Source organism: Chelonia mydas, chromosome 25 (assembly GCF_015237465.2).
Source record: "Chelonia mydas isolate rCheMyd1 chromosome 25, rCheMyd1.pri.v2, whole genome shotgun sequence".
In the NCBI taxonomy this organism is placed as follows: domain Eukaryota; kingdom Metazoa; phylum Chordata; order Testudines; family Cheloniidae; genus Chelonia; species Chelonia mydas.
In genome coordinates, this window is record NC_057858.1 from 8,154,893 (window position 1) to 9,302,935 (window position 1,148,043).

At 49.3% G+C, this 1,148,043-nt stretch overlaps 15 protein-coding genes, 4 long non-coding RNA genes, 2 other non-coding genes and 2 pseudogenes across 76 annotated transcripts; 9 read left to right on the forward strand and 14 right to left on the reverse strand.

Annotated features, from left to right (window-relative positions):
• Positions 1 to 432: 432 nt before the first annotated feature.
• Positions 433 to 88,451, reverse strand: SEMA6B (semaphorin 6B). Its single transcript, XM_037885628.2, has 17 exons — positions 87,832 to 88,451; positions 35,643 to 35,776; positions 34,743 to 34,872; positions 26,597 to 26,657; positions 26,028 to 26,090; positions 22,663 to 22,764; positions 20,945 to 21,035; positions 19,793 to 19,912; positions 19,416 to 19,504; positions 17,948 to 18,165; positions 14,482 to 14,613; positions 13,577 to 13,726; positions 9,924 to 10,118; positions 8,291 to 8,431; positions 6,983 to 7,060; positions 5,574 to 5,632; positions 433 to 5,252 (listed from the first exon to the last, which is right to left on the reverse strand). The coding sequence occupies exons 2-17, from the start codon at positions 35,743 to 35,745 to the stop codon at positions 4,243 to 4,245; spliced, it is 2,742 nt and encodes a 913-aa protein (XP_037741556.1). The 5' UTR covers positions 35,746 to 35,776; positions 87,832 to 88,451; the 3' UTR covers positions 433 to 4,242.
• A 131,463-nt stretch (positions 88,452 to 219,914) lies between these two features.
• Positions 219,915 to 249,436, reverse strand: LOC122463819. Its single transcript, XR_006287442.1, has 3 exons — positions 249,361 to 249,436; positions 247,120 to 247,208; positions 219,915 to 220,483 (listed from the first exon to the last, which is right to left on the reverse strand). It is a non-coding gene; the product is annotated as an uncharacterized LOC122463819 (long non-coding RNA).
• Positions 249,437 to 252,900: 3,464 nt separating this feature from the next.
• On the forward strand, positions 252,901 to 276,041 carry TNFAIP8L1 (TNF alpha induced protein 8 like 1). Of its 6 annotated transcripts, none has more exons than XM_037885653.2 (2): positions 252,901 to 253,150; positions 269,780 to 276,041. In XM_037885653.2, exon 2 carries the CDS (start codon positions 269,785 to 269,787, stop codon positions 270,343 to 270,345), a length of 561 nt encoding a protein of 186 aa, XP_037741581.1. In that variant the 5' UTR covers positions 252,901 to 253,150; positions 269,780 to 269,784; the 3' UTR covers positions 270,346 to 276,041. The 6 variants fall into 6 exon arrangements, with proteins under 6 accessions (XP_037741581.1, XP_037741582.1, XP_043391782.1 ...); XM_037885654.2 differs by lacking the exon at positions 252,901 to 253,150 and adding an exon at positions 257,827 to 258,182; XM_043535847.1 differs by lacking the exon at positions 252,901 to 253,150 and adding an exon at positions 257,881 to 258,007.
• MYDGF (myeloid derived growth factor) lies at positions 274,531 to 283,092 on the reverse strand. Its single transcript, XM_007072099.4, has 6 exons — positions 282,906 to 283,092; positions 280,752 to 280,802; positions 278,873 to 278,934; positions 277,553 to 277,634; positions 276,592 to 276,664; positions 274,531 to 275,412 (listed from the first exon to the last, which is right to left on the reverse strand). Exons 1-6 carry the CDS (start codon positions 283,053 to 283,055, stop codon positions 275,333 to 275,335), a joined length of 498 nt encoding a protein of 165 aa, XP_007072161.1. The 5' UTR covers positions 283,056 to 283,092; the 3' UTR covers positions 274,531 to 275,332.
• Positions 283,093 to 286,745: 3,653 nt separating this feature from the next.
• LOC102948310 (procathepsin L) lies at positions 286,746 to 301,780 on the reverse strand. Of its 2 annotated transcripts, none has more exons than XM_007072098.4 (8): positions 301,624 to 301,780; positions 292,820 to 292,952; positions 292,029 to 292,151; positions 291,306 to 291,455; positions 290,141 to 290,365; positions 289,882 to 290,050; positions 288,659 to 288,773; positions 286,746 to 287,172 (listed from the first exon to the last, which is right to left on the reverse strand). In XM_007072098.4, exons 2-8 carry the CDS (start codon positions 292,940 to 292,942, stop codon positions 287,073 to 287,075), a joined length of 1,005 nt encoding a protein of 334 aa, XP_007072160.2. In that variant the 5' UTR covers positions 292,943 to 292,952; positions 301,624 to 301,780; the 3' UTR covers positions 286,746 to 287,072. The 2 variants fall into 2 exon arrangements, with proteins under 2 accessions (XP_007072160.2, XP_043391750.1); XM_043535815.1 differs by lacking the exon at positions 301,624 to 301,780 and adding an exon at positions 293,208 to 293,742.
• Positions 294,340 to 321,055, forward strand: LOC119564455. The gene is made up of 4 exons (XR_006287437.1): positions 294,340 to 294,519; positions 297,649 to 297,791; positions 300,979 to 301,145; positions 319,627 to 321,055. It is a non-coding gene; the product is annotated as an uncharacterized LOC119564455 (long non-coding RNA).
• On the reverse strand, positions 302,539 to 327,176 carry DPP9 (dipeptidyl peptidase 9). 4 transcript variants are annotated; one of them, XM_037885538.2, is made up of 21 exons: positions 326,850 to 327,176; positions 324,838 to 324,927; positions 320,820 to 321,073; positions 317,310 to 317,422; positions 315,999 to 316,172; positions 315,605 to 315,773; positions 315,305 to 315,418; positions 314,916 to 315,044; positions 314,347 to 314,408; positions 313,977 to 314,077; positions 311,851 to 312,028; positions 310,834 to 310,999; positions 310,608 to 310,687; positions 308,804 to 308,956; positions 308,189 to 308,324; positions 307,031 to 307,176; positions 306,454 to 306,600; positions 306,119 to 306,271; positions 305,257 to 305,399; positions 304,450 to 304,561; positions 302,539 to 303,860 (listed from the first exon to the last, which is right to left on the reverse strand). In XM_037885538.2, the coding sequence occupies exons 2-21, from the start codon at positions 324,891 to 324,893 to the stop codon at positions 303,768 to 303,770; spliced, it is 2,679 nt and encodes an 892-aa protein (XP_037741466.1). In that variant the 5' UTR covers positions 324,894 to 324,927; positions 326,850 to 327,176; the 3' UTR covers positions 302,539 to 303,767. The 4 variants fall into 4 exon arrangements, with proteins under 4 accessions (XP_037741466.1, XP_037741467.1, XP_037741468.1 ...); XM_037885539.2 differs by having other exon boundaries at positions 310,608 to 310,684; positions 326,850 to 327,062; XM_037885540.2 differs by having other exon boundaries at positions 302,539 to 303,189; positions 326,850 to 327,037.
• Positions 327,177 to 327,434: 258 nt separating this feature from the next.
• Positions 327,435 to 327,506, forward strand: TRNAG-UCC. The gene has a single exon. It is a non-coding gene; the product is annotated as a tRNA-Gly (tRNA).
• A 172-nt stretch (positions 327,507 to 327,678) lies between these two features.
• TRNAV-CAC lies at positions 327,679 to 327,751 on the reverse strand. The gene has a single exon. It is a non-coding gene; the product is annotated as a tRNA-Val (tRNA).
• A 30,167-nt stretch (positions 327,752 to 357,918) lies between these two features.
• On the forward strand, positions 357,919 to 376,744 carry LOC122463818. Its single transcript, XR_006287441.1, has 3 exons — positions 357,919 to 358,035; positions 358,950 to 359,066; positions 376,499 to 376,744. It is a non-coding gene; the product is annotated as an uncharacterized LOC122463818 (long non-coding RNA).
• Positions 376,745 to 393,267: 16,523 nt separating this feature from the next.
• Positions 393,268 to 404,839, forward strand: FEM1A (fem-1 homolog A). The gene is made up of 3 exons (XM_037885852.2): positions 393,268 to 397,181; positions 403,270 to 403,332; positions 403,415 to 404,839. The coding sequence occupies exon 1, from the start codon at positions 393,452 to 393,454 to the stop codon at positions 395,489 to 395,491; it is 2,040 nt and encodes a 679-aa protein (XP_037741780.1). The 5' UTR covers positions 393,268 to 393,451; the 3' UTR covers positions 395,492 to 397,181; positions 403,270 to 403,332; positions 403,415 to 404,839.
• Positions 404,840 to 408,745: 3,906 nt separating this feature from the next.
• On the reverse strand, positions 408,746 to 413,667 carry TICAM1 (toll like receptor adaptor molecule 1). The gene has a single exon (XM_043535631.1). It carries the CDS (start codon positions 411,160 to 411,162, stop codon positions 409,042 to 409,044), a length of 2,121 nt encoding a protein of 706 aa, XP_043391566.1. The 5' UTR covers positions 411,163 to 413,667; the 3' UTR covers positions 408,746 to 409,041.
• Positions 413,668 to 416,070: 2,403 nt separating this feature from the next.
• On the reverse strand, positions 416,071 to 431,822 carry LOC102937615 (perilipin-3). Of its 5 annotated transcripts, none has more exons than XM_037885853.2 (8): positions 431,718 to 431,822; positions 424,150 to 424,229; positions 422,802 to 422,997; positions 420,434 to 420,516; positions 419,308 to 419,983; positions 418,139 to 418,338; positions 417,757 to 417,885; positions 416,071 to 417,667 (listed from the first exon to the last, which is right to left on the reverse strand). In XM_037885853.2, exons 2-8 carry the CDS (start codon positions 424,210 to 424,212, stop codon positions 417,089 to 417,091), a joined length of 1,926 nt encoding a protein of 641 aa, XP_037741781.1. In that variant the 5' UTR covers positions 424,213 to 424,229; positions 431,718 to 431,822; the 3' UTR covers positions 416,071 to 417,088. The 5 variants fall into 5 exon arrangements, with proteins under 5 accessions (XP_037741781.1, XP_037741783.1, XP_043391568.1 ...); XM_037885855.2 differs by having other exon boundaries at positions 416,071 to 417,664; positions 431,718 to 431,813; XM_043535633.1 differs by having other exon boundaries at positions 416,071 to 417,664; positions 418,139 to 418,476; positions 431,718 to 431,813.
• A 1,887-nt stretch (positions 431,823 to 433,709) lies between these two features.
• UHRF1 (ubiquitin like with PHD and ring finger domains 1) lies at positions 433,710 to 474,697 on the forward strand. 6 transcript variants are annotated; one of them, XM_043535630.1, is made up of 18 exons: positions 433,710 to 433,718; positions 449,389 to 449,432; positions 449,965 to 450,133; positions 457,244 to 457,507; positions 457,901 to 458,076; positions 458,692 to 458,907; positions 462,622 to 462,728; positions 462,918 to 463,104; positions 465,467 to 465,590; positions 465,682 to 465,789; positions 466,867 to 466,971; positions 468,372 to 468,478; positions 469,563 to 469,725; positions 469,835 to 469,972; positions 471,541 to 471,655; positions 471,760 to 471,917; positions 472,431 to 472,529; positions 473,299 to 474,697. In XM_043535630.1, the coding sequence occupies exons 3-18, from the start codon at positions 449,975 to 449,977 to the stop codon at positions 473,443 to 473,445; spliced, it is 2,373 nt and encodes a 790-aa protein (XP_043391565.1). In that variant the 5' UTR covers positions 433,710 to 433,718; positions 449,389 to 449,432; positions 449,965 to 449,974; the 3' UTR covers positions 473,446 to 474,697. The 6 variants fall into 6 exon arrangements, with proteins under 6 accessions (XP_043391565.1, XP_037741775.1, XP_037741776.1 ...); XM_037885847.2 differs by lacking the exons at positions 433,710 to 433,718; positions 449,389 to 449,432 and adding an exon at positions 441,277 to 441,408; XM_037885848.2 differs by lacking the exons at positions 433,710 to 433,718; positions 449,389 to 449,432 and adding an exon at positions 444,632 to 444,767.
• ARRDC5 (arrestin domain containing 5) lies at positions 437,301 to 444,699 on the reverse strand. The gene is made up of 3 exons (XM_027834220.3): positions 444,447 to 444,699; positions 441,251 to 441,459; positions 437,301 to 437,850 (listed from the first exon to the last, which is right to left on the reverse strand). The coding sequence occupies exons 1-3, from the start codon at positions 444,697 to 444,699 to the stop codon at positions 437,368 to 437,370; spliced, it is 945 nt and encodes a 314-aa protein (XP_027690021.2). The 3' UTR covers positions 437,301 to 437,367.
• A 3,517-nt stretch (positions 474,698 to 478,214) lies between the features above and the next one.
• Positions 478,215 to 693,760, forward strand: KDM4B (lysine demethylase 4B). 8 transcript variants are annotated; one of them, XM_043535976.1, is made up of 34 exons: positions 478,394 to 478,581; positions 492,317 to 492,537; positions 493,234 to 493,385; positions 508,945 to 509,107; positions 513,938 to 514,113; positions 516,936 to 517,050; positions 521,029 to 521,222; positions 552,504 to 552,553; positions 557,284 to 557,387; positions 562,438 to 562,575; positions 594,819 to 595,015; positions 600,129 to 600,167; positions 604,924 to 605,096; positions 613,309 to 613,835; positions 620,629 to 620,749; positions 623,018 to 623,196; positions 626,326 to 626,548; positions 633,323 to 633,399; positions 633,601 to 633,656; positions 634,359 to 634,467; positions 641,620 to 641,805; positions 641,896 to 642,060; positions 643,154 to 643,273; positions 646,248 to 646,340; positions 650,754 to 654,033; positions 662,146 to 662,150; positions 662,967 to 662,976; positions 663,495 to 663,588; positions 666,747 to 666,825; positions 670,374 to 670,595; positions 674,591 to 674,719; positions 678,754 to 678,826; positions 691,776 to 691,867; positions 691,943 to 693,760. In XM_043535976.1, exons 4-25 carry the CDS (start codon positions 508,967 to 508,969, stop codon positions 650,937 to 650,939), a joined length of 3,369 nt encoding a protein of 1,122 aa, XP_043391911.1. In that variant the 5' UTR covers positions 478,394 to 478,581; positions 492,317 to 492,537; positions 493,234 to 493,385; positions 508,945 to 508,966; the 3' UTR covers positions 650,940 to 654,033; positions 662,146 to 662,150; positions 662,967 to 662,976; positions 663,495 to 663,588; positions 666,747 to 666,825; positions 670,374 to 670,595; positions 674,591 to 674,719; positions 678,754 to 678,826; positions 691,776 to 691,867; positions 691,943 to 693,760. The 8 variants fall into 8 exon arrangements, with proteins under 8 accessions (XP_007072157.1, XP_043391910.1, XP_043391911.1 ...); XM_007072095.4 differs by lacking the exons at positions 478,394 to 478,581; positions 492,317 to 492,537; positions 493,234 to 493,385 and adding an exon at positions 478,215 to 478,376; XM_043535975.1 differs by lacking the exons at positions 492,317 to 492,537; positions 493,234 to 493,385 and having other exon boundaries at positions 478,295 to 478,581.
• On the forward strand, positions 562,594 to 567,261 carry LOC122463827. The gene is made up of 2 exons (XR_006287454.1): positions 562,594 to 563,346; positions 564,344 to 567,261. It is a non-coding gene; the product is annotated as an uncharacterized LOC122463827 (long non-coding RNA).
• Positions 639,207 to 639,509, reverse strand: LOC102947413 (annotated as a pseudogene).
• Positions 693,761 to 697,871: 4,111 nt separating the features above from the next.
• Positions 697,872 to 941,794, reverse strand: PTPRS (protein tyrosine phosphatase receptor type S). Of its 31 annotated transcripts, none has more exons than XM_043535954.1 (38): positions 941,567 to 941,778; positions 829,788 to 829,955; positions 802,488 to 802,633; positions 801,131 to 801,272; positions 785,067 to 785,255; positions 779,747 to 779,755; positions 775,543 to 775,560; positions 772,751 to 772,861; positions 770,209 to 770,220; positions 756,727 to 756,996; positions 754,022 to 754,603; positions 751,978 to 752,111; positions 751,629 to 751,773; positions 745,502 to 745,807; positions 743,599 to 743,792; positions 743,109 to 743,135; positions 740,120 to 740,237; positions 734,370 to 734,960; positions 733,603 to 733,700; positions 732,511 to 732,764; positions 730,873 to 730,966; positions 730,376 to 730,591; positions 728,253 to 728,410; positions 727,182 to 727,193; positions 724,389 to 724,501; positions 721,537 to 721,584; positions 717,257 to 717,354; positions 714,320 to 714,443; positions 710,461 to 710,636; positions 709,726 to 709,845; positions 709,440 to 709,594; positions 705,257 to 705,542; positions 704,030 to 704,208; positions 702,820 to 702,946; positions 702,572 to 702,697; positions 700,835 to 700,989; positions 699,872 to 700,007; positions 697,872 to 698,868 (listed from the first exon to the last, which is right to left on the reverse strand). In XM_043535954.1, exons 2-38 carry the CDS (start codon positions 829,873 to 829,875, stop codon positions 698,800 to 698,802), a joined length of 5,826 nt encoding a protein of 1,941 aa, XP_043391889.1. In that variant the 5' UTR covers positions 829,876 to 829,955; positions 941,567 to 941,778; the 3' UTR covers positions 697,872 to 698,799. The 31 variants fall into 31 exon arrangements, with proteins under 31 accessions (XP_043391889.1, XP_043391887.1, XP_043391888.1 ...); XM_043535952.1 differs by having other exon boundaries at positions 727,182 to 727,205; XM_043535953.1 differs by lacking the exon at positions 941,567 to 941,778 and adding an exon at positions 890,349 to 890,533 and having other exon boundaries at positions 727,182 to 727,205.
• Positions 941,795 to 953,289: 11,495 nt separating this feature from the next.
• LOC114022458 lies at positions 953,290 to 953,499 on the forward strand (annotated as a pseudogene).
• A 158,659-nt stretch (positions 953,500 to 1,112,158) lies between these two features.
• LOC102937152 (E3 ubiquitin-protein ligase RNF167) lies at positions 1,112,159 to 1,113,187 on the reverse strand. The gene has a single exon (XM_043536154.1). It carries the CDS (start codon positions 1,113,185 to 1,113,187, stop codon positions 1,112,159 to 1,112,161), a length of 1,029 nt encoding a protein of 342 aa, XP_043392089.1.
• A 9,751-nt stretch (positions 1,113,188 to 1,122,938) lies between these two features.
• Positions 1,122,939 to 1,124,021, reverse strand: LOC102936924 (E3 ubiquitin-protein ligase RNF167). Its single transcript, XM_007072214.4, has one exon. The coding sequence runs from the start codon at positions 1,124,019 to 1,124,021 to the stop codon at positions 1,122,939 to 1,122,941; it is 1,083 nt and encodes a 360-aa protein (XP_007072276.4).
• A 1,915-nt stretch (positions 1,124,022 to 1,125,936) lies between these two features.
• LOC102936691 (E3 ubiquitin-protein ligase ZNRF4) lies at positions 1,125,937 to 1,126,839 on the reverse strand. The gene has a single exon (XM_007072213.3). It carries the CDS (start codon positions 1,126,837 to 1,126,839, stop codon positions 1,125,937 to 1,125,939), a length of 903 nt encoding a protein of 300 aa, XP_007072275.3.
• Positions 1,126,840 to 1,148,043: the final 21,204 nt, after the last annotated feature.

Below are 1,148,043 nucleotides of genomic sequence, written 5' to 3' on the forward strand. Positions count from 1 at the left end.
GGCTGCGCCTGGAGTAGCTGAGCCCTGAAGGAGACATGCTGCCCCCAGTGAAGGGGGTAGGGGAAAGCTGGCACTTGCTCTGCCCTGTGGGCGGGATCGTCCGTATGGATGGGGCATCACATCGGGGGTGGGGGGTGCGGGGGGGGGAATCTTCCCCTGGCCCTGCATTCAGTGCTTTAGTCGCTGCTCTCAGGTGCTCCGCTGCAAACTCCCTTTAAGTCCCGGCAGATCTCAGCCCCACTGGCCATGGCAAAGTCAAGCTGGCACAGATGGCAAGGACGGGGTACCAGGGGCATTTCCCACTGGATTAATCCCAGAACTGGATAAGCCACAACCTGGTTCTTTGTGGATTCCCCTCCTCCCACCCTTGGGGAACCCCCGGGGCCAACGAAAGCGAGAAAAGAAAGTGGGCTTGGGTGGGGGGCAGAGGGGTCCAGTCTTGTGAACAGAACTTTATTGGCAGGGGGAACTCCAGAGTTATACAGAGAAGAGTTTACTGCTGTAGCATGCATGGGCTGCGCGGGTTCAAAGGAGAAAGGTCACAGGGGGGTACAGGTCACAAGAGAACTTGCATCGTACTGACCACTCGCTTGGCAGTGGGGTGTCTCCTTGAGGGCTGCATGCCTCGCACACCTTATTTACAGTGGTGGGTAGCGGGCGGCCCGGCTTCCCCTGGGGGCAGTAAGAGACGCCCGCCCCTCTCCGCGGAGCCCATCACAGCTGTCTTGCCACCCTCCACGTCGCCACGGTCCCCTCCCCTCTTCCCCCAGGCCTGGTTCTGCTCCCTCGTCAAACTCCCCGGGGCGGGGATCCAGCCCCCCAGCCTCCCTTGGGAAAGCAGGGGCCCGGCTGGCGGGGCCCAGGATCTGCAGCGGGCCGGGGCAGAAGCCCTACTGAGCAGTCTCCATCTTCCCAGAGCTTTGGCTGCCTTTTTAAGCTGGCTTGGGCAGCGTGTGGGCAGGATCCGTCCAGATGCAGGCTAACCGGGCTGGCAGCCCGGGCGTGGTACACGCCGCACCCACTGGGCTGCAGCCCGGGCGTGGTACACGCCACACCCACGGGGCTGCAGCTGGTGTGTGGTACAGGCCGCATGCACGGGGCTGCAGCCGGTGCATGGTACACGCCACACCCACGGGGCTGCAGCTGGTGCGTGGTACAGGCCGCATGCACGGGGCTGCAGCCGGTGCGTGCTACCCCTTTGGCTTGATTGTCACAAGAGCCCAGCTCCCATTCAGGCACCTAAAGGAAGTGGCTGAATTCGCACAAAGTGCCCAGCCCCCAGCAGCTCCCATTCGCCTGGCGCTCCAGCCCCAAGACGGTGCCAGGCGAGAGCTGTGCTTTGCCATCCCTGGTGGAGAAGGCCAAGTGTGTGTGGGTACGGGGGCAGGCTGCAGGCCAGCTCTAGGGAGGGGGGCAGCTGCTCCCACATTACATCCCCCAGCCCCGCGAGCACCTTTTGCTGCCTCTCCCCACTTCCCATCCAGCACCAAGGCGGTCACCACCTCCTTCAGGTGTCTTTCCTTGCCCTGGCCCCACACTGCCAGTCCTTCCCCTTCACTGGGGTGGGCAGAGGGTCCAGCCCCCAGGCAAAGCCTCTGCATTGGGGACCAGCAAGGCCACCCCCAGCAGCAGGATCTGACCCTGGACCCAATGCTCCAGCTAACAGGCCCGGAGAGGACAAGAACCCGGCTCCCGCCCCTAGCCCAGACCCTGCGGCCCCAAGGGGGCTGGGGACCTCGTTTCAGTGGCTTTTGTGCTTGTGGCTGGACGTGCCGAAATGCAGCAGGGGAAGCCATCCCTGTCAGCTCTGTGGTCTGAGTGGGGTGCAGGGTACTTGGGGAGCAAGTGAATCCCCCCCTACTCTCCCCATGGACTTTGCACCCCCAGAGAGGCTGGGAGAAGCAGCTGAGCATTGGGGCGACGGTCTGAACCAGCCCCATGCCCTGCAATCTTCACCGGTCCCCACCGCCTGGGGAGCTGCTCCACCGGCTTAGTGGCCACCAGGAGCGAGTGTAGACGAAAGCTGGCCCCACACCCCCAGCTCTGAGCCTCCCGCCAAAACCTTGGGGAAGATGAGAGCTGGAGGCGCCCCGGCAAGCTGCAGCTCAGGCCCCGAGAGGCTGGCCGCGTGCCCGCAGGGGGGGGCAGCACCAGGCACGCATACAGACACGCCGACGCATGCCCGTGTTATGGCCCGCTCCCCGGGCCCGCAAGCGCCGCACCGCCTCCAGGATCGGTGCCAGCAGCTAGGCTCCAATCTGTGCTTTGGTGGTGGTGGTGGGGGGCGGGCCGGAGCCAGACTTCCCGGAGAGCCCCTTCCCTGCCCGGCCGCAGGTGGGCAGAGGTAGGCCCTGGGAGGGGACCAGCAGGGGCAACACCCCACCCGCTGCCCTGCCCCAGCCGGAGACACTCCTGACCCCTGGCCCGAGAGACACCTCCGCGCTGGAGGGATTGTGCAATTTGTGACAGAGGAAAGGAAAGAAAAAGAAAGGCCACCTCCTCCCTCCCCCCCAATAAAATAAAAATACAAACAGGCCAAGATCCCATCCTGGAAGCCCTGGCGGAATCCGTGCCAAGCCAGAGCAAGCCACACCCCCGGGGCCCCTTCCCGCCTGGCGGTCGGTAGAAAACCAGCCCCTGAACGGGTTTAAAACAACGACAAAAAATTGTGCTTCCTATTGTTCCAGAGACATACGCCCCCCCAGCCCCTCCCCAGCCCAGGGGACTCCACTATCCCTAAGGCTACGTTTGTGCCAATCCTCTGCCCCCCGCGCGAAGGGCTCCTGCCGGAATCGGGCGGCGTGTGACCGACTGCATCAAGGCACGGGGGCAATGGAGCCGCGGGGGAGGCAGCTGGGAACCGTTTCGTCAGCCAGTTCAGGGGGGCCTCATGCGGGCTGCTTGGCCTTGCCCGGCAGCGTATGCCCTGCCTGCCCCAGCCGAGTGAGCTGTGCCCCCCGCCCCGCCAGGGACCAGTGCCCGCCCTGCACTTGGGAGTGCACGAAACGGGCCGTGGGGAGAACAGCCCAGCGGAGGGCCGGGCGGGGGTGGGGGGGGGGGGCAGTATCAGGAAATGCCGTGGGGAAGGAGGATGGGTGGTTCTGGGGGCGCAGCGGTAACCCTGCTGCAGTGTCAGCCCAACGCCACCCGCTGGCATGAGCCCGGTAGGGCTTCCCGGGGTGACGGGTAAAGTGCTGGTCTCTCTGCAGAGCGGTAGCTGGACGGGCCATCAGGGAGCCAGGACAGATCGGCCCCAGCCAGGCGGAAAGGGAACACCCCCCCCACCCCACCCCCGGCCCCCTCTCTCTGCCGGTCCCCCAGAGGAGCGGCCACTGGCACCACGCCAGATCCCAGTCCTAGCTGGGCTGGCGGGGAAGCCAACAAGCCTGATTCACTGGAGGTCGCAGACCTTCCGGACCACGCAACAGAAGCCCTGTCCTGGGACAGACAGAGCGGGGTCTTGCCCCCTGCCAGTGCAGGGCAGAGGGGGCGCCGCACCCAGTGCCATCCCTGCCAGCATGGGGAGGAAGGGGCGCTGCCCACTGCAAGCGTAGGAACGGGCCCAGCCCTTGCCAGGTGAGGCCAGAAGGGAAACCCAGGCCCTGTGCCCTCCCAGCAAGAGGCAGAGGGGGACTTTGGGCACTGGCAGGGACCTGGCAGTGTCAGACGGGGGGGACCAGCGGGGAACTCTGGCTTTGGCCCCTCCCAAAAGGAGAGCGGAGAGCTCTGAGATCCTGGGGAGGCCGCTCTGCGCCAGGGGTGTCAAGGAGCAAGTCACCCACTCATTAAAAGATCTCACACCCCCACCATTTACAGTACAAAAACGAGGAAGTGACGAGCCGGGTGCGGTGGGGGGAACCCCAGGTTCACCGGGGCCTTTTCCAGCCAGCTGCCTTCCATCCCCTCACGCTGCTTTGTTATATCTAGGGTGATGATGAAATCCTGCTTGGAGGGGCCCCAATCCTGCCTAGGTCCCACCGAAAAGAAGGAGCGAGTGGGCAGGTAAGGGGAGAAGAGTCCAGTGAGGAAGCACCAGCTGCCAGAGCAAACGCGGAGACCCCGCCCCGGCCCCGCAACCGGCTCCTCTCCGGCGCCCCCTACAGTCATTTGCTGGAGACACCTGGGTCTCGGGCGTGTCTCCCTGGATGGGAGCGAGGCTCCCTACGCTCCGCCCCCTCCACTGAAACCCCGCCCCCGAGAGGAGGCTATAAAACCAAACCACACCCTCTCCCCGGCCGGCTCCTATTTGATGGAGGGAGTCCGCTCGATGCTGTACTTGAGGAGGTGGCTGAGGTCCGTGAGGGTGTGCTGGCTGCCCAGCGTGGGGGCCCGCGGGGGCCCGGCGTGCCGGCTGTACACCCCTGGGTTCTCTGCGCTGTTGAACGTGTGGTTCCTCTTGAGGTGGGCGGCCGCCTTGCTGGCCGCGTTGTTGCTGTTGAAATTCAGCTTGTCGGGGTTCCAGTGGCTGCCGTCGGCGTAGTCCCCGGCCTGCCCGCTCGGCGCCGACACCACCCGGCGCCGGTCCGGGCTGTCGTGCGGCGTGACGGGGAACTCGCCGCACGAGCTCCTGCCCAAGCCGGGCCGGTGGGAGGGGGGCGGCTGCTGCTGGGCCCTCGGCCCCTCGCCGTGCTCCCGGCCCCCGCTCACCGGCAGGTAGTGCATGTCTGTGGAGGAGTCGCTCGCCTCGTCCTCCAGCTCTTGGTCCATGAGCCTGGAGTGGCAGATGGGGATGACGCGCCCGGCCCGGAGGTGGTGGGGCACCTGGGCGCGGCTGGAGTGCAGGAGGATGACGGAGGAGCCCGTGCAGGGCGGCTCGCGGATGGAGGCGTTGATGAGATTGTGGCTCTGCTCCCAGCTGCAGTTCTTGAGGTTGCCGGGGCAGCGCTTCTGCTGCAGGGGGGTCTGCTCGGGGGTGGGCAGCACCCCCGAGTCCAGGTCGTGCTGGCTGACCTTGATGAGCCCCTTGGGCCAGCCGTTCTGCATCAGCGGGGCCAGGAGGTTCTCGGGCTGGCCCCCGCGGGCGCGGCGCTCGCCCAGCCGGCTGACGCTCACCACCGACTCGCTGTGCGACAGGATGGTCTCCTTGTCCTTGCGGCGCGCCAGCTCCTTGCGGTCCCGGTGCCCGATGAACCAGCACACGCTGAAGCCGGAGATCACCGCCCCGATGACGAAGGCAGCCACGGAGGAGATCACCAGCAGATTCACGGAGACCAGCCCGTCTGGCTCCTCCACGAAGCTCTCGGTCACCAGCCCTAGGGGGAGGGAGGAGCGGGTGAGCGCATGGGGCGCGGGGCACAGGCCAGAGCCAGGCTGCCTGGCATGTTGGCACCGTGCGCTTGCCCTGTGCTTCCAGCAATCAGAGAGTCCAAAGGGCCACACCCGGACCACAGTGCCAGCTGGGATCTGGCAGCGTGAGCTTCCCCACAGCAGTGCCCTGCCCAGGCCAGCTGCTTGTCCTACCCCGTGAGTTCCCCCCGGCAGTCCCGCACCGAAGCCAGCTGGGAGACCAGCCATGCAGGCTTCCCCACGGCAGCTCCACCCAACCCCGGCCCCCTGCGCCAGCGAGCCCTTACCCTCACACTCCCCGAGGTGCGAGATGCTGCCTCCGGCGATGTCCTGTTCGAACACAGCCCTGCGGGACGGCCACAAGGAAGGAAGGGATCAGTCAGAGGGAGGAAATGGGCCACGGCTGCCGTGCTCCCTGGGACCTGAGCATGACTGCTGCCCGGGGGCGGGATGCCATGCTGAGGGGCCAGCTGCCAGCTGCCAGCTCATTGCTGGCTGTGTGCTTCCTGCCCCAGGAACCAAACGGGGCCTGGCTGGGGCCGCACTCGGGTGGGAGACAGCAAACCTGGAGCGCTAAGGGGCGGGCACGCTCCCATCTCAGCCAATGCAGGGCACAGTGCTGGGGGCGGGGGCTGGGAATAGGAGGGAGGCTGGCTGAATAGGGGGCACTTCACCCCTGCAGTCAGTGCAGACCCCAGGGTCGTGCTAGGGGGTGCTGTGCCGCAGGGGCCCCTGCAGTCGGTGGTGCTGGGGGCCCCGGGCTGGGCTGCTGGGGGCCCCATGGCAGCTGACATTTGGAACCGAGGCTGGTCATTACAGACCCTGGGGCATTCCTGCGCCAAGGCCAGGTGCCAGCCCTGGCCCGATTCCTGCAGGGGAGGGAATTCCATCCTCCACCCCCCTAACCTGCCCCAGTGACGCCACATGGAAATGACACGCCCCTTGGGGTGGGGGTGCTCAGCACGGGCTGGGCCGGGGAACGCAGCAGCAGACGGTCAGATGGGAGCAAAGGGCTCCCAGGGGAAGGGCGATGCTCGGTGGATGGTCCCCCATCAGTGTTCTGGGTCTCAATGGGCCCCACTGGCAAATCCCTCCCCTCTCCATAATCTGGGGCTTGGTCCAGCCCTATGTCCGTGGAGCACCCCGGGAGGGAGAGCTACTCCCCAGTACACCCCGAGGAGCTGCTGGCCTCTGAGCATCTCTCCTTTGTCCCCAGACGCCTAGCACGGGGCAGGGACATGGGGTCTCCGGCAGGGCGAGGGCTGAGATGCTGCATGAGGAAGAAGATCCCGGGATTCTTTCGGCAGCAGAAGTCTGGGCAAAACCTCTCACCTGGGCACCGAATTCCCGCCCCGCCTGGTGGGGACCACGTGCCGTTACCATCTGACGGGGCTTGGGTATGAGATGACTTTGCTGGTTCTCAGCCCAGCTGTTAGGAGGGTCGCAACATAAACCCCACCTGCGTAATCAGTGATGGCCCAGGCTGGCTGGCTCAGCAGAGAGGCCAAAGGTGCAGGGAGGTGGCCCCACCAGATCAGGGCGGAGGCAGAGTAGCAGGGCAGCGAGGCGGAGGTTCATCCCACAGCCTGGGTTGCCCCAGGTCTCCGGTTAACCCAGCACCACCTGCAGCAGCCAACTTCCATCCAGACGGCTCCCCACCCGCAGCCCTGGAGGGGTCCTCGCTGGCCAGTATTACCTGGTGTTGGTTTCCAGGAAGATGCAGGAGCCCTCGGGGGTCCAGCCGCAGTAAGGGTCCCGGCTCCCGAGGCAGTTCCTGAAACCCGGCAGGCAAGGGGGCTGGTTAGAGAAGTCCACGTCCCGGCACGGTGGATCGCGGGCGCCTAGTCCATAGTCAGGGTGGGACAGTTTACTGGGCCAAATCTATCCCTGGTGTAGGCCCCTTGGAGCCGGCAAGGTCACATGGCAAAGAAATTGGCTCATGGGGTCTTTGAGGATCTGGATGCGACTTGTGAGAATGCTGCATCTGGGGCGGCAACGAAGCCGTGTTGACTATTAAATAACGAAGGAACACAGGCTGGCATGTATGCAGGCAGCGTGGGCTGGTGGGTGGGGAGCTGGGCAGGGCCTCAGGACGCCTGGGTTCTCGTCCCAGCTCTGCTACTGGGGGAGCCCAGGGCAAGTCACTTCCTCTGTTTCCCTTCCCATCTTTTGTGTTGTCTGTGAGCAGGGACCGTCTCTCGCTCTATGCACAGCGCCTGGCACAATGGGGCCACATACAAATAATGACCTCCAAAAAGCTCCATTACGAAAACCTGGGGGTTACACAGTCCAGCACGGCCAAGGCAGGAAGCGGCCGCATTAATGCCCGTGTTACCTCAATCCAGCGCCCTAGTGCGTCCGCATTAGGGTCCCAGTTTTCATGGTCACATGCTAATTTTAACACAGAGTCCCCTGCTTCATTCAGCTCTCGGTTGACTCTCAGCTCCAGGGGACGGAGGGCACGTGTGCTCAGGTGGGCAGCTGGCCTGTGGCCGAGCTGGAGCTGACGGCAGGGAAGGGGCCCAGAATGCCCCTGGAGACCCCCTCGAGCCCAGGAGCTGATGGACAAAGCGGTGGTTGTCCTGGAAAAATCACATGCTGCCCTCGGCTCAGTCCCTTCCCAGAAGCCAGAGCTTTAATTTGCCAGGAGCTTCCCGAAGGGGCCAGGTATTAAGCCAAGACGTTCTGAATAATTGTGTCTCGGGCTCTGATAATGAGGCTGGGGAATGTCGCGGGCGAGGACGTGGGCACCGGCCCTCGGGCCCCACCACGTGTGATGGATGGCATTACTTGTGGGGCAGCTTGGCTCCTACAAGGGGAACTCGCCCCTCACCCCCCAGAACCACAGTCATGGGACAGCGGGGACGAGAGACAGGGGTTTCAATGCAAAACCAGGGAGAGGGTTGTGTGTTGCGGGGGAGGGGTGCTCTACGGACCCCAAACCCCGCCCACAACCCCAAACCCCGCCCACTCACAACCCCCGAGCTGAGGACGAGAAACTCACTTCATGCAGCCCGAGTGCTGCTGGCATCGGGCAGTGGGCACCCTCACCACGCACGGGGGGAAGGCCAGCAGCAAGGACCCCGTGGCTTTGTCCAGCTCCATGCCCAAGAGCTTCCTTTCGTCCTCGTTGTCTCGGCCACACCTGCAGACAGACCCGGGGGAAATCTCAGTCCGCCCCACGTCCCAGAGGAGAGCCTGCCTGCCCTGACCCTGGGCTGCCACTGTGCGGGGTGGCCAGCGTGCAACTGGGACTGGTCCCCAGGAGGGCATGGGGCGGAGGGACCTTTGGCATCCCTCCCAACGGACAGAGAACATAACCAAAGCCCCACGCTCCTCCCCACACCTCTGAGAAGGTGCCAAGTCAGGCAAGGAACCCGAGGTCCTTTTGTGCTGCAGGAGATGGGGAGGTCCCTCGATGGACCATGGGGCGGGATTCACTCTGCGTCACTGTCAGGGAGGCCTGACACCCGGGGACTGATCGCACCCTGCACTGGGTGGACGTGGAGGGGCAGGGGCAGGCCTGTGTGGACATGGAACGTGAACTCAGAGTGCGTGTGGGAGCCACTGTGAATCTGACCCCCCCTCACGGAAGCCAACTTCTGCACCAGGGCCTGAGAATTACATGGGAGACCGGGACAGAGACCTGCCCAGGCAGGTCTAGTACCCGCGTTGCACCATCGTCTCACTCGTTCACCATGGGAGGGTGGGGGGGTCATGCGGGGTCTCTGCCGCAAGCTAAGAACTAGTTGATCGTCATGGTCAGGGCGAGATGTTTGGAGAGAGACGTAACACGGAGGAGATTAGCTTTGAAGTGAAGCTTGTCCCCAGTGGCGAGGTGGCGGACTGAATCAGCCGCCCTGAGTTTACCGTCTAAGCTGCAGGCCTGAGGATTTACAAAGACCCAAGTACCCCAAGAAAACAGGGGACCCCCTGGGCCAAGAGACAAGAGTCTGTAACTGCAGGAGAAGAGAGGGCCCAAGATTTTATCCATTATGGAGGAGACACACTAGCTCCGGGTGGATCCCAGCTTTCTGGACTGGACAAGTGCTGCACGGACTCACCATTTGGGTGAGAAATACCTTGTTAGACAGGAAAGCAGCTTGTTAATAAGTATAGGCTCTAGATTGGGTTGTACCTGTAACCTTACGTTTCCAAATCCTTGTACTTGCTGCTATTTGAGTCTCTGTCTCAAGCTCTGTGAAATACACTTCGCTTTGGGTTTGCTACAGACACGTCCACATGCCTCATGCTAAGGAGAGGGCAGAACCACGATGAACCCAGTACCCTGGGGTGCGCTGCGGGTGTCCAGACGCAAGGGACTGGGCACTCCCATGCCACACGAGTAGAAGCTGGGGAGTGTAACACTGGATAGTTGGGGAGAGTTTCCCCAGGTGGGCACAAACAACGCTCCCTGCTGCTGTGAGAAAGCCGTAGGGGCTCACCTTAGTATCACAGAGACTCGGCTCCATCCGTCCAGGTGCTTACACCATGCCCGCCCCCATGGCATTTCCCGTTCTCTGACTGGCATCTCTGTGCCCCCAAAGCTCACTGCATGTTCCCCAAACCCCCTCCATCCTGTTTAACTTCATTCCCAGTCCCTGGGTGCCACTGTTCCGAGAGCGCTAGCCGCCTACCTGCCGGGGTGGTAGGTCTCGAACTCCTCCAGGAGCAGGCTCTGGCTCCCGGCGCTGACGGCTGAGCGGCTGGCACTGATGTTGGGCTTGATCAGGAACTTGAGGATGGTGCCAGTGTTGGAGCCCAGGAAGACCACGGTGCAATTGCCCCAGGGCCCCGCCGCAGTGTCCACCACAATTTTACGGAGCTGATACCTGCAGAGTCGGGGGTGGAAGTGGGGTCGCTCGTTATTGTTCATGATGGCTGAGGTTCAGGAGAAGCCCCAGAGAAGAGGCGATGCCATCAGATGTGGGGGAGTGAGGCAGGAGGAAGGGGAGATGGGATAGTGTCCCGGGGTTAACACACCTAGCGTGGATCAGACTCTCTGTAGCTAGAAAAGAACTGCAGAGTTACCACTTACGGCCCTCCTGCTAGTGTGTATGGGAAATCTACGTCCCCACCCAAACCCAACCCACATCCCAACCAGAACCCACCCAGATCCCCATGAGAACCCAACCCAGATCCCAAACTGAACTTGATCCAGATCCCAAACAGAACCCAATCCACATCCCAACCAGAACCCACCCAGATCCCCATCAGAACCCACCCAGATCCCAAACTGAACTTGATCCAGATCCCAAACAGAACCCAACCCACATCCCAACCAGAACCCACCCAGATCCCCATCAGAACCCACCCAGATCCCAAACTGAACTTGATCCAGATCCCAAACAGAACCCAACCCAGATCCCCATCAGAACCCACCCAGATCCCCATCAGAACCCACCCAGATCCCAAACTGAACTTGATCCAGATCCCCATCAGAACCCACCCAGATCCCCAACTGAACCTGAAGAAACAACAGACCAAGAAGGTATACACACATGTACACACCCACACACACCTACACACACACCCCACCCCCAGGCATCCATACAGACTCCAGAAGCCCATGTACCACACATCCAGAGCAGAAATGCACAGATTCTACTTGCATTCTGGACACAATCCCTCTCCACACAGGGACATCCCTGCTTCCACATGTTTACACACTTCCACGTCACGTGTGGGCACAGACACCCCTGCACCACTTCAGTGGTTTCCTTGCTATGCAACACACATCCGCACAGCTCCAGACAGACAGACCCATGAACCCACAGACAGACAGACCCCCGAGAAAGGCCCCCAGAGGCCGAGCCAAGGCCAGGCAGAGGAGAGGAAGAGATTTTGGTGGGTATCACAACCTTTACAGAAAGCTGCAGCTAAACAAGAGCTCCTTGTCCCTTCCCACCCCCACACCACCCCCAAAGGGTCAATTAGAATAAGTTTTCTGTTGTCTCATTACAGCTGTAATTATCAGCACCAATGAACTCCGGCTGTTTTGCATTTTCGTAGTGCTGGTACCATGGGGTGAGGATTGGGAAGCACTGCGCTCCCCACCCCCTCCTGCTCCCTCCCGCCAGCGCGCCATCAGGGCCCGGCTGGCAACCGCATGCCCCCTGGCACGTGCCCTGGTCCCCGTCCCCGTCCTCCCCGCTTCCCGCATATGCACCCCCCACGTGCGGTGCAAGCTCCCCACCACACCCCGCCGCACTTCCCCTCTCAACGCCTCGAATCCCAGCGAGTGATGCATCTGCCCATCAACGGGAGCCCCCAGAGCCTCTGGTTGGGAGCTTCTGGCTTGAGAGCCAGGGAGTGATGCTTGATTAATTCCACATAAAACAGCAATTAAGGCAGATTTAATTAGAATGAGGCAATCTCGGCAGCAAAGTTTAGAAGATTTATCAAGCCTCTTGGTGCCCTCAGTCCTCGCCCAGGCACATGCGCGCACACACCCACACCCACAAGTGCACATGTAACACCCACCCCCTCACAAATGCACATTTACACACCGGTACACACATTTGCAAGAGCATGCATAGACACACAAGTGCATGTGTACACCCATGTGCATACAAGTATACATGTCCACACACTCACAACTGCACACATGCACACAAGTGCGCATGTACACACACACACACAAGTGCGCAGGTCCACACACAACTGTAGACATCTACTCACAAGTGCATATGCACACACACAAGTGTAGACACACTCACAAGTTCACATGTATGCACACATGTCCACACTCAAAAGTGCACACATACACATGCATACACCCCCTCAGAAGGGCCCATGTGCACATACACACTCAATTGCATGCATTCACACACATGCACACACTTACACACTCGCAAGTGCACATGTTCACACACACCTGTGCACACACCCTTTGTATCGTTTATCTCCTTCTAAGGAAAATCATAGAATCATAGAAGATCAGGGTTGGAAGGGACCTCAGGAGGTCATCTAGTCCAACCCCCTGCTCAAAGCAGGACCAGTCCCCAACTAAATCATCCCAGCCAGGGCTTTGTCAAGCCGGGCCTTAAAAACCTCTAAGGATGGAGATTCCACCACCTCCCTAGGGAACCCATTCCAGTGCTTCACCACCCTCCTAGTGACAGACTGTTTCCTAATATCCAACCTAGCCCTCCCCCACTGCAACTTGAGACCATTGCTCCTCGTTCTGTCATCTACCACCACTGAGAACAGCTGAGCTCCATCCTCTTTGGAACCCCCCTTCAGGTAGCTGAAGGCTGCTATCAAATCCCCACCTCACTCTTCTCTTCTACAGACTAAATAATCCCAGTTCCCTCAGCCTCTCCTCATAAGTCATGTGCCCCAGCCCCCTAATCATTTTCATTGCCCTCTGCTGGACTCTCCAATTTGTCCACATCTCTTCTGTAGTGGGGGGCCCAAAACTGGATGCAATACTCCAGATGTGGCCTCACCAGTGCCCAATAGAGGGGAATGATCACATCACTCGAGCTGCTGGCAATGCTTCTACTAATGCAGCCCAGTATGCCACTGGCCTTCTTGGCAACAAGGGCACACTGCTAACTCATATTCGGCTTCTCGTCCACTGTAATCCCCAGGTCCTTTTCTGCAGAACTGCTGCTTAGCCAGTCGGTCCCCAGCCCATAGCAGTTCATGGGATTCTTCAGTCCTAAGTGCAGGACTCTGCACTTGTCCTTGTAGAACCTCATCAGATTTCTTTTGGCCCAATCCTCCAATTTGTCTAGGTCACTCTGGACCCTATCCCTACCCTCCAGCGTATCTACCTCTCCCTGCAGCTTAGTGGCATCCGCGAACTTGCTGAGGGTGCAATCCATCCCATCCTCCAGATCATTAATGAAGATGTTGAACACAACCAGCCCCAGGACCAACCTAAATCTGCTCCAGGCAGCTGAGACAGGGGAACGAAGGGGGAATCCAGTCCTGCCTAACACTCACTCCACCCTCCCTAAACACCAGTCCCGGCCACACCTGTTGGCTCTTTGCTCCTGGCTGGGAGCACCCAGGCCAGGCCTCCAGGGTGCCAGTGGCTCGAGGCGTGTGTTGCTCCTTGGCTTTCCCCCTGTTCCTGCGGGGTGGGGTGTGTGTGTCTCGTAGTTACATTTAGGAAGAGCTGACACATTGACCCGCTGGCTGCGCCCGGCCTGATCTCTCCTTCTGCCCTAGCCTGGCAGCCGGGCACCACCCTGAGCTCCGTGGCAGGCGGTCCAGCTGTGGCCTGGGCCCCCTGGGCGCCGGGGAGGGGGAAGCACGGCTGAGCGGGCGGGTTTCTCACCGAGACATGCTGCGGATGATCCACGGGGCGTGGCCCAGGGAAGGCACCGACTCGTCCATCAGGGGATGCGTCTTCACGAAGTTGAGGATCTCGTCCGGGAAGGAGCTGGAGGAGTTATAGCGCATGCCGGGGGCTGCGCAGCCCCCGGGCCTGGGGGCAGAGGGGGAGGCAAGGGCTGAGCAGCACATATCCCCCACTTCCTCTCGCTCGCAAACCTCGGCCCCTCCCACCCCTGTGGGTCCCTCCCGGAGGGTGCAGCTGCTAGAACTGGCCCGGGGGAGCAGGAAGCCGGGGCAGGGGGGCGACCCCGCCTACCTGAGCAGGGGTGTGACCAACGGATCATGAATGGATCGTTCCCACTGTCGACCCCCTAACCTCCATGCAGGGGCTGGTCCCGAACCCTCGATCTGACTGCATGGGCCACAGATGACTCTTGAGTCAGAACTGGAGGTGGGGGGGTGAGGGGGACACTCTAAGACTCAGGGCCCATGGTGGGGGATGGGGTGGGAACGCAGGACTTGGGCGGGGAGGGGTGACATCTCAGGACCCAGGGTCAGGGAGAGGATGGACACCCCAGGACATGGGGACCAGGGTGGGGGAAGGACACTCCAGGACAGAAGATGGGGAAGGGGAGGGACAACCCAGGACACAAGGACCAAGGTGGGCGAGTGGAAGGACCCCCAGGACGCAGGGGAGGGGAGGGACCCCCAGGACACAGGGTGGGAGAGGATTGATAATTGGCCATGCTCTCTGCGTGGGCATCGCTCCACATTCCCGCTCTCTGCTGGGCCAGCGCTCCTGGTCTGCCCACACAAAGCCCGGGCGCTCTGCCCTGGCAGCCAGCCCGCTGCGGGGTCCTGGCGATACACACGGGCCGTTGCCCAGGGTGCGTGCCATCCACTCACCGCGGCTTCGGCACCATCTCTTCTGGCACGGGAGTCCAGATGGACTCGGGGGATTTCTGCTCCCGGAAGCGCCCCTCAAAGACAGATGCCACCTGTGCCATGTCGAAGGCGCAGACCGCTGAGCCGGGGATGCTGCAGAGACACAAGAGCCATGAGAGCCATGTCGCCGGCCCAGCCTCCCAGCACCCACTCCCACACTCCTCCCGCACAGCACGGTGCGAAGGTCACAGAGGACGTTATGGGCCTGGGCTGAGCAGCTCACTAAGGACTTGGGTGAATTTTTTTGGGTGTCCCAATCGTTCTTGTCTGAGTCTGGGGCTGAATTCCGCTTTGACTCTGTGCTGATCCTTTGTCGGGTTCTGTTTGGGATCTAGTAGTGCTTGGGATCTGGTTTGGTGTCTAGGCCCAGCTCTGTTTGGGATCCATTTGGGGTTGGGTTCTGTTTGGGATCTAGTTTGGTGTCTGGGCTTGATTCCGTTCAGATTTGGTTTGGTTTCTGAGTCTGGTTTTGCATGAGATCTGCTTACGGATCTGAGCCAGGTTCTGTTTGGGATCTAGTTTTGGTTGAGCTCTGGATGGGATTTGTCTTGGTGTAGATTTGTTTGGAATCCTGTCTGGAGCCTGGGCTGGGTTCTGTTTGGGATCCAGTCTGGGCCGGGTTCCGTCTGGGATCCAGTCTGGAGCCTGGACTGGGTTCCGTCTGGGATCCAGTCTGGGCCGGGTTCCGTCTGGGATCCAGTCTGGAGCCTGGGCTGGGTTCTGTTTGGGATCCAGTCTGGGCTGGGTTCTGTTTGGAATCCAGTCTGGGCCGGGTTCCGTCTGGGATCCAGTCTGGAGCCTGGACTGGGTTCCATCTGGGATCCAGTCTGGGCCGGGTTCCGTCTGGGATCCAGTCTGGAGCCTGGGCCAGGTTCTGTTTGGGATCCAGTCTGGGCTGGGTTCTGTTTGGGATCCAGTCTGGGCCAGGTTCCGTTTGGGATCCAGTCTGGAGCCTGGGCTGGGTTCTGTTTGGGATCCAGTCTGGGCCAGGTTCCATCTGGGATCCAGTCTGGAGCCTGGGCTGGGTTCTGTTTGGGATCCAGTCTGGGCTGGGTTCTGTTTGGGATCCAGTCTGGGCCAGGTTCCGTCTGGGATCCAGTCTGGAGCCTGGACTGGGTTCCGTCTGGGATCCAGTCTGGGCCGGGTTCCGTCTGGGATCCAGTCTGGAGCCTGGGCTGGGTTCTGTTTGGGATCCAGTCTGGGCTGGGTTCTGTTTGGGATCCAGTCTGGGCCAGGTTCCGTTTGGGATCCAGTCTGGAGCCTGGGCTGGGTTCTGTTTGGGATCCAGTCTGGGCCAGGTTCCATCTGGGATCCAGTCTGGAGCCTGGGCTGGGTTCTGTTTGGGATCCAGTCTGGGCTGGGTTCTGTTTGGGATCCAGTCTGGGCCAGGTTCCGTCTGGGATCCAGTCTGGAGCCTGGGCTGGGTTCTGTTTGGGATCCAGTCTGGGCCAGGTTCCGTCTGGGATCCAGTCTGGAGCCTGGACTGGGTTCTGTTTGGGATCCAGTCTGGGCCAGGTTCCGTCTGGGATCCAGTCTGGAGCCTGGGCTGGGTTCTGTTTGGGATCCAGTCTGGGCCAGGTTCCATCTGGGATCCAGTCTGGAGCCTGGGCTGGGTTCTGTTTGGGATCCAGTCTGGGCCAGGTTCCATCTGGGATCCAGTCTGGAGCCTGGGCTGGGTTCTGTCTGGGATCCAGATCCAGCCCGGGTCAGGTTCTCCGCACAGCAATCTGAAAGCAGCTACTTGGCTCCCAGTCACACAAAGCTGTGTCAGACCCACACCGCAGCGTCCTCACACCTTGGGGGACCCCTGGCCTGTCCCCGTCCGTGCCTGGCACCTTAACCAATGTGGTGGCAGGAGATGGGGAGGTCTCTGCAGCTGGCCTGGCTCTGCTGCCATCCCGGAGGGGGCCGAGCTGCCTGCCCCTCTTGGTGGCTACTGCCAAGGCTCGGGGCGGGGGGCGGGGAAGGGATAGACTGCGTGGCTCAGACAGGGGAGGGAGGCCTTCAGAGCAGCCAAAAGGCAGAGAAAAAAACCCATTCTCTACCCACTGCCCACCCTGGGCGGCTCTCGCCATGGCAGACTTGTTACCAAAGCTACCGCCAGACCCGAAGAGCCGGGACCCCCCACTGCACAATCAGCCCTCGCCCCCTAGCCCTGGGCTCAACGGGCAGCGCATACCAATCGCCCGCAGCAGTCAGGGATGTTCCTGGGCCTGTGACAGGAGATGCCCTGGCCTCCCCGGAGAAGGGGCACGTCTGGATTTTTCTCCCCCGCCGCCCCCCGCGGGTTTGCACATAATCCCAGCCATGGAATGGACCCCCGCGGGGGTTCCCATGGTGCCACGCGGCAGGAGGACCCCAGTGGGCTTGGCTAGGGAGCGGATAGGATTTCTATCCAGAGGAGGTAGCACCCACCGGCAGCCCCTCTATCAGCTGCCCCCCGTTCCCCCCCACCAGTGCCTCCCGCCCGCTGGCGGGCCCTGCCGATCAGTGCCGCCCCCTCCCTCCCGCCTGCCGCAATCCGCGGTTTCATGGCAGGCAGGAGGCTCGGAGGGGGAGCGAGGATGCAGTGTGCTGGGGGAAGAGGGTGGAATTGGGCAGGAAGAGGCAAGGTGGGGGTGGAGCAGGGTCAGGAAGAGGCGGGGGGGGCCTCGGGGGAAGGGGTGGAGTGGGGGCAGGACTTGGGACAGAGCCGGGAGTCGAGCTCCCCTGGTGTGAAATATGCACGATGACCCCCTAAATCACGCGAAGCCCGTTGCACGGCTGGTGGATGGGAGGGACAGTCTGAGCCCAAGTGACAGGAGCAGCTCACGATGGGCCTGATCCAGGGCCAGGGCAAGGCAATGGGAGTCTTTGAGCTCCGGATCAGGCCCAAAGCCGGGCGTGCATGCGTTTTCCCTGAGGCGCAGCGGCCTCTCAGCGAGGCTGCGTGAAAAATCTGCAGGGCTGGGGGGACGACTGTGGCAGCCCTGATCCAAAGCCGAATGGAACGAATGCAAAGACTCCCACTGACTTCAGCTACCTGGATCTGGCCCTCAGGGCTCATGCAGGGTGTGTGCACAAGTGCACGTGTGCAGGCCCCCAGGCCCACGTGCTAGGGTGTGCACGTGTGTGCGTGTACAGAGACTGCAAGTGGAATTTCAGAAGGGGGGACGGACTGATCCGTGCCCGATTTGGTCAGCACGTCGGGGTTCTCTGCAGACGTCCCGTGGGAGCCATCGGCCCAACGCTGAGATCCACTAGCCTGTGGGAGCTTTGCCTAGACAGTCTGCAGGATCAGGTCCCCAAGCTGGCCGGGGCACACGCCTGCTCCTTTGGGAAAGGGGCGCGAACATCAGCTGGGGGCAAAATGAGCAGCGGGGAGAGACCCCCCAGCTGGACACGGTGCCGGGGGCCCCTCCCTGCCCCGTGGCTGCAGAGGACTGACCTGTTGGAGGGCGTGGAGAAGACCGCCAGCACCACGGGCCGCCCGTCCAGGTACAGGATGTCCGTCACCGACTGGATGACGTTGAAGTAGAAGTGCGAGTCCCCCGGCACGGAGCAGTTCAGCCGGGCCTTGAGGAAGGACGTCCACTGCTTCTCCAGCACGCGCTGCGACCCGCCCATGTCGTTCTTACACACCCGGGCCACCCGGGACACCACCACCTGCCGCGGGGACGAGGGTGTCACGGGGAGGAGGCACCCGCCCCTGCCGCCCTCCCAGCCCAGAGCTGCTGTGCCCCCCGCCCCCTCCGGCTAGTCAGCGGCCCTTTCACTGCAGGATCATGGAGGGGGGAAGAGAGGGATTGAGCTTTGGGGGGGTGTAGCGTGGCACACACTGTGGTTATCTCCCATGCAGCGGCCTCCGTGCCCCACCCCAGTTACAGCCTGGCCTGAAGACGCTTCTGTGGATGGATCTTCTGTCCGGCCCATCCCCAGGTCCCAGGCCAGTCAGTGTGAACGTGCCACCTTCCCAGGCTGCCGCCTCTCCTCCACCTCTGCCCAGAAACTGCCTCCGCAGACCCGCGCTGGGTCCCAGGGCGGAGCAGGACACAGGACTGGGACTTAGGAGACTTGGAATCCATTCCCTGCTGCACCACTGACCAGCTGGGTGACCGCGGACAAGTCACTTCCCCTCTCTGTGCCTCTCCCTCCCCTGCCACCCTTTGTCTGGCTCGCCCGCTTACACAGTATGTGCTTTGGGGCAGGAACTGTCTCCCCCCTGTATCTGTGCAGCGCCTTGCACAGCAGGGCCCTGATCTCAGCTGGGGCAGGAACTGTTTCCCCCTGTGTCTCTGCAGCGCCTTGCGTGGTGGGGCCCTGATCTCAGCTGGGGAAGGGTCTGTCTCCTCCTGTGTCTGTGCAGCGCCTTGCACAGCAGGGCTCCGATCTCAGCTGGGGCAGAAACTGTCTCCCCCTGCGTTTGTGCAGCGCCTTGCATGATGGGGCCCTGATCTCAGCTGGGGCAGGAACTGTCTCCCCCTGTGTCTGTGCAGCGCCTTGCACAGCAGGGCCCTGATCTCAGCTGGGGCAGGGTCTGTCTCCCCCTGTGTCTGTGCAGCGCCTTGCATGGGTGGGGCCCTGATCTCAGCTGGGGCAGGGTCTGTCTCCCCCTGTGTCTGTGCAGCGCCTTGCACAATAGAACCCTGAGCCCAGCTGCAGCCTTCGTGCGCTGCTTTGAAACTAAGGCAATTCTCCCAGTACTTTGCCCTGTAAATCAGTATCGACGGGTCAGGAGCATCCACTGCCCACAGAGCCATCGGTCCTCCATGTGCTCCCCAAGGCCTGTGATCTCCGTTCTCCACCCTAGCTTGTCCCCAAGACTTCACCTAGGGAAGTGAAGGAGCAGAGCAGACGCCGGCTGGGCGGCCCTGCCCCTGGAGAGCGCTGGCTGCAGCCCGGGAAGGGTGCCTCACCTTCTCCAGGTAGTTGAACTCCATGGCGATCTCCCGGAAGAAGAAATAGACGTGGCTCTTCCACTCCACCGCGTGGACAAAGTAGGGCTCTGGTGGGAGAAGGGCGAACACAACGGGGTCAGGGCCTAGCTACAGGAAGCGGGGGAACCTGATGAGAGTCAGCAGGGCGTGTTCCCTACGGGGGCACCCTCGCCCTGAGACAGGGCCTGGCGGGAGCGGCGTAGGGGGAGCTGCCCCAGGAGCCTCCAAGCTGAGAAACTTTCTAAGGCAGCAGGTAACAGAACCCCCACATCAGATCCAGCTTGGTCCCCAGCAGAGAATGTTCTCCCTCTCCCCGCACCCCACTGGGAATGGCCTCTGTGGGGATGGGAAACCACCTTTGAACCACTTGGAGTCATGCTTGACGGTGCGCAGAGTGGGGCTGTCCCCCAGGCTCCGGTAGATCACTGTGTCGATTGCCAGGAAATCCGTCACCGTGGCCGTGAACAGCATCCCGCCTGCCAAGGAGAGAGAGGAAATGAATAGACAGATAGATATTGGGGTGATAGATATTGGGGTGTGTGTATGGGGATAGATAGATAGATAGATAGATAGATATTGGAGTGATAGATAGATATTGGGGTGTGCATGTAGATAGATATTGGGGTGATAGATATTGGGGTGTGTATGGGGATAGATAGATATTGGGGTGATAGATATTGGGGTGTGTATGGGGATAGATAGATAGATGGGGTGGATGGGGATAGATAGATATTGGAGTGATAGATAGATATTGGGGTGTGTATGGGGATAGATAGATATTGGGGTGATATATATTGGGGTGTGTATGGGGATAGATAGATAGATGGGGTGGATGGGAATAGATAGATAGATATTGGGGTGTGTATGTAGATAGATAGATATTGGGGTGATAGATATTGGGGTGTGTATGGAGATAGATAGATGGGGTGGATGGGGATAGATAGATAGATATTGGAGTGATAGATAGATATTGGGGTGTGTATGTAGATAGACAGATAGAGGGGGTATATGGGGATAGATAGATAGATAGATAGATAGAGAACGAGAGAGAAAAGGTGGGTGACGTGATATCTTTTATTGGACCAACTTCTGTTGGTGCAAGAGACGCTTCCGAGCTGCAGCAAGCTAAGACGAGCTCTGTGTAGCGCAAAAGCTCGTCTCTTTCGCGAACAGACGTTGGTCCAAGAAAAGATATGACCTCACCCACCTTGTCTCTCTCATATCCTGGGACCAACACGGCTACAACACCACTGCAAGACAGACAGACAGACAGATAAATGGGTATTTATTGGAGTAGACGGACAAAGTGACAAAAGGAAGACAGCTAAAGCAAAAGAAAAAATGAACAAAAGAAAGAAGGAAGGAAAAAAATCAAAAAGCCAGTGAGCCCCCGGATTTGGCCCCCCAAGCCAGGCGGGCTCCCAGCAGGGAGCTCGTCACTCTGAGTCCAAGCAGAGACGCCCTCCCCCACCCTCCCGAGAGCAGGGAGCAGGCCGGGTAGTACTGACCCGTGAAGAGGGCGACATTGGCATGTTTGGGGTCGTAGGGGCACCGGGCCATGCCGCTGATGCTGTCTCCAATGGGCTCCAGGGTGTCCATCTAAGGAGAGGGAGAGAGGTGGTAAGTTCGCACCGGGGCCTGACAGCTCCCAGTCTCCCCGCACTCGCCCACGAACAGCAAACTCAGGGATGGACTAAAGCAAGGCCCCCAAATCCACAACCAGGCACCTCATTAAATGACCGGCCTGTCAGGGTGCCGAGTGCTGAGACTCCTACTGGCTGCCGGGGAGCGCCACCATGCTGGGCGCTGGGCACACACACAATCCCGGCCTCAAAGACCTTACAGTCTAAATGGGCAAGGGAGGGGAAACTGAGGCACAGCAAGGCAAAATGACTTGTCCAAGGTCACACCCCGGAGACGGCAGTAAAACCCATCTCTCCTGAGTCCCGGGCTGGGCCAGGCTGCCTCTCACACAACCTGCACCCCCATCCCCTCTTGGATTCAGGAGGTTCCCCAGGCTCCTGCCCCATCACCCCGGTGCTGTCAGATCCACGCCTGAGCTGGGGCCACTCTTTAATTTAGGTGCCACCCGTTTAGGATTCCCACCACGGACACCTCCTTGGCTTCTCCCTGGACCATGCTGCTCCCTGGCCCCTCTTGTCCCGCTCCGCTGTGCCAGGGGATGACAGCAGTGCGGGTCAATGTCATCTGTTCCCCTCAATATTGGATACACTGCGGCTCTTCGCTTTGCTCCCTGCTTCACCGCTCCCTCCCAGGCTCTTGGTAGCTTGGCCTCCTTCGCACTGGGCTGGGACCTTTGCAGAGCTGGCACTGATCAGCTCTGCGCTCTGTCTGTCCCCTGGGGTCCGCTTGGCAACGGCTCGGAGGCAACCGGGGTTAGCACAGGGAGCAGGGAGAGCCCCAGTGGGGGATGCAGAGATCCGGGCCTGAGGGGGGAATGTCCCCAGTGAGCCGTGCCTCTGGCTGCCCCTGCTGCCTTGTGCTGCCCCACTGACACCCTCCCGCCAGCTCTGCTCCATCCCAGAACCATGCCCCACGCAACACGAGCAGTTCCCCTGGGGCCGGGCCCTTGGGGCTGCCCCTTGCTCCCCAGCGCGAGGGGGGTGTCCTGTGTGCTCACGCCCTGCACTTTGCCCGGCCCCACTGCCAGCTGCCTTGCTCCCGGCGGTGTGAGGAGCGTAAGGAAAGCAGGCCTCGGGGGAACAGGGCGCCGCGTGCCCAGAGGGGAGAGTCCCCAGGCAGGGCAGGGGGGTCAGGGGAAGACACCCGCCCAGTCAGCGATCAAATGACACAGAGACCCACAAACGCTACACAGGGGTCCACGCTACACATGTGAGACCCCACACAGGGGAACATACTATACATACATGTTACATGTCCATACGATTAACTACATGCTACACACAGGCACGCACTACATACACATCACACATGCGGGGCACATGCCACCCACCGGAACACATATACGTACGGTACACAGAGGCTCCACTCCATGCTAAACACGTGGGAACGTGCCACATACACACGCTCGCTCCACACGTGGGACACACCCCACGTACCTGGGCGAGCGCCAGACACGGGCAGATGCTGCGCACAGAGAGGTCCCCCCCCGCCCCCTACCCACACACACACGCGCCCCAGCCCGTTGGCAGATCCCGAAGGCCACGTTCTCCGTCCCCGGCGGGGTGGGGCGGGGGGGACTCACGCTGTAGTTGGCGCAGACGGGGTTGAAGGCGTTGGTCCCGCAGACGAAGAGCGTGCTCTCGTTCCGCACCAGCAGCACCTTGACGAAGTTCCGGCACTCGGCCTGGAGAGGAGAGCGGGGGTCAGAGCCAGCGGCAGGGGCTGCTCGAGCAGCCCCGCTCACCGCGCTGGGATTACGTTGGCCAGGAGGGAGTTGGGAAGCGTTGCTCTGGGCCAGCCTGGGACGACGGGTCCATCCCTGCTCTTAGAACTCATGGGTGTGGGGCAGGGGCTTGGTATTGGGGAGCGGCATTTGGCCTGATGCACCCAGATGGCCAAACTGTGGGCTGGTTCGGCCACCCTGGGCCCAGCACCGTGCCACGGGGCGAGGACCGCACCATGCGGCCATCTCAGTACATCAGGGAAAGCACAACCTTCAAAGGACATGGTCAGGGAGCCTCGCCCCACTTATGGCTCAGGTGAAGAAGTACATCTCTTTAAGTCACTGTGCACCCCCCTGTATCCATCCATCCTATCTACCCAGCCACCCATCTGATCTATCCATCCACCCATCTATCCACCCAATGCCTCCCCCTACATCTACCCCCATGCATTCCTACCTAGCTAGCTATCCATGCTCCTCTGTCTATCCATCTCTTTATCTATCCCTCTCTTCACTTGCATCCCCATCTATCCATCTCCATGCACACCCTCTGTAAAATCCACCCATCTCTAAGCAAACCCCTCTATCTATCTAGTCATCTAGCTAGAAATGTTTCCCCGTTGCTTTTGTTTTTAAATCTAGGTTAGAACAGTTTTCTGTTTCTATTTAAAACGTCCTGGAGGGTTTGCACTGGGAACACTGCAGCGTGACTGGGCTAGTACCTGGGAACCCAGACATCCCACTAGTTAAAGGCTTCGTTTAGTTTCATTGTCCAGTCGGAGGGAAATGCCAAAAGGGGACAATACGCATGGACAGAGGCAACAAAGAGGTGTTAAAAATTCATCCAGCCTTAATCATCTTCGATGCCGTTGGCTGCCCAGGTGAGGGAATGATTTTGAATGCAGGATTTGTAACCTGACAGTGCCCCTTTTAACCTTGCACAGAGGCGTCAGTGGCTGGATACAGATGGGCTCCTCCAGCCGGCTCCAGGTGCCGCTCCAGACGGCAGGGTGCACACAAACAGAAGGGCTGCACGTTTAGGGGCTGATGGCCACCTGCACACCCCACGGTTGGCCCTTGTGAACCAAAGCTCCAGGAACGAGGCCTTCAAAAGTGTGCAGAGGAGGAAAAAAAAAAAAAAAGAATCCAACCAAGCACCTTAAAGCTCCGTTTTTCCAGGCCTGCTAGGAAACCATGGAAACACACATTCATGCGCTTTGATTGGGAAACAAAGAGAGGCCGAAACCCTGCAAAGCTGCCTGGGCAGAAAGACAAGACGTGAGCAAGGGCAGGGGTGGATGGAAACGGCTGGAAATGCTTCTGCAAAGCTCGGAGGTGCGGGAGAGGTGGGGGGGCCGGGTGTGTACCCGTGCGAGGCTCAGGAACCTGCCAGGGGCTCGAGGTTACTGTGGATGAGGGTTCCCAAATGTGCAAGGAATAAAAACTGAGCCCGGTTTGGGGCTGGGGTGGGGGATGGAGAGGGCAACAGTCCTTTAAACCCTCACTAGTGCCCCAAGTCAGGCTCAAAAAATTAGAAACCCTCAGATCACAGAAATGGTTTATTAACCAAAAAAAAGCAGCAACCGCTAAAAAAATAAAGAAGTAAAATTTCCCCAGCAGCCTGGGAGCCCCAATCCCAGCTGCCTTGTAACCAGGGCTGGGCAGCTGAAAATGAAACTGACTAGGAAGAGCCCTGAAACTGACGAGCCTGTTTTCCTTCTTCCCAGGAGCCCACTTGGTTGTTCAAACCCTCTCTGTGTTTGGAGCTGGGACGTTATTTGTCACATGGATAAGACAAGGAGGGCGCTTATCAAAGATAGAAAGGGAAGGTTAGGTGCCCTTCCCGCACTGAAAGTCTAGGGGAGTTGGGTGCTTAGATCCCATTTATGCCTTTTGCAAATGCCTCCCCCAGGACGGGCAAAACGTCCACACCTGGGTGCCTACGGTTAGATGCTTGAGGCTGGATTTTCAGACGGGACAGGGACCCTGAGATTACCATGTAAATAACAGCGCTGGATTCTCACAGGCTCCCGTAGGATTGCGTTGGGGAGGGACGCATGAGTGAAAGGCAATATAGAGACTGGGAAGGGGGGGTTGAAAGAGGACACACTGTAGGGAGAGGAGTGGGAAAGAAGAATGGGAAGTGGGGGTTGCGGGGGGCGGGAGATAGCGCGCACTGATCAGCCACAACTTCCACTGCATGGATGCTGCAGGTATTCCGTACCACGGAAACTGAGGCCACTTGTACTGGGGTGTCTAGGTACGGATTTGCGGCTGCAGGCTCAGGGAACTGGGAACTCAAGTGCCACGGGAATTCCGTGGGAACTGGGTGCCAAATTCCATTCGGTACTCTTGAAAATCCCACTCTCAGACCCCCACGTCTGAAACCGTTGACCTCCCATGTTTTAGGAAGACTGTGGGTCAGATTCTCCCATCCCTTACACTGATGTCGATCTGGAGTAATTCTTTGTGTGTGAAGAGATCCACTCCTGATTCAGACTGGTGTAAGGAAGCTCAGAGTCTGGCCCTCAGATGTTTAATGAGACAGCGCCCCATTCAGCTAAGGCTGATTTATTCTACTTCCTGGCTGTAATTGTGAGCCAGAGCTCCTGCTGTCCCGGGTTCTGATCCAGCGGGGCACCCGGTCTGCACTCCCTGGGGAGCCCGGTGCTCTGCCTTTTTCAGCCTGAAGAGGCATTAATGGAATCTGGAAATTGGATTTCTTACCGATTATGAGATGTGTCTGTTCTGATCAACAGACCAGAAATAATTAATTACAAAGCCAATTATACTAGCATCTAATAAATCACATTTGACACAAATGTTTGCAGGGCATTAAAAGGCAGAGAATATGACACACACACAGCTCACGGTGGGGCCCACGCTGACCACCCCACAGCGAGCGGGAAGGCAATGGGAGGCGCTGGCCAGAGAGCTAAGGCACCAAACAAGGCCAGTGTGCTCAGTGGATAGTTGTGGGAGCAGGTGTATTGGCACTAGTGAGCTGGGGTGTGGATCCTGGTGCACGCCCAAGCTTGGAGCGTGAATCCTGGCACCAGCGTGCATAGCATGGTGCCACTATTATGAATAATGGCAAGCAACTTGGGAGTCCTAGCCTGAGAGGAGTGGGGGGGCAGAGAGCTGGGGCAATGTGCAGGGGAAACACCACTTCCCCCCAGCCCCCGCCCCTGCAGGCCAGGCAGCCGGGCAGGCTGCACCCTTACCTCGTGCTTCCCCTTCATCCGGCAGATGCTGATGTCGTGTGGGTTCGACCCCCAAGTCAATTTCTGGGTATAAAACCAACAAGGAACTCAAGTCAAACTCAGGTGAGTGAAAGGCCCAGATGTCCTGCAGCTGTAGCTGCAGCTGCTCCCCCTGCACCGAGTTAGCCCCATCCCACCGCAGCCGTCAGTGAGATGAGTTGGCTGGGTCTCAGCTCCCTGAATTTGGTGCATTGCTGGGAGCTGCATGAGCATCTCTATGCACAGAGGGAAGAGACCGGCCCAGGCATGCTGCCCCCTGCGTGCCAGTGGTGGCCTGAGGGGCTGGGCTGACATTTGTACCTCGGACACCTGCCCAGGGCTTCTAATTGCTAGGAGCCCCCAGGACTGTGTGACCTGCTCCTGGAGCTGCCTGGAGAGATCCTGCACTCAGGCTCCCACTTGAAGGCAGCGGCTTTGTTCTGAATCCATGAATAAGTGAGGCTGGTCCCTGGCGGAGGCACGGGGAGCCGGCCCTGGGGGTTAGCAGCGCCTGGGGGAGACCTGCAGCGCCGCCAAGGCCCGGCACTTACCCGCTGGTAGTGCATCTCGCTGGCTGTGGCAGGCTCCAGGCTCACCCGGTACAGGTTATCTCTGGGGGGAGAGAGGGGGGGCAGGCGCCTGAGAGAGTGCTAGGCCATGGGGGTGAATGTTATATACAGCTCTACACAAGCTACACAAAACACTCCCCAACCCACGCTGCCGGCTCCCCATCACACATCCCCAAAAACATCTTCAACGCCTCCCCATGGACCTACCCACTCACAACACACATCCCTGAATCACTCCCCCAAGAAACACCCCCGTATGCACCCCAATTCATTCCCAACCCCTCCCTACGAACCTACCCACTCGCAACACACATCCCTGAATCACCCCCCCATGAAACCTCCCCCGTATGCACCCCAATTCATTCCCAACCCCTCCCTACGAACCTACCCACTCGCAACACACATCCCTGAATCACCCCCCCATGAAACCTCCCCCGTATGCACCCCAATTCATTCCCAACCCCTCCCTACGAACCTACCCACTCGCAACACACATCCCTGAATCACCCCCCATGAAACCTCCCCCGTATGCACCCCAATTCATTCCCAACCCCTCCCTACAAACCTACCCACTCGCAACACACATCCCTGAATCACCCCCCCATGAAACCTCCCCTGTATGCACCCCAATTCATTCCCAACCCCTCCCTACGAACCTACCCACTCGCAACACACATCCCTGAATCACCCCCCCCATGAAACCTCCCCCATATGCACCTCAATTCATTCCCAACCCCTCCCTACGAACCTACCCACTCACAACACACATCCCTGAATCACCCCCCATGAAACCTCCCCCGTATGCACCCCAATTCATTCCCAACCCCTCCCTACAAACCTACCCACTCACAACACGCATCCCTGAATCACCCCCCCATGAAACCTCCCCCGTATGCACCCCAATTCATTCCCAACCCCTCCCTACAAACCTAACCACTCACAACACACATCCCTGAATCACCCCCCCATGAAACCTCCCCCGTATGCACCCCAATTCATTCCCAACCCCTCCCTACGAACCTACCCACTTGCAACACACATCCCTGAATCACCCCCCCATGAAACCTCCCCCGTATGCACCCCAAATCATTCCCAACCCCTCCCTACGAACCTACCCACTCGCAACACACATCCCTGAATCACCCCCCCCATGAAACCTCCCCCGTATGCACCCCAATTCATTCCCAACCCCGCCTTACGAACCTACCCACTCACAACACGCATCCCTGAATCACCCCCCCATGAAACCTCCCCCGTATGCACCCCAATTCATTCCCAACCCCTCCCTACAAACCTAACCACTCACAACACACATCCCTGAATCACCCCCCCATGAAACCTCCCCCGTATGCACCCCAATTCATTCCCAACCCCTCCCTACGAACCTACCCACTCACAACACACATCCCTGAATCACCCCCCCATGAAACCTCCCCCGTATGCACCCCAATTCATTCCCAACCCCTCCCTACAAACCTACACACTCATAACACAGAAGCAGCAAACAGGTCACCAGCAGTCACCCACTCAGAACACACCTCTCAAACACAAATACCTCCCCAACACATGACAATCTCTAGGATTGTCCTAACACACAGACTCACACACACACATTCCTAAACAACTCCAACTCCCCAAACAAAAATGCTCTCCACACACCACCCCTTCCTCCCCCACCCCCTGACACACACCCACACCCATGCATGAGTGTAAGAGCCAGGCCTGGTGGGTGGGGCAGGCTGGTTCCCTGGCGAGTTGAGGGCATTTTCCCCGTCTGACATGGGAAGCTTTTCCCAAGCACTCCACTGGCCACTCCGTCCTGGAGCGACTGTCGGGCACGTGGTCTCTGTGACGGGAAAGGGGCAGCGGAATCTGGGGGAGCGCAGGGCCAGTCCCGCCAGCCCCAGCAGGTACTGTGTCCCAGACTCATGCCAGGGCAGCAGGAAGAGATGCCCACAGCTGCCAGAGCGGGCCAGCCATGTGACCCACGCAGGCTCCAGGCGGTCAGCAGCAGAGCGGGGCACTAGCCCAGGGCTGAGGCAGGCTGGCAGGGCGCCATGCGCCGCGCCTGATCAATGCCACGTCCCCACAGCCGGCGCTGTCCGTGCAGAGGGCAAGGAGAGGCAGGGGGGACCCAAGGCTAGGTGAGAGGAAGGTTCACAGAGCAGGGCGGAGGGACACGGCTGCTGCTTCTTCTGTGCTGGCAGAGTGCCGGCCTCTGGAGGCTCCCCTGCCCCCCAGCCGCCAGCGTGTTCTGACCGACACGCACCTGCCATTGAGGAGGGAGACACTACGCCCATCCGTCACCGTGACAATCCCCCCCCCCAGCCCTCTCCCCCGCAGCTTGCTCTGCACTGGGTTCCTCTCCGGGGACAAGAGGGGGGATCCCCATGGGGACCGGGGGTCTTCACAAGGGAAGGGAGGAGGGGTCCCAGTGGGGTGGGGAGATGGGGAGCCCTGGGTCCCAAGCCTCCCTCGTGGAGCTAAGGATCGCAGCTGATGGCTATTTTAAAGAGATGCCTTCCTGGGACCTATCCCCCCAGCTCCCTCCCCCTTTCCACCACCGGCTACTATATACTTCCCAAATGCCCCCATCCCGCCACTGGTCCCTGCCCCCTTTCCTGCCCTTTGGCCCCTCTCCCAGTCCTGCATGCCGGCCCCTTCCAGCACCCAGCCGGTCCCTATGCCCCTTCCACTCCTCCCGATCCCCCGCACAGCTGGTTCACAGTGCCCCCCCTCTTCCCCCACCTGCCTGGCTCCTGCATCAATTACAAGTGATGGTGCATTAATGAACCTCTGGGAAACCTCCCCCTAATTGCTGCCTCCCGGGGCTCTGGCAAAGGAGCAGAGCCGTGTCCTCATTAGAGGCAGAGGCCCTGTGCGCCGCGGGGAGGAGATGCCCCGAGGTCACTCTGCTCAGCCCCATCAGGGATGTGGAGCCGGCGGCCGAAAATTCCTTCTCCGAGGAAGCTGCATCACCCCCTGCTCGTCCTGCCTCCCGCCCCCCAGTGCCAGACAAGGGGCCTATGGAGAGAACAGGGGCAAGTCACGCACACCCGCTTGGGGCCTCCTTGGAGATGGGGTCTGGGTGACAAATCAGGGCCCAGCCACTTAATGCTGCCGAGCCGGCTGCTGCAAGGGTGCATGCGACGGGGGGAAGGGGCGGGCACGGAAGATGGGGGTACGGGGGCTGGGAGGACACGCTGCTCTGTGCTGGCTGAGAGCCCTGGGGTGCTACTAACTCCAGCCCCCCCGAGAGACAGGACGCCCCTGCTGTTACCACAGCCCTGGATGGAGGCTCCTGTCCCCCTGACGCCGCCAGCCATTGTGCCCCTAACTCCCTGCACGGCACATCTGCACTCTGACGTTATTGGCAGGATCTGTAACCGTACAGATCACTGTTGCAACCACTGTCATATATTTGCCACAAATATTGTACAAAGGTTGCCCACACTACGCAATCGCTCCCTGCTCTGTGCAACGTGGGACTGGCCCCGCCCCATTAAGGCAGCTTAGCGCACACTGTGGGCCACCTACATCTGTCGAGAGGCTACCGTCACTGGCTGGCTACCTGTGACCTGCCACTGAGAGATGGTGGGGTGGGTGGGGGCTATTATAGCACCTGTGGAATCACTGGGGATGGGCAGACGCCCGCCCACATCTAAAAGTCCTGCCCCCACGGCCTAAGCAGGGGAGCCACCAGACCCAGTAATCAAATCATTCCAGGGGACATGAAATGAAAAGGGTCGGGAGTGAAAGTGACAGGGACAGACGCAGGGATGCAGAGGGGGACACCGGTCAGCGCCCTCTGCTCCTCGAAGGTGGCCAGGGAGCCAGGGGACACGGCCCAGAGGAACTCCACCCGGAGATGTGACTTGAGGGAAGATCCCTCCCCTCCCCCCAGTCCAACTTTCTCCTCCTGGTAGCGTGGACGGCCACCTTGACCAGCGCCCGGAGGAGGCTGACGAGGAGGTCTCGTGACTTTGTGGGGCCACGGACAGGGTATGCATAAATTAGGAGGTGCAGGGAAAAGTGCAGCTAGAACCGGAAGAGAAGGAGGCTGTGGAGGAGCCGGAAGAAGGCCTGCAACTGGCGCCCTTGATGTAAATGCCCGCCAGGGTCTCCCTCTTGCAGCAGAAGGGGCAGGTGTCGGGGGAGGTGGGGAACCGTGCCAGGTACGCACCCGTGCTCACAGCTCTGCGAAGGAGCCACCAACTAATATCCCCAGCGGGCCGCGGGACCAGGGTGGAGCACGGGCTGGCCCACCGGGGCTCCCCACCCTACATGGGGGGAAGTAGGTCCTGCCACTTGGTGTCAGGGTGGGACACAAGGGTGAGGACGTGAAGGGTGTGGAGTGATGGGATAAAGTGAATGACTCTTGGGCCGTGCATCCACAGTGTCCCAAGCGTGTGGCAACTCCGTTGCTCCAGCCCCGCCTGACCCAGCTCTGGGGGAAATCACGCTGCTCTCGCTGGCAATTTGTTTCTCAATCTGGCTTTTTATGCTGATTTATGGGGCTGGTTTCCACCATAATCGGTGCAGTTAAGTGGCAGCCTTGGATGTGAAAAGTTCGCCTCTAAGTGCAGCTGCCGGCGTGTAAGGGCTGAGGCAAAATTATGATTCATGGAGCCGATCGGGGAGTGGATAATTTATGCTCCGAGCGGCCAGCTCTGTTTTTATTCATCTCAATTAAACTGGGATGGCAAAAACCGATACTTTTGGGCTAATGAATGAACAAGTTAAATACGCATTTATATTCATTTGTGTTCCAATGCTCCTGGGCTGGTGAGGACAACAAAGTCCCTGGAAAGCATTCCCTTCTCGGCACCGGCCGGCAGGGGGGCCCAAACGTTGCCCAGCCAAGGGATATGCTGGGCAGGGCCCAGGGCTGTCTACTTTAGTGGAACATGACGTAGCCCTCTTGTTTTAACACAGATGCAGCCTACAGAAACTACAGTTCCCAGCATGCATTGCTCAATCTGAGCAGAAAAGCCTCTCAGATCTATACGGAGCACTGCATGCTGGGACCTGCAGATTCTGGGGCTCACACCTCCTGCTTAGGTCTAGACGGAGCATTGCATGCTGGGACCTGTAGACTCTGGGGCTCACACTGCCCACTCAGGTCTAGGCGGAGCATTGCATGCTGGGACCTGTCATTGCTGGGGCACACACCGCCCGCTCAGGTCTAGGCGGAGCATTGCATGCTGGGACCTGTAGACTCTAGGGCACACACCACCCGCTCAGGTCTAGGCGGAGCATTGCATGCTGGGACCTGTCATTGCTCGGGCACACACCACCCGCTCAGGTCTAGGCGGAGCATTGCATGCTGGGACCTGTCACTGCTGGGGCACACACCGCCCGCTCAGGTCTAGGCGGAGCATTGCATGCTGGGACCACGGGCTGCGTTCTAGATCTCCGTAGGTTGTGTTTGCTGCAATGACTGAGTGCCCCGGCAACTAGATCTCTGTTTATCCAGCTTGGGTGCAGTCTGGGCAGCAGCAGGGCAAGATTCCCCTCAACTAACTGCCTGGCCACCATGCCACAACTCTGCCCTGGAGACATCAGCCTCCAGGGCCCAGTCAGTCCCACACCCCCCTGCCGGCCAAGCTGACGGCTGCAGCCGCAGTTGTATGAGGCAGCCTCCTGATCAGGGCTCAGACTGGGCTGGGCTTGAAATTGCACTGGCCGCCGTGGCTCCGCAGGGCTGAAGGGTGAGCCTGGCTAGCAAAGGCCAGTCTTGAAACCAAGGCGGTGGGTCAATGGCCGTCCGTGGATATGGTCTCTCTTTACACCGGGGATCTCAAACTCGAATCACCAAGAGGGCCACATGAGGACTAGTACATTGGCCTGAGGGCCGCATCACTGACACCCGCCCACCCCCAGCTCCACCCCCACTTCACCCCTTCCATGAGGCCCCGCCCCTGCCCCGCCCCTTCCCACCCCTGCCCCGCCCCGCCCCTTCCCACCCCTGCCCCGCCCCGCCCCCATTTCAACCCTTCCCCAAATCCCCGCCCCTGCCCCACCTCTTCTCTGACTCCTCCCCTGAGCTCCCCGCTCCTCCCCCTCCCTCCTGGAAAGCACAAAGCGCCGCCAAACAGCTGTTTGGTGGTGGGAAGCGCCTGCAGATAGGCAGAGGAGCAGGGACGCAGCATGCTGGGGGGGGGGAGGGGAGCCTGGTGGGCCACAGGAAATAACTCTGGGGGTGCGGGCCGCCTCTTTTCCAAGCTGAAAAATCCCAGTTTTATTAATCCCTCCTCATACAGAAGCTGTTCCATCCCCCTAATCATTGCCGTTGCACTTCTCTGGACCTTTTCCAACTCCAAAATATCTTTTTGGGGTTGGGGTGACCAGATCTGCACACAGTATTCAAGGTGTGCACGTACCATGGATTTATACAGAGGCAATATGATATTTTCTGTCCTATTATCTCTCCCTTTCTTAATGATTCCCAACATTCTGTTTGCTTTGTTGACTGCCGCTGCACATTGAGTGGATATTTTCAGAGAACCATCCACAATGACTCCAACATCTCTTTCTTGAGTGGTAACAGCTAATTTAGACCCCATCATTTTGTATGTATAGTTGAGATTATGTTTTCCAACTTGCATTACTTTGCATTTAGCACCATTGAATTTCATCTGCCATTGTGTTGCCCCGTCACCCAGTTTTGTGAGATCCCTTTGTAACTCTTCACAGTCTGCTTTGGTCTTAACTACCCTGAGTAATTTTGTATCATCTGCAAATTTTGCCACCTCCCTGTTTACCCCTTTTTCCAGATCATTGATGAATATGTTGAACAGCACAGGGCCCAGGACAGACCCCTGGGGGACACCACCATTTACCTCTCTCCATTCTGAAACTGACCATTTATTCCTACCCTTTGTTTCCTGCCTTTAAACCAGTTACTGATCCATGAGAGGACTTTCCCTCTTACCCCATGACAGCTTACTGTGCTTAAGAGCCGTTGGTGAGGGACCTCGTCAAAGGCTTTCTGAAGATCAAAGTACACTATATCCACTGGATCACTCTTGTCCACATGCTTGTTGACCCCCTCAAAGAATTCTAGTAGATTGGTGAGGCACGATTTCCCTTTACAAAAACCATGTTGACTCTTCCCCAACCAATCGTGTTCATCTAGCCAACACACAAAGCCCAGAATTGCAGATCTGCCGCTGTGTTTACAAACGATAGTTGTGTGTTTCATTGACCAGCTACTGAGATGGAAAGCCCAGGTCAAAGTCATGATCGAGCCATAACAGATAAAGTTGCATACTCAGAACTGGCTTTCAGCCTTTACAAGGGAGGGGTCACAGAACAGTGAGACACATATTGGGGTCCCCCAGTGAGGGAAGGGGTCACAGAGCTGTGAGACTCATATGGGGGCCCCCATGCGAGGGGAGGAGAGTCACATGGTGGGGTGTGCGAGATGCAGGTTTTGGGGTCCTCTCTGTGAAGGGAGAAGACAGAGGACAGCACCAACAATCGGGGCACCCCTTTTTGGAGGTCCAGACAGCAGAGGTCCATTAATGACTCACGGGGGGGAGCATTAGCGTCAATGGAGCACTGTACCCCCATCTCCATTACCACATGGGGGGCTGGACCCCATCTCCGGGGGACCTCAGCCCATCCTCCACTCTCACCAGCATCCTCTCTCCCCCTCTCTTCCCGTAGGCTGCGGGTTGCTATGGCGATCTGGCAGGGTGCAGTCTCCCCAGGTTCTGCCTGTTTGGGACTCACCCCCCGACCTGTCCCATGCCCTCCCCCCTGCCCTCACCTACTGGGCCTCTGGGTCTCCCCCTACCCCTCCACCACATCAGCCTGCAGGAAAGGAGGAGGAGAAAGGACAGCTGGGAGCACAGAGATCTCCTCTTGCCCCCACTTCTCCCCCCAGCCCCCTAATTCCGTCTGCACCCAAATCTTCTACTGCTCCCCTGACCCTCCCAATCCCCTTTCACACACACCCCCGATCCCTCTCCTCCTTCCTGTGCTGCTCCCCCATTTCTTGCCCTGGCTCCCCGGAACTCTTCTCTTCGCTGGGTCTTGTATCTTGGGGAGGGGGTGGCCAGAGATCTCTGGGGCGTGGGCCCCCGTCCGAGGGGGGCGCCCAGCCCGGAGTGGAGCGCGTTACCTGTCGCCGACGTACAGAGTCCTGTTGACCTTCAACATGCGCTGGATGTGGAGTCGCTCCGCCCCGCCGCCATCCAGGCTGGAGAAACGGCTCAGCCCGCTGCCCACAAACACCGAGTAGTGCTTCACATCTGCCAGGGGACAGCAGCGCCCGCTAGCTCCCCCCTTCGGCAGCACCCCCGCGCTGCCCTCCCCGCCCCGGACCCACTGCGCCAATCCTGCCCAGATCGGGGGTGAGCTGAGTTTTGCAGCCCCAGCTGAGCCAGGGGTTCTCTCCCATCAAATCGGTTTGACTGACTGCTCAGGAGCGAGGCTCTGCCCCCCAGCTCCGCCGATGCCCCTCAATCCCGACCTGAAGGCACCCCCATCTTTGGCTTGGAATAGCCTCCCACCCGCCCCTCGCTCTGCCAACGACCTGCAAAGCAACCCCCATTGGCATGCCAATGTATCTGCCATGCCACATGCCCAGCTGGATGCCCCTCTCCCACTCAGCTGGCGCAGTTCCTCCCTGCTCAGCAGGACTGGCCCCCTTGCATGCCAGTGCCCCACCGGTCCAGAACCAACACAGCCGCCCCACGCCAGGGCCACCTGCTCAATCGGACGCATCCTGCCTGAGCGCCAAGGCAGCTTCCCCCTGCGTCCCAGAGCAGCTGACACCTGCACCCCGATGCAGCCCCCTGTCCTGTCAGCGTCCTGCCGGGCAGCCCCCTGTGCTCCCCTGCATCTGCCCCAATATTCAACGTGAAACCGGAGGGGCGGTGGGGGGGAGGAACCCGCACTGTAAAGTTGCACAGGGTTGGCTGAGGGCCCCTCTGGGCCAGCTTGGCACCAGACTGTGCCCCCCCCCCGCACCCCAACTCTTCCTTGCCCGGCCCCCTCGCTTCCACAGTCCCTCACTTACAGTCTCCGGGGGCCAGGCTAATGGGCCCGGGCTCTTCCGGGAACGCGGCCTTGGCCGCCCCCTCCAGCAGCAGCAGGATGAGCAGAGCACGGGGCGGCGTCATGGTCTCCAGGAGGGACGGGCGCCCTTCACACCTGCGGTGGCACAAGGAGAGAGACGGGGGCGTGAGAGGCAGGGGGCGCAGGGGTGGTCAGCAGCCAGCAGGGGGCAGGCAGAGAAAACCAACCCCCCCACCCGCCCTGTACACCCCCTCCCCACCCCCAAAAGGCGAGAAGGGGACCGGGAGGGAATGTCTGGCCGTTCCTGTTTCAAAGGCGCTAATGAAAGCAGCTGTTTGGCCCCATCACGGCCCGCCACGGGGGGTGGGGCGGGGGCACGGCTCGGGTTTCCCCCTGCCCAGGGGGCCAGTGAGGCGGGGGCTAGGGGGAGTCAGACAGACGCTCCCCACCCCCACTCGGCTCCATTACTGTTCGAGGGCCCCTTCTGCACTGAGCTCTCGGCTCCTGCCTGGGTCCCCAGGATAGGGGAAGGCAGCATGGGGCTGGGGACCCTGGGGTTCTAGCCCCAGCTCCGGCAGGGGAGTGATCTCGGGGTTAGAGCAAGGGGGCTTGGGTTCTAGTCCCAGTTCTGCCACTGACTCATGGTGTGACCCCAGGCAAGTCCCACCCCCTCCATGCCTCAGTTTCCCCCTCTGTGCCAAAATGGTGGTGACTGGGAACTGCCCCCGTTATCCCGGACTCCTGTGCTCCCAAAACACCGGCCCCACTGCCGGGCACCCCTCTTGGCAGCAGCTGAGCAGTGTCCCATCCCTGGGGGAGCCTGAGGCTGGCTGCCAACCCTCCTCACTGAGGGTGGGGCATGGGGAGGCCCGGCTGGGAAACTCACTGCTCTTCCCAGGGGCCCTTGATCCCAGACCAGAGCACAGGCTCCCTGGCACACCGCGAGGGCTGGGTGAGGGGGCTTGGGGCAGAGGCTACTGGGCAGGGGGCCAAGAGTTGCTGTCTTTTTCCTATGGAGGAGGCCCTGGGTGGGAGGGGATTGTTTCTTTAAAGGGTGAAGGAAAGTGGGTCATTCCCAGACGAAAGAATCCCATATATGCTGGGAAACGCTGTTCTTTCCATGTCGCGCTCAGCCCCCTCCATCCATCCCCCATCCCTCGCTCTCCTTCCCCTCTCCTCCACTTCCCCCTTCCCTCTCTCCCCCGCTCCTCTGTCATCCAACCCCCTGCTCTGCCCCCAGCCCTCTCCTCCGATCTCCCCATCCCTCTCTCTCAGGATTGATGGGCTCAGAGGAGGACCACAGGAAACAGGAGAATTTGATTTTGCAGAGACAGCATGGACCGGACGGCCCTGGGGGCCTCCTCCCTGGCATCCTTCATCATGCAGCACAGGCTGCTAGCCCCTCCAGGTTTGGCTAGCAGAAGCCTCCTCCCCTGAGCACCAGGCACCCCCATGTGCACAAGTGTGACCCTCACCCCCTGGGACTGGATCAGAACTGAGCACAAGGAGTCCGGAGCCACTGGTCAGCCAGCACCAGGGAACGCAAACCCCGTGCAGGTGGCTGGAAAAGCCACCCCTGCCTCCCCCTCCCTGTGCTCCCCAGTGTCGCGGGAGGGTCTCTCTGGGTTTGGGGGTTCAGGGGGAAGCTCTGGCTGGGTTGCCAAGGCCCTAGTGTTCTCCCACCCAGGCACTAAGCAGGGGTCATTTTAGATTTTGCTCAAACACTTCAGTGGCATAAATCAACATGTAGGTGAGTGACAGAGACGGGCAGCGCACGGGGACAGCCACGCAACCCCCTTCCCCCCCCAACACAACGCACTGCCGAGACCCCAACACAACACCCCCTGTGACACAATCCACTGCCCAGACCCCAACACAACGCTCCCTGTGACACAACCCACTGCCCAGACCCCAGCAAAACACCCCAACACAAGCCACTGCAAAGAGCCCAGCACAACGCCCCGTGACAACCCACTGCAGACCCCAGCACACGAACACTACACTACAGACACAACCCACTGCAGAGACACAACCCCTTGCTCTGACAGCAGCACAAACCACACGAGACACCCCAAACGCACAAAACGCACCCCGCTATGTCGACACACAAGCCCTCCCCCCACTCCTTTCTCAGTCACTGTGGCCCACACCGCCATCCTGCCGGTCACTCAGGCCCATAACCGGCGTGCCATCTTGGATCCAGACCTCCTTCTAGGGCCTCCCACCCAGGCTGGGGAAGATTCTTTCCGGGGACCATCTCTGAGATCCGGCCTCTCTCATCCATCCCCGCAGCCGAACCGCTCATCCAGCCTCTCATCATCTCGCATCTCGATCGCTGCGCCATCCTGCCCTCTGCCCTTGACACACGCGATCTTGCCTCGCTCCGCTCCTTTCACAATGCGGCTGCGATGATCGTGGCTCTGACCAGGTCACCCCTCTCTTTGCATCCGCTTCGCATCAGACACAAGCTGCTTGTCTTCCCCCTTCACGGCTCTTCACCACCTGGCCCCACTGACCCATCGGCCCTTATTCACTGTCGAGATGTCAACTCCTGCCTCTGATCGGCCCACACGTTACATCTCCAGACAAGCCCCTTTGTCACTGGGCAGGCGTTCCCCGTAAACATCCACAAAATCCTTTCAGTCCCACCACCAAACCTTCCTTTGCCCTGAGGCCTGCACGAAACTAGACAGCAGTTCGGCGGCTGGGACATCCGGCCATCTTGCTGACCCGTATCGTATCATTGGTTTCCTCGTTTGCCCATCTGTCTGTCTGTACCTGTTGTCTCTTGTCTTAGACTGGGGCAGGAGCTGTCTTTTTGTTCCACGTTTGTACAGGGCTGAGCGCAGTGGGATAATAAATAATAACTTGCATCATTCCAACGGAATATAGTGAAACACCCTCTTCACCCCCAACCTAAAGCGACACCCCCCGCAACCACCAAGATACACACCGACACTGCCCACACACAGCCACAACGCCAACCCAAGAGACACGCAGTGCACAAACACAACCCCTGCACACTCCACTCCCGTACACACACACCGCAGACCACAGGCCAGATAGGTATGTAAGGGCACACACATACACACACACACACACACACCAGGCAGATGCACTACTCCACAGGGACACCTTCGTCTGGGGCCGCATCCTGGCTGAGCGTAACTCCCCAGAGCTGCGTGGTGCGGGGGCCACGTTACAGATGATGGCCCTGCCAGGGCACAGCCTCACGCGGGCCATCAGGCGCTCGGTTCTTGCTCCAGGGAGACAGAGGAAAGACGCGCAGTGCAGGCAGGCAGAAAGACAGAGGCAGCTGCGGAGGAAGAGGCTCTTGGGCATCGACTGGGCTGCGGATGGCACCTGGGCCGCGAGATCCTCTCCCCAACAGACAAAAGGCTCCTATGCTGCCCTGGTGCTCTGACTACGACGGGGAGAGCAGCCATGTGAGAAACTGGCGAGGTGTGACAAAGGACAGGCCGTGCTCTCCAGCGGTGACCCTTCCACCACCGGCTTCGCAGCCTCCTGGGGCCCTGAGGGAGGGGTGATCGTGGGCCGTGGCAGTTCGGGTTGCTGCTTCCCCAGGCGATGGGGAAGAAGGACTGGGATGCAGCTGATGGGAGGCTGGAGAGATGAACTGGGTGAGGGAGGGAGAGGGAATGGAAGGGTCTAAGGGTCCCAACAGCACAGCATCCAGGCGGTGAAGCAGGGCGTGGGTTTGCCCCGTGGCAAGCAGCTGGGGTGGGGTGATGGGAAAGTGAAATCTATACACCCCCTCCGCCCCTACACCTGCCCCCACTAATCCCCCTTCCCCAGTCCCTCCATGTACACACACGGCCCACCGCAGGGAAACATACGTCCGTCCCACTGGCTACCCATACAGACACACACACCACTCTCTGGGCACACAGACACTCCCCCCCAACTCCCTACACATGATCCACTCTTTCTATACACACACACCCCACTCTCTACACAGAAACACACACATGTGCCAGTCACATATATTGCCTCCTCTACACACACTACTCTCTGCACCCTTTACACATACATCACCCTCTCAACACACACACACACACACACACACACACACACACACAAAAGAACATGCCCTCAAGTTTTGTACATTCTCAGCTTTCCCCACCAGCCTCCTGCAGGGCCCATAAAACCCCGTCCCTTGCAATCGTGGCGTGATGTAACGTCGAGAGATCCAAGCCGAAACCCTGCATCCCAACATGCTCGAAGCACAGCCGAGGACCCACACGTTTCGAACCCCTCTGGCCCCTAGGAAACACCACCCCTGCCTGAACACCTGCTTCTGACACTGATTGCCCGACCCACTAGAATTGCTCACCGCTTTCACCGCAGCACCCAGTTCCATTGCTCACTCTTACGGCATCATTTAGTAACTAATGCAGCTCAGAAATTAAGAGCTAATGTGGAGGATTAATAAACATACTTATGGAGAGTTAAAAAAAGGAGAAAAAAATACAGGGAGGGATGAAGAGAGAGAGAGAGACAGCAGATAAAGAAGCAAGAATGAAGCCCCCACCTCCCATCACTCTGGCAGGGGCCCATCCCTGGAACTGCCCCTGCCTCAGAGGCTGGGTGGATTACAGGGCAAGCCACGCTGGCTTCCACTCCCCTCTCCCCAGTTCATTCCAGCATTCACTGGCATTCCAGATTAACTGCCAGCTGGTTCTGAGCTGCAGCTTAATGCCCACTGCAGGCGAAACTCATGCTACCCAATTTAGACAGACAAGAGCCATTAGCCTTTATGGGGGGACCTCTGATGGCTTTCCACAGAGAGGGCTTGGGTCATGTGGCCCCTGAACTAAGCATCTGATGGGATGAGCTCCCAACATAGCCCCAGGGGGCTTGAGTTCCTAACGAGCCCAGCCCCAAATCTGTCACAATTGAGTGTCACAACAGAGCACTATGGAGAATCCGGCCCTACGAAAAGGAGGCAGGAAGGGTGGAGAATCCGGCCCTACGAAAAGGAGGCAGGAAGGGATACAGAGAAGCCAAGCCGTGTGTATCGAAGAAGCATCAGCTTGGATTTCCTGAACAAAATCTTTTATTAAACCTAGACGAGAAGTCCCGAGGTGGCAAAGATCAAAGCAGCTTCCAAAAGCCGCTGCTCTCTTTTCTCACTTAAGGTGAGTAAATACAGGTGCAGGTTACACTGCTGGTTGCAACATTGTGCCTATCATCTTTTACCTTTTCCAGGGCCTTTTTAGCCAATGGGAAGACAGCAACGCACACAGGTACTCCACAACTGTGCGTGCTAAAGAGGAAAGGTTAAAAACATGGGGCGTGTTTAGTCTTGAGAACAGAAGACTGAGGAGGGACCTGATAACAGTCTTCAAATACGTTAAGGGCTGTTCTAGAGAGGACAGTGATCAATTGTTCTGCATGTAGGCAGGAAAAGAAGCAATGGGCTTAATCTGCAGCAAGGGAGACGTTAGGAAAAACTTTCCAAATCTCAGGGGAGTGAAGCTCTGGACCAGGCTCCCAAGGGAGCTTGTGGAATCCCCGGCACTGGTGGTTTTTAAGAGCAGGTTGGACAAACCCCGTCCGTTCTAAGAGTCTATGAATTAACTCTTCCCTTGCTGGTGCAATGGAAAACCTCAAAAGTTCCTGATACATTTGGACGAACGTTGGCCGAGCTTCTCCACTGGGAATCTCCTGAAGATTCCCCACAGCCCTACCTGGTTTTGTTTATCGAAGGTATGTATCCGGCCCCATTACAGTAGTGTCCGAGCGCCTTGCAATCTTTAATGCTTTTATCCTTACAACACCCCTAGCCCTTTGTTACAGATGGGGAACAGAAGCACAGAGAGGCTAAGTGACTTGCCCAAAGTCACAGGGGAAGTTTGTGACAGAGCAGGGATTTGAAGCTGCGTCTCTAAATCCTCGGCTAGTGTGCCAACCACTGGATCATCCTTCCTGCCTCATCCAGTAATCCTGCTGCCTTTCGGATCAGCGGGAGCAAGGAAGCCAGGGAGTGATATTTTCTCATTGTAACCCAAAGCTGCTTTGTGCTTGTTTCTTGTCTGAAATGCAATCAGATCGGGATGTACAGAGTGTTGGAAAATCAATTGAAATACACTGGAGCCTACAACAGACGGCTTAACTCCCCCTCCCCCTGCCTTCATTCCCCTCTGCAAGAGCCGAACCTCCTCGGGGTGAAAGGCTCCCTCGGTGTCCCATAGGAGCCATTCAGCCAACTGGCTGCAGCTCTCTGGAAGCAAGAGCAAATTCACCAGGCAAGTCTGGGGGTGCCCCGAACTCAGGGTACGGGGGAAGCAGAAGGAACTGAACCCAGGGCCCTTGGCTGCTGTCCAGTTGCTGTAATTAACAAGTAAGCAACAATTTAATTGATTAGTCAATTTCATGTAACCAGCGAGCTGAGACTCCCGTTAAATCAAAACACCTTCTCCCCCCTGTGTCCTAGGCAGAAGAAGCCATCAAGGGTGAAATTGCACAACAGCCCCTGAAATACCATGCTGTGACCACCACCCTCAGCCCTTCCCTGGGGGGAGAAAGAGGATGCAGGAGTGCGGGGGGGAGGAGACGCACCTAGAAAGTTCTTGCAGCTCAAACTGCAATGGGGCATTGGGCAAAGGGATTTTAGGGGTGGACAGATGCTCCCCCTGCTCCCCCATCCTGTCTTTGGGGTTCCTCTAACACAGCAGGAGGCATTTGCTAAGAGACAGGCTGCCTCCACACTGGGCGCTTCCCGCAGCGAGTCTGCCCGGGCGGGGCCCCTGGGGAAGCCAGGGGGGCCCTGCACCCCAACTCCGCCGTCAGACGTGGCTCTCAGCCAGCTGGTAAAACAGAAGGTTTATTGTTCGACAGGAACACAGTGTAGAACAGAACTTGTTAGCACAGAAATCAATGACTTTCAGCCAAGTCCATCTTGGGGAGTCCTGGGCCACGGCTGAGGTCTGATGACTCTCGCGGGAGGAAAGGGAAATGCTGTATTCCAGCCCCTGGGAGTCTCCAGCCAGGAGACCCAAGTGCATCCCGTGACCTCTGCCATATCCCAGCCCTTGCAACCTCCAGCACCCCAAGAGCTAATTCTGGCACCTTTGGTACTGCCCAGCGCCAGCATCCTTCCTCACGTCGAGATCTGGACGCAGGCCGCCATGCACTGCACCCTGTCACCCGTGCATCTCCTCTGCTGTTAACAGCCGCCCTTCCCTTCCCTCCCACCTCCCTGCCTTCCCTCCCCCTTCATTGTCTTCCCGACTGTCCAACGCCCTGTCCCGAGCCCTCCTCCCCTGCCATGCGGGGACGTTAAGGACACGGGCGCCCGTGACAGGCAGCGAGAAGGAACTGGCGTAATTAGAAATTAAAGCTGCCTCTTCTCACAAAGGGGTCTCCAATACAGGGCTCCGGGCAATCAGCCAACTGAACGCGGAGTCGATATTTCACCCCCCTCGCGAGACGGGCGGGCTTCCCAGCTGGGATGTGCAAAGCAAAGCCAGCCCTGGCCGCTCACCTCCCGAAAACAGCCTGTCGGCTCCTAACAAGCAGCACGCGGGGCTACCAACCCTGCCGCCCCCAGGCGCTAGGAATGACCCAAGAGGGGAGGGACAGAAGGGCTGACTATGAATATTACTTAGGAGATCATTGTGATTAATAGAACATTTCGATCCCCTGCCCCCGTCGATTAGTCAGGTATCATTTGGGACAGTCACCGTATGGAATGATATCACAGAGGCACACACAACCACGCTAGCCAGGGCAGGACTGCTGCCTACAGTCTGGCTTATAGGAACTGCCAGACTGGGTCAGCCCCAGAGACCTTCTATTCCTGTATCCTGTGTCCAATATGAACAGGAGCACCTGTTTCAGGGAAGGTCTGAGAACCCTGCAGCAGGCAGTTATGGGATAATCTAGGGGAAATTCTCCTTCTCTCATTAGTTAGAGGTTGGCATATGTCCTGGAGCAGAAAGGTTTATATCCTTTCAAATACACTTATTTATTCATTTACTCTCATAACTCTGGATGTTCTCATCACCTATATAAATGTTCAGTCCCACACTGGAATTCTGCTAAGGTCCTTGCTGGAATGGGATCTTGTGGCCATGAGTTCCACAGGCCAACTGTGTGCCGTGTTCAAAAAGACATTTTCGTCGATCACTCTAGGCCCAGCTTTTCGAGTGCTGCTCGTCTGATGTCAGATACTTCAAAGGAGGTTTTCAGAAAGCGCTGAGCATCTGCACCTCTGAAAATCAGGCCCCTTTATGGGCTCTGAAGCTGGGCACCCAAAATCACTAGTCGCTTTTGAAAATCTTGAGCCCTTCTTTTTACTCTCCTGTGCAATGGGGTTCCCAGCCCTTCCCTTGGGGACATGAGCCTATAGCCTCCTTCAGTTCAGCATCAGGATGTTTTTCGTGTAATACTCACGGGAAGGGAAGGTGGTCCAGTGGTTAGGGCAGCTCTCCGGACTAGGGAGACCTGGGTTCAAGTCCCTGCTCTGCCCCAGACTGTCTCTGTGACCTTGGGCAAGTCACTCATGGTATGTCTACTCTGTGGGGTTTTAAATGCCACCCCTGCCCATCCTCCACACTTGAAGCCCTTACGGCTGCATTGATTCAGAGCTGGCATGCTCCTCTGGGAATGGGTATGTTGAACTGTGACCTGTCCCCCCTACTCACCTACCCTGCATGGTGGAAGTAGCAAAAGCACTGAGGCCTGGCCTCAAGTCAATAGGCCCCCACTGTGCCTCAGTTTCCCTTGTGTAACATGGGGATAACAACACTGTCCTATGTCACACGATGAATATGTTATGAGGTGCTCAGATACTAGTCATCCCTAAGCACTCTAGAGCATCAGATTCACTTCCCCCAGCCATGCTCAGGCTGCTAGGCTTTCGTTTCGGATTGCAGATCCTCTTTAATGTTTTACAAAGGGGGAATTACGAGCCGTCAGATGGAGGGTGACACAGTGCGGTATATTTTTACAGACCATTTTGATGTTCCCAGGGCTGTAAAAGAAACTGAATTAATTCTCCAAAGCGTCCAGGGTTGACTTTAAACATAAAAACATGTGAACGAATCCCCGGTGGAATTCACAACGCAGCTCCCAGCGCCATAAAAACCATGGTGCTTCATTTGCATGCCAATTATTTCCCCCTTTGTTATCACGACCGCATCTCAAAGTTTAAGTAACAACTTAAAAAGAGATGGCCTGGCACGAGGTCTGACCTGCCTTGTTTTCATCTTCTGTCTCTTTGCAAAGTCTGTGCAATTCAGGATGTGAATTTCTCCCCCCTCCCCACCACCACAAAGACACAGTTTCAGCTGCTCTTTTTTTTAAAAAAATTTCCATTAAAAAAAACTAAACTAACTGACAGGTGCCTGGACATCATAACAATTCTGCAATAACAACGCAGAGCCCCTCTGCTCTGTGCAGCCGGACAGTGGTAAACTAGGACTCAGAACACAGATCGTCTAAGCAACGGGATGCAGAGTGCAGCTGTCCTTGAGCTATTCTATACCAACAAACCAGGACGCAGGGCCCAGAATTTAGGAGCAACCCTACCCGAACAAACCAGCAAAGTGGAAGAAGAAACAAACTGAGAATTGGGGAATACAAAGAGATTTCAGACTCATGTTTCCAAGGGGTTATTATTCTGAAGAGGATAAAAAAAAAGGAGTGAAAACGTGGAGCTTTCTAATAGCGCGAGATGCTCCGATGGCATTTGTAGAAATACAAAAGCTGCCCCAGAAATAACTCCGTGCCAAACCGTTGAGCCCTTGCCAGCTCATGATTGTTTCCACGTGACGCTCAAATAGCCAACATCTGGAGCTGGGAAAATTTCAGCCTTTTCCCACTGCTTCTGGGGGCTATGGAGCCTTTTGTCTCTGGGTCACCTGTTCAAACGCACCTTGGGCATGAATGCCAGTGGCGTCTGGCGGCTGCTTGGCGTGTGTAGCTGTTCTCAGTCTGGTATCTAGCAGGCCCCATCAGCTTTTAACAGAATCACAGGACTGGAAGGGACCTCGAGAGGTCGTCTAGTCCAGTCCCCTGCGCTCATGGCAGGATTAAGTATTATCTAGACCATCCCTGACGGGTGTTTGTCTAACCTGCTCTTAAAAATCCCCAATGAGGGAGATTCCACAACTCCCTAGGCAATTTATTCCAGTGCTTACCCACCCTGACTGTTAGGAAGTTTTTCCTAATGTCCAACCTCAACCTCCCTGGCTGCAATTTAAGCCCATTGCTTCTTGTCCTCTCCTCAGAGGTTAAGAAGAACAATTTTTCTCCCTCCTCCTTGTAACAACCTTTTATGTACTTGAAAACTGTTCTCATGTCCCCTCTCGGTCTTCTCTTCTCCAGACGAAACAAGCCCAGTTTTTCAAAGCTTCCCTCACAGCTCATGTTTTCTAGACCTTTCATCATTTTTGTTGCTCTCCTCTGGACTTTCTCCAATTTGTCCACCTCTTTCCTGAAATGTGGTGCCCAGAACTGGACACAACACTCCAGTTGAGGCCTAATCAGCGCGGAGCAGAGAATTACTTCTCGCGTCTTGCGGACAACACTGCTGCTAATACATCGCAGAATGAGGTTCACTTTTTTTGCAACAGTGTTACACTGTTGACTCATCTTTAGCTTGTGGTCCGCTATGGTCTCTGTTTCTGTACGGTACCCAGAAGCCTCTGCCACTGAGCGGCTGATGGGGCCTGTTAGCCGGGAGGCCAAGATCCGAATGAGCTGGAGAGGCTGAATTCCCCTCTCGTGCCCGGAACGGGGAGTTTCAGGGTTTAGAACTCAGGACCGCCTGGCGCCCGGCCCTCTGCTCAGATCACTGCTCCACCTGTGATTCTGGCTCTGCCCAGCCTGGGGGTCGTGAGCACAGAGGCTCCCTGATGGAGGATGCTTTGGGAGGCGGGGCAGCACCAGCCGCAGTCGCAAGAACAGAGCAAGTGGGAGCTACGCCCTGCTGAGGCACCAGGGGCAGGAGCTCGGGGACAGTCTCCACAGGGGAAAGCACCTGCCGGTGGGTCAGAGCGAGGTGGAGCAGAGCTGCTGCCTGCTTGAAAGCCGATCTGACGCATTAAAGCAGCTATTGAAGCAGCGCTGGTGTCAGACACACGCTCACACACTTACTTGCACACACACTCACACACATGCACTCACACGCATGCATGTAGGCGCACACACACACACAAACATGCACATTCACTTTTCACATGCATGCACATAAACTCTCACTCACACACATTTGCACCCCCACATTCTCTCACACACTCACCCATGGATACCTGCACTGACATGCATGTTCATGCACAAGCACTTTCTCGCAGACACACATTTGCACACATGCACACACTGTCACAGATGTGTACCACCCACGCGCACCTACAACTATGCACATTTCACACTCGTGCACACACCTACGTGCACCCCCCCCACTCCCACGCCTACATTCACACGCACAAACTCACACATTCTCATGCACACTCGCACACCCGCTCACAGGTGCACACAGCATGTGCACTCCTGCTCACATTCGCACATGGACCCCCTCCCCTCACACACATACAGTGTCTCACACGCTCCTGGGAAACTGCAAAACTGCCCAGCCCCCTTTGAGCAGCCAAAGGGGGCAGGGAGGTCCATGAAAGCTCTGGGTTTGGGCACTAAAGGCTGGCGGCATCTCTTCCCCGTGTCTTTACCAGACTCCTTTCCCTGCATCACCCCTTTGAAATCGGATTGGCAAACAGGCCACACAGTTCATTAGCGGCTGCGGTTTGGGAGGGAGGGAAGCGGATGGATTTCGAAGCACCCGGAGAAGAAAGGAGCTGAGGAGATGAAGGGAGCGTTGGCCCCAGGGCCCTGATCCTGTGTTCTCCCCGTGCAGTGGGGGAGGGGGCTTGGATCAGGCACAGCCAGTCCCTCCCCTGGCCGAGCACCTGCACTGGGGAGATGGGGTCACACACACCCAGGGGTGCATCAGCACCCAGTGAGGGGTCTCGCCAGGGCAAACAGCCTTCTAGGGAACACAACCCCCACCCCACGCCAACACACACAACGCAACACCCACCCCCTACCCACCTCAGCTCAACATGTTCACCCCACAACACTCAACCCGACTACACACAACCTCCCCACCCCCAGCCCAACATACACACAACTCCCTCTCCACAACCCAATACACACAGCCCCGTAGAGTCCCACCCTGGCCCAATATACACAACCCCCACTCCAGCCCAATATATATTCAACCTTCCCAACCCAATATACACAACCCTCCCACCTGCCATGCAAACACGCCCCACTCGATAAACCCACAAAAACATAACACAACGCCCATGCCTCACACACCACAAACACACTCTCTCCGAAACAACTCAAAGCACCCCCACAAGACTTAATGCCTCCCATAACACAACACGCATGCCTTGTTTAGCCTCATGTAACACACACCCACACACACACACACACACTCAATTCAAATGGACACTCAATTCATGCCTCACATAACACCCCACACCTTCCACACAGCCCCCGCTGCCCCCTTACATAACACAACCCACTACCAATGAGTCACTCCTTCTCCAGTTCCCTCTTCCCTCTCACGTCTGATCCACCCCCTTTAGTACCTGACAGGTAGTGCTGTCCTTTACACACTCACACACACACACACACACACACACACACACACCCCCTCTAGTCTGGAAGGTGAGCAGGCTGTACTGAGTGTGTGTGTGTGTGTGTGAAATTGACATTGCAATGGAAGGTTCCTGCAATGGAGGGAGGCCCTGGAGAGGCGTGCATAGAGAGGGGCCAGGTTCCTGTCCAAACCTGCCCTCCCCAGGGGGTACACACATGGATCTCTCTCAGCTGGGGCAACTGCTCTTGGCTCACCACGGCTTGGCCGTCCCTGGAGGCCCAGAGCCTGATCTGCCCAGGCAGGGCGCTTCTATAGGCGCAGGGGGCAGGATGGCTCTGGGTCATGGTGAGACAGCTTTTTGCCTCTAGGTCACTGGTGCCAGCCCAGCCCCAGGGGAACTCCGCTCCCCTCTGATGGCTGTCGGGTGATCTGTGGAAATGGAACTGAGCAGCTCTCAGGTGCCCCCAGCAGACACGCCACACAAAGCGCCCGGGCAGAGGGATTACAAGACACCCTTCTGCCAGCTTTCTCCGGGCGCGTGAGCAACGCAGGTCGTGTGTGCGAGACGCCCACCCTGCTTAGAGCCTCCTCTCGTCTCCTCCGCCACGGGATCCGGACCGGCACCCCCACGGCATCTCCCCTCGCCCCAGACGAGCCCCTAGCCAAGATCAGGGCCCCACTGCCAGCTGCCGTGCACACGCATAGGAGAGAGAAGAGCTCAGAGTCTGAGCAGACAAAGGAAGGATGGCTGGGCCCATGTTACAGACGGGAACTGACATACAAGGAGGTTAAGTGACTTGCCCAGGGTGACCCAGCAAATGGGTGGCTGAGCTAGGAATCAAACCCAGGTCGGCTGAGCTAGGAATCAAACCCAGGTCTCCTTAACCCCAAATCCCTCCTTTCTGCCTAGGGAGGCGCTCGGAGACCGGAGCGGGGGAAGGCGTGACTGTGTGTGCGAGTGCATATGTGTAACTGCACGTGTGTGTGTGTGTGTGAGTGTGTGTGTGAGAGAGAGAGAGAGACTGAATGACATGAGGCACATCCTCACTAGGGACTGGAATCTTATTGAGCAATGACTCCGCCCGCCCCCTACCACTGCATTAGGGCCAGCCGACTCACAGGGCAGAGCGCCCCCTACTGAGCCATCCACCCCACTGCCTGCAGCACGGCACCCTCCCTAGCGCTGAGATCAGCACGGATTCCCAGCGGGAGAGGTTTTGCTCAGAGGCCTCCAGACCCGAGGCCAGACGCCATCGCCACCCTGCTTAGCACATGAGATCCAACCAGAAGAGAGGTTTCAGAGCAGCAGCCATGTTAGTCTGTATTTGCAAAAGGAAAAGGAGGACTACTCCTTTTCTTGTAACCAGAAGACAGCCAGGCTTGGCACGTGTCCCGCTGAGTGAGGCTGGGCAGCGTGGAGCCAGGGAGGGTAAACACGGGGTAGGTGTGTGAATAAACAGAACCAGCGCGGAGCTGGGGGCTTGCAATTGCCAGGCGCCAGGGAACGTAGCCATGAGCATGAAGGGCTGGGGGACAGAGCCGCCTCGGAATAGACACCTTGGCTTGAAAGTCACCCAAGCACCGGTCTCTTCGCTCTCCACCCCCTCCGCTTTTGGAAAGCCCGACAGGAACGCCACACTCGGCTGCCTGCGGAATCAGAGACTGGCAGCTTGGTTAATTTCTAAATCAGAGGGATGGGGATCTGAGAGGTGGAGGAAGTGGGGGGGGGGGTGTTGCATGTGTGGGGCGGTGGGGGTTCTGTTGACAGGGAAATCAGCCTTTAATTAATGAGCTCGTTAGAAGGGTGTGAGATGGCAGACAGATACCTCGCTGCTATTCAGTGATCTGTCAGGGAGTCCCATCAGCCATGAGGCAGCCAGTTCCTCCTCCAGGCTGATTAGATCTGCGGAGTGGAGAAGAAACTCTCTAACTGTCCTTATCAGGGGCAGGAGGAGATGGATGAAAGAGACTTGCCTGGGTCTGCAGCATCGATCTGCCCAAGCTTAGCTGACCAGCTGCTGAGAACAGGCCATGCGGGGAGCGGCTCCGCCTACACTCAGGGATTCTGATCTCACACTAGTTGAAAACGGGAATAACCTAGAAGTCATTAACTGACGGCTTGTCTACACAGATTATTATCGTGTGGCAAGGCAGGCTATGAATCTACAGAGCACTAGCTTGCCATGGACCAACACCCCGTGTGGACCCTGCTCCAGCGCACTGAAAGTCCCAGAGTGCACTTTGGTTAATGCTACCCGGCAAGTGCTGTGAGTTACTCCGGATTTACACCAGTATAACTGAGATCAGCCAACCCACACGGCCTTGCGGTTTGTCTTTGCGTGTGTGGGCCTGTGATTTGTGGTGCTCGGGGTCATTTACACACACATATGCTCTGTGAGTGTGCAAGGGGGGTGCATTAGTGCACACTCCAACATTGGGGGGGCACATGTGTGTGTTCTGCGGGTACAGCTTGAAAGCACCATGTGCACACTCAGGGAACGTGTGGGTGTGCTCAATGCACGCTTGTGAGCTCAGCGAGCATATCTGGCAGGTTTGCGATGCACACTCATCGACTGTGTCAGTTTAATATTCTGTGCACGCTTGTGCACGTGTTTTGTGCACCCATATGTGGTGTGCGCACTCTCTGTGTGGCTATGCCTAGTGGACACCTGGCTGTGTTGTGGGTACTTCCCAGGCAAACTTGTGCATTTGGTGGGCGTCTTGTGTGCGCAGGCATGCAACTGCCATAGACGGTCTGTGTACGGGGGCACTTCATCGACATCTTCCACATACAAAAGTATTTCAGTGGTATATGGCAGGGGCACTGCGTGCACTCCGGTGTACTTTGGTGGGTGTACTCCGGGCGCGGGTGTGTATTTTGGGGGTGGACGGTGAGCGTATTCCACGTGCACACGCATATTTGGGAGGGCAACGGCAGGTCTACTCTCCCCGCACGCATCCGTTTCTGTGGCTGTCGTGTAAGTCATGTCCTGCTCCATCACCTGGCCAAGTTGATCCCATCCCCAGTGATTTCCATGAGCACCGGAACCCGGTTTGTCAGCACCTCGTCTGTGTAATGACCCAGCAAAGGAGAGGAACAGACAGGGCCGGGTTAGCCCATCATTGAGCCCTGGGCCAACACACACTTTGGGCCCTGGCCTTCTAATACGGAGGAGGAGAGATGGAAGGAAAAAAACCGAAAGAAGGGGGAAAATACCTGTCAGTGACGTTCCCTCCCCGACACGTCCCAGCAGTAAATTCCCATCCCAAGCAGCAGGCCCTGCTCTGTCGGGGATGGCAAAGCGAGCCTCAGCCGGAGCTGATCTGCCCACGACCCAAGAGAACGGCACTCGCTGGGTGAGTGGCCTTGTAAGCCAGGTCGCAAGGCCGCTCAAATCTGGCTCGGCCGCCCCTCCGCCACAACCCCCCCCCGGGGTGGGCAGGGGCCGAGCAGCCCCCCGTTGGCCCGTCCGTTCCCTGCCCTCCCTCCCGTTTTCCCTGGCGTTCTCTGACTGTCTGGCGCACGATTTGCAGGGCACCCGCAGGGACCAGGGCAAGAGGGAGCCGCCCCCTCCACCAGTTCAGAGTGGGGCCCAGCAGTCTGGGAAAGACGCCAAACCCTTCAGAGCGGATAGAGATACGGCAACAGCAGGTGAGCTGAGCTTTCACACACACACACACACACACACACACACAGAGCCTCTCTCTCACACTCAGACCCATTTATAGGCAACGCATTCACACAGACAACCTGGCCGTTCTCAAACCGGTCACGCATCATCTACATCTTTCCACCCGCACAATCACTGGTGGCGTTACCCGTCTTACCGTCACACCAAGAGGCCCTGCTCAAACTCGGGCGCGGCACAGACACCCAGCAAGGATCACCAATGAGCGGAAGGATTCTCAGCCCCATTGTAGTGGGGAACAGAGGCTAAGTGATGTGACCAAGGTCACCCAGGGAACTGGGAACTGAGCCCAGGACTCCTGCCTCCTAACCCAAGGCCATAACCACAAGGCGACCCTTCGCTGTTAGATGGCCAAGCCCCACCTCCGTGACCATGTCGCTGGCTTGTCACCCCCTCCGGGGTCCCTGTCTGTCTCTCTCTCCTGACTGCTTAGCTGCCGGGTGGCTTCTCTGGCTGCCCCCTGCTCAGCGGGTCCCTCGTGGCTCCCAGACGGACCCTGGGAGTGGCTACGGCTGGGAAAGGATTGGAGCTCCGGGCTGGTTCCCCGCAGCTCTGCCATGTCCAAGCCGGAGAGCCACCTGCTCCCCCAGGACCCCAGCCCGGAGACTAGTTCTTAGCCTGGGCCATTTTTAAACAAAGCCAGTATCAACTTAATTGCAATAATTAAAGGCTCAGTGTCTCCCCCAGGGTGGCCATTCCCGGCCTTTGCCACCTGTGCTGAATTATTGGCCCCTCTCAATGGGCCCCCCAGGAGAAACTGCAGCCGTCTTTTCATTTACCTGCAGCCTTTTACTAGCTGCCTGAGACTCCTCGTTACCCAAACGAGAGCTTCTGCTCGGAATTAGTGCGCACTTAAATCTTCTCGTCTCCCCCCCTCCACGCTCCTTCCTTCCCAGCACCACTTCTCCCCCCATCCTTCCTTCCGTCTCTGGCCCCATTCTTCCGCTAGTCTTCATTTCCTGTCTGGCTTAAGGCAGCCTGGCAAGGTGCCGGGGGGGTGTGGGGGGGTGGGGGGTTGCACACGGAAAGGGCCGTGCCGTGCGTGTGCAGGAACGTGTGCACCACAGACTCACACCATGCCTGCAAAACATAGGAGTGCGTGTGCAGGCCACACCCGCGAAGGGACGCAGAAGGCACCAGCTACGCGGACGCGCGGGCACGGGGGGCACCTCACAGAGCACTGCCCAAATGCACAAGAGCGCAGAGTGCCCGGGTGCAACACACGGCGCCGGCCAAACGCGGGGGGACGGGGGGACGGGACGGGCGACAGGCCAGAAGAGCTCACCAACGTGTACGGAGTGCGGGTCGTGCACTGAACACACTGGCCAAGCGGGAGGGTGCACACTTGGTAGCTGGCGCTGAACCAGCTGCCCCCCTTCATCCCGGGAGGCTCCCTGGGGGTACGTAGGGTCGGGAGGCGCCTCGCTCCCCTGCGCCCTTAGCGCGAGGATGTCTTGTTTGTGCCCCCTGCGCCCCCCTGACTCCACCAGCCTCTGGCGACACCCGCACGGCCTCCCAGCCCCGCCTCTCTCTGTCCAGTCACACCCCAAGCCCCGAGCCCTCCGAGCGTCCCGTCCCGCCCCACTGGACGCTCACCGAGCCCTCACACCCACCGCTCCCAAAGGACAGGACACGCCAGCGGACCCGGGATCACCACTCCGCTTCACACCCGGCCCGCAGATCTATTTCGCGTGAAAACAAGAGTCCGTTTCTTCTCAACGACCAGAGATTCCAAGGAGGGAAAGTCACAAAAGCGGGAACAAATGGTTACATAGAAAACAAAACCACAGCAGGCTTCTTAGAGCCTACATTTAACTCACAAGCCCTTCCCCGGTCTCCTACAGGATAGCTCCCCAAGGTCTTCTCCCAGCGTTTTCAGCCGGGATGGCTGAGATCCCCCCGGCATAAGATCAAGCCCCTGGGCAGCCCGTCTTCACAGACGGAAGGATACGGGGGCGATCATATGCCCCTCGATATACCAGATCTCTACCGGAAACCCAGGGATCCCCCTCATCACAGTTTACCTCTTCCTGTTCATTTCCTTCCTTCGCCTCTTCTCTTAAAGCACTAGGCAACGCTGCCTTTGGGAACACAGAAGCCTCCACACTGGCTCAGCCCATGGGTTCAGCATCCCACCTTCAGCACTTTCCCCCACTGATGCTTCCTAGGGAGATAGGCTCTTCCCTCCTCCCCATATAGCCCGCTGGGAATGCGCGGGGGGGCAGACTGGAGAGCAGATTCCTTCCTGACCACTCCCCCACAGCGGCCTGCCTGAGCTCTGAAGCATGCGGTTTGATTCCCCTTCTCATTGCCTTGGCTCACACAGCCACAAAATGTTATTAACAGTCATAAAAATTACCCAGCCGGGTTTTAAAGCCCAACCGCCCGTCACCTCCCTCCTTCCTAACGCAGCTTCCAATGGCTGGCCAACCCCCATCCCGCCGCCTCCTCCTCCTCCATGTTCAAGCCTGATCTTTATCCACTCACATGCTTCCCACCCTCTTGCACCGCAGCGATCCGGTGACCTTGCAAATAAGCCTTTTGTGTGCATCTGTGTCAGTAGCTTCCTCCAGTCTGGGTAAATCATGTCCCCCTCCAACAACCCTGCATGTGCACAATACTCCATGGGCTCTGCTTAATTAGATCGCTCCTACTCCCGCCGTCGGAGCCGCCAGCCCAGCAAACCCCTGGGATTTTCTCCCAGCCCTTTATTAAACAGGGAACAGCGATGTCGAGCAGATTCAGTACCAGCCCTAACACGATTTCTTTTGATCCGGTTGTGAGGTCTGTGCAGTTTTATTTTTCCTTCTCTCTTCCAGCAAGCACAACCCCAAACCATTGCTTGTCTCCACCAGCAAAATGCTGCAAATCAAAGGGCGACCCCACCATATTCACAGAGCAGCCTGCAGGGGCTAGCCCTTAGGAACAACCCTACCATAACAAACGAACATAAGCCTGTATCATCAATCAGGGTGCAGAGCAAAGCTCTCCTGAGCAACCCTACCCACAACAGGCCAGCATGGGGTGCCCTGCCCTGCTGAGCAAACCCGTAACAATAACTCAGGTTGCAAGGCAAAGATCTTACCAGTGGTACGGGCAGCTTTACCCTCCCGGGGAACCCTACAATGTCAGACTGGACCAGACCTGGCTGCAAAGGCCTCCATGCAAACTGCCCAGAACTCAACACACTTAGCTCAGAAGAACCCAGGGCTCAGCTGGGATGGGAACCTGCAACCCACCGGGGAGCACGAGCCCTGCTAATGCGACACCGCCTTAAACCGCCGTCTCATCTAGCGCCCCCTAGCTGTGCTCTGGGGAGGGACCCGTGGGGAGTTCAGCGAGGACATGTGGTCTCATGTCCGTCCCTGGGAGCCACCGCAAATTTCAACCAGAACAAGAGCCCAGAGCCTGGCGGGAGGGGCTGTAATGCCGTCTGGGCCTGGAAAAGCCCCCACAGCCCCCCAGGGGGTGTCCTGTGAAGCTCCTGCAATGGCTGGGCTGGGAATAAGGGCCCCACTTTAATGCAGGAGAATAGGACGGAGAGGGGTAACATGAGCCTCGAGCGAGACGTTAATGCCTCGGATTGTCTAGGCAAAGAAAGGAGAGAATGTGAAAAGGGGCCAGAGGGGAGGGGAGGGAAGAAGAGAAAGAGAGAGAGAAAAATGGAGAAGAGCTGAGAAAAAACAGCCTGTGAATGGCCGAACCCATTTGGAGAGGGACCTATTCCCGGCTCGGCTGGGTCCCAAAGGCAGCTGGGGAGAGATGGGGAGGGCTGGGGTTTGTTCATGGCAGCTGCGTGTCAGGGATGGCAAGCCAATGCAAGGAGCTCTCCCCGCTCCTCGGGGGTGCGTTCTGCAGGTCGCCCCAAGCGCTAGGGAGGCAGGCAGGGAATGGATGTGCTCCGACCTCCTCTAGCCCCCTCCATCCGAGGATCTCAAAGCACCTGGCAGGCAGCCACTAGTGAAGGGCCTGAATCCCACAAGGATAACGGGAATGAGGGGTGCACAGCTCCCCACGGGACTGGCCCGAGAAGTGTCACGATACCCCACTCAAGGCAGGCAAGTATCATTAAACCCATGGTGCAGGTAGGTAAACTGAGTCACGGCATGGGGAAATGACTTATCCGAGGTCAGCCAGTGAGTCAGCGACAGAGCAGGGAGCAATGCTCTCGCCGCTAGACCACGCTGTCTCTGCAGCCACCACACGCCTCTCTAGGAAGGAACGACTGAGGGCTCTGCCAGGGTTGGTGTTCCCTGGAGGGGCAACGTCTATGGGGGGAAAGCCTGCACTGGAGAGAGCACCAGGTGTCAGATACAGCCCCACTGACTCCCATGGCGATCCCGTGGGGAGGATCTAGCCCGGAGTCTCAACTCCAGTCACATCACCTGTCCCTCCAGGGCAGGCCCAGCCTCTGTCCATCTAGGTCTTCTACCACACCTTCTACCACTTCTATGAGCGCCCACCCCTGGGTGCAGTGCAAAGACAGTATGTGCTGTAGGGCAGTATGGTCTAGTGGACAGGGCATCAGGTGGAGACCTGGGTTCTATCCTCAGCTCTGCCACCGACCGGGGGGGACCATGGGCAAAAGACTTCCTTGCTGCGTGCCTCAGTTTCCCCCTCCTGCCCTCTGGCTGTTTAGGTAGAGCCAGTGCTGGACCGAGCCAGTGAATCGACACCACGAAGGAGCCGTTACCAAGGCGATTTGCAAAGCTGGCTAGAAATAATGGAACTTCCCGGGCTAATTCCCTAGGTGGCTTTGAAAATCGGGGTGTGTGTGTGTGTGTGTGTGTCTATAGCTCTGTGTGTATATAACTATGTGTCGTGTGTGCGCACGCATATACAGCTGTGTGTGTGTGTCTTTAGCCGTGTGTGCACATGGATGTCTCGATAACTGCATGCAAGGCTGTGCATGTGTGTCTGTAGCTTTGTGTGTTTGCAAGTGTGCGTGTCTCTCTCTAGCTCTGCGTGTGTGTCTCTCTCTCTCTAGCTGCGTGTGTGTCTCTCTCTCTCTCTCTTTCTCAAGCTGTGTGTGTGTGTGTCTCTCTGTGCATGTGTGTACAGCAGCAGTGTGCTTGGGGTACTTTTGAGGGAGATGGGCCACATAAGCAGGTGCTCCAGAAACTGGCCCTGTTAAGCCTGATAGCTGCTCCCTTTGGCTCCTGCCATTTTCTGGCTGCTCCGCAAGAGATCTGGGGCGTGACGTTCCCAAGGAGTCGGCCCCCAAAGCTGGGGGCGACGTTGGCGGGGCCGCACCTGGCACCTTTCAGGTGTCTCCGGTCAGGCGCCCAACAACCAAAGCCCCCCAGAGCACTAGCCATTTGGGTCAAACGTTTCACACCCCCCCCCGTAAGATCTCCACCACTGGGGGGACATCGGCACCCACATTTCAGCAGCTCCAATTCCACCCTGCCAAGGTCGCTGTGACACATACACCAGCAGAGGGGCAATCTCGGGGGGGGCACAGAGACCCCTCTCCCCCATCAGCCCTGCTCAGCGCCATGATCTGCCCCCAGCCCTGCAGCTGGGAAGCCAGCTTTGCTGAGGTTAGCTAGCCCAGCGCCAAGTATCAATTAGCTGACACGGTGTTTACCAGTGACACTAATTAACTGCAGGGTGTTTAATGGGGGCTGCTTGGCTCACCCGCTCCTTATTGAGTTCCCATTGAATTCCGATCGGGAGCCGTGCCTGTTCTCCCCGTTAGCTGGCCACGGGCAGAGAGAGCTGGCGGCCTCGTTACCGCAAGCTTCCCCCCCTATCTCCCCCCCCGTGCACACCCTTCTACGGGCCCTAGCAGGGAGGCATGGGGAGAGGAGGAAGTGGGGAGGGATGGGGGCGGGCGAGAGCGGGTGAGTGACTGAGCCCTGGGAGAAAGGTCATGGGGCTGGCCCCAGAGCAGAGGGACCCATCACGCCGCCCCATAGGCCACATCTGCCCAGCACACCCGGTTTAAATGGGTAACTGACAGGAGCCCCCAGCGCCGCCTGCATGCCTTTCTTGGCAAACCCCCTCACAAGGTGGGATCCCAGCTTGGGGCTGGGGCCCCGGGAACTCCCTCCGGCCCTGGCCTCTCTTGTTTGGCTTTTGATCCCAACAGGATCCAGAGACATGATACTACCAGCCCTACAGCAATTTCAGGGCAAACATCTCCTCTCCCTGGCAATGCACTTTTCACCCCCCAGGACCCCAAAATGCCTTTCAAACAGTGTACGTGAAGGAATCACTTCACCTCCATCAGTGGAATGCAGCCACCTCTGGGGTGGAGTACGGCAACTGCTTAACAGTGGCACAGCAGCCGTGTGCAGGGCTAATTCTCCCAACTACATACCCGGGGCCTGGGCCAGGCTCGTTCTACCAGGCCAGCACGGCTCTGTCCTCACCGCTACTGTTACCCACACTAGCTGGATTCAAGCTAGGTCAGGTGGGCTAGTCTGTGTATAGCTTTTGCTGCACAGAGGTGGCCCAACTCAACACGCAACCTTGGCCAAGTCACTACCCTACTTCGTGCCTCAGTTTCCCCATCTGTGAAATGGGGATGGCAACCGTTCCTTGCCACAGGGTAGAGCCGGAAGCCTTGGTCCATCCCTGTCCGTAAAGTGCTTTGAGACCAGATCCTCACACAGAAACTGCTACCAGAGAAGGAAGTATTCTTCCTTATTTATACAATGCCTAGCACAATGGATCTGGGTCTAGGATTAGGGCCCCAGGCACTACTGGAAACTTTCTGGGCCAGATCCTCCGGTGGTGTAAATCAGTGCAAGCACTGTGCTAATTTGCATCATCTGAGGATCTGGCCCTGCTTCCAAACCTCCTGTAACACCCATTGCTAGGAAGAAGAAATAAAAACCAGAGTAAATTGAACTTCCAAAATTGGGTCTATTTATTGCCATTTATCAGAGGACTCCCTCCCCCCAACCCATCCCAGACTCATGTATTTTTAACTGTCGCCTTTCACACAGGGAGCTGCCCATGTCCCTCCTTCACCCTTAAGCCATTAGGCAGCCAGAGTCCCTCTCCCTTGGTTGGGCGATGTTGCATCTCTGTCAAAACCTATTGAAAATCGATACCTAAAAAATCACCCCCTTCCAGTTCAGCGCCATGTCATCAGCGCGGCTGGCTCTGTGCATGCGGCAGAGGGTGCTGCAGCAGCCGGGCCCGGCAGACAGGAGACAGACTAGGGCTCCAGAAGCTGGGCCTGCTCCTGACTCTGGCACTAACTTGGCGCTTGCCCTTGGTCAAGTCATTTTTCCTCTCCGTGTGTCTCAATTTCTCCGTTTGTCGTATAGGGGATAATGATCTCTCCCGCCTTTGTAAAGCGCTTGGAGATCTCCGGGGGAAAGGAGCTAGGGGTTATTGATGGGGGACTATCAGCTGAGCAGCCCCTGCTTTTAGGAGGTACCCAGGCCAGCATGTGATGCAAGGGGGCCACGCCCCCTCCCGGGCGCCGTGTCCAGGGGGCAGGTGCTTCCATTAAGAGGCTGATTCACACATGGAAATTTCTTTGTCATCTGAGTCAAATGCGCCGGCTCCTTTTAGCAGCTAGCCCCTCCTTTACCCCTGTCAACCGGCCAGTTGGGCCCAGCGTAGACTCTACCCACCCCGACACGAGGGGGTCTCCCCTCGCTGTAGTTATCCACCTCCCCAAGAGGCAGGAGCCAGGTGGATGGAAGAATTCTTCTGTCGACCCAGTGCTGCCTATCCGGGGACTTGAATTGGCTTAACTATGTCGCTCAGGGGGGTGGATTTTGCACAGCCCTGAGCGATGTCGCTGGGCCGATCTGATCTTCTCATGTAGACCAGCCCCGAGTCATCATTTCTCCAGAGCGGGCTGAAACGTCATGTGCCAGCTAAGGCTACTGTCACCTCTGGGCAAGGCGCAGGGGCAGTGCCCAGCCCAGATCATGGCTAGCTGGACACTGGGCAAAGGGCAGGGGCAGTGCGCAGCCCAGATCATGGCTAGCTGGACACTGGGCAAAGGGCAGTGCCCAGCCCAGATCATGGCTAGCTGGACACTGGGCAAAGGGCAGGGGCAGTGCGCAGCCCAGATCATGGCTAGCTGGACACTGGGCAAAGGGCAGGGGCAGTGCGCAGCCCAGATCATGGCTAGCTGGACACTGGGCAAAGGGCAGGGGCAGTGCCCAGCCCAGATCATGGCTAGCTGGACACTGGGCAAAGGGCAGGGGCAGTGCGCAGCCCAGATCATGGCTAGCTGGACACTGGGCAAAGGGCAGTGCCCAGCCCAGATCATGGCTAGCTGGACACTGGGCAAAGGGCAGGGGCAGTGCGCAGCCCAGATCATGGCTAGCTGGACACTGGGCAAAGGGCAGTGCCCAGCCCAGATCATGGCTAGCTGGACACTGGGCAAAGGGCAGGGGCAGTGCCCAGCCCAGATCATGGCTAGCTGGACACTGGGCAAAGGGCAGGGCACTGCCCAGCCCAGAACCTGGCGATCACACTGCTTCCTCTCTGCTCTTTGAACAAGAACCCTCCTCTCCCCGCCAGACGCAGGGGCACTCAAACTCCCGGCTGGGCCAGGCGATCAGCCCAACCCTGGCAGCTTCCAAAGGCCCTGTCGCTTGCTGCTGATCCTGTCTAGACCAGGGAATGTGTTTGGATTTAATATCAGGGCTAAGTGAGCGCCAGCCAGGAGATTTGATTCACGACTCCTTAAATCAACAAGGCAGCGTACCGCTCTCCCCACCTGAGCTCCGCGGGCTGCTCACGAGCGCCTGGTGGGCTGGCTTTATTGGGAAAGTTATTACTCTTCCCTGCAACGCCAGCCTTGGGAGGGGAGTGAGAGCTGGAGTCAGGACTCCTGGGTTCTATTCTTTGGAGGTAGGAGGGGAGTGTGGTCTAGTGGGTTAGCGACAGGAGGTGGCACGGTCCTGGATTTCACTGAATGGTCAGAGCAAGGGGGATGGGTATCAGAACTCCTGGCTCCCATTCCCAGGCCAGGGGCAAGGGGTAGCATTGTCTATTGGTTAGAGCAGGAGGGGGCGAAGGAATCAGGTGAGATGCCCTCCTGCCTCCTAGTATGGCCTCCCCCCCATACTGATTCCCCTCCTAAGCGCTCATAGGAGGCAGCTCTTTCCCACAAAAGGCCAAGCTGTTTGCATGCCCAGAGAGGCAGGCGTGGGCTGCGGGGGGGGGGGGGGGGGGGGGGGGGGGGAAGACCCCTGGGGGAGGCCCCAGCTGATCAGCTGTCACTCGGTTCCAGCTGGAAAGGGAGCCAGGAGATGCGCCCGGGCCCCTCGCACCACGGCAGGTGGCAAGGTAGCGCTGATGTCACCGCGTAACCGGACCCGGCGCTAATGGCAGCTGTCAGCATTGCACAGAAACGGGTTTGATTTTTATTCCCGCGGTGACGTCGGAGGAATTTGCTTTCCATTGAGGAATAGGGTTACCACGGACCCTGTCCCACAGAGGCCCCTGGCCTGGGAGGGTCTAACAATGGGGGATTGAGAAAGCCGCCTCGCTCTAATGGGGCATCCAGACAGGGACGGTCCCTGGGGGCAGGTGACAGCAGGGAGCAGGAAGAAAATGACATCCACCCTACACACACTTGGTGTGAGCTCCCTGATTAAAAAAATATAATGTTACGGGAGTGACCCCAGATCCCTGGGCTAGTGGACAGACCAGAGAGCTCTGAATCAGGACTCCTGGTGTCTATTCTCAGTTCTGGGTGGAGAGTAGGGCCTAGTGGTTACAGCAGGGGGGCTTGGGAGTCAGGACTCCTGGGTTCTATTCCTAGCTCTGGATAGGGAGTGGGGTCTAGTGGTTAGAGTCAGGACTCCTGAATTCTGTTCTGATCTTTAGATGCTCCCTCTTCTAAAGCCCCCCCTCTTTATCACCCTTGCATCAGTAAAATCTTCCCTTCAGCACCCACGCCAGGCCGAAGCGCCCTCGCAGAGAACGGCCTGCCCGCCACCCATTTCAAACAGCTGCTATCCCCCCGGCACTGCCAGCCGCGTGTAAAAACCCTGCGCGCCCACGACGGCTGCTGCCCGGTTCTCCGTCTCCACGTGGCGGCAGCTTGCACGGCAGCCGGGGGAACGCAGGCAGCAGCGAGGAAGCCCTCGACATTATTATAGACGCGTGCGCTGCCAACCTCCTCTCGCTCCTTTTAGAAGCTAAAATGCCCCCAGGGGACTGGCTCGGGAGAAACGGGACCACAGCCCAGGAGGGTAAACGATCCGGAGGGAGATGGGAGCAGCTCCATTGCTGAGCCGGAGATTTAGACGGCGATATGACCTGCAGGCCAAGTTGCAGCCGAGAGTGGCTTTTAAAAGCTTGGCTTTGCCTCTAACGGCTCATCACCCGTAACCTTTTTTAGCCATAGGCGCGTTGCGACCAGCAGTAACTTACCGCTGCTACTCGGCGGCGAACCGGCCGATGTGTCTATTTCCCTCCTGATCTACAGCCGCGATTAGAAGCCGGGCATGACGATGACTAAGCCTTGGCTAATTTTCTATCCGTTCTAGGGAGATGACATTTTTATCCACTCCGCCTCAAAATAGAAAAACCATGAAAAAAAGAAAAGGGAGAGAGAACACACGCAGGCGCACACACCCGAGCCTGAAGAGCATCTCGTTCCTTAAAACCCAACGTGCTCTGTAATCATGTGAAATCTTCCAGCCGCACCAAGAACAGACTTCAAAGCCATCCACCAAAGATCCACTGGTTAGTTAGGAGCCATCCGACGGCAGACACACTATTCAACACCATATCCGGGGGCTCTGACATATTATGTAAATAGCTAAAGGACTTCTCTTTTCATACGGATTGTATTTGAGGATTAGGGTAACTTGCTGTGACGAAGTGGGACTGTTCTTAATGTTTCCTCCGAATATTGTGGGGGTGCCTCAGTTTCCCCTATGCAGTTCTTAAGTATCTAGGGGGTGGGAGAAGGGTGTATGATCATTGCAGAGCCCTAGAGGGCAGGTGTGTGCAGGGGTCTGGACACAGAGAATGGCCGACACCCTGTTTCCTGGCAACTGATGGCCTGGGCCCTTCCCCCCTGCAAGGTGAGAGCTAAAGGGTTGGAGAACAAAGGAGTCAGGTGACCTCCTGGCCGGGGAAAGGAACAAAGCCCAGAGGAGGAGGGGCTGGAGGGTGTCTTTCAGTTTGGGGCTGGCTGGGACATGGAGTGAAGGGCAGACGTGGTTGTCTGGCTCACTGCCCCCCAAAATGGACCCAGCTGAGGGGTCCTGTTCTCTGCACCTGCAAGCTCTGTTTTAGACCATGTTCCTGTCATCTAATAAACCTTCTGTTTTACTGGCTGGCTGAGAGTCAAGTCTGACTGCGAAGTTGGGGTGCAGGACCCTCTGGCTTCCCCAGGAGCCCCGCCTGAGCGGACTCGCTGGGGGAAGCACACGGAGGGGCAGAGGATGCTGAATGCTCCGAGGTCAGACCCAGGAAGGTGGAAGCCGTGTGAGCTGTGTGTCCTGCAGACAGGCTGCTCACCGGAAGGCGACCGCCCCAGAGTCCTGACTGGCTTCATGGGGAGCAGTTCCAGAGCATCGCCATTGGACTCCGTGACACTTGCTTATTGGCATCTGATGAAGTGAGCTGTAGCTCACGAAAGCTTAGGCTCAAATAAATTTGTTAGTCTCTAAGGGGCCACAAGTCCTCCTGTTCTTTTTATTGGCATGAGTTACCTGGTAAAGAAATCAGCACAAATCACGACAGAGAGGCAGCAATTATGTATGCAAATGAGTCCCTTATAAGCACCAAAAGTAAATGTTCGCATAATGAATAGCTGAAAGTACACACTTACAGGAGCTGAAAGAGACACTGTACAGAAAAAGCGCGCATGAGAGAGTGGGTATGCACACAGCCAGCTAGGTGTCTGACAATAATGTCACTTCTGCAGCGTTGCTGTGCTCTGTTAAACAGCTGCTGCATTTCACCCCAGCAGTGGCTGCATTTCCACAGCGGTGAAAGGATTTCTACACACTACCATCCGTAAATCACGCAGAGATCTTCCAGAGTGACAGGCCCTACGCAGGGCAAGCCTCCGATACTATTTATCGCACATGTAAAGATGCAGGAACGTCGCCACAACTGTGCCAGGCAAAGCTCAGGGTGTGCGTAGCCCGCTAAGTCGTTTCTGGGTTGCGAAAGTGGCCGGGTGGTCGAATGAGGGGGAGAGACAGGACGCCTGGGTTCTAGTCCTGGCTGTGCCACTGTTTCATTCTGTGACCTTGGGCAAGTCCCGTTAGCCTCCTGGTCTCCCAATTTGCATAACAGAGCTAATGACGGACTGAAGCTTAATTAAATAATGGCCATGCGGTGCTTTGAGATCCTTGGATGAAGGGGACTACACATGAGCAATGGGTGGTCTGTTACTATAACCACCCCGCAATATATCAGGGTTTGTTTAGGGATGGTGCCGGGGCCAGTGGGGAGGGATTTGGGTCCAACAGCCCCCAATTTCCCTCAAGGGGGTAAATCTCCCCAGGGAAGAACCTGGGGGATTCTCTATGAAGGGAGCCTCATGGAGACTCTATCATGGGAGCTTTCCAGTGGGGAGAGGACAACCAGCCCCACCCCCCCCACACTTAGACAAGGGAGCCGGCCATGGGGCCTCCTCCACCACAGCGATCCTGCCAGCCCCCTACAAGGTGCTAACAATCCTGAGGGGAGCCTGGGGCCCAGCTGCTGCTGTCACGGGAACTAGGTGCCCGGTTCAAGGCCCCGGCAGCAAAGGGAGGGAGGGTCGGGCTCAGAGGTTTCCGTTTCGCCCGGACTCGACCCTGCCGTCAAGGGACGGGTCAGATGGCAGGGCCAGGAAGCAGCTGCTCTCATGCTGGGAGGGTGGGAATGTCACCCCAACCAGCTGGCAGGGTGAGCCATACGACCTCCCCTCCAATCAAGCCTTACTGCTTTCTCCCCCCCAAAACGGAGGGCTACGAACCCCAGGATGGCCGGGGTCCTAACAGACGCAGAGTACCCCGATGCCAGGCAGGCTGGGGATGCCCCTTCCCTAAACTGAAGGGGTCACGGTGGGCTCTGGGATCAGGCCTGGAGTGACGCTGCTCAGTGGCTCAGAGGAGCATCCCCCCAAAAGCAGGGAGACAGGGGGGGGGGGAGCCTAGATTAGCTGCTCCGTGACTCAGAGAGCAGCTTCGCCCCACTCGGGCAGGGGGCTGGGAAGCATGACTCCCCGGAGCCGCCCTGCCGGGCTCCCGCCTCCCACCCGTGGTGGCCCATGGCCCGGGCAGCTCATTAACACCATGGGCTGTGTCCAAAAGGGGGCCGGCTCGGGCGGAGGGCCTGCAAACACAGCATGTAGCCAGTTCTCCTCTGACACTTCCCGGCTGGATCGAATGACCCGGCTCCCAGGCCAGACAGCCCCAGGAGCCAGGGACCCACGCATCCGATTACAGGATCCACTTACCGCTGCTGTTTATAGGACACCCCTCTGCAGTCCCTCCCCCCCCTACACTTGTCAGGCCTGGTATAAAACATTAATCACACCCCGCGGCCTGCCTTCCTCCACCAAGAATGAAGCTGGGATGGGGGGAAGGGGGGAACCCAGGTGTCCTGTCCAGCTCAGGTGATTCCCTTCTAGGCACCCTTTGCCATGGTGTCTATTGGATATAGCCTTCTTCCTCACTTTCTGCGCTTGGCAGTTGTGAAGTGTCCCTGTGCCCTCCTCTGCCAGGCGCTGCCCCAGAGGTGGCTGCATTACAGTGGTAGGTGGACACCCCCACCCTCTCCAAACTCAGGCAAAGCCAGGGTCCCAGTCCCACCTCCCCAACTGGCGCCTCTCACCCATCGCCCTTGGGGACACTTGGGATTCAGGTCAGGGGTTGCTAGCATCACTCGATAGGGGCCCAGTGGGTTTGAAATGGCTCCCGGATGCTCTCTGGAATAGGGGGGCAAGGTGCCCACCCCTTTCCAACAGAGCCCCCCCGGCACCATTTCACCCCCACTACTGTAATACTAGAGTACTAGACTGTAACAGCCCCGCACGCTGCAGTACCTTTGCAACCAGGGTACAGGGGACATGAACAGAGAAGGGCCTCCTGATACGCCAATCTGCTACCCAGAGACCCCTGTGGCCCAGGGTTATTCCCCCAGGGCTGGATTAGCCCCCTTAGGTCCTCAGAGCAGCAGAAAGGAGCCAGGGCCTGCCCCAGGCCAGGGCCCCTGGTTACTAAGCCGGAGGCCGGCAAGCAGTAGGTTCGCTCTCCATGCCAGGGGCTGCCCAGTCCTTGCGGCACGGCGCGGAGGGAGGCCTTGGCGGCCTGCCAGAGCTGCATGCCAATTTGCATATTAAATACACATCAATCTGCATATTAAGGATCAATTTGCATGGAGGAAGCATCATGAACTTGCACCGAAGATAAACACAAAGCGGCCGTACGAGAAGCCCGTTTCCAGGTGGGTCTTTACGGGGCCATTACTGGGGGTGGGGTTTGGCTCCCCGGCGCCGCGGCCCTGCCCGTATGGTGGCCCTCCCACAGAACAAAGCACTGTGGGAAGTGGAGTCCCCTGCCCACACCGTCACCTGCCCACCAGCCCATGCTGCAGGGGATCCTGGCCCACAGCTGGTCCTGAGGAGGAGGGGGACGTCAAGGGGGGCTCCCCACTGCACCAGGTCCTTGCTATCGGCCCAGCAGAAGGATGCACATCCCAGGTGCTGCCCCTCGCCCAGAGGACTGGCCGCTCATCACACCGATGACGCCCCAAGTGACTCCTCTGCACGCTGCTGGGCAGGGACAGGAGGGGGCTGGGCTGCAAACCTCCCACCCAGTGCACGCTGCTCCCCCCAGGACACCTCTCCTCCCTTCCCCACGGCAAGAACCCTCCCCTCCGCTCTCTCTGCCCCAAGCCCAGGACATACCGCTCCCCCATCGCCCCTGGGCCCCCCGCCCGCCCATCGCCCACCAGCCCCGGTGCTGCCACGCTCGGCGGTCTATAATTCATGAGCCCGAGGCCGCGGTTCTAGCCCAGGCAGCAACAGGTCCTCAATCGGCTCCGTGGCAGGGCCCGTAAATAATTCAGGAGGCCGCTCGATCTCCCCGCCTAGCAGCTCGCTGGATGCAGCCAGCTCCGTGGCTAATTAATTTTAATTACCGTCTTTCACTGTTGGGAAATTGGGCAGGTTTGCGGCGGGGGGGGGGGGAGGGGGGGGAGGACTGCGAATCCAACCACGGTGAGTTGCAATTAGGGGGAACAAAAAAAATCCTTGCAGCGCTCAGGGAATGATTTCAAGGAAATTAAAGTGTCATTTAAACCGAGCGTACAATTAACAGGGCTGAGCGGGGGAAGGGGGCCCGAGCGGCTGGCTCGGGGAGGTGAGGGGTGGGCACGTGGGGGGAGCGGATGGCTTATAAACGTAGCCTGGCTTCCTTTCACATGAATGACAGAGACACCTGTAATGATGGGCTCAGCGGTCTACTTCTCCCAGGGATTATATGCTAGACGTACTGGTTAGAGCAGGGGACTGGGAGCCAGGACTCCTGGGTTCTATTTCTAGCTCTCTCACTACAGGCATGAACAGGTTGCTTCACTTCTCCCTGCCTTAGATTTCCCCCTCTGTAAAAGCACCGGCCCAGATTCCCTGCCACCATGCACCCTGCAGAGTCATCGCCCCCAGACATGGGGAACAGGACACTCCCGGGATGCTGTGGGAGCATTGCACACCCGCGTTGCATTGGCACCTACATCTACCCAGCTAGAACTCCCAGTGTCATTCACAGCTCAGCTGCCCACTCCCTGGTGACATCACTCCACCGCTCAGTGCCTCAGTTTCCCTTTCCCTGAAATGAGGAGGATGGTTCTGACTCACTTCCTGGGGAGTGTCTGTAACACAGCCCGCAGTCCTGGCACCTGGCCCTTCCCCTCCCCACTCCTTCCTGGAGGGTTGGTTCTGAGGATCCACCGAGGTTCGGTCTGGGTCTTATTCCCCCTGTCCCATAGGGTGGGTGAAGAGATGGAAGGGGCTGGCGAAGGCCAGAGCTGGCACAGGGAGCAGAGTGCCGGGCTCTGAAGAGAGGAGCTAGCCACTGAACAATGAATTAACAAGGTCCCCAAGGAGGGGAGGAGAACAAGGCGGCTGCTGCAGAGAAGGCGAGTGCACTGGGGGAAAGGGCCTGGGTAATGGGGTAGGGCTCCCCTCCCCAGTGGGGAGCTGCTCCAGGAGTCCTGCCATCCAGCATCTCCCCCGCTTCAAATCCCCAGGCCATACTCCCGCTGGGGAGCGGAACCCAGGAGTCCGGACTCCCTAGCCGCTCCGCTTTAACCACTAGGCTACGCTCCTTGGCTGAGGCTGGGAAGAGGACCCAGGAGTCCTGATTCCCAACCTCTCTGCTCTGACCACTAGACTATACTCCTCCGCTAGGGACGGAACTAGAACCCAGGAGTCCCGATTCCCAGCCCCCCTGCTCTGACCACCAGGACAGGCTCCTCCTTCTCTGAGGCCGGGGAGAGAACCCAGGGCTGGGCTGCATCCCCAGTATTTCTCTCCTTTAAGTACTCTTCTGGCTCCGTTGTGGAAGCATTTCCGTGTCTCGCCGCCTCGGGCCAGTCTGGCCTATGTGTTAACAAATATCCCTGCGTGGAAAGAAATTCCATTCAAATTCCTGCAGCATTAGCCCTCCCTTTGCTTAATTTCCACCCCGGTTCCTTCTGGATCCTGCATTTTCCATTAGACAAGTGGGAGCGAGCGGCTGGGAAAGCCACAGATGGGGGAAAGGTGGGTCCGTATGAGAACTCGCCTCCAATTTATTTTCCTGTCATCCCCTGAGAAACCCTACAACAGAGCGACACGAGGGACCCCACGGCGGAGCACGGGACTAAGGTAACAAGCAACGCGGTGCTCCCAAACAATTCCACTCTGGAACCCCGCTCCCAGGGAACCCTACAATAACAAACCAGCCGACCCAGCCCCAGCACTCGGGAACAACAAACCAGCCTGACAGCCCCAGTGCTGATAGCTGACCCTATGATAACAAAACCGTGCCCACGGCCCCAAGCACTCTGTGGCAACCCTACAATAACAAACCAGCCTACACAAATACAGAGCTAACAGGAAACTCTACAAGAGCGAACAAGCAACCAGAAACTTTAAGAAACCAATCCAAGGATGAGAAAGGTGGGGGGGAAAGCAGGCCGGGAGAGAGAACCAGAGACAATATGCTGGTCTTCATCCTTTTCACTATTTGAAGCCCTAATAACATTTACTTATTTAACAACAGACTAACACGGCTGCTACTCTGAAGCCTACCGTTTATTTTGCTGATGTTTTTATTTCTTCTTTAGTCTCCCCTGCACCAGGTCCTGCCTGGCTGCTGGGCTCTGGGTAGGAAAATGTCCCCTTTAATTCGACACTTCCAAAAAACTTATTCGTAGTTAAGTCAGATGAAGGATCCACCGGAGCTCTTGAAAACAGCCCGGGGCTGGGTGAAAGGACGGAGACCCAAATGGGAGGGGAGCAAGGAGGGGAGCGAGGACAAAGGTGCTGTCGGCTTTGCTGGAGGAGCTCTAGAGGACCTCCCGTCACCTGCGCCAGGCCCCGAGCGCCAAGTCGCCTGATCCATCACCTCGACCGAGCAGCTGGAAGAATATTAAACAGCAGCAAAGCCCCCGGTGCAGCCCCTGCCTGGCGGGACGAGCGAGGCGGCTGGATCAGGGCACGCGGGGTTAAGGAGGGACACAAACGGCTTTATGCTGGCACCGGCAGGGCACCGTCCATCTATGGCCCCATCGCTGCGCCTCTGGGTGCCTCACAGTCGTCGCTGGATTCCCCTTTAGGAGCTGGACAGGGCTATTCTACCCATTATACAGGTGGGGAAGCGAGACCCAGAGAGACAAGGGCAGGCCTGCACTGCCAGCCGGAGGCGGAAATACTAGCTCAAGGGGACATACCTGTGAAAGCTCGCTTCCAGTCAGCGTGTCGAAAATAACAGGGTAGCACAGCATGTGTGCGTACGCACGCGCGCGTGCAAACCTGTCCCTAGCATGAAGCAGGCAGCATTCGGCACCCAGCAGCATCCCCAGCCCCAGGGCCATCGCTCTAAACCGACTGGAAACCAGCCCTGCCCGAAACAACACAGATAACCAAGCAACTCACCAACCAAGCCAAGCGACTGGAATTGCCCTGCCAGGGCTTCCCCCATCCCATCCCCCTCCCCAGCTTTGTCCCAAACCGGCATCAAGAGACTGGAACGTACCTGGCACCAGGGCACAATCAGCCGAGTGCTTGGCTACCAAATGCTGCTGCAGTTTGGATCCAGGCTGCCCCAGCTCAGCCCCATCTTTAGTGGGTTAGGGCGACCAGGAAGCAAGTGGGACCAGGAAAAGCGACACCTTAATGCCAGGTTGGCAGGTGACCACAGACTTCATCAGCCCAGCTCCTCTCTGAGCTACCGGGACGACAAAGACCCCAGGGCAAGAGCAGCAGGCTTGCCCCAAACACTGTCCCCTGTGGGCGGCCTGGCAGTTCCTGCCCCACACCCGAGATGGTTGCATTCCAGCAGCGTCATCCGTGCATGCATCGCTTGCAAAACACTGATATTATCTGATGAAAAGGTACGTGCCAATGTAAGACAGGCTTGTTAACTAGGTCGGGAGATGGTGGTTGTTATTCCGATGAGCTGGGGTGTATTAACAACGAGGAGTTCTCCGCGACGCCAGGCACCGCTAGTCCTTCCCACGCTGCAGCCCCGCCAGGCCAAGCCAGCCTCCCCCAGGAGCCAACGCTCTGAGGTCTCCGTTCCGGGGCACACCACAGATCTAGATCTATATTTCGCAGCCGCCACTTCAAAGGCTTTGAACTTGGCGTCTGCCCCGTGAGCTGTCAGATCCCGTTCCATTACTGACTGGGGGAGCTCACGACAGGGGCTGCAGGGAAATCAAAGCCCCAGACGGGGACATCAGCCAGTGAGGCACGCGACGCCCGGCTTTGTAATAACTGTGAACGACACTGAGACGAAGGAATCTCGAGAGCCAAGGTGGGAATGGGGAACCTGCAAATGATCTCCTGAGGCAATGGACCCCAGAGTTTTGCTCCTTACCCATGGCAAGTCCCGTGCCGCGCCCGCTAGACAGGAGAGCAGCTGGTGTTAATAAATATTATCTTAAGGATCCTGAAGTGCTTACAGAATTCTGTCCACAGTAATGTAATGCGCTGGCTACTGTACCACCCTCCAGTAGGATCTAGCACACTGCCCTCTGCTGGGTGCAATCTGAACTGTTCCACTGTGTGTCATACACCTTATATGGAGAATCTTCTTGAGCTCAAGTGGTCTAATCCCGGCTGTGTGACAGATGGTGAAGATCTCAAAGCAGCTGTGGATGTTCGAGGACACCCAGAAATCACGTCACCCATCACTGCAATGCAGCCACCTCTAGGGTGGAAGACAGCATATAACAGCGAGAGGAAGGGACAGAAGAACTGGGGACAATCCCCCTAACCGTGCCAGGGCCTCCTCATGTTTGCACAGAGTACAAGCTTGGACAAGGAGATTTTCAAAGGAACAAATAAAATTGGAGCGAGGAACTGGAATGCGCTCTGTAAAATCTCCTGCTTGGCTTTTGAAGTCTTCTATGAAAATCACCTATGCAGGGAACTGCCTCGAATGCAATGCATTGACCCAGGGGATAATATTGACCCTGCTGGGGCTTGAACCTGCCGCCCCAGGCGACTAGGTACTTCCATCCGGATGCGAGAAGGTGGATGTGCTCAGATGGCCCTGACAGCTCTGGGACAGGCCAGGTTGCTGGCTGCTAACGCCACATGGGAACAAAGGGATATTGTTCTAGGAATCCAACTGCATGAAGCTGCCTCCCGCCTACGGCTTTGCTCCTGTGCTGGAAACTGAATTGTTTCCTTGCAGGCCTAGAAATAGTTCGTTGTTCTCTGCCAGGAGCTGGGAATCCAGTCTGGAAGGAGCCTTGAGCTGTCACCGACGGCAGTCATTCCCCAACTGCTCGTACAGACCCCAACTGTGGCTTTCATTAATGACTTCCCATTAGGAACACCATGCAACGGAGATGGCCACCATCACACAGAGATCAGGGACCAAACCTGGGACATTCCACACCAAAAGCCGCCAGCCTTGACCCCTAAGATAAAGGCGCAACTCAACCAGCGGGGAGTAAACAGGGGGCTGATGTAGTGGCTGGGGCAGTGTGCAAAGCTTTGCCCTCGGAGAGGCGCACCAGTGCCAGGCAAGGGGCACGTTGCACAGCAAATTCGCTGCAGCCCCTGTCTGTACGGCTTTGCACCAGTATTCGTGCCACTGAGTCACATGCTGGAGTTTTCCCAGAAGCACTTGCCTACCCCTCCAATCAGAGAACAAAACTAATACCGTGGGACTCATCCAACCAATCCCATCACTCAGTCCCTTGTTTGACCAATCCCAATATCTCCAATCTGAATATCGAGCCACGGTGTGGAAGAGAGATCTCAGTCCAATACATGCATAACTGTAAGACTCAGGAAATCACACTCTCTGAAAGGCTAAATTAAGATGGAAATGGTAGAATTATCAACAACAAGGCAAAAAAGGCAGAGGAGTTCGATAAATACTGCTCTTCTGTATTTGGAGAAAAAACACGATACAGTCTCATCATGCGGGGAGGATAACACTCTTTCCATTCCACTAGAATCTCTAGGGGATGTTAAACGGAAGCTACTAAACTCAGATATTTTTAAATCAGCAGGTCCAAACAACTTGCATCCAAGAGTTATAAAAGAGCTGGCCGATGAGGTCACTGGACCATTACTGTTGATTTTCAATAAGTCTTGGAGCACTTGGGAAGTTCCAGAAGACTGGAAGAAAGCTAATGTTGGGACAGTTTTTAAAAAGGGTAAAAGGGATGACCTGGGGTAATTATAAACCTTTCAGCCTGGCATTGATACCAGGCAAGATAATGGAGTGGCTAATACAGGACTTGATTAACAACAAATTAAAGAAGGATAATGTGACTAATGCAAATCAACATGGGTTTATGGAAAACAGATCCTATCAAACTAATTTGTTATCTTTTTTGGATGACATTACTAGTTTGGTTAATAAAGGTAATAGTCTTGCGGTAACATATTTAGACTTCTCTCAGGCCTTTGATTTGGTGCCTCATAACATGTTGATAGAGTGATAGAAAATTAACAGGGCACACATTAAATGGATTAAAAACTGGCTAAATGATAGGAGGTCAGACTAGACGATCACTGTGCAATCTATGAAATCCTTTCCCAGAAATGATCCACTGGAATTTGCTCAGCCCTCTAGCTGCTAATCCCTTCACATCCGTACAGCGTCCTGCGAACAGAAACCACAGCCCTGCTCAGGCATTGCTGTAGAAGGGGAAGCAGATGCACCCAGCAGAGAGGAGACTTGCCCAAGGCCACACACTGAGTCAGTGGCAGAGTTTGATAACCGAACCCAGGAGTCCTGGCTTCCACCCTCTGATTCTAACCACTCCTCTCTGCTGGGTGCATCATAATTTTTGTGGGGGGCAATTCCTGGTTTAATTAGCCCTTTGAACTCTCTTTATCATGCTCGCCTTGCTGGCTTTGAAGCAGCCGTAGGTTGGGGATGGGCATCAAGGCCCTGGGCAGAGAGGGCTGGGCATGAATTTGGGAGGGGGTGGAGGGGAGTTAGGGAGGGTTAAAGGTCGGGGGGGTGTCCCCAGGGCAGCCAAGGGCCCCTGGTAAATTAACCCTTTAGTGCCCCGGGAACCAAGTGCTATTGTGTTCCAAGAGACAGGCCCGCTGGGATGTTCTCCCTCTGCCCCAGCTGCTTTTTCTGCTTTTACCTGGGGTCCAGTCGTAAGTGGGGTCCAGTGGGGGGGGGCACTGGTGGGACATCTGTGAGCTCCCCACTCCTCTGAGTACATGGGGTCAGGGACAGCAGACCCCAAAGGAACCCAGCTGGGGGCAGGCTGGGGGGTTGCAAATCAGTTATAGATTCACACCCACACCCCCGCACACACACACACAAACCCGATCCTCCCTTTGCACACTGATTCCCCCCCTCCCCCCTTTTCAGCTGCATGGACCATTGCCCGAGAACACTTCAGAGGCAAAGAGAGATCACAGATGCTAAGCTACCAGGTAAAAAAAAAAAATTTCAACGCCTTGCCTCTCTCGCCACTTGCCCCACAATTTGCTCTTCCTTATCTCCGCAGCGGGGGTCTCCCCCACGCCGCCCCACCTTGGCCTGGCTTTGCGGAGGGCGGTGTCGCGAAGCGGATGCGCAGGGCTGGCCAAGTGTGTTGATCCAGGCCCCAGAAACAAGGGCAAAAGAATATTATTAATTCACGCTTGCGGGGGGGAGGAACGGTTCAAAGCCAGCGCGCCTTTGAGGAGGATTTCAAAGGGACTGGGAAAGCGCAGAGATGAGATCAGTGTGTGCGCACGCACGTGCTTCATCATCTGTGTGTACGCACGTCCCCAGAGGTCTTTGTGGGTCTGCAGTGTGACCGTGCGCAATCCGCGGGGGGGGGGGGTGCGCGTGTGTACAGGATATGCGTGGATGCATATACCCGGGAGTCTTTGTGGGGGTGTGGTCTGCTGGGAGGTTGTGCACGCAAATATATGTGTGTTGCATACGCACCATTGCGTGTAGAGTGTGTATTTGTGTGGCTTGCAAGGATATGTACCTGTGTCCTGCATGTGTCTGTGGATCGGTGTCCGGGTGCGCACTTCGCCATGGGGCTTTGAGCCCGGGTAGCTTGTATGTCTGTGATTTGCAGGGGTGGGGAGCGTCCGGGTGTGCTATAGCGAGGAGCTGCGTGGATTGCACACGGCTGCGGGTGGGAGAGGTGGGTCACTCAGAATCAAGGCTTTATTCAATGACTTTCACCTCCGGCTCTGCCTGCGAACCGATCCCCGCGGGCCCGCATTTATTTGTCAGTCAAAATTAATCACACACTCATTCCGGGGCTGTGACTTTGCCAATCTGACCCGACGCGCAGGTCGCACGGCCTTGCCTTTCTGCCCCCGACGGGATGAGCGAAGCGCCTTGAATTGGGACGCAGGTGCAAACCTCTCGTGACCCGCTAACGATGACCTGCCTGCTAATAAAAGGCGCTCGCTCCACAATGGCTAGAAAGCGAACACAGGGCTTTGGGGGCGGGGGCCGGGGAGAGGGAGCTTGTTACTAAAGTCAGATGGCTGCTCAGGGCCAATTTTGGCTGTATTCCCTCGGCTGCTGCGTGAGACACGTGTGTGGCGGTGTGCGCAGCATGGGTGTGTGGTGTACGCGAGCATGGCTCTGGGTGTGTTGGGGGTCTGTATTGTTTGCGGGAGTCAGGTAAGTGGTGCGTGCCGTGGCGTCACTGTGTGTGGTATCCATGTGTTTGTGGTGTTGTACCGGGTGTGCCTGCAGGAGAACGGCTGTGTCTGTGTGTGTGTGGGGGGGGGGGGATGCGTGCGTGTGCAGTTTGAGGGCGTCTCTCTCTCTGGGGGCGGATGGGTGGACAAACGGGGCAGAAAAACGAGTCCATTACAGCAAACGCGAAGTGAGGGGTGGGAGAGAACCAGGGGAGCCGAGCATTCTGGGATAGCTCCTCATCTCCATGCACAGGGATTACACGTGCAGCTCCCAGCACCTGGAGATGAGAACATCCCCCCGGGCAAGGCAGGCCTTTGAGGATCTGACACACTCGGGAATGGCAATGCTGGGGATTGTCTAGGGACAGCCGGTAGTGGTGCTGGGGGACTGAGAAGTGGATGGACAGATGGAGGGGGCTGGTTTGACTGGGTGGGGAGCAGACAGTGATGCAGGGGTGAGAGGGCAGATGGGGAGCTGGTTTGACATGGGGGAGTGGACAGTGTTGGGGGCTTTGACGTTCAAGCACATGCAGGTGGATGGATGGGGTTGATTTAGGGGGTGTGCTCTGGGATGGGGGTGGGATTTGGGGAGCTGGGGAGCCTGAGGACGATGCTGACAGGGGAGGACACCCAGGGTAACCGTTGCCTGGAGGGCTGGGTCGTTCGGTGCCGACGGGGCACACGGGGGCTGCTCCCCTGGCAGGCTGGGACCGGCAGGGCCCTGGGCGGTTACGTGTCTATTCGCAGCACTGACCTCATCCTTCCAAGTCCGAGCATTCCTCTTAAAGATGACACGATGGATATTACGCAGCCCTGCAGCAGGCGCTCCCATGCGGCAGGATGGGGGCCAGCCGGCCTGCCCGGTTTGGAGCGCACCCCTTCTGAACCACACCGATTAACCTGCTGCTTCTTTGGCCCTAGCCCTGCCAGGTATAAATCTCCCTTGCCTCTGGGTGGAGCTGGGCTGATTTGCAGCACCTGGGGATCTGGCCCCAGATCAAAAAACAATCAAAAGAGCTGGGTCCCTGGGGCAAAGGTGTTTGCAACGAACAGACTCCCTGGGCTGAGCGCAGAGGGGACTTGAGGCAGGGTGCCCATGGAAGGGGGTCTCAGGGAGTCAGTTACACCTGCCAAGACTCCGCTCTGAATTTGGCCTGTGGAGCAAAGCGTGTGGTACCCAGGTCTGACGACACCACTTGGACCGAATTCACGGGTCGGGGTGGCTCTTTCCAGGATTGGCTGCAGAGCTATCTGGGGGCCTGGCGTTAGCAGCCGTAGGCTCGGCCTTGTGCTTTGAGCTCCCGTACCAGAGAGGCGCAGGCTCCATTGGAGCGCCGGAGAACGTCCTGGAGGAAGGAATCCTGCGCTGGCAGGGAGATGGAAAGGGAGAGCGAGCAGGGCTCCGCCATCACTGACCCGAGCTCCCAGCCTCCCACTCCAATCTACCAGGAAGAGAGACAAACCCATTCACAACCAACCGGCTTCTCCATCAATGAGCCTCAACCGGGGCCCGCAGGGAGAGAGGCGAGTTTGCCGGCTCACTCTTGGCCTGATTGCAATGGGGCCTGTGAGTGCCAAGGTGGCTTTGGTGCGTCACGGACACACCTCCCCCAGGAGCCTCCAGCCAGCGAGCGCACCGGGTACCCGACAGTAACCACTCCTGAGAACTACCGGCCGGGAACGGATTGAAACCGGCCTCTGCCAGGCCAGCGGCTCAAGGCCAGGGGTGTAGGTAGGTGGGCGTGTGCAGGCTTTACGGTGCATCATGGGAAATGTAGTCTTTTTTAGGTCACGCCTACTCCCCGAACTGGAGAGGATCCCATTCCCCATTGTGCTTCACGACGCCATCCTCCGCCCTAAGGCAACCAGCACGGGACATCAAACACCTCTCAGGGCTGGTCTAGAGAATACCTAGTCCTGCCTTGAGTGCAGGGGACTGGACTAGACGACCTCTCGAGGTCCCTTCCAGTCCTATGATCAATGCTGGGCGGACGCCCTCCTGGCCACAAGAACAAAGGGTGCCAGGCCTGTGAGCAGCTACCAAAGGCATGGGCAGCGCCGGGGCATGGGAGCTGGGCACGGAGACCTAGTGGCTATTCCTGAGGGTGGAGGGGCAGTGTTTTCGTGGCTTGGCGGCCACGGGCTGGCCTGCCACATCCTTGTTCCCGGGCCAGCTTTGCGAGAAGAAGGATTTCTAATCACCCCAGGCTCACAGCCTCCCAAATCGCCTTCTTAACACTTTCTAATTTACTGGCACTTTATCTCAATGTCCCTTGGCAGAGAGATGATGAATGGGGCGGATAATAAAATAAGAGTTATGTTCCCACCGCTTGACACTGGAGCGGGATTTGCTGCTTCCTCCGACGCAGCCAGGCCGCTGGGGCGACACCGCCAATCCCCCTCCCCTGAAGGGCATGTCCTGCCTCCCTGGCCTCTGACAGTGTCCACCTCATCCTTACCCTGCCCTGGGAGACCATCCTGGCGAGCTAGGCAATGCTGAAGAGGAGCCAGCAGGGGGCGCTTCTGAGTGCAGGGTGCTCCCTGCCCAAAGGCAAAGGTCTCTCTCGCATTTGGATCCCTCCCTCCAACCCCAGCGTGGGATTCCCCTGCTGCCCATAAGCCGAGGACACGTCACTCTGTCCTCGGCGGCACTCGGAGGGAGAGCACCAGGGGCTGCGAGGGATGGGAAATGCTCATGGCAAGCGGAGACCGGACACAGAGATTTTAATGGAACTTTCCAAAACAATTTCCCTTCCCTACCCCCCACCCCGTCCTCATTTTCAGCATTGTCTTCTGGTCAGGGTGGGAGAGCGGGTGTCAAGAGACCCAGGTTCTATCCCCAGCTCTGCTCCTGAGTGACCTTGGGCCATGCGGCTTCGCTGCTCTGTGCCTCAGTTTCCCCATCTGTCACAGGGGGTTAATGAGACCCGCCCGCCTTTGTAACATGCTCTGATGACACCTGATCGTGTCCCACTCAGTCCCTGTTTCCAGACTAAAGAGGCCGAGCTCATTCAAATGCAGCCAGCTGAGCCAGGTCAAGTTTGGCCACTGCTTATCGTACTAAGGCGAGCACTAGGTGCCCAATTCCCTTTGGAAGATCAGTGGGATTTGGGCACTTAACTCCTTTACGCCCTTGTAAAATCCCAATTTAAGTCCCCTAGAGATGGGGGCCCTGCTATCCAACCCCCAGATGCAAATGTTGCTGAATAGAGGCAGAGAGGGAGCAATGTTTCGAGGACCTATCTGAATTCTTTGGAAACCACCTCTAGTTTCCTGCCAGGCTAGCGCGTCTGGGCAGTGCTGGGTAAATCCCCTTCCTCAGTTCCCAGGTGTCTGGGAAGGAGGCCTGGATACAGCCCCGTCCTCAGTCCCATCACCCAAAATGAGTTTCCCCACCCCGGCCCCAAAGGCAAAAATTATTTTCCAGCGGAGTTATAAACCCAGTGAAAGGACAAAGGAACAAGGGAAATAGACACCAAAGCCCGACAAGATCCAAGCTCCTCAGGAGCTGGGCCACAGAACAGCAGCCCACAGATTGCCATGCACCTGGCCTGCCACGGCGAGCAATCCCCCCTGCCAGCTAGGAGCCCCGCTTCGCCCCCGTGATCGCACAGCTGTGCCTGGCGTCACCCATCCTGGGCACCTGCCTGGGACGCAACTCAAGGAAACGTCCATGCTGCGGCCTGGCTGAGGTCACCAGTGGGGCCATCGGGCCAGAGATTATCCACGTCGGTGCATGGATTAGCCACGGCGCATCAAAATGCCGGCCCGGCTGCCTCTGTCTATGCCCAGGGCTCAAGGCTGCAGAGCGAGCGTGACCCACCCACGAAGGGTCCCATGTCCTCCTGACCCGGGTCACCTGGGCACACGTCTGTCCTCTGAGAGCAAGGCCCGAGCCGTGCGGGGCTCGAGGAGCTGCTCGGGCTGCAGGCAGCCAGCGGGACAGAGCTGAAGCTGCACTCGGGCTGTTCTGCCAAAGAAGCGGCTAAACTAGCCTGGAGATCCTAGCTCTGGCGCTGGGGAGAGAAACGCCAGACCCGGGTCTGTGGAGCCTGTGTGGGAGAAGGAGGCAATTGGGAAACACTTCGCACTCACAGGCCCAAGAAAACACCCTGAAAGCTGAGAGCGGCTGAGACGTGCCGGGGAGATGGAGCGGCTGGAGGAGGGATAGTACGGTGGGCATCTCTACTACTGGGGCTGCATTGCACCTCTACCTTGGCTGCAACCTGCGTCTACTGCTTAAGAGACGCCTGATCCGTCATGGCGACCAAGTTCCTGCCCCCCCATAAGGAGCCTGCCCAGCCTCCTTGGGCTTCTGGGACATGCAGGCTGGGTGCCGTGCTCCACCGGGAACCCTTGCCAGCTCCCACTGCTGCCACCAGCTCTCCAAGAAATGGGGGGGGTGTGTCCTTGTTAGCATCCACCTCCCTTCAGCGGGCAAAGGCTCTGCCAGGCTCCCGGGGGCAGGCAGAGACATGCAGAAGGAGACAAGGGGGGTTTGTTTTGCTTTTTTAATTTTACAAAGTTATAATTAAATAGGCAGTGAAATCCTGTTAGCTCAATCCAGCCCCGCTGGGAGTTCACTCTACTTCAGACACGCTTCTTTCTCCCCCTCCCTTTACTAAGAGAATCAAAATTGTATTAACAATTTGCTGTGCTGCTGGCACACACGGCATCTGTAAAGTTAGGGCTTGATCCAAAGCCCACTGAAGTCATTACCAGAACCAGCATGGGCTAGTGGAATGAGCACAGAGCTAACCCTCTAGAGACCTGGATTCTATCCCTGGCTCTGCCATGGAGCTGCTGGGTGACCATGGCCAAGTCATTTCCCCGCTCTGTGCCTCAGTTTCCCCCACTCACACTGTGTGCACTTTGGGGCAGGGACTGGCTCTTGCTGTGGGTGTACAGAGCCTAGCACGCTGGGGCCCGGATCTCAGCTGGGCCATCTTGACACTACATACTATAATTACGTCAACGGAAAGGCTCACAGACAGGGCTGGGATCGGTCCCTGCGGCAGAACGCACACCCGCAGTGGGGCAGGGTGAGGAGGGAGGTGGCCTCTCCAGGCAGGAAATGAACGAGTTAAATATCCTCGCTCAGCCATGCAGTGCGTCTGTAGTCTTTTTGATTCCTGCGTTTCTTTACTAGTGTTTATGTTGATGAATGCACGCCGTATGCTATGGAAGAGGCAGGAGACGCAGTGTGACTAAACTGAGACTCCCGGGAGAAGAGTTACTTTTGCCTTGCCAGGCTCCAGAGAGTTGCAATTATGAGCAGCACGTGCAGACCTCAGGGCCCCTCTGTGCTAGGTGCTGCATGTGCCTAGAGCGAGAGCCAGCCCCTGCCCTGAAGAGCTTACAATCTGAACAGATAACACAGAGGGTAGGAGAAAGGAAGTCAGGGGTAAGATTCCCATTGCCTTCCAGGAGTACAGAATTCCCTTCAGGGACTTGCCTGACGTCATGCGGGGGGGGCCTGCGACTGAACTGGGAACCGGATCCTGATCTCCTGAGTACAGCCCAGATGAACAGCTGCTCCATCAGGTTGCACAGTGTCGTGTCCGTGCAGATAAGTGGGTGCGTAAAGTGCCCGTGCAAACAGCAGAGGTGGGTTTCAAAACTTGCCTTTTAAACTAGACTCAAAAAAAAGACTCAAAGATACACTGCAGGGGGGGGAATCCTGCCCTGGCGTGGAGGAGGCACTAACTGACCTAGTTCTGTCCCTATCTCCTGCCTAGATATAGGCATCCATATCCAGCGATTGCTAAATCAAATTTTATGTACACCGGTATCATTAATTACACAAACCGCAAGGCCATCTGATAACATTAAGCCAAGGAACATCAGAGAATTTAGCACTAAGGCAGCAATTCTTTATTCGCTCTTCGGCAGTCTAGGCAAAGCTGGCGCCCCCCCTGCAACTATAGCTCCCACAAGTCTCCGAGGGGCAGCACCTCGGCTGGCGTAAATGGACATAGCTCCATGAATCTCAACGGGGCCCCATTGTTCAGGAGTTTCCTTTCAGGCCCCGATTCAGGGCAGCACTTAAGCAGGAGCATAACTTTAGGGATGCGGCAGATTCCCCGGCGCTTGCAGCCTTTCGATCCAGCCCTGCTTGGCTTTCCAAAAGACAAGCTCTCGCTCAGCCCGAAGTTCTGGGCTTTGACTGATGCAGGAATCGCCAGGGGATGTTCTCTGGCCGGTGTGAACGCCGGCGGCTTGGGCTAGATCCACACAATGGTCCCTTTTGGCCGGAAAAAAATCTATGCTCTCCCATTGATTTCAATCCCCTGGGAATTCCAGGAGTGCATAAGCACTGCCCTGAACAGGGGCCTTAGATCGTGCAGGGATTGTCTCTTCTGTGTCTGTACAGCACCTTGCACAATCGGGGAATTTGGTCATGCCCATCAGATAAACATTCACAACTAGTAATAAAATTACCCCTCAGCGCCTTAAACTGGATTGCAGTGGGAGCAGCCTTCCCCACGACCCCGACCAGGAAAGAATTTGTCGGCCATCGCTAGGGGTAACTCACGGATCCTGCCCCAAGAGAAAAGCACCACGCATCCCCTTCCCTGCATTACAGCAGGGCACACAAGCATGGAGTCATTCAGCCTTGCTTCTGAATTGCCTGCCTGCGGGAGGTGTGAGGCTTCGGGCTGGTTTACTTGCTCAGGGTTTGAATTCATTAATTTCCCATTGTTTATCTGAACGGCAGGGCGGAACGAAAACGTATTTACAAGCGGCTCCCTGGCTGACATGGGATCCAGGCTCCAGGCAGCGTGGGTGTAGGAGAAAAGACCAGTCCTCTTTCCAGCTTCTAGGATGCAGCTCCTGTGGGCTCCGGGCAAGGCAACCGGGCCTATGGCAGCTTCCACCCGGATCCCAAGCCAGAGGAGCTGCAGCACCAGGGTAATAAACTGCTTCTTGGAGTTTAACAGCCAGGCCTTGAAAATACCTGGAGCAAATGAGAGCTTCCCCCTGTGAGGCCTGGCTCATGGGAGCAGCCCTTCCTCCCCCAAATTGACCCAGTTGCTTCAGTGAGGCCCTGGCTTGCAGGATCAGGCCCTGTAACCAAGCAGACAGCTTGTGCAACACTCCCCTGGGCACTCGGGAGGCGCACGATGAGCAGTCGATCCGGTTGTCCTTTCAAAAACAAGTTCCCCTGGGTTCTCCACCCACTCCCCTAAACAAAGTGGGGTGAAACTAGGACCTCTCCAGGCCAGCGAGTGCTGGGGACAGCATCAGCAGGTCTCCCCACTTTGTGCTCCCCAGCCCGGGTGGCCAGATTTACAGCGACCTCCTAAGCAGGTGCCCTGGGGATAAAGGGGCTCCACGCACCCCCTTTGCCTCCCAAGGAGAGGTGATCGTCGCTGGAGTAGCTGAATGCCTCCCCCCTCCAGCTCATCCATGCAGGGCCAGCCACGAGTGAGCGGGCAATCGATAGAGGAGACAGACACATGCCAGATTAGACCGAGGGGCAGGTATGGGGATGCAAGAGTGACAGAGTCAGAGGGGGAGAACAGAGACAGACCAGAGGGGCACGTGCCGGGAGGGTAGATGTGTGCAGCAAAATTCAACAGCCTCCAAGCGGAACGCTGGGAAGTTTCTCGGGTTTCTCTGAGAAACCAGCCCCGCCCCCCCCTTTGGAAGGAAAGCCTCAGCATCAGATCCCCAAGCTCCCTTTCCAAGTAGATCGCGTTTGGCCGAGAAGCCTGCCAACTCTTGCAACGAAAGAGCCCCTCCCCACCCCTCCGGCCCCCATTCTGCGCACCACTCACACAAAGGCCAGAGCCACAGAAGGAACAAAGTGGCCAAACAACAGGAAGGTGAGCAGAGATCTTCGATATTTCATTAATAAAATACTCCCCATGCTAGCTGCAGGGGACAGCCCCTCCAAGCAAGAACTTGCTCCTTTTCAGTGACCTCAACTCCCACGGCCCCCAGGGCGATCCTGGATTGTCCGAGCCACCTCTAGAGGGCGACAGAGTCTCACTGGAGGTTTGCTTATGGCAGCCGGTTGCAGTCAGTAATAAAGGGCCCTGTGCTGGCCAGCGACAAGGTCACAGGCTCTCTCCTCGAGCCCTCCCTTCCCCGAGGACCGACAGCCTCAGGGTGAAGGCGGAAGCAGGAGGCACGTGTTGATCACTAGTGGCCCCCGGGCGCTGCCGATGGGGGGCAGGGGAGTTCAATCCTCCTGGCCAATAGTAGGAAACGGAGTTCGAGAGCGACCCAGGTCAGCAGCCTGCTCAGCCCGGCTAGTCCCCGGTTAGCCTGGCTCAGAAGCCGCGTCCATAAGCCAGCGGGGTTGGGTCTAGGTTGGAATGGCGCACTCGAGGCTGGGTCCCCGCAAAGCGGCCAGCTTCTTTATGGCCAGAGCGGGTGAAAAATGGGTCTGAAAGCGCCATAAAACACACACACACACGGTGACCTTTCCAAACGGCCAGCAAAGCTGCAGGGATAAAACGCCAGTCTGCAAACATTGCCGTTAAGGATCGGCCCAAACCGCAGCAGGCTATAAACCCTGCAACGACCCGCTCCCCAAAAGCCACTGACCCCGAACCCGGACGAGATCCTGGTCACAGAATGGCACAAAGCCCAGTGGCGCTACCCAAGGCGGGGTCTGCAGTGCCTGTGGTCGCAGCATACAAGCTTGAAACCACCTGCTCAGCTGGGAGCTGGTACCCTCGGCGCGCCGAGCCAGGGCAAAGTTTCCCAGCTGCCTTCAGTAAAGCGCTGCCTTTGCAGGGACGGGGCAGGGAAGGGGAGTCCATCCCTCCCCCCCCCCATCTTTTCCCAGCCCCAAACCTCGATAAACACCGCCAGTTCTCCCCCTCTCCATAGCAACCCAATGAATACCGCCCCCTACCTCACGATGCCCCCCGAAATATTCCCCTCTATTTCCTCCTTTCCATAATCTCCCGTCCCCAGCCCCCACCTTCTCTCTTATGAGGCAGCCTTCCCCGAGGTGCTGCTACCCCACGGCACAGGCCTCCCGCCCTCCAGCACATGACTCGCCACCGCCCAGATGCCACCTGCACGCTGCAAAAGAATCCGGAGCGGCAGCTAAGACAACTTGGGAGCCCCCTGGCTCTGACCCCTTGATCGATCGACCACTGGCAGAGCCCTGGGTTTGGCTATTCCAGGGGGATGGCATCCCACCCATCAGAATGGAGCGAAATTCGGGGGCAGGCTGTGGGCCAGCGTCCCTCTACAAAGGAGGACAACTGCATCCATGTTACATCCACGCAGCCCTGCATCACTCAGCAAAGGGGCAGCCTGCCTCCCCCACACGCCCCCACACAGTACACACTCCATAGGAAGGCCCGATCCGGCGGGCAGCTGCTGAGCACCCTCGCTGACGTCAACGGGGACAGAGAGCGCTCTGCACCTGCCAGGACTGGGCCCCTCATTCACAAACACAGCCCTGCCCGATTTCAAATTAAAAGCACAAAAAAAAAAAGCAAGCACACCAATGTTCTCAAGACCCACCCCCCACCCCCAATTGCACCAGCTGCAGGTGAAGGGCCCATGTTTATCCTTTAAAGGGATAGCGCCAGCATCATGGCAGCGGCTGGGTGCTAAGCAGTTGAAAATCTGCCCCCTAGCGTCATGTAGTCCATGCCCTACATTTAGGTTCAAAATACTAGATGATGGGGCTGAGGGGTGCATGAAAGAGATTTAGATGGCACCAATTTTATTAGCATTAAACACTATTTATTCCGATGATCGTACCGATGAAGACTGAGTCTTGGAGCCCTGCGTTCCCCTTACAGCACGGGCAACTCCCAACGCCACAGGACAGGAACCAGAGGTGAAATGGACAATGGGTCAAGATTATTCATTATTATTCACGGGGCAGGCTACAGTGTGAGCTCTCAACAGCCAGCAGAGCACCCGTTTCACTCCATCTCCAGCAGCCGAAGGGTCTGGCCCAGAAAGTGAAACTAAGTGAAGACCTTGGAAAGGGGGACAGGCCAGCACCAAAGCCAGGCCTGTATTTGCTTGTATGATGTCCTCTCCCAATCTCTTGGCAGAACTCTTACCAGTGATGCAGATCAGAAAAGTTTTATTCTGATGGAATTTTCACCCGGACAGCGTCCTTGCCCAGCACTGTTATTCATCATCCGTTAATAACACTTTGCTGGACGAAAAGGGCCTCGGGAGGAGCAATCTCAAGGGGCTTTGGTATCATTAGCAGCTAGGTAAAGTGAGGCAGTTTGAGCTAGTGGACAGCTCATGGGGTGATGGCTCAGGAGACTTGGGCTCTCAGCTCTGTGACCTTGGGCAGTCGTCCTGTGCCTCAGTTTCCCCTCCTGCCCTTGTCCATTTAGACTGTACACTCACAGGTTCAGGGACTGTGTCTGTACAGAACCTAGCACAAGAAGGGCCTGATCTCAGCAGAGACCCCTAGACGCTCCCATTATACCAAGAGCCCCATTCTACAGACAAGCAGACTGAGGTACAGAGAAGGGACGTGACAGGGCCATAGTCATGCAGAGAGAACAATGACAGAGCTGGGAACAGAACCTAGGTCCCCCCACTTCCCCATTCGAGGCTCTGCACTGACCCACTGGGCCATGCTGCCTCCCGGCAAGCTCTGGGCTGTACGGCACTCTGGAGATCCTAAGTGCTAACGAACCTGCACAGAGATGAGCAATCACCTCCTTGCTCCAGGCCAGACTCCGCTTCCCGCTGCTACGATGGGCTCAGGGCACTGGCATGGAGCACCGGACGGCCTGCCCCACTTTTCCATCCCCAAGCCAACCGCTCCTGCCCCCTGGGAGACTGAAAGGGAGACGGGAGAGTCTTGTCTGCGAGGCAGAGCCAACGTGCTCCATGCGAGCCCCAGACGGGGGGGGGTGGGGGGGTGGATGCACTGATAGGCCCTGCCGCTCCGATGCCCGGGGTGGCTCCAGATCCCATAGCTGTGTCTCTATAGATCCCCCATGACGTGGGAGGCTGGGTGCGCGTTTAGGGAAGGGGGAGGCAGGCAGTCTCTGCACAGGGAGCTGGGATATTGCCCCAGGTGCTTAGCAGGCAAAGCCCTGTCCTCAGCCACATGCCAGGCAGCACTCAGGTCCCTGCCCCTGTCCCCCACCCCTGGCAGTGACTGTCCCCAAAGCAGAAAGCAGGAGGGGCTCAACATTAGCACAGACATCAGGCCAACTGGAAACCAGCCAGGAGGATCTCAGGGGGCCCGATCCTGCGCTGAGCACCTTCGTCTCTCAGAGCCCTTATCCAGCACTCTGCAGGATGGGCCCCCCAGCTAGGAGCAGGAACACAGGTGGGCTATCTTTAGCGTGACCAGCGTCAGGGGAACAGGGGTTTCACAGGACCGGGCGAGGGTGGTTGATGCCCAGCACGGAACCATGAAGTGCCTAGTGGAGTGATTTCTAGCAGGGCTCTCTCTCGAGCCGGGCTCCCCCCTGCTGAACCCCCACCCCTGGAAATCGCAGGGCCCAGCCCCCGCATTTAAAAGTATTAAACTCCCCTGGTGCCCTGCTGTTTTCTCCTTTCATGCCAATAATCTTATTCCTCAAGCAGAAATGTCATAAACCAGGACCCACAGCCCGGCAGACACCTTCCCTGCAGCTGCAGGGTCCAGAGGCCACCCAGCACCCGAAGGCAGAGGGAACCCACATGGGGGGGAAGGCTCCGTTCCCCAGCCTCCGCCCCTCATCCGAGGGCAGGGCCAACCTTTCCGGCGGTGGCAAACCTCAGATCCGGACAGAGCGGGCGCTCCCCTCGCACGGCTCTCCGGGGAGGGGTCAGTGTCACCCTTTCTGCCCCACCCCGTCTCTATGCCAGGGCCCCCGGCAGCCCTCCCCAGCCCACCCGTGTGCTGGATTCTGGGCGGTTCAGCGCCCTGTGCCCGGTCCCCAGGCGGGGTCTGCGCCCTGCTCCACCCCAGACAGGTTCTGCCTGACAGTGGGGGCTGCACCCCAAGTGAAGGGCAGGTCCCGTCCTGCCCCCTCGCCCCCCAGGCGGTTACCAAGGGGCTTGTGGCAGGACAAAACAAACCCAGGCAGCCACTCGGCTACCTCGTTCACCTTGCCCCCCATCCAGCCCCCTGTAGAACAGCTCCAGCTGGGGGGGGGGGTCCTCGCCGCTCCTGCCCCTCCCCCTTTGTAACAGACCCCCCCCCGGCGGTACCCACCAGCTGCTGGGAAATGCCAGCCCCCCGGGAGGGGGGGGTAGAGCCAGTGACCCTTCAAGGTTCCCTTCGGCATTGGAGCCCGTAACAAAAGCTCGCTGCAGGCTCTTCTGTGTGTCCCCCCCCCCGCCCCCCAGCTCGGATGGGGAAGGCAGGGGCTGCTCACCGACTACACAAAGGCACGTTGCTGCCCTGGCAGGGGATAACCTCCCCCCCCCCCACGACTGAAATCGACACCACCCCCCCCGGCACCACCACCACGCGCCCCCTGCCCTGGGCTGCTCCCCCAGCCCCCCACAAGCGGACGATCGCCGGCCGAGAGCCGCAAAGTTTGCAGGGCTCCCAGGGGAAAAGCCCCCCCGCGGCCGAGGCAGCGGCCGAGGCAGCGCCCCCCCCTCCCCGGCAGCGCCCGGCGCCCTCACCTACCGTGCCGGCGGCTCCCCGGGAGCCAGGCTGGGGCTGTCTGCAGCGTGCAACTCCGAGCGGCTCTTTCCTTTAAGGGGCGGCGCTCCTCCTTCTCCCCCTCACACCTGTCCCTGCCTCGCACCCGCCTGGCATCCTGGCCACGCACCCAGCTCGGGAGCCAGGGCGCAGAGAGACACACACCAGGCAGGCGGGGAGGGACGGGGGGGTCCCCCCTGACAGATCCCCCCCCTCCCCCGGTGCAATGCAGCTCCCCACCAGCTGTGTGCATGCAAACCCCGGCACCTTCTTCTCCAGCACCCCCCCCCCGGCAGGGGAACAGCGCTGGGGGGCTGGGAACAGCTGCAGCCAGGGGCTCCTGCGGGGGGGGGGGGCTAGCTCGCTGGACGGAGGAGGGCTCCTGCTACCTCCCCCCCCACCCCACCCCTCCCCTCCCTGCTGCCTTTGTCAGCCTGCTGGGGGGGGGAGGGCTAGCGGGGGGCGGAGAGCGGGTCTCGTCCCCCCTCTCTCCCGGCGCTGGCTCTGTCTGCGGGCTCCGTCTCCTGCGTTATCAGGAGCGCGCACATTGCAGGCTGCATCTCCCCTCCGCCGCAGCTCCAGCCTGCACCCAGCCCGCCGGGCTCCCGGCAAGAGCAGGGCTGGATTCCGGCGCTTCCGGCAGGAGCCGGATCGCGAGGGGGACCCGCTTGGCGGGGGGGGGGCGGCAGAGAGGCTCCGAGCGGGCGGGGGCAGGATTTGAAGGCCGGTTGCCGGGGGGAGGCTCGTTCCTGGCCAGCCCAGGGGTGGGTTGGTTTGAGGCCACAGAGGCGAGGTCTCCACTTGCCAGCCCAGCCCACCTTGGCCAAGCCACTGCCCCGCTCCGTGCCTCAGTTTCCCCCATCTGCAGCATCAGGAGCGGTCTTTCTTTGCCCATCCCCACCCCCTGGACTGTAAGCTCTTCGGGGCAGGGGCCGTCTCCGACTCTGTATGCACAATGGGGACACAATCGCAGCCCTCGGTACTTCTCCTAGGTCTTTGTAGTAGCCGGACGGGGCACTGTGTCTACATTGGAACTAGTTATGAGAGGGTAGTATTTGATTTATGATTGGTACTGGAGTGGCGCCAAGAGGTCCTGACCAAGGTGACGCTAGGCGCTGTACAAACACACAGCACGAGCCATTTCTTGCCCCAAATCTCAGAGAAGACAGACAGACCTGCTGTCCCCCTAAGTAGGGGCCAGGCCATGATCTTTAGGTAGGGCTCTGGGGATGCCACGTGCCCAGGGCCCCAGACTGCCTTCCTACAGCCCTGCTCACCCGGCACAGCTGGGAGCTGATCCCAGGCTGGCAATCCGGATATTATTATTGTTTGTATTACCGCAGCGCCGAGCAGCACCAGTCATGCCCCAGGCCCCCAGAGGTTCTCAAACTTTTGTACTGGTGACCCCTTTCACATAGCAAGCCACTGCGTGTGACCCCACCCCTATAAATTAAAAACACGTTTTTTATATATTTAACACTATTATGAATGCTGGAGGCAAAGCAGGGTTTGGGGTGGAGGCTGACAACTCGCCACCCACCCATGTAATAACCTCGCGACCCCCTCAGGGGTCCCGACCCCCAGTTTGAGAACCCCTGTGCTAGGCCCTGCACAAACACAGAACAGACGATCCCTTACGGCCCGTCTTTATTATTGAACGCACACGGCTATTACATACAGCAAACCACATGCAAAGGATGTGAAGGTTGCAAAATCAAGCACTCAAATGTTAGGAAGTGCCAGGATCAAGGTAGCTTTTGCATCCTTAACTCAGCTGTCTCGGGCACATGCATTGTGATCCAGTCTTTACTTACACCTACTGTCTATTTTCCCCCAGCCCCCTGCCTCGTTCAGTGCTCAGGATGGACGGTGCTCACTGAATGGGTCTCTCTTCAATATTCCTTTTTATCCTCATGCTTCAGTGCATGGCCCCAGGCATTATTCACTGCCCAGCAGCCAAGCCCTGAACTGAATACAGAATTATTAAATTTCCCCGTGGACTTTCCCATGCTGCTCTCATTGGGGGATCTTAGTCCGTTACAGACATGAATGAATTTATTGGTGTGACACCCTGGGGTGGTGAGGTCACAGTATTATCCGCATTTCACTCATGGGAAACTGAGCCATTAGAGCCAAAAATGCCAAGGAAGGTTGGAGGCCCAGTTTGACAAGTGTAGGATCTTTTGCAAAACATTGTGTAGCTCTTCATTATTCAGAGCACGGTGCCCGTTGACCTCAGTGGCAGCTGTGAGTACTCAGCACTTCTGCAAGGCAGACCCAAGGTGTCTCAGGTTGGGTACCCAGAAAATGGCTGCTGTGAAAAGTTTGCTTTAAGTGACTTGCCCAGCACCATCCAGGAACTCTGTGGCAGAGGCAGGGATGGAACCCGGTTGTCCAGGACGGCATTCCACTGCCTTCTTAGCCAGGAATCCTTTTCCCTTCCCGCAGTCCCCCACCTCATTCATTGCACACCTCCCAACTTCTGCAAAAACGAGGCAGGGCTCCAAGAGGCAGCTTCGGTGGACAGCCCCGAGTCATCCCCAGAGCAGGTCCAGCCCATGCACTGGCTGAGGCAGGGGGCCTGTGGGAAAAATCGCTGGCGATCATGTAATTAAAGACTGTATCATAACGGCCTGGTAAATGCACAAGAGGGCTGAATTAAGGTTGCATGGACAACCCGAATTCTGGTATTTCCTAACTCTGGAGTGCTCGATTCTGTGCAGAAGAGAAAGATGAGACACACTTTGCTAGTGGGCTTTCCCGCTATTTGCTGACAGCAGAGGAATGTTGACACTCAGGATTCCTGGGTTCATTCCATGTTCTATAGAGGAGTGTGCTTTGGTGCTTACAGACCCTTCTGTCCCATTTCCTCCAAATCCCCTTCTGCTCCTATCCACCCCTTCCCCCACTCCTGTCCCCTCCTGCTGCTATTCCTCCCCTGACACCTGCCTGCCCCCCCTTTCTGTTCCCACCCATGTTCCCTCCTCGGTTCAGGCCCTTCTCCTATCATGATTATCCCTAGCCCCTTCTTGAGCCTATTCCCACTTTGGGTCTTCTGTCCCCCTCCGCTCCTGTTCCCTGCTTCTGCCCCGTCCCTCTGCCCTGCATCTCTCCCCCAGCCCCCGGTTCCTCACCCCTCTGCCTTTGAGTCAGGCAGATTCCTCCTCTCCTCCCCTGCACCACTGCCTGGGTTCCATGTGCCAGGGTGGGGCTGGGCCACTGAGCGCACAGGAGAGACAGCGTCCCATGGTCCGTGCCTGAATGCGATGCCAGGGCAGCTCTGGAAGTCATTGCAGGGAGAGTCCGGCTCAGCTCCTGCCCACCCTGAGGATGGAGCACAGTCAGCCACCCTGCAGGGATGGCGCACGCCTGGAGGAGCTGGGTGGGGACGGAGCACGCTCATTGTAGACGGACTCCTCGGAGCATTTAGCTGCCTGACTCTAACTCTCTGAGCATGTGCAAACAGAGACTCTTCTAACTGGGCCAGATCTGGGTGGATTTTCATGGGGATAGCAAAAGGTGAGCTCCCTGCCAAATTTCCCATCCCCGCTCCAAAGCATAGAGGTGCTTGAGCATCTCATGAAATAATTGGAAGAATTTTTTTTTAATAATGGGAAAACAAGGTATTTCCCCCCTAACCTCCTTCTTAGCAATAGCTGGCCTGTTTTAGCTGAAGCGTTCCAAAAATCAATTAATCCATCAGCCTAAGGCAGACACTGGCCATGGAAAATTTCATCCTGACCAGTTAAAGTTTAGCAAAGCTGTAAATACTAAAAACAGGATCTTATCATGGCAAATGATGGGCGACCTTAACCATAGGTGGCATTACCTGCACTGCCTATAATATTACCTCTTGGTCCTGGATCTATTCCATCTATTTATTCACCTGCTTGCAGACCCTGGCTATGGAGCTCACACTAGCTGAAAGCATACGACCAAATGTAAATGTCGCTGCTGATTTGCAAACTCAGAAACAGTTTGCACAGACGTCAGCCAGTGACTAGTAGGTGAGTCACGGCCAATTCCAGGGAGATCTCTGGGCTTCCCCACAGTCTGTAGGAGGCATGGAATAACCAGAGTGGAACAATATCTACTCAATGGGCCCAGTTCATGCAGCCAATGGGATCTGACCCCATATATTTGAGGACAACTATACCCCACGAAGTCTTGTCCAAAAGCTCATCGAATAGCTGATGATAATGCTTCCCAGGCCCAAGGGTGTTGGGTAGATTAATTAGTTCATATCTGTACAGGGCTTTGAACATATAAAGCATTCGAAGAATGCTAGGTATTGTTTGTATCTAGTAGTCTAATCTGTCTCCAACTGGTGGCCAACGGATTGAACTCCTTACCCCTGTAGAAGATAAGGGGGGAAGCTTTATTCACGTGGCCGTCCAATCTTTAGATGTGGGATTTCTCTGCAAGGACTGTCCGTCAGGGCCAAACCGCTAGATGAATTCCAGCCCTCTCTCCTGTGAAAAATGCATCGCGTTTTACCGGGGGTGCTGCTCAGGGTCAGGACAGGCGAACAGCAGAGGAATCTTAGAGGTAGAATGGTTGGGTCTGGCTCAGACCCCCAGGGCTTCCCACCCTGACTCTCGTGGAAAGAGGCCTGAAATTCTCAGTGGCCATCGGTGGGCCGGACCTGGGTTTCAAAGCTGGCTTTGAAAACGGCACTTCTGGCAGCACAGCGCCCCCTGGCCCTGCTTGGGGGCACCAGGTCAGCACCGACTTGGAGAGGGTATTTCTGGAAGGCCTCCCATGCCAACATGGCTTAGCACGAGGGGTCATATATCACCCGCATTCGGGCCAGGGGATCTAGCCCTGTCAGACTCCACCAGTGTCCAACACCTAAAAACCACTGGGCAGAAAATTAGTTTTTATATTAGCTGTTTCAAGAATGACCTTTCATTTCCCGCCCCACCCCCAAGCCACCTTGAGCCACTTGTATCAGCGCAGCCGCCCCTACCACGCAGGGAGATGTTGAAAGGGTCCTGTCAGTTTATAGCACATCTCATTTTCTTCTCCTGCCGGCCAGGGCACTGTGCTGGGACTTGGGAGACCTAGGTTCTATTCCCAGTTCCGCCACCTACCTGCTGGATGACCTTGGGCAAGTCACTGCCCTGCTCTGCCTCAGTTTCTCTTCATCCCCTTTGTCTGGCCTGTCCATTTAGACTGCAAGCGCTTTGGGGCAGGGCCTGCCTCTCTCTATGTGTATGTGCACAATGGGGCCCTGATCTTAGTGGGTGGTACTGCTGTGGTCTTGAGGTGCCTTTAAGGGCTGAGCTTCCCAGACACAGAGACTGGGCGGAGCACTGTAAAGCTCATACAACGCACAGCCCATTGGAATGGAAGATGGAATAAATCAGGTCTCTAGCAAGGAGCTCAAGTGCAAAGTGATCACTGCAATATAAATAGATACTGTTGCACATTCTGCTGCTTTTAAATCCCTCTCTGCTGCCTGAAAATAAGACGTATTCCCACCCTGCCTCCTGGCTAACACTGATTCTCCTCTGCCCCCCTCTCCTGTACCTGTAAGAGCCGAGACACCAGCACGGGCACGGCGCCTGGCTGCTCACTTCTCTGTCTATGCCCTGAGCGCGACCAGGCGTCGGCAGGCAGGGAGGAGGCAAGGCAGGGGAAAGCTGCACCCCAGCAGGGGGTGCTCACACACACTCTCTTTGGTCTCTCTTTGCCCCAGGTGATGACCTCCTTGCTTCTTCCATGTCCTAGCAATAACAAGGGGCTTTCCTTGCCTGGCGATGCTGGGAGACCTCTCAAAACTGAGCAGCAGGAAACCGGGCAATGTCTGTCTGAGGGTGAAATCCACTGCTGTGCACAGGGCCCAGCTCCAGGGGCAGATTTCACTCTCAGTCAGTAATAAGCTAATGCCCCAGCGTGGTGCTAGGGGGCGCTGGGCTGCTGGAAGCACCATAGCTGGGACCAGCCCCCAAAAGTCCTAGGGGATTCTCATTCGGCCTGCCAGCTGGGTTGAATTCCCACTCAGGTGATGCCATCCTGCCTCCCCCAGATCCCTGTCTCAATGACAGCTGGCTAGGAGCGTTCTGCACTTCCTGGTCCTTAAGCATCACCGTGTGACTGGCGGACAGCTGTTGCACGGCGGCCCAGAGGTGGCTGCATTGCAGTGGTATGCCAGACGTGTGGTAGCAGGGCTGTTGTGAGGCCGGGCTAACAAATGCTGGCAAAGCCCGTCACGCTCCTTGGCTGGAAGGGGTGATGGAAACGCAGAGCATTCACATTAAACAGGGAGCTCTGAAGGAAACTGTGGGCTACACTGAAGCCATTTTTAGGGTCCGTTTCTTACCAACCTTCCAGGCAAACAGCTTGGCCGGGTCCCTCTCAGGCAGCCAGACAAGGCACAAAGCCAGCTCCGGTTAGGAAGGGCCTCGCAGTCTTTACGAAAAGCTGTATTTCCGCCCTGCGGCTTCCAGGCATGCTGGGCTCAAAATAGGGCCCTGCGGGAAGTGCTCACTCATCCCCTTCCTTCTGCCATTTCCTCTCCATCCTCGGTGGCTGGGTGAAACCAGCTGGAATGGCTCCATCCCTGCTGGGTTCACTCAGCTCTTTGGTCGTGGCTTGTATAGGCCCCAGCAGGGCAAGCGCTGTCTCACACCAGGGGCCAGCCCCACTCCCCACCCCAAATCCTCACATCGGGGACCCCGTGGGCATTTGGGAAGGTGACACCATCCAGACCTTGCTGGTAGCAGGACGGGGCTGTGGAAGGGATTCAGGCAGGAGTTTCCCACTGCCTCCCCCTCTGGCTGCTTTCTTTTGCAGTCCTGCGTTTGGTTCCTATTCTCCCCAAGCCTGGCCCCCGCCTGCATCTCCCCTCAGACGTAAGGGAGCAGAGTGAGGCCTCCAGCCGAGGAGGAAGAAAGCTATCAGCTCCCTGCCACACTCTGCCCGAGCAGGGAACCTGGATGAGTCTCCACCTTAATTCAGATTAAGGTGCTGGGGCATGATGGTTGGAACACATACAGCTCCCCCTACAGGCCACAGGCCGGCTACTGCCACCTGGGGCAAGTCTCAACAGCTCACTAGAGACCAGCCTCACTGCCTCTCTCAGCCCTGAAGAAATTAACTCTTTGGAAACCGTGGGCGTATCTGTCAGCACAAGGGAAGGCCCAGCCAGTGGTTGAAGGGCTAGGCCTGGTCAGGGCTTGAATGGGAGATGGCCAAGGAAAACCCGGCTGCAGCAGGGAACTGTGTTGGTCCATGTGCTGAGCTCTTCTCTTTGAGTCATCGCTGAATTGATACCACAGTGGGGTGCTAGAGGGCGCTACAGAGCCCATTGCCCTTTTTCACATGGGGAGGGTTGTTAATAGCAGCGTCCTGGCCCAATTCCAATCCGGTTAATTACATTCCGCTGACCTAAAGTCCCCATTATTTCAACTGAATGAACTGTTCTTTGCTCCCTGTCCTAAAACTGCAGCACTTTGCAGCTAGGCGGCTGTTAGACAGCTGCCACGTTGCACCCCAGAGGTGGCTGCATTAATGGTAGGTGAGTGATCCCTTTGCAGAACTGCTTGGTGGCTCTTAAACAGCTGCCACGTTGCACCCCAGAGGTGGCTGCATTTCAATACTGAGGCCAGGTCTACACTACACACTTGCTTTGGTATAACTGCATCGCTCAAGGGTGTGAAAGCCATCCTCCTGGGCGATGCAGGTATACTGACTGTAACCCCCTGCGTATGTCGGCGGGAGGTAGGCACCACCTCTCACGACGTAACGAAGCTGACGGGAGAGCTCTCTCCCATTGGCTCAGAGCGTCTTCACCAGAAGTGCAGCAGAGGCGTAGCTGCATGCAGCCGATGCAAGTTTGCAGCGTAGACCTGCCCTGAGTGAGCGACCCTTAAGCTGCATTGCCATGGGGCTTTCAGACAATAGCTTCACCCTTCCCCAGAGGTGGCTGCATTTCCTGGCTGAATGACTCCTCTGAGACGCAGCAGTGTGGCCGTTTAACAGCGTCTGCGTTCTGCCCCAGAAGTGGCTGCATTCCAGCCGTGGGTGAGATAGATGCTTACAAGCTGCCTCCTGTCTGGAGAGCCTTGGCCGAAAGGCGTTATATAAATGCAAAGTGGAATTGTGATGGTTATATAAATCCGCCCAAGTCTGAGTTTGGCTGGCAGTCTGGAAACTGCAGCATCGAGAGGGCTATTATTGTACACAGCCTGCACAGAGAGATTTATTCATGGCCTGTGGATTTTATTTGACCTTTTGGAAATATATATTGTGGGAGAGGAACTAATTGGCTTGCTCAAAATTCTCTCTGGGTGGCAGGGTAAACGGGTCTGAACTCCCAGCCTCTTCCAATGACTCGCCAAATCCCTCCGAACCTGAGCCACTCCTCCTCTGCAGGCCTGACCTGGTCCCTACGGTGCTTGAGCGCTCAGTGTTAGCTCTGCTTGGAGGCCTGATGCATGAATTCCACTGCTGGGACCTCACAGCTCCTACCCTGCCACCGAGTGCAGCCTGAAAGTGAAACTTTCCAGTCAAGATCCATTGCTTCTAATCCAGGGGACGTTTGGCCGTGTCTGTCGGACGAGAGCTTGGCACAGGTTGGTTGGTCGGTCGCTGGCTGGCTTGAGCAAGGCAAGGGCGGGATGCTTAGAGGAGGGAGTGTGGGCTAATGGGTGGAACGCTGGAGTGCAAGGGAGGAAGCTGCAGGTTGGAATCGAGGGGCACCAGCAGAGCTGGGGTGGGGGGAGCCCCCAACTGAAATGGCAGGGGAGCTGTGAGTTGGGATGGATGGGCATTTGCAGTTGTGCGAGCCCTGGACTGAAATAGCAGATAGGGCTATGGGTCGTGATGGAGTGGCACTAGCGGGGAGACCCTGGATTGATATGCCAGGGGACCTGTGGGTCAGGATGGAGGAACACCAATAAAAGCTGTATGTGTGGGGAGCCCAGGACGGGGACAGTGGGGCTGCAGGCTGGGATTGAGGAGCACTGACAGAACGCTAGGGGCAGAGGTAGCCCCAGACTCAAATAGCGGGGGATTCAAAGACTGATGTTGATGGGCCGGGCTTGGGGGAGTTTGCACAGAAGGACGCTGGTCAGTATCTCCTGTTGCATGGGCGAAGGGCTTTGTCCAGGCAGCAACTCCGTCGGCGCTGTCCTGAGGATTGATGGCCCTGTTTACAATTAAAGCTGGCGCGGGAGTGGGGCGCGCTCCTCTCTGCCTTTATGAGGCAGTCGTTATTTATGAGGAAAACATAAACAGAGGTGTAAATGGAAATTATATTTCAAAGCTGTAATAAGCTGCATCCATCAGACACCCTGGAATCCATCCCACCCCCCGCCTCAGCCCTGCTGCTATCTCAGTGGCCTGGCTTAAGTTTCCTTCAGCTGGCCTGGAAATTGATGGAGGGATGATTTCAATCGGAGGCCCATGAAGCAGCAGTAGGGCCGGCATGGTGTCGGGTGGGGGCCGGGGATCCCCTCTCGGTGAACTGGGAGTGCCCAGATCATTGCTCTTCTTATTATGGGGGTGCCCGGGCCATGGAGAAGGCCTCAAAGCCCATGGGAGCATTGGCCTTCTGGGGTGAACTTCCCCACACTAAAGGGGCAGCTGTTGGTTTAGAAAGATGGAGGCAAGATAGCCTCGTATCTTTGCTATGGGCTTGATTGGCTGCTCAGAACAGGGAAGGGGCGCGCGAAGGCAGGAAGTGACTTATTAGGAATTGGAGCCCGTCAGAGCCTGGTAGTGGCCAGTACCACCGGTGCTAGGCTGTACCCCCCCATTGGGTACGCAGCCTGCAGGGTTAAGACACACTTTAACCCCTTTGCTCATGTCAATTTCCTCCAGCTGGTAACTGGCCAGCGATTTTCAAATGGCTCTAGTGAATCCACACTTTTCTAGCAGAGAGGTGGCAAAGGGCAACTGGGAGTCACAGGGTTCACCCAAGGGGGTGTGTGGCAGAACCGGGAATTGTACCCGAGCACCCGAGGCCAATGCCGGCGCTTGACCCTCAAGGCAGACAGGAGGACCGCGGGTTGGGAGGAGGGTGTGACCAGTGCGTTTTACACTCACAAAGCCCTTCGGGAAAGGAGCGCTAGGATTCTTGATGGGTTGGGTGAACGGGGCAGCCTAGGGCCATCTGTTTGATGGTGTTATGGACACGTGGATTGTTACTCCCTTTGAACTGAGCAGCTAGACAAAAATCCAGGGTCCTGTGAGTGGTTCCAGCTGGGAGAAATCGAGGATGGAGTCAGGTGCCTTTGATGCAATCCTGTTTATCTACAAAGCCTGTGCAAAGTCCTGTTTCCCTGAACACGGGGGGACCAAACAACGGGAGATGGTTTTCTGTGCTCACAGCCCGAAAAGCCTCTTCCAGCCAGCACATCAGGTGAGTCTGCACCTTCCGTCTCTGGTTCTCTCCGCTTCTCTCCAGGGTCTGTCCGTGCCTCCAGAGCTTCTGCTGAGTCCCTTCCTGGGTGTGTGGCCCCTACACACACTCCTTTACCCAGCCCAGCCCTCTACCCACGTAGTTCTAATTCTTGGGCTGACTCACACAGGCCTTTGTTTTCGGTGGGGGTTGCTATAAAGGAGCTTAATTGTTTTTACAGCTGTCTTAAATGAAGGGCAGTGATTACACGCCACAGCTCCAAGGAGGTGGAACCAAATCTGTAACAGGAGATATTCACTAAGCAAAGATCTTGGCAGAGCCTCAGGCAGGGTGGGCTAGAGGATGGTGCACTGGGTTGGCATTCAGCAGACTTAGAAGCTAGTCCTAGTTCTGACCTGGGGGGGGATTTTAGGGCGGTCGCCTCCCCTCCCACCCTGGGCTTGTGTTGTCTATTTAACCTGTATTCGCTTTGAGGCAGGGACTGTCTCTCGCTGTGCAGCGCCTGGCACAACAGGGCCTCTCCTTGGTACCATAATATTAACACCAACAGCCTGCAGTGCTCAGATCCTGTGCTTGGTCTTCATCTTTCCTCTTTTATTTATTTATTTTTTTTAAAGCTTGCATCTGAGAAAATAAACTACACACAATTGCCAGCTAGGATTATAGGCAGCAGATGAGCCCATTGACTCATAAATTACCTTGTAAATTACCTCATTTCTATGCTTTCCCATTACAGGGGAGACAGACAGGGAGCAGAAAGAGAGAGAGAGAGAGAGAGAGAGAGAGGAGATGGTGACAGAGCAAAACTGACCAGCCCCAGGGACCTGGACCCTGCAAACCCAGGGAGGTGGAGCTGATGACAGGAGCAGGTGTGGGGAGGGAACCTTTGGTCTCAGTGTTAGAAGAAAGGTGAGTTAACCCCTTTGCCAGTGATAGTTTGTCACAGTCCCAATGAATTTCTTTCTCGCCCGAGGCACGGATGAAAGGCAGGTACAGAGCGATCTGGGGAGGGATCATGGAAAGCAAGAGGAAATCAATAGATCAAAGCAAGGCAGGAAAGGTGGGTTAAGGACAAATAAGGGCTGGCGAGTGAGCGATAACACAGCAGCCGTGCGTGTCACCCCTCTGCCCCTCAGCCGCGGGTGGGACGGCAGGATGGGCATCCCCCAGTGCAGGGTGAAGATGTGCTGTGCGTTTCAAAGGTCGGGCCTTATCTGCAGTCTAATATCCGGTGACCTGCTGCCAATAAAGAGCCATTGAAGAGCATTCACTAGGATTGAAAAGAAAAGTGTTCCCAAGCCCTAATCGGGAAAGGATCAGGCTGTGACTCACAGGGAGGGATTGGTCCCGTGAATAAAACAGGGTGGGGAGTTATCCCTGGGAGAGCAGCACCAGGCTGGACTGTTCAGACACTTGCTGGTATTTCCTGGGGCCTGTCCCCAGACAGTGCCCCATCCCCACGTTCCTTCCACCCTGGCCTTCCCGGGGCTCTAGCAATGAACCCCTGAACGAGCCTGCGAGAGGTCCCTGACCCCCACTCTCTTCGTCTATTACTTGATCTGCAGAAGCTCCACTCTCCTGGGCCATTCGGGGCCAATGAAATGAAATCCAAGCTTTGCAAACAGCAGACGTACGCCAAAGCCAAATCCACCTCTGCCCAGCTCAGCCGATCTCTGGGCCTGGCTGAAAAGCGGGACTGAGCTATATAGGACCCCATTACAGAAGGGTTCAACATCCAGCAAATCCCACTGAGAACAGTGGAGAATCCCCCGCCCGCAACAGCCCCACAGAGAACAACAAAGATCCCTCCCCACCCCGCGTTGCAAATGAGACCAACCCCCCAGCACCGAGATGGGTGGCAGCTGCTGGGTGCTGACAAGCTGGCCCCATGCTCCCACCCGGACCCCAGCAGCTACTCTGCCTGGCTCAGCCTCGGGACCCGCAGGCCCCCGTGGGAGGGGATGCAAAGACACGGAGCCTGCAAGAAGCAACTGTGCGGGGATGCGGCATGAGATGCCCCGCCCCCATCCCTGCCAGGGACCCACCAAGGGGAACTCGGTCAGAGCCTGCCCGTCCTCGCTTGGGTGGATTCCAGGGGGGGTCCTGCTGCTCCCAGCTGGCCTCTAGGTTTTGGAGCAGAGCAAGAGGCCAACAGGTTTGCAGGGCGACCGGTCTGCCAGCAGAAACCAGTGGAGGCCAGGGACGGGCTCTGTTGGCATCTCTCTGTGGGTAACAGGTATTGCTCAGCCTCTGGGCTGGGATCTCCATAGGGACCGACTCGCACTGGATTTCCATGGGGACCTGGGAACCTAACGCCCATCTGCCCCTTAGGCAAGCCCAGCCTAGCGTCCCAGCTCTGCAGGGCGGCCCTGTGTTGTCGGCTGTGCCTCCAACTTGCACAGGCCACTTGAAACTTGGGGGAAGGGGAGGTTCCCCCCATCACCCTTTGTGATGCCCCTTGCCCTCAAGTGCACACCTATGCCCAGCAGAGGGTGGGGCAGCCCTTCTCGGCCTCACCGGGGCTGCTCCCAGAAGTGACCATGGTGCATGGATGCTAGAAGCAGGGAGAACAGCTGTCACGGTGCCCTTGCAGCCCCAGAGGGTCAAATTAGAGAATCCTGCCCCCCCAGTTCAGGAGGGGAGCTGAATCCTGAGCCCCTTGGGTCTGCAAAGCTGGTTTGGAAGTGCTGTGAGAGGGGACTCGGGGATGCCGGGAGCACCATGGCATTGCTGCAGGACGGCAGTCTGGCTCAGTCGGTCCCTGGCAGAACGAGTGGGTCAGGTTCTCCCCAGCTCCCAGCGTGGTGGGGTGGCTCAGGCCAGCACGCGGGCCCTGCACAGCTGCTCCCGGCTGGGACAGGAGGCAGCAGCGAGATACAGTTTTGAGGAAGGGAATCGATAGCATTGATTGGCAATCTGCATGCAGTAATTGGAGAGGGAGGGAGCAGGGCCTGGGGAAATCGCCCGGGGGCCCTGGATGGCTCTTGGGTCACCAAGCCAGAGCAGCTTTCGATGCTCATAAGCTCTCAATCACATTGGCAGGCCCTGTCCTGCATGCGCATTCAACTGTACCCGTGTCCCTACACACACGCTACACGCATCAAGTCACATGTACATTCACGGGTGGCCTGCTCTGCACACTTACATTCCCACCCGTGCCACCTGGAGGAAGACCCTTCCTGTGTGCATATCCATACATCATGTACAATAAAGTGTTACATGGGGATGTAGGTGTGCAAAAGCGTGTAACAAGCATAGATTCACCCCTGCATGCATGAACTCACACACATACTACCTGCAATGCCCATATGTACGTCCCCACAGACGTGAAACACGCATAGTCCCAATCACATCACCTATGTTGAGTGTATTCTAACACAGGCCCCATTGCACAGGCCATGGCCATACACCCACATGTATGGAGAAGCACGTAAAACCCATGTTCTTTTTCACCTACTGCTCACTATCCCCTGGGAACACACACCTCCCTGCTCACCCCAGCTATTCCTGCACCAGCCAGGACCCGGACCATGGCTTGGCCAGCGTGTTCCAAAGCTCCAGTTCTAATTTGGGGGTAGGGAGCAAAGCTGTAGAGACGCCCCCTAACCCCTTGGGCCTGTCTCAGATGAGGCAGCAGCATGACCCAGTGGGTAGGGGATTGGACAAGGACACGAGGCACCTGGAGTGAAATTCTAGCCCCATTTAAATCACAGGGAGTTTTGCCACTGTCGTCAATGGGGCCAGGATCTCAGCCTTGGGTTCTGTTCCCGGCTCTGCCGCTGACTGCCTAGATGTCCCTGGGCAAGTCACTTCCTCACTTTGTGCCTCAGTTTCCCCTCCTGTGTCTGTCTTTTCCATTTAGGCTGTGGAGGTCTTTGGGGGTAGGGCCCGTCACTCACTCTGTGTCTGTGCAGCGCCTGGCACTGTGGCACCCAAGCCTCTTGGTTCTACCGTGGCATACATAACAACAATCCAGTGGTGGCTCCTGGGGGACGGGGAAAGGACCCTATAGGTCTTTCCCAGCTCAGATTTCCAGCCTCCTGTGATTCTCATGCTGGAGGATCCAGAGCCAGGAGCCCTCAGGGTGCTGGCTGCATGGAGCCAAGCCTCAAGGAACGATTGCCGTGTGGATTGGTATTTTTTTTTCCACCTTCTCTATCAGTCTGAGTAGAGAACGAGATTCCTCCTGGCCCCCTGCCGACGAGGCCCCCCTTCAGAACACAAGGCCCTGGGAAGCGTCACAGCCCGATTACCTTCCCCGCAAGACGGGGTTGCCGGGGGGCCTGGTGGTGTTGATCTGGGGCTCAGGTGCTCTGTCCCTGGGCAACAGAGGTTGATGGCCCAGCAGCCAGGAGGTTCAGCAGCAAACTCATCTCTGTCATGGACTCCACACACAGCGCGGCCAATCCTGACCCACAGCCCCCTCTGCCCTTCCATTTCTGGGGTCCCCACAGCTCCGCCGCTGCCCCTCGGTCCTGACCTGCGGCTCTCTTCTTAGACTAGCTCTGCCCTGCCCACTCACCCAGCGCACCTCAAACCTGCACAGACCTGGCAGCCGCCAGCCCACCCACCCGAGCAGAGAGGGACACCCCCCGTCTCCTGCCAAACCCCACCTCGGGCAGCCGGTGCTGCCTGGCTCCATGGAGCCTCCTCGCCAAGGTACAGATCTGATGGGACAGTCGCCCTAGGCTGGGTGGATCACAGGCAGCCTTCACCCCGGGCCACGTTCCCGTCCTGCTCTGTTCAGGCAGGAAGGCGCAGGCCCAGCCGGTGGGGGGGCAGGAGAAGGGGCTGGGCCGGGCTGGGAATTAGGGCCCGATCCAATTGGGAAGATTTGGATCCGCAAAGTGCTTTGGCCTTTGCTTGCGGCCCCTCCAGGTCCATGGCAGAGCCATCAGTTTACCCCCTGCTGAGCCTACACCTTCACCATCCTCCTGGGCATGGGGCAGCCACCCCCTGCCTCTGCCCCAGCTGTGCACTTAACACCCTGCTGGAGAAGCCTCCCGCTCCCCCGGCCCCACTAATTGCTTCCTTCCTAAGTAGCTGCTGATGGCTCCCTCCCTGGGAGCAGATGTCTGCCAGTGGATCCTGCGCACCCAATTAAGCATCGGCTGGTCGCTCCTCTAGGGAGGCATTTTTACCTCTTTTCTGCAGCAGTTGCTCCTGCCCCGCTCCCTACAGCGCCTCCTGCTGGGAGAGGCCAGGACTGGAGTAGCCAGGAGCTGCCCCCCACATCCAGCGCTCCTGCCCCGCTCCCTACAGTGCCCCCTGCTGCAACAGGCTAGGACCTGAGTAGCCAAGAGCTCCCCCCAGAGCCAGTGTTCCCTGCAGCACACCCTGCTGGGAGAGGCCAGGACTGGAGTAGCCAGGAGCTGCCCCCCACATCCAGCGCTCCTGCCCCGCTCCCTACAGTGCCCCCTGCTGCAACAGGCTAGGACCTGAGTAGCCAAGAGCTCCCCCCAGAGCCAGTGTTCCCTGCAGCACACCCTGCTGGGAGAGGCCAGGACTGGAGTAGCCAGGAGCTGCCCCCCACATCCAGCGCTCCTGCCCCGCTCCCTACAGTGCCCCCTGCTGCAACAGGCTAGGACCTGAGTAGCCAAGAGCTCCCCCCAGAGCCAGTGTTCCCTGCAGCACACCCTGCTGGGAGAGGCCAGGACTGGAGTAGCCGGGGGACCTCCTCCCGCAGCAAGCACTCCTGCCCCGCCCCTGACAAGCGCCCCCTGCTGGGAGAGGCCAGTACTGGAGTAGCCGGGGGACCTCCTCCCGCAGCAAGCACTCCTGCCCTGCCCCTGACAAGCGCCCCCTGCTGGCATTGGCTAGGGCTCCCGCAGTCAGGGGCTCCCGCTCAGCCAGCCCACCCCCACCACCATTCCCGCAGCGCCCCCTGCTGGGCGAGGCTGGAGCCTTTCAATACCTCCGCCCACTCCACTGGTACGGGAGGTGGCTTTGCCCTGGGAAATGGAGATGGCGCTTGTTGGCCAGGTGAGCAGGGGAGATGCATTTCCCTGGGAGCTGGCACCTTCCCGCAAAGGGCTCCGAGGTGCTCGAGGGCGTGGGAGGGAAGGGGAAATAAATAAACCCCTGAGTGAAAACTGGGAAAAAAATCAAGATAATTCCAAACAAGTTGTTCCATTATCCGGCCCCCTCCCGAGGGAGCTGGGAGGCAGAGGCTGCAGCTAATTAGGATCTGATCTCAGCCAGGATCTCCTCACGCTGGCTGACCCTCTCTTTGCATTTGGAACTCGGAGCAGCATCTGGACAGCGAGCTCGGGAGCAGCGATTCCGCGAGCCCAGGGAGCAGGGCCTTGGCCCAGCTCTGTTAACACTCTGGCTGGAAAACACAGCAGCATCCCTTCCGTCTTCCAGCCCGGCAGGAGGAAGAACAGAGCATGCACCCAGCCGTGACCCAGGCATGGTGGCCAGGGCACCCCCGTTAGATTAATTCATTGTACCATAGTTGTGCCTACAGGGCTCTGGCTGAGATTGGGGCTTCATTGTGCTCGGTGCTGTACGTACACAGAGCAAGACACTCCCTGCCTCAAACCTAAATAGCCAAGGAAGGCTAAGGGTGCGGAGAGGAAGGATTATTAGCTCTGTTTTCATAGAATATCAGGGTTGGAAGGGACCTCAGGAGGTTGTCTAGTCCAACCCCCTGCTCAAAGCAGGACCAATCCCCAACATTGTAGGTGTGGAAACTGAGGCATGGCGCAACCACGTGGCTTTCCCAATGGCACACAGGGAGTCTGTGGATTGAGATCTCTTGGGTCCCTCACTCACAAGGCCAGCCTTTCTCTGGACTCCTTGTCCGGGTGGATAAAGCCATCCTGTCTCCCAGCATTGGACACTGGTGTTCCTGTGTAACAAGCTGCTGTATTAACTGGCAGCATGGTCCCTCCAATATGGGCCAGCCTGCGATAGCCGAGCCTGGACTCAGTGACCCAGCAGGTCCCCTCCAGTCCTATAGGTAGTGTCAGTGGGACACTGCCAGGGCACCATATCGTGCCCTGGGGGGATGCTGCCATATGCCATTGCATCCCTCTGCATTGTCACCACGTTGCATTGTGACACAACGCAGCATCACTGCGTGTCATCACGCCATCACCATGTCACGCCATCTCTGATTTCACCTTGTCACTTGTCCCGAAACTGACACCCCACCCTCTCACCCTGGGGGGGCACCAGGGGGGCCCAATACTGTCACTTGGTGGCACGTTGCCAGGCAACATGGAGACGCCATGCGGTCCTTGCGGGTGTTTCTTGTCTTGCGGGCTCCCCCTGGAGAAAGGAGGATCGCCCCAGAGAACGGGGCGGGGGATAAGTACATGTACAGAGCAGATACAGCCTTGCGGCATGGACTATCCTTGTGTTCCGGGTTTGTACAGTGCCTAGCACAATGGGGTCCTGGCCTCATTAGCTCTTGGCTGGCTACTTGGGGCAGAGGAGGCTTCCTCTGTTGGCCAGGAGGCCTCTTCTGTTTAGGGATGCTGACAGAGAAAACATCCTTCAGCCAAAGCCAGGCCCCCTTTCGGAGTGATGCCTCGTGAACCGTGCTTGGGTTTCATCTTCCCCAGCTCCCTCTTGCTGGATCTGCAGAAGCAGCCAGACTACCTCTCTTCCCTAATTACATGGGCTACTCCCCACTCACACACCTCCTCTGATCAAAGGCTCTAAGGGACTGGCCTGAGCCGCTTCTCCCTCCCCCCGACGTGGGGCACTGTACATCAGACTGCTAACCCCCTACGGGCCCAATCCTGCAGGGTTCCAGGTGTCCCCAGCACGGTGCTGAGCTCCCTTAACTCCTACTGGTCTCCTTCCGTCCAGGCAGAGGCAGAAGGGAAACCCAGGTTTAGCCTGGCACAGTCAGGTCTGCAGTTCTTGGCTTCACCTGTTGGGGGCAGCGCATGTCCCGAGGGGGCCCCAGCTCCCTGAGTTAGATGCACACCTAGGATTTCCCCGCACTACCTGGCCTGTATTTCACGGGGCCCAATGCTCTGAACTTGGCCCATGGAGAGCTGCTGGTAGCCAATCTCCACCCTGACCTCCTTGCTCAGGGAAAACCAATGTCCGAAATGGAGACGGTTTGGACTGATGCAAAACAAGAGTCCTGGTGGCCAGCAGCGGGGAGGCAAGGCGCCGTGGTGAGGGGCCCGCTGTAGGTGCCTGGTAGAGGTGTCCCTGAAGAAGCTCTCTGCTTGCTCCTCTCCCCCTGTAGGAGCTGAGGACAACTGAGGTCTCTCCACCAGACACATGCAGCGTCCTCCCCGCCCTTGCGGTTCGGTCCCCGGGGCCCCGTCTCTCAGAGGTGGGTAATGTTCTCAGACTTGTATCCCTTTGCCTTTCCCACCGGCAGTGCACACTCCCTTCCCCCCGCTCTTCTCCCCATTGGCTCCTGTGAACACTACAGGACTCCTTTACAGTACCGTTGCTTGTGTCAATCCCCTGAGCCTGCTTGTGTCAATCCCCCGAGCCTCCCACAGGGACCCTGCCCAGGACTCCCCTCTCCTGTAATGCAGCCAGCAAATGGGGCTGGTGGGCCATGCCTGTTTTTATTGATTGGCAGGGCAATAAACTCTCCCACTCCAGGGCTTACACCACCCCCTAGCTAGCATGGGCCAGGAGGTTGCTCTCTGGGGACGGTTTGCCCCTCAGCTGCCTTGAGGAGCTTACAATCTACATCTACCTAGGGTAGAAAAGAGAAGGGAACTGACTTGCCCCAGGTCACCCAGCAGGTCAGTGACAGAGCCGGGGATAGAATCCACAGTTGCAGCACCCCAGTGCACGAGACTGGATGGACCATGGCACCAATTTAGGGAAATCTAGATTAGATGTTAGCACAAATTTTTAAACTCTCAGGGTAGTTATGCTCTGGAACAGGGAGGTTTTGGGATCCCCGTCACTGGAGGTTTTTAAGGACAGGCTGGACAAACCCCTGTCAGGGATGGTCTACGTTTACTTGGTCCCATCCTAGTGCACCCCAATCCTGGCTCACAGCCCCTGCTATCCCAGCCCTGGGCTCCCCACACATCCCTGCCAGCGCACCCCAATCCTAAACCATAACCTCCCTGGTATCCCAGCCCTGGGCTCCCGACACAGCTCTGCTAATGCATCCCAGCCTGACCTGCAGCAGCCCCCACTGGATCTGTCCTGCCCCAGCTCCTCCCAGCTCACCACCTCGGCTCCCTGCTGCTGTTCATTCTGCACGGAGCGATGCTCCGAGGACGCAGGCAGGTCCCTGCTTGTAGTGTCTGTACAGCGCCCGTCCTGCTAGTGAACTAAGTCAGGCCTTTGGGGGTGCCAGCCTCGCATACTAAGGACGGCTCCATCTACAGCTCCCAGCACTGGAAAACCACCAGATCTCCGGATGGGGGATATGCAACCTACAGAGCTGAATCCCGAGGTGCTAGGCACCTGCTCAGCACCTACAACTCCCACTGAGCTCCAACCGGCATGGAAGCTGGGGGAGGGTGGCCCACCCACTTGCATAGGAATTGCAGCACCAGTGGGGATCTGGTCCTGGATTAGGCCCAAGAACTGGCTTGATCCCCTAGGAAAAGGTCCCTGCGGTCCTGCGACCTGCCAGCCATCCTGGGCTGAAAAGAGAGAGGCTCTCCATGAAAGAGAAGGCACAAAGGCAGGCCCGCTGCTCCAGCGGGTCACTCAGGGCATCTTTCCCCATCCTTCCAGCCAGCCCCAGGGCGGTGAGCCCCTAGCCAGGGCACAGACCTGCAGGGAGCAGCAGACGTGAGAGCTGCGCTAAGCAGAAATAATTCTAGCAGATAGGGGAAGTGGCCTCCCCCTCTGCCTCCATGCGGACTGCCCCGACACACCTCGCTGGGTCACTGCCCTGCCCTACTATGGTGTACTCCTATGTGGTGGCTCCCGTTAGCATCCCTCTGCTCGAGACCCCACTCCCAGGCTTCGATTAGTAGAGTCTCCTAGACTTTTAAGGCCAGACGCAGCATCGCGATCACTAGTCTGACCTGCACGTCGCAGGCCAGACCCTCCCCCCCCCCCCCCCCCCCCGCAACACACCCCTAACCTCTGGCTGAGTTATTGCCGTCCTCAAAACAGGATTTAAAGACCTCCAGTTACAGAGAATCCAGAGTCATTACGTGCATTCTCCAATGAGGCCTGAGAGTCAGGGCCGGCCCGGCCCTAAAGGAGCTCCCCAGCTAAGCAGCATTGGGCCTGGTCGAGCCTGGGAGGGAAAAGTGGGGCCCTCTGAGCCAGTACCGAACCCCCATGTGGTCCTAGGGGGGCGCGGTGCCGCCGCCTTTCCCACGAGGGACTCAGGGTCAGTAAAGATCCCATCACACTTCCTGCCAGACAGGAGGGCCGAGATCCTGAGTTTCAGCTTGGGGGGCGGGGGGGCGAGGGGTCTGTGGGTGTCCAGGCTGTTCCAGGTGGGGGGTGATACGGGACAGGATCCCATGCATCACACCTCATGTCCTGGGCACATTCTAATTGGGTTAACTCCACTCTGCCTCCCTAGGGCGTCATTGGGACAAAGCTGTCCCTGCAGGTAGTCTGGGGATGAACAGACCAAGGAGTACGTGTCAGGATGGACAGAGAAAGTCCTCTGGATCTACTGCTCTCCCGTGGTGTATCAGCAGATTTCTTCTACTCCCTGGCTGCTGGATGGTAGCCCACCCTCCTCTCCTGCCTGCCCGGCATTTTCCTGTGCGTCCTTCCAAAGAAACTCAATGTAGCTTAACTGCTGAGGTCAGGATTTCTCTCCACCTCCTCCCGGCTTGCGAGGCTAATGGCCCGTGCGGCGCTATGGGGGGACAGCACTGAGGCACCGGCTGGGAGGCGTGCGCGCCGGCTTGGCTTTCAGTCATGCTGCGAGGCAAAGCCGGTGCTGAGAGGAGCCAGAACCTCTCAAACTGAGTAGCCTCCGAGTCCCAGGCACCAGGGCCGGACAGGCAGCGCCTGCCTGCCATCCGCAGCTCCCTAATCTCCAGCTTCTTAAAGAGCCTCCTGCCAAAAGTCCTCCCCTCTGGGGGTGCCATCCTCTCTGGTTTGGTCACCAGAGGCTTGCCAGCCTTATCCTCCCGTCGGCAGAGGAAGGCAGTGGGCAGTTTAATGGGCTCCCTCCTTGCAGCTGCAGACCCGGCATTAGATGCATCAAGGTGACACACCAGGCTCTCTGCTCAGGCCAGACAAACCTTCCCTCGCCACATCCCCCCTTCTTCCTGCCTGGCGTGGGGGGAGCAGGTGCTTGCACCCCATAGGGCTGGGTGCAGGCATATGGATTACAGAGGAGCCTGGCGCGAAAGGCCCTGGATTCAAGCAGCCCTCAATTGTGGGGAGCTGGAAATCCACATCCAAATGCTGGGGCATGAGCCTGCTTGGTCGCTCCCCTCTGTGAGATTTGGGATCGTACATGTGAAACACCCACATGTCATCTGCATGCAGTTTGTTGTGCGTGCCCAGACGGCCAGGGCAGCACCTTGCTCTGGCTCACAAAGCGCACGTCAGAGACTCGTGTCTGCAGGTGCGTTGTTATTAGCACTAGGATTTATTCTCCAGTAGCCCCTGTAGGCTCCAAGATGCTACACAGACACATGGCGAGAGACGGCCCCAGCCCCCCCAGGAGCTTGCAGTCTAAGCAGACAAAGGGGTGGGACGGAAGCAAAGGGGGAAGGGACTTGCCCAAAGTCACCCAGGAGACCAATGGCAGATTTGGGACAGTCTCAGTCCCGCAAAGGGATCTCGGCACCTAACTCCCCTGGAAGGCCACAGCAGCCAGGTGGCCCAAACAGACCTGCAGGAAGGACCCAGTACAGAGGAGTTTAGGAAAAAACAAACATTAATCACCTACAGACAAAAGAACAACAAAGGATATTGTTCCATAAGGTACAATGGGGGGGAGGGATAGCTCAGTGGTTTGAGCATTGGCCTGCTAAACCCAGGGTTGTGAGTTCAATCCTTGAGGAGGCCATTTAGGGATCTGGGGCAAGAATTGGGGATTGGTCCTGCTTCAAGCAGGGGGTTGGACTAGATGACCTCCTGAGGTCCCTTCCAACCCTTACCTTCTATGATTAGTCCATTCACTCATCCATTGTGCCCCATCTGCCTCACACCAGATCCCAGCAACCTGCCTCATCAACCTCACAACTCCAATACCCCAGCAAGCCAGAAGCCAGGGGTTTTATAGAGAGCTTCCCTACCCAGAACCCTTTGCAGAGAAGGAAAGTCCCGCCCTTGTCTTGCTGGATGATTGACAGTTTGTCTAGCCAATCAGCTCTTTTCCCATCACTCCTGGTTCCATAAGGGCTTTGCCCCATTGACACAGATCTGGGACAGATGCTAGGGTTCACTTGGGTGCCCAAGTCCCATTGATTTCATTGGGAGTTAGGAGCCCACGTACCTTTGAGGATCTCCGCCTCCCGAAGCCCAACCCAATGCCCTGACTTAGGAACCACACAGTGTTGAGCCAGACGCATGAAAGCAGAGGCCTGGTCCCTCAGCCCGTGGAGCGAGGGGCAGCTGGAGTGGGCTCTGTATTTGGACAAGGGTTGGGTGACCCTGTGAGGGTTTTCTGACCCTCGCCAATTCTCGTTTGTGTTCACAAAGCCAGTGTGAATTCATCAGCCTTTCCTCAAGACCGCAATACAAATAATACACGCCCATGATAACACAGGGCTGCGAGACAGCAGTGGGGCTGGCAGAAGGGGACCCAGGGAAGGAGCGTCGTCTAGTGGTTAGAGCCGGGCGTGAGCCATTTCGGGTCCTGTGACTTGCTCGTCTCCCTGCTCTGTTGCCTCAGTCCCCGCTCCCGGGGAAAAGAAGGATAACGACACTTCCCTATTGCCAGGTCGCCGCATTCATGGCTGCTTGTGAAGTGCTTCGAGATCCTTGGATGGCAGGGGCTAGAGGAGGGTGAAGGAACCCACCCGCGGTGCCAGGCTGGGGGCTGGGACACCGGCCCATTAGCTGGGATTTCTTAATTTTAATTCTTAATTCTTTAATTTATGCTCAAATAAATTGGTTAGTCTCTAAGGTGCCACTAGTCCTCCTTTTCTTTTTGCGAATACAGACTAACACGGCTGCTACTCCGAAACCTGGGATTTCTTGTGGCTCAGCCCCGCTATGTCTCTGTACTGATTAATTTTCACGCTGAGCATCCCTCGCCTCCCCAGAGGCTGCCAGAGCCGCTCTCCTTTCTAGTTCCCCATCTCCAAATCCCGGCTGTCAGGGAAGGCTCCCTAACGAAATGGCAGAGCATGGCTCAGCCGAGGAGAGAAGCAGCTACCTTTAATCTCCATGGTGAAGCGCAGCAGGGTGACAGGGTCTGTAAAGCAGTGGGGGGGGGGGCCCGGGGGGGAGCCGCTAATATCAGTGGTTGCTGCCACAGCTGGGAAGAGGGAAGAGAAGCTGGGAAAAAACGAGGTCCCCTGGCACCGTCGTGGGAAACGCAGCTTGGCCCTGGCACGCAGCCCCTTTGCCCGTCGCCGGTGGCACTCCGCTGCCCGCATCCAAGGCAGATCAGCCAAAGGGGGCCGGGCTGGCATCTGAGAGTGTGAATTTGTGAGTGTGTGAGTCAGGCCTGCCTTTCATCTCAGCCTCCCCGGGCTCGGTGCCTTTCATCCTGGGACGGCCGCGCCAGAGCCTCCCACCTGGGGCTCGGCCCTGGGCAGGGAACCAGCCCGCTCACTTCAAACGCCGAGGCAGGCTGGGTGGCACAAAGGGTCCCTGCTGGAACACATGGCACCCTGGGGCTGCTCTGGAGGGGGGGCGGGGCAGTGCATGGCATGTGTATGCAGAGGGTATGTGTATGTCGGGGAGTGCATATGTGTGTGTGCGCACGTGCACCTGGGAGTGTCTGGGAGTGCATGTGTGTGCAGGGCGGAGTGTGTGTGTGCGTGTGCACTTGGGAGTTCCCATGTGTGCGCGTGTGCAGAGTGGAATGTGCGCGGGCATGCATGCTTGGGCGTGCATGCGTGCACACGGGAGTGCCTGTGTGCGTCCCTTTGGGGTTGTGCACTTGTGCATTGTTTTCAGTATGTGCCAGTGTGTGTCTGGGGGGCACAGCGTGGGTGTGTCGCGGGTGGCTGTGTACACCAGGGGGATGTCAGTGTGTGATATGGAAGTGGGCGTACCTGTGTGCAGGCGTGAGGCTGAAGGTGCCAGCGGGTTAGCACACCTGGGTGGGTGGGTGTGTTCCCATGAAGCCATGGATTCAAAGCCCAGAAAGGATCATTAATTCATCAGGTCGGACCCCATGTGGACAGTGGTGTTTGAACGGGGGCCTGCATGTGTTTGATTGGGTGGGGGAACCTGGCTCAGAGAGGAGGAAGGTGTCTCTCCAGCGGACAGATAAAGGTACCATCAGCTCTGGCCCCACAACTCGAACTAGGGGAGGGAACAGAGCCCAGCCAGGGTAAGGTGAGGCTGGGACAAAGTGTCTACAGGGGGAGGTGTCGGGCAGGGGACAGAGAGCCTGGGGCAGGCTGGGGATATCTAGGGGGAGCTCGCAAGGTGCCCCCTCCAGCTTCTTCCCCTTTCCAGCTCCGCTCTTCCACCGCATGGCTGCCAAAATCGTTGTGCATTACAGCTGAGCGGCTGGAGGGGAACCGGGCTTCACACTGGATCGAGATGCTGTGCCGGGGGCAGCAGGGGGTGTCAGCTGGGGGAAGGCTGGGCGCAGTCCTTGGTGCCCAGCCTCCCCCCTAGTGCATCGGTCTGGTGACTCACAGTCTAATGCCAAGCCCAGGGGTGGATGGAGATGAAATGGGGCCGGGATCTGTCCAAGTGCAGGGAGCAGCGCCCGCGAGAGGCTCCCACGCTCCGCTACCCCCCTCCCCATCTCCCAGCTTCGCTCCTAATTAGTTCCTGTGGCTGAAGCCAGGCTGTGACGGGAGACATCTCCATGGCGCAAGGCCCGGGGCGGGGGGGCACGCCGCGGGCTCAGCTGCCATGCAGCGCAGAGGGGAGATATCCAGGCGGGGTCGGGCAGGGAGCAGGGCTCTGGCTGGTTCGTGCATGAGGAGGGGAGGACAGCATTGCCAACCCCAAATGTTCAGAAATCAGGAATCAGGCTCACCTAAAATCATGAGATTTTCTAAAAATACTAGCCGTGGTATTCTTTTTATTGGCCTCCTGCTTTTGGGGGCCTTTCCGGTTCACATTTTGATGCTTTCTGCACAGCCACGAGGGTTAGAAACTTGCTTTCAGCCTTCGTTCTCAAAGAAAAAGTATCACAGATTCACCTGATTCCTGGAGCTGGGGCTTTAAGGAAAACAGTAATTATCATGAGAGTTGGCAACACTGTGATGATCAAATTAGCAGAGTAAATGTGTTTGAACCCCTATTCGGTGTGGAGGGGAGGCACAGGGAAGGAGCCCGTCTCACTCCTTCTTGGGGTTCCTGATGTTATATAGGGCTCAGCTCTGCTGCCATTAAAAGATGGGGAGTGTGGGCTAGTGGCCAGAGCATGGGAGTGGCAATCAAGACTCCTGGGTTCCATCCCCAGCACTAGTAGGGAGTGTGGTCTAGTAACCAGAGCATGGAGCTAGGAGTCAGGACTTTTGGGTTCAATCCCCAACTCTGCCACTGAGTCTCTGCAGATCCTTGGTCGTTGCCTTGCTCTGTGCCTCAGTTTCCCCATCTATAAAATGGAGATAATAATAAGAGAGACCTACCAATCCAAGGTCTGAGTCTTCAGAAGGCCCCTTACCCTTAATACCAAGGCTCAGAAAGGCTGGACAAATCCAGCATTCAAATCTCTTCCCCTTTCTGAGTCTGAAATGTGGGGAACAGCTTTGGAAGGAGCTGGGCCATCTCCAGAGCATCAGGTGACATCATCTCCCTCTCCGCCCCCCTTCTCCTCCTGAGCTGGCCCCGGGCTCTGCCGCCCTCACTCCTGCTCCTCTTCTAGCTGGAAACGACTGGTGCAGCTGGAAGGCTGGGTTGGCTGCTTCCTTTCCAGAGCACCTGGCCCAGCCAGGTACCTCCACCTCCATGCTCCCTTTGGAGCCTTGACATGGCTGATTGCAAAGGCTCATGGGAGGCACCTGTGTCTGGGAGACGGGGAGGGGAAAGGGTGAGAGGGAGATTTTTAAATGCCGGGGGGAATTTCTTCCCTGGCCTGATCCTTGGTCACCCCGGCCCTGCACTTGCCTGGGGGACGGGGATGCAGGGAGGCGGCTTGAAGGCAGCTCCCCATATCCTGGGGTGGCACAAGGAGCTACCCAGCTCCTGCTGCACAAGCTGCCTCTCTTGTGCCCACGGTCCCCACAGACCCTGGGGATGTAGCAAATAGCCACAGTACAGTGCAATCGGGACACCCCCCTCATGCTCACAACACTGGGGCTGGGAGCAGGGGCAGAGGAGACCCTTGCGTTAGTTAGGGAGGTTCAGGGATTCTCAGGGGAGAGTCCCCCCCACTGCCAGAGCTCAGCATAGCTGGATTACCTCTTTCAGAGTAGCAGCCGTGTTAGTCTGTATTCGCAAAAAGAAAAGGAGGACTTGTGGCACCTTACAGACAAACCAATTTATTACATCGCGGCTGCTCGCTACCCTACACCAGGGGGTCATTCCCTGCCCCACTCCACCTCTCTTCTCCCCCACCGTCAGGCGCTGGTCCTCCCAGGAGCTGCAGTACAGATTCTCTCTCTCACGCACCAAACGCACAGGCCCCAACCAGTTGAAGTGCAGGAGAATCGCCACCCCGGCATCACAGTACAGGGGCTGAGACACATGCTCCTTCAATTCCCGTTCCGTGCAGCGGAGGGCACGCTAGCTGTTTGTTGCAATGGGTTAATAACATTAAAGGAGACACCTGCCCGCTCGAGATGCCGTGGGGAGCCCCTTTCCATAGCTGCGCTTTGGAGGGCTGGGAGAAATGGTGGTAATTAAGTTAATTTGCACATGCAAATCAGGCTCAGTTTGAATCTGTTAATTTTTTAATTGGCTGTTTAATGTACATTTCTGCTGTGTTTTCCTAGACATCAGGCCTATGGTTCCCGGGCATTAATGAATGGAAAAGGCATTCACAGGCGTATGCAAAGGACCTGGCATTTGCATAGAAACACTCATTTCATTTGCACTGAATGATTAACAGACTAATAGGCCACTAATAAACAGCGCCATTCCTCTACAGCTGTTACCCCGCACTGCCGTCAGGCGAAGGAATCTGCCCAGGCAAACTGCAACCACAAAGCCAGGCCCTCCTGCAATTCCCGGGCAGTCGGATTCAAAGCTGCCCTCTCTACAATTATGGGGTCTGGATTAGAGCTGGTAGGGGGCTGCTTTCCTGAGCCAGGCAACAAGATATGCAAGGATGGGACAATATATGGACTGCCAGTAGGTTGCTAGGTAGATAGACAGAAAGATAGATACCCGGGTACGTATGGGGATACATAGGTAGATAACAGATAGCTCTCGAGCTTGTGAGAACAGAGGTTCTCCTGTGATTTTGCCCCAAGATGTTTCACGGTGCAAGATTTTCAGGATTAGTATTCCTTGGTGGAAATCAGGTTATGGCCAAGTGCTGAGCAAATCCACGGGAACCCTCCCTGGAAAACCATTATTTATATTGGTCGCTCCCACGATGGGCTAGGGAGGCCCAACTGTCTTGCAGGAGCTTGCCCATAGGAACCGTTCAGCCCGGTTGAGTCTCTGCCATTCCGTGTCATATACTGTGCCCAGCACTGTGGTTTCTGAACCAAACCCAGGCCTGGCATAGCCCCAGGGTCCCGGCTCAGCAGTACTGAAGGAGACAGGGCGGGCCCGACGGCCCCGATCTGCAGGGAGGAAAGGCGCTGAGCTTTGTGGCAGTCTTTGCAAATGAGCCTCGTTTGTGAAACGAGATGCAAAAAGATGAAGACTCCAAGGTAAAAGGAGACTCGGGTTTTGATGTCGGGCCTGGCTCCGTGGAGCCGCCTCCCTGAGCCAGGCTGCGATGGTATTTTTAACTTTCACAGATCTCCGCGGCAGGAACGGTCCCCTGCTAATTGTGCTCATCATTAGGCCTTGGTAAATACTGTAAATAGGTTCTGAGGCGGTTGGGTTTGGGGCTCCCCGAGGCGGAAAGTAGGTCAGGGCTTGGGAGCCAAACCTGCTGGGGAATCTAGACGTGCAGCCCCCCACGCAGCCCCGGGGTTCCCATGGGCATACAGGACCCGATTCAGGCAAAGCGCTTGCCACATGCTGAAGTCTGACTGACTTCAATGGAGTTTAAGCAGGTGCTTGGTGCTTCGCTGAAGCAGGCGCCTCCCGCTGCCTTTATTCTGGCCAATGGGCAAGGATCACAGACCCAGATCCTCAAAGATGCCTAACTCCCATGGGTCCTGGGAAGGATCTGGGCTCCAGTGACTTAAGCAGCCCCAGGAATCTTCTCCATTGCTTTGCCTGCCTGCTGCTATTTTCCAGTGCTTAGAGCATGGGGGCTGGAAGTCAGGGACATGTCCCAGCTACTGGAGGCTCTTTCAGTCACAACACTTGCAGGGACTACTTGATGCTGGGCTTTATTGACTGCATCTGCACTGCACGGGCACCCACAGGCGAAACTCCCAGGGCCAAATGGTGTAAACCAGCTACACAGAGAGGGGAGCCATATCCATTTACACCAGTGGAGGATCTGGCCCCTGAAATCCTGCTCCACCATGCACTAGTCTCTGTGTAAAGCCTGGGAAGGCTTCATAGGGGACCAGCCTCTTCTTCACACAATGTGTGCTTATCCTGCGGAACTCATTGCCACCGGATATCATTGAGGAATTTGGCAAGGTCCAAAGGGGGATGGATAACAAGAGTAGCCAGAGTGCTGGAAGGGCACGTAAACTTTGTACTTCAGGGTTTAAGATGAACTCGACCCGTCAGAGTTTTGGATAAGCCATGTGTGTGGGGGTTGGGGGTGTAGATTATTCCACATCTGCAGGGTTCCTTACGCTGCCTCTGAAGCAACTGGTGCTCGCCACTGCCGGGAGGGATGTGCTCAGTTCTGTGCTCTTGGTTGGTCTGAAATCCTAGCCAGGCACCTGGAGAGGGTCAGGCCTGGCAGGACTCCTGGGTTCCATCCTCAGCTCAGCCGCCAGCTTGCCACCTGAAGTGAGTCATTTAGCTTGGCAGTTCCCCGCTATGCGAAATTGGGTGAGTTAACACTTAGCTGCCTCCTGGGGCGGCTGGGCTAATCTGTGTGGAAAGTGCTTGGGGATCCTTTGATGGAGAGCAATTATCATTATCTCTGCGTGAGAGGGCACAGCAGGGAGGTGAAGGACTCGCCAAGGCCCAGGGGTGGGACTCCAGCCTGGAATAGCTGCGACATCAGCCTCCTGTGATGGACAAAGTGCGGGGAGGCTTGAAGGGGCAAGGTCCAGTTTGCAGCAGGGGGATGGGGTGTTGCCACTCAGCAGAATTAAAAGGACACGATGCACCCGGAACTGGCCCCCCTTCCCTCCCTGGGCTCCAGACAGATCTGCTCTCCAAAGGGACCCCCCTGGCCCCACGATGACGCGGCAGGTAAACAAACCGGCCCGGCCAGCCAGGGGCTTACCCTGATAGGCTGTGTGCCAAAGGTTGCCGATTCCTGGTCTACACTGACAGGACAGACGCGGGGAGGATTATCATTCCCAGTTTACTGATGGAAAACTGAGGCATAGGAGGTGACATGCCTCCCCTGAGGCCTCCCAGGGAGCCTGGGGCAGAACCAGGATTTGAAGCCAGGTCTCCGGAGTCCCAGGCTACTGCCTTGACCCCAAGAGCCTCCACAGTGCTCTGGGTGAAGATGGTGGGAGACGACAGATAGGTATGATGGGATCTCGCTGGGTAGCCCAAAAGCCACTGAATGGCCCGGAGTGATGATGAGAGGCGTGTGCAAAGGGGATAAGAGCTGAGCAGGCTTGGGATGCTTTGGGAGCCTTGGATTTCTGGGTCTGAAAGAAACTGTCCGATGGGATTGCCGGAGGGGGGCTAGGCCCCCATTCAGATGTGTCTGCTCTCTCCAGCAGCAGAAAGCAGCCCCTTTGTGGCGTGCGTCACCGCAGCCAGGCAGTGCATTAAGGCAGTGCTGCAAACCTACAATTTGAGGGTTTTTTAATATTTACAAATCACTACCTGTCTGCGGGCTGATTTCTGCAGGGACGCGCGTGAGGAATGTGACAAGCCGCGGGGAACAGCTGCTTCTGGCCGCATCCTGCATGCGGCTCAGCGAGGCAGCTCTAGGAGCACCAGGCGGGCGCATGCATGCTGCCAACGTGACCTGGCGGACCCACCCCTCCACTCATGACCCACAGCCTGCCCAGCCTCGGCCCTTCTGCTGAGAGCTAGCCCCACCTGCAGCGTGCAGTTTGGCACATGGATGCCTGTTTGCTAGAACTGAGCTGAGACATGTCAACCCATCTCACATATGCCCCGACCAAGCAGCGGTCAGAGAGGATCGGCTATCGGTCCCTGCCAGTCTGGGCCAGATTTGAACAGTGACCTAGCGGTGAAAGGGCCTGTATCCCATTCCCTGTCCCTTCTGAAAGCTTTTGGGGTTGGATTCCACCCCGCACCATGGGGCAGCCATTTTCACCAGGTAGAACAAGTGTGTAAAATGCTACTGATCTGATTTTGCACACTCCCTTTGCACTAGTGTAAATGACTGCACCAGGATCAGGCGGCTTCTCGTGCCTGTGCAAAGGGAACTCGAGCCCACGTGGGAGCCCCTTTGTGCCCTAGTCTCATCGGAGAGCCAGGCACTGTGCAACAGCAGTCATTAATACCATATGTTACCAGAGCACGGGGAAGGAGAGGTGGCCATTTTGCTGTAATTCCCTCCCTTACCATGTCAAGTACCTTCATGTTTCTAATGACCCCACATGGCAGCGGACCTAGATGGCTCTCAAAGGGTTTGTTAATTAGCAAAGCCTCAAAACCCAGTGGTTATGCCCAAGGTAGGCTGGGAAGCGATTTATCCATGGTCACACAGCTGATCAGTGGCAGAGGGGGGACTAGAACCTAGTCAAGTCCCCTCCCCACTGACCTACACTGCCTCTCAGCCAGGTTCCCCCAAGCTTCTTTAAGGTGAGGGGGCTTGCCCTTAACATAAGAACAGTCATACTGGATCAGACCAAGGGTCCATCTAGCCCAGTGTCCTGTCTTCTGACAGTGGCCAATGCCAGGTACCCCAGAAGGAATGAACAGAACAGGGAATCATCAAGTGATCCATCCGCTATCGCCCATTCCCAGCTTCTGGCAAACAGAGGCAAGGGACACCATCCCTGCCCATCCTGGTTAATAGCCATTGATGGACCTATCCTCCGTGAATGTATCTAGTTCTTTTTTGAACCCTGTTATAGTCTTGGCCTTCACAACATCCTCTGGCAAGGAGTTCCACAGGTTGACTGTGTGCTGTGTGAAGAAATACTTCCTTTTGTTTGTTTTAAACCCGCTGCCTACTAATTTCATTGGGTGACCCCTACTTCTTGTGTTCTGAGGAGTAAACAACACCTCCTTATTTACTTTCTCCACACCAGTCATGGTTTTATAGATCTCCATCATATCCCCCCTTAGTCATCTCTTTTCCAAGCTGAAAAGTCCCAGCCTTATTAATCTCGCCTCATACAGCAGCTGTTCCACCCCCCTAATCATTTCTGTTGCCCTTTTCCAATTCCAATATATAGTTTTTGAGACAGGGCGACCACATCTGCACGCAGTATTCAAGGTGTGGGCGTACCATGGATTTATACAGAGGCAAGACAATATTTTCTGTCTTATTATCTGTCCCTTTCTTAATGATCCCCAACATGCCCTCTCACCCACCCCGTTCACACCCCAGCCCTCCCAGCTGCACGCCAGGCCCTCTCACTGAAGCCAGGCAGCGCGAGAAGAAGGAAGATAGGCTTGCTGGCAATTAGGGTAATGTAGCGTTTCCTCATGGCGAGCTGCTTCGAAGAGATAGGACAAACTGCATCAATACAGATCTATAGGCTTGGAAGGTGGGAAGCAGTTAGGGGGAGCCAAACAAACATCTCCCCATTTATTATTAGTATTTGGGGCATATGCCGTGTTTATAGATTCCCTTTGAAGTGCCGGCTGCTGCTGGCCCCTGGGCTCCAGCTCCGTGGAGATAAGTCGTTTCTCTGCAGCCATTTTCTCGGGAAGGGAGATATATATACACATATATTTGTCTCCCTATATAAGATGCAGCCGTATCCCCTTCAAGCTCGGTAGCGGGCCGTGGGGGAAGGCGGCCTTTCATTCCATCTCCGTGCAAATTAATTTGCAGTGCTTTGGCCAAGGCTTCGAGCCCCCCGCTCCCCGACTCGTCCCCAATTTATTCCTGCCCCTATGCTTAATAGGAAGAGACAGATTCCAGGCAGGTGTTTCGCTGGGGTAAATTGCACATTTGCAGCTGAGAGGATTAGAGGGAGCGAGAGGCAGCTGCAGATACACTGGCTCTTCCCCGCACACCCATGTCTCTTTAAATCATCTGCTGAGAGAGGGGGAAGGAATGGAAGGAAAGGCAGGCGGGATCCCGTGCCAGAGTTAACCGGGAGCCGCTCTGCCAGGTGCCAGTGGAGGAAACGGGCAGAGGATCAGGCCCAAGCAGTAGGCTGCCTGCATTAGTTGCTGCGCGAGGTGCACAGGAGGAGAGGGGGGTGCGGCGCAGCTGGTCAAAGCCCCAGCGAATATCCAGGAGGGACAGAGACAGACGAGCCAACACCTGACCCTAGCTCCTCGGCTAGCCAGCTCCCCCCCCCGGCACCAGGTTGGCGGCATATGGCAGCCTAGAAAGCCATGGCGCTGGTGTTGGAAGCTGCGGGGGGCCGGGGGGGAGTCCCATTAGATCATAGGGTTCCCCCCAGCTCTGCTGGGGCAGGGGGTACAGCGAACAGGCTGGGCTCTAGGAGCTGGAACTAGGGGGGCTGCCGCACGCCCTGGCTTGAAGCGGTTCCCAGCCCATGCAGGGTGTGCAGTTTGGTTCAGCGGCTCCCAGCACCCCCCCCCCCCCCCGCACACTTTGTCCCAGCCCCCCCCCGGGCTGGGCTGTAGGCGGCGTCGCTCGGTGGAACTGATCAGCAATCGATCGATACATGTTGCACAGCCAAGCCCCAGATCCAGCCCGCAGGTGGATGCTGGGCTTTTAGGGCCTCGTGCAAAGGTGGTTGGAGACAGCGGACAGGCTCCCCCTGGGCTTCGGTGGCTCCCGTCCCTAGGGAGGGCTGTTTCTCCTCATCGAAGTGCACCATTCGCACTCCCCGCTGAGGTGGCTCTTGTCACCCAGTTCTACCTGTTGGGGAGGGGGCGCGCTGTCCAAGAGTGGCTGCGTCCTGGGGGAAGGGCAGAAACTTCACAGACAGGCCTGCAGCTCCCTGCTTTGGGAAGCAGCAGCAGGAGACCCGTTCTGCCCCTCACCTGCCTCAGGTGCTCATGTCTCAGTGACCCAAGGCTGTTAGGTCTTCAGGGCGTATGATCTGCAACAGCCCCCAAGGGTATGTCCACACGGCAGCTGGAGGGGGCCTGCCAGTGAGAGACTCATGCTAGTGTGGCTGGGGCACTAAAAATAGTGGGGGATGGGGGGGGGGTTGCACTTGGGAAGTTTTCCCTGTCGCCCCTCAGCTTTTTCATCCCTCCCTCAGGGAAGCTGAGAAAAAAAAAAAAAACACAAAAACAAAACAGGTGCTTTTGTTTTGCTTGTAACCTTTAAGACCCCCAAAGACGCTATTTTGGGTGCTTAATTTTGGGAATTGCTCTTTTAAGATCTAGCAAAAGCCTAAGTTCCAGATGTATTTTCTTTCTTTTTGTTTTTAATAAAATTTACCTTTTTTGCCACCAGCTAACTGAAAAACAGACCTTTTAAGACACAAAACCAATCAGATTCTTTAAAAAGGTAAATTTTATTAAAAACAAAAAGAAAGAAAATACATCTGGAACTTAGGCTTTTGCTAGATTTTAAAAGAGCAATTCCCAAAATTAAGCGCCCAAAATAGCATCCTTGGGGGTCCAGCTTAAAGGTTACAAGCAAAACAAGAGCACCTGGGGTTAGCACAGAGGAGTCCACAAGCCTTACAAAAAATAAAAGAAATAACCCTGATCGCGTCTTTCTAAACATTCCCTGTCCCAGTAAATCCTTCTAGGTATGGACAATGAATTTTATTACCTGGCCCAAACTTTACACAGCATTCCAGCTGCCCCTCTCTCTTCAGCGCCCAGAGAGAACAAAGAAGAGACAAAGGGAAAGCTTTTTTCCCATTTTAAAAAAGTTCTAGCCTTCCCATTGGCTCTTTTGGTCAGGTGCCCATTCCCTTTTCTTTACCTGGGGGACTTTTTAACCCTTTACAGGTAAAGCAAGCAGACACCAAGTGGGACTTTATAGCTAGCTGGCTGGCTCGGTGTCCATAAAAGGGAGCTCCCCTCCTTCCTTTATCACATGGGCTGTGGGGCTCGCTCCCAGCCGCACTGTAGACAGACCCTAAGTGACTTAGGAGCCTAAAGGAGATGCTTTTGGAAGACACTGCTGTCATATAGGCACCTAACTCCTATTGGAAAACAATAGGAGTTAGGCATCTACGTGCTATTTGAAAAGGAGTACTTGTGGCACCTTAGAGACTAACCAATTTATTTGAGCATAAGCTTTCATGAGCTACAGCTCACTTCATCGGATGCATACTGTGGAAAGTACAGAAGACGTTTTTATACACACAAACCATGAAAAAATGGGTGATTATCACTACAAAAGGTTTTCTCTCCCCCCACCCCACTCTCCTGCTGGTAATAGCTTATGTAAAGTGATCACTCTCCTTACAATGTGTATGATAATCAAGGTGGGCCATTTCCAGCACAAATCCAGGTTTTCTCCCCCCCCCCACCCCCAACACACACACAAACCCACTCTCCTGTTGGTAATTTGTGACTTTGAAAATCTCCCCCTAAGCCGCATTGAAAGTCAATGGGAATTAGGCTCCTAAGTCACTTAGACCCTTTTGAAAGTGATCCCCTGCCTGTGCCTGGCAGCTTGTGGTCTGTTCCCTCTGCTGCTCAGCTGCCAGCTGTTAGAGGAACTTTGGCCATGGTAGCGGAACCAGCTCCGCTTTCCACTGACACTGCCAGGGCATGTTCCTGCTCCGGCCTAGTTCCTCCCCGCTCTCCTAGCCCTTGTCTGCCACCCCATCGTCACCCGGTCACCGGCAAAACTCATCCCCCGTCAGCGGCAAAGGGGGAGCGCTCGGCAAGAAGTAAACGAGCAGGGAGAGGTGCCGGCGCTGTTCTAATGAAAACTAATTGCGAATAATTCACTCTCATTGTTTACTCAGGAATGAGTTAAGCACATTTCAGGGTAGACTGAGCATTTGAACATTTCTAATGTATTTTTCTTTCTGCTTTAATGATCTCGTTTCCGTCGCTCAGGCCCTGACTCCCTGCTCCGCGCGAGGAAGCAGGGGAGAGGAATGTAAACTTAATAGAGTTCATCCATAAAGACGAAAATCTATGTGATTGCTTTGGAGATTGCGAAGGAGGAAACGAGCCCCTTAAAAGCTGCTATCGCTCTTTAGAGTCCTTCTCAGAGGCACCTATATATCTAGTGGGCCCCACCAGGAGCCAAACATGGGGCTTGCAAGTCCGTACGCTTTCCATCAGGCTGATGGGCCGCCGAGAAGGGGACCCTAGGCCACGCTGCTCTGCTGTCAGCACCACTAGGGCACCCGCTGCTTGGTTTGTGCTGCTGGTCGGGAGCCAGCGGGGCAGGGAGTCCAGCCAGAACTCACGTTCCTGCTGTAAGAAGCCAGGCAATGGCTTATCGACACCCTCCAGAACAGCTGCTGAACGGGGCTGGAGAGGGTGCTAAAAAGGGCTCTGACAGCACTGGCTCCTCAGAGATGACATCACATCAGAATGCTGATCTATTGGCTCCTCAGAGATGACATCACATCAGAATGCTGACAGCAATGGCTCCATAGAGATGACATCACATCAGAACGCTGATATATTGGCTCAATAGAGATGACATCACATCGGAATGCTGATCTATTGGCTCGATAGAGATGACATCACATTGGAATGTTGATCTATTGGCTCCATAGAGATGACATCACAGCAGAATGCTGATCTATTGGCTCGATAGAGATGACATCACATCGGAATGTTGATCTATTGGCTCCATAGAGATGACATCACAGCAGAATGCTGATCTATTGGCTCCACAGAGCTGACATCACATCAGAACGCTGATATATTGGCTCAATAGAGATGACATCACATCGGAATGCTGATCTATTGGCTCGATAGAGATGACATCACATCGGAATGCTGATCTATTGGCTCCATAGAGATGACATCACAGCAGAATGCTGATCTATTGGCTCCATAGAGATGACACCACAGCAGAACACTGACAGCACAGGCGCCATAGAGATGACATCACAGCCGAATGCTGATGCACAGGTCTCCGCAGTGAGCAGCGTGTTTGGTTTGATCCTGCTCTCTCCCATGAGGACCGTGCTCACTCCTTCCAGGCACATACCTGTGACATGGCAGAGCGCTGACCTGCTGCTGGCACCCTGCCCCCCAAATCCAGAGGGTGGGGCACATTGAGCCTCACCACAGAATCACTCCCACCCAACCCTGGGCCACTAAACCAAGCCCAGCTGGGCTGATGACCTCATGCTCAGGGCCCTGTACGGCCATCCCTGACACCTCAGCCTGTTTCCTACTCCCCATCCTTTGAGAATCCTGCAAAGCTGGTGAGCTCAGGCCGTGGGCCGGGGAGGGACTCCACGCATCATTTGCCCCACACAAAAACTGGGTCCTTGTGCTCGGCTTTAGCAGAGGGGCTGCTTCTTCTGTGCATCCTCCAGTGGAGGTGGAGAGGGGTGAGGCGCAGGCTTCAGCCTGGCCCATAGCGAAGGGAACAGGCTGCACCATGCAATGGGACAGTGATGCCAGGGAAGCATTGTGCCCCTTGAGATGCCATCCCTCCTGGAGCTCCCTGCTTCCCCAGGGGCCAGGCATCTCTGCGCCACCCCGTGCTCAGGGCTGGGGCAGCCCGGCCCAGTCAAGCTATGCACACGCATTGCAGAAGCCGGGGTGATTTAGTTTCTTTGCGGCAGGCAATTCCCAGCTGCTGGGATTTCTCCTGCTCCCTGCAATGAGAGGGAGCAGCCAGGAGAGCGAGATGTACAGAGCGAGCCCGAGTGCCGTGGGGAGCCAGCGCCAGGCAAGGCTTGTGCCTGCCCAGGCTGCTGAGGCTGGTAGAATCCAGGCCATTGACTGCTGCTTCTGGCGCTGCTCTTTCATATCAGACAATGGAGTGTTTTCTGCCCAGGGTCCATTCATCGTGTGCTGGTGCGGCCAAGCTCCAGCCAGAGGGACACAACAACTGCTCCTGTGCACATCATCCATCTGCCTATCTATCCATCTAGCCCCATACACCCCATCATCTATCTATCTATCTATCTATCTATCTATCTATCTATCTATCTATCTATCTATCTATCTATCTATCTATCTATCTATCTATCTATCCGCATACACCCCCTCTATCTATCTATCTATCTATCTATCTATCTATCTATCTATCTATCCCCATACACCCCCTCTATCTATCTATCTATCTATCTATCTATCTATCCCCATACACCCCCTCTATCTATCTATCTATCTATCTATCTACATACGTCCCCTCTATCTATCTATCTATCTATCTATCTATCTATCTATCTATCTATCTATCTATCTATCTATCCCTTACACCCCATCTATCTATCTATCTATCTATCTATCTATCTATCTATCTATCTATCTATCCCCATACACCCCATCTATCTATCTATCTATCTATCTATCTATCTATCTATCTATCTATCTATCTATCTATCTTATTCAGTCCTTTCTTCTGTCCAGCCCTCCCCTCCCCGCCTTCCCTCTCTCTCTTCTTCCAGTTTAAAACAGACTCTCCATGGAGTTGAAACCTCTCTGCTCTCCCAGCTGGGAAGCAGCTACCCTGGGACGCGCCCTCTGTCCCTCTCCCACTGCCGAGGTGGGGCTCTCCCCCGCTGCTCAGCCCTGCTTCTTTTCTCTTTGAATTTCTCTCTCACTCTCTTTCTCTCTCTCTTTCAGGCTGCCCCATGGTAGGGCCAGATGCTGCTGCTCTGGCCATCGATTGCCATGTGATACTCAATTCAATCACGGCTCCGGCAGGAGCAGAGCCTGCTGCTGTTAATTTCTGACACCAGCATCAAACCTGCTTTGCAAAAATGGCTGATGAAGTCTCCCACGGCACGGTCCTGAGACGTGGAAAGAAACCGGGATGCTGGGCACACCTGGGAGGGAGGGGGAGATCCTGTGAGACGTTGTCTTGCCTTTCGGGGCCTGCCGGGTTTCGGGAGCGGGAGAGACTTTGGGGGGCGAGGGGAAGAGCTCTGGGGAACCGGGACGTGGGGATTGAATCCCATCCAGATGGGATGAGGTCTCTAGAGTGGAGGGGAAGGTGCCGACCCGTTGAGAGGCACAAGTTTGGCAGGGTGTTTGCCTCCCCAGGCTGCTGTCGGGGCTGGACGGGACCAGGGCCTTGAGCAGAGCTGAGACCTTTCCCTGCAGGAGGCTGAAAACTCACCACACAGAAACGGGCCACCCATTTGGTGGCAGGGACTCAGTGTTCTTAGAAAGCAACGGGCTGGCCTGAGCCCCACGCGCTCTCCCCGGACATAGGGACGCCAACCGTGTACTTCGAAAGTCAGGGCTTGTGCTTTCTCCCGCCCCACCCCTCCTCCCGATGCCATCACCATCGTGATGATTGATAACAATACTAAGCAGGGCTCACCTACGTTCGCCCGGGGGATTTCTGGCTCCTTTTTGCAGCACTCAGCAACTCCCGATCTTGTACAGAGAAATAATAAGGGACGTCCCTTGTCATAAGGGACTGTTGGCAATGCTACCCCAGAGCCCCCCTCTCTGTGTCCTATCGCCTGCTCCCTTCCCAGCCCTGGGACTCCTACTTTCCTGGTGGAGATGGGGGAACCTCCACAGTGTGGGGGAGGCTGTGTGTGGATCTAGACTCCCCACAGCCTGGACTACAGAGCTGAAGGAATGGCGGAGTTTCCAGATCTCGGGGGGGGGGGGGGGGGGATGAGAGTTTCTAGATTTGGGGGGAGGGGATGAGTGTCTAGATTTTGGAGGGGAGGGGATGAGAGTTTCTAGATTTTGGAGGGGAGGGGGATGAGAGTTTCTAGAATTGGGGGGATGGGGTGAGAGTTTCTAGAATTTTGGAGGGGAGGGGGATGAAAGTTTCTAGATTTTGGTTTCTAGATTTTGGGGAAGAGAAATGAGAATTTCTAGATTTTGGAGGGGAGAGGGATGAGAGTTTCTAGAATGGGGGGAGGGGGATGAGAGTTTCTAGAATTTTGGGGGGAAGGGGATGAGTGTCTAGATTTTGGAGGGGAGGAGATGAGAGTTTCTAGAATTTGGAGGGGAGGGGGATGAGTGTCTAGAATTTGAAGGGGAGGGGATGAGTGTCTAGATTTTGGAGGGGAGGGGGATGAGAATTTCTAGAATTTGTGGGGGAAGGGATGAGAATTTCTAGATTTTGGAAGGTGGGGGGAGAGGAATGTCCAGATCTGAGGGAGCGAGGGCTTGATTCAGTCCTTTATGAAATTCTGGGCCATTTGCAAACCAGGGGTTCTAACCCCTCCTAATATCCTGGGCATTTGGCCCCCGGTGCCCGATTCTCCACCACCCTGCACCTTGTGTAATGGTATTTTTTCGGGGGCAAGGGGAGTGTAAAGCACCAATGGATCCAGCTGGCAATGTCTGACCCCTCGCGCTGCCCGGGGGGTAAACGCCTGCCCTGAGCACCGGGCCACGTGGTGACGGGTTCAAGGGGGGAGCCCCAGCTTCCTGGATGTGAGTGAGTCCCTCGTGTGGCACGTGGAGGGGCTCTCCTCGCGGTGGACAGCCAGTGCCCCCGCTGGGCGACCACTGGTTTAGATCAGTGGCCAAAGCGGCATTCTGCTACTCTGTCCTGGGACATATGGCCCACTAAAGCCCAGAGTGGCCTTGAAAGCGTTAACTCGGGCCGGCTGCCCTGGAGAAAGTTCCATTACTCAGAGGTGCAGAATGCAGGCAGCGGCCTGGAAGGGGGACTAATCTCACCCCACCCACCCCCACTTTGATCCCCTCCCCATCCCTGTCAGCTCCCAGGCCCCTTCCCCAACCTGACTGAGTCATTCTGTTCTGAATGAAGGCAGGTGACTGGCAGCGTGGGAGGGAGCGTTGAGCCTGGGGGGCTGGCTCAGAGCTGCAGGGTGCCACAGCCCCCCTCGGCGGGCACGTGTTAGGGCAAGGGCTTGATCCGGCTTTGAGCTAAGCTCAGGCATCTCTGTATAGGAGGGAGATGTGGGCCGGAAGGCAACAGTCGCGTTCAGAGATCCGGTGGGGATCAACCCCCCCCCAGCAGAACAGGTCACCTGGATGTGGGCTAGATCCTAGCAGAGCAGAATCCTATCAGCTGGCGCAGAACCGCAGGTTCAATGCTTGGCGGTGTCGTACCTAGGCCCGTCCTCGGCACAACACAGCTGGAGCACTGAATGGCACAGCGGACGTGTCTCCTTAGGATGCTCCTGGACCAGACTGTAGCATAGCAGGTGGGTTTCACCCAGCCGTACCTGGAACGTTCAGAGGGAGAGCCTATTGTCGCCGGAGTGAAGGGTAGAATGATGGTTAAGCTCCTGTCTTGGCAATCAGGACTCCAGGGTCCTATTCCCAGCTCTTCCCCTGACTCAATCTGTGACCTCAGGCCAGTCACTTTGCTGCCCACAGTGCCTCAGTTTCCCCATTGTGGGGATAACACTCTTTCCCTGCCTTCATATGATGGTTTGAGCTCTGCGGGTGAAAATCCCCACCAGATATACAGAGGGTGACCACTTTATTGGTTGTTATAAAGCCAGTCTCTCCTGGCCCCACTTGGCCCCATTGTCCAGACAGCGCCAGAGCTGTCCCCAAGGCCAGCTTCTGATTGAGAGTTGCAGCACACCCGGCGCTGATGGAAAGCTGCCATCATTGCTAGTCTCTGATCGATCGTCTAGCATGGACCTTGTTCTCTGCTAGTTTGACAGCTCCCCTTTCCCTGGGCAACCCAGCAGCCTGGCACCTCAGCTCCGGGAGCCAGGGGAGGGGATGGGTCATTGGCACCCTCCTTCTTTCTCTCCCCCTGCCGCAGGTAGAGATCTGAGAAGCTGGGGAACAGGGCCCAGATTCACAGCCGGAGACGTGGGCTGCATTTAACACAACCCAGGGTTATAATCTTACAGGTGCTGGGATTTGCACTCCTGCTCCCCCAGGGGGAAAGCTGAAGACAGCGGCTCGCATTTAATCACCAAAGCAAAGCTGATTTCATGTCCTTTCGCCTGCGTTTGGTGATGGAGGGTTAAGCGGGGAGGCAGGGTGCAGCTGCCAGGGATTGATAATACATGAGCCCCTTAGTCTGCGAGGACCTGGCTTCAGTCCTGAGTGAAACGAGGTAAGTGTCTCTGTCTAGCTACCAGAGGCTGACAGATCCAGCATCATTGCTTGGCATAGCTGGCAGACTGAGGAGAGGACCATGGCAGGGATGTCAGGGGGCACTGAAGGAGCTGGCGGTGCCAGATGGAAGAGGTTTGTGAAGACTTTCAGGCAGGATTGGAAGAGTGGGATGGGGAGGGCAGGATCTGCAGGATAGGGCTGAGGTGCATTGGCAGAGTAGGGGACGCTGCGGTCCGGACTGAGGTGTATTGGTTGTGTTGGGTATTAAGCAACAGAGGGGTAGCCGGGTTAGTCTGTATCCACAGTTGCATCTGAAGAAGTGGGTTTTTTACCCACAAAAGCTTATGCCCAAATAAATCTGTTAGTCTTTAAGGTGCCACCGGACTCCTCATTGTTTTTTGGGGTATTAAGGGGTCCCTGGATAAATGCAAGGGGCTGCAGGTCGGGACTGAGGTGCGCTGGCAGAGGGACAGGGTGAATAATGCAATAGGCCTTTCTCTACCTGTTCACTCGAGTCACAACAGTGAATTCTCTCTGGCTGCATTTGTGCCTCGGTCGTGGTCGTGTTCCTGGAACCCCCCCAGCACCCGAGTTCCCAGGAAGGACTATTCACCGTGAACAAGCGTTCTCACCGGACATTGGCTTCCAAGAGTTACGCTCATCCAATCAGGGGAGATAAGCAATACCATGTGACATATGCATCCAATCAGAAACTAGCCAACACAGCTGGAATTCTGAGTGCCAGACAGGTCGGGAAGGATTATCCCCATTGTATAGCCTTGGCGGCTCAGAGGCATCAGCGAGGACAAATGCAAAACAGCTCCAGGCCAGATTTCCAAGGGCCCAGCGCTCACAGTCAGGAGGGATTTTCCAAAAGGATCCGGTTCCTGAAAAGGGGCCAGGCTCTCCGACGAGCTCGGAACCATTTGGGCCACCAGGGCACTTCTTGTAGTGCACAAATGGGAACCGAGCCCGTTGGAAAAGCCCAGTTCAAGTGATTTCCCCGAGGCCATGCACAGAGTCTGTGCCCAGATCTCCTGGGTCCCCCCACTCCCATTAGAAAAACTAGAGTCTCTTCTAACAGTCCCTGCACGGCTCTACCTGCACCATCCAGAGGCAGAATCAGGTGTTTCAGGGTTCCAGTGACAAAGGGCTTGAGAGTTAGGTGCCGAAATGCCACTGAGGATCCGGGGTATTGCCCACAGCCCCAGGGCACTACCAGATCATTGGCTTTCAGGGGGTGCCTGTGATCTCCATAGTGGTGGCCTCAGGGAGTCTGTGACTCTCCGGGGAGACAATGTACATCATGGCGTTGAGCCGGCTCACTCCCAGCCATTTGTAACGTCACTGGCCAGCCCGGCAGCTTGGTTCCATGGGGAAAAACAGCGCTGGAGAGCGATGGCGAATGACGTGAGTCTGAATTTCTCAATGCTGAAAGCTTTTAGTTATCCCCAGATTGTCTCCCTATGTCCCTAGGGTGGGGGGATCCCCGTCCAGCTGTTCTCGTCATGTTCCGTGCATAGGAGGGATCCCCGTCCAGCTGTTCTCGCCATGTTCCGTGCATAGGAGGGATCCCCATCCAGCTGTTCTTGCCAGGTTCCGTGGGTAGGGGGGATCCCGCCCATTCCAGCTCTTCTTGCCTACATTCATCTCTTTGTGTCTCCAGAGGGCTGTCCCAGCCTCAGCCTTGTCTCCCCATCTCCACAGAACTATTGCAGTCCAGCACTTCCACCTACCCCCACCTCTGCCCAGCTCCAAAGGCTGATCTCAGCCCAGTTCTTCCAGCCTCCCCTTTTCTCCAGGGGGTCTCCCCTGGCCAGTACACCTGATTTTCCTCTCCCTGACATAGGTGTAACTCCACTGCCATCACTCAAGCTACTCCTGGTTTACACTGGTGTGAGTGAGGGGAGAATCAGGCCTTGTCTCCAAAGGAACAGCCCAGCTCCCACCTTCTCCCCATCCCCCGAGGGTCCATCCCAGCTTCCACCTTCGAATCTCCTTCCTTAGAAGTTTTTAAGGTCAGGCTTGACAAAGCCCTGGCTGGGATGATTTAATTGGGGATCGGTCCTGCTTTGAGCAGGGGGTTGGACTAGATGACCTCCTGTGGTCCCTTCCAATCCTGATATTCTATGATTCTATGATTCTCCCCATCCCCCGAGGGTCCATCCCAGCTCCCACCTTCTCCCCATCCCCCGAGGGTCCATCCCAGCTCCCACCTTCTCCCCATCCCCAGAGGGTCCATCCCAGCTCCCACCTTCTCCCCATCCCCCGAGGGTCCATCCCAGCTCCCACCTTCTCCCCATCCCCAGAGGGTCCATCCCAGCTCCCACCTTCTCCTCAACCCCCGAGGGTCCATCCCAGCTCCCACCTTCTCCCCAGCCCTTGAGGGTTCATCCCAGCACACCCCTTTTCTCCCTCTCCCCAGCTCAGCTTGCCTGGCTCGGGCCCATCTGTCTAATACCAGCCGAGGCTATATTTACTCTCACAGACCATTTCCTGCCCTCTGCCCTTCCGTGCAAAGTTTGAGACTTTAGATAGCTTTTTTTCCCTAGAGACTTTCTTTTCTCCTCCTGTTCCTCTGGCTTCTCTGTGCGACGAAAGGACGCCAGGGGCTCTGTAATGCCGTGCTGTGAAGGAGGTGGATGTTTAGCTACGTGCCCGCTGGCATGCTTGCTACAATTACTTTTCCTTGGAAGTCCTTATGTCCCTTTTCTCTCATACGCATGGCTGTGGCCTTTCCCCTTTTCTGCAGGAGGACGGCAAGTCCCTCGGATTTATTTATACTGCAAAGGAACATGAATCCCTGCCTGGAGGGCTTTAGATCCTCTTTAAGGTTGGGCACTGCAAGTCAAATAGACCAGGTGGCCGAGCCAGAGCCATGGGTCACCCTCTTCTGTTTGAAAGCCCAGAAGGAGCCTGGCCTGCAGCCCCTACCTTCCTGCTCCCTGGTTTTCTGCAGTTAAATTCTCACAGATCGATCATTTCCAACCGGAAATCTTGGTGATTGCAGTGGGACCCAGGGAACTGGAATCCTGGCCAGGAACGCTGAGTGATTCCTCTCCAAAGGCGCTGGCACTGTGAAGCCAGAGGCTGCGAGGCCCCGCTCCTGAGCTTTGGCATGGGGAGAAAGGGAGACGGCTGGAGAGGGAGAGGATTAGGGGGATTTGGCGGGAGTGGAGAATAAGCAAACATCGGCCGGCATTTCTGTCTGCGCTTGGGATCCCCAGCGGGAGCTGCCCATTTCAAACATCTTCCATTAGCAGAGTAATAAATCCCCACAATGCCTGGCATAAAACACCCACGTTCAGGGGAGTAGAGACCGGAACCCTGCTCCTGCAGCTAAAGAGAGAAGAGTCACTTCTCGCTAGTACTTGTAGCCGGGCAGTTATCCTGTCTGTTGGATTGGGGTTCCCGTTGGACTCCATCAGCATTCCCCTTTCATTAGCAAACAGGGTTGCTACCGTGTGATGCAAGTGATTCCTCCCCACCGCCACGTGCCACCTGCACCTCAGATCTCCCACCCTCTGAGGGCCTCTTCGGTGGTGGGGTGGGGGAGGTGGGGAGGAGAAACTATAGGAAGCAACACGGTCGAGTGAATTGGGCCCCATGCTCGGTGTGAGGCGATCTCCCCTCTGTTCCTGCCATGGACTAGCATGGGAAAATCATGTCGCCGCCCCGTGCCTCTGTTTCCCCAGAGAGATAAGGCGACTGCCCTTCCTCTGCGCAGTGCTTTGAGAGCTGCGTGAGCCCGGCTGCCTGTTATTACGGGGCCTCGACCAGATTCTCCCCCTGGGGCAACCAAGTTTACACCAGAGAGCAAATTTGGCCCACTGAATTTAGCACACTGATCTCCGGTACGCAGGCAGCATGGTCTCTGCTCCTGTTTTTCACCCGCGGTCACGGCGCGGTTTCCCTGGAAAGAGCCGCCGATTCCCAGGCTCTGAGCAACATGTGCTCACGAGTCAGGGCGGAGGCCCTGTGAGCCTGCCCGCGACGGGGACAGCGATTGTGGTTTTCTCGTCAAGCGTGGCTAACGCCCGAGGTTTATTGGAAAGGGGAGCCAGGGAGAGTGCATTTCCCCCCCAATGTATCTCGGGCAACACCAGCCAGAGGGAAAAGATTGTCCAGGGCTTTCGAGCTGGCACAGAGCGCGCTGGTCTCCATCCAGTGGGCACGATGGGGACCCACATCTCTGCCGATGGATTAGGGAATGGGCCACAGGGGCTTTGTTCGGCGGAAGGGAAACCAGCAGAGTCGCTAATGAGAGGAGGAAAAGCACTGAGATGGGGGGTGGGGAGAGAAATGAATGTGAGTTGGGGGGCTGGGCAGGAAGGGGGGGGGGGCTATGCTAGGTGGGGAGATGGGGATGCTGGGAATTTGGGCGCCGTGTCCATGGGGAAATAAAGAGTCCTACCAAAGGCCAGGCAGGGCTAAGCCACCCCCCACCTTCCCCCCACTGCTGAATGGGCAGGACTGTGGCCTAGATCTTCAAAGGTATTTAGGCACCTAACTCCCCTGGGGAAGCCCCTTCCCAGGTCAGGTGCTGGGGATCTAGCCCAGGGTCCCCGTCCCAGAACTGGGCTTTCCAGAGGCTCACGGTGCCCAGCGGTTTGGGAGCCATCATGGGCCGAGCTGCTTCCATGGGTCAGCTGTAGTTATGTATGGGGCCCAGATTCCTGCGTGGTTTCCCCCAGCACAGCCCAGTTACTAAGCTGGGCAAAGGGTTCGGCCCCCCCTGTAGTGTCACATGGGACAGCAGCCTAGAGCGCAGTCCCCTCACCAGCTCCACCAGCTGAGCCAACTCAGGTGGGGTGGGGGCCCCTTTCTCACATTGGGGGATGTTTTCCGCTCTTTTTCCATGCAAATGGGGTGCCAGGCAGGGAGCCCTAGAGACTGAGGAGTCCTGCCGACCCGCAGAACAGCCAGCGCCTGCTCCCCACACATCCAGATGGACCCACCTCCAGGTGGGAGAAGGGTAGTTTAGCCTCCGTTGCCCATTCAGATCTTGGCACCTCTGCTGTGGTGAGGGCATCTGCCCATCAGGGACTGGGGCAGAGACAGCCCAGGACAGCCACAGTCAGCCGCTCTGCCGCTCATCCCCAAGCCCTGGGGCATCGGCTCACCCTGTGGTGGGCTTTCTTGAGGGCCTTGCTATATCATGAGTTGGGAAAGTTTTCTTGGCTTTAGCGGCTGAGACAGCTGCAGCTGGAGCTTCTTGCAAGTCATTCACGGGGTAATAAGCCCAACCTCACGCCTGTCACTGACCATACTGGACCCCATGGCTTTGGGGTGTGTACGTGAGCACAGCTGCTCTCTGCTAGATGGACGCAGATCTGTTCCCCCTGTGTGTCATAGGACCTATACTGCTAGCAGCTGAGGGAGATTCTCCGCTAGTTCAAATGGCAGATGGTCTGTGCTTCTGGAGCAAGAGGATCTGGATTCTAGTCTTACCGTGAAGTTGCAAGTGGCCCTGGTGCACAGCCTAGTGATACCAGTGAAGTTCCTCCTTACAGTAACATCATTCAATTTGCTCTCCATATACTAAGCACACAGTGCCGTTGCTGCTAGTGTGTTCCTGTTCCAAGGCAGCATGAACCTCTAAACTAGGAGTTGGGAGCCCTGGGTTCTTTTCCTGGTTCTGCTGGTGCACTTGGGCAAGTCACGTCCCTGCTCCGTGCCTCAGTTTCCCCTCCTACCCTTTGTCTATTTCATTTACAAGCTCTTTGGGCCAGGGCCTGGCTCTGTGTGTCTGTGCAGTGCCTGGCACAATGGGGGTGCTATGGTAATGATAATAACAATAACAAATGCTGATATTGCAGGGTTTGAGCATCCTCATCGCCAACAGAAGGTGCTCAGCGCCATGCAGGATTAGTCCCCGGGAGATACTAACAAGCCAGCAAGGGACAAAGAACATGCTTGTTTTTATTATTTTCACCCATCCTAGCGGCCCACGTTTCCCCCTCCCATCAGGGCTGGAGGCAGCCCGGGCGCCTGCGACCCCCTGAACGCTGCTGATGACGGGTATTCTTCAGCGAGGGATAATTAGAGCTGCCTGCTGGTACGACTGCACCAGGGAGCCGGGTCCCCTTCTTTTGGGGATGAGAAAACGAAAATACGAGCGTGTTAATGACATGCTTGGCTGGGGGATTTCCCACCCCTCTTTCTTTCTCTCTCCAGGCAATGAGAGGCATTGCTCCCGGCTGGCTCTCTTCAGCTGTTCCAAATCCGAACAGCTGGGATGATTTGCACCTGAAAGGGAGAGGGAGCAGGATGCCCAGTTACTTGTACAGGGAGAAATATCTCAGCCCACGCTGGCCCCAAGCCTAGGCCCTGCCAACCCTTCTCGGCCTCCTTAGTCCATGGCCCCGAGCACGTCCCTTGTGGCGGCCGGGGGGCCCCCCCACCAGCTGAGGGAGCAGGACCAAGAGTGGCGCTGTTCGGCTGTGGAGTCTGGCGGCTTCGCGGCCAGCGTAATTAACCCGTGGCTACGGTGTGGCTGTGGCAGGTTCTGGAATGCACCAGGCCCCTGCTCCCACAGGTCCTGGCTGGATCAAAGGGTACCTGGCCCAGATTCATCCCCATATGGGCCCCTTTCCACCCACATCCCCCTAGCCAGGTGCCTCCCAGCCAAGCCTCCAACTTCCTTGAGATACCAGGTGGGATACGGCGTTCAGGGTGATGTGCAGCCTAGTGGACGGAGCATGGGGTTAGGCATCCAGAATGGCTGAGGTCTGTTTTGGGCTCTGGAAAGGGAAGTGGTTAGAGCAAGGCAGAGTAGGAGTCAGGACGCCTGGGTTCTATTCTTGGCTCAGGGAGGAAAGTGGGGCCTAGTGGGATAGAGAGGGGCAGATGTGGGGAGATGGGAGACAGGATTCCTGGGTTCGATTCCTTTATCTGCAAGGGAGTGTGTCTAGTAGTTGCAGCAGGGGAAGCGGGTGCCAGGGCTCCTCGTGCCCATCCCCAGCTCTGCGCTGACTTGCTGTGTGAGCCTGGGGCAAGTCCCTTCCTGCCTCGGTTTCTCCATCTGGAAGTGTGGTGAATGCTGCTGTCGCACCTCCTGGCGCAGGAGAGGGGGCGTTTCGATAGCCTGTACATCTAAGTGCAATCATGATTCTGGGGAGTGTCCTGGGCATGGGGACCTGGGCCGGCTTTCCCCAGCCAGGTGATATGTTGCCCCTCAGCAGCCATGATCCTGGGGGTCAGGGCCTTGCTCGACCAGCATTCCCGGCGCTCCACCTATTCGGGCTGCTCCCACCTGCTTGGACACCCCGGCACACCTGGAAAGACATACTTGGGCAGAGGCTGCTCCAAACCTAACCAGTGAGACGCCCCCCAGTCCAGGGATCCTCCTAAGCAACAAGCCCCCCAATCTGATGCCCCAGCATCCAGCCCCCCAGTCCAACCCAACCCCCACCTCCTTAGCCACAGGCACCCTGCTGCGCCATTCCTAGTGATCAAACCCTTCCCTCCGTGGGGCAAGCAACTCCAACAGGGCCATGCTTCTCCGGCTACCAACCTCTGCCTTCGCCCCCTTCCTTCCCCGCTAGTCCGGGAGCCTCCCCAGTGACCAGCCCCGTCCTCAGAGCTCTGAAGACTTGGCTGCGCCTCCCCCCTGCTCTGACTTTCCGGAAGGACAAGAGCAGGTGACCCCTGAGGATTTCTCAGCCCCCCCCAAAATCACAACCAACCCCCTGGGGTGGTGAATAATTCATTTCTCATCAGAACAAGAGCTGTTTAAACACCTCGCAGCATCAGTCACGCACCGGAGCCTCCTCCGCCCCATGAATCTTTTAGATCATTTTTAGTGCGTGTGTGACGGGGACGGGGGATGAGGTGCCATAAACAGTCATGACCCAAGGCCTCTCGGTTGCTCCTGACTGCGCCATGCCGTGTGCGGGTGCCTGATGGGGGATACCGGGGGAGGTGGGTTTGGAGCCAGCACCCACGGGAACTGAGCTGGCACAGACAGAACAGGGATCCTACACGGTGAATTCAATCTTGCTTGATTTCTCTGTGTCTCTATTGCAGCATCGTGTTGGCCGCTACTAGGGGTTGAACCTGGGACCTACAGAGCGTGAACCTCCCTGGGTGTTACAGTGACATCTCAAGGCCCCAAATGAAATAAGGGCCCCCTCTGCGCTAGGCGCTGTACATACAGCCAGAGAGAGGCCCTCCCTGAAGGGGAAGAGTCAGACAAAGGGTCACGGGCGGGCCGGGGAGAACAGAGGGAAAGTGACTTGCCCAAGGTCATACAGGCCGGTCAGTGGGTGCTGGGTGGATGCAGTGCCCTGGCACAAGCGGCTGAGCGTGGCGGCCCGCCGCTGCCCCAGATTAACGAGCGGCACCGAGCTACCCCTTGCTAGCGTCAGCCAGCCCTGACTGCCAGGCGTGGCCCCCGAAGGGTCGGGCCGCCCCGCCTCGCGACAGCTACCCCTTTAAAACCACGCTAGCTGGCTGCGATCAAACAGAGGCTCCCCCTCCCGGCTCGACCAGGCCCAGCTCGCGCCCTTCAAAAGGGGTAAAACCTGTCCACACGAGTTGCTAACCTGTCCTGAAACAGCGCTGAATTCAAACATGCCTGCTAACACAGCTGGTTTTTTAAGACCCACCTTTTTCCCCTAGCTTCGCCGAACGCTTGTGTTTATACAGCACCGTGACGGGGCCCTGATAGCGGGCAGGGTTTGGGTGCTGCAGTCACACAACTTATTAGTGATCATTAGAGCTGGCAGAAAACTGGGACAATCTGTCGCACAAAATGTGTCCCTTTTTTCCACTGAAAATTGGGAATATTTCCAACCTTCTGGTTGGGGGAATGTGGGGGGCTGGGCCTTGAAGGGCTGAACGCCTGAGGGGGAGCCGGTCTGTACCCAGCATTCATGCTCCCGTCACTTCATTTACACCACTGGGTCTGATTCTGCATTGCCCCTGCCCCTTGTGCAGCCACTAACATCCGTGCAAAGTGAGTGCAAAACATCACCAGCCGGATTAGCCTTTTCGCACTGGGGTGACCGGTTGCCCAAGGGGCGAGGGCAACAAGAGAAATGACACCAGGGGGCACGTCATGGATGCCGGGCAAAGATCACGGATGTCAGGAGCTGAACGAGTCCAGAGTTTGGCCGCCTCGCTGAATCTCTTAGGCCTTCCAGATCAGGCCGGGCGTTGGGCTGCCATGGGGGAGACTAACCATCGGCGCGCCCCTCTGGCCAGAGCACAGCCTTGCAGGGATTCGTCCCACGCTAGCGCCCCCTTTTGGGGGCCAGTTCCCTAGCAGGGTCGCCAAAGTCCAGCCGTAACTGATCGGTCCCCTAGCTGGCTTCGCCGGAGTCGCTTCGTCCACCAGCCCTCCGGCCTGACAGCAAAGTCCTTCCAAACCGAACGGGACTTACCAGAATCACACTCATCGTTTGCATGGTAGCAGGTCTCGGGGCTTTTCCCCAGGCCCTGCCATCCAACTCCAAACTCCAGACAACAATACGCGCTGGTGGGGTGAGTGTGTGTGTACAGAGGGTGTGTGCATGTGTGTGCATATGCAGGGGTGCGTGCGCATATGCGGGGTAAGTGCGGGGGAATGTGTGCACACAGGGTATGTGCATATGTGGGTGAGTGTGCGCACGCCGAATGTGTGCATATGCAGGGTGAGTGTGTCTGTGTGTGTGTGCACAGGGTGTATGTGCATATGCAGGGGTTTGTGCACGTGGGTTCACACTTGTGCGTGTGCACACCCAGGGAGATTTAGACAAGACTCTGCCCCACCCCACAGAGACAGCCCTTTTGCTCGGCTCAGGAGCCAAAACCGCCCCCCAGAAGCCAGCACAATTCGCTCCTCTCCAGCACCCGGAGCAGACCAGCATTTGGCTCCATTTCCCACTCCCCCCCCGGCCCCTTTCCCAGCCGGCTGAGCTCCGAGCTCGGGTCAGGCTCCTTCTATTGAGGCTCAGAGGCGAGCAGCTTGGCTCCCACTTGAAACGACGTGATACCCGCTTCCCACACCAGCCTCGGCCACCTCGGCCTGCCGTGGGCCGGGGGGGGGGACACAAAAGTGAGCAGCATGAAAAGCCCCTTTCTAAACCCGGGGAAAGGCGCCAAGGCCTCACGCTCTCTCCTGCAATCAAACGCTTGGTGGCATTTGCCACCCCACCCCGGTTTGCAGGCGAATGCAGCCTGAATTTCAACGACAGCGACGCACCCCTGCTGCTGTCCTGCCCCCCCCCCCCCCACACACACACGGGATTGTCTGGGGAAAAACCCCCTTTAGAGACTTTATTCGAATATTTTTTGCTGTGGGGGCTGAGAGGGGGTGGTCGTGACACAACTATGTAGAAATTTGAAAGCCGGGGCACTTCGAATCCCTTTTTAAGCTAAGCGATAAATGTCACAGCCTTTCCCTCGTTAAAGATCCTGCTGCGTCTCCATTATAAATCTCCTGGTTTCAGAGATAGCTCAGCGGTTTAAAATACAGAGAGAGGGAGGAGGCGTGTGTGTGTTTGCTGGAACTTGGCAGGAAGACCCTATTTTAAAAACTACTAATCAATCGATTTCGGGGGCAGTGGATCATTACCGGTTGTGGCCTCCTTCTGCTTTCTGCAGACCAGAAGCCCGGCCCCGGCCTTCAAGCACGCCCGCCGGTGGCTTCGTGGCAGGCTCACCGCCCGCGTCCTGGCTTCCTGCACGATTTTTTTGCTGCCCTGTCCCACAAAACCGCCCCGCAGTTCGGCGCAGTGGGTCTGTTCTGTTCAGAAGAGGGGCCCGGGGGCCGGGAGAGGGGACTGCAGGGCAGCGGTAGAGGCGTGGGCTGGGAGACTGGGAATGGCAGAGAGGGGTTGCAGGTCAGACCTGAGCTGCATTGGTGGGGGGGCAGAGCGGGGGTGGGGGGGCAGAGCGGTTACCACAGGCTGTGGGGCAGGCAGCCTGGGATTGGACGAGCAGGGTGGGGGAGGCTGTGGGTTGGGATTGAGGGGCAGCAGCCGAACTGTGGGGGGGAAGATGAAACAGCGAGCTGAGCACCGGCTGAGGTGCAGAGGAGAGAGCGGCTCGCACAGCCCTTGCCTGCAATGATGATGCTTGGCTCTAAGTCAAAGGCATTAAAGATAAATCAATCGGAGCTGATTTTAAACGACACGAATGAAACCAGAATTCGCGCTCACTCCCCTGGGATGCTTCCCGCCTCCTCCCCTCCCTCCGGCAACAGCCCCCACTATTCCTGTGGGTGTCAGACACCACCAGATCGCTGGCTTAAACGACTGCCCCAGGGCCTCGGTGACAGAGAACGGCGCCACCCCGGCTCCGGAACGACTTCAAAACAATGCTGCCTCTTGAGTTTCCCGGGGAACTGGGGGAGCTTGGCCTCTTCTCCCACGCTCCCCTGGGCTCCCCAGATTTTTCAAAATCTCCCCCAGGCCAGTGCATCAGAGAGCTCTAGGGCCGGTACCCAGGAGGCCGTGGAGTGGGGGAGGCTGGCGCAAGGGAAGACAATGGGCAAAACTGCGTCGAAAAGAGTCTGGCTTGTTTGGGCCCCCAGCGCTGTTTGTGCTAACGAGGGCACAGGTTAATTACCCTGGGCTGCGCAAGGTAACACACACAGAGGATTCGAATGAAAGTCCGAGGAAGCTGCCGGGGTTGGTGCTTCGCCAGCATGTGTAAACGTACCTGACCCGCCTGAATGGAGCTAGCTCGAGGAACAGCAGCCATGAAGCCGAAGCAGCGGGGGCTAGCCGCTCAGGTACTCACCCACACCCCGGGCAGGCTCGCCTACTCGGTCTACACCTGCTGCAATCACACCTCTGACTGCAGTGCAGACCTACCCCAGCATGGAACCCCGTGACTCCAGTAGCTGGGGCTTTAAGAAATGCCCTCAAGAAACAGTACAAAGCGGATCAAGACCGAAAGAAATGCACAAAGTAAACAAAGAGCATAAATGGTTAAAAACACATGAGAGTTTCAAAATACTCTAAGGTGCTGAATTCAGGAGCAATTCCTTCGCCCCGTGACTATATCGTTTTTAACCTTGGTGTCCCTTTAGCTCTGGCTGTCAGGCCCAAGTAAAGCCTATTTTGTCTTTAACCCTCCTCTTTCTTTTATTCGTTTCAGGAAACGTTATCCCCTTTATTGACTTGTTATTTGTAACAAACACAGGGAGTAGTGAAGTGACGCAGTAAAGGGAGAGTAGGCTTCTGTGTAGTCTGATGGTGTGTCACGGGGAATACGATACACAAGTCACATTTTATGCCTAGCAATAAAGCATGTAACTCGTTATGAGAATGAGAAGTAGTCAATCACAGAATTTTAGGTATCATAAAATCAAAGTGAGGAGGCAGGAGAGGGCGCAAATGGGCTTGATCCAGCCCTGGTGTACCATCAGTGTCTGATCCCGGAGTAACTTGAAGCACAAGAGTAACGTTAAGGATTTGTGTGTTTGCAGGATTGGGGCGGGATTTTCGAAGGGACCTAAAGGAGTTAGGCTCCCAGCACCCAACTCCCATTGACCATCCCGGTTAGTTCCCACTGGCCCCAGTATCCTGGAGCCCTCTGTGCCTGGAAATAAGCAACTATCTTTACAGATGTCATTACAGCTTGTGATTCCTTCTCTTTTTCTGCTGAGTTCCTCTTGGCTTCCCCTTTTCGTACACCCCAGGAGACGGCAGCTAAGACACAGGCAGAGGCTCGGGTGGGATCTCCCCAGCTTTCAGTTAACCACAAGGCGGGGTGAAGATTAAATCCACTCTGAGATAGTTTAACGCCGTCTGTTTGGGAAAAAAACTGTTCTCAGGCCGTAGGCTCTGCGTGCGCGCTCACCCCCATGGCTCCGGTTGGAATTGCACTGGTGGCTGGAGAGACTCGTCCATCTCAGCTGCCGTAGGCCAGGGGCCCGGTGTGCCGGCTCTGCGGTGAGAACATAGCAAACCTAGCCCTCTGACCCACGCAGCGTCACGATAGCGAATGGGAGGAGAGCACTGGGGAAAGCTGTTTCTCCAGGAGTCATACAGTAGTACCTACTGGCCCCATTGTGCTAGGTGCTGGACATACACAGAGCAAGAGGCAGTCCCTGTCCCAAGCCGCTTACAGTCTAAATCAGCCGTCCCCAAACTTTTGAGGGTCGTGCCCCACCCGCCTCCCGGAGCTGGGGCCACAGACAGGTGTAAGGGGGCTGAGGCTGGGGCAGCAGCTGGGAGTGGGTCTGGGGCCAAGAGCGGGGCCGGGGACGGAGCCACGGACAGGGGCTGAGGCTGGGGGTGGGGCCAGTAGTGGAGCCGCATCAAAGCTGGGGGTGGGGCCAGGAGCCAGGGACGCAGCTGTGGGCAGGACTGGAACGGAGCTGGGGGCACGGAGGGGCTGGGTGGCACTCCCTCCCTGCCCCCAGTGGGGGCTGGACAGGCCCCAGCACGCCCGCCGTAAGGTGCCTCCGTGCCCCCCTAGGGGGGCGCACCCTACAGTTTGGGGATCTCTGGCCTAAATACAGGCAAGGTGACTTGGCCGGCATCATGCAGTAGGTCAGTGGCAGAGCCAGGAGTAGACCACGGGTCTCCCGAGTCCTAGTGCAATTATCTATCCGCTGAGCCATGCAACCCTCCTCCAGCGACACCATTTTGAAACAACCAGCAATTCTGACTGCCCTGACAGCTAGGTTTCTCATCCGGTGCATTTTCTACGGGGCCATCAATTGGGTGCCGTCAACACGTGTGCACCCTCGCACCTCTTCACAATTGTGGCCTGGAGCACACGGGGCAAAATGCTTGTTGTGTTAACAGCGGCCAGCAGGAGTCAGTGCAGCGAATCTGAGGGCAGATCGTAGGGAACCCCGGAGGGCCTGCCTCTCTTCCCACCTAGGCCAGCTTTCCACTGGTGTAACTCCAATGACTTCCATACAGATACCCCTGCTGTACGGGGGTGTAAATCAGAAGGGAAGCAGGCCTCCGATTGCTCCGGGCCCGGCACCCGCCAGTCATCTTACCCCAAGATGTGACATCTCCAAGCTGGCGCAAGGATGGTGCAAAATTGCTCGTTTCCTTTGGCTGTCAAGCCTCAGCGGTCAGTGGATTTATACCCGGAGCGATGCAGCACTTGACTCACTGCCTTCAGGACACATACACAGATCTGTGCAGAAAGTCCCACCTGCCTCCTGCCCTCCCACCCACCTGTGCATTGGAAATTCTGGCTTATTTATCCAGAGCCTCTCCAGCAGCTTGCTCTTTGCAAAGCCAGTCGTGCCGCAGCCAGCGAAATGAGCGGATCCTCATGGCTTGTCTGCCACTGTCTCATTGGCCCTCTCCGTCCCCCAAAACTGCTTGGCTCATCTCCTGGCTTTGCTGATGAACCGCGTGACTTTCCCCTGAACAGATGCCCACAAAACTAGAGCAATCTCATGCTCTCCAGTGCAAGCGGGGAGTCTCTCTAACCCCTCTCCTCATCGTTATTAAAGGTGACCCCTGCCCTGGATTGCTTTTGTTTCCTGCTGGATAAAGACAGCCTGGGGCGGTCAGTGGTTTCTCTCCTGCTTGTTTGGAACAGAAGAAACAAAGCCAAATCTCATCTACGCAGGAACACTCTGCAGCTGACTGGAGAGGAAAGATGGTTTCCTGGCAGTGGGTTGAGTGCCCCTGCCTGCAGCAGACGCCCTGGGCGGCCCTAATCTCATTTCATGTCTTTGGAGTTTGCTTCTAAAGTGGGGATTGTGACGAAGTGGGACTGTTCTTAATGTTCTCTCGGAATACTGTGTGGGTGCCTCAGTTTCCCCTATGCATTTCTTAAGTATCTAGGTGGTGGGGTAAGCTGTGTGACTGTTGCAGAGCCTTAGAGGGCAGTGTGAGGCTGTCTAGGCAGAGCATGGTCGACACCCTGTCTCCTGGCAACTGATGGCCTGGGCCTCTCCTCTGCAAAGGTGAGAGCTAAAGGTGTTGGAGAACAAAGGAATCAGGTGACCTCCTGGCCCGGGGAAAGGGACAAAGCCCAGAGGAGGAGGGGGTGGAGGGTGAGTCAGTTGGGGGCTGGCTGGGGACGAGGAGTGAAGTGCAGACATGGTTGTCTGCCCCCCAAAATGGACCCAGCTGAGGGGTCCTGTTCTCTGTACCTACAAACTCTGTTTCAGACTGTGTTCCTGTCATCTAATAAACCTTCTGTTTTACTGGCTGGCTAAGAGTCACATCTGACTGCAGAGTTGGGGGGCAGGACCCTCTGGCTTCCCCAGATCCTCGCCTGGGCGGACTCGCTGGGGGAAGCGCACGGAGGGGCAGAGGATGCTGAATGCTCCGAGGTCAGACCCAGGAAGGTGGAAGCTGTGTGAGCTTCTTGCCCTGAAGACAGGCTGCTCACAGAGAGAAGACTTCACCAGCGTCCTGACTGGCTTCGTAGGGAGCAGTTCCAGAGCATCGCCCGGGGACTCCATGACACGGATAATAATTCTGTTTAGACTGTAAACTCTTTGGGCTGTTGCTCCCTATGAGCATGTACAGCGCCTGGCACAGCGGGGCCCCGCTCTGTCGTTATATGAGTCGACGCAGGTAAATGTCAGCATTGCAAGGCCAGAGGAAGCCGAAGCAATGGTCAGAGGACGGGTCGAGCTCTGTTTTGTTTTTGCAGCTCCACCGGCTAATCACCAGAGAAGAACGCTTTGCTGCAGATCCAAAAGCCTCCACCTCCCCCACACGCATTTCAGGTGAGCGTGCTCACCGTAGACTTCCCCGAGACCTCCTACAAATTCTCTGGCAAAAGCAGACGCGCTATGTTTAAGGGAAGAAATAAGCGGGGGGGGGGGGGGAACATCTTGAAGAGCAAAAAATAAAATGGCACAAGCCGAGCTTTCAGATCCCTGCCAGCCCGCCTCCCTGAAGGCTGCCATGGGAGACACACAGACATCAGCGCGAAGGATTTGCGGAGGCTGCGAGGAATGAGAGGAAATCTACACGACAACACAACATGGCTTTGCAGCTTGTCGCGCCCAGGAAGGAGGCTGCAGAAACCTGCAGGCTGCTTCCTGCCCATAGAGGCCACCTAGGCAAGTTGGGGTTACGGAAAAGCCCTTGGTTGTGGGATTGGAAAGCAGCTGGGAAGAGAGGATGGATTCGGGAGGAGACCTAGAATGCTAATATCCCTTCCGAGGTCCTTAGAATCTCGAACCTTGGGGATCTTGGAAGGTTCTAAGCTAGGCCTCGCACCCCGTGCGTCTGTGACGGATACAGCTGACCTATGGCTGGCTGTGTGCAGATGTGCTAGTGGGGGGAAGGGAGAAATGGGGTGCAGGGAGCCCCTCCCCCACTAGGGAGTCCATGGAGGGGGTGTCTAGCCACAGCAGCAATTCTTATCATCCAGAGGGGTGTCAGCTGGATGGACACATGGTCCTGTCCAGGCTGTTCCTTTTAAAGGATGCAGCTAGTGGCAGGGCCCTATTTCAGCCCCTCTCATTTCCGGACCCACAGATCATGCTGGCGGGGGCCCAGGGAGGTGAAGGGACTGGCCGGGAGGGCGTCATCAGGGCTGGGGTTAGGACCCAGGAGTCGCCAACGGCCAGCCGTGTGCTCAGAGCCCTGGAACGCGTCACTGGCGGTGACGGATGTCAGCTGGAAGTGGGGAGCGACAGGCTCCCGTTCCCCGAGGCCTGCGGGCAGGGAAGCCCCGCTAAGGAAGCTGGCCGGACAGGGACCTTGCCACCTTCAGCCTCAATTGCCCTCCTGGAGCGGGGAGAGAGAGAGAAATAAGGCAGCTAGGGTGGTTTCAAGGCAGCTGGGGCTTTTCCTTGACCTGTTTCTGGACGTGCCGTAGGAGGCCTTGGAGCCCAGGGTACGTAGAGCACACCCAGAACTTCCGGGGAACCGAACAGTCAGAGACGCTACCCACCATGGAGCTGGGTCTCCTCTCTCAGCCTTGCTGCTGGGGGAGATCCAGCGGCAGGAGCCTCGCAGGGCTCAGGAAAGGGTTGGACATTTCTGTGGCGATCGGGAGCCTCCAGGGTTAGAAGAGTAAAGACTAAAGACCAAACAAGAACTGGAGAAAAGGTTTTAACCTTCCTGTGCCAGCCTGTACAATGGGGGTCGGGGCAAACTTACCCAGTGGACAGGTGACCCTGTAGCTGCCTCCGGCAGGAGTCCCTGCATCTTCCCCTGAAATCACCGGTGCTGGCGACTGCTGGAGACAGGATACTGGGCCACACAGACCTTGGGCCTGGTCCAGGCTGGCCGTCCCAGTTCCTATCCTTTGTAAAGAGGAGATGCCAAGCATTCCTGGGATAGGGAGACAGACCCACGTTTTCCAAAGATTTCCAGACACAGATGGTACTTTCCCGCTGGCTGTTTGCCTATCCTCTGGTACAAGTGGGACACACTTAGGCAAGGCTGCGTGTGACCTTAAAGCAGATTGTGCCGGCGACTTACCATGCCGGCTACCCATCGGCACCTTCGGGGAGCTGAGCCTCATTCGCATTCAGCCAGCTCCCACCGCGCTTTGCTGCCTGGCTGTGAGTGTTTCCTTCCCCCGTGAAGATTGCAGCGGGATTGATTCCTTTCAACCTCTTTTAACACAGCAGCAGCAGCTCAGCTGAAGTCGATGGACAAGGCTGGGAATTGAATGGACCAAAGGGAATTTGCTTCCTATGGCTAATCTGCATAACCCACCATCGCTGCGGGTGAATCATGTTTCCTGCCCCAAACATCCTCTGTCAACCCTCTCCACGCTGGAAGCTCGTTGCGTGGGACCCCTCCAGTCTAGCCCTTCCAGGAGATCCCAACTGTGAAGGCACATTTTCCCACCAGCTGTCCAAGGATCTCTGCATCTGGATCCCATCTCCGTAGCAACCCAGCATCTCATGTGCAAGGTGCATGCACTCATGGCATATCAGGGTTGGAAGGGACCTCAGGAGGCCATCTAGTCCAACCCCCTGCTCAAAGCAGGACCAATCCCCAATTTTTGCCCCAGATCCCTAAATGGCCCCCTCAGGGATTGAACTCACAACCCAGGGTTTAGCAGGCCAATGCTCAAACCACTGAGCTATCCCTCCCCCACTCATGTCGGGGAGCATTATCCCTGTTCTTTGCTGAGGGAGAAAGTGAATTAAATGTCTCGCTGGAGGTCACACAGAGCATCTGAGCTGGGATTCGAACCCAGGTCTCCTGCAGCCAGTGCCCGCTCCTGATGGCTGGTTTATCGACCAAGAGAACATTCTTCTAACGTATCACCAGCTGCAGGAGCGAAGCCAGGGTTCCCCAAGGCAGAGCTGCAACCAGTTCAAGAAGAACCCCTGATACCTGACCCTGCGGGAAACCAGACCAGGAGAAGGTGTGTGGTCATTCGTCAGGTCACTGGTGACTTAAATCAAGGCACTGAGTCGCCAGAGGGAGTTACAGAAGAGCTTGATTGATCACAACGGCACTGCCTGGCCACGGGCACAGCACCGGCCATACGCCCAAAGTCCTGCCCTGCATGCCTGGGGGCAGATTCCCAGGCCATGGCTTTGATCGCTTCCCAAGCCCGTGCATCTCTGCACGCTGGTCTTTTCAGGCACAGAGTTTGCTCGAAGGAGGCAGCGTGGGATGCCCTTAATCAAGCAATCAGACGCTAATGGAATCCTTGCGTGGCCCAGCTGTCGCGCTCTCCCTGAGAGTGGGGGGCGCACCTTGGGTGTTGGGGCGGGGGGGCGGGGGGAGCTGCATGCTGAAGCAATCAGACTGGCTGGAAAAGGCTGCTCCAGTTGCCACTTCCTGTAAGTGTGGGTGGACGTGTCGGCCAGGAGGCCACTGGGAGTCTGGACTCCTGGGTTCTACTCCTGGCTCCCGGGCAAGTCACTCCCCATGGTCGAATCACACCCCTGCCTGGAGAATCCAGACCAGCAAGGCTCTCTCCAACCCTCCTTAGCTCTGTCTACACTAGGAACGCCCCGTCTCACCTAGCCCTATGCAAGGCAGGCCTCACTGCCTTGCCTCTTCAAGGTGGGAATTCCAGTTGGTTCCTGCTGGTCCCAGTTGGCAACAAACCAGGTCTGCTGGCTGCCAGTAGAAAACAATGGAGACCAGAGAGGAATCTCCCTGTGGGTAGCAAAGGCAAGAAGGTTGCATAGAGAGGCTCTGCCCCTCGGCTGGGATTTCCATAGGGACCCATCAGATTTCAAGAGTTGAGTGCCTAACTCCCTTAGGCCCCTTTGCAAATCCCAGCCTATAAAGGGCTGTGGCAGCCCCAAGTGAACCCTAGTGTAGACAAGGCCATTGGGTGTACGGGAGAAGGGTAGAGACGACGGCATTTCTGCCCTGGTGGGCTCTCTCTGCCCTGCCACAGGAAAGCGTCGAAACCCCAGGGCATGATGGGATCTTGGCGTCCCAAGGCGCCCGGTGCAAAATATCCTCCGCTGAGCACCCTCGTCTCTCGTTGAGTTCAAGCAGCGTTGGGAGGCTCTGGACAGAGCTGAATAAATATTTACTGGCTATGAAGATACATATTAAAACAGCGTCTCCATTCAGAGTGGGGCTGGTGTCTCTCTCTCATGAGGGGGTTGCCAGTTTAATGACAGGGCATTGTACTTCCCAGCAGGGAGCCCCCGAGCTGGGGATGCAGAGAGTGGCAGAGGCTGGTGAATTTCTTCACACGGAGCCTGTCAAGGTGATACCTCCCCTGGGTGATTGTTAATTAGAAAAGAAGAACAATGCCCCGTGTTTGACCATGAGAGGGAGTGATTGAAATGACTCTGGAGCCGGGGAGATGGATGGGAATGAGGGGAGAAAAGACGCCAGCCCCTGAGGACAGATCTGATACTCTCAGAAACATTTCAGAGGATCAAGGGAGCTGCGGAGACAGGTTTGACAACCCAGACTCTTTTGCTTCGCTCCAAGGAGCTCAGAGGCTTGGAGCCAGACTCAAAGCCTACTGGAGCCTTTCTGCTGGCCGCTGGGTGTTGGACCAGGCCCCCGAAACACGGGTTGATCTTCAAAGGTGCAGCTGCCACTCTCGGCCCTGTCAAAGAAGGCTGGTGACTGCCTCGTCTTCCCTGGGCTTCCCAGGAGGTTGGCGGTGGACTGAGCAAATGTCTTTATCCCCCAAGGACATGGATCCAGGTTTGCTTGTCGCAACCGCTGCTCCATGGGCAGTGTGATCCTTCCAGACCATCACTGGAGCCACTCTAGCTACCTCCCACAGCATCGATCGGTTACTGAGGCTCCCATCCAGCAACGCACGTCCGCCTGGGCTTAGTTTTAGCCATGGGAGACTGGTCAAGTGCTTAAACTTAAGCGTGTGCTTGCTGGACCACAGCCTTGGTGCCATTCCCAGGAGGACGGGCTAAGATGGACCCAGATTCCCAGGTCTGCTCTCATTTGGGAGCGTTTGGCTCCTGATCTGAACTCCATAGCCTGGACCAATCATTGATCGATATATATTTCCTTAGAGAAATATGGCCCAATCACAGGAGAGTCTTATAACCAAAGTTATCTGTGGTATTTATATACCGCTTCCATCACAGAAGCATCAGAACAGCGACTAGGTCACCTTTTCTCTCCCACTGGCCCACAACTTGTAACCATCCCTGGATGGACTGCGCATAGGTCCCTCTCGGGTCACCCACTACCCCTGCTCCATCATGCGGCCACGTATAAGACCAGGAAGCACCCGAATGCACGAACATCACAGTCCCACATCTGGACCTCTGTGGCAGTCCAGGGATTGTGACTCAGTCAGCCCCGCACAGCATGGCAGTGGCAGAGAGAATCCAGGTCTCCTGATTCCCAGGCTGTTCCAATCCACTAGGCCACGCTGCCTCTTTCTCTCTAGTTTGTCCCCCCTTCCTAACATTTCCTTCTTCTCTCTCCTTCTCTCTGCCACTTTCCTTCTCTCCTACCACCTTCTTGTTCCTCCTTTCTGTTTTCTCCCTCCTTCCTCTGCATTGTCTCTCGCTCTTTTCCCCTGTTATCAGTCTACCTTTCTTCTGTCCTCCACTCCAGCCCATTCTCCCCTCCTTTAACTAGCTTTTCAGTCTTTTAATTAATAATAAATGCCAGGAGGCAACCGGAAGATTCACAAGTCAGAAGGGAATCGGACGGATGAACAGACCGAACGGAACCGAACGCGATCAAATAAATAAACCCTAAAATGCAGCTCTACAAAAATTCACTCCCACGTAAACGATCAATTTCATATATCGCTGAGCTCACATAAACCCGGAAGAGCCAGGGAAGGTAACTGTAGTTACATGCGCAGGTCTGAATGCGGCTGTGAATAGACACCATATTTCCATTCCGAAGGCTGGCGCTTTGAACAAAGGTGCCGTTCGGAAGCACACAGCTTCAGAGTGGAGGCCGCGGGTAGGGGGCTTGGAACACGATGTTCTACAAACAGGGTCTGTCGAGGCCTCGCTGCTGTTTGAGAAGCCAGTGCGGCTCCGAAGCTCGGGGCTCCTGCAAAGGGGAGGAGGCAGAAGGTACAGGAAACCCCAGGGTAGCCCACAGGTCAGGCCCGAGGGGTAAAATCCTGTCTCCACTGAAGTCAAGGGCAAAACTCCCATTAGCACTTTGTTCATTTGTGTGACAGCAGCATGTCAGGGAAATGACTGACAGCAAAGCCGATCCCCGTTGTGCGAGGGTCTCTGCCCCAAAGAGCTTATCATCTAAACAGGCCAGAGGGAGGCCGCTAGGATGTGTTGTTATCCCCATAGTACAGGTGAGGGGATGGAGCGCGGGGTGGCAACATGATGTGACTAAGGTTATACCAGGAATCTGTGGCAGGGCTGCAGTTGAACCCAGCTCTCCTGCAGCCTGTGCCTGACTCACAGGAGCGGACTTCCTCTTCCATTGTTGCTTGTGTCAGAGGAACACAGAGCAGCTGGGCGCCCAGCCCCCCTTTGTCTATCTCCCCCTCAGACACTGAGATCTGGCGCATCTCTTTGAAACCGGTCTACAGAGATTCTCCTGCAATATCCGTCCCCTCTCGTCTCCAAGTCTGCTCAAGAGACAAGCAGCGTCTCAGACATTTCACTCCCGAGCAGTCTGCGTGAGCTTTGGAAGATAAAATCTTCCCTCGCTTTAATTTAGTTTTTACTTTCCCCTTCACTCTTGCTCCACTCCGTCGGCCTCTAATTAGCACGAGGCCATTTAAGACTTACCGGCTTGATCACCAACAGGACAGCTGGCATCTTGAAAGGGTGTTTTCGAAGCCTGGCGGTCCATGGCTCTCTGACCCTTCCATGATGACCCCGCTATGGTGCAGTCTGCATAACATCATCATCAGATGGGGAGGTTTCTTGGCTGGAGGAGGGGAGACTGCAGGAGACACATGAGCACAGTGACCCTATTGCAGAGGAGGGCAAGCCTGTAAGGCAGCTAACCATTTGGGGGATGCCTGGCCATGGCCCTTCACGATTATTCAAGGCTCTGGGGCACTTTTCTCAAAAGCAGGGATGTTAGCCCTGGTGTCCCAGCGAGATTGCAAGGCCCCAGTTCAGCAAAGTACTAAAGCCTGAATAAGAATAATTAATAATGAATAATCCTCTCCCCAGCTGATACAGTTCCTGGGAATATCAGCTGCTCTTAAGAGAGAGAAATCATGAGCCATGGGACCTGTACACCAAGTCAAAAGCTGTCGCCACCTCTGTCGCTATAATTTTAGTCTCCTTAGATTTCAGGCCAACAGTAAATGTAACTGAGTAGTCTGTGGACACTATTAGTGGGAGCAGCAATTCCTCATCAATCCAGACTGAATAATTAACGAGAAAGGCCTCTCTCAGCTAAGGGGCATTGCAAGCTGCAGACAGGGGTTTGCTCTCTACATTCATCAAGGAAACAAGCTGCAGATGGACTGGAGAGATTGGATCTTTTCCTGTGAATCAAAACCTCACCATCTCTATGCATGATCCCCGGCACTGCACATGCAAGTTAGGGGTCCAATCATGTACGCTGACCAGTGAGGATTCACCCTGACACCCCCTTTCTTTTCAACATGGGTTGTGTCTACATGGCTCAGAACGACTCCTGTCTGGAAGACTCTTGGGAATCCCTGGTTTATATCATTAGGGAAGGACACATTTGTTCCTTGATCATCACTACAGGAACTGTATGATAGTAACCCTCAGAGGCCCCAATGACTGTCAGGGCCCCATTGTGCAAGGTGCTGTACATACACATATTGGGAGACAGTCCCTGTCACAAAGAGCCTACAGACTGCATAGATCAGACAGACAAAGGCAGGAAGGGTAAGCAGAAGCAGAGAGAGTTACTTCCCCTTTCCCGCTGCCAGTTCAAGAACAAATCTGGCTGTCAGCATCTATGAGCTGCCTCACTCTTCTACTGCACTTCTCACCCCTAGATCTCAAAGCGCGTCACAAATGGGGCCGGCTCATCAACCCCATTTTGGGGCAAAGGAATAAAGTTGACGTAAAGACACCTTTAACCTCCCCCACCTACCGTCCAGCCTCTGCACCCAGGAGCTGGACCCATGCTGCTCGCTGAGGATTGGAGACAGGGAAGCACATGTGCAAAGCGCAAGCATCGCACGTGTGCAGACAGCAGTAAATCCTGGGTGCAAAGGAGCAGAACGAGCCGTTTGCCATGGCTGCAATTAGCCGTTCAACCCTAACTCGCCATTTCCATGCATGAGCCCTGGCACTGCCCATGCAAATTAGGGATGCAATCAGATTTAAGCATATATATATATATATTAAACCAGACCCCTAATATCCCAAAGACCGGAACTGGCCGTGTCAACGGCAGCAATGGCCTCCCCCCAGCGCTGCAAGCCGCTTTAATTGATCCCATGCTGCTGTCAAATGCTTGGACTTGCAGTCCCCCTTTACTTTCTTAAGTCACATCCACGCTCCAGCCCGGATGTCCTGCTGCGATCTAGCAAGTGTGCAGGGAAATGTAACATCCCGGCCAGGCTCAGAGCAGAGGCCGGCCTTCACTACCAGCAGCCTCTCAGGCAAACGTTAACAAATAAAGCGTTTGGTCTACCTGCAATATAATTACACACAAGATGAAGTGGGAAATATACCTTACATTTAATTAATAACTAGGTGCAGTTAAAAGTACCCTGCATGCTCCTTCTCTGACGGCAAGAACACCGTGTGCTGTACTTTCACCTTAATTACTAGCTGTCTCCCGTAGGGCAGAACAATAAGGGACAAGACATTTTCCTTCCCGGCGAACCCGGCTCGCCTCTGTAAGTCAGCCTGCAAACAGTGCTCATCCATCCACTAGTACCCCAGACCACCAGCCTCCTTGCCCTCCCATGTACCTTTCCCCCTGATCACCAGCCTCCCTGTTCTTCCAGGCACCACTAACCCTACCCACCATCGGTGTTCACCAGCACTTTCCACGAGTGCATGTTCACCACTACTTCCTTGATTGCGGAACACCTTTGTTCCATGGTGACTTCTTCTTGCTGGTCCACCTATTCACCAGTACTTCCCCATGCGTGTAACACTGGTGTGATCCCTTTTTACTGCTGCATTTATTCACCAGTACTTCTCTATGTGTGTAACACCATTGTGATCCCTTTTCACTGGTGCACCTGTTCACCAGTACTTCCCTGCTTCTTTGAGTGTGTAACACCAGTGTGATCCTTTTGCATTTGTGCATCTATTCACCAGTACTTCCCTGCTTCTATGAGCGTGTAACACCAGTGTGACCCTTTTGCACTTGTGCAGCTATTCACCAGTACTTCCCTGCTTCCTTACGTAACACCAGTGTGACCCTTTTGCACATGTGCATCTATTCACCAGTACTTCCCTGCTTCCTAAAGTGTGTAACACCAGTGTGACCCTTTTGCACTTGTGCATCTATTCACCAGTACTTCCCTGCTTCCTAAAGTGCATAACACCAGTGTGACCCTTTTGCACTTGTGCATCTATTCACCAGTACTTCCCTGCTTCCTTAAGTGTGTAACACCAGTGTGATCCCTTTGCAGTAGGGCAGCTATTCACCAGTACTTCTCTGAGTGTGTAATACCAGTGTGATCCCTTTGCACTAGTGCAGCTATTCACCAGTACTTCTCTGAGTGTGTAACACCGGTGTGATCCCTTTGCACTAGGGCAGCTATTCACCAGTACTTCTCTGAGTGTGTGACACCGGTGTGATCCCTTTGCACTAGTGCAGCTAAGCACGAGTATTTCTTAGCTGACCACCCCGAATGACTACACACCCTGAGAGCTGAAAGCATTAGGAGAAAAGTTATGGACTGAAACTAGAATCAGAATGCAAATGGCCTGACTTGGTTCAGTTGCCGTAACTGCTCCATGTTTAATTATTCTCACCTAACACAAACAAACAGCTCCAAATGAAAAAAAAAAGAAAGCATGCTCTCTTCTTTTTTGGTCAGCAGCAGCAAGAATAGACAAAGTGTCTTGTATCTATGGCTGGATAATTAGATCTAGGCTGAAATGATGAAAAGATATTTGGAAGCTTTGAGGCAGAACTCTTTGAAGCTGTAAATCCTGTGAAGACAGCATCACTGCAAGGGCCTACTGAGAGATATTTACTTAGGGCCAGCCTTCTGTCACACACAGTGAGCGAAGCCTATAAATAAACAGGTTACCCAGCACCAAAGATTAAAGTTTCACCGCAGAGAAGTCAAGCCCTATGCTCATGGGGCGGGGGCGTGTGCATCACTTTGGTGATTTTGTTTTCTGGTTGGCTTCAGGGATTGTGTGTGCAGGGGGATGGGGGAAGGAAGGAGAGAGAATGCGTGTGTGTTTCGAGTGTGAGCTGCGTGGGTGGGGCAGGCTTTGTGTTAGTGTGGTTTGTATGTGTATGTGCAGTGATGTGTTTCTTTGTGTATTGTGTGTGCGCTATGTGCTTCTGTCAGGGTGGGAGAGCATGGGAAGGGCATGCTTGTGTGCGGTGTGTGTGCATTTCTTTGCGTGCAGGTGTGTGCTCTGTGGATGTATGCAGGTGTGGGAATAGGGCCACTGGATAGCAAGTGCAAAAAATCGGGATGGGGGGGGGGGTAATAGGCACCTATATAAGACAAAGCCCCGAATATCGGGACTGTCCCTATAACATCAGGACATCTGGTCACCCTAGGTGGGAAATGCATGTTGATTTGTGTTGTGTGTGCGTTGGTTGTATGCTGTGTGTGTGTGGTACCTGTGCATTGACTGGTGTAAGTATGATTATGTCTGTGAGTTCAGCTGTGTTCTGTGTGTGTGATAGGTATATGTGGATAGACTTGTCTGTGGTTCTGCGTGTGAGTTCAGCGCTCTGTGTGTGTGTGTGTGTGTGTGTGACTGGTGCATTGACTTGTATGTGATGATGTGTGTGAGTTCAGCTGTATGGGGGGGGGGGTGTGGTACCGGTGCATTGACTTGTGTGTGAGTTCAGCTGTATGCTCTGTGTGTGTGTGTGTGTGTGTGTGTGTGTGTGTGTGTGACTGGTGCATTGACTTGTATGTGATGATGTGTGTGAGTTCAGCTGTATGGGGGTGTGTGTGTGTGGTACCGGTGCATTGACTTGTGTGTGAGTTCAGCTGTATGCTGTGTGTGTGTGTGTGTGTGTGTGAGTGTGTGTGGTACTCGTGCATTGACTGGTGTAAGTGCGGTTAGGTGGGTGAGCTCAGCAGTGTGTGTGGGACATGTGCGTTGATTTGTGGGCACTGTGATCAGGCGTGTGAGGGTAGGTGTGAGCTCTGCACGTGTTGGTGTCTGAGCGTGCACGGTGCGGGAGTCGGTCTGTATAAAGGGTCGTGGTGCGGGCATGCCCTCTAATACCAACAATGACGATCATTACTCATTATCCATCAGGCCCGCGCCATATTGACCTGCTGGGTTATACACAAAGGAGTCCACAGACGGCTTCAGCCCCAAACCCCAAGTCAGCATCAACACCTCTCCCATGCTCTGTCTTCCCCTCGCTTTTCGGTCTCTGCCCCTCTTTCTCCCCCTCTCCGCCCCCCGTTCTCCCTCCGCCGCTCACCCCCTTTCCCGCCTCTCCCCGGATTGCTGCAATCTCCGTACTGAGCAGCAGACTCACCAGCTAACTGGAAATGGCCCGGAAGACCGACCAGAGGGGTTCAGGCTGCACCGTAACAAGCTGAGTGAGCCGAGGGAGGGGGGACGGGGAGAAGATCCAGCCTGTGGCTGCAGCAAAGGCAGCAGCTGGGGGCTTCTCACCCCCGACTCCAGCCCACCTAAAGCACCAAGAGGCCACGGGGCTCTTCATGGGGGCAGGGGCCTGGTTTCCCTCCCTGGGGTGAGCTCCCATGTTCTCTCTGCACCTCAGGATGGAGACACCCCTGCCCCCTTCACCCCCACATACCCTGCCCCCTGATGCCCCCATACCCTGCCCCCTGATGCCCCCAGACCCTGCCCCCTCACTGCCATACCCTGCCCCCTTCACCCCCATACTCTGCCCTCTCACCCTCTACCCTGCCCTCTACCCACCCTCTACCCACATACCCTGCTCCCTTCACCCCCTACCCTTCCCCCTCACTGCCATACCCTGCCCCCTCACGCCCCCATACCCTGCCCCTTCACCCCTACCCTGCCCCCTCATGCCCACATACCCTGCCCCCTTCATCCCCCTACCCTACCCCCTCACAGCCATACCCTGCCCCCTTCACACCCCCCTACCCTGTCCCCTGACCACCATACTCTGCCCCCTCACTGCCATACCCTGCCCCCTCATGCCCACATACCCTGTCCCCTGACCGCCATACCCTGCCCCCTCACTGCCATACCCTGCCCCTTCACCACCCTACCCTGCCCCCTTCACCCCCGATCCTTCTAGCAGCCAGGGGCCTCTGCCCTGCACCCTCAGCCTGTGGGCCTTCCCTTGCCAAGGGGCGCTCCTTTGGGGGTGCGCCGGGAATGCACCGGCTCTGGTGTTTGCGATCATCCTGCCTACTAGCGGCAGGAGCCAAGAGACGATAAAAGCCCTGCTACTGCCGAGGGAGAACGGAGACACCTCTTTAACTCCCTGCGGGTGCATGCTGGGCGTTTAGCCAGGGGCACGCCGAGGCCTGGTTCCGTTCCCCTGGGGAGAGGGTGATATTCGGGCTAAACCCTTCCCTCCCTGGGACGATCTGGCCCGAGGCCCACGGGGGCTGCGCCCACCTCTGGGACATGGCCACAGGCTCTTATGAAATCCTGAGCCCAGAGCTCCCCAGCCGCCTGCCTCCTTTCCACCCCGCCCAGGTGCCGTCCACTCAAGCTGGGCAAAACAACAGTCACGCAATCAGGCGAAGGTTTCTAACCGTCAGAGGAGTGAAGTTCTGGAGCAGCCTCCCAAGGGGAGCAGTAGGGACAAAAAAAGCAAACTGGCTTCGAGACTGAGGCTGACACGTTGAGGGAGGGGATGGGATGGTGGGACTGCCGACGGTGGCATGTAGCTGATTTGCGACTGCTAGCAGCCAGTATCTCCAGTGGCCGGTGATGGGACACTAGCTGGGGAGGGCTCTGAGTTGCTGCAGAGAATTGTCTCCCAGGTATCTGGCTGGTGGGTTTTGCCCTTATGCTCAGGGGTTAACTCGTCACCATATTTGGGGTCAAGTAGGAATTTTCCCCCAGGTCGGATGTGGGTTTTTCGCCCTTTTCTGCAGCATGGGGCACAGGTCACTTGTAGGTTTCCTAGTATCAGTGGTGGAGTCTCTGTACCTTGAAGTCTTTAAATCATGATTTGAGGACATCCATCACTCAGCCAGAGGATAGGGGCCAGTTACAGGAGTGGGTGGGTGAGGTTCTATACCCTGCAATGGGCAAGACATCAGACTAGATGAGTCTGTGAGTCCGTAATCAGGGGACGTTAATAAGGAAAAGGGAGCTCCATTGAAATGGAGAAAGGGGCCTGCAGTCGGAGCCTAAACAGAGCTTGAGGAGGGGTCTGCTTGGAGAGGAGCCAGATGCTTTGATTCTGCCGAGATAAAATGCCCAGGGAAGCGCTGGCAGCCAGAGAGAGGAGACCAGCAGCAGCAAAGCCCCTGCCCTGGTGTGTGCTTCCCCCAGAGATGGGGGCAATTCTGTGGAGACCTGTCCTAGGGCAATTCCTTGGGCATGACCATGAGACAGATTCCCCCAGTACCTTCTCGAGCCGAAGGGACCCTGCCGTGGAGATTCCACTCCCCAGCTGCCATGGCTGGAAACGACCCTCCTTCATAAGCACTTTTTGTCTACGGATCTCAAAGCGCTTTACCAAGCACATCGGTAGCATTAGCCCCAGTCTACAGATGGGGAAACTGAGGCACAGCCAGGGGACATAACTTGCCCAGGGCACCTTGCAGCATGGCCGGGAACAGAACCCACAACTCTGGTGTCCCAGGCTGCTGTGTGAACCACTAGGACACGCTGCCTCCTCTGTTCAGCTACTCTGACTGATGGGCACTTTAGAGAGGAGCACACAATAATCAAGGCCCCTTTAAGATCCAGCCACTCTGTGGGAAAGCAAGCGGGCGGGGAGTGGGGGAACAAGAAAAGCAGCCTTTGTTGGGCCACTGGAGCCAGAGAAACAGCCTGGCCCTCCTGGCCCCAATCTAGCAATGCCCCCTACACCGACCCCAACAATCAGCGGAGCGGCTGGGGACGTTTGATGTTTGCAGTGTCAGCGACCGCAGCATTGAATTCCCCAGGCCACCTGAAGGGCCCTGAGCCGGAGCCGCTCAGAATGCGGGCACCCCGCAGGATTGTGGGAAGAGACGTTCTTTTATTCTGGGCCACTGGCAGGGGCATAGGGGAAGCGGAGGGTGGGGGGGGAGGCGTTCAACCAACCAACTGGGTTTCTTTACGTTAACCCTTCTGGTGCCGAGACCACACTTGTGCTGTGCGTGGCACTAGGCTCCGTTGGGGCTCTCAGTGCCCCTGCAACCAGCTGAAGCTGGTGAATTTTGAGCCCGTAAGTAACATCACTGCCGTCCTTCCGTGCCTCGGTTTCCCCACTTGTAAACGGGGAGGGAGGGGTAACAATCCTTCCTAACTGTGTGTAGGCTGGGGGTACCTCCAATTTCCAGCTCTGGCTGAGCGAGCATGCTAAGAATAGCAGTGCTCTGAGGTGGGCAGCGTCTCAGCCAATCCCCCAAGAACACACCTGGGGTTTGGGACGGGACTGTACTGGCTGGCTAGTCCAGGCATCTGCAACTACATTCCTATTTATAGCATGCTAGTTCGCTTGGGTGTATCGCCCGGAACTGGAATTTACCCCTCCACTCTGGGGTAGATGTACCCCCATGAGCTCTTGCAGGGAGGGACCCAGCCCAACGGAGTGCCCGGTCTCGGCTGGGGTCTGTGCTGCTGTATAGATCACAGCAACAGTTCCCTTCAAGCCGTGTTCTCCAGGGCAGAGGCTCATGCAGGTGAATGCACCCCTTACTTCTAATTAAGCCCTAGCGTAGCTGCCAGCCACCAACCCGACTTGTACTAACGCATCTGCTAAGAGTTAGCAGAACCCTGCTTTTATCACCCTCTCTGCCTCAGTTTCCCATCTGTAAAACGGCAACAGTAATGCTTCCTCTGTCTGGCCGGCCTATTTAGAATGTGAGCAACTGGGGGGAGAAGGTGCCTCTGGCTCTGCACTTGGGAGGCTGCGTGGCCTAGTGGATCGAGCAGCAGCCTGGGACTCAAGAGACTTAAGCTGTGTTCCTGACTCTGCCACTTGCATGACCTGGGGTCAGTCATTTCAGCCTTGATCCACACACGGGCTTAGGCCTAAACTGGGGTTTAAGTGCCAAAGTCCTTTTGTGCATATGGGTCTGTCTGTGCCTCAGTTTCCCTTATCTGAAAAATGGAGATAACCTGTGCTGACCGCTTTCCTAAAGCACTTTGCAGTCTACTGATGAAGCGCTGCGGATTATTATTGTACAGCGCCTGGCACAGCAGGACCCCGATTGCAAGTGACAAGAACACAGTGGGAGTCCTGCACTGGGCCAGGACAGACTGGTGACCCCTCCCTGTCTGTGTCACTGAGCCCATTTCTAACACACCTGACTGTTGTTTTGCTGTTGACTCCCATTTCTACTCCTCTTTTTTATTCTCACCTCGGTCACGATTTTCCCTTTTATAATCGAAATATTTGGGCGCGGTTTTAACTTCAAATAAATAATAAACACAGCCAGTCCTCCCCTGGCCCCCAGATTCAGCAGTCAGCCACTCTTCTTACCATGCGCCCCTTTGCCATCCTACTCAATAACGCCCCATAACTACCCCTAATGAGCCAGCCACGCCAGGCTCGAATGGGGGTTCTCTTCATGCAGAAGAAAACTCTCCATTCCCACTGCGGTTAACAGCTCGGATTTATTTGGCAGTTGAATTTGGAGTGATTTTCAGTGAGCCAGCCAGGGTGTTTCACTCCCCCTCCCCCGTTGTCTAAGCGATCCCGTGTTTGACAAAGCTTTTCTGATCAGCTGTGGGTGTATGTTTCATTTCAGCCCATAACCACATTGAATCTCAGGGCTTTCAAAATCAACGCAGAGACACAGCTGAGGCAACGATTGCTCTTTTCCACCAGACTTTCCTCCCCCCATCCAATTTCTAAGATACCACTCCAAGATAGGAACTTTCTCCAGATTCCCCCCGCCCTCTGCTTACCTAGATTGGTCTCTAGCCAGTTTCATCAGCGTCTCTGCTGGGAGAGTTCGCACTGATGCCCCGTCTGGTTGGATTGACAGCCAATCAGTTCATAATTGCCTCCTGCTTCATTTTGAAAGGAGGCAGCTGGAGAACTGGCCTTAGGGAATCAGCCCCTGTTTGCAGAGCCGGTAACTAACCAGGTAATATGCTCTGGTTGGTCTGGTTCAGGCAAAGGTTAATCCTGCACCTAGCGCTCAGCCTCCTTCTGGGGTCGCTGGTAACAGAGACGGTTCTTACAGATAGCCCGTCCAGCTGTGAACATCTGGAACTTGAGTCCTCCAGGGACTGAAAGAAAATCAATTCGTATTGGCAGTTCTTGGATTAACTAAAAGGCCCTCTTTAAAAGGAGGTGATAAATGACTGGCGAGGAATGTGAAAAGCTGGTCTGGGGAACATCTCTGTAGGGCTGTAAAGTTATTGAACACAGCAGGGAAGCTTCTTTAACTTGCTCCCCGCGATGTGTGCCTGTGTGCACACACGATGACAGAGACTCACTGCGCCCACAGACACCTGGTACGCAAACACAGTGCGCACACTTGCATGGATACACACACACACACACGCTCACTCTTCCGTTCAAGATACCCTGCCCTTAAGCGCCCGGTTTTGCACGTCTAGCGGCTGCTGTTAAAAATGCAGCATTTGTCAACCTTTCCCACAGGGGGGACTCTGAGACCTGCCAGTTTCCCCCAGTGCCATCGGTAAAACGGGAACTGTGGGGTAGCTGTTGGGAAATGCCACCTCTTTCCTGGCAACCGACTGCTGCTTAATGGACCAATATCGATTCCAGGGGCTAAATTCTGCTCTCAGTTACAACGGTATCAAGACGGAGTGACTCCATGGAGGCCAATGGGATCTGCGTGGCCCCTGAGATTCGGGCCAGTCTTATTTACATGCCTAAAGATGGGCTTGGCCTCACTTCAGGCTCCAAGGTGTTGACCTAAGTGACTTGCCCAAGGTCACATAAGCAAGTCAGTTTCAGAGCCGGGAACAGACCCCAGTTTTCCTGACTCCTGTCCACTGGGAGATGAAGGGGAGACACATTCCCTGCCCTGGGGAGGCTACCGGCTAAACAACCTGGGCAATGCCAGAGTGGAGGCTGTAACTCCCAGCCCTAGCTCCCAACCATTGCAGAGCTGTGGGGCGCAGCTGGGATGTGGCTTTTTGCACCAGCCCCATCTCTCCGGACGATACAGTTGAGGCCAGTAAAACCTCAGCTAGCAAGAGGCAGGGTGGATCTCGGACGGCATTTCCTTTTCCTTCCCTCTCCCCACCCTCCTCCTCGGCTAGGATCGTTTGTGCTATTCTCCTTTTTGGCCCAAAATAACCTAACACCGTCCACAGCTCCAGCGCCTGGGCTGGGAAGGGCTGGCCAGAGCTGGGACTGTAAACAGAGGAAGAGCCTTGGCTCAGGTTTTCTGCCTCCCGCCCGGTTCTTGCTGGAAATCCATCCCTTTCTCGCCTCTCAAGAAGGAAGGTCAGGGCCGTATTCCGGAGCGGGTGCTGGCAAGGCGGGCGGCTCCCCTGGGTGTTTGGGGAGGGGTGGGGCGTTGGGGTTCTGTTGTCTCTTTTCGATGCAAGAATGAAGGTGGAACGAAGGGGGACCGGGCTGGATCGGGGTGAGCAGGGGGAAGTGCAGAGGGAGGGGGGGCAGGAATCTTCTCCAAGATTGACAATGGGATTGGACAAGCAGCAGCTCAAGATGGGAGTAATTAACGTCTTTCTGATTAAAGATGCTCAATAAGGCTGGGAAACCAGGTTTTGTCATCAACTTCCGCGCAATTAGTCGCTAAGTAACACATGGATATTTACACTGGAAGACCAGTCCGGGCCTCCTGTGCTCCCCGGTGGCGGTAGCCCAGCTCCTTGGAGTGACCTCACTGGCTACATGGGGGCAGGTGTCAGGGTCCTGCCCAGCTGGTGCCTCAAGCCACCCCCATCGGGGATGGCGTTATGCCAGCGGATTGCATCAGGTTTGTTTCCCTCTTGAGCTTCCTCTCGCTGGGCTTAGCCTGCCGATGCTGCTCCTGGCAGGGAAGGGAAAGGTGGCCTTGTGGGAGGGAAATGCTGCCCTACAGATCCTGCCCATCAGTGGGGGCACTGCCCCAGCCAGAGAGTGTGGGGGTGCTGTTTAGCCAGGAGGCAACAGGGCACTGTCCGGCCATGGGATATGGGGGCACTGCACACCCATGCTTAGCCAAGGATACGGGGTGGTGCCTAGAAATGAGGGTGGGGGGTGCTGCCTAGCTATGGGCTATGGGGGTGCTGCTCAGCCATGGCCTATGGTTTGTACGTTCTGCGATTTGCTGCCCTTTGGTAGGTTAAGAGTTTGCTGGCATTCGACAGGACGGGGCCCGTTACTGGATGCGATGGGGTGGGGGATGCTATCGGGAACAGGATCGGGTCCGTTAACAGGAGCCAGCGCCGACCCCAATCCCAGCAGAACATGCCCGGACAGCGGCTGCTCTGGGGGCTGCAGTTCGCTCCGCACGCGGCCGGGCTGCCCCAGATCCCGAGCTCTTGGGCAAAGGCAGGGCGGGCCGACCCTGGCTTTTCTGGCTCACCTAAGTGGTTGGGGGGGGGGCATCATGAGGGGCTGGCACAGGGCTGGGAGCCCCGTGAAGGACCAAGGCTGGATGGGAGGGTGCTTGAGATCAAATTCCCCCTCCCAACTCTGGAGAGCCCCCCCACTTGTGTCAGGCAAGGTGCTGATGTGCCCCTCTGGCTCCCCAAACCTCCCTCCACTGGATCAAAGGCTGATCTGGGCCATTCCCCGGGGGACCTGGCTGGCTCTGTAACAGCCTGAGACCTGCCTAGCGAGGCGCAAGGCCCACAGCCGCAGGCGGACTCCCGGGCCAAGTTCAGCCCCGGTGTGATGCAGGCTTAACCCCGCGGGAGTCCATGGCGCCGTCGTGTTTCACCAGGGCCCTGGTGGCGTGGGTGAAAAGCTGCCGTCCACGGCACCACAGAGAGGAGACTGCTCTCTCGGCGAGGCTGTTCACTAGGCATGCTTGCGCACACTCATTTGCACACACCCCCCACTCATGCATGCACGCCCTCACTTGCAGGTGCACACACGCATCCGTACACTCACACCTGCACTCGCACGCACACATGCTCACACACTAACCCAGCTCACCCTCCCCGGGGCTGCACCGCCCAGTCTCACTGAATCAGGCTCCTCAAGCTTGGGAGGAAGATGAGGGGGAAACCTTCCGCACAGAATGCACTGGTGGGGAGGGGGGCAGGAAAACTTCTAAGGAGCCCGCATGCCCTTGAAGCTGGGCACCCAGGGAATAGCACAATGGAGAGAACTCCCCTCCTCCCTCTCTCCATCCTCACTGGCTCCTTCATCTTTTCCCGGAGGGCAGGAGCCAGGCAAGTACCTGCCTGTGGGAGCTGCAGGGGGAAGGGAGCGATGTTGTGGGGCGGGGGGAGAGCCAGGTTTCTAATGGAACAGTCTCTGTCTTCAGCAGAGCTAAAGGGTCCCCAGTGGGACATGAAAGGCCCGCCACGCTCACTGCGCAGCTGCGCTAGGCCAGGGGCCCTCCAGAGACCATGCTGAGTCCCGTTTAGCCGCAGTTTGCAGGGGAGAGGGACAGCAGAACAAAAGGAAGGTCGGAGTAGCGGCCCGCCGGGGACCACATCTGCACCAGTGCCGTGTCTCTGATTTGTCATTGGCAGGAGCGCTGGTGCGAGAGAGCTCAGGCTGCCAGGAGTTGCAGCTGGGATTGTCCAGGGCACTCACAGGGCATCCTAGGTTAGTTAGGGTGTGCTGTAGTCTGTGCTGTCAGGGCCAGGGCACTGCTGCGGGGAAGCTCACGGCTGCAGTCTGCGCTGTCATGGCCAAGGGGAAGCTCACTGCTGCAGTTTGCGCTGTTATGGCCAAGGCACTGCTGTGGGGAAGCTCACTGCTTCTGTTGTTGTGGATGGAATTAGCGCTGTTTAAAATAGAAGTTGCCCCTGTCGGGGTTTTCAGCTGTAACAGCCATTCCTGGAGGGAAGCGTTTTAACTTCCCTCTCACCCCACCCTAATGAATTGTTTTAATTAAGGAAATGCCACTTCCACTCCAGACAGCCATTTGCCTGCAGAAACGCTGCTAATTACCGAGAAGGAAACGCACTGCAGCTTGTGAGATCTGTGAAACTCGTTCCCAGGCAGCAAGGCGGGGTGGGGTGGGGGAAATGTGGATTTTTATCTTTAAAAAATATATGAGAAAGGAAAGAAAAACACATCGCTCTGCGCGGCTCAAAGGTCCCAGTGCTGGCTCCGCGCCCAGCAGGGGGCAGAACGCTGAGCGCGTGGGACAGGCCCGAGGCAGCCGATTTCTAGGTTCGGTGCTTCCGGGGCGCCATTCAGCGGCTCGGATGGGAGCAGAGAGCAACGAACACCCCGTGCGTCCGCACAGAACGACCTCGGCCCTGGCACTCATTTTTAATAGCTCCTAACCTGACCTCCAAGCCCCATTGCGCCAGCTGCTGCACAGACAGCCCTTGCCCCAAAGAGCTCCCGGTCCAAACGACTAGCCCGTGGTCACCTCCCAGAACGCAGCCCTCCTGATCCCCACCCCGTGCAGCCCCTGCTGGACCTTGGTACCTAGCTCTGTGCTGAAGCACGGGGCGCCTGGTCTCTCTGCCACTATGCCAGCAGCCCACGAGTCCTCAAATCCCGATCCCACACCAGCCCTCTCCCTCTAGCCTCTGGGCAAGGCCATAGCTGAGCCAAGGCACGAGCCAGCCGCTGGCTGCTAAGGCAGTCGACTTTGGTTCCAAACTGCAGGGAAAGGAGCCCAGGGCCTGGAGGACCCAGCGGGTGGCTTCGCACTGGGCACAGGGTGAGTAGGTGAGGCACCGACCCCCCGCCCCTTCCCAAAGGGTGCCTCTTCCTGGAACCCGTTTCTTCCTCCCCTGGAAGGGACGTCATGCCCGGCCTGCTCTACTGCAGGGGCACATGACGTTACCTTTGCAGGGGCACATGGACCATGAGAGCGGGAGGGGTGGGGGGGATGGCAGGGAGAGGTCAGAGTTTGAGGGCTGCACTAGTGATTCTCTCTCTAGTGCCTGAATTCCCCCTGGTGCAGGCAGGGACAGAGCAGAAGGGGCTTGCGCCTCCTCTCTCCTGGGAGCTGAGGGGGTGGCTCTGCCCCAGCACAGGTAGATCGGAGGCCCCATGGGGCAGGGACGGTCTGTTCTAGGTCTGTACAACAGGGCCCTGCTCCATGACACGTCTTCCTCGGTGCTACTGCAGTGCAAGTAATACATAATAATACACTAACACAAGCTTCCTTGCAGCAGCTGACCCCAAGTACACACCCTCCTACCCCTCTGGAATGCCCCACAGCGACCTTTGAGCCATAGGGAAGGCTGCGTGGCTGGTTTGCAACAGCTAATGTGGCCGTTAGGCCCAAACCAACTCCCACTGATGCTAACTGCTAGCTTGCCCTTGACACCAAGGAGAGCTGGTTCTGCCCTTCTTAGCCACTCACAGAACGGATCCTCCTGGATCCAACCATCAGGCTCCTCCATTCCCCATCAGAGTGACCACAAGTCATGGCCAACCCCCTCCCTCCTGTCTGTTGCCCGGCTGCCCGGCACGGCGGGAGTTAACCAGGAGCCCTTCATTACCATGTCACCCAGATGGAGCATCAGGCTGATAATGGTGATTTAAACACAAAGTTTGCAAATGTCCTGAGCTGTAATGAATACCTAATTCCACAGCTTTGTCATCAGCCGGAAGGAGCTCCGCATTACTTTATGTTTTCTGTTAACGGGTTTCATGAATTTTAATGGCCAATTGCTGCTTTTTTTTTTTTTTTTTTCCCATCAACAGAATTAAATTCTCCACCCTGGTGGTCGCTGGCTGCCTTTTCAGCTTGCTCCCCGCCTCCAGCTGAATGAAATTCACCCCCAGGCAAAGATCCAGCAGCCAGGGCCAGCTTCCCCCACCTTGAATCCCACTTAAGCTGACTCAGGTGTCTAAGCCTGGGATGAGTTTCCTCCACAGACCAGAAGAGCTTCCCCCACTGCCCCTCGGACCTAGAGCAGCTGGGTGTTCTAATGTACAGCCCGCGTGGCCCAGTGGGTGGGAGACAGGGGTTCTAATCCTGGCTGCGCTGTGTGATTTCGGACAAGTCACTTCCCTTCTCTTTGGGCCTCTGAGTATATGTCTACACCGCAATTAAAAACCCACAGCTGGGTGTAGACATCTGGGCGCAGGCTGCAGCCCGGGCTCCAGGCCCTTGAGAAAGGTCCTAGAATCGGGCAACCTGAGCCCGAACGGTTATGCCGCAATTAAACAGCACCACAAACTGAGACAACTGGCATGGGCCAGCCACGGGTGTCTAACTGCAGTGTAGATGCCCCCTCCGATCCCTCTCTACGCAGTGGGGCTGGCACGTACTTTGAGAGGCCCAGAGTGAAAGCAGCTATGGAAGTGTTATTATCAGTCAGTCTAGTTGGTAATCCCGCTCCCATAGAAATCAAGGGGAACGTAGCTATTGCGGTGATGGGACACCAGGTGGGGAGAGCTCTGAGTTACTACAGAGAATTCTTGCCCTTGGTAGGTTGTTCCAATGGTTAATTACTCTCACGTAAAAATTTGCACCTAATTTCTATTCTGCATTTGTCTAGCTTCAACTTCCAGCCACTGGACCTTGTTGTCCGCTAGATTAAAGAGGCTTTTCTCTTCAAATTTTTCTTTCCCGTGTAGGTACTTATAGACTGTGATCAAGTCACTCCTTAATCTTTTCAGCGTAAAGCTAAATGGATTTAGCTCCTCCAGTCTCTCACTATAAGGCAGGCTTTCTAATCCTTTAATCATTCTCATGGCTCTTCTCTGAACCTTCTCCAAATTTGCAACATCCTTGCTGAAGTGTGGACACCAGAACTGGACACAATGTTCAAGCACTTGCTCCCCCCCCGCGCAAGGTAAAATAACCTCTCAACTCCTACTTGAGATTCCCCTGTTTATGCACCCAAGGATCACATTAGTTCTTTTAGCCACAGCATCACCCTGGGAGCGCATTATGCACCAAGACCCCCCAGATCTTTTTCAGAGTCCCTGCTTCCCAGCATAGAGTCCCCTGTCCTGTAAGTATTGCCCACATTCTTTGTTCCTAGATGTATGACCTTACATTTAGCCATATTGAAACACATATCATTTGCTTGCACCCAGTTTAGCAAGCGATCCAAATCGCTCTGAATCAGTGACCTGTCCTCTTTCACCACTCCCTCAATCTTTGTGTCATCTGCAGACTTGATCAGTGATGCTTTTATGTTTTCTTCCAGGTCATTCTTCCAGGGCCAAGAAGCGATCCCTGCGGAACCCCATTAGAAATACACCTATTCCATGAGCATTCCCTGTTTATAATTACATTGTGAGATCTATCAGTTAGCCAGTTTGTAATCCATTTAAAGTGTGCCATTTTGATTTTGTATCCTTCTAGTTCCTTAATCAGAATGTCATACGGTACCAAGCCATATGCCTCACACGCGTCTAAGTGTTCCACACTATGCCCTTTGTCAAGCAAACTTGTATTCTCACTAAAAAATGATATCAAGGTAGCATGACAAGCTCTGTTTTCCATAAGCCCATGTTGATTACATTACCCTCCTTTAATTCTTTATTAATCAAGTCAGGTATCAGCTGCTCCATTATCTTTCCTGGGATCAATGTCGTTTGCCCTTTTAAAATATTAGCACATTAGCTTTCCTCTGGAACTTCCCCCAGGGATCCACATGTGATTTCTGACTGTCAGGAGAGTTAAACAGGTTACCGGGAGGTGGAGACCCTCCACTCCATCATGGGAGGTTTTTAAGAAGAGGTTGGACAAACACCTGTCAGGGATGGTCTAGGTTTCCTCGGTCCTGCCTCAGTGCCTAGGGCTGGACTAGGCAACCTCTCGAGGGCCCTTCCAGCCCTTTATTTCTACGATTCTGTGATTAAAACTCAGCAGGTAAGAGTCTGGAGAGTTCTTTATCTGGTTCCTTCAATACTCTTGGGTGCAAGTCATCCGGACTTGCTGATTTTAAAATGTCGGAAGTTAGTAGCTGCTGGTGAACATTTCTGAGTCATTGTAAAGAAGGGAAGCGACGCGTCCAAAGTCACACAGCAGAGCTGGGAATAAAAATCAGATCTCCCAGTCCGGAGCTCTTCCCATTGGTCCACACTACCTGTCTACTAGAATCGTGGCAGACTGGGTAGCTGTGCACCTTCCCAGCACATCCCAGCCCTGGGGAGAGAGGGCAGCTCGCTCTCCAGGTTCCCGAGCTTTCCTCGTGAGTTAAAAGAACCCAGACCCGATGCTTCCCCAGTGGGAGGCGTTTGATCCCAGCCCAGCCCTCTCCCAATTCACAGCGTATTCTCCTCAACCCCACCCAACCCAGCCAGCTGGATTCCTGCTGTTTTCCTTCCACTCCTGAGTCCCTGATCTCCCTTCTGACACAGGCTGTGTAACCGACGCTTGCCCTGTCTCTGGGCACTGCATGCAGGCCCACTCCCTCTAAAGGGGCTAGATTCTGCCTTACTCCACCTGCTGGCTCAGGCAAACTGCCACGGCAGAACCAAACCAACCCAACCCGCCACACGGTGCCTCCTGCCGCCCGCGAACCGTCCCCAGCTGCCAAACCTTGCCTCAATTTTCAGGGAGGCTTTTCATTACTACAGAGGAACCAAGTCCTAGGGGATCCCCCTTTAAGTTAATAATAATGCAGGCTGGCTGGGAGAGATAAAATACAATTCCAGACGCATCTTGTCGACTGGAGCTTGTTCCGATGTTATTTAATCCATTTGAAGCCTGCTCTTCTGCAACCGCTTCCATGTTAACGATAATAAATCATCATACACTGCAGCCAAATCACATTGTTTTCTTCAGACTATTAAAGGCCCCTTTTGAAGGCTTCCTCTTATTAAGGAAGATCGATGGGGCAGGAGGGAGAGGAGCTATCTCCAACAGGGGTGGGCAGCGGCCGGCGCTGAGCGCTCGGCCCGGTAATAGTGGCATGTCGCCGGCAATTGTCTTGGCAAGCCAGGGATGGATTGGCCGGGGGGAGGGAGGGTGTTTCCTAGTGCTTCAAACTGCCTCCAAGTCAATGGATAAAGGCAGCGTGATTGCCGGCTTTCTGCTGAGAGGCTGGGCACGAAGGGATCTGGCTGCCAGGGCCGCTTGGCTGTGGACTGCAGAGGCCCCAGCTAGGCGAGGTTGGCAGTGGACCAGCTGTGAGTTCCCCATTAACCTGCCCTCCTGCCTTACAGCACCTCCTGCTGGGAGAGGCTGGGGATTGACGCGGTCTTAACCTCGCCCCGTTGTTTTCATATGAACCCAAGAGTTATGGGGAGGGGCACAATACTAGGCCAAGGGAGGCTAAGCCTCCCCAAACCCTGACTGAGGTCCTGCCCTCGCTCTCCACTGAAGCTAGCAGGGGCTCAGATTGGGCCGGCGGCTTGGAGCTTGGGTCTCGGTGCGACTTGGGGGGGGGAGGGCCAATGCTCGGGCCGGCCTGTGTGGCTAGGGCAGGCCGGCCGGCAGCCCGGGGCTCTGGGCAGGTTAAGCAGGCAGGCCGGTGCTCGGGGCAGTTTGGCTGCTGCTCCTCTGGCCATGGTGGGGCAGGAGGGCCCTCTGGTGGGAGAGGGGGGGTGAAAGGAGCGGGGTAGGGGCAGGACCTCGGACAGAAAGGCTGGAGCCGGGGGGCTAGCCTCCCTGAAGGGGGGGAGGTTCACGTGTCGCCCATGTGGATACCCTGTCTATCAGCCTTCCATGCGCAATTCCACTTCCCTAGCAGTCAGGACAGGTCCTAGCAGTCTCCAGGAGCCAGCTGCAAGCGACACACAGCCCAGCCGATGGCATCTTTCATTTCCCCCTCTGGCTTCTAGCGGCGTTTGTTGGCAGGGCCGCGGGGGCTGGGCTCCCAGCTGCCGCGTGGGGGCACAAGGAGAGGCCTGGCTTGCAGGGAAACGTTCCAAACCTTCACTGCCAGGCAGGTCGGTGACACTTTGCAAGGAGTAGTCAGCCCGTCTCCATCTTACAGCCTGTCGTGGTTCTGAGAACATTGGCCCCGACCTGCGCGCACATGTGAACACACCCACACGTACTAATTCACCCCCCCGACACACACAATCACACACCCAAACATGCACACACGTACTCACACATGCACGCACGCTGCCACAACACACAGTCCCGCACATATGGTCCCGCACACTCCTTCCTCGAGTATGCACACGCGCTCCCATGACCTCTCACTCCCAATCACATCCCCAGCCATGCACACCCTTGCATGCACCCAGGCTCTTATGCGCACACTCAAGGAAAGAGCCATGGAGCTGCTACATCCTCACTGCTCCTCCAGCTTTTCCAGGCCTAGGCCCCCACACCTCAGTCTGGCTCTGCAATCTCCTCCTTCCCCAACAGCTCAGCCGATGCCCCTCCATCCTGCGCTGCAAAACTTCCAAAGGTGCCACAAGTACTCCTTTTCTTTTTGCGAATAGAGACTAACACGGCTGTTACTCTGAAACCTGCAAAACTTCCAGTTACTCCAATCCTGCCCCCTCTCCCCCCAGCCTTGCCACTGTCCCTGCCTCACGGCCCTTCTGCTCCCCCCGACTTTCCCCCCTTCTAGTCCAATTTGGAGCCTCGCCTCAGCAGACCGTAAATCACGACCCGCTGGCGGGTGGTTTGCATTGTGGGACACAGGCTCACTGGGACTCTCCTGTCACTTGCCACCGTATTTGTTTGCGGGTCTGCAGAGGAGACCGGCCAGCAGGCTGCTAACTGCTAACTCAGTCCCTAAGCGAGATAAACAGCATGGGAAGAGGAAGCTGTTTTGGAAGCATGGAGGAGACAAGGGAGTGTTTCCCAGCGCAGAGATAAGGGGATATCACTCGGATGGTGGCACCACCAGTGGACTAGAAAGAGCCCCTCGGGCTGCCCCGGTGAAGCAGAACCGCAGTCGCTGCTGGGAGGATGGGAGGTGATCATATTTGCACGGGTCAGCACCATTGATCCCAAAGCACTTTATTTTCTGGGGAAGTTAAACTGGAGGTCAGACGAGACAAACACAGCGGTCCCTTCTGGCCTTGGAATCCACGAATCTACCCTCTGCGTGCACGTGCGACGCCAGACAAACGCAGCCTCCTCTGGGGCGAAGCACAACGTCCAACAAGGGAGGCAATTTTGCCCAGGTGTCCTGTTCTGCTGGGCTGCCCATGCAGAGCCGAGGGGGCGGCATTGAAAAGACCCACGCGCAGCAAACCGCACAGAGCTCGGTTGATCTGTCCTGGACAGACGAAAGGCTGATGAGACCCGGGGGGTGGGGAGGGGATTTGAATCTGTGTTTGCGGGGCGGCTACCTAGCTCCGTGCTGATGCTCAGACTGCCGAACCCTCCAGGGAAGGAAGAGATAGAAGGAATGAAAAGAAGGCATCTCCTTATCTGAGCCGCCCGCTGGAGTCCTGCCTTCCACACCAGTGGCTGGAGGAAGCGGAGGCTGGAAACACGAAGAGCCGGATCTCCTGAGCCACAGAGCTCATCAGATAAAGGCCTGTAAAATCCCTTACTAACAAGACTGGAGCACAAGGCGGTTTATTTCTGCCTGAGATAAGGGGCTGGGGCAGGCGAAGGGGTGGCAGGGCCGATGGAGGGCGTGGAGGAGGTTTCATACAGCAGTTAATTAATTTGCCTCCTGCATTTGCATGATGAGTTTTGATAATTGCCAGTGGTAATTACCCTTTAAGTCATATTGTTTGCTTGTAAGACACGGGCCCTGTGATGGCAAATGTGCTGGGGGACAGGGAGGGGAAGGGACCTGGGGTTGGATTCCGTCGAAGGGCAGCGAAGAGCCCGGCTCACGCCCCCACCGGTCGCCCGAAGCGCCTGGCTGGGGGGAAGGCAGGAGGGAAAGAGAGACAATATACACCCCCCCACCCCCCAGCCAGTACACACACCCACACAACCCCTCACTCCACAGACGCATTCCCAGAGCACCCCCCACTCTGAACCCCCACTAGTCCCAGCCCTGGTACACCCCACACCTCTCCCCCCACCAGCCACCCACAATGATAACAATAACACCCAGCTGCCCCCGCGGCCCAGTGCCTGAGCCTCGCTCTCTCCATCCGGACCCACACAGCCTACGCGTCTCCCATGCCGTGATTGCCGCCTGCTCGGGACCACTGATGTCCTGTCCCCGGTGCGCCCAGGCTGTAAGTCTGCTGAAGTCCATGGAGTTACCCCTGGGATGGCTTTTGGCCCCTTGAGGGTTTGTTCGCTTCAGTGCTGGCCGGTCTGTACGTCAGCCTGGCCCCATACGGAAAGAGGGGACATCGTGGTAGCCAAGACTACCGGTCTTAGCTATAGGCAGTCACCGGTGGCCGTATCCCACCACATGATGGCAAGCCGGGAGCATCCAGCTTTGCTGGCAGAGCCGAATCTCCGTCGCGGAGAGGCCGAAGTGCTCCCACCCAGCATGGGAAGCTGGGAGGCGACCCAGGCCGCCTAACCCACTGCCCAGTGCGTGTGACCCCTTCCGCCCCGCACCCCACCCCGATGCCGTGAGTCAGCCGCGGCTTTAGCAGAGCGGTCGAGGCTGGTGCTTCACTGCGGAGGTTCCCTGGTTCAGTCGTCGTGCCTGCGAGCCAGGCACACAAACTGGCCTCTCCGCACGCTCAGGGAAGATCTCTGCTCCATCCACCCGCCGCGTGGCTTATTGCTAATGCAGCACGCTCCAGCTCCAAACCAGGCGCCCCGCGTCGCGGCCTCGCCCGGCTGAGCCGCTCGGCGCTCCAAGCCCAGCCGGCGGGGAGAGCTAAATCAGAAACCAGCGCAGAGGGAGAGGGGAACGGCGCTGCGGAGGCGAGATGTGATTCCAGATGAGATCCGGTTCGCCGCTTTTAGATACACGGGGCCAGAAGCGGAGCAGCCAACGAGGAAGCAGGAGTTCCCCCACCCCCTGCGCGGGGTGGGCTGGTGCTGGGCAGCAGGATGGAGACCAGGGGATGGCTTTTATCCCTATTAATACAGGGGCCTTCACCTCTCAGGAGGGCCAGACTGACACTGATTAGTGGTGTGTGGCGTGGCCCCCAGCCTCTCCCCTGCCTCCCATCACGTCCCCCCAGGTATGAGCTTTGATGTCAGCCTCAGCTTCTTCCGCCACGCTCCACGAACTCTGTCCTAGCTTCCTGCCCCGTCCCATTTCCAGCCGTTCTGCCCTCAGCATCAGCACCCGGAGCCTCGCCAATCAATCACTGTCACCCGAACATGTCGGGGTCCTTGAAGGGCACCCGGTGTGGGGGAAGGATGTTCTGCTGCAACAGAGACAATAGCTTCTAAACACACAGCAGCTGGCTCTTGCCCTGACTCCGCTACACAAATCCACAACAGATGCTGGCTGGCCAGTGTCTCCCGCTGGGAGGGGCCCCCCGGGCTGTAAGGGTGGGGCTGTTTTTCAGCACCTTAGAAAACACAACACACGCACCGCAGCTCATTCCAGACACACACATCACAGCTAATCCCAGACGCACACAGCAACAAACAGATCGCAACTAATCCCAGATACACACACAGAGCAACACACGCATTGCAGCTCATCGCAGCCGCACACAGCCGCACCCACATCACAGGCTAATCCCACACGCGCGCACACACACATACACACCACAGCTAATTCTGGACACACACATCACAGCTAATCCCAGAAGCACACAGGAACAAACACATCGCAACTAATCCCAGATACACACACAGAGCAACACACGCATTGCAGCTCATCGCAGCCGCACACAGCCGCACCCACATCACAGGCTAATCCCACACGCGCGCGCACACACATACACACCAGAGCTAATTCTGGACACACACATCACAGCTAATCCCAGAAGCACACAGGAACAAACACATCGCAACTAATCCCAGATACACACACAGAGCAACACACGCATTGCAGCTCATCGCAGATGCACATAGCTGCACTCACATATCACACACACACACACACACCCTAATTCCAGATGACTCATGAGTCAGTAAAACCATCACAGTTAGCTCTAGTCCACCCAAGACACAGGAGAACATCCAAAAACTCACCTCTCAGGGCGGAGTCTGAGCTCCACCTAGTTGCAATGCGTGCAAATAGATTTGGAAAATGAGGAAAACGAGCCATGCCCGTCGGTGGTGAAAACTCAGAGAGGCTCCGGGCGAAAACCCTGGATCTGACCCCCAGGTGCTTAATACCCGAACTCGCCTTCAGATCTAACCCCCATCTTTGCAGGAGGCGGGGCCCACCCCCTGGAATGGAACCCCTTCGGAGGGTCAGTTCTGCAAACAGCCCCCTATTTTAGGACTAAACCAAAACACCAAAGTTTGGTGATGTGGAAATGTGAATCTGGGTCCCAGCTTCGTGGCTGGAGCCCACCTCGCTCCCTCGAGTGTTGCCCTAGCCCCGGCATTTGAGTCAAGGTCTTTTCCCGGCACCCAGAGTCCCAGCCATTAGGGAAGCAGGACTTGTGCCATGAGATGTGTCACAGAGCTTGAATGACATTGTCGGAGATTTCAGTGTCAGCAATCGGTGTTTCTGGAGGCTTGGGGGGCCCGCAGAGCCTTTCACCTGGAGATCAACAGCTCAAAGCTAGTGCTTGAAAGTCACCAGCACCTGCTGACTGGAGGGTGAAACACTGGATTCCTGCTAGTTCACAGTGGGTCTTCACTGGAAGCCTTGTGAGCAGTCCCAGACAGGAGACCAAGGACTGAATGGGTCTTGGGCCCTGGACATCTCATGAGATGATCCACGCAAGGCAGGGCAAGAAGCAATGGGGTTAATCTGCAGCAAGGGAGAGGTTAGGAAAAACTTTCTAACTCTCAGGGGAGTGAAGCTTAGGACCAGGCTTCCCGGGGAGGTTTTGGGATCCCCGTCACTGGAGGTTTTTGAGAACAGGTTGGACAAATACCTGCCAGGGATGGTCTAGGTTTACTTGGTCCTGCCTCAGTGCAAGGGGCTGGACTAATTGACCCCCTCAAGGTCCCATCCAGCCTTCTGGTTTTATGGTTCGATGATTCTGTGATCCACCCAGCTCAGAGGAGGGGCAGGCAAAGCGGAGGAAGCTTCTTCCACTGGTGCTGCCCGGAGCTGTCTCCCTAGTAGAGAGACACTCCCCAGAACCGCAAGGGAGGTGCAGAGCCAGGGCCGCCCCCTCCCCCGGCTCCGAAATCCAACCTCTTTCTCGTGTCTCAGCAGCTGGCTCCGTCCATTCTCAGCGCGCTCCCCGTGACATTTTTCAGGGCAGATGATACAGATTTGGCAGCTGCTTGCAGGTCTGAAAGGTCAGCGTATTACCTCACTCTTCGCCTTTGGTGGGTATAAATCCATATCAGGCCGTCAGAGAGAGTCGCTCAGTTGGAAAATACCTGCTTGGAATTGGTGACGCTCCATCCGGGACGGTGAATATTCTGAATCTTAATTCCAGGCAGGGGAGCAGATGCAAAGGGGCAGGGGGGAAGGATATGGGGGTTGGAGAGTAAGGGGGTTTCTCCTAAGAAGCAGCTGAATGGCTTCTAAAGGTTTCTTCACCGCTGTAAACACATCCCACGCTGCTTGGGTGATGATTTCACCCTGCGTTGGATCATCTTCTAACCCATCTATATGTCCGTCATCACCATAGGATCCCTGTACTGAGCCAAGGGGAGTTAGGCACCAAAATACCTTTGAGGATCGTGGCTGCCCAGCCCCTCACCAAAGTGGGGCCCGTTCATTGCCACAACCTGCTGATGGTGCCCAGATGCTTCTAGCCTCAGCGGGCTCCTGCGGTTCCGATTAGTCCCGGTGCAACAGACCCCCGGGCCTTTAACCTTTTCATAGCTGGATAAATATATATCCCTAGGGGAGCGAGAAAGGCTGGAGCTCTTGTGAAACGACCTGTTCCCTCACCGTGTGTATATGGGTGGGGAGATAGTTTTGAAGACTCACGGGCTTAAGGTTCTAAGAGGGCATTCCAACTTTGGGGGGCTTCTCTGAACTGAGCCCCTGAACCCTCTGGCTGATCCCCTCCCAGCAAAAGGCCTGTTCTCCAGTCACACACTCATTTGCCACCAGCCCTGTTGTCTGGTGATTTTGCAGCTGACATGCTGGTAAGGGAGTGGAAGAGCAGGGTGGTTTGTGTGTGTGTGCGTACAGGTACATAGATACATGCATGTTTGCAGGTAAGTGATGTGTGTTTATGTGTGTACGTCCATCTGTGTGTACAGGGGTATGTGTGTATTCATATGCGTGCACCTCTGCATGTGTGTTTACGCAGTTATGCATGCACATGGGTGTGTATGCATCTGGCGGGCACAGTCCTGAAGCCAGGGAGCAGCAGTGCCGTAGGTGGGCACCACCCCCAGCATGCGACCAGTTGGGCTAAGGAATCAGGGCTGCACTGGCTCGTCATGGCTCAGGCTGCTGTTAAACCCATAAAATTCAAAGGATCCTGGATTCTTGTTTCTCCTTCTTCTTCTTCCTCACAGAAGCTGGACTAAAAATAGCAGCGAGCGTTTGTGAAGTGTGCTCTTTGCCCCCGGCCCGCGGGGAGTGGGTCTGCTCAGGGAACCGCTCTGGAGAGAAAAGACCGAGGGGAAAGTCACTTCATTAAGTGAACACTTCAAACTGCCGGAGCCTCACCTGCTCCTGCTCCCCAGTCTCCGTCCGTGCTGCAGCCGCACGTGGCCACGCAGCCCCTCTGACAGCAGCCAGCTCGGAGGCTGACCCGGGGCTCACGGGCATCCAGGGCTTCATTCACACGGGGTCTGAGCCTCAGAGCATAACCCAGGCTAGAACTGAACTCAGATCTTTCTTTACGCCCCCTCCTCAGCAAAGGTGGCCGTGTACAGAGCTAGGCTCCAGGACTCTGAGGTTCTATTCCCAGCTTGCCACTGACTGGCTTGGGGTGAGGCTCGCTCCCTTGCCGTGCCTCAGTTTCCCCATCCATAACCTGGGGATAACCATACTGCTCTGCCCCACCAGGGGTGTTTGAAGGTAAATGACTGTGCATAGAGATTTTGGGTGGGAAAAAGGTGGTAGAGAGGGGCAAAATATGGGTGCCCAGGTACAGCAGTGGACGGGTGCATTATAGAACCGGGCTGGGGCTGTGATTAGGAGAACACCTGGCCTGCTACCTCCACTCCCTCCACCCTGGCTGCAGCTGGATCAGGCAGCCAAGCGTGGCCCTGATTTCTTGCCGCTTGGACACTGCCCACACTTCGACGACCGCTCGCCTAGCAACACGCCTAGCAACCTCACAGCTGGCTCGGGATCAGGCAGGGGGCGGGGGGGATGAGAAATCTGCATCGCGTCCCCTGACAAGAGCCCGGCTTGCCGTGTTCCTCGTGCGTCAAAGCAGGCTGGGCCCAGCTCCTGAGAAGGAGAAAGGGCCCAGGCCAGAGGGGGCAGGAAACTAACCAAAGCTGCAGCCTACTGGAAAGGGATCACTATATGGGGCTAGGAATGCGGGTCGAATCCTGGGATGTCTTTGGGGGTAGCAGGGACCAGGCCCCTGGCAGGATTGGGCCCTTGCAGATTCAGAAGGGGGGGAAAAGCTCCCATCTTCTCTTTGCAGTTGATCAAGGTGGTTTGATCGTTTCCCCAGGGAAGAAAAGGAAACACACATGAGCCCCCCATCCTGAGAGTTCCAGTTCATGTCTTTGTTGGGGGGGGGGCACTCAGCACCTCTCAGGATCGGGGCCCCTGGTGGGTCATGCTTGTGCAGACAGGAGACGAGGGGGAAGCAGTTGCCCGCGTGTCCCTGCAACTGATCAAGGGCATTCAATAATTTTTCCGCCGCGGCTTGTGCTCCTTGGGGAGCGTCCCTGGGCACGACCCCACCGCCGGCAATGGCTGGATCAGGCCAGCCGAAATGAGCACGTGTGGGCACGTGGGCCCAGGGTACTTTCCCCGTCTCTGTCCCCAGAGCGTCTTTCAAACAGAGTTGGCCGGGAACCGATGTTCCTGGCCAGTGGAAACTTACGAGAGAGCCAAAAAGTTTCCCCTCCCAAACTTGATGAACATGGGACAGCTCAAAAATGTTCACCAAGTGAAAATTTAAAAAGCCATTTTTTTTTTTTTGCTTACGGTCCAATGAAATGTTTTATTTTGATCCTTTCAAAATGTTTCGTTTTGCTTGCAGCCATTTTTCATTTTAAATTTTTGCTGTTGAGCTGAAGTTTCAGGTTGTTCCAAAGGGGGAAACTGGAATGTTGCAGTTTGAAAATGGATCTATGAAAGGCTTCGCCAGTTTTGAAACTCCCCCCCTCACCCCCCGAAAATTTTCTAGGTTGAAAAATGTATCGAAACCGGCCCTTTCCCACAGACATTTTCAGTTTCGACGTGCTGGCACTTTCCAATGAAAAACGTTCTGACAAAACATTCCCACCTAGCTTACTGTTCAGACAAGACTGGGCTAAAAGGTTAATGAATTACATTCATTAATGACACTGATGAGTGACTACAGCAATAATGGTTTGTGTGGGTGGGTGTTTGTCAGGGCAGTGTGTGTAGCTATGTGTGTGTGTGTGAGGGCAGTGTGCGTTTGTCAGTGGCAGTGCATGAGTGTGTGTGGGTGGTTGGGTGGGTGGGTGTTTGTCAGGGGCAGTGGGGGGTGCAGTGGTTGGGTGGGGGGGTGTTTGTCAGGAGCAATGTGTGTGTGTGTGTGTGTGTGTATGTGTGTGTGTATGTGTGTGTGTGTGTGTGTGTGTGAGGGGTGGTGGGTGGGTGGGTGTCTGTCGGGGCGGTGGGTGGGTTTATGTGTGAGTGTGGGGGCAGTGGGTGGTTGGGGTGTCCGTCAGGGGCAGTGTGTGTGTGTGTGTATGTGTGTTGGGGCAGTGGGTGGGGGGTGTCTGTCAGGGGCAGTGTGTGTGTGTGTGTGAGTGTGAGGGGCAGTGGGTGGGGGTGTGTTTGTCAGGGGCAGTGTGTGTGTGAGTGTAAGGGGCAGTGGGTGGGGGGGTGTCTGTCAGGGGCAGTGTGTGTGTGTGTGAGGGGCAGCGGGTGGGGGTGTGTTTGTCGGGGCAGTGTGTGTGTGAGTGTGAGGGGCAGTGGGTGGGGGGTGTCTGTCAGGGGCAGAGTGTGTGTATGTGTGTGAATGTGAGGGGCAGTGGGTGGGGGGGTGTCTGTCAGGGGCAGTGTGTGTGTATGTGTGTGAGTGTGAGGGGCAGTGGATGGGGGGATGTCTGTCAGGGGCAGTGTGTGTGTATGTGTGTGAGTGTGAGGGGCAGTGGATGGGGGGGTGTCTGTCAGGGGCAGTGTGTGTGTATGTGTGTGAGTGTGAGGGGCAGTGGGTGGGGGGTGTCCGTCAGGGGCAGTGTGTGTGTATGTGTGTGAGTGTGAGGGGCAGTGGGTGGGGGGTGTCTGTCAGGGGCACTGTGTGTGTGTGTGTGTGAGTGTGAGGGGCAGTGGGTGGGGGGTGTCTGTCAGGGGCAGTGTGTGTGTGTGTGTGTGTGTGTGTGTGTGAGGGGCAGTGGGTGGGGGGGTGTCTGTCAGGGGCAGTGTGTGTGTGGGGGGGGGGCAGTGGGTGGTTGGGGTGTCTGTCAGGGGCAGTGTGTGTGTGTGTGTGTGAGGGGCAGTGTGTGTGTGCGCGCGTGCGGGGCAGTGTGTGTGTGTGCGCGTGCGGGGCAGTGTGTGCCCGTGTGGTCTCTGTGAAGGCAGGAGCACCCTGCTGCGATTGTGGCTGCGTCCCCTGGCCCCCTGCTGGCCGTGCAGATGGGGCCTGTCTCTGCCCCCCTTCCCCGCCCCCCGGCCCCGCCGCCACCCACACTTAGCGCCCAGCCCTGGGAGCATCTGGAGCCGGCAGCAACACCAGATTCTTGGCAAGTGAGACGGGAAGGGGGAAGCGATGGAGCAAAAACAATAACAGAAGAATCCCGGGGAGCCGGGCCAAGGCTCTGCGCTCGCTGCCTCCCGCGGGGGGAGCCGGGCTGGGGGGGCTCGACTGAGGCTTTGACAGGGGGCTGCACCCCTTCCAAACGCTCTGCCCAGCACCCCCTGGGCCCGTCAGGAGCCTTCCAGAGGGGCTGGAGCTCCTGGGGCTGGTCTCCAAAGCGGGAGGGGTGCCACACCGGGGGGCAGCTGCTGGGCAGAGGGGCCTGCGACGTTGAGACGAAGCCCCCGCCTGCGCGCCCGCACCTGGGCATCCCGTAGAACGGCTGTCCGGGCCCACGGGGGAGCCAGGGTTGGACCTGGAGCAAGGAGAAGAGAGGCTGTCGGGGGGGGGGAACCAGGGGGTCATTCCCCTCCGTCCCTGCACCTGGGATGGCCGGGGAGGGGAGTCAGAGAGACGGGGTGGGACACGGGCGTCCCCAAAGAGCATCCGCTTGGGGGATGGAAATGACAGCAGGACGGCTGCGCATTGGCCACGGCACGCAGAGACACGCACGCACGCACACTCACACACACTCAGGCACACACTCGTGCACACTCACGGACATGCACGCCCATCCTCAGGCACAGGCCCTCACCCTCACCGAGTCACCCCCAGATACGCAGCCACGCACTCACACTCGCTCATGATGCTGGTGGGGAGGGGCTGGGGGCGATGGTGAAACACTGGCCGAAGGCAGAAAACACCCTGGGGAACTAGCTGCTTTCCCCCCACCGTCCCCCGCCTCTCACCCCCCCCCCCCCCAGTTCTGGCCCTGGGGAGGGAGATGTGAGGCCGAGGGGTCACCTTGGGAACTTCCTCGCTGGGACCAAAAGGGGGCGGGGGGCAGAGAACCCAGTGGTCCTGTCTGGGGGTGGGGGGTGGCAGGCTGACAGGTGACAGGGGCTCAGAGGTGGGAAGGAACTGGGTGGGGAGACAAAGGAAACCAGCCAGTGCCCTTGTAATCATCAGCAGCAGCAGCACGAATTATTTGACTGTTGTTACGGATGGTGGCTGGTGAATGGCTCGTGGCTCATGAAGGGGCCAGAGCCCAAGGCTTTTACCCGGCTTGTGCCCTGCCCCGACACAAGCAAAACCCCCGTTGCCATCCGTGCGGGGAGCTCAGCCTCCCGGAGACCCAGGCCAGGCGTAGCTCAGACCTCACGGCCCTTGATGACTTGCCCGTGGGCAGTGCCATGCGAAGGGGTGGCGGGTGGAGATCGGTGCTCAGAGGCGGGGGCATGCAAGGGATGTGGGGGAACCCAACAGCCGATGTGAAAATAAGAAGCAGCTGGAGGGTGGGATTTTCAAAGGCGCCTCGCTAGTGAGTCAGGAGCTGAGACACTGGGAGACTCGTGTGACTCGATTCCCCGCCTCTCCCCAGGCACCTCTGGGGCTGCTCCCGCAGCAGATCAGGGCTGAGGGAGACTCCCCCAGGTTTCAGTGGGTCAGGCCCTGGATTGGGTCATTGCAGGGCCCCCTCACTCATTTACTTGCTGATTTAAGCCTTTCAGGCCCAGCTCCCTCCCACAGCTCCTTCTGTAGATCCCCTCTTGATGCACGGCTGGAAAAACACACACGTGCGCACGCACACACACACATGCACATAGGAGCACACGCACAAGCACACGCTCGTGTGAAAACACATATGTCCACGTGCGCACACACGATGCCCAGCCTTACATCTCGCACCCACTCCCCAGTCCCGCAGAGAGCTCCTCTCCCAAACCGCAGTCATCTCCACCCTGTTGGCAGGTGGATGGGGCCGCCCTGGAGCAGATTTCAAAAGGGCCACGTCCCTGCGAACGTTAGAAAGAGGGATAGGAGGGCGCGTGCGAGGGAGAAATAACCAAGTGGGATGGGACGCGGGAGGAGGCAGGTTGATGCTTGGCCTTTGCAGCCTCCTCCCCGTTTTGGAAGCCCCTGGCCCCAGCGGAGGGGACCCGTCCATGCATTTTCTCATTGGCTGGCAATGCTGAAAGTGCGCTCCAGGCAGCGGGGGGCCGATCTCCATGTTCAGACACCACCAGGCATGGTACGGCCCCCGGTACCTCGTCAGCAGAGGGCCCGGCATGCTCTGCTCCAGCTGCAGGGCAGGTGCCTGGCTCTAAGTGCAGCCGGTCTGGAGAAAGAAGCTTCCTTCCCGGGCAGGACATTCCCTGGTCATCCGCTCTGGGGATTCGTGCACTTTCCTCAGGTCACTGCTGGAGACAGGATCCTGGGCGGCATGGAGCATGGCTCTGGGCCAGTCTGGCGGCGTTCCCACATAGCAGGCCCTGTGCTCTCTAGCATCACTTGACGTCCATTGTAACCAGCTCTTCCCACACCACTTGCACACGCAGACACGACATTCGCATGCAAGCCGGCCAGTCCGTCGCCCCCTTGCCACGGTCTGCCAAGCCAGGTAGGCCACTGCCCCAAATGATCGTCAGCACGGCAGGTGCAGGGGGCTCGAACAGGGTCTTAATAACCGGCCTGTGTGGGAGCCAGAACATGGGAGTCTCCATCAGAAACCCTGCCCCTGGGAAAGGGAAAATGGCAGGTGGAGACTGTCCATGATAGGTGGGCTGCGGACAAACCCCATCCACATTTCACATCCATATTGTGACCTGCCGCGTGCTCGCCCGTACAACACTTGCACCCCAAACAGCGCGCATGCACATGCATGTAATGCACACTTACGATACACATTTATGCCATGCACACGCACACATGCAACGCACACTCACACTGTGCCGTGCAACCTACGCCACCATACAACAAATACGCCCCATGCAACACACACCCATACTGTGCCATGCAACCTACACATCCATACAACAAATACACCCCGTGCAACCCACACTCAAGCTACACATGTGCACATCCATGCTGCACACAGGCATCCATCCATCCAACACTCATGCTGAGTTAAGGCTCATTTGATTGGCAAGGAGCAGTTTCAGCAGCTTCACGTGCCCGTATGCCAGGGAAGTCAGCGTCCATGGAGCCCCATCTACTCGCAGGGGGCTGGGGCTGGCAGATGCGGTGACACAGACAAAGGCTGCATCCATTCCCTGCAGCGGGAGGAAGGCAGGCGCCCTCGGCCCAGCTGCCCCCACTCCCCTCCATCCCTCGCCTTCTCCTCTAAATGCTTCTTAAATGAGGAGGAAAGGGATCGATCAGGCTGTCCCATTCACAGCTGCTAAGCAGTAATTCCAGGTGGCAGGCTGCCCCAGCCCTGCCTCCCAAGCTGCTCCCTACGTAGCCCTGGCCCCTGCCCGGGAGCCCACCAGACCAGCCGCAGGACCTCGTGCTGCTCCGGCACCGGGGAGGAGGAGGTTGGTGCCTGCAGGATCAAGGGGTCCAGGAGCTTTGCAGGAGTTTGGGGTGACTAAGGAGGGGGGCTAATCCAAGGTGTAGGCCAAAGACAGCTGTAAAGATTTCAGGGAGGGGAGGCCTGCACCCATAGGGAGCTTAGCCCAGCTTGGACAGTGCAGAGCCCTCGCCCCAAATGTATAGGGGTTGTTGGGGGGGTTGGGATCCAAGTCCAGCCATGTCACCCACTGGCAAGAGACAGAGGAGACCACAGTAGAGGAATCTGTGCCATCCCTGCTCCACCAGGTTCTGGCCCAAGGCCCTGTGACTGGCAGGTAGGATAGCAGTGTTGCCAGGTGTCCGATTTTCGACTGGAACGCTTGCTTGAGAAGGGACCCTCAGCTCCAGTCAGCACTGCTGACCGAGCCGTTAAAGGTCCGGCCGGCGGTGCAGTGGGGCTAAGGCAGGCTCCTTGCCTGTTGTGGATCCGCATGGATCCCAGAAGCAGCAGCATGTCCCCCCCTCCGGCTCCTACGCGTAGAGGCAGCCAGGGGGCTCTGCACGCTGCCCCCGCCCCAAGCATCAGCTCTGCAGCACCCATTGGCCAGAAACCACAGCCAATGGGAGCTGCGGGGCGGTGCCTGAAGACGTAGCAGTGTGCAGAGCTGCCTGGCTGTGCTTCTGCATAGGAGCCAGAGAGGAGACATGCCGCTGCTTCCGGGAGCTGCTTGAGGTAAATTCCGCCCGAAGCCTGCACCCTTGATCCTCTTCCCCCCGTGCCCCAGCCCCCACCCCAGCCCTGATTCCCCTCCCGCCCTCCGAACCCCTCGGTCCCTCTCGACAAGAACATTTCCATACCTTGCTCTGTGCAGCAGAGGAGCAAGTGTCGGCATGCTGCAAAGGAGGTGTTTGGAGAATTGAGAAGTGTGTCCGTGAGGAGCCAGAGTCTGTGGGGGAGACCCTGTAACTCAGTGACGGCAGATTCATGGCAGGGGATTACCCTGCAACTTACAGATGTGCCAGCATAAGCACTTGACCAAAGGATCTGATTCCCCCCACCCAGCCCCCGGGAGAAATGCAAGTAGTCTGGGATTTAGTGCTGACGTATTTAGACTAATGTCAAGAATGGTACCTGGAGTTTTTGATTTGTATGTATGTGGGCGCAAGAGATCATGTGAGTGGGGGTGTGTCTAAGCTTCTGGGTATATGTGTGTGACTGAGGGTGTGTGAAAGTGGATGTGAGAATGTGTGTCGTGACTGTGTGTGGCTGTGCTTCTGCAGGTGTATTCGGGGTTGTGTGTGATGTGCACATGTGGTCCTAGGTGCACAGCCGTTTGCGTTTGCACGTGTCATTGTGCAGGAGTGTGTTTTAGGCAGCAAGGTGCAGGCATGTGACCGTGATTTGGTGTGTGTCGGAGAGAGCCTGCCACTGATTGTGGGTGTGTTGCACCTGTGCTTGTGAATGTGGGCGTGAGTTGGTGCGGGGCTGCCAGTGCCAGACTTGAGTGTGATTTGGTGTGTGTGCGTGATGGCGACTGACTATGGGTGTGATTTTTGTGGCTGTGTTCAGGGCTGATTGTGTGTGTGTAACACTTAGACCCAAACCAGCACATCCACCTACAAGACGAGCCCTGTTTCCAGCCACACTGAACACAGAGGCAACTGTTTAGAACAGGCTACAAACAGTGACAGCATCAGCATCACTACACAGGCAAAGTGCCAGCAGATTGAAGTGCTGTCTTATCGAACAGCTCCTGGCTGCGATTTCTCTCCCCGAGCCTGGCCCTGGTAAACAGGGCATGTGACGCTCTGGTGTTTGGTCTGGCAAATTGTTCCGTCCATGCTGCGCCAGCCGTTTCCAGCTGCTCCTGAACCTGTCTCTTAAATCACAGCTCACCGGGCAGCCCTGGCTCCGCCGGAGTTCAATTTTTCTGCGGTGATTACAATTTAAAAAGCAGCTCCCCTGACCCTTAAATCAAAATGAAATTGACGGGGGAGGGGGGAAGGGATTTTCTCCTCCAGACGCCATTTCTCTTTTTTTAATGTTTGTTTAATTGTGCTAAAGGCGGCCGCGGATCCCACTGCAAGGGACTGTCAGTCTGGGGGAGGGAGATAAATAAATGCTTCTCAGAGTCCCTCGGGGATCCCAGGGTGTGGTGCATGACTGGAGAGATGCTGGGCCGGCTGCATGCAATCCTGCAGCGGCCTGTCTTTTTATAGAGGCAGGATTTTCTCTAGCGCTACAGTGAAGAATATTTCTCCCTATAGACTGCATAGGGGACTAGATGGTTACATGGAAGATGCTAGGCCTGATTCTCAGTTAAGGCCAGGTTACAATCCCTGAGGTTAGCCCCAGTGTAGCAGTGGCAAAAAAGTTCCAGCGCAGCCTTGTTCCTGCTGGATCAGAAGCATGGTGGGTGGGCTGGTCAGAGCACATACAGAGACATGGGAAGCAGAGTCGAAGTTGTAGCAGCCTTGGGGCTGCCCTGACTTCCACCCTGCATGGGCCCAGAATACAGGGAGTGCAAAGATGGCTTAAATGCACCTTCACCCCTAACCCCTCCATCCTGCCTTCAGGAGTAGGAAGGAAATTGCTGAGAATCAGGACCTGCGTATTTACGCAGCTATATGGGGGAGCAGCTGTCATATGGGTTTAGATAGTGGACGCTTTATGTTGTTAGGGCAGGTGGCCCTGTTACACACTGTCTTGCCAGCTCTGTTTCTTAGCAGACACGCGCCGTTCAGTCGTGGAGCAATGGTGTCTGGGTTAGTTTGGGGGGAACTATTGCAAACAGCATTCGCTCTCTCCTTTAACCTGTCCAGCCAAGAGTCAGATCTAAGGTCAGGGGTACTTCCGGGCAGCCAGGCATTGGGAGTTCTGAAAGGGGGGGATTTGCCTGTGCGACGTTTGTGGCCACCTCTGTTCCCAGGCTGGTGTGTAAATAAAACACAAGAATAGACCCAGACTGGGCATCGCCAATTTCTCCTCCCACAGGAAGCCAACCTGCTGGGCCTCGACCTCGGCTCCCTCTCAGCAGAGGAACCGCCTTATGGCCTCGGGGACAATTATTTATATAGGGCTAGAGCGCCCCCAACGCATGCTAGCGAGTACTGGCCTCCTTTTGAAGTCGGCGGGACTCCTCCGGGAGAAAGGTGGGAGCCAGGGTAGCAGGATCAGGCCCACACCAAGTCAGTGGAGGGCTACCCATTTCCGTGCAGACACGCACAGACGGCTCTTTGCTGGCAGAAATGATGCCCACAGGCATGAATTCTGCAAAGCCCTTTGAGCCTTGGCCTAGAAATGAACCAACAGCGCTGGGCTTGTAGAGGACCCCGAGTGAGCTCCTAACCCTACAGCTGTCTATCGTGCTGACCAGGGTCTGGCCTGTCCACAGGACCCGGCACTGAGCCCCGCGGCCTGGAGAACCCTGCTCCCTGATCGGGCTCTGCAAAGCCTGCTCCCATCGATGTATTCCCCTGCTCGGAGTTCCTGTCTGAGAACGCCGCCTTGCATTAGGCTCCGGTCTGTCACTGCCGAGATTACTGCTGCTTGGCTATCCGGCCTCGGGTCCCAGCAAGGGAGCCAGGAGCTGGGGCTGCGCCAAACTAACCGAGGCTAATCCGATAATCGGAAAGTCGGGTTATGGCGCTGGGCTCACCCGGAGTACATTAACTCTGCCGGTGCCAGGGAGGGTGTGGGGAACCGTCACAGCACATGGCACGCCAGAGCCATATGGCGCAGTGTCACATAACCCGGACTGGTGGTTCAAAACACACCGTGAACCTATCACTCGTGCTCTGGCTGAAACGCTTTGCCCCCTGTGGGGCCTGGTCAGAGCTAGGCAAGTGAGAGCGCCGTGAGCTGATTTCAGTTCAAATCCACTAAGGTTTTTAAACAGTCGGCTCATTGAATGCTTTATTGAGTGAGGGGGTGCACCCCTGCTCCCTACTGGAATGTATTGGAACAGCATGGCTGTGTGTCATAGGCCTTATACTGCAAGCAGCTGGGAGAGATTCTCCTTTAGTTCAAGCAGAAAGGGTCTATGTTTTGGAGCAGGAGACTCTGAGTACTAGCCCCGCTGCTGCTGTGAAGGTCTAGGTGACCAGGCGACGTGGTGTAAGGACAACTATGCTGTGTCTATCGGTTTGTCATCCCCCTTCACCTGGGGCAGGGCTGTCTGGCTCCGGATTCATTCCCAGCTGTAGTGTGGGTGCCAGGCCCAGCTAACAGTCAGTTTCCAATGCAGCGGCACCAAAATCTTGCTACTGTTCCCAGGAGACTGCTCCTGACACGGCATTTCTCGCTGCTGCAGTAATCTCACCCGGCACTTAGGGTGACCAGATGTCCCCATTTTACAGGGACAGTCCCAGTATTCGGGGCTTTGTCTTATACAGGCGCCTATTCCCCCCCCCCCAACCCCCATCCTGACTTTTCACACTTGCCATCTGGTCGCCCTGCCTGCACTCCCAACCTCCCCCCGTCCCTTGAATGAGCCCCAAGGGGCAGAGGCGGCACAGACATTCCCCCATACTCACTGCTCGGTCTGGGGATGTCGGGGGGCTTCCCTGTCCAAACTGGCTGGCAGCCCCCGGCCCTTCCCCAGTGGAGGCTGCGGCCATGGGCAAGCAGGTGGATGAAATTGACACACAAAGGCACTGCCCAGAGCAGCGAGTAACAATCACAAGGTCTGATTCCCAGGCCTCTTTACGTCAGTCTGCATGGGGGGAAATCAAACAACCCCCTGAAAATACCCAGACAGACCCTACTGGGTGTGCGCAGGCCCTGCTTCCAACTCGTGGCGCAGGGGGGCAGATTGGGCATGTGGCCAGAGCGCATAGGGGGCCACGGGAAGCAGCGCATAATTTACAGCAGCCTTGAGGCTGCTCTAACTTACAGCCAAGGTGGTACATGGCCCTGAACAACTGGTGCACAAAGGGGTCTTAAAGCCACCACCACCCCTCTTTCCATGCCCCAAGTGCAGGGGTGGAGTGACTGCGAATCAGACCATTGCGTATCTCACTCCCAACAAGGCAGGAGCTACCCTGGCCCCCTCCCTATTTGTGATCAGACGGGATGGTGTCAGGTGAGTGCAGCCGGGGTCACACAGCTCTAAGGGCTCACAGCTCGTGGTTTCCTTCTCCTCTCCCAGGGGTAGCAGATTCCTGTGCCCATGCTCCCTGCACTGTGCAACGGTGTAGTCAACACAATGAGACTTTCCGATAGTTACAGACAGCACATGGTCTTCGGCAGCATAAAAGGGCAGAAAAGTTCAGGGCCGTTACCCAGCGGTAATTAATGACACTGTAAGAGCGGCGAAAGGGAAGAGACCCACACAGCTAAATGACCTCACCGAGTAAGTCCAGGGCTAATATTATTACTTACTTCACTGAACTAAGTAATACTATAGAATTACACATTTGGGCCTTATATTTCTGGGCTCAGTAGGAATCCATGCACAATTAGACACCTCAGATCTCTACCATCCGTCAACTTCCTGCAGGAGCACGTGTTCCACTACACTGTAAAGAGCAGCACATGGCAATCAACAGGGGCAGAAGGGGAAGGAACGCCAGCCCAGAACTGAGAACATTTTAAAGCCCTGCAGGTGGCTGGGGGCTGGCAGAATCTAGACTCTTTGAGAACCAGATGTTTGCTGGAATGTAAAACCTTGTAGAAGCCCATGTGTCCTGGGAGTTAGAAGCCATTTGTTCTAGAACATAGAACCCTCTGGGTTCTAGAAGTCAGCGCCTTTAGGGGCTGTGTGTTCCGGAATTTAGAACCCACTTTGTTCTAGAATTTAGAACCCGGTGCGTTCTAGACATCAGAACCAGGTGTGCGCCGTAATTCAGACCCCTTTGAGAGCCCCGCGTGCTCTTGAATTGAGAACCTTTTAGAACCCCATGGGCTCCTGGATCAAGAACCTTTTAGAATCCTGTATGCTTAGAATCTGGAACTTTTTAGAACCCCCCCGCCCCGGCTTTGGGGTGTAGAAGCTTTTCAAAGTTGGTGTGTTCTGGAATATGGAAGAAGCCTGTTCGAGGCAGGGATTGTTGGAGGCATTGAATGGTTCCTTGAGCTTCTAGCTGCATCTGATTTAGTGGCTGTTAGGCAAAGGGCTGCTGCAGAATATTGACTCTCATCCCCCAGGAAGTGCTCTCGGGATTGGCAGAGACAGCGTGTGCTCTCTGCGATGCGCATCTCTCCTCCTGTTTGTGTTAATCTAACACCAGCCGGTTGTGCCTCAAAAGCCGCAGCCCAGTAAGTGGTTTGTAAAGAGCGAGACTTTTAAACTCGGCGAGCAGGATGCAAAATACAGTAAACAGAGTGAGCGCACAAAGCACAGACAGCTAGGCTGTCGCTTCCCCTTTCGTGGGGATGAGCAGCACCCAAGGGGCAGCAATGCAACCAGAAACACAGGAGGCTGTTAGCATTCCTGGACTGACAGCCTCAGCCAGGGACAGGGACAGACGGGGCAGCAGCTCTGGCTCCTGTCTGGGGGCAGATCCAGGAGAAGAAGAGCATTGAGAGGCCTGGGAGGGGGCTGCCAAGATCAGAGCCCCCGTGAACTGGGTACAGCACAGACAAATAGCAAGAGGCAAGCCCTGTTCCAAAGAGTTTACAATCTACACAGCCAAGACAGCCAAAGGAGGTGAGGGAAACTGAGGCACGGGGGGCCGGGGGAAGTGAGTTGCCTAATGTCACCAGCAGAGCCAGAAATAGAGCCCAGCTCTCCTGAGTCCCGGCACAGTGCCACTAGCTCGCACAGGGCCCCCCCGCCCCGCCCTGTCCCCTCCCCAGAGCCTTTCAGGGGCCCAACATGAGCCATTTTAACGGGCAGGGGTTTTCTGGGAAAGACACTTGCTCTCTCCCTTCAGAGCTGCCTTCGGGCAGGCGAACCCCGAGCAGGGCCACCAACCCTCCCGGGAAACTCCCTAAATCGCTGCACGTGCCAGCTGCAGCCCAGGGCACCCGGCAGTGCGTCGCGGGGATGCCCAGGCAAGTGCTGGATTGCTAGTGCCGGGCAGCCCGGCACAGATTTCCCACGCCCAGCTCTGCCAACGCCGCCCAGTCCTGACCTGACCCGCTAGCCCCACTGCTGTTCCAGGCCTGGGGGCCCCCCAGAGCTCTGCCAAGGAGCCTACCGCAGCTCCTGCTATCCCTGCCCTGCCCCCCTCTCCTCCCCACTACGCTCCCAAAATCCTGACCTGCCGTTCTGTCTGACGCAGCCCTGGATAACCCTCCTTCCCCCCCCCTCGCCCCCCAGCTGTGCTAAAGCACCCAACCCCGCAGCATCCCCTGCCCTCCCAGCCCCATGACACGCCGGCCTGTCACGTCTCTCTGCCGAGCCTCTCCCGAGCACCAGGGCTGATGCTGTCCGTCCCCCCGTCCCCCACCTGCCCGCTCCCTGGCGCCGAGCCGCAGAGCTGCCAGGAGAACGGGAAACTTTGCGTTGTGAAGATCAAGATGAAAGCGACCCAAGGAGGCGTGTGGGTGAGAGCTGGCAGCCCAGTCACCCTGGAGATGGGAAGCAAATATTTGGGCTAATCGCGCTCCGGCTGGGGTGGGCCAGGCGCTTGCCATTGTGTGATGACAATCGCGATCTCCGGCTGATCGCCTTCATCCCGGGCTTCATTCGAGAGGCCCATTATCATGGCAACGGCCGGCATTAGCGGGTTCATTAAGGGAACCCGCCATCCGTGGAGGCTGACTTGCTGAGGGGCCACTCTCTGTAACGGAGCTCACAGCCCGGGGCTCCTCGCCGCTGGCAGGGGCGGGACATGCAGGAGAGATGCCGTGTCTCCCGGTGCCGGTGTCTGCTCTGCAAGCCGCACGGGCTGCCTCTGTTGGAGCGGGGGGGGGGGGGGGGTTAGCATCACCGTAGCACCTGGAGGCCCCAACCGAGATCGGGGCCCCGTTACGCTAGGTGCTGTACGTGCACCTAGTGAGAGGCAGCCCCTGCCCCCAAGGAGCTCAATAGACAACGGGTGGGAGGGGAAGTGGAGATGGGAAGGGACATGCCCAGGGTCAAACTGCAGCTCAGTGGTAGAACCCAGGCCCCAGTGCACTAGACCCACTCACCGCCATGACCCGCTGCGCTCTCAGCCCTCCACCCCCCCACCTCCATACTCTCTCCTTCCTCCACCCTCCAAATCCCCCCTTCCCTCCCTGCTCTGCCCACAAGCTCTGTCTCTCTCCCACTCACATGCTGTCTCTCCCCATACCCCAGTGCTCCCCCTCAGCCCATGCTCTCAGCCCCAGCTCCTCCCCTTCAAATGGTCCCTCCGGAGAATTCATGACAGTTTATAAGGCATGTTCATAAACTACAGGAGAGAGAGAGAGAGAGAGAGAGAATGCAGCAGGAGACCACATGGGGCGGGAGGAGAGATTTGGGAGGGGAAGGGACTGGCAGGGGGATCTGCATTTTCCTCCCCCATTTTCCTCTTTTTGTCTAGCCATCTCTTTCTTGCTCTTGTCCGTTCCAGCTCTCCCTCTGCAGCTCCTTTTCTCTGCTTGTCCTAGCTGGGTAGAAAGATGGAAAACAAGAGAGGGAAAAGTGGTGGTGGTGGGGAATTAAACAAGAGGATTTAGTTGTAATTTAATAGCGCTCTGACCAGTCTGTCCCCCACAGGTGACTTTGCCCAGGTCTCTTCTACTATTACACAGAGAAGACTTTGCCCAAGTCTCTTGCAGCATTTTGCATAGGTCTTTTGCACTATTGCACGTGGGTGTGACTGCACAGGTCTCTTGTACTATTGCCCCTAGGTGTGATTTTGCAGGGGGCTCTTGCACTATTCCACCTGGATGGGACTTTGCATTGGCCTCTTGCACTATTGCACCTAGGTGTGACTTTGCACAGGGCTCTTGCACTAGTACACCTGGATGGGGCTTTGCATAGGTCTCTCGCACTATTGCATATGGATGTGACTTTGCGCAGGATGGGATTGATTCACCATTGCCCTGCTCTGTGTGGTGTCTTCTCGACAAGCTGCAGGCTGGAGCTGGTCAGTGGAGTCCCCCTTTCCAGCTGGACCAGCAGGGAGTGTGAGTGGTAGAAGTTTAAGATTTCAAGGTAGACATGAGCCCCCCCGCCTCCCCCCCCCCCGACTTTCCCGCAGACATACAGGGAGTCTGGGCGGGAAGAGCCAATCGCTGGAGTCCCAGGCCTCGGGGGATACGCCTACCCTGCAAAGAGTCTCAGAGCCCCGGCCATTTGACTTGGGCTCACGAGACTCCAGCTATGGGGCTAAAACCAGTAGTGTAGACGTTCCCACGTGGGCGGGAGCCTGGCCTCTGAAACCCAGGGACGGGGGAGCGTCTCGGAGCCCGGGTTCCCGCCAGAGCCGGAACGTCTACGCTGCTATTTTTAGCCCCGCAGCCCCAGCCTAATCTGGGCTCTAAGCCTTGACTCGGTGGGGTTTTTCTTTGCCGTGTAGACGTACCCGGTGTGACTGCCTCACAAACGGGCTGCTGGACGGCGCCTGGTGCCCAGAGCTCTCCCATCTCCCGCAGGCCGGCTGCCAGCAGTACATTTCCCAGCACTCATCTTCTCTGCTAACTGCCTGCAGGACGTCGTTTGCATCCAGTGTAGCCAGGTTGGCCTGGGGCTTGGTCACACCATCGCTACAAAAAATAGTCTAAATCCAAATTACATTCCCCGCTCCCCCGAGGACTGGGAAGCCACCGGCCTCCTGGGTTCTCTCCCTCACTCGGCTGTTGGCCTCCGGTAAAGTCATTTCACCTCTCAGTGCCTGGTTGTGACGTGCGTCGAGAGCCCCCGGCAGCTAGAAGAGGATAGTCCCAGGGGAGAGCAGGGTCTCAGGTGACGGGTGCTGCACACACATGGAGTGCGAGGCAGGCAGTCCCTGCCCTGAAGCCTTTACCGTCTTACGAGGCAATGGAAGGATTACGACTGTGTTTTACCAGTAGGGAAAATGAGGCCCAGAGAGATCGATTGTGGGAGCTGAGCTGTCGAAAACCTGGAAACAAAGACCCCAAACGTTACCCCAAGCCGAATTTTGCCCTTGAAATGGAGAAGTGCCAGAGACTCCTCTCCGGGGGAGAGCTGGCAAGAATGTATGCGGCCTGATTCCAGGGAAATCAATTCCCGTGCACGCCTTGCAGCTCCAGGGCTGGAGGATCTCCATGCGTCCGAGAGAAGGGGAGACACGGGGGTCTAAGCATGCCCATGTGGGGATGGGGTAGAGGGACTGGGAAGGGCATAGACAGGGACCTCTCCAGCTGGAGCTGTGTTGGGAGCAGAGCGGGCCTCCACCGTTGCTATTGATTTTCCGGGGAAGGGGCCTGGATGCTGTGGGGATGTGCAGCAGGATAAAACCCTACAATACAGAGATGATTTTGACCCTACAGGGAGTGGATGCCATGCCCGTGTGATGTGTTACAGGTGTTAAAAACATGCAGCTATCACCCCCCTCCCACAAATTCCTTCGGTCTGTTTCGCCCACCTCCCATCCTCTAACCTACGATGTTTTCCAGCCTTTCCCCCTGCTGGGCTGCGAGGGGAAGCGGAGAAAGAGCAGCCCCCGCGGTGACTGCCAGCGATTTTACAGCGCACACCTCGTAAACTTAAGTGGTTTTTAGACAGCTGTTCATAAACATTACAAATTATTCTGTCTCATACAAGTGCAGATCGCACTTATTCCGTCTGGGGAGAGACCTGGCAATACTGTGAGTGTTTTTATCCAGGGGAAAGCTATTTCTCTCCACACCCTTTCAGCACAGGGCTGCAATGGAGGGGCGGGAAGGGGAGGGAATCTCCAGGCATCTGAGAGAAGGGGACTCGCAGGGGCCTAAGCGTGCCAGCATGGGGATGGGCCAGTGAGACTGGTAAGGGGATAGGCACAGAGCCCTTGTCAGCAATAGCTATGCTGGGGGGAGCATAGATGAGCAGATCTGCCTCCTCTCTGAATTGCACCAGAGGAAGGGCCTGGGACAAACTTGGCCATTTTGTTTCCCAGGGGGGAGGTCTTCCTCCATCTGCTTACGTGAATCCATCAGTTTCAGGTCACCCACAGACATGAAATGCAGCAGGAAGATGCTGATGCAGGCAATAGACGGGAGATCTTGGTTTGATTCCCAGCCCTGCCCTGGACTCCTTGCATACCGGGGGGCAAGCGCCGGGCTTTGCCCCGGAACTCAGCACCCACAAATGGTGCCGGATTTTTCAAACCTGCTCTGCTCCCCTTGAGACACTTGAAACAAGAGCCAGATTTTCCAGCAGTTCCCGGTGTGACCCTCGCGGATCGATTCCCGCTAGAGCAATGCACCCAAAGTGCTGAGCCACTTGGGAAAACCTGGCCACTTCTTCGGGGACCTCACTGGGGGCTGAGCTCTTCTGGAGAGCCAGCCCCCCCCCAGCAGGAGCTGTGGAGCTATTTTTAAAATCCTGGCCTTACCCTCTTGGTGTGTCAGTTCCCATCTGTAAAGCAGGGATAATGATCCTTCCCTGGCTGCTGCGCGGGGAGGAGTGCGTTCACTGATGGCTGTGGGGAGAGCAGATGCTAGGGTGATCAGTACCGAGAACAGAGGTTCTCAAACAGGGGGTCGTGAGGTTATTACATGGGGGTTGCGAGTACATGCCCCCCAGCTAGCTAGGTCTGCTGTGAAGTCTTCACCAGCTGTGAAAAGTGATATTAACACACATACAAATACCACTTTTCACAGCAGAGTTAGCACCCCATTGCCACCCTTTCTTCTACACTCCTGCTGGCAGCGGCGGCACAGAAGTGAGGGGGGCAATGGGACGCTAACTCTGCTGTGAAAAGGGATACTACCAAACTTACAAAGATTACTTTTCACAGCCTCCCGGCACCAGCAAGTCTGCTGTGAAGTGTGCGCTAGTAAGTCTGCTGGGAAAAGTGATATTAACAAACTTATAAATATCACTTTAAAATAGTGTTAAATATAAATGGGTTTTTCATTTATAAGGTGCGGGGAGGGTCGCACTCAGAGGCTTGCTGGGTGAGAGGGGTCGCCAGTACAAAAAGTTTGAGAATCACTGACCTAGAAGGCTGGTTTGGGTTCCACTTTGAGTTTCCGATTCAGATTAACCCAAAAAGTCAAGGCTAAATTCAGCCCAAAACACCAGACTTTGGGCCAAGACACAGACTCAGAGAAGGCCGCAGGACCTCACCATGGGCTGAGTTACTGAAGTTACAGAAGATCCACCATTTCCTCTAGCTCTGTCAGCTGACTGGGACAAGGGCAGTGTAGCCTAGTGGTCAGAGTGGGCACCAGGAACCAAGACTGGGACAGAGTCAGTAGCGAGAAGCCAAGGGTCAAACGGAGGGCAGCAACCAGAGCAAGCAGGGTAGCAGGCAAGGAGGGGTTCATGGCAGGAGCAGGCACAGTGGTGGGCATCACCACTGAGCAGCCCGCAAGCTGCTGTTGGCTTAAGAGATGACCTGCTGGCCCCTGCAGCCAATCTGGTGGCCTGGACAGTCAGGCAGCCTGCTGCAGGCCAGTTGTGCTAATGAGGCTACCTGGAGACCAGCTGGGCTGCAGGCCCTATTCCTGACGGGTTCAAACCAGCAAGTGACCTGTGCCCCACGCTGCAGAGGAAGGCGGAAACCCCCAGGGTCTCTGCCAATCTGACTTTGGGGAAAATTCCTTCCTGGCCCCAAATATGGTGAGTTAGCCCCTGAGCATGTGGGTGAGACCCACCAGGGAGACACCTGGTAAAGAATTCTCTGCAATAACTCAGAGCCCTCCCCAGCTAGTGTCCCATCTCCAGCTGTGGAAGATATTTGCTAATTGCAGTTGCAGGTGGGCCATATGCCATTGCAGACAACCTCATCATACCATCCCCCAAGCCTCAGGGTGTTGATGGCCACTTTAAAACATGCCATGCTACTGAGGCTTGCATGGTTGTCATCCAAGCAGCATAAATCAGCGGCTGGTTCAAAGCGTGGCCCCAGCCTCGGTGTGCCCAAGGGAACCCCACATTCATTCCCTTCAGCAACCCCAGCTTGTGGTGTGGCTTTGCAATGAGACCCAAAACTGCACGAAGCAATCTTGATAGCTGGTGGACCCATTCCTGGCTCCCAGTATGACCTGGGCCAAGTCCCTTAGGCTAAACCTTCCAAAAGGACGTGTCTTTTTGTGTGGCTCTGGATTTCAGCAGGGGAATATTCAGCACATTCTGAAGCTCAGGCCCCTTCATGATGTCTCAAGATGAGCACCCAAAAATTGGGCAACCCAAAGCCACTAGTCTCTTTTGACAATCTTGGTCTGTTAATACTTCTGCAATCATAGACCAAAAGAGGGGGTGGGTGGGTTACAGATTGTTGTAATTAGCCATAAATCCAGGGTGTCTGTTCAGGCCATGATTTTAAGTGTCTAGCAGAGTAATGAATTTAAGCTCCCAGGTTCGTCTTTTGAAAGTGTTGTGCAGGTTTCCTTTGCGGATGAGGAGTGAGAGGTCATCTGTAGAGCGATCGCCTTGTGAAAATGTTCGCCCACAGGGTGTGCTTGTCTTTTAGCATTTTCCTGTGTCAGTTCATTCAAGAGCATCGTGATTATCCGGTTTCACCCACATCGTTGTTACTGGGCCACGTAGTGCGCGGGATGAGGTACACCAGTGCATACTGCAGAGGTGTGAACGGGCCACTCTACCTGGAATGGCCTCTTACAATATGTGCTAATTAGTTATGCTAAACGATCTGTTCCACCTTGCGCTGGGAGTTCCTTTTCCAGACCTGAAGAAGAGCTCTGTGTGGCTGGAAAGCTTGTCTCTCTCTCACCAACAGAGGTTGGTCCAATAAAAGATATATTACCTCATCCCTCTAATATCCTGGGATAGACACAGCTACAACACTGCATATAAATCTGTTACTATCAGAGGAGTAGAATCATCATAGAATCTCAGGGTTGGAAGGGACCTCAGGAGGTCATCTAGTCCAACCCCCCGCTCAAAGCTCAACCAATCCCCAATTTTTGCCCTGGATCCCTAAATGGCCCCCTCAAGGATTAAACTCACAAGCCTGGGTTTAGCAGGCCAATGCTCAAACCACTGAGCTATCCCTCCTTCCCAGTCAGCTTCATTCAAGGTATCTCCCAGTAACAATGGCTCACCTAACCCTGTGTGTATGTGATTGTGTCAGTGTGTGACAGCAGGTGGAAATGCAGATGTGTTTGTGCATTATTGTGCCAGTGTGTGTTTGTGAGTTGTCTGTGCATGTGTATGTTTGCGTGTATATAAATGTATGTGGCAGTGTGTGACTGTGTCTATGTGTGTGCTTGATTTTGAGTGTGTGTGTGTGTCTGAATAAAGGTATGTGTCATTGTGTGTGAGTGTATGTGATTGTGGAGCGACAAGGAAGGTGAGGCAGTATCTTGTATCTCACACACCTTGTCTCGCTGATATCCTGGGACTGTCACAGCTACAAATACACAGCATGCGACACGTATGTGATTGTGTCAGCATGTGTCTGTGTGAAGGTGTGTGTCAGAGTAGACATGTTGTGGTGTGTGACTATCACCGTGTGTGTGAATATATGTGCTTATAAAGGGATGTGTACGTGTATAATGGTGTTTGCGTGTTAATGTCTGTGTGTGACTGTATAAAGTGTGTGTGATTGTCAGTGAGTGTGTTTGTATCAATGTGTGTGTGCGATAGTGCAGGTATATCCATGTGTGTGTGCCAGAGTGCCAGCGTGTGTGAACTCTCTCTGGCTCCAGGACAACTAATTAAATAATGTAAAAAGAACACAAACAAATTCTTAAGCCGTGCAAAAGTCTGTTTAATGATTAAACGAGCGGAGCAAAGCGTCCGTCCCTGCACCGCAGAGTCTAATCCTCAAAAGTGCCAAGTGAGCTGAAGTCACGATAACTAACTTACTGTCTAGCCTCCTGTTAAAGGAACACAATATAATTGGAGTGACACACAGGAAAATCAATCTGAATGAATGAGGTCACCTGCTTTATAAATAATTCATCAAAACATGCGTGTAAATACATATTTCCTCCACGTGCCTGTCGGTGGGAGACAAAGTGAAAGACGGAGAGAGAGAGAGAAAGGACTAGGAGTGATGGGGTGTGCTAAGGCCCTGCCTGACTGGGATGGTACTGGGTGGGATTCCAGTTTCTGGCTAGGGTTGAGTCCAGGTCTGGGGTGGAGCACTCCGATTTTCTGTCTGGATGGAGCGGTCTCCTGGAGCGTGGCAACATATGGGTCAAGCACAACAGCAGCCCCGCTCTCCACCAGCAGGAGGCGCTGGAGGGCCCAGGGGGGATTTGATTAGACAGCGCTTTGCGGGTAATTTGGAGGAGCTGAGTAACAGCCCTGGGGACTGATTGGCCCTAGACCAGAGATGGGGCAAGCTACAGCACCATGATCCCATCTAAGGGGGGAACTCAGGCTTCACGGCCCAGCAGACCTGAGCGTGCTAGCCAGGCACTTAATTAGTACCATTCATACTCGGGGGCCAGGGGGCTGGACGTGCTCTCTGGGCTCAGATCCATGTCACACACGAGATCAGAATGGTCCCTAGTGAGCCCTGGGGATGTGCACTGGGGAGCTGCTAGAGGGGTACGGCTCCATCTCCCACTCCCCTGGCTGGGCTCTGGTGAGGTCTTGGGGAATAGGTCACATTCACAGCCCAGGCTTCACGGTTGCAATTACCTTTGGAAAATAACTCCTCTGGTTTTATATCTGGGGCCTTCCTGCAGGCAGGTGCGCCGAGGAGCCCTGACCTGCCTCTGCCCAGCTGCTGGAGGAGATAATAAAGTCTCTTAACAATGCCCGCTTGGAGGGGACCCAGGCCTGACCCTCCCAGATGCCTCCTGCACAGAGCCACGCTGAATGTTTGCTGAGGCAACGCTCCTGCCAGCCAAGCAGAAACCCTCCCCTCCAACAGCACCTTGTCGTGCAGCATCCTGCCCTCCGCTTCCGTCCTCTCTCCCTACCCCGGCTGTGCCTAGTTCTTTGTGCCATGATCGCGAGGCCGTGGGGTGGCGCCCGGGGGTGGGGGTATGTGGGTATGGAAAACGCTGATGGTCGAGAGAAAGAGCCTCTCCCTGCAAGCTGCCCTGACGCGGGCAAAGGGAGATGGCTGGGCAATCACATGCACCAACATCTGATTTGCCAGCAACATCTGGCTGGGACAGAAACAACGTGGGGATGGAAGACAGAGAACAGGGAAAGAAAGAAAGAAAGAAAGAAAGAAAGAAAGAAAGAAAGAAAGAGGAGTTCTTGGCACATTCAATGCTGCCCATGTTGCATACGCTGTTAATAATCTCATAACAATCTGTATTGCAACAAAACCAGAACAAAAAGACAATGTCTGCCCCAAAGAGCTTCCAGTCAAACCCCTGCGCATGGGGAAGGATCTCAATGTTTGAGCAACGCTAAAATCCCAAGCCAGTCCCTGCCTCCCAGCCTCGAGTGAAACCCCCTCATGGTTCCCCCGGTGCTTCCAGAAGCAGCCAACACCTTCCCCCTCTCCCAGTCAGACCCTGCGGGGGGCTCTGGACGATGAAAGGGACCCACACAATAGGTTTGCTCCAGTCTTGGGGCCTCCATGCTCCATAGATCCCAGAGGAATCTCCCCTGAGGCCTGAGAAGAGATCCAGGCTTCCCATGGCAGCGCGGGCCGTGTGGCTTGACCCAAACGAAAGCCTCTCAGGACAGTGAGGCACTGAGGAAGAGAAACCCGCCAGGCCTTTGCTGCAAAGAGGAAAGGGGCCCTTAGGGGGCAGCCAGCTCCCGTGATGGCCCCCAGAACCCTGGCCTTGGGGGTGTTCCCAGCCCCTCCCCTTGTCTTGGCTGGGATCTCCTCGCAGCCCGTAGCCCGAGAGAGGGGCTGAGCCACACGCTGGGCTGGCGATCCTCAGCCAAAGTTGCCGCTGGCTCGGATTCAGGGGTCTGGGCTAGGCTGGCAATGTGAGTCTGGGTCTGACCTTGCCACAGTTTGGATCCCGTGTTCTGCTCCGGGTGTATCCCGAATGTAAAGTAAGCAGGACTGGTCAGTACTTGGATGGCAGTCCTCCAGCAGGAGGGGTTGCTTTAGGGAGTGGAACGAGTGACGCAGTAGGGGGCGCTCTCCCCTCTGAGTCAGAGCTGCCGCAATGCCCCAGTGCGGTGCTAGGGGGCCCTGTGCTGCTGGGAATGGGACATGGGGCTCCAATAGGGGGCGCTCTCCCTTCTGAGTCTGTGCTGACCCCAATGCCCCAGTGTGATGATAGGGGGCACCCTGCTTCTGGGAATGGGTTCAATAGGGGGCGCTCTCCCCTCTGAGTCCATGCTGACCCCAATGCCCCAGTGTAGTGCTAACGGGGCATTGCCTTTTTGGATGCAACATAAATCCTAGGCTTTGCCCCCTTGCAATCGGTCACTATGCCCCCTTGCAATCGGTCACTAAAGATCCCTGTCACTTTTCATAAAGAATCAGGCATCTACGGCAGGCGAAGCCCAGTGCAGGATAATTCCATTCTGCTTTATAAATCCCGCTGCTACTGGAGAAGTCACACGTCACTCTGCCTGCTGCAAACGACTGAGCGGGGCCCACCCCAGAGGTGGCTGCATTTCATCAAGAGGCGTACCATCCCCCTAAGCAGGGAGCGCTGGAAAGTGCTTTGAGGTTCTCCAGACTCTGTATCTAATTGAAGAGATCTGTAGTATTTCTTATTAAGTGCGAGGCCCCCAGGCTGGTAATAAAGGGATTATAAACGGGTGTGAATCGAAGCCAGAAGCACACAAACCTCATTTAAAGCGAAGGAGCTGACCCAGGAAAGTCTCCGGTGGCTGCAGTCCAGACTTACTTTATTACACGCACAGGCTTCCCCAGACAAATAGGCCCCGGGTATCTATTAACATGGTAGCGCCCGGGAGGGGGAAGCGAGCACAATATGCAGGAAGCGCGCAGCCTTGTCACACCGTGCTGCCGCAGGGTAACGGCCCAGCGTGAGCAAGATGCAACCCCCGCAAAAAAGAGAGAATTGCAGGACAGAGGCCCAAAGGAGGGATTTGTTGTTATGATCACGCTGCAATTTAGCCAGCTGGTGCGATTTTATGGAAAGATATTTGGTCTTTTTTCTTAAAGCACCAGCTCCTGGAGTCTGGTGATTCCATTATAATCTCACCTTTTGTTTAACCCCCTTGTGATTAAGAAAACTTGGAAAATGTGACCTATAGGCTCAGAAACCAGAGGCAAATTAAAATATGTTTATAGTTGTGTTGTTTTTTTAAATCCCATGATTTTAAAGCAAATCTCATGATCGGGGTGGGGGAGGGGCTGGCTCCTGGTGTTTTTAGCACCTGGGGTCGGTTACTGTGTCGGGATAGAAACTGACTCAAGGAGCCTGGTGATTTCAGTCTATTAAGTACATTGCTTCACAGACTTAGAGGTGGATTCATCAAACGGGCACCAGACACAGATACTGCCCCAGGGACGGGCACCAGACATGGATACTGCCCCAGGGATGGGCACCGGACACGGATACTGACCCAGGGACGGGCACCGGACAGATACTGCCCCAGGATGGATGTGAACTTGGCAGCCTGGCTCCATCTCTACCCGTCTCTGCAATAGAGACAATTAGGTCCAACACGTGTCCCCACAGGCTATGCCAGATGCCCCCACCATTCCCTCCCCAACTACGGATGCTGCCACCAGTTGTTAACCACACATGTTAACCAGTGTCAGGTTATCCCTTCAATGGGCAGTTTTGTTCTCCTGCACGCCTGAGGCCTGAGAATCAAATGCAACAGCAGCCGGGGGCTGGGAGGGGGGCAGGACCCAGGCCTGCAGGCTGGCCAGCCAGCAGCTGGGCAACAGGATAGGGCTTAGAGGGGGAAGAAAGGGCTCCAGTGTTGGGGCTGGGGAGGGCCGGCAAATGTTTTAATTCCCCAGCTGGGCAAGCTTGTGGCTGATGGGCCACACAACTGCAGGGGGCTTGCCCACAGGCAGCCGGTGCCGGGGCCTCTCTGCAGCCGCTGGGCCGCTCACCTCCTGCCCGATCAGGCTGGACATTTCGAGCCAGAGAGCTGGCGAGCTGATGTCTCAGAGCCACTGGGTGGCTGCTGCTTCCTCCCTGATTTGCAGCAGCACCCCCGGGAAGAAGGGGAATCAGGGCAAGTGCTGGCTCCCCAGTATCACGTACAATCAGATCACACGCGTGTGCCTGCCCCACGCTCTGCTAGCGACTGGGAACCAGCTGCACATCCGTTTGTCTCTGCCGATGGCCTGGCCATCACCCTGGCCCCGTACAGGTGGCACAACCAACTGCTGCCCCGTGGCAGAGGCTGGCGCTACGTTCCTGCTCAGAGCCATGGGCTGCTTTCCATTTCTAAGCCTTGTCCCTGCTGTCGGATGGATTTCAGTCCTGCTGGGTACTGGGGAGCAGTGATCTTGTGTCCTGGATCAAATGCCTGGATACTATAGTGATGAGCCTGTGAGAAATGCCATAGACAGATAGATGGATGGATGGGTGTGTATGGGAATAAAACATAGATAGATAGATAGATAGATAGATAGATAGATAGATAGATAGATAGGTCACCGCCCCGACCCGCTGCCTTGAACGTGGCCATTGTGACGCACAAGCGCTAACAGGCCTGGCAATGAACGCAGAGCCCCAATAATCACGGTGGGGAATATCAAGGCCCCGAGGCAGCTGCCGCCAGCCAGAGAAATTTGGTTACCATGAGCACGAGGCAAACATCTATAGAAACATTCGGCTCTGGCTGCTGAGTTCAAACAGACGCTTAGCGGGGGCTTGCACCCAGAAACCCAAATCCTGATGCTCCTTACTGGAGCGGCACAGATGTGACCGAGGCCTCGCGGTTGCTGCTGGGAAAGGCCGCAGGAGCCGACCCCAGGGGAAAACACAGAGAAGATCAGGCATTTGAGTTTCTCTGCAAGGGAAACTAGGCCAGGGCAGCCCCTATCCCCTTGCCGGGGGACCCAGTCACTCCAGTAACGGGGGTCAGCTAGATAGAAGCTGTGTGTGAAGACAGAGAGAGAGAGCCGCGTGCTAGGGTCTGGGGATGATGGCCAGAAAGAGATGAATTATCTTTGTGCATTGCCGTCACTTCCCATCCAACTGCAATGGCTGGTGGCCCAGAGGCCCCTATCCTGGAAATTCCTTGTGCTCAGGAGACGCCAACGACTGTGATGATGGCCAGCCCTCACGCTGGAGACACAGGTCAGAGGAGCCCTGCAAGGTCCCACTGGAGCCTCTTTCTCTTCGCCTTCCTCCACCCTCAGCCAATTTCAGTTTGGAAGGGGGGCTAGGAGAAGTGGGCATCAAGAGGTGGGGTATTCCAAGCCAGCTCCCTGCCAGCTCTGGGTACTGCAGTTGTAACCCTGGCGCTGGGAGGGAGGTAATTTATTCAAAAAGATGCCAGGAAAAGGGCTGGCCAGTGAGAATCCTGGGAAAGCTGAATGCCGGACCAGCAGCGGTGGGAGAGATGGGGGCGCGGGCGTGCCCTGCGGCAGCGCAGAACCATGAGAAAGGGGGGATGGGAGAGAGGAACAGGGGCGTGGGTGGCAGCCATACCCTCTCAGCTCCTGAGCTAGACGCAGGGACTGGTTTTTTTACATGTGCTGGACCAAGATCTTACCAGCAAGAAGCGCATTCCTGGCAGCAGGGTGGCAGGCAAGGTTGCTCTTTTAATTCGGGTCTGATGGAACATCATAACACATCAGGTCTCCCGCCGCCCTGGGGGGCTAGCACAACTCGTATTTCTCAGCCAAAGCAGGCCAGATTGGTAACTTGACCTTTGTGGCTGCTCAGAGCTCCCCGGCAGGAACAGGGCTAGAACGCTGATCCTCCTGCTCCCAGGACTCCACCTGAGCTCACAGAGAATCTCCTTTCCCCTGTTGCAGAATAGGGCCCGGGACATACAGGTGAGCAGTTCTGATCCTGTCCAGCAGGGAGCAGTGAGGCGCCTGTCCACTAGCCCGCCCACCCAGAACAGCACTCACAAGGCCTGAGACTCAGGCCCCCGGCCAAACAACGCTCCCCTCCCAGCACTGGGAACAGAGCGCCGGTAAATCCTGACTCCCAGCCCTGTGCTCTAACCACTAGACTAGACCGTGATCCATGCAAAGATTCCTGCTTTCTCCTGAGTATTGAAAGTCTCCCCCGGGGAAGGAGCACACGCGGTATCTGACGAGGGATTTAAACCGAGCCATGTCATGCCGGCTATTGTACATGAGAGGCAAGGGAACATATGGATATACACTCACATGCGTACACATCCCCAGGTCACCCCCCGCCCCCCGCTCCAAGAGAGCACCAGCACCAGCAGCAGTGAGAAGCAAGGAAGGCGAGGGATAATGGATTCCACTTGGGGCAGCATTCAGGCACCTCCGCTGGATTTACATTCAGCGACACGAACCGAGCCCCTCCGAGCTGAGGATTCCAGTCGCCCCGGGGCATTTAATGATCCTGACACCGCCATCTCCCGCCAGCTCTGCCTGCCAATCCTGGCTGTGTTTTTCCTTCTTAACCCTGCCTCCTCCCCCCTCCACGCTTCCTCCTAATTCCTTTTACACTTTATTAAGTTGTCTGCAAAAGAGAAAACGAGGGAGCCTGAGGGAGGGAGAGGGCCCAGTAGCACCTAAATGTTTCCAAAAGAACATCTTGAAGCCATTTCACCATCTGTTGTGTTTCATGGGTAATTAAGCAGGCAGCGTCTAGGCAAGGCATCTTCCTCCCCCAGCTAAGATCACAGCCCCACCCTTAACCCCAGATCGCTGGATGACGCCAGTCCCAGGAGATACTTTGCTGAGCACTGTCTTAGAGAGGGGACAGTAGCATGAGTCCTTGGGCCATGCTTCTCTCTGGCTAGTTTTGCCTGCAAACCTTCCCCTGTCAAGTGGCTGATCGTAAGCTGGTAACCAGCAGCGGTGGGGATTGAACTGCAGGCATCAGGGCCTGGCGGGTTGAATGCTTGGCTTTTTGCAAGCTGAGCTTGGCTGGGCTGGGCTGAGCTGCCCTCCCCGCGTGCCCCGTGGGATAACGCAGCTCCTCACCTTTCCTTATCCCTTTGCCGGCCTGCGCAGACACAGATTAACTACACAGCTTCCCACCGGCCTCTCCGCCGTGGCGTGTGTCCATCACACCGCCGCTCCCGCTGGGCCGATCAATAGATGGCTGACAAGTGACTGCTTCATTAGGGCACCGGGTGGCAGGGGAACCTGGCTGCAGGAGCATCTCCTTGGCTCTGGGAGGATGGAGGGGAACGTCCTGCCCTCCGGAGGGGGTGTGTGAGGAAATGAGCCCCTTCCCATCCACCTGCTGCCAGCAAGGCGGACCAAAGCAGGCGGCAAGCACCGGCTCTCTGCCTAAGAGGGAGGGAGGAGTAGCTGGACCTCACATCTCCAGGGGATTGTTCTTAGCGCCAGGTCGGTGGCCATGGAAAGCAAAGCCCTTTTGTTATCCCTGTAGCAGCTTTCCCCTGTACTTCCCTCCCCCAGGGGCATCACCTCTAGGGGGCAGCGGGGAGTCCCCAAGCTCCATTCAGCTTCTCAGCCAGGCCTACCACCCGGGGAGGGGGTTTTGAGGAGCCAGCCCCTTGGAACTGGGCTGAAACCTGCCCGACTTGCGGCGCGTCCCCTGCCAAAGGGCAGATGCCGGTGATGTCTGATTCCAATTGGGCAACTGGAGGGGAAGAGCCCTGTCCCCTTGCTGCGCCCATGATGGCTGTGGCATCCTACTTTCTATTTAAGCAAGAGATACCGCACACTACAAACTGGAGGTGAGTGTTAAGTGCATTCTCACTTGTTCATCCTGAAGTTGGACACTGGTTCTGAACAAGACCAGCAAATGCTCACTCTGTTTCTGCAAGAAACTCAGCTGACTGGCTAGACGCCTACGGTGCAACAGTGAAAGACTCAACAATTGAAAACATGAAGAACTCTCTCACCACACAAAAAATGTGCATACATGGCTGACGAATGCACCGATGCAAAAGGGCGTCAAGTATTAAGTCATTGTGTTCGTTACCTTGATGTCAGGGGTAGGCCAGTAGATGCATTTCTAGATGTTCAAGTTATAGAAGACACATGGGCTGCATCTGTGACAACCCGCATCTTAGAAGAGTTAAATGCTTGTCAGTTGGACCCCCAAACAGATGGCTGCTTCTGCATTTGATGGAGCTGCAAACTTAGAAGACATGGTGGTGTACAAGCTTTGCTCAGAGAAAAGTGTAACTCTAGTCTCTCCTATACACGCTGCAGAGGCCATCTACTCCAATTAGCACTAGTACGAGCTGCAGACTCTTCAAAAGACATTAAAAAAGCTATAAATTTAATGTCTTCATTATATTCTTTTTTCAGCAAGAGTCCAAAAAGACTGAATATCTTGGAAAATATACAAGATACACTGGGACTGAAGTTCAAATTAGTCCAACCTGGGGAAACCCTCTGGCTTTCTCATGAGCGATCCTTGGCTGTTGTCTTAAAATTACTCCAGCCATTATTAGTGGCTTTGGAAAGTATCTACCAAGATGGGATGGATCTAAGTAGTGAGGCTGGTGGATTACTTTTGCTACTACGTTCAGAGAAGACTATCGCCATTCTCTCCCTTGTAAGTCTACTGGTGAAACCATTTGGGTCATTAAACAATGCCGTCCGGGCATCTGCTACAACTAAGTAGTAGAACTTTGTCCAGCAAGAGAAGCTACACTTGGATCAATCCGAGAGCTATCCACTGAAAAAGTACTGGAAGAAGCAAAGACTTCAGTCCAGAAGTTGGCTAATGAAGGCATTTATATTGAATCCTTAAGTGAAGAGGACAAGAAGTGTTTGTTAAGACACCTGAAAAAGTACACAGACTTGATTCTTAAAAATCGACAACCGCGACTTCTAGATTCTACTCACCCTCTACGTAGCTTTTACAGATCCCTGTCCTATAAAACACCGACAGTTGAGTGGAGTGAGGCACGACCAGCCATGGGGCTGCCATGTGCTCAGGACAGAATAGAGGATTTGAACACACAGTGGAATATCATACGACGAATGAATGAAGTTTTGACTTCAACTTTTTTATCATCATTGGTGGCTCGACCCGATCTTTGTGCTGGGCTGAAAGAAGTAGAAATTCCTCTCTCGTTACTCCCAGTCACAACTGCGACAGTCAAGCGTTCTTTTGCCTCATTGAATAGAATTTTGTGTTCTGAAAGACGTCGCCTTCTGCCTGATCGTGTGAATGAACTCATGAGCCTAGCAACTGAAGGAATGCAAGTACCGGTCACACGAGAAGCCACCAAAGATGAACGCATTGCATTCAAGAAGTTCATTAACGGAGTTGTGCAAAATTATAACAAGAAACCAAGAAGGATGAAGACGTCTTGCTTCACAGAAGGCTTGAGTAGCCAACTTTAATTTTTGTGATGATTTTAAAACATGAATTAAATCTAATTAAATGGTCATGAAACATTTTTCAGTTTTTGCTATGGTGCCATAGAGCCATCTTCACCCTCACGGTCTAACCCCTCATCGGCCCTGACACCCCTCACCCTGTAAATTTGAACACCCCCCCCCATTTCAATTCCTGGGGAAAACACTGGCCCCCATCCCGGCACTAGCCAGCCCTTCTCCCAGGAGACGCTCCTCCTCCCGCACTGCCTTTCCCTTGCTGCTGAATCTCACCCTAGTGACTCGCCCAGCACCGTGGCTTGCGAGCAGCTTCCCCCTGAGGGGTTCGAAATCTGCCTTGCCCGCAATCAGGCATGGCCCGACCCGACTGGGCCTGCCCCAGAATATCCCCCGTCTCCCCTCCAGCTCACCCACCACACCGGCTCTGCTCTGCACTCACACTGGGGAAACTGACCATTGATGTCGGTGGAATGAGCCCGAGGGGCGAGTCAGGAAGAAGAGGAAAATCAACCCCACTCCGCTTATCCCCCATGGATTTTAATGGCTGCTTCAGTCAAAGCCCAGGGGCCTGCCTCTCCTTTTGCATTTACACTGGTTTAAATTCAGATTAACTCCACCAATAGCAGCATGAAATCAGGATGAGACCGCCTGCTCTTGTCTCGGATGATGAATTATTCATATTCCTCCAGCGCCAGCCCCGGCCAGCTCCCCAGCGCACGAGGCACTGGACACACGCAGAGCCTGCGACCTAACCAGAGAACAGGGACCCGGGGCGGGAAGGTACCGGATAGCTGAAGTGACTCACCCAAGGTCATCCAGCAGGGCAGTGGCAGAGCCTAAACCAGGACACCCAGGGTCGTGCTCATCCCACTGGGCCACACTGCCCGCCAGCTTCCTGTCTGTAAATCCTCTCTCTCGCCTAAGGAGCGGAGACGATACAGCCCACCCCCAACGGTGCTGGGCACCACCACCAGTGACGAGCGTGTCATGCAACCCCATTAACGGTGGGGCCCATGCATGTACGAACCCCCCCACCCCCTTACGCAACAGGGCCTTCCTCCAGACGGCGCCACATTGCCCCAGGGAGGGGAGCTGGGGTGTGCACCCTGACGAGGACTCGTGCGGTTGGCAGGTAGATTTCCTTCTGGAGATGAGACGGCTGCCAATTCCGGGCTCGTCATGCTTTTCCTTTGTTGCTGTTGTTGTTAACTTTAACTGTAACATTGTTTTATCCTCTTGATCTTGACAGGAAGTAGGAAGCCCAGGGATGTCTCCAGGGAATCAACACTGCATGCGCTAAGCTTTAATTAGGCATGTGAAATTTCCTCCGACAACAGTGATGTTAAGCGAACCCAACACTGGAAATGATTAGGACAAAAATTAAATTGCTGGCTCCCTGCAAAAAAAAAACTGGAGCAAAAATGCCTAGAGCAGTCGGGCAATTGAAACTTACCAAGATCCCAGACAGGGTCTTGGGTGACACACACGACTTGCTGGGTGAGATTTCCTGGCCGGTGCTATGCAGCAGCTCAGACAAGATGATCATAACGGGCCCTTTCGGCTTTAAAATCCAAGGGCCAGATCCTCAGCCGGTGTCAATCGGCATCGCTTCAGCGAAGCCAGTGGGGTTACGCTGATTTACAGCAGCTCAGAATCTGGCCTTATTACTCCGTCATGGAAGAAGGGGAGATTAGAGCCTCCAATCCTCCACCCAGCCAAGAGGTGAGCCTGGATCCTCATCTCCAGCCTGCCCCAGAGAGTGGATCTGCACCCCAGGGACCTCACAGAGGCCAGAAATAGCTCTTGGAGGGTCAAACCCAAAACAGGTGAGATTTGAAAACGATGGAGAGCCGATGAGGCAGGGAGATACACAGAGGCGGTACCAGGCAGCAACAGCTGCAGAGGAGAAGGTCCTGTGCAAACGGAGAGAGAAGAATCTAGGGCTGGATGAGCAGAGGGAGTCCATCCGTCCATCCCATGGTATCTGAGGGCCTGAGTCTGCTTCTAACTTACACTGGACTTATACCACTCTAGTCGGATTGCTTTCAGTGGGGCTACTCCAGATTTACACCAATATAAGCGAGCGAAGAATCAGGCCCTGAGTGCCTGGACTGGAGCAAGCCCAGGGAAGGCTTAGAAATGGATCCGGATGTGAATGGGGAGCCAATGGCGTTGTCTGAGGTTGGGGTGATTTTGCTGCCCTTCATTGTAGGTGTGAGCAGATGGGCAGCGGCATTCAGAACACGCGGCTCTGGGGAGGCGGGAAGGGAAAATCTTCTTCTGTGTGTGGCCGCCGTCCTGTATGTATCTGGGTTGTCATTTGCACACACACACATCCCGTGTGCCCAAATGCACACACATGCACCTGCACAGACACACGCAACAGACACATACGGACATGCACACACACCACATGTGCACACACACCACACACACACATGCACAGGGCTCCATTCCAGGCTCAAGGGGAGACCTCCATTGACTTTGATGGAATTTCTCCTTGTTTGCCCCAGTGGGAGTGAGAACAGAATCAGGGCCAGTGTCAGTGCTAGAAACATGCAGAAACATGGTAACACACACATGGAGACACATACGAGGCAGATGGACAGTCCCGCTCTGGTCCCCTTGCGTTGCTCAGACAGCTCAATGGGAGTGGAAACCTCCTGTATCACCCCAGCTGGGAATCTCCCTGCACATGAGAGTGCCCCCTGCTGGCCGAGAACTGGCAGAGCTCATGGCCACAGCCACAGCAAAAGGGGCAGGAAGCCATAGGAAGCTGATCTCTTGGGGCCCATAACCAGTTGGCTTAGGTTAGAGCAGCCCCGGGGCTGGTCTATCTCATGCTGCGGCCAGAGACAGGGCAGCGGTGTGCAGCGAATGAGGGACCTGTAACCAACTCTTTTATGCCCCCTTCCTTGCGCGCTGGGCCCAGCTGATCTCAGCTGCCCTAGAGAACTGGCCCTTTTCCACCTCAGGCTAGGTCCCCTGGCAGCTTTTCCCCGGTGATGCTGCCATGCTGGGATTCCTTCCCCAGACCCCCCCGTCTGTTCATTTTTCCGAACAGCCCCCATCGCACTGCAGCCCCAGGGAGCACTGTGGTCATGCTCTAGCAACTAGTCTGGCACGGGGACTTCAAACAGCGTCGCTGAGACCTGCAGCACGCGCCGGCCTCTCCCCCCTGCTCCTCCTCACGGCACCGAGATACGGGGACCATGACCTATATTACCCAGATCTGGCTGTACTGACAGAAATGTACTGCTGTGGGATTATGTGCAATATTCATAACCCGTGGCCGGGGAAGAGGCTTCAGTCAGCAGGAAAAAGTGCTGTCACCAGGCAGGTCAGCAGGGCAGCAGAGTCCCACACGCCGCTGGTTTTAAGGGGCAAGGAGATGTCTCCAGGCCAGCGAACGGAAGGGCAGCTTGCCCAGCCAGGCTTGCGCCCCTGGCAGGTTTGGTATGGCGGGAATCTCTTGGAGTTTTATACGGACAGTGCCGCTAATGAATACGGAGGCTTTCCATCTCTCAGAGCCCTTTGCCAGCGCAGTTAACCACAGCAACCCTCATCCTGTATTGTCACCCCCAGGGGGAAACTGAGGCACAAAGGGGCAGTGATCTGCCCAAGCAAGTCAGCGGTAGAGCCAAGGAGAGAAGCCAGCTCTCTAATCATGTTGCTGTATACTTTAAGCCCTAGAAAACACTCCCTTCCAGAGCTGGGATTAGAACCCAGGGTCCTGGCTCCCAGAGCTTTGCTGTAACCATTAAATGACTCTCCCCTCCCGGAGCTGCAACTAGAACCCAAGAGTCCTGGTCCCCAGCCTTGCACGAGGCCACACTCGTTACCATATGCTCCAGGCACTGGTTTCACAGCCTGCAGTCCCAATGAACTGGGGACACGAAAGCAGGCTGGCTCTTCCCTGAATGGGTCCCACTGCCGTATCTCACTCCCACAGCAGGCTAACTGCTGTGGCAAGGGAAAGCAATGGCCTTGGTGCCTAGTGGGTAGAGCACCTGCACAACACCCAGGGCGTCTGCATTCAAACCACCTGCTCCCCAGCCAGCAGAACAACCAGGAGCAGCTCAGGACTCGCTCCTGTGAATGGTGGAAAACCTGGAGGTGGAACCCACTTGGTTTGGGATTTTTTAAATCTAGATTGGATAAAGCCCTTAGAAAGGGACTGAAGGGATCGATCCTGCCCTGGCAGGCAGCTGGGCAGAGAAGTCTAATCTCTCTGAGCCTGTAACATCAGCCCAGGGCCTCGGGACAATCCCTGTGCACCCAGCTGGACAACTAAATACAACTCCTCCCAGTAGATAGGACTTCTGAATAGCAAACAAGGGGCCTGGGTCTGATCTCTGGGCTGGGGGAGCCTTTCATTTCCAAAGCAGAGATCAGGTTCAATCTCCCTGGAAAGTAACTAGGGAATCTGCGGTCTGAAGAATGAAATCACCCCCGGGAAGGTAGGAAAGTGGAATTTTAGTGGTGAATTTAATAATAATAATAATTTAAAAGAACCCTGGTGCGAATGACGGAGGAACAGCATCGTCCTTAAAAGAGCCATCCGGGGAGCAGGAGCGGCTCATTTATACCGAGGTGTCGCCGGAAAAAGCTGACCTTTCTGATTTGAGCCAGAGGGAGGGGGAGCTGTTATGAAAACCATTTCTTGTCCCCTGCTGTGAGCTAAAGCAGCACTGTGTTGTGATGATGGACTCCCTCTGCTAGGAGAAAGGAGCCCCCCACCCCCACCCACCCACCCACACACACACAGTGGCCCAAGGAGACCAAGAGCCAGAGCTGGAGCCGGATCGGATGCCAAGGAGGGTGTGACCCCAATCCCAGGGATTCCTGGGCTTTGGATCCAAACTTTGGTCCGGCTGCGTGCCAGCGGGTCTCCTGTCCTCCTCCTGCTGCTGGGGGAGAGACGCTCCCCGAATGGATTGAGAGTCCGGGGCTGAGCACACATGCCCACTGCAAGGATGAGATCCAGTCTGTTGCCAGTCTCCAGCAGGCATTTATAGGGCACTGCTTGCTGGCACTGCAGGGCACCACCGGGATAGTAGCTGCCTGCCAGTAAGAGGGCACCGCTGCCAGGAAGCTGACAGCCAGCGTGCTGTTCCAGGGAAACCCAGCCTGAGATGACTGGAGTTTACTGGGGCGTGGGGCGTGAGCAGTGCCCACTCAGCAGGGTGACTTCAGCAATGCTGGGGCAGTGCGCTCCCCAGGCCACAAAGAGCCACGCAGCTCGGCATGAACAGTCTGGGAGCCCCGGAAAGAATTTCAGCTGGGGGACGGATCTGGTCCGAAGCACCAGAGTGGAGGACAGCTTGAGCCGGCCCATTGCAGAGCCTGTACTGGTCTCAGCGTGAAACGGGGGGCAAGAGGCCTGGCCGAGCAAGAGGGCAGGGAGCCCCTGGCATCGAGCAGGGGTTCTGGGAGTCAGTGCTTGCCCAGCGGAAGCAGAGGGTCTCCAGGACTCAGCCCTCCGCAATAGCAGGGGGTGGGGAATGGCACAGAGAGGGCCTGCATGACTCATTCCCCTCCACCGAGCATTGGGGGCCACACATGACTCACTTAGCTCCACCGGGCACTAGGAAAGAGGGGTGATTCCCCAGGAGGTGCCATGCCTCACTTCCACCCGCTCCATTCCCACAGGGGCAGCGCATCCATGCTTTCCGGGGAGGGAGCCATTCCTCTGCTGGGATGCCCTGGGAAAGGAGCAGCGGGTTCATTTAAGCCTGGCTTCTTGCCACAGAGCTGGAGCCTGCTTGTCCCTCCCCACCCTGCACCCTGGAGTCCCATCCAAGTAATGAGCCGGTCCAAGAAATATGCAGAGAACACAACACCCCTACTCAGTCCGGGCACACATCTGTGCCCTATGCTGCTAGCTGACAGCAATCACACCCACAGGCAAACACCCACGCGTTTACACCTGCACTTTCACATGGCCTCACACACACACACACGCGCACACACATGCAGAGGCATACATACTCCCACTCCCACACACCATATGTCTGCATGCACACACACACACACACACACACACCACATACACGCATACACACGCAAACACACACGCATACTGCGGACAACCTCTTCTCCAACACCCTTGGCCTGCACAGGGCTCCCCCGATAGTGTGTGGCTTGCTATTGTCCGCAGTGCTGGATCAGCATCTTTCATCCCAGGCCAATGCACCCAGCCTGGTCGATATTTAACTGGCCAGTCAGAGGTGGAACGCTCCCCTTGTATTTACACCTCTGTCTCCTCCTAATAGCTGGGCCGCGGGGCCCTGTGGGAGAACCACTGTGTTTTGCACACAAATGTGTGATCATCTTAAACAAACATTACCATCTGATTAAATTTGCAATTACATATCTCATTGCCGGGGCTTTCTCTTGTCATCCCCGGCCACAGATAGCGACGTGAGTGTGATAACAAGCCCCATTAGCATAAAGTACCATCTCTGAACCCGGCTAAGGATACGGAGAATCACAGAGCCAGCTTTCTCCGCTAATTAACAATCTACTTGATTAAGAATTGCTAGTCAAGACATTACCAGCTAGGGAGCAGGGATGCCTTCGCTCAGAGCCAGGCCTACAGGCAACGGCCACATGCCAATGTGCAGTGAGTTTAGCCCCGGTCAGGGTTTCCCATCATCATCAGCTGCTCTCATGTAAGGAGCCTCAGCCAGCACCCCCACCCTCTCCTGTAAGGTCTGAGGCTCTTTTCTGCAGCCACATTAGGACAGCAGCAGCCATGAGCTAAGAATCAGAAAGTCACATCCTCACGTTCTATCTAAATTGCATCAAAATAATGAAATATCCGGCTGTTAAGAAGGCTCCTGCCCTAATAGCACCTGCCATCACCAGCGAAAGAAACAGAGCTTAAGATCTTTAAAGAAAACTTTGGCTGACTGCATTCTGTCTGGCAAGAAACCACGTATCAACAGCGGTGATTGTGAAATCTATATTTTTATTGTTGTGCCTTTATGGTCCCCCCTTCCCCGTTGTTTATCTGTAGGGTCTCGCTCTGATTCTTTAATTGGTTCTGTCTGTTGCATTACTAATTTTGCAAGATTTAAATCAACTAAGGTGGTGGCATACGATTGGTTAAAGAATTTTTTGTAATGGGCTAGGATTGGTTTGGTAGGACTCTAGTTTAAAATGATTGGTTAAGGTAGAGCTAAGGCGGTTGCAAGTTGAACAATATAAACTGGGGTCCAAATGGAAGTTCTTTGGAACCTAACTCCAGGACACAGCCCAGGATCAGAGCTGCCAGACCTCAACGCCCTGCCAGCCATATTGTGCAGAAGCTGGAGCCCCAGATGACCTGATCCTGACTGGCCACCAGGAAAAATTTGTCTGCCTTATTGGGAGCGATGAGCATTGTATGCTTAGTGTTTGTATTCTGGTTTGGTAACTGTTAATAAATAGAGGCTAAGGATGTTACTGTGTAAGGCTCTTTCACCGGTAAAAGGCCCCGCAAACCCACAGAAGATTTTGCCCTGAGCCCTAGGAACGGGGTAAGAGTAGGTGCCTTTCACCCGGAGCCCTAGGAACTGAGTGCCTGAATTAACCGGATTACACCTTGATCCTGTTGAAGGGTAAAGGTGGGGTGCCCTAGACTGTGCGGGTAACACCACCCCCACCCACCTGGGGCTGGACGATGTGATGACACAAGAATCAATGGCACATCCCGCCATGTGGGAGAGATCACAATGTGTCAGATGTTCCCCCTGATCCTGAGGAGAGCTGGAAGGGTGCAGCGGGGAGCGGGGGGCATGGGTGATGTTGCAACAAAAGACAGGCCTGGAAATTGCAAGCTTTTAGCTGAAATTTTCCAGGCTCTGGCTGTTCAGAGACAAAAGAGCCAGCCCAAGGTTTGGGGCTAGCAAAGCCAACAGAGGAGACCCAGTCAGACTCAAACACAGGGCATCCTCGGAGCATCTCCAGGTCTAGCCTGATCATTCCAGCCAGGGAGGGAGGCATGCCGGAGTGCCAAGAGGCGGGAAGATGCATCCAAGGCTCTGGGGGCTTCGAAGAAGGTTCAGAGACTCACCCCCGTCCTTATGGAGAATGTCGCTTTCCATGCCGCCTGCAGCGGCCCCAGTCCTTGGGCCTAGCCCTTTGCCAGTCTCTGGTGGGCTCTAATGCGGGCAGGGATCTTCCTGGGCTGGCACAACAGGTGTGAGCCCCGGTGATGCTTACAGATGACTGATAGGGAAGCAGCTCCAGGGGCTGCTGCTGCTGTCATCCTCTAGGCCGGATCCACTCCAAGATGCAGACCCACTGACTTCAGTGCAGCTGCATCGGCTTAACTGAGAGAAGAAACCACCCGGGAGCGCTGCCGGGAAACAACCCGGGGCGCAGGATCCAGTTCTGTTTCCCAGGCCCAGTGGTGATGTCACAGCCCATCAGCCACTCCTTCTGCCGGCAGCGATGACATCACAGCCCATCAGCCACTCCTTCTGCCGGCAGCGATGACATCACAGCCCATCAGCCACTCCCTCTGCGTCCAGTGCTGATGTCACAGCCAGGGCATCGGCGAGTTTCGCTGCTCAGAGCACAGGGTGTCCCTCTCCCTGCTCGCAGTGATGATGTCACAGCGCATAAGCCACTCTCACTGGTCAGCCTGATGATGTCATCAGCACCCTAGACTCTCTTCCCACGCATGCCAGTGAGGTCACTGCCTCCATCCCAAGAGATGTTGCCGCAGGCAACCAGCCATGCTTCCTGCTCACAGTGATGATGTCACAGAGCGCCAGTGTCTCTGATGACCTCACTCATCGCTGATGACGCTAGAGGCCCACGATGATGATGTCACCGCACTCGGCCCCATTTCATCCTGTTGCCAAATCCAGCGTTTCTCTCGCGAGGCTCCGTAACCATTGTCATTAATTGGTTAATTTTCTCTGGCCCCCTCTCTGTGCTGTCCCCTGCCCCACCCCCAGCCCCGGATGAGGGAGAGTAACCCAGCCCTGAAACGGACGCTGAAGCATGCCGTGGTCCCTGCAGATTAGAACCAAGGCCATCAATTTGCTGCACATGACAGGCCTGGTTTATCAAAGCTCGGAGAAGAATTAGAGCTCACTTCTTAATTACATCTTGTCTTTGTTTTGCAGCAGTGCCCTCGCCTCAAGGTCACAACCTCTGCGGTGCAGAGATCTCTCTGATCCGGCTCCAGCTGGGGTGCTGTTCGTGGGGGGGGTGGCCACTGCCCCATAAACAGCACGTGTCTCCTTCCAGGTGCAGCCACCCTGTGCCCTCGGCATTGGCACCCCAACAGCGAGGGCATGCCGAACTGTAGGAGACCGACTGGCGGCATCCCCGCCCTAGATATGCATATGGAAATCCCGTCCCCTGCGGAAACCCCACTAAACCCCATTAGACTGTTCGGCTCATCTCTGCTGGCTCCTTCCCCCAGCCCCCGAAATGAGGAACGCCAGGAGCCAGGAGATGAAGCAACCAGCTCCTCAGGTATTTAGGAGCCTAACTCCAGTTGCAACCAATGGGAGTTTGGTGCCTGTCTGGGCCAAATGGACTGGCAGGCCGCTAGCTTTTCGCCCAGGACCTAGTGACTGAACGGCATCCGCAGAACCCAGGGGGACGTTTTCCGCTGGAATTTCTGATAGGGAAGGTGGGGCATGGTCCCCTGGGGGTGGAATTTGCCACTCTCAGCCCAGAGAAGCCAAGTGCAGTGTGGGGAGAGAGAGAAGGACACGAGCTAATTGTCTTCTGCGTTATGGCAGTGAGACAGCAGCTGGGGCTCACTCTCTGAGCTGTCTCTGCGGATCTGACAGCCCCAGGGCGGATGGGAAGGGTCACGGCTCAGAGGAGGTCGGCTTCACCTCTCGCCTTGTGCTAGGTGCTGGTTCCAAGGAGGAGAAGCGGGGCCCAGTGCACCTCCCAGCGGCTTGGTACTGGTGGCATGGCGGATGGAACGTCAGGCCGGCACTGCTCGGCGGGGCTGGAACCGAGCTAACTGCAGAAAATGTCCGTGTGGGGTCCGGGGAGACACACCCACACACACTCACACACGCTCACAAACACACACCACAGACCCAAACGCACTCACACCCACACACGTACACACTCACTCACTCACACACACCACAGACCCAAATGCACTCACACCCACACACACTCACTCACTCACAAACACACCCCACAGATCCAAACGCACTCCCCCCGTACACACGCACACGCTCACGAACACACACCACAGACCCAAACGCACTCACACACACCACACGCACACACTCACACATGCTCACAAACACCTGTCCCATGGCCTCTGAGCTGGGCTATTTACTCTGTGGGGAGCAGGTGCCAGCTATTTCCCTGAGCGCCACCATCCCCCTGGGCCAGCGACGCTCATCAGGAGATGGGGGGGATGCCACCTGTCTTGGGAGTCCGTGATTTGTGCTAGGAAAGTGCAGGGCTCTGGGCGTGGCAGACACCCTCCTCCCCAGCAGCTCCTGAGAGTTCAGCATGTCGACACTGGGATGCAGCCCTGCCATGCTGAAGAGTAAACCCTCCCACTGCACAGCCAGCAAGGAGCGTGTCCCTGCAGCAGTGCCCCCGTGGACAGAAAGAGCTGTGGGCATCTAGTGTTGTGAGCTTCCTCAGAGCAGTGCCCCCCGTGAGCATGGGCTGTCTAGTGTTGGGGACGTCTTCACGTGGCACCGGTTCGTTCCAGCTAGGATCCCAGCAGCGTGACCTTCCTCACCTCAGCAGGCAGCCAGGGCTGTGAGCTTCAGCACGGCAGTGCCCTGTGTTAGGCCCAGCTAGGATTCCACCTCAGTGCCCCTTGCAGGTATGACGTGGCTTCTTGGTGTTGCAAACTTCCTCGTGGCAGTGCCACGCCCCACCCCGTTTGTTCCACTCTCCCCTGCATAGGCTGTCGGAGAACGCCAGCCCCATGGCCTGGCTGCTGGCGGGGATCCCACGGCAAGGCTGGATTGTGGAAAGAGGTTTGTGGTGGGGGGAAGGGGGGTATTAGCCCAGAGCTCAGCGAGCTGACAGTGGCAGGTATCCATCATGTGACTGGGCTAAGAAAACAGCTCCCCGTTTCCAGGGACACCAGCGCAAACACTGAATGAGATACAGATGGCGGAGGCGGAGATGGAGAGACAGAAAGACTGACACATGCAGGAGGAGCATTTGCCCTTTACTTCTAGGAACTCCTGGGCCAGATCCACCCCGGGTGTAGCCGCGGGGGCCTGCATCCTACCAGCACCGATCTATTGATGGCAGCAGGGTCACTCCGGACTGACACCAGTCTGAGCGAGAGGGGAATGACCCAGTGCCTTGCCCCTGTATCCCTCCCCCACCTCCCACTGAGCCCATCTGGAGTTCCTTGTTCAACAGAGGCCAGGTGGGGCAGGATGCACCAGGCCACGCAAGGTGCCAGTCACCAGGGCTGCTGCCCCCCCAGCACCCACTCATGGGCAAACAACCCCACACTTGCCCCACTGTGTCCCCTGCACGGATCGTGGGACCCTGAGGAGGTGAGAAGCAGGGCGGGGTCTTGCCTGATCTTTCATGGGGCTTTAACGTGGATGCGTATGGAGAGGGCTCCTCTCCTCACACCCTGCCGGGAGGGTGGCCTTGTTCCACGGGCAGAGCAGAGTGTCTCAACTGCACGCTCGCCCCGCTGCCCAAGGGCCTCTTGCTCAGCAGGCGAGGGACGGGGACGGAGCAAGCAGCCAGCAGCTGCTACAAGACGGAGGAAAAACCCCAGCCGCACCCCGAGCAGGGCCCGGCATCCCTCAGCGAGTGAAACTGCCCACAGCTGCGGCTCCTGTGCAAAGAGAGAAAAATCAGAATAAAAGGAGAGAGAAATCAATCATTCCTCACCTGGGGAGAAGGGATTTTCCAGCCCGCTGGCCATACAGATAGGAGGTAATTTAGTGGTGCGGAGGCTGACCCCCTGCTCTCTTCCCAGGGGCCAAAGAACTAGACCAGCAGCACCAGTAGGGACCCAAGCGAGACAGAAAGGAGGGACTGGGAGCCAGGACTCCTGGGTTCTATTCCCGTCTCCTCGCCGACGGCCTGGCCTCTGTGCCCCGGTTTCCCCACCTGTACGAAGGGGGCGCTGTTTCCCCTCAGCCCACCAGCGAGTGATGAATCAGCTGCGCCGTTTGCAAAGCGCTGGCGTGCGGGCCCGTGATGCAGCGTCCCGAATGCTCCCTTCCGGGGCTGCCCAGCCCCCGGGCTGAGTCCAGCAGCTGCGGTGAAGACCACGGCTCTCTACACCACAATGTGCTGTCTCCTCCCTCCAGAGAGAGGCGCTGCAGCGCGGGGCTCGTGGGCCCGGGAGGCCAAACACACCAGACTGGAGGGCCGGCGAGGTTGCCCGTCGGTAGTAGAGGCCGAAGGGTCTGCTACTGCTGTGCCCCCCCCGGGAGAGGCGTGGATTTTGGAGCCAAGGGCGAGGGGGGTCTAGTCCCGGTTTGCCACCTGCCCGCTGCCTCCAGACATGGCTTTGTTACAGATTAGTACCCGTGGGCACTGGAACAGCGAAAGAGCACAGCAGTGCACTCCCTGCAGAGGTCAGGGCTCTGTAGTGAGAGCTAATAACTCCCTCTCTCCTCTCCGCCCTTCCCCAGCGGCTCTCGGCTCCCGCACACACCCAGAGAGACACACACAATTATCTCATTGCAGCAGGAGGTCACCGCCGGGATCAGACCCCAGGCTGCGGGTTTCCTATTCAAGAGCTCAACTCGCGGAGCTCCCACAGCCGCGGGGTGCCCGCAGGCTGGGGCCGGACTGCTAGTGTTTAACCTAGATTCCCTTTTGTCCTTCCCCTGTTCAGCCGGAGAGTGCCCCGGGCCCCCCCTTTCACAGCTGAGGACCTGTGCTGGGCACGCAGGCAAGAGCATTGCAGGGGGGAGTCCTCTGCCTTGCTCTGCCACCGGCGGGGTCTGAACAAACCCACCGGGGCTGGAAGAAGCAAAGAGCAGAAGCCAAGGCAGCAAAACGAGGGATGGGCAGAGAATCAGCGCAGGACGGAGCAGCCAGCGTGGCATCCTGCTTCCCATCAGCCGCCGGATTTTGGAACTGAGACGACGGATGCTCCAGTGCTTAATGTCGTCTAGTGGTTAGAACAGGGCGGGTGGTCTGGACTCCTGGGTTCTATTCCCAGCTCTGGGTGGAGAGTGGGGTTTAGTGGTTAGAGCAGGTGGATTGGGCATCAGGACTCCTGGGTTCTGTTCCCAGCTCTGGGTGGAGAGTGGGGTCTAGTGGTTAGAGGAGGTGGGCTAGGAGCCAGGACTCCTGGGTTCTGTTCCCAGCTCTGGGTGGAGAGTGGGGTCTAGTGGTTAGAGCAGGTGGGCTAGGAGCCAGGACTTGAGTTCTAGACCCACCTCAGGGAGGGGAGTGTCCTCTAGTGGTTAGAGCTGAGTATTGTGAGTCAGGACTCCTGGGCCCTAGGCCTGACTGTGTCTGACCTGCTCTTATCAACAAGTCTGCACGCTGCGGAGGTGTAGTGAGGCTGCTGGTCTGTCCGCACACCCAGCGAGATGTCGCTCTGCCCAAGTTACCTGCGGCAGCCACCCCAGGCGGGGCTGGCAAAGGGCCCACAGGGCGGGGAGGGATGCAGCATGGCAGCAGAGGGAACACTGCAGCAGCGCTCAGGTTATTCACGCTGTCCAAAGCAAAGTGGACCGGGTTGGGAGAGGCGCAGCGCCCCAGCCATGGCTCTGGGATTTAAAGCCTGGTTCTTTCGTTAAGAATGGGCCCAGGGAAGCAGCTCACATTGCAAGGTTGTCCTCAGCCAGAGTTTCCTTCCTCGTTCTGCCTCTAATCGGAGCTGTGTCCACCCTGAGCGACCTGCCTCACTGTACGAGATGATGCACAGCCGCCCAGCCCACCCCCAGGGAAGGAAGCACTCGGGATGGGGGCAGGGCAGCGGTTCATGCACGCTGCCCCTAGGTTTCTGCTGGATTATGCCTGCCCGGCTGGCTGGCCCAGAGGCTGGCTCAGAGGAGAATGGCTTTTCCCACCAGGTGCGTGGAGGCAGCGTGGCACCTTTGAATAGCCCGTGGGACTAGAAATCCAGACTCCTGGGCTCTATTCCAGGCTCTGCAGCGGAACTGAATAGCTCACGGGACCAAGAGTCAGGACTCCTGGGTCCAGCCCTTCGCTCTGCTGCTGCGCTTGGGCCTGTTGTGTGCACTCTGTGCTTCATTTCCCTAGCTGCAAACGGCTTCCTCCACGAATCACAGGGGTGGGGCTTTGGCGGTCAAGAGTCTTCATTAATATTTGTAATTAAAGTGCTTTAAGATGCTTGGATGGAAAGGGGTACAGAATAACGACACTTGGCATGGCTAGAAGGCATTTTTCACCTATAGGTCTCAAAGCACTTTACATGGGAAATCAAGTAACATTATCCCCAATAATACAGATTAACTAACACGGCTACCCCTCTGATATTATTATCCCCAATGTTACAGATGGGGAAACTGAGGCACAGGGAGGGGAAGTGATTTGGCCAAGCTCACCCAGCAGGCCAGTGGTAGAACCGGAACAGAAGCCAGGTCTGCTGATCCCTAGCCACTGGGCCGTGCTGCCTTTTCTAGCACATTTATCATGAATCATCCATTACTCATTTCCTGTTTGGACTCACCTGCTAACAGCTGACAGAGTTCTTATCTCTTGCTAAACCCCATCCGTGAATCATTCTTGGCCCATTGCTTGCTGCTGGGTGGTTCACTGCCAGGAAAACAGCTGTTCAAAATCCAAGCTCTGTGGGTCACATGAGATTATTTCTGCTCCCTGATTGGACGAGTGAGCTCTTTGAATCAGGTGTCTGTTGCAAATACTCCTGGGTACAAGTTCAAAATTCCCTCTCCTTAAAACTCACGGTGGCCAGGCCTGTTCCTGGTGGTTACTGATTGCCAGGGGTGGTGGCAGGCAGTGAGTGCTGTGAAAGGCGAATGCCGATTTTGATTGGAGCGACTATTTGGGGAAGAGGTACTCCAGTGTTTGGTCAGCTCTAATTTCCAGGGGCTCAAAATGGGGATAAAGATGAAGATTAGATGCCTCAAATAGAAAATTGGAGCCAGGACTGTCTCTCACCATATGTCTGTACAGTGCCTGGCACAATGCAGGCCTGATCTCCGTCGGAACACTAGTAGCTACCCTAATGCAAAGGATAAATAATAACAATAGTGGGTGATGGTGGAAGAAAGACGCAGGAGGAGAGATGGGGAACCAGATGAAGGGGCAAGGACCCAGGGAGCACTGGGAAACAAAAGTTAGCAGGTTGCAGAGTGAGCAGGAAGCCGGTGGGGAGGGCTTAGGGCTTAGACCAAAGAGAATGTGGTCCCAGGGGGACTGAGAAGATAAACAAGGCCAGGAAGTGAAATTGACGAGAGACCAAGCGAGTAATCCAGCTCCTAGTGAATAATATATCTAAAATTACAGAAATAGTAAGTAATAGCAAGGAAATGCATTGGAGTATCTTTTCTTTTAGCTTGTGAATTTTCCCTATGCTAAGAGGAAGGTTAATTCCTGTTTTTTGTAACTTTAAAGTTTTGCCTAGAGGGGAATCCTCTGTGTTTTAAATCTTATTACCCTGTAAAATTACCTTCCCTCCTGATTTTACAGAGGTGCTTCTTTTACTTTTTTCTTTATAATAAAGTTCTGTTTTTAAGACTCTGATTGGTTTTTAGTGTCCTAAAAACCCAAGGGTCTGCTCTGTGCTCACCTTGTTTATTCTCAAGCCTCCCCAGGAAAGGGGGTGAAGGGGCTTGGGGGGATATTTTAGGGAAACAGGAACTCCAAGTGGTCCTTTTCCTAAATCTTTGTCTAACTCACTTGGTGGTGGTAGCGATACCGTTCCAAGGACAAGGAAAAATTTGTGCCTTGGGGAAGTTTTTAACCTAAGCTGGTAGAAATAAGCTTAGGGGGACTTTCATGTGGGTCCCCACATCTGTACCCTAGAATTCAGAGTGGGGAGGGAACCCTGACATGGGGGGAGTGTAAGTCGGGAAAGAGCAAATAAACAGCACGCTCTGGTGTGTCCCATGTCCCCTGCTTTATGGTGACACTCACGGGCTGCCACGGACACCGCCGTCCTCCCGGCTCCTCTCTTTTGCTTTGATAAATGAACTCCGAGGCTGGGGTTATATATCAGCCTGATCTACGGGGTCTCAGGTATGCAAGTCCGCGAAGAACATGATTTATCAAGGCCGGTGCTGGAGCCACTCTCACCATCTCTCTTTTGGGGGGGTTTCTTGCTTGTACTGATTGCTCTGGCTTTTTCCAAGGGTTATGGAAACCAAATTCCATAGAAATGGATCTAACCGAGACGGCTCCAGCTCCATGGGCAACTCCACATGCAGAGACACAGATCTTGATGGTATGTCTCCAGGATGTGTGATTGCAGCATGTGTAGACATACCTGCACTAGCTTTGATCTAGCTAGCTTGAGTAACAACAGCAGGGAAGGAACAACAGCATGGGTGTTGTTGGCACAGGCTAGACCCTTGAATATGTACCCAGGATCCTGGGCAAGTGGGGATAGGGTGTCCCCCTCCTGCAACTTCATGGCTATTGTTACTCAAGCTAGCATGGATCTAGCTAGTTGCTAGCAGTAGTGGGTTTATGACACATGGATAAGCAGTTCTGATTCCATCCATAAAGGACACAGAATCATAGATGCTAGGGGTCAAAGAAAACTTGTGCAGTGGGCCAAATACTGTGGCTGAGTGAACCCGTGAAGACACAAAATGAATTGACCTGAACCTTCACCCAAAATATGAACCAGACCCAGATGGAACATTTTCCATCCAGGAATGATGCCCTGCACTTCTTGGGTGTGTCGGGTGCCTCATGTATCACATGCTGGATGATAATATGAGAGGACCCCAGCTTTCTAAATGTAAACTGGCTCTTTGTTAAGATAACTATTTACAAAGATGATGCGACTGCAGCTGGCATTCCAGTCCTGTGCACACAGACTGACTTTCTGGTGCCTCCTCCACACTCTTCCCTCCTGCAACCTGTGCTCCTTCCTCCAAGTTCCACACAGCTCACTACATCTCGGACTAGAAAGAGAATGACCACGTTGCTCATGGAAAGGCTGCGCTTGGTTGTGTTTCCAACCCAACTAGTTGTGACAAAGCTCTGAATTCTTGAGTGGGTCTTCAAAGTGAGCCAAACTTCGACCAGGCTGAGGCTTTGCCATCACTCACAAATATCAAAGATGGGGATCCTGACGCTCAGATCCACAATTTGATCCAAGCTTTTCTGGATCTGGCCCGAAAACTTTCATAGAGTTTGGTGTGTTTGGATCTGGCATCTTCACTGGGGCCCATTACAGAGGAAGGCCCAAGCCTCAAAGTTCTGATCCAGAATCAGATCAGAACCTAAACTTCCCTAAAGGCGGGGCAGCATTCTGAACTGGGGCTCTGGTATGGCCTCGCTCTCACAAATCCCTTACATTTACACAGCACTTTCCCTCCAAATCATGGCAAAAAGCTCACTCCATCCACTGTGATGGAACATGACACAGGCTCTGAGCTGGCAACACTCTGCTGTTCTTAGAAGGGGAAGTAAAGAATAACTTCTCTGATTGAAACTGCAGGGGGAGTTTTAGGTAGCTGGAGAGTAATTATCCCTGTTGGAATTGGGCCAGGATACTATCACGTCTACTCCTCCAAAAAGTGCCAGGGGACATTGAATGATTGCAAGCAGGCAGGGCTTCCGCTGTACGCCTCATCCCAAAGATGGCACCGGTGGAGCCGCGTTGCTACCCCTGGGCACCATGCTGATTAAGTATTGACCTTGGGACTTGGGAGGGACAGAGTGCCACCTACTCAGCTACAAACACTGCATCTGAGTTTTCTTTTGAGGTCTCCCCTCCAAGCCCTGATCAGACTCAGCCATGTTTCCTTTCTTAGGAAACCAACACGATGAGCCAAGATGCTGTGATTTACTCAGCTGGGCTCTCGGCTTCCTCCTGGGTGCATGCCCCGCTGAGCTGCCTTGGCTTTCATTCCGGTGTTGGATGTGTCTTCTTGCCATTAGAAAAGGAGTACTTGTGGCACCTTAGAGACTAACCAATTTATTTGAGCATAAGCTTTTGTGAGCTACAGCTCACTTCATCGGATGCATACTGTGGAAAATACAGAAGATGTTTTTATACACACAAACCATGAAAAAATGGCTGTTTATCACTACAAAAGGTTTTCTCTCCCCCCACCCTACTCTTCTGCTGGTAAAACCTTTTGTAGTGATAAACACCCATTTTTTCATGGTTTGTGTGTATAAAAACATCTTCTGTATTTTCCACATTATGCATCCGATGAAGTGAGCTGTAGCTCATGAAAGCTTATGCTCAAATAAATTGGTTAGTCTCTAAGGTGCCACAAGTACTCCTTTTCTTTTTGCGAATACAGACTAACACGGCTGTTACTCTGAAACCTGTCTTCTTGCCATTAGAAAGTTTCTCCAGATACCTCATCTAAACTTGCCCTTTGACTCTTAGACTCGTATTCCCCCAGCCTCCCTGCTTCCCCAGCCAGCAAGGGATCAGCGACCTGGAGAATTTACAACAGACTGGGAGAAAACAAAGTTTTCATTTGTCAGGAGAGGCCACAGCTGAAATACATCGTCCTCCCCAGTCATCTCGGCCGGGTGGAAGTTGAGGGCTCTGGATTTGAAAACGAGCCGGAAGTCCAGCCCTGCGAATGAGCGGAGAATCCCTCTGGGAAGGCAGGCAGTCAAACTGATTCATACCCATGCAAAGGGTCTGCTCCGTAAGCACTAAGAAGGGGACCATCAACTGCCTGCATGTTTCCTTGGGGGGGCTTCTGTCTCTTGCATTCTTCCTAGGTTGCTTGTGTGTCCATCCAAAATCCTTTGTCCACCACCACCGAAGGGGCCGAGAGGTTCCTCGCACATCTGTGTCTCCAGCGCACGAGTGAGCGTGACAGGTGGCTTTTGCAGAAAGGTTCCTTTGTAATAGTCTTCTCTCTCTGGGTGGGAGCACGTGTGTGGGGGGAGGGGGGGAGCTGCTTGGGCACAGGGACTGAAATCTCGCAAGAGAGGGTGCCCCCAACAGGCACAGCGGACGTCCATTGGGAGAGCACAGGCCTGTCACCCTAGGGGAGTCTGACTCTCCAGGGCAGGAATCCATTGATGGGGAAAACCCAGGACTAGGGGAACATGGAGACCTGGCACCCTGCTCCACACAGAGCTGGGTGGCTCTGCCAGGACAGGGTTGAGATGGATGGGGAGAAGCCTGGGACTGAGTGCAGCTGGAAGCCAGTCCAGGAAAGGGTGACCCTCCCGGGGCAGGGGCCCGTTGCTGGATCAGCTTGGGATGCAAAGCCCAGGGACACCCATTCCTCTGGACCTCGTCCTGCAAAGAATCTTTGCCGCTGTGAGCAGGATGCGAGTGCGGGGGGTGCTGTACCCTGGAGGGGGAGGAAGGGCGTGTAGACAAACCCAGGGAAGGCAGGCCACATTTCCCGACGATTCAGAGGACAAATCTCCTTTCCTGCTGCCTCTTTGTAGGTGGTTCGTGCGGGTGCGCCGAGGCAGCTGCTCCTGCTCTCCAGCTTCAGCTGGCAGGAACTCATCAGTCCCCAGCCTCTCAGCGCCGCCACGCCTGGCCCCGGGTCCTACTCCACCTGCGGAACAGGGCGCGCCTGGCTTTGCCTCTAGTGCTGCCCGAGGGGCCGGGGCGGAGCAGAGAGACCCACGCAGCCGGGGCGAGAGATACCGGAGTGACATCCACCCCCTGGGAATGCAGGCCAGGTCAGAGCTGTCAGGGCAGCAGCTGCCAGGCGGATAACAACCCCCACCCCACCCCCCGGCTCGTGTTACAGCCGTTTCCCCTACCGCACGCGGCAAATGGGCGTCTCCACGGGTGCAGAGATGAGCCCCTGCAGCAGGCGCAAGAGAGAATAGCATGAACCCCTGAGTTCATCGCCCCTCCAAGCGCTCCCCTGTCAGCCCACGCAGGCTCTGCTGTCCTGCGGGTTAGCGATAGGCTCACACCAACGCTCGAGCCCCCCGGGCGTCCGCCTGCAGCGGCCAGCCCCGGTCCACTGAACGCACACAGGATTCCCGGCTCCTCTGCTCCCAGAGAGTGCGTCTGCTGACCCGGGACCGCTTCGCTTGCAGCTCGGCTTAGCACGCACCCCCTAGATTTGTGTCGAGCGAAAACAAGCGGAAATTTATTTCACAAGGAGAAATTCCAGTGAGCGCACGTAGGAAGAAGTATTGCAAGGTGTTGGTTACGTGTAAAGGGAAAGCGTATCACCCCTTCTAGAGCCTAGACTTCACTAACCAGCCATTTTCCTGTCTAGTGAAGCCTGTCTCACCCCAAGTCTTTCGCCCAGCATTTAACAGCCAGGCTGGCTGTGACCCCTCTGTTCACAAGACATACATGCTGGCAGTCTGTCTCCCAGGCGAAGGAGACCAGGCACCCCGTGTGCCTGGAGATGTATTCCAACAACCCACTGTTGTCACTTGCAAACGGAACGCCCCTCCTGCCCCCCGCTGGTTGTTTTTTCCTACAGGCTTCTTGTTGATGTTGCAAACGTTGATTAGCTGGCAGCTCTGAAGGCAAATAGACTCACCTTGCTGGACAATACACAATGGGGAGCCAAGGAAATAAGCGTCTCCTACCCCCTAGTTATCACCTTCTGGTGCCCTGTTGTAACGTACAGATCTTAAGAACATAGCAACCAGTATAGATCCGTAACTCCTTAAATGTCGTAACACCTGTATCGCGCAGCGATTAGGACGACCCGTGCCTTCCTGGCTGTTGGAGAGACCTCGCCTGCCACCCTTTGGCACACCCTTACAGGGGATCCCTGTAAACCCCTATGCACCCCTTATGCCCTCTGCCAATTGGCATTAAGGGCTCTGTGGGTCACCCCCCACCTACCCACCCCCTCCATATCCCTGAAGAACATGCACATACCCTCTTAGCTCACATACATGTGACCTGATACACACCCAGAACCTTCTTCAGACACATGCACGTTGGCCGCGTCTAATCTAGGCTTAGGGCCTTGTCTTCACTACGACACCAGTGCCCGCTAAACTCACGGCCGCTAACATGTGGTGACTACCATGAGGTAAAATCCGAGTGAAGAAAAAGGCCATTTGCAGCTTGCCGGCCGAGGTAAAGACTGCCAGGGAGCGTAGGGTTTACCGTGGCCTGCTAACTTGGATGCAAGTGACAAACAGCCCCGTCTTCAGGAGGGTTTTCGCTCATGGTAGTGACCCCAAGGGGAGACCCCCACATCCCCCGCCTTTGTCCTAGTGAGGACGCACCCCCAAAGGTGGGATGTGCGATCGGGTTTCCTACCTGTGTCCAACTGACTCCTAAAACTCCAGCCAAGCCAAAGCCATTGTGCTTGAGAACAGTCCAAGCTGCCGTGAGCCACAGAGCCGGTGTGTGGACACAGGCCGCTCCCCCTAACTTCGGGGATGTGGGTGAAGGAGAGGTCATTTGGAGATAACACTGGAGGGAAGATCCCCCGCTCTTTCCTCTGGGATTTCTGTTCCCTGTTTTGCACCCTTCGATCTGCCCTGATTCCTATGAGTTTGGGCAGCTGTGATGGCTGCCATGAGAAGAGGAGCCTCCAGAGTGTACGATTTACTTGCCCTTGGCTGGCGTAAATGCCCATCCGTGCTCAGGTGACGCTGCCCCAAATGGTCCCCCGTGGCCTCCTGTAACAGCGCAGTGCGGCCTCTCTGCAGCAAGCACGGGAACCCGAGCGTGGGGATATGAGGCTCTCTGCCACTAGCGACCATTGGCAGACTTTAGAAGAGAGTTTTGGGAAATGGTCCTGAATCATTTGGCATTTGTTCTGAGGAGGGCGGCCGAATCCCAGCAGCAGCCACCTCTAAAGTGGGGCAGCGGTCGGAGCCCCCTCTGGAGAATATATTTCCAGGCACCGCTCCTCCCCAGTGGGCAGTTCAGAGAGCTCCCTGATGCAGCATGGGGATGGGGCCGTGACGGCACCCACAGGGGAGGTGAGATTCACACACAGAGGGTCCCCTCTGGGCATCAGAGAGGGATGAGCTGGGCTTAAAATCCAACGACGGGGCCTCTCGCTTACCCCCCTGCCCTTTGGTGGCTGCTCAGGGGTCACGAGGGCAGACACCTGGGGGTGATGTATGGAAAGACCCCAGCTCGACGCTCAGGGTCCGTCTACATAGCAATCACTGGAGGGTACTTGCCGTTTGAGCCGACGTACCTGCCATCACGGTAATCTAGCTCGCTCGGGTTCCGGAGCAGTGAGGCCGTGCAAAGCCGCCGGGAACCCTTCGCTACTCCCGGACTCGCACTAGCGAGATTAAAACTAGCTCAGGTAAACCATCTTAAGCCTGTGACTGCAGCAGAGACCCGCCTGCAGATGCCAGGCGGAGTTTGCCTCTTGGGGCTGATTTTGCCTTTGCCCTGCCCCTCGTGCCACCATTTGCACGAGCGTGAATTGGGAGTAAACTGCTACCGGATCAGAACAGCGGCGTTTCGTGCTCCCTTTGCACTGGGGTAAAGGGCTGCAGGAGAGGCAACACGATGGGCCACCAGGCCCTTTCTGACTTGTAAACGGTCCCACAAAAGTCACTACTCACGAGGGACCTTCCCGCGGCCACCTTTCCAGAGCGGCTTTCCTGGGATCTGTGTAGTAGAGGCGTGGACGTTGGACAGCTGCCCCTGCCCTATCCCCTGGCAATCACCCCCTTCCCCTGCCAAGCAGGCAGGAGACCCGCTCGCGGCATCTCAGAGGGTTTCGAGGAGCGGCACTTCCCGACGACAGCCTCGACAGAGCTTTAATTGCCTAATGATTCCCAACATTTGAAACCGCTGCACTGTGAACAAACAAACAAAGACAGAAGGCGCGGGAGCCAGATGTGTCGGAGGATTGGGCGGGGAGCCAGATGTGTTGGGAGGGGAGGGGGCGAGAGCCACGGGGAAGAAGAAGGAAGAGAGAAAGCAATGTAAAGCCACTGAGAGCTTTGCCGTAGTAAACAAATCCAGCCGGAAATTGAGTCTGCATGGCAGGGTGTCTCAATGCACAACATAATGGGTCCCAGTGCAGCAGGGCTCTGGGGACTTTACTCTGCAGGGGCCGCTCTCAGCAGAAGGGGAGCACGAGAGCTTTCTGTTGCTAACAGATGGAAATCTGAGCCACATGCCCCGTGGTACGGCTTTATGGTGATCATGGGTATGGATGGCTGGGAGGCCCATGGGCCAATCCCAGAGGTGGAGGACATAGGGAGTATATTCCAGACCCTATTTAAGTCTGGTGTCTGGAGAATTGATCCCAGAGTGGATGCGCAACGTGTTGGCAGAGAGGGAGCCGCGTCCTGCGCTAGGGGCTGGGCTCCTGGAGGATAACAGCCGACTACTGCTAGCAGCTAAGGGAGTTGCTTCTTTTGCTTAAGGGGTAGAGATGTAGGGCTGCCACGCTGCAGGTTGAGGAGTCTCAATCCCTGCTAATGAGCCACGTGGTGGGGAGTCCGTTAGAGATGCCTTCCAACTGGTGGATTCCTCCCAGGTCTTTCCTCCCACCGCTTCATCCTCCTCCTGCCACTCTCAGCTTTGTGCTGTCTGTCGTCCAACTGCCAACCCTCGGAGCTGTTTCTCTCCTCCTTTCAACTCCATCCTTCCTAGACTGGCCTCCTCACCCATCCTCTCTCCGTCTCGCTGGGCGGTCACCCTGGGCTGTGTCCGGTCTCTGTTATATTCTAAGATGATCAGGGTTCTCTGGGGCTTCCTAGGGGAGTTATTGCACTCTGGGGCTTCCTAGGGGAGTTAGGCATCCAGATCCTTCTTAGCATTCAATGGGAGTTGGGCACCTAATTGCACCTCACTGATACTTTAATGGATATTTCCTATTGAAAGCTATGTAGCTCAATCTGAAAGGGGCATTCCCTAGGGAATTGCATAGGCTCTACCCCAGTCCATGGTTTCTACCCAAAGGGAGCACAGGGGGCGGGTCAGGCTAACCTCAGGGCTGATAATCCCTGGATCCCCACCTCAACGCGCTCTTCGGGACAGGAACACTGAGTTCTGTGTTTTACAGACGAGTGTCTGCGGGTGGCTGGAGTGGAGGCTTCTTCCTAACACAGCCGCCTTCCCCAGGGGACCGCAGCCCCGTAGCTGCAGCCTCAGCCGAGTGCAAGAGAAGGAACTAGTTTTGTTTCCCCGCTGACAAACTTTGCTGGTCCACGTCCGTCCCCGGAGGGTTTTCATAGCCGCGACTGACTGAGATCCCCAAGTTTCCTTCTGGGGGCTGCGCCGGGAGGCCCCGGCTGTACGCGGCACACAGAGCCCTGCCGCAGACTGGTGTGTCGAGAGGCAACAGGGAAAGAGCAAGTGAGCCAAAACTGCCTCATAAATCTCCACCAGTGGCTGCAGGGATTAAGGGGCCTGGGCGGGGGAGGGGTTAGGGTTAGGGCTCTCAGTCATTCTCAGAGGGAGAAGGCTTCCCCCCTCCTGTCCCCCAGCTAGAGCTGGGCCAGCCGCTCGTTGACCGATGTGCCCCTGGTGGATCTTGGTGGCCACCTACTCCGCCCACCACCACCCCAGATGACATGCACAGAGCAACCCCCGCTCCCCAGACCCACTCAAAGATGCCAGCTCACGTTCAGTGCACCGTGGACGAGGGGTCTTGGATCCCAGGGGCGCGGCCAGGCCAGGTTATGATCTTGGAGGGGTGGGGGGGGGGTTGCATTGGGTGTGGCACTCTCCAAACCGCCCAGTCCCGGTCACAGCCTTTGCAATGCCAGGCTGGGCTAGCAGATGTTCCCGCCGGGCCTCCCTCCTTCCCCTTCGCCTCTGCCTGACACCTGCTCCAAGCGGCGCCCGTGGAAAAGTTGCTCTGTGAGCGACGCCTGCTAGAAACGGCCTTGTTCTCGCTCGGCCCCTGGCGGCTCGTGGCTGCGCGGGGCCCCTCGCTGACACGAAGGCCAGCGGGGTCAGACACGGGTGAACCTGGCGCAAGGGAGCTCAGCATCGGCTCCGTTTGCTGGGTGTCCCACGCCTGGTAGGCACAGTTGTCACCTAGGCCGCATGGATTGGACACTCCATCTCTGCCGGTGGTGGTGCGCACCCCACACCCAGCTGCGTCTCCCTCCTGTAACCCCAGCTCCGTGTCCTGTGTGGCTTCATAGGAGCCAGTTGACTGGGGTAATGGAATGAAGATGCAGGCGCGCTAGGCCTGCTGCCTGTTAGATACCGTCAGTCCATAGCTGGCTAGAGAGCGGGGAAGGATGGACTGGGACTGCGGAGGATTGAGTGGAGTTCCCTGCTTTTCCCACAGACAGCCACAGGCCATGTTATCTCCCAGGGCCTCAGTCTGTCATCTGTAAAATGGGATTAATGATCGTTCCTTTCTCCCACGCTTGGCCTCAGGGCAGGAACTCGTGTATGTACCACGCCTAAGATGGCAGGGGTGGGAGGGAGGTCCAGTCTGGCTGAGGCTCTCTCGTAGTAATCGAATGGCTTTTGGGTCCAGCTATCCCGTATCTGGCCCCTACTGGCTACAGTTAGTTCGCATCTGACACTGGCTGGAATGAGTTATACCACAGCTGACACCTGGGAAGCGATTCCATACTTGCTGGAGAGTTATGCCAGAGCCTCGTTTCTGACGCCTAGTGAGTACAGGGTCTTCTGGGTCTGATCCCCGCTCTCTCAACGCCTCCCGGCTCCAGCCGGTGGGATGGAGTAATTCCAGGGCTGACTGCTACTGGACGCCGTTATCTGGATGCCTGTTGTTTTCCAGAGCTGACGGCTTCCTGAAGTGGTCACAAGAATGAATTTTCCTGCCAGCTCTCCGGCCGGGGAAAGGCGGGGGCCTTCCAAGGCCTGGCGAAAACGAACGGGGAAAGCAGTCGCTGGGGGAATTCTGTGACCTCCCCCTGCCGATGTTCATAACTCCAGCAAGAAAGCCCCATTGTGAGGCCGCCTCGCAGCTGCGCGATGGGCTGGGGGAGAAGCTTTGTTTGTTTTGCTTGGTGAGGGAAAACGCTGGGAAGGCCCAGAAAAATGTGAAACAAAATCCTGACAAAACCCAAGCGAAAGTACAAGCAACTCCCCCAAGGGCATGTGTATTAATACCTCCCAGCCACACGCTCCATATGGTTACAACAGGGAGATTGTGAGATGAGTGAGGCGGTTTTCTCTGAGGGAGGGAGGCTCTGGCTGAGTCGGGCTCTGAGAGAACCGTGCTGGAGGGATTCATTAGCCAACTGGATGGAAAACATTTGGCCTCAGCTGGCAGTTGTCCTACACGTGAAGTCAATGCAGGACTGTGGGGGTGGGGGTGGGGGGGCTCCTTAGCCCAGGGGCGGATGCACAACCTGTGGGCAAAGAGGGTGCAGCGTCCTTCTCTAGTGGCTGGGCTCCTGGAGGATAACAGCCCTACTACTGCTAGCAGCGAAGGGAGTTGCTTCTTTAGCTTAAGCGGTAGAGCCGTAGGGCTGCTGGGGAGGTGAAGGCGCCTGTCCACCAGCTTGATGGCTCACTGTGGGTGGATGTGTGACAAGTGCAGCCACATGCCCGAGTCACCTTGAAGGAGCCCAAAGAGCTTTACTAAGTCACGCTCCAGAAGCCCTTGACCCCTCACTGAAATGCAGCCACCTCTGCAGTGGGCTGGCAGCTGGCACAGACTCACCTTCCCGCCAATGAGGGGACGAGATACTCCTGTCCTTATGGAACGTGTCATGGGAATCGTCAGCGCCCACAGTCCCGGAGAGCTGACAAGAGCCTGGGTTCTATTTCTCTGCCTCCACGGGGTGAAGGGCTGAATCAAGATGCCCAGGCTTTGACGGTCTGGTTCCACCGGGGAGGGAGGCTAGCTGTGGTGCGCCCGAGGCCTACAGCTCCAAGCCATCCTGTCCTGGTGGTGGCCAGTGTAACCTGAATCCCTGCTATTGGCCATAGGCCTCCCTGTATCAGCAAAGAGAAGGGGCTTTCTCCAAGGCAACCGGGTGGATTGCATCATGCCCCATGGGGAAACCCAGGCAGAGGGGCTAAGGGACATGCCTGAGGCCTGGAGACAAGCTGATGGCAGAGACAAGATGAGAGCTCAGAAGTGCCTGGCACCAAGCCTGGTGTTCAGACCACTGGCCTGCACTGCTCTCCTAACAAGCAGCCAGCAGAGAAACAAGAGCATGTGGGCTTAAAAGGGTGTCAGATGAGTTTCTTTAGCAGAGACAATATTATCTATCTATCTATCTGTCTATTTATCTATCTATCTATCCCCATCCACCCCATCTATCTATCTATCTATCTATCTATCTATTGCTAATGCTCATGAAGAAACCCACCCCACCCCACCCCGCCGTGCCAGTCTCCTGACTCAGCATTTCAGGCGTCAGTGACCAAAGTGGAAAAGGCGCCAGGCCAGCTTGACCTGGATGCAAACTGGGTTAACCCCAAGGGCTGCCACTGACAGCCAAGGGCAGCAGGGAAGCGGGTTCTGCCCTCCATCCCGCACCTCACCGGTGGCAGGAGGTGTTGTGGCAGAGGATTCTGTTCAGGTTTGCAAAGTGCTTAGGCCAGCTGCCGGTGAAGGCGTTTCGGGAACCTGGGAGCACCAACCCGGGAGTGTTACTGAGAATAAACCCAAGAGCCTTGTGCTCTGAGTCCATCCCGTTCCCACTGCCCTCTCCTGGCCTCTCCCTCACTCTAAACTATCTGGCTGCCCAGGGTGTCTCATTCTTTCTTTGCCCTTAGCAAGAAGCGCTGCAAGCCTTGAGCTGTGCATTAATGGGCATCGCCTGGGCTCCCGCACTAGCAGAGCCGAGTTAATCAGGGACTGAGCCCAGGTCTTCAGAGGCAGGGAAGGAATTTTTTATAGATTAAAAATAACAGTGTTCAAACAAACTGTGAGAAATGGCAAGACAGGCTCTGAACCCTGACCTACTTCCAAGGGGGACCGGAGTGCTGGGAAATTGCATGAGGCACCAAATATTAGCTAGTCCAAAGGGGCTGCTTTTGAAAGACAAAGAAAGAAAGAAAGAAAGAAAGAAAGAAAGAAAGAAAGAAAGAAAGAAAGAAAGAAAGAAAGAAAGAAAGAAAGAAAGAAAGGGAAAGTCTGTTTGGCCCAGATGCCATTTGTCTTTTCTTTTCTCTCCTTTCATGCAACACAGGCTTTCATTTAATATTGACTGGCAGTGTCTGCGAAGCAGGCTTCCTCCTCAAAAACAAGGAGCACTTGCTTCCGAGGGGATTCAATTTCCTTTACACAAAGAGGGGGCCGTGGGACGCTCTCCCCCCTCCCCACCCCCAAATCTGGGGGGAGGGGAAGAGGGCCCTTCTGCTGATGTATGGGCCAACTGCTGATCTGGGTTACACCCTCCTTGGCATCAAACCGGTGTAATGACGGCAGGATCTGGCCCCTCAAGACTGGGTGTGCATGAAGATGTGGATGTGCTGTTGATGGAGGACAAAAGGTACCGGGGAGAGGGAAGAGAGAGGGCCCCCGCTCAGAGCCCACAGGTCTGGCTACTACCTGGATTTGATGTCTGGATCCTGCTGCACTCACAGGAGCTTAATGGGACTCCTGTGCTCAGCTTCTGGCTTCACAGTCTGGCAGTGAAAATGCTGGCTGCACTGGGTGTGGGACTGCGTGGTTATCCTGCCCCTAGCATGCTGGCTGCACCGGCTGGCAGTGGGAATGCTCCCCTAGCATGCTGGCTGCACTGGGTGTGAGTGGGAACACTGCCCCACAGGCTGGCTGCACTGGGTGTGAGTGGGAACACTGCCCCACAGGCTGGCTGCACTGGGTGTGAGTGGGAACACTGCCCCACAGGCTGGCTGCACTGGGTGTGAGTGGGAACACTGCCCCACATGCTGGCTGCACTGGCTGGCAGTGGGAACACTGCCCCACATGCTGGCTGCACTGGCTGGCAGTGGGAACACTGCCCCACAGGCTGGCTGCACTGCCTGGCAGTGGGAACACAGCCCCACATGCTGGCTGCACTGGCTGGCAGTGGGAACACTGCCCCACAGGCTGGCTGCACTGGGTGTGAGTGGGAACACTGCCCCACAGGCTGGCTGCACTGGGTGTGAGTGGGAACACTGCCCCACAGGCTGGCTGCACTGGGTGTGAGTGGGAATACTGCCCCACAGGCTGGCTGCACTGGGTGTGAGTGGGAACACTGCCCCTCATGCTGGCTGCACTGGGTGTGAGTGGGAACACTGCCCCACATGCTGGCTGCACTGGGTGTGAGTGGGAACACTGCCCCACATGCTGGCTGCACTGGGTGTGAGTGGGAACACTGCCCCACAGGCTGGCTGCACTGGGTGTGAGTGGGAACACTGCCCCTCATGCTGGCTGCACTGGGTGTGAGTGGGAACACTGCCCCACATGCTGGCTGCACTGGGTGTGAGTGGGAACACTGCCCCACAGGCTGGCTGCCCTGGCTGGCAGTGGGAACGCGGCTCACGTAAGCACTGAGAGGCTGGGAGTCATTGCCGCGCTGTCCCTATATCACAAGAAACCCTGTAACCTCCACAGCGACACGCAGAGAACAACAGGGAGGTGAAGTCGGGCTAACAATGCAGCTGAGCCTCAGCAGAGCCCGGACAAAAGCCGCCTTTGTTGGAGGGAAGAAGCTGCATTTCGCTGGCACTTCCTGGGCCCCGCGATCAGCTCCTATGCCATCTATCACCGTCTCGCGGGGCTCCCTGTTTGTGCCGGTCTGTCTCCAGCGCATGCTTCGTTTCTGGTCGCCGCGAGTGGCCAAAAGCAACAGATGAGCCGGCGATGGTGATTTATGCTGCGCAGGTTGGCGCCGCAACTGTCCAGGAGCCGGGGGGCAGCTGTTGCTCCTGTTACCGGGCGACGTGTTTGGTGGAAGCAAATTCTTCGGTCGGAGCGGCCCCATCAGGCTCTGCGCTGGCCTCCGGGGGCTGGTCGGGGTTTCTGATCTGGGATCAGAGCAGGGGGAGGGGGTCTTAAGGTGAGAGGGGGACGAGCGGGGAAGGGAGCTCGTAAATTGCAGGGGCTTGGCGGCCAGAACCATGGCTGGATAAGGAGCCTCCTGGGACTGGGAAGGGCTGCAGGGAGCCCGCTCTCCTGGCTGGGCAGGACAAGGGATGGGACGCCCCCCAGGGGTTCCAGCCCCCACACCCCAGGCCCTCCCTGCTCTTTTCTCACTCCTAACTCCCCTCTGCTGGCGCTGCCTGGCTGCACAACCTTCCCCTGAGGCGCTGGGCACCGAGGCCTCATCTACTCCGGTATGTTTCTTCTGCACCCTCACTAGTGGTCTGGTGCAGCATCCCCTAGTGGTCACACTACGTAGACTAGCTTCTGGTCTTTTTAGCAGCCCTGGGTTAAAACACGACACCGACACCCTCAGCACGAAGAGCGCCGCATCCGCCAGAGGAAAGCATCTGTCTCTGGGGAGCACAGCAGCACACAGCAACGACACCCAATCAGTCAGGCCCGGAGCTGGGCCTGACTCGCTGGGCCCTGCCCCTGGGGCAGTGACTCGTGGTCGGGCAAAGTGAGCGTCAAACGCTACCCGATGGGAACGGCAGCGTACTGCACCGGCGCAAATGACCACGCGGGGCGCGGGGCGGCCACGGGCCATGCTGAGCGTGTCCACTTGCAGGAGCAAATGGGAGGGCGAGGGCAGAACATAATTAACCATGGCAACAAACTCTCCCGGCAGGAGGTGGATTCTCCAGCTCTGGATGTCCTCCGATCAGGACTGGAAGCCCATGCCTTAGCCAAACCCAGACTACTGGGCTCCATAAAGGTGTAACTGAATGGCCTGTGATCTACAAGAGGTCAGACGAGATGATCAAATGGGACTGGTCTCTGACCTTAAACTCTGTGAACCGAAACCCTAATTAGCGCCCAGGCCAAGTACTGGAGCTCATATCCTGACTTCCAAGAACACCGGGGGATCTTTAGTGACTGCAAGGGCCCTGGTTCTCCGTCCCGCATCCCAGGAAGCAGCAGCATCTCCCCTCCCGAGGCTGGCACGCTGGCGCAGTGCTGAATCAGAGGGAACGCAGCAGTTTCCTCTCCGAGTGCTAGCCCAGCATAACCTTGGGGATGGCTCCTGCAGTACAGCTGTAGGGCTGCCCAAGCAGGTGTACCACCTCCCCCCGGCTTGGGTTGGTTGCTTTTATCCCCCTAACCAAGCCGTCGCTCGGATTTGTGCCTCTTTCCCTGCCTCCCCCTGAATTATAGACACGTTTGCAGATGTAAAGTGATCTCGAAGAGACAGGCAGGCGAGCGGAGGGCACGCAGGCGGGGGAAATGCCTGTATTAAACTGACAGCAAAGAGACAGCAACACCGGAGCAAAAGGAGACGCTGGGGTCTTTTTTTCAACATCGCAAATACATAGAATGATCATCTCTCCAGAACTTGCCTCTTTGTTCCTGCAGCTCTTGGCCTAACCACAGGGGAAGGATGCCCTCTGCTGGAGATAAAGCACGAATGCAAATCAAAAATGCACACGGCAAAGACAAAGCGGTGGGCTAATGCCCACTGAATCCGTGCCCGGGTTAGGCAGTTGCCTCTGCAGCACAGAAAGGAAAGCTGCGGTGACAACTCACCCGAGGAGCTTGCATGCTTCCCAGCGACAGCGTGACGCTGAGGTTCCATTCACGGGTCCTCTTAATCCTGGCTTTAATCCTCTCTAAATCCCAACTATAATCCCTTTAATGCCACCCTTCAGAATTAGGATCCTGCAGGACAGCCCTTTCCTACAGGCTGGCGACAGGGGAGGCTTCTGTGTTCTGAGCTGTGGGGCTGCTTGGGCGATCGCTGTGTGCGAGCGAAACGGAGTCAAGCACGTAAAAAGTTGTTACAAGGAGAAGGGAGAAAAATTGTTCTTAACGTCTGAGGAAAGGACAAGAAGCAATGGGCTTAAATTGCAGCAAGGGAGGTTGAGGTTGGACATTAGGAAAAACTTCCTAACAGTCAGGGTGGTTAAGCACTGGAATAAATTGCCCAGGGAGGTTGTGGAATCTCCCTCATTGGGGATTTTTAAGAGCAGGTTGGACAAACACCCATCAGGGATGGTCTAGATAATACTTAGTCCTGCCATGAGTGCAGGGGACTGGACTAGACGACCTCTCGAGGTCTCTTCCGGTCCTACGACTCTATGATGGTGCAATGAGCTTGCTGGGGCTCAGTGGCTTGGTCTCCACGTCACAAAACCACCATCACTGCTGGCCGTGCAAGGCCCCCTTGCCAGCATGCCCAGCAGAGAGGCCAAGGACAGAAAGGGCTGCAGAGACTGGCCCCTTGGGGTCAAGTGGGACACACACTGGCTCCAGGAGGTGAGGGGGAAGATTACCTCGCACCTGTCCATGTTCTGGCTCTGGCCCCACATTCACACTCACAAACAAACAGCTTGCGGGGAAATGGCAGGGGGCGAGTCGGGCCTCAGGGCTCTCACAGCCTCGTGGCTGGGTCTCCAGTGAGCATGGACCGAATGGGTGGGAGGAGCGAGGTAGAGGCTTTCCGCGGTCCGTCAGCCTAGCTTCAGGGAAGCTGCAACGTGGCCCCACAGTGGAGCGGTGCCGTGATGAGAGAAGGGCCAGACAGCAAAGCCCAGCTGTGGATCAAGGGGATGGGGAGCCCAGGACCCTGCGTCGCACCTTGGCCACGCCTGTGTCCCGATGCCAGAAACTCTGCACCTGGCTGAACAGGAGCCCCCAGGGGGGCTTTAACGCCTCCCCTTTCCCATCCTCGGGCCAGTCCCAGAGAACAAAACAGTGGGCATGAGACAGCAGAGGATCCATCCGCCACCCAGCTGCATTCAGGGGCGAGGCCGGCCCGGCACCGTCCCCCAGGCCAGCCGGAATGGACGGAGCAGATCTGCGCTGGCACTTGCTTTCCCGGCACTGTGAGGAACAGCAGAGCCAGTGCCCAGCGCGGTGTCCTGGCCGGGGGTCGTAAGGCAACATCCACATCCTTCCCTTGAAAGGACGTAGCCATGGCGGGTGGCCTGTGCAGATGTCAGTGCGGTAAGTGGACAGATATCAGGCAAGACTGTTCCTCGGCCTGTACACCCCAGCCAGCCCTCCCTTATCAAGTCCCAGGCAGGCTCTTCCCTGCTGGCATCCTTGTCTGGAGACCCCCAGGTTTCCTGCTGCCCTTGTCTAAGGCAGGAAGCGCACTAGACGCACCGGTGGTCTGCTCCGGTCTAGCAATGCCTGGGTTTGTACAGCACCTAGCACAGAGGGGCTCTGATCTCGCCGGTGGCCTCATGACTCATTCTTTTGATTGACAGGGATGTTACCTCCGCTACTCAGGGCACCCCTGCATTGGTTGAAAATAACAATCCAATCAAATCAAAACAAAAATGATTAGGGGTCTGGAGCACATGACTTATGAGGAGAGGCTGAGGGAACTGGGATTGTTTAGTCTGCGGAAGAGAAGAATGAGGGGGGATTTGATAGCTGCTTTCAACTACCTGAGAGGTGGTTCCAGAGAGGATGGTTCTAGACTATTCTCAGTGGTAGCGGATGACAGGACAAGGAGTAAAGGTCTCAAGTTGCAGTGGGGGAGGTTTAGGTTGGATATTAGGAAAAACTTTTTCACTAAGAGGGTGGTGAAACACTGGAATGCGTTACCTAGGGAGGTGGTAGAATCTCCTTCCTTGGAAGTTTTTAAGGTCAGGCTTGACAAAGCCTTGGCTGGGATGATTTGATTGGGGATTGGTCCTGCTTTGAGCAGGGGGTTGGACTAGATGACCTCCTGAGGTCCCTTCCAACCCTGATATTCTATGATTCTATGACTCTATGAAATCAATCCCCGGCCCCAGCAAAACTCCAACCCAGCAAAAGGCAGGAGTCTCTCCGCCAACCCTCTGGCTCTCACAAACAATGCCCCACCCCCATCTGCTGCCACCCTCTTGAGGTGCCAGGGCAAAAAGAGGAGCCTTGGAAGGGGGATAGGTGCTTTGCAAGTGGCGTGTTATTGCACCAGCGCTGAGGTCAAGCGTAACAGCTCTCAGCGTCGTTCCAAGCTGTTTCCAGAGTAGGGATATATAATTCCCTAGAGGCTGTGTAGCCAGCCGTGCATTGCAATAAATAGCAACACAGACAAGGCGCTTCAGAGGAGAGCGCCAGTGCGTGGAAGTCAGGTGAGCTGGGTTCAATTCCCGTCTCTGCTACTACCTCTCTAGGTGACCTTGGGCAAATCACTTTCCTGCTGCATGACTCAGTTTCCCCAGCTGTATAATGATACCTACCCTCTGCTGAAATCTCTGAAAGAAAAGCACATTATGGTGCTAAGGGTTAATGTATTCAAGGATAATTTTTCTGGATTCATAGGTCCAGAGCCTTAGCTGGCTTAGATCAATGTAGCCCCCCTGAAATTCACCGAGTGATGCTGATGTCTGCCTGCTGAGGATCTGACCCATTGATTGGACCACACTGATCATCTATTCTCGGCGCCTGTGTAACACAGGCCAGAGAATTTCACCCACTAAGAAGCTCTGTGGCTTTCCTGGAGGCTGGATCCTCCATGCACATTCCCAGACTTTGGATGCAAACCCCAGGTAGTGCAGCCAGAGCCTAAAGCAACCCTGTGCGGTGCCTGGCAATGCCTTCGGTGTTACGTTCCGGACAGGAAGCCCTGCTGCTCACAGGCATCAGCTGCAAAGTTGTTCCTCTTCCACATTACCTGGAACGCAGAAACCTTTGAAGTAAGGCCCAGCAGAGAAAAACCAGCTACTGAACCGCCCATGGCGGGAGCTGAGAAGACACCAGACAACAATCCATTACCCTGGAATAGCCCCCCGATGGGTATTGACGGAAACACGGTGCCAGGAGCGTTCTTCCAGGCCCCTCTGCTGGCAGGTCTGGCTCACCTCCCGCTTTGCAAAGGCGTTTCCTCCCAGCCACAAGTGATGGAGAAACACTTCTTCCAGGGTGGCTGAGGCCCTACCGCAGGGCCATGTGATGACGTCACAAAAAACCCCGCATCAGGGCCACGAGACGATTGTTGGGGGTATTACCTGAGCGCTTCAAGGCCCCAAGCAAGATGAGGAATCCGGTGTGCTGGGCATCATACACACACAATGAGAGATTGCTCCTGCCTGGAAGGATTTACAGCCTAAAGCGACAGGATAGAGGGTGGGAGGGGAAACTGAGGCACAGAGCAGGGCAGGGACTTGCCCAAGGTCACACTGCAGGTCAGTGGCAGAGCTAGGAGTGAAATTGGGTGATCCCAAAAAAACTCCGGATGGGTGAGTGATACACAGTGAGGCAGGATGCAAACCCTGCTGCTGGTCTAGCCAGGAGCAGAGCCTCCGCTTGCTCTTCTTTGCACGGGAGGAACAAAAAGCGAGTGTAAAAGAGGCAGAGAGGGACCCAAGGGGTGTCCCAGCACATTGCACAAACCCTACAAACACCACTCCCCTTAGTCTAATCTGCTCACCCACCTACTTATCCCTGGGGCTGATAAAACACCCATCACTTTAATATCCATCCATCCCCCGCCCCCCCCAGAGGCTGAGGCTCAGTGAATGCAGCTGTGGGAGGGGTTGGGGTTGATCTGGGCCGGGGGCGGGACTGGACTCTCTCTTTGGGATTATTCCCTCTCCAAACCCCAGGAGATTCTGGCAGGGATTCGAGCTGACTTTCCGGCTGCTCAGTGCGTTTGCCGGGGCCGCACGCTCTCCTTCCCGGCTCAGCAAAGGGGGGCCGTTATAGCCAGGCAACCAGCAGCAGGGGCGTCAAGACAGTAGCACAGAGCCGCCACACCTCCAGCTTTGATGCCCTGTGATCCTAACGTACCCGAATGGCTGCAGAAGCACACACTAGTCCCAGCTGCAACAGGGAAGATCTCTTAGGAGCTCCACCTGCTTCTCCCTTCTGCCAGGTGAGGGCATCTCCCAGGCCTGCAGGTTTATAGTCTCAGCAGCGAGTGGGGGGAAGCGGGGTTGGGAGAAGATGGACCAGATCCACAATCAGCTGGAGCCCCTGTCTCTCTACCTCCCCTAGTAGCCCTGCTTGTCTCTTCGAGGAGGGCTCTCTTTCCAGACTAGCATGCCCGAGGTGCTCGCACCTCCATCCTTCTCCTCGATTTACCTGTCTCTTCTTTCCTGCCTGCACAAAGCTGGGACATCAAGCTACACGGGCTCAGAGGCTTGGGCTGGGCGGTGGGAAGAGGGGAGGGAATCATTCCCCTGCACAAAGAACCTGCTTTAAAAATCTCCCAGGCAGGTGAGTCATGGAGGTTAGAACCGGGCTTGGGTTCACCTCCTCGTAAGGCCTTGATGAGCTGCTCGTGGGCCTCTCGGGCTCACTGCAGACAGACGGGAGGAAAGAGGCTGTTTAAGCTGAACAGGAGCAGGGGCTGTGTGGCAAAGCGTCCTCCCCGCAGTTCAGCTCAGCGGCTGGTGAGCAATCAGCATTCAGCAAAGCACCAGGAACCGCTTATGTTTAGGGGTGGGTACGGGGGGGGCTCAGTCATTCGAGAATCAGCAAAATCACACCGGCCAATTGCAGGGCGATTGGATTGGGTTAACCTGCTTCCGAGCGGCTGTATTCCCGGCAGCAACCCTGGATAACCACGGCACAGCACTGGCACGGCCCAGAGAGACGCCCACTCCCAGGGAAACCCGGCTCACTGCGCCGGCAAAGGCAGAGCCTGTGACTCGGTGACAGCATAGCCCAGGCCGGTCTTTAGGGATGAAGGTTACCAGCCTGAGAAGCAAAAGCCGCCTATTGATGTAGGGGACAGGCCAGCCAGCACAATCCCAGGCAGGGCTCGCAGCAATCGCTCTCTCTCATGGCAGCGGATAACTCAACATGTCAGAGACTTGCCAACCTCATGAAACCTCCTGCAAAGATTTCTTCTCTTTTTTTGGCCTTGCCAACCAAAGCTGTGGCCACGGCCTCTTCCCTGTGCCAGCCGCGGATGGCAACTGAGCAGCATAGTGCCTATTGTCTCCCCCGAGACTGGCTCATCTCCACCTCTGCTGACAACGGCCCTGGGGCAGGCTTGAGATGGACGGTGCATGAGCTGGTGCTCCAGGACCTGCGCAGGCCGTGACGGGGCCAGGAGGGCCGTGGCGACCGTGGGCTGGAATGCGAGAGCGCCGCACCGGGGGATGTTGAAGGCGACTCCAGGTGGGGCGGTAGGGCGCAGGTAAGAAAAGGGAAAATGTGGGTGAAACAGCAGGAATGTGTCTCCTGCTGCTGAGACTGGTTAGGCCCCTGGGATAGTCTCCCCGGGTGAGCGATGGGGCCCCACAGATGGAAAACCACAGCGTGGCAAAGCACTGGAGAGGGCGCTGCAGGGGACTTGGAGAGGATCAACTAGAGGAGCCCTAACAGGGTTTTTCAGTCTCTGGTTCTGCTCCACTGTAATGAAACCAGGGGACAGCAGCTGCCTCCCTCCCCCTCAGGAGAGGAACACGTGGGGGCCAAGGAGCGACAGCCACAAATGGAACTCACCTGCCAGAACGAGAGGTATCCACTTCTTATCCAGTCCAACGTCCGCTGGAAGAGATACAGGCTCCTTCTTGATCTGCCAGGCCTTAGGCCTTGCATGTATGGTAGGATAAGCATTTCCTTGTACTTGAGAGGGGACAGCGCCTCAGCTGGCATTAATCAGCTCAGCTCCAGCAGTACTGCCTAGCGGCTAGAGCACTAGGCGGGGACTCAGGATACCTGGGTTCTGTTTCTGGCCCTCCCACTGGCCTGCTGGGTGATCTTGGGCAAGTCACTTCCCCGCCTTCTGACTCAGTTTCCCCAACTGTAAAATGGAGATAATAATGCTGGCCTAATTTGCAAAGTGCTTTGAGATCTACCAATGTAAAGAGCGAGGTGGCATTATTATTAAGCTCAGTGGACTTAGAGAGATTAACATCTGCTGAGTGTCTGATGTCAGGGTGTTTGTGTTTATCATGTGAGCAGCATGAGGTTTATGATGTCCTCAGTGATTCATTTATTTGCTCGAGTTTTGTAAGTGATGTGAAGGGTAAGTACATTGGCAGTCGCCTAGCAACCGGGTTGGGTTTTTTAATGAAATGTTTTGGTGTCTTGTCTTTGGAACAGAGAGATGGATAGATCTGCAGGACAGGAACTCTGAGTGGCAAATAAAAAGACAAGGAACTTAGAATTGGCTGTAAGCAGACAGGCGGGGGGTGGGTGTCTCTGTAGAGCACAGCACAAGAAGACAGTGATCTGCTGTTATGGCCTCTTTCCTCTGAAGTTAGGTGAATTCATAAAACCATCCTTTAAGATATTCCATCTAAAATCTCTCCTGTCTCTGACCCCATGTGGAGTTCTGCGATCTAATCTTGCTTAGGGCGCCAGAGTCTCCGAGGCCAGTGCTGAGGTTTCAAGCCAGCTTTGTAATGCAAGATCATCTCTCTTTTATCGCTTGCCACTGAGCAGGAGACATGAACTGGGGCTGGTCTGTATATCGCGCCCTTTGCAGCGACGACATTTACAACTTTGTTATACATACCTTTGAGACCAGGTTATCTGCACCCTGGAGAGATGCTGCCAGGTTATCTGCACCCTTGGAGACTTGTCCTCTGTGTGCCTCTGACATTCCTACAAAGGCAGAGGAGGTGTGCAAAGCTGACTAGGGGTCCCAGCATGCCGTTCCTCACAGTGCTGGCTGACTGAATGGATCTCTGTGTGCAATGTGTGTGAGCCGGCCGGAAAGGGGCCCGGATCAGGGAGGGAGCCCAGGTTGTCTGACAGCCTGCAGACCCCTAGTGCCATCCTGGGAAAAGCAGGCCAAAAGGCACACCGGTCCACGGCCATCGTCCCCTCTCCAGAGCTCAAAATACCGCTATATGCATGCACACACATACATATAAATACACACACACACACCCCTCAACGCACACGTACATTCACACATCTAAACACACACACACTCATATGTATAAATACACACACACACACACACACCTTCAACGCACACGTACATTCACACATTTAAACACACACACACTATGTATAAATACACACACACACACCCCAACGCACACGTACATTCACACATCTAAACACACACACACTCATATGTATAAATACACACACACACACCCCTCAACGCACACGTACATTCACACATCTAAACACACACACACTCATATGTATAAATACACACACACCCCTCAATGCACACGTACATTCACACATGTAAACACACACACACTCATATGTATAAATACACACACACCCCTCAATGCACACGTACATTCACACATGTAAACACACACACACTCATATGTATAAATACACACACACACACCCCTCAACGCACACGTACATTCACATATGTAAACACACTTACATCCCTTTACACACACATACATATAAATACACACACCCCTCTACGCACACGTACACACATGTAAACACATACGCTTACACCCCTATATGAAAACAAACTCATACATGTAAACACACACCTCCCAAAGCATGCACACACACACACACAAACACACACACACTCCAGTGCACACATAGGGTATGTCTACTCTGCATCTGGGAGCAAGCACCGTAAAAATAGCCGTGTAGCTCACGGTAGCACTGGCAACAGCTCCAGCTAGCTGGCCAGGGTCCCACGCGAGCTCGAGTCTGACCCACAGGGTCCAGGTAGGTTTGTTCTCAGGCGACCAGCCCAAGCGAGCCCAGTGCTACTTGCTGGCTCGAGCCAAGCTAGCATATGTCCATTTACTTGAGCTAGGAAGTTTGCTCCCAGCTGCAGTGTAGACATTCCCATACACTCATGCATGTAAACACACACACAGGCCCCTATTCACACACACACTCATATAAAAACACACACATATGCATAAACATACACCCCCTAAAGCACACACACATCTACGTGTATACACATTTCACACCTTTACAGTCACACATATAAAGGCAATCATACCCCCCACTCACCAATCATACGCCCCTACTCACATAGACATAAATATCTGTGTGCGCATAATATGTATACACTGTCCACTGCACACAAACAGATTTATACATACACAGACCCCCTACAAACACACACTGACGCACAATTTTAGAAATATCTAAATACCCTTTCCACATACACGCACCCACACACTGAAAAGCACACACAAACAAATCTATCCATCTGCACACGTGTAAATACCTCCATACACACACACCCCTCCTGTACACACCCCTAAACATAATCACATGACTACACACACCCCGTGGACACATATCAACACATACTCACACCTACATCGGTTCCTACACATCTACACCCATATAAATATATACCCTTTTACAGACACCCCTGCATGTGAACATGCATCAGTACAGTCACACACATATGTAAATATACACACATATACATACAAGCACACACCTACACATAGACAAATATATGCGCATATAAGATATCCTCAAACACATGCATTCATTGTGCACTAAAGTCAATGGAAAGTCTCTTGCTCCATGGGGTAACTTGCCCAGTACTGGATGTACACGGCCTGTCCAGGGAATACTGTTGTTACTCTAGGCACCAGGAGTGGACAGAACATTGTCGACAGCTGTGATTCTAAATAATCCAGCTGCATCCTGCTCTCTGGCCAAACTACCACAAAGTAACAAAGCTCTTTTCTCTGGCTTCAGCCCTAGCTTCCAGGGAACAGCTGCTTTGATGATGTTAATCTGAGCCGTTAAAATAAAAGATGAAAGTTGAATAAACATTTGAACTTACCAGCAGAGAAAGAAGCGATTCAACTTCGGCCATGGAATGGTTAATGCAGGGAAGGTTTGTTCAGGGGACCTGGCTGATGCAGAAAAAAGCTTGGTCAAAATCTAGACAGGGCAAACCTGTTACTACAGAGAATTCTCTCCCAGGTGTCTGGCTGCTGGGTCTTGCCCACCACATCCTCAGGGTCTAACCGATCCCCATATTTGGGGTTGGGAAGGAATTTTCTCCTGGATCAGATTGGCAGAGACCCTGGGGTTTTTTGTCTTCCCTCTGCAGCATGGGGCACGGGTCACTTGCAGGTTTAAACTAGTGTAAGTGGTGGATTGTCTGTAACTTGAAGTCTTGACATCATGATTTGAGGATGTCAGTAACTCAGCCAGAGGCTAGGGGACTATCACAGGAGTGGGGGGTTGAGGCTCGGTGGCCTGAAATGGGCAGGAGGTCAGACTAGTCGATCACGATGGTCCCTTCTGACCTTAAAGTCTCTGAGTCCATGTCTGAGGTGACACTCTGGGGTGATACAAGGGCATGATTGCATTAGGGCTATGGGGTGTCTCGAGAAAGGCTGCTCCCAGACACAAGGCAGGTATGTTGCAAGGAGATGATGTGCTGGGTGAGGGATCAGGGAATTTTAGATCCCTGTTTTCAGAGGTGCTGGTGTAACTCCCGCCAGAATGTGGATGTTTGTCTCCCTGTAATGGCCAGTCCACAGAAGACTGCTGCTTCACCCAGCTGAGGGACTGACTACATTGCAATTGCGGGGTGACGGCCGCTCGAGCTGACATACCTGAGCTAGCTTTCAAATCTAACTAGATCAGGTTCCAGAGCAGTGAAGCCGCATCAGTGCTGGCTTCAGCATGGGCTAACCACCAGAGCAAGACCCCAGGGCTCTGGGTGGGCTTGTCCAACCTTTGCCATGCAGCTGCATTTTCACAGCTCCAGGACCTACACTAGCTTGGATACGTCTGCTTGAAATGCAAGCATGCCCCATGACAGGGGTGCTTTGAGCCATTGAAGCAAACTGTAAACCCTGTATAGAATGGAAACTACTTCAAGCCAGGGGGTTCCATCACCTGTGCCCCATGATTGCAGTGTAGACATCCCCTAAGTCTGGGTCATTTAGCTCAAGCCGTAGCAACTCATGCTTTTAGCCCCCTGGCAGTATAAAGTGGCCTTAAAGGGGGCAGAAATGGCCCCCTGTGCACAGGGCCTCCTTGGCCAGCTTAGAACTGGCATAAGGGCCCTACCCTGCTTCCAGCCCCTGGCACTGGTGGATGGATTGGAGGGATCAGGGTATGGCCAGGTATACTGCCTGATGGCTATTGTCTGCATCCCAGGGCCCATAGGTGGCTGTTTGAAATAAAGTGCAAGCTAGAGCACCCAGTGGTTAGAGCGGGGCGGGGGATGGGCATCAGGACTCCTGGGTCCTATTCCCAGCTCTGTGACGTTGCACTCCATATGCTTTATAAAAATATCTTTATGAGTGTAAATATGATGTAACTGGAATATGCTTTATGCAAAAGGTCTCTTGTAAGGTATCATTACAAAGCTTATAATCTACTGAGTGTGGTCATCCTATTTGTATGAATGTGTCAGTCTTGTATCTGAAACTAGGGTTATGTAGCATAACTCTGAGGTCCTATTGTAATTATGCAAAGTGTGGGCCATTCATGGCAGTCTAGAATCTTGATGGCTCCCATTAACCAGGAAAACTGACTGTAGATGGCTCTGTTTACTTGTAGCCTTCCTGTATATGTGTGTGCCAACCAGTGGGTAATGAAGTCTCACAGGACATGGGAACATGTCACACAATCCTGGAATCCATCTTAAACCTGGTGCTTTTCCATTTAAAAGGAGGGGTGGGAACCCAGAGAGAGACAAAGGATTCCCGCCTTGTGCCAAAGATATAAAAGGGGATGGAACAGAACAAAGGTGGACGCCAGTCATGAGAAATCCTCTAGTTATCACCTGAGCTGAAACTAACAAGGACTGAAGGGGAAAGGATTGGGCCCAGACTAGGAAGGAGTCTAGTCTGTGAAAGAAGCTTATTGGAACATCTCTGAGGGTCAGATTTTATTTGTATTCAGTTTCTTAATGTATTAGGCTTAGATTTGCGTGTTTTGTTTAATTTTGCTTGGTCATGTACTTTGTTCTGTCTGTTATTACTTGGAACCACTTAAATCCTACTTTTTATACTTAATAAAATCACTTTTGTTTATTAATTGACCCAGAGTAAGTGATTAATACCTGGGGGAGCAAACAGCTGTGCATATCTCTGTATCAGCGTTATAGAGGGTGGACAACTTATGAGTTTACCCTGTAAATTTTATATAGAGTAAAATGGATTTATTTGGGGTTTGGATCCCCTTGGGAGCTGGGTGTCTGGGTGCTGGAGACAGGAGTACTTGCTGAGCTGTTTTCAGTTAAGTCTGCAGCTTTGGGGTGGTGGTTTGGACCCTGGGTCTGTATTGCAGCCGGCTGGCTCAACAAGCCAGGGTTCTGAAGTCCGAAACTAGCAGAGAAAACAGGCTCAGAGGTAATCTCAGCACATTAGGTGACAGTCCCAAGGGGTCTGCCTGACCGAACCCGTCCCAATGTAATCTAGTGGTTGGAGAGGGCGAGTAACAATTAAGACTCCTGGGTGTGGCTCCTGCCACTGACTCACAGCAAGGCAGGTGACTTTCTGTCTCTCGGTTTCCCCATCTGTGAAACGGGGATAATGACCCTTCTCTCTCCAGCTAAGAGCTGTTGCTGGGGCCCCATTGAGCCACGGTGAGACTGAGGGCTGAGCAGGCTCACGGCTGGTAATTACTCTTATTATTGCAGCCTACGCCGCTTCCAGGGGAGGGTGGGTCCCGGGATGGGCCAGGGAGCTGCCAAGAGCCTCCGGAGTTGCTGGCGGAAACAAAACAGGGCAATAAAGCCAGAGGAAAGAGCGAGGGAAAGCCTGGGAGACAAAAGAGGCCAAGGCTTTGGCGGAGGGGGGGGGAGGGGGTCAGATAGCTCAGTGGTTTGAGCATTGGCCTGCTAAACCCAGGGTTGTGAGCTCAATCCTTGAGAGGGCCATTTAGGGATCTGGGGCAAAAATTGGGGGATTGGTCCCGCTTCGAGCAGGGGGTTGGACTAGATGACCTCCTGAGGTCCCTTCCAACCCTGATATTCTATGATTCTGTGACCCTGGCTGCATCTGCAGACCGGGGTGCAGGATTGGAACCATTTGCCTAGTGGGGGGGCTGCGAGTCATCGCACCAACCTGCAAACCCAGTGATGGGGAGCCGCTTCAAGCTGCTCCCCCAGCTCCAGCACTTAACTCGGCGGGGGCAGGGGCCCTGCCGGGTGCCAGCGCCCGGCCAGAGGCTCCCCTGGCTGGGCAGGGAACCAAGGAGCCTGTTCGGGGCGGGGGGCAGCTTCTCCCCCCACCCCATATCAAACCCCAGCTGCCGCCCGCCCCTTTCCCCGGGCCCCATTGGCTACTTTGTAGCCAGCCCAGCGCTGCTATTGGCTGGCGGCTCCGTCAACCCCCCCCTCCCCCGACTTCGCCTTGAATTTGAAACTTCGGGCTGCGCTGGGCTCGGGTTTCACGGCGGGGGGGCCGGGGAGCGGGACCCGGGAGCGCTGCCTGGGGCTCGCCGAGCTGCCGCTGGCCCCGTGGCCCGGCTCCGCCCGGGGGCAGAGAGAGCGCGGGGGCGGACCGGACCCTGCCGGCCGGGCAGCGGGACGCGCGCCGAGCTCCGCCGTCGGGCCGCGGGGGAAGGACGCGCATCCCCGCCGGGCTGGTGCCCGCCGGAGGCGGGTAAGTGCGGGGCGGCCCGGGAGGGACCGGACCGGACCGGGGGGCGGCCCGGGAGGGGTCGGGCTGGAGAATTGAGCCCTGGTTAAAGAGCCCCCCCCCCCGCGCCCCTCCGGGAATCGACCGGCGCAGCCCTGGGCCACGCGGCGGGAGTCTGGGACATTTCCCCGGCCAGGGCCTGCCCGCCCCCCCCGAGCTGGTCATCACCCTCCCCTCTGCTCACCTCCCCCCGGGCCTGCCCTCTCCCTCCCCCCCCCCACCACAGCTGGCCATCACCCTCCCGTCTGCCCACCTCCCCCCGGGCCTGCCCTCTCCCTCCCCCCCCCACCACAGCTGGCCATCACCCTCCCGTCTGCCCACCTCCCCCCGGGCCTGCCCTCTCTCTCTCTCTTCCCCCCCCCCCCCCATCACCCTCCCGTCTGCCCACCTCCCCCCGGGCCTGCCCTCTCTCTCTCTCTTCCCCCCCCCCATCACCCTCCCGTCTGCCCACCTCCCCCCGGGCCTGCCCTCTCCCTCCCCCCCCCACCACAGCTGGCCATCACCCTCCCGTCCGCTCACCTCCCCCCGGGCCTGCCCTCTCCCTCCCCCCCCCCACCACAGCTGGCCATCACCCTCCCGTCTGCCCACCTCCCCCCGGGCCTGCCCTCTCTCTCTCTCTTCCCCCCCCCCCCCATCACCCTCCCGTCTGCCCACCTCCCCCCGGGCCTGCCCTCTCTCTCTCTTCCCCGCCCCCCCCATCACCCTCCCGTCTGCTCACCTCCCCCCGGGCCTGCCCTCTCCCTCCCCCCCTACCACAGCTGGCCATCACCCTCCCGTCTGCCCACCTCCCCCCGGGCCTGCCCTCTCTCTCTCTCTTCCCCCCCCCCCATCACCCTCCCGTCTGCCCACCTCCCCCCGGGCCTGCCCTCTCCCTCCCCCCCCCCCCCCACAGCTGGCCATCACCCTCCCGTCCGCTCACCTCCCCCCGGGCCTGCCCTCTCCCTCCCCCCCCACCACAGCTGGCCATCACCCTCCCGTCTGCCCACCTCCCCCCGGGCCTGCCCTCTCTCTCTCTCCCCCCCCCCCCATCACCCTCCCGTCTGCCCCACCCCCGTCCCTGGGCCTGTTCCCCTGCCCCCCCAGCTGGGCATCAGCCTCTCGTCTGTCCCCGCCCCCTGGCAAGGCTTGCCCTGCAGGGTATCACCCCCCTTTCTCTCCCAGGGCCTGCCCCATCCCCCCCAAGGCCAGGCCTCGTCCCCCCTCCATCCCCCTCCCCCATCCCTCGACAGGCATCCCCCCCTCCATCGGGCATCACACACACATCCGGTCCAGGGCCTGCCCCACTGGGCATCATCCTCCCGCCTGTCCCCCGCCACCAGGGCTTGCCTCCTAGCTCCACTTTCTTTCTCTCTCCCTCCCCCCATGGCACAGGACCCTAATGGGCATCTCTTCATTCCTGCAGCACCAGCCCGTCCTGATATCTCTCCCTTGTCGCTCGGTGGCAGTGGGTATCTCCTCTCTCTGCCAGTGGGTCCTAGTTGGCCCGTATCTCACCTTCGTGCCAGTGCTCTCTGTTCTCTCCCTGGATCCAGAGGCACCTCTCTGCTATCCTGAATGCTGGCCAATCTCTGGGATGGGCAATGGGGATTTCGCCCCCTGTCCCCATGCCAGCAGGTTCTAGGAAGGCCCATCTCCCACCTCCTCAGAATCAGAGAGGGGGAAAGCCCCATTGCACAGTGCTCCCCGGTGTAGTGTCTGAATACCGGCAGTAATGGTTAATGCCCACTCCGAATGCTGCAGACTGTATGGGTCAGGGAGGATGATGTGGGATGCTGCCTTGTTCCCGATGTATGACCCCATCTACTAATATTTCCCTGGCCTGGGGTAACTAAAGGGGTAGGAGGGATGTTGATGCCACTTCAGGGCCCAGTGTTCCTGCAGCCCTTTCAACATGGCACCCACCAACTCCATTCTCCTGCCCAGATTTTTCAAGGGCTCAGCACCCATGACCGGGGGCAGGATTTGCCCAAGGCCTCAGCACTCAGCAGCTCTCCTTGGGGTCAGGTTTCCACCCAACACGCTGCACGCTTCTGAGCACCTGGCTGCTTACCTGGGCATCTAAGTGGGAGTGGAGCTCTATTGAAGATCTGGTTCCAGGGGAGTAAACTGGGCTGGTGCCAAGCAAGAGCACTGAAGTGCGACCCCAGTCCAAGGGGCAACCAGCCTGTTGCTGGGATTTGAGGAGGCAGTGATTGCTCAGAATCCGTTTAATTTATTGCCCCATGCCCTGAATGGCTTGATAGGATAGAAGAACAGAGAACAAAGCTTGTTCCTTGTGGTCTGTTGCCACTCAAGAAAGAGATCTTGGCGTCGTTGTGGATAGTTCTCTGAAAACATCCACTCAATGTGCAGTGGCAGTCAAAAAGCGAACAGAGTGTTGGGGATCATTAGGAAAGGGACAGATAATAAGACAGAAAATATCATATTGCCTCTATATAAATCCATGGTACAGCCACATCTTGAATACTGCGGGCAGATGTGGTCGACCCATCTCAAAAAAGATCTATTGGAATTGGAAAAGGTTCAGAAAAGGGCAACAAAAATGATTAGGAGTCTGGAACAGCTGCCGTATGAGACAAGGTTAATCAGACTGGGACTTTTCCACTTGGAAAAGAGACAACTAAGGGGGGATAAGATGGAGGTCTATAAAATCATGACTGGTGTGGAGAAAGTTAATAAGGAAGTGTTATTTACCTCTCATAACGCAAGGACTAGGGGCCACCAAATGAAATGAATTGACAGCAGGTTCAAAACAAACAAAAGGAAGTATTTCTTCACACAACACACAGTCAACCTGTGGAACTCCTTGCCAGAGGATGTTGTGAAGGCCAATACTATAACAGGGTTCAAAAAAGAACTAGGTAAGTTCATGGAGGATAGGTCCATCAATGGCTATTAGCCAGGATGGGCAGGGATGGTGTCCCTAGCCTCTGTTTGCCAGAAGCTGGGAATGGGCGTTTGTGGATGGATCACTTGATGATTCCCTGTTCTGTTCATTCCTTCTGGGGCACCTGGCACTGGCCACTGTCGGTAGACAGGATACTGGGCTAGATGGACCTTTGATCTGACCCAGTATGGCCATTCTTATGTTCTTATCTAAAATCAGTGGTGTTTTCTGCTGGAACAGGTGACAGTGTGGCATGATTTGTCTTCTAAAGCCCCATCCACCAGTTTAAAAAAGCAGCTCAGTAGGAAGGGAAAGGAGCCATTTAACTCTTCTCTAAAACGATATTGCAGATTTAGAAGGGACTCCGAGAAGGGCAACACGAATTATCAACGGCCTGAAAGTCTCTCCTATGAAGAGTGATTGAAAAGATTGGAACTGTTTGGTTGAGAGAGCATTGGACTGGGCCTGAGGAGACCTGGGCTCTATTCCCAGCCCTGCCACTGGCCTGCGGGGTGACCTTAGGCATACTACTTCCCCCTCTCTGTGCCTCCGTTTCCCCATCTGTAAAATGGGGATAATGATGCTGACCTCCTTTGTAAAGCACGTGGAGATCTACTGCTGTATAAAGCTCTATAAAAGCTGAGGATTATTATTACGACCACCTTAGAGACTAGGCAAATAAAAGGGGATGTTATAAGATTCTAGAATATAATGAATGGTCTAGAAATGATAGATTAGGAACGTCTGTTCCTCCCGGTCTTTGTAACACAAGACTTAGGGGATGTTCACTGAAATTAAAAGGTGGTAAAGTCAAAACAGATGGACGGAACTACTTTTTCACACCAGGCATAATTAGACTGTGGAACTCATTGCCACAAGAAGTCACGGAGACCAAGAACTTTGCAAGATTCAGAAAGAGATAACAAGTATATGTCATAGTTATTGCCAATACTTTTGGAAGGGATATTAAATTTCAGGGTTTAAGCCAATCGCTAACTATTAGAGATCAGGGTGAGATCTATGGTGAGAGGCAGATTACCCGACAGCTGCTGTGGTGGGTTCTTGCACCTCTCGCACTGTGAGAGACAGGATGCTGGGTGAGATGGATTTTAGATCTTACCCTGTCTGTCAATTTCTGTGTTCCTGATCTCATGAGTAACATCATATATGTCTCTAGCACCTTCCATTCAAGGACTTTATCGCTCTTTCCAAAGAACTAACCCTCTTAGTCCCTCTGAGCAGCATCACCCCATTTTACAGATAGGGAAACTGAGGGGCAGTGACTTGCCTGAGGTCACCCAGCAGGTCAGTGGCAGAGCTGGGAATAGACCCGAGGGCTCCAGAGTCTAATAACCACTGGACCATCAGTTTGCTTAAAAGCAAACTTATAAATGCAGGAAGCCTAGAACACAGCTTGTAGATGTTGTCGTTCATTATTTGCAACACAGTCACACGTAGATCAGGGACCCCCAGCCTTTGGCATAGTCCAGCAGTAAGTTACGCAGTCCTGGCTTGTGTTCAGTTTTATGTCAAAAAACGAGATGGGGAATGAGACCAACAGAAGAGTGTGGACAAGGGGGTAACAGTGAAACCGGCAAGAGTTGCACCATGACTGCTCGCCACCTGCCCAGCCAGCCACCCCATTAGACCCAACTTGGGGTGCACCTACCACAAGCTTTCCCCCCCCCGCCTCATGAGAATCTTTCTTTGCTTCGAAAGTGGCTTAATATTTGCAATGATCCTTTCAGAGGCGCAGACCCCGTCAGCTGGGAGCATTCAGTGTGCCAGTCAGCTGAGACTTCTCCACATGGGGCGTGGGGGCTTGAAAGCTTTCTTCCTGATGAGCCTCCTTAATCACCATCCTCCTGAGCAAGGAAGGGAGGAAGTTGCTCCGGAACAGAGAACTGCTGAGCTGAGCTCGACAAGGAAGGGAGGTAACTGAAAGCAAGAGAGAGGCCTCAAAATAACTCTCCCTTCCTTATCCTTGCTCCATTCTGGGACAGAGCATGATCCATCCGGTCCTGCTTCCTGCCTCTCCCAGGGAATTATGCCCAAAGCTGGAAGGATGCTGCTGTGATGGGAGCAAGCACACTGAGGGCCAGTGGAAAGGTACCTTAAGGTGGATGGAAGCACCCCTTCCCTCCAAGAATCTCCCCTCCCTGTATTCAGGGAGCTTTCCCAGCCAACGTAGAACTGGCCTATGCTGGTCCTGCTCCCTGGCCCTGATGTAGGAGCAGGTTGGGGGCACAGCCAAGTGCCCTGTATCACAGGGTAGTCTCTATTTCTCAGGGCCTGCTGAGGGCTGTGGGAAGGGGAGTGTAAGTCACAGCAGGCCCAGGCCTCCTCTACTGGGACCAGGCAGGATCCTGTACAGGGCATGCAATGGTGACATAAAGCATCCCTATCTCCAGTGCAGGAACGGATAACTGAGGCTCAGGCTACAACAGGGCACATTCTGTCCCTGTCCTCGGATGCCCCAGGAACCTCTCAGACTCCCTCTGTTGAGTGGCAACATCATGTGATCCGTTCCCAGTCCCAGGCATCGTTGCCATAATATTCCAGAGCACGGGAAGGGGCGGTCTCTGCATACACCAGGCTCAGCTAGCTTGGATCACCATTACTGCCACCTCCAGGACTTCCTCCTTGTGTCCTTCTTATATCCCTCAGCCTTTTCTGGGGGAGCTGATTGGAGCCCCAGTGATCAGAGTGCTGGCTCACCAGGCTGGTCCCAGCACTCTGTCACCTGGGAGCTACACGAATAGCTCAGATCTGTCGAAAGTTCTTATCCCATGTCCTCACAAGTATCTGAGTGACTCCGATAGGTGGATTGTCTCCTTACAGGGATACATTTGAGCTGTGAGTCTAGAGCCAGATCCAGGGTTCTGGTTCAGGCTCATCTCTGGTTTTTGCACTGAGTTGGCTATTTCCCAGTCGGAGCAGAGTTATTAGTGACTGTGGCCTACTACAAAGAAGAAACCCTAAGATCTATTTCAGATGGCTTCTGGTTTCCGCCCTGCTGTGTCTGTTGGCTTCCTGCCACTCCTAATCAGTTCCACGCTTGGGAGCAGCGAGGGGCCGACGGGGGGCTGGAGGGCTGAGAAATGCTGTTTGGGGGATTCTGTGAAATGAGTTGGCAAGTTCTCAGTCCGGCTCTGAACATCCCGGTGTCCAGCTTACAGCAGTCACAGCTGATGGGCCTCAGCAAGAGAAACAAAAGAACATCCTAGCCATCTGAAATCCCGCAGTATGCCCCAAGCCATGCTGGTGGCAGGGGGACCTTCCATTGCCACTGCTGGGTGGCTAATTAAAGGCGCTCAGGGCTCTCTGTGCCGCAGAGGGTCAGGAACTCCAAGGGCCTTTTACAATAACTCATTAGCACTTCCCTTTATGCTGCATAGCCACCTGTCCCCTAATAAATTCCCCGCTGCCTGGCTGGGGCCTGCACATGGGACGTTGGGGGCCAGAGCAACGGTAGGGGTGAGCAGCAGGAGGCCTGGCCAAGGCCGCCCTGAGTCAGGCCGGTTTCCCAGTGTCATAGCCCTATGCTTTTGGGGCCTGGACTGAGGCCTCGCGAACTCATTTCACAGCATCCAGTGAACAGTGTTTCTCCACCCGTGGGCCTTGCAGCAGTGAGGGGCCCAGCTTGCACCAAGAGGCAAAACCGCCCATGTTCCCGGAATAGAGTCCCACGTCTTCTCCCCCGGTCCCAGCCCAACCAGGACCCTTTCCCTGTAAGCAATTTGGGGAAGGGGCCGTCTCTGTGTTCCGTGTTTGAACAACGCCGAGCATCACTGGGGGCCCTGGCCTTCGACTCCAGTGCCTCTGTGCCACCACCACGCAGCCGGTAATAACAGTGACGCTGGGCCGGCATGGTGCTATAAATGGGATAGGCCCCCGCTGTGTACACATGGCTGGGCCTGCGTGGCTCACCGAATTCCTGCTTCCTTCGTCAGGGAGAGGGTCTTTACGCAGTAGCTTCCGTCTCCTTCTCCTCCTTGGACCCGCCCGCTGTGCACACAGTCTGCCTCCCGGGGCGGAGGTTGCTTGGCTACTGATCAACTCTTACATTTGGCCACTTCAGGAGAACTCCTGCAAAGGGCCTGACTTGTTTCTCCAGCAGCTGGTAGATGTTAGCGATGGGGCTGCTGGGGAAGGTGTAGCTATCAAGGCCGTTTGCGCCCATGGCAACAGGTAACAACAGAGGCTGCAGGAGATGAGGTACCTCTTTAATTATTTATTCCCCCACCCCCAAACGCCACTAAAAGTCAGGCCTGGGAGGGTGAGATCCTAACGCCTGTCAGAACAGTGCTGCCAAGGGTATCTGGAGTTGGCTGATGTAGGGGGTGTTACCTAATGGTTAGAGCTGGTGACTCCATGGGCTTGCTGTGTGTGGTTACGTCACTTCACTCTTCTCTTTCCCATTCTTCAATGGTCGTATTAACGCTTCCCTGGGGGTGGCTGTGAAGCTTATTTAAATTAGTGTCCGTTAGCGGCTCTGAGAACTGCTGGGTGGTACGGCAGGGCAGAGCCACAGGAAGAGAAGCGAAAGAGAAGGACAGTTGTTGAAATTCCTTCACCCCTTTACAGAGCTTGGCTGGCTTCCCGCAAACTCGGGCAGAAGTTTAAATGTGTGTATAAGGGATAGCCCTTGTGCAGCTCTGCACCCCTTTGGGATGCCCTCTGCACAGGGGATTTTCCGCTTACTTCAAGGTCCCTTTGTGCTGCCAGGGTGGCATAAAGGCGCCTCCGTGTGACTAAGAACCAGACCCAAGCAGGGTGCCTTGCCCCAGTGTAGACAAGATAATGGCACAGTGAAGCACTGCGCACCGGATTGCTTTGCTCCTGTCCGGCTCTGGCGTGAAAGGCCGCTCTCCAGCAGACCCAGGTTAGGCCCTCGGGCAGCGAGGCGTTCCTGCCACGCTTGCTTTCCACCGCGCTGGCAGGGGAATGGTGGAAGAGCTGAGTTCCGGGGCAGTCAGGGAGCATCTCGACCCACTCCGCAACCAGCTGGACAGATGCCGCTCCCGCTGTTTAACGTGCCCTCTGAGCGGAGAACTTTTGCACCAGAGGAAACTTTTGACGGCAAGTTATAAAACCAGGCAAAACCGGGGGGGGTTCTATGGGTATGCGAACGTGGCCCTAACAAGCGCCAGGAGGAGGAGGTGCCTGCCTGCTCTCCTCTCCTCTTTCCACATGCTGTACGCTCTCTCTCCATGCTGACCCATAAATTATTAAAGCGCCTTTGCGCTGCTCTATGAAATATTCATCCCGCCATCAAGGGAGCGGTGGGTGGGTGTTCGGCGGGAGAAGGGGAACGGCTGACAGTTGCTCCAGTAATTGAGACCAGCATCGTCAGGAGTGGAAGAAGTGCAGGTGGGCAGTGTCTGGAAGAAATGCCGGGGGGAGAGAGTAGCGAGGGGCAGAGTGCGAAATAATAAATCATCACCTCCGCTCCCTTCCCAGCTTGTGGAATGGGAGGGGGCTGGGCTCAGGCTCTGAAGCCCACTCCCCACCCACTCCCCGCGGAGCCGTGATGATAGCAGAGGCCCCTGGGAGGACAGTGTGGCCGGAGTTGGATGTGGCGCTGCAAATTGGCTTCCTGCACACACCTGTATGTTTCAGTTTTGCCTAATCCCTTTCAAATGTCACCAGCCTCTGCTGGGTGCGGACAGGATGCCAGTGTTTTCAGAGTCACGAAGCGCCTGTTTTCTGATTCGTCATAGGTGGATGCTTTTAAACGATCGGGCCTGATTCGGCCCTCGCTTCCGCTGGCAACTGCGGGAGTTGTTCCTGATGTACGCCACTCTTGGGGATAGGGGGCCGGGGGCGGGGATCAGGCTTTTTCTCAGTTACATGTACCCACGGAAGAAGGCTTGTGTCAGCATCTGAGGGGCAGGCGGGGCTGAGGGAACCGTGAAGCTGTCGCCGGATGTGCCATGTTTATGGGTGAACTGAAATGCTCATCGGCCATTGCAGTCCTGCGGTGCGCGTCATCCCCGATGAAAGGGTTAAAACTCAGACCTGGTCTAAGTAGCTGCAACACTGCTGAGGTCAAGGGAGATTCTTAGTCCAGGGCTGCGTTTGTCTCTACGCCAGGTCCTCTCTGTTTGATCAGCCAGGGAAATCTGATTCTGATGCTGTCTAGCTTGGTCAGGTCACTGCTGTCACTTGATATCTGGGGGTGGCATTTGGTGATGCTCTCTCCGCTGCATGCCCTTCAATTAAGCTCTTCCTAAAAGTCAGTTTGTTTTTTTTCCCTCCCTGCGAGTTGCCCTTGCTGCAGAGCTGCAAAACTCACTCTGCGCCGGGTGCCAACTTCGCATTTGCAAATGAACCCGTTTGTAACTGCCTTGTGTTCAGAACCCCTTCATGATAGCTGGGAAGGGACTATCCGCGGCTTGGGGCCGAGAGGAACAGGTACAGAAAGGATCCCTGTGGATGAACGGTGTTAACTGGATTTATCTTTGCCCACAGCGGGGTGTATCTGCTGGCTTCCCCCTACTTTTCATGTCTAGTTCAAGCTTCTTGTTCTTCCCTTTAAAGCTTTGCATGAAGCCGCTTCTGCTTATCTCTCTGCTGTGGTCTCTTGCTGCTCCCTGTTGCTCTGATGATGAATCCGTCTTACCATCCCTTCCCCCACCCTGGTCTTTGTGCCTCCTTCCATGCCCACGCGTGAGGCATGAATTGCTCCAGGTGCCTGGCCCTTCCTTGTTCCAATCCCTCCTATCACCAGGTCCCTCAGCGCTCACTTCTGGCAGCGAACCCCACTGAATCAAAGCCAAAGACATGCTTCGGTGCAGAGCCAGGCTGCCGGATCAACATCAGTGAACAGCTAACATGGTTCATGCCATCCAGCGAGGCAAGGAAAGCAGCTCACTACTCTGCTGTAGGTAGCAGTGGCTGAATCCTCGACGTGGGAGAGAAACTGAATCCTGAATTTGAGCATGGCAGATTAAAACATACACCCATCTTGCCTTGGAAGGTCTGTCTGTATATTAAGGTACTTGCCTGGTCCTCAGCACTGTAGTATTTGAGCACCTCACAATCTTTATTTATCCTCACAACACCCCTGCGAGGTAGGGAATTGCTATTTCCCATTGTGCATATGGAGAAACTGAGGCACGGCATGACTAATGGGATGCAATTGCAACGTGGGTAGGTCTGTTGCACTAGCTGGCTAAAGATAGCAGTGTAGCTGCCCAAGTACAGTCCCACCCAGGACCCTAAGTATTGTTCCAGGGGGCTGGCTCCCTGCTCTGCACATTGCAACCTGGCTATGACCCTTCTGCACCAGGCCTGTGACCCATCTACAACCTTCCTGCAACCCCTTGGTGAGTCGTGAGCCACTGCTTGGGAAGCAACTCTTGGCCGCAGACTTTCTGCGTGACCTTGGGCGAGCAGAGAATTGAGCTTTGGTTTCCTGCATCGTAGGAGTGCAACCAAACCACTGAGCCATCCTTCCTCACGGTCACAATGGGGTGTCAAGGCTCCCAACTGCAGGAGAGAGATCTGAGATAACTTCAGGTCTCTGGAAGAGAAGGGAAAGCGGAGAAGTCTGTGGTCTTGGACGCTGCATCCTCAGCCCCATGACCATTGTCCCATCCTTCCTCTGGACAGAAGCAGAGCCTTGCTCCATTTCCCACAGTCGTGTCACAGACCGAACGGCACTTTCAGAGGCTGGTGTGGTTTTTTTAGAGGTGTTTTCAAACTCCAGCAGAGCTGGAAGCATGAGTGACAGGAAGGAAATCTGCTGGTTTATTTCCGTCTCTAACTTGTGCTGGGGCAAAACTGCCTCTTTCTCTGTCGGCTGATAAAGCAGCGCCGAGGTGAACAATGGAATGAGTAGGAGGCTCTGCGTGACGGGCTCATCTGAGCAGGAAAAGTCTCATTCGAGGGAAATCTCCAGTCACTCGTTAAACGGTAGCATCTGCCCAATGGGAAGTGAGCCATGTTGCTGGGGGGGGTGGGGGAGCAAGTTGAGAGGACAGTAACAGATTAGCAGGAGAGAGAGGTTCGGCACGAGGGAAGGAGTATGAATTCATTCCCCAAGTCCGGGGTGATGCTGCCGAGTCCCGTTTAGAGCCCCCTGGCTTCCTACACACACCTGGAGCGATCCTTAGAACTGGATGAACCACGGCTCTCTGGAGAGGAGATTAGACGGGCACTGGAGAGACCTGAGCTCCTGGCTCTGTAGCTGGCCGGCAGGGTGACCTGAGGCTGATTGCTCCCTGAGACGCAAGGGAAATGAGCAGCGGAAGTGAGACGAGGTTTGGAAAACGTGACCTGTAAGGAAAGGTTGAAACGCTGGGCCTGTTCGCTCTAGGGAAGAGAAGGCCGAGGCCGGGGGATGTGATAAATATGTAAAAGGTTGCTATAGAGAGGACGGTGACCAATAGTTCTCTGCGTCCACCGAGGGTAGGACGAGAGGATGTCACCTTAGTTCGAAGCAGGAGAGACTGAGGTTGGATATTAAGGTAAACTTTCTAACTCAGAGGGTCATTAAGCTCTGGAACAGATGACCTAGAGGGGTCGTGGAATCCCCATCGCTGGAGGTATTTAAGAAGAGGTTGGACTAACCCCCGTCAGGGATGGTCTAGGGTTACTTGGTCCTGGCTCAGCGTGGGGGGGCTGGACTAAATGACTTCTCAAGGGCCCTTCCAGCCCTCCATTGCAACGATTCCATTTCTCCCCGTCTCAGTGATACTTGCCTTCTACAGCGCTTTGAGATCTGTGGCTGAACAGTGCTATGTAAGAGCCAGGCATTGTTAAATTAATAGTGCGAGGGAGTGTTGTGTGGTGCTTGTTGCCATGGTTGCTTACAGGGATGTCTGGGTGTTGCGGGCTCTTTAGAGACGGTTCCCTTTGCTGGGCATTTCCTTGTTTTTAAAGGATTGTGTGGGTGGAGGTTGTACTTAGCCAACCTCAGCTGACAAAGGTTTTGGTGTGGGAATTTCTATTTATATGGGTGCCTTTCATGATCCCGAGGCACTTTGCAAACTGCCGGCACACAGCAGCACTGAAATGCAGCCACCTCTGGAGTGAAGCCACCAGCTGGATGGATAAGGCATCAGCAGGTTGGAAAGAGCAGACATTTTGGGCAAGGACAGGGAGGCAAACCCTTACTTCCCCGAAAAGCCCCTGGGAAGTGTAATGTCTGTGCAGAGCAGAGAGGATCACCACTGGTAAGGTCGCATGCTCAGAAACGTGCCCGATTCATTTTCTCTTCTGGGGCTCACGTTCAATTCTGCGGGCTGGGCTCTGCAGGAAGTCAAGCTAGATTCTCAAAATGGTCCCTTTAAGAGCCCAGCTTCGCTCTGCTCTGAAAGGACAACTGGGTAAGTCAGCCCCACATCTTTTATGCCAAGGCCTTGAGCTGTGACCAGGGATTTTGCAAGCCTCAGCTTTCTGGGGGTGCTCGGTTTGAGACACCGTAAAGGGGCCTGATTTTCCCAAAGTTCTGAGCACTTTCAGGTCCAGAGAGAGTCAGTGGGAACTGGGGATGCCCAGGGTGCCTCAAATGATTCCTCTGCGAAACCAAGGGAAATTAGGGCCGTACGGTTTCTGGGTCTCAGTTCTGCCATCTGTGAAATGGGGATCAGGCCAGTGTAAGAAGGCTTCCACCACAGAGAAACAGATGTCTAGCCAACCTTCTCCCCACTGCCATCTCTCCTAAGGCAGCCGCTCAGAGTTGTCACGTCACTACGCTTGCTCACCCAACTTGGGTCGTCTGTCTTTGGAAAGATCCCTGGACGAAAAGACACTGGCAGACAGCAGAGCTGCCCTACCGGGGCCACGGCCACAGCAAAGCTAACTGCAGCCTCCCACGAGCAGGGGAAGTTAACTTTCTGAAATGCAGGTGCTAAATCATAGCCCCTGTACTGCCGCCCACACCCCTGATTGAGCAGCTCTGTTTCTCGCTTGCTTTCTCTCTCCTCTCTCGCAAGTGCCCTCTCTCTCGGCACCAACTTCTCTCTCGTATGCCTGTCCTGTTAGGAGGATGCCTGCAGCTCCAGCTCCAGCCTCACGCTGTTAAAATCAATGTTTTCACATAAAAGGAAATACTTGCAAACCTTTGTGTTTTCCAAAGGGTTGTAAATAACGCGGCGTGGAACATGGTGTAATAGTACAGGTTTTGACTGCTCTATTACTGCTCGCTTAATTTATACCCTCCTTAAGCCTGGGCCAGCCTTTCCATGAATGCCCCCAATTTGCAGGGGTTTAGAACTTGCAATGGAAAATTCCCAGCTGGCTGGGGCTCGCTGCGCTGGCTTCCACCGGCACCTTTGTCATCCGGCCTGGGGCAGTTCTCCTTAGCTGTATGAGGAACTGATTCAGAGTCACCAGTTCTATTAGCTGGACTATTGTTCCCATGTAAATCCTAGGATGACAATGATCTTGTGTGATGGTCTACTCTAAGGCACCTTCCACTGGATGATCTCAAAGCACTTTATAAACCTGAGCTCACTATCTTTCCCGCCCCATGTCAAGTAGGTAAGTGTAGCAGGGTGCTGCTGCAAAAGCACTTAATTAGCCCCTGCTCAGCCAGCTCCAATCAAGAGAAATAGATTGGGGCTGGTGTAACAGGCATGATGCCTGGCCTGGGGACTGGCTCCACCTGTGGGCCTGACAAGCCAGCAGTTATAAGGGCTGGGAGCCAGTATGAAGGGGGGCTGCCAGGAGAATGGGCAGTCTCCTGGCTGTGGGCTGACTGCTTGGGAAGGAGGGAACTAACCCTGTAAGCCTTGTACATAGCTCAACACTGGCGGTGGGAGAACTGTGTGTGTAAATAAAGCCACGGGTGCTGCATAACAGGAAGCCTCTCTGGGCTTTATTGGGGCAGTCAGCAGGCCCCAGGAAGAGGGGTGGGCAGAGGACCCTGTTACAGTAAGTATTATTAGTCCCAATTTACAGATGAAGAAACTGAGGCACATTGAAGTGAAGTGACTGCCAAGGAATGTACGGCAGAGCTAGGAATGGAATCAAGGTCCCCTAACTCCAAATTCAGTGCTTTAACCACTAGACTATGCTCCCTCCTTTAATCACAGTCTGTTGTTTTGCTACAAACAGCAGTGTGCCCTAGTGGAGAGGACTAGGATGCAGGAGACCTGATTTCAATTCCTGCCATGCACCTTGTGCCACTCTGTGCCTCAGTTTCCCCATCTGTAAAGTTGGGATAATGATACTGCCCTCCTTTGTAAAGTGTTTCGTGGTCCACAGCTAAGAGTTAGGATTTATAATCCATAGCACCTGTGTCCTCATTCCCTGCCCCTTTTTGAATGACTCCATTTCCGCTGACCAGTAAAGCCCTCGCAACCCCAGTTTTCGTGTTACTCAAAACCTTTGAGATGTGCATTTTCAGCAAGGGCTAGTGATTCTGGGGGCCACCTGGAGACACCTTAAAGAGGCATAACTTTCAGAGAGCAAGTGCTGAAAGCTTAAAGTACAAATATTAAAGTGCACGATTCCGGAGGGTAAACGTTTGAAACTGGATTATTTAGGAAAGGGAGACACTGAAAATGCTTCCAAGCAATCGATTTATGAATGGCTTCACCCTAGTGGCCTGGATTACCTCCCCATACTGTATGATCGTAGCGCCTGGTGAGCGCTTGTCATTGACCAGGACCCATTTGTGCTCAGAGCTGTACAAACATAGACCGCCTCTTATGTGTTTTTCCTCATATACACGCAATGGCTGCGGCCAAAGTCCCAGAATAACTTCCCTCTAAGCAGAGCTTTCCCGAAGCCAGCGCTGTAATTTTTGCCCATCAGGTCAATGCATTGAAACACATATTTTCATTTATTGTGTTACAACAGCAGCTAGACCTTCCAACCAAGATCAAGGCCCCGTTGTGCTAGGTCAGGGCTGGGCAAACTTTTTGGCCTGAGGGCCACATCAAGGTGCTAAAACTGTATGGAGGGCCGGGTAGGGAACTCTGTGCCTCCCCAAACAGCCTGGCCCCCACCCCCTGACTGCCCCCATCAGAACCCCTGACCCATCCAATCCCCCCTGCTCCTTGTTCCCTGACTCCCCCCAGCCCCCAGGATCCCACCTCCGACCCCACCCCATCCAACCCCCACCTGCTCCCTGGCTGCCCCGACCTCTATCCCCACCCCCACCCCCTGACAGGCCCCCCGGGACTCCCACGCCTATCCAACCCCTCCCCCTGTTCCCCGTGCCCTGCTGGCGGCACGGCAAGCTGAGGCTGCGGGGGAGGGGGGACAGCAGGGGTGAGGCCGGGAGCTCAAGGGCTGGGCAGGTCGGTCCCATGGGCCGGATGTGGCCCGCAGGCCGTAGTTTGCCCACCTCTGTGATAGGTGCTGTAAACAGACATGACAGACAAAGGGCGGGCAAAAGGAAGGATTGTTACCCATATTTTGCCAATGGGGAAACTGAGGCACAGAGCAAGTCAGTGACTGTCCCATGGTCACACAGGGAGCCTGTGGCAGAGCTGGGACTTAAACTCCGATCGCTTGAGCCAATGAAAGCGCCAAACCAAATTTGTTCAGATTCAGCATAAACAGGTCCCACCATATGGAAACAGCTGCATCACCGACCTGCTTCTCTTTCCCATCTGTCCTAACGAGAGCTTGTTGTTATGATGGTCTGTAGTGTGTTGCTGTTCCAGGCAGGATGAATCCCAGCACCTGTGTTGCTTCATTCACTTGTTTCAGTCTCTAACACAATCACTGGCTAAGTGGCTCGGTTTGTGAGTCCTAGGCAGGTCTTGTAACCTGTCTCTCGGTCTTTCTCTTGCCTGAATTGCTGCATTCATCTGTGTGCAGCCATCAGCTAAGCTGATAACCTTGCTTATGAGCTCCTCACTTCTTTCTTCTCTGGTGGGCTTGCAAGAATCAAATTCCCTCACGCAGCGCCGGTGCGGCGCGCAGGAGACTCGGTCCCTGAGTAATGGTGAGCACAGGTTATCATCCGGCCAGGAAACTGAATCGGTTCCAGAATCCAAACTCTGGCATAGCAGGGAGCCGGAGAAATCAAGTGCTTTGATGTACTTTGAAAAACACAAAAGGAAACCAGCAGGAGTGCTGCTCTCTGGCAGCTTGCAGGGACTGAACAAAATTATATCAGCAAACGTGGCTTATAATGTTACCCACTCTCGGGGTGTGAGCTCTGCTGTGCTAAAGAGCTGCTCACCAGCCACACGTTGGCCAACAAGAGTCACATGGGTCTCCCCCTCAAGGAAATGAGCCACATTTTAAGGAGGGCACGTTAAAACAACTGGTAATAAATCCCATTCTGCATAGGTAGCAATACAGATCTCAGGTGGGAAGAGAGCAATATAGGTCTAATGGGCCTTTCCAATGTACGCAGAGCATTGACCTTCCTTTGATGTTTAGGGGATTTTATCCCACTGTAATACCTAACCACTAGATTACACCTGTTCCCAGAAAGGGGGAAAGAACCCAGGAGTCTTGGCTCCTAGTCTCCTACTCTGTAAACCGTGCACACTCCTAAAGCTGGGTACGGACCTCAGGCGTCCTGATGCTCTGACCTTCCCTGTTCTGACCACTAGACCATCCTCCCATCCCAAAGCTGGGAATAGACTGCAGGAGGCCAGACTCCCAGCTCCCTCTGCTCTATTAGACCAAGATGCTTTTGTGTGCGCGCGGACCTGTGCTGGGAAGGGAGGGCTCATTACTCCAGGGCAAGGCCTGAATCACACGGTTCTGTTCTCTTTTCCCCCTTCCAGAGAAGATGGACACCTTCAGCACCAAGAACTTGGTTCTGCAGGCTCAGAAAAAGCTCCTGAGCAAGATGGCCTCCAAGACTATGGCGAACATCTTCATCGATGACACCAGCAGCGAGGTTCTGGATGAGCTGTACCGGGTCACCAAGGAGTTCACCCACAACCGCAAGGAGGCCCAGAAGATCATCAAGAACCTGATCAAGATCGTCATGAAGCTGGGGGTGCTGTACCGCAATCGGCAGTTCAGCGCCGACGAGCTGCGGCTGATGGAGCACTTCCGCAAGAAAGTGCACACGCTGGCCATGACCGCCGTCAGCTTCTACCAGATAGACTTCACCTTCGACCGCCGGGTCATGTCCGGCGTGCTGAACGAGTGCCGCGACCTGCTCCACCAGGCCGTCAACACCCACCTGACGGCCAAGTCCCACTCCAGGATCAATCACGTCTTCAACCACTTTGCGGACTACGAGTTCCTGTCGGCGCTGTACGGACCTTCCGAACCCTACCGCACCCACCTGCAGAGGATCTGTGAAGGGGTCAACAAAATGCTGGATGAGGACAACATATGAACCAGCAAAGACAAGGCCTGAGAGCAACTGTTTGGCTCTTTGCCTGGCTCTCTTCCACCTGGACTCTCCAGGCTGCATTCTGGTGTCCGTGAATTCAACGGCAAGACGTCTGTTGTTTTCAGTGGGGTCAGGCCTTCTCACGCACTCTTTCTCCACAGTGCTAAACGTCTTGCTCTTTCCTTTTTTTTTCTCATGAAGACCAAGGACTCTTCACTGTCTGTCTAAATGAGGTTACAATCTGCTACTTGTCTTGGTAGCCGGAATCTCTTCACCTCACTTTAGCTCCCTAATGAAATTAAAATGAGACAAAGCAGCTTCCGTCTCTACCCCACTGGGGCACAACCACACCAAAGGCGGGGTTGTTTGTCTGAGTGAGACTGGAGCAAATGCTCTTCTTTGCACTGGCTTGATATCCGCTTTGGAACCCAGCCCAGTGTCTCTAACCCATCAGAGGCCAAGCCCCACAGTACAGGAGCTCTCTGGGTAAAGGACCTTGGTCTCACTGTATATATGTTTATCCACCAAGTGCTCTTAAATTCAGAGTCCAAGGAGTCCTGCTGTAGCAGAATCTCTCTCACTTCTAAATCTATTTTAATTCTGGTGAGGGAGGGGAACCCACTTTGTCTTGTGTGTAACTTTTTTTTTTTTTTTTTTTTTTTTCTTAGTTAAGATTAATTCAAGCAGAGAGCATGGAGGAGTGGTTCAGATGCCCCTGCCACTGCCAAGATGTAAGGCTGTCTATCCTGGAGTTCAAACCATGCTGGCTGGGTTTCCCTGGCCAGCATAGAAAAGGATGAGCCATATTCTAAAATGCTTTACAAACCCATGCTATGGTTTAGCACCCCTCAGCCGGGGAAAGTGTATTAGCACCTTGCAAGCAAGAATTGGGTTGTGGTGTTTACCTCACTATTGTCTCCTGGGGGGGCAAGTTATGGATAGTGGGAGGATTTCACATAGGGATGGACCCTGCTTGGATGGATCACCCCACAAGTCGAACCCTGCACGGATACAAAATTGGTATCCGCATCCACAAATATGGTCTGCGGATATCTGCAGGTTTGCAGGGCCCTACCCACAGGGTCCCAGGATGGGGAGGGACCCTTGAAGGGGGGAGAGGCTGCAGCGAGGGTGGTCAGGTTGAGACACTGTTGTTGTGGTTCAAAGCTTAACACAGGTCAGGCCTAAACTAGGGGGTGCAGCAAGAAGTGGCCATGCTCCAGGTACCACTTGCCCCCCTGACTGTTGCCCAGTGAATACTTTGGGCTAGTTACAGAGGCAGCCTCTTCCTTCGAACTGAGAATGGTGGAGCATTATTTTCTGTCCATGTTCCTTTCCTAGAGGGGAAAAGAGGAGTCTGTATTTTCAAACCAAATAGCAAATGTGTACTTTCCTCCTTCTCCTCTGAAATCCAAACTGAATTTCTCTGTCGTCAGCCCCTCCGGCTGATTATATCAATGTAACTGTTTAGATTTGGTCCTCGGAGGCTTTCCCTAGTATGTCGTAGGTTGGAGACATCTTAGATTCCAATAAATTAAAAAAAAAACAAAAAAAAAACCCCAACCACGTAGCCCTGGTGAGTTACTGAAATAAAGTTGTCTCTTCCACCGGAGTGCAGTACAGGGTTTGGCTACAAATGCTGTAAGTAAGCAGGGTGCATGGCTGGCAGGTGCTCGCAGAGCTTTTGCTTTTTAAACAGAAGTACTAGCCTAAGGCCTTTTCCTTTTCTGCACCAGGGTTCTGCCTAGGAAAGCAGAGGTGCAGAACTGTGTACCTCTCGGTGCAGCAGCAAAGGCTGAGGGGCCCTGGGGCATCCAGGGATCCTACCCACGTTCATGTGAGTGGAGGGCATTTAACCCCATGCAGGGCTGGGCCGCTGGGGAGCAGGAGCTCAGATTAGGCACTTTGTGTGTCACCTCGGACAGCCCCCGCTCTTTAGAATGTGTGTGACTCTGAACCACAGCCCTGCTTACTAATCCCAACCTTTTACCTAGCGTCTTTCATCTGTGGCTCTCAAAGTGCTTTACAAAGGACATCAGTAGCATTGTCTCTATTTATGGATAGGGAAACGGAGGCACACAACTGGGAGGTGAATTGCCCAAGGTCCCCAAGAGAACTGAGAATAGAACCCAGCTCTCCGGAGCCCCAGGCAAGTGCTCTGTTCACTGAGCCACACGGCCTCCAGTTCAGGACTATGGTGCTCCAGCCCTTAACCATCCACTTTCATCCACAGAGCAGGTACAAGGTGGGCAGCGGCTGGGCAAGCTTCCCTCTTCCCCTCCCCCAGCCCTGATGGGGAGGGGCTGTTTCTAGAGGGCAAGAAGGTAGTTAGGTCATCACCCCCTGCTAACTTGATGCCAGGAGGGGTCAATTGTGGTGGTCACCTATTCACTGGGAATTAGCCCCCAGACCAGTGGAGACCAGCTGCAGCACTGTCAATTAGGTGATTCCATAATCCCATTGGCCAGCCCTTCAAGTCATCCAGCCACCCTTCTTTTAAATAAAGTTTGACAGCTTTACTGTACTGCCACCATTCAACCAGGGGCCCGACTTCCAATGCGAACGAGAACACGTGAGCCGAGGGGCTGCGGGGCGGTTGTTCCCCTTTGGCACGCAAACCCGAGCGCTGAGTTCTGCAGCAGCGTTACCACAGTTCTGTTGCCACGCTATGGGGCAGCCCCAGATAAATCCTCTGTTTGGCTTCTCGCTCTTTTAAGAACGAACTAAAGGCAGGGGGTGAAAGCACCTTTCTCGCCAAGAGCACGGTCTGAACCGGATGCCGCCATCCAGGGCCTGTCTTCAGCACTCTGATCTCTGCATTGTGCTTTGAAAATGGTCCTTTAAGCAGAGCAGCTGCTTCACAAAGGCAGCCTTGCCTTATCTCAGTGACCTCCTGTTCCAAAGGATGTCTGCAGGCGCAGCAGCTCTGGCCTTCAGAAGCTTGCTCATGCTAACCCGGTAGATTTAGAGCAGTGAGCAGCTGGGCCCCTCTCATACACAGCTCCTTTTCTGCTGCTGGGTCGAGGCACTGATAAATTTCAGGCTTTTAAAATTGCAAAGCCCCAGCCTCCTGTGTTTAATTTGGCTTATTCCGAACTATTGCAGCTAATGTAATTGTGCAAAGCAGCTGGGGATGCAGGGGAACGGAGTGGCTACAGGTGCATGAATATAAGAGCCCAGGGGCATGCTGTGTACAGCAGCTCTTCACCTCTGGGGCTCTCAGTTATAAAAGTTTGCAAGCGGAGGTTTAATCCCTATTACTTTACCATCCTGCGCCTGTCAGTCTGTGCTGATGAGAGGCCCAGGCCTGGAACAGCCTGTCAATAGGCAGCTAGCATATTGGCAGATGTGCAGAGAGAAACCGAAGCGGAACCGGTCTGATTGATGCGGCAGCAAAGGGCTGGAGCGCTGACAGGAAAATGCTTTACTGCTCTGTTCTCAGCATCATTTATGTGGAACGTCTCTGTGGTGAAAAGTTCTCTGGACTCAGCAAGAGTCCTCAGTCATGAGTCACTGATATGACCGTGCATGATGTGGCATACCTCCAAACTCACCAGGAACATGTCTATATAGCAACTATACAAGGAGGATCCCTCAGACATGGGCCTTGCCTGGAACTTCCATTTTTTCCCCAATTGACACCCCCCCCCACCAATCTCCCCCTCTCTGTCTTTGAGAGCTATGAGTTCTCAGCATCTCTGGAAATCAGGTAGGCTTCTAAAAACCTCAGTACAAGGGAGCAACCGACTTCCGAAGAACACGTGGACTCTACAGAATGTCCCTAACTACTGTCCAACAGACAAGTGACCCAGCAACAGCTACTGGGAGAATGGGACAAACTCACAGAGCTAGTGTTGTCTTTGCACCATGGCTGGGGCCTACAATAGATGATGAAATGTCTGATACAGCTTCTCACAGGCGGATGGATTCAATGTTGCAATTGACCCTTTGCATTCTAGGTTTCTCAGGCATAGATCGTGGGTTATCTCCCTGACCTTCAGTGGCCTTTGTCTTGTGACATGTCAACCTCCCAACCAAGGAGACCCAGTATGAGGATTTGCAGGTGTCTCCTGACTGGATGTCAAACTGACGAGCAAAGGCTATTCCACACTCTGGGCTTCCAATCACAGAGACAGTAAGAAGCTGGAACAGCAAGAGCAACCAACCTAAGTGAACCTGGAGACATGATGCTTTACTTTATTTTATTTTTTATATACCTATGAAGGGAATTCTGGATTCCTTCACAGTTATTAGTCTAAATAAGAAAATCACTTCAGTATATACGAAAATAGTCCCAGAATTGTATTGAATAATGGATGCCCCATTAGATGGATTTCTGTGTTGTATCGGAATAAACAAGGCCTGTGTGAACCTCACAGCTCTGCTTTTCTTATGCCAAGGTACCAAATTCTGATCTGCGCAACAGGGCAGAGTTTCCTCCTCAGCTCACCAAATGCTGTTCTTTGGTGATCACCCGCCAGATAGTAAAGTGAATGGGTTTGGCCAGTTCTGTACCCCCCCCATATTACCCATTTAATCTGTTCTTCCTGTCACGCTTCTGGGCAGAAATCTTATTCCCTCTCCAGAGACTAGAGAGTTAACTACTTTCCTTTAGCAAACCCTGCTCCTTATCTTTCTGCATTGCTCTGCTTAGCAAGGAAGATAAGGAGACACAGCTAGAGGAGAGCTTTACCCTATTCAGCTGATCACTGAAGCAGAAAGCAGGCAACTGAATGGCTGGCTACAGATCAAGAATCTCTGAGGAAGTCTCCAGCTGCAAAGGCTTCTAGCACCTCAGGCACATGGTTACTCTGACACAAGACAGGGTGTCTGACTTAACACCTCCAAGTCTAGTTCAGAGCGGACCCCGATATACTTCTATGTGGGAAACAGGAAAGAACACCCTAGACAACCAGCAATTAAGAACAAGTCCCCTTTATCCATCAAGCTTCTCCAGCTGAGAGACAAGCCCCTTCCCTAGGTCCCCGGATCACAACTCATCATGGGGCGTTTTCGCTACAATCACTAGTTTGGACAGTTCGGAACGGAACTTGCCTTCTTTGTGAGCCACTGGAATGAGAGAAAACACACAACAGGGAGTAAATGGACGATGAAGCATTAACTATTAGAACCCCCGCTTCCTTCCAAGAGATCGAGGGGGCAAATCAAAAACTGAACTGCACTGATCACCTTCTACAATGTGGAGTGCATTTGCAGCGTTTCTGAAATGCAGCCACCATGGGCGCATGTGGCCACCAGGGACTTTTCTTGCAGCCACAGCCTCCTGGACTGTTATTGGAGGGTAGGGAAGTAGAGACCCCTCCCTGTTGCTCCAAGATGCACCACCTTGGTGTTGGTTGCTGGGGCTGCCAGCAGGGGTTAGGCCCTGCTCCCCCTGTGGAGACATCTGGGGCATAATGCTGGAGGACCAGCCACCTGGTGAGTTCCCCACCTTCTCAGGGGTGATGGGGTTCAGACTTTAAGCTTCAGCTCTGGGGTGGCAGGACAGAGAGGCAGCAGGCTCTGGCCACAGGGCTTCGGGCTCCCCCCGCTGCCTCCCCCGACCCTTCCATCCAGGGCTTAAATAAGTCTGCTGTGAAAAGCGATACTTGTATGCTTGTTAATACCACTTTTCATAACAGACTTACTAGCTAGCAATAAATAAATTACAATGATTTGGACGTGGCTATGGGCATATTTATTTGTTTTTTCCTAAAGCTAATTAAGTATTTTAGGGGAAAGTGTGAAAGCGGCCACCAGGAAGAGTTGGTGGCCACACACTGAGGCCACCAAAAAACTTGCCCTGAGAACCCCCCGCACTAGAGGCTTATTAATAAAGTCATTGCCCCCCCTGCACTTACATAGCGTGGTAACACCTATGGGATCCAGGAAGGGATCAGGGCCCCATTTTGTTATGTGCTGTACAGCCAAGCACCAAAAAGACAGTTCCTACCCCAAAGAGCTCAGGATCCATCGTTACCATTAACACACCACCTGTGATTCGGAATCATCCAGGGCCCAGGTGCCTTTTCCCATCAGTCTCTTATTGGACTGCCAAGCTCCAGCAGTAGATTAAAATATATCTTAACCATCAGCTGGGTAGCGTATGTAGTTTTTCCATACTTCTGTTGCCTATTTGCAACAGAATGCCCTTTTCCCCAGGATATACAGAGATCTCTCGTGTTGGATAAGTAACCTAATCGCCCTCACGAGTCCCTCTGACACTCTGCTCTTTAGATAGCTACATACCTGTGGTTTCGGTGATTTCAAATTCCTCCGCCTTTAAGGGAACGTCGCTCTGTCCACCCGTTGCAGCTTGGGACTGAAATGGGAACAAATAAATTTTGCCATATGAGCTAATCCAGAGAGCTTCCATGTTAAACAATCAACTGGCTTCACTGCCAAAGATTGCTTTGGCTCCTGTAGCTTGTAACAACGAGGGTCAAGGGATTAAATCAGCAAAGGAAATTTAAAGGCCAATCTCTGGGAATTTGTCCTAGTTCCTATTGAATTTATTTCCCTGGGGAGGTGCTGGGAAGGCTCATCATTTGAGACATTTAGAACTGCATAGGGCAAAGCATTGCAGAATAGCAGGCAGGGGACAATGCTGCACTGGCCAGGTGTACGGTGTGAGGAATGGACTGGACCATGGGGGTCATAACCAGGTTCCATGGGGTTATATGCACCCTTCCTTTCTTAATGGCTACATAAAATGTGGGGGAGGAGGAGAAAACGTTGTTTCTGTTGGAACATGGGGTTGCAGTATTGAAGAAGCTGTGAACCACAGAAGTAAAAAGTCTTCTCTCTCTCATTTCTGTGGTTCTCTATAAACCTTTTGTATCTTTTAACGGGTCCAACATATGCTTTACCCACTGCACAATGAATGTTGGATGGATTGGGCCAAAACTCCCCTCTTCTCCGCTGCCGTCCCCCGCCAAGTATCCCATAGCAGCATTGCTTCTGAACTACTGACAAGAGTAGCAACTGGTGTCCATAAAGCCAGCAACTAGTCAAAAACTTTCAGGGAGCAGGTACTCTATGCTGCACGAGGGTCCCTTTGTAGCCACGTTTCTGACCAGAACCATGGTTTAATTCAGTGCACAACTGAGCAATGATTTCACTGTACGCATTTAATAGTACAGCTGTCTGAACATTCCAATTTATAGCCCGTCTCCCATATGCCCATTCAAAGTAATCAGGTGGGACTTACGTAAGCCATGCCATACTCTATCTTTGCTCCTTTCACTTCAGCTTTAAACTGGGTAAAGAAGAGATAAGACTTTCCCTGAGGCCTGAAAAGGAAGAGCAAAATCTTTGACTTTGAAAGAGGGAAAAGGTTATCCAGAAGGCACAGAAAGGGAGCGTGCTGCCGGCCCGGCAATTAGAACATCACTGCCACTCAGGGAAATCGGGATCTGAATTTTGTCCCCTGGCTTCCCCAGCTAGTGGGTGGAAGCATTACAGACATCGTGCTCAGCCGAGGGAGGAGGTGAAGTGTCTCTCTTTTACTGGCCAACAGGGGTGGGAAGAAATGCTCCGAAAGGAAGTAGGTCTCTGCTGGGGGCTGGGCGTCCCTGTTGTGAATTGGCCCGGCCCAAGAAAAGACAGAGGTGCAGGGAGAGCACGCATAGTGATCACAGGGTGTACTGTTCCTTCAGGAACGTACCTCACCTTTCTCCTGTACTTCCGCCTAGTGAGGAAAGGCTGGAGACGGCAAGGTTTACAAACTGCTGCCAGGCTAAGGAGACTGCTGGAAGCCTGAAGATTCCTCTGGGAGCAAAAGCCCGCTAATAATGTACACAAGGGTCTAGCCTGAATCCAGCTAGGCTAATCTGTGACCAGGGACTCCAGGTCTGGTGATTCTGCAAACCAGCTATCACTGTATTCATTTAATTGGGACAGTGCTCTCCAGGGGTGCCTCAGCACACTAGGGACGGACTGTGAAGGGGAAAGACCACCTAGCATGAAAGTGTGTGATGGTTTATCTACACCCTGAATCCTGGCTGCCAACTAAGTCTGAGGGCTTGTCTACACTTGAACGCTTCAGTGCAGACACGACCTATGCCGATGGGAGGGGTTCTCCTACGGGCGAAGGTAATCCACCCCTCTGAGAGCTAGGTCGACAAAAGAATTCTTCCGTCGGCCTAGTGCTGTCTGCACTGAGGGTTAGGTCAGCACAGATAAGTTGCGATGGGGTGTAGATTTTTCACACCCCTGAGCGATGTAGCTGGGTCAACCTAGCTTTTTAGTGGAGACCAGGCCTCAGCGTAGAAGGTCCCCGCTGCGGCATGAGGAGGGACACGCCACCGAACAAAGGAAAGGGGCAGCAATTTGGAGTTGAAACTGACCCCTAACAGATCCAAACATATTCCCAAACGACCCAAAAGCCTCAGACCTCTGCAGGAGAGTGCAAAGTGGGGCAGAGTCTACCAAACAGAGAGGCTCTCTGGAGAACTGAATACTGAGAGCAGAGGGGATTCAAAGGACCAGGTACAGAGAACACGGCATATTCTTAAATGACTCAACACACCTCCACACTGAACATGAGAAGAGCTTGTCATCTTCACTGACTCCAATGCTCATCTGCCATTGCTGTGGAGAGAAAAGGTCTGAACAGTGTATCTTGGCAGCATTTACAGTCATGCCCAATGCAATGATGCTAGCTACGCACATCACAAGCCTCCCCAGGCTTGTGACACTCCCGGGGAGGGATCTCATGAAAAAGACCAAGACTGGAAACTTAAAGTCACATTTTTCATATTGTGGCTTTATTGCACGAGGAGGGAAAGCTTGAGAAGGGCAGAATATGATTCTCAAATGAAGGGTAGTGCCTAATTTGTGCCAGGGCTTGCTTGAGCCTAGGGGCCTCTAGGCTTGGCAGTTCAGGGCCCTGGCATTGGCAATTCATTGGCAATTCAGAGTCCTGGCACCTCTTGGATTGGCGCATCAGTTATGTAAGTAAAAAAATTGCTTGAGCCCCGGCACCTCTTTCATTACAAATTTTGCATTGATAAAGGGTGATTTGTTAAAACCGCACACACACAATTAAACACCGTTTGCCACTTAACTACCTCTGGCTTTTTTTAATACTTCACTTCTAGTGGGTGGATCACAGGGGACCCCTTTCCTCTAGCTCCGCTTCTTGCCAGTATCAATAAAAGAGTGGAGCAGCAGCAGCCCCCCCATACCCCACCTTAGAAAAGCCATAACCCCATTCATGCTACAGGAAGAGGGTCAGGGGCGGACCCTTCTCCAGAGGAAACTGCCACAAGAATCTAAACTCATTTTGTTCTGTGTTTGTACAGCCCCTAGCACAATGGGGCCATGATCCACGCCTGGGCCTCCTATGTACTATTGCAATACAAGGAATAATAAAGTCTTCAAGCATCTTTAAGAACAGAAAGCCTGCTGGTTGTTTGCACACACATTTTCCCAGTACCAGTAAGGGGTTTGAAAATGCCACGCTCTTCTAGAGAGACACCAACTGTTCCTCCCGCAAAAAAGCAAAGCTAACCAAAAAACTATATAAGCTTTTCAGTTATCCAGGACTTGCTAAACACAGCCTTATTGTAGCACACACAGACTTCATCCACAGGTGAGGTTGACACAGGTGATTCTCTTTTGCAGACATGCAGTGTTTCCAACTCTCATGGTATTTGTTTGATTTTTTAAAGCCCCAGCTCCTTGAGTCAGGGGACTACAAGAGACTCTTGTAACCAAATTTCTAGTCCTGGTGGTTGTGGAGAAAAGCTTGAATACACAAATCCTAAAGGCACAACAATCAGAAGGCAATGGAAAAGACCCAACACTTATTAATTTAAGGTTTCAGAGTAACAGCCGTGTTAGTCTGTATTCGTAAAAAGAAAAGGAGTACTTGTGGCACCTTAGAGACTAACCAGTTTATTTGAGCATGAGCTTTCGTGAGCTACAGCTCACTTCATCGGATGCATGTTTCATGGTCTCTGTGTGTATATAATGTCTTCTGCAGTTTCCACGATATGCTATGCATCCGATGAAGTGAGCTGTAGCTCACGAAAGCTCATGCTCAAATAAACTGGTTAGTCTCTAAGGTGCCACAAGTACTCCTTTTCTTTTTATTAATTTAAGTCATTATTTTTGCAGGGGGGGATATCTCAAGACGTTTAAACACTTTGGGTTGCTGTGGTAGAAACAGAGGTCTTTATAAAATCATTTCTATGCACAGAAAGAGAGATGCAACTGTTCCTTATTCTTACACTGCAAGGTCTAGGAATCTAAATATACTAATGTTCTCCAGAGACCCAGAAAAATGGTGAACAAAGTGATTAGATACAATCATTCTACATACAGACCTCTTGAGAGGTTTCTTATTCTACTTTCTTGGAGCCTCTGCACCTGTGTTTCTTAAGCGAAGTGCTCAAATAACTCACCTCATTAGTCCCTCCCTGAGAAGCGTATGTGAACGTGCAGGTGTGATCCCCCTTGAAAACAGCAGAGAAAAGTCAGTTGTCTTTCTAAAACAGGACACGCTATGGTACTAGCTACTTGCTGAGCATATGCACTTTGCCTGGCATTGCACAGAACATATGTAACCTGGAAAAGCTAGGGTGGGAATTTAGGTTTTGATTTGCCAAAAGCCCTTAAATTCTCTCTCCAAGCATGAGGAAGGGGTGAAGTGCTCACAGTTCCCCCAGAACATGGCTAAATATCTTGTTTCCTATATGCACAGGATCAAGTTTATTTGGGTTCATACCCAAGCAGGGGCCTTGCTGCAAGCTGCCTGGAGTAAGGTTACCAACTTTCTAATCACACAAAACCGAACAAACCCGCCCCGCCCCTTCTCTGAGGCTACCCCCCCCCCCCCCCATTGCTCTCTCTTCCCCACCCTCACTCACTTTCACCAGGGTGGGACGGGCATTTGGGGGGCAGGAAGGGGTGAGGGCTCCAGCTGGGGATGCAGGCTGTCGCATGGGTCCAGGGATGAGGGGTTTGGGGTGCAGGAGGGGGCTCTGTGCTGGGGCCGAGGGGTTTGGAGTGCGGGAGGGGATGTGAGCTCTAGGGTGAGGCTGGGGATGAGGAGTTTGGGGTGCAGGCTGGGCTAGGGGGTTGGGATGCAGGGGGGTGAAGGTTCCAGCTGAGGGTGGGGACAGTGATGAGAGGTTTGGGGTGCAGGAGGAGGCTCCTGGCTTGGCCAGGGGGTTGGGGTGTGGTGCCCCAGCGGCACTTACTGCAGCTCTGAGGAAGTGGCCACCAGGTCCTTGTGGCCTCTAGGTGCATGGGCAGCCACTCCAGGTGCCTTCATGCCCACAGGCGCCACCCCCCGCTGCTCCCATTGGTCGTGGTTCCCAGCCTGGGGGAGCTGCGGAGCCAGCCCTGGGGCAGCGCGCAGAGCCTCCCTGGGCACCCCAGTGCCTAGGGGATTCAGGGACCTGGCGACTGCTTCCGGGAGCAGCGCAGAGCCAGGGCAGGTAGGAAGCCTGTCTTAGCCCCAGGCCCCCGCTGCACCGCCAACCGGACTTTTAATGGAGCCGCCAGGGCATAGGCGCCGACTCCGTGGGTGCTCCGGGGCTGGAGCACCCACGGGGAAAAATTGGTGGGTGCTCTACACTCACCAGCAGCTCCCCACCCCAGCTCATCTCCGCCTCCTCCCCTGACTGCACCGTCGCATCCTGCTTCTCCCTCCCTCCCAGCGCTTGCGCCATGAAACAGCTGTTTTGCGCGGCAAGCGCTGGGAGGGAGAGGGGAGGAGGAGGAGGAACGTGGGGCACTCGGGAAGAGGCGGGGCCGGGGCGGGGATTTGGGGAGGGGTCCGACAGGGACAGGGAGGGAGCAGAGCAGTGGGGGCGCAAGCGCCCACCGGCGCCAAGGGAAGTTGGCGCCTGTGCGCCAGGGTCTTTTCTCGACCGGGCGTCCCAGTCGAAAACCAGACACCTGGGAAGCCTTAGCCTGGAGGCCGCACTTGACTGGCGCGGCCCTTCCCTCGTGCAGCCTCCCGTGCAGCCTGGCGACGGGGGGGGCCAGTCTCTGCAGGGCTCAGATGCAGGACACTTGTGGGTCACTGGGGGTTGGCAGGGGTCCAGTCACAGACACCGCAGCGCCCTCCTGGGGACACGTGGGGGGGGGGGGGCGACTCATAGGAACTCTCTGTCCTGAAAACCTGTGGGGGCCCCACAGGACCCCAGGCCTTTGGTGGGGGCTGGGTGTGTATGGGGGGGGGGGGGTTACCTCTTCCTACTGAAAGGGATACAGGTGAATAGGGCCCCACCCCCAAAAAACCACTGGGGAGGGGCCCATGGAGCGACCCTCCCGCCCAGTAACTCGGGGAGGGGCTCCAGACTGCAGCATGGGGGCGGGGCTACAGACCCGATGCCCCGCCCCCCGGCTCAGGACCGCCCCGCCCAACCCGCCAGGGGCCGCTTGGCCGGAAGCGGCCCGGACCCGGCCACATTGAGACCCGCCCTGTTTCCCAGTGCCGCGTCATCACCCCTCCCGCCCTGGCTCTCAGCCAATCAAAGTGGCGGGACGTTTGAGCGACGTGCGGCTCAGCCAATCCGGGAGGGGGATACTGCGCCCTCCCCCCTCACCAGGCTCCGGGAGAAGGAATGGACCATCCCGCCGGGCCGCACGTCGAACTCGGCCGTGCTGGGCCCCTCTTCGGCCGCGGCGAACAGGAGGAGAACGGGGACTAGCCCGGCCCAGAGCCGCCTGGCGCCTGCTCCGCTGGGCGCCGCCATTTTGGAAGAGAAGCTTCCGTACGGCGAGGCGGAGGGGTCAATTCAGAACGAGGCCGAGCCGGCCCACGTGAGGCGCATCCCCAGGCGGCCATTTTGGATGTGGGCAGAGGAACCTGGCGGGTAGATTAACCCTTTGGGGACTGTACTCCTTAGAGCCCTGAGGGCAGCAAGAGGGAGGCCGGGCCCCCACCTTGCCATGAGCTAGCGTGGTGTGGGGGATAGTGCGTGCACGAGGGCGCTTCACTTGCACAAGGGCAATGGCCCAGTGCGTGCACGAGGGCGCTTGCACGAGGGAGTCGGTGTTTGCACAAGGGAGGCCCAGCGCACTGTTTGCAGAGCGGGGCAGGAGGCTGGCTTTGCACGGGGGCGTGCGGGGGCGGTTCTGCGGCGGCAATGGCCTTTCATAGCCGCACATGGGAAGGAGCGGCGCGGCGGGGATGCCGCCCGGGCACCGCGAAGGGCTCGTGGGGACGACATTCGCCGGGCGTGCGGCGGTGACACTGCGGCAGCTTCCCTTCGCAGATGTAGAGCTGTGGCACCGGCGTTTTCCTTCTGCCAGGGCGACGGCTTTCTCTGCTGGTGCTGCCCGGAGCGGGTTCGCAGAGCAACCGAACTGCGCCACTGGGCAGTGGCGAGGTGATCGGTGGTGACCTTACTCTGGGAACGCTACGAATGAATGCATCCGATGCAGTGAGCTGTAGCTCACGAAAGCTTATGCTCAAATAAATTTGTGAGTCTCTAAGGTGCCACAAGTCCTCCTTTTCTCATAGGAATGGCATGTGTATCACCATTGCCACGGTGCCCTTCTGGAGCAGTAGCAACGTGGCAAGGGGCCTGCAGAGGAGTTGAGGATTGAATGGGTGAGATAATATCTTCTACGGGACAAACAGACGCCCAATAACAGATGTTACCTCTCCCACCTTGTCTTTCTAATATCCTGGGACCAACACGGCTACAACAACACTGGATTGAATGCATCCTTTTCACCCCCTACCGGTCACTATGTTGCCCGCACGCCATAGGAGAAGCTTGCACTGCTGCTTGCTGCCCATGTTTTATAAAGAGAGGATTTCATTCTCCAGGGCTGTCAAATAGGCCAGCACTAAATTAGCCCCCCCAGCCCCATACCATAAATAAAAAATCTCCTCTTCCCTCCGTAGGATGACCAGACAGCAAGTATGAAAAATCGGGACAGAGTGTGGGGGGTAATAGGTGCCCATATAAGAAAATGCCCCGAATATCGGGACTATCCCTATAAAATCAGGACATCTGGTCACCCTATCCCTCCATCTCTTTCAGGTCAGTGTCCATTGGGTCTGGCTCATATGCTCATGCAACGACCTTAAGCAGCCCAGGCCCCCCTACTAAAAATGAGGGACTGGCTGCTCCTTGACAGAGGTTCTGCGGAGAGCCAGCTCTCCTGCCTGTAAGCGCAGAAATCAATCTAACTGTTCCTGAAGCTGGCTATGAAATGCTTGATTTATACCATAAGTACAGTTTGCGATTTCATAGAGCGAGGGGCAAATAAAGCTGAAGGAGCTGCTAATTCTCTCATAAATCTCAGGAGGCTTAGCATGAAGGACACCAGCTGGGTTGAGTGTTGTGTGCTGCAAAGCAACTTGTCAAACCAGGCTTCCAAGGCACAGGGCAGCTTCGGTGCAGCGTCCTGAGAATAGGCTAGAATAGCTACAGCAGTAACAAGGCTCATTGAGCAGAATTCTGGACACACACACACAGATTTGAACAGTCTCAGGCACGAAGCACCAGTCTTGCTGGCTTCTCTGGCCTTCCCTGGCACAGGCCTCCCCTGGGAGCCTCCCTCCCAGACTCTAGCTTTCAGCTGAGAGCTTTAGTCCTCACACACAGCCACCTGCTGCCTCGGTAACAAGCAAGGAATACAGCCTAGGAGGGCGGGAGTGATGGGAAAAGGATCCAAGCACATGAGACCTCACTGTGGGGCTCAAAGGGCTTTACAAACAGAAAGCCTCCCACCACGGCAGGGCATTTGGTTGGTATTATCATCCACCTGCCATGGATGGTGTCAAGGTTCCTTCCCCACTCTGAACTCTAGGGTACAGATGTGGGGACCTGCATGAAAACCCCCTAAGCTTATTTTTACCAGCTTAGGTTAAAACTTCCCCAAGGTACAAACTATTTTACCTTTTGCCTTTGTACTTTATCACTGCCACCACCAAACATCTAACAGATATATAACCGGCAAAGAGCCCGCTTGGAAACGTCTTTCCCCCCGCAGAATCCTTCCCAAACCCTACACCCCTTTCCTGGAGAAGGCTTGATAAAAATCCTCACCAATTTGCATAGGTGAACACAGACCCAAACCCTTGGATCTCAAGAACAATGAAAAAACAATCAGGTTCTTAAAAGAAGAATTTTAATAGAAGAAGAAGTAAAAGAATCAGCTCTGTAAAATCAGGATGGTAAATACCTTACAGGGTAATTAGATTCAAAACATAGAGAATCCCTCTAGGCAAAACCTTAAGTTACAAAAAGACACAAAGACAGGAATATCCATTCCATTCAGCACAGCTTATTTTCTCAGCCATTTAAAGAAAACAGAATCTAACGCATATCTAGCTAGATTACTTACTAAGTTCTAAGACTCCATTCCTGTTCTGACCCCGGCAAAAGCATCACACAGACAGAGAGAGCCTTTGTTTCTCCCCCCCTCCAGCTTTGAAAGTATCTTGTCTCCTCATTGGTCATTTTGGTCAGGTGCCAGCGAGGTTATCCTAGCTTCTTAACCCTTTACAGATGGGGAAACTGAGCTACAGAAATGGGACGTGACCAGCCCCAATAGTGCTTTGTTCTCATGCTTCCCAGTTCTAACCACTGGGCAGTACTCCCCTTTTGCTTTACTCAAACATTACTGTTGTTGAATAATGGTCATTTTGATAGCCCCGTGGTTTTTTTTTGCAAATACCAAATAAAATGAAAAAACAAGATGTAAAATAAAACAAAAACTCCCCTGCAGTGGCAGCTACAGCCTGTGAGGTTGAGCCCGGGGACCTAGTGCACGGGGTGGCAGCGGCACCTGGGTTTGGCCCGGCTGGATGGTGGGAGATGGCTGGGCCAAATTTGAGTGAGTAGCGTTGCAAGCTGGCAGACAGGGCCAAAGAGTATGGGGTGGGCTTGCATTGCAAACCCCCCTCCCCAGCCCCAGCTTCCTACTCCACTGGGGCCAGGACCTGACCCTCCTCCAGCTGGAGAAAATGAAACAACACAAAATTCCCCATAAAAATAAAATGAAAAATTTATATAGAGAATTTGATGGGGTTCTAATCAGTTTCCTTCTCCCTGGCATCATCATATCTGAATAAAGGGGGCTGGAGAGCAAATGTAGTGGGAGCTATTTATATTGCTTTTTGCCTTGTTCCTGTTTGGCTGTTATGTAAATACATCTCTTCAGGACAGTAAGCTCTGCGGTCCTGGACAGTGCCTGCACAAAGCCAGTGCTTAGATAATACAGACTCAGGTTACAGGCACTTCTACACTTTCCCGTCATCTTCTTTGTGGTTTTGTTGGCAGCCAGTTTGGCACGGTCTCCAAGGGCTTTTGGGCTTTAGCTAAAGAGGAAAATGGGATCGAATGGCTAAGGGAACTTGTAAGGTGCATAGAAAGCTCCTATGGAGAAGCATCTTTAATCATCTTTCAAACCCACAAGGAGACTGGTTTTCACACTGAGAGGAAAACATTCTTTATTTTATGACTCCGTTGGACATGGCACGAAGCCTCGTTCAGCAATGCTGCGGCGTGACCAGAACGTGACTTACCCAGGCTTGCAAGAGCAATTTGCTGCACAACTTTTAATCGCTTCTAAAGCTAAGTAAATCGCAGCTAAGAAACAGCCCAGAAATCGCTGCTGGGAGCAAAAAAGAATCTCCCTGCTGAAGACGAAGATCAAGTCATTTAGACTGTGGGAAGAAAAAAAACAACCCCATGCAGTATGTGAGGTCTTCTGCCATGCAGGCCTAGGGCAGGAGGAAAACCCATCTCTGGCTACAAGATGGGATAGCTTGCTTGATTGGCCACACCACAGTGATTGTCGGCTCCTTTCGCCAGCCGGATGTAACCTTTTTCGCCCCATTGCTCAGACCAGCTGCGGGAAGATAAAGTGAAGAGAACGTGAGAGAATCTCTGTGGGAGCTGAAGGAAGTTTGAACATTGTAATGAGAAAGAAAAGTTGTCCCAATATGCTGGAGCAGTGGTTTTCAAACTGCGGGTGGCGACCCAGTACTGGGTTGCGGAATGGAAGGCGCTGGGTCGCGGCGGCTCTGGTCAGCACCGCCAACCGGGCCGTTAAAAGTCCCATCGGTGGTGCTGCCCGGCTAAGGCGGGCTAATCTCTACCTGTTCTGACAACGCGCTGCGCCCTGGAAGCAGTCAGCAGCCGCCCCCCGCCCCCTCCCCAGGCCGGGGGGCCACAGGGCTCCGTGCACTGCCCGAGCACTGGCTCCACACTCCCATTGTCCGAGAAGCCTGCCTTTGCACCCCCGCTGCGCCGCTGCCCAGGAGCCACCTGAGGTAAACCCACGCCCCAATCCCCTACCCCAGCCCTAAGCCTCACCCCAAACCCCTCATCCCCAGCCCCACCCCAGAGCCTGCACCCCCAGCCCAGAGCCCCGACCCCCTCCTGCGCTCCGATCCCAAGCCCTGAGCCCCCCCCAACCCCAGAGCCCCCTCCTGCACCCCAAACCTGTCATCCCTGGCCCCACCCAAACCCAGAGCCCGCTCCCACACCCTGAACCCGTCATCCCCGGTTCCGCTGGGTCGCGGGCATCAACGATTTTCGCCAGAAAAAAAAAGTTTGAAAACCTCTGTGCTAGAGGCCAGCTTCAAGGATGCTTTGAGCATCTGCCTAACCCAGCTGTACGTTGGCTGATCCCAGGTTCTCCAGACCATCCACTGAAGGGACCAAACGCTGCAGTGGGGTGCTGTCCACTGGCTCGTCCCCTCTGCCTTAGATCACAAGTGGAGTAACCCTGGCAGCCGCAGCGGAGCCGTTTCTCCAGAATACCCCTCCGTCAGCGAGCAAGCTCGGCCTTCTCATTTCAGGAGCCGCCAGGGAGAGGGTGGGGAAAGTAGCCACGTGGCAGTGCTGGATGGGGGAGGCTTGCTCAGTGCTCGCTCCACGCACGCCTGGCTCCTGGCAGCTGCTTAGATCTTTCATTCTGAGACAGCAAAAATCCGAAGACAGGCCCAGAGCGAGACAGCTCTCTGGGGTGGGGGGTGCATGAGTGCCCATCCCGAGGCCACGGGAATGCATGTGGTTCGGGAGCAGGGTGAAGGGTTGCGAGTTCCCATGTGTGCACCTGCATGCTGGGGGGTGGGATTGAGTTGGCATAGAGTGTCCTGCAGCGGGGGAGTTTACGTGTGTGTGCACTTGCATTCTGAGGGGAGTGTGCACATCTTGGGGGCTGGGGGGGGGATGTTTTGATGTGTGTACACATACAGTTGGGGGGGCTGGGGCGGAAGTGTGGGGGGGTGCATTTTTACAGTGGGCATGGGTCAGAGGCAGCTTTGGATGCAGCGACAGACATGAGTGTGCCTCGGGGAGAGTTCTCTCGCCTGGCTACTCCCCCTCACCTGTTCTTTAGGATCCAGTAGGCAGCGCTCGTCCCATTCTCCTGGGATATGCCATAGCCCACCGCCAGCATCCCGTGGTTCACGGTGTGGCTGCACGCGCTGTCAGCAAAGATTCCTGGGGAGAGCAAAGCCGGAGTGAGATGAGCTGTCGGGGGTCTCTCCCTCTCGGAGCAGAAGCAGAGCCTGCGGGGAGGTCCCAGCGGATCAGAAGGAAAAGCTCCCCCAGGGCATTGGATTGAAGCCCCTAGAGCAGCACAAAGCTGTCCTTTGTCGCTGCTGGCTGTAAGAAAGCAGGCTCCGCTGTGGAACGGGGTAATAAAGTGCCCCCTGGGAGGTGAGCTGTGACAGACCCAGTAATTCCAGATGGGAGCCCGGACAGCTCATTGAAAAAGCCCCGAGCCGAAGTGCTGGAATCCCGTGCCCCATTCTGGTCTGCACAGAAGGACGTCGATAAATTGGAGAGGGCTCAGAGCAGAGCCATCACGACGATCAAAGAGTCTGGGCTCATCTCCAGCTGTGCCACCGTAGCGCTTAGCGAAGACGCTCCCTGTGTCAGTGGGAGAGTTTCTCCCGTCAGGGTAGGTGCTCCACCTCCCTGAGAAGCAGTAGCTCTGTCGACCGGAGACGGCCTCCTGTCGAGGTACTGCTGAATAAACCGGGGGGGTTAGGTTGGTATAACAACGTCGCTCAGAAAACATGCCCCATAGTGATTGACTTGAAGAGCTCAGTCTATTTAGCTTCAAGTGAAGGCTAAGGGGTGACTTATCAGTCTCGAAGTACCCCCATGGGGCATAAATATTTGAGAATGGGCTCTTTAGCAGACAAAGGCCTAACGTGCTCTAATGGCTGGAAGTTGAAGCTAAACAAATTCAGACTGGAAATAAGGGGCAGACTTTTCACAGTGAGGGTAATTAACTACTGGAACAATTTTATCAAGCCTCATGGTGGATTCTCCCTCGTGGGCAATTTTTAAATCAAGGTTTCCTAAAAGATCTGTTGTCTCTGGCAATTAATTCAGGGAAGTCCTACGCCGAGATCGGTAGCTTCCAACCTGTGGTCAGCGGACCCCCGGGAGTCTGCCGACTATACCTACAATTTCCAAAGGGGTCCGCCCCTCCATTCAAAAGGTTAGGGGTCCGCAAATGGAAAAAAGGCTGGGGCCTACTGGGCTAGATTATCCCAGTGATCCCTTCTGGCCAGAGACGCTCTGGGACGCTTGATACCTGACTTGTAGAAGCGGAAGGGGAAAGTGCGGGCGTCCACGGCAATGGAGACCGGGCCGACACTGGCCACCGCCTGCTCCAGAGCTGTCTCGTTGCCCTCCTGGATCTGCATGAGAGAGGTGCAGTTGGCAGCGTTGTCCTGGGGGTTGTAATGGCAGCTGAATTCGTCCTGCAGAGAAAGGAGATGGAACGGGAGCTCGGGCAGCACTCCCTGGAGAAGCCGCCGCCCGCCCCCAAAGGCCATGCTCGCCTACGTTACCCTCTCCAAGTAGGGGTAGTTGAGCTCCGAGTTGATGCCCTTGTTGTCCCGTACGTACTGGAAGGCTCGAGTCATGAAGCCCCCGCGGCACCCGTTGTTCCCCAGACTCCTCGAGCAGTCCATGAGGTTCTGCTCGCTCAGCGACACCAGTTTGCCCGTCTTCTTGAAGACCAAGCCCTCCAGGGCTCCTGTGGCACTGAAAGCCCAGCATGACCCGCAGTGGCCCTGCAGAAAGCAAGGCGGGTAGGTGGAGGGTAGGTTCTAGCTCAGACGTTCTCAACCTGTTTACCCGTATGGCCCTGAGGACGTCCCATGGGCCGCAGCCGGGTGCTGATGGGGCTGCAGGTTGAGAACCACTCTTCTAGCTCAGCTGGGAGCTGCTGGGCTCAGTGCAAGAATCCCAGCGGGAGGTTCTCTGGGCTATGTGATGCAGGCCGTCGGCTTAGATAATCGTCAGGGCCCTTACAAGCTCCTGCTTGCTGGAAAGCGGCAGGAGGGAGTCTGAGTCCCAACGTGAGGCCGGGGAACTGGAGCAGAAGCAGCACCAGCAAAGAGCAGCTGGGGTGCTCTGGCTGCCCATCCGTCCTGTTGCAGAACTGGGGGTTGGGGATTTGCAGCGGGGACTCTCTCCTCCGGGACTTGTTCCTTCTGGCGGTTGCTGTTAGACAGACAGGGGAAGAGATTCCCACCACCACCTGCTTTTAGCGGTCCCAGCTCCCGTCCCAACCCGGCGGGGCATGTGGCCGACGTGAAACAACTGAACCCAACTCCTGCACAGCAGGGTCTGGATCAGACTCAAGCTCCAGGCAAAGGTGCTTGGGGGAGGCGGAGGCAGGGCCCCGGGGGGGCAAAGGCCCATTCCATGGAGCTTCATGAAAACCAGGAGAGGCCAAGGGCCTACCACTTCCACGCAGGTTAGCTACTGCCACCCCACCTGCCAGGCTGTCCTCTAGGGTCCCGGGCTGAGCACACATTCCAGAGGGGCCGCAAAGGGCGCCCGGTGCCTCCGTCCATCAGCCCAGGAAACCATAGGCAGCGACGCTGTTCTGATGGGCAGCTGGGCCCGCCTGAAGGTTGCCTTGTCCCAGGCTCTGTGGCCAGGAGGTTTCCATGGCTGGCTGAGGGTCTAGGCCCCGAGCAGGGAGCTCTCTGCTCTGGCACCCACCTGGTTTTTCACGGGGGTAACGTAGCCCTTTGCGCGCCAGTCCACCTCCTTGGGAGTCTCCCGAGCAGCCGATTCCTGGAAGAGAGGCCCCTTCCCGCCATGCCGCTCAGCTAGGAAACCGTTCAGAAGCTGGTTAAACTCCTCGTCCGTCTGGAGGGGAAGGAAAATTTTAAATCCAGAGAGCACGCGACAGGGAACGCCCGGCCAGCGCCACAGAGAAATCCTGGCCAACAGAGGAGCTGCGTTCTCAGCCCTGCCCCTGGCACCCAACCCCTTTGGGTACAGACGGAGCAGACAGCTGATGATGTTGAGAGAGGGGGAGGCAGGCCCATGGGGCGGGCAGGGAGAGCTGCATGGGAGGAGGCTCTTGCACTGCAGCAGTGGGTATGGAGGGGGATGGGACGAGGGGAGCGGAATCACGGGTGGGCATCCTGGGAAGGAGGAAGGCTGGGAGCTGGGATCTGCCGGGCCCAGCGAGAAGGGGGGAGTCATGTGAGGCAGGGGGAGAAACGAAGGAGGAGGCTTCGGGTGTGGTCCGACGGGTGCCTCACCCCACAACAAAGTGCCATAGGGTGACCATATGTCCCGATTTTATAGGGACAGTCCCAATTTTTGGGTCTTTCTCTTATATAGGCTCCTATTACCCCCCACCCCGTCCCGATTTTTCACATTTGCTGGCTGGTCACCCTAATGTTCCAGGATCTGCGCTGGGGGGCAGGTTACCAGGTCCCCGAAGTGGTTCATTTCCAGGCGGTAGCTGTGCTTCCCCAGAGACTCCTCCAGGTTGTGGTGCTCGATCCGCCGCAGGTTCTTCTCCCAGACCGCCCTGCGGAAAGCTTCCGCCTCCTGCCAGGGGACGGAGCAACAGCTTGGTTATGCTGGGCCGCGGCCCCCCACCCTGTAAGCAAACGTTCTCCATGCACCACAGCTGCTCGCAGGGGCTGAAGTCTGGGGGGAGAGCACATGTCCCCCTCCTCTCCCACGCCTGGCTAAGTAGGGCACGCCCTGAGACTACCCTTCCTTTTCCCAGCTCCGTTAGCCCCTGAATCTCCCTATTTCCAGCTGGGAGCAGATGTGCCAAAATCCAGCCTAAGAGGCTGGACCCCTCCTGAGCAGCTGAAACCCTACACAAGCTGGGGGAGCCACGAGGCTTCCCAGAGGGTGGGAGGAGAAGCCAAACCCCTACAGCCATTGAGGTTCGCTCCATCCCCCATCACAACCCAGCGAGGAAAGAAGCAAGAGCTCCCCTACAGGGGTAACCGATATCCCGATTCTACAACCTCCCGGCCAAGCCACCCCGACTCTCCAGGAACTCTTCGCCGGGCCTGGTGGGTGCTGCTCGCTCTCGGGCAGCTGGGTCTGGAAGCGCTGGATTGTGAGAAGGCCTTGCTCGCCACTTCCCTCTCCCTTACCCCCAAATCCTGAAAGCTCGGGCTCTAGCCACTCGGTTTGGTTCAAATGCAGCTGAGCGCGGAAATCGCGCGCCCAGGAAGTGAAGGAGATGGAGTACTTACTTCAGGATACTCCTTAGCATGGAAGGCCTTCCATCCTCGCCAGCCTTCCTCCAGGGCAGGGTCCAGTGCCCCGGACACACCCAGCAGGACCACAAGGGACCCCACCAGCGTTGGCCACTGCATCTCTCTCGGGCTGGGTGGGTTAAAACGCACCTGTTAGAGTTTAATCCTGGCGTCTCATCAAGCCAGGGCACGGAGGGGCACAGGAGCCAAGAAGAGCAGCTTGCCTTCGGTTCCCAATTGTAACTCAGGCTATGACGTCCCCTCCCCACCATTGCCAGCAACTTGATGGGGAAACCTCCAAACACAGAGACCTAGGAAATTCATGTAAAAGACCCCGCGCTGCCTGGCAGCTCCAATCCAGCCCAGGGCTGAAATGTGCCCTCACCTGAACAGCCGCTGAGTGGCTACCAGGAATCAGTGGGTGGCTCTCAGTCCAGTTTCTAGCTGCTAACACCTCAAAGATCAGCCATTGCCCATGATATCCTCGTTCTCAGCTCAGCTGGGGGGCCGAGGACGGGGCCCAAGCTCCAGGTCTGGCCTGGGGCTGTGTCAGCTGGTCCTGCTGAGCCCTGTATTGCATACACGAATCCAGGCTCAGAGCTATCGGCTGGGCCCTTTTTCCTCCCACCAGCTGCAAGGTCGCTGGTCACACACTGGCCACTTTCCTCCGTCCTCCCACTGTATTCAACAGAGATTTAGAAAAAAGAACACAGCAGCAGTCTGAAGATCTGGTTTTCCGGCTCTGCTTCCCGGGCCCTGTGTCTCTGGGCAGCCCTGGGTGCCACCCGCACTGCCACTCTAGGCTCCCTGGGTCAGGGACTGCACTTGCACCTTGGCTTTCTTCAGGACCGAGCGCGCGGCCGGCTCTCACGGATCATATCATGACTCCGATCAACCTGACGGCTGCGTCAGCAGCTCTGCGTGAGGACAAAACCCCCAACCTTTGCTGCTTGGAAATGACTCAGCCTGCGGCTTCCTCCCTGCCAGCAGTGCGGGGCTATCGCCCCATGCTGCCGGCGGCCGTACACCTGCCGTTGGTGTGCCCTGCGCCCCAGGGGGTCGTCACCACTTTGCAGCCAAGAATTTAGCAAGGTTCAAGGAGGGCTTGGCCTTCTCTGTGCGTAACCAGAAGAACCAGTGGCTCTAGTTAATGCTAACCGGAAGGGAGAGAAACGCTCAGGCTTCAGGGCTCAAACTGCTCTGTATTAGGGATGAGGGTGAGATTGCCAGGGTGGGACAGATTATTTCACATCGGCCTACAGCAGAGTTTTTTTGCACCTTCCCTTGAAGTGTCTGATGCTGGCCACGGTCAGAGCTGGGAGACTGGACCAGCTGGCCCATGGGTCTGAGCCAGTCTGGCAATGCCGCTACATCTGGCAGTTCTCCCCCAGGCTCACCCCATTTGTGCGAACACCGCAGCACCAGGACAGCCCACTGATGGGCCCCTCCCCAACGCCTGAGATCAACAGGAAATAGGACTCTCCCCAAGTGAGGCACCGGCCAGGCAGGGTTGCTGCAGCCCAGGGGCGGTGGAAGCAGTTGGGGCGGAGGGTGAGCACACCAGCAATGGAAATATTCTAAACTTGGGCACACCTGGGGAGAGGGGTGCAGAGGCAACAGTGGGACCCAGAGAAGTTGGAGCAGGCGCTGGGGAGCAGGGGCTGAGACCCAGAGGAGCTGGAACAGGCTGGGAGCAGGTAGGAACCTCTGGGACCCTCTTTCCCCACTCACAGGGAGTTCTGCCCCTCTCTGCTCTTTCCTAACTGCCCCCATAGACTCATAGACTTTAATATCAGAAGGGACCACCATGATTCTCTACTCTGACCTCCTTCCCATTGCAGGCCACAGAACCTCACCCACCCACTCCTGAAATAGACCCTCTAATCTCTGGCTGAGTCACTGAAGTCCTCAAATCATGGTTTAAAGACTTCAAGTTACAGAGAATCCATCATTTACACTAGTTTAAACCTGCAAGTGGCCAGCACCCCAAAGCTGCAGAGGAAGGCAAAAAAAACCCAGGGTCTCTGCCAATTTCACCTGGGAGAAAATTCCTTCCCGACTCCAAATATGGTGATCAGTTGGACCCTGAGCTTGTGGGCAAGACCCACCAGCCAAACACCAGGGAAAGAATTCTCTGTCGTAACTCAGAGCTCTCCCCAGCTAGTGTCCCATCACCGGCCGTTGGAGATATTTGCTGCTAGCAGTCGCAGATCAGCTACATGCCATCATGGGCTGCCCCACCGTCCCATCCCCTCCATCAGCTTATCAAACTCAGTCTCAAAGTCAGTTAGGCTTTTGCTCCCAGTACTCCCCTTGGGAGGCTGTTCCAGAACTTCACTCTGATGGCTAGAAACGGTCTAATTTCAAGACTAAACTTGTTGATGACCAGTTTATAGCCATTTGTTCTTGAGTCCACATGGGCTCTTAACTTAAATAACTCCTCTCCCTCCGTGATATTTCTCCCTCTGATGTATTTGGAGAGAGCAATCACATCTCCCCTCAGCCTTCGTTTGGTTAGGCTAAACAAGCCAAGCTCTTTGAGTCTCCTCTCATAAGGTCAGTTTTCCATTCCTCGGATCATCCTAGTAGCCCTTCTCTGCACCTGTTCCAGTTTGAATTCATCTTAACCATGGGAGACCAGAATTGCACACACTATTCCAGATGCGGTCTCACCAGTGCCTTGTATAATGGTACTAACACGTCCCTGTCGCTACTGGAAATACCTCGCCTGATGCATCCTAGGACTGCATTAGCCTTTTTCACAGCCGCATCACACTGACAGCTCATAGTCCTCCTTGGATCAACCAATACCCCCAGCTCTTTCTCCTCCTCTGTCACTTCCAACTAATATGTCCCCTGCTTATAGCAAAAATTCTTCTTGTTAGTCCCTAAATGCATGACCTTGCACTTTGCACTACTAAATATCATCCCATTTCTGTTACTCCAGTTTACAAAGTCGTCTAGATCATCTTGTATGATATTCCGGTCCTCCTCAGTATTGGCAATACCTCCCAACTTTGTGTCATCCGCAAATTTTATTAGCACACTCCCCCTTTTTGTGCCAAAGGCAGTAATAAAAATGTTAAATAAAATTGGTCCCAAAACCAATCCCTGAGGAACTCCACTGGTAACCTTCCTCTGACCTGACGATTCACTTTTCAGTATGACCTGTTGTTGTCTCCCTTTTAACCAGTTCCTTATCCACCTTTCAATTCTCACATTAATCCCCATCTTCTCCATTGTAACTAATAATTTCCCATGTGGAACTGTATCAAATGCCTTCCTGAAATCTAGGTAGATTAGATCTACTGCATTTCCTTTGTCTAAGACATCAGTTATCTTCTCAAAGAAGGAGATCAGACTGGTCTGGCAAGATCTACATTTGATAAAACCACATTATATTTTATCTCAATTACCATTCAGCTCTATGTCCTTAACTACTGTCCCTTTCAAAATTTGTTCCAAGACCTTGAGGTCAAACTAACAGGCCTGTAGTTTCCAAAATCACTTTTCCCCCCGTTTTCTTAAAAATAGGAACTGTATTAGCATTCTCAAGTCATATGGTACGACCGCCGTGTGTACAGATTCATTAAAAATCCTTGCTACTGGACTTGCAATTCCATGTGCCAGTTCCTTTAATATTCTTGGATAGAGATTATCTGGGCCCCCGATTTAGTCCCATTACAGTTTTTGAGTTTGACTTCCACCTCGGACGTGGTCATTTCTACCTCCATATCCTCATTCCCATTAGCCACCCTGCCACTACCCCGAGGCTCCTCATTACCCTTATTAAAAACTGAGGCAAAGTATTCTTTTAGGGATTGGATCATGCCTAGATGATCTTTAATCTCTACCCCCTCCTCAGTGGTTAGTGGGCCCACTTCTTCTTTCCTTGTTTCCTTTTTATTTATATGGTTGTAGAACTTTTTACTATTGGCTTTGATTCCCTTTGCAAGGTCCAGCTTTGCTTTGGCAGCTCTCACTGTATCCCACACTTTCTGACCTTTCCTTGCTCATCCCTCCCATTTTCCATTGCTTGTAGGCTTTCTGCTTTCTCTCAATCACCTGTTTGAGATGTTTGCTCAGCCAGCTTGGTCTGTAACCCTTCCCTATGAATATTTCCCCCTTGCTTGGAACGCAGGCTTCAGAGAGCTTCTGCAGCTTTGACAAAGTAATTCCAAGCCGCCTCCACATTCAGATCCTTGAGTTCTTCAGTCCAGTCCCCTTCCCTAACTAATTCCCTTCATTTTTCCAAGTTAGCCCTTTTGAAATCAAGGCCCCTAGTTGCAGAGCTCTTTTTGTTTATCCTTCCATTTAATGCAAACAGAATTAGCTCATGATCACTCGAGCCAAGGTTGTCCCCTACAACCAGCTCTTCTCTGAGGTCCTCCCTGCTCACCAAAACCAAATCTAAATGGCTCCACCTCTTGTTGGTTCAGCGCCTATTTGGTGAAGAAAGCTGTCAGCTGTCCCATCCAGGAAAATCTGGGCCCTTCTGTTATTAGTAGCACTTATCCTCCACTCTGTATCTAGGCAGTTAAAGTCTCCCATAATCACATAATTCCCAGCAGTGTTTATTTCATTAAAAACATTTAAAAGGTTTCTCTCCATATCCAGAGCAGATCCTGGGGGCTGTAGCACACGCCAGCCACTAGCCCAGGGGAACCCCCTCTGGTAGCTTTCTTCCCCCAAATGATTTTGGCCCAGACTTTGTCTAATCGATTCCATCACTTCTCATTTCTGTACAATCTGCCTCATCATTAATACACATCGCTACCCCGGAGCATCAGTCTCCTATTCTCATCTCCGCCCCTTCTTTCAAACAGCCCCTCGGCGCTGCCTCCCTCGTTGTCAGCTCCCTCGCCTTCCACTCCTTCCTGCCCAAGCTGTTTCTGTGAAGCGTCCCAGCAATGACCTTGGTTCTGCTGCACCTCGGGCTTGGATCGGCCTCTCTGGCTGAACTCTAAGGGTACGTCTACACTGCACGATTTCCAGGGCGAGCAGCCGGACTCACGCTCGCTTAGCTTGAGCTCACAGGTGCAGACATTTGGCCTGGGCAGCGGTTCGGGCGAGCCACCCGGTTTGCCCACTGGGGTCCAAGCTCAGGTGTCTAGGCAGAGCCACACCATCCACCATACTGGTCTCGGCGCTATATCAGCTTGAGCGAGCACAGGTCTCCCCCCTGCAGTCGCTAGACATTCCCTGTGCTTCTTGGGGCAGGGACCCTGCCTCTAGCCCTCCGCCTGCAGCTTGGTCGGTTACGAAGAGGCTGGGAATTCAGTATGTGTCCCCTGGGTATTTAGCCCAAGGCTTGCTGCTGCTAACTGGCAAAAGTCACAAGCTGAGTGGTACAACTCAAGTTGTATTTTTTTATAATTTCAACAGACAATTTTTAAGGTTTTTTTAATCAATTTAAGCTTTTGTGGCTGTGCAAAATGATAGGGAGGAAATGCTTAAAACCAATTTTTATCTTTTATTTTTCACAGTTGCAGAAAGTTGGGGGGAGGGTCAGGCAATATTGATTTAATAACAGTAGATGCTGACATTCAACAAGTGAAAGCTTCATAAACCATTAAAACACCCGCTGGCAACATCACCTGTCCAACTATACAAAAAGTCAAGAGCCTTAAATCAAACTCTAAGTTATCAAGCTATTTTGCCTGTCAGTTTCAATCATCATCAGTGGGATTTTTTTTGGTCAGTTTGCGCCTGTGTGATGAAATCATAGAATATCAGGGTTGGAAGGGACCTCAGGAGGTCGTCTAGTGCAACCCCCTGCTCAAAGCAGGACTAATCCCCAAATTTTGCCCCAGATCCCTAAATGGCCCCCTCAAGGATTGAACTCACAACCCTGGGTTTGGTAGGCCAATGCTATCCCTCTCCCTCCACGATTACTGACATTTACCAATTTGAAAAAAAATCCAACCCTCCTCATGAGCAAGAGACTAGAAGCATCATGGACAAATATCTCTAGGAAGCTGGTTTTCCTATTGGCCAGAAAGCCAGAGTCCAGCCCAGCCCAAAGACCAGGTTGAAAATTACTGCTGGGAGAAAACGTGTCCACAATATTTCTAACGGTAGAGTGCTTCCCCTCCCTTCCTGGGCTGTGGCTGCTGAAAACGATTACACGTCCTCCCGCAGCGCTAAGTCGAATCGTTTGTGGGCAGTATGATCGGAGGCAGAAATAGAACGTGTGATGGATAAGGTCAGAGAAACCGAGGGAGGGAAGAGAGAAGGCTGCTGTTTGCATCAAGGCTTATTGCAAGGCGTGGGTGAACGCAGAGCTGTGTGTGATGGATTGAGCCTTGGGTTCTAAGCTCAGGGCCTTACCCCCTGGGACTCAGCTCAGGAGAACTGTAGGAAAGGTGTCTAATGCCTAGGGTTACGGGGAGGTAGATCTGACAGTCTCCTCCCTCCAAGCTCTTAAGCAGGCAAAGGAGCTGCAAAACCATCCTCCATACAGCTCCCTAACTGGGGCCTCTAGACTTTGTTGCAATATCAGTAAACCTCATTTTACAGAGCGGAAATTGAGGCAGGGTGCCTTGCACTGGGAAGCCTTTGACAGCTCAGAATCCCGCTGTGACTGCGGCTGGAAGACCATCCCCAAAGATCCCTTTACTCCTGTGTCAGCTTCACAGGAACAAGATGATTTCCTCTCCCCTTTTCTCCCAGAGAGCATACAGGGTTGGGCTGGTCAGGGATTCAGCTAGATCTGTTACTTCAGGAAGCTAGCACTTGCTAAATAGTTTCGAGCCCTCGTTCTGTGTACGCGTTGCCGCAGGAGGGTGGAAACAGCATGCACACTACGCCTTAGCTCACCCTTTGGTAAGGTTCTAAATAGTGGACCAGATTCTCCATTTCCCTGCCCCATGTGCAATCATTTACCCCAAGGCCAAGCAGGTGTAAAATGAATGGAACGGTGGTGTTGGTACAGTCATTTACCCCAGGGTCAAGTGTGGATGTGGCATAGGGTGCTGGCTAATCCAGCCCCATCGATGGAATCAGTGCACCTCAGCCAGAAAGAGCTGAAACGGTTTCACCTCGCTGTTGTGGAGCGAGGCCAGTCATTTATAGTTAAGGTTGCAAGGGGCGTCTGAAGCCAAGCGTTGGCTGTCAAGCAACTGCATGAGTCAGATCAGCCTTAAAGTTAGAGCAGAGGTAGAATTTCTACAAAATGTTAAGTGTATTGGAGAACGGCATCCTGCCTACCAGCCTAGAAATAGTTGAAGGGCTACTGCAAAGGAATCCCCTTTTCCACCTCGAAAATGCAGCTAGCTCTGGGGTGGAAAAGAGGAGCTGTTTAAGGCACTGCAATGCTACACAGTGTTAATGGAGAACAAACGTGAGTGCTAGACATAGCTGCTAGCACCATCGCGTGAAGGGGGCTCGCGGAAGGTCAGAAGCTGGTAAAGATGTTTTCAGTGAAATCCCTTCAGGAGAATTTTCTGGTGTATTTTATACTTTATTTTTCCAGCTGTGTAACAAGAATCCTCCCCCTACGAGGGCTGCAGGGCCCCCACCACCACCACCACCACCACCACACACCCCTTGCCCCAGGAATGCGTTCGTCTTCCAGCCACCACCTTATAAACCACTGCAGTGTTGTAAATAATGCAGAGCGGCGGGTTCTGCCTCTCTGAGCAACAACACTCCAGAATGTGGCAATACAGTTTCAGCAGTGGTGAAAAAGTGAATGAAGGGCTCAAAGCTTCTCCCCCAGAACACACAGGACTCCCATGAACTAAGCATGGTCTAATTGCTTCCAAAGACCCATAGCTACTTTGACACTAAACAGAGAGGCAAGGTGGGGGCTGTAATCTTTCAAGATTTCATTACCTCATGCACCTTGTCTCTCGAATATCCTGGGACCCACACAGTTGCACCCCTACTGGACACTAATATTACACTGTGCAGCAATCAAGGGAAATGCTAGAAAGTTTTCTATCAAAAATTGGGGGGGGGGGGGGTCAGAAAGTGACTTTTGATTAAACTGATTTTTCTTAAAAAAAACCCAGGTATTTCACAATTTTTTCAGTTTTTGGTTTTGACATTTTAAAAACAACATTCTAGCCCCTAAAATCAGAACATTTTCCACATTGCAGAAAACCCAGGAAAAAAAAATGGACAAATAATTTGGTTTTTCAATTTTTCCACAGGGAAAGAATTCCTTTCCCAGCCAGCTCAGGTGATCAGTCCCAGTCTAATGGAGTATCCCCCAATACCCTTCACTTCCAGGTGCAAGACATTTAACATCTGTCAGCAGCTACCTTTCTAAGAGACAGATGCAGTAAGCAGCATTGAACCTGGCTTCAGTGACACAGAGGTAAGGAGAAGGTAAGGGGCAGCTGAAAGAAATAAGGTGGAGGCTCTTTACATGATTTGTCGGCAGTGCCCAATAGGCAGTGCCCGATTGGAGTAGGTTGATTTCCCAGCTACTGCCTTGCAAGCTTTCAATCCCCCACACAGGAAAAACAGCCACTCTCCACGGCCTGGAAGAGTCTCACAAATGCAAGGGGTGAGCTTGGGGGCCTGCAGTAGCTGAGAGAGGTTTGTAAACGCTTCAGAAGGACTTTAAAAAAAAAGTTCACTTTTTCTTGGCTCATTGCCGGTCACCTACCACACAGTCTGAGGGGGGAAAAGAAAGGACCCAGGAGGCTAGGAATAGGGGCTCAAAGGGCTCGGGTCTGTCCTGCAATCCATCACTCTTTCGGCAGTGAAGAAGCGGTTAGCATTAAGGAAGACAGAAGAGAAACAATCCCGAAAACACACAAAGGCTTTGTTGTTGACTGGCACTTACTTACCTGGATCTCCAAAGGCCAGGAGAAAGTGCAAGCCACTCCAGTCTCTCTCTTTCTCACTGCAATGTGGGGCCACCGGTACCTTCACTCAGGGAACTGCAGATATGTGCAACTTCCTCCACCTCCCTCCCCCAGCCCTGCTGCTCAGTCTGTTACCCAACAGGACTTCCTGAAGCAGCTAGAATCAGGCCAAGATAGAAGAGAAGGGGGAGGACGGGGGGCAATTCGTGAGTAGCCACCAGGCCGGAAGATCTTCTAGGTTGGGTCTTCAAAGATCAGGTAGATGCCCTGGCTGTGAGATAATACTCTGAACTTGAACAGGACCACCAGCTCCAGCTCTCCCAGGCTTAATTAATGCATTACTCCCTTACACAGAGGGTCAAATTAAGGCTGATTTTTTCAAACTTCCCACCCCAATTATGCCATGAGAGGAGCACAGGCAGGCCTGAGCAGCCACGCAGAGGGGCTCTCCCCAAGGGACCACCTGCCCGCATTTCACTGTGGGGGTCAAACCCTTAGATGTCAAATGTACCTACGTGGCCTGATGTCCAGAGTTGCAAACACATTCACCTCCCACAGCGACCAGTGGGAGCTGCTGCTGGTGGTTCAGCTCCTCTTGAAGAGTCAGGCCACTTATTAAGGGACCAAAATACAGACCTGAGGCCAACCTTTTTCCAACATGTCTTCCCCCAAGGAGGCACTCAGCCGGTGGCAGGCCTACAATCCAAGAGTCCCAGCTGCCTGGGATTTCAACCCCGCACCCATGCTTCCCCTGAGGAGTGCTGTAAGGGCGTGGTCCATTCCTAGCACTCAGCAACAAAACAGGTCCTTTTGCACTCCCCATACCAGCCGCTTCGGCCACTGCCTCCCTCCCCAGGGTTCCCGGGCAGTTTGAGGACCACTGAAAGCACTGCTGGGTCTGCTTCCAATATTTTAATGAGTCGCTACATCGTACACTCATAATTATAAAAGAATAAGAATCCATAAAAATATTTTCTTTTCATAATACGCACTTAAAATACTCGAGGGCAAGTTGATGTGGTTCATTAGGGTGGGTTTCTTTTTGTTTTCCTTTGCCCCTGGCAGAACCCTTGGCTTGGTGGGTGGGTGCTCCCCTGAGGTGCAATTGCTCGACCCCACCCCTCCCTGGAACTGCAGTTCCTGTTGAGTAGGAAAATAAAAACCAGAAGAGAGTGTTCACCAAATAGATGCGCGAGGGAAACAGTCACTGACCCGCAGAGAACTGAAGCACAGCCAATTTCAGTGCATGTCTGAAAGCTCAGGGCACGGGTGAGGAGAGAAAGGCAGGGTCGGGACACAGCACGAAGAAGGGTAGAGGGTAGGGAAGGCGACGGGGGGGGTAAGTAGTTGCATAAATATCCATCGTGTGTGGCAAAATCCAGATGCTGCAGCTGCGGTTTCTGTACAGGCGAGTGCTGCTCTGGTTGTAGCCAGATGCTGCAGCTGCCATGCTCCCTGCTGGCACGATTCTGCCCACGAGCGGCGATCGGAGAAAGGTGCCCAAAGAGGCTAACTGTCACCAACCCCAGCTGCTTCCCCCAATCTGCTCTGCAAAATTAATTTAAAAAAAAAAAAAGAGAGAGAGAGATTAGTGTTGCATGCTTCTCCAGAGCTCTTCTCAGATCCCAGGGCTCAGATGCTCGTCATGTACGGCCAGGAAGCAGCAGCAGTGATCAAACCCCACAGGATGCAGCAGTGGATCATCCTCTCCCTCCTGGCTTAAGGCAGCTTGCTGATTCGGCTCATCCATCTCCAGCACAGGCAGGTGCGTGGAGGTGCAGTGGAAGGAAAAAGGAGAGAGGCAGACCTCAGCCTCTGGAGACAGTCCACTGATTTCCCAGCGTAGAGGGAGTAGCAGCAAAAAAAAGCATTAATAGCCAGGCCAGAGAGGTGAGCAGCTGAGCAGGGCAGAGCTCCAGCTTGGAAAGTGAAGGAAGGTGGCACCATCCAGAGGAAAACAGGAGGGGTGACTTCCACCCTCCCCCTCACTGGAGGCAGCACCCCCGGTTGGGGGTGGGCACGCAGTGATTTGTGCACTGGATGAGGCGGCTTTTGGGGTTGGGGGGGCAGCGGCAGGAGGCAGAGTTGAGCTGTCAGTGTCCAACAGTTTGCAGAGGCCTGTGCGCTCAGAGGTATTCTTGTAGAAAGTGCAGCAGTGTGATTTCATAATGCTCTCCGGACTCGGGGCACCGAATACTGTGTCTCTCGTTGGGGTAGATCTGCGCAGAAGCAAAAGGGATGGCCGTTAACTAGGAATAAGTCATTCCCTCCCGTTAGCCTGCCTCTCAGTTCAGAAGGCGGAGTCCATTTTAGGGGAGCAAATGGCGGTTTGGAGAGACAGCGACCCCGGCGCTCCATTACGGTGGCAGGCTAACTGCAAGCCAACGGCCTGAGAAGCCCACTCAGTGGCAGCAGCAGTAGTATCTACTGCCCGAGGTCAGAGGCCACCGGGGGAAAGGAGATTCCCAGCCGCAGAGTGCAGGGGAAGGAGGACGAACTCCAGCCAAGAGGGTGAGAGTCCAGATTCCAAACTACTACTCAGTATTGGAAGACGCAGCGGCTCAAGTAGCGACAGTGCCACCTACTGGCCAGGCCTGTGCAGTCAGCGGCCAACAAGCCAGTCCTTACCACAGGAAGTCATAGGAGAGAACTCTGCATAGGAGAGAACTCTGCTTCTCCAGGTGCAGGAGCATCCACCGTCCACTCATTTCCCCTTGGAGGGATTGGGGGGGCGGGGGGAGGGGAGAAAGTTTTCCACTGCCTCCAGGCTAAAAAGAGACCTTCCCACCTCACTCCAGTCCCTCCTACCTGCAGCTGGTAAGGCTTTCCAGCCCGGATTAGCTGGGAGACCAGGAAGTTGGTGTGAAAAAAGTGCACATTTTCATCCAGAAACCCATGGAGGATCAGCAAGCGGTTTGGCCTGGAGATGGGATGGGATGGGACGAGAATCAGAGCGGAGCCCCGAGCGGTGAGATGCTAGCCAGCACTACCCCACTTGGCATGGCACAGTGCCACAGGCTTGGAGCCCTGCCTCTTCCCAGGCAGGGGAAGAGGAGGGTGGCTGAGCACAATGCCACTCTGGCTCACTGCAGAAGGCAGTGATGAGCTGAGCGGAAATAAGGCTAAATGGGGCCTGGAACCACCCAAACAAATCTTCAGGGCCCTCCAGACAGATGTTCTCCAAGCTGAAGAGACTCTTCCCCAACCAGCCCCTCTAGCTAGACTCCCTGGTCATCATCTTCCTGCACCTTGATCTTCCTTCCAAGTGAAGCAGTTCAGGCCAGCCCAGCCGGAAGGTGACTAGCAGCAACCAGATGTGCCCTGCTCTGGCCAGGGCTCTTCTCCCTAGACTTGGATCCCACTGGTGCTAACTGGTGACCAGGAACCCGATATGCTGTACACTGGCCCGTGCTGGCTGAGCTGAGTTTCAGGAACCAGGGAGGAGAACCCAAGGCACAACCAAAAAACCAGGAAGGGCTATTCCTGTGAGCTTTTTAATAACGTCAACACCCCCCCACACACCAGAAAGCATTACAGATTCTCTACCACTCCTCACAGTACAAGTGCCCAGAGGGTGGATTTCCAATTATAAGCATCCAACCCCACGGTACTCACTCATTGGGGAGTTTTTCTACATGCAGCGCCACAGAGCCGGCCTCATAACCTGGCTGGTTGTTCTCTGGGACATCCATGTACCGCTCGGTGTATCCGGTATCGTACGCCATCCAAACAGTGACAGGGGCACCTGCTATAGCAACCTGCCAAACAGGTATGGGGGGGTTCATTTTTCCTTTTCTAGGACATTTTTGGGGGGGGAAGCCCATCTGTTTCTGCACATGGTGATTCTCCCCTGCCAACCCTGGTCATTTGCACCAGAGTATCCCACAACCAGGGAGTCAGAGACTTAGAGGTCTAGATGGCTGGTGAATTTTTTCCCCCCATTTGTTATTTTCCTTCCCATTCAAGACTTAAAATCACAACCGCAGTACTGGCAGTAACAGTCTCATGGGAAGCTATGCTACAGCCTGTCGCTGGGGGATGCAGAGTCATTAAACCTCTTTGGGGCAGGGACTGTCTTTGTACAGCACCCGACACAACGGGGTCCTGGCCCAGGACTGGGGCACTTCGGTGCCATGAACGAACAAACAATCCTTTAACCTATATGTCTGCTGGCTCAGAACACTGTAGTGTCTCCCTCTGCACAGTGCCTAAACCCCACTTGCCTGAGTCCCCACACGCCATGCCTGGTCTCGAACCCAGAGGGTAAGTGTGACGCATGCTGACCTGCCTGATTCTGGTGAGGAGCTCTGGCAGGCTAGCAGCAGGCTGAGGGGAGGGAACTTTTCACCCTTCACTACAGTCTGGGTCCACAAGCCACCAAGGGCAGCAAAGAGTAAAGGCCACTGACAGGTGCAGAGCCCTAGTCCTCCCTGCCCAGTATTATTCCTCCCAGACACCTGACCCTAGCCAGACTCACCTTGAATACATGGGGCTTACAGATAAGGCCCATGAGGGAGAGGAAGCCCCCGTAAGACCAGCCATGTATGGCTACCCGACTCAGGTCGATGAACCCGTATTTTTCTGCTACGTAATGTAAACCTTCCACCTGGTCCTCTATCTCCACCTGACCCTAGGAGGAGGTAACGGGAAGGTGTAAGTCAGTTTGTCTCCTCCCTTGTAACTGAAGAGACACCGAACAAGGCAGGGAGGGAAACACACACACACACACACACACACACACAGAGTCAGGCTGCTCGACAAGCCAGGAAGAGGGAAGGAAGCGGAAGGAGACACCGTAAAACAGGGTATTACCATCTGGTTTTTAAGGGCCCCTTCGAATTTGAGTCCTCGCTGGCAAGAGCCCCTTCCATCAATCACCACCACAGCGTAGCCTAGAGACGCTAGCGTGTTGAGCCGTAGGTACTTAATACCTTTGAAGGAGTTATTCACTAACTGCACCTAGAGCAGGAGAAAGGACAAGCCGCATGGAAAGTCCCGCAGTGAAATCTTTAGCCTTTCAGCCCTACGCACTCCACTAGAGGCCACCAACAGTAGCAACTGGTGTGGCTGGGCTCTGTACTAGCAGAAAGCTAGTCTTGGCCATTCCCAGATTCCATCAGGTTCTGAGCTGGGCAACCAAGCTTGCCGGAGTGGCAAAAGCCATTAATTTGGGAAGTTATGTGGTTATGGATTAAATGGGAGAAGCCATCTGCAGTTCACTGAAAGGGGTTTACAATACTCCAAGCAAAGCTGTCCAATTCCAATCACTCAGAGGGTTACCCCCCTATGCAGAGCTGAGCTACCAAGAGCTCTGTCCTGGATGGCACCACCAGGCTCACAGAGGACAGCCAAGGTCAGCTGTTGGTCCTGGCCGTGGCTGGGTCGTTACCTGAGGGCCTCCATAGACGAACAGCACCGTAGGGTGCTTCTTTCCAGGCTGGACGTTATGAGGTTTGTAGACCATCCCGTAGAGCTCTACATCTGACTGGGTATGGAAGTGAAAGATTTCGGGGGGGATGTAATCTGCAGGACAGCCTGAGGGAAACAGTTCAGAAGCTAGCTACCAGGTTAAGGACAACATGCTTTCATCATCCTCCCCAGCTCAAACCAGCTGAGTTCAACCTTTGCCCAATGTGCCTCAGACTAGGGGTCCCTCCCCACCTTCCTTTTCAGGTGGGGCAGAATGTCCCAGATCTTAGCAAAACCTCCTTTACAAGAGCCCCTCTCATAAAATAGTTTCAGAAGGGTAGCCGTGTTAGTCTGGATCTGGAAAAGTGGCAGAGTCCTGTGGCACCTTATAGACTAAGACGTATTGGAGCATGAGCTTTCATGGGTGAATACCCACTTCGTCGGATGCATCTGACAAAGTGGGTATTCATCCACTAAAGCTCATGCTCCAATACGTCTTAGTCTATAAGGTGCCACAGGACTCTTTGCCGCTTTCTCATAAGATACATGGCCCTGTCCATCTGCACGTGGGAACTGACCACCTGCCGCGCAGGGACAACCCATTACAAACCCCACCAAGTTGGGCACCGAGCCCCCTGTACCATGCACAGCCCACTAACTCCAGTGTGACCCTGTAAGGGGAGAGGAGGATGGGGTGGAGGGAGAAAGCCTTCCCAGCAGGGTGCAACAGCTGCTGTGAGCTGAAAATAATTCTTTATGGGCACCAAAAGGAGGAACCAGCAGCTACACACATTCCTTGGATGAAGCAGTTAGTGGATCCCCCTCTGCAGACCATCGCAGTAAAGAACCCCCAGTAAAACAGGCAGCCATTAACCTGCACCCTGCAAGGAGTGCGACGCACCATCGTATAGCATTAGGGCCCTCCGGCCCCCAGCCATGCCCAGGCTGTGCCAAGCAATGCACTGAAGAGATCCCTCCCCAAGGATTTCACAACTTCACCATGGCAGGGTGGAAATTAGCCAGGTCATTTGCCATCTGATGGTCTTTATCTCCCCCCTTCCATCACAGTCAGCTACCGGTATCAGTGAGGCGCTCCTGGCTAGAGGGCCGAGCACAGAGGGGATTGGGGAAGACTTACTGGCTGCCTCCATCATGCTGGCCCAGAACCTGGGCAGTTTGTGGAGTGGGTCGTCATCGGAGCCGTTCAGTTTGTAGACATGCACGCAGGGCGGGGTGCTGACGCTGCTGTAGTGGCTGATGAACATGTCGAAGTTCTACAAGCAAGAAACAGTCGATGGGGGTGAAGCAAAGACGGTTATTCCCTCAGGCCACTTCAGTGGGGGTCTGTATCCCTATCCGTGCCTTGAGAACCAGCCAATGTTTATTCCCCCCCAGCCCCAACCCTCCCATGCGTCCATTGCTCAGTCGCCATCCTGCCACGTGAGCCAGATAGGACTCCTCTCTCTGGGGCCTAATAACATCACACTACTGCTCCAGAGGAGTAAGTCCATCAAGAAGCCTTCCAAAGGAGCACCAGCATGGACCTCTGCTTCCCATGATGGCATCTATGGAGTCCCATCAGCAGATCATGGTAGGCACTGGATCACTCCCATCAGGGCTCTCAGAGTCCAGCAGAGCAGACACAAGCAGCCATGGCATCTAAGGGAGGCCTCATGGATCACTACGAGCCAGGACTCATACTAGCCAGAAGATAGGGAGCCTACATGGTATCCTATGGATGGGGCAAACAGACCTGGCTCATAGAGCAGCTGTGAGAGAAGCCCAGTGTGGTGAGCCGTACAATCTCGCCTGGGGACTCGTAATTGACCACATAGAGGTGGTGCTCCAATGGGGTGTCCTTCGTGCCTTGGAAGTACACCAGCTTCGTCTCCTCATTCACCCAGATCTGCCAAGAGAACAGAGGGCTCAGTGTCAAAGGAGAACAGCTGATTGCTCCTGCCCCACTGCAATGATCTGTCACCAGGCAAAGTCAGCTTAAATCAAAAACATCACAGCGGTACAGGGTGCTTGTGGTATTAATGGTTAGTGCACAAGGTCTGTTCATCTGGTAAGTTACAGAACACACACAGTGCTTCTAGAGGACAGGATAACGCCCAGTCCTTTGTACCGGAGGAGGCAGCCAGCCAGCTGTCCAGGGGAAGCCTCACTCTGCCTATGTGCTAAGGAACAAAGCCAGGAAAAAGGATATTTTGGCTCTGTTCATTATGACTGAATTTATGTTTAAGCACAGATGCATCTACCCAGTGTTCCAGCATTGCTTCCCTGACCAACGTGGACCTAAAACATTTCTAACAATCACGCTATACATTCATGCTCTACACTCCTTGCGGGGGGCGGAATAGCCACTACCCCATGACTGAGTCCCAAACCCAATTCAACTCCATGTCTCTGTTTGATCATAGTTCCAGATCAAGCAGTTTCTAAAACGATCTGGCCGGCCAGCCTGGATGAGGTCACACTGCATTTACGCTAGACTAGAATATGGCTTTCACACAGTTCTAGCAGAGCTTAGCTCCATCCACAATAGCTAGCCGGCCTGTTTTAGAAACTTCACGTGGAACTTGAGGTTTGTGAATCCTGAATGCTATTCCTAGCCCAGCCTAGCTGGGGTCTGCAGCAGAGTTTGGCCAGCATGGCTCTCGGCGGGGGTAATCCATCTACATTAGCCAAGACGACAGGGATAGAACCCTGCAGAGCAACAAATGCATTGAAATAATTGATGCCAGTACAATTTCAGCCATCGTGTGTGCAGAACAATACTGTGGCCAAAATGAACAGCACGTCCCACAGGGATCCTCTCTGTGAGGGACATAAGATTAATTCCAGAGTGGGGAAAAGCTGCTGAGAGTAGCCGCATGCCCTCAAGAGTGTGAAGTGAGTGAAAATCCAAGTTAATTGGGGCTGAGCAAACAGGCTCGTTATTTCAGTTGAAACCGACTGGGTCAGAGCGATTAGGCTGAGGGCCACCTCATTCTTAAAGCAGAAAGGAACTGGGCCTTCCATAAGTCAGTAGCAGGCTAATAAAACACCTATCTGGCTATTCTGTAGATACACAGTTCCCTCCTCTGCACCCCACTCCACCCCCATCACACTAAATTCCCCAGCCTGTTTCTCGCAACGCTCTGCAGAGGGATCAGCTAGGTGGAAGCAGATAATTCCAAGCACCAGGTAACGTTCCCGATTCCCAAATGCCTTTTGGGGTTAAAATGCTGCAATCCAGCCCCACGATGGATTTGCACAGAATGTCTTTTTGTGGCTATTGAACCTCAGACTCTACTCCTTTTTATGGCCTGACCCACGTGGTTTCCCAGAAGAAGCAATAAGAGACCTGATTAAAGGCAATCAGCTTTCTGTGCACCCGGCTACAGTGCTCCTGGGGGAAGCGAAGGCAGCAATAAAAAAGGAAACTAGAAACAAAATGAAGCTTAAATGGTTGTAGCTGGTCCCAAGAGCCTGTAGCACAAGGTACGTGCCAGGATTGTGGGTAGTGAGTACAGAAGCAGAGCACTGTAAGAGAAAATAAAGATAACCGGTACCTTGGATCCATGCCTCGCCAACACCTCCCATTCCCCACTGGTCAGGGCAACTTCCTCTTTGATAGGACATTTGAAGTCTTCTAGAAAAGAGGGAGTGCAAGGATGAGACCTAGATCCCCACCGACAGAGCATAAGAGCCGAGTACCTTCAGAAATGCCCTCCTGACGAGGGTGAGGCAGAAAGGAGAGGGAATATTCCTTTGAGTTGGGCGGGGATTTGCTCTCACCTTCGCTAAGGACATATGGCTGAGTCCAGTCGCAGCTGCTCTGCTTTAGGATGGCTGTGACTCTGTACAAGTGACAGAAGCCGGTCTTGCATTCATTAGCTCGGATGAAGCAGAGTTCTTCCTCCTCACCCTCCAGTTGGGCAAAAGGATAAAAGATATCGTGAACCTAGCAGACGAGAGATGGACAAAAGCACCATGAGCCAGGCAGCCCCTCTGCTCATCGAAGCTGGAACAAAACAGCCAACGCACAGCTTAGGGAGCCAATGCTAACCCATGCAATTTCATGGGAAATCAGAATGACAGATGGTGGGGAAAGCCCGATCCTCACTTTCCGTATCACCAAAGGAAAGCCCTGTGTGCTCAAAAAACCAGGCACGTCAGCCTTTCCATCTGACCCCACAGACCAGGACACAAGTGAGCCCACGCAGCCTTTTGAATGGCTATGTCGAGCAAAACCCTCCCCGCCCCCGGGGAATTTTGTAAAACCAAGATGCGTCAGACTGACAGCCCCACGGACTGAAGTCCTATTTATCCACAGAAAAAGGATAGCCCAGAGAATGCAAACTCTGTCCCCTCGTCCTGTGTCCATCAATTACCTCAACGCTGACTGAGGAACCAATTCTAGGACTGAGGATAGTTCGTTCTTCAAGATCCCTTCACTCTTTGACCCCTCTGCCACAACCCTCACAAAGAAGTCAATTAGCACCACAGCTAATGATGTCTGCAAGGTGGACAGCTGTCTACTAAGAATCAGACTCACTAACTCATTTCACTCTGGCCACTCAACTGCCATGAACTGTCTTTTCCACCCTAGGCTTGAACCAGTAACTCAGAGGTGACAGTTCTTTATTATCCCACTACCAGTCCTTTGAACAATCAGAATTTGACATGGGCCATGGACATTATCAGTCTCCTAGGGCAATCTGCTTCAGCATAGGCCAGTCTGGATGCACGTCCCACACTCAAGGGAAAAACCCAAAGGCCTGTTTCTAATTTGGGACAGCCCCGTGCTCTTACATTTATCCACACATCTGTGACTTCTTCATAGATCACATATGGCTGGACGTTTTCTGGCACAGCTTTGGCAAATTCGATGCGCTGCTCCTCACTTTCTGGTACTGGGATAAAGAGTGCTGGAGGCAGGAGGACTAGCTGGAGCCGTTGCTGAGGCCTGTCTAGGAACATGGCCCAGGCGCTGGGAAAGAGAGAAGTTAGCAAAGGTGAAATTGACGGCATTGCAGAACAGAGATCTCTGATGCCAAGAACATACTAGATTTCCCTCTGCTGAGGAGGGGATTTAAGCTCCCCCTCATTCTGCCCTTTCAAATTTGTACGAGTCTTTCCAACAAATATGTATCCCAAGGCATCCATGGGTAACAGACAGATTTACTAGAATGGCCATTTACAAAGAAACTCATTTAGCTGCGCTGCATGTTTAGAATTTAACTTTCCAGTGGGCAGTCCCTCTCCCTGGGTAGCAAGGGCCACTTGTTTTAGCATGAGCTCCTAAAACAAAACGAGAAACTAAACCACTCTGCAGCTTCCTTGCTGCCTGGCTATGCGAGTGGGGAAAGGAACAGACCAAAGAGCAGTGCAAACTGAAGGAGTTGCTCCAGTCTCAGCTTCGAGTCCCTCAAGGAAGACAGCTGCTTAATCAGGAGAGGTGCTCTATTGCTGTCCTCCTGGCTAGAGGAGGCAGGTCATCATTGCCTGGTTTGGACACCCCTCAGGCCTGTGACCACAGCAGAAGAGGGTTATAAACCTGGGAAAGATGAAGCCTTCCTGAAGAAGCAGGTTCCCCTATGAATGATACCCTGCTGATCATGACCTGATTTCATAAACTAATGAATCCTGCCTACCTAGATGAGCCCTAGTGCATGGCAGTTGTATCATGAAGTGGAAGGCTGCCTTGTGGTTCCTATGTAAGGCTGGGTAAACCTAGCGCTAGGGCATGGTGGAATAATCAAGAACAGGCCCAAAGAAAAGTGCAGCATCATGCTCCAGTTACTGATCAGCCACAGAAATTACATCTTCTGAACACAATTTATAAACAGGCAAAACAAGTATGATGTGGCCTGAAGCCTGCCAAAACCTTAGCAAGCTTTTTAAGCAAAATTAAAGATATTTTAGTAGGAAAGATTTCCGCCCCCCCTCCCCCGATGCTATTTTGGGGTCCTGTAACACTTTTCAAGAAAAAAAAAGAGCCACACCAGGTCTGAGAATCATCCAGGTTTGCGTGGGGGAAGGGGAAAAATGAACATGATGTGCTTCTTGTACTTGGAAAAGCAAACCACTGAGCTGGGACCTTCACCTCCAAGGTCTCTGTTTCCAAGTACAGCAGAAGAATAGTCCAAAGATATATGGTCAAAGGAAAGCATGTCAGGAATCATGTAGCTAAATCTGCCAGGAACCCCTTAGAAAATACATACACCCTAACACAAGACCCTCTTCCCATCTAGCCAAACAACAAGAAGTTCCCCAATACAGATTCACTCAGTCCTTCAGGGCTGGATGTTATGACCATTAAAAACTTTTATACCTATGCAAGCTAAGAGACTAACGTTCCAAAAGTGTAAGGTAGGCCCCTGCAGGGACAAATGAGTTCTCCCAGTATACAGAATGCACAAGAGACTAGGTGCATTGTGGGAATTTTTCACCTTCCTCTAATGCATCTGGCCTGGTCACAGACAGAAGCAGGACAAATCATTGTTCTATTTAACGATGTGACCCTTTATAAAGTCCTCATTTCCTAGCAGGAGTGTTTTGTCCATGTGCCTATGGGTTAACTGTCCTAGTCATGGAGTTTTAATTGAATTCCCTGCGGGAGGGGAGGGTCACACTTAATACATCAATGTCATTTACACTTGTGGCAGTGTTATGGTTCTGACTTAAAACCCACAAAAGCTAAAAAACATGAAGCCCTTCACTCTGTACTCCACTTGGTCAGTTAGCACATGTGCTATATAAGGTCATATTATTGCAGGGGCTGAGTCAAGTGCAGCCAAGACTTCTGGCTTTTGTGGGTTTAAAACCAGGCCTTTATGGCAAAAGATGAGAGGCAAATTTCTTCACTGAGTGGCTGTAATAGCTCAGTAAACTGGTGGGGTGGGTGGGGGTAGTGTGTGGTAGAAAAACCTACGTACTATTTGCCATCTCTGGTCCATCCAGCCCGTGCGATGTACTCCACCGTAGGGAACAATGTGGCAAAAGGCTGTACCAGCTCCTTGTCTTGGGCGCACACCATCTGCAACAAGAGACCAAAAGAGTATAAAAAAAAACATAGGATGTTCCAACACTGTGGGCTGGTCAACAACGAAAACTTACATCAGCCTAACTATGTCTCTGAGGGGTGTGAAAAAACAATATCCCTGAGAAATGTAGCTAAGCCGAACTAACAGCTGGTTTAGACAGTGCTAGGTCAATAGAAGAAGAATTTCTGTCAACCTAGCTACCGCCCGTCAGGATTACCTATGCTGACGGGAGAACCCTCCTGTTCCAGTAATCACTACTTACCTTTCCCTGGCTGTCCATTTTAAACTCTGCCAGTTTTAATGAGATCTTGGGATTTTTGCTACCTGCAGAGAAAGAAGCAAGGAGAGAGAACACCATTATCAGACGGCAAGCGGTCTGAGCATCCCATGCTTGAGGAGAACAAAAATCTGAGCCTGATGCTATCTGGCTGCATGTGGATATTCTGGCTGTGGAATGGCAATGCTGAGACTGAATTGCTCTTACCTCCACACCAGCAATGTGTGGAGAAGTATGCCTGCCCATGCGAATGAATGCATGAGCAAGCATTCCCAGCATGGAGAAGGTGGGATTCCAAGTGCATTCAGCAGTGTGGCAAAGGAATACCCTCCATCTCGTAACAGCAATCCCTTTACTTAAATTGGACTTTAGCTGTCCTTCCTGCAATGACCTTTGTGCTGACAGATTTGGAGACTGTCCTGAATATTTATGGACCTTCTCCTAAATCCTGGTAAGTATCTAGATTAATAATGCAAAGTCAATAGCACAGATGATGATGCTTCAGCCCGCATGAGGCAGCAGCTGCATTAGTCACACTCTTGCACCTCACTGACCTGTCCTGGGGTACCGATAGGAATCTGTTTTTCTCTCCTCCAGGGCAGGTGAAGGAACATGAATTATCTCCACCTCTGACTCGTCCACTTCCTCATACAAGATCCGCAGCGTTTTCCAACCCTCTGAACCTAGGACAAAACAAGGTAGGCCTGTTTGCCTTCACGCAGTTTCCCCAACTGTGTCGACTTGCCAGGACTACCACAGCAGCACATACTGGGCCTACTGGTTTTCCACATCTCCCTTAGAATCATGCAGCACCTAACTATTCACACAGATATTTACCAGCACACAGCCCCTAATGAATGACCTGGAACTCAGCTCCTTAAAGGGGCCAATAATTATGCTACAAATGCAGCTTGGTCTCTCCAGGGCTGAGCAGAACACTGACCTTCTAGGGTGGCTGTGGGGCACCACCAGTACCCTGTGAACCGATCAAACTCTTCCTGAATGACAAATGTGGCTACACCTGCCGATTTGGGGTCATCTAACACATTGGATAAACCTGCAAAGGACAGAGAGCAGAGAGCGGCTGAAGTTAATGGAAAGACTGATCCAGAAAGGGAACGGGACTCAGATGGGGGAAAAAAAAAAAAAAAAAAAAAGAGAGCAACAGGAGTAAATCCTTCTAGTCAGACTCTTGCTCTAAGAGGTGATTCTCCTCCAGATGTGGAGGAGCAGTTCCGGTTACCTTTATGGCAATAAGTCATCCGTCTCTCCTCTCCCGTCTCGATATTTGCTACCCACAGGTCATTGTTATTGATGAATGAAAAGACGGAGGGGTCAGCCGGGCAGATCTTGGGATCCATTCGAGGTCCCGTGCACTGGGTCTTGATCTCCAGGGGTTTCATTGGAGACACCTGGAGAAATAAGGCACAGGATGTGCCCCTATTCTGCTTTCAGCTTCAAACAAAGGCACAAACTTCTTGACAGATCCAGCCCACCCACGAGGGAACCAAGACCAAGAAAACAAGACTTGATGGCAGACCCGAGCCAAGGTCCAACTCAAGAGGTATTCACTATGGGAATACCACGCTGAGCTGCAGAATCCCTCAAACCTCCCACAGAGCCATTAGTGGACCCACCATGAAGCCATTCTGGCCCCCATCTCGACAGTGGAAGAGGCTGTTGCTGGCCTGGAAAAGAAAGAGGCCACTCTTGCTGTGGAAATCGTAGGAAGTGATTCCAAAGACCCCGAGACGCTTGCGTTCCCTCAGGAGTTCTTCTTCCCTAGAGTACATCCCATGGTGAGGGGTTGCCTGGTTGCGAACGACAGAGAGAGACAATATGCAGGTCTGAAGGAATGGCAATGCTTTATTAATGAGACCATCTAATCCAGGAGTGGCCAGACTATAACCCACTAGCCAAATGCAGCCAGCAGTCCGACAGCATGGCCATCTTTAGTGTGAAAGCGCGGCCCATGAAGGCTACACCCCCATGAGCTTCCAATTGCAATGTCCCCATCTAGATCTGAGCCAAAGACTTGGACCTGTAGTCCATGAATGGCACCTCCACCTTAAAACTGAGGAAGAGCTGCTGCTTTTTTATGCAAATTAGGAGCAGCCAATTAACCTAATGATATTATCTATGTCCTCTCATATACAGCTTCCAGGAATCTTGAGTTAGTTTCAAGGGGACTCTGAGAAGATCCAATTCAATCTGGTTTACGAGAGTCTAATTGGCAATGTATGTTTAGAAGGGGGGGGGGCGTGATCAGATAGCTCAGTGGTTTGAGCATTGGCCTGCTAAACCCAGGCTTGTGAGTTCAATCCTTGAGGGGGCCATTTAGGGATATGGGGCAAAAATTGGGGATTGGTCCTGCTTTGAGCAGGGGGTTGGACTAGATGACCTCCTGAGGTCCCTTCCAACCCTGATCTTCTATGATTCTAATGCAGGCAGCAGACTGAACCTTATTCCAAACATTTAATAAAAGCACGAAGTTATCAAAAATAACATGATAATCAATGTGCAAATGGAGGGAGGGCAGGTGTGGGGAGTCTGGCCAAGACAGCCAGAGCTCTGGTCTATTCTCCCACCAGTTTATTTTACTGGTTTATGACTGCAGGCAGACTGCAGGCAACAGGAGACTTAGGTACAGTGTTAAACCTGTCCTTGGCCTGCCAACTGCTATTCCATGCTCTCACTGCCAGCCCCATGCCTGGCACACCAGCCACTCTCCCGTATTACCTGGGAAGACATCTTCCTACACAGCACTCTATCAGTGCCATGCCCACAGCACCAACCCCTGCCCCTTGTTCCTGCCTTACATGCCACTTCACTGAACTCCAACAGCCCAAGAGAGTGGTACCCAACATACCAGCTACCACTCCAACATCCTACCGTCAGCCTGGGTCCCTGTGCACCACCACAGCAAAGAGTATGTTGCATCTCCTCACCTGAAAGTGATCCAGCATCTGTTTCCATGACAAGAGTAGCAGGGCCTCTTTTCGTATCTTTTTGGGAATCTCTGAGTAAAGAAGGGAATTCTCCCGGCTGCCATATGGCATCCCTGTATGGAACAAAACAAAATAATCGTGGCAATTTCAGAGAAGTCAGCCAGGACTAAGCCAGGAGAGGCGGATAAACAAGGCCATTTTCTTAAATATTCAGGAAGCCGAGATGGCTCAGGGGCTTTTTAAGAGAGGACTTTCTCAACCTGCTCTTACACAGTCCACTCACTGCATAGGGTCCAAACGCTTTAGTTTTACCAACATGCAAATTTTTCAACAGGACGAAGTTTACTCAAACCTTCTCCCAGCTTTGGCTGCTCCTAGGGTTCCTCTCTACAGGCTGCTCAGCCACCACCCTAGATCCTCACTCTAGAGAGCTGACCCCTGTAGCTGTGTGTGTCTGAGTCAGCAGAACCCTCTTAGCATTCCTCAGTACCTGGGAAAGATCTGCTAACAGGAAAGAGTGTTCCAGCAAACACAGCCAGCCTGTTACAGGAATATAAACCTTTAGGTCCTAGGGACCAGGTTCAAATGTGGCTTTGTTTAACAGTGGCCAAAAGGCATTGCTATATGCTGGCTGTTCAGTGGCCTGGTCAAATGAAGTTATTTGTGCCGGTCCAATTTCCAACATCAAAATCCTAACACAGCTGGCAACTATGTTGGCAGTTTCAGCAGAGGCACCAAAGACAATGAATGTTTCCTTTCACCCTTACTGTTGGTGACACTCTAGATCAAGGCGGTAGTACGCTGACAGGATGCCATGTGGGGGAAGCTTGCCATGCTACTGTCCCTGTGGCATCTATTCTGTGCAGGAAAGGAAGCCTTCAGTCTCCAAGCTTGTTAACCTGTCACTAAATTCACTTTACAACAATTAACATTTAAATACATTTGTACTCCGGAAGCAAAGCAACTTATGAGCATACAATCTTCAGAGATGCAGAAACACTGAAATGCTGAGCATGTGGTGTTTAATATAAGCAGCATCTGCCATGATACAACATCAGAGTCTATGGGAACAGCCCAGGAAAGATCTAACATGTTCAAACAGAACAGGATGTAGTCAGGGACATAGATCATACTACAGATGCATTCTCAAGGCCATGACTACAACAACCTGTGAACTTCCAGATCCATCTATGCATATTCTCGTACTCCACTAATATTGTCTATGACGACTCTACTCTCTCCAATAAGATCCACACTGATGCTTGGAAAGCAATACCTATGCTAAACTTGGGAAAATACTGGTATGGTGAAATGTCAATAGGCACATCTCTTAACTCAGAACCAGATTCTTCACGATACCTACCTAATGCAGTACAGAGCAAATAGAACGGGTAACTCAACCCCAGCTTAATAAGGCTGTAATAGAGTAGGAAGGTTTTACTCAATATTGTGGGAATGCCTTGAAGTTAAGACATTTTGAAATCGAATTACTGGACACTGCTTTGAAATAGTTGGCCAACATCTAATCTGCTCCTGCGTTCCATATATCTTCTTGGGGAGCAATGAAAATTAAACATCAAACATATGGATACATCATTTAACACTGGATACTGGAATTGTCTTTGTCATTCTACTGTACAACTTCACCTAGGAAGATGAATTAGAAACTCCTGACACTATGGAGAAAAATTACTAATATCAAATGAGACTCATAAGCCAACTACAGTAGAATCTCAGTTACGAACACCTCGGGAACGGAGGTTGTTCATAACTATGAAATGTTTGTAACTTTGAACAAAACGTTATGGTTGTTTTCAAAAGTTTACAACTGAACATTGACTTAATACAACTTTGACACTTTACTATGCAGAAGAAAAACGCTGTTTTTAACCATCTTAATTTAAATGAAACAAGTACAGAAACAGTTTCCTTAACTAGTCAAAAAAATGCAAACTCCTCCCCCGCCCCTTTTTTTTAAGTAGTTAACGTTTAACACAGTACTGTGCTGTATTTGCTCTTTTTTATCCCCATCTCTACTGCTGCCTGATTGCGTACTTCCAGTTCCAAATGAGGTGTGTGGTTGACCAGTCAGTTTGTAACTCTTGTGTTCATAACTCTGAGGTTCTACTGTACTTAAAATATCTGGTGTAAGTGACAAAAGGTAGCCAAAGAACCCGCACCAAAGGGGTCTAACGGGTCTATTCTGCTCTGACATATGGACAAACTTAATTAATGAAGAGCCATTATTGTCCATGCTCTCTAAGGACCCAGATGCTTTTTTCCCCCCTCTTAACACATCTGTTTTACTTGTTTGCAGGGTACCCGTTCCACTAATTTCTCTATGAAAATGTACTGAGGACTATAATAAGTAACACTCACAGGCACACAAGAGTTACCAGAATGGGTCATACCATTGGTTCATCAAATCCAGCATCCAAGACTTCAAAGGAAAATGGGGCCACTGCAGGAAAACATGGTCAGCTGTGTGGAGCGTCACACATGGAGAAAGTTCTTTACTGAGCCCTGTAACGATTAGCTTTTGCCCTGGAGCATGAAATATTTCCCTTTCACAGCCTGTAAAACTAATTATTACTGACCATAAAATTATCCAGCCCTTATAAAATCCAGCCACTGTATTTAGCTGTTGATTATTAGTTACATCATGGTTCTGCCTATAACTATAAACTGGTACAGCACAAAAATCTGCCTTCTCTCAAGTCTCCGGTAAAGAAGAGAATATTTCTCTAGGAAACATCATTAATACCCAACACTTATCTAGTTATTTTTCCTCTTGTCAAAGCGTTTATAAACACTGATTTATCCTCAACACCCACAGCGAGGTCAGACTCTTCCAGTTTATTGGGGAAAACAGCAACAAGGCTGACTGATGGGCTGTCTCTATGAAAAAAACCTGATATCACCTAGCCAATCAATGAACTGCACTCGGCTTGCAAGGATACAAGAACCACAGGGAGAGTCCTCAGGTCCCTAGACAGCCAACCTGCTTAAAGAACCGATTATCCCCATTTTTTTGAGGAAATACTCCATATATCGGAGAACTGACGAAACCAAGTCCACATGAGAAATGGAGAGGCAGCGGCACCCAGAGGTCCCCAGCTGGGGCCCTGTTTGGGTCAGCCACTATAGGTAAATGGTCAGATAGTCCTTGCCCTGAAGAGTGTCCAGTCTAAACAAAGGGTAGGAGAGAGGCAGGCTTATCTCCATTTAACACTGGGGGAACTGTGGCATGGAGAGATTAAGTGACTAGCCCAAGATCATACAAGAAGCCTACACCAAAGCCAGGAACTGAACCCATATCTTCCGAGTCCCAATCCAGTGCTTTAACCACAAGACCATCCTTTCTTTTCCTCTTCCTCTCTGGCACTGGGCTGCTGAATGAAGACATCAGCCAACAAAGCTTACCCTGCGGACACAGAGACAGGTTTGACTCTGCCAAGGGACTATCGAGGTGACCTACTAAGGAAGGTGGCTAGCTGACGCAAGGCTTACCCAGATAGTAAAGGCGATGAGAATGTGGGCTGGACTCTTCTGTTTTCTGGACAAATTGGAAATCATGGGGCGCCTTGTTCACTATCATGCCTGAATACTTCCTGCTGCTGTGAATAATGTCACGCAGCCCATCCCACGAATGCTTCTCCACCAGGAACTGGGAAGGCACGTCCTCCATCTCAACCACTTCAGTGTTGTCTGCCAGCGCATCCACTGCAGTCATCCTCTCTTCCTCCTCGGAACTGCTCAAGAAACTGAGAAAGAAGGAGCGGGAGATGAATTAATGTGGGGGATTGGATGAGGCACATTCCATCCACTCACAGGGAGCTCCGAGCATTCAGCTAACTTCTAAGGACAGATCCTAAAGTTACCGACACATTCATAAAGGTTACCAGTTAAACATAAACAGTACCAGATGGAAAGGAATACTCCATCTCCCACACCCAACTTGGTAAAGGATGCTAACTGAGCCCAAGACTCATTTGCAGGACTTCTTCCAGAAAAAAAGTCAACTGTTAAATCAGTCAGGGCAGGAAAACATCTGGTGTAGCAAGTGCTTAATCATTTGACCTAAGTGAAACATACTCCAGGCATTGAGATGGGATAGGCCCTGATTGGAAGATACCATCAATGTATGGGTGAGCACATAGAGAAACTTCTGACCTGCGTAAAGTCCCCTTCCTGTCCTGCAGAGAGATCAGATACACAACTCAAATAAGTTTAGCAAAGGCATGACACCCGACTTACCTGAAGTGCTGCTTCAACCAGGACTGAAGTGGCACAAATGACAAAATAAGATACCAGTGCAACTGAGTTGGCTAATGGCAAGTGGCACAGGAATAACGCATATCTTGGACTCTTATTGTATTATCAGCAGGAATCCCTCATTGATTTCCAAAGTATCACATTATATAAAACTCACAACCCAACTCCCAGTCATAAAACCTTCCAGTCCAGCCCCTCCAGCCATTAGTCACTTCTGGGATCTGCACAGTCCAACATTTGTATATGAAGCAGGATACACTACCCTTGATCAACCTTATTCCAGATGAGGCAAGGGCTCACAAGTCAGAGTAGGGACCATATTCTCAGTGGAACTGGGGCCCAGGGAGCATAGACCCAGGTAACCAATAGCAAGCTAATTTGCTAGACTCATTTTCTTCTTTAAAAAAAGTGACATTTCTGTAATGGCACCCTCAAATCACCACAGCACTAGTCCCTTTATTATTTCCTATTCCTACCTATTAACATGGCATCTGAGCACCTCAATCTTGCATGCATTTAGCCTCACAGCACCACGTGACGTAGGCCAATGCTGTTAGCAAGTGCTACTTTACAAATGGGAATTGACGCACTGAGGGAAACCTGTGCTGGAGCAGGGAATTGACACCCTAAACGCTGGACCATCTTTCTTCATGGTCATCTTATGGGGTCAAGGCTCCTACTCTGGGACATTTAGCTATTCATGGGTATCTGAAGATTTCAGTGTGCTGGAAAATAAATGAAACCAGAGCAGTCTCATCACCTTGACAGAATCACCATCTTAGAGGCTGCAGCAATCTAACAATGTAGTAAATAAGGTCTATAGGAGTTTACAAAAAAAAAAAAAAAAGAGAGAGAGAGAGAGAGAGACACCCCTGTTCTAAACAGCCCTGAGTTAACCAAGACTTCCATTTTAAAGTCACATTTCTTAAATGAGTGAATGCAGCTTGCCCCTTAAGACATTTGTCTGCATTCTGAACGGAGAACATCCTACCATGTGCCTGTCAGACTTGAGTATTTAATTTGCATGAAATATACACCAAATCTCTGAAAGTGCAGCTTCAGCGCCACGCAGGCCCTCTCCCAGTTTGATTCTGGCGGGAGTTGGGGGTGGGTGGTTAATTTATAAACCAGTGTTAGATCATTTCATCTCAATCCACTTTATCTCACAAATGATTCTGCCAGGAAATCTCTCAGCACTCCTAGGGGACTCCCCACAACCTTCCAATAGCCTTTTCAGAATAAAGTTTCCTTCCCTACATCTTGATCGCATTTGACTGTCAATTAGACATGTATTCTGTACTACAGAATTATGCTTTTCAATGTTCAAGCACAATGACAACTTGATTTCCCGCTTAATGAATAAATACCTCTTGTGATGTCAAAAACACAAACCTCTTTTCCTTTAACCAAGAGGGAAAAGGAAAGTCTTTCAGTTCCTCCTCCAATCTGTTACTTTCCTGACTTCATTCTGAGAGACTAACCTGAGATTAGCCAAGTAGCAATCCAAACCACACACAGAATCTGCTGCCTGAGACCCAGTGAATGGAGTGGGCTCTGCATAACCAGCAGACCACACCACAGTACACCAGGCCAGAAAACCTGAACTAAAATACAGCTTGACTCCCTTAAGTTACAGCTACAGAGTATAATGGCAGCTTCCAATTCCTGAGTCTCTCAGTGGTGCAGAGAATACAATGTGGAAGCTACAGAAAGGGGCTCTCAAAATAAACCTCCCCTCACTACTCCTTTCCTAATATCTATGACCCTGAAGCCAAACAACAAAACAAATCACAGCTTGAAAATTAAACAAAGAAAAGTACTTTCCAATCAGACCACAGCAGGCAGCACAAGTAAAGCCAAAGTGGCAGAGACAGCAGACAACATGATGAAACGTTGGAACAAGCTTTGAGGAACTTTCTCCCAAGACTTTGCAGAGCGTCAATGGTCTTGAGTCTCTCCAGTGTGCACGCAGGACCATACAGGGGGCATTAAATTCAGTCTAATGTCCTTCCCCTTCAAAGCAACTAATACTGTGTTTCAAGACAAACTGCTGCCTATCAAAAATATATCACAGAGAACACAAGGATATAAAAAAGGATAGAGCAGTGATTTGGGGAACACACCTCTCTTCCCAAATCCCACTGCAGTTTGAATCTTAAAAGTCCACTCAGCTGGTAAAACAAAATAGCTTTCATGCAACTGTATACATTCCACCCTACAGCTAATTCCCATCCAGTTGGTGAAGCCTCTTCAAGGTTAGTGACGTGATCATTCAAACAACACTGCTCCTCACAAGAAGGGCTTTCAAGGCCAGATCAGGTTTCAGTGACCTAAATTCAGGACAGTCCATTCACACCCAGATTATACATACTTGCAACCACCTACTCCACAGTGACTAACCCCACTGCTAACAATTAGATGGTAGAAAAAGGCACTCCAAAAGATCCTGGGGTTATCCCCCTCCCTGATGAATTTTATCTGTAGAACACACTGTGATTGAGGCCTGGTCTACACTTAAAATTTAGGTTGACATAGCTACAGCACTCAGGGGTGAGAAAAATCCACACTCCTGAGCACCACAGCTATGCAGACCTAACCCCTGGGTGTAGATGCAGCTAGGTCAAGGGAAGAATGCTTCTGTTGACCTAGCTACAGTCACTCAGGGAGATGGTTTTCCCACAGCAACAGAAAAAACCCTTCCATCGCTGCAGAGTGCGTCTACACAATGGGGTTAAACTGGCACAGCTACAGCACCAGAGATGCTGCTCTAGACTCTGCAGCATAGACACGGCCCAAGATCCAAGATGATCTCAGCGGAAACGGAGCAGTCAGCCTTTAATCCTACATTCAGTATTCCTCAACCACATCACAAAAGAATCTGAAGAAGTCCAAATATACTGTTTTACCATCTTGCTTAGTCTGCCACATCTGACAAGGTTATGTGGCTGCAGGTTTTGGGGAGGGGGGAAATTTAATAAAGTTAGGCTGAAGAGAAACAGCAAAGGTAGGGGAGCAAGGAGCATTAGAGTAGAAAAATGCAAACAAAGACCTTTTAAAGCCTGGAACCTAAATTCAGTAGAAAAGAGGTAATTTTCCTCAAGCATTTCAGGCACTCTGGATACAGTTGGACACAGGATGTAATGGGCAGAATTAACAGGTGATGGTTTATCACTCATTCAGAATGTTGATTGTAGCCCTCTGACCACTTGGTCCCAAAGGCCACAAAGACCCTGATAGAGACCAGGAAATTTACCTTCTCCAACTTCCTGCAGTCTCGTTTTCCAGACGAACCCTCTTTATCTTCTGCATTAACTACTCAGCGAGCCTTGGGCAAGACAGGAAACTAGATGAGGAGAGAGAAAGAACAGATCTCATGTAACCGCAGTTCCCCCCTGGCATGGGAATGAAACACTATAAAAAGAGCCCTCCATCAATCATGTTGCCAACACAGCCTGGGGCCTACTGAGCAGTTTTCTGGGGATATCTTTGCTTTGCCGTCCAATTCCATCCCAGTTAACCCACAGGGGATATTAATACCCAGATGTTTTAAGAGGTGGATTTCCTAGCTCCTCAGCACTGAAGCTCAGTATATGCAGTGACCCATGCAGGTAGTCAAAATTCTGCAAAACTCCCAGTTAAAATCTTCTGAGGGATCTCGATCTTTAATGCCCAGATTTCTGTAAGGCCCTAGATTAGAGTACTCAAACCTGGTGCATATATTTCAGGCAGGTGCCAAACAGAGGGGCACCTCCAGGAGCCAGAGAGAGGGTCAGCAGGCCCACTACTGTCACCATCACAGCTCCACCAAGAATATAACCCCCACTTGTTTACAGAGCTGGCAATTCTGTCTCAGCAACAGCCTGATGACTGCAACAGAACAGCCAGGGTCACTGGTATTTACAAGATGTTATTGCTCCTTAAGACCATAAGGAGGAATGTGTCTTTAACACATAACTCTTCCCTCACCCAAAATCCTAGCCAAGAAAATCCTGAAAGTACAATGGGACCTCGACCTCATCACCCATCCCCTAGCAGACCTTTGGATTCTAGCTACACCCCCGATCTGCAGCACTAACAGCCTTCACTAACAGACCCCTGGGCCTGTCCAAACAGCCAGCTCCTATCCACCCAACAGTACACCAGGGGAGGCTAGGTACGGAGGCTATTTCACTTGCCCGCTCCATCAGGGAGAGCTCCCGGCAGTGATGTTCCCTGACTCAGGAAAGCTCAAAGTGGGGCTAGGCAGAAACATCCAGTATTTTGGGGACAGTTTTAGACGTGCGTATGAACCACATCAGGACTGGGACTGGATAATGATCCAAGGGATACCCTTTTACAATCCCTTAGGGGATCAAATTCTATGCAGAAGAGCCACAGCAGTGCCCATGGATCCCAACTGAAGATGGCCCAAACTAATGGGACCTAAGAATCAGAAATCTGTCAGAGAGGCTGAGGACATGGGCAATTATAATCTCATCAGCAAGACCCTGGACTGCTGCTGCTGCGTCTGCCAGCCCCACAAAGAGTCTGTCACCTCCAGGCCCAACAGCCTTAAATGTTTCCCTGTGTTGTCTGGAAGCTCCGAGACCTACCTACCTACCCCAGAATAGGCAAATCAATAAGAACTTGTACAGAGAGGAACGGGGCTTGGCGTGAAGCAGCTGCCAACAGCCACTGGCATTAATGGCGAGGCGGAGGAGCCCTGCCCAAGCTCCTGTCACCGGCAAGGCCAGAGCAGCGGTTATTTCTCCGTAGGAGGGAGCCGGCTGCCAAGGCAATGCCAGGCAAAGAGGGCAGCTGGACTCTGTCACTGTAACCTCTGTCCCATCTGCCAAAAGGCTGAGTCGACGCTTGCCTGTGAAAATAAGGAGTGAGTGTATTCCTCACCCCCCCCCCACTCTCCCAGGAGGCAGCCCGGGGAGCAGACGCCCCCACCCTCGAAGAGACTCGGGGGGGCCCGGGGGCCGTGACATTCCCCCACCCCCAGGGCAATAGGGGCGAGGCTCCCCAGTCCTCCCGGGAAATCTGGGGAGGGGGAGCCAGTGACAGCCCCCCCCCACGGCACTGGGGGGGGGCTCCCCATGCTCCTGGGCAATGGGGACAGAGGCCCGGCCAGAGACACCCCCTCCCCCGGGGCAGAGCCACAGGCCCCTGCGGGAGGAGGGCAGTGACCCCGCCCCTCTTGTGGGGGGGCAGCCCCCCCTCAGGCTGGGGGAGGGGGAGTCAGAGCCCCGATGGGGAGCGGGGTCCCCCCCCCGAACTCACCCCGGGGCTCGGCGTCCTCCCCCGGCCGGGGCGGCTCCTCAGCGGGGAGGGGGGGGGCGGTGGCTCCTTCACTCCCGCTCCATGTCCCGGACACTCAGACAGCGGCCCCGGAAACGGGGAGGGGAAGGGGGAAGGGCGGCCTGCTCAGGCGCGACCTTTGACCCGGAGGCGGAAGCGCGCCGGCCTCGGGGTGGCGAGGGGAGGCCCGCGAGGAACCAGCCCGCCCCTGGGAGGTTCACCGGGGAGAAGCGCTTGGGAGGAACCACTCCCCGAGGATAGGGGAGATTGGGAGCAACCATTGCAGGCGTGGGAAGCCAAAATTCCAGAAGGGGGATGGAACCATTCAACCGGGAATTTGAGGGTCCAGGGAGGGAACTAAACCTAATGGGAGGAGGGCACACAGAGAAAGAAGCTTCTGTCCCCCTCCTGGAGCCTGGGCGCTCTCTTGCCCAGCCCTCCCTCTTTCCCACACTGGCGTTGGTTTAGTCTTTCGTAGCATTATCCCCTTCTAAGTCATGCTGAGTGGTACATTCCCAGAGTTATGCTGTTCTCCTGTAGGGCTCTGGGAGAAGTTCCATCAGAAGCGCGTTGGTGGTATAGTGGTTAGCATAGCTGCCTTCCAAGCAGTTGACCCGGGTTCGATTCCCGGCCAACGCAGCTCTGTGGTTACCTTTTCTTAATTCATTCAAAAATTAAATTTAAACACTAGTCGTTAATTGCTTAGTGGTAAATAATGATCAACCTTTAGTCTAATATTTTTTATTGGTTCATAAATCTTGATGTTCAATGAGCATGAAACTGAGGAAATAGATGTAAAAAATCTGAACCATGTTCCCGCCCGGGATCGAACCGGGGACCTTTCGCGTGTGAGGCGAACGTGATAACCGCTACACTACGGAAACCGATGAAAGAAAGGTCTGTCATAAGTCCTGATATCTCTTAAAAATCTGTGTGTTCTGGGCTACTGCTGAAAAGACTGAGTAATTAATTAATGTTAGAAGCCAGAGGTTATTTGATATTTATTTTGCAGTCACACTCAGGGCAAACATAGAAGAAGCCAAGGAGCTCTTTAGCAATGTAAAAAGAGCAGGAGGACTTGATGCACCTTAGAGACTAACACATTTATTAGAGCGTCAGCTTTCCTGGGCTACAGCCCACTTGGTCAGATGCATAGAAGGGCACATACAGTAAGAAGAAATACATATACATACAGAGCACATGAAAAAGTGGAGTAAGAAGTTAATTAATTAAGATGAGCTATTATCAGCAGGAGAAAAAAAACGTTTGTAGTGATAATCAAGATGGCCCATTTAGACAGTTAATAAGAAGGTGTGAGGCTCCTCAACATGGGGAAATACAGTCAATATGTGGAATGAATGACCCAGCCACTCCCAGTCTCTAGTCAAACCCAATTTAATGGTGTCTAGTTTGCATATTAACTCAAGCTCAGCAGTTTCTCGCTGGAGTCTGTTTTTGAAGCTTTTCTGTTGCAAAATTGCCACCTTTAAGTCTGTTATTGAGTGGCCAGAGAGGTTGAAGTGTTCTCCTACCAGTTTTTGAATGTTATGATTCCTGATGTCAGATTTGTGTCCATTTATTCTTTTACGTAGAGACTGTCCGGTTTGGCCAATGTACATGGCAGAGGGGCATTGCTGGCACATGATGGCAGATACACATTGGTAGAAGTGCAGGTGAACGAGCCCCTGATGGCGTGGCTAATGTGATTAGGTCATATGATGGTGTCACTTGAATATATATGTGGACAGAGTATAGCTCTTCTTAATTAGCCTCTCACTCCACTTTTTCATGTTCTCTATATGTATATATATTTCTTCTTACTATATATTCCACTCTATGCATCCGATGAAGTGGGCTGTAGCCCACGAAAGCTTATGCTCTAATAAATTTGTTAGTCTCTAAGGTGCCACAAGTACTCCTTTTCTTTTTGCGGATACAGATTAACAGGGCTGCTACTCTGAAACCTGTAATTTAGCAATATAAAGTGCAATGTAAGCCCTAATTATTCTTAATTTATTAATTACGGGGTGGTTTATTATTAATTAACAACACATAATAATAGTGTAGTTAAAGTTCACAAAACAAGCTGAAAAACCAGGGTGTGATATCAACGCTAGAAATAATAGATTTGTGACTGATTCCAAAATATTTGGATTATTAATAATATAAATTATAAATACTGCGAATCTGTGAATAGAGTAAGCAAAAATTCGTAAATCACTTTGGAGGTACAAACAACAATACAACACCTCAGCCCTGCAATGAACTCGCAGGGATCCTAAATGTTAAGTACTATTAATTCATTACTGATTATTAAAATAAATGTTGATTATTAATAACAACTAAGCAACACTATTAGTTGGTTGTAAGTCAGCGTAGGTAAAGCACTTTGAACATATTATAAAGTGCAGTCTAAATGCTAAGTATTATTGGAACCAAGTACTTAAGCGTGTGCATAATGCATATTGGAGCAAACACTAATGTTTGTGTTTTAACTTCAAGAGTGTGAATAACCTAAATCAATCAATCAAGCTATGGCCAGACATAATTGTTTTGCAGGATCAGGGCCTAGAGATGAATTGAGGCATGGGTTCTTGTCTATACTGTTCTATTCCACGGGTGCTTTTATCGTGTTCAATGGCAGTTATGAGCCTTTGAGGATCTGGGCCCAAGGGGGCCTTCCAGTCATGCATTAACCCACGTGACTGACATCTGTCACTTGTTTGCCAACCCCAAGCACTGAAAAATTATGAGGTAGGCCCCCAAAATCATGAGATTAAAACAAATAGAAATTTTGGGTTTTTTTATTTGTCTTCTGATTTCAGAACATTATGGGTGCACTTGCTTCACATTTCCAGGTTCTCTTTGCAACCAGAAGAGCTAGAAACTTATATTTTTTAAATGAAAACTGAGAGGCTCATTTTAATTTCAGGAGCTGAGGGTTTAAAAATAAGCACCACCAAATACTGTGAAATCATGATGGTTGGCAACACATCACGTGCTTAAAGTTAAGCACATGGGCAAATCTTTGGCTGAATACGGGCCATTGTAATTAATGAGTAGTATAATATATTGTTAGTAATAACTACAAAGAGCAATATGTGCGTGATCCTGTGAAGAGTTGACTCTGCTCCTGTTGACATCAATGGGAAATGAGGGTGTTTGCCGTCTTGCGGGATCCATCCCGTGGTATTGGCATATCGTATATCTACACAGGGGGTTTCAACACCCAGTACCCCTCAATTGCAGAGGGTTAAAATGCGTGTAATCTGCAGATCCATGCACAGACCGAGGGCCGCGTATCTCCCTCATGGCCCTTTGTGACAAGGCCAGCTCAGAATGACAGAGGCCAACGATTTTGTGTGCCTCCATATTTGTGGTGTCCGGCCTGAGACCCCCGATTTTCACAACTGCTGAGAACCCACAAGCTCCAAAGGAAGCAACTGGGCGCTGCATCTTGCTGGGCTCCTCTAAAAATTAGGATAAGGGGCCACTTTGTAAATTGGGCCAGAGTAGGCATCTTCCATTCATATCCTCCATTCTACTACCAGCCCCAGCCCCTCGCCTTCAGGCCTGTAAGCAGCCCCCTGAGCCATTCCAACCCACGCGGAGTAGAGGGCATCCACGGAAGAAGTGACTAGCCCGAGCTGGTACATTCACAACCTCATGTTATTCCAGCAGCTTGATTCATTTGTCTGACAGCCTGGCAGGGAGTCTCAGCTTTGCATTTTCCTTGGATTGATTTGCATTCTGTATGGCTCATGTGTGCTATCCCTGAGCAACCCACCCGCCTCCAAGCTGCTGCTAGTGTGGATGCAGCTGCCACCAGGTGTCGGCAGAAGAGTAGGAATACAGGACAGGCCTTCCTTCCCCTCCTTGCAGAGCAGGGATCCCACAGCTCAGGAAAGAGAGTTCCAAGCAACTGACAGTAGCAACAAGAGGTCCGTCCTTGGCCTTCTGAACAAGACTCTGGGAGGGGCCTGTAGGAAAGGCAGTAATGTGAGATCCTACAGATGTGGAGGGAGCTTGGAGGAGTTCTGGGGGTGGATTGAAGGAGTGAGGGACCTGCTGCTGGAGAAGGGGGAAGAGAAGGGAACTCCATGTGGGGAGTAAATCAGCCTCCGTTGCAGCCGCATCGAAGCTGGGTGCAGTTCTGCTGGTGTCCTGAGGGAGCGCTGTTGGGCAACAGCTCTGCGGGGTGATGTCAGAGGCATGGAGCCAGCCAGCAGGGAGGCGCCAGAGCCCTGACTGAGATTCAGAGGGCTCGAGCAGCCCACTCCGGCCTCGGCCAACTCCCTTGCCTGCTCCAACACTCTTGGGCAGAAGCCCTGCCTGCAAGCAGAGCTGCTCCAGTACACCGTGGGCCAAATGTTGCTCTCCGTGGCCACCACGCAGCACTACCAGGGTAACCCTGAGCAGGACTGGGCACAATATAATAATAACCCCTACCTCTTTTTCAATCGATCTCAAAGGATCCTTTACTTAGGAGGTCAGCGCCACTAACCCTATTTTACAGATGGGAAAACTGAGACTCAGAGAGGTGCCCAAGGTCACCCAACAGGTTATTTCCACAACCAGGGATCACCATGCAATGTTGCCAGCTCTACCGGGTTTCACGATAATTGGTGTTTCTATTAAAGCCCCAGTAGCTGGAATCATACAACTATATGAGACACTCAGCTTCCATATATTTTTTTAAACAAAATTATGTTCCTAGCCCTCATGGCTGCAAAGAGAAGCATGAATAATAATAACACCAGATTGCCCTTCTATAGCAGCTTTCATCAGCAGAGCTCAAAGCGTTGTACAAAGGACGTCAGCATCATTATCCACATTTTAGAGATGGGGAAACTGAGGCAGAGAGGGGAAGTGAATTGTCCAAGGTCACCCCACAGGCCAGTGGTAGAGCCAAGAATAGCACCCACATTTCCCGCATCCCAGTCCAGTGTGCGAGCCACTTAACCATGAAAACAAGACCCTTGTCTAAACTAAAGGCTCAGAAATCTGAAGAGAAATTAAAAGACCCCAAACTTTTATGCTATTTTAGTTTTTTAACCTCATGATTTATTCTCAAGCCAATCTCATGCTTTTGGGGGGGAGGGGCTGACTCAGGATTTTTAACCATGGATCAGTGTTGAAAGGGCTTGGCAATACTGAGAGTGGAACGAACATGAGTGGCGATGTTCTCCCAAGCTCCGCCCACAGCCCACGCCCCGCCCACAGACCACGCCCCACCCACAGACAACGCTCCGCCCACAGCCCAACTCTGCCCACTCAACTTGAGGCCACTCAGCTCTCCATAACACGGTCATCCCTCACCTTTCTTACATTCTTTGGTCAGCAGTGAACTAGTTAATGCTGACATTAGACTTCAGTGTTAATACCTCATGGCAAACAGTAGGGATAGTTCGCACCTGTTTCAGAGATCTTGTTTCAGGCAGCTGACAGACTCAGGCAGATGTCACTGCATCAGTTTACAGTTTGAAGTTTTTCTTTGCTACCATAAGGGTTGACGAGTTAATTATCATCATGATTATTATTATTATTAACCTAATAAATTGAAGCTTGGATTCTGGAGCACAAGTGGAAGCCCCATCCCAGGAAAAGTAATAGCTCATTGAACTGCTGTAAGCCAGCCCAATCTGTCCTCTGCACCAGAAGGTACGGATAGCTCTAAGGACCAGCCTCAGTGCTGGGTATAAGTAGATGCAACCCCATCAATGTCAGTAAGAGCTGTGCTTCCTTGCACCACTTTGATCCCTACTGGGCTATAAGTCCTGATGAAGAGCAAAAAGAAACCGCCACTCATCACAAGAAAAATCCCTCTTGTTGGAAATCAGAGCTTGCACAATATTGTGCATGCAACATACCCCAGCACCGATCTCCTCTAACCACCTCTTCCCCAATCGAGACATACACACAAAGTCCATATGTGGACACTGTTCCAGTAGGCAAGAGGAGGAAGCCAGCTCTTCCTGTAAGACTGGAATGTTTGTGCCTGTGTCTCTGTAAGCGAGTGCAGCTCTTGCTGGGGAACAGCCACGAGACGAAGGAGGCTGTTTGAACACCTGCCAGTGTATGTCAACGTGAACCAGGCTCCAGGAACATCTATTTGGATAGGTCTTGGTGAGACTGGAGCTGAGGCCGTGTCTATGGCTTTATGCTCCTCAAGGACATGTTTCAATGCCTGTAGAAATTCACTGCCAGCGCAATTTTAGAAAAGAAAACCGTATGCTGGAGAGTGACTCATCAGAGAGACTCACATGTGAACTGAATGAATCTCTCTTTCGATCTAGGCTTTTCTGCCTCACCTGGCACCATGGTACCTGGGTTCCATACACAGTTACATCAGTCCTTGGCCCTGATCCAGGAAGGCACTTAAACACAAGTGACTCTAAACGCATGAGCAGTCCCTTTGACTTCACTGTAGGCTTCAGTGGGGCTAAATCATGGGTTTAAACTTACTTATGCTCCTGGCTGGATCTGAGGCCGAATGACTAGGTCTGCCAATGAAGGGACAGAATAAACCAAAGCCTTTTGCCACCATCAGGGCTGCCCTCCCAAACATTATCCTGAATATCTTTTTCCGAAGAAGGCTCCATTCACTAAGGACCTATCAATAAATATGACCTTGTCTGGGAGTTCAGTCACCTAGTTTGATCCCTGAGCCAGTGACAAACACAGTATTACCAACTCTCATATGAACATAAGAATGGCCACACTGGGTCAAACCAAAGGTCCATCTAGCCCAGTATCCTGTCTTCCGACAGCGGCCAATGCCAGGTGACCCAGAGGGAATGAACAGAACAGGGAATCATCAAGCAATCCATCCCCTGTCGCCCATTCCCAGCTTCCGGCAAACAGAGGCTAGGGACACCATCCCTGCCCATCCTGACTAATAGCCAATGATGGACCTATCCTCCATGAATTTATCTGGTTCTTTTTTGAACCCTGTTACAGTCTTGGCCTTCACAACATCCTCTGGCAAGGAGTTCCACAGGTCGACTGCGTTGTGTGAAGAAATACTTCCTTTTGTTTGTTTTAAACCTGCTGCCTATTAATTTCATTTGGTGACCCCTAGTTCTTGTGTTATGAGAAGGAGGAAATAACAATTCCTTATTTACTTTCTCCACACCAGTCATGATTTTATAGACCTCTATCATGTCCCTCCTTAGTCGTCTCTTTTCCAATCTGAAAAGTCCCAGTCTTATTAATCTCTCCTCATACGGAAACCGTTCCATACCCCTAATCATTTTTGTTGCCCTTTTCTGAACCTTTTCCAATTCCAATATACCTTTTTTAAGATGAGGCGACCATAGCTGCACGCAATATTGAAGATGTGGGCATACCATGGATTTATATAGAGGCAATATGATATTTTCTCTCTTATTATCTCTCCCTTTCTTAATGATTCCCAACGTTCGGTTTGCTTTTTTGACTGCCGCTGCACATTGAGCGGATGTTTTCAGAGAAACAATGACTCCAAGATCTCTCTCTTGAGTAGTAACAGTTAATTTAGACCCCATCATTTTATATGTACAGCTGGGATGATGTTTTCCAATGCGCATTACGTTGCATTTATCAACACTGAATTTCATCTGCCATTTTGTTGCCCAGTCACCCAGTTGTGTGAGATCCCTTTGTAGCTCTTCGCAGTCTGCTTTGGACTTAACTGTCTTGAGTAGTTTTGTATCATCTGCAAATCATCTCATGATTTCATGGTGAGTCTCACAATATTTGGAGTTTTTCTGAAAGCCCCAGCTCCTGCAGTCATGAGGTTACATAAGGATCTTGGCTTCCATGTTTTAAACAAAGTAAGCTTCTCGCCCTGGTGGCTGCAGAGAAAAGCTTGCAAATGTGATGCAAATGCATTCCAAAGGCTCAGATTCCAGAAGGCAAATCAAAAGAACCCCATTTATTTATTTATTTTAAAATCTCGTGATTTTTAAGCCAATCTCGTGATGTTTTGAGGACCTGGCTCATGAGTCTGGGGGTTGGCAATATTGTAAACATGGTTTCAGATTGTGGTAGGGTCTGGATCTTAAATTATGTCCCGTAGCCACGCTGAAGCTGTGGGACCATGTCTGCATTCACATTTTTGTTAATGTCTCCCAGCATTCCACTACTGCCAGCAGAGCCCCTGTGGGGCTAACAGCCGTGAAAGCAATAGTGTAGCCCATCTAGCTGACCCGATGGTGAAAGAAACAGAGGCCAGAGGAGTGTTCCCACCTTTGCATGCACCAGCAGAGCTGCAGTGGCACTGGATCACTGGTGGGAGAATATCAGCCTGGACAAGACCAGTTTGTCGGGCGCAACGGGTAGTGATCAATGGCTCCATGTCTAGTAGGCAGCCGGTGTCAAGTGGAGTGCCCCAGGGGTCGGTCCTGGGGCCGGTTTTGTTCAATATCTTCATAAATGATCTGGAGGATGGTGTGGATTGCACTCTCAGCAAATTTGCGGATGATACTAAACTGGGAGGAGTGGTAGATACGCTGGAGGGTAGGGATAGGATACAGAGGGACCTAGACAAATTGGAGGATTGGGCCAAAAGAAACCTGATGAGGTTCAATAAGGATAAGTGCAGAGTCCTGCACTTAGGACGGAAGAATCCAATGCACCGCTACAGACTAGGGACCGAATGGCTAGGCAGCAGTTCTGCGGAAAAGGACCTAGGGGTGACAGTGGACGAGAAGCTGGATAGGCGTCAGCAGTGTGCCCTTGTTGCCAAGAAGGCCAATGGCATTTTGGGATGTATAAGTAGGGGCATTGCCAGCAGATCGAGGGACGTGATCGTTCCCCTCTATTCGACATTGGTGAGGCCTCATCTGGAGTATTGTGTCCAGTTTTGGGCCCCACACTACAAGAAGGATGTGGATAAATTGGAGAGAGTCCAGCGAAGGGCAACAAAAATGATTAGGGGTCTGGAACACATGACTTATGGGGAGAGGCTGAGGGAACTGGGATTGTTCAGTCTGCAGAAGAGAAGAATGAGGGGGGATTTGATAGCTGCTTTCAACTACCTGAGAGGTGGTTCCAGAGAGGATGGTTCTAGACTATTCTCAGTGGTGGAAGAGGACAGGACAAGGAGTAATGGTCTCAAGTTGCAGTGGGGGAGGTTTAGGTTGGATATTAGGAAAAACTTTTTCACTAGGAGGGTGGTGAAACACTGGAATGCGTTACCTAGGGAGGTGGTAGAATCTCCTTCCTTGGAAGTTTTTAAGGTCAGGCTTGACAAAGCCTTGGCTGGGATGATTTGATTGGGGATTGGTCCTGCTTTGAGCAGGGGGTTGGACTAGATGACCTCCTGAGGTCCCTTCCAACCCTGATATTCTATGATTCTGTGAGATGGTTTCAAGCCACACCACGAAGACCTATTTAACTCCAAGAATAAGTGAACTCTTTGGAGAAAGGACAGGGCAGAGTCTGTGCTGCGCCTCACACAGACAGCACAGCCCAGGCGACGGCAGGGCACAAGTGGATCCAATCCCTGCAGCAGTCGTAGGAGCAGCAGGCCCAAAAAAAAATCCCAGAGAGGCACGAAGGGACCACAGGGACCAACACCCCATTGCAGGTTTCAGAGTAGCAGCCGTGTTAGTCTGTATTCGCAAAAAGAAAAGGAGGACTTGTGGCACCTTAGAGACTAACCAATTTATTTGAGCATAAGCTTTCGTGAGCTACAGCTCACTTCATCGGATGCATACTGTGGAAAGTGTAGAAGATCTTTTTATACACACAAAGCATGAAAAAATACCTCCCCCCACCCCACTCTCCTGCTGGTAATAGCTTATCTAAAGTGATCACTCTCCTTACAATGTGTATGATAATCAAGTTGGCCATTTCCAGCACAAATCCAGGTTTTCTCACCCTCCGCCCCCCCCCACACAAACTCACTCTCCTGCTGGTAATAGCCCATCCAAAGTGACCCCATTGCAGTCACTCTAGCCACATTCAATAAACAGGCTTAAATCTGATCAATTTCATAATCTAGAGGGGCCCAATGAGAAAGAGTAAAACAGAGAGGGGTGGTGCTGCCCAGTGGGTAGGCCATTGGCCTCGCAATCAGGACACCTAGAATCTATTCCCATTCTGCTGTGAGACCAAGGGCAGGTGGTTTCCCCTCCTGCCTTTTGTCTGTTTAAATTGCAAGCCTCTCAATGTTGTATAAACAACAGTAAAAGAGCATGCAGGGGCTAATTTAGATGTGAGGGGTAAATGACCCTGTGTATTGCTCCAGTCACTGCACTGGCTGAATTACCCCCTTCTAAACTGGCTTTTTCACTGGTGTAATGAGTGGTGTCATGCTCTGCTTTGTTTAGGTGACAAACAATAATGACTCCAAAGTCGTCGTCCCCCCCGCCCCAACAATCGGCATGATTTGTTACATGAGAATGGAGAAACATTCAGGGGAGCTCAGAGCCCCATCAAGCAGGGAAGTTGACAACCAGGGCTGAAAGACAAAGCTGCCTTCACAATACCCCCAATTAGCCATTCATTTGGGCCACCCATAGAACTGGGAGCACATCCCTTGTGCCGGGAGATAAAACAAGAAAGGATTCAATAGCACTGATTCAAATTAGGTCAGGCTGGCTTTTGAGTTGCAGGGGCTGTATAATAGCAGTCACACGACCAGGGAGGGGGCAGACAAAGGAAAGAAGACCGACCAGGCAAGTGGCACAGGGGGCGGGTGCAGCGGGGGACATATTGCAATAAAAAATTATTCTAACAAGAAGAAAAGGGGCTGAATGGACTGCACAAAACAGGCTGGTCAAAAATACACCCTGCTCCTAGATAAGCCAACCCCACTGCTTCCCAGGCTTAGCCAGGGACTACTGAATCAGTAGAGATGGCAACACAGTCTGCAGCCTTGACCGGTAGGTGATGGGGAGAGCGGGGAGAAATTCACTCCTTTGCAGAGCAAATTCTCCCGTGCATCAAGTAGGCTGATCCTCAGAAGCAGTTAGGAAATCAGTGGGAGTTAGGCTCCTAAACACCTTTGAGAATCTGGGCCGCAGAGTTTACGGGTGCGTGGATCTTGTGCTGGTCCCTCTACACGGGGATGGATTCCACCCCATCTGAAGATCTCCAATTGTCCAGCCAGCTTTCTTTCGTTCCTTGCACCTCACAACCCCGCTGTGAAGCACCGGCCTGTTATCCCCATTGTACCGCAGAGGCGATGGAAGTACCGAGACACTGCACAAGATCGCACAGCAAGTCAGTGGCAAAGCTGGGTTTAGAACCCAGCTTGGTTTACAGTCCCCAGAATTAACCCCTTGGATATCACTCCTTCCCATTTAGGGTGACCTAATAAATCTATTCCCGTGTCGTATGTTTGAGGTTCTATGAAGTCTTGTTCTTAGCTCTGGGCTGATGGATGGACCTTGGAGAGAGTCAGAGACCTAGTGAAACTAGCCTCATGGGTCCAGCTCTTGGGCCTTGGAAATTTGGTTTCAGCCCCGAACCAGGCTATCAAATAATTAGTATTATTACAACAGGGGTTATTTACATTTGTGACTGTTTATCTGGCAGCGGAGAACAGGGCCGTTTCTGTGGCGATGATCAGGGCAGCCAGAGATATTTACAAGAACCTGATCTTTGAAAGCTGCCTGGCCTGGTGAGTTGTTGTTACGATCTGATATCTGCAAACTAAACATGTTCGTGTAGGTGAGTCCGCTTACTCGCGGGGAGTTTTAAGAGCAAGGGCTCACTCCTGTGAGGCCTCTCTTAATAAATCTCCCAGTGACATCTCTCCTGCCCCAGACTGCAACAACGGAGGCGAACTTGCATTGCTAGAGGACCAAAGAAACATTAACTAGCGGAAATGTGTGTGCAGAGGCAGGGCACTTCCCACCAAAGGAAAAACAGATCCAGACATTTAACACAGGCAAAGCCTTTCACATACATGCAACGTTCCCATGGGTTAGAAGCTGAAGCCAGGCAATGGAAGTTAGGAGTCTAAATACCTTTGTGGAGCCAGGCCATACAAGGATAATTAGAATCATAGAATCACAGAATATCAGGGTTGGAAGGGACCTCAGGAGGTCATCTAATCCAACTCCCTGCTCAAAGCAGGACCAATCCCCAATTAAATCATCCCAGCCAGGGCTTTGTCAAGCCTGACCTTAAAAACTTCTTAGGAAGGAGATTCCACCACCTCCCTAGGTAACGCATTCCAGTGTTTCACCACCCTCCTAGTGAAAAAGTTTTTCCTAATATCCAACCTAAATCTCCCCCACTGCAACTTGAGACCATTACTCCTTGTTCTGTCATCTGCTACCACTGAGAACAGTCTAGAGCCATCCCCTTTGGAACTCCCTTTCAGGTAGTTGAAAGCAGCTATCAAATCCCCCCTCATTCTTCTCTTCCGTAGACTAAACAATCCCAGTTCCCTCAGCCTCTCCTCATAAGTCATGTGTTCCAGTCCCCTAATCATTTTGGTTGCTCTCTGCTGGACTCTTTCCAATTTTTCCACATCCTTCTTGTAGTGTGGGGCCCATAACTGGACACAGTACTCCAGATGAGGCCTCACCAGTATAGAGGGGAATAGAGGGGAATGATCACGTCCCTCGATCTGCTGGCAATGCCCCTACTTATACATCCCAAAATGCCATTGGCCTTCTTGGCTCCAAGGGCACACTGTTGATTCCTATCCAGCTTCTCGTCCACTGCAACCCCTAGGTCCATTTCTGCAGAACTGCTGCCGAGCCATTCGGTCCCTAGTCTGTAGCGGTGCATTGGATTCTTCCGTCCTAAGTGCAGGACTCTGCACTTGTCTTTGTTGAACCTCATCAGATTTCTTTTGGCCCAATCCTCCAATTTGTCTAGGGCCCTCTGTATCCTATCCCTACCCTCCAGCGTATCTACCACTCCTCCCAGTTTAGTGTCATCTGCAAACTTGCTGAGGGTGCAATCCACACCATCCTCCAGATCATTTATGAAGATATTGAACAAAACCGGCCCCAGGACTGACCCTTGGGGCACTCCACTGGATACCGGCTGCCAACTAGACATGGAGCCATTGATCACTACCCGTTGAGCCCGACAATCTAGCCAACTTTCTATCCACCTTATAGTCCATTCATCCAGCCCATACTTCTTTAACTTGCTGGCAAGAATACTGTGGGAGACAGTGTCAAAGGCTTTGCTAAAGTCAAGGAACAACACGTCCACTGCTTTCCTTTCATCCACAGAACCAGTTATCTCGTCATAGAAGGCAATTAGATTAGTCAGGCATGACTTGCCCTTGGTGAATCCATGCTTACTGTTCCTGATCACTTTCCTCTCATCTAAGTGCTTCAGAATTGATTCCTTGAGGACCTGCTCCATGATTTTTCCAGGGACTGAGGTGAGGCTGACTGGCCTGTAGTTCCCAGGATCCTCCTTCTTCCCTTTTTTAAAGATGGGCACTACATTAGCCTTTTTCCAGTCATCCGGGACTTCCCCCGATCGCCATGAGTTTTCAAAGATAATGGCCAATGGCTCTGCAATCACATCCGCCAACTCCTTTAGCACTCTCGGATGCAACGCATCCGGCCCCATGGACTTGTGCACGTCCAGCTTTTCTAAATAGTCCCGAACCACTTCTTTCTCCACAGAGGGCTGGCCACCTCCTCCCCATGCTGTGCTGCCCAGTGCAGCAGTCTGGGAGCTGACCTTGTTCGTGAAGACAGAGGCAAAAAAAGCATTAAGCACATTAGCTTTTTCCACATCCTCTGTCACTAGGTTGCCTCCCTCATTCAGTAAGGGGCCCACACTTTCCTTGACTTTCTTCTTGTTGCTAACATACCTGAAGAAACCCTTCTTGTTACTCTTAACATCTCTTGCTAGCTGCAACTCCAGGTGTGATTTGGCCTTCCTGATTTCACTCCTGCATGCCCGAGCAATATTTTATACTCATCCCTGGTCATTTGTCCAATCTTCCACTTCTTGTAAGCTTCTTTTTTGTATTTAAGATCAGCAAGGATTTCACTGTGAAGCCAAGCTGGTCGCCTGCCATATTTACTATTCTTTCTACACATCGGGATGGTTTGTCCCTGTAATCTCAATAAGGATTCCATCAGTTCCCTGAGGGAGTCAAAGTCTGCTTTTCTGAAGTCCAGGGTCCGTATTCTGCTGCTTTCCTTTCTTCCTTGTGTCAGGATCCTGAACTCCACCATCTCATGGTCACTGCCTCCCAGGTTCCCATCCACTTTTGCTTCCCCTACTAATTCTTCCAATTAGCCATTGGAACAATTTACATTGGGATTTGGAGGCTCCTGCGTCACTTGAATCCTTTAACCTGAGACTGGGTGACTTTCTAAAAGCCATGCTGGAGTTCAACCAGAAGTTAAACTTGATGCATGAGTCACTGGATGCAACTTTCTGGCTTGTGTGATTAGATTATCCTAATGGTCCTTTCTGGCCTCAATTCTATGAATCTGTGGCGATCACAGTGTTGCCAGTTTTCAGGGGTTTATCACAAGCCGTGCAATATTTGACGCTTTTCTTAAAGCCCTGGTGTCATGTGAATACACCAAAATCTCATTTCTGTCCCTTGGGGTTGTGGAGACAAATGCAAACCCTAAAGGTTCCAAAACCAGAAGTCAAATAAAAGGGATCCCGTATATGTATTATTTTTTTTAAAACCCTCATGATTTTGGGGGGCCTGGCTGCAGACTGCTGAAACTCCAGTGGCTGGCAAGGCTGGATTGAAATATAAGTCCCTGCATCAAGCAAGCCCAGCGGTTCCAAGGCCCCTTCATGTGTTGAAGGAGGCTGATTTATTCCCTGCCTGTTTGTTTCCTGATGTTTTAGTTTATTTTTCCTTCTTTTATCAGCTGCAGCTGAGACAGGAAGGGGGCGGGAGGAGGGTTTTGTTCCTCTCTGTAGATAACGGAAGCTGTGTTTGTGCAGCCATGGTGACAGAATCCAGGGCGCTTTCTGGCTTCCAAGCGGTTTGCTCCCTACCCCTGGCTCCCAAGTGCTGGTGAAAGTGGGGCAGACAGAGATGAGCCTTTGTCTCTCAAGTGCTTCAGCTATTGCTACTAATTAAGCAGAGAGCTCTAGTGCATCCCCCCCTCAACCTCGCCAGCTTAAGGAGAGTCGAGTTGGGTCTAAAGAGAATCGAGAGGCAGGGCTGTCTTATGGTGACAGCCGGGCACTCAGAGCCAGGACTCCTGGGTTCCTCTCCTGGCTCTGTCACTTGCTAATTGCCCTGACAGTGACCTACCTCCGGAGGGGGCTGTTTGAAAAGCCCCCCCACGATGGTCTAGGTGTTACGACTAATTGAATGTATTATATTCCCGGCATCAGGTTGCTCTTTCCCTTCTCACTGCATTCACTCTTCTCTTACCCTTAGCAGTGGGTCCTTTCAGGCCAAGTTGCGTGTGAGCAGGGCGGGTGGGTGGCGGTGTGTGTGGAGGGAAGTGGGGAGCATTTACCCTGCAGCTGCCTCTTCTGCACCAGTTCCCTGGATAAACAGAGAACCACATCCAGCGTCTCTCAGCTGTGCTACACGTACACACAAACGGCAGAGAAACCAGTCTCCCCTCTGCCAAGCGCCGGTGGAGAATTGCTGCTGTTCCTCGGCCAGTAAAGCCGCCCTGCTTATTCTTTGTCCCAGCCTGTAACATCAACGCGCAGCAGATGAGCCGTGCAGGGTGTCAAAGGAGATCGTGCATCCGTGCGTTAGTGCATGTTTCCCATATGCCCTGGTCCCAGACGCCGGGCCTCCGAGCCCCCTTTCTCCTAGGCCCCTAGGTCAGGCAGGCAGCGCTCTAATGGCCCTCGGTAAGCAGAGGGCACGGATCACTACCTTGTCCCCTTCCCTGGGGTTGCCATCCGCTGAGGCTAGGCCTGGGGATGCTGTCGTTACCAGTTCAGCAGTAATCAGCCCTGAGGCAGGAAGTGGAAACTTTCAAGTGGCAGCCACTTAGCTTCATTAGAGGCATCGAGAGAGAAAACAAGCCTCAGGTGGGGCAGTGAAAGTAGACGCTCTGGGGGGGCAGCCCTGACACCACTGCTTTCCATACAGGTCTCTGGGTAAGCTTGAGCTCGCATGAGGGGGAAGAAAACACAAGAATCTGGGATGGGGCAGGACGGCTTGACTGGCCTCAAGGCTTGAAGTGGGCACAGCCACGAGGGAATCCTACAGCCTGTCCCAGGGGAGCGCTGATCGAAACCTTTATGTCGCTCCCACACACACACGCACAAACACACTGCATGATGTGTTCCAGAGCGAGAACATGACAGTGCGCCGGGGTGAAACAGCAAGGGCCAAATTCCCTCCTATAGTAATAATCGATGTCATCGGCGTCACGCTGGCAAAGGAGCTGGCTGCAGGTCCCAGGTGAGAACGTACCCGCGGTTGGAGTTAAATCCAAGCCTTCGGCCATGCACCCGCCATGACCTGCTTTGTTTAGACACAAAAGAACAAGCTGGAAGCAGGATCAGGCCAGTAATCGCATTTCCTGTCCGCAGCAGGTTCTTTATCAGCCCTGGTCTCCCTGGGCGGCTTGTGCTGTACGTCTGCCCAGCTCTGCTCTCCAGAGCTTTTAACCTCATCAGCGTGCATTTTTTTTTTTTTTTTACCCCGTTGCAATGTCATTGCATCTTTTCTTTTAAAAGCAGAGATGCAATTTCCCGCTCGGAGATAAACGGGTCCGTCTGACTAAGGCACCTCTGTAGCCTCCCATCACCTCATCCTCTTTGCATCAAGCTCTAACCCTGCTGCAGAGAATTCGGTTGCATGTCTCCTGAGCCCCGCTCCCCTCCTCTAACACACGCATAGACGTTCTCTTTATGCCACCCCAGATAACGCAACTGGCACGCACCGCTGGATGGGCCACAGATGGCTCGCTCGTGGCACGCATACAGCTGTGCACATCTGGCAGGCAGGTATTTGATGGTGTATTTGCTTGCTAGCCAGATGCACCAGCCAGGAGCCTGGTGGAAAGGGGAGGGAGAATTTGCTCACAGAGACAGAAATGGAAGTCTCTTGGGGTTAATCCTGGAAGGATCCTGGACCCAGCTTCCCCTCCTGTCTATCAGCGCCTCTGCCCTCCTTTGCAGCAGGGAAGGGGATTGCCTCGGCTGGGAGATAGGCACAGGTGGTAACAATACACTCCAGGCCCCCCTGGCAAACACCTGCAGCGGGTTGTTATCGCTACACAGCTGTCCATTAAGTAGAGGAAGGGGAAAAGACAGCTGGAGTTTAGATGCTGGTGATAATGCTCAGTGGCAGCGCTAGCAGAGGGAGTATTAGCACAAAGGCCCCAGAGGCAGGGTTGCTGAGCATTACAATGACTCCCCCGTTCTGCAGCCGGCCTGCTGTGGGACCACAGTCCGGTCCCTTTGCCCTCTCCATGTCTCCCGAAGAAGGGATCGTGATACTGACCTGCAGCCCAATGGTCGTGTGGTGCCTAATGAACGAACGTGGGTAAAGTGCATTGAGTGGAAGGGGTTCGCCGCAACTGCAGTATGTAGAGCCTAGGGGGACCCCCCCCCGTCCTGTTTTGGCCTTTTGTTTAAGCCCTGTCCTGACTTTTTTGGCAAAAGTGGGCATGCTGACAATCAGTGGGCAAGAGCAAATGGGACCCGTGCCCGCTTTTGTCAAAAAAGTGGGGAGTGGTGCGGAGGAAAGTGCGGGGAGGCCGAGCGGTGATGCCAGCCCCATGCAGGGGGGAGGGAGGGCTCGAGCGAGTGGCAACACCTCGTGCGGGGGGCAGGCAGGGCAAGCGGTGACCCCAGCCTCGCACGTGGGGCAGGCAGGGTGAGCGGTGAGTGGCTCGGGCCAGCCCCATGCAGGAGGCAGGCAGGGGGCTTGGGCTGGCCCCACCTGATGTCCCATTTCCCCTTTGGGAAATATGATCCCCCTAGGTTGTCCTGAAACCTGGCTGCTCTTTAGGGATGGGGGATTCCACGATGGCATTTGACATTGTAGAAGAGGATCGGTGACATCATGGAGGTCAGGCCCAGCTTCGCTGCATGTCTCTGAGCCTTGAGACGTGGGAGCCATTAACCCAGTATCCAGATCTGGAGAGGAACCATCCCAAAGTTTGAGGAGGACCAGATCTGGGGTCCTGGCTTAGCCACATCTCCTTATTATCACATGCATTACAGTAGTAACTAGAGGTCCTAACCAAGCCCCATTGTGCCAGGCACTGCACAGAGGCATGGTCAGAGGCATCATTGTCTGAAACAGCTCCTAATCCAAACAGATAAGGGCAAAGGGCAGGAGGGTAAGTGACTGGCTCAAGGCCATACAGCACATCAGTGGCAGAGTCAAGACTAGCCCTCAGCTCTCCTAATGGCCAGGCTAGTGCCCTCCCTTGCTAGACCATGCTGCTGCTCATCTCGAGTTGGTGCCTTTTTGGAGGAGATGGGCGTAATCTTCCTCCTGTTCTTTTCCAGGAAGGTTATTTGCTGCAGGAAGCAGCAGAATTCAGGCGGGTTTCCTCGCAGGAGCCCAGTCCCCTAGGGTGACCAGAAGGCCTCGTTTGCTGGAATTGGAAATATCAGCGCAGAACACAGCCGGCACACACACCGCTCACCAGAGCCTGCCGCCTCCCTGAGTCGGGGAGGCAGGCTGGGGACACAGAGACCAAAGAGCCAGGAGAATGGCGGCATCGTGCCGACTTGGCACGGCCCAGGCAGGAGAATGACGGACGAGGGAGGCAGGGCTCTCAGCGGAGTCCTTGTCTTTCATGAAGCAGATGCGTGTGTTTGAAAAGAAGTGGCAGCGCGTACGGATTTGCCGCTCGGCGCTGGGATGAAGGGGCCTTTCATTTCCTTCAAGGGCTCTCGAGGAAGGTCTCATTGTACCTGCCTGGAATTAATTCTGCCATCATCTAAACATTCAATTCTCTGTCTGATCAAGTGCTTGCAACCCCCAGAGTAGGAGCGTAAGGGAGGAAGGGGGAGGGGAGGGCTCCACCTGGGACAATTTGTGCCTTGGGATTAAAGTGTGGCCAGCCAAGGGCTTGCATCAAACAGCCATGGCCAGTGCCTAATCTAGGTTTCACTGGAGTCACTCTACCAGGCCAGATCCTCAGCAGGTGTAAATCCACATAGGTCCATTGACTCCATTCGAGCTAGGTTGATTTATACCAGCTGATGATCTGGCCGATTGGCTCCTGGTTTACAACTGTGAAGCCCAGAGCAGAGCAGGACTCAGGAGAAGGAACGTCTTTGCAACCAGCAGGGTCTCCTCTCTGGCTTGGGAAGCAGAAAAGCAGCAACCTCAAGGGTGTGAGGTATGTGACCTTTCTCAGACTTGGGGAGAGCAAGGCCTGAAGCTTCTGGGACACACACACACACACACACTCAGGGGGGCTGGCAACTTTTGTGCCAAGCAACATACCCCCCTTCTCAGGAGCTGCCACTCCGGCAGACTGCAGATGGCCTGGGCTCCTCTCTTCCTTCAAAGTGCAGCTCCAGTAGAATTTCTCAGGGAAGCCCTAGCAACACACTGCTTTCCACCCGTTGAACTTGTAACCCTCTCCTTAGCAGTGCTCTGCCAGTACCAACAGGGAATCCATCCACCTGATCTTCCCCACAGCGGGGCCTTAGCATGGCCAGGATAGGTTTGTTCCTCTTTTGATGGGACCTATTCTAACCCCCAGGTCTCCAATACATCTAACATAGCTGCTTCCAGTGAGCCAGGAAATGTGCCTTCTATTTGTTCTGTGTTTGTACAGGGCCTAGCACTGTGGGGACCCTGGGCCATGGCCCTGGGTCCTAAGCATGACCAGAATCTCAGTAATTGGCAGTGTGTCCGTCTGTCTCCCTCTTGCTCTTCTAACTCTCCCCAAATGCCTTTCATTCTGTCTCAGCCCCCTCCAGCAGAGGGTGTCGTGTGTGGAGCGGGGTGCGGGGCATGGGGAGGGGAGAGGGTTGCACCAGGGATGCTGGCACAGGAAAGCATTTCTTTTTCGGCCGGGCGCTCGGTGTCTGAGCTTTTCTGCAGTCGGAGTCTATGTTCCCAAGAATAAAAACAGTGAATTACGGAGCTGCTTGTGGCTAATGCGAAGGGTTTCTCAGAACTGGGGCTATTAGAGCCCAGGGTCATGTAGGAGTAAATGGCAGCACAGGGTGAATAAAGAAGTGATATAATAGGTTTAAGTAGCCTGTTTCCCTTCAGAGTGTTGCTGATAACAGACCCAAATGCATATGAGACCATTACCTTAATGAATAAGACCCCTGTCTGGCAGCAGACACGCTGCAGCTCAGAACAAGGGCTTTATTTTTCATAATTCTATTTCCCCCCCCACCCCCCAAAAAAGGCTTTGGTATAAGAATGTGAGTGGAGCAAAGGGAGAGGTGGAGGGAGAAAGGGAGGGAATGAGAACAAGGAAGAAAGAGAGTGAAGAAAGAACCAGAGTTAAATAAGGGGGGCTCTAGGCCATACCCTGGGCCATTCTGATCACCAGAAGCTGATTCCTGTGGGTTTTCCACACACACACACAACATACACACACGCCACAACATTGCACAGTGGGTCACGCACATGTGCACACACCGCGGCATCGCACAGTGGATCACACGTGTCCACAGCAACGTTGCACAGGAATCAGCAACAGCGGGCCAGGCCCTGATGGCAGCTATAGGGGTGTCAATCTGGGGTAACTCCACTGACTATAATGGAGTTTCTCTGGATTTACGCCAGCGTAACTGAGATCAGCATCTGGCCTTATCATGACTCCACCTGTCTCTTGCATGATACGGAAAGAGTCAGGTATGCAGGGGCACGTATGTGTTTGCACCAGCTTTTATCGAGCCTGTGCACGTGTGTCTGCTCTACCTTCCAGATCTTAACCAGGCATGTAGCATGTCCGCTAATCCCCTCTGTTACACCCAGATCCAATGAGCACACCTCACAAAGGTCACTAATCCCCCAAGCAAACCGATCATAATTTATCCCTCATAGAGCCAAGGGAATAATTTGCAACAGATCATCTAGCTGATGAATTTAGCCCCTTCGGCTGTTCATGAAATGTCTGCCATCAGGTTGCGGTTTCCTCAGATGCGTCCTTTCTGCAGTGAGGCCTGCCTGAGTTCCGGGACCATTTGTCCCAGCTCAACTCAGTGACTTGAATGCTCAGGGGAAGCGAAGGCCAAAGAAGCACAAACATGGCCAAAGCAAATGCTGTTAGAAACTCCAGATACATCTTGACGGACACCTGGCTGCTGTATTTGGGGCTAAAGGTTTGTCTTGTGGTTACAGCACTGGCCTAGGATCTATTTTCAGTTCCTGCTTTTCCCTCACACGCTTTGTCTGACCTTGTCCTCTTGGCCCCGGGATCTCTCTGCGCCTTGGTTCCCCATGTGAAAATAGGGCCTGTAACTGATTCTTTGCCTATTTAGATTGTGATCTCTTAGGGGCTGGGACTGTCTTTTACTATGTACATACAATACCTAGCACAACGGGTCACTGTTCTTGGCTGGGGCCCTAAGGTCCCTCTAAGGTGCATGGCCATGCAGCAGCCTATTAAGCGCCACGCAGGTGCTCAGGGCTGTGGTGGGGAGAGATGCCTCTCCCCCGGCCCCAGCCCCAACCCAGCCCAGCCACGAGACGCACCCCTCCCCCGGCCCCAACCCAGCCCAGCCACGGACCTGTCCTGGCCGCGGGAGAGGCGCCTATCCTGCAGCCCCGGAGCCAGGAGTGGGGAGAGGCTCTCCTCCCCCCCAACCCAGGTGCTGCTATGGGGAGAGAGAGCTGGGAGGGAGTCCTCTCTCCCCGCAGTAGCCCTGGGGCAGCCTGCACCCCAAATCCCACATCCCCAGCCACACCCCAGAGTCTGCACCCCCAGCCGGAGCCCTCACCCCCCAACCCTCTGCCCCAGCCCTGAGCCCCCTCCCGCAGCCCAATCCCCTCATCCCCGGCCCCACACCAGAGCCTGCACCCCCAGCTTGAGCCCTCACCCCCATACACACACACACCCTAACCCTCTGCCCCAGCCCTGAGCCCCCTCCCACCCTCCGAACCCCTCGGCCCCACCCCCGCCACATAAATTTTGTTATGTGCACCCATATGCAGGTCATGTGTCACACACCTCACCTCCATATGGGTGCACATAACAAAACTCATTCCGCACATGGGTGGGAAAAATTAGAGGGAACACTGGCCCTCTAGGTAATATTGTCATACCAATAGCAATTATTATTTGTCTGGCCCTAATGGCTAATAACAGATGATCCAGGCTGTGGTTTAGACCCGGCCTCGTCTACCAGACAGTGGCCCTCATCACCACCAATTTCTCTGCTTGTAGCAGATTCGTTCACGGTCGGCCAGTGTCTGCGTTCAGTTGTCCCAACGAAAACCAAGAGTGTCTCCACACTGACCCCAGCGGTGGTGGGACCCCCTGGCCCCTTTCTCTGTACAGTTTGCTTTTCAGCTGGGGAAGAGGACTCAGAGAGCGGCCCCGTCAGAAAAATCTCTTCGAAATGCTGTGACGGAAAGTTTTCTGCGTTTGCTCCCAGGACTCTGTGGGAATGAATTCAGCCTTTTCGGCAGCAAAGCCGATACACTGTCAGTGCTAAGTAAAACGCTGGAGGAGCAGTCATGGCTGCGTCAGGCCTGGAGATGGTTCTGCACCGCAGACACAATCACCTCCATACACTCACACACACGTACACCACAGGCTGTCCCCAAATCACAGCGCCAGCCATGCCAGCAACAACTCTTAGCCCAGCCCTCACTGCAGAGGAGGCTAGGGATTGGTGCAAGCCTGGTGGCAGCTGTGATGTGGTCTCAGAGACCTTTGTGCCCCACACACACACCAGTTATTCAACAGACACTTGCTGACCTGCCATTGATTCAATGGGAGAAGAGAGAGGTCAAGGCTGAGCGCTTCTGAAGAATCCTGCCCCTAGTGTAGACAGGTTACGTCATTTGCATTGGTGCAGCTTGTCACTGATTCAAACCAGCTTTGCCTGTCTACAGTAGGGCTTTGTGCTGGAACCTATGAACAGCCGGATTTAATGGGAGCAAACCCAGTGTAGACAAAGCCTTAGTTAACTGTGTGGGGCTTGATTCACCTCGCACTGATTACACACATTTTACACAACTGGGTCCTATTGAGTTAATCCTGATTTACACCAGTGTAAATGAGCATTCCTGATGCTGGGATGTTCAAAAAGAAGCTCAAGGAGTTAGCCTCGGATGAAAATCCTACCGCATAATTTAGGGGAAAATCTCCAAAATATTCTCCATGCTTTAAGAGTCTATGTCACACTGAAAGTCAGTGGGGTTTTGGCTCCTAAGTCACTTATAAAAATGGACAGGACTCCTAAATCACTTAGATGCTTTTGAAAGTGTTGTCCCCACTGTTCTAATTTGCCAATCTTGTTTATTTAACTTTCTTTAAGTGCCTCAGCAACCGTGAGAGTCTGGCACTGGAGAGGTAAACACAAGTTTAACCAAGGACAGGCATGCTTGGCTGAATGACTGCTTCCTAGTCCTTGTCTTTCTCATGCTCTTAATGTCACAAGTTCAAGCACATCCACACAGAGTTGAATACAGTACTGAGACAAAGCTGTACAGAAATAGCCTGCCTCGTGCGCTGCCCAGGGCACAGACACACACCCTGCTGCTTGCCTTTTGCACATCCCTCCCCAAAACTGCACTTCTCTCTCACACACACATACCCCTCGACCGATATGCATCCAATAACATCTAGGCTGTAAGCTCCTTGGGGCAGGAACCTTTTGGTATTTGTCCAGGAAACATTACACACATTGGCAGCCAAACTTTCAAAAGCAATTAGAGATTTTGGGTGCCTGGGTTTTTAGGGTGCCCAGTCTGAAGTGCCTTAGGTGTGCCCCTCCCTTCATGCGGACGGACGCACACAGCCCTTTAAAATGAGAGGCTCGATCCAGTTCGTATTCGTTTGTTTCTTTACACCACATAGAGCTCTCAGCCCTGATTCTCCCCTCTGGTGTAACTCAGAAGTAACTCCACTGACACCCACAGATCTAATCTGGTGTAAAACTGGTCCGAGCAGCAGGAGAACCAGACCCCTGGGGTTCAGCTCTGTCCTCCCACCTGTGGGATACAATGAGCCTCCATTGAAACCAGCGGAAGTTACTTCATCTCTTAGATTCTTGCAGGTGCTAAGGGGCTGCCCCTATTCACCCAATTCTAAACCAGGCTGTGGGTCATGGAGAGAAGATCCCCTGAAAGCCGTTTGAAGGCCTGATCTGGCAAGGTGCTGAGCGCCTGCCTCCTTGCCAGGACAGGGAAGGAATAGCAGGCTATAACAGGAAAGCCTGCACGGTAACTGGTGCAAGAGAGCAGCGCCTGGTTTTGGGTGTGTTTGCGGCCTAGAACAGTTTGTGTTAGATCCTCAGCTGGCATAAATCAGTGTGGTTCTGTTGAAATCAATTGAGCGACGTTGATTTACTCCAGCTGAGGATCTGGCCCATAGTATGCAGTTTCCATCCTCCCCCGTGCTAGCAATGGTGCGAGCACAAGTGGTACAGAGTTTCATGGCACAATGGCCATAACAGCTGCATCCCTGTCTAGTCTAATGCTTACCCCACGGCTAGCACTGGTGGAACTGAGCCAGTGGGAACAACCATGGGGAATTACTGGCGACAACATCTATTGCAGATACACAAACCCTTCTGGGGCCTCTGTCAGGGGCAAGGGAAGGGAGGAGAGAGAGTCCGTCGTTGGATTGTGTAGCGTAGCCGAATAATCTCTGCTCATCTTATGAAAGATTCAGTGCTTTGTGTTTACCAGCCTAGCTGGGTTTGCCAGTTCAGGAACTTTATTATTACCTTTGAGAGCCTGTTGGCCTGCTGACACAGTGTGGCGTGCGATAGGCTTGTGATGCACTGGTGCTGAGAGTGTCGGGATGACAGGTGAATGGGTGAGAGTGCCATGCTGCATGAGCTGGGAGAGGTCCCCATGTGCTTGTGCAGGGAGAGTGTGTGTGGGTGTTGGGAGAAGTCTCCACGTGTATCTGTATAAGGAGGGGTCTCTGCGTGTGTGAGTGCATACAACAGGGGGGGGCTCTGAGTGTGTGAGTACCAGGGAGGGAATCTGAGCATGTGTGTGTGTGTGTATACTAGGGCTGTCGATTACTCGCAGTTAACTCACGCAATTAATTCAAAAAAATTTACTGCGATTAAAAAAATTAATCACGATTAATCGCACTGTTAAACAATAGAATACCAACTGAAATGTATTAAATATTTTTGGATGTTTTTTCTACATTTTCAAATATTTTGATTTCTATTATAACACAGAACACAAAGTGTACAGGGCTCACTTTATATTATTATTTTTATTACAAATATTTGCCCTGTAAAATGCTAAACAAAAAGAAATAGTATTTTTCAATTCACCTCATACAAGTACTGTAGTGCAATCTCTTTATCGTGAAAGTGTAACTTACAAATGTAGATTTTTTTTGTTACATGACTGCACTCAGAAACAAAACAATGTAAAACTTTAGAGGCTACAAGTCCACTCAGTCCTATTTCTTGTTCAGCCAATCGCTAAAACAAACTAGTTTGTTTACAATTTGCAGGAGATAATGCTGCCTGCTTCTTATTTACAATGTCACCTGAAAGTGAGAACAGGTGTTCGCATGGCACTTTTGTAGCCAGTGTTGCAAGGTGTTTACATGTCAGATATGCTAAACATTTGTATGCCCCTTCATGCTTCGGCCACCATTCCAGAGGACATGCTTCCATGCTGATGATGCATGTTAATTAAATTTGTGACTGAACTCCTTGGGGGAGAGCTGTATGTCTCCTGATCTGTTTTACCTGCATTCTGCCATATATTTCATGTTACAGCAGTCTCAGATGATGACCCAGCACATGTTCGTTTTAAGAACACTTCCCTGCAGATTTGACAAAACGCAAAGAAGGTACCAGTGTGAGATTTCTAAAAATAGCCACAGCACTCGACCCAAGGTTTAAGAATCTGAAGTGCCGTCCAAAATCTGAGAGGGACGAGGTGTGGAGTATGCTTTCAGAAGTCGTAAAAAAGCAACACTCAGATGCGGAAACTACAAAACCCAAACCACCAAAAAGAAAATCAACCTTCTGCTGGTGACTTCTGACTCAGATGATGAAAATGAACATGCGTCGGTCCGCACTGCTTTGGATCGTTATTGAGCAGAACCCATCATCAGCATGGACGAATGTCCTCTGGAATGGTGGTTGAAGCATGAAGGGACATATGAATCTTTAGCGCATCTGGCACTTAAATATCTTGCAACGCCAGCTACAACAGTGCCATGCAAACGCCTGTTTTCACTTTCAGGTGACATTGTAAACAAGAAGCAAGCAGTTTTATCTCCTGAAAATTGTAACCAAACTTGTTTGTCTGAGCGATTGGCTGAAGTAGGACTGAGTGGACTGGTAGGCCCTAAAGTTTTTACATTGTTTTATTTTTGAATGCAGTTATTTTTTGTACATAATTCTACATTTGTAAGTTCAACTTTCATGATAAAGAGATTGCAGTACAGTATTTGTTTAAGTGGATTGAAAAATACTGTTTATTTTGTTTTTTACAGTGTAAATATTTGTAATAAAAAATAAAGTGATCACTGTACACTCTGTATTCTGTGTTGTAATCGAAATCAATATATTTGAAAATGTAGAAAACATCCAAAAATATTTAAATAAATGGTATTCCATTATTGTTTAACTGTGCGATGAATCATGCAATTAATCCTGATTAATTTATTTAATTGCTTGACAGCCCTAGTGTATACACATGCGTGTGCATGCATGCAATGGAGGTCTCAGTGCATAGGAGTGTGTGTGTGTTTGTGTGTGTATACAGTGGGGGGGAGGTCTCTCTATGGGAGGGTCTGTGGGGGGGATGGGCGAGTCAAGGGTGTCTTGCAAGAGTGCACAGTTGTATGGGAGGATGGCTGTGATGTGGAAATCTCAGTATCAGCATGTGGGGGGAGAGAAGAGGGCCTGTGGGTGGCCAGGGTATGCGTCTGTGGGGGAGCTCTCTGTGCCAGTTTGTGGAGGAGGGAGACTCTGTCTCTGTGGAGGAGGGGAGGGAGTTCTCTGGAGGGGAGGGTCTGTGGGGGAGGTAGGGAGTCTTTACCTGTATGTCAGGGAAGGGGATCTCAAGTGTGTGTGTGTGTGTGTGTGTGTGCACGCGCGTTGAGTGAAGTTTCCAGGTGTGTGTGTGTGTACAGAGGGGCGTCTCTGGGTATGTGTTTGTGTGCGGGCATGCAGTGGAGGGGGCTCTGAGTGTGTGAGTGCAGGGAGGGGGGTTTCCGAGCATGTGTGTGAGGGAGGAGGAGATGGCTTCTGTGAGTGGATGAAGCTTGTGGGGTTTCTGCTTGTCTCTGTCTCTGTGGGTCTCTCTGTGTGTAGGATCTGGGGCAGGGGAGACCTGTGAGCACATGCTGGGAAGGGGTGTGTGTGTGTGTGTGTGTGTGTGTGTGTGTGTGTGTGTGAATGGTATTCCCACACCTTGAATACTGCATGCAGTTCTGCTTGCCCCATCACAAAAAGGATATAATAGAATTGGAAAAAGTCCAGAGAAGGGCAACAAAAATGAGGAGGAGGATGGAACAGCTTGCATACGAGGAGAGATTGAAAAGAGTGGGACTGTTCAACTTGGAAAAGGAACGTCTAAGGGGGGGATATGATGGAGGTATAAAATTATGAATGGTGTGTCGAGCAAGTGAATAGGGAAGTGTTATTTACCCCTTCATATAACACAAAAGAACCAGGGGTTGCCCAATGAAATTAATAGGCAGCAGATTTAAATCAAACATAAGGAAGTGCTACTTCGCACAACACACAGTCCTCCTGTGGAACTCCTTGCCAGGAGAGGTTGTGAAGGCCAAAAGAATAACTGTGTTCGAAAACAAATTAGATAAGTTCCTGGAGGGTAGGTCCATCAATGGCTATTAGCCAGGATGGTCAGAGATGCAACCCCATGCTCTGGGTTTCCCTAAACCTCTGACTTCCAGAAGCTGACAGGATGACAGGGGCTGGATCACTCGATAAATTGCCCTATTGTGTTCACTCACTCGGAAGCATCTGGCACGGGCTACTGTCAGAAGACAGGATATTGGGCGAGATGGACCATTGGTCTGACCCAGTATGGCCGTTCTTATATTTGTGTGTGTGTGTGCAGGGAAAGATTCTGTGAGTGTACAGGGAGGGAGTGGGGGGGGGAGGTCTGTGTATATGTGTAGGGATGTCTGTGTGTGTCTGGGAGCTTCTCTGTGTCCAGGGTCTATGTGTGTCAGAGTTTCCCTGCATTGGGGACCTCCATGCACAGGGTCTCTCCATTGGGGGGTATCTCTGTGTAGTAGGGAATGTCTCCTTTGCTCCCCGCTCTCCCACTCGGCTGGGTTTACAGGGCCCTCTGAACTGCTGCTCTCCCTCACTTGTTGAGGAGCTTCTGCGGGAGAAGGAGCGGTTCCCTTGGAAACCTCTGGATGCCCAGCAACAAGTCGCTGGCAGCTGCCATGTGACCAGGTGCATTAATCAGACATGTTGTATGAATCAGGTCAGCTGGGGCCAAAGTCCAGCTTGCTCTCTCTCCCCATCTTCCCCCCCCTCCGCCCCCAGTTTTGGTTGCTAATTACCTCAACTCCACAGCTGTTCTGAGCGGGGAGTGGAAAACAACTTGAAATAATTCAGTAAAACAGCGAGCTTTCCTGTTGTAGCTTTCCTGGTCCACGCCAGACTTTCCCTTCAGAAACCAAATCTGTCCCATCCTCACCCTCACGGAGACAGACCCTGAATGCAAATGAGCCAAGGAAACTTCACCCAGAGCAAACATTGGGTGAGAAGCAAGAAAGCCCAGAGGAAATTAATTCAAGCCACTGATGCAATGAGTTCCCAGGTCTCTGTTTGCAACAAGTCCTGCCTGTTGCAAAACATAGGTCAACGTTTTCAAAAGTGGCCTCTGATTTGTCATCCTCAGGTTTTGGTTACCTGGCTTGAGACGCCTTGGTCTCGATTTTCAGAGATATCGCACACCCATGAATCAGCCCCTTTGAAAATCAGGCCCCTGCTGTCTCAGGTTTAGCACCCAGAATCACAGGCCAGAATCACCAATTAAATTGCTTGCTGGGGACCCACAACTAGAACCCTGATCCAACAGCTCAGGTTTCTACCAAATGAGCCGGCAGGGAAGCACCTGCTATGCTACCACGTCCCTTATTCGTTCTGGGGGCCCAGCTGCTTGTGTGCTATAGCCATCGTTCACAGACACAGAGCTGGTGGGTTTATTCCTAATGCTTCCTAATGGTCCATTTCTTCACACCGCCCCCAGCAGGGTCCTTCTCCTGCTGAGTCAGGAGCAGAACACTGCATGCCAGAAGCTGGAGGGGAATCAGAGCAGAACTCTTAGCTACAGCTCAGAATTAGAGTGCGAAGGCCGATACCATGCTGGGTTGTCAGGAGGTGCTGGTGAGTAGGAGTGCAACAAGAGGAACAAAGGGAGGGTTAAAAAGGGCCAGACTAGGCTAGCAATAGCCATGGGCTCTGGACCAAATCCTGAGATTCTTACTCCATATTATACTCGGGCTTGGATTTGCATAGGGGAATGGACTTATGCTCCTAAATTATTTAGGTGCTTTTGGAAATGCTCCTAACTCCTGTAGGTGCCTTTTGAAAATCCCAGCTTGAGCCGCTTCCCCTGAAACGTGTGGTGGTTTTGCCTGGGTGAAGACTGGTCATGGCCCTCAGGATTTGGCTCCCTCTGAATGAGAATCACTCCCGGACACACACAGTGACAAGGCTGTGACCTCTTCTTCACCCAGCACACCAGTCTCCACTCTTTGTGCTATGACTGATGCATAGCCAGGGACCGGGTACTGCTCAGCCTCCGTGTCTTCTTTCAGAAAATCGGTGTCTGTGCCTCTTAGGGCATCCACAGCATCATGTCTGAGCAAGGGTACACGCTTCACAAAGCCATCTGTTATTTCAGGGAGCAACAAAACCCACATTCTGAGGTGTAAAATCAGCCTGAGGTTTTGGCCCTTAGTCCTTGATTGCACTAAAGGCCAGAACAGAGAAGCAGGAGACAGAGTGGCTGGCTTTATTCTAATCAGGATTAATAGCATTCATTGCGACTCAGAAATGAGCTCATTGCACTAGACCCAGATCAGAAGAGCACAATTTTTACTCCAGGAGTTTCGTTCAGTCCATTGTTAGCAAGGGGGCCAGTGGCAAAATTCAGATCTGGATTTGGATTTCAAATGCCTCCAAAAGTTTGGGGTTGACCAAACCTGGGGCTTTGGCTTAGGACCATCTTGATTAATTACCATTTATTTTACTATTAATTGATACAGAACAACGTGGACAGGCACCATCTGAGAGGTATGCGTGCTACATGTTGGAAGGATTTTGTCTGGAGGGGTGATTTGTCCTGCAGCTAGACTCTAGGAAACAGCTGTCTTGCCTTTTTGCACGAGGTTTATAAGAGAACCAAATGGATTAGATACCCTCAGCTTTGATTTTGCAAGCCTGCCCAGTGGCTCTGGGAGGAGATGGAGGGATGGATACGTTTATAAGCACAGACAGTGTTATGTCTACAGATTAGGGTGTTAAAATGAGAGTAGGCCACAGTGATGAATGGGGGGGGGGGCATAGACTCGGCGATGCTGGAGGGAGGAAGGGCACATGTCTGGGAAGCGTGGTGGCCCAGTGGAAGAGACAGGGACTATCTATTCATCTAGCTGTCTATGGTTTGATCCTGCCAGGTGCTGAGCACTTTGGTCCAATCCAGCAAAACACTTAAGCACTTGCTTTAATTGAAACACGGGGACATCCTCAGTGACTTCCCTGGCCCTACGTGCATGTGTATCTGTCCCTGCACATACACACACCCGAGTTTCCTGGAGAGGAGATTGCTCCTGGTCACAGCCCAGCCTGTACCAATGGCAAGAGACTCCAGACTCAGCCTCCCTGAGAGAGAGAGAGACAGACAGACCTGTTGCTATCTGCAATCATTCCCACCTCCCCGCCCCTCACCCTGGGAGGAGACTATTATGCCGAAGCCAGAGGCTACTATCTATGATGTAATCTGTGCATTTGCAATAAAAAGCAAGATCTCATTGGCCGGAATAAAGAGCCCCCCACCCGGGCACTCCGCCCAGCTGCCTCCCCAACGGGCTATAAAAGCCCACAGCCAGATGCAGGGCAGCTTTCCTGGACCCCGGGCTTGCACAGGTGACCTAAGGGACAGGTGAGCGCTTCCGCGGGGCTCTAACGCCCTCCTGGGAGAGCCCGGGGCAGGGGTGGGAGCTGCTGGGCGAGTCGTCTGCAGGGCCAGGCTAGGGAAGCCATGGGGGGGGGGGGGGAGCCCCAGCCACCTGTAGCGTGTAGTTCTGTCGCTGACTCCTTCCCCCCGCCCCCAGTGAGGAGGGGGGAGAAGGGGAGATGAAGTCCACTAACATTAGACAATTGGGAGGAAGGAAGGAAGGAGGGACTCTGCTGGGTTTGCTGTGGGGCAGAGACACTGGCTAAATCCTGTTTCCTTTTGCTTGGGGTAAAGGGCGCTGCTGGGACTTACCTGTCCCGGGGGCGGGGGGGGGCGAGAAGTGGGGGGCGGGGGCTGCTCTCCTCCTCCAGCCGTCGGGGGCGGGCAGCTTCCCGGGAGCCCCAAGGAGGCGCTGGGAGCCGATCAGCACCCTGGACAGATCCCCCGAGGCAGCACCAGCGGGGCTGGACAGCTCCTGGCAGCGCCGGTGGGGGCGAAGGCGGGTGCCGGGGCGGTGGGGCGGATTTGCTCGCTCCCCGCGGGACGGGGGAAAGTTCCCCGAGAGCCCCGGTTCTTCCCTGCGACTCCGGGAGGGAGCTGGAGCGAGTGTCCTCGGGGAGGGCGCTGGGATGCGGGGAGGTCAGGGCTGGAGCTCCCGGTCTGGGGCTGACACGGATTGGTCCGAATGGGTCACTAGAGGGGGGCCGTGGACTAACCCCTGGGGCTGGAGGGATAGCTCCGAGATGGGGGGGAGGGTGTGTTAATAAGGGAAATGATGATTCATTAGCAACGATGCTTTATGCAGCACCTCCCAGTGCAAGTGATACCAAAGTGTGCCTCTTTCTTTCTTTTTCTTTTTCTTTTTCTTCTACCTGTTTTTGCACCCTTTCTGGGCTCAGAAATGCAGCTGCCATGAACGTTTCGAGGTCCAGCGACAGTCTTTACAAAAAGTAAATAGGGGAAGTGGTGAGAAAATGATCGAGCTGAAACTGGAAGGGACGCTGGAGAAGTAGAAGGTAATTAGCTGAATTGGGATCTGGCTGGGACTCAGGGGCTCGCCCGGTGCAAGGAGAGAGTGAAAATGTGGGCTGTGTTTTGCCGAATATGCCTAACCAGCCAAGGTAAGAAGCGTTCCCAGCTATTGGGTCTTCTCAGTGTGATCTGGACGGGTGCAGGAAATATGAAAGCATGTTATGAAGCTGAAAAGAGAGGCATTGCTTCCTGTGATCTTCACCTAACCCATCCAAATTCCCGGAGCTGAAAACTTTATACTGAGTTAGTCAAAATAATTCTTTTTTTAAAATGTAGCTTACATGGGGTCTCGGGGTTTTGATGTCAATTTCTATCTGTGAAGTTGCTTTTAAAGTTGATCCGTGCTTGCCATCCATTGGGGATGTTGTATATTTCAGGAATCTGTCACTCCTGAGCTGGTGCGGAGAATGAATTCCTCGCTGGCCCCTGAGCTAAAACATATATTCGGTAGCTCATCCCTATTCAGCTAAGCCCTTAAAATCGTGCTTCTATTTAAGCTTGGGCTTAAGTCCCATTGTCTTCAGTGCTTAATGTGCTTAAGCATTTTGTTGATTAGGGATGGATTTAAGCACATGTTTAAATACCTTGCTGAACAGAGGCCCAACCCGCAGAATAACCCAAGGCTCAGCATGTCACTATGTTGAATCATTACATCTAGACCCCCAGTGTATTTTTTAAATATTGTTTCTTAAAGGGGGGACAAGGCACCTTTACTTAGAAACCAACTCACTAGCCTCCATTGCTGGGACATTTCTATTTCTGAATGACATACCTGAAAACAACAATATCCTCTGGAAAAGAAAATGAATGGCACTTCAGTTATGGCCTTGCAGCCTTCCTGTAAGTGCAGCTATATGCACGTTGAACAAACGATTGCAGGGATTTCTTTCTCTAGAACATGAATAGGGAAATGTCTCCCTGCTAAAGCCCTTTAGCATCTCACCAGTGCTGTTCCCCATCAGTTCCACTTTCCCATAGTGCCTGGATCCTCTGAGTGTTCTTGCTTTGATATGGCACAGTCTTGGGGTTCACTTATCCTAATGAGCCATTTAATCTATCACATCATTGCAGTTTCTCTTCCTGCAGCAGAAGCCCAGCTGCATAAACCGGGGCAAGAAATCTGTTCACCAATCCCCCCCCCCCACAGCCAACCACAAGCATGAGTGAGTGTGCTCGCACACACACTCACACGTGCACATGCACACAGTCAAGAAGAAGGAAGTTAGAAAATTATATTGCATCAGATCCCCTTTTCTGCATTTTGGGGGATTGGTTTCTTATCCTCTGCGTAAGTGTCTAAGCAAATCTGAGATTTAATAAGAAAACTATAAGGAAAGATGCTATAACACCCCGCTGCTCAACTGTATATTTTATTGTATGCAGTGCATTGTTAAACCAAAGTGGATTTACAATTCATTTGGAACATTTTTCCTTCAGCTATTTCTTTACAAGCAATTTTCTTTAGTTCTCAAACCAAATGCATCTCACAGAGGGATTCAGTCCTGCCTCTCTTCTGAAGAAGCTCAGGCAGAGAGCTCTCTGAAGAGCAGGGGATCCAGGGTAAGATCTGAACTTGAATGTGTCCTGATTTCTTCCCCTAAAATATTTAGCAAAAGGTGTAAGCTGAAAATCAAGCCCAGTTGTGATATTACAATATAGCCTTCAAGGGAGAGAATTCATGTAAGTTTCATTAGGCGGAGAATCATTCTATGCCTTTATGCTATTTAATTTTGTTACAGACAAAATCTACACACACCAGAGAGACAGCTTGTTCCAATCTCTGTGTGCGTTGCACAAATATTTGTCTGTGCGTCGCTTCTTTTCCACTGCAATCATGGCATCTGGAGGGGTTTCAGGCTGTGTGTAGCCGGGTAACGGGTAGGTGGCTGGGAATCTCAGCAGGAAAGAGGGAGTAGATTGCAGACACCAGGTCTGCAACAGTTTCGATGTCCTGGATAAGCAGGTCTACGATCCTCTCCCCTTTATGCAGGCTTGTTCAACCCCAGACACCTGAACTTGACATGCGGACCTGGGCACCGGCCTTGCTACAGACACCTGCATTCACATGCAAGAGATCAACAGGGCCCTGTTTTAACTCCAGGTGCATCTCCAGTATCTGCGTTCACATGCACTAGACACACGTGGTGGACCACAGAATGCACATGCCGCACTGCGAAACAGCCCAAGGCACCCTGATTCTCCCCATTCTCAGCAAAGCACTTAACTGCACACTTCACTTTAAGCATGTGAGTAAGTCCACCCCTGTTTTGCAAAGCATTTCAACAGGACTTAAGCACACGCTTAAGTGTTTTGCTGAATCAGGGCCAGAATTAGATCCTTATGGGCTGGAGGAATAATACTAAATAAAGAAAGAGCCCTCTCTTGCTTTCCTATTCACCGACGTCAATGGGAGTTTGCCCTGAGTTCGGACAGGTAAATCAGGCCTTTCCAGAGAACTCTGTTGCTAAGGAAGAAAAAATAAAAATAATCTTGTTGAATTATGCTAGGATCTTGCTAAAAGGCACAGAACAGATTAAAAGGCAAGCGGTGAAAATGTTGTGGGAGTTAGCTTTACCTTCCCCGGAATGATTTTCTACTTGTTTTGATCATCTAGTAGTGAAATCTGCAGGTGAAGCATTATTTAAGTCCTGTCCTTAAAACTGAATGAACTTGGGGCCAAATTTACAAAGGTCTTCAGGGCCAAAAGATCCAGATTGGCACCTAGTGGGATTCTCAAAAGTGCCTACGTGGGTTAGGTGCCAACCTCCCATTAAAGTCAATGGGAGTTAGGCACCTCATTCATTCAGGCACTTGTGTAAATTACGCAAGGTGCCTATTGCATCTTTACCTGCTGAAATTCCTATGTAAATCTGACCCTTAGTAATTTTGGGTGCCACACAGATTCTTTCTTTTGATGTATAACTTAGGCTAATCTAAGCACATAGACAAAAGGAGTAAAAGGAAAAAATAACAACTAAAGAACAGAGAATACATTATTAAGTATTCACTTTAATGACTGAGATTTTCAAAGCTGTAGAGGAGATCTGGAGGCTCAGCTGCCATTAAAATGAATGGGAATCAGTAACCAGGCAGCTCCGGAAATTGTCAGCTAGAGTGCCTAAAAGCCTGAGCAGGATGGAGACCTTATGATGATGGATGCTGGACAAACACAAAAGAAAAGGAAAAATAAATGAATCTCAGCCCCGCAGCCACGGGTGTGATCCTACAGCCTTTAGTCACAGGGGCAATCCTTACTCACACAAGCAGTCTCACTCAGGGCCTGAGCTAGCAAAGACTTAAGCATGGGAGTAATTTTGCTCCTGTGAGACAAGCAGCGCTATCCACACGCTTGAGTCTTGGCAGGATCAGGCCCTGACATCACTGGCAGAGAAAGGTGTCCCGTGAGTCTTGATGATAGGCTCAGGCTCCATCCCCACTCAGGAAACAGCCTGTATAAAACGAATAGAGACCATTGATGATCTCACCAGTTGGTATATCATTGCGTGTGACTGCATGGGATGTTCATAGATAAAAGGCATAGCAAAAAAGGGATTGTCCCCTTTAATGTCTTTTCATTCAGGAGGGCCAAAACAATGCTGCTGAACAAGAATTTTTAGAGTGGATTGTTTAATGAGTGATCTTTTGGGTTTTTTGCTTTCGGAAAAAATGGAGCAGATGTTCTGCTACCTAAATCCTGCCCTGATTTCCACCCTGTGGTCTCCATGTCATCACTGCGGGTAGCCTGGCAGTGGGAGACGGCAGGCTCTTTGGAGACTCTTTGTTCTGTGTTTGTACAGCACCTGGCATGATGGGGTCCAGGCCCATCACTGGGGCTCTTAGCTACTATAATATAAAATAATAAATAACAACAATTAATGGCACTGCCTGGCTCTCAGAGGGTGAAACTCATCCCTGCTCAGAAAGCCAGCACTAACCCCATGCACCACTTAACCCCTTATTAGCAGGACTTAAGTACAGCACAGGGCCTTTGGCAAAGAGGCAAATTTATGCCATAAATAACTTTCAATCCTTCCTTTCTCTCTCTCTTTTTTTCTTTTTTTTAGTGGACCCTGGAGGTTTCACACATGAGGCCTAAATCCTATTCCCCACGCTACATTAGGGCCCTGATTCAGAAGAGCAGTTAAGCATGTGCATAACTTTAAGCCTGTACTCAGTGACTTCAGTGGGAATTAAGTAAGTGTTTAAAGTTAAACACGCAGCTGGGTGCTTTCCTGAATCAGGGCTGCAGGCTGGATTTGTCCCATAATGCTTTGCAGAAGCCCCTTTCTCTTATCAAGCATTTCTCCAGGCAGTACAGTATGGCCAATTCATATAAGAAATATGGATTGTGATTTTCAAAAGTGACTTGTGATTTTGGGTCCCCAACATGACACCTTATAGGGCCTTGATTTTCAGAAAGTGATGAGCACCCACCCCTCTGAAAATCAGGGGTGGTACCCACAAATCTAAGGCACCCCAAATTACGAACCTCTTTTGAAAATCTTGAGGCATGGTTTACGACTCACTTGCAAGAACCCAACACAAATCAACATTGCATGGATTCCAACTTTCCAAGCCAGAAGCAGTATGCAGCATCAGCTCTCCCCTGCTACCCAGAGGTGACAATGCACCCTGCCATTAAACTAGAGAGCTCCCCTTAAAAGAAAGGATAAAATTGCACAGTCCTTGGGGAGGGCAATTCCAAGGCTTTTCAGTTAAACACCCAAAATTATGAATGCTGTGGTCTGTAATTCTAGCTAATCAACTATTCCATCACTCTGTGTTGCCAGCTAAAGGTAGGCTGAGAATCAGTGACATAAAGCAGTGTAAACCCAGGGACCAAGCTTTATTTAAGAGCCCCCTGTTCAGTATAATCCTGAGATCTGGGAAGTAAAAATCCTAGTTAGGGGCCCAGTTCTGCATTTGTGTTCAGAACTCCCACTGAATTCAAGGAAATCAATGGGAAGTTTTCCTGAGGAACCACAGAGTTCCGACCAGAAAGATACCCTTAATTCAGGGGGACGTACTGTAATCCTGAACATTGGGGTTCTATTGTGCCAGGCACTGCATAAACAGAAAACAGAAATGCAGCCCGCCCCCCCAAAGGGATTATGATATAAAGACAAAAGGAAGGGTGTGGGGGATGGAAATACACCATACTAGCCTGGAAAGAATTGGCCCAGCTTTGTTAGTTACATGTATTGCAGTTTATTTGTTTTATTCCACTGGGGGTGGAGGTAGGGAGTACGAAGAGAAAAGAAGAAAAGGGAGAGCTGCAGCTTGCCAGTTTCCGAGCCATGATCATCAGGCTGAGTTGCGAAGGTATCACAGCAGAGATGCACCATGAGAAGGGATTTGAAGGAGCATAAGGTCATGGCTTTTTAGATTTTATCAGAGTTTTTCGCTGGTGTAAATTATGGCCCAAATGCAGGGCAGCGGAAAACTAACCCAAAAAAGCAGAACTGCTTGCTAGAGTTTTCCAATGCTGTTTTTAGTCTTAATCCTGGCAGTGGATCATATCTCTGCGCCTCCATTCCCTACCGTCAAATGGGCATAGCTAAATTTATCCGGTTCCCAGACCCCAGGGGATTGAGAGACTTAATTAGCTGACACTTGTAAAGCTCTTGAAATCCTGGGGTGAATGGGACCAGAGAAGTTCAAACTGTTATTATCTTGTCATGTCTGGTTTGAAAGGAAGATTATCTATCTATCAATCTATCATCCCCTTACACATCTATCTATCTATCTATACACACCATCTATCTATCTCTCTATCTATCTCTATCTTACCTGATCTATTTATTATCTTATTTTATCTTCCTAATATATTAAATCTCATCTAGCTTGGAATTTTTTTTTATCTCACTCCTCACCATGACATGCTGATTAGATTTCAGATATAAGCCTATTTATTCACACTTTTTTTTTTTTCATGCCACCCGGGATAGTTCACACTGGAGCTGATTGGATAATATTTGTTGAATAATTTATTTGATTAATTTCATGACTTATAAAAATAAATTATATGATTTTTTCCCGCCTCCGCTCACCTAACTCAGGGGCGTTTATTCCTCTGCCAGTACATAAGTGAAGGAAGGCATTGGATACAACTCCTGTTACTTTTATGAGAATTGTAGTGCATCAGAGTCCTGCTCTCAGCGAGAGAATGGACCCCATTGTGTGTAACATACATGGATCAATATGGTGCATATCTACTCCACCGCATGAGGAATACGGGTATGTGACACACAGCTCCAGGGAGTTACGTGGATGCCATGTATGTCATAAGTTTCAGTGGTGTGACAGACAGTTGCATAGTTGTGATCATGCAGGACACTGTGATAATGAATATAATAGGTGTAGTAGCTTTTTCAAGTGAGGCTTATGGTTTTGCTGTACTGGCTCAGAGAGCACTATGAAATTTGAGGACCTCCCCCCCCGCAACCCCTTTTGCAGAGCCAAACAATCAAGTCACTGGAGGTTGGGAGTATTCTGGAGATCAGCCCCCCTTGGATTTTTACTTTTCCTCTGCAATCAAACTGCGTCCATTTTCCCCTTCGGCGCTGGTGAACGCATCATAGAATATCAGGGTTGGAAGGGACCTCAGGAGGTCATCTAGTCCAACCCCCTGCTCAAAGCAGGACCAATCCCTAATTTTTGCCCCAGATCCCTAAATGGCCCCCTCAAGGATTGAGCTCACAACCCTGGGTTTAGCAGGCCAGTGCTCAAACCACTGAGCTACCCCTCCCCCTTTAAGCTCAGAGTCTAAGCTTTTCCCTGTGCTCCTCAGAGCAGCCCCCCAGCACAGATCTGCAAACCGTCCTCACCTAGGGCTGGCTAGGAGCCTGGCGGAGATAGTTACATTCAGACCATTGCAGGAGAACTTCCCTGGGCTCTCACAGGTGCAGCCTCTGCCTAACGCAGGAGCTACAATGCTGAACGGGCATCCATTAGGGGGGCTAGCCAGCTATATTGGTGCCCACCTACCCACGAGGAAAGAGCACACCCCCAGCTCCTGAGCAAAGCAGCTTGGCTGGGCTTCATTAAATCACAAAACCATTCCAGGGGACCCTGTTTCAGAGAGGAAAGAAATTCATTCCTTTTCAGCAGCATGCTTGGTCATTAGTTATAGAGAGACTGAGGGTTTGGATAGGGTTCGGTTGAAGGCTTGGTTATGTTTTGACACCAGAGTATAGGAACCCAGCTATTTTTGCCAAAAACAAGTCAGATTTGTATTGCAGGTTCTTTGGGGTAGGAACGATCTCTTACTATGTGTATGTGCAGTATCTGGCACAACGTGCTTGAAGCCTCAAGACACTACCATAGTATAAATAATTAGACCGTACGGGTCTCAATTCTGTTTTAGGGATCTGACTTTGTGTGCATATGCACCACTGCCCTCTACTGGATGGAGTGAAAACTGCTCATCTGTGCATCAGAGGCCCTATATTGTTCATGGAGAATCTCTAGAGCCCTTCAAATCCATGGATATCCAGGCACCATTTTTGCGCATCAGATGCGGATATAAATTTTGTATCCATGCAGGACTCTAAGAATCTCTACCCCTGGCACTGGTGGGCAGCAAGGAAGTGCTTCACTCTCTTCTTAGATATTCCTTTCAGCTGGCACACAGGACAGCAAGAAGCAACCACTTTTTATTATTGTATTGCCTTTGAGATGGTGAATGGGGACTGCTACGATGCAGGAAATCATAGTCCATCTCAAACAGGAGTTACTTATTAAATAAAAGAACTACAAACGATAGATACAAGCAGACTTCCACACAGCTTGAGTCCCAGCTTTCTCTTACTTGTTAACCAGGGACCACACCTGGAAACTCTACATCATGCACAGAGATGCTTAGTGGCTGACTAATGTACTGCAAGTCAACATCTCATTGCTGGGACTAGGAAGAAGGGCAACAAAAGGACTCCCCCCACCCCCACCCCCAACTCATTCATCCCGCAAGCTTTTGTTTCTTGTGTGTAGTCTTGTTAAATGTAGTGAAGAATGCTGCTCACTCTTAGCCCCCCACGCATGCCTCTGAGGATTAAGCCTGGAGTCTGTTTATTCACCTAGCTTAGCTCCATTTTTAAAATCGACTGTCTCCAAAAGGGCTGTCTTAAAAAAGAAAATTGCGCAGCAAAAGGGGATAAAATTGCTCGTCAACAAAGGGGCCTATCAGCAGGCCCATCAATAATGTGCCAAAGGCCAAAACCTGCCTTTCAAACAGGCGTCGCATCTGCTGCCGGGCACTTGGAGAGCAATTAAGGGACGTGAGCGACATGCTGATTATCCCACCGGTGACATTTCCACTGGCTCCTTGGGAAGGCGGGAGCGCTGAGATGACTGAGAGCAACATACAGCCCAGGCCTGCATAAGAGTGGCAAGACTGCAGGCTGCAGATGGGCCAGGGGAGAGATGCTCAGGAGGAGAGGAAAGAAGAGAGGAGGAGGGGAGGGAACAAGGATGAGGATTGCAAAAAGCAAGCAAACTAGAGGCCTAAGGAAACAGGCTCAGAGAGTCATCAGTTACTGGAGGAGACTATCTGGGAGGACTGGAATGGGAGTGGCTGGTCAGGAGGCTAGCAGGTCTCCAGAGGGCAGGGAAAACTGGGGGAGGGGGTTGGAGTCGGATAATCCATTAGGGAGGGGAATGGAGGATCCTGCGGGGAGGCCAGATTCGGGGATTGGAAGATCCCTGAGGGAGAGGAAGGGGCTGATTGGAGGGTTGGAAGATCCCGGGAGGGCGGAGCAGATCAGGGGAATGGTGGATCCCTGAGGGAGGGGGAGGGGCAGATTGGGGGACTGGAGATTTCCTGAGGGCGGGGGAGGGGCTGGTTGGACGATCCCTAGGGCAGATCTCAAGTGGGGATGAAAGGTATCAGGGAGGGGAGACTTTCCATTTTTACATATCAGAGCCTGGGGGCAATAAAGCAAATTGTATTCTCAGCCCTCTAGTAAAGACGCACACTCCCCGAACAATGTATTGGGGAGAAACCCTTTGGCCCACCCCTGAGTCACTGAGGGGGGCCCAGGAGGGACTGGGGAGAAGAGGGAGCTGGTCAGACTTTATATGAAGGGCCCACCTATAATGAGTTCATAAGCAATGACTGAAGGATTGACCAACATTATAAGCATGTTGCAGACAGGAGTGGTATACTTCAAGATGGCTCTGCACATCAGTAGCAGGTGTCAGAGAGAGTTATAAGCATCCTTTTGACCTGCTGGACTCTATAACAATTGATTATTCGTTGATGACAACAGCTCGCAATCATGTAGCAGCCCTTTGTACGCTACTTATGAGCATGCCCCTAAAAGTGACCAGGGTACGTTTATTTTCAGGGCAGCTGCAGAACGGAGAGAGATGTTCCACAGGGAGATCGCAAGGGGAGGTGGACTGGATAGGAAAGCCTGTGCCTGAGAATAGTACAGGCTCAGTGGGGCTGCGGGTCCTTTAACCAGGCGGCAATTCAACATCCAAACGGCCCTCGGAGTCAGGTAATGGGGACTGGACAGCACCCAGTTTTATCTGGATCAGCTGCAGAAGCGTGGCCCCAACACACTGCAAAATGGTGAGGAGGGACTATAGCTGCTACTCCAGCCAGTACACAGAGCAGGGGATGTGGCCGGTGGGTGAGTCGTGTGTTGGCATTGCAGACCTGTGCACTGATCCCAGGCTAGGGCATGGATTCCATCTCTCTGATCCCCTGCACCCTAAATTAACATAGTTCTCCAGCGCTGCTCTGTTGTCCTGATTCTCACCAGACGCTCCAAACAAAGCTGGTCGGGAATTTTTCAATCAACCTGTTTTTGATGGAAAATACTGAATTGCTGAAACGGAAACTGTTTGCAAAACAGGGTTGATGTTGACCAATCTCCCGACTCGGAAATGTTGTGGGGGGAGCGGGGGAAAGGGTTTGGAATTGTCAAAACATCAAGTGTTGACATTATTGAACTGGTAAGTTTTGATTTTTCAAGTTGACACAGATTTTTGTTTTGAAATTTTAGTAAATTTGGACTAAAAATGTTTGGGTTTTTTTTTTTAAAGACAAGAGACGGGCATGAAATGTTTCAAAATGATCTACACAAAATGTTTCAATTGATCCAAACTGAAAATGTTTTTCAAATTTTTGTTCTGGGAAAATGTTCACCCCTTCGACTTTTCCTCCTATTTGGGACAGGAACATTTTTCGATGATCACAGGATGGGACAACCATTTCCCGCCCAGCTCCAGCTTTGAATGCCCATTCTTGCTTCCTTACCACTCACAGGTGCCCCTGGCTGTTTTGTTTCCATGCTTGGAAATGGATACCTCCCACCTAACATTGACGCACTGCCCAGGTTTGAAGAAAGAGAGGCCTCATCTCCCCCTCACCCAGAGGAAGTAATCTTGGCTGATGACTTTCACTGCAGGTGCAGACATACATTGTTGTGGTTTCAATAAGCCCCCAGCTGGCTCCGAGTCACCTCCAGATTTTGAACCCCCCGACACATTGAGGTGCTTAGACTTGGTGTCCTGCTCCAGGTCCTTCTCCATCTTAAACATCACCGTGGGGCAAATTCCTGGGTGCTTGGACATTACTGGAAGTCAAAAAGCTCAGCAAAAGAAAGGACCCATGAGGTGAATTGGCTCATTTCCCCCAGCTAAAATAGTATCATCCCTACAGAATAATAGCCAGTGTTTTGTCCAGTCTGACTGTAAATGTCTCAGCTAGTGATGGAACTTCCTCTGATTCCCCTGGGAGGCACGCCACAGCCCTCAGCTCTCGCTGTCAGGGAGCTGCTCCTGAGATTTCACCCTAATTGCACCCAGATCCCGCCATATAACACAAAAAGAAAAGGAGTACTTGTGGCACCTTAGAGACTAACCAATTTATTTGAGCATAAGCTTTCGTGAGCTACAGCTCACTTCATATAACACAATCGCTCTCCCTCCCTCTCCTCAATATAAATCCATGGTACGCCTACACCTTGAATACTGCATGCAGATGTGGTTGCCCCATCTCAAAAGAGATATATTGGAATTGGAAAAGGTTCATAAAAGGGCAACAAAAATGATTAGGGATATAGAACGGCTTCCGTATGAGGAGAGATTAATAAAACTGGGACTTTTCAGCTTGGAAAAGAGACGGCGAAGGAGGGACATGATAGAGGTCTATAAAATCATGAGTGGTATAGAGAAAGGAAATAAGGAAGTGTTATTTACTCCTTTTCATAACACAAGAACAAGGGGCCACCAAATGAAATTAATAGATAGCAGTCTTAAAACAAACACAAGAAAGTATTTTTTCAGGCAACGCACTGTCAACCTCTGGAACTCTTTGCCAGAGGGAGTTGTGAAGGCCAGTACTATGACGGGGTTCAAAAGGGAGCTAGAGAGACTCATGGAAGATAGGTCCCATCAATGGCTATTAGCCAGGATGGGCAGGAATGGTGTCCCTTGCTTCTGTTTGCCAGAAGCTGGGATTGGGTGACAGGGGATGGATCACTTGATGATAACTTGTCTGTTCATTCCCTTTGGGGCACCTGCCATTGGCCATTGTCAGGGGACAGGATACTGGGCTTGATGGACTTTTGGTCTGACCCAGTATGGCCATTCTTATGTTCTTATGTACTTGGGGACTGTTGTCCTGCCCCACCATTCACTTACATCTTCAGTTCTTGTAATCTCTCCTTCTAAGGCCTTGTGTATACTGGGACATGTTGCATCATTGTAGTTATACGAGTGTGAGTCCCCAGGGTAAACACCCTGCATTGGGGTAAGATGGGGCCTACACCAGTGTCAGTGCAATGCAGTCAGACTGCAGGGTAAACTGCACCAGTGTAAGTCCTGTTTTGCGGCAGAGGAGTGGGTCTGTTAGAGATTTGCATGGGTGCAAATTTCCCTCACCTAGAAAAACCCTGATTGCCTCCAGTCTCTTCCTCGTCTTTGTTGCTTGTCAATGGCTCGGTAAATTCAGTGGGTGAAATCCTTACCCCACTAAAATTAATGGGAATTTAGCCATTTACTTCAATGGAGCCAGGACTTTCCCAGATGCCTTTTTCATCTACACTCCCCTTTCACCTTTGTGCATCCAAGGTGCAGTCCTGTGTTACCATATAATCATAGAAATGTAGTTCGAAAGCTTTTCCTAATATCTAACCTAAATCTCTCTTGCTTCAGATTAAGCCCATTACTTCTTGTCCTACCTTCAGTAGACATGGAGAACAACTGATCCCTGTCTTCTCAATAACGGCCCTTAACGAATTTGAAGACTGTTTTTGGTTCCCCCCTCAGTCTTCTTTTCTCCAGACTAAACATGTCTAGTGTTTTTAACCTTTCCTCGGAGGTCAGGTTTTCTAAACCTATCATTTTTGTTTCTCTCCTCTGGACTCTCTCCAGCTTGTCCACATCTTTCCTAAAGTGGGGCACCCCGAATTGGACACAATGCTCCAGCTGAAGCCTCACCAGGGCTGAGTAGAGCAGGACAATTACCTCCCGTGTCTTACATACAACGCTCCTGTTAATACACCCTAGAATGATAATAGCCTTTTTCGCAACTGCATCACATTGTTGGCTCACATTCAGTTTGTGATGCAGTGTAACTCCCAGATCCTTTTCAGCAGTACAACCACCTAGCCAGTAATTCCCGTGTTGTAGGTGAGCATTTGATTTTTCCTTCCTATGTGTGGTACTTTGCACTTGTCTTTACTGAATTTCATCATGTTGAATTCAGACCAATTCTCCAATTTGTCAAGGTCATTTTGAATTCTAATCCTGCCCTCCAAAGAGCTTGCAACCCCTCCTAGCTTGGTTTCATCTGCAAATTTTATAGGCATACTCTCCACTCCATTATCCAAGTCATTAATGAAAATATTGAATAGTCCCAGACCCAGAACTGACTCCTGCATGGCCCCGCTAGGTATATCCCCCAGTTTGACAGCAAATCATTGATAACTTCTCTTGAATGAATGAATCTGTAACAGTGAGAGAGCACAAAAATCCTAATCAATTGCCCCTTCCTTAAGGAATTGGACTCTAATTAATAAGTGATGACTGATCATTAGTAATAGAAGAGCAGATTATAAATGCTACATATTTTCTGCAAAAAAATCAAATGAAACAACAGATTTTCATTTTGTTTAAAACCTTCTCTGAATTTTTCAGTTTTTCAACTAAACAAAAAATGAACATTTTGTTTTTCAGTTTTATCCTGAGTGCCTCTTCCCTTTTTTCCCTTTAAATGGAGAGAAGCAGGGGCGGGCAGATAAATGTAAAAATTTTGTGGGTTTCAGTCTTTTGTCCAAAAAAAAAAAAAAAAGGAATTTTTGACCAAAACATTAATTTCCCATGGGGAAAATGTGCCATTTTTCAATTTAAAAATTTTTTGAGAAAACATTTCAATCAGCCCTAACTGATAAATCACGGTCATTATGATAATAATAATAATAATCAATATCTAGTTCCAAAACACATGCTAGAAATTCCTTTACAATGAAATCATGGGCACGTACATGTGTGGATGGGTAAACATGCGTGTTCGTCTGCATGCGGACACGTGTATCTGTCCGCAGGAGTGGGACATCCACCCGAGCACTTCCTGCTCGTCAACCCAGGGAAGCTGGGATACATTTGTGGGGTTTGCATGGACAGGAGTCTATACTGGTGCCATTTCACCTTGTCTCTCTCTTTCCCTGGGCTGACAAAGTATCAGTGGGTGGCTCTGCCTCACAAGATAATCCTGGGTTGCAATCACTTTGAAACAGCCCAGGAGAAAGGGAAGATTATGATGATCCCACTTGGAGCCTGAAATAAAGCCTCTCAACAGTGTGACAGGCAATGAGGGCTAGTTTGCTTTTTACCTGCTTGTCTCATCGGGGCGGCTCCCCTCCCTGTCACCCTTGCTATCTGTGTGGCATCTCCACCCCACAGACGCTTGTGGCCTTTTAGTTTATTGAAAGTGAATTTTGGAATGTGGTATTACACCACCCTGGGTTCGGCTCTGGTGGCTACGGTTTCAATCTTAGCAGAGTGAAAGTCACCCCTGCTACTTGTTTTAGAGCTAGAGTCTCTAGGAACACAGACAGATCAAGGGTAGTGACCACACAGACACTCACCAGTACAAGGTATCGTCTGTTTTACAAGTTTTATTAAAGTTACAATGAAAGTTATAATTACCCAAGCATATCGAAATTCTATACGGACCTATTCACAAGTTACAAATATAGTTCTACTCACATCCTTAATAGCAGGGTTAGGGTCTGATGGGTCTCTCATGGTTTGATCATCAGTAGAGGGATGGTTCATGCTGGAGCCTCCCCTAGGGAGCTCAATTTTCCTGTTCTGGGCACCCCCTTTTTATACTGTGATTCTGTCTATAGCTACATTCTGCGCATGTCCATAAAAAGTGTCAACCCTCTTTTCTCTGATTGGTCTGTGTCCCCTGGAAACTTAAGGACCCCAACTTTCTACAAGCTGTGTAAGTTCCCTTTATTTTCATTAGCATTGACACACAACCTGTATCCTGTGCTTAAGACACATGTGGGAGACAAATGCACCTTTACAGTATTTTTATGATCTAATATTAATCTTCTGGGCAATTTTGCACAATATTACCATTTGGTACCTTTTTTCCCATACTTTTAGGGCATCGGGTTATTTTCCAGTTACTTATGTCATCATTTCTTGTCTCCGAGGCCTAAAATAGCTAAGCTAAAGTCTTGCAGACCTCAGCCTACAGGTTCTTACATTTCAGCTTGTCTTACTTATGTCTATTACTTGGTTCCTTTAAATATTGATCAATCTTATACTTTTATAATCCTACAAATTAACTTTAATTAACATACAATAAATAGGTTTCAGAGTAACAGCCGTGTTAGTCCGTATTCGCAAAAAGAAAAGGAGTACTTGTGGCACCTTAGAGACTAACCAATTTATTTGAGCATGAGCTTTCGTGAGCTACAGCTCACTTCATCGGATGCTTTTCGTGAGCTACAGCTCCCTTCATCGGATGCATTCGATGAAGTGAGCTGTAGCTCACGAAAGCTCATGCTCAAATAAATTGGTTAGTCTCTAAGGTGCCACAAGTACTCCTTTTCTTTATACAATAAATATACATCCTATAACGTATTAATTAATTATAACATCACACAATCAATAAATAATAAACTAAAATCATTGGCTACACGCTTATACAAGCCCAGCGCTGAGCGTGTGCCTGTGATCATGTATAAACCCCACACTGGCAGTGACAGGGTCCTGGGGAAGCAGAGAGACCAATTAGCCTATTCTGTGGCACCTGGAGGAGGGGTGGGTAATTAAGAATTAAACCCAGCTGGGGAGAAGCAGACTGGGTGGTTCCTATAAAGGAAGGACAAGAGGGGGAAGAGACCTAGGAGAGAGGGAGATGGGAATTTCTTCTCTCTGGTTCCCGACAGCCTGCTGGAGTGAACTTGTATGCTGGGACTGTGCCTGAAGGGAAAGGGCGGAAGGAGACTCCTAAGGAGAAGAGAGACTCTAGGGAAGAAGCCCTGTAGGTCAGTGGCTCAGGAGGAGCCGGGGGTGCCGGGAGAATGCCCTGGGAGGGAACCCTCTGGAACAGAGTGAGGAGAAATTCTCCAGAACTGGCGAGAGGGATGGAGAGTCGGTGGGGGACTGAGCCCCAGAAGTGCTCTGGGGGAGTTTTGGTTCCTGTCAGCTTGGACACTGTTACCCTGGAAGGGCTGAGACACTGAAGTGGTTGCAGGGCCAAGTCACTGTACAGGCCCCTGAAGCCTGGAGGAGGGAGAAGCAGAGGGCCTGCAGTGCTGGGTCTCACGGTGTGGAGGTGCTCTGGGACAGGGAGACTAGGAGAGTTCCCTCATGGACAGTAATGCATGGAAGAGGGTCTAGTGCTGAAAGGGACACTAACGCCAGCATGCTGCATTAAGGCACATATGAAACCCCAGTGGAATGCTTGGGTCCAGCTGCATGGATAATAATGCCCCGTGCATACCGTGCCTCATCAGCTGGGCACAAACACAAGCAGGAGGGCCCACTGCAGATCGTGGCACGGACCTGACGTGCAAGGACCCAATGTAGACTGTGCCATGTTGCAAGGACATGAATGCATGTGCCAGGGCGCCGTGCACACTAAATGCAAGGGCCCAGTGAAGAGGACGTGTCCTGGGGCATGGAGCTAAGGTATCCATGAGGATCCATGCCAAAGAGCGTGCCCCACCCACGTGAACATTAATGGAAGCACACAGGCACAGTGCTGTAACGCACACAGAGGGTGAATATGCCCAGACCCAGCTCTGTTTAGAGCCATGCAAGGATAACCATTCAAAGCTACGTGGCGATCCGAGCTTTGGCCCTGAGAGACAGTGCAATGCTTTTAAACCCTTAACACGTAGCTACACATTATTCTTATGTTTCACAGGTTTGTGGGTGGGTACGCAGGCATGTATCCACACGTGCTTTGCAAAACAATCCAAGAGACCCAAACCCTGGTGACTGCAGATTCTCTTGAAAAGAATATTTATAATAAAAACAATCTGACGAGCTAAACATCGGGAATAACCCGGCAAGCGGGTCTGAAGAGGCGGATCAATGAACCTTCTGAGGAATCCCCTGCAGGACTAGAAGGATTTGTTAACGGGAAATTTGAGATGTGACAGGAGGCGCACAATGCAAAATAGAAGGCAAAATGGCTAAAAGCAGCTTTCTCACCCTCTATAACTGCACACAGAGGCAGATCCACCACTCAGTGAAGCCAGTAGGTCTACATGGACTGCACTGGGCTCCAGCCTGTTGAGTGCAGCTGGTCAGAAACTGTCGACAGAAAAATATTTTTTGAGGGGAAAAATGGTAATAAAAATGTTTGAGCTGACTATGGAGGTTTGTTTTCCAGCCAACTGTCGGCATGAAGGTGCTTTCCAGACCTGGACACAGATACTTCCCCCATTATGGGGAGATTTGCAGTGACACAATGGTAAGTGAGGAGCCTGACTCCTGTTGACTTGCAATGGGAACTAGGCACCTGCCATGTATGCCTTTTGAAAATCTCTCTTTCTTAGGCCAAGGATTTCAAAAATAAGAGTCTAAAAGTTACACTACTAGGACCACGTTTCGGCTCCTAAATGGGTGACCTGATTTTCACAAGCCCTGAGCACATCAGGCAGGATTTTCAAAGGTGCCTAAATGATTTGGAAGCACAAGTCCCTGTGGAATTTTTGCGCCTAAGTCACTTACGTGTCTTTTGAAAATCCCACTCCCAGCACCTCCCAGGGAAGTCAATTGGCGTTGCTGGGTTCTCTGCACTTCTGATTTAGGAACTGAAATCATGATTTAGGAGCCTAACTTTAGTCTCCTATGGTTGCAAATCTTGGCCTTCGTTTTTTTTCTTCCGCCCGACAGCCGAGCTACCTAATGGCCATGTTTTCTTTATCAGCAGGTTTGTTTTCTGTTAGCGCAAGCAGAGAGATGGGAAGTGAACGAGACAGCTGCTCCAAAGAGACAGACAAACTGACTGTTCCTGACAAGGATGCTACAATCTGACTAACTAGAGCTCAGACGCACGCATAATACTCAGGAAAATTCATTTTGGAACTCCCAATACACCGTGACGAGGGCCCTTGAAGGGGTAATTAAAATGCATTGAGTGGCGACTGCACCTGTTTAGAAGGGAGTATGCTGGTAAGTCTAACTGATATGTTTCAGGGGCAGGGAGCAAAGAGGGATGAGGCAGCAGAGAAAGAAAGGAGTAGTGAGTGGGGAGGCGGGAAGAAGAGAAGGAGGAAGAGGGAAAAGAGAGAGGCGCTCCTATGAGAAAGAGAAAGCAGGCAAGGGGAAAATTGGGAAACGTGCTTCCTGTTGGATCTGTTCTATCTCCTCTCCTGACCCCGGTGCTCACATGTGGCCAGTCGCTCCTGCACTCTCACACCCACTGATGGAAACTCCAGGGGGTGTCCCTAAGCACTCCAGACACCGGATCAGGTGCTCAGCTGGTATAAATTGGCGTTGCTTCGTTAAAGTCCATGTGGTGCTACGCTGAGCTATGCCAATTTACATCCGCTGAGGCTCTGTCTCCATGACACTTATTATCGGCCGCTGGGCTCTTCACACTTGCAGCTGTAACGTGCAGTTTCTTGTCCTCTGGTTTGTCTGTCTGTGAAACAGACACAAAGGGGCACATTCTCCTCTGTTAGTTACACCACTGAAAATCCAGAGCATCTCAGTTGAAGACAGTTATTCTGGATTTACACCCACTTTAGTGAGAGTAGAATCTGACCCTACGAACCAAAAAGAGATCTGTATTTTGATAAAACATTTTGCCTAGGAACTAGATGTTCCTTAGCCAGCTGAGAATGCCAAGGCCTTTACGACCAAATTCTGCGCTGTATAAACTGGTGGCAGTTCTACGGACGCCAGTAGACCTGTGCTGCTTATGGAGAACGGGGTAAGGCCAGAATTCGATCATCAGACAGAACAGCAGAAGGATACCCTAGATGGCAGTGAGAGAACTCCAGACCTCTGAGTGGGGTAGGAGGGCAAGAGAGAGAAGAGCCCCTTCAGTGTAGAATTCAGGACTACTGGCCCTGCCACCCCAAGGGCAAGGAACAGCACTGGGTAGTTAGCCAGGTCCATGCTTAAGTGGATTTGCCTTCCTGAGAGGCATCAAGGAATGGAGGCAGGAGTAGGGGAGGTCTAGAAATCCTGAGTCCCATTGTCATAGGGTCAAGTCTGCCCGTCATCCCCGGACACTGATAAACAGAGGGCCATGCAGTCTGCTCTGTGTGGGTGTTTCAGACAAGAACTCCTGTCTGCTCCATATGGAGATTAGACGCTCCTGTTACTTCTTGTAACAATGGGGATGGGGATGATGGTTCCCTGTGTGTTTTGCCAACAACTGACTCCCCACCCCCCACGCACTACTGATGCATGCCCAACTGGCTACCGCCTTCCACCCCAGAGGTGGCTGCATGTCAGTGGGGCTGCGTGTGTATATATGTAAAACGCACTCTAGAAGCGTAAGCTATTAGCACTGCAATCCTCCATGTGCTACAGCAGAGACTTTCAGCCTTTTTTTGTTTGCAGACCCTACTAAATTTCAAATGGAGGTGCAGATTTCTTTGGAAATCTTAGAGACAGACTGCGGACCCCGGGTTGGAAACCACACTGTGCTACAGGCTGGGATTCCCTGGGACTGGAGTGATTCATTCTCCAAGCAGCCCGAGGCTGAGCTGAGCCAATAATTCAAATAGTTCTTGCAAATGTTTCTGTCTCGGTGGTTTTGATAGCAAAGAGCCTGCTGCGAGTACCCAACCTTCTTACAGGGGCGGCTGGCTGGGATCCGTGAGTTAAGCCACGTGATATTGTTCCTGATCCCTGGTTGTCAGAGCATGCAAGTGCGCCCGGTGTGAATGTTGTCACATTTGCTTTCTGCAAATGCTGGCCCCTGTGCTTCTGAATCCTGCTCCCCACGAATGTCCGTGCGAGGACTCTTGGCCCTGTGTACGTTCACGGGAGGTGAGCGCTAGAGAGTTGAGGGTAGCTGAAACAAAGTCCTTTAAGAATGTGGGTGGATATTTGCTGGAGTTTGCCCAGCTGCAGGCAGAGACATCACCACTATGGAAACAGGATTCCCATTAGAGCTGGGGGATATATTTTTTTTTTTTGGCAAATCGTTTTTCATTGAAAAATGCATGGGGGGGGGAAGCTATTAATTGAATTTGGGTCATATTCAGCAAATAGCGTTGGTTGAAAATACTTGTTTTTGAAAAACTCAAAATGTTTCGTGTAGACTTTTTTATTCGAAATGGCGTTTCAATTTCAATTTCATATTTGGCCAGGTTTAAAAAAAAAAAAACAGGGTGAAAACACCGCAAAAGTCTGCATTGAAATGAAACACACACCCCTCATATCAAGTCAATTCAATTCATGTTGGTCAATTCAAAAGGAAATCCTTTTTGTGTTTTTCAATTTGTTGACAAATTTTGAAGTCATTTTGGTTCAAATCAAACCGGAATTTGGGGGGGATTTTTTGGATCGGGCCCTGAACCAAAAATCCTGTCATTCACTCAGCTCGAATTCTCATAGACTTCTCCCCCTTTCTCTTCCAGATTTCTGTCCTTTAGCTGCTCCAGAAGGGAGTTGTGGGGTGTATATCTTCCCCTTAAAACTGCACCATAACCACAGGAGAAAGCCAGGGGCTAGAGACATGGGCACAGATCTGCTGTGCCTCTCTACCCTCCAATGCTCCTGGGCCTTAGCAGGGAGCACAGAAGGGAGAAGGATCTGAAAGGGAGAATAGAGGCTGAAATACCCATTGAGTGAACTTCTGCTTTCCATTAAACCCATGAAAAACAAAAGCCGCTCCATTGATTCAAGTGGAGTTGCTCTGGATTGACAGTGGTGTAAATGAAAGTGAGTCTGGCCCAGTCGGTTGTTCCCTAGGAGCCTGATTCTGATCCTACATGGCTTTCACCCCAGGATGACTCCACTGACTAAAAGTGCACTCACTCTGGATTCATGTTGGTGTGAGAGCAGGAGCTGGTGGAATTTGACCCAGGGTTTGCAATTAGCTGTGGGGGTGGGGAAGGGGAATAAGAAGTGTGGCCACCATGGAACCAGAGTCAGTCGAGTAACTATGCTAGGTAGGGTCTGATACTGGAGTGCTTTGGGGGTTTCGATGGTTGCAGGATCAGCCTGTGAATGGACACCATAGTGGTGGAGAGCTTGCTATAGTATGATTATTTTTTCAGTAGGGGAATTGGATCCTGATTCTTCATTTATACTGGTGTAAATCAGGAGTCACTCCAGTTTATTAGTCGTAGTAATTACAGTGTCCAGAGTCCCGAGCTGAAGTCAGGGACCCATTGTGCTGGGAGCTACACAGACACACAGTGAGAGACAGATCCAGCCTCAACGTGTTCATAGGTTATATCAGTGGCCCCCAAACTTCTTAGGGCTGCGTCCCCCCTTACCCCTGTCTGTGCACCCCCCTACACACCCCTGGAGCTGGGAGCAGGGCACGGCTGTGGGGGGGATGCCGATGGGGTAAGGGGGCCGAGGCTGGGACTACAGGGATGGAGATGGGGTCAGGAGTGGAGTCGCAACCAGGCTGCGGTGGGGGCTGGCAGCCGGGCCTGTGGCTGGGGGTGGGGCTGGAGCAGAGCTCGGTGCGGGGAGGGGCTGGGTGGTGCTTCCTCCCCATCCCCCATGGGGCTAGTCCAGACCCATTGCACCCTTCTGAAGTTCCTGCTGTGCCCCTCTAAGGGGGTGCACCCCACCCTTTGGGGACTTCTGGGCTAAATAGATGAGACAGACAAAGAGGTGGGAAGGAAACAAGGGTCAGATTGTAAAATATCTCAGCATCCAATGTGCAGTTCCTTCAGACATCAGGCTGCTTATTTTAGTGCCTAAAAGGGAACTAAGCTTTTGTGAAAACTCTGACCCTATGGGACTTGCCTGAGGACACACAGGGAGTCCGTGGCAGAATCAAACCCTCATCTCCCGAGTACTAGGGCAGTGCCTGGTCCTCAAGCCCAGACTTCTGCTTTAAGGTTCCCTGAGACTATGTGAAATGATGTTGTACCCCCTCCATTTCTCCCTCTTCTTTTGTTCCCCAAACATCTCTCTCTTCCCCTCCTCCCAGATCCCATGTCCCTCCATCCTCCTGGCAGCCGAGCAGCTCTTTGACTTTTCCATCAGTAACTCTAAAGAGCAGGTTTGAACAGGGCCGGTCTCCCTGCTCCCCACCACCCAGCTCCAAACCAGGCAAATCTCATCGATTACAACAGCTCAGGAAATATCTGGTGTTTTGCTGTCAGGATGATAATAACATTGCTGCGGTGAATGGGCTGCTGCAGGCCTGACCCAGGACACCTGCAGGGTCTGTTTAATTGCATTTAATGACAACTCCCGTACGGAGACGCGGTGCCGGAGAGATTTATTTTCTGTCACACTGGCGAAGCACAACAGCTAAAAATATAATTTGCACTGAGCATGTCCCGCCCCCCCCCCCCCCCCGTCTCTCCTTAAATCATTGTAATAAATAACAAATCAGGTGAAGTGGGGACCATCAGTCTGAAGTGGGGGGGGAAGAGTTAACTCAGAGGAAATAACAGCAGTAAGGCCATGCTGTTCGTTCCACCACCCCCGGGGTCTGCTATATAGGAAATACGGTTTGTTTAATTTACAGCCTGGAAGCGCAGCTGGGGATCTCTCCAGGAAAAGCCAGCCTCTTCCACGATCGCTTGCAGCTAAGCACCTCAATCCCCATTCTCTCTGACTGGGCCATTTCCAACATGCTCGCAGCCCAGTTTAGATCCTGTCTATATCTGCGGCAAGTTTCAAGGGAAGCTATGGTGGACTCCAGTGCTGTTGCTTGCAACAGCTGTAGAGAGGCAATTGTTCCCAAATTAGTATTTACTTACTGCACTCTGATTTCCCCCCACCCTATTAAATTCTGAATAAGCTGGCTTCTGACTGCTTGCAATTTGACCTTTTTCCCCCCTAAACATGTGCATGAATTTAGCAACCTGATAGGCCAGCACTGATTCCTTTGGGGATCAAATTAAAGTGGGAGTTCTGATTGGTTCCCAGTCTCTGACTTAAAGGGGGATTCCCCTGCCTCAGGTAGTTTTCCTGATTTTTGCCAATATTTTCAAGAGTCTGAAAACATCCCAAATCAGAGCGCAAGGTGGAAATCTCAAATTTTTTTTGTGAACTGGGGAAAAAATTGTTTTAGGGCCATTGAAATGTTTTGTTTTGATTTTTGACTTTTGTTCAACTTTTTAAAATGTAATTAGACTAAATTTCTAAACAATGGCAGTTTGGAATGGACAAACCGGACATTTTTTGTTTTGAAAATGCCAAAACAAAGCATCCTGATAAAAAACAATTTAAATTCTATCATTTTTTGAAGTTGGAAGAGGCTTAAAACTGACACTATTTCACAAACAGTTTCCGTTTTGACAAATATGCATTTTTTTTTTTAAACAAGAACACTTTTGGTCAAAAGATTCCTGACCAGCTTTAATTATGGAGCCCCCTTCCCATCCCCCCGCCACCCCCAGCCAGTTGAAAAGCACAGCCCTGAAGTTTGAGAGCATCTTCGAAGAGTTTTCTCTTCCCCTCTTAAAGTCACTTGGCTTGAAAACTAGGCACAAGCCTAGCACACACATGGCTGTGTGTTTTGTCCTTATTCTGTCAAACACCCGTTGATTTAAAAGGGAATTTGTGGTTAAAAAAAAAAAAGGCCAGATTCTGATGATCTTATGCTGAATGGCTATTAGCCAGCATGGGCAGGGAGGGTGTCCCTAGCCTCTGTTTGCCAGAAGCTGGAAATGAACAACAGGGAAAGGATCACTTGGTGATTCCCTGTTCTGTTCATTCCCTCTGGGGCACCTGGCATTAGCCACTGTCAAAGAAGACAGGATACTAGGCTAGACGGACCTTTGGTCTGACCCAGTCTGGCCGTTCTTATGTTCTATGAATAGTACTTTACTCCTTCACAATAATTATTTTTTATCTGTATTGCTCCAGTGTCTAGGAAATCCCAGTCGTGGACCCGGATCCCATTGTGCTAGGCACTGTACAAACACCGAACAAAAAGATGCCCCAAAGAGCTCACGATCTAAGGGCCTGCCTATCCTGTCATCACAGGGTGTGGTTACAGCTCACGTAGATACAACCAAGCTAGCTTTCGTCTAGCTAGTTTGGGTACCTGAGCAACGAAGCCATGGCAGCTGGATTTGTACAGCTCTCACTGAAGGACACGCTCCTGGGCTTCACTGCCCTGGGGCCCGAGCTGGCACGCTTAAAGCTAGCTCAGGATGCCTGCCCGAGCTGCAGCCACACCCGGTAATCGCACCATAAACATACCCTTTGTGTAAGACAAAAGACAACAAGTGGATATGAACTTGATGGAGCATTTTGCAGAGGAAGGTGCTACATGATGTGAGTGTGGGTGGTCGCTCTGGCCTTAAGGAAGCCCTCTGGCTTTGCCTCAATGCTCCATTTCACACTAGTGTAGTGCTCATTGACTGCCGCCTCCCAAGGGACTTTGGGCAGTTGAGAGAAATTGGCCTTTTCAGCCATAGAATAGGCATCCAGCCATGCACTCCCTGCTGTCTAGTTCATGTCTGTCTCTCAGGCACTAGCCAGCTACTCCCTGTGAAGTCACCTGCGTATGTCAGGGCAGAATTGAGCCTATTTCCCAGTCTTCAGTAGCCCCATATGAAACAAAGAAAGGCCGTTTCAGTCGCAAAATCCAGGTAATAACCAGCATCGGGTGAGGTCCTTACATCAACCTGGTGTCGAGTAACACCTGGACAGCAGCTCCAGCCTGTCACCTGGACAATGCAGGCAGGACTATTCTCACTATTAAATAAGACCACCTGGGCATCGCCTGATATCTTTATCAGCTCTAGCCATTGAAAACACTTGCACTACCCGGGCTAGCACAATGGATTTATCTCCTAAGCAGCACAAACTCCCAGATTAAAATGTCCATCTGGAGTCAGACTCAAAAGTCCATAGAGAGCACACCGGGAAAAACTGAGTTCAGTGACTGGGTTGTTTGCTTGTTTAAGGGTGTGACCTTTCTCAGCACCAGCAAACTGACTCTTCACTGAGAGAACATTTCCTCCTCCCCCGGGGAGAGTTTGTAACAGACACGGCTTTGCAAAGCTAAGGCCAGAGCAGCCTGGGTTTCTGGATGAGGGGAGATGACAAAAAATATGAACCTGCTCTTGTTAACTGTGTTCACACAGGGACAGTCGAAGATCAGACCGAAGGGAAGAACGATGCAGGGTAGATGCCCCCACCTGAGCTTTCCACGGCTCAGGTACGTCCGCCTCAGCCTCACCCCAAGGGCAGCACTGGCACAGAATAGCTGTAGGCCTTGCCTTATGAGTTGCCACTGCCCCATCATATGCTGTCCAAGAGATGTGCAAGACATTAAGAGAAGAGAGCTGGAAGGTGGAAGCGAAGCTGAACCAGGAGAGAAAGTATGGTCGCGCCCAGAAGATCCAGGGAAGACGAGGGGGAGGAAAGAGCGTCACTAGTAAGCAAACCACAATAATTTCACTCACTCAGTAGGCTTAGGCTGGATTCAAGGAGACGCCAAGAAACTCCAGTGGTCCCATTATCTTGTTTTTCTCTTCTCTACGTGACTGCTTCCTTCTAGCGTTCCCAAATACGTATTGCATTGACTCACTTCGGCCAGCCTGGGACACAACCGGGAGCTGGGCAAGTTGATAGCGCTTTGCACAGCAGCGCACCACCAGGAGAAGCTGGGGGTGGAGGGGCTACGTGAGCAGGAGGTCCTGCCGAGCCCCCGTGCGCTTGAAACAATGTGATCTGCATCCTCCTAGGGGGTGTGGGCCCCTCGCTGCGAGAACGGAGCGGGAACAACCCCCTGACGTAGGACAGAAGGTTACAATGAGATGTGGGACTGACCCACGGAGGGCACTGTGGAGAGGGTATTGGCCCACTGGGGGCAGGATCTGTCCCCAGAATGACAAGCAAGGGCCTGCAGGAGGTGGGGAAAGGTGACAGATGAAAAAACTAAAGAGCTTTTCCTAAGCTGTAAGGAAGAAGCGCTGACACTCAAGGTCTGGCTCTGTGTGGAAGACTAGTGATTTTGTTGTTCTGACTTATAAAAGTGACAACAAATCATAGCCTGCCAAACAGCACAGACCACAGCCACCCACCGACAGGACACGCCTCCATACAGCACAAACCTAGCCACCATATGGCCCGGACTCCAGCTGCCCACCGACAGAACACGCCACTGTACTGCCCAAACTCTAACCACCATACGGACCAGACCCCGACCACCCATCAGCAGGACATGCCGCCGTACAGTCCCAATCCCATGTTAACTCTCATGCTGAAAATTAACCTTAGGCTTAAGTGCTTCAGTGGATCTGGGCTTTAGACTGTAAACTCTCCACGGCAGGCATTGTGAGTTGTTCTAAGACTCCGCTCCTGTTCCCTGGGAAGTCAGTGGGAGTTTTGCCAATGGCAGCAGGAGTATCTTGGTAAAGCGCCGTGTACATTTACTTCTCTGCACTAAGAAGTTCTGTTCCTGTTATTGCTAATAACATTTCACTCCCACCTTCCATCCCTACCATTCACAGCATTTTGAAAAGGAAGGGCAGTTTCCTCATCCCCACTTGCAGATGGAGAAAGGCGAAGTGATTTGGCCAAGGCCTCATAGCAAGTCAGTGGCACAGCTGGGACTAGAACCCCTAAGAACAATAAGAGCTTCTGGATGCTGAAGTCTTTGGAAAATCTGGGTCTTATCTAGGTGCCTGACTAGACACTGAGCTCTGGCTGTGATAGGGTCTCTCTCTGCTTGCTAATGCCAGGCGCTGACTCCTCCAGTCATGGGCAGAGAAGGCCTGGCAGACCCCGTTACGCTGGCCCTTAATTTTTATTGAAATTTTTATTGAAAACCTAAAAGATAGAGGGTAAGAATTTTAATAGCACCTAAGTGACTTAGGAGCCTAAGTCCCATTGACTTTCGTTGAGACTTAGGGGCTATTGAAAATGTTACCCTACAAACATAGATACCTATGCAGACTTTATAGGGAACCGATACAGCATGTATGAAAGGACAAAAGAAGTCCCCTGATCTCCTAATCCCTGTCTTTAAGGTTACAAACATAGACTGCACTCCCAGCAGCCACATAGTCCATAACTCCAGGCTGTCGGGGGTTCCCATGTTTCTTTGTTTGCGGTTGGTACTGAATGGAAAGCATTCTCTAGCCCTTAGAACACAAGATTGGAACTCAGGACTCCTGGGTCCTATTTCCAGTTCTGACACTGACTTGCTGTGTGACCTTGGAGAGAAAGTCTCTCCCCTTGCCTGTGTCTCTGTTTCCCTATCTGTAAACTAAAGATAACAATCTCCACCTCTTACAGTAATGATGTCACATATGCTGCTATCTAGCTCAATACATCTCTGTCCCCCATCACTGTAGTACCTGAGCACCTCACAATCATTAATATATTGATCCTCACAGCCCCAGGAGTGGTATCTACAGACAGATAACAGCACAGGGTAGACTGAGTGCTTCGCCTAAGGAGACACGGGAAGATGATAGCTGAACCAGGGACTCCTTGCATCTCAGTCTGGTACACTGTCCACAACACCATTCTTCCTTCCACCCACTAATCGGTCCTTCCTGTTTGTGGAGGGTTGGGTTCTCTGATCCTCAGCTGGAAGGCTTCTTACCCATTGCTGTTATTGTCCTGGATGGGCAGTGAGATGGAAGCTGAAGCAACATTTACACCAGGAAACCCAGTGCCAAAGAAATTCAACAGCTCCACAACACAGCAGCCTGTGATGATGCACCAAAGGACAGGCCTGTTCCCCCGTGCCCACCTGCTGCGTGCAACTCTCACTCCAGTCACGAGAAATTAAGTCTGCAAAAATTCAGCCGCTAATGTTCAAAATTGCCAGGCTTGTGCCTAATGGAAAGGAAATAACATTCATTTAGCGTTAGCCAACGTGCCTCTCCACCTCCCTTGTCTGCCACTGGCTGATCAAAAACCCTTCTTCACAGGTAGCTGTGGCCTCAGTGCCCTATTTAAGCAGAGGGAATAATGTCATCGCAAGCCTTAATGATTAAAGTAGTTATAGGACAAAAGCCCCTGCGGTGAGTTGGATATTGGGTCACTCTCCCTGCTAATGTCACACTGCCATTTCTTGGTATTTTTAGAATTCTCCCCTTTGTCGAGCAAATTTATTCTTCAGCTGCTTAAAAGCACAGGGGATGTTGTCCTCTAACAGCCTAGTAGCAACAGACTGGCTTCCACTGGCTCCTGGAAATTGGCCATGGCCGTGAAAGCTGCTTGGAGACCGAGATTATGAACTAAAGAGAAACCGGACTGCAACCCCAGAGCCAAACTGCGGGAAAGTTCTCAGCCAGACCCAGTCATCAGCCTCAACCGTTCACACTAGAACCAGCTGAATACAAAGACTTGGGATAAAATTGCCAAACGTGTCCAAGTGACATAGGAGTCCCTTTTCAAAAGTGATTTAGGCACTTAAGAAGTCTAACTGAAAGCCAAAGGACTTAGGCGCCTAAATCATTTAGAAGCTTTTGGAAATTTGATCCCAGATCCAAACCCCTCCACACTTTGGGGAAAGTGGAGTGGAAATGAGGGGTTCCAGACCCATGATCGCACCATGTCACCGTGGTTCTGAATCAGACATCCAACCCCTTTTATTATCTATTTATGGTAGCACCCAGAGGCCCCACCATGGATCCAGACCCCAGCACTCACTCTTTGTTCTACAGACAAAGAGTGAGACACAGGCTGTACCCCCAGAGAGCTGGAAGTCTTAATAGAGAAGGCATAGATTATTATCCCCATTTTACAGGTGGGGAACCGATGCCCAGCGGGATTAAGTGATGTTCCCAAGATTGCACACGGACTCTATGGCAGAGATGGGAATTGAACACAGACCTCCTAAGTGCCACTTCAGTGCCTTAACCACAAGGACAGCCCTCCATTTGCTTTTCAGAGCACTGTCTTTATTCCAATGAAGGCGCTTGCATAACCACTCCCGCAGTCGGTACTGTGTAATTCAGCTTGTCTGAAAGGGAACATGAAACGGCAATATAGAGAAAAATTAACTCCCCCCGGGCACACAGCCCTGTCGAACTGTCTCATTTTCACCTTCTCTTCATCCCCTCTGGTATTTGAGTTCCCGGTATATTTGCAGAGCACTGCAGAGGGTTTTATCTGCACCATAGTGACCATCTCTTAGGCAGCACTTTGCAAGCGTCCTACCGGCCAGGGGCATGACAGCTCAGACCGCAGAGCCTTCTGTTAAGTCAGTGGTTCAAATCCGCCCCTTGCCAGCCATGGACGAAAGTTGCTTCTGAAGGCTGTTTGGTAGCCTGGCAGAAATGAGATGATCAGGCAACAGACCTGTCCTAGGAAGTTACAAACTGTACATAAAGCTTCAGCCCACATACGGCGCTTAATTTGTGCCAGGGCTGAGCCCTGGGACCTCTGGGCTTGGCAGTTCATAGCCTTGGCACCTCTGTATGAAAGTAAAAAAACTGCTTGAGCCCCAGGACCTGTTTCATTATAAATGAAGCACCACCCACACAGCTGAGATAAGAGAGCAGTTTGCCCTGTATATGAGTTGATCACATCCCAGAGGAGGACAGGTGCACGTACCCCTCCTCTGTACGGGCAGTGACTCCTCCTCATGGACCAAGTCCCAACACTTGGAGCTTTTCCATCACATCCAGCAAATTTGGTTACTTCCTGTGACCTTGGCCACTGAGACATGGGCGAGGTCAGCACTGATTCGTCCCGAATCTCTTTGAAGATTGTCCAAGTTATCCAGGAGGTACAGGGTTCATTGACAACAGACCTCCACAACACGAAGTACGCCCACCAAGAAAGCCCTCTGCCCTGAACTATAGCTAGGCTAAAGAGGCGGCTCATTTCCGAGAGCCAAAGGCATTGCACCTGCTTACACCACAGCCAAATTTGACCCGTGGCTGCTGGTCCTGGAATCAGAAGCCGCGGAGGTGGCTCCCTGTGCCTATCCCAAGGAGATTTGCTCACACTTTCCTGGGCCAGGTGCTATTCACTGGCTGTCCCCTTCCCTCATTGCAGGGTTCCAGCCCAGCAGAAGTGGGAGCTGTGGCATTCAGAATCATCTCCAGTGACCAGAGGGCAGAAATGCCCTTTGTCAGTGTAACAAGGTAGTGCCTCTTATGGCCAGAGGAATAATCACCCTGTTCCTGGGTCCAGGGAAAGTGGATGATGGCCTCACAGCAGTCATTTGGAGAGAGGAAGTTGGTCCTGGGGATGAGTCAGTGTCTGGCAGAGGAAAGACGTAGGAAAACCGCAGATCACTGTTCCTTCAAGGGCCCAGAACCAGGAGCCCTGTAGATTTCAGTAGCTCAGCCAGAGGTTACAGGAGTGGGTGGGCGCAGTTCTGTGGCCTGTAGCATGCAGGAGGTCAGACTAGATTATCATGATGGTTCTTTAAGGTCTAGGAATCTAGGTGTGAGCAGAGCAAGGCTCCCCTCTCTCCCAGTCAAGCACAGACAGGTGTTTGGGGTTATTAGACCCACCTGGGAAGGATTAAGAGACTGATTAGATGAGTAGGCATGGGAGGCTCCAAGCCCCCACATAGGGAGATGCTCAGGGGGGAAGAAACAGCCCCAGGAAGGAAGACTGTGCAAACAACCCCTGATTTTGAGGGGTTCAGCTACAGTCCAGTGAGGCCAGAACTTAAAGCCACAGGAATCAGAACTGTGGCACCCTAGATGTGAGGGGTTGAGCCACAGGACGGGGAGGCAGGACTGCCCCTGAGGGAAGAGTGTACAGGCTAGGAAGGCATGGACTGGGAATGCACAGGCCCCATGGGGGTGTGCTGTGAAACCTTAAAAATAAAAGGGGAAGTGAGTAATTTGAATAAATTATACCCCACCTTCCCCTAGGGGAAGGGGAATATTGTTTTAAAGACTCTGAGTATATGTGAATTCTTTTGGGGCTCAGAAGAAAATTGAGGCAGGGTGCAAGCAGGACCACCTCGGGCCACAAGGGGGTGCCCTCAATGGCATCTGTCTACAGTCAGTCAGTTAAAGGAGGCAGGGACTGTACACGCTTCCCACATGTGATGCCTGCAGGGAGCAACTTTATTGTCCTTGCGTTGGGCCGATTGTTGCACTTCTGAGGCTGTCAGTGGAAGGAGCTTCTGAGAGCAAGGAGTGAGGACATGGAGGGATTTGGATGGAAAGAAGTTGGAGCACCCCCAGCGTTGGTCCCTCGTTATATCTTCGCTTGTTCTCAGCATCGCCACTAAGCCAATTTCTTTATTCATAGCACAGATGTTTCTAGAGGCTGCGGCTGCCCTAAGATGATGAATGGAAGGTGCCAGACGCCTTTGGTGGAGCAGCTGGAGTAAGGCTTTGGTGTAAGTACCCAGTTGTGGGCCCGAAGGAGCCTGTAGGGTGCTCCCCTAGATGCCACCTGCCTCTCATCGGAAGGGCGTTATGACAGAGTATAAATTAATGGACACTTCAGATTAAAGTGTCAGTGCATCTGATCACTATAGCAACATGAAGAGGCAGGGAGGAGAGGAAATGTGTTTCCCCCAATGTCTTTACCTTGAAATTGCAACTCATCCAGGCTTTTAAGTACCCCAGCTTTCCTGTGTGGATGCTCACACACAAGGACACGTGTTCACACAGAATATTCTCACATGTATGCACACGCATCCAGGCATGCCCACACAGACCATGCTGTCACACATCTGCTCGTGTACGTACAGACGTGCACGTAGATGGAGACTCACCAACCCTTAAGGGAATACAGTGACCCCATCCCACACCTGCGCACACTGACTTCCGGCATGTATGCACTCGTGCACACACAGACGCTAATGCACACCCACTGTTCTCAGACATATACAAACACAGGCGCACAGGCCTATGCATTCTCTCCTGTGTGCACAAGAGACATGGGAACACTCACATAAACACCCCTACACAGCCACTGTATCCTTCTGCACACCCACGTTCAAGCACAGAACTGTGCTTGTGCACGCAAACCCATGCCAAGGATGCGTGGACACTCGTGCTCACTTACAAACATCCATGTACTTTTGCGCACTAAGCCACTCAGAACTTTGGCACCTGCCACACACAAATCCTGCTCTCTCACATGTGCAATCACCACCTCACGTGGGAGTTAAGGCACAGACACCCCCCCCCAGCCCTGATTCTCAGAGACGTGGAGCACCTGCTGCCCCCACTGACTTGAGGTGAAAATCCAGCTAATGCTGTTTGTTATGCAAAAAGCAGTTTCTTAGCAACTAAAATCATATTCTCTGTAAAGGCAACACCCATTAGCAGGATAATCCCAGGTAATTCCAGACAAGACAAAACAAAATTAGGCTAATGTGGGCAGCTATAAATAAAACATAACAAGTAAAATTCCCCCCTGTACAGATGCCCAGCACGAGGCATCTGAGCCCTCAAAATAGGTCTCATTAACTGTGCTGGCCCTCTGAGCAGGGCTGAATCTCACCCACACATGAGCATCCTGCAGATATTTAATTGATTTGCTCTCATTTGGTTTGACAGTATTTTTGACCCAGATCCTCAAAGGTACTTAAGCATCTAACTCCCATTGATTTCAAATGGGCCAATTAAGAAGGTGGTTTCTGAGTTGTGGACACTTGCCCATTAGGACTGAGACCCAGCAACTCACTTCAGAGAGGCCGTCAGAGAGTAGGGAGCTGAGGTCACTGTGCACCTGGGCTGAACTTAAACACCTTGAACTTCAACTTCTGCAGATGAAACGCCCTTTGGCCAATCTCCTTAATCGCCCAGTCCACTGGGGTGGCAGCTGGTTACCTACTTGTGATCCATTCTGCCACTCATCAGCAATGCAGCCAGGACAAAGTCATGGAAATGAATGGTTCAGTTGAGGAAGGCCAGCCTGCTTTTATAACATTAATGAAACACTCTAAGAGAACTTTACAAGCAGGGAATTGTGCCTCTGCACAAAGAATACAAGTTGGAGATGATCTCTGCTCTCACCCATGTGCTTCTCTGTTCACCAGAGACTGAGAAGATCTTCAGAGGCCAAGCTCACAGTGCCCAATTCAACCCTGGTGCAAGCAGGTGCAGCTACGCTGAAGTCAGTGCAGTTGTGGCTACTTTCACCAAGGGCTGAATTATGTATTTCCTGACTCCAGTCACACGATATAAGTCAGGGTTACAAAAGATTATGCTCCTTGTCTCGTGGCAGGAGTCAGCACACACTGGTCCCAGTGGCTACTGCTACACACATTCTGATGTTTATTATCTCTAGACCACATTGTCCCAGCCAGGAGTTCATGGGACCCTCCTGAAAAACAAAAAAGCGTCATAGATATATTACAGCTGCTTCATTTACATTTGTAAAATATACCGAGTTAGGGCTGTGCAAAGCACAGTGCATGGCACAGCTGTGTTTTTGTGATGTTGCTCCTTGTAACTACTGTATTTGGAGTTTAACCAGTTCAAGACATTTTTAAAAATAAAGGTATCCGATTCAATTTATACATATTATGATGAAGTCACAGCGGAAATCTCAAAAAGCCAAGGTCCTGTCTGCTTTGAATGAAGATACAAAACACTTTTTGCAAAGCTCGTGGAAAGCCACCGTGTCTTTGGGAAAACATTTGCCTTCTCTACCCCAATGTGCGTTGGGACCAGTTGACTGACCCGAAGCGGCTGCATTTCCTTCCACAGAGTCCTGTTTGATGTCGCTACACAAAGCGATAGGTGCTATATGAACATCTAAGCTAGGAGAGATGGATGGAGAGACAGTGGGATGGGATGGGTAGAGAGTGGATGCTGGACGGATAGTGCGGGAGAGGGATGGGGGAACGGTGCAGGGGTGCTGTGAGCCACCGAACCCAACTATAAACCCTGTATATGATGGAAACCCCTTCAAGCCCGGGGATGCGGCAGCCCCCCCCAGGACCACTGTCTATGGAATGGGGTCGATGGGTGATGGAGGAAGATGGGGAGGTCGCACCGTTACATCCATTGACCAGAGCGCATTGCGTGCTGGGTGCGGTTGCCATCTTTGGTTGGAGGAATTCCTGGAGGTTTCCTCACATGACATAATCTTTAATTGAAGATTAATCTTCGATTCCTGGAGACTCCAGGACAATCCTGGAGGGTTGGCAATCCAAACGAGCACCGCAATCCCATCCCCCAGGCCACAAACCCTCTGGCAGGCGTTCATGTGCACTAAATGCTGGGAACCCGCCCGGAAGCGGGAGGGATGAGCTGGGACCTCTGTGGAAACTCACACCACGCTGAGGTTAGACAACTACATTTCCCAGAACCCCCTACGCCCACGAGCGGCCCGGCCGGCTCCCGGAGAGGCGACGCCCCCCATTGCACTGCTGGGAAATGTAGTCTCCCGCGGGCCAGGCTCCCCGATGCTGTCGGCGACAGGGCGGCGACGGCAGAACTCCATTTCCCAAACTCCACCTCGCACGCGCCCGGCGTCGCCCGCGGGCTCCGGCGGCGGAAGCTCCTTCCCGTTGCCTGCTGGGAAAGGCGGTCTCCTGGCCGCCCGGCTCCTCCTTGCAGGCCACGGAAGGGCGGCGCCGGATAAACTACGCGTCCCACAATTCCCCGCTCTCCCCATAGACGCTCGGGGACGCCATTTTGTTTTGTATTAAGACCCTAAGATGGCGGCGGGGGAGCGGCACTGAAGGTTGCTGCCGCCGCCGCCGCCCGAGGCCGGGGTCTCCGTTGGGCGGTCCCCGTCCCTCTCTCGCGCCCCTGCCCCGGGCCCGGCGGAGCAGCCGCCCCATGGCCAGGGGGGGCCCGGGCCGCTCGCCGTGGCCATGGACCTGCGCACGGCCGTCTACAACGCGGCCCGCGACGGGAAGCTGAAGCTGCTGCAGAAGGTGCTGGGCAGCCGGAGCCGGGAGGAGCTGGAGGCCCTGACGGCCGGGCCGGGCGGAGGGGGGACCCCGCTGCTGATCGCCGCCCGCCACGGGCACCGGGAGGTGGTGGAGTACCTGCTGGACCACTGCGGCGCCCGGGTGGAGGAGGGGGGCTCGGTCAGCTTCGACGGCGAGACCATCGAGGGGGCCCCGCCGCTGTGGGCCGCCTCGGCCGCCGGCCACCTGGCGGTGGTGCGCTGCCTGCTGGAGCGGGGGGCCTCGGTGAACCAGACCACGCTGACCAACTCCACCCCGCTGCGGGCCGCCTGCTTCGACGGGCACCTGGAGATCGTGCGCTACCTGGTGGGGGAGCGGGGGGCCGACCTGGAGGTGGCCAACCGCCACGGGCACACCTGCCTGATGATCTCCTGCTACAAGGGGCACCGCGAGATCGCCGGCTACCTGCTGGAGAAGGGGGCGGACGTCAACCGCCGCAGCGTGAAGGGCAACACCGCCCTGCACGACTGCGCCGAGTCCGGGAGCCTGGAGATCCTGCAGCTGCTGCTCCGCGCCAAGGCCCGCATGGAGCGGGATGGTTACGGCATGACCCCGCTGCTGGCTGCCAGCGTCACCGGGCACACCAACATCGTGGAGTACCTCATCCAAGGAGGGCTGCAAAACGAGGAGGGGGGTGAGATGTTGGGGAATGAGGACGGGGTCTGCGCCGCAAGGGGGCGGCAGGAGAGGGGTTGTGGTAGTGGCCAGGAAACGCATCAGTGCTGCCCCGAGGAAGGGCAGCAAGAGGGCCAGAAGGGATGCTGTGCCACTAGCCAGGATGAGCAGCAGGGCCCTTATGAGTGCTGCAGTCGAGGGGCTGCTGTAGAAGCCCTGGAGCTGCTAGGAGCCACCTTTGTGGATAAGAAGCGTGACCTGCTGGGGGCTCTCAAGTACTGGCGAAGAGCCATGGAGCTTCGGCACCAGGGGGGGCAGTACCTGAGCAAGCCTGAGCCCCGGCAGCTGGTGCTGGCTTATGACTACTCTCGGGAGGTGAGCACCCTGGAGGAACTAGAAGCCCTGATCACTGACCCGGATGAGATGCGCATGCAGGCACTTCTGATCCGAGAGCGCATCCTGGGCCCTTCTCATCCAGACACCTCGTATTACATCCGTTACCGGGGGGCAGTCTATGCTGACTCGGGCAACTTTGAACGCTGTATTAACCTGTGGAAGTATGCCCTGGACATGCAGCAAGGCAATCTGGAGCCCCTCAGCCCCATGACTGCCAGCAGCTTCCTTTCTTTTGCTGAGCTCTTCTCCTATGTGCTTCAGGACCGCTCCAAGGGCACCTTAGCTACTCAGCTGGGCTTCTCCGACCTCATGGGAGTGCTGAGCAAAGGGGTCCGGGAGGTAGAGCGGGCGCTTCTGCTTCACAAGGACCCGGTGGCTGACTCTGCACAGTTCACCAAGGCACTAGCCATCATCCTCCATCTGGTCTTCCTGCTGGAGAAGGTGGAATGCACCCCTGAGCAGGAGCACCAGAAGCGCCAGACCATCTACTGCTTGCTCAAGTGCAGTCCCAGGGCCAAGAACGGGTTCACTCCCTTGCACATGGCTGTGGACAAGGACACCACCACAGTGGGGCGCTACCCGGTGGGCAAGTTCCCATCGCTCCATGTTGTGAACCTGCTGCTGGAGTGTGGGGCTGACCCAGACAGCCGTGACTATGACAACAACACCCCGCTGCACATTGCTGCCCAGAACAACTGCCCGCTGATCATGAGTGCCCTGATGGAGGCCGGGGCCCACATGGACGCCACCAACGCCTTCAAGCAGACAGCTTACGAGCTGCTGGATGAGAAGCTGCTTACCAAGAGCATGATGCAGCCCTTTAACTACATTACCCTCCAGTGCCTTGCTGCCCGTGCCCTGGACAAGCACAAGATCCCTTACAAGGGCTTCATCCCTGAGGAGCTGGAGGCCTTCATTGAACTTCATTAGGGTGGGAGGACTGAAGTCAGCAGCCTTTCCCACAGACCCGCTCATCATCCCTAAGAGGGAGGGAAATCCAAGGTCTGGGGGCAGATCCTTTCCCTGGGTGCTGGAAGCCTTCGTTGCATTGAGACAGGCTGTAGCTATTGTCCTTTCCCATCACTGAGCTTATCCTACAGGGGAAGGAAACTCAAGAGCTTGTCGCTGTGGCTGTCTTGCTTCCTCTTCATCCCCAGGTGCCTGAAGCCTTCACTGAACCGAACCAAGAGGAGGCTGCAGCTGCTGCCTTTCCCCTTCGCTAACCATCTCATCTTCAAGGGAGAAGGCAATTGGGAGATTTTGCAGGAGATTCCCCTGTATCCTTCCACCTGTCCCCTTCCCATAAGTGCTGAATTAATTCGGTCGTTATGCTTTAGGGTTGCTACAAATTTGCATATGTGCACCCCACCCCAAAGGACTGAACCAATAGTAATGCAAGCAAAGGAATAAAATATCCACATCTTCAATTTAATCTAGTCCCTTTTTCCTTCCCACATTTGGCACATAAGCCTAAAAGCTGGGTGGCTAGTGCCCAGCAGGGCTAGTTGCCATTTGCACAACTTTCCAGCTGGATGTGGTGATTACCCCCCCCCCAACCCCCAAGAAAAATAGCCATGTAACAAGTGGTGCAAAATTGTGAGATTTTTGATGGCTGTTTGCAAAGCTGGGTTTTCTTTTTCCCTGCCAGAGCCAGGCCCTGGTTGCTCTGCAAGGTTTCTCCAATCCTGTACTTCCATTTCAAGGCCAACCTTAGTAACATGGTTTTGTCAGCAAACACTGGCTTATATGAAGGAGGGGACTTCTGATTTTTTTTTTTTTTAAGTCAATATGGCTTTGTGGCTGGCAAGAGCCTCGATCTTACCAGTTTTGCAGGGGCCAGCCCCTGTGCCTACGTAAACTTAGCTCTTCATGGACTCAGTGAGGGTTGGCCCATCTAGAATGGTCTGCAGGCCAAAACCATGTTACTTGAGCTGGTGCTTGAGATCCCCTCTTTCAAGCCATTCCAGGATCAGAGAATGTTTGCAGGGTGGACAGAGCTTGGAGGTTTCTTTAAAGCAGGTGAGCATTTGTTGCAGTGTGGGGTGACCCAGGGTTGGAGGAAAGAGCAGGCAAGGAATGTTAATGAAGGATAATTTTTTTTATTTTTAAAGTTGAATGGCACTGATCTACTGGGCTTTGAAGTGTCCTGTTCTGCGAACCTCCTTTGAAAGGGCCACTGACTCTTGCTGTTCTTGGCTTTTGGTTCTTTCTGCAGCTATACTAAGTATGGTGCTAGTTTAAAGTTTGAAATAAAAATCTGACTTCATCTGGCTACTCCTGGGGTGAGCTGGTTTTGTTTAATTAGGACCTGGACAGAAGTTTGTTACCCATTGCCTCAGGGCACATATTTGTCCACCTCAGCAGAACCCTGCTTTGTGTTGAGCAATTGGTGCTGGCAAACATGATGCAGTCCCTGCATTTTATTTTGTCTCAGCAGGAATGACTGCTTTGGCAGTCGGAGTGAAATGCATAGCTGCGGGTGAAACAACTGCCCCTCTGAGCTTTCAGGAGAGCAGAACTCTTGATAAATGCCCATGCACTGTGATCTAACGAAGCTGCTCGACTAGTATTTACAGGCCAGCTGAACCATAAACCTCAATAATCCAGAGTTCTCTGCCCGGTAAGGATATTGTAGAGCCGCCATTTAGTTTTGCAGTGTTAACTATTAAATGTTTTATTTATGAGGCAAGAAGGTTTAACTCTTATCAAGGTGTAAAGTGCAGGGTTAATTTAGGTACAATGTTTTCCTCCTTGTGGCTGATACGGATTAAACTGCACAAATGACTTCACTTTGTGAGCTGATGAGTGCTCCTAACTTTAAATAATAAAACAAAACAAATGCTGATGGAATGCAAATGCCTTGGAATTCTTTGATGCTAGGACTGTGTTTTTAGGATCTCAGTTTCATTGGGGTCGGGGGGCAGAGGAGGAGAGAGTGAAATTCTTTGAGCAATAAATGGGAGGAATTGCTCATAAGAATGGCCATACTGGGTCAGACCAAAGGTCCATCTAGCCCAGTGTCCTGTCTTTCAACAGTGGCCAATGCCAGGTGCCCCAGAGGGAATGAACAGAACAGGTAATCATCAAGTGATCCATCCCCTGTTGCCCATTCCTAGCTTCTGGCAAACAGAGGCTAGGGACACCATCCTGGCTAATAGCCATTGTTGGGCCTATCCTCCATGAAGTCAGTGGATCTCCACAAGAGCGCAGTGGGCCATGCTATCATCGTGTGTTGTTGGATTTAGGGATCTTAATTTAGCAAAAAACAGATTAGCTGCCTACATTGTCTGTTTACCCTTCTACCTACATTTCTCTGTTTTGTCGCTGAAAATAGTTTCCCTTCTGTTTCTAGTGAGGCTCGCTTTCTGGCTTTCCTGCATTAGCACCATACTGTTGTCATTGGGATGGAAAAATTGCAGGGGAAGGTTTAAACGCAAATGCATTATTTTAATCAGCATTTAAAATGAATGAAAACATTCGCTGTTGGGAGATATTGTAAGACTTCTTAAGTGTATTTCAATAAGTTTGTAAACTTCAGGCCTAAACTAGCTGACTGTCCCTGAACCCTGAGTTTATGGAGTTTGTCAGTTTGGTCACAGCTTTTGGGTCAGATCCTCAGGTGGTGTAAATCAGTGTAACTCCATCTGTGTCAGTGGAGCTATGGGTGCTGATTTTAAAAATATAGGCTCTGGGAAGATTGTCCTAAGTGCCTATAGATCTTGGATGCTTCGGTTGCTGGATGGCCAACTTAAGTGACCTTAAAGGTGCCCTGACTTTCATAGGGCAGGTGCTCGGTGCATTCTGACAGACAGGCTGCTTTAAGGTGTCTCAGGTTGGATATCCAAATTAATAGCCACTTGGAAATCTTGGATGTGGTGTGTGTTTTTGTTTTTGAAAGGGACCCATTCATACTGGGACATTATAGCTGCCATGGGCCCCTTCAGGACATCCTTTGATTAGCTCCCCTCTTGTACCCAGAGCAGTCATGAGGCTAGTAATAAAGAGAGCCCTTAAAGGGCAGTAAGAAATCTGAAGCTGTGACCATGTGATCAGGTAACTGTGGAATCTGGCCATTGATTGGAGCCTCATGAAAGGGGAAGCTTCACATGGCAGAAAGGCCATATTTATTTTGCACCTTGCAATTACATGTTAATGGTAATTACTGGGTAAGTGAAATCACTGTGTGAATTGAAGTATAATTACCACGTAACAGCCATTATTTACTGTAGGTGTTGGCTGGGCCGACTGCCGTGCAGGGTAGAACAGGCAGTTGCCTGACGCCGTGAAATGTTTAGGGACTGTTTTACTAACTGGATGATTAGCTGGGGCGGAGGGTAGAGATTTTTTATGAGGGCAGTCATGAACCCTGGCTTATGTTGCTCTCCTGAAACGATCCTGCAAATTCTCCCTTCACAGATTTCTCTTTCTTTTTGCTTCTCACTTTATTTTTTAAATGCCAGCTCTGATTCCCGCACTCAGCTCCCCGGACCAATAAATGGCTACTGTGCGGGTCTCTGTAGAAATGCAAAGAGGGAAAGATTCACCTGAGGCTTTTCTGGGGCCAGTTGCTAGTGCCCTTCTATGGAGATCTCTTAGGCTCCCTGGATCATCCCATGCTCATGTTATATGATCAGTGTTTACAAAGGGCAGAGCCTGGAGTTTAAAGATAGGGATAGCATCAGCATTTCCCTGGCTCACAGGGCATAGCAGGAGCACTTAGAGGGTCACAAATGCTCAAAAGTATCTCTGGTGAAGACAGGACCTGTGTGGAAACCCTTGGGGATGTCAGAGATAGTTATACGCTTCCTCTTGGGCGGTCACAGGACACAGCTCACATTGGGGTTTCCTATTACTGCACACTCGACGGGCCTGGGGGACAGCTGAAACTTTCAGAGAGCTGGTGTGCAGAGAAATGGAAGTGCTGTTAATTAACGGGGCGGGGGGGGGGGGGGGATGCCCCATGGATTCAGTCAAGTTGGATTTTTCGATAAAGGGCATTTGGATCACTGGAATTATACTGTATAGCGGACTAGAGAGATATGACACAGACTGCTCAGGTGCCAAAATGATGGAGAAAACCCCCTGTTTAAAACTAGCCCTGCTAGAGCTCAGACAAGCCTGGGTGAGACTGTAAATGTCCCAGCAAAGTCCTCTCTCTTCCTGGGGGGGGTTGGAGAGAGGAACACACAGCAGAATTCTTCCTGACTCCTAATCCCTTCATACAGTAAAATCCTTTCCTCTCTCTCCTCAGCAATCCGTCTCCCCTCTCCTTTGCTTGTGGCACGAGTCCCATTGAATCCAATGAGACCACTCCTGTGAGCATGGTTATTTGCACAAAGAGCGTCTGCAGGATCAGTTCTGTAGCTTGGCCACAAGCATACAGACCCCATTGTCATTGTTTGTTATATGTATGGAGGTAGTGCCTCAAGGAGAGTGGGGTCCCTTGACTTAAGCACTGTACAAACACACAACAAAGAGCTGGACAAGCTAGGAAAACATGCAGATAGAACAGACTAGAGGAGTACAAGGTAACAGACTGTTAGAGCCTGGTGATAAGCAGTGTCCTAGCATGGCATGGTTGAGAGTTTTGTAGGTAAATTTTAATGAGGGTCTTAAAACATAACTAGTACCTCCCCTTAAGAATGTGCATTGAAATACGCACACACGCAGCTCTGTCCTGACTGCCCTCCACAACCAGCCTGTGTGCTCCCTAGTTAAGGAAATCTGCCACCCTAAAGGGAGAGTGCGTGATTTTAGTGTGGGAGTCTCAGGCAAAAGGTGTTAAAAGTGAACTGTAAAAGTCAAAAATGGGGCTGTAGTCTCTTTTTGCTTTCCTGACGGGTGGGTTGTGTGTGTGCGTTTAAAAAACAAATGCTTGGTTTTCACACCAGAAATTCAGGACTTGGAAATAAATGTCAAAAGCACTTGTGGTTGTTAGGCACCTAAATCCCATTCTCAAAAGTCACCTATTTGTAATTTTTACCCTTTCTCTGCCCTGTTTTTCCTGGCTGTGTCTTTGGTTGGCTGAAGAGCTAGGAACATGAGGATCTCACTGGTACCAAGTGAAAGCTGAGCGGTTGACAGGGCAAAGGGATTTTGAGTCATTCTGGTTAAAATGCTGTGGGTGTTGCTTGACAATAACGCCCATTGGCTTCAAAGCCAAAAGTGTCGGGAAGGAAAAAGCGCCTTGTAAAAGGTTCTGTTCCTCCTCTGTCTTTCACTTGAGAGCTGAGAAAGCTGCTCTCCCAGTTCTCTGGTCCTGCCTGGAGACTTCTGGCAGAAATGGGTAAGACTTGACATTCCTGGTACATTTAAAGTATAAAAAACATAATCAAAACTCTATAGGCCAGGCCTCCCCTCCCAATGTGCCTCATCCCAACAATTTGAACTAGCCCAGTAAGAGGGTCCCATCTGCACAAACTACATCAGTTGCACTCTGTTGTTGAGTTGTCAGCCCCTTCACCTGAGCAGTCCATTCTGCTTCTCCATAAATGTGTCATGTAAAACATGGGGGGGAGGTATTACGTATTCCGTTCCCTAGGAAAAGGTGGCACTGGGTATCAGAACAGGCACCACTGATGTGTGCCTGGAGTGGTAACGCAATGCCTAGGCAAAGGAAGGTTACGTAAGGGGAGGGGAAATGCTGAGAAGGAAACTCTGGATCCTGGCTCCTGCCATTCCCTTTGGAAGCCCTGAGCAAGCGCTATAAAAAGCAAGTCACGCTTGCCACTACCGAGTCCCGCTACACAGCTAAAAATAAAAGCCGAGCTGTTCTGGCAGTGGAAGCCACAGCCTGTGGGGTTGGTTATAAAGGAGCAGTGGGGTGCAGGCCCTGGTCTGGCTGGGAGGGGCAGGTTGTGCAGGGGGTCGGAGTGTGTGATTTGGCGCTCGCTGGCTCACCCATCCTCTTTCATCCAAGGAGCTCCCAGGTGAGCTAAGCCTCACGCCATCCCTAAGGGGGAGGGAATTACCTCCACGGACAGGGACAAAGAGGGCAAGTGCCTAGTCCGAGCTCACAGTGTGCTGGACAGAGCTCAGTGCTACTGCCCCCCAGTCCTGTGCTTTAACTACTAGACCACGTGTTCTTAAGGGGTAGCGGCTTGGGGCTGGAGGTGATTCCCAGGGCGGGTGGACATACCTGCGCTACCTCTGATTGAGCTAGTGCACTAAACGTAGACGTGTAGCTGCAGTGGGATGGGTTTGCTGCCCAAATATGTCCCGTGGGGCTGGGTGGGATTGAACTGAGGGCGGCTAGCCCATCCTGCTGCCTCTGCAGGCTGCTAGGCTTTGGTTTTTAGCACCTTCGCTTGATCAAAGCCAGGGCCACGTCCAGCGCTGTCCAGGCCCCACCGAGAGTTTTCAAACAACACTGCACCAAACCCCAGAGCTCTATAACCCAGCTTGTCTTCCAGCTGGACCCTGTCACAAGCTGTTTTAGAAACCTCATGAAAGGATTGTACACCTACCCGAGCTGGAAATTACACCTCCAACCCAAAGTGTGGATGCACCCTTAGTCTGATACAGGGTTGGACTAACTCAGCAGGCACCACCTCCTGCTATGTGTCTATGACAGTGCAAGGGGCTGCGTGATGCAGTGAGAAGGAGCTGGCGGGATGCCGCAAACGGAGATGTTTCTCCCCCTGAGCTGTGACTCTCACATTAAGGGCAGTTCCTTCGCTTACATATCAGATAGTTGGTCCCTGCAGCCTTATCTGAACGGGGATTCAGCGGCTCTCTCGATCCCTGCCCCTTTGCAGGATAACCATGACCCCTCTGAAGACAGGCAAGGTGCTGCCATGTGGCTTGATGGACAGAGGCAAGGGCCTCTGGGTTGTTCCCTGGCTCCCTTGTCCCTGTTGTGAGCCATCTAATTACTCGATGGCTTCATGGCACTAGAGAGCCCTCTACTGCCAGACCTGCTGAATGGCTGCAGCTTGAGGTAATGTCAAGAGACGAATGACCAGGGAGGTGGTGGATATTTTACTCAAAAGTATCTATATCTATGCTATTGTAAATCCCCCTTAAGGTGAAGGTCTGATTCCAACACCCACAGGCCCACCAGTGGAAATCCTCCCACTGCATCCTTAACTCACACTGCTCTTACGGAGCCTAGGCATGCTCGGGGTCTTGTGAGGGCAGGGATGGAGTGCTAGCCAGCGCTCTGCAGCCCCTGGGTTTGGGAACCAAAGCGGAGGGACCAGGAAAAGTGCTTTGTCCATCCACAGAGGGTCTGGCTTGGGCTGCATCCTCCAACCCCCAGGGCTAGTGGTATTCACATGACTCCCTGACAGTTGGCGGGAGCAGTGGGCACAGGGTATTTTTTCCCCCCAAGTGGGTTAGCCTAAACCCTGTCATGGACTAACACAACTTACCAGGGCCAAGCATGGGTGGAGGCTGGGTTCTAGCTCCGCTTTCTGGTAACAACACTGATTTAAAACTCCTTCCAGGCGGGGCCTGGACCGGACAGAAATGGCCCTGGCCCGCCCATGCCTGACTGTGTTCCCTTTGCTATTACAGAAGACACGAAAGGTCATGCTTCCTCCCAGACCACCCCCTGCATCCTGCAGTGCAGTTACTTTCATTTGATGCTGTGCTAACTCTTGCCCTGGCAATGATTCTACTGTCACCATTTGAGCACTGCAAGATCAAAGCAGAGAAACCGGGCTGGGAGAAAGCCTTCTTCAACCACATTATTATTTGTATTACAGTAGCACCAAGGGGCTCCAACTGAGGTCCAGACCACATGGCGCTGGGTGCTGTACAAACATATGGTAAGAGACAGACCGTGCCCCAAACAGCTTGCAATCGAAATAGAAACGACGGACAAAAGGAAGTGTTCTCTCTCTTTTACAGGTGTGGAATTGAGACCCACCCCAGGAGATGAAAGCCCAGAGCCTCCAGGATATTTAGCCTCCTAACCCCCATCAGTGGGAGGTAGGAGTTGAACATTAGAGGATCTGGGCCAGAGTGACTTTCCCAAGGTCCCAGAGGTGGCCTGTGACGGAGACAGGAATTGAACCCAGTTCTCCCGAGTCCCCTCCCAGCGTCTTAACCACAAAAACACCCCTCCCCTCTGAATAGCTTGCTTCCAAAGATGCTAAGCACCCCCCAGTTCTCATTGACTTTGGAGCTGGGGGTGGTGTGGAGCTCCTCTGAAAATCCAGCCTTGGGAGCAAAAAAACTGATGGGGGGAAGGTGGGAGTCAGGATCTGCTTGTGCAACTGACAGTTCTGCTTGGCCCAAAAGTCCCTCTTGGAGGAGGTGGAAGCTGCAGCAAAGTATCAAGCGTTTTGAAATATTTTACATCACAGCCAGGAACTTCCTTTCTGCTGAGCATTTCCCCTAAATACCGAATATATGTTTCTCTGGCTGTGACTCAGCCCGGCAGCTCTTCCTGGGGGAAGCTAATGGAGCTGAGTGGCCCCGTATTGAGACTCTGCCACAGCCACTTCTCATTTTGCTCTCCTGCTTGCGTCCAGAGATGTGACACGGCGAACGTTGGGCACGTCAGCTCCTTGGAAGGCTCTTGCTATTTCACACCCAAAAAAAGGCTCGATGACGGTGCACATAACTCGCATGAAGCAGCAGCTCTGGTAACGATGGAGACAAGAGAGCCATAGAAACTCCACCCAGGCACCACCCCGGTGCTGTTTTTTTTATGAACTTTGCTTGTGATCATGGTCCACCTGCCTGCCCCAGGCAGCAATTAGATCTTACAGTGTCAGACATTGATAAATCCATTCTGGTTGTTCCAAACAGGCCTCACGCAGTACTGGCACTATTTTCTCAATAGCCAGCAGGTAGCTTTGGAAGCATGGACGATGGGCAAAGCAGGGTTTTCTGACTGTGTGAGAATGTTACTCGGCAGAACTGTGCATAGGGAGAACCAGAGCTGCTGGCTTCAGACACTGCTTACTGCTCTCCACCCTGAGGCTCTGGCGGAATGAGCTGGAGTCTCTTCAGACTCATGCATCATCTGCAAAATTGTTGGCCGAGTTCTAGTGGCAGGGTCACCTGTTCAACCCCACTCTCTTCAAATGACACACACACAACTTCATGGCGTAGCAGACCTCGGCCAGCAGAAGCCAGTCATGGTGATAAGACATGAGCCAGACAGAAACCAGCTCAACTCTGCTGCATGACAGCTGTAGTATGGAAGATGCAAATCCCAGACATGCAAAGTTAGTGAAAGAAATCAGGAACCTGTTGTACATTTCAGAAGTCGGGGGACTTTGATTTGGAGCAGCAGTAAAAAAAAAAAAATGAATTTTGAAAGTCTCAGGTGTTAGAGGGCTTATTCCTTCACCCTCCCACTTCCCTGGTCCTTCTCGCATGAACAGAGAGCAACAATACCCAAAGTCCGAAGATGCAAACAATTCAATGTTTATTGGGTTGAACTTCTAGTAAGCTTAAATCCAAGTTCCTTTTTCCTTATTTTCAAATCCCAACTTACTTCCTGTTTGCCCCTAATTTATATAGCAATATTCTCAGCTATACCTTAACCAATCATTTTACTTAAATTTAACTAACCAATCCTAACATATTGTAACATGATTATCTAACCAGTTATATCCCACCACCTTAATTGGTTTACACCCAACAGAATTAACAGACAGAAACAGTCACAGAACCAGACAGAGATTATACAGACAAACAATAGGAAAATGGGGACTACAGTGATAGAACAACACAGAAATGGTGATTTCACACCCCAGCTATTGATAAGTGAGCTCTTGCCAGGCAGGATGCTATCAAACTAAGTTTTCTTTAAAAAGAAAAGGAGTACTTGTGGCACCTTAGAGACTAACAAATTTATTAGAGCATAAGTTTTCTTTAAATCTTCTAGGCTCTTCCCTTTCTCTGGAGGTGATAGATTGGATCACCTTTTTAACAGCCTCAAACTGCCTTATGTCAGTGTGACTGGTGACCGTTCGCTTCCCAGCTGTTGGCTGCCCCTGCTGTTTAGCCAAAGTCCTTAACCTAAGCACAGGGCCTCAGATTGTCACAGTGAGAGAAGGCCCTTGCACAGGCAGACAGTGATTTTGATTCTTTCTTTTATACCTCTATAACTAGTTAAATGATAAACATATACCTACATTCTTAGAGTATAGGCCTTTATGGACAGGCCTGAATATCTGTATCCTAACACCAGGTAACAGTCACCCTTTTAGAAAGGCCAGTTATAGGTGTGTGCATGTCTCATGCTCCGTTCTAACCGGCCACCTCCACCAGCACTGAGTCCTGACCTGGATTTGACCTTCCAGCTCCTGGAGTGCAAATTTACAGTCCCCCGGCTTCATCCCCTTTTAGTTTTAACCAATCAGCCCTTTCCACCTTCTTTCTATTTACTGTGTGTTTTTGTTTTATTTGAATTATGAAACCAGTTTTCCTCTTTAGCTCCCTGCAGCCAGAAATGTGGCAGGGAGGATCTCCCAACAGAATGAATTAGAACAAACCATTCCCGAACACTGGGCACTTTCCCACCCCCTCACAGGAAGTTGCAGTGGTGCAGTCTGAGTCCCAGGCAGTGCTGGGAGCGGGTATAAAGAGCCGCGCTCACAGTAGCCACTTGACAACGGAGTGGTCCACTGGGAAGGACGTAGTGGTGGCTTCACCTGGGCGTACAGGAAGCTCCGGCCAGGTAAAGAGCTGTTCCCCTAAGGAAGTGTCTGGTTCTCTCCTTTTTGTAACTCAGGGAGGAAGAAAAAAGCCAGCTCTGCAACTGCGTTCTCCAGTTCCATCTTTCTCCCTCGGGCTTTTCATGTAGCTTCAGTGAGATGAGAGAGCCTTTTTGTATCAGCTGTCTAATAGTCCGCCGCTTGGGTTTTCTCAACCCCGGGGCAATTTTCTCTGTCTCTCGCTGAGCCCGATGAATTTGCAGTACTGGTAGATGGAACAGCCTCCCCACTGCATACACACTGCACCATGACCACTATTCCCATTCTTTCTTCCGGCAAAATTTGCCCTGGCAGTTGGTGGGCCACAATAGGCAAGGAGCATCTGTGTTTGCACAGCAGCTAGTGGGGCCCTGTTCTCACTTTAGGGCCTTTAAACACGACTATAAGAGATGTAATAATAAATGGGCAATTCCCTCTCTCCCCCCCCGCCCCAATCAGCCATTTTCATAAAGTTGCTTTTCAGAATAGAGCCATACATGGGAGATTTCCCTTATGGCCTCCACCATTGTGTGTATTGGCCAGTTTTGGGGCCTATCATGGGGTCTTTGCAATATTTAGCCTTAAAATCCCAGCGCCTGGAGTCACGTGATTATATAAGAATCTCAGCTTTCCTTTAAAAAAATTATGTTTCTAGCCTTCCTGGTTGCAGTGAACTCCACCCCCCAAGACTCAAGCCCAGAAGGGAGATAAAAAGAACCCAATGTTCAAGTCCCATGACTTTTAAGCCAATCTCATAACTCTTTTTTTGGGGGGGGCCTGATTCATGATGTTTGATTGCAGAGGGATGATGCTGCAGGTTTGTTTCTCCTAATGCTGCAGGGAGGATGAAGGGCAATGAACACATTGACCGTAATTTGAAGGTTGAATCCAAAATGTAAGGGTGCAATGACAATCCTAGCAATAAATATAGTATTTATTGTTATATACATAGGGGAGGATAGACATGTCCTCTGCAAATAGGGAAATTGATAAATCCCATCTTAATTAACAGACAGTTACATCACAGGTGCTGTGAATGGCCCTTTATCTCGGCATTTCTAAAGCATTCATCCCTGTGGCATCTCAGTCCCCGTTTAACACACATTGATTAATTCCGTGGACGCATACAGCAGATGTTGCTTAATACAACTGTAAATTTGTCTGGACCCTTGTGCTGTAGGTTGGTCTGAGCTTTCACAGAGTGCTTTAAAACTATGGTACAATCTCAGTTGCCCAAAGGTTGTTGGGACACCCCTAATCTTTGGATATTGAAGGGTACAAGCTCAGGGGACTTTAATGATCAGGCTCCCTGGAGCTCCTGAGTGGCAGTAGCTGTGCAAAATGTTATTTGCAGGGGAGTGAGCACTGTTTGGAATCTGGAGTGAAGAGGTTTTGTGCCTTGGCCGGTACATTTTCAAGACAAAGGTCTTTCAAAGCCTGCTAGTTGGTTGGGCAGTTGGCTGGCTTACCTACGACCAGCCAGTTCCACAGGACTTAGGCACTTCAGCTAAATCGCCTTTCGTCCAGAAATACAGACCTCACGCCCACTATTTTCTTGGGGCCAAATCAGCCTGCGTTAAACAGGTGTCACTCCCACTGACTTCAGTGCGAGATGTGTGTTTCACTGAGGACAGAGCCTGGCCCTTGAATGTGCCTAATCACCAGAGTAGCCGACTGCAGATTAAGGGTCCCTACAAAGAGTCTGGTGTAACAGATAGAGTCAAGTGCACAATGGGAGATTAATACCCGTTTCTAAATGCAAGCGGTAGTGCAGTATCAGTTTTGTCAACAGTGCTGGCACGTTGTGCTGCTTTTGATCGTGCATAGGCAATGCCTGGGCGTTCACACTTCCAAGGGGGAGGAAAGACACTTGCCCTTTGACTTTGTGCTGGGCCCAGTCCTGTCACACAACTGGACTTGTTCTGTTACCTTCCCACCAAGGGCTCCGCAGCCCTGTGTTGTGGGGTTGATGTAGACAAGTCAGAGATTTGATTTTTTCCATCTGAAGTTGCACATCGACACCCACTTCTGCACGCACACACGTAGCGTGCACACAAACACGGGCACCTCCTATCTAAGTTTTCTACTGACCATTATCACAGGGGGAGGACCTCTTCCCAGATTCAGGCGCTTCTGATAACCCGCTCCCCTCCTTGCCTCAGGGATAATACAGCCACCGAGAGAGTGGTACTTCAGCATTTTATACTTGCTTCTCACCAGAGGGTGCTGGTCAAGCTCTTGGCAGCAGGTAAGGTAAGGATGGGATCACCATGCATCTCAGTTGGAGGGGGGACAAAAGGGGGACAAACTTTGGCCTAAGTAACTCACCCAAGGTGATGCAGCAAATCAGTGGCAGAGCCAGGAATAGAACCCAGGAGTCCCAGCCCCTGGCCCTATCCATTGGGCCACACTGTCTCCCCATAGCTGTTGGCACACAGGACAGGTCCTAGAGAGGTAGCATTAAGAATAAGACCAATGACTGCCCTTCCCACCCTGGCAAGAAGGCGAGAACGTAGAGGAAGAGGAATAAATTAACTAAAATTTATTTCAAAAACCTTTGAGTCCCTCAAGAGTTGTGGGAAATATTTTCCCAGGAATTTGAGTCTTTCTTTTCCTCATTCTCATTCTCTTTCCTCCAGCAGAAGAGACGGACGGTCACTTCCTTCCACGCTCTCCGTGCTCCACCGGAGGCGAGGAGGGGGACCTGTCCTCACTGGGCAGGCAAGTAACAAAGACCACAGCCCCTGCCCTAGACAGCTTGCAATTTAGCTGTGAAACTAAGTGCTACTTTCTCCAGACCGTGTTGAGTTCCATCCCCTCCAATCAGTGACCCTCGCTGGTCTCTTCATCGGAGCTCTCAGCCTCCAGCCTGGTCCTCTCCACCTGCATCTGATTGTGGTCCCCAATCTGCACCATTTGAGCATTCTGAATGATGAGGGGCTGGGGGCCTCCTGGCCCCTGCATCATGTTTTGGTGGCTTGGTGGGAGGATGAAGTGCTGGGAAGGGGAGGGAGCCGACTGGGTGGGCATGAACTGACTAGCTGGGTGAGGCTGGTACATGGCAGGGGGGGCAAACGTTGGAAGAGAGGGTGTCTGGAGTTGGAGACTAGCCACAAGCTGCAGAAGTTGCTGAATTCCTGCAGGATATGGCAACAGTCCTGGCAAAGGCATTTGGGGTGGATAGCCAGGCTGGGACCCCCAGTTCAGACCAGCTAAGCTCTGTTGCAGCATCTGGAGGTGTTCCTGATGCTGCTGCTGTTTCCTGTGGTGCTCCTGGATGTGCTGTAACTGGCTCCACATTGCCTTCTGCTCACTGATTCTCCTGAGGCGGAAGGTGTTCTTCACCGTCCTGGAGAACACAGGGGAGCTCTCGTCCAGAGGCACCACCCCCACCAGCATGCTGGGGATCGGGCACTTCTTCGAGGAGTTCTCCTTGGGCACGAAAGGGATGACGGAGTTGTACTTGGGCCGCCGCTGGAGGGAATCCATCAGGGCCGTGTTCATCTGGTGCACGCAGAAGCGGGACTGGAAGTTCTGGGTCAGCAGCAGGAGGGTGAAGGCAGAGTTGTCTATGGCATCCTGGAAGCAAGTCAGCTGGGATTGGCCAGGGATGAGGAACTCCTCGCAGAATGTGGCACCGTCGGGCACCCCCATGCTCTCCAGCATCTCCTTAACCCGGCAGGCAATGGCCACATCTTCGCTGGCGTGCAGGACAACGAAACTGAAGAACCTTTTCTCGCCACAGTCCAGCTCCGGTGTGGGGGCGGCTGCTGCCTGGGGAGGAGGGCAGCCCTCTGAAGAGGAGAAGGATGCCGTGTCTGCTTTCTCTGTTAGGACACAGGAATCCTCTACTGGCACTCGGATGGAACCAGCGGCTGGCCCTGGGGTACACAAGCGAGGGAGCTCGGTCGGTGACTCTTGTTCTGGCTTTTGGACCATGCGCTCTCCTAGTTCCTGCAGTTCTGCTGTCACCGTGGTGGGCGGGTCAGTGCATTCCACAGGACAGTGCACAGCACTCTGATGCAGAAGTGGGGTTTCGGGAACTGGAAGAGATGGGGGAACAAAGCTACCAGCCAGGGGATTCTCAGATGGGTGGCTTCTTACTTGGCTTTGCAAAGGGGGTGCAGTGGAGCTGCTGAACTGGCCGGTGTCCCGTGGGCCGGGGCTGACTCTCCCTCCGCCAGGCTGCACGGTGCAGCTCATGGCACCCCCACAAAGCTTGCTGGGCTGCGGGATGTGGTTATGGTGAGTTGAGCAGGTGTGAAACTCCATTGTAGGGGACGGGCTGATCTCAAAGTGGCTGATGAAGGAGGCCGGGCTGCCAGAGGAACGCAAAGTCTGAGGCCCCGAAGGAACCGATCTGCTCCTGATCTGTACTGAGGGGCTCCTCACCACTGGAGCCAGGCTGGCAGTCAGGAAATGCCCAGGGTCGGACCTCAGTGTCTTAAATTCATTACCCGTCTCTCTGGGGCTGAAGTCGATCCCGCACTTTTCCTGAGCCTCGGCCAAGATGCTGCTCTGTCTGTCTCTCCTAGGATCCTCGCTGGCTCTGAAGGCCGCAAGGGCAGCTTTGTAGGCATTGTCCCTGGCCCAGGAAGTGCACAGATTTTCCTCTACCAGCAGCGAGTAGATCCGTGCCAGAGCCAGAAGGGCACCTGCCTCCTGCTGGGGAGTCAGCGGGTTCTCGCTGCCTGCAGTACCCCACTTGCTCCTCCGGATACAGAGGGCTCCTTCATCATCACCCAAAGCGTCCAGGCATATCCTTGCATCTACCTCTCGTCCCAAAGTCAGCAGGACCATGGCTTGCAATAGCTTGCAGCTGCTCGTGCAGGATCTCATGTGCTTCAGCTTATGTTTGAGGCTAACGAGTCTCTCTTTTGGGATCCTAGATAAAATGCTGAAGACCCCCTCAAAGCATGGCTGGGCCCCGCCAGCCTCTGCCATCTCTTCAACTGGTTATCCAGACAGTTTGCTGAAGAAGCAGGTGATGAAAAGACCATATTACAGCCTCTGGATGCAGGGATGGAGCAAAGGCCTGTGTCCCTTCTGTGTTCTGTAAAGCACCTGGCACACTTTGGTAATACATAAATCCTCTCGTGCTCAGCGGCTCTTCTCCCAAATACTTTTAGGATCGGGGGGTAGTGCTGCCATCCTCATCCTCTTTAAAGCTCACCAGCTGGATCTGCAATCAAACAGAATGGGAAGTTACAGAAACGTGCCAGGCAGAATCTGGGCGCTCCGTGCTAGGTTGGCCCAAGGTCACTGTGCTGTCGGCATTGTGTCTACACCACACCTTTTTAAAGAACGTCACTCCTCTTTGGTATGTAGATAGTCTTTGCCATTTGCTTGGTATTATGCATCTTTACTACACACATTATTGCAAGTATATATAACTCTAAGCAAATGGCAAAGCTATACACACTTACTATACTTTAAAGTGTGCATTGTAAATGTATAATCAGTGCTAAGTTATTGACATATTTAGAAACATAAAAATCGCCACAGTGGATCAGAACAATGGTCCATCTCATCCAACGTCCTGTCTCCGACAGTCACCTATTCCAGATGGAAAGTGCACAAATCCTCTTAATGGGCAGTTATGGAATAAGTTGTCCATAGGGAAAGCGTCTTCCTAACTCCAGGTTTATGTCCTTTCAGTTAGTTTATGCCCTTAAGCATGAGGGTTTATATCCCTTACATAAATAAATCATATAATTGTGGATGTTCACATTATCCATACCCATATCTAATCCCTCTTCTGAATCTTGTTAAGATCTTGGGACTTACCAGTGTCTTCTGGCAGCAAGTTTAATGTAGTATCAGAACTCACTCTAGTAGGGTGGAGAGGGCCAGACCAGTAGTGGAAGGTTGATGTGTCTGTCATTCAGGAGGAATACTGGCTATAGAGGACCAACAGAATATCTGACCCTCTGAAAAAATCTTCCAGTATTTAAAGGAGCACCTGAAAAGAGTGCCTTTAAAAAACTCAAAACAAAAACTCCACAACAATCTAGCTTTTGGGGGGAAATTTACAATTTCACTCTGTTTTTAGCTACTAGTTTTACTATCTCACAGAAACCCTCCAATTGCTTCATGTGTGAGATCAGACATCTATCTAAGGAAGTTGTCCTCCCCTTCCATTAAACATTCTGGTTCACCGAAACTTCTTGAAAAACAAAAACAAACAAAACGGAATACTTCCCTTTCAAAACGGGTCTAACAAATGTCCAGAACTTTGACATGCATCTCTGTAACCCTTTTCCTTGGTGAGTCAGATCGAGGTTGCATTCGTCATCCAAGGTTCTGTTTGCTGTGTTTATGCACTTGGCACCAGGTGAAACTATCTTTTTGCAAGGGAGAACTGGCACTTTGAACATGTTCATGGTGCTCTATGAAATGACTTTTTAAAAAAAAATCATTTGCCTCCTGGGATAGAAGCTTGGGAAGTAACAGTGGCTGAGCTAGCAGCTGAAGAGCAGGTGATGTTTTGGAGAAGAGGGACCTCAGTCAAATTTTAAAAGATTTGGTCTCACTTTTTAGAAACCTTTGATTACTTCCTGCAGGTGGAAACTGGAGATGTCCGTCTCCTTCCACTCCGTACCCCCCTTCCTCTACACCCATTACTTTACTTTACCTTTCTATTCTTCTGTTGGTTTTTTGTTCTGTCATGGGGGGGGGGGGGGATTCTTCAATAAAAATGTCACTTTAAGCAAAAAGAAAAGGAGTACTTGTAAGCAAAGAAGACGTGTGCGAGCAGGGCTCTGTTGCTAATCCTTTCCTCATTCACTCTTTCAAATTTATATAAAATTGGGATTTCTCTCCCCCGCTTACAATTTTTTTGTTTGCATTTTTAAACATCCTCCAGTGGAAGCTTTTAGAACTGGGAAGTAAAGTTCAGAGCCAGGAAACCTGCCCAGAAGTTAAGGATTGTAAAATCTTGCTTCTCCTAGGAGTCCCTTGCCTGCCATCCACCCCTACCCCCCAACTATCCTGTGGCGTAAATCGACATAGGTCCACTGACATCACTGGGGTCAAGCCAATTTACACCAGCTGAGGATCTGCTCCCTACCAGTTTACCAATTCCTTCCCAGGGTATTTGGAACCAAGATTCCTCTGCTGCTGTTCTTTACCAGGCCTGGAAAAGTACCAAGGCCAGACTTTTTTCCCAACTTTGCTGGCTAAAGTCCGGGCATCCGATTAATTTGTATTTAGGAGACAAAACAGGATTGCGGGCGCCTCATTCCGAGCAGGCCAAGCTGGAATTTGTTGCCCCGGCTGTCAGCAGCCATGGGATGAATGAAAGGGGCTCGCTGGCTGGATCCAGCTTTTAGCTGCACCCCAAAATCTGCTGGCAGAGAAGTCCTGGCTGCCTGGATCTGCTTGGCCCCCTGGGAAGGGCATGGCTGGCTGGCTCCACCTGTCACTTTCCTCTTCCAGCAGCGGCGGGCGCAGGAGGGAGCGGGGCCCTTACCAGGGGCGAGTACCTGGGTCGCGCGGGTGCACTGAGCGGGCGAGTCCTCAGCCGCTCTGCGCCCGTTTCCAAAGCCAGGTCCCGAGCCGCGCTGGCCCCCGGCTCCGAGCTGGCCGCGGGGAGGCGGAAGTAGCCTGGCCCTGTTTCACATGGCCCCAGGCGGAGGAGGAGCCGCGGCCCCGGGGTTGCCCTGTCGCCGCCCGCGGCAGCAGCAGCCGGAGCCTGGCGGCCGGGGAGGAGGGGGGGGCGGTGACGTGACACGGGGAAGTGGCTACATGTCGCTGGCTGGCTACAGCGCGTTCCACAGGGGGGCGGGGCGCTTGCAGGGCCCTGCGGGGGATACTCGGGCACCCCCCCCACCCGGGGTGGGATGGCGGCCTCTGCTGGAGTGTGGGGCGGGCTATGGGGGAGCTCAGCCCCTGGAGGAGGAGGCCGGGCTGGGGGCGGGATCTCGCCCCCCAGCAGGAAGGAGATGGGGGGGGTGTCCGTCCCCGCCCCCCCGCCACAGCTGGAGTGCGGAGAGCCCCATGGGGACTCCACCTGCGGGGGCTATGGGGGTCTCACCCCCCTGCAGAAGGGGGGGCTAATGGGGGGTGTCCCCTCCACTGAAGGAGAGGGGGATCTCGCCCCCCCGGGGGGGGGGCTGTGGGGAAATCCCACTCCCAAAGGGAGGTGAGTGGACGTGGCTCTCTCCCAGCGGGAGAGCTCTGGGGGAATCCCTGCGCCAGCTAGAGGCGCGGGGAGCTCTGGGGGAATCCCTGCCCCAGCGCGGGGAGCTGTGCGGGAAACTGGCTCCCAGCAGGAGAGGGAAGCTGGAGAAGTTCTTCAGAGGACTCTCCGCCTCCCATGCCCCCCTCCTAAGCAGGCCAGGGCTGCTCAAGGGAATTCAATCCAGAGCCCTTCCACGTGCAACCTCGGGGAAGGGGCTCATGCGCTCCGATGGGGGATCCCCCTTCTCCCCCCCGCACCAGCCAGAGGGCTGGACGGATGCGCCGTCAAGTCCAAGGTGAGGCCCCACTGTTCCCGCCAGCCAAAGGCAGGGGGCGCGCTTGCCACGAGTAACTCTCACCTTCTCCCGGGGCGCCAGGTTTGGCTCTGGCAAGCTGAGGGTCGGGCAGCAATTGTGGCGGTTTCCGTGCCAAGCGCAGAGAAGGGTTAAGGTAACCTGCAGCCTGCTCTTTTCCTGGGACAAGGCTCCCAGGTCGCTGGGGACCACAGAACCTGCTCCACTCCCCTTCTCAGCATCCGGCTGCTACCCTGAGGGCTCCGTGCGGCCAGGGCACCAGGTACCCTGCAGGAGGTGGTGGGCCTCCCCCGGGGTTCCAAACAGGATGTGTGGGTACAGTGGAACCCCAGAGTCAGGAACCCCTGGGGGAAGGGAGGTTGTACCTAACTCGGAACAAAACATTCGGGTGGTTCTTTCAAAAGTTGACAACTGAACCTTGACTTAATACAGCTTTGAAACTCGGCGATGCAGACAAAAAACCGCTGCTTTTAACCATCTTAAAGGTAACGAGCACAGAAACAGTTTCCTTACCTTCTCAAATCTTTTTTTAAACGTTCCCTTAATTTTTTTTAGTAGTTTACATTTAACACGGCACTGTCCTGCATTTGCTTTTTTTGGTGTCTCTGAGTGTGTACTTCCGGTTCCAAATGAGAGTTTGTGGTAACTCTGGTGTTCATAACTCTGAGGTTCGACTGTATATATATTTAATCAAGAGGTGGACTTCAGTCCTTAAGACATTAGTTGTAGAGTTTAAGGCTAGAAGGGACCTTCAAATTACTGACCCATATCTCCCAGTCCATCAACCCCCAACCAGCACCTGCACACCAAGCCCAACAACCAGAATTAGCCCAAAATAGTGCAGCCCTCAGGGGACTAAACTATTATGTGCCACAAGCAGAGAATTGAAGGGACTGAGGTGCATCGTTAGAGTAAGAAATACATTGCGGTGTGGTTTGCAGCTGACAGGCATGGGAACTAGGGCTAAGAGATGAAGGTGACCACGTTAATGTCATGGGCGGAGCTGGAACTGACCGTGAGGGTCCCCTGTGCAGAGTGGCCAGGGCAAAACACACAGGAGCAGTGGAGTAGAGGATGCTTTCACTAGAAGTTGGAGGTAGAGTTTGAGATGTGCCTGGGGCAGCTTTTGGGAAAGAATTCAGGAAGGAACCGGTCGTGAAAGACCAAAAGTAAAGTCAGCATTACCTAGAGAAGATGGCTTGATTCCTTCGAAAGAACTAAAAGCAGAGCTCCTCCAGACTCTTGATAGGGTGAGAAGAGGATGCTCTGGGTTGCCCTCTGTTTTTCTAATCAGAAGTGCTTCACCTTCAGATTTAAATATGCCGAGAGAGAGACACACACACACTGCAAACGGTTCTCGTGGTTTGAAAGCAATTGAGATTTATTTTAAAGACCATGTTGCCATTTCTCCATAAATTCAAGCTCAGCACTTTGTTTCTGGAGGGACTATTGGAATAAGCATCAGCAGTAAAGGAGTCACTAGGAGTTGGTCACCAAGAGACACCAGCACCAATCCTTCCCACTTTATAGCTCAATTAATCCCACCACAATGGCAATGTTGGATCCACCTGAGCAACTCCTGGAAAAACTGCCGTTAGCCTTTGTTTTCAGTGGCTGCAGAGTGCTTGGGACCTGGGGTGAATCTGATATGCACAGAGTTAGTTTTCTGAGTGGGATTTTTAAAAGTACTGAATAAGTTGCGAGCACAAGTCCCATTGAACACTGGCACTTAAAAAAAAACCAAAAACCATCCCCCCTTTGATACTATTTCTGTGCAAAAGAAAGGTTTGGAGACATCCACAGCTGCTGCCGACTGTCCTGCTTGGATGGTCTCAGCCCTGCAGGGAGCAGAACAATCAGAAAAAAGGGAGTATATTCTAGTGTACATGATGGACAGCTATAACAAGTAACAGGAGGAAACAGTATCAAAAGTTAAGGGCATCATTTTGTTGTGTTAAGCTGTCCACAGTTTGGATGCATTTAGTTTTGATGCTTGACTTTTTGCAAGACTGCTGCTCTCCTCTACATCTGTCCTCAGCGAGGCGTAGCAATCCACGCAGGGACTGCCACAGACGTGCAGCTCTTACAGCCAACACGGAGAATTCCCCCTCCCCCACCTCAGTACAGTGTTCTTCAGAAATAAGGCAAGAGCGGTAGGTGCAGACAGTCAAGCCACTTTGGTTAGTGAGTTTCCTGCAAGATACAGCTAGATGAGCTGACTGTATGTTAGCTTTGAGCATGGGATAGTGTGTCAGGGGTAGGTGCAGAGAGGCAATCACCCGCCCTTTGAAGGGTCTGGCAGGTATAGGAGTGACTAAAACCTACAGGGAAGTTCTGTTCTTTCCAAGGAAGCTGGCTGCAATAGCTGGAACATTTCAAGGATCTTCCTTTTCTTTTTCAGCCACCATCTTCTCTGATGCCCAGGTCAACTCCTCTACTGCCTTCTTCAGTGCTTTCATTGCCTCCTTTGATGCTTTAGGTATCTTCTCCTCCTCCTTCAGTGCCACAGCCTTCTCCTTCTCTGGTGCCTTGCGGACCTCAGCCACCTTCTTCTGTGCTGAAGCCACCTCTTGCCGTGCAGGTGATATCATCTCTGTCATAATTTCTTTCGGCTCCTCCGCTGCTTCTTGGGTCACTCTGACTGACGGAGTGAAGGGGCCCACGAGCCAGTTGAGGGGAGTGTTGTGTGCGACATACTCCAGTAGAGCATCCAGAGACTCCTGGGCCTTTGTCACTTTCTCCCGGCTCTGCGTCAGGGAGCTGCTGGAGAGGTCCTGGAAGGAATCCGCTCTGGAAAAGGAAGTGTGGAGCTGCTGCATGTTGTTAACGGCCTGCTGCACCATTTCCTGGATGCTGCTGGGGAGGCCTTGGATGCTGGATACCAGATGCACGTAGGCAGGGTGCAGCTGCTGGGTGATGATACTCACCATGGCTAGAGTATGAGACTCAACCTGCTGAGAGGAGAGTAGTGGGTAAGACATACAATGTGAAACCAGCATTTAGTGCACCATCCGTCCCTGTAAGTACTTCCCACTAGAGATACCTCTGGCTGGGAAGCATCTTTAGCTGGGTTTTCTCTCGGCTGGGTCCGGCTCCACTCCATCCCCAGCTGTTGAAGCTTCTCCAGGCTATCCTGAAGCTTCTGACCAACGCTCTGTTTTATGTATTCGATCTGGCAGGGAGACAAGAATGATCATTGCAGATACCTGTGACCAGCAAGAAGCTCTGCAATGCCCAAGTCCCTCTTACACAGTGGGGTCCGAGAACAGGAAGCAGGCAGTACCACACCAAGGAAGCTGCTGCACATCAAGCAGAGATGGGAACGTAGGTAGACGTGAGACTCAGAGGGCAGCCTGGGAACAGAGCGATTTAGTACTGCGGTGGAATGCTTTGCATCGCCAGGGTGGGAAAGGGGGTGTTCTTACTAGGTTTATTGCCAGCTGGAGTTGGGAAAGAGTATCCTGGATGTTTTGCTTGACAAGCCGCAGCTTGTTCAGGGAGTGCTGGTAGGCTCGGTGGCGGACTTTGTTTGAGAGGGAACCCAGGCGCACGAAGTAACTCTGCCGCTGTTTCTGCTCTTCCACGGAGGCCATGTTGAAGCCCTCAACGGCTATGGCAAGTTCAACTGAAGGGAACAATCGTATAAGGGTCAAGTTATCAGCAGGAATGCCCGCCCCCAGCGATGGTCCTCTTGGGCCCATTGCACAAGATCGTCGACACACTAACGGCCCCACTCCTGGTCTCTGTGCCTCTGTTTTCCTAACTGTAAAATGGGGATAATGATACTGACCGCCTTTATAAAGCACTTCAAGATCAACTGAAGAAAGAACTAATGGTTATTATGAGAGCTCAGACGCAGCTGTCTGAAGGGATGAAGAATGCACTGATTTTTCTTTCCCCACAGAGCTCACCTGCTTTTACCCACCAGTTTCAAGGCAACTAAGACAAAACAGTAGTTAGCGAACGTCGGAACCTCTTCCCTGTGTCGCATGCCAGCTCCTAATGTTGAGAGAAAGTCATTGGGGTGACAAGTCTAACGCAACTTACCTGTCCAAGACAGGAGAAGGCCTCTGCCATCTAGCAGAAGCAATAGTGTCTGAGCTTGGATGGAGGAGCGGGGACTGCATTTTCTATTGGTAGCACATGCTATGCAGCAGTGGCTCTCAACCTGTCCAGACTACTGTACCCCTTTTAGGAGTCTGATTTGTCTTGCGTACCCCCAAGTTTCACTTCACTTAAAAACGACTTGCTGACAAAATCAGACATAAAAGTACAAAAGTGTCACATCACACTAGTACTGAAAAATGGCTGACTTTCTCATTCTTACCATATAGTTATAAAATAAATCAATCGGAATATAAATCTTGTATTTACATTTCAACATATAGTACATAGAGCAGTATAAACAAGTCATTGTCTGTATGAAATTTTAGTTTATGCTGACTTCGCCAATGCTTTTTATGTAGCCTATTGTAAAACTAGGCAAACACCTAGATGAGTTGATGTACCCCCTGGAAGACCTCTGTGCACCCCTAGGGGTACGTGTGCCCCTGGTTGAGAACCGCGGCTGTAGAATGTCTAAGCACTTTCTCACCCAGTTCCTCATTTGTCATGGGGAGGTAATGGTCCACCAGCACCTCTGATTTCTCCAGAACAGCATCCACTCCACTTGCTACCAGCTGGCCCGCTGCCTTGGCTTTATTCAGGCTGTTGGTCACCACGGAACTGGTCATCTCCATGCCGTCCTGGACAGCCTCTCTGCTCCGCCCGACAACTGTATTCACTTTGCTGGTCACAATGTCCTTTGCACCACAAGCAGCTTCCTTGGCAGTATTGACGGTGGAGGACACCACTGATTTGGTCAGCTCAACGCTGTCCTGGACAGTCCCTCTGGTCAGGTCCACTGCTTCGGTCATTCTGTTGGTCACAATGTCCTTGGCACCACAGGCAGCTTCCTTGGCAGTATTGACGGTGGAGGACACCACTGATTTGGTCAGCTCAACGCTGTCCTGGACAGTCCCTCTGGTCAGGTCCACTGCTTCGGTGACCCTGTTGGTCACAATGTCCTTGGCACCATAGGCAGCTTCCTTGGCAGTATTGACGGTGGAGGACACCACTGATTTGGTCAGCTCAACGCTGTCCTGGACAACATCTTTGGTTACATCTACAGCTCCAGCCACTCTGCTGGCCACCACATCCTTTGCGCCATAGGCAGCATCCACAGCACTCATCACTTTAATAGACACCATCTGCTTGGTATCTGAAATGACCTAGAAGGGAGAGCCAGAGGAAAGATTATTTTACACTCACTCAAAGACTGAGGTTGTTTTTTTCCAGTGGGGAGACACCAGATACCCCTTCCTTCCCAAATGGCCCTTCTCTAGATAAATAGTGGCATGGCTCGGTAATGTCATCCATTAGTTCCCACAGCTGTAGGGCCAACAGGCAGCATGAATTGGTGTAGCTCCATGACATCAGCGCCACTTACACCTGCCAAGGATCTGGCCCTTAGCCTCTCTGTCAGCGGGCAGCTCCTTTTCTAGCCCAAACATCTGCAAAGCAAATGTCTCTTCAATCAGGGTTCACACTGCACCGTCGCTCCCTCTCGACTAAGCGCTGCAACCCATCTGTTTCCCTAGGGCAGGCCTACGCCTCCCTCTCCATAGCACTGGCCCTCGAGCAAGTTGTAACTTCCCCTCCTGGGGGAGGATGCTGGATACCTTCTCCGTTGGTTGGTGAAGGAAGGGCAGGCTCTCCTCCAGTTTGTCCAGTCCCTTGCAGGCGTACTCGTTTACCGATGTGACTAGAGAGCGGGAGATGCACAGACTTAGTTCTTTGAATCTGTTTCTGTTTGACTCCTGCTCGCAGTGGCAAGGCCAGGCAGAGGGAACCAGCACAAAGGCAACACAGCCGGCCTGATTCGAGCAGCCTTGCGGTCATGCCCTTTGGGAACCCGACTCCCTGTAATGGCAGGAAGTAGTACACTTCTCCATCAGAGGGGGTATCTTTATTACTCAGTTGCAGCCACTTGGGAGCCATATTAACTGGGAGGAAGGAATCCTGTTTGGTCCTCCACCAGAAGGTTGGAGGGTAGGAAGAAAGCCTCAAGCTATGGGGCAAAAAAGACTAAACAGCCCCTCTTGCCCAAGAATGGAATAGTGAGCAGTAGGCAGCACGGACTCCCATTTAATAGGCTCCAGTACTCCCCTGGGTGAAATACACGGTTTCCCAAGATCTGGAGGGCAAACATGTCAAGCAGGTTAGAGAGCAGAGTGGCTGCAAAGGGCTAGATTCCAGTCTCACTGGAGTCAATGGCAAAATCTTCCATTAATTTCACTGGGCTCAGGATCTGGCTGAATACATGGGGCAGCAGGGTGGAGGAGTCAGCAGTGCTTTGGTTAAGCAAAGAAGTTAAATGGAGGAACTGTTGGTTCCTTGGGGTCTGTGCCAAGCAAGCCCAGCAATTGTTGGAAAGAGTTAGCTAAGGTGGATGGGAAATACAGCTGTGAGAAAAGATAGAATCATAGAAATGTAGGGCTGGAAGGGACCTCGAGAGGTCATCAAGTCTCGTCCCCTGCGCTTAGGCAGGACCAAGTAAACCTTGACCAACCCTGACAGCGGTTTGTCCAACCTGTTCTTAAAACCTCCATTGACGGGGATTTCACAACCTCCCTTGGGAGCCTGTTCCAGAGCTTAACTACTCGTATAGTTCAAAAGTTTTTCCTAATATCTAACCTAATTCTCCCTTGCTACAGATTAAACACATGACTTCTTGTCCTGCCTTCAGTGGACATGGAGAACAATTGATCACCATCCTCTTTATAACAGAAGACTTATCATGTTCCCCCTCCGTCTTCTTTTCTCAAGACTAAACATGGCCAGTTTTGTTAACCTTTCCTCAGAGGTCAGGTTTTCTAAGCCTTTTATCACTTTTTTTTGCTCCCCTCTGGATTCTCTCCAATTTGTCCACATCTTTCCTAAAGTGTGACTCTCAGAATTGGACACAATATCCACCTGAGGCTACACCAGTGCGGGGTACAGCAGGACAATTACTTCCCGTGTCTAACTTATGACACTCCTATTAATACACCCCAGAACAATATTAGACATTTTTGCAACTGCATCACAATGTCAATTCACATTCAATTTGTGATCCACTATCACCCTCAGATCCTTTTCAGCAGTGCTACTGCCTAGCCTGTTATCCCTCATTTTGTAGTTTTGCATTTGAATTTCCTTCTTCAGTGTAGTACTTTGCACTTGTCTTTATTGAATTGCATCTTGTTGATTTCAGAGCAATTCTCTAATTTGTCACGGTGGTTTTAAATTCTACTCCTGTCCTCCAAATTGCTTGCAACCCCTCCCAGCTTGGTGTCATCCACAAATTTTATAAGCATAATTTCCATTCTCCACATCATTAATGACAATATTGAATAGTACGGTACCCAGGACTGACCACTAGATACGCCCTCCCAGTTTGACCATTGATAACTACTCTTTGAGTATGATCTTTCAACAAGTTCTGCACCCACCTTGTAATAATTTCATCTAGTCCACAGTTCCCTACTTTGCTTACGAGAACATCATGTGGGATTGTGTCAAAAGCCTTACTAAAAATCACAATATATCAGTCCTACAGCTTCTCCCCATCCACTAGGCCAGTAACCCCATCAAAGAAGGAAATAAGGTTGCCTTGGCATGATTTGTTCTTCACAAATCCTTGTTGGCTATTCTTTATAATATCCCTGTATGACTTGGAAATAACTCAGATGCTAGTTTAGGAGCACTTACAGTAGGAAGGTGTTAAACCCGAAGCTGTTTTTTCTTTTCATGACCCATATTGGGCATCACAAACAGACTGTAACCTCATCGCTAATACTCTCAGCAGCTGGGGCGTTCACGCCATGGGACTAAAGTGCTGGACTGGGAGAATGAGAAAGCTATCTAATCCTGTTAAACAAGTCTTCCCTGCTGGTCTGTGTCCTGAGCCCTCTTGCTCTGCTGCCACGCAGTGTAGTCTGAGATGTCCCATGAGGGTTCTCACACCTCCGCACAAGGTAGGAATCACCTGTCTTGGTGTTTACTCACTCTGAGGTTCCAGGTGGCTGAGAATTGGCTGCATGCCACCAACTGCGCTGCCCACTGCCATGGCAGCCACGATCTCTGCCACGTTGCAGACGTTGCTGACGTATGGATGTGTCCCCTTGGTGTAGCTGTAAGCAGAGGAGACCAGGTTGTAGGCAGAGCTGACAAAGGGCAAGCTGGCCATCCTGTTCACTATGTTCTGGAAAGAAGAAGTGACATTAGCGGCAGATCCTGTCGCTGGTGGGTGAATATAAACTGTAGTCTGAGCCATGCGTATTCCCAGAGAGGCTCTTTATGGAAACCACTCTGTCCTCTTTCTGCTCAAGTGCAGTGACAGAGAGGTGAAGGGACCTGGATATGAGTCAGCAGTGTGCCTTTGTTGCCAAGAAGGCCAATGGCATATTGGGCTGTATTAGTAGGAGCGTTGCCAGCAGATCGAGGAAAGTGATTATTCCCCTCTGTTTGGCACTGGTGAGGCCACACCTGGAGTACTGCATCCAGTTTTGGTCCCCCCACTACAGAAGGGATGTGGACAAATTGGAGAGAGTCCAGCGGAGGGCAACAAAAATGATTAGGGGGCTGGGGCACGTGACTTACGAGCAGAGGCTGAGGGAACTGAGCTTATTTAGTCTGCAGAAGAGAAGAATGAGGGGGGATTTGATAGCAGCCTTCAACTACCTGAAGGGGGGTTCCAAAGAGGATGGAGCTGTTCTCAGTGGTGGCAGATGACAGAACAAGAAGCAATGGTCTCAAGTTACAGTGGAGGAGGTCTAGGTTGGATATTAGGAAACACTATTTCACTAGGAGGGTGGTGAAGCACTGGAATGGGTTACCTAGGGTGGTGATAGAATCTCCATCCTTAGAGGTTTTTAAGGCCCGGCTTGACAAAGCCCTGGCTGGGATGATTTAGTTGGTGTTGGTCCTGCTTTGAGCAGGGGGTTGGAGTAGATGACCTCCTGAGGTCTCTTCCAACCCTAATATTCTATGATTCTCAGGGCCACACCAGGAGTCAGTGACAGAGCGGGGATTAGAACTCAGGACCATGCTTCTTGTCAGTCACGTATTGATTAAACATCACCCTCCCTGGATTTAGCACTGGAACCCACGGCAGATCGTTCTCCCAAATTTCAGCCTTATGGAACTCCCCCCACACATGAAGTTACCGCCCTCTCCCAGGCAAGAGGAAACTGCAGTCTCCATATTAAACTAGAGCCTCAAAGCAGTGTGTGTGGCTAGACTCCTCTCTTGCCTGGATGTTGGGATGCTGGCATAAGTTAGCGCGCTGAAGCACCTGTTGGCAGGTGAACTGAGGATTACACTTTATAATAATAGCTTCCCGTGATTTACCTACCGCTTGCTGCTCGTCTTCAGCCTTTGGAGGGCCAGTATTCGTGGCCTTGTTTTCAGATGCCATTGTGAAGTTGGATGCAACTGAAAGGAGAGAAAAAGAACAGTTACAACATTATGAGTTAGCCTTCTGATATTACCGGTAACAGCTGGTGGACAGTATAATGCCACATGCACTTGGATTATTGTCCACCACATCTTAGGAACTTCAGAGCTCCTCTTCCTATTCCTTACAAGACGAATGTGAAGATATTCTAATAGCTCCATCTAGTCATAGAGATTTCATGTGTTAATGTGAATCTTTACCAGGGATCAGAATGTGCATGTAGGAGGGAAGCAATATCAATGTACCCAGCCTCCTTCCACCATCCCAAGTCAGCTGGATGTTCCTACTAAAATAAGCAGCACTGAAATTGCGTGGATACATTAATTTCTTAGACATCAGAGTTAGCGCCCCAGTGAGATGAACTGGCGCAGTTCTTACTCATATTAGGCCTGCTATATCTGTCTAGAAGACAGAGACCCTCAGGCATCAGCCGCATGTTCTGAATGTCCTCTCTGCAGCTATAAAGTCTAGGATGCTTGAATAAAAGCTACTTGTGGGACCTTAGAGACTAACAACACAAGTCCTCCTGTTCTTCTTGTGGATACAGACTAACACGGCTGCTACTCTGAAACCTGAATAAAAGCGTGCACCCTGCAGAAGATGATGGCTTGTGTCACAGCACGTTGTCTCTCATCTTGCTATAATTAAGCTTGCCAGAATTTGAGGTATATATTTTTTTTAGAATTTTGATGGATAATATAGATTTTTATTTTTAAGCCTTTTTTATTTTTACCAATTTAAATTTTCACAGTTGTGGGAAATTAGGGGGGTTCAGACAAGAATTATTTAATGACAGCAGACACTGAGCTTCAAAAAGTTAAAGCCTTATAACCGTTCAAACGCACACTGGCAACATCACATGTCAAGCTATACAAAGTCAGTAGCCTTAAATCAAACTCAGACATTCTCAAGTGGCATTTTTCTTATTTTGCCAATCTGTAAATTGTGATCATCCTTGATGGAAATATGTTTTCATGGGTTTGGGTGTGTACGGTGGAATTGACGTTTATCGACATTTGCTGATAAAAATAAGAATCCTTCCAAGCCTAACTGTAAAGACGAGAGTTAACAATCTAATATGCCATCTTGACAGTGACTGTTGCAAAAGAGAAATTCCATTGTAGCCATGGAATGAGTGGGGAAGGCAGGTTTTCAGAGTTCTTATTTTGGGACCCTGGTTAGCTCATTGTCACATTATGACAATGGTATTTGAAGTTCTATTTTTAAGACAACTGAACTTGCTTAACAACAGCTTTGAAAAGCTCAGATTTCCCCCACGAATTCTGACGTTAAGATGGGTTTCCCCATGTCTCGGTCTATTTCCCAACAGGATGTAGCATCTCAGAGCACCCTGGCAAAACCTTAATTCCCATGAGAGAGAGACACAAGGGCCAATCGCCGAACAGAGATGCTGACACAGTGGCAGGCACTTCCACCATCAACAATTTTATGAACTAGTAACGGTGACTGCCATCTTTGTGTCAAGGCTCATTCAACACAGTCCTCTGCAAGGCCGCTGATCTTGGAGTCTCTCTCGCTGCAGCTCTGCCTACACTAGGGATTCTTTTTCACATGTCCCATCACTGTTCAGCTCCACCAGCAATAGCAACTTTGGAAGTCTTAGAATTTTGTGGGGGGGGGAGGGGCGGGGTGATGTGTTCTTCTGTTGCAGTAGCACCTACCCTACAGGGTAGACAGATGGTCCCTGCCCTGAAGAGCTTACAATCAAATTCAGGGCAAGGTGCACCACTGGATGTAAGCAGTAGGAAGAAGCTGAGGAAAGAAGGACAAGGGAATCCTTGAAGACAGCATGTGTTCGGATAGGCTAGCTATGCACACAGCTAGGGGAGACTGAAGAAGATACACGATATCACTATCAGCAGTCTTTACCAGCCAGCTACCTGCTTGTTATTGGTTGATGTTTTATGGCAACCATTGCAGCAGTGTGTAACCAACTGTCAGAGCACCAAGGCCCCAGTTCAGGAGGGTACTTAAGGGCACATTGTCAAATTAGATTCATCCTTAAGTCTCATTGAAGTCAAGGTGACTCAAGTGTGCTTAAGTGCTGCCCTGAACTGGGACCCTGGAGCTTGTAGACTGGGCTGTTGGGGGGACGCGGGCTGTGGCAGCGGCAGGCACAGGAATAACGATTTGGCTGCTTTTGGAGGAGTACTTTCTGTGCCCCCTGTGGCTGGAGAAGCTGTCTCCCTGCTCCCACCGTGGCTGGAGGAGCTGGCTCTCCCCACCTTCTCCAGCAGCCCCGGGGTCAGAGGAGTTCTGTGCCCCCGCTGATTGGGGGGGGGCCTGTGCCCCTGCTTGCCCACCTCCCCCCCGGTGCATGCCCCTGGGCTATGGTATTTAAGTCTAACACACATAGTTAGACTGGCTCTGAGCCAAGTTACATGGCATGGTGAGGCCATTGGGCTAGAGACTGTGTTTTGTGTACGTACAACATCTGACACCATCGGGGCCTTGATCCTGAACTGGGCCCGGTTCGGCCCCACCACCATACAAATAATAAGAGTGTTAACACTGGTGGCAGCATCTGGTGAGCTGTCTCCACCCGCCCCAGCCAGCGCTGCTTGGTAAGCCCTGTGGGGCTTTCCGTTTATGTGGGTACAGCACCTTGCGCAAGAGGGTGCCTGAATAGGGGGCCCACTAGGCACTGCCACAATCTAAACAACACCTACCCTGGGGAAATGGCATCAGGGTCTGCCTGCACTGCTGAGCTGGCCCTGGTGATTGGCACTACCCCAGCACCACAGCAAAGCCCAGCCCCGTTCCTGTGTCCTCCTCCCTGGCGCTGTGCTGTCCCGTGTGCATGGGTCTTTGTGCCCCACTGAGCTGAGCCGCTCTAGGATGCTTTCCCAGTGAATTGTGGGAGAACTTGTCTGTCCTTCTGGGCACACGGAGGGGGGAATGGTGGGAAGGTGCCGGAGGATGGTCGGCACTCATGTGGTTTATCCCGCATCCTCACTGCAAAGTGGCTAGTCACCAGCCCTAGGGAAAGCAGCACCCAGGCTCTAACCCACCACCACCCAGGCAGGCCAGCTTGCCTGGGTTGAAAATAACACCCCACTCGGATTAGAAGATTGTGTGTGGACGGGAGTGGGGTTAGGGGCAACACCCGCATGAAAGCCCGGGCTAACGTTGCTGTGAAGACAAACCTCAGTGTTAGGCAGCCTGGGAAATTTGTAGAAAGTTTCCCTAATGTAGGCAGGGCCTGGGAGTGGTGGAGACCCAGTATCCGGAATCAATAGGCTGCTCACAGGACACGCTAGCAACCAGTGGTTGTTCCTCTTACGCTTTCAGGAGACTGGTTTGTTGTTAAAGGCTTGGCTGAGTCAGCCTGCAGCATTTGTCAAAGGGACCCCCCCCCATACACACACACACAGAGTGCACAGATGATGCAACACCATGTAGGGCAGCTCCTGCCCACAGTTGTCATTTCCAGTCTGAAAATGCACTTTGTTTTTGCACTATATCTCACTGGCCTTGGAGTCCGGGTTAATCTAGGGGTAAAATCTTGCACCGTAAGATTGTCTCCTAATTAGCGTGTCAACAAGCCAGGACAGAACACCTCACTCCTTGGGCAGCCTGAGAAAAACCAAGGGCCTGAGTTTCCACTCACTCTCGCTGGTGGAAATCAGGATCAGCTCCTTTGGAGCTAAAGGAGATCTGCTGGTGTTAAACTAGACACTACAGGCCTGTTTTTGGTACAGTTTTCAATGCGTGAGTGACACAGTGCTTAGGGCATGAGTGTGTTAAAACATGATTTGACGTGCCTGCGTAGGTGGGACCAGCCCTTGCTACAGTGCCAGTATCTGCGGCCTGGTTTTTCAGTATCTGCGGCAGGCCCTTGTAATCCTGCGGCCTGGTTTTTCAGAGGTGCTGAGCAGCCCCACACTCTCATTGACATCGGTGGATGTTGCAGGTGCTCAGCACCACTAGGGAGGGAAAAAGATCAGGCCACTGGTATCTCAAGACCTTTTTTTTTTTTGCTTGTCTAGCTCAATAGTGCTCAGTGATTGAAACTTCCATCTGGCTGCGGAGACCAGCAGCCTGTGCACCCCTTTGAAATGACTTACTGTTGCAACAAAAGTGTTTGATCCTACCTGGAGGAGGGCCTCTTTCAGACAGACCAGACTGCCCTTGTGGAATACCCCAGCATGCTTTCCCAGTTCAGCACATTCTGGACATTGCTGTCTGCAGAGGATCGGCCAGATGTTTGCTCAAGAGCACAGGAGGTTCTGCTTATCAAGGTACGGACCATTGCTTTATCCGCCTGTCTGGGAATTGCTTGTGTGAGCCAGGAGATGGCTTGAGTGCAAAGTAGTTTTCACCTACATGTGGAAACAGGCTCTGCTCATATTTGCCGTTGGTTAAGTCAGCTTTATTTGCTACATTCTTATGCAAATAGGAACCTGGGATCTCATCCGGCTGGAAATCTGCTTCCCGCATTCAAGTAATCTGTGAAGTCCAGCCTCTCTCCTCCAACAGGCAAGGACTGATTGATCAATAGGAACTAGGAAACTAGGCAGACTGGATAGCTAATAGAAAAGGAGGACTTGTGGCACCTTAGAGACTAACAAATTTATTTGAGCATAAGCTTTTGTGAGCTACAGCTCAGTTCATCGGACGCATGCAGTGGAAAATACAGTGGGGAGATTTATATACACAGAGACCATGAAACAATGGGTGCTAACACTACAAAAGGTTCCCCCCCGACTGGTAATAGCTCACCTTAAGTGGCACCTTAGAGACTAACCAATTTATTTGAGCATAAGCTTTCGTGAGCTACAGCTCACTTCATCGGATGTAGCTCACGAAAGTTTATGCTCAAATAAACTGGTTAGTCTCTAAGGTGCCACAAGTATTCCTTTTCTTTTTGCAAATACAGACTAACACGGCTGTTACTCTGAAACCTCACTTTAAGTGATCACTCTCGTTACAGTGTGTATGGTAACACCCATTGTCTCATGTTCTCTATGTATATAAATCTCTCCACTGTATTTTCCACTGCATGCATCCGATGAAGTGAGCTGTAGCTCACGAAAGCTTATGCTCAAATAAATTTGTTAGTCTCTAAGGTGCCCCAAGTCTTCCTTTTCTTTTTGCGGATACAGACTAACACGGCTGCTCCTCTGAAACCTGGATAGCTAATGACTCTTTACGAGAGGCAGCTAGCGTTAATAGTTTGGATTGGAGGAAGGAACACTAGAAAGAATGCGAATGGGTGTGTGGTCTTGTGGTTAAAGCACCTGATTCAGTCAAGTGTCCTGGGTTCCCATCCCAGTTCTACCACTGACTTGCTGGGCGACTAAGCAACACTGTGCCTCAGACTCCCTCTCCGGAACGCGCGCGGACAGCACTTTACACCTAGGGGAGCTGGTTGTTAAGTGCGTTGTGATCAGAAGAAGAGGCCCAACACTTTCCGGGGTGGCCAGTGATTCCTAGCTTGAAACACCTTGGGCCCTAAGTTTCAGAATTGGTGGGAGATGGGGGCTCCACAGCTTTTCTGACAATCAGACCCAAGAGGCCCCCCAAGATTGATGCACCCACAAAACATAAATGTCACTGGCTGCCTTTGAAAACGTTGGTCCAAGGAGTTTGGTAACATGGTGTGAGGCTGTGCATGATGTAAACGAGGGGTTCTCAACTTTTTCCTTTCTGAGTCCCCCTCCCGCTCCATGCTATAAAAACTCCATGGCCCACCTGTGCCACAAAAAGTGTTTTTCTGCATATCCAGTAGATTAAAAGCCAGGGCCAGCATTAGGGGATAGCAAGCAGGGCAACTGTCCAAGGCTCCACGTCACAGGGGGCTCCGCAAAGCTAAGTTAGCTTCATCCCCATGCGGCAGGGTTCGGGCTTCAACTTTGGCCCTAGGCAGTGGGGCTCAGGCTTCGGCGTTCTTCCCTGGGCTCCAGTGACTCTAACACCAGCCCTGCTTTCTGGTTTAATCTGGACCCCCTGAAACCAGCTCACGGCTCTCCAGGGGGCCTCAGATAAACTACCCGTATGGGTTGAGTTGAGAGTCAGACTGTGCTCTGGGCTTCTCATTCTACTGTCTATCTTGTTTACTCTGAAATCTTTTAGGTCAGGGACTCTATGTGTATCTTGTGCAGCACAGAGCATGTTGTCAGTGCTTAATAATTAGTATAGTTGGATTCCCTGTAAGGTTTCTAGCAGAGCCTTGTGTTATTAGTTGCTTTTTCTTCCCTTGGAAGGTTATGCCTAAAGCACCAACTCTAGGCATATACAGCTACCACCATTTTTCTGCTATTATCCTACTGCAGAAATACTGAATGTCTTTATCATGCCTCTGACAGATGGTCTCCACTATAGAAAAGTTACAGGCAGGTCTCAAGGTCCTGGAAACTGGAGAGAGACCCTAAGGTTTAACTCATCAGTTTCTCTTAGTCATTGGATTGCTGACCTCCCTTGGATAGCCACAAAGTCTGTGTTAACATTAGAGGTAAACAGAACTCAATAAGTCAGTTATTTGCCTATAGCCCCACTTCATAAGAGATCAACCCTCCCATGGATTGCCTCCCAGTTCCCCATTACTTGGTTCTCAAAATGTTTTCTTCTGCAGGCTGCTAGTGGCCCATGGGCCACAGTTCAAGAACTGCAGCACTAATCAATCATACCAAGAATTAATTGAACTTCCAGGAGCATCTTCACTACCAGTAGCAGGCTTCCGCAAAGCACATGCCCCTTCTTCTAATTTCTATTATGGTTGCATCCAAAATATAATGGGCACTGCACAGACATAGGAAGATGTGTCTGCCCGTGAAGAGCTTACAGGGTAGGAAGGAAAAAAAAAAATGCACAGACCATAGGGATCAAAAAGAATACACATAAAGCAAAGTAATTGGTGTCTGTGTGTGTGATTGCAGGTCTTGTTAGCGCTGGTCTCCCCACAGATCTTAAAAAGTCTCTCTCACACACACAGACACACAGGGAAGGGATGAGAAAAGGGTAACCTTAATGGGGTACTTTTCAGCCTTGCTGCCCTCTCAGTTTGGAGATGGTCTTGGAGAGACCAGGGATAAACAGTCAAAAGCAGGGGCCCGATTCTTCCTTTCCCCTGCAATTTGTGTAGTTTTTACACTAGTGCAAAAGACAGACATTCTGACTTGGTCGCGTTTCACACCCACATTGCACTACTGGTGTAAATAACTACACTAGGGGCAGGGCAAATCTGACAGGCCCCAAATCTCCAGGTCCTCCCCTCCAAAGCAGCAGCAGCGACCCCCAGAGCAGAGATTGAAGGGGCAGGCGACAGTTTGACCCTCCCTTGAAGAGAGCTGCCTGATCTCCCTCCTGGTTGCTGTGGAAACGGTTAGTTGCAAAGATCCCAACCAAGCAGGGAACTGGGGTAGAGAGTTAGCCTGGCATTTTACATGCAAACTTACCAAGTATATCCAAGGCTACCATATACTACAATTGCAGCCTGGCCTTACCTGGTCTTTTGTCTTCTGCTCGCTCCGGCGCCCGAGATACCTTTGTCCTCCTGTGCAAATGGCAAAGTTCTATTCGGCGCCTGGGTGGGTCCTGCCAAGCCCGGGACAGACAGCTGGGGAAAGCCAATCCAGGAGCGGCATTCTCCACCCTGGCCAATCAGAAGTGGCACGTAGGTGGGGCTAGAATGTTGTGAACTGGGGGAGAGGGAAGTGGCAACGCAAGATTCCAAAGGGGTCCCTGGGCCAGGAGGAGAGGGGAGGTTTCTCCAGCTCTCCAGAAGCGGGAGGTAGGAGAGGCCCAGCTCAACCCAAAGGGCTCCCAGCCCCTGCCTGTCTGAACAAAGGTGGGGAATGGCAAAAGTTAGCTGTTTTGGTTCTTCTTAGCATCTCTCTGGGGGACATGGGTGGTGGGCTGCTGTTGGCATGTCCTGAAGGAGCTAGTCAGGAAGAGCACCCACAAAGTATGGTGGGGATTCTAGGTGCAAGCCCCCATGATAGCAAGGGATTGAGGGGTGATTTGGCTGCAGGAACTGCCTCGTCTCAGGGGCACATTTATCATGCATCATGGGAGCTGGGGGTGAATTCCTGGGCACGGCAGGGCTTGGGGATGGTAGGGCATGTCGAGGTTCGTTCACCAGGCATTGGGGCACTGTGGAAATTCAGTGTTCATTTTCACAGTGCTTTTATGTATTTCTGAATCTTAGGAGATGCTTCTGGGCTTCTGAGTCCTTTTCTCCCCCCTCCCCCAATTGACTGGCATGGGGTGGTATTGGTGCAATTCCCAACTCACTCTCTCTGTTTCCTCTGTCTGTTGCTGAACTACCAGAATTAGCTTAATCCCCATGAAACTCACCCTGTCTACAGTCCCCCAAATGCTGCCTTCTCTACCCCCATGTACTGCCATTGCTTAAATCCCTGAGCCGCAGCTCATTTCCACGCCACCCCAGTGCCCATCCTTGCTGCTCTGTATGAAGGAGGGCACCCTGGCTTCTTCAGAGAATCTGGTAAATTAGCCAGAGACCCCAAATGTTGTGCGGTACCCCATAAATAAAGAGACATGAAAGCAATCCAATGTGTGCAAAGTGCCTCAAAGGACTGGGGTGCATCGTCTGAATAAGCCAGAATATTTACCTTCCAGTCCTCTCCTGCCCTGAGGGCAGGTCCCATTGCTAACACGGGAGATGGCTGGTCCCTCCTGTTCTAAAATCTTAGCTGGCTACAGATTGGCACTAGGGTGACCAGACAGCAAGTGTGAAAAATCGGGACACGGGGTGAGGAGTAATAGGAGCCTATATACGAAAAAGACCCAAAAATTGGGACTGTCCCTATAAAATCAGGACATCTGGTCACCCTAATTGGCACAAGCAGCAGTGGGCTGATACATGTGACTGCACAATGATGAAATGACATGAGCCTCAGGTGGAGTGTGAGCTCTTTGGGGCATGGACTTTTGTTTGTACAGTGTCCAGCATAATGGGTCCCTGAACCTGATTGGCGTGTCTAGGTGCTTCTTTGATAGAAATAATAAATAATAAACATAACGAATACTTTTCTCTGCTGTAGCCTCTTTCATCCTGAGATTTCGAAGCTTGTTCCAAACAATTGTTAGCTGACCTCCACTCATTATTATCCCCATTTCACAGAGGGGAAAACTGGGTCACAACAATGAGTTAAGGCCAGCATTTTCTAAAGTGGATCCATTATTCTGAGTATCATAGTTTTTGGGTGAGAACTTAGGGTCTGATTTTTCATGTGATCCACAGGATGCACTGAAATGACGAGGATCTGTGGGCATCTGGCACTTGTGGAAATCTGAAGTTAGGTAGCCCAAAATGTTGGCATCCAGAGTCAGTTGGCCACTTTTCAAAGTTGGACTGGACGTGACTTGTCGCGTTCATAGGTGAGGTGGTAAATGAAGTAAGTTCACTGTCAGTGTGTGAGAGGGAGGCTAAGTAGGCCAGTTTCGGAAATGGCGGTGAAAGCCTTTTCAGACGTGTGTCTGTGACGCCATTCAAGGTGTGTAAACAGGCAATGCAGCTTGGAAGCAATCTGAGTGTGCGGCACGTGGGACTGTCATGTGGCACAGCAGTTGGCCGGCTGGCTGGGAATGGCTCATATATATCGCCATAAGTGTGGGTGATCCAAGCCTCACAGTCTAATGTATTTATCCGGACAACACCCCTGCTATTATCCCCACTTTACGGATGGGGAGGTAAGGTACAGAGAGGCTAAGGGTGGGGTCTGCAAGGGGCTTAGGTGTCTAGTTGCTACATGAGGCACCTGAGTCCAACATTCAGGCTTGGTCTACGCTACAAAGTTAAGTCAACATAAGGCAGTTTACGTCAACCTCATTATGTCAGTGTCTGCCCTAGAATCCCGAAATAATAACTCCACCTCTATGAGAGGCGTAGCACTTATGACGGTGTAATTAGGGAGCCGCAGTGTCCATGTACACATTGCATTATTTACATCAGTTCTTGGCTGTCATTCTGATCAGTTTCATGGCTGTCCCTGGCTCAGAGCAGCACTGCTGGGTTCACAGCTGGAGCCATGAAATTGACAAGAATGTCAATTTCACTGCTGGTGGGCTTTGTGCCCTGAAATTGAGCCAGGTGCTGGGCTCACAGCTGGAGCCCCCACCCTGGGGTGACAGCCTCCTGTTCCCCACTCACATTTGCCCCGGTTAGTAGGACTCCATTCAGTGCCTGGGTCTGGCCACGCAGAAATGTTTGCAGAGTCAGGGCCTGAGGCAGTAGGCTCCCCCGCCTTTCTCTCCACCTCCCTCCCCTGTGTTGACCCTTGTCGCCCAGCATCTTCTGCCTGGGGACCAGGATCCCTGAAGTGCTGCAGCCTAAGGGTCACATGTGACCCAGAATGTCTTAAAAGGTGGCAAGCGCAGCGTAGCCACAGCGGGGAAGCCATCACTGACCCACCGCAGGTTTGTTGTGCTGGCAACCTCTGCCAACAAGACATTCCCAGCTGTCTATCACGGCAGATGCAAGGAGGAGCAAAGACTATTTATGGGGGCAACACTTAGCTTTGGTTTCTAAATGGCATATAAATCAAACGTGGCCCTCAGGCTCCCAGCAGGTTACTCATGGGGCTCTGGGTGCCACAGAGCCCAGGTGCCCATCCTCCAGGAGATGAGGAATGACGTTATTTAATACCCATGGCTGGTGGGTGCAGCCCACGAGGTCTTTGCCAGCCCCTGCAGGTGGCGAAGGGTTAATAAAACACTGCACCCTTCTTTCCCCTGCTGCCTTGAAAATCCACCTCCTGATGCGCCTCTCCCCTCCCCTGCAGAGGCGCCTTTGTAGAAAGGTTCTAAGGTTGTAGAAATATTTTCAGCTGACAGCCTTGATTAAAAACATTCCCCACCCTCTCCGCAGCATCTTCGCTCCTTTGGGGACTACGGGCCAAAGCCATCATCTGTGGGGGAAGGAGCGTGGCGCATCCTTGTGCCGAAACGGACCGATAGCCCCAGCGTGTCGGGTATGCAGACCCCTGAGCAGAGCAAAGGAAGAGGTGTAGGTGGAGATTTTTGCTGGAGCAGTAGCCTTTAAACATAGTGCTGGAGCTGCCACGGGCTTGTTATCCCGCCTGGCCTGGTGGAGAGAACAAACTGTACTTGGCACTGGTTACATCTGTACTTTCTAGTTCCCAGCCCTGCGCTGGGCGCTGCTGGGAATCCTCAGGGGCACGGTGGGGAGGAACCCTCCTCTCTAGGCTCCGGAGAAGTAGCAGTTCCACTCCACAGCTGCCCGTGCACCTAAGAACTGGCATAAGTCATGCTGCCGGAGTCTTTTTTTGCAGTAGTCATATTAAGTCTGGCGGGGGGGCCCTTGCCACTACGTGGCCTTAGTGTCAGCAAGCTCTCTTTGCCTGAGGGAGAAAGGTGCTGTTGCCCCTTAAGAAGCCTGGGGGATACACAAGGGTCTTAATTTTCAAGTTTTATTTTGTTTAAAATTTCCTGGTAATCGATGAGTTTTTATTAGAAAAATTTTAAAAAATGGGTGAAAACTGGTGCAAAAAATTATCTTCACAGTTTTCTGGGTAGATATTGGGGTTAATATTTGGGGATGGGAGGTTAGGAAAAAAAGCAACAAATAGAGAAAAATAAGAATATTGAAAGTAAAAGCAGTTTAATGCTCCGGTTCGTTTCATGAACTGTACGTTAACAGGTTTCAGAGTAGCAGCCGTGTTAGTCTGTATCCACAAAAAGAAAAGGAGGACTCGTGGCACCTTAGAGACTAACCAATTTATTTGAGCATAAGCTTTCGTGAGCTACAGCTCACTTCATCGGTTGTATACATGGAGGCACATGTCTGTGTGTGTGCATCTTCCCCACTACATTGTCTGACTGTAACAGACAGCGTCACATTTACACCAAGACTAATGTATTATTAACAGAAACACATCTACCTATTGTAATGGATTGGATGTTCTGAACTTACTCTGTCTTTTCATGAACTTGTCTGGTTCAAAATTTGGGTGAAAAGCAGGAATACCCCAATAATAGCTTTTGTAAAATGTGGGAACTTGTTGGTAAAAATTGTTAAAAACTGAAAACAAAGGGCCATAGGGATACTCCAGTCAAGCACCTGGCTGTAATTCTGAGATTCCCTCCTTGCCCAACTCCAGTCTCTCCAGCTAGGCCCTATATTGTATTCCTGGTTAGGGGATTGCTACAGTGCCTGGCAGCTTCCTTTCTGTACTAGAAGACACAGAGGGGTCTCATGTATCTTTTGCTCCCTGTATACCTGCTGCCTGGTCCCCCTCTCACCCTGGTGGCTGAGTTAGTGCCTTCCCAGCCTCTGCCCCTCCCCAGGCTCCATATGCAATCCCACAGCAGCCTGGTTTCTTTCCCCAGCCTCCCCTGATGCCGCCCAATCAGCAGGCAGGCTGGCTTGTTCCTGCCTGCTTTCCCAACCTTCTGGCTCTCTCTGCTTCTGGCTTTCCACCTGCCAGTTCTCCACCCAGACCTGCTCCTCCATTCTTCCCTGGACTTGCCAGCTCCACACCTTTAGGTGGAGAGACTTTCCTAATGTCTCTGCTCCCAGTGTGTGTGTGTGTGTCTCTGGGGCCAGCTATTTAAAGGGTATTTGTCCTCCTGAGTCCAGGCCACTGACCTGGGTCTTCCTTCTCGCATCCAGACAAACCATGACACAAGACACTTGGGTGGGTGGGGAATGAACCTGTGGATCTGCTCTAGTATCATCCCCATTCTACAGGGCGGGAAGGGAACCTGAAGCACAGAGAAGCAAAATCACTAACCCAGCGAGTCAGCAGCGGAGTTGGGGTTAGAACTCAGGTCTCTTGATGACAATTCCTCTGATCTAACTAGAGCATACTGCAGCCCTGAGTTAGGAGGCATGCAGCGTCTCTTTGTACTCTCACCCTGCTCTTGCGTCCTAGCTAGCCCCACCCTCTCTCATTTTTTGACTCATTCTGGCACCTTGGCCCAATCCAGAACCCTCTTGTGCAAAGCCCTGTTGTGAAATCAGGCAGCTGGCACACACGTTTCACAGCAAACCTTTATTATCTGGACCTCAGCAAACTTGTTCCTGGATCACTGTATAGAGATTCATCTGAAAACGCTGGGTGCATCCACATGGTCACTTCGCATCTGGTGCAGATCTGCACCCCCCTGCTAGTCCTCAGGAATGCCTACAGCTGTGGTTCTTATGATGATAGGCACTTTGGCCACAACTGTGGTCATGGACCAGGGAAGGTAAACAGTCCCTATCAGCTCATACCGGACTTCCATGATATCGTTAGCTATGGACATGCTGCTGACAGACAGTAATTTGGGCAGGGGGAACATGCTGGTGATCTTTGTGACCTCAAAGGAGGCTGCCTTGGTTTTGGACTCCAGCCTCATCACTTCGTTTCGGTCTTCCAAGAAGCGCCGTTCTGCCCTGACGGTGTAGCCCAGGTAGAGGATGATGGAGTACAAGGCAAAAACCACCTTCCTGATGGACCTGCTTGTCTGGTTGTCAATCTCTGTTGTGAAGATGATGTGTTCACCGGGGGCGAATGTGTTTTTCTCCAAGGAAATCCGGAGGATGACGAGGCCGTGTTTGAAGCAGCAATGATAAGCTATGTGCTTGTCGACTTCCACCACCAAAGGGTACTGCATGGGGAAGGGGGAAAGGTAGAGTATGGTGAGTGCCTTTCACAGGATACAATATGATTGCCTTGGTTCCTTACACACATGGAACTGCAGATGCAGGAGCAGAGGCTGCTTCACACTGAAAGAAATCTGCAGACACCCAAAACTTCATGCTGCATGTGTGGCCCTTTGTACTTCATAGAAGCAGTGAGAATAGACCTCACATTCTTCTCCACAGGCCCCTGTCACTTGAGCTAAAGGAGAATTTTTGTTAGCAGTCCAGGGCATATGACACACAGCTTAGCAGTCCTGATTCCATCCAGTAGAGAGCAAGGGAAATGCACACAATATATATCTACACCAAATTCAGGGGAAGGCCACAAATGGGCCATTAAAAGTAGCATTTTCTCATCATCTTGATGCAATGATTAGCATTAGGTCTCAGTGTAGGTGATTTCGGTAACGCTGGCAGATTGTATGCTGTGCAAAGTTCACTCAAGGGCTCAGACCCCAAAGCAAAAGAATAACATTAATAGTCACACTTCTCTAGCCCCTTCCATCCATGTACCTCAGAGCTTGTTACAAACAAGAATGAATGAAGCCTCGTTATCCACCCTGTGGGGTAGAGAAGAGTTATCTCCTGGTGCACACGTCAGGAAGGAAGATGGCAGAATTTGCTGACGGTGCCATTTAAAACAGAATACTAAAGATAGTAATAAGGTTAGGAATCACTGTATTATTTACACCACACCATAAATGTGTATGGGGCTGGGTGCTGTCAATAATACAAGTCAAGTAATAAAAGGCCATAGGCGTGAATCAGAGCTCACTTACACTACCATAATTCCATTGACTTCAACAGAGTTAATCCTGATTTACACCTGAGAGAGAGCAGAGTTTGGCTCTACGGTCCAGAATCTAATTTACGCTCAGGCCCTTTTACACCACTCTGGCAGTGCAAAGGGGCCTTAGCATAAATGGGAATCAGGCCCCGTGTCTCTACCCTAATGAATTTGCAGTCAAAGGGGCTAATCCTGATGCATGTGAGTAGCTCTACTTACCCATTGAGTTCAATAGGACTACTCATGTGAGTAATATTTTCAAGACTGATCTCTGGGAATACGTAATAATGTAGCCGTGAAATAAGAACATGCATAATTATTGTTCAAGGAAAATGATGTGTGAGGAGGCTGTGTACTGGAAGCCTCGAGATGCTGAATGATTCAGGGTCCCTTTTTTTTCCTGTACCATTTTGGCTGGGATGTTAATGTTCCCTGCACCTTTTAGGGTTCAATTCACTATCAACTCTCTTCTCTTCTTTAGTGTTAAATCCAGTTTCTGCTGTTACTCCACATCCTTAGGGACGCTTGACACTCCTGAAAAGGAGCTGGCTGTTTCATCCTACTAGGCTCAAGTGACTGTGCAGATTTTGGCTGCCCCAGGAACCAGTGTTGCTGCCGGGGAGATTTCTCCTGACTCTGCATGGAGCATGGATTTCAAGGCCAGAAGAGACCATTGTGATCACCTACTCTGACCTCCTGTAGAACACAGGCCATAGAACTTCCCCAGAATAATTCTTAGAGAACATCTTTTAGAAAAACATCCCATCTTTATTTACAATTTGCCAGTGATGGAGGATCCACCACGACCATTGTTGCAAGGGATAATGACCATCACTGATAAAAATGTATGCCTCATTTCCAGTCTGAATTTGTCTAGCTTCAACTTCCAGTCCTTGGATCATGTTAGACCTTTCTCTGCTGTACTGAAGATCCCATTCTCATGCATTTGTTCCCCATGTAGATACTTATAAAGTATAATCAAGTCGCCCCTTAAACTCCTCTTTGTTAAGATAGACTCAAGCAGCTCAATCTACTTATCATTATCAGGCATGTTTCCTAATCCTTTGCTCATCCTCATGGCTCTTGTCTGAACTCTCTGCAGTTTATCAACATCCTTCTTGAATTGTGGACACCAGACCTGGACAGCGTATTGCACCATTGTCAGGAGTAAAATAACCTCTATACTCCTACTTAAGATTCCCCTGTTTATGTATCCAAGAATTGCATTAGCTATTTTGGCCACAGCATTGGACCCAGGAGCTCATGTTCAGCTGATTATCCACCAGGGCCGCCAAATCTTTTTCAGAGTCACTACTTCCCAACATAAAGTCCCTCATCCTGTAAGTATGGTCTGTATTCTTTGTTCCTAGATGTATACAATTACATTTAGCTACATTAAACCACATATTGTTTTGCTTGTACCTGCTGCATTGTTTAAATCATTGTAATTTTAACAATGATCTTCAAAGGAAACAGATAATGGTTGTATGAAATTTTTTCTGCTTTATGATATAGAGAGAAGTCCTGGAAGTTCTTTTCCCCCAATGCCTGTTCTTTTTTTAAACCTCCCTATAAATATCAGGAAAGTTCAGCCTGTATGCTTGAGAAAGAAGCCACGGGGAACATCTGTTGACCAATGTGGGCTAATGAGACCACGTTACTCCAGTGTTCCATCTCTTCACTGACTGCCAGTTGAATATCAGATTGGGCTAGAAAGCCCTGATGGGGCTGAGGCAGATGATGCTACCAAGCCTAGAGTCATGGGGGACAGACTGAAATGTGAAGTTGACGTTTTCCTCTTACAGTGTCACTTAACATGGCGCCATGAGGAATCGAGGTGTCTCCTCCTTTCACCATGGCCCTGTTGGGGCACATCTCCTATTTCCCCTATTCTCCTCTTTAATAGGAAACCTCCAGCCACTAATTCCCCAACTGCCCTCCACAAACATACATGCTATCCTATTGCTACCCTTTACCTTCCATGGAATTGTATCACTTTAGCTGACAAGGCCGAGCAATTAGGTGGGAGAAGGTCATGCACTGACTCTTAGGCTTGGCCTGCACACCGCTTTTGTACCAGGATAATAATGTCCATCAGGGGTGTGACTTTTATTTTATTGTTACCAGTATAAGCGTCTTTATACCAGTATAACTGCATCCACTTTGGGGTGGGGTTGGGTGGGGCTGGAGTGTACCGCTTTAAGTATACCAGTGTACTTAAAGTGCACATGGTACAACTTTTGCACGTAGCCATGCCCTTAGCGTGCGCGGCCCCGATTCAGGTGGCTTTACTGTGGGTCCCCATTTTTGCTTGAACCAGCTCCCAGGTCCTGGTCTTGATCGCCAAAGCGCCTCGTAGGCCAAACTAAATGTCTTTGGAAAAGGGGAGCGAGGAGACAATTCTAGTTTCTGTGTGTAGACCGCCTGTCTGGACTTACGTAGTTTTGTAAGGATGCTCCAATACCACAGGGATGGGCCTGGCACACATAGCTAGCTAGACCTCATTGGGAGCAGCACTGGACCCTTACACTCTTTTTCTGTCCTCCTGTCACAGGAAGAATATTCTCTATTTACTTTACCTGGGATTGTATTTTATCTTTAAGGATGCCAGAGGTCCCTTGCACTAGTAAATATTTCTTCTGCTTGGCTAAGATGAGCTCTCGACTGGCGCAGGAGGCTTTGACGAAGTAGGAGACACGGGCTATGTTGCTGGTGAATGTCGATGGAAGTCTGTCAGGTAAGTTGAAATGGAAGTCAAAGGTGTGGGTGCCCGAACCTAGCCAGTTATCTGAAAGCCAAACGACACTCCCTCACTTACCGAGCTAAAAGATAACCTCTTATTTATGGGCTGCCTTGCGTTCTTGATGGAATTTTTTTAATGAGGATAGCACCCCTCAGCTGCTTGCAAATTATTTTTAGGGGTCTGTTCCTGCCGAATGCTGAGCACCCTCAACTTTTAATGTGGTCACTAGGCATGAAGGGTGCTCAACAGCTCTCAAGCCCTACAGAAGTCAGGCAATGGAATACCTACTTCTCCTTTATTGGTGTCACTGGTCATAACAAACCCTCACAGAGCCTAAGTCTCCACAGCCTGGCTTTTTGTGTTTTCAGTTACACCCGTGCAAAGTGGGGGTAAAATTGCTATCAGATCACTTACACCAGTGATAATATTTTACTTTCGCTTTGCATTAATGTGAATGACACAAGATGCAAGGCCATGGAAAATCATTTCAGTTTTCTGCTTCTGCCTCTTTCTTAAATTCAGTTTGTAGTGTAAGCAGGTGCAATTACATTGAATTTAATGGAGAGGTTTCCTGCTCGCACCAAGCTAAAGTTGGCCTTGTCTCACTTTGAACTGATAAGACCATCTTTCTGATATAATTCCCCACATACAGGTACTCTTTTGGGATTTAGAATGCCTTTTTTTTTTTTCAGTTTAGTTTAAACCACTTCTAAACAGACATAAGCTAAACTGAAAAAGGCACTCTAAATCCCAAAGGAGAATGTGCACATAGGGAGTTATACTGCATAGCTAAAGTAGTATAATTACACTGGTATAGGACTGCTGGTAAATTTTGTGAAAGAAACCTTGAGAGTTGTGGTTTCTTAGTATCTCTGAAAATCAGGCTGTTTATTTAGGAGACTAAATATGGATTTACGTGCCTGCCTTTAGGCACCCAATTTTGAAACATTTGGCGTTTAAGATCGAGAGTTGAAAAGTGTCATAGAAGCACTGCTTGTTGTTATTATTATGCTAAATATCAGAAAGATAATTTCACCCTAGATTTACAACAACACCTGGCACAACTTTGAACTTGTAGGAGGAATTTACTTGCCACGGTGAGGGGTAATATGCTAAATCCAAGACTTGATTGCACATGTAGGACAAATGACCTTTCTGGTGGGGCATAGCCTTTAAATCCTAATAGTCTAGGAGGAGTTGCAGTCTGACCATTGGAGGTCATAGGTCAAATCCAAGATTTAATGCATTGACATGCAGCCTAACCTTCAACTCTTAACTACCTAGGAGGAGTTCACAACACACTGGTTTTATATTCCTGTGAACATCAGGGATTAGCTAATTCTGTATGTAAAAACACAGTAAGACCCTGACTAATTTTCATTTACCTCCTCTGCGTAACTTATAACCTCCCTGCCTCTCAGCAAGGCTATAACAGCATAAGCCATAGCGAGGTCTCATATTATCAAGATTTCATTATTTTTACAAAATATAGTGTGGTACACTTACCACCACATAAAAAAATTAAAAATGACAGTTGACAAAATAAATGAACAAAGTACATTGATACCTGGTCTAAACTTAGGACTTGTCTGCACTTAAAACGCTACAGTGGTACAGCTGCATCGTAGTTCTTCAGTGTAGACAAGTGGTTCTCAACCCCTGGCCTGGAGGCTGCTTGCAACCCAATCAGAGCATAGCTGTGGCCCATGTGAAATCCTCAGGACCATACAGGTAGTATATATATTGTGTGGATGCAGCCCACACAACACATAGAGAGCGCCGTATGCAGCTCAGTGGTAAATAGGTAATCCACGTCCCAGAGAGGTGGTAGCTAGGTCAGTGGAAGAATTCTTCCGTCGACCTAGCGGTGTTTACATGGGAATTTAGGTTCGTTGGTTTAACTACGTCACTCAGCGCTGTGGATTTTTCACAGCCCTGAGCAATGTAGTTATATTGACTTAATTTTCTAGTGTAGACCAGGCCTTAGAGGTTTTATTGGCATAGCTATATGTCATTTAGGGGTGTGATTCTTTACCTACATAGCTATGCCAGTAAAAGTCCTAGAGTAGATGGAGTTATACTGGTATAACTGTGCTTATGCTATTACAGATTATGCTAACTGGGAGATTTACATATGTTATACTGGTATAATCACTTTTATCCCAATATAAATGTGTTCACTCTAAAGGATTTTCCTGATCTAGCTATACTGATATAACTATACCAGAAAACCCCTCCTAGTTTAGACAAGGTCTTAGTGATGCATTACTGTGACTATATGTATACATATGTACACACACTTACTATGGGCCAGATTGTGATTCCTTTATTCACATTGAGTGGTACCTTACTCCACAAATAAACCCTTAGATTTCAATGGGACTATACATGGTGTAAAGTACTACTAAGTGAGAGTAAGTGTATCTCAAACTGGCTCTGATGTGCAAAATACGATCTCCTGGTTTCCTTTTCTCCTAATACAAGGACAAGGGGACATTCCCGGAAATTGAAAGGGAGCACATTTAAAACGGATAAAAGGAAATACTTTTTCTGCACAAACACAGAATTAACGTTGGGACATCCATTGCCACCATTTTTCATTTACACTTTTAAAAAAATATAAATCCAAATAAATAAAGACCTCATGGAAGCCAAGAGGTCAGAGGAAATAAAAGAGACTGGACTGTTACATGGATAATGAGATTATTATCAGGATTTCAGATTAAAATCAGATCAGAGTTTAAAATTAAATATTTTTTTAAAAGTGCCCAAAGTTCAGCCTCCTGCTTCAGGGCTTAAGCCAATATCTAATCAATAAGGTTAGGAAGAAATACTTCCCGTGGGCAGGTTATCACATAACTGTCTAATGTAGTGTTTCTTGCATTTTTCTCTTAAGTGGTTGGCGTAATGACAGGACACAGGGCTAGACTGATCACTGATCTGATCCAATATGGCAATTTCTGTGTTCACTAGTGCAAAATTAGTGAGGTTTTACTCTGTGTTCTTTGAACTCTGTGGTTCCAATTCCTTACCCGCTATTTTGAATGTCTTTGTTTTATTGATGTAGTCAGCCTTGTTATTGCAGACAATGTCTCTGCTGTAATCCTTGTCAGCATTAATCTCTTCATTCCACTCCAAATAGCCTCTTCCCACGAGCTCTACCTTCACTATGGGGTTGATCAAAGATTTGTTAAGGCTCAGGATCACTTGGCCATCTATGCTGGAGCCTGCCAAATACACCGTATCTTCAGGCAGCACCAGGTTAATCGATTTCACCACCGACATCAGGGAAGAACAGAAGCCGGCTGTTGTCTGTGCTTCCTAAGGATCTGTGTGTGTCTGTGATGTCAAAGGTTTGTGACATCACTGCATTTACAGTGAGAGCTAAGCATCTGCGGTTCTGTTCGGCCTCGATAGCAGTGCCAGCTTTCAGGATTTGTCCCAGTAATGATGTTTTTGAGGTCCTTATTATTTAGTACTTGTATTATGGTAGTGCCTCAAGGCCCCTACTGAGATCAGTGACCCATTGTGCTGGGGCCAAATATACATTCTAAATAGACAAGACAGACACAGTCTGGGAGGGAAAACAGAGAATAGAACCCCAGTCTTGTGATTCCTGAGACTCTTTTAGGGATTAGAGAGAGGGGACACTTCAGGAAGACAGTTTGAGGGGTCACGGCCATCAGGGGAGGGCACTTGCTCATCTTTGCCAAGTTTCCTTGGAGTTTGCATGCGCTACTTTTTGTCAGCAAGTGTCTTATGAGGCGTCATGAGGAATCTGTTTGCTGAGAGGTCCATTGTTCTGCCACCATTTGTTTCAGACTGAATAATGCTCCATATTTCTCGCGCTTTTTATGAGCCACAGGGGAAGTGCCGGGCTTTTGCCTGCAGACCAACTTTTCTTGCAGGCACTGGCCCTGATTCAGGAAAGCAATGAAGCATGTGCTTCAGGTTCGGCACGTGTTTAAGTGCTTTTGATGCCTTGATTTCTTTTGCTAAACTATTAATCCTGGGAGATGAGCTGAGTAAAGGAAAAAGTGCATGATATCAAAGGTGTGGCTTCAGAGATATCTTCATGGATGGAAGGAACAGAGCCCACTCTGAGCTGCTGGGCTTTTTCTTCTCCTTCCCCTTTTTGTGGAAATGATATGTGTCCAGCAGCTCCTTGCCTCATTACACCCCTTGCCTCAAATCTTCTGTGGTGCCAGAGGGGAAGCGTTTCAGAGTAACCGCCGTGTTAGTCTGTATTCGCAAAAAGAACAGGAGGACTTGTGGCACCTTAGAGACTAACAAATTTATTTGAGCGTAAGCTTTCGTGAGCTAAGGCCCACTTCATCGGATGAATGAGGGGAAGCGGAGGGTTCTGCTTGCCAGGGGCAGCAGCTCTGGCGGGCTGTCCTTGCAGAGGAGACCGGAAATGGGGAAAGGGACTCAATCCGCTGGTTTCCCCAGGAGGGTAGAGCAGTAGCTTAGGGCAGAGGGGACAGGTCAGCAGCATTTGTCATCACGATACATTGCAAGCAAAGGGGACGGAGCTGAAAGTTGAATGGAGGGGAAACGGGTGCTGGAGAGGCCGTTACCTCGGGCGGCCCTGCTGAGGGTGAACTCCAGCCCTGATTTATTTCCTAGAAACCCCCTGCCCCGTGGCTGTGCGCTGTTAAACTTCCTCCCCGCTCCACCCCAGAGGAGGCAGCATTTCCCGACTGATTTCTCTCGGGAGGGGGCACTGAGCAGGGCTGCGGGGAAAGGAGCTGTCGGCATTTTACCCCCCGCCGGAGAGCGCTCCCCGCTTCCCAAGCCAGAGGCTGGAACGAGCCCCCCAACCACCTGGGGGGGGGGCTCATTCTTCTTTCAGGGGACTGGCCAGGATGGGAACGGAGCAAGCCCCAGGCGGGGTGCCGCGGCACCTCCCACCCTGCAATGCTTCAGGACCCCCCCGGGCATGCAGGGGGGCACCCCTCGCTGCAGGCAGGGGGCCGCGGCAGCAAGCCCCCCCCCAGCACGCCGGCATCCCTGGGGCCGGGCGTGGGCTCCTCCCCGTCTTCCTCCTTCCCGCCACCAGCCACCAATCGGCAGCCGCCCGCCCCACCCCGGCCTTTCCCGCGCCAAACTCCAAAGCCAGCCGCGGGGTTCGCGGGCGGCAGCAGTCGCGGCCGGGGTGGGGGGGGGGGAAGCCGGGGCGGCCGTTGACACCCGGCGAGCGGCGCGGGGCTGCGGGCGCTCGCTTTGCAGCACGTGGCAGCAGCGCCGGGGAGCGCTGCCGTGTGACCCCCAGGGGCGGACGGAGCCGCCCCCGCCCTGCCCCAAGCTCCCGTCCCGCTGCAGGGATTGCGAAAGGTGAGTGTCTCCGGGGGGGGGGGTGACTATTGCAATGGCTTATTTGCAGGAAAGGGGTTTGCAGCGTGAGCGGGGAGCAGCCCCCGTGGCGAACGGGAGAGACTCTTTTGCCCCCTCCCTCCCCCAGCAGAAACCAAGTGGCTGCAAACATCGCCGCTCCTGTAACTGTCCCAGCTGGGATGTAGCCGGCAGATGTTGTAGGGTGACTGTTACATTTGTTCGTAAAGGGTTTATTTATAGCAACGGGGGGGGGGGGGGAGGTTATCTCGTCAAAAGTGGTATCCTCTAGGGAACTTGCTCAGGTTGGAGATCAAGTCCCTGCAAAAGCCCTGGTGCCCCTGCCCCTTATGAAATACCAACGCGGAACGGAGCAACTTAAGTTTTTCTGCATTTTTTTTTTTAAAGTTTATTGTAGAAAGTGGGGAGGAGCGATTTGCAGATTGCTTCTTCACTGACAGCAGCTAGGAAGCAGGGGGTCCCCTGAGCCCGCCTCCCGAGTGCAAACAGAGAGAGGGCAAGGCTCTGCCAAAAAAGTGTCTTGCTATAGGAGCAAATGCCAACGGGCAGGGAGACATTTTGAGTCTTGCAGAGTGTTTATAATGTCGATGTTTAGAAGATGGGATCTTGGTCGTACAAGGAGCATCTGCTGTGGGCTTTACAAACGTGGGATACGAACACAGTAGTTCCTCGGAGAGACAGTCTCCGTCTTTAAGCAGTCTGTCTTTTTCCCAGCTCTGTCCCTTACCCGCAAACTCTAACTAGTTCATTGTATATCAGTCAATTGTGTGCCCCCTTTTTATAGAGTGCAACGTTTACCAGCTATGCATAATAAACGGATTCTACCTTTCCCCATCTCCAAGTACAAGCAGAGACAAAGTTCTCTGTGCCTCGAGTCCTGAAATGCAATGGGAAGGCAGTCTGGAGACTGCAATCGGTTTTTATTTTTAAAGCCTATTTTTAGAGAGGATAATAGGTTTAGGTAATCAGCTGGCAGTGTCTTAGCCTGAATCCCTCACAGTTGCCAGCAGGGAGCAGACCCTTTCAGAAAGTCAACGCTCCATTCCTGCTGTTGGGTGCTGTGGCGGAAACCAGAAATCTTGCAGTTGTATGTGAAATTATTTTAGGGGCTGGTGGGGAGGGTGGGTTTGCAGCTTTTATTGGGTTGCCATTGCACGCACAACTTGGAAACACCTCTCCCTGAGAAAAAACAGATTGAAAGTTTAAAATGTCCTATTCCCCGGGTGGCATTGAGGGCTTGCCTGTGATTTGAGCTCTGGTTGTACTTGGGAGAGAGCCCTCTGTCTACATGTTCATTGGCAGCGTATGACAAACGAGGAACTCCCTCCCAAGTTCAGGCAGAGACCAATTCACTGTCAAAAAAAAATGTCCTACTGTTCTCAAGTTCTAAAATTTAAACTGTACAAATCACCTCTTTCTCCCTCCCTCCCTACTTACTTCCTTGAAGAGGATTTGCAAACTGCCATAGACTACCCTCAAATGTGCAGTTTGCATTCCCATGTCCCCACCCCCACAAGGACTCCCTGAAAGTTTGCAGGTGTTTGTTTTAAAAGGCCACCCTTGCAGCTAGAAACAGAATTATAGAGGCTGGCGGCAGCACAGCTTCTGTAGTAACTTGGTCTCTGCATGCACTTGGAGGGCTGGAGACCCATCTGCTGACCACATTCACCATATGCTTCCACTGAATATGGAGACAAGTTGCCCCTCATCCTAAGTGCAAGCAACAATCGGACACGGAGTTCCTAGACACTCACCCTGGTCCCTGAGATGGAAACGTGGGAACAGGCCTTCTGAATCTTGCCTTTATTCTTAAACTATGTACTACGGGGTGGTGGGTTTTTTTTGGGGGGGGGGGGAGGAAATCGGATTTGCGCAAGACACACTGATTGTCCTCCTATGGCAATTTGGAAACCCCCAACTCCAAAACGTAAGAGGTCCGGTTTGCATTTCAAAGCCTGGCAGAAGGGTGCTGCTACTTTGCAATGGCTTGGTCGGTGCTTGCACCTGGTAGTTCTCATTTGTGATAGGCTGTAGCTAATGCCCAAAAAAGGGACTCCTTCCTGCAGGGGCAGCAGGCAGTGCAGTAAGAGTGGGTGAGTGAGGTGTCCTTCTGCCTGTCAGGCTATAAAATGCACCCTAAGAATGTGCCCCTCTATAAAGGCTAAGGAACACTGCAAAATATAAAGGAAGAGTGGGGGAGACAGATTTTGCACCTTCAGTGGCATCCCTGGTTGTCTATTCCACGGGCTAGGCCCTTGCCCCCCTTCTCTCTGACCCTTTAGAACTGCCTCTTTAAAAGGCCTGGCAGCTGTCTCCTGTTATTTACATAATCACGCGAGATGTTTGTAAAGGGGGGAGGAAACTGCGCGAGACTGAAGAGAGCGTTTCAATTGTGGCGCGAGATACAGTTGGCGCGCGGCGCCTGCCCGCGAGGAGGGAGACGGGACGGCCTGGCGCAGCCTAATCGGCTAGGTTGTGGGGAGGGGCGGGCGTTCAGGGTGTGGGCCAATCGGCGTTGAGGCCGGCCGGCTGCGAGCCAATAATTTGCGAGGAGAGGGCGGGCCGATCGGAGCGGAGGGAGTGTTAGGGTGAGAGGTCTCATTGATTCGGTGGCTGAAGACCGAGCGTCGCCCCCGCTGGCTCGGCCCCAACTTGTGGCTGAGGTGGGCGTTTGGGAACGGAGCGGGCGGCCGGGGGAAGGGGCCGGGGTGGGTTCAGGGGGTGTCCGGCCGGCGCAGGGGAGGATGGCCCCGGGGTGAGGGCTGGGGTCGGGGGATGTCCGCCTGGGGGAGATCTCGGGGGCGGGGGGCTGGTCCCGGGCTGTGTCCGGCGCTGGGGGTGCCCGGCCGGCCGGGGTGGGAAGGGCTGAGGCGGGATGGTCCCTAAGCGCGCGCGGGGAGGGGGGGGGCAGTTAAACGTCTCCCTGGAGCGGGGTCTCGCAGAGACCTGCCCCCCAGGATGGGCAGGGGGTAGGGTGACCAGATGTCCCGATGTTGGGGGCTTTTTCTTATATAGGCGCCTATCAGCACCCCCCCCCGCCCCGTCCCGTCCCGGTTTTTCACACTTGCTATCTGGTCACCCTAGCAGGCGGCTCTGCCTGCAGGCTGTGGGTGTGGAACCAGCCCTCGCCCCCCCCCCATCCCGGGACGTCCCTGTTGCTAGGTGTGTCACCCGCTCCCCCTTCTTCCTTGGCAGAGCCGCCGCCATGTGGATCCAGGTGCGCACCATGGATGGCAAGGAGACCCACCGGGTGGACTCGCTCTCCAAACTCACCAAGGTGGAAGAACTGCGGCTGAGGATACACGAGGTGTTCGGCGACGGCGTGGAACCCGACAGGCAAAGGCTCTTCTACCGGGGCAAACAGGTACATGGTCTGTTCCCTTTATTAATGTAATGAACCGGTAGCCTCCAAAAAACCACCCTCACATTTCCTTCCCCATAGCGAGGGGGGGTGAAACTCCCACCTTCTCTACCCCCTGGGCTGCATGACATCAGACAAGGAATCGGCCTTAAATTGTCATCAAAGAAAGTAACAAGTCTAAGGGTAGTACTAATTAGACGTTCTCACCCCACTGGAGTGACCAAATAGTACAATACAAGTCATTACTTTAACACTCATTCACATCTCATCTTGCTCTCCTGATGTTTGTTGGCAAAGTATTGTGGCTTTGAATTCACTGAAAAAATAGTAAAAAGAAAAGGAGTACTTGTGGCACCTTGGAGGCTAACAAATTTATTTGAGCATAAGCTTTCGTGAGCTACAGCTCACTTCATCGGATGTATGAAAGCTTATGCTCAAATAAATTTTTTAGTCTCTAAGGTGCCACAAGTACTCCTTTTGTTTTTGCGGATACAGACTAACACGGCTGCTACTCTGAAACCTGAAAAAATAGTGTACAGGCTGTCACAATGTTAACCCCATATTCACCCTTTTACAGAACTATGATAAATTTTGTACAAAGTATACCTCATGAGGTATAACTTGAAAACCCGTAATTTGCTGATTATTATTGTTGTCCTGTTAAAACTTGTGGCAACATTGCATGTAAAGTTATAGGGTTCCTCTGTATGGAGTTACTAAGACATGTTCCATGTCTGAGAGGAGCAGCCACAAATCAGGTGCCAACGAAGTCAAATGGACCATCACCTGGTTATATGGCCATTCTTTGGCAGAGAAGAGGATGTGGGCGAAAATCTAAATCTTGACGAAACAGTTGGGGGTTCCTGTCCAGATAGACTTTGTCTCCTGAACCTCAAAGCTGGAGATGTTTTTCGAAGAAGAGAGAGAGTTATAAGAGGAGAGGGGAGATGCCCCAAATTATTCCTCCCTTTCTCTAGCTGTGGCATCCACAACACCTGAAGAACAAAGGAAACAGTTTTGGACTGGGGAAGGGATCCTGACTGAAAGAATTCAGCTCGTAAGACTGCTAGAACATGTAGTGAGAAAGACCTTTGCTTTGAATTCACGTAGCTTGTTAAGTTAGGCATTAGTTGCGTTTTACTTCTATTTTCTTGTAATCAGTTCTGACTTTTGTGCTTCATTACTTGTTGTCACTTAAAACCTATCTTTTGTAGTTAATAAACTTGTTTTGTTTTATCTAAACCAGTGTGTTTGGATTGAAGTGTTGGGATAACATGATTTGTGCATATCATTTTCTATTAATAAAATTATGGACTTTATATGAGCTTGTATTGTCCAGGAGAGAGCTGGGGGAAAATCTGGGACTGGGAGTTTGCTGGTGTTGCTCTGCAGTGTAATTCATAAGTGACTAGCTATAGCACTCATACATGCTGGAGGCTGTGTGTGAGGAGACCAGGAGTGGTAACTCTCACAGTGAAGCCATGTAAAACGCACCCCAGTTTAGAGAACTGAGGGGACAAAGCTGTTAATCAGTCCAGATTGTACCCTGGGTAAATCAAACACAGCTTTTATGTGGTGAAGACATAGCCTATGTGAGCCTTGAGCATTAAAATGTAAGGGAATAGTATATCTTAGTATATGAAAGAGCCTCTCTGCTATTAGGGGTATGGTCCCCCCTGCGCCTGTTGTTTACTATCTTTGTGGCTCGAATGCAGTGCTGGCAAAGATCTACTGAAGAGATGGTGGTTGTGTGCAGGGAAGAATTTACCTTTCTTTAGCTCTCATGAGTGAGAACCGCATGGTATAGGGTGGGTTTTTGGCTTAGGAGAAGTGACTAATTTTGGTGGTATGTCTGTTAATAGAGTAAACCAAGGAATTAGTGTAAAGACAAAGGGGCTGGTTAAACAGCGCATTTGAGTAGAATGTAGTGATTCAAACTGGAGAAGTACAGTGGCAAGTTTTGTCTGGTGTCAGCTGGAATCATTTTGTTTTTAAAACTATGGATTATGCTGCCATCTAGTGATTATTTTTTTTCTTACACATTACTATACTTTGTGTTTGGGATGGTGCTTGGCTGTACTTGCTCGAAACTTAAGGGATACTTCCATGTACAGTCATTGTTGGTTTTAATGGTCATTTTCACAAGCTATGTGTTTTTCAATTTTAGTTCAGCTATTTCTACATAATGCGTACACACATGGTCAAAGAGTGTAGGGAACATAGTTGTGGTCTGCTCAATATGAACCATTATCCAATTAGAGCATGACTTGTCTTAACTCCCCTAAACTTAATGTTCAATCAGTTTAACTGCATAGGTATGATGGTGATGTGATTTACAGACTGATCCAAGGGCTTGTCAACATATTGAGCTATTCAGAAACAGCTCAGTATGTGGACACTCTTATATCAGCATAAGAGTGCCCTCTTCTGGTTTAGTTTGCTATTCTAGAATAAGTGTGTCCAGACATGGAGTTATTCAGAAATAAATACCCAGTTTTAAATTCACGCCTTATCTTATTCTGGAATAATGTTCATGTATGGGCAAGTCCTAAGATTTTTGATGATTGTGAAGAAAATTAATTGGCTGTAAACCAACTGTAATGTTTTCCTGAGTCTGCAGGCAGACAGGTCAGTGCTTCTAGTTGTTCAGAGCTTCATCAGTTAATTCTGGATAATTTCATTACTGCTAATTAGAATCCGATGGGTAGTAGTGAAAATGTTACTCATCAGTTTCCTGTTGCTTTGCTTGAAAAAGATATGAAGTCAGGTGGTGGTGTTCAATTCATTTAGTGGTAGAATATAAAACAGAGGCTGTGGGAGTGTGAAGAATCTCACCACCATCATAGTAGTCTGGGGAGAGCTAAGAACTTAACATTTTAAATTAAAAAGGATGGAGCCCCCTGAACATCGTTCAGTGAGAGCGCCCTAGGAGACATTCTAATACCTCTTTTAGAAACTGGGCTTTTCACTAGGACATCATTCCTGGACTTCGCTAGTGGGGCTGTCATCTTTCATTTTTCATTTTTCATATCTACCTCTGTCTACTGAGTCACATACATGTTTTAATGTCTGCAGTATCTGCAATTGTGCACACACGTAGTGTGTAAGTACTTTGTGTAAATAGCTGAAAACAGTTAGACCGCTGCTGTGAAGTAGATGACTTAATAAATAAATTAAATCTAGGAGTTGTCTGCTGTCTAAAAACCAGATTTATTCCTAATCCTGGTTCAACATCTTGGTGTTTATCCAAAGTAGGACGGCTCCATTTTAGTTGGTCAAAGGGTACTTGTAAGAAAAAGACAGTTACTAAGTTTGTAAAATCACGAAAATCAGATTTTTACTAGGATCTGTGTGATCTCAGACTGTTAGGTTTAGTACTAAGTTTTTCAAGTTCTAGAAGTTTTACTGCTTTGAAGGGTTATAAAGATCTTGATTCACAGGAAGTAGTCTGTCTCCATAAAACCTGATAACAGAGCTTTTTAAAAATCATGGGTAGCTGGTATCAAGTTAAACTTTGGCTTGGCAGTCTCGAGTGATTCAGTAATATTACATTCCTGACATTGTGTAGGATATTACACTTGTGTAACAAGAATGTGTTTCCTTCCACAAGAAGTTACTACTTCTATGACTAGTTGAATTTGTAGTAAAATAAGCTTAAAAGGCTCTTAAATACAAGGCTCGTATCCTACACTGATTTGCATCATTAAATTACATTCTAAAGCTTCATGCAAACTTTAGCTGGGTTAATTGGAAATTAGAGTGCTTGGAGATAGAAGAAACCCCATTTATTTTACTTGACGTTTTTGCTTTAGCAGCACGTATAAACAATTTTCCCCTCAGTTATGGTTACTGCCTTCTGTTAATTGTTCTAACAAACAAAAACCCCACAGTTGTAAAGCGAACACTTACCACTTGTCTGAGGGAAATAGCTTGGGTTTGTTCAATGTGAACTTCTCCTGTCATGCTGGCTGGTTGCTAAATTCTCAGAATGTGTGTGGTGGAGCACTCTCAGTGCAGTACTGATGTATTGGGGTGCCATTGGAAAGCTGAAAGGTTAGGTTATTTTCTTGTGTTCAGGCAGAATTATGCGCCAAGTTGTATGCCTTGTGAGCTGCCAGAAGCATGTTTGAGTGAGATTCTGCAGAGATTGTAAGTTTGTCTACATATTTAGCATATGAAGAAGGATTCTCCTTTTGAAGGAATCAAGAGGATGGAGATATTTTGGAACAAATTTGAAACAAATGCAGAACTTTAGCTCTCATTCAGTGCTTAAATACCACGGTGCCTTTATAAGTAATTTGAATATGTACAGACACTAACAGAAATAATGGTGGTTCTAAAATATTTGGGGTCCTATTTCAGAAATTGGGGCCAACCTTATCTTGGAATCAAGCTTTCAGGGTAGTAGGTGGAATCAGGCTGTTTGTTTCTTCCCCTTTTAATGTGATTGCTAGAGTAGGAAGATTAAGACGAGTTGCAGAGTTGGTCCTGGGGCTCAATCAGCTGTTTGCTTTGCTTGTGCTTCAGGCCAGCCTTGCTTTTTTAGTAAACGTTGATTGCTAAAGAAGTTGTAACATACTCTGAACAGTGTCCACACTGGAGAAGAGAAACTTTTAAGAAACTTTTAAGAAAATTTAAAAAAAAAATCCTACTGATCAAATACTGGTAGCCCTGATGCAGGCCAGGTTCCCGCACTCAGAATTGTTTTAACCACTAATGTAACTTTACCCTGCTAAAAAGCAAGCCTAATCAAATGTGTACCAGAGCTATGGATCCTCTCTGGTTTGAATACCTGACCCAGTAGGGATATTTTGTTAAATTTTCCCAGTGTAGGTGGGGCTTTGAGAGTCTGAACTTTGGTTGCCATCATCCTTCAAAAAGAGAACTTGAATGGGACTCCTGTGAGAGCCATTATTAACATCACTGCTTTCTTGGCTGGAGTGGTGGTGGTTCTTTCCTCCCTCTTTAGCTCCCTACCCCCTTGCTTTAGCTCATTTCTGCATGGTCTGTTAGTGAAACTTGCTGGTATTTTGCTTCCTGAAGAGCTGAACTTTAACAAAGCAGGATTTTTGTAAAATACAAGATTACCCACATATTAACTGGAGCAAAAGATAGTAGTATAGTTGGGACGGTTAACAAGAATTCTTCCAAAGGTGAAGTGTCTCAAGATACTCCTATTTAAATAAAAAGAAAAGGAGTTCTTGTGGCACCTTAGAGACTAACAAATTTATTTGAGCATAAGCTTTCGTGAGCTACAGAATGCATCCGATGAAGTGAGCTGTAGCTCACGAAAGCTTATGCTCAAATAAATTTGTTAGTCTCTAAGGTGCCACAAGTACTCCTGTTCTTTTTGCGAATACAGACTAACACAGCTGCTACTCTGAAACCTATTTAAATAAGTGACGCTTGGACATTGACACGCTGGGGGCCTTGAATTAATAAGAGCGTTGGGAACCGTTATTAACAGGTATTAAAACTCCCACTGCAAATTGCAGTGCTTTTGGCAAAGCATAGATAAAGCAGCATATTGTTACTGTTGGCTCTGAAGAAACTAGTGCTGCTATTTAAATCCCCAAGGATCTTATTTTGTTTCACCTTGTTTAGGGTGAGGCAGGGAATGTACCTTGCACAGACTTTAGCAGTCTCAAATGCATGAGGGAACCAAAGAAGACTTTAAAAAATGCATACTTAAGAGAGCTGTGAAGTGTAATACTAGTATTGGCTTGCTACGTATTTAATGGAGTATTCTCTAGTATGAGATCGGAGGGACTGGACCACAAAAGACTCATTCAGGGCACAGAGAGGGAATAATGGACTCTGATGGAGAGAATGCTTGAGGGTAGGGTTTAGGGTGAGATTTTTCCCCAGTGTAGTGCCTTTCCTCATTTGAAGTCTGTCAAGTTTGTGATCTGATTCATATTGCAAAATGATGGAAGGGGGGGAAAACCTCCAATAATAAAATATTTGCAGCTGATACTGCTGCTTTCAGCATGTCATCTGGTACTCTAAGCTCCTGTGGCTGTTCCTTGTGCATGTTCTCTCATCCAGTGCTGCTCTTTTCTTGACCTCATCCTTTTGATGTTCTCTGTGCTGTTCTTCTGATACTAATTGCTAGTGGGAACCTGATTTTTGTGATACCATTACTCTGGTAGTAAGTATAAAAAGATTCACCTGATTCTCGATTTATGGATTTGATTAGTGCTGTGATTCTTCATCTCTGCACAAGAATAACTTGACCTTTGCTGTTTTTATCCTTATTTCCAGTAGTAGCCCCACAATTATTTTATACCATAAATCATAATTAATTCTCAGTGATTCTTCTGAAGTGCAAGTTTTTGTGGTTAACTTGTTTCCCGCTGATAGAGAACAAAGCTCTGAGGATCACTTTTTTTGGTGGTTTGGGCTAGGAGGGATGACTTCCTGTAGAATTTCTATTAGTCAGACCTTAAATATGTGCTGAAGCTTGTCTAAACTGCTAAACTTGCTGCAGCATCAAGTCTTGTGCCTTAAATCTGGAATAGTAGTACTTCAGTAACTTCAAGAACTTTAAAAGATACAGATTTATTTGGTCATCCGTATCTTTATTATTATTATTTATGTAGTCAAAGGTCAGAGTTCTGCCATTGTGCAGTGCAACTTTTCCAAATTTTAATTTAACTTTCTTTCAAGTAAGCTTTATCTTTAAAAATGTGATCTGACACAGTTCAGTCTTCTGAATCTGTAGACTGATTCCAGTGACTACAACTGCTGCTGGCTTTGCTGAACAGCTGCAAAGTGAAATTAAGTCTGGTCTGTTTCACGCTGCCATTCAGAACCTAGTGAGAGAAGTGGAGTGACTTGGCCAGTGAAGCAGTTCTGCCATAGCATAGACACTTTTTTTTCTCCAGTATTTGCATCTGAGTTTGTTCTATGAACAAAAATTTCCAAACAGTAAGAATAAAAATCTACTAGACACTCATAAATGTTTGAAAATTACAAATATCGCTTAATTCTTGTTACTGCTTTTCAAGTATATTTTTTACATGTACCTGCAAATGTAATCAAAGGTAGTTTTGAGTTGGCTTTAAAATACAAATGGAATTAACGAGATTGTTTTCTGAATTTATCCTGTAGATGGAAGATGGGCACTCTCTCTTTGACTACAATGTTGGATTGAATGATATTGTTCAGCTACTTGTAAGACAGAGCCCTGCTATGCTTCCTACTGTTAATAAAGAGAAGGACTTGGAACTCTCAGATACAGACTCTGGCTGTGGTTCAGGCCAGAGTGAGTCTGATAAGAACTCCAACAATGGAGAGGGTGCAATAGAGTTGGAGTGTCAGCCTAGTACAGTAGCACAGGCTGACTGGGTTGATCCGGGATTTGGACTCTATAAGGTGAGTGTATACTAGATTTCTTTCTCGGGTACAGAGTACTATACAGAAATGAACAGTAAAATGCTCAGAACAAGTACCTTTTTACAGTGGAATTTAAGGTATGAGTGTTTTTTACCGACCCAGTACAGACTATGACCATCTTGTAAGGCTGTCCTAAATTATTTAATAACACCATCATGTGCTTGATGATGCACAAGACAAATGTTAAGACAATTCCTGACCCAGAGAGAGAAGTCAGGATGTGCTGTGAGACCATCAAGAGTCCAAACGTAGGTTGTTAAGTGGACAGTTATATTTCCCAACAAACTAAGCCCCATAGAGAGTAGCTTAATTGAGTTTCAAGATTACTCTGAAAATTTTATTTTGGAGAGTTACATGTCTTGCTTTGTTTAGATCAACGAATTTGTAGATGCTCGGGATATGAACATGGGAGCATGGTTTGAAGCCCAGATTGTAAACGTGACCAGGAAAGAGAAGGCAACAAATGAATCAAGTGATAGCGATACAGAGTCTGAACTGCAATCAACTGCTGCTGAAGAAGATATCCTATATCATGTGAAATATGAAGAGTGAGTTGTAGCTAATGAAGGTCATTTGAATGAGAGACGTTCCTGGTGATGCTGGAGAGTTTGGTCATTTAGAGAAGCAAGATTTTTGGCCTGGTTTGCACTAGAAAGCTTTATCAGCATAGCTATATTGGTAGGCGTATGGAAAAAAAATTCACACCTCTAAATAACAAAGCTATACTGGCAAAAAAGCCCTTTTACTGGTATAGCGCCTTCCATTTGGAGAATTTTTTAATAAAGCTGCTTCTCCATTATGGGTATTTTGCCAATATAGCTCTACTATCTATAGTACTAAACCATTTTAAGTGCAGACAGGAGGTAACACTGCCAGCTTGTATGCACTTTAAAACTGGAGGATAAATGGACCAGAGTGGAGGGTAAGCGTCACTTTTGTTGAAGACTAAATAAATGGCCAAAATATTAAATGGGATGCAGCACTGAGAATTTTGGTGTGCCCTATTCTAGCAATGGGTGTGCTGGGGGGAGAGAAGAGAATCCACTTTTGAACAATTTTATGTCGTGCTGGCATAGACAGTCCTTAAAAACAGGTGGTTAAATATAATGTGAAAATCAGATTATATTAAATAATTTGTTTTAACTCTTTTTCCCCCAAAAAAGCTACCCAGAGAATGGAGTTGTAGAGCTGAGTTCAAAAGATGTACGTACTCGTGCACGGACTGTTTTGGAGTGGCACCAACTAGAAGTAGGGCAAGTGGTGATGGTCAACTATAATCCTGATGAACCAAAAGAGAGAGGTTTTTGGTATGATGCAGAGATTCTGCGAAAACGGGAAACCAGAATGAGCAAGGAGATGTATGCAAAGATACTGCTTGGGTAAGTAATCCTGATCCTAAAAGAATGAAAATGAGATGTAGAGTCCCAAAATTACTTTAAAATGTTCTGTTTGCAAGTATTGCTCTTCTTTAATAGGTTTTGCTTGTTGTCATTACCTTCAATAAAGAGACCAGTTACTTTCAACTCTTAAAAAAGCAAACTTGGTTATGGTGCTAATAAGACTAGCAAACTGAATGGAATATCAAATTCTAACTCTTAGCCATTTTTTACTTTTGTGGATCATTTTGATTTGGACAACAGATATATTAAACCAGTGAGTGCCACTTGCTAGTTTTAATTCACTAGCCCAGATTTGATTATGAACATTGTCAGGAAAGGTCTACAGTCAGGTAAAAATCTTTCTCAATAACTTTTTTAAAAAAAAAAAAAAAAAGAGAGAGAGAGAAAGTGAACTCATTGTTTTCATTTTACAAATGCTGTGTAGAAAAATCCCTCTGTGTGTAGGTTGCCATGTTAAGCTCCTTTTGACCAAGTCCTGACCTAGAACAGAGGCCGTGTTCTGTGCATACGTGATATCATCTACTTTGTTTGTTACATCATTTAAATGTTAAACTTTTTTTCAAAGGCCTTATACTCAATTCAGTGGCATTTTTGTTTGTGTGGAATGAAGTAGGGTTTTTTTTTTTGTTTTTTTTGTTTTTTTTTTTTTTGAATGCCACATTCAATCAATGCCAACATTTCAGGGAATGTTCTAGGCATCAATGGTCCCAATTGATTTTTAGGGAATTCGGAAAACTGAAAATGGGGGACAAATGGAGTCTCTGCCAGCTCTTTAGCATAACCATAACTTCTAGAATTTAGAACCTATGCATTTGTCTACAGATCAAAGAACTGCTTGATGGTATCCATTAACGCCTTCTAGCATAATAAACTTGCTGCTTATATCAATAGTTTTAAGATAATGACACACTGACTTTTCTCCCAGACAGAAAAAAGAATGGCGCAGGAGGAAGTGCACACAGTCCCTGGAATGTGAAGGGAAAATAAGGGACCCTGGTGTCAGGGGAGGGGGGAAAGGTGGGCACACACAGCCCCTTACATGTGAGGGAAGAGGGTAATGAGGGTTCATACTGAGCCCTGCCATGGGGAGGGAAGAATGGAGCATGCTGGAATGGGGGTGGGGGGTGACTGATTTAACCATGGCCAATAAGGGGTTGTCAGGACTTTGGTTGCCTTAAATGCTAATGCTGTTGTGGCTCAAAGCCCTGACACTAACAGACCATGTGCAAGTCACACCCTGTCTTCCACCGCCCAGTTATTTTTTGAAGAGTGATCCCAACACCCGCTTCCTCTTGAATTTTCCCAAAACATTATAGCATCCAATCCTCTCCTGGAACATTCACAGACATCATTAAGTTTGTTGCTCCTTTAAAGAGTCAATATACTGCAGCTCATTAATTTAATGAGTTTGACAAACACTCATTTCAATCACAGCACCGAATTGGTTTAGAGTAAATGTAAAACACTTCTTAAACAAGTCAGAGGCTTGACTGATGCCAACTATAAGGGGTAAAGATAGAAAGGGTTACAAATAAGTGAAAATTCATTTTTAAGATGAAAATGTAACTTCAGCAAGTTACAATCTTTGCTGAGCAGGTTTCTCACCTATATTAAGTCCCTAGAGACTTCAACTGCCTTGGTTGAAGGACCCAATGTTCTGTGATATCAAGAGCTCTGGTCCCCAAGTAATGGACCACTGTAGTTTTCTCCCCTTTCTTCTTATAGTCCAGGCAACCTTTAAAATGTATTCTTTGAAAAGTAAATCCCCACTAAGCTTCTCTCTCCTGCTTGATAGGTTTGTTTACTTTGTGTTAACGTATCTTTGTCTCTGCCTGATGAACAGGCAAATACATGTTCCGTTAACTAAGGCTCAGTGTGCTTATGCATTCCTTGCCAAACACACTTTAAGAATATAATTCTAGCACATACTTATCTTTTGTACATGACCAACATACATGTCACTCAATAATATTAATGATCGGTAAGCTACTAGTTTTTTCCAATGAGATGTTACATGCCACCTTTGGGTATGTATCTTGACAACACTGTTAGGTGTAGTGAGTATGTCAGGCCTGACAAGAGTTAACTGACACAGAACAGTGAATCACAAACAGGCCTTTGTGTTATAGGGGGGCACACAGAATCCCTAGTAGGTGATGGGAGATTGGAAGATTCTGGTAAGGGGGAATGGAAGGTGTGGGAGCAATGGGGATACACTCTATCCCTGGTATGGGGGAATGGGGAACACACAACCCATGCCATGGGGGGAAATAGGAATGGCACAGAGCCATTGGTGTGAGGGCAGAATGGGGGACCCTGGTATGGGGGGCACATAAAGACCTTGGCACAGAAGAGATTGAGAGGAAATGCAGGGAGTTCCTGAAAAAGGAGAGCGGGGAATGGAGGGTGGTGCACAAGGTGCTCAGTTTCCATAATAAAAGTTTGCAACCTTTACAGGATATCTTAATAATTTAAGCGTTGTTTTGCTGATAAACTCTTTTGAGCTGTAGGTTCAAGTTCAGCTCAGCCCCTAAATCTACCTGAGGCAGTGTTGACTTCAACCAATCTTGTCTGCTATGTTAAGGGATATTAAACCCTTCATGGGTGAATTTATTTAATGTGAAAAGGAATTTAGGTTGGTGATAAAGATTGTAAACTCTTTCAGGCAGAGGCTGTCTTTTGTTCTCTGTATGGAATCTAGGTGGGGTCCTGGTCCATGACTAGAGCTCCTAGATGTTACCTCAAAACAAAGAACAATATGGTGGGACAGGGTGGAGACCAGGCTAGAAGTGCTGGAAACAGCTGTGAATTGGTGGGTGTGGAGTAGTCAAAGTGCAGCTGGAATAAAGAGGCTGCTCATAGAAGAGGAATTTGCTGCGGAACTGGATTAAAGAGGTGTTCCGTTGGCCAGTGGCAGAGGGGCAGTGGCATAGGGCAGGCATGTTCCAGGAAGGTGTGAAGAAGACAGTTGAGGAGGGTGGACATGTTGTAGTGGAGGAGCAGACACTAGAGTCTGGGAAGAAATGACCAGCTGGGTAAACAAAGCTTTTGTGTTACACAATAGCCCTAACTTGACTAAAATAGCTTCTTGGAATGAATTGATTAAAGCTCCTGTCTTTTGTAAAAATAGGCGTTACTGGCATGTTTAAAGAAACAAAACAGTGTAGTTAGCACTTCACTCAGAACCCAATCACCATTTCACGCTCCATTGCAAAGACTTGGGGAACTTAACATATCTTTTTAAGGCTTCTCTACACAAAGGTTTTGCACCACTATAACTATAAAGCACTTTTATACAGGAATAACTGCATCTATACTAGGGTTTTTTATATTGCTTTTAACTATATCTGTTTCTACATCAGTATAGCTGCCCAAAAATAGGGTATAGACCAGCACTTAGTACTGTTGCTCCTCTCCAGCTGCAGACTAAGGCCATATCTATACTAAGGGCACTGTAGCAATGTAGCTACAGCGCTGTTGCCTCATTGACTATTATAAAACTGTTAATTGATCATCTTGTACATGATCCAGAATGCTTCATTAAAATTTCTTGTGATCCAGGATATATTGTACCTGCCTCCCAGTCTGCATTACGTGGTATACCTGTGCAGCAGAGGTTTTGTTTTGTTTGTTTGGGGTTTTTTTTTTAAGGGCTGATTTTTGTTGACTTTTTTTATGAATTTCTCCCCTTAGGGATGCTGGTGATTCCTTGAATGACTGCAGAATTATTTTTGTGGATGAAATTTACAAAATTGAAGAACCTGGTAGTGTTAGTCCAGCTAGCTCCAGCCCATTAAAAAGTGAGTTTTTTTTTTTTTTAATGTAGCCCTTAAACTTTACATTACATCCTATTGTTATGTTCGTATTGGATACCCAAGAAAATTAACCTTTTTAATGTGTTTGTGGCTGGTGCTTTTTGTCCATTTTAGCGTAACTAGTATTTTCTGAAATCTGAAGCAGCAGTAATTGTGGTTTCTGTATGTTCATAGGGCAGAGTGGACCAGTATGTAAACATTGTAAAGACAACCCAAACAAGACCTGCAGGATGTGTGCTTGTCATGTGTGTGGAGGTAAACAGGATCCAGATAAACAGCTAATGTGTGATGAGTGTGACATGGCTTTCCACATCTACTGCCTCAACCCTCCCCTCAGTAGCATACCAGATGATGAGGACTGGTAAGTCATGAAAATGCTTGTTTAGTATTGTAATTTGCATGTAGGCTTTAGGTAGGTAAAAAGTGTAAGGCCTTGTGTATGTGTGCACGCGTGCACACACACACACTTGAACAGGTGCCTCTGAAGGTGTGGTTTTTTAAACCAATTTTGTTATACCAGAGCAAGACCCCATGAATGATATTAAGATCAATTTAAAGCTGAATTGTAGCTATTTAGTTTTAGCTCAAGTCAATTCTTTTCCTTATTTAATAACTATAATTCAGGTTTAAATTTTTTTTTAAATTGATTCCAAGAGGTTTTGCTCATGTTTAACAAAATTTATTTAAAAACACACCTTCAGAGACATTTCTGCAACTTGGGCCTATCTGTACTCAAAAATTAGACTGATTTAACTATGTCGCTTAAGGCTATGAAAAATTTCACATTCTGAGCACTGTACTTAGGTCACCCAAACACCCAGTGTACATGTGGCTAGGTCTATAGAATTTTTCTGTTTGACCTAGCACTGCCTGTTGGAGAGAGTGATTTAACTACATTGATGGGAAAAGCCTTTGTCAATGTAGAAAGTGTTTACACCAGTGGTTCTCAACCTCTTTACCATTGTGGGACACACATGCAGCTCTGTGTTATGTGGGCCGCATCCATACACTATATATTCTAGACATATGGCACTGAGGATGTCACATGGGCTGCAGCTGTATGCTGATTGGGCCACTTGTTGAGAACCACTGGTTTACACTATAGCGCTACAATGTCACGCTGCTATAGTAGCTGTAGCGTAGACAGGCCTTTTTGTGTATAGTCAAGGCCTAAATGTAAATTTGTTTTGATGGAGGCTATACGTTGATGGAGGCTATTGTGGCGTAGCTGCGTAAGACTTTACCAGCCCTATTAAGCTATGCCTTCTCTAAATTGGGATGGATCTCTGTGAATGAAGCCTTGTCTACACTACAGGGGAAATTCTAGCTAAGCTACGCAATTTGAGTTACATGAATAGCATAACTCAAATCGACGTAGCTTAGATCTACTTACCGTGGGGTCCAGACTATGCAATGTCGACTGGAGTTGCTCTCCCATCGACTCCCGCTACTCTTCTCTCGATCCGGTGGAGTACAGGAGTTGACTAGAGAGCGATCGGCGGTTGATTTAGCAGGTCCAAATCGACCGCCGCTGCATCAATCACTCGTTGATCCCCTGGTAAGTGTAGACCAGCCCTAAGACTGTTCTGAGCTTTGGATCGCTTGCTGAAACATATATTTGTTTATAAAACTAAAAATATGCTGGGCTTCTTACAGAAACATATATGAAAACCAGGTCTATGATTCAGTTAAAAATCTAAAATACATTTAGTAACAAAGCAAAGTCTACAGCATGGGGTTTCTTCAGCCAGATTATTACTCTTCTTATAGGTAAGTTTGTTGGATGGTAGTTCTATGAACAGTGCTGATTTGTGGAAAGCAAAATAAGCAGCCACTTTGCTGCTGTTAACACTAGCCAATCCGGTTTGAAAATATGCAGCACATACATTTCAAAGTTAAAACTTTCTCCTGGTCTCCTTGGACTAAATTTTCTAGAGTGATTAGTGATTTTGGGGGGGAAGGGATTGCCTAAGCTGACTCCTTAAAGGGGTCTTCAGTACTCTGAGAGTCAAGCCCCTTTTAAGGCATCTCCACTTGGGCAAGCCAGATAACTAGATTGGGGTGGGACAGGGTAGTAGGCTATCTTCTCTCTGTGCTACACGGTTGTGGAGGTGATAGCTTATGTACTTTTTAAAACTAGGGCAAATAGATATCTTATCTTATAAATGCTCTCTTGTCAATGTGATCTTTACGGTTGCTAATCTGACTTGTAGCCTTCATTGATAAAGAATGTAGCCCTTTGGCAGAATGGGAATGAGGTAATTTGTTTCAGTTCAGGTTGCAATCACTTGCATATCCTATCCGTAGTGGAATCCGAATGATGCCAGCTAGTAGAACAGTTATTGCAGTTTGTGTATGTCTTACCTTACCCATCATGAACAGGCCTTTTTTGAGAACCATGTCAATTAAAACATGCTGTATGTTAACATTCTTTTCTCTTCCACATGCTCTGTTCCAATAGTCCATAACTTGGGTTTATAATATTGCTCAGACACAGCCCTGTCTTTGGTGGCCAGGAAAGCTGTGCAAGAACCCTGTCTGAACAGCTGTAGTTAGAACAATTTTAATTCTGTTGTTGAGAGGCTGTCAGTATAGGGGTGTACACAACTTCAGATAAACTTCCCAAATTTCTACTTTATAATCCACAAATACATTCTAAGAAAAACACCATTTTTAACTTGAGGGGCTACCACAAGCTAATTTTTATTGACTGGCAATTCTAGGTATTGCCCTGAATGTCGGAATGATGCAAGTGAAGTGGTTTTAGCAGGAGAGAAATTAAAAGAAAGTAAAAAGAAGGCAAAGATGGCATCTGCTAATTCATCCTCTCAGAGAGACTGGGGCAAGGTTGGTGTAAAGCTTGTTTTGTCTTGTATCTTAATATGTAAAGCATGATAGTTGATGGCAGTTCTTAGATCTGGCTTTCTTATTGAAACAGGGTATGGCTTGTGTGGGTCGCACGAGGGAATGTACCATTGTCCCCTCTAACCACTATGGACCAGTTCCTGGGGTTCCAGTTGGCACCATGTGGAAATTCAGAGTCCAGGTATGAAATAGCAGTGCTGGAGTGAACCTCCAGAGGGGGAAATGGGAATGATGTAACTCTTGCCCAAGGAATTTGAAACAGAGGCTATGTTGGCACGCTTGCCACAGGTTTTCAACGTGCAGAGAAGAAAATACTGACTTTGTCTGTTGTGAGCGTAAAGTGTGGGGAATTGTTTTGTCTTATGCTTTGATGTAAAGACAGCATGGAACATTTTAAAAATACAAACACAAGCAGACAGAAAAAACAACCTTCTACAGTCTTGCTGGAGACTTCCCTTGAGGCCCTAGATATATGAAGCGGGGGGGGGGTTTCACCCCATAATTGAAGGGAGTGAGGAGTGGGAACTGAATTAACCAGAACGCTTTCTTGTGTGCCCCTACCCACCCCCCCACCCCCCGCACTGTTGTGTTATGAACAGTTGGAATAAAATTACTTTCCCTTTCAACAGTTTCACTTCCTTGGTATCTGTAATGTAATATATACCTACTAGTTGTTTAGTTGGCAGTCTTCCAGCACAAACATTCAGATATAAGCTGAATTTCTGATGGTTACCCTCACATAGTCAAGCTATTGTTAGAGGGGAAAAAAAGTGGATTTGTCCTTTATATGTTCCTCCTCTCTTCAACCTGAAGTTATAGGGCCCAATTTGTTTTTTCTATACACCTTGGGAAAGCAAAAAGAAAAGGAGTACTTGTGGCACCTTAGAGACTAACAAATTTATTTGAGCATAAGCTTAAAATGCGACTGTTTTGATTTGATGGTATTTTACCCTCACTTTGCACTGGTGTAAATGACTACGTTGTGCAGGGCAACAAGTCAGGACCCTTATCTGTTGGAAGATGTGTAATATTAGATATTTCTTGATACAGGTAAATAGGAACACATGAAAAGATTCTATTTTTGTACATACGAACAAATATCTCAAAGGGATAAGGAAAACAAAAACCAAGGAAGTTTTGTGTGGGCCATCAGCAACTCAGTTGTGCACATGCATTGATTCATGTTGGTGCTAAATAATTGCAGCTGTTTGTGGCCTGTTGGAACAGCTGTCCAGTAAACTCTACTGATCTCTTCTAGGTGAGTGAATCTGGTGTTCACAGGCCCCATGTAGCAGGTATACATGGCAGGAGCAATGATGGTGCTTACTCCCTGGTCCTGGCAGGAGGTTATGAAGACGATATAGTAAGTGAATCTTGGAACTGTTTACTCACTGATCTTCTCTCTAAAAGGTCCCAGAGTACTGAATTACACTTTTGTATTTAAAACAAAAACTTGGGGTCATCTGATATTTTGCATTCTACATCCCATCTCTCATCTGAAGAACTTAACACCAGTTCAGACAGGGAGAATCAGGCAAAGAAAAACCGTAACCCTGAATAGTAAGCTATTCTTGCTTGGAATGAGGGTTAGGGACAAGTTAAGTAAGCTTTATATGACACTTGTGCAGCCTATCCCCTCTCCAGGAAACACTGTCCTCTTCCTAGGAAACCCATTTCCCACTCCAAAAATTGCACAGAGAACCTCCTATTTCCCTCTTTCCATATCTCCCTGTGTCAACAGTGTTCAGCACAGAGTTAGGAAGTACAATTGAACCACTACTGTTAAGTATTTGCCTGTTGGCTTTGTGGGATGGATAGATTTAACTGGCACTGGCTTTGCCCAAAAATACTTCTCATTCTTCCACCTCTTCTCAGCCTTATTTCCCCCAATGCGTGCTTCCGCAATCCATGAAATAGTCAGTTGAAACCATAAAATATATCTGGACTGCCCAATGGCCTAAGGCTTAAGTTTTCTTGCCACAAGGTCAGACTTTGGCAAATTTAGGTTTACCGTTGCAAGGACCAAGGGGAGGCAAACTGTACCCACCTAATTCCAGGGCTGCAAGGGCTGGTTTGAGTTCCTGTTGCAGGCTAGTGGGGAGACCTTGTAACTTGTGCTGTTGGCTCTGCCCTGAGCTATTTAAATAGGAAAAGGAAGCTGGGTAAGGGAGGGGGGAGCAGAAGCTGTGCAGTGGGAAGTGGGTTCTCTCTGTGGCGGTAGGAGACTAGCCTGACCAAACTTGACTTTCTTTGAGAGTTTTAAGTTTTGGAGCTCTGAGTCCTGAGGTGAGGGCCGTATGACATGTTTGTTGTAATTGCTCCTTTCGTGAAATCTATGGAAAGTGGTTATGCTGTTTTGTTAGTATGTGTTGGCTTCTCCTCTCCCCCTCCCCCTCCCCCCGATCTGTTAAAGTGAATTTATCGATGCCCATTTGGAAAAGTAAGGTTGAGGCTCCCCTGCAGTGCTAGAGCTGGTCACAAGTGGGCGCACAGGGACTGCCAACACCTTTACAAGTCCCTTTTACTGGTGCTGTACACCAGGAGTCGCCTTGCATCTGTCCTGTGGCTCCTTTTGTACTGGCTACCCCAGCACAAGGACCCACAGGACAACTGAATCTGGCAGAGGTGGGATCAGGAATCAGAATCCACTGTTCTCTCCACTAGATCAGTGTATTGCTCTGTACTATTGCACTAGATCTGTACTGCTTTGTTCCAACTATTTTCTGTGGGTATGAATGACTAAACAATCAATGTATATTTCAGGATCATGGAAATTCTTTCACTTACACGGGGAGTGGAGGTCGTGATCTTTCTGGAAACAAACGTACGGCGGAACAATCTTGTGATCAAAAACTCACCAACATGAACAGGTTGGAAACATTCACGCTGTACCTCATGAAACTTTCTGCTTAGTGGCTGGCAATATAACAGACTGATAAAAGCTATTTCTCCTGTTAAGTCTGTCACAGAAAACCAAAAGTAAGAGAGATCTTCAAAGTTATGGCTTCGCTGTGCATGATGGTTATACATCCAATGTGTAATGGGAAAATTTCCAGTAGGACATTAGAAATGGGATTAGACCCCAGATTTAATATTTGCTGCAACCTCCAAGAACAGAGGGATGAATTAGAGCACAAGTTTTCAAACTGTAGCCTGTGGTACATTCATGATCCATACAGCACTTGCTACTGATCTGCGGAGATGGCTGGTCACATGGGACTATTCTTCCCACCTTATTTTTAGCTGCTAAATTACATAAAAACAACTAAAAACATCTTTAAAATCCTTTTATGTTAGTACTCTTCCAAATAATCAGGTACTCTTGTTGGCAAGATGATGTTTGTGAATGGGAGGTAACTGAGAAAGGCAGGACAGGCAATCCATGTAATACTCTGTATTAAAATATAGTCCTCACTAAGAAAATTTGGTGATAAGGACCATTATCATGTTTCTACCCAGGTGATTGCTTGGCCTTCCCTGAAAGTTAGTATTTCTCACTTTTTGTCTGGGCAAAGGAATAAACAAACAAAATGGGTGGGCAAGATTCCACACTGTTACTTGGAATTTTGGAAGAACATAGTTTGAATACCTTCCTTACTGAAGAGAGTAGTAAAAGCATAGACTGGCAATCATAAGTACATCCCACTACTGAAAAGGGAATAGTGTCTGAGCGAAACTGATAATGTCAGGCTGCATGGTAACAGTGACTGAGAAACTACTAGCACTGGTTGATTCTTGGCTGTATATCTCTGTTCTGCTTCATACCACTCCATGTTGTGTTTCCTACTTTGGCTTTGATATATGTGCTGCTCAGAGGGGTATTGAACATTAATACTACCTTACTGTACTTCATATTCATATCCTAATAGGCTTATTCCCAGGCTTTTCTTATGTCATGTCTGCTTCTGGATAGTTCTTCCCTAGTAAATACATGAAATTGGTTTATTCTTGCAGAGCTCTGGCTCTGAACTGCAGTGCCCCCATCAATGATAAAGATGGAGCAGAGGCCAAGGATTGGAGAGCTGGGAAGCCAGTCAGGGTGGTGAGGAATGTAAAGGGAGGCAAACACAGCAAATATGCTCCCCGAGAGGGAAACAGATATGATGGAATATACAAGGTAAGCAGGCCTTGGAATGAATTGGGAGAGGAGGATGATAAAGATTGATGTTTGGTTATGGCAGAAGTGTTTCCGTAGCTTCTAAGGGCCTTATGTCCTTCCTTTTTAGGTTGTGAAATACTGGCCCGAGACGGGGAAATCTGGCTTTTTAGTGTGGCGTTACCTACTTAGGAGGGATGATGAGGAGCCTGCCCCCTGGACCAAGGAAGGGAAGGACAGGATGAAAAAGCTTGGCCTAACAATGCAGGTATGTGATTTTTCTTGAGTAACTGCTGAAAGAACGAGGAGGAGAGCAAGGGTTGTTATATTGTCCTTTGACCTTGGCAGATGTTAGGATTCTTTGCTTTGTCTGTTTGAAGGAGGAACTTAAGAATTAGTATAGTACTTCCTCGATTGAGTGGCACTGCACCTTTATTACTGTGAATTGCTTGTTACCAGTCTATTAGCGTATCTGAAAACTAAACTTAGCGGAATATGTTCACTGTTTACTCCAAAATACAGGCAAAATGTACTTAGTCCTACTGGAACTCTTCTATCCCAAACTGGTGTTCTGTGGAATACAGAGTTTAGCTGCTTGTACTCTGCTAGCAAATGTATCTCTGAAGATCTTCTCTTCCTAACTCTCAAAGGTGCCACCCCTTCCTATTTCCCTCAGAGCTGGTCATAGTGAGTGGTTATGGTCAGTGGAAATTGGCACCTTCTTAATCACAAGTGTGATCTGAGTCCTGAGAGTTCTGTCTGTCCACCTTACTACATTACATTTTACTCCTGTTGCTGCAGAACCAGCACAGTTTAAGGTAATTAATTTCTAATAGCAGGGCCAAATTCTGGGATTGTTTAGGTATGTAACTCGGGGCAAAATTTGGCCCATGAAATCTTACAGGTGGTGATGTACAAATTAGGAATAAATCTTAACTTCCAGAGGCCAGTTTGAGCTTGTTGAAGAGATAGTTAGTTAGTAAAGCGAACTTGATCTGGCGTCATTGAGGTATAATAAACATGGAATCTCACAGTACCAATTTTAGTCACTTTTTGGAGTAGAACTGCAATTTTTATTTATTTATTTATTTATTTATTTATTTATTTATTTGCTAGCAGTAGTTCCCAGTGTCACTTGTCAGCAATGTATTTATCAGTAGGAGAACTGAACTCTTGGAGCCAGGAAGCTGCTACTTAATGGATCTCTTTTGAGACTGGTTCACAGAATCCCAGGTTACAAGCAAATGATGGCCAATTTTATTCTTTGTCTTGGGTTTTCTAGGTGAAGCTGCTGCCTGATAATCCTTGCAATGTGTTTATTGTAATCTACTGATAAGTACCATTACTAAACTTGAAGTTCTTAAATGACATAATTGTAGCATGGTATTTTGTTGCTCCATTCGTTTACATAGACTTTCCCTACCATTTGTATGTTTGGGGGTAGAATTCTTTATTCAGAGATCCCCGTGAAACTAGCCTTGCCAGCTTTTTGTTTTTATGGATCCTTCTGGTCCAGTGGTGCTTGGTATAAAGTAGGCCTGTGACTAGATTGGCATGAGTGTTTCAGCCCCCTTTCTTCCAGAGTGGTAAGGGACTGAAAGGTAACTTTACACTTCTGTAAAGTTTTGGAATAGGAAGCCAGAAAGCTTGACGTTTCTCATTTTCTGTAGCCTGTGCCTGACTTGTTTTTGAAAGGAGGAGGGGCAAGGGGTTGAAAACTTGAACATCTTTCTAAACTGGCTTTAGATCATTTTGATTTAACCTAATCTGAGAGGTCCTACCAATGAGTGGTATGTTTGCATCTGATATTTTAGAATTTTTTCTCCCCGCCCATAGTATCCTGAGGGGTATTTGGAAGCTGTTGCAAACAAAGATAAGGAGAAAGAAAATAAGAGAGGTGATGAAGAGTGTGAAACACCAGGGAAGGGAAAGAGGAAAAGGAAATCAGCAGGTTGGTATAATAGGCAAGTGAAGGTGGCAAACTCTTTCTGTAGTTCTTTTAGTGCTTTAGCAAGCTGAATATTTTGTCTCTAAAAAGGTCCACATGCTTTTTAGGTGATGAGATAAAGCTCCCCACCTCTCCTAGAGGGACTCCAAAGAAGACTAAAGTTGAGCCGTACAAGCTGACATCCCAGCAAAAGGCCCTTATTAAAGATGATGAATCCAATGAAAAACTATGGAATGAAGTACTAGAAGCTCTCAAGGATGGACCGGTATGTCAGATACTCCTCATCCCAGAACTGTAGTAGCAATAGCTACCTGTTTGTCTTCAGACATGTGCCTCTTGGCCTCACTACTTACAGGGGAATAGCCTTGCTGAATTCCATGGGAAACATTCATTTGAGTCAGCAAGGCTGACGGGATGGCTATCTTCATTCAGAATGCTCCAGCTGTGCATTGAATCCTGTTTCTGGCTTCCTCAGACGTTCTAAGCTCTTCAGACAAGAATAACTTCCAGAAACTAATTTTGTTCAGTTATGTCAACTGCTGTTTTGCTACCTGGAAATCCACAGCATGACTCAAATTGAATACTAAATATTCTGGTTGGAGTAATCTGTTGTAATTTAGGTTCCTTTTTCAGAATTCTACAGAATATTCTGCTTTCATCTTCAATTAAAGGAAGTCTCTAGCATTTTGCAGTTTTATGAATGGTGTGTTCAGTCATTTGGATTGTGCTGCATGTTTGAAGAGCAGTAGAAATGGAATGACTCTATTTTCTCTGGCAGAAATTCCTGAATAAAGTAGAAGAAACCTTCCTGTGTATTTGCTGTCAGGAGGTGGTATTTCGGCCAGTCACAACAGTGTGCCAGCATAACGTGTGCAAGGTGAGTAGCCAGGATATCTGTTGTTGCTCATTAAGAAAGCTGTGAATTTCCCTATCCAAAATAAAACTTCTCTACAGCCTTTAAGAATTGTATTATGGCTTGACAATTATGTAATAGTTCTTCTCACAGACACCTTGATTTGCCTTTCTATCTTGGTTAAGGTCATGTGAATAATGGTGACTTGAATGTTCTGTGACACAGAAGTGCCTGTAATGGACTATCCACTGTTCTGTCCTGCCAGCATCCAATTAAGAGACCTCAAAAGATTAATCACTGTTGGTTGAGTAAGCCTGCTAGCCCACTTAACTATTGTTTGCAGTGTTGTTGGTACCAGGATATTAGCGGAACAAGATAGGGGTGAGGCAATAAAAGATACTGCCTCACCCACCTTGTGCCCCCCACTTTAACTATTGACAGACTTGTAAATATGATTGTGAGAACTGTTGTGAATTATTTCCTGCAGAGACAGTGGCTGATCTTAGCAACTGTGCAGTTCTTGCTCTTTAATAGTGTAATCATAAATTTAAACAATCCATATTGTATATTTAAACCTTGTGCCTGACCAAATCTCTTCACAGAAGAAAACATGCAAATGCTTCCACTGTTTCACATGGCCACTCCTGAGTTGTCCTCATCCAATCTGGGTTTTTGTCAAGTGATGAATGGACTTTGCACATACCTTCTCCTCTGCCCAATAGGGGCTGTGTAAAATGAGCGAAGCTCTGCAACTTAATCTCTTAATGTCTTTTCTGTTTCTTTCCTCTCCCAGGATTGTTTGGATCGATCCTTCAGAGCAGACGTGTATAGTTGTCCAGCTTGTCGCTATGATCTTGGCAAAAACTATACTATGCAGGTGAACGAAACGCTGCAGGCCCTCCTAACTCAGCTCTTCCCTGGTTATGGCAATGGACGGTGATTCTGTAAAGCACTTCTAACTTCCTTTTGTTTAAACTTGTTATTGGGTTTTCAGTGGGCTTAATTTAAAGAAATAGTCTCCCTTCCCCAAAAAAGTTTTAAGTCTTCCTTGTTATAAAATCTATAAACTTTGCGAAATCTTTTGTATGTTTGTGGGTATTTTATTTTTGTTTAAATGTTGAATTTTGCGTTCCTTTTCCCCCCGAAACCTGCCGTTCATCAGCAGTTTTTTTTTTTTGTTTGTTTTTTTTGTTTTTTTTAATGGAATTACAAACTGCTTCCGGTAAGGCTGCTAAAGTTCACGACACAGTTCTCAATGTTCCCTTTTTTTTTTTTTAATTCAGAAAATGGCTTATTTGCTTAGAACAATCTTTATGAAGTCTATGGATTTGGCCATAAAAGTAGATCTGGGTATCTCCAAGGCAGCATTTTGATGCTCCAGTTGTACAAGATGATTCCTGGCTTATGACCTGTGACCCAGGTTGTTTTTTGGTAACTTTTTTCCCCTTGTGCTTGTATCAAATTTTATTAAAAGCCATTCCCTACCAGTTTTGTCCACAAAAAGCCTTCATGCATTAGCCAAGTAGTTGGGGCAATAAGAACTACTACCTCAGTTGGACTTTTCTCTTACTTAGGGAACTATTTGTTCAGCCAGGTGCTGTCTTCTATCCAGAATGCCATAATAGAACATACTAAAGCCATTTTTAAGTGCCTTTGGTCCTTTATGGGAAAGACAGGGGTCTGAATTGCCAATTTTTTTTAAGCACTGTAATGTTTAAATTGCCAGCCGGATTTCTTTTGGGTAAACGTAACACTGTAGCTGTATGTTATTAGTGTGGAATTGCAAATTTTAAGGTTTTTTCCTGATGCAAGATGTATTATCGTAACATGCATTTACTGTTTCACTGCATTTCTACCTGGAAATGAAGGATGAGCTTTTTGAATAATTTTAATTGAACATCTTATGATGATTGTACATGAGACCAGGAAACCTTAATTTTGTGAACAGAATGTCTTTTCCTAACAGTACCAAAGTTAGCAGTTTAATACCTCAACATACCAGGGCCTTTTTTTATTACACTTTACTGCACATACACACAAAAAAATATACCTGTTTTTTAAGTTTTACCCTTTTAAAATTATAATGTTAATATGTTAGGGAAAAACTTTTTAATAGGTTTTTGCTGAATTTGTCAATTTTTGTACAATGTGCAAGTTAAAGTTATCAAAATAAATATCTTTTCAGATTAAAATGTTTGCCTCTGTCTCTCTTTAGGTTTTGAGATTGTGAAAATATTTCAATATTGAGATTAATTAAAATCTAGATTGGGATTCCTTTGAAAATCCCACCCTAGATCTATAGCATAAATGCAGGAACAAGGTAGAAATTTAATTTGAATTTAGAAAACTTTGTACTCTTAACACTTTTTTTGTTAAAGGGAACAAGGAAATGGATTTTCAGATGCATCTAGTTCTGGAGGATTGTATTGGTGGTTCATTATACAGATTTCATTAAGAATTCTACTTCTGTCACAATTTTTGTCAGGTAACAGAATAAGAGATTGTGGAAAATAATACTGATATCTTTGAAAGCTGTTGTGTTGAATCAGCAAGAAAGGATTATATAATAATTTGAAAAACATTATCTTGGTACAATCCTGTATTGACTTTGACACACGTGTGCAAAATATTCCTGCAGATGTACACTTCTTTATATGAAGGATCTAGGTATATATGAAAAACTTCCTCTTACATTTAAAGAATAAAATGAACATTCTGCAGTTTAGGGCTGTGGAAATGTGCAGAAGAGTGCTTCATCTAATCCGTTAAATACCATTCATTGGCCTTTGAGGAGCTTCCCTAAGGCTCCTATCTTCATTTAGCACCTTCCTTCTCCCCCCCCCGCCAAAAAAAACAAAAACAAACAACAACAAAAAAACCCCAACCCCACAACAAAAACCTATGTGGTGGTAGATGGTTGAGGGAGGCTGCTGTGGCCTCTGAAGACACTGGAGGAAAACTGTAGGGAGCTCTGGCAAAATTCCTGAACTGTGCTTTATTGCCAGAGCACCCCGAATAAGGTGGAAATCATAGTTTGTACCATGGATTTTTCTTTGTGGTGTAGACAGTCTCTGAGCCCAGGTCAATTGACTCAGGCTCATGGGGCTTGGGCTGTGGGGCTAAAAATAGCAGTACAGATGTTCCTGCAAGGGGCAGAAGGATCTTGGAGAACAAATGTTTTGACTAGAAAGCTTTGCTGGCATACTGCTACTGACAGCTATTTTGGCAGTGTGTGTTCATATCTGGCTGCCTTTGCCACTGCAGTGTCCTCACAGCAGCTGACTGTATCACCTACAGACTTTTTTTTTTGGGTACCACTGTGGACAGACATCCTCATATCCCTGCACTGCCCTCTGGCACTTTATTGTGCTGCTGTCTACTGTGGGCTACCATCGCTTTCAGGGAATTGAGACTTTGAGGTCTGTTCCATCCAGTAATGTACTGTTCTTTTTCACAACATTTTTTCCATCTTGTTGCTAAAACATATATTGAGCACAAATCTTGGGACCGGGCCAGTAATTCTCTTCTATTTGTGGAACCACAGTAGTTGGACATATAGCAGGGATACTGAGGATGAATGGATGATAGACTGTGAATGAAGCTGACTAGCTGCTGCAGGTATTCACAGACCGAGAGCACACAGTGGAGTGGTGGCTTTGGGTCTATACAATGAGGAGAGGGGTGGGACTAGATCATGATCCAAATCTGGAATGACCAGCAGTGGTTCCAGAACTTTTGGATGCACAAGGCCATGCTCTGGAGTTCTGTGCAAGCTCACCCCAGTCCTGCAGTGCCCAGACACCAAGATGAGAGCGGCTCTGCCAGTAGAGAAGTGGGTGGCAATTGCTGTTGGGCTATGGACAATCAGTTTGGTGTTGGAAAATCTGCAATGTGGGGGGTCACTTGTGCAAGGTGACTAAGTATATCCTGCTGCATAATATTGTTATGTTGTGCTACATGCAGGAAATAAATTGATTCAATGAAAAGAGCTGGTAAGGTGATATATGGGATACATATCCCTATTTTCTCCCAGGTGTCTGTCTTCTCCCCCAACTTTTCACACACCCCATTGCTTCTCAATACATAAACTGAAGACTGACTTCTCCATGCATATGCAATCACTGTCTCCCCCTGGGTAACTTACTGACATGAAAGTTGGCTGGTTAGAGAAGGCTGCTCTTTTTTTGTAGGAATATAGGCCTTCATTTGACAAGCTGAAAGTAGGGACATTTTCCCCAGGCCAGCCTATTGATGCTATAATGAGGTTGCAATGCCAGTTGTGATTCTCTGGAACTCAACTTCCCATCGCCTTCCTGGCTTATGAAGTTATTGACTGGGTATCTGGACAGAAGAAAGATTTTAAGTATTGCCGGAGCAGGTGCAAGGTGGGTGTGGAGTGTGTTTGGAAAATTGAAGAGCAGGTGCATATGTCTCATGACTATGCTTGGTCTCAGCAAAAAAAAAAAAAAAAATTCCTGTTGCTGCATGCTATGTATTGCATAATATCTGCAAGGCCAAGGGGGAAATGCTATTACCAGGTGGAAAGGTGCTGGCTTTTGAGCAGCCTGAGACCAGACCAATTATTGGTGCTACTGTAAGTGCTGTCCAGCTGAGGGAAGTGTTAACTGCCTGCTGTAAGTATGCGTTTATCTAGACAGTTACCTGGTTTATCGGTTGTGGGCAAGAGGAGACTGCTGTGGGCATTTGTATCAGTGTTGCATGACGGAAAATAAATCGAGGTTTTCACAAACTTTTTTGAATTGCATTATAAATAAATTGGTTAGTCTCTAAGGTGCCACAAGTCCTCTTTTTCTTTTTGCGAATACAGACTAACACGGCTGCTACTCTGAAACCTGTCATTATAAATGTTTAAAGTTAAATTCACGGGGGAGGGAAGTATATCCTGCTAGTCGTACTCCAGGTGTTGCTGCAATTTAGATGTAGTCAAAACTGTTCGTATTGTAGACCAGACTAAGCTGGGATGCAAAGGGTACTGTGGCAGGGAGGACAGGGGCCGGGAGTGAGTTCTTCAACCCTCGCCAGAAAGAATACTTAGGTGCTACTGAGTATGCGCCCCTGAAACACAACTAGAGGGGAACGGGACAGATCTCTTAAAAAGCTGCACAGCGCGGCTTTTCTATCTTAATTTTAAAAAGGACTTCCTTTCCCTGCTGGGCCAAGGTCGAGGAAAAGCACCCTCGCGCGGGGGAAGTATGTGTCACGCTTGTGGAAACTTGCCGGGGCGGCGGAGGGGAAGCGCAGGTCCCCACAGCGCTTCCAGGGCAGGCAGGGCTGGGGGAGGCGGCTCGGCAGGGGCACGGCGCCGGGGGCCCGGGGTGCAGGCGGGCGCTCTGCCTTACCCTCGGCCCGCGGGGAAGGTCTTGCGGGGCCGGCCCTGCCCGTCCACCGCTCGCACGACGGGCTGGGGGAGGAAGGTGTAGCCCTGTATCCGCCCCTCCTCCCCCCGGAGAACAGCCCTTGGGCCCCTGCCCTATTGGTGCGCAGAGCCCTGCAAACCCCCCGGCTTGCAGCTGTGCGGCTCCTCACGTACTCACTTCCCCGCAACGGCGCCTGACAGCAGGGTCGGGGGCGGAGTGACTGGCACCTCCGCCGGCCCCTCCCAGCACGCTTCGCCTTCTCCCACCCAATGGCGACGTCGCAGGGGCGGGGCTTTCTGGTTCCTCTAACCGGGTTGGCAGAAGGACGCTGAGTGGCGTGAGCGCCGGCAATGGGCCTGCCCGGCTCGGCTCGAGGGGTGGGCGGGCCGTACCCGCGCTGCCTCTTCCACTGTGGGCTTGTTGTTCGGCAGAGAGGCCGGGGAGTGGGGGACGCCGCTGCCCGTCACGAGCCGGGCCGCCAGTGGGCGCGGAGGTAGGGGGCGGCCTGGGCCAATGAGGGAGGGAAGGGGGCGGGCGGCAGGTAGGTGCTGGCGGTGGGATATTGCCAGTATCCACCCTCGGCCCCCTTTCCGCTTGACTCCCCCTCCCCCGCCCCCGGGCCGCGCTGTGCTGGCTGGGAGCTGCGGGGCGGCCGCCGAGGAGGCGGTGCGGGGACGGGAGACCGGCCGCAGGCTCAGGTAGGGCCCCGCCTGGGCGGACGGGGATTCGCCTCAGCGGCCGGGCCGGGCCTCGGCGGCCTGGGGCTCGGGCTCCCCCGGCCGGGGCCGACGCTCTCACCCCGCCCCGTCCCGCCTCCCCCCTCACGGGACCCGGCCCGTCCCCGGCGTCCGCTGCCTCGGAGCAGCCGCTCTGCCGGGGCGACTCGGCCCGGCCTCGCTCGGTCGCGGACACCCCTTTCCCTCCACCCCCCCCCAGCGCTGGGGCTTCTCCCGGCCCGGGACCCGTCCCTCCCCCCCGCCCCCTGCTCGGGCCCGGGGCCCTCCAGCCTGCTCCCTGCGGGGCTGGGCGCCCCCCTCAGGCGCTACCCGCCCCGGGCTGGCGGGGCGGGAGGGCCCGTTCGTGGGGGACGCGTCTCCTCCCTCGGCCCCCGTCCCCTCCCCGCTTTGTCTCGGGGGTGCCTCGCCGCTGCTGTTATTTTAGTACCGTTAACTGCGCAGGCTGCTCGGAGCGCCCCCACCCCCCCGGCCGCCCTTCTCCTGGGCCGGGGGGGTCGCTGCCCTAGGCTTCCCGGGGAGAAGCGTCCAGCCCCCGGGAGAGCGGAGCTGATAGTCCCCAGATCTGCCCCGGGGGTGTGTGTGGGGGGGGGGGGGTTAAGGCTGGGAGAGCATGGGGGGGCTGTTGGTGGAGGAGGGATGGCAAGCATGGGGTTGTGTGTGGGGGAGGCTAGGAGAGCAGTGGGGGGGGGGCTGTTGGAGGAGGGGGGATTGGTAAGCATGGGGTTGTGTGTGGGGGGGTAAGGCTGGGAGAGCAGTGGGGGGGCTGTTGGAGGAGGAGGGATTGGTAAGCATGGGGTTGTGTGTGGGGGGGTTAGGCTGGGAGAGCAGTGGGGGGGCTGTTGGAGGAGGAGGGATTGGTAAACATGGGGTTGTGTGTGGGGGGGTAAGGCTGGGAGAGCAGTGGGGGGGCTGTTGGAGGAGGAGGGATTGGTAAGCATGGGGTTGTGTGTGTGGAGGGTAAGGCTGGGAGAGCATGGGGGGGCTGTTGGAGGAGGCGGGATTGGCAAGCATGGGGTTGTGTGTGTGGGGGGGGAGGCTGGGAGAGCAGTGGGGGGCTGTTGGAGGAGGAGGAGGAGGGATTGGTAAGTATGGGGTTGTGTGTGGGGGTGGTAAGGCTGGGAGAGTATGGGGGGGCTGTTGGTGGAGGCGGGATTGGCAAGCATGGGGTTGTGTGTTGGAGGGGGCACAATTGCGAGCCCCCCCTTGAAAATATCTGTTAATGTGCTTGTGAAAATAAAGCAAACTGGGTGGGTGGTGGGTGAACATGATGTGCCAAGGCCCCAGATGTCTCTCGAGGGGCCTGTGCAAGCACTGGGTCTTGGAGGGAGAGAGGGAGGGGGGGTGTCAGTGGGCTTGTGAACAGTTGTTACATGATGGAGGATTTATTTATGCGGCGAATAGTAAATGAGCTGGTAAGCGATTTACAGCAGGATTTTCCTCTGTGAAAGGAGATGTTCGTGTTTGTGTCTTTGCCGGGGGTGGGGGGGGGGGAGGGTTGTTTTGGTAGCTGCAGATAGGTCAGTGGTGTACTTTTAATATCTCACTAGTTCACAAAAAGCTTGTATTTAGTGGAAACGTGGGTAGTACTATTGTGGTACTGGAATTGGCACCGTCTAGGACCTGAATTTAGGCTTTTAGGCTCTAAAATATAATCCCAGTGTTAATGGAAATGTCCTTGTTTATATTTAGACATTTTTGCCCTGAAATGTTTGCAGCACAAACATTGCAGTTCTGTGCTGCTGAATGAGAAAGTGAAAATGATTAGCTGGGTAGTTTCCAAACTGTGATCCTGAGCTGGGAGTGGTCTGCAGAGGACTAGTTGGCTGGTCATATAATGCTGTCTGTCCTCTTCTTGTTTCTAGCTGAGAAATTGTGTTTTAAAAATAGCTAGAAATATATGAAATACTTTTGTCTCAGTGGTAGTGTGTGATTGCCCACTCCCCTCCTATTGGTAATCTCTGTGAATGAGTGTGAATGAGTGTGAATGAGTGTCTTGTGGACAGTCTGTTAATTAAACTGTGATCTAGCCTGTCAAAAAGTTTGGTAGCCCCTGAACTGGAGAACTTGCATTCTTCAAGATGAAAGTGTTGCATAGAGATGGAGGGACAATATACACTGTGAAAAGTAATACTAAAAGCATATCTATAATCAATTTAAAGTGTTTAAAATTGGGCAAAAACTTGGTTTTAGAATTTTTTTTTCTGTGACATTTTATATCTCTTGTAATGAACAAATATGTTATACATATGGATATTACCTTGGTGTAAAATTCAGACCTCCTAAAATTCAGTTAGCAACCCGTTTCCCAAAATGAGGATCAAAACCTCAGTAAAGAAGCTCTGACAATTTGAAATCCAGCCTGTTTTTTTGGTGTTAAAGGTTGGAGGTTCTACTTCAACCTCTGAGATTCCCTTCTACTCTTTGTAGCTTTATGTTCCCAGTTAGCTGTTTTAAATATTTGTGCCCTACTGCTGTGCGTATTAATGAGAATGTCCTATGGAAGATGCAGGAGGTAGTTGTCCCACTGTACTCGGCACTGATGAGGGCTTAGCTGGATATTGTGTCTGGTTTGGGGCACCACGCTTTACGAAAGATGTATCCAAATTGGAGAAAGTCCAGAGAAGAGCAACAAAAATGATAAAATGTTTAGAAAACCTGACATATGAGGAAAGATTAAAAAAAACAAACAGACCATGTTAAGTCTTCCATCCATTCCATCCCCTGTCATTCAGTCCCAGTTTCTGGCAGTCAGAGGCTTAGGGACACCCAGAGTGCTGAGTTGTATCCCTGACCATCTTGGCTAATAGCCGTTGATGGGCCTATCCTCCACGAACTTATCTAATTCTTTTTTTAACCCAGTTATAACATTTGGCCTTCACAACATCCCCTGGCAAGGAGTTCCAGAGGTTAACTGTGTTGTGTGAAGAAGTACTGCCTTATGTTTGTTTCAAGCCCTGCTTCCCATTAATTTCATCAGGTGACCCCTGGTTCTTGTGTTGTGTGAAAGGGTAAATAACACTTCCTTATTTACTTTCTCCACACCAGTCATGGTTTTATAGACCTCTGTCACATCCCTTCTTAGTCATCTCTTTGCCAATCTGAACTGTCCCAGTCTTTGTAATCTCTCCATGTGGAAGCTGTTCCATACCCCTAATCAGATTTGCTGCTCTTCTCTGTACTTTTCCCAGTTCTAAAATATCTTATTTCAGATGGGGCAGCCAGAACTGTATGCGGTATTCAAGGTGTGAGTATATCGTGGATTTATATAGTAGCATTATGATATTTTCTGTTCTTTTATCTAGCCCTTTCCTAACAGCTCCTAACACAGTTACCTTTTTTTGACTTGAGAAAAGAAGACTATGGGGGGATCTGATAACTCTTCAGATAGGTTAAAGGCTATTATAAAGACGATGGTGATTGACTGTTCTTCATGTCCACTGAAGGTAGGACAAGAAGTAATTTGCAGCAAGAGAAATTTAGGCAAGATATTAGGAAAAAATGTTCATACTTTTAAGGATAGTCGAGTACTGGAATAGACTTCTAAGAGAGGTTGTGGAATCCCTGTTATTGGAGGTTTTTAAGAACTGGTTAGACAAAACACCTGTCAGGGATGGTTTAGGTCGTAAACCATCCCTGACAGGTGTTTGTCTAACCTGTAAGTATACCTGGTCCTACATCTGCATGGGGGATGCTGGACTACGTGGCCTGGTGCGGTCTCTTCCAGCTATATGATTCTCTGTTTTTTGTCTTGAACTGAACTGCTGTTGGATCACATGTAATGGAAACATATTATAGCCTGAAGCCCACACCAGGGTCTCATCCTTTACCACAGTAGTTCTCAAACTTTCCAGACTACTGTATCCCTTTCAGGAGTTTGAGTTGTCTTGCATACCCCCAAGTTCCACATCCCTTAAAAATGATTTGCTTACAAAATCAGACAGAAATGCAAAAGTATCACACTATTACTGAAAAATAGCTTTTCTCATTTTTACCATATAATTATAAAATAAATCAAGTGAAATATAAATATTTTACTTACCTTTCAGTATATCGTATATAGAGCAGTATAAACAAGTCATTGTCTGTATGAAAGTTTAGTTTGTACTGATTTTGCTAGTGCTTTTTATGTAGCCTGTTGTAAAACTAGGCAAATATGTAGATGAGTTGATGTACCCCCTGGAAGACCTCTGTGTACCCCCCCAGGCTTATGCATGCCCCTGGTTGAGAACCACTGCCTTAACAGATAGGGTAGAAGTGTGGGTTACTTACTGATTAACAGATTGTAGCAGGCACCTTGAGTGATCAAAGAAAGTCAGGTATCCTGCATATTCAAAACTTGGACTGTTCTTGTGGAATAACCTTTCAGAGGAATTTTAATGATTGGGAGAAACTTGTATATCCAGCCATAGTGGGTAAACATATTGGCTGTGTGATTTTTCTTTTGCGGGGGGGGGGGGCAATTTATTAGAAATTATATAGTTAAGTTTTCTGGTAGGATAATCAACTGTGATCCAGTGAAGTGAGCTGTAGCTCACGAAAGCTTATGCTCAAATAAATTTGTTAGTCTCTAAGGTGCCGCAAGTACTCCTTTTCTTTTTGCGAATACAGACTAACACGGCTGTTACTCTGAAAACTGTGATATGGTAAACAATGTCCTGGTATTTAAGTGGCCATAATTAGGCTACAAAGTTTACGCCTCATTAAGATGAATAGGGAAGTTCACACTTGGTGATGTTGTTTCAGTCTGTCTTCCTGCAGGCTGAGACAACCATGCATCAGTTAACACACTGTGAAGTGTCTTTGCAACCATAAGGGCTAGAAACTAATTTTTTTAAATTAGATTGAAACGTCAGGAACATAGAAGAATCTGGGAGCAATGAATAAGTTTTCCACCCTTTGCTCCCCTGACTTTTCAATGTTTTGGGTTGAAATATAGAAAGTGCATTGTGGTGGTTGACTACTGTATCTCCATTGGTTACCTGCTTGCATCTATGGGCAGCATTACATGGAATATAATGTCCATTAGTTGTCACCCATGTTCCCAATCGAATTTGGCAGTCTAAGTGAGAGACTCATTGAATACTGTTAGAAGCCATTATGGTTGGTGTGGCAAAGCAGGATGGTGTGTTTGAATAATAGGTTTATAATCCATGTGCTGCATTATGTACTAAATCTTGATTTAAAAATTATTGCATGTAAAATCTAAATCTCAGATGGTAAAGTAATGATTTATCTTTATCATGGGCTAAGTACAAAATCCTCGCTCACGAGTTTTCTTGGCAAATATTTTCTGTCACTGGTAACATATACAGGAGGCCAGACTAGCTGATCTAATGAGCCCTTCTGGCCTTAAACTCTATAAATCTAGGGTATTTTTTAAAAAAATTTGTTGGATGAAACAAAAGTTTACACCACTCTTGGACTGACTTCACAGGATTTCAGAGCGAAGGGAATAGCTGTAGTAGCTAACTACAGTGAGGATGCTATAAAGAAGGTAACACACTATCCCTCAATAGCAATGTACCTGGATATACTGTCTCAGCCTTTCCAGACTACTGTACCCCTTTCAAGAGTCTGGTTTGTCTTGCGTAGCCCAAGTTTCACCTCACTTAAACACTACTTATATACAAAATCAGACATAAAGATATGAAAGTGTCACAGCACACTGTTACTGAAAATTTGCTCACTTTCTCATTTTTACCATATAATTATAAAATAAATAAATTGGAATATAAATATTGTACTTACATTTCAGTGTATAGTATATAGAGCAGTATAAACACACAGTATAAACGAGTCATTGTACAAAGTTTTAGTTTGTACTGACTTCACTAGTGTTTTTTATGTAGCCTATTGTAAAACCAGGCAAATATCTAGATGAGTTGATGTACCCGCTGGAAGACCTCTGGAGGGCACGCATATCCCTGGTTAAGAACCCCTGGTCTATAGTAAACCATTGTTGAGAGTGATGGCATTTTCCCATCTTGGATTTGCTCTACTGAACTAATTCTGTTCGCTACTCGCTATAAAGTTTTTTCTTCTTCTTGGGCCAAATATTACCTGTTTGCTCAACTTATGAATATGGCCGTAAGATTAGTTAACAAATAGTATATGATGGTAGGATAAGTATTTGAATTTATACTTGCATGGTTTAATAATCATATTTCATCATATAAGTTGTGCAACTCCATAATTATGTACTTGTTAGATGGCTGAAGGCACTAGAAAACACACCTATGCTTTATTGTGCTGTTTTGGTATAAGACCTTTGGTCTTTCTGTGCTTTAACCATGGTGATGGTTTGCAACATTTCCTCGGGACTTTCACACCAATTACTTTGGGTGGCTAGTAGACTCATTTTCCCTATCCCCAAAGAGACAGAGCAGGTTCACAGATTTTATTTTTAAACTTGATTTCAGAGTCACTGTATTTGAAGCTGCAGTTTGGTGAAAAGGTAATCTTGTTTGCAGTTCAGAGTTCATCAAGAGCCTGCCTTGAAATGTTTGAGAACTAATGCTGCTCAGAATCTGCAAGATAATGTAGGGCACTAGAGAGAGCTCAGTAGGACTCAGAGGTCTTATGCCTTCCTATGATATTTTAAGAAATTTTGTAATATCAAACAAATATGGCAATAGTTCATTGTTGGCCTAACAACCAGCATTTTCTTGTGTCAGTAATGCATATATTAGGGTTTGAAGCTGTAGACTCGAGAGAACAGAGCTGCTTATTAAAGCTGAATTGGAGAACTTTATCTTCATAAGAGATTAAGGGAACAGGGATGCTATCTTGCTGTCTCCTGTGTGACATTTATGCTGCATATATTAGTGTCTTTGCTTTTGTTTTTTTCCTTCTGTATCCAAGGCACCTTTTTCAATATTGTTTTCTGTGAAGCTAGCTTTCTTTGTTCCAGATTTTGTTTTAACTTTGGGTTTGATTTGCAACTCTTCCTACAACCATAACTTTTTAAACATGTATTTGAAATTGAAATTCAGGAAACAGATTTGTATAATGTACATTTGAAAACTGTTTTTACATTTTTCCTGGCTGCAAAGCTAATATGTGTAAAAACTATCTTAATTCATACAAATTCAAATGCTTTTTGATGCTTTAAAGGTTTCTTCCAGAATAGCATTTTACTGAGGTATATTTCTAGAGGCAAGTAGAATACACTCTGCTTCTAGGTCCTGTCTTTCTCTCTGCTGTCTTGTACTTGTGCTCAGTCTTTTCCTGAGCTGATAATTTTCTGGCAGTGCAGCTGCCTTAAAGCTTGGAATCTAGGTCAGTGTGTCACACCCACTGTAGGCAGGGCCTATGAGCATCTTGTATATGAGAGTGCTAATAAGAACTTGAATTCATAGGACAGTAAAAGCATTTATTAAAATCTCATGCAGATGAACAGTAAATATCTGAAATTACAACTCCATAGACTACAATCCTGCAATAACATTTTCAGCAATTTGCTCAATTTGAATTTTGGTAATCATGGTAGGGTTGCTGAAGGTGGGCTATTGGGGGTTAATCTTTATGAAGCTAGTGATCTGCTGTAGGAGTTGCACTGAGTGGTGGAGTAATTAGGTTATAATGGTGTAAAATTATTTCAGGTGCTCTGATAGGCAAACAGTAAAAATAGACTGTAGATAGCTTCATAACTTCTCATGTTTGCAGCACTCTAGATTCTGAATCAATTGTTGTGGAAAGATCTTAAAATTATTGCCCTAGGTAGGAGTATAAGTAAGATGTACTAGACTTTTCAGGTTACCATGCCAAGGGGAAGAAGCTGCCCCTCGCCACAGCCTTGGCATTTGAAGTAGAAAATCCTGAGGGCTGGTTGACACTACAAAGTTAGGTCAGCTTAACTGTTGCTTGGGGCTGTGAAAATATTTACTCTCTGTGTGGTGTAATTAAGATGACCTAAACCTCGGTGTGGACACTGCTAGGTCAACATAAAAGTTCTTCCAAGCATCTAGGATAACTGCATCTCAGAGAGGTGTATTTACTACAATGATGAAAGAACCCTTTCTGTCGCTGTAGTGTCTACATAACCGTGTCTGGACAGGGAACGCTGTAGTGTTCCTCATGTAGACATTCCTTCATGTTGTGGTGTTTGTATCCTGGCTAAAAGAAAAGGAGTACTTGTGGCACCTTAGAGACTAACCAATTTATTTGAGCATAAGCTTTCGTGAGCTACAGCTCACTTCATCGGATGCATCCGATGAAGTGAGCTGTAGCTCACGAAAGCTTATGCTCAAATAAATTGGTTAGTCTCTAAGGTGCCACAAGTACTCCTTTTCTTTTTGCGAATACAGACTAACACGGCTGTTACTCAGATAATGCACTTAGCCAGGATAGGTTTCAGAACTGCTTGCATTAGGAAGAAGCTAGGACCAGTGTTAAAGTATATCACCCAGGATAGCAATGCACAGTAGCGTTAGTTTAGGTTTTATGACACCTTCCTTTACTCTGTGTCAGTGTTGCTAACATTAGTGATTATTTTGCCCATTTGGGCTAATTTTCAAAGGCCCTTTGGGAACAAAAGATATTGAATCAGCAACAGCTGACATTTGGGGCTACAAATTACTGTCTTGTGACAGTTATTTGGGCAATTTTACTTAGAGCCCTGCTGTTCCCCAGTTACTGTTCTGAGGCCATCTGGTGGCTTTTTAAATGAACAGCCACTGGGGCACATTCACAGCTGGACCAAATACACCTCTTCCAATCAGCAAAAGCCATGTGGTATGTGTGCTGTAGGGAACAGAGCCCCTTTAGCCACAGCAAAGCAGAGCTTCTAACTGGCTGTGGCTTGTATCCCATTGGGCAGGGAAGCAGCCAATAGGAAGGCAGAGATGGGGTATAAACCTGGAATCGGCTCTCATGTGACTCAGTAGGGTGGTGGCTGCTGCACCATTTTGCAAACCTCAGTGATTTTTTTTTTATGGCAAAAATTTGGGCATTTTGAAGCAAATTGACTTTCAGTGATTTTGGACTACTTTGAGCTTGTGATCACTGCTCTGTGTTTATCCATGTGCAATTGCTGTCAGCCAGAAGGCAATTCTTAGACCTGCAAACTGCTTTATTCTCTATAAGTGGGTGTATGCAAATTAATGCCATGCCTTGCACAAAGGCAGTTAACTTGTATATATTTAAGTTCTGAATCCTAACTCTTGGGTGTCCTCTACATTAGGAGGAAAGGTGCTTCTTTCAGTTGAATTAGCTTAGTTGAACTACTTTAACTCCATTTGTCTTGTTGGATTTGGAGCTTGCCAAGCCAATTTACAGCAGCCTCATCAGTGATGTGCAGAGCTCTGAGACCGCCACCAAATCTGGTCTGAATGTAGTTGCAGTGATGTGAGACATTGTCTGTTGTTGATCACAGCCACATGTGGGATCCTTTCATTGGTCCCGGGGTAACAGCTGGCTGCATGTTGATCCTGGCCTGTTTGAAATTGTTTCAGAAGAGCACATTAGTGGTGTGGCAAATCAAAGCCGGCTACAAGCATGGTCAGGTCAGTTATAAGATACTGATTTTTGACATCAGCTGCAGACCATTCTTCATGCCATGTCACCATCATATTGAAATCTGGCCATGGAAAGTGGGTCCACAATAGGTACCTTGATGACAAGCACACTCTTGGGTGGTGGAAGAGGTCTGTGTATAGTGGTAGACTTGGGTTTGCCCTGATCTTCTCAAACATTCTGGCTGTAGCATCCTCACAATGGATGAGTGGTGGAGTGATGTTGCATAACACATGGAGCCATGGTGGTGGTGTGGGTCAAATTGTCCCAGTTATGATGCTCATGGTTGAGTTATAGTCAGCCAACTTGTTGTGAGACAAATGGAGTCAGACTGGAGCATAGGATTCTGCTGCAAAATAACGGGGCTAAACTGGATGATTGCAGAGTTTGAACATTTACTCATGAAATGAAGGCCAATTTGCTTAGAAGGTTATGTGATCTCACCTTAGTTGCAATTTTCCTCAGATAGTTAAGATGTGTGTGGGATCTATCCAAGGTTATTCTGAGGTAAACTGGGTGGGATTCCTGTTTCAACAATTTCTCAATTGAACTCAACCCCAGTTAACTCAATTGAAAACCCCAGTTAACACCAATCGAGTTGAGTTGGCTCAGCTGAAATAACTCAACTGAAACCCAACCGCCCCCCGGCTCAGGAAATGTCTTGGCTATGGAGTGAGCTAATGGGACTATTGCAGTATGCAGTTGCCTGCAGTTGGGAATATACATGGTCCTAAATTCGGTCTATTTATGAGGCTGCTGCTTCTCTTTATTTATTCTCTGTTCCTCTTCTGTGAAACCTCCTTAGGCTTTCACATATTTCCTGTAATTTTAGGGGAGAGTAATAGATATTCATTCTTCTGGGACCTGGGTATGAATGTAGTTGAAATAAACTCTACAGTCATGCTTCTTATATTGATAAGATAGTATTTAGTAATTTTATTTTACTATAGGTTACGTTGCTGTCACTGTTAGATTAAAATGTATAAAGTACTTTTTGCTTTTAAACAGCTGCTTTGTTTGTGGTTTAAACTTTGTGTTTTTACTTCATGTTGAAGTAGTGTTTTAAAAAACTGTGTATTGTTTTTGCCATACTCAGAAGGAAGTTGTTGAGGGAATTGCAGCTATTAATGCACCATTGCATTATTTTACTCATATCTCATTCGTTGCTCAGTTTCAGGTATGGTAGAATCCACAATTTCTGAGGCTTCCTCATGGGTTTCCCTGTTGCTGTATTTTATGCAATTTAGGACTTTCTTAAAAGGAAAAAATAAAAAACCTAGCTAAATAAAGTGAAATAAATCTAAAGAACTGTTTTGCATTTTCACACCAAGTACGTACACAAGACAAGCGCCAAAAAGAGAATAGGTATTTAGAAATTTGGTCACCCTTTTTAGTGTATTCACAGGAGGAGGGCTCCCAGAATCTTTAGCCAGATTCTTTGAATACTAACCTGATCCTGAATAGGTAACATATGCTGTAGTAAGTTAACATTTTATTGTAACTTTGCCTTCATAAAAAGTGTAACCCCCCCCCCCCCAAAAAAAAACGCAAACAAACAAAAACAAACAAAACTTGTGCACCAGGCAGACACTTAATAGTACTAAGAGGTGAAAACTTCAATTGTGTATCTTAGTGGACAACTAACTTTAAAGCCTGGTTATGGTCACTTAATTGGTAACCTAACCTTTAATTGAAATTCTTAGGAAACTTTAGTTGCTTGTCTATATTTAAAAAAAAAAAAGTGGGCGGGGGACTTGGACCTATGTAACTAAATAGATATAAATCATGCTTAAACTGATTTAGTTATTGAGCTAACCTAAACCAAGTGCAGGTACATTATTAGTTTGCATCAGTGTAACTAAAACCAATGTTAGGCCAGTAAAAGTTTTCTTAAGTGTGATAACTGAGGCTTGGTTTATGTTTAGTATGGATTACCTTGTATACACTGAACACTCTGAAATTCTCCCTGCCATTGCATTAGCAGCAGTGGAGGTTCACCAATAATATTGATGGTGGGGTACTATTATAAGTGGAGCTTCTGCAGCTGCTGACATTTTGATGACTTATTACTATTTATTATTTGTATTACAATAGCATCTAGAGGCCTTAACTAAGATTAGAACTGCATTGTAGAAACATAGCAAGGCAGTCCCTTCTCTAAAAAGTTTGCCTCCTGTATTTGTCTATTTAAATTGTAAAACAGAGGCACAGAAAGGGGAAGTGACTTGCCCAAGGTACTGCAGAAGGTTAGTGGTAGGTGAGATTAGAGGGAGGTCTCCGGACTCCCAGTGCAATGCCTTCGCATTAGGCCATACTACCACTGACTGTCGTCTAGACATGCTCAAATCCGGGTTAGACAACACATGGTAAAAGTGCTAACAGCCAGTGTATGCTTTTGCTCCCACTCTTATAACTGATGCCTTGTTAAAACAGGGAAATATCCAGGCATAATAATATTGCTGTATTAGTACTGGTGTAACTCCCTATGTGGACACACTTGTAGAATAAGAGTGCCTTTTTCTTAATTGGTTTGTCACTAAGGCACCTTCTGAAGAAATAACATGAAACTGACATGACTAACAGTTTCACTGGTGCCCACAGGTTTGGAGTAGCAGCAGGGAAACTGACCAGGCTTGTTTAGTCTGCTCTGCTGCTGCTTGGAAAAACTGCCAGCTGGAGCAGTCACAGGAGAACTGATTGTCTGCAGGCTAGGGAAGACAACACTACAGAGCTTACCAGGTTGTTCATAGTTTCAGAGATACCTTTCCAAATGTGAAGTCAAGCAACTTAATTTTTTCAAGTCACTATGCTGAAGGGGCTTCAGCCCAGTTCAGATATTGCAGTGATGAGTGAGATATAAAAACTTTGATAGATCTGTTTGGATTGGTGCATACTAATTCTCATGAAAAACAAAACTGTCAGGTAAGGAGTAAACTTACTCATCCAGCAACCTAGATGGCAAAATTAAACTGGATGCTTTAAATATCTGTTCAGTTTCATGGTTTTTGTCTGTGCAAAGCTCTGTTAAGCTTTTTTTCAAAAGTTGAAAGTTGAGCCTACGTTATTAGTATTTATTTGTTAACTAATAACAGATCAATAAGGTGAATGTACATGGTGGTAACCTCCATTGCTGAAGAGTACAAGACATACCTCGAGGAAGACGGTCTGAGTGCAATATACATTTTTTTAGCCTTAGAACTAATACGTATTCTGTAGTTTGTTGATTTTTTTTGTGTGCGCGCACACTTCTTGTATGAGAGAAAAATCTTAAATTTTCAGTTATCTGAGATATTTAGACTTGGCATTGTTATATCCAATCACCTTCTCATCTGTTTTTCAGTAATTGGGGCTCCTTGTGCTCTTTATTTCACTCTAGAGCAAATTGTTCTTGGACTAGATATGCCTGTCTCCTTTAAAGGTATATAATTCACTGTTTTCAGATTCTTTGGGTAGTGTAATGATCTGTGAAAGTTAATTTTCTTAATTGTTAATGGCACTTTCACCAGACTTAGACAAGTGCAGTGATGTTTGTTGTCTGCATTGATTAGATTAAGTGATTAGTAGGTTCAGTGTTCTGTAATAAAAGGGCAGTTGTACTGAAGAACACCAGTAGTCTTGTATCTATTCTTCAGGCTATGGCTACACTGGCACTTTACAGCACTGCAACTTTCTCGCTCAGGGGTGTGAAAAAACACCCCCCTGAGCGCAGCAAGTTTCAGCGCCGTAGAGCGCCAGTGTAAACAGTGCCCCAGCGCTGCGAGCCGCGCTCCCAGTGCTCTAAGCTAATCCCCTCGAGGAGGTGGATTACCAGGAGCGCTGGGAGAGCTCTCTCCCAGCGCTGGCGCGTGACCACACTTGCACTTCAAAGCGCTGCTGCAGGAGCGCTCCCGCGGCAGCGCTTTGAAGTTTCGAGTGTAGCCATGCTCTAAGTGAGTACAGTCGACAGTTAGAGGCTGTTAGGGGCTTTCTTTGGTGGGAGGAACAGATAAGCTCCTCTAAGGCCTTAATATCTTGCATTGCGTTGGGGCTCATCTCTGGAGAGAAGATGTGTTTCTTCACAGCTGATGCTGCTAAGGCCTAACTACGCTACAAGGTTAGGTCTATGTAAGCTGCCTTGTGTCAACCTAGTTGTGCGTGTGTCTAGTCTTAAATTTCTCCCACGAATGGAAGTGCTCTGTTACAGCAACGCAATAACTGCATCGCCACCCTGAGTTCCGCTGTGGGTGTGTCTGAGGTACCTGAGTCACAGGCTCTTGCCATGACCATTGAGGAGGAAGATGGGGGAGATGTAACTGGGGACGCCCAGCTACGCCACGAACCAGGGTCTGTTTGAGAGTCCACCGCTGTCTAGTCAGTCCTAGTATCTGAGCATGAGTGTGCCTGATGCAGGAGAAGGAACCTTGGGTAAGTGTGTAAATGTATTTCCTATTAGAGTAATGTACTGATGGTGCCCCCAACTTAACAAGACACAGCTATCAACTTTTTATTAATTTACTCACGTTAGAAGAGGTAGTGGTGAAACAAATGGTAAAATTGTCTGCTTCGTGTTCCCCTGTAGAGTTGGGTGGATGGCTTGCTGTATGGCCATGTGGAGCAGTTTATGTACACAAGGATGACCTTTGAATCCTGAGAGATTTCGATTAAACTTTCATGGAATTACTCTGAAATCTCCCAAAGGTTTATAGGGATGTCAGCCTTATTTCTTCCTCCATGATAGGACACTTTGCCACTCACTCAGTGATAACTTTGGCAGACACCATTACAATAAACAGGCTAGTTGAATATGGGCCTGGGCAGCTCTGGTACGCGAGCAACAGCTGTGCTCTATGTGCCTTTGTCATTCTCAGCAGTGAGATGCCAACTAACATCACCACTAACTGTGGAAAATGGTGTCAGTTTTCAGTGCAAATGCCCTATACTCCTGTGTTCGTGCAACAGCCTCCTTATTTCCCTCACACCTGGCAAGCACTCCGAAGCAGAAGTGTCAAAAGCATTTCTTGTTTAAAATTTTAGGTGATTGAGGGAAGGGAGTTCTGTGTCCTAACTCTTGCTTTCTGTTGTGACTCTCCTGACAATGGTACCTCTGCGTTTGACCTGTAGCTGATGCTGTTGCGGCCTTGAGGGATTGCCCTTCCACACCTGCGGAGTGTCTGAGCCAGATAAGGAAGAGAAAGAAGAGGACTTGAGATGACCTGTTCAGTGAGATCCTGCAAGCAGTGCTGCATCAGACCATAAACAGAGGGTTTGGAGAGGTGAATATTGCAGATTGTGTGGAGAAAGGCCCAGGTGTCCTTTCGGGAAAAGAAGAGGGAGATGCATCAGGACATAATGGGGCTTTTCCAGCAGCAAACACAAGGTTCAACAATCACAGGCTTGCCTCTCTTTGCAGTCCATTGAGAACTCCATTATAGCACCTCCCTACACCCCCCTCCACATTCCATGTGGCATCAGGAGCTACATCTCTTCCCCCTCCCGCTCCGTGCCAGGGAACATTCAGGACAACCACAGCTTTGTGTGCTGACTTGTGAGAGCTGCAGTTGCTGTATGTGTAGCTAAACTTGACATGTGTGTTTTTTCCCTTCTTAAGCTGTGTTCCATAAATGTATTGTTACTCAATAAAATTTTATTGTTTGGAAAATAATTCATCTTTATTAGTTCCCACATGGTACAGAATGCCTAGATGTACTGAAAGCACCCATTTATTCATTTTTACAGTGATACGCAACTCATAGCATGAGTGACAAAAACAGTTTTGTGGTACTTGCTGTATGGTTATGATTAATAGATGCATTGTCAGTGTTACATTCATGGATGTACACCAAGTACCATGCAATTCCAAACAGGCCCCAAAACAGCAGGGCCTAGGGCCAGGTAGGGCATAGTACACCACAGTGCATTACTGTGACTCACTGTTAGGGTTTGTTCAGAGGCTTCCCTGAACCATGTATTTTCTCACTGAGCTCTTCTAATAGCCCTTGTGCCTGGCTGTTCAAACTCAGAAGACGGCCTCTGCACCTTCACCCTGTGGCAACTTTTCCATCTTTGCCTCACAGATATGCAGGAGGGTACAACAGGCAGCTATAACCATTGGGAGGCTGTTTTTCCCCCCCACTGAGGTCCACTTTTGTGAGTAAATAATGCCAGTGGCCCTACAGTCTACCAAAAGCACGTTAAATTGTCACTCTGCTCCTGCTGAGCTGGTAGCTGAATCTTTCCTTGGTGCTTTCAAGGTGGCCGATGTATGGCTTCATGAGCAAGGGGGTAGTCTAGGCCCTCAGGATCACTACTGCCATTTCAACATCACTAATGGTAAACTGCTGGTCGGGACAGAAAGTCCCTGCTTGTAGCTTTCTGAACAGTTCAATGTTCTTAGAGGTGTGGGCGGCATGCAGCTTCCCTGACGAGCCAGCACTGATGGTGGTGAAGTATCCCTGATGATCCACCAATGCTTGCATAAGTATAGAAAAGTAGCCCTTTCTGTGTATGTACTGTGTGGCAAGGTGGTCTAGTGCCATCTATCACTTCACTGCAGTTTGGGAACCCCATTGCTGCAAATTCATCCTTTATGTTCTGAATGTTGCCTAGAGTTACAGTCCTGCATAGCAGAAGACAATTAATGGCCCTGCACATTTGCCTGGAAATTGCCCTCACAGTGGATTTTCTAATTCCAAAATAATTTTCCACTGACCTGTAGCAATCCGGCATTGCAAGTTTCCACAGTGTGATCGTTGCTCACTTTTCCACTGTCAGTGTAACTCTCATTCTGGTCTCCCTGTGCTGGTGGGCTGGGGCAAGCTTGACGCACAGATCCAGGAATGTGGCCTTGTATATAAGAAAATTCTGCAGCCGCTGCTCATCATTGCAAGCCTGCATTACGATGTGATCCTACCAGTCAGTGCTTGTTTCTTGGTTTTAGAATCAGCACTCCACCATCTGCAACTGTTCTGTGTACACCGACAACAGCCACGAATTGGGTGTTGCTGTGTCCCACAGCAGTCTGGCCTCTACAAAATCATTCTGTTTCCCCACTGATTTGGTTCTTGTGGGTTTGCAAATACTGGAGGATTGTGCATTCTGTGCTTGCAGGAGTCATGACAGTAGTGCAGAGCTGTGCAGGCTTCAGTTAGATGAGATGGACAGTGAGGAGGCCCATGAAGGTCCATGGGATTTTTGAAAAGGCATGAAAACTATGGGATATGGATGACATTATGGGATGGAGAAACTTGATGCTGGGAAGTTGACCCTTTGCTACTAGTCACTCCTGGCTGGGAGCTCATGTTCAGCTGATCATCCGTCACAACCCCCAAATCTTTTTCAGTCACTGCTTCCCAGGATAGAGTCCCCTGTTGAGTATGGCCTGTGTTCTTTGTTCCTAGATCTTTATATTTAGCTGTATTAAAACACACATTGTTTGCTTGTATTCAGTTTACCAAGTGATGCAGATCACTCTGAATCACCAACCTGTCATCCTCATTATTTACTACTCCCCCAAATGTTAAAAAGTGTAGGGCCAAGAACCTGCCAGACCTATTGGAAGCACACCTGCTTGATAATGACACCCCATTTACAATTATACCTTGAGACCTATTGGCCAGTTTTTTATCCGTTTAATGTGTGCCATGTTAACTTTACATTGTTCTAATTTTTTAATTACTGTTGTGTGGTACCAAGTCAAATGCCTTACAGAAATCTAAATGTTACATTAACACTGTTACCTTTATCAACCAAACTTGTATTCTCATTTAAAAAAAAAAAAAAATCAAGTTAATGTGATAGGATCTATTTTCCATAAATCCATGTTGCTTTGCATTAATTACATTACTCCTTTTATTCTTTATTAATTGAGTCCTATACCAGCCACTCAATTATCTTGCCCGGGATTGATGCCAGGCTGACTGGCCTATGATTACCTGGGTCATCCCATTTATTATTTTTAAAAATTGGCACAGTATTAGCTTTTTTCCCACTTCTTGAATATCCCTAGTTCTCCAAGCCTTTTTGAAAATCAGCACTAATGGTCCAACAAGCTCCTCAGCCAGCTCTTTTATAATTCTTGGATGCAAGTTACCTGGACCAGATGATTTAAAAATGTCTGATTTCAGAAGATTCTGTTTAACATCCTCTAAAGACACTAGTGGAATGGAAAGAGTGTTATCCTCTCCACATGATGAGATTATATCATCTGTTTTTCCCCAAATACAGAACAGAAATATTTATTGAACACTTCTGCCTTGTCTGTGGTGTTAATTCTACCATTTCCATCTAGTAATGGATCAATACCACTGGAAAAACTTTGTAAACTCTCAGCTTGCACATGCTCCGTAGAGTTGTCTTGAAGTTTAACAACTAAAATCTCCAGGGAATCCATCTGCATTGAGCATACTCTGGCATCTCCCAAATCCTATTTGTGACTGGACTGTGTATGTGCCATCCTGGCAGAGTGACTGAGCATGCTCCAGCACAGGGCTACAGAGCTGAGAATGACTTTCCCTGTAATTGCTACTCTGCACCAGGAAGGGGCAGATATTGGCAATGAGAGCATGGAGTTTGTCTTCTGTGCTCTGTGACCACCCCCAACTTGCTGTCACTCAAGTAGCTTTGAGGAGGAAACTGAACTGAAAGCAGAGTGGGGATAGAAGGCAGACTAGGGCTTGGGAAAGGAGTGGATTGAGACAAGGATTCTGGTGGGACTGGGACTGGCTGGGCAAGGAGACTGGGATCTGGGGAGAATGACAGACTGGAACTGTGAGCTGAGAAGGGGAGACGAACTCGTTGGGCAAGGAGACTGGGAGCTGTGGGGGAACCAGTAAAGGAAACAGGAGCTGCGGGGGGAAGATGGGACTGGGAGTTAGGAGGGTGGAGAGAACACTGCGATCTGTTGAGGGGGTGTGGGGGGAGACTCAGTGATTCCTAGTGGCCAGGGGAAATGGGCACAGGGAGAGACAGTTCTGACAAGGAGTTGGGATGGAGGAGAACTGGGACAATGTGCAGGTGAGGTGTGGGAGACTGAGATTGGATGAAGACCCCAGGAAGGGAGACTGGGACTGAGAGCAAGTGCAGGGGAGAGGCAGACAGCTAGGATAAGGAACCAGGAGAGGGGAACTGATACTGAGTTGGCAAGGAGACTGGGACTGGGATGACCAACCTGATGAGTGAGGACTGGAACTGATGAGCAAATTTGAGGAGGCACGCAGATGCTCTGGTGTGAGGTTTGCCATATGCTCTTCGGTTGTCCGCAAACTTTAGTCACTGTTGAAAGGTGTTAACGAGAGACTTGGGCTTCTCCATATTGGCCTTGCTAAAGGTTGTTATGCTTCTGTCATCGGCATATTGCACCAAAAGTGATCCATCCAGATGAGGATAAGGAGGATTTCTACCAAACCCTGATAGCATCATCAGGTTGGTCCCATGTAATCTCTTTAGGTGATTTTAATGGCAGGACTGGCCATGACTATACATCATGGGGCAATGTGATAGGCCATCAATGACTATACATCATGGGGCAATGTGATAGGCCATCATGGAGTTGGTAACACAAGCTCTAACAGCTTGCAACTACTTTCCAAATGCGCCGAATACAACCTTATTATCGCCAACAGTGTTTCAACAGGCCAACAAGCATAAGATGACCTGGATGCATCCTTGTTTAAAACACTGATGTGGTCGGTTACATTATTGTTTGGTGAAGAGATCTCCAAGGTCAGACTCTCTCGTGTCATGAGAGGCTTCAACTGCTGGTCAGACCATAGATTTATAAGAAGTCAAATATCCTTCAGTACTGCTCTCAAGCAACATAGCAACTCAAGCCAGTGAAGAAAATCAATATTTCAAGCCTGGAAAACTGTGACAAACATTTGAATTCCAAGAGAAAATCACGGAAGCATTTCCCTCAGTTACAGCATCCTCAGTGGATGTTGAGGCATCCTGGAAACTTTTTTGGGACACTATATATTATATGGGTGGTGAAGTTCTTGACCTCATGAAGAGGAAACATCAGGACTGATTTGACGAGGATGATCCCAAAATATGTCTGCTCTTGAATTCACTGCATGTTATCCATTGAACACATAGCAGACAGATTCAGCATCCAGGAAGGCTGCATATCATCAAGCAAAACAGATGGTTAGACCAGACTTTGGCAAGTGAAAAGCCCATGGTATGAAAAGAAAGCAATGGAATTAAAACTGGCAGCAGACAATGAAGACACCAAAACCATTTTTGCTGGCCTTAATGCTGTGTATGGCCCCAGGTGCAATGGGATAACCGTCGTACGAACTGTAGACTGCAGTAGACTCTTACGGCTGGTCTGCACTAGAAAACTTGATCGACCCAGGTATGTTGCTCAGGGGTGTGGAAGAAATCCACACCCCCTCAAAGCCGTAGCTGAGCCGACCTAAATTTGTGTAGGTGGAGGAGATGGATTATCTACACTGATGGGAGAACCCCTCCTGTTTGGCATAAGCTGTGTTGCTGTAGCTTTTGTAGACCAGCTCTTAGTTGACAAAGAGAACTTGACTGAAGGATGGAATGTTTTAGTTAGCTTCTCCATCACCCTCCCAGTGCTTTTGAGGAATCAAGCAATGCTCTTCCACAACACCTATTAAAAGAACTTGCGCTCGTCCCCCACCTTATGAGAGACCATAATAGTAATCATGAAGATGTCACAAATGAAACCACCTAGACCAGATGGCTTTCTAGCAGAGATCTACAAGCAGGGTGCCTACCACAGTGTAGGGCACCTCACATGGCTCTCCCACGTTATCTGGGAACGAGAATTGGTGCCACAGGATTTCAAAGATGCTAGCATTGTCCATCTCTATAAACGTAAGGGTGACAGGGCAAACTGCTAATCCCTTAAGCTCTTCCCTATTGCTCAGAAAATTCTTGTAGGGGTTATACTGAATATACTTAAGACTTATCTTGTGAAAACCATCCTCCAGGACTCTGTGTGGATGGGGCACTATATAGACATGATCATCACAGCCCCCCAGGTTCAGGAAAAGAGCTAGGAGCAAAACAGTTGTCTTTGTATGGTGTTTGACATAACTAAAGCTTTTTACTTTGTAAATCATGAGGGACTCTGAAAACTTTTGTTCATATTTGGATGCCTTGCAAAGTTTTTCTGTCATTTGGCCCTTCCGTAATGAGGATGATGGTCACAGTGGTGGAAACTGGTGAGATATCAGACCCCTCTTCAGTCACCAGTGGCTCTAAGGAAGTTTGCAGGCTGGCTTTCACACGTCTACATCCTGTTTTTTTGGCTATGCTTATGGATTAATTTCATGGTAGTGATAGAGTATTTATCTGTTTCCACACTGATGAGAAGTTGTTCAATCCACGGTGCTTCTGTGTTTGCACAAAAGTAGCTTTTATTTGCTGAGTGAGCAACCAGTGAATAATCAAATGATGACATTTAATTTATAACTGATCACTTTGCTTGTGCAGTCAGTCATTTTGGCTTAGCAGTCAGCTGAAAGAAAACTGAAATACTGTACCAACCTGTGCCTGGGGATGTGCATGTCTACCTAATTGTTAAGATCAGTAATGCACCTCGTAAGTCTGTGGACAATTTTTGCTATCTGGAGAATATGCTGTCGCAGAATGGTACTATTGAGATTACTCATCATGTAGCCAAGGCAAGGTCTGCATTTGGAATGCAGTCACACTGCCTATAGAAAAATGGAGTTGTCAAAATAAGCACTAAACTAGATGTTGGCAGTGTTGTAGTAAGTAGCAGTGTCTGTTCCAGGATATGAGAGACACAAGATGGGTGAGGTAATCTTTTATTGGACCAACTTCTGTTGGTGAAAGAGATACCCCACCTTGTTTCTCACTAAACTAAATGTGTATAGGGCAGTTGTACTTGCGAATGCTTCTGTATGGTTGTGAGACATGGACAGCAGGTCACTGCCACATTAGGAAACTTGATCAGTTCTATATGCACTGTCTTAGGTCTGGTCTATTTGCAGGGTCAGATGGGTGGGACAAGATTCCCAGTTCAAAATCCTTAATTGTTGTTGCATATCTGACGTACAAATTATGCTCATAAAAGTTCAGCTGTGTTGACTGAGCGATCTCATTTGACTCGAACAGCCCAGTGGTCAGCTAAAGCCAGCCACCAAGTCTCATGGTGGCGAATGCAAGCAATATCAAGGAGCATTAACACCTGATGTGCAATACATGAAGAGCACAAACAAGAGTACAACAGCCTGCCATGGTCTTGGACAATTTTGTCTGTCCCACATGTAGCTGTTTGAGGTTCTCGCGTTGGTGTGACCTTGCATATGTGTTCAACTATAATGTTTGCTGAATCTTCATATGTTGATGTTGCATGAGACTCCATTATCACATAGGAATAAGGGTGGAGGAGGATAGGGATAGAGATATATGGAAGGGCTGGGAGAGCAAGGGTGGCAATAAGACCGAGGGACAAGGATTGGAGGAAGTTGGGACAAACAGCAAGTCAGCTAGCAGAATGTGCAGAGTTCACATGTATGCTTTTTTAAAATAAAATAAATTGTAGAACTGCTGTGTTTGTTTTTTCTCCTCTCTCCCCAGCTGCACTTTCTTCACTCTAATCAGTCCCTAGAAAGGTCCAGCCATACTACAACTAGATCTGGTGTTTTTGTAACAGATCAGAGACATGGTCACTCACCATTACTGCTGATAAGTAATTTAGTTGAGCTCAGCGATACTCAGACCGAGGCTCATTAGCTTCAAGTGGCTCATTAATGTGTCTCCTGCAGCTCTTTGCAGCACGTGATATTAAAACACCATGTGATGTAATTATTAAAAAAATTAAATAGATAAAAACAAAACCAATTAAAACACACTTTTATGCAGCTGTGAACATTTAAATAGATTAAAAAAAATCAAATTCTGCAAAGTCTTAACACAAACAAAAACGTTTTAAGCCCATTTTAAAAAAAAACTGTTTGTGCTAGCATGTTTCCTCCTTGAAACTGCAAAACTTACCATGGCATGGCTTGTTGCTTCAGCTGCTTTCTTGATCGTCCAGCGTGATTGGAAGATGGTGAGCAGCCAGCGGTTCAGTACTTTGCAGTGAAGGGTGGTGCACAACACAACAGCAATTGTCAAACCAGTTGTAAAGAAAAAACTGTTCTCTGCACCTCAGAAGCCAGGTGTCTGAGTGCTCCATCGGAGCGTCCATGCTTCTACTCATGTAAAACAGCACGTGGCCTTGGTTGTAACAGGATGTTGTTTACGTACAGGTGTCCGTCTGCTGATCCTTTTATAATCAGAAGTGAAGAGAAATGAGAGAACTGGCTCCCCTGGCCCTCATGCGTTCTGTAGTTAGCTGTTGTAAGAGTTTGATTAGGTTAACTAGCTGAACATCAAGTATTGTCTGAGGTGTCAGGATTCTCATTAGAAAAATGACATCAGCTTAAACATTATGAAAAAAATCCAAGGTGCTTTGGTCATTCCTTTTGTGTGAAGGTCTTGGGCGCTGAAATACACATCATTGTCTTGCTTTTTCTGGGGAATAGTAGACACTTGAATTCACAACTGTGATAGATGAAATAAGCTTCCATGCATAAGACTATTCCCATTGTTGTTACAATTTAGCATACTCTGTTAGTAATCCTCTCCTAGCAGATCGAGCGGAAAGCGGAATAATGGGAAGGAGTTTTGAGAGAAGATGGGATAAGAGCTGGCGATGAATACTTATATTGCAGTCAGGGAACTATAGTAAAGCTGCCAAAAATGGGGAGGCATCCCTGGAACAGGTGGCCTCAACAGCATTAGCATGGATTCTCCTCAAGAAGGCACTCCTGAGTCCATGCCCTGAGCCAGAATCTTTTAAGTCAGTTTTTAAACAATGCTAGTACTGGACTTGAATTTGATTCTTCTGCTTGTGCAAAGGATTTCTGTGCATTTTCCTCATTCAGTTTATGCAGCCTTTTGGGTGAGAATTTGCATGCTTGTGCTTTTGTAAATCTCATCTTGAAATTTATTCTTGAGTGTTGACTCGTCATCCCTGGTTTGAATTCAGCACAGCTTGCTGTGCTTTCCTGGTAAATGGCATTTTCCTGAATAACTAGTGAGAAAATTACTGGTTGATTCTACCTGCATCAAATGCTAATCAGTTCCACTGGTCAGTCCCTGGCAACAGGAGATAGTATTCGCTCTCCAGTATTGTAAAACATTTATATACTACAGTACATGTAAATAGAGATGAAACATGTTTCCTGCCCAGGAACTTGCAGGCTTAATGTAGAAGCATCCCAAAACATGTTCATTACTATATATAAGAATATCTTCTCTCACCACTGAAATGCAGCCTACTCTATGGTGAACTGGATTATCAATTTGAAGATTATAGTTCTGAGAATTATATAGCTGTTGCAAGTAAATTATAACCCGTAACACTACTAGAGTAGAAAGGACTTGGGGGGGATGCAATATCTGTTTGTTTTTTCCAGTTTGTTGATTTTGTGGCATTTGACAACACTTTGAATAGTTGGTTTCACTGTCTTGCTGATGAGCACTGGCACCTCTCATGTTCTGCTCTGGGTGGTAGCTCTCCTGTCTGCCCTTCAGGCTCTGGTAGCTGGTAGCAGCATTAGCAAAGCTGAAACTGAAGAGGCTCAAGGCAGATGTGTACACAGAGAAGAAGGATGGTATGAGAAGAGATGGGCCCAGACTTTTTTGTTGGTGTTGGTTTTGGTCCTGCTGTAAAGAACACCTTATAAGCACAGCAGTTGAATGTGTAAAGCCTTAACTTGTAAAAAGTATTATTTAAAAGGGTGCTTTATCAGAAACACCCCCTCAAAGTTCTCATTAATATTAGACATAAATATTATACCCAACTGAAATCATAGGGGGAATTTTCTATCACTGTGGCCAGGCTTAACACCCTACTTTAGAAGAATAGGCTGAGATTTTTTAATCATAGGTGACAAATGCCTATGTTGTCTTTTGCAAAAACATAATTCTTCCCAGCACAATGCTAAGCGTTGGTTCAGTGTTAACAAACACAGAAATGTGTTGCCAGGAGCACTTACTGCAGCACTTGGATTTTTTTCTTGGTGGTTTCCCATCCCAGTATTGACCTGGCCCAGTCCAACCATGCTTTTACTTTGTGAGATCTGACACAGTCACAGCCGAAGTGGCATTGCTGCAGGTTGTAGTAACCCATTTTGCATTCTTTAATCCTTAAAAGTCCTTTACTGCCCTCTAGTGATATTCCATGGGTATAGTGAATAGACGCACACAATTTAAAATATTTACAAAAAGAAAAGGAGTACTTGTGGCACTCCTTTTCTTTTTGTGAATACAGACTAACACGGCTGCTACTCTGAAACCTGTTAAAATATTTAGTGTCTCTCCATAGTTAAGTTTGCAATCAGAGTTCCATTAGGACTTTTTTTTGCCATCTCTGTAACTTTCTAAATTAATACTTGAAAAATTTACCATTATGAAGTTAACGTGGCTCATGGTGAAATAAAATTTTTACTGCAAATTTGAAGGAAGTTATACAATTGCTATTTGAGTTGATGGAGATTTAAAAAATGATTCATGTGCATTTTTATAAAGTGTCTGACGCTTTTGTCTCCATACACACTGCAGATTTAATCAAATTATAATGCAGGGTTCACATACCAAATAGCTTCTATCATAACCTTGAGAAACTAGTACTTGAGCAAAAACTGTCTTTATTCCCAATCTAATGCATGAGTTGCTGTCATTGAAACAGATGGAGGAAAACAAAAAAGCATGCTGCCACAATTTTAAATGACAACCACTTACTTCCATATACATACTGATAAGAGGGGGCGGAAGTTGGTGGAAAAGCTTAGCTGTCGTATTCATTCAGGGCCAACCACTTGCACATAATGAATGGAGGAAGCTGAAGGTTATGGATAAGCCATCAGCTATCATTGGGCCTTGGGCTAACCACACATGTGGTACAAGTTGTACAACTCCTACCCCCATGTGGACAGTTATACTGGTATAAGCGTACTTATTCTGGTATAGTTCATTCCCATAAGGGAATAAACTGTACTGGCATTATCTATCTTAGAGATTGCTGCCTATCACGGACTATCTGAGAGCCTTCCATATAAAATCAATAGCAAAGTCCCTGGTGGACTTCAGAGAGTTTCTGACATTCCTCCCTTTATGGTGTTAGTTCTGCTTGCCCCTTTTTTTTTTTTTTTTTTTTTGATTAGGTGGGGTGAGGTTGGGAGGGGTTCTGGAATAAAAGGGGCATTTGGATTGAGAGTGTCACTTACAGTGGAAAGGCTTTCTCGGGTGGTGCGGGGGGGAGAAGGGGGAGGCGCACATGTGCTGGCTTTGCTAAATTCCCAAAAGATGGTCAGGCCCTGGATTTGTGTGATCTCGTCTGGGTAATTGTTCATAGCTAGATCTTGACAGAAAATGCTTTGTTCCCATCTCTTACTTGCATCATCCTGGACTTTGTGGTGTGCATAGCTGCAGAGGAGGAGTTCATAGATTGACATTTGGTCTTTGCTGTAGATTGACACATTAATTGCTTTAAAAACTAGGATCAAGGCCTTAAAATAGCATAAGAAGCTGACTGAGAGCCAGTGGAGGGAAGTGAGCACAGACCTGATGTGATCATGGCAGCCTGAACCAGGGAGAAGATGGGTAGCCACATTCCGTATCAGCTGGAACCTGTGCATAGTCTTCTCATTTCACATCAGATACAATGAATTTACTCCTGGGGGAATTTTGAGCCAAAAAATTAAAAATTCTGTGCTCAATATTTTAAAATTCTGTATATTTTATTTGTCAAAATAACACAATATAATCATGCCAGTTTCAATCATTTTAGTAACTTACTTCAAAATACCTGTCAGCAAGTATGTCTAACAATACAGACAACAAAAAAGATTCCCCCAAGAGTAGAGAGTTAAAGAAACCACTGTGACAACCCAGTTCCTGTTTTCTGTTATGCTTTTGTTGCATGACTGAGTCTGGTGCGTCACGTGCCAGCTGGGCACATCTTGAGAGGAAAACTCTGCCCCTCTGGTCTTTTGGTCCACTGTAGGGTTTTTTTTCATCCTGCCACTGTAGGGTTACTATATAGAGGTACCCAAATAGAGGACACTGCTGGGGGGAGGGAGAGCTGGAGGGGTGTGTGTACAGTTGGAGGGGTGCTGGAGAGGGGTTCTGGGGCCCCCCGCCCCCCGAGCCCAGCGTGGAGCTAGACACCTGCCACCACCCTATTCCCCCCAGAGCCCAGGGATCCAGAGGGTGAAACAGCCCGATGCTGGTCAGACTGGGTTTGTATGGAGTTTCCTGTGGTGAATTCAGCATTGGACTGTGCAGGGCTGACAAGGCACAGAGCCTCCATTCCCACTGGACTGGATGCTCTGCTCACTGCATGCCGCCTCCTTCCTTCAGGGTGTGCTGGGAACTGCAGCTTCTGGGAACCCCTTCCCCTCCCACCGGCAGTGTCCTCTATTTGCAAGCTGGGGAGCCAGGTTTTGCTAGGTCCAGTGGCCCCTAGTGTCAGCCAGGAGCTCTGCAATACCAATTCTGCCAGGAAAAAATGAAATTCTGTGCAGAATAGGGCGACCACTTTCTCAAAAGGCAAAAGCAGGGCACATGCAGGAGCCACACTCCCAGCCTCTCCTCTTCCCCTTAAGACCCCGCCCCCTGGCAAGGTCAGAAGCCAGAGCTGGGCTCCAGGGAGCCCAGGCCACTCCACCTGCCCTGGATGGGGGGCCGGAGGGCTTGAGAGCAGTCCCTGGCCTGTGTCCCCACTCCCCAGGGCATGCGGCCCAAGGCAGGTGGAAGATCTGGGGCTCCCTGCAGTGGCTCTTACTACTTCCCAGCTCTGGCTTCTGGCCTGGCCAGGAGTGGGGCCTCTTGGCAAGTGGGGACTAAGGCCCACCCCAAGGAAGAGGCTGGCACTGCCTCTGAGCATTGGACAGGCACGGAGCAGCGCCACAGGGAATCTGGGACAATTCCTGTACCGGAGTCATTAAGACTGGGACTTGAACTCTGCATTTCAGGCCTGTCCTGCCCAATTTGAGATGGGTGGTTTCCCTAGCACAAAACATTAATTCTGTGCAAATTCTGCATTGTGTAGTGGTGCAGAATTCCCCCAGGAGTATGAATTACAGCTGGTGACATGCATGGATTACTGTGGCTCAGTCCTGATCCATGAGGAAGGAACAAAGTTTTCTGGCAAGCTGGAGGCAAAAGAAAGAAATTGATGCTACTTGGTCAATAGATTTAGCGAGGAATCAAACAGAACCTTGAGGTTTTCACCACTTTCACTAATTGGGAGTGTGCGCCTTTAATGGAGCGTGAAGACTATATCTTATCTAGGTCTCTGAAGCGTTTCCCCTTTCTGACCAGCATTATTCTAGTCTTGCCTGGTCCAGCTTGTCTACATCCAGGGCACCTCTACACTGTGACCACAAAAGGGATTGTTCCAGTATAACTATACATGTAGAAAAAAATCACACCCTAACCAATAGTTATATCTGTACAAAAACGGTACACCAGGTCTGTACACTACACCAGTACTGAAGAGTGGAATGTGACTGTGTCATAAGCATCCGCAAAGGAAACAAACTGTATTAAAATGAAAAATAGGACTGTGCTGTTTTAATCCACATTAGAGTATGTTTGTTGGAACAAAACATCTAAAATCTAGTGTAAACCTTCTGCCAGGTGGAATCGGCAGCAACAAGGGCCGGGTTCAAAATCCAAAGGTCCCTCTTAACAATACAGCACAGAACCGGCTTGAGCCCCGCCCAGTAATCTGGGAAAATTAAACACCACTGCGGGTGCCTCTAAGAGGCAATACATCCTCACTCGCAAGCACTGAGTCTGAGTATAGCCGAGAAAACTTCTAATAAACAGGGAAAGGAGCTTGGCATTAATTTGGGAAAACATCATGATTCGCACACATCTGACCATGAGCAAAACTCCTGCCCAGAGTACATTGGCCAGTGGCCTTTGCCTCCGTTTCTCACCTTGCAGTGTGAAAGTCCAACAAACAAATGTCCCTTTAACATGCCGCTCCCTCCACCCCACCCCATTTACAGCGGCTGTCCTTGGTCACCGGAGACCCAGAGTTCAGAATTGCATTCGTGTGAGTTCACCTGCCATGGGGAGATGGGGGAGAGGGACGTCAAGCAGTGCCTTAGTTGCTGCTGTTGCTACAACAGCGCACAGTTGCCACCGTCCACTCTGTGTTGCTGCATGCTTTTGTTTGTTTTGCCACCATTCACTTCACCGTTCCATCATCTGCTTCGCCACCGATGGCCCTGTGCTGTCACCTGCTGCCACCTGCCTCTTTACTGTGACCTCTGCGAGTTGGTCTGTTGAGGTTCCATCCAGCTCTGTGATTTTAGCAGCTAGTGAGGGAACCTGACTGCTAGTGCAGGCTGAGCAGCCTCTTCCACAGAAACGCTGTCCTGCAGCAGGTCTAAGGCTACGTCTATGCTAGCACTTTTGTCAATATAACTTATGTTGCTCAGTGGGGTGAAAAAACACCCCTCTGAGTCTCATAAGTTACACCATCAGAAGCACCGATGTGAACATTGCTGTGTCGGTGGGAGACGCTCTCCCACTGACATAGCTGCTGTTGCTCGTTGGAGGTGGTTTAATTATGTCTACGGGAGACCTCTCTCCCGTCGGCATAGAGCGGCTACACGAGCGATCTTACAGTGGCATATCTGCATCGGTACAGCTGTGCTGCTGTAAGCATGCTAGTGTAGATATGGCCTGTGGCTCATCACTTAGATCTGATTAGAGCTGAAATCACTGATAGTGATCGCGTAACACAACAAAAGAGACTCGATGGAGCCTAATCAGCTCCGTTTTTAAACAGTGGAGAGGAGCAGGTCAAATGGTGCCTGACTCTCAGGAGGAGCCCACACCGCCAGGCAGAAACACCTGTCCCCACCCTTTCTCCCTCCACTGCGATTTGGCATCTGAACCCCATGTCAGCGAGTTCAGTTCAGTTGAAGGTGACCCCCTTGATCAGGACAGAGACTTCAGCTATGTCTATACTATGGACGTTTCAGCGGCACAGCTGTGCCACTGTAAGGTCTCCCATGTAGCTGCTCTTTGCCAGTGAGAGAGCTCTCTCCTGTCGGCATAACTAAACCACCCCCAAACGAGCGGCGTTAGCTATGTTGGCAGGAGAGCCGCTCCTGCTGACATAGCGCTGTCCACACCAGCACTTTTGTGGGTGAAACTTACATTAGCCGGGGGGGGGTGTTTTTTCACACCTGGACCAACAAAAGTTTTACTGACAAAAGTGTTTGTGTAGACAGAGCCTTAGTACAATCTTGCTGACCTTTACTCTTGCAGTAAGGATAACAACATTTCGTTACCTCTGCATTCAATACTAAAGTGATTTGTAACCCAACACCAGCCAAAATTGATCACTTGGGCAACACAGCTCTGTCTGCTGGATACCTAAGCATAATAGGTGTGTTCATGTAAATAGAGTCTGGCCATGAAATCTTTCTCTCTCCCCCCATCTCATCACTAAATGTCAGGGAAAAGCGTGTTCAGACCTTGCTTACAATTTTTGTTTACAGTTGTGGTTCTGCATAGTGTACATGGGCACTGATTATAAAAATATAGTGTTAAAATTGTTTCTGGCAAAATGCTCCTCATCTCCTTTCCAATGGGGCTCTGAAATGTTTGATCAGTGGGGAAAATGGAGAAACTTGCATATGTTTATCTTGAGATTTGTGCAAGAGCATGTGAAGAAAGGAATGTTTTTTCCCTTTTAACTTGTCTGCTTTCTCTCTCTCTGTCACTTCCCCACCCCTTTGCCTTTTCATTTTTCAGGTGCTGAAAACTCACTGGAAACATGGGGTCTGAAAACCCAAGTCCACAGAATCCTGGCTGTAAGATCATGACCTTCCGTCCCACCCTAGACGAGTTTCGGGACTTTGGGAAATATGTTGCCTACATCGAATCGCAGGGAGCTCATAGGGCAGGGCTTGCCAAGGTGAGCTTGATCTCGACCTACTGGATTCGATTTAGAGAAATTGAAAACCTCGTAGGTGGAAATGTCAGCATTGGGCTTATGAACAGTTGTACTGGATACAGTATCTCAGTTGAGAAGTACCCATTATGTTGCAAGAAAGGAGTCTGGGGACAGGTGTCTACAAAACAGTACTAGCGAGAAATAATTTTCTCTTATTTAGTGTTGCTCTTTTTTTGAGTGTTATTGAAGTCGTCTACATGTAATGTGCCTGGATAATCCAGGCAAAAATAGCAGCCTGTGTGTGCTTGGCTGTAGTTCGTATGTTTGGAACTAGAACATTTTTGTTAATGACAAGGCATAATGGCCAAACCATTGGGATTATTTCCTCTTCTTCCAACATGATAGGTGATCTTTCATTTCTGTCTGGAGAGCTAGACACTGACTTGTGTTAACGTAATGTCTGAAAGACTATCTAATAGCACGTGCCCCTTAACACTGAAGCAGCATGACCTATAGTTAGAATGTGTGCTGGGAGTTAGAACTCTGAGTTTTGCTTCTGGTTCTGCTGTGGACATGCTCTGGCCTCAAGCAATTTACATAGGATGCAGCTTTTAAAATGCCAAAGGCAGTTAATGCCCAAATCCAAATGGAGTTATGCACCTCATTCCCTTTGGCACCTTTGAAAATCAGACCTGTAATTTTTTTTTTAAAACAAACAAAAGGAAGTATTTTTTCACACAGTGCACAGTCAACCTGTGGAACTCCTTGCCAGAGGATGTGTGAAGGCCAAGACTATAACAAGGTTCAAAAAAGAACAAGGTTTAGTTCATGGAGGATAGTCCATCAATGGCTATTAGCCAGGATGGGCAGGGATGGTGTCCCTAGCCTCTGTTTGCCAGAAGCTGGGATGGATCACTTGATGATTCCCTGTTCTGTTCATTCCCTCTTGGGCACCTGACATTGGCCACTGTTGGAAGACCATGTACTGGGCTAGATGGACCTTTGGTCTGACTCACTATGGCCGTTCTTATGTTCTTTGAGCCTGTTTGTCCATCTGTAGGAAGTAGTCAGTATTCCCCCTGATAGGGAGATGAGTGGGTTTATTGTGAAGTGCTTTGAAATAGTTTGAAAAGTGCCGTTTTGGTGTAAATTATTACTACATTCCCATGTAGCATATGTGCTAACTATCCCTGCCCTTTAAAAAGCACGCTTAATTCAGTGTAGTTCAAAGGTATCCCTATTTTTCTTCCCAAATGTCTGTTTGCTTATGTCAAGCTGGCAGGCGTGTATGAGCTAAAACCCTGGAAATTCAGTCAGAAAAGATTTCTGATTCTGCAGTGTTTTTAAAATTTATTTTTATTTGTAATGATCAAATAATCCTTGTATAACATTTAGTGTTAATCCTTGTAATAAATTTATTGAATAAACATGGATGGCGATTAGTCAGAGAAGTAGATGTCCTCAGTTTGTCCCCCTTTAGGGGAAAAGGAAAATGGGGCAAATTTTGTGAAAGACACTCAGTTGATTATAAAAATAAAACCATTCCTAGTTTAAAAAAAAATGTATTCCAATTTTTGTCTAACGTCTCAGAGCTGAAAACAAAATGAAACTAAGTAATGGGCCATTGTGAGATGGTCATATCTGATTTCTAAGTTTAAATACTATAAACACAAATGTTTGAGAAAATTAGGGCAAATTAACGAGGATGAATCCTTTTGTGAGCATATCTTGTGGCATCACAGATTGACTAATTTGTCCTAACAAGGCAGGTATACACGTGGCATGTAATGGAACAAAACAGAGCACACACATAGAAACGTTGCTGTTAGGCATGAGCGAATAGCTCCTCGTTAAAACCTAGGTCAATTACTGCTTTTATTACACTTGCAAAATGGAGCCTGGTATTGATAAAAAGCTCTCCATAAAGTGTTTCCTCGCTCACTCAAGCATACTAATGATTTAATTCTCTCCGAGTCCTCTGGAGTAGATTATTGTAACTAGTCTAAAAGCTGTTGGTGAACTCAAATCTCAGAAAGAGGTAGCTTTTCCGACAGTACTATGTCCTCAGCTTTGCGGAATATTGGTTTTGTGCCTTGACAACTTTATCCAGACAGGGCCTTCTAATTGGCAAAAAAGCCCACCTTACTCTGGAGAACCCATTTCCCTGACAATCAAATCTAACCTTCCATATCTATTGATTATAATTAATCTCTTTTTTTGTTTAAATTCATGTTTTATTCTTCAAGTTTGAAATAAGTTTCCTTGTTGTTCTTCGACATGCACTTTCCATGCACAAGGGAACCTCCTCAGCATTTAGGCCTAGAATTATTCTGTTTAAACTGACACTTTCACCTTCCAAACTCTGCACTGCTCTGCAGCGTCTTTTCACACCTTCAGCATTTGCCTGAAAGAACCAGGAAACCGTGGGACATCTATCCTTAAGGAGAGCCAGTGCTTATATCTTTAGTGGCTCATCTCTTAAAACGAGCACTCTGTCCATCATCTTTGTATTTTTGTCTTGCCTTTTCCCTTCCTAGATCTTTGTGGCTGAGTCTAAGTCTATTATCTCTACCTAGGAGTTTCCCCAGCAGATTTCCCCGACCAGTGTGGACATACTTTTTTTGTGGGGGTGAGGAAGACCTGTGCTTTACAGCACAGCAGACCCCCAGGTGGCATCTAGTGTAGTTTTATAACACTGCTTTTCTCAGACAAAAATCCCCATCTATGCCAGCCAGGGAAACTAGGCTGGCAAAAACTATTTAGATATGGATGTTTCTGGTAGGGCTACAGCCATAATATGGACAGGACCGCTGTCTTTTCATCAAATTTTGCTTTTCTTTATGATAAGCCTCTTCTAATGGTTTTCATTGCTTAAAATAGAAAGGATTCCTTTTCAATCCAGCTGTGCAGCTAACAGCCTCTAATAAGCATATGAACTCTAAATGTGTGTCCCTTTATTTACTTCAGCTAGGTGCTAGCTGTAGTGTCTACTTATGGCCTTTTATTAAGCAAAGTAACAAGAAATATTGCACTGGAGTAAAGGCAGTTGGTTTGAAATAATCATACTGAGTACTTAGAGCTTTGTTTTCCAAGCACTTTATAAACACTAGCTACCTAATTAAGCTTCTCAATGCCCCTGTGAAGAAGCTGAATATTATCTTCATTTTCCAGATGGGCAGAAAGGCCTAGAACACAGTTCTTCTTATGTGTGGTAGTTTGTTTTTTGCTTTTTCCCCCATCTATTTTACATGACTATCCTGCCACATTGCCTGAGTTTGAAGAGGATTGAAGTTTGCTTACTCCCTTTGTGTCCCAATCTATCAGCCTCTTCTTGTAGTGATGTCTTGTCAGTAGGACAGATGAGTTGAAGTCCTGCCTAGATACTGAAATTCAACAGTGTTGTAAGTGGGTTTCCCAGACATGGCTAAAAATTTTGTTTCACTGATGGTGGAACCTAACTGTGGCTTAATAGTGTTCTTGAATTGTGCTACCCAAGGTTTTAGCATGGTTTAGAGAGAGGTTTAAAAATGGTTATGCTCCTGTCTGTGCTTTGTGACAGAATTGCTTTCTAACCAGGTTTGGGACAGTAATATTGTAACCAGCTTTCCTAACATGTTCAAAACATAGTTTGTGTCCATTTTCTGTTCATCAGGTCTCCCGACTCTTTTGTGTGGAACTAGGGTGGCCAATTTTGGTTGGATGTATTCCTGGAGGTTTCATCACATGACTTCTTTAATTCAAGATTAATCTTTAATTCCTGGAAACACCAGAACAATCATGGAGAGTTGGCAACCCTATGTGGGAGTGCTCTTAGAACCCATTCTAAAACGGTCTTTCTAATCCAGTCCTGATCTACTGTTCCAGGGAAAGTACTTTAGCATTTCTCTAGCAAGAATAATGTATAAAAATCATCAGGCTAATTCTGCTCCTGTTTAGTGTAGGGAGAGCTTGAGAGCCCCTTGAAAGCTCAGAAGGATTTAATAATCTGTAGATTTTAATGTGACAATCTCAGCAGGGTTTGCTAGCCTTCTGCACATTACTATTGGTCCCAAAATCATTCCATGAAGCAAATTAAAAATAGAGTGGTATTGCAGGTATCCAATGGAAAAGAAATTCCGCAGTATGGGCCTGTTCTAACTCCTAGTGAAGGCAGTGGGAGTCTTGAGTTGGATTGGGTCCTATGCTGAGGTATTCCACAACATACTGCTAACTGGGGAAATTCCTTGTGATTTTCACTAGGTTTTATCTCCTATTTTCCATTTTGGGGTAAAATCAGAGTCCTCATGTGGAACTTACATACTTATAACCAGAAAAGAAGCAAACTACTAACTGAGCTATACCGAACAATAGCAGTCTTGTGAATCTCCCCATTTTTAATTTTTTTCCCCCAGGGAGAGGATTATGTCACTAGAAATCTCTAAAAGGCTCTGAAATCAGTAGGTGTGGGTACTGTCTTGTAATAGGGCTGATAATGGATTTATTACAATTTCTTTGGGTGGCAGGAGAGAAAAAAATGCTACCTTCCAGGAAAGAAGGATATAAACTATTTTGATGTACAGTGGAAGACTAAACTAACTTCAAAAAATATTTCTCACCATTGAACTTTGCCTGGTGCAGCTCCATCAGTGGGAGGGCTTGTAGTAGACGGGCTGCCAGCGTTTTAACCACTGTCACCTAGACCTGCTCTGAGCAGGGTTAGATGACATGATGGTTAAAATGCATGTGGCTGGTCTATAGTAGCTGGAGGACTGCAGCAGTGTGAAATATGGCTACACTAGCATTTGTCTTAGCAGAAGTTAAGTGTCTGCATGGCATAGATGTGACTTTTGTTTTTCTTTCCTCCTCTTTCAGGTGATTCCTCCCAAGGAATGGAAGCCCCGAAAGACTTATGATGACATCGATGATATGGTCATCCCAGCGCCTATCCAGCAGGTGGTGACTGGGCAGTCAGGGTTATTCACCCAGTATAATATACAGAAGAAACCCATGACGGTGGGAGAATACCGGCGTCTGGCCAACAGTGAGAAGTATGTATTTGTTATGAGTGACAATCTGGTGCGGCATTATGGATTGGGAGGGGCAAATGGAAAGCCTTTCTTCTTTACAAGCTGGGAAGGAATTGCAGCCAACCTTGTTAAATTGTAAACATTCTGGTGGGAATGGCTTGTACTTGTAGTGTTTCAGATTCATAATTGGAGGAGGTTATGCTGGAGCATCCTTGTATGTTCTGCCAAATCAGTGTCGGAAGGCCCTGTTTGATGGCTGTCTTCTCAATGGATATAGATCTCACTGAGAAAATGGGTATGGGATCCATAGAAGGATTATTGCTTCTGAGGCTCTGGAGCCATTTATCTTGGCACTGTGGCTTGCCAAACTGGTAGCCACATGGAGAATGTGCCACATGTGTTTTAGTGCCTAGATACAATGCTGATGGCCTTGGAAGTGTGTATGCAAGCGTTTGTGGCATGCGTGCCTCTCTAAATATGTGTTTCAAGACACTGTGTGGCAATCACTTAATCTCACCCAACTCACCAGCTATGTCCTCCTTCTAAATTTGCACATCCAGAGCTGTGGAGTATCTTGTTCTTTGGTTCTGGGAACTTTGATAACAGTAGGATCAACATAAAAATATACCTAGTAGAAAAATGTATGTGTAACTTGTATCCTTGATTTGGTTCAATTCCCCACTGCTAACAGGCTCCTTTTGGCAAATTACTTAACCTCTATGCCTTATTTCCATTTTACAGATGGGAAACTGATATTTCCATACTTCACATAAGTGTTGTGAATACATATTTTTCAATATATGAGAGGTGCTTATGTACACAGAGTTCATAGGCAGTAAGTTTTATGTATCTAAAAATTAAAAGCAACATGCATATTGAATAACCTGAGCATCTCTTTTTTTTTTTTTTTTTAAGTTTAGTCCATTTAAAAAAATTTCTTCAGAAACATTAGCATTGGAAAATGACTAATGTAAAAGAGGAGGAGGCAGTTGTGTTTAAGCTACAGGATTAGGAGCAAAAAGAACTGGGTTCTGTTCCTAGCTTTCTCATTGACTTACTGTGTGATCGTGGGCAATTCATTCACCTCTGTCTGTCACAGTTTTCTCCATTCTGAAATGGGGATAATACTTCTATATCAGTGGTCCCCAAATTTTTTGTGGCACCCCCCTTACCCGTAATGTAATCTGTCTGGGGGCTGTGGCTGGGGGTGGAGCTGGGGGCGGGCCAGGCTACGGAGGGAGGGCCAAGGAATGGGGCCTTGGCTATGGGTGAGGCTGAGGTTGGAGCCAGAGTGGATTTGCGTGGTGCTCCCTCCCCGCCCCTGGTGGGGGCCGGGAGCAGGGCTGGATTGGGGGCCAGGTCAGGACCAGGAGCTGAAGTTGGGGCCTGGGCTGGGGTTGGGGCCAGAGCTGAGTTTTGGGCAGAGCAGGGCTGGGTGGCGCACTCTGCCTGCCCCCAGTGGGGGCTGGTCTGGGCCCTACTGTGCCCCTCCAAATGTTGCTTCGGGGCATGCTCCACGATTTGGGACCACTGTTATGTATCTTCCAGGAGCATCGTAAGGCTTAATTCACTGATGTTTACAATGTGCTCTGAGATCAGCGGATAGAAGCTGCTATAAAAATGCATTAGCAGTATTGTAAAAAAGCAGAGAGGGAACTAAGCCAAAGCTTATGCTCTAATAAATTTGTTAGTCTCTCTAAGGTGCCACAAGTCCTCCTTTTCTTTTTACGGATACAGACTAACATGGCTGCTACTCTGAAATAAGCCAAAGTACACTCCCACTCTAAAACCAATAAACCAGTTGCAGCCTAAGTTCCATCTAAGGTGCACGGCCGCGCAGCTGCCTATTAAGCGCTGCACAGGCGCTCAGGGCTGCGGCGGGGAGAGAGACCTCTCCCTGGCCCTGCCACGGTGCCCTTCCCCGACCCCAGCCCCGGACCTGATGCAGCTGGGGGACAGGTGCCCCGGCCCTGGCCCTGGCCCTGACCCAGCCCAGCCCAAACCTGCCACAGCTGGGGGACAGGCGCCTGACCCAGCCCGGTCCTGAACCTGCTGCATCTATGGGAGAGGCGCCTCTCCTCCCCCAGCTCAGGTGCTGCTGCAGGAAGAGAGAGCTGGGGGAGAGCAACCTCTCTCCCCACTGTAGCCCTGGGGAGCCCCACTGCACCCCAAACCCCTCATCCCCGGCCCCACCCCAGAGCCTGCACCCCCAGCCGGAGCTGTCTGCCCCAGTCCTGAGCCCACTCCAAACCCCTCCCCCCACCCCGTGCCACATTAATTTTGTTATGTGCACCAATGTGGAGGTGACGTGTCTCACACCTCACCTCCACATTGGTGCACATAACAAAATTCATTCCGCACATGGGTGGGAAAAATTAGAGGGAACACTAGTTGCAGCCAGTCAGTTACAGTAGGCAGAACAGAGTGGTCAACTAGGTGTCCTGATACAGGTTTCTCTGGGTCTGCTGAGTAGCTCAAAGTATAGAAGACCATAACTGTACTTGCTTAACATCTAAATGTCCTCTTCGGAACCCAGGCCTCTATTCTGGTTGTAAGGCATGTTTAGTCTGAGATAGTATTTTAATGGCTCCACAAGCTCTTTTCTGTACTCTGGTTATAAGTTGGTATAGCAGTTCACTCTGGGACTGATTATAGCACCACGGCACCTTTCCTCTCCACTACCTACTGCTATGGAGAGTCTGCTGCCCAAACCATAGCTTCCAGCTATTCCTATGCTAACCTCAAAGCTGAGCAGTTTATTCATTTATGCAGTCTCTGCTGAACATAAATTTCTAAGGTCTGTGACTTTTCCTAAACTCTTAGCTTTTCCCTTTGCTGGTCAGGTACTGTACTCCTCGTCACCAAGATTTTGAAGACCTGGAACGCAAATACTGGAAGAATCTGACGTTCGTCTCACCAATTTATGGGGCAGATATCAGTGGCTCGCTATATGATGCAGTAAGTGCGATGTACATACTTTTCAGCTGCTTGTTAGGTGGACCATAACATTTAGTGCATACTGAATAAATAGCAATAATACTTCATCTGCAACGCCATTCAAGAAAATGGCCACCCCGTTAGAATGGAATCTCCAACCAGATGGACTCTAGGAAAAGCAAGCACACCTGCCACCTTCCCTTTTCGGGTGGGTTTTTTTCCTTTGGAAAAGCAGCCAAAGGGTGAAATAGCTTTCTGCTGAAGTGCTGTGGCGATCCGGAAACGCAATACTTCAGGTCTTGTGCTCATAATAAAAAATTATCTTCACTATCTTTAAATACAACCTTTGAACTGAAAATAACACTCATTTTTGGGTAGACAAAGTAACGGAATATAAACTGATAAATCTCTTATTTTAATACGTCTAAAATGTTTGGTTAATCTGGATAGCTTTGTTTATAAGCTAGTATTTTAGAATCTAAGTATCATGGCAAATAAACAGATGCTACATTATATTAAGTATAAAGCTGGATTTGACCAGTGAAGGGTCTTTTCTATCCCTAATATCTGATTTTTACAGACTTCACCTATTTGTAAACTACCTAAAACTGTAATTCAATCTGCCACACTTAATAAAGGGTTACTAATTTTTTCTCTTTAAATATGTAAATGAAGATTTATATAAAATATTTTAAAATAACTTCTAAACCAGACACAAATCTATAAAATATTTAAGTTATTAAATATCTATATTTTTTTGTACACTGAGGTGGGATTTTCAGAAGAACTCTGCGTTGGTCTACCTCTGCTCCTGTTGAAGTCAATGGTGAAAACATCAGTGGAAGCAGAATTAAACCAATGCTGAAAGCTTTTGAAAATCCCATGCTGGATGTTCGTATATAAACCATTTTAGCTTCATGGATGAGTAGGAAATTTTGTTTGGATTTCTAATTCTTCATTTTGGGTATAGTTGTCCTGTACGCTTGCCTACACTGAGCTGGGATAAAGAGTGAACACGTTTCACGGGCTAGACCCCAATGTGCAGACTCCAATATCCAGTTGGAACTACAGGGGTTATTTAGGTAACTGTAATATCTCTTTTCAGAGGAGTGGACGCTCTTTTTATTGGTTGCGAGTGTACTACTTTTGTGTGTTCACTGGGGAAAGTAACTAGATAGTGGTTATAGAGAAGTTCTAAAAATCAGAATAAGGTTCTCTTTGAAGAGAAGAAATATACAATGGTCCCCTCATGCTTATTTCCTTTTGAGCTGAAAACTGTATCTCTGGAGTGTTGACTGTCTGGTTGTAATATTTAGACAGTTAAAATGAGATCACACTGTCAAATGTGTAGTGCTTCTGTGTACACAACAGAGCAAACATTGGGAACAAACATTTTACACTCGAGCTTCTTGACTGTATAAAGAAAAATCCATCCTCCCCACCCCCCCCAATCTGACTTGAAGTAAATATACATTATTGAGGCCTTCCACAGCAGTGGTTACTCAAAATGTTTGTTGACTTAGATGCATTAATATTAGTATCTCTTACATGCCTGTGGCATTTTCCAGTGATGATGACCTGGGCCAAATATAAAGCTGATTTTTTTTTTTAAAGACTTTTCAAAATTGATTTTTGCACCCGTATTTGAACCTTATAAGTAGTGGTTATTTACTTCAAATAAACAGATAACTTGTAATTGGTTTACCAGGCATTTAAATGTATGCGCATACTCTTGGTAACTGGCTTTGTCTAAGTATTGTGACAGGGTCGGGCCAGATGGCTACAGGAGAGTAATAGAAGGCAGATATATTAGCTCCAGGTTAAGTAGGTCCCTTTTCCCTGGGTAAGGTAACAGGGAAGGTTCCAAATAATCTGGAACCTTCTGGAGACAATTAAGACAGGCTGATTAGAACACCTGCAGCCAATCAAGAAGCTGCTAGAATCAATTAAGGCAGGCTAATCAGGGCACCTGGGTTTAAAAAGGAGCTCACTTCAATTTGTGGTGCGTGTGTGAGGAGCTGGGAGCAAGAGGCACTAGGAGCTGAGAGTGAGAATGCGGACTCTTGGAGGACTGAGGAGTACAAGCATTATCAGACACCAGGAGGAAGGTTCTATGGTGAGGCTAAAGAAGGTGTTGGGAGGAGGCCATGGGGAAGTAGCCCAGGGAGTTGTAGCTGTCGCACAGCTGTTCCAGGAGGCACTCTAGACAGCTGCATTCACAGGGCCCTGGGCTGGAACCCGGAGTAGAGGGCGGGCCTGGGTTCCCCCCAAACCTCCCAACTCCTGGTCAGACACAGGAGGAGTCAAACTGGACTATGGGTTCAGAAAAACGTCCAAACTGAGGGCTGCCGTGAAGCTCCAAGGCGAGCAAATCCGCCAATAAGCGCAAGACCCACCAAGGTAGAGGAGGAACTTTGTCACAGTATTTATGTTGCTCCCATCACTGAGGTATTGAAATGCTCAATTATGTAGTTACGTGACACCTGTTGTGCTACTTCCTTTCATGTTTTTTACTGGGATCCTTTCTGTGGTGCTGTGCAGGTTGATGTAAAAGTGGAATCAAGGGACACTTACCTTTAACGTGTTCCATGTTTCCGTGTATTGCAAAGTGCATTTGAATTGGTCATTGGCATAACAGTAGAGCTACCTTTAACGTGGTTGTGAAAAAGGTTTAATTTAACAGTTAGCCTTTTAAACTATGTTAACTTAAATTGCTTTTCAAAAGCAATAGTGTGGATGCAACTTGAATCTCTACTAATCCTATAGGTGCTGCAAGCAAGCTGCAGCAGGTATTTCAAGAACAATTTTGAATACATGTGGGGCACTCGGGCAGGGGGAGAGAAAGGGTACTGCTAGCTTCCTTTTGGAAATTCTATACTCAGTCAACCTTTACGCTACCAGCTTGTGCTCATCTGTGGTCTTACCAGACTTTACTGCGATGGAGAAAACCAACTAACAGGAACTGTTAAACCTTTTTCTCCCCACTGTTAATTCTCTTATAATCTTGAAAATAGAAAAATTCCACATCCCAATTTTGTCTTTCTGACATCTCTATGCCAGCGTTTGAGGTGGGGCACTGTAATTTACTTTGGCTTTGCATGTATTCTCATTAATTAAGGGCACTTTTGAAAGCATTGCATCTAACTGTCTGTTCAGTAAAGGACTGCTGCTGCTTTAGAGCCATCTACTGGTATAGGCACTATACAGTCCAGTGCACTTGATCAGTGTCCCCAAAGTGGATCCTTCACTTGAAAGTTATTTGAAAAGAGCATGTAAATTTACTTTACTGTTACTTAATTTTATTTTTCTGATTGAGTCAGTTTCCCAGTGGTGGAGCCCCCACAGAACACACATGCCTACTCTGGAGATAATGCAGCTTCTAATTAAACACTATCTTGAAGCCTTACCAAAAAGTAGCAAAATCTTTCCTTAGTGTATGGTGAATATTTATTTTAAAAAAAGCAAATGCATTGGAGTGATTGGAACTTAAAGGGATTGAATTAGTGCAGACACAGAAGCCTGCCTGGAAAACACAAGATGCTAGAATAAATTTATATCCAAATTTTAGGCTTTAAAGAGAGATAAAATTTTGGATGTGAGCCTTTTAACCTTTTTGTGTATCTTGTAGCTTTTGTAATCACTTGGGTGGGAGGAGATGTAGGGCATAAACTGCACTGTGTAAAATGTATGTATTTTTAAAAAAAGATTCATCTATTTATATGAAAGAGTAGCATCTAACTTCATATTAACCAAGATAAAAAAAATTGCAAGGTCTATCACTGTCATGTTTCAGAGCATGCACTGATCCCTCTTTGGGCTCAGGAAGTTAGCCGTCCTTTCTTTATGATGTGTAGTATTGTACCTATGACGTACCTGACTTCATCAAATTTTGGAAACAGGATACTGGAGCAGATCAAAGATTATCAGTCTGTTGTGCTAAAGCAGCTCTTGATATGTTTCTACTTTGACTATGCTGAATGGAGTCCTCTTGTCTTGTAGGATGTAGAAGAATGGAATATTGGGAATCTGAACACCTTGTTGGACATGGTGGAGCATGAGTGTGGGATTATCATAGAAGGTGTGAACACCCCCTACCTTTATTTTGGCATGTGGAAAACAACATTTGCATGGCATACTGAGGACATGGATCTCTACAGCATCAACTACCTGCATTTTGGGGAGCCGAAATCCTGGTAAGTGGATAGAATGCTGATGAGAGAAATAGTCATGAACCTGTGTCTCTGCTCAGACACTACCCTAACCTAATTTTCTATCTCTGTGTAAGGTCTTGTGTATCACCCAAGTACACAACCTTGATAGGAAGTCAACTGCTGGTAATTGACCATAAAATGAAAGTGAATATATTTGGTCATAAAGTTGACATCACTGTAAGTTAGTACCCCTTAGACTTCAGATTAGTTATACTAACATAAACAGCTTGCTGCTTTCATTAAACAAAAAACTCCTGAAAACCCAGTCTTACACTAGCATTCCTTTGTAGGCTATTCCAACAGAGGTCTACACAAGCTCTCTTTCCCCACTTTCTCTCCTACTTGCCATTTGAATACATTATCTTTCCTTCACTTTTCTATCTTGCTGTCTCACTTTGAAGCGTAAGTCCTGGCTCTGACATCCTTCTTTAAGGGTGTCCATAAGAGAACAGCACTCTTGGGGAGGGAAGGGGCTAAAAACAGTAAGAACTGTATTTCAGCAGTTGAGACTTTTTGTAATGAATGCACAGGATTGAAGTTGAGACACACAAACAGTGATAGTGAAACATGAGCACTGCTGAAACACTTCAGTACTGAAACACTGCAGTCCTCACATTTTGCTGTGGGGCAGAAGGCATCTGTTACCTTAAGCTTCTACGGTTGAATATGTAAGATATTCTCAATCTCTGGAGGCAGGTGAGGATGTTACTTCTTCCTGGCTGATTCTTAAATCAGCATATTAAGTATTTTTTGGAGGTGTTTATGCATCGCCTGGTTAGAACTAACTTTCTTTGAAAATGATCAGTAAATAGGGGTGAAATGGGGGAGTCAGGGAAGATGGAATTGAATAGCTTACAAAAAGTCTGTATATTTGGTTTCCACAGGCCTCCTTCTGTTTAAAAGTATAACCAGAGGGACTTGGCAACCCAAAAGAGTGATTTGCTGGGTATCTTGATGTGACTAATAAATATTGACATTTGCATGCAAATTCAAGCTTAAATGTCACAGTAAAGCTCTTGTCACTGTGCCCTGGCACTGGCAGACAAGATCTTCCCATCTCTCAACAATATGAGTCCCCAGTGATGCCACTTATCTCCAGGCTGATAGAGCCTGCGGGTGTATGAGAGTTACCAGGAGGAAGGAGCCTGTAATGAATAAATATGGTGGTCCTTTACAATGCAGAGGGAATGGGGAGGAGGGGCTGGTCTATGACACATTCAGCCATTGTCTTGGTGCAAATCTTTAATATCTGCCATTGGGTGATGCAAACTATTTTTCTGGCTCACCTGGCTTCAGAGTTTCTCTTATTCAGGCAGAGGTGAAAGGACCTACAGGAGCAGTTATGCACTCTGTGATAAACTAGTGTGACTTGAGGAGAAGTGGATCTCTGGGCTCTGAATAAAAAGTGACAAACTTTCATTTTAGATACCATCACATTGTCTTTGTCTTTGTAAGCAGCACATCCAAAATCATCTTTATTTGGTCCCTGGTCTCCACTAGGTGGTGCCAGAGTTGCATCAGAAATTTTTAGTATCCTTTAACCACAGCACTGAACATGAGGAAAGGTAAAGCGGAAGGTCTTTGTTCTGGTAGTCTAAAGCCACACCTGAGTGTATAGATGTAAGTTGCTGTAAAATGTGTGCTCTAAAATGCTATGTGCAGAACCCATATTTAATGAAAACAGGGTTTGCATTGGGGACATATGGTTTTAATGGTACCCAGTCACTCCTTTACACATTTGTGCATAGTCAGCCCCTTTTCCTTAGTTTCTTGAGTTTTTCATTCTGTACCCAGAAGAGGAGTGTTGCCTTCAGAAAACAGGAATGAGACCAGTTTATCTCTGAGAGAAACATAAGCCCAGCACCAGAATAGTAGCTGCTGTTTTGTATACAAAGACCCTACGCAGCAGCATTTGGATTTTGTGGGTGAAGGTTTAAGAATAGAATCTAGAGAAAAGCCATTTCTAACTGGCACTCTATGTGTATGAGGCCTGACTTGAAATGTTGCCCTTCTACCCTGCATTTTTCCAGTTTCACAAATTCTTCTTGGAGTAATACAAGTAACGAGCAGTGATGCGTATCAGAAGGGCAACCAGCTCTTCCTGTAAAGCTGTTGTGGCTTCCCTCAAGACCAGTTCTGCATTAAACAGTGGGATTCCCACAAGCTAGCCCGTTTCTGTGGGAGATGTGGCGCTTGTAGCTAAAGATGACTGTGTGTATGTGTTGCACAGTTATCTGAAGGAGGCAAAACAGAGAGAACTGAAAGCTCAACCTGTGTAGTAGAGCCAGCAGCTGCCAAAGTGCTTAGGGGGTTTAATCTGCTTTTGTTTCTCTCATCTTGCTCAGGAGTTGAGGGTGGGGGCAGGTGAAGCAAGAGGAGACCTGCAAAAACTGAATCCCAGTTCCTATTGGAGAAGTAAAGAGGAAACGCAGATGTTGGAGAGAACAACCATCAGACATTTGTGTGTGGGGTGGGGAAGAGAAATGATAAAACCTGCCTTTAAAGGGACTTACGAGATTTTGCGTGTGTGTGTGTTTTTTGGTTTTGCCCATTAAAATCACAGGAGAGTACTCTGCAACTGGTGGAGAGCTGATTGTGCCAGGTTTAGCGATGGAGCATGGATAAGATTTTAGAGTAACCCAGCCATTCAGTGGCTGGGCAGGTTTTGTATTGTAACCAGTTACATAAAGTAAATATTATGAAAAATAAGGATGTTGAGGTCAGGTCATGGGTTGGGCAAAACATTTTTCCGTTGGGCTGAGCTTGTTATATAGATGACAGTCTCTAACACAAAGGTAGATGTGTTGTGACAAGATGCCATTGCTGGTTTGGGAGGACTTCCGCTGTTCCCTTAAGCACAAGGCTAGAGCATGTCACTCGCCCAAGTCTTTTCCTCCTTGCTCTTCACTGTGACAGCTCCAATTAATGATTTCTGAAGCTCTTCTGTGAAAGCACATTGTCTGATAGAGTCTGGAGTCTGCAAACTGCTCTGAGCAGACCTGAGAACTTTCAGGCATGCTAGCCAATTCTCATCTCCCAGCTATGGTTGCAGTGCTGCTACAAGTCAGTCGAGGGAGCTCCTGAACTTCTGAGCAGAGACTCCTGCACAGCAGGCTGGCCTCGGAGATGTCTGTAATGATGGTTCTGTTTTTCTGGCCGCACCTCTGTGGAAATTTCCCAGCTTCCTTCATCCTTTTTATAGACTGTTCGACCCTGGTAGTGATCATCTTAGAGGCACCTCGGGGAATAGCAGGAGTGCAGAGAGTTACAAACTCTACCAGTTTGGCGCTGTGCTCTGCAATAATAGAGGGAGGGCTATTGTTAGGTTGTCAGCTAAAGATGTTTCTACACTGAAACTGAATGATCCTTTCTATATTGGTAGTCTTCCACCTGCTCGAAATAGTCCATCAAATAAATAAATATTCCCCCCCTCTATATCAATATTTTTCTTATCCATGTCATTTTTTTTAGGTTTCTTTAGTTTAATCCAGAGTGAGGCTGTCAGGTCTCTAGTGAATAGTCCTGCTTTGCAATGGAGGGGGATCTTGCCTAGCCTAAGAGGCGGCTGCTTCTCCTCCTGCCGGGAAGGGGGCAGAAATCGGGCTGACTGAGGTTGCCTCCCAGACTCTGGCCCTGGTGGTTCTGCTGGAATTATCCCCCTCCAAGTTTTACTTTTCAGGGGACTTGGTAAAGGGAAGAAACCCTTCAACTCTCCTCAGGGAGGGTGAGGAAAATTTGGACTGTGGAAAGTCACCTCCGGACTCTTTCCAGTGAAGATAAAGTGAAAATGATAAGGGTCTCACAGGAGAGGGAGGTATGTGATATGATATGGGAGAGAGATTTTGTGTGGATGAGTCTCAGAGGGGAGTGTGCCCAGAAGAAGTCACTGTGGCGTAGCCTCTCCATTCCTCTCCCCAGAGATTCTGGGGTAGGTCAGCCTCCCACAAAGCATGGATTGTGTATGTTGGTATGGGAGTTACAATGAATGTTTGCATTTCAGTGGATAAAGATGACTTCTTAGTACCCTGAGTATAAGCTGTTTGGTTGTACAGCTGCTTGTTTTGTGTGTGTGTGTATATCTATTTCATTGCATAGAAGCCCTGGTGCCAACACCTCCTTGTGTTACTTCACTTTGATAGACTGAGCAGAACAAACTGTCGCAAAATCAGTTCCTCCTTCAGTCTTGTTTCCAAGGGAAGCAGATGAGAAATGTTCAGAGTAAAGTGAAGTGCGCAGACAGTGGAGGGTCATCCGGTGATAAGAGAGAGAAGACGTCAAGAAGGGCAGCTTTCTCTCCGCTTCCAAACTCTCACTAAACAATTCCCTGGGTCCCTCAGCTTCTAGATCAGGGATAGTCAATTATTTTTTGTCAAGATCCAAATTTCTTGGTTAAGGTATAATCAAGGATAGACTCCAGAGAACATAATAATACAACGATGATGATGATGACGACTAAATAAAAAGATTTTGGGGTACATTCCAAAGTGTCTGGCAGTCCAGATTTGACCCACAGTCCACCTATTGACTTACCCCTCTTCTAGGTCATCATAACACACACACCCTGGAAGAAAAGGCGGGTAACAGTTCTGTCCTCAGCTGGTGCTGTTCCTGCTGTAGAGATAAACCCAAAGGGGGCAGTGTGTTTTGCTTGCCTCTTATCAGAGAAGCTTGATCGTGTCTCCTTTGATGCCCCAATGTTCAGATTCATCTGTAGCGTGTTGTGATGACCATGTGGCTGTCTCAAGCCCAGCAGAGGCCATTCTTTGAGGTGTGAGGTAGGAAGGGGTCACCTGGCCTCAAACACACATTTCAGGAAACTTTGAGCTGTTGAGTAATTTCATTTTAAGCTTCACAGTCATGGAGCTGCCAGATTGAGTCTCTTGCTTGCATGTCTCTCCCTAATTATAATATACTGTTCCTCTTACATTAGTAGCTTAATTACAACCTTTTCATAGTCTGTCTTCATTTTCTAAAGTTTGAATTTATTCCAGTTTACAGCCTGTATTAAACCTCTTGTGGTAGGAGTTTTTACTGTATCAATTATACGTATTATGTATAATTACCTTATATACCCATATGTGGAGCTTTAAAATGCAGCAAATTGTCAAATGATGTTAACAGGAGACTTGACTTTATAATGACAAAAGCAACTAAATTGAATGCCAAGACCAATGCTCTCTGCTCATCACGCTCTGCTGAGGGATGTCTTTTGTCTCAGCCTTTGTGAACTCAAAAGTTTGTGTTGAAGAGTGACAATAGCAATGCTACAAGGTGCCATATACTGAGTTTATATAAGCTCTCCTATATCCTATGTTGAAGCTTGGTCACTATATCCACTCAAAGCTGCAGTAGCAGTCATGCACATTTAAGGTACCTGAATCAGCTCTTGAGGGGTTAACACTGCTTTGCACTATCTGTTGCCATCTGAAGATTTCGAAGTGCTTTCCAGACATTGCCTTGAAACAGCCTTCTGAAGTAGGTGAGTGTTAATATGTACCCATTTCACAGAGCAAGTTAGTAGCAAAACTGCTATCGTTGGTTCCCTTTATGCAGCTTTAGTCTGCTGAGATACAGTTAGAGAATTAATTCCTCACTTAGAGGGTGCAGTTAATTACAGTCGAATAATTTTGAATTGTGTTCTGGGCTTTAGAAAAGCTGGCCATTGAGGTTAAAGCTAATATAGTCGTTAATCTACCCTTACCCTGAAGTGCACATATAATGAGTTACATTTGAAATATGTCACTGCCCTAGTATGAAGAATTCTTCAGTACCTAAACAAGTCCTTAAATTGTGAATGAGTTTGGTACTGTGGGTTTAGTTGGTTATGTACATGAGACGGTAAGTCTCATGCTGTTAGGCAGCCTCAGATCTGTGGTGTGGAGCCCACTGTGTGTGATAAGGGTGTGTCTTAGATGTTCTGAGAGCATCACCACGTATGAATAGTTGCACTATTTGATCTTTTCTTTTCTTCCAAACACCAATGGAATAACATTCTTTAAAACTTTCTCTCCAAAAACACAGCTTGAGTCAAAGCAATGGGGGAGGATGCTTTCCCTGCATAGGATAAATCTCTGTCCACAATGGTCAGGAAAACCATATGAGAAACTTGCTTGCCTCAGCCATGTTTAGACAAGGTTGGTTCTAACTAGCCTGTTTTTGATCCCAGCATTGTTAGGGCCTGAATCCCCATATTTTTCAGTGGAGATGAAATGGGAAGATACATTTGACAAATGTTTGATTCTGTGCTAAGATATTGTTTATCTGGAAATGGAATGTATTTGAGAACCCTCCTTCCTTCTTTCCTGACCAGTGGCATATACTGTAGCAGCTGCAAATGGAAAAGAGCTGATAGTTTTACTGCAGATTTTTTTTTCATTATTGTCTCAGGGTGCATTGCAGCTGTCTTTGCCAGAACCCTTGCCCTCCCTGTCCTCCAGGATAGAAAATGTTAATCCCTTGGGAGTGATCTTGGATAAAGAAAATGACCTGCCTAATGCTGTTGTGAAGCTCAGCTATGCCAGCTTCTTTCCTTCCCTGTTCTAAATGCATAGGCAGGACATTTTATCCTTGCTTATCCCCATTTCCCCTATGTGATGTTCTTTACCCCCCATCCACTTTAACACACCCTCACATATGTTGCAATTTGCTTTGAGCTTGGTGCAGTCTCATTTAAGACTGCTGGGTTTAGTATTTGGTACTGAATTGTCTGGCAACAGGGGAGAGTTGGGAGGGGTATTTGTCCCTTACCCCATTATTGCCTTCTGATTATTACTCTCTCAAGGGGACCATAGCACAAGGATGTTCAAATGTTAAATCAATCATTTGTGATGATCAGACTTGATTAGTGGGATCCCTTTAACCCCGTAGGCTCTGGAGAGCATGCGAGTCTCTTAAGGGTAGATTAGCTGAAAGCTTGAATGTGCCTGTTGACCTTTAGGAAACTGAGAACACTTTAAACGCGTTGCACGGAGAATTTTTTCCTTTGATTCAGCTTCATGTAGATATTTCTCTACTGTGTTTATTTTCTTCACTCTTTGCTTTGGGAGATTTTCACAAGAGAAAATAATTTTTTTCCCCACTGACACCTTCAGCAGCCTCACACAGGAAGCATGTAGGGCTGGCTTGTTTTAGTATTTGTGCACTGCGCACTTGCATTGTTTGCATGTTCCATTCTGGCAGGAGAGATTTATGGGTGTGGGGAAGTAGAGGGAAGGCCATTCAGGCAGCGACAGGAAATTTGTGAGCTGCAGGGAGCCATCCAGCCACCGTTCCTCCATGCAATCTGTTTTATGGTTCTGCAGTTTTGGATGGAGGGAGGGTAGAATTTATGGTGGTGATTGATTTATGGATTAGCCGAAGCACCATTTGCGCTTGGGGTGATTTGCCAAAGCAAGGCTCTTTTCAGTTGATTGGGGGGGACGGGGGAAGGGATGGGTAATGCATATTCCTTTTATTTCTTTCAATGGAGGATATTAAGAGGCAGAGCAACTTCTCCCTCTCCCCCCCCCCCCCCCCCTCCTTGCAGTCACCCAACTGTGTTTGGTTAAAGCTGCTCTGGAATGGGGATTCTGCATTAAGAATCTGTTCGTGCATGTTGATCACTCTGGGATTCATGAAAGGAATGATGTATTGAGATGCAGAGTTGCATCCCCCTGTAATTCAGTGATAGATGGGAGGAATGCAGCAGAGAGTTATTAATACAGGCTTTCAGGCTTCATATACCGCAGTCATTAGTTAATCAATACAAACCACACCATACTGCTAATATTCAAACAGACCTTCTTGCAGGCTCCCACATGATGTCTGAGCAGACACAGTTTGGCCTGCAGGTGGTGCTGTGGTGAAGGACACAGTAATCATGTGAAGCAGGAGCAGCACTGTGTTTACGGTTTGTTCTTAGGACCCAGAGAATTGGTGTATAATAGGGAGGTTGAAGATTGGATGAGTTGAATGGTTTTAATGCCATTAGGGAACCAAAGAGTTACCTATGAGGAATTGTTATTCAGCTCTTGAACTGTCACCCTTGTTTCTTTCCCCAGAGCAGGAGTCAACAGTTGAAACAATGGGAAATTCTCTTTACGCAGATAAACGTTTAAATGATTGTGTTACATTGCTGTGGACATTTTGGAAACTGATAATTGTCCCAACAAGTACTCTGCATTAGGACCCAGGTGGTGCCCCCTATGTGTTCTTGGGGCAAAACCATCAGAGAGACTCTCCAGCCAGTAGGAGCAGCCAAAGCGGAGAGTGTTGCTCTGCAGGGGAGGATGTAAAAGGGGGCCCTGCTGGGCCACCCCTCCCCCAGCATCCCCACATCCCTAGAACGGTGCAGGGGAGATCTCACCACACACTGTGCGCAGGTGGTGCCTCCCTTCCCCCACAATGTAGCCTTGAGGAAACCTCGCAGAGAGGAATCAACCAGAGGTTCCAGCTTTTTCAGAGCAGCTGTAGAAGGAGCCAAACCAGGGGCCTTGGGACATTGAAAGAGTTACTTACGGTTTTGACTGGGCATCTTGTTCCCCAAGTTGATTGGCTGTTTGCTCTAACTCCTCTTCCTTCAGTTGCTTCACCTCAGCTTCATTCCACACCTGCCCTCTTACCCTCTATTCTGTTCCCCTCCTCCCACTTCCCTTCAGTGTTCCCTCTCCCCTTGCTTTTCTTTTCATTTAGCTGATCATCTCATAACTACCCCCCCATCCTTCAAAAATAAGGAGCTAATATGACATTTCCTGTTATTGCATTGTTCATTTGTCTTGTTATACCCCTTTCCCTGATCCTGTACCTATCTTGTCTGTTTAGGTTGTAAGCTCTTCATGGCGAGGACTGTCTACTGCCGTGTTTGTACAGTGCCTAGCACAGTGGGGCCCCTCCATTCTTGGTTAGTCCTAAGGCACTACTGTAATAAACTTAATAATAATAATTAATGATTTCATTTCTTTTTCTACAGTGGTATGTCTCAATGCGTTCCTGTTCTGCTGGCTTAGTGTATAATGCATGAACTGCCTTCTCCCCCAGTACTAATAATTCATCACAGCTATGTAGTCCCAGTCTGGATTGAGAAAGGCCCATCTCTGATGAGAGAGAAGGCTCTTGCTGAAACTCAATCTTCTGTTTTGCAAGTGCCTGCTCAAAGCTCAAACCTGATTTGAAATGAAGATCTGTGGCTCCATGTGGCAATGGCACGTGGGCTGGCTAAGACTGAAAGGACCCATCAATGGCACTGGAGGACTGTTTTAATTCATGGCTTCTTAATATCTGGGCATGAGTCAAGTTTTTCTCTTTACTCAGAAGAGGATATTGATCTAGGATGGCACAAGTGCAGTAAAGAGTAGTTTAAAATAGCGGAATTCCTACAGTGTCTGATATTTATAGTGCTCTACACGAACAAAGTTCTATGTAAAAATCAACCATTTAATCCTCCTCCTGTGTGAGGAAGATTATTAAAAATGCACTTCACTAGACGTGGGGGGTTGGGAGCCATAAAGGAACCTCTCATTGACCTGTATGTTGTTTGGAATACTTCTGTTTCACTCTTCAGTGCAGTGGGTCACTGGAGCAGGGACACGGACTCCAGACTGGAAGGTGCTATTGTCGTGTGAAAGGATAGTTTGTCACAGCAAAACCCTCTGATCTGTAAAGTTCCTGCTAGAATGGGCTGCTTCTCCTGTTCAGATTCATTTGAGATAGAGACAGAGGCTTCCAGATGAGGCCACCATTGCAAATGGAGAGATTTGGTTTGTTCTGGTGCAGGTATTTATTCTATCTCCACTCCAAGAGCAACAAGGGGAGAGCATGCATTTTTCAGTGCCCAGTGAAGGGGACAACTCTTGCAGGCCAGTTGGTACAGGATAAGAACATCTGTTAACGTAGTGCCAGGCACTTAGTGGTCTCCCCCCACAGTGCATGTGCATAATTCTGGTTAACATTAAGAGTTACATATGCTCATTAAGGGGGAAATAGATCTCTTAATCTTTCTAGACTTTCTGCCAATAAACATTGCACTGCTTCTCTCTGTGCTGCACTTCAACTCTGTTCTACCCCATGAAATGGCTGTTGGAAGTATAGGATAGTGTTGTGGAGGGTTTTTTCGGTAGCTTTTATAGGCATTTTAAAGTGCCTTACTGGTAAGAAGGAGGCTTCAGTTAGTGCTGATAGGTTGTAAGGGTGAATCTGATCTTGTAGTCCTTAAAACTAGGACTTGGTCCAGAAGATAAAAGAATTGGAAATACGTGAAATGTGAGTGCACTGTTATCTAACACACTGGTTAATAACACAGGTTGAGGTTTTTCATTTTCATCCATAAGAATTTATTAAATTTCCTGTTGTGGGACAATGGATGGAGGTCTCTGTGTTAACATCTCCCTTAGATACGTGGCTTCATGCGGTGACTAAAGGGGCCAGCGTAGCCGGGAAGCTGTAGAAAGTGCACAGCGGAGGTAGCGCTCTTTGGCTCTCCCCTCACAGGGACTTCACCCTCAAGTTGTCCACCTCGTCCAAATCACTCTATCGTCTCAGATAGCAAGGGCTACGGGGTAGGATCTTGTGCCTGTAGGATAGACAGGATTGTATAGCAGGGATGGGCAAACTTTTTGGCCCGAGGGCCACATCGGGCTGCAAAACTGTATGGAGGGCCGGGTAGAGAAGCCTCTCCCTCCCCTCCCCCCTCCCCTCCCCCCCCCCCCCCCCCCCCCCCCCCCCCCCCCCCCGTTCCCCGTCCCTTGCCTCCCTGAACCTCTGCCCCATCCAACCGCCCCCTGTCCCCTGACGGCGCCCCTCCCCTCCCCCCGAACCTCTGCCCCATCCAGGTGCCCCCTGGGATCCCTTGCCCCTTATCCAACCGCACAGCCCCCTTACCATGCTGCTCAAAGCAGCATGTCTGGCAGCTGAGCAGCCCGGCCAGAGCTAGACACACTGCCGCTCTGCCCTGCAGGAGCGCGCAGCCCCACCGCCCAGAGAGCTGCCCACGCGGTGGTGTGGCTGCAGGGGAGGGGCTGGGGCTAGTCTCCCTGGCCGGGAGCTCAGGGGCCGGGCAGGACGGTCCCGCGGGCCTGATGTGGCCCATGGGCCGTAGTTTGCCCACCTCTGTTGTATAGCCAGCCTAACAGTGAAAGAAGAGTTATTTTGGCATTTTCTTTTTTATCTGAGTTAACTTTTCATAAGGAACAGTCAGCATGTTGCTGTATGAAATGTCGTTTATGTTGCCAAGAGTTAGCAGGAGCACCAAGATGGTCTTCTATCCCTTGTGAATAATGGAAGGATTTTAATTTCCCTGGCTGAGAAGGTCAGGCTTCTGCGGAGGAACATGTCATTCTCATAAAAATCTGTCCTGCAGAGCCATCTCTGCCATGATGCCTACAAGTAACCAGCTGGCTACTGGTTGTAGGACAGTTTATAATTTGTGTGTGTGATATAAACTAAACATGGTGGTAAAGTTTTGCATTAGCTGGTTAATACCAATAACCACCTGACTATCTTTCTTTCTCTTTGTGTGTAGTTCCTGCGCCTCTGACCTTTTTTGGGGTGAGCTTTATGGAGCATCATCTGTGCCTCTTTTTTTAATTGATTGTACAGTGTCTGCTGGAAGCAGCCAATAAGGAATAATTGATTAACAGTTCATGGAAATATATGCTTCATAAATGAGTGCTGTAAACTGAGATGATGGAGAATGGCAGGGGAAATGAATATTATCTGTTGAAGTGTGTAGTAATTATCTTCCTGGTCAAAATGGAAGATTAAGCCATTTCAGAATTTTTTCCCCCCCAAAACACCTTTTTCCTTAGTAAAATACACCCTTCACACTCACTTGTTCACACACCAAATGCAGAACCTGAATGTAGGATTATTTCCTTCGCTGTGGACAGAGCTGCTTCTGTTGGTAACCTCCTTCTTGAGTTTTAATTGTCTATGGTTTCTGTCCTGTATGTGTTGTCATTAAGTTTACTGATGGTCATTCATTTTGAGCCCCCTTGTTTAAAGTAATACTTAAAAATTATATTGCAGTTTTGTTAGAGACTTTCTTTGGTAATGACAGGTTTCAGAGTAACAGCCGTGTTAGTCTGTATTCGCAAAAAGAAAAGGAGTACTTGTGGCACCTTAGAGACTAACCAATTTATTTGAGCATGAGCTTTCGTGAGCTACAGTGAGTTGTAGCTCACGAAAGCTCATGCTCAAATAAATTGGTTAGTCTCTAAGGTGCCACAAGTACTCCTTTTCTTTTTTCTTTAGTAAGTCACTGATGCAGAATCCAGAAGATAATTTTCTCATTGCTTAGCTGTCTTTTGGATGGGTTATATTTGGTGCTTACTAGCTGGGATGACCCATCTGGAAAACCCTGTGCACTGCACCCCTTCAAAAAAGAATAATTCTGCTTTTTGCAGTGTCGTTGCTGGGGATTAATACCTTCAGGTAATACTTTTTGCTGAGGATGGCATTAGGACTTCACCTGAGTAAGGAGGGAAATAGACTTCTAGGATGGAGGATGGTACAACTGATCAAGAGAGCTTTAAACTAGGAATCTGGGGGAGATGATTGGGAGATGTCCAGGTAATCTCCACACCAGATTTTCTCTTTGAGAGGGAAGAAAACGAAGTAAGGGGAAAAAAAAGTAAGAAAGTAAGAAAGATTTGGTTTTGGTTAGCATTGAGGACCTCATAGAAGAAATGGTTGTAGGGGACAACCTTGGTTCAAGCGATCAAAAGCTAATTCAATTCAAACTAAATGGAAGGATAAACAAAAATAGGTCTGTGACTAGGGTTTTTGATTTCAAAAAGGCTAACTTTAAAAAATTAAGGAAATCAGTTAGGGAAGTGGATTAGGCTGAAAAACTTGTGGATCTAAAGGCGGAGCAGGCCTGGAATTACTTCAAGTCAAAGTTGCAGAAGCTATCAGAAGCCTACATCCCAAGAAAGGGGAAAAAATTCATAGGCAGGAGTTGTAGACCAAGCTGGATGAGCAAGCATCTCAGAGAGGTGATTAAGAAAAAGCAGAAAGCTACAAAGAGTGGAAGATTGGAGGGATTAGCAAGGAAAGGTACCTTACTGAGGTCAGAACATGTAGGGATAAAGTGAGAAAGGCCAAAAGCCATGTAGAGTTGGACCTTGCAAAGGGAATTAAAAGCAATAGTAAAAGGTTCTATAGCCATATAAATAAGAAGAAAACAAAGAAAGAAGTGGGACTGCTAAACACTGAGGATGGAGTGGAGGTTAAGGATAATTTAGGCATGGCCCAATATCTAAACAAATACTTTGCCGCAGTCTTTAATGAGGCTAATGAGGATCTTTGGGACAATGGTAGGACAACAAATGGGAATGAGGATATGGAGGTAGATATTACCACATCCGAGGTAGAAGCCAAACTCGAACAGCTTAATGGGACTAAATCGGGGGGCCCGGATAATCTTCGTCCAAGAATATTAAAGAACTGGCACATGAAATTGCAGCCCATTAGCAAGAATTTTTAATGAATCTGTAAACTCAGGGGTTGTACCGTATGGCTGGAGAATTGCTAACATAGTTCCTATTTTTAAGAAAGGTAAAAAAAGCGATCCTGGTAACTACAGACCTGTTAGTTTGACATCTGTAGTATGCACGGTCTTGGAAAAAATTTTGAAAGAAAGTAGTTAAGGACATTGAGGTCAATGGTAATTGGGACAAAATACAACATAACTTTACAAAACGTAGATCGTGTCAAACCAACCTGATCTCCTTCTTTGAGAAGGTAACAGATTTTTTAGACAAAGGGAATGCAGTGGTTCTAATTTACCTCGATTTCAGTAAGGCATTTGATATGGTTCCACATGAAGAATTATTAGCTAAATTGGAAAAGATGGGAATCAATATGAAAATTGAAAGGTGGATAAGGAACTGGTTAAAGGGGAGACTACAGCAGGTCACACTGAAAGGTGAACTGTCAGGGTGGAAGGAGGTTACTATTGGAGTTCCTCAGGGATCAGTTTTGGGACCAATCTTATTTAATCTTTTTATTACTGATCTTGGCACAAAAAGCGGGAATGTGCTAATAAAGTTTGCGGATGACACAAAGGTGGGAGGTATTGCCAGTACAGAGAAGGACCGGGATATCATACAGGAACATATGGAGTTTGTAAACTGGACCTTGTAAACTGGAGTAGTAGTAATAGGATGAAATTTAACAGTGAAAAGTGCAAGGTCATACATTTAGGGATTAATAACAAGAATTTCTGTTATAAACTGGTTTCAGAGTAGCAGCCGTGTAACGCATCACTTGGAAGTAACAGAGGAGGAGAAGGACCTTGGACTTAGGTTGATCATGGGATGACTATGAGCTGCTAATGTGATATGGCCGTGAAAAAAGCTAATGCGGTCTTGGGATGCATCAGGCGTATTTCCAGTAGAGATAAGGAGGTGTTAGTACCGTTATACATGGCATTGGTGAGACCTCATCTGGAATATTGTGTGCAGTTCTGGTCTCCCATGTTTAAGAAAGGTAAATTCAAACTGGAACAGGTACAGAGAAGGGCTACTAGGATGATCCGAGGAATGGAAAACATGTCTTATGAAAGGAGACTCAAAGAGCTTGGCTTGTTTAGCCTAACCAAAAGAAGGCTGAGAGGAGATATGATTGGTATCTATAAATATATCAGAGGGATAAATACCACGGAGGGAGAAGAATTATTTAAGCTCAGTGCCAATGTGGACACAAGAACAAATGGATATAAACTGGCCATCAGGAAGTTTAGACTTGAAATTAGACGAAGGTTTCTAACCATCGGAGGAGTGAAGTTCTGGAACAGCCTTCCAAGGGACGCAATGCGGGCAAAAGACATATCTGGCTTCAAGACTAAGCTCGATAAGTTTATGGAGGAGACGATATGATGGGATAGCCTAATTTTGGCAATTAATTGATCTTCGACTGTTAGCGGTAGATATGCCCAATGGCCTGTGATGGGATGTTAGATGGGGTGGGATCTGAGTTACTACATAGAATTCTTTCCTGGGTGTCTGGCTGGTGAGTCTTGCCTACATGCTCAGGGTTTAGCTGATCGCCATATTTGGGGTCGGGAAGGAATTTTCCTCCAGGGCAGATCGGCAGAGGCCCTGGGGGTTTTTCGCCTTCTTCTGCAGAGTGGGGCACGGGTCACTTGCTGGAGGATTCTCTGCACCTTGAAGTCTTTAAACCACAATTTGAGGACTTCAGTAGCTCAGACATAAGTTAGGGGTTTGTTACAGGAGTGGGTGAGTTAGATTCCATGGCCTGCGTTGTGCAGGAGGTCAGACTAGACGATCATAATGGTCCCTTCTGACCTTAGTCTATGATTCTGGGATTAAGAGTTTATCAGCAATGTGTGCTATCTACAGGTTGGGCTGGGTCGCTTTTAGCCCACTGACAGAAGACTAGTTCCAGCCATACACTCAAAAGAACTTTAACAATTCAGCCCAGCATTGCTGGACAGCAAATCAATAATTTGTCTATTACAAAAAAACTTAAATAAATACCAGCATATTACACTTTCACAAGTCTCAGCTTTGTGGAAAGGGTGAGAGGAGAAGTCAGACTGGTAGGTGGGGGTGGAGCATTTTGTATCTTGATTCTGATTCTTTGGAGAATAGAATTTCTCTCTTTCTTCATGTTAATGGTGTCACAGTGGAGTTGAGAATTGGGCAGCTGTGCATACAGCATTGGTGACAATGGCCTTATACACACTGATGGTTTCCTGAAAATGTCCCATGGCTGCTCTAACACCTGTGAGACTCCAACAGTACCATCAATAAAAAGAGGGCTCGTATAGACTGGCCACTGTGTTTTTATGTTGTCTAGACCCAGTGGCGGAGTAATGCCAGTCCAATTTTGGGGCCCCCTGTAGGAGCGCTGAAACCTGGGTAGACTTGTGGGGGGCCACCGGCACCAGAACTGTAGTCTTTCCCCCCCCGAGGCCCTGGCTAGGCCAGAAGCCAGAGCTGGGTAGTGGTAAAAGCCACCCAGGGAGCCCGGGCTGCTGTGGGGAGCTCTGGACCCTCCACCTGCCCAAGAGCAGCCCCTAGTCGAGTCCCGACCCTGTGGGTCACAGCACTGCCAGTGGGACCCAGGGGCGGGGGCTCTGGTCCAGGCTCCTGCCCTTCCCTGGGGCCTGCAGACATGCTCTGTGGGGAGAGGAGGCCCTGCCCTGGCCTGGGAGGTGCTGGGGAGCCCCGGGAAGGTCACAGGCAGCAAGGAGCCAGGCTAAGGTTGCCAGCTTTCTAATTGCACAGAGCCGAACACCCTTCTCCTGCCGCTACCCTTCCCATTCCCCGAGCTCTCCCCCACCACTCACTCCAGCCCCCCTTCCTCAGTCTCTCTCTCTCCCCCACCCTCACTCACTTTCACTGGGCTGGGGCCAGTGGGAGCTGCAGAGCAGGTGCTGGGTGCGGAGGCCAAACACCCCTCGTTGTCATGAAATCTGTGAAGTGGTTGATTTGGATGGCAAGAAGGTGGAACAAATTCTACTGTTAGACTGATGTAATTGGAAGTAACTTCTGTGACTATGGCTGTAACAAAGCAGATTGTGGCCCATTGTCTTTGCATTTATAAAATGCCTTGTAAAGTTATGGTACTGTTGAAGTGGAGATGAAAGCTCAAGTTTAATCTAGAGGGCCGGCTTTTGACAGTGTAGCTGCCTGTCACTGCAACAATAAGGTTCTTCCGTTTGTTAAATGGAGTATAATAAGACAAAGGAGGACTTCATTTAGTTGCAGGCCAGAGAAATCAAATCTACTCTTAAAAACATCTTAAATTTGTCTCAATGCTCTTCGGTCACATCACTTTTTCCACACAGGACACCGCTCTTGATTCACTTTCTGCACCTGTTCTATAGCAAGGCACCCTCTAATCTCGATTCCACCAATTATTATTGTAAATAAAGGAATTCATCTGGAATCTTTAGTGTTACTTATGCTTATTCCACTTGCAGACAAGTCCCGTTCTCTCCTCCCCACCCCACGCATGCTTAAGGCCTCACTCATTTTGGACCTCCGTTGAACAGCTGGAGGTGGCTGTGAGCAAAAACCATGTTAAAGAGGAAAAGGCTTCCTTCTTGTTCTGTGCTACTTTATGTTCCATGGTGAATCATCAGGGAACATCTGATCTGTGTTCATGCTGCGCACATATTAATTTTATTAAGGTCTGTGTGTGCAGCTTGCAGAGCAATTTGCAGAGAGCCTCACGGTGACTGTGCAGCCTGTACTGTATTCACTTGTCCTGATCTTCCTCCCATGATGGCCCCCAGAAGATTGTATTTGACCACCTGTCTGCAGAACTTATTTTTCCTTTGCCTTTATAATGTAGGTTTATTTGGTGTCTGTGTATCTGTAATCTTGTTCTGTCATTACTTATTTACTCTTTATTATGGCTTTCTGAGCAGATACTCCCTAGTCTGTGTTTATCTTGTGCACTTGTGTGTGTTTCAATAAAAATGTCATTATTTGAAATCATTGACACTGCTGGTTAAAGATACTAAATTCCATCATCCATTGTTCCATAAAATGATCCATTAAAGATAAAACGGCAGAGACTTGATAAGGTTCTTTCCTAGGAACAAGGAACTCTCTGATCCGTGTGAGATCTTATCTCCAGAGCAAGTGTGTGTTTTCATAATGTAAAAGATTCTCAACAGAAGGGGACAGACAGGGAGGGAGAGGTTTTCCTTTCCAGATGGTGATCCTCTGACATTAAAAGATAGTTGCTTAAAGCAGATGATTGTTCAGTGTCAGACCATTTCAGATATCAATGAGGAGAAGTAAGTGAATTTGGGTTCTGCCTTTGGTGACTGAATTTATTCCTTGGGTGGTGAAGGACTGTGAATTAGTGGGGAAACCTGTAGCAATTGCAGTGTTTCTAATCCATCCTTACGTTGGCCTTAACTTGCAGAGCAAATGTTGACACTGATTGGACAACTATTGTAAATATTCCCCCATCCTTCCTTGTAAGGGCAAAAATAGTGTTTGCACTTTGCGAGACCCACTCAGGTTAGCTTTTTTATTTTTATTTTTTTATTTTAAAATAAAGGTGACCAACAAAGGATTTTAAAAATATTAGGCTTGTGCTCTCCCTCTTCCTATCTTCCCCCCCCACCCCCTTCATTATGGATAAAGGCCAGAAAAGTGGATTTGTTTTTGTGAAGTTATCTTCTATTTATTCCTCCACTCTCCACCATTAGAAACAGGAGTGTGACATTTGGTTTTCATGGATTACTGGGGGCGGGGGGGAGGAAATCTGTGAACTTGGAGATATGAATCTTCAACAAAGACACCTGTTTCCCAGTATGTTAGGTAGTTGTAGGAGTTAAGAAAAACACACGTTAAAAATCTGGCTGGAAGTTCCTTCTTTTCTCAGTTGTTTAAGGATTACCCTCCCACTCCAAGCTGGTAGAAATTCAAGATTTTCTGCTCTGAAAGACACTTTTGACTGAAGAACTAAGAAAACAACACCAGAGTCCATAGTAAAAGCTGAGCAATTGAGAAAATAAGGGATTTTTAGTTGTTTAAAACTTCAGATTCCAAGACCAGAAGGGACCATTGTGATCATCTACTCTGATCTCCTGTATAACATGTGCCATTGAATTTCCCCAAAATAATTCCTAGAGCAGATCTTTTAGAAAAACATAGAATCTTGATTTAAAAATGGTAAGTGATGGAGACTCCACCATGACCCTTGGTAATTGTTCCAGTGATTAGTTACCCTCACTGTCAAAAATTGACTCCTTATTTCCATCCTGAATTTGTCTAGCTTAACTTCAAGCCCTTGGATCTTGTAATACGTTTCTCTGCTTGATTGAATAGCCCATTGTTAAATATTTGTTCCCCAGGTCTTTACTTATAGACTGTAATCAAGTCACCCCTTAACTTTCTCTTTATTAAGCTAAATAGATTGAGCTCTCTGAGTCTCACTATTATAAGGCATATGTTTAAATCCTTTAATCGTTCTCATGTCAATTATCTGAACCCTCTCTAGTTTATCAACATCCTTCTTGAATTGTGGGCACCAGAACTGGACAGTGTATTCTAAGTGAAGTCGCACCAGTGTCAAATACAGAGATAAAATGACCTCTCCACTCCTACTTGAGATCCTGTTTTTGTGTTTAAAACCAATTTAATGCAATGCTTAAACATTTTGGAGAAAGGACATCTTTGTTAAAGATTCAGAGCTCCTGCCCATTCATTTTAGGTGGTAGAGGATGTGTAGTATGTGATCTTTGTGACCTTTCCCACCAAGGAGCTTTTCAGAAAAAGTAAATGAAGAAGTGGCTTGACATTCCTCATGCTTCTAATGTTAACCCTCCCCCCAAAAAACAAGCAACCCAATAAATGTCCCCCAAAACCTTGACGGGCAACCTTTTTAATTATAAAGAAGCAAAAAGAGCACAGACCTGTTTCCGTCCCATCCTGGTCATCTTTCTGAGTTTGGGAGTACTGAGAGTGCTACAGGTGGAGAGTGTGGCTTATGGAGAGGCAGATGGTGGGCATACCTAATGTCTCACCACCTTCACTGTTTTATTAGGAGGTGGTCTTGGCTAATTTTGAAAGCAAATTTGGGTCTGTTTTCCTGGACTGGAAAAAATAGGACTAACCATATAATTTTGAGTAGGAGGAAATTAGAGACTTGAACCATTTTGGAGGGAGAAGGGATATAACGTGTGTACCTAGATGAAGGAGCAATTAATTTATTTTATGTAAATGACTAGGCAAAGGTTGCAAACTATCCAAAAGTAATGAACAAAAGAGGTTTCTGTTCTTGCTCTATGATGTCTTGACATATGTTATCTTCTATCAGTACAATAAATGCTTCACTTAAAAAGATACTCAACCTTCAAGCTAGAGCATGAGCTTAGATTTGTGGGGGTAGGGAGCACCTGGGAAACTGGTTTGTAAATAGCTCAGTAATCCATAGGTAGTGCCCTACCAAATTCAAGATTGATTTTGGCCAGTTTTACGGTCATAGGATTTTAAAAAATTGTAAATTTCATGATTTCAGCTATTTAAATCTGAAATTTCACGGTTTTGTAATTGTAGGGGTCCTGACCAAAAAGGAATTGTGGGGCAGGGGTCACAAGGTTATTGTAAGGGGGGTTGCGGTACTGCTACCCTTCCTTCTGCGCTGCTGCTGGCAACAGCCCTGCATTCAGAGCTGGGCCGCTGGAGGCCGGCGGCTGCTGGCCGGGAGCCTAGCTCTGAAGGCAGAGCCCCCGCCAGCAGCAGCACAGAAGTAAGGGTGGCCTGGTAGGGTATTGCCACCCTTACTTCTGCACTGCTGCCTGCACAGCTCGGCCCTCAGTCAGCAGCCCCCACTCTCCAGCTGCCCAGCTCTAAAAGCAGCAGCACAGAAGTAAGGGTGGCATGGGATGGCATTGCCACCCTTACTTCTGCACTGTTGCTGGTGGGGGCTGCCTTCAGAGCTGGGTGCCTGGCCAACAGCAGCCATGCTCCGGCCTCCCAGCTCTGAAGTCAGTGCAGAAGTAAAGGTGGCAATACCACCACTTCACCCCGATAAAATAATGTTGTGATGGCCCTGCAACTCCCTTTTGGATCAGGACCCCCAATTTGAGAAACACTGGTCTCCCCCATGAAATCTGTGTGGTATAGGGTAAAAGCACAGAAAAGACCAGATTTCACAGGATGAGACCAGATTTCACGATCCATGACGTGTTTTTCATGGCCGTGAATTTGGTAGGGCCCTACCCAATTGTGGCTGCTACTGTATATAAATGTTCCTGATGGATCAAAGGATCTTCTTAGGGTCATTGTTGTTGCTATCAGGGCTATAGGCATGAAGGTTAGGGTTCAGATTATGCATCTGTGGACACACTTATGTTTAATGGAGATTGAAATAATGACTTTTCCATTCTGCCTGTCACTAGGGAGGGATAGGTTGGCATTTGAATCTGCTAAGGGTCATTATTCTTGGCGTGAGTAAATCTGCTTTGAAGACAGATAACTAACCCTCAGCTTGATGTGTGGTCTTAGGCATTTTAAATGTGCTGTTCTATTTTGTTATCGTTCCTTATTTCAGTAATTATATCTTGCTAAACTGTGTGGGGCCTATTTGTCCAGACCTTGTGCAGACACTGTGAAATTAACTTTCTTACCCTCCAACATGAGTTAGACTGAAGTGACCCTTTGAAAAGCCTTGCAGTTGAACCTCCCACCTGTGGTGCTCATTCTGGTGAAGAAGGGTGCATGAAGATTTAGTAAGGAAGTTGCTGCTTAATTGCTTTATGTTGTTGAAGGGAGACTGGAATTTTGACATGCTGCAGGGGTAGATAAGGTATGGTATCTAATCTATCTGATACTTTGCTTATATAAGTGGTACAGCAGTATCAAGAAAAGGTCTGGAAGCTTCAAAAGAAGTTTGGATGGGGGGAAGAGATGGCCTGGTGCTCTATAGAAGGTAGGGAATTGCTTCAAGGGGAAGCTGTTAAGTTTAAAGAGGGAGACCCCAGTGGAGAGGGCATCAACAGGCTGAGTGCCTGAGGGATCCTATGTTCTGATGTGGAGAAGTTTTTAATAGCTTGCATTGACTGGAAATAAGAAAAAAGTAAAATGTCCTCCTTTTCCCCCGGCCCCTAAGCAGAAGCCTTGAGGGTAGAATATAGGCTAGATTGGAAAGTCCCTTTAGCAACACCTGATGCTAGAAGTAAAAGTGAATCCCCTACTGTGTTATCTTTTAATGGCTTCTGAACTGGTCCTTGTACCCCAAGATGGTTGGTCTCTGCCTCTTTCCTGACACATGCATTTAATTTTTAATTTGCAAGGCATTTGCTTATTTATTTTCATTGTTCCTGATAATAATTCTAAGCCATTAGAGGGGAAAATTGTATTCAAAAATGCTGTTTCACACTTTATTTGTTTGATGATTTAGAGTGATAGAAAACAGCACATTTGCTGGCTTTTATAGTATGATAATTATTCACATCCATCAAGCCATTCCAGGGGAATAAACAAAACACTAAGAAAATTACACTATTAATAGCATCCTCCATCGCAAATATGCGGGATCTTTTTCATGCTTTCATCTTAAGGATAGAAAGGGGATTGTCCAGTTAAACACTCTCTCTAAAGGGGGAAAAACCCACCTCTGTATGGAAATGAGTCTAACACAACCTCAGCATTTGATTGAGCACCTCCTGAACCTGAGATCCTGAATTTTTTGTCAATAAATGAGACCAGAATCAGTTTTTGGAGAGACCCTATGACTCTGAAGACCACATTAGAAAGAGTTTTAATAAGATCTTCTGGAATCCTGAAGCAATGGATGAGAGGAGATCTCTCTCATCTTGCGACACTGAAACTGAGACCATTTCAGTGATCCCTTTTGAGTCCCCTCAGATGTCTTCTCAATAGCAGAATCAGTCTGTAAAAAGGGATTATTCTGATTGAGGGTTATTAAAATAGTTTATGCTGCCACCATCCCTTCTGTTTAGTGTTGAAGCTGTTCAGTGTGGAGGGGAAAATCCCTGCTCCCTAATCTGTAATGGTTCAGTAGCATCATATCAAGGTTAGATTAAAGTTAGGCTGATTAGTCCCTTAACTAGTTTGTACTCAAAGTGTGGGTTATTCACAAAGCTGCTTCTGTCAATAGTAAAAAGAAAAGGAGTACTTTTGGCACCTTAGAGATAGTCTCTAAGGTGCCAAAAGTACTCCTTTTCTTTTTACGGGTACAGACTGACCCGGCTGCTACTCTGAAATCTGTCAATAGTGAAGCATCTGATAATTGTCAAGAATGATACTTCCTGCTGATTATAGCTCAGCTCAGGATCCTTTCAGGAGGTTCTTTTGGTCAGATAAACTAAAAATCCCAGTAGCTGTCTGCCTTGTAAATCTTTTGTCTATTTTTCTGATTTTTTTAAAATAAATTCAACCATGTTCATAATTGGAGGGGTAGAAAAGATACTCAGGAAGAGAGAATTACACTGCATAGTGAACTGGAGAGAGCAGAACAGTGAGAGCTGCAGACAACAAGGAAAGATTCAGTACTAACAACTGTAAATGCTTATCAGTGAGGGAAAATAAACAGTACAGATACAAAATAGTGGAATTTTCACCAAGCAGCTATAACCATTGCATTAAAGCAGGTTTATTTTGATCTTGTTTACTTAATGCTATGCGCTATTTTTAATTTTTCCTGTAACTTGGCACTAGAGTTGTTAGAGGAAAGATGTGGGATTGTGAGAAGCATAATAAGTCAAAAAGGTAAGATGAAACTTAAGGTACTTGGGGCAAGGAAATATGTCTCCTGTGTGTTCAAGACCTACTACAATGAGGTCCTGGTCCCTGATGGGGCCTGTAGGTATTATAGCAATATAAATAATAAGCCCTAAGGAAGAATAGGGAATAATTACTACTCCAGAGATATTTACATAAAAAGGAACCTATATATACACAAGAAAACTAGTAAAATTTGTATCAAAACTTCAGAGACTAGACTGTTCAGAGGAATGGTAATGGATAGAATCTTTTATCTCAGGGTGAGCATTTCACTGCTCACCAGTGTTGAATTTGGCTGAAAGTTACCAAGTTGTAGATTTTAGTGGCCTGTGTGACTAAAGTTTGGATTTCAGTGGAGTTGGTAGTGGACAGGTGAGGGCTAACTGGCACTAATCTTGCTGGCAGCCTCAACAGAAGGCCCAACAACTGAATAGACATAGAAATTGAGCTCCTCTTTCGTCCCTAAAAACAGGCTCTGGCAAGTCAGAATTGAAGCACATTGATGGAACAGTGTGGAGAAGGTTGCACTTCTCCTTCCTGTGTTGTACCTGTACAATAAACAAAGGATATAACCACAAAGATGTGGGACCTTTTGGAAACAATACATTTAGACAGTCAAAATACTGAAACAGAGATGTGTCCTTAATACTTTAAAGAACTGAGCAAACCAGCTCCTTCACCTTTCCATGCTCATCCTGGATTTTCTTCCAGTTTTTCCTTCTCGCAGATTTTCACTCCAGTTGTGTATATCTTGGAGAATGTCCCTTCTCTGGGCCTTTAAAAAAATTACTGAGAGAGCGAGAACTTTTTTCCTTTCATTTTCTCCTTTCAAGAACTCTCAGTTCTAGCTACCCAAACACAATCCCCCTACTACCACTTAATTTTAAATAGCAACTTTTTTTCAAGGTGCATCTATCTCGGTTTACAGCTTTGCAAAAGATGAAGGAACATACTTCCTGCTGCCGTCTGATACAGAGTGCAAAAATTTTGCCTCTGAAAGAATAGAATCCAGGTGAAACAGCTGTGAAGCCTTAGACTGATGGGTTGATTGAGCGGACAAAAGGGGGCAAATCAGAGAAGGTCCACAGACAGCTAACAAAAATGCAACCTTAACAGAGGGCTAGATGTTGGGGGATGAGCTGTGGAATGGAAAATTACACTAGGGACATAAGAGCAACAAGAGGGAAAATGGGGGAATCTGTTCAACGTCGCAGATGTCTATGCACAAATGCAAGGAGTATGGGGAATAAACAGGAAGAACTGGAAGTATTAGTGCATAAACTAAATTATGACTTAATTGGCATCACTGATAATGGGATAAATCTCCTGACTGGAATATTGGTTCAGAGGGGTATAGCTTGTTCAGGAAGGACAGGCAGAGAAAAAAGGGAGGAGATTTGCATTATACATCAAGAATATTTGTTCTGAGGTCCAGAACGAGGTGAGGCAGACCACTTGAAAGGGGGGGGGGGGACCCAGGAGCAATGTCATGGTAAGTTTCTACTATAGACAACCAAATCGGGAGGAGGTGGAGAATGAGGCATTTCTAGAACAAATAACAGAAATATATATATAAAAAGACTGATAGTAATGGAGGATTTTAACTACTCAGATATCTGAAGTAAAGTAATACAGCAAAACACAAAATGTCCATGGGAAAAACTTCGTTTCAGAGGGACAGCCTTTTTAGACTTGATTCTGATTAATGGCGGAATTAGTTATGAGTTCAAAGGTTGATGGCCATTTGGGTGAAAGTGAACATCCAATGATAAACTTCATGATTCTGAGGAAGGAGCGAGAGCTGCAGAATAAGGAGAATGGACTTCAAAAATGCAGACTTCAGTCATTTCGGAGAACTGCTAGGTAAGGTCCAATGGGGGGCAAAAGGAGTTCAGGAGAGCTGGCAGTTTCTCAGAGATCATATTAATGGCACAACAGCAAACTATTCCAATGTGAAGGACGGTTAGGAATAGGGGTCAATATGTCTGCATCAGATGCTCTTTAATGACCTGAAAATCAAAAAGGAATGCTATAAAAAGTGGAAACATGGACAAATCGCTAAGGATTGGGTACAAAAGAATAGCAGAAGCATGTAGGGACAAGATTAGAAAGGTGAAGGTATGAAATGAGTTACACCTAAAAAGGGATCTAAAAGGCAATAAGAGGAGATTGTATAAATACATTAGGAGCAAGAGAAAGACAAAGAAAAGTGTAGGTCCACTACTTAGCAGGGAAGGAGAGCTAATTAACTGGTCATATCAAGAAGGCTAAGATATTTGATGGCTATTTTGCTTGTCAGTCACTAGAAAGATTAATTGTGACCAGATACTTAACACAATATTAACAACAAAGGAGAAGGACCATGTGCCAAAGTAGGGACAACAGGTTAAAGAACATTTAGTTAGATGTATTCAAGTCAGAAGGGCCTGATGAAGTTCATCCTTGAGTACGTAAGGAACTTAGCTGAAGCAATCTCAAAACTGTTAGCAATTATCTTTCAGAATTCCATGGAGGATGGAAGGGGTCCCAATTGACTGAAGAAGGGCATACATAGTACCGCCTTTAAAAAGGGAACAAAGAGGATCCAGAGAATTATAGTCCAGTCAGCTTGACTTTGATACCTGGAAATATACTGGAACAAGTTTTTAAACAATCAATTTGTAAGCGCCTTGAGAATAATAGGGTTATAAGTAATAGCCAGCATTGATTTGTTAAGAACAAATCATGCCAAACCAACCTAATTTCCTCCTTTGACAGGGTTACTGGCCTAGTGGATGAGGAGGGGGGAACCTCTAGACACAATATATCTTTATTTTCAATAAGACTTTAAACATTGTCTCACAACATTCTTATAACAAACTTGTGAAATGTGACCTAGATGAAATTACTGTAAGGCGGGTGCAGAACTGATTGAAAGAGTGTAGTCAGAGGAGTTATCAATGGTTTGCTGTCAAACTGGGGGATATATCTAGTAGGGTCCCACAGGGGTCTGTTCTGAGTCCAGTTCTATTCTGTATTTTCATTAATGATTTGGATAAAGGAGTGGAGCAGATGACACCAAAATGTGCAGATGACACCAAACTAGGAGGGGGTGCTAGGACTTTGCAGGACAGGATTAGAATCCAAAATGACCATGACAAATTGGAAAATTGGTTTGATATGAACAAGATGAAATGCAAATAAAAACAAAATGCTACATTTAGGAAGGAAGAATCAAACTAACAACTATAAAATTGGGAATAACTGGCTAGGCGGTAGTACTGCTGAAGGGGATCTGGAGGTTATAGTGGATCACAAATAGAATATGAGCCAAAAATGTGATGCAGTTGTGAAGTCTGTTATCATTCTGGGGTGTATTAATAAGATTGTTGTATGTAAGACCACAGGAGGTAATTGACTTGCTGTACTCAGCAATGCTGAGGGCTCAGATGGAGCATTGTACCACTCTTTAAGAAAGATCTAGAGTCTGTCCGGTTTGTCCACAGTAGAGCAACACAACTGCTAAAAGGTTTAGAAAACCTGCCCTATGAGAAGAGATTTAAGAAACTGCACGTTTAGTCTTGAGAAAAGACTAATGAAGTGTGACCTGAAAAAGGTCTTCAAATACGTTAAGGGCTGTTATAAAGACGATGGTGATCATGTCCACTGAAGGTAGGACAAGAAATAATAGGCTTACTTTGCAGCAAGGGAGATTTAAATTAGACATTAGGAAAATTTTTCTAACTATATGGATAGTGAAGCAATGGAATATGCTTCCAAGAGCGGTTGTGAAATCCCCGTCAGAGGTTTTTAAGAACAGATTAGACAGACACCTGTCAGGGATGGTCTAGGTATACTTGGGTCCTGCCTCTGTGCATGGGGCTGGACTAGATGATTTTTCAAGATCCCTTCCAGCCCTACATTTCTATGATTCTGTTAAATTGCACACTGCTTTTGAGGGGACCAATTCCCTTAATTGTCAATGCAGGTCTCTCTATCTGTTGACAAATCTTATTCGTGAAAGAAGCACATTATTTGGTGTTACTTTTTGATTAGAGGGTTTTATGAGAGACCCTTCCTGTCTGTCTTTTAAGAAGCTCTCTTGCTGTCTGCATCTGCCCATAATAGAATTGGCTAGTTCATGTAATTTTAACTCATGATTGGTATGTGTGGCTTGCAAAGGAAGACATAGGTTGCCCTCCATTTCATTAGAGGCATGGAATTGTCTCTGTTCTGGGAAAGGTCTAATAAGATCTTTATAGAGTACCGGAAGCAAAGACATTATGACATGTTTCAGAGTGGTAGCAGTGTTAGTCTGTATCAGCAAAAACAATGAAGAGTCCTTGTGGCACCTTAGAGACAAATTTATTTGGGCATAAGCTTTCATGGGCTAAAACCCACGAAAGCTTATGCCCAAATAAAGACATGCTAAATACACTTACTTGTCTTCGTACCTTCAGTGAGAGTTGCTTTAGGACCCACAAGTAGCCAACATAAAAAAACAGGCCCTTTTTGCTCTAAAATAAGTGGCCATCTCTTACTGTTAACCTGTGTGCCCTACAGGATGCTTCTCTAGAGAGGTGGAGGCAACTGGTCCACCAAGGCAGAAAACTAGAGAGATGATAGAGATGTGAGAGAGTTATCTCTCAAAACTTGCTGCGGCCACTTACTGGTCGAATGAATAAATCCTGCGGTGCTGAAGGGGTTTTGGAGCAGCTAGCAGAAGCTATGGCTATGTCTACACTTAAAACACTACAGTGGCAGCAATGTAGCTGCACTGCTGTAGCACTGAAGTGTAGACACTTAAGGCTATGTCTACACTACAGCCGGGATCGATGCTCTGAGATCGATCCACTGGTGGTCGATTTAGTGGGTCTAGTGAAGACCTGCCAACTTGACAGCAGATCATTCTCCAGTCGACCCCTGTACTCTACCCCCCGACGAGAAAAGTAAGGTAAGTCGATGGGAGAGTTTCTCCCATCAACCACCAGCCCTGTAGAACCCGCGGCAACTTGGTCTAAGGTATGTCGACTCCAGCTACGTTATTCACGTAGCTGGAGTTGCGTAGTGTAGGTCGACTTACCGCTTTACTGTAGACATAGCCTTATTACAGCAATGGGAGAGGTTCTCCCATCACTGTAGGTAATCTGCCTCCCTGGGAGGCTGTAGCTAGGTTGATGGAAAAATTCTTCCATTGACCTAATTCTGTCTACAGCGGGGGTTAGGTTAGCATAACTTCGTCTCACAGGGGGTGGATTTTTCACACCCCTGAGAGAGACAGCTATGCCGATGTAACTTTTCAGTGTAGACCAGCCGTATGTTTCTGGGCAGTTGAACATATCCCTTTGTTTTGACACCTTATCCTGAGGTTAATGAATTAGTATTTTGATTTTCAATGACATTTTGATGTTTTCCCTGAGGACAAACATCAAAGTTATCTGTCTCTCAGCATGAGAACTAGAGTGCTTTAAATGTGAAATTAAATTACTGTTTAGCACTAGGTAGAAATCTCCAAGTGTTAAAGTGATGTATGTGCTATGAGGAAGAGGATCATGTACAAAAAGTAATCCTGTTGTACCTGCAGAGATGGTGCATAGTAAAGCATCTGTCTTAGAAATTAAAAATGTTCCGTTGTTGACCAGAGTCCAAGCTATGGGTCCCTGACAGAGGTTACAGCAGCTGCTATTGAATGGTGGTGTTTTTTCCAGCTACCTCTGTCAAAGATTTTATCCCTAAAGCAATTGCCATTTTTCATAGTGCTAGCTAAGTGAATGCAGGAGGATAATGTCATTATTAGGCCATCTATGATAGCCAGACCTTTCACTGATATAATTACAGTAATTCTTTTGATTGTGGCAATTTCTAATCTTTCTGTCGCCTCCTTTTTCTTCTGCCTTTTGATTGATAATTTCATGCCTGATCATATAGGCTTTGTTAGCTCAAATCTGCACAGTACTTACAGTGGAAAGGAAGAGCTTTTGGTCTTAAAACATAGTTGGCCAAATTCAGTGCAACCCCACTAAATTCAGTGGGATTGTGTGGGTGTAACTGAAGGCAGAATTTGGCCTGCTTTTAATTCCACTCTGTGACAGATTTTGCTGCTTGCCAAGAGTAAATCTATATAAAATGGCACAGCACCTCTTCTTTGCAGTAGTCTGATCAGAGTAAAAAAGTTTTATACATTTTGAACCAATTGTTGCCCTGTGTGCACCTGCAAGCTTTGTGGTGGTGGCGGGGATGTTGACCTATAGATTTTTACACTGTAGTTTTTGTGAGCCCAGTGGAAATTCAGTTCTGCTGTGTTCCTATCCAAGCAACTCTCATTCAGGCTCTCCATTGACTCAGCTCAGCTTCTTGCAGTCTGCAGTTTCAGATAACACAATGACCATGTTTCAATGTATTAAACTTTTAACATCCTCCAGATTCAATTAATCTTATCTTTACAACTCCCAATTACAGGCACTAATTAAGTGAAAGTAGCATTGTAGACTGGGGATATTACATTAATCAGCAGCAGCCTTGTAGACATAAATTAGTTATTTCCCAATCCTTCAACATTTTCCCAGAAGAAATGGAATGTTTCATTTCCCATATTTAAGGGACATTAATCCCACAAAGGAGTTTTGGATTGGGATTATTTTTATCACTTTTATGTAAGTGATAAATGGCCATTTAAAAATAAAAGCTACTAGCTTTGTGCAAGACAAATGAAATTTGTTTGATAATTATACAATTTAAAGTGCTGTCAGAAGCTACTGGGAGCACATTAATGTCTTCTTCTGTAATATTAAATGCTACATGGTGTTTTTCTTGGAATTCTTTTTTAAAGGTGCCAGTTTAAATCAGCTTAGAGGCTAAATCTTGAAGCACCTCCTGTCATCCTCTCTCCATTGGATCATGCGCCTCCAGATTGCTATAAGCGGAAATTCACTTTGGTTTCATACAAAGAGAGTTTGGGATATGACTTTCCCCCTGTTACTCTTTACAGTCTGGATAAATGACTCTTCTCTTAGAACTGAGGAACAATATGAAGGGTACTGGCCTATAGAAGAAATGTAGACTTTCTAATGTACTTGAGAGTCCCCATAATAGGTAGGACTGGTAGCACTGCTTATTAGGATTGCCCAGCTCTTCCTTTTTCTGAAAGGAAACAGTTTTCAGTTGGCTATAATTTTGCCAAACTATAACCAGCAACCAAAATTCTCGCACTTCATAACTTCTAAATGATTGACTTTGTGACCTTCTTTTAATATTTTTGGTGGTAGTGCAGATATTAAGTATCATGGCCCGCTCTGCCCCTTTTCCAAGAGATAAGATAGATTCTGCATCGTTGTAATGAGAGAACAGGCCCATTTCTACTTCTGTGTAGCCATTGATGATATTTGCTAAGGAACAGGTACTTTGAACTGAAGCATCCTCTCTTCTGTTTAAATAGAGGATTTTGTAACCTTCGGGACAATCTCTTAGATCAAAAATAAGCATCTAAATTACTGTGCTCCTGTCCCATATGTTCTGCTTAACTTTTGCCTATGTTGAGTGCCTAGATACTACTTTTGATAAAGGCCATATAAATTCATAAAATAGGTATTTAGCCTAGACCACCTTATCTGTTAAGTTCAGTTTTATCTTGTATGCAACTTTTCTACTAAAGAAAATTTAATTCATTCTCCATACTTGTTTACTCCTGGGTTTCCCTGCTTTGTATCACCATTTTACCTTATTAAATCTCATTTAAAACCTTTCTCTTCTAGCTTATGAGTCACTCTGTGACGACATGTGATGCTGTATAATAAAAATACTGCAGGAAAAAAGAACTCATTATATGAAGTTGCCAAGAACATCAGCTCCTTCAGTTACAATCTGGCTTTCCTCCTAGAATTGTATTCATGTTTTTATCAATACCTTTCACACTTCTACATTTTTTTGTTTGTACTTCCTCCTTTCACATGCAGATTGGGGCTGAACTATAGTAGTGATGGCATTTGCCCCCACCTGTTTCCATTCTGAGACTGTAATCTTGATTTGAGATGTGGCATTTATTTTCCTGATGAGTGTTTTGTTTTTTCCTTAGGTATGCCATACCACCAGAGCATGGCAAGCGATTGGAACGCCTGGCAAAAGGTAAGCTTTAGCTGCCACTTTCTTAATGTTGCTGTTGCTGAGACTGAATGTAGTCTAGAGCTGCGCAATGAATTTGCATTGGCTGTACTAGACCCAGAGTCATTGCTGGCCAGACTAAAACTAATGGAAAAACCTTTCATTTTGAGCTTTTGAGACCAAACCACTCTGTTATCCTGGGCATGAATTTCAATCAGAAACCCATCTTGCATCTCAATGTGCAACTGATGCCATATTAAAGCCTGCCTTGGTGAGATGAGAGCTCTGTGATCCCTTTATGTGGAGGGCCATCACTAGAGCTGCTGTGGCAGCTTCCCTTCCCCTACTGCAAGGAGAAACTCTGAAGGAGAGTATTGTAGTATTTCTTTGTTGTTGTTGTTGCTACCCTCATAAGTCTGTTAAATACAAACTGCATTTGTATTGATTGTTGCTGAGCATTTTTAATTTTTAAAAAGTGCTTATAAACTCATTAATGGTGGATACAGGGGCTATAATTATTGGAGTTCTCTCTTCATGATGTATGTAATGACATGCATACCCTTTTTGGTGGCATTCCTGTTACTAGAGGGCTGTTTACTGGACAGATTGTACCTCTCCTTATAATAAACTTCATGTTAAAAAATAAAAAGGTGTGGGGACACAACCAAGGCTAACTGCAACAATGGGACGCGCTCGTCCTCTGTATGCTATATTCTAGAGCCAGTTATTTTCATCTGATTAAAAATAAGAGAACAGAAGGGGGAAGGGTAGCATGCAATAGAGTTTGATATAGCCAAGTGATATTCAAGTGTAAGTTTTTTCTCCAGTGCATTGTGGAGTCAGAGCTCATACATCGACAGAGCTGGGTCCCACTAACTAAGCACTGCATCCTTTCAATTTAATAGGTCTTTCCCAGCCAAGTACCATGTAGTAACCTTATGCTTAATACCATGAAAAGAGTTCCCTTCGTGTTCTGCTCTTAAATGTGACTCTAGTCTTAACAGTGACAGTTCATCCAGTTTTCCACTCTTTTTAGAACCACTTAAAAGAGGAAGGTAGAACAAACAAGAAATGTTGGACAGCTTCTTAATATGTAAAGAAAAAGGAGAGAACAAGTAACAGTGACTTCTGCAACATGGTCACAGAATTCATAAAGGGTAGCACCCTATTTATTCTATATGACTTGGATCTGAAAGGCCTTTGATGGGATCCCCTACTACTTCTACAACCTCCTTCTATATAACCTTGAAGAGTTCCTGTGAGAGACTTGTGTTCCTTTCCTGTGATCATGAGAGCCTGTGCTCACTGAAACTAGGAATAGCCCCATAACAGAATCAGCAGGTCAAATCTGACATCCCTCACATTGTCACTGGATCACAAAAGCATCTTCCCTACTCTCCTGAGCTCCACTGATTCAGATACAGTTGTTTATAGGTTTAACCCAGATCGTCTCTATATCCCTCCAAACCAGCGACCGTTTACAGGGCTTGCTCTGGAATCCCTGTGTTTTACAGGAATGTGTGTCTTGTCTTGTTAGATTCCATAACCCCCTGCAGACTTCAGACATCTAAAGAGCTGCCTGCCAACTGAGCCAATGAAATTGACAACCGGCTGACTGGGTGCATATGCATATCCAAGGACCATTTCCATCCAGGCCTCTTGTACTTTGCTGGCCTCTCAGAGAGCCTCCCACCCTCAGCTGCTAAAACATTTTTATCTATGCACACCTGCCCGATGCCACCAAGGTCGGCCCATGTGCTGCTATCCACCTCCAGTGTATTATGGCACCAGCGCTTCATTGGTGTGGATAAAGCTTAGCATCACCATTTTGGGAGGTAATGGTGGTGTGGATTTTAAATGGGAGAAGACTAGCATGGGAAGATCCTCTGTTTTGGTGACTGGCTCCAGAAAGGGTATTTATACTTTTTTTTTTTTTCTTTCATGGAGTTCTATCTCTTTGTACTTACAAATATTATAGGCACACCTGGCTCTGTAGAGTAGAGAGTCGGTACCAACCAAAGTCCTTGCTCTGGAATTACTAACTAAAAACCAAATTTCCCATTTAGTGAGGCAAGCTTTCAGCTATAGATTTCAAGCAGTCGTTATCATATAGATGTCTCTCCCTTGGTCAGTCATTATGCAAAAGAGGGGGGGGAAATAGACCGTCTGGAAAACTGTTTTCTATTCAATTTTTAATCTGGTGCTAACCACCAAAATACACTTATAATATTAACATTTCTCACTGATAGTCTTAACATTTTTACGGATCATGTCATACCAGAAAAAGCCAATCATGGGTCAAGACTAGTCTAAATGTGTATGGGCTTCCCAGGGGAAGGGAGTCTTGTTCTCTTTGCTTTTAAGAGCCATGTCTGCTCCAAAGCCCTGCATTTCAGCCACCAAAAAACCCACATACATGCAGATGACACATAGAAATGGAATTTCATACCAGACTAAAAAAAAGTCAAGGGATATTTTCAACTTCTCTTTTGTAACATACTTTTTACTGACAGTGAGACAAAAACCAGTGATATATTGCTAATGGCCCGGTCTTTCATTTTGGACTCCCCCATTCCCCACCCACACCATCCCTTTAGTTCAGAAAAGAAAATGACACTTTTTAAACTCCCTCTGCACCCCGCCCCCCGGTGTGTCAATGGACTGTGTTACGGAGATATTTGGTACAGTGAAATGAGTTTGCGATTAATATGGAAAATGAATAGCTGAGCTATAAATGGGCTCTCTGGGAGAGTTGTGGTGCCCGTGGAGAGAACGTTAATGTGTTGCCACGTTATTGGTGCTAATCACGTAAAATGGGCTCCTTTATTAGTAGCTTTAATGAGAGCCACTTAAACTGTGCATTAAAAAGAGGAACTGCAGAGAGGGACGACAAACTGGGGGGCAGGCAGTCATAACTCTAATTGCAACGCTTTTAGTGTTTTAAAAAAAAAATGTTGCTGGAATCCAGTAATCCTTTGCACTTTCTAAAACCTCCTCCGTTATGTGCCATCAATTTAGTTTTGTTTTCAGGGCTCGGGTTATATCCCCCCACCCCCATGTGGTTTTTTTCCTTCCGCCCCTAATTTGGATTGCTTTAATCAGCCATCTGCAATAGGAAACATTGTCTAGAACAGAGGTTCTCAAACTTGGGGGTGGGCTCCCCGGGAAACACAAAATGTATTCTAAAGGGGACGTGAGAAGCTTTAGGGGGAAAAAGTAGTACGGCTCTGCCCGTTTTAGCCACAGCCATGAATAACTAGCAAAGCTGATTCCTCCAGACCGATCAGGTCCTCAGATGGCGATGGCGCTGGGCATTTGACTGTAGATGGCGCTGGGCATTAAGCTTGCCTAGCATTATGCAAAGCTGTGTGTGTGTTAAGCCATTTGCTACAATGTGGTGTGCATTTCATTGTAAGCGCCGACCACAATCACAGTTTTGCTTATGATTGTTGGTTCTGTTTGAACCAATGCTTTACAGTTTTTAATATTTAGTGAGAGTAGCATGTTGGTTTTTTTTTAAAAATTGTTATATGTACTTGTGTGGCAGGACGGGTGAGGGCGTAAACTACTACAGGTGCACAGAAGTGGGGGGCGTGATCAAATAAGTTTGAGAACAATGCAGTAGTGTTGCAAGTCCAGGCAGATAAAGGGCAGGCACATCAGTAGAAGACCGAGGAGGGTGACAAGCTTTATGTAGGCTTGTTATTTTTTATATTGTTAGTGCTTGAAGGCCTCAGTGAGGATTGGGGCCTCCCATTGTGCTAGGTGCTATAAAAACATTAGGAGATATGGTCCCTGCCCTTAAGACAGTTTAAGCCAAATGTACATGACAGGCACTGGGAGGGAGGATGAGGGTAACAGTAATAAAATATACTGGACGGTTCTTAACGTGTGCGGTTTTGTTTCTCTTTTTACTCCCGCCCTAGGCATCATTCTGAAGTACAGCAATTATTGCTGTATGTGACCTTGGGCAAATCACTTCACCTCTGTGCCTCAATTCCCCATTTGTAAAATAGAGATTATAACCCTTTCCTACCCAGCAGGGGTGCTGTGAAGTTAAATCCATTAAAGATTGTGAGGCACTTCGATACCACAGTGATTGGGGGACCATATAAGGTAGACAGCCTCTCAGAGTGAGGATGAACATTTTGTTCTTAAATTTCAGACACCATATTATTGGAAATGGGAGTATGTGTAGGCACTGACCAAACAGTATTTGTGAGAGATCCTAGTTGTTAATCACTTTCCTAGGGCTCAGTGTACGATATTTGAGCTGCAAACCTAAGTGGCAGTGCTTTGTGGATAACCTGCAGCAGGTTGGAAGAACATAAGGTCTCAGGCCAGGAAAACCATAGTTTGCAGGGCAGATGGCTGACACTGGAATTTTGAGGCCCCTGATCATGTATTTCTGGGGAGCACTGATAAAGCATCAGTATGGCCCAAAATGAGGTGTCTTGAGCCCCGTCCTCTCTAGTTTTCGGTAGCTCTCAGGAGGCTGGTCTTCTCTTATGAAAGGGTTATGCTTGTCAGACTGCTATTTTAAGATCACTGTTGTCCCTGTCACTATTTTTTAGGCAATGAGGGCATTGCTACTTATCCTGCCACAACCTGCAATTGTATCCCTGTTGTTTCAACCATCTACAAAATGTTTGGGCAGATTAACATTTTGCTGTTTGTTTGCTGGTTAATGGGTGTATCTTGCTGGACAAATCTGCCTGTGGTGATGTTTTGTTTTCCTCTGAATCCCTCTGCAGGATTTTTCCCAGGAAGCTCTCAGGGATGCGATGCCTTCCTTCGCCACAAGATGACCCTCATTTCACCCTCCATCTTGAAGAAATATGGCATCCCATTTGACCGGGTATGTACAGAGGCTGTTTTAAGATAAGTCTGTAGGTTTGCTGACAGCCTGGGGCTGCTCTCCTCTGCTTAAAGGAAACGGTTTCAGGGCAGGCAATCTGGGGAATAGAATACTTCTTTTCTCAATGCATTGTTATGTAAAATATATACTATCAGTTAAAGCCAGGTGGCTGTTCAAAAATTAGCATTCAGGGCTTGGCTGAAACAATTTTTTGTAAAGTACTTCTAGTACTTGAGTACCATCTTTCAGCTGAGCATCCCAAAGCATTCTGCCAACATAAACATAAGGGTGGAGGTGATGATGTGTGTGTCTTATTAATTTTGTCCTTTCCATTCCTTTTATGTCCCCATTTCTGAATGAGAATATTGCCACCATGCTTTCTTCTAAGTAAAGTAAGGATTTTGCTAGAGTTAGTGTCTGAGGCAGAGTACAGAACTGAGTTGAAAGGCCCCATGATGCTTTGAGATGGAATTAATATCCGTTTGGAAATAAAAGATTCTGGCTCTTGTACAGCGTCAAGACTCTGAATTCATTCAATTTACTGCTCCAGAAGCTGCTTCATTTTTCCTAGCGAAAGGCTGTGATGAATGAGATTTGAAGTGCAATCATCTGACTTCTCAGATGGACTTGCTGTCAGTGCAGTGGAAGCTTGTGAGATGCAGTGTGGCTCTTGTGGTTCAGCATCAGACATTTGACTGGGGCCCAGTTTTCACACACTGGTCCATATTAAATTGCTGTTCATAAGAGGTCAGCAAACTTGAATCCTTAATGTGTTTTCATACTTTCACTTGTGGAGCCCAACTTTCAAATGGAAGCACATAAATGCTTGCTTTACACAGATAAACTCCAGTGGGAGCACCCAAACGTGGGATTTGAATATCCTCTTAAGATGCTCAGAGTGTAAATTCACTGTCTTGAGAAAATAGATGGATGGTCTGGAGCAATGTGTGGGGAATATAGGGCGTGTCCAAGGATAATGCATAAGTGGACGTTTGGGGAATTATTTATTCCTTTTGATAAAGGATTTCGGAAATTCACTGTCCCCACTGCTTACCTTGAAATGTGGGTCCAGAGATCTTTAAAAGAGCACCTGGTTGCTTATTTTGGAGCCTAAATGGCAGCTGAGTTTTGAAAATCTGATTAAGTTTTAGGGATTTCTCCTTTGCACGCTTGTATTGATTGAACTCTAGATCTTGCTTCTCAAGTTGTTGTTCTGATATCTTTGAGTTTAGAAACTCAGGCCCCAGTCAACATAATCAGCTGAATTGAGCCTAAAGATTGGTCATTGCTGCATCTCAGAATGGTGATGAAAGTAAAAAATCAGGAACCTCTTACACCTTTTTGACTGTCTTCTAGTAAGAGGAATTTGCCACCATGTCCCTCCAGTTTCATGCTGACTTACTGCAGAGATGGAGCAGCAAATGGGAAAATAGTTTGATGTTTCATTCAAGCAGCCTTGCTAGGGCATTGTTTTTACCTCTGTCAAAGTCCAAAACTTGAAGTAAATATAAAAAACATCCCACAAAATTTCAGTTTGTTGCATTTTCCAGGTTATGGTGTCTTCTGCGTCGCAAAGCAGTTGCAATATGCTTGCTTTTCCGTTTACTTACTGGTTGGTGCAAAAGTCACTCTAATGGCTAAAGAACATCCTAAGTGAATGGTTTCTGATCAATAACTAAGCAAATATCTAGTGGTGTTCTTGCAAGAGAGTTTGTAAAAGAAGGATGTCTCTCTCTAAACTCATCCCAAGAAGGGTATATTGAACAATATGATCATAGGGATAATATGGAAAGTGATTTCCAATTCACTGTTTGGTGAAAGGGCTTTTCCATCTTCCTAGCTGTTATCCCCTTTCCCCCTCCCCCAAATAATTTGATTTGTGAAGAAAAGAAAATGTGCAAGTGTCCGACAGACAAGGCTTTCTACTGAGTATATATAAAAACCAGTGAAATATGAGGGCAGTCTCTTGTGCCAGTGTTAGCAGAGTCAGTCTGTCACTGAATTTTATTAAAAGCCAAGAGAGACCAGCATAAAGAATAGCACCGTTTCGAAGACTGAACTCTCCCTTTAAAGGAGGGGGGGATTTTTAACAGTCTAAGTCTCAGAAGCCTGACCTGCAGAAAGGGGTAGGGATATGCTTTCGTAATAGCTTCCCTTCTCCTCCTATGACTGAGGCACTCACTGAAAGGCCTTTGACAGTGAAGGGTGTGTGTGTGGGGGGAGGGAATCCTTTTTAGTCTGAGCAGCCCACCTCTGGATGAATCCTAACCAGATGTAGCAGTTTCAAGTACAGTATTATACAGGGAAAGACAAATGTTTTTTCTCTTCCTCTTAAAAAAAAACAAAAAAAACAAAAACGCAGGATCCCTTCATCTAAATTCCGGGCAGACTTCAAACAAGTGAATACACACACATTTATAAATCTCTGTAATGGTATTTACTTCTGGAAAAAAAGCAGATCAATAGCAGAGCTTTTTAATAATTAAAAATGTGTATTTCTGTAATCCCCTATTGATTTCTCCGTTTATTCTGCAAGCTCTTGCAGAAGTCAGTAAATTCAGGGCTTTCTCCATGAGTGGCAGTTTGTGCTGGCTTTCCCTCAATAGTTATTACTTTTCTACATGGCCTATCCATCATCTTGAGTGCTTTCTAATTTATTGTTGGGATAATGTTGACAGCGGTGACATGGAGGACATACACTGTGGGCTTGAAATGAAGACACCAGGATGTAGATTTTCTGACAGGAACATAATCTTTCCGCCTTCTTAATTTAGAAATCTCCAGTTTTGCCTTGATTTATGAAGGGGCTGGTTGGGAGGATGCTCCATGAAGCTGGGTAGAGACCGGACTTGAGTTTCTTTCACCCACAGAAGCCTCTTGGAACAGCTTTTGTCGTAATAGTCTGTCTTTATTCTGATACAGGTAACGGTATTGAAAAGACAAGGGGTTAGTGTTTCAATTCTTTGCAAACTCAGCATTGCTACATTATTAGAAGTGGGGAACTTCCTTCAAAAATCTTTTTGAATCCTTCCACAGACGTTGATCCATGTCTGTCCCTCTCTGATACTTCTCTGATTTAGTTCTCTCCTCTGCATTGTTTGTGTCCTACATCGAGTGAGCTGAGAGGAATAAAAATCGTTACATAAAATACACAAGAAGAGACATTCATATTGCAAGCAGTATTGTGTGTGCAGCATACAGCTCTTTCTTTGTGTGGTGAGGGTCCTAGTAAAATGACTGCCATTAAGTACCAGTGTTCTGCAGTTTGCTGCTCGAGTGTAGTTTAATCCAGATTGGACACTTTGATCTCTCAGTGATCTGAAGAAGGCAAGCAGTTTGAACGTTGTCTTTTTAAACTTCTTTCCTCCACCTCCTTTCTGGCTGATGCTTCATTTGTTTAATGTGTGGTGGATTAAGTCTTGAGGTGCAGTAGGAAGTTTGGAAGGATGTTCGCCTTGTTCATTGAGATAGCCAGAAAGACTATTCTGAGTAGGATGTTGCTAAGTAAGCCTTAAAGAAAGGGATGAATTGGGAACCTGCAACAGAGGGAATCTTTTTCTTTGTCCAGCTTTTCAAACATAAGTGGGTTTTGTAGAACCTGGCTGACGTTGGCACCCCCTCCCCCATCCCCTCTTTTTCCTGTTTGATTTTTGATATTTCATCATATGAGTTTCAACACAATCAAGCCTCAAAAGGTTGAATTTTTTTTAACTTGCTACCTTTTACTATCAGGGCATCCTTTTTTAGGCTATGAACTCATGAGTTCCTCTTGATAGGAAGTATCTTGAGTATAACTGATAGCACATAACTACTCTTATAGTAAAGGATCAGCCAACACTTTTTGTATTAAAAAGACAGTCGGATCAAATTTTGCATCTTTCTCAATCGTAAAGATGAAGATGCTACCACCGACCTTCCTGAGATGTTGTATTAATGTAAAAGCACTATATCAGTGCTAAGTATCTTTATAATATAAATCTGATCAGCCAGATATTTTTCAACACTTTTTTACTCCCCAGTAATTTTAAATCACTAGTTTTTGTGGGAACCACATAATTTTGAGTGTTTGCCGACTACAGCTCCCATCTCTAAAGCTTTTTTCCTGTGACTTTTAAGCTCCCTTCAGTTCCTTAAGTCAATAGTGTACATAGATGAAATTAAAAACAAAGTACACATTAATAAGTAGGCAAATAATAGAGTATATTTTTTTCTGTTGTTTGCCTTGTTATGCATGTATAGGTAGGAATGAGGCTAATGTGTTGGGCTGGGTGAATGATGTCATGAATTAGTTTAAAGCTAAACAACATGAAAGGTAGGTTCATTTCCAAGTGGGAGCAGTAACATTATGGGCATGTTTGGGAGGAAAATACAGTTTTGCCTAATTTGTCTAACATGGCTAGACAACTGGAGATTATGCACTTATGTAGAATTGGTTCTACGATTAGTCAAACTACTCACTGTCTAGAAATCTCTAGGGCATTGGGGATGCTAGACCCTGGGATCAATTTTATAATTTTAAACTCTACCCTGAGAGTCAGGTGATGGTGTTTAAACTGAATGGTTTAAAGTAACATGGATTCAGATCTCACTGACAGCTACTATCCATTTTAACATCCTTTTCTATGGAAGTATTTTAATCTCTGTAAAAACAATACAGTGGGGTTAGTTCTACCTTTTATCCAAGAGTCTGCTCCTCCATCCACCAGGATTAACTATTTATAAGCATGGATGATGACATTGTGTGTAGGAAGCTAGTTAGTGTGGCTGGGCTCTGTGCAAACTTCCTTTCTTCTTCCATTAGTCTACCGATGCCTGTATGTGTCTTCAGCAGGAACACCTGCTGCCCTTTCAGTTCTCAGTTCTCTACTTTAGAATAAAAGTTTGGGTTTTTGTTTGTCACGCAAACAAATACTCCATAGAAGCTGGATAGAGTCAAAGTTGACTTTTCACAGATTTCCTTAAGTTTATAACCCTGTTCTCAAACCACGGGGCCACCAGATATCCCCGAAGGGATCACAGTTTTATCTCTTTCTCCTTTATTTTTTCTCAGATCACCCAAGAGGCTGGAGAGTTTATGATCACATTTCCTTACGGCTACCACGCGGGATTCAACCATGGCTTCAACTGCGCTGAGTCCACCAACTTTGCCACACTGCGGTGGATTGACTATGGCAAAATGGCTACCCAAGTGAGTGTCTTTGTTTGGATGAGTGGGTTCTTACTACCTTTTAGCTGATTTAAATACAAATGAATGTGGAAATGCCCATTAAGATATGCCCAAGAATGAAAATATCATCCAGCTGAGAACATATACTCTCCACATACCAGTTAAGTGTTCTGTTCTTGTTGTTGCCTTTGATTGTCCTCCGCTGTAGTTGAATAGTTCAGTAACTAGGAAGGGGAAGAAAAGACTTGCAAAATAGGGGGGTAGGTGAGAGGGGATTTTAATTAATCCCAAAGTCCTAGTTCTTGAATGCAAGATGTGTGTTATATTCTGTGGAGAATGGTGCTTTGGAATATGGGTCTTTATGGGAGGTTGATAAGAGACATTTTAATAGGTTTGGTAAATTTCTGCTGCACCCCAACTAAGTTCCACAGGGAACAAATTATCCCAGAATAGCCCATGACTGCTGTATTCTAATGCTATGTACCCAAATGCATAATAAATAAAAAGGGAAAGTTTTAAGTAGCCATTTAACCCTTAACAAAAATGGACAAGTGACCTTCTGAAAACAACTCAATTTCTGTAATGTGTGCAGCTTGCTTTCACTGCCAAATACTTGAAAACACCCTTTACTCACTCTTTATCTCATTTAGAATCAACTGAAGTACTGCAGCTGTTGGTTCCTGGGGCAAAACTCTGTAGGGAAAGCTGCAGGGTATCTTCAATGGAAGGTCTTTTCCTGTGTAACTTGTTCCCTTTGACAGCTCACCAGAATTAGAGCTGTTGGCCTTCAGGGTACAGTATATGGAGCATTTGTTTTGATACTCATTTATCTGAGTGTTTAGTAATGGCAGAAAGGAAATACCTTCCAAGCTAATGAATGGAGCTAGTGTATGGCAGAAGCGTTTCAACATCTTGCCCTAAGTGGGTAGTGTTTTTAATGTAGTTAGATCATGTGATGTGATGTGCTCAGATGTGGTGGTGCCATGTACAAAGTATGAATAGGGGTCTGTTATTTCTGGTCCTTTTAAGGATTCCATTCCCACAGGCTATGAAAAAGGATGAATGATTACACAGATGCTGATGGTGGTTTAGTTTGGGGCTATTGCCCAAAATGTGCCATGTTCCTTTCCAAACACAGAGGAAAATACAATCTCTGCCCTAGGGTAGCTTACTACAAGCATATCCTTCAGGAAAAGAATAGTTCAGACTCCGGAGGAGATATCTGAACACTAATGTTCATAATGATCAAAATAATATTTTGTTCCATGGATTGGGACCCTGAAATGTATGTAGCTTATTTATAGTGAAGGTTCAGTTTGGTCCAGAAAAGGTAACCGTGTCCACTTTTCCTTAAGAAATGACTTGTGTTTTGTGAGTAAGAGGAGGTGCGTGGTCAGTCATAGAAGTTTTTTTTACCCTTTTTTCATCTACCCTGGGACACTAGTATGTTTGACAGCTCTCTGACTTTAACATCCCCATCTTCAAGGCATAGTTCCTTCAACCATCTTCCTCCCAACCAAGTCAGGACTTCCTAGACAGGATTCTATTCAGAACTAATCAATGCTGCTCATTTATTACCATGAGTGGCTGCTTCTTGAGTGATGGGAGGCACTGCTTTCTCTCTAGAGGCTGAATATGATGTCTCTCCATAACTCCAATACCAGACTGTCCAGGAACTTGTGGAATCACAGAAACCATGATAGCTTTAAGAAATGTTACTGTTTATCTTCTCTCCTTTTTTCTTTCAAGTTGTTGTTCTTTATTGAATTTATACCATCTACCCAAATAGAAACCAAAGCTGCTTGTGACTAACTTCATCCTGAAGAAGCACTTTTGTCTGCTACATTGCCTTCCCCTCCCTGTTCGGTGTTCTGTGAATTTGCCGAAGCAGGCACAGGCAGACTGGCTGTGACTATCAAATGCCATAATCTTCAGTGTCTGAGCAGCTCATCCTGCAGAAAGTATGCCCATCCCTCTAAGCTACTGAAAGGTGAAACGCCTGTCTCGTTTATTTTTCCAGTAATTTTCAGCCCATGGTCTCAGGGGATCTATTATTAGCTGACACATTTGACATCTGAACTCTGTGCTTGTCCTAAAATAAATTCCCCTTAACTCCACAAACATACATCTTAGCAGGGTTTTTTTTATTGACAGTTTGGCGGAGATGTGAGGCCGCTTGATGGGAATTCCACTGAGCGCTGATATACCTCAGGGCATGAAGAGAATTCATCAGCCAGGGCTGTCTTGTCTTGTCACATTGTGATCAGTGCTTGTTTCCCTCTATCAGTTTGACTCTGCTTTTAGTCTTGTAGTGGGGTGCTGGTGAATGAGAGCCATAGATGTAGGCACACTCATTCAGATTAGGCTGGGATTAGATGCCAATGTAACACTAGAAAATATAGTCATTAGCCAACGGGAAAGGGGTAATTATCATTCTTAAGAATGAATGCCACATCAGAACAGATCAATTTTACATCTAGTTTGGTCATGTCTCTAGCGGTGGCCAATACTAGCTTCTTCAGGAAGAGATTTAAACCTTCAGACTATGCTTAAGTGAGCAATCCTATACCACGGGACAAACTTATTCCTAACCTCCAACTAGTTTTATGACCTGAAGCATGAATCCTAAACTCAGTTTTTAAGACACTACCTTTAATTTTCCAAGGAGTGATGATTCTAAATTCACAAAAATACATGCCAAGGAGTTCCAGAGCTTGCTCTTTTGCTTCCAGATGGGCCAGGTCATGAAAGAATTAGTATGGTTGCCAGTTAGCTATTGCTCTGGGTGGAATGTTAGAAGGAGGTTCTGGCGGTATTGACTGGACAGTAGCTAGCCACTTTAATTTCATTTTTTAATCTTTTAGGTGCAGTTAAACCAAACCTATACTGAAATAATACCCAGCAAACCTGTTTCAGTGCAAAATAAGATAACGGGCTGTCTTAAAGCTACAAAAGCCATGAAATTCATAATAGTATTGACCCAGCTTTAAATAGCTCCTTTTGTGTCCGGGCACAGATGGAGTAGGAATTGGCCAGTATGTCATAAACTCTTCTCTGGAGGAGGGTGCATCAGTTAAAAAATTAATCTTAAATTATTTTTAAAAAACTTACCGCCCTCATGGCTATGACAGAAACTTTCTCATAGGATCCAATGCAGTGCTCTGTCTGAATCAACAAGGTGGAAAGATAGCTGAAACGAGTGATCTCATTTCAAATATTACATATGCTGAGCTTTCTTAAAATTCCCACTATCGGACTAGCTGTGGTTGAGAATGGTGGGAGCACTAGTATAGAAAATCCATTGCATTTTTATCATTGTGTTATCTAGGCCATCTTTGACCAGTGTACAGTGGTAATAAAAGCCAGCTGCCTGCCAGTGCCAGTGTTTTTACCATAGTTAGCACCAGTGCTAGTGTAATGCTATGAAACTTAAAGAAAAAACTTCTTATAGATAAATCTCCATGGGGTATAAATTCCAAATCTTAACAATAACAATTTGCTCAATGCTGACATTTAATCAAATGCAGATCTTTACATCAGAAACATCCAGCTAAACATCCAGCTACTATGGGATTATGGAGATCTTGTGTAGTTACCTCCGCTCTCCTCTTTCCCCACTCAAATAGCTAAACCCTACCCTAGGTTGTTTGCACCCTGTTAGATGTCAGATTATTTATTGAGGTTGTAGACGAAGCCATATTCTATTTATATCTGGGCTCTGCAGAGTAAGGAAGGGTGGAATGGAAGCCATAACTCTGAGATTGAGTTTTGGAGTTAAAGGAGCAATAAGAAAAGCCTAAAACCCACAAGAGGTCTTAAATAAGTTTTGTATACATCAGACTTAAAAAAAAATAAAAAAAAAATGGCTAAGTAAATTTGATTTGAAATTTTAAAAATAGTGTTCAGGTCTGCTGTAACCCGGTATATACTAAGTTTCAGTCTGTAGCAAATGTTCCTGGAGTTATAAACCCCAGAAAATGGGGGTTTAATCATGGAAATTTTGACAAACCCTTAACTACAGCGGCGCCACTGGGCACTGCTCTAATATTAAAAGCAATTTTAAGCTCAGCCATGTGTTCACAAACAAGTGACATTTGGGAAGTGCAGTTTTAGATTGAGCCTCCATGCTCACATTGTTAAGCGGCATAGCGTGAAATTACTGAACAAACAGCATAGAGAGCTCTGAGCAGATCTGGGGAAAATGTTGGAGAGTGGAAGGAGATGCCCAATTTATTTCCATTGCACCAGGTGACACTTCTCTGTTTACAGGATTCCATTTAATATTTCCAAAATCATGAGTTGCATATGTGTGTGTGTTAACCATTTGTTACCATGGTAGGGGATTCCAGATGAGGTGTGAGCTCTGTTATGGTATGTGGGCAATAAGTTCATTGACGTCTCCTTTTTAAGTTAAAGAAGGATTTAATGAAATATCAGATGGTTGTGTTATGTGTAAACTCAGATTGCCTGCGCTTTTCATGATGAAAGAACAATCCTGGACTGTGTTTTTCTGGTTAAATAGCACAGGGTTTTTAAATGAGTTGACTAAAGCAGCTATTCTGATTTTGTTCATTTGTTTTGTTTTTTGCTGTCAGACATAGCTGGATTATATTTGCTAATACCAGAGTGATTTTTTCCCAAGTCACTATCATAGTTCTTAAAGTGCTTAGAAATGACACTGTGGAAGTACAGAATATTACTTCATTTTAAAAAAAAAAAAGTCAACCTAGTTCCATCTCTCCTCTCTCCAGGTTGCAACAAGCAGGGCTGATTCCTGTCCTTACCACAACACAGGAAGTCAATAACAGGCCTTTCGCAACTAGCCAGATGGACAGTGCTCTTTTTTCCCATATGCTCTGACACTGGGGACTCAGAGCATGGATCTTGCTCTGCTTAGAGCTGTGGATGGAAGGAAAGATGTTAATGACATACAATAAGAAGGTGATCATATACTGCAGTGATGGGTGACCTTAGAAAAACCTACATAGAGTAGCACTAATTACCTGCCAGGTAGATAGAAAGTACTGCTAACTACAGGAGAACCTGTCTAGACTGCAAAAATGCATTCTAATCAGAGCAGAGTTTAATGATCGGCTTACTAGAAACTAGTTCTGCTGTAATTGTAGGACAAGCATCAACGTTCACAGAAAATCGACACTTCAGCAGTGGCTGTAAAATTGCATAGGCAACTAATTATAGATATGTGTACCTTACATCTATGTAAACTTGTAGCTAAGGCTAGTAAACACTGGTTGCTGGATTTTTTTTTTTTAAGATTCAATTAGAAGTTGGTCTGATGGGCATTTAAGTGGCTAGTTTGCTGCTACAGCATTAATTTTTTAAAGAACCCAGTGGAAATTAAATGTTTCTGAGGTGAACATGGGAAATAGTCAAAATGACTAGAGGGGTGTATAATTGTAGATGAACAGGAATATTTAGTATTAGAGATGTGAACTGTTATCTGTCAGCTAGTCATTGATAGACAGCCCATTACCATATTAGCAATTTGGCCAAGAAATCCTTGCCTTAACTAAGCTAATGGTCAGTGCATAGTACGATTATCAAGTCAGCTTTGTGTGTTGGTCCATACTGAATCTCTCTCCTGTATCTGCTTACTGTGTCCCAGATTCAGGTCCTGATTCTTGGCAGACAGGATACCATGGATGGTCAGCTGAATTCTGTAGTTTCTGCCTCAGGCCTGGCCTATTTGTTTTTTTTTTTCTTCCCAGTTCTTTGATCAGAATAGGTGTTCAGTCGACCTGACCTGAAGGAAGTAATCTGTCAAGTAATTGTTTTCTGCCTCTTTCACTTATCGCAAACCAATACCTGGCAAACACCTTTCTGTCTCGAGAGGTATATAAATCCTCAGGACCAATTTCTATCGAGGGTGGTTACTTGGTGGCTGTTACCCACTGATCTACTGGAATAATTTCTAGCCTTTTTTGCATATAAAACAACAGGAAAGACTTCAAAATCCTGCCTCATAACATGCTGATGAAATCATGGGTGCAAAAGCCCGTTGTTGTTGTGTGTACATTTTCTTTTGCATTACCAAAAGTATTTCAGACTTCGTTGCTGTTCCCAGTTCTTGCTGTCTGTCTTGCATAGAAGTGATGCCAGTGTTGTGATGTTACTGAGAATTCCCACCACCTCTCTTCCAGGTCTTTCTTTTTGATCAGTTTTCCTGACTTGCTTACATCTTCCGGAATCATTCTCTCTCCATTCTTTTGTTGTGATTCTTGCCTTTGGGTCCATTTACACTTCACATATAATCTATCTGCTGGTAGAGATGTACGTGTCCCCAACATCATGGTGTCTGGGGGGACTCAGTTACAAAATGTCTGTCTTTTGACCTGGCTAAAAAGCATGATTAAAATCAGAAATGTACGTGAGAGAAAACCATGGATTGAGTAACTAGGATTTTGCCTCCCTAGTCCTAGTCGGTTAACATGAACATGACAATTAAAGGAATGAAAATGAGGGGTCAGTGACCTTGGTTCACAGGCATCTAGAGAGGTGTTTTGTTTCCTTGACATAGTTAAAGAAGCATCTGAAACCTCTTAACAGGCTATTTTAAACATACTACTTCTCTCCAAGTAGGGAAATTGTTCCTATCATGCATACCTCGATTGCCTTCTGCAGCAGAGCTTAATGAGAGGATGATTCCAAGCCGGTCACCCAGTTTAGGGAGTGATTACTTTGTGCTTTTAAGCTTTCCTGAGTCTGAACTGAGTTCAGTCACTGCCTCTGGCTCTGGGATTCTTGGCACAGTCTCAGGGTACGTCTGTGCTGCTGCCGGAAGTAGACGTACGTGTGCTAGTGTTGACTGAGCAAATGTGCTAAAAGTAGCAGTGTCGTTGCTGCAGAGTACAGGCGTGTCTGAGGACCAGGGTATGTGCTTGGGAGGCCAACCCACTGTGCTGCTGTGGCTAGGCTATTTTAGGGTGCTAGCTCGGTCAAAGCTAGTGCAGGTATGTCTAACCCAGTTGGAAATTACATCTCCAGCTGTCAAGTAGATGTACCCTCATTCTCTTTCCAGCACTCCCTTCCTGGAGATGATACTTGGGGTCCAACCGCCTAGTCATGAAGCTAGTGCCAGTGCCTCCAGACTCCCCAGTTGCTTAATAACTTCCTTTCCAGAGCTCCAATCCTGCGGGCACTCTAGCTTAGGGTTTACCTCTTCAGGGACATGTCTGTTTGCTTCAGCTACCACAGTCTTTGCAAAGGTTTCTAACAGAATTACTCTTTATTTTGTCTCAATCTGTTTCTCTCTTGTATTAAGTAAAGATCACCTGCATGCAAATCTCTGCCTCAGTTTCCTCACCAGTCAGCAGTGTTCTTTGGGAGTCTGAGGAGTCCAGGATCCCATTCCTGCATATGGCTTCTCTTCTGGAATACAGAGTCTCGGTCTGACCTCTGCAATCAGTGTTCTCCAGCTCCTGGGTGGTCTAGTACTCCAAAAGGGTCCCCTGTGCTATGAAAGCATGCCTCCTTTTTTCATCTCTGTTGTCCCAAGTGTAATTTGTCTGAGTCTTGAGATACTAGCATTAACACCAGGTTTCTTTGTTGCCTCTTCTGGGCAAAATTCCTGCTCCAAACCCCCTCCATATATACCACCAAGAATAACCGGATTCTCCCAGGTTAAGCACCCTCTTTAGCATACCCATTGTCCTGCCAGAGGAGTTATTAAACTGTTAATGACTACTTTTGTTGTTTCGGACAAGGGGTGTGATATGTGATGTGGTCCTTATCAGCCCATGGCTTGCTATTACACACTGGGGGTTGGAATTAGACATAAGAGTTCATAAAATCAGTCAGAATCCATAAGATGTACATAGATCTCCAAATCATCACATTGTCCCTGTAAATGCCTCAACCTGTCCTCAAGAGATTGTGTTGCAGCCATCATCCTTCCAGTCAAGAAGGCTTGAATGGAACCTGCCAGAGCCTGCCAATGCCATTTCAATACGGGGAGCTGAAGTTGAGCATTGCAGGTTGTTTCTGGGTGTTTTTGTGGAACCCAGTGGCTCTACTGGCCTATGGAGTGGGGTAGAAATCTGACATCAATCTTTAGACTCATGTATGTCAGCATGGAGCACTATCACCAGGCCTTCCCAGCCACTTCTAGATTCCTTGGTATGTCACGTGGAGAGATCTAACTCCTGCAGGAAGTGTTACTTTTCAAGATTCTAATGTTTTTGGAGCTGGGTTGTATTAATCAGTTCGTATTTACTGTGTGGAAAGATTGCTAAGGGGATAATATTGAAGGGTTTTGTTTGAGGGGGGGCACAACATTTCAGGTGTCAGCTTGCGCTCTGAATTCCCTTGTTTAGATCCATAACTTAATAATGGTATTGCCTTTTTATTTGAGTGTGACTGTTTGTTCTTTGTACGCTAGTAGTCAGGGTTTGCAGGAAGACTGTTAAACCTGGAGATTATACGAGGAAATGCTTCATACCCTCACCCGTTTTTGCCCCTCCAGCATCTTCTCGTGAACCTTGCCCCTTGAGGTAGTGGTCTTCAGTTAATTCTGTTTTGTTTGGTTTCTCTGTTTAATACTGTCCAGGAGGTCTTATGGCTGAAATAAAGCAACTGATGTTCTCTTCCTAGTAATGTGTAGTTTTGCTATATAAGGCTGCAGTCTCATTCTGCATTTTTGCTTTTGGTTGTCATCTGTACAAGGCCTCTGTCAATCAGTAAAGCTTATAAGAAGATACGGTTTAATCAAGTACACTACTAATAACCCTTTTTATAGCCTGCATTTTTACGTTGTCCAGCTAGAACCCCCTAAACAGCCTATACCTATAGTCTTCTCTTATTCAGGAAGACGCTTCTGAACCTGCAGTTACTCAAGAAATTCATGTGCGTATCATAGGTCAGCTTTTCTATTTCTTTTGCAAACCTGACTGGATATAGGTGGATGGGAGCAATTTCTTATGTTCCTTATTATATTAATAGCAGACCCTAGAGGCTGATAACATCTATGTTACTGCAGGCTGGCATTTTCATAGCTTCATTTCATCTCCCATTTACTCCAAAGACAGTCTTAGAATTATCTGTCTCAATATAAAATGGGGTCAAGCTGCTCTGTCTGCCTGAGTCCTACTTTTATGTGCTGGTACAAGTAGCCTTCATCTCCTCCTGGTTAGCTTTCCATCACACATCTCCACTCCAGCTCTACTTGCCTGTTTCCTTTTTTAAAAAATATAGTCAAGACTACATACAAAACTATATATAGCCTACCTTTCTTTGGAAAAGGTGCTCTTTTTGGAGCAGGTTTCAGAGTAGCAGCCATGTTAGTTTGTATTCACAAAAAGAAAAGGAGTACTAGCGGCACCTTAGAGACTAACCAATTTATTTGAGCATAAGCTTTCGTGAGCTACAGCTCACTTCATTGGATGCATTCAGTGGAAAATACAGTGAGGAGATCTATATACACACAGAGCATGAAAAGATGGGTGTTATCATACACATTGTAAGGAGAGTGATCACTTAAGATGAGCTCTTACCAGCAGGAGAGCGGGGTGGGGGTTGGGGGGAGAAAACCTTTTGTAGTGATAGTCAAGGTGGGCCATTGCCAGCAGTTAACAGGAACGTCTGAAGAGCAGTGCGGGGTGGGAGGGAAATAAACATGGGGAAATAGTTTTACTTTGTGTAATGACCCATCCACTCCCAGTCTCTATTCAAGCCTAAGTTAATTGTATCCAGTTTGCAAATTAATTCCAATTCAGCAGTCTCTCGTTGGAGTCCGTTTTTGAAGTCTCTTTGTTGTTGTAATATTGCAACCTTTAGGTCTGTAATCGAGTGACCAGAGAGACTGAAGTGTTCTCCGACTGGTTTATGAATGTTATAATTCTTGACATCTGATTTGTGCCCATTTATTCTTTTACGTAGAGACTGTCCAGTTTGACCAATGTACATGGCAGAGGGGCATTGCTGGCACATGATAGCATATATCACATTGGTAGATGTGCAGGTGAACGAGCCTCTGATAGTGTGGCTGATGTGATTAGGCCCTATGATGGTGTCCCCTGAATAGATATGTGGACATATCTTGGGTAGCAGATAGAATGCCCCAGGTTAGGGTTACAGGGGTATGTCTGTGCGGATTTGTTCTTGTGCTTTTTCAGGGAGTTTCTTGAGCAAATGCTGTAGTTTCTTTTGGTAACCCTCAGTGAGGGTTGAAACAACAGGCTGGACTTCTATATAGAGTGCTTCCGCCAATGTGCACGGGCTGAAATTGTGGAAAAGCAGCATCACTTGCCCCATAACCTCAGCCGTGCAGAACACAATGCCATCCACAGCCTCAGAAACAACTCTGACATCATAATCAAAAAGGCTGACAAAGGAGGTGCTGTTGTCATCATGAATAGGTCGGAATATGAACAAGAGGCTGCTAGGCAGCTCTCCAACACCACTTTCTACAAGCCATTACCCTCTGATCCCACTGAGGGTTACCAAAAGAGACTACAGCATTTGCTCAAGAAACTCTCTGAAAAAGCACAAGAACAAATCCCCACAGACACACCCCTGGAACCCCAACCTGGGATATTCTATCTACTACCCAAGATCCATAAACCTGGAAATCCTGGATGCCCCATCATCTCAGGCATTGGCACCCTGACAGCAGGATTGTCTGGCTATGTAGACTCCCTCCTCAGGCCCTACGCTACCAGCACTCCCAGCTGTCTTCGAGACACCACTGACTTCCTGAGGAAACTACAATCCATCGGTGATCTTCCTGAAAACACCATCCTGGCCACTATGGATGTAGAAGCCCTCTACACCAACATTCCACACAAAGATGGACTACAAGCCGTCAGGAACAGTATCCCCGATAATGTCGCGGCAAACTTGGTGGCTGAACTTTGTGACTTTGTCCTCACCCATAACTATTTCACATTTGGGGACAATGTATATCTTCAAATCAGTGGCACTGCTATGGGTACCCGCATGGCCCCACAGGATGCCAACATTTTTATGGCTGACTTAGAACAACGCTTCCTCAGCTCTCGTCCCCTAATGCCCCTACTCTACTTGCGCTATATTGATGACATCTTCATCATCTGGATCCATGGAAAAGAAGCCCTTGAGGAATTCCACCATGATTTCAACAATTTCCATCCCACCATCAACCTCAGCCTGGACCAGTCCACACAAGAGATCCACTTCCTGGACACTATGGTGCTAATAAGCTAATAAGTCACATAAACACCACCCTATACCGGAAACCTGCTGACCGCTATTCCTACCTACATGCCTCCAGCTTTCACCCAGACCACGCTACACGATCCATCGTCTACAGCCAAGCTCTACGATGCAACCGCCTTTGCTCCAACCCTTCAGACAGAGACAAACACCTACAAGATCTCTATCAAACATTCTTACAACTACAATACCTACCTGCTGAAGTGAAGAAACAAATTGACAGAGCCAGAAGAGTTCCCAGAAGTCACCTACTACAGGACAGGCCCAACAAAGATGATGACAGAACGCCACGAGCCATCACATTCAGCCCCCAACTAAAACCTCTCCAACGCATCATCAAGGATCTACAACCTATCCTGAAGGACGACCCATCACTCTCACAAATTGTGTATGATAACGCCCATTTTTTCATGTTCTGTGTGTATGTAAATCTCCTCACTGTATTTTCCACTGAATGCATCCGATGAAGTGAGCTGTAGCTCACGAAAGCTTATGCTCAGATAAATTGGTTAGTCTCTAAGGTGCCACTAGTCCTCCTTTTCTTTTTGGAGCAGTATTTCTTTCCCATAGTGTACTGCTCTTGAACCTTTTCCACCAGGGCTTGCCATTGTCGTCATACGTCTAATTTAGATTTTAAGTGCCTGGATATTAGTGATCTTGTCTATAAAGTGCAATGTACAACAAAGGCACTGTGAAATAAAGCAGGGCAACAAGTTAGGGATATGCCAACTGAAGCATTGCTTACTTGGCACACTGGTGTCTGTGGATTTTATTGAAGAAGGTGGGTTTAGTTTCCCATTAATAGAAGTCCTGTGGAGTTGGCAGGAATAATTTGAAAGTGTGGCCTGGGGTCACACTGTAGGCAGCCTACCTCAGTTTCGCTCTTGGACTGTTCAAATAAAACTTCACCCAGGCTTGTAATATGAAATAAACGCCAAACAAAACTCAAAATCTCAGAACAAAGTCCTTCCGAAAGTCCACACAAAACAAAAGTTTCTCGTAGTCCTCCCAAGGCTTCCCGCCTTGGGCCTTTCCTGCTTTGTCAGGCCCTACCTGGCTGGTGTCTCAGGGCTTGTCTATACTGACACTTTACAGCGCTGCAACTTTCTCGCTCGGGGGTGTGAAAAAACACCTCCCTGAGTGGAGCAAGTTTCGGCGCTGTAAAGAGCCAGTGTAGACAGTGCACCAGCGGCTGGTGCCGCGAGTACACAGCCACGTTAAAGCGCTGACTAACGTTGCTAGTGAAGATGTGCCCTCAGTCCTAACTCCCAGGACTCTGCTGAAGCCTGCTTATGCCTAGCAGTCTCTGATCCCTGAGCATTTCCCCCCTTCATTGCAGCTTCCTGCTGATCTTTACAGAGAAGACACCTCATCTCTCCCAGGTGTGGCTCCTTCGTAATCAAGGCAGGCTTGCTGCTGGCCTTCTGGCCCTTAAGGTCAAGCCACCCTCTTACAGAGCTGTTGAGATTGCTTTGTGAGCCTTCTGTTATCAGAGGAAGGATATTTACCTTTTTAAAGCAGAATGATGGTGCCTTTTCTTACACCATTCTGAGGGGGATCAGTGAAGATTGCAGCCCATCTGAGATATTTCTCAATTCAGCACTCAGTTTTTAAAAGGAGAGGCCTTTTCTAATACTTAGCCTGGTTTACTTCAAACTTAATTACTGTACAGTGTAAACCAGATTCCTTTTGGTGCTTTTGAAGACTTTGTTCTTCTTTTTGGTAATGAATTTGCCTGCTCTGGGTGATTACTGAAGGGCCCAGAGGAGATGGGCAGGCCTTCTGGAATGGAAAGCTGCCCCTGACCCAGTTGATTCCTGAGATATCTAGGTTGACATGATTTCCTGGTCTTTCTCTGTCTCACTAACCCTCTGATTGATAATGTTGAAGGTGCTTTGTGGTTGCAGTAAATAGCTACGTGAAGAATGGGCTCTCTGCAGCTTATTCTTTGCTTCTCTGTTTCACAGGAGTCCACCAGATCCAGTTGTTCATGTGGCGGAGTGGAGGCTTAACATTGCAAGATTATCAAAAATCTTTTCACAGATCTGCCTTACAGTTGTGTCAGCTGGTGTCACTCCATTGGAATTGCCTCAGAAGGTGATACTGGAGGGTCAGCCAATAAGTGTGGACATGAAGCAAAAAGAACAGTTCCTAAGATGCCTGTCACCAAACAAAACCTTGGTCCTCTCAGTTCAAGGAGCACATAAATTGTGGACACTTTAACTGGATAGGTGGCTCCTTGCTGATGGCTTCAGTGGGAGTAGCTCTTTCTTGGAGCATTATTTACAAAGATTGTGTTCCAGTTGGTGAGAGTTAGGAGGAAAAACCCTAGTGGTGTTAATCATTCATGTTTCCCAGCCATTCATGGAAGGACTGCATATGTCTTAAGCAAGTCTGGGATGGATCAGAACTTTTCCTTTTGTAAAGTCTGCCTCTCTGGCTAGAGCAGTGTGTTGCAATGTAGATGTGAAGTTCATGGAGTTTCAATGGCAAAATACGCATGACAAATGGAGATTGCCATCGTTACTATAGAACTTTTGTGCAGCCTTAAAACCCCAGTCAGGAGGGGGAGAGATGAGGGTCTTTGCCCAAGAGAGGTGACCGCTGGGAGCGGGAAACCTTGAATGGGTGACCTTCTTCAAGGGGCTCCAGAGGGGGAATATAGGTGCAGTTACCCTGAAACTGTGATAGTTGATCAGGAATAAAAATGTACATCCTTGCTCAGTCAAAACTCTCATTAAAGTCAGCAGAAGACTTGCCTTGTTAGATACTGAGTATGAACTTTGGAATCTGGCCCTTAGATGTTAAGTTGTGTGTGTGTTGAACTTCTTGTTAGTCGTAGTATAATTCACTGAGTGCGGTACCATTGTGTTAGATACCGCAGAGAGTGAAAATTAATGTTGGTACAGCTCCTTCCAGATCTGAGGTGTTTACCATGTGGGAGTATGGATTAAGATTACATGTATTTTTTTACCCAATGTCTTCTAATATCCGCAAACAGTGCTCAAGGATATGCTTATTTGCTCTTTGAATCCATGTTTGCTTGCGTAGCTGGAAGTAGGGGTATGACAGAATATACCCCTGTGTTTACACCCTATGCGCTATTGTGATAATCTGTGTACAAAATATGCCTTGTAATGTATCATTTTAAAAAGTCATAATTTGTTTATCAGTAGCATCATGGCAAAATGCGCTTAGCAGGCTTATATATGAAGTTATAAACACAAGCAGAAATCATGACTAAAAGTGTTTTCCAGATAAGTCTGGGGAGTGGCCAAACCAGTTCCTCAGAGACAAAGGGCAAGCTGACTCCTCAGCCCGGTGTAAACAAGGCTGATGGACCATTATCTGCTTAGTGGCCATTCTTTGACAGGAAAGGGGCCAGGGGCAAAAATCTACATCTTAGCAAAGAAATAGCATGGGGTCTCCTGCCACACAGGCTGCTTGTCGCCTTGCTCCCAAATGGAAGTGTTTTTCAAGAGATGGACTGAAACTATAAAAAGCAGGGGCAAATACCCCAAGACACCCTCTTTGTCCCCCTGCCCATCGGATGCACGGCACCTGAAGGGAGAAAGGAAGCAGCCATTGGACTCTGGGGGTGGGTCCTGACCTAAAGAGTTTGGTCAGTAAGATTGCTGAAAGCATGTGGTGAGAGAAATTTATTTTTAGTCTAATATAGTTTGTTAGGCACCAGTTCTATTTGGGCATAAGCTTTCGTGGGTAAAAAAACCCCACTTTTTCAGATGCCTGGAGTGAAAATTACAGATGCAGGCATTATTATACTGACACATGAAGAGAAGGGAGTTACCTCAGAAGTGGAGAACCAGTGCTGACAGGACCAACACTGTACTGGCCCTGTCAACAACATTGTACTGGCCCTGTCAAAACTGGTTCTCCACTTGAGGTAACTCCCTTCTCTTCATGTGTCAGTATAATAATGCCTGCATCTGTAATTTTCACTCCATGCACCTGAAAAAGTGGGGGTTTTTACCCACGAAAGCTTATGCCCAAACAAATCTGTTAGTCTTTAAGGTGCCACCAGACTCCTTGTTGTTTTTTGTGGATACAGACTAACACGGCTACCCCCTGATATTAGGCACCAGTAAGTGTTTTATCTTTATTTTTCTTGCAATAATTTCTGAGTTTTATGCCTCATCATTACTTGTACTCACTTGAAATCTATCTCTTTGCTGTTAATAAATTTGTTTTATTGTTTTATCTAATCCAGTGCGTTCAAATTGAAGTGTCTGGGTAGCAAGCTGTGTGTATATTATTCCCTTAAAGGAATAATAGACTTAATATATTTGTACTGTCCAGGAGAGGGCTGGGCAGTATAGGGCATACATTTCTAGGGGAAAATCTGGGACTGGGAGTGTGTTGGGGTCACCTTGTGGTAATTGTTAAGGCTGGTGAGATCCGAGGTGTGGCTGGCTGGCTGGCTGCTGCACAAACACAGACATAGCTGGGAGTGACTTACATGCTGGAGGCTGTTTGTGAGCAGTCCAGGTTGGAGGCTTCAGAGGCAAGGCATTGTAAAAGGCTCCCTAGGTTACAGGGCAGGAGTGACATAGCTACTCATTAGTCTGGAGTGTACTCTGGTATGTCAGAGTGGGTTGAAGGCCAAGCCATGCTTTAGCTTGGGCTGGAACCCACTCACTTTTCAGTGAGGGTGCAGGCAAGATCGCTCAAGTGCTGGTAGTTCTCCAGTGCCCTTCCCACAAATCCTCCTGAGAGACAGGCAGATTTTTCTGCAGTTGACAAGGTTGACTGGGAAAGAATCCTACAGTGCCTCAGCCCAAAGAACCATGGGATATGCCCATAGACACACATGTGCAAGTACAGAAATAATAACATGACTATGGTTCTGCTATGAGAATGCTTGTACTTGAGCGAGGCTAACTGAGTGCCTGGGCTAACTGTGCAGTGTAGTTATACCCTGAATACTAGGTACTTCTGAGTATTATAAATACTGTTTGTCTCTTAACTTCCACTTGGCTGGGGGGGAGAAGGTAGGTTACAGGTTGTCTTTTCATAGGCCTCCTACTTCCCCAGAACTCAAATCCCCATTGTTTTGAGCCTGTTGAAAGCCCAAATACAAAGCTAGTATCCTTGATGAGTATGCCAGTTAAAATAGAGCAGCTGGTTTGGGAAACAAGTTACATTCTGGATAGTAACTTACGTAAGTTACTGAGATCAGATGTGCTTTGAGATTGAAAAGCATTTTCATGCTCCTGATTGGTGAGGCTGGCTGCAGGTGCTCTTTGTGCTGGAATCTGGGCCAGTGCATCTGTCATGTAACTGTAAATGAATGTTGAATGCTCGATTTAAAACTAGCACTCTTTGTGGTTCCCTGTTCCCCCTTCTTTTAGCAAGTGAGAGCAGCTTTAACCATTCAAAGAATGAGAGTACTTGGCTTCCTGTTGTAAAAGAAATTCATAGTTCCAAACATCTCTATTCCTGTGGCTTTTTCCTGCTGGTGACAGGAATCTAACTCAAACTCCGTGGGAATCCTAGAAAACGATTACAAGTGTAATTTAAATGCATCTTTATTCTTTCACAGTAAATGTGCTTCGGGGGAAATGAGTCATCTCATGTCTCTGTCCTGTTCGTCTTCCCTTGGAGCGTGCATGCAGTGTGTGTGGGAAAAGGGTGGTGTGGTGTGGTGGTCAGGCAAGTAAGAGGGATGGGTGGGTGAGCACAGGCTGAGAGTTTTTTCCCTTGACTTCAGAGTGACAATGAGTCCATATTGAACAACCTTTTGCTCATGGCTCCTTGGAAATGATGAATGTTCACGTTAAACTGATGTCACTACAGCTGAGATGCTTGTTCTCTCTACTTGCGGCACTCCTGTCTACCTTGGTTAAATCATTTGCTCACTGAGCAGGGCCCCAGTATTCCTGCCCACTCTGCTCACCTCCCCAAGGCCCTTAGAAATAAAACTGTTTTTTTTTTTTTGCTGCTGCTGCTTTTCCAGTGGTCTAGTTGGAGATGATTCATCTTCAGCTAGTCTGCTATTTTGTCTCTCTCTGTATGGTAGATGGCCTCATAGCAGGAGAAATGGGAGAGGAGTGCTACCTGCTTGATAGTATTGATGCATGGGTAATATATTAATGCCATCTATTCCAGGAGCAAATTCCCTTGGCAGTGCTGGGAGAGGAATGGCTTTTTCCCCTCTCAGTGCTCTTCCCTTTTACTGCCCTCCCCCCCCACCTCACCCCCCATGCCTTTTTAAATACCTTCTAAACACTAGTATTCATTACTTCCTCTCTCTTTTCTCTCTCCTCTCCCCCCACCCCCCAATCCTTAGCCATGTGTACAAGAAACACTTTAAAATGAAGGCTGCCTGTTGTGACAGTGTAGTTGGAGCAGATTCCTTCCAAACTGCCTGTCCTGATTTTTGGCTCCAGTTTGTTTAATCATTTGTCTTTCCTGACAGAAGTGCTCCTAATTTTATTCCAGCTTGGTTCCGTGGTGACAGGTGCAAGGTTTTCACTGGGTGGCTCAGAGAGGAGAATTATGAATAAGGTTTCGGATCTTGTGTGTTCTCAGTAACTCACCAGTCCCTCATGCTGCTTTGAAAATATCTGCAAGTGGATGTAGATTCCGACTGAAAGAATTTGGAGTGCTTCATTTATTGCATGGTTTTCAAAAGAGCTTTGGTTGTCTGTGCTATCTTTTGCCTTTTTCAGATATATACCTAGTCTACTGCCTGCCTTATTTGTGCACAGACTCTCTCTGTCTGCCAAATTCTTGCAATTGAAGGTACACCAAGTGAATTTTAGCTTCTTAACCTCTGAAAAGAGGTTAATACAAAGTACATACTAGATGCTAGTAATGCCAGAAGATACTGTGGCCAATTCATTGTATCGTAAATGAGCGTTCTGTGTACACCATAAGAGAGTTGGGTTTTTTTTATTGGAAGAGGTGCCAGTATACACCCTAAACTGAAAAGCATGTCAGGCTTGGTAGAATTTGCTTCCAAGACTGTTTTCTAGAAAAGAATATGTATGCTTATATGTGGAGGGGGAGCAGTGAGGCAAGGTATTCTTGAGCTGATTTCACTCTATGCAGCAGTCAAAGCTGCATACCTGCTCAGAACAGGAGTTCGTTTCCCCCATCTGAACAATTTGGTGATAAAAGAGCATTTCATAGAATCATAGAATACCAGGGTTGGAAGGGACCTCAGGAGGTCATCTAGTCCAACCCCCTGCTCGAAGCAGGACCAATCCCCAATCAAATCATCCCAGCCAGGGCTTTGTCAAGCCTGACCTTAAAAACTTCCGAGGAAGGAGATTCTACCACCTCCCTAGGTAGCGCATTCCAGTGTTTCACCACCCTCCTAGTGAAAAAGTTTTTCCTAATATCCAACCTAAACCTCCCCCACTGCAACTTGAGACCATTACTCCTTGTCCTGTCCTCTTCTACCACTGAGAATAGTCTAGAACCATCCTCTCTGGAACCACCTCTCAGGTAGTTGAAAGCAGCTATCAAATCCCCCCTCATTCTTCTCTTCTGCAGACTAAACAATCCCAGTTCCCTCAGCCTCTCCTCGTAAGTCATGTGTTCCAGACCCCTAATCATTTTTGTTGCCCTTCGCTGGACTCTCTCCAATTTATCCACGTCCTTCTTGTAGTGTGGGGCCCAAAACTGGACACAGTACTCCAGATGAGGCCTCACCAAAGTCGAATAGAGGGGAACGATCACGTCCCTCGATCTGCTGGCAATGCCCCTACTTATACATCCCAAAATGCCATTGGCCTTCTTGGCAACAAGGGCACACTGCTGACTCATATCCAGCTTCTCGTCCACTGTAACCCCTAGGTCCTTTTCCGCAGAACTGCTGCCTAGCCATTCGGTCCCTAGTCTGTAGCTGTGCATTGGGTTCTTCCGTCCTAAGTGCAGGACCCTGCACTTATCCTTATTGAACCTCATCAGGTTTCTTTTGGCCCAATCCTCCAATTTGTCTAGGTCCCTCTGTATCCTATTCCTACCCTCCAGCGTATCTACCACTCCTCCCAGTTTAGTATCATCCGCAAATTTGCTGAGAGTGCAATCCACACCATCCTCCAGATCATTTATGAAGATATTGAACAAAACCGGCCCCAGGACCGACCCCTGGGGCACTCCACTTGACACTGGCTGCCAACTAGACATGGAGCCATTGATCACTACCCGTTGAGCCCGACAATCTAGCCAACTTTCTACCCACCTTATAGTGCATTCATCCAGCCCATACTTCTTTAACTTGCTGGCAAGAATACTGTGGGAGACCGTGTCAAAAGCTTTGCTAAAGTCAAGAAACAATACATCCACTGCTTTCCCTTCATCCACAGAATCAGTAATCTCATCATAGAAGGCTATTAGATTAGTCAGGCATCACCTACCCTTGGTGAATCCATGCTGACTGTTCCTGATCACTTTTCTCTCGTGTAAGTGCTTCCGGATTGATTCCTTGAGGACCTGCTCCATGATTTTTCCGGGGACTGAGGTGAGGCTGACTGGCCTGTAGTTCCCAGGATCCTCCTTCTTCCCTTTTTTAAAGATTGGCACTACATTACATTAGCCTTTTTCCAGTCATCTGGGACTTCCCCCGATCGCCACGAGTTTTCAAAGATAATGGCCAATGGCTCTGCAATCACATCCGCCAATTCCTTTAGCACTCTCGGATGCAACTCGTCCGGCTCCATGGACTTGTGCACATCCAGCTTTTCTAAATAGTCCCTAACCACCTCTTTCTCCACAGAGGGCTGGCCATCTACTCCCCATGTTGCGATGCCCAGCGCAGCAGTCTGGGAGCTGTCCTTGTTAGTGAAGACAGAGGCAAAAAAAGCATTGAGCACATTAGCTTTTTCCACATCCTCTGTCACTAGGTTGCCTCCCTCATTCAGTAAGGGGCCCACACTTTCCTTGGCTTTCTTCTTGTTGCCAACATACCTGAAGAAACCCTTCTTGTTACTCTTGACATCTCTTGCTAGCTGCAGCTCCAGGTGCGATTTGGCCCTCCTGATTTCATTCCTACATGCCCGAGCAATATTTTTATACTCTTCCCCGGTCATATGTCCAACCTTCCGCTTCTTGTAAGCGTCTTTTTTTATGTTTAAGATCCGCTAGGATTTCACCGTTAAGCCAAGCTGGTCGCCTGCCATATTTACTATTCTTTCGACTCATCGGGATGGTTTGTCCCTGTAACCTCAACAGGGATTCCTTGAAATACAGCCAGCTCTCCTGGACTCCTTTCCCCTTCATGTTAGTCCCCCAGGGGATCCTACCCATCCGCTCCCTGAGGGAGTCGAAGTCTGCTTTCCTGAAGTCCAGGGTCCGTATCCTGCTGCTTACCTTTCTTCCCTGCGTCAGGATCCTGAACTCAACCAACTCATGGTCACTGCCTCCCAGATTCCCGTCCACTTTTGCTTCCCCCACTAATTCTTCCCTGTTTGTGAGCAGCAGGTCAAGAAAAGCTCCCCCCCTAGTTGGTTCGTCTAGCACTTGCACCAGGAAATTGTCCCCTACGCTTTCCAAAAACTTCCTGGATTGTCTATGCACCGCTGTATTGCTCTCCCAGCAAATATCAGGAAAATTAAAGTCACCTATGAGAACCAGGGCGTGCGATCTAGTAGCTTCTGCGAGTTGCCGGAAGAAAGCCTCATCCACCTCATCCCCCTGGTCCGGTGGTCTATAGCAGACTCCCACCACTACATCACTCTTGTTGCTCACACTTCTAAACTTAATCCATAGACACTCAGGTTCTTCTGCAGTTTCGTGCCGGAGCTCTGAGCAGTCATACTGCTCCCTTACATACAGTGCTACTCCACCATCTTTTCTGCCCTGCCTGTCCTTCCTGAACAGTTTATAACCATCCATGACAGTACTCCAGTCATGTGAGTTATCCCAATCACGTCATAATTCCTTGACATCACCAGGACCTCCAGTTCTCCCTGCTTGTTTCCAAGGCTTTGTGCGTTCGTATATAAGCACTTGAGATAACCTGCTGATCGCCCCTCATTCTCAGTATGAGGTTAATACAACCTCATACTGAGAATATTTTATCTTAATACTTAATATTTTATCGTCTATAAACTTCAGGAGTTAGAGGTCTTCCCTGGGGATCGTGAAGGTCCAAGGTTCAAGCCCTGTTGACAGCCAGAGTTTGAAGGTTTTCATAGTTGCTAATGATGGAATTAGTTTTTTTCCAATTTTCTTCCTTGTTTATTTAATTCACATAATGAAAAAACATCCTACACAGGTTTTATAATTATAATTGACTGTTTATAATAGTTTTTGGCATGATACCCAACAAAACACAGGTTTTCCACAGGCTGGTTATTTGTCACATACTTTGGTTACACGTTACCCATTGACAGATTTGAGTCTGGTCCAACTGATGGCTCACAGGAAGATTCCTTCGGGCCCCTGAACACATCCACCCATGCAGCAGACCTGCTGTACAAAATGGCGTCCTCTGCGCAGCATGACTTTCCATGCAGTGTACATGTAAAGACATGCCACATGGAGGATGACATTTTGTTTCTGTATGTGATGCATGTAGGTGCTACTCATGAGGCCTACATCACTGGAAAAGTTGGGCCACCTTTATGAAGGTTGTCCTGATTGGCTGCGGTGGTATTTGTGATACCAATGATATACAACTCCATATGAGGCAATCTGTTCCATAAGGTACCTGTGGTCACAGGTCAAACCCCACAACAATGTGGTTGTGTTCCTTTGGTATACAATGATTTGTGCTATCCTATGAAAAAGCCTGATCTGCAATTAGGAAAGTACTTCCAAATTCTTCCCCTAAGTTGTAGTAATGATGGAAGTGTCATCCTGGGATGGGAAACCCACAAAGAAGAGTTCCGTAGGCAGGGCCTTTGTGTTTTCTGTCTTTTGGACCTGGTCACCAAAAAGATGGCTTCATTTCAAAGTATCAGGGCCTTGTGCTGCACATAAGCCAGTGTTCTATTTCCTACAGGGTGTGGGACTGGACTGTGATCCCCCAAGCCATTCCTGGGACAAAAGGAGAAAGTGATTACAGACCATCTTAGCCAGTTGATAATACGCCTTCATAAACCGTCCCTAAATCTTAAATGTGGTACTTTAGACATAAATGTTTTATGTTCCACTGAGCAGAGTTACATTTCTGCAAAACGGTGACAGTGATGGATGCCTTCTCTCCATAACTTGGTTGCATGTGGTGTAAAATGACAGATCCTTGGTGGGTTTTTTTTAGCACAAAAGGTTTTAAAAAAAAAAAAAAAAAAAAAAAAAAAAAAAAACCATGGAAAGCAGAGTATGCATAGAGACTGCTTTACCCCCTCAGCGGGGTAGTCTAGGATTGCTATGGCTTAGCAGCTTGGAAATTTTGAAGTTGTGTGGGTGCTGCTATCTGCTCACTTAAAGCATAACCCGTCCTAGTTCCTGAGTTAAGTGCAGCTCTGACCTCCTTGTGGCCTCCTCAAGGCCATCCCACTGAAGTCTCCGCCTCTAGCTGCCATCTTTCTTGGGGCAGAATCCCATGATTTTTCTCCCTCTAGACCTGGGCCTTAGGCTGCAGACTCCTGCAATTCACTGTGATTTTCTCAGCAGACTTAGCTTTACCGCAGCACCTGCAAGCCTGTTCTCTCAGGGGCAATGACAGGGTTAATCAGTGGCCAACCAGCTTTCACAGAGCAAAGTACTATTTATTTAGAACAAAAACATTAGAGAAAACAAATTGTAATGGAAAACAGCTTAAGTACATATCTAGCTTACCAACTGTTCACTCATCTTCCACAGAGAAAGTCTGGTAGGATTTAAAATACTTCAGGTCTACTGCAGACCTGTTACCTGCTTTGTTTCAACATTGATTTTTAGTTCCTACAGGAAACATCTTTCAGCTCACCCATTCAGCCAGGTATACAATCACTAGCTTGCAGGTAAAGTTACATAAACATTTATAAAGTTGATACAATAGTGTTTGAATATTCTGTGTTTCCATAGCATCGCAACTGTCAGTGGACTATTGTAATTACATACTTTGAGAACAAGAAGTACAAGTGAGTAGCCTTCTTTCATGAAGCTGTAAATCTTGTACAACAGTGGAGAGAATTGAACTTTTTCTTACTAATGTCTCAAGACACTCAGCAGGTGGTGTTCGATTCAAATTTATAAAATGCTTACTACATAGGCAATCATTTTATTTAGCCCACAAACTGGAATGAGGCTGTCAAGAAAGAAAGGAGCTGATATTTTATTGAATCCCTCTTTGTAATGCTTCTGAGAGGATTCTGACAGTCTTGTTGGGCTCAAACTCTGGATCTCACTGATTTGGAATTTTTGTATTGTAATTCTGTTTGCTGTATAGAGGAACCGCCTGCATGTGTTCAGGATAGATCCCAGACTAATGCCTTGAGAGCTTTGAAGTTGCAGAGTAACCACATGATGTAGATCTACAGAGACAGGAACTTAGGATTGAAAGGGACCGTTATGGTCATGGAGTCCCATTCATTGCTGTTGCTGGTAACCCAGTCATATAATACTGTTCATAAACTTATCAAACTGCATCTCAAAACTAGCTAGGTTGCTTGCCCCCACTACTCCTACTGGAAGGCTGTTCCAGAATCTCATTCCCCTGATGGTTAGAAACATTCATCTGGTTTTCAGCCTACGTAGTGAAGACTCTGAGGGAAGGCACACAGTAGTTTTGGGGAATTGTTTTTTTAGTTTAAGATATTAGAAGCTTTGTATGAAGCTATTAAATTTTGCCCAACATAAGAGAGACTTCTCAACACTGTCTACCATTCTGTTTTCTGAACCAGAATTCTCTGTTTTGATCTTGTTTATGGACAGAGTGGGGTAAATCTTGCCCTTATCTGACACCATTTGCCACCTATCTACTGTCATTCTACCCGCAAAAACATGCACAGAGCATTACAGAAGCAAGCAGAGAGGAAGCATGCCCTGCAGCCAAGGACCAGGGGGAGTCCTTGGAAATTTTTGCCTAATTGTTTTGTTTATGAAACTCTACAGTGTGTTTCCAGTGGATTTCCTAATGAACTGGTTTGTTTTTGAGACTTACTGCAATGCTAGTAATTACACCAGAAACAGGGGGTCAAGGCTCATTCCTTCCCACAAGCTTTCAACTACCAGCGAGTAAACATGCAAATGCACTTTTTTAGCTCTTCTTGTTTTGTTTTTGTTTTGTTTCAAATTTAACTTTTCATTAACCTGAGGACAGGTAGTCCTCATTCACCTTTCCCATCTTGCTTAGGCATCTTCCTGCAACTTATGGTGCCTCGGCCAGTGTACAAAACTTGGGCATCTAAATGGGTGTCGGTTTGAAGTCACAGAATGTGGAGTTCAGTGGAAGGAAAATTTAGAGAGAGGGCGCATGACTATGTTTCCGTTGCCATATGTGGGTGGGTAGTAATTAGCTGAACCCTAGTCTGCCTGAATTAGGTCAAAGACATAAACCTGCCAGTTAGAGTATTATACTGGGAAGGGAGTCGTTTGGAGACACCTGCATCTCTGAGTAGTTAACAGAAACCTGTAACCTTCCTGCTCAGTTAGTATTCTGAAATTTTAGGTGGAAAGAGGCGCTGTGAAATGAATTAGCAATATGTGTTTTCCCTCCAATATAAGTGAATTAGTGGATAAGAATTTTAGCTTCCTCTTGGAAGCAGCCATTTTGCTTGTAAAGCAACCTCCTCTATGACCCCAACATCACGGGCAATCCAGAGTTAGAGGCATCAAGCCAAAGCTTCTGTCCTGCTTTTAAAACTGGCTTAACAAGGAGAAGAACTTCATCTTTGAAAGTGTGCATTTTTCTTGTGTTTAAACCAGAATTAAAGCAAAATGGAATTTAGTTCAGTCTTGGTTCATCTTGCATATTGCCAGGTCTGAGTTCAGCAAAACATTCAAAACAGGCCTGAGTTCAGCAGGAGGCCCAGAAGTGCCATTTTTTTAAAACTGATTTATTTCACCTAAGCTTCTATTTCTGCATGGGGAGAAATGTTCCTTCGCATTAACTTTCCATATGCTACTGAGCAGATTGGATTCTGTTTTCTTTTAGTAGCTGGGAAGTCAATTGTTGGGGAGAGAATCCACCTTCCAGAAAAGTGATAAAATGAAATCCAGCTTTCTGTATATTTCTATTTTATTTTTTATTACTGTTTATCCAATGAGTGATGTGACTTAATTTGTGTCCTTTTACAAAGGACTATTAGTGGTCATAGAAGACAATTTGAGAAATCTGAAAGACATGATAAAAGGTCGGTGAGACTTAGCAGTTTTCCTACTCCCACCTACTGGGAATGGTAAAGAGATGGTAAGAGATAATGGGAAGGAGGTCCTTGGCTTGACTAAATAATCAGTTCTCCCATTTAGACTGTGGAAACGTGGCAATGAAATGACTTTTTAGCCCTTGGAGGGATAAGACACTGTTTGCCTCTTTAGGAAAAATGTGTTACTGTGTTCATGCAGTTTCAGGCTCTCAAAGGGGCCTGCTGTCCCAGTTCTGAATTGATCAGATCTGCTGGGATGGGATAAGTTGCAGGACTCAAGGTGGGGATTTTATTTACTTTTGTCTTTTTTTTGTATTTTAATAAACTCTGTATACTACAGTAGACTAGCCTGAACTCTGTGTTCTGTGATAGTGCAAAGAGAGGGAAATCTGTTCAATATTGACTGTCCTCCAAGCTGGGATCTTCAGCTTATCTAAACAGATTTGTTTATGGTTCTTTCACATTTGCTTTGACCATAAGTAGTCCCTGCCATGCTTTTATCTTCATAACCTATCTTTTGATAACCAGATCCCTATTGCTCCTTGGGGAGGCGGTCAGTGAAGTCGCTAGCTTCTGAAAGGAGAGATAAGATGGGGGCAGAGGAAGCCTCAATAGAAAATGTGTGGATTTGGTGAATTCTTAAAAAGCCCTTCTCGGCTATGAGGAAGGTAGGCTTTTTGTTAAATACTTAGCTCAAGGGAAACACTAAAACTAAATATATATATTTCAGTTATTTCACTAAATAGGCCCTTTGAGTCTGTCTGAGAATCATGATTCACGTGGGCACTAGCCTTCGGCCCTCTCATGCTTCATGTAGGCAGTCCTGTGTTCTGTGTAGAGTGCAGGCAGGATGAGAGAGAGCTTGTTGTGTTAAAAATGGTAGGCATTCACCCAGGGGTGCAGGATTTTATCAACAGGCCAGTGAGGGGTTCACTGGGTGAAGCTTTTTTACTGAGCTGTCATTATTTTGTTTTTCAGAAGTCAATTTGTTGCTGCTTTGGGTCTCTGATTCCCTGTAACTGAAGGAAAACAGCAAACCCTACAACATACTTTCATTTTCCTCTGAACTTGCCAGCAGGTCCTAAGAGACCCTGGTTATGAATATTCTGCTGTTTGATCTGTCACTTTCTCGGCATGCATGGTGACAGCCACGCTGTTTCCCAGCAGTTTGGTATGGCAATCTGGGTACCAAATGAGAGGAGAAGAGACTCAAAGATGCTTGATTAGATCCCAGAGTCCCTTAACTCCATAGCTGTAAATTTTTTCATCTGTCATTTCGACTTGACAAGTGTACGGCCTTCATGTTGCCATTTAGTCATGGTCCATGCTTTTGGTGACCTTGTCACTAAGTCCTTCTGTGGGTCTAAAGCAGGGATTAATTCCACTGAGAGAGCAGAGAAGGAAGCCTGTCATAAAGATTCCTTGGGCTGCTTGAATAGGGTTTTTTTTACAGCATTTCACTTGTAGCATGTATCGATGGGCAGGGCCGGCTCCAGGCACCAGCGAAGGAAGGCGGCCAATAGAAAGGGGCGGCAGTCTGTGCGTTATTGGGGCGGCACATCTGGGTCTTCAGCGGCAATTTGGCGGCAGGTCCTTCATTCCCTCCCTTCCTCTTCAGCGGCAGCTCAATTGGGTTTTTCGTTATTTCCTTTTTTTTCCCCTTCACCGCTTGGGGCGGCAAAAAAGCTGGAGCTGGCCCTGTCGATGGGTAGGCGATGTAAAGGGAAGTTTGGGCTGTTGTGCTATGAAGATTGGGACTTCACATCAGGGTTTCTGTAGTCCAGCCAGCACCAAATATGTCCAGCCAGCACCATTTTTTGAAGAAGAAGAAAGACATTTATTGTTTATAAAAGTGATTCATATGATGCACGCTGGCTAAGCCGCACAGCAGATCAAATCCTGTACCTATTAAATCCAGGCTAAAGGGTAGCAATGGTTAAACTTTTGTGCCACTGACAGGAACTGGGGCAGCATTTTCCGAGCAGATTTTTTTCCTTGTGCAGATCTTTTAAAATCCAGTCCAGAACTGGCCCAAGGCATGCCATCTTGTCTAAAGGTATTAGCATTTAGGGGCTTACATATAGGAAACAATATTTCATACCTCTCCTTAACGCTGTCGTTTGGGTGTAGACTTGCTCGTTTTATAACATTGGAACTAAAAGGCCTAGACATGTTTTAATTTGAAAGCAAATTGAACTCTGTAATGAGGTACTAAATCTCAGGAGTCTATGTAGCTTTAATTTAAATGGTTTAGTTCTGCTTTGGACTATTTTACCACATTTTGTTTATGTGCAGACTCTTTTTATTTTATTTTCTATCCTATTTATACTTTATAATTTGAAGGTACATCATAAATATTGAGAGCTACCACCTATGTTGCATACAGGTGTTGCATGCTCTTTCTGCAATCTCTGGTGAACTGTCAGTGTTTTAGCTCTAATGACATAGCTTATTAGGAAGTGCTACTTATCCCATCCTAACCCTCCAGCAAGGAGAATTGGGAGAAGCAGAGTAGACATGGGCAGCGTTGTTGATTTGCGCATGCCTGTTGATCTGTGTTTTCTGCAACAGTCACAGAAATCCATTACAGACATTCAGGGAATTGATTAAATTGTCACAAACAGCTGTACGGAGAGGGGTTTCTTGAAGCGCGGCTCATCAAGATGTCCGGAATCTCCACATGCAAGGCACAGCTGAAGGGAATGTCACTGTCACCAGAGTGTGTAACAATAAATAAGGGGCAGGAGAGAGGAGGGCAGCCACATGGCTTCAGTGCATGATGTGTGGCCTGGACTGATTGTGAGGAAGGTTTAATGTCTTAAGATACAATGTCAGCTCCTTGTATCCAAATGGTGGCTCTTCTGTTCTTGGAGTTGTGAGGAGGCTGCTCAGTATCCCTCATCTGGGTTCATGCTTACCTGAGATCTGAAACTGAGGAACTGTAAGTGTTGTTTCCTATCCATTCTGAATGTGTCCTTGTCTTCTATACCCCCTTTTCTGAACATCCTGCAAAAAGAGTTGGTCTCCTTTATTCATAGCTAGATTATAAGCAGAAGAGGCCTGGCTCCTTAATGTAGTTACCATTTTTATACTATAGAGCAGAATCAGTGCTCCTGCAGTACAAGTCATTCAGGGGGCACCAATTACTCCTTGGTCCTGGTCTCTTAACGTTTTATACAATGGTTGGAACACAATAGGTCCCCAGAGTTCTCAGTACTTGAGAGAACCTTTCAAACCTCCTTGAATTGCCTCCATCCCCCCCCCCCCCCCATTTGTTCCTAATTTTTCCATTAGAAACTAAGGGCACAGCTAAACTCCCTTTCAGAGAGCTTTCTGTCCCTATTTGTAAATTGGCAGAAGAAGGATAAATGGCGGTGGGGAGGGAGAGCGTGTGTGTGATTCACCTTCAAAAATTCTAGCATTTGTAGCCACATTTAGATACTTACCCATCACTCCATTTTTGCAAATATTGCTAAGAAGGTGTGGAGGTGGGGCAAAATATTGAGAACTGGATGAGTTATCTAAACAGGAAAGCTGAAGAATACATGCTTTCTTTGTCCTGTTTCAACCGCAAAAACAGCGGATGCATGTAAAGCCAGCCTTCTACACCTCCACAGCACCCCCACCCCCACCCCCTGTTTGCAGTTACATTGAGAGTACTTGCTGCTTGAAGCAGGATTACGCTGCTGTGGCAGAGGGAAGTGGGTGGGGGGAAGAATTGTTTGGCCATTGTGGGACCATGAATATGACACAATTGCGGTGGCTGAGGAAATATCATTGCACAGGCTGGAGGAGGCCCCAGAGGAGAGAGGCTGTGTGTAAATTATTCATGCTCACTAGTGTGAAAGCAATAAAATAAAATTAAAATTGAAATATAAACATACATCATGTTACATTTGTGCAGAAGGTGCGGAGCTTGGCTGCTGCAGACTGGTGGCATTGTAGGGGATTGTGGAGGTTAAGCCAGGGAGACTGCAGCCTGGAGTGTCACTTCCCAGAATAACAATTGGACCTGAAATAGCCCAGTGTACGAATTCCTGGCAGTCTTTGTACGTTGAGCTTTGGGGCCTGCAGCCCTTGCCTTGTGGGAGTTAGTGTTACCTGTTTTGGCTTTCATGGCTGCATTCAGGATACTTAGCCCCATCTGGCTGGATATTTGCGCTGTTATTCCCTGAAGAGAGATGACCTTAGTGTGCTGAACACATGCTGGTACCAAGGCAGATGCAGGAAAGGGGATGTTCCTTGTCTATACAGCTTTTTGTCTGGATTAGCCCTTTGCAAAGGGGAAAGGGGCCAATCTCTAGGACCAACTGGTGATCCGCTTTGCAGGGTGCGGCTTCAAGTTCCCCCTCATAGGAGCACACAGGTACTTTTTTTAATTACTTAAGGGAAAGCAGTTGAAAAGCCGCTCGATACAAATCCCTTAAGCCACAATTGATGGAGACACTGGGAAAAGCTTCTGCCCAGCCCGGAATCTGAAGCATGGGGCACCATCTGGGTTCTGGCAGCTCCTTGGCCAAATTACATTCCAAGCCTTTCTTTCCTGCACTGTTTTTCATTAAATGAATTGGGTTTGCTGGAAATTGTCTGGCCATAAATATTCGCTCCCGCTCAGTCAGGTTATTACTGCTCCCCAAGTCAGTGCTTCGTTGCAGAGCAGAAGGTGGCCAGCACTCCTCATGAAATGAAAAACAAGAATGTCGGGGGGGGTGGGGAATCCTCTGGCTGAGGAATTGGGGCAGCAGGGAGCTCTGCAGAGAACCTTTCTTCTCTCTGCTACTTCACATTCAGGGCTATAAATATTTTAATGCTGTTAGTAACGAATGAGAGAAGAAAGGGGAGGAGCACAGCCATACACTGTCTAATTTTGTGCATTACTGCTGAGAAAGTGATAGAAATGTAAGCGGATGGCTTGGAAAGGGTATGTGTTGGTGCGGGTGTGAAACAGCTTTAAAAATATAGTCCTGGAAAATGGCTCGAACTACATCATCCTCTGACTACAAAGCAGAGTGGAAATCCAGTGTGAGAGTAAAACAAGACAAGAGTTTGTGGTTATCTGAGAGCCCAGCTAGTAGGGTGCCACCTGCTTCCGAGCACCAGAAAAGGAGTAAGCACAACTCACTTGGGGTGATAAATTGGTTTTTGTGAAGCTCTGCATTCCCCTGATTTGCTAGCAATTTACAGAGAGGCATACATGCTCCGGTGCTTCAGTGCTGGGGGCAGATTGCTCTCTGTAAGGGGTATGGATAGTCTCATACGTGACTCATATAGTTTGGCATGGTGAAAATCTGTCCACCTAAAATACATTTGTATCTAGTCTCTTGCACAGCTACATACAGTAATAAATGTGTATTTGTAGTTCCACAGGTCAATTTTAATGCTGTTTTGATAGCCCCAAAAATGGTACAAATTTTTCCCTAGTCTAGAGATGCTTCCTCTAAATGTAAAACGGTTATTGCTGTTTAGCCTCTTGCTTACTTCCCATCTGCTCATCTCTTTCCCCCTCTGCATCCCCTGCGATTACATGTACCAATCTCTTCTGAAGCTGCAGTAGCACAGATCATTTTTCAGTGCTGTAGACCTCCAGTCTTTAGTCACCAGAGGCTGTGTGTGGACACAGCCAAGCTTCTGTCTCTGATGTTCAGTTCTAATAGTTTAACTGTTACAATCCCACTCCTGGGAATAATTATTGTGACAACTGTTTAGGAGTAATAAATAAATTTTTTAAGCATCTTTTGAAAATCATTTCCTTAACATGTGAATAAATTTATTCTCTTGGTTGAACTGTAATCAAACTCAGACAAAATTAATATCAGTCAGGTTTTCCTTGCAGGCTGTTGTTGACCACTCTGCTTGATACACATCTGTGTTTTTATTCTAGTCTGTTTTGTGTGGGCACAGCTGCTTCAATGACCTGATTGCTAAGCAGGCATTTTGGTTACTAGCTGCATCCAGAGGGGTCAGTGCATGCCCCCTTCCTCCTCCCCCCAAACTCCTGCCAACTAGTCAGTTAACTTTTGGTAGATGGGGACAGCTGGACAATGCTCCTCCTCACATCAGAGCTGTGCTCCTGTGCCAGCACTGAACAGGCCTTGATTCTGGATTCTACTACTTGCTGTGCACAATCATTTCCAAACCAGACATCTTGATTTAGGAATGTAAGATTTAACAGGTACGGTGTGGCACCAGGTTAGGCTTTTGTTCCTTTGAAGCCTTTTTCAATTAGAAAATGTTGTCCTGGGGAGGTTATTTGTATTAGTTACATGCTTACAGGCGAATGGATAATGGGGATCTAGAATCTTTCATCTCCAAGCTTTCAGGTCAAACCCTGCCTGGGTCTATAGTAACCAAATTTCTTACCATCTGACTGTTGGCCTCAATCAGTTTCAGTAGACCAGCATCCCATTAACTTAGTTCCCACTAATTGGCAAATTTGTTGGCAGCCTCAGAGGACAGGAAAAGGATTAATTGGAGGCTGAGGTCTCAAATGGCCTCTTCAAGTTTCACCAGATCAAGGATGAGGGATACTGGCAGGGGAGCTGGCACAGTCTCTGCCTTTGCCTTATCTATTCTAAGGGCAGATGGAGTAATTCATTCTCCAAGGTTTGCACCAAATACTTTCACGCGTCTATACACCCCTGATATCAGCTGTGGGAGTTATAAAGTAGATATGCAAAGTATTAATCTGCTTTGGGAGGGGGAAACTCTGGAGGAGTTGGAAGGGGGAAGTTCCTCTGAGCTGGGCACACTGGCTGAAGCACTGGACTGATCATGGTGTTTGGAATTCTCTTGCAGTGCACGTGCCGCAAAGACATGGTGAAGATTTCCATGGATGTTTTTGTGAGGGTTCTACAACCGGAACGTTATGACTTGTGGAAACAAGGGAAAGATGGTGCTATTCTGGACCACATGAAACCCACAGCTCTGACCAGCCCAGAGCTGGATGCCTGGAATGAGACAAAGCCTGAGCTGAAAGCTAAGCTGCTCCGCAGGTAAGGAGGGGATGGTATCCACTAGACGCTCATAGTTGTAGTGGCTAGAGTATTTGGGGCTTCTCTGTCTGAGGGGTAGCTACCAACCCCTGCCTGAAGAGTGCCTGAGGAGCTGCTGTGCAATCTTGGCGGTACAGACTCTGGTGCTGGGGTTAAAATTTCAGTTGCCCATCTCTAACAAGAAAAGTACAAATGGAGCTCAAATTCCTAGGGCTCGTGGGTTCCCATTTATCTAGGCATTTGTACTGCATTAGTCGCTGTGATATAAGAGCCCTAAAGCAGCTCGCTTGTGTGTAGGGCAAGTGTTGTCAAAAAGGTCCTGCTGGGAATGTGTGATGGCTCAGTGAATTGATATTTCCAGGGAGGAGTTTACGGGCAAGTGAGAAGAAAGGTTTACACTCCTCTAACAGCCCAGAGTCCAGTATCTTGTCCTTCAGCAGTAGCCAGTACCTGGCATCTCTTAGACAAAGCCATATTAAACCCATAATTCCCCTGGTCCACTCTGCCGTCGTGCATATAGCCTGTCTCAGTGATTGGTACAGTATGAATACGAACATAGACAGACATGGGGAAAAATTGCTTCCTGACTTTTGCCGGCAACTTAAGCTCTGAAGTATGAGATTTGATTACCTTATTTTAGCTTCTCTAAATTTGAGAGAGATTGAATTCTAGTATGTACATCCAGGGCTCAGGAGTCAGGACTCCTGGGTTCTGTTTCTAGCTCACTGTAACATTTTGGGCAAGTTACTTAACATCTGTGCTTGGTTTTACACATGTGAAATGGTGTAATGCTACTTTACATCCCAGAGTGAGGCTTAATGTTTGTGAAGGGCCTTAGTTGAAGGACACTAGAGAAATTCAGACAACGATTAGTATTAACATTGGCATATATAGATAGGCTTGGAAGGATTCGACTTTTATTGGTGAATGTTGGTAACCCTTGATTTCACCGTGCACACACAAACCAACAAAAAATATTTCCACTGATGACTATCAAAATCTACAGATAGGCAAAGTAAGAAGAATTTGGCTTAAGTTTGATTTAAGGATATTTACGTTATATATTTTGACATTATATGTTGGCAATTTGTGTTAATGGTTATAAAGCTTTAACTTTTTGAACCTCTATGCCTACGATCATAAATAGTATCCTGAACCCACCAATATCTCTCACAACTGAACATTTAAATTGATAAAATAGAAAAAATGCTTTAAAATGAACATTGATATTATTTGTCAAAATTATTTAAAAAAAAAATTCTGCCGGGTGTATATATAAAAATACTTTCCCCAATACAACCCTGATTCTTAGTTTTGCTTAGTCTTTTCCCTTTGGACAGGTGCCCACATCTCCCCTGGCCCTCTTATAGCTTCATCAGAAGGGTCAAGGATTGAGCGGGTCGTGGGAACTGAGCTGCTGTTCTTAGTCCAAGAGTCCAACTCTCTCCGTAAGGGTTGAAGCTCATTGGCAGGGTGGTGTGATGAAATATATGCTGTATCTGTCCATGCAGCACCTGCTTTGAAATCCTCCAAACACAATCTGACACTTTTTAACCAAAACTAAATTAATGCAACGCAAAAATGTCTTCCCTGGCATATGGAGTAATTTTTAGCAATAAGAGACTGTCTTTGCCATCTGAGACCTTTTTGGTGACACAGAAATATTGTCCTGGATTTCACTCTCCCAGCTGATGAAACTGACCATATAAAATTGTCGTTTTAAAATTAGTACCCAGATTTTAAACCTTGTAAATACTGATCTAAAGTAACTTGAAAAAAGTAAGTCAGAACTATTCCATGTCTTTTGGTTGCATAACTCCTTTACGGTTTTTAAATATTTTGGAAACATTTTTTCTTTGTAAATATAAACTTGTGTGGCCCCCATCCTGAAAAACAAGATTCCATACAGTAAGTACGATAAGTCCATCTACCAGGGAGCAGGAGGAAAAAAGACTGACAGCAACACAAAGTAGATCTAGCTAGGCTCCTTCATATTTTCTTCAGTCTTTTTCTCTCCACCCCTCTCTCCCCCCTTCTGGAAGCATGGAGTCCTCTGCCTTTTGCTACTTTTATGTCTAGTTTCGTTTCTGTATTTATCAAAAGAAAGTAGTAGAGGAATTGGAGAGAGGAAAATGACCTTTAAAGAATTTATGGAGAATTGTTTTGACACTGCATTCCCTATGAATGTTGCAGGCTCCCAGTCCACAGGTGGATGACTCCCCCTCTTTCCCCCCTCAGGGCACAGTCTGGTCTCTTCTGTGGGATATGGTTAAAATGAATGAGTTGCTGAACCTCTGATACAGCCTGAGCAGCCAGTGGACAGCTCTGGAAGGCTTAGATGCCTCCAGATCCTCAGGGTGCAGTTCTGGACTCAAACCTCTCCTCCAAGCAAGCCATTACTGGATCTTGGGTCCTGATTTCTCAGGGCATGTTTACACATGGAGTTAATCAGGAAAAATTCCATGTATAGACGAGTCCTTAGCTGTCCCTCCCAGGGACTAAGGGCCCTCAGGAGCCATGACTCCTCTCATTTTCTTTGGGTAATTCTAAGGTTTTTTTTCTCAGACACGGGTGTAACCTTCAGGCTTCCCTTTTATTTATCCAGAGGGAAAGTACTATGTTCAGGGAATCCAAGCCCTCTTTGAGTGGAGGCTTCAGGCAACTGAGTTCCATATCCCTGTGCTGCCCCTAAGTCCTTGCTTTCACTTTTTCCTCTGTATTTTCCTACTCTCTGCTGCTCAGTCACACATATCTGCGGGCTTGCTGGTGAGCTCTCAAAGGGCCTGCTTACTACTGTGCTTCTCTTTTAGCTGCCATGTTTGTGTGGTTGCCTTTATTGCAGCACCCTGGAGATTTCCCAGGGGTCCTTGATTCCTTTCCTACTGCCCTTTCACTCCTTGCTAACTACCTTTAAGGGCTTGTCTTCACTACCGAGGTAAGTCAACCTAAGTTACGCTATTCCAGCTATGTGAATAACGTAGCTGGAGTCGATGTAGCTTAGGTCGACTTACCCTGGTGTCTTCACTGCGCTGCGTTAACAGGAGACACTCTGGTCGACTTCGCTTACTCTTTTTGGAGAGCTGGAGTACTGGGGTTGACTGGAGAGCGCTCTGCAGTCGATTTAGAGGGTCTGCAACAGCTAACACCAGCCCTAAGTCTTTTTTTGCCCTTTTTATCTGTTTTTTTTTTCTTCCCCCAGTCTACAAAAAAGAGGCAAGTGAACTTTCGGCTCTAGCTGTGGGTTTCACCAGCAACAGAAGACTCGCCTGTTCCCTAAATGGTGGTTATTATGTTTGTGGAAAGTGTACCTAGTTAGCAAAGATCTAGTCTCTGTTTCTGACCTCCAGTTCAGCAACCCTGTCCCTTCTCATGCATTACTCAGTTGGTTGGCTTTGTCCCCGTCCCCCAGGTTGTTTGTTGAGGTCCTGGTAGTGCTCCTTTTCCCGAAAGACATGGATCGCTTCCTCATCAGGGCATTTTCTGCCCAGGAGCTTTGAGGAGTTGTGTTTTTTCCCAGCTTACACTTTTTATGAATGGCGAAGTTCAGTTCATAACAGTAAACAGTATGGTACAAGTCTGCTGTCAGAAATAGAGCATGAGGTGTGCTTCTAGTGGAACTCTGCAATGTAAGGTTCCACAGGGGCAAAAGCCAATATTTGAAGTGCCATTAAGTTGAGTGTAAGACCTTGCTTCATTTGGCCAGTTAAGGCTCTCAAATTTCTCTAGCTTTGACTCTCAATGGGAGCTAGGTGCCTAATCAGTTTAGGCCTTTTAAAAAAAAATTCTGCTAGGTATCTGCATCTTTAGGCACCTAAAATATAAATTATCCCTAGTTTCCAGAACTTTTATGTAAATTTAGTTCCTTGCCTCAGCAACTCCTGCATATGGGGCTTCGTATTGTAGTTGGGATGAAGTGTATTGTGACATTATATGTAGCCTAGAAGCTGCCTTAATCTTGCCTGCTTCTGTTGGCAAAATAAGAGTTTAATAGCTTCTAAAAGAATCATTACTTGATTCCAAGACTTAATTCGGCCTTCCTTTTGTCTGTTCATGAACGTATTTCTAGAGCCATTGCTACCACTTGGGCAGATGCATCTGATATGGTTGACTTGATTTATGGAAGGCTGTGATTCTGCAGGTGTGGAACCCACCCTTTGGCAGAGTACTGTACTCCAGAATCTAAGATTTCATTTAAAAAAAAGTTTCTATCTCTCATGGTTGTAAAAATAACCTTAAAAATGTGAGCTGAATGCAAACCAGTGCGGTTATGTCTGCATGAGTCTACAGACAGCCTGAAACAATAGCTCTGCAAGGGGTAAGCTGCTCTGTTCATCTCAGTTGGGTGTTATCTCTGAAACCTAAAGATATGGTCACTTACATTTCATTTTCAGCTATGTACTACTGATTATTTTAGCATAAACATCAGCTAGTGTGCTTACTTCACAATCCCAAACTTCACTTTCAGTCTGCCCCTGAAGTCAAAATAAGTAACGCTTGGGTTCCTATACTGATTCCACTATATATTTTCCTGTTTAATTTAATAAAACCCTCTGTCCTTAGTGTAAATGAAGTAGGTTCAGAATTTTCAGTTTTCTGCAAAATCTAGGAGACCTTGCCTCAGAATTTAGGTTCAACTTGCTGGTGAGTATACAGGGCTGTTGTTTTAGGTAGAGTCACTATATGGTGCTCAGACCACTATCACTCCTCAGCAGTTAGATCTTTCCTTACTTTATAAGGCTGATTTTGGTTTTCACATAAAGCCTAAATTTTGTTCTCACTACTTATCACTTCCGCTTGCTGTATGGAATCTTGTTTCGTAGGATGGGAGAACAGTGGGCATGCTACAAGGGAAAAATTACATACCAGTAATTGTTGTTTGTAGTCCCCCCTTTCTCCCATCTTCACTTCCTCCCATCACTTACACTCTGTTGCTCTTGTACACACATGTATGTGTCTCCTAATTCTGTTTGTTTTTCGGGTGCTTTTTAAATGATTTGCGGGAAAAGAAGTGGAACGTGGCTGTATAAATCTCCTGTGCTTTACAGTCTTTTTGACTTAGCTTCCTAGCAGATGGCGCTCTAATGTTTTGCTCTACTGGAATCTTGTTTTGTAGGATGGGAGATGAAGAAGAGGACAACAAACAAAATTACCGGTATGTAATTTCCCTTTTCCCCTTTCCTGTTTGCCTGAGGTCCCCATTATGAAAAAGGAATAACATTCCTTCTGTCGCTACTATAAAGTAATACTGAACTCTTCAATAGTGGACTGCTGGATGGAACAGAACCGAAACCCATAGTAACAGAGCCTTAGGAATGAGCCACAGCGTAAATACGTACAGCAAGAAAATGGGTCTGACTGCTTTAGGGATGTTTGAACCACACCTCCTTGTTCTGCCCCATACTTTCTTTGGTGGGAGGAGATTAGCTGATGATTAGCCATTTCTTCCGCTTCTCCATTCTCTAATCCTGGTGATAGGCATTTATGCTATGCTCATATAATCCATTTCTAGCCTCAACTAGACCGTATTATCTCCATGTTTGCTTCTCTAGAAGAGAAATAGCATGGCCTGAATTCCAAACATACTCCTAACTTCCTACTGTTGAATGTGTCCCTGGGTTTTTAAATCCTTTTTCCTAGTGTGGGAACAGCTTCTCATTTCACTCTATCAAATCCCTTCATAATTTTGAATGTCCCTGTCAGGTCATTTAATGCCAACATGTCTGACTGAACTGAGCTCATTGTGATACTGGATTTTAGATGGTTGTCAATGTCAACTGTATTTGCCACACTGGATTTATATTCAGGATTCAGTTTAAAATAGCTTACAACTGTGAAGGTTTTTCAACAACCTGTGCAAGAAAGCAATCCTGCACTACCCTCTAGGACCATGATTACCTTTTTTCGGTTTTGCCTGCTTTGCTTGTCACTTGAATAGATGAGTAATTGGAATGCTGTAATTAAGGCTGCTTTATTGGAAGAAGCTTTTCCTGTTCTGTTTTCTGACTCTGCCCTGTAGCTGTAGCATAGAGCTACGTCCCAGAATCCCTTGAATGACTTTCTCTGTCCTTTTGTCCAGACTATCTCTGCTGCATCACCCATGTTTACATCATTTCTCTCTGCAGACTAATTGCCATCTACTGCCATTAATCTGCCCTCACAAGTAACCCTACTCCTATTTTATTTTCCCTCTTTGGTAAACAGTCTCCCGTTTTTATTAAATCTGAAGATATTATCCTGGGTTGGCTAGGTCTCTGTTGTTTCAGTAATACCAATCTTAATCTTGAACACCTGTAGCTGTAAAATCAGCAGTTGAGTCATGTCTGATCCCAGTAGCATGGAGGATATTCAGGTACTGTCTCTGAGGCCTCCTTTGTTTTACCTTCGCTTGATTTCCTAATGGTGTGCATCTCCTTCTGTCAGGAGAGGTTTTCTGGGAACTCTGTTTGTCCCATTCTAGTTCTGGTCTGTCATTCTTGAATGTGCAGCTGATATACTGAATAAACCTAGGCTAGTGAAGATGCTGCCCTGACATGGTATTTGCATAATGGTAAATTGATTGTGGCTAAAGCTAATTGGTCAACAGAGCTGGTTGCCAATAAACAGCAGCTGCATTCCAAAAAGTTTAATTGGATTAGAAGGTTTTATAAATGGGCTGCCAATAGGAGAAGCAAATGGGAACTGGAAGGAGAATGGTTTCTCCTTGGTCATGCTTTCTTTAAGAGGAAAAATCTTTATAAAGAGGAAATTGAATTACGATAGAAGCCAAAAGAACCAGTGTGTGTTCTCTTCCGCACGCACTCCTGCTTTCCCTCTCTACCCTTTCCTTTCCCAACAACGCTTGCTCTGCACTGTGCAGGCTAGTGGTGTCCCCTCATCTAGTATTGTGCAATGGTAGAACATTTCCGGAGATGGCTCCACTTCATCTGGAATGTATTTAAATTGATAACACCAGCAGAATATTAATCACAACAGACTTATAACTTTTTTTAAAACCCTAGAATGAAGTTAGGTTCATTTTAAAAAACAGTATCTGAGACCGTCTTCACTAGGAAGCCTGATGAGTGACTACTGATTTAAAAACGTGCAGACCTAATAAATGTGTCCATGATCTTAAATCCAGGTATTACTAACACCTAGGCAAGAAAGAGATTGCTTGTATTAATTGGATCTTATTTCTGCTTTAGTGTAGCCCTGTGTTGTCCTCCAGGACTCTTCCATTCCCTGTTGCTTTTGTGTCATTCCTGCCCGCAGCTTTCCCTCGTATAATAATTGGCCTGTTACTTTAGAGAAAACTGAGTGGTGTGGGGAAATTCTCTGAATGCCCATTTTATATGAGGGTCCTAAAATACTTCAATTAGGATAATTTTACAGGTAGTTGGCCTCTTAAATATCCATCTCAGAGCCGATCTTCCTAAAACAATTTGTCTCTTCCTTCTCCCAAATAAGCTTCAGGAAAGTCAGCATAGTCTGGTAGTCAGAACTCTTAGGTTCTTTTCTCTGGACTGTGACTGAGTTACTGACCTTCAGCAGGGTCACTTAACCTCTGTGTGTACGTTGGAAATGATACTTGCTTCCCAGGTGTGTCGTGAATGTTAATATCGGCGTAGAGCACTTTATGAATGCTAAGTGTTATTCCTTTTTCTCTTTGCTCCCCACACCCTTCTTTCTCTGTGTGAGCCTACTACATAGCAGTGAAGCCGCTCAGTTTACCTGGGCTGTTGTAAAAGGTCCACCTACCTGTGTCCACTCTGCTCATTGCTTCCCAGATTATTCCAAAATCGCTATGATGCACTTTTCAAGCTGTTGGTCCAGTGACCTCATGTAGCCATATTCTCCATATGTTTACAACTCGTGGATTGAAAGAATTCTGCCTGAACACCCTCACCAGGGTGAAGTTTATCTTGTTCTGTGAGTTTGTCCAAACTCTTCAGTTTAAACTACTCCTCAAGTCACGTTGAAATAAATCTCTTTTCAAAAGAGACAAATGCCACCTTTCTGGCTTTTTCATTCTTTCCAAATAGTTTTCATACCCAGTAAACAGCTAAGTGCTCCACAGTGTGAGCTCTCCAAAGCAGTAATGTTCTCATGGAAAGATCACCCTAATTTCGTGTAGTTGTGTAGATTATCTGCCCATGGCTTCCTTTTAACCAGATTCACAGTCTGACCGTTTCCGATATCGGAAACGTGTCCAAGTAGGTAACGTCATCTTTCTTCTAGTAATGTCAACCCATCTACATGTAACTCCAGAAATACAATTTCTTCAGATGAGAGAGCTCTCTTTTTTTCCTCTCCTGCTTATATCCCTGCAGCTTCAGGAGGGAGAAGAGCACTGCGAAACCTTTATTGCATCCAATATGAGGTTAAAGCTTTACAACTTGTTGCAACCTTTGTGCCATACTTGTGAATAATAGGGGTAAAAGACATCCTTTACCACAAATAGCATCCAAAACTTGATTCTACTTAATCAACTACAGAAGGTTTAATTTCTAACAGAGTTTTGTTCATTTCTCTCTCTTCTGAGGAGGTGGTATGTTTTCAGGATCTTAGTGAAGAGAAAAGCTGTGATCCTTCTGGGTTCAGCTGCATGTTCGAGCTAATGAATGTCTTGCAAGTGTGAAGTTAACTTCTATACTTAGAGGGCGACCATATGGTTAGAGTCTAGCAATTATAAATTACTGTGCGTGTGGATCAACTTTCTTCTGTAGTAATCATTCATTATTTCTCAGGTTGTTTTTTTTCTTATATGATTTGTTGCCTCATTAAGAGCTCTGTTAACTTCATTCTACTCCAAATCTAATTAGCAGCTGAGTTTATGGACAGGCTCTGAGGATGTGAAGCTGGATTCCAGCTCCTGTAGAGTCTTGGGCAGATGCGTTGTCATAGATGGCATTGCATTCCTCTGTAATGTGGTGGCAGATGCAATGGCATGGAATGGGGACACCATATGGAAGCTGCTACTTTTGAAAATCTCTGCATGCTAAAATGATGATGAAAGTCACAGCTCTCTGAATCAGTCTCTGCTGATAAAGGGTTTTGTTAGGCTCAGACCCAGGGTTCAGAGATCTATTTGAGATACTATTTAAAAACTAAATGAAATGTGGCTCCTAAACTGGAGAGACTCCCTGGTTTCATGTCCCTTTGCAGATAGTGACCCTGAGCAGCTATCTCCCCCGTCTTGGACTTCACCAACAGGCCATTTCACTCTCAGTAAGGATGTTGTCTCCACTAGACCTTTAGTGTCAAATTGATGCTTGATATCTAATGTACTTCTTTAGTTAGCCTTCCCCATCACCTGTGAGCCCTGTTAATTGTACTGCTTCTGTTTCAAGTTTCTCAAAAAGCCATAGACTGTCTATATTGACTTAGTGCCCTAAGCAGTCCATGCCTTGCTTTTTAAAAATTGGTGGCACTTGGTAGTGTCTGATAGCTGGATTGCGTTCCTTTGCAGAGTACTTTCAGATTTCTGTAGGGAGGCAGACAGACATCTAGAAAGAGACGAAAAGGTAGAGTGCAGGCAGAGAACAAAATTTGACACTTCCCCCCCTACTTCTATAGAAAGTTTGCAGAAAGTGGGCAAAAGGAGCTTAGATTAAAAATATAGTTTAAAATGTAACTAGATAGCATCAGTTTATATTAATGGTGAAAACTTTCTTGGGGAACCTTAGGGACTCCTCGAATTAATAGCTCCTGTGAATGGATCTTAGATCTTGCGTTGTTCGGGCTTATCTGTTCAATTTTAGATGTCTGCTCTGTCCCTGCGGCTGTCATAGGCCATTGTTAGCCAGCCTGTGTTCTCTCTCCCAGGAAGGTTGTTTGGTTTCTGTACTGAGCCCTTTCTTTGCAAGACAGTAATCATTTATGAACTGAAGGCTGTTTCTTTACGTGAAACATTATTTCTGCCTCTCCAGGTCTCACAGAAAAAGAAGTCAACCCAGAAGGCATAAAACGGAGGATCAGAAGTCTCTTGGGGAAGTCATAGCTATGGAGACTGCCCTGGAAGAAGTCAAAATGAAGGAGGAGCTGAAAAGAGGGCCAGACCTAGATGAAGAGGAGAGAAGTAAAGTGACTGAGGGGGGAGAAGGTAAGGGTCATGCTCACTGATGGGCACATTGTCTTTAAACAGAAGTGGAGCAAACTGTTTCTCCAGAATGCATTTGTAAATAAGTTATCTAGAGTTTATTCCTCCTGAAAAAATCAGTGGAGTCTTTCCCTGTATTAAGTCTGTACTTTCTGAGGTACACCGTCATTTACAGTAGCAATTAATTTTTCCCTCTAAGAATGCAGTCCAAATAGCTTTCTTGGCAGAACCTGGAAGTTTTGCCAAAGCTATTAGTTTTGTAAAAATATAATTACAAGAGTAATATTTTTTTTTAAAATATTGTATAAAGGAATGACTTGATACACATTTTGTCCCCTCCTGTGAGAAGGAATGCTTTGTGCATTCTTATGGGCATTAGATTTCCCCCCCTACCTACCCTCACCCCATGGGAGGCTGCAAATAAAGCTGATCTTAAGATGTGTGAGGTGCCACAGGTGTGAGGGCAGAAATTTGACTGAGCTTTTTTTCCTCCAATCCATCTGGTGGAGGGGAGAGTGGCTGAGCTAGCACAAGTCCCTGGGATCCCCACAGAACCAGCACAGGTTCCAAACTTTGCTTTAGGAGGGGAAGTGTTGTTTAGTCTGATCAGGGAACTGGGAGTCGAGACAAGGGCTGCTTTCCCCAGCTCTGCCACTGAATCTCTAAGAATGTTCTGGCAAGTCACTTAACGTCACTCTGGCTGCTTTTCATACATCTATTCAGGGGATGTGATATTTATTAACCTTGCAGGATTGTTGTGAGAAGTGTTTTTGTAAAGTGCTTTAAAAGCCTTGTTTTAGAGGCATTATGTCAAGGAAAAAGTATATTGAAGGTTTGGCACAGCGTGTGTCCTGGCTTGCGGATGGTGAGTGATATGTTTCTCTCTAGATCACGTGATATGTGTTGATGCTCACCGTTGAAAAACCAAGTCTTTTCTTAGAAATCTGTAGCTCTTCCCACTAGGGGCCCTTTCTGTTTACCACTAAAGCAGTCTGTCTCAGTGCTGTATTGATTGTGGCAGTTCATGCTGCTGGTAAGCTTTTCGTTCACCTGACTTTTGAGGAACTCTAAAGCACTTAACAAACATTAATGGATTCATCTTAAGGTCAGGCTTGACAAAGCCCTGGCTGGGATGATTTAATTGGGGATTGGTCCTGCTTTGAGCAGGGGGTTGGACTAGATGACCTCCTGAGGTCCCTTCCAACCCTGATATTCTATGATTCTATGATTTTCATATAATGTATACCCCCTTATTATTCCCAGTTAAATTTGGGGGAAACTAAGGCAGCAGAGATTTAAATGTCTTGGTGACAATGTCACACAGGAAGTCTGCGGAAGACCGGGGACTAGAACCCAGCTTCCTGAGTTAGTTCCATGACCTATCAGCTAGACAGTGCTCCCTCCTGCTCCAAGGAAGATAAGATGATGTGGAATATTAGATATGGAGAAAGAGCAGCACAGCATGAGTAGGTACTTCTTGTCACTCCATCCTGAAAATGCCAGCAGTGCATTAAACTGTACACTTGGCTCATGTACAAGTTTAACACTTACTGCCTGTAATAAATGGCCTGAAAAAGCTGATGTCTCGTGGGAGACTAGATACAAGTGGCAGGGACAGATCTGAGATCCTTAGACTTGAAGAGAGGAGAGAAGAATGGCTGTGTTCTAGATGAGCAGATTTTTAAATCACACCCTTAGCTCTGGTGTTGAAAACTGCTAGCTTAGAAGGGACAAACGGCATTTTCAAAACCATTGCAGAAAATTCAACAAGCAGCTAGTCTGTTTGTTTTCAGTGCAGTTTCAGGGGGCCACTGTGCTGATAACCGTTGTCAGCAATGGGTCAGTGTCTTAGTGCAGTTTCTTATGGCTTTTGAAAAAGCTAAATACACTTGATTTTGCCCATCTTCTTGCATGCCATGGTCTGCATTCTCGTACTGAAGCTTCATACAGATTTCAACTAAATAATTTGATTTTCCTTTGTTTACTATTGAAGTCTGTACAGAGTGCAGACGAGAGCACCTGGCTGACCTGAGCGAGTAGTTGCATATTTTCCTCCCCTATTTTCCTTATCTCCTCCCCCACCCCGGCTTCCTCATTTTGCTTTGATTTTTAGTCTGGTTGTAAAGGGATTTTCCACTTATACCAGAAAAGAGGAGCAAAGCAGGTTGGGAGGGGGAGGAGGAAGAGTGGGATTCTTCAGAGATCACTGGCAGCTTTCAAGAAATAAGTCTGTTTCATGTTGTTGTTTTGGACTTCTTGAATATTAATAGCTGTGGTTTTAAGGGCTTCTCACCCAGAAACTTGACAGTGTTTTCTCTTTGGCTTTTATGACTAAGCTTTATGTTAGTAATTTTTCATTTCAGTATCAATGCTTTCAGAATTTCTTAGCAGATTTCCTTGTGACTAGAAATTAAGGAGAGTGTTACAGCTCTGCTCCTCTCTCTGAGTGAGTTAGAAAGAACGTAACACATGTACCAACAGGTGCTGTCTGCCATGCTGTACGTGTTATCAGTGCTGCAGGGCTGGGATGTAAACTCCTGTGCTTCGCAGGAGGGCTCTCTTTTGAGGTGAAAAGAAGCCGTGAGACAGCTAACTGTGAAGTGATTATATATGTATATTGTGCACCACTTTGCATTTAAAGATGAGACAACCACATTAATTCTATTGCATGTTGCAGTTACTTCCACACACGGAGACCGAGACCAAAGGCAAAAAATTCAAGTTCATGCCAATGATTTGTTGTTGCCATGTCCTCTGGTGCCTGTAATAATACATTTTTATATATGTTTATAAAATAATGGATTAGGCAACCCTGCAATACCTGAACACTACCGTTCAGCCAGGAGCACAGTAGACATGTCATCTTGAATTATTTTATTGTCAGGTAGGACATCACTGAGTGTCACCCTATTTTCTTCCAGCTTTGTTTGGGGAGGGGTAAATAAAGTTCCTGGGATAGAGTAGTCCTGTCATGTGATGCAAAATCATGTCTTAACACCACATCAAAATGTGTTAAGGAAGTGTTGACCAGCAAGATATTTCAGATCACTTTCTAGCATCCTTTGGGACAGACGCCCATGTCAGAATGAAAACTCTTCTTTAAAAGTCAAATTTCAGTGCTGCTTCATTTGACCACACGTGGCTACTGGAAGGTGCTTCCTTCCCCTAGGGTTGAGTGTGCTACTTTTGTATCGCTTCCAGCTTCTGTTTGCTTGCAAGTTTGAGACCCAGTTGGATTCCCCCACAAATAATTTGAAGGGTGTAAACATAAAGGATGGAGAGGAATGTTTTAGGGTATGGAGTCCACACCAAGAGGTAGTGAAATGAAGTTAAGAAAGTGAAAATGAAAGTGACTGTTACTGGGAAGAGACAATGAAATGTCTCCATGATTCCTAGAGAGTCTCTCTCACTGTGGGATAGTCTCCAAAGTGGACAGATGAAAGCCCGATCATTTGGAACACTTAAAATGATTTGGACAAAACACTAGAAATCACTTCATGGCGCAATACAGCATTATTAGAGGGATGCAGTGGAGAAAGACTTGCTAAGTTTCTCCCATCTCTAATTCCTATTGCGGTTCTATGATTGCTGTGCTGCTAGATTGACGCATCTGTGAATAAATTGAACTGTTTTCTTAAGCTTGAACGAAATAGAAGTATTGCAATTGTTAGGCCTCAAACTTTCGTATACTTTAAAATGCAAGCCTTGCAAAAATAAAGCTTAAGCTTGTGGTTAGGACGCGCTGCAACCAGATAACCAGATAACAATTTGTGCTGACTTCTATGTACTTATCAACCCCAAATTACGCACATTTAAGATCTAATTGGCTCCAGAAAATAAATAGGCCTAAGTTATACGGACAACTAACAATTGGACATGAAAATTAAATACACGTCAATTATATAACTAGGGCAACCACATAAACAATGTGGCCCACCCTGATTGGTTGGTCTGTTCTAAAACACGGCTATCCAAACCCGATAAAAAAGACGAAGGCACGGGACTGTGTGTGTGTTTTCGGTCATAAGGAAAACCTGACCCACACCCCCTAAACCGAAGGGACGTGCTCTTCTCAACTGTCTGTACCTGGCCAGTGTGGAAAGCGGCTGACTGAAGGGTAATGTATTTTCGAACGAATACAGGGTAAGTCTCTGGAGTAAAAAAAAAAAAAAAAGTCTGGTCGCTCAGTATAATCTGCCTTTTGTATTAATTCTTATTCAGTGCTGGGCTTTGGTTTTCCTTTTTTTGTTTTCTTTCTGCTGCTGTTATAGTCAAAAATCATTAAAAGCCTTTCTTAAAAAATAATTAGTAGTTCTTACTTATTTTATACAAACACCACTTAAGCTCATTACATCTGTGTTGGATGGTGGGAAGTAGCAAACACCCCGGGATAAAATAGGGCCCCAAGGCGTGCCTCCTTCTTCCTTTATCTCCACAGCATCCATCTTATAGTTCCTTAAATTGTATTGTGGACAACTTAAAAAGCCTTCAACTACAGCTGGGCCTGAATTGCTGCTGTTAATGTCTGTCTCCAGTCTTCTGTGCCAGTGCAGGTATTTGGGCTTATAGGTGTTTCTTAGTAGCAGATGAAGTCAGTACTCGGCAAAGTTTTCAAATGTGGATGCCTAAAGTTAGACTCCTACATAAGTAGCCTGATTTTTCAGAAGTATTGAGCATCTGTAATGGCCGTTGAACTTGGCGTACATTTTCTACCTGCCTCCGCCCCAGCCAGCTCCCCTTCTTCCCCTCCAAAAATGAAACTACTATTGCATTTTTAAAGTTTTCATGTCTACTTGCTGTGCTATTTGGATCCATCTTCAGTGAATGAATAGCTACCCAGGGTCCCTACACTAATCCATCGTAATGAAAAGGTAGTGATTTAAAAATAAAAACCTCTTCTAAATCTGTAAGCATTCCTGATTAACAGACTTCCCCTTCAACTCTCACTCTGTTGTTCCTGGATTCTGGTGTATCTTTCAGATATACCTGTAAACGACATCTTTTGTCTTCTTAACATGTAAACATTTAAACATAGGCCTGGATACTGGCTGCTATCAAATTAGCCTGTTTAGAAGTCAGCAAAGCCAGTGAATGACTTTCATTTTGTTGCTGGGGTAGAGAATTCTATGAGTGTATAGAGTAAATATGATCTGTTCTTGTGTGACTGAGGAGAAATCCAATTTGACTTTCATTCAATGTGTTTTTCTCTCTAAGGAAATTCAGTATTGCTTTCTGTGTGATACTACAAACCAGTTTATCTGAAGTGCTACTTACACAAATACAACAATAACTATTTGGGCTGGCCTTGTAGCCATTTTTATAAATTAGTGTAAATAAGACCCTCAGAGAACACACTCCTGGGAAATATCCAGATTTAGATGTCCACCTAAAAGACTTCAGCAGGGATTCTTACAGCTTCATCTTACTCTGTGTTTAATCATTTTTACACAGTATCACATTATTCAGTGGCAGCTTATCTGATTTTCTGCAGTGAGCCAGTGGGTTTTGCTACTCTTTTTAATGGCAGATTCTGAGCTTGGGATTTGGTTGGTAACCTTCATTATTAGGGTAACTTTCTCTGTCTTTCTCTGCTCCCACTTCTAGGTTGTGGTTTTCCCCCTTCCCTCCCCATTCTATTAGTAGGGAGAGTGACCTTTTGCAACAGAGTCATCCAGCCCTAGCAGCTGTAGTTGAAAAACAATCTTTTATTAAACAAATTGCGGGCTGGCATCGTCTGTGGAACATCTATTATTTACTTTCCTTTGTGTGGACTGATAACTTTATTCATGAAATGTGGGGAGGGGTGAGCATAGGGAACATAATTCATTGCAGATGCAATAAGGGAAACAGTCAAGACATCTTCCATCCTGACCCAGAGACGCTCACCAAGGCCCAGGAGGCATTTTAATCATGGCTGTTCTGGAATGCTCTGAAATCAAATTGGCCCAATCATTTTACAGGGTTATATTGGGAGGGAAGGTGGGGAGAGAGGAGAGAAGGTCTCTATTTTATGGGTGGTCCCCGTCTCTTTAGAAAAATATTGGGGCATCTATCTGCCCAAGGAATTTGTGTGCTGTCACTGCTTTGTAAGAGATGTGACAGCATGCAGATAAAATGAATGGCGCTGCATCAGGAGGGAGAGGTGAAAGCAAGCATTGAAAGTGCCCAGAACAGTAGCCAGTACTGCGATGGTGTTGGTAATAGATCTGGTTCAATGCTGTGTTTGATTCATGGTTTAAAGGACCTGGCGCGAGAAGCCTTTCAGTAAAGTGATTTAGGTGGCTTCATTTCCCAGGATTGTTGACTGCAATGGATATACAGTAATACTCACATGCCAGCAATGCTTTTACATGGAGGGGACAGTAATTGGGGATGGTTTTGAGGTGGGGCATGAAATGGGATATGAAAGTCCTCCAAATACATATTATTCTGCTCAGAGTTTGTCAAAGGCAGAACTGTCCTTCCACCTCTGGACTATGACCCTATCAAACCAGAATCCTAAAATAGAGGCCTAGTTACATGTGACTTAATTGTGGGATTTTGGGGCCAAATGGCCGTGTTTTCCAGCTTAGGTTTTCTCAAGGTGCCAAGAAGTGAGATGCTCAGATGTTTAGTGCCTTGATTCATACACTTCCTTAAGTGGGAAGGATTTTCTGACATTGGTATATTAGCTTCTGCTAACTATTACTTGCCCCACTGAATAGTAAGGCAAATGAGAAACCATGTGAAATAGCTAGTGAGGGAAGTACAGTAATTCCTCGCTTAACCTTGTAGTTATGTTCCTGAAAAATGCGACTTTAAGTGAAACGATGTTAAGTGAATCCAGTTTCCCCATAAGAATGAATCTAAATAGTGGGGGGTTAGGTTCCAGGGAAATTTTTTTCACCAGACAAAAAACTGTGTGTGTATGTATGTATATATACACACACAGAGTATAAGTTTTAAACAAACAATTTAATACTGTACACAGCAATGATGATTGTGAAGCTTGGTTGAGGTGGTGAAGATAGACGGTGGAAGAGGGTAGGATATTTCCCAGGGAATGCCTTACTGCTAAATGTGAACTAGCATTTGGCTGAGCCCTCAAAGGTTAACAAATTTGTTGTTAATGTAGCCTTATACTCTACAAGGCAGCACAAATGGAGGGAGGGGAGACAGCATGGTAGACAGAGACACACACCCTGTGTGTGAGAGAGAGATTCACATTGCCCCTTTAAGTATGCTGACACCACTCTAAATACACTGCCTTTTTAAGTATATCAGGAAGTTGAGACAACAGCTGCAGACAGCAAGCTCTCTCTGTCCTGAGCCCTATTGTGTCCCTGCCCTGCTCTAAATGGAAAAGGGGTAAGCAGGAGCAGGGGGAAGGGGGACACCCTGACATTAGCACCCGCCCCCAGCACAGCAAGCAGGAGGCTCGGGGAGCAGCTCCAAGGCAGAGGGCAGGAGCAGCACAGGGCAGTGGGGGGAGGGACAGCCTGCTGGGCGGCTGCCACACAGGGAACTTAAGGGAGCGGGGAGCTGATGTGGGGGCTGCCGGTCCACCCTGGTTCCAAGCCCCCACCGGCTAGCTCCAACGGGCTGCTCTTTCGGCAAGCAGTGAACAAAGCAGGTGGCTGCCAAACAATATTATAAGGGAGCATTGTGCAACTTTAAACAAGCATGTTCCCTAATTGATCAGCAACGTTAACCAGGACGACTTTAAGTGAGGAGTTACTTTAGGTAGAGCTTTCCTTCACTTAATCTTCTATTCCAGTGCTGTAACCCAGTCAAGTTGGGTTCTAGGATCAGAACTCCAGTTACCTTGACATCACTATTTCTGCCTAGGCCTGTGACTGGTATTATGTTTATACAATGTGCATGTGAACCTTGAAGCTCTCAGTCCAGTTTCTGGTGGACGGGTGTCTTCTGACCCAGTTGACGTTTGCACTGGCAGTCTCGGCAGGCAGGTCAAAAATTGAATAGGCCACTGGCACAAAGTGAGCTTCTGATTTCTAGAGCCAGTCCTTCGGCGTCAGAGCTGAGGGTCAGCATGGTATATCCTGCGTGGCCAATGCCTGTGCTGCACAAAGACGATGGGGTTTCTATTGCCTGTCCTGTTAATCCAGTGTTTTTTGACCAACATTAAACTCATTTGTACGTGGGGGAAGGTGAAATAAGAGAATGTCCTGATATTTCAGCATGTGAAGTTGATTCTTGCCCATTTCTTTAACAGGAGACAGCAAGGTAAAGGGCCGTCCCCCAAAAGTAAAAGGTGAGAGAAAGAAGAAGCACCCTCACCATCAGCACCACCACCATCACAGTCATCACCTGCAGCCACCTCAGCCTCCTTTGCAGCAGCAGCAGCTGCCACCGCCGCCTCCACAGCCACAGCAGCAACCAGCAGGGGAAGAGGCACCAGCAGCCCGGCCACTGATTCCTGCAGCAGCACCAGCATCAGCCACGGCAGAGAAGAGCTTACCCTCTGCTCCCCTCAATATCGTCCTGCCCTCAGAGGTGCCAAGCGAGGAGGATGACTTTAAGCCCCGCCCCATCATTCCCATGCTTTATGTGGTTCCACGGACCAAAAAGGTGGTCTTTGAAAAGGAGCGCATATCCTGCCAGCAGGCCTTTGAGCAGTTTGCCACACAAAAGGGCCAGGTTTGGCGGGAGCAGGTGGTCCCTTTGGAGCTCACTGTGAAGGAGGAGGAGAGCGGAGAAGCAGAAAATGCGGATGTTGCCACTGAGGTCAGTGACTTACAGGTATGTGCCAGAAGGAGGGCTTTGTAGCACCTGCTGCTGATGTAAGTAACCATTGACTATCAGGAGACCAATAAATATTGCTTCCAGGGAAAGTCCTGGTGGGACAATAGTGTGCATCATGGGATCTGAGCTAGAGTTCTGTAATGCTTTGGAGCAGTGATTCTCAACCAGGGGTACATGTACCCCTAGTGTTACACAGAGGTCTTCCAGGAGGTGTACATCAGGCTACTTTGTATTCCAATTGATTTATTTTATAACTATATGGTAAAAATGAGAAAGTCGGCAATTTTTCAGTAATAGTGAGCTGACACACTTTTTTGTATTTTTAAGTCTGATTTTGTAAGCAACTAGTTCTTAAGTGATGTGGAACTTGGGAGTACATAGGACAAATCAGACTCCTGAAAGGGTACAATAGTTTGGAAAGGTTGAGAGCCACTGCTTTGGAGGACTTACTTCCGGCCATGTGGGTTCTCCCTCTTTTCATCCCCCAAATCTGACTCTGCTGTGTCTATATGAGCTTTTAAGGACCATTCCCCATGTTCTACAGTGGAACAAAATACCGTGTTCTGTTGTGCAGCATTGTATCTTGTTCTTTTGTATAGCTACGGAATATACTGTGCCCCACTTGTGCCTTTAGAGTGTAAGCTTTTCAGTGAGGGTCTTGCATCTTGTGCAGAGCCTCATACGCTTCCGGGGACTTCCCTTGCACCTGGGATAGCCGCAAGAATTGAAGTACCTAGATCCTCTGGAAGATTGATTGGTTCTATAGAACTTTACCCTAGCAAGGTTTTGATTCAGCTTTGCGATGGCCTGTTGTGTGGTGGAAAGTGGTGCGCTGAACCTAAATCTAGGAAAAGGCTTTTGTGATGCTGGTTGGAAGAGGGAATGTTTTTAAGAATTTGCTGAGACTCTGTCCTCTGCCCCTCCTCCCGGTTTTTCAAAGAGATGCTAAGCCCTGGGATCCTGTTTGGCTCAACACTGGGTCTTGTCTGAACAGGAGCGATCAGTGGCGCAAAAGCCACCCCTTTCACCTTCAGCTTGCTAGGAAACTCTGCCTTTTTTCCCCCCTGGATGAGAAGCTTGCCACAATGAACAATGCCACAGGCCTTGTCTACACTAGAGAAACCAATCAGTGGTATTTCAATAGTTGGTTTTATCTCCAGTTGCTCAGCTGCTCATGTGAGTATTTCCACGTTGGTAATATTGCAGCAAGTTAAAGACCCCTACAGTTTTGCTGCTGTGCTGGTTGAGGTGCCATGCCCACTAGGAATGTATCTGAGTTCCCAGCACTGCTGTCTGTCATCGTGCCTTATTGGGTAACATTTGCTAGGTATTGTGGGATGCCATGAGGACAAGGACAGTTGTGGGAGGGAGGGGTTAAACTCCCTTAGTCTTTAGGAAACTCCAGTAATTGGCTGTGGGGTATTCCAGTATTTACCTTGTTGCCGGTATTATTTCCAGACTGTGTTTGGAACATGTAGGCTAGCGCAAACACTCTCAAGTGTGTCCCTCACCTATGAAGAAAGGTTTATGCTTGAGTTTAGGAAAAGCTACCGTGAGGCAGCTGCTAAGATGCAGTGGATTGTTTTTCAAGACCTCATGCTGAGTGTTGGAGACCAAAAGAAGGGTACCTGGAGTCCCCTGTCACCTTGGACTTTCAGAGTACATTTCTCTGATTTATTCCGGAATGAGTTTCCAGTGGTGAGGACAGATGCTTTGGACCATGTGCATGAGCACAAAGCGGTGGGACCAGAATGTGCTTGTGATCTGGGATGTCCAGTGGTGACTGCAGAATTTCAGGAAGAAGAAAGACTTTCCTCGACCTCTGTGCTGAGCTTACCGTGACATTACAACATTAGAATGCTCATTTCTCCGGGCTGATGTAGGATTTCAGTGATAGCAGTGTGCAAGCTAGCTATTCCGATCAGCTATCAGACAGTAAGGAATCAGTTTGGGGTCCATAAGTCCACTGCAGGCACTGCTGTGACAGAGGTGCATGTGACCATGTACTGCAAGAGGCATGTGATCAGTGTGCAGGACGTTATAGCAAGCTTTGAACTGTTGTTTGGTCAGTTGTACCAGTGCATTGATGAAACACAGTTGCTATCTCAGCAAAGCCTTAAAGTGCTTTAACAAGAGGTAGCACTCCTTAGATGCAGATCACGGTATTTCATTGTAGTCAGTTCATGCATATCTGTGTTGGCTGGCTTGGGAGGATTCTAATGAGTCTCAAACTCATCCATTTTCTACAAAGACCAAAAATTAGACCTCTGTTCCCTGCAGTTGCATTGACATTAGTGAAATGGCTGTCTCTAATGCTATTCTGCATATGTGCTTCCCTGGTTTATGAAAACACATCCTCAAGGGAGTGGAAGACTCAACTACACCCTGAGGAAATGGAGGATATTAGTGGAGTCAGTGATAGACTGAAGGCTACCTTGCCAGAAGTGTCTGAATAAACTTCCTTATTATCTCTGCTGCTTGTTGTGTTTTGCACAATATACCTGAAAGATATTTAAAGATGACTGGAATATACTGTCCTAGACACCTTGCATCCGGCCATGCAGATGTGGAGGCAAGAGTTACTGTTAGCAGAGTCACCAACAGGAGAGCTACTTGGATCAGGGATGCTCTGTGCACCTATTCTGAAAACAGGGCAAGGGACTACATTTCATTGTCAGTATGTCATGACCTCTGTATTCATTTGCTATATGAAGATAATGAGGAAGGGAATGTGTGCGCGCCCAGGGCGGATGGGTAGGTTATTTTGATAGCCTCACAGATTTTAAGGCCAGAAGGGACCATCATGATCATCTAGTCTGACCTCCTGCACATCACAGGCCACAGAACCTCACTCATCCATTCCTGTAATAGGCCTATAACCTCTGGTTGAGTTACTGAAGTCCTTAAGTGAAGTGAAATCTGTTATTCTAGTAATATACATTGCCTTCCCAATGCATTGCTGCACAGACAAATTCTAAAATGGCCTTAATGTATATTCTGAAATGTAATAGTGTATTAACTAGAGCAGATCTGATGCCCCAAGACACAAACATATAAACATCCAAACTTAGAATGCTTCGTGAGGTAAACCTGACAAGTTTTTTTCATAGTTGTATGTAACACTGTTCGCAAATGTTCTCCTTGTCTTGAGTGAAAAGTCTCTGATACAGCTGGGATCATGAGGTGGGAAGAAGGGAGCCTCCCGATATGGGATATTTTCAGTGTTTTAAAATGCAGGATATTGGGTAGGAACAGGGAGTCCTATAGCAAAAAGTCCTGGAGGACACATCCCTTCCATAAGCCTGGGTATGCCCCTGTATAAATTCCCATATCTGTGAATGGTGAGAGAAGGATAGGGAATTACAGGAGACAAATTCCTGCCTCATATACCTGTCCACGTGTGGATCATCATCATGCTGGAGAAACAGAGCAAGGCCCACGAGTCACAACTTTTCCCCTTGCAGCTGGTAAACTTTCTGCGACTCTATCAGTTCAGCAGACATGTTGTCCTGGGTCTTTGGCTTTCTGTCTTAGGCTGGGATGGTGGTAGTTTGGTGTCATCGCCCAGGTTGGTGGGCTACTTGTCTGTTGGTAACCGCTGCCAATAGTCAACCGCTGTCAAAGGGTAAAATGGCGAGACAGCCAGTAACCATAATAACCCTTCACAGAGGCCTTGCAATGCAACAGAATGTTGGTGTCTACCTCGCCCTTGCTTCCAGTTACAAAGTACGATCAATTGTACAGGCTGTCCCAGATGGTGAGCAGATTGCCTGTTGCCCCCCAGTACTGGGCTGCTGCGTAACCCTGTCCAAGAGCAGTTTTGGGAGGCGGATGGGGAAGCGGGGGTAACTTTTCAATGACAAATACAGTAACAACCTTAACCTATTACAGGCTGCCCTACCCCTGGATGATATCACCTTGAGGAGGATTCCCAAAAGGCAGCGAAGGGAAATATTCAAGAGAGTTAGCGGCAAGCCGGAGAGATACGCTGCAGCTTTATTTTCCCGTATGGTTCCCCCTGATAAGCTGAGGGAATGGCAAGGCACTGTTAGCTATCGTGGTGGCAGAGGGAAATATGCTTTGCCATGCAATATGGTGGCCCGATTAAAACACCTTTTGTATAAGCGTTTCTCAGATATAGTGGCTGCAGACTGGAGGAAGATCAGGGCTAAAATCGACAAGTTGCTGGAGCTGTGATTGGCTGCACGTGGTGCCTGTACCTCTGACTACTGTAGCATGGAATGCACTTCACTTTCATTCTTAATGCCATAATAAGGACAATGATGCTGCCTTTGAACCGCTAACCCCCTGTGCTGTAAATTTCAGAGCAGGCCAACTTGTGCTCTAATGTATGTGCCTTATACCAAAGAAAGCTGTCGATACTGTGATTACCAGTGCATGCTGTGTAGCTGCTGCTGGGTGGCAAGTGGGCTGGCAGATACAATAGGATGTAAATGCTTTGGCCACAGTCTGTGTGGTTTGTGCTGGAGAAATAAAATGCTTCTGTTTTTATGCTGCTTACTTTGTGGTCTCTTTGTACCTTTTTTAATTTGGTTTTATTTTTTGCTGCTTGTCCTCTCTTTTGGGTATGGCTGCATGGCATAGCTCTGCCACTTAACCTGCCATTTCCCCCTCGCCTGGTGCATCTGGCAGGAACTGGGAGATTATAGGGGGAGTTGGTATGGTAGAGGTGGGATTGTAGGGAAAAAGGGAGCATAATGAGGTGGGGATGATGGAGCAGTGGATGTTCATGTTCTTGTGTAGCTATATCTACCCTTCCACAAATGCTAATGGAAGCAGCCATGTGAAACCCAAACATGTTCTTTGATTTTAAGCTGCTTAGAAGCTAGAGTTGTAATCTGGCAATGCCAGCATTACTCTGTATGGCCTTCACTGCCAAGGGGTCCTGTCTGACAAGGTTCAACTCATCTATCCCCTCCCTGTGTTTGGGTTTTCCTGCCTGTCATTTTCATCCTAGCTGATCCATCCTCCAGGGTTCCACTGCTGTCCACAGCAAAGTTGTGGTGGTGAGTCTTTAGCTGGAGATCTGGGACTTTTTTTTTTAAACACTGTATGTGAGCAACATCAGAGTGACTTCTGTTGTTCTTAGTTTTCCAGTCGTGTCTCAAATCCTTGCCTTTCTCCTGCCATTGAGCATTTTGAGTGCTTGATGCCAGTGTGGCTAGCTGCTCATACAGACCATGGCATTCCTGTGATATGTTCCCAGCTGGGAAGGGGCATGTTGATTGCCTCACTGTGAGGGGGTAGTGTAAAGGTTTTCCAGGGACCAGGCAATAGAATACCAAGACATCATATTTCTGAATTCTCTTCCTCAACTTTGTAGTGGGAATATCGTTGTCAGAGCCCTGTTAGCCAGAGAATTTCTCTGGGAACACCCCAGTATGATGATGGGCTCATCTTTACTGGAGGGTCTTTACTACACTGCATGAGTGGAAATCAATGGAGATGGGACCAAGATGTCGGCTTTAACACCTGCTCACAATTTTGAGTATAATGTAAGAAAAGTGAAATTTGTTTTGGATTGGACACCTTGACTCAAGCCCTTACCAAACGACCCTGTGCAAGTTGTTGAATTCATTCTTGAACTTCATGGCCTGTTGTTACCGTGGGACAAGGCGATGTCGTCAACAACAACAACAATTGCAATCAGTTAGAGTTGAAATACTGTTCCAGAAGTCGCTTGCTCTGAAAATGACTTGTAATCAAACTCCAGGCAATGCTACGTGTATGGGTAGGTGGTTTCCTGTGAAGCTGATCCTTGAACCATGGCGTGCAGAAAAATGACCAGAGAGGCCAGTTTTGCAGCGGCTGATGCACTAAGGGACAGCAGTGAGACACCTGCTGTAGTGGAATGGGTCCACTTGGGTGCTCAATCAGTGGAGTTAGCATTGATTGAGACTTGCTACAAAATTTTTTTAGGGTAACTATCATCGATGCCCAGCAAACAATCCATTACAGCAAATTTTTGTGTGGATGCAAGGGCACGTTCCACCAATTGAAAGGCATTGCAATCTCATTTTGCTCTAGTGTAGACAAGGCCTTGGTCACCCCCAGAATAGGTGACTGAAACTCACTGTATCTGGGATTGAATGTGGATAAAATCCAGATGTCCCAGTTTGTGCAGAGTGCAGCTTCCTAGCTCCTCAATGGAGTGGGCCACAACAAGGCCAACCGGAGTGTAACCACTTCAAAGGCTCACTGCAAGACCGTACTCTTTGACAAAGGACTTTCATTACATCCAGCATGATGATGATGATGATGGGGTGTGGGTGTGTTTGCAAAGCTACCTTGTCCAGGGAGTGGAGAAGAGCAGAAAATTCCTTTGTAGATTTCAAGGATCTATACCTTCAGACTTCATTTGCCTTGATATTGTGGTGAAGGGCACGATGAAACTCCCTAGCAAGATAAGAATTTCACCCAAGGGAAGAATTTAGGTTTCCAGCTGAAATGCAGGCAACATGTGACATGACTGATCAGACCTTTCAGAGGCTAGTGAAACTAGCAAACTCCATCTGACTTTGAGGCTATTCTGGGTAGAGGAAAATGTTGTCATTTACCTTTACCTGGCATGATCTGATGGGAATGTGTTGGCCTTATCTACCAAAATTACCTGTGGGGAGGTCCTTGGTGATCCGACCCAAAGGCAATGATGATTTTCTTGTGTGGGTTAAAGGCCCCATCCTGGGGAATTAGCTTGAGTTGGCCTCTGTTGCTTCCCCATTCTTCTGAATTCTGGGATTCCCACGTAACATGCTCTGGTTTGTTTCAGGCCACTTCTGCTTTTTCAAAAATGAAGATGGAGATAAAGAAAAGTCGCCGTCACCCACTGGGCAAACCACCAACCCGCTCCCCATTGTCTGTGGTTAAACAGGAGGCCTCAAGTGATGAGGGTGAGTGCAAATGGCTGTCCAGAACCCCGATATGCCGGGGCTACTTCCTTAGACAGCCAGTGGCTTGTCAAGCCCAGAAAAATTGTTGGGGTGATCTTTAATGGGAAACCATGGCATGAGATTCTTCTGCATTTTGCTTAATCGGTGGAGGCCCCTGTACACTCGGAAGGAAGTGTTTCTGAATGCTATACCCACCTCTGGTTTGTTTTTCTGACTTTCTGGGTGAGACCTGTTAACTACAGGAAATGTGGGGGAAAACATCATGGGGAAATTTGGGAGAATGCTCTGGGCAATGAGTAACTAAATTCCTGTTCGGAGACAGGCCGTGGGTGCAGTGGAGAGGGAGGGAGGGCGGGCAAGTTCTGTGATCTTACTCAAATGGCTACATCAGTTGGCAGATCAGGACTTCAAAATACCTGCCTACAAAATCACTTTCAGATGGCCAAGCTGTACTTGACACTTCCGTCCAAAGGAGGTTTCTGTGCTCCCTGGAAGTGCCTTCTGTGCACAGCTGTCATTGCTGCACTGCTAAGCGCAGGTCATGCAGTTTGGAGTCTTAGGCTACGTCAACACCACAAGCTAGGGTGTAATTCCCTTGCCCATGTACACATGCCTGCCCTGGCTCGTGGGGATGTGTTTGGCACAACTAAGCCATGCCTCCGCTGCTGCTACCAGTGCTGCTGCAGCTACGCTGGTATTTATACTCGCGCTAGGTTGATGAGAGCTCGTGCACGTAGGTGTACGCAAGCAGGGAAATCACACCCCTAGCTCCTAGTGTAGGCATATCCCTAGCCAGGGGGAAATACTGCATTTGGGTGTCGTGCTCCTGTCACGAACCTATGCTCTCCATAATCCTCATATAGAATTAATGGAATGAGGTGGGGAGACAGTCAAAGGCTGAGGTCCTCGTTAGCAAACTGGGACCTAGACTTTACTGCGGGGCCCCTTGGTTCCTGTGGTCCTGCAGTGCAGCAGGCTGGAAATCTTGCAGCAGTTTCAGAAGTTTGTTTTTTTTTTAAAAGGGTGTTCTCCACTGAATTAAATCAGAAGATGAATAATACAATTGGTATACTATGCCTTGTGATAATTGTAATGATAAATTAATATTTTACTCTGCCTCTGATCGTTTTTCCTCATGCCCCATGTACTTGAATATGTAGAAGTTGTCATGGGGAAGCTTTGGCAGCTAGGTAGGGCGGAAATGGGGCAGAAGTTTAGGGTTGTGGGAGAAGCAAATTAGCTGGATGTTTCTGCTAAAACCATCAGCAGAAAAGTAGTGAGCAATCCTTGTATGTTACTAGGCTTCAGAGTTAACATAGCACGGAGATGTATGGGAGACTCCCCACTGCTCAGAGCTATTGCTTTGGGCTGTTTGCAGACTTGGGCAACACTACATTAGTTTATACTTAGTGCATGCAGGGAAAGTTTTCATTGCACTTGTAGAGATTAGCACTATTTTAAAATGAATACTTAGAAACTGGACCACAAAACTGAGGCAAGGATTGGATTCCACAGCTGCAGAATCACAGAATGCCTGGGGCCCCAGTCAAAAGTTTGTGAAAGCAAAGAATTGACAGAAACTAATCACAAACAGCTGCCTGTCAGACCTGTGCCAGAAGCAGATGAAGGTTGCTCAGTAGATTGCAGTTGATGAAAGGGGGTTGGGGGAATAGTTGCAGAAAAGTGTAGACTAGAACCCAGGCTGAGCTTGCCTCTTGAGCAAGATTTAAATCTGTAGGTGGGTAAGGAGTGCACCCCGTGATGGTAGTTGAGAACAGAGTTGCCACTCACAGGTGGAGACTGGGTGATACTCAGACCCCTCTTGGGAGCTGGCTTGACCAAACAAATCATGTAGTTTCCTGAAAGATGAAACTTCTGCCTGGAGGCCAGGGGATTACTATAGATCTGCATTGCACACTTTGAACTTGGTTTAATTAGGGGAGGCTGCATGATCTAATGCATGGACACTGGGACTGGGAGTCAGGAGGTCAGGAAACTTGGGTTCTCTTCTCTCCCACTGACCTGTCATGTGAGCTTGGCCCAGTCACTCTCCCTCTGTGCTTCAGTTTCCCCATCTGTAAAATGGAGATGATGATAGCTGGTTTTGTAAAGTGCTTTGGCACCTACGGATGAAAAGTGCTACAGAAGAGCTAACTGATAGTGTTTGTTCTTTAACTTCTCCGAAGTGTCACTAGAGTGTTTATTTTACACCCTCTTGCTGCATTTCGTCTGTACTGAAGACACTTCCCATTGCTCATTTTACTCTAGAAACGTTTCCATTTTCCGGGGAGGAGGATGTGAGTGACCCAGAGGCTTTGAAGTCTTTACTTTCCCTGCAGTGGAAGAATAAAGCACATAACTTCCCAGCTGAGCGAAAATTCAATGCAGCTGCTGCCCTGAGTGAGCCCTACTGTGCTGTCTGTACCCTCTTCTACCCTTATAACCAGGTAATTTCGGATACTGCTGCGGATGGGTGGGTCAGTGGAGGGTATCGCATAGTGGGTATTTTAGTCAGATTAGTGTGGGTTTATTTTCATGGTGTCGGTGTGGTGATCTAGGCTTTTATTGTAAATTGATAAGTCAGAACCCCAGGTTTGTGTGCCATAGAGATGTATCTGGAAATAGCAGAGACAGTGGGAAAAGCCTATTGGCTTTTCATCTTTCCTTGCATTAATTTTTAATTTTACTTAAGTAAAACAGAAATTCCATGGCAAGGGAGTATGCCGTTAACCTCAGATTGTCTTGTGTTGAGCTCTGCCACAGAATTTTTGTGTGACCTTCAGTACCTCACTTAATCTCTCTGCCTCAGTTACCTTATCTGCAAATGGGAATACTGCCCACCTCAGAGGGATGGTGTGAGAACTGATGTGCAAAGCTCTTTGAGATCCTCTGATGGGGAACACGATAAGTGCAAATTATTATTATTATTAATGTTGTCTACACAAGGCCACCAGGACTGTGCAAAACTTGCCCTTCTCCTAAAAACTGGTGGACCACATGCTTTTTCTCCTCTTCCTCAACCAACATTCGGAGCTTGACAACTTCTCAAGCTGAGTAGGTGCAGCTCAGGGGTCCCTAAAGAGAAAGCAGTCTCTGCTCTCTGTGGGTACATCTATACTGCAACAAAACAAAAAAACCCAACCCACAACAGAGAGTCTCATAGCCTGCGTGAACTGACTTGGGCTTGAGGGACTTGCACAGCAGTGTTAAAAAGAGCAGCGTAGACATTTCTCTGAGAGAACCCTCCTTACTGGGTTTCTGAGCCTAAGCTCCTGCCCAAGCTGGAATGTCTACACTAATATTTTTAGCCCCATAGCATGAGCCTGCGTCAGTTGACCCAGGCTCTGAGACTTGCCGCCGCAGGTTTTTTGTTTTTTATAGTGTAGATGTACCCTGAGACACTCTGCCTGATTGAAAGAGGAATCTACCTGGATCTGTTTTTACGCTCGCCAGGTTGTTTGAAATTTGAGGGTGGATTTGCAAAATGCTGACCGAGAGTAATGTCAGGTCCTTCTGTGGTTTTGTCCTTACCTAGGAGAGGCCAACCTCAGTGCTACTGAATTGAACATACACTACAGGATCCCTCTTTTCCCAGGCTAATTCAGGCAGCTGTAACATTTCAGTTACACAAGCAAGAGCAATGGTGTTGGTCTTGGTTTTAAAAATTAATGATTGGAGCCTGAGCTTAGTGTAATGCAGGAGGCACTGTACAAGGCAGCAGAAAGGAGATATGCATATGTAAATCTTTATGGTGTCTCATTTGTTTTCATTTTCTAATCATTTGAGTAAATCAGAGATAGGTTTTCTGGGCACGTCCAGTCTTCCTCGCTTGCCATAAGAGGCTGCTGGGATTTAAAGTTCTGGGAACTTGGGTTTAGGATGCAGATTTTCTTGGCAGTCATTGCCAAGCAAAACATTGGGAACCAAATCTAACCCTGCCCCACCTGTCAAATGTATATTGTAAATCAGACCACACAGGATGAGAGGCATCCAAAATTTGTAAAGCCTCTCAAGATGTTAAATTCTTCTGTGCATGGCGTACACAGTGCTGATAACTTAGCTGTGTCTGGTGTAAATACCAAAGCTGCTCGTTTCAAGGGGATTGGAAAAAATAAGAAGTAACACACTGACACATTTGGGTCCTGTAGTGATTTACAGGAGCAGACATTAATACATACAGTGCTGCTGCACTTGCGTGTGCATCGAATTGGTACTCAGCGTGAGTTAGCCCTGTAGTAATAGGGTACTCTGTGTGTGTGTAAATATGTATGAATATATTTATATGCAGCCATGTGTAATTACCCTCACACCCCCTATAGGTGCAGAGACAGAATCACATGGCAAAGAGCGTTTTTTATCAGTTTAAATATGCTTGTTCCAACATCCTATCCCCCAGTTACTAGTTTGATGGCCTTCTATTTTCTCGAATCCAGTTCCACTAAGGTATCAACTTTTCAGAGATGTACTGAATCTCTTCCCCCTTTATTTTAAAACACTGGGAATAAAAATCCTAGTGGGCCTCTTGCTGTCCCAGCAGATATGGGTGACTTTTTAAAAAAAATATATGATTAGTGCAGTATTTTTGTTCAAATGTGCTTTAGCCCCATTCACATGTGTGTGTGTTGCTTTCCCTTAGAGTTCAAGTAGTGTTTTGAAAACTGGTATTTAAAATCACACATGCAAATCTTTGCACCAGAAATCCTAGCACACTCATCCAGTCAGGGAACAGAAACATACAATGCTATTCATCTGACCACTTGCATTGAAGCACTGCATCCAGGCTTCTGAATATTCACAAGCAAAAAGTAAGATTAGAGTAAAAATTCCATCCACTGAATTTGAACATCAGCTTTAAGGAATTTTCAATTTGCTTCCAGATATTTCATGAGCAGGAAGGCAAAATTTGTTAGATATGTTATTTGCTCAACTCTGCCCCAGTTTGTCCCTGCATAAGTAGGGCACATGGAGCCAGAAACAGCTCTGTGTTCACTTGGGGCGTGCGTGTTTTAAAAAAAAATCCCTGATTTATTCTGCAGACAGGAAATAAAGTCTCTCTCCAGGACTGCATGATGCTGCTGTATAATGGATTGTGAGGAGACTTGGGTGCAGCTTGGCTGTTTAATCTATTGTTTTTAACTCTGGTTTACTACCAGAAACCTTTAAATGTCCTTCTGAAGAAATTCTTGCTGAAAGAACAGGAGAGGCTGCGGAAGGGGAGGGTAGATCTTGCTTATTCTGTTGAAATCTTCTTCTTCTGCAGCATTTGGGGATTTGATCTTATTTTATAAAAGTATAAACACAAAAATAGTGAATGCTGCTCATTATTCTAATGCCTCCCTGAGCTTCCAAACCAAACGACAAATCCCAGGGCACATCCTGTTGGAATGGAGGGGAGTGACAAGATTCTTGTCATGTGAGCTAGGAGTTTGGTTAAGAGCACTTGTTGCATGGTTGCAAACAGCATGAGCTAGTGAGGATTGATTTTTCACAAGGGCAATATTCTTTGAATTTTAGAACAGTTGGTGGATGGGCAAAGTGGAGACTCTGTGTACCACTGTTTCCTTTTCCTTCTTAAGTCCTTACAGATGGATAAAGAGTCTGTCCAGGTCTCCACAGGGGAGAGCTCCTCCTTGCTCCAGCTTTCAAAGTGTGGACAGAAGACAAAGCCTCTGATCCCTGAGATGTGCTTTACCTCAGGTGGTGAAAACACAGAGCCCCTTCCTTCAAACTCGTACATTGGAGAAGATGGAACCAGCCTCCTGATATCCTGTGCCAAGTGCTGCCTGCAGGTTCATGCAAGTGAGTGTTCCTCCTTCCCCACTAAGGGCTCTGGGCATTCAGACACTTGTAAGCTCCTTTACACCTATGCTTTCTGCATTTGGACACTTTCTGGACATGCCTGCGGTTCCTGCCACATTCCCTTTCTTCAGGTCCTATACTAATACGCATATACATTTACTCTTCGTTGTGTTCTCAGGTCTGTCCTAGCTATGACCATCCTTGCATATTTCTGTACATCTGCTTTCTGTTCCTCTTCTGCTCCCCCTGGAATTATTTTCTCTGGTCAGAGGGAAGGAGGGAGAGCGAATAAGGGAGAGATCAGGTCCTGCCTGATGGAAGCTCCCTTCTTATGCAGGCTTCTTTCATATAAACTCCCAATGTGCAGCCTCTCTCCCTAAGCCATGCTGGTGAGTCCAGGGGATGTGGAAGCCAGGCGAATACAGCAATGCCACCTTAGACATGTAAGTCAGGTGCGGGACACTAAGTAGAAATCGTTAGCTTGTGTGATCAGCCATGGTACTGATTAAAAGCTGCTCACGGGGAAACACCTGAGGAAGCAAAAACAGGTACATTCACTTCAGTGCGTCAGCCTCCATTTCTAGAGTGGATTGGGAATGTCCCCTGTTACAACCCCAAGGGCAGCGTTCAATAGCAGCTGAAACTACAGCAGCTCAGCCTCTAAAATGTTTTCAGCTATAGATTGGGCTCCCATTGAGATACTGTCTTTTAGAGGAAAGTCCATTATTTTATTGGGCACTTTTCTCCTTGTGACACATCTATTACAGACTGGCTTTCTCAAAGCCTGCATGAACAGAATGGTAATTTGGGTTCCGGAGGGTCTCATGAGGACAAAGAAGTTCTTAAATTTCTCTCCCAAAACTTGTGCCATTGACATACTCTCTTCCCAGGCCACTATGGGGAACTGACTGGAGCTTTTAAAGGTCAACCAGTGTCTAAAGTCCTTCTGCCGCCCCCCTGCCCCTCCATCTGCACTACTGAAACAGAATATTGCATCCTTTTGCTGTGGTGGGAAATAGAATCCTGAAATCTCCCTTCAGCAATTAAGACGACAGAGCATCATTCTCAGAGATCTTTTGAAATGAAAAGTATAAAACCACCTGATTGAAGCAGCAACGAGTGGAGCCATGGCTCATTACATACCTCCTCCTTGCTCACTTGCACCGTGTAATGTAATGATTCCTGGCCAGTTTTACACTTGCGCTTCCATAAGAGAATCCTCCAAGAGAAATGGCCATCTTTGTTGAATGATTGCACAGCTGGGGCAGACAAAGAGCCTTTTGCTAGTGTTAAAAAGAGTACTGGTGCCAGCAGTTCCAGGTGAGTTACATGGGGAGCAGAATGGAAGAAAAGGGAATAAAAAGTGCGTTAAGAATTCTATCTCCCATGCTATTACTACAGAGAGAGTGCAGCATGAATATACCAACTGTACATCATATTCATGGGGATTCAGGTTGAAATTACTTCTAACTAGTTTTGCACTTACATGTGGTTATCGGTGATGATGCCCTGTTAGAAATGAGGAAACTCCAGAGCAGATATCTTTGAGCAGATCCTGCTTCTGGAGGTATCTTAGTTTCTTTCTGCCTGCTGTTTTATCTGTTTTGGCCATTGTCAGTGCAAGGAGTCTGACCCTATGGGCATGTAAAGTACCATTTATGTACATCATACCTTGGAAACCAGAAATTGCCAAGTAAGCCACTTACAATCCTAAGAACATAAGAATGGTCATACTGGGTCAGACCAAAGGTCCATCCAGCCCAGTATCCTGTCTACCGACAGTGGCGAATGCCAGGTGCCCCAGAGGGAGTGAATCTAATAGGTAATGATCAGTGATCTGTCTCCTGCCATCCATCTCCACCCTCTGACAAACAGAGGCTAGGGACACCATTCCTTACCCATCCTGGCTAATAGCCATTAATGGACTTAGCCTCCATGAATTTATCCAGTTCTCTTTTAAACCCTGTTATAGTCCTAGCCTTCACAACCTCCTCAGGCAAGGAGTTCCACAGGTTGACTGTGCACTGTGTGAAGAACTTCCTTTTATTTCATTTAAATCTGCTGCCCATTAATTTCATTTGGTGGCCCCCAGTTCTTATATTATGGGAACAATTAATAACTTTTCCTTATTTACTTTCTCCACACCACTCATGATTTTATATACCTCAGTAATATTCCCCCCCCCCCCCCCCCCCCAGTCTCCTCTTTTCCAAGCTTAAAAGTCCTAGCCTCTTTAATCTCTCCTCATATGGAACCCGTTCCAAACCCCTAATCATTTTAGTTGCCCTTCTCTGATCCTTTTCTAATTCCAGTATATCTTTTTTGAGATGAGGGGACCACATCTGTATGCAGTATTCAAGATGTGGGTGTACAATGAATTTATATAAGGGCAATAAAATATTCTCCGTCTTATTCTCTATCCCTTTTTTTAATGATTCCTAACAACCCATTTGCTTTTTTGACTGCCGCTGCACACTGCGTGGACGTCTTCAGAGAACTATCCACGATGACTCCAAGATCTTTCTCCTGATTTGTTGTTGCTAAATTAGCCCCCATCATATTGTATGGAAAAAATAACTCCAACTATACAATGTGCGTTACTTTACATTTATCCACATTAAGTTCATTTGCCATTTTGTTGCCCAGCCACTTAGTTTTGTGAGATCTTTTTGAAGTTCTTCACAGTCTGCTTTGGTCTTGACTATCTTGAGCAGTTTAGTATCATCTGCAAACTTTGCCACCTCGCTGTTTACCCTTTTCTCCAGATCATTTATGAATAAGTTGAATAGGATTGGTCCTAGGACTGACCCTTGGGGAACACCGCTAGTTACCCCTCTCCATTCTGAAAATTTACCATTTATTCCTACACTTTGTTCCCTGTCTTTTAACCAGTTCTCAGTCCATGAAAGGATCTTCCCTCTTATCCCATGACAACTTAATTTACATAAGAGCCTTTGGTGAGGGACCTTGTCAAAGGCTTTCTGGAAATCTAAGTACACTATGTCCACTGGATCCACCTGGTCCACGTTTGTTGACCCCTTCAAAGAACTCTAATAGATTAGTAAGACATGATTCCCCTTTACAGAAACCATGTTGACTTTTGCCCAACAATTTATGTTCTTCTATGTGTCTTGATAATTTTATTCTTTACTATTGTTTCAACTAATTTGCCCGGTACTGACGTTAGACTTACCGGTCTGTAATTGCCAGGATCACCTCTAGAGCCCTTTTTAATAGTGGTGTTACATTAGCTATCTTCCAGTCACTGGGTACAGAAGTTGATTTAAAGGACAGGTTACGAACCATAGTTAATAGTTCCGCAATTTCACATTTGAATTCTTTCAGAACTCTTGGGTGAATGCCATCTGGTCCCGGTGACTTGTTACAGTTAAGTTTCTCAGTTAATTCCAAAACCTCCTCTAGTTATACTTCAATCTGTGACAATTCCTCAGATTTGTCTCCTACAAAAGATGGCTCTGGTTTGGGAATCTCCCTAACGTCCTCAGTCATGAAGACTGAAGCAAAGAATTCATTTAGTTTCTCCACAATGAGTTTATTGTCTTGAAGTGCTCTTTTTGTATCTCAATCGTCCAGGGGCCCCACTGGTTGTTTAGCAGGCTTCCTGCTTCTGATGTATTTTAAAAAAAACATTTTGTTATTACCTTTTGAGTTTTTGGCTAGCTGTTCTTCAAACTCCTTTTTGGCTTTTCTTACTAAATTTTTGCACTTACTTTGGCAGTGTTTATGCTCCTTTCTATTTATCTCACTAGGATTTAACTTGACTTTTTAAAAGATGCCTTTTTATCTCGCACTGCTTCTTTTACACAGTTGTTAAGCCAAGGTGGCTCTTTTTTAGTTTTTACTGTGTTTTTTAATTTGGGGTATACATTTAAGTTGAGCCTCTATTATGGTGTCTTTGAAAAGTGTCCATGCAGCTTGCAAGGATTTCACTCTAGTCACTGTACCTTTTAATTTCTGTTTAACCTTCTCAATCTTCTCACTTGTTCAAATGTTGACCTACTAGGCGAGCCAGTTATCGAGGCTTTTGAGAGAGGGTAGTTAATACCATGATTTCTGTGAACCTCTGTTGTTCTTGGGAGCATCTGGGGTTATGGAATAGTTTCTGAGATGCATTTTCATAGTGTCTGTGTTGCTGTTTGTGACAATGTTAGTTTATCACAGAAGACATGTATGTCTGTTTCTTTAGAGAGGCAAGATGGGTGAGGTAATATCTTCTATCGGAAAGGTCCCAGACCTGAAGAAGAGCTCAGGGTAGCTTGAAAGCTTGTCTCTTTCACCAACAGAAGTTGGTTCATTAAAAAATATTACCTCACCCATGTTCTCTAATATCCTGGGACCAACACAGCTACAACAACACTACAAACCACTATGTTTTTGATTATTATGCCCAAGAGAGGACTTCTGATGGCAGCTGGTTGAAGGTGCTGGTCTTCGTCAGGAGTACTGTAGATTCTACAGCATCTAGTTAAGATTTGCACTAGTATTAGGAGGTGTGGTAGATTACTATTCTGCTCTTTGACCTTGGCAGATGGAAAGAATTATTTGACTTGTAGCCACAAAATTTGCTTTTATGGTCTCAGCTTTATAGACAAGAGCAGTTGAGCACAAATGTCTGTTGTGGAGAATTAGAATAAAGGATGAACTTCTCTTGCATCCACAAGATGGTCGCTGCCGGCACATGGTGTGTAGTATGTTGACATAGGGTGAGTGCACCCATGATAGAGATGGCTTTCTCATCTTGGAGATAGTCGTCACTGGAGAGTTGAGTCTCTTTATCCAGGACGTGCATACATCTCCAGTAGAAAGGCATGCAGGAACAAAGTTAGCAAGCCAAATTCTGATTTGGAGAGAGTGTTGTGTATATGAATAAAGCAAAGTTAATCTGCAGTCATAGACTGAGCCTGGTGCACTCTGCTAATCAGGTTTAACTATGCTCGACCCATAAGGCTTGGGTTTAGCTGCTTCACTCTAGTCTAATGTTGCAGGTGCCTCCCTGTCTCCTTGTCACTGTCTGTTTACATGAGTAGATTACAGTATCCATTTGACTTTGGTGTGGTGAGACCAGTTTTCTCACTCTGTAGAATGGCACTACAGCATTGGGGCTTATTGAAGCTGGGCTGGCTGAGTGCTGTAAAACTGCTGAGCAGGCCACTTATTGCAGTCTGATTTGGAGGAGTCTCACCCAGCTGTGTTAGGCTGTGACAATGGGAGGGATGCCAGGAAACCTTGGCCAAGGTTTCTAGGCCCTTGAGGTGCTAACACACCCTATTGAGGGGAGAGAGTAGTTACTTGGCTTGTTTTCTGGCCTCGTTGCATTAACTATTGATTCTGGGCTTCAATCACTCTCATTCCCCTCCGCGCACTCCTCTTCCCCTCTCTCTTGCATAGCTATTTCTGGGAGCTGAAAGCCTCCTATTTATTTAAAAGAATGAGATTTTGCATCTTAGCTACATTCAGAAGCACCGTGGCTCCTGAGGAAACAGACAGCGGCACTCAAAGGTTAAAATTTAGTCTGAGCAGTTCTAGTCTGGCTGGTTTGCTCTTAATAAGCAAGATTTAATTTATTTTCTGAAAACAAACATGAATATCAAATATGTTTCTCATCGTAGTTTCTCCTTTAGGCTCCTTTTTTCTTTCATTCTTTAGTTTGTCTCTCTCCTTCTCTCATCTGAGAGCTGTGTTACTTCAGAAGATTCCCCCCTCAAGTCCAGAGGTCCCCCAACCTGTGGTCTTGAAACAAGAAATCAGTGCTGAAATTTCACAGTCTGTTCCACACAGGTTTGGGCTCCACAGATATTTCACTTAAGGGCTTAAAATAGAAACTCATGTCATCTTCCTAATCAGTTTTCCAAACTCTGTCACCCCGCCTCTTTTGCCAGGTCTGGATTGGATCTGCTTTCATGACCTGTCGCGTGATGGAAAGGAACTTCATATGCAGGAGGCAACCATGGGTGTATATTATTGATTGTTTTCTGAGGTGGTCTGCCTGGTTTAGGTAGCTGCTTGTTACGGAGCTGGGTCCTGTGTCGCCCTCACTGATAGCTGAATATTTACCTTTAGTTTACCCAAGTTATTAACACTAAGTATTGCAGAGCTTTGTGTGCTAGAGACCCTTTTGGCCTGTTCAGCTGAGATGGTAGCATCTTGATTTCCAGCTTTTTAGTGTGTTAAGCTGAAAATTTCTCATGAGGTGCTTGGGAGGAAGGATGGCCCATGGTTAGCCTGGGATTCCCCCAGGTTCAGTTCCTTGCTTCACCACTGACTTCCTGTGTGATGTGCAACAGTAAGCACATAGAGTGTTTAATTCCCCACTGCTAGATTATTTGAAGGGAAAAGGGGTAGAATAAAGTAAAGTCCTACTCAGTCTTTCTGCAAAGATGGCTGCACCAGCTGGGTTTAAATCAGCTCATCATTCTTACCCCTTTTGATGTGTCCATTTAGTGTAGCAGTAGGGGCATATCTTCTGAGACCAATCTCTTGAATGTAGTGCCAGACATCTCCTCCTGACCTCTGGCCCTAGGAAGGCGTTGGGGTTTCACATTCTACTTCATTAGTGTGTGACATCAATCCTAGCTGCCCTACCCCTAGGTGACTCCTCTTCCTTGTCATGTATGTATTGTGGTCTCTTGGGTTTTGAATCTGGTTATTCCAAATGCTGTGTCTAATTTCCAAGGTGCATCTAACCTGAACGATCAGCAGTGGGCTTCACGTATGTGTTGCCAAGAGTGAGAAGAATACTTTGGTTTCTTTCAGGTTGCTATGGAATACGTCCTGATCTGGTGAATGAAGGCTGGTCTTGTTCACGGTGCTCAGCCAATGCATGGGCAGCGGTAAGCATCTACTGTAGTGGAGACTGGAAAGGAAAGGTTTTGGGGAGAATTAACTGGATGCTTCAACACCGAGGGAAGGTGGGGAGACAAAGTATTTCCCTGCCTGCTGTTGCCCCATCTTAATAAATCTCTGTGGAGGTTTTGTTTGGGATTGCCTTGGTTGTCTTTCCAATTAGTCTTTTCGATGGTTTTTTACTGTAGGACTGCTGCCTGTGTAATCTCAGGGGAGGAGCTCTTCAAATGACCACTGATGGAAGGTAGGTAGCATTTCAAATGTCTTGCATGTATACTAGAGAGACAAGGTGAGTGAGATAATATCTTTTATTGGACCAGCTTCTTTGGAAAGCTCTCACCAACAGAATAAATAAGATTTATTGGTCCACTAAAATATATCACCTCGCCCACCTTGTGTCTCTAATATCCTGGACCAGCACAGCTACCACTACACTGCATTGCACGTATACCAGCAGTCTCATCCAAGCACTAGTGCAAGTAATTTTGTTTATGTTGTAAACACTGGTCATGGTGCTCCAATGTGGGAGCGAAATTTTGCCTCACGTGCATAATTGCTGCTCTCTAGAGTGGATGGGTGAACTGAGATGGCTGTGCTGTCCTACTCTTTCTCTGCTCTTAAGGGTCTGATTCTGTGTGGCACTGAACACCTTTAATGTCATTGACTTCAAAGGCAGCACCTTTCAGACAGTGCTCAGCACCATGCAGGCACAGTTCCCTGTTGAAGACAGTTGATCCCAGTTGTTCCAGAGACCTTTATCTAGTGAAGTGGATGATTAATAACCAGATGCTAATATTACCAGTGCTGCCAACTATCATAAATGTGTCCAGATACTATAGAAGGGAAACCGGGAGAAATGTTAACAGCCCTCTAGAGTTTGTTCATCCCATAAATGTGCCAAAAAAATTTAAAAAATATGGCAGCTTCTAATTTCTCTGATTTCCAGGTGGATCCATATAATCTGTGCTATTGCTGTCCCAGAGGCCCGTTTCCTCAACGTAATAGAGCGCCATCCTGTGGACATCAGTGCTATTCCAGAGCAGCGGTGGAAACTGGTAGGTGCTTCCTGGGGATTGTTTGAGTAATAGCAGGGCTTGGCTTAGCTAGTGAGGAAAAACATTAAATGTTGTGTAGGAGCCTCAGGCTGCAAGGGCTGGCGGATGTTTTCCTATTTATCACCAGAAATGCTTCAGGAAGCAGTACCCTTTGGATATGTCTGAGAGGGTCTGCTTTCCCTTAAAATGTTTCACTTTCTCTATCAGGAAATCTTTCCCATCTCCATTGTCTGTGCAGAAATTAACACATGCCCCCTTGTGGTCATCTCAATAAGGAGGGAATCGGGAGAAGATAGATCAATAGAAATTCAGCTCCTGGCATGTAACCTAATTTCTTTCTGTGGTGGTTGCAATAGCTTCATCCCAGGGGATTAATGATTATATGGAATCAATGAGTCTTGGCTTGGCCTAGGGTGCTATGTTCTCCCAGTTGGTTCTGAATACCCCTCTGCTATGGGTGCATTTGGTAAGATAAATTATGCTTTTTGCTTTTCTTTTGTGTGGGAGTCAGTTTTGGACAGCAAGAGTGGGATATGGTGGGGGAAGATGTCATTAGTACTGATGTATTCGGTAGTTAGTGCTGATGTATTTGTTAACTGTGCAGCTATTCAGTGTAGGCAGCCCAGCCCTTCCTGGATGAGAGGTTAAGAAGAATCTGTGTATGCTTCTAGAGTTATTCTTCTGTTGTGCAAATGGGTTTTGTACACAAATGTGAATGTAAAAAGCATTCATTATTCAGGTTGCATGATGGAACAATGTGATGCGAGAGTGATAAATCTTGAAGCACCAGCTCTTTATGGATCGTCTGACATTTCCAGCATGCATCCTCTTCATTACCACCACTTGTAACGATGAATTAAAAATCCTTTTACACAGAAGTCGCTTGTATTGCTTAATGGGGCCTCACAAAAAAACCTGTTAACTCCTGCATGACTGCCCTGCAACTGTGCAGCATCCGTCACTGAGTCTATGCAGCATCACTTTGTCATAGTGAACTCCAGACTGCTTGGCATGGGTCTGTGTGGGAGGACTCTGTGATTAAAGGGGAAGACTTTACAGGCAGAAGATAATTAGAGGGGTATGGCGTGTGTATTGGGGGTGTGGGAGAGAGGACCACAAATTGTGGGGGCAGGAAAGTGAAGGTGAGCGTTGGGAAACCTTTGGTGTGATGCTACTGGATTCAGTAACAAGTTTCCATGGATTTCTGTCCACTGTGCAGCATTTTGCAGGTGTCCAAGGGCATCGTGGATTTAATAGGCCTTCATCTGAAGCATTTATTTGTACAACACCTGACTCAATTGGCCCATGATCCTGATTAGGGCCTTTGAGCTGTACCTCATCCTACATGGTACCCTGCATGGACCAACAGTCCAATCCAGTATTCTGGTAAATTCCATGTTCCTCCTTTAGCTGCAGTAGACATTTTAAGAAAACCATTCTTTGTAGTAGCTTACCTGTGTTGCGGGTCTCACTGAGAACAGCTGGACTCAGCTGCCGCAGTTTTTGGGAGGAAGAGAAACACTACTTTTCTAGGGGTGAAATGAGCTTGACTCTTACCAGGCAGAGCGTGTGGGGATTTGTTGGATAAGCTGGTGGGTTTTGTTGTGTAGGGCAAGGGAAGTAATATTGGAGATGACAGAATACTAAAATAGCATCCTTCCTTCATATGGCATCCCAGCCAGCTCTGCTTTATACACAGGTCAGCCCAAACATACCCTTGTACGCATCCCCACATCAACAGTGTCTTTTTCTCACACCCTGCAAAGTTAAGAAATGAAAAGAACCAGATTTTCATAAGTGCCTATAGAGAGGTTCATGCACACGCTTGACATGTATGCGCAAGAAGTAGGTGGGTTGAGTTTCATGCCTAAGGCATTACAGGGTTTGAGATTGCTAAGGCTTGCCAGATTTGCTAAATTACTTGGGCACGGCAGGGTGAGTGAAGGACAGTGTGGGAGTAAGAGTGACTGACTGATAGCATGGTCTAAAGCTAAGTAGAGTATGGACAGCAGCTGTGAGCTTTTCCTATACAGCTCTACCGGTATGCCTCAGACTAGTCATACCCAACCTGAAGCAGTCCCTACTGTTCTCAACCAGGGACCCCGCTCAGATCTGTTAACACATCCTCTGCTGTTTCAGTCCTGAATAGATGGACAGTCTTGCTGAATTGTATAGTGGCTTTTCTTCTATGAATGAACATCCGCTAGGGCATGGGGCCAAAATTGTTCCTTATGGTTTCCTTCCTATTTCATGGGAGGTATAGAATTTTCACATTTGATGCCTCAGGTTGGAAATCAGGACACTTAGTTAACTGTCTATTGTTCTAAGCACCCATAGCTCCCATTGGAAGTCAGTAAGGGCTGCAAGTGCTAAGCACCCCCTGAAAAGCCTAGCATTAGGCACCTGATTTTGAAAATGTTAGTCTATATGACCCACTATGCACTACTCCATCTTAATCAGAGCAGCCTTTCCCATTGTCTGCTGGAGTCTTAAATATTTTAAATTGTGTGCAGTTTATGCCACAATCACACATTACTCTGCTAGCAGGCAACATGGAGGAGCTCAGATATCTGCTTGGACACACATTCAGCTCTGAAGCTTCTGGCAAGATGCCACTGTGACCCTTGTAGAAAGTTTCTGCTACCCCTGCAGTAAGGACTAGTTTTAGGATGTAGGAAGTAGACTGACTCTCAGCCCCTTTATCCCACACCACCAGAATGTCTGTTGTGTTTGTTTACTGTCTGCTTGCTAAGATCCCTTTTTGGCTTTTTACTTGTGGGTCCCATTATAATATATATGCACATACCAGTGCTGGAAACAACAATGTGTTGCAGTGTTACCATATATAATGCTGCGTTACTTTTATAGGTGTCATAACTAAGGGAGGATAAATTACATTTTGATCTGAAATTTGAAATGAGATGTAAAGTCAATGAGTCAGAGATACAAGGCTTTGTTCTGGACGGTAGGATGTAAAGGAGAAAGTTCTTGAACTAGCAGCCCTGGTAAAATTGTATGAAGCGGTGCAGAGGAATTTTGAGCTAGATGAGCATGGGGGAGTACAGAGAAACATGGATTGTGAGATACCATGGAGCAAGTCCATGAGGCTTTTGGCAAGTGCATCCTGATACAAATGGGGGAACCAGTGGAGTTGTTTGAAGAGGAGGACAGGAGGATTGTGGTCACCTTTCTTTTGTGTGTTAGAGCTGGGTAGAGGTATCCTGTATGTGGTGAGGCTTGTGGTGAACGTGGAGAAGGGAGTTGAAATCAAGGTGAGCAGAAGAGGAGGTAAGGCTGGAGATTTCAGTAGTGTTTGAGTTGAGGCAGATGTTGGTGAGAGCGTGGAGCTGGGATGAACAGACCCATGAACAGGACCTGGGAAAGGAGGGTGAAGAATGACAGGAAGGCCGTAGGTAGCTGAAGTAAATGAACTAGAGTAAAGAAGGGAGGTGGCGGGAGATGCCTCTCCAGTGGATTCAAGTGCATTTTGTTACTGTTCACGTCGCTTTTCCTTAGCAATGTGGGGGTGGTGGGGCAGCACGCTCTGATGCAGGTGCAGGATGAGGACTTGGGGTGACTTGTTTGAAAACAGTGTCCAGCTGACCTGAATATGTGCATTAGGTGCTGAGGCCAGGGCCCCCCTTGAAAGCACAGACCTCTCAGTTCATTTGGGCATGCTGCAGCGTTCTAAAGAGCGCAGTTTGCATGGCTTCTGATTAATAGTGTATTACAGGCCTGTATGTGTAAATTATGTATGACGTGGAAATTCAGAATAATTAGCTGTCATCCCTCACTGGAGTAAATGAATTGTAGTGTTCATCATGCTGTAGACAGCCCATTCCTTACTCTTAGCTATGATCTGATTTTTTTCTGTGTGCATTTATTCAGAGTATTTTTCTCCCATACCTTAGACATTCTTTCTCTTCCCACCTCCCCTTGCTCGTTAATTCATATCTGTCGGAGCATCTTCCCCACAATAATCAGGACTTACAGGAACCATTAGTCACATGTTCCACACCTCCAGGTCTTCCACGCGTGCTCTGCTTTCACCATACTCCACACCTCAAGGTCCCTGTAACTTAAATTGTCCTTTCTCCTCCGATCATATTTGATCTGTCTAATCATTCCTTTTGGTCTGGCTCTTCTGCACAACAGAGTGTCTCTGCCACTGGGATGCCATTAGATTCATGTTAATCCCTCAGGCTTGGAAGCAGGCTTTACAGCAATAAAATCAGACTCTCTGTACTCAAGGGTTAATACTCCCTTGAGAGGCTGTATTGAGCACTTCGTATATCAGCGCTTGTCCCTGCTAGAGAGAGAATTAGGTATTGACAGTTTAATAATGAGATCTCATTGCTATTGACTTGCTCTCGGTGCTGTATTCCTGCTGTGCACTTTGCTGTGGTGCTTATCTACCTTTTGAACATGGCTTACGGAGCGATAAGGGCATAGCTTATTAAATACTAAACTACATTCAGGCAATGCGAGGGGCTTGACTTTGAGTAACAAACGCTAGGAATTCAGAGTGAAAGCACAGGACCAAATTCATCTCTCTCCAGTGATTTTGATACTTACAAGAGAAATGAACTTGACTTATTGCATCCACATACAGGAGTGTTACTGGTGTATCTGGGCATGATTGGGAGTGGCGGGAACGTATGAGGCAGAGTGATTTCCTCTCTTTGCTTGCTTGTTTGTTTTGTGAAAAACTGATCTTTACTTTCCAGAAATATACAAACTTATTCTCTCATTTCTCCATCTTCTTCTCTGATGTACAGGACAGTGTTACATCTTATCAAAACTTCACAAAGGTGTTCTGACAATATACCGTTTATGAATTCTTCTGTGTTTGCAAGCTGCATGTTCATGTAGCTGTCGACAGACACCAGGTAGCCCTTGTACTCCATTCCCTACTTCAGCTTCACCATCACCAGCTTCCCTGTCAACCCGTTCAGGAAGCGCTTCGGGTTCAGGGGCAAGCTCATGGTAACGCGGCCTGGCACAAGGCAGCGGTAAAAACAAAAGTTACCCGCAAGGCCACATGTGTGCCCGATGGAGTCTAAAAGAAAGGGTGGAGAGAGGGAAATATCTGTCCCTCTTTGGGGCAGGGACAATCTTTGTTACAGCACCTAGTACAGTTGATGCAAGGAAGGGAGTGGGGAAGGAAGGCTATGCCTGATGGCAGGAGCTGCAGAGGGAGGAAGGGTCTCACTCCTAGTGGAGAGGCAGGATACTGATGTTTAGATGAGGAGAGGGGGAGGCCCAATACAGTGTTTTCTTCGGGAGCATAGTACCAATTTTCAGGTGACTAAAAAATTACCTCCTATCCCTATTCCCACCCACAATATATGAGGAGATGATTTCCATGTGATAAATATTTATCCCATACCTGTGTCCTGATCACTTGTCCATGAATCCATCTCCCCAGGATTCTATTCATATGAGTAGTTTGAAACCGTTGCATTCATTTTAAAGGGCAACCTCCCTCCCTCCCTCCACAAAATGTGGAATTTCCTCTTTCTCAAGTTATCCCAATCATCAGTGACAGCTTTTCCAGACATAAATGTTTTATGGACTAAGTCTGGGATTTCCAAATGAGCATATAGGAGTTAGGAGCTCAATTCCCCATGAAAGTCAGTGAATTCTGAACTCCGTGAGGCTCTGTTGGAAATCCCAGTCTAAAAGTTTAATATTCCACATTCCTGCAGGGCTGGAAATGGGAGTTTGGTACCATTGGAGTGAGGGGCGATTCTCAGCTTCCCAGTGGTGCCCAGTGCTCAATGCCAATTCTGCAGTACCATGAGATACTGGACTTTTAAAACAAGGACATGTTTGTTTAGAAAGGCTATTTCAGATTCATTTCAAAGGTGTCTTAAAGCTTGTCTACACTTGAAAGTTAGTTTAGATTAAGGTAAGGTGTGAATTCAAAATGCAATAGCTATTCTAGAGTAATTTCATCTGTGGACGCCCTTATTCTGGCATGGTAAGAATAATGAATAGTAGGTTAAAGTCTTGCTGGCTGCATAGCCAATGCATAATATTCTCATTCCAGAATTGGAATGCCTTGTTCCAGTTTAGTTTAATCTTCTTTCAAAGAGGATTAAGCGAACATGACACATTGATTCTAGAATAAGAGTGTCCATACACAAGAGTTATTCCTGAATATCTCTTTTGGAGTAACTCCATATGTAGACAAGACTTTACATTTATTATTTGCTTTCCTTTCTCTCTAATCCCTGCATAGTTGGACTCCTAGTAACCAAGGCAGCTAGCTTTACACAGAGGAATCCAAGAAACTGTCCAAATGGGGGGAGGCGGGTGGGACTTTAAAGCATTTTAAAACCTTTTTTGTAACATCTGTGGCGTATTCAAAATACATGGTGTACTGTGAATGTTTTATTTACCCAAGAGTGGCAAAGCAGTGAGTGAGTTACAACTTTAGATAATCCCACATAGATGCCAGTCAAACCATTATACCATGTCATCATGTATTCCGTGTGTATATGTGTAATAATAAAAAGGGCCTACTTAAAAATAAGATGTTAAACTGTTGTTGTGTTGTGTTGTTTTGTCCAGAGATGGAAAATTGTCTGTTCTAGCAACTTGTTTCCCAAGTTTCAGCTACAATGTGAATTAAAATGGGTACATTTAAAAATCTCTGGAGAATGGGTGTATAATAATGCTTGTAGGTAATGCTGATACATTACATTCCAGAGAACATTGTCCCAAATTGTTTTTGTGAGGACTTAATCCATCAGACACATATTAGTCAATGGTGTCATTGATAGCTGTTTGAAAGATTAAAATGATGTCACCTTGTTGCTGTTCAGGGGAACAATAGTTCTGTGTGTCTGCTATATTTAGGATGTGTGTGTTTTGGCTCAGGATGGGTTCTAGATGAGTGCATATGGTTGAGCAGGCAGATCGAAAGGAATTTGACTACCCCTGTCTCTATTGTGCACTGCATGAGACATCCTCGATCCTGGTTGGGACCTGTGAGCTCTACTTCAGCGTAACTGTTGATAACAAGGAGTTTTGTACCATGTCTGGTAACTGGATGTCTGACTCTGGCCTCCAGCCTCAAATATGTTGATTAAAAGCTGCTGCTGACTTTGTCTCCATTGCATAACGTGAACCTGTGTTTCACTTCAGAAATGTGTGTACTGCCGGAAGCGGATGAAGAAGGTGTCTGGTGCCTGCATTCAATGCTCCTACGAGCACTGCTCCACTTCCTTCCATGTGACCTGTGCACATGCCGCTGGGGTACCCATGGAGCCGGATGATTGGCCATATGTTGTGTCCATCACTTGCTTCAAACATAAAGCAGCCAACCACAATGTAAGTGTCTTCTATTTAAAATCCCTCCTATGTACTGTTTCTCTCATGTCTCTCTTGATCCCTGATTGGTCCCTTTCCTCTGTTCCATAGATCCAGTTTCGGAGGGAGGTATCGCTGGGGCAGACTGTGATTACGAAGAACCGCAATGGACTCTACTACAGGTGTAAAGTAATTGGCATGACAACGCAAACCTTCTATGAAGTGAACTTTGACGATGGCTCTTACAGCGACAACGTTTACCCGGAAAGCATTACTGTAAGAAGCTCTTTAGATTCCTCTGTAACTGCAGGTAGAATCTATAGCAGGAGTGGACAAACTTACTGACCCTCCAAGCCACGTACAATAATCTTCAGGAGACGCCTGCCGGAGCTGAAGGCCTGAGCCCCTGCAGGCATGCCTCGCAGGGCTGAAGCCCCGAGCTCCCCTCTCCCTGAGTCTGGTGGGCAGAGAATGAGGGGAGAGGGTGATGAGCTCTACGAGCCGCACTTTAAGTGTAAAAGAGCCGCATGCAGCTCGCGAGCTGCAGTTTGGCCACCCCTGATCTATATGATGCAATGCTGAATCCTTGCCTACTTTGTGGGAAGGAACAACAAAGCATACCCTGAGAAATCTTTTTACAATAGGTTAAAAAATTGCTAGCCATAGCTGATGGATAAAGTGATCTTCATGCATCTCCTTGTATATGGCTTTACTGATTATTACCTGGTTTCCAATCTTTTGTTCCTTGACCAACAGCTGCTGCCAGTATTGGTCGCTGATGTAAGAGAACATAGTTTGTTCTGTCTTGCACACTAATTACATTTTTAGTGTCTCATTTTTTCCCTCCCAAGTCCTGTTTTGGGTAAATACAGGACAATGTGTAAGTTTGTTTTAATATTGTAAATAGATTAGAGTGGGCGGGGGGTGTATTGAAGAACTGGAGCAGGGTACTAAGAGTCAAGATTCTTGGGTTTTATTCCCAGTTTTGCCACTGACCTCCCATGTAATACTGTGGGCAAGTCAATTAACACCTCTTCCCCTCTGCTTGTAAAATGAGGGTAATACATCACAGGATGGTCTGAGCTGCTTTGAGCACCTTGGATGAGTTCCACAGAATTGCAAAGTATTATCACCGGCAGCTGGTGCAGACAATTGGTTCGGTACTTGAGCAATGGGTTGTAACCTGCCTATGCTTAGTGAGTTTTTGAACAGATGCAAATTTGCTTATAGTGTGGTAGCCTCATGGGTTCTTATGTTAAAGCATCATGTAATTGTGGTATCTTCCATGGGTGGTCACTATGACAAAGATGGTCAGCTTGTTCCCAAATTTTATTTGTCTGTTTTTTTCCTGACTTTCTTCTGTCTTTAGAGCAGAGACTGCATTCAGATGGGACCCCCTCCAGAAGGCGAGTTGGTTCAGCTGCAGTGGACTGATGGAATCATCTATAAGGCCAAGTTCATTGCAGCCCAGATCAGTCAGATTTATCAGGTAAATAGGGAGTGGTCTGAAAATTCCACCACAGCACCTGTGTGTTACACAAGCTTTATTCCTCACAGGTACAGAAGGCTTGTTGTATTTATGACGACGTAATGTGACCTCCAGAGTTAATATTTCCTGTATTCTTATAGGAACTGTAATGCTCCTAATGAAGAGAGTCAGGAAAAGTGTCTTCAGTGGCAGATTTTGGATGCATGTACACACACGTATGCCTCTCTATCTACGCAGTTCTGCTCTTAGAAATTCACAATGGGTTCTTTTCATTTACACCCTTTCTCTGTGATGAAAAAGGATGCTTGAGTTGGTATATGTAGCTATGCAGTGGATAAGCAACTGTAGAGAAAAGCGGAAGTGATTAGTGAATGCTTAAAGGATTTGTTAAATGTAATATAGAATTTCTGGCACAGAGTAAATTTTCTCTCTCAAAGATAAATAGTTTATGATAAAAAAGAAAAATCATTGATCTAAAGAGGACCTGATCTCTGGAAGATGCTTTGATTGGAAATCTAAATCTTCCCTTGCCCCTTTTACAAGTGTTTCTGGCAGAGCTTTTGCTTATGATGAGGCGTTTGAGAGAGACGAGTTACCTAAACACAGAGAACTTGCTGAAGAGGGGACCTTTCAGATCCATTGGGGGGATACCTGTTGGGGACTAGATGATTTGGGATTGTTAATGGGTTACTGGGACATCATGTGACCCAGGTCAAAAGTGACTTGATATCGCCACTGTCTGTTGGCTGTTCAATGGCCTGTGTGAAATGAGCTTTATGACCTCCGCTTCCTAACAAACAGGTATTTAGGTCATTAAAACCCTCTTGGCAATAAAAGTGGAGATCAGGAATAGAATGGGCTTGGAGACTTGACACTCGCTGCCCTGGAGAGTCATGGGAAGGTACATGGCAGAGCAGTATGTGGGAACAATGTCCTGCTGCTATATCTCCTTTACCTATTCTGTGAATAATTAGAAGCCTCCAGTCCTGTCATTCATGTCACCAACTACCTTTTCTAGCAGAGAACAGAAGCAGCCAATTTTGTAGCCCACAAGTCTGAGTGCTGAAGCAGTGTTTTCGTGTGTTTTGTACCACATGTGGGATTTCTGCTTACAGGAGGCCAGCAGTCAGAAATCTGAAGAAGAGTCAGCATTTCAACATGAAGTTCCACAAAATTCAACACTGTCATTTGACTACATCTAGGTTAAATGGACCACAAGAAGTTTCAAAATTACCAGGATTCTGGGAGGTTTCAAGTGCACCCTGCGCACCTCAGTTTAACCAAACACACACAATGAAACTTACAAACTATTTTGTGCCGTGTAGATTCGCATTCCTAAGTAATCTTGAAAAGTGTGGTGGGAGAAATTTCCCAGGACACTTGTCTAAGAGGCACTTATTATACCGTTTAGTCTTTTTTTCACAAAAATAGCCTAAGGTCTTGACGTGCAAACAGAAGAGCATCATAATTCACAGACTTGTATCCTAAAGATCTCTTTGGCATGATGCTCCAAAGAAAAGAGAGTCTGATTTTTAACATAAATTTTAACTTTTGTACGGTTCCATTGAAAATCTGTTCTGTTTTCTTTCTGATTTAGTTACAATATAGGAAATTCACATATTGATTTAAAATAGCATTAAAAGCTAATATGTAAAGAAGCATCTATGTTACCAGCACTAAATGAGAACAAAATATGCAGGCACATGGGCATTTGTACATTTTGCAACTCATGAAGTTACTTGTTCCATGTTTTGCACATTCAGGTTAGGTGCATATCTTTTGAAAATTTAACTCCAGTGGTTTGTCTTTAAACCTCATTCGTGTGTGTATTCAGAATGGAGACTTAAACTACCCATAACTTATTCCCTTGTGCCTAGTTGTTACAGCTGATGTATAGCTCTTAGTTAAGAGACTACAATAAGCGGTGTTGACCTTGCATAGCTGATGAACCACAATACCTGGGTGCAACAGGAGGGGCAAGTTCAAACGTAGGGCTGGTCTACACTAGAAGTACTATGTCCATCCAGCTGCACCAGTGCAGCTGTGCTGCTGTAGTGTGTCTGGTGAAGACGCTCTATGCCGACAGGAGAGAGCTCTCCTCTCGGCATAATTGCTCTGTCTCGGTGAGAGACAGTACCTATGCCTGCGGGAGAGCGTCTCCTGCCAACATAGCACTGTTCACACCGGCGCTTAGGTCGGTGTAACTTGCATCACTCGCGGTGGGTAGGGGGAAGGCTTTTTCACACCCCTGAGCAACATAAGTTATATCAACATAAGCAGTAATGTAGACCTGCCCATAGATATTTTTTTTTTTTGTCCCTCTGAATTTCCTCAATTTAAATCAGACCCTACCTTTCTCTTAAACCATATTGTGTTTGTTTTCTGCATTATCCAGGATGCTACTGTAAGTCTTCAGCAAAGCAAGCAAGAGGCTCTGAGAATATTTATTTTATGGTTTAAAATTTCATATGCTCATTTTCATGAATAAACATCCCTGTAACATCTCCTGTTACATAATTCATGATAGGTTTCAGAGTAGCGGCCGTGTTAGTCTGTATCCGTAAAAAGAAAAGGAGGACTTGTGGCACCTTAGAGACTAACAAATTTATTTGAGCATAAGCTTTCGTGAGCTACGGCTCACTTCATCGGAAGTAATCAGTGCTCAGAGAGGTTTGGAATGAGGAGTTACCATGATTTTTCACACCTAACTGATTATTGTTCCTTGTTAAAACACAAATGTATTTTGACTTGTTCGAAGAAAATCTTAATTTAAGAAGGAAGAAGGGCTTATTAATGAGAGAGTAATACCAACGTTACAACAGGGGGTGGGTGTTTTCTTCATGGTTCCCACTGTTTTTTCTGTGTCCATCAGAGAATCCGGGGGACTTTTTAGGCTGATAAAAGGAGGTGAGGAGAGACTTGTTAGGTGTAAATGGAGAAGCCAGTCACCTGATTACTACTATGCTCTCTGCAGGTGGAGTTTGAAGATGGCTCCCAGCTGATGGTAAAACGTGGCGATATTTACACGTTGGAGGAGGAGCTTCCTAAGAGAGTGAAATCTCGCCTGGTGGGTATCAAATCCGCAGGAGAAAACATGGGGAGCAGCTTCTCACATGTGCTCATTAGATTTTCTTTTAAAGGCTGTTTGAAAGTGACCTAAAAAGCTCCCTCTGCCTTCTAGAACTATAAGACCCTAATTCACTCACAGAATATGTGGAAGATTGTAAAAAGACTAATGAAGACATTTGAAAAGGTTTTAAGCAATTCCGGCTTGTCAAGACCTGATTTCTATGTTCCCTAGTTAAGAGAGCTTGTATTCAGTAAAGTACCTTTCATCCTGGAGGCAGTGATGAGCTGCCAAAATCTTAACAACGGGTTCCCTCATCACCCCACGAGGGGGTCATTGCTCACTCCTGCCCCATCCAACCCCCCCATGTTCCTTGACGCTCTCCCGCCCCCCCCCCCCCTGCCCCATCCACCCCTGTCCCCTGACTGCCCCCAGAACTGGGCAGGAGGGTCTCATGGGCCACCCGTAGTGGGTGCCGACCACACCCCTAAGAGCCAGAGGCATCTGCCGGGGGGCAAGGTGGGGAGTCCCAGAGGTGCTTACCTGGGTCAGCTCCCAGGAAGCATCTGGCAGGTCCCTCTGGCTCCTAGGGGCAGGGGAGCGTAGCTAGGGGGGCAGCAGGGGGGGCGTACACTCCCCCACTGATCACATTAAAAGTGGCACCTTAGGCGCAGAGCACCCACCAGCAGCTCCCCGCCCCGTGCCTGGCCCCTGCTCACTTCACCTCTGCTCCGCCTCCGCCCCTGAACGCTTCGCTCCGCTTCTGTGCTCTCGCCCCCCCCCCCCCCCGGCTTCCCGCGAATCAGCTGTTCGGCGGGAAGCCTGGGAGGGCTGAGAAGCAGGCGGCGGCTTCCTGCTCAGGCCCAGGGAGGCGGAGGTGAGCTGGGGCGGGGAGAGGTTCGTCTGCGTGCGCCCCCCCAGGTTACCTGCTGCGGCACGGGCAGCCCTCCTCACTCCCTCCTCTCCCCCCTCCCTTCTCAGCCCGCCCTGGCTTCCTGTGCGAACAGCTGATTCATGGGAAGCTGGAGGGTGGAGAAGCAGAGCGGGGCAGCGCGTTCAGGGGAGGAAGCGGAGTGGAGGTGAGCTGGGACCTGGGGTGGGGCAGGGAGCTGCTGGTGGGTGCTCCAGCCCTGGAGCACCCATGGAGTCGGCGCTAAAGGCGCCACTTTTGGCCGGTTAAATTTAGAAGCCCTTTTAGAACCGGTTGTTCCGCGAGGGACAACTGGTTCTAAAAGGCTTCTAAATTTAACAACCGGTTCTAGCGAACCGATGTGAACCGGCTCCAGTTCACCACTTCCTGGAGGATACCAGTTACAAACTCCACCACTGAAATGTTGCCACCTGCAGGGTGAGAAGATAATGGTCAGGTGAACTGACCTGCAGCCCAGTGGTGTTTTGGAAATGTTGGCCAACGATACTGGAATAAGAAACTTCCAAACAGACATTAAAAATCCCATGGAACACAGAGGCCCCTACTTCTTTAAGCTTCCTCTTAAAGACCAACATATCGTCTGTGTCTACACTATGAGCTAGTGGTGTGATGCGCCCTGCTCATGTGTATATACTTGCACTACCAGCTACACAACTACAGGAACTCCTCACTCACATGGTAGTTCTGTTCCTGAAAAATGCGACTTTAAGTGAAACAATGTTAAGCGAATCCAATTTCCCCATAAGAATTAATGTAAATAGGGGGGTAGGTTCCAGGGGAAAATTTTTTTTTGCCAGACAAAAGGCATTATACACATTTTAAACAATTTTAAACAAACAATTTAATACAGGTATAAGTTTCAAACAATTTTAAACAAGAAGTTTAATACTACAATCGTTCCTGAGTAGGAAGCTTGGTTGAGGTGGTGGAGTCAGAGAGTGGAAGAGGGTGGATTGTCCGGCTGCTCCTCGTGCTGAACTTTCTGAACTCAAAAAACACATCAAGAGATTGTCGTTTTGCTTTCCCTTTTTTTTCTTGGTAAATTTCTTTATAGCAAGTCATTAGATGACCAAGTTCCCTAACCACATCACTCAGGATTTGCAAGCCAGCTTCAATCATTTGGAAAGCTTCAGAAAGATGTTTGGCAGTCAAATTTCGATGGGTTGGTGGTTCTTCTACTTCTTGGCCGCCTTCTTCCATTGCTCTCATCACTTCTAGTTGCATCAGATCTTCATTGGTTAGCTCTTCTCCGTGTGATTGCAGAAGTTGTGTAACGTCAGCTTCTTCCACCTCATCAAAACCTGCTTTCTTGGCCAAGTCTTCATATCGGGGACAACATCTTTAAATCCTTTTAAGTCACTGGAGACAATGAGGCAGGCAAGGAGGCTGAAGGTGCTGTAGGCTAGGAGAAGCACCTGTTGCACAGTAGTGGCGGCAGCTTCCCCTGCTCTGCAAGCACCGGGGCGGGGGGCTCAACCCTCAGCCCACCCACTCAATCCCTTCCCCCAAGCCTCCACCCTTGACCCACCTCTTCTTCCCTCCCCCACCTCATCCCCCTTTACTTTGCAGGCTGCTTCCTCGATCATACCCCCTGCCTCCTAGGAGGCAGGGGAGGGAGGGGGAGCCTGCGCGCCGAGTCCTCACTCCTACCCCTTCCCTCCTAAACGTGGCAAGCCAGCTGATTGCTGTGGGGGGGAGGAGGGGAAAGGTGCTGATCTGCAGCGTCTGCTGGGTGGGGATGCTGTGGGGAGGGGTGGAGAGCAGGGAGGCTGCCTGCTGTGGAGAAAGCCCGTAGCCAAACAACGTAGAAGTCGAGCATTGCTCAGCTTTAAACGAGCATGTTCCCTAATTGATCAGCAACGAAACAACATTAACCAGGGCAACTTTAAGCAAGGAGACACTCGTGCTATCTGGATGAGAGCTAGTGTGGGTGTGTGTACACAAGTGGGGGAATCGCACCGCATAGTGTTGGCATAGTTCCATGCAGTTAACTGTGGCTGAATTTAGTTGGCCTAGAAAATAGGAGGGACTGAGTTGATATTACTAAGATTGGAATTTGTGGCTCAAGAATTTTTTCCCCAAAACCTGATGCTGCTTTGACTTTTGAAGCCATCCCCTCCGCAAGAGCGTGAGATCAGATGCCCAGAGCAATGAAGCACATACAGCTTCTTGCTTTGTTCTAGATGCCTGTGATGTCAACTGTTGCATGATAAAGACAAAAGGATTATAGGAACTGCCATACCAAGTTCCACCGGTGATCACCAGAGTCCACGGTCTGTCTGGCCACTAACACTGTCTGTGGCCACTAACAGAGGCTTGAAATTGCACATAAAATAAAAAAAATAAACTCCTGTAATGGACATTTATGTGGAATAAACTACCTGTGGGGATTATGAAGAAACTTCTCCAATTGGTTATACGTTAGTTTATGCCATGAAATATGGAAGGGTTTTTTAGTCCCTTATAAAATGCTTTGATCATCGCTAATGTAACTCTAGATTTGTCATTATCCATATAGATATCTCATCCTTTTTTGAATCCTCTGGTCTCAGACATCTTGTGGCAGTGAATTCCACAGATTAACTATGCTGTGTGTAATTTACCTTTGTCCTTTTTTCAAGTGGATTCTGGGGGCAGAGGAGCTGTTTGTGTTCGTTTTTATCAGGTGAACAGAGATCGTCAGTCTTTCTTTAGACAATATTTTTGTTAGTATCTGACTGCAGTTCTGCCTTTCAGCAAAGCTGATGAATTTGAGTTGTGAGGTAGGGTGGGTGGGGATGTCACTTTTGATGGATCCTGACCTTCAGGCGTTGTAACATTTCCAGAGTGACTGACACACACATCCACTCCCCTTCGTGCACACTCTGATGAAAGGTGAATAACTCACATCTGACCTGAAACGCTTAATTATTTCTGCATACCTCCTGTTCCCAGAGATTTTTAGGAAGAGTTCTGTGTGAGTGACATACAAGATACTCTAATAAAGAGCAGCTGGATAAAGGAAGGAAGCAACAGGAAGTAACCACGCTTACCAAGAACCTTCTCTCTGCTTTGAGAGTGAGAAGCAGTGTATAAGCTATGTCATGTTGTCTTACAACAATCCCTTCCCCAAACAGACTCCCCCCCCCCATGCCTAAGGAAGTGAGAGAAGCTTCCTTTACCAGGGTGCTTTTTATGATGAATGAATAACCTGAGCAGACAGAGAAGGGTTGCAGTGGCAGAGGATTTGTGGGTTGGAGTTAGAGAGTGGAAGAGAACCTGCTACAGAAATGAAGCAGACTTGAAGTTGTTTTTGAGTATGGTCCTACAAGCCAAGTGTGTTCTTCAGAGCCAGTCCCTGCACTCTCCAGCCTTCAGTGTTTCTCTAGCATGTATGTAACACAATGTTCACTTTCTCCTGTCCAAGCAGTTTTGTTAAATAGGTGTGCTTCTCTCTCGTGCATCTTCCCCCTTTAATGATTGTACTTTCCTGTCTCCTGTAGTCCCTCAGCACTGGGGCCCCTCAGGAAGGAGTGTTTTCCGGAGACGAAGTGAAAGCCGCCAAGCGCCCCCGAGTGGGGAATTCCAGGAATCCCGAGGACTATGGACAGAACCCAGATTACTTGGCCTTCATGGAGACCCTGCTGCAGACGCAGTACCAGCCAGGACCACAGAGCAACATGTTTTAACCAGGATTAATAATAATAATTAAAAAATTAACCCTTTTCAACCCTGAGGAAAAATAACCAGGAAACTGTGGAACAAAAGGCCAGCCCCGTGCAATAGCCTGCTGTGAATTCCTTTCTTCGGCTCTCGGTTTGGACTGCAAGAAAATCCTGTCTGGCTACAGGCTACCTCTACTCTGTCAGCTGCATTGCTGACCAATAGAATAGGGAGCTCAAAACCCCTTCAGACAGCATTTCACATGAAGACTTCGGAAGAGTTTGTACTAGTGGAGCTTTGCGACTGGCTCCTTTTTCTTTTTTTTTTTAAGGTTTGGAAAGGGTTAAAATTAATGAAAAATGAAATGACTCAGATTTTTAAACCACATCAAACTCTTTTGTCTTTAAAAGGTGCTATTTCCCTGACTACTGAAGCAGCCTTTGAACCCTGATTTCTGTACATATAAATCACCTTTGTGACGTTTTCTATAAATGAGCATTATTAAGAAAAAAAAAACACAAACACAAATAGGAAAGCAACAATTTCCACAAATAATTTTTTCTAGATCGTGGCTTTAAAACAGAAAAAAATAAAATCATTTCTCCCTCCTCCCCACCACTGAAATGTAATTTAACACTGCAGTGGGGAGAGAGAACAAGAGCAGACATCGTGGGTTGTTTTTTAAAGCAATGTTTTCTTTGTAACCTGGGGAAGCGGGGAAAGAAATGTCTCATAACCCGAATGTTGTTGCAGTCGATGAATTAGACCGTGGGTGTGTGCATTTCTGCCCTGTCGTCAGCAAAGGGCAACCAGTGGGGAAATGGCTGGACATTAGTGTTTGCTCCTTCTACTCCTCTTCCTTGCCTTTTCCTTCCCCATCTTTGCAATCACTTAGACTCTGCGGCCTCAAGCGTGCATGCCTTTCGATTCAGATATGCCACTTGATTCTTCCCCTCACCGATCTGGCAGGCATTGTTCTGTTGCTGCCATCCCCTTTAAGAGCTGCCACCCCCACCTTTCTATCGAGAGTGGCGTGCAAGGGGATTGTTCTGGCTCTCTATTAGGCATGGCTCCCAGAGGAACTTTTTCCTTTTCTTTTTCTTTGGTTTTGAGCTGTGCAGCTTACAGTTGCGTGAATCATTCCATGACAGAAGCCTTGGAGGTGTGTGTATATTCTCTTCTTCCCCCTCCCCCCATTAAAGAAGAAATTCCCCAAACGCCTTCAATTGCTGTGACATCCTTTACTTGGGTAAGGAGTGAGCCTTTGAGATGCTCCTGGTGAAGCGGGATGAAAGCCTGCATTTGTTTGGGCTCAGTTCATTGAGTATTAAAATGAGTGTTAAAGTCAGAAACAAATCTTGAAATACTGAGTAGGCAGCTCCCACCTGAACTCTGTGTAAGCACCTCCTCCTGTAGAACTGTTATGGAACAGTGTTGCATAAAAGGCCTTATCCAAAGCCCATCAAAGTTGGTGGAAAGAGACTCCTACTGACTTCAGAGGGCTTTGAATCAGGTTTGAAGTGAAGAGAAATAAGTAGACTTCGAGGAGAACTGCAGGGAGATGAGGCTGCTGCAGTGTGTGTGCATGGGGATGGGGACATGGTACTTATACAGCACATATTCAGTCCCACCTTTGTGTCTTTGCCTGTGAGTTGACAAAGCTATCCAGGAAACGCGTCCTCAGCAATCTTTTTCACTTGAGTCCCAGAAATTTCTGAGCAGGGAGGAACAATACTCTCTTTTTTTTAAGCCCCCTTGTAATACAGTCAATATATATTTTTTTAAGTGACTGTGTTTAGATATCTTCATGGGAACGTGGGAAGCATTTGCGGGATAACACAGTAATTATTAGCATCTTAAGAGACTGGACGGATATTCAGCTGTCCCAGTCAGAGAATGGAAATGGAGTGAAGTGTTCTTTCTTGGGGGAATTAGAATTCCCTTCATTTCTTGCTGCCTCTGCTGAGAGGTGTTTTTTGCATTTTTTTTTTTTTTAAGTGTGTGTTATAACACAGTGTGAAATCCTTTTAGGTAGTTTTGTTCTTGTTTTTTTTCTTTATTTTAAGTTTTCAATTTCTCCAAACGAATCTGTCTCCAAAAAAGCATTAGACTGAATTTATCAAAGAAGAATGTACTTTTTTTTTTTTTTTTTTTAAGGAAAAAAGGACTGTTCTTAAAAGCCTCGTTCTGTGTCATTTTGGATAGAAGACGAATTAGAACCTAGCTGAAGTCTCTCTCCTTTATTTTGTGCCGCACCTGTATAGCGATTACTCCTGCGTAGCTGTCTCCTGTTGGCTAGAACAAGATTTAAAAGATAATTTGCTTGTATAAAAGAAAAAATGGATGTTTTAATGGTTGCCAGGCCACAGAGAAATATTTAAAACAATTGAAAGAGAATTTAAACAGCAGAGGATTTTTTTGTTTTTGTTTTGGAAGTGGGGAGGGGGAAGGGAGGTAGGGCGGGATTGGTTGGGAGCAGTGGGCGGATTTCCTCTGCATGTTAAAAAAAAAAAAAAAAAAAAAAAAGAGTCCTGACTGAAGTAGCATCATTACTGTATTCATATGTAGTACCTTTTTTAAATACTATTTATATTGTAAAAACAAAAAACAAAAAAAGTGTGTTTCCCTGACCCCATATTCAGATGGTGAGTTATGTTTAAACGTGAATCTGGAACTGTAGAATGCCCTTCTTTGTTGCTGGGTTTTTCCTGTTTTGTTTGTTCTTAAAGCCCCCTTTTGGTTCAGGAATGACTTGTGCAGTTTATCTATAATGACCATGTTGAAGGTTTCTGTGCATCAGACTATGGAAAAGGAAATAGGAAATGCACACTTCTTCCCCACCCCCCAGTGAAATATATTTGTAAGTGTCTGATTATGTGCTATAAAATTATTGATTTTTTTCCTCTTAGATTAAGAATGTGATGTATTTTTTTGCATTTTTTTTCTCTGCCTCTAGGTTCATAATGAATTAAAGGCTGTTGAGCACTTCAGAATTACAGTTTTTAGGAGGTTGAAGTCTCTTCATTTCTATATAAAAGCTACTGTGCTGAAGGGGAAGAAATCTCCCAAGTCAGAGTGGTTGGTGAAAGCTGACCAGTAACTCGGTCATGAGAATCTGAGGTTGGTGAATTGGAATGTGGTCTGCCCCTTCTCTCCTAAGAGCAGGACAAGAGCTCTGTCCTTGCACCCCCAACAGTTCAGAATTGAAATTGCAATGATCCAAGGTCCAGGACTTGGTATAGCTGGATCAGTGCCATAGAAGCACTGGTTAGTTACTGACCAGTGAGAGTTTTTAAGGCCCAAAATAGGGAGGTTGTGGAATTTGTCAGAGGTTTTTAAGACGAGGTTAGACAAACACCTGACAGGGATGGTCTAGGTAATATTTAGTCCTGCTTTCAAGCAGGGGACTGGACAAGTTGACCTATCGAGGTCCCTTCCAATCCTACATTTCTGTGATTCTGTAAACCACCAGTGGCTATGTATTACTGGATATCTGTCTTTTAACCATCCCACTAGTGGTTCAGCATGCCTGTCTAGCCCTTGCATGTCACACAGATAATGAACCTTTTAAACTCATCCTTCTGATTGTCACCACCTTTTCTTCCCTCACTTGAGTTCTGACATTGTTTTATAGAGACATCTCACAAACTGCTACAGTTAGTGACTAATGCTTTGGATCACTTGAAAGCAATATCCCTTAGATTTCAGCTCACCAATACCTGCCTCCTAGCTTTACTCAAGGTAGTCTGATAAAACCATATTATTTGATCCAGATGCATGAGAAGGATGTGAGAGCCAAAGTCTCCGCTGGTGTAATTCCATTGCAGTCACTAGCAGAGAATTTGTGCTGTGATTTTAAGGTCCGCTATCTTGTGACCTGCCATAACCAACAACCCTTTGTGAAGGGCCAATAAAGCCACATTAAGGACCAATAAAATGTTTCCAAGCAGCAGCCTTGGACCAATATCAGAAAGACAAAGATCAACATGTCCTATCAGAGCATCATAGAGCTGGGATGGAGTAGATATTTTCACACTAGCCTTCCCAAGTCTTGAAACTCTGTGGGTCTAGAAACTTGTCTAGGCCTTTTCTCTATTCAATCTACCACTGAGGTAGATTCTGCAGGGCTGAATAGCAAATTGCTATCCCATGTCATCTCACAATGTGAGCTCCATGAGGATCGGGTGTGAATACTGCTTAGCTAGCTTAGCCTCATTCACTATTCCTTCGTCCCCATGCTCTGAGCACCATATGGGGTGGGGTGGAGAGTCTTCTGTTGAATGCCCTTCATTAGTCTCCTCTTCAAATCTGTCATATCCCTGGGGATTTGGGATGTTTCTGACCCATGCACCTGAATTGCAGTGGTAGCTGGAGAATGTTCCTCTGTCCTTTTTTGCCCCCTCCCCCCCCCACCCCGTGCACACACCTTTCCTTCTCCTCGATTTGCCTCAATCCTATTTCCTCTAATCTCTGGAATTCCCACTCCTTCCCCTCTCATCTTGAGTCAGGTATAATCTGTTTGCAGGAGTTACTATGTATTCTGCAGGTTTCTGTTGCCTGGTAGCCTGGACCAGTGTGTTGAACAGACTGCAAAGCCCTTCACTGGCCTGCCCTGTGGAGTTCTTGTCATAGGGCGTGTCTACACTACCGCATAGTGTTGATCTAACATACACAACTTCAGCTCCTTGAATAGCATAGCTGAAGTTGACGTACTTAGATCTACTTACCATGGTGTCTTCACGACGGTAAGTCGACAGCTGACGCTCTCCCATTGACTCCGCTTGTGCTCCTCGTTCTGGTGGAGTACCGGAGTCGACGGGAGAGCGCTCAGCAGTTGATTTATCGCGTCTATACTAGACGCGATAAATCGACACCCCCTTCCCCCCCCCCCCCCCCGCTGGATCGATCGCTGCCCGCCAATCCAGCGGGTAGTGTAGACAAGCCCATATAGCTGCAGTCAGTGATGGGCCCAGATTACATGGGTCTTTGGCCAGATAACCATCCCAGCTCTGAAGCCCTAAAGAACACCACTTTTGCTATTGTAGTTTCAGAGAAGTACAGCTCCTGTTTTGGGGCTTGTGATTAGCGGGATGTATTCATGAGCAAACATCTTAAATCCTGTAGTGTAAAAGCTGGTAGAGTTCCCTTTGTGAGTCCGTGTCACAAATCGTCATACACACAATAAACCTGTTCTGTGATCGTTGCTGGCAGCATTGAAAAGACAGGAATGAACAGGCTGCTTATTTTTGCTCAACGCTGCCAGACAGAATTTAGCCCTAAGCCTGGAGGGTGGAATAGTGGAGGAAGAGAGATGTTTAACTCCTCAGTTTTTCTGTCTGACGGAAGACACAGCAGCTCAGTAAGGGATGAGAGGAGGATTCTTTTCTTGCAGGTGAGGAGTAATTTGGAACATCATGTTAAAATAGCAATGCTGTTGGGGCTATGCGTTGCTACATACTTTACATGCATTGCCTCTTGATGCTCAAGATCAAAATGTTATGGCCTTTACTAGGAACATATGGACTAGTTCTCCGATCAAGATGATAAATGGCCCCAACTTCTAACCACGTTCCTCAGCTCTTCACCTTTTTGTTTCACCTGATCTAGATGTGGAAGTGCCATGAGACGAGTGATCTCATTGTATTTCGGATCCAGTTGAAACAGTGACTCTTACGGGTGTGTTCTCGCAGGTCTCCAGCATAGCGGTCTGGGTGCTTATCCGCACCATTTTGAAGCTTGCCCACCATTTCTCCCATCATCCTGCGGCCTCCCAGCACTAGGATCTTTGAACACAGAGGGCCAGGAGTTTTCAATACAGCTTCCATGCTCTCTCTCCAGTTTCCTTTGTACTTTCCTTTTCACTTGGCTGTAGTTCCATGATCACACTCCTTTTAAGAGATGAGTAGATGAAAACAAAGAGAAGGGTGAGAGGTGACTTGATTACATGGGGAACAAATATTTAATAATGGGCTCTTCAATCTAGCAGAGAAAGGTACAGCATGGTCCAATGGCTGAAAGTTGGAAGCTAGACAAAATCAGACTGGGAACAATTGCCCAAGGGTCGTGGTGGATTCTCTCACTTGCAATTTTAAACATCCAACCTTGATTTTATCTAAAAGATCTGCTTTAGGAATTATTTTGGGGAAGTTTTATGGCCTGTTATACAGGTTGTCAGACAAGATGATCGCAATGGTCCCTTCTGGCATTGGAATCTCTGAATCTATAAAAGGGCCGCCTCAGATGCTCCTGGAATCCATGTTTCAGCTCTCTCATAGCACGTGTATCAGTTGGGGTTATTTTGTTTTGACATTTCTCTTTTCCAGCCGTTGGTATGAGTTCTGCATCAATGTTGCTGCTTCAAAGGATGCACTGAAACCCTTCCTAACTAGAGCGGGTCGAAACTTGACATTTCTGTTTTGTGGACAGTTGACATTTATGAAATTTGTTTCCATTCCAGATTACAACAAAGCAAGTTTTTTAAATTTGCTGCCAAATGGAAATTCAAAAAAAAAAAACCAAAAACCATTTTGAAAACTTCATTTATGAGGAAAATTTTTAAATTTCGTTTCAGAACAAAATGTTTTGTTTTGATTTTTTTTTTCATTTTTCATTTTTACATTTCATGCCATGTCAGTAGCAATAGTGCATAAGATGGCATGAGATACAATCCTAGAAATGTAAGGCTGGAAGAGACCTGGAGAAGTCATCAAGTCCAGTCCCCTGTGCTGAGGCACGACCAAGTAAACCTAGAACAGCCAGGACAGGTATTTGTCCAACCTGTTCTTAAACCTCCAGTGATGGGATTCCACAACCTCCCTTGGAAGCCTAATCCAGCACTTAACTACTCTTCTAAAGATATAGCCATGTCCCTGAGTGAGCAAAGCTTTTGACACTGTCTCCCACAGTATTCTTGCCAGCAAGTTAAAGAAGTATGGGCTGGATGAATGGACTATAAGGTGGATAGAAAGTTGGCTAGATTGTCGGGCTCAACGGGTAGTGATCAATGGCTCCATGTCTAGTTGGCAGCCGGTGTCAAGTGGAGTGCCCCAGGGGTCGGTCCTGGGGCCGGTTTTGTTCAATATCTTCATAAATGATCTGGAGGATGGTGTGGATTGCACCCTCAGCAAGTTTGCAGAGGACACTAAACTGGGAGGAGTGGTAGATATGCTGGAGGGTAGGGATAGGATACAGAGGGCCCTAGACAAATTAGAGGATTGGGCCAAAAGAAATCTGATGAGGTTCAACAAGGACAAGTGCAGAGTCTGCATTTAGGACGGAAGAATCCCATGCACCGCTACAGATTAGGGACCGAATGGCTCGGCAGCAGTTCTGCAGAAAAGGACCTAGGGGTTACAGTGGACGAGAAGCTGGATATGAGTCAGCAGTGTGCCCTTGTTGCCAAGAAGGCCAATGGCATTTTGGGATGTATAAGTAGGGGCATTGCCAGCAGATCGAGGGACGTGATCGTTCCCCTCTATTCGACATTGGTGAGGCCTCATCTGGAGTACTGTGTCCAGTTTTGGGCCCCACGCTACAAGAAGGATGTGGAAAAATTGAAGGGAGTCCAGTGGAGGGCAACAAAAATGATTAGGGGACTGGAACACATGACTTATGAGGAGAGGCTGAGGGAACTGGGGATGTTTAGTCTGCGGAAGAGAAGAATGAAGGGGGATTTGATAGCTGCTTTCAGCTACCTGAAAGGGGGTTCCAAAGAGGATGGATCTAGACTGTTCTCAGTGGTAGCTGATGACAGAACAAGGAGTAATGGTCTCACGTTGCAGTGGGGGAGATTTAGGTTGGATATTAGGAAAAACTTTTTCACTAGGCGGGTGGTGAAACACTGGAATGCATTACCTAGGGAGGTGGTGGAATCTCCTTCCTTAGATATTTTATGGTCAGGCTTGACAAAGCCCTGGCTGGGATGATTTAGTTGGGGATTGGTCCTGCTTTGAGCAGGGGGTTGGACTAGATGACCTCCTGAGGTCCCTTCCAACCCTGATATTTTATGATTCGACCATCAGCCTTTCAGTTAACAGCCAAACACTGATTGTGCTAGAGATCCAGCTGCTTGCTGAAATGTTGCACTACTAGCTTGACTTAAATCACTCTTTAAACCTGTGTTTAAACACGCTGTATATCAAGCCATGTCATAGTATGCTCATAGTAATGATACAATCGATTTTTAAAAAAATTAAAGGGAGCTGCTACTTAGTACAGATTGAAACTTCTTATCTTATTTTCTAGATCAGGATGTCACCTGTTTGTGTTGTGAAACAGTTTGACACAAATTTGTGGAATTTTTCATCCAAATAGACAATTTCACTAAAAAATTCAGTGTTTCTTGAAAAATTTCCAATCCACTCTCTTCCTAGCTGTTTTTTTCCCTATTCAGCTCTCCAGGTATTTGGAGATGAATACAGTGAATCCAATTAAAAATGAAAATCAAGAGAATACTTCATTTTTTCTTTCCTATCTGAGGGTGGCCTAAGAATGGGGACTGGAAGGCTTCATGGTTAAGTAATGAAAGATAGATCTGAAAAACTATCTAAACCACTAGTTCAAATCCCACCCAGATCTGTAGGGTGGGCTCACTGATATTCCGTGGCCTGTATGAAATGAGATGGACTCCAGCTGCCCAAGGACAAATGTCCACAACTCAGAACCATTGCCACGAGGCTCTCCCTCTTGCTGCTGATCTCAACAGAGAGGCAAAAGACTGAATGAGATGTTGTCACTCAACTCCACTCTTTCATTTGGTCCCCTCCATAGCAGGGTTGAGGCTTATCTGCAGGCAAAGCTTGCCCTGCTCTTGCCTCGGTTTTTACCTCTTCTCTTGAGTTAATAGGATTTCAGTCTCCAGGGCTGTCAATCCTGCACCTTTCACCAGCACTGAATAAATGAATGAAGAAAAAGAATACAGAACCATACTCCTGTGGATTGAATCTCGGGGCTCGTCTACCTGCAGAAGTTGTACCGGTGTATAAAAGTGTGGGTGTTTTTTTTTTGTGTTTTGGTTTTTTTTACTTTTTAGCCAGTACATCCCCCGCATAGGGATACACTTATTTTGGTTTGAGTGACTTGTTTCAATTTAGCTTAAATTGATCAGGTTGAGCTAAACCTGCGGAAGCCACTCTTAAACTGAAATAGAATTCGCACAGGTTTAATAAGTGATTTAAGTTAAACTGGTGCAACTTTTCCGTGTATTCAGGTCTTCAGAGACTTCCACCCCTCCCGTCTCCTTCCCCCTTTCCTGAATGTGGAATCTGTAGCTCTGCTTACAATAAGATTGTGGTTTCTAAAACAGAGTGATAAAGTTACTCATTTTGGGGCAAGGGAATATTAAGTATTTTTGTTTGCTTGATGCTGGGGATAATTCCATTGAGGATTAAAGGTGATGGTGTCACATCAGGGTGTTGCTTTAGACATCTCCTCCTCTATGGCTTGGTAATCTGGGGGGAGAGGAAGCAAAAATGAAGACTTTCTCCAGAAGGTTCTTCTACTGGAGCTGAGGCAGCTGAGTCTTTTCCACTCCACTCTCCTCCTACGAGAAAATCCCCTAATCCCATTGCCCTGCACCTCTTGCAGTCATTAATAGCATGGGAAAGTGGTCTGGTCTTTGCAATGGTTTAAATGACTGTTAAGGTGCAAGGCAAATGGAGAATCGAGACCACTCTGTCTGTAATAAAATGTCTGAAGGACTGTTTTGGCTGAGCCCCAAACAAATGAAGCTGGAGAAGAGAGAAGGCACAGATGTGTGACTAGGGTAGTATCAGGTTTCAGAGTAACAGCCGTGGTAGTCTGTATTCGCAAAAAGAAAAGGAGTACTTGTGGCACCTTAGAGACTAACCAGTTTATTTGAGCATGAGGTTTCGTGAGCTACAGCTCACTTCATCGGATGCATACTGTGGAAAGTACAGAAGATCTTTTTATGCACACAAACCATGAAAAAATAGGTGTTTACCACTACAAAAGGTTTTCTCTCTCCCCACCCCACTCTCCTGCTGGTAGTAGCTTATCTAAAGTGATCACTCTCCTTACAATGTGTATGATAATCAAGGTGGGCCATTTCCAGCACAAATCCAGGGTTTAACAAGAACGTCTTGGGGGGGGGGGGGCGGGGCGGGTAGGAAAAAACAAGGGGAAATAGGTTACCTTGCATAATGACTTAGCCACTCCCAGTCTCTATTCAAGCCTAAGTTAATTGTATCCAATTTGCAAATGAATTCCAATTCAACAGTCTCTCGCTGGAGTCTGGATTTGAAGTTTTTCTGTTGTAATATCGCAACTTTCATGTCTGTAATCGCGTGACCAGAGAGATTGAAGTGTTCTCCGACTGGTTTATGAATGTTATAATTCTTGACATCTGATTTGTGTCCATTTATTCTTTTACGTAGAGACTGTCCAGTTTGACCAATGTACATGGCAGAGGGGCATTGCTGGCACATGATGGCATATATCACTTTGGTGGATGTGCAGATGATCGAGCCTCTGATAGTGTGGCTGATGTTATTAGGCCCTGTGATGGTGTCCCCTGAATAGATATGTGGGCACAGTTGGCAACGGGCTTTGTTGCAAGGATAGGTTCCTGGGTTAGTGGTTCTGTTGTGTGGTATGTGGTTGCTGGTGAGTATTTGCTTCAGGTAGGGGGGCTGTCTGTAGGCAAGGACTGGCCTGTCTCCCAAGATTTGTGAGAGTGTTGGGTCATCCTTCAGGATAGGTTGTAGATCCTTAATAATGCTTTGGAGGGGTTTTAGTTGAGGGCTGAAGGTGACGGCTAGTGGCGTTCTGTTATTTTCTTTGTTAGGCCTGACCTGTAGTAGGTGACTTCTGGGAACTCTTCTGGCTCTATCAATCTGTTTCTTCACTTCCGCAGGTGGGTATTGTAGCTCTAAGAATGCTTGATAGAGATCTTGTAGGTGTTTGTCTCTGTCTGAGGGGTTGGAGCAAATGCAGTTGTATCGCAGAGCTTGGCTGTAGACAATGGATCATTTGGTGTGGTCAGGGTGAAAGCTGGAGGCATGTAGGTAGGAATAGCGGTCAGTAGGTTTTCGGTATAGGGTGGTGGTTACGTGACCATCGTTTATTAGCACTGTAGTGTCCAGGAAGTGGATCTCTTGTGTGGACTGGACCAGGCTGAGGTTGATGGTGGGATGGAAATTGTTGAAATCATGGTGGAATTCCTCAAGTGCTTCTTTTCCATGGATCCAGATGATGAAGATGTCATCAATATAGCGCAAGTAGAGTAGGGGCGTTAGGGGACAAGAGCTAAGGAAGCGTTGTTCTAAGTCAGCCATAAAAATGTTGGCATCCTGTGGGGCCATGCGGGTACCCATAGCAGTGCCGCTGATTTGAAGGTATACATTGTCCCCAAATGTAAAATAGTTGTGGGTAAGGACAAAGTCACGAAGTTCAGCCACCAGGTTAGCTGTGACATTATCGGGGATAGTGTTCTTGACCTTTTGTAGTGGTAAACACCCATTTTTTCATGGTTTGTGTGTATAAAAAGATCTTCTGTACTTTCCACAGTATGCAACCGATGAAGTGAGCTGTAGCTCACGAAAGCTTATGCTCAAATAAATTGGTTAGTCTCTAAGGTGCCACAAGTCCTCCTTTTCTTTTTAGGGTAGTATCGGCAATGGTGGGGTCGAAGTGGAAGCTACAATAGTCCTCCCGCAGCTAAGATGACAGTGGGTTGGGGAGACACTCCATGTTTGTTCCAAAAGGGAGATGGAGAACACTGATTTCACGGATTCTCAACAAGGCCCAGCGAGGTGCACCTGCTGCAGTCAGGGTTCTGGGGCAAGTACAGTCTCCTATCTCACCGCCCTTTATCGACTGCCACCTCCTGGGAAGCCTGTTGTTTTCACTCTTCCAGGCCTGCAAGAGCACCAATCATGTTCTTCTGTAGAATGCCTGGAGGACCCAGGTGGCTGATACCTACCTATCTACCAGGCACTATTTGTAGATGCCATTGTTCTCATTTAACGTGGTGCTTGGAATAAATTGACAGTTCTTTCTGCATAGCACATGGGGCAGAGTGCCAGGAGCCTAAGCAGAGGACCTGTGCTTAATACCGATTGGGCCTAGCACTGAGATTTGAATGATACTTAACACTTTCCACCTCAAAGCACTGCAGAAACATGACTCCTCCCAACACCCCTGTGAGAGATTTCGTGCCTGCTTTACAAACAGGAGAACAGAGGCAGAAAGGGCAAGCGAATTGCCCTAGATCACAGTAGAAGACTGTATGAGAGCTTGAAGTGGCAGGGCATGGCAATGTCCCGCTGGCTTTGGCTTATCTTTCAGCCCTAGGCTTGGCATTTCAGATGCCTGCGGCTAATATTGGAATATCAGAGCTGCAGCCTCTCTCCAGCAAACAGGCTCCTGGCCAGGCTGTTTCTATAGCAGGAGTGACCTCGTCCTCGTGGTTTGAAAATCAGTGAATGGACATAGGCCCTCCTCATGTGGCCAAGCTGGCTCTAGACCACAAAGCAGGTCTGCATGGGTTGGAGGAGAACGGTTGGTTACTTTTGATACAAGCCAGGGTGCTGCAATTGTTTTTTCTTTCTCAATTAGCACAGCAGATTCATCCACTAGACAACTGCCAGCAAAGAATGAACCTGACTTGATCCTAGATACAGGAGGATTCACAGATATTTTGAAGAGATGATAGTGGTAAGAAAGCTGTGCTTAAATTCTCCAAACAGCCTAAGGCCTCCTCACTCTCTGCCTGCGGATAAGGGCTGTGTCTCTCTTCCTTGGGTCTCTCTTACCATGTAATCAGTTTGGAGAGTAACTAGGCCAAGGAAGTGATGTGTCTGGGTCCAGTGTAATCTGGGGTTCAGGTGTAAAACTCAATTTGAGGCTGGGATTTAGAGGTGCTGTGACCTAGCATAAATCATTCACGTGAGATTTCTGACCCCCAAGTAGTGGAAATCTCATGAGCGCAGCTGTTCCCATGCATTTCCCACTGTTTTGGCTGAAGTTTGATAAGAACAGTTGTGAGATTTTTCATAGATTTTTAAGGCCACAAAGACTCTAGATCATCTTGTCTGACCTGTACAACACAGGCCACTGAATTTCACGGTTAACCCTTCATTAAGCCCAATATCTTGTTTAGGTAAAGTATGTCTTCCAGGAAGGCATCTGGTCCTAATCAGAAGACGTCCAGAGATGGAGAATCCACCGCTTTGATAGTTTGTTCCAATGGTTACTCACCCTCACTGTTATAAACTTGGGCCTAATATCTAATTTGAATTTTGTCTGGCTTTCGCCATCAGCCACTGGTTCTTGTTATGTCTTTTTCTGCTAGATTAGACTCCTTTAGTGTAGCTGGGTTGGGAAAATAGGCTGCTTCTGGGTTTGAATCCCAGTTGGAACCAAAACTGTTTACTTCTGGGGGAATTCTGCACTACTGCATGCATAATTAATGAGCCATGCATATTTTAATGTTTTGCACAGAAAAAAACTGCCAAAATGTTGCAGCGGTTCCGCATTTTGCCCACCAGAGGGCGCTGTGGCGCTAGAACACAACAGCAGCTCCTGGCCAGCTAGGGAAGAGAAAGAGCCTGTCTTCTTTGCAGGGCCTGAAGGCCAGGTCAGGAGACAGGCTAGGGGGAGACAGCATGGGATGCTGCGGGGGTCAGACAGGCTCATAAGGGCTAGTGGGGGAGGACAGACTGGGGCAGGGGCTGAATGGGAGTGGAGGCACAGGGACACGGGGGAGGTTCAGGACCACATGGTGATGGGGGAGGGGGTACAGAGTTACTTCGGGACAGGGCGTGGCTGAGTGGGGGCACAGACACACATGGGGAGGGAGTACAGGGGCACAGAGACACATGGGGATGGGGTGGCTGTAGTTTAAATGAATTATTACTCAGAGTACTGTATTAATATGCCTAGTAAGGAATCTTTTTGACAAAAAAACATTTCCTGAATCTTATTGTCTGTATTGTTACAGACATACTTGCTGACGGGTATTTTCAAATAAATGACCAAAAATAATTGAAACTGATGTGATTATATTTTGACACAGAAAATATGCAGAATTTTAAAACGTGCACAGAATTTTTAATTTTTTGGCGCAGAATTCCCCTAGGAGTATAAACTAGGGATAGGCTTGACTTCAGATGTTCAAATACAAATCTGAAAAGGATGGCAATCCAAAGCTTTGTCATTATTCAGGGGATGAAACCACTTTATAGACTTATGCCTTCTCTGTTCAGCTCCACTGATTTGGACTTTTTTGCACTAAATTCTCCCTATTTAATGATGAATCCTAATACTTTTACCTTCTATAGTGCTCTTAAACTAAGGACCCCAAGCCACTCTGTACATGTTAATAGGTTCTCATAATCGAGCCTGGGAGGGGGAGAGGCGGTATCTATCTTACCACTGTGGGTTAAGGCCTAAATCTTCAACCATTTTCAGAGGGGCTGAGCATCTGCAGATCCCATTGACTTCAGCCCCTCTGAAAATCAGGCCACTGTTTATGAAGGGGTCTACGTTTAGGCACCCAAATTTGGAAATGGACAAGTGACTTTCCCAATGTCACCTGGCAAATCACTGGGAGGGGCTGGGAATTGAATTTAGAAATCCTGACTACTGGGGGTCGTCTGCTCTAAACAGTAGACTCCTCCTTAGCTATTCAGTTACCTCTATATCTTTAAAATACTGCATCTCAGACAAAGGCGGTGCTAGCCCAGTGGGCTTCCTAAGCAGGAATATTTTTTGCGTGCGGGGGGGACCCCTTACTCCTCACCCACTTCCTAAAACTACTAATTGCATTATTTCCATGAACCAAAAAATATACCAACACAAACATATTAATACGCTTGTTTAAAAGTCCACATTAAATAAGTCCATGTTAAATATGATGAATGGTCTTTTGGGGGTAATATTAAATCGGGGACCCCATTGAGCTGCTTGGTACCCGAAGCAATTGCCCAGTGCCACCACTGATCTCAAAGCCCAAACTTTGTACATCTACTTACTCCTCTGCTTGCAGGGCTGCAGTATTTTTCTCTCTGCAAGGCGGCTGACTTGGAAAGAGGGGAGTAAACTTCCCTTGGTGCTGCATTTTTCTGAAATAACCTTATTTGCACCATGCATTCTCTTCACTGCAGTAATGTACCAGGAGTGTGTTTTTAAATCTCTAGTCGCTCTTCTGCCTCTCCTCTGCTGCACCCAAAGCCCAGTGAAAATAATGCCCTGCTGGAGCTACTTTGTCAAGGCCACAGTGTGCTCCTGGCCCCTTGCAGTGCTGTGATGTGATAGGAATACCGCCTGTCAGTATCTTGTCACTCCCCACACCTCTCTAATATGCTTCTATTTACTGCAGTAATCAGAGCCCTTCAAAGGCGAGACCGAACTGCTGCTGTTAAATATAATTGTCATTGTGACAGGTCCATTGTGGGTTGGAAAATTTGTGCCTTTCAAAGCTGTCTCTGTGATAAAGAGCAGCAGTAAAATCAGAAATTAATCCCCTGGCAAGAGAATGACATGGTGATCACTGGATTGGCACTAACAACTCAGTCAGGGCACCTGCCGAACCTCGCTCTCACCACGCTGAAGGGCTATTAAGTGGAGGGCAAAGCACTCTTCACCTGCCCAGCTTGCAGCGAGCTTTATTTTGTTGCCCCCTTTTGAATGAAGAGATGCAAAGCACTGACCACTCTGTCATTCACGCCCCTCTGCAGATAGCCTCTCTTGGAAGCAACTGCTCTCTGCCACCCGGAGCTGGGGGAAACCCAGAGGAGCTGTGCACTCCAGCACACAGGCAGTGCTCACCATTGTTGTATGTGAACCCACCCTCCTTTTGTTCTCGTTTCCAGGCCGCTGGCAAACCATGGAACCACACAGGGAATGAGGGGTAGGGGAGTTCGGATCTATTTGCAGAACTCCAGTGTACAGGTAAGTTAATTCTGTCACCTGCCACAGAACCCTGGTAATTGCCTGTGTGGGATCTCTGCGTTGGTGTTTGATTGTTTTGCATTGACATGTCTCATTAAGAAACACGAGGAATCGGTCCCTCTGCTGGGACTTAAATTGAGGCTCCTCACTTCCTGCATGAGCGTATGATCTCAAATGGTAGCACTTGAGCTAAAGGAGAATTGCCATTAGCTGGAAGTAATGTAAGTGGTGCTCATTATGTCTGAGAAGGCATTCCCTTTGTAAGCCTCTGCTCAATGCAGTTTATCGCTACTTTTTTTTTTTTTTTAATATAAGTTACCATCAGGGCCGAAGTGTCTCATGTATGATCTTGGCCTCAAAATGTATTTGGGGACAATGTTTGGTGAAACTTAATTTGGGCATTTTGGGGGGATTTTCAGTGATACAGCCAAACACACAAAAAAGTGCCTCACTGGTGAAGAGGTTTTAATTCCACCGAGAATTCCAAACCTGCTTCGATTAACAGCCTGAGACTGTCCCCAGCTTTTGTCACCTGTGCAAACAAACAATGATGTTTGAGGACTTTGAGATGTTGTATTGCACTGCTACAACGTGCAAAACACCTGCAGCATTGCACAGGGAAATGAATTCTTAAGGCCAAATTCTGGGCTGATGCTACACTGTCTGCTGTTGCATCGAGATCTTTGGCAGTGCACAGGATGAAAATAAGTACAGAATTAGGCCATGAAGGGCCAAGAGACGGCTGCAATAAGTCTAGCTCTAGTGAGAGGCAGTGGGTTGGCTGAATAAGGTGCTAGAGTAGCAGTCGGAAGACCTGGGTTCTATTCCAGTTTCTGCCGCTGACCTGGAATTTGGATGTCACTCCACCTCCACGCCTCCATTTCCCTGTCTGTAAAATGGAGATGATATAACCCTTTCTTTCTCCCCTCCTTTGTCTTGTCTAGTCTATTTTTATTTTGATCCACAGTGCAAGAAAGTTTCTCCATTTAGTATCTGCCTTTAACAATCTTGCTTTTATTGTAACAATTGTATGTTTTCTTTGGATAACTGCAAGTGGATTCTTGCAGCTGGCTTACTCCCATGTCAGGCTGATTTATTTCAAAGGGCTTTGACTGCCAAGTGCTTGGTGAAAGGAGAATGCCTGCCATGAACACATTTCTGTATGCAGTGTTATAGCTGCGTTGATCCAAGGATATTAAAGACGCAAGGTGGGTGAGATAACATCTTTTATTGGATCAACTTCTGTTGGTGAGAGAGACAAGCTTCTGAGCTACACAGAGCTCTTCTTCAGTTTGTTAAAATGTACTCAGAGCATCACAGCTAAATACAAGGTGGAACAGATTGTTTAGCATAAGTAGTTCACACATGTTGCAAGGGACATTCAAGGTGAAGTGGCTGTTAACACCCCTCCAGTCATAGCTGCCTTCCCCACCCTCTTCTTCCCCCCCCCCCCCCCCCGCCCCCTCTGGTCCACTTCACGCGTTTCAAGGGACCCTTCAAGGTGAACTACTTATGCTAAACAGCCTGCTCCACCGTGTATTTAGCTGTGACGCTCCAAGTACAGACCTGAAGAAGAGCTCTGTGTAAACTCGAAAGCTTGTCTCTCTCCCCAGCAGAAGCTGGTCCAATAAAAGAGATTACCTCATCCCCTTGTCTCTTTAATGAACAGATTTCTTCACTTTCAGGGAGCATGTGATCTCTGCGCCAACATGAACTGCTGCAGCCCTGACAGTCTGTCACCTTTAATTGTGGCCCAAATGGAGAAGAAGTTGTCTAGAAAATCTTACTGCGGGGAACCCACTGCATTACTGTAAACCATTCATCCAGGAGAATCTTGTCATTGTTTCGTATTTTAATATGAACCTGAAAAAGGCCACAATCAAGGGGAATTTATTGCATTTGTACATATTTCTCTCACCCAATTGCACCCAGAGGACCTAGTCAGACTTGTGACCTTACTGTGCTGGGTCCTGTGACCCACACAATAAACGAAGGTCCCTGCCCCTAACAGCTTACAAACCTACCTAGGGAGAAGGTGGGTGTAGAACACAGTGGTGGTAAGGAAGGGGAAGGATGAGGGTGTGACAATGCCAGGAATTTGTGGTTATAAGTATTAGCAGAGTGAACAACTCAGAGCCCTCAGAGTATTTGATTTGCTAATACAGTGGACAATGCGATGTTAATGAAAGAACATAAGAACGCCCATACTGGGTCAGACCAAAGCCCATTATCCTGTCTTCCGACAGCAGCCAATGCCAGGTGCTTCAGAGGGAATGAACAGAAGAGGTAATCAAGCAAACAGAGGCTAGGGACACCATCCCTGCCCGCCTGGTCATTACCCTTAGGCAGTTTGCTGTGGGTGTCTGGTAGTGGAGGGTCTTAAGAGCAGGATTTGAAGTGAGAATTTCTGGACCAGTTTTGGACAAGAGAATACTCTGTGTGGGATTTCCATAGACTTTACCATTGTCAGATCTTTATAGTAATACAGTGGGCACCAGGTGGGTTGGCAGAAATGAGATTTCAATTGGATACATTTTATTTGAGATTCTTGATTTAAAAAAAACAAAACAAAACTAAAACCCAAAAGATTCCCAAACATTTCTACAGTGCTGTAAAATTACCCGGAACTCTTTGGGAGCTAGAAAAGCCCCAGTGCTTGCTCTGAAGAAAACCAGGGAGATTGTTGGCATCTTATCATGACAAAAGCTCAGATGTTATGAGCTGAGGTGTAAGAATGGCATTTGGCATACATCCAACTCCCCCCCCCCCATTCATATGCAAAGGAATGTGAATTACCTGTGAGAGAGACATCAAATGTGCAGTCAAGACCGGATCCCGCTGCTGCTGGAATTCTGTGGGACAGAGAACCCAGTTTAGATTATTTAAAATAAACAAACACAAGCGCCCATGTATTATGTAAGGCCTAAATTCCTTTGAAGTTTTGGAGGGAATTGAAGAGACGTTCGTTCTCATTCCTTCCTCTTCTTGTTCTTCCTTGGAATCTGGCCAAGAGTTCCGATTTGGAGCCAGCTCCTGCTGCAGCGGGGAGATGATACAGATCCACCTTAGATTGGAGGCCCTTGTGCTTTCTGTGTGATGAGTTGCACATTTGGGAACTGAGGCTTAACTGCTGTACCCCCTGGGTTAGGGGCAGGGGGGAGTCACATCAATATGCTTAGAAATGTGGGATCACAGCAGAGAAAAGCCGCCAAGATCTGATAATAAAATCTGTTTGGAACAGCTGTCTGCTGACAAGTATAATAAAGTGTATTAATGGTGTCATTATTATTCCCTAATTAAAAGCTAATAACTAAGAGTTAATTGACTTTAAAAGATGAAGCTGTGTTATGGCAAGGATTTATCTCTGTTTTTCTTTGCTTGCCTGGCTGTGCTGATATTCTCAAGCTAATTAATTGAATCAAATCATACAAAAAACTAATAATCTCCCTGTGTAATTTCAACCAGTTGAATTAAAAGGTGTTTGGTGTGTGAGGTTTGTATTTTTATTTTTTATTTAAATCCATGTTCTGTGCAACTTCTTACCCCAGGTGATGATCCAGAGGGGTAGAAAATAAACAATCTGTCAGTGAAAAGCGGTTTGATGAGGAAAGCAGTTTCCTCCCCTCTCAACAGGAGGTCATTACAAATACCATCACTAGACAGCTTGATAGCCCAGCTGGAGGAGCAATGGTCTTCCACCTGTACTTCTGAACAGAGGGAAATGGGAGCATGTGGCACCTAACCTACAACACCCATAAGGCACTGTAGAGGTACTTCAGAATTGAAATATTTTGGATTTCAATTTTTCTACCAGGTGGGTGGAGGGGGAGGAACCCCTTAAAAAGGCTTGTAAAGCACTTTGGGTTCCTTTCAGAAGAAGCCAGGCCTATAATTACCCAGGTCATCCCGTTTATCCTTTTTAAATATGGGCACAACATTAGCTGTCTTCCAGTCTTCTGGAATGTCCCCCCGTGTTCCAAGCGTTATTGAAAATCAACATTAACATTTCAGCCAGCTCCTCAGCCAACTCTTTAAAACCTTTTAGTTTCCTCTCGCAAGACAGGCTCTCCATTCCCCGGATCATCCTAACAGCCCTTCTCTGCACCTGTTCCAGTCTGAATTCATCTTTCTTGAATGTGGGTGACCAGAACTGTGCGCTGTATTCCAGAGGAGATCTGATCAGTGCCTTTTACAATGATATTAATTCTACTGCTACTGAGTGGGCAGGAATCAGCATGTCCTCTTATATTTATTGTTACCTTGCCTCCCCTGTGCCAACCCACTCTTGTGGCTCATCCATCCATTACATCTTGTCTTTCAGAGCGTGAGCCCTTTGGGGCAAAGACTGGTTGACTATATTTTTGTACAGTGCCCAGCACAGTGTATGGCCTTTAGATGTTACTGCAATATAAGTGTTAAAGAATAACGATAGGTTGAGGTGATTGCAGATGAGCTTTGTTCAGTCAGCGCAGCTGAATGAAGGGGAGTCCCCTGGAAGATGGATGTGTTTGAACTGCCTTGCGCAGTCTTTTTAGATTGCTTGTATCTTTTTAGAGACGTCCCCTTGGAAACTAACAATATTAATAGGCCTCAACAATAGCAACTGTTTATTGGTCCCTCAGTGAAGGGCTGAAAATAATGCCCCTAGTTTAATTTGAAATAAAATACCCACAAACTTTAAATAAAAAAAAAAGAAACAGCCAAAAAACCTATACAAATGTGGAATTTATCCATGGGAGGGGAAAAAAGGGTACGGCTACCCTGGGATTTCCTGTTCACATGTTGACTAAATCTAAAAACTTTTGCAGTCAATGAGGCATGAAACAATGTCTACAATCTACAGTTGCTGAATATTTTATCCTGCTGACAGCAAGCCACTCACAAGTCCGCAGCTTGAACGGAGCTGAGATTGCATACAAGCAGCCTGTGGTGGTTGTTTTTCCCAGTCCCTCCAGCTAGGGGGTGGCAGGCGGAAGTGAGAGAAGCTTCCTCCTGGTTCCCAGCTCTGTCTGAAAGGTTCAGTCTTGTGTGGGTTATCGCCACAGCTACCTCCCTGTCTTGCGTTTCCCTTACGGAGTGCTTGCAAAATGCTCCAAAAAGCCACTTGCAGATAACTTGTAGATTCTCTCATAGCCACCCTGGGCTTTCACTATGTCCATACACTTCACCCCAGGCTCTGCCTCTGATTCTGGATTTCCCTAATGAAAGGACAGAAGGTTTTGAACCGTCACAGTCTTTTCAGTGTCTTAAAAGTGACCTGGAAAGGAGAAAATGATGTTTATTCCCTTCCTTTGCTGGTTTGTGAGGTATAAAGAAGGTCCCAGAAAGGTTTGTTGTATTTAACTGAGAGTATCCAGGAATGTGTCTATCAAGATCTTTCCAAAGAGCATCTGCACCCATCAGCACCTACATGAATTGCCCAAGACCCAGCAGGTCTTGTTGTGCTCAGTGGAAGCTGCTGAGCACAGCGGGCTTTCAGAAATCTGCCCACTTCATTTAGGTGCTTCAGTGGGAACTGAGCACTTCTGAAGATCTTATCCCAATTGTGGGTATGCAGTACTTCTGAAAATCTGGCCCACAAAGAACCTGGTCTTCCCTGTTTTTGCTGGAGGGCTGGGATCTGGAACCACCAGAAAAGCTTTTGTACCAATGTTTGAGTTAAACAGCTCCTGGCAGAAGCAAAAAAGAAAGGTGTTTTTTAAATAGTCTGATCTCAAATCCCTTCCCCTCTCAGTTGGTTGTGTTTCATCCCTTTTTCATTTCTGATGTCATAGTCCCCTTTATTCTCTAGCATGGTGTCAAGTATCGGGGGTAGCCGTGTTCGTCTGTATCCACAAAAACAACAAGGAGTCCGGTGGCACCCTAAAGACTAACAGATGTATTTGAGCATAAGATTTCATGGGTAAAAACCCCATGGAGTCCATGCATCTGAAGAAGTGGGGTTTTTACCCACGAAAGCTTATGCTCAAATAAATCTGTTAGTCTTTAAGATGCCACCGGACTCCTTGTTGTTTTTATTCTCTAGTCATCCATAGAGTCCTCCTACAGAAACAAGAAAGGCAAGGCCTGATATTTATAATTTCCCCACAACCTTTCTTTCTCTTCTCCCCCGCCGCCCGGGTGTAGGATTTCACACCGTCACATTATAAGAATGGAGGAGAAAAGGCACAAATGAAATGCAGTGTGCAGTTTGCAAGTCCCTTTGAATCAGGATTTCAGGGATATCAGCCGTGACAAGACAATCCTTCTTTCTAGGAGAAATTAGATTGGGAATTGATGTCTGCTGTACGCCTTCAGGAGCAGCATTAGAAACAAACGCAGGAGAACTCTGACCTCCATTCTGCCAGTTGGCATTGGGCTTTGCTGGGCTTTCGAGAGTGTCTAAATTGACTGTTAATAGAACATTTTCTGGAGCCTCCTAAGCAGTGGCAACCCAGGGGAGAGTTTGTGCCCTGGTGAGTGGCAGCTGATCTGTCCCGGTGTCCTCTGTCTCGCAAAATCCATTTGCATTTACAGAGATTTTCTTGATAGGTTTTGTTATGCTTCCAGTGGAGAAACCTGAAACCATCTTGGTGCGAGAGATGGAAATTAACAAACCGTGGATGTGAGAGGCCAAGGCTCAGAAAGCTGATCATGTCCATTTGCTAGCTGCAAACTAATTGATATCTGCCACCTTGTCAGGCCTCTGCAGATAGCTGGAGAGAAGCGTAAACAAAGTCAGAGTGCTGAGTTTCACTAGCAATGTGGTTTAACAGTGTAGGCTATTGAATCTGTTGATGTCCTGGCCATGACATCCGTGTTCTAAGTGTTTTCATGTGGTAAAAACATGCCACACAAAATCTGGATGCTGTATCGCAGAACTCAAGCAGTGATAGGCCCCCTGCCATTCAGGTTCTGGGCCTTGGGTTACAAGCTGGGATGAAAGGGAGATAATGCAAACACAGCTATGGCATTCTGGCTATTGTGTAGCATCCTGAAGCCAGTAACAACAGATGCTTACTGGTATTTAAACCTCTGGACTCCTGTTGTTATTTATAGCACAGTAGCACCCAGAGACTCCATTATGAAACCTGCCCCACCTTCTGTGTAAAGCTAACTTGGAGCAGCAATGAGGTTGAAATACACACATGATGTGTGACATGTAGGGCTGGAGATTGAGATCATCTAGTCCTCCCCGCCCTTGCTGAGGTAGGATTAAGTGTGTGTATATGTGTGTGTGTGTGTATTGTTACCCCTTTTTACCTGAGTGGCTAGTCAAAGTTTGGACCCTGCGGGCGATTCATTTGGGAATAGAAATTGACTATGGAGTTTGGTATTTACTTTGATATAGGCGTGTTTATAAGAAACAGGCAAAGTCCTGTTTCCTTGGAGACAGAAGGAACCAAACAAAGGATCATGTCCTTGTTCACAGCACCCACAACACTCTTCTCGGCCAGTACCCCAAAAGCTCACACGCTCTCAGCTTTTTCCAGGTTGAGGTGCCAGCCACTTGTTCTGTCTGTCTCTCATCTCCTTCAGCTTCTCTCTCACAGACACATCTCTGGTCAAATAATACCGAATGGAACCTCTGCCCGTGTGGTGCTAGTTTCTGGGTGAGCCCACATACCCCTTTGTCTTAGATGTGGGCTTGTGATTAACTTATTTTAAGTGAAACATGGTGGCTAAGCTTGGGGGTGCGTGTGTGTAGTACATACAAAATAATTATTTTTACTGTTGATCTTCCCCTCGTTGCTAAGCATCAATGCAAAATGCATGTGTGTTTCAGCATGGGGAAATCTCAACTCCAGGTACCAAAGAGCTAACTATTGGGCCGCCACTCTGTGTGTCCATCAGAGTTCATCTTCTCCAGAAGGTACTAAAGGAATAAGACTAGCCAGTAATGGAGGAATAACAGGTATGCTCACCCTAAAATGAATTAGGTCTGTGGGAGGTGGAGGGGGGTGTTGCTTGCTAAGATATTCACAGCATGCGTGGATGCTAACAAGCAGCTGACATCTTCAGCACTGCAGTTGTTGTTGGTCAAACAAAGGGCAACGTGCATCAATGCTGCCACCTGTCCGTTCTTATTACAGCATTATACTTTCCTCTCCTGCATTTCAGTCTCTTTCCCCCCTCTTCTGTCAATCTTTGCCACCAGTTTCTGTACCATGGCGAACAGTTAGCGGCTGGGGCCGTGCAACTTCAGCATTTCATCTTTCACTCTTGCTGTAACTCTGTCTACACATGAGATATGGAATAGCGGGTACAAAACTGATCAGAGGGTAAGAGGCCAGACAGCCGCAGAGTGCCCCTTCTCGCTGTCCAAATCTGTTTCAAGAGTGAGCCTCCATGTAATCAGACCCCCAGGCAAAGTATCTCTACAGCACCTTCTCCTCCCCTCCTGGCTCCTTTTCCCTTCCCCTCATTGTGCTCAAAAGACCCTGCTGCTAAGGCCCCCAACAGGGAACATTGCAACACGGCTGACCAGCCTGAAACAGCCTTGGTCATAACAAGTAGAGCCCTAGGAGGCAGCCTGTGGCCCTATCTGCACTTAAAATGTACACCAGCATGAATGTGTCACTCGGCCTCTAGCGACAGAGTGACGCTGACAGCCCCCACAGTGTAGACGCAGCTTGGTTAACGTTCGGGGAGTTCCTCTTCCGGCAGAGCGCCTTCTGTTGGCGTGCGCTACAACTAGACTAGGAGGGAGCTATGCTGGCACAGGCTCGGTAGTGCAGAAATCGCCTATGCTGCTTATTCCTAAAGTTGGCCTAGCACTTACAGGACGGCCCTTCTGAAACGCAGCGCTGCTGGTGCCTGTCCGCACAGAGCCTGTGTCAGGTAGCCCAGTGGTTTGTCAGCACAGGGCCATACATTTTAGAATGTTATGATATGGGGACCTTGTAGTTCCTCAAAGCCAGTCTCTCCGGCTGTGGTGTTGGTATCAAAGGAAATTGAATGCCTGCAGAGGCTGGCCCATGCTGGAATGCGAAATCCAGATTTGGATGAACCCAAGTAAAGTGACAGGGGTAGCCAGATACTGTAGCCATTGCCCCATAACCTCAGCCGTGCGGAACACAATGCCATCCACAGCCTCAGAAACAACTCTGACATCATAATCAAAAAGGCTGACAAAGGAGGTGCTGTTGTCATCATAAATAGGTCGGAATATGAACAAGAGGCTGCTCGGCAGCTCTCCAACACCACTTTCTACAAGCCATTACCCTCTGATCCCACTGAGAGTTACCAAAAGAAACTACAACATTTGCTCAAGAAACTTCCTGAAAAAGCAGAAGATCAAATCCGCACAGACACACCCCTGGAACCCTGACCTGGGATATTCTATCTACTACCCAAGATCCATAAACCTGGAAATCCTGGATGCCCCATCATCTCAGGCATTGGCACCCTGACAGCAGGATTGTCTGGCTATGTAGACTCCCTCCTCAGGCCCTACGCTACCAGCACTCCCAGCTACCTTCGAGACACCACTGACTTCCTGAGGAAACTACAATCCATCGGTGATCTTCCTGATAACACCATCCTGGCCACTATGGATGTAGAAGCCCTCTACACCAACATTCCACACAAAGATGGACTACAAGCCGTCAAGAACACTATCCCCGATAATGTCCCGGCTAACCTGGTGGCCGAACTTCGTGACTTTGTCCTTACCCATAACTATTTTACGTTTGGGGACAATGTATATCTTCAAATCAGCGGCACTGCTATGGGTACCCGCATGGCCCCACAGGATGCCAACATTTTTATGGCTGACTTAGAACAACGCTTCCTCAGCTCTCGTCCCCTAACGCCCCTACTCTACTTGCGCTATATTGATGACATCTTCATCATCTGGACCCATGGAAAAGAAGCCCTTGAGGAATTCCACCATGATTTCAACAATTTCCATCCCACCATCAACCTCAACCTGGTCCAGTCCACACAAGAGATCCACTTCCTGGACACTACAGTGCTAATAAACGATGGTCACGCAAACACCACCCTATGCCAGAAACCTACTGACCGCTATTCCTACCTACATGCTTCCAGCTTTCACCCTGACCACACCAAATGATCCATTGTCTACAGCCAAGCTCTGCGATACAACCGCATTTGCTCCAACCCCTCAGACAGAGACAAACACCTACAAGATCTCTATCAAGCATTCTTAGAGATACAATATCCACCTGTGGAAGTGAAGAAACAGATTGATAGAGACAGAAGAGTTCCCAGAAGTCACCTACTACAGGACAGGCCTAACAAAGAAAATAACAGAACGCCACTAGCAGTCACCTTCAGCCCCCAACTAAAACCCCTCCAACGCATTATTAAGGATCTACAACCTATCCTGAAGGATGACCCAACACTCTCACAAATCTTGGGAGACAGGCCAGTCCTTGCCTACAGACAGCCCCCCAACCTGAAGCAAATACTCACCAGCAACCACATACCACACAACAGAACCACTAACCCAGGAACCTATCCTTGCAACAAAGCCTGTTGCCAACTGTGCCCACATATCTATTCAGGGGACACCATCATAGGGCCTAATAACATCAGCCACACTATCAGAGGCTCGTTCACCTGCACATCCACCAATGTGATATATGCCATCATGTGCCAGCAATGCCCCTCTGCCATGTACATTGGTCAAACTGGACAGTCTCTACGTAAAAGAATAAATGGACACAAATCAGATGTCAAGAATTATAACATTCATAAACCAGTCGGAGAACACTTCAATCTCTCTGGTCACGCGATTACAGACATGAAAGTTGCGATATTACAACAAAAAAACTTCAAATCCAGACTCCAGCGAGAGACTGCTGAATTGGAATTCATTTGCAAATTGGATACAATTAACTTAGGCTTGAATAGAGACTGGGAGTGGCTAAGTCATTATGCAAGGTAACCTATTTCCCCTTGTTTTTTCCTACAACCCCCCCGTCCCCCCGACGTTCTTGTTAAACCCTGGATTTGTGCTGGAAATGGCCCACCTTGATTATCATACACATTGTAAGGAGAGTGATCACTTTAGATAAGCTATTACCAGCAGGAGAGTGGGGTGGGGGGAGGTATTTTTTCATGCTTTGTGTGTATAAAAAGATCTTCTACACTTTCCACAGTATGCATCCGATGAAGTGAGCTGTAGCTCATGAAAGCTTATGCTCAAATAAATTGGTTAGTCTCTAAGGTGCCACAAGTACTCCTTTTCATTCTGTGCAAAGAACTCCTGCTGTGGCCAGTGGGAGTGTTGCAGGAAAAGACCCTGATGCTGCTGGTCTAGCTCTGTGGGCTCTGAGTAAAACAATTAACACTCATCTTCCTCTGGGTCTTCGCATTGCAGCATGTGAAGCAGCTGGTGGTTGTGTGCAGGCAGGTGAGACCAGGGAAGAGAGTATTTACCATCTTCTCTCCCACCTTGAAACCCCCACCCTCGCCCCAAGACATAGTAACACTTCAACCTCACCTCCCCATGCTCCTGGCACTTGTAGGGCATGAATTGATAGGAACCAAATGTTCTCTTTGGAAGTTCACTTTATCAGTGTTAATCTTGTATGTGGACTAATTTTATTAAACTTCCCAAAAGAGCAAATTGTAAATTCATTAGTGCCCATCTTGGACCGCACCCTCTGTCACTCCAGGTAAAAAAGATTAGAAGTCATTGGGGCCCTGCGATAATTAAAAAGAAGATGCTCAAACATAATTCTTAATTAAACTGTAATGAGATAAGAACTTGTGTAGTCTGCTTTTAGTCTGTCGGGGAGATGCAGAGGTTCCCATTGTAATTATGTGATTTATGATCTTCCACACAAGGATGTAATTAGTTTCCCCCTCCCCCATTTTTAAATTGAAACATTATTTAGATAAAAAATAGTGTAGCAATTTAAGTCTGTTTTTCCTGGTGGAATAGTAATTTATTTTTACTTTTTTAAAACTCCACAGCCAAACAAAAGACAACACAACTGCCCTGTGGCCAAGAGCTGATATTCCAAAATGTAAATCAGGCACGATACACGTAGGGTAACTGACCAAGCAACAGATTTGTGGACCACACAAGGCAGCTGTGATTGTAAGGCGAATGGAACCCATCATCAGGCAGACAGAGATAGCTAAGGTCTGTGGATGGGTAAAGAGAGTCAGAGGTGCATAAACTGTAGGTGATAAGAATTGAGAGAGACTGTTTGTGTGTGTGGGAGGGAGGGAAGGAGGGAGGAAGGGGGAGATCTTTAGCACCGAGGAATTGACAGAATATTGTATCTCTTAAGAAGAGAGTTTTAACACTCTCAAGTGAGACCTGTGGAATGATGCAATGCCCCCTTAAGGGGAAATAGCTAATCTACTTTATTTGTTATGATACTGTATGTGGCTCTGCAAATAGTTCTCTAACGCTGGAAAGAGAAGCAGGTTTTGGACTTGCCGGTTGCTGTCTCAGTATCTCCAGTAAGGCTGTGTCTAAAATTACAAATATTCAGCCACTTTTTCTGGAAGCCCCTAATTTTTGGAGATGTCCAATTTCAGATCCTTTGGGTTGATTTTTGAAGGCGCTGGGCAACCAGCGTTCCTGTTGGGCTTCAGATAGATTTGTGGGTGAAAATCAGGCCAAAGGCATCTAACGTCAAGCACCCAAAACCGGTGTCAATTAGAGCCTTCAGGAGTTAGACCCGGAGACAAAGAGCAGCGGGGTTGCAGAAAAGCCCAGGAAGCGGAGTGCAGTATGGGAGGCAGCCCACATGGTGGTCATTGGGAAGTATAACAGCACTTACGTAGTGCTTTTCATCAGTAACTCTCAAAGCGCTTTATCCTCACGTGGGCACCCCTGTGAAGCTGTTCTCCCCATTGTACAGATGGGAACTGAGGCATAGAGGGAGTAAGTGACTTGCCTAAGTCTGTGGCAGAGGAAGGAATTGAACCCAGGGCTCCAGCCACTAAACTAGTTTCCTAGACGCTGGACTATCCTTTGTCCCTATAATTATTGTTCTTGTGTGTTGGGATTACCTCTTTGTAACCATATCAGCACTGAAAACTCTTGGTCTCATTTACTGGAAATCTATCTGACCATCCTGCCCATTCTCAGATTGCTGTGACCACAAAAAGTCCCAGTACTTTCATGGTCACTCAGACAGCGAGCTAAGTGCCTGACAGGATTTCTCCCTGCTGCTTTTTAAAAAATGAGACTTTTTTTAATTTAAAATTTGTGATACATTAATGTAATATTAGTTCAAGGTGCTGGCTTGACTGCCCCAGAGACGGAAAGTCACAGAGCAGGTACAACAGAGGCGATGCAAAGCTCCTTCCAATGTGCTTTGATCGTGATTGGAGTTATCCGGTTCTGGAGCCAGAGGGGTATGAAGTCTCCAAGATCGATTTAGTCCTTGATCTCTCTGCTGAGACGTCTAACAAGGAAGCCAACAGGCGACATGGTTCTTGTGGAACAGACCTTCCTCTGCTAAGAACTGGAGCTCATTTCTCACAGCCTCTTGAGCGTCTGCCAAATGGTAACAACTTTCAGTTGCTATGACTGGATTGAGTCCCAAGATCCATATGCCATTACTACTCCCCTCGGCCTTCCTGTGTTTTTCTGCCCACCCCCCTTCCAAATTAAAATTGTGGGGATATTCTTCATGTATTGACTCAGAGAGAGATGAAGTGGGTGGGGCAATATCTTTTACTGGACCAACTTCTGTTGGTGAGAGACAAGCTTTCAAGCTACACAGAGCTCTTCTTCAGGGCTGTATCGCTCGAAAGCTTGTCTCACTAACAGAAGTTGGCCCAATAAAAGATATGACCTCACCTGCCTTCTCTCCCAAATCCTGGGACTGACGTGGCTACAAGAATGCTGCATATTAACTCAGAGTCAAAGCTCAATAAAGAAAAAGTTAATGTAGAGAAGAGCACAAAATTTGGAGAGAGATTTTAATATTGGTCCAACAAATGAATGAGAATAACCAGTGAATAACCAGCAACTTGTTTGTTGAGAGATGGTTGACTGGTTTATTATTTAATATTTGTATTGCAGTAGCTACAAGAGATCAGCTTGGCTGGAGCTCCGTTGTGGTGGCATTGTCCAAACATATAATAAATGATGGTCCCTTCCCCCAAAGAACTGCCAAGGCACTGGGCTAGCGCTCAAAAGATTCAAGTTCAATTCCTGGCTCTGCCACAGACTTCCTGCGTGATCTTGGGCAAGTCGCTGAATCCAGATGTGCCTCAGTTTCCCATCTGTAAAATGGGGATAATGATATTTCCTTTCATCCCATGCCTATCTTGTTTACTCCGATTGTCAGCTGTTTGGGGAAGGGATTTTCTCTTGCTGTGTGTTTTGTGCTGCAGTTTTCTGTTGAAAAAGGCTGATTCTAGGAAATGCGAACATTTTGGGAGAATGTATAGATTTCATCTAAATTTTCAGGGGAAAGGACTGAAATGGCCCCATTTTGATAAGATGGAAGAATTTTGTTTGACTTTATCATTTTGATAGATGATAATATGATTGTATTAGTAAAAGTTTTCAGCTTATTAAAACAAAACGTTTTCTGAACAATTCAAAAAATTCTGCAATTTCAACTTTTCATCCTGATTCGGGACGAAACCAAATTTCAAAATCTTGGAGTGTCCTGCTGGACAGAAATTCAGAATTTTGATCAGCCTTACCCCAGCCCAAAGATGCCCCGATCTTGGTCGGGGCCTCTCAGAGTTACCATAATACAAATTAATAATAGCATTAGTATTAATAGATTGTTTAAAATTTGTGTCTAGTTGCCTAATCGTTTGTGAAGAAACAGAAAAGTCTGTGCAATTAATCATCCAGGATATACTGCCTATTTACCTTAATTGTAGTTATTAAAAATATATACATAACAGTCAATATTAAACTGCATTCTGCTGTTCCTAAAAGCATGCCAATATGTTGTTCATAGTGCCTTTGTTTTGGTGTCTATTTACATGTCTGTTTGTCTAGCGAGAGAACAGAGCTTTAAAATCATTGTTCAGTAACTCTAGTCCTCTTGGTCCCCAGTTCAGCTGATCCCATTTCGCTGGAGAATAGTCCATGTATACCAACAAAAGACATTTTTTCTGCTTCACTTGTAGAGGGAAAAAAAGTCTCTTATTTTAAGATCAGATTGGTCCCTGAAGGAACAATCTGTATGGAAAACAGTGGGAAATGGATGAAGTCTGACCTGTACAATAAATGGAAAAATATCAGATATGTAGTTTCCGGACCTTGCTGCCTCCCAATAGAAATGTTAAACTGCCCTTATTGAAGTGAAAAAATAAGACCAAATCTTTGCAGGTGTTATGTAGATATTCCGCATGGCTTTTGCGCAGAATGAAGTAATATTTTAAAAATCCTAAGAGGAGCAGACATATTCTGTCTGGGTGCTTTGAATGAAAAGCGATTTTGTTACTGATCTCCAGCTGGTTGGAGTTTTATTTTGTATATCCAAACATGGAATTTGCCATAGTGGATCAAATCACTTGGGGCTTCCATGCGGGCAGTGGCCAGTATCACGTCCCTCATGATTTACTTGGCTAATCATATCATGCCATCAGGGAGGATTCCCGCCTTGCATACTCCTAATAGATGTCTGATTTACAGTCACCCCGAGGCATGGATTTGGTCACCAGACCTTTTCTTAGTTTGGCTACAAATGCAGCTTGCAATTAATGGGCAAATCTAGTGACTCGGTTTTAACACTCTGATTGAAATCTACTGATAAAAGGTTTCAGAGTAACAGCTGTGTTAGTCTGTATTCGCAAAAAGAAAAGGAGTACTTGTGGCACCTTAGAGACTAACCAATTTATTTGAGCATGAGCTTTCGTGAGCTACAGCTCACTTCATCGGAGTGAGCTGTAGCTCACGAAAGCTCATGCTCAAATAAATTGGTTAGTCTCTAAGGTGCCACAAGTACTCCTTTTCTTTCTACTGATAAAAGGCACTTTAGCAGAGCTAGGTGGTCTTCATTGTCTTCGCAGAGAGCAGGGGCAGAACAGGAAATTTAGGCCATCCCTCCTCCCTGCCTGCCTTTTAGTAGACATGAGTCATCCTCTCATTCCCTCCTGTATTTCATTTGCTCGGCTCCTGGGTACTTTCCTGACAGTGTGCTCCCCTCCACCACCAGCCAGGAGCAGCGCAAAAAAACCCCCACTGCCCAGAGAGCTATTTCTATAGCTATTGTTCATCGCTCTCCTCTCAGCGTTGTCTTTTGTGGGTTATTTCTCTCCAAATCCGATGGCGAGGAAAGGGTTAACAGCCAGATTTGACTGTTGCATGATGGGAGCTGTGGTCCCAAAGCAGCAAGAATGGTTATGGGTGTGGTTCATGTTAACTCTGCCTCCTGGGGTAATGGCTGCAGCATTGTTCTCTCCGGGAAGGTTTGTTTTTGCAGGAGAAGAAGCTTTAGGGTGGTTCAGACTGATGATCAGGAACTGGGCTTGAGGCTTGGAGCAGTTTAAAGGTGGAGGAAACACCTCGGCCACGTGCAGCACAAGTTCTGTGTAAGCTCCATGCTGTTGGTTGGTTACCTTGCAACTCCTTGTGCTTTGTGCTCGGTTTGCAGAGAAATCATCATGGGGGCCACGTCGTGCTAGTCGTCCAGTTTTTTCACCTCCAGGTGGGAAGCCTTTTACTGCGTGTTGCAGAGTGCGCTGCTGCCTTTGAAAGGCCCTGGTAGCAGCTCACTTTGGCCCTCTGTCCCTGCTCTGTGTGTCCTGGGCATGTGGGGAGCCGAGAACAGCGGCTGCTGCTATTCACGGGTGCGGAGTGTTCAAAGACAGGTACAGTAAAGAAAATGTGCCAAAATTCTCTTCTGAGGCCTTAACGTCACCCCACAGAGTTAGGCCAGGTTCAGTTAGCGGGAATGAGTCAGTGACTCGTTGTTTGGAAGTAACAGGACAGCAGAGCTGACTAGATTTTAACTCTGAATTACTCCGATGAAGTGAGCTGTAGCTCACGAAAGCTTATGTTCAGATAAATTTGTTAGTCTCTAAGGTGCCACAAGTACTCCTTTTCTTTTTGCGAATACAGACTAACACAGCTGCTACTCTGAAATCTGGTTGATTTCTTACTCTCTCTCCCCCTATTCATTTTGCAGGACTCTGCTCCCTGCATTATTCCCACGACTGTTTTATTTGGTCTGCTCGTCAGTACTTTCACCAGAAAGTGCTCCCCCGAGAGACAGAGTCGATGCAACCCCATGGAAAAAGTTGGGGAACTGGGACATCTGTCTCCCTATTCTCACTCAGTGGCTGTGCCTATGGGTGGAATAAACCTGGATGGAGTAGATTAGCATAATATATGTCTCAAAACATGGTGGCAATGCTGTTGCTTTTAATCTGACATTGTATCAACTTCATCCCTTGGGAGTATAGTCCAGGGTCCAGGTCCTTTCCTGTTTGTCTGGCCTAAATTTTTCCTCCCATAGCTTTTGGCTATTGCTGTTTATAGTACCATCCTGATGCCAATGGGAATTAACCCCCTTTCCTTCCTAGGTATCATCTTCCCTATAGGTTTGAACCCCTGAACGCAAGATGGCTCATGGAAATTGTAATGGGCTTTTCAACATTATTGCAAAATCACTGGTGGTTGTTTTGGTTTTGGAGTTGATGTTTGCAGAGTTCCAATGTCCCTAAGATCTTTCTTCAATTTCAGCCTCCCACCCTGCTGCTTGGCCCCCCATAGCCTCCCCACTTCTCCTGGATGTTTACAGGGACCCGAGGTGCTGATCAGTATTTGTAATTTTCCTAATTCTGCGAGATGCTTTACACCTTGATGGTCGTCTATGGACCAATCTGTATGAATGGTTTGTTCCCCTGAGGCAAATGCTTTGCTAGTTTTATCTTGCTTTAATGTGCCTTTTTTTTACTAGTTAAGTGCAGTTCGAGAAACAGACATTAGCAGTAGACTGATTTTTTCACAGTCTGTTCCTTTCCCACTTCGTTTTGGGAGAAGACATGTATAGATCCCTACACTGTGTTCTGTTACGTTAGGGAAATGTAGCAGTGGGAAATGGTACTTTTAAAAATGATTTTATGGATTAACAACCCAAATGGGCCATGAAATCATTTTAAATGTACCATTTTCCACTGCTACATTTACCAAACGTGACAGAACACAGTGTAGGGATCTCTCAAAACGAAAAGGGAAAGGAACCCAAAATGGAAGCTTCCAAAAACCACGAGTTGCTTTTGAGAATTGAGGCCAGTTCTATGAAAGACAAATTTTCATGCTCAAAATCCTTTCAATTGTTAAAAATGGCTGAATTTAAAAAAAAAGCCAAACGACAACATACTTTTCACCATGTATGCTGTGCGGGTCTCTTTTGTCTCAGGGCTTGGCCAGTGAAAACTAAATAGTTCTGCTTTGGTTTCCGGTTTTTGAAGGCGCTGTGATTAAGCGGAACGGTTGAATCCAAACAGAGAGCATTGTAATGATATTATAAGCCAACCAATATGAAATCAATCCAGTTCATGTTACTGCAGCATTCGTAAAACTTCCTTTACCAGAGCCTGTACAAGAGAGCAAATGTCCTGCTTTTTCCAGGACTGTCAGGTGTTTAAATCCTCTCTCCTGGAAATGTGAAGCCTTAAAGCGGGACACTGCAGTGTCTCTCTCATGTTCTCCCGCTCCCCTCTGCTGCTGCTGTAAGAAGTGGGAATCAGGTCTCTCCGGCACCCACCGCTGGGGAGGGCAACTGCAGCAGTGCTCCCAGGCACAGGCCGATGGTGGCTCTGGCACAGGGCCTGGCAGATGGCTCTGGCATCCCCTTACCTGGCAGGACGGGGGATACAGCAGCAACCGTGCTGGTGCCACCCAGGCTGGCAGAAGCGGAGCCTCGCCAGCTCTCTTGACAGCCCTGGCACCACCACAAATGGGGGGAGTGGGGCTTGACTCAACCAGCTGGCAGCTGCGCCAGCTCAGGAGATGAAGGGGAAGGGAGGGTGCAAGGAACGGGTTGGGAGAAGGAGAAAAGCACCATGTTGCCCACTGGTGAAGGGGTGGGAAGTTACTGCCCCCACAGGGACAGGAGTCACTCCTTCTCTCACCCACCCTCCCAGGCCCCCAGGGGTCTTGGTTTGTGCCCAAACAGCTGATGACCTGTTCCTTCAGGTTGTATGTAATGATCTTGTCCACTTTGGTAGATGGTTTTCACTGTACAGAATCACATTTTTTTTTTTTCCCCTAAGCTAGCTGCAGGTGGGTCTGTCTTCCAGGGCAGAAAGCAGTGGGGCGGCACTTTTGTTTCCCCTCTTCCCCCCTATCGCGCCCCCCAACCCCTAGCATTTTCTGCCAGAAATAGGGCGGTAGCTGTTTTGTCTTCAGTGACACTGATACATGGGTTATCTGGGTCTCACAATGGGCTGAAGATCGCCTAAGACCTCTTGTGAGGGGCTTTAGTCCAAAAAAGCTGTGAATGGAGGCTCAGAGGTCACCTGAGGACCTTACAGTTGTTTTTCCCCTGAATAAGAAAATGTATGTTTCCATAGAGAGAATGATGATTGCTTGGAGTTGGTCCCAAACCAATGAACATCTCCTGATGTATTTCTTCTCCTTTGCGCCCGACATCTTCCTGCCCAATGCTACTGATTACGGAGGAGAAGCCGCACCTTCTGCAGCCTCTTACCCCCACTGGAGCAGGAGGAGAGACCTTCCCACCTTCTCCTCCCTAGCAGCTGAATGTGTCTCTTTCGAGGCTCATACTCTGCATTTGATCGTTGCCCTTGAAAAGGCAGTCACAATACAGTGAATATTTAAGGCCCGCTCCTGCTCCTAGTGAAAGCGAGTCCACGTCCATGGGGGATTGTGTCCTCAGCTTAGGTGTCATCAGTTATCCTATTAGTAAGTCTGCCCTGGATGTGAAATGTTTTACCAAGTTTGTTGTTTTGGCCTTAGTAGGAATGACATCATCTTCACATGCAGCCAGGCAGCTGCGTGTCCAAAGGTTCAGAAATTAATTACATAGAATTATGTAATGGGAATAGAATAGGGATTTTTGATCATTTGGGTATGTTGTATTTTTCCTGGAAGAGGATTTATTGTTCTGAGTAAACCCAGGATAGATACAACCCTTGTGTAGCCTATTAATTTAAGATGGCCATCTGCGTATATAGGAGTGTATGTTCATGGGCAGTATGTATACACAGATGGACAGATACCAGAGTTTTCTACTCAAATATCTGTGTCTTTAATAACTACAAAGAAATTCTGAGTGTTTGTCTTTCCAGAGATAGAGTGATTAGATAGCAACATAAGGATTTAATCTCTGTACGAATTGTAAAGGGATCTAGAGTTAGCTATTTATGGTATGGCTGGCTGGATAAATAGATCAGAAAAATAGGCAGATTAAAAATGGACTGGAATGAACAGATTAGAGAGATGGCTAGAGAGAGCGCTATTAATAAATGGAGATACATAGCTGTTGGTCAAGCCTCCAGCCCTTTGCTAGTTTTGAAAGGATCTAGTGATTTATTATTACTGTGGACGGTTCGCATAAGCAAAAGATCAAGACCAGTGTGTATATTTGAGTGATATTCAAAACATTCACCCCGGTCCTAGAAGTAGATGCAGCTTGTTGTTTGGAACTAGTTTATAAGATGCTTATGGCTGCATGCTTAGGACGTGTATACACACATCTGTGAGTGCATGAGCAGCAAAAGTCTCTCTCCATTAGCCCCTGCCGCGGCTTCTTGAGTTTCTCTTTTTATTCTGTATCTTTGGGACCCTGTCCATCGAAATAGGGCATATCGTCGTTTTATTTCCCACCACAAAGCGGCGCTGAAGAACAGCAAAGACAGACCTGACATGCCCTGCTCATTTCATCTTAGGTCTGGATACGTAAGTAGCCCCTTTGCTAGCACCACATTTAAATAATCTCTTCTACAGCTCTAGTTCTTACTAGAAATTGAAGGTGGGCCCAAACTGGAATTCGGGATTTACGATGTCTGCCATGGCCAGTCCCCTGGATGTGAATGCCAAGCCAGGGGTGCATGAAATGCGGATCAATATCTAAAGTTCCCACATGGTTTGGTGTATGCAAATCCAGTGACTGGATTCAACCTGTTGTAGAGCTAGGTTCAGACCTGGATTTGGGATTTTGTTTCAGGGCCATCCATATTAGAAATGTGCTAACAGTTTCCAGGGCCAAGTGCAGGTGCTGCCAGATGGTTTCAAGAGGCCGGTCAATTTGCCCATGTCAGCTCAGTAGCTGAGCTTCTAACATGCTGTCAGTTTATACGGCTTTTCCCGTGAAGTCAACAGTTGGTTGTGACTATTCACTTTGGTAGCAGTGAAGCAGGTAAAAAAGGCATCTATGCTTCTGCTAGGGCAGACAAGCACGACTTCCGGGTTGCTCTGTGCTTTACAGGATTAGTGACAAGTAATGGCAAGGGTCCTGAAGGCAGCTGGAGATCTGGCTTCTAAATTTGCCTTGGAGCAGTTGAAGGCCCTATACCAGGGGTTCTCAAACTGTGGGTTGGGACTTACCCATTTTAAAGGGGTCACCAAGGCTGGTGTTAGACTTGTTGGGGCCCAGGGCCAAAGCCGAAGCCCGAGCCCCACCGCCCAGGGCTGAAGCCAAAGCCCAAGCTCGAAGGCTTCAGCCCTGGGCAGGGGGGCTAAGGTTACATGTCCCCGGGCCCAAGGCAGAAAATTTTGGGCTTCAGCTTTGCTTCCTGCCCCCCTTCTCCCTCCACCCAGGGCAGCAGGGCTTGGGCTTTGGTTCCCCTCCTGGGGTTGTGTAGATTTGTTGTCAAAAAGGGGTCATGGTGCAATGAGGTCTGAGAACCGCTTTCCTTTACAGAGTAAGGGTGGGCTAGTGGTTGGATCATGGGACTGGACTAGAGCTGGTTGGGTTTTTCATTGAAAAAAATGCCAGTTTGTTGAAACTTAATCTCTTTGTGGGAAAGGGTCAGTTAGGAGGATTTTCTTGACTCAAAAAAAAGTTGAAGAAAAGGTTTTTAAGTTGTCGAAACATTTAGTTTTGGCATCTCTTAAAATGAAAATTTTCTGGTCTGAAACGACTTTTGTTTTGTTTAGAAATTTAAGCAGATTAGAGTAGAAAAAAACAAAACAAAAATGGTTGAAGTCAAAATGAAGCATTTGGCTTGACCCAAACTGAAATTTGTTTTGAATTTTTGGTTTGTGAAAATTTGAGATTTTTGACTTTTTTTTTTTTTTTTTTTTTGGTCCTCATTCAGGACAGGAAAAAATGATCTCTCAAAAAATGTGTGGGATGAGGAAACTGGTTCCTGCCCCGCTTCAGTCTGGACTCCTGGGTTCTTATTCCCCAGCTGTGCTACTGACTGCCACATGTCACGTATGGCCTCCTTTTCACCCACTTCCTGCAGCTTCTGCTGAGTGGAGGGAAATGGTTCTGCAGCTGGTCTGTGAGGTTGTGCCAGTGAGGATGGTTCTCAGTGGGTTGCCGTGCTCAAGTTGTTCCATCCTGCTCCTATGTTTGGTTGTGCTTCAGGGGAGGGAAAAGTGACACTTATTCTGGTTACGCAGAGTCCATGGCGTACCTGCAGATGACTCTCAAGGAAGAGAGTCTGCTGCTAGTTCGGGCGACCTCATTAGTGAATTTAGGAACAGTCTTGCCTGGTCCTCTCCCCAGGGCATGGGCTAGATGAGTTAAGAAAACAGACTTCTCTGACTCGAATATATTTACTTTTTCTATTTTAGTTCTACACCTATTTGATTTCTGATTTGGGGGTAGTAGCCATTACTAAATTTGTTTAGGAAAAAGCTATTTATTTCCCTTACTCTGCCTACTTTTCTCAGTATAATTAAAGAGCTCTGTAACACGCAGGGTTTCTAATGGCAAAGTGCTTCCCCTGGCCTGGGAACTGGCTTGCCACATGTAGCTCTTTAAACGGAGAGGTGTATCTCCTAGAGACAGTAAATTACACTCTAAGGTCCCTTTGTACTGCCATGGTGTGTAAAGGGGGTCTTTGTGTATTTTGTCCATACTGGTTGCCTCTGTCCCCTTCCAAGCCTCCTGTGCATCCTAAGAAAATATCTCCTCTTTCCGACTGTCTTTCCCCTGTTCCAAACTACCCTGCCAGCTATTGCTTCATTTTAGGAGGACACAGAAGTTCACACAGTTGCAGCAGATCTGCTGAGTGCATTCAGGTGTGTCTCATTAACTGACCCAGCAGTGTAGCCTGAGCAGATATTCGTGTTGTCAGCGTCTGGACAAGGACTGGAGAGTAGTGTAGGTCAACGCTTTTGATGCCATCAGCTCGGTGTGCTCTTCCCACTGGGTTAGCTGATGTTCGCTCAAGCCAAAAAAGGTGAATCATAGATGTCAAGGGATTTTAATTGGGAGTAGGAGTCTCTCTCTAATGGGTGACCCTTAACTGGCCACCAGCATCTTTTGGGGGTGCAACTGAAAGATTGCTTTGGCAGGCAGTCCATGCATGAGGGTGCATTCAGTCAGCAGGCGATGGAATGCTGTAATGTTAAACTTAGATCTCCAGGTGGCCGTGTCTGAGCTGTTCTCGAGTGCTGGTGATGCTTCACCAGCTAGATTGGAGTTAAGGAAGAAGAATTTGGAATTGACCTTTGGAAGCAACATAAATAGATCATTATGTTTAAAGGAGAAGAGACAGACAATAGAGATGGTTTAGAGACTCATTTATTAAACGAGGGAAAGAGTCTCTTCAGGATTTGCATATAAATGGTTGCATAATAGTTGTTGCAGGAAAATGTCTTAAAGTCCACCGGCTGCTGAGCAAAGCTCCCACCTCAGAACAAGACCATGTGTGGTTTGGAAAACAAGTCTCAGTAGCTGTTGGAATAATCTTAGCTTCTCAAAGATGAGGAGCGTGATTTCCATGCCGACGCCCTGGAATATGGAAGGGCCTAGGGTTTAGTGTAGTAAAGTCTTTCAGATGGGTGCTTTGGGGGCTGCGCCCGTATTAACTGGAGTGATGTGGCGTGAATCCTTCAGGGTAGGGACTGAAATGTGCCATGGCCTTTTCTTCAAGAAATACATTTGCAGCTTAGCCTGCTCAGCTGGAGGTGGTTTTGGTTTCCACCCTGGTCACGTCCCCATTCTCCTGCTTTTTCTTGGCTGGCCAGTCTGCCTTTAATAAGGTCCTGCCACCAAGATCCCAGCTGTAAAGCCAGTATATTTAGTAACCCTTCTCCTGGCGTAAGGAATTATGCCAGTGTAGATCCCTAGCCACTGGGTTGAGACGCTGCTTTGGGGTACAAATACTGCTGGCAATTATTTACTCTCTTCACATACGTGCTAACGTAGTTAATCAACTCGGTGTCAAAGCTGACATTAAAAAGCGATGCACCGCACTCTTCCCGGGGATCAATAGTAAGTGGCTAGCCAAAACCTCCCTGAGTGCCTTGCTGAAAGCTGATTTTAATGGCCCTAAAACTAGGATTTTGTTTATAAAAATAAGAATGTGAGCTAGCAAGGTATCGAGTTGCAGTCTGACAGTAAATCCTGAAAACTTGGGTTTGTAGTGAAGACTCAAACTCCACCTCGATCATTCCAGCAACAAGTACCACTGTAACACCATAGATAGTGCATTATGCATGTCTCATACCCTAGAATAACTTACGCTCAATCAAACCTGAAGCACGTCAGTCTATTGTATTCAGAGTCAATGCATTAGAATGTAATTTCAGAAGCTCATGAACCCAAGTAAAATGTTACATCAGCTAGGCTATTAAAGGCAGATTTCTGCATGTATTCATTTAGTCTTTGCTTCCCAGAGGTCCAGAGCAGCCTGGGCTCAACAGAGAGAGTATAAAATCTATGCTGGTTATGTTGCATCATAAAATGAATCCATGGAAAGATTTGCATCAATACAAGTTATGCCTGGTGAAGTCAAGTTTTCCAGACAGGGCTGAGAGTAGGTCTTGGAGGGTCCTCCATTATCCCCGTTTTCCTCCCCTACAAATTGGTATTTGGCATCTTCTCTTCATGTATTGCTCTCCTTTGTTTTTGCAGCCCTGAATGGGATCCTGAATATGTTTCTAAAATAGGGACGGCATAGGTCAGCTCTGAAGGATCACAGCTGTCTTCCACCTGTCCCAAAAATGGTATGGAGCTTTGTGATTTCTCCCAGTCCTTCTGGGGAGGGAAGAAATACTGATCTATATTGTTTCGGTTTCCAGGCGTGGATCCAAGTGACCAGTCATGCTACTAGTTTAATTGGAAAGAGATGGCAGAGTGAAACTTACAGGCAAGGGTGGTAAAATTGATAGTGGAAACCGGGGACCACCTGCTACATCTGAGGATTGGAGAGAATGTCCGTGACCAGGCAGAATCTCTCTCATCTCCTTTCAAACCTCAGTTCCTTTTTCCTCTTCATTTTGTTTAAGTGGAGAAGGGATTTGCATAGATTCCACACTAGAACACCGGTGTCTGCTAGGCCATTCTCGCAATTGATAATCCTCTGGGTCAGAATGGCCTTCTTGACATCTTTCTTCTTTCCACTTACGCTTGGTGCTCCTGGTGTGTGGGTTACACTATAGACAGGAATTTGGGTTGACATCATCTCTACTACTGGAGAACGTACACCCTTCATGTAGATTTCCTCTCAGTTGGCCTTTTCTAAAAGTTCCATGGCCCCATTGGTTTGGCGTGGACGAGTCTAGTGTAAGCAGGACTGCAAGATGGGAAAGGGATAGTCCTGGTCAGAATTTTTCACTGAGCGAATAATTGATTTTTTCATTCAGTCACTGAATGAAAAAAAGTCTTGAAAAAAATTGTTTTGGAATGAATTAAATGGTTTGTTTGACCCAAATTTTTTTTTGGCTTATTGTTTCGTTATGTTTCCAGGTGTTTTTTACCCTTTTAAAATATTTGTAAACAAAACTAACTAAATTTCTAAACAAAACATCATTTTGAAATGAAAAGTTGAAACATTTCATTTAGAAAACGTCCAAACTGTTTTGAGGTTTTTTTTTTAAAAAAAAAAAAATAAAATAAAATTCATGCTAAATCTGGGCTGAATTTGTGAATAGTTTTGGTCTCCCTGAAAGTGCATTTTTCAGTAATTAATTGACTGAAGAATGCTGCCTAGCTGTTGTCACAATGCTTTTGTTTCTTGTTACAATGTAGCGTTTGGAACGAAGATGGGTGTTGAAGTGCTGCTATGGGGAATATCACCTCTGTGGTATTTTGTATGTGTGGAATCAGTTTAGTACAAGACTTTCCTGCTTTCATGGGCTTTGCTCTTATAATGAAGAGATTTCATTTTACATTTGCTTTTCTAAATGGCTTCCTCTGCTAGCGATTGTTTTTTGGAAAGGTTTACTTATTTCCCAGCTGCTGTTCCAATTCTCTGTAACATTCACTTTAGGATAGTTTGTCTGGTACTTACTTATTCTGCGTTCAGTAGGAATTTTTACATCTCGCAATACGGGAGATGGTCATGCCATCTCTGAAAAGATGGAGCAGAAATAGCAGGCTGAAGACTGGTGATGAAAACGATTAGAGGCATGGAGAGACTTCAGTAATAGCGGAGAAAAAATGGGGACCGTTTTAGTGCAGAGAGCAGAAGAATTGGTAGGCAATTGATGGAACGCACTGAACGGTGCAGAGAAGGAAAATTGGAGATTCCTTTTTGCCTTCTGATGATACAGTAAAGGGACATTTGAAGTACACAAATGTATAATTGATAAAAAGAAACACTTTCCTTTTACACAGTGCCTAGCTTGTAGCCTTGAGTTCCAAAGGTTGGTTTTATTAGAGTCCAAGAGCTCACTAGGAGTCAAAGGATTATGAGCCATATACATGTCTGAGGATATCCAGGTACAATAGACAGGATTCAAAATGGGGGAGATTTTCCTTATCTGTCTTTTTTTTCCCCCCTCCAGATCCTCTGTGCTAGTTCAGAGGCTTATGGTAAATCTCCGCCAGCAGCTGGAGACTATACAGTGTCATTCCCTGTGTGGGAGGAGTTTGTCAGCCAGATACTTGGAAAGCAGGTCTGTAATAACTTGCTACCTTTCCCCCCTGTAAACTTAATCTGAACCAATATGCAGAATGAGGCTAGTCTGAATGGGGAGGAGGGTCAAAGTAGGATTCTGGGCACCTCTTGGTGAGGCCAGCCTCCCACAATGGACTGCAGGATGTTCTTCTAGGCACTGCATCCACCAAGGTCTGGACTTCCACATTGCTGTTTGGAAAAGGTACTGTTCCCCCCTCCTGCTGGAGACACTAACAACTCAGTGAGCCAGCAGATACATCCCTTCTAGCTGGAGGGGATCTCACATCACTCCCCTGTCTGTCTGCTGACAGGTAAGAACTATATCCAAGCACCTGGAATGGCGCAGAGGATCGAAGAGAGAAACTCTTGCTTCAGGGATTATGCCCCAAATACGGGGAGTTAGGAGGAAAATTCCCCCATGGTCAGGTTATTCCAAAATTGTCCATAATGAGGATGTTGGCAATTATCTATGAAGCATCTGCTACTGGCCAATTATTAGACTAGATGGACCACTGGTCTGTTTTGCTGCGACAGCTGTTCAGAGCCCCAGTGAGCGCTACTGGCATTCAGGGCTGTTACAAGTTTAATGATAGTCCCTCTTTCTCCTCCCTCCATTTCTCTTTTATTACAAGAAAAAAACCAGAGGCGGGCAAAGTGCTGACTGGCGAGAGGTCCCGGACGTTTGGCCATCTGTCAGGCTTGATCCTGGAGAGGCTGCACAGGTAGGCTCAGTCCTAGCTCCTCTTTAAAAGTGCTTTGTCCTTTGATAATACTGTACCTGGTGCAGACAAAAATGTTCAAGGTGTCCAAATTACAGGGCTCTTCTCTGGGGCCAGGAACTTGCCTATGAAAAGTAGGCAGCAGCTTCTCATCTCCCTCTTCCTGTTCTCAGCCTCCTCTATCCCTAAGTCAGTACTGCCTCATGGTTTTGCAGGTTATCTCTGTCTGGGACGCCTGCCTTTTCGCCAAGTGGAGTAGCTGTGCCAGGCTGCCATCCCTCTGGAACATCCTTCTCTAGATGAGTAAGTGCTCGAGAATCCATTGCTTTGCATTTGTTCTAGAAATCGTGCTCGCTAATGAGAGAACAAACCTCCATCTGCTGAGCTGGCCTGAGAGCAGATGATTGAAAGCTTCAAGTGGGTACAGGCTCCTTTAAATTCCAGTTTCCCACTGGTGTTTTTAGTCCAGTCGTACGAGTGCTTTAGTTCATCATGTCTTAGTTTTCTCTACATCAGGGTTTTCTCATGTCTGTTTGGTACATACTAGCATCTGGGTCAGATCCGCAGTCCAGTCCCACTCCTCTCTGGTAGCGGCTGATTCCCAATTCTTCAGAGAACGGCAACCCTCGCCCCACACAGTACAAGTGGGGCCGGCTGTGCAAGTGCATTTTAATTCCTTCCCAGCCCCTTGGTCACCTCTCTCTAAGAACGACGGTTCTTTCCTACTCCCAGTTGCTTCTTGCTGGCCATGTAAAAACCTGATCGAGTACACCTGAGGGGATGTTGTTCGAACATTAAACACCCGTGTATTGATGTGAACTATTAACTTTCACTCCAGGAAGCGTAACTAAATCATCCCTGCATACTAGATCGTGGCTGTACAGTACCAGCCCAGGGGGGCTCTGATTCTGGAGTGGGGCTTGTAATGTAAATAATAAGTAACCCCTGCATTCTTTCTGTCACCCCATATTCATCGCCAGATCCATTGCAAGCCCTTTAAGGCCTGCTGTATCATCCCCATGCTGCCCTTGCAGTGGGGCTGGCATTCTTTGACAGCACTGCCCTCAGCTGCCTGGAGCGCTTTCTCTGCTCCCACGTCCTCTCTGTCTCCCGCAATCCGTGCGTTTCAGTTTGGCTTACAGTGAAGCTGCTCGTCCGTTGGTTAGATATTGTGCACTAGGCTTGATGGGCACAGGGTGCCCGCTGCCCATGAGTGTGGGGCACTGGTGATCTTAGGCAGCCTCCCTTGGGTAAAAGATTGGAGAGAGAAGCTTCCCTTCTGCCTCGGTGCTCTCCTTGTCCTACAAGTTTGTGGCAGGTGCCTCTTTTTCTTTCCCTTCTCGCTCTAGCGGATTTTCCCTCTAAGGCTACATCCACACAGCAAACAACAAAACGTGCAGCAGAGAGTTTCAGGCCCCAAATCACCTGACTCGGGGCTAAAAATAGCAGTGGAGATGGGAGGGTATCAGAGCCTGGGCTCCCACCCAGGCTCGAACAGCTACACTGCTCGCCTTAGCCCTGCAAGCCCGAGACTTGCTGCCAGCGCTTTGTGTTTTGCTGTGTCGCGCTGCCCGCGTTGTCCTTTTGCACAGGAAGAAAGCAGAGTATTTTCTCCTTTCTCGTTGAGGCTCTGGTCTTCCCAAACCCAAGGACAAGCTTCTTCCTACTGGCCCAGCATGAATGCAGGCCCTTAAAAAAGGTGGAATAGCACAGGTGTGCTGGCAGCTGGAATAATGAGCAGCATATGCTAGGGGTTAGATTTCAGAGTCCAAGGCCTCTCTGAGCCAGGAAAAGCCTTGGCAGACAGTGAGAACTGGAGATGCTCCTTTAAGAACCATCTCCTTGTCTAATGGTATACTGAGCGGTTCATTCGCAAATCTATCATCTAGAGTTACTTCTAACAAAAGCGGGACAAACCCCACTCTGTCTGTAGCAGGCAGCTGTTCGTGCAGGGCTGGCTGCACCCTTTCATGCTCTCTAGAAAGCAGATGCATTTGAGTGCTACCACCAGGGTTCCAAGGTCTTCCAATTAGCAGCTGGAGTTCTGCAAAATATATTCGATAAAGTAGCTGTGCTGGTTGGTTCTGTTCTGCATGCGTCCCATAATTCTAACAACAAACAGCTCTGCAGGCAGGCCTTTCAGACAATCTTCCTTTAATACAAAGTCAATATATCTACATACACAGTGGTTTGAAAACCACTTACTGATTCAGTTTGAAATAACAGTGTGAAAGCAACAGCACTTTGCTCTCATACAAAGAAAAAACTTATCCCACCCCCCCTCAAAACTCTCCCAATAAGATTTTGCTGCAACATACTTAGAAATTTGGGAAACTTTCACACAAGTAGGAAGTAAAATCTCAAAGAAGCCTTTTTTCCCCCCTTTCGAGACAGGACAGAGGTTGATTTAGGGGGGGAGGGTAGCAGTTTGGTTGCATTTAGTTCATCCCATGTGGCCATGTTTACCTCTCTAGAAAATAATTAAAAAATAATAATCAAGGGAGAGCAGTTCTTGGGGCAGTGTTTCTCTCCTCACTGTACTTTGGCAACACAATTCCTTTTCATGTACAACTGCTGGAGTATTTGACACATGGCCCCCTGCATGAAGAGCCTTGGACTGTTATTACAATACCCATTATTATTCTGTTGATGTTTAAAAACTGTACACACGTGTGTCTGTGGGCTCCTGCCCGCCATGGCTCTGAAATTCCTCTCTCTATTTCAGTCATAAGACCCTGGTAGTATTTAATCTCCCAATTCACTACTGGCCCTGGGAAGAGCAGGCAACATGGCCATAGGAGCAGGGGGAGTGAGTTGGGACTACAACCCCATCTAAGCCAGCCTGCTAACCTCACGCCCTTCCAGAGACAGGTCTGAGATTTAAAATAAAGAGACATTTTGTTCTTACATGAGCAAGTTAAACCTTTTAAATGGTAGAAAAGCAATATGTAGAAGTAGCAATTTGCACTGCATCTTTATATATCACAGCCATTACACGGAACATTTCTACAGTGAAAAAATAGACTGTCTTTGAACATAATATGAACAAATAAGCAAATTTTTCTTTTAAACTCATTGACGGATATTCTTTGTTTTTTTAAAAAAGGAAAAAATACACTATTTAAAAAAAAGGTAATGTCACTTGTTACAGTTACATCGATACTTTAAAGAAAGCCACTGACTGCATCTTGCTTGATCTTTCCAAATTATTATACAGAGAGGGCATGTTCACAGCTGTGCCTATGAACTTGGGGTGACAAGGACCGTCTCTGAGATCTGTTGTATTGGAGGTGGTGTGTTGGCAGCAAGAAGCAATAGCTTCTTGGGAATGAATCTCTTACAGAGGCTTCTTTAGAATCAACCCTGTAAGGGCTCTGTTCAAAAACGCCCCCCTTCCAGGGGAACGGCAGCTGCGTGCAGAAGGAGGGGGTGGTTTAATATGGAAAGTCCTATTTCTGTACAGCTCAGTCTCCTAACACGTCTCATTCAAAGCAGCGCCCGTCTGTGTGTGTGTCTGGATGAGCTGAAAAGGGGAGAAGAGAACCAACAGTCATTGTACCCAGCCAGGGAAGAGCCTGTCTCTACCTGACCGCCCACAGGCGGGGGACCCCTAGAGCACAGCCGCTTTTCCCCTTTAAATAGCCTAAAAAAATAAATGTGGGGATTAGGAGGAATGTTCCAAGTATGCAAAAGATTGGGGGGGATGGAGCAGAGGCATTGAGGGAATGGTGTTGGCAAGGGGCTGATAAGCCCTGAATCAGCCCAATGATGAGACTGAGGTTTATTAAAACTCCAGCTAGAAGTATTCCTGACCTTAATTTTGCTTAAGTATTGAGATTTATTTATTTTTACACAGCACCTTCAACTCTGCAAGTGACTTCCTTTAAAGACTGCCAACTAGATTAGTAAATAAACTGAACTCTAATGATGTAACCAAAGCTGGTGTCCTGCTCTTCTCCAGCCCTCTCTGCTCCCTTCAGTGGTAACGTTTCACAAGGGGTGTGTTTAACTTTTGGATCCGTTCGATGATGTCCACACATTTCCATATGCCCTACACAGCAAACACCACTTGAGGTAACAGGAGCAGTTCACCACTTAAAATCATCCTTCAGCACCCTGCTGAGCTGCCTCTTCACGTTCCAGGTTACAACATGGAGTTCCTGAAGGGGTGTTCCTTTCAAATCCTTCCCCCACTGCATGGTCCAAATGAAAAGGTACTTCTTCGGAGTCAGTTTTGTAAGTTCAAGCACTCCTCCTGGGTCAGAAGAGGCCTTCCAGGACTTAAGTGGTTGGTAGAGTCTGCAAGACGGATGGCTTTTTATGTTGCATAGTGATCAAAACTTCCCAGATACTCCAGAGCTGCCTGGTAACAGAACTGATATTCATCCTAGATGTGGTCAAGAGGAGACAATCAACAGGTTAGTGGTTGTGGAACACCTGTTGCAAACCCCTACCCAGACATTCCAATTAACCCCTTCACAGCTTGCCGAGTCAGCTTTTACGCTATGGGGGCGGGGGGGGACGACACTGGGTATACTGGAAATGAAGAAACTTTCTCAGAAAGCCACAGAGCTGAGTAAACACTTGTATGGATCATAGAGATCCGCAGGATGATAAATGCACTCGTAAGCGTAGCCATGGTTGTCACAATTTTACATCCATGGTTAACTGACAGCCAGGCTGAGGTCAGAATCTGCTAGTGCTGTGGTTCTCAACTAGGGGTACGCAGAGCTCTTCCAGGCGGTCCATCAACTCATCGAGAGATTTGCCTAGTTTTACAACAGGCTACATAAAAAGCACTAGCAAAGTCAGTACAAACAAAAATTTCATACAGACAATGACGTGTTTATACTGCTCTATGTATTATACATGGAAATGTAAAATAAATCAAGTGGAATATGAACTTACAATTACATAGTGTGCTGACACTTTTGTATTTTTACCATTATAGAAAAATTGCTTAAGTGAGGTGAAACTTGGGCTATGCAAGACAAATCAGACATCTGGAAAGGTTGAGAACCATTGAGTTAGTGGACAGAGTATGGCGTTGGGAGTCAGACAACAGCTGCCCTTGAAGAGAGCATGTATCAATGTGCATTTACCACTGTACCTTATACTTCTGCTACATGACACAGCAGTTCAGCCTAGGCCCCAATGGCCCAGATCCTCAAAGGCACTTTAATATCCATTTATTTCAATTGAAATTAGCCTTGAGGATCATGGCCCTTGTTCTTAAGGAGTTCATTAGCATGGTGGTTAGAAAGGCAAAAGCTCATTCATCCTCTAGGTATGAAAGAGATTAACAGTAAGAGGCAATTCAGTGTTTTCCTGCTCTCTATTCCATTCACAAACACCCACACGTGCTAGTTTATCGCTACAATGTTCTTTACCTCCGTCTGCACCATCGCTGGTCGTTGTGTTCGCAGCATCTTAACTGTCTGGAAAATATCTACAACACCCTCATAACGCATTCTCTCCAGGACGATACTCAGTGTGATGAACACCCCAGTTCTGCCCACTCCGGCGCTACAGATGCGAGAGAACAAACGACACTGTGTTATACGCCTGTGTGTATTTTAGTAAGGAAGCAGCAGGCAAGTGTAGCAGTTGTAAAGGCTGAAGGCTTTGTTTATGTTCTGATCTTTCTTAAAGCAATAAATTGGCATCCATGTCCAACGAACATAACTAAATCAGAGGCAGAAGTCCCCTGCCTATCAATCCTTGTTTGTCCAGTGTCAGATTTCCCACCCAGTGTCCTCTCCCAGCAATGGAAATACTAAAACCACCAAAGTCACTGATCCACAAATGTCAAAAGCTCCAGCCATAGATAAATATTCAATTCGGAAATATTTTCTAATGGCAATAAAAATAAACTTGAAAAAACATCCTCCATGATTCGGAAGCAACATTAGATCCTTGTGAACTTCGTTCATTAAATCAGATGATGAGGTAATGCCCTCTATTATCTGCTTCAGCCGGTCAGGGTGCAAGAATAGGTCTTGCTCCAGTGTAGCATCTGGCTTAGCAAATGGCGGTGTAGTTTTTTTTATTCGGATTTGTTGGGGGAGCAAAAGGAGGCCCCCCACTCAACGTGACAGCATTTCTCTGTTTGTATGTAACGCAATAACGTTAATTCTGTTTTGTCTAGGAGAAGGAGGAGAGAGTGACCCACAAGGACCTAGTGGAGGGGAATGGAGGAATACATAGCCCCCCCGGTGTGTCCAAGGAGCTGAGCTTACAGAAATGACAAAATACTAGGTCACATGCTCTGTTAGGGAATTTGCGCTGAGGCACAGATGGCCACGCTTTTCTACTCCCTGTTGAAGGACGTTTTTACATGCTCATTTGCCTACCTGCAGTGGACAGAAATTGGCCCATCCTGACCGAACTGTTCCTTTGTCTTATGCACCTGTCCAATGAAATCGATAAAACCCTCTCCTGATTTTGGCACACCTTGTTCGGGCCAGTCAGTGAACTGGAACTGACGAACGGTTCGGGACTGACCATCCTGGGGAAGAACAACAGAAAAAACAAAAGTTGCAGTTAAAACACGTGGTATATTCATGCCTTAATAATACTAATGCCAAATCTCCCAGCTGCCCCGTTAGCGAAGGAGGGGAATGGAACATTGAAGCACACTGCACAGGGGTCAGATATCGCCAAAGCTGACATGTTTTGTGGGAAGGGATCCCTTTTTGTCAAGTGTTGACGAAGGAGGGAAGTGGACTTTGTTTAGACTTTTATATTAAAGGGCTCAAAATGATCTGATCAAACAATTTTTCTAAATAAATAAATGTGGGTTGAGTGGGGAATATCAAAATGTGTGGTTTTGTACCAGTTCAGGATGAAAGGAAATTTCAGAAGTTTCCTGGAATGGAAATTCTGAGTTTCGACCAGCTCTGGAAAGCAGAGCAGGAAAGACGCTACCTTAAGACTGCAGTAGAGTCTGCTGCCCGGGAAAGACTGAGGCTCAGTTCCTGTATGTGCCAGGAGCTAAAAGGGCACATACTAGTATAAAACTGCAACTGGGAAGCTAGTTCCAAGCCCTGCCTTGCACAAACCCAGGAGCCTCCAGCAGCAGAGTCAAAGCAGCACAAGCCCATCTGTTCAAACCTAGGACAGGTCCCCCATTCATTTCAAGACTCGGCTCAAAATTTCTCGCCCTTCTTTTAAAATCCCATCCCAACACTTGTGCACCTCCTTTCCTTGCTGCTTCTTCCCCTCTCTGTCCCTTCATGCAGCCTCACCAGTCCTTTCTGCAACAGCATTCGTGTACCACACTCTGCCCTCAGCAGCTCCCCAGCTCTCTTAACCAAAAGCATCTCATCTTAATGGCTCTCCTGGTGGATGCTAAGGGTGTTGCTGCTGTAAAAGCCTGTTGGCGTTCAGTGTGTATGAAAGACACGACAGAGAGCACAGCTTTCGCTATCAGCGAGGTCACCCAACCACCTCATTCACTTGTGATTAATAAAACCAAATGGAAGGTGCTTCATCCCCAAGTACTGCAGACCACATCCATGCACCTGTCCAGAGGAGTCTAGTTCCTGACCATTCCCCACAGTGCCTCAGAGAGACCAAAGATAGCAACATGTGCTTTGCGCATTTTGTCAAAACACCTCCCTGGCCTCAGCAGCTTAAATACAAATCTGTTGAAGCATCCAAACGGGCGCTGCTGAAGTTGTTGCTCCAAAGTCTCCCTAGAATTTAATAATCTTCAGAAAAGAATTCAAAGAAATGACCCAGTGTGAGCTAACGTGTTGGTGGAGTCAGGGGTTTAGGAGAAGCTTTGCGAACAGCTGTGTAACAGACCAATGCTGAGCCCCAGAAGACAGGAGCTAGAGAAAGACAGCCCATTTCAACAGCTTCTGAAAACCTCTCTGTTCATTTAACAGTTCTGACCTCACAGCAGGGGAATGGAACCCCAATGGCCTGTTTTCCAATCTCCATTTCTGCCAGATAGGAAATCCGGAGCTGGGACTGTTCTCTGGATAGTCTCTGTGTGCGGACTCCAAGCGATAACTGTATGGTCAAGGCATGAACATAGAATTCACACTTCCAAGCCCAGAAAAGAGAGAAGACTGAGCACTCACCCTGGCATCAGTAACCTTGAATTCTCGAAGGATATACTGAGGCATGTTGTATTCAGCCATGGGATCCACCACAAAGTACTGATACCGTGCTGATCGCTCAGCAGGCCAATACTGATGGCACTTTTCCTGCCGAGCGGAGAAAAGACACCAGGTTAGGACAACACAGTTAACCCCTTACGCTGCTGAAGGGCTTTGAACTGTGTTGCCCTCCCAGCCCTCAACCACCCTTTTGATGGGTCTATGCTTACCCGACCCATCTCTCGCAGCTTGGTCAACATCACCACGATGGTGGAGTTGTTCTCCCAGAGCATCCGCCAGAAATCCTCGGTGGTCTCTGCCAGCGGCCCTTGAGTGGCAATGTAGGCTTTCTGTTGTCTGAAAGAAAGCACAAACCCCACACACAAGGTGATGAGTTATTAGCCCAGGGTCTGGGGTGATGGCCTTAGCAACTGGGGGGACAGCTTGAGAACTGACACAAGGGTCCGGATATTTGGAAGGCCTTATAAACTAGATGGGAATGCAGCTCCTTGGAGATGCCCAGGCTTGGGATAGGGGTCCATGACTCAAAGGCCTTGGGCTGGGATTTCCCTAATGACTGTGACTATGGGCTAAATCCGGACTAGTCATGCAAGAGGAGGTTGCAGCATGACACTTGCCACCCTCCCATGCACACGTGTGCAGGACCCAGAGCGCAGTCTGCTGCTTGGGCTATCCGAGCAAAACCGGGGAGGGCCAGCGGCCACGTGCGGCAGCGCATTGCCTGCTCTGTGCGCCCAGAGGCATGAAGGAGGGAGAGCCCTCGCTGCATCTGGTGCCACTCAGGGCCCTCCCTCCTCCGCATTCAGCCTCTGGCAGGCCTGCATAGGCAGAAGGTCTCAGAGCATTGCTGCGTGGGTCCTACTGCAGCTTTGCTCGCTGGCTCCAAAACAGCAAAACACTGATTGTTTCCCAACATCCCAACAGCTAAAGAAAGGCTGAGACAGGAATGATCTGTTCCATAAACATTCCCCATAGTGAAATCCATCCAGCCAAGATACTCTGAGTCTAACACGGCAGCTGGATGTTGTTTTTTAAAAAATGAGAGAGAATGTTCTGACCATTAACAGCTGAGGTTATACTCTGGGGAAAAGGTAATCCAACCCCGTATTTCAAGCTGCGAACTGATCACAAACATAGTGTCAGGAAGGAATCTGCCCCGTAAAATGTTCAGCATTGCACAAGAGGCAGAGGGTGGGTGGATGGGATTCAAGTCCCTTTGAAGCATCAGGTGTGGATTAGAACAGACCAACGACGGATCAATGTTCTGACCCAGGCCGGCAAATCAATCCATTCAGCCTTCCTTCCCCTTTTCTGTCACTACCTCTTAAAACTGTACTTCTCTGAGCACCTTGCAAAAAAGGGAAATCAGCTTGAATTACTCTCTGTTAAAACAGCAGGCTGCAACGTGTTGCCGTTTACCTGTATCCATCGATAAAACTGGCATTGATATAGTCTGACCCCTCCACTCCCCTGATGGGCTGAAGACAGACGCGGGTGGTCTCGTATGGCATGATGTTGACAAGGCGATTCTTGAATTTGTTGCACGGGAGGTTGGCGCTTATGAACCTGGAAGTGTGGGCTTTGGAGTTGGCAAGTCGCTGAAGGAAAAAACACACACACGTGTTCTAACAGGTGTTATTTCAGCTCCCGGAAAAGGGTGAGAATTGCTCAGATGCCAGGGACAAACTGGCTTATTTAGGTGGGCAGGACAAAAGTTTCCATTGGCCTGGGTCTGATCTTAGACAAATGGTTCAGCAGCATCTTCACGCCAACCCACTGAGGCAGCCCCGAGGCAGGTGAATTTCTTTCCCCCTCCAAGTTCCCCTGTGTGGTTCTGGCTTTCATTTATTTACTGGGGGGGGGTGCAACTCCAGAAGCCAAGTGCCGGAGATGTCAGGGCCTTCGCCATTGCAAAGCCTCGTTGTGATTTGTTGACTGCGTTTCACATTGGAAATACAGTATTAAAATCAAATGTGAGCCGGGGAGGAAATTCAACCTGGATTTCAGAGAGCTGGACTAAAATCTTGCCCCAGCAGCTGGTCTTTCCCCTGGGAGCCACTGCAGCAGCCCCGGAGTCAGAAATGTAATTACTTCTTTAATGTAGAAACACAAAAACATTCCTCCCCCCCCTCGAAAGGGCCAGTCATCTGTCATCCTTGGAGTCTAAGCTGCAGAAAGCTCCTGTCAGAAGTACAGACCTTCCCTTCCCGCCCTGCCTTTACTCTCCAATGGGAGAAGGTTATTACGATTAAGTTCCTTTAGGTGCCAGGGTTTTTGGTGTAAGTGCCCATTATCGTCCTGCTTAAAAGAGCAACTTCAGGTTCACGTCAGGCTGCTGTCTGGGCTCTGCCCTCCCTGGAACCCCCATGTTAGAGCGGTGTTCTAATGCTTGGTGATAGCGTATGCTGCAGATCGCCTCAGGGAAGTGACTACAACATGGTTCTCAAAAACTTCCCCATCACACTGAACGTGGCAGAACCCTGCTGATCAGCACGATGTGAACACTGATCCCAGTGCTGACGGGGCCCATGGCGTTGCCCGGCTGTCTCCTGCATGGCCCAGTTCAGATGGAAGCCCAACAGCACCTTTCCTGTCTCCGTTCTCCACCCCCCGCTGCATGCCTAGACCTCAGTGTTCTGCCATTACCTTGAACTCCAGCTCCATGCCTGTCACGTGCTCGCCCACCTCTATCTGCGCCAGTTTCTGAATGTAAGTGTAGAGATTCCTGGCTGGGACCTCTGTGTTACCGCAAGCGACGGCCTCCAGCAAGGCATCGTGTATAAAGCTGTACTGGTCTTCTGTCTGGACCATGTAGTTCCGCTGTGACCTCATGAGGGTGACGTGCCCATAAATGTCCACTGTCTTCTCATGCTTTATCCTCTCCAGCATGGCATCAATCACGATGAAACAGCCTGTCCGTCCGACTCCCGCGCTGGAAGGAGAGGTGGGAAAGTAAGCAACATAATCCAAACCCCAGTGCCGCCTTTCTCTTGAGAAATTTACCTTGATGGCCGTTCCTTAGTGGGAGTGGGCGATCGTGAGCAGATGTAGACAATGAATGACAACGGGGAGGAATGTGAAGAGCATGGAAGAGAAGTAGGAAGCAATAGAGACCTTGTAAATATAGATACAGACAAAGAATATAGGGTGGATGAATTACTGGCAGACTAGAACATAGATCAGCAGGGCTAGATATTTCATGCATTCTGTTGTGTTAAGGGAACTTGCTGAATGACTGGCCACACAACTCCCATTCATGTCAATGGGAGTTGGGTGATATTTTAAAAGCTAGTTAGAGGATTTAGCCAGATGTGGAGAATTTAGTGTTTTTTAGTCTCAGGGTTCTGTCCTATCACCCATTGCCACAGCAGCTGAGCATGCAGCATCCAACAATTTGGGGGTGTAACGGTGATGGGGGAAAAAAGTAAAAGGTGTCACTGGTTTCCAGAAAAAGGATTGGCACTTATCCGCTAAGTTTAATTGCAGCTCTGGTACATTAACTGATCCGGTAGTGAGAGGAAATGATTTGTTGCCATCTAGGAGAATGGAATTCGGAGCCATAAGCAGTACGGCTTTATGAATAAAAAGTAATCAAGTTTGCCCGGCCTGATTTGTTGACAGTTACAAAATGAATGGATGAATAGAAGCACTGGAGATGTAATATCCTGATTTTAGTAAAGCATGAGACAAAGACGCACAAAACCGTACTCAGAATTGTTTCAGATTGGCTTGGAGGCAAACATTCCCATGGCTAAAAGGACTGCAAACACCAGGTAATGGTAAATCACAATGTATCGAGTTGCAGAGAGGTGCCTAGTGGGGTGCTCTAGAAACTGGTGTGAAGTTAGATTTTCTTTAGGGCTAGTCTACACTGGCAACGCTAAAGCACTGCCAAGGCAGCGCTTTAACGTGGCTTGTGTGGTCGCGGCAGAGCGCTGGGGGAGAGCTCTCCCAGCGCTCTAAAAAACCCCCCTCCACGAGAGGCGCGGCTCCCAGCGCTGGGAGGGCACTGTCTACGCTGGCGCTTTACAGCGCTGCAACTTGCTGCGCTCATAGGGGTGTTTTTTCACACCCCTTGAGCGAGAAAGTTGCAGCACTGTAAACTGCCACTGAAGACAAGCTCTTAGCATCATCTTCATTAATGATCAGAGGGGCAGGGCAAACAGCATTGTCAATAAATTCACAGATGAGGCCGATTCAGAATGCGTTGCAAACACATACACAAAGGACCTACCTGTGGACAGGTTAGAACTGTGGGCAGAAAAGTAACCAAATGAGGCTCAACTTGGCAAAAACACAAGTTAATAGACCTAGTAGGAAATAATCTCAGCCCCAGCTTCAACCCTGGGAGATACTGGAAAGCAGTAATGCCAAGAATGACCTAGGGGTGATAGTGGATGGCAAACTTGACACCAATTTCCAGTTGTGGCATGGCAGCATGAAACCCCAGTAAGATATTGGGCTACATACACCTAGATGTCCCATCAATGAGCAACTGGGGAACAGTAACTCCTGCAAGAACACACCTGTAACGTTACGTTTAATTCTAGGCCTCACAATAGCAAAGAATTCAGAGTAAAGCAAGCAAAATGAGAAAGGGGCTGGCAGGAAGGATGGGGGTTTACAGTTGGGTTGTGTGGAAGCTGTGGGCTGTGAAGGGGACCTGATGCTAGTCATAAATATTTGAATGGTAAGAATACGCAGAGGAGAGAATTATTTGACAAAGGGCTAGAGCTAGAAGTAACAGGATGAATTTAAAAAGAGGATCTAGGTGTAAAATCTCCGGAGAAGCTTCCTGATGTTGAGTCTATCAGGCAGTGAAATAGCCTTCCACAGGAGTGGTGGAAGGCCTGTTGCTTCAGTCACTTAAAACTAGACAGGACAAAGCACTAGAAAAACGTCTGGCACGGGCAGGGGAGAGACACTTGATCCAGCCACTTTCCCTCTTTTTTGCGTCACCAGGGTGTTTCAAGGCCAGACCCTCAGCTGCTATAAATCAATGTAGCTCTGCTGAAGTCAATGAAGTGACACCAATTTACAGCTGCTGAAGATGCAGCCTTAATCTTTATGAAGAGATTTCGGATTATCCAGTGAAAGGCCCTAGAACAGTACAGAGCGTGACCATGCTTTACAGACGCAACATACACACTGGTTTTTGAAGGCACTGGTTCTGAAACATGAAGGAGAAAGGTTAGGAAGAAAGAGAACACAAGAATTAAACCCTATCGAATACGTGGGGAAATTCCATTAAAACAGAGAGTCTTGAAACCCAGAAAGGTGTTTCTTTGAGCTACAGGTGTGTGCTAACAGTCTGTCAATCTATTAGAGAAAGAGGTGGCCACAGCTAAGAACTGAAAAACAGAAAGGTCACTTCACCTCTTTATTGGCCCCAGCAGCAAGTTCAGTGCAATCCAGTCCGCAAAAAAAATACACAGTCCCTGCCCCAGAGAGCTCCCACTCTGAAGAGATCTGCTCCGAGCCAGAGCCCAATTTAGTAAGAACTTCAGAAAGTTAGATTTTATGTCACTTGAGGGCACAAGATGAAAAGTCGTGTCTGCCAATGTGAGTGTCATTCCTAGATACTGATCAGCCTCGTTTCTTACACCTCTTCATTTGCAACATCACCATGACGGGAGATCTCCCGTCAGACACAATTATGATCATTCTTGGTAGGGGGTTCCAGGCCTGAACAAAGGGCTGGCATGATCTAAGGGCTTCAAAAGCATGTTTAATCACTCAGATCTTTAGGCAGCTTGGAAACGACTGATGCTGTAATGAATAACATGCGTCACCCTTTTACCTCAATGCACAAAAACATTTGGGGAACATCAGACTTGCATGTGAAGGCATTTATGAATCAGCAGGGCCCCGCAGGTCTAAACACTTGCAGCTAGAAATAAAGGGTTTCCTCCTCCTATTCAAAGGCAGTCCCTCTTTTCATAAAAAAACCTCATGGATCTCCATTAATTAGACTGCATAACACCTGAACCAAGCAGGTTGCTGGAGCTTTGGCACGAAGGGAGCAGTGGATCAGGGATCTGGTCACGGTAAGTCGCCCACTGATGGCCCTTTTTATTCATTTTCCGAGAGGCGCATGATAATTGTCATCTTCGGGGTTAGTGATAAGTTGCCCAGTTACAAAGACTGTCTAAACTGTATCCTTCAGGAGAGGCAGGATTAGAGTCCCCAATTGCCTGTAAAATTCAGATGTTACTTTCCCCGGCACTGAGTGACCTGCAGGCCCCTCCAAATTTCTCCTGAGGGAGGAGGGAGATTTGTCTGAGCTGAGTCTGCAAGTGTTCCTCATTGGATGGTAAACTGAATTAGGGAATGCTACCTGCCCAGGGGGACTTCACTGCTCTGCTCTCAGAAAGCCTATGGCTCTCAAAGCTCTTTCAAGATGCTGTTAGCTCTCTCCCTTGGACAACTCTGCCTCTCGCCCTCCACATGGTGGTGATGCTTCCTAAGCCCCATTTCATCTTTCGTCCATCCCCACCGTGACCGAAACGAGCTGCAAGCTCCTCAAAGGCCACACATTACTGGATAGCACTCTGGCAATGAGGCCTTATCAAAGATGCCAACTAAACCATGCCAATTCCAGCCCCACTCAGTTCAGGAAATGCTGCTCTGAATAGAAACCAAACAGGGAAATCCTCCTCACGCTGCACAGAAGCCTGAGAAGAGACAGCTCCTGCATGCTGGAAGCTGTGATAGGAAGGTGTTTGCATGCCCCGCTGAAAAGGGGATTCGCTTGGCAAGGTGTTTCCCCCCTCCAGCAGGGGCTCCATGTAGGGGGAGGCTGTGGTTCTGGTAATAAGCGGGTCAGTACCTGCAGTGCACTACGATCGGGCCAGCGTCAGGAGGGTTGCAGGTTTTGACCCTTCTCAGGAAAGCCAGGAATGGGGTAGGGTACTCAGGGACTCCATGGTCGGGCCATGCTGTGAACTGGAATTGGCGCACCTCTCTCTTCTCACTGGAGCCATTCTGCGGAGTGGCAGAGGAATCAAGAGTAACGTGTGAGCTAAGCAATGGCCATTAGACACACATGGCAAGTTACAGAACGTAGGAATGGGACAACAGAGAGAGAGAGACGTGGCATCAGAGAGAAATGTCACCTTGTGAAGGGAGAATGTCCGAACACAGAATGTGGCCAATTCAATAGTGTCTAGTAAGGTCACTTGGATCATCCCATAGGTCTCCGTGCCCCGGCCTGGCCAGTACTGGTCACACTTGATCTAGAAAATAAAAGTCACCGATGAGTTCGGGAACATAGTCCAAAGAGCACAGTATGCAGGACGGGATGCTCACTACAGCCTTCTTGCCACGGAAATTAAAGATGGGCCCCTGGCAAGGGAGAGAAAAACGGTAAGAATATTGCTTGCTGACGCATCAGAATAGGGAGAGACCCCACAGATTCAGTTCTATGTCCTGTGTGCATCAAGTGCGGCTTCCACTCACAGAGCTGGAGCGTTGAGGCACACTGGTGGTCTGATGCCTGATTAATTGGAATGATTCTGAATGGCAGAACACTCGGAAGAATATTACATGAGATAGAAGGACTCTAACCTTGCCATTGGATCTAACATGGGGCCAGGCTCAGAGCACGTTCCCTCTTCCCTTAGAGCAGTGAAAGGATCTAAGACTTCCCAGGTGGACAGTATTTTCACAACGAATCAGTGCTTGCAGGGGGCCAGCAAGGCAGGTAGAAATCTCCTGAAGGAGCAGATGAGGGCTGCAGATCAGAGAGATTGCTGCTCCCCACCTCTCCACATGCACCTCCCTTGGGGTCTCCCCCTCCACAGCACCTCCCCAGATCATGACTAGCCAGCCATCTCGCTGAAGTTTCTCACCCGAGATTTCTCCTCAAGCTTTGTCATCATCACAACAGTAGCTGAGCGCTGCTCCCACACCATCCGCCAGAAGTCTCCGAAGGTCTCCGGCAGAGGCCCCTGGGTGGCAATGTAGGCGTTCTGCTTTCGGTAGCCATCGATGTAGTTGGCGTTAATGTAGTCACTGCCCACAATCCCTGCATTGAAGTGGCAAAGAGAGTCAGTTGATTTCACCTTATCGAGGGGCGGGGGAAGAGCTTTGCAGCAGCTTGAATTCCTTATCGGAGATAGCGGGTGAGTTCCCCAGCTGGGGTAAATCAGCAACCAAGTTACCTCAGCTGAGGATCTGGCCAAGGACATCTCCACTAGACAGCTACTTTTGGAGGTGGTGGGGAGGGGGGATATCAAATACCAAGCCTGGCATATCTTATTTATACTGCACTAGCACCTAGGAGCTGAAGTCATGGACCAGAGTCATGGTGCTAAACGCTGCACAAACACAAAACAAAAAGATAGCCCCTGCACTAAGGGCGTACAATCTTCTGGGGCCAAATATGCATCTGGTTAATGAGACGCACTGCACAGTTCATAGAAGAGTCCCACCCCAGCGGTTTGGATTGACGCCACATACATGCTTCTACGCCATGGGTTTCTGAAGGAGTGAGTCAGGACTCCCTGGATCATCTGTGGATGAGCCCATCTCCACTGTGATTGGGTGAGGCATGGAAAACAGGGCTGGGGTGTGCAGAGGAAGTAGGTGGCTTAGAAATTACAGACAGTGACTTGCTGTAAAGCATGAGCTGTGATTTTGGGGATGTTTTTTTGTTCACACCGATTTATAGCTGCCTGCCTGAGTCTTTGGCGAAGCGTTTTTAGGTGGATGGTGAAAAGCAGGATGCACCGCGGGAAGAGAGCCGCACTCTACTTAAAATGGACCATGCCACGTGTCTGTCTTACGGGTCAGAGTTAGAGATCCACTTGTGATTGGCAAAGAGGACTACCGCTGTGTGGAGATTTGTCCCGTAACTCCTTACACACAGCTGCTGGCAGTATCGGCAGGTTTTTGTTATCCTAAGATTTCCCAGGGTAGTGAAATGTTGAACTCAAGTTTGGGGTGGGGGGTGGGAAATGGGTTTCTCGTCCTCTTTTCCGCTGCTGCCAACAGGGTTAGCCTGGTTTATGTGCGATGTTAAACCCACTCAGAATTGCCTGCCGGTCTTCAAAGGCAGTGGGTAATTTCAGCTGCCTGGGGAAACAGGCTTTGATTGAATTTCTAGAGGCCTCCCTCCTCCAAAATTTAAAAATTCCAAGTGGAAGAGCAGTGGTGTAGCAGCAGCAGGAGCATCAACAAAGGCTGAGCTTCTGGAATTAATCTCCTCCGCTGCCCCCTTGGGCCAGCTGTGTCATTTGAAATGGTGGTGGGGAGCTGGGGCGATGTTTTGCCGTGTAACAGGCCTTGTTACAGAGAAGTCATTGAACGAAAACTGCCCCCTCCTCTTCACTGGGCACAGCTGGCACACTGCAGACTGGACAAAATCAGAATTTAAAGAACTAAAAAAAAAAAAACCAAAAAAAACCAAAACAAAACACACCCAACCCCAGGCTGCTGGGAGGGAACCTGCCAGCTAGTGCAGAGGAAAGGACTTTGGCTTCAGTAAGTCTCCGTGCAGATCATTCTTCAAGTGGGGTTGCAAATCTGCTCCTGTCTGCCTTGCCCGTTCGTCCTCTGTTCTACCGCCCCTCCTGAGTTAAGGGCATGAAAACGGCTGGATGATGGGTGCATGAGACAGGAAGAAACGACTGCTGACTGGGAACGGGTGGAACAAAACACGCCTCCTCTCCCAGTGCTTCTGGGTACTGCCCAGCGTGACAGAGCTGCAGCCTGATTTCTAGGCACAGCCTAACCCAGAGCTGTCTGGGTGGAGGGTGGAGTGGAAGAAGGCGAACAACACTCAAGCACAGAGCTTAACGTTCTCCAGCCGCTCACTGGACGGCCTTGCTGGGGATGTGCAGTGTCTGGGTTACTAGGGGAAGCACACGACTGGAAACAGTTACCATCCGGTGGCTCTTCACTGCAAGATAACTTGGGACCTAGTCCCGTTCATAGCAGGCACAACCCCACACCACTTCGTTGGCAGAGGTGCCAAGCACCGACGGAGCCATGAAGACAGAACCCCCCGTCTTGCCAGGGTTGCGGCACGTTGGCTGAGCAGGAGAGAAGCTTGCCCCACCACTGCCAGTGCTGTATCTGTTCTGGAGATAGACAGAAGCGTCTAGACCCGTGGTACTCAATCTGTGGCCCAAAGGCCGCTGGGCCCGCGGGTGCGGGCTGCCCCATCGCCTGGTGTGGCGGGGTCCGGGGGCCCCGCTGCCTAGCGGGGTCCAGGCAGGGACAGCCCCGCACCTGGGGTCCACTCCTGGCCCCACTCTGTGGAGGGGTCTGTGGGTGGGCTGGGGCGTTGGGAATAGGGGTCTGTAGGGTGATGGGGGGCGGTCCTCAACCTGCAGCCCAGGTAACACACCGTGGGCTGTATACTGGCCCACAACGATAAACAGGTTGGTCTAGACCATAGGGCTGTCAAGGCAGCACCTTTTAGCAGTTTGAACACTAAACATAGCTAGAGACTGCACCTGTGCTGGCATCAGACGCTCCCTGGGCTTTGGGCAGAGTCAGACTGTTCCCTGCTGCAAGCCAGGTGTTGGCTGAAAATATCAGGAATTCTCTCTCTCTCTCTCTCTCTCTCTCTTCCAGTGAATACGACAATGTGACTTTTGAAAGCCTAGCTCTACCATTTAAATGGCTCATGCAATATTAATTTCAGACGGAAAACAAGCTGAGACACAGTCATCTTTGTAATGAGAAATGTTAGAAATCCTCCTTCGGCAACAGCCAGGGCTGATCCAAATCGATGCTGGTTTCTTGGCAGATCTCCATTATCACGGTTCCCTCAGAAATGGAAATGCCACTCCCCTGGAATTATTTTGGAAAGGGATTGATTCTAGCCATTCACCTTATCCCTAGAATTTCTCAACTAACCTTTAACACCAGCTGGGGGGGGGAAGAGAGGGGGTGTCACTAGAATTTGTCCCAGGCCTGCTCTTGGTGCCTAGATGTACAATTCTTGACTGAAGAAGGCCGACCATGAACGGCACATCCCCCGGCAAGACAAGAGGGTGAGAGGCTTAGAGCAGAATGTCACATCAATGGCAGCCATCCAAGGAAGCCCCTCTGCAGGGACTCTATTGGAGCACCAGCTTTTCTCTCCACAGAAGCATCTCTCCTCCCGGTTTGCAAGCCGGTGGTTGTGTTGAGAGCCAGGCGCTGCACAGGTTATCGCAAGTCTTCGGACTACCTCAGTCGTATGTCCGCTCAGGGACCTGCGTAGGAAAGGGCCTGTAGGGCACGAAGCCAAGTGTTGTTGCTAATTAGCATCTTAGTGGAAAGGGTTTTTGGAGGGCAGCTTCCAGTTTTGCCTTGAATATTCGACAAGGAGCAGACCCAGCACTGCTACTGTCAAAAAGCTACTCCAAGCCTGCCACTGATTCTGAAAGCACCACCAGCGCCCATCCCCAGGTTTCCTCCAACCGGTATATGGTCTGGATTCTTCCCGTTACTTGGGAGTACATCCAGCTGGGAGCTAAATCAGGCTAACCTTCAAGGAAAGGGAACACAGCTTCTAAATAAATGCTCCTTTGAAACTAAGGATGCAAGGAGTGTGACCAAGATCAGAACATATTATCATGACAGGACCCTGCCAGGGACCTGGTGCGAGGAGACAGAGCAGAGAGCAGTATCATGGGACTCTGTGGACCACAGTGTGGACCCTGAAAAAGCCACAGGCTAGCAGTAACACCCAGGAGTAGAGATCACCACGGTTACCTTCAATGGGCAGCAGGATGACGCGGGAATGGTCATAGGCGATCACGTTAGCGTAGCGGTTTTTGGGCTTGTTCACTTCAAGGTTTGAGTGCTCCCATGTGAATTGCTGGCCAGGGTCAATGGACTGGAAGAATCAGGAAAGAGAAAAATGTCGTCAGAAAGGAGGAGCCGTGGGGGTCAGCTCTGTGCAACCTGCCACTGCGGGTCAAGTCCGGGCTCTGCAGATCTAGCCAAAGAATGGAATGCTGCTCTCCATCCTTCGCCCCCAGGAACAGTAACTGACCCTCCCCTCACTGCTTTCAGTATCATCACGGTGACACAGCGGGACTGCCCCCCATCTCCTTTTCTGTAACATGCCCCAGGGGCACTTGGGATATTTTCCATTACAATGCAAACGAAACACAAGCACAATGCAATTTGAGGCTGCACATACAGAGGCATCAAGTCAAGGAGCAGGTAGGCAAAAACACTTCCTCTCCATGCCGCTGTGGTACAACAGTGCCAAGAATGATTATTCTGGCTTTCTCTTATGGGCACCGTATTACCAAAAAACTGGGAAGAAGCTGGGACAAGAGCAACAGATATAACCGGGGGACACACCAAAGGGATGGATTTATGAGGAATAAACGGAAAAGCAAAATCTATATATTTTAGCTAAGAAATTATTAAAAAGAGAGACTTAACTCTACCAGTACCTGATGGGATTGGACAAAGGGTTATAACAAAGCATAATGGAATAAAAGTAAGAGAGGGAAAAATTAAGGTAAATATCAGGGAAACACTTCCTTATCAGTGAGGGGTATTCGACCGTGGGAAGGGAAATGTCCTGTTCCAAGAGAAGTGGTGGAAGCAGCATTGTTTGGGATATTTGAAAACTGGACAGCGCATTGAAGAGCAGGGAATGTTTTTGCATGAGCAAAGTAATGGACAAGACGACCTGGGGAGGGTTTGACCCTGTAACGGCTGGCATGTGCCCATTTGGCAAGAGAAGAAGTGGTGCCTCTCCCTGGTCAGACAAGGGTTAAGGAATCTGGTCCTAAGACACTGAATCAACAGCAGCTCTTTTCTGGAAGGATAAAGGGGGGGAACAGTGGAATGCACTGGAAAGAAAAATCTTCTCCCCGCCTGTCCCAATGATTTATGCCAGGGTTGGTGGTTTTTTAAGTCCAGCTGTCCCAGATACGGAAATTAGGTTAATTATGTTTACCTCTAAATCCTCACCCAGAGAATTAAATAAAATTCGGGCTTAATTCCACCATCATTTTGGAGTCTCGGGGGGGTGGAGGGGGGTCTCCAATTGGAGCTTGGCAGTGGCACATTCCACAGTACTCCCTGCTGTTCACTTCGCAGCCTGCCTGTGCCCCTCCTAGGGGGGCAGGATTTTGTGGGGACAGGCATACGTCATGCATGCGCTGTTTGGACCAGTAGCCTCCAGTTCCCACGAGCATGGGCTCTGGACCCTTGCTGTGCACCCACGGGCAATTGCGAGCTCCCATTCCCTCCCCTTGGCACCCTAACCTCCAGGGTTTCCATTCTCCTCTGGCACGGCTTAGATCTGGTGCTCTTGGCGTGTATTTTATGAGCCATGCAGCTGAGAGGTGGTGGAAAAGCAGGTACAAAACCGCAAGACACTAACGTCCTCTCACTCTCTTGCTGCAGAGCATTTCTAACTAATGGGTATTTATACTGTTGTAATGTGTCTGTTTGCTCTCGATCCCTCTAATCTTGCCTCGCTTTCATTTCATTAGTGCTGTTTGTTTAGCCCTGGCTCCCCAACTAGGGAAGGTTTTGCTGGAACTAAGCCAGGGCACTTGGGAGATTGCATTATGCAAATTAGACTTTGAAATCTGTATAGAGCATATTAACGGGTTTCTGGCTTCCACGCACCCCCCAAACTCTGAGATGGGGGTGAAAGACCCCAATAGAGCCAAAGGATCTTCCCCCCACACGCCTCCTAGGGCGGGGAGCTGTCTATAGAGCATCACCGATATGAGTCAGAAGAGCTAAGTGATAAAACTCACAACCAATCACCCCTTCCTTTCTGTTTATGAGCTGGACAGTCTAGAATTTCAGCATTTGCCTAGCAACGACCAGCACGTATTATGAACAAATAATTTAATCGTCTGGTCAGTTTGCAATTTATGTAACTTCAGTCCCGGAGTAAGCTGGGACAATCGATTGTGACATCTGCACTTGGTGCCAGGATTTAACTCACTAGCCAACACTGCGCGAACCTAGTTTTATGGGCAAACACACACCTCTGAAACTTGCTTTCAGTGACGTTCAAGCTACCAGTTGGCTTTGGCTAACACTTGAGTGCATGGCGCCGGAGCATTTTTGCAGAGAACGGAAATGGGAGCTTCTTGGATGAGGGCAAATCAAAATGCAAACTGGAGTAGCGACTGAGGTCTGGAGTTTTATTTATCCTATTCGCTCCGAGGGCCCTGTTAGTGACTGCCCATATTGGGACACAGAGCTATCAGTGATATGAAGGAGAGCAACAGACAGTCCTCTGTGCTATTAGCAATGGACGCCTAGTTCCCCTTGCTTCAGGAGAGCTGGCTGAGGCTCACAGATTTTCCTACAACTCTAGGTCTCAATAGGTATTTGAAAACTGCTCAGGAGGCACTCTTGGGAACTGCAGTTACAGACCAAGACCAATTGTGCAAGGCGCTGTTCAAACACAGACGAAAATGATGGTCCCCGCCCCAAAGATCTTACAATCCAAATACTGCGCACGGATTTGTCTATACTACACCGTTTGCTCTCTGCAGCCCAGTCCAGCAAAGCACTTGAGCAGGTCACTGACTTCAACTTGAATACATATGTGCACAAAATTAAGCTTGTGCCTAATTGCATTGCTGGATTGGGGTCTGGGTGGATTTCCTAGGCCCATGCTTCTGAGGGCCCACCCAGCGTGCCCTTTGTTGCCCGTACCTCATACTCTTGGGATAATTTCAAGTTATCGTTGGCTTTGAGATGCTCCGTGTGTTCTGCCAGCTCGGAGATGGGGATTGGTGGGTGGTTGAGCATACCTAGCAGAAAAGACAGCGGGAGAAAAGAAATCTCATTTAATTAAAAAAAAACAAAAAAACCACCCACCACCAATTGTCAATGTTGCATATTTTATAAGGGAAAAAATAAAAACAAGAAAAAAATTACAATGTGAGATCTGCAATGAAAGGAGGGAGGTTAGAAGAGAGACGATTCAGGGCTCGAAATTGTGTCCTTGGAAGTAAAAAGGAAAATGAGAGCTTTCCCCTGTGATGGCCCCATTCTCAACATTTACCAAAAGAAAATAAAAAGGGAAAAAACAAATCCAAAGAGCAGATGCTTGTTAGCGATTCCAGGAGTGGACCTGAAACGAGCAAACTCTGCCAAAGGAAACCTACGCAGCAAATGTCACAGCACTCGGCATGGTCGTAAACAAACACCGACTCAAAGACAGGGACGGGGCAGAATTCTTGCCGACCGATGATAATGGGTGGGTGGGGAGGGGAGTGCAGATGGGAGAGAGTTGAGGAGGCTTTTCAAAGTTGTTGTTGTGGCTCTGCATGTGATAATAAACCCCTCTAAAGCTCACTGGGGAGCATATGGGCCTAGGGCTCCATGCAAACACCCCAGGGCTGGGTCAACTGCCCTTAATCCGGAGCCTTCCTGTCCGGCATAAAGGAAATGTTACATCATTCTGGGAACGCCTCTCCTCTCCCCACCAAAACGCCAAGCACATGTTCAGCGCATCACTGTGAAGAGGCTCATTCCACAGCATGACTGGCCAGTGGCCAACTCTTCCCACTGCTCTTTCCTCTGGGTCCCTTGACCAGCCCTTGAGCGATCCTGCAGGGACAAAGGCCACCACTGTAGGCAGACTCCATGGGCCCGTTCTGGTGGTGCCACTCTCTGATCAAAGTGGCACCAGAAGGGGGCGCGTTTCACCTTCCAGGACAAAAGGAGGATGCCCCTTGCCCTCTCCAAACCTGGCACCTCATCGGCCGTTTGCCAGAGCATCCCTAAGCCCCACTGCACTGAGTTCTGGATGGCATGGGTCTCTGAATGCAAAAGGAGCTCCCTCTGCGTGAACATGGATGTGTCTGGCAAGAGCCATGAAAAGGGATCACACCGCACCCTTTCCTACGACGTTTGGGTCTGAAGGAGGCGGTCACAGCGGACTAATGAGATTGGTGGCAGGGCACAGTCAAGAACTGGACTGAAAATCCTACTAATCTGTGCATCCTGCTTTGAGATTTGTAGCTAGGACGACTGGAGAAGGGACAGCGGAAAAGGTGGTTGTGGGAGTGTGAACTCAGGTTCACGCAGTGGGGCCTCCCACCACTCATCCCTTGCTCTCAAGCGCTCAAATAGAAACCTGCGTGGAGAAGCTTTTCATGCACTGCTCATCTGCAACAAATCACCCTGGCCGAGACACTGCAAAGGTATTGAGGCACCTAACTTCCACTGATTGCAATGGGAATGAGGCAGCTAAACACCTGGGAAGATCTGGGCCCTGGTTCCAGCAGCATCTCCACTCTGCTGCCTGCCAGCCAAGACACGGGCAACCTTTTGAGAAGCCACCGCGTTGCCCCCCGACCCGAATGGAAAGGGGAGTAGGGGAGGTGGGAGCCATGGAGAATTTCGAGCCCCGTTGGTGGCGTGTGTGACAAAGTAAGTAGCGGCGGCAGCAGCATGGTCAGTTACTCTGAAAACTCAGCACAGAGATGGCAAAGCAAGCATGACAATCCTCAGTTTTACAGTGTATTTTTCACTCCCCAGGCCACAGACTGGGCTCACCACAGACAGAAGAGGGCTTGGCCCAAGATCGGCGTCCCGAGTCAGATGCCTTTGTTCCCAAACTAACTAATCATCCCTTCCGGAATTGGACAGCCAGGCAGAAAATGGAGACACGGAGGATAAGAAAAAATAAAACCAGGAGGCAAAAGGTATATGGAAGGTAAGCTGGACCAGTATGGCCTGTCAGGCCCAACGCGGTCAGGTTAGAACATTTCTCCCGGCTCGTGGAAGGACGGAGTCACAGCCAATGGGTTTCTAGCTTGCCTGATTCTCTACACACCTCTTGCTGTCCTCAGACAAGAGCGTCTCCTGCGTTCCGCCCCAGAGACAGCTGTGTTTCAGTGGTGGAAGTGAAGTGTTTCCTTCATCTACATCTAGCTCATGAAGAGCTTTGGGACCCTTTTGGCCAAGGGGCGGCCTCTCCATGTATAGAAGAAGTGACGCACTATGCTAACATTATCACAAACATTCAGCACAGAACCCTCGCTTTCTCCTTCTGCCCTCTCTGAGAATAAGAGGTAGGTGCTGCAGAGGGCCAGAAACTTCCCTTGATCATTAGAGCAAATTGACCCCTATTCAGAACCACCACTGGCAACATAATAAATTGTTTCCAGATCTGTACACGTTACTCCTCCTGCTGACTTCCTCCCACCTGGGGCGGGAGGCAGCGAGGCAGGCAGCCAGCATATGGGCCAGCTGCCACCACCTGAATCTGACTCTGCTGGGAGGAGCTTCAGATTATTAGCTGAAGTGCAATTAGAAACAGAGTCGTAAATTAAATCCCAAACAATGAATATACAGGTTAAAAAAAATAACAGGAGCAAAAAAAAAAAAAAAAAAAAAAGCAAGAAAACCAAAGGGTCACAGGCTAGTTGGTCCCAGTATGAGGTCCCTGTCCATCCCATCACACAGAGGATGATGGGAAAGGCCCCATCCAAGATCTGCACCACGGAAGTCACATTCTCCTTTAATGGATTTCAGGAGATGTTTCCTTTGTCAGAGTTCCAGCGAAAAGCCTCAGCCTTTATCCAGCCTCAGACATCTCAGGCTCCCTGCATCAGTGTGTCCCTGCCCACCCCCCACATTCATAAACCAACAGCTGAGAGTGCCTGGGAACTGGCTTCTCTCCTGGTCTCCTAGGGCAGACATCCCCATGTCAGATCAATTCCGAGGGTTCTTTATAAGGAAAATAGGCTGGAATTCTCTGAAATGAGTAAACACTTTCCTGGCCAGGCTGCCAGGCACATCAGGGTTTCCCGTAAGATCCTGAAATGCACTGTGTCGAGGGGGAGAGGAAAGATATAGGTTTGGATTAAGCAAGCAGCTGGTAATGTCATTTCGCAGAGGAGCACAGATGGGTTCATCTGGGACCACCCCTGTACTGAGAGGAAAGGGTCCTTTCAGCTCAGTGCCAACAATGGACTAAATTGTCTAGAGGCCTGTTCCAACTCCATCATCTAGGACTCCAGGCAAAGGCTCTAGAGCTGCATGGGCAGCTCCTGCTGAAGTCAGCGTGTGTTGGAAGCACCTAGCCAAGGGTAAGTAACTGCCTAACATGCCAAAAGGACTTAGGAGCCTGGATCCCAGCTTCTACCTGGTCAAAGTCTTAGAGCAGGTCTCATCTAGCATTTCAATCACTTGAGCCTCTCTAATCTTATCACTCCACTCCTGCGTACCAGCCAACTCCGCAGAAACATCACCCGAACATCTGGTGCGGGCCATAGCTTGTTTATCTTAGCAAACTCCCCTGCAGTTGGATGGTGCTTTTTGTGAAACCCAGCGGAGGTGCAGACCATAGACAGAGGACTGAGCTTCCAGGTGAGTGTCAAGCAGCTGCCAGGTACTGGAAATGGCCTTTTCCCTAGTTTGTCATAAAAGGGTGTCGGTGCGGGTCTCTTAAGAGGAGAGCGGAGGAGTATGGTCTTTGGCTACAGTCTTCCCTTTACCCATACAATGGAACAACAAACACACACGCAGACCAGTGTACATAGAGTTGCTTTCTCCCACGGATCAGAATGATGCACATTTAGCCAAGCTTTTGAGGACTGTTCTAAGTTCAGACTTGAAACACCTTTAACACGGGAGCCTTGAAACCCAGATTTTTCTCCTGAGAGAGAACGAGACAGACAGAGGGACGGACAGCGTCTCTTAAGTCAGCCACTAGGAACTCCGTCCCTATGTTACTGTCGCCATTACTGTCACTTTGACAAGGCCTGAGTTTGGTACTGTAAAACTGGAAGCGCGGTCAGACAAACAAATGGCACAGGAGAGGGATGAGATGGCGAGCGCCACAGGGACACACAGAGAGTTCAGTGAAAAACGGGGGAAAAAAACAAAACAAAAAACAAAAGAAAAAACGACAAAAGAAACAAACCAACAAAAGGGGAAAAAATGTAAACCAACAGGAACAAAAACACACAGGAACTAACTTTCAAAGTCAAACTCAGGGTCACTGAGAGGGCTGCTCAGACCAGAATCTGCAGAAAACAGTAAAAAATAAATAAATAAAAATACACTTTTTTTCTTTTTTTTTTTTAAATTTCATGCTAATCAAACGGAAAAAGCAACATAAATTTAAGAGGAAATGAAAAGTTAATTTTTTGTGCTGATTTGGTAGGGGCAGGGTCACTGAAAAGTGCTTTACTTCCCCCAACCCCATGTGTGTACCCCCCATCTCCCCAGTCCCTCATTTGCTACTGGGGACAGAATGAAGATTTTCTGGATCACAGGGAGCCTTTACAGAGAACAGGGCAGGAGCCGGTCTTTGTGCCAGACTAGATTTTATTTTAGTGGCTGCATGTACCCAGAGAGTCTCCCACCTGCAACCTGAGCCATGGATCTCTCCTCACCATCGGCACACTGCAGGCTGGCATATTCAAAGGAACACCCACCTCCCATGGAAATTCAGTGGGAGCTGGGTACCTGACTCATTTAGGCTTCTTTGAAAATCCCCACCTGGATTATCAGGTAAGTATTAAGATAAAGTCACCACCGCCGATCTCTCTTTGTGCAATGGTTCCCCAAGGGAAGTTGGAAGCATCACCGGCCTTGAGTACAGGGAACTAGACTAAATGACCTACTGAGGTCCTTCCAGTCCTACGATTCTATGGCCGGGGCCATTTAAAACTACATTGCACACTTCCCTGAAGGACACACTAGAGACCACTCCTGCACTGGCCAACGGGGAACAGACCTGCTGGCCTACAACAGTCCGAGATGGAAAGCGGCTTTCTGATCAAGCCATCCCTCTGCAAGGACAGGAAAGAATCTCCCAATAAAGAATACATCAGCTATTACACTGAGACTGACTAGCTTCTTCTGAGCTTGCTGGCTAGGGCTGAGATGGAAATGACTCCCGTCCGGAGAACTTCTCTCACGTGCTGGCCTCTGTTTGCACATGGAGCCTAGCTGTGCATGCGCCAATCGATACCTAGGTGCCAGAATGCCTGGGGGAAGTGGGCACCCTAAGCTCGATGCCCAGATGTGCAAACTCCAGCCCCCTCTCGCTCCAGGTTCATTCTTCCCTGGGGTAGAGGCACTGGTATGAATGGAGTTACTCCAGGGATGAATTCACCCTCCCTGCACAACAGGAGCTGCTCTGTGGAGCGTCCCATTTGCACCCGTCATAAAGCACGTTTCCCCAGCGGGCACTTGGAAACGGTTCCTTTAACGCAACGTGAATTGCTGCCAGTTGCAGCTGGAGCTCCTCTGGGAAACTGCTTCTACGAAGGGTGGAAGGTCAGACAGAGCTGCAATAACCCAAGCTCTCCAAGCAACACTGGGCACCATCCCCGCCTCTGGGATTCAGGCTGCAGGAGGACTGCAGGGGCACACTGGATTCCATGCCCCAGCAGAGAGGCAGCAGTAAGGAGCGGTACCAGCCTGGGACCCATTGTGCTCTCAGCTGAACTGCTGTAAATCCAGAGTAACTCTACTGACTCCGTTGCAGTTACTTTGGATTGACACTAGTGGAGCAGAGCGGAGTTTGGACCAGAGTTCACGACAACTCTGGCTGCTGCTGAATCTTCCTGTGTGTTCAGTCTCCAGGGGCTGCTTTGAACCCGTTGCCTTTGCTACCTAAGGAGGTTCAGCCCCTTACCCAGCCACAAAGCTTGGGCTGCTGGGACTGACCCTGGGGAAGGCTGCTCCCATCTCCTCGCTGTGGGAATCTGAACTGAGCACTGCCCTTGTGCTCAGCAGCAATCCTTGCCCTCTGATTAGCTACCAACTTCCCAGCTCCCCCTCTCCCCCGAGAGAGCTGATGCAATCCCAAGGACAGAGATGGGCAGGGGGGAGCTCCAGAAACATTACTAACGAGCACAAAACAGCAAAAACGACAACCAGCCCCAATAGCACAACAAATTCCTTTCCAACTCCTCCTGCTGTGGGGACCCCCCAGCCGCGCAGCGGGCCAGCCTGCAGGCACCGTTCTGTGCAGCAGTGCGGGTGTCCCTCTAGGTGGGGAAGTGCCCGTGCTGGATGCATGTTGGTGGAGGCTTGCAGAGTTGCCATGCAGGCAGCTGACCCATGCACGTGTACGGAGGCCCGTAGGTGTAGAAGGGAGGGTGCCTGGTGCCTCTCTGCAAGGTGGGTAAGTGTTTTACTAGCTGGGGAAGGAGACCAGCAGGACCCCCCCCCCCCCCGAGGGTGTCTACACTAAGCGAGAAAAGGCTGTCGGGGCATTTGCTTGCATGAACAACTGCTTGTCTTGCTTCTCCTTGTGAGGGATTCATGTGTCCGCACGACAGAGCTGTTTCCGAAGAACTATTCTGGTGCATCAGCACACAGTGCCCGGGACAGATGTGCTTGCACTGGTGCATTCTGGGAATCCTGTAGCTCCCCTCCCTGGGGCCCTTGGGTAATTTCCGAATCTTAGGCACCGCATTACAAGATTGAGTCAGGAGGACTGGCTAAGTCGGGGCAGCTCCAATGCTCATGGCTGCCTATCTAACCCAGGCCGCACCAGTCCAGTTGGACCACAGCTACTGTAGTTCCAGCCATTGCAGCCGTCTGGTACAACCCATTCACAATGGCTGGAGTGGCTGTTGTGCGGAGACACAAGATGCTGCCACCTCAGAGGGCTCCAAGCATGGATTTCTTGCAGCACTCTCGCTTAGCATAGACAGGGCTCAAGAGATCTCTCCACTGTGTATTTGGCTAGAGCTGGATTGCAGCAGAGACAGCATTGCAACAGCCTTAATGCAGGCAGGAAGGGACTGGGGGAAGGGCAGTCACTCCACTTCTCTTTCCTAGGGAGAGAGGCTGGTTTGCAGCCAGTTACCTGGAGTCTGGAAGTTGATGCGTCTCATCTCCACCGGGTCCTTGGGGTGGTGAGGAGTGATCTCGGCGTTGTTCAGGAGACATTTGGTCCGCGGCTCGGAGTCTTTCCGTTTGCTTTTGAAAACCAAAGTAGAAAGCCTGTTGGTTTGGGGCCCCTTCTGCGTTGCCAACCGACTCGGGCAGGCCAGCAGCCGAGCACGGACCTGGTGTAAGTGGGTGCCACGCTCAGGCGAGGCTGAGCCAAATGCAGCCATGTCCTGAATGACCTACTGGCTCAGAAAATGGGTGCAAGGCACAAAGAATGCGACTTGCACTCCTGTGGCTCTCAGTGGATGTGGCGTTCTCCCAATGACCCTTCAAGCCAATAGCAACGTCCTGGAAGCTACTCCATCCTACGTCGAGGGATACGGCTGCAAAGGCACCTGACAGGCTTTTGTATATCAGGGGGCTTTACCTTAAACCCCACGGGAGTGGCTTTTCTGCTAAAGCCTCTTTCCATCTTCTCGGTTTGCAAGTTGCACACACTCAACTTAGGCGATGTCTACATTGGCACTTTCGTCGTTAAAACTTTTGTCGCTCAGGGGTCTGAAAAAACACCCCATATCCCCCGAAGGATAAAAGTTTGAAGGATGAAAAGCGCTGGTGTGGACAGCACTTTGTCGGCGGGAGCCGCGCTCCCGGCGATGAAGCTACTGCCCCTCGCTGGAGGTGATTTTATTTTGTTGCCAGGAGAGCTCTATCTCGGTGGTAAAGAGTGGCTACACGGTGCACCTTACAATGGCGCAGCTGCAGCTTAACGTACACTGGCAACTTCATTTACAGCACTGGTCATTTACCGAGCCCTATCTACACACAAACGTACACTGTTTTAATTAAACCGGAGCTAATCCCTGGGTGGACGCTCCAAGGTCTTGTCTACATGAAAGAGTTGCCCTGCTAAAGGTGTGATTTTAAACTGATTTAGTTTTGTTGGTACCAAAGGCTGTGTGGACATGCTTAATTTGGTTTAGTTTAGATTGAACAGAAATCGGTTTAAGTCAAACTTAAATAAGACACTCTTAAATCGGAATATGCATGTCCACACAGGCTTTGGCACCAGTTTAGAGATGTTAGTTTAAAAACTGATAGAAGTTAAACAGGTGCAACATTCTAGTCTAAACAAAGCCTACTTCAGCTTAAGTGCCTTAGTTTAGTTTAGCTTAACTTGTTCCTACTCCTGTTTGGACTTGTCTACACATAAACTTGCCTTGATTTAGTTAAACCAGTGCAAATGCCTAAATGGACACGCATACAGGTTTAAAACTATTTACATTGGTTTAGCAAATTTACAGGGGCAAACTAGGACAACAGAAACCAGGGTTCAATTGTTTTAAGAGCGTCAACACACAAAGGGCTTTTCTTCACTTAAAATGCTACAGTGGGCACAGCTGGGCTGCTGCGGCTTCATGGCTGCAGTACTTAAGTGTAGACACTACCTACGCTGACGGGAGAGATTCTCCCGTTGGTGTAGGCAATCCACCTCCCCAAGCGGCGGTAGCCGGGTCGACGGAAGAATTCTTCCACTCACTAGCACTGTCTACACAAGGACTTAGGTCGCTTTAACTTAACTGCGCCACTCCAGAATGTGGATTTTTCACACCTGACTGATGTAGTTAAACCGACCTAATCTGTTAGTGTACCCCAGGCCAAAGTTGCACCAATTTAACTAAAGCAGTTTAAAAATCCCATCTTTAGTTAAACCAGTGCAGTTGTGGGCGTAGACCAAGCCTAAAGGACTTAAGATAAACCAAAATAAACCTGGTTTAAACCGAAATAAATGTGTCCATCCAGCCTTTTGCACACCTTTAACTATACTGGTTTCAAGTCACACCGGTGCAACTCTGTGCGTAGACAAGTTCTGGTCTCGGCCAAGGGATTTTAAGCCCCAGGAGCTGGAGTCTACAGGAGCACCTGCAAAGCACAGGCTGTTCTACCCACGGCTCCAAGGCAGAAAGAAATAAGATTTGCTTCTCAGTCTATTTAGGAACTTTCTCTGCCTCGTTGCCGACTGAGAATCTCATGTATTGTTGTAGCCCAGGTCACTTCATGGCCACCCCCCTTCCCAGTCTGCACGGCACAGAAACCCCCCAATCCCCCATGCCTGCTGCAGCTACAGAGATGCCATTACCTACACAGAGGTGGAGAGCGCTGAATGCATTTTTAGTTGTCTTTTAAAGCCCCTGATAGCTGGGGGCAGTGTGATAAGCCCAGCCTGCTCTACAAGGAGCATTGCTTGGGAATCACGGCACTGCACTTTCATTCACTGCTGCTTCTGACTGGAGCCAGAATACTCATGGCCAAGCCTGTGAGTTATTTCTAGCGAAAAAATCTCACAGCCTTGGAAATGGCTGAAAAGACTCCCAGAGTTCCAGGGAAAGTCAGCACAGAGCCATCGGACAGGGAGAGGAGACATCCCCTGGCCCTGCATTCGGCTTGGACTGCAACATGAGCAGGTGCGTCTCTGCTCCATTAACCCAGCATTTACGGCCACCATCATCCTCCTCCAAGCAGGATTTGGCTTTGGCTTGAAGAGGGGCCATCCTATCCTGAATGGGCAGCTGGGCTTCCCCTCACCCCCTCTGCCTTTCCGCTGGCACAAACGTGCCTGTGAGATCTTGGTATCCGATGTCCTTTAGGACAGTGGGAGTGCCAAGGGCAGGAGAAGAGTCATCATGTGGGCAGAGATCTCTGCCCCAACGCACAGCCAGTCCGGTGCGGTGGGGATCTACAGAGATGCCAAACCTGGTGCTCTTACCTGTCTGGCTTGCTGTCCGGGGAGCAGTAAGTGGAAGGAAGAAAAGACAAACGTTGGGGTTAGAACGGAGCGTGAACCCCCATGACACACACGGAAAGGCGAGATCCCCAGCTCGGAGCGGCACCAACAGATGGTATTCAGACATTTCAAACCCAGTGGGGATGAAGCAAAGGCGGGTGCCTAAGAACATCCCCAAGGGCATGGGCAGAAATCTCCAGGCAGATGAAAGAGAGAGCATGGCAAAGCCTGACTGGCAGAGCCCGTATGCTGGGGGCCCCTGCTACCAGTGTCATTCTGTGACTTGTGCTGGCACAGTCGCTGTCATCCCCCCTTCCCTGGCTTCCCCCCCGGCCCAGTCCTTTTTCTCTGGCCATTCCCCCTCCCTTTCCCCCCACCCCGGCACTCCGCACATGGTCGGGCTGGGCCTGGGTGCTCCTGTAGCTGAGCCAAGGGCCCTGGGAGCCGACACACCTAGGTCGGGATAGCAGGCTGCTGCCGGAACTTGCTGCTCTGGGGGCTGGCTGCACGAGGGAAGGTGGGTGGCTTTCAAGGAGCCTCCCACAAAAGCACGTTGCACCCCCACTGGTCCTCTTCTCATCTCTTCTGTATCCCCCCTCCCGCCCCCAGCTGGAGAAGCAGCCTAATGCTCTGATCCGTGGGCTTGCGTGAAGAGCACCAGACAGAGCCCTGGAGGCCTCTGTTTACCCACACACTGGAGAGGCTGCGGGCATCAGCAGAACATTCCTCCACATCCCCCCGTGCTGAACCAGAGGGGAATCGCCCAATGTGAACCTCTGTCCTCTGGGAACTGGGCTGAAATCTGCCAAACCCATTTCATTCGAGGCCACTGAACTACCATGACATGGACATGGCTTTATTGACTATGGACCTGGGCTGGATTTGAACCAGGTGATCCCACTACCAGTCCCGAGCTGCCCAGTCCCTCCCTATTCCCCCAGCATCTCCCTTCCCCAGCGCGTTGCTCTGTAGCTCTGACCAAGAGCCGCACCCTCAGCCCAGCGACTCTGAGACTCTTGAGCTCCTGGGAGCGGGCACAGAGATGACCCTTACTTTTTGTAGAGCAGGATGGCGATGACGATGCAGATGATGAAGACCACGGCGAGGACTGGCCCGATGACCCATATCAAGCCCTCCTCTCCGTCGATGATTGGCTGCGGGTCGGGGTTGTCCAGCTGGATCGGGTCGGAGAAAGGACTAGCTGCGAACGTCTGAAAAACACAAAACGTAATAAAACAGCATTCAGAAAGAGGTGTGGGCCTGGGAACAGCCCCAGCTTCATTCCAGAAGAGAAGCCCTTATAAGGGAGATAGGCCCACAAGCTTTGGGGCAGACACCAACCACTAACACATGGGGTTAAGAAGAAACTTCCTCTATGAGCAACTTTCCTCATAGCTGTCCAGTAGGTGGGTTCTTGCACCTGCTGGTGCAAGAACTGATCTAGACACTATCCGACGGGATGCTAGATTAGATGGACCAAGGAGACCCCACGTTCTCATGAACGGCCAGACTGGCTTAGCCCAAGGTCCATCTAGTCCAGTGGTTCCCAACCTGCGGCCCGTGGGCTGCTTGCGGCCCAATCAGCACACAGCTTCGGCCCATGTGACATCCTCAGGGCCATACAGGTAATAGTGGATGCGGCCCACAATGGTAAATAGGCTGAGAACCAGTGATCTAATCCCATATCCTGTCTCCAACGCAATCAGCACCAGCTGCTTCGAAACAGGTTGTGCAGGCCTCCATTTCACACTAACCCAGCGGCCTCTCCCCACTCTACCTCCAATTCCTCACCTCACCCTCTGGATTTGGTGCTCAGCCAGGATTACGTTGAAATGGGGGAGGGGGAAAGGAGTAAAGACGGGATTAATACTCAGACACAGAATGACATGGCAACTCTCCTCCCCCCCACAACTAAGTACAAATTACAGATGGGGAAACTGAGGCACGGAGCGGTGACATAACTGAGTTGGTAGCCGGGGCAGGATGACAACTCACAGGTGGGTGGCACGCAGCTTTGTGCTCACTCCCCCAGAGCAAGCGGCCTTCCCTGAAATTCCCTCCCCCCGGGCATTTGGAGGAAGGGGCTGTTCCTGTCCACAGACACCGAGGATGGCTGCTGTTATTTCAGCCCATTGCTAGTGACTGTGCAGGACCTCGTCCTTAAAGCAGAAATTACCACAAGCAGGAGTAATCCGATTGGGAAATCCATTCCCAGGTGTGTCAGCCTAATCCTTTAATATTAAATAGACAACTAAATATTTATTTCCAGCAACCCCCACTTTAAAAACACGATTGCAATAACTTCTCGCTACAAGTCTGCAGAGGGATTTAATGTGATGAAGTATTAGACTGTTTCCTATTTTGCAGCAGGAAAAAAGGCAGGTGAATATTAAAGCAACTGCTCTCAGAGGGTCAAATTCAGGCTTGTGCAGCGCCACTGAAATTCACAGGATTGCTAACGATGTAGAACAGGACCCAGAGCATGCTAAACTGATTCTCTCGGTAAGGCACTCCCCGCTCACGCTTCCCACACATAGGACACATTGCTCTGAAAGCGGGACGCCTGCCTGGGTTTATTGCTCTGCTCGGGGGAGGGACACTTTTTGCAACAAAGTTAGGGTCGGTCGTTGGGATCTCTGAGCTGGTATTTCAGTATCTCTCAGTTCTAGACTCACAGCTGGAGCCCAAGTGTAGAGCCCTGCGCGGATACCAAATTTGTATCTGCATCCGATCCGCAAACATGGTCCACAGATACCTGCAGATTTGCAGGGCTCTCCCCAAGTGTGAAAAACCACCTTCCGAAGCACGTCTGTAAAACTGAAGGGCATTGCACTCACCCACTGCTTCCGCACTCAGAGCCACCTGGCTACCTGGCCCTGCGTGTGAGTGCCTGTTTACAGACAAGGGTACGTGCACCTGCAAACAGCCCTGCTCACAAATTTTCCAGGTGGATTTTTGGAAACCTTTTCAAAATGTAGCCCCCACCGTCCCAAAAGCCATTTTAAAATGTTTTTGGAGGAATATGGTTCCCAAGTGCCATAAAAATGGTACATGCCGGGTCCCAGGCTGGCTTGCAAAGTAATTTCACCTGCAGCAGCCGATTCTGGTCTGTAAGGGGACAGCAGGACCCCTAGCTTCTGAGAGAGACAGACAGCAGAGGAACGAGCGACACTTACAGCTTCCAAGTCCTGCAGCACTGCCAGGATGAAGAGGACGTATTTGTGTCCCGGCTCCAGGGCTTTGTTTTCGAAGTTGTCGTAGTGTTTCATGTCCCCCAGGATGAAGTGGGAGGGGAGCGTGCGGAAATGGGCAGCGATGTAGGGCTTGGGGAAATCCAGCTGCCGGGAATGACGGAGGCTCCGGCGCTGAAGCCTAGAGATGTCCTGAATCACCTGGAAAAGAAAAGAATGCAACGCTTGAGACCCAGCTGCTCCGGTGCACCAGGACCAGGAGGAAGGGAGGGAGAACTGAACTGTTCAGTGTGAACACAGTAGCTCCACTTGTTCTACATGCTCTGGGGGATTCGTCCTGCCCCACTCTCTTTGCTTTGGGGCTGATCTTTCCAGGAAAGGGGTCAACGGTGCGTCACACGTCACCCAGTCGGTTATAGCCATTTGCTCATCTGCAGAGGTGCCTCTCCCTGCGATCGGAGCGGAGCTGACCGAGTGCTCACCTCTTCCAGGTCCATTTCCTCGGGGCTGCTCACGGGGTTCACGAACTGGCCCCCCCTTGATTTCTTTAAAGGCACCACCACGATGTAATAAGCCCTGAGAGTCGGGAAGGAAAAGACAAGAGGGATGAACCTGCTGGTCGGAATCTCACACAGCCCCCAGAGCGGATATTTCCTAGGATATTATTTTTTCTACCTGGCATTACCATTCGTTATGGAAGGAACCCCTGGCATGCTGCTGATGGGAAAGCACCTGAGCAACGCAATGATGATGGGGGTTATAAGATAACGTTGGTCCCAAGCCGCCTCTCCCTATCTGCACCCCACTCGCTGGCTGGAGGCGGAGGCCACTTGCTGGCCGACACCCTGCATCCCTGACTTACACCATCATTGGTAGAGGCAAGGTCGGCCGTTTCCTCCTCTCCAAGGACCACGCCCTTATGGCTGCCTACCCACCCTCTGTGCAGCCCCGCAGGATCTGAGCGAGCACCTTGCAGCAAATGAACCAGCCCCCACCCGCGACTGCATCTAATCGTTTTTCCGTGGGCAGCTGTCTCACAATTCGTGCTACAGCAGAAGCCTTGGGATCCAACGTTCCCAGGTCACCAGGCCCCTCATGGTGTTGTGGATGGGGGAGGGAGAGCCAAAGCCAGTCATTCACTTTTAGCCCCTAGCTTGGTGTAGAACACTAGCTAGTTTCCACCTTGGCACCAGGGGCCCTTTTATTTTTGCCCCATGGGTCCTTCCTTCTCTGGCAGCCTGCCTTTGAAACCATCATTCGGTCTCTCTCGTGGCTTCCGAGCAGGGACAAAGGCAGCGGAGCAGACTCACGGAAGCTGGCACGTCCCACTCTCGGGCCCTGGGCTGCAGGGGAATTTGCAGTTCCTATCAACTGTTCTAGGCATCTCTGCCTCGTTAGTATCCCTCCTATTTAATATCGGTATCCTCGCTGGGATCAAGGCCCCACAGGGCTGCGCCGTACCAGAGGGGCCTTGTCCCCAGACAGTTTACAAGCCAAGGGGGAGGTTTCCCAAAGCACAGATGGCCATCAGCCCCTGCCCCCACCCCCAACAAAGGCTGGATTATTAATCCCCACGGTCAGACGAAGCCCCGAGCAGAGACTTGCCCAAGGTCACACAGGGCGTCTGTCTGCCAGGAATCAAACCTGGGTCTCGTGATTCCCAACCCAGTGCCCCCTTCCTCTGAGCTTACAAGGGCTTGTGGTGCCGCAAGATGAAGCAAATGGGACAGTGACCCCCTGGCAGATGAAGGAGGCCTCGTAATAAGGACACCGCCTACGTCGCCAGCTTGAATCTGGGCCAGCAGTGACCGACTCTCCGGGGTCTGTTTGCTGGTCCATGGGGGAACGAGTCAGTGGTGCCCGCCTGCTGCAAGTGGGTAACTTTGCTGGTAGCCTCAGTGGACAAGCCAAGGACTGAATGGGCCACAGAAGATGAACACTTCTCAGCCCAGAGAGGCCGCTCCTCCACACCACGGTTGAGGCACACTTGCAGGACAGCTAGCAGGGAGACGTTTGCTCTGCCCCTGCCTGTGCCCGTTCTCTGGGCACTGCGGCTGTTAGCATGGCCCTGTGTGTTATGATCTACCGCCACTACGTTCACTGCAATAATAGGAGCTTACTGGACAGGCACCGAGCTCTTCACGTCCGGCAGGATCACCACCACGTTGCCATCCGCGTCGGCCTTGTGAGTCACCTCCGGCTTCTTGGTCAGCATGTCAGTGGTTGTCCAGGCCGCCACGTTCTGCTGCAGGCCGCCCATGCTGTTCCCCCGGTTCGTCAGGACAAAGTTGTAGAAAGTGCGGGGTTTCAGATTGGTGATAAGCTTTTTGGTGGTGCGGCCGTCCACATCGATGTTCAGCTCGTTGTACTGGATCTGAGCAAGGTCAGAGCACCCATAGGAGTCAGCCTCCTCTATGCAACACCACACCACAGAGCCTCCTGCCCTCCCAAGCAGCACTGCCCCTGCAGCTCAGCCGCTAACCCCTCCACGCAACTGCTGCGTACATGGGAACGAGTGTCTGGGTGGTGAGCAACCACAAAACTCCTTTGGCTTTCTATAGCGCCCTCCTCCATTGGGTCTTGCAGCACTTTACAGGCATGGGATGAAGCCTCATGACTTCCCTGGGAAGCAATATTCTGATTTTAGACATGGAGAAACTGAGGCACGGACCACTGGAGCGACTTGCCCAAGGTGAGAGGGACTCAACAGCAGAGCTGAGAATGAAACCAATTCTCAAACGCACCAGTCACATCTATGAGACACCACTCCCCGCCTGTGGCTGGGAACACAACTCAGGAGTCCTGTCTCTTAAGCTCCAAGCTCTACCCACTAGACCATATTCCTCCCCCATCTTCCATAACCAGGAACAGAATTTAAGAGTCCCAAATCTCAGTCCCCAGCTCTATACTTCATTGCCGCTCAGAAAAGTTTTTGGGGGCAGGGAGAAGAGGCTGTGTTCCAAAACACTGCAAAAAGCCCCTGGTGGGTTGACATAGCGGTAATGGAGATGAGCTTCCCACAGTCAGACTCCCCATGGGAGCCGCTGGACCCCGAGCAGGAGATAAGCGTCTCTCCAGGAGTGCCCGTGGCAGCTGGGTTCAGGGGAGGAGGAGGGTTTAACCCTGAATATACCATCTCTGAATTCTACCCCCTGCTGCCCTACAGCCCCCGAGAGGTGGGCCATGGGGACAGGGTCCCTAGTCCCACTTGCCTTGTAGGGGATGGGAGAGTTGTAGTTCTCGGGGAACTCCCAGCTCAAGAGGACGGATGTCTTCATCACCATCTTCACCTTGAAGTTTTTGGGCAAAACTGCTGGAAGAAAGTGCAAAGGGAGGGGGGCGGGAAAGGGAAAGAGAGCGGAGGGGCTATCAGATACCGACAGCAGGGGGCTGGCTGCACTGACGCAGGGAACAGAAGGACCTGCTCCGTCTTCCACACTCTGCTTGGGTTTTGCCAGAGGCCCATCCCCGACACCCCTTCCCACGCCAAACCCTAGCCTAACCCATGGGCGGGGTGGGGGAGGATCTCTGCCCAAAGACATCCCGCCTCCCCCCACCCCACCCAGCCTCACTAAGCCAAAACCCCCCATGAAACGCTGGGCGCCCGAGCAGCTGCTGTGGCGAATCAGGCTCTGGACGTCGGAGCAGGCTCAGCTGAGGACAAGCCTCTGCCGGGTTTGCGTTTGGCATCTGGCTGCGTGGCGGCTTGCAAAAGCTGAAGAAAAGGCTCATCCCACCTGTGAGAAAGGCTGGCTTGCCCCCGTGGCCAGTCAGGAGGGCGCCTGGACTTAACTTGGAAGGAAGCAGTAAAAGGGACTTACCTGGCGAAGGCAGAGAGGAGCGCGGGGCCCGTGCGTGAGACCAAGTGCTTTGCATTTACTCACCAGCCCGTCCTAGGCTGGCTGGACCGCCCCGGCTCTCTGCCTCCCGGCGCCAGCCCCGGTTACAAGGAGAGAGAGGAGAAACCGGTAAGTCCTACCTTGGTCCAGTAGGAACGTCCGATACTGGACGGTCGGGCTGTATGGCCCAGGCCCTTTACTGGTGTGAGCCCGGATTTTAACGTCGTAGGCGGTGTTGGGTTTGAGGCCGTTGAGCGTGTATGAGTTCTCGGGGGAGGGGGACAGGTCTTTTTCCAAGGGGTTGCCGGGGGAACCGGCTTCCCGGTAGGCCACGGTGTACTTGACAATGGCTCCATTCCTCTCGGCCAGCACGGGGGGCAGCCAGCCGAACTGGACCGACATGGAGGTGATGTTGCTCGCCTCGAGGATTTGGGGGTAACCTTTGGGGATGTCTTCGGGGATGGTCAGCTCCTGCACGGCCTCTTCCCCAAAGCCAGCCCGGCTTTTCACGGCCAACTTGAAAACGTACGTGGCGCCCTTGTGGATGTTGGTGGCGGTGTACTTATCCTCCTGGGCCGTGAACTCCAAGGTGAATAGGGGATCTATGTCCTGTCGACCGAATTGGAGCCGGTAACCCATGACCTGGCCCTCGGCATCCAAGGGAGGCTCCCATTTCACCAGGAGAGAATTCTCCTGAGTCTGATGCACGGACAGGATGGGCTTCCCTGGAACTGGGAGAGAACAGAAGAGAAGAGACAAGCTCAGCCCTGCGCCAGCTCTCCTCCTCACACAGGGGATGGAGAAGCTGGGAGAAGGGGTCAGAGAGCAGAGCTATCTCACGAAGTGGGCACAAGGAAATCCTGGCTTCTCTTGTTGGCTCTGCTGCTCGGAGTGCTTGCGGAGTGACTTCCCAAGGCCACGTGGACCAACACTTTTGAGAGGCCGCTGATTTTTGGGTGCCCAATTCAAGACATCTTCAAGACTGAATTCAGCAGGGCCAGGCACCCCCAGCTGCCACCGACTACCGGTTGCCCTGAAAATCAGGCCCTGGGTGTCTCAAGTCAGGCTCCCAAAATTAGTGGCCACTTTCGGAAGCATTTACCTTGACTTCACTGTGACTCACTGTCTGAAACAGGAATGTTAACGTTTGCCCACCTCACAGGAAGCTTTGTGACGATGACTGGGTTAATGTTCGGACAGCATTTAGAGCCTAGATTCCAAGACCAGGACGGACCACTGTGATCACACAGGCGATCCGACTTGATAACACCGGCCAGAGAACTTCCCCAGAATAATTCCTAGAACAGGTCTCTTTGGAAAACATCCCATTTCGATTTGAAAGCAGTCAGGGATTGAGAATCCACCCCCACCCCTTGGTAGATTGTTCCAACGTTTAACTACTCTCACTTAAAATTGACACTTGTTTCCGGTTTGAATTTGCCAGGCTTCAATTTAGGAAAGGAAACATACTATCGAAGTGCTAAGTACTACTCCAGAGTCCGGTTTAGACATACAGTTCTGATGCTTTAACCCCCTCTCCCTCCAAAATGTTCTGCAGGAAGGGTCCACGGGGACTCAGTGACAGATCCCAGGAGGCTAGTTTCCAGCCCCCAGTTGTACTAACTAGACATGACTGCCTCCCAGAGCTGGGAAGAGAGAACCCAGGAGTCCTGTCTCCCAGCCTCCTGCTATAGCCACTAGACAACACAACTCAGGCAGCAAAACAGGACAGAAATAGATTGGAGCAAGCTGGAAAGCACAGAGTTGCTGAAGGTGAAGTAATGAAGAATGGGAAAGCCGAGTTTCTGGGCAGCCTGGGGTCCTGAGCAGCAGGCACGAAGCAAGTTTGGCAGCCATCTGATCACCCAGCTGGGAAGAGACAAGACGGGGGCAAACGGGGACTGGAAACAGACCCCAGGATATGGGTGAAGGGGAGGAGAGTCAAGTCTCTGTCTACCCAGTTCGGCTTCTCCCCTCCTGGACATCACAGGGACATTGTTCTCAGCCCTCCGCAACCTGTCAGTTCTACTGAGTTTATGGGATATTGTGGGAGTTTGGTGATGCCTCTGCCCAATGAGCCCTGTCCCTGCCTGAATGCTAAATGAGCTAATGGCCAGGGTTTGATTACATATGCAGGCCCAGGGTTACCGGAGCCAGAGTGGCGAGGGCATTAATTCCGGCAGCTCATGCGTCGTTTACACTCACTCCTCTCTATTAAAGATCTAATTTCCTTCTCTCTCCCAGTAGAGGAAGCGGGGGAGGAGAGGGTAGAAGGGAAGGAAACGGGTTTCAGAGAAACACAAACCAGCTCTGAAGTTAATCTGGCTGGGGGCATGCAGGTGAGGATGTGAAAGGTGCTTTGGGCCTGGCTGACGCAAGGCATCATTGGGCAGAAAGGCAAGTGTGTATGTGACACACTCAGAGACCCTGGCAGCACCAGGGGACACCAGGGAAGCCTGCTTGGTTGGAAGCAACAGCCCAGACACGTGAACACCCAGGCATGGGCTGCCTGGAATGAATGTTTTATTCATTTCGAACAACTGGAGAATGGCTGGTGAATGCTGCTGGGAAAACCTCCTTTGGAAACACTTAAGAAACACAATGTTATTACAGAGAGAAACAATGCCATTATCTTTATGTCTCAGTTTTTATCACAAACATTACTATAATCAGCCAGGCCTGGAAATATTACATTTGCACCACAAATATAATTTGGAGGGAGTGGGGAAAGGAAGGGGAAAAAAGTGTTTTATTTTGCAATTGGGTTGGATGCTAAAAGAGAAAATTGGATGTATTACAGTATTTAAATTGAGCCCCTAGCCCTGAATGATAAAGAAAGAAACCTCTCCTCTTGGAAGGTGTATTGACTCAACAGTGGAAAGGAGATGATAACATTTCAGAGCCATTTGAAACATTTTCTGGGGGTGGGGGGGGGAACGCTATTTCAAGTTGGGGGAATTTGAGTCTCGGGTAATAGCTGCTCTGCTGGAGAAAACATATCTGGGTGACTGATGCAACTCTGTTGCACATTCTAATGTGAGAGATGAGAAAGGACGACAAGACAGAGGGAATGAGTGACAAAGGATCGGGGGGAAGGCTACGGAAGAGAAAACGGAAAGGGAAAAGACCAGTGAAGAAGCGAGAGAGGGAGAAAGACAGAGGAGGGAAAGAAGTGAAAGAGGGAAATCTAGGAAGAGCGAGAGGATAAGAAGCGGGGAGATGCTAGGAGGCAGTATGCCAGGCTAAACTGAAGTGGCACTGAAAGGAGCGAGGTGCAGATGTGCGGGTGGTTTGCTGCTGGCCTCTGAATGAAGTTTGCTTCAGTGTCTGGAGGATTTGTGGCGCGACGGTTTGTCCTCTTCAATACCGGGACCCTCTCCAGCTGGGCAGGAAAGGCCACATTAAAGGGGAAAGGCTCCAATCTCCAACCCCAACGCTCACTGGAGAAAGGATGCATGGAAAGGGAGCCACAATGCTGGTGTCTGCCCTTCCCATTCCAGGCCAGGATGCCAGATTCCTGGCTGCGTCGCTCCCTCAGCTGCGGCTCTGCATTGGCTTTGTAGTCTTAGGGGTGCCCAGGTTAATTACACCACATTTGACCAAGGGCCTTTGATCACTGGAGTGGCAGCTCACAACATTTCCAGGAGTGGCTGATGTCAGCTGATGCAGCTGCCTTGCACAGGGGGAGGCAGAGAACCCCTGAGCTGAGAAGAAAAGGAAGGGAAAGAAAAACCAGCAAGAAGAGAGAGAGACACAGGAAGGGAATGAAAAGGGGAGAAAGCTGCTGCCTGAGAGGAGTGCATGCGAGAACATGGCGGGCAGGGAACAATACGAGCGGAGAGGGAGGGGGGTAAATGCGATTCCATGGCAATGCCTTGAGACATAAGGGGAAGGTTTCAGAGGGCCAATTGCTGGTCTAGGCTCAGCAGGTCTCTCCTCTCCCCATAAAACCTTTCGAGTGCTGCAGAGCTGAGCTGAGCTGTAATAGCGGAGGAGGAATTGCAGCACCACTGACCCCAGGGATGAAAGGAGGCGAGGGCACCCATTTCCCAGTGCAGCAGAAAGGTTCAGGGGAACGAGAGGCAGACAGATCCCTCAGTGGCTTTCGTCGTTCCTCGGCTCTGTCCCTGCCTCCTTGCCGTGACCCCGTTTCTTTGTGCTCGGACCGGGAGCAGCCCTGCCACAAGGAATACGTCAAAGGGATGAAAGAATCAGGGTTTGGGAGGGCAGCTGCGTGGCAGCCGGAGCCTGGCTCCAGGAGATCAGTCTAGCAAAGGTCAATGCTGTCTGTTCTTCCTCTCCGCACTGACCCTGGCGCTGCCAGTACAGCCGTCAGAGACAATGCGATGGGGGTGGAAAAGCAGGTAGCCTCAGATATCCCCATGTCTGTTCTATACCTCTGCTGTTTGCCGGTCTACATTCGCTGCGTGTTCTGCCTGGCCCAGGGGCGCAGCAACTGTTCGGTGCAAGACTGTGCTGAGCGTCATGGTTTGTGTGTATAAAAAGATCTTCTGTACTTTCCACAGTATGCATCCGATGAAGTGAGCTGTAGCTCACGAAAGCTTATGCTCAAATAAATTGGTTAGTCTCTAAGGTGCCACTAGTACTCCTTTCCAGTTGGAGTCTGTTTCCCTAGGAGTGGGAGCACTTCAGACACTGCGTCCTCAGTGCTGGGGGAGCAGGACCAGGCCAGCCCAGGGCGCAGAAACCCCCTTCACTGGATCTGCAGTGCTGGTGATCGCTCTGGACAGAGCGGGGCCGACCCCCTCCAAGCTGGAAGGATGGCTCGAGGGGAGCGTAAGTGGAGATTATCGTCAGGGCTCTGAGGACCACTGGCCTCCTAGTGAGCACATGCCTCACTCCAGGGCTGTGCCAGGAGAGGATTTGGGGACTTTTAGATCAACACCAGTTGATCCCATGTGAGACAGGATCTGACTTTCCCTTCCCATCTCAGTGCCCTACGTCTGCTGCTCCCTCCCCCACACCTCACCCCTACCTCCCGACTGGGGTGCTCCAACGTCTGGTTTTCTTGTCAGCTGACACTAGAGTTTCCATCCTACTGCACTCGCAGCCTTAGAATTTCCTGGCCTTTGCCTCTCAGGTCCATGTGGCTGGTCTGTGAGGTCCCCAGCGAGAGGAGCCGCTCTGAACTCCGGCAGGGCCACAGAGCCATCTCCTTCCAACCTCACCGGCTTCCATGCCGCTGACAGGTTTGCTCAGCCCTCTGGCCAATTCTCCGCTGGGCCAGAGCCGCTGATCTCATAGGCAGCATGGAAAGATGATCGATACCCCTCTGGTTCCAGCCTTTCCTCCAGGTAAACCTTACTCAAGTACTCACAACCCCTGCTGACGTACGCAGCCCTGTTCCCTGCCCAGAAGTCTACAGCACACCTCCTGCACGGCACAAACTGGACCAGGTTCGAGTTTCCCTTTATCAGCCGGGTGGTTTGAGGAGGTGGGAGTCCTTAGCTGTATTGGGGATGGAGCATATCTAGTATAGGCGATCGGGAGGTGTAATGAGTTGGTTCTCTGCTGTATTGGGTGGGAGGATGTTCTCTTCAAGGGAGAACTGGGAGTTCTCTGGTTTAGAGGACTGGGGGGAGGGGTTATGCATTGGGAATGCTCTGCTTGGCTGTATTAAGGTGGGAGGTTCTCTGGGGTACAGGACTGGGGGTGTGGTGAGCTGAGGGTTCTCTGCGGTACTAGGGTAGGAGACTGTCTTTAGGGAGAATCAGGCCTTCAGTGCTGGATTGGGGAAATTGTTCCTCTGCATAACAAGGTTGCGAGATGTGATGAGCTGCATAGCGAGGAAAGAGTTTCTCCAATTCTGGGCCGGGGGGAGTGAGACGAGTTCCAAAGGGCAGGGAGGGGGAGGGGGAGAGCCTCTCACCTGCACCCTTAGTCGTGACCAGTTTGGGTTTGCTGCGGGCGCCGTCCCCTTTCATGGTGTAAGCCGCCACTGTGATGGAGTACGAGGTCTCGGGCTGGAGCCCAGCAATGATCATTTCCTGTTTGCAAGATCCCAAAGAGAGAGAGAGTGAGATTTTTGTTTTTTAAAACAAAAGCTTGTTTCCTTGCAAGAGCCTTAGCCCTTTCCAGCATGCAGGAACGTTCACCGACACTGAAAACACAAGGCAGTTCTAGGAAAACATGGAGGGGGGGGTGGGGGAGGCACACACGCTATGAAACACAACCACCCCAGCTGCGAACAGACCGGGCGTCCGCCGGGACCAGGATGAAACGCACGCTCCCTCGAATCCACCTCAAACGCAGCCCCTATCTCAATGCCAACCGGTTCAGCCATCAAAACATGGCCGTGCTCTTCAAAGCTTCCCGCTCTCCCACACAGTCTCAGAGGAGGGCTCCGTGGCTTCAAGGAGATTAAACTCTCCCCCCCACACCCGCTAGTGAGAGACTTAAAAAAAAAAAAAAAAAAAAACACAAAACCCCACCGTCTGTAATATTAAAGGGATTGCTTTAATGCAAACTGCAAAGCGACATTTGCTGCCTGCATACTAGGGCTCTGTGTTACTTTCACAACACCCCCCCCCCCCCCAATTCTCTTTCACTCTCACCACACCTGGCTCCTAAAGAGCTTTTGTTATAAAGCAGGATTCTAGCCTGGCCCTTGGCAGTGAGGTATTCTGCCCTTCAAAGACTGTTATAACAAGAACGCCCAAGTTAAACCAAGCAGGATGGGGGCATGCACAGCAGGGTTTTCCCCAGAGTCCTGGGCGGCAGGGTGAAGGGAACCTTGCATTTGTTTGATCTCCCTTCCCTCTACAAAGTCTAGGCCCCAGGCTAGCACTTGGGAAAAATTTTCTGCTCCTGAGAACATCTGTCCTGCCCAAAGTGGGGCAGGCAGTGAGAGAGTGGACCTTAAAAACAACATGCTGCTGAGGAGGAGGGATGGTCTAGTGGTTAGGGCGCAAGCCTCAGACCTACAAGAGTGGCCTTCAATTCCCTGCTCTGGCATAAACTTTCTGTGTGACCCTGGGCAAGTCACTTAGGCTGCGACAACCAATGACCCGCAGCCTGGCCACAGCTGACTTGGGCTTGTGGGGCTCGGCCTGCAGGGCTAAACATTGCAGCGTCGATGTTTGGGCTGGAGCCCCGGTGATGGGGACGGGTCTCAGTGCCCAGGCTCCAGCCTGAGCCTGAACATCGACACCGCAATGTTTAGCCCTGCAGCCCGAGCCCCAGTCAACTGACCCGGGCTCTGACACTGGGTGCCGCAAGTTTCTTATTGTAGCGCAGACGTACCTCTAGGGTCTACCTACGCTGCAGCTGGGAGTGCGCTTCCCAGGTCAGGGAGACAGACACACAGTAGCTCTGCTTGCGCGCTGGTGCTAAAAACAGCGATGGAGCCGGAGTTAGCACGGGCAGCAGCTTGGGGTGGCTGTCCGAATACCATCCTGCCCGGACCCCTGGGGGGCATTCTCAGGAGGCGAGCCCACGCTGCTCCTAGCTACGCTGCTATCTTCAGCATGCTAACTCGAGCACAGCTAGCTTGTCTGTCTATTCATGCTGGGAGGCACCCTCCCACCCGTAACGTAGACGTCCCCTTAGCCTTGCTGGGTATGTCTACACTGCCGTTAAAACCCTGTAGCTGGTCCTTGCCAGCTGGCCTGGGCTCACGGGGCTCAGGCTAAGGGGTCTGCAGTGTAGATGTTCGGGCTGGGGGTGCAGTCCAAGCTCTGGGACCCTCCCGCATCACAGAGTTCTGGAGCCCGAGCCCAAATGTCTACACCACGATTACACAGCCCCCTTAGCCCCAGCCCAAGTCAGCTGGCATGAGCCAGCCATCGGTTTTTAATTGAAGTGTAGACACACCCTCTGCTCCCCATCTGTACACGGAGGATAAGCGCGCTGCCCTGCCTCACAGGGATGTGAGGAGGGTAACTGCATTCAAGACTGCGATGCTCTTTGAGGTCTCATGAAAAGCACTGCATGAGAGCCGAGCATCATTCTTAGCAGGCAATCAAGATTTCAGCCTAAATATTTTTATTCTAGCAGCCTAAGCCTCAGTACCCGCTAGCCCAAGGGAGGGATGCCTTCCCCCATTGCTTTGTGGCTACTGTCGTCCTTAAAACCATGCCAGCATTCAAGTGGAAGAAGTAAACACTGCAGCTGGGAGCAGGCACCTCAACCCAGAAACACAGACTCGCTCTAGCACTGCTTGGACTAGTGCGCTACAAATAGCTGTCTGGACATCGTGGCCTGGGCTAGACACCCAGCATGGACCCAGGGGATCAGGTGGGCTGATACTCTACCCATGCTGTGAGGAATCCTCCCAGCTGCAGTGTAAACACACCCTAGAACCACAAAGTTGATTTTAAGGTCCAGCCCCTTGCGAGTTGCTAGGGCTAGCAGGGAGCGCTTTGTACCAGAGAACAGCTGGGAACCTCGGCTTTCTAATGGCCCAAAGTGTTCACATTCAAGCCCGGATGATTTAGAAGCTACTGAGCTCTTACGTCTCTAACCCAGCAATGTTTCTTCAACAGTGGACCAGGTCTCTGATATAGTCGCAGACCTTGCTCCCACCAGCCCGTCTTTAAATATGCAGCTTAGTTAGTTTGGTCCCACTTTGATGTTTGGATTGCTTCCACTATCGAGAAGCAGCTGACTCGACCTTCCCTAAGAGCTCTGGGGAAAACCCTGCGGTATTGCCATGTGCTGACTAAAGGAGCAGTAGGGATGGCATTGCGAAGCATACAGGGTGGGGCGCAGAACAATGCATAGAAACACCATAACAGGCTTGAAAATAGACAAACTAGCACTGAAAAAATAAATAAAGAAGAAACAAATGTCACACCACAAATGAAGAGGGTGGAAGGGAGAGGGCAGAACCGGGACCAGGCAGGAAGCGTTTTACTTACATATTCAGCAGTGTCATCTGTTTCCCACTGAGCAGAGAACAAGAGAGGATTTGCAAGTGAGAACACAAGGGGGAGAAGAGGGAAGAGAAACACACACAAAGCATGAGGAAGAAATCCCCGGGCAAGTGGCAACTGGAGGTCAGAGGTTACCAGGCTAAGGTGAAGAAAGAAGTAGAATGGGAGAGGTTAGTAGATTTCGTAGTGATCTTGGCTTGATTTAAAGGAATGGAGCCCCGCCCTGGGGCCTCCCAGAAACGGGAAGGATGGAGCCTACTTATCCCAGTGTTGGGAGAACGGCTCATGGTCTTCCTCAACAGCTACAGTCTGGAAGTGCGAACTAACTGAAAATGACAAGGGACTTGTTTGTTGGAGAGATGCTGTGCCACTTACCAGTAATTTGGGTCACTTGGGGCTATAACCCAAACAGATGGCTAGGTTGCCCTCCCCACAAGCCGCCATGGGAGAGGAAAGGGGGCAAGAAAGTCCTCACCTGGGCATCAGCCAGCATGACATCCTTGATCTGGGGCAACCCCTTGGCCTCTCCATTCTCCATGCGCACATAGTGGACCTGATAGCCACGGATCTGCCCATGCTGGCGGTTCTGGACTGGAGAGCGCCAGAACACTTGGATGGCCGTCGAGTTCAGAACCTCCACCTCCACTTTGCGAGGTGGGGCGCTGGGCACTGTGGGGAAGGGAGAGAAAAGAGGGTACAGGCGTTAAGGCTTAGCACTGGATGCCCGTCCAAGTTGCATGGGGCAGGCACATACTGCATCTAGAGCCTTGCAAGCGGGCTGAGAGTCAGCGAGACTTGTGGAAGGCCACCACATCTGCCATCGCACGCTGTCATGGGCAGCGTCTGGATGGCCGCAGCATAGCTTGCCGATCCGGATGCACGAAGGTGAGCTCACGTCTTCTCTCTCTGCTCAACCTTCCTTCCAGGAGCCCCTTCCTCAGAGCTGCCTGCCCAGAAGGAGCTGTATAATTCTGGATCAAACCCACGGGCAAACCTGATTTCTGAGGAGCTAGCCAAGGAAAGCTTTGGCTGTGCTTGAGGGACACTGTCTGGGACAATGCTTGAAGCAAGGGAGATGGGATTGAGCCAGCCCTTTCAAGGCATTTAAATGCATCTGGTACTCAGCAGCAGTGGTCTGACCTCAGGGCATGAAATGGGAAGAGACGCCCTGGAAAGAATTCGGATGGAAAAAGGATTTGGAGCAGTGTATGGGAGCCAGGCCAGAACAACACTGCATCTCTGTCTCCCAAGGGCACCGGAACAGGGCTGGCCAGGGGGCCATGACCCTCCCACTTTTTACTGGCCGTAAGGGCGAGCAATGGGAGGGAGGGGCAGAGAGGAGGAAGCCGGGGGTGGGGGTTTGGGGGAAAGGGCAGCATGGGGGCAGCGTCTTGGGGCAATGGGTGGCTGGGGGCAGGGCCTCGGGAAGAAGGGACGGTACGGGGGTGAGCCTCAGGGGACGGGGTGGGGCCACGGTTCGGGCGCCTGTAGCCCCCCCGCTTTTAGGGTGCTTCTGCCGCTCCTGCTGTCTCCTATTACTCTGATCAAGTTATTACCTCCATTAGTGGGTATCGTGTTAGGATATAGGCAGAGGGGTGGGCAAACGGGGGAGCTGTTAAAGGTGACCCTGCAACGGAAAAGAAAATTGGACTTGGGTCCTTTTCTGCTTGTTTGTGATGGAGGAAGAGAGCCCAGAAAGGTTTTGTTTGTTTTTTAAATGGTTTCCCCTTTTTCGCTTGCTTTATTTTACCCAAGAAATATCCGTTAAAGCAAATCTTCCCTGTTCTTGCTTGAGGTCTCCTTAGGAGAACCAGAGGACTGGAACAAGAGCTCTCAGTTCTTTCACGAAGGGGCTGGGATGTTACTACTTTAACAAAGAGATCCCTTCTCCTGTTTCTCTGTTTGTTGAGTTAAATATGCCTTAACGACAAAAATGGGAAGGAAGGAACCCTCACATATTTTTAAATAATTCTGGCTACAAATCCTGTCCCCTCTCAATGGTCCAGATTCTACAACCTTGATAGCTGTGAGGTCATAATCTAACTAGCTCTCCAGCCTGCCACAGAATTTCCTCGGGAAAGCAGTGGGGACAAGACTTGAATGCTTGGATGTTAAAAAAAAAAAAATCAAGTAGGAAAAAAAGCCTTAAAGGACCTGATTCTCAGAGGGGCTGATGTCCATAGCAGCTGCAGGTTTTGGGGATGAGGAAATCTGGGGTCGGGGTGTGTGGGGGGAACTTTCAGGCCTTCTTCTGGCATAAAAATTGGCAAAAAAAGGGACCCAAAAATCCAATGTCTTTTCCTTTGCAGGGAAGTCTCCTCAGTCACGTATTTGTGGGGGACTCGGGAGGAAAGGAAACCGAAAGGAGACGGAATTACCATCTTCGTCTGTTCGGACGACGACTGGCGAGCTCTCCGGGCCTGGCCCCACCTCCGTGTGCGCCACCACGGTGATGCGATATTCTGTCCACTTTTCCAGCTGTTCCAGGAGGATCTGATTGGTGGTTGGGGGGATATCATTCACCTCCTTCAGTTCCGTGTCCTCAGAGTCCAGCGCTCGATAGCGGACGCTGTATTCAGCCAGGACACCGTTTTGGCTCTCGGCCGGCGGAGGCCGCCAACTTACCAGAATGGCAGTGGATCTGGTGCTGACGCAGTTTATGTCTTGAGGGGGGGCAGACGGTTCTATGAGGGGGGGAAATTCAGGGGGGAAGGGAAGAAGGGGAAAAAAAACAAAAGATGGGAAAGATAAAAAAAAAGAAAATAACAAAAAAAATCTAAAATAAAACGTACAAAAAATTTGAGTTAGGAAGATAAATTAAAAAAAAGAGAGGGGGTTGGGTTTGGGGTTTTTTAAATAAATAAATAAATAAATAAAGGCAAGAGAAACGAAACGGGGGCATCGGAACATAAACGTTACAAAGCAAAGGAATAAAACACAGAGCGGGCTAGCCCAAAGTGACCTTCATTTTCAGCTACGGGTGACTGGACCACAGCTGAGTAGCCAGCCCTTCCTTCCTGGGACGGGCAGCTTTTAGCCCCTGTTTTTAAAGCAGCCTTGCAAACTTCAATAAAACCAAAGGCAAGATGAACTGGTAAAGTTGCATTAAGCCAAAGTTTTTAAACTAGGCTTCGTAACACCAAGTTTTGCAAAAGGGACTAACTAAGGATCTGATTTTCAAAGGTTTTTAGGTGTCTAAAGATGCAGATGTGTGCCTAGCAGGATTGTCAAAAGCACCTAAAAGTGCCTAACTCTCATTGGAGTGAGGTGTCTAAGCCACTTAGGTGTGTTCGAAAATCCTATTAGGCACTTATCTGCATCTTTAGGTGCCTAAATACCTTTGAAAATCTGACCCTAGGTGATTTTGGATGCGTTGATTCTCAGCGGGCGGGTGCTCAGCATTTTCTGAAAGTCAGAAATGTGTCTCAGGTTAGGGACCTAAACTCAGTAGCCATTTTGGAAAATCCTGGCTTTAAGTCCATGGTTCGGCACCTAAATTCGACAATGTTGGCCTTAAGTTCCCCATCCCCATGCGTTATCATCATCTGTAAGCCTGATAAGGGCCAGGTGACACACATGTGTGTCTGGGCTGGTAGATTTGCAAGGCAAGTTTGCTGATGTGCTCTAAATGAATAAACTGCAGTCCCAGTAGATAGCTTTTCAGCCCCTGCAGGGACGGGCAGGCAGATGCTTGGAGCATGCTTGCAAAACCCAAGATGTCCGTCAGGATGAATACAGAAATGCTGACCACCATTTAAAGGTTATTTAAAGATTCCTGGGCCAAATCCTGGAGTCCATATGCAAAGTCCCACTGAAATCAATCAGGGTTTTAGCTGACCATAAAGGGCTCAACTGTGGTCTGACAGTGGGGAAATCAGGGCTAAATTCACTGAAGTCAATGGAGTTACACTGATCTATAATGAGCATGACCGAAGGGAGACTTGCCCCCAGGATTACAGGGTTGGAATCCCTTTAGTTTGTACTACCAACACCCTGCTGGGGTGTTTAACAATCTCCCCGTCTGCTTTAAAAAAATCTAACCGACTTTTCACCATTTGTGCTGCCCCTTCCCTTTACTCTGCTTGGTCAGTGAAAACAGATTAATCACTTTCACTTCGGTTTACATAGTCAGTTTCCCTTTCTGGCTTTCACGCCCTGTTGTGTTTGGGTAGCAAACTTTACATCATATGGGATTTTTTAAAAAAGCTGATTTTCACTGATTTCTTTATTAATTGAACACAAACTCTTCTACTAAGATTAGTTTTGGTCAGATCTTCTCTCTCTCCCTGCACCCAAAACCTTAAGTTTTGGGCCTAAACTGCCTTAACAGGGCTCCTTTAACAAATCAATTAAAGCTTTCCCCAATTCACTCCTTCCCATCAAGGATAGGAGATTTCTATGTAGTGATTAGGCAAAGTTCTGCTCCCTGCAGCTGGCTAGCCACGCCAAATAATAGAAAACATGTCAAACAAACAACCAAAGAAACAAACTTGAAACAAAAAATAAATCAATCCATTAATTTCAAAAAGAAAGATCTCTCAGAAAGGAAATCATAATAATAAAATAATATCGATATATAAAGCAAATCCTTCCAGAACGTTCCCAGTCTGTTTACCTACCTTCCAAACTTCAACTGCTAACTTATAAGACTTTCTTACGTGAGAACAAGAGAAACTGAGCTACGAGGCCAGACCAAGCTCCTGGTGGGTTTCTGAAAACTATTTGCTTTTAGGATATTGCCCTTCCCTGACAACTCCTCTATGCTGGCTAGTCTCCCCCTCCCCTGGTTACCTAGATATTGCAGTATTGATAGACGATCAGTCTCTGATCTATCTTATTTCTGACAGATACCAGCACCCAGACTGGCGACAGTGTGGCCAGATTCCCCGTAACAGACAATTCTCTCCACCTGGCCTGACCATAAAGGATGATGAAGCAAAACAGGCCCGTGTGCTGTCCCCTTCTGCATCTTAGAGACATCTATGACTTTTTCATACTGAGCTGGAAGACGAAATAGCCCCAAGGTGCCTCCAGCTACCTGTCCTCGGCACCCAACGCTCAGCCCTGTGGGTGGGGTCGAAAACTGCTTCCACTCCTCCGAACCCAGCTGAAGCCACAAGGGCTGCGAAACCCACTGCGGAGAGGGTCTGACCTGACCTACCCTTTCCATCCTGAGCCTAAGGCTCCTGACACTCATCATGAAAGCCCCAGTAGGCAGAGCACGGCGCTCCGGCCTGCACTTGGGAGCGCTGTTTCCATCAGCGGCGGCTGTGCCTGGCACTCTCACTCACCCTCTAAGCTCCAGCATGAGGACCTGCCGCATGTTCCCGGAGCGAGACCTCCTTTCGGGATCATTTGTAGCACTTTCCCTGGTTAAAAGGGAGGCGGGGGGGCGGGGGGGCACCTATGCCCCACGCTGCTCTCAACTGACCACAACGCCTGGACGAAAACACGCACCAAGTGCTGGCCAAGTTGGAGAGACACTCTTGGGAGTTCATGGTACAGTGAGTTTCCTTCACAATCCAGCCCAACCTGCATGGAACCGGGGGTTGTGGTGCACATGGAGAACAAGTGATATGCTTCACTTATTCCAGGGAGCTGTGTGCAGTAGACAAACAAGATCTGCAGATCTGGGCTCCACCTCTCCATCAAATGTCTTGGCTACACAGGGGACTGCCACATAGCAGAGAGCCCACTGCGAAGCATGTAACTTTCTGTGCCCACAGATCTCTTTTCACCAAGCAGACAGCTTTTTGAGACACCCCTGCCCCCGCCCATTCCTCCCCCAGGGGCTGCAGGATACCCAGGGTGCGTAGGAGACTGCACAGCGACAGGGTGGACTGTATTTGTGAATCAGCTTGAGACCAGCCAGTACTCACCTGAGCTGCATCTTTTACAGGCTTTAAGTTGACTGTCCAAGCCACAAGAATGACCCTTACTGACCTCGTACAATACAATGCGTTTAACCCTTTAGGTACCACAGACTTTAGATCACTGTAATTTCACTCAGAGCCTATTTGGGGTGGAGAAGGATCAGAGCAACTGGGTAGGGGAACATCCCTCTTAGGAAGGAGCAGAGAGGTGAAAATCCCTCTGGTTCCTCTATAACCCATCCCACACATCCCCGCCGCCACTCCTATCAGGTGACACCTGCTACCTGCACCAGGAGAAATGTTCAAATGAGGAGGGTATTAAGAAACTCTAAGGGCTTCATAGCTAGGTTAGAAAGGGCAACATTGCCTTAGGTCTCCAAGCGTCTGATTCATTGTTTTCCAATCTACGTCTCTGGTACTTGAAGAGTTAAAACCCAGCTACTTCAAGAAGAAAAAGATACTTTACCTTTAGTTTAATGGATTTTACTTTGGTTATGATGCTCAGGAGAGCCACCCTGACAAGAGATGTGGAGGGGGCTGTGCAAGGGGGTGCATGCAGGGAGGGGCTGCGGGCCAGGCATGCATGTGTGTGACAGCTGAGACTGGTGGTGGGGGGGGGGAAACTACACAGAACACCACAGCAGATGGCTGGGGTGGGGAAAGCTTTGGTGTTGCAGAGACAAGGTGGGAAACTGCCCAGGCAGCAAGAGAGACAGACAGTGCGGGGAGCTGGCTTCACTGGGTTGTGAGGGCATGCAGAGAGACAGGCAGGCAGGCAGATGGATGGGGAGAAAAAGAGAGCCAGGGAGCAGGCCAGGAAGGAGCTGGACAGAAAAGGGGCTGCAGAGGAAAGACACAAAAGCCTGCCCGAGCCAGAAGGTCTTTGAGCCGAAGGATGCCACCCGGACAGGGGAGAATTGACTCGTTCATCCAGCAGCCGGCCAGGAAAAAACGTTTCACCACGTTACAAAATGTTGACAGCTCCCCAGCTGAGGTTCTTAAGAGCGTTAAATTTGTGAAACTGACGGCTATCCCTCCACAGCTGAGCTGCAGACCAATGGAACAAACCACGCCTCCTGGGCAAATGCCAGGATAGAAAGATCCCCAAAGAAACCCCCCACCTGCCATCTCCTTTTTTTGGGAAAACCTCCAGTGTCGCTATGCCCTACAGCCATTTTCCACCCTGTGATGCCCACCCCTCTGGACTGCTTGTATCCAACCAGAAAGCCCCGTTCCCAAATCCTCCCCCCAACCAGCCCCATGACTCCCAGAACGAAAAGCTCTAGTAAAACAGAAGCAGAGTGTGGGAAAGTTTTGACACCTATACTTGATCCTTTCGATTCATTCTTTTATTTCTTGGTGCTGATCAAGGACATCTGGTTCTTTCTACTGGTACCGAACTGGGTCAGAACTGGAACCAGCGGTGTTTCAGCAAAGCCAGGAAACAATTTTCTTTTTATATAGATACCAACTTTTATAAAAAAAAAAAAAAAACATTTCAAGGAAGGAAGCAAACAAACAAACAAGCAAATCTCTGAATGGACTGGAGACTTGAGAAAGCCCCGGTAAGAAATTCTGTCTGAAGTAGAAAGAGAAACTCCCCTTTCTTCTTGCTCCTGGGCGAGAGAGGGAAGGGGAGCTGACAATTAAAATGGAAAGACGAGGGGGGCCGCCCAGCTGAGAGGCTGCAGCTCCCACTTGTTAAGGGTTGTGAGCGATGGGAGCTCGCTTGCGCTCTCACGCGCTGACCAGAGCCATTTCTGAGCTAGTTCTGCTCGCGGCTACTCCAAACTGCGGCCGAGGGATTTAGTAGAGATGAGAGGAGACAGAAAACACAAAGAACAGCTGCCACAGCCACTCATGCAGTGAAAAAACACCTCATTTAAAAGCAAAGATCTGTGAAAAGCCCAGGTTGAAATATTGCCATCCAGGGCTAGTCATCCCCAGGGCAACAGCGAAGGGAGACAATCCATTAAACTAAAACCAGCACATTTGGGTTACATACACTCCATTCTGGTGTCGTTAACATCCCCGCCACATTCCCCCCCTCCAGCTCTGCCAAGCCCCAGTGGCCTGTCTCCGCAGGCTATGAAGTCACTTATGAACAATGAGGTGGGGGCTGCTTTCCCTCAGACCGATGACAATGTTAGTTTTATTAATCACCATCTCCCCCCCGGCTCACAAACCTCTTGCAGAGAGCTCTCTCAAACCCCTCGTGTGTCCCTCCCCGGAAGCTCCTGCTCAGTTTCTGCTTGTTAACGACCCATAGCCTCAAAGCGGGAGGCGGGAAGCCGTCCTCACTGAGCATGCTCAGCATGAAGGGCCGAGGGGGACAGTGTCAAGCTCATTAAGCCGCCCTGCTCGTTAAGCCGCTCCTCTCGGACAGGTGGTGCTAACTCGTGTCCTGATCCCAAGCCCACCCAAACCTTGACTATATAGGTCCACGAGGGAGGAGGCGGTGGGGTCCATAAGTACCGGATAACCCCCTCCCCACAGAGTACCCCAGCCGCGCAGTCCTCTCCTGTGAGGTCGGTGCCGAGAACTCCCCACGGTTCCATACCCCTGTGCCTGCCATCTGTGGCTCCCTGACTGTCTTCCCCTCAGACAAGGCTGGGAAAGGAGAGACACCTACTAGACTGCAGGGTCCGCTCCCTGACCTCCGGGGTGTAGGCCCCCAGGCCCAGAGCCGAGCGGGCAGCCAGCCGGAAGACATACTCAGTGTTGGGCTTTAGACCTTCCACTGTGAACGAGGTCGCCGGGTCAAAGGTCTTCAACACCTGGAGGTGGGCCGGGGGGGGGGGGGGGGGGCCGTGACGGGCGGGGAAAAAAAAATAAAAACAGGGAGCAGAAACAAACATCCCCACAAAAAACCTGCCCTGCTTCCCACACCTCCCAGCCACCCCAGCTAAGGGAGGGTCCCGCCATCCTGCAGGCAAAAGGGGCAGAACCATCACCCCCCACGCCTCCCTCGTGGCACTCACCTCCCTGCCGCGATCTCCTTCCCTGTAGCCGAGTTCGTACTTCACGATAATCTCCTGCCGGGGAGGGCTCCACGACACTCTGATGCTGGTCTCCGTCTTGGCTTCCGCTTGAAAGTTCATCGGCTGCCCAGGAACTAACATAGACCGAGGAGGAACCCACAGGGTGGGGTTGGACAGCCAGCGCAGAGGAGGAGGGAGAGAAACACAGGGCCCAGGTTATTGGGCTATTTAGAAGAATCTCCCCCCACCCCCACCTCCACCCCAGGCTTGTCCATAAGCAGCATATGGGTGCGTGGTTCTGACTCTTTCCCATCGCTCCTGCAGGAAGGCAGGGGCTTTTCTTTACTGGAGCCCAGTGTCTGTCACCCTGCAGGGCCAGGACAGTAAACCATCTACAGTCGCTGGAGACAAGCCAGTCCTGGATCACAGTGTCCATCATCCTACACTGTAAAGGGGACAGCCCCCCATCCCTTGAGCGACGTTCTCAGCCTCTCCATAACTTGGACAGTTCCGGGAACCGTAGTGTACAGAAAATGGATTTCCCTGGCCTGCAGCCAGAATGGGGCTCCTGATTACCAGGGAAAGAAGGGGTATGCATTTCTGACAGAGAAGGGCACTCAGAGGAACTCAGCCTGAAGCGAGGTCAAACTCTCTGTTCATTCACAGAGCATTCTGGGTAACGACATGCAGATGAGTACAGCCAGCATATCCCACTTGGCTTCTAAAACTCTCTCTCACGTGCCTGCCATGACAGGTAGCATTAGATACAGACAGAATACGGCTCTGCCCTCCTACAGTTCCTTTGATCAGAGGTTCTCAGCATCCTTTAGAGACACCACACCTGGGGAGGTGGGGGTATTAGTCAGCCTACTCTAGAGGTGGGGAAACTGAGGCACTGTTTTACCGTGACGTGCTCAATGTCACAGAGAGAGAGGCAAGGATAGAGCAGAGGACTCCTGTCTCCTAGCTGCCTGCTGTAACCGCTAGAAACAAAACCCAGGAGTCCTAACTCCCAGGTCCTCTGTTCCAGCCGCTGGACAGTGCTTCCTCCCCAAATAGCTATTTCTATTTAAGCTGAAGATACTTAAGCAGATGACACTAAGCTGGGGGGAGAGGTAGAAACGCTGGAAGGTAGGGATAGGGTCCAGAGTGACCTAGACAAATTGGAGGATTGGGCCAAAAGAAATCTGATGAGGTTCAACAAGGATAAGTGCAGAGTCCTGCACTTAGGACAGAAGAATCCCATGAACTGCTACAGGCTGGGGACCGACTGGTTAAGCTGCAGTTCTGCAGAAAAGGACCTGGGGATGACAGTGGACGAGAAACTGGATATGAGTCAACACTTGCCAGCAGATTGAGGGAAGTGATTATTCCCCTCTATTCGGCACTGGTGAGGCTACATTTGGAGTACTGCATCCAGGTTTGGGGCCCCCACTACAGAAAGGATGTGGAAAAATTGGAGAAAGTCCAGTGGAGGGCAATGAAAATGATTAGGGGGTTGGGGCACATGACTTATGAGGAGAGGCTGAGGGAACTGGGATTATTTAGTCTGCAGAAGAGAAGAGTGACGGGGGGGATTTGATAGCAACCTTCAACTACCTGAAGGGGGGTTCCAAAGAGGATGGAGCTCGGCTGTTCTTAGTGGTGGCAGATGACAGAACAAGGAGCAATGGCCTCAAGTTGGAGGTCTAGGTTGGATATTTCACTAGGAGGGTGGTGAAGCACTGGAATGGGTTCCCTAGGGAGGTGGTGGAATCTCCATCCTTAGAGGTTTTTAAGGCCCGGCTTGACAAAGCCCTGGCTGGGATGATTTAGTTGGGGTTAGTCCTGCTTTGAGCAGGGGGTTGGACTACATACCTCCTGAGATCTCTTCCAACCCTAATCTTCTATGATTCTATAAAGATGACCAGTAAAGAGAAAGTGCTCTGGAGAGCGCCCTGGGCACAGTGTTATCATTGCGCTGTGAGCCAGCTAACTGTCTCTCCCGACAGAATCCTCCTGCGGCAGCTCAGTCTGTCCATGACTACATGGGCCCAGAACTCACCTCCTTGCTGTGTTTTGACCTGGATGGGGTCGGAGAGGGGCCCATCTCCCACGGAAGTGAAGGCCAGGACCCGGACAGTGTAGGTTTCATCCTCCAAGAGGCTGCCGACTGTGGTCAGGAGGCTGTCGTCTACATTGTGTTTCTGCCAGTTGCTCACCGGCTGGTCCGGCTCCATGGTGTAATACACCCTGTAGCCGCGGATCTGCCCGTTGGGCTCCACCGGCTCCTCCCATTGGATGATCATGGTGGTGCCACTCAGCATCCGCCCCTGGACGCTGCGAGGAGCGCTAGCTGGCGCCTGCTCCCCGGTGCGGGTCACCACGGACTCGCTGGGAGGACCCTGCCCGATGGTGTTGACGGCAGACACCCAGATCTCATACTCCGAGTTGGGGCTGAGTCCTCCGATGCTGTAACGCGTGGTAGTGATGTCCTCTTTGATCTGGTAAGGGCCATCCTGACTCTTGGACTTGTACTCGATGACGTAGTAAGACACAGGGTCGGGGTTCCCCGAGTCCCAGGTGATGGTGATGCTGGTTGCTGTGGTTTCTGTTACCACAGGGGTCCCGGGAGCCTTGGGCAGCGCTGAGGATGGGGAAGAATAAACACTTTAGAACCATATGTTAAAACGGTGTCTAATTGGCAAGTTAGGGCGCTGAGAGCTGGCAGCACCGTACAGATCGCAGCGCGGCTGTTCAGTAAAATGCTGCTGAAATATTATGAACCTAGTTACGCTCTTTATTACCTTCTTAAACTGCTCCATCAAAAGGAAGCATTCAACAAAACATCTGGAATCGTTAACACAGACTTCAACTGAACATCCCAATGTGCTGAGGAAAACTGGTTTCACACCCAACTCCTTTAGAATATGGAAAAAATATCTCCTTAAATATCACTAGCTGTTCCTAGACCTGGGCATTTCTGGCTTTCTCTGTACCTACAGTATGCAGTCACAAGACAGCTTTCTCTAGAACTACACAGTTCTCGGTCTAGAAAGCTACAAAATGAACAAGTTAGCTTTGGTTCCCCACCCCCCCCGACCTCTCCAAAATGTGCTCTCTAGACCCACCTTCTCCCCCAAGTCTGCACTCTAGATCTGGGCTCACGACCTCCCAAGTACACGCTTTGCACCTGGGGCTTACCCAAACGCATGATCGAATTCTCGACCATCCCCTGAAGCACACGCTCTAAATCCCTACAAGCACCCGCTGCAGACCCAGGCCCTTTCTAGATCTACCTCCCTGTTCAGCTTGCGTGCTGGAACATATTGCCGTTACTTTCATACAGGAACAGAAAGATAAAGACAAAAGGCAGAACGTGCCAGCGGGACATAGGTTCCGTATCTGGGGAAGTGAAATATTCAGACAATGCATCATAGCCATGAGCTTTTAAGGTTAATATTATGGTACAAGAAAAAGAAAAAGAAAAAAACAGAAAAGCAAAGGAGTGTTGCAATCCAGCCCCGGGCATCCTTTTGCCAGCGTCTCAACCTGCTCCCTGCGCAAACAGCTCCGCTGGAGTTTTGTGCAATGATTCCAAGGGGTCCCTGTTCCCCACTGTTGCCAGAGCTCCCTGTCCCATATGCTCTGATCAAGTGGGATCTAGTTCCCATTTACTCTCCTCTCTCAGGTCCTTATGAAGGCATCCCTTTCCCCCCCCTCCCCAAATTCCCTTATGGACAGGGTCAGTGCTCAGAGCAGACATCAACTCTGCACCTCTCCCAGCCACGAGGATCTGTTGCTCATGCTCCCCAGCTGAGGAGGGAAGTCTTCCAGCCATACATCTAAGCTCCTCTTGGGAATCACAAGCTTCAAGCTGAGGTTTCTCATGTGGTGAGGCAACAGAGAAGGCTCCCGTAAGACACCACGACGAGGATGTGGTGGTGCAAGGAACTGTATGCCGGAGATGGGCAGGTTCTGACCCCTCCAACACTGGAACAAGAGTGGGATGCAAGCCCCAGTCCCCTGACCGCTCAAGGTTCCCCACACATCATCAGCCAACCAGCCTCACGAGCCAGGATGAAAACAAACGTACAAGTTTTGAATCTCGGTTCCCCTGATAAATAACAGCTGCTAAAGCCAGGAAAGGCCCCAAGCCAGTGATGGAAGCTGGTGGCTTCCAATCGGTTGGGGATTTTTTTGTACCACGAGCACACTGAGAACCCACTCAGTAGCATGCCATCCTCATGTGCACACTCACACACATCTGCACACACATACATGCACAGCAATGCCTTTGCAAGCTCATGCACGCACACGTGTATTTGTCCATACTCGTGTGCACTTACACCCACATGATCGCATATAGTCATGTACCCATATGCTCATACAACCATGTTCATCCCTGATCGCTCTCACACACACACACACACCACCATGTGCCTACGTGCATGAGCATAACCCCATACGCTCACGTGCTCATACAACTACATGCTCGCATGCATCTGCACATCTCCACACACAGCCACATGATCACCAGCCTGGTCATGCAACCACACGTTCATTCGTGCATGCTCACCCGCATGGTTGCTCACGCATGCACACATGTGCATGCTCATACACATAGCCATGCACCACCGACATGGTTGCTCATGCTTGCACACATGTGCATGCTCATACATATGGCCATGCACCTGCATGGTCGCTCACACTTGCACACATGTGCACGCTCACATGCATGGTCACGCCCCCACATGCTCATTCTCTTACATTTCACTGTGATCTGAGCCACGGCTTCTATGACCCCCAGGCTGGACATGGCCACGCAGGTGTAGTTGGCCGAGTCCTTGACATCAGTGAGCTCCAGGACGTTGCGGCCCACCGGCATGTCATCCTCGGGCGTCAGGTCTTCTGCCCCCTGCATCCACTTGACATACGGCATGGGCGAACCCACTGCCACGCAGGTGATGTTGACGTTACCCCCGGGCATGATCTCATGGCTGACGGGCAGGATGGAGAAGCGAGGTGCCACTCGGCGAACTGTGGATGAGACGCACAGAGGTGACACAAAAAAAAAAAAAGAAAAGAAAAGAAAAAAAAAAAAGAAAAAAAAGGGAAAAAAGAAAAAAGAAAGAAAAGGGGAGAAGATAATTTAAATATAAACGGGGCTCATCTTTTTTTCCTTTATTTAAAAAATAATAATAATAAAAAAATTCAAAAAACCAAAACCAAAAAAATTAAACTTCAAATAAATTTTACTTCACAAACAAGATATAGAATATAGACATAAAGCGATATTTCATAGCAACAGGGTTCCATTGATCAAGATTAGACCCATCACAGCACAGATAAATACACAAAAATTTATTAGCAATTTCTCATCTTTACTTGACAAGTGCCGGCATTGCACGCGTCGAACAATCTCCTCCACAGCTGCTGGGCCCCGGCTCCGCACCCCGCTCCCCCAGAGCCCCTGCCCGCTCCCCTTTGTTAGTAGGGATCTAATTCGCCCTCCTCCACCTCCTTCTCCCATGGAAATCTGGAACAAGCCCACTGCCATGTTGTGAACTGGTCCTCTCCAGAGTAGCAGATTCATGCCCCATGGAAAGGACTAATCTCACACCAGCGAGCTCTCATTTCTGGCCAGTGTCAAGGGAAACGGAGGAAGACGGGGAGGAGCTGGGGTGGGGAGGGGGTGAGGAAAGCTTCCTCTCAGGGCTCTGTTCTTGTTGAAAAGGCCTTCAGCTTGCTGAGACCCTGGGGGGGGGGGAGAATCCAAGGAGAAATCAAGTAGGAGAAAGAGGTCTCCTGCCCCAAATTCCAGAGAAGCCACCTGAGAGGTAAAAAGACAGGGGGGCGCCCCCAGAGCAGGCTAGAATTTAGGGTGTGTCTGTGCGTGTGTGAGAACCGTCCAGGAGGAAGGAGCCCCCCCCCCGCACCTGGAATGTGAGAGAGTGGGAAAGATGAGAAACTCTAATGAAATTTTTGTGGTTTTCGGGTATAGAAACCCTAACGAAGCCTCTTTAAGATCTGACACGGTTCCATCGATAGATGCAGCTCTCAGAGTCACAAACATCATGCAAAATAGGTTTAAAAAAAAAGAGAGAGAGACAGAGACAGAGAGAAGAAAAAAATGCAGAGGAGTATAACTTATGGGCCACTAGCAAATGCCCACATGGATACTGAAGAGAGAGAGAGAAAGAGAGAGAGACAGACAGAAAGAGAGAAGGAAGAAGAGGAGAGTGGAGAGAGAGAGAGAGAGAGAGAGACGGGGAAGGGGAGGGGGAAACCGACTTTAATGCTGCATACTTTTTCTAGCTGATGTGACCCAATGTGGTGGCTCACATTGTCACATCTCAGCCCTGGCGGAATAATAAATAGAATAGAATTAATAATAATAAGAAAAACAAGGTAATGAAACTTTAACGTTGAGAAAACAGTGACATGTTCTGTGCATCTCCTTAGCAGAGAAGTGGATGCAGCTTCCAGACCTTACACGGGAAGAACATGGACGCAAAGGAGAGAGCGCAGTTTCCGTGGCTCCATTTTCTGAAGTGACTGGGACGGATGGACCAGCTGGGTGGTTTCCTCACACGTCAAAGAAGGAGAAGGGGACCAGAGAGAAGTTTAATCATAAAAACCCAACCCAGAGACTAACTCTGCACCTGGCTGCCCAAAGGACACAGAAACCTCTCCCTGCCCAAGGGCTGGCCCTAGGGGAGTGGGATCTCCATGAGCCCCCCATCTGTCTCTGGATGACCCCCCTACTATTTATTCCATTTGAGTCTGTGTATGATGGGGGGGATAACACTCCACAGAGTCCAAGAGGGATCATGGGCAGACAGCAGGTGACCTAGAGAGATGTAGTTGGGAGTAAGCTGAATAGGGCAACATCCCATCCTAGGAGTGAGGGCAAAGGGACAAAGGTTGGGGAGGCTGCAGGTATAATTGTAGCAACAGGGGAAAGAGCTGTGTGAGGATGAGTCCCTGCAGGCTTCAGAGATACCTGTATAATTCCTGCATGTACTCAGCGACTAAGGACACCAGTGGTTGTGATGAGTACCGCAGGCTAGAGCCCTGATTCTCCTCACTCCTACACCACAGTAAATCCAGAGCAACTCCACTAAAGTCATTGAGAGCTGAACCCATACAAAACTGGTGCCAAAGAGAATCAGGCTCAGAAGCTCTCCCCACTGGGTCATGGTGGCTTCAGACCTCCTTAGACCGGGTGGCCTGGATCAGCCTCTAGCTTACGGCACCAACCCAGCTTCAGGTTGCTCCTTAACCGAGGTTCTCAAATGGTGGCCTGCAGAATGAAGTATTCTGGGAATGAAGACGGGGAAAGGAGGGCGGGGCGTTGCACTGCTGGGAGAAGAGATGGCCCATGAGAGGGGGTTCTTTCCCACAGAGTGGAACAGTTGGAGAAACAAGGCCTGACGCTGCTGTGGGGGAAGGATGGAGTTTTCATTAGCAGCGGGTGAAATTTTACAGCTGAAACTCCCCTCCCCCTGCAAAAAATAAATCCCTATACAAGTTCAGATGCTTAAAATTTTGGGTTCAAAATGCCTTTTGGTTCTGACATTTCCTTCCATTCTATTTTTTAAAAATAAAAAAATTAAAAATTAAAAATGCTCATCACTGACCCAAAACATCCAATTACAGGTCCCACAAAATGTTTTGTTTGATTCAAAACAATTCTCCCCTCCCTCCCATCCCCCCACTTTTGGGAGTTGCCAGTGAACCAAAACCTCCATTATTCAAGTTTTAACATCCAGCCTGCGGCGGGGCTGGAAATGCCGCCCCCTCCTGCATGGGGGCTGGGGGCACATGGTCACAGCCCAAGCTAGTTGCAAAGCCTTTGCTCTCCATATCTGCCTTAGCTTCACCCATCCAGCCCAGCCGCCTGCCCATCTAACCCCAGCTCCCGATCTTCTTCTTTGCTTGGAGGAAGGAGAAGAATTTGAGCCGCTTGGCAGCTGCATGAGCTGCTCACGAGGTGTCGGAGCCCAGATCATTCAGAGGGGAAGAACCAGAGAGCGTTATTAGAATAGCACCAACCAGCTTCTCTGGAAGGGGCACCTCCACTGAAGGCCCATCAGTCGACTAATGATAGTATCCCTCTCCCTGTTACCAACAGGCCAGAAGCTGCTTCCCTGCAGTGGAGGCTCGATGGAAAAATTAGCCCCTGCCTCCTTCCCCAGATGTCTCCATCTCAAGGGGAGCTCTCCCCACTTGGCTACCAGACCCGCTTCTGTGCAGTCAGCCAGAGAGGGCAGCAGCACCAATGGGGCAGGGCCTGGGGGGAAGACAAGGAGAGTCAAGGATTTCAGGCAATGAAGAGCATGGAGATTAGGCACACCAGGGAGATCCCAAGAGAAAGGGGCATGAATGCATCCCCACCTTGACCCGAGCTGGGGAAAGGCACAGAGCTGGGAGGGTGTATAGCCTCACCTAGAGGTTGTCATTGGCTTGGGAAAGGAAGGTGTGTGTGGGGGGGTGTAACTTCACTTACACCCTGGTCCTCGCTGGGGAGGGTTTGGCAGGACCTACTGCTTCAGGAGAGTGGGGAGGCATCTCCTCCCCTGGAGCCTGGCTGAGGAGCAGTGCCTAGACACCAGCAGTGGCTGTGGGACAGGGTTTAAAACACACTTGGGCATTGGCTGGGGCAAATGGGCAGGAGGCCCCCCACGCCGGGAAGTTCTTAGCCCTAGCAAGAAGGGCTGGAGGTGTCCCAGCTGCTGTTCCCATCCTTCCTTCCACTGGGATCCAGTCTGAATGAGTCGCTCGGCCTTGGCAAGAGCAGAGAGTCCTGGCTACTTCCCTGGAGCTGGTGGCATTTCAGAAAATGGAGCCACACAAAGACTGCACCAGTCACACTGGAGACAAGATGGAGAGTACTTGAAAAGAAACAAGTGGGGGTCACATGCAGACAGATCGGGGGGTGGGAATGAGTCTTCCAAAGAGGGGCTGATATGTCACTTCCTGGGGGAGGTGGGGTGGGGGAGGTTGAGGAGAAATGGGGAAACACACACTGACGGACAAGATCCAGTCAGCAAACAGCACTGACAGCAACAAACAACGGCGGGTGGGATGCAAACACCGAGTTGTCATGGAAACAGAACAAGACAGTTAAATTCAAACTGAGGTTAATTAAAAAAAAAAGAAAGAAAGAAAAAAAAGAAAGGAAGAAGAAATCACAATTTCGTAACTGAAAAGCATCTTTCAATGGGGGCGGAGCGCTGAGAATCGGAGTCTGAAGGGAACAAACCAGTGTTGCCTGCCCATGTCTGGAGGGGGTAGAGGACGGGGTCCACTCACAAAACACAAGCTGAGAGCTGCTCAGTGATGTGCCGATTTGCAGCACCCCACACGGACGCGGAGGTGCTCAGGTTTTCAGGCCCTCAGTGCAGCATTACCGCTTGGCTGCTTTAATGACAGTTAGCACATATAGCAAGTGGGAAGCAAATGGCAGGTCCTGATCCCTGACCGAGAACCTGGGAATCCCGTGAAGGGTGAGAATTTGGAATATGGTTGGCCACACAGCAATGCGAGGACAGAAAGCATTGGTAAGGTGCAGTATCTCTGTGGGCAGTATCCTGGTTTAAAGAAGCTTCACTCTCTTTCACGCACACACACATACACACACACACAGGAAATGAGAGCAACTCCTGCATTAGCACGGGAGACATGCAGAGAGCACACGAATGCAGGCAAGGCAGGGCTCAGGGTGGTGACAACAGCACTCACTGTAACAAGAAACACCCAGAGGGGCCCTCGCTGGAGGTCTGGTACGGTCTGGGTAGCAAGTGAGCCACACTAGAAGCCATCACTGCTGATATTTATTTTAATAGCTGTACCACTCCTATTTGACTGTTGACATGAGATTTCACAAGCTGAGATGCTCCGGGTCAGTGTCCAGGTCAGAGCCTTGGGACGAGGAGGTTTGAACAGCAGTTAGAGACTGAGCAGAGAGCTCTGGCTGCTCACACCCAGGCTGGGTTTCATAAGCAGCAGCCGGATGAGCAAAATCAAATGCAAAATGCAACCAGAAGAGCCCCTGATGCTGTTATCGGAGACAAATGGAATGACTGGGAGGAAACCCCAAGAAGAGCGGAGGGGTAGTGGGGGTTCTCCTTCTAGATACAATTCATTTAGGGTTGCAATAGATGTCTTGTAACCCCTACCTCCCTTCTTTCCCAGAGCTGAGCCGCCTCCGGGATTCTCACTCTGGGACAGATAATTGCCAGCACGAAAATACAACAACAGCCTTGCCCTGCTATATTATTTTTCATCCCAGGATCTCACTGAGCTTTTCAGACGTTCATATTATTTATTATTCCCCTTGTACGGATGGGGAAACTAAAGCACAGGGAAGTGATGTGCCCAAGGTCAACGAGTCATCGGCAGGGCCCACAACAGAACCCAGGAGTCCTGACTCCCTGCCATTGTTTTCACCATTAGACGGCACTGAATGTCCTCTACAAATGCTCAGCACTTTCTGCCACAGGAATGGTCTGTGCTGGTGGCAGCGGAAGGAGTGAGGGTGTCAGTCACTTTGCAAGTGATCTACCAGTGGGCAGAGAGAGCGGACCAAATCTCACTCCATGCAGCCCTGACACCCTGTGGAATCCTGCTGGTAACACAAGTCACCACGCAGTTCAGGTATCGTCTCCAGTAGCGCTAAATTGCAGCTCTGGCAAAAGAACCATCACTCCCCGGGGCTCTGTCCTGTTTGACACCTAGAGTCAGGCAGACCGATTTTAGAAATGGGCTCGGTTGGAGAGGGCGGCGTTAAAGGCATAGAGCTGCCATCCCTTACTTCGCCAGACTGAAACTCACCAGAAAGGAGAGGAGACAGGGTTCTGGACCTCAGTCACCAGGGGCTGAGATCCACTGCGGAGGACCTGGATACCCAAAGTGCAGCTACAGGGCCAGATTGCCACCTTTTCCGATGGGTTTTGAGGGCTAGATATCTGCTGACTCTGCAGTACCATCTAGCTACCCAACATCCCCAGGCATGGGGAGGGGCTGTACGGGGGATGATGCAGGTCATCACTCCTCCTCCCACAACCACGCTGATAGGCGATCCAGACAGAAAATGAATGCAGCTCACAGGCACTCCCCACAGCCACCTTGTTGACCACAACCTCCGCCTTAAAACCGTTCCAGCTGTGAATGACAACGGAGAAGGAACTATCTGCTAAAGCTACTGGATTCCGTCTTCATTTCCCTTTAACTGCTGCGAAGCAGGACCCTAACCATGACATTTCTGGGTGGCTCTCCAGCTCTCTTTGACAGCCTCTCCCCATGTGCAGCATCAGGATAAAAAGCAGGATTTGGGGGTTGGGGAGATGCGAAAAATGGAAACAGCTCTCTTGGGATTTGTAACTGCTGTCCTTAGATTATAAATTCTTCAGGGCAGGGGAGGTCTCTTTGTCCACGGTTCGCATGCACCTAATACAACGGGGTCCTGACCCACAACTGGGGCTCCTTGATGCTACATAATACAAAAGCAAACAACAACCACCCCATGTCTCTCATTTCCCCCTTCCACCTTCACACCGGAACCTCAAACTTTTACCAGTTTTATGTGGAAATGGGCCTGATCCGAGATTCAGGATCCAACCCTCCCTGTGCTCTGGAGACATCTGGATTGGATGTCGTCTTCTCCCCAATTTTCTAGAAGCCCAGATCTGTTGTACAGAGTCAGTCACTCATTCTCACACACACACTTTTTCAGTGGCCACCAGACTCTTGGAAGCACTTTTTAAATAGGGATACTGCTCGTCATCAACAGACATGGTTTTAAGAACTAAACGCTAGAGGCTTGTGGTTCTAGTCAATTACTTCAACCCACATTCTGAAGAGAGGCTCACTATACACAACGTGATGCATAGTAAGACCCATGATATTAGGTTGACTGGAAGCGGCCAAGTGTCTTGTCGACACAAGCAAATATCTGTGCCCTCAGTTAAACTCTGTTTAACATCCAATTCGTTAGCAACTGAACAGATTAAAGAAGGGCTGTGGTTTTTATCTTCCAACAGACCAGGTAAAGCCCATTGGTTTTACTGCCGCTTCCTCCTAATGCAGGGAAGTTAACACAGGTTGTGTTCTGTGAGTGGCATTTTCAATTAGTCATGACCAACAAGACAATACTCATTAACATTGCCAAGGGGTTTTTTTTCTCCCCAGATAGAAAGGTAGCCAGAAGATCCATGTGACGAGAGACACCAATGTTCTAAGGGGCAGATTTACAGACCTGATTGGAAGAGACACTGGAAGATCCAGGTTTGGGTTTTGCAACACCAGAATCTGTCCTTAAACCGTGTTCCCAGGACGCAGCTGGTGAGAGAAATCTGAGGACTGATCAATCAGTTTGTGCTGACGAAACCCACTGACTCCACTTTCTAACCCCCTTCCGGATTAGCTCAGGAAAAAGAGATATTGGGATGGGGGAAAGGGAGGGGATGCTAGACAAGAACCCGTCACTTCAAACCCCGATTCACATTAAACCAACTAAAAAAAGAAGGAAAATAAATAAATAAAAGAAAGAGAAAACTAAGACTGAAGGAATAAAAGTGAAGTGACTGGTTGAAAGCACCAAACAAAATCAAATGGTATTAACGTTTTGACATTCAGCAAGCTGCTGCTCCGAATGAGGTGAGAAGGCGGACATTATCGGCCATTTTGGCGAGACAGGAGTCATTCCGTCTTACTCCAAAATGAGGACGGGGGGGTAGGGGAAAGGGTGCCAAAATAATGTGCAGCCTCTACATTATTAGTGAAGTTTTAGATTACACCTGTCCTCCCCTCCCAAAAGGTAGCCTTCTCTCTGCCCCCTCCGTTCTCCAGACAGCCGCCTCTCCCTCTTCCGCCCTGCTCCCTCGTCTCCCATTCCAATTGCAGTTCGCTCCACTGGGGCAAGATGCTGTTCAGATTTCCCACTTCAGTCCCTCCAGAGGACAAGAAGTTTTTCCTCCTCCTGCCCAGCTCTTTCTTAATTTCATTAGTCCTACAAAGATAAAAATCAGAGCAAGATCTGGATTTGGTCTGGAGGAAATTTTGCCATCAGTACCTTCCCAATCATGGTTATTATTTTGCCATTTAAACACATCAGTTGAGCGACAGGCTGGCTGAACATCTCTGGTCTTTAAAAAAATTTTATTTTTTTTTGCTTTTGCATGAGTGAATACAAAATAATCTGAACCCAATTGATTTCCAAGCAGCTCCACTGTAGCTGCTGTAATATTAGACAGACTTTTTTTTTTAAATTTGACAAGGTGTAATCTAATTTTTTCCCCTAAAACAAAGAGAACAGCGATGCAAAAGGTGTAAGAGACACAGTCAGGCAGAGATTTCGAGATCAGTACAGCACAGTGTTCCTGCAAAGTGTCCTTTATAGATACACACAAATATATTTTTGTTTCCAGTTGCTTTTCCTGGTGAGAAATCCTTCTGCAGAAACACAGCAAAGTTGTTTGTTTGCTTTGTGTAGACATATATTTAAACTCTCGAATTTCAGAGCTAAGGACACCCCAAACTTGTACAGGGCGTCCCCCCCTTGCTTTGAGTGACTTTCTTTAAAGGTGCTATGACGACACTTTCGGGTAGGGGTGCTGCTCTGAAATGTATTACAGTCACTCCCCCTCCCTGAATTCCAGAACATGTTAACAGTATGCTGGAAAATGGACTTACAGAGGATCTAGAATGAGGTGGCAGGGATCAAGAGTGGCATTACCCCCCCTCACCTTTGCTGCATTCTAAAATATATTAACACTATTCTGGATTAGTATTAAGACTCCCTCACACAAATCCCATCCCAGGGTTTTAGAACCTGTGAGCATCCTGCAGCTGACTGACACTCCCGTGCTAGTCTCTGCATTCTAGAATGGTCTTGCAATTCCACCTCTCTAGCCTCTCCCAGGCATTGGAAGTGCACGGATTTAGCAACAGGACACCACTCCACATGCCTCTTGAGGGGCATTTGGAGCAACAGACTGCTCTGGATTAACAGTCCTGAGTGACCCAAACTTGCCCAGCTCTCTAGGGTAGGGGGCTGGGACTCAGATCTCCAAAGATATTTAGGTGCTTAACTCCCATTGATTTCAATCAGAGTCAGGGCCTAAATGAGATTTAGTGAGAGCCTAAATGAGATTATTTTTGAAATGATCCATATTTTTAATGCATTTGTTAAGTTATACTTGCCGAGTTCACTGTAACGCGAGATGGCCCAACTCAGCTCCAAAACCACGTCTCCAACTCCCACTGAGATATATTCTAATTGATTTGGTGTATTCTTCTATTAGCTATTTACCTAATCTCACCTGGGAACCCATACCAAGTTGCATTTTTCCTAGAACCCTGAAGAATATTTGGAACATTCTCAGCAAGAACTGGACTGCAAAGGCTAGACTATAATGGAAAAGGCACAGATGCAGTACGGGTAAGAGTCATCTGCTATAGGTATGCCTGATACTGGATTATCTTAACCCTCCTGGGCTGGCAAAGAGAGGGATGGGGTCACACCTACAGCAACACAACTGTTGCGTTTCTGAAAGCACCAGATGCCACGTTCCATGCATGTTTTGGGAGATGCTTAAACCCAACCAATTCACCTCTCCTAAGGTAAGGAAGTCCAGAAGCAGCAACCCTGCATGCTTAGAGGTTGCTAAAGCATAGCCCACAGAGTTCTGAGGTACACTGTGCAGGTTCCCTCATCATTAACAAGGGAGAGGACCTAGAGAGACTTCAAGTCCTGGTGTGTTATGCTCCTTCCTGAGCCAAGCAGTAGGCCACTCGACTTGAGATGGCTGACTACGTTCTGGGGCCTCTAGCCTCCCTCTTCAAGAAGAGGATGGTTGCATTGTAAGAATTATCTAGGCTCCTGGTAAACTGCCAACGTTGCACCTCTGCTGGGCAACGTTTGGGCCTGTTTGGTTCAGCTCAGTGACGTGACCGTCAGACACGCAGAGATTTGATCCCGGCACTGGCCCCCAAAGTGGAGTGAGCACCTCAGCCCACACGGGCAAGAGTCAAAAAATCATCAAGGAGGTTCCGACGAGCTGCTGCTTTCCTGCCTTGCCTGAGCTTGCCGAAACCCTTCTGAACCGTCCTGCCCTGAGAGACGCTCCAGAGCAATGGGTCCTCTGCTAGCTAGAAAAGGAGGAGAGGTACTAATCTTTAAATAAAGCTGGCCACCTGCACTAACATCCCAATTTCACATTACGTAGGGCTGGTGCAAAGCCCACCAACATCAACAGAGAGATCCCCACTGACTTCAGTGGGCTTTGGATCAAGCCCTTAGTCATAGTCACGAAGGATATGTCTACACTGCAATTAGACATCCACGGCTGGCCCATGCCAGCTGATTCAGGCTCATGGGCTCGGGCTATGGTGTTGTTTAATTGAGATGTAGATATTCAGGCTTGGGCTGGAGCCCTGGCTCTAGGGCCCTGTGAGGTGAGACGGTCCCAGAGCTCAGATTGCAGCCCCAAGCCCAAATGGCCACATAGCTCGTGAGCCCGAATCAGCTGGCATGGGCCAGCGGTGGATGTCTAACTGCAGTGTAAACATATCCTAAGGCTCAGATTTACAAAGGTATTCAGGGTATCAAAACCAATGGGAGTTAGGCACCTAATCTTCTTAGGTGCGTTCATAAACCCCAACAGGCTCCTTTAGCTACATCTTTAAGTGCCTAAATACCTTTGACAGTTTGGCCCTAAATCTCAGAATACCCAAATATTCTTCAGTGATATCAGGCCCTTCTGGACCACTGCTTCTCTAGGTCCCTCAAGGAGTCCCCACCAACAGGGAATTCTGCTTTATCCACATAAGCTCAGCGAGGGCAGCTCCTTTCAACCACTATGGACTTTTCCTGGGTTCATCTAGCCTGACCTCCTGCACGGCACAGGCGAAAGACCCTCCTACTCTCTGCCCCACATCCAGAACTTCCATTTGAGCGACAACATCTCGTTTAATGAGGCATCCGATCTCGACTGACTTGTTTAGTTTTATTTTATACTTGTTGTTATTGGAACTTAAAAAAACCTGGATTTAGCCCTAGGAGCTTCTCAGATCACCATGCGTCTGCAGAATCCACTGCACTGAAGAGCAGAGGGACAATTCTACCCTTGGCAGGGCAGTTTGGACACATTAGAAATGTTTTATAAAGACGAAAACCTTTTTCTAAAAATGTGCGTAAATCCCTTTTTATTTTATCTGAATCTTTAAACTCAAATTCCTATTCATGAAGGCAAGTCCTGTAATCAGTGACAATTGTACCTGGGACCATTGATCCTGGGGAAATCTCGTTTCAGGCTCTACCCTCTCCGCTGGTTTTAAATAGATGTTTTTATAGAGGGTTTTTTGTCTCACTTGAGATGGAGTCAGAAGAGCCACTATTGGCCACTTCAGAAAGACACTGTCAATAATGCAGCATTTCTGAGTGGTACCCTTGTACCTTACAACCAGGGGAAATGGGGAGATTTGGAGGGGAAGGCGAAATACCAGCACTGAGGGTCCAAGCACTGAAATCTCAGCATCTTAAGAGAAAGAGAAAGACAGACAGTGAGAAAGAAAGAGAGAGAGAAAGAGAGGCAGACAGAGATACTGTGTCAATACTGCACTGGATTTCTCAAAAATCACACAGCTTTAATACCTGTACGCTGGGAAAGCCACCTGTCTGGTCTTGTATTGCGTAAGGAGGCCTGGTTGGCAGGGGGTAAAAGCTACACACAAGGGAGGGGAGGGCAGTCCATTTTCCAAAGGCAAAACCCAGAAGTTGATTAGTACTGTGTAAAAATCCACCAGCCCGCTCCTGCCTGGGGAGTCACTACCGCGGAGTGTGTGAGAGAGTAAGAGACAATGGGGGAGTGGATGGGACTAAAAGGGGTGTGCGGGAGAGAATCCCCGAAGCCAAACCAAATTTACCACAAGGATTCAGCTGGTCATATTTCTTGTTGTCGTTCACAACAAGGATTCAGCTGCCAGAGGCATCAAGCCATCTTCTCCTGAGTTTCCTGCCTCTGCACTTTCATCTCTACCCACATCCCTTCAGAAAGGAGGGTTTCTGGAGCTGGCTTTGCTGACATACATCTGTGCCCAGCAGCTGGTTGAACAAGCCGGGGTTGGGAGTGTGTGTGTGTGTGGGGGGGGGGGGGGAATGGAGAGAGGTATAGCCCTGAGACCTGGCCAGCCTCCAGCTGGCTGCAGGTAGAAGGTGCACAGTCGGCTTCGGAGCAGCTGGGATCTTGACAAGTCGCCTCTTTTTAGAGCGGACTTGCTATGGGTTGGTGGTGAGAAGATCCAGTGCCTGGTAACTGGGGCCTGTGCATACGTGTATGTGCGTGTCAAAGGAGGCAGGAGGATGGGGATCACTAAGCTGGATTCAGTAGCACAAGAGAGAGTTCCTCATCTCTCCCCATCCTGGCCTGCAAGCAGACTGGCTTCTCCATGTATGTGATGGAGAAACTCCTTGAAGCAGGGAGCGGGTCTTAGTTTGGGTACAGGACATGTCCAGTGCCACACACCCCAGGTACTATTCCAAGGTTTGCTGGTGAACTGGGGTAATGGGCCGATCCCTTGTTAAAAGCACCCAGGATTTCCAATCCCCAGTCTCTCTCCCTCCCTGAAACAAGGCTTGTCCTGAAAAGCAGCACTTCCATGGACAGGTGTTAGAGCTGTGTGACTCCTTTCTTCTTCGGGGGGCTGGGGAGGTTCAGTTACCATTGGGGGCAGGAACACTGGCTTCTCACAATGCGTTTGGAATAAACTACAGCACAGCATAACCAATCCAAACCGAAAGAGAAAACCAAGAGAAAGCAAAAAACCCAAAAGGAAACAATAAGAAAAGAATAAATCCACTTCAAATAAATCAGAATTTAAAAATAAATTATATATATAATATATATAGGAAAAATAATAGTAATAATTAATTTAAAAGAGTGGCATGCAAAGACGATCGTTACATTCTCCTATCATGCATCAGGCCCAATGTCCAAACGGCAAGGTAACCATGACGACAAAAAAGTGCAAGAACTCAGCAACATTACCAAAGGATGCATAGAGAGGCCCACAATGCAACTCAACTCATCTCTGCGAGACCCGGGAACGGGCAGGTCTCGCTCATCTTAAAGATTTCTTGCTTTTTCTCTTTTTTTATTTATTTATGTTTTATTTCGTTATTTTTTTTTCTCTTAAGAATGTAAAAATGTGGGTAAAGAAAGTAAAAAAGAAAAAAACCACACCAACCTTCTCGTAGCTCTGAGGGATGTTAAGGGGGTTTGATGCGGAACACAATGACATGAGGAGAAGAGAAAAATAGGGGAAACACAGAGAGAGTAAAAAAAGGCCTTCTCAAGGCTGTCAGCTGCAAATTGATTTTTTTTCTTTTCTCTTTTAACCAAAAAAAAAAAAAAAAAAAAAGGAAAAAAAGAAAGAAAAAAAAGATAGTAACGACCTTTTTTATTTTCTCCTTTCCTTCCTTCCTTCCATCCCCCCCTCCCGCGCTTGTGTTTAAGAGCATCCAAGCTCTGTGAAGAGGTCAGGGTGGGAACAATCCAAATTCAGAATTAGCACCCAACAGAGGGGCAGAGCCCCAGCAGGGAGTTCTCACCTTCACAAGCTCATCTGATGTTTTACAGAAGGAGAGGGGATAGAGATTATTCCAGGCAGAGTGGACCTGGAGCAAAGAAGATCCCCTAATTGAAAACCTTGGCTCCCCACCCCTTCCCCCCCCCTCACCCAACTGCACTCACGCTAACTCCAAAATAAGACTTACTTTAATAAATAAATAAATAAATAAAGTAAAAAGAAGAAAAGAAAAGACATTTCCTTGCAAGGTTAAAACTTACAACACCTATCCCTGGTATTCTATAGAGACAAGCATGTTATGGGAGAAACAAGTCAATTGGAAACACAAGCATGTTCAAGACTCTTTAAAAAACAAAAACGGAAGAAAAATGTGTGCATGACCTTCCCCCTCCACTTCCTCCCCAAATGACTGCATTTCAGAACTTCGGTTACCTTTCAGTGAAATTGACACACAAGAAACAAGGAATTAGCATGAAAAGCACCCCAAACACAGCACGAGCTAGCCTCCATGGTATTCTCTACACCTTCTCAGCCAGTAGCTAATGCTGGATCACAGAGGCTTCAGGTGCACACGCAGGCTACGTTTTGGTATAGAGGGCCATCCACCTGGAGCCGAGACTCATCCAGGGGCTGAGACAAGAAGCTCTGGGCAACCAGAACCTTTGGCCGATTTTCAACTGACCAGAAAGGCCAGGGAGATTTAAAAACAACATTAAAAAAACCAAACAAACTCAACACATTTTTTAAAAGCCCATTCCAGCTAAAAGCTGCTTGCAATTCATTTAGCCCTTGTGTGGTGTCAGATCCTGGATTTATGATGTTCCCACCCGTGGATTTTCAGAGCCCAGATGACAAGGCAAATTTCAGAAGCGATTTTCCAGCTGGCCACAAAAGGCTCTTTAAAAACGTAGCTTTTAAATAATTAAAAGCCTTCTCTCCATGTGCATGTGATTCAGTGAGCATGAGACACAGAGAGAGGAGTGCACACAAGAGCATGGGTCTGCATCTAACTGCAGCGTCAATGCAGGTGAGGGGAACGCTTCCTTGGCCGAATGGGATGGACATGGCAACACTTGACTGGGATGCAACATTCTTTGAATGGTGGTTTTACAGTGATAGGGGCTGGCCCTTGCTCTCTCGTAATCAGAGGGTTTTGCTGTGGAAAAATATTAGTCTGTAGGAAAATATGACCCATCCGAGAACTTAAACCAGGTGAACGACAAAGAAAATGCAGGGGGTCACTGAGCCAGCAAGTGCTAAAAAGCATAGGAGGAATTCAATATTCCTATTTCATCTGGCTCCCCCAAGCTGTGTGGGTAAGGGGACTTCCCATTGGTTGTCCCAGGATCGTGCTGGTGAAGCCTGCTTCTCACCATGCACATATACCCAGGCCAGTGGTGTCTCCAGAAGGAGCCAGGGCTAGGCAGACCCTGTGGTCAGGGAGCTCAGGAAGGAAAAGCCAGCTGGAACATGAGTCCAGTGCAGTCTCAGTCCCAGACCTGCAGTCCAGTGCAGTGTCAGTCCCATGTTGGGAAAGCTCCCCACTGAATAGTGCCAGACCGCACCGCTCCCTGCCAGGTCAGCTGGAGAGCAATGTCCCCAGAGGGAATGGGCTAGCTGAAATCCCCCTTCCGCTGCCCTGCAGGAGCAATCACCCCTCCCCTACCCTTGCGTGGCAAGGTGAGATTTGCCTGCTGCTCTGGACACCCGACTGTCCCAGTGCTCCATTCTGGTGAGACTCAGGGGTGGGTGGGCTCACGCAAGGGAGCTGACCATGCCCCACCTCCTCTAAAGCTCACACCAGCTGAGCAGACCGTACCAATTCCTGCAACTTCCATGGGAAAGGTGGTAACCCCACAAGTGGCCACAGCCTCTCTGCAGCAGAGACCATGCGCTCCCCTCTGCAAGATGGGACCCCACATTTACCCAAGAGCTTTAATGTTCCTGGGCCAGCTTCCTGGGGCACCCTGGGGATCAGAGCTGACCTCACAACGGGGGGTCAGGCCTCTATATTGCTGCTGTTCGCGCTCCGCCACTCATTCCCAGAGGTGCCCTTGGATCCTCTTTTCCACCCCCTCCCCCACGATGATCTGTTTTAACAGCAACTCCTCCCCCTGGCTCCGGGAAGGAAACAAATCAAACAGCAGGGGCAGAGGGAGCCCATGCATTTGCCAGCGTTCTGAGCCGAGGTGCTCCCTACCTCTCACGTAAAGGTTAGCAGGTGAAGAGTAGCGCACCCCGGCGCTGTTGCTGGCCACACATTCATACTTCCCCTGATCAGTCTCTTCACTGCTCTCAATCTGCAGGCCACCTGGCAGGAGAGAAGAAGACGGCAGCAAAGAAATTATTATTTTATTTTTTTTAAGAGGGGGCTGGCACCAACACCCTCCCCCGCCGTTTCCCCCCAGCGTCAACGCAGATCCGAATGGTGGCCCGGGGTGTGGGGCTTTTCGCTACCATGCTAGAACTTCACTGCTTTGGGCATTGCTGGTACCAAACCTGGATCAGAATGATCACTGCCACTGCAGGACTAGTCGCCCAGCCCAACACCCCCCCTTCCCCTGGCCCCAAAATCCTGATCTACAATGTGGGTAGAAACAGTACGAGCTGCCCCATGCTGTCCTACCAGTCTGCATCAACCCTGACCTGAGGGTTCACTTCTAACAGGGAGAGGACAGCTCAGCACACAGGTCTTCCCTTCTGTGCTGAGAAGACCATCAAAAACACCAACTCTGGTGTCTTCTGCAATATGGACATTTTCCTCTAGGAACTAATACCAACAACTCATCTCGCACAGGCCAGCGAACAGCCATTGGTGGCCATGATTTCCTGTCGCTCCTGATCTAGGTTGGAACTGAACCAGCCTTCAAGGTGAAAGGCTCTGTAACCCACTACCAGTCCCCTGAGCCATCCCTGTCACCGCTGGGTTCGTTGTGTGCATAAACACTAGACTCACAGGAGCTGAGAGAGTACTTGAAAAGTGTGTTTCCATCAGTGCACGTGCTTAAGGGAAAACAGCATAAAAAACCAAACTGGAATGTCTAAACTGCACATGGGTTTCTATCCCATCTGAATGGCGAGTACCCCTGACCAGGCCAATGAGAATCAGGGCTTCTTCTATACCTGTACACTATTTCAGCTGATGAAAATATACTCAAGTCCAAACTAAGCACTCCTACCATCAACTAGTTCAAAAAAGACCTGCATAAATATGCAGCACATAACTACATAGATGAAAATCACCTCTGTTTTTTACCCTAGAAAGCATCAGGTCTGCCAAACTCCACTTAAAGTATATATCCTATAATAAACCAACATGATATCAAATATTTCTTATATTATATATATGTGCACATGACGAGGGTGGAGATCAGAGCCCTTAGGATTCCCTGACTGTGTGAAAAATTTGCAGCTTGGCAGAAGAGTACCGAGGGAGAGGGGTGCAAAAGATGCCACTGCTGATTGTAGTTTCAGATTCATTGCGGGGCAGGGGAGAAGAGTGTTATGTGTGAAAACGGGAGGGGGTTAGTATGAGTAAAAGAGAGAGCGAGAGTGAGTGAGTGTGTTACTCCCTGTGGATGGCAGGTCCCAAGTGCAGACTGGATAGAATAAAAAAAAAAAAAAAAGCCAAATTCTCAGCAAAAGAACCCACGGAGGTTTCAATCCAGCAGAGTGACTTGAAAATCAAACGGCCCCTGAACTCAAGCAGATAGGTACCTTCCCACCGAGACTTCAGCTGAGCAGATTTCTTACAGGATTGAAGCCACAGCACTCTCCGTTGTCCGAAAGCTTCAGCTGGGAGAAGGCTGTGTCAGATGGGGGCTCTGTGAAGCTTTTGTTTATGTGGGTCAGCTCCCCTAATCCCAGCCAAGGTTTTATTTAGCTCACAATGGTGCTCGTCTGAATGGGGAGTGCCAGGGGAGATGTTAAACCGAACTCAGAGGCAGGAATAGAACGACGGGGCTGCAGGTGGGAAAGCACCACCAGGGTCTTGTCTACACAAAGGAAATCAGGACCACTTAATTTTCCTCGAGGGTAGCTTTGCCGGTGATAGCAATGAGGGAAGCTGTATTGTAGACAGGTCGGTGTGTGTTCACTACCTGCTGAGAGCAGGTGTGGACATGGTGGTAAGACACGCCTGCATCCTCTGCCATTGCTATCAGTAGTGGAGAATTCGGGGCTTGCATTTTGCCCATGTAGAGGCTCCTAGAGCAAGAAGAGCCAAGAAGTCATAGCTGGGATGTTCAAAGGGGCCAATGGGAGTCATGCATCCAAATCCCATTCACTTCCAATGGTAGCAGAGGGTCTCACTCCCTTCAGGTGAAAGACCCAGCGAGATAGGCTGGGTATGAAAGTTACTTACCAAGAAGTACCTGAGGTGTGAGAGAGAGAGAGAGAGAGAGAGAGAAAGAAAGAAAGAAAGAAAGAAAGAAAGGACGGACTCTTTAGGGGGTTGGGAATGAAAGAAAGAAAGAAAGAAAGAAAGAAAGAAAGACTCTTTAGGGGGTTGGGAATGAGCATGCTGAGGACCTGCTCCAGCAAGGCGCTGGGCACCCTCCACTGCCATGGACGTCAAGGGCTCCAGGGGACTCAGCCCCAATCATGATGAGGCCCCTGAGTGGTTACCAAGCTCTGACTGTGCTTAATGCCAAACATACACCTGGGTCCTTCAGAGCCCTGGAGAGATTAGCTCTTAAACCTCCACCATAAATTTCAGACAGCAGCATCTGAGCCTTGTTTTAGAATAATAAAAGGTTTCACCAAGTTCCCCCAGCAAACAGAAAAAGACGCTGGAACAGTATTTAAAATAAAGACGGACACAAACAGAAATAAATATCCAAAGGTGAGGCAGGAGCAGAAACCACAACAAACAACAACGAGACTTTGGGTTGAGCAGAGATCACATGAAACAGGAACTGAGTTGGAGAGGAGTTGTTTGGTGAGGAGCGGGTGGGTGAGTGACTGAGTGAGTGGAGCAGGGGGGTCTCTTACCTCGGATTGGAGTACCTTCTGCAAGGGAAGCAAAGGAAAGAAGTGAAAGGAGTGAAAAAACCAAAAACGCTTGGACTGCCGGTGGGAAAAGGACCCAGCTCAAGGAAGATCATTCCTGGAAGGAAAATTCCTACACTACCTCATTTCATCTTTAATTCCATGGAGGGACTGGAGGGGGTTGGGGGAAAAGGACTCCTGGCAGCACACTCCGGTTCAGACTGGGGGATGCTTACTCATGACACTAAACTTGAAAAGGAGGAGACTGGCCAAATCAACACTCCCTCCATCGGTCACAAAGGAAAGGGAGTCTCTGAAACCTCAGTCCATGTAAGCTAGTATTAATATGTACCCCTTGGGTAGCACTGGGCAAACTTGCTTCCATCCTCCCAGCCCATGGGGAGTGTGGTCAGCATTATTAACCTGTTACCCCAGACATGGAAATGGAGACCCAGAACCTTGCCCAAAGTCACACAACAAAGCTGAGACTAGATACCAAGAGTTCCTGGTTCCCAATTCCACACCCATGTTAGTGATGCATCTGGGGCACAGCATTTCATATAACGCCCTTGGGCCTGTGGTCCCTAGTTACACTGAGAACGACTGGCTCTGCAGAACATCACTGGATACAGCCACGTGCTAGGAAAGAGCTGCAGGTGCGATACAAAGGCATGTCACTGCCTTTGTACCTGGGAAACATGCAAAGGGGATTGCCTGGTGCAGCTGCTCTGGAAGACATCCTAATAAATTGTAGAGGGGGTTAACTCTCGGGATTCCCTGCATTCGGGGAGAGGAGGAAGAGCCTTGTTGTGGTTGGCCACCTCCCACACTCCAGAGCTCCCTTCAGCCAAACCCCCTCCAGTTGCCTCCACTGGCAGTGCCCATCATGAGCTTTCTGCCCACGCATGTGACATCTCGCGGGCAAGAGAGAATGACATCATGGCTGGCAAGTGACATCACTGCCCCTCCCTCTGATTTCCTGTCATACTCCTGAGATCACAAGAGCCTGGAAACCACCTTCCTTTGAAAACATGGAGGGTCCTTTTCCCCACGGGCATTCAGATTTGCTGCACAACTCATTCAAGAAATGGATTTTTACCCCAATCCTGAAAACAGGGCAGACTTGGCAAGTCCCCACTCCAAATTCTCCCTACCATATAGAAGCGTAACAGCTCCTCGGTGGTAATAATACTCTGACATTCGGCAGCACCTTCCATCCAAGGATCTTACAGTGCTCGACAAATATCAGCCTCTCGTTCCCCCCAGGAGGCAGAGAAGTACTCTTATCCTCACTTTACAATTGGGAAACTGAGGCACTGAGGGTGAAGTGACTTGGCCAAGGTCACAGAGGGAAGCTTGAAGCAAAGGCAAGAGCAGGACATCTGCTTGCCAATCCTTTGCCTTAACCGTAAGGCCATCCTTTCCTCCTTATCCTTCAGCCCTGCTCATCCTCCTCTCTTTGCACTTCAGTGCACCATTTTCAGGATAGAAGGTAAAAAGAAATATGTATCACTGGTTACAGTTAACCTTTATTTGAATTATTTCCGAAGGGGTTAAGGGAAAAGAAGTGTTATATTGTTAGGCTATTAGATTCTAGTTAGACTCAACTTCTAGTTAAAAGGTTAGACAGTTTGCTGGAGAAATGTTAGCATCTAGTTAGGGTTAGGAACTCGCTAAGGTTAATAAAGCAGGTTGGTTAGCTGTCAGGACAAAGATCAGAGAGCGCGGGTGAGAAGGAAAGAGGTGGGAGGAGCGTTTACTTGGACTATCTCCACACAGGAGCGGACGGGCAGGTTTTAAAGAGAGCGAGAGACAGAGAAAGCAGCAGAGGGTTATAGATAGATTCAGTGGAAATACAAACAGCCTCTAATACACCCTTTTGTCTCAAAATCAGAGTGAAAATCTACCATCTGTGATGCAAATGTGGAGCAAGACTAAAGGATGGGGGTGGCAGAGACAAGAAGAACCGTGCATCACCCCCTGCTGGGGACTGGCTGTTACAGCGCATCTGACTGCCCTGGACACAGCAGCTTTCAGTGGAGGCAGGCTGACTGCGAGGAAATGCACTGGAAATCATGGCCACGTATGGATGGAAGGCAGGACCCATTGCCTTCCTGAATTATCAGTTTATGGCTTGACGTTAAACATTCGCTCCCAGTGGAGCCCATGGGAACAGGTGACAGCAGCTCCAGTGCTTGCGGAGAGCTCTTGTCTTCCCAATTTCAGCCAGGTGCATGGGAAACAGATCTGGGAATGGCAAAGGGAGATTTCTGATGGGACCCACACCTCGAACACAGGAGATGAAATCTCGACCAAAATGGAAGTGACTGATTGTGGGGAGGAAAAGCAATAGTCTGAATGGTTTCTGGGACACAGATGGTAGATTTTCACTGTTGGAGTTTCACATCTAACTAGCTTCATATTTAATTTAGTGGCAGCTGGACAGTGCTGGAAGGGGATTGCAACAAACAAATCTATTCTCCAGTGGCCAAATGCATCCCCCTGAGATTGCTTGGGGACAGCAACTCCGGTCCATAGCAGGTTAACACATAGGGTTGCCAATTTTGGTAGGACGTATTCCTGGAGGTTTCATCACATGACGTAATCTTTCATTAAAGATTCACCTTTAATTCCTGGAGACTCCAAGACAATCCTGGAGGGTTGGCAACCCTATTTACATAGCAGGCTGACAGTGCCTGAATGAGTGTTAAGAGCGCAGGACTGATTCTGTGGGACAGGACGGGGCTGGTGGTTGTACAGAGCACCAGAATAGCAGGGGCAGCTAAATGCATAAGATCAAATTTTCAGAAGTGGTCTCTGATTTTGGATGAAACCCACCGTGAGCCTGTTTTTCAAAGGTGATAGGCCCATGCAGCTTCTGCTGATTGCAACTGGGTTTATAGGTGCTCAGCACTTCTGAAAAATGAGGCTCAAGGTTGATAAAGGTGCCCCCAAATTAGCCCTTTTGGAAACATGGTCCTTAGAGTCAGCAAGGTGGGGAATTTCCCAGTTCATCTAGAACAGTGTAAAATCTAGCGATAGCCCTGGCTGCTACAGGCCATGCAAGCAGAGGGAGAGCCTCTGGAATAGTGGGGCTGCCAGGGCTCAAGTGGCATGGGCAACAGATACCCACCATACCCTCGGTGTCTTCCCCAGCCTCTCAGGGCATGGAATCTGATCACCAAGAGGCAACTTGTGGAGTCTGCATCAGCCCAGGAGGTCAGGCTGCTCGCTGGAGTTCAGCGACGCAAGACAAAGACGCTGCACTCCAGGCACGGTTCCATTCTCAGGTTACCGCCCAAGCCTCATCCCCCTGCCACGGGCACGTGGGGCCTGTTCTGACACCACCTCCCCCTCCGTCTTTTCTAAACAACAAGCTATGGGGAGAATGAGCCCTGAAAATGGGAGACGTGGAGGTGCCATCATCATGGCAACCACAGGAAACGTACCACCACGGCCTACAAGGCCACGTGTGAGCGTGTGCCTTGCTCTCTCCCGGGGGTGGCGAGTAGTTTTCTAAACCCTCAACAAACAAGCTAGCATGAAGGACTGGCTGCAATTTTAATGCCTGATCCTGTCTGAGAACAAGTCGGGACTTGGCACAGGGAGGAAAACGTGACGTGAGTATTGCTGGCAGATTCCCATCAGGGTCCTGGCACCTCAGGAAACAGGAACAATCTAGAAGGGACATTTCTGTCTAATCACTCCCCGCACAACCTCTCCCAAACCCCTGCAATAGACGGCTTCCATTTTAAAATTCAGTGCCTGATGCCCCCCCCATAAGTTCTCACTTCAGACAATGCCAATAACCCCATTAGATGTGAAACTCCAAGACCTCCTGCAGGTGTGAACACAATTACCACAGTTCCAGGGTAAAAGCTACGGTCTAATTGGGGAATTCCAGGACAACTGTTGCTAAGTTACGAAAAAAATCTATCCAATGTTAGGAGGTTTGTGTTTAGTTATATTTCCTCATATAGATATATTTTAATTATGATGGTGATGGTTATTTTTGTAGCCTGCAATACCCCTGCGGAAGTTCATTAAGAGGGCAGAATATCCCTACTGAAGGAGTTAGTACAAGAAATGCACAACATGCCTCTCAAAAAAGCTGTTAAGAAGGAATTAGTTTAAAGGGCGAGGGTTACAAACCTGGACATTAGCAGGTTTGTTTCGGTTTTCTTTTTTTAAATCGAACAAAACTTACCAAAGGTCTCTGAGTGTTAAAAATAATGAAAAACAGAAAGGAAAAGAAAAATAAAAGTTGTTATAGCCAGTTATTTCAAAAGCAGAAGACGACACACAAGATACAAAAGGGTTCAGTGCTCGTAAGGTTTAAGAAGTTGGCTGCAGAGTATTTCGTTTTCCCCTCTAGGTAACACAGGTAGGCACCAGACATTGGCTTGACCCAATTCCATTGTGTAGTCATGAAGTGTAAATTTCTCTCTCAACAACATAAAAATGGAACATTTTTTGGTCGTGTAACAAGTAGACCATCCTTGGGCTGAGATTTTCAAAAAGGCCTCAGGGAGTTGGGTACCCAAATTTGGATGTTTTCTTCATGCTCCTTTGAAAAATCCCAGCTTTTAATTCCTTCAGGGACCCTCAGGGTTAGTTGGCCCAAAGTCTGTCAGAGGTAAATTATTTCCAATAACCTGGATAGTGTCAGGGAGGAACTGATCCTAGATGGAAAAAGGAGTCTATGGATAATGTCCCTAAATTCAGACTTCCTGATCCTTAGTAACACTGAAGCCCCGCGGCCCTGCTCCAGCAGTATAAAGGGACCTCAAAGCAAGTGCAAATGGAATGTACGCCCACTGTAAAGCCCCTTTGCACAGCTAGAGAAATGTAAAGGCTTTAGCATAAAAGAGAATCAGGCACAGACAGAACTTCTAATTTTGGGCAGCTCCATGTGTGATATTTTATGCAAATCAAGTAATGAGCTCGTTTTCATGGTTGCAACTAGTTTGCATACAGCCATAAACTCAGTCTAATTCAATGGGGTGCATTTCCTCCCACTGAATCAGTTCCTATACAGAGCAGCAGCATGGGAAGGTTCCCATACACACTGCCCTGCCAGCACATCTCAGTCCCAATCTGGGGAGAGCTCCTCTTCAGGTAATGGGCATTTGAGTCTCTATGGCCCATGAGGTTCTTGGCCTTTCTGGTGAGCCTGCCAAGTAGTGCCAAGAGTGGTGGTGAGCTTGTGATGTGGAATCTGTAATGGAAACCCACTAAACTCATCTTGTATAGGGGCCACCAAATGCCCATTAACAGGCAATGATTTTTAATCCGGATTGAGCTGAGCAGGCTTCCTACTGATGGCCTTCAGGCAAAAGGCTCTGGAGCACATTTGTCATATCCTGAGGCATCCCGCACCCCAATATGAGCAAGTGCTACACCCTCAAGAGCGAGATTTGCTTTCTGGAAAGATAAATGTATCAAATTGAGTTTGGACATTTGTGGAGCTCACACAGGCAGGGTTTTCTCTACCCTGCTCCACACTCTCAGGTAACATCTCCCACACATTACATTCCTCACAAACACACGCTCAGTCAGCCACACCCAGTTCTTAAAGTGACAGCTCCCGTTAACCAAAATACAAGCATGAGATGTGCAACCCTAAGGGGAGAAAAATTTACTACTGTAACCTCTAAATTCACATCCCCATACAATGTCCTGCAATGTGAAATAATTTAGATAATTATTCCAGCATCCTCATGCTAACATTGATTTCACTCCATATGAGTCACCAGCCAGATTTGACCCCATAACCATCAGATCTACAACACAGCCCTCCCTTACTTCAGCTATTGGAGGAGGAAGGCATACCCTTCTCTGTGAGGAGCAGCCGACCGAGCGGGGAACAACTATTTATGAACTAGCATTTAGAATGCTGGAGAACAGGATTCCATGATTCCTGTTTCCGGGAGTAGAGTATGGTCTAGTGGTTAGAGTTAGAGACAGCACAGCCAAGGGTAAAGAAGTCTTAGTTTGGTTTATCTCCTGGGTTTAAACTTGGGATCTCTAGAACGAAAAGCGTAAGCTCCACTGTTTGAGCTAACTACATTAGCACTGGGCAGTAGCAGGTTCAAACTTCTCTGCTGTCTAGCCACTAGACAGGAACAAAGATCCACCCTGTGTTAGTGTGGGTTACACAAGCACATAGTTTGGCCTATTTCTTCTGAAAGGTAATGTGGCAAAGTGGATGACATTTGGGTCCGTCATGCTAGAGACCTGGATTCTTGACTGCAATGACCTTATCCAACCTCTCAGTTATCCTATCTGTAAAATCGATGAATGATAGTTGCCCCCTATAAGGTAGGTATACGGCATTGCTTAATAAGGGCTTGTGAAGTACACAGAAATATTAAGAAGAGTCAGTGAAAGAGCTCTGATTAGAATTCATGGGCTCTTGTCTTATAGCTCAATGCACCTTCCCCTAGGCTACAGGGCACTGGGTAAATGAGTGACATTCTATCGGTTGTGCAGGAATGCATGAGCTCTGCAAGATGCATGATGCCTGGCAGGTCTGCCTGGAGTCCCTTATTTCCATCTTTATAAGACGAATATACTATGCTGAATTTCTACAGGACTTTTCATCTAAGAATAGACAAGCTCTTCGGAAACAATAATTTAAAAAGCCTGGCAACAGCCTGGTGCCATATCACCATCCCCATTTGGCAAATGGGTGAATGGAGAGACAGAAATCAGTGGTCTCGTTTCCCCAAAGGTGCCGAGCATATGGAGCTTCCAGTGACTTCAACTTCTCTGAAAATCAGGCCACGAAGAGAATCAAAGCAGGAACAGAACCTAGGAGTCCTGATAGCCAATATCCTGCTCTAACCAATAGAACAAACTCCCTCCTGAAGCAGAGAAAGTGACAGGTCTGTCACTTTCAGTGTTTTGTGAGTTTACTGCTTCAAGAGGACTAAATTTCTAAACAGCTGTAAATGATGTCAGTTCCACACAGGTCCCTAAAAAGCAGATTTAGCCAGAGGAACAAACATCCTATACTGAAGCTAAACGATTTACTGGGGTGACTGTCTAACAGTGAATTTAGTGGGTGGCTCTAAGTGAAATACCAAATCGAGCCCAGCTAGGAAATATAAAGGGATATTGTCACCATCATAATTGTATTAAAAATAATCTAAAAATGTGTTAGTAATACCTCCTGTTATGGACACAAAGTATTTTAATATTCTAATTTATCTTTCACTATTCATACTGGTTAACTTCATTTGCATTTCACTCAGCGGGTAGGCAATGAAACTAAGGGAGATCAGTTTCATTTGTGTTTGAAGGCTCTCAAATCTAGAATCTATCCTGATTCAGCAAGCACTTAAGTATTTCGCTGAACTGGGATGGAGTCAAGCACGTGCGTAAGAGCTATGCTGAATGGGGGCCACAATTAAATTAATTTGTGGGTCTTATGGACCAGCCCAATAAAATTGCATCTGAGTTTCCAGTGATGCAACAGAATGTATAAGTAAAACCATCCTTGTCACTGAAATAATAAACAAAGTTGGACTGTGTTTTCAAAAGTGCCTTGTGATTTTGGGTGCTTTAGTTTATGAGTGCCCAGCTTATGTCATCTTAATGTGGCCTGATTTTCAGAGGCCAGAAGATCTGGCCCCTTTAAGATATCTCAAGTTCGGCACCCAAAACCTGATGATTCTAAAAAACACAGGCACTTTTGAAAATTTCAGCCTAAATATATTAACTCCCCCCAAAATGCTTCCATTCATCTTGGACAAAATGTTTAGAAGTGCCTCAGTGACGAGGGAGCCTAAAGTCTCCTGGAGGGGATTTAAGATCCTAAATTGCTTAGGTGTTTTTTTTTCAAATTGTAGTAATTAAATTTTACAAATTTACGGCCTTACATTTAGGAGACAGTGTTCTCTTGTGCCAAACCATTGCTATTATAAAGTTCTAGGAATCAAAGCAATTAGGAAATTAATTTTTCTGGGCAATAGGAATGCAAAATATCTGATGGGGAGGAAACAGTATATAATTGGAATGGGGAGGTAAACAAGGAAATTAACCTTTAACCAGTCAATGCTGGCCCTCCAGCACCAAAAACCTTAGAACCGACCTTACACCAAACAGGATAAAAGAGCAATTAGGTTGTCATGTTTTCTGACATTCAAATCTTGCATTACAAGAATCAGATATGAAGATTTCAGAGCCAGGGGCGACCCAGGTAGAACTAACTGGCTGTTGCCCCATTGGCTGACTTGAACAGCTGAGCCTGAAAAGAGGCTCCCACAAAGTGACCCCAGTTCCCACGATAAAGCTCTACCCCCTTCCCTCCCCTGTTCCTGTGCCAGGAAAAGCTTTTACAAATGCTCCATCTCTTAGCCAAACAAGGGTTATGCGCCTCTGGGCAACTAAAGTGAGACTAGGTCTAGCTAAGCCTAATCAGATAGCCGTGTACGCTCCAGACTGGCTTAAAGAGGCAAGTCTGAACTGTGGTAAAAAATCTAAATCTGCTTTTGTTTGAGTTTCCATTGAGAGGTGAAGCTCCCAAAGGTGACTTCGTGCTTCCCAGAGAGAAAGGATGAATATTTTTAAACTGGACAATTTGACAGTGCTTTATCTGTAGCTTTCAAAAATAAAACCACATGCACGTGCACAGACACGCATGTTATTTTACTTACATGCACACAAACACACACACAGTAAGTGTCCAAACAGCTCCTGAAATGTGAACAATGAAAGATGCCACACTAATGTTCACAAAACCAGAAGAGGACACATGGACGAACAGATGGGGGAAGACAGAGAACTGACAACAGCCACAGAGCTGGGGTACATCTGTTCATGGAGTACCACTCCATCAGGCATTGCTGCCCACTACCTAAGGTTGACTTGAGAATGCTCAGAACTGCTCTCCAGCGATGGCTTCGGGAAGGCGACAGACCAAAAGGATTAGATACCAGAGGGATCCTATGAGAGGCCTGGTTCTGCCACAGGCTGCGGAAGGTCCCGTCCACACCATGGATGGGACTGTCCCAGCTGTGACAATATACAGCTGTCGTGGCCGTGGTCCTGATCCCGATGTGAATAGGACTGAAAGCTCCACGCTTGGTACTGTCACCCTCCTTCCTTCATTTATACAGCTCAACGTCTGAGCACGACCCTCTCCCTGCCACCCGTTACCCAGAACTCCCTTCCTCTCTTTTAGGTCCCCCTGGTTAGGCAGAGCACCGTTCCACGAGTGTTGCCAAATTACCAGCTTCCCTGGGATGGGAACAGGTTCTCAGTGGGGTTTGGTTTCCTCTCAACCAACCTGGGGGATGGGTGCAGAAGATGATGAAGAAAATGAAGGAAACCACCACCAACCCAACCACCTTAGGGGAGCTCATGGCCGTTTTACCAGATCTTCTGTAGAACTGCTTATGTTCTAATCCACAGGCGAACAGGGTTGGCTCACACCAGCCACCAATCTGCCCAGAAAGCTCTGCTTGAGAGCTCTCTTTTGGGCCACTCCCAGGGTTCATTCCCTACTGGGCTCGCAGGGTTACCTGATCTCAGCTGCTTTATCCTTCCATTACTGGCGCTTGGGTCGACGGGCAGGAAATCTTTGAACCATGTAATCTCCGGGTCTGGGTTCCCGCTGGCTGCGCACAGCATGGTGGCCGTCCGCGTGCGCTCGACCACCTTCAGCTGGGGTCCCATGTCAATGTTTGGGAAGCCAGAGGGCAGCTGGTCTTCTGCAGGAGGAAAGCAAAGAAGGAGGGGCTTGGTTTAGTGCCCTTTCAAGATCAGGGGTGGTAGCGGGGAGGCTTAATTCAACAGAGTACTCTAAAGAGAGACTGTCGGCAAGAAACCCAATCCATTTCAAAGAGCAAGTTCAAAATATTTTCAGATATGGCCCCGGAATCCCCCTCCCAATTGTTGTGGCTTTACATTTATTTGTATTACAGCCAAGTGGCTCCAAACAGCGATCGAGGCCTTGTTGTGCAGGGCACTGCACATGCGGAAAGACGATCCCTGAGTCAAAGACATTACAATCTGAACAGGTCACATTTTCCTGTTTTTTGGTGTTTTTTTTTTTCTAAGTTCTTCTTCCCCTCGCTGCCCACAGAGCTCGGAAATCGGCCAACTGCACAAAGAGTGAAAGTGACTATATGTGAAGTCATGTCAAACGGACAGTGGAAACTAGCCGAGAAAGGAGGGGAAAGATCTTTCAGCTATAGTTACCTTCGGGGACACTTGTAACAACAGGAAGCAAAACTCTTTTAGACAGAGCATGATTTTTAAGGTTATTAATTTCAATAGTTGCGACTCTAGGACAAAAAAGAGAGACACATCAACAGCTACAAAACAGCTCAGTTACCCTCTTGTCCTCTAGACCAGTGTTTCTCAATGACCGGCCCATGGACCGGCGCTGGACTGTGGCAGCCTCCTTGCCTGTCCCTGAGATTTCCCTGACACAGTTTAGGAACGCAGCAAGCCGGTCCCTACTCTAGAGTATTGCTCTAGACCTTGTCTTTCCTAGGGGAAAAGGTGTAGTCATAACTCGAGTTAGCGAACTCGTGAAAACGAACATGGGATTGGCTGCCCCATAGTCTTCACTATGCTAACCCATGTTAAAACCTAGAGTGACTTGGAAAATGGATTTTCCACCCCACAAAAAATGTGGAGATTTGGGGCGGGGGGGGGGGGGGGAGAGGGGGAATTAAAAATCTCAAATTGGAACGAAAAGTCGAAATTTTCCATAAAATGAAATTCTGGGGGAAAAAAAATGTCATTGTAGGTCAGTCAAAAACATTTCGTTTCCATTTTAACCATTTTTTGATGTATATGATAAAGTAAATTTCAAAACAAAATGGCATTTCAAAACAAACGTACTGAAACTTTCCGTTCGGAAAATGTCAAAAGAGGGCCTCAGACATTTTAAAAAATGTTTTTCCCAAAGAAATTTTGTTGAAATAGATACAATTTGCGCCCCCTCCCCCCAATTTTTGTTTTTAGCTGAAACGTCAACTGTTTTGGCTAAATTTTGTCGCGCAGCTCTGGTGAAAAACCATAGACTGCCTTGCATTCCCTAGGATTTTACCTTGCGTTAGGTACTACGTGTTGGCTAACACAAGTTAAGGACACACCATTTTTTCTAGTGAGGACCACCCCTCATGCCTGACAGCCTGCAAAGAGGATATAAGCAACATGGGACAGCTTACAGAGATTCTCCTTTAACTCCAGTGTGGATGCATTAGGAGTCCAGGGATCCGTGGGTTCAAGTCCAGGGGTGGGCACAGCACAAAAATTTAAGAATGGGATTTTTCCAAAGCCTGCAGCTTTGGTCTAAATTTGCTTGCACTGAAGACAATGGGCGTTTTCATTGGCGGTGGCAGCAGAGATACGCCGATGCTGGATGCTTTTGAAATCCCAGCCTACAATGCCCAGGGTTGTGAAACATCGCAGACAATTTCAAATGCAATGGTGAGGTTGCATCCTTCTCGCACCCGGCTGTGTTCCCGGGTCACAGGCCAAGCTGTGTACTACACATATGGCTGAACCCAAGGGACAATGGGACAAAAGAGAGGAACTGGAAGCCTAGACTTGTTGCTTCTTCCCCCACCCCCTCTCTCTTTTCAATGAGAGGCAGCCACAACTCCCAGGTCCTAGTGCTGGCTCTGCTAACCGTGTTTGGTTTTAGGTGAGTTATTTCATTTTGCTGTTCCGCAGTTTCCGCATCTGTAAAACTGGGGACATCACTGGGGCACAGAGTCACGGTTTGTACAGTGCTTGGAAGCAGCGGAGCACTATGCAAGCCCTAACATACGTCATTATTAACGGTGCTCGGATACCGCAGGGATGAACAGTATAAATGCCTAGACTGTCTGAATTTTCACAGGCAGCCTCCTTGCCCTGAGCATGCCAGGGAGCAATGGGGGCCTGCTGTGTCCATTCGCAGCTAGTGACCCGTCAAGAGGGAGAAGCACTAAGCAGAAATCTGGTTAACGTACAAGCAAAGGGCTTGATTACACACAAAAACTGTACCACTTCTTAACAGTGTAGCTAAAACAGTACAGATCCCCTAGTGTGGGTGCTGGTCTATCAGCATAAAACTGCTTTATCGTTCCCATACAGGAAGGGGAATAAGTTATATCGGTGTACTAGCCACCTTTATACCAATACAACTGCATCCACACTAGGAGCTGTACCGATTATAACTATCTCAGTAAAAAAAAAAACACGAAACACATTCCTAACGGATACCGTTATAGCACACAAGCACTGCGAGCAGACAAGGCCTAAGGGATGGCATTGCAGTTGCAGCTTGCCACAGTTTAACACACCAGCCCACATTTATAGCATCAAATCCACCCACGGGGCAGAAGAAAGAAGAACTTCTCTCACTGTTTCAGCGTCTGGTTAGGGGTCTGTGAGACTGGCTGCTGGGTTCTGTCCCTGGCTCTGCTATAGATCTGTTATAGATCTGTTTTGTGACCTCGGAGAAGTCCCCTTTCTGTGCCCCATTTCTTCCCCCATCTGGTAAAATGGGGATATTAATAAGCCTCTTCTGGTCCCTCTCAAGATTGTTTTGTGATTTCATGTGTGTGACGAGTTTTAGAATACTTAGCTGACAGGGGCTTTTTTAGTGGCTCAGTATTATTCTGTTTCCACTCCACAAGCAGGCAGGGATTGTCTCTTGCTACATCTTTGTGTGGCTCCTAACACAAGGGGTCCCCCAACCATTGCTAGGGATTTTGGGTGCTACCTGAATAAAAGGTTAATAATAATAAAAGCAGCTGGGACATGCCACGGATTACCGGCCCTATCCTGCGTGCTGCTGGGAGCCCTCCACTCCCAGGTGAGAGAGACTTGGCAACTTGCAGGACTGGAGCCCAAAACAGTGTCTCAAAAGAAAGTCAAGGGAAGGTCTTAATTTGCTTTCTGTATTGGAATACAGAAACAAATTTAAGGGACTGAGCTAAACCAGGAGACCGTGTCCTTAGCTCACCGAGCTGTGGCTAGGTATTACAGCAGTCTCTGAGCAGCATGCATTCCTGCAGCTCATATCTGCTGAGCTATGCAGGCCCATCCAAGAGTGAGTTCAGGACAAAGATGCAGCCTCGGAACTGCTTTGCCTACGCCCACTTCAGCCAGGCTTTTAATGCATTCCCTTCCCTTTTTTAAACAGGCCGTTGCATGTTGTTAAAGTAGCCAATGTCTGATTGGCTGAAGATGACATCATTATTGATTACTGCTTGCATTCTGTTTCCTGGAGATGCTACTCCACCTGGCTCAAACCCGAATCTGTTAATTTCACAAACCAATTAATCCGCAGAGAGAATAGCCCTCTTGACTGGCAGGGTGCGCGTGTGAGTGTAAGACTGTGCGGGCGTTGGGGGAGGCCTGGTACAACTATTATTACTGAGTGTTTCTAATTAAACAAAAATGTTAATCTTGCAGCACATTGTGCAGAATTCCTCTGAGTTTAATTAAAACAACCGCGGCTAGAGGCGTGATCAGATTTGAGGATCAGATCAGCAGAGGAAGCATCTCCGAACACAGCATATTCCACTGATTCAAGTGCTAGGATTTCCTTCCTGCCAGGAAAGTGAGACTGTTCTTCATCCCTTAACAACTGGATTCCACGCAATAATGCAATCAGCTCAATCCCCACAAAGACATGAACACACCCCTCTTCCCAGTCGCCAGCCACCAAACCGCACCTGCTACAAACTGCCTGGCTTGGACTGCGAGTTCTATTTCTAAAAGTAGTCCAAGTGTCTCCGAGAACAGAAGACTCATGATGCAAGATGAAGAAACCTGGAGGACACTTCTGGGCAGCTGTCTGCAGCTGACTCACGCTGCCTTTGTAGGGAAACATTTTCAGGTGTTGTGCTTGCTGTATTATTATTCTCTCCCAGCACCTCGTTCATACCTGCTCTTGGATTTAACGGTTTAAAAGGTCTCCCCTGGGGAAAAGCAGGTGAATTACCTCAAGGCCACTGAACAAAGTAGCGTGAGAAAGTGCAGGGGAAAGGAGAGGGTGCTTCAGTATTCATTTATAATAAATCCTACCAGAGGACATGTTCTGCACTGGGGGAAAAAATGCATCAGACCGTCCGGGGCGCATGCGCTCACACGCACACGATCATACAAATAACGCCGAGGTCATGGACTAGCAAGCAAAAGCACTCGCAATCTCCGTCTCCTTGTCACTCTGGAAGGTGGCAACTCTGTGTTCAGATAATTAACTGTGCTGGAAATGAGGATGAGGAAGAGAGAGAAAGCGGGGGTTGCTGCTGCTCTTTTCCCCGGGGTCTGCATGGTTGTTTAATCATTTAAAAGGTGCGTGCGCTATGTATTAAATGCTATGCTGAAGCAACATGAAGGACGCATAGTCAAGCACCTGGATGTCAGGAAATGCAGAAGTGAGAGTAACACTTTGCCCTTCTCTGCAGACACCTGGATCTCAGAGCGTTTGACATATGTTAAAAAACTAAGCCTCACATCAACCTCCCCCGGATTATCACCACTGCAGGAGCGGGCGCAGAGAGCAGAAGCGACTTGCCCAAGATCACACCAAAAGTCTGCAGCAAAACCAGGAAGAAAAGAATCCAAGTCGGCTGAGTCCCACTCCTGCACCTTGCTCATAAGGCCGTGAGCACCCAGAGCGAGCTCTCATCCCCTGCGTGTGTGTGCGTGATACGCCTTTGATACGCTGATCACATACTATTTCTCTTTGTACCTCATCCAGTGCATTAGATGCCCCAATAACCACGGTGTGGGTGAAACGAGACAATCATTGTGCTCCCCAATGAGCTCACACAGAAAAATGATATAAGGCAAAAACGCCCTATCCCCCATAGACGAACATCTTCGCAGAACGATCCCTCCATGTCTGACCTCTCAAAGCAAACCTGCCCAACACCTTCAGAAGATGAGCCTGGGAGCTTTAAATTCATAACTCTGCTCGACACCAACATTAATGGATTTAATAAGACACTGGATATATGGCTCATTACTACAAGAACACACTAACACTCCTTTGTCTCACAACTGTAGAGATGTTACCTGCCCACTTCAGCTTGAATGGCCTCTTGCAACATGTGTTATCTCCTTATCTGTTCCGCTCTTGTATTTAGCTGTGACACTGGGTATGTCTACACAGCAACTAGACACCCACGCCTGGCCCGTGCTAGCCGACTTGGGCTTGTGTGGGTCGGGACGTGTGGCTGTTTCATTGCTGTGTAGACTTCTGCGTTCAGGCTCTAGGACTCCGCAGAATGAGAGGGTCCCTGTAATTATATAATTGAAGACTATCTTAAGGCACAGTTGCGTGTCCAACCTTCCATTTCATATATTCTGACTTAAGAGTTTAGCTACAGAACCATAACGCTTCATTACACTGTATTCTTTTTTTGGCGCTTCGTTTCCTAGGTTTTTGGCTCTTGTAAGAGAAAGAAAAAAAAAACCAGGCGACCACACAATCTTATAACTGACAAGACCAGCCATCAAAAGCCAACTGGTGCCTAGCAACGCCATTAGAAACTTGCACGCTTGTAGGCAAAGGGCACCAGTCTGATGACTTGAATCTGCTATTGCAGCACTGCAGGCTAAGCATGTCTTTCTATACCTATGCATCATTTTTTAAAATAAAGATTGGATGTTTTTCTAAAAGATATGCTTTATTTCAAGAAGGAATTATTCCGGGGAAGTTCTATGGCCTATGTTATACCGGAGGTCAGGCTAGATGACCACAGTGGTCCCTTCTAGCCTCAATCTATGAACTAATTTTCTTCCGACTTGGCTTAATTTTTAGGTCAAAGCAAGCTCTACCAAACAAGTCAATTTTGAAGAAAATCTGGTGAGAGCTTTTAAAGTTAGCGAAGCAATTTTTAAAAAAATGCAAACATCACTCTTTTAAAGTATGCCCCTTTTGGGCTCAACATTTTCGACTGTGCATTCAAAACTGAAAAAGTATTATTTTATTTATTTCCACTGCATGGGCGTAGACATAGTTGGGTCATGGCTCACCCAGTTAATAACCAGGCCCACCCAAATCTGAACCTGTGTGAATGCAGAAGCCAACTTCCATCAGGTTGTGGATCAAGAACCCCTAGCTGAAGAGTGGGCTCTCAGACAATCTGTGAAATGCCATGGGTGGCAGGGAGCAGAGAACCAGCCTAGCCTGCCCCGTTGCTGCCTCTGCCCAGAGCTGCAAACTTCTCCCAGCCCTGGACAAATCTGGTGAGAGCTGGGCCCTGCATAGGTGCCAACTTGCCCCTGCTGCCCTGGCTTAATCCATGCCTGCCCATGGGGCTATGGGGATCACTCCTCTTCATTGGCCAGCCCAGCACCCAGGCTCCATGCACTCATATCCCTTCTCTGCACCCAGTCACCCCCCTACAATCCTGCCTCCCAGAGATTTGCTACAATGTCCGATCTTTGGTCATTGCCCATCCACTGTAAATTGGGTCCCACCCAAATTTCCACTCCCAGCTTCACCAGTCACTGCTTCGTTGATCTCAAAAAATGGCAGATGGGGTTTTGCTTGAGCTTTCCACATACCCACACTGGGCATTACCTTTGGGTAGGGATCACATGTAGAAAACTTCAGCACAAAAGGTGACTGTTTAGGAAAATTAGGAGCACCTGCAAAAAACAAGCTGTTGCAATGGAGAGTGTTTTGCAACCTTGCCTATAGCAGGTTCTGCCAAGTTTCCCTAATAGTTATAAGAGAGCTCAGATTTATATAGACACTTTCATCTCAAAGTTTTCCAAAGTACAGCCCTTTTTAGGGAGGGATGGTTGTAGCCAGTACACAGTGTTGTACAAGTTGTGGGGGCAGGGGAATTTTATCCTCTGACACTTACTGGGCCAAACATCTACTCTTACAAGATCCATATGGAGGTGATAGAAGTTTGTTTTTTCAAGTTGCATCTAAAAGCTGCACACAAAAGGGTGAACTGCATGGAACTCAATGTATCAACTGCTGCAGGGTGAAGGATGAAATTGATCTTGTTGGGATTTAATCCCTTGGTTCCTAGGAGTCTGGGTTTACACTACCAAGCCAATTCCCCTCCATCCTGTAGAAGCATAAAGAAAATCCTTGAGCAGACAGCCAGAGTGGATGCTGGAATCAATGGCTATGAAAAGTACAGTCCAATTCCAGCTTTCAGAAGTCATGTATACCAGGCCCATCTGTGTCTGGGAGAGGACACAGTCACTCGACAGAGAATTGCCTTCCCCTTGATCCTGCTCTCTGGCCATCAATTCCAACTTCTTTGTGTGTGTGCATGCATGGCTCTCTGCCCACAGCATCCTTCGCTGGAGAGCTAACATCTTTGCCCAGCTACTTCCTTCCCTTTTAACCAGCCTCTCTCTCTAGACCCAGCTCCTTTCTCTCTGTGGATCAAATTCTGAGAGAGAATTTCCCAGGGCTTCTGCCCCGCAGGTTTGAAAACATTTACCAGAGCTCCGCTCCGGACAGCTCTGCCTGAATTTAAGGCCTGTCTCAAAGCTAACCCCAGATCCTTCCCCACTGCTTTTCCTTGTTCCTTCCCAATTATCTTCCTCAGCTACCTCTCTCCCTGCATATGTTCTTCCCTGAACCTCTTCTGCTCCTCCAACACCAGCTTCTCTCTCTCTCTCCCTCAATTTCACAGTCTGTCCTCAACACAGCCATGAAGCCTGCTGCCTCCTGATGCTGAAGGGCATTTAGACAGACAGTTGCATCAGGTACAGAGCAGTCACCCACCCCAGGCTGTTGCTAGACATGAGGACGGTCCGAATGTGCTGTGCATTTGCCCAGCCCACTGTAACAAACATCTGTCCCTGGCTGCTCCTCCTGTGCTGTCTGAAGAAGGGGATGGAAAAATACAATCTGCTTATGCACGGGGGAAAAAAACCCTCCCATGTATGTGGAGCCTGGAGAAACTCCACAGCCTGGAAGTGGGGTGCTTGTGCCAACCACTTTTCCTTCTCTGTAGGCTTCCATGGAGAATGTCAACAGCTGGAGTCAACAACAACTGAAAAAACACTTCCAAAACCTCCCCAGTTTCTATTGCACTCTCCACACCCAGAAGGACCAGCTTTGCAGGCACAAACTCTGGCCACGTGGGAAAAAGCAGTCACTCTTTAGAATCACAGAGTTAGATGGGACCGCAAGGGTTCTCCCAAGGCTCAGATCCCTTGGGAAATGGAGCAGGAAAGACAAACCAGCCAGCCTGGCTGGAGTCAGAAAGACACTACTGGAAGTTGAATGGTAGCCACTATGGGGTCTGTCCTGTTGAGTGCTTCTGCTCCTGACATACCTTTGCTTCCTGCTTTTGACCAAAGGGACACAAGCTCTTATCTGCTGGGCGCAGCCTCCAAGACATCAGGCACGTCAGGGGTCTGATCCTGGGACAGCTGATTCCCCAGTGTATAGGCAAAGGGGGCTATCTCTGACCCCTGAAGCATCAAATGGGGAGGGTGCCCTCTCTTTCTGTTCCTCTGACCGCCTGCACAGGTGCCCTGGGAACCCTGTAACTGCTCAGACCTGTGCAAGACACGAATGTGCACACACGTGTATCTGAGCATGCCCACCACAAGGGAGCCGGCACCCTGCAGAATGACTGCTACCCCATTCCCGCAGGGCCCGTCAAAGCTGGGCCCCATGATTCCACACTCAACGGCGCACTAGAGTAGCAGCTTCTGCAAGTGACAGGTCACATATGCCTCCTGTCTACACTGCAGCCTCTGGCCTTATGTTAAGCATTAGGCTACTGGAGGCATGTTCTATGGGTGAGAAAGACAGGAATGAGGGACACAAGGAAAGAGGAGGAGAGGACAGGTGAGGAGGAGAGGGGAGGAGAAGGGGTGAAAGGAGAGGGAGGTGGAGGAAAGGAGAAATAGATGCCAGCATGCGATCTTTCAGATTCTCTCTGTGATTGTAGAGGTTAATGGATTCATGCTTTGTTCTTTTAACTCTCCCAGCACTTACAAATGGGTCCGGCGCAGGGTAAAGAGAAGTCAATCTCTCCTGTCTGAAAGCGAGGAAAGGTCAGGAGAAGAATAACTTCAGCTGAGGAGGAGAGAGGAGTGGGCGGGGGGGGGAGGGGGAGGGAGGGCAGAGAAATCTATAAACAACCTGCAACCCCGTCTGCCTCCCAGGCTTCCCGCTCATCACCTCACTTGCTCTTTCTCTCCGTCACTCAGATTTCATTATGTGGGGATCCACGCTACCCTCCCACCAGCCAGCTAATACAGGCACCTAACAAGGTCCTGGTGGGCGCAGAGAGCTAGAGCTTGCCGAGCAGCATGCCACAAGTATGCTGGAGAGGTGCCGGCAGTAATGGGGCTCTGCTGAGCCTGGCTACATGCGTACTGAGTCAGGCAGCCAGGAGAGGCAAGCTCCTGTTTTGTTGTCTGTCTCGCTGACTGACACTTATCTGATGCCGCTACCTGAGGAGCCATTGTCACACGGTGCATGCAAGGAGCCCCGCTGCCAAGCACAGCTCCTCATTACCTGAATGATGCAGCTCCTCTGTCGGAAAAAGCATGTTCCCATTGCCAGGGCAATCCAGAGGCTTCGCTAGGACCAGGACTGCAGGACAAATGCTCTCTCTGCTGCTTCCTCTTAAACTCAAGTCATGGAAACCTCCTCCACAGGACCTATTACAAAGGCACCTTCCTCGGGAACCATCACAGCTCCTCAGAAATTAGTGGCACCCTACTGAATGCAGCTCCAGACCGCTCAGTGGCACCCAGAGACAGGCGCTATCTTGTCAGAGAGCGGCCTTCCTAAGCCTAAGATTCTACAGGGAGCGACAACCTGCCACATGCTGCTGATGGGAGGTTAAGTGCCACATGGTGAAGAAATGTAGGACTGACATTGAGACTCAGAGACACCTGCATGAAGGGTGATGGGCCGGTGACAGAGACAAACAGGGTTGCATGAATGGCGTCAGGAGAGCAGCATGGAGACACCTGCACGAAGGGGGCCGGTTGTGATTGGGCATTGGATCTGTCTATTTCAAAGACAGCTGGCATTTTGACAACAGAAGGCCACCAGCTGGACAGCAGGAGGGTGCTCCCTATCACAGGGGGAGGTGCTATGCTACATGAGCTTTGTGTTAGGTCTTTGTTCACCACAGTAAATTGGGGACCTGCGCATAAATTCAGCTCACCAAATCACACTAGAGAACAGGCTGACTGGCTCCTTACACACATAACTGTAAAGTACAGGAAAAAAAGCTGCGTGATCTTGGGGGACTTTAATTTGAGGGACATATGCTGCAAGTCTCATGCTGCCAGTACTAAAACATCCTTGGACTATGTAAATACTATACATGTCAATTTCCTAACTCAAAAAGTGTTGCATTCAACACAAGGGAATTCTATATTAGACCTTGTCTTGATAGATAAAGAGGATCTGACTGCAGAACTAAAAATTAATGGCAGCTTAGATAATCATGACTTGATTACATTTATAATATGCAAACAAAAAAAGTCCAGAACAATAATAGCTGAAAACAATAAAAGCTGAAAACAATTATGAGCTGAATCAGCTTGGAAGAAGAATTTAATCAGAACATTGTGCGTGGTAATTGGGAATTGTTTAAGAACACCTTACTAGATGCCCCGAAAGCCACAATCGAGGAAGAAGGCGGTACTGGTTAAAAAACTTAGAGGCTTAGAGGGGAAGTGAAGACAGCTACAAATTTTTTTTAAAAAAACACCCCATAATAAATGGAAGGATGAGGAAGTTGATAGCAATGAATATAAATCAGATGCTAGGAATTGTAGAAAATTGACAAGGGAAGCAAAGGGACACAAGGAGAAATTTATGGTCAGCAGAGTTAAGGACAATAATAAGTTTTTAAAATATATTAGGAGCAAAAAGAATCCTAACAACGGCATTGGTCCATTACTAGATGGAAATGATAAAATTATCAATAATAATGCAGAAAAGAAAGACATGTTCCATAAATATTTCTGTTCTGTATTTGGGAAAAATGCATGATGTAGTCATCATTTGATGATGAGAACACTCTTTCCATTCCACTTGTATCTCTGGAGAATATAACAGCTACTAAATAGCAGCTACTAAAGTTAGGCATTTTAAAAATAACTTGCATCCAAGAGCTTTAAAAGAGTTGGCTGAGGAGCTCACTGGACTGTTAATGTTGCTTTTCAGTAAGTCTTGGAACACTGGGAAAATTCCAGAAAACTGGAACAAAGCTAACATTGTGCCAATGTTTAACAAGGGAAACAGGATGATCCGAGTAATTACAGGCCTGTCAGTCTGACATTGATCCCAGGCAAGATAACGGAGTAGCTGATTTGGGACTAAATTAATAAAGAATTAAAAGATGATAAAGTAATTAACGTCAATCAACATCGTTTTATGGAAAATAGATCCTGTCAAACTAAACTGATTTATTTTAATGAGATTACAAATTTGGTTGATAAAGATAATAGTGTTGATGTAACATACTTAGACTTCTGTAAGGCATTTGACTTGGCAGCACATGACACTTTGATTAAAAAACTAGAACAATATACAATTAACAGGACACACATTAAATGGATTAAAAGCTGGCTAACTAATAGGTCTCAAAAAGCAATTGTAAACAGGGAATCATCACTGAGTGGTGTGTTTCTAGTCAGGTCTCAGAGGGATTGCTTCTTGGCCCTACACTATTTAGCACTATTATAAATGACCTGGAAGGAAACATAAAATCATCTCTGATACGATTTGCAAATGACACAAAAATTGGGGGAGTGGCAAATAAAGAAAAGGATGGATCACTGATATAGAGCAACTTGGATTGTTTTAATAAACTGGATGCAAGCAAATTATGTGTGTTTTAATATGGCTAAGTGTAAATGTATACACCTAGGAACAAAGAATGTAGGCCAAACTTTCAGGATAGAGGATTCTATCCTGGGAAACAGTGATTCTTCAAAAGATTTGCGGGTGTTGGTGGATAATCAGCTGAATATGACCTCCCAGTGTGGCACTGTGGCCAAAACAGGTAATGCATAAATGGAGAATCTCAAGTATGGTTGGAGAGACTATTCTACCTCTGTATTTGGCACCAGTACAGCCACTGCTGGAATACTGTGTCCAGTTCCAGCATGCATAATTCAAGAAGGATGTTGATAAATTGGAGAGAGTTCACAGAAGAGCCAAGAAAATGATTAAAGGATTAGAAAACCTGCCTTATAGTGATAGATTCAAGGAGCTCAATCTATTTAGCTTAACAAAGAGAAGATTCAGGGGTGACTTGATTAGTCTATAAGTACCTACATGAGGAACAAATATTTGATAACGGGCTCTTCAGTGTAGCAGAGAAAGGTATAAAACAATCCAACAGCAGGAAGCTGAAGCTAGACAAATTCAGACAGGAAATAAGCTGTACATTTTAAACAGTGAAGGTCATTAACATTTGGAACAATTTACCAAGGGTCTTAGTGGATTTTCCCTCACTGGCAATTTTTACATCAAAATCGGATGTTTTTCGAAAAGATCTGTTCTAGGAATTATGCAGGGGCAGTTCTCCAGCCTGTGTATACAGGAAGTCAGACTAGATCAGAGGTTCTCAAAGTGGGGTGTGTGGAGTTTCTTCAGAGGGGAGGGCGTGAGAAACTTCAGGAAGAAAAAAAAAACAACCACCTTACTATGCACAGGGACGTGCACAGCAATACAAATCTGGCCACTTTTGGAGGGGCACTTTCTGTACCCCCTGAGGCTGGAGGAGCTTGCTCTCCCCTGGTGGCCAGAAGAGCTGGCTCTCCGTCTGCGGCCCCGAGGCCGGAAGAGTGGTCATCTCCTGCCCCAGCCCAACCCCTGAGAAGTGCGTTGCCCCCATTGATGGGGGAGGGGGGGCGTGCCCCTGCTCACTCTCCCTTGCTCTGACTGTGCACATTTTATTCGCAGCAATAACTAGCATCGCTGATTCATCCAGACATATCAGGCCCTCAGATGGAGTTGTGCATTTGTCTTTAGATGGCGCTGGGCATTCTGATGGATTTCTGTGAAGCTTGCCTAGCATTATGCAAAGTCATTGCCATCTGAACCTGAATCCATTTGCTACAACACATTGTGCCCGTTTAATTGTAAGCACGGACCACAAGCGCCGCTTCTGCTTTTGCTGTTATTACAACGGATCTTCAGCTCATTCTTGCCACAGGAAAAAAAACCCAACTCAAGTGAAAAAACAAAGATGTCGAAACAGATTCAAGTGAAGCACCCCACCACATCTATCGGTAGATGTACTTGTGTGGTGGAAGCGGTGGGGGTGTAAATTACTACAGACACAAACAAGGGGCGTGTGATCCAAAAAGTTTGAGAACCACTGGACTAGATGATCACAATGGTCCATTCTGGCCTAGGCATCTATGAATTAGGAACTTGCTCATGGGCCATTCAGCAAAAGTACTTTAAAAGCTACCGGGAGGAAAACTTTGCAACTGCCAGAGATACCTACAGCCTTCTGGGCTGGGAGCTCGTATGCCATGCTCTGCCATGAGGCTGGCTGGGAACTCCTAAATCTATCACTAAAGATGTAGAAACAGCTGCACAACCAGTGCTCCTACTGGAAGGACCCACACATCCAATACATTCCTACAGCATTTCCTCTTGGGAGCTCCCCACCCAGGCAGTGCTCCCACACCATTCCCTATGGCAACACGGGCTGGGAACGCCCTTCCAGCCAGTGTATACACCATTCCCTATAGGGCCTTCCCATCAGGATGATTTACAAGCTCTTCTTGTCTGAACCAAGAAGCTCATGCATCTCCTCCCCATAAGTGGGTTCATTTCCGTTAGCAGGTTGGCTTTGTTCCGTGTTGCAGTGGTTTTAGATTTCTGGGACTAATAAATAACCACCCAGTAGGCAGGAAACATCTGGAGGCATCAAAAGCAGGAGAACAACGACAGCGGGCCCTGGACACACCTCCCCTCCCTCCCCAGCCAGCCCCCAAAACACACACTGTGCTCACAGAGAAAGTTTCAAACAGATGAAATGTAACAAGAGTCTGTAGACATATCCTTTACAGTGGGGACTGGTATGAGAGAACGAATGGGAGACAGGGTCTTGAGGGAGAATGTGGCATAACCTGGGGGTTCTCACCCTTTTTCTTTCTGAGCTCCCCCCACCCCACCCTCCCCAACATGCTATGGAAACTCCACGGCCCACCTGGGCTGCCATAACTGTTTTTCTGTATATAAACCCCCTGAAACCTGCTCATTGCCCCCCTAGGGGGCCTGGATCCCCAGCTGAGAACCACTGGCATCGGCAAAGGCCAGAAGGGGCCCAAGGGGGAACAGGTGAGGGTGGGACTTGGACAAGGAAAGGGAACTGGAGCGCAGCCTGTCACGCAGGAGCTCAGTTTCACTACATCAAACGATAGGTGCTCTTCTGCAACCCTGGATGACAGGGATTAGATTTCAGAGAACGATGGAGCCTTCCTGAGCTGTCCATAAACGTCCTGAGAAGGGAGTTTCTATGGGACAGGACAGAGTAGGGCTGAGACAGAAAGGCCACCTGAAGCATTTGAGGGAGGAAAGGAGCAAGCAAGAGCGAGAATGTCCCAGCACAGCCCCATCTACGCAGAGATGGCTGGGCACAGTTCCTGCGCAATTGAGAGAAACACTGCCATGGGTGCTGGGGAACGTAGTCACGAAGTGGGGAGCTTCTCCCACCCAGCTGCAAACAGAGCCACTCCCAGCGAGCTGCCCTTAATATACTACCCCGGGCAGGTGAGGTGCACTCCCAGGGCTGCTGACCAGGCAGTGATGCTTTGGGAGCAGGCAAAGGTGGGCATTTGCACCTCAGCCCCACTACTCGTATGGCAACTTTGTAAGAACAAAAGAATGGCCATACTGGGTCAGACCAAAGGTCCATCTAGCCCAGTATCCTGTCTTCCTGCCAATGCCAGGTGCCCCAGAGGGAATGAACAGAACAGAGAATCATCAAGTGATCCATCCCCTGTCTCTCATTCCCAGCTCCTGGCAAACAGCCACTGATGGGCCTATCCTCCAGGAATTTATCTAGTTCTTTTTTGAACCCTGTTATATCCTTGCTTTCACAGAATCCTCTGGCGAGGAGTTCCACAGGTTGACTGTGCGTAGTGTGAAAAAAATACTTCTTTTTGTTTGTTTTAAACCTGTTGCCTATTAATTACATTTGGTGGCCCCTAGTTCTTGTGTTATGAGAAGGAGTAAATAACACTTCCTTATTTACTTTCTCCACACCAGTCATGATTTTATAGACCTCCTTCATATCCCCCCTTAGTCGTCTCTTTTCCAAGCTGAGAAGTCCCAGTCTTATTAATCTTTCCTCATATGGAAGCTGTTCCATACCCTTCATCACATTTGTTGCCGTTTTCTGAACCTTTCCTAACTCCGATATATCTTTTGAGATGGGGTGACCACATCTGCATGCAGTATTCAAGATGTGGGCATACCACGGATTTACATAGAGGCAAGTTGATGTTTTCTGTCTTACTGCAGAACGGATGGGGGAGAAAAGGGGTCAGGAAGGGGGAGCTGCAGCAGGCAGACCTCATCACCCAGAGAGCGGGTATCCTTCACCCTGCTGGCACCCCTGCACCGACAGGCCAGCGTGCTCTTTACCTCGGAGAACGGTGAGCTTAGCATGGACGGTGATCTCCCCGTGAGCATTCTGGGCGACGCACTCGTAGACATTCTCGTCCCTGGGAGTCCGGAGGGGCTGGATCCTCAGGACAGCACCCGCGCTCTCGTCAAATTCAATGGTCTGAGACAGAAAGGGAGACAGAGGGATTGAGTACAAGGCCCGGGCCCTGGGCATGCTCTGTCTTGCCCACACAGGGGGCAGCCGCACACATCGATCCGGCTACAGCAGCTCCCCCTTCCTGCCCATCAGTTCTGCGTTTTCCCCTCAAGACCTGCCCCAATGCTCACGGAAGACAATGACAGCCTTTGCACTCGCTTCAACAGGCTCTGCATCAAGACCTGTGATTACAGGATTGAATCGCACCTGACCCCCCTGCCCGTTTCATTCAACAAAAGCTCCCCTGCTCAGCCGAAAGCCCTGGAACACCAGTGAAACGATGAGCCTTTGCAGGAGTATGGGGACGCGGAGACAGGAGCCGCAAAAACAGAATGAAATATTCGAGCCCCCTCTTTACCCCATCTGCCTGAAGAGCAGACGTCAGAATGTCCCTCCCAACCCACAGCCGGCTAGCAGGGTAGAGGTCCCATTGTGGGTCAAGGCTAAGGGTGTCAAAATATGACTACTGCCCTCTCCTTGCCCTGCCACACACTCTTATTTAGATATTACAAATAAATTGGGTCTGGCCAGGAATGCCAGTAACGCTCACCCTGGGCTGTGGTGAACCTTAAAAAAAAAAAAAACGGGCGGGGATAGGGGAGGTGTATTTAAAGAGTTGGCTGAGCTGGAGAAACGTCAGATTAAAAGGGCCAGTCCAGCTTGTGTTTCTTGGTGGAGAGGAAGAAGCAGCTTTATAATAGACACTTAAAAAGAAGCAACAAATGTGCCTAGTCTCCTCTCATTTTGCAAAAATCACACAGCTTAAGCCTCCCAGCTGTTAAAGGCTGAGAACTCACAACTCACAACTCCCCCACCCCCACACACACGCTTTTATTGACGCCTTAGGGAATTCATGTAACAAAGCTGCTTTATGTCTGCTTTGCTCTTTTTACTACTTACACACACACTCATGTCGACACGTCCATCAGCGATGTGACAACGACAGCATGTGTCGATGTACCTGAGCTAACTCTGATCTAGCTAGCTCCAGTAACAACAGCAGTGAAGCTGCAGGAGAATGGACTAGTTGCTCAAGTACATACCTAGGGTCCCAGGTGGGCTTGTAAAGACCACGCTGCGGCGGCTAGATCAAAGCTAGCTCAGGTATGTCTATACCTGCTGCAGTCACAACTCTGACTGCAGCCGCATGGACTCGCGTAGTTCCAGTCTGTCTCTTACCTCAAATCTCTGCGAGTTCACTTTCTTCCCCTTCTTGTTCCAGGTGACCCGGGGCTTGGGATCCCCCGTTGCTTGGCATACAAAAGAAGCCACACCTCCTGACACGCCAATTTGGTCCACTGGTTTTTTAATGAACTCAGGGGGACCTTTAAAAAAACAAACAAACAAAAAAACAGTAGACAAGCCCTTATAAGAAGCAGTCATAGTTAATAAAAACCCACCATTGCTTATACTATTACGGCTATCTAGCAGAGCTGGGGAGTTACCATGGAGCCTGTCAAGCACTAGTTTCCAAGGAGACACCTTTGTGGTGCTGCCCTGCCCTCAGTTTTACAAACGGGGCACCTGTTTCTTTGTTCTAAGTCTCTTTCTGGTGACTTAGAAGACAGAACTCAAATGTCCTGTGAAACTTTACAACAACCCATTGGTGTATCTTTATATGCAATGCTATAATTGGTGGGGGACACAGAGCCCCTGGAACAGGGGGAGCCCCTAGGAGGCATGGGAGAACAGGGGTGCACCCAGAGCCTCTGGCATAGGGGGAGAATGGAGGACATTGGCATGGGAGAAGGGGGACACAGAGGTGAAGAGAATCTAGGTGAGCATGGGCGAAAACGGGGGGGGGGGACAGGGGTTCACCCACATCACTTGGGCATGAGGGACACTGCTATGGAGGGAATGGGGAGCACACAGCGCCCTTGCCACAGAGTCAGAGAATGTAAGACAATGGTATGGGGGGGGACATGGCATGTGGCAGGAGAAATGGGGGGGACACACAGAGCCCCTGGCATCAGGGAGAGGATGGGGATGAGGTGCATTGAGTCCCTGAAAAAGAGAGGGATGGGAGGGTGGAGCTTGTGGGGGAACAGAGGGATGCAAGGAGCCCCTGGTATGTGCAACTTGCTTAGCCTACAGAAGCTAGGAAGTGTGTGACCCATTTTTGTGTGTGCGTGCGTGTATCTTTATACACACACACACACGTATCCCCGTACGTTGGAAAAGCGAGCTGACAACGTAGAGCAACAAACCAAATTCATCACCACTTGAAACAATCAAGTTGTCAAAACTCAGTGCACAGCCAGAGTTTGCGGACTGCTCCGGCAGCTTTCCCCCAAGAGACTCTGCAGGCTTTTAAACCCAAAACCAGGGGATCTGCACAGCTCAGAGAGGAATCCAAAAGCCCCTCAAACGCCTCTCACATCCAGCTACGCAGAGATGCAGGGATGCCCGATTAAAAAAAAAAACACTCACAGCTGTGGTTGGGTTTTATCCTTCCCTATTCAGTGACTCCCCTCCAAGCTTGACAGCCTACAAGAGCACCTCTGAAGGAAGAGGGAGAGGGGAAGACTGGGCAAACATTACAAGCAAGGAAAGAAAGAGTCAAGGGGCTTCTGGCGGGAGGAGGGCTAGACAAGGAGGAGTCTATCTAGAACAGCGGTTCTCAACCTATTAATCATTGTGGGCTGCAGTGTTACCTGGGCCGCAGGTTGAAAACCACAGCACCCCCTCATACACATCCTCCCCACACTGCCGTGCCCAGCGCCCCCAGCCCAGAGACCCCTCCACAGAGTGGAGCCAGGAATGGAGCGCCCAGGTGGCCTGTGGGGTTGGGCAGCAGGGACCCTGTTGCGTGGAGCTGGGCGCCAACCCTGACCCCTGCTGTGTGGGGCCAGGTGGCAGCCCCGATCCGGACCCTGGACCCTGCTGTAGGGGGCCGGGCAGCAACTCCGGCCCTGGACCGCACTGCCCTTTAGCACACAGCTGGGCCGCAGGTTGAGAACCACTGTTCTAGAAACTCCCAAAGAGGCCTTCCTTCCATGTCTGTTCCAGCTCTAACCTGCTCTGCCAGCACAGTTTCCTCTACTCTAGTTAGTTTAAAATTGACTGAAATATTTAAATCACAAGGCCACAGCTGTGTTCAAATAAAATCACTCAGATCATAAAGTTGCCGCCTGTTATTCTTGTGGAAGTAGACCACACGACTCAAATGTGCCTATTTATATGTACATATTCAGGGTCTACAAAGCAAGATGCAGACAGCCTACCAGAAAGAGCGCTTCAGAAGAGGGTGAATGGGAGCCCAGGAAATGTCCCCGGTGAATTGCAGTGATCTAATGTGAAGAGGAAGTGCCCTCTTCTCCTTCCCAGCTCCATCTCCTTGCTGGGCAACTGGTATATAAATAAAAGTGTGTGTGACGGAATCAAGTATTTGTTTCCATGCTGGAGGTAAACACAATTTGTTGGAGCTGTTTATGTCCTGCTGAATGTTGTGTGCACAAGCATTAGATTTATAAATATCTAAATCTATATTTAGAGAGGTCACAGAGTTGCTCTTGCACTTTTACAGCTCAAGGTTGTCAGAAAGTCCTGTTGGAAACTCCTGCATTCAAGAATTTGTCATTTGCTTGTAAAAATCTGCTCTGGGCTAAAACTTAAATGCACAGTCTCTGCCCTAGGCCTTCTCTCTCCCCAGTCCCTCTGCCTCCTGAGTTAACATCTGAAAAGTCCACACAGGTCAATTTCTGAGCTGTACCAGTGCAGCTGAAAAGGTCAAGGGCTTCTTAAAGACATCAAAGTTACACATTAGTCTTAGAATCAGATTCTTTATTAAAATTAAAAATCTAGCCTGTGACTAATCATCCATAATATCGACAATTATTGTAGAAGGCAAGGTGATCTAGTTATTAGAGCAAACTACTGGGAGCTAGGACTCTGGGGTTCTAATTCTGGCTCTGGGAGGGGAGTATGATCTAATGGTTACAGCAAGAGACTGAGAACCTGGACTTCTAGGCTGTATTTCTGGCTCCATCATCGACTCATTGTATGCTCATAAGCAAATCGCTTCATCTGTGGCTCAGTTACCCACATCTGTAATCGGGAACAATAGTTACCTGCCTTGCATGGCGGTTGTGCTGCTAAATTGCATATAAAGCATTCTCTACAACTGGAAAGAAAATAAATTCAAGAGGAGTTACTGTTTCTAAAACTCTGGGTCCCTCAGATCCAGCATCTGCCTCTAATCTCTGTTAACCACAGCACCCACGCTGATTCCCACACTGGTCACAAAGGTGCCACCCACCCCAATCCCAATGAAGCGCACGAAAGTGTTCTCCCCTTGTCATATGAAGTAGAAATGAGGTGGCTACAGAATTCCCACATGCTGCCCAAGAGAGTCAGAAAATCCAGGGGCTTTGGTGCAGAATTCAGATCCAGCCTGCACCCGAATATGCAAGGTCTTGGTTAGAATCCCTGATACATTCTGTAAATGACTCTGGGAACCTTCATAACACACAGGTGCTATAAGAAAGTAAAAAGATATTAGTACAGGCAACCAGAGGGTCTGTGTATTTCTTCTGAAAAACCAGGATTGTAGTTTCTTGATTTCTTTTTTTTTTTTTTGGTAGTCATTCTGAGACTCATTTTTCCAGACATCACTGTCACATTCGAGGAGGTTTTATACCATTTCACCAATCCTCCCAGGTGGTCACTGGTGAATAGATGGAAACACAAAAGCTATCCCCTCACTGACCTGGTTCTGGAAAGCCACAGTGAATCTTACCCACAGCCTGATGCTCCTTGGGGGCAAGGCATGAGGGATTTTATTTTTTCCTCCGTTTCCTGATTAAAAAACCCCAGCTCTTTCTGGGAGAGCCTGAATCAAACAGGAGGGGAAGATGCTTCGATTCAAAGAACCTTCCTATTAGGAGAGGCTGACTGTGGGGTTTGTTGCCGGAGAGATGAGGCTGCAAACACGCCTGCTGTGCACCTGCAATTTTTAAAAAAAATTTTTTTTGCACGGCTTAATGGAAAGCCCATCAACCTAAACAGAACCTTCCATTCCAACGAGGGCCCGCCCACCTCCTACTCACTTCCCAAAATGAACAGCCAGGGGCAACCAAAGCACTGGATGTTGACAGCAGACAGCAACAAAACCCTTTCTTTCCTGCTCTGATTGCGTTCAGGTGGAGGCAAGCAGCTTGCCTACTCCCCCTCTTTTGGAGCGGGATGCCATCCCTCTGACCTTGTCCCCACCCTGCCCCCAAGCATGTTCTGTTCTTACTCCTCGATTCAGGATCACTGCCTTGGCCAACAGCACCCAGACAAGGACATTCTTCCCATCACCAGCACGGTGACTCTCTGTCTAGCTTGACCTGCTCTAGTACTTGGTAGGTGGGCTCTTCAGGTCCCTGTTGAGAAGGGAGCTGACCCACATGCAGCATCACCATTTTTGAGCATGCGCTGGGGCCTTTAGGAAGAAACAGGTTTGGGATCGTCAGCTCATCTCCCAGGCACACGTGGGTTTAGGGGACATCTCACTGGAGAGGCATGATAAGATGTCACTTCTGGTGGCCTTACAGAGTTAAATGACTTGATGGTGGGAGCACCACCAACTTCTCTCTCCTTGCCCAGTTCTTTCACAAGGAACCTTAAAGGAAAAGATCTTAGCTCATCTTTTGCAAAACCCTTGCAAGAACAAGCCACCTCCTTATGACACATGCAAGCTAAGAGAATCTGGGGAACTCTGTATCAAAGAGGAACTGGGGGGAGGCTATCTAACCCTATAAATCCCAATACCCCACAGGAGGTGCTGTCATGGGGCACAGTAAGCGATGAATGGGGGAAGAGGACAGGCCAGGGCATGCTTGTCTGAAACATCAGAAACTGAAGAAAGAGTGAGAAAGATTGAAAACTCAGAGTTGGTTTAACAAGGCAGGCGGGATTAACATATCTGAACTGACAGCTGAAGGAACAGAATTCAGTTGCTAAATCACTCCACCAAAACTTGCCTTCCTCTTTCCTGTCAAAGCTGGTCCCCAGATGGACACAGCAGCCCTGCAGCTGAAATCTTCAAGGGGTAAAGAGGACAAGAGAAATATTTAGCCCAACAGTGCAGTCTTTTGTTTATAAATATAATGGATGCAGCATGTACTTCCTCCACATAGTCTCACCAACATATTACAGTCATGAGCTGGTTGTACATGAATCCAGGGTTGAGAGGGAAGGTTGGTTGCCTCCACTCTGCTGAGGCAGCAAACAAAAGTGCCAGATTGCGATGAGGGTTTTTGGGGATGTTAGCATCTATCCTGCTCGCTAGGAATTGGATGGGAACTACCAACTCTGTTCATAAAGGTCACCAAACAAACAGCCTTTGGTCACTACCAGCATAGGCTGGATCTGAACCAGTGACCTAGAGCTGAAAAGCCTTAAGTTACACACCTCGTACCGATCATTGTAGACAGTGCTATGTCAACACTAAACTGGGAGGAGTGGTAGATACACTGGAGGGTAGGGATAGGATACAGAGGGACCTAGACAAATTGGAGGATTGGGCCAAAAGAAATCTGATGAGGTTCAACAAGGACAAGTGCAGAGTCCTGCACTTAGGACAGAAAAATCCAATGCACCGCTACAGACTAGGGACCGAATGGCTTGGCAGCAGTTCTGCAGAAATGGACCTAGGGGTTACAGTGGATGAGAAGCTGGATATGAGTCAACAGTGTGCCCTTGTTGCCAAGACCAATGGCATTTTGGGATGTATAAGTAGGGGCATTGCCAGCAGATCGAGGGACGTGATCGTTCCCCTCTATTCGACATTGGTGAGGCCTCATCTGGAGTACTGTGTCCAGTTTTGGGCCCCACACTACAAGAAGGATGTGGAAAAATGGGAAAGAGTCCAGCGGAGGACAACAAAAATGATTAGGGGACTGGAACACATGACTTATGAGGAGAGGCTGAGGGAACTGGGGATGTTTAGTCTTCAGAAGAGAAGAATGAGGGGCGATTTGATAGCTGCTTTCAACTACCTGAAAGGGGGTTCCAAAGAGGATGGCTCTAGACTGTTCTCAGTGGTAGCAGATAACAGAACAAGAAGTAATGGTCTCAAGTTGCAGTGGGGGAGGTTTAGGTTGGATATTAGGAAAAACTTTTCCACTATGAGGGTGGTGAAACACTGGAATGCATTACCTAGGGAGGTGGTGGAATCTCCTTCCTTAGAAGTTTTTAAGGTCAGGCTTGACAAAACCCTGGCTGGGATGATTTAATTGGGGGTCGGTCCTGCTTTGAGCAGGGGGTTGGACTAGATGACCTCCTGAGGTCCCTTCCAACTCTGATATTCTATGATTCTATGACAAGAGAGCTTAAACGGGAGAAGCTCTTCAACGGGAGAGCTTCAACATAGCTGCCACCTGTCGTGGACGTGGATTAACTGAGCTGACGGGAGAAGCTCTCCCATCAGCGGAGTAGCATCTTCACTAAAATGCTACTGTAGCACGCCTTTTTAAACGTCAACCTAGACTGATTCTCTAAGAAAATCATGCCAACCTTCCAGATCAATTCTTTGAAATACTCCTGCTGACCTAGGCTAAAACTCCCTTAGTGCTGGATTATTTAGGAAGAAGACAGTTTGGGAGATGTATAGACGCGTCAGGAGATAGAAAACAATGGCGTTCTCTCTCTCTCTCTCCTATCTACGCCACACGACCAACATTTCACACCCTCCAGACCAGAACCTGCCCTACGCTGAGGATGTTTGAGCGTTCAGCCCCACTCCCCATGGAAATAGGACTGGCCAGAAGCTGAGGAGCCCAAGCTTTAAGGGGACCTCCCTCTCAATGGAGAATGGAAGGGAAAGAAACAAATCCCCACTCCACCACCACCTCTTCTATGGCCAAAGGACAGGAGGTAGAGGAAACCCATGCTCTGATTTTATCCCCACCCTGGAGCGAACTATGCCCCCAAACCATTATGGATGCCTTGTATGTAGAGCCCTCTTTAAGGCGGGGGGACACATGGGACCTGATGCTCTTCTCTGATAGTCGCCCGTCCCCCTTTCCTTCTCCTGGCAGAGAGTCCCCTTCACCCACCCAGCCCCCGGGTGCCGGCTGAGAACTGTCTCAAGGGCAGAGCCCAAGGAAAAAGCTGGAGCGGTCAGGAAAACAGAAGCAAAAGGAAGGTCTGGACTGCTCCGTCGCTATAGTAACCGGCCCACGTCTCTTCTCTTTACACAGGCCTGGCTTATTTCCTCTCCTCCTCAGGTGCAAAGCGGGAGGAGTGCGAATCTTTCCAGTGCCACTGAGGGGAGGACGGCGCCTCACCCTGCTGCCAGCTCCCCGCTCCTGGGGAAAACCCCTGACGGCATCAAGGCAGATTCCCCAGGCAGGCCCCTTGGCTGGCAAACTCGCTCCCCACATGCTGCTCCATCTTTCCGCTTACCCAGCTCCTCAGGGTGCCTTCCCTTCTGGCTCACTGCCCTGGTACTGGGCTGGCGAGGAGAGGCAACGAGGCTGGCGAGGAAGGGGGTAGTGCAACCAACCGCTCTAAGATGGTTACCAGCAGGGAGATCTGGCCATGCTCTGTCTGAGCCTAACAAGGGACTTTTCAAAACGCCCAACTCCCTGTTGTTGCTGTTTACTGTCCCCATGGTTTTCTTATCTCTCCTCTAGCCCTGAGGTGAGGTGGGCAGCTTCGGCTGGCTGACTGTAGGCTGGAGAATTCATCTTTGCATCCAGCGTCAGCTCCCTCCATGCCCCTCCACCTCCAGGAAAATGCCACAACAATGGACAACAAGTCAAGACAAACAATTTATTCTTTCAGCCAGCCCCGGGGGCAGAGAGCAACATGAGCCTGGCTGAAAGGGGCCCCTCGCCCACAGCAGCAAAAAAAAAAATCAATGGAGACAAAAGAAAGCGAGTTACAAAACGTATATTTAAAAAGGTTTTGCTTCCACTTTCCAAGGCCCCCAGTCTCTGCAGTCAGCATTGTGATGGAGGCCTACGCTCCAATCGTGCTGACCCAAGGAGCCTGCATGTGGGGACACCACATTTCAACTCCTACACATGCAGGTGAAAGAACACTCAGTTATCCCCCAGCATGAAGAACTGAGAGAGAGAGAGAGAGAGAGAGAGAGAGAGAAACTAGACTGCACCTGAGACAGCCCAGGAAGAAAGCAAGAGCACAGGAAGAAACAGACATTCAGTCCGAGCAGCTAAGGCATAACCAATTGATCAAAAAAGTCTCCCCTCAATTGAGGTCCTTAAAATAATGGGGGGGGGAGAGGGGCACCCTCACAGACCCCGCTTCTCTGAGCATTTTGCAATGGGTCAGCTGTGCCAGCAAACCATTTGGATATTTCCTTCTCCATTTTCTTGTATCGGTTGCCATACAAAGTACATCTCCACTAGAAAAATGGGTCAAGGTGAGGTCGGAGTGTGTTAGCAAACTCCTATCTTCTTCCTCCCGTGGAGACATTGAGCGGGACAAGGTGTACACTGGACTTCGTTCTCGTACGCCTCAACCAGCTCCAGGGGGGTAGCAGGTGCTGGAACGCTAGGGAAAAGGTGCTGTAGAAGCCCGGTTTTGCGGGTAAGGGCCTGGACAGACTTGGGAAACCTGGATTCATTTCCTGGCTCTGTCACAGTCTCTCTCTGTGCTTCAGTTCCCAACTGTAAAATGGAAATAATAATCCTTCATTTCTCCCACCCATTGTCTGCCTTGCCTGTTAGACTCTAAGCTCTTTGTGAGCGAGAGTTCCTGCCTCAATTAGTGTGCACAGTACCCAGCACAAGGGGGGTCCCAACCTTGGCTAGGCCCTCACGCACAATCATGATGCAAAGAATAACGAATAATAGTCAACTACAGTCCCTAGAGCCAGGAATGCAGGGACTCTCACCAAGGTCAAACAACTTCACAAAAACAGAAGGAAGTTCTGGCATCTCCCACCATGGCTTGTAATTCTAACGGGAGCATCTCCCTTGACAAGCTGGTACTCTCTCACTGCAGGCGTGATAAGGAAGGAGCCAGGCTGAACCAGGAAGAGTTCACTCCAGACAGCAGAGGAGTAAAAACATGCTCCTTTCCCTTTGTTCTTTTTGGGCTGAAACTTTCTGCTGATTTAGTGAAACACTCTCTCCATTTTCACAGCTGCCAACAGTTTTATGATTAGAAAAGGAGCTTCGCAGCCCCCCCAGTAACTAGATCGCCGTGCGGCAGCTTTAATCTCCACTTTTCACATCTCTCTCTGAGTTTGTAATCCAGGTGCCACTAAATATTGCATGGATGTTTGCTGACTTAGGCAACGGCACCCACACCCACAGCCTTTTTGGGTGTGTGTGCTAGATACATACACCCAGGGTTTGAAGGAGAAAGGGCAGAGACAGAGCTGAAGTGCTAGGGCAGAGTGACAGGGAGGGTAATGGATGGTGGGAGTGGGAAAGAGAAGAGAACTATATGGGAAGGTAGACAGGAGTTGGGTAAAAACAAAGAGAGAAAGGAGAGCTAGAGAGGTAAAGGGTGAGGATAGAGGATGACAAAGAAAAACGGGACTAGTGGGGGAGAGACCAATAGGGAGAATTTAAAGGGACCAGGTAAGGGACCTGCATATGGACAGCAAAGGAAGAGCAGAGAAAGAGAGCAGACAAAGGAGGGAAGCTAAGGAGAGGTTAACTCAGGAGAGAAGAGCAGATTTAAGACAGATGGAGAGTGGGGGAAAGAGAGACTGTGACGTTCAAAAGGGAGACTGTTCAAAGCACCAGCGTAAGGGAGCCTAGGTTGGGGTGGAGACAAGAAAGCTGTATCCATAATGTACATTTCTCTACATCAGAGAAATGAGAACCACAGACTGGAGCAAGACTGGTGCAGGGGGGTGTCTCTATGGAGATGCTCAATGAGACTGAAAACACCCCTCAGAATGCTCCTGCTGAGACTTGTGTTGCCTCGAAATCCACAGTTTTAGTGACAGATCCTTTATTTTCTCAGGTCCGCTTCTCGGTGCCTCGCAAATAAAATTAAAATGAGAGCTTTCTGACAGAACAAACGAACAGGGAGTGAATTATATTCCATTTCCCCGTCAATACCTTCTCCCCAACCTAGTCGTCTTATCATCATAAAAAGTCCATTAGCAGTAATTGGGGAAGCAGCGGGATGCGGGGCCGCTATGTGAAACACAAGCAGGCTCGCTCACCAACTGGCCTTTTCTGGGAAGGCAGACAGGATAATTACAGGCTGCAGGCAGAGATTTCCTCTGACTGCCATTGCTTCTTGGCTCCCTTCAGGGAGATGGGACTGGCAGGGTGAGAGAGAGAGCGAGCAGAGACATTTTGTTAGAGGTAACCTCTTTCCCTTGCTATCTACTGGCACTGGTCCAACAAGCCCAGCCCTCCTGGGCCGGTTAATGACTTTGGCTCACGCAGCCGCTGGCCTGTCCTTCCACAGGGAAATGTGTCATTTGAAGAGCTCCCTTCTCCCCCCCGCAAGCCTCCGTTCCCCACAGGTTGAACCACAGATGATGATGACAGCAGCGGGTCAGAGGAAGGGGGTTTTGCTCCCATACACAAAGCATGAGAGGAAGGAGGAAAAGACAGGCCAGTCAATAAATGTTTCTTGCCCCACCATGCCATGTGCTAGCCACTGCTGAGTCACCACAGGATCTGGCTACTGTCAGCCATGTCCATCCTCCCTCCTGTGCTGTTCGCCCTGACCCCTCGTAGCAGGACAGGCATTGCACCACGAGTTTACCTAGCACACTTTCGGGGGCTGTAATACATATATTGCAGGGGTGGGCAAACTTTTTAGCCTGAGGCCCAGATCAGGGTGTGAAACTGTATGGAGGGCTGGGTAGGGAAGGCTGTGCCCCCCAAACAGCCTGGGCCCCGCTCCCTATCCGACCCCTCCCACTTCCCGCCCCCTGACTGCCCCCCTCAGAAACCCTGACCCATCCAACACCCCCTGTTCCTTGTCCCCTGACCACTGCCTCCCGGGACCCCCACCTCGTATCTAACCCCCCCTGCTCCCTGTCTCCCCTGACCCCTATCCACACCCCCACCCCCTGACAGGCCTCCCAGGACCCCACCCCCTATGCAATCCCCCTGTTCCCCCCCCCCAACCTCTGCCCTATCCAACCGCTCCCTGTCCCCTGATTGCCCCCTTGGACCTCTTGCCCCATATCAGACTCCCCGGCCCTGGCCCCCTTACCATGCCCCTCAGAGCAGCATGTTTGGAGCCCTGCTGCCTGGCCGGAGCCAGAAGCGCTGCCCTGCATGAGCGCGCAGTCCCACTGCCCATGTGGCGGCGTGGCTGCGGGGGAAGGGGAACAGCAGGGGAGGGGCTGGGGGAGAGCCTCCCCGGCCAGGAACTCAGGGGCCAGGCAGGACGGTCCCACGGGCTGGATGTGGCCCGCGGGCCATAGTTTGCCCATCTCTGATGTACTGCCACTGGGATAATCTTTGTAAGGCACTCAGACCTGATACTTCAGAAGTGGAAAGATGGGCCCGTGGTTAAAGCACTGGACTGAGGACTCAGGAAAACTGAGTTCAGTTCCTTGCTCTGCCCCAGACTTTGGTAAGTCGGTGCCTCAGTTTACCCATCTGCAAAATGGGGACACTAATCTTTCCTTGTTGTCTATTTAGAGAGCAAGCTTTTGGGGAAAGGGGCCATTGTACAGCACCTAGCACAGTGGCCTCAGTCACGGCCAATCTGTACTACTGCCATGAAAATATTTATATTGGTATGGTATAAAAAGGCTTAGACTGGATACATTTATGGGCCTGGAAGGGGTTCAACCTTCCTCTGAACCATCAAGTATCAGGCACCGACAGAGGCAGCGTCCCAGCCTTGGGGAGCTGATGCTCAAATCCAGTACGGCCATTGGGCCTACAGATTATTATTTAGGTGGCATGGCTGGGCTCACAGGGATACAGTTTTCATAACAACAAACACTCAGCACTCGTATAACTTTATATCTACAGATCTCAGTGGGGTTAACAGGACAGGGGATGTATCGTTATCCCATGCTACAGCCAGGAAAGATAATGCACAGGGAGGGCACTGGCCCAAGGTCACACAGCAGGTTGGTAAGGAAACCCTGATGCCCTGCTCATGCCAGTGTAAATCCAGTGCAACTCTATTTTATGCTGGTGTAAAACTGGTGTAAGGGGAAAATAGGTCCCATGTCTCCAGATTCCTGATGTGGTCCTCTACTCACCTGGACGACACTGCCTCCCCTTGTCCTCCCTCCCTAACAAAACATGATCCCTTCCAGGAGGTCACCTTACAATCTAAATGGACAATACAGATTGGACCCAAATAAACTGGGCTAGCCAGGGAAAATGGGCTAGTGACAGCATTTTTAATGACACGGATTAATGCTGATGGGACTGTACTTTAAGGCTGTGACAGGGAGGTGGGGCACCTGACCCACGCTGATAAGAGGGGGAGTTCCAGGCATTGGGGGCAGTGTGGAAGAAAGCACCAATGGTTGAGGAGGAGGAGAGGGGCATGACAAATATGGAGCGAATGGGGAGAAGCGGTGTCTAACAGATAGAGCAACAGGAGTCAGATGACCTGGGTTTTAGTCTAGACTAGTCAGGTGACCTTGGCTAAGTCACTTCTCCTTGCTGTGCCTCAGTTTCTCCTCCCACCCTCTGTTTTGTCTATTTTGATTGAGAGCTCTTCAGGGACCAGGACCGTCTCTTCCCTATGCTCATGTACAGCGCCTAGCACACTGGAGTCCCAGCCTCAGTTGGGGCCTCTACATGCTACAGTAAATACGAATAAATAAATAAAGCTACAAGAGCAAAGGAGTTGGAGCTGAAGATGGCGGCTCCCCGGGCAGTTGCCTCGCTCGTGCTCTCCTCACTCTGCTCTTGAGGAGATTTGGAGACAGGCAGCCAGGAAGCACCTTCTGGTGCCCAGCAGTCGAAGTGGCTAAGCAATGCTGTCATTTAAGATGTCAGCCCTGGAGCCAAGTGCCGAAGGGAGCATGGGAGCACATGCTGCCGGAGTGGCGTGGCAGCCCAGGGCCCCATGGTGTGCAAGCGCTTTCAATCAGCTGTAACAACATCACATCCGATATTTGTCCACCAGCCCGGTAACAAGGCGTAACGAGCCAGAGCAGAGGAACAGCTAGGCACCAAAGGAGCTATCTGGCCACCTAATGATGCCTCTTTGTCCATCACCGTCACAATTACTCTAGTGGGCCGTTTGTAATTGAATCCAACTGGCTTATGGATTTCAGTGGCAGCCTTAAGGTGGGAAGCTCTCCTCCCCCATCCCTGCCCTAGCTTCCTCCAGGGCCAACTTGTTCAAACAGCTTCCACTTAGCCTTGGCTGCCTAGAAAGGTTCAATCTGCCCACAAGCCAGGGAAGGTGCGATCAGAAAGGACCTAGCCCTTTGGTCAGCATCTGCTGCTCTGTTTGAGTCACTGAAAGAACAGGAGTCTACACAAGACACCAGAGCACAAAACCCATCTCCTGTGGGACAAGCCTGAACGCTTAACAAGAGAGGATTCCAGACCCCGCCATAGGGTCCATGCCATCCTAATATAGCCCAGCCAAAGTCCCAAGCACTGGAAAGTGACAGTGTAGTCAGCTTTGCGGTGCTACCAGATTTTCTCGTCCTTCCGCACAGGAAACACAGCGTTGAAAGAATACGACCAGACAGGCCCGTTCTGATCAGTCACTTAATGATAACATGCAAATTTTTGTAAATGTAGAAGCCTGGCTACCTTCCACTCCCCGCCCATCCCATCCCGAAGTGGCTTGCTTCAGAGTGGTAGGCGAATGATCCCAATTAGATTAGATGGATAACTGTGTCTGGGGACCCTCTGGGATGAAAGAGACACTGGATAAATGCAAGATTATTTCTTATAACTCCATTCTTTCACTCCTGTAAATAAAGCTATCTGAGCTCCCCTAGGAAAAAGGGTCTCCATTCTCTTATTTCCAATTCCCTCCCACACAACCATACAGTTCCAACACACCTGCGTGCCTGTTACAACCCCACAAAACTAAGCAGCATTTCTTCGGTTGCAGACAGGCAAGAAATTTCACCACCACCTCGCTACCCAGGGAGAAAGCCAGGGATAAGGCATAGGATCCTGGGTCTGCTCCCAAGTCTGTTGAATCACTGCCCTATCACCTCAGACAAGTCACTCAGGTCAGCATTTTCCATTGATTTTTGAGGTACCTCCATTTTAGATACCCAAACTTTGAGACAACGGATCTGGATGGTCTTTAGTCAGCTTCAACCAGAGTTGTGGGAGCAGCTTCGCATGCATGACAATCTGACTTAAGCTGCTTCTGGCTGGGAACATGAAAATGGAAACACCCAGAGTCAGTCAGTGCTTTAAGAATGTGGGCCTGCGATGGAGCATTCACTGTGGCCACACACGTCAGGGAAGGGTTAATATGGGCCTGAGAGATGAATTAAGCTGGCTGCTCGTGCGTGGAGGCTGGACAGGCCTAACTCGAAGCAAAGCCCAGCTGGGGAAGAGCAGGGCCTATGGCCAGAGAGGGCTGGATGAGCCCAGCTGGAAGAGGAGACAGGCTACTCCAGTGGCCTGACTGGAATCAGGGCCCCTGAGGAGCTGTAGCCTGTCTGAACCCCTGAATGAGGGGAGGAATGTGCCAGCCCCTGGGCTATGAGCTTGATCAAGGCCCAGGAGCCTGTGATTAGACAGGAGGGCAGCCTAGAGCAGCCTGCAACAAGGTGGCTGAATATTATCGAGCTGTTCAGGCCCAATGGGGCCAGTGTATTGTGTCAAGCTACCAGCTGAGCACAGTCGGGCTCAAGGTTTGGTTTCATTTACATTTGTTTTGGGCTTTGCCCAGAAGAGGCAGGCCTCTGCAAAGTGGTCTGGCCAGAGGGCCAGGACACCCCTATGGCCAGAGCTGGCCAAGAGACAGAGGCAGCTTGGTCAACAGAAGCATTCTTCTGCCAACCTAGCTGCGTCTACACCTGGGATTAGGTTGGCATAGCTACGGCCCTCCGGGGTGGGAATTTTTCACATCCCCGAGAGCTGTAGCTAGGGCAACCTAAAGGTTGAGTGTAGACCAGGCCTATCTCCCACCTGCAGTCCTCTGGTGTTCAGACTTTTACTACCTGCTTGTGCACAACGGAGGAAAAGGAAGTATCCAGATAACAGCGCTGGCAGGGAGATGGGAAATAGGAAGTCAGCCTCAGGACAATTACAGGCTAAATGCACCATTGAGGTCCAGTGGTTAAGTTCATGCTAAACGTAAGAGGAAAAACTAGAGGGCTTTCTCCTGATCAAGTAACCTAATGTGGAGGAGAAAATCTTCGCCATGCATGTTCAGGCTCACTTTCCTGTCTAGTCACAACACGGAGGAAACTGATGTACTGTCTCTCAATCCAGAGAGAAGCAGCACCAAATTAGCCCAGAACTCCTGTCCTCCCCAGGGTGGAGACTGGGGAAGAGGAGGTTCTCTCATTGCAGGGCAGGTTTCCATAAAGGATCTAAACCTGCCAAGAGCCGGAGGCTCTGTGTCCTGGTGGAGGGTTAATAACTCCTCTCCAGAGATCTGGAGTAAAGTGTGTCTTTCGTTCATCTGAAGAAGTGTATACTGGAATTAAAGAGTCATGTATCTGATGCTGTGAGATACGACCATCCTCAGCTCCCACTCAGGTCAGTGAAAGTTGAAGGTACCAGACACCTCATAGTTTGGTACTCACTGGCTGGGGGCGAGGGCTGGTCTCAAGGTGCCCTTTAATAGGTGGAAAACCATAAGAACAGGACAATATATGCCTTTAAAAAATTCCAGGCACACCTATCAAAGGCCAGGCTGAGTATTTGGATGTGTCCACACTCTTAACCGAAAGCAAAGACTAATTTGTAAATAAAGTTATAAATTAGAAGGGGTGCGGAGGGGAGACAGTCAAATTAATTTGATTTTCTTGATTAAAAACCGCCAACCACATTTCACAACCCCTCCAAACCTCCCCACTTCAGAGGTTGTAAGGGGGGCGGGGGGGGGAGAGGGGGAAACGTTTTCATTAATTATGCAGAAAATGCAAAAACGATCAGCATCTTCTGGACGAGTTTAAAACGAGGAGAAAACCCTTTCAGAATGGGGAGAAATTACTCCCCAAGGCAGCTGAAATTTCTCTTGCAACTTCAAAGGACAATAAATTATTCAAATCGCTCACACCATTCCTCTCTCGCGCTCTCTCCCCCCTTCTTGATTTTATGCTCCTGAATCAATTAAAGGTTTGGAGGACGTTGGAGAAACTTTCTAGAACAATAAACTAGTTGGTGGGGGAGGGGGGGAAGATTTTTTAGTTTGGTTTAAATACAAGCTTTTCTTTTCCCCTTGGCCCCTGAAAGAAAATGTCAGACCTGGCACCAGCCTCACCCCGCCCATTGAATCTCTGACACTTTCTCATCAACAATAGCAGGATGAGTCTTGCTAAACTCCACTTGGGAAGAGATCAACCCATATTCTCCATCCCAACCATCCAAATAATTCATTGCAGCGTCACCTTTTGCAGGAATACCTGCAACTCTAACAGCACCCCGTAGCACTTTCTCCCAGGAAGAATAAGACGTAGATTAGTTGCGATCTTTGCTCCAGCCCTGGAGCACCCACGGAGTCAGCGCCTACGAGGCCTTGCCCCAAAGAACTTGCAGTCCACACTTACAAGACAAATGTTAGGAGGAGAAAAAGCAGCACAGGGAGATTAAATGACTTGCCTGAAGACACACAGCAGATCAGCGGCAGAGCTCCTCACTCCCACCCCAGTGCCCTATCCATCAGCCCACATAGCCTGCCCATGGGGATTGTTCCACCATTCCCTGCAGCACCTCCAGCTGGCAGAGGTGAAGAGTACCACTCCCACTTCATTACATGCTGGAAGAGTTTAACCAGCACTTAAATTTGTAATGAAAGAGCTGCCAGGGCTCCAGCAATTTTTTTTTTAACTTCATTAACTGACGTGGCAAGCCCAGAGGTGCCAGGCCAACGAACTGCCAAGCCTAGAGGTGTCGGGGATCAGCCCTAGCACGAATTAAGCACTAAGTTTAACAATGCAATCACGCAGCCCAGAATTTGGAGCCAGCACATCAGTCAGATAGATGATGGATTCTGTGGTTGGTTGGGTTTTTTTAATCTGTGCCTGTGTCCAAATGTGAACAATCCAAAAAGTTCAAGGCAGCGGTCCATGCAAAGAAGATAGGATGGCTTCCTCCAAGGTGGGAACTGGGACACTGTTACCAAGGGATGCACTGATTAGAGTGCAGGGAAGGAGTCTTGCCCAGCGGGTACAGTGAATAAAAATGGCCTGTAAGACAGGAAATCAGAAGTGCAGAGAGCTCTGGTCTGGGCAGATGCATCAGGGAATGCGTTTCCTGCTCCTCTGGCAGGACAAGAGATACCAAATCAGGGCTGGTCTGGTGGCCCTGCATGATGCCTGGCTTTGGCATCTAGGGTCTGACTCTTGTGCTCTCCCAGCCAGCAAGGGGCAGAGACGTCTTTGCAGATATACAGCAATGACTGCTCCCGTCCATATAGGGTTGGCCCCCAAAGAAGGTCCTATTCAGCCAGAAGGAAAATAAGATTCTCACAACTCCAGCCAACACATGCAGGATCTTGCTGGGATAAAGGTCCATCAAAAGCAAGGTGTAAAGGGACACTAATGGCTTATGGGTGAATGGGATAACATGACATGGGGAAAGAGCCCCAGTTTTTTCATGAGCACATGGCGAAGACGTGGGTCTAGACGCCCAGATACACTCACATAATGTGCTGCATGAAGACTGGAACAGAGACAGTAAGTAACATGCACATCATTTCAATACAACTCACTGGTTGATCCAGACTCTGGAACCCAGCAAATGGCTGCTCCTTTCCCACCCTACAATCAAAAGTCAAAACCTTAGAGCGGGTACATTCAACCTCTGTTCTTTTCAGGGCCTTGGTATAGGATACAGGAAGGCAGCTCCATAGACATGACTTGGCCCCAGCTCCACTGTCTCCAAACATCCAAGCCAGCCAATGACAGATGTTCCCCCGAGGGGAGGAGTGGGGCATTTCTCACACAGGCGCTCTCTTGGAAGATTCCAAACCCCAACTGGAACGATCCCCAAAGCAGTGAGAAGGAGCCATCCTGCTCCAGCCAGGTAACAGCCATGCGATAAAGTGCACAGCTTGCATCAAGCGATTCTGGGCCACATCACTCCAAAGCCAGAAGTAGGAAGTGGAGATGCCAGAAGCAATCGGTGTCTTTATAAGGAGCAACTTTCAGACCAGATCCTTGGCTCTGGGAGACAGAGGCTGGAGTCTTCTCAGCAAGTCACAAGAGGCAAGTTAAGGAAATCAGGGCACGTAAGTTTTTAAGGGTTCAGTACCCTACAGTCCATCTAAAATTCAAATCCTGAGATACTGACACTTATGCAGCCAAACAGCTGCTTTAGAGGACATGGTCTTCAGAGTCAAGTTTCATAAGGCTAGGTCAGCCCTTGCATGGGGAACCACTAGGAAAACCCAGGGTGAGGCAGTAAATGGTACAAGTGACTCAGTGGTGGAGTCGAGGGTGCTTTCCTCTGAGTCAGTACGGATTCCAAAGCAGCACTAGGGGGTGCTGTGCTGCTGGGAGTGTTGGGAGTGCTAGTCATCCCACCCACCTCCCCAAATCTGTGCTGTACATAATGCCCCAGAACCGGACTAGGAGATGCTGTTTTAAGAACAAGCGGAGCAGTTGGTCATTACAAAAATCCACTGCACTTTTTCCATATATTCCTGCCAGGGTCCTGGTCAAGCTGCAATTTAAATCATTCCATTCCTCGTGCCTAAAAAAGGGGCCAAGAAGTTTGATTTATGTTAAACGTCAAATAGACTATTAGGACGGGAGGAGCTTGGTAGGATTTGTCGATGTTTTTATCATGCCTGTGCCTAGATCACTGGCCGGATGCACTTAAAATAAATAAAATATTCCCTTGGTAGTTTCAATGAGGTAAGTGATTCTTCTGAGCACGATTGCTGGGATTCAGCTCAGAAGCGGCTGTAATTTTAACGGGAGATAAATAAATCCCTATGTATAAGTCTGCAGAGTCAACACTCTAGTTTGTAAAGCCCCTCAGGAGCCTGTTGGATGAAAGGCGAAAGCAACAGCATGGGACCATCTCGTCTGCTGAGTGGGCTTTTTCCGAAGCACCCACATGATTTAGGAGCGCAAGAGAAACCCAGGGATCCTAACTCTCAGATGCCCCCAACCTCCTTCCAGCCACCATTTTCTCCCCGTTGTCAATCCCACACTGGAGAGCTGGATTATTCCTAGTGATCCAACTACACCCAAAAGCAAGAATCTATGGTAGGAGGCCAGCTGTTCCAATGATGGATGCCTCGCTCCTGCAGAAACCCAAAGGAGGGTGTCTAACGACCCCTGGCTGCGGCAATCCCAACGCGCCTTAGTCTGGCAGGTGGCTGCAGCTGCCTGGGTGCAGGTGATGATCTTTCCCACCGCAGAGGCTTTCCAAAGATTATTTATTTCTTCTCTTGTTCTGATTGAAAAGTTGGCATTTTCAATTTGATTTCAATAATAAATAATAACAATAGTAATAATAATAGAAAAACCAAGTGACATCACTCGATCCATATAGACAAGGTTTAATTTAATCAGGCACTGAAGCAAGGTGACACACAGGCTTAATTCGGCATCCTTGAGTGGGAAGATGTCTGGTCCACAGCCCTTGGCAACGGCAGACTGAAGAGCAGCTGAGAGACAGGACAGGGAGGGGGCTCAGAAGGAACAAGGGTGAGCAAGTTGTCTCCCACCTATGGAGGAGCATGGCAGACGGTAAAGTAAGCAGGTGCGTGAGGGGAGCACAGCTCCCCGCTTCGCTGCGCTAGAAGCAGATGGGAGCTCTCCTCCTCTCCTTGGCTTGGGTAAGCAGCACTCCCTCCCACACAGGCCCCACGGCATTGGTCAGTGCAATCAGGGCTCCTCTTCCTCTCTCAATCCATTTGAGACAGTGCTGGCAGAGGGCGTGAGGAGCGGCTGCGGACAGACGCTCCCCACCAGTTAGCAATCCAACCACTATCGTCCCCCAAGCATTCTCCCTGCTGGGCATCCCTCTCGCAAGATCGGCTGCTCCCTAAACACGCACCAGGGAGAGATGCAGGCAATAGTTCTCCAGTTCAGCCTCTTGATTTCTGCAGGAGGATTCCCCCATGCAGTACTTTACGCTCGCAGGACACAAATGCATCCAGGAGCCCTTTTGGGGCCGACGTAAATTCCATCACATCACAGTGTCAGTGCGCCAGCATGAGTTGCTCCCAGCGTGCATGTATTTGAAGAGAGGACAGCAGACTCCCAACACATCCTCTGCTCTCTGAGAAAGATCCATGTAGAGCGGGGTCCATCTTAAAAAGGTCCATAGAGGCCCAAGATGGAGAGCAGCACCTCCTTCTGGTTTCACTACAGCTGCCATCTTGGCCAACCCCAAGGATTGAACCAAAGACCTCCAGAGCTAAAAGCACAAACTGCTACAGCTTAAACCAAAGAGCCAGGTTACGGCTGCAACTCCAGAACCGATTCACATCCTCTGTGGACTGGGCACAAAAGGAGATATATGGACACACACTGACCGGTGGGTTACACTGACACGGTGTGTCAAGGTTCCTTCCCCACTCTGAACTCTAGGGTACAGATGTGGGGACCTGCATGAAAACCCCCTAAGCTTATTTTTACCAGCTTAGGTTAAAATTTCCCTAAGGTACAAACTATTTTACCTTTTGCCCCTGGACTTTATTGCTGCCATCACCAAGCGTGTAACAAATATATAACAGGGAAAGAGCCCGCTTGGAAACATCTTTCCCCCCCAAAATCCTCCCAAACCCTACACCCCTTTCCTGGGGAAGGCTTGATAAAAATCCTCACCAATTTGCATAGGTGAACACAGACCCAAACCCTTGGATCTTAAGAACAATGAAAAAGCAATCAGGTTCTTAAAAGATGAATTTTAATTGAAGAAAAAGTAAAAGAATCACCTCTGTAAAATCGGGATGGTAAATACCTTACAGGGTAATCAGATTCAAAACATAGAGAATCCCTCTAGGCAAAACCTTTAGTTACAAAAAGACACAAAAACAGGAATATACATTCCATTCAGCACAACTTATTTTATCAGCCATTTAAACAAAACAGAATCTAACGCATATTTAACTAGATTGCTTATTAACCCTTTACAGGAGTTCCGACCTGCATTCCTGCTCTGGTCCCAGCAAAAGCAACACACAGACAGAGAGAACCTTTGTTTCTCCCCCCCTCCAGCTTTGAAAGTATCTTGTCTCCTCATTGGTCATTTCAGTCAGGTGCCAGCGAGGTTATCTTAGCTTCTTAACCCTTTACAGGTGAAAGGGCTTTGCCTCTGGCCAGGAGGGATTTAAAGGTGTTTACCCTTCCCTTTATATTTATAACATGATGTGTACAAAGTCTAGCTGTAACAATGATCTAGACAGGCATATTCCCCACCCACCCACCACCACATCATCTCCTAGGGTACATCAACACAGAAGGCAGGGTCCCACAGCAGTGACTCTCAGAGCTCAGACTCTGCTACGGGCACTGATAATAGCTGTGTAGATGTTTGGGCTCGGGCTCGACCGTGGGCTCTGAAGACTCAGGAAGAGGGGAGCTCCATCTTGAGCCCAAATAACTACACAGCTGTTTTTAGCACCATAGCATGAGTCCTGTGAGCCTGATGCTGTAGACCCAGACTCAGACTGGCTGCCACAGCAGCCAGCTTCCCATGTAGACATACCAGATGTATCTAGACTAGACTCCTGGGTGTGCAAGACGTACTCCCTGTAAAAGAGTGCCCTTATCACAGATGTGCCCCTAAGGGCTGGGATTGGCATAGCAGCTTGTTCACTGCCTAGCACCCTTGCCAACAGCTGCTCCAGCCCTGCAGAGCGCTCTCTCTCTCTCTCTCTTCTTGTGATGTGGCCTTCCAGACGGGTCCCTTTAAATTCTCGCCCTTTCTGGTGTATCAAAGGCCCACCAATTAACAGACCAGTAAAGTCTTCAGCCCCAACTCCAGGCCCCACTGTTCTCACCCCTCCCCTCAAGGCTCTCTGCCATCCCTGTCCCCTTTCTGGACTCATGCCACCTGGCCAGTGGCTGGCATGAGAACTCAAGTTCTTCCCCTACACCAAGTTCTGGCCTAGGGATCCTATAACGAGCAACCAAGATCTGCTCAGTTCATCTCCTTGCTGCTGTTTCACTGGGCTTCTCTTCCTACCCAGCCTCTCTAAGGTTAGCCTTCGGGCGGGGCTAGGATTTGTAGGGCTCTCCTCTAGAACCTCCCAATCAATTCCCGCATATATGTGCAAACTTCAATACCCTTCTGCCTCCTGGGGATCCTTGCACTCTCTAATCCCAGAGACTGACTGCAGAGTCCCTGATTCTAGCCCGGCCACAACCCACTGCAGACTTCCTCTCTTCATAGTATCCCTCAGCTAGGATTCATCACTAAGCGGGGGCTGGGGCACTAACCTGGGGCAAGGTGCCTTCACGGAGCTCTCTAGCACTAGTTAACTCTTTTCATGCTGGCATGGGGCACATACCCAACTACAGTCCCCTCCTTAAACAGCAAGCCAGCCATGCAGCCGCCTACAGCCAGCCTCCACAACAGCATTACATCAGGGCAGCAGCGCAGTTTGAAAGTGCCGGAGAACGGTGAGCCCATTGAGCGTTACGGCATTCTGCAAATCAAGGACAGAGCAAGCGCAACTGAAGGAAAGACGCCCAGGTACTGAATCAGAAAATGGGCTTTATCCTTTTGTTTTGTCAATTACAATTGAGCTGTAATTATTTGCAGTAATACTTGGGAGAATGCTAGGAATCGTTCTAGAACATGTAAAAAGAAGGAAACATCAGTAATAAGTCATGCTCACTACAACACCTGCTATTAAATCTTTGCTAGGGTGGGGAACAGAGGCTACCAGCTCTCTGTGCAGGGCTGAACGAAGTACCAATTAGCAAGGTTCTACCGTAAAATGCAAAGGTTTAATCAATGAGCGAAATGCACTTTAAGAGCAAACATGCTAATTTTGCTCATAAGAATAAAACATTTCTACTTGGTAAGTGGCCTGATCTGTGATTGAGGAGCACTTAAAAATGCATACAGCTCCTTCAGGTCAGAGATGGGGATAGGAGGCCAAATCTATATGGCCTATCACACACTACTGCATCAAATGGATTTGTATGTCATAGAGAAGGGGCCAGGAAAGATCCTGTGGCTTCTTTAGTGTTCCATCCCCGGAGACAAACCTTATTCTGTATATTCACACACGCAAGTAAGAGGTTCCAAGGTTCCAGAGGCAGAGGCTCCAAGGTCTGTACTGGGAATCAAGAAATCTGGTGCCCCACTGATCTCGGGCAAGTCATTTCCTGGTTCCATGCCTATTTCCCTTGCTGAGTTAGATTGTAAGATCTTTGGGGCAGGGACTGTCTCTCACTGTGTGTGTGGACATATGTACAGTGCCTAGCACAATGGGATCTCTGGGAAGGCCTCTAGGTGCAACTGTAGTACAAGCATTAGGCAGCAGGTTTAAAACACCCAAAAGGAAGCACTTCTTCACACTACAGACAGTCAACCTGTAGAACTCCTTGCCACGGGATGTTGTGAAGGCCAAAACTATAACTAGATTCAAAAATGAATGAGAATTTCATTGATAGGTCTATCAAAGGCTATTAGCCAGGATGGGTAGAGATGCAACCCCATGCTCTGGGTGTCCCTAAACCTTTGACTGCCAGAAGCTGGCACTGGACGACAGGGGATGGATCACTTGATGATTGCCCTGTTCTGTTCATTGCTTTTGAAGCATCTTGCCCTGGCCACTATAGGCAGACAGGATACTGGGTTAGATGGACCACAGGTCTGAGCCAGTACGGCCATTCTTATGTTAAGCATTATTATTGCTGAGGGTTGTTTGAACAAACAGTGATAGCACTCACCATATAAGGAACTTAAAACAAAAACAAAACAAAAGAACTCCACAAAACCAAAGTTAACCATTTCAAATTCTGTGCCTGCCCCCAACTCTGCAGGGGAAAGGCTGAAAGGAAAAAACCAAACAAACAGATAAAATGTATTTCTTTATCCCCTTTCACTTATACTCACCTTAAAGGTGTCTAGTAAGAGCAGTAGGTTAAAAATAATGATTTTAATACCACGGCTGTCCTTTCCATACTGCGTTCTCGTCAAAAGTCTCAGACAATGATTTAAATCTGCCAACACACCTGTGAAACGGGGAAGTGTTTGAAGAGCCTTTTTATAGGGGGTAAACTGAGGCACAGAAGAAGCAGTGGTTTGCCCAGAGTCACATAGAAAGATGACTAAAGTGGGAGTAGATCGCAGGAGTCCTGGCTCTCAGCTCTATGCTTTTGCGACAAGCCCACCCTCTGGAGCTGGGAAGAAGCCACCACTCAGGAGCAAGAAGTTTGTAATCTCTGAGCTGGGACGCCTAACAGGCAAGGGACGAAACCACTACCTGGTTGACACAGCCTTGGTGGCTGCAAAGCCGTGGTGTCCCATGGGGAATGAGGACAGGAAAACAGGTCAGTGCTGTGGTGAGCACCAGCCAAATGGAAGCCGGCCAAGGGATTACGCGAGAGAACCCAAGGCCACACAACGGGAGACGACATTGTCAGAACAGAGTGGCAGCTCCTCACGCTGCCTCAACGGTTGTGACAGGCAAAGCTGTTTGCTGTTGAGATACCTCCCCGGCAAGTGGCACAGACTGGCTCCAGCGCTACAGACCGGGCTGGTGGAGGCTGGGACACCCCAGGTGGCCCCCAGCCATCTCTTCCATATCAACGGCTCTTGGAGTGCATGGGGGGGGGGGGGGGGTGTCATAGATGTTAAGGCCTGAAGGATCTGGTCTGATCTCCACATCACAGGCCACCAGCACCACCCAAACCCAGTGACCAAAATCAAAGCCCAGTACTCCAGCCCACAGGAGACTTGACTAGCATGTGCTGCAGGTGGAGAACAGGAGGGACCAAGGTGCACCAGTGCCCAAACCAACTCATTATCACTGTTCGTTTATTCACAGGTACAGCCCAACGAGGTCTCCAGCAGCATCAGACCCCTAGGAATAGATTGGGAGAGAATCCCTTGCAGCCACAGCCACACACACACAGCCCTGCCTGTCAGACCACAAGCTACCCTGAAATACAGAGGAAGAGAAACATTCATTGCCCTTTGACATTTCAATGCTCTTCTGCCAAGGGGATACAATTCTGCAGGATAGGGACAAAGAGAAATTCTGCTCCCCATCCTCTTAGCATCCCCATCCCCTGAGTCGAGGGAGAACCCTGCAGGATAGAAGGGAAACCCTGCCCACCTACTCCCAGCACAGGATAGGAGCCGGCCGGACAGAGTGGGAGGAACCCCCTAATCATCTCACCCTCACTCATCTGCCCATGACAAACAGCAGCCTGCAGGTCAGGGCAAAACAGGCTGGGTCTTTTTAGGTCTTGTACTGGAGATGTGCGAAGGGCCGGGAGGTAAATCTTCACACAGGGACCAAATAAACCCAGAGAAAGCAAGATATAACACATACACACACAGCTTTATTGTCATGGACCTGAGGGGGCCACACACACATGCACGCACACACACAGCTTTTATTGTCTGGGGCTGGAGGATACTGCAGAGTTACCGTGAAGAAAAGCCAGGCAGCTTCCTGGCAGCCAGCAACAAGGTGTTTAGTGATGCCAGTCACCGGCACAGCTTGGGCCATGCAACAGGTACCGTCAGCCACAATCTGTCTTTCCCAAACAGCTGCACTTCCTAAAGCACAGCCTGGTTTCTCTCCAACACAGCAAAGATACTGAGCAGTTGTGTAGCAGCCTTGGGGGATCTCAAACCACTTCACAAATGTCCCGTAACTAAGCCCCACCCCACTGGAGTTAGGTACATAGATTCCCCCTCCCATGATATAGACAGGGAAAACCAAGACTGCAAGGAGGTTAAGGTTTATGGGCCTGCTATTCAGAAGTGCTGGGCCCCCAAAGCTCCAACAGGCATCAATAGGGATTGTGAGCGCTCCATTCAGATGCACACATCTTTAAAAAAAAAAAAATTATGGGGCCCAATTCTCCTAGCTGCTCGGGACATACACAAGTCAGGGCTGTGTGCAGGCCAAGATGCATACGCATGCAAACCCTTGGGCACGAACATACACTGGGTTTTTGTGCATGCAAAACTGTACGCACGCTTCATAACAGGGGCCCAAGTGACTCGTGCAGGGTCACACCATGAGTCGGTGGCAACAACAGAACCCAGGAGTCCTGCCTCCACGTTCTCAGCCCCATTTTAGCCACTAGGCCACACTGCCACCATGATGACAATACACACGCATGTACGTAGAACAGTACATTAGAAATGCTGAGATTCACACCAGGGAAATGAGCCAGCTCTGAACCTCTTGGAGATCAATTCCCTTCCCTCTCTTAGTAAATGAGGAAGTACCATAACTTCCCATACACGTACAATCCTCCCACACACATGGGCTAAACGGAACTTGTACAAAAATGAGTGCTATGCTAGGGAATGGCAAACACCTGCCACATCTTCCGCAGAGAAGACAGAGCGCTATCAAACAAAACCAAAAAAATCCCAGCGACAAAGGGTCTCCTTCCCCATTTAATCCCCAAACACATCCTCTTAATAAACCCCGATAACAAAGCGATTACGTGCAAAGCTGTCGAGAGCTGTGCTGACCAGAATGGCTCTTTCGCCAGCTTCGAGAAGCTTTGCTGGGGGAGAAGAAAGTCATAATTCAATCAGCCGATTCCACTGATCCCCAAGCGATTGGCCTTCGTGCTGAAGGAACATTACATTCAAGTCACTGAGGTTTTTACAGCAGTACTTGCAAGGCAGAGAAGATATAAACAGCGTTAAACTGGGACCAGTTGGCTCACGAGACGGGGAACAGACAACTCGTGCTTCAGCTGCTGGTTTGAATCCAACTCTGGTGAGCAGTAGGCCAAGGGTGGTTAGCGTCCGACAGATGGGAAGGGGAGAACTGGACAGGACCATGTGAAATGAGTTTGCCGGGTCTCAGTCCCATTCCCAGCAAGCAAGGGGTGACATCAGTAAAAGTCCCACAGCGCTAGGCATCCCCATGCCAATTTGGCAGTCTCTGCGGAGACCAAAATGGGCAACAGAGACTGTGCTGCCCCTCCCACTTCTCCATACAAGATCCCTTGAAGGCAGGGTTGGGAACAATAGCTGGGGAGCACATGGGAAGCTTGAGATGCCTGGGTTGGAGATAAGCAGAGGCCTTCGAAGCACCAAACCCTTCCCCTGCACCAAATTCACACTCAACATTTATTAAGGGGTTGGGGAGGGAATGTGCTAACCGGCCCTTTAAAAAGAGACGCTCCATCAGGCCAGTATCCCTTCTCCAAGGACTGAGCTGCTATTCCTCCGCAAAGGGACGCAAGTGGCGGAGATGCCAGGTAAAAGCCAAGAAGCTAAGGGGTGGGAGGTCACTTACTTTCAGACACGCAGCCAGTCAGAAGCAAGGAGAGGAGGTTCACGAGCGGGACCAGCGAAGACATTCCCGGGCTGCAAAGGATCCTCATTCTTGGCAATGACCTCCCAACCCAGCCAGGAAGGCCCCAGTTCAGCGAAACTCACAGAGCCTCCAAAGGGACGTCAGCACCTGCAGAGAGACAAAAGGAACCGGCAGACAGTCAGACAAGAGCGTGGGGGGCAGCTGTTATCCAAGGGGGAGAGGGAACTGAAAACACATCGGACCGGGGGGGGAGCTGTACACAGGAAGACAACAGTCCCATGTGGAAACATCAGAGGACTAAAATGGCCCTGAAGCTGACTCCATCATCAAGCTGGCCTGCCCCAGGTTTATGGCTTTGGCAGATAACGACAAGCCACTTGCACACTCAAAAGGGATCATGCCAAGGAAGAGAAGAATGGGCAGGAGACCTCGGCAGAGCCTGTGTTTACAGTTTAACCGTCACCACCATGCGCTCCCTCCCCCAATCTCTCTCCCTCCCCTGGAACAGCCGCACGGGCTGGGCGACGAGGTGTGAAGTGATCTGACCTGATGGGCACAGAAATCCTCTGAAAGAGAGATTTTCCACGCACTGGAGCGAATGGAAAAAACAGGGGAGGGGGAACAAAAAATCCACCAAAAGAGACGAGCTGGGGATGGGGGGGGACGTTTCCTGTGTGCCCCCTGAAGATATCTGTGTCTGGGGGAGGGCTTTGCTCCCTGCTCAGCCAAGCTCTGGGCGCAGCAAAGCAATCGCCCGGATGTGCACAAGCCGAGGTGCCGCAGAGTCACCGGTGCGACTTCAGTGCAGACAATAGTTTAGACTCCTGAGGGCTGTAATACTTTGATCTAATTCCCACTGTCGGGCTTGGTGATGTTGAGCGGCCTGTGACAGTCAGGTCACACTAGTGGATGGTCCCTTCTGGCCTTAAACTTGAGTACTCTGACCACCTCCCGTGAGTTCTAATCCCAGCCCCGACACCAGCTACCCTCTGCGTGCTTGGGGCAAGGGGCTCCCCCCTCTGTCAGTAATGATCCTTTCCCAGCTCACAGGGCTTGGGAGGAGTCACATTTATAACGTGCTTTGATCAAGACGAGTGTGATAGAAGCACGAAATGTTTTTTATTCCCCCCCCCACCCCCCCGAGTGCCCCGGCAGGACGTAGAGCTAGCGAGCCAGTGAAGGCCTGGTGTAGAGCAGCTCTGCACCGCCGTCCCACCTCTCTGCCCTCCAGTGGAGCTGGGAGAGTCTGGGAAGCAGGAGTCACCTCCTCCAGCTTTAAAGCAGCAGGGAGTTCCAGGGAGACAGATCCCCACCCCTTTGAGCTGCCTGAGTAGCACCCAAGGGTCATCTTCTCAGTAGTGACTCTGGCCCCCGTCTCAATTGCCCTGAACACTTTTGCCAGCAGGAACGGCAGACTTTGCCCCAGAAAGGCTGAAAAGGGCGACAGAACGAAGAGCACTGACCACCTCATACCATCGATGTTGACAGAGACACCCCAATGATCAGGCGATAAACCGACACGAGACACTAGAATAATGGGGAAGCATTCTCTGTCTCTGGGGGATCCCCTTAGATCTAGGTAGGTTCTTATCTGCTGTATGTTACTTACATTAAATACAAAAATCGGGATTTGCTGCCTTTTGAAAAAAGCAACATGGGACACATTTTAATAGGATGGGCTAAGGGGGCAGGAGAGGCTGCCTAGACCCTCCGATACGTATCGGAGCAGGAAGCCATCCGGAGATGCAATCTGAATGAGCGTCTTGATCTTTCTCTGTCCTAATAACTTATCAAGACAGCTGCTTTGCAGCACTAAGGGGAAAGAACCCAGGATAAATAAGAAAGGCCCTTAGATATTACAGCTTGTAATATTCATCCCCAAGCAGCATCCTCTCAGCCAGCAGCTTTGGACTTGTACTTCACGGATTCTAAGCCGCCTGATGCATGTGGGATGCGAGGCTAGCTGTTTAACAGCTCATGGCCAGCTATTTAAAAACATGTGCGGGTAGCACAGGAAAGCAGGGTTCTGCAAGCCGGGCGATCCTGAAACGCTTGTTCGAGACACCGTTAGAAAAGCGCACGGAGGCTACCAACAGACTGTGACTAAGAACAATGGGGTGTTGTTTTTATTTTAACAGAGGAAGGCAGGGTCCAAGGGCATCAGGAATCATTGTGATGGCAACTGTTAATTAAAGGAGGACTGTGCGATAAACACAGCACAAAGGAAACTGAATCAAGTTGGTTACAGCTGGGATTATTTTCCTGCTACCCGCAAACGAGTGGCTTCTGAGTCCCATTGGTGGGAGGAAATCCTCCTCACTATGATGTTTTTAGGCACTTCAACATTTCAAACCACGGCTTGTTCAGCCTGCACCCAGAGCACCAAGGAGGTCAGCACCTATTTATCTAAACGAAATCCCCTTGTGGTCACAATAAACGTCGTTAAATGTCTCTGTGTCTCCACTGCTTTCTAAATGCGTTGCCAGCGACCTGCTTTGGCTCTGAGCTCTCCGAGCAGGAAAGAGGCAATGATACCCCCCTTGCCGCCCCCCAAAAAGCACCGATTAACGCGGACAAGTCATGTGGAACATTCCGCTGGATCTGAACTGACACCACCACTCCCCACCCCATTCCACCAGGGCTTTTACGCTGCATAAATGGTTGGGATAGAAAAGGTCTGGTGAAAGGGGCAACTGCACCGTCTTCTGGCAGAGAGAAAAAGAGATGCCAGAGGGTGACACTTCTGCTCCGGTGCTAATGTGCTTCCCAAAGCCCTTGATGGAGACTGAAAGCACTGGCAGAGATATTAGGACATGTCAACCTCAATCCAGAAATTCATCCTTCAGAGCAGGTACGTCACCTGGCTGTCTCCCCCTGGACTCGCCAGCCTCGGGATTGCAGGGATGGCAAGACGGGCTCCCACCTGGCTCTGCTGCGTAAATGAGGGAGCGATGGGGGAGAAGGCAGGGAGGGAAGGAGAAGAGAGGAGGCTGCTCCATTGTCTTAGTATCGCTTGAATGGTGGCAAGAAAGCACTGGATATGGACGGAGTCACATATGCATCCACCAGAAGTCCCCTTAGCCCTTAATTCTCTCACCTACCCCATGACTGTCACCCCAGAACAGACCAATGGTTCACCTAGTCTGCCTGTTGGATTCTTGGGGAAAGGCATAAGTCCCCCAGAAGGCACCTAAGCGTATTTAGCTTCCTGGAAGGAAATTTCTTCCTGGCCTCTAGCAGGTGATAGCTGACACCCTGAAACATGAAGACCGGCTGACCCTTATAATAATCATTTGTGTTATTTGTATTCACAGCAGCATTCCTATATACGCTGCAGAATACACATCGCTGGGAGACCCGGCTACAGCCCGGCAAGCCTCTCCCATTCTCCAGCATGGTTAAGGGTGGGTGCCAATTACCTTGATGTATGCTCAAATCACACGGATTTCATCACTTCTGGTCTCCCTTCCTGTGTCTGTACACGGTCTGCCTAGACCGTAAGCCCTTTACAGACAGGCATGATGAGGAGACACCTGCCCCGATGCCCCAGCAAGCTATTGGCACTGTACAAGTGAGCGCAACGGCAGCTGTTCTCAGGGCAGTAAAACAGCGCAAGAAGTCTTACCGGGCTCCCTGACGCAGGATCTTCTGCGGCACAGACAGGGCCTACGGGCCTCCATCCTTATTAGAGGATGCAGCTAAGTGAAGAGCTGGGGTCAGGATTGAGCTAGATACAGCCGTGTTTCAGAAACTAGATGAATTCTTACAGTCTCTGGGGCTTCCTAGTGCATCTGATCCTCTCCCATTCTCCAGCTGCAAGCTCTTCGGTGGCTCGTACGGAGCCATGCACATGGTCAGCTTTTAAAGAATAATAAAACAGGAAGCGCTTTGCTGCGAGTAGCCCTATAGCCCGGCTTCTCTCACAAGAGAGACAAGGGACTATTCAGAGGTCTACAGGAGCTAGGCACCCAGGGTAAAATTTTCAAAAGCACCTATGTGATTTAGGAGCTTAAGTTTCATTGAAAGTCAGAGGATCTTAGGCTAGATCACTTAGGTCCTTCTGAATATTTGACTCCCATCTTAATGGGAGCTGGACATCTAACTCCATTAAGACCTCCAGTAAGAGTGGGGGTTTATCCAGAGAACATCTTAGCCAGTGTGATTCCCAAAGAGAACGAAAATCTGTGCTACTTCGTGAGGGAACCTCTCCCCAATCCTGCTAGCAACAACTGTGTTTAAACAGAAAGAAAAGGAGTACTTGTGGCACCTTAGAGACTAACCAATTTATTTGAGCATAAGCTTTCGTGAGCTACAGCTCACTTCATCTGGAAAATACAGATGTTTTTATACACACAGACCATGAAAAAATGGGTGTTTATCACTACAAAAGGTTTTCACTCTCCTTACAATGTGTATGATAATCAAGGTGGGCCATTTCCAGCACAAATCCAGGTTCCTGTTTAAACAGCCATTGCTTGAATGGTCCTGAATCCAGCATGGGTAGGACTACGAGCCTGGGATCTGGACTTCTCGTTGAGCCTCTTAACAGGTGAAAAGCTGCCACACAAGATACAGCTTCTCCTCCCCATTTCCTCCCTGAAATGCAAAAAACCACCACAACCTTCCCCCCCACCCCCCCACCACCTAATTTGGTGGAAAAAATTCAAAGTGGTTTTTATTTTGAAGGATCTGAAAGAACCCCCTTTTTATGGTTTTTGGGGAAAAAAATTGCTGAAATTTTTAAAAAATCAAACCCAAAAGTTCAATAATAATTTCAATGACGTTTTAGATTTACAATTTGGATTAGTTTGGGGGGTTGATTTTTTTTTGGTGAAGCATAAAAAAAAAAAAAAAAAAAAAGACAATTTGCCCATGCAAAATCATTTAAAAAACTTTCACCCAGCTCTCATCATCCATGATTAGCTTTGGCATCTCATCTGCTCATAGAGTGCGGTGGGACGATTCCCTTGCACCCCACCAAGCCACGTCAGTCTATTACCACAGGAACCTTACAGAGAAGAGGCTGTATTCCACATGCTAATGCATTCTCTGAGTTGCCAGTTCAGTTTGTACTGCACATTAATAAAGGTCAATGGGTCACCTCATTTCCTGCCCCAATGAGTGTGTTTAAAAAAAAAAGCTTTTAAAGCACAATCAATCACCAACCAGTCTGCCATCTCCTCTCCAAAAAAAGAAATCTGACATCTAAACAAACAAGCATGCACCTCTAGCTCGCTGCTTCATTATGAGTCAGCTCTCGTTGATCTGCCCAACCAACCACCTTAACAGAGACCTGAGGGAGAGGTTTGTGTGATGTGGGCAGCTGCCCGCTTGGACAGCTCAACCAACCACCCCCAGTCAGCCCTGCTGACAGTTCCGGCAGAGCCCTGGGACCGAATGGATCTCAGTAGGTGACTTCTCCTGGCGTTCCTAGAGGCAGGGCCCGGCAAGGAGACTCCAGCATCATGTTCGAGGCCAGCTTGCAATTCTGTAACTAGGTGTTAATATCCAGGGTTCTCCATGCAGCATTGACTGTCCATGCTACAGTCCCCGCCCCCCCCCTTTTTTTTTTTAAAGAATGAGCAAAAGCACCAGAGACCCCCACTCCCCCTACCGTGCACTGACAGCATTAATTTACACACCCCATTCCCCTCCTTACAATAGGGGTGTTCCCAAACCTCCCTGCTCCGAATTAGCCTGAATCAAGCTAACTGGCCCATTCTGGGTAACAGAAGATGGTTCTGCTTTCCAGGCCAGTTTAATCTCAGCATCAAAGTCCTGAGGCGGGAAACTTTTTCCCCAGCGCAGATGTGCACAGCTTCCTTCTCCGTGTGGCCGGCAACACGACCCCATCTGGGACCTAGGTTCCTCAGAGACAAAGGGTTATCATACACATTTTAATAAAGGGGAAGTGCCAAAGCCTTGTGTGCTACCAAAAAGCACTAACCAGCCTAAATTTTCAAAAGTAACTAATTGTTTTGACTGCCCAACTTGAGACACTGTACTGAGTGAGGGCAGGGGCCTTGATTTTCATATGGCAGGTTATCGGCAGTTTCTGAAAATTAGGCCTTTTTAAAGGCACCCAAGAAATTGAGGCACTCAAAATCACTAGCCCCTTTTGAGAATGTAGGATACAGGTTTCAGCGCCTCTGCCATGGTGGATATAGCCCTGGGTCATTCAGTCAAGACCCTTATTAGATGGTAAATATCATCTAGCTCTTAACTAGTGCGTTTCATCTTTAGATTGCAACGTGATTTACCAAGCAAATTAATGTCATTATACCCATTTTACAAATGGGGAAACTGAGGCACAGCGAGGGGAAAATGAGTTGCCCAAGGTCAGCCAGCCAGCGGCAGAGCCAGGATTAGAATCCAGGTCTCCTGAGGCCCAGTCCAATGCCCTATCCACTGGGCTATTCTGCCTAATGCTAGGCTCTAATATAGGTGCTTCTCATCCTTAGATCTAAAAAAAAGATTCACAAAAAAGAACCCGAGCGTCGTTACCCTCCATAGGGAAACTGAGTCAGAGTGCGACAACCTTGGATCTCTCTCCTCTCTGACCCACCCCCCCGATCTCTTCATGCACTTGTAAACCCAGCTCTGAGTGATAGGCTCCAAGGGAGTGGGGAATGGGTGAATCCATTTTGGGTGAGGGGCAGTTCGTTCTCCAACAGCTGCAAAAAGGCATTCTGGCATACAAAGGGTTAAACCATAGAGATGGCGTGGGGGCGGGAGGCAGGCAGGCAGGCAGGCAGGATCTGAATTGTGTTTCAGTCATCAGGAGAAATGAATTCCCCACCCCCACCCCCTTTTTCCAACAGCGACAGCTCTGACAAGCAGTGATGAATTTGTTGTGTCCAATAAGTGTTTAGCGGGTGCAGCATAGCATGGACAGGGGGCAGAGGAAATGGCAGCTGTGGCCAAAGGGGATTCGCAGATCCGAGGGATCAGGAGCCCACAACAAAGGGCAGGAACGGGTTCAACTCACCAGGCTGGACTGCACCTGTCCTTTAAAACACGCAGACACCAGCAACTCCTAGCTCCTAGGTGGCTGGACGCACAAAGGCAGGGAGACCCCAGAAGGGCAGGTCAGCATTGCAGCTGGGAGCAAGACTCTCCGTCTAGGTAGACAGGCTCGCGCCAGCACGCTGAAAATAGCGGTGTGGACGCTCCGGCTTGGGACAAAGCTCAGAGCCCGCCCAACTGCCTAGGCTTGAGAGCCGGGACCTCCACACTGCCACTCCTAGCCCGCTACCTCGAGCCCCTGATGCAAGGCCGTCTACCCAGGCTTGCTCCCAGCTGCAGTGGAGACGCCCCAAGTGACCCCAGGTGTTACAACAAAGACACAGACACCCTGAAATCATGCGTGTAGTACAACTGCAGATCTCTCCTCTGGGATCCCGGAAAAAGGGGCAGAGCCTCAGGGGCTGAACAAAGCAAAGGCTTTAAAGACAAGCCTCCATCACCACGTCCCACTCCTGAAAGAGGGGCTCTCCAGCCGCTCCATTATGCAGCCTCTGAACAATGAGCGCCCCCAGAATCCCATTCTCCAGGGAGAGCCGAGCTCTGTCTCTAACAGAAAAGGCTGGAGTTGCAGTCTTTTGTCTAGAATACAAAGGCCCTGATTCTCCACTGCCCTGCACCCTGTATGGTCATTCATACCAGTGCGAAGTGGGTGCAAAGCACAAGTAGCAGGTGTAATTGCACACGGTGCAGGATAATGGGTAACGGAGAATCAGGCCCAGAACCTCCCTCCCTCCCTCCCTTCCCCATCCCTCCTTCACAACCCTTCAGCATTTACCAGCAAATCACTCCAGATCAGCACCCAGCAGCTGACAGCATCAGAGCTAACATTTGCTTCGGCTCCAGGTTAATACCTCGCATTTCTTTTTCAGGTTCTGTTTTTTTGTTTTTGTTTTTAAAAGCTGAGCATCATTAGATCCTCTGCCTGGGTGCTCTGTGGGGCACAGCTCGAGCCGTCTCTTGAAGCCTGCCATGCACATACCCATGGCGCTATGTAAATAACCATCCATCATCATTACCTCACAGTGTCATCAGCCCAGCGCATCAGCCAAAGCCCCCAAAGGAGAAACAGAGCAGACAGAACTGAAGGAATACTGCAAAAAAACAACCAACAGGGTACGTGCGAGCTTCCCCGAGAATATAGCCAGATACAACAGCAGCCATTCCCCCACGTACCTTATTCACTGTGCAGAAACACCACCGTTCTGCATACTTGTGTAAATACGCCGGTATAAACGCGCATGTTTCACAGAAGAATGCATAATCACAATTGAAACTAGTGGAGGGATGGAGGGAAGCTACCTTCATCCAGTTGAAGAGCATGCATACTGCACCAGGGGATTTCACCAACTACTGTGTGGATAGCAGATACCAAATTAATACTCGTAAACAGTTTGGGGGCTGGGATTGGTTTACATGAGAGCCCTGCATGGGATTGTTTTTAATCCCCCTCCCGTCCCGGTCCCACTATTATGACCGTGGGTCCTGCGGGATCCCAGTCTCGTGCAAGGCACTAGTGTACGTGATGCATTCAAACAACTGAGGACAATGAACAAATTATTTAAAATAAAATCTGTTTCTTCTGCCCAAAGCATGTGTGGAACAGGCCTAGAGCATGCAACAGGTGCAACACAAATCTAAAGACAGCTATAGATCCATTTTTAATCCACAATAAATGCACCTGTCCATGGTAATTGCATGTATGCAGCATCCTTCATAAGAGTCTAGAAATTGCTAGTAGCCAAGTTCACCAGCATTGCAGGCCAGCATGCTAAGTTACAGGGAGAAGGCTGCTATGGGCTGTGTCCTTTGATCACTCTTTAGGAGTTCCCCAGAGTTCACAGACTGGGATCCTCTGGTGCTAAGATCAACACACTCTCCCTCCTAGCCATGCCGTTTTTACCTCAGAGAATTTAGCCGCAATGATCAGCAGAGCCACAAACTCTTGGTATCAAGTGCCCCAAAGGAGAAAAAATTGGCAATAACCTTCCTGATTCCCAGAGCCCTGCAAAGGGAAAGCACTTCTCCCGACAGCCCCCTCAAATGAAACCTAAAGCAAGGGAGGAGTGTTACGCCGGCTCTCTAGAAAGAGACTGCATATGCTTAGTGTGCCTGTTTGAAGCACAAATCAAAATAAGCTCGTATATAAAATATTTTCTGATGGACAGATGAGCCATGAAGAATTAATGATTTGTGACTGCCGGCAGGCCAAGCTTTCAATACTGTTCACGTATTAGTGTGCTACCTTACGACTTCGGCGAAGAACACACTGGGTTGGAGGATAGGCTGGATGGCTCAGGGGTCTGGTCATAGGCCCCTTGTTCCTTTACTGGCTATCTTCTAGACAGTTCTGTATAGTAGATACATACTACAGCATCCAAGTCCTCTAGGTTGGTGACTGTTAATCTCTTCCATATTAGGGCACTTTCCTCCAGAACTCCCCTTCCATCTAGCCAGGACCAAGCTGGGATTCCCCTCCCACTTAGCAACACGGGAAGAGCAGCTGTGCTCCTCCGACACGTTTTGCGACCTCCTAGCTGAGAGCCCATGCGCTAGGTCATTGGTTTGAATCTAGCTCAGGCTGGAGGTGGCAAAGCTTTCATGATCGGACAGTCGTTCGGCATGAAATGGGCATCGCCCCACTTCCAGGTGACCTTTCCAGGGTGACTAGTGGTTTTGGGGTGCTCCACGTGAGAGGCCTTCAAGGAGTCTGATTTTCAGGAAGTGCTGAGCTCCTGCCCCTCTGTGGGGCGCCCCAAAAATCAGTAGCAATGACTGAAAAGTCTTGGTCAAAGCGTCCATATCACCCAAGCCGGCCCCAGCAGACGGGCCAAGCACCGAGTACCCAGAGACCAACTCTCCTCCCGCTCCCTAGAGACCCTTCACTCCAAGGTGGGGCTGTGACAGGCTGGCAGGCAGAACTGGGCTGCTTGTGCAGCTACTGCTGTACCACAGACAGCCTCTCCAGGCCTGCCAAGGCAGCTTCTCTCACCTGCCCTACATCCATGCAAAACAAGTAAAAGCAAACAACGGAGTTAATTAGGGGCATTCGGGTGCTTTCTCAATTCCAGCTCAGGACTCTGCACTGGTTTAGGATGTCACTAGCCCCTCTCGCGAGAACAATCGTCTCATGACACATGCTGGCCGATCGATGGCCTCCCTTTGTTATCTTCATTTGAGCTAGGGCTCCTTGGAGCTCTTAACTGGAAGCCGTGTTCCGATGAATAGAGCTCCATCAACAGAGAGAGACGTCTGCTTGTTTGTTGGCCACGCCGGAGTGGCCGGAGGGAGGGAACACGCCTATATTTCCAGGAGGAGACCTAAGCAAAAGCCACTGGCCCTGATTAAATGGAAGGAAAGGGAATGCCCCCAAGAAGCATGAACACTGAGAGGAAAGGAGATCCGTAAAAAGATCTCTGGCCTTGTCTACACTAGGATTCAAAACATGTGACGTTATCACACGTGTGCTAACATCACACCTTTTATCCTAGCCTAGACAAAGCTGCAGGCACAGCAAGCCATGGTGCAAAAAAAAAACAAAACCCAGCAGCACAGAGAACCTCTGAAAGAAGAAAAGGAGGACTTGTGGCACCTTAGAGACTAACCAATTTATTTGAGCATGAGCTTTCGTGAGCTACAGCTCACTTCATCGGATGCATGCTGTGGAAATCGCACAAGACGTTTTATACACAGACACCATGAAACAATGCCTCCTCCCACCCCACTCTCCTGCTGGTAATAGCCTATCCAAAGTGACCACTCTCCCTACACTTTGGATAGGCTATTACCAGCAGGAGAGTGAGTTTGTGTGTGTGGTTTTTGGAGGGGGGTGAGAGAACCTGGATTTCTGCAGGAAATGGCCCACATTGATTATCATATGCATTGTGAAGACAGTGGTCACTTTGGATGGGCTATTACCAGCAAGAGAGTGAGTTTGTTTGTGGGAGGGCGGAGGGTGAGAAAACCTGGATTTGTGCTGGAAATGGCCCAACTTGATGATCACTTTAGATAAGCTATTACCAGCAGGAGAGTGGGGTGGGAGGAGGCATTGTTTCATGGTGTCTGTGTATAAAACGTCTTGTGCGATTTCCACAGCATGCATCCGATGAAGTGAGCTGTAGCTCACGAAAGCTCATGCTCAAATAAATTGGTTAGTCTCTAAGGTGCCACAAGTCCTCCTTTTCTTTTTGCGAATACAGACTAACACGGCTGTTACTCTGAAACCAGAGAACCTCTGCAAACTCTACAGACAAGATCCTGCTCTGAGCTACCCCACAAACGATGATGGAGTTACTCTGAATTGACACTGGGGAAAGAGAGCAGAATTTGGCTCTGCCCTTAACACTCTGAGGGTCCCAAGAAGCTGCCTTTCTCTGTCCTCCCTTCCCGGCCCAGTGAGGGACAACGATGCTGGTGGGGATGGAGTGATCAAGTCCAGCCATGGGGAACCCAAGTGCTGGGTGCTGAAATCAACAGCACCAAATACATCTCCACAGATGGCTTGGCTTCCATGTGGATGGAGGGGGATGGGAACCCTGACTGCTACAGTCACTGCATTGGGGGGGGGGGAGGGGGGGAGGAGCCCAAACAGAGCTAACCCTCACTCCACACCAGTCAAATCCCACATCAAGGCCCGCTGTCTCTGCAGAGCCCACAGCAAAGGTTGCAGGAGTAAGAGGGGGCTGGGTTGGGGTGGAAAGGGTGAGAGAGTCTGGTCCTTCCAGGTCTGCGTCCCACATTGCAGGCTCTCTGGGCTTTGCACTTAGGCCTTGTCCATCACCATGTGGGTTGTCAACAGGTGACCAACGAACAAACAAAGGAGCTAAGCAGGGCAGCAGTCAGTGCTGCTCCTGCATGGAGTTTCATTGAACTGGGCACAGCTCCGCACCAGCCATTTGGGAGCCTCCCCCCTGGCCCTCCCAAGCTTCCCTGCAGGTTGATAATTCCCCTGCATCACTTTTATCCCTCCCAGCCAGCCAGGGATCCTGGCACCCCCATCCCTTGCCTGTGTCGGTCAGGCACCTGCAGCCAGCACCTCCCCCAGCCCTGTCCTGATGCAGACACAAGGCGCCGTTGACAGTTCTCTGAGTGGAAGCTGCACCCCCTGCCCGCCCCTCAATCCTCTGCCCTGGTGTCACCCTTTGTGACACGTGGAGCTTCAAACGCAATCTGACCCCTCCAGGCTGCGGGCTGGTCTGGGAATTACACCCATTATCCTCTGCCCTGCTCTCACCAGGTGCCAGCAACCACACCCTCTCCTCAACCTCTCCTCCTTCGGCCCCCTCAATTTCTTCCCTACCCGCCACGCTCCTTCCAGACCATGCACGCAGCTTCTGCCACGGGGTTTAATTCCATAAAGAGGATTTGGTTCCGAGCCTCCTGAAGGATGGACAAATCCCTCTCTTGCCCTGGCAGGAATCCCGTGTCTCAGACCACTGGCCGGGGGGAGATTAAATGAGGAGGAGAGAAAACATCTCTCACACACACCCCACACACCCCCGCACCCCTTGTGATCCATTCTGAATTTAAAAGCTAAGCAGGGCTCCGGCTAGGTCAGCGGAAGGCAGCGCAGTCAAGTACGTAGGGCACTGGACTGGGAGCTGGGAGACCAGAATTTTATTCCCAGCTCTGCCTCTGACTTTCAGAGACTCGAGCAAATCACTTCATCTCTCTTCCCTCCATCCTGACTTACCGATTTATGCTCCAGCTACCATACAGTCTTTCCTATGCATACGTCCGGCGCCTATCATAGTGGGGCCCTGATTTTAGCTGGGGCTTCTAGGCACTGCTGTAATGCACATAATGAAAGACGTTCCAAGCCGTGCAAGAAGCGACGGGGCACGCCTCGCTGCAGAGAGGCACCTTTCTGCTGAACGTTTCATCGTCCATGAAATGCAAAACTGAGATGCAAAACTGAGAGCCCGCCCACCTATTAAGTAGGGTTAAGGATGTTAATCTCCACATCCTAGCCGTATTCCAATGCAGGTAACTGCCGCCGGACAGCCTCAATTCACTTTGCCCTTTCAGTTGTATTACATATGATTTTCTTCACTATGGCAGTCTTGCTATGCACTATTAAAACAGCTGCCATGTCTCACCCCAGGGGTAGCTGCATTTCATTATTAAGCGAAGCAATCCAGATATCCACACTATAGCAACATCAGAGGGGGTTAACAAAATATGTAATAAAGCCCTGAGATCTTTAATACTTCCTTGATAGCACCTTTTAAGATAGAAAACGCTGAGAGGGCACTGGGACACATACACGACTACATCAGCTTTGCAAAACTCTACCTGCCGTAGGCAAGTGATTTTCTTTTTTTAAGGAGCAACTAAGTTCATTAGATTTGTATCACCACCACTCAGCCATCATGGTAAAGAGGAAGCAAGCATGGGCTGGCTACATTTTCATGGTGAATTTGCAAGGCTGTGTCGATACACACAGACAGACAGAGCATAATACACACATCAAGTACACGAGGAATTAAAAGTGAACAGTATTTGCTCTGCAGTTTAATGGGTTTGGTGTGCAGTGAAACGAGCCAGTACAGAGGGGAGACCACTGCTTTTCTCTTCTGTTTTCACCAGGGCAGGAAGAGCACGGTCTCATAAAAAGGAGACTCGGCAGCAAATGAGAAAGATTACAGGAAGCTTTTCAGACCTTAAGTGCCTATGCAGACCCCTTCCCCTGCCCAGCTAGAGAGAGGAGCAGTTAGTCATCACTTGTCCATCTTCAGAGGCACCCAGCCAAACAGGAACAAGGCCAACGGCAAATCTCTCCTTATGACATGCACAAGCCGCCATATTGCAGAAATGCGTTTATTCTCCCTGCACCATCTGGAGTTGCGGGGAGATGTTACTTTCTTGTCCCCATCAAGTACTGAAGGGCAAGGATCTGCAATCACCTTAAAGGGAAAGGCCTCTATGCTACAAGTGCTAAAGGTGACCTGCAATGGGTCAATAGGAGAGGGAGTTGCTTTTGGTTGCTTTGGGACACAAACTCCATTTATTCTCATCCCTCCCTGGTCTCTGCACCAAGCCTGGATTTCAGAAAACCTTTCACTGGCCCCTCCCTCCCCCAGCTCAGAACGGATTGGACAGTTCGGACAGTCCCACCTCCTCAGAGGAGAAGCTCCCTGCAATTAAATCAACCAGGGCTAGCGGGAGGCAAAAAACGGTTACCTTCCTTTCATAGCTGTTGTTCTTCGAGATGCGTTGCTCGCGGCCATTCGATTCGAGGTGTGTGCATGCCACGTGCACGGTCGGAGATTTTTGCCTTAGCAGTATCCGTAGAGCCAACTGCAGCACCCCCTTGAGTGCCGCACTCATACATCGGTATATCAGGCACCGCCAGCCCCAGCGTCCTCTCAGCTCCTTCTTGCCGGTAACGCCGACAGAGGAGCAGGAGGGCGGGAAAGGGAACGGACATCAGCAACACATCTCCAAGAACGACAGGTAGGTAACCTACCTGTAGGTAACCTACAGAAGGTAGGTAACCGTTCTTTTCTTCTTCGAGTGCTTGCGCGTGTCGATTCCATTCTAGGCGACTCTCAAGCAGTGTCCATGGAGGTGGGCTCGGAGTTCCCAGTCTTGCAACTTGCAGCACTGCCCTGCCAAAGCCAGCGTCATCTCGAGCCTGCTGAGCCAGTGCGTAGTGCAACGCGAACGTGTGGACAGATGGCCAGGTGGCAGCCCTACAGATCTCTTGGATCAGCACCTGATCCAGGAAGGCCGCCGCGGACGCTTGTGCCCGAGTCGAGTGTGCCGTCACGATTGCCAGCGGAGGCACCCTTGCCAGCTCACAGCAGTAGGGGATAAAGGCCGTGACCCAGGATGAAATCCTCTGAGCAGACACTGGGCGGCCTTTCATTCTGTCTGCCACTGCAACAAACAAGTGTTGTGGATTTACGGAATGGCTTTGTTCTATCTATGTAGAAGGCCAGCACCCTCCTGACGTCCAGGGTGTGTAGCCTGCACTCCTCATCTGACTCGCAAGGCTTTGTAAAGAAGGCGGGTAAGTATATGTCCTGGCCAGTATGAAACTGGGAAACAACCTTGGGCAGAAACCCCGGGTGTGGTTGCAGCTGGACCTTATCTTTGTAAAAGACCATATAGGGTGGCTCCGAAGTAAGCACCCTGATCTCGGACATCCTGCAGGCCGACGTTATCGGAACCAGTAACGAAAACCTTCCAGGAGAGAAGCAGGAGAGAGCAGGAAGCTAGAGGCTCAAAGGGAGGCCCCATGAGCCTCAACATTACGAGATTCAGATCCCAGGGAGGGATGGGATCCGGGACGTGTGGGCAAAGACGCTCTAGACCTTTCAAAAACTGGTTCGTCATGTTGTGAGCGAAGATCAAACTGCCTTAAAACAGAGAGTGGGAAGCAGCCAGGAGGACCTTAATCGATGACAGGGACAAGCCTTGGAGTTTGAGGTGCAGCAGGTAACCCAGGATCTCCTGCAGAGAGGCCAGTTCAGCCCGGATACGCTGTTCCGAGGCCCAGCATGTGAACCTTCTCCATTTGGCCAGATAAGTCGCTCTGCTGGAGGGTTTCCCGCTACCCAGCAAGACCTGCTGAACACGGGTCAAGCATTCCTGTTCGGCCGCGTTTAGCCACACAGTAGCCATGATGTCAAGTGCAGCGCCGCCAGATTTGGGTGCAGAAGGCTGACGTGCTTCTGGAACAGCAGGTCTGGCCAGAAGGGCAGCTGCAGCACGGTGGCTACCAAAAGGTTCAGCAACGTGCCAAACCGGTGCTGGCAAGGCCATGTAGGGGCTATTAGGGTAATTCTCGCCCTGCCTTGCTTCATCTTTACAAGGATCCTGTGAATCAAGGCACTGGCGGGAACGCATACATCAGAGCCCCCGACCACGGGGTGAGAAACACATCTGATAGGGAGCCCTGATCCATGCCTCGGAAAGAACACAACACGTGGCTTTTTCTGTTCTGCCTGGAGGTGAACGGGTCCACCTGGGGAGTCCCCCACCTCTGGATGATTATGCTGTCCGCTTCCGGATGGAGTGACCACTCATGGGGAGACGAGAAGGTCCTGCTGAGGAGATCTGCTAAGACGTTCCTGGCTCTGGGCAGGTGCGCGGCTACCAGATGAATGGCATGCCACACACAGAATTGCCAAAGGTTGAGAGCTTTTTGGCAAAGGGCCAACAACCCGGCTCTGCCCCGCCTGCTGAAGTAATACATCGCAGCGGTATTGTCCATCAGGATCTGCACCACCTTGCCCTTCAGGCAGGCAAGAAAACCTGGCAGGCCAGGTGAACTGCTCCGAGCTCCCTGACATTGATGTGGAGGGCCAGGTCATCCCACAACCAGGGCCCTGGCTGCTCAGCTCGCCCAGGTGGGCTCCCACCCCAGGTCCGAATCATCAGAGACCAGGGTCAGTGACGGGGCCAGGGCCGTGAAGGGAACTCCCTCCGACACTGACCCAGGGTCCAACTACCAATCCAGGGACGACCGGATGTGATCCGGCACCCTGACTACCCAGTCTAGGTTGTGCCTGTTGGGGATGTAGACCAACACCAGCCACGCTTGCAGAGGCCGAAGATGCAACCGGCATGACTGACCACATATGCGCATGTGGCCACGTGGCCCAACAACCGCAGGCAGCCCTAAGGCTCAAAGTCAGAAGGGACGACACTGCTCGCCCTTGTTATGCAAGGAAAGGCGCTCCGACTAACCACCACGGGCGGTGAGAAGGAACTGTGAGAGCGTAGGGCTGGCGGTGCCTGATATACCAACGCACGAGCGCAGCACTCAAGGGGGCACCACAGCTGACCCTACAGATACAGCGAAGGCAAAAAATCTCTGACGACCGCACACGTGGGTGGGTGCATGCCTCGAATGGAATCGGCATGAGCAAGCACTCGAAGAAGAAGAAGAATTGTCGCTCTCCTCCATTTCACGAGAGTGCACGGTTTTCTACCGGCACACGGGTTCTGGGGATATGGCGGGCGAGGTCTCACTGCACTGTATTAATTAGCACTTGTGAAGCACCTTCCACCTTCCACGCACTGGGAAGACAAGCTTGCCCCAGACAGGCCTGGTGTAAACTTAAAGTTAAGTCAAAAAATTCACACCCCCTGAGAAGCCCAGCTTTGCCAACCTAACCCCCAGTGTAGATGCCACTAGGTTTGACCTAGCTACCGCCGCTCTGGGCGGATTACCCCTACAGAGATGGAAGACACACTTCCGGTGCTGTAAGAAGCGTCTACACTATGGTGTGCCAACAGCATAGCTGCACCCACGCTGCTGCAGCACCCGCAGCGAGGAGATGAGCTCAGTGGCTGAGGGTGCATGAAGAGGAACGCAAGAGGAGGCAGGACAGAAATCAGAGCAAAGCGCAATGCGCTGAATCATCAGGGAGTATCCCTGACCCGTCCGCTGCCAGCCACCCCCCATGCCCAAATACATTCTATCCCGCGGCATTATAAGCTAGTGCCCGATGCTGCCACTCCAGTTATACAGAGAACACGGAGACTCTGCTTTCCCCACCAGGCACCAGGCTCAGGGGTTTATCTGCAGGCAGTGACCTCCCATCCCCATAGTACCAAAGCCTTGCAACCAACCCTCACAACACCTCAGTGCGTTGGGAAGTTTATCCCCACAATCCCTCCCCCAGCTTACAGATGGTGAGCTAAGGCAGAAAGAGGTTAAGCAACTCAACCACAGCCGCACAGGAAGTGTGTAGCAGAGCTGGGAACTGAGCAGCATTGCCATCTGCTGCCCTTACCACAAAGCTACCCCTTTCCCTTGAGTACCTGAACTCCCTGAAAGCACCCCCGTTGTGATCTTAGCAGGCCTGGCCCTGCCCTTTATCTTTGTTCGGCAGAAAGAAGAAATCCCACGCAGTTTAGTTTGGTACCATGGCTTTCATAAGAGGCTCTCAGAAAACAGAAGCCCGCTCCACGCAGCATGGAAACTAAAGACTCCAGGGGGGCACTTTTTTCGAAAATGCAGAGGTTTACTCAGGAGGCGTGGGTGTAAAATTTCCCCTTCTTTCATCCCCAGCGGCATGCAGCATGCTGACAGCCCGCTGATCCTCACGATGGCTGGATTTCAGTGGCTCTGCACATAGGCATGTGAACTGCCTTGACATGGGAAGGCCCAATTGACGGGTCCGATCATTGCTGCTCTACATACATCAAACCCGAATCGCTGCAAACCTTCGGTCTCAGCCATGCTTATTCTTCAGCAGGGGAGGCAGGCCACAAACAAGCGGGACAGCAGTACTGTGGCACCTCTGGGGCATGGCAGCTTATTCATTATTAGAGGCAGGAAAACCCACCCCTCCCATGAATCGACTGCGATTCGGAAGCCCATCCCAGACGGAGAATGCAGCAACGCAATCCTTAGGGAGCCTGACGGACCCCCAGAAAGCTGCGCAGCCGCTCTGCTCAGCTCCTCTGAGCAGACCCCTGGAGCCAGCTGCTGCCAGCGAAGGTGCCTGCCACCCGGAGCTAGGTTAACGTCACGGCTAAGCACAGCTCGCACTGGGAGAGAGGCGGACGGAGCTGGCTTCCATCTTGGCTCAATAACAGAAAGTATCAAGGGAGCCCTTCTCTCGGTTTCGTGGGGAGCGACTGAAGCAGGGGCAGGGAATAACCTGGCGGGGAAATGAGAAGGGGACCAATGTGCTCCCACAAGAGGGATGCTTTTAGGAGGCAAGGGATTGTGGCTCCTGCAACGAGGAGCCCACTTAAAGCTTTTAACGCTGCAAGTCCAGGACCTTCCTCAGCCTCAGCGGTCTCCTCCCAACGCTAACAACCAGGCGCCGCCGCGGAATGATGGGAGTTTGGCCGCTTTGAATATTTATGACAAACTTCCGTTGCCTCTTCCCCTCAATAATTATCCCCCTCCCCGCCCTGCTGTAATCCCCACGGCTCCCTTCCATTAACGAGCCCGTTGCTGTGCAGGCACAGCTGACCCCATCTCTCCCCCCCCCCCCCCTCCATTCTGCCCCGCTCAGCCTTGAAGAGCCTCAGCGCGACTCTCGGGCCAGGGCAGGACGCCAGCGTGATTTTTATTTCCACCACAGTCTCAGCTTTGGCTCTCTCGTTAATCTAATGGTTCTCCTAATGAAGATCTGCAACTCCTCAAACGTTAATTACCGACAGCAGCAGCCGCTGTTGGGCAAGCGTTCCCCTTTCCCTGAGAACAGGCCCTGCTTTCGGCTGCCGCAGCTCCACATAGCTTTGGAGGATTCGGGGGTAAGGGGGAGCAACGCCCCCAGCTCTGCCGTTTTTACCCAGCCATGGGGACTCGGAACTCTGGAGAGCCCTTAGCCCCAGCCCAGCTTCGGAGTCGGCCTTGGACTGGGACGCTCCTCTCACCCCAAGGAGAATGGCCACAGTACAGCCCGCACTGAACTGAACTCTTCTCCCTTCCATCCCATTCACAGCCCCTAGTGTCCGTCACTTCCACCACTGCACAGGTGGGGACAGTGCTGCCTTTTTACTAGCTAGAGGAAGCAGGGATGGGGGGGTGGGGAGAAACAGCTGGTAGCCCGCAGTCATGGCGGGCAATTTTTCCTGAAGGGGGTCCAGCTTGTTTGCAATGCCTCACGGTCACACAAACTCCCTCACTTAGTTGCCAAATCCCAGTTTGTCGACCCACCCACCCTCCAGAGTTATCATAACGCTGGACCCCTCTGATCAGTCGCTGTTTGGAACTGGGCTGCATGCAGGGAGCTTTGCCCCTTTGTACGAGGCATCAAGAGACAGGGGAAACGGTTTGCACAAAAAGAGACAAAACTTCCTCCTTGGAAGACGGAAGCCTCTCCGAAAAGGAGCAGCTGTCAGGCCACCTCCCCTATGCTGCTTCTCAGCCCTGCCCCAGCAGCCTCCTAAAATCATCATCTTTGCTGTCCTCACAGCAGAGGGTGACCGGAACACTGGTGCGATCCTCCGGCCGGCCAGCCAGCGCTGGCGTTCTCCTCTCGTGCCGTTCAGCTGAGCAGTGCAGGCCCTGTGGAACAAGGGGTTAAATGCCGACCAGGTGTCTATAAAGCTGCAGGTAGCTTCCGGTGCATTAATTAATTAATGGGAAGTGAGTAGGTAGAAAAGCTGGAAAATACAAGCCCAGGAAATTGTGGGATGGCACTAGAGGATATTAAAACCTGAGCTCTGCAACCCGGGCTTCGGCTGCATCCACACTGCAAAGCAGGCAGGTTTGAGCCCACCTTACTTTGAAACCTAGGCTCTAATCTTTACCCGCTGGCGGGGAAGATAGCTCAGGTTAAAAGCACGTATAAACCTGTGTTTCTGGGTTGTGTATGTAGATGGTAGGGGGATTTAGGCTGAAACCCAGGTAAGAGCCCAGGTGAAGCCAGTAGTAAAGATCTACCCTGGAGCAAGAGAGCCGCTCATCTTGCACGGTCCATTCAATCCCTGGCTCTTCTGCGGAGACTGCCTGGCAACGAAGCTATTCTGAATGGTGGGTTTTGCACACTCATCCGCCTGGCATTGGAATGGGGTCAGCAGCCTCATTCCGTAACCGCCACCAAAGTCAACACGGAGCAGTCACTTTTCTAAGGGCGAATAAGGGTCGGAACCGCGTACGGGGCTCTGCAAATGAATGGATCAGCAGGAAAGCAAGGAAGACGCAACACGTGGGAGGCGAGGGGATGCATGGGGGGTCAAAAGGCAAATGGTGAAAGAGGGGAGAGGTTCAGGGCTTGTGCAGTGCCCAGCACAGTGGAGTCCTAGGCCATGGCCATGGCTCCCAGGTGCAACCACAGTGCTGATAATAAGATTGGGAGCACATATGCTGGGGCGAGGGGGGGAACAGACGGCGCGACAGCGAAGGCGGGATCTGGCGTAAGTGCCTAGGGCCGGTGAGGCAATCGATGGCGCAGGAGGTGGAAGAGGGAACGCGTGAATGCAGGGGCTGATGGAAGGAGCAAGAGGGGAGAAGATGCACTCACTGATTTTTAAACTTGAGCTTGGGCCTTTTTTCATTCCAGTCACAAGAAAACAAAAATTAGAGGGAAGATTGGTGGTGACAGCAGAATTTAAGTGCAATTATAAGGTTGGGAAGGGTACGCCCTCTCCTACGCACGTCAGGAGAGATTGCTCAAGCGTACGGACCTCTAGCTAGCTGCACGTCAGCACGGAAAGCTGGAATTAAAGCAGCTCTTGATTGCAGCCATTCGATCAGTCAGCTTGAGTGGATGTTTGGGAGTGTCCGTCTCTTTTGCTCTCACAAGGAACCCAGGGGGGGCAAGTGGTGTACTCAATTCTGCACAGTAATTTCCCAGCAAACCAACCGAGGCTTTGGTTCTGGTATGGGAGGTGGGAGGGGTACAGCTGATTGAGGCTGGGGAGTTTGAATACGCAGGCTAGGGGTTTTCAAAGGAGCCTAACGGAGTTAGATGCCCACTGGATTTCAATGGGAGTTGGGTGTCTACTCAATCCCCTTTCCAAATCCCATCCTTGCTCACTGGAATAATGCAGTGACACCCTGATGAGAACTGCCATGCACGTCCTTCCCATCCAGAACAGCATCCACCAAGCCTCCTGGGGGAAGCAGGAGGGAAAGACGCCCTTTGGGGGAAAAAGATCTCGGCCAATCCCTCCCCTCCAAAAAGCCAAAACAAAGTGGGGACAAAATTATCAGCCTCAAGAAAGCAGCTGGAATGACTGAAGCCAGCAAAAGCTCGAGCTGGTACCTCATGCCAACAACAAGCAGCCAAAAATATACCAGGGGAACAAAAAAAAAAAAAGAACCACAAGAGTTTTCCAGGACAAAAGCAAGCAGATAGATTTGTGAATAAATATTGATTTGACAGGAAGTCAGAGAAACCCATCCAAAATGAGTAACATATATTGGCAAGTGTCTTGCTCGCCCCAAAAGACCCAGGGCTGACGAATATTCCAAGTGATGACTGATTTTCGGAGCACCCAACCTGAGCCCCCTTAGAGGGGGCCCGGTTTTCACAGGGCGGGCACTCAGCGCTTTCTGAAAAGGGGTCTCCAACTTGGGCCTCCCAAATCACTAGCCACTTTGGAAAAATTTAGGCAGGGATTTCCAGAGGTGGCTCAGGGTTGGTCTTGATGAGGGTTTCAAGGTGTGTTAGAAACCATTAGCTAACACGTTCTAGAAGACTACTGTAGACAGGACAGTGTACGCACTTTGACAGAGGCTGGCTGGTCACATTGTAATTATTTGTTTCTGTTGTGGTAGCACTTAGGAGCCAGCCATGGCCCAGGACCCCATTGTGCCAGGTGCTGTACACACACAGAACAAAAACAACGGTGCCCGTCCTAAAGAGTTTTCTTGAAAGGAGAGAATGGAGAGGGGGAGCCTTGTACTCTCTCCCCGCTCAGCACCGCAGAGGCAGGAGGTGGCCAGATAACTCCACTTCCTCCAGGCTCTGTTTGGGCTATGCGGGAGTTAAAACATTGGTTCCCTCCATCAAGTCAACAGGTTTGAGCTGGAGACACATAGGGAGCAGAGGACGGGACACGGTCAGGGTCGGATATAGGGGCAGGCGGCCCAGGCGATGACTCGGGTCAGGCTCGGGGGGGCACCAGGATCGGGGGGCTGTTTTCCAAGTAAAAATGTTCCAGGTATTCCGTAGGTGGATTCATTTTTCACTAACCGCCTAGAATGTTCTGGACCTTTGTAGAATTTCGTGGAACCTTCCAGACTTTCCGAGAGCTACATTCTCCTCCAACCTCCTAGACTGGTGTCAGCCTTGCCCTCGCAGGGGCATAAGGGGTGGGGCACCACCAGTCAGTCGAAGTGTGGATAGTTCTGGGGAGTCTGCTGACGCTGCGGAGGACAGTCGCGAGGGGTACGTGCAGCTTTTTGAAGCTCAGGCTCATTAAAATGTATCTTCGGTCGACGACGGCTGAGGAGAGGGGGACATCGCTTGCCATTTGATGGCTCGAAAATGCCATTGGCCATTTGGATCTCTCCACCGCTGTGCTCCAGTTCGCGAGGGCAAAGGCTAGAAAAGCGACCTTTAGAACTGAAGGACTCGGATTAACATTCTGAGGCTGTCACCTACTCTAACACTACTCCATACAGGCTCACCCAATGTTGGTGCATAGTTCAATTTCCTGATGTTCGCACATTTCAGTTATTCTTAAAATTTAAAAGTTTCTATAAGCTTAGAGGAAACGAATGTTTTTATTTGCTTATATACAGCACAAACAAATACAGATTTACAGATCCTAGCGGGCAAACTTATTGTCTTAGAAGACAGGGATAAATCATGCATGCAAATCGTGCATCAAAGCTGTGAAAGGGGCTACAAATGCAATATAAATGAGGTATTCAAAAGTTTAACAAATGGGGGTGGGGGGTGCCGAAGACACTCCGCGCCTGGGGTACCATTTTGGTCTAAGGCCAGCCCTGGACACAGCAATGTAATTTTCTGACTACAGCACACTGGAAGGTACTCCCCTTCCCCACCCAAAAGTGCTTCATAAATGATACACTCACTATCAGGGATTTCTATTTCACCCACCACTGCAAGGCAGCCACCTCTGAGGTGGGGTACAGCAGATGTTTAAAAGCACACAGCAACAATGCACTTTAAGACAGGAAGTAAAGACCTTACCCAGCTGAAGCTGCAGAGAGAATTCGTTTAGGCAGAGGCTAGAATATGGCTAGGACACCCCAGCTGTTTAAAGCCATGCCACAGGATCTTTAACAACAAGCTATCAGGACCCTCAGTTCTCTCTCATCCACAAAATGCCACCTCCAGCCACACGCTGGGGAAATGGCTCAGTACTGACTCGACAAAGACTGCCAACAAATGAAGCCATTCCCCATTTGCCTTTTCCTTAAAGGTCTCACCACTTCCCAGTTCTGACCCAGCCCAGCCCAACTTGTGAAATCTGACATGAGCACTCACCTCTATGGCAAATTTTAACCACTATCCCTAAAATAATCTCGTACCATAAGAGTTCAGATACAGCTTGGAAAAACCCCTGAGCTTTCAATGTTCACTCGTCAGCAGAAGTCATCACAGCCATTAGAGGGACAGTGGGTTCTGTCTTCACGAAGGGACGGGAAGCATCCATACTAGGCATCGGCAGAGGGAAGGCGAAGAGGAAGATACAACAGCCTGCCTTGGACCTAGAGCGTGGGGATTTTCAGAAGCAGCCGGGGAACTAGCCTTACTCCGCTACCATTGAAGCAGATTTTGTTCTAGAGAGATTCTTATCCCAGCCTCATCACTGGAGCATCTGAGCTCCTTCCAGTCGTGAATTAAGTACCATGATTAACATCAGTCACAGGTGGTTCTTTCTCCCTCACCCTGTTCCCAGGGGGAGAACTGTGCTGATAATGCAGTGTTTTAGGAGGGTTGATGGGAGTTCAGGGAAAGTGCTTCTGAAAACCCCTTACTGCTCTGCTCACTGGCAGCGGACTTCACAGGCCACCAAGCCCTGGTGATGCCCTGGGGGCTGCAGCACAGATGCTGTTGAGCATGGAGAAATCAGGTTGCATCTCAGAGCAGAGACCACGCTCCTTGGAAAGGGTTTCCTTTGTTTGGGTTTCCTCCCGCCAGAGTGGAGCAGTTCTAGCCCCGTGAGCACCGGGAGAGGCCGGCACCGCTGATCGCCGCTTTCCTGCTCATTTCTTTTTCAATGAGTGAATTAGCAAGCAGCCAGCCAACTTGAACATCCCCTTATCTCTGCACCAAGCTCGCTGCCGAGGATTTGCATAATTTTAATCTCTCCCACCAATGAGCACAAAAAAATTAGTTTTCCACTATTTTATCTTCTGTTTGTGTTCAATAAACAGAGCTGGCCGCTTTGCTCCTTTTATTTATACCAGGGACCATGGGGGGGAGGGGGGGAAATTGCACAAATCTCTACCACTTTCTCGTTGGCCACATGGAGGGCTGCGGGCTGCTGCAGCATCGGACTGGCTATTATCTTTAATCAGCCCGTGAATCACAGCTAGGGATGGATTCAAGCAGAGAGGCTGAATTCCGTTCTCTCTTCCTGATCCTCCTTGGATAGATACCCCCCTACCCCTCTGCAAAATTAGGTGTAATCTTCCTTCTACTCACGAGACCTTGAGTTTTCCTCTCAAGCAAAGCAGCCTGCAGCCCAGCCCATACCCTCCAAACTCTGCCCTGCACCAAAGCACGGCTCAGACATCTGGGCTCTCACTGAATGTAGACCCAGGACCCCAAGAAACTTGGGAATCTGCCCCTGAAGAAGAGACTCATGCCAGTCTCACCACAAGCGTTCTCTGAACGGGGGAAGCCTCCTTGCCCTGATAAAGAGAAGACTTGTGCCCCCGAGGGGTTAGATTTCCCCAAGCAGCTCAAGCTCCCTTGGAAGCATCTAAATAAAGGCCAGATTTGCAGGACTGAGGTGCTCTGAAAACCTGGCTCACGTTATGCTGCTACGTTCACATCACTGCTGACTGAGTTCCCGCCCACCCTTTTCTCCTTGTCTGCTGAATGCTCTAACCCAGTGGTTTTCAACCTGTGCTCCACAGATCCCTGGGGGCCCGCAGATGATGTCTAAGGGGGTCTGCGAAAGACTGCCATTACCACAGAATAGCGGTTTTCAACCTGTGCTCCGTGGAGCCCTGGGGGTCCACAGACTATGGCTAAGATTTCCAAAGGGGTCTGCCCCTCCATTCAAAAATTTTTAGGGGTCTGCAAATGAAAAAAGGTTGAAAGTCCCTGCTTTAGCCAAACCATTTGCAATTTATTTTGGGGGGGGGAGGGGGGCGCAGAAAAAAACAGGACTCTTTCTTTCTTTTTTTTTTTTAAGTGTAATGGATTTTTGTGAACACACCAGAATTAAACTGTTGCTTGAATAAAAAGACACTTCAAACAAAATCTCCTGCTCTTGACCTTTCGGCTGAAGAGCTGGTAATAAAGATGGTCTTTAACAATAAGAGACTCTAGCAGTTCTGTGAGTAAGTGCCTGCATTCAGAGCTCCACTAGGCACCAAGGGGGAGGCATGGAGCAACTGCTGCAAAGGGCCCCGGCAGCTCCCCAAGATTATGGACATATGCGGTGCTCAGAGCCATTGCCAGGTCAAGGGGAGATGGGAAGAGGCAAAGAAATATAAGGACCCCATCTCCCCTATGCATCCCCCTCCCAGAGATGCTACGTGGGCAAAACCCAGAAGCATAGCAACGCTTCTTCCAAACCTCCTTCTCGCCATGTGGAGCCATGAGATGCCAGGTTCACGCCTGGGTTAAGGGGCGCTGTACGGCACGGTTGGGGGAGGGCAGGAGAGAACCCCTCACTGCAGCCTCGGCAGGGGGAGAGACCGTCTTTTGTGCTCAGAGCCATCACACACACACACCCTCCCGCCTGTGAGCTGGGGGAGCACAGAGACGCCTCCCACCTTGAAGCTCCATTTCCAACACTTCCCCGAGAAGACCACTGATGACGGAACCTGCAGAGCAAAACCCCGAGGCGGCGGGGCTCAGCGGACAGAAACCCAGGCTGGGAGGCAGGATTCCTAGGTTCTGTTCTGTCCTGTCTTTGCCACTGACTTACTGTGTGACCTCAGGAAAGTCACCTCCTCCCCTTTGGGTGCCTCGCCTTCATCTGCACAACTGAGACAAGGACACAGCAGCTTAGGATAAAATGTCTGTTTCACAGGTTCTCAATCAGGGGGGCGGGGGGGTCCCAGACATGTTTCGAGGGTCCTGGGGGCCTTCGATGGGAGGGGGTGGTTCCCAAAACTTCTCTCCCATTGCAACAAGGGGTCACGGTATGCGTATCAGCCCCAGCTCTGTTGAATGTTGCACCCTTAACCCAGCCAGAGGGGGTTCAACAACGAGTCCTCTGGCTCACAGCTGGGCCCCACCACCCCTCAGCCCTTCCCTTCCTATGGCCCCATAGCGAGCTTAATGAGCGTGGGGACAGGAAAACTGAACACAAGGAGAAAAGCAAAGGGAGGCCATGCGTGGCCACACAAAGCTGCAGTGATTTCTGACTCCTCTTCTGGAGGGCAGGTTCTCTCCTCTCTCCGCCAGCCCTGCCCCTCCTGATCCCAGTCTCCAAACAAACACTGCCTCTCCCCAACACTGGCTAATCTGCACCCAGAGGTACAATTACCTTCCATACATTCTCTATTTATGCTCGAGGAACCATATAATTTTCTAGACCAGAAACATAATTAAAGAGCCGGAGCTTCCTGGAACGGAGCCCTCTGCCCTGCCATCTCCCTCCTATCTTCGCTAAAAATATATCCCAGCCAGCCCTCTTCACGCCAAAGGCCAGTTCAAGGAGGGGGCTGGGTTCACAGGGAAGGAGCAGCCCTGATGCAACAGCTCAGCTTGGGCTAGGAATAGACCCGAGAGCACTGTTCCCTCTAAGCTGTGCGCGTGTCCATGCGCACACAGATCCTAAACCTCTCGCACACGGCGAATCACCGTGCACGCAAAAATTTGCACAGAAGCACAACAATTTGCACAGAAGAAAATTTTTGCACACACGGCCTGTCAAAAATTAGAGGGAACATTGCCCCAGAGCCTTTGGTTCAGCTCTGGAGAAGGGCAGGGAATGATCGGGGGCGGGGGGGGGAGGGACACTCTGCCCCCTTGATGAGCGAACCCTGCGTTCCCTTAGCTCCTCTTTGTTTCCAGTTAGGTTGGGAGGAGGGAGGAGGCTGTAAAGCCTTGTCTACATGGGAAGAAACTGACCGGCATAGCTGTTCTGGAATAACCATCCCGGTACATTTCAGTTATTCTGTAAGAACTCACCCATGTGGACCCACTACTCTGAAATAAAAGTGATTTACGCTGGAATAATTACTCCACTCTGTGAGCACAGTAGTTATTCCAGAACGGAGTGTCCACACTGGGGAGTCACTCTGGAATAGCTAAGCCAATCAGGTTCGCCCAGGTAGACAACACCTAATACAGGGAATTTAGAATTGGCAGCCAGGCTGGAAGGCACTGATGTGGGAGCCTTCTGTAGAGAGCCCTGCCTGCTCCTTTTCCCCAACCACACCCAGGGGGCCATGAGGATCAAGGGACCCCTAGGATTGTAGCTGCATCCCACAGCCCCTCACTGAAGCCTGGGCAGGGGGAGGGACAGTCCTCTGTGCTCCGAGCCATCACCCGTGAGCTGGGAAATCACAGCGAGGCTCCTGGGACGCTGTATCTGACCCGTGCCTGCATGTAAAGAGGCCAATACGTGTCCAGATCTCAGGAAATGGTGTAGAGCTAAGCCTACCCTGTGTGTTTAGTCTAAGGGCGTTTGCAGGCTGTACCAAGACACAAAAGTACGTCCACTGGGTTCAGACATCCCTGCCTCTCCAGTCACCTTGTTACTGGCCAACACTCGAAGGACGAACACGCAAACCAATCCTGCTCTCCTAAGCCAGCAGAAGGGGTTGCGTGGACATCAGAGATGGGCAGACAAGGGCGTGAAGGGGTAGGGGGAAGAGTCTAGAGAACCTCAACTCTGCAAACCCAGAAAGCTCCGGACCGGCATTCAGCCGTCCTGTCTCATCGTACGCTGGTTTCACCAGCCTGAAAATGGGAACTGAAGATGCTTTGACACCTGGATGACAAGATCTCTCGTACCCCGTAGCTATGGTCATGGGCAAACTACAGCATGGTAGGGCCGTTGCAGGCTTCCATTTCTGGCCTGTCCCATCTCTGTAGAAGAGCCAGAGCACTTTGGATAGCCCGCATTCCTAGTATGTCTTCCCTGCTCTCTCAGGGCCCAAGCAAGCCCCCACTCAAGCCACTGGAAAGACTCGCAAGAGATCAGTCTCGTGTGGAGGGAGCAGGGTTTGGAAATCAGGGTTCCTTTCCTTGCTCTACAACTTTGGGGCAAGTCATTTCACCTAGTTGTGCCTCATTTTCCCCAGCTAAAATATGGGGATAACAATGTCTAGCTGCCGAATGGGACCTGGTCTCCATACCCTGGCATCAGTTCAGTTAAACCAGTGCAAATCCCCGTGTGCTCTTTTATTTAGTTTAAAAGTGACTTACTTTCATTTATCTTAAGCCTGTTCCTGAACTCTTTAAACCAATGGTTTTCAACCTGTCTTGGAAGATTACTGTGTGACTGACTTGATGTTAACGAAGCATTTCCAGATTCTACGGGGTCCATGAAAGGTTGTCGTTACCACAGAACAATGGTTTCCAACCTGTGGTCTGCAGACACTTGGGCACCCGCAGACTATTAACAGTTCCATAAGACAGGTTTCTGTAGCTCATGAAAGCTTATGCTCAAATAAATTTGTTAGTCTCTAAGATGCCACAAGTCCTCCTTTTCTAGTTCCAAAAGAGTCTGCTCCACCATTTGAAATTTTTTAGAGCTCCGCAAATGAAAATAGGTTGAAAACCTCTGCTTTAAGCTAAACTAGAATGAGGTACTTATACTGAAATAAGTGCATCCACACTGGTTTTTTGCACCAGTTTAGCTGAACTGGTTTAAAAAAAGTCACAAGTTACGTTAAAGTGATGCAACTCTCCATGTACACAAGCCCTTATGGGCTGTGTCTTCATGAGGAAATATAGCTCACTGAGCGATCTAATTTAGGTACTTATATGTCCCCTATCACCACAGTATCTGAGCACCTCACAACCTTTAAATTGATTTATTTTCACATCACCACTAAGAGGTAAAGCAAGACAGAGCTATTATCCTTATGTTACAGATTGGAAACTGAGGCCAGAGACTAAACAACTTGACCAAGGACACACAACATGGAAGTGGGAGAGCTGAGAATAGCCTCCTGGTTTTTTATGTCCCACTAGTTCATACTGCTACTTTGCTATTTTCCAAGAATCTGGAAATGCTTTGTAAACATCAAGTCAGTCACACAACAATCTTCCAAGACAGGAGATAGAGAGATCGAGATCACTTCCTTCTGGCATTGAAAATGCAGCCACCTCTGGGGTGGATTATGGTGGATGTTTAACAGTCACGTAGCAACACTGCACAGCTGTGTCGGACAGGAAGAGAACACTACAGACAAGGGAAATAGTGAATGTTCCCCAAGTCTGATTGTGCAAGCAGTCTTCTTGCCTAACAAAGGTGTTTGCATACAGAGGGGAGATGCTGATATGTTCAGGGATCCTCAGGACAACAGATGCCGATACAGCACAATCTCCATGGGAATTAAACATTTGCAAAGACACGACAGGGAACCAAAAAAAAAAAAAAAATTTAAAATCCCCATCAGAAACATGCAATTTAAATAATCAAAGCAACCAACACACTGACACAGGCCGAAGGGGCAAGCAAGCAGGCAGCTGAGACTGCACGGGTAGCAACAGTGTCCTGGGGGGCAAGAGAAAGGAGGCAGAACGCACCCCATCACACCCACCCCACAGGTCTGGCTGTGGATCGATGTTCAGTTCTCCACTGAGCTCAGAGATCTTGGACCTGCTTCATTAATGGCTAGCTACCAGAGAAACAGAGATTACAGTCCTGTTCAAATCTGCACAGACATGCTGAGTGAAAGCTGGCCAGAGATTCACCGGCCAGAGCAGCTGCGCTGGGTCCAGGCCAGCCAATACTCTAATCTGGGTCGGGGTAGATTGGCTGTAGACCCCGCTCACGGCTGCTCCTTTCCAGCTCCGAGTTTGCCTAAGCTGCTTCCCCAAGCCCTTGTGCTTCCTGTGGCCACGTCTCCAACTAAACCCCTGACTGCTCCCATATGAGCCTGGTGGGCGTAGGGGTGACACAGATGCTGTGGCACCAACCGGGGGAAGAGAGAAAGGGGGAAGAGCCTGGCTACGCAACCACCACTGGAGAGGATCAGGCACTCGCCTGGACTTGCTGTAATTATAAACCTGCTTCCAACTACAAAATTCTCAGCTCTGCCTTCCCATAAAAAACAGGGGGCGGAGGGTAAAGATCTGCCCTGCAGCGTCAAAACAACCCTTCCAACTTCTCAAGCAACAAGTTCAAACAGGATGGCAAGTGTTTTCCATAGCTCCCAGGGCCACTCAGACCAGTCATCTGAACTTGAGCTCTTCAGGGAGAAGGCTGTAATGCGGGACTGTTTCCCCATGCAACAAACAACATGGACTGATGAGTTAAGCACAGGACAAAGAGCCAAGGACTCCTTTGTTCTAATGCCAGCTGTGCCACCGGCTCCCTTTGTGTCCTTGGGCATCTCACTTCACTTTTCATGCCTCAGTTTCCACATCCTTCCCACTACTTGCTCCCATTCAGCTGTCTCTCCCACTCTCAGCTTTCACATGCTACGTGGACCACCCTCCTACGGCTGATCCACGTAGCTCTGGGCCGTACAAGGGATATTTTGCAAGTCCTTTTCTTTTGCTAAAGCCTGTTCAGCTTCACTGATGTTGGCTACATCGGAGGTCCCAGAATTGATGGCTGCCAGCTGCTGCTGCCATGGCCATTAAACACCATGTTGGTTAGACCAGCTCACTGCAGCGTTAGACAGCCCATGGTCTTGTGTACACACAAATCTGTACTAGTTTACTAAAAACAGTAAAAAGCCCTATGCAGACACACTTATTTCAGCTTAAGAGTGGTTTATTTGGGTCAGGTTAAACCTGTTTCTAATCAGTTTAAGCCTCCTCTTCACCAGGGAAAGAGGTGTATTCTTAACTTGGGTTAGCTACCTCGAGGTAATATCCCAGTGAAGACAAGGCAGTTTGTCATTTTCACATGAGTTAGCAGGTCGAGATAAAGCCTAGGGAGAAGCCTAATCTTTTACTTGACCTGCTAATTCGTGTGAAAACTACAAACTGCCTTGTCTCCACTAGAACCTCGTCTACGCTACGAGCCAGGGTGCGATTCCCCTGCTGGGGCAGCTGAACTGTGTGAAGTCCATACCTGCCGGTTTCAAGAATCACACCCCTGGCTCGTAGTGTAGACATAGCCTAGGATGTTCACTCGAGTTAAGAGCCCACATTTCTACCAGTGACGAGACATCCTCTCGCTAAGCCGCGATGAGCCACTCAAACCAAAATAAGGGCATCCACATGGGCTTTTGCACCAATTTAAGCAAGTGAGTTTAACTGTGTGATTTTCAAACTGGTGCAACTCGACATGAAATTTTCAAACGCACTCAGCACTCCCCTGACTAAAGTCAATTGTGGAAGCTGAAAGTGCCAGCAGCCCATCTACACCAGGACTCCCCCAATACTGCTATTGCCCAGGAAATGAAATTAACCGGGGGGGAGAGGGGGAGTTTTTGAAAAGTTTCTCTTGTGTAGTTCTTCCCCGAGACCCTTCTGTACAACTCTCCTTACATCGGCACTGCACCAACGTTACCCCTCACCGTCTTGCATTTGCATTTTTAACCCCATGGATTGCATGTGTCAGTCTGAAGCAGACTGGAAGCTCACCTGGGCAGGGCTAATGGCCTATATTTCCAAAAGCGGCTAGTGATTTCTAAACGGTGGAGTGCCCAACTGGAGACGCCTCAAAGTGCCTGTCTGTGTTGCAGTCAGATTGATTGCAGCACGTGTAGACAAACCGAAGCGAGCTTTGAGCTCGGGTAGGTGAGATTCTGTGGCCTGCACTGTGCAGGAGGTCAGACTAGATGATCATAGTGGTCCCTTCCGACCTTGATAGCTATGACTCTAACTAGTCTGGGTACGGACAGCAGCGAAGCTGACGCAGAACAGGCTAGCTGCTGGAGTACAAGCCTACCCGGGAGCCAAACTACACACACGGGTGGCTAATCCATGTTGCAGCAATTTCACTGCTATTGTTACTCGTGCTAGCTAGCTCAAGCATGTCTACGTACTGCAGTCACACCCCTAGCTGCAGTGTAGACATAGCCAAAGTGGCCTGATTTTAAACAAAGTGCTGAGCATCCATCCTCTGAAAATCAGGCCCCTTCAAAGCATCTCAGACTGGGCACCCCAAAAATCTTCCAGACACTTTTGAAAGTGCAAACCTCTGCGCTGAGAGTGCATATCCTCTGTCTGTAAAGTACAGCATGCCAGAAATTCCAATTAGGTTTTCAAGTCCTTTTGGTCTTCATTGATCAGTGCAAAAGGGTTTTTTTTTGGAGGGTCGAGGAGCTGGTTTCTGTATTTCTCAGTTTGCCCATGTACACAACGAATAAGACAAAAAATTTCCAACTAAGACATTTTACCATGGGTGCAGTTTTGTAAATCATATTCCCCCCGCCCACCCATGGTGATAGTAACAGAAGCATAGAAAAACAAACCATGAAATAGAAGTTTCAAGTTGACAGCCTCCCTTTGAACAGTTTTCAAAGACTATCATGCAACTGTTTTTCTATTTGATTTTATTTTTTAAAATATCTACCCTATGTTCCTCAAAGTATCAAAAGACCCTACCATTTAGAAGTTCTTCTCTTAAGTGTTTCTAGGAGAGAATGCCCCTGGGTCACATGCTGTCAGCAGCCACCATGACAAGAATTTCCAATGTCCATGTTTGGGACCTATGCTTTTCTGGCCAGCTCTCTTGCAGCATGAGCCAGAGGCAGTGTTGTCTAGTAGTGAATATGGCACTGGAATGGGACTCAGGAGACCAGGGGGGTCTACTCCCAGCTCTGCTACTGACTGTCCTGGGCAAGACACTTCACGTCTCCATTTCGTGTAGATAGCAAGCGTTTCGGGGCACAGATAATCTCTCACGATGTATATGTACACCACATAGCAGAACAGAGCCCTTTTCCTGGCTGGGACCACGAGAATAATAAAAATTATATTTTCAGTCCTCTCCACCTCCACAGCCACAAGGCATTTAAGCAAGTGTAGCTTGAGTGGATGACCAGAAACCCTTCCACAATGATCTCTGTTATTTATCAATGCTGGAGTTACTGGACGCCTCCCCATTGCTGGAGGCACCATAAATTAACAATGCAACACAGGAACAGACCCCAAACCAAAAGCCAGCTGCCAAGCAAGAGTCCAGTGGGAACCACCCCTTTACAATAAAACACACGCACCCCAGAACAACAAAACAATGCATGTCATTGAACCTAGGACATTTCTCCAACGAAAATGTGAGTCACTCAAATTTCAGGAGGAGAATTTACACACACAAGACTGAGGAAATTCAGGCACAAAGCAAACGGCTCCACCTTAACTGCCAAATGCCATGGCCAAACAGCCACCGCATCCTTTGACGCAGCCAGATACATCCTGGCCTTGCTTAGCAAATAGCTGCGAGTGCATAACACCCCTTCTGCAAGCCATAATCCACCAGCGCACCATCCGCAAGTCCGACTGCGAGACAGATCGTAGAAAGGAGACATCCCAGCACTCCAGGACCGGGTGGCACAGGTCACTCAGGGCTGGGGTAATTCCAGCAGGAAGCCTGATATTAGGAATCCAAATTGCCCCAAGGCTGCATTCTGGATGGCTGGATCTCTCCAGTACCAGCAGAGATCTGGGATGAAGGCCAGGTCTATACCTAACCCCTAGGTTAACCTAGCTATATAGCTGAGGAGTGTGAAAAAACTGACCACCTTCTGACAACAACAATTACTACATGAGCTCAGGAGTGGGGTGGCTGAGCCTGCCTGAGTCCCGCCACCCTAGGTGGGAGGGCCAAAACCAAAGGGCTTCAGCCCCAGGCGAGGGGCCTGTAATCGGAGCCCCGCCATCCATGGCTGAAGCCCTCGGGCTTTGGCTTTGGCCCTGGGCAGTGGGGCTCAGGCTTCGGCCCACGGCCCTAGCAAGTCTAATTCCAGCCCTGGGCAGTGGGGCTCAGGTTACAGGCCCCTTGCCTGGGGCTGAAGCCCTTTTTGGGTCTGGACCCCATTTTAATGGTGTCACCGTTAACCAGTTTGAGAACTGCTGAGTTAAGTCAATCTGATCCTGGTCGTAGACACTGCTAGGTCCACAGAAGCTTCTGTCAACCCAGCTACCACCTCTCGGATGGAAAAACCCTTTCCGACGCTGTAGCAAAAACCCCTTCCGACGCACCGTAGCTGTGGCATATGTAGTGTGGACGTAACAGCAACACACTCAGAATGACTCAGTCTCTAATGAACTCCTCTATCATCTGGGATGCGGGACGCAAACCACCCATCCTGATTGGCTGATTAAACTGCTGATCAAGACATCCATCATCTTCTCTCACCCCCACCTCCCAGTACGGTGCTCCCATAGGGATCAGGAAGACAGCAGCTTACTGATAACTTTCTCATTACAAATGAGCAGGCAAAACCAAGACAGATATCAGCGACCACGCCAGACGGTACGCCTGCAACCTGCTCCCACGATCTGTAGCTAATGCAGGATCCCCTCCAATGTCGCAATTCCCCGCATTAATAACTTGAGATAGGCCCATGTTAAAACCCGCATCGAAACCAACCTGGATTCCAGGCCAGTTCAGATTGGGACTCTACAGCTCCAGCCCCCCTCCCTTAGCTAGCCTGAGACAAGAAGCGGGGAAGAGAAAAGAGAATGTTTATACAGAGCAGGGAAGATATGAAGAGGGCCAAGGGCCATTGGATCATGGGTGGGCTTTGCAGTCTCGCTGACTGAGACAGGGTCTCGGGTAAATCACGTAAGTACGTCTACACTGCAATTGGCGCGTACCTCTCAGCCGGGGTAGACACGTACGTGCTAGCTCTGCTCCAGCAAGTAAACTAAAGATAGCAGTGCAAAAGCAGCTGCACTGGCTAGCTACCCAAGCCCAACCTCTCCTGGCCCCCAGGGTCCATACGTCGGTGGCTAGCCCGTGCCACATAGCTATTTTTAAGCGCACTAGCTCTGCTCAAACTAGCATGAATCGGTCTACCTGGGCTGCGAGGCATGCTCCCAGCTGCAGGGCAGACATACCCCTCGTGGCCAGACCAAGAAGCGTGGCAAGGGAAAGAAAAAGGCACGGTTGCTTTCCCGCTGCTGCCCAAAAAACCTGTATTGAAAACAAGCCCTGCTCCAGTACGGCTTTCCCAATCCTGGAAAGCACATCCACTCCTCCCCCATCACGCTCAACAGAACAAGAGAACTCTGCCTCCATCTGCCCACCAACACACATGGTCCCTGCCATCACCAGAAAGCTGCCACAGCAGCATATCAATGCCGTCCCCGCTCCCCAGCCTTATCCTTACGCTCAGATTCTCCCGTGGGCTGGCGTTAAGAGCTGCAAAGGGTCCTTTAACTCTCCCGCTCCAGCATGGATCCTACTAACCCAATACTTCCCTTTCATAGGGAGATTCCATCCAAATAGAAAGGGAAGGAATAAAGCTTCACCTTTAAACAACCAACCCCCCGCCTGACTCTGAGAAGCTCCATTCCCCTCCCTCAGCCCTTGACAGCATATCGAAGTCCAGGATTCAGATGCCCCATCTGACATCACAGCCTGACCCCTCTCCCGTCAAGGTATCAAACTGGGGCCACTTTGGCAGCATGAGCTTTGCAGAATACCTCCACCATTCCGAACGGCCTCGGAAACACCCCACGGACCACCGACTCCCAGCGTACGACGGAAAGGAAGAGCCGCAGGCGAGAGAAGTGAACAGCAATGGAAAGAGACCCAGCGGAAATGGGTGGACATGCCAACCAGCCAGATCGTTACAAGTGGCCTTTTGCAAGTAAATAACATTAGTTCCAGTGTTTATCGCCGTCTCTGTGCTGAGTAAAAGCAACATCATAAACACTGTGGCAGCGTTAATGAGGCAAAAGACAGAACTGTAAAGAGTTTCATGGCAACCACCATATGGCTCCCATCTGGGAAGGAGGAGGAGATGGGAGCCACTAAGGGGGAAATAATGGTATTGTCTGGAATCCCAAAGCAATCAAGGGTCCCAATGAAATTTCAAATGCTCACTGTGTCAAAGGAGCTCTTGGCCTGCACCTAAATCCTAGGTGCACTTAGGGCCAGATACAAAACCTACCGACATTATTTGGAATCTTTCCACTGACTCAATGGACTTTTGGATCAAGCCTGAACCAGCCAGCACATCCAACTAGACTCAAATGGGTTCCCATCTCCATTTGCAGCCATATGCTACCAGAAGTGGAAGTGTTACCGATGCACTAGCCCATACTGGTTTCAGAGTAGCAGCCATGTTAGTCTGTATCCGTGTTAGTCTGTTAGCTGTAGCTCACGAAAGCTTATGCTCAAATAAATTTGTTAGTCTCTAAGGTGCCACAAGTCCTCCTTTTCTTTTTACCCCACACTGCTAAATTCCACCTCTAGCTTCACTCAATCAGTGGCATCCCACGGCCTGTCTACGTAATAAAGTCAGCATGTGTGCAACTGCACTGACAATGGTGCAAAGCCCTAGTGTAAATGCACTGGGACGGCGCAAAGCAGGGCTTGCCCCGTTCTGATTTACGCCAGTACTGCACCTTGAGAATGGTGCAACTAGCTAATTACACAGGGCTGAAAAGTCAAATGGGGCAAATGTATTATGTTGGACAACAACTGTGAAGATCTGCGTTATCCCCAAAGTGCCCTGGCCTGGTCTGAGACAGTTACTAGTTAATGATGACCAGCTATTGCATGTAATTAGGACAGAAATATGCATAAAAACAGCCCTGTTTTACAAGGACAATTCCCTGCAGTTTAAACACCTACCACGGCAAATAAATTTATTAGCCAGAGTGAACACCAGGTAATCTTGACCTCTCCTCCCAGACGAGATCCTGCCAACCATCATGCAATATTTAGCAGAGACTGCATAAAGTAAAAGGATGCTCTCTGGCCCTTCCCTCCTCCAGCTCATTGGAGGGACATTTTCCTTTGGGGTTTTTGGCTGCCATCTGGATTATTATTATTTCCCCATTTGGAGGGGTGGGGGTGGGGGAAGCATCCAAGAGAGAAGACGCTAGAGCACATGGCAAGGTTAATCCCCAGAGAGTTCCAATTAGTGCTGGCAGATCTGTCCTCTGACCCAGCGTCAGCTGATCCTCGACCTCCCTGTCCCAGGGATGGGCCAGCTGATTAACGCTCGGCAGAAGGATGGAGACCCCCAGTGCGCTGCTTGGCTTCTCCAGAGTCTGACTATCCAGGGAGCCCTCTCAGCATCAGGGAGAAAAACTGGGGCTAAAGGGGAATCAGATCAAGCAAGTTGGGAGAGTGCCCTGTCTAGACCTCTTCTGTACCAGCACCACACACTCCACGGCCCACCAGAACTCACCACCCCACCAAAGGCCGGAGAGGGCAGGTCGGGCACCCAGAATATTCTACCTCACTGGGCTCCCTCAGCTGGGACCATGCCCAAAACCTTCACTGGCCCAACTGACCAACCTTCAGAACTGACCCAACTCAGCGTGTACTCAGACCTGAGCTATGTAGGGAAGGCTAGGCTAAGCTATTCCTCTGAGGCCAATGAGCCTTCGTGGAAATCGATGAGGGCTGAATCACAAGGAGACATCAAGTCTGCCTGACAAATCAATCCGACTCATCCCTCCTTCCTCCATAGCTGTAGAATCTGAGCAAGGCTGGGTTGGTGGTGGTGGAGAGAGAGGGGGAACCTTTCGGGGACAGATAGCAAGCCAGGCATCCCTTAAACAGAGAAAGGAGCAGGACTGAATAGGAACTGGCCTTTTCCACATAGCCTCCTCCCTCCCGCCTTCGAAACATCCTGAGGAAGGGAGTTATGTTCTGTAAACTGGAAGGTGGTGATGAAGTAGTATTATATTATATATTTAAGCTTGGCAGAATTCGATTTAAAAAAAAAATGACGGCCAATATCAATGTTAATTTCTATGCATTTTTATTTTTATTTTTATTGATTTAAACGTTCACAGTTGCGGAAAATTAATGTGCGTGGGGCTCAAACAATTACCCGATGACAGCAGATGCTCAGATTCCAAAAAAGTTAGCACTTTATAACCGTTAAAATGCAAACTGTCAACATCACCTGCCAAAATGGACAAATGCCTCAATCAACAAATCATACCTGTTTTTACTAGTCAGTCGCTTGCCCATTTGTAACAAGCCCAATTCAAAATCTGAATCACCATATTTGGACCTTAACAAGTTCTCAAGCAGCATTTTTCTAACTCTGCCTGTCTGTACATTTTGATTATTATCAATGGGAATATTTGTTTGTGAGTCTGATTACGGTGAAATTAACATTTGCCAATAAAAATCTAACCCTTCCAAACCTAGTTATACTCGGGCTGAGATTTTTCCGGAGAAACCTCAGGGAGCTGGAGTCCAGCTATTCATTTTCAGTGGGATTTGGGTGGTTAACCCCTACGGCCCCTTCGGGAATCCCATCCTACAAATTCAAGCGTTTCCTGCAAAGCAAAAGGGAGGAAACAAGAGGTCTCAGCTTGGTGGAAAGCCAGTAGTGGTGGCTTTAGAACTGGTGTAATAAAATGTCCGTTCTACACAGCTTGTTGTGGTCGTGTTGGTCCCAGGATATGAGAGAGACAAGGTGGGTGAGACCTGAAGAAGAGCTCTGTGTAATGCAAAAGCTTGTCTCTCACCAACAGAAGTTGGTCCAATACAAGGTATTACCTCATCCAGCTGTCTGTTCTACACAGCAATAGGCCCACATGCCATGAGTGAAAGCACCAAGAAAGAGGGAATGGACCAACCTGGTTGACTGCAGCTGGGGACTGTAGAGGACAGCTAGGAAGGCTGGCACCAAAGCAGCTGAGAAGGTTACAAATACCATTAACCAAGAGCTAGGGACCAGGGAAGGCACAAGAGGGGCAGCCAGCCAGGAAAAGGCAAACGAAGTCACCCAACCCCTCCAGAAAGGGAGGGCCACAAAATTCCAACGCAGAAAGCAGCATCAGGATGCAGGAGGGTTCATGAGCCCACAAGGCTGTCACGGCCCACGGAGGAGCCCCACAAGTGACTGCTTTCTAGCGGTACTCGGAGCACCACCCCACTTGTCTCTTCCGCGGCACGAGCTACAAACCAACACAGGCCATAGCCGCAGGGCACGCCAGTCCTGAGGCACGGCAGCTTTCCAGCAGAATTGGACACAGCTCCCTCTAGCCTCAAAATTCAGCGGCTCCTTTCAAAATGGGGACTCAGCCTCACTTGGCAATTTATGGAGGGAGGAGGGTGTTAAATGTCCAAATGCAGAACATGGACAACAGGCGGATGGAAGGCGCTGCCTCTGCTGGTCTGGCGGAACCTGAATGTGTTAACCTTTGGGCCTTGGTGCAAGGCTCACCTGTTAGTTCAGGCTGTTAACAACGCAAGAACAGCCAGACTGGGTCAGACCAAAGGTCCATCTAGCCCAATGTCCCGTCTTCCGACAGTGGCCAATGCCAGATGCTTCAGAGGGAATGAACAGAACAGGTCATCATCAAGAGATCCATCCCGTCACCCATTCCCAGCTCCTGAGGCTAGGGACACCATTCCTGCCCATCCTGGCTAACAGCCATTGATGGACCTATCCTCCAGGAATTTATCTAGTTCTTTTTTGAACCCTGTTGTAGTCTTAGCTTTCATAACATCCTCTGGCAAGGAGTTCCACAGGTTGACTGTGCGTGGTGTGAAAAAATACTTCCTTTTGTTTGCTTTAACCGGTTGCCTATTAATTTCATTTGGTGACCCCTAGTTCTTTTGTTATGAGAAGGAGTAAATAATACTTCCTTATTTAACTTTCTCTACACCAGGAGGACGGGGGCGGGTTTGCATCCAGTAGCCCAGGCAGGGAATCTGGTTTGCTCAGCAGTAACTGAATCAGATACAGCGCGATGGGCACGTGGCTGCACACTGACCAGTAAATACACTGACAACTGGAAATTCTAGGCCAGCTATTGGGCGCAGCCTTGTGGCTAAAATGGAGCGTGGGACATCGGCAGAGCAAGAATCAATTAGAAAAAAATATCAGGACGTTACTCTTGCTTTCATACTAGTTTAACAGCATCTCCTCCTCCCCCCGACAAATTTAGTGGTAAGGAGCAGCATGGCCCAGTAGTTAAAACACCGACCTAGCCGTCCAGGCTCCCAAGTTCTAATCCCAACTCCACCACTCACTCCCCATTTGACCTCGAGCAAGTCACTTTGCTTCAGTTTTCCCAGCTGCAGAATGGAGGCAACGAAAAAGTTCTACTGAACTGAGATACTGAGAGGCTTAATTTGTTAAGGTTTGTAAAGTGATCTGAGAGCCTTGGAAGGAGCCGCTATAGGCATATTATTATTCCTATTTATTAAAAACCTGGCAGCCTAGGAACTCCGCGTCAAACAGAGTTGCTTCCCTGCTTTTATAATGATTCAACAATCCCCAAGGTAGCTTCATTGTTAATACTCTCGTTATTTATTTTAAAAGCTGCACTTCTTCAGTCCCGTCCATCAGAGGATTCCAAAGCGCTTCACAGAAAGGACAATCTAAGCCCCTGTGAAGAAAGTATTATCCCTTTTTTTACAGATGGCAGAACACAGACAAGGAGAGGTTAAGTAACTTGCTTTGAGTAGCATGGGCAATCTTGGGCTTAAGCCAGGAACAGAGCCCAGATCTCCTGACTCCCTGTCCTGTGCTTTCCATACCAGACAATGCCTGCCCTCCTAAAAGGTCCTGTGATTATTAACAGCAGAAGGAAAATATTTTCTCAGTCGGCTGCCAAACAGCAAGTGTCCTAGCCGCTGCCAGGGGCTGGAGGCTCAGAAAGACAGCTTACTACAATACAGAATAAAAAATGCCACTTACCTTCCTGTGATGAGCAAGGTGGGTGCCAACTCCTGACCCCCGTCTCAGACCATACCACACAAGGGATTCACATCAGAGAAGCCAAGCACGGAAGGGAAGATGACGCAACATCATTACATGGGGGTTGGGAGTAATGATGTCTTGTGCACAATCCTCCTAGTAAGCCCCCGGCTAAAGAACGAAGCCATGTCCAGGCTGAGAGAATGTAACCAATGAAGCCATGTCCAGGATGAGAGAATGGGTAGCGTACATTGTGCATTCTCCTCCTACATCTGCTCCAGCGAAACTGTAAGTCTATTGCGAGCCTATCTCTCTAGATACCTGTGATACTTACCTGCCCCTCTCTCCCCTCCATAATGACAGGTTTCAGAGTAGAAGCCATGTTAGTCTGTATCCGCAAAAAGAAAAGGAGGACTCGTGGCACCTAGTCTCTAAGGTGCCACAAGTCCTCCTTCTCTCTCCCCTCCATTACTGTAGTATCTGAGCACCTCGCAACACCCAAGACCTCTATGAGCTAGGGCAGTTCTATTATCCCCATTTTCCTGGTGAACAACTGAGGCCAGGTAATTTTCCCAAAATCACAGAGGAAGTTTGTGCTGGAGCACAGAACTGAACCTGAGGCCTTGTCCACCAACGCAATTACAGTCGACGTACAGCCGCTGTAGTAATTACTGCGGTTTTTCAGGTCCACGCTGCCCTCCTTCTGCCAGTGGTGTGCATCGTCCCCAGGAGCACTTGCAATGGCTGGCTTACAGCCCGGGCTGTCAGCACCAGGCAGCGGGGTGTCCAGCTGGGAGCTCGGCGCAGAGCTGACAGGCGATGTAAGTAACAAGGTGACTGCACAGACACTGCGTCGCCTTAACGACATCGACCTGAGTGCTACTTCTCTCGTGGAGGTGGCGTTATTAGGTTGGTGTAGTGGACTTACATCGCCGGAAGCAACGCGGTAGTATAGACACACACAGAGCTTGGTCAGCCTAATTCTATAGTGTAGACCTGGCCTGAGTGTCTCGCGTCCCAGACTAACACCAGAGCCACTGGACTGTGCCTCCCCTTTTAGCTCAACCTGCAGCAGCTCACGCTTTGAGCTCTGAAGGTCCCTGGTTCAATCCCAAGATGGTGCCATCGTAACAACATGGTAGATTCCTCCAAGGGCAGATGCACAAAAAGCCAGCTCTGACTCAGAGCTCATCTAATCAATTGCCTGCAGGCACTGCCCGTCCTTGTCTAAAAGGATGGACAGGCAGATGCAGTGGGGAAAAACTAAAACTAAACCGACTAAAGGGAAATTGTGCTGTACACGGAGAGGCTACCCTGAGAAATAAGGCGACGCCAAGGGGTTAAAAGGAATCAAGAGGCTGCATTTGTTGTTAAATACCAGCCCGAGATGGGGGAAAAGTTTTGTTGGGTTTACTAAACAAAAGGAAACCCCAGAGGAAACAAAAACCCAACGATTTAAAAATAAAAATTTAGGCTCCACCAAGGTTATTGATCAAGGCAGAGGCTCCAGTGTGCAGCCTGTTACAGTTTTCCAACATGAAACTTTAAAAAGAAAAAACAAAACAACAAAAAAGGAAGAGCAATGCATCTTTCCCCTCAAATGTTAACAAGAGCGCAACATCATCCCTGTATTGTCTCCCTGTTTTATCACCACGGTACAGCTCTGAACAGATTCCACCCCAGGGCAGACACAAAACCACGGGGCCACGGTTTCTAATTATCCCCTCTATTCTCAGGGAAATGGTTTATTTATTAGCTCTTTGAGCTTCTCTTTCATTCATTTTCAATCTGACTCCCAGCAGCAAGGGGCTCTCAACAAGGGGAAATTTATTAGGTGCTGTAGACTCTCTTCATCTTCCCAACTCTCCTCTTCCTCCCACCCCCTACCATTCAGAATTATGGGTCGTCTTCACCACTGTTAATTCAATAACTTGCTGTATAATTACTCCGTAATAACACTATTATCTTAACATTTACTCAACAGCTGTGATCCCGTTACAGCACCAGGGGGGATTCTCCAGGGGAAAGGAACCAGGAGATCCATCTGCCTGCCAGAGAAAGAATCCCGTTAGACCAAAACTAAACCCCACCCAGAGAATAATATGATAAAGAGATGGGGGGTGGGGGTGGGGAGTACCATTCTTGCAGCTTAGGCAGAGGGTACAGACCCTCGGCAGAAAGCCAAAAGTCTAACCCACTTTATTCCCCCTTCATACGGATTTGAAAGGTTTTGCTACACAGATAAGAGAAAGTGGAGGGTTTCCGTGCATACAGGAGACAGAAAACTGAGGATGCCATTTGAATAAGCAAAGCTTAACCTCATCAAACAAATTGTGCAAAAATCCTGAAGCGTAATTAGGAAAACAATGAGGGTTAGAAAAAAACGCTAAGAGACCACGGAAACAAATACTCTTGATCCTTGTCTTTTGCTATAAGAAATCAGATAGTTTCCCCCAAATTCCAATTCAGCCTATTAAAAAATATATAAGCCAGATACAGTTTATCATAATTGACACCATTCACTAGGAAGATTTTTTTTTTAAATCCAGAAACCATTAGAACTCCTCTTAGACTGAACTCTAGTGCAAGAAAATGTCACAGCAAAGCATCTGGCAATTAAGCAAGGAATTATTCTAGACCCATTGACTAAAAATGGAATAACTTGTGCACCAAATGAGGCTGGGAACATACTATCAAGTATCAAATGTTTAAACTCTAACCTTGACTAGTGAGGCAAAAATTCTATCCACAAGCCTTAGCTAATGCTTATGAAGCGCTCTGGGGTTGGCAGCTTTCATTTCACTGCTGCTGTGATTTTATTGTGATATTTATACAAACATGCATACTGCATATTTAAGCACAAATGCTCCTGGGTTCTCAATAGAAGCAGCAAGTTACTAAGCAACTTCCAAAACCTGCAAGATTCTAAAGTCTACAAGGTGAGGTCAGGTTCACGCAGCTATCAGAACCCGAAATCACAGACACCACTGAATGAGAATACCAGCATTAAAGAATGTTTCATGCTATAATGTATCTGTTTCATACACATGCTATAGCAAAAAGGGTAAACCCACTCTATTGTGATTGATTACCCATTGTGTAATACAGGGCCATAATTCCATCAAACCATCAAAGTAATCTGGCAATTATATTAATCATGAGAAGGGAGCTAGAAAGGTTTGCCGTTAGAACCTCAAAATGGAATTTCCTCGTATTATATTGCTGCATATTGGTTTTGTTTTTAATATAAAGTCAGATTATTTCTGCTTCAAATTTGCTTACATGCCACGGTCATATACCAAATCACTGGTTAGCACCGATGACAGATCACATCAACATTAATAAGACATTTTATGCTGTCTCCTGCTCCACAGGAAATTTCAGAAGCAAACAGAGTAAATGCACGCGGCGTGATGAAATTCACATCCTGAACCACGGACCAAATCCCTTATAATAGCTGAACCTCAATAATCTGTACACTTCATAATCTGCACAAAAGATACACCCTTCCCCTTGTCAGCCAAGTTATGATCGTGTATGTCACAGTGAGGACTCTGTTCAACTAAGGTTTCATTTTTTAAGAACATATGCTATTTACACACACACTATATATGCATGCACATACAAAAAGTACATTAACCCTGAAACAGCATCATAATAAATTAAAGCCTAAAATAAATGGATAAAGCATATTTTGTGATGCGTTATTGTGGCTGTGTTATTGAGTTTCTGCACCTATTTATTTTGACTGTATACAAAGGATAGACACACAGTCTAGGCACCCCTGACAACCTGCTACACTTGGATGTTTAAATTAAGGCAACCTAGCACAAATTCCCTTGTTCTCTAATTTACAATCCCCGCCCCCCCATCCCCCCCATTTTCAAATGCTGTGGGGAGACTAGGTTGAGACCTTGCAACATTCCCTGAAGCTCATCGGATCCAGGCTGTTTCAGTCCAAGACCAGAGCAAACCCCAAAGCTGGGGGGCCCTCACACAATTTGAGCATTAAGGGAAAATCGTGGCCGCACAGAAGTCCAGGGCAAAACCCCCATTGACTTCAATAGAGCCAGGATTTCACCCTAAGGCTGCACTGCAGCTGGAGCTCGGGTAGCCATACCCACACTAGCTCTGTTCAAGCTAGCATGCTAAAATCAGCACTGCAGCCATGAGACAGACTAGCCGACACAAGCACGTACCTAGGGTTTCAGATGGGATTGTATTTGTACCCCAGGTCAGTATAGTGCTTAAGCAAGTTACTAGCCCCCGCTGAAGTCAATGAGATTACTCACATGCTTAAATCTAGAGACACGTGTAACTACCTCGCCGAATACGTTCTCAAAAATTCAGCCATTCACAACGTGCCTTCTAGCTTTTAAGTACACATTTGCGATGTTCAGCTGCGTATTAAAAATACACCCAAAATAAATTGAAGATACCAGTGTGGTGTGTTTGGTGTGTAGTGAAAATAACCTGACGCCATAGTGCAGACGCTTGGGTTCTGACCTTGCTGTTTCCTGGTACTGTAAAAAGAAAAGGAGTACTTGTGGCACCTTAGAGACTAACCAGTTTATTTGAGCATGAGCTTTCGTGAGCTACAGCTCACTTCATCGGATGCATAGCATATCGTGGAAACTGCAGAAGACATTATATACACACAGAGACCATGAAACAAAACTTCCTCCCACCCCACTCTCCTGCTGGTAACAGCTTATCTAAAGTGATCATCAAGTAGAGCCATTTCCAGCACAAATCCAGGTTTTCTCACCCTTCCCCCCCCCCCCCCCCACACATACAAACTCACTCTCCTGCTGGTAATAGCCCATCCCTCTTTGAAACCTCTCTGTATAATGCGCATGATAATCAAGGTGGGTCATTTCCAGCACTAATCCAGGTTTTCTCACCCCCCCCCCACACCCCCCTCCAAAAACCACACACACAAACTCACTCTCCTGCTGGCAATAGCTCATCTTACAATGTGCACAGCAATAATCCAAGTTTAACCAGAACGTCTTGGGGGGGGTTTGTAGGAAAAAAACAAGGGGAGATAGGCTACCTTGCATAATGACTTAGCCACTCCCAGTCTCTATTCAAGCCCAAATTAATAGTATCCAATTTGCAAATGAATTCCAATTCAGCAGTTTCTCGCTGGAGTCTGGATTTGAAGTTTTTTTGCTTTAAGATAGCGACCCTCATGTCTGTGATTGCGTGACCAGAGAGATTGAAGTGTTCTCCGACTGGTTTATGAATGTTATAATTCTTGACATCTGATTTGTGTCCATTTATTCTTTTACGTAGAGACTGTCCAGTTTGACCAATGTACATGGCAGAGGGGCGTTGCTGGCACATGATGGCATATATCACTTTGGTGGATGTGCAGGTGAACGAGCCTCTGATAGTGTGGCTGATGTTGTTAGGCCCTGTGATGGTGTCCCCTGAATAGATATGTGGGCACAGTTGGCAACGGGCTTTGTTGCAAGGATAGGTTCCTGGGTTAGTGGTTCTGTTGTGTGGTATGTGGTTGTTGGTGAGTATTCGCTTCAGGTTGGGGGGCTGTCTGTAGGCAAGGACTGGCCTTTCTCCCAAGATTTGTGAGAGTGTTGGGTCATCCTTCAGGATAGGTTGTAGATCCTTAATAATGCGTTGGAGGGGTTTTAGTTGGGGGCTGAAGGTGACGGCTGTAAACTATCACACACGAAAAAAAAAAAAAGTTTGTTCAATGCTCCATAAACTTTAGTGCATTACAGAAATATATGGAACTGAGAATTTTATTCAGCCAGCTACAGAACTGTACTTCGTAACAGGGAGAGAGAGCAGTCAATCTCCCATTCGTCTGCAGAAACTACAGCCATGTTTTAATTGCTATAGTCCTCATTAATCAAAAAACAGTGAAATTAGTCATAGAGGTGGATTTAAGAACTCTCGGGGGAAGATCACGTCCTCTTCTACATTAAATGGAGAGGTCCACACACTCCGAGGATACTTTTGCTTTGTTTAGCTTGATTTTTTTTCAAGCCTGTCTATGACCTCTACGTTTAAAAGACACTTGAATCTAGAATGTCAAGGCAGCACTATGGAGCTCTTCAAAACACAAACAAAACATATACATATTTCAGAAGGCTGCTGCCATGAGAATCATACACATCTACAACAGAGGACTTTCAGAAAGCGGGAGGCAGCGGAATCCATGTTTTGGGCCCTTCAGTAGAATCGTATGGGCTGAGACTTTCAAAAGTAGTTTAGGAGGTAGAGACTAGGGCTGACCAGGAAACAAGAATTTCAGTTAGCAAAAAAGTGAAGTTGTGACATTTGTTTTCTTTCCACACCTGGGAGTCTGAGGTTCAAGTCCCTGCTCTGCCCGGAACTGGGCCATTGCCTGTTCTGGGGTGGGTTTCTCTCTCTCTCTCTACTTCCCTACCAGAAATTCCAGCCTCGACCTGAGAAACCTTCCAATAAGGTTTTCATTGGACCTGATGCTAATTCATTGAAATTGAAACATTTCATGGAAAATAATTTCTCACACCCCCTCCCCCCATCACAAAATTCCCAACCAACTCTCGTTTAGACACATGGGTACATTTGAAAATGTTGCCCTAGATGACTTAGAAGCCCAACATTCAATGACATCAAGGTAAACTTTTCAAAGAGTACCTAAAATGGCTCAGATCTTCAAAGGTACTTAGGCACCTAACTCCCACTGAAGTCTGCATCAATAGCAAGTTACTACACTGCTGGAGTAAAGGGGGCGCAGGGAGGGAGTTGTGTCTCGGGGAGGCTTATGCTGCAATTGAAAACCCGTGGCTGGCCTGCACCAGCTGACTCGGGCTCATAGGACTCGGGCTAAGGGACTGTTTAATTGCGGGGTAGACATTCGGGCTCAGGCTGGAGGCCGGGATCTAGGAGCCTGCAAGGGGAGAGGATCCAAGAGCTTGCAGCCTGAGCATCTACACCCCAATTAAACAGCCCCTAGGCCGAGACCCGCGAGCCCGAATCAGCTGACAAGGGCTAGCCATGGGTTTTAACTGCAGCGTTAGACATGCCCTCAAGGTGGATTTTATTTAAATCAAATTGATTTAAATCATGATTTAAATCACTAGTCAGGAAGACTATTTAATCATGGATTTCTACATAAAAGTGCATTCTTGTTGGTTGTTATAACCTTAATACATATTCTTCACAACTCAGAGATAGATGTGGGTTTCATTTTTAGAAGGTACACACTATAGATTTTTAAACAGTGATTTTGAAAACTTTTCAGATTAGTTTTACAGCTATATCAGAAAATGAATGATTGTTTGGTTATTTCATTTACCAAAGGTAATTGAAGCAGATATTATGAAGTCATTGGGAGGTGAACTATCTCCAATTCAACGGGTTAATCATGAATATTTGGAGGATTTTCTTGCCATACTGTACTAGGAGGAGATCATCACCAGACAGACATTTAAATTGTTTTATTTAACTATTTCTCACCTCTATATATTATTTATTTAAAACATTTTTGCTGTTAACAAGCATGTTACCTCTGGAGACATAAAACCAGTTTGAGAACTGCAAAACTCAGCATCTCTGATGATATCTTCTAGCCTGAGCACTGAGTCACACTGGGTAGATAGAAAGGGGGAGGGATAGCTCAGTGGTTTGAGCATTGGCCTGCTAAACCCAGGGTTGTGAGTTCAATCCTTGAGGGGGCCATTTGGGATCTGGGGCAAAAATTGGGGATTGGTCCTGCTTTGAGCAGTGGGTTGGACTAGATGACCTACTGAGGTCCCTTCCAACCCTGATATTTTATGATTCTATGAAATAATGTATACAGAAGCCCCTGGAACCCGAAAAGATTGGGTCCCTAATCCATGAACTACTGCAACTCATTAACAAAACTTTTCTTAAACGTTACATACATATCTTGTCTCATACTATAGAATTAGAATTTATAATCCCTATTCCATGATGAGATATCTTTGAGCGATAATGTATCTTAATTAAAACTATCTTTAGACAGGTTTTTTCCTCAAAAATCCAATTTAAATAAAAAAAAAACTGATTTTTTTAATTTTTTTAAATAATTGATTTTTATCCACCCTGCATGCCCTCAGAGTCAATAGCTCCTGGAGCTACTCCTTTAGGCGGTGGAGTTTACACACCATCTCCAGCTGTTCTCAAACTTCACTACACCTCGACCCCCTTCTGACAACAAAAATTATGACACGACCCCAGGAGGGGGGACCAAAGCCGGAGCCCGTCTGAGCTCCACCACCCCAGACGGGGGGACCAAAGCTCAAGCCCACCAACCTGTACGGTGCGGGGGGTAGGGTGTGTGGCAAAGCCGAAACCCAAGGGCTTTAGCGCCAGGCAGGGGGCCTGAAGCCCTCGGGCTTTGGCTTCAGCCCCAAGTGGTGGGGCTGAAGCTTCGGCCCTGGGCCCCAACAAGTCTAACACCATCCCTGGCGACCCCATTAAAACGGGGTCCAGACCCAGAGTTTGAGAACTTCCGATTTCTAGTCCATACGATCCATAACGGTACATAGCTCAGGCACCTCTTATGAAATAAGCATTTCAATCCACACAAGCAGTTTGGCTCTATGGGCCTGTGCACGTTCAGGGATTAGCACGGGCACGCTCATCGAGCCACGCTCCTCTTTCTGTAAACAAAGAAATAGGCTAGTGGCAATGTAATACGAGCCCTCCCTCACGGAGAGCCTTGTACTACACCCATCGAACATACCAGGCCAGATCTGACAAATGGTCCATCAAGTCCAGAAGCCTTTCTCCACGAGGCAGAGGCTTCACAAAAAGGGGCAAGAAACCCTGTTGGAATGATCTGTCCATAGGGAAGTTTCTTTCTAACTCCAAAGAGCTAATGCTTATCAAGGGAGTTCTGGTTCTCAGGCACCTTGCACCATTCAGGGCCCAAGACACCAGCTCAAATCCATTCCATGGCAACAAGTCATTCCCATGAGATAGCTGTTTGGTGGCCTACATGCAATGAATTGATGCCTTCAGAGCCATTCCTAACGACGTGGGGGGAAAGCTCAAGCCATCATCGGCAGTCGTAGCTGAGCTCAAAGGCTGATGGGCTTTGGAGACTGAACTCCCCTCCCAAACAATGGAGGACCCTCCAGTGTAGGGTTAAAGCATACGAATAATGCAGCACAGGGTACTCCATCCTGCTGTTACCACCAGCGTCTGGCCTCATCTGATTCTGCTCAGTTTCCAGGACTGCACCTTTCCCACACACAAGATAATCAGAGCTGGTTAAAAAAATGAAAACAAATACATTTTGCAAAATAATCAAATTTTCTACATTGTTTTACAAGATTCAGAATGAAACAAACAATTTTTAAAAAAAAAATCTAATTTTTTAATTTTTGTTTTATCCTCTTTTTTGTCACTGAGCTCAAATAAATTAACCCCACTTTTAAACTTTTCCCTTTGCTACCCTAACATTTGCCAACTTTTTAAAAATATATAGGATGGCAGAATTACAGATTTTTGTTTCTCCTTCTGTTATTCTGTAACTAACACGTATTCTATAATTCTTTGCAAATCTCAAATAGAGGAAGTCTAAAAAGTCAAAGTGGCAAAAGGAAAAAAGAAAAAAGTAAAATAATCTCGACATCATTCCGTTTCATTCGGCGGCAAAGAGGGAAAACTCCCCTCCCCCCCCCCCCCAAAACCTGAGCAAACAAAACCTCACAAATTTAAAAATTTTGTTTTAAAATGAAAAACTAAACAAAAATTAAATAAACTAAAAGCTGCTCATGAAAGTGGATCGGTTTCAGAAAAGGCCATTCTAAGTTCTGAATTAAAAATTTTGATCAGCTCTACTAAAACCACACTTTTTTAAAAATTAGTGAAAACCACCTTTAATATGCCTAGTACCTTATTCACTATACAACCATGAATGCAAATTTCAGCTGCTGGCATCTCAGTCTAGTACATTTACCCTTGTACAGCACGTGCCTCTCAACTGTCCCTCATGTTTTGAGATACACCATTCGTTTTAGTCCCAGTTTCCTGCACAAATTTCATACTCTGCCCCCTACCCATGTTATTATTGGACGTTTTCCCCCAGCAGAAACAATAATGGAAGCTGGTCTTACAGAAAGAGCTATTTACACGAATGGGAAAGACTCCCAAGGCATTTTAAGTTTCCAGCATGAATAATTTGTCCACCTCCATTTTTTTGGTTCTTTATCACACACAGCAGGTACAGAGGAAGAGTACAGAGTACAGCTGTGTATGTTTCACTGTATAAAGTAAACATATGCCTTTCAGTACATGATCAATGCTTTCTGGGGGTGTATGATTTCAGGCTATGATCTATACCCCCTCCCCAAAAAACCCCATGAATCAAAGCCCCAACAGCACCCCAGAGTGCTCAACTCCCCAGGGGTAGAGTTTCCAAAAGGCAGGTCTAATAGACATTAAATCTAACAAGCAGTTTTTACACAAAGGTCTGATCCTTCCACTGAGAGTGGTGGCAGGATATTGGATTTCACCAGGACTCTTCCTAGAGGCCCCATTTTAAGTAGCTCCCACTGCTACATAAACATTCCCTTTTGTGCACACAGACCATAATGGCGGGTTGGGGGGAGTTTCTAGTGGAAGGGGTTAAAAGCAATGAAATGAGAGATTCCACTTTTATTGCCATTGGTGCAAGTCTCCCACCCCAACCCAAAATCACTGAATAGGAGGCAGAGGAGAAAGGGTACCGAAAGATCTACCCTTGGGGGAAGGCTCAAAAAAAAAAAAAAAAAAAAAAATCTGCTCACCCACTCCTCTACCAAAGGAACTAGGGACAGTAGGAACCTAGCATCCATTCACCCCCTCCTGCTTGCAGCCAGGCTGTTTCCCTGTCTGGAATCCCCCGTCCATCTGTCGGCAGAAGGGAAGATGAAGCACAAAACTACCCAGATCCGATGACCGAAGATTTGGAGGCTTTCTTCTTTCTTATTTAAGTAAGAGGATGAAGTTTTAATTAGAGCTCATCTCGGGGAAGGGAGGAGGTTACTGAATCTGGAGCGCGTGTGGCTGCATGGAGCAAACGAAGAACAAGTGGTCCTAAAACTGGGGAGAACTCACTGAGATTACAAAGGGCTGGTTCCAAGCCTGAACCGGTGGGGAGGGGCAGCCAGAAGAGGAGAACATTGGCAACACATTTGTTTTGATGGTCAGTCCCACCCCATGCACAGAGTGAAAAAAGTGATTTTTTAAAGGGGGGGGAATCACTTATTGGGAAGTTTTCGCTTTTTCTTCCTCCCTTCCCTCTCCTTCACAGTTAATATCAAGGCGACCTGAATCCCAGCATTCTTTATACCTGCAAGAAGCCCTGACTTACTGCTATCACTCCCCCCTCCACCCACCTCCCAAACTGCCCCCCTCCATCAAATTCTCTAGAGTCAAAGGCCACCCTCCCCCCTCCAGCCACCAGATGTTCACTGACAAAGGGAGAATGAGCTATAAAAAAAAAAAAAAAATTAACCCCTCCACCTTTCGTATCCCAACTGGGGCCTCTGGCAAGAGAAATTCAAATCACACACTGGACCCGGCTGTCAGGGAATTACTGTCCAATCAACTAACCTTCCCTCTGCTCCCAACCCCGCAGCTAAATGCCCTAGCCGATCTCAGCAAGATGTATGGTCTTGCCATAAAGGGGCTGTGTCTCTCACCAGAGGACACGCCAACAAAACCAAAACCACATCTGAGAGAGTGTCCCCTGTTTTACTCTTTGCTAAAATATCCCAGCCCAAGGGACGGGGAGGATGGGACGGACAGAAGGCAGGAGTCATCATTTAAAAAGGAATTAAAAAAAAACACAAAAACCAAGACCTCTATGTTCTGCCCACATGAAACTGCCTTAGCAGTTACTTTGTTTAAACACTGCTGTTGCAAGCACTGCTTCCCAGAATCTTCCTGTGCCCGCCCCAAGAGGGTCTTGCTAGCCAAACGAAGCTACAGATTAGCCATCTGGATTATCTATATTTAAAAAAATAAAATAAAGTCTGAAGACTGGCCTGCCACATGCCTTTCTCCAGGGATTTATTTGTAGGGAGGGAAGCGAAAGGAAAATTCCCCCTCCCCCCCAAACATGTAATAATTTCCCCCAGATAATCTATTTCCACTCTCCCCTTCACTCAATTTGTTTTTGAGGTGGGGGGGGGAAGGGGGTAGTCTTTTACATTCTCGTTTGCTGTATCAGGGCACGATAGGTTTATCAGCCTGCAATGTCAAGACTTCTGGGTGGTTTATTCCCCACCCCGCCCCCCCAACCCCGTTCTGAGAATTCCACAAATGTAATTGCTAGCTTTCTCCCCCATTCACAGCACAAAGGCAGGAGCCTTGCAGATGTATATTGTTTGCCCACAACCCAAGAAGAGCATGTGTACAGAAGTCCCGTCTCAAATTAGTCCTGGAACATTACGGGGCTACACGGCCAGCTCAAGAGCAAAACTGAATGCCCTGCGGGAGAAAAGCGACAGCCCATTTATACCACTCATTATTTGTAACAATCTCCTAGGCTGGGTTTTGAAAAGGCTCCAGTGACGGTTTCCCTGATTTGTATGGGCAATGCGTCACACAGAAAGCGCTTTCCCCTCCCACTTCCAACTGCATCACAACCATACTGGAACAGATCCCTGGAAAACGCAGATCTTCATTAGCCCTGCACTGGCAGTGGCCTTCCCACTCCCCAGGGGCAGCGGCCACACGTGAAAATCCTCTCTCACCATTCGAGGATGAAATCTCAAAGGGCCAGGCTCGGGGGGAGCGTGTACTGTCGTTTTCTCTATGACATGTGAGTTTAGCGCTTGTGTTACAGCACCGTTTTATTTATGGTACGACTTCTGTCAGCATAATGATTCTATATAAATTCCATATCCTGATTCCGTAACAATACTCTTTGCTATTATACTAATGGTCCCATCAGAATGGCACAGGCGCCACTATCAGAGAATCTGTTTGTACGAGAGAATCAATTGTAAGAGAGGCATTAAACCCAGATGAACTATTGAAAAATGATCAAAACAGGGGCTGGCTCTGATTCTTTGGCTACAGTTACAGAGCCGCAAACAGCCCATCTGTCAGGTCAGACAGTTAAGGACGTTTAACAGATCGGAAACAGTAGGAAAGTCACCCTACAGACTCAGGCACTGATCCTGAAACCCTAACTTGTGTGACTTATTTGAGTAAGGGCTATTCCTGTGTGTGAAGGTTGCAGAATCCGGTCCTTGGTTTTTAAATGCTGCCATTACCATAGTAATCTGAACACCAATCAGCACGCAAGGAAACTCATGCGCCCCTCATAAGCATGCCTGAAGTGCTTTGTAAAGAAAAAGTCAGTTCCGAATAGTATTTCTTAAACCCTTCTTGCCATGAGTGTTCGTACGTGTCCCAGCAAGCGAGCTTGTACCAAGCTAAGAAGTGAGTCACCATGCAAATGTCACAGGATGTATGGGCTCAGTGAAAGTAAAGGCGTTGCATGGTTCTGTTTGATACATCTCCATACCTACATCAGCCAGGCTGCAGTTACTGCTGTAACATCTCCCCGGTGCCTCTTGATTCAGCTGGTTTCATATATTGAAACAGTTATTATTACTCCTACAAAATACTTCTGGAAGGGCAGCTACTCCTTCAAAGAGAGCTTTTGACAGATGTTTTCCTACAGTCAGCATTTGAACAAACACAATGTCTTACATTCTCCAAAGTCCCTAATTTTACCAGTTCATTTTTCATACCCACAAATGCAGAATGAAATAAATTCAAATGTAACAAGATTACACTCGCTTGCTGTCAAAGGACCTGGTGCAATCTCTCTGCTCAGTCCAACAGCAAAGCCCGGCGCAGAAATAAAACGTACCTGGCATGTACAAAAATCTCTTCAGATACAGGGGCACAGGATGGCTCAGGGGAAGCAGGTAATGACAGAGCCTTTCATCTCTGGGTCACTGGTTAAAATCCATCCTAAGTGAGTAACGGCTACAACGTGATAGCTATACAAAGACCAACGTGAAATGCATGGATGGCTTCAATCTAGCTCCTAATGGACAGGTGTCAAACACACAAAACCCCCCCACTCTTGCGCTTGGCACCCTCTCTGGCAGTCTCAGCAGAAGTGCCAAGACCTGACTGGCTATGCAGCTCAAATTTTCTATTCTTATGCTACAGGGGAGTCCTTTGGATGGCAAGGTAGCATGGACAAGATGCACTGCTGGCCTGCACCCACTCTACAGACTGAGGCAAGACGCCAGAAGCACTGGACTAGAAATCAGAAGACCTGCGTTTTATACCTGACCCTGCCACCAACTTTCTGCAAGCTTCAGTGAGTCATTTTATCCATCTGTGCCCACCTTTCGTCTTGGCTGTTTTATAATACCTAGCTCTCATACACTGCTTTCCAGGAGATCTCAAAGCACTTTACAAAGAAGGCCAGCATCATCATACCCATTTAACAGATGGAGAAACTGAGGCACTGAAAGAGTAAGTGACTTGCCCAAGGTCACCCAGCAAACCAGTGGCAGAATCAGGAACATAACCCTATTCCTGAGTCCGTATCTGTGGTTTATCTGTAACAATACTCTTTGCTATTATACAGCACACTACCTTTGGGGCAGGGACACTTCTGATGCTCTGATCTCACCCTAAGATAGGTCTCAATTTCCCAGGCTGTTATTCTGGCACATTTCTCCAGGACTAAATAGCCATCCCATAGGAAGAAAAGGTAACTATAGGCAGAATTCTGGGATGGTCTCTACCGAACAGACTGGGAAGAGAAGAGGACTGGAACTCTCCAGGACTGAGGTTAAGAAACAGGATAACGTATCATGTGATAAGGAGGGATTTAAGTATATAATGCAACTATCGCCTTTCCAGGAAATGAGCAGGCAACTCTAAGTGTATTTAACCATCCCCACTCTGAACCCTCCAAGTGTCTCTTCTGAGTTTTGGAACACCCAAATGAGGCACTTCTTTCCCCAAATGAATACACCATTCCGTCTTCTCTGGTTTGAGGGTAAACAGGCTTAACTACTAGGGTGACCAAATGTCCAGTTTTTGATCAGAACACCCAGTCGAAAGGGGACCCTGGAGGCTCTGGTCAACACCACCGACCGGGCTGTTAAAAGCCCAGTTGGCAGTGCTAAGGCAGGCTAGTCCCTACCTGTCCTGGCACCGCGCTGCACCCCGAAAGCGGCCAGCAGGTCTGGCTCCTAGGCAGGGGGACCACAGGGCTCCATGCACTGCGCCCCTCCCCAAGCACCGGCTCCACACTCCCACTGGCTGGGAACTGGCCAATGGGAGCTGGGGGGGGGGCGCCAATGGGAGAGAGCGGCGCGTGGAGCCTCCTGGCCCCTCCACCTAGGACCCAGACCTGCTGGCTGCTTCCAGGTTACGTGCAGGACAGGCAGCCTGCCTTAGCCCTCCCGCTGCACCACTGACCGGGCACCAACCTCTCCCCCACAAAACCTGGAGCACCCTCCTGCACCCAAACTCCTCATCCCTGGCCCCAGCCCAGAGCCCTCACTCCCCTGCACCCCAAACCCCTACCCCAGCCCAGAGCTCCCCCCCACAGCCTGAACCCCTCACCCCCTCCTGCACCCCAATCCCCTGCTTTAACCCACAGCCCCCTCCCACACTCCAGATCCCTCGGCCCCAGCCTGGGGCCCCCTCCTGCACCCCAATCCCCTCATTTCCAGCCCCACCCCAGAGCCCGCACCCCCAGCTGGAGCCCTCACCCCCTCCTGCACCCCAATTCCCTGCCCCAGCCCAGAGCCCCCTCCCACACCCTGAACCCCACCCTGGAGCCCACACCCCCAGTTAGAGCCCTCACCCCAACCTCCTGCCCCAGTCCAGTGAAAGTGAGGGTGCGGGAGAGCGAGCCACCAAGGGAGGAGGAATGTCATGAGCAGGGGCAGGGGCTCAGGGAAGGGGCGGGGCAAGGTGTTAGGTTTTGTGCGACTGGAAAGTTGGCAACCCTATTAACTACTACAGCCATCATTGCCTTGTGTCTCTGCTGTGAAAGGAGGATGTCTAGTGGTTACACCAAGGGGCTGGGAATCAGGACTCCCTGATTCATTTCTACCTCTGTCTGGCAGTGTGAGCTCAAGCAAGTAACTTCACGGTTCTGTGCCTGAGTTTGCCTGTCTGTAAAATGGGGATAATGACACATTTCCTACCTGACAAAGATATGTTTGTTAATATCTGTGAAGTTCCTTGCCATTCCTGGATGGTCAATGTGAAAGAATTGTGAGTGGAACCGATTTTATTCCTGGGGGGGGGGGGGGATAGACAGGAGAAAGGGATGAGACACCCTCAAAATGGTGATCCCCTGCGCTGTTTCTGATACATCACCGTTCAATCCAGCAAGGATTTAACCAGAACCACTGCAGGGTAAACAGAACCCCATTCACCTCCCACAGAGACCTACGCACTAACACCCAACATGTGTGAGGTCTATTTTAAATGCACAAATACTAGGTATCCTATACGAAAATGAATCTAAGGAAAAAACGATCATGAAGACACATTTTAAACAAGAAAATCAGCAGTTAAGTAAAGATACCCCCCCCCCCCCGGGGAACAAACCAAACAGCATCAGTTATAAATATCCACCTTGTAAAATTCTGGAACTGACAAGCATCTTCACAGACTGCATAACTGATTGTCAGTGGGTGGACAAAAGCATGCCTGATGTACATCAAAACCAGTTAAAAAAGAAGGAAGATCACACAATGCAGGTGGTGGGCTATTTAGGGAAAGTCTCTTTTTTAGCATGCTACTATGATATTATTAGGGATTTTATTCTCTATCACATGTGGTGATCTCAGTGCAGCTGAATTTGTGATTTGCCTGCTTCTAGCTGGTATTTTCAGAAGAGGAATGGAGAGTAAGCACAGACGTTACTTGGCAAAGTACAGTCTAGAGAATTCTTTTTAAAAAAAAGTACCATAATGTTAATGTTTGAAAGTGCTTTTCATAAATAGTAACGATCTGCTTAATCTTTACATTTTCCTCTTTAACTGCAGGAGAGTTCTCAGACAGCAAACAACATAAATTTAAATTTAATTTAAAGTGTTCCTCTAACGGCCCAGCTGCTGAGAATTCCAGTTGGAGTTTTGTGTGAAAAGTTCCCTCTAACAGAAGGGTATTAATCCTTGCTGGAGTGGGAACTCCAGGGGGTTTTGAGGTGGGGGGAGGGAGAAGTGAGAGAAGATATAAATCAGAAAGGGATGGAAAATGGCCACTTCTCTCTGAAAGTTTCCAACAAAGCTGCTCCCATTCTACTTCACATTTCTAAAGTGAAGGGTTTTAGTCTATTCTACCTCTTGATCGAAAAAAAAGGACTACATTTTTGCAATGGAAATAGGGGTGTAATAGATATTGCATCCAAGCAGCTCGATAAGCAGCAAAAAAAAGTTACATTTTATTGCAGCAGGATACAGAAACTGTACAAAAATTACACCTTGTAAATATGCACATTAGCCCCGTACATAAAAGAGACAGTATCAATCAAGTTCCAGTGTTATGCATGTGTTAACTGTGTATCGTGCCTTCATCTAGCCCGCCCTTTGTCAGGAAAAAAAAAAAAAAAAAAAAAAAAGAGGAAATCTCACGGAGGAGCTGGAGAGATTGGAAAAATAAGTAATAAAAAGGATGATTTGGAAAATGTCGATCTTTAAACAGAAGAAGCCAGTCCTTTGTACACTTTTATAAAGGGAAGAGAGGAGTTTTGCACGAATTGGGAAGCTTGACACAGTTAGTCATTTATTTGTCCCTTGTTTTGCAAATAAACGCACCAATAAACGATTGGGCAGATTTAAAAGCGGTAGGGATAGGGGTGGGGGAGAATCAATGTGCCTTTAATGATTTCAAAATAATGCTAACCTACACAATTAATCTTTATTCCACAGAATTCCCCCCTTTCAATTAAACAACATTATCAATCCCCCAAAGCCCTAAGACAAAAAGGGAGGAAAAAAAGTGAAACCTGGATGTTATAATTTGGATGCCACTGAAATCTACAAACAGCAGCAAGCCAGTTCCCAGTCTGACCCCACACAAAACAAATCCACCTTTCCCCTAAAGTCTGGGAGCAGCTGGCTCAAGGAAGATTCTTTAACTTTATTTTTAAACCTTATATTTTGATACCAGATGCAACATGCCAGACACAGACCGAGGGGTATTTACAGACATGGGGGGAGGGGGAAGGAGGGGATCTTTGCTGAAACACAATCAACACACAGCAAATAAATGGGGGTGAAAAAAAACCCTTCATTTCCAGTTTAAAAGAGAGAGAGACATGCAGACAGGCAGGATCAACCACAAAATTAAAGAAGGCAAGAGACGGATTAACAAGCAGCCCAGGGGAAGCTCTCTGAACTGTAACTGGCTCTGGATGTTCCCAAGCTGGAGAAGGGAATTATTCCCTTAAAAAGGAAACTCTGGACTGATGCTTTAAACTCAGCCACCAGAAAGTAAAGTAACAAGTAAAATCTGCTCTGGGTCTAATCCAGCATAGAGCCAGGGGAGCAGCCCTAGGGGTCCTGGTGGACTGGGGTGGGGAGCAACTCTTGGGAACATCGGGGGAGCGGGGGGGGGGAGAGACAGAGGGGAAAGGGGGTCTCTATTTATCCTGCACCAGGAAAGCAATGTGGGCTAGCTCCTAAAGGGGCAGTTACTGAGCTGAGCACCAGAAGGAGTTAAAAGGAGAGGGGGAATGAGGCGACAGCAAAGAATGTGGAGAGGGGAAAGGGGGCAGGGGACGGGGAAGGAAAGGAAGTGGTGGGGAGAGGATAATGGGGGGAGAGAACTTGGAGCGGGGGGGGAGGGAGGAATGGGGGAGCAGAGGATGGGAAGCGGGTGATGGCAGAAGAGGAGGACACAGAGCAGGGGCGAAGGGATGAAATGGGGGGAGCAGAAGATGGAGAACAGCCCCATGCAGGTCCCACAGCCCCAGGGTGCCAGGAGCCACCCCACACACACTTCAGACCCAGTCGGGCTGCAGGACTCACCGTGTGGGCTGGAGCCTTCCCATCGGAGCCCCCGAGAGGGGCCCCCGGCTGCAGCACTGGTGGCCAAGAGGCAGCGGCTAGGGATCCATGAGGCGCCTGGTCCCCGTTAATCCAACCTGGGTTCGGAGGGGGGTAGGGGGTGACACCTCCTGCAGGGTCTGGAGCAAGACACGAGATGGGACCGGGAGGGGGAAGGGGGGCAAAGGCTGGGAGGAGCCAGGGGAGGGGCAGGGAGCATACAGAGTGAGGCCGAGGTGTGGGTGCGGTGGGGGGGAGGAGGGGAAGCAGGACAAAGTCTGTAGGGGAAAATCCATCGGGGACAGGGGAGGAGGGGGACACAGATCCATAGGTGGGGGAGTTCCATAGGGGACGGGGTGTTGGAAGGGCAAGGGAGGGAGCAGATCCGGGGGGGAAAGAGATCCATAGGGGAGGGCATAGGTGCTGGAACTGGGGCTGCTGCAACACTCCCTGCATATACAGGGTTTCCAGTTTGGTTCAGCGGCTCTCAGCACCCCCACTGCACACACTGTTCCAGCCCCCCTGGGGGAGGGAGAGCTGATCCATGGAGTGGGGAGATCTATAGGGGAACATGTGTGGGATGGGGGGAGGGAAAAAATCCATAGTGGAAGGTCTTCGGGAAGAAGAGGAGGAGCTCCATGGGGGAATGGGTGTGGGAGGGGGAAGGGAGACCCCTTGGGGAAGGTGGGATGGAGGGGGACTTGAGCTGGCATGGCCCTGTAAGGGATGATGGTGTGAGGGATAGGGATGGAGTTGGGGGAAGCCCCACAGAGGACGTGCTGCCTTGGCGGGAGGGGGGCAGGAGGCCCCTCCCGCCCACCCCCAGGGCGTAGCAGCCAGTAACGCCTTTAGCTCCCCGGGGTAAATCTCCCTTCCATCCATGAGTTTGGAGCGGCAGAGAAGGTTGGGATTCTGTTTTTGAGGGAGGGGGTGACTTATACCTGGGCCCCAGCCTGGTCCAGCTGCAACGTAGCGAATAGAGACAGCTCACGCATTTCCCGTCCAAACTGGCTGCTAGCCTCATGCCCCAACAGGCGAGAACCAGGGCAAGGAGAGCAAGACACACACTGTGTTATTGTTTCTAGGGGCTTATTATTAATTATTATTAAAGAAAGTCTTCCAGCTCCCTTTTTTATATTTGTTGCTTCCCCATCTTGGCTACTGTCAGCTGGAGAATCTCCGAGCCACGGGCAAACAGCTGAGCCTCACATGCCCCCTCCGCAAGGCAGTTAATTATTCACCTCTTATACTGAAGGGAAACTGAGGTACAAAGACGGAATAACCTTCCAAGGGCGTACAGCACAGTTAACAAAGCAGCCAGCACTAGAATTCAGATCTCCCTTCGTTCAGGCCCGGTCCCCACTAGAGAAAGAAGTGTGTATTTCAATACAGGTTAGCCAACACTGTTGCAATCCTAGCAGAGACCAAACAAACCAACAGGGCTGCAGGCAGTCACTGGTGCTTCAACCGCAGTCTACGAGCGTCACACCGATTTGCTCCGAGCTCGGTTAGACGCCATCACGGTTAAGCTGCTGGTATCTTCTCTGCACTGGCGATGGCAACAATGAGAAACCTTGGTACAAAAGCCTACTTCAGACACAGCCCATGACAACCATGGCCTAAGAAGGGTGGAAGGGGAATGGCTGCAGGATAATCGCCGCTACACATTTCGACAAGACGAAACATAAATAAACTAAACATCAATTTTTTGCTACTGTGGAGGCAAACTTTATCGGACTATAAAAAGCCTGGGGATTTTTTTAAAACCCTTTTGTTATTTATGAAGCACCATAGGTGTGCACGGCTCTTCACAGGCATAAAAAAAGCGATGATAATCCCTGGCCTGAGGACTTTATAGTCTAAATAAGACATAACACAGCACGGGATGACAAAAAAGATTACAGAAGGGGATCTGGGACAAAAGAGGGCTTCTGCAGAGAAAGACCATGATATACTTATTGTTACCTACGTGTGTTCAAGTTAATCTGAAATCCCATAGAGATGCGATGCTTTGCTTCAGGGTGGAAGCAAATCATTGTGTATTCGCTGTTTTAATGACTAAGAAATCAAAAAAGGAATCCTACAAAAAGTGGACATGTGGACAAGTGGCTAAGGAGGAGTACAAAAGAGTAGCACAAGCACGCAGGGACAAAATCAGAAAGGCCTAGACACAAAATGAGTTACCCCTTGCAAGGGACATAAAAGGCAGCAGGAAGGAGGTTATTTAAATAGGAGCAAGAGAAAGACGAAGGAAAGGGCAGGTTCTCTACTTAGCAAGGAAAGAAAGCTAATGACGGATGACATCCAGACGGCAGAGGCGCTTCATGCCTATTTTGCTTTAGTGTTTACTAAGAAGGTTGATGGTGATCAGATACTCGACAAAATTAATATTGATAACATGGGGGAGGGGACGCAACCCAAAACCCGGAAAGAACAGATTAAAGAATATTGATATGAGTTGGACATATTCAAGTCAGCAGGGCCTGATGAAATTCATCCGATGGTACTTAAGGAACTAGCTGAAGCAATCTCGGAACCATTAGCAATTATCATCAAGGGCACATGGGTCCCAGAGGACTGGAAAAGGGCACAAAAATAGCACCGGACTTTAAAAACAGGGAACAAAGAGGACCTGGGGAATTCTAGACCAGCCTGCCTGCCCTCGAGATCTGGAAAGATACTAGGAAAGTTATTAAACAACCAATTTGTAAATTTGTAACCCTAGAGGATAACAGGGTTATAAGGAATAGCCAACATGTATTTGTCAAGAAAAACCAAACTAACCCAATTTCCTTTGTTGACAGGGTTCCTGGCCTAGTTGGATGGTGTGAAGCAGTAGATGTGATATCTCTTTATTTCAGTAAGGTTTTCACACAGTACCACATGCCATTCTCACAAGGAAACTAGGGAAATGTGGTCTAGATAAAATTACTATCAGATGGGTGAACAACTGGGTAAAAGATTGTTCTCAAAGAATAGTTCTCAGTGGTTCACTATCAAACTGGCAGAGATGTTTCTCGTGGGATCCTGCAGGGGCCGGTCCTGGGTCCAGTACTATTCAATCTCTTCATTCATGACTTGGATAATGGAGAGTATGCTTATAAAATCTGTGGAGGACACCAAGCTGAGAGGGGTGACAAGCACTTTGGAGGACAGGATTAGAATTAAAACAACCTTGACAAATCAGGGAATTGGTCTGAAATCAACAAGACGAAATTCAATACAGACAAGTGCAAAGTACCACATTTAGGAAGGAAAAATCGAACGCACAACTACAAAATTAGGAATAACTGGCTAGGTGATAATACCGCGGGAACGGGTCTGGGGTTACAACAGATCACAAATTGAATATGAGCCAACACTGTGATGCAGTTGCGAAAAAGGCTAATATTCTGGGGTGTATTAACAGGGGTGTCTTATGCATGACACAGGAGGTAATTGTCCTGCTCTACTCAGTATTGGTGAGGTCTCAGCTGGAGTAGTGTGTCCAATTCTGGTTGCCACTCTAAGAAAGATGTGGATAAATTGGAGAGAGAGAGTCCAGAAGAGAGCAACAAAAATGATAAAAAGGTTTGGAAAACGCGACCTATGAGGAAAGTTAAAAAACAGGCATGTTTAGTCTTTAGAAAAGAAGACAGAAGGGGTCCTGGTAACAGTCTTCAAATACATTAAGGACTGTTATTAAGAGGACAGCGGTCAGTTGTTCTGTGGCACTGTGAGTAGGTTTCCCAGGCCTGAAAAAGAACTCTGTGTAAGCTCAAAAGCTTCTCTCTCACCCCCAACAGAAACTGGTCCAATAAAAAAACATTACCTCCCCCACCTTTGTCTCTCTAATTGTTCTCCATGTCCACTGAAGGTAGGACAAATAGTAATTGGCTTAATCTGTAGCAAATGAGCAACATTCAGACTTTAAGGGTAGTTAAATACTGTAACAGGCTCCCAAGGGTGGCTGTTGAATCACCATCACTGGTGGTTTTCAAGACCAGTTGACAAACCTCTGTCAGGACTGATCAAGGTTTACTTGGCCCTGCCTCAGTGCAGGGGGCTGGACTTGATGACCACTTGAGGTCCCTTCCAGCCCTCAAAAAGGAACATCCTGGCTCCCCCTCCATCCCAGTCCTTGATTTTAGTATTTCTTGATGGATCCAAGTTTAAAAATCTTGGTCATTTGGAAATTCTGCAAGCCGAAGACTGGAGTAGTCCCAGGGCTTGGAGGTTCTCTTGGCAAGCCTGTGTTTATATATACAAGGCAGGCATATGTGGAAGGGCTGCATGTGCCTTAGCGTTGAGTATTTAGGGAAAGGGAGGAGCAGGGCATAAGGGAGGTCACATTCATTTTTAGAAGAAGAAGAAGAAGAGGAAAAAAAAAAGAGAGAAGAAGAGTCACCCAAGCAGACTCCCTTGATGTGTGTGCCCCAGCGGATGTGGAGGAGGGAATGTAGGAGCGGGAGCAGGGAGGAGAAGATGCTTAAGAGATGCGAAGGGGGATCCAGATTGAAAACAGATGGGATTTTCCATGCCAACCTGACATCCGATACAGAGAGAGGAGGGACAGAACTTCCCGTTCAGAGAACCTTGGCAGCCAATCCACCGTCGGGGGGGGGGGGGGGCGGCGGGGGGAATTGTTTGGTTTAAAATCCCCACTCTCTCTCACTGCCTGGGGTTGATGGGAAGCAGGGTTTCTGGCAGCAGACAGGCCTGCAGTTTGGTGGCGTTGTTTTTAAAACTTTGAAATGTTTCATTTGATCATTAAGTATCCAACAGCCAATGGATCTGCTCCATGCTGCTGGCCCAAAGCCCAGCCAGCCAGTTAATACCTGACTTAGGGGCAGCTCCATGGGCATTCAGGACCCACAAAAGGTCCTTACACACATGCACAGAGAAGTGAGGGAAAGCTGTGTTTTTTTCTAACCACACGCACCCCACTCCCAAAAGAATACTGAGTAAAGCTAATGCTAAATGCAAATGGGTGATTTTGCAGGAAGGGGTGACAATGGAGTTGCATCCAGGGGCTTGCCAGAGGGGTGATACCAAACTTGGGGAATCAGCAAAAAAAGGGGTGGCAGGATTTTGGAGAAGGAAGAATAAGGCAAGAGACAGCGGGGTGGGTTAACGAGGCCTAGCTGTTTTTTCTAGCCCTGACTGCTACTGTTTTGCAGTAAAAAGTGCAAGGAGCACAATTAAGAGTGGCGCACGAGTGCCTACAAAGCCCAAAGAGGGTTTTGCCAATGCACATTAGTTGTGGTAATCAAGGTGCAAGCACGATAGCTGGAGTGACAAACAGAGAGAGCTGGTGGCTCAAGAGGGAACCTGGGGGCCAGTGTGCCCAAAGTCTGCATATGCCAGGACAAAGAGGACAAGTGTTCAACCATGAAGGAGTGAGGGTGAAACAGCTGAAGCCTGAGCACGTGAACACTCGTAGACAGAGCATGTATACACAATCCTTGCACACACCTAGTGATTGGCAATTATCCTCTCCCCCGACCCAGTTGACACCACCAGGGACAAGTGAAAACTCCCTCTCCCGTTTTTCAGCCCACGACTGAGATGAGGGCATCTGCCTCCCTCGTGGGTTTTGCAGTTCCTTTGAAAACCAGAAACAAAAAATTAATAGCGCAGGCCTGACCGCATACTTTCCAGGGGCTCTGGGAGACCAGCTCCCTGCAAGCCCTGTAACACACACTCTTTTCATTCAGGGATTTAAATACCCAATTGTGTCTGTTTTCAGCACATTCATTTTTAGCATTTTAATGATACGGTCCCCAGCTCTTGCCCTTCTTGGATTGGCCGCAGCCTTTTTCACTCTTCACCGAATGAGATTGGGAGGAAAGAGGGGTTAGCAAGAGGTCAAATATTTATTCTAAACCAAGTGTTTTTCCAGCAGGCGGGGGTCCTGCAAGAGACAAAGACAAAGCGGTCAGTCAATTTCTCTGCCTGCAAGCGCTACACCGTCCACTCAAGGGCTTCCAGAGGCTGGACCTGAGATTTGCAGTGCATCTCAGCGAACTAGTTTACACAGGGTAAAAGATCGCTTCCAGAACAGGGCATCAGCAAGAGAAGCCACAATCACCACACAAACCTGCTTCCTTCTCCTCCAAACCTCCTCCCACAGAAAGATAAATACGTCTACCTGCCTCAGACACCCACCATGGAGCTGAAGTGTATAGCTTAAAAGCTATATCTGAATGTGATGAGTGTTTGAGCCCCTCCCTTCCATCCCCCTGCCCCTAGAGCCTGTCAGGGCAACACTGGTTTTTCCACTGGAAAGCTCAACAAAGACATTTCAGGCATGTTAGAGCACAACTCAAAGACTCTACCAGGAACTACAAGGAACCTTATAAGACAAAGGACAGAGCAGGGAAAAAATATCCTCTCTCCTGCCACCAAAGAGATCCGTAACCCTTCCCCACTCTTGGGGAAATCCCACGCCCCTGCTTTCCCCTCCGAACAGGTCACAAGCTCAGCCAGCGTAAATCCATGTCGCTCCACTGACTTCAGCGGCTAGTGTAAACGGGCACAGCTTTAATGGAGCTCCGCAGATTCCCACCCGCTGACGATCTGGCTCAACGTGTCCTTTTAATACTGAAAAACAAGACACCCAGCTCTAGCACTTAAAACACCTGCTAAGGGCCCTGATCCTGCAAACTGCCTCAGATGGACAGATCCGTACCCTTGTGCGGAGCATTGCTGGAGCCTTTGGGTGGGTAGAGGGGGTCAAAAACTGAGCAGAGCACCTTGCAGCAGGATTAGGGCATAAACTTTTTTTTTTTTTAAAGGGACAGTGCATCCTTCAACAGCCCCCCTGGCCCATGTCCTCACATTGCCAGAGAGCATCACCAAATCCTGTACCACTTCCAATTCGTTTGAAACACATGCCCCCACCCAGGCCTCGCCCAGTACCCATACAGCCCTGCCCCAGCATTAGGCGCACACCACTCGGCCCTGGCTCCTAGCTCAAACACGTGCCATCTGCTCTGTCGGCTCAGCCTCTCCCTCTGACCCAAGTGAATCTCACCCCCAAGCCCCATTTCTAAAGGCATGGGGGGAGGAGGGGGAGAGAGACGCTGATGGCATTTCCGCCCTTCTCCCCAACACAGACCCCATCATAACCAGTCCCCGTTCCCTCAGCCTTCACCACAGCACTTCCGACATCAGCTGCTCCATGGATTTTTTCCACCAAGTCATATCGAAATGATATTTATTAAATTTGCTCTCTAAGTCCCTCAATCTGCTCCATAATACAGTGAATCTGTGAGGTGGTTTCACTGATCCTGCCTCAATGAGACCAGATTAACACAGATGATCCCGGCTTTGCAGCTCCCTCATTCCGGGGGGGGGAGGGCAGGGGGTCAAAGGTTATTCAAGAAAGGCAAAAAACACTGGCAGCGATGCTCTGGCATGAAGGCAAGGTCTTCGGCTTCTTTCCTTTCATGTGCTCAGCTCACTGCCCAGGGGGAAAAGCACCTGGGTTCTTAAGATGGCTTCCAAGGGCGGTTTCAGGTGGCAAGGTTGGTGCACTCGGAGTGGACCCACTGCTAGCCAAAAACCCTGGAAGATTCTTCAGATTTATTTCAGCTTCTATTGCTCTTATCTTACCTTTCGAGTGCATCAACATTTTAAAAACAGTACCTTTATAAAAACAACCCAAGAAGTCCATTAAAATCTAAAATTAGCTCCATAAAAGTTCATCAGATCCATTACCTCAGCATTCAGTTAAATTATGAAAATCAAGATAAGGAGGCACAGGGTCTATTAGTTTCCAGGAGAGGATGCTCTACAAACTCCCATCCCCCGCTTACAACAGTTAATTACTTCAAGTTTCACTGGATTTAACTGATTTATTAAGTTTTTATTATTAAAAAAATACTCCCTAAAACCTCCAGGGAAGTATGCAAAGCAAGGCTGGGAAACTGCACTCCTATTGCATAACCATCCACACCCATCTACTTTCCACTGGTTGCATTTTGTCCATGCAAAGGTCCTGATCCTGCAATTGGATCCACATGGACCCAGCCGACTGCAATGGGGAGCTCAAAATCAGGAGCAAGGATCCCTCTGCACGGATCCAATTAAAGGATCGGGGCCTTAGTATGTGAGCTACTACTTCACAAAACGTAGAGTCAACCTGTGAAACTCACTGCAAGGGGATGTTGTGAAGGCCAGAAGTATAACGGAGTTCAAAAAAGAACTAGATAAGTTCCTGGAGGACAGGTCCATCACTGGCTGTTGGCCAAAATGGTCAGGGAAGCAACCCCGTGCTCTGAGTATCCCTAAACCTCTGACTGCCGGTAGCTGGGACTACATGAGAGGGGATGAACCAGTCGATAAATTCATTCCCTCTGAAGCACCTGGCACTGGCACGGTCGGAAGACAAGACACTGGGCTAGATGGACCCAGCGTGGCCGTTCTTATGAATTCTTCCAGGCAAGGCCCATCTTTGTTCTCGCACACTTATCGGTGTGCAATAAATAGAGCACCAGCCCTACCCCTCCCCCCCCAAAAAACATGTACTCACCACTGCAGCAGTGACATGCCCTGGGAGCCCATGAATTTAACTGCATGCTCGTCTAGAGGTTCAAGACCCACAGGCCTCCCTGACCTGCTCCCAGCTCTCTTTCCACCTTTCCCACCTGAACTCTTAACTACAGGAGTTTATCGGGAGTCGCGGAGACTCTCTCCTGCCCCTGAAACCTCCAAGTCTGAAAGGAGCCTCTCGCTAGCCAGCCTGGTCTAGCCAAGTGTTCCAGTGCTGGCAGATGCGGTTACAGAACATTAGGGCCAGCACTGGTTTCCCCAAAGGCTCCAGCCTTATGTTGGGCTCCTCTGCGCCTTCCCCATGTCACTCTTCCCACCTTTAAATGAGCTGAAACTTTCAAAGACACCTTAGAGCCGCAATAACCCAGGCCTGTGGACCGTCCGAGCAAGCTGCAAGGACCCGCTTTGTTTTGATAGGACTTTTGGGAAGTGCTGGGAGTTTGGATGGGCTCAGATAACCTTTCGCTATTTAAACCGCAGTTCACGGTAGTGCAACAGCATGCAGGCGTCCCCGTTAGCCAGACGGTGGTTCCTCCTTGCATGGAATGTCATTTTAAAGGACAGGGAATCTATAGCTGGGGCAAGGTGTAATTTTTGCATTCAAATCAAATGAGGTAAAAAGCACCAAAAAAAGTCATTAATAACACTAACTCGTCAGCTGTATTAGTCTAGCAGCCCACACTTCTGAGATCGTCCGCTTAGAGATCCTTGGTCATATACCTGTAGCATCAAAGGTCCTACCTAGATTTAGGATCCCATTATGCTAGGCGTTGTACATACACATTGCTAGCTCTTTGGCCGCAACTGTCTCTTACCATCTATGCAGACAAGAAAAAGAAAGGCACTGAAAGGGAAAGGGACTTGCCCAGGGTCACCCAGCAAGTCAGTGGCAGAGCAAGGAATAGAAGCTGGTTCTCTTGAGTCTGTAGCCAGTCGCCAATCCGCTAGGCCACACTGTAAGCTCAAATCTAGTTTTCCCTCACCCTTCCCTTAAGTCTTGAGGACGGAGGGAACCCCAGGGCCAGCTTTCACCATTAGAAGTAAGCTCTGGGTTTTCCTGGCTCTCCCACAAGACGTAGATGTGCCTCGTCCCCAGCTTTCCGCATCGTCTTAGCACCGGCGCCCCTGCCTCCAGCCAACGCTAACCTGCTGGACAGTTGCCCGGACCCCACAGCTCCAAACGGGGTCGTTTCTTCCCCTCCACAGCTCTGACAGGATTAAGATGAAAACCTGGCCCCACTTTTGCATCCGCTTTTTAAAAATCAGCAATTATTCTGGAAAAATCGTATCAGAGAAAAAAATGGCTAAAATGTTCCATTACAGCATATCCAAACACTTCAATTAAAAAAAAATGATGCTAATTTAAAAAACAAATGTTTAAGCAATCACGCATGTTTATTTAATTTGTCCTTTTTATGCCAGAAAAGGCCCAGCGCTGCTTGGAGTGACTGCCACGCGGCACTATCACGTGTATACATGGCTACTTCCCTGGTCCGTTACAAAATGGAAGCAGGGGAAAGCAGTGAGGAGACAGTGTGGAAGAGGAGGAAACAGTCACCGAGGGTCTAGGCTGTCCCCTAATAGAAACTGAGAGGGGTGGGGTTAAGATGAAACGGGGCACCAATCCCCGCAGCCCCTGAGGAGAAACGGGACTGCTGGCCTGGGTATTAGAGGCAGCTCTCCTGGGTTCCATCTGTCATTCACAACCTGCTGTGGTGCAAATGAATTCCCTTCTCTCCGCCTCAATTTCTCTCTATAAAGGGTGAAGGCTTAGTACAGCTATAGCCAGTAAATACCCCTGTGTCCGAGGACAGAAAAAGCGGTGCGCTATTTGCCCACAGGCTCAGCCTCGGCACTGAAGTGCTTGCATATATTTGTGGAGTTTGATCCACGTTTTTTACCACACAGTTTTCCACTGTCCCGCTGCAAGTTACACAAACTTGTAGACCCTAGTTTAAGAAGCAGTAACACACACACACACACACACACACACACACACACACACACACACACAAAATCCATTTAAAATGCTTTGAACGCCAATTAACTCTTGGCTCAATATTTATGGTAGCCTCTATGGGAACGGATCGCCCATTGATTAATGGATGGGAAGGATTGTCTCGCTGCAACGTAGGGCCTGCAATACGGCGCCGCCCAGCGTTCGCAGCGAGGAAAGCAAAGCAAAGCTCGTGACGAACTTGTGTGATAGGTCACATCTACCGTCAATTAAAGACTTGTTTAATCCACCACGTGGCCGTTTGCCCTCACGTCGCCTGCTGTGGGTAAGTTTAATCGAGTGAGGGATTTACAGTAGAAGAGGCACAGCTTCACGGTCCACAGAGAAAGGGACAAATAATTATCTTGTCTTGGACCCCACTCAGTGTCAACAGGGTTTGATTTCCTGCGAAGGCAATGGAGCCTGCTGAACCGGTTTCGTACCAGACACGGAATTTGTGCTGCGGCAGAATTTCGGTGGCGTTTGAGAGACCATCCACTACATCGATGTGGGCAGCCGCAAACCGTGACACACATTCTCGAGGGCTGCAAAATGACTCAGCTTCCTGGAGGTCTTTGTGCCTTTGAACATCACTGATAAGAATGCCGTGGCTTGGCTTGACCGGATTGCATAGCCCAAATAATAAAACAGGGCCTACAGCCACCTCTGCTATCTTCCGCAGAAAGGTTATTTTGTAAGAACGTACAGCGATATTCCTCGGTGAGTCACAGCAGAGAAGCCTAGGTCTCCTACAGCAACAGTGAACTTGAAGGGATCACCTTTGCTCTTTCTAGTGGTAGAAGAAGAGCCTCATTGTCAGTACCCTGTGCTACATCAAGACCCTCTTCTCTTCCACTCACCAGAAGAAGTGCTCTGCAAGGGGTTTTATCTAAAGAGAGACTCTGCCTATCTCTCTTCTAATATAAAGACGGCCTGTAAAGATTTATTTTCTGCACCGTACCTTTAAAATACCAGAAATATCAGCTCCAGTTGTCCATGGTTTTGCTGGAGTGATTCTGGGGGAAAGGGGGAGGAAATGCACTCAGAGCTCTCAGCCTTAAGGCAAATGGGGCAAGAATGATGAATCTGCAAAGACAGCTTAAGTGTTCATTAGCCCGTAGCTCCCCCTGCCCACTCCCAAAGTTTACAGGTCTGGGCTACACCCAAAGTTGCACCAGTTTAACTAAAAGGTGGGATATTGCATTGATGTCGTTAGGCTGGTTATTTAACTAGAAACAAGCTAAAACCAACATAAGCCAAGTTTATAGCTATGCCAGGGTCTATGCACAAAGTGACACCAGTTTAAGTGGTACAATATCACTCTTTTAGTTAAACAGTGCAACTTTGTATTTACACAAGCCCACCGGGCCTCTTGCAAGTTCAGAATTTCACCAGTTCTCCAATCGCCAGAGGGTCTGCGGCGGCATAAGAGACTCAAACGCCTAACGTAAGTTAGCGTTAAAGCAGTTTGTGCAGTGAAAATTAAAGCATCCATTCGTGAGACCAAACAGCAGAGGGCTGGGTAGTGAGAAGAGCTGTTTTTTCCAGCTGAGATTTGAAGCAAGAGAGAGAGACTTATGAAGGTTGTTCCAAACAGTAGGAGCTGCAAAGAAGGTGGCACTCACACAACTGGCTAGACCGCATGGAAGAAGAGATATGAGCGGAAACTGTGAAAGAGACATTCTGCAAGGTAGGATAGAGAATGATTTCAGAGAGAGCTGACAGGGAACAGGTAGCCAGTAAAGGTGCTGGAGGATGGGATGATGTGGTCCCACTTCTTGTGCCAGCCAGATGGTGGGCACTGGTTGTTCTGAAGACCTGAAAAACCAGGAAGTTAACTCTGGAAGTCACAGCAGGATTTCTTGGTTAACGTTCACATGACACTTCAGGTCTATGAACCGCAATACAAGTATTGGAGTGCAACCTTGAACGTGAAAGTGCAACTTACAAATGCAGAATTTTTATTTTATTTATTTATTTTAAACATAACTGCACTTAACAAAACCCGGAACACTTTAGAGCCTAGAAGTCAAACCATGAAGGGGCATACAAATGTTTAGCATCTCTGGCACGTAAATACCTTGCAGTGCCGGCTACAACAGGGCCATAAGAACGCCTGTTCTCACTTTCAGGTGACACTGTAAGTAAGAAGTGGGCAGTATTATCTCCCATAAATGTAAACAAACTTGCTTGTCTTGGCGATTTGCTGAACAAGAAGTAGGACTCAGTGGACTTGTATGAGGTGAATTGAAAAATACTATTTTTTTTGTTTACCTTTTTTACACTTCAAATAAAATAAAGTGAGCACGGTACACTTACTAATCTGTTTCAGAGGGGCAGCTGTGTTAGTCCGAATCAGCAAAAACAACGAGGAGCCCTTGGGGCACCTTAGAGACTTTACATGGGCGACCTTGATTGCACTGGCCTTGTCAGCACGACAAAAGTAATTTTCCTTCTTTCATATTCACCCCTTCTTGTCAACTGTTGAGAACAGGCCACTTCCACCTTAACTGAATTATGCCCAAATAAATGGGTTAGTCTCTGAGGTGCCACAAGGACTCCTCGTTGTTTTAGTTTTTTGTGCTGTAACTGAAATCAATATATTTGAAACATGTAGAAAAAACTTCCAATATTATGTATAAGAAATGTAAATTGGTATTCTGTTGTTAACGGTGCAATTAAAACTGCGATGAACCACAGCTGCTTTGTTTTTTTTAAATGTAGTTAATTTGTTTTGCATTAATCACAAGCATTAACTGCGATTGATTGACAGTGCTAGTCCATCATTTTCAAGATTTTTGAGACGCCTTAAGGGGCCCAATTTTCAGGGCATGGTTACTCGGCATTTTTCTTTAAAAGGGCCTTAGTCGGTGTCTTAAGTTGGACATTCAAATGTGATCTGGATTTTTTTGTTGGGTTTTTTTTTTTTTTGGAAGTCCTGCTCCCTCCTCTTCCCCTCCCCCTGCCCAAAGTGGCTTGTCCCCTGTGGGGCTGAAAGGCTTGTACACAGATTTTGGAGCTCACAAAAACAGATCCCCTTTCTTGGAAGGATTCTTAAAAGACAGCATGCAACTGAGCCAGGCTCAATTTTGCCCATCATTATCTTTGGCTTTAACAAATAGCTTCTGGGGATGGCAGGCGCTGTATTAATTTTTCCCCTGTGTAATGAGCAGGATGATTGAAGAAATCGCTGGCTTGTTGATGCGTTTGCCTCCCCGGCCCAAAACAACGAGCTACTTCTTTGTAAACTGCAGGATGCGTTAAGGCCTCAAAATCTGAGCTACGGAGTCAGAGGAACTGGGGAGTTCCCGGGGACAGGTCTTGGCCACATTCAAAACATCCATGTGAAGTCAGTCTCCAAGATGCAGGCATTCAGACACCCCTATCTACCTCCCACCGACATAGGAAGGGGTGAGACTGGGATTTTTCAAAGGAGTGCAAGGTGTCAAGGACTCGCCCCAAAATGCTGCCATACCAGGTTTGTTCTGCATTCAAGGAAGTGACACCACTGATGGCTTTCTACCCTCCCTCCCCTGCGAGAGCAGGGGTTCCCAGGGACAGCAGCTGGGGTTAGAGCGTTTATGCTGGTTTCCCCCCGGGGATGATACTCCCTACGCGGCTTACTGCATGTTTCCAGGTGATGCTAGGGCAGGAGGGAACACGAAGGGAAGGTTGTGTGCCAGTCTCTGTAATCGGCGAAGGGTGCGGCTTTGGAGACACCATAAGGTACAGGGAAAGGGAATGGCTCTGAGCAGCACCTTAGAGAACAGTGTTGAGGGCTGGGCAAGTAGGGGGGAAGTTAAGGTTTTAACGGATTTCTCCAAATCCCTTCAAAGCCTCTTTATTGAGAGAGAGAGAAATTCCCCCTGCCCCAGTGAAATCATCTCTAATCCTTCCCTCTGCTGTCCACAGCACCGTCACCTTTCATTTGCTGGGACAAGTGAAATAATTAGAGGAGATTAAAGAGACTGCGACTTTTCAGCTTGGAAAAGAGACAGCTAAGGGTGGCATATGATAGAGGGCTATAAAATCACGACTGGTGTGGAGAAAGTAAACAAGGAAGTGTTATTTACTCCTTCTCATAACACAAGAACTAGGGGTCACCAAATGAAATTAATAGGCAGCAGGTTTAAAACAAACAAAAGGGAGTATTTCTTCACACAACGCGCAGCCAACCTGTGGAACTCCTTGCCAGAGGATGTTGTGAAGGCCAAGACTGTAACAGGGTTCAAAAAGGAACTAGATAAGTTCATGGAGGATAGGTCCATCAATAGCTATTAGCCAGGATGGGCAGGGATGGTGTCCCTAGCTTCTGTTTGCCAGAAGCTGGGAATGGGAGACAGGGGATGGATGACTCGATGATTCCCTGTTCTGTTCATTGCCTCTGGGGCACCTGGCACTGGCCACTGTGGGAAGACAGGATACTGGGCTAGATGGACCTTTAGTCTGACTTGGGATGTCTGTTCTTATAGAAGAGAAGCCAAAGCGGTAGGGGTAGGACAGAGCTTCTGCAGCAGAGGAGCTGCCGTTCCCCCTCCTCTCAGAAGGCAGTGGGCTTCTCCAGCGACTGCAGCAGGAGAGGAGGTGCTAGAGCTTGGGACGCCGGAGAAGGGGCTGGCCTCACCCAGGGACATGGCTCTCCTGGCTACACATGCCCAGGAGGAAAGTAGGATGAAGAGGAAGGAGGTGCTAGGCTGGAGCCATGCTGCTGCTCGCGCTCACCACCATTGACCCAGACTCTTCCTGAGAGACTCATTCAGCACGCAGGAACGGGAGCTGCCTGTTGCATTTTGTTTCCATCAGCGGGTGGGACTCTTCTCTCCTCCTCCCAGCCCCCCGCAGCTGCTAGCCTCTCTAAAGGTGATGGAGCAGGACGATTAGCATTTTGCCTCCTGCGGAGTTTCCATGAGTAGTTCCCCCTGTGGTAAGAAATGTAGCATCTGGAGGCCCTGGAGGCATATCTGATGCAACGGCTGATCCTCCAGGAGGCAGGCTATTGAAAAACAGGATTAATTAGTCCTCAGGAGGGGCAATCCTTAGAGTCCCAAATTAGGATCCCGCACCCAGTGGCTTTAGAGCTCAATCACAGAGAGCTGTCCTGGAAGAGGAAGCATGTGGTCCTGGCTGCAGTGTGCACAGAATGACATATCTAACCCTTGTCCTGCTTGCTAGGGACAGCAGTAGCTCAGAGAATGCAGGAACCCAGTAGAAATTAACAATCAGGACAAGACATGCCCATTCCCAGATTCCCCACTGAGCCTTCCCCAGCAAGCAGGAGACCCTACAGCTACTGCTGTGCAGATTTAAGTTTATGTTTAGATGTATTCTATTTTCCAGCCTTTCCGGTTGCAGACAGAGTGCCTTTCATATGTGCAGCGAATGCAGAGCGGTGCAGTCTTCCAGAATCTGCAGTCAGCTCATTCCAGCGCCTCAGCAGCTGCTTAAAGATTTGCTGCGCAGCCACGGAGCGATGCTAACAAGACTCAATGCAGCTTCCCAGCTGCTCAGAACCTTGTGGGGAGCAGTGAATCAGTCAAGGATCACATCAGCCTCACTGCTTGGGAAAGCTCTGGGCAACAGCTGAGGTAGCCCCAGGCTACCCCAGGCTAGTTCACCAGGGAGCAGACCTCCAAGCACAGAGACAGGGGAGAAAGGAGATGGGGAGGCCGTTCCCACCCCTTGCAAGAGTCTGGAGATGTTGGAGGGAGGGAGCAGAGCCCATCAGCAGCTAGAGGGGGTGGAGCTGCAGATTTGCCAGACCTCTGCAAGTCAGAGTAATACAGATGATGGAAACGGGGACAGCCCTTTCCTAGATAGCCAAGCACTGCCCCCTTCCCCTTCTCGGGAGCCGACGTTGCCCTTGCTGGAGCCCCTCCCCGCCCTGGCTTTGGTATCTACCGGTGGCTGGTACTGAGGTCGCAGTGCCTTGACCGGGAGGCGTCTGGTAAATGTCAAGCGCTGTCTTGCAGCACACTGAAAAACGTACACACACACACACACAAGCCTCCCCAAAGCCCTTTACACAGGTGGAGAGGTAATGGGGGGGAGGGGGAAACAGTAATATCCTGCACCCCCTTCCCTCTTCAAGCGTTCCCTGAAATAAGTTCCTTGCATAGTCTCTGCCTTCAGCCATGCTCAGAGAGCCAGGCTGCGTTTCAGAGCCCCCAGCGTGCAGCCATCCCCGAGTGATGTAAGCCAGAAACGCCTGTGACAGGTTAGGATCGTCTTCAAGAACTCCCTCCCGCACCCCCACAGGCCTGTCCCTTCTCCGAAGCCGAACTTCTCACCAGGACATTGCCCCAAGCCCTGCATTAGGTGGAGCAGTGAAGTTCCGCTTAGCCAAGCGGCTCACCAGAAAGACCTCAACAAACTGGGGCAGCAGCAGCCTCCTGCAAGAATTCGCCCGGGAAGCAGCTTTGGGAAACTCGTCTTCTCGCGCTTTTAAAGCGTCCGTTTGTGCGTGTTTGCATATTTTTTTTTTTTAAATAAAAGAAACTGCTGCAGTTTCTCCCGGTGGCACAAGTCTCTCTACGCAAATCCTGCGACAGGGTCACACCAAGCGAGAGCCAAAACGGCGCTCTCCAAGAGGAAGTGATCTCCCCCTCCTCCCGCACTCTCCACTGCCCCTCAGGGGTTTGATATCTTGTAAGTGAATATCTCTCGCTCACACGCACTAAATAATGTGGCACGTAACATGCTGTAACAGAAAGTGCTTGGGCGGCTGCACTCTCCCTCTCCCTGAAATAGTCGCGCTCCAAGAGCGGCGTGTCGCAGCTCAAAGCACAGTCTTGTGCCGACTCCAACTCTGGCACCTGTGGATTTCTCCCTTCCCCCACTCCAACTCTTCCAGCTGTAAAGCAAGCTCTCTCCTCCATGCAAACACAACACGCTCAGGCCTGGGGCTATGCATTCTGAGTGCAGCTCCTGCCAGCCAATGCAACTGGAAACCTGCTGTTTCCCTGTTAAATACATCTGAGCTTATGCTATGTTTAAATACTACGCAGCATACAATACGCATCCCAAAGCATGAGCTGACCAGGACAAAGAAAGACTTTTACTCTGGCTTTGTAATGTGCTAGGTAAATACAGTCTGTATCCCTATGTTCACTCTCTTTACAAAGCTACAATGTGTTTTGTACAAAGTATGCCTTGTGAGGTATCACTTGAAAATGATGCATCCGATGAAGTGAGCTGTAGCTCACGAAAGCTTATGCTCAAATAAATTGGTTAGTCTCTCAGGTGCCACAAGTCCTCCTGTTCTTTCTACTTGAAAACTCATAATTTTCTGATCATTACTGTCCCAATAAAATATATGTGTCAACATTGTAAATAAAGTTATAAGATTCTATTATATGACATTCCTGAGACATGTTCCAAGTTTAGAAAAGCAGCTACCAAACAGTTCATCAGAGACAAAAGGCAAACTGATGCCTCAGCCAGGTATCAGCAAAATCAAATGGACTATCACCTGGTTACGGGGCAATTCTTTCGTAGGAAAAAAGGGTGTGAGTGAAAAAAAAAAATCTACATTTTGGCAAAGAAACAGCTGGTATCCCCCGTTGCCACAGATTTTCTGTCTCCTGAACCTCAGCTGGAGATGATTCTCAAAGAAAAAACACAAACACCTACTGTAAGAAAGAGGAACCGATGCCCCAAAATACTCCTCCCTTTCTCTCCGTCCATGGCATTAATGCAACCTGAAGGACAGGGAAATTAACACTGATGTGGGGGAGGGATCCTGGCCGAAAGGAATCCAGCCAGTAAGACTGCTGATAGCATATGGTGAGAGAAACCTTTGCTTTGAATTCATTCAGCTTGTTAAGTTAGGAGTTAGTTGCATTTTACCTTTTATTTCTTTGTAACCAATTCTGACTTCTATGCCTCATTACTTGTAATCACTTAAAATCTTTCTGTAGTTAATGAACTTATTTTATTGTTTTATCTGGGAAATTCCATTTGAGATAACAAGATTTTTGCATATCATTTTCTATTAATGAAATGACAGACTTTATACGAGCTTGTATTGTCCAGGAGGGTGCTGGGCAGTACCACATGCCCATTTCTGGGGGAAAACTCTGGGACTGGGTGTTTGCTGGCATGACCATGTAGTGTAATTAGTGAGTGGCTGGCTATAGCACTCAAACAATATAGCGGAGAGTGATTTACATGCTGGAGGTTGTATGTGAGCAGACCAGGAGTGGCTGCTCTCATAGTGAAGCAATGTAAGAGGCACCCCAGACTGGAGAAATAAGGGGGGACAGTAGTCCAGGAGTCCAGAGTGTATGCTGAGCATTAGGGGTGCTAGTGTCAATGTAGGATCCAGGCCTATATTTTCGCCCGAGATAGTATTTTGGGTTTTGCTTGCCTGTTTGATTTTTTGGTACATATACATTCTTACTAATATGTGTAAACAAAGAACAAAGACACTGTGTATGTTGCTATTGCCTAAGCCAGATGGGTTTGTTAATGGGGACAGATAAGAGCAGTTAAAGTGTTACTGGGCATGGTGGGGATATCATATGAGCGCATACTTGAAGACTGCTTCAACTCCTATCTCAAGGCAAGATCAAGCAACTAGTCGGGAGGGGCGGGGGGGGGGGGAGGTAAAACACTAGAAGGCCAGAGAAATGCCTGCCCCTGACTGTAGCACAACCTCACTCCTTATCCCTCCACGGGGTACAAAAAAGGTGGGACAAAGACCCCAGATCCAAAATGGAACATGACCGTAAGTTATAAGGGGTGGGACTGTGGGTGTGCATTTCAGATATAATTATGTCTGCTGATGACGGGGGGGGAGATGGGACACTGGGAAATAAGGCCCTGCGGCGTCAGAGTTATGGTATACATGCTTGCTGGAAACTAACCCCAATAAACATCGCATTGCCTGCATTTTGGACTTCTGGTCTTCTGCTTTCTGTCTGCGTGACAAGAACCAATTTATAACCCCATCAAGGGTCCTGCATGGTGCATAGCTCCTCACTCTGGTGGCTCTTCTCTTGGCTCAGTCCTGGCAGGTTGCTATAAAATGCCACATCAGAGTGCTTCTGTCATCAGTCTCATGGACCCACTAAACCTTTACTCTAGGGGTGAGAAAGAGTCTCTGCTAGGTAGCTCCCACACTGCAAGGCCTGCTCGGTCTTCTCCAATGGGGCCTTTCACCGTGTCAACAAGGGAGACCTAACAGCCTGCATGTACACACCAGAGCCTGGGAGCGGACCAGGAGACCGGCCGAGGGCGGCAGTACTGTACGAGAGAGGCCTGAAGTTCATGACTGGGTGGAGAAGGGGAGCCTTCTCCAAACTAGGGCACTGTTCAACATCAATCTCCATGCCATAGATGTGGAGGAGATGGAAGATGTGTCCATCTGGGTCCCCATTCTTTCCCTGGTTAGGGTTTGGAGGAGAGTTCAGTAATGCAAATATCAGAGTCAAGGGAGGAGAACGGTCAGGCTGGAGGGAGCGTACTAGTGGAGTTGCTCAGGGATCGGTGTTGGGACCAAATCTTATTTAATATTTTTATTACTGACCTTGGCACAAAAAGTGGGGATGTGCTAACAAAATCTGCAGATGACACAAAGTTGAGAGGTATTGCCAATACAGAGGAGGACCAGAATATCGTACAAGATTTAAATGACCTTGTAAACTGGAGCAATAGAAATGGGATGAAATTTAATAGTGCAGTGCAAAGTCATGCATTTAGGGACTAACAACAAGAATTTTTGCTATAAGCTGGGGCCGTATCAATTTGAAGTGACAGAGGAGGAGAAAGACCTGGGTGTACTGCCTGATCTCAGGATGATTATGAGCCGCCGCTATGATGTGGCCGTGAAAAAGCCTAATGCAGCCCTAGGATGCACCAGGCAAGGTATTTCCAGTAGAGACAGGGAAGTTTTAGTACCATTATACGAGGCACTAGTGAGACCTCATCTGGAATACTGTATAAAGAGGAATTCAAACTGGAACAGGTGGAGAAGGGCTACTGGGATGATCCGAGGAATGGAAAAACCTACTTTATGAGAGGAGACTAAAAGAGCTTGGCTTGTTTAGCCTAACCAAACAAAGGCTGAGGGAAGATATGATTGCTCTCTATATAAACTGGCCATCAACAACTTTATGCATGAAATTAGATGAAGGCTTCTAGCCATTAGAAAGGAGCCATAGGGCAAAAAAACCTAACTGGCTTCAAGACTGAGCCTGTTAAGTTTATGGAGAGGATAGGATGATGAGACTCCCTACAATGGCATGTAGACGATCTGTGACTGCTATCAGCAAATATCTCCAAATGCCAGTGATGGGACACTAGCTGGGGAGGGCTCCGAGTTACTACAGAGAATTCTTTGCCAGGTGTCCGGCTGGTGGGTCTTGTCCACATGCTCAGGGCTAACTTGTCGCCATATTTGGGGTTGGGAGGGAATATTCCCCTGGGTCAGATTGGCAGAGAACCTGGGGTTTTTTTGCCTTCCTCTGCAGCATGGGAAATAGGTCACTCGCAGGTTTAAACTAGCGTAAAGGGTGGAGTCTCTGTAACTTGAAGTCTTTAAATCATGATTTGAGGACATCCGTAACTAAGCCAGAGGTTGGGGTCTATTACAGAAGTGGGTGGGTGAGGTTCTGTGGCCTGCAACGGGCAGGTCACGCTAGAGGATCACGATGGTCCCTTCTGACCTTAAAGTCTATGACAAAGAGCCCCCCCACCACGGCAGCTGATCCACAGCGGGGGGCAGCCTGGCCACTCAAGCACAGGCAACACAAACCCCAGACTGGTGAATTTCCCATCTCCGAGCAGCAAAACTGAGTTAACCTACAATCCTCCCGTATCACCAGTGGAGTAAATCCCCTTCCCATTATCACGGGGAACTAGCCCCTTGCCATGGCGCCTCGCCCCACCTCCGGCTGCGAATTCCCCATCCCATCCACACCGACAGACTGCAGGTGTCTGGAGTTCTTGGCCAGGCTGTCATAGGCAGAGGCATCCACGGATGCTCTTGCCTCTGGAGAAGAACAGCGTGAAGGAGGGCATCTACTGCGGCTGCCTACTAGGGCCACAGCAAAAACGCAGAGCCATGCAAAGTTCAGGGCTTCTCCCAAAGGCACAAGGAAGGAAAGAGCCCCAGAGAGCGTTTCCAGAAGATCAGCATGTTATAGGGTGCTTTGGATTCCCCCCACGCCCTGCACACATGCTTCCCCTTCCCTTCCCCCTACCCTACGTCCCATCAGCTGCCCACCAGAGAAGGCCCCGGAAGCTGCAGGTTAACAAATCCAATTTGTCAGACATAAGAGGCAAAGCGTTTCATTTATCCTGGCTCTTTCCTTGAGGAAATTGCTCAGACATTTCAAACGTGCCATGTCACCAAGTCACTCCATGGCAGAGCAGGGGACAGCGGTAGAAAGCAAAAAAGGAACGGAAATGCATTCAACTGCATCTCCCCCTCCACCCCGGCCTGGGAGGGGGACTGAGCGCTGGACAGCATGAGGCCTGGATTCTTTGCATCTTTTCTTCGGGGCCAAGCCCCGACTCAGGCTTTCATATCAGCCCCCACCTCTTCTCTGCCAAGGATGCCAGACTTTGGCACCCACTTGTTACGTTTTCAAATGAGCACCTTCCTGCTTTCTCCCGTGGCCCCTTACACATTAAATTATTTGTACATCTGCAGCACCCAGGAGCCCCCTCTCCCTGACCAGAACCCCACTGGGCTAGGTTCTGTACAAACACTGAACAATAAAAAGGACCCTCCCTGGCCCATGGGACGTTCAGAAAACATCCTCAGAGCCACCTCCCCCACTGTCCTCCTTCCCCCACTCTGCCTTGACACCTATCACACCCATAATGGTCAGGCAGCTGCTGTGCTGAAACCGCAGATCATGCTGATGAGGATTGTTTCCTTGTGCTTCCCTTTCTGTAGCCATTTGTCATCTCTTGTCTTAGACTTAAGACTGGAGGCTCCATGGGGCAGGGACCATTGCTTGCTTCTGTTTGTACAGCGCCCAGCACCACGTGGTCCTAGGACCATGACTGGGGTTCCCAGGTGCACCTGCAGTACAAATCAATAATCCAAAATAACCGGACATCCAATGGAGACTCAATCTGCTGGTGGCTACATGATCAAGCCAACCATCCTGAGGCACATGTAGGCAAAGGTCCATTTTGAGTCCCTCCTCACCACCCCTGGCAAGAAGGCCAGAAGCTCAGCTACCTCTGAAGTGCTTGTTTCTAGGGCAGAAGTAACTCAGCCCCTCACCCACCAAACCCATCCACCTGGAGAAGGCAAAAAGATGGCGAGACACATCTTCTCTACCAAAGACGACAGGGTGGCCTTTATAGCATGCATCCCAAATCCCAGTGCTCCCCCGAAGCCGTCAAATGTTCTTGCTCTTATCAGATGGGGGACATGGAAACAAAGCCTGGGTACATCACTTGGTTATCTGAACCCTGCAGTTCCAGCTCTACTCAATCCCACAGTTTCTGCTCATCGCACAAAGGAAGGGAACGGGAAAGAGCTGCCCTGGGCATGGTACCCTGCTCCCAGGCAAGTACCTGCCGCCCCCTGCCTAAAACTACACCAGAAGTTAGAAAAAGGCAGGGACCTAACAGGTCCTATCCAATCCATCTTTCCATGCAGGACTGCCCTCTGCAGCCCATCTCACAATGCTCTGTCCAGTACAAATGTCCCAAGCAATCGGGCTTCCGTTACTTTCTTTTGGGGAGATGAATTTCCCCTCCTGGCAGAAGGAGGGCTATTCAGCTTAAGTTTCCCTTAGTTTCACGCCATCTCTCCTAGTTAGGGCCCCATCCGGAATTTCCCTCGATCCTTGGTATTCACATCTACCGAGGAGTCGTAGGCGGTCTGTAGCACCCCCTCCCCGCCACGGCTTTAGCTGCTCAGCATTTCACTCGTTTGGTCTCTGCTCAGCCCATCACCTCGGTTGCTGCCAAGCTGGTTCACACTTCTCTGGTAAGGTGGTACTGAGAGTTGGATGTAGCAGATCCGTCACACCGGAGCCACCTATATTTAACCCACGCTAGCCGTGTGGCACTCTGTCCCCCTCCAGTGGACGGTCCATCTATAGATGTTTATGGCCGTGCTTCACCTTTCGGTCGAGGATTCCAGTCCTGTGGCTCAAGCAGAAGAGTTTTGTGCTTTTAGATCCAAAGGTCCCAGGTTCAACCCCCTGATGATGCCTCACGTCAGGCAGAGAGGGAGCACTGCCGCCCTGCAGTGCAATGGAACGCCCCCCGAAATGCAGCGCCATTGATCGCTCACATCCCGTGACAAACTGCTGTCTGATTTGCTGTGTACTCTCACCCCAACGTCTTTGGTGTCGCTACTTTCCGGGATGGTTATATGGGTTATATAGACCTGTGGGACCTGGGCCCCACCAATAAGAACATAAGAATTGCCATACTGGGTCAGACCAAAGGTCCATCCAGCCCAGTATCCTGTCTGCCGACAGTGGCCAATGTCAGGTGCCCTAGAGGGAGTGAATCTAATAGGTAATGATCAAGTGATCTCTCTCCTGCCATCCATCTCCACCCTCTGATAAACAGAGGCTAGGGACACCATTCCTTACCCATCCTGGCTAATAACCATTAATGGACTTAACCTCCATGAATTTATCCGGTTCTCTTTTAAACCCTGTTATAGTCCTAGCCTTCACAACCTCCTCAGGCAAGGAGTTCCACAGGTTGACTGTGCGTTCTGTGAAGAAGAACTTCCTTTTATTTCTTCTAAACCTGCTGCCCATTAATTTCATTTGTGGCCCCTAGTTCTTATATTATGGGAACAAGTAAATAACTTTTCCTTATTCACTTTCTCCACACCACTCATGATTTTATATACACCTCTATCATATTCCCCCCCCCCCCTTTAGTCTCCTCTTTTCCAAGCTTAAAAGTCCTAGCCTCTTTAATCTCTCCTCATATGGGACCCGTTCCAAACCCCTAATCATTTTAGTTGCCCTCCTCTGAACCTTTTCTAATGCCAGTATATCTTTAATGCCAATATTCTGGGGGGCAGATGGGAGCTGGCACCCCCTAGAGGGAAAGGCCCCAGATCCAAAGATTCTCCATCCCCAGCTGCAGGTTCAGTGTGAGAGGTGTGCCAGCCCACAGGGGTCAGGCACCCCCTGTCTGTGCCTCCCACATAGGCACAGAGCTTGAGGGTAAGGAAAGAGGAGGAAGGAATCCCCACCCCCATGGGAAGGAGGGGGAAGAGAAAAATTCCCATCTATCCTCCTCCACACACAGGGGAAGATCCCTGTCAATTCCCCCCCCACACACACACACACACAGAACCTGGGGGAGAGAACGGTTAATAAAAGCAGAGCTCGCCTGACTAATTCAGAACAACAGAAGTACACACTGACGGTAACTTTACATACAGTCGGCCTCTTATCCAATAGATAGCAGGCTGACTGAAAATGTTACATGGTGGGGTTTAAAAACAAGACTTTTAAACAGATTTTCAATTTTCTCAAATCTGGGGGGAGGGCTTCACTCCCCCCCCTCCCCCCCGACTGCCCCCAAATGTTCTCTGCTTCTCTTGCAAGGTTCACACACACACACACACACCCTTGTAGCGGGTGAGTGGGAACTCAAGTTCCATCCTTGGCAGAGGCTGCAGGATTGTGACGTGTATGCCCGTCCGCCGGGACAGAGACCAAGCTCATTGCAGAGAGGCCAAGCACACACCAGACGACACGAGACTTTGGGTCACGTTCGGGCCAGCCCACTAGAGATGAAAGGCCCCGGGAACAGTCATTACCAGTCCCAAAGCACCTCGTCACCAAGAACTTTTCTAATATGAAGCCAACAGAGAACTGCAACCGATCTCCTGGGGGTGGGGAAGGGAATCGGAGCTCTTTCTCTTGGATTTATCGACAGCCAGGAACAGACTATCCCATGCTTGGCAACGCTGACACTTTATTTTTGTATCCCACAGTTGCAGTCCCAGCTTCATCAATTATGAAGGGCCCTAGAAGTGACTAATAATTGCTGTACGGCTAGCAGCATTAGTTAAGTTCCCCATACAGGACCAAGTAGGTGCCGCTCCCCATGCCAGATCCTTCAAGCCCATTGACTGTTTATTGCAGATGCACCATTCCTGCAATGTCAGATGTTTAACTGCAGGGGGATTAGCTGGCTCCAGATTTCTGTTCTTCACCCACTGCCTGGTGTCTCCTTCCGTTGGACGCCAAACTGGTACTCGCCTGAAACGCATCTCGATTTGGGCACGATCCTGGGAGGTGAGAGTGAGCGAGCAAGCGAGCTGGTTGCTCTCTCTTGACCAGTCCCCAACAGCCGGTGCACAATCTCTCTCTGCCGTATGATTCTCCAGCACTTTGTCCCCTCCGGTTATAAGTGACCCAAGCATTAACTCTTCCACATCTTCCTGAAGAAGGCATTCCACCGTTGCCTAGGTCTCAGCAGCAGGAAGCTTTGGCTGAAAGCCCCATACTGACCCAGGTTCCAATGAGGGGCCCCAAAGACGGTTCATTGGCTACCCAGAGTCCTGTGTGCTCCCTGAGTCATTGCACCAGGCCTAGGTCTTCCCCCACCAGCAGCCCTCAACGTAGGCAGGCGTAGATGTGGCCCAAGCGCTCTGGATATTCTGGGCTGCTCAAGGCAGGCAGCCTACGTTAGAGCAGTCCCCAGGGCTGCTCTAATTTATGCCGGCTAGATTCCCAGAAGGGTGGAGGGGGGTGGGGGGAAAGAGATGAAACCACCTTTGATCCACACCGCAGGCTGTAGCTCAGAGGCACAGCACCGAACTCCTTTACTTCAACCCACTGTGCCTAATTACAGCTAAGCAGTTCCTTGCCACCTTGGTCGTGGGATGGGGAAGGCAAGCAAGCCCCAACGGGCCAGGTACACAGTCAGTGGCAGAAGTCTGGTCCCACAGGGTTTATTCTCCTTCAGGTGGCAGATCAAAGCCACTCTCTCCTCCCTCACACCGCACCGAGGGTCAGGGTCCCCTGCACACATTCAAAGGAACGTGCACGACCGGGAGCAGAGCTCTCCGTTCCCCGAGGAGCGGGAGCAGAGCTGGGATATTCTGGGTCACCATCCCCAATTTATAGCATCCAGCGTCACAACGAGGCAGGCCCCAGGCTGGGGGACTGAAAGGTCTTTCCGATGCTGACCTGTCAGTTCCATCCAGACGATTTCTGGTCCCCATCGCGAATGGCTGCAGTTTCGCCTGCCCCAGTAAGCCTCTCCTCGGCGAAACAGCCGAGGCTGCACAGAGTGACAGCTCCGAACAGACAGGCACTCCGTTCCAATTTGTCCCTTCGGCCCAAGCGTGCGGAGCCAGGCAGCCTGGTGATTAGATTAAACACAGTACGTCCCCTGCAGCAGGATGTTTACTGGGGTGGGGATCTCCATTGGGGGCGACACGGGCCACATGGTTACTCTCAGCAAACAAGTCTTCTGCAGATGCCGCCCCAGGAGGCTAAGGGGCCTCTGCTGTTGGCTCATGGTCTCCATGCTTGATCCGCAGCCGGTGCGTGGAGCAGGGGAAATTGGAAACTAACCTGGCAATGCAGAGATGCCAGTGCTGACCCAGTTAGCACCGCGCTGTTGGACTGACTGGAGCCCAGGCATCAGCATCTCCGCTTCCGCGTTTCAAAATAAGATGTAAAGTTTGAAAAGGATGATAAACAACAGCCAGCTTGTTCCGAGGAGGAGAGGCAGGGATGCTACTGTCAGCACTGAATCCGTCCTTCCGAGGAAGCAGCGGGAGGCCCGCTTACTTCCACAGCAGCAGGCCCCCCGTGGACAAGGAGCTGCAGAAACTTCTCTCCGAGGCCACAAAGATGACTGGACGGAAAGCGGACAAGATTCCCATCGTGCCCAGGTTTCTGCAGGTAGCTGGGTTATTCGCTCCTTCCCTCTGTGTAAGGAAGTTCCCCCAGGAAATAAAAATAAAGGCTTGAGAATTTACAGAGAGGATTCCCGGGTAGCCTTGCCCCTTTCTCCCCTTGTGCATTCCCTGACCTGATCCCACGGAAGTCAGTGGAAAAAAAACTGCTATCCACTTCAATGCAAGGAGGATTGAGCCCCTTGGCCTCCCTGGTTGCAATTGCCTAACTGTAGGCAAACACACACATAGCAAGCTCCTGATCGGGAGGGTGGGCAGAGGCTGTCTGCACAGAGAGCTTCTGCAGCCAAATACCCACTGCAGTCACTCGCCAGCTCCCCCACAACTGGGGTCTGGTCTTTGCTCCCTCTAGCACCGTGAATACTCAGACCGCAGCTCACGGGCCGCAAGTGGCTTTTTAACATGTCTCCCACGGCTCTTCGCAGCACATTATATTAAAACACGGATTGAATTATTAACCGAGCTAAGTTATTAACCTATCAGGGTGCTTTTACTACGTTATTAGCCAATCACAGTTGATAAAAACAAGACTTGGTCAGTCATCTTACTGCAAGAATAATTATTATAGCTATAGAAACAGTAAATGAAACAATGAATTCACACAACTGTGGCTCTTTAGGGCAATGCTGATGGCCAGTTTGGCTCCTAAACCCCTTCAACTGTGATGAGAAACAGGTCTAGGCTCCTAGTGATGCTGACCTCTGAAAATCTCTCTCCCTGGTCCAAAGGGCTTTGGGGGACTGAGCGCTTTCTGCAGCTGGCTCCTGCAGCTTCTTTGTTCAACCTACAGCATGGGAGTCAGCCAGTTAGAAGTCCCCATAGGGCTCTGGGACAAACTTGACCGCCTCCGTTTTTCTTATATATTAAAAAACCCACTTTCCTGTTTCTGCAGCATCTCTTCGTCCCTGACCGATGCTGGATCACGCAGAATCTCCCTTTCTGGGTTCCATGTTCTGAAAATGGTCTCTCCCCCCTGCCACAAAGCCTGCTATATGCTCTTCCACTGTGATGCTGTGGGTATTGTCAGCCTCTGTGCTTGAATAAGCAGCGCTCCTGAACCCCTGAAGTCTGAATGGGAGAGGACGGATGTGTGGCGGTAGAGAGGGCAGGTTGGCAGTGATCTGTACTTCCCTTCTGCATCATCTGCCTTTCTGGACACGCTGTTCCGGACGGCTGGCATCCATCCCTATGCCTGCTTCTCACCAGACAGCTTCCCCCACGCAGGCATCCCCATCTGCTCCCCTACCACTCCCAGCCTCACTCTTCTGTTCAGAGAGTCCACCCCAATCTTTCAGGGAGTTCCAGGAGGCTCCTTGCCTCCAGTTCTTGGTGACGAGAGCCCATTCGGCAGGCAGCTCCACCGATGGCTTCCTCTCTCTCCCAGGGCCACGCTTAGGTCCGTAGCGTAGACCAGACCTGAGTCCATCTCTGTTTGAAAAAATCCACTCCCCTGAGCAACACATTTATACCGACCCAAAGCCCTGTGTAGACACAGCTTTGTCAATGGGAGGGTTTCTATCGCTGACATGGCTACTGCCTCTCGGGGAGGTGGATTAACGATGCTGACAGGAGAAGCTCTCTCCCATTGGCTTAGGCACTGGTTCTCACACTGTGGGTCAGGACCCCAAACTGGGGCGTGACTCCATTTTAATGGGGTCGCCAGGGCTAGCCTTAGACTTGCTGGGGCTCAGGGCCGAAGCCCAAGGGCTTCAGCCCTGGGTGGTGGGGCTCAGGTTACAGCCCCCGCCTCCCCACCGCCTACGGGGCTGAAGCCCTTGGGCTCCCTGCCTGGACTGGTGGGGCTCAGGCTTTGTGGGACAGGCTTGAGTGGGCTCAGGCTTTGGTCCCCCTCCTGGGGTCATGTAGCAATTTTTGTTGTCAGAAGGAGGCCGTGGTGCAACGAACTTTGAGAACCCGTGTCACATATATAACAAAAAAGGTTTTAATTCATAAGGGAGGTTTCCACTCCGCGGCTTGCTGTGCAAAAGGGGTCAATACAAACGTTTGAGCACCGCTGACTTAGAGCGTCTGCATTAAAGGGTGACCGTGGTGCAGCTGCGCCAGGGCCGCATTTTAAGTGGAGACGGGCCCTCAGCTAAGCTTTCTCCTCCTCCCCCCAGCCCTTCATCATACCCACTGCAAGCCGATCTAGACCATCAGAAAGTCACGGGAGCGAAGACTCTGTTGCGGCTCTAGTGACCGATGACAAGAATGGGGGGAGATCAGAGAAAAGAGATGAATGACGGGCACTCTGTGAAACTGAATCTACGCGACCGTGCTGCTCAGTTGCACTTCTCGTCTCAGGAGTTGACGTGGATGCTCCCCCCCGAGACTCAGCCAGTGGGAGTTTTCCCCAGTAACAGCAGCTGCAAAAAGCTGGAACTGAAGAAGCAACAGGCAAGCACATGGACAGAAAGAGAGTGGGTGGGAAACGGTATTTTTGCTGCTGCTGCTCTCGGTAACACCTTTATAAGTAAAGAGCAGAAAAAAAATGTATTTCTACAAAGCTTAAATGACTGAGGGCTTTTTAAATGTAAAGAAGAGAATATCCTGAAATTTTGTGTAGGAGGGTCTATCCGACAATTGTATTTTTAAAATAAATGAACATCCAAAAAAATCCAGTTGACAGCATCGCTTTAATTACATTCTGAAGACTAAAGAGCTGTGCAAAGCATTCTGGGTGGCCCTATGCAAATCACCCTACATATTAGCTGCATGAGCACATTTTAATGCTATTTCTTAGGAAAAAACCTGCAGCGGAAGGCACAGGTAAATGCTTATTACAGCAGCACTTAGGGCCCTGGTCTCAGCTGGGGTCTCTATTATGCCAAGCACTGAATTGTACACATCATATAAAAGACAGCCCCTACCTGCGGGAGTTTATACTCTAAGGAGACAAGACAAAGGGTGGGAGGAGAAACTAGCACAGAATGGTGAAGTGACTTACCCAAGGCCACAGAGCAAGTCAGTAGCAGAGCCGGGACTCATCTTCCAGGTCACAGCTCTGCCTCTCAAATCACTTGGACAAGTCCCTTCCCCTCTCTCAGCCTCAGGTCCCCAGCCTGGGGACAATGAAACTTCCCTCCTTCGTAAAACACTTCAAGATCTATGGATGACGAATGCCGTATGAAAGAGTTGCTATTATTATCCCTAACCTTGCCCGGGAATCCTAACAGAGCAGCGACCCCCCTGGAACCAGACTCAATACTCTTCCCTGTCCCCACTAAATATCGAACGCTCACTCCAACGGCATTTCTTCTCCCTCCTTCCCCCAGCACACAGAGTTCCAAGAGGCTGTTGGGACTGGAAAAGGAGAGAATTCTTAGCTGCAAGGGCCATTTAATATTTTATGGACCTTCCTCTCTTACTTCTGAGAAAATCTTGCATATTCAGACATCGCCCCCGCCCCTTCCTTGCTTAAAGGAGAAGACTTGCTGCTCTTTCTAGGGTGGCTGGGATGGGAAGGGTCTCCTCGCCCTCCAGATGCTAGCACGCCCCAAAGGCTGGAGGCAGGCAAGGCCAGTAACGAAATCCAGTGTTGTTTGGGTCAGGCGAGGAAAGTTGTGTTCCTGTTCCCACCCTCCGAGCCAGGTGGAGAGCGTGGCGAGAGAGATTTTCTCCATGCACTTGTTAAGAGCCATTGGAGACAAGTGGGCACGGGGGATTGGGGAAGGAATCTGTGCGACCAAGGACATCAAAAGACCTGGATTTGGAATTTATCACTCAGACAAAATTCCTTCCTTGATTTGCTGGGGGACTGGACTAACATCCCTTCTGTCCTCTCCAGCTGTGCCAGGATTGGGAACTCGTCTCATGTTAACCTAGGCAGCTGGTCAGGCCAGAAGTTGCAAGGTCTAGGCTGCGGGGTGAGGGGGAGAGATACAGGATAAAAGCCACCATGAAATGGAGCTGTTGCCCATTCTTCGAGGTATAAAAACCTAGGCATCCCATGGCAGCCTGCCGGCCACTCTCCCTTCAGCGTTAAGGGTACTCCTGGGCATCCACTCTGCCTCACGTTGGAGGCACATGAGGGTTTCATCTCACCCTCTTAGGAACCAATGGCAAGAGAGGTGTGCAGTCTAGTAGTCCAAGCATGGTTCTGGGAGCCAGGAACTTCTAAGCCAGGGGTCTCAAACTCAAATGACCACGAGGGCCACATGAGGACTAGTACATTGGCCTGAGGGCTGCATCAGTGACCCCCCGCAGCCCCCACTCCACCCCTTCCATGAGGCCCCGCCCCACCTCTTTCCACCCCTTCCCTGCCCCCGATGTGCACCACGCCAGAGCCACTCTAGGTAAATGCTGGGTGGGGGGGGGCCACAGGGAGCTGGCGGGCCGCAGAAAATAACCCTGCGGGCCACATGTTTGAGACCACTGGTCTAAGCTCTGGTCCAGCATAGCTATATCGGGCAGGGGTGCGTGTTTTTTTTCCCCACTGTAGCCATGCCAACATAATTCATGCCAATGTAGACCAAGCCCAAGTCTTCCCTCTCTAACTCTGCAATAGCAGCCCTGCTGGGGTCAGCCAGTGCTGGGCTGGAACAGTCGGGGCTCCTCCAGTCCTCTCTCCTCTGAGCTGCAGCCCCGTGTGCTTGATTGGTCTGTAAGCTCCTCAGGGCAGGCACTGCATATTCAAGCACAGAGGTTGACAATACCCACTGCATCACACTTGAAGAGCATATAGCAGAGGGTGAGACGCACTACGGAGTGTAGCCTGCACAACAGAATTTAGTTACCCGGTATTGGAGCACTGAGCTGGAAGCAAACACGCAGCCTTTAAAGACAAAGCCATTTCCAACCCCCGAGGCGGTCCCTTCCTCTTATTAGTTCACAGCATTAGCCCCAAGGCCACCGAGAACGGAGCGGAAACCCCTAACTGAATCCCTTGTGCTCGGGCTGCCTGGAGGAACCCTCCACTCAGGATTGCGTGAGGGGTGTGATGTTTTTAATTTGTCTTCCTGGACTTTAATAAACAGGTCTCCAGCCCATGATTAGAAGGCAGCTTAAGAGCTCAGCAGGGACAATATTTCACTGGCCATATTTTCTCTGATGGATTAGAGCAGAGACGTTAAAAAACACAGCCCGGCCCAGCAAACCAAAACTAACAGCTGAGACTGTATAAACAGATTTTTATCTAGAAACAGGTCTAGGCTACCGCTGACCTATGGAAATTTCTCTCTCCCGTCCAAAGAGCTTCGTGGCAGGGGAGAGAGACAATTTTCAGAACACGGAACCCAGAGGTACAAAAGACAACAGGAAATCTCAACTGAAAAAGGGAAATTCTGCACATGATCCAGCATCAGCCAAGGAGGAAGAGATGCTACAGAAACAGGAAAGGTTTTTTTTTTTATAAAATAAAAACTGAGGAGGTCAAGTTTGTCCCAGAGCCCTCTGGGGACGTCTAACTGGTTGACTCCGATGCTGAAGGTCAAACAGAGAAGCTGCAGGACCCAGCTGCAGAAAGCGCTCTGTCTCTCCCCTAAAGAAGAGCTGTGGGATATTTAATAAGCAGCCTAGCGCTTGCTCTCCAGCTCTGGTTTCTCCTGGTGAAGCAGAACCATGCTGTCACTCTGATGTTGTCACTCCTCCAAATATTAGCAGCCGTTTACAGTCCCACAGTGCATTTCAAGTCAAGGAACTCCATGTGCTTCATCCTGCCAGGGAGGCAGGCATCACCACCACTGCAGAAGGGAGCGGGGGGAAGGGAGGGGATGGAGGCAGAGTCAGTGGCAGAGATGGAAATAGCCCCCAGGAATCCTGATTCCCGCTGGTCCCCTGCTCTACACACTCCACTCTGCTTTCAGAGGGGTGTCTTTGTTCCCACTTCACGGCCACTGCTCCTCCAATCTGGCTGGCTGACGGAGCCCGATGCCTCGCTCCCGTGATCAGTGTCTCCGGTGAAGCAGCAGAAGCTTCTGTGATAGTAAATCCAATCAAGAGTGGAATGAAGCAAGCCTCCCATCGGCAGGAAAGCACGGGCTTCAAAGGCTATTACACTGCATTCAATCGGACACCCTGGCTCTAACTCTACCGTGAGCAATACCCTGCTTCAAGAGGGAGGGAGACTCTAATGATGTAGCCGCAATACGTCTCTGTATCTGCACGAGCATGAAAGAGACCAGCCTTTCTCCTAGCATAAGTCTGCTTTCTCGAGTGCCCCCCAGAATCCTTTGCCCCAGCTCCCACAGCCGCTTGAAGCGGGGGAGTCAGGGGAAAAGGCCAAGCTGTTGACGGACCTCCTGTGTCAGACAGTGGGGTCGTGGCATGAGGATGGGGACTCCGGAGACCTGGGCTCTATTCCCAGCTCTAACATCCGCAGATCACGGGAAAGTCACAGGTCCTTTTGCCCCTCGGGTGCCCATTTGCAAGGTAGGGGAGAACGCTTTGGATCTGGCAGGGCTGTGGAGAGGCTGCGTTCGCACAGCTCACTCAGATAAAGAGGTACAAGGCGGCGTTCAGTGACCTTTTAGAGCCCCTGCTGGTAAGACGTGACTCTAATGCTCCCGAACAGGTTTAAAAAGGGAACCAGACAGCACCCAGAGATGGACTTTAAGACCCTGAACAGGGGGACCACGCACGCTAATGCAGTGGGCTGGCCTGGAAAGATGAGGTTTGCTTATTGCTTTATTTATCGGTTGAGTGAGCAATTCTCTGCCTACAAGGTGAGAGATGTGGGTGGAAAGACAAGGAACACATCGACGGTTCCCTCTTCCAGCTCCAAAATGTATTAATTATCCCTGGGCGGCTTCTGGCAGAGCAGAGAGATCGCTCCCTGATTAGGAGATGTTTATCAGGAAACTATAATGAAGGTGGGACACTGACACTGTGATTAATATTATATTTCAGCAAGATTTAAATGAAATGATCCATCATCCCAAAAGGAAGATCAGCAATGCCTGCTGCCAATTATCAGAGTGGCTTGGGGATAGGGGCTCTCGGGTAGAGAGCTGCAAATGAGCCAGTCACCTTGGCTTCCTGCTTACAATGAAAGCAGGTAAGGATAGGTAAGTGCAGTCTTCTTATATTTCACAGTCATTTCATAGTTTCTCACATACAATCTCTCCATACGCCGGCACTTTTCACTCGAGTTTGACAAAGATCAAGCTAAGCTTCACAGCATCACCTGTGTGGTATGTAAATATCCTCGTTTCACAGATGGGGACAATTAAGATAAGAAGGGACCTGCCCAAGGTCCAAAAACAAGCAGAGGTGGAAACAGAACCCAGGAGTCCAGAGTTTCTCTCCCCTGTTCTAAACACTAGACCAGGGCTATCAAGCCTGCATTCCTAATAAACTGGTTTTAATTGAAGTATTCTTCCATCTAGGTCATGGGATTCACCAGACACCCCGGGGAGATAACTATCTCCTGTACCCAAAGGCTCATATGGAGCAGAAAGGGGGAAATGAGGGAAAGCCATTCCATAACTCTGAAGTGAAGACTCACTCCCCCGTCCGAGGCAGGCAGGAAGGTTACCCCGCTCTTGGGAGGAAGCTATAGGAAATCTCTCTTTTTTTGATCAGGCCTAGTCTACATTTGGGGTTACCTGTTGCTTTTTGGTGGGGTTGCGTGTTACAACTTTCAACAAGGGTTCAACACCGTGGTGCAGAGCACGGAAGCCAGAAAAGTGACCGGCTACTGCAATCCGGGCTTGACTTCACTACACGTTCAACTGAATTTTAAATACAGAGCGTTACCAGTGGTGTGCAAGCAACTGTCACAGCAGCAGCGTCAGACCAGCAGCCTCAGCACTACGGCTTTTATGGTAATTTTCAGGGAGTTACCCAGAAGGCCCTGCAGCGGGAGAGATTTTTCTTGGCAGCGGTCCTAAAACAATGTTTTATGTTTGCGTATGTTATATGTAAATGTTTAAAAATAAAATAAACTGGGGATGGAGAAAAGATAGGATCTAACTGGCTGGCTTCTCCTGTTCTGTGATCACAGCATGGAAAGTGTAGTATGAAGAGAGGGGGAGTTGTGGTCCCTGCCCCGAGGAACACACAGTCTAAGGGTGGCGACGAAAGATTCCATTTTAGGGTATTGTTTTGCCTTACAGATGCTCCCCTTTGTGGGGGTCCAGCATAACAACACAGGTTAGTGCCCTCCCACTGCCATGAAGAGAGTCACCCCACGCAGCAGTAATTGGTGGGTGGCAGCCTCTTCTTGCCAAGCATTTAGCTGAACCACACCGCTTCTGATCCCCAAATAAGGGTTGTCGCCACAGCCTTCCCTGTCCTGCGCACACCTGATTGCTGCTGGTTTCCGACAAACGGCTATTTTACCGCAGAGCACAGAGCTTCCCCCCACCAAGGGACAAAAGCACCTCAGTCCCTCGGCTGAGCCGCTGTGGCACTTTGAGGGAGGCAGCTGGAACAGGGAAGAATTTTGGGGCACAAGGAAGGTCTCATTAAAAAAGAAAAAAAAAAGGATTCGTGACTGAACATGAGTCAGGTGTCCAAGAGGGCCAGCCAGGGGAGCAAGAGACTGATTTATATGAATGCTACAGAGGAAGAGGCGATAGTAGCCGTAATCCAGTTGCCCTACAATGTATCCATGGCTATGAAAACCCTGGGGAAACCCCCCCGCCCGAACCCACATTTCTTCCTCTTGCTTGATCTTCTGTTAAAAATTTCCCTTTTCTATTCTGAACTCCCAACAGATGAGGGAGAACTACACCCCCACCCACTTATCCCACGTCAGAATTCCCCACGGAAAGAGGCCTGACTGCACTGTTCCATTCACTCAGTGACCCGTCCGTTGCCATCACTTTCTCAGCATCCACAACGATTCCCGTCAGGGCAGAACAGGAACGTCACGTGGAGAGTAGGGACCTGTTGCCCAGTTTCCTACGACCTCCGCCTTTCCAACGGACAGGGAGGAAAGGGCGAAAACCCTTCCTCACGTGAATGACTAAAGCAGGCAAGCAGCTGTTAACAGAGAGAAGCCAGGAAGAAGAAAACCCTGATCAGCGTGGGCTCCAAGAAACACCATCCACTTAATTTAGATCTCATGAGCATAAAAAAGGAAACCAGATACAAGGGTGGTAGATGGAGAGCGAGATTAAGATTTAAGCTCCATTGGAGCTTTTTAAAAAATAAAATAAAATAAAATAATAAATAAATCAGTTCATGCAAAGTTTGCAATCCACACACAAGCACCACAGTGACACTGGAAAACCAGCAAAGGAAACCGACTATCCACAAAAGTGAAACTGATCAATACAGTTTAATTGTCACAGTGAGCACGAAACGCAGGAAAAACTAAGATGTTGGGGGGGGGGAGGAACAATAAATTAGGTTTTTATAATACTCTATGAAGTTATCAGCAACACAGGGATTTTTAATAGATTTTTTTCCTTTACAGTACCCGTTTAAGCAGTTAGCTCAAAGAGATGTTAAGATAAGATTTAACCATCTCAAATACCGAATTTTAAACAAGACCACTGTTTCCTGGAAGAGTTTATTCCATTTTGAGGAATCATGCACGTACCAAAGTATTATCGCCCCTCCCCTGCCCCATTTTGAACGCTGCAACTGCCAAGTTTATTGAGAGAGGATAAACAGCCACATAGGCACAGGTACTCGCCTCCAGAGATGGAGAGCGCTTTGCCTCCAGTTTTGGGACTTATGGACCCAGAGCATGGGGTTAACTCATGTAACCACACATCTCCTCACACGTTTACTGTTTGCAAACGGAAAAGAAAATGAAGTCCACGAAGAGTCAGGACATTCTTGAATTCAGGCTCCACCACATGCTGCTTAATACCGGGCCCCTTTGGACCCATTGCTGATGGATGCACAGAGGAGCACAAATGTCACCTGGGTGGGAGGGAAAAGGGGAGACAACCCAGACCATTTAGAAAGTTTATTAAAACATAGACACAAAGGCAGCACAAACGAGTACATTACAATGCACATAAGGTGGTGTGTGTGTGTGCGCGCACACACACACGTGTGTGAGAGATACACATACTATTTAGCACTGGTTTACATCAGAAGACTTGCATGGGTTTACCAGAACAGGTATTTAAAGTCAGTTTATTTACACCCATGAAAACTTGTAACGTAACGTAGATGCCCCTTAAACCAGCTTAACACTCACTGTAAATCAGTTTAGCAAGACACCAAATTAAACTAAACTGATTTAACCAAAGCTTAAGCCGGTTCAAGTGCATCTACATTAGTGGTTTGTCCAGTTTAGCTAAATTGATTAAAAACCCCATTCAGTTAAACCATAGCAAGTTTTCTAATGTACCCCAGTCCTTACACTTGCAAACACTGCCATGGAAAACTGAAACAGGCTGTATTATTAGTTATTTGCATCATAATAGCAGCCAGAGGCCCCGGCCTCGTTGTGCTAGGAGCTGTACAAACGTAACAAAGTTGGTCTCTGCCTTGAAGAGCTCACTATCCAAGTGTAAGACAAATGATTCAACAGACAGGGGGAACAGGAAAAGAGAGACCACAGTAGTCAGAGATGGAAAAATTGGGTCTGGCAAGGGGCATTCTGCTGAAAGGCAGGATATTACATCCCTAGCAGAGGGACCACAAAGATATGGCCAGGATCCAGAAGGGAGGTACATACTGATGTGCCTTCCAAGCCCTCAAGAGAGGCACATATCCCAGCACTTCAGTGTAGGGGCCTCTCCTCTGAAAGCCAACAGCTGGGCTCCAGTAACCCCTTGTCACCCGTCCCATTCCTCTCTGTAAACAAGCTGCCAGGGAAAATAAATAGTTACTAACATGGTCATTAATTGGATTTTGGCAGAGCTCTTCCAGGGCACTTCAGAGGAACCCATCAGATCTAAATGGACATGCCCATCAGCACGAAGTAGTGGGCCCCACAAAATGTTACACTTCAGTTGGGAAAAGGAAGCTGGTTTGGAACACGCCCAGCTTGTTTGTGGGGTATAATTCCAGGACTTAAAATGAAAGAATTTTTAAAGTTGTAATTGATTCTTACAATTATCTTTATATTACCGCAATACCTAGAGACCCCAACCAAGATCAGGGCCCTGCTGTGCCAGCACTGTCCAGGCAGCAAGACACAGGGCCTGGCTCACAGAGCTGATGGTCCAAGCAGAAGTCAGAGTGGCAGGGGAAGAGCGGACAGAGAAGTGGCTTGCCCAGGGTCACACAGCAGGCCAGCGTCAAAGCTGAGCAGGGAACTCAAGTTTCCAAATGTCTAGACCTGTGTGTGATGCATTCGATCAGGGGTTCTCAACCTTCTTCTTTCTGAGCCCCTCCCCAACATGCCATAAAGACTCCGCAGCCCACCCGTGCCTTTATATTTCTACATATAAAAACCAGAGTCGGCATTAGGGAGCAGCAAGCAAGGCCACTGCCCAGGACCCCACATCACAGGGGGCCCCACAAAGCTAAATTGCTCAGGCTTCCACTTCAGCCCCAGGTGGCAGAGTTCAGGGCCCCGGCCTTCAACCCCTCATGGCGAGGCTTCAGCTTTCTGCCCTGGGCCCCAGCGAGTGCAACACTGGCCCTGCTTGGCCCTGAAAGCTGTTCACAGCCCCCACAGGGGGCCCTGGACCCCTGGATTAGATCACAATCTCTAGATTAAAGTCAAAGCACCGGGATCCTCAGACGGGGGGGGGGGGGGGGGGGGGGGGGGGGGTATTTGTGGAATGCTTTTTGTTTTTTAAATCATGCAGACATTTATAAGTTCCAGCAGGTTTCATAACACCCTTTAGACTCAAAATTCAAAAGTACCCATTTAATGCAACTGAATAACCTCTGTCGGCCACAGATCTGGATTGCCAACGCGGACGTGGTTAGGGCTGGCTTCACTGTACCTTACCCTGCAATCTTGTAATTGCTACAAAAAATTATATTTTAATTAGAAACTAAGGTTCGGGATACAATCCATATGCTGTGGCGGGCCAAAGGAGATCACTCCAGTGGACAAGCTGTTTCATCTCCCTGCCCACTCAGTCCCCAAAGAGCATGGAATAGTGGATGAACAGCTGTGGAAGCCATATACATTTACTTTATAGTAAGCAAAGCAGTTAGATGGGACTTGTCCAGTTGCATCGGGTTAGGCAGATTTTTTTCCAGAATGTTGAACCTACCAGGGGCACAAGGCAAACTAGAGCCAGAAAGGATTCCCATCCAGACGCCCATCTCTAGCTAACCCAATGCTTATCATGGTCTCAGCCCACTGTGTGGTGTCAAAGCGTTAGTCTATTTAGCTACCTGGGCCAAGTGCTTCAGGGTGTCCCTGTTGGGTTACGCCACATGAGCCCGGTAAGCTGTCGGACCAAACGCTGCGTTATGCTGCCATGAACTGGGCTGGCCTTTCTTCATCATTACCTGCCAAATCAGGAAAACTGGACTTTCAGTGGTCTTACCACCACCAGGTGACTAACTCTGCGAGTCAGGCCTAAAACCGGATTTGGAGAATGCCCAGTCTGCACCCGATTTGGGATATTTGAGTCAGTCTGTGTCAACGCTCCTGAACAGACCTGGGATGGGAGCAATCAATCCTAAACCATCCCTTTCCATAAATACCTTTTAAACACGGAGACCTGGGACCGTGCCCTGAATCAATAACAATGTATCAGCTGCTCTAATGACCTGCCTAGCTGGACATCGGAGATCTCTTTATCCCAGGTGAAGATAAAGACAACAGAATTCAGAGTGCATTTCACTGCGACAATTCACACTGCATGAAGAAAGGGATATTTTCCCCTAAAAAAAAAAAAAATCAAGTGAATGTTATTCATTGCCATTGAGAGAAAAACCAGACCCTTTCTCCTTTAGGACACAAGCTGCATTCAGCCTCTCTTCCATACTGGCCTGAGATGGTTAAATTGCAAGTCCCTTGGAGCAGGGACCGTCTTTTTGTTCTATGTTTGTACAGCGCCTCGCGCAATGGGGTCCTGGGCCATGACGGGGGCTCCAATAATAGAAATAATCAATCCATAGAGGCTAGGGAAATGCAGTCTCACCGAATTATCTTAGAAGGGGTTTACAAACATTAGCTAAGACTTACCCCTACTGCTGCAAGGCTGGTAAGCAGTAACCCCATTTTACAGATGGGTTTACCGACACCCAAAGAGGCCGAGTGACTTGCTTAAGTTCTCACAGTAAGCCAGTCGGGAACAGCGCCCAGGAGTCCTGACTCCCAGTCGTCCTGTCCTAGCCTCTCGATCAGACTCCCCTTTGACAGAGCAGGGAGTTCAACCCAGGAGCCAGTCCTGTCCATCTCCTGCTCTACCCACTGACCACACTGCTTCTCAGTGCTCACTACTCCACCTGCCTCCTCCTCGTAGTGAAGATTAAAATGTTCTATAAAGAGGATTTTTCACATGCAAACAGGCCTGCTCAGTCTCCTTCCCAGGACATTTAACTGGAGTCCGTTAGCAAAGCAAAACAGGAGTATTATTTCAATTCGAGATGCCTATTATTCCACTAGAAAAATGTATGCCTTTCCCCTTGTGAAATATGGGACCTCGCTGCACACAGGAAGGAGGAAAGTGCCAGCAAACTCATTGGTTAATAAATCAATCTGGCAGGGAACAATTAACAGTTTCCAATAATCAATTAGGCAGGAGCAGCAATTCTTTCCCATCCAGCAATTGATCTGAAATATGGCCCCTTTTGTAATTACCGCCAGTTGGGTGTGTTTCGGCACAGTGCACGGCCAGCTAATGGCTGCAGGCTTGGCAGCCCACTCTGGATGCACTGAGAATCAGGCTGGGCGGGGCATTGTTGCTCACGAGTCACACCCTGACCCCAAGCCAGGCCTTATATTTCAATAGCAAAGGGAGACACGAATGCAGGGGACTGGCATTCAGCCTCCTGTTTAGGATCAAGGCACTCCTGGAAGCCAGGCAAGCCATAGGGGTACTTTGCACTTCATCTGAGGATCTCAAAGCCTTTCACAAATGTAAGTTAAGCTTCCCAGTACCTCATGGGTAAATACGTTACACCCATTTTACATATGAGGAAAGCAGAGGCAGGGGTAAAATCAAGCAATATACCCACGGTCACACAGTAAGTCAACAGGCAGGTTGTGATTAAAACCAGCGCTCACGACTCCTGGCCCTATGCTTTCGCCACCAGACCACATAGGACAGGCACATATGACAGCTTCACATGCAAAACACTGGATATTGACTGCAAACAAATGGCACTGCGATGCGTCCTGCTGTTTGGGATGCAGGACTTCAGAGAACAAGGATTCTCCTTCTCAACCCTACTACTTCATAAGCGACCTCTCAGCAGGAAGCAAGATGCTCTGTCCTAGTCCCAGAAACACCTAGAAGTAGTTTTGGTCCAAGCAGGTAATGACCAGTTGCTTCCCACAACCACACTCCAGACAGGCTGCAAGAAATCAATCATTTCAGCCCCAAGCACAAAACCATCCTCCCTTTGGGGTCGATGCAGCCTGCATGGGGTTCACAAGAAGGTAATCAGAATGACCCCTAACTAGAAAGTCTTCTTGTCCCTCCCACCCTGAGCCAGCACCTCTCCGAATGCTGAGCACTGGAATCCACTGTACTCGGAGGACATCCAGAATCTGAACAGGGGAAGGAAAAGGTGGACACCCACTTTTTCTGCCTTCATCCCCCTTCCAGACAATAAGGCTGGGGAGGAGCGATGCCATTGGAGCACTGAAGTAGAAGGAAAGAGAATGGAAAATATCTTCTCGACCCCCTCGACATGCGCACACCTGCCCCCCACTCACGAGAGGGCCCAGGAAAAGGAGAGAAGCGGTTGGCCAGTATGGTCCCACCCAGCGCAGAGAGAAGCGATAGTGAGTCATGCCAAATGCAGATGAAGGATGGTTATATTGCTAAGCTAGGACTTGAGACCTAGGCTAGATTCCCAGCTCCACCACAGACTTCCTGGGTGACCCTGGGAACGTCACTTAAGTTTCTGCTCATCCCCTGTAAGGGGGGGCTAATAGCACTGCCCCACCTCACAGGGATGCTAGCATTAAAGACTGCAAGGTACTCGATACTACACATAGAAGTATATTAAATAGAGCAGACACAAGAGGACACCACCCACTAAGGGCACTTGCCCAAAGATATGGGTCTGTGACGAGATGGGAAAGCAAGCAAGGGGGTGGGAAGTGGAAGAGCTGAAGGAGGCAGCGTGGGATGGGGTAGCGCTCCCCACAGGAGATGGAGCACACTGCTGGTTGGCATTGCTCAGAGCGGAAAGGCTGCCCTGCCTCCCAAGCGTTTGCAGCCAGAGGGTTTTCTCATCCTACATTGATGTTCTTGCCTATAAACCCTGCAAGAGTGCCGAACGCAGGAGGCTCCTCCTCCAGGGGGCCATCCTTGGTGATTCAGAGCAGCCACACATTTCCCAGAGCCTCCCGCCTCCCCATCATTCCAGGGGGACCAGAGACCTCCTGTCTTTAAAGTCACCAAGTCCACAGCTCTCCCCCATGGGCTTAGTGACCCCAGCATCTGCTTCTCACAGTCTCATTCTCTTGGTGATGGGGAGGGAAATGGAATTAAACACACAAGCTTATCCTTGTGGCCAGTAATTTCTTTAGTGCCTGCCAGCTCAAAGAATCCAGAGCACATGCCTACAGAGGCACTGAAATGCAGCCACCTCGCTGGTGGAGCACAGTAGTTATGCACAGCAAAGAGGAAAGGAGAGAAACGGAGAGTCTGGCCAATGACACCTGGGCCTTGGGACCTTTAGCATCCAAGCAGGTCAGAGCTCAGTTTGTCGAGGGCTCAGCTGAAGGAGCAGACGTGCACAAGCCATTGAATTCCACCTCCTGCTCAGACCAAGCTCCTTCCACTCACAGCAAGCACACGTGGGATCTGAAGTGCGACACAGTTCTGCACCGTGAGTCACTGGTTAATTTGCACCCTATGAGAAATGAAAAATTGACTGTTTTTACCGTTTTCCCCTGAAGTTCCTGAAACACGGTTCAAGACGAGAATCCTGTTAACTCTGTCTCCAGAGCATTTTGCTTTGTGTGGCTTCTAGGCAACTGTTGCCACAGCTGCTGCAGTGTTAGATTGATTGGCTACCTGATGGTCAGTCCCATTCGTGATGGCGACCCGCAGCTTATATCAGCCACCATCCCCGCAAGGCATTCCACAGTCATCTGCCTCCCAGCACACCAGCCAGCATCACGCCAGGGGGGCAGCAGCTGTCCCACCACGACACACCCCGAGTTCCATGTTCCGGCCCGGTGACACACACAGAATCCACCTCTTCACTGATCAAGATGGTGTATTTCATTCAGAAATCAAACCCCTCCCCACTCCTTCAGCACCTTCTCCAGATTAAAGAGCATTTTACCACCCCCATCCCGTCAGCAGCGCTTCGCTGGATGTCTCCTACACAACCGTCAAGCCACGTGGCTTTTGCAAACAGGGGTGGATTATATTCCAATCTGACGTGACTCAGTGTTTAAGATTCAAACCCCGCCCAGGCAAATCCAGACACTGTGCCTGGTGCCATCTCCTCGGAAAGATGAAGTTGCCATGTCACTGGGGTTTTTTGGGGTCAGACTCTGCAGGGGGCACATCACCCTCAGAGTAAAGGGATGGGCACACTGTCACCAAGACATTGGAGGTACTTTTCACAGCCACCCCCTACTTGTCTTGCAAGCGAGTCAGGCTGGAGCTGGGCTTGCCCTCTGCTTCAGCTCTGAGTGCAAATTAAAAAGTACATACACACAGAGAGAGCAAGATGGGTAGAAAGAGAGAGACATGGCATTGGGAAGCTCCATCAATAATTTCTAGACATAGGGGACACAACAGGAAGACGCTGCCTTTTATCATTCCCTTTTGGAAAAGTTTTTGGTTTTTTTTTTTTGGGGGGGGGGGGGGGTTGGAAAGCACACACAGTGTTCGTTTCTGTTCAGCTAGCCAGCACTACTCTGACAACCCCACCTCCCTGGAGAGCTCAGCTTCCCCAGGGAAAGAGAGGGGAACCCAGCTGTATCTCTTAGCAAGAGCAGGCAGCCAGAAGCCAGGGGAGGAGGGTACGCAAGCTTTTAGTGCCCAGCGCTAGGCAAGCAGCAGTTGCAAGTCCGCTGGAAGTCAGATGCAACCGCTTTAAACCAAGGGGGGGGAGGATTCAGCGGTGGGTGGAAAATGTAAACCGCCCATGCTGCAAACATAAGGGGGGGGGGGGGAGGCAGGGAAGGACACAGAACCAGGATCAGAGGTCAGACAGTGCAGGCAGCACCTCTGCAGGGTTGATGAAAACCATTTTCCTTTTAGAGATGCTTGCCCCGAGTCTCTTAGCATTTGTTCCTAGTTCCTCATCGCCCTTGGAACAAAGCACGACTGCATGTTAATGTTTTATACTATTATTCTAACAGCAATGCCAAAGACTAAAAGCAAGAGCAGTTCCTTGCAGAGCAGGAGATGCTGCACTCCCTGAATACTTGGATGGCTCTGCAAAAAAAAAAAAAAAAGACTAATAAAAAAATCCAAGCCAAACACACTGACTCCACATCCTAATATTTTCAATTGGTTTTGATTGATTCTGTAAATTGTGCTTTAATGCAGTCAGGAGAAAATTGCTCCAAGCTGAAAACATTAAAGCTTTGTCAATTATCCCCCAAACACGTTCGGTTTACTTCTCTTCGGTTTTAGTACGTTCCTCCACTCTGCATTGGTAAGACACAGGCATCACAGATGCAACAATAGGCTTCAGGGATCCAAGAGTCATCAGGACTTACATTCCCCCCCAGCAAACCAGTGGTTTTGTGCAGTCCTGTCTTCTGGGACTGGGGCAGAGCCAATTCCCCTCCAAACCGAGACAGCAGAAGCACCACTAAAAGCAGACCCATAATTTCACTTTGTCCTTCTCATCCAAGGATCAGAGCACTTCAGAAACGTCGACTGATCGTCAGCACTCCCTCTCAGCCGTGGCAGCATCGCTCGGATACACCCACTTTACAGATCTGGTGCAAGGCAGAAGCAACTTGCCCAAAGTCACACCGGGAGTCAGCGGCAGAGCCCAGGAGTCCAGAGGCTAATGAGAAAACCACGCCTCCCAGAAGGAGGCTGTCGTTAAGGAAGGGAACCAAATACGAGGGTTTGGCTGACAATTAATATGCAGCACAGAGGTAAGAGAAGAGCTATTCACTCATCAACTGCTACTGCTCCCACTCATAGCCCCCTGACTTTTATTGGAAAGAAGAGATTCTCCAATACATACCGTACCTTCCATCTCACACCCAGCTGCTCCACCACACAAGAAGCCACAAACACAACGGAAGCCAGCACATTCTCTCAACAGCGTTTAATTTCAATTCCAAGAAAAAGGGATGAAGCACGTCAATGGATGAGCTCTCAGCTGTCCCCTTTCCCACCAACACTTACAGAGAGAGAGAGAGAGAGAGCGCGCGCACGCATGCGAGAGCGAGTGCACACTCACTACACCAACACACGCCTGAGGTCCCATCCCGGTAAAAACCCTGCGCTGGCAGGATCCACAATGGCCACGGATCGGGATGTGGCATTAGCTCAGAAGTCACGGCTGGAAGCAGCGAGTGGCATCTTTGCGGCTCAGAATGCTTGGTGGCCAATTACCTTCCACCCCCTCGCCCACACTGCCCCCAAAAAGTCGATTACTATGTCCTTAAAGATCAGGGTTTCTTCAGCCCCAGAACTACACAGAACGTATCAATACAACAGACTGACAGGGGATAATGTAGAGGGCAAACAACCTCACACAAAGGAATAAAAGATCTTGAGCACGAGGGCTATGGAGGTTCCCTTAAAGAGAAGAAGCGACCCTAATACTCTCTTCCCCTCCTCCCCATAGCCAGTCACCGTCACATGCAAAAAGCAAGACGACACACCTGAGAGCCATCCTTCTGTGCGGAACTGACAGAGAAGAGGGTGTTTTTTAATCCATCAGCGTTTCCAGTTGAACACCACAGACCGATGCTGTCGGCAGAGTAGGTACTACCGGAGGCAGGCCTGGAGACCTTATCCTGTGATAAATCCATTTGGTTCTGACAATATTCTACCACTCAAACACTACAGGTCGTTTTACTCATCATCTGGCTGCATCCAGCAGCTTCCCCCACCCGGCCACCCCACGCACCTAAAAACAAAGGGGAGCCACTGAAGTGCCAATTTACAGGCAGTGCATTGCTGATGGAGAGTGGAGGGGGTGGGGGAAGTCTCTTAAAGACAAGAAGTTAGAGAGGAATTGGCTCTGCTGTCTGTCAGTCAGCTGCAAGAGGAGCAACCTGAAACGTTACAAATTGGTGTCAAGGGTGAAGAAGAAGTTAGTTTTCGAACTAAGTGAGGTGGGAAGAAGGGCGAAATCATCTCCCCGCAATGACTTCCCTGTGATGCTGCGAGCTGAGGTCATGGCATCTCTCTGCGTACTGCCTCACTTTCCTAGGCGGTTTCTCATTCCCCTCCGTCCCCTTTCTCCACATTGCACCTAATTATGCCAATCCTCCACAGGATTAGAGCACCATTAGACACAGCAGGTAGAAATCCTATTACCAGGAGTGTGGGGGCAGCTTCAGTCTACAATGCTGGAACCTGGCTCGGAGAGACTGCAATTGTCATCTGTTGCCTGTCTCCCTCCATCATGGTATTTCACCCACCCCTCCTTTGGAGAGGCACAGTTGCACTATTGTTGGTATCGGAAACCCAGATTATAAGCGATCACTGTAAAATCCAGGTTTTGTAATAACCTGGGCTTCTGGCATCTCTATAACTCTGAGCCTTTGTTAATTTTATTTTGTTAGATCCTACCTGGCAGGTGGCTGTAATCCTACAAGAGTGTCACCAGTTGCACTTACTTGCCTCGGATTTGTGTGTATGCGCACACACACAGAGCGCACCATACCTTTTTAAATGGACCATATGCAAATGCCTGTGACCCTTTTCTGACTCCCAATTTGACTGTAGACTCTCTCTTTATTAACAGCCATATGAGACCTCAAATACCTTTGCAGTGAGCAAGCACAGACACAAAGCACCACACACCTGTTAAACAGGAATATAAAAAGAACCTGGATTCCCAAAACCCATTAATAACCCCCCTGGCTGAAGCAGCAAGTGCCTAACAGGGGAAAGAATTGACCGTTTGCCTCATTTTTTCCCCAAAAGGGCTGCCCAAATCAATCAGGTGTTTTAACAGTGCATGGCTAAAGCCGGAGGCCTCTCCCAGGGATGCTGGTGTCACACCCAATTTCCGTGAGATTAAAAAACCCAATTCAAAAGCCACACACGCAGGTCTCTCTCAGATCCAGAGCGGAAATATGAATGCAGCTTGGACAAAACGGAGTATTTAGTAGAATATATACGGTAATCAAAGACCAGCCCCCTCCTCCCCCCCCCCCCCCCCCAAACACTACAAAGGGTCTAGCAATCACATCGACTCAGCGCCAGGCAAATCCAGGATTCCAGTCGAAGGCTGGCTACACGGAGAGCCAGCCTGAACGAACCAACTTGCCGGCAGAGGCTTTTCAGACCCTATATACAGGTGCAGCAGCAGGTAAAATACACCAGCCTATTTCCCTGATTGAAGGAGAGAACGCTGATCTCCTACAGAGCCAGCCCAGAGGGAGGGGTCAGTGGGAAGCAGATTAAGCTCTCTTATTCAGGGCTGGAGATAACCAAATCCCAATTCGCTCAGATAGGGCCCCTCTCAGCATGTGCCATGTCCCCTTTCCTGTCCAGTTAAGCCATGCCAAATAAATACATAAAACCCAAACCACAGAGAAATTAAGAAGTGCAACTCAAGAAACCCCGGGTGTCTTTTAATGATGAACCAAAGAGCAAGAACCAACGGAAAAGAAAAAAAAAAAAAAAAAGCCAGAGCAGGAGGTACAGCTACCAAGACCCAGGACGCCCCCTTGGGAACAATGCAATCAATCCAAACACACCCAGATACACAGTGAATGCAGGCAGGAGCAGTTTTCAGGAAGGCTGGAGGGAGGGATCCGTGTTCCCACTCCCCACCCTCGGGCAGCGCCATATGGTGATTTAGGGGGTGGCCACACAAGGCAACTAAAAAGATAACAGGAAAGATGGTGTCTGTTTCCACCAAGCCCGCCGATAAGGGATGATACAATTAGGGAGGGTCCTACAAGTCACACGGAGCTGCGATGAGCGAGAGCAACCCTTCCAAACAAGCAGAGGAAACGAGGCTCTTTGGACGCTTGCTTACAAGAGTAAAAGACAGGGGACACACAGCAGCCGCCCCTCTGTTAAAAGACGAACAAGTTACTTGGTTACACATCAAGAGTTTCCGCTTTTCAAAACGTTTACTGCTCCAGCCCCAAGTTAAGCAGCGTCTACACCGAAGTGAGATGTCAGGGTTATTTCTCCATCTCTTATGTGATTCGTTCCCTTTTCCTGGACACGGCTAAGCCATTTGTGGCTCATAAAGGTACTTCAGAGGAACAATTCCCCGTCCTTTTGAAATACACCAGATAGCACGTATTAAACTACCCACTGGGGAGGAATATCACCCCAAGATCTCCTCTAAGAAGGGATTTTTCAAACCCCCACTGCAGGTGCCTGGGCACGTACCACGATTTTTTGAAGCCACCTTCTGATCAGCAAAACATACAGGCCATTTACAATGCCTCTGGGGAGTGGAGAAATAGAGACCAGGCTTGGTGTCTACGTGATGGAAAGGAAAGCTGTGACAACGACAATACGTGCTTGGGCGAGGGGTAGAAAAATCACATGGGGAAAGAGACCTACTCGTGCACAGGATGGCACGAGCTACATGACGCCACAACGGGACCCACGAGCAGTGGTGGCTCTGGGGGTAAGCCGACGAAGCAACTGCTTAGGGCCCCAAGCAGCTCAAGGAAGCCCCAATTTAGTATTACCCCCAAAATACCGTTCCTCTCTTTTAATGCAGACCACACAAGTGTATTTCCATGTGCTGGGCTGCTATATTTTTGGGTTCATGGAAATAATGCAATTAATATTTTTAGGGGGCAGGCGAAAGGGATCAGGACCGCCAACATATTCCTGTTTAAAGTCTCCAGTGGGCTAACATCACCTCTGTCCATAAGGCATAGCCTGCAAGGAGTTGTGGGGAACACAATGTGACCCAGGCAACAAGCCAGGGTGCACCATGAGTGCGCAGGCCTGCCGAGCAGGGGCAGGCCACACGCATGCCATAAGAGGCATGAGACATGGGAAAGGCATCGCCATGGGGCAACATGTCAACACAACCAGAGCAGAGCGGGCAATGGAGCTAACGAGGCAGCAGGTGAGCTGAGCAGGATTTCTGGTGCCCAGGGGAAGAGGCGCTGAGTCAACAGAAGGGGGCAGGATGCCCACAGGCTGGGGAGCAAAGCTGGACACTGGCGGCTGTGCGTGGAAGCTGGAACGTGGGGGACAGGCTGGGCTATGCACATCGCAGGCTGGAGAAGGGGTGTTTCTGGAGAGTGGGAGGCTGTTTCCTTGTGCGGAGAGGGAGGAGAGCAGGGCAGCAGGGAGGGAGGAGAAGCAATGGGGGGGATCCTCAGGACTGGCAGGGTGGGGGGAGGCAAGGAGTGGATTCCCTCGTGGGACTTATCCACAGACCTCAGGCATTGCAACCTCTCCCAGCAGCATCGCCTGCAGCAGTCAGGGCACTGGGAGGAGCTCCTTGCCAGCAGCCTCCTCCCTGGTACCCAAGTGCAACGCCTGCCAAGGATGCAGCTCCCCACCCTCGCCAGCGCAATGGCCGGTTGCACCAGCGGCGCATCTTCAGCGCCCAGCTCAGCGCAAGCCCGGAGCCAGCCTCCTCCGCCGCCACGGCCGGGTCCCAGCGGAGCTTCCCCCCTCCCGAATCCCCCGTGCAATGCTCAGGGCTCCGCAGCGGAGCTTCCCCTCTCCCGTCCCTTTGTACCCAGCGCCTGGCTGTCCCCAGCGCATCCTTCCCGAGCCTGCCAGAGCGAGCGCCGAGCGCCCCGGAGCCTCCCCTGCCCGGTGCAATCTGCTCCTTCCCCGGTGCAATCCGCCCTGGACTCGGATGCACCCTGCCTTCACCCCAGGGGAGCCCCTCCCCAGCGCTTTCCTGCGCCCTATCTGGAGTGAACCCCCCGATGCTTGCGCGCGATTTTCCTGCCTCCTCAGGACAGCCTCACTGCAACCTGCCTCCTGCCCAGCACGGCCCCCTCCCCAAATCTACCCTCCCCCTCTCCCAGCGCAATTCTCACCTCCACCCACTGCAATCTGGCCCGAGTTCAATTCCCCCCACTCCCCAAATCTCCAGAGCTCGGGCGCTGCCTGACCCTGTCCCCAACGAAGCCCCACCCCAATTCTCCATCGCAACCTGCCCCCCCCCACTGTAACTCCCGATGCTCCGCTACAACCTCCCCGCTTCTGCTCCGTTGCACCCTCTCCCCCCGCAATGCACCCTGCCTTGCTGCTCCAATCCACCCTGGCCCAGCACCCCCTCAGAGCTCCTTTGCAATCTGACCCCCATGTAACCCCCCCCCCTCTCCTGCTCCACTGCAACCTCCCCACACCCCAATCTGCCCCCCATGAAACCCCCCTGTCCTGCTCCATTGCAATCCCCCTGCTGCTCCAATGCAACCTCCCCACGCCCCTACGGCTCCATTGCAACCCCCCCCCCCAGTTCACCCCTCCTCCTGCTCCATTGCAACCTCCCCACGCCCCTAAGGCTTCATTGCAACCCCCCCCCCCCAGTGCACCCCTTCTCCTGCTCCACTGCAACCTCCCCACGCCCCTAAGGCTCCATTGCACCCCCCCCAGTGCACCCCCCCTCCTGCTCCATTGCAACTCCCGCTGCTCCCGTGCAACCTGCCCCACACCCCCCCAGGGCTCCAGCGCATCCCCCACCCCTTACCTGCCGGCTGGGCTGCCCGCTCACATCCTCGCCCGCCGTCCGGCCGGAGGAGGCGCCTTAATCCCGGGCAGCCCCCTCCTCCCCCGGACCCGCTCGGCTCCCGGCTGAGGATGCTGCGCGGAGGAGGGGGCGGGCGGGCGCGCGGGGGACACTGCGGCTCCGGCTCCCTCCCGGGCTCCAGACACTCTCACAGGTGATGTCATTCCCCGAGCCTCCGCCGCCTGACGTCACCGGGGGGCGGGGCCCAACGGCGGGGGTGGGAGAGGGGGCGGGGCGGGCAACGTCACCGCGGAGGCCAGGGAAGCCGGCCCCGCGAGGCCGGCCAATGGCAGGGCGGCGCCGCCGTCACGCGGGCAGGGCGGGCCGCGGGGGCGGGGGGGGGGGATTTAAAGGGCGAGGCGGACGCGGCGCACGTGGGCGCGGGAGCACGTGGCGCGAGGGGGGTTCGAAGGCGGGGCATGGGCATGGGCATGGGCATGGGCATGGGGGGAAGAGACCTCACGGTGCAAAGAGCATCGAAAGGGACGGGGGCACGTTGCGGGAGGGGGATTTTAAAGGCAGAGGGTGGGGCCCCCTGCTGCAGCTGGGGGCGGTTACAGAGCAGGGGGCAGGAGGCGAGAAGGAAGTTTTTCAAGGCCGGGGGGGGGGGGGGTTGTGGATCAAAGGTCAGGGGGGCAAAGGCCGGGGGAGGGGGTTAAAGCCAGGGAGAGCACCTGGTGTGAGTAATGCAGCTCACTGGAGGAGGGCAACCGTGGGTCCGGCCTGTTGGCCAAGGGTGCGGTCCCGCAGCAGCTGCCTGCACGGCTAGGCCTGCAGTCCCTCATTTGCAAGGGAGATTGCTGGACTTCAGCGTTGGCTCTGACCCGGGGTTGTACTATTGCTTTTAACTGGTCACGCACAGGTAACCTGCACAAGATCATCTACTAACAGGTAACGCCCTGTCTGCGCCTCGCCCTTGTGCAGAAAGAGCGCTCAAACCCTAAGCATCACTTACCTCCCCTTTAAGCCCTGCAGGGACTTAAGTGCTACATAGACCTTATGCTAGCTCTCCCCAGAGGGGTGAATTTCACCCAGAGAGAATAATGAGGGAGCTAACACAAAAGCACGACCCAGGATAGTCACTTTGATCTGGAGGTATTTCCTCTCATGTGCTTTTCAATGAGATGTTTGAGAAGTCTCATCATAGAATATCAGGGTTGGAAGGGACCTCAGGAGGTCATCCAGTCCCACCCCCTGCTCAAAGCAGGACCGATCCCCAACTAAATCAATCACCATCATTATTTTTTTAACCTCCCGTATTCATATAGTCAGATCTTGACAGAGCCCTGGGTGCCCACTGGAGGTTTTGAAGTCCTGCCAGAGATGCCAGCTGTCAGGAAAACAAAAAAACACTGCAGTTCAAGGCTTCCAATCCCATAATTGCATCCCCATGTTCATATTTATTTTCATCAAATGCAACACGGGGGCGGCTTATTGAGAGCTCTACAGATGCACTCATCACGCACTTTCCTGAGGGTGCTGAGGTCTGGGCAAAGGGACTTTGGTTACTTAATCACAGAATCATTAGAAGTAGAGGCAGAAATGACCTGCTAATTCCTCTAGGCCGTCCCTCAGCCAATGTGGGATTGTTTGCTGCAGTATATTTTGTACCCTGGCTGGCTGGCTTGACATCTGTCACCCTCAGTGCAAAGACTAAAACGTTTATGTCCTTCTGGCATGTCAGCACTTTCGTGACCAGATCTAGATCTTCTATTTCAGGGAGTGTCTGGATTCTCCCCATTTATATTGCCATCTTGTTGGGAGATGATGAGGGCAATATACGTACCTAGGCAGAGACAACAGATAGATAGGGAGCCCTTCACATTTCCATAAAATGAAGCAAATGCTACCACCATCGTATTTAAAGTCTCGAACCTGCAGACAAACTCCAGCACAAGCCAGAGGAGGTTTAGCATAGGGGCACGTAAAGTTCAGTGCTTGGTGTAGCCCTCTGTAATTAAAGTTAAGTCTCAAGCCCCTTAAATGGAACCTTTGGGAAGCAAATAAAAGCATTATCCTCATTCCTGTTACTCATGGAGTGCTATGTGTATATGCACTGTGTATACGTGAAAAGAAAAGTGCTACCTACAGGCGGCCCTGATTCTGTATTAGGCCTCTGTCATCACATATACTCACCACCAGCATAGCCCTTTGTGTCAGGACGCAGCATTGCAGGGGTTCTTCCTCTAGTGCCCCCTTCACATCCTACTTCCACAATGGTCCACTGTTTCTATGGCCTCACCCTTCAGCCAGGTCAGCGCTCAATGCCCTTTCCAGCATTACCAGAAGGCAAATTAAATCTGAACTCAAAATAGCCCTAGGCTTTAAAGTTCATAATACAGACAGTCATCCATCACAGAGGTCCAAGGCCAATGTTGTCAAGGTTATGCCCCTAACTAGGCCACAATACTTGGATTAGGGCTAGGAGAGCCTTCCTTCCATGCCCTGGCTTTACCCAGAACTGACCCCTAAGAGAAACAGCCAGTCTGACCTGCTGGGCTCTGATTGGCTTCCACCTGCTCCTGGCTCTTCTAGCTGCCAGAGGACCAACTCTCGCTGATTTTGCCTGCAGCTGATTATGGGAAAGGGAAGCCTCTCTAGGCAACCCCTGGAGGTCTGTCCTTGCTGGTCTTTCCTTCCAGAAGGACACCTTCTTAGGGAAGGGTGTGTCAAGGCAGTGGTGGGGCCTCTGGCAGTGGGCAGCAAATGTCTGCTCCACCCAATCACAGCCCTCAATTCAGTAAAGCATTGCAGGCAAGTCCATCCTTATTCACAAAAGCACATACTTAACTTTAAGTGGATGCTTAAGAACCAGTCCGTGCTTTGCTCAACAGGGGTTGACTGCTGAACCGGGGACATACTGAGACGCTGAGGTGCACTTGCCAAGTCACACCTGCCTAGTAGGGAGCGTGAGGTTTGGAATGAGTGTAGCGAAGCACTTTGTTAGTGCTGAGGAGGATGCTCAGCCCACATCTCTCCAGGCATGTCCATTTTCCATCCACACGTTGCCCCCTTAAAACCCTTCGCTTGTGTGTGTGTAAGGGAGTGCCCCTGAGTCTTACATTTCCATTCAGTGTGGAGGCTATTACTAGTGTTCAGCCTTATTTCTACTCACCCTTTGCCTCCACTCACAACCATGCTGGAGCACACCCGCCTTGCACACCCATGCTGTGACTTAAAGCCAAAATGGAAAGATCTGTCAATCAGTGCTCCGTCGGAAAAATCAGGGCTGGATCTGACTTAATCTGGTGAAGTGCCATTGGTTGCAGTGGAGAGACCCATGATTTACACCAGTGAAAGAAGAATCCTGCCCAAGAGTGGTCAGGGACAGCATTATGGGTCTCTGAGGACTGGGTGTGTCCTCTAGGCTGGCTCTCGGCACCCTCTGCATTAGTTCATTTGTGCCCTTAGTGGTTGGAAACAGGGGCACTCGTACCAAGACCCTGAGGCATTTTCATTTTATCACCTTAGGAACCCTGTCATAAAGCTGCAAACTGCCACGCTTCAGCAAAAGAGAAGAATATTGATCACTGAATGGCTCGATTTCCCAAACTGGAGAAGTAATGAAGAGGAAACACTTTAACACAGAAGCACATCTTGAAAAGAGGGCGCTCCCCCTCCGTTTTATTATGAAGCCTGTGTTTAGTTAGTTCTGAAAATACTGAAGAATCAATAGCACCTGGAAGGGACAGCGGAAGGACTGAGGCAGCAATCATGCTAAGAAGGGTTGCAAAAATAGGAGTGGATGCTAACTTTATAGGGTGCCAGATCAGACAGACAGGTAGGGATATGATCATAAGATCACCTGGCATGTGGAAGCATTGGTCAAGACTCTCCAAGATGACTAGGGATTTGGGTAGTTCAGTTTTTAGGTGCACAACTGGAAACCCCTTCAATTGACCTGATTTTCAGAAAGTGCTCAGCACCCAACCTCTGAAAATAAAGCCTCTTTAAGCTATCTCAATTTGGGCACCCATAAATGGAGACATCCTAAATCACTCGTCTCTTCTGAACATTCTGGCCAGCACTCCTGTTTTGAGGTGTAAAGTGTCTCACTTGGTTTTGACAATTCCTAGTCGTAGCATAGCAGTAGCCAACAGGCCATTACTGGTGCTGTTTGAACCTCAATGCACCTTGGATAATGTTTGGTTTTAAACATTTGTATTTTATTAAAATAGAGTGAGAAGAGTTTAGGGAACAGGGAGCCCCACTCCTCAAAGAGGTGGTTTCATGTAGAACCATAAGAGCTCCTCCCCCTCATTATAGATCTAGGTTACACGCACACACCACAACAACGACAACTTACTTTAAAATAACACTATTCAAGTTGCAAAGCCAAGCACTCAAAAGCTAGGGAATGCCAGAATTAAGGTTGCCTGTGCAACCTTAATTTGGGCCCCTTGTGCATATACATTGTGGTTTTCCTCTACCTTTCCAGACCACTATACATCTTTATGGGAAACATTTCCACTAAGGATTTTGGGTCCTGATCCTCCTTTCACTTACATTCATTTTACACAAGTGTAGCATCACTGACTTAACTGGAGTTCCTCTTATTTGCACTGGTATAAGTGAATCAGACCCTTGGCTTTTAATTTTTGAAGGAGATAAAAGTACTTCCTGTCTTCCGTAACCTCTAGAACACAGCCCTCAGGAAGGTTCAGCATACTGAATGGCTCCTGCTTCACTGCACAACATTTTGCGCTTTTGAGGAAAAGCAGGGAACTCTTGTCAGAAGAGTAAATATTACGCTTTAAAGCATCGGTTGCTCTCTGAACTTTTGCTTGATCCTGTTGTGGGCATCTAGGATACTGACCAAATGTCAGCCCATGTGTGAGTTTGAATTGCGTCAGTGAAAACCAACAGGAAAATATTATTATTTAGCTCCTCAGCAGGTTGGGCGATATGTGAGAGATAATCAGAGCCACTCCACCATGGATACTAACGAGATCAAATCCCAGCAGCCATACTCAGCTCTTGTTCTTACTCAGAGCTTACTGCTTGGTCCCACTTAGGTAACTGACTTGGGGTGACGGAGTAGGGAATGGGGAGTATTGACCTGGTAATGTTGCGGGGGAGTTTTACTCGTACTGGCTGCATTGGTGCTGGATGGTGGTGGGATATCGGCATGTGACTTCCCTTGAGGGATGATACCTGAGCACGTAACCTGAGCCCAGGAGAGGGTCGAGGCCAGGTGACACCTTCTACCCAGGAAGCTGGACAAAGGCTGGAGGAGGAGCCGGAGGAGGGGGGGGGCGGGGGGGGAGGGGTATGGCTAGGTGAGACGGCTGCAGGGGGTTTTCAGTTGGGAGCTGGCTGGGGAAATGGAGGGAGGCCAGAACCGGGGTCTGGGCTCCCTACCCCCCAAGATGGACCGGACTGAGGGGTCCTGTTTCCTGTATCTACCTGCTCTGTTTTGGACTGTGTTCCTGTCGTCTAATAAACCTTCTGTTTCACTGGCTGGCTGAGAGTCACGGTGAATCGCAGGAAGTGGGGGGTGCAGGGCCCTGACTCCCCCACACTTCGTGACACTTGGGTGACACTTAAGAACATGATTCAGTTTGACTGCCTACCTGTCATCTTGCCATAACCCTCCCTAGCTTGTGGGCTCTATGAGGCAGAAACTCTGTTTTTCCCAGATTTAAAGTGCCTGGAACCAGAGGCCCTGATCCCTTAATGAATTATTACAGTTATTATTCATTCATTTCTATTGCAGTAGCAACTAAGAGCCTCAGTCATGGACCAGAACCCCCTGTGCTAGGTGGTGTACAAACACAGAACAAAGAGAAATTCCTCCCTCAAACAGCTTAACATCTACGTCCAAGTGTGCATGCAGTTTTCATAACAGTATAACTATGTTGGATGGGACTCTGATTTTTTCTTAACTATACCAGGACGATCCCTAGTGTGGAATCAATTAAACTAGTATAAAGCTGCCTCATACTTATGGGGATTATTCCCCTTCCCTATCAGAACTATCTATGCTGTTATAAGCACATTTATACCAATATAAGTGCATCCGCACTGGCAGGGTTGTATGTAGCACTTTAATTCTACTGCTATCGTTAAAATGGTACAACACCTATGTTTAGACATGCCCTGAGTATAAGACAAGAGACAACAGGTGGATGCAGACAGACAGAGGAGGGAGCACAAGGAAACAATGAGATAATACTGGTCAGCAAGACAGGCAGCGATCTCAGCACACCAGCTGCCTAGCCACTGTCAAGAGCTGTCACGAATAAGGCTCCCTAGGCAGTACTATAATAAAAATTATAAATGATCATCATAATATTTGGGATCAGTCCCGAGGCCTTTACTCAGTGTTTACTCATTGCTTAACTCGGGCGAAAATTTCCACTGACTTCGATGCAAAATCCAGCATCTCAGTCCTTATTTATCAAAGAGCTGGAGGAGAGTTTTAGCAAGAGCATTTCTGATGGGCTCTTTTCACCTGCCAACTTCGCTAGATAGTTCTCCATCCATGAGAACATATGTCGATTATTCTCCTCCAAACAGATCATATGCAACAAAAAGACAACTAATTGCCAGGGGCAGCAGCCCTAGATCCAGAATACATTGCCACTTCAATGCCATCCATTGCCATATAGATATAGATATAGATATCTTTTGTGCAGTCAAGAGGTTGCCATTGCTACAGCCTTGAAAACAAATTGTGGGAGTTGAATCTGCTCTGGGTTTCTCAATAGAAGAAGAAATACAAACACACATCAAAGCTGTCAGAGAGTGTGGAGGGACTGATATGATTAATAAGCTAGGTAGGCATGTTTACCTTGAAGCACCGGCTTGCTTTATTTCAGCTCCAAAGAGGGACAAGCACTGCACAGTACTTATAATTGTGTCGGGAACTTTATAAATATGTTTTTAACTTAAACGTTCTTATCTCTGAGGATATGGAAATAGATTAGGAGCATTAGAGGTGTAAGGATGTGTGTCTGAACTTAGATACCCTGGGTTCAACTAATTGTTGCACCGCACAAGTGTAGTCGTACATATTGCGGGTTGAAACATTTCTAACTCAACATTTGGTTGCTGGCAAATGCCAGATTGTCAAAATGGACACTAATTTTGGGAAAGGGTCGATTTTGACAAATCTCCCAGTTAAAAGAGTTTGGATTTGTTTTAATTGCCAGAATGGGATGTTTTGACATTTTAAACATGAAAATGTTAAGTTTTTCAACTACAAAACAACTTTGTTTCCAACAAAAAAAAAAGTCGTTAATTTATACTACAAATAAGGTTAATATATTTTTAAAAGGTCAAAATCAAAACAAATTGTTTCATCATTATCTAAATGAATCATTTTGATTGACTCGATCCAAACGATTTTGGGGATTTTCCGTTCACAAAAAAGTTCAAGAGTTTGACTTTTCATCCTGCTTTGGGGCAGGAAAGTTTTTCGCTATCTCAAAAATTCTCACAGCTCAGGAAAACCATTTCTTGCCCAGTTCTAGTCACATTTCAGTGCCAGTCAGAATGGTGCATTTTGCCCTGGAGTATATGGCTCAGAAGGGAGCAGGGCAATGGAGCATCAGCCCTGCCAAATTGTAAAGTCCTTACTCAGAGGGGGAAAACCCTAAGTGATTGCGTGGAATGTACTAGCATGATGGATGAGTGACTCTGCCCTCTAGTGGCTGGCATACAGAGCAGCGAAGGGACCTGCTTCTGCAAACTCTTTAAGTTCTTTCTTCATTCAGGCGGTAGAGGGGTGCGCGCTTGGCGATGAAGGAGTGGGGATTTAGAGCCAGCTCTCCATGTGGGTGATTGTGACTTATATAGTGATTGGGTCAGATTCTTCATTGCCCTATATTTGTGTGGTCAGTTACACCCGTGTAAGATGCTACTACACCAGAACTGTAGTATTTTGCACTCCCTTTGCAGTGGTGTAATTGACCACACAAGGACCCAGGCAGCAGAGAACCTGGTCCATTGTGTCTCTTGTCTGTGTGACAAATTCATGCTTGCAATCACCCACAGGTCAGGCTGAATAACTGATCCAACAGAAGTTGCAAGTGCCCAGCATCTCTCAGGATTTGGTCCAAAGGCAGGTTTGTCTGAGAAATGACTGACTAGGGACTTTTGCCCAACATAACTGGCACTTGGCTTCAGTACTGGCTTCAGTTTGATACAGTAGAGACATTACCTTGTATGCAGAAGACAGTAACTTCCTAGCTTCTCCCCAATGGTGATGGAAGAAGCAGAATGGCGAGCTTTTCTGAATATGGCTCAAAACTTTCCGAGGAGAAGGTTTGTGTGTAGAACCTAACTAAGGCTGTGGTGGACGGAGCCCAACCCACCAGCAGGGCTCCAAAGCCCCTTTTACAGCTGTTGCTCTAGGCTTCAGTCCCTGGGGTGGACGAGTGGCTGCAACCCAGGTGCACCCTGTATCTAAGGAGTCAGTGGCCACATAATCATGGACCCAGTGTCCATATCCCCTGCCTGTCCCTGAACTGCCCCTTCCCAAGTTAATTTATGCAAAGGTGATGCAGAGTTCTCCCGACGGCAAGGTATAAGATCCTGCGGTGCTTGCTCCGCAGCCTCTCGCCCTCTCTGCACTGGAAACTGCCCAGTTCTGCTCTTCCATGGACCCTACATCCAGAGGTGAATGCCACTTCTAATGCAAAAAGAAAAGGAGTACTTGTGGCACCTTAGAGACTAACCAATTTATTTGAGCATAAGCTTTCGTTGCATCCGATGAAGTGAGCTGTAGCTCACGAAAGCTTATGCTCAAATAAATTGGTTAGTCTCTAAGGTGCCACAAGTACTCCTTTTCTTTTTGTGAATACAGACTAACACGGCTGTTACTCTGAAACACTTCTAATGCAGAATTCCATGCTAGGATCTACACAGCCTCTCCCTAATCCCTATAACCTGGCATGCTCTTATGCATCAGTGCCTGCTGCAAAATGGGGCTGGCTTATTTTGTTCCAGTCCCTAATAGCTGTCTTTGCTATATCTAGTTTCCTCACCCTCTGTCCAAGACCCCTGTTTTCCTTCTTGAATTTGTTACACAGCCATTCAAAACTGTGTCATGTGGCAAACATCACAGCATCATTACTCTAGTTACTGTATCTCATGCATCAGTGTTCTGGAGGGGTGTATAATATTTTACAGTAATTTGCTCATTTGTCATGCAATGAAATCTTTTGATCAGACATAGGAGAAATAGAAATAGCAATTATTAACAATACCCATTTTGGTCTTGCTTGACCAGGTTTTCTGGGGGGGGAGGGGAGTTAAAGGAGAAATTGATTCATTTACAATTCAATTCTCAAACATATTTTTAATTAGGAAGCTCAAATATCCTGATGCACTATATTCTTGAAGGAAAAGGAGTTTGCCCTGGTGACCAATCAACACATCATTGTATACTTTGCGGCTGAAGGAGATGTGTGAAGGGAAATGTAAAGTAAATAGAGCTTGTAAAAGCTTGTACATAGATGAGTGGTATATTGCTGTTTAAAATCTTATTGGCCTAATTCTCTGTTACCCTTCATCTGGTGCAAATCATTTTCTCTGGCACAACGGCGTGCAGTGTGGGTGCAAAACGCAGGGCTGGCTGGAAATTTTCCACCACGATGCTTTTGCCTTTGAAAAATGCCGATTCATCAAAAGTGAAATGTTTCCTGAAGACACGTCGCCTGTGACAAACAATGCGTTTTGAAATGAAAATGGAAAGAAAGCGTTTCCACGAGGCTGAAACATTCAATTCCGACCTTTTTGGAATGGAACGTTTCAATGTTCAGTTTTGAAGTGGCTCTTCATTTTCATTTTTTTATGGTGCATTGAAATATAAAATGAAAAAAAGCCAAAATCAGAACAAAACATTTTGGGTTTGTCACAACAACATGTTTCAATCCGCGATGTCTTGTGGGTCCTCCAAAGTGAGACGAAACTGTTTATGGGGTGGTGGTGGTGTGTGTGTGTGTGTCAATCACATTGTGAAAATCAGCCAGGTGAAAATCACACCCTATATCTGCACCACACAGGTGTCCCATTCTCAATGAATTCCCTGAGTCCTGGCCCAACCTGCACTGGACTTGAGGTTAAAACTTGAAATGGATTCTCTAAGACAATCTCTTTGCTGGTTGAGCCAATGTCCTGGTCAGGAACACAGAAGGGAGGTCCCCAGGATATTACATATGGAAACCTAGCTCAGGAAAATGGAAGAGACAGGTACTTATATATTACAGCAATGGAATCATATAAGGGAGTGGTTCTCAGCCAGGGATCCGGGGCTGCCTGGGGGCCCATGAGCAGGTTTCAGGGGGTCCGCCAAAATAAACCAGACAGCAGGGTCGGCGTTAGACTCTCTGGGGCCTATGGCTGAAAGCTGAAGCCTGATCCCCACTGCTTCTTGGGGCTCCCTATGGTGTGGGGCCCTGGGCAATTACTTGCTTGCTCCAACCTAATGCCAGCCCTGGCTTTTAATCTACCGGAGATGCAGAAAAACAGTTGCGGCACAGGCGGGCCTGTTGGATGGGCCTGTTGGAGGGGCCTCCGAAAGAAAAAGGGGAGAATCCCTTGCTTTAGAATTTTGGTTCCTGGGTCCATGCTGAATCCTACATTGTTCTGAGCTTCCTTTCCCACCTGTTGTCATTGTAGCTATTAACCCATATGAGAACTACTGCAGAGAACCCAAGGGTGGATAAAATATGCTTCCGTGCAAAGAGCCGTGAGTTGCATGCCCAGCAGATAACGGTGATCAGGGTTTCCTGGTGGGAGGGGAGGGGGCAGGAAGGGGTTGGACTAGATGACCTCCTGAGGTCCCTTCCAACCCTGATAGTCTATGATTCTAAGGGAGAAAATGAATTCTCAGCTGAGTTCCATCTTTGGTATGTCTTGGGGCCAGGCAGATTGCTTCCTGTAGTTTTACATATGAAAAGCTTGAGCCTTGTCACTGCTGAGTTATGAAAAAGGCATTGATCTGTCCTCTGTGGTATTTGAATTCAGTTCTTAAATTAAAGCTAGGCAAAACAACACGTTAAAGAACAAGCACAGGGCCAGATCGATGGCGCCTTGCTGCTCCGGAGTCAAAAGGGCGCGAGTCAATCCATAAATTCCTTGTTGAGCCTGGACTGTCCCCACCCCCATGCAGGGGCAGCAGCTCTGCCCAGAACCTCCTCATCCTGGGGGAATCACAGAGGCATGGACCTTCCTGCCAGCCCTGATGCCTCTGGCTCTCTGATGGTGCACAAGAGGTCCCAGCAACCCCATTTAAGGGGGGAGCGTGTTTCCACAGCATGGATGGAGGTTGGAAAATGTTAATACATTTTAGGCTGCATTGAGATTTTGGCTGCTTTCCGTCGGGTGTGGGGGAGGGTGATGTCGTCCCCCCTGCCCCCGGCACATCCTCTCCAGCCACACATCCCAGATCCCCATACTCGGTGGAGGGTTCTTGGCAGAATCCATGTGTAGGGGACAGACGCTGGAGGCTTAACATGGGACGGGGACGGGATTCAAGGAGGCAGCGGGGGGAGCCCGGCTCTCCATTTTCTCTCTGACTTGGGTAAGCAGCGCTGTTCACAGCTCCCCCTCCTTAGCTGATGCAATCAGATCACCAGCTTCCTGTAAATCCAGGCAGAAAGGACCCTTTACACGTTCTTCCAACTGCAGCCCCAAAATTGGGCCCCATGTGGAAGTTTTTTAAATTCCACCATTGCATTGTTCCTCTGCCTGAGCACAGGTAGCCACAAGCAAGCTAAGATCAAAGTGTCGTCTCTGTTCTTATCAGTTTAATATCTGATATGTCCTTTATTTGAGGACTGTATATTAAATTGATTTTTGAAACAGGGGGCTGGAATAGGAGCTTGCTTTGTCCACCCCATGCATTGACCTGGTATTGCAGTGTCTCCAGGAACGAAAAACCAAAAAACCAAAACACTTACCTGCACAGCTAATCCCTGGCCTGGGATCTTGTGGATCCCCATGATAATGCAGCATTCCTGGGACAGCTTCTCCATTCTCCTGTGTTGTGCTGTTGTTTATACCCGTCAAACATGTGCAAAGCAGGTGTGAACTGCTGCCAGATCAGGCATTTGACCCCTATCTTGCAACCTGATTGCCCCAGTGGAAACAACAACAGCAGGCACAGAGGCCAAACGCAAAATACAACAGGGAGGCAAACACCAGTCTTATAAATTAGGGTCTATTTCTCCGATCCAGAGCATTTACAACAAGGGGGGGGTCTCACGTTTCATTGGGAATCTCTGGAACACTTGAAGGAAACTGAACATTCTGCTTTGTGCACTCTCCTGCATTGCAAATAATGCTGTATCATTTGGGGGGTGGGGGTGGGGGTGGAGGTGGAGAGGACTGGTGTGTGTGTGTGTTTTCAACAGGTGACAATCTTGACATGCATCCGATGAAGTGAGCTGTAGCTCACAAAAGCTTATGCTCAAATAAATCGGTTAGTCTCTAAGGTGCCACAAGTCCTCCTTTTCTTTTTGCGAATACAGACTAACACGGCTGTTACTCTGAAACCAATCTTGACATTATTTTCCCTGTTATCTCTCCTGGCAGCTGTTGGATACATAGACATCATCCACCTAGAATAGGGTTGGGGGGGGGGGGGGCAGGGGAGGGGAGAAGAGGAATAAGTGGGTTTTTAATTTATTTTTAATTATGGAACTTTAGGACCAATATTTTTAGTAGTGACCTTGTGATTGTGTGTGTGTGTGTGTGTGTATGTGAGCTTTTGAGGGCCCAACCAGAGAAGCGTTAAAATCACTCGTTTCTTTTGAAAACTGGGTCAGATACTCAACTGGGGTAAATTGCCATACACTGACTCTCATGGATCTGTGCTGATTTGTACCAGCCAAGGACCTGGCCTAAGCCCTGTGTATGCATAAGAAGGGGGTTGCCTTTGCTGCTGTCCCTATATCTCCTTCCTCTATGGTGCCTCAGTCTTGTTTTAGGCGACCAACCCTAAAGCCCCAGGGAATATTTTTCTAATAAGGGTCTGATCTGGAGCCCTTTGAACTCAATGGTTAAATCAGGCCCTAAAGTCCCATCATTGCTACCACTGGTTCAGCTGCACCAGTGTTAGTAGAGGTGGGGTCCTAGTGTAGACAGGTCTCCGGCCCTTGCAGCCATTTCCATTCTCAGTTCCATCTCAGCCTGACTCTGAGTCGGGGGAGAAGGGTGACTCTGAGTCGGGGGAGAAGCAGTGCAGGGTGATAGCACAGGCAGAATCAGTGCTTGGTTTCTCCTAGGGGTGAATCCCCATCCTGGCACCAGCAAACATCATAATACAAGGAAACACACTGTGCACCACCCTGTATGAGAAAGGCAGAGAGGAGATGGCCTATCATGCAAAACAGCTTTAAACGGAGGAGAAATAAGAGCAGAAAATTATATCTTTTAACCTTTTCTTCCCCTGCCCCCCTTTGGAAAGCTAGTAAAGGAATAAATGTATCTAGAATCATGCTGATGGGGAAGGAGGTGGAGGGAAAGTTAATAGAGATTCTAATGAAAACAGCATCAGTAGAAATGATGGGAAATTGGAAGGCTGCAATCCAGCCGCCACCCAGAGCTGCATGAATGCAAAGGACACATTGATATTGACAAAGAAAAATTAAAGCCGCTGCCATGTTCAAACAAACGGCTAATTCATGTTTAATGTGGCTGTGCGGAGCCCTCGAGGATATACTGCGAAGCACAACCCAGAGGCGGAAGCTCAAGGAAACCAGACCTGGACCTCTGTGTTATGTTTTGCCTCTTCCACTGAAAAGAGTCACTGCAGAGCTTCTGTTGGGCTGTGGAATGGGAAACTCTCCAAGTAATCTCGGGCTTCGTGAAGCATTTTAGCTACCAGGATCAGACCCTTCTTTGAAAAATTCCCTAGGCTATAGAAGAAGACTGAGGCACAGAAGTGGAAGGAGATGGGGGGTAATTAGTAGTACAAGCAACCCCTGTTCTAGGGATCCAGACAGGCCTCAGGCCAGATGCTCAGCTGCTTTAGAGCCGCATAGCTCCAGCTGGCTCCTTCGGTGTCCTGGGCTGTCCAGCCAGCACTTTCACACACATGCCACTCTTCGTATTGCGGCAGTGCCTACATTCCCCTTTGCACCTGGCCTACAGAGAGTGAGAGTCTCTACCCTGCAGAGTTCACAGTCCAAACAGACAAGCCAGACCAAGGCAGGATCACTGTGCCCCATTTTACAGATGGGAAACTGAGGCTCAGAGACTCAGGCCAAGATTTTCAAAGGTAACGAGTGATTTTGGATGCCCTGCAGGAGATGCCTTGAAAGGGCCTGCTTTTTAGAAGGGGCCTAGCACCAGCCCTGTGAAAATCAGCATCCTTGAAGGTGTTTTAAGGTAGGCACTCAAAACTGCTAGTCGCTTTTGAAAATCTTGGCCCAGGGTCACCTCTGGCAGAGCCTGAAATTGAACCCCACTTGCCTGGCTCCCAGTCCAGCCCAGCCTCAACCACGAGACCCTCTCTCCTCGCACAGTGAGTGCTGTGTTTGGTTTGTGTTGCATTGGACCGGCCTGTGCATTGAGTGTGAAAGCTTTCTGGGGCCCAGGATCATTTGCTTCGCACAGTTTGTCTGTTGTACCCGTGGCACTATCAAAATGCTAAGATGCAATATACACAGGTATGGAGGGCCAATGCAAAGACTTAAACCCCTATAGCGAAGTTGTGCAGGATAGGTGGGAACAGAAGGCATGGCCACACAGGGCTCTGCATCGCTGAACAGAGCTAGACAGCTGATACAGTGTGCGTCCTAATCCATAACGAGACCCATAGTCAGACAAAATTCAGGGAAAAGGGGATTTCATTTGTTGCACAGAATAAAACAGAACACGAGAAGAATTGCCCCAAATGCAATCTTTCCCATTCTCTATCAATGGAGCACCTAATATACTGAATAGTTCCATACGTGCAAAAAGCACTGAGTTGTAAAGTTTTGGTTTATACGGGCGGAGTCCCAGATTTCCTAACCGGCTCAGCCTCGTATGGATTCTAATGGTAAATCCACTCCTGCTAACTTGGGGCTACATCATCTGCTCAAGTGCCTGGTTGTGCAGGTGGGTGATAAGAATGCAAATGCAAGCCAAAGCCCCGATCCTGCCAGCTGATCCCCAGGGGTAAACCCTGGCACCGGTACAGAGCCCCATTGAGGTCAATGGGACTCTATGGGGTTGCACCCTATGCGCCTGTGTGATCAAGTTGCTAGACTGGTTCCTAAGCCTGTGCATTAAGAGCTTGATCCAATGCCTACTGAAGTCAACGAGCGTCTCTCATTGACCTTGCGAACACCAGACTAGGCTGAGAGTCTTTCAATAGCAAGAATAGCCCCAGTAACATCCCTCCCAGCAGCTGGTTGGAGCTGTGAAGCCAGATGGTTGGGAAGCAATAACTTTCCCTGGCATCGCCCTTTAGCAACTCCCTAGGAGTTCCCAGGGGACATAATGCTGACCCCATGCCCTCCTCCGGAGTGCTGAATGTCTCCCTGATTTCAAGAGGAGTGGAGCAACTTGTAGGATCAGGAACAAACCTGATCACAAAACTTTGCATTTGTGTTGTCCCCTCCATCTGCAGATCTCGGAGCACTGATGGAAAGGGGACAGTGCAGCACAGCAGAAGTCTGGTACAGCAACTTAGCTCAAAGTGATGAAAGGCCATGCTTCTCCCACTGCCACAAAAATAACTCATGGAACTCACTGCTGCAAGATATTATTGAAGCCAGGCGCTTGGGAGGATTTAGAGAAAGGAATGGAGCTCTAAATGGCAAGTGATAACATCCACAGCTACATTAGACAGGGTGAAATATAAATGAAGGATGTAAACCCTCCTTCTTCAGGGCAGAAGCCCATCACGAACAGGGTTAGGAAGAAACTTTCAACTCAGGATAAATTATTCCATAGTTGTCCACTGGGGAATAGGTTTCTTGCACCTTCCTCTCAAGCAATTGACACTGGGCACTGTCAGACACAGGGAGTGTCTGAGCTGCACTTAGAGGTGTGACTGCAGCACCCGGAGATAGATCAAAGCGAGCTCGGGGAGATCTAGCTTGAGTAACAACAGCGGTGAAGCCTCAGCAGCACACCTGGCAGCATGGGCTAGCTGCTTGGGTACATACCCTGGGTTCCAGGCAGGTCTGTACAGTCAATGCCTCACTGTTATTGTGACTTAAGCAAACTAGATTAAAGCTAACTTGGGTATTTCTAAACATGCAGCCGTCACACCTCTGATTGCAGTGTGGACATACCCGCTGGATACCAGTCTACATGGGCTACTGATCTGATCCTGTATGACAATAACAGCATTCCTCTGACAGTAGGCTGCCCGGCTGGAATGGTCTCCCAGGGACAGGTTTGATCGTTTTGCTGGTGTGGAAATTCTTTTGATTGTCATGGTATTTTGACAGTATCATTGTGGGGATCTGTGGGACTTCTTTCTGGGTTACAGGGTGGGCACACATTAAACACATGAGAGACACTCTGCTCCTGGAGAACATTGTCCAAGAACAATAGTTACTCTTCATGTTAGCTCAGTTACAGATCAAATAATCGGGGAAAAGATTCACAAGTGGCTGCAGCTACAAATTAACTTAACAAAACATTTGGAAAGTGTTGCAGGACTGGGGAGAATACAAATGCAGATCCTGCTGGCGGCAGAGAAGTGCCAAGTGTCTGCACAGGATTCTTACACCTCAACATTTTCTCAGCATCAGCTAACACAAAAAGCAGCTAAAGGTGGGTAGAATATAACAACTCTGCCCAAGATGGGGGTATGCCATGATGGAAGCCTAGGGAAACTTGAATAGCTTTCTGCCCCTCTGATGTTTTTCAGCTGTGTCATTGGTACTTTGCATTATCATAAACATTATGACCTGAATTCTGCCTTAGGAGGGGAAAAAAGGGCTGAATTCTGCTCTTGGTTACATCAAGATCGCTCCCTTGAAGTCAACAGAGTTGCATCAGTGTAATTGACTGCAAAATTTGGCCCAGTGTCACCATTCCATATCAGCAGAACAGGGACATTCTGGCCCCTGGCAAATGCTGCAAAATGTCCATGGTTGTTTTTAGCTTCCAAACGGGACAATGGCCATTAGTATCAGATACAGCTCTAGCACAGATTCTGAGGAAATTCACGTGGTTTGGACCCAGGCAGTGCTGTTTTGCCTGATGCTGAAAGCAACTTGTTACATTTGTTGGGGAAATAACAAATCATCTGATTTCTCTTCAGTTTCATTTCCGAGAGGGACATTTACATCTGCAGCCATCAGAGTGATTTTTTCCCTCAGCCGTTCAGCGGGACTGGAGTTTACCTGCTAATATGCAGCGAATAAATTGAGAAAGTTTAGGCAGGGGAAGCTGAACCTACATGAGAAATACCGAGCACTCTAAATATGGAACAGCTGAGTGGGATGCTGTGAACAAGCACCTTTCCCAAACTGCTCTCCAAATGCAGTCCACACTGTATGTAACAGAGTCCAACTCTTTATCAACAATAACATAGCAAAGTCCAGCTCAAGCCTTCTCTCCAATCGTAGCTGTTCCTAGGGCTCCTCCCTGCAGACTGCTCAGCCCACACCCTAGATCCTCTCTCCCCAAAGAGCCACTACCACCTCCCTTTTAATCTCATTGAGTGAGCAAAAACCCACTAACTCTTTCTCAGCGGGATCTACACCTGCTAATGGGATGGAGTGTTTCAGGCAAATTAAGCCAGATGTATCATGTGCTGTGCTCAGAGGAATTGCCTAGGAATGACAGGACTGTGCCCACACCAGCAAGTATGCAGAGGTCATGGGAAAGATGGTAATAGGAATCTCCCCTCCGTTGTGGTTGACAAACCTATCTTCCTGTGTTCTTGCTGTGCAAGGACTGGGGGGACAGCAGCTCCAGGAGTGGCACTAGAAACTCAACAGGGAAAGGGTGGGGCCATGACATAGTCTTCGCTAGCCAGTGAAGCTGGGCTGGGACAGTGGGAAAGGGGACACAGTGCTTTGTAAAAGGGTGCTGTGTGCTCTCCCCCATCACAAGATTTTCTCGTAGGCCCATTCACGTTGCATTGTTTAAGATAAAGCCAGAAGGTAAGAAGGTGTTACGCTGCAGGTGTGTGTTTCGTTGCAAGGGTTTTGGTGTACTTGTTGCATGTGCGTCTCTTAGCAGCATGGCTGTGGTTCTTTCAGTCTAGCGCCCCCTTCAGTTGATCTGATGCCACAACAGTCTGTCATTGTACATGGCCTACCCCTCTGGCCAGGTCACTGCTCCGTCCATTTCCCTCCAGGGGATTAACAGGAAAAACCTACCCAGAAAATAGGAAACTCAAAATCTAATGGCCTGCAGACATACCTCCCAACCTTTATCGGGCACTTACCATCTTTGGCTTCTTTTACTTTTGTTGCCTGTGCTTGGTCTGGGGGAGAGGTAGGGAAACCCAGGCCTGCCCTCTCCTCTGGGTTCCAGCCCAGGGACGCTGTGTAGGCAGGTAGGGACTGCTCCTTCAATCCCTCCACCATGTTCCATGAGCTGCTCCTTCCTTTGTCCAACTTGTCAGCATCTTTCCCCAGGTCTCTGGATTCTACTATCCCCACCTGGGATCTATGGCTCCTCCCCACTTCTTCTTTGCCAGCCTGAACACTGGTATCTCCTTAAAGCGCTCCTGGCAGCTGGGCTGTGAGAGTGATTCTTGTGTCTCTTTTCTGGGACTAGTCAGTCTTTCCCTCCGCTGAGAAGGAGTTTCCCTTCTTCAGGCCTCTTCCTGGAGCTGGACTGATTTTTGCTTTAGGGTAGACTGTCCGATCCTGTCTTTAAACAGGAGTTCCCCTCAGCCCTCTCTCTGGAGCTAGGATCCCGCTCCAGCCTCTTTGCTGCAGGGTAATCAGTCTTATCCTGCTTCGAGCAGGAGTTCCCCGTCCAAGCTCTTCCTGGAGCTGGGACTGTGACTTACATCAGCTGTCAGGCTGTTGCCAGTTCCCTTTACCTGAACACCCTTTCAAATTAGCCTTCCCCTATGCAGGGTTCACCAGGCCAGCCTTCTCCCACCACTGTCTGCCAGCTCTGAGGAGGGAGGCCGTCTTTTTGCTGATTCCCTTCTCTCAACTCCTTGGTTGGGTGAGAGGGGAGCCTGGCCTCCCCCTCTCTGCAAGGTTTCGGTCCCTTAAATGTACAGTGCTTCCCCAAGTGCTCTTCATTTCCAGGATCCTTAGGTCTTTCTGCGTGTCTGCTGGACCTTGCTGAACTCTTAAAGACCATGCCAGGTGGCTGGGTTAGCTGACCACTAGGTGCCACTGCCCTTGATGGCAGACTACTCTCACTAAAAGGGCCCCGAAGCACCTCCTTCTTTGTACTATGCCGCCATTGTCTGCCTGACATGCCACACCTGAGCCTTCCTTAGGGCAGGAAAAGCCAGGAAGTGTGGCCTTAGCACCATGGACCCAGGGAAGTAATCTGGACTTCCACTGGAACTGGGAGCAGATCCTGTGTACATCCATCCCGCCTGTGACCCCATGGGCAGTGAACCTGCCACCAGCACCATCTCAGAAGTTAGCAGGGAAGGGAAGTGGAAACAGTCCTAGGAAAATCTCTGCTTTTCCTATTTGCCTTGTATCTATCCATCCATCTTCCCCAATGCCTCCCTCTTTCCTTTGTCTGTCTGTCTGTCTTCTCTCTGCCCATTTCCTGTCTATCTCTATGGCCATACCACTCTCTCTCCCAAGCTGTTTCTTCTTTGGTGTCCCTCTCCCACTGTTTAGTGACGGCTTCCTCTGTCTCTCTCTTTCCCTTCCTCACTCAGAGCCCATGAATTTCCAGGGCCTGATCCTGTGCTGTGCGTAACCCCTCCAGCCACATGCTAAGACTCCCCTCTGCTTCTGTTGCTGGAGGCCCTCAGTTACGTGCAGGATCGGGCCCCTCGGAAGATTCCTCCAGCCTCAGTTCTTTTCTGAAGTCTTATTAAGCATCAACCATTTGCGCTTCACCTCTCCTTTGTGCGGGGCTGACGCGTGGGCAGGAGCCCCGAGTGCTGCGCGGAGACGACCAACAATGAGGTCGCTCGGCCGCGTGGGGCAAGCGCTCTCGGAATAAGGAGTTTTCTGCATTACTGTTATTATGATTATTATAATCACGCCTTGCTGTCCAGCATAGGCAGCAGCAGAGTCTTGTTGTCTGAATGAAACAAGAACAAAACTGGCTGGAATAGCTGGGTGAGATTAGTCGTTAGTCATTTCACCTTCTGGAGTGGCTGCTAATTGAGCTACTAAAATACTCCTGGCACCTGGTCGCTGACTCACTCCTGGCATCAGCACTTAAGCACCCAAAGCTAACAGGCCTGTCTTTATGGGTGTCACTCATCCATTCCCGCACACTTGTCTTTGTTCTCGCGGGTCCTGGCAGCAAAAAAGAGGAAGAGACAGATAGGCTCATAATGCCAAATGGGCCATGTCAGTAACATCTCAGCACGGCAAGATACTAACGGGGGCTGCTGAAGCAGAGAAACACGAGAGAAAGAGAAATTCTGGTCTTGTTAGACCAGTGTAAAGGTGGGGGCACTCCAGTGAAGTGAGCGGGAGGGAGCTGCTGAGAACCTCCTTGGATTGCGCCCATTGACTTGCTTAAGTGAGGATGGAGGATTTGGCCGAAAGGAAAGTAGTTAATCCAACCGTCTTTGCTTTTCCTCCGTGGGGGGAATGGCAGCCCATCAGTCTCAGGTCCTTCTCTGGCTCCCATTACCCTTGCACCAGCATGCTCCCGATAATTAATGCATGTATCCTTCCTGCACACAGGTGAGGTAGGGAAATGCCGTTGTGCTGTCTGTGAACTGAGAGATTAAGGCCCACTGCCTCAGAGGTATTTAGACTCCTAATTGCCATTGACTGAGGTTAGGAGCCTAAACACCTTTGTGGGTCTGGGCCTAAATGACCTGGCAAAAGTCACCCAGTTTACATTTGTGGTAGAGAAGGGAATCAAACCAAGGTCTTCTAGAGCTAGCACCCTAACCACTGGACCAAGCTTCCCCCAAACTAGTTGCATGGCCCGAGGTCCAACCATGAAGCATCAACCACTAGAAGGACCTTTCCCTTAGGAGTAACATCAGTTCTCAGGGTGAATCCTTTGATGCCAGCATTGCTCATCTTATAACACAGGTGACCTGCTACCAGAGACAGACAGAGGGTTTTTTTATTCCTAGGAACTATTCCTGTTTAGCAGCTCCAGCTCTCTTGCAAGACACCAGAATCTCCAAGGCCTCCATATTCCTCTTGGACAACTCTGAAACACCAGAGCCCGGACCATAGGTTCTCAGCCTGCGGGGTTGCCAGCAGACATCCGGGTACCTTGGCCACCTGGGCAGTCCCGTATTGCTAAATGATCTTGCCTCCTGGATCAGGCTGCAGGAATCCTGCCTCCATAGGGCTGGAGCAGAGTCTGTGATCCAGGTAACGTGCAAACTGTGCTGCTCTGTCAGAATCTCTGTCTCTCTCTCTCTGCACCCCAGTCATACGGGTGGGTTGTGTGTACAATTGAAGTCAAGGGGCGTTGCACCTGCTTAAGCCAATGCCGAATTTGGGCCATATAAAGAAAAGGAGTACTTGTGGCACCTTAGAGACTAACCAATTTATTTGAGCATAAGCTTTCGTGAGTTACAGCTCACTTCATCGGATGCATACTGTGGAAAGTGTAGAAGATCTTTTTATACACACAAAGCATGAAAAAATACCTGCCCCCACCCCACTCTGCTGCTGGTAATATATATAAATTGAAACACACTAAGCTGCAATGAAATATGTGACAACAAAACTGGAAAGACCTTGGGCCAGATCCTGTTGCTCTCACATACAGCATTGTAAATCTGGAGTCACTCCACAGAAGTCAATGGAGTGACTCTGGAGTGGCTCCAGATTGAGATCAATGTCCCTGAGATCAGAATCTGGCCCTTTACCTCCACTGGGATCATGTGATGCCATCAGAACAGGAGAAAGCAATGGTGAAAAACAAAAGATCTGACGCAATGTGAACTGCTGAAGGGGGCAGATAATAAGGCAGAACCACCGTCATCTGCAGAGAGTCAGTAACCTATTGACACCTCCTACAAAGCACAAGCCAGGTGATTTAGCTTCTAACAAAGCTGTAGCTGTCTCTGATGGGAATGGCCTTGCTCCCCAGGGGCCAGGGGCTAATGTGCAGCGTGGAGTAGTGATGCACAAAAACCCGCCAACTCCAGCTGTATCGGGGTTAAAAGGTCAGAAACATACTTCCACAGAGGCTGCATTTGTAATTCTGTTATCAAGGAACAGCTAGTGTGAAACATGGGGCAATGGTATGGGGCAGATTCAGCTCCCACTTACTCCTGTGCAAACCCAATGGCCAAATCTATCCTTGGTGTAATTTCATTGGTTTTGAATCAGACACGTCTTTGAGGAAATGTCATATAAAAATTAATAGGAAAGGATCATATTTCAGTAGGTTTTTTAAACAGCATCCTTTAATTTCATAGAGAATTATCTATGCTATAAATCACATGGTATTTTTCCTATTCCCTGATTGGCTGGCTGACAACATGAATTGGAAATATTGCAACCAAATCTGAAATTTGCCCTTGGCAAGTATCTTTCCAAGCGGATGTTTCAGTGTGTAACTGATCCCCTGGAATAATCTGCCTGGGGAAACGATGGAAGTCTTTGTCTGGAATTATTAAAAGTTAGATTGTACAAAATTCTAGAGAATATACTGTAGGAAACCAGCCTGGGGGCAAATGGACTGTATCGGGCCACAGTGACTGATCTATCTATCTATCTATGCTGTGGATGACACTTCAGTGGCCATCTCTCAACTAGATAGGACATCAAGGATCTTTCTCTCTTATCATTGTTTTTGGACTGGCTCCAGTTTCTATTGTCCTGTCCCAAGGTGATGTGAAAGATTGTTAATCTTTTACAGATCACAGCCAGGTGATCTGACTTCATGCCAGTTACCCAAAAGACCCTCCGTAGCAGGCTGCAGGCACATGATTTGGTAATCGAGATCACATGTTAATGCCGTATGAGAGAGGTGAAGGTTTCTCTCTCCTGGCAGAGAGTGGGATTCCATCAGAGAAACCTAGCATCTTGAGCACTTTAACCTGCAGTCAATCAGGCCTCCCCGGCGTGGCTGGAAAAAGGAGATCAACCACTTTACTAATATCTCACTCCTTTGTAAAACGAATGTTTTATTCTCCCAGGCTCTAGGTTCCCTAATCCTCAGTCACGCACTTCGGAAGTGTAGCTTACATCTGAATTTCTCTCTCTATTTTGTTTTTCTTTCTGAGTGGGTGGGCAAGACTGCAGAGCTCTTTAGAACAATGTTTTCCCTCTGTAGAGCGGTCTGATTGGACAGCTATATTTAGGGCAGTTTCTAATTTTCTGGGCTTAATTAGTGAACAGAAATACTCAGTCACAGGCATTGAAGCAACTCAGAAAGTTCAACCTGTTCACGGGGTAGATCAACTTCTCTTGTCCCTGCCAGTGCTGAGAAGTGACCTCTTGGCAATGTCAACTGAACTAGCTCCGAAAGCTCTAAGTTTTTTCCCTGTGTGTGAGTGGATATGGAGACATAATCATGCACTCAAATTCAAGGACTAGATATGTACAGATACACACACAATTGTGCAAACACACACATAAACGGGCCCACACCTGCACACTGAAAAATCTACATCCAGACTAGCATAATCACGCATACACGACGTATGCTTATGCAGACCCAAACACTTGTGCGCACACAAACACATGCCAAATGCACACAAAACATACACAGACCCAGGCACACTCTGGCTACATGCACGCATACACTTAAATACACCACTGCTGGTTTTTTTAAAAGCACATAAGGGGGTTAGATGCCCAAATCTACAAAAGACCCTGATTCTCCTTTACCCTAAGACCAGTTTACACCATTCTAGTCATGGAATAGGGCCTGAAAGTTGGGGAGAAATCTAATTCACTCCCACTTTTCTAAAGTGGTGGTGTAAAGGAGAATCATACCCTAACCTGTATAGTAATACAATGCTCTGATTACAAATTAAATGCTCTGAAGTCAGGAAATGCAAAAGCTAAAGGCTCCTAGTAACCTGCATATTCAAACCACATTCAGTGTTCATCCTTACGTTAATCCAGACTGACGCCATTAACTTCAATAGGATTCCTCCCTGGCATAACAAAGAGCAGAATCTGGCCCCGCCCGCACGTGCTCATGTCATTCCTGAGTCCTGCAAATAATGTCATGGCTCTACACTTGGTGGAAATTGTGCAGCTTGCAAGTGCAAACCCTGGGATGCAGTTGTTTTCCAACGAAATTAAAAAAAAAAAAAAGCTTTATTTGAAAGAAAAATGAACTAAATCTGTATGTTGCAATGAACGCAGAGGGCCTGCTGCTCCGTTATGCTAAGTCCCCTTGACTCTGCTTTGACAATTACCCTTACACTAACACCCACTTTGAGGCAATTTTACACTGTCAGGTTGAAATCCTCGGCCCATTAAAGTCAACAACAAAACTCCCATTCCCTTCAGTAGGTCCAGGCTTTCACCTCCAAAGTGGTGCAAAGGGACCTTAGTGTAACCAAGTATCGGTCCCCATGTGTGAGGGCTTGCCACATGGTCTGATTTTGAAAAAAACAGAGCATTCAAGACCTCCCATTGTTCTCGGCAGACGGTGGGTTGGGGTGAATCCTCATCTTCCTCACTGGGTGCTAGGCACTTCAGATAAATCTGCCCCTCCATCTTCATAAACAAGTTGATAGTCTTTGACTCATTCTTTCCAGAATAACTCAAGCCCTGGGATTAGACAAAGCATGAAAACTTTCACCCCCAAAAGAGGCATTAACCCACGCAACCATACAATGCAGCACTGCCGGCTCTCACGGCTGTATCACGATATTTGACCTTTTTCTTAGTGTCCCAGGTTCTGGAATCAGGAGATTGCATAAGAATCTCAGCTTTCATTTACAAAATAAATCGTAAGTCTCCAGCTCTCATGGTTGCAGAGAAAAGCTTGCAAATGAAGCCAGAAAGCGGACAGCAAATAAAAAGAGTCCAGATTCATTACTGTTTTTAAAACACTCGTGCTTTTTAAGCCAATTTCATCATTTTGGGGGCCTGACTCGATTTGGGCAACACTGCAAATGCATTCAGACAAGCACAGACAACAAGCGTGCAGCACAATGCACGGACATTAGCCCCAGAATCCGAGGAGCTCTGATACGATGCTAATGAGCGTGGTATAAAAACCTATACAGAATATGCCTCCCCAGACATGCTGCATCCCATAGCCACAAAGAGATTCTTTAATCACTTCTTATAATCTATTAAATATGGGATTGCTGGTTAATTTGAGCAGGGCTGTCTCTTATCTGGACCAGCAGGCGTTTCAGTCCTCCGCCATCCCCTTTCCTGGGTGAATAATGCAAGCCAAATGTTGTGGACCCTTTGCTGAGCGGTAGGTAGCAGACGGCAGTGCTGAGCCAGAGGTTCTGTGTGCGGCCTCTACAGCTTTGCAGTTCAGCCTTGGTCTGAAACAGCCTGAACCTGCTCATTTTGGGGCCATGTGGCAAGGTGCATCTTTCCCCCCAGCCATCTGAGGAGGGAGAGGATTGTCCCGCGGGAGGCGGACTTGAATTTTTAAGTTGCTTACTGAGGGTGGGTTATCTTAAATCACCCTGGGGATAAGTTTTAAGTGATGCCCTGGGCACCTAAAGCACAAGAACCGGGGCCTTTTGTAGCATTTTCATGCATCCAAAAAACCGCGTACATAAAGCCATGCATTGAGGGGACCCGTCATCTGCCTGGGGTTTGCAGGAGGTGGCGAGATCTCACCTCCCTGGGATTCTGCACATCGCCGCTGCATGCTCCTGCATGATCTACGTGAAGGCCCCCAGCTGAGGCTGATGCTGCCATAGAGAAGCAAGGGCGCTCAGGGAGACAAAGCAACTCCTTGCCCTGCCTCCAGTTCCCTTGTGCACTTTGAGTGACTGCAGGATGCTAATTCGATTCCAAAGGGACCAATCAATCCCGGTTGCTGCCCCGAGGGGGAGCGCGCCCTGTTTAGAAATCATCATTAGGCGCATCTAGGAGAGAGTTGCTACGAAACCAAGAGGAAATAACCTCGTTTTTTCCTTGATGCTACCAGCTCTCACATCCCAAGGAACTGATCTCTCCACACAGACCTCTCTAAGGAATGGCTGACACAGCTTGGCCGTCTCTGCTCGGCCAGCGCCCAAATCCGTGGTTCTGAAGATGCCGCTGCCTGCACGTCCCTTATTTACTGAGCTACGTTGTCGTTTGGTTTTTTAAAACCTGTTTCTCCAGATCCCAGCACCTACGGGGCTAATTCGGCACGCGGGGCACCTGCTGCCATTGAGGAGACGCCCCGTCTGCTCCCTGTGACAGAATGCACCTGATGGAGTCTGTCAGACACATGCTAAGCTGTCCGCATGTGCCCTTGCCAGGGCCATTCCGCATCGGCTGCAGAGCCTGGCCCTCCAGTCTTCCAGGGAGCGTCGTCCACACTGCAAGCGGAGGAGACTCTGGCATGGTTCCAACTCCCACACTCAGAGCCTGCCCCCCACTGCGCTTGGGACTTGGGCTCATTACTCGTAGCTACGGTCCTTAGCGAGGGACGACAGCTAAGCATTAGGGGGCCGAATCTCACCTCCACTAAGCCCCGTTTATACCACTCTAGCAGTGCAGCTTGTAATTCTCACCCAGTTTAAGGCCAGAGTGGTGTAAAGGGGCTTTAGGGTAACAGACAACCATGCCCTAGTGGGGCTGGGTGGGCGTAAATCAGGAAAGATTCTGCCCATTTCTGCCCTCTGTAAGATTGGGGTAAGCAAGACGGAAATTAGGCCCGTGGTTTCCTCGTGGTAACCTCACCCCCCGCACCCCCCACCCCTTGTGAATTACTGAACCTAATAATAGAGACACTTTGCGTTTCTGTGGCCCTTTCCAAACAGGACCTTGTTCTCATGTACCATGTGGGGTCTTTTGCCCCAGCACAAAGCGAGCGTAAAGAACAAAAGCTACTGTTCCATTTTGATAGCGGTTTGCTTCCACTTGGCATTGGTGTAAACGACTGCACAAGGCGCTGGAGTCTCTGCTTGGCACAGTTCATATTGCTCCGCGTAAGCGATCAGCTCTGCGCCGGCCCAGTGGAGAATTGAGTCCAGGTGCGGAGAACCGGGTCCCTGATGACAGCAATGAAATCCATTGGATTTACTTGCACTGGTGTAACGGAAGCAAAATCTGGCCCAGGACTTCCGAGCACATTTGGGAGCTGTTAAGAACTGTGCTTTGATGCTTGAACCTTTGAAACTGAAGTTCTGCGACAGCCTGTCAATGCACAAGGCAGCTCAGGGCATTGCTGGAGCTGGGCAGCCGATCTGGAACAAATCCCCTGGCTCCTGCTGGTGTTATATTGCTCCAGCTAGAGATGGGGGGACCTGGAGAGATGGAGTCTCAGGAGCCTTGCAAAGCGGGACGGGGAGCCCTGCGTCTCCCCCAGACACCATGCAGATATCGCTCATTCGGCTGATGGGCTAATCGCAAGTGGCTTGGCTGGATGCATCCTGTCTCAGCGAGGGCAGGCTCAAGCGATCCCCGGAGCCACTGTCTGCAGGTGAACAGATTCTGCTTGGCATATGCACACATCAGGGGAGTGGGACAGTTGGAGGAGACAGGAGACGTGGGGACAGAGAGGTGGAGAGGAATGGAGGGATACAAGGACACACGCAGAGGGGATGGCTGCACAGATAGTGGGTGGAAGAGAGAAATGCGGGGAGGAGGGAACAGAGGAGTACCGGGCAGGGACAAGTTAAACAGGGGAGAAGCAAAGGAAAACATGAAGAAAACAGGAGAAAGAGGCAAAGAGCCCAATTCCCCTTTACACCAAGGCCTTGTCTACATGAGAAAGCTGAACTGGTTTAACTTAAAAATCAATTTTTAAACTCCCGTGTGGCAGATATTTCAGTTTAGCTTAAATGTCTTCCTTAATTGACTTAAGCCAAACTGAAATAATATCATCCACGCTGGGGTCTGTGCCAGTTCAACTAAACCTGTTCAAAAGTCGCATTTTTGGTTAAACCAGGGCAAGGAGGGGGCTTGTCTTCACCAGCCACAAAGATCCAGTTTTTATGAGATGACTAACCTGAGTTAGCTCCAGCTAGAGTAGGAGGATAAAAGAGACCCAAGGGGTTGGAGTCTCTGGAGCAATAGCTAACTTGAGGTCGCTGTCTCATTGTAAACATCACACTCCGTTTCCTAGTGGAGACGCAGCCTGTCCCATATGGACCAGGCCTATGACCATTTGACACTGCTCTGGCAGTGCAAGCAGAATTTATGCCCACGTTAAGGCCCCTTTCTGCAGGTGGAGTGGTGAAAACGGGAATTGAACTCATACTGTCCGTCTCTCTGGGAAACACATACAGAAATCCCCCCTCGCTCCCTGCCCGGTTAAGCACACCTGAATTCTGACACGTGTACCACATACTCTCAACACCCCTGTTGTTCTAAGAAGGACACACATCCCTCCCATGGCCTGCGGGGCACAGACTCACACGTATGCCTCTCTCCTTCTCGTATACCTAGGCTTTGTCTACACCAGGGGTCGGCCACCGGCGGCATGCGTGACAAAGGCGGCATGCAAGCTGATTTTTAGTGGCACTCTGCTGCCAGCCAGGACCCTTAGCCTGTGTTAGCTAACACAAACTAACATCACCCCTTTAAATCCTAGTCTGTACAAGGCCCCAGACACCTCAAGACAGTGCATGTAAAAAAGCTGCAAGTGTCCCTTTCTTTCAGAAGCACCCTTTAAACTGTAATCACACAGATTTGGTGGGCAAGGAAGCTCCTTCTGATATGTGAGGTGCTATAGCAACCAGGCTGGGAAGTTGGGGGTGGGAAAGGGGGGAGGAATAAAAGCATCTGGAGATCAGAAAAGGGAGAATCAAAAGAGAAGCTGGGAGAGTGATAACAAAGGAGGGATGGAGGAATGACAAGGAAAGAAAGAAGTTGGAGAGAGAATGACAAGCCAGAGGAAAACAGGAAGAAGCAAGGTTGGTGCAGGGCCGTGTCTGACTGTGACTGTCTCAGGGAATCAATCCTGTCCAAGATGCTAGGTATGTTCTCGGGCAGCTAGCCTTGCCCGCTCTTGTGCCATGGTGGCCACACCTCTTTTTTAGCACACTAGCTTGATCAGTGCTAGCATGGGTACAATTCGCAGAGCTGGAAATTACCCCTTCCAGCTCCAGTGTAGACGTTCCCTAACATTCCGGCCCCTTTATACTGCTCTGGCAGAGTCAAAGGGTTTTAAAGTGCGACTACACGTGGAATCAGACTAGCAGCGCTTTACACCCTCTGTGCTCTGGTGGAATAGAATACTATCCTGTGCCACTCACCAGTAGATCTCAAAGCATGTTACAAAGAAGGCCAGTATCTTTATCCCCATTTTACAGATGGAGACAGGGAAGCCCAGAGAGGTGAAAGGACTTGCCCAAGGTTGCTCAGAGGGTCAGTGGCAGAGGTGGGAATAGACTCCAGATCTGAGTCCTGATCCTGTGCTCTATCTGCTAGGCCACACTGCCTCCCCACGTTGGAAGTCAACGGAGAATCCAGCCCTTTACGTACATTGTGAGCACTGGAGAAAGAGGCCATAGTGGCAGCCCCAGAGCCTGGAGTCCTCCATTTATAGGATAGGCACAGCCTTGGGAGCAGCAGGGGAAACATCCTCACAACTCACTACCCTAAAACAAACCTTGACCCTGATCCTACAAACCCGCGTTTAACTTTACGTGCAAGCTGTCCGTGGGCAATATGTGTGCAGAATCGGGGCCCTGATCAGGAGACTCCAAACTAGCTCAGGTTCTATGGCCCAGGTTCAGTTCCTGGGCCTGGATTCTCCCTTGCCCTGGGCTTTGTGCCGCCATTTACACCAGGGCAAAGTGAGTGTGAAATGCCACCATTCTGAGTCTTAAGCTACGCCTACCCGATGAGCTACGAGGTCTGATTCCCCTGCTTGCGTACACGTATGCAAACAGCCGCGTAGCCACGGCCGCACGGTGAACGGCCGCGCTGGGGACAAACCCACCTGAAACCAGCGAGCCTGTGCTTGGCATGGCTAAGCCGTGCATTCACGGCGGCACCCCGCACTACTGCGGCTACTGCTGTTTATACTCGCCCTAGCTGAAAGAGCTAGCGTGGGTTTGTGTTCATGAGCGGGGGGAATTACACCCTTCCTCGGAGTGGAGACGTAGCCTTGCCCTCACGGTGTGTCTACACTAGAAATGCTGCATTTTCACCACTGTATTTTAGACGCCTACTCCGGTGATGGAAGGTGTTCTTCCGGTGCCATGGTTAATTCACCTTTCCAGGAGGCGGTCGCTCGGCTGGGGAAGAGTTCTCCTATTGTCCTAGAGGTGTCTACACTGGGGCTTCGGTTGGTTTAACTATGTCTCGAGTGACATAGCTGGTCAACCTAAGTTTTAGGTGTAGACTGGGCCTCACTCTGCCCTGGATCCAGAGAGGAAGATCAGAGATGCAATCAGAGACACAAGTGAAGAGTAGGAGATTTCCACAGCTTTTTAACAGGCTTTATACAGGGGCAAACTGCATCTAGAACTCATCTAGAAGCAATATAGTTTCGCTGTAAGGCACCAGACTAGAACTTATGACCTCTAGGTTCACTTGCCCACTCTCCCCATGCAAGTCGTTTCATGTCAGATTTTCAAAAGAGCTCAGCTCTCATTTAAACACCTAAATAATTGTGGGTGCTGACCACTTTTGAAAATCTGTCCCTTCGTCTCTCTGTAACTCAGCTCCCTGTCTGTAGAAAGGAAATAAAACCTCTCTCTCATCCTTTGTCTGTCTTGTCTATGCAGATTGTAAACTCTTTGGAGCAGGGAGTGTCTCATTATATATGTGTACAGCACCTAGGCACAATATGGTCCTGATCACGGCTGAATTATCTAGACCCTACCACAGTAAGAACAAGAAGAGCCAGAAAATGTTAGTCAAAACAAGAAAAGGAGGACTTGTGGCACCTTAGAGACTAACCAATTTATTTGAGCATAAGCTTTCGTGAGCTACAGCTCACTTCATCGGATGCATAAAGTGGAAAATACACAAAAATACACGAAAGCTTATGCTCAAATAAATTGGTTAGTCTCTAAGGTGCCACAAGTACTCCTTTTCTTTTTGCGAATACGGACTAACACGGCTGCTACTCTGAAATGAGTCAAAACAGTTTGCTGAATCGAAATGCTCTTTTGATGAATCTGAAAATTTTCACTAAGTTGTAGAGCCTGATGAAATTTTGTTTTGAAAAAAAAAAATCATTCTGAAAATGTCAGAGCGTCGCGTTTTGACATGTTTGGAATGAAAAGGTTTGATTTTGTTTCCAAACTATTTTTCGTTTTATATATTTAAAAAAAGAGAAATGGATGAAATCAAAACGAAAATGTTTCGAATGGATTGAAATGACACATTTGGATTGACCCAGAATGAAGTTTGGAATTTTGCTTTTCAAAAAATTCCAAAATTTTGGCTGTGTCCCAGTTCAGGATGAAATCTCCCCCCAGCAAATGTCAGTGTTTTGCAGGATGGAAAATCCTTTTTCTGACCAGGTCTAATAATCATGATCCTAGACATTCAAGTTCTCTGTGCCTCACTTTATCCACCTGAAGAAGTCATTATAAGAGTTATCTGACTACCTTGCAGCGAGGTTGTGAGGCTTAATTTAATTGCATTCTCCTGCTGCCTCCTGGGTCTCTGACTATAGCCCTGATCTTCCTGTTTTCATGTCTTCAGGCTGCGTTTGCTGCTGGAAGCACCATGAAAATGGCCACCTCCCGCTAAGGGCTGCGTGACTGCCCGATTCGTAAGGGTGGGGATAATGCAACATTTCCAGGAGTTAGTTAAAGAAGCTAACTGTGCAGCCTTTTAGGCCTTAAAAGGAACCCAGGGACAATAATTCTCCATCCACTTCCGGTTGGGTCAGTATTTGGGAACTGAGTTGCATTATGCAGAAGGAGCCAGATGAGGTTTAGCAGGGAGGATTCCAGGGTGTTGGAGGGAAGCTCCTCACACACATTCTGCTCTCTCCTCCCCTATCCCCCCCCCCCCCCCCACACTGTGTTTAGCACAGCTCAGCTGTTGTTTACACCCTGCCATTTGGTAGCGGAGGTTTTCATGCATTTAAAAGGTTATTTCGCATTCGGGGAGGCCCCCGTGCTGTTACGTCAGCCTGGACAGAAGGAGGAACGCGGCTCCGCAATGATCAGAAACGGGGCCTGGCTCATGCTCCTCGCTCGCTCTAGTAAATAAAACCCGGCCAGTGAATTTACGACGGCTCCCTCGACAGCGGTAACTCATGCTGCCTCCATTTCCTGGCTGCCGGCGAGCTGCCTCTCAGATGCTAGAAGCGCAGCCACTCTGACACGGGGATGGGGAAAGACAGTGCCAGAGCCCGGAGCCCCAACTACAGATCTGCAGCATCAATTCGCTCCTCCTCCACCCGATCCTCCTCTGCTTTGCACCTTGGCTTGGATCCTCGCTTGCACCATGTGCAAGTCATTTGCCCCCTTGCAAAATAGGTATAGAAATGCCTCCAGATCGGCAAAGCAACATTTTAACCCCACTGTGCATCGTTATCAGTGAGAGCACAAGGCACCAAGAAGGGCAGAATCAGGCGACTTAACTTCAGTGGGCGTTTGCTGAATAATAGCTGCATGGCTCAGGAGTCCAGTCTAGGTTGGGAATGAGAGCAGACTCCATTCCTGAGCCGACGGCAGGTGCATCCTATAATCCTAGACCAATGCAGCTGGCCGTTGCAGGAAAGTACCTCTTAGCTAGCACATCTATGGATAGCAGGTCCAGATGCTGCTAACTGGGTCACTGCTGGGAAGAAGCTTATGTCACTCGTTCCCGCCCCTGCCGGGCACTAATAGGGTACTCTGGGAAGGATGCTCATCCTGGTGGAGTCCTTGGGTCTGGTTCCCCATCGCCCCGCGCTGTGATGTACACCAGGGCAAAGGGAGTACAAAGTGGTTGCAAGATGCCAATATTCAGATCTGGTGGCACCGTGCACCTGCTTTGCCCTGGTATAAATGAGTGCAGGTGGTGCAGGGCGAGGGGGAAGGCCCCTTTTAGGTGCTGGTGCCCAGATCGCATTTCCAGGATCTTAGCTGGCACTCCTGTGAGGACCCCCCTGCAGGTCCAGGGAAGATGGCACTGCCACAAAGCAGCAGAGGCATCTGTGCCCTGTAGGGTGACCAGATAGCAAGTGAAAAAAAATGAGGACAGGGGGTGGGGGGTAATAGGTGCCTATATAAGAAAAAGCCCCCCAAATCGGGACTGTCCCTATAAAATCGGGACATCTGGTCACCCTAGTGCCCTATCTCTACTAGAGAAATGTGGGGAGCTAACCACACCCTCCCACACACACGCTCAAGCAGCCGCACCACCGTGCTTTGCAACATGCTCGCCAACGTGTGGCCCTGCCTTGAGCCTCAGCAACGGGCTAGTGTGGATGGGGACTGCTGGTATAACCGCACCAAGCCTGCCCCAACCTCCCACTACCATCCCACAGTGCACTCCTGGCTCTTCCAGCGCTCTCTGGTTTACTCTCGGTGCTCCACAGCACAGGGCCTGCTGCTCTCTGAGTTTGCTGGAAGTCGCCCTGCTCAGAGCAAGGCTGGGTGGCTAAAACCCCAAAGGCAGGTCTAGGCTATGTTCCCCCCGGCTGCTACCACCCCTGGAACTGTGCTGGTGCTAATGCAATGGGGGAGATTCAAAACACAAGGCAGCCGTGGAGTCCTGGACCGTGACTGGGGCTCCTAGGCGTTGCAATAATACAGAATAAATGACGAATAATGCCAGGGCGATGTGTTCCTATGTGACCACACATGGTTCCACGGGTCCACGCTGGGAGATGGCTCTTCTTCGCTGAGTCCCTGGAGGCTGGAGCTGAGGGCGATTGTGTGTGTGGTGGAGGGAGCAGAGAAGGAGGAAGGGAGGAAAGAGGGTCCCATAACAGTGAACTCTGAAGTCTGGCTCCAGGTACCATTGGACAGAGAGGCAGCTTGGCTGCTGTATAGGGCCTGGGCCTTGGAATCATGTAACCTGCCTTTGCCATTGACCATTTGTGACTCATCTCTCAGCTCTGTGCCTCAGTTTCCCTTCCCACCGTTTGTCTCTCTCCCTTACTCAGACCGTCACCTTTGCAGGGCAGTGCCTCCATGTGTCTGCCGCACGTAGCACAAAGGGACTCTGATGTGGCTTGGGGTCTCTGGATGCTGACCTTCCCTGAAAGGGGTGGGGGGCCATTGGATCCAGTCTACAGTACTGGGCCCAGCTCTGGTCATGTGTGGCCACGTGGGCGGTGCAGGCTCACAGGCTGGGGCAGTAGGTGAGGAGAGGTGGGATATCTCCTTTGCTTGCATCTCAGCGCCCCGAGCGCCCCAGCGTTCCCAGCACTGCTCGCCTCTTTATTGTTGTTTCTCTCTCCAGGTCTGTAACGACGCCGAGGCTGATCTAGGCTTCCAGCAAGAAACTTCTGAAAGGTTCTACAAAGGCGAGTGGCTAAGCCAATAAGCCTGGCTTCTCCACCGGGGGCAAGGCTGTGGGGTAGGGGGCTAGTCAGGGATAGCAAACCTGCTTTCCCAGCTAAGCCCCAGCCTCGCTCTTGTTCGAGGGCTCCCGATGAGAGAATAGCTGGCGAGGAGAGACATACCCAGGTCTCTGGTAGCATGGGGCAGATAGAGCCTGGTGCAGAGAGACCAGATCTGCTTCTCCTTCTGTGCAGCTACCACCTTTCCCCCTGTAGTAAAGGGGGAAGCAAGTGAGGCTTAGCTGTTAGAGTAAGGAACCAGAGAGAAAGCAACAGAGAGAGAGAGAGAGAGAGCTATGTTCATCCCCCACCTAATCCTGCACCCCAGAAATGCACCCTCTCATTCTCCCCAACTTCTATTCTACCCCAACAGGGCACAGGGAATCCCAGAGCCTGGGCTGCGCTGGCATTTTACAGGGTCTCTTCCGTTATTATCCTTATGGCTTTTGACCTGAGTATTATGCCAGTATTTGGAGTCTGGCAGGTTGCTTCCACTAGGAGGAGAAATTGATGAGAAACCCAGGTATTTCTTTGTAAATAAAGAGGACTGCGTCAAAGAATCTGCACAGAAGTCCTGCTTCCCCAAATGCAGAAGGAACCAAACCATAGGAGGCAGGCAGTTTCTTGGCTCACGAGCCTCTTCCCAGCCAGCACTCTCCCCTAAAAGCTCTCTCTGTGCATTCTCACAGGGCTGCATTACCAATGCTTTCCTTGCTCCTTTTTCTCTGCCTGCTCCTTACCCACAGCCACACGCACCCACCTGCGTTTGCAGTCAGCCCCCAGCAAAACCCCTCTGTCCACAGAGCTCAGCTGACCGGCCTTGCACATGGCCTGTGTCTTGGGTGGTGGCGCCTATTGTTTCAGGCTAGAGGAACCTAGAGGGGTCACTCACCAGCTGGTGCACCCCCTTATGGCTGAGCATAGCGTCCTCCTCAGGCAATGGCCATGCTGAACCTGGGGGTGGCTTGTTCCTTTTCACAGCTCAACCCTCCAGCCGGGTCACGTATGGTCCCACCCCTTCCGGGGGGGTGGCGCAGAAGTCGAATGACTCAGGCCTCCAGCCCCACCCTGGGTTTGATAGTCCTGGTCCTCCTTCGGGACAGAGTTTTTCAGTTTTTTTGCCTCCCCTTCCTTGGGAGTTGGTAGGGGAACCCAGACTCTACCTCTCCTCTGGGATCCAGACCAGGGACCTTGTACTCAGCAACCAGATTCTGCTTCCATGGACTCACTGCTGTTTCCCTGGGCCGCTTCCCACCTTCAGGCTGACGCAGAGTCCCCTCAGGCTTCCTGACAGCATGCAGCCCCTTGGAAGCTGGGATGGGCTGCCTCCTCCAGCTATCTGGGAGGTCTCACCTGAAGTCCCTTTGCCAGGAAGTTCTGTTCCCTGGGAGCCCCTCTGCTTTCTCTTGAGGAGCAGCCATTTATCTCAGTTGCTGTTGGTCAGTCACCCAGTTGGGGGAAGGAACTGCTCTGTCTAGGAACCCCTTTGAGGCAGCTACCCACGAGGGGGGTTCATATGCCCCATCACGAGGAGCTCAACTGCTTGTGACATTTATCCTGAACGCAGGGCAGCTGGTGCCCCCCTGCCTATAGATCACCGACCCGCCAGCCCCCCTGAATACCGTCATTCGTCGTTCATTAGGATTAAGAAGAAATTTGCCTTTGTCTATAGTCTTTGTATTACAGTAGTACCCAGAAGCCTGGCCCCAGAGTGCTCGGCGCTGTACAAACCCATTCTGGAAGAAACGGTAACTGGGCTCTTCTGCATTCTGGGAGCTGGAGAGTCCGGGATGGGGAGGGATGAATATTTTTGAGTGTTGAAATTAAGCTGAAGGATAGACCCCCTCCTAGGCCCATAAAACCCAGGTGAGACACTCCTGCTTGCCAAGGGAAGAACGACCTTTCTTTTATTAGCACTTCTTGCTTTATTTTTCCCCCTCGGCTCGTTCCCCCTTGTCACATTTCGGCAGGATTAATTTGAGATAAAGTTAGCCTGAGTGACGGCCTTTGCTTTTGTGTTCTCCTTGTCTACTTTCCACCTCGCTAACCCTAGAAAAACTCCAGAGAAATTCTTCAGCTTCCAGCCGTGCTATGGGCCCCCCGGCTGAGTCAGGACTCGTCTCCTGCCTTCACGTTCAACCGGGGAGAAACTTCTGACATTTGTATTGCTAATGAAGAGTGAAGCCTGCTGTGCACAGGTGGGATGGGAGGGATGGCAGGAGCCTAGGTGGACACATCACAGTGATTGAGGGCTTGCATTTCGCGGGGGATTCTTTGGCGCACAAGGCCTTAAAAGCCCTTTGCACGATCTAGGTCTCGTTCTCCACTGCCCTGCACGTCAGGCCCCATTCTGCACCTTGGGCAGCCCTTCACACCAGTGCAATGTGGGTGAGCACCACCACTCTGATTTGGTTGCATGAGAGTAAATGGCTCCCCGAGGCGCCGGGCAGGAGCAAATCAGGCCCCTAATGCTTGTGCAAAATCAGGGCAAAGTGTGTCCAGAACTGATCCAGTAGCGTTTCACACCTGCTTGGCACCGGTGCGAATGGTGCATGTGGTGTAAAGCACCTGGGAATCAGGCCCCTGAGGTGCAAGGAAGTGGAAAATCGGCTCGCTAGCACCCAATCCTGCTCTATGTTTCACCGCTGTAAACCAGGAGTAGATCTGTAAAGTCAGCAGAGCCACGGAAGTGTGAAACCAGAGTAAGAGAGATCTCCAGTCATTAATCGAAACCTGAGTTCAGGCCCTGCAGGTGTCTGTCTCTCTGACAACAGGTGGGTTCTGCTGATCCCTGCAGCGCTGCAAATGCTGCCTTCTTTACTGTGCTTATTGCCGATCAGGGAAAACACTGGAGCCTCCCTGCCCTTGGGGGGATTAGGGTTTAGCTATTGGGCCAGATCCTCAGCTTATGTCAATGCAGGTCAATGGGGCTATAGAGATTTATACCAGCTGAGCATCTGACTCATTTCGGTTTGCAATTTCTTTGGAGTCAGTTCAGTGCTGGCAAAAAGTGCTCGACCTGGAGACTGCAAGCCCTGGTTTAGCCACCCACCCAGCAGTGCTCATTAGACTTCAGAGTTAACACCCTGCTGAGACAAATGGGGCAGCCTGGCCTTGTGGGTTGACAACATGGTCTAGCGTCAGTTCAACAAATGTGTTTGGGGAGCGGCAATGGAATCTCCTGTCTGCTACGTGCTGGGAGCACAGACCTGGGGATGGGTCGGCAAAACCTTTCTCCAAGAGTAATGGGCAGGAGATGTCCAGAAAGGCGCTGCCACAGCATCTGAGGGTGCAGAGATGCCTGGTTGCTACAGTGACAGCTTGCAGAATCCTAGCCACTGTGACAGGCCCCCCCCTTTCTGTTGGTTAGGATGACTCAGTGTAATTCGTGGATAGGCCTTGCAGCATTGGGGTTCAGTTTTGTTTTGCGAGACAGCTGAGGAGCCCAGGAGTTAGGAACGACTCTGTGCACTGGGCGGGAAAGAGATTTACGTATCAAGCTAACGACATGAGAGAGGAGAAAAACTGAGATACACGGTACATGCTCGCTCCACTCCATGTAAATAGATGTACAAATTATTAATACAATATAATTTGAGCAAAGTGTTTTCCTAGGTTCTAGACTAGAGCATTTGCTCTAGTTAATTGAGATCCCCACATTCAGTGCCTTTCATTAGCACAAAGCTCTGGCACAGAATACTCACGGCTAATGATCAGGGCAAGACCAAAAGGGCATTTACTGAAGTGCATAATGTGATTTGGAGCTGGGAGAATGTCACCAAACACTCAGATTCACCGGCACAGGGCTGGATTCTGCTCCCAGGGACAGTGGGATCAATCTGAAGTAACTCATCTGAAGTGAAGGAGGCTCCTCTGGATTTGCACCAGAATCCTGGCCCCAAGGAGTCAAGAATTCACACGCCGGAACCGCACATACTGGAAGGTGCTTATATCTGATGGTGATGAGGGGGGTCTGAGAAGCTGTATAGAATAGAACAGAACACAGACTTGGGCCCAATCTTGCTCCATTGAAGTCAGAAGGTGTTCTTCAAGAAGCAGGATCGGGCCCTTTTCATCAGAGACAGGGAGGGCCCACTCACAAACACACCTGTGTAATTAACTTTCAGGGGGCGCCCTGTCACCCACAGGAGAACCAGTGATGCTCTTTGTCCTCCTGAAGCGGCTGGGTCACATAGAGGTTGATGAGTTTGCTTCAGACAGTGAACTGCCAGAGCTGGTCCTTCAGCGCCAGCAGGAGCTGCTTCTGCTTTCAGAGGTCCTTGGTCCAAGCCCTGCTGATGTCCCAGCCACGGGGATGTCGTTACAGTGAGAGGCAGAGATTTGGCTCCCGCCTGTCTCTAGGTGGCAGTGGAATATTTCACTCCTTGTTGAGTGGTCAGGGATGGGAAAGGCCAGTGGGGGGCTGCCCTTTGGTCACAGCAGGATCGGTTTCCACAGAGCACCTTCAAGCGGGGTGAAATCAGAGGTAAGCCACAGCCTATCCTGGGATAGGCAAAATCCTCCTCCTCTTCCCCGGGGTGGGTGGTGGACAGTCATCGCTGGAGATGAGGTTGGTCCAAACTGTGGGGGAGGTTGGACTGGAGCTACATGGGTTTGTGGGGCTGCCTCTGCCATTCAGACAGAGGTCCTCAGGCCAGGACTTCTCAAGAGAAGTGTGACCTTGGGTGCCCATCTTGCAATACCTTACAGGGGGGCTGATTTTCTGAGGGGCTCCGAGCTGTTTGCAAACGAGGCCTCTTTAATAAAGGCGTCTCCAGTGAAGCACCCGAAATCTCGAGTCAGCTGTTAAAACATAGCCTGTTCATTGCCGAAGGGGGTGGGGTGGGGAGGAGTCGTACGTCACAGGCTCTGAGTCTCCGTTGTTTTGCGTCCTTCCCTGCTGCTCACGCCCCATGCAAACCCTTCCGTCTGTACAACTGGAGAGTTCAGATTTGCCAGAATTTTTGCACCCAGGGTGCAACTTGACAGGGTGTGAGGCCATGGAGGCTAAAGCCTCTGGTGAGTGCGGCGGAGGGTGTGCACGATGCAGTGGGTGGGCGGGGGGATAGGCCCAGAGAGGCAAGGTTCCTCTCTCCCTGTCCATGTAAACATGTGGGCAGTGGGGGGCTCAGAGCACGTGTCTAATGTGACATTGTCGGCTAAACTTTTCCTGAATCAGGACCGCAGTGCGGCTCTGGTGTCATTATCCACCTGGTCCTCTCTTTCTCAGCTGGCACACGCTGCTGTGCTGGCTTCCCCGTCTCACCCAGACGGCAGGAGTCTAATAAAACAGGGCCACACGTTACAAAATCAATTTCCTCTCTGTTAATTTTAGTCTCTTAAGATTTATCATTGTCTTTCATCACCAGATCAAAAGCAATTGGCAAAGTCTCAAATAACCTTTTAATTCCAAGATGGGAGCCAAGATCCGACGTGTGAATAGCTGTCACCCTGGTGTAGGGGGCTGGCAGCTATACACCTGCACCACAGCACAGCCTGCAAAATGCCATGCTGGGGTTGCGATCGGTTCTGTACCTGGCTCCCCCACCCAGCTGTGTCCTCACCCTCCGTCTTTCCGTCTGAGCGTGATAACCATTCTTGATGGAATTAATTAAACTTCGTTTTTTTTTTTCTCCAGCCGGAGCCTGTGCTTTGATATTTATGCTCCCAGTCACGGGATGTGTCCATGATTCATTAAGATTTGCATAGTAATTGTTTTCTTCTAACAATTTGGGAGGATCACACTGCAGAGAAACTCTGTCCCACAAACACACGTGGAATTTTAACTGGTCCAATTTCCATTGCTCAGCAACGCAAAGCAACCTCCTTAGCCAGCTTCTTTCACACCAGTGACCAATTCTGGGTAAAGTGGTTCTGAAACAGGGCAGAGAGATTCCCCATCCTCCCCTTCCTTCATCTTATTTTGTACCTCAATCTGAGACACGCTCCTCCCCTACACTGAATACCTGACTCAGTCCCTGGGGTTTGGCAGGACCAGGGCAGAGATATGTAGGGCCAGATTCCCCATTGTCCTGCCCCTTGGTAACATTTTGCATCCATGTTGCACTGAGATCAATGATTACACAGTATTGGGCAATGGAGAATCAAGCCCAGAGTCAAAACTTCTGGGGTCTGTTCCCAGCTCTGCCACTGGTTTCCTGTGTGATCTTATGTCACTATGCCTCAGCTTGCCCATCAGTAAAATGGGTAAATGCTGACTATGCTTAAGAGGGGACGAAGGCTCACTAGGTGCTCTGTGTTAGTATTAAAGCTGGGTGGGAATTTTCAGTGAAGTGTTTCTTCACCGTAAAATGCCAGTTCGTTGGAACTGAAACTTTTGGCCAGAAAGGGCCAGCTTTGACAGTGTTTCTCGACTCAAAAAATACTTTGAAAAGCCCCACCAAAGTTTCAAAATTGCCAACATGTTTTGTTTTGACTTTTCTAAAAGAAAGATTCCAGGTTTCCACAGTTCAAACCAACTTTTCTCTTGAAATATGTGCTAAATAGAATTTAAACAAATTAAGAAATGGTGAAAATCAAAATGTTTTGAAATTATCAAAACAAACCATCTCAACTGACCCAAATGGATGGTTCTCCTCCAGTTCTCAGAAATCTTGAAAGATTTCTGCTCTTCACCCTGATTTAGGATGGGATTTCCTTTTTTAAACTTTTGCAATTTTTGTGGGACTGGAAAACCCTTTCCCACCCAGTACTAGTGTGTGCAGGGCCTAGCGCCACAATCCTGGTCCATGACTGGGGCTCCTAGACATTACTGCAGTACAACTAACAAATTATAATTAGAATAACGATTTAGGGACTGGACTGTGGCTCGGGAGAGCTACATTCAAGCGCCAATTTCTCCGCTGACTTGCTGGGTGACGTCGGGCATGTCTGCACTTGGAGCTGGGAGAGCGATTCCCAGTTTGAGCAGAAATACTCACACTAGCTCGGACCAAGCTAGTGCACTAAAAAATGGTGTTGCCATGGCAGCAGAGGGGTCGGATGGGTATGGAGTACATACTCATGCAAGGTCCTTGGCATGGACTCAGGACAGGTAAACCCTCCTGCCGCTTGCGCCTCTTTGGCTATCCTCTATTGCCCTAGCTCAAAGAGAATCACAGATGTGTTGTGTGGCCAGGCCTATTAGATTTTGAAACCATTGCTGGAGGACCTGCCTATTGCTTGTTTACCTGTGTCAGTTCAGGACATCTTTAGGAGATGTTTTTTGTCTGCAACAGATTGAAGGTCAAGTTGCTCCCTTATCAAGCAGGGAAATGCCATGCACTAAATTTCACTGGGAATAATGAACACTGGGAGTTTTGGAAACAGCCTTAAAGGGCATGGCGGCATTTTGTTTAGCTCTATTTCTCCCTTATGTGCACACAGCTGTCACCTGAGCCACCCCACGACCTCAATGAGGACCAGTGCCATGGTCTCCCCTGGTTTCGATTACTGGGTGAGTTAGCAGGGAGGTTGCTTTCTGGGCAACTTCTTGCCTGAAATTCTACTGAGCTGGCCACCAAGATGGGGGAATTCATGTGCAGCTGTCCCCCCCCCCCCAAAAAAGTGCCATTTGCAATCAGCGGTCAGCACCTATCATGCGGTGGTAGCACGCATTCAGCCATCACTACCTGCCTTCGACTCCATTACACAGATCGGCCTCCGGGTAAATGCCAGTTACACACTGCCTGCATCTGTGCCGTCGCCCATCGTGCACCCCTTCCCTCTCACCTCCGGCATGAGCACCCGTTATATACTTGTGTCAGCATTAGCACAGTTACATACCCTCTGCCTTGTCAGCGGTGCTGCTCTGCATCGTTGATCCCAGTGCTTAGCACCAGCCATGCACGTTCCACCCAGATCTTAGCCCCCGATGCTATTTGTGCTGGTTCCCCTTCTGCGCTACATGCCTGCGCCCATTCGGCACTGCTCCCCGCAGCATAAATGCCTGCCCCTCTGCATACTAGTGCTTGCTCGACCCAGGCAGTTGATGCCTGCTATGCATAGACCACTTTAATGCCCTTTATACACCATTTGCTCCAGCATTTGCACCTGTTATGGACCATTCAGCTTGGCGTTTCGTGCCTCTGGTGCACCATCTTCGTTCCGCTTCTGCGCCATCTGCCATGGGGCTTTGTACCTAACAGGTACCATGCAAACTTGTGCCCAGTGGCTCTTGTGCCTCCATCATCCTGGCTCTGAACATCTGCTAGGCATCTTCAGCCCTAGGGTTGGCACCTATTACGAACCCTCCATCCTGACTCTTAATGTCTGTTACACATCTTCTGCCCCAGCATTAGCATCCTTATATTCCACCTGCCTTGCTACTGAGTGTGATGCATGGAAGTGGAAGGAAATTATCTGGGCTAAATTCTGTTCTCAGCCGCCTGGATGCAGTCTCAGCTGTGTTTGCACTAGACTCTCTCATACTTGAGCTACTGGTTCAGCTCCATGGTGGAGTGCTAATGTGGACTGGGACTCAAGGTGGTCACCAGCATTTTCACCACTGTTGTCTAATGCAGCAGGTCTAGACAACGTGGTGGCTTCTGAAGTAGTGTCCTGGCTACATTAGAGCTCCCACGCTTGTTACTGCTGCTTGAGCTGCACTGATGGTGTCAACAGTGGAATTTTTTTGGTCAGGAAAAGCCTAGTGTAGACACAGTCTCCGTGACTTGACTGGAGCTGAGCCAGGGTCAGTGATCATGGCCCATCCTGGCTTATTAAGGTACATTAGCCTTGTCTTTGACTCTGAAGCTTGCACAGATGGCAAATATCAGGAAAAAGACACACTTCCATTGATAACCATTATCATCTTGGAATGTAGAGCATCCCCTACTTTGGACTCCAAATCACATTCAGGCTGGACAGAGCCCAGCTCCATCAAGACCCCAGACAGACTCACTCTTGGGCTTAGCTCCTCCTTTCTAGATAGACTCTCCCTCCCTGTCCCCTTACCCTGGATGGACTCTTATCTTGATCCTGCACCTCAGTCCTTGCCCTGCCTCCCAGAGGAGCCTAGCAGGCTGCAATGAGTTGTAAACTGAACCACCACCTGCTGCCCAGATCCTGCCTCTCTGCTGTACCCACACTCCGTCCAGCCCCAGGGCCTGAGTCCCCAAGGCTCCTGAGGCTGTCTGGCTCATATGGACCTGGTTATGTTACCCAGCGTCAGAAACACCCATTATCAGATGCGGGAGGATGGGAAACATGATGATGCTAAAGAAACAAATCCCAGCTGATTACAAATCATCTCATCTACCAGGCTGTTTGGCCAAGCTGCGATCTTCATGCTGGGGGTGCACCGTGCACACACACACGTGTGCACGTGTGTTTGGTTGAGGAAATCAACACACAAAATGTCTGTTTCACCGCCAAGGCCAGGCATGGAAATTGCGCCCCCTGTATGTAATTATTCTTTGATTCGATTATTCCAAAGGATGCTGAATGTCACGGAGCGGAGCAATGTGTTGCTGGCAGCTTGGCTGTATCTGCAGAGCAACAGTCACAGGCCCCCAGACTCCTGGGGGGAAGAGATGGGAAGGCAGTTGACATCAGGAGCAGTTCACTGGGCGTGATTCTCCATCTGTTCTGAGCATCCCCCTGAGTCTCGCAGGCCAGTAAATAGTTCCAGGGAATGCCTGGGTTCCTCTTCCCAAAGCACTGTCACATTTACTTTGCCTGGGGGACTTGTAACCTTGGCAAATATGGAACTTTTATAGACTTGTGTATTCTTGACTTAACTGCTTGGCATCCAATGAGCAAGGACAATTCTTTGCTCGACAGATCTCGCTTCCTTATTTAAAAACAAAACCAAAATCCCTCCAAAGATTGCAGAGGCTCAAAGAGCTGTGGTAACTTCATGCGAAAACTCAAAGAAACACATTGTCTGCAAACTGTTTGGCTACTGTCCTGGATTTGCTAGTCACCCTCCCCTCCCGCTTCCCTCATTCCTTATTAGATTTTATGCTCATGTAACATCTGGAGGGTGGTAGCGGCTAGGAGCGTCAACTGAGATCAGGGCTCCATTGTGCTAGGCGCTGTACATACATGTAGCGGGAGACAGTCCCAGCCCCTAAGTGCTTATAGTCTAAAAGATAAGACAAAAAAGCAAGCCAGGGAGGAGGATGGGGAATAAGGTAAGAAAATTAAAAGGATGTGTACAATTCTTAGCTGTTTAGGAACAGAGAGTACAACACACCACAGCTGTCTAGCTGCTATCAGATGGCAGCTCTCTGTGTGCACGGGACGCATGACAAGGAGATCTGAGATGGGCCAAAGCCAAAGCCCCATCTCCACTTGAACCCCACAACCGTGCTCATGGGCATAAAGTCCCAGATCCTCAAAAGGTATTTAGGCTCCTAACTTCCATTGATTTCAAAGCTAGTTAGGAGCCTAAATACCTTCAGGGATCTGGGTCAAAGTTACCGACACACATCAGTGTTTGACTGGGATGAAAAAAAAAAAATCAACCTTACCCGTACAGCATTCACATCATTTTCAAGCTGAGCCTACATGTCCTGTGCAAGTTGGGGTGTGGATGTGAGAGAGGGAGAGAATACGGTATACAATGGAACTCTGGTAGCAGCTTTGACCACCAGGGTGAGCAACACCCATTATCAAGGGGATTTTTAATGACAAGATCCCGAAGGATCTGCCACAGTCTGGCCCTTTCCATAGGACGGGTGTGATTCGTCCTAGACTGCTGATGACGACCCTGCCCAGAGGTGCGGTGTTACGCTACCATATCAAAGCCATTTTACATCTACTTTGCACCGGTGTAAGTGACTGCAAAGCCGTGGCACATCTCCAGCCCTTGCAACATTTTCCTGGTTGTCCCCATTAATTTCTGAAGCTGATGGACGCGCCGCCTGGCCTTTTAAATTGTCCATGAGACCTGATTGCTCCCAACTCTCCAGAGGGTGATTTGATACATGCAGTTTAACACTATCTGATCGCTGCTAAAGGTTTTTTTTTTTTTTTAAAAAAAGGACTCAGAGAATGACTGTCTTTGGGAGCTTGATAGAGAGGCTCTCGGACCTCAGTCCATCTCCAGTCGGTCCCCACTACCTTGATCCGTCCGGATCATTCAAGCCATGTCTGATTTAAAGCCAGGAAATGCTTGCTGCGGAAAGCAACCCACTGTGATCGCAGGCCGAGCATGAAGCTCATGCCCTTATATGGTGCTGAGAGAAAGGGGCCCCGATTCTCAGTTGCCCGGCAGCTTGTGCTGTCGTTCACACTAGTGCAATGTGGGTGTGAAATGCTCCTGTACCCCACAATCATTCAGGGTCCCCCACCAGTGGTGTCTGGGCAATAGATAGTGGTTGTGGAGCCTGCTGCAGCCTTGGCTAACTGAGCTGGGTGTTTTAGCTCAGCAGTTGAAGTTCAGATCTGCAGGTCCCAGATTCAACCCCTGCTGCTGCTGACCCCCCCGAGAGGCGCGATGTTACTCTACCAAATCAAAGCAGTGCCATTTTACAACCACTTGGCACCAGGGTGAGTGACTGCACAGGGTGAAAGGTAGCAGAGAATCAGGCTTCCCCCTGTGTTTTGAAAAAAATCACTCGTTTTACATGCTTGATACCCTCCTTGTTAGCAGCGACACCTGTTAAACCTGCAGGGGGACCCTGAGAAGTGAAGAACTTACACAGCCTGATTGAGAATGGAGCCTCTCCTATAAATTCGATCAAGACCCAGATGTTTTTCTCAAAGAGATGCTCTAGCTCAAACAGAAGCTATGTAGGTGAGGTGCTTTGGCCTGTCTCATGCAGGGAGTCAGGTTAGATGATTGTAATGAACCCCGCTGGCCATAAACTCTATGACTAACGCCTACCCTAGCACAACCCAACCAGCCATTCTCCAAAGAGATGCCCCTAGCTCAGCACTAACCGAGCTTTGTAAGTTAAAGCTTGCCACTTATTTCCCCCAAATCCCAGAGGAAAGGGTTGAAGTACAGGACTGGTTCAGCAGAAAGGCCCCTAACCTATGTGTATGAACACAAGATGGTGAGGTCTAGTGGCAAGACTAGGTGAGCGGCAGTCACGACTCCTGGGTTCCCTTCCCTTTTCTCATGTCGCCTTGTGACCATGGTCACATCACTTAGCCCAACATTTTCGAAAGTGGCCACTGATTTTAGCTGTGTCTGTTTTTGGGCACCTGACTTGAATCACTCTGGGTCTGCTTTTCAGGGAGTGCTGAGCATCGGCCGCTCCGCTGGAAGTCCATGGGAACTGCTTTGACAGCTCTCCACTGTCTCAGTGCTTGTTCTCCTGACCCGTGCTGCTCTCTGAACGGTTGTGGGTTCATCCCTCACCCCCACGGCTCTGATTGGTGTAGGGCTGCGCCAGCAACACTCCCAGCCTCCTTTGACACCAAAAGAGGAGAGTCACCCAGGGCCTGGTTTTGGGTCCAGGATGCTGCTGCTTCAGTGACACCGGCAGAGCTAAACCCCAATCTCTTCAATAACAGCAGCACGATTGCAATTCTAGTCACCAGCATCCTGACGCTGGTTCCTTGGTAAAACACTAACACGCAGGAGTGATTTATGGGAAGAAAAGGCCAATGTTTGTAACTGAGTCCTACTTCCGTGCTCCTGGTCAATTTCTTCCTCCGGCTGCCACTACCTGCGTAATTAAAAGAGTTATATGGATGGAGGTAGGGAAGAGAGAAAAATAGGGGCAGTCAGGGGAAAAACAACAAATTGGAGGCTTGGAAATTTGTTGCCTCCACAGCTTGGTTTGTCATCGGGAGCTCGGGGCCATGAGAACAAATCAAGATAAAAGTGGGGAGAGAGGGGGAAAAAAAAAAAAGCACACCAAAGGTAGCACTGAGGGTCTAATTTATACACACAAAGGGGAGGCAATTCCGAGCTCAGGCAGAAATTGAGTCCTTAATGTACCCAGCTGCGCCTGCAAATTGCCATGAGTGCTGGAAACAGAATGGCCGGTAGCAGATGTGTACCAATTTCCAGACACAAGGGCACTCGGGAAGGTCAGGATGTGGGTCTTAAACTTGAATCTCCTTGCTTTCAGGGCCCTACCCAAGGTCATCCGGGCCAAATTCTCAGTTCCTGGTAGGCAGCTCCTGATGGCTTCAGTGGAGCGATTGTGCAGATTGGGGGGTCAGTCCTGCAAGACCCAGCGTATTCTCACCATGATCGAGGAAAGGTCTTCAGCACATATTCAGCTTAAAGCACGTGAGGGCCTGAGTCACCATTGTCTGCACCTTGTGCAGTTGTTCACACCCGTGCAAAGGGGATGCTACTCAATCCTAGTGGTCTAATCACGTGCCTGCTTGGTACTAGTGGGCAAGGCTGTACGAGTGCAGGGGAGTGGAGAATCTGGCCCGTTGACTTCAATGGAAACACTCATTGGCTTAGAGTTAAGCATGTGTTGCATTGGGAACAGAATGCTCGGCCTGTCAGGATCAAGCCCTTAGGGTCTGCCTCTGTTCCCAGAGAAGTCAATAGCACACCTCCCATTCACTTCCATAATGGAGGATCAGGCACCTACGGGTGTAGCTGAGACCAGAATGTAACCCTCCCATTCCTTCTTTTGATATGATGTACCTGACTTTTGGAATGTAAAGATTTAGACTCTTGGGATAGGTGGTGTACTTCTTAAAGCCCCAGCTCCTGGATTCCTGGGATTAGCTGAGAATCTCTGTTTTCATGGGGAAAAAAAGGGAAAGTTTCTACCCCTCCAGGATACAGATAAAGGCTGAAAAATTGACCAAAATGCACCCAAAAGCAAGGCAAATCAAAAGCACCCAAAATGTATTGTTTGTATAAAATTTCATGAGTTTTAAGCCAATCTCATGATTTTTGGGTGGTTCGGATTGACAAGACTGTCACCATATAATGAACTTTCAAGTACTAAATCAGTACTATATGTTTTGTAGGTGAAGCGTCACAGAGCATACAAGTGTGTGCGTAGGGTGTAGGTTAGCCTCGTCCCATTGACTTCAAGAGTTTGTGATGACTGCATTACTCATGAGTCCACAACCATGAATGGGTTAGTCTCATGACTGCCCATCCTCATACACTCCCCTCTAGCACTGCCCCCATGATAGCCTCTCCTGTAGAGATGACTTTTGTTTGTTTTTCCTTAATCTGAAATAAAAATCTATTCAAACTGAAAGCGTATGGTTAGTCTTTGGGTATGGAAAAGCAGAGCAAACACCCAAAGCTGCACTACCGTTGACATTCTCTGAAAGCTGGTGCTGAAGAAGGGAACATTTAAGCAGTATCGCATTATGCTGAAGTGAGGGATAGGGTGAAGCTGCATTGACTTAGATGAGTCGAGTCATTTTAGCCCTGGGTTGGAGGCACAGTTTGCTTGGGTTTTGGTGACAGACAGCCCCAAGATGAGCCAGATTTTCCCACGCTGTGGTGTTTGGATCTGGGGTTTTGGTTCAGGCTACTGTAGACCCAGGGGCTCAGTGACAATGTTTGGATCTAGGTTTGCGGTTTCCCAAAGTGCCACGTGAGCCCATGTGTGTGCTGACGTGGGCACCACTTCTAGTTCAGATAGGAGGAGCTTAAAGGAAGTAAGGGTGATGCTCAGTTTTCTGCAGCCAGGTAACATAGATCTAGGTACCACTTGGGTCCTTCTCTGGGTGAATTTCACCCATCACAGAGAAAGGATGGAGCCTTGGCTCTTTGGAAATCCCCTTTCAGCCTGTGGTAGGGTTTCTGTCCTCAGAAATGAAGGAAGAGCTTTCAGAGGCTGGTGACAAAGCTGGTGGGTGTGCGTTCGGGCGTTGTGTGATTGTGTATGCACAGCTGCAATGAGAGAGTTAACGCAATGCGCCAACAACCCTTTGCGGCTCCAAAGGGCTGAGGCCGAGGAGGCCAGAAGAAAACGGCTGCGCAGCTTTGAACCGACAAGATGAGACCATTTAAATCCAAAGCAAAGGTTAACGCTGTCCGGACAGCGCTGGAGGGTTCAGAGTTTCTCCTCCCACCAGGGCAGGAGAAGGAAATTTCACTAGACTGACAGTCCCGAGGGCTGGAGCCAGCAGGGATGGTGCTGGGTTAGTGCATAAAAATACACTGGGGACAGTGATCGTATTTCAAGTGACAAATAAAAAGGTTACGTGCTCATGACAGATGTTGATTTGTATCTTTTTTTTTTAAAATAGAAAGTAATTGTGTTGGCTCGGCAGGGTAAAGGGCAGCCGTTTTAAAGGGACAGGCACATCCGTCAACGGGGACAGTTTAGGTTTGCTTCATTTATTTACATTCAGGCTGCTCTGCACTGCTCTGGGCATGCAAAGGGGTGTGAGTTACACTCATACTCGCTTTAAGGCTTCTTCTCACTGTCAGAGCCGTGTAAAGCAGCCCCATGTAGAACTGAGAACCAGCCCCTGCGTGTCTGATTCTCAGCCCTCCATTCCTGAGCTAAGGCAGGTACAGAGTGGCCGCTTAAGCCACCTTTCCATTCCCTGTATTCTGGGGCCATGTTGAAGGCCTGTCAATTCCTGCTGTAAATCAGGGCAGCTTGGGGGCTGCTCTAGCTTATATTCAGCTTCCCATGGCCCCTTCTGGGAGCTGGGAAGCAGAGAATAGGCATATTGGGGTCAGAATCTGGTCCTTAGACTCACACCCATAGAACGTACATCTACGGCATACAGGTGAACTCCGAGTTCGGCCTCTTGGGGCTACCACAGTCTCAGGGAGGTTAAGATGGTAACTCTGAAGCCAAAGAGTCGGAAATGAGTAGTGTAACCCAGAAAGGAACACCCTCCTGTAAGTAAGAAGGGGCAAGGGGGTTAAAGTAGGTGGTCTGCTATTCGTTACACCTTTTCCTATGCCTTTGATTGTCAGTGACACCCACTGAGACTCTTACTCATTGGTCAGGGGGTGGGAGTCTGAGTGCAAATGTAACATCCCCCTCCCATCTCAACATTTTGCCCCACCCCATCAGACAATAAAACAATAACCGAGTATCCATTCCAGTCCCTGTGCCACGTTGCAAGCTCTTCCTGTTGGCTCTGCAGCAGTCACCGGCTGACATCCTTTCGACCCTTAGCTTGTAGCCATATTGGCTACAGAACTCATTAGTGACGTCTCCTGGAGTTCTATGGTCTCTATGGATGGCTGCCAGGTCAAGCCTATTATTCCCAAGAACAGAGCTGGTCAAAATTTTTCCACCAGAAAGTTCCCCCTCCTCTCCGCAGAAGATATAATTTTGTTAAAAATCAGTTGTTGTAGGAAAATGTAGATGTGGACGAGATTTAGTCCGGAAGAGACCATTGGATTCTAGGCCATATAATTTCATTGAAATAAGAAAGACTTTGTTGAGGTGGGATTTGAAGTCACAGAGCACAATCAATTAGCAGGCCCAGCCCTTAACCATTCAGCCACCTCCTCTCACTTATGTGATGTGTCTGACAACCAGGAGAATCAAAACAAAACATTTCATTTTGAATCCGGCAAGGAGGGCCTGGTTCTATGTAACCCTGCCTCAGCATGGGATTGGGGGGGACGGGGGGGGGGGGGAAGAGGGAGGGATGAGCTAGGTAGCCTCTTGAGGGCCCTTCCAGCCCTACATTTTTACGAGTCTATGTTGAAATGTTTTGTTTCAATCAACAATGTCACCACTTTTCAGTTGGGTACTTCCAAACTGAAACTTTAAAACAGGTTTAAAAACAAACAAAAGAAAAAAGTATTTTTTCCACACAATGTAGAGTCAACCTGTGGAACTCCTTGCCAGAGGATGTTGTGAAGGCCAAGACTATAACAGGGTTCAAAAAAGAACTAGATAAGTTCATGCAGGATAGATCCATTGATGGCTATTAGCCAGGATGGGCAGGGATGGTGTCCCTAGCCTCTATTTGCCAGAAGCTGGGAATGGGCGACAGGGGATGGATCACTTGATGACGACCTGTTCTGTTCATTCCCTCTGGGGAGCCTGGCATTGCCCACTGTTAGAAGACAGGATACTAGGCTAGATGGACCTTTGGTCTGATCCAGTGTGGCCATTCTTAAACTCTTCCCAGTTATCTTGTTTTGTGAAAATTTTCACTAGTTCAATGCCTTGTTTCAACACAGAAGGGAAAGTGATTGCAAAATGGTGCAATTTCCTCCAGAAGGAAAATCCTACTTTTCAAACAGCTCCACTTAAGGGTTCTGCTGCAGGCTACCAGGATGTGCAGGTCCTGGCATCTGCACGGTGGCTTCCTGTATGCATTTCTTTGTAGCAGCATGGGCTAAACAGACTCTCATCAATACAGGGCACAGCAGCTGGAGGTTAGCAACAAACTCCTCCTTTATTAAGTTGCTTGTGTCTGCAGAGAAGCTGAAGGTGGCTGCTGTGTTCCTATAATTTTAAGTAGATGGTTAAATTGGGTCTCATCCGACGCAAAGTAGCACAGCATATCAATTCACAAGGGTTTGTTTTCACAGATTTCAAATTCAGAATGGACCATTCTGATCATCTAGTCTGACCAGAGAACTGCCCCCTTAACTCAAGCATCTAGTTTAACAGCCTCTGGCTGAGCTAGAGCAGATTGCTTGGAAAGATAGCCAGTCTTAGTGAAGCCTCCTTCACTTGGAGGCTTTTGAGCTCCCATGGTAATCTGTCCCAAGGGTTAATTACCTTCACTGTTAAATCTTTGTGCCTATTTCCAGTTTGATCTCTGCTGATTTCAACTTCCAGCCATCAGATCTTGTTTCCTGAGGACTTTTTTTTGGTAAATGTGGCATAAAGAGGTGTTGGGGGGGGGTGTTAAGACCCCCTGCGCTTCTCAGGGGTATTTCTATCATCCAGGAACTGAAATCCCTCGGAAGAAGTGTAACAATCCCCACCACAGGAGCCAAAATAACGTGTGAATTGCTAAGTCCCTCCCACCCCCACAACAGAGAAGTACGGACAGACTCCAAGATAATGTGGAATAGTATTCACAGCCCTAATGCTGAGAAGTACATCATTGCCAGGGATGGAAACAAGTGGTGTGACTCCCCCCCTCTTTTACATCAGTGTGACTCCATTGACTTCAATGGAATTGCTCCTGATTTACACTGGAGCTAAAGAGAGGAATATGAGGTCCCTGGACTTTGTTTCAGGGAAGGGAGGAGAGAAATCAGTGTTTGCAAAGGACTTTGCTATTTCTAAGCTCCTGTGAGAGTATTTCCCATGGGGAAAATGAGTTGAGAATAGCGAAGGGGGTTCTCCTAGGGGCAATGGGAAATGCCATGGGTCTGGTGCCAGGTAATGAGCCACTCACCTTGAATAATTTGTCCTTCTTTTGGGCTCGGACTTCGTTTGGAGGACTCATGGTACCCCAGTGGGCACTTTGGCTCAATTGATACAATCTGCTGCAAGGAAAAGGGAGTTTTGGAAACTCCCTTTATGATGGCCGAGCTACAAGAACAGTTTCCAAAAGCAAGGACACTCAGCGGACAGCCAGACTCCTTGCACCAACACAATTGCTCCTTTGTAGCCTACCAGTATGGCACGTACACTTGTGCGCGCTGCGAAGTGCTCATGTAAAGAGCAGCACAGAGCAAGGCGTTTGCAATGCATGCAACAGTGAGTTTTAGGGGTTCTACGAAAACCCAAGAGCTACACCAGGTGTTTTTGAGCACCATCTACTGGCCCCTTGACTAATTATTTACCTATATACAGCTTTAGAGCATGCCTGTAACATGTGCAGGTGACTGATATTAACGACTCAGGGCTGGGCCCGAAGTGAGTGCAGTTGATTAGCTACTGTTCTAGCTGAAGGCGATTTCCCTTAGCTCTGGTGGCAGGGACCTGTGTATATACAGAACCAAGTGATGAAGCTTCTAGTCCTAGTTCCCTAAGAGAGTGTGTATGATTATGCAGTAGTTGTACCCTTTATCTGCACCAGATGCACTCGTTACAATCTTTTCTAGGTCTCTGTGGGTTATTATTGGTATTGCAGTAGCGCCAGGGAGCCCCAGGCATAGACCAGCTGGCCATTGCGCCAGGTGCTGTACAAATACAGAACAGAAAGGCTTACAGTCAAAGCACAGCAGAGCCTTGGAGTTACAAACTACCTCTATGCCCGAGCTGTTAGCAACTCTGAAATGTTCGTAACTCTCAACAAAACGTGGTTCTTTCAAAAGGTCACAACTGAACATTGACTGAATACAGCTTTGAAACTTTACTCTGCAGAAGAAAAATGCTGCTTTCCTGGTTTTTTTTTTAGTACTTTACATTTAACACAGTACTGTATTTGCTTTTTTTTTGTCTCTGCTGCTGCCTGATTGCGTACTTCCAGTTCCAAATGAGGTGTGTGATTGACTGGTCAGTTCGTAACGCTGGTGTTCATAACTCTGAGGTTCTACTGTATAAGGGAAAAGAGTCCACAGGCGAAGACAGAAGCATCACAAGAAAACACTGGTCAGCATGATCAGAACCCCAGCTGCCTAACGGTTGCCAAGCTTTCTATAGGCATCGTGGATTAACTTTACCTCCTCCCCCTCCTCTCCCATCCACTTCTGTTCCTCCCTGGGCTCAGTTAGGAGAGACCCCTCATGAACCCTGATAAGAGTAGGGGGTTGGGAACTTCCATAGGAAGATGAGTCAGCTGCTTTGTAACTTGATGTCCACTCCATGCTGCCAAACGGGCTGAGGCCTTGCTCATTTCCTTCCTGATTCTTTTGCTTTGGAATAACACTTTATACACAAATATGACAGAGGGCAGATTCCACCTGCCTGAGCAAGGTCTGGGTCAGCCAGGCTTTGTGCAGGGGACCCACTTAGAGTTGGGAGGGGTGGGATTCACCCCCTGGCTCACATAGGCCACCCTCTGGGGCAGCTGTTAATTCCCAGCCACACCCTGACCCCTTTCCCCTGTTGAGTAGTACCGTTGCCCCACTAATAAATCCATTGAGTCTAATGGAATAAACTGCTGTCCATGTGTGTTTTCATAGCATTTAAGGCCAGGAGGGACCATTAGATCTAGCCTGACCTCCTGTATATCACAGGCCATTCAATTTCACCAGATACCCCTCTATTGAGCAGGATAACTTGCATTTGACTAAAGCCTGGGTAGGAGAATGTAGCCATTTAAGATCCTTGGATGAAAGTACTGGGGGTGAATTTAATCCAGGGCAGAGTACCTTACACCCCATACTTAATTTGTAATGAAAGAGGTGCCAGGGCTCCAGAATTTTTTTTTTTTTAAACTTTCATAATGGACGTGACAAGCCCAGAGGTGCTGGGGTTACGAACTGCCAAGAATAGAGGTGCCGGGCTCAGCCCTGCCCTGGCACAAATTAAGCACTGCTTACCTCTGATGATCCCAGAATTAAAAGGGATGAGAATGCCAAAGCAATCTAAGGGAATTTGGTGCCCAGCTCCCTCTGACTTTCAACAGGAATTGGATGCCTCAGTCCCTTGTGCCATTTTGGACACCCCAGTCTAAATTCATATGGTTGCACCGCTCACCCCTGGAGTTGCTATTTCTCCTCCATTTTACAGATGGGGAAACTGAGGCACAGAACAATTAAGTGATTTGTTCAGGGCAGGGGAGTGGGTATATCACAGCAAGTTGGCAGCAGGGCTGGGAAAGGAAGCCAGGAGCCCCGATTATTTCATGGCCCATATGCTGGGTAACATGAAAGGACTCCAAGTTTGTAAAACTAAATTGGCTCTTTATCAAGAGAGCTATTTACAGAGATGCTTCAATTGCAGCCATGTGCACATACAGTGCCTTCCAGGTGCCTCCTCTAAACGCTTCCCTTCTGCAACCTGTGCCCGTCCCTCCAAGTTCCAGGCAGATTGCTTCCCTGAATCCCAGTCTTCTGATTTGACCAGAAGACCTCATTCCCTCTTTCATCTTGAGTTGACCTCCAGTGAAAACACAGCAAAAAATCTGCAGCTAGAATTATCCTCCAGAATGTAACTATCAGCATCATTATATGGTGAAGCAAAAGCATCCAAGTGGTGAATAGACATTTGGAGCACTGAGTAAGGAAGCCCATATACCACAATTCACAGTTTGCAACTTATTAGCCTCATCCTCATTTCTAATGAACAGTCTATATGGTCAGAGTGGACTCACCGCTGGCAGCTGAGTGTGGTGTAGCTGGTTCTCCTCACCGAGCGCCCCAGCCAAGAGCCACTCTGGCCCTGCGTGTGGTCTGCCTCTTCTTATGACTTAGCTGTGGGCCAGGTCCCTTATAGCTCCCCCTGCTTTTGGGGTGACAGAGTGCCAGCAACAGCAGTCCAGTGTCCTTACATCAGGTCTTCAGCCCCTGACCCTGGGCCCCATAGCCCAGAGACAAGAGGATATAAAGACTTTCTACAGTCTCCTTATATCATGACAGCTTCACACCACCTTCCCCAGTGGTGGATAGGGGAACCCAGGCACTCCCTCGCCTCCAGCCCTGTAGCGAGTCGGCTGGGCCTGTCTAGTCAGATCACACGCTGCTGCCTCTCTGGGCTTCTTCCTGCCTCAGCCTAACCAGAGATTTCTCAGCCCCTTCCTAGGCCCGCTGCGCCCCACTATTCTCCTCAGCCCGCTACCTTCCCAGGCTGCTGGAGGCTCACCCTTCGTTTGGGGCTGGGTCTCACAGGGCTTCCCCTAGAGCAGGGGTAGGCAAACTACGGCCCACCAGCCGTTTTAATGCAGCCCTCGAGCTCCCGCTGCGGAGCGGAGTCCGGGGCTTGCCCAGCTCCAGCCGGGGTGCAGGGTCGGGGGCCGCTCCACGCAGGTCCCGGAAGCAGTGGGAGAGGCAGCCGGGGGCATCTGCTCTGCACGCTGTCCCCACCCCAAGCACCACCCCTGCAGCTCCCATTAGCCGGGAGCTGCAGGGGCGGTGCCTGCGGACAGGGCGGCGTGCAGAGCCGCCAGAACGCACCTTGCGTAGGAGCCGGAGAAGGGACGTGTCATTGCTTCCAGGAGCCACTTGAGGTAAGCACCGCCCGGAGCCTGCACCCCTGAGCCTCTCCCTGTGCCCCAACCCCCGATCCCTCTCCTGCCCTCTGAACCCCTCAATCCCAGCCCAGAGCACCCTCCTGCACCCCAAACCCCTCACCCCCACCTCAGTGCCTGCACCTCCAGCCAGAGCCCTCACTCCCCCACCCCCGGCACCTGTCCCTCATCCCTCTCCCCCACCCCGGAGCCCCCTCCTGCACCCTGAACTCCTCATTTCTGGCCAGAGCCCACACCCCCAACCAAAGCCCTCATCCCCTCCTGCGCCCCAATTGTGTGAGCATCCACGGCCTGCCATACAATTTTTATTCCCAGATGTGGCCCTTGGGCCAGAAACTTTGCCCACCCCTGTCCTAGAGTCCCGTCCCCCAAACAAAAACATCAACTGAAACCACTTCCGCCCTCCTTAGGCTTGAGCTTTCACCCCTGTTCCATTCCCCCAGTGTGCCACTCCGCACTTGAGTGCCTCCCTGGAGGCTAGGGTCCTACCCTTTTGTCAAGGCTCACCCCCAGAGCTTGCCCCACTCCAAAGCTTCTCCCTGTCTCTCTTCCTCTCACTATTAACGAGAGAAGAATTTCAGAACTCCTCCCCTGCCTCCATACAACTTACTCCTGCTCTGGGCTTCCTGGTACTCACCCAACTCCTTCCCCAAGGGCGTGGCACTAGGTAACTCGAGAGGGTGGAAGACCACGAGTGTCGAGGAAGCCCCCCCGCTCTAGGCCACCAGGTAACTCAGGAGGGTGGAAGACCACGAGTGTCGAGGAAGCCCCCCCGCTCTGGGCCTGGGCTAACCTGAACACCTCTCCCTCCTGAAAGCTGTTGTGTTATACCTTCTGATTGCGTTGTTTTGTTGCTAAGTTTTTTTTTATCCTTTTGTACTCTCTGTAACTGTTACAAATAAATTTCTTTTCTGTTTCAAAAAAAACTCCTTCCCCAAGGGCGTGGCACTAGGTAACTCGAGGGGGTGGAAGACCACGAGTGTCGAGGAAGCCCCCTCGCTCTAGGCCACCAGGTAACTCAGGAGGGTGGAAGACCACGAGTGTCGAGGAAGCCCCCCCGCTCTGGGCCCAGGCTAGCCTGAACACTTCTTCCTCCTGAAAGCTGCTGTGTTATACCTTCTGTTTGCGTTGTTTTGTTGCATACTTTGATTTGGTTCTTTGGTAATTCTTGTAATTGTCACAATAAAATTTTTTTTCTGTTTCAAAAAAAAACAACAAAAAAACAAAAAACTCCTTCCCCAAGGGCGTGGCACTAGGTAACTCGAGGGGGTGGAAGACTACGAGTGTCGAGGAAGCCCCCTCGCTCTAGGCCACCAGGTAACTCAGGAGGGTGGAAGACCACGAGTGTCGAGGAAGCCCCCCCGCTCTGGGCCCAGGCTAGCCTGCACACTTCTCCCTCCTGAAAGCTGCTGTGTTATACCTTCTGTTTGCGTTGTTTTGTTGCATACTTTGATTTGGTTCTTTGGTAATTCTTGTAATTGTCACAATAAAATTTTTTTTCTGTTTCAAAAAAAAAAAAAAAAAAAACTCCTTCCCCAGCTGGGACTCTCCTGCCCCCCCCCCCCTTTAATTGGGCTTGGCCTATTCTCCAGGTGCATTAATTAAGCTATCCAGCTCCCTTACCCTTTCAGAGCCAGTGGGGGTTTATACACCCCCCCCCCATATCTCTATCTCTATATAGAGCAGTGGGGCTCAAACTTTTTTTACTGGTGACCCCTTTCACACTGCAAGATTCTGAGTGCGACCCCCCTAATCAATTAAACACACTTTTTAATATATTTAACACCATTATAAATGCTGGAGGCAAGCGGGGTTTGGGGTGGAGGTTGACAGCTCGTGACCCCCCCCCCCCACCACATGTAATTACCTCATGACTCCCTGAGGGGTCCCGACCCCCAGTCTGAGAACCCCTCATATAGAGATATGTAGGCATACAGAGACAGATATAAAAGAAAATGTTATAGCCTTGTTCAGACACGCCTCAGTTTGAATGTAGTTACAGGGCATTAATTTGCACTTATAGGCTTTGGTGACATCAGATGAGATGCCTAATGCCACGTGAAGTGTCAATTAATACAGGATCATTCACACTTTTGTCTTGACGTATTATTTACAAGCCCTGAATGAAAAGGATCCATTGCTCATAGAAAGAGAACACCTGACAAGAATGCAAGGCCATTGCCAAAATGGGGGGCCTGCTGGGGGAGCAAGGTTTTATGCCCCTCCCAGGCTGGCTAGCTTTTCGTGGCAAGCGGGTTCAGCCTTGCCTGTGATCAGACAGCTATCCCTCAGCTGAGTATGATGAATCATTACAGTGACTGACCCCAGCTGTGAGAGGGATCTGTGGGAGGGCGACTGACAGAGCTGAGAACTCTGGGGAGGTGACGTGGAACCGAGGAGCTGTCTGCCTGTGATCCACCCAGAAGGAGCAGGCAGATCCCTGACAAAAGCTGTCTGAGGAGGGGATGCAATGGGGGGGAACCTGCAGGGAGGAAGCAGTTGTAGGAGAAGCTCTGCAGGGCCTGAGAATGGTGGCCAAGAAGCAGGGGACTTCAGGCCATCCAGGTCAAGTCCCCTTGTCCCCACCCCAGAGGATGCTGCATCAAACTCACCCCTGTGCAGAGAAGAGCGGGGGCTACACTGTGACCAGTTTTCATGCTGAGCTTTGCAGACTGGATTAAATGCAGTTTTGCTGTGTAGGTAGCGACTCCCCCCTGCGCTCAGTTGGCAGACAGGAGCAGGAGACAGGTTTAAATCACATCTGAGGGAAGAGCAAAGCATCCATCAAATAAGACATGAAGACGCTATTTACTATTGTTCTCCAGTTACAGGTACTTTCTAGTCATGTCAGCCCTCCTTGGGCCTTTTCCCTAGAGCAGGTTGCCAGCGTTGTCTCTTAGCCTTAATTAAAGGTGTGCACGCAGCGCTTTGTGGTTTCTTAAGCTACCCCCGACCACTCTCAGCTGGGACCAGAGCAAAATGCCTGCTCTTTGAAAGGACCACAACAAAGGATGTGCAGTGACTTTGAAATCTACAATGCATCGTCACCTAGAATAACTAATGTTGAAACGTTTGCTGGTAAACAGTGCAGAGCTGGAGTTTTCCCGGCTTCTTGGTGCATTGTGGACCTGGAGCACAGAGAAGGCGGGAGCTCTGGGTCCCTATTAGAGAGACTGCGGCAGCTAGGGACACCACTTAGAAGACATAAGTTCTGTTTTCCTTCTGTGTCCTCTCTGGCGGGGGAAAGCAAAGGGTGGTTGTTATGTTTTGTCCATAATAATAATCCTCAGCACTCATGTAAACTGCTTTTTATCCTGAGATCTCAAAGCACTTTGCAAAGGTGGGCAAGTATGCTGCATTATCCCAGCTTTGGGGATGGGGAAACTGAGGCACGGAGTGAGGTAAAAGGGACCTTGTGTCTGAAAATGTTTTAAGTGCGGTTACAAATAACTCTAGTGACTGGAAATGAAAGGAAATGAAATTAGAGAGGAAAAAGAGTTTTTTTTTTCTTTATTTCTTTTTTTTCACTCTGTTCTACTCCCTGCAGATCTCCCCTTCTCACATGTGGGACAAATACAATGTTTACCCAAGAAGCATTTGATCACTATAGGAATACAGGTTTCAGAGTAGCAGCCGTGTTAGTCTGCATTCGCAAAAAGAACAGGAGGACTTGTGGCACCTTAGAGACTAACCAATTTTTTTGAGCATAAGCTTTCGTGAGCTACAGCTCACTTCATCGGATGCATTCAGTGGAAAATACAGTGAGGAGATTTATATGCACACAGAACATGAAACAATGGGTGTTATCATACACACTGTAAGGAGAGTGATCACTTAAGATGAGCTATTACCAGCAGGAAAGTTGGAGGGGGGGGAGAAAACCTTTTGTAGTGATAATCAAGGTGCGCCATTGCCAGCAGTTAACAAGAACATCTGAGGAACTGGGGGGAGGGGGGGGGGAATAAACACGGGGAAATAGTTTTATTTTGTGTAATGACCCATCCACTCCCAGTCTCTATTCAAGCCTAAGTTAATTGTATCCAGTTTGCAAATTAATTCCAATTCAGCAGTCTCTCGTTGGTGTCTGTTTTTGAAGTCTTTTTGTTGTAATATTGCGACGTTTAGGTCTGTAATCGAGTGACCAGAGAGATTGAAGTGTTCTCCGATTGGTTTATGAATGTTATAATTCTGTCCTACAAGGCTGCACACACAAACCCACTCTCCTGTTGGTAATAGCTTATCTAAAGTGACCACTCTCCTTACAATGTATATGATAATCAAGGTGGGCCATTTCCAGCACAAATCCAGGGTTTAATTATCATACACATTGTAAGGAGAGTGATCACTTTAGATAAGCTATTACCAGCAGGAGAGTGGGGTGGGAGAAGGTATTTTTTCATGCTTTGTGTGTATAAAAAGATCTTCTACACTTTCCACAGTATGCATCCGATGAAGTGAGCTGTAGCTCACGAAAGCTTATGCTCAAATAAATTGATTAGTCTCTAAGGTGCCACAAGTACTCCTTCTCTTTTTGCGAATACAGACTAACATGGCTGTTACTCTGAAACCTAACATTATGTAACAATCTCTCAGCTGTTTTCACAGCTGATTCGACCTTACCACCACACTGTGAGTATCCTGGGGTGAAGGTGTCCTGGTCAAACTCTCATCTGAATGCACATTCCTTGAATGCATCCGTTGTTGGTAAATACAGTGCCTGGAGCGCCATATCTTGCAGCGTGGCCCTCACTTTGACAAACACTGACTTGCTTCTTGTGTCAGACAAGGCATTGACCTCCCAAATGCTTGAGCAGTAGTGCATTATCATCAAGCGCTGCTTTTCCTTGAAGGCAAATAAGCCCACTCCCTCCTTTACCCATGGTTGGGTGGGTAGCTAATGTGGTTATCACATGACCGGCAAGAATTTGGAGGGTGTAAAGCCACACTTGCCCCAACCCCAGGGTTGTGCCTCCTGGAGGTACAGCAGAGAATTGTACCTACTGTAATAAATTCCAGTCACCAAGGATTTCAGGTTTCAGAGTAGCAGCCGTGTTAGTCTGTATTCGCAAAAAGAAAAGGAGGACTTGTGGCACCTTAGAGACTAACCAATTTATTTGAGCATGAGCTTTCATGAGCTACAGCTCAAATAAATTTGTTAGTCTCTAAGGTGCCACAAGTACTCCTGTTCTTTTCAAGGATTTCAGGTTGTTACACAGCTGCAGAACAGCAGAACTCAAAAGCTCTGGCTCCAAAAGCCCAGGATTCTGCCACAGAAGCTAAAGAATTGCAGTTACCAGTATGGGGCCTATGGCACGTGGCTGAGCAGTTCTGGTCTCATGCAGTAGGGGGCAGTGATATACCCCCTCCCCCCAAGTTAATTACAATATGATAATGCTGATAACTGTATTTATCTTTTTAAAAATTAAAGTTCCAAGTATTTCTGACAACAACTTTCTCCATTTGGAACAGAGAGAGTGACCTGCCCTGTCCCTGCAGTCCTCTGTATTCTGCCTAACCTGCACATGCAAGGGTATTTTAATAGGTCAAGAGATCTTTGCTGCGTGCTTCTAATGCAAATCGATAGAAATTACATGGTGAGCGTGTAGAGCATCAAATCAGTGTGCAAATCGCATGCAGGTTATCAAATTAGTGTGCAGGAGAATGCATGCAGAGAGGCGGCTTGTCTCACCATTCAAGCACAGAATCCCAGGAGAGCTGGGATCTATTCCCCGACCCTGCCTCAGTTTCCCCAACCATAAAACGGGGATGATGACACTGACCCACCACTGGAAAGAGTTTGAGATCCACAGATTCAAGGTGCTGTATAAAGGCTCAATCCTGCAAGAGGATGAGCATTCTGGCCCAATCCAGCAAAGAATTGAAAGCATGTGCTTAACTTTAAACACCTGAGTAGCTCTGTTGAAGAGAATAGGTCTTCGCAAGCACTTACGGTTCAGCACATACGTAAGGGCTTTGCTGGACAGGGCCAGAGTGCTGGGTGCCTTACAGCCTTGGGCTGCAAATGGACGGTGGAGTGGACAGATGGTCTGGTTCGCATCACCACTACTAGGATTTTGTGAGCCCCTGAGAAGTTCTCCCATGGCTGATGCTTATGTCATCACAGCACGTGTTAAAACAGCGTGCGAGGATGCCGCCCAGTTGCGTCGTGGCACAGCATCATCACAAACTGTTGCCACGTCGCAACGCAGCATGCACTGCATGCGCTTTTTGCATGGCCCTTGAATTTTGCAGTGACCTCAGCTTGGAGGGCGGAAGCAGAAGAATCATAATTTTTCTGTAGATTGCAGAACTGGTGGCAAGGGGGAGTGGGCATTGCAAGTCACTAAGGCTCTGGCAGCGAGCAGATTATACATTTAGGCAAATAGCAGAATACAGGTTATATGGTTAGTGTGCAGACAGTGTCTAGTTTATCAGTTGATTCGGATTCTTAGGGGCATGAGGGAAATCAGGTTAGTACACTGAGGATAGTGGGCAGATTAGCATGCAGATCACACCCGAGCAGCGGGTAGGTAGCCTAGTGATTATAGCTCTCTGGGGAGTTTGCTTGGGCGCAAGTGCCTCACCTGCTTTCCTTAAGTTTGAAAAAGATTCTAGCCCTGATTCTATGGCCCTGTACCTTACGCAAGCCTTTACCCCAGGGCAAAGTGAGTGTAAAGGAAATCGGATTGGTAATATCTTCCACCCGCTTTGCACATCGCTTGCATTGGTGTACACGAGCAGACAAAGTACAGAGGAACCGAGAATCGAGCCCTCTGCATTATCACATCAAGACAGCATGATAGACCTGCTTTAGTAAGGTCTCTCCAGGCTTACAAGCCAGCACTAAAACGTCACCCAGGGTAGGTCCACAGTGCAATTAAACAGCTACTAAAATCTACTTTCTTACAAAATCAGATCTAAAAATACAAAAGTGTCACAGTGCTGAAAAACGGCCGCCTTTCTCATTTTTACCATATAATTATAAAATAAATCAATGGGAACACGAATATCATACTTATTTTCAGTATAAAGAAGTCATTGTCTGGAAGACATTTTAGTTTGTACTGACTTCACTGGTGCTTTTTATGTCGCCTGTTGTACAGCTAGGCAAATAGCTAGATGAGTTGATGGACCCCCTGGAAGACCTCTGTGTACCCGCAGGGGTGCACGTACCCCTGGCTGAGAACCACGGCCTTAAGGGACGGGGGTTTCTCCAAACAGCATGCTGGCGTGAGCCGCTCAATCAGCGCCAACGCTCTAAAACCAGCTGTGTAGGCAGCCCTTGTAAGCTGTGGCTCATGCAGGACCTTGAGCTCCGAACCTGGGAGGGGAATGGTCTTCGGAGCCTGACATCAAAGTACAGCACCGTCTATACGGCTGTGTTTAGAGCGTTTGCCCGAGCCCCGCTAGTTCGAGTCTGTCCGTTCAGGCTCCAAAATGCCGTGTAGACGTACCCCCTTGAGTCCCAACCCAGTTTTCCAGGAGCCGGCAAACTCCTGGGGGGCGGGAGGTTACGCGAATGTCTGTGGAGTTTCTAAAGGAAAATAGCTGTGTGAGCTGGTGCTCTCGGGAAATTAACAAAGAAGTCACTCCTAACGAGGGCCTGATCCTCGGAGGAGCTGAGTGCTCTCAAATCCCCCTGGTTTCACTGGGAGATGAGGGTGCTGAGCGCTTTGCAGAGTCCAGCCTGATGTCGTCTCTGCATACTGGTTCCACTGAAATCAAGGGGGAGTTTGGCTGCTGAATTCCAGGGCAGCAGGATTGGGGCTGCAATGCCAACAGCTGGGCCTACCCACAGTGATTCCACTGGCACTGTGCATCCCAACGAGCACCACTCCCTGTGCTAAATGGGGTATTTTTCGTACTTCCTGATAGATTCCTTTATTACAGTCGCTCGATGGTATGTAAACCATCACCATAGTGACTCAGTTACGAAGGCATTTACTCTCACAGCAGCCCAATCAGGCAGGGAAGTACCATTAACCTCACTTTACACATGGGAAAACTCAGACACAGAGGGATTAAGGCCCAGATCCTCAGAGGGATTAGGCGCCTAACTCCCATTGTGATAAAGTGATTTGCCCAAGGCTACCCAGGCATACCAGAGCAGAGCCGGGAATTGAGGCCAGCTCTCCTGAATCCCAGCCTTAACCATCCTGCTTCTTCCATTCTGCTTTCAGGATTGGGCCTTCAATTTGGCCCTCACACCTGCTCCCCATGGAAGTCAACGGGAGATTTGCCATCAACCTCAGTGGAAGCTTGTATTCCCTCAGGGAGAGTCCTCCACCCTGGCAAATGTTACTTTTGCTGATGGCTCGGAAGCGGGAGATTCACAGGGCAGGGGGAATGGTACTTTACTGGGGATGCTATTCCAGGAGTGGTGAGAAAAACCTTGAAGCTGGCACGGGTCCTATTTATAGCAGCTCATTGGCACCTCCGTAGTAGTCAAGTCTATGCCTGCTTTCGCCTGTCCACACTCACTCCCCTCTGTTAGTCTTAGGGGGTAGGTCATTTGGCTGTAGCATTTCAGCCTGGGCGGAAGTTTGGCATCTGAAAAAGCTGTGAGAACAGGACCGACGGCTTTTGCTGTTTGAAGATGGGAAAGGATCTCAGCGTTGTCCAAATATAAGGGATGCCAGTGCAAGTCTGTGCCTGGTGGATTGCTTTTAAAACAATCAGCTGGCAGATAAAAATACACACAAGCCTATAAAGCGCGTCGTCTGCTGCTTTTAGGACTTGGGAAAGGAGGGAAAAAAAGGCAGAGAAAGAAGACTTCAATATTTCTATTTGTTCTTATCCAAATAAATTGAGATGTATTTGTGGAAGTGTCAGAGAAGCCCTCAGGAACGAAACTATAAAATAACACAGCTGCTTCATGAGGCTATGACAGACAGCATAGATTAATGTACCAGCGTTTTTATGGTCTGTTAACAACTGATATGGGTTTTAAATATATTATCTCCCATTGTATTGTCTGTCATTTAAAAAACTGCTCATGTCTATTGTGTTTGCTTTTAAGAGGTGCTTATGGAACAATCAGCCAGTCAGCCTCCTAATCTCTCTCTCTCTTTTTTCATTCCATAGATAAATCACCATATTTTTTCCCCCAGATAGGTTTTCCCCAGCACTTTCATGGGCAATTTACTCCAAAACCTATCGAAAACCCTCCTGTTCCTTAATTCCGGGAGCTTTAACATGCTTTTCTACCTTCACACTGGGTTATCTTTGAAATGTGAGAGAGCGGAGAGAGGTCAGGGGGAAAAGCCTGGGATCAGTTGGAGGGGCTGGGAATTGGGGTGGGAGTGGACAGGGCAGGGAGGGTGTGGGAGTGGAGCAACGGGAGACAAGTTGTTTTGTTGTTCTCAGTTCTGACATGGTTGAGTCAGCACCCGCAGCTAACCCTGACTTTGATAGGAGTAGGAAGGTGCTTTGCACCTGGCCGGATTGCCCCATAAGAGGAGAGGAGGAGCGAAAAAGACAGGAGAGAGGATGGATAGATTTGAGAACTCACCAGAAAGGCAGGCTGCGAATAGCCCAGTGTCACTGCTCCAGGAAGATTAGAGCCACAGAGATCACAGTGAGAGGATTGCTCTGACTTTAACTGTAACTGGCATTTTGCTACAAGTCTTTCCGTTTTTGCTTGTGGCTAAAAAGGAGCTGGGGAGCCAGGACTCTTGGGTTCTAAGCCTGGCCCTAGGAAGGAGCGTGGTCAAGTAGTTTTGAACAAGAACAGGGCAGCTCGGACTCCTTGGTTCTATTTCTGGCTCTAGAAACACGTGGTCTAGTGGTTAGAACAGGACGCCTGGGTTCTATTCCGAGTGCTAGGAAGGAGTGTGGATTAGGAGTTACAATAACAGCCAGCAGGGCTCCTGGGTTCTATGCTTGCTTATAGGAAGGAGTGCAGTCTAATGATTAACACAGGAGGGGCTCCATATGTGTTTGGATGAAGTCAGGGATATTTTTGTTTGCAGTGTTCACCCAGTTCTAGAAAATATCAAATTACACTCCGAGATGTATCAGTATAAATCTGGAGTGACTCCACTGATGTAATAGTACTTACTCTGGGTTAGGGTGACCAGACGTCCTTATATTATCGGGACCATCCTGATATTAGGGGCTTTGTCTTATATAAGCAACTGTACCCCCTCTCCTCCCCCCCCCAAAAAGGTGCCCCAATTTTTCACACTTGCTCTCTGGTCACCCTGCTCTGGGTCTGCATTGGTATCACTGCGAGCAGAATTTTGTTCTGTGATTTCATAAGCTGGAAAGGGCGCTAAGCATTCTGGATGTAGCAGCTGTGATTCCTTCTGGGTACCAACAGGTATCCCTGTGCCAGCGGCAGGGCTGCTGGATTGACTGGCGGTAAGTGGCACGGGGACGGCCTGCGAAGCAGAGGTTGCCAGCCAGCCGGCAAAGTCTGTGCACCACTTCAGCCTTCACTGTAAGAGCCAATCTAGCCCCTGTTGAAGTGAATGGGAGACTTTCTATTGGATGGGGGCCTATTGGATGGAGGGGAATAGAAGTGAATAGATATGCTGGGGTAGATGCATGGTGTGTGTGTGTGTGTGTGTGTGTGTGTGTGAATTGGGATGTGTGTTGTGTGAGCTAGGGGGAGACAGGTTTGCATTGTGCTGGCTAGGGGGAGATGTGTCCTGTGTGTGAGCAATTTGGGGTGTGCATTGTGCTGGCTGGGGGGAGAGAGGGATGTGTGTGCACGTGTGATTGGGGTGTGTGTTGTGCTGTCTAGGGGGAGAGAGGAGTGTGTGCGGATGTGCAATTTGGAGCGTGTGTTGTACTGGCTAGTGGGAGAGAAGGGTGTGTATGTGCGTGTACGATTTGGGTTGCGTGTTGTGCTGGCTAGTAGGAGAGAGGGGTGTGTGTGTGTGTGTGCGATTTGGGGTGTGTGTTGGGGCTAATAGGAGAGAGGGGTTTGTATTTTCTTCTCACTAGAGGCCTGATCCGAAGTTCCTTGACATCAATGAGAATTTTTCCAGTGATTTCACTGAGCTTTAAATTAAGTCCTAGGGGCAGACAGTCACCAGGATGAGGCCTATACACCATGTTACGGCCCCTTTCCCCCTGGCCCCCCACAATATGGCTGAAGTGGGACTTGAGTTTTGCAGAAGCCTTGTGCTGGCCATGCTGCACCAGGGTGAATTTCATCTGAGGCAGCGGCGGAGAGCCACACGTGTGTCCCGGGGGCTTTGTGGGGTGTCCAGCAGGTGCAGAGAACATCCTGCCCCTATAACATCAAAGGATCCAACACTGGAACAACGTGAGCCCATGGCCTGGGAAAGCGGCCTCAGATGAGTGTGATCTGGCGAATCCTTTCCCCGAGGATACATCCCCAGTGAAAACACTGTCAGAAACCCTAGTCCTTCTCTGCTTCCTCCAGCTCCTCTTGGCTTCCTGCCTTGCTCCCTTTTCTGTCTGCAACGAAAGATCTGAACGTCCCTGTGCCAGTGTGGGAATGGCAGCTACACTTTGAAAGGGAGCTCCCCTCCCAGCCAGGCTGGCTGGCTCTCCCTGCTTCTCCATGCCGCGTAGATCAACACTAGCTGTTTTCTCTGCCCTCTCTCCGTCCTCACCCCCAGCTCCCGGCCCATGCGTAGCTGCCTCTCTTACTGTCGAAGACAAAATGAGATCAATTACTCCAGAAGGCTTCTACACAGATGTAGTGGGGGTGAAACATCTGGGCAATCTTGCAGGCATCTGGCATGGAGCTGCATTTCAAACGGAGTGCAGTGACATTAGCGGAAGAAAAACTGCCCAATGCCAGCTCCTGGTTTGTGCCATCTGCTGTCCCCACAAGCACCTCCCAGCGGACCTTGCTTGGACTGAGGCAATTGCTTGGTCCTGGATGTGGGGATCAGAACAAATCAGGAGTTGAGGGGGTTGTAAAGGTGTCCTCTGTTCTCTCCACGAGGTTCCCCGGCAACCAGGTGGAAGTGAGTTTCTCTTTGCAGAGGGGCTCAAGAATCTGGTATGTGTTTTGGGTGGACGCTTTGGGCTTCCCTCCAATGGAAGGGTTTGTTGGGTAATTTTGTTCTGTGGTTCCTTTAGCATGTGGGGAGAAGGGAAACCCTGGGAAAATGCACTTACATGAAAGCAAGTGGAGTTCAGTTTTACTGGCCGTGGAATCTCTTTGGAATCAGGGATAGAGCCCAAACTGAGGTTGTGATCGAGCAAATGAGATGTGATTACACGCTTGGCTGATCTGAGTGGGGCCTGACACCTTGAATCCAAATGCTCCTGGCTACTGCTGAAGTTCAAATGTGCGTCCAAAGTTTGCAGCTTGTGTCCATGTTCATTTGTCGCCTTTGCCCCAGACGGACGTGAACAAATGTGAGAGACACAGGATGGGTGAGGCAATAACTTGTATTGGACCAACTTCTGTTGGTGAAGGAGACAAGCTTTTGAGTGACACAGAGCTTTTCTTCAGGTATCTTCTTTCCAGGTGGGCCTGCATTACAAGGCCAGGATGCGGATCAAAACTTCCCCCATATTTGGGTTTTGATGCAGGCTCATCTCTGTTCTTTCCCAAAGCCACATGCACTTGAGTGGTTTGCAGAAACCACTAGCCTGACATCAGCCTGCACCTGCCCTAAGCATCGGATAGATCATGGAGGGAGTCAGACTAGATTTTCCATTGCTTTGGACGAGTCTGTGCTTGACTTGGATGGCTTTCCGGAGCCTGGATGGTCATGGGCCACATTGTCTGTGATCATCCTGGTCCGATAATGCCCCCTCTATGTCACACAGAGCCGATCTGCTTCTGGAGATGCCTGCCAGCAGGAAGGCCCCCGCTGTATCAGAGCCAGTTCCATCTGTGTCGGAGACATCACCAATCTGGGACAAAGATCTGCTCGGGCCAATTTACGCCTTGTCCAGACCCGCCACTCCAGTGGGGACTAGCCCCCACCGGGATAAAGGTTTCAGAAGTAAAGCGTGTCAGGGGATAAGCTTGACTGATGGGACAAACTGAATATTTGTAAGACGTCTCTTCCTTCTGCCAGGAAGGGAACTCCGGTCATTATGGCTGTGGACCTTCTCAGGGTTAGTTGTTCTGCTGCTGGAAGAACCTCACTAGGGGGCTAGCTGGATCTTTTGCTACTACAGACACCGAGGGCCCGATTTTCAGTTGCACTAAGGCCCTTTTGCAAAGCAGAGAGGTGTACAAGGGCTGTGGTGGAAGTGAGAATCAGGCCCCATAGATTCCCCTCTCCCGGTCCTATGCTGATGTCACTTCTCTCGCTGCAGTGGGGCTGCTCCCAATCTAGGCCAGTGTATGGGGGAGGGATTCAGGCCTGTGGCATCCCAGCATTGCATCTATCAGAGCTTTACCGCATGAAACACAGTTCAGATTAGGGAGCTGAGGCTTCACAAAGCAACTGGCTAATCCTCAGTCTAGTAAAACTCTCCCTGAAGCCCATGGGCCAAACCCCAATGCCCTTACTTGGTGCTATCTCCTATCAGGTTCAGACTGAGCCAGGACATCAGGATATTCCCCCCTTATGCAGGAAAGAGAACAGAGCTCCAGGCTGGATGATCATTTCTGACTAATTTTTGCAGGGATGTGGAGGGGAAGACGTGGGTCCCCTTTCCCCTGCCTCATCCTGCCAGTTCCTACACTCAGCCCACAGAGTCTCTGCCCATCCCTCAGCATGGGCTATATGGAGAAGTCGCCGCAGGTGATGGTGTTATGGAAGCAGCTAAGCTCCCATTTTTGCACGGGGCCTCCCTGCCGTGCACAGATCTAGGGGGCACGACTTGACCCCAAAACAGTAATATCATTGGCAATTACCCTGACGGATGCCACCCTCAGCTGCAGCCAACTCTTGCTTCACATGATATTAATTCAGGGCTGCTTGATCCCAGTATAACACTGTAGGCCTGGGTCCTAACATTACAGCCATGGAGTGGCTATATCCCAGGACAACAGCCACACCGTGCCTGTCTTCAATTAAAACACTTGCCAATTTGTTTGCAGTAGCCTTTATACATTTGGCTGGATCTAACGGAGGCGTGTGTGTCTGTGGGGGGGCGGTAATGGATGTGTGTTTGCGTACATAATTTTCTCAAAAGGCTTGAATTGCTATATTCTAAATTACATTAGATTGCAAGAACAAAGATGCCCTTTTTGATGCTCCGGAGCCGTGTAGGAGATAATGAAAGGGAAAGGGAGCTTGATAAGGATGAAAGATAGCTTCCCCGGACAGATAAAGTGCTTCCCAGATGAAGAGATTTTAGAATAAAAAGCCCCACAAAAATAAAACAGAGTAAACACGGAGAGATGTCACTCTAACAAGATAAAATTATGCTGTGAAGAGGAGACAAACAGGACAATAAAGACAGGTTTCAGAGTAGCAGCCGTGTTAGTCTGTATTCGCAAAAAGAAAAGGAGTACTTGTGGCACCTTAGAGACTAACAAATCTATTTGAGCATAAGCTTTAGTGAGCTACAGCTCAAATAAATTTGTTAGTCTCTAAGGTGCCACAAGTACTCCTTTTCTTTTTAGGACAATAAAGAGAAGCTCTCAAGGAAAAGGGGAGAATGAGAGGAAGAATTTGGGATAAATAAAGACAGGAGGGTAGAGGTGCTGTAAATATCTACAAGGAAAAGTCGGGGAGGGGTGGGGGGTTATAGAGGTGTTGCAGCTGAGGGTACTTCAACACATTGAGCTGGAGGTGGAATTTGCAACTCATGTAGACGGACGTATGCACACGAGCTCTGGCCGAGCTAGCATGCTCAAAACGGCTCAGTCAGGGCTAGTGTGGGTATGTCTGTCTGATCTGGAAATTACACTTGCAGCTCGAAGGGGAACTCTACTCAGAGATCAGTGTGGTCCATTGTGGTCCAATGGTCCAGAGTGGGACTCCAGAGACCTAGGTTCTGTTCCCTGCTCTGGTACATGAGTAAAACTATGTTCCTCCTCCTGTCACTTATCTGTGTAGCTTGCAGCTGCATGGGGCAGGGACTGTCTCTTCCTATTTGTATATACACAAATGGGTAGCACAATGGACCCCTCATCTCTGCTGGAGTCTCTAGGTGCCATTATAATACAGATAATCAACAAGAAGATCTGAGTGCCAGATCCTTAGCAGGTGTCAATCAGTGCAGCTCCTTTGACTTCAAGGATCTGGCCACTGAATTTCTGCTTTCTGCCATGAGCAGGCAGAAGGGAGAGAGGCGATTAATGCCCAAAGGTGAAGTCCCATCTGGTCAAAGTTTTCAGTTGTGATCCGTAACTGGCTGACAAATCTATCTCAGCATCTGACCCAGTCGTTGCCTTTCCCCAAGACAGGAAGTGGAGCATCAATCATGTAGGAGCCCTGCGTGGCTTCCTGGACAGTAGGAAATCATCACTCGGGGAAGAGCCAGGTGTGGTGTTCTGGAGAGTAACATCTTGTGGCAGGGGAGTAGTGCCCGGATAGAAACAAAGCATCCTCTTGGTGACAGCTTTGCCTGGTGTGTCATGGAGAGGAACAGATTTAGCTGTGGGTAGCAGCTCTGCACAGCCACTTGGATGGAGAATGGGTCCTGCTCTGACCCACTCCCTGATGTGATTCCTTAACCACTGATAGGGTGGCATGCTCATCTCTTCCCCTTTGGTGCCACCTGGCGATGGTGATGAAGGGAAGGAGGAAGGGGTTGATAGAATGGAAAGGTGCTGTCACGTGATGGACCGAGGCTCATAGTTTCTCACGGACTTTAAGGCCAGAACGGTCTATCATGATCATAGAATCAGAGGTCATCTGGTCCAGCCCCCTGCACTCATGGCAGGATTAGACCATCCCTGACAGGTGTTTGTCTAACCTGCTCTTAAAAATCTCCAATGAGGGAGATTCCACAACCTCCCTAGGCAATTTATTCCAGTCCTTAACCACCCTGACAGTTAGGAAGTTTTTCCTAATGTCCAGCCTAAACTTCCCTTGCTGAAATTTAAGCCCATTGCTTCTTGTCCTGTCCTCAGAGGTTAAGAAGAACAATTCTTCTCCTTCCTCCTTGTAACAATCTGTTATGTCCCCTTTCAGTCTTTTCTTTTGCAGACTAAACAAACCCATTTTTTTTCAATCTTCCCTCATAGGTCATGTTTTCTAGATCTGTGATAGTTTTTGTTGCTCTTTTCTGGACTTTCTCCAATTTGTCCACCTCCTTCCTGAAATGGGGTGCCCAGAACTGGACACAACACTCCAGTTGAGCCCTAATCAGCGTGGAGTAGAGCGGAAGAATTGCTTCTCATGTCTTGCTTACAACACTCCTGCTGATGCATCCCAGAACGACGTTCGCTTTTTTTTTTGCAACAGTGTTACACTGTTGACCCATATTTAGCTTTCTGCAGTACTCCTTCCTAGGCAGTCATTTCCCATGATCATCTAGTCTGACCTGCTCCACATCGCAGGCCACAGAACCTCATCCACCCACTCCTGTAATAGACCCTCTAACCTCTTTCATGCTTCCTCTCGGGATAGGTAGGCAGTGAATAATACTCAGAGCTCAGTGGGGGCTGGTGCTGTATGGGTGGGCAGGGGAATGGTAGCAGGAGCCTCTCCTTGGGCTGAATGCACCCTACTGCAGGAGTGAGGTAGAATGTGCCTTTAGCTCTGCCTGGACCAGATGCTCATCAGGGTACATCAGAATATGGCCACCCAGCCCAGCCTATGTGTAACCCACTGTAGCTCAGGCTTTTCAACCGGGAGGTTCGCCAGTTCAATCCCAGTGTGTCAGCCCAAATGGGGCTCTAATGCAGGCACAACCAGTATCTTATGACCATCAGCTATTCTGGGGTACATGAAAGGGCAATGGAGACTGTGTACCTTCGGGGTTCACCCTGCTGCCTGACACCGTATCTGAATTCCTTCCATGTAAAATCAATAACCGTAGCGAAGTCTCTGGTGGACTTCAGGGTGCCTCTGGCACGTCTCCCTTTTTGGGGTTGCAACTCTGCAATCAAATCACATTTTATTCTACTCCACCCACTGCTTCTAAATGTGGGTCGAAGAACTTAGAGGAGTGTAAATGTGTAGGGAGGAAAGTTGGACCCAGTAGTATTTTAAGAGGATTATTTAAATAGCAAGCACCATCTCTAGCATGGTTTATCACACCCCATATGGCTGACCTTTTCTCTGCCTATCTTGGCCTTTTCCTGTGCATATGTTAAGTGTGTGTTAATCATACACATATACATATGGGGTAAGAACACTTTGCACCAAAACTGAGCCTTCTGTCTAAGCATCTCAAACTGCCTCACAAGGATGAAGAACCAGATCCTGAAACTAATAGTGTTACTTTGGAATCACTGGTGTAATTGACAGCAGGAGTGAGCCACTATGGTGCATCTAGCTCAGGCTTAGAATTTTTTCAAATTGGCATCCCGGGTTTTCTAATTGAAATCCAAATGTCTCAGCTTGTGGGATCCTATAGTGATTGGGGTCCTAAATAGAGGAGGGTGGGAAGCAGTTTCCCAACCTTGCAAGAGTTTTCCTGTCTCGAATCAGAATCAAACTTTGAGATCTCAAAATTTTTCATGAAAAACATTTCATATCAGGTCAATCAAAATATTTATTTTAGATAATTTCAAAATGTTTTATTTCTGTTTTGACCTCTTGTTATTTTTTTAACCTTTAGGTATAAAATAACTAAAATTTTGAAACAAAACATCAAACTGAAAAAGGAAACTTTTCATTTAGAAAATGTCTAAAAGTCCCATTTTGACAATTCAGAAACTTTTTTTAACAAAATTGTTTCGAATCAGAACAGTCCAACCTGATCCGTTTCCTCAAACCATTTCGATTTTGACAAATTGGAATTTTCCAGTGAAAAAGTGTCTAGTCTGAAAACTTTAGCCGGATCTAGGCCTGATGTCTGTCACTGACTAGCAAAGCACCGAGCTCTGTCTGCTATGAAAAGCCTGTGAAACTTGCCAGTGTATTGTCCTCTCTGTTGCTGCCATGGCAACAGAGCTCAGGTTGACAACAAGGAGATGCACAACCACTGTTTAAAAAACAAAACCAAAGAAGTCCCTCCCTCTACGACCTCTCCCCCGCCCCATCTCCCTTTTTCTGTCTCTTTGGGCCAACTTTTAAGAAGCTGAATTTCATTTTTCATCTTTCATTTAGTAGGTGTAAATAACTGAAGGCATAATTGGTGTCACTTAGACAGCTAGCTAACCAACCAAGCCTGCGTGTTAGGCGGGGGTGTGTCTCTATACAACTGGTTTCTTGTCCATGTGCTGTACCTTTAAATTGCAGTGTCCAGCAGCCATTTTGTTCTCCGAGTGGCTGCAGCTTGTTGCAGAAGAGATGCACTCTGTGTTCTCGTTTTTAAAACGATTTAAGGGACAAGAGGCTCCTTGGGCGAGGGGGGAGGACTGCAGCATGGCACAGAGACAGAACTCCTCCTTTCTATGCGTACAGCTTCCCTCTGCATCACCAGGCTGCCTGTAGTGTGCAAAGTACTTTGGGGTCCATCAGAGGGAGGGTGCTTCATCCACAGAAAATAGTTATATTGACCTTTCTGTGGGGATGCAATGCAGTTACTTGCACATACAGGTATATGCATGTGCAAATATGGGGGGGGGTGCATTTTCAGGGGTGTCATGGGCTGGCAGGCCCCTTTAAGGGGACCCAGGGCTCAGTCATAGTCTACTTGCCACAGGCTTCTGTAGGGAGAGTGAGCCCATTGTGGCCCCCCTGGAAATAATTAGCTGCCTCCATGGCTGATTGGCAGCTAATTGGGGAATGAGCACCTGGACCTGCTAAGAGACCATCAGAGCAGGATTTGGGTGAGGCTGAGGAGACAAGTTTCCAGGGAGGCCTAGATAGCTGCAGGAGGCCCAGCCTGTAAGGAGCTGTCTGCTGTTAGGGAACCTGAGGGGACACAAGCTGACAGGAAGAGGTACAAGAAGCCAGACCCTCCAGAGAGCGCACTGGAGGGAGTCGCTCTGCGAAAGAGACCTGGAGGCAGAGGAAGGTAGCCAGTGGCCCAGGGAACCAGCATGGAGTCTGAGGAAGCAGCCTTTAGTTTCTCAATACGGGGTCCCTGGACCAGAGCCCAGAGTAGAGGAAGGGCGTGGGGTCCCCAGCTGACCCCCAGGGAAGGCGATGTAAACCCCTTCCCCCCCATGCAAGGAGGGACAAGGACTGTCGAGTCCATCGTGGGGCTGAAGGCCGGCGGCAAGGTCACTAGACTGCTGCTCCATTGCACTCTCCATTACCCCAGAAGGGGTGGGGATTGTAAGCGGCCTGGCTGGAGGGCTGAGCGGTGAGAAAGGGCAAAGCACCACGGGCTCGGAGGGACTGTCGAGCGGGGCGCCGGAGCGGAAGAGGCTGCTGCACCATGCCTGGCCACGAGGGAGTGCACCTGCCGGTGAGTGACCCCTCTGCCGTCGGGCATGTGAAATTGATGGGCACTAGCTGCCTAACCCAGCACAGAGGGGAAGGGGGTATTGTGGCTGATGCCCAGGACACAGAGTCAGGATGCCTGGGTTCTTTCTATGACTATCGCTGACTCCTGGTTCTTGGGAGCCCAGCCTTAGATCCTTGGGGCTTGATGTTTCAGAGGATCACCTGCAGCTCCCATTGCCTTCAGATGGAGGGGTGGGTGCTCGGCCCTTGTGAAAATCAGGCCCCGGGTGTCTAAATGTGGGCATCCGAAACTGAGACACAAATTTAGAGGCCGCTGTTGAATATTTGGGCCTTACCCTCTGAGTCTCCATTTTCCATCCATAAAGTACAGATAGATATTATCTCGAAGTGTGGTGAAGCTTAATTCAGTAATGTTGAAAAAGTACTTTAAGTCTCAGATGCTATAGAAATGTAAATGATTCTTATTCTTCTAGTTGGATTTACCAGCTATCATCCCTTTTTGGATAGCTGACAGTATGGAGTATAAATATTATCAACTGAAGTTGAGGTCTGTAGTAGAAAACTATTGTTCTGTGGAATGGAGAATAACAATAATTTAATACCTAACACTTATGAGAGACCAGCAATGGGTTATAATATCCAGATTACAGGGAGGGGACCTTGTTGCACATCTGAGTTTACTTTTTCAACCTGACAGATGTAAACTTTCCTTATAAACTAAAAGACTTCCATTCTGCCTGTATTTGATTGTTACATAGAGAGGAGAAATACTGTCGTCTGATTGGCTAATGTTATACTACTGGCCTCAGTGGAGGTACCTGAGAGTGAGACTTTAGCCAATCTGATTGCACCTGCAAATGGTGCCTCCTGAATGTCTGCAGTTAACTACTTAATTATTCACTTTCCATGGGGTTAGGTAGTCAGTATTTCTTTTTCTGGCTGTCCTTTCAAAGTATTTGTTTCGAAGGAAGACCTGTGACACTGTGATGAAGAGCAATTGTCCAGTGATTTTTGGATTGGAGTCAGAAATGTTCAGATTTCAGCTGGAGTTCTGTGTGGGCAGCCCCCTGTGGGTTTGATGGAGGCTGCATGTGCATATCTGAGGGGAGGATTTAGCCCAGTCTCTGTGTTAATACATTATTGACTTCTTGGATTTTGTGAATATTAAGATTTACTCCCCCCACCCCCCGGGGGAAATACTGGTCTTGGCTTCACCTCAGTCAACACCTGCAGTTGAGTTAAAATGCTGGCTCAATCAAAGTGAATAGCTGTTTATTATAGTCTTTAATGCTAGTCTTGATCAGATTCTGCAGTGCTAGGACCATTGGCTCTCTGCCTCCCTGCCTCTCCATGGTGCCTGACTCCCAAACCTGCTCTGGCGTCATGGTACGTGGGGCTGGCTCTGTGTTTCTATTGTTTGGCTCCCCAGCTCATGTATGGGAATGCCGCTCTTCAAGCAGTAGCTTGATACACTGTCCTGAAAGGGAACCACGTAGAGCATCTGTCCACTGTAGGGTTGCCAACATTGATGGGGCTGGGGCTCCTAATTGCCACGTGGTCAACGCTGCCCCTCTCTCCCCGCTGACTGGACAGGAATCAGCTGCAGCAGCAGCCTGGGGCAGAGCTGAGCCTGGAGCGAGTTGGGCCCCAATCCCTGCCCCAGGCCAGGCAGGGCCCAACCCACTGGAACCACATGGTTCATCTCTCTGACCATGGGTGAGACAACCCCAGGCCTAGCATGATGGCCCACTGCCCCTTTGGGATGGAATTGGCCTGCTAACCCCCCACAAGCAGCTGCCTGCTTCCTCCTCCCTGTGATTTCCACAGGGCCTAGAAATATGGGCTAAAAGGCATCCAATCCTGATTTAATACAGATAGTTTTTTATTTAAATAAGGGATGTCCCATATAAAAGGGGCTGTTGGCAACCCTCGTCCACTGCAGTGTGGCCATCCAGTCCTGCAAACGGGCTGAGGACTCTGGCCCCGATCCAGCAAAGCACTTGAGCATGTGCTTAACGTTAAGGACGTACGTAGACTCCAATGGGACTAACCATCTGTTTACAAATAAGCCAACAGGTTCAGGGCCAGAGTGCTCCGCCCGGGGAGCTAGAGTGAACCACAGGGTTTGTCTGAGTCTAAGGAATCCGTCTCATATTCATTATGACCAAGGCCTGGCTCTTTTCCATTGGGTGGAGCCCAAGGTCTTCCATCTCTGCTTGGTTACGTTCTTCCATCCTTAGTTGATGCTCAGAATTTGCAGAACACAGGGACTGCTGTCATGGTCATGGTCAACTCCTGCAGAATTCAGTAGAGATTAAAACAATCTGAATGACGCTCTAGTCTAAGGAATCATGGCAGGTCCGTATGAAAAAATAGTGGAAATCCTGTAAATTTTAATAGGGTGTCTATAGACACTACTCTCTAGGAAAGCACAACAGATCCCTGTGGGAAATGTGTCTACAGAAATACTGAGGGGATCTCTAGGATTTAATTAAGTATTTTAAATACCTTAAAACCTGCTTAGTGATGTCAATACAGAGAACCTGCCTTTAACTGAGCGCGTCTTTGAAAATGAAGGTAAAATAACGTTGCAACAAAGTAGGACATGACTTCATAGCTCTGTGCTTTCTGAAAGGAAAGATGGGCTTGAGATTAAATTGCTACACTGGGATGCAGCAGATCCTTGTTTGAAGCATGGGTCTATTGCAGGTTTCTTGGGCAAATGACTGAATCTCTGGACCCTTCCTCATCAGTAAAATGAAGATAATACTCCTTACTTTGTCTATTTAGATGGTAAGCTCTTTAGGATAGAGACCATCTCAGCATGTTATCCTGCATTTTATAGCACCTAATGACTTTGAGGCCCACCCCGTAAGCACTGCATGTGGGCGGACTCATGTGTTTTGGGGGTGCCATCCTGTAATTATTGCACCCTTCTACATCACCCAACCGAGGGAACCACTTGGGCCTTATTGTTTGGTAACAGCAGTGTCTGACTGAAACACCCCACTCTGGTGGCAGGTGTGGATCTTGCCATGTAACTCTTATGTAGGTTCCACTGAGTCAGGTGACTTGTTAATTAGCCTAGATCTGAGGGAGGTGGGAAGGGATCTCTGGTGAGAGAGGACTTAGGGCGTGTGCTGTGCAGTCCTGAAGGAGGAACCCTAGGAGCAGGCAAGCCTGGGGGAGAAAGAGTTCAGATTATTTTACTGAATAAAGCCAAACCCCAGGAAGGGGGTGAGTTTGGACTCTAGGCCGCGTGCTCACTTTGCTGAAGAGAAGGTTGGAAAAGAGGCCTGCTCCTGAGACATCATGATTATTATTTGGTAAATGCAGACAACACTCTCGGTGCTGTTCAGAGCACAAACCAAAGACCATCCCCGCTCCAAGGAGCTTACAGTCTCCACCACAGACAAGGGCGGACGCACTGCAAAGCCCAGCATGGGAAGAACTTGGGGTGGTGTTTGGATTTTATTTTTTTTAAATGGTGTAAATCACTTCTTGAAGGTGATCAGGATTGAGTTTCGAGGAGCGTGAGGGGACTTGGAGGAACAAGATGTGGTGGGCGCTGCAGGGAAAATGCCTCTCTGTGCAGAGGCTCATCATGGGGCCAAGATGTCATTAAGCCCCACTTCAGCCCTCTGGGCCTAGGCCTTGTAGGGTGTAAGTGGAATTTAAATAGTGTCTGGGCCTCATGCTGGCTCCTGAATAGCCCCTAAAATGCATTGGGAGTAGGGAGCGGGGGGAGGAAAGGTGCAGATATGGGGCTAAATTGGGTGTCAATATTTGCAGGGTCGGGAGAGCAGGCAGGATTATCCAATGGTTGGCAATCGCTTAGGATTTGGGAGCCCTGGGTTCAAGTCCTTGCTCAACCACAGACTTCTTCTGTGACATTGAGAAAGTTACGTCTCCTTCCTGTGCCTCTGTTTTACAGATGGGGAACAGGGAAAAATAACACTGCCCTACTTCACAAGGGTATTGCGAGGATAAATATACTAAGGATTGTGAAGTGTTCAGATATGGCCATGGTGGGGGCTAGATAAATACCCATGATAGATAGGGACTTTCTAAAAGACCATTTCTGAGGTGTTTATAGTTTAATAATTTGAACCCCCTGTTAAATATTTAACACCAGCAAGCAATTCATTGTATTTTCTCACATGCCGGCAATGCCTTCTACAGCACAGGATCTAAAACTGTCCTTATCTATGTCTGAAATCTGCCGTCAGTCATTTCACGCCTCGATCCAAAGCAAACAGCTATGTTGCTCTCTGCTAGCTCAGGACTAACGTGCCATGCTGCCAGATACCTAATGAATTCTCTGGTTGCATCCTCATTCTGACGCCACCTGCGAACTGCATGGCTGGACAACATCCTGTTTGGGACGGGAAATGCTGCCAGACGTGGGTTTCGCAGGATGTTCTACATGGGGATAATGGGGAATGGCTTTGCTTCTCCATTCAGATTATTACAGGGTTTCCTAGTGTAACCCACACACCTCCTGGGTGTGGTGTCCTGTGCTGTCTAGTGACATCGAGACCACTTTAGAGTTTAATGAGTCTGCTACAGCCTTAGCTAAGAGCCATGTGGTATTTAGCTCCAGAGGTTCCAAGTTCGATCCTGCCCACCAACGACTGGGATCTGTTGGTGTTACACTAGCACAGCTCACTCAGGCAGAAAGAGACCTAAACAGCTGCTGCAAACTTTCAGATCTGAATGCAGATTTCCTGGGTTAGGGCTACATTCCTAATGGGTCAGAGCTTCACTGAAGTTTGGACTTGGTGTGCTGGTCTAATTGGGATCCAAACTCTGTGGCTTAGGCCCGTCCTTACGGGTTCCCCTTTTCCTTGGGAATAACAGAGCATATTTACCATACAACTGAGCGTTTTCTCAATACTGGGCATATATTGCAGTCAGAGGAGACCCAGGATTCCATGGTTGCTATGTTGCACATTGCGGCCTTTTGAAATGTCAAGGAAAAGGTGGGGACAGTGCTCAGATCCTCCTGTTGCTACAAATCTCAGATGCTGATGCTTGAGCCAACAGAGAATCACCATTAGCTGTCAGCAGTATAGGGCCTATGACACATGGATAAGCACTTCTGATTCCATCCAGTAGAAGGGAGTGGAATGTATAGGCAGCACATTACTCTATGAAAATGCACGGTCAGAAGCTTCCCCTTGGTCTTCAGACCTACGACTTATTATTAGAGGAATTGTCATAACCAGACCAGACCCATGCTCCATCTAAACCGGTATCCTGTCTCTGGCAGGGCCCAGTACCAGCTGCCTCAGGAGACTGGACAAAAAGCCCCTTCAGAATGATTTGCAGCAAGAGGCAGCATCTTGGAAGGACGGTGATGCCGTTAAAGAGCTGCCCTGTGACTCTGGGGATTCCGTGTGGGTACTTAGGCTGCTTAACTTCTCTGGGTAAAATTTTCAAAAGCACCTAAGTCCCATCAGCATCCAAGTCCCACTGGGCAAGGAAGGATGGTTCAGGGGTTGGGCCCCTGTCCTAGGATGCTGGAGACGTGAATTCAATTCCCTGCGCTGCCTGTGTGTCCCTGCCTGTGCCTCAGTTCCCCATCTGTGAACTGAGGATAATAATGGTCACAGGGTTTTGTGACGATCAATATATTCAAGACGGTGAAGCGCTTCGAGATCTACTGATGAGAAGTGCTACGTAAGAGAAGCATTCGCATCTTCCACTAGAACATAGTCTCTGTCACTCACAGGCTTTTGAAAATTTGACTCCACCTACCTTTCCCGTCTGTAGAATGGAACGACAACCCGTCCTTTGCCTTTGTTTACGTCGACTGTAAGCTCTTCAGGGATGCGCTGCGTTGCTGGGTGAACAGCTCCCAGTGCAATGGGCCCCTGGTCTCAGGTGCTTCCTTGATTTCCAGATAGCTGCCATTTCTCAGCGACACTATAATTACGCATGGTGACAACTTCCCCTAAGTTCCCCTCCATGTGTGCAAAGCCAGACCTATTTAATTATGACAGAAAGGAGAATCCTAATGTGCGCTGCGAATACTTAAGGTGATTTGAAGCGTGAAGCCGCATACAGTTTTTGAGATTTGAGTTCCCAATCTGTTCGGACTTGTTTAGACAGTTTCTGTAGTTTATTCCCTCTGTGTTTTTTTATCTGCTTTCTAGCACTTGGGGACATCAGAAAGACAGGTATAAAAAATAACTGTGAAAGAGTTTTGACAACTTCATTCTGTTCAGTGCACAGAAAAAAACCCCTTTACTAATGTCCAAAGCGCAGGTTTAGGTGAGGAGGGGAAATGGATGTGGGGGGATCCAATTAGCTCTCTGTGCGGCCACTTGTCAATCCCTTTTCTTATGTTTTCATTTATTTCTTTCCATCTCTCACCTCTCTGGCTTTTTTTGGTTCTATTTTAAGGAGCGTGTCTTTTCCTCTGGTGTTGGATAAAGTCGTTTCTGCTCGTGGTGGATTCAATCCCTTCGGTGTAGTGGAAGCTTCAGTGTGAAATACAGATAGACCCAAAATAAAACCCACAGCTGTGACACCCCAGCCTCCCCCCTCCCTCCTCCACTCCACATCTCAGTCTGCATCTGGATCCAAACTGTAACTGTTCCCTTATCTTTAAAACAAGCCAAACCAAAAGGCAGGATTCAAACAACCTTGAACTTTGGGAAAGATTGGCTTGAGATCTGAACTCTGCTGTTTAGGTCCATCTTTTAGGACAAAATTTGCTCCTGGGCAGATCAAGCATAAATGGTGCATAGATCTATTTTGAGGGCTATATGCCGCAGAAGCCTGGGGCTAATTCTGTGCACAGGAGTGACTATCTCCCTATGTCACAGTATTGGCTTGATTCCGCTCTCCCTTATGCTGTGTAAATCAAGGGGCTCTGATCCCTGTACAGAGTCCTTAGGTATTACTTCAGTAGAAGATAAATGGGAATCTCTACCTTCTTGTGCCACAGGAGAATTGGCCACTACAATCCAATTTTAGAGCTAGTCAAATTTCACCTGTACAACTTCCCCTGCTCCCCCCACCCTCAAAGCAGTGGGGTGGCACTGGTGTTTGAGAAGGCCTCCTGTAATAGGTTGCATATGTTGGGCAGCGGCACCTTTGTTGCTGGTGATGCTGATCAAGAAGACTGCCTGGGATCTGAGAGTCAAGCTGAGGCCGTCTTCCTTTCATCTAACTTGTAAAGTGAGCACAGTAGAGGCAGAAATCATTGTGGGGCAATAAACATGGAACCCTACTGTGTCATACTTAGGGTCACTTTTAGGGCACAACCACAGTCTAATCCTCTACCCTTACAGAGACTGTGCTTAATGTACTGGCTGGGAACGCAGAAAAACGAGACTGTAGTTGAAGCACTGGGTGAGCACTAAGAAAGGTTCGGCTCAATTCCCAGCTGTACCACAGACTTTCTGTGTGACCTTCGGCAAGTCCCGTTCTCTTTCAGTTCCTCGGTTCTCCATCTGTAAAGTGGGGATAATACTTCCAATACCCATCTTTGCTTAGCCTGTAGAAGCTCAGTGAGACGGGTGCTCTCTCTTACCATATGCACGTACAGCGCCTAGCACAGAGATCTTGGCGGGGGCCTCTAGGCGCTACTGCAAAACAATAAGAAAAGGCATTATTGTAACCCAGGCAAGGAAAGCATGTGTGTGTTTTTTAAAGAACACGGTTTGTTTTACCTTGGATGCGTTTAAACGACAACCAAAGATAGCAGAAGGAGCTGTGCGTGGGTCACTGCTCATCCTTCGGAGCCCAGGCTCCGAGGAGCCAGCACCTGAGGCTCTGAGCAATATGCCGCTTCCCGTTTGGTTCAGAACGCTGACATTCAGTGGCATGGCAAGGAGCTGTCCTTTATGTCGCGTAAGTTCACTGACACCTCAGAAGACTTCCGGTTCCTTTTATTTGCTGCTGTTTCTTCTCATACCCCAGCTGGGGCCTATTGTGCTGCCCGGGTGCTTGCTAGCAAGGTTACGCTGGTAGGCGGAAGGCAGGGATGCCAGCGTTTCAAGCCTAACTCGGGAGGACACTTTGTTTCAAGCAGAGGCTCGGCCTGCCCAGCGTAGTGCACAGAATGGAGCTGCCTGTCTTCGGGAAGAATGAAGGACACTTTTATAGAGAGGCTGCCAGCCCCTTTTCTCCTCCCTAGGAAGTCCTCGAGTTTCTGCCTTTCAGCTCATTAACTGGAGGCAAGAGGAGCCGCTTTGTGGGTTTGTGTGTGTTCAGGATTAAAGCCCAAACGTCACGTCTCAAGGCGTTTCGTCTCGCCACTTGAATTTTTTTCTTTTTTTTTTTTTAAGAGAGTGTTTCTCAGACCTCCCTGGAGTGGTTTAAAAGCCGATTCCAACTTTTGAACTCGGTGCGTTTCAGGCTAGCTCTCTGATAATGGCCTCATCTGATCTGCTAGATAGAGGGGGAGGAGAGAAGAAGGCGAGGAGCGCTGGAAACTGCTCCCATCTAACCAAAGGCAAGCAGTAGAGACAGTTGCTTCTCCCCCATTCGCTTCTGCTGCTACTGGGAGATTTGGCACATGAACCGGCCCGCGGGGTCATTGTGGCATAGGTGCCGACTCAGTGGGTGCTCTGGGGCTGGAGCACCCCCAGAAAAAAATAGCGGATGCTCAGCCCCCACCAGCCGATTAGCTGCTCGGTGGGCCCGGTGGATGGGAGGAGCAGGGGCTGGAAGAGGTGCAGCAAGGGTGGGGTTTTGGGGGAAGGGGGAGAGCGGAGGCGGGGCCTCAGGGCAGACTGGGGGTGGAGCACCCACCCGGAAAGAAGGAAGTCGGCGCCTGTGCATTATGGTACTGTATGTACTCATCTATATGATGACCATGCGGTCATGAGTTCCGTATAAGCAGACTCCCTTCATTTATTCTTAAAAATTAAAAGGATTGACCAGCCCTCTGTCCTAAAACACTCTCTTCCCCGCAGTCTGTCATTTATGCAGCTTTGAATAGGAAAGATGGTCTAGTGATTTAAGGCATTGGACAGGGGCTCAGGAAATCTGGGGTCGGTTCCCAGCTGACCCACCAACTCCCTGCATGACTTTTTGGTAAGCTGTTTGATCTCTCTAGGCCACTGTTTCCCATCTGGCTTGATGCATCCTTTCACTCACCTTTGGTCTTGTCTATTCAGATTGTGAGCCCTTTGGGGTAGGGGTCTCTCCCACCTTGAATTGCACTATAGGCATCACGAGCGTGGCTTGGATAGACACATTCCTGCTAACACTCCCCAAAATAGCAGTGTAGATGTGATGGCATGGGCTTCAGGAATGGGAATATGCACTCAGGGTTGCAGGAGAGTTGATGCAGCCCATGGTGCTGTATCTACCACAGCTCTTTTAGGAGGGCTAGCGTGGCTGCGTATATCCAAGCTGCACTCACCCCTTGGATTGCAGTACAGACATGCCGTATGTGTCTGTGCAGCAGATCCTGATCCAGGTGAAGGTGTCATTGTAATTTAAGTAATAATGCAGACCTAAGACTTTGACCTACCTCTGCTCAGACACTGCTTCATGTCCTTTTATGGCTCCCAGTGCTGCTTCCCTGAGCCTGTCCGGATGTCACATGGCTTCACATTCCCCCTTGTTTCTCCTACACCCTCCCCTTTTTCGTCTCATCCCAGCCATAGTATTGAACCCACAAAACTGACCCCACCTCTGAACTGGACTCCCTCGCTAACCCTGACCTAGACATGCTAGCATAAACGTTTCCTCTTATACATGGGTATATATGGTAATTCATTTAGGGGAAGAGTCCTCCACACATGCACATGGGATTTTCATTGATAAAAATGGGGATGCTTTCATGAGAAAATGTCAGAGTGATTTCACTGAATGGGAAATCAATAGCACTCCAATATTAGTTACAGTGTCTGCAATGGAGGTGACCATTTAAATAAAGCTGAATGAAGCTTTTCGTTGTGCGTCTGGTTTGGGATTCCTCTCAGCTCTTGGTGCCTGTTGATGGAGGGAGGGAGGTTAAAAAAAACCATCTCCCCTTTCACAGCTACTGGTTCTTTCCCCCCTCTCTTTATCTGGGAGATGTGCTTTAAGGGCTACCCTCGCTTCCAGAGAGAGCAGGCAGAAACATGCCATGTGTTGGTGAAGGTCATGCATACTGCAGGTTTAAGATTAGGTGGCCTCCTGGGAGTAAACAAAAATTAACCTTAAATTAAAAACGGTTGTAATCTTTGATTACCCGACTGGTTTCGCAATGTGCCAAACCCATTTCATTTCTGGTTTCCTTGGAGACTTCATCCTCCCTGGCTACGTTCATTATTACTACTTTTTTTTTTTAAGCAGGTTTAAAAACAGCTATTAGCAGAGCCTGTTAATCATCTGCACCAGCCTGCTAACAGCACTCCGGCCATGGTTAATCATGGTGAGCTGGAGAGATGCTGAAACTGCTTTTAGCAGATGTAATCTCCCCCACACCCCCCTTTTTGGCAGGCAATTCTCTTAGATCCCGGTGGAGATCTTTAAATGCCTGATGTTTTTTTTTTCTACATTGACTTCTCTTGCGATGACACCTCTGTGCAATCAGGGAAGGGCTGTGCCACACAGAGCCCAATTTGCATGGCAGTTGAAAAACAACATCGCTTTTTATCTCGGGTTGTACGGTGCGGGAGAGAGATATTCTGGAGCTTAGGCCCATGTACCTGGAAGTGGCAGGCATGAGCCCCTGAATAAAGGATTCTCGGGAGCCTTTCTAATTCCAGGCTGAGCCTCCGAACTGATGCAACCTCCTTCTTTATTTAGTATTGCAAGAGCTTCCTTTTATTCATCGATGTCCTTTTGTTTCAGCTCTGCGTTCAATAAAGCCGCATGCTTGCCGGAAAATAAATGGCGGGGGGCAATCTTGAAATAGCACTCACGTCCCTGGGCCAGATTCGTTCCCAGCGTAACGCCACCGACTTCTGTGGCATCTCTCCAGGTTCGTGCTGATGTAGGTTTAGGCAGGATTTAGCTTCAAGGCCCAATTCAGCAAAGCCCATCAATGGGACTTAAGCGCCCCCCCCCCATTTTTAACCATTAAAAAGACGCTTCTGTACTTTGCTGAATGGGGCCTAAATGTGCAAATCAGGTGTGATTTACATGCTAAGAGAGCAGAGGGAACTGGAGTTTGGGGAGGAAGGTTGTCTCAGTAAAAGCAACTAATTGGATTGTGCTCCTTCAAATCCATCTTTAAAACTCTCCTTTGCCATGGTGCCTACATAAACCTTGACAACGGTTAGGCTTGTGGGGACCAATGGTAAGAATGAGAACACTGGTCAGCATGGTGGTCATAGAATCATAGAATCATAGAATATCAGGGTTGGAAGGGACCCCAGAAGGTCATCTAGTCCAACCCCCTGCTCAAAGCAGGACCAAGTCCCAGTTAAATCATCCCAGCCAGGGCTTTGTCAAGCCTGACCTTAAAAACCTCTAAGGAAGGAGATTCTACCACCTCCCTAGGTAACGCATTCCAGTGTTTCACCACCCTCTTAGTGAAAAAGTTTTTCCTAATATCCAATCTAAACCTCCCCCATTGCAACTTGAGACCATTACTCCTCGTTCTGTCATCTGCTACCATTGAGAACAGTCTAGAGCCATCCTCTTTGGAACCCCCTTTCAGGTAGTTGAAAGCAGCTATCAAATCCCCCCTCATTCTTCTCTTCTGCAGACTAAACAATCCCAGCTCCCTCAGCCTCTCCTCATAAGTCATGTGCTCTAGACCCCTAATCATTTTTGTTGCCCTTCGCTGGACTCTTTCCAATTTATCCACATCCTTCTTGTAGTGTGGGGCCCAAAACTGGACACAGTACTCCAGATGAGGCCTCACCAGTGTCGAATAGAGGGGAACGATCACGTCCCTCGATCTGCTCGCTATGCCCCTACTTATACATCCCAAAATGCCATTGGCCTTCTTGGCAACAAGGGCACACTGCTGACTCATATCCAGCTTCTCGTCCACTGTCACCCCTAGGTCCTTTTCCGCAGAACTGCTGCCTAGCCATTCGGTCCCTAGTCTGTAGCGGTGCATTGGATTCTTCCATCCTAAGTGCAGGACCCTGCACTTATCCTTATTGAACCTCATCAGATTTCTTTTGGCCCAATCCTCCAATTTGTCTAGGTCCTTCTGTATCCTATCCCTCCCCTCCAGCGTATCTACCACTCCTCCCAGTTTAGTATCATCCGCAAATTTGCTGAGAATGCAATCCACACCATCCTCCAGATCATTTATGAAGATATTGAACAAAACGGGCCCCAGGACCGACCCCTGGGGCACGCCACTTGACACCGGCTGCCAACTAGACATGGAGCCATTGATCACTACCCGTTGAGCCCGACAATCTAGCCAGCTTTCTACCCACCTTATAGTGCATTCATCCAGCCCATACTTCCTTAACTTGCTGACAAGAATGCTGTGGGAGACCGTGTCAAAAGCTTTGCTAAAGTCAAGAAACAATACATCCACTGCTTTCCCTTCATCCACAGAACCAGTAATCTCATCATAAAAGGCGATTAGATTAGTCAGGCATGACCTTCCCTTGGTGAATCCATGCTGACTGTTCCTGATCACTTTCCTCTCCTCTAAGTGCTTCAGGATTGATTCTTTGAGGACCTGCTCCATGATTTTTCCAGGGACTGAGGTGAGGCTGACTGGCCTGTAGTTCCCAGGATCCTCCTTCTTCCCTTTTTTAAAGATGGGCACTACATTAGCCTTTTTCCAGTCATCCGGGACTTCCCCCGTTCGCCACGAGTTTTCAAAGATAATGGCCAAGGGCTCTGCAATCACAGCCGCCAATTCCTTCAGCACTCTCGGATGCAATTCGTCCGGCCCCATGGACTTGTGCACGTCCAGCTTTTCTAAATAGTCCCTAACCACCTCTATCTCTACAGAGGGCTGGCCATCTCTTCCCCATTTTGTGATGCCCAGCACAGCAGTCTGGGAGCTGACCTTGTTAGTGAAAACAGAGGCAAAAAAAGCATTGAGTACATTAGCTTTTTCCACATCCTCTGTCACTAGGTTGCCTCCCTCATTCAGTAAGGGGCCCACACTTTCCTTGGCTTTCTTCTTGTTGCCAACATACCTGAAGAAACCCTTCTTGTTACTCTTGACATCTCTTGCTAGCTGCAGCTCCAGGTGCGATTTGGCCCTCCTGATATCTTTCCTACATGCCCGAGCAATATTTTTATACTCTTCCCTAGTCATACGTCCAACCTTCCACTTCTTGTAAGCTTCTTTTTTATGTTTAAGATCCGCTAGGATTTCACCATTAAGCCAAGCTGGTCGCCTGCCATATTTACTATTCTTTCGACTCATCGGGATGGTTTGTCCCTGTAACCTCAACAGGGATTCCTTGAAATACAGCCAGCTCTCCTGGACTCCCTTCCCCTTCATGTTAGTCCCCCAGGGGATCCTGGCCATCTGTTCCCTGAGGGAGTCAAAGTCTGCTTTCCTGAAGTCCAGGGTCCGTATCCTGCTGCTTACCTTTCTTCCCTGCGTCAGGATCCTGAACTCAACCAACTCATGGTCACTGCCTCCCAGATTCCCATCCACTTTTGCTTCCCCCACTAATTCTACCCGGTTTGTGAGCAGCAGGTCAAGAAAAGCGCCCCCCCTAGTTGGCTCCCCTAGCACTTGCACCAGGAAATTGTCCCCTACGCTTTCCAAAAACTTCCTGGATTGTCTATGCACCGCTGTATTGCTCTCCCAGCAGATATCAGGAAAATTAAAGTCACCCATGAGAATCAGGGCATGCGATCTAGTAGCTTCCGTGAGTTGCCGGAAGAAAGCCTCATCCACCTCATCCCCCTGGTCCGGTGGTCTATAGCAGACTCCCACCACTACATCACTCTTGTTGCACACACTTCTAAACTTAATCCAGAGACACTCAGGTTTTTCCACAGTTTCGTACCGGAGCTCTGAGCAGTCATACTGCTCCCTTACATATGGTCTTGTGCTTCTCCGTCTGTCGGTCTGTACACGGCTCTGGTCTTATACTTAGAAGCTCTTTAGGCCAGCGACCATCTTTTCGTTCTGTGTTTGTGCAACGCTGAGCCCAATGGGGTCCTGGTTCATGCCTGGGACTCCTAGGTCCCATGTGTGAAACCTAAGAGCATCCCTGTGCCAGAAGGCAAGGGACGGATATCCAGAAATGAGTTTCAGCTGACCTGACCCCCTCAGTGTACCCCAGCTCACTATAATCTGTATCCAGGGTGGATAAAAATCAATAATTAAAAAAAAATTGGATTTTTTTAATTTAAATTGGATTTTTTTTGATAAAACGCTTTTTGAGGAAAAAACCTATCTAAAGATACTCTATAGCTCAAAGAGATCTCATCATGGAAGAGGGATTATAAATTCTAATTCTATAGTATGAGACAATATATTCATGTAATGTTTAAGAAAAGTTTTGTAAATGAGTTCCAATAGTTCATGGATTAGAGACCCAATCTTATGGGGGTTTCAGGGCCTTCTGAATAGATTACCTAGGGAGGTGGTGGAATCTCCTTCCTTAGAAGTTTTTAAGGTCAGGCTTGACAAAGCCCTGGCTGGGATGATTTAGTTGGGGATTGGTCCTGCTTTGAGCAGGAGGTTGGACTAGATGACCTCCTGAGGTCCCTTCCAACCCTGAAAGTCTATGATTCTATTTAGGTTAATCTTTCTATCTACCCAATGGGACTCAGTGCTCAGTCTAGAAGATACCATGATACCAGATGCTTAGTTTTGCAGTTCTCAAACTGTGGATTTTTGTCTCCAGAGATAACATGCTTGTTAACAGCATAAATGTTTTAAGATAAATAAATAATATATAGAGGTGAGAAATAATAGACCTCAGCCCTATTGTCCCTCTGTAAATTTGTGTACACAGAGTCAATCCCTTACCTCTCTCTAAAAGTGCAAAGTTTCAGAAAGGTCAGTGAATAGAAGATCGTTGGGGGCGGAATAGATCTGGACAAGGAGAAGAAGTCTGGAGATAAATGTGAGAAGGGACGGACAGGCAATAGAAACAAAAGTGAAACTGTTTGAGCAGCACATTCCAGAATGCACTTTTATGTAGAAATGCATTATTAAACCGAGTCTTCCTGACTAGTGATTTAAATCAATCAATTTGATTTATATCAAATCCACCCTGTCTGTATCTAAAAGGTGTCCCATAATATGTCTTTGTAAGACTAATAACTCACCAATCATAGAATGCTTGCACGATGTATTCATGGTCAGTACACAGAGGTTTATACAGATACGCTGGAGCTGTGACTGAAATGTGTTTAAACCAGGCATGTCAGGGGAAGTTCATACAGTTTTTTTTTCTGGACAAAGGGCTGTGGTTCCACCTGCTTGAATATGTCTCCCATGTAAACTGAGCAAGCTGTGACTAAAGAGAAGCATATTTGCACGCCAGGCGCAAACAGCCATCAGGAGAGCAAGCCCTGGTCTACATGAGGAAACTAGGTCGGTGTATAACTGTTTCTCAGGGTGCCCACACCCCTGAGCAGTGCTTATTTTGTAATGAAAGAGGTGCCAGGGCTCAAGCAATTTCTTTACATTCATAACTGATGCAGCAAGCCCAGAGTTGCCGGGCTCGGCTCAGGCCTGGCAATCCTGGCACAAATTAAACACTGCTCCTGAGTGACGCAGTTAAACTGACCTGGTGTAGACAGCACTAGGTCAACAGGAGAATGCTCCCGTCAACCTGGCTACTGCCTCTTGTGGCGGGAGAGTACTTCCTGTTGGCACAGGGAGCCTCTTCACTGAAGCACAACAGCTGCACCACTGCAGTGTTTTAAAGGTAGACGAGCCCCAAGTGTGTGTGTGTGTGTGTGTGTGTGTAGTAATCACTTAATAATCTCAATGGTGGATGATGACAGCACCTTCAGGAAGCCTTCTTGCCTCTTGAAGCATAGTCAATGGACTTTGAGAGAGACTTTTTCAAGGCTTTACTGAAGTATAAAGGGAGGGGCAGAGAACCCCTATGTTATCCATCTTCTGAGGAACCAAAAAAAACCCACCAGCACCTTGGACTCTGCCGGGATCCTGAACAGTCAGCCATTGCTGGAAAAGGACGACTGGTGAGGAAACTACTTTGAACAAAGACTGCAGCTTGTTAAGTTAGGTCTTCCCCTTTAGAAAGGGTATTTTTACTCTTGTTTGTTTGTAACCCTTTCTATCCCTAACCCTCATACCTGAACTCAATTAAAGCCTCTCTCTTTTTAATTGAACAGCCTTGCTTTACTTTTTAGCTAAACCAACCCAGTGCTCTGATGGAATTGAAGTGTTTGTTAACTCTGGTCAAGATAACAAGCTGCAGTTTCTGTCTCTAAGTGCGCTGCTCCTTTAAAACTTACAGGGGAGGGCTGCAGGGAGACCACATTATGGAAATTCAGGATTGGGGGTGGGTGGGTGCTGGATTCACTCTGCAAATGGGAACTGGGCAGGGGAAGCCAGAGGGTGACCTGTGTGCAGGTCTGCTGGCTGTTGGTGTCCAGGCTGTGAGCTACAGCATCTAAGGAACCCAGAGTTGCAGGGCAGGTGATGACACAAACCCTCCGTGGTCTGGGTTGACCCCCAAAAGTCACACTATGGCAATCCAAATTAATAATAATAAAGCAGACTCCTCCCTACTTTAACTTCTGTCACATCATCCTCAGAGCTCCTGGTTTTAAATGCAGTTCTGGCCTAAGCGTAGAGAACTCTATGGGAATGATATTGTCCTGTGCAATGGATTGAACCTGAGCTCACTGCTTATCAAACTCTACTTATTTTGCATTCCTCCCACTGGGTAAAAAATCGGTGCAAGTTACACAACTCTACCTCACTCCATTCTCTTGCACTCGACAGGTCTGATCCTCCTCTGCCTTGCACTTAGTGTCACTGTTTACACACCTGTGGAAGGTGAGTGCAAGCAGCTGCCAGATCAGAATTCTGTTCTCCCTTACACCAGTGCTTTCATTTTCCACCCTCTTTGCATAGATGGAAATGAGCACACTGGGTGTGATTCAGTGGAGCATCAACCTCAATGTGTGACTTGCGCCATCATTTGTGTGTCTGCTGCGTTTAGCCAGAGAGATGGGGAGTGATTCTGCTCACACACACTGGTGTAAATCGGGAGCCATCCATTTAAGCCAATGGAGCAACACCAGTGTAAAATCACGGTAAGCCAAAGAAATATCAGACCCTGGGTTTAACTTGTGTTGCAGGGGGCTTCCTTCCTGTCCAAGGTGCTGAAATCCAAGGGCGTGTTCATGGTTGTTTCATGGAGCCTGGACAGCTGCTGTGCTCATCTTGTACTCTTATATGGTGATCCCATTTAGAGGCATTTTAACAAGGCCACCCACCTGCATGTGTGTTAATTGTCGTTCTGGCTGTTATTGCTGAAATGACAGATAGGGGAGAATTCTGCTGGTTGACAATAATTGTTCTCCTAATTACAGCAGTGACATTTGCTGGAAAGCCGCTGCAGTCCCATTACCTTCTTATGCTCAGATCTGTGACTTTAAAATTACATTCTCTCTCTCCACTCTGCTTGTGCTGCACCCTCCGCACAGAGGTTTACTAGATTTCTAATCCAGCACCGTAATGTACAGCATCATCATGCCCTGTAAGAGCAGACTATTTACGTAGGACTGGACTTTTACATAGGACTGGAAGGGATCTTCTGGCTCACAGAGGCCAGTCACCGGCTATTGTAAGTGCCTCCATTTTTTTGCTGTGATCCAAATTCATAAAGCCTCATTTTCCTCTCACTGATACTCTGAATTTATACCAATAACTCCACTCTCTGAGGAGTTATCACTGGTGTAAAAGCCATTGAGAAACCAGCTCAGATCTTCAATAAGCACCGTATTATGGGAGTGTGCCAGACTCTGCTCTCATTTACACTCATGTAAATCTGGAGTCACTACACAGAAGGGAATGGAGTGATTCCAGATTTACCTTTGTCACCGAGAGCAGAGTCTGGCACACCACCATACTCCTCCTTCTTCGGTGATCCCTCAAAGTGAGGATGATGTCTGCCAAAGGGGTTCATTGGTGAGTTTTTAGGTGCCTGAGGAGCCCAGTTCTTGTCCTGCAGATTTTCCCACAGAAGTGACCGGTGTAATCTTGGAGGAGACGTAGTTGTTGGCTGGAGTGTTGTGCCCTTTCTTTCCTCCTTTGTTGCTTTTCTGTCTCATGAGCACGTCTGCCCTCCTCAAAGTGAGCTGTGGCTTGGTGGATGGTGTGGCGCCACTGTGTTCTGTTCCGCACCAAGTCCTCCCAGTTTGTTGGGTTGATGCCTCCCTTTTTAAGATGTACTTTCAGTATGTCTTGGAAATGCTTCTGTTGCCCTCCATGAGCCCTTCTTCCCTGACTTAACTGAGAGGAGAGTACTTACTTTGGGAGGTGAGTGTCAGGCATACGTACCCAGTGGCTAGCCCAGCGGAGTTGGCATTTCATGACCTGCGCTTCTCTACTGCTGATGTTGGCTGCAGAGAGAATGCTGATGTTAGTGCGTCGGTCTTCCCAGCTGATCCTGATCCTGAGGAAGCACTGCTGAAACCACTCCAGCTGCTTGATATGTTGTCTGTAGCTTACCCAGGTCTCACACCCACAGAGAAGGATGGGGATGACAATTGCCTTGTAAACCAAGATCTTGGTACCTGTTTGCAAATCCCTATCACTGAAGAGTAGTCTTTTGAGTAGTCTTCCAAAAGATGTGCTGGCACACTGGATCCTTTATTCAATTTCTGTGTCAATGCTGGTGGCTGCCAAAGTATGGAAAATGGTCCACATTTTCTAGGGGTTCTCCATTGATGGTGATTTGTGGCGTACGAAGAGTAGTTTGTGCAGGTGAGGACTGGTAGAGTACCTTGGTTTTCCCAATATTGAGAGAGACCCAGGCTGTGATAGGCATCTGCAAAAAGATTTAGGGTGCTTTGCAGGTCGGCCTGTGTGTGTGTGCACAACAATGACACAGTCATCTGCATAGTGAAGATGCCAATTCTCATGATCTGAGATTTTGTTTGGAGACGTTGAAGGAGTTGGCCATCCATATGATACTCAATCCCGATTCTGTCAGGAAGGCAGTCACGAGTGAGAATCAGAATCTCGGCAAGGTAAATGGATAAGAGTGTTGGAGCAGTGACACAGCCCTGCTTGACACCGGTGTGAGTGGTTTGGTCTCTGAGCTGTTGCACAAAATGGTGTCAGTCATCCCATCATGAAGTGGTCTGATGATGGAAATGAATTTCTGTGGACAGCCAAACCTATAGGGCACCATGGTTGATAGAGTCAAAGGCCTTGGTTAGGTCAATGAATGCCATGAACAGTTCCTGGTGTTGCTCTCTGCACATCTCCTGAATCTGTTGTGCCACAAAGCTCATGTTGGTTGTGCCTGAAGCCACACTGTGATTCGGGGGGGGGGGGGGGGGAGTTCCTCGGCAAAGAGGAGGAGGCGATTTAGTAGGATCCGGGCAAGAATCTTCCCTGCGATGGAGAGGAGAGCAATACCTCTGTAGTTCCCGCACAAAGATTTGTTCCCTTTCTTGAATATTGTAACAATGTTGGCGTTCTTAAAGTCAGGTGGAATTTCTTTGCAGGTCCCAGATTTTGTCAAGGATTTGGCAAAGTTTGTGCTGGAGCATTGTTCCACCAGCTTTAAAAACCTCAGCTGGGATGCCGTCTGGGCCTGGTGCCTTGTGGTGATTTTTTGTTTTTTGTCTGAGTGATGTCACACTAGACTTCCTCAGAAGATGGGGGATCAGCAAAGTTTCCATTGCTGAGCGTTGTGGAATAAACTCAATGGCATCTTCAGAGACCGTGGATTCACGGTTTAGTAGGCTCTCAAAGTGCTCCTTCCTGCCTTCTTTAATGGCTGCATTGTCCTTGAGGAGGGTGAAGCCATCTTGAGAACATAAGGGGTTTGGGCCTTTGGAGTTTGGCTCAAGCTTTTGTTGCTTGAAAAAAGCTTCTCATGTCATCCTGGTCTACAAAACCCTGGATCTCAGAGGCCTTCTCTTGCCACATAGCTGACTTTAGCTTTAAGCAGGTGATAGGCCTCGTTCTCATTTGTTAGAGGAATCATTTTGCCGGTTACAAAATGCATTTCTCTTCTGTTGAATTAATGCTAGGATTTCCTCGTTGTTTCCATCAAACTAGTCTTGGTTCCGATAAGTGGAATACCCTATGGTTTCAGCACATGCATTGTGAATGGTGTTTTTAAGTTGATCCCAGTGCTCTTGAATGTCAATGATGTTGTCAGGCAGGCTAGAGAGTTTCTCCACAGATGTTGCTGGAATGTCTCGCAGCTGGCTTGGTCTTGAAGCGCTTTGACATATAGCTTTCGCTTAGCCTTTGTGTGTTTTGTGGTGTGGTGGAGCAAGCTTCAGGCACCTGATTGATCTTACTAATCAATGGTCTGTCCAACAGCGATTGGTACCTCTCATAGCTCATGTTACACGGGCGTCGGTGTAGTCTCGGCCTCTGACATAGTCAAGGGGGTGCCAGTGTTCGGACCGAGGATGTTTCCAGGTAGTCTTAAATTTGTTACTCTGCCTAAAGATGGTATTTGTGATGAGCAGGTCATGCTCCACGCATTTGCTGAGGAGGAGAATACCACTGGGGTTTACATTTCCCACCCCTTCTTGCCGATTGTGCCTCTCCAAAGTTGGGAATCCCGTCCAGCTCTGGCATTGAAATCTCCCAGGAGGATGAGTTTGTCTGCCTTTCATGTGGTTGTGAGGACTGCATCAAGAGTTCTATAAAACTGCTCCTTATTGTTTTCCTCATCATCGAGTATTGGGGCGTATGCGCTAATGACCGTGGCATGTTGGTTGTTGATAAGCTTGAGCCGGAGCATCATGAGACACTCGTTGATCCCCAAGGGAAGCTCCAAAAGCTGACTGGCGATCTTATTTTTGATGGCAAAGCCAAACCTGTGACTGTGTCTCTCTTCAGGTGGATTTCCTTTCCAAAAGAAGGTGTAGCCACCTCCATCCTCTTTTAATTGACACTCATCGGCCTGGCAGGTCTCACTAAGAGCTGCAATGTCAATGTTCACTCTTGCCGGTTCTCTGGCAATTACGGCAGTTCTTCTTTCTGGGCATTCACCATACTGAGAGTCCATAAGGGTGCGGGCATTCCAGGTGGTGAATTTGTTGTCTTATAGCTCTTGTTTCGGCCGCGGAGTTGAGTGATCCCACTGGATACGGCCATCCCGTTGGAAGAGTGTGAGACAGCCTATGTTTGGGACACCTTTTCTAGACCCTTCCCCATTTAGGGTGAGGAGAGGGGATCCCCAAAAGGCCTACTCAGTCACAGCCGCTGCGGCTGAAATGCACTTCTGTCTCACTGAGCACAAGATGACTGTCACACGGCTGCCACCTGCATGCAGATTTGTGACTGAAGACTCCCAGAGATCACTGGTCCTGTCTTCCCCGTGACTCATCTGTCACCGCAGGACTTTGCACGGGTGCAAACCCTTTGGCAGAGGCCTGCACGTGAAATCTTTTAACCTGGGGAAACCGGTGCGCAGGCGGTAACCACATGAAACTTGACAGGAGGAAAACCCTGACCCAGTGGCAAGGAGATCCAAGACAACCAGGGGTCTCCCTTCTGCTGCAGCCCTCATCTGCCTTCACAGTCCCAGAATACTAGAAGGTCCTCTGTATCCGCCCAATCCACCATTGGGGTCTTTTGAAGTTTGGACCATGGTTAGTCCGGAGCCTCGCCTCAGACCTGCTCACCAAGGGGGACCCTACTATTAGTATAAAAGCTCCGGACAATATAGTTCTGAGGTTCTTTAGCCCATACAAGCCTCTCCACCACGACAAGGTTGCGGTGCATCAGAGGACTTCCATACTATGGTGGTTATGGAAATATGAGCTGATTTCTCAATGGGTTTTACACCAGTGACAACTTCTTTTGGAGACTTGAGTTACTCCAATTTCTCAACCATGTGAGAGGAGAATCAGGGCCATTGGTTTGCCACCTGGGAACTGAGGGAACCCAGATAACAGCAAACCCTCTAACTTTCTCTCTGGCTGCCGAGCAGCAAGACTTGCTGCATTTCCACTGTCTGTGTGGGAGAAGGATTGGAGAAGACTGCAGAGGAGTGTATACTCTGTATGCACTATAGAACCCAGCTTTGGATATGCCACCATACAATGGGGATTTGTGGGAAAGGCAGGAGAGCGTCCAGTTGGCACCATTATCTGGATCCCTTTTCCCTTCCTTGGTTTAAGCTGTGGCAAGTCCAGGCCTTAGGCTGGAGAAATAGCCGTGATCCACTGATACCAATGATACTCCAAGACTTGGCTGGCATGGGGAGGAAGGAGGATCCTTCATCCATAACCTGCAGGACTTCCTCGTGTACAATTTGGCTCCTTAGGCTACGCAGTGGGACCTAGAGTTTGACCCTCGTGTTTAGCTCTGGTTAACACATGAGGTGATGAAGGCTCCAGTTTGTGCTGATTTAAGGGCTGGATTGTGATACCCTGATTTGTGCGGAGGAGTGGCTTACTCCGCAGAGCTTCCATTGACTGCATGCAGATCCAACATGGCTAGGGTGTCCAAACCTGGCCCTTAGTTCATGGGTGGCAACAGGGCCTTGATCCTGTCCTGGGAACTTTGGCTATGGCTGCATGGCTTAGGTGGGTCATGGGTACCTCTGTTAGCCTAGCCTGGGGGTGAGCATCTGCTGGGTTACTGAGTCCTCACTGTTCCTGCCCCCTCTGTGTGTGCCTGGGGACATGTGCACTAGGATTCTTTCCCTGTCAGCTCTGGGAGAATTCGGGGGAATTGTGGAAGGCCCTGAATAGTTTAGCTTGCATCCTCACTGCAAAGGGAGCAGGTGCCAGCCTGAATTAAAACAGAGCCCAGGTCTAACCCACACCTCCAGCCAGGTAAGCTATCCTTGGCTTAAAGCACCTCCAAACCCAGGTAAAAGGCCTTTCTGTGGACAGGAGCGTGTTTAAGGCTAGAGCTGAGGTTAACTCTGCAGTGTAGACATGAACTGCGGGTGAAATTCAGTCCTGTGCAGAAGAGCAGCGTAGTAGGTTTCTGCACCAATTAAGTTCCCTGGGGGTCCTGTTTTTAGGCCTTCAGTGGTGCCCTGGTGCTCTGCACAGGAGTGAATGTCGCCTTTCAGGTGTGCTGCAATACAAACGAACAATACTAATAACACCATCTTCCAGCAAAATAATCAGGGGATTCCAGCTAATACCAGCAGAAGTTCCCCACTGCGAGATGGTATTTCTCCTCCAGAGTTGTCGGTGGCCCATGCCATCTTCTGCATCCTAATACGTCCCATATAAACTAGGGGAAGGTGCCTGTGAATAATTTATTTTTCAATCCTTTAATATTTTATAAATGGTTGTAATGAGCTGATGTTCTGTTTTGTTTAGCTGTTTGTGTGTTGTTAAGTTGGGAGGCTGTGAGCAAGATACTTTAAGTTAATGTTGCCCTCAGAAATATCTTTTAATAAATAAAAGCATTGGAGTTCTTCTCTGGAGAGCCAGGCGTTGGTTAGGCCGTAAAATGATGACGCCTTTCAATAGCTTCTCCCCCCCCCCCCCCCCCCCCCAACCCCCGCCCCTGGACATGCTTAAAACTCAACCAGCCAGAGTTAATTATTTAAAGGGGATGCTAACGAGGTGTAAATGCTCTCTCAATCCTCCTTTTGAGGATGGACAGCCCTGGCCAGCTGTGGAAAACAAGTGCAATGAGTAATAGAAACAAGAACTATGAGGAAGAACCCAGGAGACTTGGGCTTCATTCCTGGTTCTACCCCTGACCTGCTGTCTCCCCCTCTTTATCCCCTCTCACCCTTTGTCTGTCTATTTAGATAGTCCCTGCTCTACTCGCTTAGTCTCCCTTGCTACATATTTATACAGCGCCTAACACAATTTAGGCCAGGTCTACACTACAGGCCTATATCGGTGTAACTACATTGCTCAGAGGGGTGAAAAATCCACATCCCTGAGTGACACAGTTTTACCGACTGACCCTCCCCCCCCGCCCCCACGTAGACATCGGTTTGATGCCAGAGCGTCTCCATCGACCTAGCTAGTGTGGCTTTGCTGCTGTAGTGCTGTATGTGAAGACAAGCCCTTAGACTGTAAGCTCTTTGGGGCAGGGTCTGTCCCTTCATTCTGTGTTTGTGGAGTGCCTGGCAACATGGGCTCTTGGTCCCTGACTGGGACTCATAGGCACTGCAGTAATACAAATGCTTAATAATGATGGTGTGACACCTTGGAACCCCAGTATTCACCACTGTCATGTCATTAGGATATGTTTTATACAAAGTATGCCTTGTGAATTATCATTCTAAAAGTCTTGATCGGCTTGACCTTAACATCTCGTTGGAGTGTAGGTGCTATCGGCGTAGGTGAAGTTATGAAGTTTGGCTAGGTAGGTGTTACTGAAACATGTTGTGAGGCTGAAAACCCCCACAAGCAGCCTTTCAGGTACAACACTAAAAAGGCCAACCCGTGTGAATGGCTTATTGAGGAAATGCATACAAGCACAAGGATTACTCCAGGAACTGTGTACAATAGAAAACTCTCAGAGATAGCTCTACACCATGGGAACTGTTTTGACTCAGGTCACAGCAAAAGAGTTTTCCAGCAACTGGGAAGCAGATATAAAAGGGGGAATATGACATCATGATGGTACCTCACTCTTCCTACAACAACATACTTGGAAACACCTGAGGAACAAAGACTGAACAGGGGGGAAGTGATGGTCCCAGGCTAAGGGATTTCTAGCCTGTGTATGAAAACCTGGGAAAGCCAAGCTGCTAGGCCAAGGCAGTTGGTGCCTTAAGAATCTGCCGTCCTGTTTATCACTCAGAGTGAGAATTTGCTAATTTATATCCTACCTATCTAGTGTGTTTACCTTAGTAAATAAATAAACTCTGTTTACGGTTTTATCTGCTTTGATCTGTTTGCTGTCACTTATAATCACTTAAAATCTACCTTTTGCAGTTAATAAACTTGTTTTTGTTTTGTCTGAAATCAGTGTGTGGCAATTATAACTTGGTACAGAAAGCTGTTGCATATCTTTCTCCACGTTGAGGAGGGGGTGAATTTTATGAGCTTACGCTGTACAGTTGCAAGTGCAGTGCAAGATGGTACAATTTTGGGTTTATCCTCCAAAGGGGGCTGCATACCTTAAGAACTGGGAGGTGCCTTAGCTGTGCCTTCCTAAGCAGGGGCTGGTTGAAGAATCTGTGTGTGTAGTGCTGCAGCTGGGTATATCCCTACTTGTGTGTACGCTGGTGAAAGAACAAGCTTGGAGGGCATAGCAACTTGTCTCAGTAGCACAGTGTGAGAGGGAGCCTAGGCTGGTGGGTCAGGCGGGCTCAGTAGTACCCCAGTTCCAGGAAGCACCTGGGGGGGCGGGGAGGAGGACAGTTGGGGCGTCTGAGGGTTGGCATAATAAGGGGTTGGAACAGGGCTACCAGCAGTTTAAATAATTATGGTTGGACAGTTTCTCCTCTCCCAGTGGTGGCATCAGGAGTAATGCCAGTTCAGTGAGGGTAATAGGGAGCCAGAAGGCCGCTCCTCGGGATGAATGGATGGAGCTAGGTGTCGCACCCTGCACTCCAGTTCTTTGCAGGGCTCTTTACAGAGTAAGCTGCCCACTGCTCCCAGCAGACTTATGTCTCACACTTTGGTGTGGGAGTGCTTGGTGATTTGGCAGGTGGGGATGATTCACATTAGGGGATGTAGAGATTTATTTTTTAGTAGCTGGGGGAGAAGGATCATGTCTGTGATGGGGAGTCAGAAGGGTTTCCTCTGCTAGGAGAGGGTTTGACAAATGGGAGTGGGTAAAACCCCACAGTTCCACCTTTTAGGAGGGGTTGAGGGGTGTGTAATGAGGTGCGGGCCTTTTAAGGGAGGCTGAATAGGGCCTTAAAAGGTGCATAGACCTTGTGCTGGCCCTCTGCACGGGGCTGAACTTCACCAGCCTGCCTAGCTGTTCTGTCCGCATTAGAAGTGGAGAGATTAATAGAAGAGGGTTCGACGGAAAGCCACTGGAGAGACAGCATGCTCCTGCCTCCAGGATTTGGAGAAGACTTGAAGTCAAAGAAATTGGCCCATTTCCCAGAGACACAGAGAGGAGCAGAGGCACCATCTCCTTTTTGAATTATACTCTTACTGGAGGTGGGGGAAGAGTATCTCTCTCTCTCTCTCTCTCCAGGGCAAATGCTGGTGACTGTGATTATTTTTCTTTGAGACACGGAGGCTCCCTTTTAAAACGGGTGGAGAAATAACGTCATTTTTCAGTGCGAGTCATTTCTCCTCTGTACAGGGAAAACATGGCAAGCGCGGCTTTTGGAAAATCTAAATGGAAAGTAAATAGCAAGCGGGCAATTCTTAGTGATAAACCCTCCCATTCTGTTGATTCCTGGTACAGTCTTTATTTTGTCCTCTTTAATAACATACAGAAACAGCCCTTGCAGTTATAAAGTAATTCATTTGCTTAACCTGCACTTAAATTCCCTCCTAACCTTCCCTGATTGTACATCTCACTGCTGCATGCTCCCAGCCTGCTGGTCTCAGCTGGACAATTATATTAACTACTTCTATTTGCAATTACTATGAATCATAAAGCTGGTCTGAATGGATTGTTTTTCTTTATTGAAAATGTTTAAACTTAATGCATTGAAAATGTCACAGCCATGGGGCTGCTCCTTCACCCTTTGGGAAGTGACTGGGTGCCTTGGGTTGATTTCAGTGGAGAATTAAGGATGAAGGTTGTTACTTCCCTTCCTCTTGCAGCACAAAGACTGAGTAATCAGTGCAGGGAGCTCCATGAAGATCTGGGTGTGGTTGGGAGTATGATCCCACCGCTCCCAAACCGCAGGGAAACACCGTGGTTGTGACATAGCCAGTCCGCAGATGCTTATCCAGACTATGGGCTGGAATAGGGCCTGCAGTCCTTCTGCACCCCCGTGTGGGGAATTTAGCCCCCGGGGTCTACATGAATGTTGATCTAGAAATGCTAGTGCAGGGGTTCTCAAGCGGGGGAGAGGGTTGGGACCCCTCAGGGGGTCGTGAGGTTATTATGTGGGGGGTCGCGAGCTGTCAGCTTCCACCCCAAACCCCGCTTTGCCGCCAACATTTATAATGGTGTTAAGTATATTAAAAATGTGTTTAATTTATAAGGGGGGTTGCACTCAGAGGCTTGCTATGGGAAAGGGGTCACCAGTACAAAAGTTTTGAGAATCACTGCCCTAGTGGATCCATTACATTTTGTTACATGATTTATATTTTCTGTGGATAGGCTGGTGCTGGGGTCAAGCAGCATGGAGGACAGTGAACCAGTGGACCCAGAAGCCCTTTTGTTAACCCACCCCATAGCCGGCTCCCAGTGCACCCCTCTGCACTGGTGTATCTATTGTTAATATAATTAGGTCCATAATACTAACTTATTCAATGGATCCACTAAGGTGGAGAGGGAGCGGGAGTGTAGCAGCAACAGAGGTTCCTGGCTGTTCCTGTCGTCCGTTCCCTCCACAGGATTCTGCAGGTCTCCCCAACCTGCAGCTGGTTCATTTGGGTTGTTTGCTGAGTGGGGATTATTTTGTCCCTTTTTTTTTTTTTTTTTACAAAGCATGGAGCAAATGCAGGGCCAAGAGGAGACCTGTATGTGATGCAAACTGGTGACGGAGAAAATCCTTGGAAGAGGGTTGCCCAAAACCTATTTTGTGCAGGTTTTTTTTTTCTCCCTTAAAAAAGATGTGCATAGGGTAAAACCCTCATGGTAGGTATAAGTGACTTATGATGAGGGTGGCAGTATTTCCTGCTGGGTAGGGCACTGGACCAGGATTCAGGAGTCCTGGGTTCAGTTCCCAGCACTAGTTTGCTGGGTGACTGTAGACGAGTCACTTCCCCCTCCCGTGCCTCAGTTTTCCCCATCTGTGTGAGGATGATAATGATAGTGGCCTCTTTTGTGAAGCACTTTGAGATCTATGGATGAAAGGCACAGTCTATATAGGAGCTATGTATGTTTAAAACCCAGCTAGCCATGGCTGCAGAGCCCTGGGAGCTGTAGCCCTTCACACACAGAATAGGGGCTGGGCATGCTTCCCCACCAATATGCCTCCATCTTAACCTGACTTCTATAGGGGAGTGAAGACTCTAAGTTTCCTGTTATCCCTGACTTCTCTGCTGGGCCTGCCAACAAAGAGGCCAGTAAAATGCCAATTGGGATGATGAATTTTTGTCTAGTAGAAATTGGATTGTGTCCCACCAAGCAATCTCACCTCAGTAACTCATCTTACAGTCTGCAGCTATACCTTGCCTTTCTGAACCCAGCTGGGATAAATTCTCCCCTTACACTGGCATAATTCAGAAGTCTCTGGAGTTGCACTGGTGTAACAGGGACTTTAAATGCCATGTAGAGTCACGAGAGAGCCACAGATTTGACGAAACAGAGGCATATATAGTGATGGCAAGGCAGAAAGAGAGTGCGGGAAGAGCAGCCGGGAAAACTCATACTGGATATTTGTGATTGGAAGCAGGCAGGTTGTGTCAGTCACAGTGATTGACAGGTAGCTGCGATTGGAGAACTTTCTAAATTAGACTAATATATTTTGATTTCTTAGTTAATTAATATGGTTTAAATTCATTGCAAGGTGGTTTGTGCAAGTTTTATGATGTAGCTGGTGAATTTATTCAGGATGGCCCTGACCTGAAATCTGGCATCTAGGTATGCTAGGAACTCTGGGAAAGTTTGGATCTGGCTTAAGAAACCTGACTGGAGCCCATCTCTGGGTTGTTCTTTCATTACTGTTTTTTTAGAGTGTACACCTATTAACAGCGGGGCAATTTCTGTTACTTCTCCATGGATGTAACAGTCCCCTCTGGCCAGGTAGAGACAATGGTACTCTAAGCTCCACCCACAAAATAAGCCCCACCTCCTGGAGATACCAATATGAGCCCTTACTCTCAGTAGAGTCCCCAGGGTGGGGAGGGATAGCTCAGTGGTTTGAGCATTGGCCTGCTAAACCCAGGCTTGTGAGTTCAATCCTTGATGGGGCCATTTAGGGATCTGGGGCAAAAATTGGGGATTGTGGTTGGACTAGATGACCTCCTGAGGTCCCTTCCAACCCTGATATTCTATGATGTGCAAGATAGGAGATGCGGGAGCTGCAAAGATGGTGGAAAGCCCCTCTACGGCATGGACCCAATGTTCTCCCACTCCACAGAGGAGCATGTTAAGACTCATGGCTAAAGTGATGACCCCAGAGAATCTTTGCAGCCACTCTGTGGCAGACAGGGAAGGATTCAGAACTTGATGCTATCTATAAGTAATATAAGACTTTTGACACACTGCAAGGCGTTCACACACATGGTGGGCTTAAGTCAGGCTGGAGCATCCCCAAAGTTCCCTGTTCGGATTTGCTAGTTCTGATCATATTCTTGTTTACACAGGCTTAAAGTGAGAGTAACTCCATGAAACTGGGCAGTGGAATAGCCCCAGTGTAAAACTGGTGTGAGTGACAGCACAGAAGCAGGTTTCGCTCCCAGTGCTCTGGCTCATCCGTAGAGAAAGCCGTTTGATCTGTGAAGTTCAGATCTAGAGCGGTGCCCTGGTTCAGCTCAAACTGCTCCACCCTCTTGAGTTTATGAATCTTCAAATGTTCCCTAATAAGATGTGTATCTTGACTCATTTGTTCCAAGACTGTTCTTAACACGTCCAAAATGGTGACACTTTACATCCCATAATAGCTGCATTTTTGAAGAATTAGATGCTGTTTGTTTGTTTGTAAATGACTTCTCAGGTTCAGGCTGTGCCAGATAGATGGAATTGATGGACTATAGCAACTGTATAGATGAAATCAATAGCTCGCAGAATTGATCGAAAATTACCCAGGCTTAATAAACTTCACGCTTGGCTCCCTATTGAAGCTGTATATCAAAAAGAAAACAAATATAGATGCTGCCCCGGACAGCCAGCCACTGGAAGTTGCTGCTGTTTGAAATGAGATGTCTATTAAAAGGGTAACAGATGAGGCAGGTTTTATCTTTTCAGGTAAAGACTTCTGGGGGACTTCTGTGGTTTTATTTTTCTTATATCCTCTTATTAAGTTCCCAACTAGCAATATCTTGTGTCTTGGTCTCAGCTTTGCCTTCAGAGTCCTGATAGGAATTGCTATAGTCCCAGGTGTCCATTTGCCCACTTAATGTGTTGCCCACTATTGCCTTTCTCTGCATACATATACTCTGTTCACACAGTGGACCAAATTCTGCTCTGTTATCACAACAGAGCAGCTCCAAGAACATCTCTGGAATTACTCCAGTCTTATACCAGTATAATGGAGAGGAGAATTTGCCCCATAACATGCAGTCTGCATGGGTGTAAGTGAGCAGAATTTGACCCAGAAGCTGTATTTTACATCCATATCTCTACCAGCTTCTTACCGAGCATACCCCAGTTTTATACCATAGACTTCAATCTAACTATTCCAGATTTCCACCTATGTTCTCCAAATTTGGCTTCTTTATGTAAACATACATATGTGAAGGCATATGCATGTGTATTTACATACATCCATAACCATTTATGTCCTTATTAGCAAGGAAAATATGGTGAAACATTTTTTGTGACCATTCGTGGACATTTCAAAAGCATTTGGTGATTTAGGCGCGCAAGTCCCATTGAAAGACAATGACAGCTGTTCTCCGAGTGACTTAGGTGCTTCTGAAAATTTCACCTACTATTTTAAAGATTGTATTAGCTTCAGCTGGGCTCCCTCTTCACTGGGGCATGCAGCCCACAAAGATTCCAGTGAACAAGGCAAGAGCATTTGACAGAAACGGAACATTTTAAAGCAAATATTTGTGGAAATTCAATTTTGTATTCATTCCTGTGAGTCATGGCATCAGGATCTAAGGAGCCATCTTCACTGGAGAAGCAGGTGTAATTTCCATCTCAGAGACAGACTAGCTCTTTTTGAGCTAGCATGCTAAAAGTAGCAGTGTAGCCAGCCGGACAGGCTAGTCGCCTGAGTAAGTATCTAGCGTCCGGGGTAGGATTGTGCTCAGGGCGGCTAGCTCATGCCACTTTGGCTATACTTCTATTTTGAGCGCACTATCTCCATCAGATTGATGGGACTATGTGTACATCTACCTGAGTTGGAAATCACGCTCAGAAGACTCATCCAGTAGGGGAACAGGAATGATGCCGCGTGGCCTATGCATTCAATCCAAACTTACTCAGCTTGAATACTGAATATCGAATGCACCCAATTAACTGTTTGGGTAAGTGAGTAAGGGGGTCAAACTTCATTTGAAGAAATCAATTGGGGAAAAACATTGAATAACAAATACATTCAAGGAAGTTGTAATTTTCTTGTGAATTATTTCTCAGTAGGAAAAGAGATGAAATTCACTGAATAAATTATTCAGCAAGAATGATTTGCTCCAATTAGTGCGTGCATTTTTATGGACAAAATCTTTCCCTTATTTAGAGACCCACAATGGGAGAAAGTTGCTAATGGTGGTAACCATGATAGATAAGGACAGACAGACATAGCTCACGTAGTATGGCTCAGGGCCCTTGCAGGAAATATATGCTGGGTACACCTTGGTAGAGTTTCCAAACAGGGATATGTGCTTCCCACTTAAACTTCAAACCAGGTAAACACTTAAACCCTTGCTTAAGTGCCTGTAGTTTTGTATAGTGCATTGACTTTGTTGTTTTGCAAGGTTGTAAGTGAGAGTGAACATTACTCTGCTGGTATGTATGCAATGTGGGTATGCGTCACTTTCTGTAAGGCTGGTGGATGACTAGGAGAGTTGGCAATGGGCAGAAAGAATTATAAATGTGCTTGATACTTGATCCTGGGGCAATTTCCCAGGAGATGGAAAATACAAACGCAATAAAAGGAAGTTGTTCAGGTTGCCAGTGGTTGACTGGGGGTAGACAAGACTGAGGGAAGATGTTGCAAACAGACATGCCAGAGAGCTTCTTGATTTGCAGCCGCTGCTAAGCTCTGTTAGGAATTACCACCCCTATCTGCAACATGACACTAAGAAACAGACGTGAAAAACAGAGGGGCGAACTGCTATATCATTCCTGCAGGCCATTCTTATATGGTTCATGCTGCTGGAGTCAGTGGGGCAACCCACATGAGGAAGGGCAGCAGGATTGGGCCCCCCTCAAGGGAGATTTGGAGGCAATCAACATACAAAGCCAATTAAAAAAATAATCACAGATTGGCAGCAAAGGAAAAAGCATAAAAAGTGGGACTCGCTTTATGGCAAGAAATGAGGCTGTAAAACCAAGAGCAATTAGACCACAAAGACAATTACAGCGTTTTCATAAGGCTCAGTGAAATTTATTTACTTCTTACTTTTACTGGTGGGAAATGGGGCTAACAGAGGGTCTGGCAGCCGGCATTTATTTTCCCCAGACTTTCATTATGCATTTCTGTGGCTTGATTAAAGTTGTTTCTTCACCCTGAGATGTACCTGCATCAGAGGCTTTCATTAAAGGGCAGAGCGGATGGCACATAAGGTGACCAGTGTCAAGGCTTTCTCCAACCTGTCCCTCTGCTAGGAACTTTAGATGAGAAGACCCTGACGCTGTTGCTGGAGTGATCAGTCCTTATGCAGGGCTATCAAAGAAATGCAGTCTGGGGTAAAGGGTGACTTTTTTTTTGGTGGGGAGGCAGGCAATTCATTGGGGCCTGGCTTCATATCAACCCGTTGCAGACTGAGTGGCTACCAGCTGATAGCCACAACACCAGAGTTCCTCCTAAGGCGCATGACTGGGAGTCCGGAGATGTGGGTTTATTTCCTGGCTCTGCCACAAATTCACTATGTTGGGCAAGTCATTTAATCTTTGTCCGAGTTGTCTCTGTAAAAAGGGGATGACGCTTCCTTACCTAACAGGGTGCTGTGGGGTTAAATCCATAAATACCTGAGGAGTGCTTAACCATTATAGTGATGGGAGCCATATGTACATACATATGTGCACCTAACAAATGCTTCACCCAACTGCTATGTAAGACAGCAGGGTCTAATGGTCATCAGAGAAGTCAAAACTCCTGGATTCTCTTCCCAGCTCTGTGACTGACTCACTCTGTGGTCCTGGGAAAGTCAAGTAGGACAAGATTTTTACACCTGGGGGGTTAAAATTCAGCAACTAAATAAATATTCAGACCCCCTAAATAAGTGGCCTATTTATGTTTTTGGACATCCACAACTCAACATCCACAACACACGAATGCCAGTAAAGGATGTAGGATGCTCATCACCTCTGGAAAATCAGAACCACACATTGAGTTACCTAAATACTGATTCAGGAGCTTAACTTTAAACATTTGAAAATGTTGGGTGGGGGAGGGTGTCTTGCCTCTCTGTTCCTCAGTTTCCTCATTATAGAAAGGGTAGGATGATGCCTCCTTCTTATCGTGAGGCTCAGTTATTGTTTATAGACTGCTTTAAGAGCTTTAGTGCAGAATGCTTTATTATAATAATAAGATTCCCCTTTCATCTAAGTCAGAAGATTGCAATGAATGTTAATCCAAAATGGGCAGCATATCGCCTCCTCTTTTACTGTTGTCAAAACCTGCCCTCTGCAGCATATACTTGATTTATTGACTTTGGCAACGCTTGTACACAGCGCCTTTCCTTGCTAATAAAGTTATTGAAATTGAAAATGGAGAAACGGAACGGAGAAGCCTGTGAGCCTTTCCTGGGTGTTTTCTTAACCATACATAGAAGGCCTGATTCTCCTCTCACTCACACCAGTTTTACTGCGGTGTAACTCCATCAGGCCAGATTCTCAGCTAGCATAAATTGGCACAGGCCCATGCCAGGTAAGCCTAGCTGAGAATCTGATATTCTAGAGCTGAGCTGGTCAAATTGTTTGTTTGTTTGTGAATCCCTCCTGACTTCTCGGAATGTTTTCATTGTTCGTAAGGATTTGCCAATTAGTTTATGAGCAGCCCACAGGCTGGAATTTAGTCTCATATTGCTCTCTCCAGTTATTAGCTGTTCTTTTCCATGCAGTCTCACAGGTCCTCCAAACCCAAGGCATTGTTCCTGCTTCTGAACCGGATGAATGACACATTCCCTCCCACCCCGAGCCGAAATGAATGAATGATGAACTGCTCATTTTCCAGTGCAAATTTCTGGATGAAGAATCAACTGTTTGTGCTTAAAATTCACAAATTTAGGCATTTATGGCATCTACAAGGATTTTTGTGATTCCCTCGGGGCTGGCTGACTCTCAAATAACATAGTGTGACCCTCTACTTTATCGGCCAGAATATTTGCAAATGGCTTTTTTTGTGGCCTCAACCAGCCCTGCTCTGAAGCCTGGAGAAGGAAGCTCTGAAACCTTCCTGAGGTATTCTCCAGTTGTGGGGAGAGAAGTGATAACGACATACCCTGAAGTCCCCTGTTTCTAATTGATTGGAGATTCCACTTGCTGTCCAGGAGCCAGTTTGCTTCCCATCACCTGCTGTCTGCTGCTGCTGACTCTGATGTGCCTGCGACTCTTGGTAGCAACGCTGAGTTGTTACCTGCCAGCTCTTGTACTGGGATTTGTGGATCATTTCCCCATGTCTACACATTTCCTTATTTTGCTCCCATGATAGGGCTTGTTACTGAAAACGTCTCAAATGGGCCTCTGTGGGTCTTGAGCGTCGGTTACATCCAGACTGGATCAAGATAGCGTTATTCGTTCCTTGATTCTGCACCGTTCCCATTGAAATCAGCCCCTCAGTCCAACCTTAGGGACCCATTCGTTCTGCAGTTTTCATTCACCTTGAGAAGCACTGACTTCAGTGAGCCTTCTCATGCCAGCCACTAGCACAAGTCAACGCTACTCAACATGAGTAAAGGTTGCAGAAGAGTAGAGTTTTGTAGAGTATCTGTCAGTGATATCTCGTAGTGCTTGAGAGTCAAATAATCATTGAATCATAGAACTGGAAGGGACCTTGAGAGGTCATCTAGTCCAGTTCCCTGCATTCAAGGCAGGACTAAGTATTATCTAAACCATCCCTGACAGGTGTTTGTCCAACCTACTCTTAAAAGTCCCCAGTGATGGAGATTCTACAACCTCCCTAATAGCAGAGGAGAGTGGAATTAAGAAGTGGAACTGTCACCTACACAAGAATAATGTGGGTCTGTGTCCCCCTCTAGTGTCTAGCCCACATAAGAAGATAAGAGCCTACTACAGCTGGTGGATTTACACTCTTTGCTATGGTGATAGCGGCTTGTTCCTTTAGCACTTAAGGCCTGGGATTCAAGCCCCACCCCATTGATGATGCAACCTGGGGAGTATCATTGTCTAAGCAGGTGAGAAAAGAGATGCTTTCAGTAGAGGCTTTGAAGAGACACAGGAAGGCTTGTGCCAGCTAGTAGTGGCTGAAGAGGAGAAGGTTCTTGTGCCATCCGTGGTCAGATTGTAGGAAGGCACTGGAGAAAGCCCTCATCTTATCTTTTTGGAATTCCTTTTGGGAACACTTCTTCATTGCTTTCTAGGGAGAGAGCCAGTTTAAGAAGAGGGAAGGGAAAGTGGGAAGAGAACAGGAAAGAAAGTGTAGGTAAGAAATCTGCATACCCATCAAAGGAAAGAGAGCAGCAACCTACGTATTGGGCAGATATGTAGGAAAGTGACCTATGTTTCTCTATATCCAGGTATGTACGTAGCTATACACAGGGACAGGGATACTTGTTTCCTCTTAAAATTAAAGTGAGGATAGAGGAAAGAGACCTAGATAACTGACCTGGTTTAAGCCACTTTGTGGGTCTCTCCGGATTTAAGAAACTTCAGCTTAAGTTTTACCACTCACAGTTCCAGCAAATTTGAACCTCACCAGGTAACTTCATTTGGTTTCTTTAATGAAGGCTTCACAGCAGGGTTAATTCTTCTTTCTATGTAAAAAGATTAAGTAGTAGTTGGGTAAAACACTTCATCACTGAAGTGATTTTCGGAATGTGCTCGCTCCGAAGGCACAGATGTAATACCTGCTTTTAAATTCAATTAGCTCTGACTCAGTTGTGTTGCCTGAATACATTACCACAGCTTGAGACAGTCAGTGTTATTCTTTAAAGCTGAAAAACTATTTGGAGATTTCCCTAAACGTGTTTTAATTCCCTCAATATGTCATGCGCCTTAACAGCTCCTGACACTCACAGCCCAGACTTCCCCCATTCCAGGTAGGATTTCTCTTGCTTTCTGGGAACTCCAAGCCAAGCTACAGATCAAAACAACAGACGGTCCCGTTTTCAGCCAGCGACCAGCAGCAGGCGGGGGAGGATGAGCTGGTTTTGTTGAGGGGCACACAATGTGGGAGAGCATGTTTGATCCAAAATGAAGGCCACTGCTGTTCAGTCATGATGACACGCTCATCTGAAAGTGGTGAAGTGGGTGAAGCAGGGAACTGACTCAGGATTCTTGGGTTCTGAGTCAGAATTCTTGGGGTCTGTTCCCAGCTCGAGGTAGGGAGTGTGGTACCGAGGCTGAAGGAGGGGTTTGAAAGCCAGGATTCCTCTGTTCTCTTTCCAGCTCTCTCACTGACTTGCTGGGTGACCTTAGGAAACTCATTTAAGTCCACATATTTCAAGTATCCACTCTTTCTGGGCTCCCTCTATTCTCTGGAGGCCCAAAGGAGACAACTAGGGGCTGATTTTCACACTGTGTGGAGCCCCAAGCACCCAGACTAAGTCAATGAGCAGCATGGATGACCAGCAACTCTGAAAATCAGGACCTGTTTGTTTTCATCTTAAACTCTTCACAGCAGGGACTGCATGTTCCTGGGTGCTTGTACCTCCCCTAGCCCAATGGGACCCTGATCCTAACCGAAGCCTCTGGATGCTGCTGCAACATAAATAAGATAGGGACAGGGTGTTCTGCTCGTTTGAGTAGGCAAAGCAGAATCAGGACTCCTGGGTTCTCTTTCTGACTCTGTCACTCACCTGCTGCATGACCTTGAACAGATCATTCTCTTTCCATGCTACCATCTGCCCATTTGTAAAATGATTCTGCTACACAGTTACATCAGAGGGAAAGGGTTGTTAAAAGCTAAATTAATTAATGCTTGTAAAGCACTTTGAGATCCTTGGATGAAAGGTGCAATTTATTTTATAATTATTGCGCCAACACTGAAAGACAATTAGACACCATCAGTTGAGGTTTTTTAAAGTTAAAGTTGAGACCGAAATAATAAAGGGACTAGATTCCCCTGGAGCCCCATAGTACTTAAAAAGGCACCCCCAGAAAGAAGCAAATAGACACAGAAATGATCTATTGACCAAATGTCCCATTTTTCCCAGGATGGTCCCATTTTCCAGTGGCTTGTCATGGAGTTGGACACCTGTGTGTTCGTGCTAGCTGCTCCCCTCATTCCTCCTCTCTAGCAGGAGGTGCTGCGGGAGGCTCTGGACCAGCCATCAAAGTGCTTCTAGGCCATGGCTGGTGGTGGTACCAGGTTGGTACTGTGACTTGGTTACCAGCACCTGGCTGGCCAGATTGGTACCACCAGGCTGGTAGGAATGGGACCTGGCTGGTGATGGTTACAGACATCACCAGGCTGGTAGGAATGGGGTGGCACCAGCCCAGGAGGTGAGAACAGGCGGTGAGGGTGGGAAACAAGTTCTCCACTGGGAGGGGAGAGATGCCCCAACTCTCCCCTGATCAGGGAGAGAGGTAGAAGGGGAGAGAGCAGGCCACTCCTCACTAATTGGGGAAGGGTATGGCGAGTGGGGATGCGGTTGGAGAGAGGGCTGAGCCCTTCCCCCTCACTAAGGAACAGAGGGGGTAGAAAGAGGCTCATCCCCCTCGAATGAGAAGGTGGGTGGGAACTGGCCCCAGCTCTCCAAGTCTGTGGAAGGGGAAGAGGGAGGCCAATTGATTTATGAATGAAAAATTCTGGGCTGAAGGGGTTATTCAAACAATTTTAGGCTTTTTTTTTTAAAGGTAATCCCATTTATGGTCTGAATATTTCATTGTGACTTTTAAACCGTCTGTTGTATGTTTTAAATAGGGGAAGCGTATGAATGTTGTTCTGGTTATGGTGTTTCTGGCGCATTCATCTCATGAGGCTTTTGAGGAGCCTGACTCACGAGGTTTGAACTTTCGGGATCGGCAGTAGTAGAGCACAGGGATCCTGGCTCCCTGCTCTAACCACTAGCCTGCACACACCCCCTCTGGGCTGGGCTGGGAGAGCCATACCTAGAGGAAGGGATGCAAATTCATTCTTCATGTAGTAAAAACAACCCTTCCCCTCCCCACTGCGTTGTCCTGCCTCCCTATTCTGCTCAGAACTGAACATTGGGATCATAGTTATCAGTCATTCTGCATGTAGCATTCATGGTACCTGCTAGGAACTGAATTTGTGACTTGCTCCAGTGTAAACAGGCCTGTACCTAGCAAGACCAAGGATACACTGGGGAGACAGTTAAGCAAGCTCTTCCAGATGCAACTGTTTGAAATCTGCAGAAAATGCTCATATTCCATACTGCGAGGGCAGTGCTTCACATACACCCACAAGCCAGTACTTTGCAAGAAACTCCTCCTGTGCGTGACGTACTTTGGGTTCTGTATCTAATGCAGGCATGGGGAGCCACAGGCTTGCAGATATCTCCAGTGCAGAACTCTGATAACCCGCTGATGTGCTTCTCGAACGACTGGCATTGGCTCCTTCATCCATTTCCTCCTTCCCAATGCATGTACCGTGCGTGGTCGTGTGGCTGCACAGTGCAGCGTGACGTTAGAGCAAATGGGAGCTGTACACCTCATGGCAGGTTTTCATAAGCGCTCAGAACCCACAGCTGGGAGCCAGATTTCTGCAAAGAACTTGGCGCACTGGGGGCTGAGCTCACTTGAAAATCTAGCCCTAGCGGTGGGTGCTGAATACATGGAAGTCTGGCTCTTGTACTCCCAGATGAGCAGTCTCGTGAAATGCCTCTAAAATTTACGAGCCAGAGTCGTTCAGACTTAAGCTGAATGAAAACCAAAGGTAAAATTCTGGCCTCGCTGAAGCCAAGGGGAGATTTGCCATTGACTTCAGTGAGCCCAGGATTTCACCCTAAATTTATTTTTTTCCCCCTTAAGTTTGACAAGCCCACTTGCATTTCTCTGACTTGCCCTATTATGCTGGGACCACTGCATGTTTGGTGCATTGTAGGGAACTGGCATCTGTTTACCCCAATCTGTGAGGCTGGCATTCAAATCCTATTGCCAGCTGTATAGGTTCCATTCTGTGCCAATCCTGGACCCGGCTCATTCCCATTGAAAGCTTAGGGAGCTGTCAGCTCTTGGTGTTTGTCAGGTGCTGACTGACAGCTGGGGAAGCGGCTTTGGAATGACAGGTCATTCTTTCATCTCCTTGGCCGTGTTTGTATAATGATGAGTTTGTCTTCATATTCATTGGATTGGAGCTGACAGTTAAAGTGGCTTTTAGCTCCTCGGGGACCCAATGTACCATGATTAAAGCACTGGAATTTAAAAATTATATTTCTGCATGTAGCTAATCCCACTCATCCCTCTCCCCCAAAGAGCTCACAAGCCAAAAGGGCTGCAGCACAGAGAGGTGGGCAATTCAGGTATGTATATTCCTGATGCATTATTGATAAACGGGGAAGTTAAGGATACACTGCCTTATCACGATGCTGATCTAACAGGCACTCTTGGCGTAGCAGATTTCTCCTCCCACCAGCTGTGATGTTTCAATACTCTCTTGGTGCAGCTTTGGCAATCAAGCTCTGAGTTCTCTGTTCACGATGGGGGTGGAATTGGGTGGTGGATGTGAAATGAGTTCACAGGGCTGGGTGCAGTCTTTTGAGAGCAATACCCCGGCCAGCAACAGGCATGTGTGCTGGGGGGCTCCCTGAGGGCTGGATCCAACTCCCGTTGAAATCAGTGGGAGTCTTTTCAGTGACTTAAATAGAAATTGGATCCTGAATGAGCCTGCGCTGCTTGGAGATTTAGACACTAACCTGCATGTCCCTCTGCATTTGAATGTGCAAATCAGATGGTTGCCCATGCAAATACCAAGTTGGTTGTGTAAATGGGCACTTCCTAGCACAATTATCTGTTTCCCACACAGATATGGTCTTTTGCAAGTGCAAACAACTGTGCCCACAAAGAGCACAGGGTCATTACAAGAAGCTACCTTTTTGGCAGGCCATAATACATTCAGCATTTAATTGCATATAAACTGTATACTAACCCAAGGTGCTGGAACAATTTTTAGAGTAGGGATGCTGAGAGCTATTGAACCAAACTGTAAACCCGGTATATAATGGAAACCACTTCAAGACATGGGGTGTGACAGTTCTAGCACCTAGGTCCTAACCTGCTTTTCAGTATTGAAACTGGCAAGACAACATCAGAATTTATATAGGATACAGCGATTAAACACTGTTGCAGAAGGGCTGTCTGGTGGAGTGGCTAAGGGTGGAGGGGGAAGCAATTACCTTTTTTGAACTCAGCCCTGAGGACAGATGGGGCGTAGATGAGGCAGAGAAATACTTCAGGCGTTGGTCTCAAAGGCAGGTGCTATGCTGGAGAAGGCTCTTGTACTGAACCTGGTGAGATGGTCACCGAGGAGAAGGAAACACTTTCTAAACAAAGACATGGAAGGAGAAGCGGAGGATTGAGAGAGACCAGTTCCGTGAGGCAGGCTGGGACAAGTTCAAGAAGGAATTTGAAACCATAAAGAGCTCTTCTAAAGTAGCTTCTGATGGTAACTGGGCAAACTTTAAACAACTGATATGAAGGGGTGTGTGTGTATACATTTAGAATATTTATTATAGAAACATAGGGCCAGATCCTTAGCTGGTGCAAGTAGCCATAGCTCCATTGACTCAAATAGAATGATGCTGATTTAAGCCAGCTGATTTAAAAGGAAGTTAGGAGCCTAAATACCTGTTCAGTCTCTGCACCTTGGCCTCTTTACAAGAGCTATTTCCCCCATGATTACCTGCAATAATCACCCTGAGCCTTCCATTAGTTCTTCGAGGGGAAATTTCCCAGCATGCTCTTCTGTTATGTGGGTCTTTAAACCTGGGAGAGGCAGCCAGCTGAAACATTAAGGTGGCCATTTTGTATGTGACTGCTGCAGGCCCATCTAGCTGGTGCTTATTTTTAGTTCCCAGTATGTGTTCTGGTTTTCCCCTTTCCTTTATTCGTGAGGAGGTTGCACTCCTCTCACTGGGTTATGATTTGGTGGAACTGACCCACTGCTCTAGGGCCTGGAAATCAGTGGAATTGCTGGTTTGGGCATGAACTGGATTCTTCAAGAGGGCAAAGAAGGATGCAGTGCTACCAGCATCTCCTTAAAACTTCCTTTAACGAAGCAAAGACAATAGTGGTTGGTGGCTGTGGTTATGCAGTCTGTGGTGACGGCTGTTATAATATAGGTGGGTTTTTGGTGTTTTGTTTTTTGTTGTTTTTTTTTTTTTGAAATAGGGGTTTTCTCTGGCCATCCTTATCTCTAACCACCTGTGGACTTTGCGGAAATCTGCTTTCAGATCTGGACTTCTAAACTTCCCGCTGTTTCTGGTTGTTTACATTCCCCCACAGCTTTTCCTTTCAGGCAGCCTGGTCTGTGGCAGAAGAAAATATCCGTTATTAATGTCAATCCTTTACATGCTCCGTCCACACAAGGGAGATAATTATCTATCACTCATTTAGCACTGACTTTGTGATTGGCATCAGACAATATGCAAATGTAATCACAGTAGCTGCTTCAGAGATGTTCTAGTCCAGACATTCTCAAACTGGGGGGAGTGTAATATATTCTGGGGGTGTGAGAAGCTTTAGGGGGAAAAAAACCTTCCTGTGCCCATTCAGAGCTGGGTGGCCAGAGACCAGTGGCTGCTGGCCGGGCAACCAGCTCTGAAGGCAGAACTGCGGCCAGCAGCAGCGGAGAAGTAAGGGTTGCATTGTTGATGCCACTCTCTGCTCTGCCTTCAGAGCTGGGTGGCTGGAGAGTGGTGGGCTGGGTGCCCAGACGGGGTGGGGGTGGGGGATAAATTGCGGACACAAAGAAGGTGGATGTGATCAAATAAGTTTGAGAACCTATGTTCTAGTGTAATGGACACACTGGAGAACCTTGTGACATACAGAGGAAACAAGGGGGACACGAGGTAGGGAAAGAAAGGGCTTTGTGGTTATGCCATATCCACTATTTAATTGTAATTTGATGGTAATCTAGTTTTCCACGTCTGCAAGAAGTGAAATGCAAATAATTACTCATTAATCTGGCAGCTGTTAGTCAATCAGTTTTCAAAAGGGGAACACTAGCAAAGACTCTAGACTAGTGGCTAGTTGCATTAATGATGACCCTGTCACCTATAGGGATTTAGGCTTGCAACAGGTCTACGGAAGATGAGCAGACTATACAATTCTAGCGGGGAAGTGGTGGTACAAAAAGATATCTGGGACCAAAGGGAAAAGCTGGAGTGTTTGGAGGAAATTAATAAGTTGAGAAGGGGATTGAAGTGTCTGAGGCCCTTAGTAAGGGAGACTGGAGTTATGAGCAGGCTGAGGAAAAGGAAAGGAGAGGGTTACATATTTAGGAGGAGACTGGGCTGGGGAAACTGCAAATCATAAGGGGCTAGGAGGGGATTAAGAAGCGGGACAGCAGGGAATCACAAGGAGATGGTAAAGAAAATGAAGGCTATGGTTCCGGGGAAACAGGCAGCTGAGTGTAATCTTTGCATTACACAGGGATTTCCTAAGGTCCCTACTTGAGAGGCACAGTATAACATGGTGTGACTTAGCACCGCACAGGCCAGCTTGGCACTGTATTAGCAGAGCATATATACTCCTGGGAATGGACAGCAAACTCCGCACAGCAGATCCATGAAATGGGAGAGGGCAGAAGGGAAGCAGCAGCCCAAGGGTGACTTCTCTCCGTCCAATCCTCCCTCCAAGCGGGGAAGGGTTCCTTTACAGGGCTGAGTTTTTCTCCCTGCGCTCCTGAAAGGATAAAGAGAGAATAGGCCTTAAATCTTTCCTTCCCATGGAAGAAGAGGGTGTGTAAGGGGTTTTTCCCAGCCTTATCCTTTTCCACCACCCCTCACCAAGAGGAAATACAGGCTGGAGCAGTTTTTCCTAATCTCACTCTTCTCCTCAAAGAGGAGAAACAAAGTTTTCAACCCACTAGTACAGAATCTCAGAATCCCTCCTCAAGAGCTATTTTCTTAGTGTGCCCAGCAGAGGAAGTCAATGTTTTCTACCATTGAGGCTGTAGATAAGTCAGACCATGCTGCAGCTAACGGCACCAGATAGTTCATCTTCCATCCAACCCTTTCTGATGGAGATTTTTAGTAAATCTCTAACAGCTAGAGATTTTTAATGCAAGTGTCCCCCACTAACCCACCTTTCAACACATTTCTGAATTGTGTCTGTCTCGAAGACACAAACATCTCTCCATGGTGGGGGTATTCAAGCCCACATCTTCAAATGCACATGCACTAATGTTGGGTGCTTCAAGTCCAACTTCAGACATCTTGGGCCCAACTTTTGAAAAGTGGCCTCTGATTTTTGGTGCCCCCATTTTTATTTATGTATTGATTCATTTGTGTTTGTTTTTTGGTGGTTTGCTGGATGTGACTTCTCAGTCTAGGGCCTGACTTCTCAGAAGTGCTGAGCACTTGTAATTCCAACTGAAGGCCCCGGGTGTCTAAAGCGCCCATTCAAAGGGTGCCCACTTTTGAACATGTTGGCCTAGAGGTATTCTGAGAAGAAGTTGATGGCTCAAGTGGGAAACCTAGGTGAGACTTTCAGAAAAGAATTGTTCTGGTGGGGGTTTTCCGTTATGGTATTTGAAGGGTTTTCTGTTACGGTATTTGGGAAGGCGAAAGCTCCTTTTAATTTCCCTGCCAAAGAAGGATGGTTTAGCACTGCAGCCCTGTATGTGAAGCAGAGACTCCTTGGGACTACAGGTTAAAATCCTGCTAGTGACAACACTTCTGCAACCTCTGACTGATGAACTGAGGTCCATTATGTTTGCTTTGTGTGTCTTTCAAAGGAGCCCTTAAAAACAGAGCTCCTGTCTTCTCTGCTGTGACTTTAAAGATTCCCTAGCTCCATTGTCTTTAGCCAAAAGTTCCCCTACCCTCTGTTGTCATGTACGCTGTCCACCCCATACCTAGGGATCGCTGCAGTCAGTGCTAGAATGAGTTAGCTAGAGAACAGCATGCAGCAGTGTTACGAAAGGGGCTTGATGAAGAATATCCTATCCATCTGAACTAACAAGGGAAAGTTAGGTAGGCAGAATGTAATTACCAAAACTGGATTTCAGCCAAGAAACAGACAAGCTTCTGTATTCTCATGTGAGAGATCACAAGTGGTCAGAAATTTTGGTTTATGATTCATGCTAAAGTCAGCAGGTTCTGATTCTGATCTTGCTTTACACAGGCGTGACCCCGCTGAGCCTGATTCCCCATTGCCTTGCACTTTGGACAGTCATTAACATCTGTGAAATTAGTGTAAAACGCTCCCTTTCTGAGCTGTTCGCACGCTACCTCCACTCTGTGCAGCTCTAAAGGACAGCACAAGGCAATGGAAAATCAGGCCCGTTGACGTCATTGCAGTTACTTTTGATTTCCACTGACCTGGGAGCAGAACCGGACCCATAAAGGGGATTCTTTTATTTGGGCTGCTGCTTATTCTACAGTCTCCAGCACAGCGGAAGAGTGCCACTTCCTGCATCACCAACATAACTTCCTGCAGCAGCCTAGGTATACCTTGAAGGTCTCCCATCCAAGGTAGCGAAGTTCCTCTCTTTGGGGATTAACCCTGTGTAGTTACTGAGAGACGGGCTGATCACAGCCCCGAATGGTGTAGCTACATACTTACAACATCCCCTCTGACTACCACCAGGAGCTGGGGAGGGGAAACTATGGTCCAAACACCCAGCCATTGTGGGATTGTTCCTTACGGCATATGTAAAGGGGTTTGTTTAGATTTAATTCTTTAAGCAATAGGGCTTCCGGGACCTCCTCAGGCTCCTACATGTGTAGCATCTTTGGAACAGAAGTATTTTCTTGTTTGGGTGGATGGATGGATGGATATAGTCTCTGGGTGTCCCTGTAATGTTATAAAAAATACAAAAACATTACAGGGAGGCCCAGAGGCTACAATTAGGAGCAGAAGTCTGTTGTGTTGGGTGCTGTACAAATATATACTGGGAGATTCCTTGCCCCAAAGGGGGCATCATGTGACTTGCCCAAGGTCACAGAGGAAGCCTGTGGCAGAAGCAGCTGTGGAAACCAAGTGTCCTAACCTAGAAGCTTAATTGCAACAAGACCCTTTCTTCACTCTCTGGGCTTAAACCCCATGACACAAACTCCACCTACATCTGGAAGGGAGGAAGTGACTGAAGAAGCCAATCTCTCTTCCCATTATCACTTAATTTCTCTGGGCTCCTTCCTGCCAGAGACAGCAGGATTTCTGGCTGCTGTGTCTTGGCTGGAGGAATTCTGATTAAAACTATTTTAATAGCATGTTATTTTTGAAAGCCTTATGGGCTCTACACGCTGCATAACAGATCAGAGCAAGGGCAGGGCTTCCTGCCGTGAAAAAGGGGAATGGCAGGGCTGGAGAGAGAGAGACTCAGTAAATCCAGCCAGAAGTGCTGCTTCTCCTAATGAGTCTCCCTGGGTTTTCTGGCTCTGAGAAACCTACAGAACTAATGACGAAGCCAGAGACCCTGGTAGCTGTACTTATCTTAGCAGCAGGCACATTGGCTCATTGATTTAATGCAGCTTTGCTTCATAGATTTTTTTATTTGTAGCTGGTGCGGGTCAATCAGGGAAAGCGCAAGGTAACAACGCTGTCCCGTTTGGAGAGTGAGCAAATGGGTAAAGATGAGGGCTAAGTGCTTGTGTCAGTGGAGTAACAGCTAGCTAGTCCCTGTTCCGTGCAGCTGTGAGGAGTCCGGATAGATCTTTCAGGGAGGAGGGCCCCATAAACAAGGGCAAGAGTGCGGGGGAATGAGAGTTGGTCAGCCAAACATCTTCCAGGCATGTTCCCATCAGCCCTGTTGGAGAGGCTCATTGTATGCTTCCTGTTCTACCCTCTGAAAACCGCAGGCTCAGTGCTGCGTGCATGAGCTTTCATACCTACTTCGGAGAAACTAGTAATCAAGTATGGATGTTGGGTGGGAACATGGGGAAGCAGTGCAGGCTTTGGCCCCAGTCCTGCCATCAGATCCACTAGAGTGGAGCTCTAAGTCAGTGGGACTCCACATGGGTTCAGGGGTCTGTGCTAAAATCTGATTGCAGGATCAGGCTTTATAACTGGAAAGGGAAGAACTCAGATCATCAGTAGAGTCCTAAGTTTCAGAGTGGTAGCCGTGTTGGTCTGTATCAGCAAAAACAATGAGGAGTCCTTGTGGCACCTTAGAGACTAACACATTTATTTGGGCATAAGCTTTTGTGGGCTAGAATCCACTTCATCAGATGCATGGTGTGGAAAATACAGGAACAGGTATAAGTACATGAAAAGATGGGAGTTGCCTTACCAAGTGTGAGGTCAGTCTAACGAGACAATTCAATTAACAGTAGGGTACCAAGGGAGGAAAAATAACTTTTGTAGTGGTAATGAGTGGCCCATTTCAAAGAGTTGACAGAAGGTGTGAGTAACAGTAGGAGGAAATTAGTGTGGGGGAAATTAGGTTTTGGTTTTGTAATGACCCAACCACTCCCAGTCTTTATTCGGGCCAAATGTACAGTTTGCAAATTAACTCCAGTCCTGCAGTTTCACGTTGGAGTCTGTTTTTTGCAAACTGGACACCATCACGTGCATCTGATGAAGAAGGTTCTAGCTCATGAAAGCTTATGCCCAAATAAATTTCTTAGTCTCTAAGGTGTCACAAGGACTCCTCGTTTTTTTTAATAGTCCTAGAGGATCCAACTTCGGAACTGGGAGACGGTGCGTCACAGCATTGGGATGAGATAAGAGAGCATTGGGTATATGGACAGGGGGCAGCTGGTGACCATACAGGACACACACCCTTTGGGGGTCTCAGTTTGCTCATACATGATATCTCCTTACTTCTGCGAAGGCTACCCGCAGGAATTGCTAAATCAGTGGCTGCAACTTTCAGCTGCCACACTCCTAAATCAAGAGCTACAATCACAGGTAGGGACTGAGTGAATGACAAAGAGAGAGAAATGTAGCCCCTTTCTCTGCTTGAGCAAATTGTCCAATGAGCAGCTTTTGATTGTCTCAGATACATTCTTTATTCCCAGTTATTTGCTGATTGGAACTGGAAGTCCCCTAGTATCGGCCCTGTTTCCTAACTGGAGAAGCATAGCTATTAGAATTGGGCTCCTTGTGCAAATCTATTTATGTATATGACACTCATCACTGTAGTATCTGGGTGCTTCATAAATATTAATGAATTTATCTCCACAAAACCCAGGTGAAGTATCATTCTACAGAGGGGGAAACTGAGGCACAGAAAGGTGAAGTGACTGGGCCAGGGTCACCCTGCGGCAGCGAGTCTCAGAGCCGAAGCCTGGCTGTAGGCGGGGGCTCTGCACCTCGGTCAATGCAGCGTGGCTCTCCTCACGTTGACTCTGTGCCAGAGCTGAGAATGGAACCCAGGCGTCCCCGTGTCCCACTCTTTGTGAATGAATATTCAATAGTCACTTGACATTTTGCATTTTAAAATTTGCATAAACCTTCCTGCCAGCCAGCGTGTTTGCCAGAAGCTTGTGCAGAGAATGAACACGACGGAGGGTGCAAACAATGCTGGGGCAAGTGGAGCTTTTCACGTGAATGAAGGCTTGCAGCAGATTTGTTCTGAATGTATCACCTTCTATACGGAGGACGCACCCCCCTGGGAATTGAAAGGACTGCCAAGGTAGAGCAGAGAATCATGGGGGAATATTCTCTAACTGTTCAAAACCTACAGATCCCCCTCCCCCTTTGTCATCTCAGAGAGCAGTAAAACTAGGGCACGGATCCACACGGAGCATAGAATAGCATGAGTAATCTCCCCCAGCCCGCCTCCTCTCTGGGACAGCTACTGTCAAGTGCTTTAGAACAGGTTTGCTTCAGTATGCACTCGCAGGTTGGGATTATTGCACTCCAGAAACAAAGCTCTGAGAGAATGTCATATAAGATACTTAACCTATGCTCTGTCAGAGTATGTCTCTGGCTGGGAAAGTTCAGGGCAGAGCAGAACGTTGCCATGTTCGAGCTCCGCGGTCGTGCCCTTTTTTTCCAGGCTGGAGGTCCCAAGATGAGCTCAGAAAGGTGTGTGGGTAAAGTGGGAACAGGCTGCCACGTGCAAGAGCCTGCAAATTCACCCTTTAATAGAAGGGGGTGGGTGGAGGCTGCTGATGTGATTGTCCAATGAGAGTTTATTTTGATGACACAGTACTGCTGCCTACATATGTCATTGGTGGGGGGTGTTGTGACTGGTTCTCCTGCTGGGGGTGGAGTTTGCTGGGAGTTAAAACAACTTTCTGTCCACCATGGAATCCAGTGACGCTCTTGTTAAACGTAGGGATCCCCCCCACCCCTTTAATTTGCTTCCAGATTCTTAGGCTCAGATTTTATAAAGGAGCTTCTAATATTGGGTTCCTCCACCCCGGGGCTGGGGGGGAGAGAAGCTATTTATTTAGGTGCCTAAATATGGGTTTGGGTGCCTAATTTTAGGCACGCCAGTTTGAAAGTGTTGGCCGCTCCCAATGGAAGTACCCAGAACGAAAGGCCGCTGCTGGGATGTGGGTGGCAGCAGCTGTTCTGATCACAGCAGGCTCCTTTCTCCTTAGCCCGCCCGGGCTGAGGAGTCTGTAGAAGCCAGCCCTGGGTTTTAATATTTATGGGCTAGGGAGAGAGCGAGCTCGGCAGCCAAAAGAACGTGTCAGCTGGAAGCAAGGGCATTTTGGAAGCAAAGAATCGACCCACCCTTTTGATTACAACAATATTTTGCCCTTGTTTGGGGGCTTTCATCTGAACGCCGTGAAGAAAACGTTACCCTTGACAATACGCCTGTGAGGCAAACAAGTATCAGCAGAGCCTGGGGAGATGAAATGCCCTGCCAAAGCTAAGCCAGCAAACAGGTGGCAGTGTTTGAGGAGGATCCAGGAGTCCTGGATCCCAGTCTCCTGCTGTCATCATTAACCGCGCTCTCCGGCTCCCGCAGTCTGAGGGAGAAGGCTGCTGTAGCCAGGGCTTTGGCCTGGCAGCTGAGTACTCCCAAAGATGATGCCATAATGGAGGCAGAGGTCACTTTGAAATAGGAAGTCGCCACGGACCGTGCTAAGGGAGAAGCTAGTGCCTTAGCTCGTAGTGTTCGAATGTTTGAACCAAGCTCCTGCCATTTTTATCTCTGATCGTGCAGTTCAGAGAGGAAAATTTTGGCCCAGTCCCTGCTGGCCAGGACTGAGTGTCCCTAAACTCTGTTCCTTACTGAGCTAATGTAACTGTTTAAACCAAGGCAGCCGCTGCTGGAACTTCATACAGAGGCATGTTTGATTTATAATATGAGTCAATTACGCTGCTCTGCCAAAATGCATAAAAGGTACAAGCTGATGACTCAAAGGCAGCTCTCTATTTACATAATGGATTTGTTTCCTAGAGTGGGGGAGGGACGTCTCTGTTAACCTCCATGGACCGAGCCAAAGATGTCACCTCGGAGGAAAGGGCTGGAGTTTCAAATGCAGAGTGGGAGGCACTATACTGCTGCTGTTTTTTTGAGGTTCACAAATGGTACCTGTCCAAATCTGCCCCTTAAATATCAAATGCCACCCAAGAAAACTGATGGGATGGAGAATGTGTGTGTGTGTGTGTGTGTGTGTGTGGAGCTGTGTCAAAAAGAGCATTTTGATTTTTTTTTATTTAAAAGCAACATGTTTAGAAACACTACTGGACTATGATTTTCTGATCTAAACCAGTACCTCCGATGACCCTGTTCAGTAATTCTCTGATGCTGACCCCTTATCGATCTGCAGATATACACAGCATAAATCCGTGTAGACTCCAGCAAGTTTTCATCTTCTGAAAATTAATTATTCCTCACATTTCCCTTCCCTCCCCACCCCGCCCTGTGAAATAGGCATTCTCTTCCATTTTAGGTATGGGGAACCTGAGGCACAGTGGTTAGGAAGTCATTGCCGGAGTTGGTATTAGACCTTGGAAGTTTCTAATTCCAAGCCCTTTGCTCAGGTCACAACATCATGTTTCTCTCTGATACTTGACATTCCTGCTCTGATGTGGTCCGTGGAATAGAAGTTAAGAGGCAATAACAGACCTGGAACATTCCCCTGTATTGTATGCATCCGATGAAGTGAGCTGTAGCTCACCAAAGCTTATGTTCAAATAAATTGGTTAGTCTCTAAGGTGCCACAAGTCCTCCTGTTCTTTTTGTGAATACAGACGAACATGGCTGCTACTCTGAAACCTGTATTGTATAGATTCAGTTCTTGTGCTTTCAAGGGCCTAGAGTGGAGAGTCAATACAAGGCCTGTGCACCACTTCAGTCCTCAAAATAAGGTTTAAGTGGGACTTTAATTTGTTGGCCTATCCTGATCCTCTCCAGGGGGTGGACTTTACCCTGGGGGTGAGACATGTGCTGGTGTCTGTCTTGCATGGCACAGAGCAATATAATTTTTAGGTGGAGAGACAATACAAGATCAATCCTTGATTAGGTGTTTTGAGAGTGATGATCTGTTTTCTATTTAATGCAGCATTCCAGCTCACCGATTACATCACCCCGCCAAAGACTGAAAAGTGTGAGGACCTTTGAATAACGTGACTTTGCAAAGAAGGTAAGTTTAAGTTCAGCTGGAGCAGATGTTTCTCCAGTTACACTGAATTTCCCTAGTGCATCGTATTAGGCACAGCTCTGAAATACAGTGCAGGTTCCGATACATAGCTAGGGGAGTTTTAACAATGGTGCTATCATAGAAACTCATGTGAAATAACCTCGGTATAATATAAAACATACGCAATTCAAAAGTGTCTTTTAATAAACTGTTCTCTAGACTAGAATATGTGATGAATTAGAAGGCACTCACAAACCTGTGCTATAATGTAAACCTCTGTCTTCACGAACAAGGTCAGCTCCCAGACTGCTGCACTGGGCAGCACAGCATGGGGAGGAGGTGACCAGCCCTCTGTGGAGAAAGAAGTGGTTCGGGACTATTTAGAAAAGCTGGACGAGCACAAGTCCACGGGGCCAGATGCGCTGCATCCGAGAGTGCTAAAGGAGTTGGCAGATATGAATGCAGAGCCATTGGCCATTATCTTTGAAAACTCATGGCGATCGGGGGAAGTCCCGGAAGACTGGAAAAAGGCTAATGTAGTGCCCATCTTTAAAAAAGGGAAGAAGGAGGATCCTGGGAACTACAGGCCAGTCAGCCTCACCTCAGTCCCTGGAAAAATCATGGAGCAGGTCCTCAAGGAATCAATTCTGAAGCACTTAGAGGAGAGGAAAGTGATCAGGAACAGTCAGCTGGATTCACCAAGGGCAAGTCATGCCTGACTAATCTAATTGCCTTCTATGACGAAATAACTGGCTCTGTGGATGAGGGGAAAGCAGTGGACGTGTTGTTCCTTGACTTCAGCAAAGCTTTTGACACGGTCTCCCACAGTATTCTTGCCAGCAAGTTAAAGAAGTATGGGCTGGATGAATGCACTATAAGGTGGGTAGAAAATTGGCTAGATTGTCGGGCTCAACGTGTAGTGATCAATGGCTCCATGTCTAGTTGGGTGCCGGTATCAAGTGGAGTGCCCCAAGGATTGGTCCTGGGGCCGGTTTTGTTCGATATCTTCATCAACGATCTGGAGGATGGTGTGGATTGCACCCTCAGCAAGTTTGCAGATGACGCTAAACTGGGAGGAGAGGTAGATACACTGGAGGGTAGGGATAGGATACAGAGGGCAAATTAGATAAATTAGAGGATTGGGCCAAAAGAAATCTGATGAGGTTCAACAAGGACAAGTGCAGAGTCCTGCATTTAGGACGGAAGAATCCCATGCACCGCTACAGACTAGGGACCGAATGGCTCGGCACAGTTCTGCAGAAAAGGACCTAGGGGTTACAGTGGACGAGAAGCTGGATATGAGTCAACAGTGTGCCCTTGTAGCCAAGAAGGCCAATGGCATTTTGGGATGTATAAGTAGGGGCATTGCCAGCAGATCGAGGGACGTGATCGTTCCCCTCTATTCGACATTGGTGAGGCCTCATCTGGAGTACTGTGTCCAGTTTTGGGCCCCACACTACAAGAAGGATGTGGAAAAATTGGAGAGAGTCCAGCGGAGGGCAACCAAAATGATTAGGGGACTGGAACACATGACTTATGAGGAGAGGCTGAGGGAACTGGGATTGTTTAGTCTACAGAAGAGAAGAATGAGGGGGGATTTGATAGCTGCTTTCAGCTACCTGAAAGGGGGTTCCAAAGAGGATGGCTCTAGACTGTTCTCAGTGGTAGCAGATGACAGAACAAGGAGTAATGGTCTCAAGTTGCAGTGGGGGAGGTTTAGGCTGGATATGAGGAAAAACTTTTTCACTAGGAGGGTGGTGAAACACTGGAATGCATTACCTAGGGAGGTGGTGGAATCTCCTTCCTTAGAAGTTTTTAAGGTCAGGCATGACAAAGCCCTGGGTGGGATGATTTAGTTGGGGATTGGTCCTGCTTTGAGCAGGGGGTTGGACTAGATGACCTCCTGAGGTCCTTTCCAACCCTGATATTCTATGATTCTGTGACACCTAATCTCTTGGGAGTCTATTGATCATTTTGTATTACAGTGGTTCCTAGACTGCCCCCTCTCCCCGAAAATGAGGTTAAGGACTTATTGTGCAAATTGCTTTACTTACATATTGAGAGAGACCATCCATGCCCTGAAGAGCTTACAATCAAGCTAGACCAAGGTGGTGGGGAGGAAATATTATCATTCCCACCCCCACTCTCCCAGGTTGGGAAATGAGACAGAGAAAGGTTGAGTGACTCGCCCAAGGTCACAGAAGAAGTCTGTTGCAGAGGTAGACCACCCTCCATCTGTTCCTGTGGCAATATCCTCTCTAAGGCAGTCTACTCTCGAGCAGTAAGGTGAGGGGAAGCCTCTTCCAGGCCATACTTTGACACAGTATCCTCTAAACATGAACAGAGTTTCCTCTCAGCCTAGTGCACTCTAGGGCAAATATGCCACACAGTAGAAACATAGCCATGACCCATCCCCAATCCTGTAGCAACACAGTGACCCACCCTTATAACACAATCTGGGCTGATATATCCCCTCCTGGACGGGTGAGGATGAGCCTTGCAGGGCATTTGGGCTGTGTGGGGTTTTCCAGGTGTCTTCACACAGCGAGATGAACTGCAGTTTGCAGAGGGAGAACTGTTCACAGAAAGGCCTCGGTCGTGCTCCTGAAGGACACAGCTGACTCCCCCCGACTGCAGTGGGGGGGGCACTGGGCAGAGCTGAGCCCAAGGAAGATGGAACAGAGGGGAGGAGAAAACATTGCAAGGCAGTTTAGCAGTGATGTTGCAGTCTCAGTCCTGGAGAAGTGTAGCAGTCACTGGGTGATGTTACATAGACCTGGGGAGGTAGTGTGGGAAAGTTGTTTAGCAGCTGGCGACAACTAGTGAGAGCGAGAAGGTGGAACCCAAGGAGCCGCCAGACCAGCCTAGAGATGGAAGGAAACTATCACAAAAGCTCCAAGCGACTGAGCATAGTCGCCCTCCTGCTGCTATCACCCTCTGGAAAGGCTCCAGGAACGTCATGTCGATTCCATTCCGAAGGGCTGATAACTTTGTGTTTGTCCCACATCAGCCTCCATAGCTCCGCCCAGCTTTGTAGAGAGAAGTCTCCAGCAGCTCTCAGCACCTGGCCTCTCTGCAGGCTTCCTGCGTCCCACGGTTGGACAACCTATTCATCCTCTTTGTTGTTATCACAGCAGATGCCTTCAGTCATGCAGTTTGCCACCTGGACTCTAGGTAATTTTTAAAGCACAACCTGCGTTCTTCATGCCTCCTGTCCTGAAATATGGATTGTTGGGATATTTGACTGAGGTGACACCTGTGATAGCAGCTTGAGCTGCATGGCTCAGTAGGAAGGAGAAGGCAAGATGAAGATTCTCCCTCGTTCTCATGCCTATTACGCTATGTGCATAGACACATGGCTCCATCCCCAGTCTGCTAGAGAACCTACTGCCCATTTGTGACGGGGTCCCCGGGCTGCAGTCTGGACTGTGGGACTGCTGAGTTGCCTCTCACACTGTGATGCTGGTGTCAAGCTACAACCCTCCGACAGGCTCTGCACTTACACAGACATCCACAGGCAGGGACACATCCAGCTGTGTTACATGAATGATCTCCCAGCAGCTCATGAACCATCAATAGGGAGACTCCAGGCAGTTCCCCCCAGCCTAGAACTGTACCGTCTTGCACTGGTCAGAAGCCTGGCCAGTGTAAGTTAATTACTTAGTTCACCCCTCTCTTGCCGTGAAGGGGACCTGCACTGGCCTTTGTAAATTGAGCTGAGATTTCCCCGGCACTTCAATCAAAACACACTGTTTTAGGTAAATTAGAAAACAGATTTATTAACTACAGAAAGAGAGATTTTAAGTGATTATAAGTGGTAGGCATAAAGGTCAGCGCTAGTAACCTTAAGAAAATGAAAAGTAAACATGCATTCTAAATCTTAAACTTTTAGTCTAAGCAAGAGTTGAATCAAACAATGTCTCACCCTGACAGATGGTACAAGCAGGTCACAGTTCCTCAATACACAGGCTGGGACTCCCCCCTAACACTTCCAGCCTGAGACCAAACTTCCCCAGTTCAATGTCTTTGTCCTCCAGACGTTCTTCCAGATGTTGAGCTGAGGTGGGGGGAGGCCAAGTGATGATATCACTTCCCCTACTTTCTTCCCGTGTGCTGGAAAGATCCTGGCTGTGACGAGGGGATCAGGCAGTCCCCATTGGTCAAGCAGTCTCTATTGTCTACGTGCTTTCTCTAAGGAGTCTCTGGGATAGTGGATTCATTTCTTGATGGGTGTTGATGAGCCTTTAACGCTGGCTGGCTATTGTTGTAACTGAAAGGCTGGTTGTGGGTGTTCCCAAATTCACAACACATTTCAGTAACCTATAGCAATACTTCGTAACTTCACATACAATGATAGTACATAAAATCCAACAGGATATAAATGTTCAGCAGATCAAGACATTTAAAATGATACCACACAAAAATATATCCTAATTGTATCACTGTGGTGAATATGGGGGCCCCATGATGCTACTTTGAGGTACAGAGTGTCACACCATTGTGTAACTGGGAGTTGCCTCTTGAAGATCAGGACCCAGAGATAAATCCAGAGGACGGGCATGGACTAAGAAGAACAGTGAGGAAAAGCGTCTCTCTGAGGATGCGGAAGGTGGAGATGGGACTAAAGAGAAGTTTGATGATAGGGAGGAAGAGACGCAGAGGAACTACAATTTTTGGGATCTATGCTTTTTGGATAATGTGATCAGGGCAGATTAAGATCCAGCCAAGCTTCTTGGGGAAGCATTTAGCTTAGTGTTCGCTCCCTGCTCACCTAAACAAAAGGTATAAAATGTCTGTTGCATGTGGAATTTTTCTTATGCTGGGGGAAATTTAAATGCATTTGAAATAACAGAGTTTCTGGCAGTCTGTGTTCCTCTACCATCAACATTTTGCATGAGAGAAAAACATACGTGGTTGTGATCCTCAGATGATGTAAATCTGCCTCGCTGTGTGAAGTCAATGGAGTGACACTGATTTTCACCAGCTGGCGAATCAGACTTGTGATAGTTGGATTCTATTCTAAAATTCATTATGATATTAAATTATAAGAGTTGGCAATGCTGCCATTATCTTACACAGATTTGGGGTATTCAAACATCAGAAGACAGATCAAAAACATGATTTCATCTTTATTTTAAAATCTCATGATTTTGGGGGTCAGTTTTGTGATTTCTTGAGGCCTGATTCATGGTTTATTTATTTATTTTAATTTGTTTGTTTTTTTTTACTTTGGGGGTTGGCAAGACAGTGTCTGATAAATAGGAAAGATTTTCTGTTGTATAAAGTCTTAATGGACGGTAGATGTAACTTCCCCCAATATTTAGATTTTATGCCATTGCTTTTTTATTTCTGGGTTACAGGAACCAAAAGACTTGTGTTCCATAATCAGTGCAGGAAGGTTGAGTTGAAAGATCATTTGCAAATGAAGAAAAGCGTGTGTGGCTTTTCCTGGATAGGTTTTATTTCATCCATATGTCAATTAAGGCGGTTGATTCCGTGTGTTTTTTTTTTTTCTCTCACTAGGATTGTTCTGGTGTAGCTTGGCTCATTTTTTTTAAATGTTGGGGAAGCTATTGTGCTAATGGGAATCTAATGTGTATTTTTCCTTTTGCTTGTCATTGGCAAATGAGAGACCAAAGTTTTGATGGGAGAGCGCAGTGTTTGTGTCTCCTCTGAAACATGCTGCATCAACTCCAGGCTGACTTCTGCTGACACACAGACAGGCTCCTTAGGAATTTAAAGACGCAGTACAGAGAAAAATCATAAGTTTTGTAGCAATGTACATTACTATGAGGTCTGATGCAAACATTTTTGCACAGGTCTGTTTAACACCAGGGATGAGGCTGAATCAAAATCCCAGCTCCAAATAGCTCCCGATAGTGCCCCATACCAAAAACAAATAAACAAACAAACCCCACAACAACTTTGTGGAGCCAGGTTTGTTGTGGGGCTTGGGTTAACCCTGTTGTTGCTCTTGTGCAATAGTTTGAGCCCCAGATATATGATGCGGTGGGGAAGGAAGCAAGCTAGAAGTACCAGGAAATGTTGATTTCACGTTTGGTGGGGGCAGTTTCTTGGGAACCCCTTGCTCTAATGACCCCCAATTTGGACAACCAACCCTCCCCCACACCCTGATGATGCACAGCTGTTTTCAAGGCAATCTAAGTATGCATGTGGATTTCAGAGCACTTAACAAAACTGGCTGCTAATAGTGAGCTAGTCTGAACCTTAACTAGACTGGTGCTACGGGCCCTCTGTAACACTGCAGATAGGGCATAGAGGCCCCAGTCAACAGTCAGGCCCACTACATCTTGTAGAGAAGGTTCCTGTTCCATAGGCACCGACTCTGTGGGTGCTCCGGGGCTGGAGCACCCATGGAAAAAAAACAGTGGATGTTTAGCACCTGTCGGCGGCCCCTCAGATCAGCTCCTCCTTCTCTCGCCCACAGCGCCTCCCACCCACCAGCGATCAGCTGTTCAGCCATGTGAATTAGGCACTGGGGGAGAGCAGGAGGAGCAGGGGCAGGAGAGGCCAAGCACGGGCAGGGAGTGCTCGGGGGAGGGGGCGGGTGGGGGCAGGAAGAGGCATGGCAGGGGTGAGAAGAGGCCGGGTCTTGGTAGAAGGGGTGGAGTGGGGGTGGGGCCTAGGGCAGAGCAGGGGTCGAGCACCCCTGGGGAAATGTGGGGTGAAATCCTGGCCCCATTCAAGGGTTTTGCAGAAGAGTTTCAATGCCAGGAAAGATTTGGGTTTTAAGCAGAGCTGGTCAGAAACCAAAATTTCTATTCCCTGGGAAATCCTGAAAGTAAACAGAAAAAAATCCATTCCAAACAGGAGTTTTCCAATTTCCAGCGGGATGAAAGTTCCGAAAAATGTTGATTTGGAACAACTTGGGTTGTTTTAGTAACGGCGAAACCTTTTGGTGAGGCTTTTATATTAAAATATAATTGTAAATAGATCAATAAATACGAATATTTACATACAATATGCAGCTGAAGTGAAATGTTCCGACATTACTGAAATGCAACGAGAAAGTGAAAGCAGAGTGTCAACGTTTCCCATCGAAAATGTTGTCGGAATCCTCACATTTCCCACTCGCCGTTTTCATTCGGCTGAAATTGAATTTTTCTGACAGAAAACTATTCCATCAATTATTTTGACAGGCTCTATTTTTAAAGTCTCCATGGTATATTTTAAACCCCCATGTCTATCAAAAAGATGAAGGGCCGGCTTGACCCCAGCAGGGTTTGAATCTACATTTGGCAGGTAGCCTAGGTCTTTCCAATCCAATGCTTCAGATGAGTGGAGCTTACAAAGATGCTGTCAATGGCCAAGGCCCCAAGGCCTGCAGGTTTCAGCACAGCTGCATTTCAGTTTTATTAACAAAAAGCATTCGGTGCCCTTCGCGATCCACACACAGAGCCGAGCCTTTGCACGCTGCAGCTGAGGTCGATTGTTGCTCTTCGGCGGTTTATGACCTTGCCACGGGACTAATAATTAACATCCTGCATCTCCGGCTTGGAGGCTGGGAAGCAGAAAGGTGTGTGTTTAATTTTTTTCCTTCCTTTCTCCCTTTTCTCTCTCTCTCTCTTTTTTTTTTTAAAGAAAAAGTTCTAATGATTTACTCCCTGGCACGGGGGTCGAGGCCTGCGGGCAACAGCCAATCAGCTGCCAGACGCAAGTCCATTTGGAGTAGTGCCATGGAAACCAGGGTGTTATTGCTGTTGTCAGAGGAAGACAACAGCACAGTGCTGCAAAGGCCTTGCAGCAGAGGGAGGACCAGATCTCTGGAGCTCAGACTGGGGGATCAGATCGTTGTGAACCTGGCCCCTTTTGCCTGGACGCTCTACCCGGCAGCACAGGGTGGTGTTGGACCAGCAGCAGTGACATTAGTTACGAGTTCTAATATTGTTGGTCAGGGCCTGGCTAAATTTGTGCATCCTTCCGAGCAATCTCCAGCGCACAATTTCAGTCCAGGTTAGAGGACTGGGACGATGAGTCAGCATAGCACAGGGCTATGGTGTTGCCAGTGTGTCCCGGTTTAGAAATGGGGTGTGCCAATGAGTCCTGTCCTTGATTCTGTAGCCACAACTGCCTTGTCCGGGCCGGGAGTTAGGGAGACCTTGTGTGATGACATTAGGAGCTCGAGAGAACCACAGGGTCTGTCTGTGTCCAGCAGTCTCAGGAGTGAATTCCCCCCTCTATGGTCATGGCAACACAGTCCTGTCTCTTTACAGAGGAGAGGCAGTATGGCCTAATGGATGCAGCATGGCCTAGCACTCCAGCTCTTTTTATTGTTTGTAGCCCATTTCATGACTTTAATGTACAATTTGCATGCATGATTTATCCCTGTCATATAAGATGATACATATGCACACTAGGGTCTGTACAACAAAAACGGCACCCTCCCTCCCTGAAGCCCAGCACCCCAAGCTGTTGTCTGGGTTGCCTGCCCCTAAATCTGGCCCTACTCACTAAACCAGGGACTGCAGTTCAGCGATGGATGAGGTGATCCCCGTGTGATTACCATCAAAGGCTGTATAGAAATGTAAGACGCTATTGTGACCGAAGTGTTCAGCTTGCATTCTGGGAGAGCTGAGCCCGGCAGTGGGCAGGGCAAGGGTTAATTAATGCTCAGCATCGTAATTCTCCTGGGTGAAGCTGTGCTGGAGGAAACAGACACTGATATTTTTTTTTTTTTATATTTTGCTTTTAAAAAAAAAGAAAACAAGCCCCCAAATAATAATCTATAGATCAAAAAAATGAGTGCTTTCAGGAGAAAGCCGAGGGTTGTGCACTGGGCGAGATGCCAGCCTCTGCCACCCTTTGGAAATGAATCTAATTGTCAAGACTTACCTTGAGCTTTTGACCTCTTCCAGAGGTGAGAAAGGGCCCACTTCCCAGAGCCGCACGGCCGGGTAAGATATTGAGCGTGATGCTTGTTAACATGAGAGACTGAGAGAGACACAAGCCTGTATTTTTTTTTTTTTTATGCTTTCAGTAGATTTTGTGATTGTGCGTGTGTATGTGAATCATAACCCCTCGCTGCCCTCAGACATCAATAGCTGTAACTCAGGGAGACATTCAGAAACCTGGGAGCAATGAGGAAACATCAGACCTTCCCTGCATCCTCCTCTGTTTCTCTCACCCCCCTGTGCAGCTGGCAAAACCGTGCAGCGCAGCAAGGACAAAGTGTGGATGTTGAGAGAGGCCCCTGGGACCACTTCAGTGGTTGGAGGGAGACCTGATTAAACCATTAGGGAGAGGCAGGGAAGAGGGAGAACATCATTTCCCTTTCTGGGGGATGATTATTGGGTGTCTGCTCTGTAGTAGCATGTAGAGACCCTCGCCAAGATCAGGGCCCTGTTGTGCAAAGTGCTGTATGGACACATCGCAATGATACAAAAAGTGATCTATCATATCGGAAACGCTATTTCACTAGGAGGGTGGCGAAGCACCAGAACGGGTTACCTAGGGAGGCGGTGGAATCTCCATCCTTAGAGGTTTTTAAGGCCCGGCTTGACAAAGCCTTGACTGGGATGATTTAGTTGGTGTTAGTCCTGCTTTGAGCGGGGGGTTGGACTAGATGACCTTCTGAGGTCTCTTCCAACCCTAATCTATGATTCTATCATCTCGTCCACCCCCACCTGCGGTGAGGCAGAACCCAAGTCCACCTAGACCGTCCCTGACCGATGTTTGTCTGTGGCAACGTTTCCACAAATTTCAACAGTTTCCTGATGTTGACCTTGAAGGATGATTCGCCCTGGGCGCATGGTGTTTATTGGTTGCCCGTTGTTGTTCTCCCAGGTGGATCGGTACCAAGTGTTTACTGCCCTGTTGTCATGCAATGGTTAAAGTAGAGCTTTCCATTTAGTTCAAATTTCAAAGGAAACCACAGGAGGAAAAGATTGGCCACATTTTTGTGACTCTTTCTCCCCCCCCACACAGACTTTTTTTTTTTAAATAAGCTTTGAACCCTTTGTAGCTCTGGGGTCAGAAAATAAAGATTGGTCTCTTACCACTACTCCCGTACATCATCATTACACCAGCCAAAATGTTCATCACCCAGTCAAGGACCAGAGCTATACCATGTGGACTTAAATGCCTTAGTCGGATGCCAGGAGAACTGGGTTCTTTCCCTAGCTCTGCCACTGATATACTGATGCACCTTGGGCAAGTTGCCGGACCTCTCCAAGGACCAAACAGCTGCTGAGACAGAACAATCCATTTGTCAGCAGTGGGGAATCCCCCCAGGATCAGGTGCAAGGGGGCAGGCGGGCAGATGCCAGAGTCTATGGGAAGCTTGCTCAGCTGCTGCCTGGGCTGTTCCTGTTCTATCCTCCACCCTCAACTTCCCCCCCAAATATTCTGTGCATTCAACAGAAATTAGACAGAGAAGGCCCAGTGAGTCTCCCCTCTACTCCGACCTCTCCTGCCTGGCATTGGTAGGTACCAGAAATAAGCATTGGGGTTGAAATCCTACCTGTCCAGTGCCTGCTTCCCAGTCTTCCCTTCTCGGAAGGACTGAGACACACACTCTCTCTCTCTCTCTCTCTGTCTCTGCTTCTTCCTTCCCCGTCAATCCAGCTCCTTCCCCCACCTGAACCTGGCTTCAAAGCTGCTCACTGTTTCCTTCCTGACCCTGCTCCAAGGACCAGCCTTCCACTCGCTCCTTCCCTTGCTTGGATCTGGCTGGCGGGCATCAGGGTAGGTGTCAGCTAGCCCACACTTGACTCTGAGTCCCCTTCATAGCATGTGCAGCAGCAGCCCGAGTCCTGCAGTGGAGCAGGTACTGAGGGGGCATTTCAGGTGAAAATTCCTCCATGTGACCAAGCCATGTACTCGGCCTCTGAAGGGACTAGTATAAAATTAGCTCTGTGGAGTTCTGACCTGCATGTATACTGTGCGGAGCTGGGCCCTGAAGGAGTCATGACTTACTACTCTTGAGCTCTGAGGCCCCTATCAGAACTGGGGCCTCATTGTGCAAGGTGCTGTACATACACAGAGCAAGATGCTGTCCCTGCCCAGAAGAACATCCCTTCTCATCTGGAAGAGATGTGAATTCATGTCTCTGGAGGAAAGGGCTTGTGTGGGGAGACACAAATGGTAGGAGCAGAAGGAAGATAAACAGAACACAGTTCCATGCATGGACATGTGTAAGGCTGTAAAAACTGGAGTGTAAGGGTCGGGGGGTGGTAACAAGGGAAAATGAGAAAAGAATTTGGCTTTTAATGCTGTAATGAACTGGCTAGTGTCTGAGTGGCATCACTGCCCTCTGTTGAATGGAATCAGAACTGCTCTGCTGTGTGTCATAAGCCCTGATCTACTAATAGAGATTCTCCATCAGCTCAGGTGGTGGTGGAATTGCCACATGGTTCTGCAACAGAGAAGAGCCATGGTTGAAGTATGCTGGGTTTCCCTTTCATTCTGTCACAGTATATTGTGTGTATGGTGCCAGAAGACAGGCAAACTTTCCCCCCTAGTCTCTGCTGCAAGATGTAGACAGTAGCAGGAACCTACCTCAGAAGACGGATGTGAGGTTTAAATGCTCTAAGATCTTTGAGTGAAAGCAGATGGGCAAAGCACTGGGGGCCAGATCTGAAGTCAGTGGCTGCAGCTTTTCTGATATCAGTGGAGTTCAAAATCTTACACTCCCTTTAAAGCTTGCCATGTTAATGTCAAAATATTGTGGAGCGTCACAGAGTGTGCCGGTGCTGATCGGCAGCCGTATCTGTGCTTGTGCGTGGGCGTTAGTGTGTGTGTTTGTGCACGCCCGTGAGCATTTCTCCACGTGTGGACAAACATACCTTGAGCATGTTGGGGGTGTGTGTGCACATGTGTGCAAGTTTGCCTTGGTCAGTGTGCATGTGACCATGTACTTAAGTGAGTACTAGTGTGTGCAAATGTATGTGTGGGTGTGAATGTTGATTGTGCAACTGGCTTTTGGTAGGCATGTCCCCACAAACATATAAACACGATCTGTGCACATGATAGCATGCCCCAGGCAAGCATAGGTATGGTCACAGACATGCTTGGCTATCTGCCCATCTGTGACATTATCATTCACGTATGGGTGAGAGCATCTGTAGATTCGGGGGTCTGTGTTCAGCAGCAAAATCAGACCCAGGATTTCAGCGCTCACAAGCCCACAGCTAATTTGTAAAGCAGAACAGGGAAGCAGTCCAGGTGGGACCTCTTTGATAAAACCCCGCTCATCTTAACTGGGTCACATGCAAATTTTAGTTCCGATCTGTATCCACAGTGGAGTCTGGGCTTGGGTCAATATTGTTGCCTGTTGAAGGGAAGGCAGACTTGTCTCTGTAATTCTCATGGCTTAGGCAGTAGTTAAAGTGTGGAGGAAAAAAGATTTAGATCTTATTCCCTGTCAGGTTTGCTCAGTGCTGAGAAGCCATTTTCTTTTAGTGAGCTCTCAGCCATCCAAGTTACCCTGAGCTCTCTGTTCTGCTTGTTTTTTCTGGCTCTCTTTGCAAATCCCTTTCTCCCCCCGCCTCCCTCTCCAATTTAGGCAGCAGTGAGAGAGCAAAGCTTTTCCATAGGCTGTTATGTGTCAGGAGTTAACATCTTGTAGCAGCTTCAGCAGTCTCAAGTGGGACCAGATCCACAGCTGTCAGTATCTAATTAAATCTTAACAAGTAGAGCTGGAGTCATTCATGCCAGTCTCTCGACTTCAGCCAATAGCCTGAAGATCCTTGATCCTATTGGGATGTGCATTAGCCCATGGAAAACTCAAATCCACCAGAATGCATTCCCATTATGGGCCAAATTCTGCCCTAATTTATACCCCGTGGAATTGCACTGACTTCAAAGTGCCATAATTCAGGGCAGGATTTGGCCCTATGGGCCATATCCAGTTTGGAGTAAAATGGGAACGTAGCATTCTCACCACAGCTTATCAGCAGGGTTTGAGCATTGGGCTTTCTGCAGTGCAGCACAGACCTCTGCTATGTGAGCTAAAGGAGTCATTCCTTTGGGGCAGGGGAATCAGTAGTAGGTTGTTTTCTATATGGAATAGGTACTAGGGCCACATGGGACAAACTTTACTAGGTGTATCTCTCATGGAAGGCTGAGTCATAGTCAATAGAACTGGTTGGGAATTTTCCAGCAGAATGTATTTTGTTGGAAAATGCTGATTTAGTTTAAACTGAAACTGTTCGCAGGAAAGAGTCAGTTTCAGTGAATTTCCCTATTCGAAACAAAGTTGAAATTTTTTTTTTAAATTGTTGACATGGCCCGTTTTTATATTTTCAGAAAGAAAAGTTTTGCTTTTAATTAATTTATACTAAAAAAATAGAAAAAAAATGAAATCAAACCCAAAATGTTTAGGAATTATTGAAATGAAACATTTTGATTGACCTGATTCCCAATTGTCATTCACATTAACAGTTTGAGAAAATTTTTGAGATTCTGACTCTTTGTCCTGATTTGGGATGGGGCATTTTTTTGGAAATCTCAAATTCTCATGGGATGGGAAACCCATTTCCTGACCAGCTCTAACAGTCATTAAGGCCCAAGGCCCAAGAGATGGTGCAAATGACATGTTCATGTTGCAAATCCCCCAAATGTCCATCTTGTGCGAGGTGCACCCGTTTATCACTCTCCTACGACTGGGTATGGGTCAGGTGCGGGAGGGGGTGTGGCAGAGGGCAGACCTGCCTCTTGGCCATTCTGTACCTCTACAGTGTCCCGTACTGGCCCCTGCAGCTTCTAAATAGCTGGGGAGAGACACAAGCTGCACAAGGCTGAATCTGTCTCAGTGGGCCTGGTAATTTACACCACTGCTGAACTGGTTTCAAAGACTCCTAAGGGGGTCTCACCTGCTTCCCCTAACCTAGATTTTAGCCCAGCAGGGCTGTGCCTGCTGCCATGGCCAGCAAAGATGCCTTCCCACTGTACATACAGGGAATGTTTCTTGTATCGGTCGGGCTCAGATCTGGATCAACCAATATATTCAGCTGGGTGAGATTTTCACAGCCAGGTAGAACACATCGGCTGGGTCCAATGTAAAGTTTTGTGGTGCAGCATGACTGTTCTGTACCTGTGTAACACGTCTTCCTGGAAGATCACAAAAACCCTTTCAACCAATAACAAATAAAGTCTTGGCTAGAAGCACAGGAATTGTCAGCCTGGATCAGACCCAAGGTCTAGTAGCCCATTTTCCTGTCCCTGTCTTTTTTTTTTAGATTTTTTAGTATAAATTAATTAAAATTTCAAAACAAAGAACGATTTTGAACTGAAAAGCACCAGATGCTTTGGGTGAAGGTGTGTAAGAACCTCACGGGAGGCAGATGTGAGATAATCTGTCCCTCGCATTAGGTCTTATTTAATTCCTGATCTCTTTAATAGTTAGAGACTGGCTTAAGGCCTGAAGCCTGAGATTGAATATCCCTTACGATACGTTTGTTATAATTAATTATGTAGTGTGACAAAGTTCCTGCTCTACCTTGGTGGGTCTTGTGCTTATTGGCGGATTTGCTCGCCTTGGAGCTCACGGCAGCCCTCAGCTTGGCCGTTTTTCTGAACCCACAGTCCAGGTCGACTCCTCCTGTGTCTGACCAGGAGTTGGGAGGATTTGGGGGGAACCTGGGCCCACCCTCTACTCCGGGTAACAGCCCAGGGCCCTGTGGAATGCAGCTGTCTAGAGTGCCTCCTGGAACAGCTGTGCGACAGCTACAACTCCCTGGGCTACTTCCCCATGGCCTCCTCCCAACACCTTCTTTATCCTCACCACAGGACCTTCTTCCTGGTGTCTGATAATGCTTGTACTCAGTCCTCCAAGAGTCCGCGTTCTCACTCTCAGTTCCTAGTGCCTCTTGCTCCCAGCTCCTCACACACACACCACAAACTGAAGTGAGCTCCTTTTTAAAACCCAGGTGCCCTGATTAGTCTGCCTTAATTGATTCTAGCAGCTTCTTGATTGGCTGCAGGTGTTCTAATCAGCCTGTCTTAATTGTCTCCAGAAGGTTCCTGATTGTTCTGGAACCTTCCCTGTATCCTTACCCAGGGAAAAGGGACCTACTTAGCCTGGGGCTAATATATCTGCCTTCTGTTACTGTCCTATAGCCATCTGGCCCAACCCTGTCACAGTAGGCAGTGTAGTTGTAGCTGTGTCAGTCCCAGGATTTTAGAGCTGAAGAAGAGCTCTGTGTGGCTCAAAAGCGTGTCTCTCTTACCAACAGAAGTTGCTCCAATGAAACATATTACCTCACCTACCTTGTCTCTATAATTAATTATGGTAACTTTGGATAAACTTGATATAAATTTCCAATCCCTTTTCTTTCCTATTCTCATTCAACTTTGTTTTCATTCCATAAATTTCACAGTTGTTTTTGCAAAATGCTACAAAGTTTTCTGTAGTTATAATTTTTAATTAAAAAAAAACAACTACTAACTTTTTCTCATGACGAAAAGAAAACAAGCAAGTGAAAGAGAGCCAAGCAAAACACCACCGGCGAAAAACTGGTGAAAATTCATAACCAACTGGGCATTCTCCTTGCATGTTACGGGCCAGATTTTACTCTTACTTCTACCAGTGTAAATCTATTCTATTGCAAACATCATGGGGTAATTGAAATTTAATCCAATGTGAGTTGGATCGCGCTGCTGAAATTGAAAGCAGAATCTGTTCTGTAGATTCTGAAGTGAGGCATTCTGTGCTTGCTGGACGCACTGCATTTCCAAGTTGGTGGGTTGCTTTGGTCACATTTTTCTTGTTTTAAAACCAAGGCACAGAGAAATCTAACATCCACTTTCTCGCCGTTTTCCACTCCCTTTCCCCTGCAAATGGCTTATTAAACAGTCCTGAGCCGGATGGAGTGAAGATGCGTCTTATTCCTTGCCTTGCTGTCATCATGCCTGGTTGCTCATAATAAATCACCAGCAGCCACAGGAAAGTGGGGGTTAACAATGCATGACTCTGTCTTCTATCTCCCTACCCAAGAGGGACTGAGGAGTGAGGAATGACCGAGGTTTTGCTGTTTAAAAAGGAGGTGCCCGGACTATGACATGTAATTTATGAAATAATACAGGTGCCCCAACGTTGCTGGAAAGAACTTGGTTCTGAACTAACAATACAGAAGAATGGTGCTATTAGGAGTTAGTACTGGGATGTATGTTGAATATGAATGGATTTGTGCACAATGGGTTGCCTTATTGAAGTTTTGATGGCCCCTCTGGCAAGATGATCTGAGAAAAAGGAGAGAGCAGAGACTGCACAAAATTCTAGTGAATGAGTTATCCAGAAAAGAAGTTGAGAGAACAAGAGACAATTATAGAAGGAAGCAGGGACATGATTTTCCTATGTAATTTCAGTCACCTAAAACAGTCTACCTGGCCCCATAAGAGAATTCTTATTTGAAAAAGCTAACTGAGGGGATCAGATATATGTTTCTGCTGCTTTTATTATCAAAAGAGTTTGTATTAGTTCAGTTTTCACTCGGAATTCAAGAAGTAAATGTTTCCTTCCTAGCAATTTTATATATTCATCCCTTTGGCTAGGGCCTTTGATGCCAAAAAGTGCAATTAGCAAGTGTCGGATGTGCAGTTTGACTTCTAACAAGCGAAACTCCCATTGTAAATGAAAAGTGGTGCTTTTATAAAAAGCAACGTTCCCTCACCCTGTTTCTCCATAATTTATTCTGACTGATATATACAGGAGCCAGCATGCAGGCACACACACGGGTATATAATATAACATCGATTTTGTCATCCATAGACCTTAAAGCACTTTACAAAGGAAAGGTAAGCGGCGTGATTTATAGGACCATGGAATCACAGTTTTGCTTAAACAGGACATTTATTGAACAAAAACAGCTACAACTACAGACATAGACAAATGAGTGTCCACGCAGCTTGAGTTCCAACTCAGTATGGCTTTATTTACCAGCGACCAGCCCCTGCATGGAATTCAATACTGCACACAGAGAAATCTAGTGGCTGAATAATATAACTACAAGTAAACATAATTGCAGTAAGTTGTTGTTCCCATTTTATAGATGGAGACACTGAAGAACAGAGAAGGGGTGTGGCTTACACAGGAGTTAATGGCATAGCTGGAACTAGAACCCATGTCTCTGCCCTACTCATTAGATCACACTACCTCTCATAAATACAAACATCCAAACGGGCTGACGTAACTATGTCATTGCGCAGCAGCAGACAGGCGGAGATGCTACTGGAGATGGGCAAATATATAGGAGGGTTTTGGTTCTGAAGAAGAGACAAACTGAGCATTTTGGTTCAGATCCAAGAACACTCCAAAGTGTGAAGGGCTTTGACAGTTATTCCTTTTTTGGCTCTCTCTGTGTACAACCCTGATTCTGCTCTTGGATTTCATAGGTGTAAATTCGGAATAACTCTATTGTTGTCAGTGGAATTTCTCAGGGTTTACACTGGTGTAACTGAGATCAAAACCTGGCCCTATAGCTTCAGGGGCTTTCCCTATTCTTTGTCATTCTACTGGGCAGAACTAGGAGTGAGATTCCTAGTCACCCCACTTCCTCGTTTCCTTTACGAGCAGTTGGGAAAGAACCTAATTATTCATTTCTCTGGCATTGATGGAGTCATTTATCCCACTGAATGACTATGTGGTCCCAATTCATCTCTTACACTAGTGTCAATCAGAAGTAACTCCACTGAAGTCAATAGAGTCACATGGGGATAAACCCACTGTAAGCAAAATCAGAATTTTGACCTCAGTGACTCTCCCAAAATATTCTTCTCTTGTTTTAGGCAATGGGCCAGAAACTCAGTTGGTATAAATCTGGCATAACCCCACTGGCATCAGAGGAGTTATGCTGATTTACACCAATTGAAGATTTGGCCGATTGTCTTTATCAGAGTCCTTAGACAAACAAATGCATGCAGTTGTATATCCATGCGCATCAGCCCTTGTAGTCAGAGGCAGGGAGTTGGAGGAGATCAGTCATCCTCTTGATGCAATGCACAATGCACAATGCTTAGGTGGTCAGTGTGGTCTACTTTTTGCACTCTCCTGCACAGGGGTTAAGTTACCTACTCTGCTTTGAGCAGATCTCGACATGGTGGTAAAAAAAGACATTCCCTTATCTGTACTAGTGTGCCCAATATTGCTATCACTGGTGGAGCTGCGTCAATCCTGAAACAACAGTGGGAAATTCGAAAAGTAGGCTTAGAACAGACACAGCACCATAGTGCCCCAATTAAGTAGTAGTGTGACAGTTGTACCAAGTAGGGTGTTAGAACCATTGCGTGACCTGTGTTGCAAATCATCCAGCAGGAATCTATCTATCTACTTGTTGCTTCAAAAGAGCTAATTTCCCAAAGTGGATGAAAATTATGAGTGACATTGATTGAGAGGAAACATTAGACAGAAAATTGTGAATGAAAATTGGGTGTACTTTAAGAAGAGTTTATTAGATGGCCCAAATCCCATGATTCCACAATCAAGAAGATGAACAACATTGGCTAAAAGCCTATCCTGGTTCAGTGGCAACGTGAAGGCAGCAATTAGAAATAAAAAATAACAAAATATATCAAATGGAAAAAAGGAAATAGATTGCAGCCAATGTAAATTAGAATTTATGAAGTGTTGAAAATTGATAAGGGAAGCTAAAGACAACAGGGAAAAATCTATGGCTCACACAGGTGTGGACAATCAGAAGGAGTTTTTTTTAATTATATTTGTAATAAAATAAATTTTAGCAATAGTAGAGACCCATCACTAGATGGGGATGGTAAAATTGTCAGTAATGATACAGTAAAGGGAGAAGTATTAAATAAATATTTATTTTCTGTATTTGGAAAGAGGAAAGTACTTCATTCTCATGTGTACTCATATCACATGAAAATGATTAAGTACTTTCCTGTACAGTAGTAACTAAAGAGGATGTAAAACAACATCTACTAGGAATAAACATCTTTAAACGAGCAAGCCCCAATAACTCGCATCCAAGAGTCCTAAAAGAGTTGGCCGAAGAAATTTATGGCCCTCTGATGTTAAATTTTAATAAAACTTGGTATATCCATGAAATTCTAGATGACGAGTGGGATGGCTTAGGTAACTATAGGCTGATTAGCCTGACATCAGTCCTGGGCAAAATAATAGAAAAGTTGATATAGGCTTTAATTAATAAAGAATTAATTGATTGGCATTAATTATATTCCTATCAACATGACATTATGGAAAATAGGTCTTATCAAATAAACATGATTACATTATTTGAAGAAATAAAAAGTTTGGTTGATAAAGGTAGCAGCATAGATGCAATATATATGGACTTTTGTAAGGCATTTGACTTAGTGCCGCATAACATTCTGATTTAAAAATGACCACTATGCAGTGTCAATGAAGCACATGTTAAATGGGTTAAAAGGCTCCAGAGGCTACCCTGGCAATTACTGGCCAGTAAGCCTAACTTCAGTACCAGGCAAATTGGTTGAAACTATAGTAAAGAACAGACTTATCAGACCCATAGATAAACACAATATGTTAGGGGAGAGTCAACAGGCTCTTGTAAAGGGAATTCGTGCCTCGCCAGTCTATTAGAATTCTTTGAGAGTGACAACAAATGGGTGAACAAGGGAGATCCAGTGGATATGGTGTACTTGGACTTCCAGAAAGCCTTTGACAAGGTCCCTCACCAAAGGCTCTTAAGCAAAGCAAGCTGTCATGGGATAAGAAGGAAGGTCCTCTCATGGATCAGTAACTGGTTAAAAGATAGGAAACAAAGGGTAGGAATAAATGGTCAGTTTTCATAGTGGAGAGGTAAATAGTGGTGTTCTCCAAGGATCTGTACTGGGACCAGTGCTGTTCAACATATACATAAATGATCTGGAAAAAGGTGGTAAACAGGGAGGTGGCAAAGTTTGCAGACGATACAAAATTACTCAAAAATAGTTAAGTCCAAAGCAGACTGTGGAAAGTTACAAAGGGATCTCACAAAACTGGGTGACTGGGCAACAAAATGGCAGATGAAAGTCAATTTTGATAAGTGCAAAGTAATGCACATTGGAAAACATAATTCCAACAATACATACAAAATGATGGGGTCTAAATTAGCTGTTACCACTCAAGAAAGAGATCTTGGAGTCATCATGGATAGTTCTCTGAAAACATTTGCTCAATGTGCAGTGGCAGTCAAAAAAGGTAACAGAATGTTAGGAACCATTAAGAAAGGGATAGATAATAAGACAGAAAATATCATAATGCTATATATAAATTCATGGTATCTTAAATACTGTGTGCAGTTCTGGTCACCCCATCTCAAAAAAGAGATATACATAAATATATCAGAAAATACAGAAAAGGGCAACAAAAATGATTAGGGGTATGGAACAACTTCCATATGAGGAGAGATGAATAAGACTGGGATTGTTCAGCCTGGAAAAGAGATGAGTAAGGGGGGATATGATAGAAGTCTATAAAATCATGACTGGTGTGAAGAAAGTAAATAAGTAAGTAAGTGCTACTTACTCCTTTACATAACACAAGAACCAGGGGTCACCCAATGAAATTAACAGGCAGCAGGTTTAAAAAAAAAAGGAAGTATTTCTTCACACAATGCACAGTCAACCTGTGGAACTCCTTGCCCAGTGGATGTTGTGAAGTCCAAAAGAATAATTGTGTTCAAAAGAGAATGAGATAAATTCATGGAGGGCAGGTCCATCAGTGGCTGTTGGCCAAGATGGTCAGGATGCAACCCCATGCTCGTGGTGTCCCTAAATCTCTGACTGCCAGAGGCTGGGATTGGATGACCCAGAATGGATCACTCGATAATTGCCCTGTTCTTTTAATTCCCTCTGAAGCATCTGGTACCAGCCACTATCGGAAGGATACTGGGCTGGATGGATCATTTGTCAGACCCAGTATAGCCATTCTTATATTCATAAAAAGAAAAGGAGTACTTGTGGCACCTTAGAGACTAACCAATTTATTTGAGCATAAGCTTTCTTGAGCTATAGCTCACTTCATCGGATGCATCCGATGAAGTGAGCTGTAGCTCACGAAAGCTTATGCTCAAATAAATTGGTTAGTCTCTAAGGTGCCACAAGTACTCCTTTTCTTTTTGCGAATACAGACTAACACGGCTGTTACTCTGAAACCTGTCTTATATTCATAGATAGTTTTGTTGTCCTCATTTTAAAAAAGAATGTTGAAAAATTGGAGAGGATGCAGAAAAGAGCCACAAAAATGATTCAAGGGCTGGACAATATACCTTGCAATGAGACACTTAAAAAGGTCAATCTGTGTAGTTTGTCAGAAAGAAGACTGAAAAGTGACTTGACAAGTATGTGTATATGTACAAGTACGAGGAGAAAATACCAGGTACTAAAGGGCTCTATATTCTAGCAGAGAAAGGCATAACAGGAACCAAAGGCTAGAAGCTGAAGCCAGACAAATTCAAATGAATAAGAAGTTGTGAATTTTTAACAGGGAGGGTCATTAGCCATTGGAGTGAACTACCAAGGAAATTGATGGATGTCTTCCCTTCTGGAAGACATGCTTCAGCCAAACATGAGTTATTGGGCTCAATATAGGGGTAACTGGGTGAAATGTAAGGGGCCTATGATATACAAGAGGTCAGACAAGATGATCTAATGGTCCCTTCTGGCCTTAAGCTCTATGAATATATTTAGCCATTATTAGAGCAGCCGATGCATGACGCTTGGGTAGTTTTAGTCTCTATTGCGAAGTCTTTAAGTTGTTTTCTGTCAACTCTGTCATCTTGTATTGTGATGTTAGCAAATTGTTCTGAATCTGCCTAGAGGGTCAAATCCTTTCATCTCATCTGCTCTGTGCAGTTTCTATGACAGCTGCCACTTTGGTAGCTAAATGCTGAAGAGTTTTACTTCGATTTTATTCGGTATCCAGGTACAACTTTTGTTGCCTTGAGAAAGGACGTCAGAGGCCGAGATGGACACATCTTGCGTAAACCCCTCTGTGAACGGTGTATGAACTTTTTTAAGTCGGCAAAATCCCCTTAAGTGAGATTTAAATGGGGATTGGCCCAGCACAGAGGTGTATTTTACCCTCCAGGCACAAGTATTTACCTGCTCACCAATGTACAATTGCATATGTAGGCCCTCCCTTATCACACTCACATGCAAAACCCAGGTTAATATTTCCCCTGTGATTAGCACGATGGATACATCACTGTGCAGGCTGGGTTTAGTGTCTGTCGTCAGCTGGGCATGAATATTAGTGAATGGATTCAGACAGTGCCATTGGATGGCCTGCGTGTCATGTACTGCTGCATAGGATTTGACGGGGTGGCTGAGAATGGGAATTGCTGCTATACAGCGTACAGACACTAGTGTATCATTCGTACTGGCATAGCTGGCCAAGGTAGATGTTACCGTGCAAGTCCTTTTAGCACTGCTGTACGGTAGAGATGGTTGTTATATTTTTGTTAGGTAATGGGATATTTCTAAAATACGATCATTTTCACGGGTGCTTTTCTTGTCGGTGCATTGATTGGGAAATGATCCTGGATTAATCCAGTGAAATCCAGCACCATGCTCCAGCACCATGCACAAGCAATCGTGCGGGCAAAAGACCTATCTGGCTTTAAGATTAAACTCAATAAGTTTATGGAGGAGATGGTATGATAGGATAACATGATTTTGGCAATTAATTGATCTTTAAATATTCATGGTAAATAGGCCCAGTGGCCTGTGGTGGGATGTTAGATGGGGTGGGATCTGAGTTACGACAGAGAATTCTTTCCTGGGTATCTGGCTGGTGAATCTTGCCCATATGCTCAGGGTTCAGCTGATCACCATATTTGGGGTCGGGAAGGAATTTTCCTCTAAGGCAGATTGGAAGAGGCCCTGGAGGTTTTTTGCCTTCCTCTGTAGCATGGGGGTCACTTGCTGGAGGATCCTCTGCTCCTTGACGTCTTTAAACCATGATTTGAGGACTTCAGTAGCTCAGACATAGGTGAGAGGTTTATCGTAGGAGTGGGTGGGTGAGATTCTGTGGCCTGCATTGTGCAGGAGGTCAGGCTAGATGATCATAATGGTCCCTTCTGACCTTAATATCTATGAATCTATGAAACATGGACCTAAGAAACCCCACATTTCTTTTCTGTTACTGCAAGATGCTTTATTGAATCACACTGATGCTCATACATCCTGCAATCTATCTTCCCAATCGTAGCCTAGCGAAGAGATGGCCCTGGGCTGAAATGCAACCCCTGGGGTACAATCAAAACACAACCATGCAACTTGTAGCACTAACAGAATGCCACTTGGTAAATGGGTACCCTAATTTGTCTTGTACTCCGAAGAGGCTACAAAGAGCCCTGCCTGAGTTTGCCCCATATATTGTTCGATCAGCATTCAACAGTGCTGCCATCTCACGAAGGGAGAAACAACACGGAAATTTGAGAAGGAGCTGGAGATACAAGTGAAGCAGTGAGTAGGAAAACATGCTGTTTCTTAATTGAGCCGGAGGTGGTGGGGGAAGACAGATGACAGAGCCTGCAGCTCTTAGCTTAGCAGAGCTCCGAGGGATCTATCTCTTTCTCTCTCTGCATCAGGTGGGAGTTTGGGTGCCGCCTCTCAATGACTGTCATGCAGGAATGATGGATTGATAAGCAAGTACAAGAGCAAAAGCACGATATGTGCCTATATTGCCTTTGCCTCCTCCCTGCACTGCACATACTAGGCGGTGTGAGGAGTCGCCTCTTGATTGTGCTATGGGGGTTGGGTTTTTATACAAGATCCCACCCTCTTCATTTACCCTGAGCAAAGGAACTGGCATGTGGAACAAAGGGCCGGCGGTGACAAATGTGCTGGGCATGTGTGGGCACAGAGGGGCTTCTAGTGTGTCTTTGTTCACTAGCCAGCTAAAAGCCAAACTCTTTGGGAGTTGGCTTTGGGGTAAGGGGGAAGAGTATCTTACAGGTCTGATTCTGTTCTTACTCCTACAGGTGTAAATCAGGAGTAACTCCATTGAAGTTTCAGAGTGGTAGCCGTGTTAGTCTGTATCAGCCAAAAACAATGAGGAGTCCTTGTGGCAACTTAGAGACTGACAAATTTATTAGGGCATAAGCTTTCGTGGGTACGCTAGGGTGAGAGGCCCTCCTTCTGTTGCAAGGCCATGGTATTAAATGAACTTCTCTTCACTTTGCAACAGGAGATGCTGCTTCGCTACTCTTTCTTTACACATACAGATGCATGCATTGTCTCTCTTCTACAACTGGGCGGGGGTGGGGGGGGAATGAGACATGCATGAGGTGGGACCATGCTCTCTGAATTCTCTCAGTCTTGGTGCTACACCACCTTGTTGTTTGCAGACTAAAACCACTGAGCCAGTGTGAGAGAGGGGCAGAGAGGAGTCTTCTGTGCTTCTCAGTTGCACAGCTGTTTCCCTCAGTTTGGCAATTGGCAGCGGGGGCGGGGAGAATGAAGTAAGGAAATGAATTTTGCCCAAGTGAGATGACTTGCCTGGATAGGTATGGTGGTTTAGTGGGCTAGATGCCAAACTATGAGCTACTAATCCTGGGTTTTAATCCTAGTACTAGATGACCTTGGGTGAGTCTCAGTTTATGTCTACTCTGCAATCAGATATGTGACTGCATCACCTATAGATATACCTGAGCTAGCTTTGCTCTAGCTAGATTTGATACCATGGCAGCACGGGCTAGCACACACAAGTCCAGGGTCGCAGGTGGACTTGTGCAGCCCATGCTGCTGCTGCTTCGGTGCTATTGTCATTCAAGATAGTCTAGAGCTTGCTAGATCAAAGCTAGGTCCGGTATGTTTACGCGTGCTCCATTCACACTTTGGATTGCAGTGTGAGTCACAATTTCTGCTTCTGTAAAATGAGGATAGTGATAGTTACCTAGTAAATAACATTTGGCTTTGGAGTGGGAGAGATGGGACTAGCACTTTAAAAGCCCTTTTTACCAACTCTGGATTAATCCACTTGAGCAGTCAGTATGGATGCAGATAGCATACATATCTAATTGTAGCTCTCTTCTCCACTGGCCATATGCCACTTGTATTCTTAGGCCTCGAGGCCACTATGGGATCTGTGTCGGTGGTCCCTTTTGCCCCTGGACAGCTCCACTGAAGTCAATGGGACTCCGCCCAGGTATAGAAGTCTGCCCGCTCTGTTGTGATTGCAAGCTCAGACCTGATGAGGGTATTGGCTTGGTTACAGTTAAGCAAATGTGGAAATCTTTGCAGGAATGAAGCCTGAGATTGTAAACTCTTTGAGGGAGGGAGCATGTCTTCATATATTTGTACAGCATGTAGCTTAATTGGGCCTGATCCAGATTGGAGCCCCTGGGCACTATTGTAGTACAAATATTTAATAAATACATTGCTAATGTAAAGCCTGTGAGATTTTTGGATGAAAGAGGATCTAGAAGTGTAAAGTGCTGGTAAAGAACTAATGCTCAATTCTGCACTCCATCCCAGGTCCATTTAACAATGGAAGAGAGTCCACCTTCATGGGGAATTCTCCACTGGCTATCTGCGGCCACTTTAAGTGTTGCACTTCTTTCATGGTGCAAGGTGGCCTTAGCAAACCAGTGAATCCAGGCCTTGTTTAAATAAATAAATAAATGAAATAATATATCTATAGATATAGCTGGAAACCCGCATGTTATATGCAATCACATCTGAGTGGGCAGACATGGTCCTTGCCCCAAAACATCTCTCTCTCTCTCTTTCTCTCTCTGTCATATGCATATAAAATATTTCTCTTCCATACTCAGTGACAAAGGTTGTCTCTCAGATGCATCTGATTTTAAAACATAACCTCACCGAACTGTCATCATCTAGAGCTGGACATGAAATGATTTTCCCAGTCTGTGAGAATTTTTGAGATTTTGAAAATTTCTCCTGTCTTGACTTGCAACAAAAAGTCAAAATCTCAAAAAAATTTGAGAACCAATAATTTGAAATTTGTGTGTGTGTGATTCGGTTAATTGAAACGTTTTGTTTCAAATTTGATCTCTTTTTCTGTTTTAACTATTTTTTGTAATGTAAATTAACTGAAATTTCAAACCAAAAAGTCATTTTGAACTGAAAAATGAATCTTTCCATTTGGAGAATGCCAAAACAAGAAGGGTTTCTTCAGGTATGTTAGCAACAAGAAGAAAGCCAAGGAAAGTGTGGGCCCCTTTCTGAATGCGGGAGGCAACCTAGTGACAGAGGATGTGGAAAAAGCTAATGTACTCAATGCTTTTTTTGCCTCTGTCTTCACGAACAAGGTCAGCCCCCAGACTGCTGCACTGGGCAGCACAGCATGGAGAGGAGGTGACCAGCCCTCTGTGGAGAAAGAAGTGGTTCGGGACTATTTAGAAAAGCTGGACGAGCACAAGTCCACGGGGCCAGATGCGCTGCATCCAAGAGTGCTAAAGGAGTTGGCGGATGTGATTGCAGAGCCATTGGCCATTATCTTTGAAAACTCATGGCGATCAGGGGAAGTCCCGGACGACTGGAAAAAGGCTAATGTAGTGCCCATCTTTAAAAAAGGGAAGAAGGAGGATCCTGGGAACTACAGGCCAGTCAGCCTCACCTCAGTCCCTGGAAAAATCATGGAGCAGGTCCTCAAGGAATCAATTCTGAAGCACTTAGAGGAGAGGAAAGTGATCAGGAACAGTCGGCATGGATTCACCAAGGGCAAGTCATGCCTGACTGATCTAATTGCCTTCTATGATGAGATAACTGGCTCTGTGGATGAAGGGAAAGCAGTGGACGTGTTGTTCCTTGACTTTAGCAAAGCTTTTGACATGGTCTCCCACAGTATTGTTGACAGCAAGTTAAAGAAGTATGGGCTGGATGAATGGACTATAAGGTGGATAGAAAATTGGCTAGATTGTCGGGCTCAACGTGTAGTGATCAATGGCTCCATGTCAAGTTGGCAGCTGGTATCAAGTGGAGTGCCCCAAGGGTCAGTCCTTGGGCCGGTTTTGTTCAATATCTTCATCAATGATCTGGAGGATGGTGTGGATTGCACCCTCAGCAAGTTTGCAGATGACACTAAACTGGGAGGAGAGGTAGATACACTGGAGGGTAGGGATAGGATACAGAGGGCAAATTAGACGAATCGGAGGATTGGGCCAAAAGAAATCTGATGAGGTTCAACAAGGACAAGTGCAGAGTGCTGCACTTAGGACGGAAGAATCCCATGCACCGCTGCAGACTAGGAACCGAATGGCTCGGCAGCAGTTCTGCAGAAAAGGACCTAGGGGTTACAGTGGACGAGAAGCTGGATATGAGTCAACAGTGTGCCCTTGTTGCCAAGAAGGCCAATGGCATTTTGGGATGTATAAGTAGGGGCATTGCCAGCAGATCGAGGGACGTGATCGTTCCCCTCTATTCGACATTGGTGAGGCCTCATCTGGAGTACTGTGTCCAGTTTTGGGCCCCACACTACAAGAAGGATGTGGAAAAATTGGAAAGAGTCCAGCGGAGGGCAACCAAAATGATTAGGGGACTGGAACACATGACTTATGAGGGGAGGCTGAGGGAACTGGAATTGTTTAGTCTGCGGAAGAGAAGAATGAGGGGGGATTTGATAGCTGCTTTCAGCTACCTGAAAGGGGGTTCCAAAGAGGATGGCTCTAGACTGTTCTCAGTGGTAGCTGGTGACAGAACAAGGAGTAATGGTCTCAAGTTGCAGTGGGGGAGGTTTAGGCTGGATATGAGGAAAAACTTTTTCACTAGGAGGGTGGTGAAACACTGGAATGCGTTACCTAGGGAGGTGGTGGAATCTCCTTCCTTAGAAGTTTTTAAGGTCAGGCATGACAAAGCACAGGGTGGGATGATTTAGTTGGGGATTGGTCCTGCTTTGAGCAGGGGGTTGGACTAGGTGACCTCCTGAGGTCCCTTCCAACCCTGATATTCTATGATTCTATGAAAACATCCCATTTCAACAAGTTCTAAACTTCTTTTCTTCCAAAAAATTTTCGAGTTGGAAGATTTCTCCAAACAGACACTTTCCGTTAAACAGTTTTGGTTTTGGGACTAATTAGCATTTTCTGAAAAAGAAACATTTAATTGGAAAATTCCCAGCCGGCACTACTTTCATCTGCTTCTCAGGGTGTTTTGCTACCTTTGCTGATCACAGGAAGAACTTTATACGTAAGCCCCATGTGAGTGGGAACCAAAGTGCTAAGCCAAAAACCTGGCTTGTTGAGAAAGTAAGGGACTACTTTCAGATAGCAAGACTGAGATCTGTGAGCCTGTCGTAACCTGTGAAAGGTGGTAGAGACAAATTTACTTTTAACGCTTTCACTGCTGGTTGCAATGTGCAGTCCAAAGCTCCCATCCACAGGGATGCCCTGCATACAGAGGGACATGCACCTTTTGTGTTCAAAGGTACCCGGTGAGTTAGTCCATCTGTAATATACCTATGCAGGGAGGAGCAGTACATCTGCTTTTCCAGCCTGCGCTTTGATCTCCTGGCTATTCCCTCCCCCGTCTCCTGTCTCCCCTCCTCCCCATGCCCCCTTCTTCCTTTAATTACGTTGTAGAAAAGTCTCACAACTCAGCGATTCAAGGTGGCATTTGAGAGAAATGATTCCCTTTAGCATTGCTGACAGCTAATTTGTGTAAAGTTTAATTACAGCTAGCATTAATTAACTGGCAGTGTGTTGCGATACTAAAGCGAGACCATCTGTTCTTAACACCGCCTCCCCCAAATTTCAACCCCTAATAATTTTGTTGCCGTGGAGGTTGTTACATTGGACACAATGCAACTGCCGCCACTCTAGGAGGAGTTCATCCCTCACTTTATATAGAGGGCCAAATGCCGTGGATGATTCCTGGAGCTGCTATCACATAGCAATCGGCGTTTGATAACATGGATTCGTTACACTTCTTACAGTCCTCTCCAATGTTAATTCAGGAAAGTTCTCCTGCAGTATCATCCATCATGTATTATCCATTTGTTTGTATGCTTGTGTGGGATTCTCTTTAATTGTCTTACACTGTTTGGACACAAGCAGTCGATGAACCGCCAAAGATCTATATAGTTTACTTAACTGTGCACTGCACCTTTATATCTCAGACTTGGTCTACAGAGACAGACAGCCATTTTGTGTTCAGCTGAGTGCAGACTGTTACAGAAGAGACACATCTGACCCTATCTGTGATGCTCCCTTTGCAAGACCCAGCATAGAGGGCATGCAAGATGTGGGCCTGTAGCACACAGAGCTCCAGAGATTCTAGCATGCAGGGACAAAACTAGTCCTAGGAGTTGTTTACACTGGAAATCCAGGCACTTGTAGAGCTGCACTGGGGCAGATCTCTAGTGTAGACATGGCTTATACCAGTGCAAATCACACTGCACAGATAGTGTCTACTCTAGGGGGTCTCACTCCCCATTACTCTGAATCTTGTGCAGCCAGCCTGGGACAGGCTGGTGCATATTGTAGTAGCCAGGGGCTGAAATAGTCTAATATCTGGAGGGTGCAAAAGTGGCATCAATGTGACTTTGCCCCCTTTCTCTTGGGGGTTGCATTTCTTAGAGATGCACCACAAAATCCAATCCTGGGATAGCTCTTTTGGTGCAGATCCCTTGGTCCTGATTCTCCATTGCCTGTGCAAAAGGGAATCAGAATGGTGGTGTTTTACACCCACTTTACAGTGATGTAAATGGCTGCCCAAGATCCAGAGTAATGGGAAATCAGGTCCCCTATTATTATTATTTTATTAGACACATTTCAGCATGGTTTACACTCGGGTAAGTCACATCTTCACTAGAGATTTGCACTGGTGCAGCTATCCTTGTAGTGGGACTAATTTTGTCTCGTAACATGGGCTCAAGACACAAAATTTGTATTTGGATTTCAAAACTCTCCAGTGTTTGGGTAGATTGTGGATCCAGAGCTACAAAGGTAGGGACCAGATCCAAACTTCTGCTCAGCAGCTAAATTCAGGTTTTGGGGCACTCCAAAGGTGACTGAGGTTTGTTTTGGTTGGGGCCAGTTTCTAATTATAAAGAAGCCACTAATTTCTCTAGCTCAGAGGAATTATTCTTGGATTCCAGCTTCTCCATTCAAGTCACTCACTTTTTAGTCATTTTCTTTCTTCCTATCTTTTAAGTTTTATTTTGTTTTCTGCAATTTCTTTAAGGCTCTCTTGTGCTGTGTCCGGGTACAAGCATGTGTGTGTGAGAGAGGAAGATGAGGGTAAGGAACCTTTTCTACCTCCTTCAATCAGAAAAGTACAATTCTTCTGTAACACTCAAGACAGTGTTAGGAGTACACCCCATTCGTGAGCTGGCCTGGGCACCACATCCCTGGCTTGTATGATCCACTGGCTGGAGGCATATTTAGCCCCCACTGCGGTTTGCACACAGGCTGCTCTCTAATTACGATGCAATGGGCTAAGAAGAACAAACAAAATCTAGCCCTCCTCCCCACCAGTGGGGTGAAACAGAGAAGAGGGCCAAGCTGTTTAAGCCAACCTCCCTCCCTCAATAAATAAACCCTGTCTAACCGCAGAGTACAGCTGCTTTGATCTTTTCATCTACATCCAGCATAAAATAAAAACATGCCCAGCAGAGAGAGAATCCAGACCCACAGGCTCCTGACAAGCCCCCAGCTTGAGGGCTTTGAACTGTGTTACGTGGCTGCTGGTGGGAGGGAATTCCTCTGGTCAGAATAATCTCTCCCACCTCATCCCAGCTGCTGGCTTTCAGAACCTGACAGGGTTTAATAGATCCCAGCATCCCGAACTATGAGGGAGATTGGGCCTCAAGCTCTGCTTGCAGCTCTGGGATGTACCTGAAGGGGGCTTCTTAATGTTTCTTGTGCAGGATCTGGGATGCCCTTCTGGGCCGTTCTCCTACCTGCCCCACAGGTGCAGAAGTTCTGGCTGTTGCTGGTAGAGTTTCTGATTCCCCAGGGACTGGCCCTGCTCCTGGGGGTTCATTTACCCTTGGCCCACCTGGCTGGCTGGGGTCTGCTGTGGGGCCTTCTCTCTGAAAAAGCGCTCTGCAAATGTAGCCCGCTGTTCAGTGCTTGTTATGTATCCCCTGCTAGGAGTGACTGGGCCACAGCAGGTCAGAGTCTACGGCATCTTCCCACTCAAGGAGTTGCTCCTGTGGCTCATCCTTTTAGTGCACGGGTTCGATTCCCAGTGACAATCCGTGATGACAGCCATTGTGCCTATTACTATTTAACAATAACCGTCGCTGGGACTCCACTTCGCACACCAAGCGGGGTTACCTTAATCCCTGCCCTGCATCCAACAGGTGCTACATGAATCTGAATCCTAACCTTTTACACACACACATATACACAGAGAGAGTCTGGACTATGCATTAAAATCGGGAATTCCAGCTGCAAAGTACCTGTTCAGCTCCGCCAGTGGTGGGAGCTCCGGCCAAAGTACCGAAGTCTATTACCTCCAGGGTTGGACGGCACAGTGGCAAAAACACCAATGGCCAAATGGAGGCCTACCTGGGCCAGCATTGCCACTGGGTGAGTTGAACTGCTAGTAGCAACCATGGGAAGATTTTGTCAAAGAAGCATAATGCTGATGTAGCTCTCAAAAAATAATCTGCTTCCACCCTAGGTCATTAGTTATCATTTAGCGTTGCTCTACACGCTTAATCTTTCCCAGAAGACACTCCTACTTGCTTCTTAATCATTTTTGGGGCTCTTTCCTCAACTCCTTCCACTTTGTTTACATTGTTCTGGTAGGGAGATGTCCAGAATAAAACACGGCATCCCAGTTGCTTCTCTCTTGGCTTAGTCCACTGTAGATACCCTAGATGTATTACACAATGCTTCCCCAAGCTGGGAGATGGAAAGGCACTTTGGATCCAACTCTGCAACAGTCAGGAGAGCCTGGTTACAACCCAATTCCAGTTAGCCCATTTCGGGGGACTGTGGTTAAGTTTCCACATGTTGGAGCTGTGTAACATGGTCAGGACAGCTGTTTCACAGAAGTTGCAACTGTGTCTCCAACTACTCTACAAAAATCACTAGAAATTGGAGTTAAAACTGGCACTGGGGGGGGGAAAGGTCATTTATTTTCCTATTTTGTTTTTTCTCCTGATTAAAAATATTGACAAATTTGATCTGAATTTGAAAAATTACAACCAGATCTGAAGATAATGATGTTTAAATAGGACCGTGCAGCCAGTCAGTGTCGTAACTCATTTTGGTTTTGCCAACGAGGACAGAATAAATCAGACACTACCCAGGTTATAATCAAATTAGAGAACCATGCTTTACTCCTGGGAGATAGCCAGGGTGAAATGCTGGCTCCAGTTAAGTCAATGGGAGGTTCACTATTGACTCCAGTGCGGCCAGGATGTCACCAAGTTGTGTCGAAAATGGAGCATTTTTGCACGTTAAGTACCATTCTCAGCTCCGTCATGCTGAGTGTCCGCGGGCAGGTCTAGAGGCGGCTGTGTACTTTTTCTGCTTGCCCGGCTGCCAGTATATCTGTTACATTTGTTCTAAGTCGAGATGGTCAGGAGTTTTTAGGTAAAAACATTTATTTGGGCAAAGCATGCCGATTTCTCGAAATGGAAACACTTTGGTTTTGACCAAAATTTTGTCAGGAAGGTTTTTCAGGTCCAGGATCAAATTTCTGCAGGAAAATCCCAGAACAGTTAATAGCCCAGTGGGCAGGGTACTTCCATGGAAATTCAGGGACCCATGTTCAAATCCCTACTCTGCTTGATTTGGAGCAGTAACCTGACCCTGGGTTTCCCATCTCCCAGGTGAGTGCCTTAGCTGCTGGGTTTTTGGCTGTTCTAGGATCTCAATCTTTCTCATGTTTTGTCATGAAACATTTCTAAAGGTCAAGATTTTCATTCCGACGTGGAATGAAAACAAAGATCGAAACTTTGAAAGTTTTTGTGAGATGGAATTCTCGTTTTCCAGCCAGCCCTAGGTCTATGCACAGGCTGGCTTTTAATGTCCTAATGCAGGAATGATCTAGTTTGTACCTTACAGTGAATACTTCTTCCTTTGTCCCACAATGCACTGGTAACTCCCACAAACCAGTATAACAACTGTTTCAGAGTAACAGCCGTGTTAGTCTGTATTCGTAAAAAGAAAAGGAGTACTTGTGGCACCTTAGAGACTAACCAGTTTATTTGAGCATGAGCTTTCGTGAGCTACAGCTCACTTCATCGGATGCATAGCATATCGTGGAAACTGCAGAAGACATTATATACACACAGAGACCATGAAACAAAACTTCCTCCCACCTCACTCCCCCGCTGGCAACAGCTTATCTAAAGTGATCCTCAAGTAGAGCCATATTAATTTGGGCTTGAATAGAGACTGGGAGTGGCTAAGTCATTATGCAAGGTAGCCTGTCTCCCCTTGTTTTTTTCCTGCAAAAACCCCCCACAAGACGTTCTGGTTAAACTTGGATTATTGCTGTGCACATTGTAAGATGAGCTGTTGCCAGCAGGAGAATGAGTTTGTGTGTGTGGTTTTTGGAAAAGGGGGGGGTGTGGGGGGGTGAGAAAACCTGGATTAGTGCTGGAGGTGACCCACCTTGATTATCATGCGCATTATAAAGAGGGGTTTCAAGGGAGATGGGCTGTTGCCAGCAGGAGAGTGAGTTTGTATGTGTGTGGGGGGGGGGGGGGAAGGGTGAGAAAACCTGGATTTGTGCTGGAAATGGCTCTACTTGAGGATCACTTTAGATAAGCTGTTGCCAGCGGGGGAGTGAGGTGGGAGGAAGTTTTGTTTCATGGTCTCTGTGTGTATATAATGTCTTCTGCAGTTTCCACGATATGCTATGCATCCGATGAAGTGAGCTGTAGCTCACGAAAGCTCATGCTCAAATAAACTGGTTAGTCTCTAAGGTGCCACAAGTACTCCTTTTCTTATAACAACTGTGTTGGGCAAATACAGTTGCACTGCTTTGCTATACTGCTGTGCATCGCCATAGGGAATCAACACAACTGAAATAAGATTGCTGGTGTGGGTGCCACAAACCAACAACACATGCGCAAGCCCTATCTTGATTACACACAGTTCAATTCTCCAGTGGAGAGGAGGCTACACGGGCCCAGATGCCTTCTGGTGCTGGAGGAAGTATCAGCCAGAGGGTACCACTTCCTTGGCTTTACTCCTAATAACTCCCCACCTTCCTGCCCCTGCTTAAAGGTTAGTGAGCATCAGACTCCAGCAAGGGGTGTCTCTTCGTTAGAACTCAGCGAGGCTCTCCCAGCCAAGGCATCGGGGTGAGGGGATTGTGCGAAGAATTCTGGCAAGTGAGAGTGTTAATTAAACACACGCTCACCGGTGTATTAGGTGCTTTTATATGAAACAGCCTAGCAGAAGATTGTATTTCTACATTAACTGTGTCTTGTTATTACTGTAATAAGTAGGAGCTGCAGAGATGGAGGAGAAAGGGCAGGTACAGCTGCCGTGCAGGTTAATGACAGAGGAAGAGCTCAGCTAAACAGGCTTTATAGCAGACGGAATGAATAGGATAGGGGGCTTGGGTTCTGATTCTGGCTACTCCATTGGATCACTGTGTGTGGCTTTGGGTCAGTCACTCAAATACTCTGACCCTCGGTTCACCCAGCTGTGAAATGGGGGTAGATAATACTCCCCTCTCTGGGGTATAGTTAATGTGCATAAGGCACTTTGAAGTTGTAAAGCACTGTGTGAGTGCTAGGTATTATTACTGCCATGAACTGGGTAGTGTGTAAGTGGCACCACTGCCCCCTGTTGGACAGAACCAGAACTAATCTACTCTGTGTCATAATCCCCATACTTCTCGCTGAACAGAGATTCTCCTTTAGTTCAACTGGTTTATGGAGCACAGGGAATCTGAGTTCTGTCCCTGCTGCTCTTACGGAGTTCTGAAAGGCCACAGCAAGCAGCATAGTGACACATGTGGAGTCCTAAGTTTGTCACAGGGTTGATAACATTAATGTAGAAAAATACTGCACCCAGTAAAAATGTGCAGGGTTAGAGGAAGACACTTGCAGACACAAGAACCAAATCTGGCTGGCTTACTTTACCATGTTAACTGTGTTATTGAGCTCTGCAAACACAAGGCGAAAAATGGAGTTTGAATGAACTGTGCAATAGAAAATACAGCTGGATTGTGAGACAACCACAGACGCAAAACACGGGGAGGGAGGGTGGGTGGGATGAGACAGACCGAAAGAGCAGGCTGGATCAGGGGAGATAGAGCCTTGTTGGCAGAGAACTCAGAGAAACCCAAACGTATAACCTTTGCATAGGTTCCAGTGCTTCTGCAGTCTTGCAGAGGAACGGTTTTGCTCCATGAGGAGGAGAGGGAGAGGGAGTGAGACATGGTTTTTTGTATGATGGTAGCCCCAGCTGAGATTAGGACCCCTTTGTGCTAGGTGCTGTACATAGATACAGTGAAGGTCCCCACCCCAAAGAGCCTGCAGTCTAAACAGACAAGACCACAAACTGTGAGAGAAAGGAAAGATTTGTTCTATCCATTTTACCCATGGGGATCAGAGACACTGAGAGATTCAGTGACTCACCCAAGATCACACAGGGCAGAGCCAGAAACTAAACGCAGCTCTTCAAAGTCCCAGTCCAATGCCTTAACCATTAGGACACGCTCTTTTTCATAGAACCAGATCCTTGGTTACATGGCTGTAAATCCAGAGGAAACCTGACAGAAGTTGGTGGGAGTTGAGTGCGCTCAGCACCTTTGAAAATCAGGCCTTTGGTGTCTCAAGTTTGAAAATATTAGGCTTTAACCTCTTGTTTGCCTCAGTTTTTCCACCTGGAGAATGGGGATGATATTTACCTAGTTCAGAGCTGCTCAGATTTAATTTTCTTGTACAAAGGCTTTGAGATCCTCAGATTGAAAGGCTTGCTTAGAACAACTGAGTGCTAAAGGCCTGAGCCAAACCCAAGTGATAGTCTTTCCACTGAAGTCAATGAACTAAAGGTCAGGCCCTGCGTTTTAAGGAATAAAAGTCAGTATCGTCACTACTTATAGATTCATAGACAAAACCCTAAACTGAGCTTAACATACTAGATAGGTAGGATATGAATTAGCAAATTCTCACACTCAATGTTGATCATTGCTAGGACGAAGCTGGAAGCATTTCCATTTTTTCAGGGATCTTGGAATCGATGTGACACGTTTTTCTTAAATTCTGTGCACCCCCCCTCCCATTTTTCACACATTAAAGCTGCTTTGGGCGTGCCCAGCATCAAACAGGCATGGAGAAGGCAGCTCCTGCACCCGCTAAGGAGGGCAGGCTGCTGTTTCAAAGCTCCGAGCCCCTGGCCAGGCGGGAGGGTTTCCCACACCGTTCAGAACGGTGATGGCTGCACCCTGGGGCTGTTAGCTCAGTGGAAAATGTCGGCAGGCCACTGTGTTCCTTTTGTGTGTCAGTCTGATTTGGGGCAGGCTGTCGCTGTGCCCTAAAAACAGCAGGAGCAGGGACAAAGGTGGGCCAAGCCATGATGGCTCAAAGCCATGGGAACGCTGTGGAGCTGATATCTTGGGGGCCCCAGCAGTCCCTCTGCCAGCTGCAGCATGAACTGTACTGTGTACTACCGCTGCAATGCACAGAGGACTGGCCATTAAAGGACAGACTCCTGGCCTGGGAGACTGAACGAAGGGTCAGTCCCTTTCCAGGACTGCGGGACTCCAAGCTGCAATGCCCCTCGCAGGAGGGAAGAGACAGGGCTCGGCTGTATTTCATGCAAACGGGATTTGTTACGGAGGCTGCCTGCTGGACGCAGACAAATCCCGGGGGTCTCTCTGGCTCTTGAGCCCCGCAGCCTGTGCTGCCTGGGGTCACCACACAGGGTCTCCCTAAATCCTGGCCTGGATTTTGCCAGCTTGGGAGGCACTGCTGAATATGGCCTGGATATGTTGCCGGGCACCCAAGGCTGCATGAAGCGGTTGAGGTGAAAATTTTATGTGGATCCCCCTTTTCACTCTTCTGCAGCTGCCAAGCTGTCCTGTCTCCCTGCTGGTCTGGGGTCCCCTCGAGGAGCGCTCTTTGTGCCCTGTGCTGGCTGCCTCCCCGATGACCGAGCTGTTGGTGCTACCCGGGCTCGGGGATGAAAATAAATTCACTTGACTTTGAAGAAGTCGCTCTTGCCCTTTTTGGAGTGAGACCAATGCTCAGCGGCCCCCCTCATGGGCTCGGTCAGGACATCGGCAGGGTCAGGGCTGGGGATACGCACGAGGCACCCTCTTGCCTGTGCTGGTTTTTTCTTTTTTGGGTGGCCGGGAAGCAGCATCAGGATAGCAAGTCCCACCCCAGGGGACTTGGTACTACCGCCCCCAGGGCACTGATGTACTTGATGCACAAACCCACAGCACTGGATCTCAGTCTGCCCAGCTGTCTAAGGAAACTTCCCCTTGCATTTGCCACAGCAGACTCCTGTCTCTTCTGCTGCCTGCCAGATGGCTTCAGAGTCCCAGAGAGAGGAATGATGTCACAGGCCCTGGTAATGACCCAGCAGTACTGTGTCCTCCCCCCTTCTTCCCCCCAGTGTACTGCTGGGAATGTTCTCGAGCCCACTTCATTCACAAAGCGGATGTACCTGCCTCTGCTTGTAAGCGTCTGATTAAATGTGGGAGGCGCCCACTGCCTGACCCTGGGAGGACGCCAGCCCAATGGAGATAAAAGGCTTTTCAGAGGGTGGATTCCATGTGGGTTTTGAACTCTTTCCCGGTACCTGGGAAAGGAGGGTTCTCTTATCTATGACTGCTCTGGAGACCGGGCAAACTGAGCGGGACTGCAGGCGGAATGGATGCCAGAGGGGAAGAAAGAGTCCAAGAGCGTTCTGGCCAGCTCAGCACACCACGTACTTTACCTAATGAGATTCCCCTACCCCAGCAGAGTCTGAAAGGCAGAGCTGCGGGGGAAGCCTGCAGCAAGAGAGAGGAAGAGAGCTCAGGGCTGCCAATAGGGGTGGGTTGCATGGGCTACTGTCGCCTCTCCACCAGCTGGGACAGTTTTGGACTCTTGTAGGATGCCCCCGCCCCACACGTTTAGGGAACAGCTGCCAAAGGTCTAGTGCCAGCCCTGGCAAAGAGCCTCCCTGACATGTTTTCAAAATCGACGTCTTTTCCCCCTGCGGGGGCTGGCCTATCCCAAAGCCTGTTGGGAACTTAAAACGGAATCATGTCATTTCACCTAGAACTACTGCAGGGATGCACTGTCCAGAAGGCAGAGGGAAATCTTCTGGGGTAGGCCACTTGTCTTCACTTTCAAAGGCCATCCTGGCCTATTTCCCCCCCCACCCATCATCTCTCCAGATGTTGACTCCTGCCTCTGATCCAGCCAGGGTGCAGCCTACATCGTCCGTTTGTTACATTTTCAAACAAGCACCTTCATGCTTTCCCTCTGCTTTCCTTTCCCCCTGCGCCCCCCTTACCCACCCCAGGCCAACGCATGGGAAGAGCTCCCAGTCAGCATCCACAAAGCCACATTGTCCTCCTGGAAATCCCTTCTTAAAACTCCCCTTTTCTGTGATGCCTCCAAGAAAAATTGGCAATGGTTAGCTGAGAGCACTGGCCATCCACCTGACCAATATAAGTCCCTTGTTTCCTTGTGCTCCCTGCCTGTCTGTTGTCTCTTGTCTAGACTGTAAGCTCTTTGGGGGCAGGGACTGTCTTTTTGCTCTGTATTTGTACAGTACACTGTGGGGTCCTGGTCCATGATTGCATCTCCAGGTGTTGCCATAATACACCTAATAATAAATAATAATAAATAAATAATAATAAAAATTAATAATTAAATAAATAATAAATAATAACAATGCTGTAACTTCTTGGCCTTAAGAATGCCGATCAACCTAACTCGTCCGAGGTACTAGATGCACTGTATATCCATTGTGACAGGTTTCAGAGTAGCAGCCGTGTTAGTCTGTATTCGCAAAAAGAAAAGGAGTACTTGTGGCACCTTAGAGACTAACAAATTTATCTGAGCTACAGCTCACTTCATCGGATGCATTCAGTGGAAAATACTGTATTTTCCACTGAATGCATCCGATGAAGTGAGCTGTAGCTCACGAAAGCTTATGCTCAAATAAATGTGTTAGTCTCTAAGGTGCCACAAGTCCTCCTTTTCTTTTTGCGAATACAGACTAACACGGCTGCTACTCTGAAACCTGTCATTATGCAAGGCAGTGAATTTAGCTGTATGGAGTGGAAATCTATCAACTTCATGAGGCCCCCTGTATTTTCCACTGAATGCATCTGATGAAGTGAGCTGTAGCTCACAAAAGCTTATATAAATAAGCTCAAATAAATTTGTTAGTCTCTAAGGTGCCACAAGTACTCCTTTTCTTTTTGTATATCCATTGTTAGTGGTGGATTAGAGAAATTCTGTTGGCTCAAGTTCTGTGTTGGGTTCTAGCCCTCCTATCCAGGGAGGAAATGCGTTCATGTTTCAGGACATAGGCCAAATGCTAAGTAATGGGGTTAGGAAGAAAGTTTCTGGGGGGACAGATTGTTCCGTAATTGTCCATGGTGGGGTTTCTTGCCTTAGTTAGCCCTGGTCACGGCTGGAGGCAAGATGCTGGCGTGGATAGATCATTGAGCTGATCTGGTACGGAGGATCTTGAATGGGAAAAGAGTAGTTCCGACTGTGGAGGTTTGAGGATGACCTTGAACAGTAGGGAGCACAGTGGCTGAGAAAATGAAGGTGCTAAAGTATTAACATCTCCCAGAAAGCTAAACAATGGAACTTGGAATTGCCTTTTTTTCCCCCCTCAGTGCAAGGAGGAGGCAGCTGGAATGCTGGGGAATGTAATAAACGATTACCTGGCTTTGAGCTAGCAGCTGGGTGAATGCTCTCATCCCACACTGTCTATGTTCATGCGCTCCTGTCATCTGCTTACGAGGGCTAATGGAAATGAAACGACCTGAGACCGGATTTCCAGGTGCAGATCTGTTTTGCCAAATGTAGTTCTTAACACGCTGTCACGGGGCTAGAAAGGAGAAGCCCTGGAACCCAATCCCTCCATCGAAGTCAATGGAATTACAGCCAGATCCTTGGGCAAGCAGGAAACTGTTTGTTTGAACTCTTGTAGCAAAGAAACATGGCATCATCAAGGCATCAGGAATCCTTCACCTTGGAGAGGCATGAGAAATGCATGGCTTTTGTCTGAGAATGAAATTTCTCTGACACTGGCTGTGACGAATTGTTTTGCAGTGTCTGTGCTCTGGGCTGCAAGGACCTTGGGCGAGGAGTGGGGGCGGGCATGGCATTTTGCCTTTCAGTCCTTTTAAAGACTTGAATAAATGTTTACACAATGACACTTCTTAGGCGCTGCACACCTGCTCTAATTAAAAGCAATTTGTTTCCTGGAGCTCTTTATTATTCCTGCCGTGGGAGCCCCTGTTGCTTTCTCAGAGGCAAGACTCCAACTAATCTCCGTCCAATTCTGCCTGCACACTGCTCCTGCTTTTCCAGCAAAAGCCCCCAGGACAGGACAGTAAATAATCTTTAAGGCCACATTGGGAAGGGAAGCTAGGAAGGTTCAGTAAAATACTTGGGCTATACGTCTCCTCCGGAAGGGGGTGAAGGCTAAAAGGAATAGCTTGTCAGTAACGGTTTCTTGCGATTGTGTCTCCTTCCACGGAGAATCCCTGAAAGTTTAAGAAATATTTGATCAGGAAAAAAAATCCCTTTGAAGAGGAAACCAATGAATTCTGCCCATGGTCTGTGCAAGCGTTTACTAGGGAGAAGGTTATGGAGCTGTGTATTAGCCTCCTCCCCTTTGTATTTAACGACAGCAGGTGGGCTTAGTATTAGCCTGACTCTGTAACACTCCCACTGATTTGAGTGGGAGCAAAGTTAGGATGGTGTGCGTGCTTCTGGAAATCCCAACCAGCATAGGGTGGAAGCGAACACGGTTTGGGCAATTCCCAGTGCTCCTCCTCCTCCAAAAGGCTGAGTACCACCTGCATGGGGCGGACCATTCTCAGCGCCCATTGGGCACCAGTTCACCGTTCGCTTGTGTGGTCATGTAGCCCAGTGTGGCATGGATGTAAAACACTACCATTCTGAGTGGTTAGCATTTTCCACTCCTTTTGATTTTGCAAGGTTGGAGGGAAAGATGTACTGAGCTCATTGACTTCAGCAAGAATGGAGGAGAGCCAGGGAGTGACCAGATTTTCCATTTCGTGGCGAATTCTGCCCTTCCAAAAATTTTTTCCAGTATGAAACAGAATGAATAAAAACAAAGAAAGTTTTCTGAAAAAAAGTTTGTTTCGGGTCAATCAAAATATTTCCTTTTGATTTTGACCTTTAAAAATGTTTAAAATAATTTTTTATTAAAAAAAAAAACCAATGAATTTTGTTTTGAAAAGTCATTTCAAAAAATGAAAAATCAAAACGTTCCATTCTGAAAAAGTCAAAACCGGATGATGTTTCTACATTATCAAAGCACTTTGAGGGGTTTTTTTAAAATGAAACGTCATCAAAATTGACACCTTTTTCAAAACATGTAGATGAAAATGGTATTTTTTGTTGAAGAACCATTTGGACAAAAATGTTTTGACCAGCTCAAGAGTTGAGGGTGCTTAGCAACTGGCAGGAGGCATTCAGTGCCTTGCAAGACCAGCCCCAGTCACTCGATACGACTTGCAACCTAGCTTTTGGGGTTGACTATCATCCCAGTACAGCTTGGCCCCTCTAGGTGAGGCATAGCGTGGTGAAAAGGCTCAACACTGAATGGATACAAAGCTTGAATTCTCTGCCCATAGTAAGAAGCAGCTCAAAGTTGGAAATTCTTGAGGCAGGAGTGTAAGAAGCCAAGAATCAGATGAGCATGGAGGCTTAATGGAAAGAGAATCACTGCTGATGTGCATTGGTGAAGCAAATGCGGGGAAGTTCAGCTGCTTGGAATGGTGTGAGGCAAGGGACAGCTGGCTGCAAACTAACACATTATTTAGAAGGCAATGTTCATAAGAGAGGTCAGGTTTTGTACAGGCTTTTATGTATGTTTCATTGACCAAAGCCAAAGCATCTCTTATTCTAATTAAATGCATGTCATTCAGCCAGCGCCACTGCTGTGACGGATGCTGGCAATTAAATCAACAGTGTGTCTCTCCTTTTTATATTCATCCTTTCGCTCGGCAATCCTTATCAGAGCCGAAGTGGTGGGTACTTAAGGTCATTTTTTGCTTTGGGAGACATTCAAAGCAGAACAAAGCCAGAGCTAATAGTTAACAGGTTTTTCAAATTTGATGGGGAAAATGATTGGAGTCCCTCCCATTCAGACCTGAAGTCTTCTAGAGTGGCCCTCAGTGGAGAATTCCAATCTTCCTTCAAGTGATTTTCTTTCCCTTAATCAAGATCTTCATCTTGTGACTTCCAACAAGATTTGCAACCTGCCTCAAATCTCCCCATTCCATTCTACGTAATGACCTTTAATTTAGATCCCTAGACTGTCCCTGTTACGTGCCTAGAAGGAAGTCGTTCTCCTTCAATCCCATCATGGAGACGGGCTGAAATTAGCAGGACCTTGTCAAGATGGCTTTCTAATTTGTTTTGATTAAGCCAAATTGTGCTGCAGCAGCAAATTTGTAGTGTAATAAGGACAAACCCTCTGAGGGATAAATTTTACTGTAGAAGGTGGAATCTTGATCTTGTAAGATCTTTGAGGGGAAAAAATATATAATGGAAGCAGAAAGATGATGAAACTTAATCATTTAAAGAGGTATATTAAATGCAGCATTTGCACAGTGGGAATTCAAACCATGTTGGTAATTCATTTTAAACAAGCCCTGTGCCTGCTAATGGTGAGCTGGCTTGATAACACAGTGAGTTGGTCTGTCTACCCATGTAAACGTTCTGTTGAAGGATGGTAACATAGCTATGTAACAAAATCAAGCAGGACTCCAGTTAATCAGGGCAGTTAGGCCAACTGGGTTGACTTTTCCCCATGCTTGTGGTATGTAGACAGAGATAGAGACAATTTAAATACAAAAGATGCATAGATCCTTGTTCTCAGATGGTAGAAACCAAGATGGCTCCAATAAAGTCTATGAAGCCACACTGATTTACAACAGCAGAAAATTTGGTTCAGCAGAAGAACAAAAGGAAGAATGATTGCGAAAGAAGCACAGTGAGAGACAAATAAACAGGGAACCTTGGGCATGTCACTTCCCATCTCTGTGCCTCTGTTTCCCCACGTCTAAAATGGGGATAATGATACTGAACTTCCTAGGTAAAATCCTTTGAGATCTATGGTTGGAAAGGACCCCAGTAATTGTTATCATTATTACCACGAGAGTGCAAAGTATAATTAATATTAATAATAAATCTTTTGTTGTTTATTATTATTATTGTCCTCGTTGTTTGTTGTTAGTAGATTTTTGGTCCATTTGAGGAGTTGCAGTAGGAGATGGTGGTGGGCCATCTAAACAGAGATGCTCACAGTAATGGGGTGATTTCTGATGCATTTTATTTTCACCCAATCTAACAAGTTTTTACATCTTGCCAGCTGATCTCATTTAACCAAACCCAAACTGGTGCTAGAAATTACCCAGAAAAATCTGTGTGAAATAAACAACCTGCAGAGTATGAGGCATGTGTGGGAAGACGGTTGTTAAGGAGAACTTGAGGAAAAGCAGAGGATCTGGTGGTGGCTTCAAGCCACTCTTCCTCATCGTTTGACAGCTGATATTACAGGCCACTGCTGGATGTTCTGGTAGCCAGACCTGGTGTGACTCCAGTTGACTTCAGCAGAATTTCACCTTCCTAAAACCAGCTTGGATTCAACCTGCTGCCCTAGATAAGCAGAGCAAAGGAAGTGCATTCGGTGTTCCACTGCTCATCACCATCTGCCTCCACTGCTCTTCCATTTCCATGTCTTTCTGGGTCCATGCTGAGCTAAAATGATTCCCAATAAACTTTGGCCAGAGCTAGAGTGGAGAGGGAGGATGGAAGGGGAAGCTGAGAGTATGGGGGAGTCTGCATTTGGCAGAACTATGTTAGTCAGATTTTGGTTTGGCCGTCCCGGGAGTGGCTACATTAATGCCGCTCCCTGTTGTGTCCATCTTCCTCCTCCTCCTGGCTGCCCTCATCCCCCTCCTCCTCTATACATCCCTCTATGTACAAGTCAGGACTTTCTGCTGCCACAGTCACCCTCTGCATGCAGAGAGGGCAGGTCTTATTCCAGGTCTGGGTTAAGAGCCATTGGTCTATGCATTTGCTGTGATAGGCATGGGAGCAAGACAGGATCTTCAGCATGTCTCCCTTTTCATATGTCTCCAGGCAGATGGCACATTCTGTGTACTTGGCACCTCTGTTAAACGTGTTGGTGGAGGACTTCTTCCCCTGCTCCTCTCTTCGCGGGTTTCTCCTCTTCCTCCAGATGTGGTACCCCATTATGTATTTCATAATGAGCAGGATGCCTGTCACTGCGGCCACCAGGATGCTAATTGCCCTGCAGACTGGAAGAATCGGGACATGGGAGCAGTGTCCCAGCAGCTGCAGCCGGCACCTGCAAGCACGCGGGCAGGCGTTCCCAGCATCCTCCTCCCAGGCGAAGTGATAGTATTCAGGGACAAGGATGACGTGAGCTCCTTCCTCAGAGCGGCAAACCTTTCTCAAGAGCTTGGAGGTTGCTTCCCCAGTGAAGACAGAAGGTATCTCGATCTGCTGCCCAATCTCTTCCGTGCCAATTGCCATATCCACAAGGGCTTGTGAGTTCACGTTGTGCACGATGGCAGCTCGGTACCCGGCTTGCTGAGCATGTCGGACCTTGGCACCAAAAGTGCAGTCGTAGCGGCGGATGAGCACAATGAAGGCCATGGAGGAGTTGCGGGGCGCTGGCGGGCTTTCGATAGGGTGACAGGCGTTGGCAGGCATCGCCTCCATCAGATAACCTGTCAGTCCCTTGCTGGGGAGTGGAGGCCCAAAGAGTGCAGGGAGAGCACTGAAATCTTGGCTGGTGGAGTTACGGTTGTAAACTGCACGGATAAAGGCTTTGCCGTTGGGCACCAGGAAGAGCAGGACTACAGTGGCCATATGGAAAGGAGACGGGAGCAGTGGCCGCATGCTGGTGGCTAGTGGAGAACTCTCTGTACCGGTGCTGGCTTGGGTCTTGTCTAAGAGGAAGCTCTGGCTTCAGAGGCCTTTATGGGGAACAGTGGACTGAAGGTGACTACTGGATCTTCCATGTGTCAGAACAGACTGGACCCTTCCCGCCGGGCAGTGATAGCAGCAGGACTCGACAAGGTGTAGTGGGTGTTGAGTTATACCCAAGCCTTCAAGCTTCTGGTTGCAGCTTCCTTTGCTTGTCAAGCTGGTCTGTTTGCTCCCAACTGATTCTTAGCTTCTGCTTCCAGCTGCCAAGCAACCTTCCAGAACCTTCTCCCCAGGTGCTTATGACCTCACTGCCCAGCTGTCCTGCAGCTGCGGACATTTCTCCTTTCTCTCTCCCTGGTGACTCTTCTCCTGGGCAGGCTGGAGTCACCTCCACCTTTGCCCTCTGTGCCTGCTATCTCCTCTTGCCTCCCTGATCCTTCCGTTCTCTGCCTCCCTCTGTTCTCCTCCCCTCTCGAGCTTCCCTCTCTCCCCCAGTAACTTCCTCTTTCCCGTTCTTGGTTCCACCCCACCTTTGTTTCCGTGTCTCCTCCACGTCTCTCTCCATGGCTCACCCCTTGGCCCTCTCTCCTGCATGGTCTCTTATTTAGGGGCTGCCCCTTACCTGGCTTTTCCTTTGGTCCCACTTTGCCCTGTCACCTCTCTGGCTCTTTCCTGAGTCCTCTGCTCCCTATCTGCCCCTGGTTCCCCCTGTCTCTCCCTCCACCCCCTCCCCGGCCCCGCCCCAACACACTTGTCTGGTTTCCAATCTCTTCCTGAGGAGAGGCATATAAATGATCAAACCCACCACTGAAGCTCTGCCAGAAATGGCTTGGATGAATGGTAGCTTTTCTTCCCTGGTTAGGGCTGGCTCTCGGCAGACCCTTTGGCTTTGTCCTCTGCACCGTTACCGTGGCATGGGTCATATTGCAGCACGACATGTACCTATTGTGGCTTAGTGCTGTAGAATAGACTTCTCGCCCGGCCTGGGTTACATCACTGCTTCACTGCCTTGTCCAGTCTCTCTCTCTCTTTCCCATGTCCACCCCAGCCCTTACACCATATTTTCCCCTCCCATCCTGGTTGCAAGTCTCTAATTACAAGTTCCCATTCTTTGGCAGGGCTTGAGGCATTTCTAATGGGAATCCCCTGCAGAGGGAAGAGGGGGAATCTGTTGGGTCATCCCTATCCACTCAGAAATGCAGATCCCGGCTCATTTTGTAGTGTAGAGGTAATTCCTTGCTCCATCTGTGGGCTTGGAAGGGCTGCATTTCTTATTATTGTTTCCATCTATGCCACTTACCCAGTTCCAAGGCAAATCATAGGGGATGACTTGTGACTAGTAGTTATTTTTATCACAGTAGCACCTACAGGGCCCCAGCCAAGATCAGGGCCCATTGTGCTTGGTGCTTTTGGCACCCAGGGGCTACTACCTCTGAAGCGGATCTTTAATGGCTCCCAATGGGGCAGATTACTGTCATACCAGTGAAAAAGGTCCACAGTAATTAACTTGCACACACTGCAGTTTATTCGAGAAGGAATTCGAGAAACAAGCAGTAAAGGGTTACATTAAGCACATAACTCCTATGTTAGACGTTTAAGAACTATACATTAAGAGCTATACATTCCTCTTACCGAGCCTCTCTTTCACAAACATACACAAGCAGGCCCTGTGCTAGCCTCACACAGTTCCTGCTTGGCAAACAGAGAAGGTGGTTACCAATTATATGGACGACTTCTTCTCTTGAGGTCTGGTCTCCGCAGTTCTCTGGTCTGTCTCGGATTCCCTCGAGGCCAGGCCTTGGCTGCCTGGAAACCCCTCTAGTCACAGTCCTACTTGAGCCCACGGAGCAGAGTTTTGGCTACTTTGTCTAGCAGCTTCTTCAAGCGTCAATTAAGGAATCCCCGCTCTCTCTCTGATAGTAATTTACTTTGCTTGATTCTTACACTCTTTTTCCTCAGAAGAGTCACATGTCTCAAAAGCATGCCCAGTGAGCGTGTGGTTATTACTTTTGTCTGATTAGTATTTTAGAAGGGGCTGTGTGTGTGTGGGGTGGGGGGTACCGAACAAAGACCACTCCGTGTTTACTCACTCATCAATCATTCACACTGGCTCTCTTCGTGGTGTCCTTGCTGTAGGGTCACTATAAACAGGTCGGACTGTGCTCCATGATGGAACTGTGTGCATGTGATATTTACTTTTGCACAGGCCCATATTTGCCAACCAATAGGTTCATTATCAATCGCACACGCAGGATTTGTCCGTCCTTTATCACATCTGCTTCTGCTTAAAGGGAGCCTGCTCCCAGGATCCTCTGCAGTTCTTCAGCCAAGTTTAAGTCATGTCAAGTTGTGCTCACACCATTCATTCAGTATGGCACCATCCCGACAGGTGCTGTACATACAAGAGAAACAGTCCCTACCCTGAAAAGTTTGCAATCTAAATAGGCAAGAGTTGGAGGGGAAACAGAGGCACGCGACTTGCTTGGGATTGTGCAGCAGGGTAAGAGAGGAGCAGGAGCCAGGAATAGAAAGCTACCTCACAGGGTGCTGTGAGGATAAATGCATGAAAAAAGATTTGAGACGTGCTCAGGGCTAGCCCGGGAGATGGGATGGGAGGAGGTGGCTTAGTAACTAATCTTCATCTTTTACAGTGGGTGTAAAATCGGTCCTTGTAGTTAACTGATTGAGAATAAATAGTTTGAAGCTAGTTAGATTTGCTATTGGCTCAGCTCACCATTGCAAATAGAACTGGAATACTTGGATGTTGGCTTTCCGAATACGTATGTGGCTCTAAACTACTGAACAGCAGGCAGTTCCAGTGCAAAGGTAGGACACGAAGTAAGAGGAAGGTCCTATCCAGAGATGGTGGAGAAAAGTGGTCAATAGGATTTATAGCTGCAATTGTATAGCCAAATTCTGCTCCAAGTTACACTGGCATAAACCCAAAATAACTTTGGCTGTCCATAAACGACAAAGTGCATCAGGGACCTTAATTTTCCATGTTTTTTTCAGTGTTACAAAGTGTGGCAAGGGGTGAGTGGGTCTTGCAAATCACCCAAACATGTGTTACTTAATTTATGGACAGGCCCTGGAGTTCAGTGGAGTGACTCTGGATTTACACCCATATAAATGAAAGCAGGACTTGGCCCATAGAGTGGACTTTGGATCATGCAGCGGGACTAACACTGCTGCCAGCTATGAGCAAATGCACTGGAGCACATCAGAGCGTGACATCTAGGACCACACAAGAGCTATGAGAAGTGGATTTTGTGAGCCAAACTATTTTTTTTTCCAAAGCACTGATTCCATTTCCCTGTGTTCTTAAGCAGCTTCAATCCATCTTACTGCATTACAGAAACTGTGTTGATTGTTCTACTGTAGTGAGTAATAACAACTTGTACTTTACAGATTACCCCAGAGAACTATATCCACGGCTTAGCTGTACCACACATTAATGAGTGCAAAGACACCTTGATTTGTGACAATGCATAAAAACTTCTCTGAGAGCAGAGAGAGAGAAGTGGTGTGGATGTAAAAAGGCAGAGGAGTGGGTCAGAAAGAGGGGGATTTGGAGGCAGAGAAAGAGAGGAAAGGAGAAAGGGGTGTGGATTGACTCAGTACAAATTTCAACAGTGGAAGAATAGGCTCTGGAAATTCAGGAACAGAGTTGGAGGAGAAGGGAAAAAAAGAAAAAGAAATGGGGTCTTGTTGGGGGCAAAGAGAGATGGAGCAGGAGATAAGCCTTAGGGAGAACAGGGGAAACACAAGTTGTATGTTTTCATACATACAAAGTGTCCGGGTGACAACCAGGGGTTTTGTTCATGAAATTATCTAAGTCTCCCTTTCTCTTGCCCTTGCACTCCCAATAAAGAAGCCCTGCTCAGTACAATGAAATCAGAGTTGTCAGTGCTAGCAATCCCTGGCCCCAAACCCAATCATGACAAAGGGAATTAGTGACTGCATCCAGAAGGTAAAGCTGGATTGGTTCGCACTGACCCCAGGTTGAACCTCTTTTGTTCGTACAAAGTACGCAGGGCTGAGGGTTGCCTTCCCAATCTGTCTATGCAGGTGTAAGCTTGTATGAAGGGAGGTCACATAGGACTTAATTGTGACTCAAATTGGTGATGCTTGGAGAATCCAAGGAAGAGAGAGAAGAGGAAGAGAGAGAATCTCTAGAGGAAGAGAGAGAATCTCTCGAGAGGCCACTGAGAATGAAATGGAGAGTAGGGAGGGGCACTGAGGATTGATCGAGCATCATTCCCCAAGTAGTTAAATTCTGCTCCAGTTTCCAAGGTCTTTCCTTTTACTTTCACCTCTCCCCATTCATGTGGACTTATAACCAATAGAGCTAGTTGGAAAATGCCATTTCGACAAAACTGTTTGTTTGTTTGTTTGTTTGTTTGTTTGTTTTTTGAGAAACTGTATTGATTTTGACAAAATTTCATTTAGGAAAAAATGGAAAAAAGCTTCAAAAGTGTCAAACTGTCTTGTTTTTTGAAGTTTTCAGAACAAAAATTTTGATTTTTTTTTTGCTTTGAAATTGTCTGTTTCATTTATAAATAAATAAAGGGTTGAAATCAAAATGAAATGTTTCAAATTTAGCTAAATTAAATGTTTTAATTAACCCTATCCTAAATTATTTTTGGAATTTTGTTTTGCCAAAAAAGTCAAAATTTTTGGCTTTCCATCTCGATTCGAGACCAAAAAAAAAAAAAAGGTTGAAATCTTACAAAGTTCCCTGGGATGGAAATTCTGTTTTCTGACCATGTCTAATAATCAGTGAGCAGGAAGGGTGAAGAAAGGATCCAACCAGAAGGATCCAATCACCAGCGGAGATGGATTGCATCCTGTTTGCAGTTGCTTCCATGGAAGAAATCACATTGGTCCTATTCTCATTGAAGTCATCGGGCGCAGGATTGGACTCTAGGAGCTAAAACCCACCCTGCACGATGATTGTTGGGCATGTAGGCAAAATCCCCATATTGCAGGAGGGACTCCAAGCTCCATACAGCCTTGGTGAAGAATAGGGGTCGCTGGTTCTGCAACCCAAGTTGATTCTCTCCTTCCCCCTCCCTCCTCCCCCAGAGGGTTATTAGGGATGCAAGGCAAAATTCTCGGCTGGTGTAATTCCACTGAAGTCACTAGAGTTCTGCCAGAGGGACATGTGGCACATCCCCTTTAACTATAGTAGATATTATATGTCAGTCTTCAAGGCTGAAATTCACTCCTGTGCATCAGCCATCACAAGACTTATCCATCACTTACGTCCCACTTAAACCCTGAGAGTAGTTCCTTTCTTAGTGTTGGCTCTTTGCACAGGGATGAGTTTCATCCTTACTGAAAGGTTGCATTTAGGTGGCTGATTACCCTGTATGTAGCCCGAATTGCTCCCTGTGATCTATAGTGCTGACGTTTTCTGGTTGTCTAGGCGCGATAGTTCTCTGCACTGGGTCAGGTCATCAGCATTTTCTTCTGTGGGTCTGGTAAAACTCCTAGCAATATAATAAACTACGCGCACACACACACACACACACACACACACACACACACACACACACACACACACACACACACACACACACACACACACACACGCCCTTCAATACAAGGCATGAGAAAAATGACAAAAATAAAGCTCTCACCAATGAGATCTATAAATCATTCTTTGGTTCTGTGCTTGAATCTGGTTATTGCTTAATAGAATATGCGCGGTGAAGCTTGGTTTATGGGAGCAGGGAATATGCCAAAGGGATAGGCAGGCAGTTGAAAATATTGTAGAGCCTTCTGACTGGATCCCATCTATATCTCACTTAGCAAGATTCTATTTTGTCTCTGACTGGATCTTTTGGAACTGATCGCCTTCCAATCTCTTTCTGCCTGGGAATATTTCCAACAGGATTCCTCTTTAGCTATGCTTCTTATTGGAGCTGCAGCTGGGAGGGAAACGGTTTTCCTATCCCACAAAAAGTTTTTGAGATTTTGATAAATGTTCCTGTCTCAGATCAGGACAAAAAGTCAAAATATTGACGTTTTTCTCAAACCAAAAGTCTGAAAAAGAAATGGTTTGGGTAGGTTGCAACATTTTGTTTCAATGTTGATCATTTTAAAAACATTTTTTTTATCATAATTGGCTTCGTTTTCAAAACAAAGCATCATTTTGAACCAGAAAACTGGAAATTTTCATTTCAGGAGTTGACAAAAAAAAAAATTCTCCAAATTTTATCCAGTAGAAAAATTTGTCAAAACCACCTGTTTCCCATGCAAAGTTTCAGTTTCAACCAATTGACATTTTCCAAAAATAAAACAAAAATACCCATTTTGATGAAAAACTCAGGACCCGCTTTCTGATGGGATCTTTCCTGTCTCCCCGCTGATTACAGGATCCCTCGCTATTGTTTCTGATTGGCTCCAGAACACCTCTGTCATTCTGCTTCTACACTGGGCCCTTGTCTCAAATATTTTCGGGTTGTTGTGGCCTTTTTGGTATGGAAGGTGTTAGAAGTCAGTTAAATGTAGAGGTAAAAATGGTCTCTTGCTTGCCTCTACTTCGGTTCTCAGTTCAAGTGGTGAAATGGGGCCTCCTTCCTGGTAATTGCTCTGCTCACTCTTAAAATTGCTGACTCCCCTGTGTGGCTTGCTGACATTTAAATTAACAGCAATTATACCAAGACAGCAGATTGCATGGATTTCAAGGAAAAGAGGAGAGAGCACGTCCAGAAGATGCTGTAATATAGCTGCCTGCCTCTCTGTATTCTCCACATAAGCCTTGCCCCTCCTTTTCCAGCCCCTCCTCTAACCATGCTCTCCCCAACTTCGCTCCTAACCGATGATTAAACCAGAACATTAATTTAACTTGGTTTCACTGTCACGCTGGCCAGATCCTAAGCCAGGGTAAATCTGAAGACAGACAATGGAGTTTCACCGATTTACTCAAACTGAGGATCTAGCTTCTCCATATTTTTCTCTGGTGCATTCTCTCTACAATTTATCCTACATACTGGTTGTAACTTGGATAAAGCAATCTCTAAAGAAGTTACTAATAATCAACCTGTGGCAAATAGGAGCACGTCCCATCCCAGCAATAAGCCAGCCTGGCTCTGCAGACAGTTATTAATATTTGATGGAGGGTGGCAGATCAGACAGCTACAGTGCAGAAGGCCAAGGCATCTGTGGCAGACGCTTTAGATTTACGGTGTGATAGTCTTTGATAATGGTAAGCAGAGTGGAGAACCCATCTCTTCCTTTCGTGTCCAGATCTTGCTTCTCTTGAAGCATTTCGGGCCAGTTCAATACCCCGAAATAAAACATTTCCGTTTCAGGAATGTCAGAATATTTCCCTTCAAACGAAAATGTTGAAATGAAACCTTTCAGCGTTTTCCAAATGGAAATTTTTCAGAACTTCCATTCCATGAAAAAATTCACCATTTCAACATTTCATCCTATTTGGGATGTAAACAAAAGTGGGAATTTTCGGTGGGATGGAAATTCCAAATTTTAGTTTAGCTTTTCCACTCGGCTAAACACCTCACTGCATTTATCCATGCGTTACTCAGCTGGATTACTGCAATGTGTCATACCTTGCGATACCCTGAAGCTTCAAACAATGTAGAAAACAGCAGGATATTTTCCTGCTTTCCATATCACAGTGCACCTGTCCTCTGTAGGTCGCACTAGCTCCCTGGTTACTTTTGGGTGCAATTCAGGATGTTGGCTCTCATCTATACAGTGCCACAGGGACTAGGCTCTGACTAGCTTTGAACCCCTGCCAAAATCTTACAAAGTCCTTAGTGATTGTGAGTGCCAAACTTGAGACATTGGCTTAATTTTCAGACTGCGTTTTCTGAAAATCAAGCCCTTTTAGATGTCTCAAAATAAACACCCCGAACCAGAGGTACCCACAGTCACTAGCCTTTTTGGAAAAGGCCATAGACCTTCATTCCTCCATGTGATCCTGATGGTTGAGATCTCTCAACAGCCCAATGACCTGAATGCTGACAATTGGTAGAGGGATATTCACACCCAGTGAAGAGCCCTTGGCTCTGGTACTGGTGTAACAGTGCCTGTTGATCTCTCAGTCCTGGTATGTCAGGCCAGACTCTTTTGCCTGAAGGGTGTTAATGCATAAAGAGTTTCTATGCTTTATTTTTTAGTGTGAGATTGGGGGCTGATGATGATCAGGAGAGTGTCTCTACATGACCGGCTAGCGTAGCTGGTCATAGGGTATTAATTGACTGTGGACTGAATCCTTTGCTGGTCTGCGGCTTTTTCAAACTGAACAGGAGATGCACTCAGAGGCTCTCCAAAATGAACAAATTGCTCTTCCTGTAACCAAGAGAGAGAGGAGAAGAATATCTGATTTGGGGCATGTTAGTACATAAATCCTGCCCTTCTAACGGTGTTTAGAAACGCTTGGAAAATGACCTGGAAAACCCTGGAGAGCAGGAGCTTACATGTACCTGTCACGTCTGCCTCTGCTGAGTGCATAGAGTGATGAGCCAGCCTTCAAAATGCAGCCGATTATGCAGCCCTTGGAAATGTTTTGTATCTTTTCTCTCTGCCCACCTGCATGGAGTAAATCCTACTTGAATGATTTTCACCTCCAGTCGTCACCACCCCCTGTCTTAAGGGACCATTTTAAAGTATCCTCAGAGTACCCCTGTACAGTTCGGCTGCACCTGTCGCTACAGACTAACCTGTACTCTGCAAGGAATTGTTACTGGGCTCTTGAGTTGCTGCCAAAGGGTAGCTCAGGTGAGGCAGCGTGGTTCAGGGGACAGAACGCTGGCCTGAGAGCTAGGAGAGCTATGTTCTAATCCCAGTTCTCCAACTGATCTGCGTCAGTCACTTCAGCCAACAGTCAGGTTCTAGAGTAACAGCTGTGTTAGTCTGTATTCGCAAAAAGAAAAGGAGGACTTGTGGCACCTTAGAGACTAACCAATTTATTTGAGCATGAGCTTTCGTGAGCTACAGCTCACTTCTTCGGATGCATACTGTGGAAATTGCAGAAGACATTATATACACAGACACCATGAAACAATACCTCCTCCCACCCCACTCTCCTGCTGGTAATAGCTTATCTAAAGTGATCATCAAGTTGGGCCATTTCCAGCACAAATCCAGGTTTTCTCACCCTCCGCCCCCCCACAGACAAACTCACTCTCTTGCTGGTAATAGCCCATCCAAAGTGACTACTGTCTTCACAATGTGTATGATAATCAAGGTGGGCCATTTCCTGCAGAAATCCAGGTTCTCTCACCCCTTCACCCCCCTCCAAAAACCACACAGGTTTTGTTCTGTTGTTCTCTTTAGGTTGGAGCTTGTCATGACAGGCAAAGGCTCGCTATGTCTACACAGCATCCCGCAAATGGGACTCCAGTCTCAGGTGGGGCCTCTATGCACTGCCACCATGCAATTCCTTAAACTAAGAGTCACTGCATGTATTTGTGTATGTCTATTCCAGCTAGACAAAAGCAATAGGAAATGTGAGCGGATGGGGACCAGAAATTCCCAGGAACTCAATGGTATCAAATGCATTTAATTTCCCCCAGCCTAAGGAGAGTTTCATTTGCAGCAGACATTTTATGCCTTTTATTGTGGGGAGTGAGAGAAAGGAGCCAAAACAGAACTGAGCTAAACGCTTCTCAATAGACAGGCTGGAGCTAGTGATGGGCAAAAGCTGGGGGCCGTGTGGCTTGGGCTGATATTGGTTTGAGTCTATTACTCAATGAGGGTCATTCTCCAGCTCATCAGACCCTTCCTCAGTGTCCGCACTTTGGTCGTCTTCTTCCTCTCCCTCAATATACTCGTCATCATGACCATCTTCGTCTTCCCCATCCTCTGCATGGTCCTCCTCTCCTGCCACTTGCTCCTGTGGGTTCCTCCCTCCGTGCAGACTGACATCCTGAGCTTCAGCTGTCACCTGCTGCTTGCAAAAGGGGCAGGTTTTATTCCTGGGCTGGGTGTGAAGCCAGGTATCGATACACGTGCAGTGATAGGCATGAGAACAAGGGAGGATCTTCAGCTGGTCTCCTTCTTCATACTCAGCCATGCAGATCACACACGTCTCATACCGGTCTCCCCTTTTGAAGGTGCACAGGGTTATCTTCCGGCCCTTCGTGCACCATCGCGTGCAGACCACAAGCGGGATGGTGCAAATGATCACGTTGATCATGAACCCAAACTCCTGGAGGACATAAGGAATGACGTGGTATGCGGAGTATTTAAACATGCGTGGCCAGTGCTGCTTAGCAGTAGCCCACATGGAGGGCGTAGCAGCATCCTGGCAAGAGTTATGAGGATCTTTGGGTGCCACCAGGGTGACATAAGCCCCTTTTTCATAACGTGAAGCCCTTCTCAGATGCCTGTAGGCTGATTCCCCTGTGAAGACAGACTGGATCGCAATCTGCTGCCTGATTTCTTTGTCGTCAGTTACCATGTTCACCAGATGCTCTGCATTCACGTTGTGCACGACAGCGGCTTGGTACCCGGCTTGCTGTGCGTGAAGGACCTTGACACCAAAGGGGCAGTCAGACCGACGGATGAGTGCGATGAAAGCCTCAGAGGAGTTGGAGGATGCCGGCGGGCCTTCTATAGGATCACAGGCGTTTGCAGGCATGGCCTCGATCAAGTACCCCGTCAGCCCTTCACTCGGGAGGGGTGGTCCAAAGCATGCAGGCAGTGCATTGTAACCTACGCAGGTGGAGCCGTGGTCGTAAACCACACGTCCGAAGGCCTCCACGAGGGCAACGTCCACGAGCAGGAGCGCGGCGACCACACGGAGAGGGAGAGGGAGCGGGGGCCTCATGCTGAATGCTGATGGGTATCTCTCTGTGCAAGGGCCCGGGCTGGGCAATGAGGAAAGGCGTAACTGTGAAGGATCTTAGGAGGCAAACACACACTTATCAGCCTGCCTGAGTGGTATCAACATAACGTTCCTGGAGTCTTTGCAGAAGACCGCAGCTGCAGCAGGATGATAACTATACCCCACCTCTTCCCTGGAAGCTTCTGCAAAAGGCTTCCTTCAGTTCACCATGCTGGTGTGCTCGTTCCCTGGGCTCCACCCTCTCTCTCTCTCTCTCTCTCGCTCCTTGTCTCCAGCTGCTAGGCAACCTTTCCTCCCCACCTCCCCAGGGCTTTGTGACATCACCCAGTGACTGCTGCACTTCCCCAGGACTCGGTCTCTGTAACATCACTGCCAATCTGCCTTGCACCCTTCTCTCCTCCTCTCCTCCCTAGTTCTCTCCTGGCTGCCACTCTTCCATCTTTCTTGGACCCAGTTCTGTCCCAGTCCAACCTCTGGTAAGTTATCAGTATCTCCTGCTGCACTCAAGGGGAGTTGCTCGCATCCTTCTGAGGGATAAATGCCCTTTCTCTTGACAGTCCTCCCACTGCAAACGGAAATTCTTCACCTTGGGTATGGACGTGATGCCTGGAGAACACTGCATAGTAGGAATGATCTGTTAGGATCATCCTCTCCCATGTGGGAGGGGAGATATCAGCCCAGGCTGGTTGACTGAATTTGCTTTCTGCTTTAAAAACAAAAAGCCCCACCTTTTTCTTTCTACGAGTGTGATCATCTAGTGGACATTAAAGCACCTAGAGCTACAAGGCCAGAGCTTTTTGTCATTAGATAATGGAAATAAATAATCTAAACAAGTTAATCATCATTCAAAATAAAACAAGCAGAAGTTGAAATGACATCCATCTGTCCATCCACGCAGAGCAAAAAAACCCAATACACTATTGTCGAGACTGGCAGAAGCACGTAGGTTCCATTTAAGGTACCAAAACAAGGGGTCAGATTTTCCAAGTGCGCAGAACACTGGATTCATGCTGGGTGTTGACTGAGCTTTTCTGAAATTGTGGCCTCAGGTCACAATGGGAGCTGCTTGCCACCAAAAGATCTGGCAGTGCTGCCAATTCTCGTGATTTTATTGCAAGCCTCATGCTATTTGTTGTTGACCTCAAAGCTCCAACTGCTGGGGTCAGGGGATTGAAAGAGAATCTCAGCTTTCATTTAAATTTCTAGCCCTCATGGGGGCAGAGAAAGATTTAAAATGTGTCCCTAAAGGCTCAGAAACTGGAAGGCGAATAAGAAGATCCCAAACATTTATTACTCAGAAAAATCTCATGATCTGTAAGCCGACCTCATGACTTTTGGGTGTGTTCTGACACATGAATTTTGAAAGTGTAGGGCTAACAGTGCTGCTGGCTCTGCTGTGGGAATGGAGCACTTGAAATTCTGGCTTTGAGCTCTTTGGAATACCTGCCTACATGAGCCTGATATCCAGAGGTTCTCAGTCTCCCACTGAATTCAGCTGGCGCTGTGGATGCTCAGAGTCTCTGGCACTCGGTCCCTAAAGAGCTGCACCTTCAGTGGGCAACCCCTCGCTGAACTATCCCCTTTAAAGTATCCCCAGTGGTCCAATATGGTTTTGTTAGCCCTGTAGTTAATTAAAGATTCACCTGTACTAGGCAACTGATTGTTACTGGCCCCATGGGTTCTGTGTAAAACAGGTTTCATTGTATATATTTTCCTCCTGGAGAAAACCACAGGAAACGTTAGTGATGTGTGTGTGTGTGTGTGTGTGTGTGTGTGTGTGTGTGTGTGTACACCAGAGACTTCCAGCAGCTGTGATCTCAAACTCATTTTATTTTCCCTCATCTAAAACGTTTTACACTTGCAGAGGGACATTTCAATGCATGTCCATGTCAAAGGTCTATTTGGCAACACTCACTTGCTGTTTGCAAATTGGACAAGTCTTACATTGGGGCTGGATGAGGAGCCATGAGTCTATGCACGTGCCATGATAGACATGAGAACAAGGGAGGATCTTCAGCTGGTCTCCTTCTTCATACTCGGCCATGCAGATCACACACGTAACATATTTGTCTCCCGTTTTGAACGTGCTCATGGTTATCTTCTGCCTCTTCCGACACCACCTCATGCAGCCCACAACTAGCAGGGTGCACACGATCGTGCCGATTGCCATGCCAAACTCCTGGATGAAAAGAGAAATCATGTGTTTGGAGCAATATCCAAACTGGAGATCCCAGTAGTGCCTAGCAGTGTCCCCGATGGAGAACTTTGCATTGTCCCAGCAGGGATTATGATACTGTTCAGGTACCACTAGAGTAATATGAATGACTTTTTCAGAGTCCATAACCCTTCTTAGCTGCTTGGCGGCTGATTCCCCAGTAAAGACGGAAGGAATTCCAACCTTCTGCCTGATCTCTTCAACATTAGTCACCATTGTCACCAGTTTCTCTGAGTTCACATTGTGGACAATAGCAGCTTGATAGCCAGCTTGCTGAGCATGAAGGATCTTAACCCCCAGCGGGCAGTCATGCCTACTTATGAGTGCGATGAAGGCTGCAGAGGAATTGCTGCCTGCTGGTGGCCCTCTGATAGGGTGACAGGCATTTGCAGGTGCTGCCTCAATCAGATAACCCCTCAGGCCCTCTCTTGGGACAGGAGGCCCCAGGCATGCAGATAATGCTCTAAAATCTATGCAGGTGGAGTTCTGCTTGTAGACCACGTAAACAAAGACTTCAGCCATGGGCGCCTCTAAGAGCAGGAATACAGTGATCAGGCAGAGAGGCATCCACAGCAGAGACCACATGCTGGCAGCTGCTGGTGGTCTCTCAGTGTGCTGACCTAGTTCCTATCTAATCGCAGCCGCTGGCTTCAGAGGACTCTATGGGAAACAGCAGGAGAACTCAGCTCTGCTCATCTTCTTTGATGTCATCAGTGAGACATGCTGAAGCCTTCTAAGGCAATAACAACGACAGGACGAGGCGGGTGATTGTCTCCCAGTCCCTTCCCTTAGAGCTACTGTCAGCAGCTTCTTTCACTGCATAGTCCAGCTGAGTGGCTCCCAGCTGATGCCTCCCTTTCTCATTAGCTGCATGCAGCTGCCCAAGTCTTTGTGACATCACTCACTGTCTGCTCTGCTTTTCCCGGACCCTGTCTCTGGGCCCCAGTAAGAGACAAGGCTTTTGTGCAAGGGAGGGGGAGAGAGAGAGAGAAGGGAAATTCGGAAGTGCCGAAAGCAGAGAAGTGAGAAGAATGAGATGAGATGCCATCCAGCCCTGGGGGTGGAAGAAGGTAGTAGCAACCCAGCATTCCTTAGTTCTAGACGATGACAGGAAGCCGCAGGAACCAGAGCCTCTTAGAGGGCACGGGCTAGTTGTGAGGAGGACCCCTGTGAGGCTGGACAGACACCGTAGTGATGGGTGCTCTTATAAAAAGCCTAGGCAGCAGGGTGGTCTTGTGGGAACATCTGAAGGACTAAATAGGCCTCTAAGCTTTTGGGTGAGTTTATTCTAAAACCTGGAACCTTCCTTCATTTCTCATATGACTGTTTGCCCGTTTGTGCATATTTTTACATGCTTGCGCCGGGTTTGAGGCATATTCCGGTGCGTGTTTTTGCAATATTGACGCTGGGTTGGGTGACATCATCTTGTATTACAGTAGCACCTTGAGATGCCAACCAAGGTCAAGGCCCCATTATGCCAGAGGTTGTACAAACACACAGTCAGAGAGAGAGAGTCCCTAGCAGCCTCCCCCATTCTCCAATTCATCTGTGATCAGATTGGCAGAGGGTCTGGAGAGTTCAGATGCAACTGCAGGCAAGGAGCGAAGCTTCGTTCCACATATAATCCTGCAATCGAGGAGAGAAGCATGCAGCACAGAGACCAAATGGCTCATCGGATTTCAAGGAGTTTATTTTATTCTGTTTTCCTTAATACTACCCTGATATTACTTTTTGAGGTCTCCAAGCTCCGTAGGTGTTACAGTCACGGCATGCATGTAAGACAGGGAGGCTGAGCTTCAATTAGGTCCATGAGTGGATTTGTCTTTAGAAATGATCATTCTTATTGCTTCATATTAGAGTAACGCGTTGGGTATGTTTACACAGCCCATGACAGCGAGCCTCCCAGCCTGGGTCGATCAGAAGTGACCTTCCCAAGGCCACACAGCAGAGCCAGCAATAGTCCCAGTCCTGTTCCCTAAGTGCTGGCCTGCACGCCCTCCCCTATAGAGTGGTCTATAATAGGAATAACTGGGTTAGGAAACCTGATAGATCTTTCCAGTTTCTATGACATCTGTTGCAACAACAACTGTTGCACAGAGAAGTTGTTACACCAGGGTGGCGTCATAGGTTGGGTAACTAGTGCCATTAGCAGGAAGGTTTTTGGCATTAAGAAGACTGGTTGGATTAGAGCCTAACTAGAAAGAGGGCATCTGGGAGCAGAAAGGGGAGTGGGGAAGGGACTGAAGCAGAGAGGAGGCCAGCGTTTGGGGGAAATGGACACAGGGCATGGAGCAGCAAGTGTAAGGCTGGAGGGACAAGCGTCAGAGAGGAGGGATTTTTTCTGGAAGGCAAAGGAGAAGTGGCTGGAGAGCAGGAGTGAGAGAGAGGGGAAATGAGGCCAGGGTTAGCGTATGGAGAAGGGAGGGTCTAGGGGAGTGAGGAAAGGGAACAGATGCTGAGATTTTCAATGGAGCTGAAGGGAGTTAGGCACCGAAATCCCATTGAAATTCACTGATGCACGAGGTTTGCAAGAGAAACTGCTCAAGGAACATGCTGTATTCCTTACAACCAGCGTTTAGGATAAACTGTATCTCCTCCCCCCCCCCCCCCCCCCGCACTCCCAGATATACTCAGTGAAAACCTGTGTGAGTCATGCATGCATGTGTTAAATATGTTACAGCCACTCCTGGATGTGTCCTCTACCCATATCCTCTGGGGTCTGTGCAATCTACTTCCTCAGTATAATTGCGACTTATTTAAATGTCAACAAGCCACACATGGGAGGCAGCAGTTATGTGAGAGAGCAGAGCAATTACAGGGAACCGGTCCCATTTCACCACTCGAACAAAGATCCAAACTAGAGGAAAGGAAGAGACCATTTACCTCTCTATTAACCGATCACTTACACTTCCTATACTATTCTCTTACAATCCATTGTTGGGCTGGAACCCTCTGTAGAAGCAGAAACCCAAGACCAGATATTGCTTTAACTTATCCCAGTGGAAATCCTGAGCTACTCCTATGAAGTCCAGGGAGTTACTCTGGATTTACACCAGTGTAATTGCCACCAGGATCTAGTTCACAGGAGACCGGTCCTGCCAGGAAGACTCAATCAGCAACTTAGATATCGAGGTGACTGGCGCTGTCACATGGACATCGCTGTAACTCTAGCAAAGACTGTATTTCTGGCCTCAGATCCAACGTCAATTAGAGCTGCTTCAACGGTGAAATAGATCTGGATGTTTTATTCAAAGGCTTTTGCAGCACTAGAAAAGCAGCCCAGCCAGGTGTGTGATGTGGGTTCATAACTAATGTGTCTCATTGTTCTTTATTATTTGCATTATGGTTGTATTTAGCATCCCAGCGAGGTGCATATGTATTAGGTCCATTACCCTACATTCTGGACTATGCTGGTTCGCTGTGTTTATACTGAGCTCATAACGCTAGTGGCGAGAGCTGATACACTGGAATAAAATGACTGACATTCTCCTGGCTTTCTGGGGACTTCCCTATTCCTCACTCCCTGCGCTCATAAACCTAAATTCACTGCATGTATTATATCCACCAACAGCCAGCTTCCAATGCAGACTCATAGCTAGGGCTGACTGGAAAACAAGAATTCCATTTCACACACACATACACGAAAATTGAGTATTGGGCCTTTGTTTTCATTCTGCATTGGAACGAAATCTAGGCCTATTGAATGTTTTATTTTTGCAAACAAAGAAAAAAAACAGCAAGAGACCTAGCTCAGGATAGCTAATTGGTTTAGGGTGCTTACCGGAACGTGTGAGAGTCTGGTTCAAGTCCCTGCTGTGCCTGATTTGGGGCCCTGTCTCTCAATCTCACCTGTTGGTGCTGTTTCGCTTTGTATAAATAAATGTTAATTGGGGCAGAGAGTGTAGCCAAGTGGTTAAGGCACCTACATGGGATGTGAGAGATCCAGATTCAAGTCTCTGCTCTAAATCAGACAGTGGGCTTCTGGATATTCTGGGATCTCTCTCTCTCTCTCTCTCCATCCTGGACCTGAGAAACTTTCTCAACAAATTGGCATTTTCTGAGGAAAAAACATTTGTCAAAAATAATTCCTGACCACTTCTCCCTATAGGTCTCTTTTAGCAAGAGGTGGGGTGTGTGTAGTATTTCATAGATAAAATATATATTTTTACTATTCAGTGGGATGGTTTTTAGGATTATGATGATTAGTCGTACAGGGCTGGGGGTGGGGGTGGGCTTTTGATGATCCCCTGGTGAATCATAGAATGATAGAATCATAGAATATCAGGGTTGGAAGGGACCTCAGGAGGTCATCTAGTCCAACCCCCTGCTCAAAGCAGGACCGATCCCCAATTAAATCATCCCAGCCAGGGCTTTGTCAAGCCTAACCTTAAAAACTTCTAAGGAAGGAGATTCCACCACCTCCCTAGGTAACGCATTCCAGTGTTTCACCACCCGCCTAGTGAAAAAGTTTTTCCTAATATCCAACCTAAATCTCCCCCACTGCAACTTGAGACCATTACTCCTTGTTCTGTCATCCGCTACCACTGAGAATAGTCTAGATCCATCCTCTTTGGAACCCCCTTTCAGGTAGTTGAAAGCAGCTATCAAATCTCCCCTCATTCTTCTTTTCTGTAGACTAAACAATCCCAGTTCCCTCAGCCTCTCCTCGTAAGTCATGGGTTCCAGTCCCCTAATCATTTTTGTTGCCCTCCGCTGGACTCTTTCCAATTTTTCCACATCCTTCTTGTAGTGTGGGGCCCAAAACTGGACACAGTACTCCAGATGAGGCCTCACCAATGTCCAATAGAGGGGAATGATCACGTCCCTCGATCTGCTGACAGTGCCCCTACTTATACATCTCAAAATGCCATTGGCCTTCTTGGCTACGCTGTTGACTCATATCCAGCTTCTCGTCCACTGTAACCCCTAGGTCCTTTTCTGCAGAACTGCTGCCAAGCCATTCGGTCCCTAGTCTGTAGCGGTGCATTGGATTCTTCCATCCTAAGTGCAGGACTCTGCACTTGTCCTTGTTGAACCTCATCAGATTTCTTTTGGCCCAATCCTCCAATTTGTCTAGGTCCCTCTGTATCCTATCCCTACCCTCCAGCGTATCTACCACTCCTCCCAGTTTAGTGTCATCTGCAAACTTGCTGAGGGTGCAGTCCACACCATCCTCCAGATTATTAATGAAGATATTGAACAAAACCGGCCCCAGGACCGACCCTTGGGACACTCCGCTTGATACCGGCTGCCAACTAGACATGGAGCCATTGATCACTACCCGTTGAGCCCGACAATCTAGCCAATTTTCTACCCACCTTATAGTGCATTCATCCAGCCCATACTTCTTTAACTTGCTGACAAGAATACTGTGGGAGACAGTGTCAAAAGCTTTGCTAAAGTCAAGGAACACCACGTCCACGTGAAATCCGTGGCATTATAGTGCTAACAATAGTTGCATCAGCGGGTGTAACTCACCCCACAGGGCAGTCAGTAGGCAGACCGCGGGCCAAATCTGCACTGCCAGAGGCTTTTGAACAGACCCCAAAATCTTTTTATTTACTTATTATTATAATGATTGTTATTAGTTTTTAATTATTTTTTCTGGAGTCTGGACCTTGATTATACCTTGGCCAAGAAATCTGGACTGTGACAAAGAATAATTGACTACTCCTGCCCACACACTGACTAATCTGCTCCCTGTCCTGTAGCAAGCTTCTCCTGGGTGGAGTCCTGCAGAACCCCACTGAGGTCAATGGGGTTCTGCAGAAACATAAGGTTCTGAAATGGAGGGACTCCACTGTAGGATCGGGGGTTGAGTTATTTTGTCCATCTAAAGAGTGAGGCTTGGATATAGATTAATAGATTTTTTGACAGGAAGGGACCATTGTGGTCAACTAGCCTATAACTCACCAGACCACTTCTGCACAGATGTTCACTTTCACTGTAGTGCGGTGAAAGGTGTCACGCCAGGTTCTCAGCTAGTGCAAGTCATTGTAGCTAGATGGACTTCAGTGAAATGATGTTGCGTTACGTCAGCTGAAGATCTGGCCCTCTATCTCAAATATCTCCCCACAGCACATGCACAAACAGGGGTTTCCCCTGCCTCTGGCTCTTTCCTGCATTTCCCGTGGGAGGAGACAAAATCCCCCTTCCAGGTTATTACAGAGTTACACACATGATTATCTTGTCTCTAAATGAGACAGCGGATTACATGACGGTCACTTCTGGACCTGCTCACATGTACCACTGATCTGCAGAGATGTCTCTTAAGGGTACAGTTAAAAAGTGAGTAGCCCACAGCACCAAACTCAGAGGTGCTCTGCTGAAGTCAGTTGCACTGAACATAATTTGAGCTCCCACGTCCGGCAACTGGACTCCTGTGATATCAGTGTACTCTGTAACCAGTGTCACCAGAGAGTGCCAGCGAGGGGGTTCTTTTTTCTTGATGATATTTGTACTGGAGAGAAATAATATCTTGCCCTTATGCTATACATCCCAGGATCTCAGACCAGTTCGGATGGCAAGTATCCTCCCCATTTAACAGATGGGAAATTGAGGCATGGAGAAGGGACGTGACCTGCCGACATTCACACACTGAGTCAGTGGCAGAGATGGGAGTAGAACTCCAGGAACCTGAGCCCAGCAACCCCCGCATCTTACACTGCCTTTCCCTACCACTACACATCTCAGCACCTGTGCATCAGGGTTTGGGGAGAAATAACTAAACATGATAGGGATCACAGACCTTTGAAATTCAATTTGACTAAGTCTTAAACTGCTTCAGTCCATTGCTTCAACCAATGGTTTATATTATGGCTCGCTATTCCATTGACTATCATTCCAGCCTCTTGCAGGCTTTCTTTCCCAGGAGGGAGAGTTTATTGACTGATGGGAAAGCTTGGGGTGCATGGAAGCATAAATCTTCTTAGCAATCTCTGATTTCCCCTCCCCTCTTTGGTCTAGATGCCCCATTTCTCATCCCCCTCCCACTACTTCTCTGCTTGCGACTGCCTCATCTGTCTCTCCACACGCAAGTGCTCCCCAGTGATGTGGGAGTTATTTGCACCCTGCCGCTGGAGAATTGGGCCCCTAGAATCCTTTCACTGGCTTTTCTCCCCCTCCTTGCTCCTTGCCAAAGTCCTGTCCCCTTCTTCCTTCTCTGCCTTCAAGGCTCCTTCCCTGTGCAGCCAATCCTCCTCTCTATCTCCTTTTGTTCCTGCTCCCTCATCCCCCTCCCTTCCCACTGAGAAGCTCTCTGCATTGTTGTGACAAATCAAATTACCCCGTTGTGTGCGTGCCCTCCCGAATACATGGTGCAGCTAAACTGTGAATACAGTTCCCTGGGGTAATCTGGAAAGTACAAGTTGTTATTACTCAGTACAGTAGAACAATCAACACAGATTCTGTAATGCAGTAAGATGGATTGAAGCTGTTTAAGACCAGAGGAAAATGGAATAGCTGCTTTCTGAAAGGAGTTTAGCCCACACAATCCAATTCTAATGAGAAAGGAGGCCAGAGCTAAAGCCTGGATCTGAAAATCATCTAATTTGGGAAGTGGGTGTGCATACGGGAATCGAGACTCAGATCTAGATTTTGCATTGCCAGATGCCAAATGCCCCTTGTAGTCACACCAGTTCAGCAAAGTACTTAAGCACATGACTAATTTGAAGCATATGAGTAATGGCACTGATTTCAGTTACACCACTCAAGTGCTGAAAGTCAAACGTGCTTAAATCCCTTGCTGAATCGGGGTGATAACGGGAAGAGACAAAACCTTGGATATGAGAACCCCAGACTTTGAGTTTCTCAGCTATGAGGCTGCAGATCTGTACTTTATGGCTGTGGTCCATATTTAGACCTAACACTCTGTGTGTGTGTGTGTGTGTTTATTTTCTGATGTAAAGCTTCAGCGATATTCCGAGCCCTTAGGTGGCACCAGAAGCCATGAACTGTCTTACCTGATGGAGGGCAAGTGCTAATAGCTGGGTGGGACAATGCTAGTCCTGCAAAGTGAACGAAAGAGTAAGCCCAATCTGGCTATATAAGGTGCTGGTCATCTTTCTTCCATCTGCTGTAGGCCTTGGGAAGCAGAGAAAAGCCATAGCGCACTGTGCTGTTGCCACTCATGATCTCCTGGGGGAGAGCCCCTTCATCTCTGAACCTGACTGGGAAGAGGGAGCGCGCCTGTCAGCTCAGAGAGCTTGGCAGTGGCAACCAGGATATACAGCATTGTTCCACAGGACCAGGGAGCAATGTTGCTTGAATGCATATGCATGTATTGGATCCAAAGCCTTTCTGGGTAGGAGAGAAGCAGAGAATGCTAAAGTCTTCAGCGCCCCCGTGTTTAATCGACAGTGCCACTGTAGGTTACAGGCGCAACCTCCTGCACAGAGCTGTAACTAGGCATTTTTTACTGTCCGGGGCGAGCAAGCATATTTGCGCCCCCTATCTTTTTTTTCCAGTCGTTTTCCACCCCTTTTTTCCGCCCCTGTGTCTTTGCACCCTGGGCAGCTGCCCCACTTGCCCCATCCTGGTTATGGCCCTGCTCTTGCAAGTTATAGCTGAACTGCAGGGCCCTCCTCCGCGGAGTGGTGTAGAATTTCCAGGCTGATGGAGTGGCCACGTGTGCAGTCTCCCATTGCCCAAGGATTAATGCGGTCCCTGCTTTGGTCTCTTGCTCACAGGAAAGAGATCACAGACAACAATATTTCAGTAGCCAGAGGCTTTCACCTGTGCCGCGTTGGGCTCTGACCTGCCATAACACGTCATTGTCGATTTTAAAGCATGGCCTGCACTCTTTGGGCCTTCTCTCCCGGGAGATGGACCAATCAGTTATTTGATCAGGGCCGAGCCTGAAACATGTGTCTCCCTGTAGAAGGTCCACTTGGCATCCAGCAACTCTGCCTTCATTGCACTCATCCGTAGGTATGACTGCCCATTGGTTGCCAACCACTAACAGCCTGGGATGAAGAAGACACTTCCACTGCAGGTCAGTTATTCCATAATTAGGCATCGTGGCATTTCCTACACGTGTCTCTGAAACATCTCACACTGGCCAATACCAGAGGCAGGATACTAGCAATTTCTGTGTTCCAAGCTGTCCCTAGGATTTTCCACCCAGCGTCTCCTCTGTCCTAGTTTCCTCTGGACCCAAAGACACACTCTCACCCCCTCCATATCTGGGTTGGGGCTGATTGGACCCATTCACCAGGGTGGCTTAGCAGTAGCTTGAATCTTAATTTAGGTTTTAGCACCTGAAACTAGAATGACTCAGCAGAGGAGTCTTGCATGTGACTACAGGACGTAAGTTCTGGTCTACACACAGGGTTGCTCCAATTTAACTAAAGGTGTGATTTTAAACCAATTTGGGTAAACTGGTGACAATTTGTTGTATGGATGCCCCAATATCAGTTGAAACTTGCCGTCTATCAGTTTAGCTTGAACCTGTACACTAGGACTGGTCTACACCCAAACTGGAACCAAACTCATGAAATCATTTTGAACTCAAACCTCTTTTGATCTTGGCCAAAGTCTGTTTTTATTCACTTAAGTTCAATCAAAGTAGGACACATGTTGCCCAAAATCAGAGTGAGCACCCAGATTTGCACCAAAATAGCTTATGGTGCAGGTACAAATGTTGGAATGTTACTTAAGAATGATGAATGTTGTGTTTGGATTTGTTACTCGGGTGCTATTTTTGTACTGTATAGTGGTCTGACTAGGTAGTAGAGCATAGCCACCTAATAGCCTTTCTAACAGAGAGACAAGATGGGGGAGATAATATCTTTCATTGGACCAACTTCTGTTGGTGACAGAGACAAGCTTTCAAGCTACATAGAGCTCTTCTTCAGGTCAGAATGAGTAACGTTTATGCCTCTAGTGTCCCATGGGGTTCACCAACACCAATCTGAACAGAGTTGGTCAGACTGGGAGAACCAGATAAGTCACACACCGACATTCAAGAGACTTTGCGCTGCCTAGAAGTTGGATCTTTTCTGCTCCTGTAACTTAGGAGGAAAGCCTAGCTTGTCGTGAAAAGTAAGCTCAGATGAGTCTAAAGATGCGTGTAGGCTGTGCGTTATTTTAAAATTCTTTTTTCTCCGATGCTTGGATCTTTCTCCGATGCTAAATAAATAGACTTTGTTTCAAGAAGGCCGTTGGTTAAACTCATAGGTCACAGATTCCTGAAGGGAAGAAACACAGATGCCCGAAGCCCAGTTTGGGCCTGCAGGACGGCAAGAAGTCGGTATAAACGAGATAGGGTTCGCAGGCCGCATCTGCGCTGCAATCAGAGGTGTGACTGCCGAAGCTTTGATATAGCTAGTGTGAATAACAATAGCAGTGTACAAGCCCGGCCAGGGCCTTACACTTAAATCACTACAGCGACACTGCTGTAGCCCTTCAGTGTAGAGACTTATTACAGTGACAGGAGGGGTTCTCCCCTTGCTGTAGTTAATCCACCTCCCCGAGAGGCGATAGCTCGGTCGATGGAAGAATTCTTGTCCTAGCTCTGTCTATACCAAGGGTTAGGTTGGCAGATTTTTCACACCCCTGTTGGCCTAACTTTTTCGAGTAGACCTGGCCTGGGTATGTACTTGAGTGGCTAGGCTGTGCAGCTGCAGCTTCACTGCTCCTGTTATTTGAGCTAGCTAGATAAAAGCTAGCTTGCGAGTGGCTACACCGGCTGCATTCACACCTCTGATTGCAGTGGAGACATACCTTTTATACATCCCCTAAAGCTGACTACATGGAGCCAGTCCTGGTCAAATTCCATCAGGCACAGCGCACTGTTCTGCATCATTACCCTGGGAAGCCAACCCGCGGATTCCCTACTTGAGTTCTGGGAGCGAGCATCTGCAATCAGAAAGCATCACCTTCATTAGCAAAGGTCCGTCTCCTCCCCTTTCCCATTTCACCCGCTGCTGTTGATTAAGTTTCTCTTTGCTGCTCTTCCAGGAAGCCACAGGCCTGTTGTTTTGGAGATAGCCTTAATTTGTTTACTCGGGCATATGTTCTGTCTTGTACGATGATGCTTCACAGCTGGTCTCAAGCAGCCCACGGCAGAGGAGCACCAGCGGATTAAGTTTAAACCAAAGGAAGTCTATCAAAGCCACCCTGACGTGCTAATCCAAGTGTAAGCGCTATGATATTGATGGGGCAAAGCGTGTTGCCCTATTATTGCAGATAAGCATCTTTACGCTTGTTGCCATCCCCCTCACAAGATAGGCACACTCAGGGTTTGTTTATACAGCGTATCGTTTAACCATGAAGATTTAAAGATGAAAAAAACAAAAAGAAAAAAAAAAACCCTCTAGTTTACAATGCAAAAGCTCTGAGAAAGCAAGAGAATCAGCTGTTTACTTTGGAATGTTAACTAGAAGGCCACCCAGACTGCTATTGTTCAATCACACTATCAAAGGGTAGACGTGCCCCTTCACAGTGTATCGGCGTGCCAGTGTCAGCCATGTTTGTGGGCGTGCAAACGGCACTGGTAGGCAAATGCAACTGATCAGGCGCCCCTACGTTGGAGCTGGTTCCCTGCCGCCTTACAGTTTGCTCATCGTTTACACCAGGGCGTGCTGCCGGATGGACATTTGGTGGCCAGATTTTCCCAATCACTCGGCACCCAACAAGCCGAGCTCTTTTGAAAACCAGCTCGCTTCTTTTGGTACCTAATGGGAGCTGGTGTCTGCCGAGACGTAGCAGAACTCTCCCACTGCGGGAAGCTGGCTCCCTATGTCTGCTCCTGAGCACATCTCCCTGGAGCTGTGCTCTGCCAAGCCTGGGGAATGTGCGCATGCCAGGGACTTCGCTGACACAGGCCCACATTGTGTAGGAAGGCATCTGCCGGTGCCACCTTCCCCAACACCCACGAATAGCTGGGTGTAGCCCAGTTGCTTGGATGCTTCTGACATAGGTTCTGTCTTGATGGTGCAGATTCCCTCCCTCAGCTCTCTTGCAGGTTCTGTAAGCAAAGCCCTTTGACTCTGGCTATTTTGTGAGCTCGGGACGGGTCCACAGGGTTCTGTGTGCCCTTTGGCCTGGGGGATCTGAGCCACACAGTTCTAACTCAGACTGCCCCAAGGCTCAGGATGTTTGGAGCTGGGGATGTGGTTTAGGCTCACCGTGTCATTACACCGCATGTAGATGTTATGAGCGAGATTGTGCTGGATGGACGTGGCCCAGAACTGACAGGCATGATGGAGTTGCATCTAGGGATCCCCAGGTGGCATCGGGATTGAAGGAGATACATAGTGTCTCGGGGATCCCAGGCAGTGACCCACTGCTACTCCCCTTAGAACGATGCAGCGTGTGCCCAGCCAGCTGTGCCCTCTTTCTCCCTGGCGACGGGGGTGCAGTGGCTCCTTGTGCTCAGTCGAATGTAGGGAGGGGGCATGAGAGAGAAAGCAAGCTCCTTTTGTGCTCCCCTTCCTTGTGCATCCATCCAGGAGACAGGCATAATCTAGCCCTAGATGTGCTCAGAAAAGCCATTTAGATGCTTCAGATCCATTGTCAAGCTGTTTTCTCTTTTTTAAAAAAGTGATCCTGGTTTAATTTGCCTGTTTGCAAATGGCTCCTAAATAACACGCTTGTCTTTGGCCAATTGATCAAAAGGATTCTCCTTGTGCATCCAAACTGTGACATCTGCCTCCTGGATTAGCTGCATTTCTGGGGCATTAGTTGCCCTTTTTGTTTTTAAATGATTTTTTTTTCAGGTTGAAGCCGAGCCACATAACTATAGGGATGGAATCAATAGTTCACAGAACTGATAAAAAATTAGCCCGGTTTAATAAAGTTCATGCCTGGCTTCCTATCGCCGCTGTATATCAACAGGAAAACAAATATATTGACTGGTTCTCCTTCGAATAACAGTGATACGTCACTCTGTGAAATAACCCTGTTGTTCTGATGGTTATGAGAGCCAGTATGGATTAGAGCTACCAGGGACAAAAATCAGGACTTCTGGGTACTCTCCCCAGCTCTGCCATGAGTGACCTTGAAGACGTCAGTTAGGCAAAAATTTTCAAAAGTGGCCACTCATCTTATTGTGCCTTAGTTTTTAGGTGCCCAGTTTGAGACACCAAGGGCCTGATTTCCATGGGAGCTGAGCACCCACAAGTCCACTTGCAGTCAGTGGGTGCTGTGGGTGCTCAGCAGCTCTGAAAGCCAGGTCCTAAGTCTCTCAAGAAGGGAACCCAAATTCACTTTTGAAAATGTCACTTCTCCCAGAGCTTGTCGGAGGATTACTTACATGATGTTTGTAAAGTGCATGAAGCTCCTTGGATGAAAAGAGATAGAGAAATGTTATTAGAGGACAGGGTTAGTCCTTATTTTTGTTTTATGAGGATGGCCAGGGCCCATTTCTCAACTTTTAAAATCTTTACCCAAATCTTAGATGACCTGATTTTTGTATCTGCCTCTGAAATAAGTTAGACTGGGGGATACGGAGTCAAAATCTGACTAAGTATCAATTTGCCCTGTGGAAATTTTCCCTTCTGATGCTTCTCGTAATCCTGGCCTCCTTGCAGTAAGTAAATAGAGGCATATGGAGCATCTAAACTTACTTAATCAATGTTTTCATTCGTCTTCATTTGCTCCAGCCGTAATGGACAATGGACACATGATTGTCCTTTGAAAATTACTGGTGCACGACCATAACTGCTGCTCCATCGACGCTCCATCTTTCTGGAGTGGAGACAGAGTTACACCTAATTGTACATGGTTTGAGCATGCGGCATCCAGTTCTGCGTGCAGCCGACAACAAGGGCATCTGGCACACACAGGTCTGAGAACATAGCTAGCTGGGTGTGGACGCAGAGGGCCCTGCAGTGCGACGTGCGGTAAGGGAGAGATAGGACTCAGCTGCAGTGAACATAAAGGGGATTTGTTATCGAGGCAGCTGCCCACAGATAGACCCTGAGGTTCTCGCTTCCTGTATCACCCAGACTGACTAATGCAGCCTGTGGTGGTGAGTGTCAGGATTTCCCTATGTCCCGGCACGGAAGCAGCAGTCATGGCCTAAGTTGCTGATTGCACTCCACAGGCGCGCTGTAGATCAAAGGGCCTAATTCCCTATTGGCCTGTACCATGTGCATCCATTAACAGCAGTGCAAAGGGAATCCGAAGGGGAGCACTTTATGCTCACTTTGCACTGATGTAAATGGCTGCACAAAGGCCACAGGGCATCAGGTCCAGGGCAGGCTCCAGGCACCAGCGAACCAAGCAGGTGCCTGGGGGGCAGCCAATGTAAAGGGGCGGCAGGACGTCGGGCTCTGGGGCGGCAATCTGCCCTCGGCGGTGGCGGGAATTTGGCGGCCGCGCCGTCAGAGTGCGTTTCGTGCTCGTCGGTAGTTTGGCAGTGGGGACGCAGCTCTTCTTCAATTCAGCGGCCGCACCGTCACTCCGCCTCTGTGTTCGGCGGGCAGGATTCCACCTCCCCTTTCGGCGGCAAGTTTTATGTTTTTTTGGATCGGGCCCCCAGCCTTTGAAGAAGGCTTTCTACGGGAAAGTTGGGCACCAGAGACTCCAGTCTACCATACAACTCCCACGGCAAGCCCTGGCTCAGGGACCCATCGGGGGGCGGAGCTTGGAGTGATAGGGGGCGGGCCCAAGGCACATAGCACTACATAGGCCACTCGGGATAGCGAAGCAGCACTCATCAGATGATTGTAAAGCAGACTCTCTGTTTTGGTTCACACTAGGGTTCATTTAGTTCATTTAGGAGCAGCCCAGAAGCCAGAGGACCAAAATGTACCTTAAAGCTACCTGTAACTTCCATCCTTCCTTCCTCTTTCTTCGCTGCACGTCCAGGAGGCAGAGGACTGTACCTGAGCCAGAAGTTTTCATAGATATACTCACTTGGATCCATAGTTATTCTCCTGGCTGAGGCGCTCGCTGGACCGTTAATGTTGATTTTCAATAAGTCTTGGGACACTGGAGAAGTTCCAGAAGACTGGAAGACGGCTAACGTTGTGCCAATTTTTAAAAAGGGGAAAAGGGATGACCCAGGTAATTATAGGCTTGTCAACCTGACATTGATCCTGGGCAAGATAATGGAGTGGCTGATACAGGACTTGATTAATAAAGAATTAAAGGAGGGTAATGTAATTAATGAAAATCATCATGGGTTTATGGGAAATAGATCCTGTCAAACTAACTTGATATCTTTGTTTAATGAGAGTACAAGTTTGGTTGAAAAAGGCAATAGTGTTGGTATAATAGACTTCTGTTAGGTATTTGACTTGCTAGAGCATGACACTTGGATTAAAAAAACAGAACAATATTCAATTAACAGGGCACACAATAAATGGATCCACAGCTGGCTAACTGACAGGTCTCCAAACGTAATTGTAAACAGGGAATCATCATTGAGTGACGTGTTTCTAGTGGGGTCTCAGAGGGATTGGCTCTTGGCCGTACAATATTTAACATTTTCATTAGTCACCTGGAAGGAAGCATAAAATCATCTTTTGGTAACGTTTGCAAATGGGGGGGAATAGTAAATAACGGGGAGGACAGGTCACTGATCCAGAGCGATCTAGTTCGCTTGGTAAACTGGGCTCAAGCAAACAATATGCAATTTAATACGGCTAAATGTAAATGTATACATCAAGGAATACAGAATGTCGGCCATACTTAGAGGATGGGGGACTCTATCCGGGGAAACAGGGACTCTTCAAAAAATGTGGGGGTTGGTGGATAATAACTTGACCATGAGCTCCCAGGGTGACTCTGTGGCCAAAAGAGCTAATGTGATCCTGGGATTCATAAACATGGGAATCTTGAGTAGGAACAGAGAGGTTATTTTACCTCTGGATTTGGTTCAGTGCGAATGCTGCTGGAATCCTGTGTCCCAGTTCTGGTGCCCCAATTCAAGAAGGATGTTGGTAAATTGGAGCAGATTCAGAGAAGAGCCATGAAAATTATGAAAGGATTAGAAAATCTGCCTTATAGTGGTAGACTCAAAGAGCTCAATCTAGTTAGTTTAACAAAGAGAAGGTTACGGGATTATAGACTTGATTACAGTCTACAATATATATTTGTGAGGAATAAATATTTAATAATGGGCTCTTTCATCTAGGAGAGAAAGGTCTAACACCATCCAATGGCTGGAAATTGAAGCTAGACAAATTCAGACTGGGAATTAGGCATAAATTGTTAATGGTGAGAGTAATTAACCATCGGAACAATTTACCAAGGGTCTTGGTGGATTCTCCATCACTGACAACTTTCAAATCAAGATGGGAGGTTTTTCTAAAAGATCTGCTCTGGGAATTATTTGGGGCAGTTCTCTGGCCGGTGCTGTACAGGAGGTGAGACTAGATGATCACAGTGGCCTTGAAATCTGTAAACCCATTTCTGTGTATACTGCTGTGGTTAGGAGAGGGGCATTTTTGTGAACGGGAAGTGCCATAAGAATCATGAGGCTATGCTCCCTGCACATCTGGCTTGGAACTCACCCAGGAGTTTAGGGTTAGGAAAAAAAAAAGATTCCATCCCTGGGCAAATCCAGATTGCATGTTTCTCTTTTGGGCTAAGGCCATTCACACCTAGGACATAGGGAGTCAGGCTCCCTGGGGCTGGCAGATGTTGCTCTGAAAGCAGTTTGATGTAAAAGGAAGAGAAAAGAGGAGGCATGGAGCTTGTATTGGTTGAGGGATATTCAAGGAAATGTCAGTAAGACCCAGCAAATGCCCATCATGCCTGTTCCTGATTATGCTGGGTATGAGTCGAGTTCCTCCAGATTTACACCAGTAACTAAAAGCAGAGTCAGGCCCAATGGCAACATTTCTGCTCCCTCCTAGGTGAATACTCTCGGGTGGTCCATGGAGATCTTGGGTCTGCCTCTACCTTGCCCTGCACCTTGTGTGGGCGCTGACTCCAGTGCAAAGGGGGTGCCCTCTGGTTTGACGCCCACCATGCCCAGCCCTCAGTGACTGCACGAGGAGCGGGGAATGGAAAATTGGGCCTAATGAACGAGACCCCTGGGAGTGCTGCTGAGTAGCTTTGACTCTCTGTAATGACTTCTCCTTTGGCGTCTCTGCCACATCCCTGTAATTTCTGCCTCGGGTCTGATTTCACTTCAGATTCCCCCACCAGCTCCCACGCTGCTTCTGGGGTCAGACCCTCCCAGCAGGTGTAAATCAGAATAGCGCCATTGACTTCAGCAGATAGACGCCCACTGAGGATCTAGCACCTGCTCTTTGAATGATCAACGGTCACCTTTCCACGGTTTATTTAATGGCTGTAGCCCCTTCTTGCCCTTAATGAGGTGAGAGGGAAGGAGCAGCTTTCCCAGCCATGCACCTGGAAAGAGAAAATAAATGGAGGGTGAGCAAGTCCTGGGTGGGTGTTATTGGCGGGGACATTAAGCATATAACATAATTTATCACTTAAGTAACCTTGAAACAGCTTTCATTGTGATGGAGGAACCAGACTGGCACAGCAGTGGGCAGAGAGAAAAGAGACCTCTCCTCGTATGATTCACTTCAGTGTGTACCTGTTATAATTCATCATCTGGTTAACCCCGAAGCAAACACCACCGTATTTTCCAATTTTTTCCTTCCTCTCTTTTCCATACTCCCCGCCTTCTCCCACCCCACTTGCCACCACCAGAAATCAACATCTAGAATCCTCTTGGACAGCTGGGTAAGACATCGCTGGGGATCTGAAATGCAGGACAGGAAACAGAGACATTGGTGAGCGACTGGAGTGGCTGTGTGTGTGTGTGTATCTGCAGGGAAAGTGTAATAAAGACCAGAAGGGTGTTTGTGTGTGCCTGTGTGTGTGTATGCTTATGTGTGCGGGGAAAGTGCAACCAGAGATCAGAAGAGAACGTGGGAGAATGTAACATAGACCAAAAGTGTATGTGTGTACGCGCATTAAAGATGTGTCAGATGGGGGTGGGGCCCAGATGAATATAGAATAAGAGCTAGCATAAAATTCAGGGAGTGGGTGTGGATGTGCATAAAATACACCGGAGGCTCCTGCAGGTTAGTGTGTAATAGTGACAAGTGGGTGTGTGCGTATGTATTGATGTAGCTTTATGGAGGTCGTACAACACAATAAAGAGCAAAGAGTGTGACCGTAGGTGTATAGGCCATTGTTATAATAAAGTTTGGGGGGGCCAATAAAGTATGCGTGTGAGCTCGTTCTGAAAAAATAAGACTCCTCCAGTTCTCCTACAAATGTTTCTGGATCCGGATTTGAGCCAAGCCTGTTTTACACCACTCAAATAAATGTGTTTTTTCCTTTTCCCTGCTGACTTTGCACTTCCTGGACAGCCTGGCAGCAGAAATGCTTACAGAACAGGTGAAAAAGTCAGTTCCCAGGATTTATCCAGTTCAGCTTCACAGGCCCAAACTGCATCTGAACTTTCAAACCACTTCTCCAAAACGAACCACAAACTCTGTTTCGATTGTAAGCATTGTGGGGCAGGGACTGTCTCTCACTATGTCTCTGTACAGTACGTAGAACGATGGGGCCCTGATCTCGGTTGTGCTCCTGGATAATAATAAGAAATCATCATAATGACTGAAATGTTTGAGGTTTCCCCATCACTAATGAAGATCAAAAGGAAGGTTACATGTCTGCATGTGGAATGGTAACTAGCATTAAGTTTGATATATGTATTTACACAATATGTGTGTGGTAGGTTGCCATGGGTTTTGTTGTACTAGAAATATGTAGGTGGATAGAATCAACAGAAGAGGATTTCTGTGTGCGTGTGCGTGTTTGCAGGTGTAGGGGATTTTGCACAATATTGTGTGAGTAATAATTAGAGCTGGGTGAGAATGTTCCAACGAAAGGTGTTTTCCGCCAGAAAACTGACACCGTTATGGGAAATGGCTGGTTTCGATGAATCTCCCAGTTCAAACAAATTTTGAAAAAGGACGTTTCAAAAATGTTGAAATGTCCTGCTTTGACATTTTCAAAATGAAAAGTTTTGAATTTTGGTTCAAAACAAGATTTAGGTTTACAATTTTAGTTAATTTATTATAAAATAATGTGGGCTTTTTATTTTTTTATTTTTTTTAAGAAACAGAAGGTTGGAATTGAAATGAAACCTTTCAAAATTATCCAAACAAAGCATTTACATTGACCCAATCTGATATGTTTTCAGATGGTTGGTTCATGACATTTTTCAAGATTTTGACTTTTTGTTCCGATTTGGGGATGTGAAAAACTTTTCAAATCTCCAGAATTCTCATGGAGAAGGAAAACCATTTCCTTCCCGGCTCTCCTGTGCACAGTAAGGTGTGAGAAACAACACCTTGCTTGTGCTCACCAGGAAGTGTGACTACCTGTATGTAGTTGATGGGAAATGAAAACATTCAATACTGATTTCAAACACAGTTTCAATAAAAAAGTCTCTTTAAAAATGTTGTGGAAATTTTAGCAAAAAAATGGATCCGTTCTGAACCCTGCAAAGTGGGAACAGGTTCAAAAATCTCTCTAGAAACTATTGTACCACCAGCTCTAGCAACAATCTTGGATACTCAGGCTGTGCTCTGGCAAAGGGTGTGGGTGGGACTGTCCCTCCTTCCTCAGGGTCCCGAATTAACTCCTAATGAAGTCAGTGGTGGTTGGGTCAGGTCCCTGTAATGCGTGAATCTGATGCGAGGCACTGTGGACAGCGGCAGGATGGTCGGCCCCTTTGAGGCAGCATCTTTAATCTCCTGGGTGGTCCTTTAGCCATAGCTCTTCACCCCTCAGCTCAACCCCTCTCTCCAACCAGGCGTTCGCTGATCCCATTGTCTCATCCAGCGGGGGGATCTGTTCCATTCTCCATGCTCACAACGCACAGTCCTGTGCTGATTAAAAGTCCTCTCGCCGGCTGGTCTTTTCCCAAGGGATAATCCGAATCTCATGGGTTTCCATTGTAATAAAACATATCTCGCTCCCTGCGTGGTTCTCATTCTGGGGGCACACCTGCCATTGGTGCAACCTGCCACCAACTCCTGGCGAAAAACGGCTCTTTCACTGGTGCTCATTAGACAGCAAGGGCCAAAGCTTCCCTCTTCGTGAAGCGTTTCCCCAGTGCTGAGCTCTGTAGCTGAAACAAAGAACTCCTGCCCCCTCCCACCCTGCAATCAGGTGCATCCCCAGCAAAGTGGCTGGAGAAGCCCTGCCTTTGTCTGATGCTTCCCACGGTAAAGCTACGTTGGACTCCTCTGAGGCGATCACTCAGTGTCACACATACCGTGGTCACTAGGGTCCATCTACATAGCAAGCAGCAGCAGCCTGCTGCAGTGAGTGTCAGAGGCCGGGTCAACAGACATGAGCTCGCAGGGCTCTACGAACAGCTGGGTGGACGTTCGGGTTTGGGCTGAAGTGTGGGCTCTGAAGCCCACCTCCCTCTCTAGGTGTCAGAGCCTGAGCTCCAGCCCAAGCCTGGACATCGACACAGCTATTCTTAATGCCCTAGTGCTTGCCCTGCAAGCTTTAGTGTGTAGGCCTGGGCTCTGAGACTGGCCTCTTGAGGGTGCCTGCGTGCTGTGTAGATGTACCCTAAGAACCCTATTAGCTCAGCTACTGCATGCAGCTTTGACCTGTATGTTGAGTTCAATCCCTCTGTCTTCAAATAGAGCCAGCTGTCTGGAGGAAGCCTTGAAGAGCCAATTAAGGAAGCATCTGATCCCCCAAAAAAGTCTCTGTTTAACGCAAAGCAGAGAAGCCAAGGGGATTGTTGATCCAAAGCTGATATACAGAGATCAAGGGCTTCTCTGCTGTTTTGCTGGCCCTCAAAGCTAACTGATAGGTCTTAAAATGTAATTGGAAATGGGGGGCCTTCATTGAGCAGGTTTGTTTCCAGTGGGGTCCCACATGGATCAGTCCCTGGCTCTATGCTCATTAACATTTTCATGAATGACATGGAAGGAAACATAAAATGATCACTGATAAAGTTTACACAACACTTGCGGAAGTGGTAAATAATGAAGAGCACGGGTCACTGACACAGAGTGATCTGAATTGCCTGATAGACTGGGCACCATCAAACAATATGCATTTCAATATGGTCAAATGTAACTTCTTGTCGAGCGATCCAAATGTCTAATGTGATCCTTGGATGTATCAACAGGGGAATATCTAATAGGAGCAGAGAAGTTATATTACCTCTGTATTTGGTATTGGTACAACAGCTACTGGGATAGTGTCCAATTCTGGTGCCCACAATTCAAGAGGATGTTGATAAATTGGAGGGGATTCAGAGAAGAGCCATGAGAATGACGGCAGAATTGGAAAACATGCCATAAAATACTCAAGGAGCTCAAGCTATTTAGCCAATAAGCAGAAGGTTAAGAGGGGACTTGATCACAGTCTATAAGTACCTGCATGGGGAAGAGAAATTTCATAACAGGAGGCTCTTAAATCTAGTGTACAAAGGTCTAACAAGATCCAATGGGTGGAAGTTGAAACTAGACGAATTTAGACTTGAAATAAGGTGCAAATGTCTAACAGTGATGGTAATTAGCGGTGAGGAAAAACCTGTCAAGGGTTGTCATAGAGTGTCTATCGATGGCAACTTTTACATCAAGACTGGAAAGGTTTCTAAAAGGTATGCTCTAGTTCCAACAGGAATTAATTCAGGATAGTTCTGAATCACAGTGGTCCCTTCTGGCCTTGAAATCTATGAAAGTTAAGAGCATGGAGATCTAGATATTACAGGAACTATGGCATTAGGTGTAATTGAGCCATTTGAAAAGGTGCTTTCAAGCCCAGCTATGGTCTTTTCCAGTGGTTCTGGTCTTTGTGCAGCTTGGACTTGGTGAGGGGGGAGGGAAG

Excerpts from the sequence above, each read along its gene's own strand:
- UHRF1 (XM_043535630.1), top strand. The coding sequence starts at position 449,975 with ATGTGGATCCAGGTGCGCACCATGGATGGCAAGGAGACCCACCGGGTG. Across the intron at positions 469,973-471,540 it reads AGCTTGGCCTAACAATGCAG|TATCCTGAGGGGTATTTGGA; the intron begins GTATGTGATTTT and ends CCCCGCCCATAG. Across the intron at positions 471,656-471,759 it reads GAGGAAAAGGAAATCAGCAG|GTGATGAGATAAAGCTCCCC; the intron begins GTTGGTATAATA and ends CATGCTTTTTAG.
- PTPRS (XM_043535952.1), bottom strand. The coding sequence starts at position 829,875 with ATGAGGATCCTTTGCAGCCCGGGAATGTCTTCGCTGGTCCCGCTCGTG. Across the intron at positions 732,765-733,602 it reads ACTCTCCCATCCCCTACAAG|ATCCAGTACAACGAGCTGAA; the intron begins GCAAGTGGGACT and ends GACCTTGCTCAG. Across the intron at positions 730,967-732,510 it reads AAGAGCTCGGTGCCTGTCCA|GGCTTATTACATCGTGGTGG; the intron begins GTAAGCTCCTAT and ends CCCGACTCTCAG.
- LOC102948310 (XM_007072098.4), bottom strand. The coding sequence starts at position 292,942 with ATGCAGTGGCCAACGCTGGTGGGGTCCCTTGTGGTCCTGCTGGGTGTG. Across the intron at positions 288,774-289,881 it reads CTTCCGCTTCTACAAGTCAG|GAATCTTTGCTGACAGCGCG; the intron begins GTATCAAGCGTC and ends TGCTCTCCCCAG. Across the intron at positions 287,173-288,658 it reads TACTGGATCCTAAAGAACAG|CTGGTCTGAGCAATGGGGCG; the intron begins GTGAGGGGGAGT and ends ATCTTCCCGCAG.
- LOC102937152 (XM_043536154.1), bottom strand. The coding sequence starts at position 1,113,187 with ATGCGGCCACTGCTCCCGTCTCCTTTCCATATGGCCACTGTAGTCCTG.
- SEMA6B (XM_037885628.2), bottom strand. The coding sequence starts at position 35,745 with ATGACGCCGCCCCGTGCTCTGCTCATCCTGCTGCTGCTGGAGGGGGCG. Across the intron at positions 26,658-34,742 it reads ACTCTGTACGTCGGCGACAG|AGATAACCTGTACCGGGTGA; the intron begins GTAACGCGCTCC and ends CTCTCCCCCCAG. Across the intron at positions 13,727-14,481 it reads GAGATGGTGCCGAAGCCGCG|GCCCGGGGGCTGCGCAGCCC; the intron begins GTGAGTGGATGG and ends CTCTGCCCCCAG.
- FEM1A (XM_037885852.2), top strand. The coding sequence starts at position 393,452 with ATGGACCTGCGCACGGCCGTCTACAACGCGGCCCGCGACGGGAAGCTG.
- DPP9 (XM_037885538.2), bottom strand. The coding sequence starts at position 324,893 with ATGCAGAAGATAAAGAGGGTTCGTCTGGAAAACGAGACTGCAGGAAGT. Across the intron at positions 308,957-310,607 it reads TGGCGAGGCATGGATCCAAG|ATCTGGGTGAATGAGGAGAC; the intron begins GTACCGGTTATC and ends TTCTCTTGGCAG. Across the intron at positions 303,861-304,449 it reads GAAAGCCTTACCAGCTGCAG|ATCTACCCCAACGAGAGACA; the intron begins GTAGGAGGGACT and ends GCTTCTGCGCAG.
- LOC102936691 (XM_007072213.3), bottom strand. The coding sequence starts at position 1,126,839 with ATGTGGTCTCTGCTGTGGATGCCTCTCTGCCTGATCACTGTATTCCTG.
- MYDGF (XM_007072099.4), bottom strand. The coding sequence starts at position 283,055 with ATGGCGGCGCCCAGCGGAGCAGGCGCCAGGCGGCTCTGGGCCGGGCTA. Across the intron at positions 280,803-282,905 it reads ATTCCTTCTCCCGGAGCCTG|GGGGATCACACCTGCACGTT; the intron begins GTGAGGGGGGAG and ends GCTGTTTTCAAG. Across the intron at positions 276,665-277,552 it reads TAGAGTATGGCATGGCTTAC|TCCCAAGCTGCAACGGGTGG; the intron begins GTAAGTCCCACC and ends TTCCCATTTCAG.
- TICAM1 (XM_043535631.1), bottom strand. The coding sequence starts at position 411,162 with ATGGCAGAGGCTGGCGGGGCCCAGCCATGCTTTGAGGGGGTCTTCAGC.
- LOC102937615 (XM_043535632.1), bottom strand. The coding sequence starts at position 424,212 with ATGGCATCTGAAAACAAGGCCACGAATACTGGCCCTCCAAAGGCTGAA. Across the intron at positions 422,998-424,149 it reads CTGAAGACGAGCAGCAAGCG|AACATAGTGAACAGGATGGC; the intron begins GTAGGTAAATCA and ends TCTTCTTTCCAG. Across the intron at positions 417,886-418,138 it reads TCCAGCTGGCAATAAACCTA|ATCGAATACATAAAACAGAG; the intron begins GTAAGAACACCC and ends TCTCCCTGCCAG.
- TNFAIP8L1 (XM_043535847.1), top strand. The coding sequence starts at position 257,881 with ATGGGGCGTGGGGGCTTGAAAGCTTTCTTCCTGATGAGCCTCCTTAAT. Across the intron at positions 258,008-269,779 it reads GAGCTCGACAAGGAAGGGAG|AGAAGATGGACACCTTCAGC; the intron begins GTAACTGAAAGC and ends TCCCCCTTCCAG.
- KDM4B (XM_007072095.4), top strand. The coding sequence starts at position 508,967 with ATGGGGTCTGAAAACCCAAGTCCACAGAATCCTGGCTGTAAGATCATG. Across the intron at positions 517,051-521,028 it reads GTGGCTCGCTATATGATGCA|GATGTAGAAGAATGGAATAT; the intron begins GTAAGTGCGATG and ends CTTGTCTTGTAG. Across the intron at positions 641,806-641,895 it reads ATAAAGCAGCCAACCACAAT|ATCCAGTTTCGGAGGGAGGT; the intron begins GTAAGTGTCTTC and ends TCTGTTCCATAG.
- ARRDC5 (XM_027834220.3), bottom strand. The coding sequence starts at position 444,699 with ATGTCGGTGGTGAAATCGATTAACCTGGTGCTGCCTGAAGATACGGTG. Across the intron at positions 441,460-444,446 it reads AAAGACATTCAAAATAGCGG|ATAACTGGCTAGGTTCGGGC; the intron begins GTAAGGAATTGG and ends TTTGGCTTTCAG. Across the intron at positions 437,851-441,250 it reads AAGATAAAATACAATCCCAG|TACCCTTTGGTGGTGGAAGT; the intron begins GTAAAGTAAATA and ends TTCCCCATGCAG.
- LOC102936924 (XM_007072214.4), bottom strand. The coding sequence starts at position 1,124,021 with ATGAGGCCCCCGCTCCCTCTCCCTCTCCGTGTGGTCGCCGCGCTCCTG.